At 47.5% G+C, this 1153433-nt stretch overlaps 2 protein-coding genes across 2 annotated transcripts; one reads left to right on the top strand and one right to left on the bottom strand.

Moving 5' to 3' along the window:
- The first annotated feature begins 81410 nt into the window (after window positions 1-81410).
- LOC146797776 (suppressor of cytokine signaling 5-like) lies at window positions 81411-118168 on the top strand. Its single transcript, XM_085624965.1, has 2 exons — window positions 81411-81546; window positions 116286-118168. The coding sequence occupies exon 2, from the start codon at window positions 116489-116491 to the stop codon at window positions 117758-117760; it is 1272 nt and encodes a 423-aa protein (XP_085481091.1). The 5' UTR covers window positions 81411-81546; window positions 116286-116488; the 3' UTR covers window positions 117761-118168.
- Window positions 118169-248439: 130271 nt separating this feature from the next.
- LOC146797775 (protein Smaug homolog 2-like) lies at window positions 248440-1146885 on the bottom strand. The gene is made up of 12 exons (XM_085627650.1): window positions 1146735-1146885; window positions 1136991-1137224; window positions 1077821-1077930; window positions 977522-977608; window positions 973214-973514; window positions 898829-898914; window positions 780536-780654; window positions 630573-630771; window positions 558092-558215; window positions 496493-496576; window positions 454055-454113; window positions 248440-249675 (listed from the first exon to the last, which is right to left on the bottom strand). The coding sequence occupies exons 1-11, from the start codon at window positions 1146883-1146885 to the stop codon at window positions 454070-454072; spliced, it is 1539 nt and encodes a 512-aa protein (XP_085483776.1). The 3' UTR covers window positions 248440-249675; window positions 454055-454069.
- Window positions 1146886-1153433: the final 6548 nt, after the last annotated feature.

Genomic DNA, 1153433 nt, shown 5'->3' with positions numbered 1-1153433 from the left:
TCTGGAGCTCAGGGTGATGCGCTTGACATTGAAAGCCTTCCTCTCAGCTATCAAAGGAAGGCTGGTTCAGGTGTTCAGACAAGACTACCGCCATGTAGTATTGAAAAAAAACAGGGCACAATACTGTCGTAGACTCTGTGACATGAGGCCCTTATCCTCTGGGCCTGGCTGGAGTGACAGGACATCATCTTGTTTGCGCTGCACCTGAGCGCCAGGGCAGGCGAACTCAGCTGCGGATGCCTTGCGGATCATGAATGGTGTATATACCTGGAGGTGGCACAACGTCACTTTCGAGAATGGGGTGGACCTTGGCTCGATCTCTTCGCCACTACAGTGAACAAGCAAGGTCAGCTTTTTGGTGTGTTGGAGTTTCTAAAGCAGCTCCTGCTCGGAGATGCACTTTGTTTAGATTGGAACCTAGGGCTTCTCTAAGCCATCCAGCCGATACCACTCCTGTCCCAAGTTCTCGACCAGGCCCAAGTCATTCTTCTGGCTCCATACCAAGTCTGGTATCCTGAGCTACTGAACATGATCATCTGGCCTCCAATCATGCTGCCTCTTCAGAAGGACAGGGTTCTACAGCCGAACCTACACATACTCGATCTTCATGCGTGGGGATGGAGCGGCTACAGATGACTGCCTTTGATCTGGCTCCCGAGATTACTGATGTCAACTTGGCAGCCAGGCTTCCCTTAACGAAAACCGTATGTCTGCTGTTGAGCAAATTTCTGGCATGGTGCTCCTCCTGTCATGTTGGACTGCTTTCAGCTCCCGTGTCGGAGGTTTTACTGTTTGTGCTGTCATTAGCCCGGCAAGGCCTTACCCTGGGCACTGTTAAATGTTACCCTTTGGCCTCTACTTTTTTGCGGTTGCTGGATCAGCCCTCCGTGTTTATCATCCACCTCAGTGTTTAAGTCCCGCATTGCGACACATTTTCTTAAGGGCTTGCAACATTTGTTCCCTCCTACCCCTTGTGGTCTCTCCATTTGAGCCTTTGCTTAGTTATCCACCCAGACTTCTAATTCTCAAGACTGTCTTCTTGGTGGCAATTATATCGCTTGGGTATCAGCGCATTTCAAGCTCTTTCAGATAACCCTTCATACACCGGCTTTTACCCAGACAATCTGGCTCTTCGGACACATGTCTCTTTTCTGTTGAAGGTGGTCACCCCTTTCCATGTTGGCCAGAACATCACGCTGCCCACATTTTCGCCCCACCTTTTCCTTCTAAGAGGGAGAAGAGACTCCACCCCCTGGACCCAAGAGGGCTCTTTCTTTCTACATTGATCCAACGAAAGAACATCGGTTGGACGATCAGCTCTTCATTGAGTTCAGAAGTAAACAAGCATTGGCATAGCAAATAGGTCTCGCCTTTGGGTCTTTATAAGTGTTTAGCCATGCAACAGTTGCATAACTAAACACTTATAAGGTCCCAAAAGCGAGACCTATTGGCTATGCCAATGCTTGTTTTAACTGCTGCAATCTATTGAAGCCTCACGGAGAACTTCAAAGCGGCCGCGAAAGTGAAAGTAATCGCGGTAAAGCGCGACGCGCGCCCGCACACTGTAGGTCTAGGCTGGCCTGGTAGCACTTTTTGGAGCCCTCACAAAATGTCTCGCCAGACCAGCGCATGCGCTGGGTCAGGCGAGACCTAAAAAGGGCAAAGCAGTGCAGAAACAGATCCTCTTTCGATGAATTGTGCTCTGCATCTAAATTTGGTGCGCATTGGCTAAAAAGCAGCCTCCTGGTGGCATGCAGGCCCATTCCAGTCAGTCAGAACGGGGCCTTTTGCCTGTTCAGTACTCCAGGACTTCCTGGTTTAAGCCGTTCGCAGATCCACCTCTGGGGAGATTTTGCTTGGGTATCTATTCTAAGTTGAGGAATCTGCTGTTTAGAAGTATCTATCAGAAGAACAAATTACTTGCCTTAGGTAACGCTTTTTCTGGTAGAAGACCTCTAACCGCAGATTCCTCACCGACCCGCCCATCCTCCCCGTTCTACGAAATGTGGTCTTTACCCTAACATCCTGATAGATTCTTCACACTAGTCAAGCAATCAGTCTAACATGGCTCTGAGATTTTGGCAGGGCATTAGTCACAAGCGAAACTGATCTCAGTGTCGGGGTGCCACCTATATAAGCACTGCGTACGTCCTTTCCTACGTGGCTGACAGAGCTGATTGATGCCACCTACTGGCATGCATAGGTACTGCTCAAGATTTTCCCGGTCCACTCTGAAGAATATTCTATGGTGAGGAATCTGCGGTTAGAAAGTCTGAAAGTCTGTTTAAGAATTACCAAAGATAAGTAAATCTTTCATCCATACCAGAAACTCTGAGGTCACAGGCAGTCCACACTTCCAGTCACCAAATGTCCCCACCCTCGACTGCATGGCCCCTTTTTATAGCAGCACCTGTCTCAAACTTTAAAGGCCCAAAACCACAAGAATTTTCTTAGTTACATGCATCATACAAGAATAACGGAGTAAGAGCTGCTATTCCTTGCTACTGTGCACATTACTTTGGAGGACAGTCTAATTGTCTGTCAGAATTGGCTCACTAGAATTTAATGGGGTGTTTTAACAGCTAAATGATTGTACCCATCTTTCCCCCACAGGCTGTTTTGTGTATGTTGGAAATTGACCCCATCTGTCATTCAAATTCTCACCCATCAGTAGCATCCAGTGCTCTCGAAGTAACTAGCAACACCACTGGTAGTAGAACCTGAGCCTCTGACTAATTTGATCTCTACAATCATGTAGATTCTCCTGCTAGCCTGGTTCACCCTCATTGGTTCTTCATTGATATTCACAAATACTGAATATCTATGCCTATGTGTAAGATCATGGAACATACTTGCAAGCGAGGGAAACTTATGTTGTAAAATTTATTGCTGAAAGCACTTTTTCATTTTTTGTAATCTTGTAATGAAAAATGTCTGTGCTTAAAAGATAAAATTATGCAAAATGTTGCTTTTAAACTGAGTTTAGACACCATTGCTCTCTCAGGTGTTGTTAAACACTCGACCTCTCTCTTCTAAAGATAATAAATGGAAACTGTTCTCTTAGGAATATGGAGAAAAAAGTGCATTCTTCCTAAAGGCACCTAAACCAGGAGCTTTCAAATCCTAGCTTGGAGCACAATGGCAGTTTGTGTCTCAGTTCATATTTAGGTCTTGCTTACAGAGGGCTTTTAGAGGTATGTCGAATGACCTATTGTGTGTACAATACCTAGGAGTGGGCTTTGGCTCATTCCATTGCTTATCATTGGTTTGTTTTTCTTGTCGATATTGTTTGCATGCTTCATATTTGATGATATCATCTTGTGATGTCCCTCCCCGGAGCAGAACCTCTTTACCATTCTTTTGGCTCGATGACTTGTATCCTTCCATGACTCTCATTTATCGAACTGCGTTTCTTTTTTTTTCAGCACTCCATTAAAGTGCGTTTTCCAGGTCATCTCCCTTATGTGCTGCTACCCACCACAAACGTCCTACACCCTCTGTGTTGCTCCCTCATCCCACTTTCACACACCCTAACATTTGTCCATTGCTTTCCCCACTCTTCCCTAGTTTTTAGGTTTCGCCTAGTGTTGCAGCACGCATGCGCTGCTTGCGTATCGAGACATATTGGGGTAAAAGTATTTTAGGAGAGGGACTTGTAATCCCGCCAATGCTTTCTATTGGGCAATGTCAATATTTATTTAAAACACTGTGTTCTCATTGCTCTGCAGGGTTTTTGGTTACCACCCTGTGGCTTTTTTGTACACGCCCTTGGGACACAGAGTCTACGTCCTCTTTCAGTTTTATGGTTGTTCTGTTATTTGAGGAGGCATGCTAAACTAAGGTTCAGGCAGAGTTCACCAAGGCATCTGCTTTCCAGTCCGTCATGCGCATCTTCTCTTTCCCTCCCCTCCCTCTTCCACACCCACCCCACTCTCTCTGCTGTTCTCCCCCCTTCCTCAGGTGCTGTGTAGGGCGCACCGGCAACAGCTTGTTTAAAATCCTGGGACAAGGAGCAGAGACAGCGTTGGCTCCTTTATATGGGAGGAGGTAAGCGGGGAGTAACGCAGCTCTCTTCGCTCCCACAATGCTCGCTGGACCCCTCCTCTGCACACAATCTATCAATGCACTAAAAGCATGAATGGGGTAATGTTACTCCTTTCTACACAGCGGTGGCCTTGAGAATAAAGATGCATACTGGGTGATGGTTTAATGAGTAGGGCGCCTGCCTGCTGAATATACTATACTGTTCCGTCACTAATATAGGCAGTCCGTAAACACTGGAATGCATATATTGCTGATAAGCTAGCTCATTGGGTTGCGCACCTGCTGAGGTGCCATTTTACTTCTCTACATAGCAGTGATTCGAGCATACGAATTACTACTTGTTAATAGCTCCTTGAGTTTTCTGTTTAGCTGCTGATGAGGCTGTTGTAAATCACTGGCTAGTGGCCCCAAATAAGGATGCCTAATTAGGTGATAATAGCTCTATGGGCTACACGAGGCGCTAGATGTGCATCAGCTTGGGTAATAACGTGCATATTTGTGGAAGGTGGCCTCTTGGCGCTATCGATAGGCTAGAAGGTATTGTTACCCAACGTAGTGGTACGCATCTTATCACCCTGAGAAGGATGGATGGCTGATTGAACCTGCCGGGATTCGAACGTGAGACGGCTAGGTCTAACACGTTTTCCGGAAGTGGCTGCATTCAGCCAATGAACTACCAGACCTGGCTACATATGGGGCATTAAGAACGTGATGTCACACCCACTCAATGAGAGCGCACAACAGCGTAGCTCTGTGGGCTGCACGAGCTGCTAGATGTGCATCAGCTCCGGTAATAACCTGCATATTTGTGGAAGCAGGCCTCTTGGCGCTATCAATAGGCTAGAAGGTATTTATTGTTACCCAACGTAGCGGTACGCATCTTATCACCCTGAGAAGGATGGATGGCTGATTGAACCTGCCGGGATTCGAACCTGAGACGGCGAGGTCTAACACATTTTCCGGAAGTGGCTGCATTCAGCCAATGAACTACCAGACCTGGCTACATATGGGGCATTAAGAACGTGATGTCACACAGACTTAACGAGAGCGCACAATAGCATAGCTCTGTGGGCTGCACGAGGCGCTAGATGTGCATCAGCTCGGGTAATAACGTTGCCATGAAGGATAATTTCAACTTTAGCGGCCCTGCTTAATGACTGGCTGTACTTCAGGAATATGCCCAACACGTCTAAAATTGCTCAAATAAGAGTATAACTCGTCCGTGCCTACCAAAAATAAAATGAAGTTTCTGGGCAAATCACTTAATCCTCTGTGTCTACCAAAAATTAAATGAAGATGTCGTCGTTCAGTTTAGCAATACAGAACTGCAAAAAATATATAGGTTACATCAAAAATAGTGAACTGCTGCAGAGTTAAGATTGTTTTCTATTCTCAGACTGAGGACGAAAATAGAGAGCCTGATACGGACCTGTCTCGGCTCCTGCTTTTAACAACTGTCGGTGGTGAGCACCGGCAGGACCCGGCCCATTTAAAGCCCTGCGTGATATCCTGTTTTTAAAGGTGTTTTACCTAAAGTGCCACAATGCAGCCTGCATCACAGGGAGGACAGGGGTAAGCAGTCAAATTTCACCCGAAAACATTTCTGAAGCGATTATACAATTAATAACTTGCCTGGTGGTTTTGCTTTTGCGCTGCGCATGCCTCCTAATGGCATAGTAGCTTTTAAAGTCCACAGTAATTGAGAAGACGAATGGCCAGGACTCCTGTTGAAAAGACTCTCAACCGGGAAGATGAAACGCATTTCATGTTTTAATCGTAAGCTGCTGTTTTTCAAAACCTCTACCTATATTCATAAAACGTTCTAAGTGCAAACAAAACAGTTCTCAGGTTTATGTACAGGGCTGAAAATGGAAACTATACTCCGGAATCCCATAAATAGAGGGTCCATGGGTGGCAGCAGAACGGGGATTAAGTCAAAAGGGGTGATGTGTTAACTTTAACTTTTTAAAAAAAAATTCTGTCCCAAACACAGTAGAAACAAAGACCCATCCAAGTGTATTAATGAGTCTGTTTTGTCTTACCTAAGTGGTCACAAACAGTCTGCATTTTAACATGTCTTACAATGTTAATGCACCTGCTGCAGCTGAATAGATCTTTGTGTACCCAGCACGTTCCTGGGTACAGCAGTTGAAAATAAGATAATGGGTGGTCAGTGCGTTTGCTGGTGACACCTGCATGCAGTCTTGTTACAGGATTGAGTCATTTTGAAATAGCATACAACATAGTTCTGTTGGTGGCTGCTTATGTTTTAGAGAATCTTGTCTGTTAACTTAAGTCACAATCTACTATCATTTTAACTTAGAGAGCTATGAAACAGCATCAAGGAGCTGCACTCAAACTGGAAAGCATACAATTAGAACCATACTGTCTTTTATAATTATAAGTGTGTTAAAAAGAGTTCCTTTGGGGAGTAATACCACTTATTAGAAGTGCTATCTAAGTGGTGATTAGTATAATTACTCAAATGAATACTTCTATTTGAAATTCTTTCTGGACATACACACCCTATGTACAGTGCTCAAAAAATCAAAACCCTCCTGCCAAATAATAGTTTTGAAGTAATAAACTGTGCATCTTTGCTTCCTAGACGGCATTGTCACCAAGGTGTCAAGCGCATCTAGCCTCTAGCCAATATGAGACCTGAACAAAAGTAGTGCTGATGCCAGTTTAAGTGAGTCATACCTGTCCTGTGTGGTTCAGATGTCTGCCTGGTATGGAAACTAGTTGTGATTGCCAGTGCTTGATGGGCACCAAGTTAACTTTTTTTTTATGGTCCATTTTCTATTTCCCACATCCCACTATATTGTCTCTGCATCGGAATAGATGTGGAATCTGAGTTATAACCAGGGGTGCAGCTTCATCCCTTTGCCCGGGTGTGGTACAGCCTTTGGGGACAAGTACATGAGCAGCATCGTAACATACACTGTCTTTGCATTTTATCTAAAATTAGAATTCTGCTTGTGTGTACTGGGAGCACAGTGCTTGCTAGTGAGAAGGCAGGGGTACTAGGCAAGTGAGGGAGTCCTACACTCTTCAGACATGTATTGTTTACATTTTTGTCTAGCACATGCCACGTGCACCTGCCATTTTATATAACTCAGTTTCATGTATGTATGTATGTATTGTCTTGTGCTTATGAGGTGACTGTCAGTTAGCAGCAGTGTAAGAAAGTCAGACTATAAAAAGTGAATTCTTACATGATTCTGGCAACGTGCATTTGAATTCTAATACTTGAGCATGTCATTTTGTTTGACCAACAGCTGGGCATCGGACAGGGCCAGCTTTTAGTTGGTGTGCACCTGATGTTGAGTTCAGCGGTGATCCGTTGGGGGACACTGTGTTAGGAAACCAATAACTTGGATTAAAAGTGGCTGTTGCAGAGTTCCTTGTGTGTTTCGGCAAGATTCAGGCAGCAATAAAAATATCAAGATAATGCTGCACGCTGATGATGAAATATTATGCTCCTGTTGGAGAGAGAGATCGGAATTTTGTCTAGTGGTAGTTTTGACTGTAGCGCAGAGGGTTAGTGTGTGCCATGCAGATGGCAGAACTGTATTTATGTGGCTAGGTCAGTGGGTTTATTTTTTGTCGCAGAAAACCTATTGTGATGCCACAAAACATCTTTTGATGGAATAAAAGCTTAACACAGTTAAAGAATCGCTATTGTGTGACTTGGACATCACAGCTACGCATTGATGAGACAGGCCAAGAATGATACAGCTCTGTCACCCCTCAACGTTATGTAATTATTTAGTGTATATTTAATAAAGCAGAGCTGTACCCTAGACTTCCCTCAGTATCCGCTTTTCTTCCTCCTCTTCACACCTCTCTCTTTCCCTTCTCTCCATTTATCCTTCACTTTCTGCCCTATGTCCGAGTTTCCTCTTAATCGTTGCCTTGCTTTTGATTTTTCACCATCTCATGTTTCCCTTCCACCCTCCTTTCACGCACTCTCTGCTCATCTTCTCTTGCCGTTCTCCTCTTTCCTCTTTTCATTCTCATCATGTTCCACTCCAATCTTGCACTCCCAGCCTCTGCTTTTCCCACTTCTCTTCAGGTTCTTTGTCTGCCATATCTATCTTTGCCTTCAGACCTCTCCTCCTACCCCACTCTCCCTTTTATGTTTTTACTTCTTGTGCATAACTTTCTATCCACTCCAGGAATCTGTTTTTGATCTCAGGCTCATAAATGTAATTCTTGGTATGGCGACTCAGCCTTTCGTTTTTCTGAGGTCCATAAAATCAGTGCCATTGAGCCTGGTAACATTTTTAATTCGGTGTCAAGGCCCCCTTGGGTGAGTATGTGCTTTACAAACATATATGGTGGGTTAAGGACACAAACGCATTTTAAGCTTTTATTTTTCAATTTCTTTGCAATATTACACTGTTATTATTCCCTCTATCCCTCCTTAACCCAATACCTTTCATACTCTTATCCATTCCCCTGACCTCCTTCGTCCCATCTTTTTCCTTTCCGTTTTCTCTTCCTCAGCACCTCCATCCTTTCCTCTTTTGATTCTTACTTTCTTACACCCTCATTCATTCCCCATCACTCCTCCCTTGGTGCATTTCTTCCTTTTTCCTTCATTTGTTCCTTAGTATTTTTTTTCCTGCTGCTCCCTTCATCCTGTTTTTTAATTTCTTCCTTTCTTATCCTCAACCCTTCCTTCTGCTTTTCTTCCTCCTTTCCTTTCTTCTTTCTATTCATCCACCCCACATAGTTCACTTCCTTTCTTTCTCTCTCCCTTCATTTCTTCCTTTCACATTGTTTTATTTCCTCCTTCATTTATCCACCAATTTATTTCCTCACTCCAGTACTCCCCTTCCTGCTTGCATTTGTCGCTACTTTCTTTAATATATTCCTTCCTTCATCCATTCCTTTCTTTTAAACAGCACAAACCCATTCTCTTTAGTTTGGCAAAGCTGCCACAAGTCCTCAAATGACCTTTCCTAAAGCTGCATTTTGAGATATACACACATTCTCTAATTTTAGTACACTTTAAAGTTGTTGTCATACTAGTTTCCCATATGTTATGTTATATTGATTTGTATAGCGCACTAATGATCTGAGAGGGTATCCAGGTGCATCGGCAGGTGTGCAGGTGTGTGGTCCCCGAGGTGCTTATGTGAAGAGCCAAGTCTTCAGCTTCTTGCAGACCTCAAGGAGTTAGGAGGTGGCTCTGATGTGTTGAGGCTTGTGGATGCGGGTGGAGCCACTGGATGAAGTGGGCGGAGCCATGGGAAGTGGGTGTGACATCCTATAAAAATGAGAGCACCTGCACTTAATATTTTACAAATTAAGCACTGCTCTATTTTAAGATTTACTCTGCACAGTGCTTGCGCTGTGCTTGCTTTATTGTGTTTTTTTGTGTGGAGCCACCGTAGTGCCGTTAAGAGTGGCTTTACGATGCGATGCCACCGGCATTAAAGCTTTTGCCACTGGCCTTGTTCCTTCCTTGGATCAGGAAGTGCTGCTTGCGAAATGTCAGGTGAGGGATTGCGGGGTATGTTCCTGCTACAAATTGACCTGTCTCTTGATGATCTATTGACCATACCTGGTCGCTGAAGAAGGTGATGTTTGTTGGTGATCTTTGGCGGGCCATTAATCCCCCGGGTAAGAGGAATGTTCCTGCCTGAGAATGAGTGGCACACGCTGTAATTAAAAGTACATTTGCGTGTGCATTTAAATCTGACTTTGGGTGTGTGTATATGTGTAAATAGTTTCACATATGCACATACTTTGAACGTCAGTTTTACGCATGGAAAACAAACATGCAGACTCGTGCGAGGCCTCAAACAAACCGTGCTTTGCAGTGAAAGGCAGATAAACAAGTACATGTCACGGTGCAGTGTCTGTTCCATGTTGTTTCTTGGCACATTCAACAACTTCAGTGGTGGTGCCAGGGCCAGTACAGCTGGGGCATGAGCTTCAGATGGTCCACATCCAGCGACTCCAGTGCTCTATTTTGGGCCCGAGAGGGTGCACAAGCTAAATGTTATGCATGTTGACGTTTCTCTCCGTTACATGAGAAGCTTGCTACTTTAATTGTTTTAAGGCATTCCCTACCAACCTCTTTAATGTGGCAAGCTTAACCTATACTTCATCACAGCAGGGTGGAGGAGGGGTTATCTAATTAAACGTTGCTTTGCAGTATTTTCTTCAACCATCTTTTAACATAGGGTGGAATAATTTTAATTACAATTCTATTACACGTTTTAGTTCCGCTCAAATAATTCTCATTAAGATTCTGTGGTGTGTTTCTTTGCCCCCACCTTGCAGTGTTTATAATGGACTTTTCTGGTGCTTGAATTTTGGTTTTAACAATGGAAAAGCAGGACTACACATCCAGAATACAAACAAAAACACACTGTGTGATGAGGCACCCACACTATATTTTTCATTGGGTCTCTAAAACCTTATAAAATGTAATAATGTGCACTGCATCTAAAATAGTGAGCTTTTATTGTCTTATGTTTGTAACAAAAAAACAGCTTATTATTAATCACATAGGCGATACCTAATGCACTTACCAATGCATATTTTAATGGAACTATCAAATTTCGTAGGATTTGTCAAGACTCTTCCATATATGTAGTCCCTTTCATCTCTTAAGAAGTTGATCCTTTTTAGGTCGAACCTAATTAATCCCTTTAGATTAATTGATATTGTAAGTGTCAAAAAAGTTAATTTATTGCTTGCTGTGCTTCAGTTTAAGTGAATGAATTATGTTGAAATGTGGTCAGAAGGAAGGCCATGGGATGTTGATCACCCTCAATTGATCTGACGCTTGTCTTTGTTGTCTCTGTTACTTCTACTACCTCTGTCTTTATATTCCCTTCCACAAAGTATAGCTATGGGTTCCGTCTCTTTTGCCAGCATGTATGTTCTTGATCTGACCAAGTTGACTAGTTGCTGGAGAAAGCAGAAGAGACCAGAAGTGATAAGGAAGAGTAGAGGAAAGAGGGTGTACATATATTAAGTTCCCCCTAAGGAGTCTCCCAGTGATCTTGTTTGCTCTGCAGAGTCATCTTGGTTGCTTAATGCATATGGTTAGAAACATATATTTGACCTTATTGTGCTTAAGAGGCACTAGTTTGGCGTGCTCTTCAGGATATGACCAAGATGTTGATGCTGGATGTGTGCGTATGGGTATGTGATAAGTGGAGACATCAAACAGCTCATCCAAGGTACCTTGGGACCTCTCAAAGTAAGCAGGGTAACAAAAAATATGAATAATTATTAAAAGATGATAATAAAGTAGAAAGGAAGGTGAAAACAATGAACAAGGCACTTGTCTTTTTGTCTAAGTGTAAAAAAGCCTTGTTTTTGTTGCAGCTCTTTCTCTTTTTGAACAGCAGGAAAAAGTTGCCAGTATTGCAAGGACCGAAAAACTAGAAGACATATTGTGTGTTAATTTTTAATAGGGTCGTTCATTTGTACATAGTGTCTACTTGGTTATACTTAAGGTTAAAAAAATGCTTATCACTTTATTATAACTTTTCAACATGCTGCACAGCAGCCACACTGCTCTACAACATAGCTTAAAGACATTGGCAAAGTCAATAGCTCTGGCTAAACACTTATACGATTCCAAAGGCGAGACCTATTGGCTATGCCAATGCTTGTTTGTTTCTGTTTTTGGAGCAGTATATTGAGAAATGGCATCTGCGTCATTTCGTAGCCGGCGCATATGTGGTTGTGGCTGCATCATTGCATTTTGTTTTTTCTTCATTTCTGCTGATGCCGCACAGCATTGGGAAAGCCAGTAGGTCCAAAAGATGAGACCTGTGCTAATGCTTGTTTTCAATTGCCACTTGCGCAATAGCATGATCCAAGTGTCTTGAGATTAATTCCAAACTTATTGTGTGTCCATTATTAATATCTGTCCTGATGATGAACTTGTAAATAACTCAAGGGGTCACTACTGCGCACTGAAGGGGTCTGAACCCTTAAATGGTAGTGCATAAGCTTTGTAACTACTCAGTTGTATGTACAGTCCTATTCCCATGACTTTAGTGGCCCGTTATTATACAAACACACTTTATTTCACCTTCACCCCCGTATTCCACTGTGTGATCACTAGGGACTCTACACATCAAGTGGATTATAATGCGAGTTATCATGAACTATTGTTTTAGATAAGTATATACATAGGCTGGGCTCTAGTTGCTGCAAAGTCAAATTGATTGTGTTTAATAGTTTATTGGCTTTAAATTCTTTAAGAAATGAGACCATAGTGAACCACTGTTTTGTATGAAAATGGAGAACCAAATTACATCATGTTCTCAAACTGGTCTGGTTCGAAGATTGTTTAATATGCTTCTGAGCCTTCACACCACACCAATGAGGCAGTAGAGGCTAAACATCTTCAGGAACCCAAGTGTCAGTACATTCCTAAAAAGTGGAAGGGCAATTTGGTGAAAAAGTTTACTTCAAACCACTCAGTGAGGCACATTGTGAAGATCACCTGCAAAACAATATTTTGCTTCTCTAGGTCTAGAGCGAGGGGACCATCCAGGAGAAAGATGTAAAACACCAAACCTAGATAACCTATAGCCAAAACAAAAACGCACGCAAATGTGTTGGTCACCTCGAATGGCCTTCCCCAATTTCATCGACCAAGTCAAAGATCTGAAATAGACAATGTTGAAGTGAACATTTATTTCAAATGTCAAAAAATGTGGGTGCTCAAGGTAAGGTTTTTGTTTTCCTGGAGGAGCATCCTTGGACCTCCAAATCTCAAAAACTAAAATGCATTTTAAAGAATCTTTTGAATAGGCCTTGAACATTGTAGGTTCCAAAATTGCCAGCTATCATAAACAACTATTTAAGTCTAGTCCTAAACCTAGGGTACAGGAACAACTGGTATCCAAAGTAAACCATGAGACCAGGGACAATAAACAAACCAGGCCCAGTCCTCCGACTTAAGGTAGAGTAAGTATGCTTAGTAAGAGAAGATGGTGCATGGTACAATTAGAGTTGACTCTAAATATTAAGAGAAGGCAAAAATCCTGTTTGAATGCTTGTCAGTAATCGACATACGTAAAGCAGTCGTACTAAAAGGTGCAGAAACCTTCTGTATAAAAATGGAGAGCGAGGAGTGTAAAAGAAAATGGACACTTGGGAAAGCTAATAGAAGTCTTACTCATCTTTAATACAAAAATAGCCATCAAACATGAAACAAATTCTACATCTGCAGTTCTTGCTTCAGTGTGCCAGCTTCAGAACGAGGCAATGCTTATTAGAAGCCTATGCTAAATGTGCCCGGGAAAACTAAACCACAGTGCATTTAAAATGCATGTAAAAGTGCTATAATGGTACGGTTGTAGTGTTCTTTAAGCCGGTATAAGTATGAGTTCACTATTGGTAATAACAAACAGAAAGGTATTTTTTTATGCCCTCCAGCCCCTGTGTTTTTTCACCTGGAGGAGAAAACATATAACAGTTTAAGAGCAAATAGTCAGTTTAAAATTCTTAATTGTTACATTTTTCATCATGTTCCTCAATAGTATTAAGCAGAGAAGCATGGGCAAGACATTTATTAATGCAGCATGTTGGAAGATACACAAATGTAAAGGGTTAATATATGATGAGAATCATGCTTATCAATTCTTCAAAAATCCTTATTCCTCATTTTTCAAATATCCCAGTTATCCAAGACCAAATGACGCTCCCACATATTTACACCACTTTGAATTTCATGTAATTCTCTTACACTGCTCTTAATAAGATGCATTTGTCAATGGACACTAAGGGAGGTGTTAGGCATATTAGTGCAACATTCTGATGCTACAATAGCACAAACTCACCCACCCCCCGCTCTGTCCACAAGGACAAAATCCAGGGTGATTGTATCCTGTAGGAACGTTGTTTTCTGGGCGACCAGCTGCTCAGTTATCAGACCTAAAGAAATGGCTGTGGCATTAACTACTTCTATCAGTATATGACCATTGTGTTGCATCTTTCTGATGGTCTACCAAACACCATAGTGGGGGAACAAAATGGAGAAGAATCTGTTAATTTCAGAGACTTTTATGCAGGCCTACTGCTATTGAAGGACATAAGTGTCAGGTGGCAGAGACCAAATAGCTGGCATAACTGACCCTGGGCCAGGCAGGGGGTAGTTTTCCATTCCACAGATGAAATCTGCATCTTCCTTTCGACATTTCTGAAACAACATGCCGTGGGAATACTGTATTCATAGGAGGTTGTTCCTTGAAGTATGTTCTCTAAAACAGTGCCGCATTCACCCTGGCCCACAAAAAATAATGCAGTTGGTTGTTCCTCTGAGTTCTCAAAACTGCCCCCATTTGGAGTAAGCAAGGTGAGGGACAACATACAAATGGTTACTGGTGGGACGGTTATATTCTTCAAGACCTTGCCTAAACTCTGGCGGTGCTGGCACATTCCGGCAGTCAGTGCCCATAGTAGAACTGATCGCAACAAGTTTCATTTTTACTGAGGGACACATTGATCAACGACGTATACTCCAGAACACTAGCGGGCAAATTAATGCAAATCCAGCATGAAGAAAGATCAATCTTTTAGCAATATTTCTCAAGCAACAATAAGTAGTAGTTGTTCTTATATACAAAGCAGCAGCTGTGTTCAAGGACTGGTGCAGTATAGTTCGGCTTTCCTACAACTCCCCATTCCACATAAATTAGATGTCCCGCCAGAAGCTGAAGGTGGCTGCTAAGAGTACACCAGACCAACTGAGATATCTTGAAGTTAATTGCTCACCTTGGACGGGGTGGTAATGAGAAGTCATGGATGCATCATTCCATGGATGGTGGAGGAGCTGGTGGTCCAAAACACTTTCGAGAGGAGATCTGGAAGGGGGCCATGGCATATGGCTTGGAGCAGGTCTGGTTATGAGCAGGCATCCCAGGCAGGTCATTGTGCTTTCAATGGGAGGAATTAACCCACATCAGCAGTCGATGACACTTCAGGGCTGTGTTGATGATGAGCTGCAAACGTTACAAGCTTCGCCAGCGAGGCTGCCGCACAGTCTTCCTCTAATCAACCGAGATGAACACCCAGGCTCTGCACAGGAGGGTATGGCAGACTTCAGACATACACTCCGGTAAAGCAGCCTGAACCTGAGAATGGAAACAATAGAGAAAGCAAATACGTTTCTGCAGTTTTGTAGGACCACATCATTATGTAATTGAAGGTCTAACTTAGCAGCTGAGATGGGTGTGTTTGAACGTAGCCTCATGAGGCCTCCCACAAATATCTCCTAGGGGCTCACTTTGGTTCTTCGGGTTGGCATGGTCCTGAAGGACTACGGAGCTACAGACCACTTTAGTTTGATCTCGGAGCAGATCTTTGCTAACTTATTCCTAAGTGTGCTATTATTCCTCTACTTTTCCTGCTGACTCAGGGTGATAGAATGGAAGTGGATGGATCCCTAACGCTTTGTGAATCTCCTGCACTACTGTTAAAATGAAGGTGATCCTCGGGCACTCGAAAGGCGACTTAGTATTACGAAATGGAGGAATAAAGTTTCTAATTAAGTGTTTAGCTACAGTACTGCCATCTGCCCTTGCACAGGTATAAGCTGCCACCCACCAAGAAAACATGCAAACAATTACAAGCACATAGGAATAGGAGGCACATTTTGGCCTCTGAATAGAGGCCATCTGCAGATGAACAAAGGAGCATGATTTGCATGTGGCTGGTTCCAAACTGGGGTGGTGAGCAAAAAATGATTAAACCCAGATCTTTGTGACTGGGGTTGAATGTTTGCATTGCCCAGCATTCCGTCCATCATTTATTCTTTTTGAGCAGGCCAACTAGTAGCATTTAATTTACAAGCCCTGCAGTACCATATACTAGGGACTCACAGGTAAATTAAATGAGGGTGGTGGAGAGGTGTGGCTCACTAGTTAGAGGCGGCAGACCCGTAAGCAGAGAATCGGCCAGGGACCAGGGTTCAATTCCCGACGCGGCAGGGTCGTGGACCAGGGTCAAAACGGACTCGATAATTCTCGCCTCGGTACCTACTCTAACCAGGAACACACTCGGCAACTCTGGGCATTAAGCTTGCCTCATCTCTACAACGGCCCCCCACAGACGCCAGGGATGCCTGGTTTCACCTTGGAGATACCCAGAAAGGGACCATCTCACAGGGATAGCCAGGACGGGTTCCCCAGCGGTCTACAGCGCCGGGACGCCCCGTTGCTGGGGCAGCTGTGCGCTTTACAAGTCTACAACATTTACATTTACATGCTGCATATTTCACAACAGCTACTCTTTAGGGGCTGTAGTGAAGTGTTCAATATATCTTGCATGCACAAGCTATTTTTATGGGGCTACCAGCAGAGTCAGGAAACTCATCTGCATCCGGAGAAGACCAAAGCCCTGCATGATTTCAAATACATACTTTAAGTCTTTGAACACAGTTACAATCTTTTTCTCAGTGAACAGGCTCGGGTAAGGGCAATGTGTTTGGCAACTTGGGCAGATCTCACATTAGGCCAGTGGCATTCACAAATTTGATATAGGGTACATATAACAGAACATGCAACCAGCATTGTTTTTGTGCAGGAAGGTGCCCTTTCTTGCACAAAAAGAATCCTGCATGCAACAGAGGCACCCTTGCACCGTGGTGCAAGAGTGCCTATGTTGGGGCTAGGCTGCGGGATTTGCCCCAGTGCAGGGAGAAAAGACAGGAATGCACCGTATTGCTAAAACACGGTCCATTCCTGCCCTTTCACTTTGGCATAGAGCAGCGCCGCAAGGTGCCTTGCGACGCTGCCCTATGCCAAAATCCCATAAATAAGCCCCATAGTTTGCACAGGACGTCCGGACCCAATAGATATGCACCAGGTGTAGAAATTATTAGGAAAACACAATCATCTTTGATGGGACCAAATTTGATGGAGACAGGGTCAGAAATGTGGTGTGCGTCACACTGGTTTGAAATACCGACAGCATCTATGAACATGTCAGAGAAAGCCAATAAAGAGAATTCAGACATTTTCAAGGACAAGAAGATTATGCTGATATCAATGAGACAAGTGGTGGGTTTACTAACGATCATACAGCTAACATATGGATCTTTCTGGACTACGGAAATTGGGGCTTTCAGAGCATAGACAGCACTTATCGGGCTGGCCGAGTATTCAAGGTAAGGGTTCTATGTGACCTTGTTAAATTCAGCCGGGGTGGTAAGACAAAGCACATTTCACACAGCATCAAACAATCAAGGGTTGGTAAAGCGCAACTACTCACCCGTGAGGGTCTCAAGGCGCGGGTAGGAGGTGGGGAGCAGATTCGTCTAAGTGTTGGGGTCATTCTAAGAGCCAGTTCTTGAGGTACTCCCTAAACTGGGGTAGCGTGGGCATTAATACCAATTTCCAATGCATTCATTGCCCACACACAAAACATGACCTACCCTCACCCAGGGCTTCTCTGATTTTATGAGCCCCAATGTACCCCAATATAGGCCTAGGTACCTACATGACCTTTTACTGACATTCGTCCTACCTTGCTTTATATAACGGTTCAGGCTCTGACCTTTTACCTATTTATATAGCTGAATAAATGTCGATCAATTATCTCCAAAACTATCCTCATTTATTATGCATGAGGATTCCTAGTATCATATCTTAATCCCCTACCCAGGACGTACACAGCAGGATTACCATGTTCTGTATAATGACTCTGTACAAAAGTCATCGCTAAGGTCATCCTTGGACGACAGGTCCACTAGACATAATGACAAGCCATTTCATATCTAGGAAGAACCCCTAAGGGTATTTTGTGGGTATGAAAAAAAAACATCTTCGCTGGGAAACCAGAGGAGAAGCTTTCACGCTGAAGAGGTGTGGTGCCGCAGCCAGGGCGACTGACGCTGGAACTCTGAGGCTCACGGTTCGATCACCAGCATCAGGTCAGCCCAGCACCATATGACTCTGGGCAATAGCTTGCTTAATCTTCCCGACGGCCCCCAGCGCCGGGATGCCTTCGGGTAGCTGTTCGCGCTTTACAAATACTGGATTTACTAGACGCTGAGGTCCCGGCCTGCAGAAGCTCCAGCACGCAGTGGTCTGACATCCATGACGGGATCCATCATTCTCTCCCATCAGGTAATGGGGTTGTCTCTTTCCTAGGGGATTCTTGGCTTTACACCCACATACATGCTAGGTACAATTAGGTACACTTAGATAGCGTTTGCATCTTAGGAGTAGGCTCGATTACTGCCATGTATCGATATGCCTGCATATATCTACTGTTTTAGCACCATGGTAGAATGCTACCTTTTATTTACTCTGTCAGTGCTTGGAATCTTATATATCTGTTTCTGTCTGAATGTTGCACCAAACATGTTTTATACTAGAATGACGCTGGTTCAATAAATGCTTATTGGCAATGTCGGCACTTAATTGATATCCGGTTCTCGGCATCGGTGCCTGATTGTCAACACAATACTTAAAACAGCCCACCACATGGTGGCGCTGCTCATCTAATTTCGAGATGAGCAGAACAACGGTAAATTAGGACTACAATATACATTAAAATTGATAATACCTGCCTCCCCAACCATTCCTTTAGTTTTGGGGAACTGAAATAATCTGAACTGTCGCATTTACATGCGAGAGAGATGGTTAGTAGTTGTTTTGGCAGCGATAACAAGGGTGATGGGTGGTGCAAACTGCAGTGGCCTCCTGGTCAGAGCCCTGGCACTTATTATTTTTCAAATTAAGCACTGGCAATGTCCCCATCGTTTATTCTGTATATCTCTCTGGGACTAAGTGAGCACGATTTACTGAGCGAAAGATACTGCACTGTTTCCACAATCCCTACAGGATCAAGGGTTGTCATGTTCGATAGTTGCCAGAAACTATTTGCTCCTTAGTAAGGTTATGGGTTTTATGGTGGCACTGTGAGCTAGCTGGTCTAAAGGCTAACATATCCTCTGGGGGTGTCTGGAATCAGTCTGGACACCAATCCCTTAGTTTATGTTGTCTAAACGCGCAGATCCTATGTATTATTAGGAACTACACAACACAACACTGCCTACCTGTTTCACCTCCCCACTCTTCCTCCACCATGTCCTCTTTTCACCCCAATAGTTAAGGCTTCCTGGTGCCATCATTTCACATTTTGTTGGATATTTTGCAATTTCAAAGACATCAGTTTTGATTCACTATTCTCTTTCTTTAGTTCTTGTGAGGTGACACAGTGGATCGTGACAATGGCTAACTCAACCAGCTTTTTTGTTTGCTATTGAATACAACTATTCATTAGCTGATTTCACATATTCTGTAATAATCCCTGCACAAAGGAAGTACCTACAGCTTCCTGAGGAATCTACAATGGCAGGCAACATTTGAATATCTCTGAAACACCCTTAAGCCTATGTTGGTATTCTGCTGGGATTCTTCTTTAGTGTGCCTACAATTCAGGGTTTTAATCTGATCTATTTTCACCTGGCCCACGTCTTCAACATTCAACAACAAATTTGTTGCCATATTCAGAGCTTCATCACTTCTGGAATCCTGTCTTGGCCAACCCAACATGTCACCAAACCGATCTCTCACTTCACTCTATACTGTCAGATGGAGCAATTGATTCACAGCAGCCCAGTTAAATCTGGTAACAAAGCACAAACCGTGTTGAGGAGCAATGAGGTGGGAATGGGATTTGTTACTTCGTGGCATATATTTCCTCATGGCACTTTGCATTGCAGTTTTTACTTCCAATGGCTACACTGCGATGTACTGTACCTTGATTTAATCTACCACTACCACGCATGTCATCACTTCTCGTTTAAAATTCGTCATTATGGTTCAATTTGCATTGGAAAAAAACTTTACAAATAATTTCCCCATAAAATAATGATGGTTGGTGTTTAACTGAAACATCCCCAACCAATATGGCACCCTCACAGGAACAGTTATTTATATTAAAGTGTTTTTTTTTAAATACCTGAGAAGGACAACTCGAGACCTGTCGCACTTAGGGTGTAAACTGCCACTACAAGGTAATGGATGAAATGCTTGAATTCATCTCAGCAACTGGTAAGTGCCAGGGACACTTTTTTTTTTAAGTTTAAAAAAAACAAAAAAGAGTTTATTCAAGAAAAAGAAAAAAAAAGAAAATACAATAAAAACACAATATGATATGAGAAGATACAGTCATACAAGAAGTTATGTTTACGCATTAATAAAGAGGGGAAGGGGGATAAAGGAATGTATAAAGCTATTGAAACAATTAAAACAGTCTGGTCACTTATCAATATTGTCAACAATATACTTATATTAAACATGTAAAAATGATCAAGGAAACAGAATCTGGAATGTCAAGGAGGTTTCAAGACTTCTTGTTCTGAAGGACCACGTGCATGGGAAAGTCTAGCTTGAAGATCAATAAACTTTGTAACTGGGGACCATAATTGTAACCCTTTTACAGCAAGGGATACAATGTATACATAAGCTGTGTCCAATCTGTATTTATGGCAAACTGCATACCACCAAGCTTGAAAGGATAGATTAGAAAAGTCTTTCCAATGTTTAGTAATTTGTTGAAAAGCTACTCCTAAAAGGAAATCCAATATGTGTATATTCGAAGAGCAATTAGACCAATCATCAGATAGAGAGCCTAAAAAAATATTGTTAAAGGAGAAGAGAATTGTAGAGCTAAAGATAAGGGTAATTTGATCCCAGACATGTTTCCAGAATTTATGAACATGAGCTAGGGAGCAAGATCAGCAGGCATCAGATATGAAGAATTGTGGGGGGAAAAAGCTATCTATTGTATATAAAGAAAAGTGTCTGTGTGGTGTTAGCTGCTCTAGAGGATTTCCTTATCTTGAGCCAAAATGTAATCCATAAGTGGATGGACCAATCTGCATCTAAATCATGTTCCCAGTCCAACTCCACTTTGGTTTTGTCCCTGGTAAACTTTGATTTACGTAGGTAAGCATATATGGTGAAGGCTTTGGGATATGAACTGAGAAAAGTCAGAGTGAGATTGGCAGTATTAAGAGATGAAATAGGAGTGAGAGTGGCTTGATCTATAGCTTGATCTATAGCAAGATTCAAAGCATTGTGCAGCAATTGGTAATTATTTTGAAATGAGAGAGGGAGACTGAATAGGGATCGATCCTGAGGAAAAGACATGATTGTACCATTATGGACTAGCTGGTTAACCCATAGTAAACTTTTCTGCCTTCAAGCTTTCCTTTAGATGGGCTTACCCTTGATCGTTTTGGGATTATTATGCCATATGGTGGATTGTAAGAAAGCTACCATGTCCATGGGAGTAAATGACATATGTTATTGAAAGGAGAAAGGAGTAAGGTATAAATGTTCAAGCATAACCCAAAAGAGGAGAATCCGGTAAGGGTCCCATTAACCACTGAGAGAATTGACGCAATATAAAAGCTTTATGATAATTAGGAAAGTCAGGAAAATTGACGCCTCCTTCCAGTCTTGGACGTGTGAGTCTTGATAAGGACATACAGGCCCTCTTATGATTCCAAAGGAAGGAGGATAACAGGGAGTTAATTTTCTTAAAAAAGGTTTGAGGTATGGCGGCTGGTATGTTAGAGATAGTGAAAAGAACTATAAGGGACAGCATCATCTTTATAGTGTCTAATCTCCCCTTCCAAGAAAGGTAAAGAGGGTGCCATTTGTCTATCAAGGCAGACATTTTTTAAGAGCATTTATCCAAATCAATGTAGATGGAAGATTTAATTGATGCAGAAAAGTACATACCCAGATACTTTATATGTTGAGGATTCCATTTACAATTAGTTATTTTAAAATCCTCTTTAAAGGTAAATTTAGTTAAGGAGAATATCCCACACTTGTCACTGTTTAACCTACAACCTGAAACAGAAGAGTAAGCTTTCACTTCTTGTAGGGATGGAGGAGTGTGGTTTCGAGAGAAATAATAAAATGTCATCTGCATAAGCGCCAGTTTAACATGTGTCTTTTCAGATGTAAACCCCAAAATATTCGGATTATTACGGATTCTAGATAAAAAAGGTTCTAAAGCTAAATTAAAAAGAAAAGGAGATAGGGGACAACCCTGTCAGACACCCCTTTTCAAATCAAAGTATGAGGACGTAAGGCCATTTACAAAAATTGACGCCCTAGGCCTCGTAAATATAGCAGGGAAATTAAATTGACAATTTTTGGGCCAAAACCAAACCATTTAAGTGAAGAAAAAATAAAAGGCCAGTACACTCTGTCAACGCCTTTTCCGCATCTAATGCGATAGCAGCTATGGATTCGGATGTATGAGAAGTTTTAGAGAGTATGTAAAAAAATAAGCGAGTATTGTCTTCCAGGAAGCGGCCTTTGACAAAACCAAATTGCTCCTTACCCAAGAGATCAGGGAGAAGTGACTCCAGTTGCAAATCCAAAGACTTTGAAAAAAGTTTATAATCAATATTCACCAAAGAAATTGGTCTATAATTTCTACAAAAGCGTGGATCTTTATCCTCTTTGGGAATGAGACAGATCAGGGCTTGCAAAAAGGAACCAGAGGAAGTACCTGCCTGTGAAAAGGAGGTTAGAAGTTTATGTAACTTAGGGAGAAGTAAATGAGAAAAATATATGGAAAACTCCACGGGAAAACCATCAGGTCCCGGAGCCTTGTGTTTTTTAAGCGTATGTAATGCAGTATGCAATTCCTTTGATTAAATATATGGTTCCAATGAGTCCAAATTTAGATGAGCATCAAAAGTCTTTTCGAGAGGTAATCCAAGTGGCATCATCTGTAGGAGAGGACTCCGGTGTGTACAAGGATTCATAAAAACGATAAAATTCTTGCAGAATCTCGGAATCTTTGTATTTGGGTAGTTGTTGATCATCAAATATCGAATCATTGTTGAATTTCAGTTTTTTAACCTTCAGATAATTTGCCAGATTTATTCTGACCAGCATAAAATTTAGCACTGGATTTCAGCAGATATAAAGAAGCATTTTCAGTAGACTCCTTATTAAACTTAAGTTTAGTAGCTATGAGTTCCGATAAACATTATATCTAAGGAGATAAAAACGGGAGCATGATCAGATATTAACATAGAGCCAATATCTGACGATTGTATGGACTGAGAAATGATATGGGAAATAAAAATGTGATCAATGCGTGACTGTGTCTGATGTGCCGGAGAGAAGTATGTATATTCTCTCAAGGTGGGATTGTATAATTTCCAGGTGTCTATCAATTTTCTATGTTGAAAGGATTGCAAAAATGATTTATGAGCTTCAGTAGATATGAAAGAAGTCAAGGAGTTACGGTCGATGAAGGGATCTATGATTTTTTGCAATCTCCCACCAAAATGAGATTATCATGGGTACATTGCATTAGTTTCTTTGCAAGGTGAGACCAAAAAAGGGAGTCAACTGTAGTCGGTGCATAGATATTGAATAAAGAGAGTGGAACCTTCCCAATCAGCAAATCCGTAAATAACCAGCGACCCACATTATCATTTTCTTGAGAAACAAGTTTAACACAAAGAGATTTATGACACAACGTGATAACACCATTTTGTTTACCGTCACCCGGAGAGAAAAAGACTGCACCTACCCAATCTCTCTTCAATTTTAAGGATTCGGTCTCTGTAAGGTGCGACTCTTGAATCAATGCTATGTCCGTTTTCAAGAATGAACAATAACATTATCGCCGCTTTAGCGGCAGGAAACTGCAGCTAAAGCGGCGATAAGGGGCTTGATAATATGCCCTAGAGAATTCCAATAGAAGCCCAGGTTCTGGTGGGAAGGACATCCAACCTGGGCTTCTATTGGAATTCTCTAGGGCATATTCTCAAGCCCCTTATCATTTTCCTGCCGCTAAAGCAGCGATAATGTTACGCCCGTTCTTGATAATATGGCCCGTTGTCTTTTGACCGGTGAATTCAATCCTCATACATTCCAAGAAATAATATTCAATGACATCAACTAATTATTCAGAGAAAAAAAATTAAATAAACCAGACAGAATATAAACCTGATAAAATTTAAACCACAATATAATAGGAAGAACACAGCGCTGAACATTATAAATGAAGAAGAAAGAATGTTGTAGATAGAAAAATAGAAGTAGAACAATTAAGGGAGGGAGAAAAAGAGATAAAGGGACAGCAAGGAATAAGGACCAAGAAATATCTGAATTGCGTATCTGTAACGAGACTTTAGTAAATAATTTACTGTATGCACTGACCACTTCACCTGTACTGTTTAATAAAAAGAATGTTTAAAAAAAGAAATAAAAGGAAAAGAAAAACACAAGGGAAAAACGCAAACTTATAGAATTCCAAAAAAAGGACGGGGGTGAAACCACATGGAAGACTGGCACATCCAGATCCCATGGAAGGGGCACAAGGACGACTGGATTGGACAAGGTGCGAGACAATGGTATGCAAAATGGGATACCTAATAGGAGAAATCGATGAAAGCAAGTTATTAGTTAATAAATTAACAAGCACAATATAATATGAATATCAAAAAAGGAAGTGACTTAGGAAAAAGAAAAAAGTATGCAGCATATTCTAAAATGTAGGTAAAAAATCTAAATATCAACACTATAATTACTAGAATGAGAAGTTGAAGCGCCAGAAGTGTCCATAGTTTCTATTTTGCAAGAGTTAAGAAAACTTTTAAGTTTAACTGGATCTTCATAGGTAGTCGTCTTGTTTCTATAGGTGACTTTAACCCCTTCGATGCGTGTGACGGAGCGGTTCCGTCATGCGCGTCGGTCGCGCTGTGCGGATGACGGAACCGCTCCGTCACGGCCCCGCCCGCGCATGAACCCTTCACCACAGCGCGGTAATCCGCGCCGCGCTGAAGGGGTTAAAAAGACAAGGATGGAAAAGCCATATCTAGTACTAATAGCACGAAGATCCGGTCTCATATTTAGAAATTCTCTGCTTCTGTTAGCCGTATTTTTGGCATAATCTTGTGAAAAGAATAAAGCATGCCCTAACCAAGAGATATGTGTTGTTGCTTTAGTAGCCGAGAGAGCTTTAAGAAGATCCGTATTTTCCAGGAAATACAAAATGACACCTCTTGGGCGATTTGAACCAGGTGCATTAACATGTTGACTACACAATCTATGTGTACGCTGAATGTTTAGATTGGTACCTTCAGGTAGGTTCAGCACCTTAGGAGGAAAACTTTTGAAGAAGATAAGAGGGTCAGCAGCCTCCGTGTTTTCCGGTAGACCATATAAGCGAAGTTGTTCCTTCTATTTCAATTTTCCAAATCCTCAACCTGTTTCTGCAAGTAAGAGACTTGTGCCTGAAGGGTAGTTACTTTGCTTTCAGATACACCATATGAGGAAACGTTCTGTTCCACTGCGTGAAGCTGCTCATCCAATTGGGACCACCTCTCAGTAAGAAATTGCAGTTTAGTATTTGTTTCCTCCGTAAAGGGCCTTAAAGCACCTATTTCATCAAGTACTAGATCCAACGAGGCAGGAGGTGATGATTTGGTAGGAAAGGGTGGGTCTTTTTTGAGACGTTTGGTAGTATCCTTAATAGAATTCGCCAGAATAGTTGCTGCTGATGTCGTAGTTGGGGATGCGCCATTCTTTGGCTGAGAGCCTGTAGAAGATTTAATTGCAGCAAATTTTGAGAAAACTGTGGAGTTTTTAATGACTGCGTGTTGTAGACAAGTTAGTAGAGCTAGGTCTTCTTATTCTTCCCATATTCTATGCCAGATAAAGTTCATATAAACGAAGACTCTTTCAGGAGAAAGATAAGATATGACAAAGCCTTTAATTAGGAAAGAAACTCATTTAAATGGAATCAATGAATGACCAAAATTAGAGTTCGAGGTCAGATGACTGATTGACTTCAGAGATCAATTTTCTTTTTGGTATCGAAGTCAAAACGAGGACAAATATATTGGACTTCCAAACAACAGCTCAGTCTTTTTCATGTCTATGGGTTGACCTCCCGGAGCGCCAGAAAAAAAGAAGAAAAAAAAAGAAAGGAGAAAACTGTCTTAAAGGCTTATGAAAAAAAATATAGTGAACATGTACCTCAAAACATGTTGCAGTTTTCCAGCATCATCCCCTGAGAAAGAAACAGCTGGAACTTTGAAGCGCCACTCATCAGCGCTGTAAAGTAGATAAACGGAGCGACCGCATTTCAAAATGGCGGTTGTTTCTGATGGCTGTTTAGTGAGCGAGAAGAAACACAGCTTACCTGCTTGGGGCGACCCTCACACTTCACCAGGCAGGCGTCGAGTGCTTCCTCACATCAGACCTATGTGTTGGAACAGCAGTAGGTCGCGGAAACCGCGTAAAAACGATCATCAACTTGCGCTGACACACCGGAGATCACAGAGCAGCCGCCATCTTCCTTAGGCATCGACCACGCCCCCCCCCCACCCCCACCAGGGAAACATTTAATCCATCATTTTTCTTTACCCATACCACTCTAGACAAAAGCACACTTCAGTAACGCAAGCAACATCAGACTGGGCATACCCACGGTACTGAGAGCGTAAACCCACTTGACGTCCTAAGTGCAACTGGTATGGCCAGTCGTAGGTCTTGTGCTCACTGTGCCATAGAACTCACGTTATACTGCACTACTGAGACTTAAGTAGGTTGAAACCAGTCTGAGTGTGCTTGTGGTCCTTTCTGGTGGGGGTCTTACCTGGCAGATCAGACAGACTGTTCCCATGAGGAGCAGAGTTGGTACAGATTTGATAAGGCATGCCTTTGTCAAGAGTGGCTTTGCGGAAAACAAATTGTTTACTGAAATGAAGCCCAAGTGGCTGAGATTAATTCAACTAATCCATCCATCACCGTGTTGCTGTTGCAAATTATTTTGAGGAAGCATGGTGTCACATCTTATGCAATACAAGTGGCAATCCTTCACACCCCTGCTCTTGTCCCCCCAAGTCCAACCCTTGGCCTTCCTTCATGCCTCTGGGCTTGTCATCACCTCTTGTCCCCATGGAGTCATGCACTTTGATCTGGTAGTCCCAACACATTTCAAGCACCTTATTCAGCATCAAGATATTGTTTCAAGTGCATCTTGGCTGAAGCTCCTTTGGACCACTTGTGTAAATTGTTCCTAGAGCCTGTTCATAGAGTGGAACAAGCCTCTACTGTTATTTACCTTGCCACTACAGAATTCTGGAGTTCTTATGGGTCTTCCATGAATTCCTGAGATTTGATGGCTATCTTGGGTGCGGTCCTATTTAAACCGCATCCAAGATCAGACTCCTTATTCAGTCTAAAGCCCCTTGACTGAATAGAGACGTCTCAACCACTGCTCTGGTGATCCGGCAAAAGGATTCGTTTACAGAGCTCTTGATTCTGTATCAGGACCGAAGGCGAGGATTATGCTACTTCTTCCTTCGCTTTGTTAACATTTTATTTCTACAGCAGCCATTAGCATTAACCAGAAGAGAAAACACTTCCCATGAACACCAGGGAAAACATCAACAATCCATGAGTCCTTTCACACTGTCAATGATGCAAAGACTGGTATAGTCCTTCCTCACTGAGTGGACCTCCTCTTTCTTTGCAGCTTCACAGCCAGTTAAGTGTGTTTTTTGTCTGCTCCTTGAGCTTGAGCGTGTTATGCTAGCCTTTGACTTTGGTGCGTTGTATTTTACCTGTAGGCAGTAGCGCAATTTCATTGTATGCTACGCTTTGTGTGTATACTAATAATTGTATTCCTTTTAGAGCCCAACAGCCGGCCATGGGACCTCTAGTGCGCTCCTCACTTGGTGGTGGCCCGAATTCAGTTGCGTCTCGCCGGCTCCTGTCAGGCACGTCTTGATTTCCTCAGGAGACCATGCTGCAGGAGCCATGAGCCACCGAGCCTTGTCCCCTGCTGTCACAGTGATGCCCGGGCCCTTCCTGGGTCTGTAACTGCCCACACACACTTCCTGATGCCACAGCAAGGGTCCGTATCACGGGTACTGCCAGAGTAGACGCATTTCAGGCAAGATCCAGCGCCAGTTGTTTGTTTCTTGTAGTTTGGCACGGCTGGACAGTGGAGCCCTATTAACCCATACAGGGCACTCCGTGCATTGAGATTGGTGCATCCCTATTGTGTGCCTCAGGCTCACCCACACTTAGTCTTTGTCCCCCCAGCCATCACTGATTTGCGCAGCTCTGCGCCCATAAACTTGTGTTGTCCTCCCCTCCTGGGTGATTACCTCACATGCCCCTCTTCTTTGTCCTGTCCTCATGGAGGCCCTTGATGGCACATATGAGGAGGAGGATTTCATTGCTTACCTGCAATGGGATGAAGCCATTTATGAGGCGGTAGACAGCTCAATTTACAGGGCGGTTAATGAGGTGGTAAGCCCTATGGAACAGTGTCTCTCAGACAGTATTGTGCAGGAGTGCGCTAAATTGGCTAAGGCCCATGGGGTGATCCCCCCCCAATTCACACCCCCGCCAGGCACTGCTGGGGACCCTTCCCTGCCACCCCTAAAAAGAAGGGTGAGAAAGGAGTGGAAAAGGATGCGTTTGCACGTCTTCCTCACCAAGTCAGCCCTGCAAGCCCCTGCCTCCCCAGCACCCCCTGATGCCCCAGAACCCCACACCCTGATACCCCAGAGCCCCAGGATGACGAGGATTCGGATGACAATGCCGGGTCCTCCTGGCCTTGGTGTCCGGCAGCAGCCTTACAGCAGGGGGATGACTCGGGCATAATAGATCTGGACGATATTGTCCATCCTCGGTCCACGATGTGGACCACTGGCGACAAGGTAGCCGAGTTTGTCGCAGGCCGCCTCTTCAAAGCCTCTGGAGAAAGAGGCCCGGGCTGTCTCAGGGCAGAGTGTCCCCTCCCCACCCTGGAGGGCAAAGTTGCCCTTACCCCCGAGATAGACTAAAAAATTGGTCACCTTCCTGGCAAAATATATGAAGGACCCTAGGAAGGGCATAGACAGGTCTCGGCGGTCATGCCAAGATAAGCTCCTCGATGTCATAGGTCCCATGACAAAGATCCTAGACATACTCGATGCCCAGATGGGGCCTATTAATATTTAGACATGAAAAAGTGGCCTAACTATAACAAATATCTTATTGGAAAATAAACCAATTATTCATGAAGGACACCATAATATAACATTGGAATCATCATCACGGTTAATTCTCCACACTTAGGAAGCAAATTAATAACGAAGCTGGATCCATGTGTCCATATGATTTTTACTCAGTGGCGAAAAAAGGTTTAACAAAACGTTGCTTCTTCTCAGCAAAAATTCACAATTTCAGAAGGCAAATCCCAATGCATTTCGGGCTGACAACTTAGCCCTTCATCAGGGGAATCTCTAGAAACAAACCATACATATATACACGAAAGCATATTCATCAGCTGAAGCTAGTGACATTTATGGGCTGATCAAGGAAGTAAGGGCATTTGATACATCCACAGGGTCAACTTTACAGCAACTTCGGCAATTGGAATATCTAATGCGCCGTGAAGTTAATCAGCGCCTGCACGTGACGACTCTTGTTCAGTATCATAAAGCGAGCAGGATCCCAAGGGGTTTGCGTTTAGCGATTAAGCCCATGCTATTCAACATGAACAAGAAATTTATGGAGAAATGGTACGCCATTCTCAATAAGTGCTCCTTGGATTTAATCCTTTTGATTGTGGAAGAATTATCACAGGTCATTGTTGAGCTTGAATCTGAAATTAAAAATTTACAGGCTACTCTAACAGCTCAAATGGCACCTGAAGTCTGGTCTAAAACACTGGATGACATCAACCTTAAATTAGACAACTATGCTAAAGAAATACATGAGCGAAAAATCAGAAAATTCCGCAGGGACACTATTGATTATAAGTTAGATGAGGTCTACACCTGGGCGGAAGTGTACGCCCAGAAACGTAACTGGCAGAAACAGGGAACCACCTCTTCTGAGGAGAGTCTAGTTTCTGTTACAGACACTCAATTGTCTCGTCCACCTGCCCCCACTCATGTTCAGTCACAAGACAGTGAACCAGCTGAAACTGGGCCGAGTACATCTAAGGTGTCTTTTTTAGAGATAAGCCCAGCGTCAAACCAACCTCCTGCATCGACAACAACTCCCTCAGAAAAACACGCAGAGGGCACAGATTCGATAAAAACAGGACCCACAAGAAGGAAGAAACACTAGTAGTGAACATTTCGTCTAAATCTTTAACTTCCAAACAAATTTCAGTTCTCAACAAAGGCTGTTCTTTCGTTCCATCTTATACAGGAAAGGCTCTTGATTCGCAGGTTGATCTTTTTAAATTCACTAGAAAGCTACGCCTTCGATACTTTTTTTCCACTATTGAAACCACTCCCAATCCTACAGTAGAGGATGGTAATCTAGAATTCAGACCTAAAAGTTGTTTCCTACCTCCTTTCTCACATAAAACGATTGATTTATTTGAGAATTTGGTCAAACAGGATTTAAAACACATTCCATGCTCAAAATCAGCGTCTTTCAATTTGACGAAAGGTGAAAAAATGGCTCTGAATTCTCTAAGATCTAATATCACTCTTCATTTCACGAAAGCAGATAAGGGAGGGGCACTTGTTGTGATGGATCGTACTCACTATGAAAACAAAGTTGAGACAATGCTACTTGACCAAGATACCTATATTCCATTTACTGCAGATCCTACCAGTTCTTTTTTGTCCTTATTGGATTCAATTTTACAGAATGCTGAGGATATGGGCTGGATCAACAATAAGACTAGAGAGTTTTTGTTCACGAGATTTCCTCGTAGACCCTCCTTGTACATGCTGCCAAAGATCCACAAGCACGTAACTGACCCCCCGTTGAGACCCATAGTCTCCGGTTGTGGGTCGATCCATGATTCACTAGGACGATAATTAGACACCTTTTTCCAACCAATGGTGCAGTCTAGTCCATCTTACCTGCAGGATACTACGCATCTTTTGAACATCATTGCAGACATGAGATTGCCATCGTCATCTGAAGTCTTTTTTTGCACTATTGATGTAGTGTCTTTGTACACTTCGATTCCCCACATTGAGGGTATAGAAGCTGTTGAATGGGCCTTACTCAAGCAGGACTCCATCAGAGCCAATAAAGTGTTTTTATTAGAACTACTACACTTTTGTTTATTTCATAGTTATTTTCAGTGGAAGGGCAATTTTTTTCTACAAGCCAATGGCACATCGATGGGCTTTTCTGGGGCACCCAGCTATGCCAACATTTTTATGCTTAAATATGAAACCGAGCATATTCTTTCCAATCCACTGTGGGCATCTAATCTTCTGATGTATCGTCGATATATCGATGACATTTTGGTTGTATGGCAGGGGTCTAAACATGTATTAGTGTCATGTATTCAACAGTTGAACACAATTAATCCTCGTATTCAATTCACATATTCTGTTGATCCTCTAAGTATTGCATATCTTGATGTCACTCTAACAAGGACAGGTACTAACATCGAGACTGCGGTATACAAGAAACAGACGGATCGAAATAATGCTTTGCATTATCAGAGCTTTCACCCTTGGTCTCTCAAAAGACATTTACCTTTCTCTCAACTATTAAGAATCAGACGCATTTCTTCTGACCCTGAGTCTAGCGTGCAGACCATGCATGAATTCAAGGATAAATTTCTAGCTAGAGGCTATCCTTCTGAATTGGTGAACGATGCAGCAAGTCGAGCAATGATGAAGAGTCGTGAATCACTTCTGCTCAAGCAGGTCAAACCGGTTTCCTCTAGCCGAGAAGTATTTGTATCCACTTTCTCTAGAAATTCCAACTATATCAAAAAAAGTATTCTACAACGTTGGGATTTACTTCAAAATGAAGCGGATTTTGGAAATCTTTTTTCAGAGCAACCACTATTTGCCTATAAACGGTCTAACAATTTAAAGGAAATGCTCAATCAGATTTCAGCCAAACCAACTACGTCATTTAGAGGTATGACTACTTGCATGAACTGTTCACATTGTAACAATGCCGTTACTGGCAAGTATATAACTCATCCCTGGACAGGAAAAAAGATCACTCTTAACTTTGATGCGAATTGTAACAGTCACCATGTCATATATTTCATCAAGTGCCCATGCGAGATGTTTTATGTTGGTAAAACTGAAAGGTCAATTCGGGTTCGAATGACTGAACACAAGAGTAGAATTCGCACAAAAACCACTAGTTCACCTCTTGCAGTACACTGGCTGGAGAAAAAGCATTCTATTGCGCAATTGCGATTTGGCATTTTAGAGAAAGTGACAGTACGTCCTGACAGAGATATCACTAAGTTTCTGTTACAGCGCGAAGCGTACTGGATTTGGTTCATGCAGAGCCTCTTACCTAAGGGGCTCAACGACAAGTTCGAATTGGCATGTTTTCTTTAAAAGTTCATCATTAGGTTCATGCAAATCATTGTTGTATGGTTCATTCATGTATAATGCTGATTGCTTATTGTTGTAACTTTACTCCCACTTGATGTAAAGCATTATAGGTCTTGCATCAGTCGCTCTTTTTCTTTTCCTTTTTCTTTAGCTTTTGTATTTCTGTTGTTTATTTTTGATTTAGTCACTTTGGGGTTTGTATTTCGTTAGTTTAACCTCGTGGAACTCTTCAAACATGGCGGCCTTGTGATACCGCATAGGTATAGTGGAGTTACCAGTCCTGTTTCTATGATTAATTCTGGTTAAAACACGCCGACGCGGGCGGCTTTTTCGAAGAGCCAGCGTTGTTGGTTATTTGTGGTGTAACACAGTTGGATTGGGTAAGCGACTATGTTGTTTCTGCTACAGACTCTAAACAAACTTGGTTTTTTACCATAATGCTGAAATTAGCGTTTCGTCATTTTTCAGAGTCTGTACGTTGGTTTGTGACCATAGCTGCTTTAGAATATTCCCCGTGGGTCGATAATTTGGATTAATCTCACCTTAGTGAGAAATAGTGGTAAGCTTTGTTTTTTGGCTGATTGTGCACTTACGTGGATGAGACGTGAGGATGAGGCTTTTGGTTTAATTCACTTATTTTTTACAGCGGAACTCCAGGATTGTTGCAGATACTTTTAGTTTTTTGCTTCTGACACGTCATTTGTGTTTCACCCTTCGTAGCTTTTCAGGTATGCACTGTCTTTGTGAAATGAGGATAGTTCTTCTCATTTAGTGTTTTCACGCATTGGTTTCTTGAGGTGGTGGTCTCTTAATGGTGTTTCACGTGAAATAGTTCACGTAGGTATTAACTAGGTTTGTTTCGAGCACCGATGTTTTTCTTATATACACACACTTTTTAGGTATATAGCACTTTGATGTTTCGGTTTCTTTGGTGGTGGTACCTTGCTTCCGTTGTAATGACCATAATGCTATCCCCTTGCGCTTTCCTTGTACAGCATAACTTAATTCAGTGCGATAATTCATGATGTTTTTTAATTGATATATGTATGGTTTGTTTCTAGAGATTCCCCTGATGAAGGGCTAAGTTGTCAGCCCGAAATGCATTGGGATTTGCCTTCTGAAATTGTGAATTTTTGCTGAGAAGAAGCAACGTTTTGTTAAACCTTTTTTCGCCACTGAGTAAAAATCATATGGACACATGGATCCAGCTTCGTTATTAATTTGCTTCCTAAGTGTGGAGAATTAACCGTGATGATGATTCCAATGTTATATTATGGTGTCCTTCATGAATAATTGGTTTATTTTCCAATAAGATATTTGTTATAGTTAGGCCACTTTTTCATGTCTAAATATTAATAGGCCCCATCTGGGCATCGAGTAGTGCACTTGTTTTTCTAGACATCTGTTTAGATTTTCTATTCACACTGTTGTATACAGGTGGCTGGCAGTGCCATCTTTCAGGTGCACACTAAACTAATTGAAATGTCAATTACTTTTGAGTAAACATTAACATTACAGTTGGAGTTTGAGAATATTGAGTGCATACCGAGCTGCTTTTGTTTAATCTAAAGATCCTAGACATGGCAGAGGAGGCCAAGATTTCAGGGTCCCTGATTCCCTGGAGGTACTCTCCATCTGGGACCAGCATGCAATTATCTTCATGGGTAATGCCAAATGTGCGCTCTCAACAGAGTGTCGCCGCTCCTTGCTCATCAAGCTGGACGCCAAGTTGGGGAACTTAGCGTCATCGGAAGAGGGCGCAGTGGTGCAAGAGGGCCTTTTTGGGGACCTTTAGCGTGTACTTAACCAACTTCTAACCCACAAGAGGCCAGCGCTTCAGAGGGTGCGGAGGCCTCACAGGACAAACAGGAGGCGGCAACGTTAACGGTGAGTGTTTTTCCATCTGCTCGAATCCGGGTGGAGGTCGAATAGCGGGGTTTCTGGATGCTTGGGCTGTCCTCACCTAGGATGCTTGTGTCCCGCAGATGGTGCAGGGTTTCCATATAGAGTTTCACGACCGCCCCCTGTAGGCGTCACACCCTCGCCCCATCTGTTTTTCGGCCCGCGATGCAGAGCTCATCGAAAGCAAGGTCTCAGGGATTCTGCACAAAGGGGCCATCTGTCAATTGGCACTGCATTGTGATGGTTTCCTCAGCAACATTTTTCTCGTCAACAAATCCGATCGCTGCCGGCGCCCGGTTAACAACCTCCATGAGTTTATTCGACGAGTGGCTGGTGTACCACCACTTCAAATTGGAGTGGATTCTTCTCCTTCGGGACGTCCTGCTCCCATCGAACTGGATGGTGCGGCTGGACCTGAAAGACGCCTACCTGGTGGTTCCAATATTTCCCCCACACCATCGGTTCCTGCAATTCTGTTGGAGGGAGCGCATTTTCAAGTTCGCCGTGCTGCCCTTCAGCCAAACCTTACAGAAAATGAAAAAATAACAAGTAATATGATCTTCTACAAAACACACTCCAAGAAAACTGGGCCAAGGAAAAATCTAATGTATACAGAATCCATATTTGAAATTTAATTTAACTACAAATTTGGATCTAGTTTTAAAAAAATTGCAAAAAATGCCACTAACCCTTCAACATAAAACCACAAAGGGAAACCCTTCAAAAAACAGAAAACAATTGTAGTTCTTAAAAACTACTCAAAATAAGCAATGGATAAAGGATAGGCAGGTGAAATGTAAGTTGGGATCTGCATCCGACAAGCCCATACACTCAAGTCCAAACTGCTCAAAAGCCAAACTCAAAGATCCAAAACCCTACCTAAATTAAAAAAAAGCTTTACAAACCTGAAAAACATAAAGAGTAGATACAAGAAGTATAGACAATTAACCATATGCTCTACTACTGCTTTTTGTTTAAAATGTCTTAGCAGGCACATTCTACAACAACCTGTATAGGGTGAAAGCTCCAAAAACATACAAAGAATAAAATGTAACATTTTAGGTACATATACTGACCTCCCTTACTCTCTCTCTACTACAAAAGTGGCCAACCTAAAAAACAATAGTAAAAAAAATTAAAGCTCCAACCCGTCTCGCGCCGTAACCTTCCTACACGCTCGACTACAAAGCTTCACCGACTGAACAGATGCAGCAGCCAAGAACATGTAAAAATGGAAGGAAGGGCAACTTTTCTCCAATAGAAAACTATAGGAAACTATGATGAAAAAGAAATGAAATGTAATCAAAATGTGCGTAAAATGTTAAAAATATTTATTTTATCGTTAATATTTTTTAATATTTAATAATATTTTAAAAATAGATAATAAAAGACACAAATAAAAAAATGTGTGTATTATTTAAATTTACAATTAATATATAATAAATTATGGAAAAACCGAATTATGGGCCTTATTATGATGTCGGGCGGAAAGCCATCAGACAGCTTGTCGGAGGCTACCTGACAGAGGTTTCCGTCCGAACGCCGTACGATACTGGTGGTCCGAGGGAAATCCGCTGGGGAATTCAGCCCTGCTTTCTACGAGCTCAGGAGCCCATCAGGGCGGCGGTCGGAAATGTAACTCTCAAATGGCAACGGAGCCAGTCTCGGCTCTGCGGTCAGGATTACAATTTTGCTTTCCTCCTGCCCTTTAATGGCGGTCTGTAACTTTAGGGGCCCCTAGCAGGGCCCCGTACCCCATCCCCCCCCCCGGACCTCCGCTATGGGGCCTGGCTCCCCTAACCATCCCTGTGGAAGGCACCACATGGTGCATTCCGCACGGTGCAGGGAAGTTTAAATTCAAATTTTTTCCATTGCGGCTTGTGCTGGAAAAAAATATAGGAACATGGCTGTCAGATCGTAATCTCGGAAGCGGGACCTCTGACTCTTTGTCAGGTGGTCCTGCTTCCTCTATGATGCCGGATGGACGCGCGTTCCACCGGAATCATATTTAATTAAACACCTGAACCCTAAAATAAAGTGCCTCCTCCCACAAATAAATTCTCACACAACATAAATTATTCAAAATTCAAATACTCCCTACCCAGAGCCCCTACCACCTTAGCATTCCTCTCCTATAAGTATCTACATAAATGATAACATATTTAAAAAATAAAAATAAATACCCACTCCTGAATCCACAAAATAAATTTCCCCATACCACTAATACATTTAATTTTTTACTCCAGGTGTTTTAAATGCACCATTCCAACATGCTAGTGTGGTCTGCAATGAAATGTGATTTCTAGGAACTATAGGGCATATTTACAAGGAGCTAGTGCCGCCACACGCTGCTCCATATTTACAAACTGACGCATTGGGCCCAATGCGTCAGTTTGTATAGGCCTGCGTCCCATTATACCTGCGCCAGATATAATGTATGCAGGGGAGGCGTTCCCACGTTAAAAGCCACGTGTGAAATTTACAACTTTTCACTGCGTCACTCTACAACTTGACTGCATCAAAATCCCTACGCCTTCTCAAACCAGGCATAAGGATTGACGCAGGGCTTTTAACATGGGACTCACCTCTGTGTTCTGACGCATTGCTGGAGTTGCATCAGTCTTACGACCAACACCAGCAATGGGTCACTTTAGCGCCAAAAGATTAATCAGAATTTGTGACGCATCAGCAAATCCTTGTGCCATGGAGCACTATATTGTAATACAGCGCATCCATGGCATTGTTAGGGCATTTGCAGCAGGCGCAATAAATCTGACGAATCGATGCTGATACATCAGTTCATGTAAATATGTCCCTATATGTCTGGACCCCAGGGGTGTCCACAGCAATATTTGTGAAGAGTATTGGGTCAGAGGTTGGATTGAAACAGAACAGCCCCTCTTTCACTGGATCATATTGTCAGCCAGTATTCATAGGAAGTCTAGGGTCTAAACAGTATCCACAGACTTAGGGAGTGCTAAACCTCACATACAAAGGAGACCTTGTAACTTGAGGCGATGTGTAGCACCACGTGTAGTGGAACACTTGTTTTTTTGTCATCAGTATCAAATGGTTTCATAAGGTGTAAATCAAACAAGGGAGAAAATGGAGCTGTATACTGAGAATCCTGCCTGTTCAGAAGACCTCCAGCTTATTCCAGTTCCAGTCTAAAGGAAAGAGATAACAATCGGGCCTTTTGAAATGATATAAATGGTTACCACTGGGGTAATATAATCCCTGGATTTCTCATTTTATTAAGTGCATATTTGAAAGGGAAGAAGGCCAACTCAATCTGAGTTGCATCCTTAGAGCTTGAAGTATAGGGTAAATCTTTTAACCAACGGATTTGCAAAACTTGCGGAGAGCCACAGAGGTAGCAGTCACTGACGACTCGCAAAACCTCATTAGCACAAGACATTATCTGCGAACAAGACCCCCTTATAGCCATATTTGTGTACCAATGAACCTTGGAACACAGACCTATTCAAGTCTCAAAGGTTTTAGTTGCAGTTAAGTATTGCATGTATTTATTACTTCATACCCTATTTAGAGGTGCTGAAAGGCATATTTTGATGGATCGTACGTTACATTGTGGGGAAATGAATGGTGTTGGAAGAGTGATGTCTTGTAAGCCTACGAGGGAAGCATTTTGGTGTTCTGTGTGAGTGACCTGATAGGTGCTCTTATCTTGTTTCAAGAGTGATGGTTGAGAGATAGACCTGCAAGTTATGATTGTGGTTCGCTGGCTGTTACAACTCACTCTGCAGTTCCTTTTTATGTAGATGTCTATATACTTCAATCTATTTTCAGTACTTAATGCACTTGATCACTCTGCTATATTTTTGTTCACAGAAAGAGTGGCAGAAGGAAGGAAAGAAACCAATCTATTTTGATGGTCTGCAATAAAGTCATCTCCTATGAGACTACGACTATGAACAGTCTAGTAATTGGTTAGGACAGAGTGATGGTTGGGACCTTCTGTACAGGTATGGACTACATTAGAGTCCTCTAGGGTACCAACAATATGAGTCAAGTCTCCTGCAAACATGATTGCCTTTCTATTACGTTAATGAGTGGTTAGTAGAGGTGAATTGGTTATAGGTTTCATATGGCATAATATGTTCTGCATTGGGGTATTACCTTATGGATGCTGCCAGAGCGTACATCCTCCTGATTACAGGAAGGTGCAGTAACAACCAGATCCTTAGGCCCGGAAGCAGGATCAAAAGGTGGATAAGAGTAAAGCACTGCCCATTCTGACTTAATGTTGTTTTTGAGATGTGGGGAGACGAGCATATTAAAGAATCACTTCTTTCAGAATGTAGTAGGAGAACTCACACTCAGATCCATGCATGACTTTGCAATCTAAAGCTTACAAACTGAGCAATTTAGGAAGGTACTACTCAGTGACAGGCTTTGATGAAATACTAATTTCTCCCTCAAGTGGGAAATAGACTTGCTTTCCTGATAGCATGATTCATTCATGCCTTGCTATGAATGGCTTCCCCTTCCATTGTCACAGGGCATGTTAACTGCAAACCTTTGCATTATCTGTGCTAAACAGAGGCAGAGTAATTAAATGGCCTTTGGATCCCTCCTACCCAATGACCCAATAAGGGGTGAAATCTCTCAGCTTTTGACTCTAATCACTGACCACTGTGTTTTTTCAACAATCCTTTCATGGAAATCTGAGGCTTCAGCATGTAAATTAATATGAATAAAATAGGCACAAATAACAAGCAAAAGATAAAGTGGATACTTCATTTTGAAATGATAGTAGTCAAACTGGATTAATCACAGGTATTGTAGTCTTTATACATCACTTCCTACCTAGTTCTGGGATACTGACGTGCCCCGAACCCAGCTAACTCAAAAACTAATGTCCCATTTCACTACTACCATTCCCGGCTAACGTCATGGAAAAAGCAATCAACCAGCAACTCGCCAAACACCTGGAACACTATCACCTCCTAGACAGCTTACAAACTAGGTTCGGCAGCAACAATAGCACCAAAACAGCCCTCACCGCAGCCATGGACAACATCCGTGCCATACTCGACCGAAGTGAGACAACTGCTCTCATCCTCCTCGACCTCTCCACACCGTTCAATACCATCTCACACCAAACGCTTGTCGCCAGTCTCCACCACATCGGAGTCCAGTGAGCAGCGTTCAAGTGGATCGCTTTCTTCCTCATAGGAAGAACCCAACAAGTACGCCTCCCACCCATCACCTCCGAACCCAAGGAAATCATCTGCTGAGTCCCACAAGGCTCTTCTCTAGGCCCCACCCTTTTCAACACATACATGACACCGCTGGCTAATATCATCAGATCCCACCGACTCAACATCGTCTCTTACGCTGATGACACATAGTTCATTCTCTCCTTCTCAGAAAATCCCACCAACACCAGGAACAACTTCCACAATTGCATGTCCAGCGTCGCAGACTGAAGGAAGGAAAACTCCCTAAAGCTCAACACCCACAAGATGGAAGTGCTGGTCTTCGGAAACAAGAACTCCCCCATGGACAACTCCTGGTGGCCCTCAGAGCTTGGCCCCACACCAACTCTGAATGAGCACGCTAGACTCCTCAGAATCCTCCTCGACAGCAAACTTACCAAGGGCACACAAGTCAACAACATTATATCCTCCTGCTTCTTCATCCTGCACATGGTATGCAAGATCTTCAAGTGCCTCCCACCGGGCTCAAGGCACGCCTTCACCCAGGCCCTCATCACAAGGTGACTGGACTATGGTAATGCACTCTATGTAGAAACACCACTCCACCTCCTCCAAAGAGTCAGACCATCCAGAACTCTGCCACCAGAATCATCCTGGAGCTCCCTCGACGTACCCACATCACTCTCCACTTTAGGCAGCTGCACTGGCTTTGGGTACAGAAACGTGGCTAGTTAAAGCTCCTCACACACGCATTCAAGGCTCTGCACAACACTGGATCCTCCTACCTCTACCACTGTCTCCACTTTCATGAATTCACCAGACACCTTCGCTCTGCCTCTCTCTCTCTCTCTCGTGCCCAAGTACCCTGCAAACGCAAAAGCAAAGCCAGAGGCGGATCCTTCTCCCACCTTGCAGCAAAGTCCTGGAACTACCTCCCTCTCCACATCAGGACCTCCACGTTGCTGCTGGAATTCCGAAAGCAGCTGAAGACCTGGCTCATCGACTTGTACTCTAATCCCTCCACCGACCACTTCTAGACTGTTTTCACCTGCCTAGCATCTAGATACTCTCATGGGTGATGAGCTGCGCTCTACAAATCCACTAACATAACATTTTCGGATGCATGGCACACTACACTGTGGAGGACGTGCATAGTTGGCAATGAGTTGTATTGTAATCTCACGTGAGAAGTGTTTTGGTGTCCTGCATGACCAGAGAAATGATGCTATCTTGTCACAGAGCACAGCGCCTATCAGTGTAATGGGGAGAGGAAGGAGTAAGAGATGAGCGCACAAAATTTTATTTTAATTAGCTGGTGGTTAGAATTCACTGTGCACTCCCTTTGTTAGGTTTCATGGTTTCTACTGTGCTGGAGGAAGGGGAGTGCAGCACGTGTCTACGTGGCTGGTCTGTGTGCTAGGAAGTCCAGTTGGGAGGGGGAGGACTACAACATAAAGAAAGCTACACTGCCCCGACCTAGCTAGAGAGGCCGCAGGGTGCTATGTGTGCAGACCAAAAGGGGAGGATGTAATCTAAGAAGGATTAGTAGTCTATATAGCAACGTATGCAGGGCAGAGATTAGCTCAAATCTGTACAATGACGACACAAATGGGCAACAATGGAAGTTGAGAAAGGAACATTAGCCATGCACCTTTATAAAGACAGTGATACTGCCTTCTATTGTGCAAATATACCTCATGGAAGAGGAAGTAAAAAAGGAACAATCTGGGGTTGGCAACCTGAGCAGAACCTGCCCAATATTTAGAGACCCACATTTCACCTCCTCTAGCCAGGCTGAAGAATGCCAAACGTTTGAGCAGGGTTTCACACCTCAAGCCCTTCTTCTGCTCCTGAAGACTCCCAATGATGGACGAACATCTGAAGTGCTGCTGGTGAGAGAGGATTGCTAAGCACCATCTTGTGGAGGGGCTCAGACGCTGACGTGTCCCCGGGCCAGACTAGGCCACATCTCCACACGCTGCGGTCCCAGCACAGGACAGTCGTGAGACTCTAAGCTGCCCATGTGAGTACCCACCTGTTTCGAGCAACAACTGCATCCCTTCTCCAAACCAAATAAGGCTACCATGCCCCTCAACTGCCACTGTCTGTCACCACACAGGCAAGAGAAACGGTTCTGTGAGCCATTTCACTTGCACCCATGCCTTAATGCCCAAGTACCGACTACCACACAGGCACATGAGGGGGGGGGGTTGGCAGCGTTAAGTGAGTACCCAGCACCTGGGGTTTACACCCGCCCTCTTCTCCTGTGCTGCCGGGGCCCATCCTGGCCTAAGGAAATAAGCCACTCACAATACTAACTCTCCTCAGCAGTTGCCATCCTGATGGCAATGCCCCATTCCGACTGCTAGCGCATGGCTGTCTGCCCTCTGGTCCTGCATACACAGCGAAGAGGGAACAGAGCCTGCAGACCTGATAAATAAGTGAGACACAGAAGAGTAGGCCTGCTTCCTCAGCATCCAAAACCTATCAGGGCTGGACCCACATGTCCCATATGAACTATGAAAAGAGTGCACTCGGCCTAGAAGACCACACCCGAAGTAGCTACGGCACAGTAAAGAAACTCTGCAGGACTTGAGGTGCCAGCTAAGCATATTTGAATTAAAAGCACAGTAAGAGCCAGGCAGCTGCTTCCTCTTTCCACATATGGCCAGGCCTGTAAGACAGAGCACTCCATCGTTGCTGCTGGGCAGCACACACCATAAACCAAAAGGATATCAAAATCAGCATCAATAGGCTGGAAGATCAACCATTAGACTAACATAGACTTGGAAAACCACTGTCTGTTTCACTAAACAATGTTTCATCTCCTCCACACACTCCTGAGGTAAATGCTGCAAGCATGGCTGGATGGCCAGCTGGGCAAGCGGGCAATCCTCCGGGAGAATAGAGCCTGAGGAGGCCAGTTTTGACAATTGGCGGCCGTTTTTGGCCTCCAGGAGTAGTGGTGCATGTTACGCGATCCCAGCAGCAACTTGAAAGAGTTGCTCTGGCTCTAGCACGCATTAGCACTTCTACTCATGGGGACTGAATTTGTAGGTCTGTTTTAAGTTCCCAGTCTGGCCCTGGCTGCAAGCCAGTGAGCACTGCATGTTCCCAGCACCCAGAGAATAGCCCAAAGCCCCTGCCCCTTACCTGCTACAACAGCATGTTGTTCACAACTCAACTCAGTGAACATGTGATCCGGAAGGTCCCTCATGAAGGAAAACACACGGTGTGGTGTCACACAAACAAGTGTCTGACATCTGAAGGTGTGAGGAGGATTGATGATTGACCCATGGGTGGTCCCCCTTCACCACGAAGAGAGGCGCTAACTCAACACAGGCCCCATTGACCTACTCAAGAAGACGATGCACACCAAAGCACCAAGTATAAGGGAAAGACCAGCCTGTCCTCACTGATGAGCCTGAATCCTGCTCAGAAGAAAAGAAGAACTTGGTATGGCTTCAGAGCAAGTTTGACCATGCCAAAAGATGACCACTGTAACTGACTCGTACCATTGACTGTCAACACATGCATCTACCCACAACAAGCACGCCTCAACATAACGACAATGGCTTGGTGAAGGCCTATTGTGAGAACCAAGACGCACACGCCAAAAAAATCTCTATCCCTAGTGTCCACACATGCATTCAGTGGCTATATATATACACATAAGCAAGCATATAAAAATGAATACATTTAATTCTGTATTAATGTGCAATTATGTTCGCAAGAAGCTCTACAATCACTCACAGTCATGCAAATATTTACTTATCCACCAAATTCTTACATTTTGAATCACCCTAATATCCCATATACAATGACGAAAAGGGAGTAAACTGAGTATTGGGTGTTATTTTAATTGTCTTTCAAGAACAACACTTGTATGATCTTTAGACCCTTGTTAACTGGCTTTTTGTCTCTTGTGATGTTCTTTTTTAAATATTCAGCTGTGTTGTAAAGTATTATTGCTTTCTATAACATACACTGTGAGCACTGTCGGAAAAATATTTTTCTTACCATGTTGTTAAAGAACGCAATTAGAAATGAAATCCTGCAAGCCTTTTTCTGTGACATTTAATAAAGTATAACACAAGCGACTTATGATAAACTTCTCATTTAACTCACTTACTAGAGTTTGCTATGTTAGTTTTTTCACAAAAGGATGACAGACTTTCGCTTTATTATTAGATGTACTAGAATCTAGGGGCCATATCTATCAATTTGTCATGCAATGCAATGCAGAAAGACACCTTGTTGCCTGTGTAAAAGAGAGAGGGCAGGAATGTGCCATAGCTATCAAGATATGGATGCCTCCTGCTCTCTCCTTGCACTGGTGCACTTTTGGCTGCCTAGCGCCAACACAGGCACTCTTGCAGCATGGTGCAAGAGTACCTGCATTAAAGGCAGTCTAGGTAGGGAGACCTTTCTGCACAAAAACAATCCTTTTTGAGATTTTTCCCAACTTCTATGTGTGCTGCAGAATTTAGCACATGTACAAAGAGAAACAAATGAGGCGAAATAAAGATATTTCTCCTCTGTACCCTCGTCAGGGAAGGTGTAGCATTTTGACGCATTCCCATGTGTACCACTCATGGTAATCTAGGAAAGCGCCAAAATCCATGGGTGAGTGGGTGGGAACACCCACACTCTACCCCTGGAACGCGTCCCTGGGGCAGAGTAACGCAAGGCAACGAGTTGAGCTGCTTTGCATTATTCTTGATTTACCAAGCACCACAGGGCCATGCAAGATGACCTTGCATGGCTTGTGTATCTCAACTTGATTTTGTGTCGCCCTTGCATTACCGTACATGGCGCAAGGATCAATGCAAAATGTTGATAAATATGGCCCTAGATTTATGTGTCTATGTTGTACTCTGCATCTGATGTAGCTGCTGATGAGCTTAATGTGCCTGGCCTTGCAAAAGGATGTTGGTTGAAGGTGTCTGTAGCACTGGAAACTAAAAAAAAGTACTATCAATTCCTCTGTCTTGCTTCATCTGTTTGCATAGAAATCATGCCTCTTCCTATTTTCACTGCAAGAGTTGTCAGAGCATTGCAATTGAATGTACACATACCTGTGTGGTCACTAAAGATTCCTCTGTGGTGTAAGTCAGCTTAATAACTGCATTATGTTTTTTTTTTACGGTGCTACTATGTCATTGAAGCTGGTATAGCATGGTCACTCTATCTAGGTAGGCAGTTGTTTTGGCGTTCAAAAATACATTCCAGACATTTAGTAGCATTGGCTTTCTGTAGAGTGTGCAGGTTTCTGCTGCTGTTTTTTAATACTGTTGACCATCACTGCTGCTGATGGTTTGCCTGCCGTCACTCTCTTCTCCTCAATGATGACCTTAGTAGCTACTTCAATCCTGGGATCTACCACAGACAACACTACGGGGCAGATTTACTTACACTTAACGCAGGTCTTGGCTGCATCACGAAAGTGACGCAAACCTGTGTAAAGTGAAGAATTGGAAACATAGCCTTAAAGTAACGCAAAGTAGCAAGGTGCACTGCTATGCCGTACTTTGCGTCAAAGAGTCGTACTATGGGTGGTATATAGGCGTTCCCATAAAACCACTTTTGGTTTTTGACACAGAACTCTGCATACTAATATTTGAAGACAGGGCTTTGCACCAAAAAATAAAGCCTCTTTGAGGTGGAGAAATTTTGCATGTGTGCTACATTGTGTGTGCAAAATACCATAAATGACACCCTATATATGGATTTGAATACACTTATTTAATGAGAGCCCCGCGTCACTTCGGCACCATGTAAAGTGGTACATGCGTGACGCAGGGCTCCCATAAAGATTTATGAAGCCACGCAAAGTCACCCTGCGTGGCTTTGAAGGGCCTCATAAATCAGGAGTAAAGCGGCACAGCGCAAATCGCTGCATCTCTGCGCCCGGGAGGCGTTCCATGGGCTTTGCGGTGGGTTGTCCCATGCAACACCCATGGAATTTGACCCTACCCTAGATTTACAAAGTGATGTAAACTTGGAGAAGTGTCAATCCTGAGGCATAACGGGAGAAATATGCTGATTTATCCTCCTTTTTCCCTCTGTCCAAGTGAGCTGCATTTTGCAGCACCCATAGAAAGAGGAAAACGCCTCGTAGGATTGTTTTTGTGCAGGAAGGTGCCCCTTACTGCACAAAAACAATCATGCATGTGACAGAGGCACCCTTGCACCACGGTGCAAGGGTAGCTACATTGGCACTAGGTTGCCAAAACAGCGCCAGAGCAGGCAGAAAGGGCAGGAATGCACCGTATTGCTTAAATACAGTGTTTTCTTGCCCTCTCACGTTGTAATAGGGCAGCGCACCAAGGTGCCAATGCTGCGCTGCCCTACGCCAAAATGAGGCCCCTTGGTGTGCAGTCGCACCAACACCATGCTAGCAAAGAGCAGAATGCTTGTGCATGTGCTTGCAGCTGCCATCAATAGAAAGTGTAGCGTGCAATCCAGCTTGCGTAATGTGTGCACTGTTGCTAGGTCTTGTTAGTCTCCCTGGAGCTGTGATATCAAGATGGTGTGTTACATAAGTGTCTGCACGTATCCAGGTGCATCTGTGATGTAACCATTGTGAAACTGTTTTGTGTGCAACCAGACTCCTAAACCTGTGCACTGACTCACAGGGAGCTCCTGCTTGTCCTGCATTGCTCCTTCTGCATGTAAGTCCTCTTCATTGGTCATCAGCCCCCTTGCCCTGCCACCTCCAGTTACTGTGCCCTTTTTTGCCCTATACCAACCTAAGCCACAGTCTCCTTCCTGTCAAAGCCTGTTTACCCATCAAATACTGGCAGTCATTGGGATCTTTCCCTGCTTTGCTCATCATAGCCCTGCTACCAGCATTTCAGTCCCTGCCTCCTCCTCAGCATACTCTGTTCGCCTTTCAGGGCCAGCACCCCCACCCCCCCACACCCCATCCAGTGCTCACATAATTAAGAGGTATATTCATCACCGATGTATATTCAAAAGCAGATATGCTCAAAACCACATCTCTGCCATAAGATTTCCCACTGGGAACATTTTCCTCCCTATCACATCCAGGAAGCCAAGATACATTTGGGTGTAGGTGTTACTGTAGCATTCAATGACAATGTACAGATACCCAGAATCCCTACGTTATTCGATTACCCACAGCAAGTTCCAGTTGGCTGAATCAAAGAGGGTCGTGAAGGATTACATTTGGTGTTTGTAAATGTAAGTTGAGGCTGCACAACACAGCTGTGCCTGGCGCATGTCTTTTTCTATGAACCGGTTTGACTGAAAGGAACAGGATGTCGGTGAATTGCTCATTGATACAACCCACTAAGCCAGTGTTTGCAAAATAACATGCCATTCATTCTATAATTACAATTAACTCCCACTATTGTGTGACATAACAAGAGTACTTCCGTTTCAAGAAGTATGACTCATTGTTAGGTAATAAATGTTATTGTACAAAATAGTTACCGATGCCGCCCTTCAAATAACAACTGTTTTAGAACCATATTAAGAATTGAGAACTCTTTTGGAACCAGGAACCGGCTGATTGGCTCTGACTGGAGAATTCATTTTATATAATTTGTCAATAAATCAATAGTGGTAAATTTTCACGAAACACGATTTCCCATGCACTGGAGAAGATTGAAGACTTTAGGTTTAGGCTATTCACAAAACATACCAGTAGAACGTCTGGAAAACCACCAGTTCGAGATTTTCAGGCATTACCATGGAAAAATCATGTGATTATGTTTTTGTGTGATAACACATCCTCAGTGCGGAATTGTACACACAGTACACGTCAGAATTGCAGAAAGGCAGTGCTCCTGTACAATTGCCTCCCAAAACATTGGCTGTTCTATTACCATTCCTATCCTGGAAAGGGGGCTAATCTCTGACACTTTCCCAGTGCGAACAGTAGGATAGAAGTGGCAGATTTACAAGATCCTTGCGACACTTTTACGTCGCCTTTGCATCACTTTTGTGAAGCAGCGGAGTTGTAAACAATGCGCCACGTTGCAACACATTTACAACGTGATGCATCTTGGGTGATGCGTCACGTTGTAAAGCCCTGCGTCACATTATACCTGCGTCAGGTATAATGGATGCAAGGTGGGCGTTCCGACGCAAGAAAGCCTTGTAAAAGTGATGCAGTGAAATCTACAAGATTTCACTGTGTCACTTCTATGACGCCACTGTGTCAAAACCTTACTCCTGCTTGAAGCAGGTGTAAGGAGTGACGCAGCACAATAGGAATAGGCATTCCTCAGCATTGCTGGAGTTGCGTTGTGCTTGTGACACGACTCCAGCAATGCATTACCTTTACGCCAACAGATGCATGACGCATCTTGGAAGTGGGCGTGGCCTGAGCCCATCATGGCTGCTTGGAGCTGAAGCTCTGTGGTAGCCCAACGCCACAGCAACCAAGCGGGGTACTTCTCAGCACCAAAACCAGCTGGAAAACCCCTCTCCCGACATCGTAGCACTGGGTGCTTCTGCCGCTGTGAGCACCGTTCCCCCTAACTGCTCCAGTGTCGTGTAATCGGCTGAAAAATAGCCAGGTGATTGCGCCTCAAAATGGTGCTTGGGGCGTAGTGGACTCGCTTCTGTATACTGAGCTGGGGCCGCGTAATCAGGAGCAGGCCCCTGGGAGACTGCGTCGGAGGAGCGGCGAGTCCCAGAGCTGTCCCCTTTGCATCCCTGGTGCGCACAATAGTGATCTGGTGGTGGCTGCAGGGAAGTGACTGCCTGCAAATGGCACATAGAGTTACGCAGCGGTGAAATCCTGCGGACCGGGACGAAGCAGCGGTGATAGAATCTTTAGTCACCAGTGTACTCTCAGCCATTGCTGTTCACTTTTAGGAAACAATAAAAAATCTGTTGTTTTACACTATAGTGTAGCCATGTGGCCCACGTGTTGTGTGATTGTTTCTTTAGCACCAAAAAGCTTTAGCAGTACTCCAATAACAATAACATCCTCAGTGCTAAAGTTAAATGGCACATCTGTTTCACCCTATGAAGATCATGGTTGTAAGGCACAAGCATATAAAGGGTGCCCGTATGGTGGTGGCGATCCGCCCGCTAAAAATCACCGCCCGCTTTCAAATTCCACCCCGCCACATTACCATGGCGGGGGGACCCCGGCGGACGGGAAGACCGTCCGCCAGTTTTCCGCCGTTAGGCAATCCGCCCGATTGCCCACCGGGCGGAAAAGCATTTTATATGGTGGCAGTGTCTGGTAGGCACCGCCATCTATATTACAATGCAGGCAGGCGGTGTTTGACATTGGGGGCCCGTAGCGGGCCCCCAGGGATTCTGCGGGGTGGGGGGTGCACATGGGGGGTACCTATGGTACCCTCTGCAGTTCCATGCACAACATGGCAGGCACCGCACGGTGCCTGCCATGTTGTGCATGGAAGTGCACGACATGCCTTCTTGGCATTGCGGCGAGCGGTGCTGAGAGCACAGCCCGCCGCAATGTCAGAAATGCAGGATGCGCCCGTCAATGTGGCAGGCGCATCCTAATTTCACCTACAGGACCCCCGCACCAATGGTGGGCGGTCCCATTCCACAACAGGATGGCCCTCTAAGTGTCCCCTCACCCATCAGGGAGACTAGCAGACCATGGCACCGAGTCCCTGTCATAGGCAGAAGGTTTGCAGAGCTTCCCCTCCTCAGACATTTAATCTGGCAGCTTAGCAATTGACAATTTTTTAGGTCTCATATTCCACTTACATTTTCAGACAACAAATGTGATTTAAGGTCTGGGTCTTTTGAAGTTTTATGCTGCGATTCTGCTTTTTTTAAGTACATACACCTCCTCTCCCTCTTGAAAGGACGTCTGTCAAACGAGTAGAAACTCAGAAGCTGAAAGTCCCACAACACAGGCCAAGGGAGTGACTAGAGTTCTCATCTAGATTTCAGGCACAGTAATATGTGTATCAAAATGTTAATCTCTGGCTCCCAGCCCCGCTCTTTATGATACCCATATCAGTCCCATCTCATTCCTGAGATGTGTCCAGGCCCCTTCCTTGTGATTTCTCACTGAAATAAAGAGCACCCTTTGAAGTGTACAGGGGGAGCCTCGCTCACCCTCCTCCAGTGTGTCCCTCTCAGTTCACAGGAATGCAGCAATACACAAATCTGTCTTGGGGGACTCCTCTACCTCCTCATGTCTTCACCAGGCAGGCCTAGGCCTCTCAAAATGGAACCCAGGGTCTTCCACGTAATGTACCATTACAGGCACACTGGGACTCATTGTATGTACACAGCACACACACTGTCTATCACTGCTATGTCCATATATTGTGCCACAACAGGCACACACGTTCACTCTGTGCACGCCTCAGTACTGATAAAACTTTATTGTGTGATTACCTAAAATCTTTACAAAACGTGTTTGCGTTAAAATACATCGTTTTTTTAATTAAATGAGAAACATAAACAATTCCGCTCTGGAAAACAACTAAAATGAGCCAGTATCCATACACCAGAAACGCTCCCTGTGCATCTTTAAATTCAATGCTTCATAGGAATTGAGTGAAAGTTCATCAACACAACACAAACAATTTCAGGTAAAGTGTAGAGCAGCCCCAGTTTCATATGCGAGCCACAGTACTAAAAATTTAAAAGAGTGGGGAGGAGCCTAGCGCGCAACCAAGATGGCCGCGTAGGCTTACGGCTCTCGAGGGCCTCCGCATCCTCCCACGTCTATCCTGACTAAATCCTGGTAAATTTGACGGGCTTTTGCTGATGCATCCGCGCTGAGGTGCCACCCGTTTTCCAAATTCAGATCGGACGCCGGGAACCCGAATGGTTGCCCTCCGAAATTTGCGGCCTGCTACTGCCTTGGTCCTGATCTCGAGTTGGTGAGGTGCCCGGGTACGAAGTGAACAACAGCGGCATGCTGGGCTTGACTTGCCACGTACCCCGCACTTTCACTTTCGTTTTCAAGTCTGTTTTTTTAAATCGGCTGAGGGACCTTGGTGTTTCAGAGGTGCGCGGATGGCGGAGTGTCTGGCCTGATTTTCGGACGATACACGGGATTCCTGTCTGCGACTGCTGTGTTCGATTGAATTAGCCACCTGGTCCCTGTCCCTGGCGCTGGCGGGTGCCAACCTTGGTGGCCTCCGGACGATGGCGGCGAGACTAGACGGGGACAAGTCGAAACCCAAGTCAACCCGAAGAGGATCCTATACTCAGGCCAACAACATGGATCGTTATGCGCAGCCAAAGGGATCCCCCAGTGGCTTGCATAAATCGCCTGAGGGGTCTAAAGAGGTATCGGGCCCGTCGTCAGAACTGACCCTGCAGGACGTCATGGGCGCCATTGAGGAGATGAAGGCTGCTGTGGGTCAGCGGTTTGATACCCTGGCTCATAAATTGGGCGCGGTCCTGATCGATGTGAATTTGGTCAGGGCAGACCTGTCCAAAACCAACGAGCGGGTCGACTCTTTGGCTCAAGCGGCGTCGAGCCTAACTGTGGACGTGGCCGCCCTGCAGACGGAGGTCCGTAGGTTGCGACTTGCCAGTGACCAGACGGATCGTCGACTTGAGGACTCCGAAAGCAGGGCTAGATGGAACAATGTTCGTATCATCGGAGTGCCGGAAAGATCAGAGGAATCTGCTGCTGATCTTTTTGTGGAAGATCTGGTGATGAATCGTCTCACGCCCAAGGGATTGAGCAAGTTCTTTGCGGTGGAGCGGGCCCACAGGATCCCGGGTGGTGCGCCCAAAGTGGGTGCTCCCCCGCGGCCTATAATTGCCCGTCTTTTTAACTTTCGGGATAGAGATGCTATCCTTCAGGCGTCGAGGGTGGCCGGGCCGCTGAAGTTTGAGAACTCCAATGTCAGCTTTTATCCGGATTTCACGCAAGCGGTCCAGAAACAACGGCTGGGATTTTTGGGTGTCAAACGGCGCTTGAGGGACATGGAGCTGAAACATGCGATGTTATTCCCGGCAAGGTTGCGGGTTGAGTTCCAGGGTCGGTCCCACTTTTTTGACCGGCCGGAGGCAGTTGGAGACTGGTTGGACGCCCTGCCTCGGGGACAGGATCGAGACAGTCGGACGGCGGAGAGCGGACGGGATGTGGTGGAGCAGGACTAGAACTTGGTTCCTGGCGATGGACTGGACTAGCGATGTTTTGTACCTTGGCTCAATTGCACTCTAATTTGGCACAACATGCCCTTCAAATGCTTAGGGGTTGTGGGGAGCTTATTGGGGCCTTTTCCTCCTTTTGGGGTTCTTTTTGTGGTATATGTTAGGGGGCGACAGGCACACTGCAAGTTGGGGGGGCTGTATGGGCTCAAGCAGGGGTGCAGGGAGGGGGGAGTTGTGGTTCCGGGACTGTGGGGGAGGGGGGTTGTTGGGGATTTTTTTTTTGTTTTGCAAGGCAATGTGAAGTTTTCTGCTGATGTACCCGGGTTGTGCTCTCCGGGATGTGGGTATCAGGTGCGGGAGTGGGATGGGGGGTAGGGGATTGAGAATCCTTTCGTGGAATGTGAATGGACTGGGGGACAGGATCAAGCGCGGGGTGGTGTTGCAGTTCTTGAAGCGGATTTCGCCTGACATTGTTTTCCTGCAGGAGACACATTTGATTGGGAACTCCTTCCAGGCCCTAAATAGGAGGGGCTATCGCCTTGCCGCTCACTCTGGTTTCACTTCTGGCTCTAGGGGAGTGGGCATTCTGGTTAGGGCCTCTCTCCCATTCGAAGTGGACGAGGTGCTTCACGATGATAGGGGGCGATATGTGGCACTGGTGGGGAGATGGGAGGGCAGGACTATTTCGCTCGTGGCTGTGTATGTGCCTCCGGGCTTACAAACGGCTACATTTGCTGATTTGGGGCGTTTGGTCCTGGGACTCCCTGGGGGGGTTCTGGTGTTGGGTGGTGACTTTAATGTAGTTGTCTCTGGGTTGGAGGACCGTCACCCCCCCCAGGGATCTCCCTAGGGCTCAGGACTGGTTGGGGGGTTTTTTGGACACTTTGGGACTTGTAGACTGCTGGAGATTGATGCACCCGGGACAGGCGCAATATACCTTTCATTCGGGGGCCCATGGGAGTCTCTCGAGACTTGATTACATGCTTATGCCGGCGACCCAAGCTGGGATGATTGGGGAGGTGCGTCATTTAGCCCGAGGTATTTCTGACCATTCCCCTATATGGTTGCAACTGAGGGTTGTCCCTGGGGCAGAGGGGAGAGTGGCACCCATTAGCCCCTGGTATCTTCGTAACCCTAAGATCCGCGCGGAGCTGGTCAAGTCCACTGATCACTACTTCACTGATAATGTGGGGTCGGTGTCGTCGGCTGTCTCCCTATGGGAGGCTTATAAAGTGGTGATCAGGGGGCAGGCCTTGTCCCTTATCTCCCATGCTAAGAGGTGCGAGAGAGCAGAGGTGGTTCACCTGGAAGCTGAGAAAGCTGAAATGGAGGAGGACTTGGAGCGTGGAGTTACTGATGAGAAATTGCATGTTCTCAGCCTCAAACAATCAGATTATAGAGCGCTAGTCACGGAAGCTGCTAAAGAGATGAGTAGAGAGCAGCAAGGGTGACTGTATGATGTGGGGGATAAGGCCGGAAAGCTGATTGCTTGGTTGGATAAGAAGGAGAGAGCGAGCAGGGTGGTGCCCGTTGTGGAGAGGACGGATGGAGTGAGTGTGACTGACCCGGTTGAGATCGTTGACTGCTTCGCGGCTCATTTCCGCGGGGTATACTCTCCGGTTTCTGGGCGTTCGGAGGAGGATTCTCATCTGTTGCTTAGAGACATTGCATTGCCAACCCTATCGGAGGCTGATGCAGTATTGATGGAGGCGAAGTTGTCGTCAGATGAGATCGCTCTGGCCACTCGCTCGATCGCATCGGGTAAAGCTGTGGGTCCTAATGGTCTTCCCATTGAATTATACAAGTTGCGTCCCGATAAGATAGCGCCGTATCTTCGGGACATGATTTTTGCGGCACGTGCGGCGGGCTTCCTCCCCCCTGACCAACGCCTCGCCACCATAGTTGTGATACACAAAGAGGGGAAGCCGCGAGATCGCTGCACCTCATGCAGAACCCAAAATTCTGGCTAAGGTGTTGGCTAACCGACTGGTTCGGGTCGTGGGCGACTTGATTCATCAGGATCAGTCCGGTTTTATACCCCATCGGAATACCGCTCTAAATTTGAGGCGGTTGCACGGCGTGCTTGCTAGAGCGGAATTCATACGTGAGCCGGCCATCTTGGCATCTTTAGATGCTACTATGGCGTTCGACACTTTGGAGTGGCCATATATTTGGGCTGTGTTGGCGAAATTTGGGTTCGGCCCTGAGTTTATTGGTTGGGTAAAATTACTATATGCTGACCCACTGGCTCAGGTGGTGGTGAATGGTAGGGTGTCGGCTCCCTTCGCACTGGGGAGAGGTACGCGGCAGGGATGTCCGTTATCACCCCTTCTCTTTGCACTTTCTTTAGAACCTCTCGCCGCCTGGTTGCGTTGGGAGCCGTCGTTGCGTGGCATTAGATGGACGCCGGAGTTTGAAGACCGTGTCTCCCTTTACGCGGATGACATCCTTCTGTATCTCACCTCTCCCCGACAGTCGCTAATTGTATTGGTGGATGTACTGAATTCCTTTGGTCGCAACTCCGGCCTGGTCATCAACTGGGCCAAGTCGTGCGTCTACGTCCTCTCAGGGGATGCCCCCCTCCTGCCACGGGATTGCCCTATTCAGATTGCTACCCGGGGGTTCAAATATTTGGGAATCTTTATCTCACTGGATCCCGCGGTCCGCTATGAGCGAAGTCTTCTCCCTCCCCTCCAGCGATTGAAGGCCGACGTCGCGAGGTGGCGACGACTTCCGCTCTCGCCGCTCGGACGGGCGGCATTGTTTAAAATGATGTCGCTACCTCGTTTTTTGTACGCTTTGCAGAATACTCTAGATGTCGTGCCAGCCCGCTATTTACGGGAGGTGGAGGGTCTTCAGCGCCAACTGTTTTGGGACGGGCGGCCGCGGATTGCTCTCGCCAAGTTGACGCTCCCTTGGTACGATGGGGGGGTCGCCCTCCCCGATATTAAACGATACTATTGGGCGTCTCAGTTGGCGGCGGTGAACCACGGAATATACGGTCCTGCCCTGAACCCGGCCTTCGAGATGGATACATTTCTGCTCCCGGGTGGGGACTATAATCGGGCGCTGTACTCGGTAACCCCGGACACGCGGTTGACGGGACCCACGCAGGTGGCGGTACGTGTGTGGCACGCGGCGAATGCTGCGATGGGGTGGAGGGATCACTTGACTCGGGCGACGCCGTTGTATGCCTCCGGGCGGTTGGGCTGTTTGTGGAGATCGAAAGGCTTTGAGAAATGGGATATGATTGGTATATGTAAGGTGGGTGATCTTTGGGTGAAGGGAGCTTTCAAATCGTTTGAAATGCTTAAAATGGAATATAAATTAAACGATAGAGAGTACTTCCGGTATGCTCAAGTCTACCATGCGCTGTGCTCGGTTTTTCCGGACGCTGCTGCTATCCCCGAGTATTCCCCACTGGAGGATAGAGTGTTGGATGGCTACGTGCCCGACAGCACTATTTCTCTGATTTATAAGAAACTCATTAATGATCGCGCGGACTTGCTCCTCCGTCTGCGGGAGGCATGGACGGGCGATGGCTTGGAATTGGACGATGAGGACTGGGTATCGGCGGTAGCCTCCCCGAAAGAGGTGGCGATCCCGGCCCGCTTACGGTTTGTACAGCTGAAGATCCTTCATAGAGTGTATATCACGGGGCCCGGTTTGCTGCGTATGGGTTATTCGATGGATGGACTGTGTAAGCGTGGATGTGGCCTGCCAGGCACCTTTCTTCATATCTTGTGGGAATGTTCGGAGGTTGTGCGATTTTGGAACGGTATCCACACTGTAATGGAGGAGGTCACGCACGTTGCCCTGTTGCCAGAGGCTAGGAGGTGTTTGTTGAATGTCTGGGAACCGAATGATTGTAATGCGGCACAGACACAGTGGGTGACCTTGGGGTGCATGGTGGCTAAGCGTAACATTGCACAGTTGTGGGGCTCCCCGAGGCCGCCCACGATCGAGGTATGGAAGGAGAATATGGATTGGTGTATGTTTAGGGAAAAGACGGTGTATGTGGCGAGAGGCAAGCCAGGGAAATGGACTGGGGTATGGGGTCCTTGGAATTTATATCGTGGAAGTATCTGCACCCCGCCTCTGCTATTAGAGGTCGATATCGCTTTGACCCCCTAGCCGCGCATTCTGTGGGAGGGTGTGAGGTGGGTTCCATGCTCTGTTTTCCCGTTGCCCCCCTCTGCCGCTTCCGGACAGGAACTGCTTTGGATACTGTATGTTGTTCCCTATCCTGGGAAGAGCACGCTGCTATTTCGGACTCTCATTGCCTTGAGTGTGTTTTATATGTAAAAAATTATTTAAAAAAATAAAATAAAATAAAAAAAAAAAAATTTAAAAGAGCATAAGGTCCCTCTACCAATGCGTTTCAGGTTAATGCACGTTTATTTACCCTAGTGTGCAAAATGCGCCAAGTGCTGGTGCAAATACACTTGCTTATATAACTCTGTGCAAAATGCAATATTATGGAAGGCCATAGAGGGGGGGCCGTTAAGAGTTGCTCTAAAATGCTGGGTGCTAATGCAACAGACAGAGGTAAAATAGAAGTGTCAGATATTGTAAAAATCCTTAAAGAGCATGCAAGCATTCCCTGTTATCCGGAAGATGTCTTTATTCTAAAAAGCCACCTTCTACTTTTTTTTTTTAAAACATAGTTTATTAGCTGACTGCACAGATGTTACAAGACCCTGAATATCAGAGTCAACAACAGCATCACATTGCAGCATATCTCCATAGCAATCTATTTGTACATTTATCGGAAATATATCTTGAACATTAACAACCCCCCCCAACTCCCCCCACCCCATCCCCTGCGTCGCACCATGTCCATGAGCTCCCTGCCACAGCCCCAAGGCCCCGCTGCCACATCGTATTGTAATAAGATGAATCCCCCGATCGTCCCCCCTTGCCTGGTGCCCCCTCTTCCCGACTAGTCTCCCTAGACCTCTCCATGATTAATCCTCTTCTTCCACTGGTGGCTCCAGCCACAACCCCCGGTAATCCGCCCATCGTTTCCATATTTTGTAGTGCTTGCGTGGACACCCTCGGGCCACAAATATGGGCAATTCCAGCCCCATACAAAAATCTAGGCCATTTTTCCATGTTGTGAGCGATGGGGCTCTAGGCGCCTTCCACGCCCTGGCGATATCCCGCTTTGCCAGCGTAAGGCCCAGCCGTAGCAGGTGCCGCTTATATATGTTGCCCCCCGATGCCCTCCATGACATGTAGTAATGTAAAGCGTGGCGTGCGCGGGATCACCCACCCCAGCACCTCAGCTAGACAAGTAGTTACCCCCCTCCAGAATCGGTCCAGCACTGGGCAGTGCCATATAGTATGTATAAATGTCCCTTCCTCCTGACCACACCGAAGACAGTCCGAAGCAGCAAGCAAACCCGCTCGGAACAGCCTGGCCCCGGTAAAATACACCCCGTGCAGATATTTAAATTGTATAAGGCGCAGCCGCATCGCTATAGCTGCTTCGCTTGGGGCTGCCAGGGCCTCCCTCCAGTCGTCCTCATGTAAGGCCCCAACGTCAGTTTCCCAATCCTCCCGCAACTTCTGAAGCTTCGTAGAACAATGGATCCCTAGGGCCCCCATAAAAAGTCTTGCTTCTAGTGGGCTAAACTCTGGGAGCGATGTCAGATCCTCCAGACTGGGGGTCAGCGCATGCCACAGTTGCAGATATCTGTAGAACTGTGATTGGGGCATAGAGAATTCCCTCTGCAGGGCCTGAAATGATTTAAGTGTCGTACCACTCATAACATTTCCCAATGTCGAGATGCCAATGGCATCCCATCCGCTGAAACCTCTCAGCGCCATCAATTCTGGGAAGCGCCCATTACTCCAGAGGGGAGTCTCTTCAGTTAGGACATTCCACCAGCCCATCCGACGCAATGTCTGCCGCTAGACCAGGAAAACAACCCGCGTGACCGACGGCAGGCTGCTGCGCACAGACGTCGAGTACAGGATAGTGTGTAAGGTATTAGTTCCCATAAGTGTCCTTTCCAGCGCATACGCCGGGTCTCCCCTATCCCCATACCACCACTCGTTGAGATCAAGGAGGTGCGAGGCCCGATAGTAGGATAAGACATCCGAAGACGCAAGTCCTCCGCTATATGAGGATAGGAAACACGTTCTAAGTGCCACTCGCACTCTACCCCCTTCCCACAGGAACTGCCCCAACACGGAGTTCACCTGACGGAACCATCGAGGCGGAATCGGATATGGATAGTTTTGCAGCTGGTAGAGCAACTTAGGTAGCGCCACCATCTTAAATATTGCGGACCTGCCATACAGCGTCAACGGCATTCGAGACCAGGTCTTGAGATCTGTGCGGATCTTTTCCCATACTGGCGCCACATTGCGGTCCCAAGAAAGCTCCGGGGCCTCCGACAGGAACACCCCCAAGTATTTCAAGCCTCCCACTGCCAGCTGAATATCCTGAGCCCATTCCCCAGGCCCCGGGCCATCCCCCAGCATCCACAGCGTGGATTTGGACGGATTCATATACAATCCTGATGACTCTCCAAAGATCTGCATGATCCGCAGGAGTCGTGGCCCAGATGCGTCTAACTCCGTAAGGAAAAACAAGACATCATCTGCATATAATGCGATTCTGTCTGACACCTCCAGAGACCACTCGAAGCCCCGAATCTGCGCATCTATATGCACCCACGCTGCCAACGGCTCCATGGCCAGCGCAAACAAGTATGGGGACAGGGTCCCTCCCTGTCTCGTACCCCGTTGTATGGGAAAGACTGTAGACGTCACCCCCGCCACCCGCACCGCAGCCGTCAAGTCCGTTTATAGGAGCTGGAGATAGGAAAGAAAATGCGGACCCAGATTGAGTCGGCGCAATAAGGCAAACAGATATACCCAGCTCAAAGAGTCAAATGCCCTGTCCATGTCCGCCAACAAGAATGCCGCCCGCTCCCCGGTCTGCCGAATCGGCGCCACTGCCACGTGCGCCCGCCTGATACTGTGTCTGGTGGCCCTCTTGGGCATGAATCCTGCCTGATATGGATGTATAAGAGTCGAAATGTGGGGCAGAAGGCGATTGGCCAATGCTTTGGCCAGGACCTTTACCTCCACATTGAGGAGGGAGATAGGTCGATACGAGGCTCGCTGTTCTGGGGGCCAGCCGGGTTTGAGAAATACCACCACCTCCGCATGTCTCCAGTCCGGGGGAAGCATGCCCTTCTCCCTGGCCTCCTCCACCACAGCTGGTTTCCGGTCCAGGGAAGGCATTGCTTGGCAGTTTGGGCTGGACTGTTCCCATGAGGCACAGGGTCAGACTCATTTGCATATGGCCATGTCTGACCTGGAGTGGGCTAAAGAACGGTGATGGATCAAACCCAGATCTGTTGACTGGGTGTGAGTGTTTGATTGGTTCTGATGCTCCGTCCATCACCATCCCCTTTTGTACCGCTTTGTTCGCCATAAGTTGGCAGGGTATGCTCAGACGCGAGTCCCTTGCTCACTTTGCCATTGGATTCAAGCAAGCCTGGCTGAAGACGGCGGAAATGCCAGAAACCGGTCCTAGGAAGCTTGTTTCCGGTCCAGGGAAGGCATTGCTTGGCAGTTTGGGCTGGACTGTTCCCATGAGGCACAGGGTCAGACTCATTTGCATATGGCCATGTCTTACCTGGGGTGGCAGAGTGGGCTAAAGAACGGTGATGGAGCAAACCCAGATCTGTTGACTGGGTGTGAGTGTTTGATTGGTTCTGATGCTCCGTCCATCACCACCCCCTTTTGTACCGCTTTGTTCGCCATAAGTTGGCAGGGTATGCTCAGACGTGAGTCCCTTGCTCACTTTGCCACTGGATTCAAGCAAGCCTGGCTGAAGACGGCGGAAATGCCAGAAACCGGTCCTAGGAAGCTTGTTTCCGGTCCAGGGAAGGCATTGCTTGGCAGTTTGGGCTGGACTGTTCCCATGAGGCACAGGGTCAGACTCATTTGCATATGGCCATGTCTGACCTGGGGAGGCAGAGTGGGCTAAAGAACGGTGATGGATCAAACCCAGATCTGTTGACTGGGTGTGAGTGTTTGATTGGTTCTGATGCTCCGTCCATCACCACCCCCTTTCGTACCGCAGCGGGGCGAGTGCCCAGCTCCCAACCGGGGAGATGGTACTGCCCCATCCAATGGATCCCAAACTCGTAGCCCATGGACCTCAGGCCAGATCCCGACCCGGACAATTCTGGCAGAAAACCAGCCCACTCCTGTGTTTCCCCGACCAATACATCTCAAGGACTATAATGAGCACAGTGGGACCCTGAGAGACCCCCCCCCACCCCCAACCAACCCCAGGCAACAGGATATCGTAAGTCAGTGTCCATGCCCCAGACCATCCCCTGCCGCAGCCCCACCCGACACCGAGCGCCTCCTGGAGCGCGACCGCCTGTCTCCCATCCGCTGCCGTCTCTTCGACTCCTTCCGGGCGGCCCACCTTCTACTTTTAGAGCTTGGCCGCCCTGGTGCAAAGTGTCATGGTGTATAAGACTGAGCAAAGCATGCTACCCTATTGTTCTAAAGCGCCACATGCTGATGCCTTAACACAAATGAATATACTCAAGTAAAATGCCAAAGTACCATGTTAACCATGCATAGTCACTAGACTATTGTGATCTTTTTAAGTTTTGCAAACATGCGATCAGTCCATATCTTACCCATTGCAGTAGAGTGTTTGCGTCTAGCGGCCCCCATTGTTAGACGGGCCTCTCGTAGTAGCCTGCCAGCTTCCGAAAATAACTTGTTAAACTGAGTGAATTCCTTTGGAACCAGTGTGGTGTAGATTAGCATCAGAGCTTCTTTGCATGTTCTTGTCCCATGCTGAACAAAGATTGTCCTTGGGTGCTTTCCCCTCAGTTGTAGCAGGCATGTGCAGTAACATGCAATGTGAACAGCTGATTCAGAGTGGTCTGCATTGCCCATGCTCCTGTTTCTTCCAGTGCGCCTTGTATTACCATTTAGGCGTTGTTAAAAGCCTGATTGCTAGTATGTTCCTGAAGGCTTGTTTTCCAATGGCAGCTCTCAGACATGGTTGGCAAAGGCTTTGTGTGATGTCACAATCCCCTCCGCTCCACTAATGTTTCTGCCTAATTTTATATCAAGTGGTCTTGATGCCTTCCTGCCATGTTCCTTTAGCTTTCTCTTTAATTGTACTGTAGTGATTGGGGGATCTGTCAAATATACCAAATCCATATTTTGTGTAGTTCTGGCCGAGCCAAGGTACTTTGCCCAATTGCTTTTTTTGTCCAAAAGAATTGTGTCTAGTCACCTAGCAAGGACTCTGGATCCGCCCTGGACACCTGGTGGTGGAATTTGAATATGTCTTTTTTTGCACTCAATGTCCATGTTCACCAGATTAAACTCAAGACGGATCAATGTCCGCCGGGTGTTTTTTGGAATACCGAATACTTTTCTGCATGAGGCTATGTGGCTGTGCTCTAGTGGCTCAGTAAGCCAGCCAGGGAAAGCAAGGTGGCCGTAATTTATTGATGGCACCATGACTCTTCGGATCGCATCTGTCAAATGACTGCAAGCCTCAGTACTGTTGTCTTTCTGTATTATGCCACTTACTGGCACAACTACAGCCAGCACACACATTCACCACGCGTGCTCGACAAAGCACTACACCCTCCATGTACTGTACTTCTTGCTGGTTCAGATACACCCTGTGCACGCACTGTGCAGCACTACATCTTTCATATAAGGTACTCATCGAAGATAAACATACACCCAAAACATGCACTCACCGTGCACGCACTGCACAGCCTCAGCACTGCTCTGGCCCTGTAGTGTACCCTTCCCAGGCACATCTACATCCAGTGCACAGTCACCACTCCTGCCTGACCTGCACAGCACTTCACATCTAACTGATGTAGAGCAAGGGTGAGTTAAGCTCACAGCAGCAGAACATTAAAAAGTGAGTGAGCCTGTAAGTCTCACTCCAGTGACGCAGGTTAAAAAGGACCTGTCTCCTCCTACTGATCACTTCACAGTATGCTGCTACCACTGCACTCACGCTGCCTAACTCCTGGTTAAGGCAGAAAGCTCCGACCACTATGAGGGTAGGTCTTTGAGAGACCCTCTCTGTCCAACAAGACTATAGTCCAAGAGAAGGGTCTATGTCATGGAGCAGATGAATGATCTGTGTTTACCTATGACAACAAACATTTTCACTAAGGATCCAGACAACAGCACACTTGGGCACCCAGGGCAGGGGTACACGTCCATTACAATGCAAAGGACTTTTCTGTCCCAACACCTTAATTCACACAGACCCTAGAGGAGACTCGGGCAACAATACACACTATAAAAGAGTAAAATCTTGCATGAAGAAAATACAGAAACAAAACATCCTCGAAAAAGCAAATTGTTGTATATTGTTCTGATGACATCCTTTGATGTCCTTGGAACCAGTGATGTCACAATGACAGAGGAGGTTGTTAAGGTTAAATGGGTGACACATGGCTAAGAAATGCTGTGGTTGAGGTTACATTAAAGGGTTTACTTTACCTTCGACTGTGTGTCTACATCTTTGTCACAGTGGCGATGATGGAAATTCAGAATTATTTGCAGCCTCAACACGACGGAGATGATCTACAGTTCACTACCTGATTTGTGTTGGCCAGCTGTTTCAGCACTGTGTTATTTGCTCATATCCTTGTGGTACAGTGGCCGGCTGGAACATCCCTCTGGCCTCTTGCCTACTTGGGGCGGATGCTTCCAAATAAATATTTTTTTATGACCACATTTTATTGGTTTTAATATGAGCGTGTATATCAACACAACATGATAGCATCCCATACCATGTTTCTCATACACCCTCTTAAGAATCTCATCATTTTGGAGTGTATCTCCCGGCAGATTTTTCAATCCATTGAATCCCCACCATCGACCCCATTTCTTCTAATATTTCTTTGGACAACCTCTGGGCGTGTACATAAGCGCCTCCTGTTTTGCATACCAGTCCAGCACTGATCTCCATTCAGATATGTAGGCCGGCTAGAAAATGTCCATTTGCGTGCAATGTCCCTCTTGACTATAATTGTTGCCATACCCACGATCATATGGTCCCTTTGGGTACCTCCCAGGTCCTCCAGGAGACCCAGTAAAGCCATCTTGGATGGCAACTCAATTGGTATCTCCAGCACCTGAGTAATACTGTGGCATTTCTATACCATTTGGAAGAAATCAGTCTTTGTGTGCAAACACCGGGCGCACCTGGGTTCAGTGAGTATGCCAGCATGCCAAAGAAGTGGTGGTATGAGGTAAGTCACGTGCAAACAATGTAACTGAATAAGCCGAATAAGGGAGACGATAGCGATTTCTCGAGGGTTCATGCACGCCTCCCTCCATTCTGTATCCTCTAGGGTGCCTACCAAGCCTTCCTATCTATGCCTAAGGATCTCAAGTGTATTGGGGGTATTGCACATAAGTGAGCGTTAAATCTGGGAGATCCGCCATGGAACAGGTGACCCATCAATACCTTGGCCTCCATTGGCTAAAATCAGGTAGGTTACAGAACTCTGCATGATAGCCCATTAATGCATGTTGAAGTCGTAGATATTTGTGGAATTGGGTGTGTGATAATTTAAATTGTAGCTGCGGGTCCTAAAATGATTTCCTCTGTGATTTGCCCCAGACATCTTCCAAAATAGTAATCTCTAATTTATCCCATTTCCAAAAGTCTTCCAGCTGAGTAAAGTGACTCAACCAGTGGTCGCTCCATAGGGTTGGATTGTCCCACACAGTGAACAAAGTCTTGGGGTTAAGAGTGGTAAGTTCCACAACATTTATAGGAAGCACAGAAGGACCATAATTTTGAAGAGGGCCATCCTTCCCATAACTTGCCTGCATGGTAAAGGGGTTCATCGACGAAGCCTTCATCGCGTGCACAGATCGGAACCAACTCATCAAGTCTTTGACATTGTTGCTTGTTCCATCCAATGTAATTTTTCAGTGGAACCTGCATGAGTCCTGTAGCCAGCGTGCCCTTCATCGCGGTTGGCCTAAACTTTGAATTTACCCCGGTCCAGCGCGACCTTAAGTTACTTCTACGCATTATTTGCTTCTAAGCACTGCTAATTGACTTATTTAAAAATTCAGAACTCCGGTTCTACTTATTAGATTTTTGTTGTTTTGATTTTTACTCATAAACATATAATCTATTTTTCTAGCCCTGTGTGGAGTATTTTTTGTAGTGTTTTTATTGTGTTACTGTGTGTGTTTTGCATAAATACTTTACACATTGCCTCTTGATATAAGCTTGACTACTCTGTGTCCAAGCTACCAGAGGGTGAGCACGGGTTATCTTTTAGTGTGTATCTAGCTTACTCGGACTAGAGTGTTGGTCCCTGCTTGTACAGGGTGGATACTTTTGACAACCAAAAACCCCATTTCTAACATAACCCATCGGGTGAGGTGTCTAACCCAGCTTTAAACGAGTTAGGGGCGTCTAGGTCCTTCCTTTGAGTGAGATTTCATAAGATGTGTAAGGGGTATCTCAGTAAGAAGGGGTGTGGCCCGTTCCTGGTCTGGCAGTGGGTGGTGAGCATATAGCATTCAATAGTGGTCTGCAAATCCGTCTGCTATCTTAGTTGGTTTATGCATTTGGTGCCTTGATTGGTTAGTGATGCTGGGGATTAGCTTGGAACCCATCTCCCCAGTGGCCAACCAGTAGAGGAGTTTCCCACTCTTGTCCCTGTATTCACATATGCACTGAGGTATTCCCACCAACATCGACGAGCCTCATCTAACCCAATTTATCGCAATGAAGCTATATTGAGTTCGAGTTGCTGACCGAGTGTTTCCGAGGTATCGGAGAGATGTTTTTTTCTCTAACACCAGGATGAGTTTCAAATTTAGTTACTTGGCAGTGTTTACCTTTTTTGACTTGTTTGAGGCATGTTTTGGCTACGCCCCTAATTGTGGCCTTACAAGCTACCCACAGTATACCTGCCGTTGCTACTGATCCCTCTTTTAGTTAAGTTCCGTGGCCAGGTGCTTTGTGAACTGGTCAACCACTAGGAGCCAGGCGCTCAGGTGCCAAATCAGCCACTCGTGGTGTGCGGGGGCCCCACGTGGTGAGTGACTGGTAAATTATCTGATATCCCTCTGGGGAGGATACTTACTGCCGCCAAATGTATCATATCAGTGGCTGGAAGGAGCAGGAGGTCTATAAGCGAAATATATGCCAGACACTCCACACATCACCGAGACCCAATGAGTCCATCCAAGTCCCGAGCCACTTAGATTTCTCAAAGCTATGTCCTGTTAGGGGGGGGTGGAGGTCATAATGAGTTTACGTCAGGGTTAGGCATAGCGTTAAAGTCACCCCCAAGGTTTGTGACCCCTGCAACAATACCTATTAGCTCACCTAGGGATTGTGTAGGCAGGTGGGGCAGTATGTAAATGCTAAGGATGTTATAATGTTTCCCTTCTAGCGAGCCCTCAGTCTCCACGTAGTGCCCTTGTGCATCCTGAAGGATCCGCTTTACTACCAGTGAAAAGTGTATCTGTAGGAATATGGCCACCCCTCTGGTCCCTCTAGTGAAGCCTGCATGGAAGATGCAGTCATAGCCAAATCTGTGTAGGAAGGCACAGTTAGTAGCCACTAAGTGGGTTCCTTGCAACAGCAGCATGTCTGGTATGAGCCTTTTGGCAAAACAAAGGACTGAAGTACGTTTAATGCAGTCCAAGAGGCCATTAATGGTCCAAGATATCACTTGAAAGTCAACCATAGGGAATGTGGACTGGTGAGTCGTGAGGGCTCTCACAAAGAGAGACCATCAACCTGTCGAGCCGTGCAGAAGCATATATACGGTGTGGTTGTGGATGCGTGTGGAAACAACCAGGTACAATGAACTGTGACAAACAAGAACTTTAAACTGTTCGACTTCCCCCAAGCCCCACCCCACACTTCCTCCCCAGTAACATGTTGCCCCTGAACCTCCAAACAGTACTATTTTAGACGTGGACCTCCTCCTAAGCAGGATCATACGCCAATCCTCGTCAGAAGTCCTCAGTGGGGGATTTTTTAAATGAATTTGTTTCTAGTTCATGATTGTAGTTCCGAACCCTGATTAAGCAGCCTGTTTTAGGATATTATCCCAGGCTACGACATCTTTCACCCCAGGGAGCCTTCCCCCCACCAAGGTGGCCACATGGAAGTTCTTTTGGTATACGCAAGGCTCCGGGTAATCCTGCTTGAAGACCCGCCTCTCGTGGGCAGCTGCGGTCAATGTAGGAGCAGTCTGGAGATCTTCTGCACTTTCTGCGACCCCTCCAGTTCTTCGGCCTCCTCTGTGGTTCAGGCATCAGGAAGAGGTCAAGTGTCGGTGACGGGCCATCTCCAGTTCTGAAGCTTTGGTGGGGGGGGGGGGGGGTGGGGGGATGCCAGCTGAGATCTTTCTTGCATAGGTTCACTAGATGGTTGTCGCGATCTATACCCTACGGTACCCTTCTCAAAAAATCTTCTTCTAACTTTCTTCCTTTCACCTCTGCTCTCACTCAATCTGTGATCAATCTTTAGAGTTAATTCAAGTCATTTATCACAATCTGTTGGTCTGTCCGGAACTTGAGCTAGCATTTCTTTAAGTTCAACATTTAACCCTTGATAAAATAATGCAGCATGTTTCTCTGTACACCAATAGATTCTAGAACTAATTATTCAAAACTGGGTGAGGTATATTACTAAATCTTTCTTCCACTGTTTTAAATCTAATAATTCTGATACTATACTTTGTTTTAAATTGTGTCTATCAAATACACAACAAAGCTCATCCTTAAAGTTATCAACATTATAAAGTAAAAGATTCTCTTGCTCCACCAATGCCATAGACCACACTGCTGCGTCTTCTCTCAAATAAGACTGTATAAATGCTACCCTAGATTCTGGTGTGGGAAAGGCAGACAGCTTACAAAGAAAATGCAAACTGCATTGATTAATAAACATATTTAACTTATGAGGGTCTCCAGAGGAGTTGCAAGCAGAATTTGTATAGGCAACAAAATGTGTGAACTCGACAGAGAACTAGGATCGATCAAGATTGTGGGAGTTGAACTTGCTGAAGCCTGATGAGGTGGTGATGCTTGTGAAGGGCATATTTGGTCAATTCTTTGAGACAGTTGTATAACTTGCTGTTTAAGCCAATTATTTTCATTGCAAGCTTCTAATGTCTCCTTCTGCAATTCTGTTATTGCTCGCCCTATGTCTTTAGGAAAAGGTTTGGGGATTCATTGCATCCAGACAAGAGTCTGTGTGGGCTTCCCAAACTGTCACAAATTCAGTAATATTGGTGTTGTAGGGATGCCACAACCGCCACAGTACTTTCCAACTTCCCCTACCAGAATCCACCGCTCAAAAGCAATTCACTATTTGCAAGGTGAAGTCCTGGTGGTGGGGGGGGGAGGGTGGGACTGGGGGTCACTTTGGGGAAGAGAAAAAAAGACAGTGGCTCAGATGTATGTCTCACAGTAGTGCTGAGTTTCTAGTCTCCTTTCATCAGTTCTCTAAAATAAAAAGAATATTTTACTAAGAGTATGATCGTAAACTGGATAATTCTCTTACATGGAATATTGCTGTACCTGCTAATTTACATCTATTTTCTCAGCTATCTGATCTCTATTGTATTAATAAAATATGGCAATCTGCAAACTAAACATATTCTTGTAATGTGTGAACAGAATTGAATACACTCAAATGGTCACTAAGTGTTTACACCCACCTCTTAACCAAGGATACTTGAGAGAAAAGAAAAGCTAATAACACAAAATCTGTTAAACAAATAATTCTCCTCACACCGAAACTACTAAGAGTCAGCACAGAACATTTCTAAATAAACCTTCAAAGACTTTACGTTAATTAGGTGTCCTTCCAAATGCCATGATTTAAGGCTTACAATCCTTTCACAAATTATAATCACAAACTAAACAGACAACCTGTAAGTTCATACAGTCTTTCTCCGGATGTCAAGATGAAGAGCCTTGGGTACCTCGTAAAACTAAACTTCAAACTAAATAATGTTTACAAAACAAATATGCACTTGCAGTTTCTTATCAAACTTACTTATACAGAACATGGAGTTTTAGAAGCCTCGGAAATGTTTTGTCCAGCTTCTTTCACTTTGGGACAACTTAGTTCAAACAATTTGCATTTTAAACAAAGACAGAAATCTTTAGTTTAAATGGCTTGATCCAATGGCCAAAGGTTCACACATTTAAGTCTTTGCCAAAAATAATTCAAAACAATCCTACCATGCGTCTTGGGGTCAAGGTTACAAACCAAGATAACATGAAATCGTATCTTCTACTTGAAAGTTCTCTTGAAGCACACAGACAGAAATGGCAGTCCAAGGAAAGAGTAGCTGGATTGGGAAGCATGGAGCTGCAAAATGGTTCTCTTAATACAACTTACAAACGGACTACTCCCTCAAACATCTCGTGAGACAAATCTGACTTCCTGAAAAACTTGTCTAAAGCTTGTTTACCAACTTCATCAACTTTTGGGAGCCATGTTGGAAGCATTCTCCTGTCACGTTATTAAGAAAATCAACTTTCATTTTGTCAAATGTCACAGCACCGCTGATATTTTTACATAGGCAACGTATGAACCATTTAATGTGATTATTTCCTGTCACAGTCACAATATGCAATTTTATTAACAATATTGACAGGTGTACTCACAAAGGCCCGCGTCCTAACCTCGGGCCCGGTCTCACGGCCGTGCAGGTGCCTGTTGTGGAAAATTACACCACTTACTCGTCAGAGGGTGAGTTCTTAAAATGATATTTATTGCAGTTTATAAGCAGAAAAAGCAAACTCGTCAGATTGCTTGCAATCATGCAGTCCAGCTCCAACCATCAACTGCCGTTAAGCAGAATCGCCGAGTTGGAATGCACATATGAATTAGATGTAGGAACACTCGTAATAGAACATTCTTATATAAGTATCAGCATTGCTCACTTCTTTGATGTGCGGGGCCGCTTCAGCTGCTTCCTAATGTCAAGCAGCCACGTGACGTCCGGGGTGCACACCATAGGAGTCTCAGTGTGGCTTGACGGGCATTGGTAGCAGACTGATTATGGATGGAGGAGGAGGTCCAGGAGCATTACTAGAACGTGTCTGCCATCTTGGCCTCCCTGCAACGTGCCCTTTCACACAAATATTGAAGGTAAGTCACATCTTTTGAAATCTGAAAAACACTTCGTATGAAAATGACTTACCTGACTTCAGTGGGTTAAAAGGAGTTTGGAATGCATGCCTTTGTCTCTCAACATCAACTTTCAACGCTGGCATAGCATATGCGCGAGCCTCAAGGCTAAACTCGTCTAACATCCACAGGAGGTTTAAAACACAACTCCTGTGTTCCACTGATAAGGCAACAAACTCTTGTTTATGAGCATGTGCGCTTTCCTAAATGTGGCGTCACGCAGTAAGTCAGATTTGCTTAGGGTCCAGTAAGCGTGGAGAAGCATGCTACTGCAGTCGCACTTGTCAGAAACAAAATATTTTGAAAGATAAAAGATAGAACTGTCTTTTTAACCTGCTATATTATTAAAGATGAGCCAGTGTCTGTATTCATTTTTAACTGGATTGCAATCTGTTTTCAGCTGAAATTATCAGTGCTGTTACTCTAACATGAGGGCACTTCAGAAGATATTTCTTCATCCTTGTGGTACTCTAACAAACATAACGGATGAGGTGCTGACATTTAGTGTAGTCGTCTGTTAATTACGCTATATGTATCCTACCATCTGAAGTGACTGAGAGCTGAGTTTAGCACTCTTCAGGGCACTGAGTTAGTACAAGTGTGTAAGTTTTTATTTCAGAAGTATTTTTCATAGGTTAGCCAATACTTGGTCGTTATTACTGGAGTGGGATTTATTGAGAATTTATGACAAATATGTTTATTAGTAAACTTCATCTTTATCTTCAGGAATTCTTTTTTCCTTTTTCTCTTCAAATTCAAAGGACTATGTCAAACATATTTACATCCCCTTTTTTCCCCCTCACATCCTGGTGAACCAACTTTGGTATAGAGAAAATCGAAAAAACGTTTTGCTATCTATTCAAGAGTTTGAGGTAATAATCTCACTGGAGCAACAAAATGTGTACTCTTGACCCACAGTTAAGGAGCTGAAGCACAAGAAGTTCTAGAGACCTTATGAGAACTATCGTAAGAAGATGGCCATGGTCTCAATGAGTCTGAAGTTACCGTAAAAAACTGGGCTTGCATTATCTACCCCATATCAGCACAATTTTAGAGAGGCCCCATTTAGATGTGTGCATGTAGACTTTGAGTCTTTGGAGGAATATTGTACTGCATTACGGAAATTGGCAACTTCATGCAAATTTGATACTCTTGTTAAAGAGCAGATAAGAGACCAGTTGATCATACTTTGCAAGCTGGACAAAAAAAGGGAGGAGCTATGACTCTAGGATTAGCCTCATTGACAAAACGAGTGGAACGCATGTTGAGTTGTGTGGAAGAGTTGCAGACGCTGCTAGAAAAAAGGCTGACGTGAGTGTGGCAGAAACAAGAGGGGGAAAGAAAATACCATAATTTAATGGAAACTGTTTCCGATGTAGTATGGCTGGTCACATGGTTAACTGGAGAGAGTTTCCGGCCTTAAAAAGGCAGTATCAAACAAGTGCGGTAGAAAGGTAACTTTTTAAAATGTTGAAGGAAAGCAAAATAGAAAGCAAAGCAAGGAGCATGGTGAGAGATTTGTGTGATGGAGTCATTTTACAGGTTGGTGGCTCAAATTCTATGTCAGTCCACGGAGGCTTCCGATTTTGCATCTCTTTTACTTTACTGAGATAAGCAGCAGCCAATTAAACTTTAAAGTAGCAAAACCCCAGAAGGACAACCCCCTCCATAGTATGCACCAATCAACTAGCGCCCCTTGATATATATATGTCCCTGGCGCAATATCACTTCCTCTTTCTTTGCTGCTGCTGCAGCGAGTTAAGTCCTTTTTATTCTTATCTGTGTATTATATTATTATTGTTAAACGGTTAGCGCAATTACTGAGCACGATATTTGATGTGAACACATTGTGGTTTTAATTGATCGGTGCTCCAGCGCTCATTTAGCGTGTGGAGCGGGAGCAGGACAGATGCGCGTTGCGCGCATGAGGAGCAGTCCCATTTCTACTGCCACGAGCTTCGCGCTTGCGCGGGCAGTGGGATCGGGTTTTCAGTCCGATCGGCTCTCGGCGCATACGCGAGCTTGTACTGCAAGATCGTCGGTCCCTGATTGGACGCCCGACGGGGTGAATAAACGTGATAACGCACTGCCTCAGGGGAGAATAAGGGGTGGCTCCCACCACCAGTAATAAGACCCATTTTTGACAGAGTTTACTGTTGTGGACCGTTTCAAGTAAATGATAGGGTGAGTGAATGATTGGTTGCAGTTAGGGACAGATTAGTCAATGCATTTTGGGGTGTAGTGTTACACATACATCTTTGGTTAGTCTCACTGACACCCCTGGGTTTCTCCCCCCCTGGATCTCCTCCACACCTCCAATAGAACTATGGCGTATTACGCCAAGGAGGTCGACCAGTGGGCAGATTACGACTATTATGCAGAATATGAGGAGGTGCCCTATGAGCACCAAATGGAGGAGCAACTGGTGGAAGCCCTGGATACCCACATCCAGGGTTCTGTGAACAGGGCGCTGATTAAGGCTTTGCATCCATTTGCCAAGCCCCTGCAAAATTATGGAAAGCGCAAACTTAAGGCGTCATTGGGTGAGCCATCGCTACAATCCTCTGCGGAGGTCCTTTCACAGGTGGCGTCCAGTGTCATTAGGGACCATGGCTATGGCGGTTCCCTCCCTTCTGGTAACTAATCCCTTTTGATTCCAGGAGAGGCTGAGGAGTCTTCTCCGACCACTCCAGACACGTCCGACTCTGAACAGGACACAGACGAGCCAAAGAAGGCGACTAAAAGAAAGCGGGAACCGCATAATGTGAGCAGTGCCCCCTCTCTCAATATATCTTCTACATCAACTCTGACCCATCTCAAACCTTTCTACCACTCTTTCCAATGCACTGCCCTATAACTCTATCAATATGTATTCTACCTCCACTCTCATTCATTCCAAACCCCATACCACTACTACGATCCCCAAAATAACCCTTTGTAGACTCTTCCCTACTTGCATCATCTCATACCTCTTTTACTATACCGATCCCCAAAACAAGCCTTTCTAAACCCTTCACTCCAACTCTTCCCCTCCACCTCCCTTTTACTCATCCCAAGCCTCCTACTACTATGACCTCCAAAACAAACAAAAAAAAGTCTAAATCCTTCCCTCTTCTATCCTTTTCAATCCAAATAACAGACTAACATGTCCACTCATATTTCACAATACTAATCCTATATAGGTTCCAGAGTAGCGTGCAACTCGCTGCAAAAACGCTCTTCAACACCTCATCAGGGGTCGCAAGAGCTATATAAATGCAAACCTTTTTCCTGTTCTATCCCTCCGTTACCCTTCACAATCAAAATAACTGACTAACGTATCCTCCACCCAAATTACTTTCATATTACACTATACTAACTCGCCACTAATCCTTTATGAGTTCCAGAGTAGCGTGCTACTTGCAAAAAAAACGCTTCAAAACATCATCAGGGGTACCAAGCACTATATAAATGCAAAGCCTTTTTCCCCTCTTCTGTCCCTCCAAATAACTAATATCCACCACTCAAATTACCTTCATATTTCACTGATCCTTTATGGGTTCCAGAGTAGCATGCTACTCGCCAAAAAAGAGCTTCAACACCCCATCAGGGGTAACAAGCGCTATATAAATGCAAACCTTTGACCCTCTTCTATCCCTCCGCTATCCTTCTGAACCCAAATAACTGACTAACATATCCACCACTCAAATTACTTTCATATTTCAATATACTCATTGAACACTAATCCTTTATGGGTTCAGGAGTAGCGTGCTACACGCCGAAAAAGCGCTTTGAGCTCTAACCAGAGGTAGTAAGTGCTATATGTAGCGGTCTAGTCGTTGGCCGCCTCAGAGAGCGGAGACCCCCAACCCGGAACACCACACATACAACGTATCACCTTCTGGCCATGCGTGGCCAGAAGGCTTTAAATAAACGGGCCGGAGTCGCTCGGGACTTCCGGTCCATACCTGCACCTACGAGTCAGTGGTCTCCTCATTGTATATTCATGGCCTACCCCCACTTCTAGGCCCCGACACTGGTGACGAGGGTGGGATAGTAAAGAAACCCTCACCACATCAGCTGTTCCCCGTCTGCCAGAATTGCCTGGTCCAGCCGACCCTCCGGAATGCCTCGCTGAGGAAAGTGAAAGCGAGGAGAGCGGACCGTCGAGCGGAAAACCACCGGCCGGTGGAAGAAGGTACCGCTAACGTCAGCGACAGTGCAGCCTGAAAGAATTTCCTTCTCCCCCGCAGTGAAGCGTCGATGCTTCCGGCAGCGTCCTGCTGAGGCCCGCGCAAAGGCCTGAGGAGTTCCATGAGCGCGAGCATCGCGAGCGAGACGTTCACGGGCCAGGCCGCGCTGAAATCGAGGAAGCGCATGTGCGCAGAACAGACCGGCCCGATCCATTAAGCTGCCATCAATCAAAGGCAGCGACAGCACCCGGCGGCCCCGGCAGAGGAAAAAAAAAACAAGCACTGGCAAGGTCCAGCCCCAAGAAATCAATAAGCATTGGCAGAGTCCAATGCAAAAGGGTCACAATAGTGTCGCACATAAGAAACAAGCACTGGCAAGCTCAAAAGAGAAAGGAGGACTGTCCATCTATAAGCTACAAACAAGCACTGGCAAACACAAGTGACAGCAGCCACGGGCTGGGGAAGCACATCAGGTCACACACATCAGAGGCCGTCAGGAAGCAGGTAGGCGGTGTCACCACGCTTAGCCATGACAGATCAGGCGGGGGCAGCAGCAGCTCCACAGCAAGCAGCGGCAGCAGCGCCTATACACTCAAGTCAGCGCGCTACCACCGTTAGGTGAACTGATTGATCCCGCACCTGCATCCCCAAGGTGGAACGTGTGGGTTGGCCGGCTGGACAACTATTTTATCGCCACCAGAGAAACGGATGGCGCCGTCAAGAGATCGTTGCTGTTACATTTCGCAGGGGACGAGATATACAAATTGTTTGCGCACCTACCAAACACTGGGGCCCCCAAAGATTACGACGCGGCCGTAAGGGCACTCAATGCCCATTTCGACTCTCAACTAAATCCCGATTATGAGCGCTTTAAGTTGCGACAAGCCCGTCAAAGAGAAGGCGAGTCGATGGACGCATTCCACGCACGCTTGAGGGAGTTGGCCAGCACATGCACTGAGGATGATCCAGTCAAAGAAGTGCGCGCGCAACTCATCCAAGGGTGCAGAAACAAAACCCTAAGGACTCTCATTCTCCGGCAACCCCGGATCTCCCTGGAAGATATGCTTGTCTTGGCGCGGTCCCACGACCTGTCCGAGGTCAGGTCCACAGCGATGGAAGCGGCGCTTATGCCCACAGCGGGTCAAGCAGTTACAGTCAAAACAGAGCGGGTGGATGCAGCCCACACCTCAGGGCGTGGCAACTGAGGGCGATGGCCCACGAGAAGGACGCGTAAGCCGCAGTGCGGGTACTGCGGTAGAGAAGAACACGCCCCAAGCGATTGCCCTGCCCGAGGGAAGACTTGCTCGTAGTGCGGGATTCCCAATCATTTCTCCAGCGTATGCCGAGGGGGTATGCGGAGCAGAGGAGTTGCAGGACGACGCCCACCAACAAAGGTGGTACGACACCTCTCGCTAGAGGAACCTGACATGGCACGTACGCTGAAGGCGTCTCCCCAGCACAGAATATACCTCGAAGACCCGTCCAATGACAAGGAAGAAGAGTGCCACCCCATATCATTTGCAAGCGACCTTAAAAGGAGGCGATGTCCTCAGCCGACATGTACTATTGAGATTGCAGGATCCCCTGTCACGGCCCTCATTGACACCGGGGCCTCAGTCAATGTGATGGGGAGCCAACATTACAAGAGACTAAACCCAAGACCACAACTCACACCGTCCAAAGTAAGGATCCTCACGTATGGGAGCCAAACGCCTCTACCACTAAAAGGCAAAATGACTGTTCAAGTACAGTCAGAAAGTCACGAGGTAACAACCACGTTCCATGTGGTCGATAGAGAAGCAGACATCCTAGTGGGAAGTCACACCGCCGAAGATCTAAGCCTAGTGACGTTCACAAATGCGGTGAGGACTCTACAAAGAGAAGATATCCTAGAACTATTCCCACAGCTGTTCAAAGGGCTAGGGAGCATGAAACGACCCCCTGTGCGCTTACACATTGACACATCAGTAAAGCCCGTTGCCCTAAGACACAGACGCATTCCGTTTCACTTACGACCGTTGGTTGAGCAGGAGTTACTTAAACTTGAACAACAAGGGGTGATAGAACAAGTAACTGGACCAACCCCCTGGGTATCACCCATGGTAATTGCTGAAAAACCGGAACAGCCTGGACAAATCAGACTTTGCACAGAAATGCGCATGCCTAAACAGGCAATACGAAGGGAAAGACACTTGACGCCCACCGTGGATGATATCCTCGCTGATCTAAACAGGTCGAGGTGGTTTTCTAAGTTAGACCTCAACGCAGGATACCACCAGTTGAGGTTGGCGGAGGAAAGCAGGTATATAACCACCTTTTTGACACACCTGGGGTTCAGACGCTACAACAGGCTAAACTTTGGAATATCATCGGCTGCCAAACTTTTCCAAAACACCGTGAGGGAAGTCTTGTCTGGGCTCCAAGGAGTATTGAATGTCAGCGATGACATCTTAATACACTCAGCGACCCTATAGGATCATCACCGGCAACTCCGAGCCATCCTCCAGTGCCTCACTGTGAGAAGTTGGCCTGGCATATGCTGTTCCTAGTTATAGGGACACCTTGCACCAGTCCAATTCGACTCTTATTGATGATAGGTTTAAGACAACCTTTAAAGAAAGCTATCCTAGTGGTAGCTGTGGAGAGCAGCCTTCAGGCTAAGTCTTGAAGGAGTGTTAAGCTTATTGTTTTACCATAATAACCTCTTGAATAACCAAATGAAAGAGTAGCCCACACAGGTGTATATATATAAAATATATGTATTTATTCTAGTCAGAATCCCACAGTCACTTTATGTGGCTGGTGGCAAAGTTACACTTCAAACAAGCATTTATAAACACAATAAATAGCACAGAAATCAATGGGCCCCAGGGGGTGACCAAACCATATACTAAAATAGTGGTATAAGAACCACGACAATTCTACAGGCAATACCTAGGGCATTCAGGATCGCTTGCCCCTTCAGAATCCACCCACAGTTATGAGGAAGGGGACCCACGGGAGATGCGTGCAGTGCAAAGAGCTGCTATCGGGATCGCAATGTTAGCCTATGTAGAATGTTGCGGTTTGAAATAAACAGATTAAAAATACTTCTAGCAGGAGTACAAAGTTAAAACTTTAGACTTAAGCTTTTGAGATGCCCACAACCCCGAGAGTACCGAGGTACCACTGTTACCTGCCCCAGGGAAGCCGGGTGCATAGGTCGTTTCTGCCGTCGGGTCGCGGGCTGATTTTCAATGGGAAAATAGTCAAAAGTTCTGCTAGCCAAAAGCGTTGATGATGCCGTGAAGATCAAAGATGTGAAGAATGTAGAGAAGAACCTGAAAGCAGAGGGGACAGAGTCTGGGTCACGGCAAAGTGACCAGGAGGCTCAAAGCAAGGAGCCCTTCGATGTCGGGTGCTTCAGGTGAGAGATGCTGTTGCTTGGATCTGCAGCCACGGGCTCCGGGAGGCTTCAAGGAAGGCCAGCTTCCGGAGGGCGACTGTCCCACGTCGGATGAGGGTCGCTGCGGTGATAGTGTCCGGATTGGATCCACTAAGCCTTGGCAACCACAACCCACGAAGAATAACCAAATCCGCTACAGTGCAGACCCACGAGGTCTGGGAGAGGTCTCCTTCGAGGAGACGGTAGAGCAGGCCTGGAGCAACCAGGGGAACTCTTATTTTCAAAGATAGACCTCCGCTAGGGCCCACAAGTCGAGAGACAAGGGACCGTGGGAGGCAGCAATTTGGAGTGCGTAAAAGGGCACCCACGGGCCACCGGAGGGGGCTAGGGCGCTGGTCTTTGGCACAATTGCTGTAGAGTGGTTGGCTCGTAAACGGGCCAAAGCACAACTTCCCCACTGGTCAGGGTCGTGTGCTATGCAAGAAGAGGCCGGGGTCTCGGGGTATTGGGGATCTCGGCACCCACGCGGTCCACGGTGCCCAAACTCGTTGAGCACACTCACTGGCCTCTGGTATGCACTGGAAACCCGCCTCAAGGGTTCTGGAAGTCGTCGAAGTTCGTGAGAGCATCGAAGTTCCAACCGGGTCACTTGCAGTGTTTCAGGTGCCTGCCAAGCAGGGGGATAACTCCTTTATCCCAAGGGAGATTTCTTCCGTCAGCTGGGCAGCAGCTCGTCGAAGGTCGGTTCTGTAAAGTTCCAAATTAATCTGAGGCTCTGGGGCCACGTTATTCACCTTTATCCCCAAGATTAGGGGAGTGTCCACCAATGGCTGGTGAGGCGGGAAAGGGTGGCTACACCCTCTCCCCTTTGTGTGTTTCCCGCCTGGGCGAGGGGCAGGATGCCCCTGAACCGGTTCCAAAGGGTGTATGCAGAATTAGGTCTCTGCAGCTGCCTACGTGCAACTCTGAAAGGACATTTGGTGCACCCACCCTGTTCCAATCCACATTATCCTGTCTGGGGAGATGCTAGCACCTCCCTGTCACAGGAGCCCTATTGTCCAGCTGGCGAGGCTGGGGTTTTCCCCAGCAACAGCCAGCCAGGGTCGTGTAGGTGGCAGGCAGTAGCCATTTTGTGTAACTTGTGCACTTTTAAATTGGTGTCTAAATTCTACCGCTTTTCCCATATCGCCCTTCTAGCAAGGGGGAATCGTACCCTCATGCCCATGGCTGGACTGGGGGTATGATTCCTACATGTTTGACACCAAACACGATATGGTTCTGTGTAGCCATTCTCAAGTTATCGCGATGACGCAATTTACTTATAATGCGGTTAAGAGTATATGGTATGGCTACACTACAAACAACCCAGTAACGATTTTACGAAGGTTGCAGAGGCCCTACTCAGGTAGGGGACCCCCCTCACACATACCTCAGCACCCTGCCCTGTAGGATTACCAGGGCCTGCTATAGGGGTGACCTATGAGAGTATATGTGTTGTAATGGGGTGGGATATAGGGTACCTATTTCCCTGTAAGGGGTGCTAGCACCACCTTACCCAGACTACAGTAGTGGTCTGGTGGTGTCAGTTTGTATGGCTGTCCCAGGGTGGCACAATAAGTGCTGCAGCCCTGGTAGGCTTACTGGGGGACCTATGCCCTGGGTACCTAGGGTACCATCTACAAGGGACTGGTAGGGCATGCCCAGCATCCAATTAGGTTTGTACCTAGAGTACTCACATCAGTTTTAGGGAGAAAGCAGATAGGCTGGAGTCCTGGATAGCAGGATCCCAGCCAGACTAGTCAAAAACCACTCAAATACCAGGCAAAAAGTTGGGGGCAACCATTAGTCAGATTCCACTCTCCTACACTCACCGAACATGGGGTGACCCTCCACAAAGAGAAGTGCCAGTTCTTTAAAAATTCTATTGAATTCTTTGGCTATGTTTTCAGCCAGGAGGGTGTAACAGTAGATCCCCGAAAATCACAAGCAATCCAACTAGCTCCAGCCCCCACAACGGCATCAGAAGGTCGAAGCTTCTTAGGCATGGCAACGTACTGTGGGAGATTCATACCCAATCTTGCGACTGTTGCAGAGCCATTGCGAAACTTGACAAAGAAGGACGTTGTGTGGAAGCGGGCCCGGAGGAAGAGGAAGCTTTCTGCAAGGTGAAGTCAACTTTATTGGAAAAGACGACCATGGCATACTTCGATACTAAGCGACCAACCGAACTGATGGTGGACGCCAGCCCTGTAGGCCTGGGAGCCCTGCTGTCACAAGAGACAGATCCAAGAACGTGGGTCCCGCTAGCGTTCGCAAGCAACTCACTGACAGCAACAGAGACAAGGTATTCACAAATTGAACGCGAAGCGCTTGTCATCAAGTGGGCCTGCAACCACTTCCATCTATATCTGAGTGGGCACCCGTTCCGTGTAGTAACAGATCACCAACCACTCATTCCGTTGTTCAAAGGAACCGCACCTCACCCACCACCATGGATCGAAAGGTGGGCGATTCAACTCCAGCACTATCAATTCGATCTAATATACAGGTCAGGTGCCAAAAATCCAGCGGATTTCTTGTCACGACTTCCAGCGGTTGCCCCAGAAGAAACCTCAGACCAAGTAAAGTTGACGGAGGAGTTTGTCAACATGGTCACACAGCGGGCCTGCCCAAAAGCCCTGACAAGACAATGTCAGAAATTGAGACTCATACCCAGTCAGACATGGTTCTAAAGAAAGTGCTGGAGGCAATACAGAAAGGCTCATGGACCGGTTTTTCCACGACGTGAGTGGATGGAACAAAGTAGACCGGGCCCGCCTCGGGAAGGTGTGGCGAGTTCATGTAGAACTGAGCGCCGCAGCCAACGGTGTAGTATTGAGAGGCTCACGCATTGTCATACCCCTGACTCTCCAAGATCGAGTGACCGCTCTAGCACATGAGGGTCACCAAGGCACCAGACGGATGAAAGCCAGGATGAGGGAGAAGATTTGGTTCCCGAACTTAGAAGAAGCTGTAGATGACTTTGTACGCAGGTGCCGGACATGTCAACTCACTGGAGGCCCGGAGGCCCCAGCTCCAGTGATAACTGAAGACCCAGCGCCGTCACCCTGGTCGTGGATCAGTTTCGACTTTGGAAGTTTTCCAGACGGGCGAATGACCGCTGTCCTGATTGATGGGTACATGAAATACCCCGTAGTGGAGATGCTACCGTCAACTGCGTTCGACCACCTACTACCAATGCTGGATAAGACATTCGCGCTATTTGGTCTGCCACATGTCGTCAAGACAGACAACAGGCCCCCATTTCAAGGACACGAATTCAAGGATTTTCTGTCGCGTCTAGGCGTCAAACATCATCGCATCACACAGCAGTGGCCACAAGCAAACGGGGAGGCAGAAAGGTTTATGCGGACATTGAACAAAGTCCTACGCATATCCGTGGCCGAGCAGTCCGACCCAGAAGTCGCCCTCCAGAGGTTCCTGCGGGAATATCGGAGCACTCCACACTGCACCACTCAAAGGTCCCCGTGGTCACTGATGCCATCTGGGCAGAGACGGGACAATATCCCCGTAGCGGACAACTGGGAACCTGAACCTTAGGACCCGGTGGGCGCTCAAACAAGGAGGTCAGCCAACAACGAAAGAGCGAGCAGGCGGCGAAGAGCACAGACCCGACCAATGGCGCCAGGCAGTGTTGTCCTAGTGAGAAATCGTCGCAGCGGAGGCAAGTTCTGCACACCCTATGAACCGGGCCTATGGCTAGTCAAAGCGGTTAAAGGCACTGCTATGACAGCCGAGAAGGATGGAGAAGTCATCACTCGAAACATCTCATGGTTCAAGAGGGTGCTTGTCTCAGAAAGGGAGAGACCGAGAGATGAAGTGTCGCCCGACGAAGGAAATGGGCGCCTAGGTGGCATCCATAGCGCCACAGGTGGCCAGAGTCTGATCCCGGTGGCTCCGGAAAGTCCCGGGGACCTCAGAACATAAGAACTGTCGGTGACGGAAGAGATTGCGAACCCGAGAGGAGGCACTCAGCAACATCGGTACAATCTGAGACCTCACCCAATGCCCAATCAAAGACTTGCTGACTATGTGTGTTGATTTTATTTTATTTTATTTTGAGCTTGAACTGATTTGGGATGGGATGTAGCGGTCTAGTCGTTGGCCGCCTCAGAGAGCGGAGACCCCCAAACCGGAACACCACACATACAATGTATCACCTTCTGGCCAGAAGGCTTTAAATAAACGGGCCGGAGTCGCTTGGGACTTCCGGTCCATACCTGCACACGAGTCAGTGGTCTCCTCATTGTATATTCATGGCCTACCCCCACTTCTAGGCCCCGACACTATATAAATGCAATTACAATATAAAATTGTAAATTAAAAAAAATTCAAACAGGTGGAAGACTCCCTTATTGAAGATAAAAATTGTTTCTTTTAGTTGTCTCCTGCCAAAAATTGCCTGTTTCAATGTTAGTCAATCGGGATATTAAATTCCTCCGATGCTAGTATGTACAACATCAAGCATAACAAGTGAAATGCACACAGAAACAACATAGCTGTCATGGATTGCCTTAACGGCTTGAAGTCCTTGTTCACAAATCCACGTGTCTTGGTCTATAAAATTAGGGGCACTATAGGGCCTGACAGGCAGACAGGGGCGGTTTCGCTTACTACCAGCTCTGAGACGCGGAGGAACTCGCCCTACTTAAAGCTAAACTCACTGGCATCACCTAGGACTCTACTCCGCACTGTCCCTTCCCGGCCTAGGATAACGAAGTCTGCCCGGTTCGAAACATACCGTCATCGCCCCCACGCTCAGTCAGAGCCTAAAAACCCACCGCGGTGAAACAACAATTAAATCTGCCTCACGCCAAGACGGGCGGTTCCCGCCGACTTTAAGAGGAACGCTCGGCCAAAGGCTAATGAAGATTGCACAGCCAATCAGCACATTGCACAGTCAATCAGCACATCGGTAGTCTGTATGACGCACCAGGATTGGCTAACGTTGCCCTCAATGCTCCAATTCTAGGTCACCTGACACATTAGCAGAACCTTCCACTCCCTGAATGACCCTCAGAATATGTTCAACAGAGGGATTGGTTGTTATGCGATCCGGAAGAGCTACAATTACGAACAAATTACATCCGTTGGATTTGGAAGACCAGCAAAGGAGTACGGACATGAGTCTGAATTCGGGGATGCTCTGTGTAAGTACGGGCAGATGGTCACCGTTCTTGTTTAAGTAACTGCTTATAGCACTAGTGATCAATAGGCAGCGACCACAATAAGCTTCTGACACCATTCAATCATGAGCACCTTGAAGATGTCATGACTAGTGGGAACACATTTTAGGCATATATTGTTTACTGTCGGGTGATAACAGACAGTTCATATTTTGAATATTTTGAGCGCTGGGCTCACTCTGTTATTTGTGTTTTTGTACCAATACCATTGGAAAAATGCACAAAAGGGTTGGATCCCCAAGTACGGCGACCACGAACAATTAAGTGCCTCAGATTTTCAGTCTCCTGCTGTCCTATACTTCAGCAATGTGCGAGCATATTCGTTTCCTAAAATAATAGGACTGAAACATTTGTCGTATCCTTGAAAACTTAGTTTTAAGTTGAAGCCAGGACTCCCATAACCACGAAGTAATCTACTCGTCTGCCAGGTGTTGACGACTCTCAGCCTTACATCCTTTATATTTTCAGGGGAGGACTTAGAACATAATTGTGGAATACTGGAGTTGCCTTGATGAGAAATGTGTTTGTTTCTTAAATCCAGTCCCCTTACTTCACCAAACATTACAACAGTTGAAAGCACGAGGTAAGGTAAACATGACAACCAGAATGACCCACGCCGAAATAGTTTGTAAACATAGTATACATAGCCACGGTGGACGACTGCTTTAGAGTTGGGTCCAGGGGTATTTTGCATTGGCTTTAGATGCTAAGCAGGAGTACCTCAATGGGAAGAGGAAGACTTAACAGTGTAGTTCAACTATCCAGAAGATGCAGAAATATCAGACTTTTTGGACATCTCTATTCTAAACTTAGGGTCACTGTATTTAACAGATTGAATAAAACAACACTGTACACGCATCTAGAATATAGATGCCCTTTCTTCATCCGAGGATGAATTGGCAATGAAAGTAGACCTGCATATTTTATGTTATGCAGATTTGAAGAGCACACTGTCACCCGGGAAGGTATCCTGGCTCAGAGGAGGTGTGAATCTAGGCACAACTAAGGCCTAGTGGCACTACTTGAAAAGCTAGGTCTTCAGCTTCTTGCAGAATTGAAGGAGTGAGGAGGAGGATCCTATGTGTAGTAGCAAGTCATCCCATGCTTTAGAAGCAATGTATAAAAAAGCCGGACTGCCAGATCAGCTTTTTCATATCCATGGGATTTGTACAAGTAGGAGTCTGGACATGGGATGTGTCTGGAATGTTTGTGAAAGCCGAAGCGATTGTTGAGGTAGGCTGGACCAGTGTTATGTAGTGCCTCAAAAATGTGGCTGAGGAGTTTGAATTGTGCTTATTTGTTAATGGGAAACCAGTGGAGCTTCTTCAGGTGTGGTGTGTGTGTCATGGGAGTTTGAGAGTGAATCCAACCACCGAGTTCTGAATGGTCTGAAGCATTCTGGTGAGTTTTTTCTTGATCCAGACATGGAGGGTGTCCCCATAGTCCATCTTTCTTTTGATAGGGGTTTGCGTGATGGTTTTCCTGGTACTTGTTGGGAGCCATTTGAAAATCTTCCTCAGCATCTTCAGAGTACGGAAACATGGGGCGGTGATAGCATTGACTTGGACAGTCATGTTCAGTTTACTGTCGATGATTCAGGGGTTATTGGCATGGGTGGTGTGGGTCTGTTGTCCACCAGGTGGAGTCCCACTGATTTTCTCTTCCCGAAGCTCATGATTTCGGTCTTGTCGGTGTTCAGCTTTAACAGTTGTTCTTCTTCCAGTGAGTGATTTCAGTCATGCAGGTATTGAACTTGATCTGGTTGTCTTCTCCGTGAGGGAGAGAATGAGTTGTGGGTCATCGGAGAGGACATTGATATCCTGAGAGCGGATGTTGCTGGCTTAAGGGATCATGTAAGAGTTGAAGAGGGTCTGGCTCAGGGAGGATCAGTGTGTATTCCATCATTTTGTAGTTCCAATGTATCCAATGAGTCTATAATCCTGGAATTGTGCAATATGTCTCTTTATTTTTCAGATCTGTAGTGTTCCAAAGTCGGAACCACAGTGCATATAGGATACAGCAACATGTGTTTCGCCCCCTCTTGGCCCGCAGGCCTGGGGCTTTCTCAAGGCGTGGGTAGTAATAGTTGGGATGGTCTTCCATGGAATTGCTTGTGTGTAGAGTGTTTCTGTATTGTATGTGTGTCATCACCTGTAATGGTAGAGATCCGTCTGGGCACAGAGCTGTGGTGTCGGGAAAGTCCCAGTAATCTTGTAGCGGGTTTGATGAAGTCAAAGCGCGGTATGCAGCAGAACGAAGAAATCGGCGGTCCGGCGATAATCGATGTTGACTGACTAGGTCCATCCTGTCAGGAAAGAGCAGATCTGTTGGCGTGCGTGTCCTTGAAATTCGATATTGTGTAGGTGTTGGATGAGGTTGGGGTCAGAGGCTGTGTAAAATGCTGCGGAAGGTTCAAGGAGGATGACGGCCGCTGTTTCTCCTCTGTCCAGAGTCATACGTATGCCATCCATGGTAGCAACAAAGCAGTTTCCATGCTGTGGTTGGGTCTGAAACAAGACCGAGTGGTGTCAAGTAGTTGATGGTTGATGAGATTTTCAATGCGATGTCTGTTGATGATTTTCTCTAAGACCTTGGCCAGGAATGGTAGGTAGCAGGGATTTCGGACTGTAGTTGCTGAGCATTGAAGGATCTGCAGAGGGTTTCTTCTGCATTGGGAGGACAGTTGTGTGTTTCCAAACATCTGGGGAAAGTCGCGGAAGAGGTGGAAGCATTTAGAAAGGGTGTGAGCATGGTGCCGATAGGTTGAAGTTCTCTGGAGTAAGCGTGGTGGGGGTATGGGTCCGATGGGGGTCCCTGAGTGGATGGACTTCATGGTGGCTGCAGTTTCTTCTGGGGTGATGATGGGCTATGTGGTTAGCATTGATTCTTTGTAAAAGATCGTGAGGCGTTTGAAGAGGTCTGTTGGGTTAGGTTGTGGGGAGAAGTTGCTATAAACGGTGGTGATTTAGTTGCTGAAGAATTGAAAGAGATTGTTGCAGAGGTCCTGCGAGGGGGTAATCGTGTTGGAGGCGGCCAATGGTGAGGTGAAATCTTTCCAAGTGGAGAAGATGTCTTTTCTTCTCTTGGTGATAGCATTGATGCAGTCTGTCAGATCATTTAGTGATCCTTATTATTTGGTGTTAGTGTCTTAGGGCAGATTTTAACATGTTCCTGTCTGCATTGTACTGGCTCATTCTCCATTTATGCTCCTGTTGTGTGTAGTAGTGTTTCATCAGTCTGAGTTCCTCTATGTACCAACTGGCCTGCAGTCTAAATCTTGTTTTATTGCTGTGTTTTAGGGCGAGGGGAGGTCAACGCAGAGGTGATCCAATTGTTGATGTCTTTCGGGGGGTGGGGGGGGGGGGGGAGTCGTTGCTGTGTCGGGTCAGTGGGTGTTTCAGCAGGCTGGTCTGACAGTGGACCGAGACGGGGATGCTGATGTTGACAAGGGCATTGTCTGTCCAGAGGACTGATGTGGGCTCTTCGACTCGGATGTTGCTGAACTTGGTGAAAATAGGGTCCAGGAGCTGTTCGGCAACGTGAGTAGGTCCCTTTAGTCATTTGGTGAGGCCCAGGCTTGCAAGGTCTTCATTGAGTGCTCTTGAGTTTGGGTTGGCATGATCTTGCTGGTGGATGTTCAGGTTTCCGACCGAGTAGGACATAATTGCTAACATTGAACGCGAGTGGTGCAACAAAGTCCCTGATAGTGTGGGTGAAGTTGGAGCGCTGCCCTGGTGGTCTGTAGATGAGAGTGCCTCTTAGTGTGAAGTTGGCTGAGCCATGAAGCTGGAATGACAGGTGTTCCATGTTGGAGAATGCTGTGTCCATGGATGTAGTGCAGCTGTTGGTGTTTTTGTGAATGATGGCAATTCTGCCACCAGGCTTGTAAAATCTGTTTTGCCTGGTTATCTTGTAGCCGGGTAAGATTGCTGTTGCAATGTTGGGTGCTGATGCAGGGTTCAGCCAGGTTTCTGTTAGGAAAACCAGCTCAGGGACATTGTTGTGCAGCAGCTCCCAGATCTCTGTAGTGTGTTTTGTGAGTGAGCAGGTGCTGAGGAGCATGCATGATAGTGTGGAGTGTTGTGTGGGTGGTTGCAGGATTGTGAGAGTGGGTTGTTGGGTTTTGTTGTTGTGGTGGGTGTGGGTAAGAGAATGAAAGCTAGCAGGAAGCGCAGGAGAATGTTCCCTCTGTATTGTATGGTGTGGCGAGGCAGCAGCTGGGGTTGAGGGCGTGGAGAGTCTCAGCATGGTAGTGGCAGGAAGGTGAAGGACCAGGGTTCCTGGCACTTGGTGTAGATGGATTTGCCTTCTGCACATGTTCACACTCTGACAGTCATTAAGTAGGTCCTAACAGGGGAGAGGCGCATTTTCACTTCCTGTGCAGATGGATGATGGGAAATCCAGTGATGTCACTTCCTGTGCTGATGGAAATGACTCCTTGATTGGTTTCTTCTGTTGAAGGCTGTTTTTGCGAGAATTATTAGAGAAACCAGTGATGTCAATTCTTGTGCATTTACTGAGTAAGAAAAAATAACTTTAGAAAGAAAAGGATGGCCTTTTTTTGGGGGGGGGGGGATATATACATTAGAGCAAAAAAGGAGGTACACCTGCTTAAGATTCAGTGGTTCAACATATGTAAACCTAAGTCTGATATTCATCTAGTCCTCGCCAAGTCCTAAGAGTAGGCAAATGTAACCTCATGTGAAAAGTAACACAAACGTCACTTACATTATTTATTAAACAAAAACTCTATCAACGTTTGTATGCCAATTGTGAAAAAGTAAGTGTGTTCTTACTGCCATACCTGATTCCGATGCAGCTAATCAAGTGCATATGATTACTTAATTGTCAAGAAGTGCTGACTCTTGCGTGTAAAATTAGAAAAGTTGTCAGTTTTGTCCTGCGCATGCAGGCTTGTGGTACCACACCATACCTTGTTCAAAAAATGATCTGTGGCCGTCTCAGGGAAAGAATATTTGCTGTTCATCAAACTGTTACATGTCATAATAGTAGAACGTCCATCATTCCATAGTGCGAAAGATGATTTACAAATGAGGAAAGTTAAACATGGTTGCCAGCTTACCTAGGAGTAGGCATCCCAAAAGTAAACTATATGAATGCTTCCAGAGATCACAAAGAACCCCAAATCAAAACCATGCAAGCTACAACCCTCTATCAGTATGGTAAAAATTCGAGTTTGTGGGACTGCACTCCAAGGAAAATGAAAGGCACAAATCGAACAGTGGACATCCTTAGACCCAGAAAAACCAAAACATTTAAGCAGACTTTCTCAAGCTTAGCTCAAGGGAACCTCATCCCTATGACATCACATTAAATCCTGATCTCCATGCATTCTGAAAGGATTTTAAAAATCTGTTTTCAAACTTTGTCCAGTGGTAATACTTTTCAGATTATTCCACCCCTTTTCTATGTTCTCGGCAGCAGCCAGAGGCCAGTTTTATTACTACTAAAATGCTTCACTGTCCTTGTGGTTTGATCTGTGTATAGAAATACTCTAATTTAAATAGGAAAAGTCTAATGAAGTAAAACCTTCATGGAATGGTAGGAGAATCCATATTTTCTCAAAAATGAAGCATGCTTTATTGCATAAGTTTGCAAAACAGCATCTGAATGAATCACAATACTTTCTGAACAATGTTCTTTTGAGAGATGAGATCAAGATGGAGTTTTTTGGCCGTAATGCACCACATCGGGTTTGCAGAAGCTAAATATTGGTTATCATAGAACCTCATACCAACTATCAAGCATGATTGAGAAAGGGTTATTTGGGCCTACTGCGCATCTATATAATCTTAAGCATCCCAATCATTGAGTCCTCCATGAGTTCCTTTGTATACCAGCACACTCTAGAGGAAATGTGAGTTCATCTGTCCATCAGCTAATGTGGATCTTGCAGCACAATAATCACCAGGGCCACTGGAATTCTGCGATTGAGAGTCCACAGCAATTTCGCATAAGTGTAGTTTTGCCGCATTTGCCACATAATCAATCAGCTGCCTCATGATCTGCAGATTTTAACAAAATCTGTTTTGTTTCTAGCTCAAACTGTTCAAAAGTTGCTAAATAGACAGCAGCACGTGTTTTTGACTGCTCAACATTGTTGCTTATTGCTATATTTGGATATTAAACTGGTACTAATGAGTTTCAACCAATGCCCAGACAGTGTTACCAAGTTTAAAGATGACAAAGTAATACTATTGCAAAATGTGCTGCATTATACCGCATAATGTGGTTTTCTTTGACTCATAATTTGGCCCTCCCCTGTCGCATAATTCTAATGGCCCTGACAATGACCCAAAATATACAAGCAAATTCATGAATTATTGGCTGATAAAGCAAAATATAATTTTGGAATGGCCAAGTTAGCGTCTAGATTTCTAACCCACAGCGATAATTTGGGGAGATCTAAAGAGAGCTGTGCATAATCTGGTATCCTGAAACATCTTGGAGGTTCAACACTTTAAGTGTGCCAGATTTCTCCCTGCTGATCTGGGAGGTTAAATTCTAGCAGATAGGAAATATTTATTTCAAGTTATTGCTGCTAAATGGACATGTGTAATTACAGAATTCACTATTTTCAGACAAGGGTGCTGGATGCTGACACATTTGTTGTTTATTAAGTATTTAAAAAGTAACATTTGTGTCACATGAAATTAGATTTGTCTACTGTTGATTTGGCGAGGATTAAATTAAGTTCAGGTACATCTTAATATGGAAAACCAACGATTCTTAAGTGGGTGAACTTTTCTTTTACACATCATTATATCTTCAGATATTAGAGCCTGAAGTTATTTGATTTAATGGTCTTTTTTAATTAACGCTGGGCTTTGCGTACTGCAGTAGAATATTAGCCAGTGACTTTTTCAGTATATTCACAATGCCAGTGTATGAAGAGAATTGCGATTCTCATATTACCATGACTAGAGAATCTGGATTTCATTAAAGACAGGGAGGCTGACATTATGCATTATTCCTTTAATGCAGTCCAAGCAGCCGCTTACATCACAATATTAAAAGATTCCAGAATACAACAATAGCAACACATGAAAGGCATGAGCCATCAACAATCTGCCTCTTTTAAATGTGGAGGAAAATAAGTTCATGAAACTTGAAACATCAAAACGATCTTCTGATGAGCAAGATGAAGGAGAAGGAAAAACGAAGGTAAAACCAAAGGCCAGACTACACACAGTTAAGGAGCGGTACCTGAAAAGAGAAAGAAGTAAATATCTCTTGAATGTAAAAAATAGTGTCAAGCTTATCAAGCTAAAAGGAACACGAGATGAAACAAGTACTGTTAGTACAAAGTACAGTAATAAACTGTAACAAAAACAGCATTAAACCATTGTAAGACCACCAAGGGGTGGGATGGGAGGGATAATGTCAGCCTTTGTGTCTTTAATGAAATCCAGATTCTCTAGTCATGGTAATATGAGAATCGCAATTTCATTACGAGAACGGAGGCTACATTATGCAGTTGGTAGCTTTGTAAAACAACATCATATGTTCAATAGGCTTGCAATAATGGTGTGCAAAGGTGCTAGCATTTGCCCAGTCAGCAGCTTTGAGAATGTCATCCAACTTACCTCCAGACGAGAGAGATTTACTGGCCATAGCACCGCTAAGGGAGTGAGCTTGAAATTTCTTTAAGTCAATACCTGCTAAACTCATAACCGTCTTAACCCATCTAGCAATAGAGGTTGAGGTTATGCCTTTGAGGGGTTTAACAAAGGATATAAGTAATTGGTTAACATCCTGAGGGTGAAGAGCAAACATTCTGCGATCATACTCTCTCATGCAGTCCACAACGCAAAGTTTTGGACATAAATCAAAACGTGGGAAAAAGATTGAATCATACATAGTCTTTGTTCTTCTATAAATCTCAAATTTAACTCCGAACATGTTATGAGATCTATACGTAATCTCCAGGGCTTTGACATCAGAGACCCATCTTCATGAGATTAGGCATAGTAGAGTAGCCAGCTTAATGGAAAGGTTTTTTTTCCCTATTGGGGAGAGTATTAACATGCCAGTTGTTGAAAAGATCAAGGATTAGTTTAACATCCCAAAGAATTTCATATTTAGGTTTAGGAGGTCTTCTTAAACAAATGCTTTTCATCACTCTACAAACAATGACATTTTTACCTACCGTTTTACCGTTGACAAGGACATGACCAGCAGAAATAGCCGCTCTATAGCAATTGATAGTTCTATAGCTGAGGTCTTTATCAAATTGTTTAACAAGGAAGTTAACTATGTCAACAATAGGTGCTTCCAAGGAATCCAGGTTCCTTTCCAGGCACCAACGTACCCAGATTCTCCATATGTTGTTATATCTGTAGTTAGTGCCTGGGGCCCAAGACTCTCTGAGGAGAGTTGCAGCAGTCGCTGAAAGTCCTGAGATTTCATTGGATCTCCTGACACTCTGCAGGCAAGAAGGGTTAAACTCCTGTTCTGAATTAGGGGGTGAAATTCCTCCATCTACGTCTGCAAGAAGATTCTCTAGGGTAGGAATTAAGAAGGGGGTGGGGTTGCAAGCTAGTTCTAGAGTGGTGGGGAACCATGCTTGGGATGGCCAAAAGGGAGTTATTAGGACAAGGAAGCACTGATCCTTTCTCACTATCTGAAGAACTCTCTGAATCATGACAAAGGGAGGGAATGTGTACACCTTGGCTCCTTTCCAAGATTGTAGTAAGGCATTGACTGCTAGAGCACCCGGGTCGGGCATCCAGCTGAAGTTGTCCTCCAGTTGAAAGGTTAGTCTGCTCGCAAATAAGTCTATCTCTAGAGGGCCCCAGATCTTGTTTAGGGTCCTGAACACGGAAACATTCAGTTTCCAATTGCTGTGGTCTAACAGGAATCTTGAGTTTCAGTCTGCAGAGATGTTTGATTTCCCCGGAAGGTATTCCGCTTTGAGAGCGATCTTGTGTTCCAGACAGAACACCCAAAGTTTCTTTGCTAGATTCGAGAGGTCCGCAGATCTGGTGCCTCCCAGACGATTTATATAGGCTACCGCTGAGATGTTGCCCATCTTTAGAATGACTGACCTCCCCTGGAGAGAGTGTTTGAAGCTCATGAGGGCGTAAAGCCCAGCTGTTAGTTCTAAATAATTTATGTGGTGAGATGATTCCTCTTGTGACTAGATACCACCAGTGTTCTGATGGAGAAGGCAAGCTCCCCAGCCATGAAGGCTTGCATCTGATTCTAAAACAAACTCTGGTTTTGAACCAAAGATTGCTTTTCTGTTCCACGCATCTAGGTTCTTGAGCCACCAGGCTAGTTCCGATTTGGCTTCTTGATCCAGACAGATCCGATCTCCATACCAGAGGCCAGAACTTAGGGCTCTAACCTTTACCCTATGAAGGGCCTGATAGTTGAGGGGACCGGGAAAGATGGCTTGACTGGAGGAGGAGAGGAGACCCAGAAGTCTGGCTAGCTCTCTGAGATAAGTCTTGCTGTTTCAGGACGTGTCTTATTTCCTTCCTGATTTTGGTTATCTTTTTGGAAGGTAGTAAAAGGAGACATTTCAATGTGTCTACTGTGAAACCTAGGAACTCCAGAGATCTGGAAGGGGACAGAATTGATTTTTCTTTGTTTATGATGAATCTTAAACTTTCTAGGAGATCCATCACAGTCTTCAGCTAGTTGTGAAGGATCTTGAGACATTATAAGAATGTCGTCTAAGTAAATGATTAAACGAATGCCCCTTATTCTTAGGGATGAGGCAACAGCTCTCATGACCTTGGTGAAGCACCAAGGGGCAGAGAAGAGTCTGAAGGGGAGAGCCGGAAATTGGTAAAGGTGATTTTTTTCCAGACAAATTGAAGAAAGGGTTGGTGGAATTCGGCCATAGGAATGGTGAAGTAAGCATCCTTTAGGTCCCGTTTGACTAGCCAGTCTCCCTCTAGAAGTAAATCCCTCAAGAGATGGATGCCCTCCATCGTGAAGTGTCTTTAAATCAAATATTTGTTTAGTTCTCTTAAGTTTATGACAGGTCTCTAACCTTTGTCTTTCTTTTTTACAAGAAAGAGTGTGCTTATAAATCTTAAAGTTTCTAATGGGACCTCTATTATGGCTCCTTTCTGAAGCATAGAGGAGATCTCCTCCTCTATTATTTTTTGTTGCTCTGGAGAGAGAGGCATGTCTCTCGGGAAAGAAGTTTGCAAAGGTATGTGAGTCAAATCGATCATAAACCCATTGACAGTGTTTAAGAACCAAGGATCTTGAGTGATCAATCTCCAATTGTGAAGGAGGAATTTGAGTCTGCCACCCACTTTTTGGGAGAAAGAAGGAGAGGGGAGAGAGTTATCACTTGCAGGGTTGTTTGAGATGAAGGTTCCACGGGATCTAAATCCTCTGATGCGTTGGCCTCGAATTCTCTAGGGGTAAAATTGAGGCACGTTGTACTGCTGATACCCTCTTCCGAAACCACAGAATCTTGGAAATGGCCTTCTGATTGAAGCAGCCGGAAGAGAGGCCCTGTCTTCTGGCCCACCCAAAAAGATTAGGATTGAAAATTCTGTGCATATTTTGCTGTGCCTTGTCCAGGGCGGTGAAAGTGGAGACGTCTTTCCCCCAAGGATTTAATGAGGTCTTCTCCAAAGAGTAAACCTTTTGGGTCTTGCAAGGGTTCTTTATCCGCCATGTCAGTTAGTTTTGGAGTTATTTTAGTGAAAACGACTTTGTCTTTCTGCATTAATGCTAGCGCCGGCTTACCCAGTAGAATTAATGCTCTCTGGCTCCATCCCCTGATGAGATTGGTGTTGAGAGGGGTGCCATTGATGTGGTTGTCTTCTGCGGAATCTAGTATTCTGGCTATTGGTCCCAGTACGTTGAGAAGACGGTCTTGGCACCCTTTCAGGGATTTTTCCATCCCTTTTCTTGGATCACGTCCAAGTTTGAATAGGAATTTAATGAGTTCAGGGTCCAAATTGGGTGTATAGCAGCTTTTATCCTCAGTAGAAGGTCTAGAGCATTCAGCTCTAAGGATGTTACGAGTGTCCCTTTCTAAGAGGTTTCTTATCCATTTTTTTAATGAATTTTGTGACATGGTCCTGAGGGAACCACTCGGAACTTCTTGGGTGTTTCAGATTTAATGGGGAAAACGTTTCTTCCCCCTAAGGGGTCAAGGATAATGTCCTTAGAGGATGATGGGAGTTCCTCTTATGGATTGTAAAATTCTTGATCATCTTCATCAAGGACATACTCATCAGGTGTGTCTGAGGATTCTATATCATTAGATTCGTTATCTCCCATATTGTAAAGAGCATTATGATATTTTGTGCTGCTAGGGACACCCAGATGTTTTGTGCTGCTAAGGACACCCAGATAAGTCGTGCCGCTAGGGACACCTTGGGAGTTAAAGGTGCGAGGACCTCCATTAGAAGTTGTAGTGCTAAGACCTCCCTGAATTGATGAGGTGATTGGACCTCCTATATTGTTCTTATCAATGTTTTTACTTTTCTTAAGTCTTTTACCCCTTAATTCAGTGATCTTGTCAGAGTAGGGGTTTGGAATTTCTGAGATTTCGTCCTCATCAGGGAGTGACCTTTTAGAGGACATGATCTGACTTAAGGTCTCAAACATGCAGGACCTCAATTCCTTATGAAGGATTTTTTGCAGGGCTTCGTTGTCTATATTAGGAGTAAGGGCAGAAGCCTTGTCTGAGTCAGAGTCAGACATGGAAGCAAGATGGCGGCCCCGTAACGGAGGCCGACGCAGCTGGGCTGTGAGGACAATGAATTAAGCCCCAAGGAGATTTTCAGCCGTTGACACGGTCCCACCCGATCTCGGTAAATATTGCTGGGATTAACGGCTAGGGAAACCGGCTATGCCGACAGCACTAACCAGGTGTCGGCTTTCTAGACAGGCCCTTCGTTTGGCGCTGGCTGCATTTGCAGCTCTCTCTTCCGCCCACGGACTCCGTGAGAAGGGGCGGAGCCAGGCGCCGAGGCAGCGGAGAATGGCAGCGTGCAGCTCGCGGGAGTCTGACAGTGGCAGTCACAGCAGTCTCGGCGGTCTTGGCAGGCGATCATTGGGTCTGAGAGCGCAGAGGGATATACTGGCCCCTAAAGTGGCTGCGGCCTCAAAATCGGCGCTCCACAGGAAAAAATCTCAGAGGGAGGAGACCGAGCCTGAGGGTGATGAGAATTTGCAAGGACCTCAAATATCAGCAGGACAAACGAAAAGAAGGCAGCAGGTAGGACCCGGCTTGCGGCAGTATCAATCGCGGACATCTTCCCTAAGGTTGGCAAGGAGAAGGGCCTCAAGGCTGCGGAGGTAGGTGCAAGCCTACTGGTGGATACTCTTCCTGATAACTCTTTCTTGACTTCCGAGGAACGCACGGACTCTACCATGGGTATACCTTCAGCTAATATGTTTGTCATCTGTCCCTGCAGATACTGAAGTTGCCCCAGACGAGTCGACCCCTATGGAGGTCACCATTGCATCCTTAGATATGGGGAAAGGATGTGGCAGTATTTTGGGAAGTCAGCCAGGGCTGGGAACACTAGTAAACACTGAGCCACAGAAAGCTGACCCGTCGCCTACTAGTTTGACTACCGATAAGGAAAAAGCGCCAAGTGAATACTACTTCTCTGTCTCTGATGGGGCGGAGTGGTCCGAGGAAGAAGAACGTAGCTCCTATTCAGGTTCAGAATCTGATTCTGAGCATGGTCTTCCGGCAACTATTGTGCGGCCTCTGGTGGTGAAGAGTCAGTCTCTGAAAATAGCTCACTCCTCCCGAGAACTGAGCTGGGATCACTCTCCTGACTTAACTCTGCAGGGAGGACCTGCGGCGGATAGTACTCATCGTTCCCTCCTGGAGACCATACACCAGGAGATACTTGCCCACAGAGATGAAACACGCCAGGATAATCGCAAGGCACAGGCCGCCATGAGGAAGATGCAGGGAGTAGTAAGAAAGCTATCGAAAGTCTGTACTAATACGGCGGATAGAGTATCCAATCTGGAGGAGAGGGTGGTATCCACGGAGGCCGAGGTGGCTGAGTCCACAAGCAAAGTCAATGCCCAATGCTCCCAGGTTGTGGACCTACAGTGGAAAATGGAGGAGATGGAGAACAGGCTCCGCAGGAATAACTTTAGAGCCTTGGGGATCCCGGAGGGGATGGAAGGGTCGGACATACGGGCATTAATCATCAAGCTCTTTGAACAAGTATTTCCAGAGCTTTCAAGCTGGAACTGGTCTATCGAAATACGAGTACATCGTACCCCCTTTAAAATTCGGTCCAATGTCAAAGAAGGCGACAAACTCAGAGCGGTATTAATATTTTTTGGCAACTTCATATTGAGACAGTCCATTGCAGAAAAGGCTAGACCGGATGCTAGGAGGAGTGGTGACGGGTTTTCCTTCTTTGTCCGTCCTGATTATTGCCACACGACTGTGGAGAGAAGATGGCGGTTAAGAGAAATGATTAAATCGTTTCAGGAGAAGAGGATTCAAGCCCATCTCATAAATCCGGCTCAGTTAAAAGTGATTAACGAAGGGAGGACTCTCTTTTTTTTCATCAGAAATTAAAGCAAAGGAGTATCTGGTCTCTTTGGGCAAGAAGGCTGATTAGTTTGTGGACTGGATACTGGGTGTAAAATAATCTTATACTGGGGGTGGTCGGGATATTAGTCACTCTGATAGGGTTAAATAGTTAGAGTAGTTAAAATAAGGGGTTATAAAGGGTTCCAGGTATTTGGTTTTCTCAGTGCTTGTCCTCATCTGCCCACTACAGCACCATCACATGCACAGACTAGGTCTGAGCGCTTCACCAAGAAGGGTTCGGGTTCGGGACAGTGAAAGGGGTGGGGTTCACATTGGAAGGGAGGGAGATCGGGGTGGGAGGAAGGGAGGTGGGGGTCTGGGGGTCAATGGGGGAAAATAAGGGGAAAAATTGCAGTTTGTTTCATCTTGTGTGTTTTTTTTTTTTTTTTTTTTTTAGTCAGATAAAGGCTTTATGGATACAGAAGTATTCTGAGGAGCAGGTTTTTTGTTATGTTCTAATAGTGCATCAAGATGGTGGGCATTCGGGTTTGCTCTATAAATATAGGTGGGCTAAATGATTGGAGGAAACGTTTAAGGCTGGCGCACTTTGTTAAGAATAATAGACTAGATATTCTCTGTCTTCAGGAGACCCACCTTCCTTGGTCTAAAAGGAGCCTTATATCTGTCAGTGGCTTTGAGATGGTGGCCTGCTCTACCCAATCTTCAACAAACAGGGGAGTTGCGATCTTATTAAAAAATGTTTTGGGAGGGGTTAGGCGGACTAAGTCGGATAGCAATGGTAGATGGGTTTTAGTCGAATTAGAAAGGGGCCTGACACTTTGTGTAGTGTATGGGTCAAACGAAGATGATCCGGAGCTCTTTGACTTTCTAGAATTAGAGCTAGCTACCTGGCCTATCCCCATAATCTTGTGCGGAGATTTAAATATTTCCTCTGATTGGAGCGACTCTGCTGTGTATCAGGGTCGTAAACCAAGAGTTTTTAGGGCAATAAAAGCCCATATCAACTCTCATGGGTTGAAGGATGTATGGGGTGCAAAAGAACCATTAAAACCTGGTTATACTTATTTTTCAAATCCCTATCAGAAGTTCACTAAGTTGGACTATTTTTTTATTTCTTCCAATGAAATAAATAGAGTAGGAATAACGAAACTACCGAAGTTATTGTCTGACCATAATCCTCTGCTATTGTCTTATGAAATATCCGGACTTGATAGGGTCAGGACCAGGTGGACTTTTGAGAGGCGTTTATTGGGGGATATAAGATTTACCGAGCATATGTTGAAATGGGTAGATGAGTTTTTTGCTGCCAATAGGTATAGCGCTTCTAGGAATTGTGTTTGGGAGTCATTCAAAGCGGCTTTAAGGGGGGAATCTATAAGTTTCGGGGCCAGGACAAGAAAGGAGGAGAAGAGGGAAGGCGAGAGGTTAATGGGTATTCTGTCTGATGCAGAAGAACAGCATATGAGAGATATAATTATGGGAGGGGACAGTAGTAAGAGTCAGAGCGAACTGCTGAAAATTAGAGCGGAACTTCAGAAGTCGATTACCCAGAAGGCTTCAGGAGAGTATCAAACATCTAAGACCAAGCGTTACGAAACGGGAGAGCAAGCAGGCAGAGTTTTAGCTCTGCAAATAAGACGGGGGAAAGCTAGGAATATTATTTCCCTGATTGAAGAAAATGGGGAGGAATTCACGCAGACAAATGAGATAATTCAGGCTTTTAAAAACTTCTATCAACGCCTGCATGATGAGGAAACGCGGGACGGTAATCAGGGGGTCGAGGTGGTGGATAAGGGTCCCCGTCTTAATATTTTGGAGAAGGATGCACTGGATAGAGATATTAGTGGGGGAGAGATAAGCAAGGCTCTGCGTGAGCTAGCCTCCGGTAAGGCCACCGGCCCGGATGGGATCCCTCTGGAGGTCTACAGATGTTTAGAACCAGTGATTTTACCGTTATTAGTGGATTTATTTAATGGAGTAATGTGTACAGGAGTGGTTCCGGCCTCTTGGCGAGAAACCAATATTGTAGTCTTTCATAAGAAAGGGAAACCGCCGGAGAAACTAGGCTCCTACCGCCCAATCTCGCTAATTAATGCGGACACTAAGGTATACTCAAAGATCTGGGCGAAGAGGATGGGCAGGATCATTGGGGGTCTTGTCTCCCCCTGGCAACACGGATTTATTCCGGGCCGCAGCACTACGGATCACATTAGAAGAGCAATAGCGCTGTTCGATGCCCAGGTAGCAGGGGGAGGGGAGATGGCCATGATCTTGCTCGACGCAGAAAAGGCCTTCGATAGGGTCGTCTAGGATTTCCTATGGGGCGTACTGGTAGGGAGAGGATTCGGGGAGAAAGTTATCAGAGCTCTCAAAGCAATGTATGTAGATCCAGTTGCGAGGGTGGTGGTTATGGGAGAGAGCTCTGAGAAGATGGCCATAAAAAGAGGCACCCGTCAAGGCTGCCCCTGCTCCCCGATCCTCTTCGCATTGTACATTGACCCTCTTATCCCAAAAATTTTAGGCTCCTCCAGGATTAGTCCGGTGGCTTGTAATGGTCACAGTAGTAAAATTTTGGCCTATGCCGACGATTTGGCAATTATTACAACTAACCCTCAACAGGCGCTCATGGCCCTGGTTGAAATAGCAGAGGAGTTTGGCAAGCGGTCGGGTTATCTTCTAAATGAGTCCAAAACCCAAATAATCTGTACTGGGAATATAGATAAAAGTTACATGAGATATGTGGATTCAGCTACATATCTAGGGATTAGGATCAATGCCTCAGTGGAGGAAATAATAGCCGAGAATTATCCTCCACTCCTGAAATCTATCGAAAAAGAGCTAAAGAGGATAGACGTTTTACATCTTTCTTTGATTGGGAGGGTAAATGTTTTAAAAATGTCCATATTTCCTAGAGTTCTTTATCTGTTCAGAGCCATACCCCTATTTTTGGAGGAAAAACTAATCAAAAGTTTGGATTCTATTTTTATAAGATTTATCTGGCAGTACGGCAGGGTCAGGCGGTCTACAAACTATATGTCACTCCCTAGGGAAAGCGGAGGGCTGGCCCTACCTAACCTGAGATTATATCATTGGTCTTGTCTTTTGACACAAATGTCCATTCTGTTTCAACATGAGATTAATTCTGGTGTTATTAATTCGGCTGTCCAGGATATACCCTCCATTTTTGAACTGTTAATTGGGGAAAAGGCCTTTTGGGTTGCTGTGGCGTGAAGTTGATCGTCGATACTATAAGAGGCCCCGCTTGAAGATTTTGGAAGGGGTCTGGAGGGTTTGGAGGTCTATCTCTAAGCTATGCAAAATTCCAAAGGTAAACCGTTATCTCCTTCTATGTAACTCTAGTCTACTCCCCAATGTGGGGGCCGACAGGAATTTACAGGTATGGAGGGATCTTGGCATTAGGACCTTTGGGGATATATGGGGAGACCTCGAACCGCTTGGTTTTGATGCCCTCCAACAAAGGTTTGGTATTCCGGTCAATCATTGGTTTTTGTATGGTTAGGTTGCACGGTTATTAAAGGCATTTAGGCCAAAATCTCTGTTAATGGAGGATGCCCCTGTAATCGATTTGTTAATTGCTGGGTCTAAAAAGATAAAATGGGTTTATAAGCAGTTAATCACAGAATTGCAAGACGATATGGAAAAAACAGAGGCTGCTCTGGCTTTGAAATTGGGAGACCCTGATGTAGATCTGGATCTGGCCTTCACCTTGAATAAAAAAGTTTTTAGATCTACAAATTTGAGGGCCCAGCATTATAAAACTGTAATTAATTTATATCATTCTCCTGCCAAATTATTCGCTTGGGGGGTTAGGGTGGACGATAGTTGCCCTAGATGCAATGCTGGGCAAGCCGATCTCTTGCATATGTTCTTTTACTGCAGCTCATTGTCCTCCGTACAGAGGGAAGTGGGAAAGTTTTGGGAGGGGCTGCTAGGTCACAAGATCGATCTATCCCCTACCCTGATGTTATTGGGCTGCGACCATAAGCAGAAATTGGTACAGGCGGAAGAAGCACTGGTTTTTATGTCTGTGGCGGTGCTCCGGATTTTAATTTTCTCTGGTTGGAAAGACACTTTGGCCCCTTCTTTTCAAATGTGGCTCTCTAGACTGCTGAGCATACATAATATAGAGAGTCGTCTGTACGAGCAGAAGAGTAAGAAAATGCGGGATTTTGGAAGTAAAATGTGGGCTCCAATATCAATGTGGAGGGAGATGGCCAGTAGACAGTTGAGCTAGGGTCAAAAGGAAAAAAAACTAACTTTTTTATCTGCTTTTATAGACATCTTACTTCTTCTTATGTATTGTATTCTGTGTCGATTGGATATATATTTGTGCTGACTCTTTTTTGTAATGATGTGTTCAAACTGCAAATAAAATAATAATAATAAAAAAAAGGATTTAATGAAGTCTTCTCCAAAGAGTAAACCTTTTGGGTTTTGCAAGGGTTCTTTATCCGCCATGTCAGTTAGTTTTGGATTTATTTTAGTCAAAACGACTTTGTCTTTCTGCATTAATGCTAGCGCCGGCTTACCCAGTAGAATTAATGCTCCCTGGCTCCATCCCCTGATGAGATTGGTGTTGAGAGGGGTGCCATTGATGTGGTTGTCTTCGGCGGAATCTAGGATTCTGGCTATTGGTCCCAGTACGTTGAGAAGACAGTCTTGGCACCCTTTCAGGGATTTTTCCATCCCTTTTCTTGGATCACGTACAAGTTTGAATAGGAATTTAATGAGTTCAGGGTCCAAATTGGGTGTATAGCAGCTTTTATCCTCAGTAGAAGGTCTAGAGCATTCAGCTCTAAGGATGTTACGAGTGTCCCTTTCTAAGAGGTTTCTTATCCATTTTTTAATGAATTTTGTGACGTGGTCCTGAGGGAACCACTCGGAACTTCTTGGGTGTTTCAGATTTAATGGGGAAAACGTTTCTTCCCCCTAAGGGGTCAAGGATAATGTCCTTAGAGGATGATGGGCGTTCCTCTTATGGATTGTAAAATTCTTGATCATCTTCATCAAGATCAAGGACATACTCATCAGGTGTGTCTGAGGATTCTATATCATTAGATTCGTTCTCTCCCATATTGTAAAGAGCATTATGATATTTTGTGCCGCTAAGGACACCCAGATGTTTTGTGCCGCTAAGGACACCCAGATAAGTCGTGCCGCTAGGGACACCTTGGGAGTTAAAGGTGCGAGGACCTCCATTAGAAGTTGAGGTGCTAAGACCTCCCTGAATTGATGAGGTGCTTGGACCTCCTATATTGTTCTTATCAATGTTTACTTTTCTTAAGTCTTTTACCCCTTAATTCAGTGATCTTGTCAGAGTAGGGTTTTGGAATTTCTGAGATTTCGTCCTCATCAGGGAGTGACCTTTTAGAGGACATGATCTGACTTAAGGTCTCAAACATGCAGGACCTCAATTCCGTATGAAGGATTTTTTGCAGGGCTTCGTTGTCTATATTAAGAGTAGGGGCAGAAGCCTTTTACTGAGTCAGAGTCAGACATGGTATATAGAAAATGTAAAAAGTGGTAAAGCCCTTTAATGAAAGATAATTAGGGAGGAATTCCCTTAATAATAGTGACAAGGTTTATAGATGAAGGAATGTCAAGAGAATAATTTCTCTCTTATTATAATTAATTTTGTTTTAGAATGTTGAAAAGGCCAGTTAAAGGAGGATTTCCTGCTAAAACCCCCTTTTTTTTAATGAATACGTTTGTAAAACTACTTGCGGATGAAATCCGAAATCTTAAAAGGTAGCGATGCAGAGCCACGTTGGAGTGCGCGGCCTGCATCGGTGGAAAGAGGTGAAAAACGGAAGTTAAACAAAGACATTAGGTAAGCTAATTATGGCATGAGGAAGTAGAACAAGGATGAAATTGAAGAATAATCGTTTACACAAAAAACAAAATATTAAGGTTTGATTAAACATCTAAAATTTTTTAAATATATTCAAACATTAGAAATAGTACATAAGCTGAAAGAAAAAGCAGGTCAGTCACGCAAGGATGGGACTAGGGAAGGGGGTGTAGGGAGATCTCCGTAAATTGGAGATCGGTATAGAGGCAGTAGGAAGGGGGGGGGGGTAGGGTTAAGCCACACACAAGGGAACTTCAAAATAGAGATAAAAATGAATAATGGTAATGAAGGAAAATGAATAATGGTAATGAAGGAAAATGAACTTAACTGCTTGGAGCCGCATTTAAAAGAGGCAGATTGTTGATGGCTCATGCCTTTCATGTGTTGCTATTGTTCTATTCTGGAACCTTTTAATATTGTGATGTAAGCGGCTGCTTGGACTGCATTAAAGGAATAATGCATAATGTAGCCACCGTTCTTGTAATGAAATTTACCTATAAGGACTTTCATTGAAGATTGGTCATTTGGAAAATGTTTACTGTCCCTTGCTTGAGTGAGCTAAGCTCCTTGTACAATGGCTACACAGAAGGTTCGTTTTCAGGTCCCTAATTTGATGTTAATGGTGGCCATAGGCACAGAAGGCTTACACATCCAAATTGTCAATCCAGAATTCCAATTTTATACTTCATGAGATGAACATATGTTGAAAAACGTAAGCATTTTTCAAGTGTCTTTGAACTGTCTAATTTTTTAACAAAGGATTACTAGTTTGTAATTGTAATTGTATTTATATAGTTCTTATAAATCCTAGCGAGGCATTGAAGCACTTTTTTGGCAAGTCGCACACTCCTCCAAAACAAACGTTTAGTAGTTCAGAATGTTTGTTTTTTTTTCTTCTGCATTAGTTGGGTTAAGTTTGTGCTCTTGATACATGTTTAGTAGAGTTTGAAGCAAGGATAGAATGCTGGGAATGGATTTAAAAAAGGATGGATAGTTTGTATATGGGTAGAATGATAGAATGGAATTGAAAAGGAGAAGTTGTAAGTTTTTGTTGTTGTTAGTAATGGTCATGTGTGCTTCTACTCATAACAGAAGGCATAGTTCAAAGTGCAACGATGTCTCCAACTCTTTTCCATATTGTGTGAAGTAGTTTGTCATGTCTGAGAATACTGTTGTGTATTTTAAAGTTGTAAGTATAGTCGTCATGTGGGAAAGAGCCAGCTCTTGACTAGTCTTCTGAAGTTGAGATGGTTGTCTGTGGATCTTATGTTTGAGGATAGGGAATTCCTAGTTTGGCTGTTTGAACAGAGAAATATGTTACACCCATGTTTTTTTCTTGTATGTAGGAATTATGAGGGGAGGAGCCATTCTTGAGTGTAGGTTCCTTTTTAAAAAAAAATATATTTGTCAGTTTTCTTCCTGATGAATAGTGGTCCTTTGCCATTTATTGCTTAGTGTGTGATACTAAGCAGATTGAAAGAGGATCTTCTTGCAACGGGGAACCACTGTAGCACCCTCAAAATCACGAGAGATGTGTGCTTGTGACTTCACATGTAGTAAGAGTCTGGCGACAGCTTTCAGAATTCTTTTTTAGTATTCTCATAGTTGACAAAGTTGAGCCATGAAAAACACCATTAGCGTAGTCCAGGACAAGAGGGATGGTAGCTTTAACCTTGTGTGGGAATCCTAGGTGTGTTGCATTGCTTTTCATTACCAGTCTCACAAAGTTCTGTACTCATAACAAAAGTCCTCCAAGCCTAATTTGTGTTCAAGTCAAATTTATTCTTGCTCTAAATCTCTTCAACCATGGTCACAAGGCCATAGTGCCATATACCCATGCCGTTGGCCCTAGGCCTTCTAAATTTGGCCTGAATGCCATGGTCCTTAATCCTGGCCTTGCCGACTACCCATTCTCTCATTGTATTCTGAACTTAGGGTTACTTCCTTTCCATTGTGGCCTTCGTCCCTTCTAACCCCTGGCTCTAATTCCTCATTGTTTCGATCTCAAAAGCAATTTATTTTCCCTAAAGAGTAGGTGAATGCTTCAAAAGGTGGATGTCTTAGAATTTTGAGACCCTGCACACACCAGCTTCAGTCCTGTGCTTCCCTCATCACCAATATCATTATTTTCAAAGCTAAATAAGGGGAACTTGAGGCAAACATTAAATGTCAGCGGTAACATTTGCCAAATATTTACTACACATGCCAAACATTTCTAACCCCTGGGGACTGAACTAGACTCTCTTAGTACTATCCTGTTTCATTGGCGCCAGAGTAGGTTCTTTTAAACCATCTGTTGCTTGGTCTAGGGTAGGCACTCTCTCTGTCTCAGAATATTTTGATGCATTTGGATTTGTTCCTATGAAACACATCTAAGTGCATAACTAGCACTATCCCACAGGTTTCTGCACCACCACATCATGGCTGTAGGGTCAGCCTCCAAGCAAAATATTGTTTCTTTGAGGGACGTGACGGTATTTACGAAGATGTCAAGAACACCCTTCATTAAAAAAAATATATTTATTACGAGGGAACCAGAGAGTTTTTGTACCGGTTTCTCCATGAAGAAACATATTCACAAATTGGTCTGAATGTCTAAGAATAAGAAATGTTAGCAACTGTATTGTTTTTAGGGTATGTACATACTTGGAGCTTTTCCAGAACCTACAGGGGTGTGAAATTTAATAAAATATCTACTTGTCCATGGGGCAGGTTGCTTCATAAATCTACTTGTCCTGTAACACAATCCACTTGTTCCTTTTGTGCCCTGTAGTGCAGCGTCAAAGTATGGCAGCAATCTCATTGTATAAGAGCTCTGAAATAACCTCTGTGATTATGCCAGGACTCCTTTCATAGTGGGGTTTGAATAATAGCAATTCCCTTGTGTTGCCACATTTCTGCAGATTTACAGATTGGGGCTGAAGGTAATGAATGGTAAGCAACAGTCCCAGGGTTGGACTGCCCGTTTGTGTCTGTGCCAGCCTATTAACTTGCATGTTTTAAGGGTTTTAACCAACTCTTCTCTAATTTTTCCTCATACTGAGAAAGGCTGGAAATGAATTCCTGGCAATGGCAGACATAATTGTTTTTCCAGGGTTGGGGAAAAAAGTGGTTGGAGGGAAAGTGAACTTGCAAAGACTTAGGTTTTTGCATGAGCAAATCTACACCTGCATATTTCCTCATGCTAAAATGCAGTTACAAATATTTTCTAGGAGTACTATTTCTAGGCCTACTTCTGTAAGGTCTTGTGAATTCAAGAAAGCTGTATATCTGCACTTAATGCAAGGATATGGGTGCACTTTTGAGACTTTATTTAATAATTGGTCCCCTAATTAGGCCTGTTGTTACCTATGACCTGTTGTGTTTATTAAAATTCAGTCTGTCTGTCAGCTAGCTTCACTGTGAGTGACTGCATTCTGTTCCTTCACAAGGAGCCTATCAACACACACTCATTTGTTTAGTGCCAGGAACTACTGTGGCAATGTGTGCTTTTTGAGATCAAAACTACTTTTGCCAATGTTTGTTAAAATGGTGAGGGTCCAGCAGCTCCCACACTAATAGGGTTTTACAAAAACCATGCCAAAACAAGTCACGCATTGGAAAAACCAAAAGGCTAACCAACAATTTCAGACTTACTGGCTTTACCAATGCGTATTTATTCTTGTTTCCCATGATCCTAGTAAAACTGCTTACACTGATTTTCTATTATGAATATTTTAGGAAATACTATCTTACATCAACACATTTTAGTAAATGATGCTGCAAAGAGATGGTACCTAAAATTTGACAGTGGTTTAGCGAAATGTTTTTGAATTTCTTTGTGAACATTTTATTTTGAAAGCAAAGAATCCTCAATCTTGCTTTCAAGCTTCCGCAAATATTTGCATCTAATCAGAGAGCATTCTGGGAGCATTATACTTAGCCTAATATTGCTAAACATTGAAAACGTGTGTACACATTTTTGTACTGGAACCCCTGTCAGTAGTGCAGTCAGAGCTTACAACATTTACTTAGTGCTCACCCTAATAATAAAGGCTTTGCATTAATGAACCATAAATACAAGTTTGAACAGCATTAACACTTGGACGCAAATATTGCCTTAAGTGCAGGCAATGCCTTTCTCTGATCTGTATTGTGGTACTGTAAACTGGCAGCCAAATGGTTTGTGCTGTAGGGGGTTGAACCTATTTGCCCTGAGGACAAAGTCCACATGAAAACTTGTTGCCCTTGACCCCCGACAATATGTCCCGGGCGTCAGGCTATAGGAATTCCACATCCCTGACCTAAAAGAACTAAAGTCCCCGATTCCCACAATGGTAAAAAATTAAACCGTGCAGGGCTTCAACCTTGTTGTTTGAGGCTTTTTGCCTGCTTCACTGATGTACAAGGATGACTGTGGAGTCATGCATTCTGACCAACTACTATGGGTCAGAAATGGGATTCCTGTTTACAAGGTTCAAAATCTGGGAGTGCAGATTAGCTCAGTACTGACTAAGAGGGAGCAACTAAAAGCGGTGACAAAGACCTGTTTCTTTCAACTTTTGAAAACAATCTTGTAACTTCCTAACATCCGGCAACGGACACATAATGAAAATGTTCATATCACCCAGACCAGATTACTGTAACTTTGTTTAACTGGGTTTACCAGATAAAGTGGTAATCAAAGTAACAATTGGGAAAGAATGAGTCTGCTAGATTATACTGAACATGAGAAAGTTTGGGTCTCCCTGTAGTAATGACACCGGACACCAAAGCTGCAGGAACATGTATTTATTAAGGAGACAGTTCCACGGGGCAGCAACGAAGCGCGATACACCAACGCAAGCCAAACACCAACTGTCACTGGTGGAACCGCGCGACAGCAACGTTCTAAACAAACAGAATGTAGGGGCCGGACGCAGCCGAGTCCAATATGGAACTAAGCCCATTACAAATCCCCCCCCCCCCCCCCCTTCTACCCAAAAAATGAAAAGAAAGCAAGAGGTGAGAGGAGGGGGTGGGGGGCAAAAAGATAGGGGTACACTGGATGGAAGAACAAACCAAATTCTGGTAAGTACATAATCGGACAAATAACAAGGAGGTCTGCGATCTCGGAAAGGGCGTGAAGACTCGGCTCCCAAAAGAGGGGAGGAGGCACAGGGCAGAGAATTATGAACTCCCCCAGAGTAATGCCCAGAACCACCCTCGCCTAATATCAAGATCACTCAAGAGCCAGGAGTCATTGCCATTGTTTTCAGAACTACTAACATTTAGACCAGCTGTTTTAGCCACCACGACACCTCCTTTGCGATACAAAGCGACCTTGCGCTTGTGCTTGACAATGGTAACAAGTGGAACAACATAGTTACTGAACACTTGCTTCACTCTGAAGGGCCCCCAGAACTTTAACTGTTTAACTGTTCTACCGTGCCTGATTTTTAACTAAGTCCTCAGCGCAGATACCAGAAGCATCGGAGCTGTGCCCAACCTCCTTGACAACTGCAGATACAGGAGAAACAAGCCAGGAAGGTAGTAGTTTGGTGCCAGGCTTCCTCCCACGCATTTTCTCAAAGGGAGAAAACCTAGTCGCACTATGCAATCATACGATGTGCCCAAACCATCTCCTCAATCATCTCACTCATGCACTTACCACTCTGGATGGCCATGGAAATGGTGCCCTTGACCATGCGATTGGCGCGTTCTACCATGCCATTGGCCTGAGGGTTATAAAGAGCTATGCGATGATGGGTGATGCTGCATTTAACAAGGAAATCTCTCATTTCTTTAGAGACAAGTTGAGTGCCATTATCTGTGACGAGAATGCGAGGTAGACCTTACTCTTGAAACACAACTTTGAGCTGCTCAATCGTACTAAGAGTAGTGACTTCTGACATAAAATGTACATTTGGAGTGGACATCAACCATGACCAACGCATTCCTTAGCCTCTCCTCTACACCATGCATGGGCCCAATGAAGTCCAAACAAACTGTACTCCAGGACGACCCGGGATCTTCAGTGTGCCCAATGGAAGCCTGAGATCCGGTCATGAGCCTTTTCTTACTCTCCAAACACACCTCACAATTGACAATCCAAGAGTTAATATGCTCATCCATGCTCAGCCACCAGAAATTTTAACGCACCCGTTTCTTGGTCATAGTTTGCCCTATATGACCCTCGTGAGCAAGGCCGATTTATCTTTTGCCTTAACCCACAAGGGGGTACAAATTTGTCATTTCTCATCAAAAAGTTTGACTCGCTAACATTCAGTTCATCCAAGATCTTGGCGAAAGGTCTTACTGAGGGGACTACAGTGTTTTCTCCTCTACCACCAGAGACCAATGTGCGTTCCACATCTTTAAGTGTAGTGTCTTGATCCATGCACAATTTCCATTCCTTCGCCGAGAATGCCCCCCAACGCATTCAGCCACATCACCCAAATAGGTTACTGCTCCTTCTTATTCCCATAAAGAGCTTTCACTCAGGATACCCTTGTTCCTCAAAGACAAACGAGACAAGCAGTCTGCCTGTGCATTTTTCCACCCTGGAATATGCGACACCTGGTACCTGTATTCTTGAGCCGAGAGGCAAGTCTGGCTTATCTGCCTGAGCCCTAACCTGCGCCTCCTGGACTCAACACCTTTACTAAGTGCTTGTGGTCTGTGCGGATGCAGAATTCAAGACCCCCACAAGAAGGTCCTGAAATGTTCAACAGACCATGCAGCTGCCAACGCCTCATGCTCAATGATCGAGTAGTTACACTCATATTCAGACAAGGAGCGGGAGGCAAACGCTACAGTTCTCTCACACCTCTTATGGATTTGGGACAGCACAGCACCCAGCGCACAAGCACTGGCGTCGACTGTTAGAAAAGTTGTGAGGTGAGTGTCAAAAGGTGGGATAACACCAGCTTCACACATGTTCTTCCTGATGAGATCAAAAGCAGCCTGTTGGGCAACCCCCCTCAAGTAAAAGAACACCCCTTCTTCAACAACAACCTTAGAGCCTCTGTTTTGGTGGCAAAACAACTGTCAAACTTGGCATAATACTCTATTAGTCCCATGAACTACCGTAGTTGGTCTTTTTCGTTTGGAACAGGAGCATCACATATTGCTTCAATAAGGTCAACGTTGGGGTGAACGCCTTGACCTGAGATGGTATGGCCAAGGTATTCAATCTTTTCCAACAAAAACTTGCACTTGTCCTTCCTTGGGGTTAGACCATCCTCCCTCAACCCTCCCAAGACTTCTCTCAAAATCTTGTTATGGACCTGAACGGACTCCCCGAATACAAGGATGTTGTCCTGAAAGAATTTTACATTCTCAACGCCCCTCAACACTTCAGTCATGATGCGCTGAAAGACACTGGCTGAAGAAGACAACCCAAAAGGCAGTCTTCTAAACCTAAAGGTGCCCTCTATGGTAATTAACGACATGAGATCCTTTGACTCATCATGTAACTTAGGAAACGGTGGAGGGTAGTGCCTTCTTAAATGGTCCACGTCAGTGGATAATCAACATCAAGAACATTGCTCAAAATGAGATTACTTGTGTTGTTTTTATTTATATTTTGGGCAAAAAAGTGCAGGTATAAATTGTGAAAGGAAAAGCAACAAGCCGACACATGTTTTGCCCTAGTGACCCATTGGCCTTGGGCTTTTTCAAGGCGGTTTCCAGTAATCATCAAAAGTCTTCCTGCAGATGTAAGTAGATGAGTCTCTGCGGTCTCGTGGAAATCGGAGGAATGAGCTGTCAGAAGAACTGACAGCTCATTCCTCCGATATTGGAAGTCCAATATGGAACTAAGCCCATTGAAACACTCCCCTTTACGCCAACTAATAAATAATTTTTATTATAGACCATTATCTAATAATCCTCACCATAGAAATCTGTTGTAGAGATTTGAATGCAGACTTTTTAGGTAAAACTGTCCCACAGCCTGTAATGCGCTACTGATTTCAGCTAATGCAAGTGCCATAAACAGACTCCAAGTGGTCCAGAACACCACGGCCCGACTGGTGACCAATGCCCCCCCCCCCTCCCCCCCTCAAGAACCGCTTCCCTCCCCTTGCTTCAAAAACTACATTGGCTACCATTACGGAAAAGGATCAGATTTAAGTTCTGCTGTATGGCATACAAAGCTTATTTGCTTTATTGTTCTCTTCTTGTCGCTGTTTCTGTCGAAATGTTGACTTTTCTTGTCGCTATTTTTGTCCAAATGTTGACTCTTTTGGTGTAATTAACGTCTCCATAAATGTTATACTGACACATCTGTGTTTATGTATTTTGACAACCACATTTTTTTCTGATGTACAGATTTGAGAAATCCCAGGCTGACGCTCCTTTTAAGGAGTGAAGAGTGTGTTGGCTGGCCCTCTTGTTTCTCTATATTGACGCATGAAACACCTCTGAAATAAAGCACTGCGTTAAGAAATGCAGCATATTTCAAGATTGAATATTAGAGCTTAATGTTGAATCCCCTATTTACTTTTTCACTGTCTATCCTATCATTTTTCAAAAGGAAGTTAGTCTGTCTGTAGACTAGCTAAACATCATTGGCTCCCTGTGAGCCAAAGGATTACATTTAAGTCATTATGTCTCGTAGATAAAGCACTGTATGACAGTAAGTGTAACCTGCTAAATAAATGTTTTTTTTTTTGCTGTGTGGCCCAAGATGAAGTCTGCGCACAAAGAAAATGAAACTGATGATTCTGCCCAGTTTTCCAGAAGTACTCTGGGCGGTAATCTGTTGTTTTTCGGTGGCTACAGCGGACCAAGAGACCTTCGATTGGAAAAATCTTTGAATGTTAGGAGCTGCTAGATGCATGGCTCTTTCCCAAGTGCTAATCCTAAAATGGTGTCTCAGCTGTTGAAAGAAACATATTCTCTGCGCTCCAAGGTACCTACGGGTGACTGTTAGCGCTTTAGAAATGTTTTTAAATTAATAAATCAAATGATGGAGGGCACTGAGCATCAGTCACAAATATTGAATGGGACAGTTTGAAGGAGCCTACTCATGGTAGTTGTACAAGGAGGGATAAATGAAGATGCCCAGGAAACTTACTAGCTTTTTCATGACCCTGATGAGTATTCTTGGTGATGCTACTTGGTAGATTCTTGTGCCAGTAATGAACACTTGCAACTTCAAAGTAGGGGATTCATTTCTGGTTACTAAACAGAACGTTGAAAGATCATATCTGGAGCAGCACAAACCTGTTGCTTGAGAGCCTAAACCTAGTTCAATTACTTTGAATTGTTTATGAGGTGGGGAGATTGGGGATGGTGTGCTGATCTCTTGTCGTTTATTTTTTATGTCAAGTAGAATTGTTGGCTTGCCTCCAAGGAACAAGAGAGAATCTATTTTAATAAATGCAATCAATAAAATGCCCTCTAGTTTGCTCAGAGATGGGCACCGCCCATTTCTTTTATCAGGAGATGGGCAACCATTACAAATGAAAGGAGCTCTAGACCTAACGAGTAGAAAATGTATGCATATAGAGCTGAGCCTCTGCTCAGGTAGGTGGCAGTAATCCCAAGCTTCTTACATATCTGCACTGTTTTTCACCATACTCTCTGCTGACGTTTGTGTAGTGGACAAAGCCTGCTCATTCCTCGCTGGCTTTCTTCATAGTGAGAATAGTTTTGAATGGGTTTGTGGGTTTTGACATTGATGTTTTCTCCATGATTTTCTGTCACGAGTTGTCAGAATTAAGCATAAACATACATTGCTGGTTTCCTCTGCTGTGACATGAATGCCTTGATTTTTTAAATATATTGCTCTATCTTGCACACGCTATCATGGGCAACAACAGTACATTTTATTAATATGAGAGCACCCAAAATAAATGAGGACGTTGAGGAGGGTCAGTGATACAGTACAACTGTATTGGTTTTTCCCCTACTCTCGAGTCTCTTGATTTTCGTGACCCATTCCAACTTCCGAACAAAGAAAGCTGAAGGCATGAGGGGTGGGCCTAATGCAGAAAGAAGCTGGAGCAGTAATTCATAGCTGTGAGAAGTAGGCTGGAATTTATCCTATTTATGGCCCATAGCATTGTGCTGTCTTGCAAGGGGAGCAGTATGGCAGGCATAGGTGATGGTTGGCCTATAAGTGTTGTAGCATTGGTTATTTTCACAGTGTAACATGAAGTCAGAGACAAGTGTAGGAATTGGTGTCTTCTGTTGGGGTTCTGTTTCGTGAATAAAGCCTTGGGTGGCTACCGGTCTGTAAGTAATGTTCTGCCCTACTAGATGTAAGGGCAGGAGTGATGAGGTGAGAGGGATTCAGCATATATGGTTGCCACCTGCAGGTAATGATTTATCCTACAGGGAGGACAAAGAGTTGTCCATTCTGGGTGGTATGATACCCTGTAGGGTAGAGAAGAAGTGCTAGTCTTTGCATAAGGTGCTGCCCTGGGCTTGTCACTTCGTCTCTGCTTAAAGCAGTTTCCTTTGTAGAAGAATAGTATTTCTTCATCACGCCTGGTTCAGATGTCCATTTTCTCCATTGCGGTGCACAGCATTACCATAGAGCAGGGGTCTTCACACTGGGGGGGGCGGGCCTTAAGTGATCCCTGGGGGGGGCTCCAGACTCTGGCCAAAAGCAGCATTATGCTGACAACAGTGCTTTGTTTTCAGTGGGGGGAAAATAGCGGCAGTAAGCAGGCTCTGTGATAGAACACTAACATCTTTTGTCATTTATATCCTTACTGTAAGAAGGTGTCCAAAGAGAAGGGACTCCTTATATTCTTCAAACCCCCACCGCCATTTCTAATAATCACACTGGGAATACATTTGTCCTTACGCCTCATATGGGTGGGAGAGGGGTGGGGGGGTTAGGGGATGGGGGCGGTCAGGGGGAGGGAGGGGGGGGGGAGGCGCAGAGGGGCAGTGGGAACGGTTGACAATTAGAATGTTTATGGTACTTATGATTTTGATGTGGATTTTAATATACTTGAGCTTCTGTTTGAAGGTAATGGAGGACAGCCTAGAGTGTTCAGTCAATTTTGCTGATTTTAAGCCTTTAAAGTATATGGCTCGATTTGTCTATTTGTTCATGGAACATATGCGGGTTAAATGACAAAAGGAAAAGGGGGGTGATGGCTCAAATGCTGCGGATGCAGCGATATGATTTATGTGTACAAGAAACACATATATCGTGGAATAATCGCAGATGGCTTAACGATCTTGGTATGGAAATCTTAGGATGCACCAAACAAAGCTCTAATACTAGAGGGGTAGCAATTCTTATGAGGTACGGGTTAGGAGTTTGTAAGCGGGTAAAAGAGGACGCCCTGGGGCGATGGATAATTGTATTGGTGGTTAATGGTTTTTTATGTACAATGTGTTCAGTATATGGATCCAATTTGGACGACCCAGAGGTGCTATATCATTTAAGTATTGAACTGGTAGCTTGGCCATTGCCCCTGATCTCCTGCGGGGATTTCAATCTTCATTTGGAGGGGGGCTTTGATATTATGGGAAATAACCCATATATGGGTAAGAAGACTAAAGTGTTTAGAGCAATGAAGGGCATTGTCAAAGAGTTCAGTCTTGTAGACGTATGGTTTGCCCAGAAGAGAAACGTCCCCAGCAGTACTTTTTATTCAGCTCCTCATAAGAAACCTGTTCGATTAGATTTTTTTTTTATTTCGGCAAATATGGTGGCAAATGCGAAAATCGAGATTATGCCGAGGATAATTGCAGACCATAATCCGCTGGCATTTGAAGTCAATATTAGAATAAAAACACAACCAAGGGTCTGGACCTTTGAGCGCAGTCTTTTGTTAGACCCCGAATATTGCAAACTTATGTGTGAGTGGATCCCAGAGTTCTTTAAGATCAATCGTGGTTCAGCTTCAGATCCCATGGTATGGGACACATTTAAAGCGGGTGTGCGGGTGGTAACACTGAGTTACTCGATAACTAAACAACGAAAATCACTTATGGCACTTTAGGATGAAATGAAACAGCTTAGGTTCTTAGAAATTCGTTTTTATGGAAGAACTGATTCACCAGCAAAATGTTGATGAAACTTTAAAGGCTATCGCTATTATGAAAATGAAAGTTCACCAACATTTTATAATAAAGACTGCGGCAAAATTGGCCATACACAGAACTCAGGTTTATGAAGCAGGAGAAGATGCGGGTAGAATACTAGCTAAGAGGCTCCAGCAAAGGGAAATACAGAATCGAATATGTATGATTCAGGACCATCAACGCAGGATACACCAGATGAAGTCTTGAAGGTCTTTTGTAATTATTATACAAACCTTTATACAAAGGATGTAACAACCAATGTAGGAGGGCTAATGAAAGAATCTGGTAACGATGTTGTAACTAATAAGATGTCAAATGATCAAAATGTGCTATTGGCAGCAGACGTTACTTTGGAGGAGGTGGAGGCTGCAATGTCATCACTAGCTGAGGGCAAAGCAGTGGGTCCCGACGGCATCCCATTGGAATTTTATAGAACTTTTCGTCAGGTGCTTATACCAGAACTCATGGTTCTATTCCGTGATGCTCAACGTGGTATGGCACCAGAATCATGGCGAGAAACCATGATTATTGTCTTTTAAAAAAAGGGCAAGCCTGCACTCTTCCCATCATCATACAGGCCGATCTCGCTGATAAATTCAGACAGTAAGATCTTTTCTAAAATACTAGCACAGCGATTAGCGGCCAGTATTATCCCTCTTGTCTCTATTTTCCAGCATGGGTTTATTCCAGGACGGGATACTGCTGACCATGCTAGAAGGATTATTGCCCTTTTGGGCTGGGCTCAGGCAACAGATTCAGCGTTAGGGGTGATCCTGTTGGACGCTGAAAAGGCGTTCGACAGGGTCTCGTGGCAGTATTTGTGGGAGGATTTGCACTGGAAGGGCGTCAGTGCGGAGTTTATTCAGTCAATCAAGACGCTATATATAAATCCAGTGGCCTCTATACGAATTTCAGGGTTAAAACCTGCTCCATTTAACATAGAGAGGGGCACAAGGCAGGGGTGCCCGTGCTCCCCCCTCCTGTTTGCTTTATATATTGATTTATTTCTGGAAAAAATAAACTGTCATAAAGTTATTAAAGTCATTAAAGCTGGTGAGGTAGAGTATAGAGCGCTTGCCTATGCCGATGACATTATTATAGTTTCCAGTGATATTGTAACCACTCTTCCGGTAATAAAAGAACTAGCGGCACAGTTTGGCCAATTTTCAGGCTACAAACTCAACATCGAAAAAACTCAGGTACTCTATTCCGGTAAGGACCCTCCGACCGATGTAGTAATAACATCAGAGGCAGCATATCTGGGAATAATAATCGCTCCAACCGTGTATAGATTTCCTGCTTTGAATATGCTTCCAGTGATTGGGAAGGTCAATGCAACTTTGGAACGCCTGGATCATTTGCATCTCTCTATCCATGGTAGATGCAATGTTCTAAAAATGTTAGTTCTCCCAAAATTTTTGTACTTATTTAGAACAATCCCTATAGAATTTCCTAAGTCAATTTTCATTCAATTGGAAAGGATGTGTTCAAGATTTCTGTGGGGATATCGAAGAACTAGAAGAGCTTATAAGAAAATGATTCTTCCAAGAAACCGGGGGGGTTGGGGTATCCCAAATTTTATAATGTATTACTGGGCCGCCATGATGCAGATCCTGGGGCCGTTAGTAGTGGGGAGTAAAACCTCGATCCCTCTTTGTCATAGACCATCTATCTTTGAACTCGGGTTAGGTAGAGAGGCAAATTGCTGCTTAGTAACTATGATCGAACCAAGTTACTATAAAAAAAAAACGGTTTAAGATCCTTAAGGCTGCCTATAAAGTTTGGCAACAAATTAACGGTTATATCATATCCCTAAAATAAATATATACACTCCCTTTAATGCCTCAGGGTTACTTCCGGTTATTTTTCAGGATCATGTAGCCTTCAAATGGGGCCTAAAAGGAATTTGTTATCTAGAGGATTTGTTTGATCAGGGGAGCTTAGTAACATTTTTAGACCTTAGAGAAAAGTTCGGGCTAGACAAACATGATTTTTTTTAAATACTTACAAATTCGGAGTTTCATATATAATTAGGTGCAGATATAGGTCAACATTGTATTATAATAGAGAAAATGAAGAGCAGAATTTCGATAGGGCAGTATTATCAACACTTAGTTGAAGTCCTCCCTGATGATTTGAAGGAATGTCGAAGGAAATGGGAACTGAAATTTGGGGTAGCTGAACTCAATATAAGTAAATCACTTGAGCTTGCTAATAGCGTCTTAATGACAGGAAGAATGCGTAGTCAGCATTATATGGCCCCGTTTGATCTTTACTATTCCCCTAGGAAGATATCCCGGTGGGGGGCTACAACTGGGGCTAACTGTAATCGATGTGGGCTGTTCGCTGCTGATTCACTTCATATGTTTCTTTTCCTGCCCGAGATTGGGGAGTTTCTTTCTTGAATTGGAGGAATTTTTAAAAGTTATATTTAGAACCCCCATACAGATCATGTCCGATTTAGTTATTATCGGGGTAGGTTCGGACCCAATTGCTATTGTAAGAAATGATACAATGAGTGCACTGTTTATTATGATGGCAGTGGTTCGTTCATGTATTACTACTGAGTGGAAAAGTCCCGATCCCCCCCACTTTTTTGAATTGGAGAGCAAGACTGTTAGCTATGTATAATTTTGAACTTTCAATTTATAGGACCAAAGAGCGAAGGAAGAGAAGGTCGGGTTATAAAATTTGGTTACCCATTCAGGAATGGATCTTTTAAAAGAAAAAACGGAACTCAAGAAGTTTGAAATATTTGTTTGTACCATTATTATATTGAATATTCTAGGTGTTCCTTTTGGGCCTGGGGGGAAAAATGGGATTGTAAAAACCTAATAAAAAAAATAAAAGGAAGTCCTGCCTGATCAGAAAAATGTTTGGCAATCATGTATTTAATTGCATTTTAAAAATGGTACAAAACTTAACTGCAATGTTTAAATAAGTCTAGATATATTTAAACATTACCATTTTAATAGAATAATTGTGAACATTTTTGAGGGAGCCCCAATGATTTTTTTCTCTGGGGGGGGGATGTGTGTGTGTGTGTGTGTGGGGGGGGGTTGGGTGGGGGGGGGGGTTGGCATTAAAACGTTTGAAGACCACTGCCATAGAGCAATAGCAAAAATGTAGGGAGTGAGGTCGAGCTACTTAAATCTTAAGCTTATATTTTTACCTCCATCTTCAACTGAACTGTCTTCACATTATTAGTTGTGGGAGGGAGCAGGGTAGTTCTTTAAAGACATGCCATGTTCTCAAACAGTGTTGATATTTGTTTGTTTCTAGGGACTGCTGGCAAGGAGAGCTCCTGCAGACTGTAGATGATGCGAAAACGAAGCCGCTCCTGAGGGCTCTGGAGGATGCCAGCTGTTGAGGGATGGCGCTGACTAAGGTTCTAAACTGTTTCTGACATTCTGCTCCCCGCCCTGCCTGCATCACCAGGTGACGCTGCCTTCCCCAGACTTTATTACCAGGCTGGCTGCCAAGAGATGTCCCAACCGAGCGGGGCTGGCGATCAAGACAACCACAACAGAGGGGCGAGACCTAAAATCAGGCAGAGCCGGTCTGAAGAGAGGAAGGAGGAGGGCAGCAGGCATAGCAAGAAGAACAAGACTCCAAGAAAGGGTGCTGAGAAGGGCAGGGATCTCTCAGCGAGGGACCGGCAGCCTTTTAGAGAAGAAAGCAGAGCTTCACTGCAGGAGCTTGACTCTGAACTTCCCAGCAGGTCACTGAGGCAGAAGATACAGGATGCAGTGGGTCAGTGCTTTCCCATCAAGAGCAGCAGCAATGGCCCCTCTCCTGATCTATCGTCCTCTCACCGCAAGATCCACCTGAGTGAGCTGATGCTGGATAAATGTCCCTTTGCTGCTGGCTCAGACTTAGCACAGAAGTGGCACCTAATAAAGCAGCACACCGTGCCGGTATCGCAAGCAGGAGCTGTGACGGAGAGCCCCACTCTAGTGGAAGATGAAGAGGACAGGCTGAGGGAGAGGAGGAGGATTAGCATTGAGCAGGGTGTGGACCCACCACCTGATGCACAGATCCACACTTTTGAGGTGACTGCTCAGATCAATCCTCTTTACAAACTGGGCCCTAAATTGGCGCACGGCATGAATGAACTGGCAGGAGACAATCGAGCCACTCTTCAGGCTGGCCAAGAGGAGTGTGCACCAGAGTCTAGCCCCCAGAGGCAGAGCTCCATGGAAAGGCAGGAGCCAAAGGATGGGCTGCGGGCGCACACGCAGGTTGACTACATCCACTGCTTGGTTCCTGACATGCTGCAAATCAGCAACCTGCCCTGCTACTGGGGGGTGATGGACCGCTACGAAGCTGAAGCCCTATTGGAAGGCAAGCCAGAGGGCACCTTCTTGCTGCGGGACTCAGCCCAGGAGGACTACCTCTTCTCAGTCAGCTTCCGCCGCTATGGCCGCTCTCTTCACGCCCGCATTGAGCAGTGGAACCACAACTTTAGCTTTGATGTTCATGACCCCAGCGTCTTCCATGCCCCTACTGTGACTGGCCTACTGGAACACTACAAGGACCCCAATGCCTGCATGTTCTTCGAGCCGCTGCTGTCCAGCCCCAATGGCCGGACCTTTCCATTCAGCCTACAGCACCTCTGTCGAGCTGTTGTAGCCAGCTGCACCACTTATGATGGCATGGAGCGCCTGCCCATCCCCAGTGCTCTAAAGGCCTATCTGAAGGAATACCATTACAAGCAGAAGGTGCGAGTGAGGAGGCTTGATGCCGAATGGGACTAGTGGTGGGTTGAGAACAACCCAGCCAGTCAGGGATGTCATTGGCAGGATCCTTCCCACAAATCTCGCTGCAGGTGAACATTCTCAGCTTGACCATTCGGAGCACCAGGCACATTTCTACTGGAAACATTTTGCGCGTCCTATTCCGAACACTACTCCTTTTCTGTTTTGCACATGAGGAACGCAACGTGACAAGCCGGATGAGTCGTGCGTGTTTTTGTTTTGTCTGTACACTTGTGGGGCGAGGACAGCTTATGTAATAACAGGGAAGTGCCCTAACGTCATTCTACGCCTGTGCTCTGTGCAGCAGAAGCGCACGTGTCAAGAGTGTGTGTGGGCTGCACATCGATGACTCGCTACCCTGGAACTCCAGGTCTAACCGGATCCTGTGGTTTTGTTCTTTTTTTTTTTCTTCATTTGCCACATGGCCTTGTTGTTCATCCAAGTGACTTTTCATTAATTATCTGTAGAAATGCACAAGAGTTTAGATGCTCTCCGCTAGCAGGTGGGAGTGGACTTCTGGAGGAACAAGGTAATCTATGCGTGATTCCAAGCCCTGAGCCACATAACCTGGAGCTGTTGCCATTGGGTGGACTAAGTGTGCCTGGGAGAAGTGGTTCTAATCTTAATTTCTCTCCTGGGGTCGGCAGGGCATACCTTCCTCTATTTCCCCTCACTGTTAACTACAAGTCAGTGTTTGCACAACTAAATTTTCAAAAATCGCCTGACTGTTTCAAGCTGTAGCCGCAGGAAGCAGCCAGTATGGCTACCTCATTCCTGGGGAGAGGGTGGGTGGGTGGGTGGGTGGATTACATGGGATGGAGGGGAGGGTAGACATTGCTGAAAAACCAGAGTGAATAAACCAAAACACGTTGTATTTATGTTCTAATAAAGTAGTCCTTCACTGAGAGCAGTTACTGACTGCAAGCACAAGTGTGCATTGTTCTAGTTATTTCATTGTTTGGATGTGGTTTGGTGGCTAAAGTTATCTGCTCTGAAGCAAGGAGATCTTGATGTTAATCCTGGCATTCCAATTTGCACAACGTGTGATCTCAGCAAAGCACTACCATCTTCTGCTTCCTTTGTCCGTGCCACACATGGCTTACAAGCCGATTTAAATATCCGTTAATAGCAAGGATAGAAAACGTGGTATATTTATTTATGATAATCCTTCCTACAAGTGTTTACAGAGCTTTATTTTCTACACTCCTTGATGGCTAACAGAATTCCACTTTAGAAAGTAGACCCCACCTCGGCTCTCGTTAGGCAACATTCTCACTAAAGTTGCAGCCTCTGCACAAACCAAAGCAGCCACTCGAACCAGTTCTTCTGAGATTATAAAGCTCTTCCAAAGGAGCCACCGTGTCTCTCCCCCCTCACTCTTGGCTCTCTCTGAACTGGCAAACACACCACTGTGTATTTACTAGACGAATGGCTTGGGGGATATTATATAAAAATAAAAACAATAATGAGATGGACAACATTTGAACCAACTCCTTTTGTGCTACCTCTAAATGTTGAAAGTAAATTAAATTCAAATAGGAGACGTGCAACCTCATTTTGTTTGATAATGAGTGATTTTCGTTTTGAGTCGGCCCCTTTCTATTCGTGTCACCATGGGCAGTGTGGGTCGCCTGCAGTCCACTTGTGCATATGTCTGCACTCAAATAGCAACATCACTTGTTTCTCTACTTCCTACCTCCCTTGCCAGATATTTGTCAGATATTTGTTTTTGATCCTTTTCCTCTGGTATGTCAGCAAAAAAGAAGATACTTCTTTTGTGCATATGTTTGTCATAAGTTATTAAGGAGCACACCCATCACATGCATGTGTCTGTTCGATTAAAAATCAATTCATTTTCATGCGCATGTTTCTCTAGTTAGCGATGACCACAACTTGCTACGTCCTATTAATTAAAGACAGTTACTGTTAGATGTAGGTGTCTACAGTTAGTGAGAGGCACATCATGGCCATATATGCTTGGTCAACAAGACTGTTCTCTCACAATTCTGTGGTTTCTGTGTGCTTCTCTCGTCCACAAACATGTATAGTCCATGAAACAAATCTCTTAGCCGCTTGTTTGTCACTGCAAAGCATTAGTGTCAGTGCAAGACACCCGATCCCTATAATGACCCCTCGTCATTTGAGATGATTTAAGCCACATACATGAGATTAAAGAGCCACGCATAGTTGGTTCCCTCCACCTGTCCATAGACCGTATGAAGCTGTTAAGTTCATGGTTACTGTGAGACCACTCAGCCCAGGTATGTGATAAGAAAGAAACTCGTAGCATGTGTTTGTCAGTATGATACACCTCTGTCATTCACATGCATCTATGGTTCCTGTTGAATACCTCTGTGGTCTATCGGCGACTGATACCTATGTAATTCTTAAGAGGCATGCCTTTGATCAGAAATGGACACTTATTGTCAGAAGTATGAGTCCATCATCTGGAATCCATCGCTCCGAATTCCGATTTAGATTATTTTTCAAATTGATCACTTATTTATTTAATTTTTATTTTATGTTCTAACATAGTATTTGGGACTGAGAGGTATTGGGGTGCTTCCGGTAAAACAAGGCTATATGGTACATAATGGGGGTTGGTGTTAATAAGTCTAACCAAAGTATCACAAAGAGGAAATATATGTTTTGTGAGGTTAGCTATCTGCAGGTAACCTGATGTAAGTTAGTAAAAAAACTGTGAAAATAGACCGTGTTTTGGAATTCCTCCTGAAGGTAGATAAAGAGGTCTATTTCCTTATTTCCAAAGGTGGATTCCAAGTAGGGCTGCAGTACCCAGTGTAAGATTATTTTAGTTTGGTGGAGGTTCAAACTTTGGGAACTGCAAGAAGTAGTGTGGCATGATTCAGAAGCCTCTAGAGCAGAGGTCTTCAAACTTTTGGATGCCGAGACCCCCCTGTCAACATTTTGAGGTGTAAGGACCCCCTCCTGACAAAAATGTCTAAACCTGTAGGCAGGGCTACTGGAATTATGAGGCAGGTGAGGACCAAATTACGCGACAGGCTTGACTAAATTGTGTGGGAAGAAAATGTAGATGATATGTGATGCAGCGTATTTTGGGATAGCATTGCTTCATTATTATGAAATTAATTTTTTACACACAGTAACACAGAGGAAAGATTCCACCCAATCAGTACCTGTTTATAACCAAAATACAGCAATTAACATCAGAAAGACTTCTAGCCAACCTTTGTGAAAGGGCTTCCACTCCGCAGGAATACGTGCTGCCACATTAGAAGCTCACCTGGCCCGGGTCGGGAGAAGCTGGGGTCCCTTAAAACCCTTGTGGTTTTGAGCAGAGTTAAACAGTTTACCCATGCAGCTTTCCTCTCACTCACTCACTACCTCCCATCCCTCTCTCCTCTCCCAAACCCGGATCTCTCTCTCACTTTGCAGGCCATTTTCTTTCACCCCTTTTTACAACTTCTGAACTCTCCCCATTCAACCTCACTTCACCTTTAATCACCTCTTGCCATGCTGTCTTTTCACTGCCCTCATCTCTAACAGTCTCTCACATTTATCTCATGGCCTCTCTGGCCCGTCACCTCCCGTGCTCATCTGCACTTCTCATTCACCTCGTCTCTCCATTCAAACTTTTGTTTATTTGTATCTTACACCTCTCCAGTCCCCCCATTCATCTTTCATATCTCCCCTTTGTTCTAACAGAAGCGCTCACCTTTGGCTCACACTCACTTCTTGTGTGTCCGCGCTTCCCTTCGGCAATTCACATTTCTCCTCATCCTTGACCTCTTCAGTCAAATTCTCTCGCTCCCTTGCTGTCCTTTCTCATCCTCTCATCTCTCCTCACCGAGCACACGGGTCGGACCCGTATGCTCCTCTCGGCCTGTGCCACTCTGCTTATTGTTCCCTAATTCAGGAAGGCATGAGATGTCTGTCTCGCTGTTTTGGTGCAGGCCGCACAGTTATGGAACTTGCACCCTCCTTTGCTTCGCTCCACCAAGAATCTATTATCCTTTAGGAAGGTATAAAAACCTTTCTCTATGCTCTGTAGGTTACCCCATTTGGCTGGTTCTCCTTCCCCTTCTGTGCGTTTCTCATTTGCCTTCAGGCAGCAGATGGTTATTAGCCCCAGGGCATCTTTTGGTAACAGTAGCGCACTACAAATGTAAATGATAATAACAGGCAGGAGCAGGGGAGCCACTAGACCAGAACTTCGGGGGTGGGGGCTAACACTCCTAGCCACGGCTGGCCCTAACACTGGTTACACACTGTGCAACAGTCTTTTTTGGTGCCCCACCCCCGTTTCCTTCTTCTCCATGAATTCCCTCACTACCACTCACCAACAATGCACTTCATTTCTCTATAGCACCTTTCTGACAAACATTTCATGTTTTTATAGCACTACTCATACTTTAGTCACACTCATTTCTGTGATCGGCATGGTACATATTCTTTGTAGCAGGCACATTGCCCCTCTGCACTGTGTGGGTGACAAGAGTGCACGGTGAGAGATGCAACAGTGTGAGAGTAGGGTGAGAGGAGTGACTGCAGGTTGAGTGAGGTGGTTGTACGAATTTGTGTGTGGATGCTAGTTCAGAATGGGACGAATGAATGTATGAATACTGATAGGCTTGTTTGAGTGAGTTGCATATTGAGCAGTGAGGGGGACAGGTGAGTGAAGTGTCACATGAGTGCAGGGTGAGTAGTGTTCATGTGTGACTGCAGGGTGAGGTATAGGGTGAACAGCGCAAGTGCATTGTGATTCCAGAGTGATCACTGTGAGTGCAGGGTGAGCAGGTGAATGGTGTGAGTGCATGGTAATCAGTGTAAGTGCATTGTGAATGCTGTGAGTGCAGGGTGAGCGTGAAAGAGAAGGGCGAGAATGATGAGTGAGTTGTTTGAATGCAGGGTTTATTCCCAGGCACTTGAAGTAACTCAGCATGTTATTGGAGGCAGCGTAGGGTTTAAGATCTAAGTTAAATTGCTATTATGGCATCAATCTGGGATCGAGGGTGGAGGAAATAATGTGCTGATCCTGCAACAGACTTCCAGTCCTATGGTTAGGGTAGCCAGCAGATTATTTTGATGGCCCAGTTGGTACAAAAATAGGCAATCACCTAAAACAGTATTTTAAGCACGTGCATACTTTGAACAGCAAATATAAATAGAAAGCACTTTTAATTGTGTTCTAGGGCTGCCGCAATGATCCATGAGTGATCATTAAAGAGAAAAAAGACAGAAAAGTCACATAACGAATGAATACATACTTTTGTTATTTATAAGTCTATTTGGTGTCAAGAGAAGGTCTTTGTAGGCTCTTTAAATAACACATGGCTCGCATTTTTCTTTTGGCAACCCTACTTTATATTCCTTTTTATTAAATGCATTCTCACTCTACAGCAGTAAATCTAAAATACAAATGTAAGGAATAGGCAGAGTGAGGACCCAGGGGGTACTGGAAAGGGGGGGGGGGGGACACACACTAAGCCTTTGTAACCGGTTCACAAAGGCATACAAATATGCAAATGGTCTTTAAAGACCTGTGAAAAACTCGGACGGGCGTGCCGAGGATAAGACTACAGACACTGCCCAGCTGAGCCTCCAGCTGCTCGAGTTGCACTGCAGCAGCCCGGGCTGAGACACAGGATGGAGGAAGAGGGGGGCTGAATCCCTTGGGCCTCGGCAGAAGTATGCTTGGGAATGCGCGACCCCTTTGCATCGCTCCACGTTCCTGGGGGGTCGCGCCCCACAGTTTGAAGACCCCTGCTCTAGAGCCACCTGAAATGTTAATCAGATCTAACATTTATGGAGGGATATTGTGAATAGCCTTGTAGTGTAAGCAGAAAGTTTACATTGGATTTCTTGCTAAGGCATGGGTGGCTTTGTTAATGAGGCAACTTTTTTCCCCTTGCGTTTCAGGGCATGCAGGTGGCAGTTTTTGCCACCTTGTTTATGTGAGGGCTGAATTGTACATGAATACTTGAGATTTTACAGATTGCGAAAGTGAGGGGGGTAGAGGCATCAGTTTGAATGCCCTGGAACAAGAAGGATTCAGTTTGTTCTTCTGCGAGGATGATAAATTTGTTATTTGTGGGGTTTAAAAGTAGAAACTTATCACTTTCATTTTTCCATCTATACAAGACCGTTTATTAGGGTGCTGTTGACCTCAGTTTGTGATATTTTTAAATACAGCTGGTTATCATTATACTGGTGCATAATGACCTTCTCAAGGAACTGGCTCAAGGCATCCACATAGCAACTGACTAGGACAGTGTCTAGGATCGAGCAATGTGGGGGACAAGTCATATCGGCATTCCCCAATCTAGACTACCTGTTATCGGTCAGTAAGTAAGGAGGTGAACCACCTTAGTACTATCCCTCAACAGCGTATATGGTGCTCCATTGTTCAAAGAAGCTTGCTGTGTTCAAATGTCAAACAAGGCTGATGGCCACAAAGTAATCAGATTTTAGAACTTAACTTTTTTTTTTTTTTAGGACTTATAAGAACTTTTTATTGCATTTACAACACAAGTTAAAACAACCACTGTATGGCTGGACCATTGTTCACATTGCGTTGATCGATTTTTGTCTCAAATGGACTTCATGTGTGATTTTTTTGTTTTTGATTTTTTTATCACCTTGTGGCTCCTTGTTTGGCCCCCCACTGCTGCTAAGTTTATTCCTCTGTGTTTAGTCCTCTCTTGTAGGCCAGACAGTTCGAAGCCATATACATTCATCCTTTGATGTTAGGTGCTCAGCTGTCCTACATTAGCCTTCTTCGCGTTGTTGTTTATTCTGACAGAAGGTGTCTTTGTTCCTATGTCATCTCATTAAGGCTTCTAATATGGGTGAAGGAGCAGGGGTAACTTATCCCTACTCTTAGGCCACAACCATTGATCCTCAGGAATAGATCACCTTCCTGACCACCACTAGTTCAACTATTACCCAAGTAATAACTTGAAATTAGAGTACTTATGATAGACCTTTTGCTGCTTTCTAAGACATTGGTAAATGGCACTTGACCAGCAGAAAAGCAAGGGTTATAGACCTATGCTTATGCCTCTGCCTTGTATCCATACCCTCTGAGTAGGAACATCAGTGGTGGCATCTTGCGTGTTTAAGGGGTCTGCCTTTCCACCGCTTCAAATATTTTAGACGAGAACTACCTGGTATGTTTGATATTCTGTGCAGCATCAATGGAGAAGGCACTTAAATTGTATTATATGTGAATTCTGTGCTCCTAGTCCCTTATTTAGTTGATTGCATTTGACAGATGTCTCCCATTTGACATTTCTGCTCTTCCAGTGTCATTTAAAGTTCTCTGGATGTTACTTGTTCCCCGCCATCTTTGCTCTAGCATAGTCAATACTCTCCTTAATGGGGTGCAGCTGGTATTCGTCCACATCTTCTTGTAACCATCTGTACTGCCTTCCTTACGGCAGGAATTTCCCCATAAAGTCTGAATTCTTCCCTCACTTCTGCAAACTACTTGTCTGTGCTCAGGGAATATGTTCCATTTAATCATACTTGCCCCTGCAAGTACTACGCATTTTCTCTCCACACTGTCTTGTTAAATATCTTGTTAACAATTTTGGAGAAAGTATCCCACTATTGTTCGTGGTCTTAAAATATTCTCAGTTTTGTACATCATTCATCTTGACCACTCATAAAGAAGCAGCCCAGCCCTGTCTCCCAGAAATAGCCTAGCTTCTCCTGTTCACATCATCTCCTTAGGAGCTGCTAATCTGAGTTGTGTGGATCCAATAAGGACATCTGTGTGTGGCATTGACAGGGTTTAAACTCTGAAACCTCGGGAGGAGACACATGGCCTAATTGCGGTTGAATATGCAGAGGAATTTAATTAGTAAGGACTGAGAAAATATTTGAATCCACAACACTGAAGTGTAGGAAAAGCAAACTGTCACCAGCGCACTAGGTACCAGATACCGTGATGTTGGTTCATTTGGTGCAGATGGAGCCACAAATAGAGTTATGTGGTGGTGGAAAGCTCTTGCTTGGGAAATGTGTTCAGGATTTCGCCTGCTGGAAATCCATAATGTAAGGAATCTGCCGTTGATGGAAAGATGGGGAGAAGTTATTAGGATCCAGTCTGGTGCCTGAAGGGTATTCATAAGGACTCAACGGGATGAAGTATGCATGCATCAAAATCGGAATTCATTATATTCTCAAACTTTTGAATAGAAGGTCCTCAAAGGCCCATTTTCTAATAAGGCTGAAGCTTGGGGTTTCCCGTATGTCAGATGTTGATGTTCAATATCAGCGAGTCCTGTGCAAAGGCCAAGAAGTAGACATAAAAACAGTACTTTACAGAAACCAACAACTATCTATCCAGAGTCACCTGTTGTTCATTTATAGATTGCCTCTCTGAGGTACGGCAGAAGTAGACATTGAAACCATGAGAGAACTTAATAAACTTACAGTACCTCACGCTTTTCTAAATATTGACTTACTGCCAACATAGAATTGGAGTATCTACGATTCTGGTTGCTTTACTTCCTTCCTGTTGCTTGTGTGACCTTTAAGAGGAAGCAGTTAAAGTGCGTCTCTGTTCTAGCCTCTAAAAATGCCTTCTGCTATTTTTGTTAACCGTTTAGGGAGTTGAGTTGCTTTAAAATAAAGGAGGCTGGTAGAATTTCTCTAGTGTAGCTGGCAGGCTAGGAAGCTGCATAGCTAAATGTAATCAAATTGTAATGATGAGCAATATAGAAGCAATACCAATGATGTTTAACAACTTGACCTACATGATGTGGTTGTTTCAAGATCTATTGACTTAACAGTTTAGCATCTTATGTTTTTCAGGGCCAGCAAATCAATTAATTGCTTCTTATTGTTACACATGAAAACGCAATATAAAAATCTGTCTCTAATTTCCTTATTACAGTCCAGTTGTGACATTTCTAGTCATCTGTAATAAGAAAGGACATAGCTGCTCAACTGTAAAAGTTATTACAGTTGAGGTGTAGTTTCATAATGCCTAGTCTCAGAGCCAACAGCCAAGGTAAAGGGCCGGTCAATGAGCATCATGACATAGGAAAACTGTTATTTTATTATTATACTTTTTTTTTAATTATTATTTTTTCAAAATAAGTGCTCAGATAGGAGAAATTGTGGCAACGTGTTCATTTTTTTTGCACACAGTTCATTACTGGGAAGAAAGATTCTCTCTATGCTTCTGTTAGAGCTACAGCCCTATTTTTAATCTGAATTATGTTACACCCATCATAATATTTTTCTGCAAACTATTACCTGATTTATGGTGTGTTTAATTTTTGCACTGCAGATTCTGCTTTTATTCTTCGTGTCTGCAACCATTCTATCTTTTTTGTATGAAAATGCAAGACCCCCAAGGATTTAAGAAGTTTGTGGGAAGAGTGTTTGCGTGGCCATGTATTATAAGGAATACAATATCCTCAGCCGTAGGTTCCAAAGGTATTGCTATTCACCTATGAGTTCCATGACTTTGTAAAGTAACTTGACCTTCAGCCTCATTCATCTGTATTGTTGCAGATCTCCTCAATGACATGTAATATCCTTGCAATATCCGATTTGACTCTCTCTTGATTCCTCTCAGGCTGGCGCTGGGAAACCCTTGTTAGGTAGCTATGTGCCTTATAAAACTAAATTAACTTAACAGGGTATTATATTCCTTATGCTGCATGATCACGTAATATATTGTCCCATATATATTTGTTAAATTTTTATTTTGTTTGTACCTCGAAACACATTTTTGTCCCACAATCTGCATTTTTCAGATCTTCTTTATATCATTTTTTTTTTATTTGGTTGTTATAACAGTATTTTAATAATCACATTCATTTATAATTACTAACTACTATAGTAGTCCAAGACAAATCACTGGGATAGAGATCCTTCTCAACACCATATCCAGATTGTGTGAGGATATGAGATCATCGATGTCTTTGGCTTGTTCGCATGAAGTTGCACATGTTCCTCGATGACTCGTAATGGTTCATGTAAGCCAGGGGGGGGGGTCGCCAAACTTTTGTGAGCAGTGATCAACATTTGTGTGTTGGTTAAAACGGTGATTAACATCTGAGTCACAACAGAAAATACATTCTTTGATATGCCACAGAAGGATTGAAACATGAATTAGTATGGTAATGAATCTGTAAATAATCTATTCAAATTTGCCGTAATCAACAGTATTTTTGAGGGGGGGATTTACTGGTACATTGTGCATGTAAACAATAATGTTATCCGCTAATCATGATCACAATTATATTGTATTTAATACAAAAAAGACATAGTTGAAGAATAATGGCAAATGTTAAAGAATATTGTGCGAAGAAACCTGGTTAGTACTCAAATAATTTAATAACTGCCCTCAAGGTAGCCAACTGCTCTGCCTTCTAGATGTTTGGGATTTTAGTAACAAATGGTGCATTTAGCAGTACACTAGGCCAGTAATATTGGTTTAAAAAAGTGAGATTTAAATACAATTTAAAACAGAGACTTGGGACATGTTACCATTACTTACCTCTTGGATGTTTAAGCCTTTGTTACGAGTATCCTGGGCAATCCTGACCCTTGTAATTACAACGTGCAATACAATTAGCAATTTTGACATGTCAAAATTGCCACAATTTAAAAGGGGGGAAAAGACACCTTAATTACCAGGATGTACTTTTTTAGATCTGCTAAACCTTTTAAGAGATGCTATTTATTGCACTTGAGGAAATTCCAACCCCTGCAGTTGTGGATTTCAGCAGGTGCAAAACCCTTCTCCAGAATACTCATAATGAGGGTCTTACTTGGAAATTATACATTTAAAGTATGTTGTGCCAGGAACATTGGTCAACTTGGAGGAGGTGGAGAGTTCTCACATGGGACATCCCAATTATCTCGATGAAAACACTTTAGTAACATTTGGCGAAATATTGTATGATACAAATACCACTTTCTGGGGAGGGAGAAGGGGTGCGCAGAAGAGAACTGTGTTCTCCCCAAGGATGATTTGGAAGGTTACATTGCACAGTAGTCTGGTAACTATGAAAAGAAATACGAGACAAGCCCATTCATAGTGGGGTTTTAGCACACTGTAGGTTTTCGTGGTGCCCCTGTTGCCTCACTTAACAATTTTCTATGATGCATTCTTAGTACACTTTACTCAGCTATATTTAAAAATGACCTTGCTATACACTCTTTCCTAATTCCATAATGGTCCAATATATATATCCATGAAAGTCCAAGGAAAACCATATAATGGGGAGGTAAGGTGCGCTGCTTCTTCATTAGCCACCTCGTCCACGGCCTTTCCAAGTAAACTGGGAGATTTCAAAAGTCAGCAGAAAAATGGAACATACAAAATGATTCCAAGTCATGGAACCTCTGACAGATTCCTCTACTTGTATCAAGAAGTAGGATGCCACAAAACCTTCCCCGTTAACAAACAAAATGAACAAGAAAAGGTCGTGAGTAAATTCAGCAGAAATGCCAGAAACCCTGCGAAGATTTGTTGCACTGCACTTCTTAGTGCCAGATGCTGACATTGAGATGAATTTCAGGTAGTCTTTTATGTATACCTGTTAAAGTGCCCAGAAGCTTCTCCTCTCATCACCAGTGTGAGTCTATGAAAAACTTTTGAGTTTCAAATTAAGATGTAAAATACACTTAGTTGTGGCCTGAGCTGTCATACACAGTATTTTAGTAATCTGCATGGCATTTTCCTTAAATTATGGGGCAAAATATACTTCAGCCTTCCAGACCGACTGCCTTTTTCTGATGTCTTGAAATGGGCTAGATATTAATTCGAAATTATTCCCTGGTGTTTTCCTGCGGCCCCACCAAGCAGTTAAGCCAGTCCTACAGTATCTGGAGATGTACTGGGCGAACCAAGGCAAACATTTCTAAAATAGCACATATGACAGAGTTCTGTTTAGTAGTTCTCTACCCACAACTGGGGATCAAAATAAACTGGCGAAACAATATACTTAGAATGTCCTACTGTTATAGTTAACCCTTTCTATTATGGTCCAGTTAGCACACATTGAATTCTCCATAATTATCGAATTAGTACACCATGCCTTTTTGGCAAAGCCCAGCTTGCACAGTTTGATAGATGGGAGATTTTTTTAAATAGCACTTTACATATTTCCAAAGTCCTGCTGGCAGTTCTCTGTGCAATCGTTTATAGTGCCATCACTCTACATATGCACACTCTGCAATTCAATAATAGCCCAACTATAATGCTATAAAGCTGCCAGTGTACACACTTCATGAAATTAATAGTGCCCTTTTAGGCATGGTCCTGGCTGGCTAATTTGCCGTGGCTTAATAGGTACATCCACTTCAACATGGGTCAGACCTGTTGTGTCTATCTAACCCTGAATTCCACTGACCTGTCTGCTTACAAAGGAGAAGGCATCAGCAATGGCTGGACAGAGGCAGTGTGACGCTAAAAGGTGGAAGTCAGGAGAAGCAGAGACATTCTGTCTCGGTCTTTCTTAAACCTCACCTAGGATGGCCTGCTCGTTAGTAGCAACTTGATGGTTCCTACTCTTGATTCCAGTAGGAGCTTCAGCAGAAAACTTTTTAATTTTTCTTTTATACATAGCAACCCACCATTAAGGATTATCTGGCTTTAGTTTCTCTGACCCCAAGATCTTGCAACTTTGTGCTTTTTTTAACAGCAGGCGTACCCATTGGAGCAGCTGCAAAATCCTGGGACATCAGTAAGGTCTTTCTTATCCAAGGTCTAGTACCACCTTCCGCCAGTCTCAGAAGGATCTTGGTTAAATCAAAGTTTAAGCAGAATAGAGATTGCCTGGGGTAATTTGCTGGCAATTTCCAGTAGTATGCAATTGATGGCTAGAGTCCATCTTGCATGTATCAATCAATAAGTCAGGCACTTGTATAGCGCGGCTCATCACCTGAGAGGGTGTTCAGGCGCGGTGCTGCAGGTATCAATTGAAAAACCAGGTCTGGAGTTCTTTACTGAAGTGGGTCAGCGCGAAGGGGGAGGGTGTTCCAGACTTTGGCGAGAGAAGGAGCGTTCTCCGGAGCGGCAGTGGCGGATATATGGTACCTGTGCAAGGGCGGGGTGAGTGGAGATTCCTGGCAGGTCGTTGGAAAAGCAGGCAGTGATTCAAGTAGGTGGGTCCTTGGTCATGGAAGGCTTTGTAGGCGAGGGTCCGAAGCTTGAAATGGCATCTCCTGTACAGGGAGCCAGTAGAGGGCCTTCAGGTGCTGGGTGATAGGAGTCCTCTTTGGCAGGTTGAGGATCAGTCTGGCAGCTGCTTTCTGGATCATTTAGAGACTTTACATGTGTTCGGTGGCGTTGCATGCATAGAGTGCATTGCCGTAGTGTAGTCGGTTGGTGATGAGGGCATGTGTCATCGTTTTCCTGGTGTTAACCGGAAGCCACTTGAAGATTTTGCGGAGCATTCGTTGTGTATGGAAGCAGGCTTAGGAGACAGCATTGACCTGATGTTTCATGGAGAGTTCGCTGTCCAGGATGATGCCGAGGTTGCAGGCGTGGTGGGTGGGTCCAAGCTCTGCCGGCCACCAGGAGTCTTTCCAGAGGGTGGTGTGTTTGCCGAAGATCAGAACTTCAGTTTTGCCTGTGTTGAGCTTCAGGTAGTTGTCCTTCATCCAGGCTGAGACGTTCTTCATACAGTTGTGGAACTTGGTCTTTGTTGAGGTGGGGTCCACTGAGAGTGAGAGGACAAGCTGGGTATCGGGATAGGAGATGTCTGCGAGTGGTGTCATGTAGATGAAGAAGAGGATTGGACTTTGGGATGATCCTTGGGGTACACCGTGAATGGTGCTCTTGGGTTGTGAGGGGGAGGGAGGTGGACTTTCTGGGTGCGTTGCATAAGGAAGGATGCCATAAATCTTAGTGCGTCATTTGTGATTCCAATCTGGCCTAGTTGTTCGATGAGTGTCAGGTGGGAGATGGTGTCTAAGGCTATGGAGAGGTCCAAAAGGATCAGGGTGGCTGTTTCTTCTCTGTTGAGTAGAGTGCGGATGTCGTCAGTTGCAGCGATCAGGGCTGTTTCGGTGCTGTGATTGGCTCCGAAGCCTGATCGGGAAGGGTTCAGTAAGTTGTTTCTCTCCAGGTGTTCATGAGTTGGAGGTTGATGATCTTCTCCAGGACTTTGGCGGGGAGCAGGGAGATGTGATGGTAATTCTGTACCTCTCTGGGATCTGCCAAGGGTTTTTTGAAGAGGTGTCTGACTTATGCGTCTTTCCAGGTGTTGGAAAAGGTGACTGTGGTTATGGAGGCATTAAGGATGGTTGTAAATAGGTGGCTGATCTCGTCTCTTCCGAAGTTAAAGAGTAGGTGGGGGCATGGGTCGGTGGGTACTCCTGAGTGGATGGAGTTCATGAGGGTGGCTGTGTTCAGTGTGCTGAGTTGTCCCCATGTGGTGAGCGGGTGGTCAGCGGTGGTGGTCGATGAGAAGCTGAGGAGGTTGGAGGGTTGGCGATCGAAGTTTCTATAGATCGGTGGGTGAACTTTCTGACGATGGTGAAGCGTGCCTTGGTTCGGTGGGTGCTAGTCTTGGTGGGTCAGGTCCTCCTTTTTTACATCTTTGAGCTGGTGGTGGTTGTCGACGGCTGCTTTGAAAGTGGCTTGGTCGGTGTGGTACTGCAATCGGGTCGGATGGAGCAGGGTAGGTCTGACGGCAGAGTCCGGTCCAGATAACAAGCGTCCCTTATTGTGGTCGGGACCCTCCAATCCACCTATGAAGCACCATACACCTCTAATTGAGGTGGAATCGCTGACCGGCACCTAAACAGGGGATACCGGCACATACCACTAGGTCCTCCTCGACTAGCGAGGGTACACCTAGCCCCGACAGGGGACACACTGATTTTTTGGTCCCGACGAAGTACCGCCCGATGGTTAGGCCTAGATGGCACGAAACATGTTGACCTCATGACACTAGCGACCTCTTTCGACTATCCTGGAACCTAAGGACCACACATAGCACCACAGTTTTTACCTAGTCCTGGGGCCCATCTCTGATTAAATGGATTGTTTTTGGGGTCCAGAGCCTATTTTAAAGGCACCTTTCACCCATTAGTCTCACTACAAAACCGCCCACTTGCATTAATCATTATGGCATCTTCAGCACAAAAGATCTCCGAAAAAGCAGCCCTCCAGGCCCGTCCGGCATTGCAGCGCCGGCCAGATGAGGAGCGCCCAATGATGAAGCATGACACCCTAATAGGTGTGTGTGGGCATTAAGATCTGAAATACAGAACTCCTAGCAACACGTACTCCAGCCACTTGGCGCAACTACTTGTGCCGACTTGGCAGAGAAACTTCCCCATTGTTGATAACAATTGTACTATTTCCTGGGAGGAGCCAGGAAGTACGACCTCATTAAATATACGCTCTTCCGTCCCCCATTGATTTAAGGTTCCTGCTACTATGCCATCTTCTTTCCAGTTGTTTACAGCTGCGCCTCGACGTGCTCAGTTCGGATTTTACAAGCTGGCTGGTGTGGTGGGTCTGTATGCTTTGGCTTGTTTGGTGGGAGCTACTTGGTCGTGGCCCTGGTGATCTAGGCGTTGAAGTTCTCTACTGTCTTGTCCAAGTTGGTGGTGACGTTGGGCTGTGTGTGGTTGAGGGCATCGTTGCTGAGTGACCTTGGTTCATCTGCGGTAGGGAGTGCTATTGCGGTTGGTGCGACGCGGAGGGGGTCTGGCGATGGTGAAGTGTACGAGAGCGTGGTCTGACCAGGTGATCTCCGACATATGGCTGTATGTGATTCTTTTGCTGGACGTGAAGATGGTCCAGCATGTGTCCTGCTTTGTGCGTGGAGGTCGGTGACCAGCTGTTTGAGGCAGATGTTGTTCAATCTATTCAGGAGGTCGGTGGAGGTCGAGGTGAAAGTTGTGGTCTCTCAGGAAAATGTAGAGTTCAGATTTGATGGCGAGCTGGGTGATGAATTCAGTGATGGCTTCGCTGAGGCCAGTTCGTGGTCCTGATGGTCTGTATTTGAGTGTGCCTTTGATGTGTTCATGATTGGCATGGTTTCGTCATTTGTAATGTATTCCTTGTGTGCGATTGCCTCCTCCGTGTCTGTTGGTGTGGTTGCGGTGTTTTATCTTGTAACCGCTGGGTGTTGCTGTGGCGAAGTCTTGAGCAGATGTGGGGGTGAGCCAGGTCTCGGCAATGAAGGTCCCATGGGGTGCGAGGGTGAAGATGGTGTTCCAGACTTCGGTGGCGTGTTCGAAGAGTGATCTGGCGTTGATCAGGAGGCAGCCGGGTTGTTCCCGGGAGGTGTGGGCATTCGAGGCTAGCGTGGTGCTGTAGTTTTGGTCGGTGTGGAGGTGTCGTGGCAGTAGATGAAAGGTCTCTTAGTGGAGCATGATGAAGCGAGGCAGCAGTTGCTGTTGCGTCTGGGGTTCAGGGCACGTAGTTCTTCAGCAGATTACCTGTGGGAGTGTGGAGGGCAAAGGGTTCCTGGCGCGGTCTAGGTGCAGACGGGCATGCCTTTGGTGTGCTGGCTGCCTCCATAAAGTAGCCCTTGGCGGGGCTGCCAAGGAGGTGGGAAACGGCAGGAGTGGGTTGGGGGCAGAGCTAGTGACTGCAAACAATTACCAATCAAACAGTCTACAATTACCCCTCAGACACTAAAAGACACTAAAGTACGATTACCCCCCAAAAAAGGTCTCCGTACAAGGCTGAAAAAATCAAGGTCAAACATAGCAGTGGCAAGCGGGCACCCGACAGCGGGACTGAACTGGAGACAGGGAGCTAGTCGGAAGCAGTTGGGAAGAGAGGCACACAGGATTATTATATACTGATGAAAGACAGTTATGCCTTATAGTAATTCTGAAAGTTTCTGGGAGTTGGTGGAAGCCGAATTTAGGCATCCAGCCGTCCTTTTAAAACCGTTCTTTGGATAGCTGGACCCACCCACACGATCACCCATCATAAACGTTGCCAATGATTTTACCATCCACCAGCTCTGTAGAGTGCTTCCTGGGAACAAGGCAGTGGTAGTTCCTTGTAGTTCTTCAGTAAATGTATTCTCAGATTACGTTATATTGACAGGCATGTCTGCACCTGACCACTGCTTCGAAGTGCACGTCTATGACCTGGGGACTGTCCTATACTGTTCCGTAATTTAAAAAAAAAGGGGAGGAACTTTGATTTAACCAAAAGCCATTAGAACAGTTTCTGCAACTGCTGAACATCGATCCACCTTCGTTTAACTCATTTGAATTTTGATGGCACAGAGAGTCGTCAACATTGACTGCAGTGTGAGAGTTGGCTGATATCTTAGTAAATTGAGTTCCCAAAATGTACATTTTGGCAAATGTTCATTCCGGACTGGAAGTCATTGGAGCACAATAGAATTTGCCCACATGGTATGTAACAGGTGGTCAATTTGAAGCATGTGATAAATGTCCTCTTATAATATTTTTTTATGTTCAGTCCACTTCATATTCATAGGGGATAGATGTAAATTAAGAGTTAAAATATCTATTTCTTGGGTGTTTCTAACGCACTATAAAACTAACTAATCTTCTGGTGAAAATGGAGAAAAAATTAGTGATGGCATTTTAGGACTCGCCTGAGCCAGCGCATGCGCTGTGCTCTGGCGAGACATTTAGTAACCGGGTTTTGAAAGTGCTACCCAAAGGCCTTTGCCAGCCACCAGCATGCAGTTACGCGCACGTGGACAGGCCATCTGGCTTTTTGTAATGGCTCATTAAGCCTTCCAGCGCGTGAATCCCCTCCCCAACCCCCTCCCTTTTCCCACTCCCTCCTCGTCAGCTTCTCTTATTACAAGCTTCCCGCGTTGTGCAGCAAATGCTTGTTTATTCTGAGACATGTTCCCCCATTTTGTAAGTAGCTTTTTTAGGAAAATATTCATTCAAAAAATATTCATTCTAACAAAGGAGATCGTAAAGAAATGTCTTCTTGTCTTTGAGGTCTTAATGCTCTTCGCGATAATCGTTTACGCATTTTTTTCATATAAACGGACGCGGACCGCATAATACTAGAGATTTTTTATTTCAACCAAAACACGAGGGAGGCAGTCATGCATTAGAGAAGTCTATAGAGACATCCAGTGGCGAAAATTAAAAAGACAGCATAACAAAGTGATTTTATTTGTCAAGCAAGATACGATTACCCTGGAACAACACAGGCACACAATATTTTTGAAAGCACTAAATAGACGAAAACGTACATAACGCCACATTTTAGTTTTATCACTGCAAAATAATGCAGCTCAAATCAAACAAGGACAGAATGGAACAACAATATGGTGTGTGTGGACAGGCCGACGACATCAATAGTACATTTTACATGAATGGCTTCATTAATTTGCGGAGCGGGAAAGACAACGGATCTAACTTTCAAAATCCCCTGTGAAGCCCGACAGAGATTTTACCATACCCAAATGCAAGCACCCAAACCAAACCACTTATTAGAGGAAACATTAGGGGGGTGTACCACCCGCAACACCCTCTCTTCCCCAGCAGCTACGCCCCAGGTCCTCATGGCACAGAACGAGGGTGCCGACAGCCAGAGCACCTCTGCACAGAATTGGTCTGCCTTTATGAAATTTATCAACGTTTAAAACCCACCTACAAAACAACCTTCCAAGATTGCAGTGGTCACAGTATTTTGTCATGGTTATTTGGGGGCTAACGGAATCAGGCCAAGACTGGTATATTACAATGTCGGTTAAGTTTATCAAGCAGCATAACAAAATTACATGTTGCAGTCAATAATTTTAGGTCCAACTAGATGGGCACCCTGGGCAAATTCATACGTGCCCCACAAATCAACGATGACTTTTTTTATCTAAACAGTTTACCCATTTCTCAATAGAAACATTTGGAGTTTGTGCTGCAAACAGCCGCTACCTGGATGTTCTGCACAGTCACTTGTGTGGTTCTTAACCAAGAGATCTGTGTACTCCAGGTATAGAGAATTGGTAAAGACCCTGTCATTCTAGAGATCTAGTGTCTGGTAGCAGTAGGCCTTTGACATGGCATCAAAGTTGGCCTTAACAAATATTTCTAGTGTGGCCAAACAGTGCCTGTTTGAAGTGTAAAGAGTCTTCATAACTAACCCTCACCAGCTGTTTTTTGGACTGGCTCAGTCACAATTGAATTTAATACCGGGGAAGGGGACTTGCTGTTATTTATTGTAACACATTTCAATGTTCAACGTTTGACCTCCCTGATTTGAAATGGGCGGAAAGCTTTGGCTTCTGTTTTAAGCTTAAAGGCTCAGTCTCCTTTGCAGAAGTACTGATCTATTGCTCACAGGACCCTAATTCTCTCTTCTTAGAAACTCCGGGGGACACATTAGGCTCCCTAATCCTTTGGTATTCCAATTTTACCCATCTGGAAGACTTTAACTCCCACTTAGATCGTAAAAATTAACCCAGAGTGGTAAATTTCCTGGATATCCTCAAAACACTGGGACTCCAAACAGTTTGTGCTCTTTCCCACCCACCGCGCAGGACATACCCTAGATGGGGTATGTTAGAATGTTACTACTCTAACAGTCAAAACCCCTGTTCTCCATTTTTGGTCAGATCATATGCTCATTCCATTTAAGATTACATTTCGTAGTGCCAGCTCCTCATCTGCTTCTCCAAATTACTTTCCCACAGTAATTCGTAAATAGAATAAAATGTTAAACAATCCTGACCTTATTAATTGTGCCTTCGCATCCAGACCTTCCTAATCAGGGGACACCACAGTAGACACTCAGCGTTTCAATTCCTGGATGACTGCGGTTAGTGACAAATTAGCCCCCCCATTCCCATTGAAAAAGTAACCAACTCCCAAAGTGTCAGCACCTTGGAACATACAGAAATTAGCAGACTTACATCTTCATTGCAGACATTTAGAACAGAGATGGCAAAGATCATATAAAACAGATAAGCTAACCCATTTCAGAGTAGCCCTCAAAGCATATCACCAACAAATTAATTTAGAAAAAAAGGACCATTACGCTAAGTAACTGGCAAGCACTGGACAAGACCAAAAAACCATCTTCAAAATTGTTAAATCTTTCACTCACCCAAAGGTATTAGATAAGGATATTCCCCCTCTCAAATCCTATGCAATCACATCGCTGCCTTTTAGGAAGAAAAAATTCAAAACTTACATAAGGATTTCAATATGAAACCCACTCCTCTTATAGACTTAGAGCCAGATCCCTCCTATACTGGACCTTGTCTTCAGTCCTTATATAGTATCAGCCTAGACCAGTCATGCCATTAAATTCTCTCAGGTAAATCTGGGCCCCCCTTCGATGCGTGTCCCCCTGAGCTACTCCATGCTATCATTATCATTCATATAATCAACTTCTCACTCGTATCAGCGGAAGTTCCTGCAGATTGGAAACTTGCTGCAGTCAAACCCTGTCAGAAAAAACAACTGCCAGATCCCTCCACCCTCTCTAATCTCCGGCCCATTTCATTACTTCATAGCCTAAGCAAAATTATTGACAAACTAGTCAATAAGAAAATATTTACCTTCTTGGAAGAGGCTAACATTCTGCACCCTCGCCAGTCGGGCTTTCACCATAAACATGCAACAGAATCTGCGTTACTGGAAATCAGTGATAGCTTAAAACTTTCCCTAAATGCTGAAAATAATGTAGTGCTGATCCTATTGGATCTATCAGCCTCACTAGATACCATATCCCACAATATACTACTGTATCGTATAAAAAGTTGTGGCATCACCCATCTGGCCCTAGCCTGGCTGAAGTTGTTCCTTTCCAATCGCAGGCAAGTACACTAGGACCTATCGGTCGACTGAAAAGGCAATTATCTCAGGTGTCCCTTGGGGATCTACTTAGTCCGGTGTTATTTAACATATATATGACGCCTCTCATATCATCTTTTAATATTGAAACCACATCCTATTCTGATGACACTCAGTTGATTCTAGTATTAGATAAAGACGACTCAGAACTTCAGTTTAAGCTATGCCTCACGGAAGTCATTCACTTGATATAACTTAACCACCTTAAACATAACACTGAAAAAACAGAGATTATGCTAGTAGGGAAGTCTAATCCCTTCGACCCAAGCTTATGGTGGCCCAGAGACACTCCTTCCCCCCACCCAAAACTGTAGAGGTAGTGAAGAATCTGGGAGTAAAATTTGATACCGTCCTATCTTTTAAGCCACAAGCATTAGCTGTGGCAGTGAAGTGTTTTAACTTGATAAAATCACTAAAAAAGTTTTTGGTTCTGATTCTCTGCAAGAAAGACGGCGGCAATAGCCCTCATTACTTGATTGAGAAAAGAGGGCCCCCCTGCAAGGTAGGATAAGTCCTAGGGCAGGGCAATTATAACTAGAGGCAGTAAACACCTAGGCCATTAACTGGTATAACAATACCTATACGAGCAGCATTGATATACTAAATGACTCAGTGTACAAGAAACTATTAAATTAAAATATACATTTTATTTTTAATATAAATTCATGATAAAAATGAGAACTCAGAATGGTGCAACAAAATATAGCAAAATATTCACAAACATGTATTACATATAAGACAATGGATACATGACTTAAATATCAAACATATAACATGAAAACAAACACATAAATTCATTGTTGCTGGTTTAAGCAAAGTGTGTTTCGGCGCAAGAAAACCGCCTTCTTCAGGACGGCCAAAGTAACCTGGACAAACAAAAATAAACATCATATATGGCATCAACACAATAAAATTATGTACACCAAGTCAAAAAGGACCTAAGATGAAATAACAAAGACTGATGACAATTGTGGTTTCTGTGTGAATAGGGCAAGTTACAGAATGTGCAAATATAAAGAAAATGGGAAGGTTCTACAAGAACAAAGAGAAAAAAGATATCTCTGAGAAAGGATAGAACCCAAAAAGCACACCAAAAGCTAAGCAGGTGGATAAAAGAGCTCCCCCAATATAAGATACCAATAAAAAAAAAAAGGAGGAATGATACGAGAATAATAATACGAAGTGACTCAACTGAGATAGTTGAAGGTTAGTATAGAGTAGGACTGCTGAACAAAATGCCTGCTTACCAAAGGTAAATATTTAATTGGAACCAACAAACAATAATTGGAACCAAGGTAACTCAATTACCTAAAATTTAAATGAGAAAGCTGAACCTTATGAACTGTACCAAAGTGGAAAAAGATACACAATGGTGCTGTATAACATCAATGTACTTACTTAGAAAAATATAAAGGAACCATAAAGGTTCAAATGCAGAGAATAATACTGCTGTAACCAAAAAGAACTCTATGAAGATTATTTATTATAAAAATTGTATTATGACATTATGTTAAATTTTACAGATGGGATAAAAAGAGAAAGAAGGAGAGGATATAATAATAATTCAGCACCTAAGGCTAAATGGGAACTCCTTCTGTACGTTGAAAAGGCTTGTAATGATGAACACCCAAATAACACCACCAAGTTTTTCACACTGGTTTCTATATCCAAATATGGTTCGTAAATTCTGTAAAACAAGAAATATGTATATATATTTTCCAGAGTGTACTAATAATATATCCGAAGAATATAGAAACAATGCACTTGTATCAGGCCAAGGTTCTACCTTACGAACTTCAAAGAAGCCAAGGATTTCTGGAGTAGCTGATCAAAGTAGAAATGGAATAGTAGTTTATGTAGTTTATGTAAGGATAAACTTTCTAAAACAAAAGAGAAGAAATAATAAAGATATATCGATATTGTAAAGCATTTTGAGGCAATCGATAATGCTTAGCATATCTGAAATGTAAGTTATGAATTAGTCGTGTAGTGATGATAATAGAGACTGATTCAAAATATATATAGTCAATATATATGAGAGTCAATGCCTTATATATTACATATTCTCAACACACCGGTGTAGGACTCTACCACAGAAGATATAATAACAAACGCCATGAAGAGTACCTCATTACACCAAAATTACACTATTGCAGCAGCAGCTTGTTTGCAAGTACCAACAAGATGGTATTGAGGGAATGGCAGATAGTGCAACATGCTGTGGCAAGTCTGTTACTGAAACTGCCACGCCACTCATGGCAGCCCTTAAAGCCCTTCACTGGTTACCCATCCATAAAAGAGTACAATTTACGATCTTGGTAATTACCTTAAGAGCGCTCAGATCACTACGGACAAAATATTTACCTTCCAAATTTACGCTTTATGTTCCAGCCCGCTTGCTCAGATCCTCAGCAAATCTACTCCAACCTCCCTCTTTCAGGTGCAAGACAAAAGCCTGGAACCTCCTACCTAGTCATATGAGATCCACACAATCGGAACCTCTTTTCAGAAAACTATTCAAAACCTGGATATTTGCAGAATCCTGACTCACTGTGCTCTTCAGTCATTTGATTATTCCAATTTGCCTAGTTAATTCTACTGAAACCTTGCAAAATTTCTGCTTAGTCCCATGATGCTCCCTCGGAGTGAGAGCTGCGCTTTATAAATACAAAGACACTACCACAGGTTGCAGGACTCTGTGCACAAGATCCACAATGAACATTCAACCTGAAGGGCACTGTGAGAGGCTTGACATTTACCCCATTGTACAATTCAGCTATTCTGTCCCTAACAAGGCTTTTTTACGAGATCTTTGTGGTGACCCACAATAGCCCCACGAATAGCAGTGATAACATCCTCGGAGCATCTCGCATAAGACCAAAAGGGAAGTAGTAGTCTGTGATGTCAATAAAAGCCTTGAACCTGGTACGCTGACTGGTTTGTGTTTGTTTCTGGACTAGCATGATGATCTTCAAAACCTTATCCTGGCAGAATGTTCACAACCTCTTTGGATCGGATTCAGACTGACTGCAGATTCCCAGAGGGCACCAAGACACAGATGTCATAAGTTAGATAGAACTCCTACTACTACCACCCCAGGTACGCAGATTACCTGGCCCTATAGAATGCCACTGGTCTGGATAAGTCACTAGACTCAGACATACCAAGGACCATCAGAGATGGTATCATTCCACACAGTCCTTAAAAATTAGCCAGCGTTCTTGAATTGCCCCTTCCCTCCCTGGAAATTCTCGAACCTCATGACTGAAGTTCTCCAATATACTTCCACCTCAGTGGAACCATTGCTACCATTTATGTAGGCCCTGATGAAGTCTATACAAATTGCTTGGGGTAAAACCGATTGTAGTAGTGTCAGTAAACCAAGCGGTGGCTAGGTAATACAGATCTGTGCCAGGGGATCCAGCATTATTTTCTAACCCCCTCCCCCCTTTGGCTAGAAAGGCTTGCAGGAAAGGCCCCTTACTGTGCAATATTAAACCAGGTATCCTGCTCAAATCTCCCGCCGCACAGGGAAATCCAAAAGTATGGAGGTGGTGCAGAAGGTTTTTTTTTGGCATTTGATGCTACATTTAAGGTTGTTTTGCAGAAGTCTGGGCTGCTTCCAGGCCTATTATTAAAATAAGACTGGACGAGGCACATTCATTAGGCCAAAACCATGTTGTCCTTTGTAGCCATGTGCTCAAATGCCTGGCTGAGATCAATTGGTTTCTTGGGAATGCCCAGGTAACACTAATGGACATGCCCTTTGATGAGGAACGTCCCTTTGGACACAAGGTCGACGTGGCCCTAGAGCGATTTTATGCTGGGCGAGGCTTAGGACATTCTTTGGAACTTAAATCCTCTGCAAACAACTGCAGACAGTTCTGGAAGTTTCAGAGCTTCTCTAAAAGATTTTGATTTCCCCAATACCAACCGTCCCGGCCCTTTCAGCAACAACATCCATTTGTGTGACAGTACATAGCCAAGGGCAGATGTTGTCAGACTCAGCAACCCTCCTCCTTCCTAGTACCACCTGCACAGCCACTTTTGCTTCCTCTTAAAAGAGCATTTGCAGCCTGTTAGAGAATAGGCATACCCCATTCCACAGGGCCAAAAGGCCATCATTTCAGAGCAGTGGGTCCTTCAGATTGTAGAAAGGGGATAGGCCCTTCCAAGAATCTTCTCCCCGCACCTTACTACAGCAGGAAATGGCAGCCCTGCTACAGAAAGGAGAGGTGGAGTTTGTGTCAGAGCAAAAATTGGACAGGGAAGCTACTCTTGGTGGTTCCTGTTTCCCAAGACGGAAGTCGGTCTTTTTTTGATCTTAGACATCAGGCTCAAACTTTTGCCTGACACAGTTCAAAATGCTGCCAATGGCTCAGGTTCTTCAGACTTGTAGGGTGTGCATTTCTGTATACCGATCCTGCAGTTGTGCAGAAGGTTTGTGGTAAGGTCCTCCCACTACCAGTTTGTGGTCCTCCCATTCTGATTGACATTGACACCACTAGTCTTCATAAAGGTGATGGCAGTGGTTCTGGCACATTTCTCCAGTACCATACCTGGATGACTGGCTGCTCAAAGGTGGCTTGCTGCTTATGGTGCCAAACCACTTACAGGTGAGAGCGTCCCTGCTATTCAACTTGTGATTTTTCCATCAACAGGCCCAAATCTCACCTAGAGCTCTCTCAGCGCCTCCTGTTCATAGAGGTAGGAGTGGATACCGCATTATTTCTACAGAGGAGCTGTGGCATTCTGGGTATGATTCAGATATTCTCAAGGGACCTGAGATTCCAGTCATGACTGTCGTCCAGCTGTTGAGTATTGGCTCCTTCCATCCACTCATGCGCTGGTATATGAGGGCTTTACAGTGGTGTCTCTGCAGGCAGTGGTTCCAACATAAGGGAGAATCATGAAGACATATATGTGGTGTCCTGGAACACTGCAACGAGCATAGTCTGGTGGTCGGCAGAGGAGATCATAATTCAAGGGTTGTCCTTCTGCCCGTCTCAGTATTTGGACATCGTCATTATGGATGCACCGTCAAGTGGTGTGCTCATCTCTAGAAACTGGTCTCTAGAGAAGCAAGTACTTTGCATCATTCTGCTCAAACCGAGGGTGACTACTGCACTAAAGCCTTCTTCCCTTCTCCCGTAGTCAGTTCATCCAGATCTTGACTGACAATACACGATGTGATAAGCCAACATGCAGGGTGGGGTGGGGGGGGGGTGTCTCATCTTGGTTGAGATGCATTGAGGCTCTGTATGTGGGTGCACTAGCATGGGACCAACCATTTATCTGGCTCTCTGTGCCTCTCTACGTTCTCTGCTCTCAATCTACCTCTCATGGCAGACCTCCTCTCCCAGTCAGAGGAACAGGTTCTGCACTCCAACCTCCACGGCCTCCACCTTCATGCTTGGAGATTGAGCTGGGACACCAGAGTTCCTTCCAATGGGCAATGTAGGTGGTCAACATGATTTTACTGCTTGTTGTAACTCAATCAAGTCAGTCTATTCTGGGAGGGGAAAATGGTGTGCTGAGTAAGACCTGACTTGTTGTGGGCTCTTGTGTCTGAGATCCTCCGATTTTCTCTCTCGCTGCCCAGCAGGGGTACGTGGTGGGCACTATCAAGGGATACATAGCTGCCTTGTTGGCTTTCTGCTGATTCCTGGGTGAGCCATCGATTTTCGAATCGTACAGAAAGTCGAGTTTTCTTAAGGGACTGACAAATGTTTGCTCTCACTCCCTTCTCAATGCCCCAGTCTAACCTAAACCAGGTTTTTTGTTAGGTGCCGTGTTTGAGCCCATTCTCTGTTGTCTGCTGTGTTTAATGACTCAAGCTGTTTTCTTGTTGCTATTAGCTTGGTGAATTACCGGCACTTAGTGTCTGCCCACTGTTCACATACCTCTTCCCAGATAAGCTTGTCCTCAGAACTAAAGAGGCTTTTCTTCCCCAAGTTTTTAACTCCTTTCCATCTAGGACAACCTGTTATCTTTCCCACCATTTCCCCCTGCCCCATCCCACCAAGGAGGAAAAGTGGTTATACAGGCTGGGTCACAGGCAGGAAGTCCGATGTTACATAGACGGTACCAGAGAGATAAGGCTGACAACTAGCTCTTCATAGGATACATGGGCAGCAAGAAAGGTAAATAGGTCCAGAGGGCTTTGTCCTGTAGGATAATTTTATGCATCAAAATATGCTACACCCTTGCAAAAACGAACAAAAAAAGGAACTGACAGAGAAACTCTGGACCCATTCAACAGGGCAAAGTCTGAGGTCTATCGTGGCAACCTGGGTTTCTCTTCATACCTTCACCAAGCATTATTGTTTGGTCTCAGAGGTGAGAAGCAGTGATGATTTTTCAACCTAGGTCCTACAGGAGTTCCTCCTCAGACCACTGTTGAAACCCACCACCTAGGGTGGTACTTTTTAAAAATTTATTGGAAAGGTGAGGAATAATCTGCAGGTAGAAGTGTATATAAGAATACAAAGTTACTTACCTTTGGCAACAACGATCTTTCCAGTGAATGCTGTATCTACCTGCAGACTACACACCAATGCCGCCTTCCTTCCAGTTCTGACGAATGGCCATAGCTCTCTTGATACTCAAGTCCCACTGTGCAACTCACAAACAGCCCATTACATTAGCCAAAGTACTTTACCAACATCCTCTCTGGAGCAACCAATAGAAGAATTGTGTTCTTTTCAAGACAATCAAACACTGCATCGACCTCTGCTGACCCACCTATTTCTCACTCCAAAGAAAAGTAGAGTGCATCAAGCTCTTCTTCACTGAACGAAATACAGAAGATCCAACACACATTGACAATATCAGAGCGGTTTCATCTCTTACACCCATCCCTTCCTGTAGAATCCCGGAATGGTCAGCTTTCCAAGCCCCATCTCTCCCATATCTCGCTGACATACTCAATTTCCTCAAAGCCACTCCTTAAGAAGATGATGTCTTAGCGTTGTTCTTCATCAAAGCTATTTCTGGCGATGCTCAGTTACCCCTACCTCTCATTGTCAGTGCCACTCTCACTCAAGGCATCTTCCCAGAAGCTCTCAAGACAGGCCACATCCTCCCACTGTAAATAAATCTCCCTAGACCCTTACGACTTCACCAAGTACCTGTCCGTCACTAACTTCAAGATCATTGAAAAAGCAGTTTATGCTCAACTCCAAGATCACATCAGTGCTAAACATCTCCTGCACGACTACCAGCCTGGCTTCCGATTGTGCTGCAGCATAAAGATTGTTACCTTACACATCATGGACAATGCCTTCTTGACCACAGATGATGACCTTTGCCTCCCCATATTGCTTGACCTCTCATCTGCCTTCATCACAGTTGAGCATTCCACTCTCATATATATCCTGGAATCTTGAAATCAGATTCACCGCCAAAGTCCTTCACTGTATCGCCTTTTACCCTTTCAACCGACAGCAATTTGTTTACATGGGCATCTACAGGTCACAAAAAAGTCATCCAGGGTTTCATATTATCTCTGGTCTTCTTTATTCTTTATATGGAACCACTTGGTGCTCTACTCAAAGATGCCCACATCAAAATCCAGCAATATGCCTGTGATACAAAATTCTACTTGAAAATCACCTCCACATCCAGCGCTTTAAACACTGCTTACAGATCATCCAAACCTAGATGTCCAGCACCCATGTGAAGCTCAACCCACCCAAGACAGAATTCATGGTATTTGTCAAGAACAACTAACCAGGTACAATACAAACCTAGCTCAATGATATGAACCCTGATGGCTTCATCCCCCAACTGTCACTGAATGCCATGTCACTTGGATTCACCGGGACACCAACTGCACCCTCAAGGAACACGGGGGGGGGGGGAAACAAAAAAAGCAACCTGGTACCAGCTCTCTCTTCCAAGGAAAGTCAAACCGTTTCTTCTAGAAAGCAACTACAGTACTGCTAGTCAGTCCCATGTACTCTATCGTCTGTATGGTGGCGATTCTATAGTCCAGCCTATGTGTTGCAGCATGCCTCATCCAGGGCTGAGAAAATTTGATGCATCACCCCACTCTTCATGGCACTCAATTTTCTGGCCCGCACCATCTCCAAAACCAGCTGCATCATTTACAAAGCCATCACAACCAGCACCACAGCTTGTCTTGAAGACAAGTTCACCATCTCTGGTGGTTTTCGTCACACCCGCAGCCAGCACACCATCTGACTGCCGGCTAAGAAGTATATACAAAAACAAAAAAAAGGGGAAAAAACAGACCTTTTTTCTCTGCATCCATCAGGACTGCTCTAATTTAGAAAACAGTTGAAGACTCATCTCTTTAAAGAGCAAAACATCACAGTGCATTAACTGTCCACAACCCAGCTTTCTTTCCTATTACTCATTGACTCTATGCTCGTCTTTGACCATAAACAGTGCTCACGTGGCTTTTGGCTACATTCATGCTATAGAAATACCATACACCTAGATGCAAAGGCCTCAGTAATAAGGCTACAAGCTAGGTTGTTGCACTGCACTGTTGCTTTAGTTGATGTCATCCCTCACCTCTGCAACTAAGGGCATGGAAAAAAGAGGACGGGGCATTGACATCGGGACACTGGGATGGGCGCTATTTGGCTAATGTAATGTCATCATGCCCACACTTCTTGTGTCCAGTGTGGAAGAGCAATGTGAGAAGTTTCCAGATCCAGCCTAAACCTGGGATATTCAAAAAGTGAGGAATCTCCAAGTAGACAGAGGGGTATGTTTTTTACTGGAAGGGTACCCTTCCAGAACAAAACCTAGTCTCACGCGGACACCTTTGCACTATGGTGCAAAGGTGTGTGCTTGGCAGCCTGGTTGTGCACCGGCATTAAGGAGGCAAGAAGCGTGTGCCATTTCGCTGTAGATATTGTGCTGTCCTGCTCTCTCCTGACTCAGCATTTTTTACCACTGCATTGCATGAGAATGTAGTGAATAGACCCACAGAGTATCCCCCAGATAGATTATTACTGAAGATAAGGGACTTTACCATTTCTATCAGAGACTTGCTCTTCATGTCCTTGACCAGCCAGCTAAGTGGAGTCACTGGTAACTGCTCCTTCTCATCTGCTACCAAGGTGTCCTCTTCCGTAACCATAGATCCTGCCACCAAAGCTACCACGGAATCAAAAAACAGGAGTAAATCGGTTGACCCAGTCGAGACCCAGGTAGAGTATGCAACCAAAAAACAATGTCTCAACCGGTAATCATTTTAGAGGACAGATGGAAGGAGAGCATTAATCACTCGGAGAGGGTAAGGAAAGGGAGACCACAAGAAATTTATAAGTAGAAAGTAAATTCTTATTTGTAAGTAGTTGTATCAGCACTACAATACAATGTATGCAAAACTAACCAAAACCTAAGTGTGCGTTTTGCATGCTCGTGACAGTGAACGCACAGTGACACAATGGAGTGAAAAACAGCGTGAGGGGCGCAAGGCAATATACAACAGAATAGGTACTCAACAATACAATGAAGAATATATACAGGCAGGTCTTTTTGTTTAGGCTGCTTATGTTGACCACAGTGAAGCCAGAAGTTACGCTGAGTGGTCGACGCCATTTCGACCTCTTCAATTACTTAAAACAATTTAGTCCTGTATAAAGTTAAGGAAACAAGAATGAGGCCCAGAATAAAAAGAATTTAAAGGAGAAGGTAATTTTAACAGAACGGTAACAGAGGAGAGGAAAACTACCTGTTGTGGTAATTAAGAATCAATCCAGATGGAGAGTGAAGTAAATGGATGGCAATTGAGGTAAGAAGGGGCCTATTGGCTCTCTAAGGGAGGAAAGGAAATTGCTGTAAAATCAGCAACATGCAAGATAATAGACAAGGCTAGGAAATTGCCGTGAAATCAGCTTTGTGAGTGATGTGAGATAAGGGTAGAGGGGTGGGTAGATTCAAAGGAATAATTACCTACAGGGGAGATGGAAGGAACAGCGTCTGGACACAATTGCTCGTGTGGAATATTTTGTACTGGGCGCAGTAGCTGAGTGCCGTGGTCGTGTGGAATCAGACCTCAACTGGAGGAAGAAAGGTGGGTCAGAGATTCAGGCAAACTCATGAGGGTAGCTGTGCTGCGGGGAAAGGAGAGGGACTGGTGCATCCTGTGAAATCGAGGGCAGGGGTTGAAGAGGCAGTCCTCGTGATGTTTGGGAAGGAATCCGGTAGGGGCATGCGGCGAAGAAATCCGGCAGAGGCATGCGGCGAGAACGGGCCGAGTGAAGCACCCATATACCAGCCAGGAGTGCTGTATTGAGAGATCAATGTTCGCCATAGTTGACACTTGTTGTGTATTCCCCTGCTGAGAGGGTAATGTTCAGAGCGACACTCTGTGGAAAGTGATCGCTAATTGTAATGTCATGAATAGAAAAATCTAAAACCAACTCGGAGAAGCGTAAGGGAAACAGCAAGAAATTTGTAATGCTGCTCAGACCCCTACCATTAAAAGTACTCTTAACTTCAACTGGGTGATTGGTTAGCTCATTACAGAAGAACAGATTGTATTTAAAAAAGTAAGTCATTTAACAGGTAACATATTCAGTATGTAAAAAGTGAGTAATATCACTGTTCTCAATCGCAGCTAGCCCACAAACCTTGTTAGATGGCTGGGGACAAGTACGTAAGTTGAAGTCGCCACCCCATAATACAATAGGGTCCCTGCAACCACTAGGAAAAGCTGATTCCAGGTCCATGTCTAGTTGGTGAAGGGCGGTAAGAATTCCCAGCAGGAGGGCATTGTTGTAAAAATTCACTATGACCAGGGTGGAGTATTGAATGATTTGAAATAAAATAATATGATAATAGACTCTAGTCGCGTTCACAACAATATTCTGTGAGTTCATCTTATTTGACACGTAAATGCATAAGCCCCCTTTAGGTCTCCCACAAGTGGAGGGAATTGCTGGGTTATGGTATGTTTTAAAACCGTTGAGATGTATTGGATCCACAGCCCATATTATTTGTAAACAATACAACATGAAACCTGGATGTAGGAAAGAACAAACTGCTTTTATGGTTACCACCCCTTTTTGCCTGGTGCAGAGCTGTTCTTGACTAGTCTGACTGGGATCCTGCTAATCAGGACCACTTTTGTTATGTTCAGTACTCGGGTACATCCCACATTGCATACTGGGGTACCCTTATCAGTCCCTAGTATATGGTACTAAGGTACCCAGGGCATGGGTACCCCAGCGGTTCCCCTATGGGCGAAGCATGCGTTATGCCACCCATGGGAGTCCATTCAAAATGGAACTACAGGCCTGCCATTGCAGCCTGTGTAAGCTGTAACTAGAGCCACTTATTAAAGATATAGGTTTCCTATATCTAGGGTCACTGCACTTAAAACCTAAAAGTCACCCATATAGCAGTCCTTTGCAATCCTGAAGGCAGGGTGCTTGGTTCTAAGTGTGTGGGTGCCCCTACATGAGCAGGACCCCCCTACAGCCTACGGAGTCTATTCTCCCGGGTTGTAAGTGAAGCAGCTTGTTGTGTTGCTAGGTAACTAATGGTCGCGCATCCGCGTGGCTATGTGTTGCTGTGCAATCTCGTGGGTTGGAATGTTATGGGTTGAGTGTGTTTCTGGTTCCACTGCGTGGAGACCAGTATCGGGTTTGATGAAGATGGATGTACCCAGGGTTGCTCCTCAGCAATAAAGGATCTTACTTACTTTGTTGTATTGTCATCACTTCAATTGGAGACTGAGGTGCTGAGGAGCATCGAGCCCATGCGTGAATACGGTTTTGGATCGTTTTAGGAGATTTCTCTGGTTTTGAGCAAAATTTTGGGAGAGATCGATTTCAGGCTTAAGGAAGCTGTCGTGTAACTTTTTTGTGTGACAGACCAATTGTCTTTGGGATCCTGCGAGCTACGAGCGGAGGCGGATCTACAGAAATTTTGGTGTAATTCACATCTTGTATCGCATACCTGTGGGGCCGTTGAGAGATCGCATCTTTCGAGGAGGCTGGTAACCTTGGATGCAAGCGCGATCTCGGATCTCCGGCTGATGTTGACGCACTCTTCGTTCTTCTCTCCTGACTGGATGATTGCGGGAATGCGTCATTACAGGGACGCATAGCTCGTCAAGTGCTGGTGTCATCGCAACGTCATCACGCTGCGTGCCCTCCCCTTGCGGCCATCTTGGTGTTTGTGGTTGCTTGGTTACCAAGGTCCGGAGCCATGAAAGCAACAGATTCGTACGCCAGAGTGAATCGGAGGCAGAGTGCATCGTTTTTTTTTTTTTCATCGCCTTTCTCAATAAAGGGATCGTTTTCAGCGCAGCGTGTACCTTTTTGAAGGTATTTTTTTTTAAAGTTATTTTTGGGTTCCTGAGAGTGTTTGTGACTGTGACTTTTCTTCGAGAGATCTATCAAATATTGGATTTCGTTAAAGGTCGTTTCCATCATGTCTACAGAGGGAGCAAGTGCTTCGCAGCATAGAGGGGCACCGCGCAATTACGCGATGACCATCTCGAAATCGGCTGCAACGAATCCTATCATGTTTGGTATCAAACAAGTTGGAATCATACCCCACACCGTAAATGGTGTAGGAGGTATAATTCCAAGCACTGGAAGAGCCCTCCGTTATGCTCTCAGTGCTCCCGCTACCAGTCTTCTAGACCCAGACAGCACAAAATGGTTGCTGCCGACCAGAGACATGATTCTGCCCTCCTGCTGCTGAGCCAAGCTCGAGCAGGCGAAGGCAGAACAATAGGCATCCTGTCACAGGGAGGTGTGACCACCTCCCAGACAGGATTAAGTGTATTGGGGCCAGGTGGGTGCGCTTACCAGCGCCACTCAGTCTGCATGAGGGGCACATTTGATGTCCCCATGCATAGTCCAGTTCAAACCAGCTCTGGAAGCCGTTGGCTCCCGCTCTGGCGTGAAACAAAAACAAAAAAAAGTGTATTAACTTCTAGATCATACAGCATGTATGGGTGATAAATACAATTTGAATTCAGCACAAGACAACGCGACAATCAGAAAGCAAACAGTAAGTACATTTCACAATGTGTTACAATATCACATTCACCTCACAATCAACTTAAACTAAAAGATCACATGCATCACACTAAGCCCCTTGTAACCCCATGCCCTCTCTGGACTTCAAAATCCCCTAAATTCCCCCTAACCCCCCATATTTTTCCCATTGTTTTGGGCATCCCCTCCCTGGTACACCATGTGCACTGCTCTCTGACACCAGTTCATATCAGACATCCTTTCCCTTAAGGTTGGGGTTTCCATCTTTCCCCAAGAATGAGGCAAGTTCTTGAGCACACAGCCGCCCAGTGTCAGATCCTGATAAATGCAGAGTCCCAAACATTTAACCTTAGGTGCAGATGAGGAAGCAAGTCTTGTTTGTACCAACCAAAAAGTCGGTTCTCACAACTCGTCTGCCCAAAAATATGGTTCTCTTTCCTGCTGCAATTGAGCATCAGAAAAGTCATGCTGATACTGGCCTGGATGGAAGACTGGCATAAGCAGAGAGTCACCTAGACCCAGACGGTGTGTGTGTTGATAAATATGCAAGATTAGCTGGATGTCATCTGCATACAAAACTAAACCCACATCATAAGAATTAAGGCATCTTAACAGGTCTAGATAAATGAGGAGTCGTGTCTGACTCCACAGGTGACTGTAGTACACATGGACCAACAGGAGGAAGAATCGGTTTTCTCTTCAAAAAAAAAATGGAGTCAAATGGCATTTTCATAAGGGGCACCAGAACATCCCATGAAATCCAGACTGATCGCATCCAGGCATGCCTTCTAAGCACTCCACAGGTGCCAACAGCTCGGCCACAGATTCTGTTGTGAGAAAACCAGCACACAAGAGATACTTCTCCACGTCCTGACCTTTATGTAATGCTTGAGGCGGCGAGGCCTGAGTTCTTCTGGGACAGTCTGCAAGATCTCACTGACCACGTCTACCAGCCCAGAAGATAACCATCATTTAAGGCAATAGTAAGTTATGACTATCCGTAAAGGCATTCTGAGTGATTTTACTTGTTGACGGCTGTACCACCAGGCTTTCAGGAGCATGATGCCTTGTAGAAAACTGGGCTCACGAGGGGGTGGTCTATTTCACCTAGCAACAGGTCGACTGATGGGAATGCTTGGATCAAGTGACTATAAGGATGTATACAAGAGCCTCATTGAATGTTAAAAGCTCAGTAGAAGTAAACCTGGTTGAAAGACAAGTCAAAGTTCTTCTGCTGCCATTTGCACAATGAATGCAGGAGGCACTTTCTTCAGTTGATGGCACAGGTGGCGAGTTTGGCTCGATCTCTGTAGATATATGAAATTCACTGGCATTTTGATAAACCAGGAATAGTCGTCTGTAAGATGAATGGAGAACAGGTTGTCCACCTCCTCATCAGTTCCATGTGGAACATTTTGCATACCCCGAACCACATCTTAACCAAATAAGGCTCTAGTCGCCGATAGTACTTGCGAAGAAGCAGAGCCTGGGTATTAGTCAGGTTGCAAATTGATTGGTTGTGCCTTTGTGATTTTACAGCGTGACAGAGGCCTGAAGTGAGCTGATGAGCGTTTGGGGTCAGAGACAGGCATTGGAATGTGTTCCTGGGCCATCATCAGGGACAGGTGTGTAACATAGGGCCAGAATGAACCAGCATAAGAATTAATTTCAAGGGGTAAGTTTGCCCTGAATGAGAGCCCTCCAGAAGAAGGACAACTGGAGCCCCACAAGATTCCATGGGGCCTGAAGGTGCATCAGAGGGAATTGGAAGCTTCTAAAAGAGCTGCGATTTAGTCCCCGATTTTTTTGCACGGAAGTTGGCCCAGGGAATTCGGGGTGCGCCAGGACCAACTGCTAGATGGAATCGGAATCAAAAAATGCTTGTGAGGTATAGTCTTTTTGATTGGTGCCCCTAGGACTTCTCGCTTGATTTCGAATGGCGGGATGGGTTAGAGTTCTGCTAGACATTTTTGCCCTTATAGTGCATGTTAAACTTACTGGATGATCCACTTTTAAGTTGTAATAAATAAGTTGCACCTTCTCAGAAAAAAAAGTGTGGCAGAAAATCACAGAGGCCTTGTTGGGGTATGGAAATCGAAGTAGTACAGTGCATACGAAAATCTATAACCATCTAAAACAATGACATTTTAGGTTTGTAAAATATAATCTTATATGACTAATACTGCGAACACTGCATAAAGGATGACTTTTTAGGTTTGAGCAGATAATCCTTGTGATGTCTAAGTTTCTGATGACAGGCCTAGCAAGACTCCTTGGAGTTACAAAGCTGCATTTTTCCTCTAACTGCCAAGTTGTTATTCTTTGTACTCACAAGGCAGGATTCTACTAGCGATTCTGGAATTCATTTTACTTTACATTTCAGAAGATACGGCCGGTGAGAAAGTTTCTTGTACAACATGTCTCTGAGATTCCCCTCTGTCAAGCGCGATCTCGTGGTCATTCAGGTGTGGTTGGAATCATGCCCCAGTTCTATGTCACCAAGAGGTAAGGTCTTACAGTATCTCCCCACCACCAGAGATATATATAACTATATATAACTATATATAACTATATATAACTATATATATATACACACACACACACACACACACACACACACACACACACACACACACACACACACACACACACACACACACACAGACACACACAGACACACACACACACACACACACACACACACACACACACCCCCCCCCCCCCCCTCCCCATGTGTGTGTTTACAATACCTTCGATGTTGTTCTGATTTAAGCTGTGCCTGTGTGGTATGTTGATGTTGTATTATTTTTTGCGCCTTGGGTGTGTGCGTCATGCCCCCACATGCTGATGGAGCATCAGTCCTTTCCCCAGTTGGAGAAGGTGCTGTGCATCAGCATCTGAGTTGCTATGCAAGTGTGAGTGGAGGTAATATCAGCACCTGCTTGAGAGACAACATGGAGGTCGCAGTGCTCACGATTTGCTACATCTGCTGCATAGTAGTTCTTCCTTTGGCCCGGACACAAGCTCACCACCCAAACGGCTAGGTTCTCACCCAAGGTTTCTTGCTGCAAATGGCAATATGTCACTATAAGTTGGTTTCTAGCACAGGCCTATAAAAACGATGAAAATGTGGTTGTCTTGTTGTTACTCTTTAGTTCAATCCACATAGAAGCTAAGCCCTCTTCTGAGGTTGAGCAGATGAAGCGTTCTTTCTCCTTGCAGGAGTGAGGCAGTGCATACAAATCCAGTAAGGTGATGGATTGCCCTATACCTTGGGCAGGAATGCAGCTTTTGTCCAGAGGACCAATTTATTGAGAAAGAAGGCTGTGTATGGTAGAAGTACGGACAACGCCTGGAGATCATTCACTTGTCTGGCTGATGTTATGGCAATGAGCAATGCTTTCTTGATGGTAGGTAGGTGAAGACAAATTTCTTTCGGTTCAAAGGAAGCACATATCAGGTAAGTGAGTACCAAATGAAGGTCCCACTGCGGCATCACTAAAGGTTGTGGTAGGAACATGTGGATTGCTCCTTCAAAAAAAAGAAAAAAAGAACCACATGATAAATGCTGTGCTAAAGACAGACAAAATAAGAGAACATCTAATAACTGTGAATTCAGGGGTTCTGTGTGTCAGTAGGAACGTCAGACAAACTTCTCCCAACATCCTGAGTAAACAGATTTGGTAGAGGGATGCCTGGCTGCCAAGATGAAACCAACTATTTTGGTAGAAAGATCGAAAGCAGTCAACTATCGCTGGTCAATCTCCAAGCATTACAGTAGGTTGTGGCTTTCTGGGTGCAGAATTTGACCCAGCTGCTGCGACAGGAGGTGCTCCCAAAGGGGCAGCTGAATCTGTGGACATGTGCTCATGACCAGAAGTTCCAGGTACCACACTCTACTCGCCCAGTCCAGAGCCACTAGGATGACTTGGGCACTGTCCTGATTTTTTACAGCCTTCTGGGCAGGTGAGGGGCTGGAAGGAGTGCACAGGAGCCCCAACCCCCAGTGTAGGTAGAAGGTGTCTCCGATGGAAGGCCTACTTTGAGAACTCCAACGCACAAGACGTTTGACACGGAGCGTTCTCTGTGGTGGTGAACAGATTGAGCCAGAGTTCTCCTCATTCCTGGAAGATGCGGTGTGCCACCTCAGAGTGTAACTGCCATTCATGATCTGTTGTGCTCCGCTGGCTAAGTTTGTCCACTGTGACGTCTAAAGATCTCGCCAAGTGCTGGGCAATAAGGGAGATGTCCTGAGATTTCAGCCAATTCCAGAGGCGTAGAACCTCTTGGCACAGGACCCACAACCCCACACCGCCCTGTTTGTTGCAATACCACACGGCAGTAGTGATGTCTGTAAGAACCTGCATTTGGCAGGAACACTTTAATTGCCTAGCTAATAGCTCGCAACTCCAACAAGTTGATGTGGAGGCTGGACTCTGTTAGAGACCATGGTCCTCTGTTTTCCACCTCTCTGAAATGACCTCCCTAACCCAGCAACAATGCGCCAGTAACAATTGTTAGCTCTGGGTGGAGTAATGTGAGGGATCTGTCATTGGTTTAAGTGCGGTCGAGCAACCATCACTGCAGATCTTCCACAGTCTCCTTCAACACCAGGATTAACTCTAATAAGTCCCCTTGGTGCTGAGCCCACTGAGACTTCAGATCCCACTGCAGAACCTGCATGCATTGGTCCACAAGTAGACTGCGGAAGACCAATGGGCCCAGAAGTTTCAGAGCTACTCATACTGAGTCAAGGGTTGAAACATCGGAATCATAGCCCAAATGTCCTGGATCTGTTGAGGCTGAGGAATCGCTTGGAAGAGCACAGTAAGTAGTATGGCTCCAATGAATGGAAGCTGCGGGGAAGGTGTCAACAGGTTGCCCATGGACTGGAGGTGGTTTATGACTGAGGTGAGCCTGCCTTGAGCAGCCAGTCATCAAGGTATATTTTTTTTTTCCACAACTCAATTTTATTGTTGAAAGCCGATGCAGATCCGACGTCATATTGAGCACCAGCAAAAGATAATGACAAGCAGCATTGATTTTAACATTTTCCATAATAAAATATCAGTGTTGGTGTAAAAAAACACATTACAGAGAAAGGAGAAAATACATTTTTAACAACAAACAATAGTGCCATAGCAATATCGTTGGAGGCCTCCAATGATCCAAGACATGTAGGTCGATGTAATTTAATACATACATATATTAGGTCAACATCCATAGCGTAGCAAAATACCATTAACCCAACAATTCTTCGATAGAGACCGAAGGAGGAGAATCTAACTCTAGTCCCCTGTAATCCTCCCACCACTTCCATATTTTATAGTGTTTTTGGGGGCACCCTCTTGCTGCAAAAACCAGGATTTCTAGACCCATACCAAAGTCGAGTCCTTTCTTCCAGGTCGCAACTATCAGCGGAGACTCACACTTCCACACCCTAGCCACATCGCACTTAGCCAGCGTGAGGCAGAGAAACAGTATGAGGCGCTTATATCTATTGCCACCTATTCCCTCAGTTATATGAAGCATTAATAGTCGAGCTGTGGGTTGAATGTCCCAACCCAGGACCTCTGAAAGGCACGCAGCAACACCCCTTCAAAACCGTGACAAGGACGTACACTGCCATATTGTGTGGAAGAAGTTGCCCTCAGTCGGCCCACATCGCAAGCATCTAGGGGATGCAATCAGCCCCGCCCACCACAGCTTATATCTTGTGAAGTACACCCGATGCATGTACTTGAATTGGATCAGCCGCAAGCAGGCAACTATCGCAGCGCCACGCGGGTATTTGAGCACCTCCACCCAATCATCCTCATTAAGGGGCCCAAGGTCTAGCTGCCAGGTCTCCCGTGTTTTGTGTAGTGTGGTGGGGGTATTATTTATGAGTGTATGGTAGATCTTTGTGATCCCCAGATCACCCATAAAGACTTTTGCCTCAAAGGGGTTAAATTCAGGTATAGTATCTAGCTGCGCCAAATATGGGGAGAGGGCATGTTTCAGTTGTAAGTACTTGTAGAATTGTGTGTGGGGCATATTACATTCTGTCTGTTGTTCTTGGAGAGATTTCAAGCAACCTCCATGTATAACTGCCCCTACTGTATCAATGCCAATGGCCTCCTGACCCCGAAAACCAGATAGCTGCATCACTTGGGATAGCTGACCATTGCGCCATAAGGGGCTTTCCCTCGTCAGTTTACCCCACCAGTCCATCGCACGCAGCGCTTGTTTCCAGACCGCAAATACCGTCTTGGTCGCCGGCGGTAATGCCTTAAGCTGCGAGCTGGAATATAGGATGTGGTGTAGCGATGTGGCCCCCATTTGCCAACGCTCCACTGCATATGCTGGGTCTCTACGATCTCCATACCACCAGTCGGTAAGGACCAATATGTGTGAGGCTGACTGATAGGCCTCAACATTCGGAGTGGCAATACCACTTCCGTAGATAGATTGACAGCAGGTTCACAGAGCGCCGCGCGCCGCTCCTCCCTCTCAGAGAAAGCGAGCAAGGATCGCGTGTAACTGCCGTAACCAGATCGGCCGTATGTAATAAGGGTGGTTCTGAAGCTGATAAAGCAGGCGGGGCAGGGACACCATTTTGAATATGGCAGATCTGCCAAGTAATGAGAGTGGCAAATGAGACCACACACAAACCTGGTCTGCTGTTTGCGCCCACAGGGGAGCCAAATTCCTATCCCAGGAAATAGATTGGGATGTGGATAAAAATTCCCCAGGAAATATTAAAAACCATCCCGAACTTTGGTGACTGCTTGAGACCAGGCGCCCAGCCGATCTCCGCCACGCAACAGCCACAGATACGATTTGCTACTATTCATGTAGAGGCCAGAGGTCTCCCTGAATATCTGCATGACCCAAGAAGACGCGGGCTGGTCACCTCCGGTCGGGTGAGGAAGAACAGAACGTGATCCACGTATAACACGATACGGTCAGACACCTCTCTCGACCACTCAAAGTCCCGGATCTGGGCATCGATCCTCACCCATGCCACCAATGGTTCCATGGCCAAGGCAAACAAGTATGGAGATAGGGGGTAGCCCTGACGAGTGCCCTGTGTGATAGTAAAGGTGTCTGAGATGGAATCCGCGATCCTAACAGACGCCGATAAGTCGGTGAATAGCAGCCGTATGAGTGTTAGCAGGCAAGGGCCAATATTTAAGCAACTTAGCAGGGCGAAAAAATAGATCCAACTAAGCGAGTCAAAGGCTTTGTCCATTTCAGCCAAAAGTAATGCCGCGGGCTCCCCCAAGTCGTCCACTGCCACGATAGCATTAGGCGCTCTATGAATATTGTGGGCAGTAGCCCGGCCGGGCATAAATCCCAATAGATCAGGATGTATAAGATCTGAAAGGTATGGAACAAGGGGATTTGCGATTACCTTGGTCAATAGCTTGGTTTCCAGGTTTACAAGCGAGATCAGACATTAGCATGAATGAAGTCCCGGTGGGCAACCTGGTTTGAGGAAGACTACTATTTCGGCGTGCCTCCAGTCCTGCGGTAGGCAACCATCTTCGGCTGCTGCATTAAGGGCCGCGAGGTATGGTCAAATTATCTGGGACTGGGTATATTTGAGAAATTCGCAGGGGAAACAGGGCGCGGCGCTTTGCCTAAGTTCATCCTAGCTAGGGCTGTCTGTATCTCATCTATCGACAGTGGGGCATCTAAGATGTCCTGTGTCATGTCTGAGAGGGACCGCGGGGGAAGATCGTCAATGAATTTATATAGGTCAGCAGACATCTCCTGGGAAGCATATAGGGTGGTAATATATGAAGCAAAACTAGTCACTATTAGCTGTGGATCTGTAAGAGTCACTCCCTCAGAGTCCTGTATCGTTGGGAGCACCAGGGGCTGCACTGATCTGAAACAAGCGATGTAACAGAGCACTCGACTTATCTCCCCAGTGGTATATCCGGTTATGCTTTGCAAGCCAATAAAGCCATGCCTCGTCCAGGAGCTAGCTAGCATATGTTTGTTGAGCACTGAGCAGCTGTTTACGCGCAGTGCCCCCCCTGAACCCCTGACTGCTACGTTCCAGGTCTATCAGTCTGGCCTCGGCCTGAATTAACGTCTTCAGACCTTGTCTACGTCTCGCTGCACAAAAGGCGATGTCTATCCCTCTAAGTGTAGGCTTCATAGCCTCCCATAGTGTCATAGGGGAGGAAACCGTCCCGGCATTGTGTGAAAGATAGTCGGTAATGGATGTGTGGATCTGCAGCCGATACTGCTTATCCTGAAGAAGCCAGGGGGAGAGACTCCATCAGAACGAGGATAGCCTCGGACCCAAGGTCAGCTGAATAGATACAGGTGAGTGATCAGATAGACCTCATTGCAATATCTCAGCGGATTTTAGTCTATAAACATGAATTTCTGAGATAAACAGATAATCGGTGCAAGAACATAACTTGTGTACGCTGGAAAGATGTGTATTCAAGTGCAGTCGGGTGCATAGCCCTCCAGGTGTCCGTCCAGCCCATGCCCTGAATCATGGGCAGCAATTTAGATTCCGGCGTCGATGATTGCCTCCCACCGCTACGCCATCTATCCAGCGCCAGACACATCACATCATTCCAATCACCTCCCACAACCGTGAATCACGAAGGGGTCTCGGTCCATAATGCGGTCAATCTCTCTATCAAATCCCATGCCAATGGAGGGGGGGCATACACGCTACCAAGGGACAGAGGTTCCCCATACAGCAATCTGGACACCACTATATACCGCTCCTGGGGGTCAGACCATGACTTCCTGTGGACAAAGGGAATGTTGCGATGAACAAGGATCGCTACACCTCGGGAGCCCCTGGTAAACTCTGAATTAAATCTGTACAAATCCAAAGCTCGCTAGGCATGGCGTCTTGGTGCCCAATAGGTGGGTCTCCTGCAGTAGCAGGACATCCGTTCTGTATCGCTTTGCTTGTCGCAGCACCGCCCCCACTTAATTTTGTCTAGGAGACCACGGATATTCCAACTGATGATTGAGATCCCAGCCCTCTGGCATCCCCCGATTACGAGACAGGCCTGGTATAGGAATCCCACAGGAAAGTATGAACTACAGATGTAGTTGACCTGTCTAAAACTATGCAGAAGCGGATTGAAATGGCACGAACCCAAAGTAATCACAACAAAACTCCCAAAGAACCATCCGGTCAGAAAGTACTCAATGTGGCTGCCCTTGCAGCCCTCGGGAAATCCGATGAAGCGCCGATTGTTGGGGCGAGCCCACCCTTCCGCATCTTCCACTCTTGCCAGGCCTTTCGTTAGTGTCTCGAGAGTGTGAACTTTCTTTTAAAGGCCGGTCAATGTATCTTCAACAGTGGAGATCCGGGACTCCGTCTCTGAAATCCACTGCACGGCGTTCCAAAGGTCCTGTCGAAGAAGCATGACGTCGAAGCCACTGTCCCCGATCTTTGCCTCAAGAGTCTCCCGGGATTGTGTGGTTGCCGCTAATAGCGCCGCATTGTTGGGCAAAGCTGCATCAGTATCGCCTTGGCCCGGCCCCTGCGTCACTACCACGGTAAACTTATTGATTGTACATTGTTTGGACACCATTCCTGTAGGTTTATCCTTGGCCATGCTGTGAGGATTTAGAAGTCACAGTTCTCCTGCATCCGAGCCCAGCAAGCTCAGTCTCCACGATACAATCCAAAGCGAGTTGCTTGCACTTTGCAACTCCTATAGCTGAATGAAGCAGCCCGGGGGGGAGGGGGACCTCCACAGCCGCACTGAAACCTATCCAGCCGCTTCTGTGAGCCGGCACCCCACCCTCCCCTAGCGTGTGCCACCACACTCACACAAACCCGCCAGTGTCTGGCGAATATTGGCCAAAGAGTTCGGGGGGGTTGGGGGGGGGGGGGGGGGGGACAATGGCTGAATGTGACCAGGCCCCTCGTGACACTCCTCCTGGGGTAGTAGTAGTCCAGCAGCCACCCCGCTCAGCCCCCCAATTCACAGGCACAGAGAAGTGGCAACAGGGGTCCAATCCCCCATCCAAGACTTGCGCTGGCAAATGGTACAGTAAGGTGGGGCCCGTTATCCCACCCCCTCCTCCATCGCCTGCAGGAGTGGGGTCGGCCAGCCAAGCAGACTATGCAGGGAAAAGCCCCGCCCCCGCTCTATCCTCTAATTAGCGGGATGCCATGCAGGGGCAAGCCTGAATCCCCGATCACTGCCACCAAGAATATGGGTGGGGCCTCCCGCCACCCACAGTGGCTGAAACTCTGGGGCACAGCACTGCCAAGATCCGGGTCTCAGGCAACACAGCAAGCAATGCCGCCCGGCCGTCCACCGTGGCCCGACCAGGCCGTGGGGGCGCAGAATCAGCTGGCAAGCGGCAGAGACACGGCCTCACACTTCCACCCATCCCTCTACCGCAGATTCGCAAAGGAAGGCCGTCCAGCAGGAGAGGGGGGCCCTAATTCCACGCGGCCGACCTCACTGTCTAGGATCCAGAGGACACCGGGGTCTGCGGTCAGCAGGCCCGCCGCGGCTCCAGTTAGCCGCCGAGACTTCCACTGCAGCAGATCAGATGCACATAGGCAGGGGCCCCAAATCACTGCCGCTGGCCCTCCTACCTGCAGGAACGTGGCTCCGCATGCAGTGCCGACTTTCCCCAACGAACATCGCTCAATCCTACTCTCACTGGCCCCTCAATTTTTTTTTGCAAATCTGTTTTTATTATTTTTTAAAGAATACACGTTTTGGCAGCATACATTACACACAGGAGTTCGTGAGCATATGCAAATTGTTAATCCGTACTTGGTCTATAGCCAATTTAATATAACACGCATTCGAATTATGTGTCAACCACCACCCGCTCAGGAGCCGGCCGAATTTTCATTATCAGTTCTGGTGCAGTCTCTTAAGGATTAACAGTAGCAACCATATATCAGCCACTTAGCCGTGCATGCAAGCTTATGCCACCCACTAAATTTAGGCTTAGAAACAGATGAGTTACCTACAACTCAAAAGAAGAACTCATAACAGTGGCAGCGTGAACAGTTGTATACATATATTGCTCCCCCCCTTTCTACCCCTGACTCCCCCCCCCCCTTCACCCCCGGGATCACCCCCATGCCCCACGATTGCAACCACCCCCATGTGTCCGCAGACGCCCCGACTGTAGGCCAGAGGTAGTAGGGGCTATGCTATCCCGTCAGCGAGGCAGCCCTTGTTACACCGTCACTCGTGCAGGCATTTCCAACCACCCCCGTGTGGCCCGTGTGACCCTCCCCTTCCAGGCGCCGGAGCTCGATAAGCAACTGCTCCCAGCGGTCCGCCATAGGTTCCTTCCGCAGCCCCAGAGTTTCCTCCCTTCGGATGGCGGTCCCCTCTGCCCTAGCCCATGCCTGAAATGAGGAGGTCCATGCTCGCGAGCGTGGTGGGTCAAGTGCCTTCCATCTCCTCGTAATGAGGCGTTTTGCTACTACGAGCCCCAGGTCCAGGAATCGGGACATTACCTTGTCTTTGGGTGATCTGTTAAATTGGTGCAGAATGTGTTCGGGCCAGTCTAATGGGATGGTACGACCCACACTCCCCTGCAACAACCCACTGACCACTCTCCAATAGGTGCCCAACCCAGGGCAGCTCCACAGCATGTGCAAGAACCCCGCCCCTAGTTCACTGCACCTAGGGCAGAGTGCATCATTGCGATGAAAGTACCTGTTAATCAACTCGGGTGTGAGGTAGGCCCGGTGTACTATGAACAGCTGGATTTGACGGAACCGCATGTTTCTGGGGATACGCACTGGGCCTTCAAGGACCCTCTCCCACTCCTTGTCTGCTAGCGGCCTCCCCAGGTCTAGTTCCCATTTGCCGCGAAGCGGGCCCAAACTGACTGCCGTGTGCTCCCTTAACAAAGCCACAAACCAGCGGACCAGATGTCTGCCTCTCCCCATGACGTGCAGGTATTGCATGGTTAGGTGCTGACTAGGCTCTGTGGTCATGTTCCCCCATTTGGCAGTCAATCTCGCCATCAGTGAGCGGTGCGTCAGGAACCCACCGGGTGGGAGCCCGTCCTCCGACACTGGGGTCTCGTATGGTATAAGCTCACCGTCTCGGTATAGGTCCCCCAGCGTGCGCACATCTGCTTCCCACCAGCCCGTCAGTGCAGGGGCCGCAAGCACCCGTCCACCTCCGGGGGAACCCTCCAGAGGTATTGCTGGCGCGTATGGCACAACAGCGCGAGTGAAGTACAGAGCCCTCCGAAAGCACTTATGTGCCACAGCCAGAAGGAGCGGCATCGGTCTCGTAACCGTGGCAAGGGGGTGAAAGAGTCCAGTCACACGTTCCAGCGAGTAAGGTGCCACTACTGTGGTTGTATCGTCCCTGCCTCTATCAGCCAACCAGCGGGCAACCCATTGCAGCTGTGCGGCCAGGTAGTAGTGCTCGAAACAAGGAGCCGCCAGACCACCCCTGTCCGTTGGCAGGAATAGTTTCACGAGCGCCAACCTGTGTCTGGCAGTGCCCCAAACAAAATCCCGCAGCATCCTATTGAGCCTACCAAAAAAGGTGGGGGGAACATACGTCAGTAAATTAACAAAGTAATACAGGAGGCGGGAAAGCATGACCATTTTGGCGAGCGCCACCCTGCCCGTGGTCGTCAGTGGGAGTGTGCTCCAAAAGTTCACCTGCGACTTAAGCGCCGCGACCGCCCTTCCCAGGTTCCCATCGAATAAGTCAGTCGGGCAGCGGTAAATTTGTATCCCCAGGTATCGAAAAGTGCCTTCCCTCCATTGAAACGGCGTGCCGCTCAGACGATAACCCGGGTCCTCAGTCCCTGCGCTAAAAGCGTACAGACAGGATTTACCTGCGTTCAAACGGAGTCCCGAGATAGTGGCGAAGGACTGCAGCAACTGGGTCAGCTGCTCCGGCATACACCCCACATCCTTAACGTACACCAACAGGTTGTCTGCATAGAGCGACACCTGATGAACAGCGTCCCCCAGCGGTATACCATCTTCCAGGGTCGTCCGTACAGCCCGCTCACTGGCCCCTCAATACGGGAAGTCGCCAGCTCTGCTTGTGAAGGCTGCATACATCCAGTTCCTGCAGCGCCCGCCACGGACCTTGATCTTCACTACGGAGCCAGCAGCGAGTGCCGGTAAGGCGCTATGAAGCCTCCTCAAGCGCAGAGTTCAGTAGTGGTAAAGATGTGTCAGGATAATTGAAGGATTTTCAGTGGGCTACAGGGAGCTCGGCTACGGCGTGTCCTCCATGTTAGACCGGCAAGCCACGCCCTCCATTCATCGAGGTATTTGAAGACTGATTTTCCCCAACCTTGAAGATGGACTGCGATGATCATCATAACCTTTGTGAACATCCAATGTGCACTGGTAAGGTCAAAGGCGAGCACAGTGAACTGAAAGTGCTCTTGGCCTACCTGAAGCCACAGGTAACGTCTGTGAGACTGCAGAACGGTAATGTGAAAATATGCATCCTGCAAGTCCAGAATTACCATCCACTCTCTAGATCTAGGGCAGAAAACACTTGGACAAGGGTGAGCATTTTGAACCTGCCCTTCTTGAGGAAGAAGTTCAGAGAGCAAAGACCCACGATAAGGCAGAAGCCTCCATCCTTCTTCGGTACCAAAAGGTAATGGGAGTAGCAACCAGTTCAGACCTCCGATGCCCGCACACTCAGTATTGCTCCCTTATTTAAGATGGCTTGAACTTCTGTATGGACAAGTGGTCCTCAGGGAGGTGTTGCAGTCTGGATGGCATGTCGGGTAGAACAGAAAGAATAGGGTGTATACATTTCGGACCATCAGGAGTACCCACTGATCTGACATGATGCTTCTCCAGCACGGGACATGGAGGGAGATGGCGAATTAGGTTTTGTGGCGCTGGTGAGAAGGGACTGGGGTTTGGGTAGTTTTTTGTGGCTGTGTGCCTGGATGCTATCTGCCTGCTCCTCTGCCTTGACATCTAAAGGACTGGGAGGCCTGTTACTGAGGTACATATTGTGTCTGCTATTGGCAGGGGCAGCTCCTCTGCTATGGCAGAGGAGCGTCGCCCCCGCCGCCAACACCCTCCAAAACATGAAAAATAAAACAATAATAAAACGGGTTAAAAAACGGTTTTATTTTTCCAGTGCCGGGTCTTGGAGGCAAGGCCACAGTGACAACAGGTATGGAGGGGAGTGGTAGGTGCACTGACTTCACTGCGCATGTGGGTTTGGCCGGCCGTCTCAGGCCGGGTAAGCCCACAAGTACAGTTAAGCTCACTCCAACCCCCGCTGCATTGCTGGGGTTGGAGAGAGCAGAGACAGGCTCCACAGTCATGCATAAGATCAGCATCAAAATTGGCTGCAGGACAGGTTGGGAGCTTGTGCCTTACTGCAGTGGAGAGAAGAGCGCGACGGGATGGTGGAGGGCAGCAGGTAAGTTATTTTATTTTTCACGTCTCCCTGGTCCCCTTTTCCACCCGAGCCCTGAGCCCCGCCTCTTTTTCCCCCACACAAGCAGCTCCTGGCTATTGGGGATACTGCAAACTGGCAGAACTAAGCCCAGATAGTGGACAGTGGCCTCACTCTTACTCTTCAAGCGCCGAGTTCACTTTCACTTCGAACAGCCTAGAGCTGCCGAAAGGCATGTCCATGAAGGTCTGTTGTACGTCAGATGAGAAGCCTGTCGAGCAAATGGTATACACTGCCCTACCAAAGCAGTCGGTAGTGTCCAGACTGAATCTGAGCAAATATTTTGAAGCGTGCTGTATCTCAAATGATGTCTTAAATAGTGGGATACCCAATAAACCCTTGATGGCTTGGGTGGTTAAATATGAGCAGGTAAGCATGCCTACAATGGATTTAGTTCAAAAATAAATTGTTTAGGTGAAAGTATATGAAGTAAGTTCTAAGTAACTTACTATCAACTTATTCAAAATCTAATTTACAAAGATTCAATGAATAAATCTTCAAACAAACAACAATCAATTGGTCAGAAAAAGACAATTACAAGAAACATGGGTGTGTATATTCAAAGAAAATTATTATTTAGATATGAAAAAACGGTCTGTTGGGTAGGGTACAGATAAAACAAACAACACAATGTAGCCGGAAATCAAGATTCACAAATGATCAAGTATTCTTCTCAGTTACAGTTGTGGACACCTTTTTAGGTCTCGCGAGCCAAAGGCTCGAAGAGACATTTTATATGTGGGATTTTCAAAGTGCTACCCACAGTATTTTGGCTGGCCTAAACCTTGAGTGCATGATCACATGCACGTGCACAGCTGCTCCTCTGCTCATTGCATTCCCCCCTCCCTTCTCACCCAGCCCTTTGATGCTCTGCTCGATTACTTTCACTTTGCCGCTTTGACCCTTGCATTCCCCCTCCCTTCTCACCCAGCCCTTTGATGCTCTGCTCGCATCTCCCTCCTCCCTGGGCGTGAAGGGAGACAGAGACATCCTCCTTAATTGCTGTTTCCCCTCTGAGCCGAGAACACACATCGGGTCCTGTGGACACGTTATTGATCAGCTCCGAACTCCGATACATTGCTCTCAAGTGACCGTCTGTCAGAGGAAACAAGCAGCAGGCACTCATTTTTGTGATAACTCTAACTGCGTGTTCCTTACTGTATCTTTCACACCGGCTCAAGCAGAGCAGCCCAGGGCAAGAAAACAGATTAAGGACGCGTCTTTCTGGTGCCGCCTTCCAGGGAGCTCTGTTATTTTTTTTCTTTGCGTCTGTTTGCCGGCTGCGCTGGAGACGAACGAATAACAAACACAAGTACATGCAACGATGACCCCTTCCGTGTAAATAATATTACTGTATATTGTCCTTCTCAATACAATAATATTTGCTCACCTGGACAAATAGTGTAAATTGAAATAAAGAACCCGCTTTTCTTCTACAGCGTCTTTATGCAAATCACTAGATTCCATGCTTCTTGTTCTAACTTGCTTTGTTTCTCCTTTGTTAAAATGCTTGCTGTGATGGGCGAGTTTAGTTGCATGGCCAGTGTTTAGTTTTCAACCTTATTCACCCATTGCTGTTTAATGAAACGGTTTTCTAAATAGTGGATTCCAATTCTGATTTTATCAACCTTGGCAGCCGACGCGTGTTTTGCTCGCGTTGCTACGACCGTCTAATCTGTCGCCTTCATCAAGGCTTGTTCGACATTCGTAGAAACACATCGCTGGCTGAAGCCTCTCCTAAGCTGGCTATCGCGTGATTTTGTCTTCCGGAGTTCCGGTCTGTGGGTACTGTAAATCTCAGTTCACAAGACCATCTTGAACACTGACCAGATTTAGGGTTACCACGCCCTGCGATTGGCTTTTTATTTAAGTTATTGGACAGGAAACAAAATAAGGGAGCAAACTTTGATAAAGCCTGCAGTATGGATGCGTGTTGGCACGTCAGCGAAACACGTGTCAGCTGATAAAGCTTGATAATAAAATCAGAAGAAATGCAATCAACCATCTGGAAAATAGTGTGATTAAACGGTGGACAATAATGTTTAAAGTTGCAATCATTATTATGAAACATTACTAAAAAAAAACAGCAACGCAAAACTGGTTCTTCACAGCAAGCGCTGTTATTTGTTTGTATTCATTCTTGCACTTGGCCCACTTTAACCCCCTTCTTACCTCATAAAAACATGAGCCATGTGTTCTGTTGGGATTATAGGCCTCAATTCTATTTAGCATGTATGCATAGCACTTCCTCCCCCTTGACATGAGGGGGTCAGAAATCATTCTGACAGGGCCCGTCATAAATCAGCTTGTCACACGTCCTTGATAAACCATAAATCATACATGTCAATTTGGGAGGTAAATAGAGTTCTCTGTGTTGGGTTTTCCTCTAACCACGAGGGAAGTACCTTCCCCACTGCTGTTAGGCTCAAACTTGCTACCTTGTCTGTCCAATTGTGCCCTGCTGTCCGACTGGTCTGGGCTGCGAGTGCCGTCGTAGGCAAGACCTAAAAATGGACGCCCCAGTATGAATTTAAACTCGCAGTCAATACATAGGATTGCTGAGAAAAGAAAAAGTGTGATCTATGGTGTCAGAGGCATTTTCGTGTTTATAAGGCCAGTATGGACTTTAGACCTTCAAATCCTGATTCACCAACTTCTTATTGCGTGATTCGTTTTGTACCGTTCCACAGTGCAGCTTTGGGTGAAGTTGCACCTACTCCTGGTTTGCACATTTCCTATTATCATAAGTTCTCTCTGATTTTCAAGCAGTCGTTCTATTCCAGCGCAGTGTGAAAGATAGCTTCACACCAACCTTTCTCGACACAGTTGCCATTTTGGGATGTAGGTCTCCTAATATCAAAGTTAATTAAACTCGTTGTTCATGATCAGTCAGTTTCAAGAGTTATATTTGGTATCGGTTTGGCAACCTACATCATCTCCTACCACAATTTCCCAATGTTTTTTTTCCCTGAAAGGCTATTTTTAGGTCTGGATTTGACAGTGCACCTCTCTAAATAGACCTTTTGTTTCTAATATGCTTAGAGTGGGCTTTGGCTCCACCCCTTGACTTTTTTCGCTCTGCCGCACCAGAGAAGTATTCTCTCCCCTCTGATGATATTGGCAGTTTGAATGTATGCTTGCACCTCCAGCGGACTGTATGATTTGCAATTTATCAATAAGTATTTTACATCTCTCTGCCTCCATCACCTGCTCGCTGCTAATGCATGCACAAATGGATACTTATACATGCCTGTCTTTAAATACCTTAGCACTTTAAACCCAGAGCTATTGGTTTTGCTAATGCTTGCTTCTGCACGCCACCGTTTAGCACCTGCTGGAATAACACTGTTAACTTTCGCATAAACTGCTTTGTCACAGTTGTTTTGCCTAACTATCCCAAAGATTGGGGCGCTTCTTGATGCACGTGCGGACTTGTGAGTTGTCTGTCTACCTTTCTCATCCATAAAACACCATAAGTACCTTTGAGTCTACCCCAAGACCTGGTACAAGACCTCAGGCTTTCCTTTGGTGTCCAACTTCCATTTGTTATTTGTGTTTCAATCTTCTGCTTCACTTCCCTGCAAGAGACCTTTCCCTCTGTAAGAAGTTGCAGATGTGTGATAAGGATGATAGGGAACTCAGGATGGGTCTGTGACGCTTGTGTGCCCGACAGCAAAGTTGTGCGATGTTCATAATTTTCAACCATCCCAAGGCTCTGAAGGTTTCCCTTGTAGCTTATCCTGAGGGAAATTTGTGCTTTATTGTGAGATGATGTTCAGTGCATTGCGAGATATTTTTCACTCTAAACAAGCCACGCTGGTACAAAAAAGTCAGAACATTTATGGGCAATTTTACCTTTTCCTGAAGTTTTTATGCACAATGGCATTGCATAATATATGTTGTCCTGGGCCAATTTTAAATTGTGCAGGTGTATTTTGCGTAATTTGAGATATTCACATTACATTTATTATTCTAAATTCCCAAATTTTTGGGGAGGTGGGTTTCTGCTTCTCTTCTGCGTCAAATTCCTGAAATTATGCCATTATTCCCCTTTGTATAATTAAGCGACATTCACTGTAAAAAAATGACCGCAAATCCACGTGAACACCAGAATGTGAGTTGATATTTTTTGCAGGGCTTTTTATGAATGCGTCCTTGCTGCAAAAAATGATGTGAGGATGCATTCTGTGCTAAACAAAAAAAAATGCGCATAATTGCGAATTTTGCTTTATTATACATAATTGTATGCAATATTGCCTGAATTTTGCATGATAACATGAAAGCACATTACGCAAATTTCTCATACCTCTAAATATATGTGATGCAGAACCATTTTGTCAGTATTAAATAATTATATGTGCAAAAAAAGTTGTCATCAAAGACACAATTGTTTGCACAAGTGTCAAGGCGAAAATCTTTGCAACCTTCACAAACGTTTTCCACAGAGCTTGGCTAAGAATGCAAAAAAAATACAAAGCCTTTGCATACACATAGGTCACCGTTGTGGAATAGATGTTATCGGGTATGACGTATAATAGCACTTGCAACATTTAGGGTGATTAGGCGTGATTTGTAAATGCCCTTTCACCTTTGATGGTAAAGCTATTGTATTCTATACATACCCTAATTGGCTTTGACTCAGCCTCCTTCAACTGTTAACTTCTCTGTCTCCTCTCCCTGTTGCCATTGGTTTGAGACCCTGTCATTCACATTTTCGATCAGCTCACAGGATTATTGTCAAACTCTTTTTCTGTTCGCTGCTTTGGTGTATCCTTTCGCCACTATTGAAATGCATGAGGGACTATTTTGCATATGCAACGTACACTCTGTAATTTAATTCTTTACTTTAACCATTGTATCATAATAACACTCCTTTGTAGGTCTGACTTTACAGCACAGCTGTAGCCAGAACGTTAGTGATGAAGAGAAAAAGAGCTTTAAGAAGCATTGGTGGGAGAGGGGTATAGACTCTGCACATGTTGATCCTCTTTGCCACACGTTTTTGATTTGGCAGAATGTGTGTGTTTTGACTGAAAAGTATGCTTGTATTGCCTTTTTTGGAAAATATATGCTCTTCACTCCCGGAATGTAGAACATGGTGCATGTGACAATAGGTCAGCTCACTTCAGCCAGTTGATTTACTGCCCTGTGAGTGATGGCATTTTGCCGGATCACGTGCACATCCACCTGAAAATGAGCTTGCATCAGTGCATGGGTCTGATGGTCTAGTCATTTAGTTTTCCATTTTTAGGTCGAGCTTGGGCAGCGCATGCGCTACTCAGTGAGGCATACTGTATTCAAGTATGGACATACAGCCACGCCCACTTTCCGCCCATATTTCTCATTGGCTTGTGTCATTGTCCTTTGTAAATTCTGGCTTCTGATTCGTTAATAGGCTTGTTTGTCCCTCCTTAGTACCGCCTTGTCTTTATTTATAACCTCCCATGAGGACTGGCCCTTTTACTTCTGCTGTTACACAATATATCTTATTTAGTCTGTAAGCACTATTATCTTTAATGTGTTTCTCCTGCTGCAGGCACAACATGCTTTCCTGCAACATTCAGCGCGCCATGCGCGCTTTCACTTTCCAAGCAGCCTGTGACAATGACGGCCGCTTCTTTGAAGTGAAATAGGTCTTGCAATTACAAGAGCTTGAGCTATTGGCATTGTAAATGGCAATGCCTTTTATTTATGTGTTAATTATCAAAAGAGATAAATAAAAGGCATTGTCATTTACAATGCCAATAGCTTAAACTCTTGCAAATGCGAGACCTATTGCATTGCAAATGCTTGTTTTTGTGTGTCCTCATTCTGCCAATACACTTGATGGCAATACTCCATTCCCATTGCTGGTAAACCAGGCTGGGTTGGAGTCATTCCACCCAAGAATACAAAGCTGCTTCCACTTCCGCCCTTCACTGGTGTGCTCATAGCATAGAAGGGAACAGGACAGACAGCAATTCATTGGCTTAATCATTGGATCCCAGGTTTTTTAATCCAGTCCACCAACTTGGCCCATACTTTTTTCAGACTGCTGGGATCACATGCTATGTCCTGTTGACTTATAGATATAATATTCTTTTTACACTCCAGAAAAGGAGGTGGAACACCAGATTTCCATGATTTACAAATCTCCCGTCTTCCCAATAGGATCACATAAAAGATGAATCTTGTGACCAGCTTGTTAGTACAGGCGGCACTATCTTGATATATTCCCAAAAATACAAGTAGGGGACTTACCCTCACCTGTATACCTGTGACTTCCGTTAAGGGTTTACAAACTTCAAACCCAAATTTCGTAATCTCTGGGCATGTTAAAAACATATGAAGGTCGTCTGCTGAGGGATCTCTACATCTTGGGCATGAATAATGTGTTCCTGAAAATTTTGCTAGTTTTGCTGGAGACCAATACACCCTGTAGACAGTAAAGAGGTGATTACGTTTAAGAAAAGCAGGTTTAACTGTCTTCAGAAGCATTGCAAATGAACCCAACTAAACCTTGCTCAGTTTTGTGTTTACCAAATCGTCTCCCCAGAGCTTTTGAATGTCTTTATCCAGTTCATCTTCTGCGTCTACTAAAATACGATACCACAAGGCAACCTCCTCCTTAACGGTACCGATTTTTGTTGTTTGATCCAACCAGGTATCATCTTCCTCCTCATCCCAGTCTTGACTTGCCCACCACGCAGAGAGTTGATAATACTTGAATCAAGGAGGAGCCTAGCGCGCAACCAAGATGGCCGCGTAGGCTTACGGCTCTCGAGGGCCTCCGCAACCTCCCACGTCTATCCTGACTTAATCCTGGTTTATTTGACGGGCTTTTGCAGATGAACTTGCGCTGAGGTGTCACCCGTTTTCCAAATTCAGATCGGACGCCGGGACCCGCAATGGTTGCACTCCGAAGTTTGCGGCCTGCTCTTGCCTTGGTCCCGATCTCGAGCTGGTGAAGTGCCCGGGTACGAAGTGAACAACAGCGGCTGGCTGGGCTTGCCCTGCCACGGACCCTGCACTTTCACTTTCGTTTTCAAGCTTGCTCTCTGATATCGGCCGAGAGACTCTGGTGTTTCAGAGGGGCGCGGACGGCGAAGTGTCTGGCCTGACTCTCGGATTCTACATGGGCTGAATGTCGGCGACGGCTGTGTTCAATTGAATTAGCTACCTGGTCCCCTTTTTTCCTGGTGCGGGCGGGTGCCGGCCTTGGTGGCCTCCGGACGATGGCGGCGAGGCTAGACGGAGACAAGTCGAAACCCAAGTCAACCCGGAGGGGTGCCTATACCCAGGTCAATAACATGGATCGATATGCGCAGGCAAAGGGATCCCCTGGTGGCTCGCATAAATCGCCTGAGAGGTCTAAGGAGGTCTCCGGTCCATCGTCGGAATTGACCCTGCTGGACGTCATGGGCGCCATTGAGGAGATGAAGACCGCTGTGGGTCAGCAGTTTGATACCCTGGCTCATAAACTGGACGCGGTCCTGATCGATGTGAATTTGGTCAGGGCAGACCTGTCCAAAACTAACGAGCGGGTCGACTCCTTGAGTCAAGCGGCGTCGAGTCTAACTGTGGACGTGGCCGCCCTGCAGACGGAGGTCCGTAGGTTGCGGCTAGCCAGTGATCTGACGGACCGTCGACTTGAGGACTCTGAAAGCAGGGCTAGACGGAACAATGTTCGTATCATTGGAGTGCCGGAAAGATCGGAGGAATCTGCTGCGGATCTCTTTGTTGAGGACCTGGTGACCAATCGTCTCGCGCCTAAGGGACTGAGCAAGTTCTTTGCGGTGGAGCGGGCCCACAGGATTCCGGGTGGTGCGCCCAAGGTGGGTGCTCCCCCGCGGCCTATAATCGCCCGACTCTTTAACTTTCGGGATAGGGATGCTATCCTTCAGGCGTCGAGGGTTGCCGGGCCGCTGAAGTTTGAGAACTCGAATGTCAGCTTTTACCCGGACTTCACGCAAGCGGTCCAGAAACAACGGCTGGGATTTTTGATGTCAAACGGCGCTTGAGGGACATGGAGCTGAAATATGCGATGTTATTCCCGGCGAGGCTGCGGGTTGAGTTCCAGGGTCGTTCCCACTTTTTCGACCGGCCGGAGGCGGTTGGAGACTGGTTGGATGCCCTGCCTCGGGGACAGGATCGAGACAGTCGGATGGCGGAGAGCGGACGGGATTTGGTGGAGCAGGATTAGAACTTGGTTCCTGGTGATGGACTGAACTGGTGACGTTTTGTACCTTGGCTCAACTGGACCCTAGATTGGCACAATATGCCCTCCAAATGCCCGGGGGTTGTGGGGAGCTTATTGGGGTCCTTTCCTCCTTCTGGGGTTCTTTTTGTGGTATGTGTTAGGGCGACAGGCACACTGCGAGTTGGGGGGGCTGTTTGGGCTCAAGCAGGGGTGCAGGGAGGGGGGAGTTGTGGTTTGGGGATTGTGGGGGAGGGGGGTTGTTGGGGATTGTTTGTTTGTTTCGCAAGGCAATGTGAAGTTCTCTGCTGACTTATCCGGGTTGCGCTTTCCGGGATGTGGGTATCATGCACGGGAGTGGGATGGGGGTAGGGGATTGAGAATACTTTTGTGGAATGTGAATGGACTTGGGGACAGGATCAAGGGGTGGTGTTGTAGTTCTTGAAGCGGATTTCGCCCAACATTGTTTTCCTGCAGGAGACACATTTGATTGGGAACTCCTTCCATGCCCTAAATAGGAGGGGCTATCGCCTTGCCGCTCACTCTGGTTTCACTTCTGGCTCTAGGGGAGTGGGCATTTTGGTTAGGGCCTCTCTCCCATTGGAAGTTGATGAGGTGCAGAGCTGCTTGGGGAGGGCAAGATGGCCGCCGTGAGGTTGTGGTGAGAAGACGCTCCAGCTCTCTCCCCCCCGATACACCTAATGGCCAGTGGATGAAGATTGTATAATCTAACCTATACCTAACCTATGGATTTCGTTGTTTGGATACAAGCAGGACTAACCAGCCTTAGGTCAAAATATCCCAAGTCTAAAACTCAGCTCGTGCAGTTTGCTCTAAGACTAAGTGACTGGGAAACTTCGGTGCGGGCCCTATTGACGAGAATGCCAGCGCGATTGGTAAAAGCCCTTAAAGATAAAGAGAAAACAAATCCTTCAAACTTCGATTCAGCGAAGATTCAGCGAGAAGATGAGAAATGCAGCGGCGATCCACCCTCGGGAGTACAGCAGCGAGGGTCAGGTGCAATACGGAAAACGATATTACCCCAAAGGATGAAGAAAAATGAAAAGGTGTTCAAACCTCGGGCAACGGAGAAAACGGAGTGTGCCGAGGAGCAGCGGAAAACGGATTCAACGGGGTCAAATAGCCTCGATCAAACCCGCTCCAGACGAGTCCCGGAGGATTTCAAAGATACGTCTGCAAGTGAAGCCCAGGGTGAGAACAAGGGGAAAGACGCAACATTGAGGCAGTCTACCTTGACGGAAGCCTTCACAGCCAGGAAAAGCCCTCTTCTGCAGCCTGAGTCAGACACCGAGCAAAGCGAGCGAACCGTGACTACGAGCGTCCTCGAGGACGCACCGGAGGCGTCCGTTGCTAAGCAACCACACACTTCGACGGCAGCACTCGCCGGCAGCTACGGAGACGGCGGAGAAGGCAATGCAGGCACTACAGAATCTAAGGTAATACAATCTATATCCCCCAATGACTGTCAGGAGGAAGCAACAAGGGGGCTTAAAAACAACTTGATGCCGGATTCTAGTAAGTGTTTATCTGTATCTGTACCTGGGTTATCTGGAAGTATGGACATGTTAGAGGCACTTACACAATTGGAAGCTGAAATGAGCGGGAAAAGGGGCAAGGAAGGAAGGGGCAAGGAAGCAAATAATGACTGTATCCCAACAGGAAAAGACCCTATGTTGGCTATTGATGTTAAAAATATGGGCCCAGAGAAAAAAGAGGGAGCCTCAGCCGATGGCGAATGTTTCTTTTCGCTGAATGAGGACACAGACATCTCCCAGTCAACCGATGACACATCAGAAGAGGGGGAATCGGACGAAGAAATAAGTTCTGATTCAAACTTCTCTATGAAAGAGGCTACACAGAAAAAGAGAAAAGCAAGGGGTAAGAGGTACGGCGGCAAATTGGAATCACCTACAGTAGAGGGGAAGAAGTTGGACTGGGATTATTCCGCAACGTCACAGTCTTATGCGGAGGAGGGCAAGACCCTAGATAGTACTCCCATTCCTGCACAGTTCCTTGCCCCTTTTGACACGATTTGTGCTACACTTAAACAGATGCAAGGGGAGGCAAGATCGGAAAGTCGGAGGGCCAGGCAAGCCACAAAGAAAATCCACAATACCCTTAAGAAGGTCAATAAACTCTATGAAGGGCTTGCCCAGCGAGTGACTGAGGTAGAGGAGCGGACTGGAAAAATAGAGGATGACCTTGGGGGTCTGCAGGATTTCAAACAGGAACAAGAAAAACTGTCTAGCGATTTGCAATGGAAACTGGAAGACTTCGAAAACCGTCAGAGGCGGAATAACATTCGCATTTTGGGGGTGGCAGAAGGGAAAGAGGGAGACAACATTATGCAGTTCGTGGTTAATTTGTTTAGGGGAGCTTTCCCTGAATCACAGTGGGAATGGGAAAGAGAGATCCAACGTGCCCACAGATTCCCCTTCACGGTTAGGAAAAACCAAGGGACCAAGAGCCAGGCAGGTCTACCCCCACTTCCAAGAGCCATTTTGGTATATGTGGGGAACTTCTTGCTCAGGGAGGAAATTATAAATAAGGCTAGACCTGACAAGAGAAGAACATTTGAGGGAACCACATTCTTTACTAGACCGGATTTTTGCCATGTAACGGTAGAAAGAAGATGGAAACTCAGACAGCTCATCAAACCGTTCCAGGCTCTAGGGTCCGAGGCATTCCTCTTATTTCCGGCAAGACTAAAGGTGGTCTTTAGGGGCAGAACGAGTGTTTTTTTCTCTGAGATTAAGGCCCAACAGTTTTTAGAGGAAATTAAATCGCAGAAAGGGGGCTGAGAATTGTAAGATAAAAATGTCAAATGTTAAATACTAAAGCCCTGAAAGTTATTAAAAAAACACATAGGTGGGGTTTAGGATGAAATAGGATAAAATAGGGGTTAGGTGTGGGGGGGCGAGTGAGGAGCGGTCGCCGCAAGCTAGAGCGGCTGCACATAGGTCTCTGGACCTATTTGCCAGTAAGTGTAGGGAGGGGGGGAGGGGGGTGGTGGACAGAGGACAGAGGGTGGGGAGGGGGGGGAGGGTGGAGGACGGAGGTCAAAAGAGGGGAAAAAATGAAAAAAAAGGGGAGGTAGTAATTAAGAAGCAACACAGGAGAGCACAATGTTTCACGCACGGAACTCATAGAGCACAACATAGATTAGTTATAAGGTGGAGTTTAAATGATAATCAAAATCAGCAAAATCATAAGATATGCTTTACAAGTCACAACAGAACATTAGATAGAATAAGGTATGCAATGCTGGATCGAACCTATGATGGGTCCTAATGAGTTGTAGGATTGCTACCATTAATATCTGTGGTCTCAATGATTCAGGGAAGAGGATTAGGGCGGCGGCATTACTTAGGACACTTAAGCTGGACTTGGTTTGTCTTCAAGAAACTCATGTCGAAGCATCCAAGAGTTATCTATTGGATCACCTAGGTTTTGCGGTATTAGCAAACACAAAACAAGGGACTAAGCATAGGGGGGTGGCGATACTAGGAAGATCCACTGATGTGGAGGTGATAAAGAAAAAGGAAGATCAATGGGGGAGGTGGGTAATCGTTGAAATAAAATTTAAGGGGGAAAAATGCACTATAGTCTCTGTGTATGGCTCAACAGAGGATGATCCCGAACTCTTTCAATTTCTGGACATTGAGTTGGCTTTATGGCCCGAACCAATTATATGCTGTGGTGATTTTAATATCCATGATCCCAGTAGTTCATTTTTATATCCAGGAGGGACATACGCAGGGAGAAAAAAGAGAACTCATAAGGCACTCATGGATATGGTGTCAAACAACTCATTAAGGGATCCATGGATTAAGCTAAACTTAGGTAGTGATGGTAGTACTTATTACTCAGCCCCTCACAAGGTTCTGGTCAGATTAGATTATTTCTTGATTTCATCTTCCCTGATGTCAGAGGCACAGATAGAAAAGCAGCCACGTATTATCTCGGATCATAATCCATTGATACTGACGATTAGAGTAGGCCAGGCAATGCGAAAGGATACGCAATGGACATTTGACAGAGCCCTGCTGAGGGATGAGGGATATAGGGCTTACATGTCTAATTGGATTAAGGAGTATTGGGAAATCAATAAAGGCACGGCTCCATCACGAATAGTATGGGATGCCTTTAAGGCCGGAGTAAGGGGCGAGACGATGAGCTATGTGTTTTCATCACAAAAAAAGACACGGCTGGAAATTAGGGAGGTTTACCAAAAGATACTAAGAGTAGAGGAGGAATTGGTTAGGGATATAAGAGATAAGGTATCAATAGAAGCACACTTATTAAAACTAGCCGTTCTCAGAGCAGAGGCGACAGAATGTACTTCAAAAAAAGCAGTAGAGAACTACCTAACTAAAAGGGAAGCTGCTTACGAGTTAAGTGATAAGGTAGGCCATCTATTAGCAGTACGCACGAGACAGAAACTAGCAGCATCAGATATTCAGGAGATTAGGGATAGGAATGGAACTAGCGTCACTGCATCAATCGGGGTGAGGGAAGTGCTTAGAGAATTCTACGAAGAGCTATACACGAGAGGCAGGGGAGTGTCTATAAGGGAGATTCAAAATTATCTTAGTAAGATTATTCCTCCGGTTTTATCTATGGAAGAAAAGGACAGACTGGATTCTCCCTTTAGCTGGGAGGAATTCCATACGGCACTAAATACATTGCCATCAGGCAAAGCAGCCGGTCCTGACCAGCTCCCGGTCGAGTTTTATAAAGTATTTTACGAAATTCTTGGAATAGACATGTTTCAGGTTATGTTGGAAGCACAGACAGGGGATATGATCCCCGAATCATGGGGGGAAGCAGACATTATCGTTATTTTAAAAAAAGGAAAGAACTCGCTGCTCCCAGGATCATATAGGCCTATCACATTGATGAACGCTGACACGAAAGTCTATTCTAAGATATTAGCAATAAGATTGGCAGAAGTAATAGAGGGTTTAGTAAGCCATACTCAGCACGGGTTTATTCCCGGTAAAGGGACCACACAACATATTAGACAGGTAATTACAGCTTTTGATGCGGCGGCTGGCCTCGGGGACCCTATGGCGGCGCTCTTCTTAGATGCTGAGAAGGCGTTCGATAGGGTCTCCTGGGAATATCTATGGCAAATACTTAAGTGGAATGGTTTCGGGAATAGCTTTACGACCGCAATGCAGACCTTGTACAAAAACCCGTCAGGAAGGATAAGAGTCAACAGAGGTAAATCAACAGCAGTTAGTATTGGAAGAGGGACCAGACAGGGGTGTCCATCTTCCCCATTATTATTTGCACTTTATCTGGACCCTTTGATAAGGAATTTAGATAATAACGTAAGGATCCCTCCAATAAGATTGAATGGAAGTATAATGAAGACCCTTGCCTATGCTGATGATGTGGCCATCTTGACCCCCAACCCTAGCATGGCCATAGGAGAAATTGAGGCTGAAGCACAAAGGTTTGGGCAGGTATCGGGGTATAGCCTAAATAGCTCTAAAACACAAATAATATGTAACCAGTATATCGTCTTCAACGATCAAAGAGTCACTGACTCAGCGGTATATCTGGGGGTTGCAATTACAGCAGATTTGGGGTCACTAGTACAGAAGAACTTGGCACCCCTAATGTTAAAAGTTAAGGCGGATTTGGGTCGAATGAATAATTTGCATCTGACTTTAATGGGCTGTATCAATGTCATAAAAATGTTAATACTGCCAAAATTTTTATATTTTTTTAGGACAATTCCGCTATGGCTTGAATTGAAATGGTTTAATGAGCTTGAAAATATGTTAAACAGATTTATCTGGGCCCAGGGAAAGACTCGCAGGGCATACCGCTTCATGTCTCTGCCTAGAGAGAGAGGAGGCTGGGGAGCCCCTGATTTCAGATTGTATTATTGGGCAGCTGCATTACAATATATGCGTGGGTTAGTAGGCGGGGGCGACCTCGATGACAGAACACGTAATGATTCATCTAGAATATACGCTATAGTGTTGGGACCTGAGGTGGAGAATTCCTTTCTTAAATGTATTGATTTTGCATACTATAAAAGAACCAGGTTCAAGACGGTACAAGCAGCAATTAAGATTTGGAATGCAATGCGGAAAAAATTTGGCTTGGGCAGATATAATAGATATACCAGACTGTATAAAAATGTCTCCCTCCCAAAGCAGATATTTTGGGACAGTACAATGGCGGTTTGGACGGAGAAGGGGGTGGTCCAGCTTGGAGACCTGAGGAACTCGGAGGTGATGATTCAATTTAAGGATTTAGCAAATACTTTTGGGTTAGACAGAAGGGATTTTTTCAAATTTCTGCAGTTAAGAAGTTTTTTGGGTGATAAACAGGGTGGAAAGAATGGGTTTGAAAAGGTAGATATACTGGAGGAAATAAGGTTAGGGGGGGATTGCTCCATTAGGAGCTTTTATGCGAATCTCCTAGCAGGTAAACCAGACGACTTGGATAAGCAGATGATGAAGTGGGCAGACAAGCTGACAGGGGAGCCCAGTTGGTTTAACGATTCACTGGATCGAGGGCGTACTCTCCTCTGTTCAGCGCCGCTGCAATCGCAGCATTATAAAACTCTTTATTCGTTATATTTTACTCCGGCAAAAATAGCAAAGTGGGGGGGCACCGCCGGCACTACATGCCCAAGGTGTAGTTCCCTTGAGGCAGATCAAATCCATATTTTTGCGGTTTGTCCACAATTACAAACGGTGTTAAAAGATATAGAAAAATTTCTTGATGCCTCCCTGGATATTCAAGTTATCTTAAACCCCCCGGAAATACTGCTAGGAATTGCAACGGATACTAACATTATCCAGAGGGATTTTATTTTTGTTGCAATGGCAGTGTTTAGACTCTGCATAGCCAGGGCCTGGCTGGATAAAAACCCTCCTACAATGCAAGTTTGGCTTTCTAATTTATTGTCCACTTATAATATGGAGAAAAATATATATGCACGGAAAGGTAAAACAGGAAGGAAATTGGGGCTAAGGATATGGGACCCTATAATAAAATGGAAGGAGGGTATTGGTTAAAAGGGTTAAGCTGGAAAAGTCCGGATAATTCTGTTTGTATGTGGCATTGGAATTCTGTATTGATGTTATCTTATTGTATGAGAAATCTTTTTTGTATGAGAATCTAATCTACTATTGGAGATTATGTGATATATTGTGCTAACTGTGTAATGGTGAAACTAATAAATATATTTAAAAAAAAAAAAAAGAGAGGGAAACAGAGCTTAAAAGAGCCATACCCTCTATTTTTCTTGGTGAAAAAAAATAATATTATCTAAAGCGTTGTGATCCCTTTAGCAATACTGTTTACGGAAAATATCAAAATAGCTAATAACGCTATAGAATTTCCCATATAATTTTCGTTTAACAAAATAACATGCTAGATAATTTGGCTTTTTATGCTGCATAATTTAGTAAATTCTGGTGTTTAATTTGGGCCTCCACTGTTGCCTAATTACAGCAGCCTTGATTAAGAGAAGGTGGGAAATGTATAGGGGAAATACGTGTAATTTGCTTTCATGTAATTAATTATGTGACGTTTTGGGAAAATTATGTAAAGTCATACCTAATTATGCAAATATACAATTATGGCATTTAAAAAAAAAAAAAAAAAAAAAGGAAGTTGATGAGGTGCTTCACGATGATAGGGGGCGCTATGTGGCACTGGTGGGGAGATGGGAGGGTAGGACTATCTCGCTCGTCGCTGTGTATGTGCCTCCGGGGTTACAGACAGCTACATTTGCTGATTTGGGGCGTTTGGTCCTGGGACTCCCGGGGGGGGTTTTGGTGTTGGGGGGTGACTTTAATGCCGTTGTCTCCGGGTTGGAGGACCGTCACCCCCCCAGGGATCTCCCTAGGGCTCAGGCCTGGTTGGGTGGCTTTTTGGACACTTTGGGACTTGTAGATTGCTGGAGATTGATGCACCCGGGTCAGGCGCAATATACCTTTCACTCGGGGGCCCATGGGAGTCTCTCGAGACTTGATTACATGCTTATGCCAGCGATCCAGGCTGGGATGATTGGGGAGGTGCGTCATTTAGCCTGAGGTATTTCTGATCATTCCCCTATATGGTTGCAACTGAAGGTTGTCCCTGGGGCAGAGGGGAGAGTGGCACCCATTAGCCCCTGGTATCTACGTAACCCTAAGATCCGCGCGGAGCTGGTCAAGTTATTTTTTTTTTTAAATATAATAAAAAAAATTTTTTTATTAAAATAAAAAATAAAAAAAAAGATAATACTTGAATCTTGTTAGTTGACCCCCTGTACATATACAACGTTTCCCAGCCAACTAACTCAGTTTCCGACTTCAGATCTCCCCAGCGAGAAATTCCCGCATTCTTCAATGGTAGGCTGAGCGAGTCTTTTAAGCACTCCGGGGTTCCTGGTGATTCCCATATCGGGGCCCTAGATGAGTAATAAGATATTCCTAACTGTTTCCGGATAAAGACCCATACTTTCAGTGCCTCCAACAAAATCTTCAATCTCACTTTCTTAAAATACTTCGGGTCCCCAAACTTAAATAGAAATTGATCTTGCCCCTCTCTCAGCTCACTGAGCATTGCCCCAAAGAGAATTCCTATTGCTGAGCCATCAGCTTTATTTAAAAGCATCCGACAATTCTTAAAATAAAAAGCGTGCCCATATGTCATCAAATCAGGTAGTGCCAACCTCCCCCCCCCCACCCTTTCTCCAACCTCCTCCTCAATCTTTTCCAAGAATTACGGGAACCCCAAATAAAACTACCTATCTTTCCTTGTAGTTTAGCGTTCTCTCCTTTATCAAATAATAGTGGTATAGAATTAAAAAGAATGGTGACTTTTGGCAGAATAATCATCTTAATAAGGTTTACCCTACCATATAAGTTTAGGGGATGCTTTGCCCACCTAACCAGCAATCTCCCTACCTCCTGGCTAATCTTTCTCCAATTTACAGTAGTCACTTCCACTAATTTCTTCGTTACTATGATACCAAGGTAACGCATGTACAATTTTTCCCCCAGAGTTTGTTTTGGTTGATTCCATTCCATAATTTCTGTCTTAACTCTGTTGACCTTATGTCCCGATATCGTTCCAAAAGATTCTGCTTTGGCTGTTAAAGTAGAGATAGCCCTCTCAGGGTTCAAAGTATACATTATAAGATCATCAGCGTATAAGGCAAATTTTATCTCCAAGTTTCCATATCTAAACGGAACAATGGAATCGTCCTTTCTAATCCAAGCCGCTAATGGTTCAATATAAAGATTGAATAAAAGCGGGGACAGGGGACACCCCTGTCTTGTTCCGCATGTTATAATGAACCAATCCATTAACTCCCCACTTACAAGAACCCTTGCTCTAGGTAAATGATATAGGAGTTGGACAGCCTTTATATTATTGGGAAATCCAAAGGTCTTTAGGGCCTCCCAAAGATAAGGCCAGTGAACTTGGTCAAAGGCCTTGGCGGCGTCCACTGCAACAGCTTTTACTGGTAGATTATACGTTTCTGCCAAATCCACTACCCCAAGCATTACGAAAGTTAACTCATTCAGCTGCTTCCCTGGAATAAAGCCTCTGTGGTCACTATGTATAACGCGTTTTATAATCTTGGCTACCCTGGCGGCCAATATCCCTGAGAAAACCTTGTAATCTGTATTCAACAGCGATATTGGCCTATAGGAATCTGCCGCGAGAGGATCTTTGTTGGGCTTCAAGATTAAGGTTACAGTTGCCTCAGCCCAGGTCAACGGGGGATCTTCCCCTTCCATCAATATAACATTAAAAAGCTTTTTAAAAACTGGTACTATACTATCTAGGAGACTAAGGTAGATCTCAATTGGAAGGCCATCCGGCCCAGCAACCTTCCCTCTAGCCATCTTTTTCAACTGTGCTCGGATCTCCTCCTCCATTATCTCAGATGCTAAAGTCCCTTTCTGATCTTCACTTAAGTTCGGGAGTTAAATTTTCTTTAAAAAACCCTCTATATTTTCCCTCCTAGGAAAGATATCCTATTTGTACAATTGACTCATGTCTGCAGACTTCCAAACCAATTTTTATGTTGGTGTCTACTATATCTCCTGTTGTACTCTCTCAGACTAGTTATTTGATTACAGGCTTTATCTACTTTAGCTTTCCAGGCTAGGAGGAAGCCGCACTTCTCACCATATGAAATATGTTGTAATTTGCTAACCTTCCATCTACCTGACAAGTTCTTATTAAGGGCCCCTTGATATTCTGCTTGCAACTGTTCTAATTCTTTGGTCAGCAAGGCCGCCTTACTAAAACTCTCTAGTGATGCCTTTTGAAGCTCCTGCTCTTTACTTTTAATGTTTTTTAAAAGTTTTTCCTCTTGCTGCCTCATACTACGTCTTTTACCCAGCATTATAGCGGTACCTATAGCTCTTAAGAAAGCCTTAAAAGAGTCCCATATTGTTTGCATTTTTGCTGACCCTTTATTAGCTTTAAAAAAGACCGAGACCTCATCTCGCATCTTAGATATCACTCCCTCGTCTAACAAGATTGTCCTATCTAAAGTCCACCTTATTGTACCCCTCTTGTCCTGAAGCCTCAACGAGAAAAACACGACTGAATGATCTGAAAGTATGGCAGGCAGATGTTTAATCTTTTCCACCCCCGTCAACAACTCGTGATCAATTAAGAAATAGTCAATACGAGAGTGGTGGCCGTACTTCTTACTAAAGAAAGTTAAGTCCTTCTGATCTCCCATCTTGTTTATCCAGATATCCACTAAATTTAATTTGTGGATCAAAGTTTTAAGTACCGCCGTTGTTTTAGGTGGGCTGACATATTTAACTTTGGAGGTTCTGTCCAACTCTTTGCTTTGAACTATATTAAAGTCCCCTCCAATTACCACTGGAGCATTAGTTGACAATAAACATGATTCCAGTTTAATTAATGCATCTGGATTGTCCTTGTTTGGCCCATAATAACTAGCACAAACTATTGACATTCCTTGTATCCTCATTTTAACTAATACCCATCTCCCAGAGGAGTGGGTCTGATAACTTTCCAGTTTAATACCGCAGTTACTTCTTATGAGAACAGCTACCCCTCTCGTGCTGCCTCTCTGATCTGAACAGGCGATATCCTGAACCCAAGCCCACTTTTTAAATGCACTTTTGCATTCACTTTTCCTAGATGAGTTTCTGATAATAAAATAACATTGGCCTCAGTTTTCTTAAGAAATTCCATAATTTGGGCCAGTTTTCTCGTAGACCTCAAACCATTTACGTTCCAAGATATAAAGAGAACCAAATTCTTTCTCATCTATCTGATATTGACACCCGCTTCCTACACACCCCCTCAAATTTAAACCTATTTTGCACCAATATATTAAGAAGCGCTAAAAAGTCATCAAAGTTTATCAGAATCCAACAACTATAAGACAGAGTAAGGACACTTTATTTATTTTCTCCCACATGCTCCCAACCCCTCGTGCCACCCCCCCCCCCCACCCCTCCTGGGGAACCCCCTCCCTATCTCTTGGGCGAAAAAAACGCATTCGAGATACCCCCATGCTAGTGAAAGGCGAATCACTAAACATGCTCAATACCTGATCCCATAAAGAAAAGAAAACAAGCATTTACAATGCAACGGTCTCGGCATTGTTAAAGTTAGAGCTATTAACATTGCTCATGACAATGCCGTTTCTTTAAATGTTTTAAAAACAAAAACATAAACAAAAATAATGTCATGAGCATTGCCAATAGCTCTAACTTTACCAATGCCGAGACCATTGCATTGTAAATGCTTGTTTTCTTCTCCTTTGGTGCTATCAATATTTTCAACAGCTTGGTACCTCCTGAACACGCTTTATTATTGAATCCTAATTACAATTGACACATGTACGATTTTAATCTGCGTGCTCTGCACAGAGGCCACGAATTGGATGGGCATGTAGTCCAAACATATTCATGAGCCACTGACGAGAACTCTGAGAAACTCGCACAGCCTTGAGCTTCAACTCCAAATCTGTCAATCATACCCCATTGGGAGCAGCTACCCCTAACTGGTGCACGCCCAAGCGCCTATCCTTCTTGAATATTTAGTTTCTTTATAGCAATTACTGTATGCTGATTATCCATTAAACAGATCCAACGGAAATATAATTATTTAAGTAAACGTAGATAGCGGTGCACACTTGTCCTGATATACCAACGGCAGATCCAGCCCTTCCCTCTTCCCACTGGTTGCACAGCTTGTCACTCCCTGTACCACCAACCACAGAGCCTGTCTCTCCCTGCACCACCGGCTGCAGGGCATGCCTCTACCCTGCACACCGGCTGAAGAGCTTGTCTCTCCCTGTACCACTGACCGCAGAACATGCCTCTCACAGTACCACCAGCTGCAAAGTCTGTCTCCTTGTACCACCGGCTGCAGAACATGTCTCTCTCCCAGTACCACGGGCCGCATTTGCAGAGCATGTCTCACCTGTACACCGGCTGCATTACATGTCGCTACCCTGTACACTGGCTGAAGCGGCTCGTGGGAACGCACGTGCCGTTTGTGCATCTTTATTAATAGTAAACCAGAGGAGCCCTGCAGAGCGCGCGTGACGTCTCGCCGACGCTGTCACGCGGCTGCAGGTTCCCTCCCCCCACCCCGCGAGGGTGCTGCTTTACGTGGTGAAAGCTGCCCGTGCTTTAATCTCCCTTTAAAACATATAATCTAGGATTAGTGAAATTATTCCAGCAAATCAGGTTTTAGTGGACGGGAAGAGCCGGGTTGTGGCGAGCCAGCAGTCGGACAGTAATTTTCTCTCGTCTTGGGTTTTTTCCGTACTCCATTGGTTGCTATTTCTAGCGCCAGAGCTGGGCGAGGTTGCCCTCCCCGCTGTGCCGTTCTCATCTTGGCAGCCTGTAGATTTATTCCAAATGACATTTTTAGTCATGAGTTTAAAAAATATAAATGTCCCTCTAGCCCCTGCCCAAGCATTTAGTAAATAAATAGGCAAGTCCCTTGTCATGAGGGGGCGAGAAACCGCGAGAGGAGGGAGGGAGTTGTGTGTATTCAGATCTCACGAGGCTCATGACTAAAAGCACACCACCACCTTTCTCCGAGGCAGAGCAGAAATGGCTCGGAGAAACGCAGCGTCCTTTTCGGATTCGGGGGCGTGTTTTGCTGTTGTCTCCTCCTTGAGACTTCTTGCAAAAAACACGCCCCCGATCCGAAAAGGACGGGGCCTGATTTGAATGACTGACCTCTTCTCCAATGGCTGGCCAGCATTCAAGAGGCCAGCCAATGGAGAACAGATGAGAAGAGGGGCGGGTTCAAGCCCCTCTTCTCCAAGTCATTAAATCTCCGACTTCCGGTTCTGCCTTTCGGCAGACCGGACGTCCTCGACCTAAAAAGGAAAAAGAGAAATGTTAGTGCGTGTTACATGTACTTTAGTGGCAAGATAACTAAAACTTCTATCTAGATAACTACATACACCTATTCATTTACTCTTCTATATACATACGGTCTCCGCATCTCAAAAAACGCCGTCAATCCATCAGATTCGCCTCACTGCTGCACGGAGGTTCTCCCGACCGGCGTTAGCCAGCCGCCATGTTCCCCAGTCACAGTTGTGGACACCTTTGTAGAAAAAAGGCAATTTGTTGAAGTTATACAAAACAAACATTGCCCATATAAAATTCAACTGACAGGTGTTGTAGTCGACATTTCGGTCTATTAGTGTCACAGCCCGCTAGACCTTTTTCAGGACATTGAGAATATAAAAAGACCCTTATTTCACAATGATGAATCGATCTGATACTTTTATGAGTCAGATTTATTTTTTGATTAAAGCATGAATTAATGGCCATCAAGGCACAAAGGGACTGTATTATTCAGAGGTTCCGAATTGTAACGTTAACAGAGAAATCTTCGTTACAGTATTTGCTGAGTCAAAGTAGTACACGTTCACGTAGCTACGTGTACTACTTGGACTCAGCAAATACTGTAACAAAGATTTCTCTGCTAACGTTACAATTCAGAACCTCTGAATGATATGGTTCCTTCGTGCCTTGATGGCCATTAATTCATGCTTTAATCAAAAAATAAAGCTGACTCATAAAAGTATCAGATCGATTCATCATTGTGAAATCAGGGTCTTTTTATATTCTCGACGTCCTGAAGGTCTAGCGGACTGTGACACTAATAGACCGAAACGTCGACTGCAACACCTATCTGTCAGTTGAATTTAATATGGGCAATGTTTGTTTTGTATAACTTCAACAAATTGCCTCAAAACGTTATTCTACAAAGGTGTCCACAACTGTAACCGAGAAGAATACTTGATCATTTGTAAATCTTGATTTCGGGCTACATTGTGTTTGTTTTATCTGTACCCTACCAAACAGGCCGATTTTTCATATATAAAAAAATAATTTTCTTTGAATATACACACCCATGTTTCTTGTAATTGTCTTTTTCTGACCAATTGATTGTTGTTTGTTTGTAAATGTATTTATTGAATCTTTGTAAACTGGATTTTGAATAAGTTGATAGTAAGTTACTTAGATAGAGCTTACTTCATATACTTTCACCTAAATGATTTATTTTTTAACTAAATCCCTTGTAGGCATACTTACCCGCTCGTATCTCAAATGAGCCCCTGTAAGGTTAGAAAGAAGCCTTTTGGGACAGCAGGCAAGATTTCTGCCACTCTGCACCATAAAACATGTGAATACCTGCCCATGAGGCATGTCATTCACTGACCTGAGTGTGAGGCTTGTCAAGGAGAACATCTGTTTCACAAATGTCTCCATTGTTTCAGAATCCCTATCAGGCAGGGTGGTGGGAAAGGAATTGGGGTTTAGGGGACTGGTAGATGCCTGCACCTCCAAGCACTCTGGAGTAGGGTGCAGCAATAAGTCTGGATCTCCAGAAGCAGGATTATGTGCCCGGTCACCTTTCTGTAGACTGGCGAGCAAGATCCTGGCCTGGCCCAGGTGCCCATCAGAATATCAGGTAAAGCCTCATTGAAGGGGATAAAGGCTCCTAGCTGGATTGAGCAGGGATGACGACTTGTCAAGACATTAGTTTTGAGTTGTTTAGTGGGTATGGTCCAGCACCCCTGTCGCCAGTCGAATGACTCTTGCAAAAGAAGTGTACTCAGCAGTGACCATAGGGTTGAGTGAGGAGAGGCTAATGTCTGGCCAAGTGTCCAGACCACTGTCATCTTTAAGGTCATCAAATAAGTTACCATCATCAACATATTGGTTGTCACCTTCATAATCATTGTTTCCCACATCATACTGTGGAGCAGTAGGATCAGGTTCAGAATGGGCATAAAGTTGAATTCTGGACGCTGAGGCATAGCCCTCGGATTCTGAAAGGACTATCGGCTTTGCTTCCAGCGTTGGTATCACTGTTGCAGCGCTGTCCATTTCAGGAAAGGCCGAAGCGGGACAAGAGTATGAATATGCTCCACGAGTCAAAAGGGGGGAGGAAGGAGGAGGGTGGCAGAAGGAAGAATGGGGGAACGACTGTGGACTAGAAGTGCCAGGTATATTGTACAAAACCAAGTGGACAAGGGAGAACCATGCTTCAATTTGTATTTTTAGACTTGCCTGAGCCCCATGACCTTGATGATTATCGGTCACAGAAGCCGCTTAGGGAGCGTGTCTGTGCCCTTGAATTTGACCAGGACCATTGGGTCTTTGACTTCAACGATGAGCTGTTTTTGGAATGGCAGAGTTCAGCTTCAGCAAGCTTTGCCTCAGTCCTGGATGGCTTTCTTGTTCATCTCAGTGCAACACGGACAAGACGCAGAGTCCCCACAAGCAGAAGTTGTGGGTGTCCGTTAAAGACATATGTCAGATGCAGTCATGGCACAGTTTCAAACCAGTGGCCTTAGGGGGTGATAATGTCTGCCCACTTAAAAGGATTTTAAGGGGAAAAAATCCTCTGTCACATATGAGAGGAATCAAGCTCCGGATCCACGCCGATAGGCTCGTAAAGAAAGGAACTGAAGTCATTGTGCAGAAGTGGGGCAGAAATAAGCAACCCTCTAAGGAAATGCAGGATCACCCCCAATGGTTTGGACGGACGCTGCGGTTTGTTTGATTCAGAGAGCACTGAGGCCTGCTTACCAGACCTCAGTGCCCTGACCCTTAAATATGTATATTTGATTGGCCTATACCCAAATGTCATAAGCTAACTTACTTCTAAGTGCCTAGTATATGGTACCAGAAGTACCCGGGGCATGTAGAGTGTCCCCTCAGGGCCTGAAGCAGTTCCCGACAGTCGGTCTATCATGCAAGGGCCCTCCAGTACCCTTCCTTGGCTTGTCAGTGGATTCTTCTCTAGTGTTAAGTCAGCTCTTCAATGACAGGTTGCAGAACTCCCAGGTTCCGATTTCTGAAACTGGTGAAGGAGAATTTGGCTGCCAGGGACTCCAACCCTGGAGCACAAAGGCTTTTTTCAACCTCAGCGCTTGGGGGACCCATGGCTCTGCTTGTTTGGAAATTCTGGCATGCAGGCTGATGGTCTGTTTCTGTTCCATTCTTAAACTAGGTGTGCAGACAAAGTTTGTGTATTCTGTTGTTCCAGCTATTGAGCTGGTTCCAAGCAGTTCCTAAATTTTTTTAATTCCATACAGACTAGTTAGACCATAACATTTGACTTCTGATGACAGCAGAAATGTGGGGCTGGGAGCTTCCTGTTAGGAGAACCCAAAAGGCACGAAAGAGGTAGAGGCTGCCCTTTAACCTGTTGAGGGTAACATTTCTGTGGAAGAATGTAGCAGGAACAAGCAAATTATTGTATTAGCCAGTCTGTATAACTGTGTCTCACTTCAGTTCTCCATTGAGTGGGTGAGACCTAAGCGCCATCTCAAGCTGTCTTGTCAGATATTTAGCACATGCTGGGTGAAGGAGTCCTCAGTCAAGCTGTTGCGGTTACGTACCATTTTTTAGGTACTGTGGAACCAATGCTTTATTTTACTTTTTAATCATACAAATTCAAGCTTAGACAGGCTCCTACACCTATATTTTGGCTTCCCTTAATGACTATCTTCAATTTGTGGATCACAGGGCCGGCCATGAGTCAGCTACAGGTCTTTAATATTGTTTGCACAGCATGCACATCCACAGTGGATACATGCTGCCATCTCCTTTCATCTATTGTTAGCTCAAATATTTAAAACATTTTGGGCGGTGTTTTTTGATAGATGCTTCTTCCATAGATCCCTTACCAAATCAATATCCAAGGTGACAGACTAAATTTGGAAAACTCTTCAAGTACCAGCTCTCCAGCATCGCCTGGAGTGCCAGATACCTCCAGTCCTGGCTCCAACTGTCCCAGACATAACACCAGTCTATATTTTCCATGCGCTTCCTGTGTTCTTTTTCCATCTTTCCCAATGATTTTAAAATGTTTTTGAACCCAAGTCAAAATCTATCAGGATTGAGCTCTGCCGCAAGCCAATGTTTCTTTCTGGCATCAACATCTTTAGCTGGTGTCTGGGGCATCCACCTTCATCCTGTGACCTATGTGCACCCTTGCATCTTGGCTAAAACAGAGTGTTCTGCTGCTTTTTCTACACATTGCCTAATTGTGAATTCAAATACCTGGATTCAATCGGGTAGAAATTCTGTGTACGAGAGCATCGCCTTTCGAAAGTCAATGCAAAGTGCCTCTTGGGTAGATCTGGCCATGCTACCTGGAAGATGACTGATTTGGCTAATGTTATCCCTCCCCCAAACACTCAAAGGGACCATGCTCCTACCTTTGATGGAGAAAGACTGCTTGGAAAAAAGTCAGACTCTGCAGAATGATTCAACCACAGCAGGCCATGGTGCAATCCCGGTAGCTGGTCTCCCGAGCTGCAAACCCACTTTGATTTGTTCTCCCCCCACATTGGTTTTTGGTCTTGGAACAGAGCAAGGACATCACCTTAGATCAGTTAGAGATCCAGTTATTCCCAGGGGGCATGCACTAAAATTATTAGCACTCCCAAAGTACCCTCTGCCACACATAATTTGTATTCAGAACATACCTCGATTATGGATGCAGAGGCTCTTGCCCTACTTGAAAAGGGAGCCATAAAGGTAATCCGTTGGGCAAAAAAGGATGCAGGCTTCTAATCTTGTTTTTCCTTGATCTGCTAAGAGCAACAGTGGCCCTCAGGGCCATTCTGAACTTGAATTATTTTTTCTCTAAAAGGACAAGTTAAATAAAAGGTTGTCCTTGAGCCTGGTCATTGGTGCCCCAGAATTAAGACTTCTGCTTTCACGTTCCAGCCCGGAGGCCAGGTCCCTGCTTCACAGTGGGCTACTAGCACTATCAATTTGCAGTATTTTCTCCAGCCTGATTACTGTTCCCTGAGTATTCAAGAGGGTGCTTTCAGTAGTGGCTTGCTTTCCTCTGTCGGACAAACAAATTTTCCCATTTAGATGATTTTTTTTGGTGCAGGCAAACTCATACCAAGAGGTCTCCAGCCACTTACCGGACACCATCGACCTTCACTGGTTGGGTTTCTCCCAGTCATCTGATGTCACACTTCTCTCTGAACCAATAGCTCCTCTTCTTAGGAGAGATCTTGGACACAGTCTGCATGTGGGCCTTTCGCTCACCTTAGAAGTTTCTGGACATTCAGGATATGATTGTTTTTTCTTACTCAAGTAACTTTGCCTGTTCTGGAAGTTTTTATGCCTCTAGGGACATGAAGCATTATATGTGCAGCTTGTTACCTATGATCAGTAGGGGATGAGATCCCTCACATGGGTCTCAGGAGTTAGTGGCTATTACTTTTGACTACTTTGTGGATATCCACCACAGTGCTCCCTGATCAGGAATGGAGGATTTGTTCATCAAACCTTGTTCTAGTGACCATTTTGTCATCTACAGATGCAGACTAATGCGGCAACAGATGCTTCCTCCCCAGGCTGGTGCGGTCATTGGGGAGACATGACAATATGCTGCCTTTGATCCTTAATGGAAAAGAAGTTGTACTTAAACAAATTGGAACTTTGGGCCATCCACCTTTCCTTGAAAGTCTTCCTATTAATTGTACTATATACAATTATGGTTTGTAAATTGTTCTCTATGAAAACAAACCTGTAAATAATTCAAGTTAAGCCTCCCTTTCCTTCATTATGGTGGTATGAATGTTTTTTCAACTTCACCACCGTTATCCCATCAATGATCCCATTACATCTGAGGCACTGGTCCCTCAAGCAGAGCTTTTGCTGTACCTGCCTAGCAGCATCGCCTGCTTATCTCTGCCTCGCATCACTGATCAGCCTTCTCTATTCAGATTGCCCTTGCTTTACTGAAGATTTGATGAACGGTCTTTTCTCACACCCCTTTGTTATTCACAGAGGCCTTGAATTTAGTTTTCATGTTTCTTAAGGCTTTTTCATGAGCTAAGGGTAGTAACTTGTTATTTATGACTGAGGTGTGATTAGAATGATTTTTGCTCAGGTTTCTTTTGACGTAAAATTCACTGGAACAATCTCCATCTCAGAGTATTGACCCCCCCACCCCCCCCCCCACGTATGTAAGCATTGTGTGCATGCTCTGGCTTAATTGCATGCACTTGTAAAAATCAGCATTGAAACTCGGAAGACTGCTGCTCTCTGAATACTAGCCATTAACAGAGGGGGATGAGATTTATCAGAAGAAGTATCTTCAAACTGAGGGCTCTAGTAGCGTGGGAATGAAGACAGGAGTACATATATAATGTAATCCTTTTTCAAATGATGTTTGCAGTGCAATACCTACTATCTTCAGTAAGAATTCTTTCTGATCGAGAATTCTAACCGCTTATTCGTCACCATGTGAATTTCTACCCCAGGCACCAGACTGGAACCGGAAACACAGCACTTCCTTTGCGCGTTGACAGTTGGAGTAGTACGGCTCCACGTCTGACCGATCACACCCCGTAAAGGATGTTGGGCCTGTGAGGAAATGTGGTGTATTATATGGTGTGGTTGTGAGACCTCACCACGTAAGACACTAACAACCCTTCTAGGACCAGTTAGGTGTTGTTTGTCAAACCTTAGCTCAAGCCTGGGTAGCAGTGGCTTCAAGCAGTCAGGCTTCAAAGGAACAAGTGTAAAGCATTTAAACAGCAGCAAAACAATTGAAGAAGAAATAGATTTTTAAATCAACAGTAAATCACAACTTTTACCTTAACCGTGAACAAGCATTGGCAAATTCAACAAATTTGACACTCGAAATCTTTTTCGAGATATCTTTGATCAAAGAGGAATGCGGTTACTTAGAGTTACTTGGGGCGACCAACTCCAGCGGGTGCAGGATGCTGAAAATGCTAAAGGATACTGAAGATGCAGAGCGGTTGACTGGGCACAGTGAAACGAGTGGTTCCCTTCTTTTGGCAATAACTTTCGTTCTGGGCAACCAAACCACTCTGACAACTCTCCTTGGTCCAGCAGACTCAGGATCAACTTTTGGTCGTCGGCGCCCATGCCCTGGGCTGCGATGCAGCGCAATAAGAAGCCACGTTCCGGTGATCTGGTCTATGAACTCACCCCGGCAGGATTCTTCAACTTTTGTGGCCCTGTGCTGCAAACAGGAAGTCAGCTAGCTGACTCTTCTGGCTGGGGCTCGGGGATGACTTTTCCTTAAGCCAGGCACCACAGGCACTATCCCAAGGAGCACCAGATTCAGTCCAATCTTTGGTGCAGTCTCCCTTTGCTGGTTCCAAGGTCAGCAAGGCAGTCCTCCTTTGGTCCTCTCTCCTGATCAGACGTGATCCAAGCTCTGGGGGCTCTTTTGTGCCCTTAGGGAAGGTTGCAGTCTCTAGCCAATGCGCTACATGGACTCCTCCTGCCTGATGACAACTTGCTGTTAAGTGTGGCATCTAGTTATCCCAGAGTGCTCTATTTTGCCCACTCCCAAGATGGCAGAAACCGTCTCTCGATGTGTGGAGCTTGGTAGCCCATCCTAGAGGTGTGGCTACCTCTTGGCTACACACCCACGGGAAAACCAGTTTGACCAGTGATTTCGCCTCCATGTCCTTGACACCTTTCCATATACCTAGACAAAGGAGCTGCCCATCTCGTGTGGGCTTGCCATTTGCCAATCAAAGGCAGCCTCCCCTTTGAGGCTTGCCTTTTGGGCTCAAAACTCTGTGTAGCTTTTCCTGCCAGGAGGCGATCGCATCTCCTGCAGTGCTTAATTTGTAAATGAAAGAGTGCTGGTACCTTAAAGTCCTGATCAGAAGTATGCTGCTGGGGCAATCAAACGTCTGCCACTTTAACTACCATACACTCCCGGGGCCTTTATCGGACTCTTACAGAATCCTCCTTTCTCTCTTTTTGACTGTTTTTCCGTCTTTCTCTTCCTTAGTCGTTTCAATTTGTGTGTTTTTACCTCTCTTGCTCTAGTGAAATATCTAACGTGGAGAAATATGTGCCAGTCCCCATAAGTAAGTGCCGGGTGCCACCACCAGCACAAATTGAGCACTGATCTCCCACAGCAGGTCCTTTGTAGGCTTTCCTGGGAGTCGTTTACACTTCTCCCCAAGAGGCAAGAAGGCTGTCTTGAGGACAGACCTTCTTGTGCAACCATAAACGGGCAATGGGAATCTTGGGCAACAAAGCGGCAACTTACTAAAGTCACACTTCGCTCACCAGTGACATTAAATTTGATGTAACCATTAAATCTTATTTAATGCACCGATTCTTTTGAGTACCAGCTTTAGCAGTGCCATTCAAAAGTCTGTGGGGCTGAGATGTCAGCTTGTAACTCTGCACTCACCAATGGGGCTACTACCTTTTCACAGTAAAAACGACACTGTTGGTTTTTACTCCTAGGACCTTAAAAACATGAAACTACAGATCCACCTTTTTAATAAAATGCACCCTACCTTGAGGGCTCAGTAGGCCTGCATACGGGGTGACTTACAAATATTGAAAAAGAAAGGTTTGGGCTTTGCCATTGCATCAAATGGCAAAGTTGAATAGGCAGTTTAAACTTGATCTGCCAATCAGCAATAGCAGGCTGGGAATCATGCTTTTGCTTTACCTCACTTATGTGTTGACAGAAGTAGTGCTGCACTCCACTTGAGACACTAACTTACAGGCCCTAGGTACTAACAAATAAGTTACGGTATGCCAATTGTGTATAGGCAAATTAAATATGTACCTTTTTCAAGGGTTGCACATGCAAAGTCCTGACTAGCATGGCTCAGAGCATTTCAAAACCATTATACCAGTGCCTAGTGGTCCAAAGTGGGGCAAAAAGTGGGAGTGAACCTGCCAAAAGCCTGTTTCCTGACTGGAACAATACATTGGCGCCACCAATGCACTCGGAGGTACGTTTCTCTCTGAATATTGTCTGCACCCTCTGATGCAGAGCCCAGTAGCAATCCATTACACTCCATTTTGCACTACATGTGTAGATCTCTAGTACTGAGGTCTTTTAGGATGAAAAAGAGTCAATTCCACAGAACAGGGAGGGCGATGAGGAATCTACAGTTAGGCGGAGTATCCACAAAAAATATCATTACCGATGCCAAGCAACTTGTTCTTCAGTTGGATACTTAATTATAAAGCGATTTGTAAAGCACATGGCTACTTACACAGAAGTGTCCCAGTGCTAACCAGGTAAAGCTACCAGGATGAACAGGGGCTTGCAATAGAAAACAGGAACTACCTAAAAAAACTAGTTTTAAGATTTTTTCTAAAGGAGAGCTCTGTCTTAGCCTGTCGGAGGACCAAGGGGAGGGTGTTCTATAACTTGGAGGCAAGAACACTAAAAGAACTGCCCCCAATTCGGACTTTCTTAAAGGCGGGGACATCTGCCAACAAGGAGCCTGCAGATCTCAGACACCTTGATGGAAGGTAGGGTTTGCTAAAGTGGCGAAGGTGATTCGCTCCAACTTTGTTAAAAGCCCTATAGAAATAACAAAGGGCCTTGAAGAACAAGTTACTTACCTTCGTTAACAATGTATCTGGTAGAGACATATATGAGTTGCAGATTCCTTACCTTAGAATTTATTTACCCCAAGCGTCAGTCTGGATCTGGAAATTTTTCAACAGCAGTACCCCAGCTCATCGGTAGGTGGGGTCGGTCACCTTAGCGTCCATCATCAGCTTCATGGGCACAGGGATGGCATCGCGGGATCTATATAGATGCCACCCATGCTGGCCTATGCCAGTTCTTAACACAACTTTCTACACCAGAAGCACAGAGCCATGAAAGACACTGATCACTGTTGTGTCAAAACTAGGGCCCTTTAGAGGTGTCCCTATCTTTAGAAATCAGTTTGCAGAGCGGGGAGGATGGGTGTTGCGGTAAGGAATCTACAACTAATATATGTCTCTACCAGATACATCGTTACCGAAGGCAAGTAACTTGTTCATCTGATAGAGACTATTAGTTATAGATTCCTTACCTTAGAATAGATACACCAGCAATACCAACCCCGCTGGAGGGTCTGCGAACCAAGATTACACCAGGAAGTCCTGGAGGACCGAATAGGCAAAGTATATGTCCCTCCGGACTTGGCTGTCCAAGCAGTATTGTCTGGTAAACGTCTTCAGGGATGCCCATGTTGCTTCCCAACAGATATCAAGGACTGGAACTCCATGTGTTAACGCAGTTGTTGCAGCTGTTGCTCTAATGGAGAGAGTGCGCAACCCCAAAGGAGGATCGTTCTTCGCCAATGCATGGCGTATCTTAATGGAGAGGACAACCCATCGAGAGATGGTCAGTTTTAGCACATACCGACCTTTTTGGGCACCCACATAGCCAATGAAGAGTTATCATCCACCTGGAAGTCTTTGGTACGATCAAGATTAAAAAGACAATGCACGTTTTGGGGACAGGCGGTGGAGTCTCTCCTCTTCCTTGGAGGGATGCAGGGGTGGGTAAAAGGTGGGCAGAGCGATAAGTTGTCCCACATGAAAGGGCGTAACACTGTAGGGAGGAATGAAGCCTCATTCGAAGCACCACTTTATTCCAGTGGACAGACCGATCTTGAAGCTCGCTAACTCTGTGACAGAGGTGATGGCACTAAGGACAGCAGTTTTAAGAGTGTGAAGTCTGAGGGCAATTATGAAGAGGCTCAAAGCGAGCACACAAAGTTCAAAAACAGATATAAATCCCATTGGGGCATTATGAAAGGAGACAGAGGAAACAATTGAGTAAGGCCCTTAAAGAACCTATTTACAAAGGGAGACTAGAACAAGGATAGCTGATCTCGAAGTCTGAAAACAGCAGAGATAGCCCTGCTGAGCCAAAGAAAGTATGTGCAAGAGAACCTTTGAAAGAGGGGCAGAAAGGGGATCAACAGCCTTTGGTGTGCACCATGACACAAACTTGTTCCATCTACATGAATATACTAATTTAGTCGAACGATGACTGGCAGCCAAGATGACATTACAGACTTGAGGTGGAAGGTCGAAAGCTGTCAACTGCCACAGCTTAACCTCCACGCAAGGAGGTGAAGACTGGACAGGTTCGAGTGAAGAACCGTCCCCCGCTGCTGCGGCAAAAGATCCTCCCAAATGGGAAGTCTGATCGGAGGGTCGATGCCCATGCTCAGAAGGTGGGAATACCAGACTGTTTGAGCCCAATCCAGAGCCACAAGAATGACTTGAGCCTGGTCGTGCTTGACCTTCTTGAGCACTCCAGGCAGAAGTGGTATAGGCAGAAAGGCGTAGAGGAGGCCAAAGCTCCACTCGCGATGAAAAGCTTTGCTAAGCGAGCGCCGCCTTGGAAACTCCAATGCACAATACTCCAGAAGGTTGATATGGAGACCGGCCTCTGCCGGAGACCAGACGCCTCTGATCTCCACCTCTCCCAGGTGGCCGCCCCATCCCAGTAGCGACACATCTCTCACCAACGTTAGATCTGGTTGGGGAAGGGAGAGGGATCTGCCTCTGACCCTATTGTGGTTCGTCAGCCACCACTGCAGTTTTTGTGCAGTTCCCTCCGAGGTCTGGACGCAGTCTGAAAGATTTCCCATATGCTGCGCCCACTGGAACTTCGGGCCCCACTGCAGAGCTTGCATATGCCACCTGCCATGATCCACCAGGAGGATGCAGGAGGCCATGAGCCCCAGCAGCCTCGGTCATTCTCACCGAAATCTGGGCTAGAGGCTAAAACATCAGTATATTAGCCCGAATATCCTGGACTCGCTGCTCTGGAGGATAGGCCCAAAACTGCACTGTGTACAGAACAGCCCAGATGAAAGGGAGCGTCTGAGAGGGATTCAGGTGCGACTTCGGCACGTTGATAGTGAACCCCAGCGAGTGCAGGAGGTCCATGGTAGTCTGAAGGTGGGAACCACAGCCTGGGGCGAGCTCTCCTTCAACAGCCAGTCATCAAGATAGGGGAAGACTGGCACCAGTGATCTGCACAGAGGAGCTGCGACCAACGCCATCACCTTCGTGAACACCTGAGGGGCACCGGTAAGGCCAAAGGGGAGCACAGTAAATTGAAACTGCTCGTGGGCTACCATGAACCGAGAGTACCGTCTGTGGGCAGGCAGAACTCTGATATGGAAATAAACATCCTGCAAGTCCAACACTACCATCCAGTCTCCTAGGTCGAGGGCATAAAGGGCCTGGGCCAAAGTTGAGGATCCGGAGGTCTAGGATAAGATAGGACTTCTTGGGCACCAGAAAAAACAACCATGTCCTTCTTCTGACACAAGGACCCTCTCTATGGCCCCCTTGGCCAAGAGAGACAAAACTTCCTCGTGGAAAAGTCCCAAATGATCCTCTGACACACGATTGTAAGAAGGTGGCATGGAGGGAGGAGTAGTCTCAAAGGGGATGGAGTAGGCCCTTTGGACGATTTGCAGAACCCGCCTGTCCGACGTGATGGACGGTCTGCAGAGGAGAGGATGGCAAATCCTGCCTCCGACTGGCTGATGATGGGCCTGAAATGTCAGACTAGGAAGGTTTGGAGGCAGTGGAAGAGAGGAAAGGGTGGACTGCCCGCCCGCTGGATCCCATGTCCGTGGCCAAGCAGAGGTTGGACAGCTTGCATGACTCAGTGGCTGGACAGGACGTGGCTGGGTGCCTCTTCCACAGCCACGAAAGGGACGAAAGGCAGACTGAGGTGGACAGAAGGTAGCTGTGAGGCCCAATGATCTGGCTGTAGCTCGAGATTCCTTGAAGCGCTCACCAAAAAGGTGAGTGCCATCAAAGGGCATGTTCATCAAGGTAAATTCGAAATCTCTCGAAAAGCCAGAAGTCCTCAACCTGGCGTAGTGTCCGAGTGCTACTGACGTGGCAACTGTTCTGCCCAGTTAGTCGGTGGTGTCCAGTACACAACATATGGTGAATTTGCATCGTCTCTCCCATTCGCAACTGCGTGGGAAAAAACGTCCCAGGCCTGCTCTGGGCACTGAGGCAGCACCTGCACAACTGTATCCCAGATGGTATGGGAGCATCAGCCCCAGAGTCATGTGGTATTCACCTACTGCAGTGCCAAGCTGGAGGAAGAAAACATCCTCTTCCCAAGGTTGTCCCGCTTTTTAGATTCCCAGTCTGGGGGGTGCAGAAGGGAACGCGCCCTTTGAAGATGAGGCTTGGACAACCAAGTTATATGGGGAGGGATGTTGCGTCAGGAATGGTGGGGCGCCCAGAGCGGGGTGGTGGTTGTGGGTGATTGTCCTGTCCACAGGAGCCCCTGTGCTGGACTTGGATCAAGTGCCAAGAATGACGTCCGTGAGGGCTTCATTGAAAGGCAAAAAGGGTTCTGAATTGGAAGCCGCAGGTTGAAGCACCTCTGTAAGGAGGTTAGTCCTGACAGCCAAAATCAGGACCTCGGCCGCACTTCTCACAACCACAGCATAGGAATTTCCCTCCTCTGTAGCCACGGTAGGGGGCGAAAGCAAACATGAGTCAGGGGAAGTGTATAGGCCAATGGCCTCAACCAGGTTCATCCGCCAGACCATGGGGTCTTGAAGCTGGTCAGTTAAAGGGTCCAGCTGCCTCTCCCATACCTCATCGGCACCTCCTAGCATGAAATCAGCACCAGGGATGAACACAGGGACAAAAGTCCCTTCCGGCGTCGGAACAGACTTTGATCGACGTCAGTCTGGCTCAATGTCCTCTTCGAGGACGAGGTCGATGAGGACCGGGGGCACAGTCGACATCGGGAGTGTCATCGCCAGGGCCGATGTAGGGGAAGGTCGAGTAAGATAGACCGGCATCAGGCCAGATCCACTAACTGATCCATGGTGGCCCATCGGAGTCTGGCCGAAGCCGCCGGCATGGTAGGCCTAGGGCCCCCAACTGACTCTGCGGGGCCCGACGGTGCACAAGTAGAGGCGGGCTACCCAAAAATGAGGTACAGGGCCTCAGAATGTTTGGATTTCGGCAGGAGACGCTCAGGCATCTGGAAAAGCAGAAAGGCATTGAGTTGTCTCAGAAGGAGGCTCCGGAGACAGCTTTTAAGGGACGACACTCAGAATCCCCCATTGAGGTGGCCGACAAACTGGTTGAAGCCGAACAACACCTGTGCTTCTTTGACTTCATGTGCTTACCTGACCTCCCGGACGACTTGGAATGCGACGAGGATTGCGGGCTCTGCGACTCTTCTCAGGACCTTCCTCTCGAACAAGAACAGGAGCGACGCGGGACCGAGCACCGGGTCTCCAATAGCTTTAAAGACCGCTTCTGCAAAGCCTTCGGACTCAAGGCCTGGCACTCGGAGCATGACTTTGGGTCACTGCCGTGCTCCAGGCACCAGAGGTGTGGATCCGTAACGGACATCGTCCGATGGCAGGAGGCACAGGGCTTGAAGTAGGTCCTACGCTGGGACATCCTTGACACACCAGGGGTCAAAGCCTCGAAAAAGAAGTCAACAAAAGCTAGCCAAAAAACAGCTAAGGGGTAGCTCTCTTGGGGCCTGCGCATAGGTTGGCGCGAAAAATAGAGCTACTGTCAGCTCGCAAGGCGTCTATATAGTTCCTGAGACGACATCCTGGTGCCTGTGACGTCATCACGGCGCTGACAACGGACGAGGAGTTGACCAATGCCACCTACCGAAATGCAGGGGTACTGCTGTTGAAAAATCTTCGGATCCAGACTGACGCCTGGTGGAAATTCCAAGGTAAGGAATCTACAACTCAATTCGAGAGATACATGCTTCTCAACTGAAAGCCAATGTAATTTGGGTAGGCAACACCCATCAAGGCCAGTCTTGGGAGCTTCAGCAACAGGTGATATGCTGAGTTTTGTACAAGTTTTAGTCTAAGCTGTGTCTGGGAGACTCCTAGATATAAATCATTACAGCAGTTCAGCCGTGAAATGATAGCGGCCTGGATTACTGTTTTTCTCTTAGCTTCAGGCAAAAGCCCAATAATCTTTTTTAGCGATTTCGACATCCCAAAACATTTGCCGGCTACAGCCGTAATTTGGCTATCAAATGTCAGACTCTCATCAAACAGAATGCTCAAGTTCTTAACAACGGGTTTTGGCTCAGGAAGGGGGCAAGCAATGGCGGACACCAGTCAGGGTACCAGATAGAAATATGACCACCTCAGGATCAGTACCATCGTTTTGCCATCATTTAATTTCAGGCAGTTGCGGTCCAGCCAGAGGGCCACCTTGGACAGAGAAATCCTCAAAGAGGCGGCAGCCGTAGCCGCATTCTGAGACTGGGCAACAATGATCTGAGTATCATTGGTGTATGAAAGGATGTCAAAATCATGCTGCTCTATGATGTCCGCCAGGTGGCGCATATAAAGATTATATAAGGTAGGGCTCAGAGATGAGCCCTGTGTCGCCCCCTGCTGCAGTGGCAAGACCTCTGAATAAGGCTTCGGCAGGACCTGAAAGGTACTACTCTGCATTAAGGATGCGGGCCACCGCAGTGGCTTCCAACCAACTCTGTAGCTCCACAACCATTATAGCAAGATGCTAGAGGACACGGTGTTGAAGGCTGCGCTCAGGTCCAGTAGCAATAAAGCGGCCATGTCACTTCTGTCCAGAATCTGGCAAATGGTTTCGGAGGCCAGCAACAGTACAGACTCTGAGGATGTAAACCTGACTGAGTGCAGTACAAGAGGTCCCTGGCCTCCACAAATGTAGAAAGTTGGCGATTAACATACTTTTCAGCAACTTTCGTAGAAAAAGGGACCAATGAAACTGGCCTGAAGTTCTTGGGCTTAGAAGGGTCCTGTGAGGGCTTCTTCAAAAGCGGCACAACTGAGGCATGATTCCAACAAGTGGGCCCCTGCGCAGAGTCCAGGGAGATATTGATCAGATTTCCCAGCAGAGGGAGATATTTCTCAGCTCTTAGCTCTAAAATAGCAGGAGTGGGCACGCCAAAAGGAGAGCCAGATTTAACAGAATGCATCAGGGGTAGTAGCTCATCAGGTGCGATTGGATTAAACTGAAGTAAGCAAAAGTCTTCCTTCAAAGTTTCAAACCAGACCTGTGAGCACAGGGCACATCTAGACTACACTGGAAAAGGCTGATATAAAGATGTTACTTTGTCCCAGAAGAAAGTAGCAAGAGCGTTGCATCCTGCCTAGGAGGGAGGATTGCAACAAGAAACCTGGTCCAAGCAGGACAGGAACTGAACAATTGAGAACATTTCTTGAGGAGCATTCTGGGGTCCCTTCAATTTTGTTAGTATATAATTCCTGTCTCAATTGTTTCATGCGTTTATGATATGTTTTTAAAGTAAGGCGATACTGGGTTTTATTTGCCTCATTAAAATCCTTACGACACAAGCTTTGCAGCGCTTACATAATTGTTTTTTTTTTAGCAACACTAGTTCCTCATTGAACCAGTCCGCCATGGACTTAATTCTCCAGACTACCCTAGCGACCATAGATGCAACTGATCCAGGGCCCCTGTGATCTATTCGTTAACTCAATACAGCTATCAGGATTTGGTCTTCCAGCTGCCAAGACACTGGTAAAATTAGTTAAAGAAACCGTGGCCCATTTCCTTGAACTCACCCGAATACCAGAGGCAGGTTTGGCGAGAGAACAACCCAGAGGAACCTGGAACAGGACTGCCAAATGGTCAGACCATATAAGAGCGAGGGAAGGAGCCACAAAAATATTAATCAAATTAGAGAAAATGGAATCAAGAGCATGACCACATCTATGAATGGGAGAGAGAACTAGTTGAGAAAACTGGAGGCCCTTCAGGTCGGCAGTTAATGTGGCTACCGTTAAGCACCCAATATCTTCGAAATGGAGATTAAGGTCACCTACCACAGTAAAATTAGCACTATGCAGGATCAAAGGGGGTAAGACCTCTGCCAAGGATCAAACAAAGCTAGAGGCTGAGCCTGGCGATCGATAAATAAGAATCCCTGATCAGGTGAAACTACTAGAACAAGACATGGAAAAGAGCACTGCCTCACAGCCGTTTATAGCTATCTCCGTAAATGAGCAAGAAAAGAACTGATTAAAAATAATGGCAATGCCGCCCACCACGTTGGTCGCGTCTATCAAGCCGCATTATAGCATCTAACCACAGACTCCTCACCTTGTGAATAAATACCAAAGCAGTAAATCCCGAGATTGTGGGTCTGTGGATTGGCTCAGAACAAAAAAATCCTACAGGTAAGAACAGCTAAAATGCCTTTTCTGTTGGACCTGGCTGTCGAGGTAGTAGTGCTTGGTGAACATGTGCACTGAACATATGCACTGATGCCAAATTGACAACCTGACCTATGACCAACACAGGTACTTCGCAAGTAAGAGCGGTGCAACAGCCTTGGCCCTGGTGGAATAGGCCCTCAACCACTCTGAGGGCTGCTTCTTCGCCACCGCGTTGTAGATCTTAACACAGAACTATCAATCCCTTGGTACAGTATGTGTTGAAGCGAAGCATCTCTCTTGGAGTCCATGTGATGGAGTGTCTCTTCCTGTTTTAAGTGATTAGGGGGTGCAAAGAATGTTGGAAGAGTTTTATGCATTGTCTGACATGGGAAGCCCTTACAACCTTCGGAAGAAAGACCACCCTGATCGTGCGCACCAGCTTGTCTGGAAAGAAAGTGGTGTAAGGTGGCTGAACTGATAGAGCTTGATGCCAACTCATTATCACAATAGGACGAGGGTCAGTAGATGAAGGGGGCAACTGTGTAGTCACTCAAAATAGGTGCACGTCAGGAAAGTAAGGACCAAGTTAAAGTCCCACTTTGGCATCATAAAGGATTTGGGGGGGAAACAAATGGACCAAACCTTTAAGGAAGTGCATCACAACAGGTGAAAGATGGTTAGTCAGGCAATCGTAATAAATCCAACAGTAAGTCTTTGCTGAGCCAAAGCCAAAATAAAAGTAGCACACCTCACAGTTTGGCCGGTAATGGCCTATATCTCTTTTACTACACCAACTCACAAGCTTGTCCCATCATCCTGTGCAAACCTTATTTTGTGGAAGAACACCTGAATGCCAGGATAACATCCACTAATGCCACTGCTCAATCTCTGTGCAAGAGGTGTGGATTGCACAGTCCTGGTCACAAGACCCTGCCGTGCTGCTGCAACAGAAGATCGTCCCCAAGAGGCAGCTTGATTGGACAACAGATGCTTATGCACAGCAGCTATGGGTACCAGACTCTTGGGACAATTTGGAGTCACTAGAATGGCTTGTGCCTGGTCATTCCTGATCATCTTCAGAACTCTGAGCAGAACGGGTAGGGTCAGGAAGGCATAAAGAAGCCCAAAGCTCCGCTGTAGGCGGACTGGGTCTCAGAGAGAAAGCCTTTTTGGAAATTCCAAAGCGCATAGGTTTAGACACTGCACATTCTCGGCAGTGGTGGAGAGATCTAGCCAGGGCTCTCCCCATTGATGGAAGATGTCCTGCTCTACCTTTGGATGTAGCGCCATTCGTGGTCCGCTAGGGCTGGCCTCCGGAGTTAGTCTACTCTGGCGTTTAAAGATCCTGCCATATGGGTCCCGATCAGGGATAGGGCCTAATGATTCAGTTAGTTCCAGGGGTGAAGAGCCTCCTTGCACAGGACCCAGAGTGGCCTGCTTGTTGTGGAACCGCATAGCTGTGGTGTTGTCCAGGAGAACCTGAACCAACCACTTGATGGACAGCAGTTAGGGCGGAGTCTCCATGTAGGGATTTCAGATCTAGGGTGTGCCCACTTTAGGCTTAGCAGTGCTGGGTTGAGGTCGGAAATTGTGCGTGATAAGTATTCCACTAAGTGCACTCGGCTCTGTATGTATGCTGTGTATAAAAAGGTGTCGAGTCTCACGTGTACTTTGTGCATGGTCGAAACGTAAGAGTAATCATGGTCCAGAGTAAGTAGAGTTCTCCAGGAGTCTAACAGTCCCCATCGGTGCTGCCAGCTACTAAATGCCTCTGTTGCATACATGGTCGTAAATTCACATAGAGGAGGGTGGGATCTGTCCAGAGACGCATCATCCACACTGTTAAAGTGTCCTCCCATGATCGTAGTGTTGGTCAAATGTGGGGCCAGACAGTGGGTCAGACTGGCAAAGGCGGCGGACTGCTCAGTATTAGGAGCATATCCACTCACTATGTTCAGTTTGTGCCCCGCCAATCATCCCCGTACCACCACATACCAGCCCTCCGGGTCTATAGGGGAGTCTATCAGCTGGAATGGGACCCCTGCTTGAATCCATACCATTGTCCCTCGCCCGTAAGCGAAATACGTGGTGTTGAAAGCTTGCCCTCCCCTCTATCTGTGTGAGATAATGTAGGAAAGTAGTATCTGCTGCTTATGGTTACCCCCCACTTTTTTGCTTGATGTCTCACTGTTTTTGACTGGTCTGACTGGGATCCTGCTAATCAGGACCCCAGTCTATCTGCTTTCTCCCTTAAATTGACATACAGGTACTTTGGTACACTCCAGATTGGATACTGGGGTACTCTTATTGGTCCCTAGTATATGGTACACATGTACCCAGGGCATAGGCACCCCAGAGGCCTCCCATGGGCTGAAGCATGTATTATGCCACGCATGAGAGGTCATTAAAAATGGAACTCGAGGTCGGCTACTGCAGCCCGTGTAAGATGGTGCTAGCACCATTTACATTAGATATAGGTTCACTATATCTAATTGTCACTACACTTAAAACTTATAAGTCACCCCTATAGCAGGCCTTGGATGTGAGAGGGTGCCCTTGCATGAGCAGAGCCACTCTGCAGCCTTCGGAGACCATTCTCCTGGGTTGTCTGTGACTCAGCCGGACATATAGGTAGAGGTGCATTATAACCTCACGGTAAAATGCTATCTGGAAAACGGCTCCATAAAAACATATCTAGTTTGGAATCATACCTTCACACCAGTAACTGGTGTGGAAGGTATGATTCCACCCTTCTGAAGCGAGCTTCGTGGGGTCACTGGTCTTACTGGTGCCAGCCTTCTTGACCCAGACAGCACAAAATGGATGCTGCCGACCAGAGACACATTTCTGCCCTCCTGCTGTTGAGCCAAGCTCGAGCAGAGGAAGGCAGCACAATAAGCATCCTGTCAGAGACCACCTCCCAGACAGGATTTAGTGTATTGAGACAGGGTGGGTGCACTCCGAGAGTGCCTGAAAGTCTGCACTTGGGCCACGTTTGGTGTCCCTGTGCATAGTCCAGATCAAACCAGTTCTGGGAGCCATTGGCTCCTGCTCTGGCGCAAAACAGGACAAAGGACATGGGTGTAGCCACCCCTCTGTACTGCCCCTCGCCTAGGAGGGTCCTCTGAATCTGTCCAACCCTCTCCCGTGGGTACAAAAGGACTTACCTAGCTGTAAGACTTAGGATTGTTTATGTGGACAAGATTCTACAAGAAGAAACCACTGACCTTCGACCGTCTGGACACCTTGGATTTCGCTGGACCTTGACTGGGCTCAACTTCGTCCCCCTTTCCGTCCGAAGCTTAGTTTGTGCCTTTGCAACATACAGGCACCGTGCAGGACCTGTGGTGCACTTAAGACAACCTACAAATCTCCCATGGAGTGAAGGAGTCACTCCCCTGCTTTGCAAGCACCTAAAGCACAACTGACCGGACTGCAGCTCCTGAGCTCCTGTGGACTCTGAAGACTTCAGCAACACAGGAGGTGGGTTCCTGAAGGTCCCCGAGGTCGATCTGCACTCTCACCAGGTTTGAGGCCAGTATCCCTTGTGGGGGCTGCGTAACCCGAACCCCTGTGCACCGCATCCATTTGCAGGTGCATATGTTTGTTGGCGAATCCCGAGCTTGTGCATTGGACTCCATGCAGTCCTGACCCTGAGCAGTATTTGCACCAAAGAACTCCGGCCGCCTCACACTGTGTGCTTCGTGGGCTGGTGCTTTGCAATCTTGCTCAAGGTCCCCTCGCGACTCCAGGTCATTCGGCTGTGGGTCCTCCTGAGGGTCATCTTGATTTTTCATGGGCTTTCCCGATTGCTCTAGATGTGCCCTGATTCTCCACTGCTTGGTGAGTCTCCTGGACCTTGTGGTCTCCTGGTCATCCTCGATGTCTCCTGGTCCTCGTGGCTGCAGATTCAAGCATCCCCTCTTCACACCTGAAGCACCCAACATTGGTGGGCATTCGTCTCCCGAGCCCCTGGTCACACTGTAGTGACCCAGACTCTGTCCCCTCTGCTTTCAGGTTCCTTCCATCTAGAATCCAGGCTTGGATTCCACCGGACCCTTTTCACCTTCACGGCAGCAGAACTTCTTCCCAGTCTTCCATTGAGAACGACAAGAGTTTCTGACGCCACTTCAGACCTATGCACCCGGCTCCCCTGAGATAAGTAACTCTGGTACTACAGTATCCACGGGTGGGGTGGTTCTTCAAACTCTTAAGTTCCAAAGAGTTTGCTTGAAGTTCTCCTAGAAGGGTCCTTAAACTTTAAAAGTGTAACCGTGACTTTCCCATAGAATTGCACGGAGCCCGCAGTTGTGTTCCCACACTGCACCTGGACTCCGTGGGGTCCCTGTCTACTCACCGTGGGTGGTTCCTTGGGGTCCCAGTGATTCTATGTGCTCTAGACCTTGTCTTGATCTCAGTCGTGACTGTTATACCACTATCTTAGTATATGGTTTAGTCTCCCCCTGGAGCCCGTTGTGTATTGTGCTACTTACAACTGTTCAATTGATCTTTTGTGTGATTTGTGTTCTATCCTCGTATAGAGGATAGTAGAGAGTGTTATATTAATAAATACATATTTGTATACAACTACTGTGTGGTTCTCCTTCATTTAGTCATTCAGGAGGTGATATTCTGGTAAAACAAGCTGCTTTACATTCCTTCAAGATTAAGCCTGAAGGCTGCTCTCCATAGCTACCACTAGGATAGCTTTCAACAAGGTTATCTTTGACCTCATACATCATAAGGGTCGTGTGGATTGGTACAGGGTGCCCACTTTAACTAGTTGACAGCATACACCAAGCCACCTTCTCACAGATGAGTTTCTTGCAGTAGGGCTCAGAGTCTTCGGAGGTAGGAAAATATCTTGTATCTCTTCGTCATTGTAGGCATGCCTCCAATGTAGCAAGTCATGCATTTATAAGTCTGTATGCCTGCCATCTTGCGTTGTGTCTAGAGGTTCATGCCATCTCCCCTCCTCCTCCCCTCCACCCAAATGCCATGAACTCCCCTTGATCTGTGATCCAATCTGCAAGCGTTGCAACACAAAGCCCCCACTAAATTGAAACAGCAATTCCCCCAACTCCCACTCCCCAGGACATGTAGGTGAATGCCCCAATAAAACCAGTAAATTAGTTCTGTGAACTGCGCTTGCAGACCGTTCAATAAGAGGGGTTGGTCCATTGCTCCTCCAGCCCTCGTGACAGCCGCCCAGCTCATGGGTTTCAGGGAATCCCTTCAGGTCTGCCCTCAATTCACCCCCAGTACCTTATATCTGGGCCCATTAAAATTAGGTGCTCCTCAGCCTCCCCTCTCGATCGCCGCACCCTCAGGTCTCTCAAATGATGTTATTGGCTGTTTGCGGCATCAGCTACGGAAGTCCTTTTCATTTGCACTTTCTCCTGTGTGGGGGCCAGCATGTCTCTTTTGGCCATTCTGCTGCGGGATCTGCCACTTTGCCTAGCTGTTTGAGTTCCCGGGGTGGTGCTGCGCCACAGTGCCTCTCCAGCCAATCGCAGGTCTCCTGCGGGGTTCGGAAGAACTCTGTTCAGTCCGACGTGGACACTCTTAGTCGAGCTGGATAGAGCATTGTGTATCTGTAGTTCAGTTGGCAGAGTTTTTGCTCACGCTTTGGAATGAGACCCTTTGTTTCTGCACCTCTCGTGAGAAGTCCAGGAAAACTTGTACCGTCACATTATTTACCTTGATGTTGCCCCTTTGTTGTGTTTGCACCAAGATGCAATCCCTGTATCTGTAGTGTAGTAGCTTCGCCACTACTAACTGAGGGAGGGGGGGGGGCTTCAGGTGGTCTCACCGGCACTCAATGTGCTGTCTCTAGTGCTTAAAACACCGATAATCCTTCCGGCGCTACTTCCGTGCACAGCTATTGCTCGAGGTAGTCCAACATGTTGGCGCCTTCCACTTTTTGAGGCAGACTCACCACTCTTATACTGTTCCTGCGGGATCTTTTTGAGGCGGCTCCCGCCCGCAACTCCAGAGTTCGTACTTTTGTTTCCAGGACACCCAGCTGCTTTTTCATTGCCATTATATCGGTGGAAGTTTCCGACAGCTAGTGCTCGTTTGCAGAGACTCGTACTGTTAGTCGCCTGTGAGAAACCCAAGTCAGTACCCTATGGAGTCTATTTTGGTCTCCAACATCTCGCTGGAAGGGGTTATGGTCTGTAGGATGTCTTGCAGGTTCGGGTTCTATGGACATTCTGCTTGGGGGTGAGGATTCTCATTCTCCTCTGTCGCTCTCTCCGGTAGAGCTCTGTCTTTTTCATGCCTCTTTGGCACTTTCCTCATCTTTCCCTACAGAGTGGTGCAGCCTCCTGTATTCCTGCTTCTCGCTTTCCCCTATCCCATGACTGTTGCTCTTCAGGGGATCTCTCTCTGCCCTACTTTTGCTCAGCGCTTCAGTCTTACTATTGTTATGTAGCCCCCTTGGTAGAGCCAGCCCCCATGTGCAAGTTTGGTTGATTGCAAATGTTGTGTACTTCCCCTTTAAGGTGACTGTCATGTACTGGCTCTGGCTCTCAGATTGACAAGGGCTGTGTCCTCTTCTATCATACCGATGTAGGCCCCCATATCAGTCTCGCCCTCTGCGGCCCTAGCCTAGGTGTGCACTATAGCCCTCTAACTGCATTTAGTCACTGTCAGGTTTTGCAATGTTGAGGCCCAATTCCGCCACTGCAGTCGCCTCCTGCCTGGGATCGGTGGTGCTAGGCCAACCTGAGCCTCTCTGTTGGCAATCGCGCTGCGTGTGCTGTTTATGGCAGACCTACCTTGCCGCTTTTTTGAGGCTTGATTGTTGTAGTTTCTGGGCTTGTTCCGCAACTGTGCCTCTTTGTATCTGTGCCTCTACTTTCCACATTAGTAGTCATGTGTCACCTCTGCTCCCCTCCGGGCAGTTATGTTAGAAGCAAGGGGGAGCTCCGCAGTACTTCCCGCCCCCTCTAGTCTCACAGGCCTGCCCCAGGCATGGCAGAACTACCATGATCCAGTTTCTGGGTGGGTTAGCGTGCGATCCATGCCAGCCCAGGTCCCTGCTGTCAGCAACCGTGCTCCGCTCCTTGTATGAGGCAGCCTCACCTCGTGGCATTGCAGCGGCTTGTCCGCTTATGTGCCGGTCTCTGCTCTTCAGGAGCACTTCGTCCTCTCGTGCGGCATCCACAAATCATCTGTTGGCCCCAGTAGGTATATAACTTCTCTTCCCTTTGCTGGCTAGCCAGTCCAGCGCAAGGGGGTCACCGCAGCGCTTCGGGCCATTTCCGTCACCGCAGGACGGTCTCGGGTGCACCCCGCAGCGACGTCTTACTCAGATGATACAGGATGTAGCTGGATGGCAGCCAGCCGGTCCTCTCGCTCTGTGCTGCTCACTCCTTCTACAGCACTAAGAAACAACAGGAATACCAACAAGATCCAATTTCTGATGCCAGAACCGTCTCTATGGGTCATTTGGTCAAATGAGTCTTGACTTCCTGCTGCAAAATGGACAAATGGACCTTAGAGAGGTGCTCTGATGTAATAGGTGGCAGGACAGGAAGGAATGGCAGGTTGTAACCTTTCTCAATTATCTGCAGGACCCACTTGTTGGATATTATTGCTTGCCACCCACAGAGAAAATGGATGATCCTACCTCCCAAAGAGTGGTTATGTGCTGCTAAGGGCAAACTAAAGTGGCTTTGGGGCTGTTACTGGGTACAGAGACATTTGTTGCCCCTGCTGGTCTTGATGTTACCAGCTGGACCACCTGTAGCTGCCTCGGAATGACTGGGCTATCTGCTGCTGCCGTGTGGACGTTACTGTTGACTGAAAGCCAAACCCATAATGATGCCTCAAAAGAGGCGAAATTGCTTGGGGTATTTGTGAGAAGGTGGCCTGGTATATGCTGTCCACTACTTAAAGTGGGCATCTTGTGCCAGTCCACACGACCCTTATGAAGTATGAGGTCAAAGATAACCTTTATTGAAAGTTATCCTAGTGGTAGCTATGGAGAGCAGCCTTCAGGCTAATCTTGAAGGAATGTAAAGCAGCTTGTTTTACCAGAATATCACCTCCTAAATGACTAAGTGAAAGGAGAACCACCCAGTGTTTATATAAAAAGATGTATTTATTAATATAACACTCTCTACTAGTCTCTATACGAGACTAGGGCACAACGCACACAATACTGAATCAATAGAACATTTGTAAATAGCAAAATACACACGGGCTCCAGGGGGAGACCAAACCATATACTAAAAAAATTGTATAACTACTTAACTAGACACAGTGCCTAGAGCACTTAGAATCGCTGGGACCTCAAGGAACCACCCAGAGGAGTGACACAGGGAACCCACAGAGGACGGGTACAGTGAGGAAACAGCTGCGTGCTCCGTACACCTCTATGGGAAAGTCGGGGTTGGAAATGTACAAGTTGAGGACACTTCTAAGAAGACTTTGAGCAAAACCTTTGGAACTAAGGAGGTTCTATGGCCAACCCACCAGTGAGTACCGAAGTACCTGTGTTACCTATCCCAGAGGAGCTGGGTGCATAGGGGTCAAGTGGTGTCTAAAACTTTTGTCGTTTTCAATGTAGAGCTGCAAAGAAGTCCTGCTGCCAGGAGGGCGAAGAATTTCCGGTGGAATCCAAGCCTGGATTCGAGGTGTGAAGAACCTGAAAGTAGAGGGGACAGAGTCTGGGTCACTAAAGGTGACCAGGAGCTCGGTAGTCAAATGCCCACCGATGTCGAGTGCTTCAGGAGTGAAGAGTTGCTTGACTCTGCAGCCACGGTGACCAGGCGACGTCGAGGACAACCAGAGTCCGGAGGTGATCTGTCCCACGAAGGATGTCGAGAGCTGAGGGGTCGATGTCCGGCCGGAGCACCAACAAGCCTTGGCAAATGCAACCCACACGGTCAGAAGAAACAGGTTACGGTGAGGACCAGCAAGGTCCAGAGGACTCTCCAAGCAATGGAGAGTCGGAGCACGTCTGCATCAACCAGGTATGCCCAAGAATTAGCAAGGTGACCCTTGCCAGGACCCACAGAGATCGCAAGGAGACCTCAAGCAAGTTTGCAAAGTACCAGCCCACAGGTCACTCGTGGAGTGGAGGCCGGAAATCTTTGGTGCAAATACTGCTCGGGGTCGGGACTACACGGAGTCATGTTATGTTATGTTATGTTAAGTTGATTTATTGTGCGCACAGCTACTCCAGCCAAGGAGCGTCCCGGCGCAAAGACAAGAAGGAACACAGCATAACAGAAACGGGACCGCCTAAGATAGATAACTAGAACAGAAAGGTCTTGATGGCTCTCCGGAAAGAAAGCAGCTCGTCTGACGGATTTCAACTGGGAGGGTGTTCCAGATTAGTGCAGCTTTCACGCTGAAGGAACGACCCCCCATCCGACAGAGTCTAAATCTAGGGACCACAGCCAAAGCCTGGCCCTGAGATCGGAGCCTACGAGTGGGGACATAGAAAGAGATAAGATTGGACAGGATTTTTGGGCCAATACCTCTTAATATCTTAAAGGTCAAGCAAAGGACTTTGAAAAGAATACGCTTCCTTACAGGGAGCCAATGCAAAGAACGAAGAACATTCGCCACCGGGCAAAATCTGGGTAGGCCAACAATGGCTCTAGCCGCAGCATTTTGAACCCGCTGTAGGCGAGTTAACTCAGCCTGATTAGCCCCAGCCAGAAGAGAGCTAGCGTAGTCCAGGCGGGAGATGATAGTAGCCTGGACTACAAGCTGCCTGGTAGGGGCATCAAAGTATTTCAGAACTGGTCTAAGACCTCTTAATAGACCAAAACAACAGGCTGCCGTTTTTTTAGTATGACCTATAAAGGTAAGGCCAGCGTCCAACCAGACCCCCAGATTTTTCCCCTCCGACACAGGGGTCGGAGTGGGGCCCAGCTCAGAAGGCCACCACTGATCGCCCCAAAGCTCCACTCCCTTCTCAACAACCATCACCTCTGTTTTTGTGGCATTAAGCTGGAGACAGTTTTCAGTCAGCCAGCAAGCCACCGCCTTCAGTCCGGACTGAAACCTGGGGGCATCTTGATGGACATCTCCGCTAAGGGTAACCGCCAGCTGAGTGTCATCGGCATATGAGACCAAAGTAAGGCCCCACTGCCTCGCGACATCAGCCAGCGGTCTCACGTAAAGGTTGAACAACGTGGGACTAAGCGAAGACCCTTGCGGAACCCCATGGCCAGAGGCTGGGAACTGGACGAAAAGGGAGGAATGGCCACACAGAAGGAACGATTGTCCAAGAAGGAGCGGAACCACTGCAGCGCCAGACCACAAACACCGATCTCCTCGAGCCGATGCAGGAGGATGCCATGTGACACAGTGTCGAAGGCGGCGCTGAGATCTAACAATATCAGCGCCGCCGTCTGACCCGCATCCAGCCTAGCACGCAGATATTCCACCATGGCGAGGAGAGCGGTCTGCGTGCTGTGACCAGCACGGAAACCGTTCTGTGTAGGGTCAAGGGCGTTGGTCCGAGCTAGATGTTCCGACAGGGCCAGATTGACATGGGCCTCTGTCAACTTTGCCGGCCAAGGTAACAACGAGATGGGGCGATAACTTTCAGGTTTAGACGGGTCTAAGGAAGGTTTTTTAATAATCGGAGACACTACCGCCTGCTTCCATTTAGTTGGAACTACTCCCGACTCTAGAGAGAGGTTGACCAGGGAGCGCACCACAGGGCGCCCCAAAAAGGTCTGGTCTCGAAAGAGAGCAGGCTTTACCGGATCAGATGGGGATCCTGATTTCACTTGCAAAGCAAGTTTGTCAAACCCGTCCGAAGTGAGAGGGGGAAATGAGGGCAGGGCGACCTGACGTAGTGCCTCATTGGAACTTCCCAGCGGAACCCCAATGCTAGGGAAGGACAGATAGATGGCTTGGACCTTTCCCAAAAAATAGGAGGCCAGGGATTCGCAATGGGAGACAGAACTCTCGGCTAAAGAAGTAGTCCGTTTGGCCATAAGATCTTTAACCGCCTTGAAGATAGCCTTCGACGGGTTGGTGCTGGTCCGGAATTCTTCAGCATAGAAGGCTGCACGAGCACGACATACGGCCCGGTGATAAAGTTTAACCGAGGCAGTATATGCGGCTTTTAAATCAGCCCCATATGTCTTCCGCCAGGCCCTCTCCGCCCGTCTACAAGCTCCCTTCAAGGCGCGTAAGGCCCCGCCATACCAGGGACTAGACTCGCGAGGGTTGATCTTAGTTGAAAGAATGGGTATCAACGGATCCAGAGCCCTAGTAAGCCAGGAACAGAAGAGATCGTAACCTTCGTCCACATTGTTCAGTGGGCCCAAAGGCTCCACCAACAAAAGGTGGTGAAAGTCTTCCAACCTGAGTTTGCTCCAAGGTCTCCTAAGTACCCGTCTAGCTGAAGAAATGGGGGGAGTCACTGGTATAGGACACTGAATAGACACCAGGAAATGGTCAGACCATTCTACTGGAGTGACTGCAGTGACCTTGGCCTCAGTTAGGTTGGTAAAGAAAGGGTCCAAAGTATGTCCCCCGGTGTGCGTAGGCTGTGAAACTAGCTGGAACAATTGGAAAGCCTCTAAGTCCAGAGCGATGGCACGAGCCGTCAAACTGGACAGTGTGTCGAGATGCAGATTTAAATCGCCCAGTATAGAAAAATTGGCGCAGTCAGTGATCAAATTACCGACAGTGTCTGAAAAAGCATTTCTAAACAACACATCACTGCCTGGCGGACGATATACCACCATCCCAGACAGTGTAAACTCAGGGTTAACAGAGACTTTGAAAGAGGCGCTTTCACAGCCAGCGATCTTAAGGCTGTTCCACACACAGGGAAAACAAGACCTGACTACCAGCGCTATTCCCCCCCCTCTAGATGCTCTATTCAAGGTGTACATCGAATAGCCAGAGGGGCATGCCAAATTAGGAATAGCGGTGTCAGCTTCCTGAAGCCATGTTTCAGTTAAAGCCAAGATATCCGGGGCTTCATCCTCAATGAGATCATACAGATTTTGCTGGTGTTTCAAAATTGACCTCACATTCAGATTCATTATCCGCACAGAGGAAGAAGCGGCCCTGCTATGATGGAATACAGAAGGAGATTTCCGAGGGAGAGGCATTGGGGGGTCGAGGATCAGGCCATTGCATGGACAGCGGTAAGGACCACAGAGAGGATGGACAGGCGGGCGTGCACAGCAACGACTCACCTGGTTGATGGATATCATACTCTCCCTGGAATATGTCAGCATGGCAACAGACACGTTGTTACCCTCTCACGAACCCGCGCCAGTGCCCGCCACGTCCCGCACGGCCTTAGCGCGGACGAGCGCAGATGGGCAGGACTCTGGCACGACTCCGGCGCAGGGAAGGCGCTCCCGCTGCGCGTCACCGCTGCGCTCTGAAAGGTCTGGCTTATGTAGTGTGGCAGCGTCGAGTCTGCACCACTGACACGCTAAGATGGCGCCCAAGGAGCGTCACAACAGCTCCCCAATCAAAGATGGCCGCTGTTTCAAAACGATAGACCCCAGGGACAGGACCCGCTCTAGCAGCGGTGATAAACCGATTATGATGCAGGTAAGAGGACAAATTAAAAACAAGGTAAACGAAAATAACAAGTAACTAAGATAGAAGACAAGGTACTTTTAAAATTGTAAAATATGCAAGCGGAGCGCGCAAATGCACTACTGCACCGTTACACTGCTATACAGGTGTCAAATCAACTTGGCAGGGCTGACCCCCTGAAAGCACCGCCTTATGTAGTGTGGCAGCGTCGAGTCTGCACCACTGACACGCTAAGATGGCGCCCAAGGAGCGTCACAACAGCTCCCCAATCAAAGATGGCCGCTGTTTCAAAACGATAGACCCCAGGGACAGGACCCGCTCTAGCAGCGGTGATAGACCGATTATGATGCAGGTAAGAGGACAAATTAAAAACAAGGTAAACGAAAATAACAAGTAACTAAGATAGAAGACAAGGTACTTTTAAAATTGTAAAATATGCAAGCGGAGCGCGCAAATGCACTACTGCACCGTTACACTGCTATACAGGTGTCAAATCAACTTGGCAGGCAGTCCAAAGCACAAGCTCGGGAATCATCACTAAGCATATGCAACTGCAAATGTACGTGGTGCACAGGGGTTCGGGTTGCACGGTCCCCACGAGGGATAATGGTCTCAGAATCGCTGACAGGGCACATCGACCTGAGGGACCTTCGGGAACCCACCTCCTGTGTTGCTGAAATCTTCGGAATCCTCAGGCGCTCGGGAGAAGCAAACCGGTCAGATGCGTTTAGGTGCCTGCTTTTGCAGAGGAGTAACTCCTTTACTCCAAGGGAGATTCTTCAGTCGTCCAGTGACGTGCAGGCAGTCAAAGTACGTGGTTTCTTCTTGGCAGAATCGTGTCCAGGTAAAATCTAAAGTCCTGTAGTCAGGTAACCCACTTCATACCCATGGGAAAGGGTTGGAAAGATTCTGTCGACCCTCCTAGAGGAGGGGCAGGACAGAGGGGTGGCTACACCCATGTCTTGTCCAGTTTCACGCCAGAGCTGGAGCACATGGCTCCCAGAACTGGTTTGAGCTGGACTATGCACAGGGACACCAAATGTGCCCCCACTGCAGACTTTCTGGCACTCTGAGTGCACCCACCCAGCCCCAATACACTAAACCCTGTCTGGGAGGTGGTCACACCTCCATGTGACAGGATGCCTATTGCAATACAAAACAGAGTGGTATGCTGTTCCTACGGTGTTGTACAGGTAAATGTATTGATGTGCTCCCTAGGGGTGCACACATTGTTTTTTAATCCGGATAGGGGCCACTTTCATTAAAGTAGTTCTGAGTGGATCTCCAATTCCTGTTTTAGCCTCACAATTTTCACATCTACACTCACTAGGGTCCTCACACGCACTGCACCCAACGGCCAGGAAAAAAGATCTCCGCTAAAAGGCCCCATCATGGGTGCCAATCGGGTATTGCAGCGCCGACCCGACGTGGAGCAGACCCAATGATGAAGGAAGACACCTAGCTGATTGGGTGTGTGAGGGTCTTTTTCCGAAAGGAGGATATCTTTCTCCTGTCCTAGTGAGCACATCAGTGCTCTCCTCTTATACATTTACCTGTACAACACAGTAGGAACGGCATACCACTCTGTTTTGTATTGAATTTGGGCCTGTATGCTGGACCTAGTCAAATTGACCCAGAGTCCCTCCCTTTCTTGGAAATATTGCATGCACGAGTGACCCCCCCGTGGGACTTAACCTATAGGCTACCAGGAAGATACCAGTGGTTCTCCTGGCCCAACCGTAGACACAGGAAATAGTATTTTCCTAGGTCTCTTCTGAGCCGAGCAGTGCCCCCTTACCATTATTATGGAGGAGTACCAGGGACTCAGCTTTGGCGATGATATAGCAGCCGAGATTCTTAGAACACCATCACTGCTGGGGACTGATGGCAGTTCAGCCTCCGGCAGCCAGTCTGAAGACTGGACTTCCCTCTCCACCATGAAACGCCAGTGGCTCAAAAGAACTCTACAGGAAACCATGATGACCAAGTACTTGCGGGCAAATATAGCCCCTAATGGTTTGATTGTCAACAATTTCCCATGCCTATTTCTGGAAGATGCTGTTTTTAAAAAAGAGTGGTCCCTAGTAGCATGGAAGTGCACTAGGGACTGGCTCATACTCATCATCAACACTGCTAAAAGGATCGCAGACGCTTTGCCCTTTCTGCTGTCTATATTCTTATCAGCAATCAAAGTGACTGTCCAAACGACTGCGTTCAAGACCAAATTAGAGATCAATGCAGAAATCGCGGACAACAGGGAGTATTTGATGAAACAGAAAATCTCCAAACTCCAGAAGGACATAAAAAAGTTCGATAAAGAGAAGGTTTACCTCTATTTGAAAGCAGACTATACTGCACCGGGGGCAAGCTACTTATCGGATGAGAGCTCTAAGCCCTTGAGGAGAGGTTCTTCGTTAAATAGTGATTCCAGCAATGGGAGCTGGAACAGTAAGAATTTGAGACATAACACATGCCCTCTGTATCCACCGTAAAACATGCCACCATACCAGGAACCCCAATTTTGGCAGTACCCAATGTACCATTAGGGCCCGCCGCCTTTCTTCCAACATGGGTATCAATGCCCTTTTTTAGACAGAGGTTGACGCAGAGGAAGAGGGCGCAGAAGAAGGCACCAAAAGAGAGCACAGTGGCAGGAACAACCGACACTCAGTGGAGAAAAGGAGCGAGACACGAGGGAAGAGAAATTGATCATCAATCTGTCCTAAAGGGTTTTGACGCCTACTGAAGAGTGTACTACAGAAGGGGTTGGGTTATGTACCAACCCCTAAGACTGACAAATTCCGTGACATCTGCGAGATTCAAGGCTTTTTTTCGCAAAATACGCCTAAAAGCCTTTTTTCCAAGACAAACCTATGACACAAGAGGGAGACTTTGGGCTACACAAACCATCCACCTTTAGACCCAACCGTAGCATGGTACCGCACGAGGTCTTGACTTTAAAGCAAGTTGTGTTAAAAGAACTCAACAGCAGGACTACTCCGGCACCTTTCCATAATCTATCCTCAAGCGAAATATCAGCCATCAGGGCTCTGGCAGATGACCCCACTATCACCATCAAGCAGGCTGATAAGGGTGGGACTACGGTCATCATGTCCACTGTGGACTACGATGTAGAATGCCTTTGTCAACTGATGACCAGGAGATACTATACACCCTTGAGAGAAGACCCCCACTCCACGACTCAGTACCGTTATCTCCACCATGGTCTTCTCTGCGGAGACAGAAGGTTGCATCACCAGAAAAGAGACGGACTTCCTTATCACAAGAGTTCCTAGGACCCTCTACTTTTACACCTTGCCTAAAATTCATAAGGTGGTCATCCCGGTCCCTGGTAGACCCATTGTATCAGGGATTGGGTCTATTCTGGAATCCTTATCAAGGTTCTGCGACCACTTCCTTCAACCTCTAACGAAGGCAACCCCGTTGTTTGTAAAAGACACTATCGATGTTCTCCAGCTGCTTTAGGGGGTTCAGCATCCAGAGAAGATTGACCTACTAGTGACCCTGCATGTTGAGGCCCTCTACACCAACATCCCACAAAGAGCGACTCTAGCGGTGAAAGAGGACGCCCTCACCTGGAAGAAATGGGATTCACCGACCCCAGTAGCCTTTATTCACGAGTGTGCCACCTTAGCGTCAACAGAAAACTTCTTCAAATACAACAAACCGCTTTACCACCAGACGCAGGGTACCTCTATGGGCAGCACCTTCGGGCAGAGTGTGGCGTGTATGTACATGTCAGCATTCGAGGAGAGGAAGATTTACAAACCCAGTAACCCATACCAGACTAATGTGCTCCTGTGGAAGAGATTTATCGATGATATTTTGATTCTATGGAAAGGGGACCACACCAGGAGCGAGGAATTCTGTGTGTGGATTAATACATTTAACCCCAATTTAAAATTTACGAGAAACATCTCAGAAACCGATATACCATTCCAAGACCTTTTGGTTAAGTTAGAGAGGGGGCATATCACTACAACACTCTATTGGAAACCGACTGACATGAACAGCTTATTGTTATTCAGCAGCCACCACCCCAGAGCCTTGAAACAAAACTTACAGTTCGGACAGTTTCTCCCTATCAGAAGGAACTGCAGCTCAGTGGCAGACTACCAAAGGGAGTCCGACACCCTAGCAAGAGACCTACGTCATAGAGTATCTAAAACGTACTCTCTCGTAAAAGGACAAGGAATAACAATCGGGAAAACTTGCTAGAAAGCAGACAAAAAGAACCTGGTGACTGTTACTTGTGTGACCACCTTTACTCGGGATTCAAATCCGGTGAGAAGTATAATTAAAAAAACACTGAGGTATTCTGAGCACAGGCACCCCTGACCTCCCTGTACCTAGATTTGCGTTCAAACGCACGAGTAATCTAAAAGATATAGCTCATACACACCAGACCCAAACCCAACAGATCAGTGTACAAAGGTCGCTGTGGGATCTACCACCAGTTGTAGGACACTACCCGTGTGGGTCATGTTCAATGTGTCCTTTTACTAGAGTCACAAAAGAGAACGTTTGCCAATGGGGTCACGTGGCATCTTAAGAAACACACTAATTGTAACACCCCTAACTATATCTATGTATTGACCTGCCCGTGTGGACTCCTATACGTGGGGATGACTATGAGACCAGTGAAAACCCATACAACAGAACACAGGAGCAATTTCTGGTGTCACAAAACCAACACCAAGATGACGACACATTTCGAGCACCAGAAACATTCACCCGACTCACTGAGCTGGGTCGTTCTTGAAGCGCACCCTAGTATAAACAAGAACACACTGTTCCGTGTCAAACAGAGATGGGTGCTGAGACTAGCCTCTGACAAGGAGGGATTGAATGAGGACATCCCCTGGAGTCTGTTGACTTGATGACCTCTTACCACCATACCCTTTGTGATCCAACCCCCCCCCCCTCCCCCCCAGGTACCTCTAATCTGGGACAAATTCCAACATGATCAGGTCAATGGCGCACTAATCCCTAAAAATCCCTGCGAGATTTGATGCTTACACACTCAATGTTTCAAATTGGGACACTTGGTCCGTGGCAGCACAAGCTACTATTTCAGTTACAACAATTAGTATGTGGCCCAACTTTAGAGATATACCTACATTCACACTATGCCCGAAAGGGCGCGCATCGTTGGACATTGTTAGCCCAGCACGGGCACACAGCCTCACTTATTTGATCTGAGCATCGTAGTGCTATTATTTACATGATAAATATGAGACATGAGATAGCAGTACACTAAGAATATTTTTATAAAACTCCTATGGCTCACAAACTTGAGTTTTATTTAGGACTAGATAATTGATATGAAAATTCAGCAACTTGTTGTAGTCTCCACCGTAGAACACCAACTCTTAGCAAATTAATGTGTGACACGCAGTGTGGACCTCCAATATGGCGCCCACTATGTTTCGGGTTAGCGCGCCAGCCTCCTGTAGATTGTAACTGGAAGTCCCGCCTCTTCAAGTAGCCAACCGGAGGTATAATTATGCAACACCAACACATGATAATACCTCCCAGGACCGGTAGTGAGGGGTAGGCAGCCTGCTGTGGATAAGGGGTCCAGCACGTGAGTACTCGAAACATGGGCAGTTTTTAACCGAGGCAGAGGAGTCCCACTTGCATCCTCCCAACATAGGATTGTGTGAGATACGAGCGCTGGAGAGAGGGTGCCTCATGATACACCGGTGTGGGCGGTTATCTTTTCTGCTCCCGCCATGGCCAACACGACGCTTCTTTTAAGGGATGTTAGCCTTAATGAGCGATCCGTTGCATTCGGGCAGCGAGAGAACTGGACCCAACCTGGCCAGTGACTAACTTGAACGCCCGCGAAATAACGCTCGCCTACGCTGTGACCTAGGTGCTAGTGATGCCTCACGGGACCAGGGGATCTTCGGTACGCCCTTTCCACCCTACCGGACACCCATTATTGGGGACAGAGGAGGTCACGGGGACGTGCTGCGGGATAACCTACTTGGGCCCCCAGGCAACTACGCGCCGTGGGCACACGCATCCACACTCTAAGGTTGACGGTAGTTTGTGAAAGGGGACTATATATTTATCTCTTCACCCAAAGGCTATTAACTGACTACAGGCAAGTGTTCCCTGTATTATTTCCCTGATTTTATCTCCTGTTTTCAAATTTCTGCATTTTACTAGGACACTGCACTATTCAGTATTTACACCTGCTGGTACACGTTGCCACACATTGCTGACCCTACTTGGGTGAGTTCATAGACGTGTTCAAACACACACATTGTTCTTGGCTGCTTATGTCACTGTAGTTTTATACGCCTCGCGCATGATCAAAGACACTTGTGTGATGCATGCTTTCACGCACTTTCTTTGAAGTGTTGCACTATTAGGTTTGAACTGTAGACTGTTGGATAATGACATAGTAATGAGTCTCTCTCTTTACAGGTGATGTTGTAGATCTACAGGTACACCTTTTTAGGGTGCTGTATGGGTGGTCACTTTAGTCTGTCATTTTAGACCACCACCAAAAAGTGTAGATAGATCTCACATCGGCCCTGAAGAATTGCCGTCAACTTGAACTGCGGCAAGAAACATGTATGTCTAATTTCAAACGCAATACCCTGTAACCTTAGAGCAGGGGTGCGCACATTGTTGTTTTTAATCAGGATAGGGACCACATTCATTAAAGTAGTTCTGAGTGGATCTTTAATTCCTGTTTTAGCCTCACAATTTTCACATCTACACTCACTAGGGCCCTCACACGCACTGCACCCAGGGGCCAGGAAAAAAGATCTCCGCTAAAAGGCCCCATCATGGGTGCCGTTCGGGTATTGCAGCGCCGACCCGATGAGGAGCAGAACCAATGATGAAGCAAGACACCTAGCTGGTTGGGTGCGTGAGGGTCTTTTTCCGAAAGGAGGATATGTTTCTCTGCCCTAGTGAGCACATCAGTGCTCTCCACTTATACATTTTCCTGCACCACACAGTAGGAACGGCATACCACTCTGTTTTGTACAGGATGCCTATTGTCATGCCTTCCTCTGCTCGAGCTTGGCTCGGCAGCAAGAGAGCAGAATCGTGTCTGTGGCTGGCAGCGCCCATTTTGTGCTGCCCAGGTCGAGAAAGCTGGTGCCGGGTAGACCGGTGACCCACACATGTCCCTTTGGAAGAGTGGAATCATACCTCCTACACCAGTTACTGGTTTGGAGGTATGACTCCAAGGTGTTTTACACCAAACACAACATGTTTCTAAGCAGCCGTTTTAAAGTTAGCATTTACCGCGAGGTTATAATGCACTTAAACATATATGTCTGGCTGCATCACAGACAAACCAGGAATATGGTCTCCGAAGGCTGCAGAGGGGCTCTGCTCATGCAGGGGCACCCTCTCACGTAAAACCTAGCACCCTGCCTTCAGGATTGTTAAGGCCTGCCAAAGGGGTGACTGATCTGTATTTAAGTGTAGTGATTTAGATAGATATAATGAACCTATATCATAAGTAAGTGGTGCAAGCACCAGCTTACACAGTCTGCTGTAGCAGGCTTGTCTTCTCAATTTGGATGGCCTCTCAGGGCTGGCATAATACATGGTTCAGCCCATGGGAGGCCTCTGGGGTACCTATGCCCTGGGTACATGGTGTACCATATACTAGGGACTGATAAGAGTACCCCAGAATCCAATCTGGAGTGTACCTAAATTACATGCATATCAATTTAAGGGAGAATGCAGATAGACTGGGTTCTGGATCGCAGGATCCCAGTCAGACTAGTCAAAAACCAGCAAAACACCAGGAAAAAAATGGGGGTGACTATGCAGTCAGATCCTACCTTCCTACAGTATTGCATTATGGGGGTAGAAAGGCCAAGTGAGTGTTCAGTTGCTCTACTCTCTAAAGCGCTCCAGGGCGGAGAGCAGAAGGGCAGTTCCATAAGTGGTGCTTAAACCTGAAATTCCTGTAGATCTCACACCTGTGTGGCACTGCAGCACCATACTAGTGTCCACTGCCCCGTCAGGCAGTCAGTTGTGTCCAGTAACGAGCGAATGACTTAACGGACTGCATCCTGGCCTTCATGAATGGTCCGTGCAAGGTTTGCCCAGCTTTCTTCTGGGACTGCTGGCAAAATAACAGCCACAGTGTCGCATAAGCATGGAGTAGCATTCCAGCAAATCGCTGGCGCTGACAGATCTAGAGCAAGTCTGGCCGAGGAAAACATTCTCTTCCCGAAGGCCTCCTTTGTCTTTCACTACATATCTGGAGGGGTTGTAGGAAAGGAGTTTGGGTTTACTCGCCTAGTGGAGGTCTGTACCATTGTTCTACTTGTCTGTTCATTGAAAGGCAAGAGCAAGGTTTCGCCCAAATGCCCATGACGGTGTCACGAAGTGCCTCATTAAAAGGAAGCAGAGACTTCCTTGGTTGTAGAACCTATGAGCACATGTGTCTGGAAGTTGGTGGCTCCTAGATACAGGCACTGTCTTATCTGAGTCAGCAAAGATCAGCGCTGGACACATGGGCATTTAACTCCGGTGCATCTTTGTACGAGGTTGGTATGTACTTGGTTCTGAATGGGACAGCACTATGGGCTTGACATCCTCCTCCAGAGTCGGAGCTAGCATCGACACGGCAGAAACCCGCCTGGATGATGGTGCTTGGTTAGGAGTCCACTCCGGATTTGGAGCTGAACCTGAAGCAGCTTCAAAAGGCATAGATGGCGTTGAGGGCAGACCAGCTTGCGATAACTCAGCTAGAGGCCTTTGCGAATTCTTGGGGCCTGAAGGCATGCCACAGGAAACGGAGGTACCAAAGATGTGAAGCATAGCATCTTTAAACGCCACGATTTGTTGTGGCGTCGCTGATGGACATATACGTTTGGGTTGCATCAGAATCAGTTGCGGAATCAGGTCCTCTGTAGGGGCCCAGGTAGAGACCACTGATACCCTTGACGTCCTCGCGACTTAAGGGAGAGTGGTGAGGCTGGGATGAGGCAGGCCTGGACTTCTTGTGCTGCTTCTTTGACTTGGACTTACCTGAAGACTGTGATAAAAATCTGTCACAGAACTGTGTCAGTCCTGGACTTTGAGCGGGATATCTGGTGATATTCGGGAACGGAGCTTGGCTTTGCAGTCCTTGATCGCCTTCGGATTTATCAGTGTACACTCCCTGCACAGCTCAGAGTTGTGGCCAGACCTTAGTCACGAGAGGCATACTCGTGGGGATCTGTCACAGAAATTTGTTTGAAACAATCCCTACAAGGCTTAAAAATTATTTGTTTGCTAAGAGCTAAGGTTATAGGTGTGGTATTTACATGCATCTATTCCAGGGTTCCTTTTTCCTAGCCAGAACCAAGAATATAAAGATTAGACCCAAATACCAATACCTTTACAAATCCTGGTATTTGCTTCTAATCACTATATCCTACATGGCTTAAAGCCTGTGATCTTAGTAGGTGACAGTTGGCTTCAACACTGAAAAATCCTTTGAGCAAAAAGCTTGTCAACTGTTGAGAAAAATAAAGAGGAGCTAGCTCCTAATCCACATACAAAAGGCATAGAAAGGAAGTAACGGACATCAGTGCGTATAGGTGATGCCCATGTATGAATCCAGTAAACTACAACCGGAGGGGGCGTGGCCAAGATGGAAGTCGGGTAAGATGTCTTTTTCCCCATTTCCCTGTCCCCGCCACCAGTCAGGCCATTGATCTCGTTTAAAATGAGCTATGGACCCCAAACGAGCCAGACTGGGTGCTGCTGACCCAGATACACCTTCTTTGACCCAGACTACTGCTTTTCCGGTGTGAGAAGTCACTGGAGCCGAGCATCGGAAGCAGCGGCCTGGGGACTTGTGCGTAGTCCGTGCCTGATGGAGGACGAACCTGCGGAGATTGGAGGGAGAGCGAGCCCTGGACCACGGCGGATTCACAGAGTGGCATCAGAGAGAGGACAAGAGTGGCGACCTGGAGATACTGGTTCGACTACCTCCTGCTGAACGAAACTGTGGAAGCTGAGGGAAAGGAGAGCCTGTCCCCAGAAGCCGCAATAGCACCAAGGGGCCTGAAACTTGAAGAAGGTGAGCCCCCCGGTGGCAACGGGGACAGCCATTGGCTACAGAGGTGGAGGAGTAGAGCTGAGGCGAGACTGGGCGCGCTTGGAGGCTGCGACCAGAGAGACTCTGGTGGTGTGAGCACTGGACCAGCTAAGGCAGAGATACACTGCGTTCCTGGTTGGGCTGGGAACGACCCTGGTAGGGAAGATGCGTGCAGTGACCTGGAGGCGCCACACCGATTTAACCTCACTGACCAACAGACGGACGAGGGAGCGCTTCGGCCTACACCAGCAACATGAATACCCATAGGCCTATATACAGAGCAGATAAAGCTTAGATCTACAGCGCACTGAAAGGTGCATATCCACCCATCAGGAACTTGAATGAATATTTAGAATCAGCGCAGGTGATGACCAGAGCCCACAAGGAGGATAAGCACGAAATAGCGGTGCACCCTGAACGAAGGGCCCAACCTACGGGAGAGACTGGACCAAGGCCGTGCATCCACCCACAGCCTTGAGGTGGCCACAACAGCATCCCTTTTGTCAAAGAAATGCAGTGTGTGTGAAACTAAACTAGCATCTGCATTTGTCAAGAAAGGCCTTGCGGGACCCAGCCCCTGCATCAAGGTGGATTAACCAGCGATTTACAATCTTTGAGCTTCAATCCTACTCCAACGCCCCGAGATGATCGTGTGGAGAACACACAGATGAAGGAGCCTTGTGACAGATTGGGTCCCCAGCCTAACTTACTCATAGAAACAAATTGCGATAGTACCATTAAAAATTGTTTTCTTTATCAGCCAAGGGCCCTACAAGGGACTCCCTAACCACCTCCGACGCGTTGAAGACCCAGGACCATACAGGAGAGGAGGAACCAGTCACTTGATCCTTCATCGAATCCCTTTTCTGGTCACTCAAAGACAACCTGCAGTCAGTTAAATGAGACCTGTCGCAGGATTTTAAGTAAATCAGGTGAGATCTAGACTTTGTGGGCGACCGTGTTGCAACCCTGGAAGAACGAGGAAATAGTTTGAGACGAAGAACTGGAGTCCCTGCAGCAGGAGATAATCCGCCTTCTGGCTCAATAGCTGGACCGCCAAGCTCATGTAGAAGACTTGGAGAATAGATCCAGCTGGAACAGCATTCAGATAAGAGGAGTGGCAACGAAAGCAGAGGGTGAGGACATCTTTGCTAGAGACCTATTCCGCTATATCTTAGGGACAGACCCAGAGACTGCTATCAAAATAGATCGCGTGCACAGAGTCGGGAGACTGCACCCAGATGGGACTCACCCAGCAGATGGATTAGTGTGCCTCACTGACTTTCAGGTTAAAGAGGAAATCCTCCGTAAAGCGATAAACACCTTATCTGCCCATTTCGAGACTAATTTGCTTTACGTTTTCACTTACTAGTTGTTTAGTGATGGGGTATTTTAGTTGGGGTTCGTATATGTTTTTGCTGAGGTCATACCACAATACATACAGAATACTGAGAAGGGCTACGACTTTAGAAACTAATTTACACATCCATAGTTTGTGCACCCTCGAAATAGCTCCCCACGTTCCACACAGCCCCAATGCCAGCAGCTACTATTAAGGTGATCACCCTCAACGTGAAGGGCCTCAATAATCCAATTAAACACAAAGCGGTCCTTTTATATCTTGAGAACTCAGGAGTCAACTTATGCTTACTTCAGGAGAGACACCTTCTCCCTAGATAGCCACCGCATGTGCTTGTGTGTTCCCATAACCAGTTCTTTTCCTCGGCCTCCAAAAAGAAGTCAGGAGTAGCTATCCTGGGAAAGTAGGGCACAAAGGGGCAGAAGTCAAGGGCAGACTCCTCACCTATCAGTTCATAATAGGAGACTGACTCTTCATTGTGGGGTTTATATATGCACCGAATGCGGGACAAGAAGCCTTCCTCCATACAGCATTGGGTGATACCCTCACAACCGAAGAGACCGGGGCACTGTCCAGGAATGGGTTAGCGTGGATGAGAGATCTAAGAATCCGAGACTTGTGGAGAGTCCCACCCTAACACACGTGACTACACCTTTTACTCCCACACACAAGGCCTATGCCAGACTGGATTACCTTCTGGGCACAGCTTCTCTTCACCGAGTCAGAGATCCTCCAAGTAGCGCTAATGGACCACTTGGCTGTCACTCTTACACTATCTACCCCGGTGGAGGCTCCTCCGCATCGATACTGGAGACTCCGAGACAAATGCTACACCATTCCGCAGTGGTCTCTCAAATCCAAAAGGCTATAACCACCTATCTCACCTTGTACGACACACACAAAGTTTCAATAGCGACACTTTGGAAGGCCCTTAAAGCAGTTATCAGTGGGGGAATTAATGGCTATTTCCGCAGATTATAACAAGCTGCGGAAGCAGAAAAGGGCCGACCTCTCCACCCAGATTAGAGAGCTAGAGCGAGCTCATCAGTGAACCGGGGCACCAAGGATCTGGTGCCAACTGACGGTGCTGCGGTCACAGATCGCCCATCTAGACTTAGATTGGACGGCATAAGCAGCGCTCAGTCTCCACCACTCCTATTATGTTGGGGGAGACAAATGCAGTAGTCTCCTTGCCAGCAAAATGCACGCACAACGGCAATCATCTGGTGTTCAATCTATACATACTCGGGACAAAGGGCACATCACTAAAGATACTGACATAGCAGAAGCCTTTATAGATTTTTATGCGCAATTGTACACTGATCAATCCCTTGACCCCGGCTAATCGAGTTGCCTACCTGCAATCTGCACATGTCACGGCTCACACCAGATCAAACAGAGGCTTTAGATGAAGATATTCTGTAGGAAGAGGCTATATTGGTTATCTCTCGATTATAAATGGCAAAAGCACCAGGGCCTGATAGATTTTCCTATTTTCTACAAAACTATTTGTATCGCTCTCGCCCCCATTCTCATTCCATCGATCGTCGACCCAGGCCGGGTTTAAGAGTATATTAGACATCATAGAAAAAGCACAGCAAGCTCCAAGTGACCTTCTGCTAGCAATGGCCGCAGAAAAGGCCTTTGATAGGGTGCACTGGCCATTTTTGGAATGGGTCCTCACCCACTTTGGCCTCGGTTAAATGTTCAGAATGGGATTCCTGCATGGTTATCGCTCACCCACCACGCCGGTTCGGGTCAATGGCCATACCTCTGCCCCCTTTACTATCAATAGAGGTACACAACAGGGATGCCCGTTATCGCCTCTGTTTGCTCTAAATATGGAGCGCTGGCCCTGAGGATTTGGGACAAACCCGGGATCACCGGAGTAGTCTTGGGTTAACAACACACCATTAGCCTATTTGCAGATGATGTGTTGACACTAAATCAACCAGCACTCTTGACTGAACTAGACGACTTTGGCCAGGCCTTGGGATTCTGGGTTAATATGGAAAAGTCACAGGCCCTGAACCTCTCCCTACCCCCAATGGGAGAGCCTTGCTCTTCTGCTGGCCGCTGTTGTCTGTCTTTGTGCCACTTCGCTGTATTATTGTGCTTTTTCTGTCTCTTGCGCCAGTGTCTGTCTTTGTGCCCCTTTCTGTTTTTTCTGTCTCTTGTGCCCGTGTCTGCCTTGTGCCTTTTTCTGTTCTTCAGTCTCTTGTGCCTGTTTTCTGTCCCTGTGCCCTTCCTGACGCTGCTTACCCTGCGGCCCCTCCCCCCGCCGGTTCCCGCTTCCTACCTCCCAGCTGTGATTTCCCCCCCCCCCATACTTAATGGCGGCCGCTGCGAGGGAGTGCGAGCAAGACCCCTGACCTGGTCAGAGACCTGCTCTCCACCCACAGCTCCGCTGTCAAGTGCCACTGTGCTCCTGTAGGTGTTGAGGCCCTCTTCCACCCACAGGCTCCTGCCTGCGTCTCATCACTCGTGGTCCAGTGGGAGAGCCTTGCTCTTCTGCTGGCCACTGTTGTCTCCGTCTTTGTGCCACTTTACTGTTTTATTTCTCTGTGCCCGTGTCTGTCTTTGTGCCCCTTTCATTTTTTTTCTGTCTCTTGTGCCCGTGTCTGCCTTGTGCCTTTTTCTGTTCTTCTGTCTCTCTTGTGCCTGTTTTCTGTCTCTGTTCTCTTTCCGCCGCCCTTGCCCCCGCGGCCCCAACCCCCCCCTCCGGTTTCCGCATCCCACCTCCCAGCTCCGTTCTCTCCCCTACTTAATGGCGGCCGCGCACAGCTAGCGCGCCGAAGGCGCACCAAATGTAAGCACATCTGCGCCCGTCCACGATCCGACCGCAGCCAAGGACCCTGGTTCTCCAGCCATCCTCCGCTACGACTCAGTTGCCCTCCTTGCACTCACCCCCGGAAGAGACAACTGCCAGAGATCGACACCAAACACCACCCACGCCCAGTTCTCCTGCCGACACTCCTTCACCATCAACAGCCCCCCGCGACTGCTGAAGCCACAACGGACGCCCGCACCACTGAAGCCTGGACTTGCATCCTCCTCAACATGCGCTCCCTCCACAGACACGTCCCGGAGATCTGGGACCTGCTCGACACCCTTTCGCCAGACGTCGCCTTCTTCACAGAAACCTGGACCAATGCCACCACTGCCCCCGACTTCGCCACCATCATCCGTGACGGATAAGAGATCCACAGAAAGGACCGCCCCCACCGCCCAGGAGGAGGACTCACCATCGCACACAAGAGCTCCCTTCGACTTTCCACCTCCAGCACGAGCAATCCCCTCTCCAACACAGAGCACCTCCACTTCCAGATCCAAACCAGCCCCAGAACCACACTGCACGGGACCCTCATCTACAGACCCCCCACCCCCCGGGCCTCGCGCCTCTTCCGCCACCATTGCTGATATTGTGGCACCCCACGCCATTGCCTCCAGACTACATGCTCATCGGAGACCTAAACTTCCACCTTGACAACCGTAGCGACCCAGACTCCACCACCCTTCTTGACAACCTCGCTAACTTCGGACTGAAGCAGCTCATCACCACCCCCACCCACAGAGCCGGACACACATACGACCCCATCTTCGCAGGAAGGACAAACATCCACATCATCCACACCATGCAGCACCCTCTGGACAGACCACCACTGCGTACACTTCACCTTCAACATCACCACCGCACTCAAACCTGTCCCGCGCCCGCCATGAAGTAACTGGAGCAAGATCACATTGGAACACCTCAACACCACCCTCCTCCACGTCCCCCCCTCTGCCACGACCAACGCCAACTCCGCAGCCAAAGAACTACACCGCTGGATCGCTGGCTGCACTGACAAGCTTGCACCCCTCCGCCACCCCGTCAAACAACGCCCCCTGAAAACCCCTGGTTCACCACCGACCTCCAAGAAGCCAGGCGCGCCTGCAGACACCTCGAGAAACTCTGGCGGAAGAGGAAAACCACCGAAGACCAGAACTACAGAAACGCCATGAATGAATACCACCAGCGTATAAGAACCACCAAGTGGACCTTTATCAAGAATAAAATCCACACCAACGCAAGTAACGCAAAAGAACTCTTCAACATCATACAGCAGTTCATCAAACCCACCCAGCGAAGCCAAGGATGTCACATCATCTCAGGACCTCAGCAACAAGCTCAGCTCCTACTTCCACTGGAAAATCAAGGCCATCTACGACAACTTCAGCGAACAGACTCCAGACACCAACCCCCTCTCCACCACCAACAACCAGCTGACCATCACCACTTGAAACCTGCCACCACTGAAGACACCATCACGACCATGAAGAACACCCACTCAGGAGCCCCCACGGACCCCTGCCTACCGCACATCTACCACAAAGCCGCCAAGGCTGCCATAACACCCGAACTAGGCCGGACCAACAACGCCTCCCTCGAATCCGGCATCTTCCCAGACGACTGGAAGCGGGCAGAGGTCAAGCCCCTCCTCAAGAAACCCTCGGATGACCAGACGGACCTGAAAAACTACCGGCCCATCTCTCCATCCTTTCGCAGCCAAAGTCACAGAGAGATTCATCAACCCCCAGCTGACCACCTACATCTAAGAGAACACCATCCTAGACTCCTCCCAGTCTGGATTTCGCAGCAACCACAGCACCAAGACCACCCTCCTCGCCGCCACCGATGACATCCGCATGCTACTCGACCAGGGCCACACTGCGGCCCTCATCGTACTAGTCCTCTGCACAGCCTTCAACACCGTCTCACACCGCACTCTTGCAGCCAGACTCCACGACACAGGTATACAAGGAACCGCCCTCGACTGGATCCGCTCCACACGAAGAACCCCGAAGACACCAGACTCCGCTTCAAAGAAGGAATGAAAGACGCCGCAGCCTGGATGAGCGACAGCTGCCTAAAACTGAACTCCGAGAAGATCAAGGTCCTCGTCCTTGGACTCTCCCCCACTCCGTGGGACAGCTCCTGGTGGCCCCCTGCCCTCGGAAGCCCATCCACCCGATGGACCACGCCCGGAACCTCGGCATCATTCTAGACTCCTCCCTCCCCCGCCAGATCAATGCCGTCGCCTCCACCTGCTTCAACTCCCTCTGCATCCTCCACAAGACCTTCAAGTGGATCCCCCCCGAATGCAGAAAATCCGTCATCCACACACTCATAACCAGCAGACTGGACTACGGTAACACCCTCTATGCCAGAATCAACAAAACCCTGCTACACAAGCTCCAAACCATCCAGACCACCGCAGTCAGACTCGTCCTCGGAACCCCACGACACAAGCACATGACTCAGTACCTATGAGATCTCCACTGGCTCCCTATCGAGAAGAGAGTATCCTTCAAGCTACTCACCAACGCCTATGAATCCCATCACAACATCAGACCCAAATACCTCAACGAAAGTGTCACCTTCCACGTACCAAAAAAGGAACCTCTGCTCCGCCGACCAACTGGCAGAGACCCCACGCATCCGCAGAACCAGAGCAGGTGGAAGAGCCTTCACCTACATCGCAGCAAAGACCTGGAACGAGCTCCCAGTCAACATCAGACGCTACCCCACTCTGCACACCTTCAGGATGAGCCTCAAGACCTGGCTCTTCGACTAATCCGGAGCTGCACCCCCCCACCCCCAACCGCCTTGAGACCCTCACGGGTGAGTTGCGTGCTTTATAAACCCCGGATTGATTGACAGCTGGTGAATAACCTTAAAGCACAACACCCCATCCCTGTGGTTGAATACTACCCTTCCATTCCTGGGGATCAGGTTGGCACCCACCCTTCAGCTGACCTCCTTGGTTAATTATCAATCCCTATCCCGCCAAGTCAGGAAAGAACTGAGATGGACACACCTACAAATATCTTAGCTAGGCCAGATTGCGGCAATAAAAGTAACCATCCTACCCAGGATACTTTACTTGTTCCACACCCTCCCGCTAGGTCCGCTAAAGGGAATGCTTACTAAATTACAGTCTGAGATAATGCAATATGTCTGGATGGGGAAGAAACCCTGAATGAAAAAGCTTAGCTATCTACTGCCCCGGATGTGGGGGGACTGGGTATACCGGATCTGCATTCCTACTACAGAGCTGCCCAAATGAGATCTAGTGGAATGGTACCATTCGGAATCAGAAAAGCACTGGCTGTTTCAAGATAGGGCGGTGACAGGTACGTCCCTCTGGAAGGTCCCTTTTCTGCTCAGGGCCCAGAGACCTCAAAACTTGTACCACTCCCCAATCACTCGCGTAACAATGGAAGTCTGGAACCAATCTTGGGTCAGATGCGGCCTTACGACCATCCCTTCCCCTAGAACGCTGCTGCTAGACAAACCCAGACTTCACCTCTGTGCTTGACCCAAATGCGTTCACGACATGGAGATGAACAAAATGCTACTCAATGGGCCATATGTTTGACGAAAAGGGTATTCTTCCATTCCACCAAATATACGTAGACTTTAACCTCCCGGAGACTGAAAGACTTCCCTATTTGCAACTCCGTCGCTGATTACTACACCTTAACAGGCCCAATGCTCATCATCACCTTACATCATATGAGAAGTGACTCCTCGCTAAAACCTTTAGGGACGTGGCTCGCATTTGAGTTATATTCCTTTCTGATACAACACAATAGGTACATGTAAAGGGCTAGCCAACATAGGTGGGAACAAGATCTGGGGAGACAACTGGGTGACCAAGTTTGGACGGATATTTATTACAGGGCTAGACCTACCGCATGCAACATATCACTTACGGAAACCCTTAAGGTTGTTTCATACTGGTACTTTACACCCTTCCTACTGCACAAAATGATCACAGCCGTAGCGCTGAATCTTGGAGAAGCTGTGGAGCACAAAGCTCCTTGGTAGATATCCTCTGGGACTGCCCCGGCTTCAGTCCTACTGATTTAATTCTGTTATATTTTAAGTTTTCATTAACTGAACAATAAAAATATTCATTCATGCTTATTGATTTCAAGTTCAAGGTCGTCCATGAACAATAGTGTAAAATTGGGGGTGCGAACAGCCCCTATGGACGTACCCTTAACTTGTTGGTAGTAATAGCCATCAAAATGCAAACAAAAATGTGTGAGACTGAGTAAGTAACTATAATTAAAGTAGTATGTGCCGAGTGCGGACAGGTTCTTATATTGAGAGTTTTGCCTATCACATTGATGCCATCAACCTGGGGGGTATTTGTGTACAATGACTCAATGTCCACTGTACAAAGGAGACAGTTGTCAGAGTCAAAGGGCAGGCGTTCAACTTGATTGATCACATTCATACTATCCATAACATAATGTGTCGGCTACAGGTACTTTAATAAAAAAAAAAGTCTATGTATCTATCGACCGGTTCAAGGATAGAACCACAGCCGGAACAATGGGATGTGGAGAGGGGGGAGGATTCCTATTTTGTTAAGTATTTTGGGTAGGATGTAGATGGCGGTTATTCAGGGGGAATTTGGTATTGAGGAACAAAAATTCGTTCGGACTGAGAAAGCCGTCTGTTTTGACTTTTTTGGTAATGTCCAAAACAAGGCCATGGAGTTCTTTGGTAGGGTCGGAATTAAGTTAATTAATGTTTGTTACTCCCCAACGGCTTCAAAATAATAATTGAATTATTAAAAATTCCCTTCACATGTACCTCATGCAGTTTGGCTATTTTTTCTTTGCCTCCACAGCTCAGTTTTAGCTCACGCGAAGGCCTTGAGCCAATCATTGGTTTCTCTAGAGGACATTAATTTCAAGATCATTTTCCCTTATCTACTGATGGCACCCTACGAGGCCCTTCAAATTGTGCCTGGGACCCACATATGCCTGACCCTAGACACACAATGCATCCTTCACCTACCTGTAAGTTTTTTACCCTCCACCACTGCTTGTAACTCATTCTTCTTGCCCCCCCCCCCCTTCTTTTCAGTAGATATTTACAATGACGTAACCAACCATTCGGGCACGTTATTTTTATGTCCTGATGATCGAAACATTGTTGACTCCTGTACTCAGTCCCAATTGTAATGTTGACAATAATGCACTCAAGGGCAGTGGTACAATTGAATTGTGACTACACCTATTTAGTTAAATTTAACACATACAAATGCCTGAGTCTTTGAAGTCAAATGGACTTTTGTTTGTTTCCCTTCCCACCCCACTGTTTGATACTGAAACAAATAAATGATTGATAAACTGACCATTGGACAACATACATAGGTATCATGGCATCCCTATTTATTATATGTTAATATGATTTTTGTGAGGGACCACTGTCCCGGTACTAATACTTCGTACCCTGGGTCCCTCTACATCCATGGGTTTCCCTTCTTTATAGACATCTCTTAGATAGGCATTAAGTTCGGCGAAAAGTGCTCCTGTATCGGATGTTAACGAGATAGTGATTTGGTCCTCAGGGTATGATACCGTTGAGAAACCGTGCCCTGTTATAGTGTCTGCCAAAGGCTGCACATAATAAAAATTAAAGAAGGGGCTTAATGAGGACCCCTGAGGTACCCCATAGTCCAGGGATAGAGTATCTGAGCAGAAGAACAAGTTACTTACCTTCGGTAACGATGTATCTGTAAGAAACATTAGTTAGTTAGATTCCTCACCTTAGAATATCCCCAGGCGTCAGACTGGATCCGGAAGATTTTTCGTCAGCAATACCCCTTGCGCGTCGCTAGGCGTCGTCTGCGGCTCCGCGTCCGTCGTCGGCGTCGTGCGCCGGGATGACGTCGTCGGAGTACTTAGACGCCGCACTCGCGCGCTGACGTCAGTTCTTGTACATAGCCTTCCGCGCCAGGAACGCAGAGCCATGCAAAGACCGACACTGGTGCCAAAAATAAAATCTAGGGGCCTGAAAAGGATAACCTTAACCCTATATGTCAGTTCGCAGAACGGGGAGGATGGGTGGGTCGGTGAGGAATCTAACTAACTAATGTTTCTTACAGATACATCGTTACCGAAGGTAAGTAACTTGTTCATCTGAAAGAAACACGTTAGTTAGATTCCTCACCTTAGAATAGATACCCAAGCAATACCATCCCCGGTGGTGGGTCTGCGAACCAAGATCACACCAGAAAGTCCTGGAGGACAGAACGGCCAAAGAAGCCATCCCTCCGGACTTGGCTGTCAAGGCAATAATGCCTGGCAAACGTGTGTAGCGAAGCCCACGTCGCCGCCTGACAGATGTCCTGCAAAGGGACACCCCGTCCCAAAGCAGTAGTAGCCGCTGTGGCCCGAGTAGAATGGGCGCGCAGCCCAACAGGAGGGTCCTTTTTTGCCAAGGAGTAACAAATTTTGATGCACAAAACGACCCACCGAGAGATGGTCCGTTTGTGCACAGCTTTCCCCTTCTTAGCACCCACGTATCCAACGAAAAGTTGGTCGTCCACCCGGAACTGCTTTGTGCGGTCCAAATAAAAGGAGAGCGCACGTTTTGGGTCCAGACGGTGGAGCCTCTCTTCCTCTTTGGAAGGATGCGGAGGCGGAAAGAAGGTGGGCAAGGTGACAGACTGCCCAAGATGAAATGGAGTCACCACTTTCGGAAGAAAGGAGGGACGAGGCCGAAGGACAACCTTGTCCGGATGAACAGACAGAAAAGGAGGCTTTGAAGATAAAGCCTGGAGCTCACTCACCCGTCTAGCCGAGGTGATGGCTACCAGAAAAGCAGTCTTAAGCGTCAGCAGACGATGAGGACAATTATGAAGAGGCTCAAAGGGAGCGCACATTAGAAATGTGAGAACAAGATTCAAGTCCCACTGAGGCATTACAAAAGGGACAGGAGGGAACGTGTGAGTAATGCCTTTTAGAAAGCGTGTAACCACAGGGGACTTGAAAAGAGAAGGCTGATCAGGAAGCCGCAAGAAAGCAGAGATGGCAGCAAGATAACCTTTCAGGGTGCCCAGGGCAGAGCCCTGCCGGGCCAAAGAAAGAAGAAAGAGGAGAACCTCAGAAAGAGGGGCGGAAAGGGGATCCACAGCCTTTGCTGTGCACCATGCCACAAATTTGTTCCACCGGCAGGCGTATACCGACTTTGTGGAGGGACGCCTGGCTGCCAGAATGACATCACAGACTTCAGGAGGCAAGTCAAATGGCATCAACTGTCGCCGCTCAATCTCCACGCATGGAGGTGGAGGCTGAAGACGTATCGGAGGATCGGTCAACATACTGAGTAGCTCGGGATACCAGTACCTTCGTGCCCAATCCGGAGCCACCAAGACGACTTGGGCCCGGTCGTGCCCGATCTTCAGCACTCTGGGCAGAAGTGGTATAGGCGGAAAGGCGTACAACAGACCGCAACTCCACTCGTGACGAAAAGCGTCGCCGAGCGAGTGCCGCCTTGGAAATTCCAACGCGCAGAACTGCTGACATTGCGCGTTCTCTTCGGTGGCGAATAGATCTAACCAAGGCTCTCCCCACTGCTGAAAGAGTGCTTGCGCCACTTCGGAGTTCAGACGCCATTCGTGATCCATCATGCACCGGCGGCTGAGTTCGTCTGCTCTGGCGTTCAGAGAGCCCGCCAGATGTTGAACCACCAGGGTGACGCCCTGGTGTTCCAGCCACGTCCAGAGGCGCAGGGCCTCCTGACAAAGGGTCCACGACCCCACCCCGCCCTGTTTGTTGCAATACCACATGGCGGTGGTGTTGTCCGTGAACACCTGCACGACACTTCCCCGGACAGAGGGAAGGAAGGCTTTCAGTGCAAGTCGGATCGCTCTCAACTCCAACAGGTTGATGTGGAGACGAGACTCCGCCGGAGACCAGAGGCCTCTGATCTCCGCCTCTCCCATATGGCCACGCCATCCCAGGAGGGACGCATCCTTCACTACGACATGCTGCGGTTGGGGAAGGGAGAGGCTTCTGCCCATGACCCAATCGCGGTCCGTGAGCCACCACTGCAACTGCTGTGCAGTGCCCTCCGAGATCAAGACATGGTCGGACAGGTTGCCGTGATGCTGGGCCCACTGAAACTTCAGGTCCCACTGCAGAGCCCGCATGCGCCGCCTGGCGTGATGCACTAGTAGGATGCAGGAGGCCATCAGCCCCAGAAGCCGCAACACTAGCCTGACCGAAACCCAGGATAGAGGCCGAAAGATGGGAATCAGGGCCTGTATATCTCGGACCCGCTGTTCCGGTGGATAGACCCGGAACTGCGCCGAATCGAGAACCGCTCCGATGAAGAGGAGCTTCTGAGAGGGACACAGGTGTGACTTCGGCACGTGGATGGAAAACCCCAGCAAATGCAGGAGATCCGCCGTAGTCTGGAGGTGGGAGACGACTGCCTGGGGCGAGCCCGCCTTCAACAACCAGTCGTCGAGATAGGGGAAGACCGGAACCCCTGATCTGCGCAGATGAGCTGCGACCACCGCCATCACTTTCGTGAACACCCGAGGGGCACTGGTGAGGCCGAAGGGGAGCACGGTAAACTGAAAGTGCTCTTGGCCCACCGTGAACCGCAGGTAACGCCGGTGGGCCTGCAGGACGGGGATGTGGAAATATGCGTCCTGCAAGTCCAACGCTACCATCCAGTCTCCGGGGTCTAGGGCAGCTAGAACCTGAGCCAAAGTCAACATCTTGAACCTTTCCTTCCGGAGGAAGGCATTGACGTTCCGGAGGTCCAAGATAGGGCGTAGGCCCCCTTTGCCCTTCTTGGGAACCAGAAAGTAGTGGGAATAACAACCACGACCTACTTCTGGACTCGGAACGCGCTCGACGGCCCCCTTGGCCAAGAGGGCCGAAACTTCCTCGTGGAGAAGATTCAAATGATCCCCCGAGATACAGTGGTGCTGCGGTGGCATGGCTGGAGGGGTCGTCTCGAAGGGGAGGGAGTAGCCCCTTCGGACGATTTGCAGCACCCACCTGTCCGATGTGATGGACCGCCAGTGGAGCAGGTGATGGCGAACTCTGCCGCCCACCGGCGTGGAATGGGCCTGAAAGCTCGGACTAGGAAGGTTTTGAGGCGGATGCTGCCGGGGTGGATGTGGACTGACCTCGTCGTCCTCCAGAACCGCCTCGGCGGAAACCACGTCCGCGCGTAGGTTGGTTCTGCGGCTGGTGGCTAGGCGTACGTGAGGAGGCACCCCTTCCTTGGCCACGAAAGGGGCGAAAGGCGGAAGTTTGCGACCGCGGGCCGAGAGGCCCAAGGACTTGGCCGTAGCCCGGGAGTCCTTAAAGCGATTCAGCGCACTGTCCGCTTTCTCGCCAAATAGGCGAGTGCCATCAAAGGGCATGTCCATGAGAGAGCTCTGGACATCACCCGAAAATGACGTGGACCGCAGCCAGGCGTGACGTCGAAGCGCCACTGAGGTAGAAATGGCCCTACCCAGCGAGTCCGTGGTGTCAAGCCCACATCTTATAGCATGTCGCGCGGCATCCCTCCCATCGGCCAGAGCCTGGGTAAGTCGTGTCCGGACCTCCTCCTGACACAGGGGCAGCGCGTCCTCCACCGCATCCCACAGAGAGTGGGAATAACGGTCCAAGAGACAAGCGGTGTTCAAAGACCGCAGGCCCAAACTAAGGGAAGAGAACAGCTTCTTGCCAAACTGCTCTAGTCTCTTGGAATCCCGGTCCGGCGGGGCGGTCGGGAAAGAGGATTGGGAGGTGGAGGCCTGGATAACCAGGCTCTCAGGGGTAGGGTGTTGGGACAGAAAACTGGGGTCGCCCGGAGCAGGGCGGTGGCGCCTGGCGACGTTCCTGTCCACAGGAGGAACTGTGGAGGGCTTGGACCAGGTGCCCTGTAGAACGTCAGTGAGGGCCTCATTGAACGGCAGCAGAGGCTCAGTGGAGCTTGCTGCAGACTGAAGCACCTCAGTGAGGACGTTCGTCCTCACAGCCACGGCAGGTAGCTCGAGCCCAAGGGCTGCGGCCGCCTTGCGTAGCACCACGGAGAAAGCAGCACCCTCCTCCGAAGCCACAGTCGGAGGAGAGATGAATCCAGTGTCTGGCGAGGTATCCAGACCACTGGCCTCCCCCAGTTCATCTGCCCAGTCCTGGGACAGTTGGGCCTGAGCGGCCATAGGATCCTCGGATCCCTCCCAGTAGTCCCTATCATCCGACTCCTGGTGTAGAGGAGAAAGTAACGGAGCCGGGCGGTAGACAAAATGTGTCTCTAGCGGCGTCGATCTCGGCGTCCATCGACGCCGGACCGGCGCTGGGCCCGGAGCGGGACTGAACTGGGGCACGACGTCGAGCGGAGTCGACGTCGGCGGTGGTACCGGTGTCGACGCCGGCGGAGGAGGCGTGACGAGGTCGACCGGCGTCGACGGGGACTCGAGAACGGGTCCCTCGGGCGCTTGCGGCGTCGAGGCCGGAGCCGTCAACGGCACCGGGGCCGGAGCCACCGGCAGGCAAGGCAGCCCAGTGGGGTCCGCGGGGCCCGAAGGCGCACCAGCGGGCGCCGACGGCGGAGCCAGGTTCCTCATGGCCGAGAGGAAGGCACTGACTTCCGCCAGCGTCGCGTTAGTCCCAGGGACCGGAGGGTATGGGGACGTGCGCGGCGCCTGCGGCTCCGCCGGAGCCGCGGGGGTGGAACCACCCTGACCCTCGGCCGAGTCGCGCGACCGGCGAGGGGAGTCCTAAGAGCGATGTCGCTTCTTGGAATGCTTCGACTTACCCGAAGACTTGGATCCCGACGACCGATGGTGACGTCGGCTGCGGCTCCGCGACCGATCCTTGGACCTCCTCCTGGACCGGGATCGAGAGGCGCGCGGAGCCGCGTGGCGAATCTCGAGAAGCTTACGGGACCGCTCCCGTCTAGCCTTCGAGGTCAGGGCCTTACAGTCCGAGCACGACTCTGCGTCGTGGTCGAGGCCCAAGCAGTACAGGCACCGGCGGTGATGGTCCGTAACCGACATCAGGCGGTTACAGTCAGCACAGGCTTTAAAACCAGGCATCCTACCGGCACCGGAGTCGATTGACAGGATCAAAAAGGATCAAAAAGTTAGTCAAAAATTGACTAAAGGGGTAGCTCTCCCGGATCTGCGCTTACTGGCGCGGAAAAAAGAAGAACTGACGTCAGCGCGCGAGGGCGGCGTCTAAGTACTCCGACGACGTCATCCCGGCGCACGACGCCGACGACGGACGCGGAGCCGCAGACGACGCCTAGCGACGCGCAAGGGGTATTGCTGACGAAAAATCTTCCGGATCCAGTCTGACGCCTGGGGATATTCTAAGGTGAGGAATCTAACTAACGTGTTTCTTTCAGATATATTCTTCACATACTTGAAAGCTTCTGTTCCTTAGAAATGAAGCTAACCATTTGAGAGCAGTGTCCTTGATTCCCGTCTCTCCCAAACTTTCAATGAGACTAGGGTGGGATACTGTGTCAAACGCGAAAATTAGGTCTAAGAATAGGACCACCACTATGCCATTTGAGTCTAGGATTCTTTTAAGCTCAGTCACAGCTAACTATGCTGCTTCCGTGCAGTTTCCCGCTCAGAATCCCATTTGGGTTGGATGGCCAAATCCCTGACCATCTAGGAATTAGGAGAGGTTTTTGTTCACAAATTTCTCCATAACTTTACTGATGCCTGGAAGAAGGGAGTTGGGTCTATAGCTTTCCGCTAATGAGGGATCTAGAGTATGATTTTCAGGAGTGGTTTTAGAATTGCATGTTTTCATGCTGGGGGCGCCACACAAGTTTCTAGTGAGTGATTAAGTATATTCCGGGGCAGATAGAATTTTCCACCTTTGAGGAGGATGTTGGGGGTGCAAAGTCCAGTGGGGATCCTGATTTTATTGAAGTAAGAATGCTTTTGAAATCTTCTGTTTTCATTTTGGTAAAAATTGACATTTTCTCTTTCAGCTCTGTCGGACTGTTTGGGGTTGGTGGCATGACTCTGGACAAAACAGCAGACATGCTGTTGACTTTGTCGAAAAAAAAAGTTGCCAACATATTACATCTGGCTTTAGAGGCTATTGGGCCAACTTGGGACGTGGACAACTTCCTAAATGTGTGAACAATTTTGGAGAGCTACTTTGATGATTTGGCTGCATTTTCAATTTGTGCACTTAAAAAGGAGATGTTAGCCATCCTTATGGGTTAGTGATATTTTTTTACCATGTTCTTATACATTATTTTACTGCCCATATCCTAATGTTTCCTCCAGCTTCTTTCTTTTGAATTTCTTTTTCTGGGCTGAGGGCTCTTCTGAGAACCATGGAGCAGGCGTTTGAGTGCAGGAGTTTTTCTGTACTCTCTTTAGAGATTATCTGCTCTCGCAATTTCTGTATCCATTTTTCTCACTCCTGAAAAGACAGGGACCAAGCTAGATAGGGTGGATTCCCAAATATCACTTTTTGATTTCACCTCACTTCTGCAGGGCCTGTACTGCAGAGTGTGCCAAAGTTTGGTTCCAACTTTGAGATGAAAAGGAAACAAGTAGTGATCTGACCAGCACAGAGGAAAATGAGTTGCTGGTCTTAGGACAGGTATATTTGAGAAAGTAGGTGCCCTTTTTTTGTGCGTGGGCAGCGGCTCTGAGTGAACTGAATGGCCTCCAAGTCCCAAATTAGGTTGTTTGTATTGGTGCACTTCGCACTTTCAAAGTGTAGGCTGAGATTTCCCAAAATTATAGTTCGCCTTTTGCATGCTTTGTTTGGACACTACATCAGGCAATGCCTGTCAGAACGGGGATAGTGGTCCGAAGGATGGGGGGGGGGGGGGGGGGGGGGGGGGAGTAGGGGGGGGGGGGGACGATGAGGTGGCGGGGGGGGCGTAAGGAGAGCAGGGGGAGGCTGTGCATGAAATATTGATTTCCCAGACAGTGAATGTGTGGTAAAGTTTAATTACGAATTCGAGATTTTTGCACCCAGTTATGGGAATAGAGGAAAATGTACCCTTTAACAGTAATGGCAACCCCACCCCCTACTTTGTTTTATCAGTTAGCATGTGCTATAGTATAGTCTTGTGGGAGTGACCGTGATGTCCGAGGTGGAGTCCTCTTTCAGCCATATTTACATAAGAAAAAATATGTCTGGCTGGGTCTCTCCAAGAAAAGTAAAGAGTTTGGTTTATGTCAGGGGAGAGACCTGCAATTAAGTTAGGTAGAAACTCCACTTTGGGTTTTCTTCTTTGTTTTGAGCCAATTCATCTTTTTGTGTAGTCTTCTCTGTACGCGGTAATTGTTTATTACAAAATTTACATATGGGGTTGACTGTGGGTGAAAGGTCTTTGAGGTCCAAGCTGTGGGTGCAGTCCTTCTCTAGACTGTTGTAGCTGAGAGAGTTCTTACCTAGATTAAGCTATTGGGGCCCGGGTGTATGGGCAGGTGTTCTGGCCCCTGGCCCAGATGCGGTTGGGTTTGCCTTTGATAGGCCTGTTGCGCGCGTCTGGGTCCTGGGGATCATTAAGTATTTAGCTAGGACAAGACTACTAGAGCGCCAACTATAATGGCGTCGTAGTCACCTCCCCAAAGCCTGGCGCTGAACACAGCCAGTGAAAATGCAATGTGCAGTAGGTTTAAAATTTGCAACACAATGTTAAAACAATGTTAAAACAGTTGTAAAATCACCCTGGATGATGGTTTCCTTCCTAGTATCACCCTTGCTTCGGTTTGCTAAATGCAGTCAGAACAGACCAAAAATACAAGGCAAGAGGGACATACTGCGGAAAGAATAGTAGATTTGTGGCATATTGTGCTTTTCAGACACATAGCCCATAACTATCTTTAGAGGTTTGACTTAATACACGCCTTTCTCAGGCGTTATGTATCTTGATCGCATTGACTGAAGAAACATAGCTAAACCTTTAAATGATAGAGACCAGTATGAGTAGGTTTCCCACTCAGTGATTACTACCCAATTATAGCTGTGTGTTATTGTTGCCCTCCAACCTTTATGTAATTACTGAGATGTGTGTTGCGATTAAAGTTCTTTTCTTTGTAGCTACAAGAATAGGCTGGGAAATGGCTTAACTGTCATATCTTTCACTTGAGTTTTAAGTTTCTGCATTGCCACCTTTCTGAGTTAGCCTCAGACTGCTTGACTTCAATAGCCCTGACAGCAAAGTGCTAAAATCCTGTACTTCGAGCTCAGGTATGGGCCCAATAGCAAGGTAAAGCACTAGAACACCAGTGGCAAAAAGCTCCCAGTGTTATAATTGGAGCCCAGCAGCCCCTGATTGCCATGGGATTCCTGAACAAGCATGCATGCTCAAGAATTAACGAAAAATACAAACATTCAAGGACAAACGAATATAGTCAGAACTCACGGAAGGGAAAGAGGAGGCCTGACTCATCCACGCCACAGAAAAGAAACGCAGACACTGAATTTGTGTTTTTTGTTTTTTAATAATGTACTCATGGTTACCAGCCATAGTCATAACAAAAGTTATTCATAATAAAATGTATCTAAAATAACATTTCTATCTGTGAGAGGAGAGGCATGTTTCTAAGCTAGAAATAAATAGTTGTTACTATAGGGTAAATACTTTGGAAAAGATCAAAAGGGTCTGTCTTGCAAGGGGTGGGTGGGGGTTGCACAGTGCTGGTTTGAGCTGTGCCCACACCCCCATCTCCTACCGGGCTCTGCCGAGGAGGCTGAATCCTTGAGGCCAGTTACCATAGGCACATCTTGGAAGGTTATTACCGCTTCACCCCCTTACCAAGTGCTCCAGTAGAGCAGCAAAAGACTGAAAACCCTAATAGGATTCGGTCTGCTTCAAGGTGAGGAATTTATAGACTACAGGTTTTCAGGTGTATCCTGGGGGCTCAATGTTTTTGATTCCTACAGAGTGTCGCCAGACTCTCACTGTGTCTCTTAGGCATTGCTACCCTTGCACAGAAGGTCACTTGTATGTAGTGTTTTATAATGTCTAGAAGGCAGTAATAAAGACAGGGTTTTTTCCTTCTTTGGGGTGGGAGCTAGAGACAAATTTAAACTCCCTAAGCACATGTGCATCAACATTACACTCTGTCAGCGACCGCGTCCTTCCAACTGACCAAGTCCTATCCCAGTAGGTACTTCATCTAGGTCTATAATGGGCAGCAGCACCTGCCCTTAATGGCTAGGGTGATCCTTTGCTCAATGGACCAAATCATCTCTCCTAACAAGGTGTATGCTCTTCTACTCAACCATTTAAGCATCCACAGTTAGGAGATACCCTCTTCTGTAACTCCACGAGGCAGCAGAGAATCTGAACCTACGTACGCAAAATCAACGCCTCTCAATTCATCCAAACAACTTCCTCAACACTTTCTATATACAATTCTGATTGGATGCACGGGAATAGGACCTGCTTCAATTCCTGGCTTCCAGACTACTGGGAAGGGAGGGCGGGGGTGGAGGGGGTTTGGAGTGGGGGATTACCCAATAATAGCACTAAGTACATTTCCTGGACAGGGGATTATGGGACTAGCATTTGCTGTTCACCTAAAAGGGGGTGGGATGGAGTACAAGGAAATAGCACCTTAACTGGTTACTTTGGGTACTGGGTGCTTTGCACTGGTGCCTTTGGGTACTGGGTGCTTTGCACCTACTGTGTCAGCTGTGTTTTATGCTATTCGCGATGTATGGAAGAAAACCTACACTTTTAGTTAAAAATGGGAAGGCATGTACTGGAATAGGATGTGCTCCAAAAAGTGCTGCATGGGAGCAACACCTGCTATCGCTCCCGAAGTGAAGTGTTGACTTGAATAGCCTCTTTCTCATTTCCCAAAACACACGATCCATACGAGTGCCGGCTCGGCTTTCTAGAAGGCGGGAGGGATGGGAAATTGGTGGGGTTGGCTGCGGGTGAGGGCGCAAAACAAAAGCACGATACACCAGTCTACCTTTTTCATGAAGTTGGACATGTACAGTTTCCTGCAAGAATGGGAACTACACCTGCTCCATCGTTTCCCAGAGATAATGCATGCTTCAGTTTGTGAAAAGGGGATTGTGTGAGGAAAGGTACTATTAACCTCGAAGTGCACTGATGTAAAGGAATAGCACTTGCTGGATTTAGGGGACTTCAGAAGTCACAACAAAATAGGGTAAGAACTTTACTCAAAAATCTTCAAAGATCGGAAACAGTTATTTAAAAAAAAAAAAAAAGAAAAGCACACCAAAAGGATGCCCATTCCTTAATGCTGAACTGGAGAAAATCCCTCCCCCACCACGCCTCTCCCACCCGAATCACTGGGCATTTACCATAAATTAATGCACCTTCCAACACTCCACTTGCTCTCTGTTCACAATAACTTAACAGGGTTGGGGAGAGTTTTCCTGAACAGATTAACATAGTTGTTGCTCACTTAGCTTCCAAATATATAACAGCCCCAGAATCCCAGTGTAGCTCAACTTAAATGTCCTTATGCTCAAAAGAAGAGGAAATGAGTTGTACTTTTCTATTTTACAACAACTGGTATGTTTTCTTTTTTAACACTTGATACGAATGTACTTTTTCCCCCCCACTCCCTCTCCCACCCACCCCCACAGAAAAAAACAGAGGTGGAAGAGATAAATAGGAAGCCGGCTCCCTGGTTCTCTCTTTGCCTCTCTGGCTGAAGAAGGATCATTGTCTCACTGACATCAGTGCAGTGTGAAAACTGTACCCAAAACAGCTCCCCTTACCCTCCCTCATGGAGGGGGCAAAGCGACTCCTACTCCACAAACTTTCTATCTTAACCAAAAACCTTACAATTCACTCGTTTAGGTTGGTTGCATGCCAATGGTTGGCAATGCTCGACTTCTGAAGTCCAAGGCTTTCTGAAACCTACCACTGCCACAAGGTCAGAGGGCATCATTGGAGATTGCTTTGCCATGTCCGCTTAGTAAGCCATTACACGATGCAACAGTGGCTGAGAAATGAAGACTTTACTATGGGATGGACAAGAATTTACAGAGCAGACACTTCAGCTGTGAAAGACTACATTGGGTTAGGGGACATGCTATGCTTTGGGATGGTGTCCCATCCTTTCCTGACAATAGGCAGATCTGGAGGCAGCAACTGGATGTCCCTTACTCCATAGATAATAGAATTTGGTGATTAAAGAGCTTCCTCCACAAGGTGATCCTGGAACACTTATTAATGGACTCTTTGACCAAGCCACTTGCTGCCGAAGTCACAGTATCCAAAGTGTAGTAGGAGTGCTGAAGCATGGCAACAAACCTTGTTGCATGCTTTGTTTTACACTGCTATAACCCCGTTTTTGCTACTCTTGTCACAGTGGCGGTGTGAATGAGGACTTGCTTCCCGGGTGTTTTGGGGAGTGGGCAGGGAAACAGTCCTTTGAGGCCACTTTGTGTGCTGGCTACGGGGTGAGACTCCTCACAGATCTCTCGGATGCCAACTAAAAGGTGCAGCCATTTCTAGTAGAAGTGCTATGTCCAGCGCTCTCTGAATAGACTAATAGGCATTGGCACCATATGAAATTCCCATATACTTCATAATGCCGGCAGTCACTCCACTCAACTACTTTGGTTCTTCGGTCTGCAGTTATGCATCTGTGGTTGATGTATCCCTTCACTGGTCGAACCAAGCTGTAACCCAAGATGGAGGTGCAATGAGGATACTTCCCAGGTGCCAGCCCGAGGTATCCTTCCCAATCTCCAAATGATCCCATCAGTGTCCATAGGAAAATGTAAATGTGCCGGCATCAGTCTCTTTGCAACCGGAGATTCTGGCAGAGGGAAGCAAAGCTGCACAGAGGGGAGGGTCAGAGGAAGCCTGCACCCCCCTTTTTCCATCCAAAGCCCTATATGCTCAGCTTTGCTTTCACTCCCCTCTTGTCGCATGCAGACTTTGCAAAGCGCCATTTCTTGCTTTTAACATTAAACTGTAATAATTCTGGCTTTGTGTATTTCAATATTAAACCATAGTTAAAAGTATAATAAAGTAGAAAAATATGAGAACATATAGATGGTGGATTGTAGTGACATCCCTTGCTGGATCCTTCCCCCTTCCATGTGGAGGAGTTATGGGGATGAACGCCCACTGTTCTTGAGGGACAACTGGAAGATGTCCCAAAGTCTTTAACAAAGCAGCTTGCTTGGAGAGGGAGCCAAGTCAGATGGTTGAGGTCTTGTCTGTTCCATCTGTCACAGGAGAAATGAGAAGTCAGAGCTTTATTTGATGAAAAAAATGATGAAAATATGCTTTATTCCATTTCATTTAAAATCATAAAAGTAGAATTTAATACAACCAGAGGAGTTATTAAAGTCATTGAACATTTGTACTGATTTAAAATATAACAGTGCAATGTTATTAATGTAACATTTTAAACTGATAGTGAAGCAGCTCCCTAAAACTTCCTGTGTGCCTAAGGCTACCAGCCTGAGGTCTGTGGATGAGACATCTAATGCATAAGAATTTGGCCAGCCGCACACAGTCAAACATCATAGCAAAGACAGCAAGTAGCAAATTATGCCGTAATGTAAGTAAAGAGTAACTTTATTAATCATAGTGAACCAAGACCAGTCCAGTACTCACTTAAGTCCTAAGTTCTTGACCCATCTACACTCAATTCATGGCATCTGAACACTTGTGTAGCGTCTGAAAACAGGGTAATGATGTAAAGCATTCTTTGAATTAATGATGCTACTGCAAGGTTGAAAAAAATGAGCATCTGTTCCTTACCTAACCTTATGATCTAATGCAACTGGTACTGTTGAAGCAAATAGATCTGGCTTGTATTTTTAGAACTGCAACTGGCCTATTAGCTTTGTCAGCACAGAGGACTAAATAATGTATGTGTACATATTTGAGAAGGGAAAGTAGGGGACAAGCAGAGGCTTAATCAAAAAGAGGCAGAGGTTTAGTCAAAAAGAGGTTTGAATAAGGGGTGGTGCCAGAAAGGAGAGGTGCACTCAGAAATAAGGGCAGTGAGAAGTGTGTAGCATAAATTGCGAGGAAGTATTGGCAAGGCCAGGGAGAAATGCAGTTGAAAGTACTGCCTGGGACAGACACAGGGAGGGAAACAAACTGATTGGGAGAGGTGAAAGGCTCAAGTGCGGGCCTGGAGATTTGCAGCAGGGAAAGTTATAGGGTGAGACATGTACAGACATGAAGATGGAGGGGCATGGCGAGGTACAGGTGGGAGATAAGTCAGTCTGAGTTGAATGTTGGGAGAGGAGTAGGCTAAGAGATGTATGGTCGAAGACAAGGACCGATAGGGAGAGAGGGGGCGGAATACACATTGGGAGTGATGCTGTCTGGTTAAGTTCTGGAGAGGGAAGGTCAAGGAAACGTACGAGCAGGGAGAATTAGGGTCAAACAGAGGAATGAACCAAGAGGTACACACAAGAGGAGAAAGAGGTTTAGACAGATGCATGTTAGCAAAAGGAATTAAGGTGAAATGTGTAGTCAGAAAAAGGGGCAGGTAGGAAAGGTGCATGCTGGGAGAGATGCTGACAGGCATTGTTTGCGGCAAGCAGGGAGGGGTGCTGGCAGAGAGAGGGGTTTGGTCAGTTACAGGTCGGTGTGTGAGGAGGCTGGTAAAGGTACAGCCAGATGTACAGACAGGGATATTTACAAGGAAAGAGGTTAGGGCATGGTGAGCTTCAAGCTGAGCCGTATACCGAAGGGAAAGGCACAGAGAGGTGCATGGAAATCCTACAAGCTAAAAGAGATGCGGACAGGGAGAGATGCATATACAGATAGGTGCCTGTTGGCTACTGGAAGAGTGAGGTAATAAGTGAAATGGGGAAACTGCAACAATATTTAATAACTACAACACTTCATCGTTGTCAAAAGTTAAAAAGCACATACATCACGATGGTTGCAAGGAATGCAAACCATGGTAATAATGTTTTTCATATTAGGTGGAATACGAAGCTTTGTTCAATTTTTAAGAAACCAGACAAAATACCAACGTTGGTGCATTTTTCAGAAAATTTTAAAAAACAGGATATATGCCTGGCTCTAAAAAAAAAAAAAATCATTGTCAATAATGATTACAGTTCAAGCATTCTCTTCAGTTTCAACAGTTTTGATAAAAGTATGCCTTTATTTAGCTTGGGCATAACAAAACCTTAGAGGCCCTTGTAAGGAAATGCCTCTTTGTGGTCATCCCCAAGTTTTTACACTGATGCTGCTGGTTTTTCGACTCCGAGTGTGCAATGAGGTCTGTTAACCAGACCTCAGTGCCACTGCCCAACCCTAAAGTATATGTCGAGTTGGCTATACCCAATTGAAAATGGCTAACTTACCTGTAAAGTCTCTATAAAATGGTACCCTCATACCCAGGCCATGCAAGTTAAAGGGGTACCCCAGGGCTTGCAGCACTCATTGTGCCACCCTGGTGTTTCCCAAAATAAAACAAGCATCTCTCATCCCCCCTCCCCTTTCAGTCTGCCACTAGTTTTACTGTGGAAAGACTTGGCAGCCCAATCGGCAAGCACAGGGTTACACACTGACCCCTTAGCTGCGCCAACTACTGAATGGAGCAACCAAAGTGGGCACTCCAAGGTATCAAATAACTCGTTACATTAAGCCCAACTTGTATCTAAAGTCGAAATTAATGTGTGCAGCTTTAACAAAGCGGCTACATTGTTGCCTTTAAAACTCCTCTCTCTTCCCAGGCACGCCTGGAGCCTGGTCCATGAGATAACTCTGCCCTCCTGTAGATAAGTGCTAATGACTCCCAAGAAGGAGAACATGGAGGGATGACAAGCCAGGAAGGTGTCACCCCCCCCGCCTGCAGGAAGCCACTTGGGTGTTAGCCACTAAAGGCAACTACAAAGGCAAGCCGCTTTTGAAGGACAAATGTGTAGCACCTGTGGAACAGCTGCCCCACTGTTAAGGTAGGCAGGCTGGCACAGGAGGCAGAAAGGGGAAACCAGTTGCCAAAACAGGGGCGTGTGACCCTGAGGTAGCCACACCCCAGGAGCGGGCTAGTGAGGTCTGTACACGAGGAAAGGGGTCTCGCCATCTTGGGACTGGGAGAATGGTGCATCCTGGGATAGCCAGAAGCAACACTCCACAGGAAGTGTTCACTAGATAGGAGGGAACCTGGTAGCCCATTGGGTATCAACCGCTTCCTGCCCTGAGGGAACTTTGAGTATAAAGAGGGCACCCAGACCTCAGTTTTCAGCGACTTGGAAGAAGGGCTGAAGAAGGACTGCCCTGCTGTACCGAGGGACCAACAAAAAGACTGCACCAACAAAGACTGCACCTGCTCTCTAGCGAAGAGGGTCTGTGCATGCCATGCCCAAGGAGAAGTCGTCTGCAGGGCCTAGCCAAGCGAAATCCAAAGGCCAGCTGACTGGCCTCCTGTTTGCAGCACAGGGACACAACAGCTGAAGAAGCCTCGGGAGGGGTGGGGTGGGGGTGTGGGGGTGTGGGGGGGGAGGGGGGAGTGGGTGTTTGGGGTGGAGGGGTGTTGGCCCAAAGTCTTCAAGCCGCTACCACCGCCGCTGTGCAGCAAGGAGGACCAAAACCTAACACACAGTTACACTCTAGTTCGCTTAGCTGGGTAGTGCTGTCAGAGTTGCTGGGACCCTCAGATGGCGAGTTATTGAATCAAGAAGGAATGGCCTGTAACTGCGATCACGGCCACTGGTATCCAGTGGCGACTGGACTTCAGCCAATTTGGAAAGGACTTTGTGGTATGTTGACCCTGCAAACAGGACCCCCAAACTGCCTTCGTGTACCGAGGAATACCTGCAGGAAGACTCCCGTCGTCAGCATCACATCCACAGCATCCTTAGAGCATCTTCAGCATCATTTATCCGGACCATTCCATAGGAATCCATTCCAACATGAATAAAGTGCCTGGAACTGCTGAAGGGCTGTTTCTCCTATGAAGGTATCTGTTGTGGAGGACCTTGCTGGTCCCCAAATAGCTCTCCTCCCTGCCAGAGATGGTCACCCAAAGTACTTCAAACCAACACCATTGACACTTACCTTAGTTTTCCTTTGGGGGGGAATTTTTTTTTTCCCAAGTGACCAATTGGTTGACTTTTTCAAGCCTTGTTCGCGGTTTACTGAAATTGCTTTTGTTTTTTTATTGCTTGTAAAATCGATATCTCCGGAACCCTCTGGTGGATCTTTTTCGTTATAGTGTCTTGGGCCCATATCTACAAAACTTCAATTTTGCATTTCCTAGAGAGCGCATCTTAAGAAATTGCTATTTAGCAAATGTAAAATGGAATGTACTGGAATAGAGATTTTCTAATAGCGATTCCTACAGAGTCCCAATCGCAATTAGGAAATAGCTAAACAAATTGCACCTGGTTACTATTGGATTGGTCTGATGGTAATAGCATTTCCTAAATACTCATTTTACATTTAGGAAATGCTATGGGTTTAGGTAATAGCAAGTAAGAAAACTATTTGCGATTTCCTATTTTGGGAATTTCAAAATGCAATTTCTACTTGGTAGAAATCACATTTTGCGACCGCATTTTCCCTTTTCTACATATGGAAAGCTTATTTAGCATTTAATGGCCCGAAATTGCGATTCAGTCAGTTCAGAAATGCTAAATGGGTTCATACATACGGGCTAAATTCTTATAAAAATCCAGTCTATTTCTATAAATTGGTGTTGGGTTTCTTGAGTCGTGCCAATTTCTCCTTCAATTGTTTTGGCTCTGTTTAAATTCGTAACACTTGTTCCTCTGTGTAAAACTTGCTGCTCAGAGCCACGGGTACCCAGGGTAGAGCTGAGGATTTTTACAGATGAACCCTACAAAAAGGGTTGTTAAGCGTATTACATGGTGCAGTCACACAACCACACCACATTTCCTCACATCTGCCCTGAAAGAATGGTGAAGTGGTGTTCAACAACACTCCCAGCTCATTCTTGCACCGAACCTCCCATCTAATGAGGTCATGCAGAGTGAAGCTATCACACATTATCTAGTCCCGTAAAGCTATAGAGCCATCCCTCAAGCAAAACTTTCCTTCCGTGCTGAGAACTCACAGCAGAGCTATCTGTCAGGCTACATAGAGTTGAAAATCTGAGGCCCTAGACAGCTAATTTATCCACTCAGATTAGGCAGCTACTGCTGCATGACTGCTTAAGCATAACAGATTAAAAGCGTGTTGCCTATTCATTAAAAAAATAATAGTAAGAATGCTATATTTCCTCTCCCAATCTCTGATGTATGATCCATCAGGGATCATCTACAGTAAGACCTTGCCTGGGTTTTTATTAATTGTAAAAATTTCAGTTGTGCAGCAAATCTGCATGCATGGTACGTTACCACTCAGGCCATTGTCACTGAAAATTAACAATAATGGCCTGCTGCTTGGGAGGGCCAACCTAGTGTTGCCGGCAGTAATGAATTTAAGAACATTGTGATGGCCAACGCTTGATATTAAGGCACGGTCAAACCCAAATCACATTTATGGCAAAGCTTGATTTCCTCACATAGATACTTTAAATCTGAATTATTCATAATACATGGTTGCATCCCAAACATTAGGACAAACAGCCAAACATTATCATTACTGACCATTACATGGGCAAGTGAGGTGAATTCACAGTTCTTTAAACTCTCTAATGGCAGGTACAGATTCGTGGTGGCAGATGATTACACAAACTATCATAAGACTAAGATCCTCCAGACCACATATGCTAATGACCTCAGCCCTAAAATGTAAAAGTTATGGCCACCTCTGGGTTTGTTAAGACCTTTGAACGTGTTATGGCCCACAGTTACAGAGATGGAAATTAAAAGAACACATGTAATACCTTTGAATTAATCACAACATCGTTGTAAATGGTGAGGCAATATGCACACTAAGCTATTCAATCTGCACCACAGAAGCAGAGAGGAACATGCTAGAGAGGGGCCCATCCACGTATCCTGGATAAAACACAGGAACACACCACATGCGACTGCTCACTGCACTCTACTGTCCAAGAGCATTGGTAGGTTGGTAAAGGATTCAGTCCCTCATCACCCATCCTCAGTACCTGTCAAACAAGTTACTTACCTTCGGTAGCGATGTATCTGTAAGAGACACATGCAGTTAGAGTCCTTACATTAGAATTACCCCCCCAGGCGTCAGACTGGATCTGGAGAAATGTTTTCGTAGCAGTACCCTTGCACGTCAGTAGGTGGCATGCGTCGTCTACTTAGACGCCGCCTCTGAGCGCTGAGGCCAGTTCTGACACGACTTTCCATGCCAGAAGCGCAGAGCCATGCAAGACACTGACCACTGGTGCACATAACTAGGGTCGTAGAAGGGAGTCCCTATCCCTAGAAGTCAGTTCGCAGATTAGGGAGGATGGGTGGGGCGGTAAGGAATCTACAACTACATATATCTCTTACAGATACATTGTTACCGAAGGTAAGTAACTTGTTCATCTGAATGAGACTATGGTTATATATTCCTTACCTTAGAATAGATACCCCAGCAATGCCAACCCCTGTGGTGGGTGTGCAAACTAAGTTCACACCAAGAAGTCCTGAAGAACAGAACGACCAAAAAAGCAGCATCTCCGAACCTGGGTGTCCAGACAGTAATGTTTTGTGAATGTGTGCAGGGATGCCTACGTGGCTGCCTGGAAAATGTCAAGCAAGTGAACTCCACGTCCCAATGCAGTAGTGGCTGCCTTCGCACTGGTAGAGTAGGCGCGCAGTCCTAATGGAGTTTCCTTTTTTGCCAAAGAATAAAAGATTTTAATGCATTAGACAACCCATCGAGAGATGGCATGTTTGTGCACCGACGGACCTTTCTTGGCACCCACATAACCCAATAAGAGTTGATCGTCCTCCCGGAAGTCTTTAGTGTGGTCAAGGCAGAAGGTCAGCGCACGTTTTGGTTCCAGACGGTGGAGTCTCTCCTCCTCTTTGGAAGGGGGCAGAGACAGAAAGCAGGTGGGCAAGGTGATGGTCTGGCCTATGTGGAAAGATGTCACCACTTGTGGCAGAAAAGGCGGCCTAGTACAAAGGACCACTTTGTCTGGATGGACACCAAGAATGGCAGGTTTGGAAAAAGAGCCTGAAGCTCACTCACCCTGTGGACAGATGTAACGGCAAGCAGGAAAGCAGTCTTTAAAGTAAGAAGACAAAGAGGACAATTAGTAATGGCTCAAAGGGAGCACACACAAGATAAGTGAAGACAAGATTCAAGTCCCACTGAGGCATTACCAAAGGAGGAGGAAAGAGTGGAGTAATGCCCTTCAGAAATCTGTTAATGATAGGGGGACTTGAAAAAAGAAGGCTGATCAAGAAGGCAAAGAAAGGCCGAAATATAGCCTTTAAGAGGGCTCAGAGCAGAGCCCTGCTGGGCCAAAGATAGAATGAAGAGGAGAACCTCTGAAAGGGGGGCAGAGAAAGGGATCCACAGCCTTTGCTATGCACCATGACACAAATGAGTTCCATCTACAGGCGTATACCATTTTACTGGGGGGACGCCTGGCTGGCAAGATAACATTACAGGCTACGGGAGGAAGGCCGAAAGCTGTCAACTGTCTCCGCTCAATCGCCAAGCAAGGTGGCAGCGACTGGACAGGTTCGGGTGGAGAACCATCCCCTGCTGCTGTGACAGAAGATCTTCCCAAAGAGGCAGTCTGATCCGAGGATAGATGGCCATGCTCAAGAGCTCGGGTATTAGACTCTTCACGCCCAGTCTGGAGCCACAAGAATTACTTGAGCCTGGTCATGCTTGATCTTCTGCACTCTGGGTAGAAGTGGTAAAGGCATACAGGAGGCTGCAATTCCACTTGTGATGAAAGGCATCGCCGAGCGAGTGCCACCTTGGAAACTCCAACGCGCATTGCGTGTTCTCTTTGGTGACGAATAGATCTAACCAAGGCTCTCCCCACTGCTGAAAGAGACATTGCACCACCACTGAGTGAAGACACCATTCGTGATCCATCATGCACCGGCGGCTGAGTCTGTCCGCCCTGGCATTCAGGGAACCTGACAGGTGTTGAACCACCAGGGATATGCCCTAATGTTCCAGCCATGTTCAAAGTTGAAGAGCCTCTTGACATAGGGTCCACAACCCCACCCCGGCCGGTTTGTGAACACCTGCACTACTTCCTTTGACAGAGGGAAGGAATGCCTTCAGTGCAACACGAATCGCCCGGAGCCCCAGAAGGTTGATGTGGAGCCTAGACTCCGCCGGAGACCAGGGATCCCTGATCTGCGCCTCTCCCATGTGGCCGACCCATCCCAGGAGTGACAAATCCGTTACCACTGTGAACTCTGGTTGGAGAGAGATATGCAGCTGACCCAATCTTGGTTCGTTAGCCACCACTGCAACTGACTCGCAGTCCCCTCCGAGGTCTGGACGACATCGGAAAGATTGCCCTGATGCAGTGCCACTGGAACTTCAGGTCCCACTGCAGAGCCTGCATATGCGATCTGGCATGATCTACCAGTGGAACGCAGGAGGCCATGAGGCCCAGCAGCCTCAGTCATTCTTCCCGAATCTGGGCTAGAGGCGGAAACATCGGTATCATAGCCCGAATATCCCGAACTCGCTGCTTGAGAGGATAAGCCTAAAAGTGCGCTGTATCCAGAACTGCTCCGATGAAAAGGAGCTTCCGAGAGGGAATCAGGTGCAACTTTGGCATGTTGATAGTGAACCCCTGCGAATGCAGGAGGTCCGCCGTAGTACGGAGGTGAGAGATGGCAGCCTGGGGCGAGCCCACCTTCAACAGCCAGTCGTCGAGATAGGGGAAGACTGGAACCCCTGATCTGTGCAGATGAGCTGCGACCACTGCCATCACTTTCGTGAACACCCGAGGGGCACTGGTAAGGCTAAAGGGGAGCACGGTAAACTGAAAATGCTCGTGGCCTACCGTGAACCGTAGGTAACGCCAGTGGGCAGTCAAGACGGGGATGTGAAAATAAGCGTCCTGCAAGTTTAACGCTACCATCCAGTCTCCAAGGTCGAGGGCAAACAGGACCGGAGTCAAGGTTAACACTTTGAACTTCTCCTTCGAAAATAAGCAGTTGACATCCCGGAGGTCTAAGAAAGGACGCAGGCCCTTGTCCTTCTTGGGTACCAGGAAGTAGTGGGAATAGCAACCACAACCAACTTCTGGAACAGGGACTAGTTCGATAGCTTCCTTGGCTAAGAGAGCCATAACTTCCTCTTGGAGAAGGGCCACGTGATCCTCTGACATGCGATGGACTGTTGGTGGGATGGGTAGTCTTGAAGGGGAGGGAGTAGCCCCTTCGGACTATCTGCAAAACCCACCTGTCCGACGTGATGGTTTGCCAGTGGGGGAGATGATGGCGGATCCTGCCGCCCACTGGCAACTGGTGGCCCTAAAGTTGGACTAGCGAGGTTTGGAGGCTGCTGCAGGGGGGTGGGAGAGAATTAGTGGACTGACCGGCCCGCGACGGTGGGTCCCACATACCAGACCGCGACATCGCCCGAAAAGCCAGTGGACTTCAGGCAGGCGTAGTGTCGCAGGGCTACGGACGTTGAAATTGTTCTGCCTGGCGAGTCGGTGGTGTCCAGCCCACACCTAATGGCGAACTTCGCTGCATCTCTGCCCTCAGCGATTGCACGGGAGAAAGTGGCCCGGGCCTCCTACGGAAACCGCGGCAACACCTGCACAACCGTATCCCACACACAGTGGGAATAACGGCCAAAAGACATGCAGTGTTCACCGACCACAGTCCCAAGCTGGCGGAAGAAAACATCTTGCCAAGATGATCCAGCTTCTTGGATTCCCTATCTGGGGGAGCAGTAGGGAATGCGCCCTTAGATGTAGAGGCTTGGACCACCAAGTTTTCAGGGGCAGGGTATTAGGAGAGGAAAAGTGGGTTACTCGGGGCCGGGTGGTGGTGGTGTTAGGCAATCATCCTATCCAAAAGGAGCCCCTGTGCTGGGCTTGCACCAGGGGGGCAGAAGGAGGTCACTTAGGGCCTCAATGATTGGCAGTAGGGGCTCTGAAGAGGCCGCTGCCGGTTGAAGCACCTTGGTCAGGAGGTTGGTCCTGACCACCACCGTAGGAAGCTCAAGGTTCAAGGCCTCAGCCGCCCTATTCAACACCACTGCGTATGAGGCTCCCTCCTCCATAGCCACGGTAGGAGGAGAAAGCATACCAGGGTCTGTGGAGGTATCCAGACCACTGACATCACTCAACTCCTCTCTCCAGTCCGGTTCACTCAACTGCTCAGCTAAACGGTCACCAGACCCCGCCCAGTCCTCCATGTCCTCTTCTGGCTGCCACTTAGGGCGGCGAAAAGGAAGGCCAGGATAGAACAATGGTACAAAATTAGCCCCCGGCGCCGGATCCGGTGTTGGGCGACGTTGGTCCGGCTCCGTGTCCAGATCAGGATGGAGGGCGGGGTCAACGCCTGCTGGGGACACAGCCGGCATCAGAGGCATAGTCAGTGGATTCGACGCCATAGGAGTCGTAAGGTCAACCGGCGCCAATACGGATCCAGGCCTGGATACCAGGGGTCCCTGCGGCGCCGGGGCCAAAGTCGCCGGGTTTGAAGGCCTAGAATCCCCAGCCGAGTCCACAGGGCCTGAAGGAGCGCAGGCATAGCCAGGTGGCCCAAAGATCGTGTGAAGGGCTTTCTAAAAACTACTAAGTTGGGCATGGGTCGCTCTGGCTCCCGGAAAAAGGAGGGAAGCTCAGAGCCGACTCAGCAGGCTCCGCAGGCGGAGCCGCAAGACGACCACAATCCGCATCCTGTCGGCCGGGGAGAACGCGAAGAACGGCGATGCTTCTCCTTTTTATGCCTCGACTTACCCGAAGACGACGACTTTGACGATGAGTGGTGGTGATGACTCCGCGACTGGTCCCGCAAACTGCCTCTCGACCGTGACCTTGAGCAGCGCGGAGTGGACTGCGGGGCCTCGAGAAGCTTTCGGGAACGTTCCCGCAAAGACTTCGGGTTCATGGCCTGGCAGTCAGAGCATGATTTCGGGTCGTGGTTGCGCTCCAAACACCAAAGGCACACGAGGTGCGGGTCCGTAAACTACATCAATTTGTGACAGGAGTCACAAGCCTTGAAGACAGTTCAAGGACGGGACATCCCTACGTGCTCCAGGAGTCGAACGACTCGAAAAGAAGTCGACACAAGTAAAAATAAATAGTAACCAATGTGACTAGAGTTACTTGTCCTTCCAGATCTGCACTGGCTGGTGCGGAAAAAAGAAAGAACTGACGTCAGTGAGCAAGGGCGGCATCTAAGTAGACACAGTGACGTCATTCTGGTAACCACGCCGCCGGACGCGAAGTCGACAAACGTCACCTACCGACACGCAGGGGTACTGCTATGAAAACATTTCTCTGGATACAGTCTGACGCCTGGGGGTAATTCTAAAATAAGTAATCTATAACTACGGTCCCTTTCAGATTCCATTAATTATTGGGGCCTACAAAGAGTGCGAAAATTAACAACATGCTGAGCAGTTGAAAGAGAACCTCCTGTCAATCCATTCTCCAAGTTTGACACTCCTATTGGTGTATGACCTTCCCATGTAAGCAACTTTTAAATGCCCTTCTAACAACTGATGTGGGCCATAATTGCGTAAAACATTACACAGGTCACTGCTCAGAGAAATTGCATTTTGCTGTAAGGGTTCTTCAAAAGTAAACATGAGTAACCTCTGTACTTTCCGTTGCCTTCTAAAAGGCCCACTTGTCCAAGAGATGATGGCGAAGCCAATGGGGTTTCTGAAATTAAAATGCACATCAACCTGTCCACAGACAGTGACTAATATGATGAAGCCTGAGGAAGCGCCCTATTTCTCTCTCTCCAAGACCCCACTTGTGAGATCTAGTCAGATTGTCAGGCTGAGTCCTGATGTCACCTGAGGCCAAACCAAGAATGTTGCAGTGCCTCAAGAATTACCCTCAACACATCAGCCAAGTGTTTCTGATCACTTCATGTAACCTATTTGCCTTCCGAGTTATATCCATCATTGTTACGTCCCCAAAGGGACCTTTCCATTTAAGAAAGAGGTTTGAACCTCCACCTTAGAAATATCCAGAATCAAGCAATGCTTGCTCTTATGCCCAAACCAAAACTTAGCTGCTTTGCTCTCACTGGCTTTACAAAACAATATGCTACTTTATAATACCCAAAGACAATAATAAAGTCGCCAAGAATCTACAAACATCTCACCCTGGAATACGGACCCATCTTTTTTTATATGACACATGCCAATCATTTTCCCACAGGCTAAATGGGCATTATTCTTGTTGCAAAATACATGCCCATTAGATATAGTACAGCAGAATGAATTCTTTACATTGGCACACGAAAACCTTCATGACTATTATAATGTGCCAGATTATGACTACATTTCACAAGAATGTGTCTATTTACTATTTGTTTTTATTTCACTACTCTGCTGGTCTAGCTTTTCCGGTCATTCTTTCATCTCACTTTTGTCCTTTTGTCAATGCGGTCTCGGAGGTCTCTGCCCTGCTCTGTTCCTCACATTTTCCTTGTCCTCACATTTCCCCATGTCCTGTCTCCCCTAGTATATCCTGCTCCATTTTTCTCATTTCCTGCCTTTCTCTTTCCCCTTGGTCTTCGTTCAGCTCTCCTTTTTCTTAACACCTATGTATTCTACTAGACATAGATGACTATAGTTTGTCTTCTTGCAATTTTTAGCGGCATGAACAGTGGCAGCTCCTCCGCTAAGGCTTAGAAGCATCACCCACTGCTCCGCAGCAGGAAAAATAAAATTATAATAACTTGCGTTATTATTTTAGGTCTCCTTCTGCTGTGGCAACTATCTGGGCGGGCGGGGCTGCTCTGAATACAGAGAGGCAGGGGAGGAGAGGTTTGCCCACTTCTAAGTGCACAACTGTTTGGTCAGCCCTCTCAGGCCGCTAAAAAAAGTCATGCGCACTTCGCATATTCTCCATGCAGGCTGCATTACAGCCTGCATGGAGTACATGACCAGGCCCCCATTCCCTGACTAAGCGCCAATCCACGGCGCTCAAACCAATCACAACGCCGCATTGCAATGCAATAGGACTCGCATTTGTGAGAGTTTAAGCTATTGGCATTGTAAATGACGAAGCCCTTTATCTATTTTGATAATTAACACATAAATAAAAGACATGGTCATTTACTATGCCAATAGCTCAAACTCTAGTAAATGCGAGACCTATTGCATGTAAAAAAAGTGGCCGCCATTGTCACGAGCTGCTTGGCAAGTGAAAGCTTGCATGGTGCGCTAAATGTTGCAGGAAAGCATGTGGTGCCTGCAGTAGGAGAATCCCAAAAGAAAATAGTGCTTACAGACTAAATAAGACATACCGTGTAACAACCAAAGTAAAAGGGCCAATCCTCATGGGAGGTTACAAATGAAGACAAGGCAGTACTGAGGAGGGACTAACAAGCCTATTAATGAATCGGAAAACAGCATTTACGAAGGACAATGACACAAGCCAATGACAAATATGGGCGGAGCTTTAAGTCCATACTCAAATACAGCATGCCTCGCAGAGGAGCGCATGCGCTGTCCAGGCTCGACCTAACAAATCAAGGAGCAAAGGAGATAAGGGACCCAGCTTTCTCCTGACTACTACAGTATGCGGCAGTTGGTCAACCCTCTTCAGTCACTGTATTACCTCTATGTGAGCAAAGGCCGCTGCCCTTTTACAAAGAGCACATGAACACACGAAGTTATTCCCTTCAGTGCCACGTGTAGTGTGTGCCGTGCCATTGAGACTAAAGAACAAGTTACTTACCTTCGGTAACGATGTATCTGTAAGAAACATTATTTAGTTAGATTCCTCACCTTAGAATATCCCCAGACGTCAGGCTGAATCCAGAAAGATTTTTGTAGCAATACCCCTTGCGCGTCGCTAGGCGTTGTCTGCGGCTCCGCGTCTGTCGTCGGCGTCGTGTGCCGGAATGACAGAGTACTTAGACGCTGCCCTCGCGCGCTGACGTCAGTTCTTATACATAGCTTTCCGCGCCAGGGACGCTGAGCCATGCAAGAGACCGACACTGGTGCCAAAAAATCTAGGGCCCTGAAAGGGAGAACCTTAACCCTAGATGTCGGTTCGCAGAACGGGGAGGCTGAGTGGGTCGGTGAGGAATCTAACTAACTAATGTTTCTTACAGATACATCGTTACCGAAGGCAAGTAACTTGTTCATCTGAAAGAAACACGTTAGTTAGATTCCTAACCTTAGAATAGATACCCCAGCAATACCAACCCCGGAGGTGGGCCTGCGAACCAAGATCACACCAGAAAGTCCTGGAGAACAGAACGGCCAAAGTGGCCATCTCTCCGGACTTGGCTGTCCAGGCAATAGTGCTTGGCGAACGTGTGCAGTGAAGCCCACGTCGCCGCCTGACAGATGTCCTGCAAGGGGACTCCCCGTCCCAGGGCAGTTGTCGCCGCTGTGGCCCGGGTGGAATGGGCTCGCAGCCCAACTGGAGGGACCTTTTTCGCCAAAGAATAGCAGAGTTTAATACACAACACGACCCATCGCGAGATGGTCCGCTTGTGCACAGCTTTACCCTTCTTCACACCTACATATCCAACAAAAAGTTGGTCGTCCACCCGGAACTGGTTTGTGCGGGCCAAATAAAATGACAGCGCACGTTTTGGGTCCAGACGGTAGAGCCTCTCCATCTTTTGAAGGATGCGGAAAGAAGGTGGGCAGCGTGACAGATTGCCCGATGTGAAAGGGAGTCACGACTTTAGGAAGGAAAGAAGGACGGGTCCAGAGGACAACCTTGTCTGGATGAACTGAAAGGAAGGGAGGCTTAGCTGACAGAGCCTGGAGCTCACTCACCCGCCTAGCGGAGGTGATAGCCACTAGGAAGGCAGTTTTCAGAGTCAGTAGACGAAGTGGACAGTTGTGAAGGGGCTCAAAGTGAGCGCACATCAGAAAAGTAAGAACAAGGTTCAAGTCCCACTGAGGCATTACGAATGGAACAGGAGGGAACATATGAGTAATGCCCTTGAGAAAACGGGAGACAACAGGGGACTTGAAAAGAGAAGGCTGATCAGGAAGCCGTAAGAAGGCAGAGTTGCAGCAAGATAACCTTTCAAGATGCCCAGAGCAGAGCCCAGCTGGGCCAAAGAAAGAAGAAAGAGGAGAACCTCAGAAAGAGGGGCAGAAAGGGGATCCACAGCCTTTGCTGTGCACCATGCCACAAATTTGTTCCAACGGCAGGCGTATACCGTCTTTGTGGAGGGACGCCTGGCTGCCAGAATGACATCACAGACTTCAGGAGGCATGACAAATGGCATCAACTGTCGCCGCTCAATCTCCACGCATGGAGGTGGAGGCTGGACAGGTTTGGGTGGAGGACCGTCCCCTGCTGCTGCGACAGAAGGTCCTCCTGAAGAGGCAGTCGTATCGGGGGATCGATGGACATACTGAGTAGCTCGGGATACCAGTACCTTCGTGCCCAATCCGGAGCCACCAAGATGACTTGGGCCCGGTCGCGCCTGATCTTCTTCAGCACTCTGGGCAGAAGTGGTATAGGCGGAAAGGCGTACAACAGACCGCAACTCCACTCGCGACGAAAAGCGTCTCCGAGCGAGTGCCGCCTTGGAAATTCCAACGCGCAGAACTGCTGACATTGCGCGTTCCCTTCGGTGGCGAATAGATCTAACCAAGGCTCTCCCCACTGCAGAAAGAGACCTTGCGCCACGTCCGAGTTCAGACACCATTCGTGATCCATCATGCACCAGCGGCTGAGTTAGTCTCCTCTGGAGTTCAGAGAGCCCGCCAGATGTTGAACCACCAGGGTGATGCCCTGATGTTCCAGCCATGTCCAGAGGCGCAGAGCCTCCTGACAAAGGGTCCACAACCCCACCCCGCCCTGTGTGTTGCAATACCACATGGCGGTGGTGTTGTCCGTGAACAACTGCACAACACTTCCCCGGACAGAGGGAAGGAAGGCTTTTAGTGCAAGATGGATCGCCCTCAGCTCCAATAGGTTGATATGGAGCAGAGTCTCCGCCGGAGACCAGAGTCCTCTGATCTCCGCCTCTCCCATATGGCCCCCCCATCCCAGGAGGGACGCATCCGTCACTACGACATGCTCCGGTTGGGGTAGGGAGAGGGATCTGCCGCTGACCCAATCGCGATTCGTGAGCCACCACTGCAGCTGGTTCGCAGTGCCCTCCGAGATCAAGACATGGTCGGACAGGTTGCCTCGATGCTGGGCCCACTGAAACTTCAGGTCCCACTGCAGAGCCCACATCCGCCACCTGGCGTGAGGTACCAACAGGATGCAGGAGGCCATCAGCCCCAGAAGCCGCAGCACCAACCTGACCAAAACCCAGGACAGAGGCCGGAAGATGGAAATCAGGGCCTGAATGTCTCGGACCCGCTGTTCCGGCGGATAGACCCGGAACTGCGCCGAATCGAGAACCGCCCCAATGAAAAGGAGCTTCTGGGAGGGACTCAGGTGCGACTTCGGCACATTGATGGAGAACCCCAGCGAGTGTAGGAGGTCGGCCGTAGTCTGGAGGTGGGAGACGACTTGCTGGGGCGAGCCCGCCTTTAACAGCCAGTCGTCGAGATAGGGGAAGACTGGAACCCCTGACCGGCGCAGATGAGCTGCGGCCACCGCCATCACTTTCGTGAAATCCCAAGGGGCACTGTTGAGGCCGAAGGGGAGCACGGTGAACTGAAAGTGCTCCTGACCCAACGTGAACCGCAGGTAACGCCGGTGGGCCGGCAGGACGGGGATGTGGAAATAAGCGTACTGCAAGTCCAACGTTACGATCCAGTCTCCAGGGCAGCCAGAACCTGAGCTAAAGTGAGCATCTTGAACCGGTCCTTCCGGAGGAAAGCGTTGACGCTCCTGAGGTCCAAGATCGGGCGTAGGCCCCCTTTGCCCTTCTTGGGAACCAGAAAGTAGTGAGTATAACAACCACGACCTACTTCTGGACCAGGAACGCGCTCGATGGCCTCTTTGGTCAAGAGGGCCGAAACTTCCTCTCGTAGAAGATACAAATGATCCCCCGACATACGGTGGTTCAGCGGTGGCATGGCTGGAGGGGTCGTCTCGAAGGGGAGGGAGTAGCCCCTTCGGACTATTTGCAGCACCCACCTGTCCGACGTGATGGAGCGCCAGTGGAGCAGGTGATGACGAACCCTGCCGCCCACTGGCGTTGAATGGGCCTGAAAGCTCGGACTAGGAAGGCATTGAGGTGGATGCTGCCCGGGTGGATGTGGACTGACCGGCACGTTGACCTCCAGTACCGCCTCGGCGGAATCCGCGACCACGTGCAGGTTGGTTCTGCGGCCGGTGGCTGTGCGGACGTGAGGAGGCGCCCTTTCCTTGGCCACGAAAGGCGGAAGTTTGCGGCCGCGGGGCCAAAAGACCCAAGGACTTGGCCGTGGCCCGGGAGTCCTTGAACCGAGCCAGCGCACTGTCCGCCTTCTCACCAAAAAGGCGAGTGCCATCAAAGGGCATGTCCATGAGGGAACTCTGGACATCCCCCGAAAATGACGTGGACCTCAGCTAGGCGTGACGCCGAAGCGCCACCGTGGTGGAAATCGCCCGACCCAGCGAGTCCGTGGTGTCAAGTCCACACCGTATGGCATGTCACGCTGCATCTCGCCCGTCAGCAAGTGCCTGGGAGAGACGTGTCCGGGCCTCCTCCGGACACAGGGGCAGCACGTCCTCCACCGTATCCCACAGAGAGTGGGAATAACGGTCCAAAAGGCAAGCGGTATTGAAAGACCGCAGTCCCAAACTCCGGGACGAGAACAGTTTCTTGCCAAACTGTTCCAACCTCTTGGATTCCCGATCCGGAGGAGCGGACGGGAAGGAGGATTGGGAGGTTGAGGCCTGGATAACCAGACTCTCGGGGGTGGGGTGTTGGGAAAGGAAACTGGGGTCGCCCGGAGCAGGGCGGTGGCGCCAGGCAACGTTCCGGTCCACAGGAGGGACTGTGGAGGGCTTGGACCAAGTGCCCTGCAGAACGTCAATGAGGGCCTCATTAAACTGCAGCAGAGGCTCAGTGGAGCTTGCTGTGGGTTTAAGGACCTCAGTGAGGACGTTAGTCCTCACGGCCACAGCAGGCAACTCGAGCTCTAGGGCTTCGGCCGCCTTGCGCAGCACCACTGAGAAGACTGCACCCTCCTCCGAGGCCACAGTCGGAGGAGAGATGAAACCAGCGTCCGGGGAAGTATCCAGACAGCTGGCATCCCCCAATTCCTCTGCCCAGTCCTGAGAAAGTTGGGCCTGAGCGGCCATAGGGTCATCAGACCCCTCCCAGTCGCCCTCGTCATCCGATTCCCGATAAACAGGAGGAACGATCGGAGGCGGGCAGTAGATGAAGCGTTCACCAATCGGCGCCGGCAGCGGCGCCGGGCGGTGTCGGGCCCGGACCGGGGCTAAACTGGGGAACGACGCCGTCCCCGGACGGCGTCGGAGGTGGAAGCGGTGTCAGCGCCGTGGGGTCAACCGGCGCCGACCGAGATCCAGGCCTGGATCCCTCAGGGACCTGCGGTGTCGGCGCCAGAGCCATCGACTGCGCCGGAGCCGCCGGCACGCGAGGTCTCCAAGTCGAACCTGCGGGGCCCGAAGGCGCGCCTACAGGCGTAGACGGCGGAGCCAGGCCCCTCATGGCCGAGAGGAAGGCACTGACTATACATATTGAAAGAGCCTATACAGATTGAATGAGGATTATCTTGGTAGATTCGTGAGCTCCAAACAAAAAGTTTAAAGAATGCGCCAACTGTGCACTATACCGGACAACTTATAAAGACCACCATATATAGTTATTGTAGGACGTCATCACAGAGCTGTCCAGGGAATATCATCAATCAGGCCCTGCACATCAGTACGGAGTCTATAAATCCATTTCTGTTCCCTTTTGAACAAAAATTGTGAAATTCACTCACATGAGCAGGTATGTATGGCTGTTCACGTACAGACCACTTGAGATCTTCCACTTTATGATTGAGCATCAGAAAGTGATTATTCAAGCGAGTGGCCTGTTTTTTGCACCGAATTGTGCTCTGTGTGCACAGTTGGCGCATTCTTTAAACTTTTTGTTTGGAGCTCACGAATCTACCAAGATAATCCTCATTCAATCTGTATAGGCTCCTTCAATATGTATAGTTGGTCATTACTCCTTCCTTACCCCCCCTTTTCATACATTCAGGGATACTACGATTTCACATTGAGCTGACTTACACTAAGCCGATATACACAATCATAAGAACCATTATGTTGAGCTGCATTATGGAAATATATTTATGAGGTTGTCAGCTTGTGCCAGCTCTGTTGAGGTATAATAATCCCCCATTATATAGGGAGTTGTAGGCTGAGTCAGAATTTATTAGAATGTATTGGGCGATATCCTAATTATAACCAGCTAAATGGGATTACGCTATCCTGGTGGTCGATGCGCGAGTCTGCGCCCCCTCTTTGATGGCATGATAAAATATACTGTTTTTGATTACATGGAAACGTAGAACGAGGGATGATATTACCCATATGATCGTGACGCATCATGTGATACACGGGAACTCTAAGTCCCATGATGCCCAGTTATATTGAGGTTATGTCACATATTCATGCGGGATTCGAAACTTTATTTTAACCAGTTGAGATCATATTACCAATGAGACTGTGTCGCATCATGTTTATATATCGAAAGTATTGGCAGCCTCCGTGTATTTAACATTGTGATACACGGGAACTTCAAATCCCATGATGCTTAGTCGCTTTCGGATGACGTCACGCTCCGACGCGGGCATCGTAATTGCATTTCAACCAACAACACCGGCGCGTCTGTACCTTCCCGTCCTACTCTACAATGCTCCGTGGTACCGACGGACAGGTCAGTGCATTGACTGTGTTTGTTCGTTTTGCTTTGCGTGACACTCGTTTGGGTTTGGTGTTTTGAGTACTAGTTGAATAGACCATTACCGCTATACTAATGATATTTCAAGCCTGAACATTAACGATATGCGTTACCATCTGAATAAACGAGTTGGTGTAGACCATATGATCTTTACATAACAGTCGTTATGTATAGTATAAGACTCCATAATACTGGCTTGTTTGTATAGTCTGTCTGTAGAAACATGATTGCCTCTATCACAAACAGTATTAGGCTTCTCTTAGATAACACTTAGTCGTGGCATGGAGCATGATGCCGATTAGGAAATCAGTAGAGTTGGTTTTTAATAACAGACAAGAGGCTGAATAAAGGTTTTGTACCACTTGTCTTTTTTATGTAGAGCGGGGCCACTTTTATCTGAGCAGGAAGCCAGGTGAGGTGAGGCGGTCTCCCGTACTATAGATGGGTAAGCATGGTTTTCCCTCTTTTTATGGAATCTGATTTATTTCATGATATTGACATGGATTTGTAAAAAAAACTTTGGATTATTAAGTCCAAGTATGATCAAGCAATTGGTCTTTACATGTACGTTTTCTTCCCTTTTTTTGCTTCTTACCATTTAGGATTAAAATAAAGACGCTCCCCAAACAAATCGTAAGGAGAGGTTTGAAAATTTATAACAAACTAATTGGTTTGCACTTGGGTTAAATTTAGTTTAAATTTGATTTCACACTATTACACAGCAGTAGCAAAGGTTCTGTTTGGTCCTGACGAAAGCCGGATTAATAGTCACCATCGGCTGAAACATGTTGACCTAATTTTTGGACTTGTGCAGTTATTTTGTCCAAACTGCGTCTACACTGTTTTTACTGTTGCCACATGGATAGACATTAATAAATAGTTTTTCTTTCCATTGGGCATTTTTAACATCACTTTCTTTAAAAATGTATTGTTTTTTTGCACTGCTTTTGTCAGCATTACGTATGTTTGTCAGCCACATTATCACTTGATGGACACCTCATCCCAAGATGTATAGAGAGGTGCCCGAACTATTTGCAGCCTTGACTTTTCTGATGGCTCAGACAGGGCTATCGATCCCAAATGATGTGGGCTGCTATTTTGGTGGCTGATGGGATTCACGTTTCATGTATAGACAATTTACATGTTTGAATTGCTTGATCTTTTTGAGTTGACCCTAGATTTCTGTGTTGTGGTATTAGTCTTCGAATTAAAGGGATTGGTCTTCTAGTGGTCGGTAAAAATTTCTCCCTTTGACCCTCCTTTGATATATTCTTATATCTTGTTGTATAGTAACACACAGGATAAGCCATCATTATGGACTACATTCGACAGCAGAAAAACTACAGCAAAAAGCCAAGCGGGAAGAGAAAACTAAAGGCAAAGCAAATGGTTCAACATTCCCAAACTAGGGACAAAGTATGCACAAGCAAATGTGTAATTTAAGTATATATCGATACATAGCACAATAAACAAAAGAAATGGATGCTGGCCATAAGTCGATAAGTGTAAAACAGCATATCAAGTTTGATTAAGAGCCCTTCACGAGTAAAAGTAGCAGAATACTGAAACATTCAACTTTGTTTGCTACTGTAACAGGGACGATAGTACAAAACTAAACTGGGGATTTAAAAAAAAAAAAAATGGTTGTGTATGTTCCTTTATTAATTTGTCAAAGAAGTCCAGTTCATATAACCCTTAGGAACAGCAAAATTGATAAAGCCTAGGTGTAGAGATGTAATCGGGGAACAAACAAGAGTTCATTGTGGCACTCTTTAAACAACCCAGTTCTCACAATCTGTAATCCGCCCCCAGACAGAACAGAAATGTTTATCTATTGTTTTGTTTCAAGTTATATGGTTAGCAAAGTGTTCTGATAGTACTTCTTAAGTGCCACGACAAGTGGCGAATAAAATAGAAATCCATAATGCTAGACTCTGTTTTTAACACGTCATTCTTCATCACAATCAACGCTTTACTCCATTCGTGACATTTATCCTACTTTTTTTTTTTTTTAGATGATTTCTGTCAAAAGGAGAGTTCAAGATGAATCAGGTGTGTGGAACGTAACTAAACCTGGGTCATGCTTAACCCGACCCCCATTAGATGCTCTATTTTTGCATTCAAATGTTTAAGAGAAAATGTTTTGATTTCTAGCAGAAAGACAGTCTATGCAGGACATCCTGCTCCTCCTCAAGACGTTCCCTGTCAAATCACGCTTCCCAAGCACACCACTATAAAGCTAAATAAGGTTAGGCTCCGTTTGCTTAGGGAGAGGTTGGGCTCCTGTATCTTATTTATTAGGGAGGAGGGGCACATCGGAAGAGGGGTAGGGGACGGGGGCACACTGACCTGGGGTGGGGGAGGGGGGGGGTAGGGGACTGGGTGGGAAGGTTGTTCCTTCTCCAGGATAATTGGTCTTGCTGATAAATGTGTGGTACTTCCTGGACGGGTGGAGGTAGGGGGATGTTTGTTGAGTTGTTGATTTGGAAAACAATAAAAAAACGTTTCAACAAAAAAATAAAAAAATAAAATAAAGCTAAATAAGGTTTGACAGTAGATCTGCTGACTTCCATTATCCCCAATACGCCTAACAAATGGCAGGTTTTAGTAAAAACTGTGCCTTTAAATCAGCTTCAATTACATTCTAATAATTACTATTCAGTTCAGCTCCAAATCTTTATTCGATCTTTAGAAAAAGATCATAAGATCACAAAATAAAAACAATATATTATAGATTTAAAAACAATTATGAATTACTGATAGTCCATCAAACATTCTCTTTATATACATAATAACAAGGCAGCTGGACCCGATGGCCTGCCAGGGGACCTACTCAGAGCAGACTCGGCGAAATGAGCAAAATGTATTGCATGTCTAATTAATGCCATTGATCGTGGTTGTTCCATACCAGACTCTTGGAAGGGAGCAGAAGTTGTGCCCATTTTTAAAAAGGGGGGCAGGGAAGACCCTGCCAACTACTGCCCGATAAGTCTGATTGACTCAATCCAGAAAGTAGTTGGCCGGGTATTACTAGAGAGGATCCCTGCATGGGCTGACGAAAATAGGATCCTTTCCGATTATCAAGCTGGCTTCAGAGCGGGTACAGGAACAACGGAACAGGCGTTCAGGTTATTACTCCTATATTGGAAAGTGGTTAAGCTAGGCAAAGGCAGTCTTTACCTCGCATTCATTGACTTAAAGACTGCCTTTGACCTGGTTTCTCGTGAACGCCTGTGGCAAGTTCTGTCAGAGCAGGGGGTGCCTAGGTACATTCTTAATATGCTAATTCGTCTGCATGAGGACAATTATGCCCAAATAAGATGGGGCTCACAAGGGCAAACAACAGCACGGATACCGGTGAATAGGGGAGTCCGCCAGGGCTGTGTGTTACCTCCCACCCTATTCTCCCTGTATGTTAACGGGGTGGATGAGCACCTACAGCAAACACCATCAGATGCCCCAGCCCTGGCGGGAGAAAAAATCCCTACTCTCCTGTTCGCAAAGCGACACCCTTCTCATCTCAAAAACCCAAGGGCTTGCAGACTCTTTTAAACAGCTTTGACCAGTTTTGTAACATCAGAGGGCTGTCCATAAATGTCCAGAAAACAAAGTTCCTAATTCTAAATCCATCTAAAACATTTAGGAACCCTCCTTTACTTAATAGTGTACCGCTGGAGAGGGTTGCTACATTTGATTACTTGGGAATTCGTATTTCTGATTCCATGCTCTGGAGATCACATGTGCAGAAAATGCTCTTGAGCCATAAAAGGGTGGTGGGGGCAATTCTCAAAGAACATCGTTCTTCATTAACTAAACCAATTGCCCCCGCCCTAGCAATCTATAAGGCTAGAGCCGTAAGTTCGGCACTTTATGGTGCAGAACTATGAGGTCTATCCAATACAGACCAAATCTGCAGATCAGAGAACAAATTCCTGAAGGATCTATTGATGCTCCCCCAGAGGACACCCACTAAGCCCCTTCTATATGATCTTGGCTGCCACTCGCTTGGAGACATAGCAAGATTACGTCCTCTCTTGCTGTGGGCTCGCTTGTGGCAGACACCCGAACTAGCCAACTACGCTGCAGAGCTTAGAGAGGTAATTGGACTTGGATGGGTGGTACAAGATTGACTGGCTAAAAGGTGTGAAAAAGCTTCTATATGATCTCGGGCTCAAAGAGGCTTGGATTAATAGAACCTCCCCACCAAAGGCAGAAATCAAGAAAGCGTACTGGCGGTGGGTTACCATGAATGACCTTCTCAACCCTAGAGTTGGAAGACTAACATAGGAATTTATGCAGCACAAGCATACAATGTATCTTGAACCCTACCTGGACTTAATACAAAATCCATATGACCGAGCTATGTATTTTAAGTTCAGGGTAGGTATCCTCCCCTTGCGAGAATCTACTGCGCAGTGGAAGCCACCTTACCAAACTCCCTCCTCCAGTCCAAGCTGTGCGGCTGCAATAGAGTCAATCCCACACTTTATGTTTGTCTGTCCTGCCTACAAAGTACCAAGGGGGCGTTGGCTGAAACCACTTTGCAGGGAGCTAGGTACCCGTAGCTACCAAGCAGCACTACGCATTTTAAGATCTGACTCAAGGGGCCTCCATGCCTGTGTAATAGCCAAATTTCTTAGATGGGCATGGAACATTAGAGTGAGAAACATGAGCATTAATCCCTAAACAACTTAAGCGCCAAAGTGGCGCTTTTTTTGTAGCACAAGCACTTTCCCCCTTATAGGCACAATGTATGTACAAATTTTAATTCCTTTTAATGATCCTGTTCTTAAATGTCTCTTTTAACCAACTCTTTTTAATGTACATTGTTCCTAAAAAATGTATCTTGGAGAATTGTAACTGTCTATTTGGGACTGTATTGCTTTTAAGATGTTTTCTTTATCGAAATAAAGCTTATACTGACATAATAACAACCAATAAAAATCGTTAAGTCCTACTATTCATACAAACAGACCACAGATAAAATACATTAACCAAACATACTATTCACATCATAAAGTGCAAGAAGTGCTATAGGTGAATGAGGGTATGTAATGTGGCCTTCTGTAGTGGAAGTAAGTTGTGTGCTGGACCAATAAGCTCAATTGTAAATAATCTTAGCTCTGACAACCAACAGTTTTAATTTTTATATGTAATTCCTCAGAGGATTCGCTCAGCTAAATGCATATGGCCAGGTAAAACAAAAACAGAATGGCATGGGCGAGAACAACATCACTGTTATAACTGACTAGTATTTTTTAGGTCTCCTAAAATAGCATATGCGCTATCGCGGGAAACGCTCTTATTTAACCACAGATTCCTCACCTTGTGAGTATTTCCCCAGGTGCTAGACTGGCTAAGGAACCTCATAAGCAGTACTCCTACAAGCAGGTAGGTGGTGTCATGCAGCGCTGCGCCATAGTCATTCCGCACTGAAAGCAATTAGCTGGCCCACATATAAGCACCAACCAGACGAGGTGATGTTAGTTGCTTTCTAAAGCTTGACTGCGCTCTCCCACGCAGAGCCCATCAGCAAATTGGCTTGGCCAGAGTGCAGATCTCAAGCTTGGGAATCTTTTAGAAGGAAAGACTGAATTCTACAGAACAGTAAGGTGGGACGAATCTTTGCTAGAGTATCCACCAAAAAGAACATTAACAAAGGTATCTAACTTGCTCTTCTGATAAACACATGCAACCACAGATTCCCGACCTTGTGAATAGCAGTAACTCCCCTGGTAGTGGGTTGCATAAATGGCTTAGACCAAAATCCTGCAGCATTGAACAGGCAAAATACCCATCCCATTGGTCCCATCAAAGCAATAGTGCTAGTGAACCTGTGCACTCGTAGCAGCCTGACGGATATCCAGGACAGGCACTTTGCAAGTTAGCGCAGTAGTTGTAGCCTTGGCTCAAGTGGCAAGAACCCTCAATCCCTCAGGTGGCTCCTGGTCTGGTTTTAGCAAACTTTTATGCAGGAGACTATTCACCTACAGATAATTCTTTACAGGACTGCCTTGCACTTCTTTGTTCTGGTAAAGTCTACAAAGGGTTGATCGTCCGCTCAAGGGTACTTGCTACAATCAATGTAGAAACTGAGGGCTCTCTTGGCTCCAAACGATAGTCTATCCTCTTTCAAGAAGTGAGATGGAGCTAAGAAAGTCTGATGGTTACAGCCTGCCCGGCACTGAAAGATGTTACTACCTTCGGCAAAACTGCAGCTCAAATTTTCAACATCAGCTTTTTGGTAAAGAAAGATATGTATGGCGGCTGGAATGGGAGAGCCTGCAGCTCACTCATGTGACAAAATGACATGATCGCAACGAGAAAGACCATTTTCAGGGTCAAGAGATGTAGTAGACAACTGTACTTTGATTCAAATGTGGTACACATTAGAAAAGTGAGAACCAAATTCAAGCCCAACTGTGGCATCACAAAGGGCTTCGGCGGAAGCATATGCTGTAAACGTGAAAGAAATCGAATAACAGGTTATTTAAGCAAAGGAGGATGATTTGACAACCACAAAAAAACCTTAAAGAGCAAACAAATAGCCTTTATCAGTGCCCAATGCACGTTGTCGCTGGGTAAATGACAAAATCACTTCAGACAGCTTAGCTTGTAGCAGGTTAATCAAAAGGGTGCCGCAGCAAGCCACAAATGTGTCCCAATGCACACTGATTTAGTAGATGAGCGCCTAGCTGACAATCACATCAATGACTTTGGGAGTAAGATCGAAAGAGAAACTGGCAGTGCTCAATCTCCACATATGGAGGTGCAGAGGCCTGGGTGCAGGACCCTGCCCTGTTGCTGCAACAGTAGATTCTCCTAAAGTGGCAGAGTGCTCTGAGAACAAAAACTCATGCCCAGGGGTTCTGTTTACCACACCTTTCTCACCCAACTTGGAGCCATCCAGATGACTTGGGTCCGGTGGGACGATCTTCAGAACTAGAGGCAATTTGGATAGAGACATTAAGGCATACAGGAGTCCAGTACTCAAATCTGGGAGGAATGAGTCTGAGAGAGAGCCTTCTTGGGAAACACTAGTGCACAAAAATGCTGAAATTGTGTAAGCTCTTGGCAATGGCAAAAAGATCGAGCAATGGTTCTCCACATTGTTGGAAAATGCCCCTCCTCAGCACAGTAGTGATGGATCCATCACCATCATCAGCACTGGGTGGGTTAAGGAGATGGGTCCACCCTGGCCCTATTGCGGTCAAGCAACCACCACTGCAGACCTTTTGCAGTCTCCTCTAAAAGCTGTTTGAGATCCGATAGGTGCCCCCAGTGCAATGGCAATAGGGCCTTGAGGTCCAAATGCAGAGCCTGCTCGTGTCAACCGGCATGATCAACTACCATGATGCAGGAGGCCAATAGTCGCTGCCTCAACGACACCCTCACTGAGATCCAGGACAGAGGCTGACTTCTGGCTCACAGCCCGAAATTTCTGACTTTACTATGGGTAGTAAGGCACGAAACTGCACTGTATCCAGTATAGTTACGATGAGCAGGAGCATTTGCAAGAATCAGGTGGGACTTTGGCACATTGATACTGAACCCCAACGATGTCAGGAGGTTCACCAGCTGGAAATGGCCGTTGACTACCTGGGGTAAGCCCACCATCAACAACCAGTTATAGAGTTAGGGGATGACTGGTACACATGACAGCTGAAGGTATGCTGGGACCACTGTCATCACCTTTGGGCATTGGTAAGGCATAAGTGAGCACGGCAAAATGGAAATGCTCCTGGCTCACTGTGAACCGCAGCCAAAACCTGTAGGCCTTCAGGATTGGAACATGAAACTAAGCGCCCTACAAGTCCAACACCACCATTCAGTCTCTGGGATCAAGAGCAGACACGGCATGGGCCAGTGTGAGCCTTATGAATTTATTCTTCTGTAGCAAGGCGTTGAGAAGGCAGAGATTCAAAATAGGACTAAGGCCTATGTCCTTCTTTGGCACAAAGGAGTGGGAGTAACATCCAGCCCACACTACAAAGGCCAAAAACCTCTCCATGGCTCCTGTGGCCTTAAGGGCATGCTCTTCCTGCTGCAGAAAGGGCATGGGCTCCTCAGTAAGCTGTACTGATTGAAGTGGATGGTGCATTGGGTAGAAAGAAATGGGAGGCTACAGTGTCTGGGGAAGTGTCCAGACAACTGGTATCCTGTTATTCTGTATACCAATTGTTCTCATCATATTGTAGAGCAAGTTAGTCCCCCACTCCCACAATTGCAGATTGTCTGAATCGGATACAAAGAGCTGATGTCAAGTATGAGTTCTACCATGTGGTAAGCAAAAGTATCAGAGTCCAAAAGATTCACTGTAGGCTGTGCTCAAATGGGATCAGAGCAAGGCTTTGAAGCGAGACAAAGTCCGCTTGGATACGAAGATCATTATTGGTAAGGGCTTCTCTTCTGGTGTTGGCACCAGCCTCCATCTGAAAGGAACTGGCGCTGGAACCAGTCGGCACCATATTTGGTGCGGAACCCGAAGTGGGTTAAAGATGTACAGACTGGCGAGGGCAAACCCACTGGTAGGACGCGGATTTAACTCATCTGTGGATCTTTGGAGCCCAAAGGTATGCCAGAGGGAGCCAGAATCGTGCCAAATATGTGGAGCATGCCCCCCAGCCAGAAGGCCTCTATTTGTTGTGACATCGCTGATGGATCTAGAAATTCAGGCTGCATATGGACCAAACGCTGAATATGTTCTTCAGGAATTCGGAAAAAGGAGGTACTTTGATGCCCTTGTACCCTCTTTGGAAGTAGAGCGTAGTGGGAAGGGGCAGATTCCTGCATCTATGTCTTATTCTTATTTTTGGACTTGCCTGAAGACTTAGACAGTGAAAAGGATTGACTTCAGGTGTGGAAATGGGACCTTCCTTTTGACTTTGACCAGTCACTGTGTGGAGACTTCCAATACTTGGCGATGTAGAGTTTTACCTCGCAGTTGCATAAGGCCTTTGGGTTCATATGGGCACGTCGTTGCAGGCCCTATAGTCGTGTTCCGACCCCAGGCACTAGAGTATCATTTATGTGGGTATGTCACAAATATTCATTTGTGACCATCCCTACAAGGTTCAAACCATGCGGCTTTCCAAAAAAAAAAAGGGGGGGGGGGGTGACTTATTTCTGCTACACAGTAGAAAAAGCAACATTTTGGTGAAAGATAATCAAAGAAAGAGGGGTAGAGCTCCTGATCCACGTCTGCAGGTGCAGAAACAAAGGAACTGGCATCAGCACACCTGGGTGGCGCTTACATGTAGCCCTCATCAATTCGAGCGGAGGCACACAACACTCCCTGCTGGTACACAGAAGTACTGCTTCTGAGTTTTAAGATCTAGTCTGACGCCTGGGGGAATATTAACATAAGGTGCATTTGTAAAGCGCATGTTCACCAAGAAGGGTTTCTTGGGTGCTGAATAACAGATGTTTATTGTTACTCAACTCAATGGTAATCATTTTATCGACCTAAGAAGGATGAAAGGCTGAGGGGACCCGCCAGGATTTGAACCTGTAACCATGAGGTTAAACAGGGCCATACAATGGACGAATTAGTCCACCATGCCACCAGCAAAGTGAAGGATCTGCGGTTAGAAGGGTTCTTCTGAAATATTTTTATCGTACAGTAGGCTGCTTAACATTTGTTGATTTCATTGTCACGCATCTGCTTGGCTCTTTGTTAGCTTGTTGGGCTTTCCCATCCCTTCTTGTGTTTGTCCTTCCCCTGGAGCCTGGATGCATTACTATGCCCTTCTACTGGTCACTTTTTCAGGAGCTACTATTTCCTGTTTGTTTAAGCACTTTATGAAAGTGCATGCTCTTGTGCTTTTCTCTCCCTCCGTCTCGCTTTGTGCTGGAAGTCTCTGCACTGAGCATTGCTGTCTGCTTTCTGCCAACCAGCCTCATGTTGCGGTCTTTCGCCCGTAATTTGAACACACATTGATTCTGTGCAAATAACTTTGCCACTTCATTATCTAAGAAAACATCTGAAGTGTTTAGAAACAGGTAGGCATCGAAGCATCAAATACATAACCGAAAATTATTTTTTATATCTTGTTGGCAGTCTCAGTTAGAGAAGCCTTGTTTTGTATGGTGATGGAATTTTTACCTTCCACAAGATCTTAGCATGCATAAGCAGATATGAGCCACACAGATAAGTGGAAGAGGGTGAGGCACCTATTACATTTCTTAGCTTTAATACATTTTTAAGCTACATTCGCAGCACTTCCAAGTTGACTTAATTTTAAAGGGCAGTAGCATGACGTCTGTGCTGGAATATAATGCTTTAAATAGAAAAGTGCCAACACTTCCCAGCATAGACAATAGCACCATCTTTCAAGAATGCGTTTTTCAGTCAGGGCTGCAATGAGCTAAATATTACTTCTGACAAGGGATGCTCCACTTTCAATAACCGCACTAGTAGTCACAACTGAGAAATCAACTTTTTTTGCGCATTTCCAAAGGGCAAAGCTAGGGCATTGAGCACTTTACACGAGCGCTAGAATATGTTACGCAATTGCTTTTTTTGCTTTGGACCTAGTCCAACCTCCCCACTCACATTTCACATCAGGTACGATGGACACTATTGTGCAATGCCAAAAGAGTGCACTGCTGATTTTCAATTACATAAGACCCAATTTTATAAATACCTTCAATTCCGCCATGCTTTGACCCGCCTGATTCAGGTCTTAGAGACTTTACCGGAATTCCACCCTCTTGAGGGGCGCCTATTAATGGGTGATCTGGGCCTACATAAAATCAGACAAACCTATCAAACATTGACAATTCATACCCAGACTACCCTTAACAAGACTAGACAAGCGTGCCAGGAGGACATTCCAGACTTGACTGGGCAAAGGCCATTGTCTGCCCTTGGAGTGCGGCAGTTTCCACACGGTACCACCTTATACTATTCAAGTATCTACACCGAGCACATTATACCCGAACCAGCCTCTGGAAGATGGGTGTTATTTAGTCCCCTACATGCTTGCGATGCGAAAGGGAAGAAGGGACTTTTTTACATACAGTCTGGAGCTGCTCCGCGTTGCATCCCTTTTGGCGCAGAGTATCCTCTTGTCTAAGTAATGTATTATCATGGGAACTCCCACATGACCCACGACTCTTTCTGCTGCACTGTACAAATGAGATGGGGGCAATAAATACAAACAGCATTTACTCTTTTTGGCCTTTACTATCGCCAAACAGGATACAGCACAGTTGTGAAAGGGGACTTCTCCCCCCGACGTTGGGCAAGTGGAAGACCGAACTAGATAAATGTATGGGTGTGGAAATTGCGGTATTTTTGGCCCGCGGCTGCCCCCAAAAACACAGACAAGTTTGGGCTCGCTGGGCAACATATTGAGGGATCGAGCTTCCCCCTTTTTTAATTTTTTTTTTATTATTGATAAGGAAAAAGTGCATTGGTTCCAAGATAAATAAACATAGTAAGCGTTCAGCATGAAGAAAACACAACATATGCATCAAGTTAATACACACTGCAAGCAAGGTACCATGCCCGCAGGCCACTTCCAGGGGAGTCTTAAGTGTAGCCACCACCCTTTTGCAGGCTAGAGTTGTAGGGAACGTGGTGGAATGTATTTTGAGGTCATGACATTAATCCACCTGTCCCAGCGCCGGAGGTCCATCGTCTATCATGAGGCGGGCCATCATTGCTTGCCTATTTCGCCGCATTTCCACTGTAGGGGAGATACATATGTCCCACCGGTACTTGTTCCACCGTCCCCATTTTTGATCCCATTTCCTGGGGCATCCCCCACCCTTAAAAACTGTTTTCTCGGCTAGCATTGCCCAGTCCATGTCCTTTGCCCATTCCGATACCAATGGACTCGAACCTTGCCCCCATTTCTGTGTGATATTACGTTTCGCTATCATCCACCCCATTGCGGCCCATGCCTGCTCCATCTGGAAAAGGTCGGTAGCCTCCCATATGTTGAGGAGGCAGAGTCTGGGAGAGGGATGTAGGGGTTTGTCAGCTGCTCTGGTGAGTTGGCGTGTCACCCCCTCCGAATATTGTTGTATATGTGGGCATTTCCACAGTATGTGTAGGAAGACACCGGTTTGGTTTCAGTGTCAAAGGCAGAGCGGGTCTGGTAGTCTACCCAGTCCGAATAGCAGCTTAACATCGAAATATACCCGGTGGAGTACTTTTAGTTGGACAAGGCGGAGACGCATGGGGATGGCTACCTCCCTCGGAGAGGCAAGGACGTCGCGCCTATCTTCGTCTTCCATAGCTCTTAAATCAGATTCCCAATTCGTACGCAATTTAATCATAGGGTCAGTCCGATTGATTACCAATTTTTTTATATGTGAGGGAGATGGCCTTGTGCTCCATTGGATCTAATAATAGCCGATCCTCCAAAGGGGAAGAGTCAGGGAGCGGGGTTCGCGTAGGTAAGGCCGCAGCAATGGCATGCCTAATTTGGAGATATCTAAACGTCTGAGGGCTCCAGGTGGTACTTGGCCTGAAGGTCAGCGAACATGGCCAGTTTCCCCTTCACCCACATGTCTCCCACCATAGAGACTCCTATGGTGTCCCACTTATCAAATCCGGGGCATTGACTGAGACAGCCCAGAATACTCTGCTCCCATAACGGAGTAGCTTTCGTTAGGCGATTATGCCACCCCAGTTTTCGCGTAATTGCGTGCCATATTTCAACTGTGCGTGCTGTGGGGCCCGTCAGGTTGAGCCTGCGGGGGTTTGTATACAGTGCCCTGTTATATCCCCCTTGAGCCAGAGATGCATTCGGAAATTGGGAACCCCGTGCGGACCAAATGCCCAGCTATTGATTGCGGTCAATTGGGATGCCTGGTAATAGTGCCGCATATCCGGCAAACATATTCCTCCATCGTACCACCCCATGGTGAGAGTTTGTTCATGGCAATCCGAGGCGGCCAGCCCTCCCAATGCAAACCGCGCACCGCACCGTCGATCTGGGCAAAGTAAGAGTCTGGGACCGGGTATGGAGCATTTTGGAGTATATAGAGAAATCGCAGGAGCGCAAGCATCTTAAACAGGGACGCTCGGCCCAAGAGAGTGAGAGGGAGAGAGCGCCAATGTTCGACGTCTGATTTTAGTTGTTGGAGTGGCACCATGAGATTGCGCTCGTAAAAGGTTTTTGTGTCGGCGGTGACAAATATGCCCAGATATTGGAAGCCATGAGTGGCTACCGGTATCTCGTACCCCCTAGGACTGGACGGTGGCTCGCTCCAAAGTACAGACATCTGGGATTTGGACCAGTTTATCCGGTATCCAGAGTGCGATCCGAAAATATGGAATATATGCAGTACTCTCCGCAACGAACGCACAGGAGAAGCCAGATAGAGGAGGACATCGTCCGCATATATGGAAATGCGATTTTCGTGGTCTTGCATCCATTTGGATCCCCGCACCTCGGGGTCACCTCTGATCCAGACTGCCAGTGGCTCCAATGTCAGGGCAAAGAGGTGGGGAAAGCGAGCACCCCTGCCTCGTTCCCCGATGGAGGGAGAATGTGTCTGAGCGGTGATTGTTAACTGTGACATATGCGGTGGGTTGTGAATAGAGCAGCCTAACCCAGCCAATCAACCGTGGACCAAATCCTACCCGAGTCAGCACGGCGAAGAGGAAGTCCCATTCAATGGTATCGAACGCCATTTTGGCATCAAGGGACAACAGGATTGTTTCCTCTTCTATGGTACTCATTCTCCCTAGGGCTCCATGTACTCGCCGGAGGTTCCTGGCTGTGTTTCTACCGGGTATGAAGCCAGACTGATCTGGGTGAATGAGCTTGGTGATGTGAGGGAGGAGTCGATTGGCCAGGATTTTGGCTTCTGCTGCGAGCATGGATATTGGGTGGTACGATTTGCATTCTTCTGCAGGTTTGTTGGGTTTGTGTATAACCACTATGGCCGCAGTGCGAATCTCCTCAGGGAGGAGCCCTAACTGATAGCGCTCATTATATAGGCCTAGAAGATGGGGTGCTAATTTGGCAGACATGGGCTTGAGTTCGATGAGAAGGCCGTTTGGGCCCATTGCCTTACCGGAGCGTACCCCCAGTATGGCTTTTTGTATTTCTGTCACCGTAATATCTGCCTCTAGGGCCTCCCTATCCTCCGGGGTGAGGCCTGTCATTTTAATTGTGGCCAGTAGCCCCACCGACAGCGGAGCCTGGGAGGTATTGGGGACTCTATAAATGTCCTCAAAGTAAGAGGCAAACTAGTTTGCAATGTCCAGGGGATCAGTAAGGTGCTCTTTATCAGGGCCCCTGATCGCTCGGACCCACCGTGCCGCTTGCTCTTTACATTCCAGCCACGCCAGGAGCTTGCCAGTACGCTCGCCCTGTTCATAGATTAGATGCCTAGTGGCCACAGAACGCATCGTGGCCTCCTCCAATAGTAGCTGTCTATAGTCCAGTTTTTTGACTTGGAGAGAGTGGTGCGAGTCAGGATCAGGGGCCCACAAGAGGACCTCTTCCAAGGCCAGTATGTCGGTTACTAGCTCGACCACCCTTCGGGAGCGCTCTGTTCGGTGGCCTAACGTCAAGGGCAATGCTCTTCCCTTAATCACTGCTCCATACACCTCCCACAGCGTCACTGCTGAGGTTACAGACCCCACGTTCTCTTCAAAGTAGTTATCAGTGTCCTGCCGCCGGACCTCCCTGATGTGAGGTATATTAAGCACCCATGGCTGTATCTTAATAGTACCCAGTCCCCTGGGCCGTGACAGGACAATGTGTGTTGTCAGGGGTGAGTGGTCAGATATGCCCCGCGCTAGACATCGGGCCTTATGGAAGTAGTGCAAATCCTGAGCGTGTGTGAACATATAATCGATGCGGGATTGACTGCCATGTGCTCCCAAATGAAAGGTGTAGTGAGTGTGTGCTGGGTTGAACCACCTCCACACGTCAACCATCCCCAGAGCGTTATCAAATTCGCGAAGCTGCGAACCTCGTGGTGGGTCTGCACAGGGTGGGAGACGATCGCTCGATCCGTCCATTGTTAAATTAAAGTCACCTCCCAGTAGTAATGTACCCACTGGAAGATCCAGTAATAATGCCCCAATCTCCCTTAGTGTCATTTGTTGCAGCCCTGGGGGAACGTAAACGGAGACTATATTAAAGGTGCGCTCTTCCCATGTGCCCGAGACAGCGTAGAACCTGCCCAATGTGTCGGTCCATGTGTTGTGCGTGATAAATGGGCAACCCCTTTGGAGGAGAAACGCCACCCCCCTGGAATCCGAGGAGAACCCCGAGTGCACCACCATAATGTAACCTTTCCTATTGAAGGCCATGCATGAATTTCCGACCAAGTGAGTTTCTTGCAGCATTACCAATTCTAGTTCCTGCCGCTTAAGATATCGTAGGACAATGCCCCTCTTGATCCTGTCCCCCAGGCCATTTACATTCCAAGTGGCTACTCTAAGTCCTGTACCCGGTGCCATCAGTCCTTTGTGATAAGGGAAGTATCAAGTCGGCTGCCCCTGCCCAGAGGTGACAGTGGGGGACCCCCACAACCCCCCCCCCCCCCCACCAGGTACTGCACAGGCAAACGAGTTGTTCAGGGCAGCGTTCATTGTGACCCCAGGCACAGCTTAATTTAAAGAGATGTGTGATCAAAACATGCCAAAAATCGCAGTGAACCAATGCAAGTAACAAACATAAGAAACAACCCTCCCTCCCCACTCACCCAGCCCCCTCCCCCTCCCTGCCTAGCGAGACTACAACTGCCCGCCACCCCCAACTAGCAGAGTGCCTGTCGCCCACCCTAATCAACAATGGGAACTTGGGACACCCCACTCCCAAAGAACATTTATCTAAACTCCGAACAATCCGTCCTGGCCTCCAGACCTCGTGGGCGCAACTGATGCAATATTTTGTGCTAGGGGTCCAGGCTGCGTTGAAAAGCCCAAAGTGCGGATTAACAGTAATGTCTGCAGTTCAATATCGAGCAGCAGACAGGGGCTCGCGCCCGGCTACTAGTACCCAACTTAACACCATCAAAGCCATAGCGGCACCCAACAGGGCTAGAAGAGCCGGTGTGCCATTAATCAAACCCCAGTCGCAAATCAGTGTTCATAGTCACCCCTCGGGTCCCTGAAAGTCCAAATCCGAGTTCGGTGGGGAACACCGTTGCTGTCGCCAGGTCCGGTCGCTGTAGGTGGAGACTTGAGTGGTTTCTTTCCCACAGTGCACCAACCGTCCAGCCAGCCCCAGGCGTCCTTCGGACATGTAAAAAACCATAGCTTTCCATCGGATTCCACTCGGAGCTTAGCTGGAAACATCCTAGCATATTTGACCTCATGCTCTCTCAGAGCTCGCTTCACCTCCAAGAAACTACATATTAGCTTCTGGACCCCCAACGTGAAATCTGGGAAGAATGTGACCCGGCTGTTTGATAGTCACAGGGGGGGGGGGCGCCCTGGCAGCCTGAAGGATCACGTCGCGATCTCGAAAGTTGAATACACGAGCCAGGAGCGGCTGGGAGGGAGCCCCCAGCTTAGGTCTCCCCCCAGGGACACGATGGGCCCGTTCGATGGAAAAGCACTAAGACAGGTCACGTGGCTGAAGTTTTTTCAGGATAAGTTCCTCTACGAAGAGATCTGTGGCTTGCCCCTCCGCCCGTTTTTCAAAACGAAACCTGCTTTTTCAAAAGGGTTGTGTCAGACTCTAGTTCAGCCGATTTGGCCTCAACTGCGCCCACTCGCTTCGCAATCCGTTGCATGTCCTCCCTGATCAGGGTCACCTCAGTGGCGACCGTGTCGATCCAGGTCTCTAGGGAGGTGCGCACCGCGGTGATCGCCATGAGTAGGTCTTTATTTGTGGGTTCTGCCTTGTCACTCGCGGCCGCTGCCACTTTTCGGTCATCACCCTGCTGCTTTTGCCATGCAAACTTCTCCAGTTTGGTCTGAGCCGTCGATCTACCACTGCGGCCCACCGCCATTTCTTCTCCCTCAGGGGGCAACAAGGGGGGGATCCGGTTGCACCCACTACTCACCGCCGCCTGCGGTGAACCCTTCCAACCGGCCTGTCGGGTTTGGTGGGTGCAACTCCACTCGGTTATCAGTAGGAGTATCTGCGGTGTTCGCTAGGCCACAGCTGAGAGCCGTGTCTCGTGTGTTCAGGGTCAGGTGCGGTGCCACTGGACAGCCACGGGGTTGTGTGTGTGGGGTGGGGGGGTGAAGCCTGGGCAAAAAGGAGCAGGAGTCCACAGCGCCGCCACGGGGCGCCCCCACCTCACACCGGATATCCCAAGGCCCACGTCCACACCCACTCTTCCTCTTGGGCAAACGTGGCCGTCCGCTGGTGAACTCTTCCCTGTGCGAGGGGGGTGGAGGATTAATAGAGTTCCCCGGTGTTTCCGCTGTAGGGGGGGGGGGCCTCATCTCAGTCAGAGCCCCCAGGCCAGTCACGCTGTTCCCCGGTGTCGATCGTGCGCCTCGGCGGGAGCCCAGTCCCGTGGGCCTCCGCTGTCTGCACAGGCGCTGGGTGGACCTCACTGGTCCGTAGGTCTGTATGCCCCCTTTTCAATGGGCTCTCTGGGATGATTGGCCGCAGCCGGGATGGGTCTCGGAGCAGTCTGTGCCAATATCTGAGCCCCGGTAAACTTGCAGCTGGTACTCACTGGGGCTCACGATCGGTCCTCACGCTCCCCCCCGCTGGGTCCTCCGTGGTCCGGATCTTGTGCACTGCCACTTGTGTTGGCCCGCGACACCCGTCTGCAAGGCATGTGAGCTCCAGGCCGCAGCTGCAGCCTTGCGTTAATGTTTTGCCCCGGGCGGCCTCTCTGATCTCAGGCTCGGCTCTGGTGGTGCAAGCCGGTCCTGGGCGTTGCTGAAGTTAGCCCCCACCAAAGTCGCTCAAAATTCGTCCGGTGACGGAGCTCACTCTACTGGACGCCTCCGGCCCCTCGGGAGCTAAATTCGGCCAGGGCGGATAGTGAGGACGGATATTAGCGGGAGTGGCGCAGCAGAGCTCGGCTACACTGCGGCCATTCCGGTCGGCGGTTAGCCACGCCCCTTGAGTTTCCCCCTTTTTACCATCTACGAACCCCATATATTTATTTATTTATAAAGTTTTATATAGAAATCACTATATAGGTACACTTCTCTGAACCTATTTATTCCACATTATGTATAGTCTGTCATTCTATGAACATATCCTTGGCATGATTACTTGAGTCTGGAACAATCTGCGTGTGGTTTACGTTGTGTACCCTGCATATTCGTAGGTATTGCAAGTATTTTAAACTGTCGGTATTCCTGACTTATCTGCTTTCTTACAGGTACCTGTAGGGCTACGGCCCGAACTTTACTGGAATAACCAATACAATTTATTTAAAAAAAATAAAAAAAAATAAAAAATCTAAAATAAAAAAACAAAAAAAAAAAGAGTGCACTGTTATACAGGACATCCAGCAAAGGCGCTCTCAAGCCAGATCCCATCATACCTCGTAAAAGGCTGACACTATCCAAATTCTACCTGCCTTTCAGACCTCAAGATCACAAAATAGCCATAGACAGTGATAATATGGCACGTGAAGGATCAATCACTAGTCAAGTATGCCAGATATTTAACTGACACCGGGAATCGAGGAAGGGGGTGTGGGGATGCAGAGAATGATTAAGGTAGCAATGTATTGATGGAAATGATGCACATAGACACCATACCGATTTGTACACAAGTCCTAATTGTAGAATTAGCAGCCCTGAACAGTCCAACTAGCATAATAAATTCAGGGCCAAAGTCCTAAAAAAAGAAGTGGGGGGACTCTCCAAGTTAGGTAGTATCACAGTGACATCGCAGGAAGTGACATCACAGGAAGTGACATCACAGGAAGTGACATCACAGGAAGTGACCGATTACTTGACAAGGATTGACAAACTAACTCTGCTGCCAGCCTACCCCACCAGTGCAGCACATTTCCATGTAGATGCGATTGCTTTAGCTGCCTGGTGGTTAACACATTTGATGGAAAGATCTGTTTTTGTCTAGTCCTAATTTTGACTTAAAGTAGCATACAGGGTTAATGCGCCTCCTGCAAAGCACATGTAACATGCAGATGGCAGATTTTATTTTATGTAGATAGGTAATTAGGTTACTGCTTTTAACAAAGATACTTTGGTTACATGCAGTTGCATTGTTATCCTTCTAGTATAGCAGTGAGCTATGAAAATGATATGAGACTCCTACACCCAGTAACCCTCACTGTCTTATGTAACACATCCTGTACAATGATTTACAAACTTATTGGATTTATTGACAATATAATATGTATGTTTGCTGTAAAGTGATCTGGCACCCTACATTGGGATGAATAGCGCTGTAAAACAAATACAAAATACTGGTATTTAAATTGTTATTTTGCACTAGGACAGAGTAACGCATCTGACATTCTTACAGTGCATGAATATGTATTATGTATGGGGTCCGAACAAAGTCTCTCTTATGCGCCTTTGAAGTGTTAACAAGCTGCTGCTTTTGTTTCCCTTCCTCTGCATTTACACCTAGTTGTGAGGCTACAGGCAGCCCCCTGCCTGGATACTCGGACAAATGCCAAAAGGGCCCTTAAGTTCAGCCTTTGTTATGGCCCAACTTGAGTGTCAAATGAGAAAAACCCCCTCCCAGTCTGCACGTTGCTGCTCGGAAGGAAAGCAGACAACGAGCAGGCGCTGCTGAATGAATCCCGGTTTCTCAAACTTACACCGGGACATGTTCAGCATATTTTAGAGTGGGGCTCAACTTCTTGGCAGGGTGGACGGCATCCACCCTGTGAGAAGAGTGGGTGGAGAACATCCACCCGCGTGTACCCCCAACTTGAGCCCTGAATAAATTTTAAACCCAAGAAGGGACAGGAATAGACATTAAGGAAAGTAGATGAACAAGTTACTTACCTTTAACGCCTTATGTGGTAGAGACTATCTAATTGCAGATTCCTTACCTTAGAATAGATACCCTAGCAATACCTCGCCGGATGTAGGACTGAACTGGCTAGATCAAAAAGTCCTGGAGGACTGAACGGGCAAAATGCCTGTCACACCAGACCAGGCTGTCAAGGCATTAGTGCTTGGTGAACGTGTGCAGAGATACCCACATGGTTGCCTGCCAGATGTCTAGGACAGAGACCCCGCATGCTAACGCCGTGGTGATGAGACTGCCCCTGGTGCAATAGGCATGCAGCCATTCAGGCAGTTGTTTCTTTGCCAAGGCATAGCAGATTTTAATACACAGCACAATCAAGTGGGACATGGTGCACTTCTGGTCAGCCTCGCCCTTCTTAGCCCCAGCAAACCAGATAAAACGTTGATGGTACACACGGTGGGGTTTGATACGATCAATATAAAAGGAAAGCTCATTTTGGATCAAGCCTTGGAAGGGTGAGGCGGGGCGTAGAAAGCAGGCAGTGTGACGGTTTGGACAACATGGAAGGGGGTGGTCACTTTTAGGAGGAAAGAGGCACACATTGTTTTGACCAGTGGTAAATGGAGGGTTCGAGGAAAGAGCTTGAAGCTCACGGACCCTCCTCGCCGAAGTAATGGCCACCAGAAAGGCAGTCTTGATGTTAAGGAGCTGTAAGGGGCAAGAATAAGGGGAAAAATGAATTGGCTTTAAAGGAATGCACATCAGGAAAGTGAGTACATGGTTCAAGTCCCTTTGGGGCATGACAAATGCAGTAGGAGAAAAAAGATACTGTAAATCTTGAAGGAACCCAGTGACAATTGGTGACTCAAAAAAGGAAAGTCAAAATGGCTGATAAATAACCTTTGATGGTACCCAGGACAAAGCCTTGCCAGGCAAAGGGAAATAACTAATAACAAAACCTCTTACACAGGTGCAGAAAGCAGATCCACCTGTTGTGTAGAGCACCATGCCAAAGAGAGCTTCGAAGAAAGGTCAAACAGCTTCAACTGCTGCCACTCAATCTCCATGCATAAAGGTGAAGGGTGCGCAGGTTCAGGGGCAGCTCCCTGCCCTGTTGCTGCGACAGTAGGTCTTACCAAAGGGGCAGCCAAAGGTCAGAATCTTCTTGAGAACTCAGGGCAATCGTGGTATTGGCGTAAAGGCATATAGGAGTCCTGAAGTCAACTCTAGAGCTACAGTGGAAACTCCAACATGAAGAAGCAATATCACGCCCATTCTGAGCAGTGGAGATCAGATCAAGCCAAGGCTCGCCCCACTCTAGGAAAAAAAGCCTGACCCCTCCGGGTGCAGGCACCATTCGTGATCTGCCAGGCACCTCCAGCTAAGCTTGTCCTCTCTGATGTTCAAAGAGTCCACCAAGTGTTTAAAAACTAGCAAAATGTTCTGGTGTTTTAGCTAGTTTCAGAGGAACAGAGCGTCTTGGTACAGGGTCCACGAACCCACACCACCTTGTTTGTGTCAATACCACATGGTAGTGGTGTTGTTTGTGAACTCTTGAACCCACCTCCCTTTGTGGACGGTAGGAAGGCTTTCAGTGCCATGGATCGCTCTCACAAATTGATATAGAGCTGGGACTCCACCAGAGAGTGTCCTCTGATCTCTCTCTCTCTCTCCCAGATGGTTGCCCCAGCGCTAAAGTAACGAACCTACAGACCACCCAGTCTCCGCGCTCCATACGCCAATGCCATCATCGACCTCATCACACCCCAGGCCCTCACATTCACAAACTACATCCTACTTGGTGACCTTAACCTCCACCTGGACAGCCACAACAATCCGAACACCTTCTCCCTCCTAGAGTACTTTGCCAATGTAGGACTGAAACAGCTAGTCACCGCCCAAAAGCACACAGCAGGGCACACACTCGCCCCATCTTCGCCACAGGAAACAGCTTCTCCTATAGCCACACCACGGAACTTCTCTGGACCGACTACCACTGTATCCACTTCTCCTTCAACAAACCCACCACACCCAAGCACACCTGTTGCCCCCGCAGAAGCTGGAACAAGGTCACTGAGAACTAGCTCACGACCGCCCTCGACAGCACCTCACCACTGTCGGCCTCCGACACCAACACCGCACCACGCAACCTTCACCAATGGATCACTAACTTCACCGACACCCTAGCCCCCCTCAAGAAAGCCCCCTGCAAACACATCAAGAAAGCAAGCTGGTACACACCTGCCCTCCAAGAATCCAGACGCTTCTGCAGACAACGCGAAAAGACAGAGGAACCACAAAACCCCGGAAGCGCACACAGCCTTCATAGCACCACCACCTCATCAAAAACACTAGGAATCAACACCAACGCACATAATGGCAAATAACTTCACCATCAAGGAATTCGCCAAACCCAACAGCAAAACCACAGACGTCCACCCTCCCAAGATCTCTGCAACGGACTCGGCACCTACTACCGCCACAAGATCAAGGCGATCTAAGACAACTCCGACAACCAGGAAGTCCCCATCGCACCAGCAACCTCCTCAGCTGACGCCCCCTGACAGATTCTGCTCAGTTGAACCTCACTCACCACGGACGACATTCTAAAGATCATGAAAAACATCCACTCCGGAGCACCATTGGACCTCTGCCCGCACCGGATCTTCCACGGAGCCGCTCACGCCATCACACCTGAGCCACGCCAAACCATCAACTGCTCCCTCGAGACCACCTCCTTCCCAGATGACTAAGCACGCCTAAATCAACCCACTCCTGAAGAACCCTCCACGGACCTGACAGACCTTAAGGACTTCAAACCCATCTCCCTGCTCCCCTTCCCAGCCAAACTCATTGAAAAAGCAGTCAACAACCAACTAGCCAACTTCATTGAAACACATAACATCCTGGACATCTCCCAATCCAGCTTCTGAAGCAATCAAAACAAGACCGCTGCACTCACCTCCACCATCTGTTCCCTCCTCGACCGGGGCGAAACCTCGGCCCTTAACCTCCTGGCGCTCTTGGCAGCATTCAACACTGTCACCAACCGCACCCTACCCACGAGACTCCAAGATGCTGGCATCTGCGACAAGGCCCTTGACTGGATCCGATCCTTCCTCACAGGCAGAAAACAATGGGTCAGACTTCCGTCATACCTCTCGGAACCAACAGAGACCAACTGAGGAGTGCCCCAGGGATTCTCTCTCAGCCCCACCCTCTTCAACGTCTACATGGCCCCCCTCGCAACCACAGTCAGGAACCACGGACTCAACATCGTCTCCTGCGCCTACACTCAGCTGATCCTCTCCCTCACCAACGAACCTCACGTCACCAGGCACAACTTCCAAGAAGGGATGAAAGCAGTCGCCACCTGGATGAAGAACAGCTGCCTTAAGCTCAACTCAAACAAGACATAAGTCTTCATTCTGGGATCCACCCCCTCCATATGGAACGATACCTGGTGGCCATCTGCGCTAAGAACCCCCCCCCACCCTGACGGACCACGCACAAAACCTAGGCATCATACTAGACGCATCGCTCACTATGGACCGCCAGATCAACTCAGTATCCTCGGCCTGTTTCAATACCCTCCGCCTACTACGAAAGACCCTCAGATGGATCCACACCAAATCCAGAAACACTCATGCACTCATTAGCAGCAGACTACTACGGCAACGAACTCTACGCTGGGGTTACATAGAAAAACCTCTGCAAGCTCCAGAATGTTGCAGCCAGACTGGTCCTCGACTTCCCCCAGCACAGCCACATCACAACACCTCCGCAAACTCCACTAGCTCCTGGAAAAATAGCCTTCAAACTCCTCACCCACGCTTACAAGGCACTCCACAATGTGGACCAGCAATACCCTAACAGCTGCCTCTCCTTCCATGCACCCAAAAGACACCTCCGCTCAGTCCAGCTTGCTCTGGCCACCGGACCACTGATCCGCAAGACCAGAACCGGAGGAAAGTCATTCTCTTTCCTCACTGCCAAGACCTGAAACACCCTACCTCTCCAACTCAGACTATCTCCCACGCAACCCCAGTTCAGGAAGGGCCTCTAGACCTGGCTCTTCGAATTACCCCAGCACTTAGATGGCTCAGCTTCCCACCTTCCCCCAGCACCATGAGACCCTCATGGGTGAGTAGTTGCGCTTTACCAACCCTTGATTGATGGATTGATCTGTCCCGGCTGAGAAATCCGGGTAAGGGAAGGAAGAGGGGTCTGTCTGCTGTTGGTCCAATCACGGTTTGACAGCCACCACTGAATGTCGTTTGCAGTGCCCCTCTGATATCTGGACCAGGACGCAGAGATTCCCAGATGCGGCGCCCACTGGAACTTTAGGTCCCACTGCAGAGCCCGCATATGCCAGCTTGCATATTTTAACTCAGGATGTAAGAGGCCATGAGGCCCAGCAGTCTCAATCAGATTCACTTAAATCCAAGACTATGTTCCAGAGGATAGGCCCAAAACTGTACTGAGGCCAGAATGTCTCAGATGAAAGGGAGCGTCTGGGAAGGAATCCAGTGCGAAATTGAAGGAAAACCCCAGCGCATGCAGGTGGTCTGCCGTAGTCTGGAGGTGGGAGACTACTGCCTGCGGTGAGCTTGCCTTCAACAGCCAGTCATTGATGTGGGGGTGGGGGTGGAGGGGAGTCTGGAACCCCCGACCTCCGAAGATGTGCTGCATTCACCACCACCATTGCGAACACCCGAGAGACGCTGGTAAGACCAAAGGGGAGTACAGTGAACTGGAAATGCTTGTAGTCCATCATGGACCCATCAAAGGGCATATCAGTCATGGCTGAGCATCCCCCAAGAAATCAGTGGACTATAACCAAGTATGGCAGCAGAGCGCCACTGTAGAGGCCATGGCCCTAAAAGGGAGTCCGTGGTGTCTAGTCCACATTGTATAGCGGAGTTAGCTGCATCATTACTGTCCAGTAAAGCTTGGTTAAGGATTGCATAGCCCTCCTGGGGCAGCATGGATAGCAGCTGTAGCACTGAATCCGACAAAGCATGAGAATAGAGGCTCAAGAGACATGAGGTGTTCACTGACCGCAATGCAAGGCTGGTAGAAAAAAAGATGCAGTTCGCTATAGGTATGCAGCCTCTTGGATTCTCTATCTGGTAGTGTAATAGGGAACGCACTCGAGTTTATTTTGTGGCAGAGACCTAAACCCCCAAGCTCTCTGAAGAGGGGTGCTGGTAAAGGAAGGCTGGGTCCCCTGGGGGAGGACAATGCTGTTGGGCAATTCTGCACTGCACTAGAGTCCCTGTGCAGGGTTTAGCCCAGGCCCCCCAGGAGTGTGTCGATGTGGGCCTAAAGAACTTCAGTAAAGATATTTGAATTTACCTAGACAGTGGGGATCTAAAGACCAAGAACCTGCGTAGCCTTGCACATCACCGTGGCAAATGACATACCTTCCTTCAAAGCCTAGCTCAGAGGGTACAACCTTCCAGTGTGTGGTGAGGTATTAAGTCCACTGGCATTATCCAGCTCCTCATACCAGTTGTGGTCCTCAGCAGGGTCCTCCTCCAAAGAACCATAAACTTCCACCTCAATGCGCCCATTTGGATCATATGGTGACTCTAGCAGAGGAAAGTCCAGGGGTTAACATGGGCTGGGTGAGGCTGGGCTCAATGCTGAGCACCCCCAGGTTGGCATCTGGTAGGACGATGGGTTTATCATCAAACTGCGACGATGATGCCGTGGCAGACACTAGAGAGAAAGGAGCCGGGGTAGGTCGTGGTACCGTGGGTGGCGATGTTCCAGATCCAGGAATCGATCCTGGAGGCCCGTCTAGCATTGTGGGCGAACCTGCTGTCAGTAACACAGCTGGGGCAGCTCTCCGCTCCATGGGGCTCAAAGGCATGAGTCGAGCCCCCAAGATGACATGCATTGTAAAACTCCTGTACCTGGGCATGAGTAGCTTTAGTCCCTTGAAACTCCAGTTAGCATGGGACAGGCCAGGATGCCGGTTCCGCAGGTGGTGTCCAGGAGTGGGGCCTATTAGCACAAGGTAAGACAGGTGAAGCTGAAGAACGCTTCAATGACTTCTTGTGCTCCCTGGACTTAACCCACTTTGATGAGGCTTTGAATCTCTTAAGATGGCCGTTCACAGGAGCAACTTGAACCGTGGGAATGACTGAGAGCGACGTGGAGCCTTCTTCTGCCATGCCACGAGGACCTTTGGTGCAGATGGACATCCAGTGCATGGATTTGCACTTGGCACAGGCCTTGGTATTATGGCTTGACCTGAAGGCACCAAAGACATCAGGTGGGGATTAAACCCCAACATCTGACTGTCACAATCCCCACAAGGCTTAAAACCAGAGGGATTTTAAGAGCACATGTCCCTAGCACACTGTGTGCAAGCTCAAGAAAAGCAAGGGTAGACAAAATGTTGAAGAAATGTTGACTAAAGCAGAATTGGTGGTATACTACTAAGGTTTCTTCAAGTACTAGGTTTAAACTCCTGCAGCTTAGTATTCTTTAAAGGACCTATACTAAACCTTCAAGAATGAGTAAGACTAACGGACTTCACATAGCTGAATGCCCTATCTGTAGGATAGATTTTGCAGATGTCAGTCATATTCTGTTTAGCAGGCCGTAAACAGTGGAATTCTGGACAGCAGTGAAGATAAACCTAGAAGACATCATGGTTAGGTTAAGGCTGATAAGAGTGAAACCGGTCTTCTGGGCTGGACGCCTCAATCCAGCAAAATCAAAATTGCGACCTAATTCCTAGATTTGGTATCGGTGATCGCTAAATCACTTTAGCCATGCACAGGAAGGCAAAGAGAGCCCACTTTCGAAAAACGATAGAAGCAGATACACTATGTTGATAAAAAGGCAGTATGAACGAGGAAGTGACCTAGGCATGCCCAGTATAACGATAACAGGAAGTAGGATTGATACATGAAATGCAATACGCCTGATATAACAAGTGCGTACACTGGATTTCGGAAGTTTTTATTCTCACCATTTTTTTCTTCCTCTTTATCCTGCCTCCCATCTAGGACGGTTTTTCTTATCCCTTTTCCCCTGTTTCATGCACTATTCTGCTCAATTTCCCTCTGTCGTGCTCCATACATACCTCCTTATACACACTTTAATGAGTGAATTAGAGAGATTAGGAAAAACTTGGGAGAACTTGTGTTGAAGAACTGTCCCGTAACAAACAATTACTGTTTACATAATTTCCTCATGGGAGGCTGGTTTTGAAAACCTGACTTTATTATATCAGTATGGTAGTTTTCTTTCATTGAACATGCAATACATATGTGTTTAGAAATATATTTCAGTGACATCCAGCTTAAAATCTTAAGACTCTCGTAAAACAGCTGGGTGGTTTAATTTATCTCCTGCAGAAATATTTAGTTTCATGACCACAAGTTAAAAAATGTAGTAAGTTAGATGGGTATTTTATTTTTCATGTAGTGCTTTACACCGCATATAGGTCATTTAGAAGCACTGTAAAAGGAAACTGATGTTTTTATTACCCTAGTAATGGTTCTCAATTTACTGAACGATGCCAAGAAGGCCGCTGGGCCGGAGCTCTGCGAAGTTGCTCCTGGGCTAGGGATCACTTTTTTGTGAAAATCCCTGTTAATGCCCACACGTATGCTCAACACCAACCTTAAAGAGGACTGTCTACACTTTGTTACGCCCTGCTTCACTTCCCCACAAGGAAGAATTTACTTTGGTGGCAGTCGGCTTTTTGCCTGGCACTCCGCCATGTAGCTGACCACGACGACGAAGCTCCCCCTGTACTGATGCGGGCCAGACCAGGGAGTGGACGGTTACATCGTCGCGATGAAGCTTATGGACTTGTGTGCTGCCGCCTTCCCTGCAATGGATCGGGATGCCCAAAAAAGACATAGATGATCGCTGATACTGGCGAGTCCGGCGGGTGCATTGATGCAGCATAGGCTCCCCGAGACTGATTGCACCCGGGCCACTGACAACTGACCCCTGTTGGCTGCCCTTGGCGAAATTGCTCCCCTGGGACCCTCTCTAACTCCGGAGCTTGGAATCCTGACCCCGCAGCAGCTGGGTGAGTCTGATTCCCCTGCAGCGCGCCCCGGGGTTTGAGTGCGTCAGAGGGCTCCCAGGTTGTCCCCCCACCCCTCTCCGCTGCCTGCTCCTTGATTGAAATGGGGGGTTTCTCTCTGTGCTCTGCAGTCTGGAGGCTGATAGCAGGGCAGTCGGTACCACTAGCATTTTTTTGCCCTCTACTCACTCAATATTCTACGGGAGCCCGCCATCTTAGATTAAATTCGTGAGGACGTCTGACTAGCCCAATACCTCAACCTTAACTTCTAGAGCTGCCTTCATCATGAACCATGTCGAGGCAACTCTATAAAAGTTAATAGTGACACCCTATCCAAATGGATGCATTACGTGAAAGCGGCACAGTATAACACAGATTGTCTAGCCTCCATCAAAGAAAATCATTACACCAAGAATTCTCTAAATCAACTGGTGGGCCAATTGTGTCATCTGTGGCAATTTAATTTGTTAATTTCCGAAATCAAATAAACTCTGGCTCCCTTCGCTCCAAAAACAGTGCACACTGTTATAACAGGAAAACCAGATTAGAAGGCAAATAACGCTTCAGCGCCATCTTCTGGCTTTTTTAAAAAAAAAATTTTTATACATCTGCCAGATAACAATTCTCAACGAAGTTACACAAAGTAAAATGGGAGAAAGCCACTTTCAGGCCTCCTTTTTATACATCTGCCAGATAAATAATTCTCAACTAGTTAATCAACGTTAAATGAGACAAAGCCACCTTTCTTGCCTCCTACTCATACATCTGCCATAAAAAAATTCTCAAAGAAGCTACTTGAAGTCAAATGTGATTGAGAGAATGTATCTTTGCGCAGACCATAGAATCTGATAAGGGCTGACTGCCTACACTCCCTGCTTATGAGAATTTTACACTGCAGTTAATATAGCACTTTAAAGCTTAGTGTATATACTGCATATAATTGTATGATAACTACCACCCTGCCTTATGCTTGATTCCGGACTGTGCCTCGGCATTTCTTCATTGGCCCGAGTCCTGATTGTATCTTGGAATTTCTACCGTTTAACCATGCGCCCACCTTACCCCACCCGGAACTCGAATCTTGTGCGCTACGGACCCAACTCCTGGTCCATTAACTACCCAGACACAATGACCAGTAATGCAAAAAAGAACTTCAAGCATAGTACTCTAAAACAACACCCGGAAACACTAATTGTCGATAATTACCACACAGCATCCAACGGCAACACGAAAACTAACTTCATTTTCTACACAAATCGCCCGCCTAAATGGAAAGCCACCTTCTCTCTTCACCTTCAAGTCGCCAAGTCAGTAATCATTCCCTATGGTGAAAAATCTCCACTACCATCTCCTCGATCTTCAAAGGGGAAATTACCATCTCCATAACTGGAACCATTCTCATACAAGCCACCGACCCGCACCTCACCACTTTTGACCGCCACTTCCCCACACTTCTTTCCTCGTTAACTCAACTGAGCCGTCAAACCATATCTCCCCAACCCACCATCACCCTTACTAATAACGTGGAACTGATCCAATCTCCCTGCCCTGAAGAACCTCTCTTCAACTCAGGGACATCCACCATCACTCACTATAATCACACTACCCCTATCATTACTCTCCGCCGCCAAACACCCACAACTATTACATCTACTGAGTACACTAGGAACAACAAACTCACAATTAACAAACACCACAAGACCGATCTAGATCTTGACAGCTCTGAATCGAACCTCTGCCCTCCCGCGACCGAAATCCCCACAGGCACTCTCCGCTCGACCCCATATAATCTGAACCCTCCCTCACAAACTACCTCTTCCTCCAACACAGACCATTTTCCCCGACCCTTACTTCCCCCATGTCCAACGTCATCTCCAATCCAGTGGTCACTCTCCCCCCTACTACCACTGCACACTCCCCCCTCCGATGTCCCACATCCACAGACATAACCGGTCTCCACCGATTACCACACTGACAACCCCCGTGACATCCCCATGGCCAACGTAGTCACCTATCCTATAAACTCGTTCCCCCCTATTATAACTACACGCTCCGTATCCGCTGTCGCACACCCACATACACAACCTGCCTCCACCGCTAATCTCATTGACATTCCCCGGAACTCTGACTTCTTACCTAGAATCTCCCTCCCTCCTCACTTGGACAGTAGACCGTCTACTCCTCCTTTGAACTCCTTGAATGGGAGCATTACTAATCCGGCTCCCCGCATCTAACCTCTCCCCTCTCCTAATCCCACCGATTCTGTCCAATCCCCGACCCCTGTCCACTCTCCCTCCAAAGACCCAAGTCATTCTGGGCCCCTTCCTAAAACCTTAAACGTTTTCAGCTCAATAGCACAGCAACTGAACAGAATGAAGCTGAAAATTAACTCCCTTGCTGCTGATTTCCTATACTTACAACAAGATATTCTCAACAGGACCAAGCCGCCGTGCTCCCTCTCCCCGGGTAGATTTCCTCCCACCCAACTCAATACCGCTCCCTTGGCCCCACAGTGCACCCCTCGTCCCTCCAGTCTGTCAGTAAGTCAGGCACTTCGACCCAACCGGGATCGCCAACCCTTTTCGATACCTAAACCTGATGAGATCGACTCTTACCTCGCTTTGAGCCAGAAGTCAGCCCATTCCCCATCCCTGTTTTTATCGTCACTAGCACAATCCCTAAAAATGTCCACTCTCCTAGACCTCCTGCTCAATACTCCTCTATCCACCTTACTCCCCCATCATAGAGGCTCCCCGTCCTCTCTTGCATGCTCCTCAACTGCAGATCAGCAGTACAACACGCCTCAGACATTGCTGAAGCTCTACTCGCTGAAGAAATTGACATCGCTTTCCTCACTGAATCCTGGCTCAATGTCCACTCCACCCCTATTCTTGACATTCTCACCCCTCCAGGATACACCATCATCAGACAAGCCAGACCGATCAAAACGGGGGGAGGACTAGCCATCATCCACAAGGCAGAAATACAGATTACCAAACTTAAACCTGCAGAATACCTATCGTTTGAATACCTGGGTGTCGACCTCACTGCCAAGGGCACCTCACCCATCAAATTCCACACCATCTACCATCCTCCTGGAGAGCGTACCATTTTCTCCGAAGAACTAACGACCTAATATCACGGTTCCCCATGACAGCCACTAAAGACATGTTCCTGGGTGACCTCAATATCCACTGGAACGACCCAGAGGACTCCACTGCCCAGAACCTATCCAACCTCCTTGAAATAAATAACCTCAAACAACTCTGCAATAAACCAACTCACATCAAAGGTGCAACACTGGATGCGATCATTACCAACAATGATCTGGTCTCTCAGAGCGATTTTTCCCATTGACAGGTCCGACCACCACCTCATTCTGTTCAAGATTGACACACCTGTCTTCCACCAACCTATTAGTGATGACAAACCTAAACACTGGACCAGAAATATCAAAGCAATCCCTTTATCCGAACTTGAATCCAGGATTCATGCCCATCTTCAACTCCAACCCTCATCATCGACGGCTGATGACCTCACTACACACTTTAACTAAAAAATGACAGAGGTTCTAGACCAAGTAGCTCCTCTCAAACTCAAACAATTGAGGCGAACCAAATCTAAACCCTGGTTTAACATGGATCTGAATGAGGAAAGGCGTCAACTCAGACAAACGAAAAGGTCTTGGAGACTAAACCCCTCGACCTTACACCTAGGGCAACTTAGATCTGCTCGGCAAGCGAACAAAAACCTCATTTTCAGTGAAAAGGCGTCTTTCTGCCGCAGCCAACTAGATCGGGCAAAAAACAGACCGAGAGAACTCTTCAACATTGTCAAAAGCCAAACTAACTGCACTCTCTCTCAAGAAATCAAAGCCACCAATGAGCGTTGTGAAGAAATTGCCACCTTCTTCACTAATAAAGTCTCGAAAACTGATCAACCAGCCCCACTCTAACCACCCCTGATCATTCAGAAAGAGTTCTTACCAAGGACAATCCGGTCTGCCTCCAGCTAAAAAACAATGCGCATTGGCCCGACTTTGCGCTAATGCCGGAAAATGAGGTTTTCAGTATAATTTCTAACCTCAAACCTTCTTCCCACACTATGGACCCCATCCCATCCACAATCATAAAAGAACTTCACCACACCATTTCCCCTTTCTGGACAAAAATCATCAACGCCTCTCTCACCTCAGGCTGTGTCCCAGACTCCCTTCAACTTGGACAAATCACACCCATTCTCAAAAAACCAGGGGCCGACCCTAATGATCTCAACAACCTCAGGCCTATCTCCAACCTCCCATTCCTTGCAAAAACATTGGAGAAATGCATTCTCCACCAACTCAACAAACACTTTGATGAGTTCAACCTCCGACACCTTTCAATCAGGATTCAGGAAAGGCTGTAGCACGGAAACAGCTATGCTCAACGTCTGACGATATTCACAAGAATTTAGATGAAGGTGATACCTGCCTACTCATCCTGATTGACCTATCTGCGGCATTCGACACAGTAAATCATCCAGCGCTTCTGGAGACCTTGTCGAAGCGCTCCGGCATCAATGGCACAGTACTAAAATGGTTCACCTCCTTCCTTCAACACCGCTCGCAACAAATTAAAATCAACTCCGGTATCTCAAAGGCAACAAAAGTCACACTTGGGGTTCCGCAAGGCTCGATCCTTCCCCGGCCCTCTTCAATCTTTTCATGGAGCCTCTCACAATCATCTTGAAAAAATCTAGAGTGAATTACCACCTTTACGCTGATGACACCCAAATCTATTTCAAAATCAAGTCTCCCAGCGACATCCAACACCTCAATGCCACTCTAACCGAGATCCAAACTTGGTTCAACGCTAACCACTTAAAACTCAATCCAGATAAAACAGAACTAATCCTATTCTCTCCAAAAAGCAACCATCGTCCAATCCAAGAGTGGCTCAAGAATCTGGTCGCCCTAAACTGCCCCATCGTCCTATCCGACTCAGTAAAGTCTCTAGGCATCACCCTTGACAAGAACTTATCTATAGAGGCCCACGTGAGAAAGTGCCATCTTTCTTGTATGTTATGCCCCCACTTTTTGCTGAATGTACTTTGAGTGTGACCTGGACTCCTGCCAATCAGGTGCCCAGGGCCTATGTTCCTTCCCTAGACAAAAACCCCAAAACCAAATTGGCAAACCCTGGCCACATGTCAGCCCCTGGTGAGTGGTACCCTAGGTACCCAGGGCCTTGTGACCAGGGAAGGCCTCTAAGGGCTGCAGCACTCATTGTGCCACCCTTAGAGGCCCTGTACCCTAACACACACACACACACACTGCCCTGGCAGGCTGAGTGTCTGGGTACAAGACAAAACAGAGAGACGACATGGCACACATCCCTGTGTGCCATGCCCACAACCTACACTGCCTTGGCATAAATCAGCCACCCCTCTAGCTGGGTGCCCTATGCCAGTGGTGTGGGCACAGAGGCAGGAGCCCTGTGCCCCTAGAGTACCCAGGTCCATTCCTGGGCCCTGTAAGTGCAGTGCTGCCATTTAAGAGAACATGGTGCTGGGAGCTTGTCAAACACAAACTCCACAGCCCCATAATGGCAGCACTGAAGACTGAGAAGTTTGGTATCAAACTGCTAAGCACATTAAATCCACACTGATGCCAGTGTGGGATTTAATGTACCAAGCACCCCAGAGGGCATCTTAGAGAGGCCCCCTGAAACCTAACCTACAATCCACGTCTTTTCTGAGGCTGCCTAGGCTGCCACACAGCAGACATGTTGCTGGACCCCTGGGTAGGAGAGCAAGGGGTCCTCTCCTGGGTCTGCAACAATGCACATCCTGGGCGAGGTGCTAAATCTCCTCCCCCAGGATGGGCAGGGAGAAGCTTCAAAGGCATGCCGCCTCTGCGAGCTTCCCCAGGCCACTGCAACCCCCCACTCTGGCGGGAAGCTTGGCCGGAAACCCCAAATAAGGACAGGGGATGTGCCAGCCTGCCAACCCCACCCCTCAGGTGGGGGAGGCGAGGTGAAGAACATCCCTGGGCTCTCGCCATCTTGAAGATGGGGAGCCCTGCCCAATCAGGATTAGGCTACTGCCCCCCTCCCACAGGAGAGAGGCAGGATAGGGGGTGTACCCACCCCAGGACAGGGACCAATTGGTCCCTGCCCTTCACCTACCTGTAACGCCCCTAAATCTAGTATTTAGGGGCACCCTGAACCTTCCTTCCCCAGATTCCAAAATCCGAAGAAGAGCTAGAAGAAAGAAGACCTGCCCTGCAGCTGCTAAGAAGAGGAAGACACCAACTGCTTTGGCCCCAGCCCTACCGGCCTGTCGACCCTCGAACCTGCTCCTGCTCCAACCCGGCATCTCTTGTGGCCAGCAACCTCACAAACCCCGGAGGACCTGGCTACCTTTTGACTTTAAACCCCTGGGACTCCCATGAGCAGAGGCTCTACTCAAAATCTACTTCTAATCCCTGGCAGCAGCCCGGAACCGCAAACCCAGCGCACTCTTCACCTGCCAAGCCTGGCCTGTGCTGGAGTGAACTAAAACCACGAGGACGACCCCACGGCGACTGTGACCCCGAGTCCAGCACCCAAGGACCTTCCTCGACACTCCTGAAGCCTGCAGCCTCAGAACAAGGTGCCCACCCCCCCCAACCACGATCAACAGAGGGTAAGATTTCCCGACACCAAAAGGCACCCCTGCACCCGGTGCCCCTTGGCCCCTTGTGCCCAATCCTGGGGTACCTACCAATCCTCCAACTACCCAACTTACCTCTCGAAGTGGTGGTGGCACCTGAAGAATCTTCGTCCCCGAGATTGCAGTCTTTTTCTAAACCAGAGATTTCCCATTGAAATCAATCAAGTGCCCGAAGGCTCAAAAGCACCCTGCACCCAGCCGCCCGAGTGGCCCTGGCAGTGCAACCTCTACACCTATCTACTTCCCCACTTGCCCTGAGTAAGTGACCAGGAGCCCAGCTCCCACAGCCGCGTGGCCTGCCAGTTAGCAGCCACCAACAAAGGCCCCCCTACATCTCATAGGAGAACATTGGGCCTGACTCTCTCTGCACCCGGCCGCCCTTGTGCCGCTGAGGGTGAACCAACTGTACCTACCTGACCCTGGGAGACCACTGAGTCTATGTCCAGAACCTTAACTCTGCCAGTCGAGTACTTACCTTTAAACCGATAACTCAATTTTCGCCATCGGGTAATATTGACTGGCTTTTCCTGAAATTTCTTCTAAGTGTGGACTTTTCAAAACTGAAAATATTCACCAAAAATCAGCCGGGTAACGAAAACGAAAATACTCACCTGCTTTTAGGTGAGCTCCCAGTGCTGGATCTTGGTGCCCAGCACTGACTCTGAAAAATACTTACAACTGTACTTACCAGTAACCCAATTTTCTTCCATAGGAAATCATTGACTGTTTTTCTGTGAAATTTCTTCTGTCAATTTCTGCAATCTTTAAATATTCTTTAAAAATCGTATAATATCTGAAAACGTAATTACTTACCTATTTTGGATAAAGGTCCCAGTACTGAGTCTAGGCACCCAGTACTGGATTACAAAAGTAACGAGAACCTACAATACCTGCAACTTGAATTTTCTGCCATAGGGAATCATTGACTATTTTCTATGAAATAAGTGTCAACTTTTAAAATAGCAAAATAGTCTAAAAATCATCACAGTAATTAAGTCGACTTTTATCACTTGATTCCAAGTACTGACCCAGGACTGAATCTAGGATCCAGTCCTGGAATTCTAAAAGTAACCCTAAAAGTAATCTGTGGCAAATAACTTGAAACTTCCATTGAACTCAATGCATTATTGTGTTTAGAATTGTGTTGCCTATTGCAACCACTTGTAACTGTCTACAAAAGTCAATTGCATATTGCAAAAGTATTTATATAAAGCATCTCATTCTGAGAAAGTATATTTTATACCTATTGTTGGTTCTAAATTAAAACAAGCATACATTTTTTTATATATAAACCACTGGCCTAGAGTTCAGTTATTGAGTGTGTGAGACCATTTGCTGGCTGAGTGTGTGCAACAAATGCTTTACACTGTCCTCTGATACTGCCTTACTGCTCGACCAAGCTACCGCTTTAGAGAGTAAGGTTATATCTAACTTAAGCCTCTGCCAAGCCTCTGGGGACTGTGGACTCTGTACACCCTGTACCTATTTGGGAACAGTATATACAGAGCCACTTTCTCACAGCCCACATCAAAAAGTGCTCTTTTCTCTCTTAAACACCTCAAGAAATTGAAACCTTTTCTTCCCCATGATGACCTCAAGACAGTAGTCCAATCCCCATTTCTCTCTACAATCGACTACGGGAACGCCATCCTAACAGGGACTCCAAAAGCTCACCTAGTCCCTTTTAAGGGCAGTGTTGAACATGGCCGCTCGACTCGTATCCGGAGTAAAAAGATTTGAACACATCACTCCAGCTCTCAACTCCCTCAACTGGCTCCCCATGGAAGGGAGGTGTATTTACAAACTGGCCTGCATCACACACAAAACCCTTCACTCTCCGGCCCCTATCTACCTGAACAACAAACTGGTAAGAGCAGGTCAATCCAGAACGCTGAGAAGCTCCAACTCACTCCTTATTCCTCTGAAACTGAAAAAGAAAACCACACAATACCGATCGTTCTCTGGCAACGCTCCCAGGATGTGGAACGCTCTCCCTAGAGTCCTCAGATGCAACCCCTCCTTCTCCTGTTTCAAAAGGGACCTTAAAATCCATCTCCTTAACAAATACTTTCCTGACCAACGTCAACTAACCTAGACTTCAATATCCGAGTTTACTCCTCTCTCTTGACATTCAAGGATAGTTGGTGACCGGACTGTGTTAACCACCTCATCTACCATGCTGTATTTTTTCTATCCCTGGTTTTGCTTCCTTACTGCCTGCCTAATTTGTAATGCAATTGCCGTCTGTTTTTCTTTACAGTATGTCTGTAAAGGGGGCGTGGTTTGGACGCCGATCGGGATGGCGGCGTGAGCCTGCAGCTCCGTGCCTAATCCCCGATATTTCTCCTGAAATCCGGCCAAACGCGCCGCAGCTGGCGCGAGCCTGCTGCGTTGAGCACCGGGACGACGGGGGACGCCGCGCACGAGACGGCGGGGGCCCGAGCGAGGCACTGGAGCCGGGACACAGAGCGAGGCGACCGGCGTAGGCTGAACAAGATGGCGGCGGCCCCGGACCGAGCAGAGTAAACAGGCTCAGACGGAGGCTGGGGACCAAGGAGCAGCCGGCCGAGGGTGCAGCTGAGCGGAGCCGATAGCCTGTTGCCCGGGGCTCCGGGACCACGGTGCTGGGGTGCGGCGCTATCCGCCTTAGCGGCGACGACGGATCCTGCTGGCCCCTCCCCCCTCGAGGCGCTTAACACGAACTATTGAGGGGACAGTGGAGCCGGCGCTGGACACCGGAGCGGGGCGCCTGCCCGCCGGCGAATGCGGCCGCTGGACTGCGGAGGGGGCGAGAGAGCGAGAGTGGCGGAGGGGCTGCCGGACGACTAGCGCCCATTGATGGAGGCGGACGGTGCTGACGGCCGGACGAGATAGTGGCGCTGGGCCGCGGAAGCGCTGCGGAGCGGTGGGCCCGAGGACCGCGTGGAGGCGCCCTCCTCCCGGAGGTGAGGCTGACCCGTTGGGGTGAACTAAGTGGGAGCGACCCCGGCGCTGGAACAGGAAGGTGGTGAGCCCGCGCTGTGCGCTGTCGCTGGGTGAAGCTGCGGGGGACCCGTGCACTGGCGGCGGGTGGCCTTGGCGCAAGGACGACTGACTGGCGGCGAGCCGGAGGGCCCTGAGCTGGACAGCCGGGCCCTGGGGAGCGGACTGCCCTGAGGAGAGCACTGAGAACGGGGAGCGGGTGCCGGACCCTGCCTCTTCGCTCCCGGAGTGGACAGACGGCGACGTAGATCTGCCTGCTAGTGGGGCACGGCACTGGAGCTGGTGCAGGGAGGGATGCCCACGAAGGGGGTCGCGCTGCATGTGCCCCCTAGGCACGACCGGGCGGCGGAAGCGGCCGCAGATGGAGGACCCCAAGATGACCCGGGGGACACAGCGCAGGAACGGCGCTTAAACAAACGGCTGGATGGGATCCTGGAGGCCATCACGGCGACCAAGGAGGCCCTGCATCAGGACATAGCGCAGGTCGCTACTGGGCTGGGACTCTTGCGGGCCGATCATGCCAAACTGGCGGACAGAGTCAAAGACAACGAGGTGACGATCCGGGAGCTCAAGCCGGCGGCGGCAACCGCAGAACGCAATATCGCTGAGATCCTGGGCCGTCTGGCGACGCTGGAGAGGCGAGCGGAAGACGCCGAAGGACGCAATCGGAGAAATAACGTGAGGGTGGTGGGACTGCCGGAAAAAGTTGAAGGGGATGACGCCGTGGCGTACATGGAGGACTGGTTCAGAAAGACCGTGGCCCCGGAGGGCCTCTCCACCTTCTTCTCCCTGGAGCGGGCGCATAGGGTCCCGGCTCGCCCGCCGGCGCAGGGCCGCCCTCCCCGACCCATGTTGGTTAGGCTCTTGCACTATAGAGACAGGGACCTGCTGATCCAGAAGGCGCGTGCAAATGGCCCCTTCCAGGTGGCTAACAGCTCGGTCACGGTGTTCCCAGATTACACGCAGGAGGTGCAGAAGGCCAGGACCTCCTTTCTGGCCGTCAAAAAGGAACTACGGGTCGAGGGCCTACAGTACTCCCTGCTGTTCCCAGCGAAACTGCGGGTAATCCTGAGCGGGACGACCCACTTCTTTCAGACCCCTGAGGAAGCATGGACATGGCTGGAGTCGTATCGGGCGGGCACGGCCCGGGGAAGGACGGAGGAAAAAGGGAGGCAGAAACCGACCCAGGTGCGGAAATCGCAACGGATCCGCAGGCGCAACAAACTTCAGGGAGCGGAGCGGGATGGACAGATGGCGGACGACAGGCGGAGGGCGCTGGTGGCGACGGCGATCATAACGGGCTCTCAAGGGGAGCGGACCCCAGTGGCATCGGAGTCTGGCGAGGAGGCCGGGCAGTCCGGCGGAGAGACATCGGAGGTGGAAAGTTCCGGGGGGCCGGTGGTCACCCCACAGACGGCGGATGGACTATTCGACGGGTAATGCGGATGGGGGGGCCACATTGGTGACTCCGGGTTCGGACTGGGGGTCCCGGTGCTCGATGGACTTGCAGGTATGGTGCTGAGACATTCGGGGGATGCTGGGTGCGGGGCGGGGGGCTCGGCCTGCCCTAGGTCGGTTCTGACCACCCTCGAACGGCCCCTAAGGCCTTCTGTGGAGACGACCACAGAGTAAGGAAGGTTTGGGGGGTTACAGGTTTGGATGGGGGCTGATAGTGTGTTATTAGGTCCTGTTCTGGGGAGTGGGTGGGGGGGAGTTTGGGGGGTTGTTCTGGTTGCGGGGTTTTATTGCGCTGCTGTGGGGGGCCCGGGAATGTTGGTGTGCGGGGGGGGGTACTGGTTACGATGGGGACATTACCTAATTTGAAATGCCTCACGTGGAATGTTCGTGGCCTCCGCACTATGTCGAGGCGCCACAAGGTCCATGCCCATCTGGTGAGGCGAGGCGTACAAATTGCACTCCTGCAGGAAACTCATTTAACCCAACAGGAACTCACTGCGCTGCAGAGGAGGTGGCGTGGCCAGGTGTTTGGGACTACGTGCTCAGCGTTTGCCAGGGGAGTGTTGATATGGATACGGGCAGGGGTCCCATTTCAGGCTGAGACCCAATTGGTGGACCCGGGGGGTAGGTTTGTGGTGGTGAGAGGGAAGCTCTATGGTCAGGATGTGGCCTTATGCAGTATATATGCCCCCAACACGGATCAGGCCCGCTTTTTTGTTAGCTTGACGGGTTCCCTGGCGCACTTCCTAGCGGGCCCCATCCTGATAGGAGGGGACTTTAACTCGATCACTGATGTAGCACTAGACCGGTCGCATCCGCCACTGGCTGACTCGCCGGTGCGCCGATTAGCGGCGCACAGGGCGGACTGGCAGGAGAGGTGGGGGCTGATAGATGTGTGGAGGGAGCAGCATCCGGGACACAGGGACTACTCCTTCTCCGCGCTACACGCGCTCCACGTTAGGATAGATGCTATGTTGTGTAGCAAGGACTTGGCGCCCGTGATGGCCCACACGGAGTACCTCGCCAGAACGATATCGGACCACAACCCGCTGCTGCTGACGTTGCAGTGGCGGCGGCCGAGGTCGGCGGTCCCGACATGGCGCTTGAGGCCAGAAGCATTGGAAGACCCGGTGTTTGGGGATGCGATCAAGCGGGGCATAGAGCAGTATTTTACGGAGAATGAGGGTTCAACGGCCACGAGGGCAATGGAATGGGACGCCATGAAGGTGGTGACCAGAGGCATTTGCATGGGAACCTTTGCGAATGTGAGAACCACTATCCTGACGACCCTGGAGAAGGCGGAAGGGGTGTTGCGGGAGCTGGAGCAGCGTAGGCCTGAGCGGCCAGAGTTGCAAGACAGGCTGCTTGAGGCGAAGGAGGTGGTAGCGACAGAAACTGAACGGCTGCGGGGCTTTGACTACAAGCGGTATCTCGTCAGAGTGCATGCGGAACGGGACAAGGTAGGCACGCTCCTGGCTAGACTAGCAAACCCGGAACCCCGGGGCTGTCCGGTTCTCAGTATTAGAACGGAGATGGGGGAGATGGTTTATTCGCAGGGGGCGGTGCTCCAGCGGTTCGGGTCCTACTATTCGGTCCTCTATGAGAGCCAGCTGGGGGTGGAGACCTCCGCGATAACTGATTATCTGGCGACTCTTTGCCTTCCCCGGGTAGATGCGGAGACTGCGATGGAGCTGGGAGGCCCCATTACGCTGCAGGAGATTCGGGTGGCTATTAAGCAGATGGCCAGAAACAAAACGCCGGGGGTGGATGGCCTGCCGATCGAATTCTACTCGCAGTTCGTGGATGCCTTGGCGCCCAGGCTCTTGCTGGTCTACGCTGAGGCCATGGAGCTGGGGAGACTCCCACAGTCGATGAGGGAGGCCTTGGTGGTGCCGTTGTTGAAGCCCGGCAGGGATGCCTTGGAGGTGACGTCCTATAGACCCTTGTCTATGCTGACGGTCGACTACAAAATATTGAGTCGCATATTAGCCACTAGATTATTACCGTACATGACCACACTGGTTCACGGGGACCAAGCCGGCTTTATCCCCACTAGGAGCACAGCATGGAATATTCGCCGCCTGGTCCGTATCATGGACAACGTCTGGGACCCAGCACAGCGGCCGGCAGTGCTCGCCGTGGACATCGAAAAGGCTTTCGATAGCCTCGAATGGGGATACCTCGACGCGGTGCTCGAGAAGTCCGGCCTGGGGGAGGGGTTCGGACGTTGGACGCGGGTCCTATACTCCTCCGCTACGGCCAGGGTGCGGCTGGGAGCGGTCGTGTCCGAGGCCTATCCAGTGCGCAGGGGCACACGGCAGGGTTGCTCGTTATCTCCCCTGCTGTTCGCCTTGGCGATGGAGCCTTTGGCGGCGCAAGCGCGGACAGGAGCGGTGTACGGCGGGGTTCGCTGTGGGGAGGAGGAACATTATATATCCCTGTACGCGGATGACCTCCTGCTGTACCTGGAGGACTCCGGGGACGCTCTGGACAGGGCTGTGGAGATGCTCTCGCGCTTTGGCGAGCTCTCGGGCCTCAAGGTCAACTGGACCAAAACCTGCGTTTTCCCGCTGCGGGCAGAGGTCCCGTATTGCCCTCCCACTCGGGACGTGGTATGGGAGGCCAAATGCTTTACCTACCTGGGCGTCCGGATATACCACGATGTCGAAAATCTATTGGACGGTAATGTAGGGCGTTGCATACGGGCTCTGAAGCGATGCATGGCCTTCTGGGCTGCCCTCCCGCTCTCGGTCCTGGGCCGGGTCGCGTTGCTGAAGATGGTGGCCCTGCCCCGACTGCTCTATTACTTCCGCACACTGCCGATATGGATCCCGCAGAGGATCTTTAAAGAATTGAGGTCGCAGATCATCAGCTTCCTATGGGGGACGGGACGGAGACGAGTAGCCCTGACGGTACTGATGCGGCCTAAACTAGAGGGAGGACTGGCGGTCCCCGATTTTGAGTTGTACTACCTGGCGGCGCAGCTACAAGTGCTGACACAGAATGTGGCCAGGGTATTCCGGGGCCCAGAGCCGGGACGGGGGACGGGCATCCAGAGACATGTCCTGTCTTACATAGTCATGCAACAGAAGTTAGACCTGAGAGATTTGTCCATCGAGGAGAGGACTCTCCGGCTATGCTGGCAGAGGGGCATGCGGAGAGCAAAGACGATGAGACCTTATGCACCGGAGATCCCGCTGGGGATGCTGACGGCGCTGCCGCATGGAGGCGATTGGTCCCCGCTAGCGGAGTGGGAGGAGCTGGGGTTGCAGATGGTGGGGGACCTCTATATAGATGGGGCGCTGGCCCCCTTCGGGGCTCTGCAGGAGCAGTTTGGCCTCCCAGATGGGAGTTATCTCCTGCACGCGGCGGTGAGCGCGGCAATACAGAAACACTGGAGGAAGGGGCTCGAGGAGCCCACTGTGGCGCTAACCTGCCAGTACGTGGCAATGGCGGCGGGCACGATCAAGGCGGTGACATGCCTACAGGCTAGACTGCTGCAGGAGGGGTTGGAGCCGCTTGCGGCACTGAAGGAGCGGTGGGAGGAAAGCATAGGTAAACCCATTCCGGACACGATCTGGAGCCACATCATGCGGAGGACATGGAAGGGTAGCGGGAATGCCCGCTTTCAGCAGGTGCACTTCTTCATCGTTCACAGGGCGTATTTGACCCCGGGAAAGATTAGCCGGCACTTTAAGGTGCAGGAGGCTGCTTGCCCGCGCTGCTTCACACTGGGAGCTGAACTAGAGCATATGCTGTGGGGGTGCCCGAAGCTCGGGTCGTATTGGGCTGAGGTGGGAGAGATCTTGAATGCTGCGACGGATAGGGAGGTCGAGTTTGATATGGGGGCGTGCCTGCTGCTCTGGTTCCCTCACACAGCAAAGACAAAAGTGACGAGTAAATTTATAGACTTGGGGCTTATGTTGGCCCAGAGAGAGATTACGTGGCACTGGAAGTCCCGGGAGGGCCCATCGATCGGGCGGTGGATCTCCGAGTTATTAAAATGGTCTGGATGTGAGAGTGAAGTCAGAAGGCGCCAAGCGATTAGGACGGACAATGAAGCGGGGCTGGAGTGGGTAAGGGCATGGGAGCAGATCGAGCAGGCCCTGCAGGATTGCCGGCTCGAGCGGGCGGAACGGGAGCGTGAGGAGAACGGAGTTCCTTGAGGCTGAGGACAATAGATGTACCCCGGATAGCTGGCACGAATTAGAGTTAGGGACCACTGGAGGGGCCCGCAACAGCAGCAGTTGGGGGGGGCGGGATGGGAGGGGGGGGGAGTTCCTGAGGTGGGAGGGTAATGCTACACTGAGTTGGGTGAAGAATGTAGCTGGTGGGACAGAAAAGCAGAGGCTCCCATGGGGCATGCACCAAGCACCGCTGTGAGGCGATAGTTGTGTTCCATTGCTTAACTATCCATCTATGCCGCCCGGCCCCCGGGATGTGGGCTGAATGGCTGTGTGCGTTGCTAAACCGAAGAATATAACCGGAGATTGTAGGGGGTGCCGGTTGCCCCGATGGTTATGTTGCTGAAAATGTTGCAATAAAAAACATGTTTTAAAAAAAAAAAAAAAAAAAAAAAAAAAAAAAATACAGTATGTCTGTAAAGCGCTCTAATACCTACGGGTCAAGGTAGCGCTATATAAAACTTTTAGAATAAAAAGGATGGAAGTTCAAGTCTACCATGCCTTTCTTTGAACATTTGACGAGATGTCAGCAGTGAGAATTAGCTCACTGATCCACTAGGACGGCTGTTAAGTTAACATGCCTGTAGCTAAGGCCCACATGCATCCTAAATTCCAGTAGTTTGAATCTCAATCAACCATGGGTAAACCTCCATTCCTCAGAAGCTGCTACCTCTGTATTTAATGTTCAAATTTATACTGATATCTAGAAAACTATTCGAGGGCCAATGAAAAACTGATATATCTCTTCTCTTGCAACCTAATTGCATTCATCAGAGTGGCAACGTGCTGATATTGATGCCTCCTTTCGCTGAATTTTGAGGGAGCGTTCAATTAGGACAATAGATGCTTAAAGCCATAGTTAATTCTTTGTGAGGACCAGAAGTGTGGACTATGCCTTCAATCTCCCCTTTATTCTCCAACAGCCATTCCCAATAAAGCACAAACTGATGCAAAGATTGGGTCTGTGTTGGACAGACTTGTTCGCATTGCGAGTTGATCACCAGCTGCCTAGGTACTTAAACTAGAGGCCGGACCTAGGTGCAGCAGTGACAGACCCCTCCAAGGCTTTCTCTCTCTGCGGTAGACTGGAAGACATTATGAAGGAAGCAGACTGATCATTTGACTCCATCTTCAAACATTTCTATTTCAAGCTGGTGGGAGATATAGCTTTGCTTGTGGTAAGAAAGCCTTGAACTAGCATAACCCACGCCTCTGGTCCTGATGCATGATAAAAGATTTACTAGTTAGAGTGAATGAAGGTTTCAAATCCAGTAATGACAGAGGCGAGGATTATCCCACCTGGTGGAATCATTTCTCCTAACTCCATAAAAGCAGAACCTTCTGCAATTTGACCGAGTAAAATAGATTTTCAATTTATGGTTTTAGGACGGTTTATTATTTTGTAACACCACTTTTTTCAACAACTATTTTGTTTATTGGTTTTTATCTTAATACACAAAACGTATACACCACACATTATTTATCAACATTATCCCTTACAGTATCCTTGCTGTTCCCCGAAATCACATTCCCTCCCGGTGGTATAACACATTGCAGCTCCCCCCAAAAAAATCACACCTTGCATATATCAGCCGTGTCAGTGACCCCACACACATTATTACTCAGATGCGCCAGCGACTTATTACATTCTCTGCCATGGCTTTACCCCCATTTCCGGAGTTCAAGCGCAAATAAGCAATCAGTGGCCCCCAATAGTCCTTCGTCCGATGTTAGCAGTTGTTCTCCAGAATACAGTTATAACTGGGATTTTCAATCCGACACCCATGCAGTTTTTGTGGGGTTAGTCCTGCTTCCCCAGTTTAGTGCCACTCTACGTTTTGCCATCAATAAACCCACTGAGTAGATTTCCCCCATTTCCGGAGTTAAAGTGCAAATAAGCTATCAGTGGCCCCCAATAGTCCTTCGTCCGATGTTACCGGTTGTTCTCCAGAATACAGTTTCAACTGGGATTTTCAATCGGACACCCATGCAGTTTTTGTGGGGTTAGTCCTGCTTCCCCAGTTTAGTGCCACTCTATGTTTTGCCATCAATAAACCCACTGAGTAGATTTTTGTTCAGTGATCGGAAATGGCTGTCGCCCCAGCAAGCAGATCGTCGGAACACACACTCCAAGCATTTCTGACAGTATTTCGGTAACCTGCAACCAGAATCGCCCCACCCGTGGGCAGGAGAACGCCAAATGTAAGACATCTGCCCTCTCGGCCCCAGATCTGACACAGCTGGAGTAACCTCGCAATCAATATTCAAACAGTTGCTGTGGCGTATAATAAATTTGGTGCAAAAAAATTAAACTGGATTATCCTCAAATTGCAGTTGGAGGTTATTGTGCTTAATTGCTGGGAACCAAACTTTTAGTCCTCTTCTATTAAGGGCTGGGGCAGTATTGCATTTAATTTGGCCAGCGGTTTCCCACTCCCGGCGCTCCGTTTTGCACTGCAGCATTTCATTTAGTGATGAGATGCTGCCTTGTTGTAGTAGTAAGCAGCAGTTGTAGTGCCATAAAGGTGGGAGGTTCCCGGGGAAAATGTGGGTTGTGTGCCCGAACCGCCGTTCAAAGTCTATGGGTGTTTTCCCATCTTACCACTGCGTCTGATAGTGTCAAAAACTCGCCACTCCTATATTGATCCCCCATGGTATTTAGCCCGGCTTCCTTAAGTATTTGAGACGGCCCGGTTTCTTATGTCACCGATATATCCGTATAGTGCAGCAAGGGCATTGCCGGGGCATATAACATTGATCTCTCTGCCTTTTTCGTTAATGCACGCCATGCAGTCAATGTCATGTGTAATGTTTTAATCTCAGTGCGAGAAACTTCGTTGAGCTTGCGTGGGAGGATCGCCTTTAGTGGAATCGGGTCCGCATCATCATGTTCAACCTGCACATGGGGTATGAAATCATGTGGTGTGTACCAAAAGTGTGCAAAGTGGGCCTGTGCTCACAGGTAGTACAATTTAAAATCTGGTGCACAGAAACCCTCATCCTCATAGGGTAGAGTCAGTACCTCCGAGCTAATTCTTAATTTCGAGTTTGCCCACACTAACATGATTAAAAGAGCGCAAACGCTTGAAGAACGTTTCAGTTAACACAGTTGAGATGTTATCAAATAAGTTAAGGAATTGCTGCAATATTACCATTTTAATGACAGTGAACCTATCTGCTAGCGAAAAACAGAAGTGCAGTTAAGCACGCGACAGTCTTCCATCCTGGACACGGCCCTGCCATAGTTCTCACGTATTAGGGATATGGGTACACAGAGACCCAAATACTGTATGTACCCAACAAGTCCCGTCGCCCATTCTAACGTGAAGTGAATTGCATAGGGCTGGTTAGACTATGTTATTGGGAGGATAATTGATTTCGACCAATTGATGCTCAGCCCAGAATAATATTCACATTTAGTGTATTCTCGAATTACCAGGGCTGAATGTGAAGCTGGTTCTCTTATCTATAATACCATATCGTCAACGTACAATGAAATATTAATTCTAAGTGCAGCCTCAGCAGGTTTCTGCAGGCAAGCGGCTCCATAATAAGCAGAAATAACAGTGGTGACAGGGGGCAGCTCTGCCGCGTCCCTCTGCCTACTGTAAAGGATTCTAATGTGTGACCGGAAACCCCTACCCCTGCTGGTGGTCGCTCATATAGCAGTTTAATCCATCTCAGAAACGACTCAGAAATACCCATTTTTTTTTTTTTTTTGAAATCCTTTATTAACCACAGGTGCATCAATTGGCAATGTACAGTCCTGCGCCAGAGCATCAGGTCGGCAATGTTTGAATATACACAGTCAGATGATGAGACACAGCCATTTAGCCGACAACCCGGAGGTCCGGCGGCGGAGGTCAGCTGAACATATGTAGAGGAATTGGGTGTGTACATTGCGTATAAGCGAGTCAATGGTGCTTTTCTGCTTTTTGTCGCGTCGCTTCTCCTCTAAAGCGCATTGTCTGCGAGTGAGGGGGGCGCTGTGTACCAGCCCGCAGCGCAGCGTCGTCAACCAGCCCCTAGGCTCATAGGAGGAAGTGCGCTGGGCGCCGGGTTGTCCGTCAGGTGCCCTGATTTGCGGGCACCGGAGTCCCGGTGGCCCGTGCGTGGCGTGGGCTGGAGCGCGACAAGGAGGTTGCAGTATAGCTCGCAAGGATGCGCGTGGCGACCGTCGCTGTGTTAGAATACGGGGTCTGCCAGGGAGCTGAGCCAGTCGCCGAACTGCTCCCCGGGTGCGTAACATAAACCTAGGGGTCAGGGCCAGGGTCGAAAACTCGGGCGGGGGCTAGAATAGGAGGGGTAGGGGGGGGGGGAAAGTGGAGATCTGCCTGCAGCAGTGTGAAAGGAAATAGGAGCTGCCCAGCGGGGCGAAACCGGGCCGTGTGGGAGGCGCGTCGAGTGGCCGGTCGCGAGGGGGGGGGGGAGAAGAAGAGGGGGGGGAGAGGGAGGGGGCCAGGGGGCCATCGGAGGGGAGGGCCTAGGGTCCGCAGCGCTTTGTGTTCGCAGTCTAGGACTGCCCGCTCGCGTGAGGGAGGTGGTCCTCCGCGTCTAGTGTGGGGCATCTGTGCGGGGCGGAAAGATTCTGGCTCCTTGGGTGTGCCCATGACCCAGTAGTGTGTGCGCCCTCTCGAGCAGCAGCGGCAGTAAGGCCCGCGCGCGCGCCATAGCACAGAGCAGGGGATATCTAACAGTAGCAGCCTGCTGCGCAGTATGCGAGGTACGCCAGGGGAATAAGCAGGCAGAGGGGGCCGGGAGCTATCCCCGTCAGGGTCTCAAAGATATCGCCATCTAGCTAGTAGTGTGTCGATGTCCACCCAGTGTTCAGGTTATCCCTCGGGTTCGGCAGGCCGTCTGAAAGGTGGCAAGGAGGCCATCCCAAAGGTGGGCGATGGGGAACTGTTTCTCACGTAGGAGCACTGCGCTTTCCGCTTGCGCCCAGTTTACGAAAGAGGCCCTCCAGTGCCTAATGTGCGGGGGGGTCGTCGCCTTCCAATGCTTGGTGAGCAAGCGTTTGGCCGTTACAAGCCCCATGTCCCAGAAGCGCGCCTGCACCTTATTCGCTTTCGTGCGCTTGTATAGGCCTAAGATACATGACTCCCACGTGCGCGGGAGCCGTCCATCCGCACCGCGCTCTATCAGTGACAGCACGTCGCCCCAGTATGCCTGCACGTCAGCGCAATGCCAGAGCATATGTAAAAGGTCCGCTCCTGGTGACGAGCACCGTGGGCAGGCGGCGTCCGTCCGCGAGAAATATCTATTGATCTTCTCAGGGGTGAGATATGCTCGCTGTAGTATGTAATATTGTATGAGTTTGAAGCGGGGGTTGCGCGGAACATTGGTCGGGCTAGCCAGTATCATCGCCCATTCTTTGTCTGTCCAGTCTCTGCCCCTGTCCGTCGCCCAGCGTTCCCTCAGCATCAAGGTGGACAGTCGCGAATGCGCTAGGAGCGCCTGCACCAGCCAGTGTATGACATGTGCGCCATTTCCCATGATATGCAGATATTGGATGAAGGTATGTGCCGGCGGCTCCGTCGCCATGTCACCCCAAGAAGCCGAGAGCGTCTGCATGAGGGAGGCATGCAGGAGGAACTGTCCTGCCGGGAGCGTCGTACCTTCGGCCAGAGCGGCGAACGTCAGCAAGTCGCCGTCCTCATACAGGTCACCTAGCGTATCTACTCCTGCCTGTTCCCATCCTACCAAGTGGGCCTCCGTGAGGGGTCCCGTCGGGCCAGGCATGCACAATAGTGGTAACTCTGGAGCGTACGGTGTGGTCGCGCGTGTGAGGCGGAGGCACCTCTGGAAACACCTGCGCGCCACTGCCAGGTAAACCTGGGAGGGGCAGGGCGCACGAGTCAGCGGATGGAACAGTGTGTGGACTTGCGTCCGTGTCCAGGCAGCCGTATGCGAGGCAGTGTCCTCTAGTTGCTTGCCGCTCAGCCACCCCGCCACCCATTGCATCTGTGCCGCTAGATAATATAGCTCCATATTGGGGACCGCTAGGCCCCCAGCGTCTGTGGGCATGTACAATTTGGCCAGCGCTACACGCGGCCTCCCCTTGTTCCAGATGAGGTTGCGCAGCAATATCTCCAGGTCGCGGAATAATTTGGCGGGTACATACAAGGGTAGGTTTGCAAAATAGTACAATAGGCGGGGCAGCACTATCATTTTAGTCAGTGCCACCCTACTAGGCACGCTGAGGGGCAGGGTGTTCCAGTAGCTCACCTGTGTACGCACAGATGCGATCGCTCTGAGGAGATTCCCGTCTAGGACGTCCGCCGGGGCTCTGTAGATCCGAATCCCCAGGTAGCGGAAAGTGGTGGGGTACCACCGCAACCTGTCCCCTCCCAGTCGGACGTCGCACTCAGGTGTCTCCGGGTCAAAGGGGTAGGCTCCCGACTTGGCCCAGTTAACCCTCAGGCCCGATATTGCCTCGAAGGTGCGGAATACATCAGCGAGGGAGGCAGGGATGGCGGTCATGTCTCTGACGTATAGTAGCAGGTCATCCGCATATAGGGACACCGTGTGCAAGCCATCCGTCAATGGGATTCCCCATTCCAGTCCGTGTGTCCTAAGTGTCGCAGCCAGGGGCTCCATTGCCAGTGCAAACAGCAACGGCGACAACAGGCAGCCCTGGCGGGTACCCCTGCGGACCCGGATGGCGTCCGAGAGGATGCGGCCCGTGCGGACCCGGACAGTCGGCTCGCTGTAAAGCAGGGCGATCATGGCGTTGTAGCCCCCCCCAGCCGGTATTTCTCTGTTACTGCTCTCAGGTACGGCCACTCAACGGAGTCGAAGGCTTTCTCCAAGTCCAGTATCAGGCATCCCGCCCTTGGCCACTGCTGCGTGGCGTATTCCTGTACCCGGAAGAGCCTGCGGATGTTGTAGGAGGTATGGCGTGTGGGGACGAATCCATTTTGGTCCCGATGCACAAGAGCTGGTACATGAGGGGCCAGCCTCCTGGCCAACGCAGAAGCAAGGATTTTATAGTCTGTGTTTAGCAGAGCCAATGGGCGGTAGGAGCCCACTCGCGTGCCGTCCCTGCCTGGCTTAAGTATAGAGACCAGCGTGGCTTCATTCAGCGTCGGGGGCAGGGCAGCTCCCTCCGCCGCCGCCGCATACATTCGCAGGAGCTCCGGGATTAGGATGTCCGAGCCAGCCTTGTAGAATTCAGCCGGTAGCCCGTCCGGGCCCGGTGTTTTCCCGTTAGAGAGCTGAAAGATGGCCTCTCTAAGCTCGTCCGCCTCCAGCGGAGCGCCGAGTTCATCCTGTTGAACAATAGTCAATTGCGGCATCGGCAGAGGGGAGAGATAGTCTGTGATAGCAGTGTAAGGGACCGCGAGTCAGGAGCGGTACAATGCGGTATAGTGGACAGTAAAAGTGTCATGGATACCAGCTTGCGTGTACACCAGTTCCCCCCCCTCGCCCAGTATAGCAGTCACTGGTGCAGAGCGGGCGTCCCGTGCAATCAGCCACGTTAAAAGCTTGCCTGGTCTGTCCCCAAGGCGGGGAGTCCTCGCCGAGTGCGCGGCATAGTTAACAGTGCGAAGTCGCTCCAGGAGGCGCGCATGTTCCGTGTGGGCATCATGCAGTGGGCCCCCGTCTCCCCCCGCAGCTTCCCCCTCTCGCGCAAGCAAGTTCGCTTCCAGCCTGGTAAGGTCTCTCTCTAGCTGATGTCTTATCTGCCCCTGAGTGCGCAGGCAGTGGCCTCGTATCTCGGCCTTGAAGGCGTCCCACTCCACCCTCGAGTCAGTTGCTGTGCCAGCGTTGTCCTCAAAGTATTGCGCGATACGCTCGAGCAGGGCAGCGCGAAAAGTCGCATCTAGCAGCAGTGCTGGCTGCAGGCGCCATGTGGGGACAGGGGGGTGTGGGCGGGCCCAGGCTATGGACATAAAGTGTGGATTGTGGTCTGAGTGTGTGCATCCCATGTATTGCGCGTCCGTCACATGAGGTAGGAGGTCTGTGGATGCCATGAAGCAGTCGAGGCGGACATGTAAGTCGTGAGCGCCAGAGTAATAGGAGTACGTCCGCGTCCCTGGGTTGCGCTGTCGCCAGACGTCGTGTAAGTCCCATTGCGCGGCCCACTCCAGCAGCGCCTTCGTGGCTCCCCTGGTAGGGGCGTTAGCTGGGGGCGGGGAGGAGCGATCCAGCGTGGTGTCTAAGGTGCAGTTATAGTCGCCCCCTATGATCCACGAAGTGTCGTGCCAAGTTGCCATAGTCAATGATAGCCGCGCCAGGAAGCCAGCCTGTTCAACATTTGGGGAGTAGATGGACATCAGTGTGATATATTGGCCATCTAGCCTGCCTCGCGCGGCCGTGTATCTGCCCTCGCTGTCTATCGCAGTGTCCGTGGCCTCCCACGGGGTCCCTGGGCGAATCCATATTAGCGTTCCGCGAGCAAATGAGGAGTATTCCGTAGCATACAGCTGCCCTCGCCATCTACGATGGAGTGCCCTCACCTCGGTCCCATTCAGATGGGTCTCCTGGAGCAGCGCTACGTTAATCTTGTGCCGCTTTAGGTACGAATAGATATGGTAGCGCCTAGCCGGTGTGTGCATCCCCCTGACATTCCAGGTGCATATTTGTGTGCTAGCCATGGTAGTTCTGTGTACGGGGATCTCCCTCAGCCCCCAAGAGCGCATCTCCCATCTCGAGGGTCCCCCAGGGCCAACGGCCCGCTCCCACCGCGCAGCTAAAACGGGTGATGTGTGTGCAGTGTCGTGATCTCCAGCAGGGTGAAGGGAAAGGGAAAAAAGGGTGCATAGAAAGCCGGAACATGGCAACTAAAAGAGAATTTGTAGAATACCAAAAGGTCGGCTGTACAACAGGTCGCCGTCCAAACACTCAAGCGAGCTTACGAACTATACAGTCTCGGGGGGTGGGTAATGTATCTTCTGAGCAACAATGGAAACAATGCAGATTTGGAAGCGCCTCGTATGCCTCCCGGGTGCTGCGTATGTGCTGCTGTCGGCCGGCAGGCGTCTGAGGGCCATAGTCCAAGGCCGTAGTAGCTGTGTGCCCGGCCATCAGGTCAGCGGGGGCTGGAGCGCCCGTGGAGGGGGGGGGGGGGCACGGGCATGTCCCCTCTCAAGTCACGCCAGGAGTAACAAGTCGACCATGCGGCACCAAAGGGCGTCTCTGCATGTCTGTAAATCGGGTGTGCAGGCCGTGTGGTCATAAGTAGAAAATGTACTCACAGTGTCTGGCTCCGTGGGTGGATCCCTCATAGTGTCGACGGCAGTGGCGCCAGGGCCCTTCAGCAAGTTCAGTCCCGCAAGGGGGCCACCCAGCAGGGATTCCGGCGGGTCGGCGGCTCGCGTCAGGCGGCAGCCCATCACCGGGGCGCCTCAGCCGAAGAGGTCCGCCGTTTGCGGTGTAACCTCCGGGGGCCCCCCAGAGTCTTGTGTGTCCGGGATGCCGTAGATCGCCTCGTCGTCTGTTGAGTGTACCGTCGGGCTGGCGTCCGGTCGAGTCGACGACGCCGGGGAGTTGCTGATCTCTGCCACCCTGCGCAGGGCGTCCCGCTGCTCCTGTTGAACGAGGTCCACTGGCGGGGAGCGGCTCGATGCCCCCCCGGTTGGCGGCGGCGTGGGCGACCCGCGGCGGCGTCGTCGTCTTGCTCCCCTCGTTCTCTCCATCGCGCCTGTTCCCGTCGTCCGTCGTGGCGCGTCTGGCATCCCGCCATCGAGCCAGGCCTCCGCTTCCTCGGGGCTCGTAAAGAAGTGGGTTTTGTCGTGCCCCACCACCCGCAGCTTGGCCGGGAAGAGCAGCGAATACTGGAGGGCCGCTTCGCGCAGTCTTCGTTTGATCGTTAGAAAAGAGTGTCTCTGCCTCTGCACTCGCGCCGTGTAGTCCGGGAAGAACATCACTGTCGCGTTGTCAATGGTGATTTCCCCTAAGGTTCTGGCTCCTCGCAGGATGGCATCGCGGTCTCTGTAATTGAGGACCCGGAGGAGAAATGGCCTAGGGTTAGAGCCCGGAGGAGGTGGTTTCGCGGGCACGCGGTGGGCCCTTTCCACCACGAAGTGCGGGGAGGGTGTGTCGTCTGGTAGTAGGCCTCGTAGCCAGTCCTCAACCTTGCGGATAGGATTCGCCCCTTCCCATCTCTCCGGAATGCCCACCAGGCGGATATTGTTCCTTCGTGCCCGGCCTTCCGCATCCTCAGCCCTGCCTTCTAACAGTTCCACCCGATGCAGAAGGTCCTGCACCCCGGCTTCTGTCCGTTTCGTCGCCGGCTCGACCTCTGCCATGGCGCCTTCCAGCGCGGTGGTGCGCGTTTGCAACTTTTTATGATCGGCTCTGAGGTGCGTTAGGTCGATTGCCACACTGTCTATGCGGGTCTCCAGGGAGGTGCGCGTCTGCTGCAGCGATTCCTCCATCCTCTCCATGGCCGCCAGGACGCTGTCCAGTTTCGCCGTTACTTGGTCAGCATCCATCGCGGGCGTCGCCGTCTCGTGCCGTCTCCTCTCCACTGCCGCTCCCGGTCCGGAGCGGGTTCGCGCCCCTCTAGGCATGGAGCCGGCGGCGCGTGCAAGACGCCCCCCCCGTCGTCGAGGGGGGTAGGGGGGTTCTGCTCCGTCGATACTCCACTCCAATGCAATGCAGGGGGAGCGGCCCACCTCGCCCTGTCTCACCGTCGCAGCCAGCCAGGCCGTGCCGCCATCGCCACGTGTTCACGGGTCCCAGCTAGTGAGGGGTCCGGTCGCAGCTGGAGCAGCGCCCAGCGTCTCCCTCCAGTCCGCAGGGCACTCCTGTGTCCCTTCTCCCGCGTCGCCCCTCACCTCGGTTCGTGGCGCAGGGGTCACGTCATGTGGGTGTCCATAAGGCCCAGGTCGGCGCTCCCACAGCGGCTCCAGGGCCCACGGGCGGCGGCAGCGTGTAGCGGTGCGTCGTGTTGCTGAATCGCCAACTCCAAAGGTGAAAGCCGCCTCAGTGCGTCCACTGTCCTGGCAGAGTGCAGTGCGGGGGGGGGGGGGGGGGGGGGGGGGGGGAAGAAGTGAGGTCCGTGTGCGCCCTCTCAGGTCCGGGGGCGTCCTCCGCCGCTCCCCCAGCGCACCCCCAGTCCACGTAGGGCGCGACGGCTACCCTTGACGCGTAGTCGGTTGTCGCTGGGGTCCAGGCACGCGTCTCACTCGGAGTCCGGGCGTCGCCAGTGGGGCGGTCGCATGTTCTCGGGGGTGTCCCGGTTCGTCGCTGCCCTCTCCTTGGCGCCACAGGGGGGTCCCCAGATGAGTCCAGGTGTGGTTTTTTACTTCACCAGGCCGCCCTCGCCGCGGCCGCAGGCCGCCGCCCAGCGCCGCAGCAGCCCCCTCTCAGATTGCAGCGTTGGGCCCAGGGGATAAGGCAGCGCCTCGGGCTCGCGTAGCTGCGAGCCGCGGCCGCGCGTCCGGCAGAGCGGCCGCAGTCCCGCCTGTAGGGTCGGTGCAGTTTTCCACCGCCGATTCTCCGCAAATTTGGCCAGGTGACAGAGAAGGCTCCGTGGAAGGCCCGCCGGCCAAAACGAGCAGTATTCAGGATCGTTGTGGCGGAGAAACGGCCCGGGGAAGGAGGGCTCGAGCGGGAGCTCTACCCGGGCACGTCCGCTTCCATCGCGTGCTTAGCCACGCCCCACGACTCAGAAATACCCATACAGTGCAAAACTGAGAACAAATAGGTCCATGCTATAGAGTCGAAGGCTTTGGCTGCATTAAGCAGTACTGCCACTGCTTGCAATGAGGGCTGTTGGCTATGAAGGAATGGAAAAATGGTGCACAGCTTATGTGTCGAATGAGCGGTAATAAAGCCAGACTGATCTGATAGTACCATGAGGGGTGTAAGAGGTTGTAGACTTATTGCAATCACCTTGGCTAGTATTTAGGAGTCTATATGAGAGGTAATGGCCTATAGAATCGCATTGTTCTTGGCCCTTATCAGGTTTCAGTAATATTATTAGTCCTCTCCTCAGTAAAGGTGGCAATACAGGACTGAGGTAGGCATCCTCATATACTGCAAGCAATTGTGGGGCTAATAATTCAGCATATTCTTTGTAAAATTCCCCGGTGAACCCATCAATGCCTGGGGATTTGCCATTCGGGAGGACACTAATTGCCTCTTTTACGTCCTCAACCGTCACAGGTTGTATGAGGTATTCCCTTTGTCCTTGCGACAGTCATGCCAGGGCTACATCTGCAAAATATTGATTTAGTTCAGTCAATGCCGCTGTGTCCCGCGTAATATTTACTAAAGGTCTTGAGTATATCTGTGTTCGAGTACATGGTCTTGCCATCCTTCTCTACTAAGTAGAACACTTGTTCTGCACACTTATTTGAATTCAGTTTCTGTGCAAGGCAACGTCCAGGTCTCCCACCCTCACCATATGTTCTAGCTACATGTCGCTTGGACATGTACCGTGATTCATGTTCTGTGAGATCCTCAAATTATGTAATGAATTCTCTCATGATCGCTAAAGTAGCTTATGCTGGTGTAAACTCATTCTCTTTCTAACGCACTTAGTTTATCCTCTGTCTTGGTGAGTTGTGTCCGAAAATCTTTCAGTATTCCTGCCTGGGTGGCTATGCATGTCCTACGTCTTGTGGCTTTGAATGTTTCCCACAAAGAGCTCTGGCTCCCCACTAAACCAGTGAAGAGGGCAAAATATTCGACGATCGCTTTCCAAACCCCCTCTTTAAAAGCCACGCCCAGAAGCTCCGGATGGACAGAAGTGCCACCTGTAAAGGGGCAGGGCCACATTTGGCATACGCAAACGCATCAGGACTGGTGCATGGTCGGACTGAGTCCTAGGAAGATGTACCTCCTCGATCCAATGACACCTCAGCAGAGATGAGCCAGCAATCTAGCCTAGACCATGTACCGTGGACACAAATGTACGTTCTTTCAACCGCCAGGCATCCACTAGGCCGAACTCCTCCATCCCACCATGCAATACCTTGGTGGCATGTTTCCCTTGCCACCCCGTGTCTGCGGAGCAATCAACCATCGGATTTAAATATGTACTGAGATCACCTCCCCATATGACATGTGGCGATATTTCTGTATGTAGGTGCCTCCATGTGGTTGTAAAAATACTCTGGAAATATGTAAAGAACCGCCCACTCGACCAACAATTATTTTCTCAATGGCTAAATGTAGCTCGTACGGGCTATCCCTTTGTTATAGATATTACTAAGTACAGCAACAATTCATTAATTCATATATTTATTTGTTTTTAATCTTCTGTTATAATTTTTTTGTACTAGTTATAAACCATTTTTTCTATTTGTATTTTTTGTAGTTTAAAAGTCAAAATCATTGTGTTCTTATATACAGTGCAAAAATATACATATTTCTACAAAAGGGACAATTTTCCTACAACGTGCAAATAAAGCATAATTGTGCAATATTAGACATACATTTTGTCATGTTAAAGTTTAACCCCTTCCATCATCACAAGTGAACTAACCTCACAAACAGTCATCACGTCCCAATCATACACATTCACACATCACATTCATAATATTCCAGCTTAAATGGCTTGCACAAAATAACTCATGGTGAGAGTCCTTTGTTTTCCACGGTTATGACGCCAGCTGGAAAATGATCAGTTCGATGCACGTTTCAGTGGAATATTAAACTTGAGTCTACCTTCATCAGGACCACTCAATTTCAGTGGAGGTTGTAAGGGGAACCTAGAAGTACAAAGGAGTCAAAGTCAATTTGAGGTGCCCTATCAAAATTTCTTTTAGATATTAAAAGGAGACTACTGCTCTGTCAAGAAAGTAATTGAAAATATAAAGAAAACTGAGTCATGCTTCGCATGCCAACACCCTGTGCAAAATAGAAAAGGCCCAAAGTTTGAGAGGGTAGCAGTTCTAAGGATTCAAATATACACTTACTTAAATGAGTTTGGATTTATAATGTCCTACAGACATGTGAAAAACACCTTATAACCCACTTTATAGTTTGTTACATATAGGCGTGTGGCTATCTGACCAGTAGAGTAGAATCAAGTCTGTTTTGTATAGCCGATGGCGGGACCAGATGTCCAATACAGGCACCTCAAGGGTTATTGTCAGTTTTTGAGCGTATTCACATATGTTGTTTGAGTTCCAACTGGAGTATTTTCTATAACATAAGGATATATCAACCAGTTACCCTTTTATCTAATTTGGTATTTCTAACATGTTTTTTGGGAGTCCCAATCTATTATTTTTTACCCTATAAAAATTGCACCGCTCTTGTAATAGAATGGCTCCCTATTTTATGAGTACTGTCCACTCTTGAATTAATGGGCCATTATTTCAATATGTAGATGCTGCGGTGAATCCAATTATCCTCATTGCACTGTTGAAGAGTAAGAGGACATGAATATTGAGTTTCTACAAAGAAACCATCCTGTCTTGCAGTCATTCTAAACCTCTTTTACTGCTAAAAAATGGGCATGTATTGTTGTATTAATTTTTAACTTTTTTTGGGATCTTTTATACAGCGATTTTAAAATTGAGCATGACACGTATAAGATGACGAGACACCCGATAACGTAGGGCCTCACATTGATATAAACTTGAGGTGTGCTAAATGCATCTATGCTCACCCAAATGATCTGGGTTATCGGAGACCCACACGTAATTACATAGACCGGGGACTAAAGGGATCTCTACCCTCGGTTAGAAACTAGACACCCATGGGCGCCTACCACTCTGAGGTCTTCAAATGGTATTGCCGTTTTGTTAATCCAAAAGACATGCGTGCTGTGGTGTTAATAAAGCTGCTATACCATTTTAAAGGACCAAGAGAGCTCACCCTGACGCCCCAACTTCATGAGGTACTGTACACAAACCGCGCGCCTGTGAGGCTCCGGTTCTAATATATCGGGTCTGTTTTTATGAGGATAAGGCAACAATAACTGAGCTGCTAGCTAAGGGGTAAATCAAATCAGAATGGCTAAAGCATATTGCATTTCTTATCTTTACAATCCTTGTTCTAAAAAAATGCTGTACTTATTTTCACGGACTTGGTGCAAACATGTACTGATGGGTGAGCTGTGAGAATGCCACCCTTACTATGCAAGTGGGGCAATACTGTAAAGCATGACTAATGGAAAACTATGTATGCGTAAAAGTACCTTAATGCTGGTCTTCATAAGCTTCTTAATTTCCATGTAGCTCCCGACCCGCCTGCTCAGAAGGAAGAGACCGGGCGCCATTACGCGTCTTCCTCATATACGTGTTCGAATCACGCGTGGTGTACCGTCATAGTAAAGTGGGTTCGAGACCCAAATTCACACCGGCGCCATCTTTGTCTGACTACGTCTGTATAACTCTGTATTGATATTGCTAAAATTGAGCTGATATATCTTTTCCATCTGCCAGCTGAAGAAATGAGACTGTTATATTATTGATTTTCTCAATTTCCTCTGTTGCCACAGACAAGAAATAATAAGAGCTGTCTTTTTACACTGGCGGCATGCTAATGTTATAAAGTAACTCAGAGTGGCCATCCTGGTGAATTCACGATTGGAAGATGACATAATCCCTGTGTATACCAGAGCGTTTTTCAAAGTGAAACTCCCGTATCAACATGGTAAACACCACCAATGTCCGCCTAATGTATAAACAGGAGCCAACTGTAGTCTGAGAACCATTAAGAGATATCTGCTACACATTCCAAGATGGCGGTTGAGCCACATTGGTTTTGTTTACCATGGTGATACGGGAGTTTGTTTGAAAAACGCCCTGGTATACACAGGGATTATGTCATCTTCCGATAGTGAGTTCACCAGGATGGCCACTCTGAGCTACTTTATAACATTAGCATGCCGCCAGTGTAAAAAGACGGCTCCGATTATTTGTCTGCGGCAACAGAGGAAATTGAGAAAATCAATAATATAACATTGTCTCATTTCTTCAGCTTGCAGATGGAAACGATAGTCGCTCAATTAGAGTTATACAGAAGTAGCCAGAGAAAGAAGGAGCCGGTGTGAATTTGGCTATCGAACCCACATTACTATGATGTTACACCACACGTGATTCTAACACGTATATGAGGAAGGCGCGTAATGGCGCCCGGTCTCTTCCTTCCGAGCAGGCAGGTCGGGAGCTACATGGAAATTAAGAAGCTTATGAAGACCAGCATTAAGGTACTTTTACGCATACGTAGTTTTCCATTAGTCATGCTTTACAGTATTGCCCCACTTACATAGTAAGGGTGGCATTCTCACAGCTCACCCATCAGTACATGTTTGCACCAAGTCCGTGAAAATAAGTACAGCATTTTTTAGAACAAGGATTGTAAAGATAATAAGAAATGCAATACGCTTTAGCCATTCTGATTTGATTTACCCGTTAGCTAGCAGCTCGCAGTTATTGTTGCCTTATCCTCATTAAAATAGACCCGATATATTAGAACCGGAGCCACACAGGGGCGCGGTTTGTGTACAGTACCTCATGAAGTTGTGGCATCAGGGTGAGCTTTCTTGGTCCTGTAAAATGGTATAGCAGCTTTATTAACACCACAGCACGCGTGTCTTTTGGATTAACAAAACGGCAATACCATTTGAAGACCTCCGGGTGGTTGGCGCCCAAGGGTGTCTAGGTTCTTACCGAGGGTAGAGATCCCTTTAGTCCCCGGTCTATGTAATTATGTGTGGGACTCCGATAACGCTTATCATTTGGGTGAGCATAAAAGCATTTAGCACACACCAAGTTTATGTCAATGTGAGGCCCTACGTTGTCGGGTGTCTTGTCATCTTATACGGGTCATGCTCAATTTAAAATCGCTGTATCAAAGATCCAAAGAAAGCATTCAAAATTAATACAATACCTGCCCATTTTTTTGTAGTAAAAGAGGGTTAGAATGACTGCAAGACATGATGGTTTCTTTGTAGAAACTCAATATTCATATCCTCTTACTCTTCCTTTTCAACAGTGCAATGAGGATAACTGGATTCACCACAGCAACTACGTATTGAAATAATGGCCCATTAATTCAAGAGTGGACAGTACGCATAAAATAGGGAGCCATTCTATTACAAGAGCGGTGCAATTTTTATAAGGTAAAAAATAATAGATTGGGACTCCCAAAAAACATGTTAGAAATAACAAATTAGATAAAAAGGTTAACTGGTTGATATATCCTTATGTTATAGAAAATATTCCAGTTTGAACTCTCAGAACTTAAGTGGATACGCTCAAAAACTGACAATAACCCTAGAAGTGCCTGTATTGGACATCTGGTCCCGCCACTGGCCACACAAAACCGACTAGATTCTACTCTACTGGTCAGTCATATTATCATAGTATCATAGCCACACACCTATATGTAACAAACTATAAAGTGGGATATAAGGTGTATTTCACATGTCTGGGAGTCCGGATGAGGGACCGGTACCGCGAGTGTCGACACTGACAAGGACCCGAGTTGTATTTGAGACGATTCGACCTACTTGAAAGACTGACATGCTGAAAGTGTTTGACTTTTGAACCAAGGATCTTAATGAACATATTGCATTTTTGGAATCATTGGATTGTCGGACACTGATTGAGTGGATCAAGACAAAGATACTCTTGCCCTGACGAAGTTTCTTATGGAACGAAACGCGTTGGCTGATGTCCAAGTTTTAAATTGAAAATTCAATAAAGAATATATTTTGGAATATACTCTGAATCTTCTGACTCCCTCTTGGTGCACCGTCCTTCTTTTGAGTCTTTCCCACGTCTGTAGGACATAATAAATCCAAACGCATATAAGTAAGAGTATATTTGAATCCTTAGAACTGCTTCCCTCTCAAACTTTGGGCCTTTTCTATTTTGCACAGGGTGTTGGCATGCGAAGCATGATTCAGTATTTCTTAATATTTTCAATTACTTTCTTGACAGAGCAGTAGTCGCCTTTTAATATCTATAAGAAATTTTGATAGGGCATCTCAAATTGACTTTGATCCCTTTGAACTTCTAGATTCCCCTTTCAACTGCCGCTGCTCTAACTTAATGAAATTGAGTGGTCCTGATGAAGGCGGACTCAAGTTTAATAATCCACTGAAACGTGCGTCAACCTGATAATTTTTTAGCTGGCGCCATATCCGTGGAAAACAAAGAAGGACTCTCACCAGGAGTTATTTTGTGCAAGCCATTTAAGCTGGAAGTTTATGAATGTGATGTGTGAATGTGTATGATTGAGACGTGATGACTGTTTGTGAGGTTAGTTTACTTGTGATGATGGAAGGGGTTAAACCAACATGACAAAATGTATGTCTAATATTGCACAATTATGCTTTATCTGTACATTTTAGGAAACATGTCTATATTGTTGAATTATGTATGTTTTGCACTGTATATAAGAACACAAAGATTTTGACTTTTAAACTACAAAAAATACAAATGGAAAAAATTGTTTACAACTAGTACAATAAAATTATAACAGAATATTAAAAACAAAAATAAAATATATGAATTAATGAATTGATGCTGTACACTTAGTCATATCTATAACAAAAGGATAGCCCGTACGAGCTACATTTAGCCATTGATAAAATAATTGTTGGTCGAGTGGGAGGTTCTTTACATATTTTTGCATTTTGATTTCCCCTTTTCTCCCAGACGACACAAATTACTGTTTAAGGGGTACCTCTGACTATGTGAAATACTCTGGATCATCTACGTTTGGTGTATATGTGTTAAGCAATGTAACCACAGTGCCTGCCAGAAATCCTCCAACTATGAGGAGTCTACCCTGATCGTCAGCGTGCTATGTAGCAAGTGTAAAGGGGACCCCCTTTTAATCACTAATAGAACCCGCCGTGAGTATGTGGAGAAGGAGGAGGCGGTGAGCCGAAATACCGCCCAGTGAGTACCCACCGAGCACTCTGAATTCCCATTTACGCGTGTCTCTTGTAGTACAGCAACAGGAATAGTACGTCTCTAGTAATCATAGCACTAGTCTGACCTTAAAAGGATCATTGAGGCCAAGAACATTCCATGTAATAAAATTAAGACTATCCCATGGGAGGGTCATCTTAGCTCTTCACACCATAATGATTTTGAATTCAATGCGTGATTCAGTATTAATGTGCGGTAGGGAACTTTAATTATCATGTATGGGTATGTAACATACCAACTTTCACCCACCTCCCACTTCAGCACCGCAACCAGCCAAAGGCATCCCCAATAAGCAAAGAACATGCATTCTGCTAACATTGACATAACGTTCAAATATATGAATTGGCAGCACTTGCGTGCTAGACTCATCGGGGTGCTCCCTCGTGGGGGGATCACCAAGTTCCCAGTCTCCCTCCAGGTGTACGGAGGTGACCAGGTCTAGAGGAGCAATGTTTGCCCCATCCAACCAACTGGGTGTATGTAACTTCTGATTTAGTATTCAACCATCTCCAATGTCAACTTTGCGGCTACCGAGGCTCGCACCATATGCACAGTTGCTGTTTACTTCTCAAGTTAGGCCCTCAGGCCAGCCTACATTATTCGTGTTCTCCATCTTCAGCATCGGATGCGTTGAGTGCCCGTTTACCAGGTGAAAGTGTTTTTAAATATGCTTTGGCTGCTTTAGGCGTCGTGAAGATTTTCTGTTACCCGCAATGTTCAATATGAAGGCGTGCTGGGTACAACATAGTGTATGGTATATTTGCTTTTTGCAGTCGATGCTTGGACGTCAAGAATTCACTCTGAGCCGCCTGCACCGCCACGGTGAAATCAGGAAAAAATGTGACCTGTTTGCCTTGGTATTGGACCTCTCCTTTTCCTCTAGTAAGTCGTAGGGCAGTATCTCTATCACGATAATTCAGCTATCTCGGTGGTGGCCAGCTGGCGGTCCAGTCATGAGCGCCTGATGCGGGTTTCCTTTCTTCATGTTATTATATTACACAATAATAGAAATGTTTAATTCTATACAGACATGACTGCTGTTGAAGCTTCCGCTGTGCAGCCTTTTCTTTTTTGAATGGAGTAAGTACTGGCTATATGTACACATTGATACAAGTTTAGGTCCGTGTAATGCGTCGTCATTTTGAGAAATGTGTCAAACACGGTGCTAAGCCAATCAACTACGTTTCATTTGCGTACAAACGGCACGTCACTTCAATGACATGTTCTGTGCTTAACAGTTATTGAAAGCTTTAATTAGAAAAATGATAGCTAGGATAAAAAAAAATATATACATATATAAATGAAGTCATGAGAACCCGATCCAGGGCTGCATAGTAAATCCATTGTGGCACAAAATAATTCCACTTTATTCCTCATTCTGGTCCCAAAACATGTAATTGTATCGTATAGGAAGGGCGATACACCAAGGATTTGGTATATGTGGGAGAGGATTTACCACCCTACCATTACCTAGTCACTTGAAATCAGACCGTTAAGGGTCTCCAAACACCATTACTTTACTCTGTGCTTTCCACAGCTTGTAATGTAAGACCTATGAAGTTTGAAACCACAAGCCATGTACTCTTCAGTGTTCATTGTTTGGTTGCTGAGGAATGTTTAAAACTAATGGCGTTCTGTCCTTTGAAACTGATGTACTACTGTTTAATAATTTGTCAATAACTGTGGGATAGAAGAAATCTAATGGATTTGTAAGCAGTGCTATGCATGCATGCCCAATTTTTCATTTGCCTAAAGAATGATAAATGTAGACCAAATTTTCTAAATGATGAGGATTGAATTCCTTTGACCTATCTAATAAAGACTACTGACAAATTAGAGGTCTTGCACCATTTGTTTCTCTTTTTCTTTTAGGTTTATCCCTCTTACTTTCGGTCTATTTTTCAGGAAGGAAGTGGTGTCCATTATCCAAACTTCAGGGTTTTAGGTGACATGCTTCATCATTTGGGATTCTCCTCCCAAAGGAAAAGAACAATTGTTACTTACCTGTAAACAGGTGGTTCTCCAGTATTGGTGTCTATCATAGGTTCACATGCTTGAATATTGAGTCCCACGGTAAATAATATAGCAATATATACAGTCATAATATATATATATACACATATACATAAGTAATCATATAAAAACAGAGATATAAGTAAGTAATAAACATCAAGAATGTCCCTATAAGAAATCTCCATAGAGATACATGGAAAGAGAAAAAAGACATTCGCAGTCTATCTCTGTCATTATGTTAGTCCAAACTACGGCCAATCAGGCGCCAGCTCCTCTCTAGAACCTTCTCCTCAGAGCTCCTCACCTCAGATTTTCGTAGCACCAAAGTGACTTTAGAGTGTATGAGGAGAAGAGAGCCTCTGAAGGGAGGAGGGCGGGTCGCATGTGAATCTATGAAAGACACCAATACTGGAGACCCACCTGTTTACAGGTAAGTAACAATGGTTCTTCTCCAGTATTGGGGTGTCTTTCATAGATTCACATGCTTGAATATAGAATAGCCAGCAGTAACAATTATCATTGTTTCCATAGTCATAACAGCACTAAAAATTGTAATGCCAATCAAGAAACGCGTTACTTACCTGTAACAGCAGTTATCCAGTATTGGTGTCTTTCATAGATTCACATGCCTGAATCATTCCCCGTCGTCGAGACGGGAGCCTCCGGTACATAAAAAAGTAATGTCCTATAGACATACATAGAGAAAAATAGGCCTAAGGGCCTCCCCTTAGCAGCCTATCCTAGTCCTTATGTAAAAAGGACCAAACTCTTAGAGTCAGCCAACCAGCTATCACCTCCCTCTAGAACCTTCCTGGCAGGAGCCTCAGTCCCTCAGATTTTCGTACGCACCAAGCTAGGTAGGCGTAATATAGTTGGAGAGAGACGTGAGTCCTTCCAGGGGAGGCGGGAGGGTTGCATGTGAATCTATGAAAGACACCAATACTGGATAACTGCTGTAAGTAACGCATTTCTTATCCAGTATTAGGGGTGTCTTTCATAGATTCACATGCCTGAATCAGAGTAGTTAGCAATACATTATGCACATTTCTGAAGTAACATGCCATAAAGATATTTGAGATAATACACTATTATCATAACAGTTTGAAACATTGGCATACATCAAAACAGTAAATCAGTAAAGAATGTGCATACCAGGATGGCGGGATGTTGGAAGGCTCACCTCACTGGAATAGATGGCGAAGCACCGCCTGGCCCACTGCCGCATCCTTCGTAAGTTCGGCATCAAGGCAGTAGTGTCTGGAGAAGGTGTGCGGTGACTTCCACATCGCCGCTCTACAGATGTCCAAAATCGGCACTCCAGCGAACAGCGCTGCTGATGTGGACATCGCTCTGGTGGAGTGTGCTTCCACCCTGTCTCTCAAAGGTCGTCCGGCCCCTTCATGGCAGAACGCTATTGCTGAAGAGATCCACCTTGAAATGCTCTGTTTTGTTAGAGGCATACCCAACCTTGGCCTGCTGTAGGCCACAAACAGCTGCGATGACTTTCTGAAGGTTTTTGTCTTGTCTATATAAAACTTAAGACACCGTTTGAGATCCAGAGAGTGGAGCGTCCTTTCTGCTGCCGTGGTAGGGTTTGCGAAGAAGGAACGTAGGACCACCGGCTCGTTGAGGTGAAAGTCTGAAGGCACTTTCGGTATGAACTTGGGATTTGTCCTCAGCACCACCCTGTCCTGTTTGAACTGCATGAAGGGCTCCTGAATGGAGAGAGCTTGCAGCTCGCTGACTCTCCTGGCAGATGTTAGAGCGAGCAACAGAGCCGTTTTCCATGAGATGTACTTGATGGAAGCTCGGTGAATGGGCTCAAAGGGGTGCTTCATGAGTTGGTTAAGGACCAAGTTGAGGTGCCATGTCGGTGGGACCCGTCGAGGTCTTGGAAAGGACCTATATAGACCCTTAAGGAACTGTTTGATAAGTCTACTTGACCAGAGAGACGGGCCTTTGGAAGTCCTGGTAAAACGTGAAATTGCCGCCAGATGCACCTTTATGGATGCATGCGCTAATCCGGACTGTGCCAAGAGCAGGAGATATGGCAATATCTGCTCAGGCGTGATATGAAGTGGTCTCAGGCCCTTCTCCGAGCACCACACGCAGAAGCGTTTCCATTTGAGAGAGTAGGTTTTGATGGTACTGTCCGCCCTTGCTTTTGCTAGCACGTCCCTGCATTCCTGCGGGATGTTTAAATGACAGAACTCTCTGTGCTCAGGAGCCAGGCCGATAACCTGAGCGATTGCAGGTTCGGGAATTGCACCTGCCCATTGGACATTGTCAGCAGGTTCGGGTGCTGTGGTTGACGAATCGGTGTCCTGATGGAGAGGCGATGAAGGTCCGAGAACCAGTGCTGCCTCGGCCAGTACGGGGCAATCAGGATCAGGGTACAGGGCTCCGCCTTCATCTTCCTGAGGACCCTGGGAATCATCGGGAACGGTGGAAAAGCGTACGCAAATACGCTGAACCAGCCTATGGAAAAGGCATTCCCGAGCGACTCTGGTTGGGGATGCCAGCTTGCGTAGCTTGGGCATTTGGCGTTCTCCCTGGTGGCGAACAGGTCGATTCCTGGGACTCCCCATTCTGAGAATACGTGTGTTAGTGCACTCTCGTCGAGCTCCCATTCGTGGGAGAGGGATTTCTGCCTGCTTAGGGCGTCCGCAATGGTGTTGTCCTTTCCCAGGACATAGTCCGCCCTGAGGGTGATCCCATGGAGAACAAGCCAGTTCCAGATCTTTTGCGATTCGCGCGATAGAGTGAGCGAACGCGTTCCTCCCTGTTTGTTTAGATAGTGCATCGTCGTGGTGTTGTCCGTTCTGACGAGCACCTGGGAGTTCTGGATGCGTGGTAAAAAGGCTTGCAGCGCTAGGTACACAGCCCTCAACTCCAGCAGATTGATATGGAGGCGTTGCTCCTGATCTGACCATTTGCCACTGACTCTGAGGTCCTGAAGGACAGCTCCCCAGCCCGCTAGAGAGGCATCGGTGGTGATCACAAGTGGCGCTGCTGGAAGCAGGAACGGCAGTCCCCTCGACAGGTTTCTGTAATCCTTCCACCACTCGAGGCTCTTGGATATTCACGGTGTTATCCTCACAATGTCCTCGAACGAACCTGTACTCTGAGTCCACTGGTTCGTGAGAGCTTCCTGCAATGGACGCATCCGAAGCCTGCAGTGAGGGATGAGTAGTATACAAGAAGACATCATTCCCAGGAGTGATTTGAAGGTGCGAACTCTTAGGGATTTCCTTGATGCCACCGCCGTGGCCAGCGATATGATCTTGTTTTTTCTTTCGTCTGAAGGAAATGCTCTCGCGCATTCCGTATTCAAGGTCGCCCCGAGGAAGGTGATGCTTCTTGTTGGGGACATATGTGATTTCTGAAGATTGAGAGTCAATCCTAGATGTTGGAAAAGATTGGTACAGGCGTTGGAGGATTTGGTTTCGCCTACAGCCGTGGGCGCCTTGACCAGCCAGTCGTCGAGGTAGGGGAAAACTTGGTGACCCATTTGACGTAGGAAAGTTGCCACAGGAGAAAGGCACTTGGTGAAAATCCACGGAGCGGATTTGAGGCCAAACGGTAGGACCTTGAATTGGTAGTGCTGTCCTGCCACCTCGAAACGTAGAAACTTCCTGTGCCCCCTGAGTATCGGGATGTGATAGTAGGCATCCTGAAGATCCAAGGATGTCATGAAATCTCCTTCCTCTAGAATGCCTAGGATTTCTTGGAGCGTCACCATCCTGAACGACTGACTCTTCAGGAAAGAGTTGAGTGCCCTGAGATCTAGAATGGGCCTCCACTTCTTTTCTTTCTTGCGTATCAGAAAGAAGCGGGAGTAGAATCCTTTCTCCCTCTGAGCCGATGGAACCCGCTCGATCGCTCCTTTCCTCAACATCTCCGATATTTCCCGGAGCAGCAGCCGTAGATGCTTGTGTGGGAACCTGCGGGGAGGGGTTGCAGGCGGGATGGTGGTAAATTCTAGGGAATGGCCGAATCTGAGGAGTTGGAGCACCCAACGATCTGAGGTGATGATGCGCCAATTTTCCAGGAAATGGGTCAATTTTCCTCCAATTTGTGAAGAGGGAGATGGTAGCTGGACTGGCTGGAGTAACTGGTCACTGGCGTCCGCCGGTGCCCCTCTTTTGGTTCTTACCCCTGAAGTTAGATCTTCCATAAGACGACTGCCGACCTTGTTGCTGCTTCTGCTGGTACTGGGTCTTATTCTGGAAGGAATAGGAGGACCTATTCTGGAAGGATCCTCTGTAGGAGGACTGGCCTCTAGATTTGTTGCCCCGAAAGGACTGATTCCTTGCCTGCAAGGTTCCAAGCGCTCTAGCCGTGTCAGTGTCCTTCTTAATAGCTTGGAGCGCCTCGTCAATTTTATCTCCAAATAGATGTCCGTCGAAGGGCATATCCAGCACCTTCGTCTGCACTTCCTGCCTGAACGATGTTGCCTTCAGCCATCCTTGGCGGCGCAGGACTGCAGCCCCAGCCAGTTGACGAAAGCCTGTCATGGCCACGTCTATGGCGCAATCGATGATCTCGGCCGCAGAGTTCTGGACCTCAGAAAGTAGTGCCTTTACCTCTTCCTGAACTGTGCTCGGAAGTTCTGCTAAATATGGGGCTATATCCTCCCAAAGTTGGCGGTTATAACGCCCTAAAAGGGCTATGGAATTGGCCACCTTGATGGTCATTGCCGAAGTGGTCGAAAACCTTTTGCCAATTGTGTCCAATTTTCTGCCCTCCTTGTCCGGTGGTGCTGACAGAGGAGAGGAGGGATTACGAGAATTTTTCTGGGCCGCTTGGGTCACGACCGAATCCGGTTTCGGGTGGCCAGTCAGGCAAGCTGGTGCCGTGGACGGAGCCTTATACTTCTTATCCAGGCGTGGAACAGCCGCATGAACGGAAGCCGGCGTCAGCATTAGCTTCTTTCCCTGGTCCCAGAGAAAGTCGATGATCGGGATCGATTTCGTTGTCTTCTTTGTCTGCTCCTTAAAGTCATGCAGGAAGCACGGTCTCCGTCGACTCCATGACCATATGGAACCGCGCCGCGGCCCGTTCAACTACCTTATGAAAACCACCAATATCCACTGGCGGTGAATCAGCTTGGCGCGGTTGTGGGGAAGGTGGTGAGGATGCCACATACTCCTCCTCCTCATCCTGGTCCGACTGGTCTCCCTGGACCTCTCCTTCTTCCATCTCCTCAGCCTCCTCATCCGATGACTATCACCTGAGGCGGCGGTTTCTCGTGGCAGACCTGCGTAACCGGCCGTGATTGCCTTGGGGCTGTCGTTGGTGGGTTTGCAGTTGGCACTGGGACCCCTGCGTTCAGCGCCTGCGATTCCGGGAAACGTTGCTTGTAGTCCCGGATAAGGAATTTGAGGTCCTGAACTATTGACAGAGGAAGGCAAACCATCGGAGTGACCTCCGTGCGAACCTGTTCCTGGACGGGGCGCTCCTGCGCGCTCATATCTTCCTGCTCCTCGTCCGTGCTTTGACATTTGACATACAGTTCAGAAGGGGAAGTAGCCTGTTCAAAGAGCTCCTCTTCAGACTCTTCACTCTGAAGAATCTCCATAGGCAAATTGGTTTGCACCTTGCTTGGAGATGTCGTTTCCGGTGTAATCTGTGGTCTGGCCAGTTTGCCAGAAGCAGATCCTTGTACAGAAACCCCTGCTGTCTTCTGTCCCATGGACGACGACGACTGGGTCGTCGACGGTATGGCTGTCACCAACGGTGTCCCCGTCGACGATATTTTCCTCGTCGACGATATTTTCCTCGTCGACGATGTCTTCGTCGACGATTCAGCGGTCGTCGACGATTCATTCGCCGTCGACGATTCATTCGTCGTCGACGATCCATTCGTCGTCGACGATTCATTCGTCGTCGATGCCTTAGTCGTCGACATCTTCGTCGACGATGCCTTCGTCGTCGACGCACTCGTCGTCGACATCCTCGTCGTCGACTCTTCCGTCGACGGTGGGCTCCTCATCGACGAGGTCATCGTCGACGGGACAATCTTCGTCGTCGACGATGACTTAGACGTCGACTACGGTTTTAACAGTATAATAGACGAGATAGGAGTACCTGCTGACGATGATGAAGGGGTAGTCGTCGTCGACGAGAAGACAGACGACGCTGTCGATGTGGACACGGTCGTCGTCGCTGTGGAGACATGTCCTGATGGCCTTTTTTGCGCCGAGGAAGGTGTCGCAATTTTTGTGGCCGACAGAGTAGGCTTCTTGAAAGTGAGAGAGTCCTTGTCAGACACTGAAGATTTTGAAGATCTTGCCTCTGAAGACTTCTTGTGTGTCTTCATAGGAGGAGCGTCTGAGGGGCCAGGAGATGTTACTCTCGGCCTCTTCAGGGAGACTTCAGAGGTTCCGGAAAAGCTCGCCTCTGAGGACACCACACTCTCTCTGTCCTTGAGCCTGTCCAGCCAGATAAGCAGGCGACCCTCCCTGTCTCTCAAGGTCTTATGAGGGAAAGACCTACATATTTTACAGTCCTTAGGGACGTGGTCCGGATAAAGGCAATACAAGCATAAGTCATGCTTGTCGTCCACATGAAGCCTCTTCTTCCCACATGAAGAGCAAGCCCTGAAAAGGGCTTTCTTCTGGGATTCAGACATGCCAGGAGTTGTAGATGAAATAAACACTCACTGCAGCAATAAGAGGCCTGAAGTAGTCTGCGTTGAAATCCTTGAAGAAGAAAGTCACCAAAAAAGTGAACAATCTGGCTTGAAGAAATCCTGAAGAGAACTCAGGTTGGAGACTCCCTAGCACAACGTGCGGTAGAAAATCTGAGGGACTGAGGCTCCTGCCAGGAAGGTTCTAGAGGGAGGTGATAGCTGATTGGCTGACTCTAAGAGTTTGGTCCTTTTTACATAAGGACTAGGATAGGCTGCTAAGGGGAGGCCCTTAGGCCTATTTTTCTCTATGTATGTCTATAGGACATTACTTTTTTATGTACCGGAGGCTCCCGTCTCGACGACGGGGAATGATTCAGGCATGTGAATCTATGAAAGACACCCCTAATACTGGATAATATACTTGTATATCTGATATTACTGAATATCTATATAAGTGTAAATGAATCATTATTTCAACGGTACATGGAAACAATATGGAGGAGGCAAGGAAGAGGCTCACCTTATTTAAAAAGATTGCGAAGCACTGCCTGTCCAACTGCAGCATCCTCTTAGTTTAAAGTTGCCAAGCAGTAGTGTCTAGTAAACGTATGTCTGCTCGACCACGTAGCGGCTCTGCAGATCTGATGCAAAGGCACTCCAGCAAATAAGGCAGTTGAGGATGACATTGCTCTAGTGGAGTGAGCTCTCACTGGTGACTGCAAAGGCTTGTTTGCCTTTTGATGGCAGAAGACGATGGCTGCTGAAACCCAACGTGCAATAGTCGGTTTTGTAACTGGACGTCCCTTGTGATAGCGTCCATAAGCTATGAAGAGTTGATCAGACTTTCGAAAAGAAGCTGTTCTGTTGATGTAGAACTTTAAACATCGTTTCACATCCAAGGAATGTAACCTTTGCTCCGCAGGAGTTTGAGGATTAGCCAAGAAAGTCTTTAAGATCACTGGCTCGTTAATATGAAAGTCTGAAGGCACCTTAGGCAAGAATGTTGGATTAGTGCTCAATACTACAGAATCTGGTTTGAACTGTAGGAAAGGAGGATTTATTGTAAATGCATGAATGTCACTGACGCGCCGTGAAGGCGTTAGCGCTAGAAGAAGAGCCACCTTCCATGTCAGATACTTCAAATCGACCTTGTGTATAGGTTCGAACGGTGGTCTCATTAGTTGTGCCAACACGATGTTAAGATGCCACAACGGAGGAGGGCGTCTAACAGGTGGAAATTTGCGAAACAACCCTTTGAAGAATTGATGGATTATCCTTTAAGAACAAAGGGAAGTTGAACCATCCTGACGGAAACGGGAAATTGCCGCCAGAAATACTCTCAAGGTTGCATGAGAAAGTCCGGAATTAGCTAATTGCAAGAAGAACGGTAGCAATTGTTCTGGTGTAGAGTTAAATGGATGAACCCCATTAGATGCACACCAATGGCAGAATCTCCTCCATTTCAACTTGTACGTTTTTATCGTAGAAGGAGTCCTCGCCTGAGCCAAGATGTCTCTACAGTCCTGTGGAATGTCTAGATGGGCAAATTCACAGTGCTCAGGTTCCAAGCTGATAAGATCAGTGATGAGGGATTTGGATGACAAATTTTCCCCTTGCTCATAGTGAGTAGATCTGCTCGAGGATGTAGGAGGATTGGTTCGCATTGGGACAGTAGGAGTAGTTCCGAGAACCATGCCTGTCGAGGCCATCGTGGGGCTATGAGAAGTAGATGGCAGGGCTGCCTCCGCATCTTCCACAGGACCCGAGGTACGAGAGGGATTGGGGGAAAAGCGTAGGCAAACAGATTGTACCAGTTCATCAAAAGGGCATTGCCCCGTGACCCTTGATGGGGATGCCAGCTTGCATAATCTCGGCATTTCCGGTTCTCCGGTGTGGCAAAGAGATCCAGCTGTGGGCGACCCCATTGTCGAAATATCATCTCTAGAGTTGGCTGATGTAACTCCCATTCGTGGGTCGACGAGGAGGACCTGCTCAAGGAATCCGCTAGGATATTGGATACCCCTGGTAGATGAACTGCTGCAATTGTGATGCGATGGTCGAGAGACCAATCCCAGATCGACTGAGCTAGTCGTGACAGTTTCGGAGATTTTGTTCCGCCCTGCTTGTTGATGTAGTGCATGCAGGTTGTATTGTCCGTCTGAATTAGGACTGTTTCTCCCTGGATTAAAGGAAGGAACGACTTGAGAGCTAGAAATATAGCCATGAGTTCCAGCCTGTTGATGTGCCAGGTCTTTTGACACATCGTCCACTTCCCCTTTACTGACAAGTCCTCCAGATGAGCACCCCATCCTTCCAGAGAGGCGTCTGTTGTTATGGTCATGTCTGGGACTGCCAACAGAAATGAAATCCCTTCTGTTAGATTCACGGTTGTGTCCACCATTTGAGTGCCGACTTCATCCGATCGGTGACGTTTATAACGTCGTTGAATGAACCCGTAATCTGACGCCATTGAACGTCTAGTTCTTCTTGGATGGGGCGTGTCCTTAATCTGCAATGAGGGATCAAGGCAATGCACGATGACGCCATCCCCAGAAATGACTTCAATAGTCTTACAGAAACTGATCTTTTTGATCTGATAAGGGTTACCAGTCGAAGAACCCTTTGTAGACGGTCTTGGGAGAGAAATGCTCTTGCTGACACTGTATCCAATGTTGCTCCCAGAAAATCCTTGCGAGGAGAAGGTTGCAGATGGGACTTTGAGGAGTTTATAGAAAGGCCTAAGGAGCGAAACACCTCTTGGCAAAGACGTGTGTCCTGTAGAAGTTGATCCTCCGACTGTGATTTTAGAAAACAGTCGTCCGGATATGGGAAGATCTGAACACCCTGGAGACGTAGGAACGCTACCACAGGAGCGAGCAATTTTGTAAACACTCGAGGGGCTGAACGTAGACCGAATGGTAATACCTTGAACTGGAAATCCTTTCGACCCACTCGAAAGCGTAGAAATTTCCGATGCCGATGTAGTATGGGGATATGAAAATATGCATCTTGGAGATCGATTGTTGCCATGAAATCTCCCTGTGAGAGTAATCGCAAGATCTCGACAAGCGTTAACATACGAAAGGATTGTTTCTTTAGATACTTGTTGAGAGTCCTCAGATCTAGTATGGGCCTCCATTCCCCGTTCTTTTTGGTGATCAGGAAGAATCGGGAATAAAATCCTTTTCCCCTTTGAGATGTTGGTACTACCTCTATGGCTCCCTTGCGCAGTATAAGTTGAACTTGATGGAAAAGTTCCTTGATATGAACCGGTGGTGGTCCGGTAGGTGGCGTAGGTGGAGGGAATTCGATGAACTCCAAGGTGTGACCTCTTTCTACAATGTCCAGAACCCAACGGTCCTTTGTTATGGAGGACCATTGAGAACAGTACAGTGAGATTCGACCTCCAATTTTCTGGGACTGACACAAGTCATTGTCTTTTAGAAGTGGAACCTCTGTACGAGGATTTACCTCTGTAAGTCTTGGAAGACTGCTGTCGAGAGGGTTGTTGTTGACTATAAGAATAACGGTTGGAACCCTGGTTGTATGGTCGATACTGATTGCTTCCTTTCCGAAAATTAGAGGAGGTACCGCGTCCGCGCGCACCCCGAAAGGGCTGTTTTTTAAATTGTAATGTACCCAGAGATCGAGCAGTCTCCGTATCCTTTTTTATCGATTGGAGAGCTTCATCGACATGATCTCCAAATAAAGCTTCTCCGTCATACGCCATATCTAATATCATTGCCTGCACCTCCTGGAAAAAAGATGTTGAGCGCAACCAACCTTGTCTGCGCAATACCGCCGCTCCAGCAAGCTGACGGAACCCCGTACATGCGATATCCACTGCACAGTCAATTATCTCTGCAGAAGTACTCTCTCCCTCTTGGAGTAGCTTCACAGCTTCACTCCTAGACGTCTCAACTAGGGCTGATATATCCGCCCATACTTGACGGTCGTAACGACCTAAGATGGCTAAGGCATTAGCCGCCCTTACAATGGTGGAAGCCATCGATGAAAATTTTCGCCCTATTGCATCCAATCGACGTCCCTCATGATCAGGTGGTGCAGTGATCGTAGACGCAGGGTTTCTAGCCCGACGTTGCGCTGCCTGTGTGATTACAGAATCTGGTTTTGATTGACCAGTGAGGCACGCTGGAGCTCCTAAAGGTGACTTATACTTTTTCTCCAGTCTAGGCACTTGTGCCGGAAGGCTATTTGGTGTCTTCATTATCTTTTTGCCTTCCTCCCAAATGAATTCGATAATAGGGATTGTATGTGTCTGCTTGAAAGGCTGATTTTTGAAATCGTAGAGGAAACAATCCTCCTCTTTATGTTCCGTTGTTAATTTGAACCTTTGGGCTGCCCTATCCATCAACTGGTGAAAACTTGCAATGTCAACAGGCGGTGAGTCACCAGGTACCACCGGAGAGGGAGATGGTGTCTGGGCATGGTAGTCATCCCACTCCGCCATATCGTCATCATCGTCATCACCATCGCCCCCATCATCCAGGATCTCACCATCTTCCCTGTCCTGAGGAACTTCCTCTTCAGTTTCTTGATGAGGTAACGTCAGAGCTGATGATTGTCTGAGCGGTACTGAAGGTATTACAACTGGCATTGGTTTAGTTATAGATGTTGGTACCACTGGAGTAGCCGGAACTACAGACTCTTGTGGTGTTAAGAGGAAAACGCCGATTATAATCGTCCAACATGAGTTGAAGATTTGTAATAAGCGACAGTGGTAACGTCGCAGTTTGTCCTTCCGTAAGAATTTCCTCCTGGTAAAACCTTTCCTCGTCCTCACTAGTTTCATCCTGGCATTTTATTATTAAGTCCGACGGACTGTGTGCCGTTCCAAACGATTCAGGTAAACCTTCTTCTGAATCTTGATCCGAATCAGTAGCAAACAAAGGTGAAGGAAGGTGGGAATCATCCAAAGGTATGACCTCATGTCGACTACTTGGTGGCAATGGCAACAAGGGAGCAGCAGCAAAAGACGAAGTAGTCGCTGAAGACGCGGAAGAAATTTGTGACCTCTGCGTTCTTTTAATCTTTATTTTCACCGATGAGACTGCCGTCGACGGGATCTGAGGTATAGAGGCCACTGACGACATCTTCGTAGACGGAACCACCGTCGACAGAATCATAGTCGACGGAACCGCCGTCGACTGAGTCGTCGTCGACGGGAACGACGACGAGTTCTTCTTTTTCTTCGTCGACGGAGCACTCGTCGACGAAGCAATCGACGAAATCGCCGACGAGGCAGATTTTGCAATCTTAGACGACGATGGTAACGTCGACGAGGTCTTTTCCTTCTTCGTCGACGACGATACAATAGGCAATACAGATGACACAGTCTTTATAGTACTGATGATCATCTTCGACGACGATAACGTCGACTGGGCCGCCGTCGACGATCTTGAGGCTGACGTCGTAGTCAGAGTCACCGTCGACGAGCAGGAAACTGCGGATTTCGTCGTCGGAAGGCTCGTCGACGAAGAAGCCAGTTTTTTGCCAGAAAACTGGGAAATCGAAGCCTCAGCAACCTGAGAACTATGTCTCGTGGGCGACAACGCAGTAGCCATGGAAGAAGACGTGGCAGATGTCATAGACAGAGACATTTTCTTCTTTTTCAGAAAAGGCGAAGGTAGGTCTTGAACACTACTGCGTTTAGAGGCTGTGTGGAAACGGCCAGAGGTAAAACTTTCTACCTCAGAAACTACATCATCCTTATCCTTAAGTGTCTGGAGCCACAACAAGAGACGGCCTTCCCTGTCTTTGAGTTTTTGTAGAAAAAGTTCTACAGAATTTACATTTACCCACTTCGTGGTCAGGGTAAAGACAGTAAATACACTTACTGTGTGGATCTTCTGAGAACAAACGTAGCTTTACACAAGAGGAACAAGGTCTAAACAAAGACTTCTTACTTGAAGACATGTTGAAGAGAAAAAACTGAGCAGAGCTCAGGGAGACTCCCTGTCACACGACGTGCGGTAGAAAATCTGAGGTGAGGAGCTCTGAGGAGAAGGTTCTAGAGAGGAGCTGGCGCCTGATTGGCCGTAGTTTGGACTAACATAATGACAGAGATAGACTGCGAATGTCTTTTTTCTCTTTCCATGTATCTCTATGGAGATTTCTTATAGGGACATTCTTGATGTTTATTACTTACTTATATCTCTGTTTTTATATGATTACACACATATATATATATATATATATATATATATATATATATATATAATGACTGTATATATTGCTATATTATTTACCGTGGGACTCCCACTCCGACGACGGGGAATATTCAAGCATGTGAATCTATGAAAGACACCCCAATACTGGAGAAACCTAGTTCCTCTGGGGGCTACAACCCCCTCTCTGAGAGGGACGAGCTCAGGGATGTTTTGAAATACACTGGAGGATAGACTAAATCCACAAATGATGAGCTTATAGTATGAGTGAGGGGTGCAGTGCTGTGAAACAAACAGTTAAGTGAAAATAGTGTGGTTAAAACTAGTTCAAGAACGGCAGACAAATAGAAGAAATATTGCTGTAAATCTTCCACAGCCGTGCATGACCAGGATTAAAATCGTGTGCACCACCAGTCACAGAATTATAGACTGTGGTGATCAGTCAATATGTAATGGTCGACATGTTACAGCCATAACGCCTAAAAAAGGCTAGGCTTTCATCAGGACCACTCAAGCTACTGCACAAATACACCTGTGTGAAAACCACACAGGTAAAGGATACACCGGGCACACAAGAACTACTTTATATGTGTCCGTCAGCAGTGTGTATCACCTTCACCTAAAAGGAAAAAGAAGAAAACGAAAACTGGGTGTCAGTACATCAAGGATAATGATGCACTGTACAAAACACTGCAACTGAAAATTGAAATTAATTCAACAGCAGAATCACTCACCCGTAAAGACTGGGTGAGTCAACAACCTCCACCTGGCAACCGCTCAGAAAAGGAACACCGCTCTGAAAAAATACGGTGAATATCACTAATAATGAAACACTTATCCTACATATTGTGAAGGGGCTTAGCATATCAAATCTGCTGCACAACCCTCACAAAGTACGTGAGACACAAACTATATCTAAAGGGGAGACTGACTTGTAAAGCCTGAATGAGGAAAGAATCCAAAGGAATACAGACAAATTGGACAATTAAATATAAACCAATGAGCCTCCAGTAGGTAAATAAAACATATATATACACCTTCTTTTCTATGAGTAACGTGGGGCCCCTGAGGTGTATATATATATATATATGTTTTATTTACCTACTGGAGGCTCATTGGTTTATATTTACTTGTGCGAGAGTACACATTTGTGGTTCTTGCCTGTAGAGTCCAATTTGTCTGTATTCCTTTGGATTCTTTCCTCATTCAGGCTTTACTAGTCAGTCTCCCCTTTAGATATAGTTTGTGTCTCACGTACTTTGTGAGGGTTGTGCAGCAGATTTAATATGCTAAGCCCCTTCACAATATGTAGGATAAGTGTTTCATTATTAGTGATATTCACCGTATTTTTTCAGAGCGGTGTTCCTTTCCTGAGCGGTTGCCAGGTGGAGGTTGTTGACTCACCCAGTCTTTACGGGTGAGTGATTCTGCTGTTGAATTAATTTCAATTTTTAGTTGTAGTGTTTTGTACAGTGCATCATTATCCTTGATGTACTGACACCCAGTTTTCGTTTTCTTCTTTTTCCTTTTAGGTGAAGGTGAAACACACTGCTGACGGACACATATAAAGTAGTCCTTGTGTGCCCGGTGTATCCTTTACCTGTGTGGTTTTCACACAGGTGTGTTTGTGCAGTAGCTTGAGTGGTCCTGATGAAAGCCTAGCCTTTTTTAGGCGTTATGGCTGAAACATGTCGACCATTACATATTGACTGATCACCACAGTCTATAATTCTGTGACTGGTGGTGCACACGATTTTAATCCTGGTCATGCACGCTGTGGAAGATTTACAGCAATATTTCTTCTATTCGTCTGCCGTTCTTGAACTAGTTTTAACCACACTATTTTCACTTAACTGTTTGTTTCACAGCACTGCACCCCTCACTCATACTATAAGCTCATCATTTGTGGATTTAGTCTATCCTCCAGTGTATTTCAAAACATCCCTGAGCTCGTCCCTCTCAGAGAGGGGGTTGTAGCCCCCAGAGGAACTAGGTTTTTCCTTTGGGAGGAGAATCCCAAATGATGAAGCATGTCACCTTTGGTGAGTGAGGGATTACGTCCTACAAAGGGATTGCCCTTAGAAATATCTATTGGGCTTAGTCTGTTTCTACACTTCACTTTATTATTTAGTCTTTTGTATTTGTAGACCTCAGGGTTTCGTATTGTTTCTTAATTTATATGTTGGGGAATAAACCCTGGGCGGTCTTTAAATTTCCCTGAGACACCCTGGCTTTGAACCGTCTTTGTGAGTGTTCCCTAAAATGTAGTCAATCTTACAGCTGAATTCAACAAATTCACGGATGGGCTAGTTGTATATTTTATAAATGTCAGATATGCAGAAGGATGAGTAAAGAGCAGTAAAGGGATGCAGTTAAGGTTGTGAAACAAAATGTGAAGAATGTAGTGCTGTACACCAAACGTAAAAGTTACTTCTCTTTGGTAACACTATATCTGGTGGAGACACAGTCTAGCCGCAGTACCTCTGCATGCCGGGGGACATATTGAGATTGTGATGACTGGTATATAAAACAAGAACTGAAAGGGTATAACCTTTATCTCAAAGTTCATTTGCAGAGCTGGGAGAATGGGCAGGGCGTTTAGGAATCTGCTTCTAGGCTGTCTCTCCCAGATATGGTGTTAACGAAGGGAAGTAACTTTTACATCTGATAGAGACATCTTGCCACAGATTCCTTTACTTTGAATTAAAGACCATAGCTTACCCCACTAGAGGAGGGTCTGCAAACTAAACTTACAAAAGTTCTCAAAGAGAACTAGTCAGTCAAAAGTAACAACCAACCAAATGTATGTAGGAATAGCTGAACAAGAACTTGGCTCTTAATAGAAACAATTATCACTGTCACAGGACATATAAATAAAAAACAACCTTACAGGTCCGAGAGAATTGGGCCTTGAAGGAAAAGGGTTAAAAACCCTTGATGAACCATCTACCAGAAGACCAACATTAACCTCTGTCCCCCAAAGGGGCAAGAAAACCGGATGACCAAAAAGGGCAAATGCATGATAAGTCCTATAATCTACACTGTTCATAACAAATAATAAGAGAAAGAACTGTACTGAAAATCCCAAAACAGGACTTTCAGAACTAATTTCCCCAAGGGAAAGATGAAGGACAACACCTCCTTTGTTTAAATAATTTAGTTTGGACAAAATTAATATTCATCCTATGCACCAATTGCATAACATCCTACCACAAAGCTTCATAAATAGACAAACATATATCTACAAACATAAATGTGGCACCAGATACTCCGAATGACCCAGCAATTCCCAGAATTCCACTGGCCAACAACTACTGCCAGAATGCAATAATGTATAAAGCTTGCCTCCGTACGGACTTCAGTGCCATAGTCCGATAGACTGAACACAATTTCGAGTCCTGAATAAGCTCAAACACCAAGGCAAGCGAGAAAAGAGAATCAACCAGAACTTTGATTAAAACCTATTTCTGTACTTTTAAAAACAAAATGAAAAAAATGTTTAACATGTATTACAGTCATGTATACATAAGGACTAGCTAGAACTGAGAAACCAGTTCCAAAAAGCACTTTCCAATAACTTTGAAAAAAGATAACGCACCTAAAGTGCAGTTCCAAAATATCTTCTAAAATAAATCCTCGTCAACACCAGGCACTTACAAGATGATACAAGACAATATATAAAACGCAACAACACATTTTATCATGTATACACTGTATACCAAAAACTACTTTGAAATTAGGTCCGACAAAAAGACAAAACCCAGAGAGAAAAAAGGGGTTCCCTGGTCGGCAATACAACACCGTAGGCGACTTGCCATAAGACAATTCTGTCGGTCAAAAGGGTGGCCTAAAGAATTGAGACCACAAGCAAAAAACGGCATGATTCCTTTAGAGATAAGAAATGCTGAAGGTCCAGGAGACAGGAAATGTGGATCAGACAGATCACATATATCAAGTCCTTATAGGAAAACGAAAAGCCTATTCTCCAAGACTTTCATGGATGATTGCTAACCAATAAACGTTGGTCTTGATAAAAGTTGGACCAACCCATGCTTCACAAACCTTTGGCAGCCAATTTACCGCACCACAAAGTGGTGCAGGGATAGGGACTGCCTTTGAGGAAATATTCATGCCTACACTAGACACCGTTCCTTTACCATAAAGGAAAGCTCCCAAGCAAATAGCATGCAAAAGCATGCAAAGTATATACTCTGAACTAGAGCAACAGTCCAACTTGCTCAATCTCTTCAAAGAATTGAAGCACTCATAATAAATACGTAGTCGGCTCAAGAAGAGAAAACAAACGGCACTGGTTAAGAAAAAACACAGAAGCGTGTAAATGTAACAACCTCCCGAGAGGGTATCACAAGAGGAAAAGAGCAATTATTAGCTCACTCCCATAGACCTTAAGTGAACATAAAAGGAAGTCCAATAAGGACCAAGCTGTATATTGGAGCGATCTATAGTATAGAAATAGATCTACAAAAGTAGTTTTTCTCAAGAGGTATACAATAGCAACCCAATACTCCACGTAGAGTAAATCACATACCCAATAAGGGGCATTACCTCTTGAGACCAAGCTCTTCATCAGAGTAAAACAAGCTACACAGCTGTAAATACCATCCGGGGATTCAAAAACGTCAAATCCGGAGACAAATCCTGTCATTATAAGCAAAAACTAGTGCTCATCTCTTCAACACTATTAGACATAGCAGAGGGAGGAGATGATCCTTAAACATAAGAACTACAGCCGTGGGTACATAAGAAATAAACAAAAGAACTGATAGGGTCAAATTACAAATGGCCAGCAATGGGGCGTTTTACCGCAGAATCAGCATGGGTGTCAAATTAACAGGCTCCATCAAAGGGCAAGTCTTGCAAACTCTCCTGAACATTATGAATGAATCTCGACTCGCACAACCAAGCATGTCTACGGAGAGCAATTGATCGAGCCATAGCCCTGCCAATATAATCTGTTGTGTACATCGCCGATTTAATATTAAACTTTGCCATTTACGCCCATCCTGCACAAGCGGAGAGAGTTCAGCCCTGACCCCTTCAGAAATGGAAGGAAGCAGTTGGTTGAGAGTCCCACAAAGTATAGGAAGCCCTTCCTAAGACACAAGATGTGTTTAACGAACTCAAGGCAGAACAAGTCGATGGAAAGTTATTCCGGCCACACATCTCCAACCAACTAGACTCTCTACCAGGTGGAAGCAAAGGAGGAACTTCCAAACTAGGCAAAGCTATAGCAGTTTGCACAACAAACCTGTTATAATAAAGACCAAAGCTGAGGCAAGTAAGTTCAAGCGTCTTTATTCTGTCATCCACTCTCCGCAACTGACAGCCTGTCAACATTCCATGGTGAACTCTGGCGGAACGTTCCAAGAGGGAGGAGGGGCGGGAGAGAGAGAGGAAGCTACCACTGGGGAAAGAAAAGAGAAGAACACCACAGAGGAGAGTAACTGTGGAAAAGGAGAGCGATTACAACACATCTCCCTACGGAGGGAAAGGAAAAACAAGGGAAAAGCTGAAAAGGAAAGGAAGAGGAGAGAAGGTACGGGGAACCTGTGAAGAACAAATCTAAACGTATCAGTGAAGTGGTAACCCCTAGGCCTGGGGGGCGGGGAGCGCCCAGCAGTACAAGGAAGAGGAAAAACACCCAGTTACATATTAAGAAACAACTAACTTGAAGGACAAATCAGGTGGTTATATAGTTGGCAATCGGATCTCTTCCCCTGATGGAAGCAAAAGGGGTAACTCCCGTTCTCAAATCAGAAGAGGTGTGATATGCCCAAATGCTTTCTCTTAACACCTTATCTACATCCATATTGTTGGTACATGCAAGATGAGTGATATTTTTAATCCAACGCATTGACATCCGAATGGGGTCATTGTCTCCTTGGCCATATTCAGTAGATTCCTCATGCTTGATACCAAAATCACAAAGTAATGTCATCATTTCAACAGATGAGAATTTGATATCATTGTTGGTGACTATGAACGCTGGCACACCTTTGCAAGCAAAAGAGTCACTTAAAAAATCGATAAGGACTTTTGTCGATACCCGTGAGACCCACTTGTATTTAATCCAGTTAGATGTGAAATCCATGAGAACAATCAAAAATCTCTTTAGGACTCCTGATTGTCTCCTGGGACAGATTATTTCCAATGCCAACTTAGTCCATGGAGTCTTTGGAACTGCTGTAGAATTGTCAGACAGATTACAAATATTCTCTGCATGCAAACTTTTAACACCATCCGTTCCAGATACAGCATGAACCAACTCTGACACCCCCCCTTCTACAGGGGTTTTGGCACTTTGTTTAGAAATGATATACACTCCCGTGGGAGATATGTCGCAGGCAATACCATTTACTCTTTGGCCTATTCCAGTGAAAAACTCAGAAGAATTGTATACATCCTTGCAGGTTTCATCCACCTCCTCAGCTACGAGAACTTGATCTTTACTGTTCGGGTCGAGTACAATTCCCAGCTCTCTTTGATGATGCCAACCCAACAGATTAGACCCTTTGCTTACCAAGTATACTTTGCCCCATGTGGATCTTCCTTTGAATTCAATACACACACTCATCATCCCTACTAAAGGAATGTTCTCATTGGCATACCCTACTGCTGAAATGTCAGGTTCCAGAACTTTGAGACAGGAGTTATCAAAAATGTCATTTATGACATCAATATTGAATAAGGTAACCGGGGCACACGAATCGGCCAACACATCTATGGGCTTATTATTCACAAAGATGGTACATTTAGGATGTTCAATAGGCTTGTGGTCACTGAATTGCTCTTGAGAACTTGGGGAAGCATGACAGTCACTAGCTATTACTTGGAAAACATACTTGGGGGCCAAGTCCCCTTCACTGTGTACTAATTTTACCCGATAGTTTTCACTGTTGTTGCACACACTACCCAGGTGTCCCTTCTTGTTACATTTTACACACGTGACATTACGGGCAGTACAACGTACATCATTTGCAAGGTGATTGCTGCTGCCACAGCTATAGCATTTCAACCTACCCTTTTCACTGACAGAATGGTTATCTTTGACATCTCCAGGTCTAACTTTGCATACCTCATTATCAAAGGAATTGGACTGTGCATCACTGCTATTGCGAACATTGGCAACCAATTCAATGGGAGTCTTCATCTCTTTGATACACTTAGCAGTGTGTTCCACAGAGACTGCTAAACTAACCGCTTCTTTTAAGGTGGGGTTTTTTGCCAGGAGCTTTTCTTGGATACGACTATTGTTTGTGCACCTGACAAGTTGGTCCCTGATGAGTGAATCAGTGAGTTCACCAAAGTCACATAGTTGCGTCAGGCCTCTAAGTACTGCTATATAATTGATGACTGATTCCTGCTTACCTTGGATGCGACTAAAGAACTTGTGTCGCTCCAGAACTACGTTTACTCGGTCACCAAAATGTGATTCTAACTTTAACAGTGTGACTTTAAACTCATCCGTGTCATCCTCATTCTCTTCTAGTTCTGGTTCAGGTAACGTGTCAAAAATCTTCCTACCTTGTACGCCTAGGTTATGCAACAATATATGTAGTTTTCGAACTGGTGAATACCTTTCGCCACCTATGGCAATGAGGTATGAGGCAAATGTATCCATTCCTTCCAGTGAATTTCCGGCTCCCCGATTCGATTGAGGAACGGAGGAGGTTGGCTCATAGCTTGTCCCGCCATAGTGGGAGGAGTAAGCTATCCAGGCAGGCTGAACCAGAATTTCCACTGGGCGGAAGGTGGCACCAATACTTAGATATACCAGGGTTGGAAGAGCAGGGAACATACACAGGGCTGGGAGCGGACAAGTAAAATAGCTAATCTCACTGCGTAACAAAACAAATAAGATAAGTGCAATCAGAGCAATTCACAGAAAAGACTGTAGAGGTTACTCTACTATATTCTAATTACACTCTAACCTGAAGCATGCAGGAAGACATATCTTGTAGGCAATACTCAGTAAGACTTATACGTTGTATATACTTGACCAATGAAACATGTAGGAACTTAGCTATTTACGAGTACCCCGTAAGCAAAATACGCCCTCAGAGGCTCATCACATGCATGTTAATATTCCCCTTATGGTCACTCTAAATGAAAGAAGCATGTAAGAAAATATAGCTGGGAAGCAGTGCGAACAGAAATGTGCACCACCACTGGGGGTGAATATAAGCTAGAGTAAAGAGAGGTTAGGAAATGCAATGGGGAATTAAGAGAGACAGGGAGGAGTGGAGGTTATACATAAAATAATAGGTGACCAAAGGTGAAGGTGTGCGTGTCACCGTGTAGAGGTGCACACACAGTAATAGACAGAGGAGGACAGGGAATACAGGGCAAAGTTGTATGAGGGGAATGTACAACCAATAAGGGGTTCAATGCAGGCAAAATGAAGCATGTGAAGTAACAACACAATTTAAGCTAGAAAAGGTCATCAATAGATCAGGTAACAGGTACTATCGTGGTGCTATCAATCGAAGCACGAAAACACTGGAAGATAAGGCTGGCTTTGGTGTAAGCGAACAAAGTGCAGCACGAAACCTTACCCCTCACAGGAGGCGCGAATAATGTGAATGTAAAAGTTGCACGAACAACAAATGCAGGCAGAGAAAGTCTATGCTCGATGTAGTGCCTGACTCAGCAGATTAATTAAAATTTTACTTGGCCAAGTAAGGAGCACAGGTATCCGACTGAGGAATACGAAGAGCTCCGCCTGGTGAAGGCGTCAAGCGGCGTCCGCTACCGTCCTCGTACGGATTGCCTTAAACCCGCCAAATGCTGCCTCATACCACGGTGCACAGGGACCCCGCGGACGGTTGTCAAGAAACCCCACCCGCTGGTGGGCGTGAGGCGGGGGTCGACCTCGTCTACGTCCGGAGAACCAGGAAGCTTCAAGGCGGAAACAGCAGAGAAGACAGCCGATGAAGAGCCTCGCTGAAGAAGGTAAGAGCAGCAGGAACCAGGTAACTGCACAGGCTCAAAGAACGCACCCAGTCCACAGCCAGTACAGAGCAGCACTGCCCATGTGCGCAGGACCGCCACTGCTTCCCGCGGAATCGTGAGGAAGAGACGCAGCAGCGCACCTCACGGGAAAGGGGCCCACAATTTCCACACGGGCTTCACCGGGAACGGTCGCTGAATGCTGGCAATCTGCAGTTTCCACTCGTGAAGTCCACTCACCCCGTGGTGGTAACAACAGAAACACTCAGCAATGGTTCTATGAAGGAGAATAGAGACGGAGAAGAGGGTCACATGTGTATCACCTCACAGCAGAACTCGTGGACCCAAGATGGTCCAGAAGAACGTCCTCACAAGCACTGAACCGAGGACAAATCCAGCCGAAATGCAGCAGGGAGAGAGCACTGAAAGGGGAGATGACAGGAATGGCCCCCTTCGCCAAATCGTCGCCAGTGTTATAATAAAGACCAAAGCTGAGGCAAGTAAGTTCAAGCGTCTTTATTCTGTCATCCACTCTCCGCAACTGACAGCCTGTCAACATTCCATGGTGAACTCTGGCGGAACGTTCCAAGAGGGAGGAGGGGCGGGGGAGAGAGAGGAAGCTACCACTGGGGAAAGAAAAGAGAAGAACACCACAGAGGAGAGTAACTGGGGAAAAGGAGAGAGATTACAACACATCTCCCTACGGCAGTAGGGTGTCAAGAAAGACCAGAAGGGTCGTCCGGAGCAGGACGATGACTATGTGATATGGCACAATCAACAGAAATACCCGACATCGGCCTTGCCCAAGTATCCAGGAAAAATAAATAAATGGGGTGGAGAGGTGTGGCGCAGCAGCCAGGGCAGCTGACTTCGGAGCACAGGGTTGACTGTTCGATCCCCGGCTCCGGCACCAGCTCAGCTCAGCACCATGTGACTCTGGGCAATAGCTCACTTAATTTCCACGACGGCCCCCAGCGCCTTGAGATCCGGAAGGGTGAGTAGTTCGCGCTTTACAAATACGGATTTACATTTTACAAGTACCCAGGAGAATGTTGTACAGAGACTCTCCATAAGGAAATAAAGTCTCAACAACGGTGACACCTTGATGAAGCAGGTCTAATAGTGGATCAGATGACAAAGTCACCGACGGAAGCTGCAATTTTAGTATTTCAGCAGCTCTGTTAATAGTTTCAGCAATAGCTGCAATAGCCTCCATCGCCATTCGAGGCGGAGAAAGCAGATTATAATTAGGAGAAAGTTGCAGACTACTATCTCCACCAAATGACGCCAAAGAACCTCCTACCTGAGGCTGACCGAGACCAACCAAGAGGTGGACATAAAGGAGAAGGTGCAGGAACTGCAGTGGCTATAAGGGGCGTCTCCGGCACCGATCGATGTCGGGGCGGCGTCATATTGATGTGCACCATGAATGGGTCTCTGGCATTGTGGCGGCGTTGTGACCACCTCATTTGAAGCCACAAAGGGAAGCTGCACCGGGCTGTGTCCTGATGTCGCAATGACTACAGGTACGGGGTTGAGGTTCTCGACCGGCAAAGAGGGCGAACTCCCCGACGTGCTCCCGATCAGAGTCCCTTCAACCTCTTTCGGGCCTGAAGGCACACCAAGGGGAGGTGTAGACCCAAAGAAGGATTGCAAAGCATAAAAATATGCCTGCATCTGGGTCACAGTCACCCCGGCTCCAGGATAAGGAGGGAGACTCTGGGTTGACTCCTGTACTACATCCTCTGGTAAGAAATGGAAGGAACCAGCAGCGACATCACGACTTCTTAAGGCTGAAGACTTCCGTGACCTCGATCCCTTCCGCCCTCGGGAACGCTTCCTTGAACAGCCCCGCGAAGGAACTTCAGAGCGGGATTGAGATAGATGTCGCCTAGTCTCTGATCAGGAGAGCCGCACTGTCAGCAACTACCTTTGCCTTTCGTGCAAGGACTTAAGCTTCAGCCTCTTACAGGCGTCGCACTCCTCAGAGTCGTGGTGCTCTCCTAAGCACCACATACAGATGGAATGCGGATACGTAACCAACATCTGTTGAGTTCAGGTCTCGTACATCTTAAAACCTGAAGGCATAGGCACACAATTCCCAGAAAGGGCGTCTAAGTAGGCCAAATACAGGGGGCCCGGAAAAGAAGAAACTGATGTCTGGCGCCGGAAGGGACTTATATGGCTCCACTGACGTCATATCCGGAGATGTCACTGCGGAGCCGTATGACGCCGTCTCACGGCGCGCAGAGGCACTGCTTAAAACTTTCCGGATGCAGTCTGGCGCTTTGGGGCGAATCCAAAGTTAAGGAATCTGCAGCTAGATTTTTCTATCAGATTACTTTTATTACCACTCATTCTAATCAGTAACACATAAGCAAGTGATCTCAAGGGGGGTTCTGTGTCATCACTGATCTTCTTCTTAAGGGCCAACAATATTTCATCCCACTGTCTCGCAATAGGGTGTTACCTTAAGGCCCCCAGCTTCCTCCCTGTGTTGATGGACCTGCATAAAACTGAGTACAGTAAATATTTCAAGTCTGTACCAAATTTCATGTAGGTCCCTCAAACAATGCTAACTTTGTTAGTAAATCTTAGAATCAAAAATATTCGTGTCCCCCACCCTCTCCCCCAGTGGATCTTCAAAAAACCAGACATATCTGCACTGGGTGTAACTTGCTAATTGCCTGCCAAATTTAATGCATTTTCAAACAGTGCCAAAGTTATAAGTCAATGAAAATTGTAGTCACTTCCCTTTAACTCCCTCCTCTCACTGACTGACAGAAAACTTAACAAATGGAAAACTAATCCTTGCAAGTCTGTCACATGTTGTGTAGATTGATCACACCTAACCGATTAGCAATGAACACTTGTCCCTCCATTTATAAAAAAACAAAACAATTACAAAAAAAAAACATACTGGGCCCGAACATACTGACTGTCGACAGAACCAGTAACTTCCCTTCGGTAACTCCCGGTCTAGTGGATACAGATACAGCAGATTTCTCCCTTAGTTAGTATTTCCCAGACATCAGACTGGACCCAGAAAGCTCTAAGTCATTACTACTGCGCAACGTTCGGTTGGTTCATGTGGCTCAGCTGGTCACTTCTGGAGCGGAACGACAGATGCAGAGCACCAGTTTGTCTGAGGAAAAAGGTTGTGTAAGTCTGCTGGACCCAAAGAGGATCTCACTTACACAATGAGCTGATGCTACTGCAACCAAAAGGACCCTTTTGAGGGTCAAATGGTGTGGTGGGCAACTATGTATTGGCTCAAAAGGGTTGTACATCAAAAAAGTAAGAACCAAATTAAAAGCCGCACTGTGGCACCACAAAGGACTATGGCGGGCACACCAGCTGTAAACCTTTAAAAAAAGAATACCAAAATAAACCAATGGAGTGACATAAATGTTAAACAGAAGGGGGCTAAGGGGGGACCCCTGTGGTCACCGTCTGGGGAGCAGAATAGGCCGGTGGAAGCCAGACCTGCTGGACCCATCCGTCCAGTAAAGACTTGATCCGGCCCCATACTGAGCCAGAGACCCCTATCTCGGTAAGTCGCGTGAGAAGCCGCGAGTGTGGGACTGTGTCAAACGCCACCGATAGGTCGAGCAAAATCAATGCTGCCCTACCGCCAGCATTCAGACACTCCCAGATGGCTTCCGAGACCTCTACCAAGGCTAATTCGGATCTGTGAGTGGCCCTAAACACCGACTGTGCCGGGTGCAGGAGGCCTGCGCTTTCGACGAACTCAGTGAATTGTTTAGTCACAACCTTCTCACAGACCTTAGCTAAGCTGGGCAAGAGGGAAATAGGGCGATAGTTCCCTAAGTTAAGGGGGTCTAAAGAAGGTTTCTTTAAGAGGGGAAGAATCTAGGCCTGCTTCCAGGCAGCCGGCACGCAAGCTTTCTGCAGGGACAGATTAATAATACTGTTCACTTCGGCATTAATAATCTCAGCGGCTGCTGCCAAAAGTCTGGCTGGACAAGGGTCCGCAGGAGACCCTGATTTCAGGCCACTTAAGAGTTTGAGAGATTCAAGCAGGTCCACGGGGCTGAAGGCCTGAAGGAAGTGAGTAGGGTGGGCCGAGAATGTCACCGACCCAGCACCTAAGGCCCTGTCACAAGGGATAAAAGAAGCTTGTAAGGTACAGATCTTTTCTCTGAAGAAACAGGAGGGATTGTCACACCAGGAGTCAGACGCAGGAGATGTATTTGATTAAGCGATAGGTGACATGAATTTCTGGACAATAGCAAAGATTTCCTTGGCATTATTGTTAGCAGTCAATACGAGCTGAATAAAAGCACCTTTTAGCCTGGATTATGGCCTAAAACAATATAGTCGGAAAATCGGAGAGACAGAGGGACAAAAGCGTCACCAAATGACTGAAGAAAGGACCCGGCGTGTACGGGAGGCCTGTAAATCAGAGAGCCCCCCCAGGGTGAAATGGGCCGAGAAGTGAATGCTAAAATCAAGTGCTTCACAACCCCCCCCCCCCCCATGTGGCGATATGTCACCTACGCAAGTGCCACTTGTAACTGTAGATGATAGCCACTCCACCCCCTCTTCCCTCTAGGCGATCTGCTCTTGCAATTTTGTAGCCTTCTGGCGTGGCCAGGGTGACAATGGGATCTGACGTGGCATCTAGCCAAGTCTCTGGGATGAACAGAAGGTCCACAGGTCTTTCAACAAGGAGGTCAAAAACGTCCAAATAGTGCTTCCCGAGGGAACAGGCATTAATTAGGGTGGCCAATATGGTGGAGGCCTTCATAGGCCTCTTAAGTGAGGTGCTAGTGGCAGCAGAGTTGAACGACCCCACACCAAGCTTGAGAGCACAAGTTCCGCAAGTAAAAGTGTTACATGTAGACAAATCACAAATACCCGGATGGGTGCAGGGGAGTGGATGAAGATTAAGTAGAACGTCACTAGTATAGCGCAATGTACCCAGCAAACGGGGGCCCGGCTGGCAGCGCTGCTGGCCGCTTCCGGGACGCTGACGGGCGCAGGCAGGCTTGCCTTAGGTGCACCCACTGCGCGACAGCGCAGCACGCATTTTTATGTTCCCTGCAGCCAGGAAAACTAGAGCGCATCCTACCCAAGATGGCGGATCACAGTGGCGTGCAAGGGGACCAGGAAGTAGATTCCTGCCAGACTACAGCATCAAATTCAGTACAGTTGTGAAGGTAAATGAAACAAATGCTTGTTTATATTCAGAGTTTAAAAAGTAAAATCAGATTTTAAAAACACATAAAACATATGTTCGTTTTTAAACAGGGTAAAATCAGAGGCAGAGATGTGCACAAATAGCAGTTAAATCAGAGGAACAAGAGGGTAGTGCAACGAACCCCTCAAGGCCCCTTTGTGTTAATAAAATAAAAATTGATTAAATCCCACATCTCACTGGCTGTTGCTTTGGACCTGTTCCCTGGCAGCAAAGGGTAGCTTGGGCCCTAATGCGAACTAGAAAAGAGGGCTCCCGTCCACCTACCATTTTGATAGCAACACAAACAAAATTAGGGTGCTCTGGGCCATCTCTTTGAGGCTATCCATGACAGAACACTAAACAAGAAACAGGCCTTATCACCGGGGTACCTGAAATCTGAAAGAAATGTACAAATGTTTCCTATTGGTTAATCACCAAATTTAAAGGCTGTTTGTAACAGAGTACAAGCATTAATTTATGAAGTCCCTATTCTTTTTGAGAGGCGATTAAAGGTTGGTACATTTTGGAAAGTTTTGTATTAATGGACTTATACAAATGTTTGCATCAAGTACAGTGTAATTACTTCTAAAAAGTATTCTTTGAAAGCACGTGTTTTAACTTGAATGCTAAATCATTCATTGGCAGCCCAATTTATACCACTGGAACTACGCAATTCTGCAGATCAAGCATTTTCCACATAAATATGGATTTGCTGCATTTGCCACAATCCACCATCTTCTGCATATTCTACAGAGTTTAACAAAAAAAAAGGTGTTTCTAGCTCAAACGGATCACAGGTTATACTAAGAAGTCAACAACACATTTGCCACTGAGTGGAAGACCCATCGTAAGGTTGACGGTCACCTTTCTGGTATTATTGCTGAATGTGGGTGTTAATCTGGCAATTAATGAGGAGAAATGTGTCCACACAGTTTTAGCAAGTGTAAAATTGGTAAGATAACGAAGTAACACTATCACAAAGTGCTGTATTAAGCTGCATATGTGGTCTTTTTTTCGCAGCATATTTTAGTCAACCCTGCCACATAATTTAGTCCTTTCCACCACGTAAATTCCAGCAGCCTTGCTTATAGGGTGCATAATAAACATTTTAAATAATGGCTTGCATATTCACGTCTGTTACAGGGTGGGACTTTATAGCACTATACATGCACAAGTCCCGATTTCACACTGTGCCAACCAGGATTCAATTTTGTGGCTCTCTGGTCTCAGACAACTGCAATGATTGCATTCATGAATTGAGGTTTGATAACGAACTAAAGCGTTCCCAAGGATTAGTTTAATTTCATTTATTTTTTGGCAATGATATGGACGTTATTTTATATGCGACTGGCTAAATCTAGAAAAAAATACTTACAGATAATGTGGTTCTTTTCTTTTTTGCCATACTTTTATTTGCACTTTACCCACTGAATGTAAATGAAGACAGCCTGGAAAAGCGATTAAGTCGCACTTCCACGTCATCTTCATTTCCAAGTATTTCCTAAGGCATTTGTGCCCCCCTAGGAGCATACAGGGTCCCCTGGTGCGCCACGCCCCACTGTTTGAGGACCTCTGCCCTTGGGGCACTGGTGAGGCCAAAAAGGAGCACCGCAAACTAAAAATACTCTGGCCCACTGAACTGCAGATGGTGCCTTTGTACCTGCAAGACATGGTATCAAATTAAGCATTGTACAGGTCCAATGCTATCATTTAATTTCCAGGATCCATGGCAGAGACAACAGAGACTAGCATGAGCATCTTGAATGTATCCTTTTGCAAGAAGGCGTTGAGAAGTCGGAGACCTAAAATAGGATCAATACCTCGGTCCTTCTTCAGCACAAGGAAGTAGAGGGAATAACACCCAGTTCCTTCTTCCAAGGTTGGAACCCTCTCTATCGCTGAAAGGGACCAGAGGGTCAGCAGTTCCTGCTGCATAAAGGACATGTAGTCCTCTGTCAGCTGCCCTAATGGGAGTGGAAGGCATGGTGAGGTAGAAATAAATTGAAGGGCACATCCCAGTTGGAAGATTTGTGACATTCAAACATAATGGCTTGCCACTCTTTGAGAAAGTGGCGGGTCCTGCTTCATAAAGGGGTGGCTTTGTAATGGAAAACCTACATTAAAGCAGTTTTGAAGCTGTGGTTGCTGGAGAGCCAGGGACTGAGCTGTGTGTTGTTCCCAGGTATCGATGGCTGACGAGTTTGATGTGCCTGTAGTGGGATCGGACACCAGTGCCCTGCCAAGCCCCTGGTGTATCCTCGAAATGGACAAAATTGCTGTGGAAAGTAGCAGATGTGGGAAAACCCAAATAGCAATCTGTGGCACGACTCCTTAAAGGGCGAACCATCCTTCTCAACCAAGAAGCAAGAGCCACCAAAAAAGCAAGAGCCACCAAAGGGCTATCCATTAAGGATACTTGTACATCCCTTGAGAAGTCTGCAGACCTCATCCAAGCATGGCATCTAAGCACCCCACTCTTGCAAATTGCCTGACCTAAGCCATTAGTTGTCTAAGGCCAGACCGGGTAACAAATGTTGCTGCATCCATGCCTATAAATATCAAAAGGGGAAAACAGTTCCTCTCTATGGGCCTAAGTAGAGAGTTCCAATGACTAACTACGCTATTAGGGATGGTATCTGGGGGGGAAGCTGCAATTCCAGATCGTAATGCCCTCACACACCTGTTAGGGTGTCATGCTTCATCATTGGGCGCTCCTCGTCGGACCGGCGCTGCAATGTCCGACGGGCCTGGTGGCATCTTTATCGGAGAACTTTTGATCTGGGAACGCCGTTTGGTGAATGAGGTGTGTGGGGCTAAAAGAGAAACATTGTTTGCTAGAGGTGTAGATTGTGATTGTTAAAAAGGCCCCTATCCTTGTTGGTTCACTTTATTAAATGCACAAGGAAGGGACTTCATTAAAAACTGTGAGGCTACGTGTGATAATTAAAGGTATTCAGATAGCCATTTGTGAATTAAGTCAGGTCAACATGTTTCGTGTCAAGTGCTCTAGAGTAAAGCGACACTTCTTCAGGACCGGAATGATATGACCGCTTGTGAGCAGTCACGAGATGACGACGAGTAGGTTCTAAGACGAGCCCACGTCTGTTTCAGGTACACCCGCTCAAGTGGTCGGGTCGTCTTCCCTCATCTCTGAGGCTCCTCATTCTACCCCAAGGAGGAAGAATACCATAACAAGAACCTTAAATAAAGGACCCTAGCACTCAGAAAGGGAATTCTCCTTCCGTGAGCGGTCATATCATTCCGGTCCTGAAGAAGTGTCGCTTTACTCTAGAGCACTTGACACGAAACATGTTGACCTGACTTAATTCACAAATGGCTATCTGAATACCTTTAATTATCACACGTAGCCTCACAGTTTTTAATTAAGTCCCTTCCTTGTGCATTTAATAAAGTGAACCAACAAGGATAGGGGCCTTTTTAACAATCACAATCTACACCTCTAGCAAACAATGTTTCTCTTTTAGCCCCACACACCTCATTCACCAAACGGCGTTCCCAGATCAAAAGATCTCCGATAAAGATGCCACCAGGCCCGTCGGACATAGCAGCGCCGGTCCGACGAGGAGCGCCCACTGATGAAGCATGACACCCTAACAGGTGTGTGAGGGCATTACGATCTGGAATTGCAGATTCCCCCCAGATACCATCCCTAATAGCGTAGTTAGTCATTGGAACTCTCTACTTAGGCCCATAGAGAGGAACTGTTTTCCCCTTTTGATATTTATAGACTTGCCTTGGAGCACGGAAACAGGACCTCGATAAATAACAAGCTCTAACGTCCCCCTTTTGATTATACGCTGCATCCATGCCATCCTGAATGGTTTCGGCTAAAGATGCATGTAGATTGTCTGGGGCTGCCTTTAAGATATGAATGGCCATGTCCAAAAGTGCATGGGTGTACCGAACAAGGAGACAGCTAGCATTTACTGAACTTAGGGCAAGGCTGGCTAAAGAAAACAGACACTCGCGAAAGGTTTCCATACATTTGGATTCGGGTTCAGGTGGAGTCATAGGGAAGGAAGTAGGGTTGATCTTTTTGGTGGACCTGAACCACCAAGCTGTGTTGGATGCTCAGTGAGATATTCAGGTTCACTTGCAGTTGGTCTGTGGCGATGAGGGACTGTGCCTGTTGACCGGAGGACCAGAACATGGTTTTGTCCAAGTGCCCAAGAGCGTATCTATTAGGGCCTCATTCAATGGAAGTAGAGGTTCTGTAGGAGATAGGCAGACAGAAGGATCATCCATTAAAATGCTGGTTTTGCCCTCCTAGGCAGCACGATCTCCATTAGAATGTTGGTTTCACCCTGCCTAGTGGGTAGTTCCAGGTCAAGAACCTCTGAAGCCCTTACAACTACAAAGCAAAATAAGTAGTCTACTCAGTGGCAGGGCTAGGGGGAGAATAGACCAGTGTCTGGGGAGGTGTCTAAGCCACTGGCATTCTGCAATTCCTCATACCAACTGTCTAAAACTTGTGGGGCAAATTGCCCATCACTGTAAATCTGGGTTTTATCAGAGTTTGAGCTAAAAAGTTGACCTAGTGTACCCAAATCAAAAGAATCAGCAAAGTGATGTACTCCTGCAGGTTCGAAGTACTCTCTCGGCTGAGGTGAGCTTGACTGGGTCGGAGACCACTAGTGTGGATTCTCCTCAGTGTCAATGGACTTGGCACAGGGTGTGGCACCAGGACTAAAGTCTGCACCAAAGTTGGTGCTGAAACGGATGTGTGTTTAAGAGACAGGCAGCACTGAGGGCAAAACTGTTGGTAGAATTCGGACAGGAGGCCTCTGAGGAACCTTGAGGTCCCAAAGGTGCAACGGAAGGAGCGGGATGTTTGCTGAAAATGCAAAGCCTCGACGTTGCAGACATTCCTGGAAAGTCAGGGTGCATCAGGACCAGACTGAATCGGCTCCTCCGGAGTCTCACTTTTATTTCTTCGACTTACCTGAAGACTTTGACCGTGATGAAGATCTGCAGGGGGAACAACTTCAGGAACAGAACCTTCCTTTCAACTTAGAATGCCAGATTCACGCCTGAAGGTACTGAAAGAAGGGTGGTGCTTATGTGCAGCTCCACTCATCACTCACAGAGCAGATCATCATCAATACAGAGCATCACAATGCGATCTACCAGCACACAGAAACACTGCTTTTGAGTTTTGCGTATCCAATCAGACACCTGGAGAATATTCACAAGGGGAGCAAGCTGTCTTAAAAATGGCTTTTAAAGTCTGAGAAGATATGCAAAAGGATTAATCCTATCAAGCATACCTTCACGTTTTTCAAAGGCTACCGCTACCATCTCAAACTAATATACTGATTAACACCAAAACAAAGCACCCTAAAGTAGGATGCTCATACCAAGTTTGGTGTAAATTCATGGTGATTTTAGCTGTAAGCACAAGCAAAATATACGACAAGAGTTAAAATGGGATAATATCTTTATTGAACCCTACTTTAATTTTTCACTCCTGCTCCAAACGGCATTAGAACTGGCCTGCAGGACCTTACTTGGCTACGCCATTAAAGTACAATACGTGGTGCAAATCAGTTGACGTATGTCAATTTTATAGGGGGGGGGGGTTAGTATTTGCAATGGAAAGTGCAGCTGAACCACAACTAAATTGCTGTGACTGCCAGTGTGTAAAATGAAAAGTTTACTTTAGTGGCAACAATATTTCTGGTGGATACTCCACCTAGCTACAGACTGGATCTTTAAAGCACTCACGTCGCTATTAGGTGGGGCTCTAGCTTCGTACTAATACCAGAAGTGAAATCAGAAGACTTCATTGAAGCCATATAGTTCCTACGCCAGTGTAACATCCGTTACAATTCATTTTTTGCTAGCCTTCGAAGCCAGAAGATGGACCAGCATTAAAAAAAAAAAAACACCGGTGCAGTACCAAGTGTAATGTTTAGGATCTTATTAAACTTTTCTCATAACATATCCATCAAAAGGAGAGGCCGTGGGGAATCTGCAGGTAGCAAGAGTATCCACCAGAAAAATCTTTGCTGCAGGTAAGAAGATTTCATCTGATGGATACTTCCAACTGCAGATTCCTTACTTGTAGAAGACTCAAAAGCAGTATTCTTCCTCGGAAGTGGGTTGATGGATGGATTACCCAAGGAGTGTGTTGTATGCAGAGCTTTGATGCTTCTCCACATGTCCCATGCTCAAGGTGCCATTAAAACCGGGCTTTCTCTCCCAGTCGGAAGGGATGGTGCAGTGCCCAAATCTCCGAGGTCTCCCCCTTCATGCCGGGAGATTACGCATGGACATTTTAGTGCTTTTAAGCTGCCACCATAGGTGGTAGATGTCATCTTGCCAGATCCTCCCCTTCACTACATCAGCTTATTCTGGGAGATGTAAAAACTTAGTTGCATGATGTGTGGACAGCAATGCCAGAACTATTGCAGGCTAAGTTGTTCCATGTCTTACAGTTTGCACTTTCCTTGGCACAAAGGGGGTGTGCAGTCAGCACTGTTTTAAGGGGTATTTGGCTGTGTTGTCGGTGTTCCTTTGTCTCCTGGACCAGACTTCCCTGTTCAAATCCCCCCTGATTATGCACTTCTTGAAGGGGTTGACAAATCTTTATCAGTCATGCCCCTTGTGATGCCCAGGTCGGACCTTAACCTTCTTTTAACTTTTCTAAAGGGTACTTCATTGGAGCACCTGTATAGTTGTCAGTTACGCTTGTTGACTTAAGACTGTATTTTTGGTAGTAATCAGTTCAGTCAGGTAGGTCAGTGAGTTCTCTGCTTTGAGTACCCGTCGACGTTTTTTTCATGGGTAGTTTGGTTTCCTTGGTAATTTAGTGCTGCAAACCAGGGTTTCTTTTCTGTTGAAAGTGGTGACCCTCTTCCATTGGAGTCAGTCATTCAGCCTTTCGACCTTCTATTCCACGCTCCTTTCCACAAAGGACCAAGAACATACAACTAGATCAGCTCTTCGTGGGGTACTGTGGTACTAAAAAAGGAAAAGCGATGCAGATGCGGACTGTCTCCAAGTGGATCATCCTCTTCATTAAGACTGCTATGCTTTGGCAAGGAAGAACACTCTGGATGGGATCAGAGCTCATTCCACCAGAGCCAAGGCAGCAACGTGGGCGTTACTACGCACCTTCATCAAGCATTACTGCCTGATTCCAAAGTGGGTAGGATGACCTTTTCGCCAGATCGGTTTTGAAGATTTCCTCATCGAACCATCAGTAAACCCACTCCCTAGGAAGGCTACTGCTTTTGAGTCTTCTACAGGTAATGAATCTGCAGGTAATGGGGCAATGGGAAGGATTCAGGCCCAGTCTTGGTGAATCTTCCTTAAAACCTGAAGAATCAAGGGTATGGTGAAAGTATGTATACCAGCTGAAACTTCCCCTCAACAGGTCCTGGAGAGCACAAAACTGCTGGCATTGAGCATTCTTCAAAGAGTCTAACAGTTCCATTTGAAGTGTGCCCTAATGGGCGAAGATGTCCTGCGTAACCTCACGCAGACACTTGTGATGGGCACAATAACACCAGCTCAGGGTGTCTGCTCGGACATTCAGAGAGCTGCTAGGCAATCAACTGTTAACAAGAATTCTTAGTGGAGTGCCCAAGAGCACAGCCTCAATGCGGTCATACAAAGGAATTGAGACCCTAGTCTCCTTACTTGCTCAGGTAACACATTGCTGTTGTATTGCCAGTCAAGATCTTGATGGACAGACATTGGTTGGAGGGAAGGAATGTCATGAAATTCAGTCGAATTGCCAGCATTTCCAGCAGTTGATGTGAAACACCTGATCCTGTGGAGACCAAACTCCTTTAACCTCCAGGTCCTCCAGATGAGCTCCCCACCCTAGGGTAGTGGCATCAGTCATTATCGCGGCTATGGTCGGAGGAGGACTAAAGGCCAACCGACTAGAGCAGGTTTGTCGGTTTCCCCCACCAAACTGCATCTGCTGAAGCGCTCTGTGAGATTACGATGGAATCCAATAGATTTCTTTTGTTGGGGCACCACTGGCCTTCGAAGGTACCATTGCAGAGCTTTCATATGCCAATGTGCATGCATGATCAGGAGAATACACCAAGCCAGCAGCCAGAGGACCTTCTGGACTGGGACGTTTGCACCTTGCTGGATGAGACCATTTCCTGGATGTCGGAAAACCTCTGAGGTGGAGGAAAGGTGCAGAGAAGTGTGGGGGTCCTGTATTGCAGTTACATCTAGCTTAGTTGGAAGGGCCTTCGGTGATATTTGGTCTAGTTGATAGAAAAGCCCAGGTCGAACAGAAGTGATACTGAGGACTGTACATGGTGCAACATAGCCTCTAGAGTCTACCTTTGATCGGCCAGTCGTCCAAGTATGGGAAAATTGGGATACCAGACTGTTAGAGCAGTCAGCCTTAGGGTGGTCTTCCGCCAAACCTTTTTACCTTTCTACCTCCTAGTTTCTGAATTAGTTTTTGTTGGCCTTGAGGCTTTGTGCACTTTACCACTGCAAACCAGTGCTAGAGTGCTTCTGCTCACTCCCAAACACATGGTACAGTTTGCTTACACCTGACTGGCATATTTAATCTACTTGTATGTCTCTAGTAAAGTGGTATTCCATATACGAAGGGCTGGTAAATTAAATGCTACTAGTGGGCCTGCAGCACTTATTGTGTCACCCACTCAAGTAGCCCCTTAAAACGCATACCAGGTTTGCCAATGCATCCTCTATGCCGTTTTAAACTGCCAATTTGACTTGGAAAAATAACCGCTTTGCCGGCCTAGAACTCCCTTTTACATATGTCACCCCTAAAATGGGGCCTAGACAGCCCATAGGACAGGGTGCATTGTAATTAAAAAGTTGGAAATGTACTTTAAGTCTTAAATGTCCTGGTAGAGAAAACCTCACTAATTTGTTTTTCACTATAGCGAGGCCTACCCTTTCCATAGGATAACATTGCGTTAACCTATTACATATATTAAGTGCTAACGTTTGATTGGGTGCAGGTAGGACAGTCATATTTAATGTTCATAAATTGCATTTTAAATCCTCTTTGATGGTACAGTTGAATTTTAAGTCACAATTCTGAAAATATCACTTTTAGATAGTATTGCTTATCCTAACCACTTATTGCCTGCCACCTGTTCCTGGGTCACATGACTAGGTTTGAGTGCCAGTTGGCCTTTGTATATTCCTCTCAGACAGTCACCAAATAGAGGAACTAGGCGTGCTGGAATGTCCCTTCTGTGTTGGAGGGGCGGGAGAGGAGGTTGAGCTTTACAAAGGCCGATGCACATCAATAGGCTGTGCCTTGCTCTCACACAAAGAACTTCACACTGTCTGTTTGAGGCTGCAGACAGGACAGACTCAGACTGATGCCAGGTAAGGGAGGCTGGAAATCCCATATGCTTCTGTGAGACGCCTTTAGAACTTTCTTCCACTTTAAAGGAGGCACCAGGTATAAAAATGGGACCCTCACACCCACTCTTTACTCCTGGAGCTGTGGAAGTACTATCAGAGGACTACCTGATGCTGAGACTTGTTGTGTACTTCAGAAGTACTGCTTTGCTGCCTGACGCGTGCTCCGAGCCTCAGAGATCTGCCATGATGCTTGAGCCCTGCACTACTCCTTGGACCCAGGACTTCCAGAGTAACTTCAAGGGATAGTTGGCTGACCTCCTGATCAGAGACTCTAGGACAGAAAAAGCTCAAACCAACTTGATCCCGCTCCTAGACTCTGCCCAAGTCCTGACCTTCTAGGAGTTGCCTCACCAATCCTAGACCCTTGAAAGTGGTGCTAAAGGTGCCCAGATAGCCCAAATCCAAAACTTGGGACTTAGAAAACGTTTGGCTATGAAGTGCTCTGAGAACCGAAAGGAGACAGACCTACCTGCTTGCTGGCCTGCCCAAAGTGCATTATCGGTCCGCAGGACTTCGTGGCAGCTCCCACAACATTCTTCTCCGCAGCAGCAAATCCTATTTAGCACCTCCTCGTAGAAGTGATATCTAGCCTCGTGGAGCCCTCGTCGGCTACAGCCTGCAGCTTTGTGCCGCTGAAGATTTTTGTCTTCCAAAAAGGACACTAAGTCCGAATGTAGGAATTGTACTGAGACATCGTCCAACGGCTCCCCGACAAGGATGCCTCCTCCTCAAACACCGCTAGCTGGCTTGCCCTACTGAACATTACCTTTTCAAACATTTTCTTCTGAAATTTCTTCCAAATCTGAAGGTAAGCGAAGACCAGGCCCAGTCCAGTTGTGTATCTGGAGCACACTCCATCGCGTTTGGCCATAACTTTTGACTTTGCCCCCGTTGACGCTTTGATCTTTTAGGCGCCATTTTCCACTTTAAACTTTAACAAGCATTTGCAATGCAATAGGTCTCATTTATGAGAGTTTGAGCTATTGGCATTGTAAATGACAATGCCTTTTGTGTTGTTTTTAAAACATAAATAAAAGGCATTGTCATTTACAATGCCAATAGCTTAAACTCTCGGAAACCTATTGCATTGCAAATGCGTGCTATAAAAATACAAATTAGAGTGCCGGGCGGTTTGCTCCCCTGTAGAGGCCAGAATTACCAGTGCACATGGATTTATATGGTAAATAAACCCCGCTCAGTAAAAGGAGAACAGGGGCAAAAAACTCCACGGCGCAGGAAAGCAGAAGAAAGCAAAGGGGCTGCTGGAGGCAGGAAAAATTTGCCTTTTGTCATTAAAACAAACACACCGGCCATACTGTGTGTTGAGCTCCTCGTTAACACAAAAATAGCGCTGGTGAATGGAAGAACCCGCTGGGTAGTTTGCCTTCAGCCTGCCACTGAGGAATGTGGAAGGAACAAAAGCAGAGACAAAAAACAACTTATCTGATATCTACACGGAGAAGATAAGCCAGTCATAATATTGATACTAGCAGTCCTGGTGTTTAAAGTGCATTCTGGTACTTGTAGTTCCACTTTTATAATCGTGCATGTATAGGTGGCAGAATGCAAAAGGAACACTATTCTCTTTGGCACGGGGTGGCTTGAAAGTTCTGAAACGCAACACCTACCTCACGGCCATCTGAAAGAGAGTGGGGCAGCTATCTATCTGCAGTTCTGTCTCATCGCAAATTAGTACTGCTATAAGTGAGGGAAACCTTGCGATCTTTTGGCTATTTACACATATAAGTGCCTTGAAGCATTTTCCACGCACACGGAGCGCTATCCACACAAAAAGTCAAACCCGTCGGTTCCTAAGTGGCTGATGCCCACCTTGCGCCGTCTCCGGACCAGCGGCTTCCTAGGTCGGGAGCTCCAGTGGGGGTCTTGGGGAGAGAGCAGAGGGTCACGTAGCACGCGGACACCTTCATCTCTCCTCTGATATGCCCGTGTGGGCAGGGTGTGGGGCTGCCTAAGTCAGGGGCTGCTCGCCGGGCACTACTGGGACCTTTTACTCAGCAGCCCCGAGCTCGGTGTGCCATACTGTAGACTGGGAGAGGAGCAGGGGGCAGTGCCGAGCACATCCCTCCCCCTCCCAGGCACGATTAACCCCTGAAGAGCTGGAAGGGTGAGAGCACCGCCTCTACTGCCAGCCGGGTGAGTTGTGCACCCTCACAGGAGAGACAGGTTAAGGGACCACTAAACTCTGCTGCGGATCTTAGACACCGGCCACGCTCCGACCAGCCGATCACACCACAAAGAAGTCAGTCACCCGCGCCTCCAATTAAAGCAAGACTCTTTACCCGCAATTGTGTGTTGTAATGTGTGTGCTGGGCAGCCGGTAAGAATGGACGCAGAACTGCTGCAATGTGTCCCTTTTCTTTGGGAACTTTGTTCTCTTTTTCCGACAGTAAAATAATTCTTATTGTGACTTAAATTAGACTGCAAAACTCCACCCGCTCTAACATCCCGGGATTAGAAACGCGCACCTTCTCCCCTTCCCTTTCTTAGATGACATCACATCCCGGGATTAGAAACGCGCACCTACTCCCCTTCCCTTTCTTAGATGACATCACACCCTTCAGAAGCAACACTCTAAATCGGCCACGTTTCAGGAAACAGAACAACCCAATGAGCAACCCGGATACAGCTGATGTGGCAGCTGAACACTACTGGCCATCGACACAAACAAGGGACTACAATGCCGCGCTCCTCCGCTTTCATTTAAGTGAATCCGACATCTTTGAACAGTCTTTTAGTGCTTCCAACAATACTTTCCTTAGATTATATGTTAAACGTCCGCATTGGTATGCAATCACTTCTCATGTGTATCTAATTCACATCTCATTGTCAATTAACATTTGCACAATCAGTTTATTCGTAGATGCTCTTTTATAGTTGTATTAGTTTCCCTTAGTTTAAATCAATTACTTACTGCCAGTGCTGTAAACAATGGATGAATTGACTATGTTGATATTTTCTACTTGGTTTTGGAACACTGTAGTAACATTACTTTTATAGAGCACAAACAATTCAGACAAGATTTGCGAGGTGCAGGAACCCAGGAGGAGCAGCGCACATAACTAGTGGTGCGCGCGCACCACAGACGAGCGGAGGGAGGGAGCGCGGCAGCGAGGCGAACGCGCGCTGCTGCGCGTGCTAGGCACCGTCGGGATTGGGTGTTTCAAAGGCGGGTCGTTGTCCCGCCTTTGCCCGATCGCGTGCCGTTTAAAAATTTTTTTTTTTTTTTAAACGTGCAAGCCTATGCCACATGGGGAAACCAAATCCACACGCACGAGCGTGTGGGTGGGTTCCTAAACCCCGTACAAGAGGTCTTGCGCTGCGCAAGCACTGCTATGCACTGCAACGCTAGGCACGAGACCTAAAAATGTATAACTCCGACTGATTGGATTTGTCATTTGGTGAAAAATAATTTATTAAAATGTATTTTATTTTTCTAAATTGATTTGGGATTTTTTTGTGTTGTGTTTTCACTTTATTACTGTTTGAGTGCTGCATAAATACTTTATACATTGCCTCCAAGTTAAGCCAGACAGCTTTTGTGCCAAACCACCGAAGGGTTAATCACAGGTTAATTTAGTGACTTTTTGTGGTTCATCCTGACCAGGATTGTGGCTGTTGCTTGAGGAGGGTTACACTCCCCTCAGTCAACAACCCAATTTTTCACCCGACATCCTAGATGGGCTGCAACCACTGCTATCACCTTAGTGAAGGCTTGAGGTGCCCAAGTTAAGCCAAATGGGAGTACTGCAAATTGGTAGTGTGTAAGACCTACCGCAAAGCGCAAATACTTTCAATGAGACCACAGGACTGGGATGTGCACTTTCAAGGCACAACAAAATTCAAGCCCAGCGTACCCAAACAACTGAATCCGCTTTCACAAACCCTCCAGATACCTCCGACTGGCCGGACTACTGCTCGTACAAATCCCACACATATGGTAAACTAGATCTGGCAGTCAAGCCTTCTCTTACATCGCTCCTAAAGTGTGGAACGACCTGCAGCTACACATCCGAGTCTGTGTGTCAATTCATGAATTCTGCGGGACGCTGAAGATCTGGCCCTATGAGTAGTCAGTCTAAGCCCTAGGCTCTGCTTTATTTGTACCTGCTCAATGCCAGGACAGTCTCCTGGGGTGCATTGCACTATACAAATCTACATAACATGCGATGGTAGGCATCCTTCAGATCGAGTGACACCATTCAGTCTCTAGCTTTCAACACCAGTAAAACCTGAGCTAGGGTCCGGGTGTTAAGCTTCTGTCCTGAGGCAAAAAAGGAAATTCCCTGAGGTCCAGGATCAGGCGCAGAGCACAATGCTTCTCGGAGGAACAAGGAAATATTGGGAGTAACATCCTTGGCCCATTTCCTGGCACTAGCTTCACAGTTCCTTTCTGAAGGAGTGCTGTCACTTCAAGTTGCGGTATGGAAAGTTGGAAAGGGGTGGGGAGGTAAAGAAGAGGGGCTAGGATAGAGGGTGAAGCCTGAAGTAAGGGAAGGGTGGAACCTTATAGGACTGGGAGGTCTGAAGTAATGGCCTTATACGCCAACAGAAAGGAGGACAAGCCCTCCCACAGGCTAAATATGGGCTTGGGGAAGCAAATTAGACTTGCTTGCCTTGGGATGTAGGGGAAGAAGAGGGGAGATTTGTGGCCCTTGCATTTGGCCTGCCTTTATATTAACCTTTAATTCCTTTGAGAAGCCACAAAAATGCTCAAACTGGCATTAGTCTCCGTACGGCTGTGGTAGTTGTAGTCCCAAGGAGAGGGCTGTAGCCTTACTAATCTGAAATCCCCCTGAGGCGGAATCCGTCTTTTCACCAAATAGACATGCTCCATCCAATAGGAGAGAAGTAAGATTGGCATGGACAGCCGTGGAGAAGCTAGGTTCGTAGCCTGGAGCGACACCTTAAGGAAACATAAGTTCCCACAGCATGTGACAGTGAGTTGGCGGTGTCTAATCCAAACTTAATAATGTGGCTCCAGCCATTCTGACCTTTTGTATTACATTGTGAACATGTGCCCTCATATCATCCAGACATATGGGGTAAATGCCAGGAGTCACACGGTGCTGAGAGATTTCAAGGTGAGGCTCCCCACTGAAAAGATCTTTCACAATGCGCCAAGGTGCTTGAATTCTATATCCGCAGGGACCAATGAAAAGGTGGCAGCCGAATGTCCTGAGAAGCAGGAGACTTGAAGGGTATGTAGATAGGAAGGGTGGATAACATAGGACAGGTGGTATCTTCTAGCTACTAGCCTGCAGACTACTGGTGCGTAAGTTGGCTATTCACAGGCTGCTATTACTATGTCCAGTAAGGAGTCAATAAATGGCAGTAAGAGTTCCAGAACTGATAATGGAACGAGGACCTCAGTGAGGACATTTGTTTTCACCTCTACCTTTGAGAGCTGTGGCAGTTTTCTTCACTAACAAATGAAATGGCATTACTTCCAGTGCATGGGGACCTGTTGGAAACTCCTTCTCTGGGGAGGTATCCAATCAGCTGGCCGAAGACAGGCCTGCCAATTTATGCGTTTGATCATCTCCACCATTGCCACCCAGAGCGTACCATTTTAAGGGGACAGAGTGAGATCAAGAGGTTGTGGAATCTGTATTTGGGAGCCTTCTATTCCAGGAGTCTGTGCATCTCTGGGTTATCTGTTTTGTGGCACAGTTTCTGGGAGTGGTACCGATTGTGGCGAATCTGTGGTGGTGGAACCAGCCACGTTGTAGGTAGATTCAGCATTGTGTATTGAAGCGCCAGATAGAATGAAGGAGGAACCAATGTCGGTCCTGGAGGAACAAATCTGAATGGGGTCGGAGCCAAGAGCATAAACACTGGAAAGTCCATACAGTGTCATGGAGCCTGAAGGTGAGTCAAGCGAAATTGTGGTTCTTGCGAAGCTGCTGTATATCACATTTAAAAAAGAAGCTGGGTCCAAGTCTGGGGTCAGGAACTGTGGGAATGAAGGCATCGGCGCAAGGTGTGCATAGAACAAGGGACCTGGCACCGGGGGAGCTGGGAAGGTCGGAGGTAGTGGAGCTGGTATAGACAGCAAAGGTTAAGGGTCTGGGTCCTGTGGGATCAAAGGAGCAGGACCACTCTAAGAAGGCTGAACCAGCTCCACTAAGACCAACTTCGGCTCTGACAGTGAGGATCCTGTTTAAGTTGGAGGGCATCAGGAGGGCTTAGCTTTGTGTTTCCTGCGCTTTTTATGCTCCCCTGTCAATCATTTGAGGAGTGAGATGACTATGACCTGGAATTTGGTCTCCAGCAACACATTGCCTGGCAGGCATGAGTCACAGAAGCAGGAATTGTTGTCTGACCCTAGACACCATAGAGAGTGGGGGTCAGTATGGATATCTGTCTCTCACAATCCCTACATAGACTGAAGCCCATATGCTGGGGAGGCGACAAACTGCACTACAAAACAGTTCTGTGAGGGAAGGAAAATGCTACTTACCAGTATGCATCTGTTCTTGGCATGTAGAGCTGCAGATTTGTACACTGTGCATAGATCGCCATCTGGTGTTGGGGTCGGATGCTTGCACTTTGTTCTGGTCTTGGAAGAGTCTTTTGTAGTCACGAGATAGGCGACTTCTCCCTTGGACGATAGTGCGCATGGGCATCGACTCCATCCTCAGATTGTTTTTCGCCATGATGGGAAATGGAGTCAGTAAGAAATAAAGAGATGTCCATGTGAAGGTATCTAATTAAGATAGTACTGGAACAGATACAGGTTCCGGGGAGGCGGGTGGGCGTGTACAACTCTGCAGCTCTACATGCCACGAACAGATGCATACTGGTAAGTAGCATTTTCCATTCGAGGCATATGAGCTGCCGATTGTACACTGTGCATAGACTGTATAGCAGTGTATCCCCTAGCGGTGGTCACCTGTATCTGTTGCAGTGGTTTGAAAAAGTGTTTTAAGACCAGCTTGGCCTACGGAAGCTTGTTGCTTAGCCTGCACATCAACACTATAGTGTTTGGTGAAGGTGTGTGGTGTAGACCATGTTGCTGCTTTACAGATGTCATCTAAGGGAATGTTCCCTAAGAATGCCATGGAAGCCCCTAGTTTGCGTGTTGAGTGTGCTCTAGGGGGAATTGTTAATGTGCGTTTAGCCTTCTGGTAGCATATTTGAATGCATTTTACTATCCACCTAGCGATCCCAGCTTTGGAGATGGGGTAACCTTTATGAGGTGGGGCGAAGGCTACAAACAGTTGTTTTGTCTTTCTAAAGGGTTTAGTTCTGTCAATGTAATGAAGTAGGGCTCTTTTGACGTCCAGTGTGTGAAGAGATCCATTCTTACAAATACATCGCAACAAGGTGGTTCTTAGAACAAATCCAAAATTCCTTCCCAAAGTAATCTCTGCTTTTCATCTTAACCAATCAGTTGAGTTACCGGTGTTTTTCCAAAACCCAGACTCTGTATCAGAGAGTTCTTGTATGGTTAAAGCCTGGATCTCTCTCCTGAGAGAGGTAATTGCGACAAGGAAAGCTGCTTTTCATGTGAGGAACTGCAGTTCACATTTGTGTAGAGGTTCAAATGGGGGACCCATGAGCCTGGTAAGAACAATGTTTAAATTACACAGCTGAAAGGGAGGCAGTCTGGGGGGAATTATTCTTTGAAGGCCCTCCATAAATGCTTTAATTGCAGGACCTCTAAATAGTGACAAGTGTTGTCTGTTTTGTATATAAGCGGCAAGTGCCACTAGGTGTAATCTTATGTATGACTATGCTAGATTACACCTTTGTAAGTGTAGCAAATTGTGTCCTGGATTGAAGCATCCAGCGGATCGAGGTTATTGTTATTGCAGTAGATGACAAATCTTTTCCATTTTGCTGCATAGCAAGCTCTAGTAGTAGGGGCGTCTGGCTAGTCTAATGATGTTCATACAGTCCGGTGGAAGGTTAAGATAACCGAACTCTAGGACTTCAGGAGCCAGATTGCTAGATTCAGTTGACCTGGATCGAGGTGCCTTATGTCTCGATGGTTCTGCGTTAGCAACGTTGGGGAGAGATGTAGTTTTTGGTGTGGAACTACTGAGAGTTGCAGTAGTGTTGTGAACCACGGTTGCGTACTACTAGGGGAATCAGTGGGAGTGGCGGAAAAGCGTACGCAAATCTGCCTGACCAGTTCATCCATATCGCATTGCCTTTGGACAACGGTTGTGGAAACCTGGCGGTGAAGGTTGGGGATTTTACATTTGCATGTGTGGCGATCTATGTCTGGTTGACCCCACGTTTGCAAAAAAGGTTTTAGAACTTGGGGATGAAGTTCCCATTCGTGTATCTGCTGTGTCTGTCGACTTAGCAGATCCGCAATCTGATTGTGAACTCCTGGAAGATATTCTGCCAGAAGATATATGTTTTGTGGAATGGCCCATCTCCAAATGTATTGCGCCAGCTGAGACAGCTGCAAAGAATGTGTGCCTCCTTTTTTTTTGTATGTCATACATGGCTGTCATGTTGTCCGTCCGGACTAGGATAGTCTTGTGATGTAGATGTACTTTGAATGATTTTAATGCTAGAAAGATTGCCAGTAATTCTAGGTGATTGATGTGGAACACTTTCTGTTGAGTGGTCCATTTGCCTTGAATTGTGTGGTTTAGGAGATGGGCTCCCCAGCTGGTGAGTGATGCGTCTGCTGTTAGCACTATCTGTGGAACCGGCTCTAGGACCGGCTGCCCTTTGGAAAGGTTCTGTGTGTCCCACCACTGCAGAGAGAGATGTGTGCGGCTGTCCACCAACACCGGATCTGTAAGTTGTCCTTGTGCCTGGTTCCAATGAAGTGCTAGGCATTCTTGTAAGGGGTGCATCTGAAGTCTTGCATGAGGTACGAAAAAAATGCAAGAGGCCATCATTCCTATGAGTTGCATGAATACCCTTGCTGGGAGGGAATGATGTAGCTGAAATTTGGTAATTAGTGTTTGTATACTGGTTATCCTGGCTGGATTGGGATATACCAGAGCTTTGGAGGTGTCCAATGTGTTCGTTGATGCTGTAAGGGAACTAGTTCTATTGCCTGCTTTTGAAGCAGTGAACCTCTTGTTTTAAGAGTGTAAGATGTTCTGTGGACATTGGACGCTGTTTGGGTGGTATGGGGGGTGGGGTTGCTGTAAGTTCCAGGCAGTAACCATACTGGATAATTTGTCTCACCTACTTGTCTGAAGTGATGGAATTCCAGACAGGTAGGAACTGTGATAGTCTCCCTACGACCGCGGTGGAATGGTGCGGGGGGAGTGGAGGGAGGTCAGAGGCGCGAGTGTTACCTCGGCTTCTCCCCTTATTTCCCCTGTATCCACCTCTAAAATATCCTCTGTTGGGGGATGTTTGCATGGTGTTTTTGTAGGAAGAAGAGGCAGTGTCTGTTCCAATATTTTTGGAATTCTCCTCTATAGAAGGAGCGACGAAAGGAACCAATTGTGGATGGAGACTAATGCCCCCATGGATTTAGCAGTCTCCGTGTCCTTTTTAATTTTTTCTAGAGTGGTGTTGTAGGACAGTGGGTTTCTGTTGCAGTAACATCCCCCCACTTTTTGCCTGGCTACAGATGCACTTTTTGTTGGTGTGCCCCAGGTCCCTGCCATTCAGGTTCCCATGGCCTGTGCTCTTTCCCTGAAATAAACCCAAATGGCATCTCTGGCCACGTCAGCCCCTGGTAAATGGTACCACATGTACCCAGGGCACTGTGACCAGAAAAGGCCTCCAAGGGCTGCAGCACTTGTTGTGCCACCCTTAGAGGTCCTGCACCCTGACACCCACACCCTGCCTTTGCAGGCTGCGTGTCTTGGTGCAGAACAAAGTGAAGAGTCGACATGGCACTCATCCCTGTGTGCCATGCCCACAAACCACTGCCCTGGCATACATCAGTCACCCCTCTAGCAGGGTGCCCTATGCCAGTGGTGAGGGTACATGCCCCCTGTACCCCTACAGTGCCCAAGTCCATTCTTGGGCACTGTAAGTACAGTGTTGCCATTAAGAGTATATGGTGCTGGGAGTTTGTCATTACGAACTCCACAGCACCATAATGGCTACACTGAAGACTGGGAAGTTTGGTATCAAACTTCTCAGCACATTAAACCCACACTGATGCCAGTGTGGGTTTTAATGTAAAATGCACAACAGAGGGCATCTTAGAGATGCCCCCTGAAATTCGACCAACTACTAGTGACCTGGCTGAGTGGGAGCTTAGGCCGCCACCACCAGACATGTTTCTGGACCCCTGGGTCGAGAGCTTGCTGCTCTCGGGGGGCCTGAAACAATGCACATCCTGGGACGAGGTGCCAAGCCTCCTGCCGCAGGATGGGCATGGTTCACAAAGGGGAAGCTTTAAAGGCATGCCGCCTTTGTGAGGAAGCTTTAAAGGCATGCCGCCTTTGTGAGCCCTCTCGAGACCATTTGCTGCTTTCAGCAACTGGTCCCCACTGGTTCTACCCCCCACTTTGGGCGGGAGAACCGGCAGGAATAACAAGTGAGGAAAAGAGGTGTGCCTACCTCTGCCAACTCCACCCCTCAGGTGGGAGAGGCGAGGTGAAGCACAACCGAGTCTCTGCCATCTTGAGGATGGGGGGGGGACTCAGCCAACCAGGGACAGGCTCCTGCCCCCCTCCCACTGGAGAGTGGCAGAATAGGGTGTGTACCCACCCCAGGGAAGGGACCCTTTGGTCCCTGCCCTTTTTTTATTTTTTTTTGCAGAGTTTTATATAGCGCGAACTTGACCCGAATCCAATCCGCTGTCAGAGCGCTTTACATAGCACCAGTTACGCTACATTTAGGCTGCGAGGAGGCTCCGACTTTCGCGGTAGGGACGACGGTGGCAGCTAATCCCGATCCCGCTTGGCGTCATTATATGATTATGGTTCAAAATCATTGCTGTGTGCATTTCTTTTATTGAACTTGTTAGATGAAACGTTTTTAAAATTATTGTGTCACCTTTTTGTAAATCTTAGTTCGCCGTAGGGACCATATGAAGTTATAAATTTAGTGTCACGCTGTACAAAATTGCATTCTCGCACTCATTGAGGGCTTAGGTGCACTAGTATCGCTCTAGAGTTCGAACTGTGCCTGCACACCCGGTCCGACCCAGTAGCCAATCACGGGTGCGGAGGGCGGGGCAGTGACAGGCCCACACAGGAAGGCGAGCGGTTAGCGCTCTAGCTTCTCCACACCTGAGGGCTATTTAGCCACTCGTCGCCTCTAGCGCGCAGCGTTTGCGCGCAGTGTGGCGCCTATTCCTGCGCCTAAGACGAGCCGAAGACCAGCCCGTCTGCGCCCGTCCGCGACAGACCGGGGCAGGGGGCTATGGAGGACCACCTATCCAGCACAGAGAAACCTCCCAGCAGCAGGATAACATACACCTCACAGGTATTATTAGAGATTGCCTCTTATGTACCTAGGTTATGCACACACGAGGTGGGAACCAACCTAGAGGGCCCGTTTGCCTGTCGGAGATGTCATGTGCAATTTCACAATTCCACTGAATGTGGACAATATCGGGAGTGCCCCCCGGAATTGGCGGGACAAGCACAACATATCACATCGAAATATACTCCCATGGCCAATTTATCATTGGGGAGTAAGCACTTGTTATGCAACATTCGTTCATTAGCCAAACACTCCACTGAGGTATGGGACCTTATATCATCGGAAGAACCAGATTTATGTTTCCTAACCGAAACATGGCTCAAGCCCCATTCAGTTCCAGCCATAACCCTCGGCATACCAATAGGATACAAAATAATCCGGTTGGATCGCCCAAATAAAACAGGGGGGGGGGGGGGGGTAGCTATAGTATTTAAACAAGAAATGAACGTTACTATCATCGAAGAACTCTGTACACCTCAGATAGAATTAATGATCTTTAAAATCAATCTAACATCTAAAGAACACAGGAAGGGAGCTGTGGTTTACCGCCCCCCTGTCCCATGTGAGAACTTTTCCGTCCTTCTTATTGAGGCTTTAGCCCCTCACTCATGTACAAGAGCACAAGGAGACCCTGGCATAAACTTAGCCCGGAGAATTTCAGGGATAAATACAAGGAACCCACAACTAAGAGCCCGATAGATGATATCACAATCGAATTAAAAATGTTTGAGGGAGCGGTCGCCAAGGCTATAAACGCTACTATTCCTTTAAGAGTGTTTAAACCCCGGGTAGTACATAAGCAAGAGGTCTGGTTCTCTGATGAACTAAGATCCCTTAAGCTAAAGACTAGAAAACTGGAAAAGATATGGAGATCATCGCGTATGGTTGAAGATATGGAACATCATAAGATCGCTCTTAAAACATATCACAAGGCCATTCGGACTGCACGTAAAAATCATATTGCAACACAATTATCTGCAGCTGGTAAAAACTCGAAAATGTTATATCAAATCCTACAAACTTTCATTAAGCCAGCAGCCTGTGAAACGTCAGAACTAACATCCCAAGAACTTTGCGACGAAATCTCACTATTTTTTACAAAGAAGATAGAAGGGATTTATGATAAAATAATGTATTCCAACAAAACCGCACTAACAGATAACATCTCTCCATTGACTGTTGAAGTCCATTCCCACTCCACTCTGTGCCTCACTGAATTCCCTTCCATATCAATAGATGAGGTAACTGTATTAATTATGCAAATAAAGAGTGGTAGTCCCTTGGATACCATCCCTGCACGCATCATGCCCATATTAGCCAACGAATTAGGCCTGAAAATCCTACAACTAGTTAATCTGTTCCTGAGTACAGGGGTAGTTCCCCCAGACTGGAAACGGGCGCTGGTAAGACCCCTAAGGAAAAACATTGCCATCCCCTGGACAGAACTGCCTAATTTGAGACCGATCTCTCTTCTTCCCTTTCTGGGCAAATTAATAGAGAAGTTCATAAATTGCCACTTATCGACGTATATCGAAAAAGCAGGGAGACTGGACCCTTCCCAGTCAGGGTTTAGGCCTAGACACAGCACTGAGACCACCTTGCTGTCCGTCGCAGACGATCTACATATGCTCCAGGACAAGGGTTATTCCGTTGTACTGGTGCTGTTGGATCTGTCTGCGGCGTTTGATACTGTGTCGCATAATATCCTGACTTCCAGGCTAGCTAACAGTGGCCTGGGAGGCAAGGCGCTGGCCTGGTTGAGGAGTTTCCTAACAGACCGTACCCAAAGTGTCATCTTGGGTACATTTCGGTCAGAGGAGCTGAGGATCTCTAAAGGGGTGCCACAGGGCTCTTGCCTGAGACCTACGCTTTTTAACATCTATGTGGCCCCCTTGGCTAACATCATGAGATCCCATGGGTTCATCCCGGTGTCTTACGCAGATGACACCAAACTCCTCTTTCCATTTAAAACACTCATTATGGAGACTAGGAACTCCTTTGCCCAGGGAATGAAAGCAGTGGCACATTGGATGGCGTCCAACTATTTGCAATGTAATGTTGCTAAAACGGAGGTGATGCTATTTGGTGAGGCTAAACTCCTGTGGACTCCGGACTGGTGGCCTCAAGATCTTGGGCCAGTCCCTGAGCCTAAATTGGTAGTGAAAGACCTGGGTGTTAGGCTCGACCAGGAGCTTTCCTTAAAACATGGTAATCAAGTGGTGGGCTCATGCTTTCATATCATTGGGCTGCTCCGGAAGGTGTTTCCTTTACTCCCAGACACCAAACGAAAGACCTTGGTGCAAGCTCTAGTGTTGAGCAGACTAGATTATTGTAACGGTTTGTTACTATCTGCCAACGAAGGAGTTCTCAAGACTGCAGGTGATTCAGAACACTGCTACTCGCCTTGTATTAAACGCACCCCCTCGAACACCCTCCAAACCTTTGCTCACCAAACTTCACTGGTTACCAGTGAAACAGAGGGTGAAGTTTAAAATATGTTGCATCATACATAAATGCTTGACAGGGACAGGCCCGGCCTATTTGGCCAACAAGTTCATTCCATATGTCCCCATTCGCTCGCTTAGATCTGGTGAGCGGGCTTTGCTATGTGTCCCTAGAGCTAGGAAAGCAAGACAGGGGTCTAGAGCTTTATCTGTGGCAGGTCCCACGCTCTGGAACAGCCTTCCCACAGCTATTAGATTGCACAAAGAACATCTTCCTTTTAGGAAACATTTAAAGACCTTCCTCTTTCAAGACTAAGATATCATCTTAATGTTATTATGTATGCGGCTAATATCTGTTCCTGATATTGATGATGCTAAAGGGCGCGGAGATACTCCTTAGGGAGTCGATTCTAGCGCGGTATAAACTTGCAAACAAACAAACAAACAAACGAGGACACAGATTCATTTACCTAACTGTAACGCCCCTAAATTTAGTATTTAGGGGGCACCCTGAACCTTCCTTCCTCAGATCCAGCCTACCTACAAGAAGAAAAGAAGAGCCGTGCAGAGCTAACAAGAGGACAACGCCCACTGACTTGGCCCCAGCCCTACAAGCCTGTCTCCCCTCGAACCTGCTCCTGCGAAATCCCGGCATGTCCAGCAGCCAGCAACCTCACAAACCCCGGAGGACCTGCCTGCCTTCACTTCCAAGACCGTTTCTCGCGTGAACACCGGACGTGTTTAAACTGCAGCTTCTTGTGCCAGCCAGAGACCGCGAATCCAGCCCACTCTGCACCCGCCAAACCCGGCCCGAGCTGGAGTGGAAAAACACCATGAGGAGGTCCCCCGGCGATCCAGATCTGGTGACCCCTGACCTGCCTCAAGCCTCCAGACGATGCCTGCAGCCTCAATCCAGAGGATCCACCCTACCACGACCAGAACGGGTAAGAAAATCCAACCTCAAAAGGCACCCCTGCACCAGACGCCCCATGACCTTGTATGTCCAAACCAACAGTGTCTAACCAACGAACGACATCCCAACTTACCCCTCGAAGTGGTGGTCGCACCCAGAAGAGCCTCACCCCCGAGCCTGCAGTGTTTCTTTGTCCCAGAGGTTCTCCATTGAAAACAGGGTACCCGACCTCAAAACAGCACCCTGCACCTGGCCGCCCTAGTGCCGCTGAGGGTGCACCTTGGGTGCTACTTAGGACCCCAACTTGCCCTGACCTTAACCCTAGGAGCTTTGCTCCCACAACCCAGTGGCCTGCTTGCCATCAGCCACCAACCAGAGGCCCCCTATCCCCCACTGGATAACATTGGGCCTCAACACTCTGTATCCGGCCCCCCTAGTGCCTCTGAGGGGGCAACCACAGTGCATCACTGACCCTGGGAGACCCCAGGGTCTAACCCCAGAACCTTAACTCCCACAGTCGATTACTTACCTGAGAACCGTTAACCTGTTTTCCCTCCATAGGATAACATTGACACGTTTTCTCTAAAAAGTTTCTAAGTGTGGAGTTTTAAAATCTGAAAATATTCTTTAAAAATCATGCAAATAACCAAATCGTAATTTCTTCCCTGTTTCCAGGAAATGCCCCATTGCTGAATCTAGGTATCCAGCACGGAGTTAGAAAAGTAACGTAAAAAGTAACTTACCTGCAATTTATTGTAGAAGCCTATTCATTTTAATGTACTGTAGTTGCTAAGTGTTGCATACTACTGCTCCCCTGTAAATCAAAGTACAATTTTTATTGCATTTTCAAACTGTCCTATATCCAGTAACTTATTACCGAAAAGTATTTAATGCTTTCCTGTACCAGGCTTGCTTGGTTCTAAAAATAAACAGTATGTTTTTATACAAACACAATTGGCCTGGAGTTCAGGTCTTGCGTGTGTGAATTCAAATGCTCAACACTGTCCTCTGATACCGCCTTACTGCTCGACCAAGCTACCACAAATAGAGAGTAAGGTTCTATCTAACTTTAACCTCTGCCTACCTTTGGGGACTCTTGGACTCTATACACACTGTCCCTCACTTTGGTGCAATATATATAGAGCCAGATTCTTACAGGTGTCTACTGCCGGTCCAAAACGTTGTTCTTGATTGAACGGCTGATTGAGGATAGTGGTCTGTATCTCCTGTTTGAAGCCTGAGATGCGTAACCAGGCATGTCGTCTTGAGTAATACACTAGTGTTAATGGCCCTAGAGGCTGTGTCAGCTGCATCAAGGGCACACAATTGACGCATTGGTTATTAATTTTCCCTCCTGGATTAAATCATTTGCCTTGGTTTTATATTGGTCAGATAAATGTTGTAATAGGGTTTCCAGTTGGTCATAATGAGCCCTATCGTAAGTAGCAAGTAATGCCTGTGTGTTGGCTAGCCGCCAGTGATTACCTGCTTGGGCAGCAACTCTTGCCGGAGGCATCTAACAACTTAGACTCTTTATCCAGAGGTGGCGCATCACCGGAGGTCTGAGAGTTGGCACGTTTTCTAGCATTAGTTACCACTAGCGAGTCTAAAGGTAGTTGATCCTTGATGTAAGTGGGATCATCAGGAGCGGGTTTATATTTTTTGTCAATCCTGGGATTGAGAATTCTAGCTCTCACAGGGTCCTTGAATATGTCAGGGGCATGTTTAATGACACTCTTTAGCACTGGCAGGGTTTGTACAGTCTTTTGTGACTGTTCAAAGGTGTCTAGAAGAAAGTCCTCGTCTGCAGGGTCAGAATGCATCTGAACACCATGGTAGAGAACAGCTCTATTTACAGGCTGACCAAAGCCAATATTGTCATCAGGGGGAGATGGCTTTGTTGGATATGCCTGGGGATCAGGGAGGTCTGGAGGATCTATTGGGTCATCATAATCGTCCCAATTGTCCTGTGGTACGTATGTGTCGTCATCAGGGTCAGTGAAAGGGTCATTGTTGCCTCCCCCACCCCCTAAATCATCATCATCCTGTGGGGGGTGGTGAGTGTGGTGGAAGTTGTGGAGAATGTGGAGGAGAGACAGACTTAGGAGAAAGAACAGGAGAAGAGTTGTATAGGTGAAGTAGCACAGTCTTTCCTCTTTACAGGTACTGTAGGAGTGTCTGGTGTGTCCAGCTTCCTCTTTTTGTGTGGAACAGCAACCACATATCCTGTTTTGGGGTCTATGTGGAGAGTTTTTTGTTTTGGATCGATAGGATCCGGTCGAAAAAGTTCTTCCTCTTCGGTAACCACTTTCGGTGCAGATTTTTTTGGGTCCGAGCGGGGTTTAGACTTCTGCTCCAAGGCCTTGGGAGGTGGTTTGGGGTCCTTCGGCTTGGGTTTGGAGGTGGAAATCTTTTTCGGTTCCGAATGCTTTGGTTTCGGGTCCGATGTGTTTTCTTTCGGCGTGGATGTGGTCTGTGCCGACGGCTTTTTGGGAGTAGGCTGCGCTCCCGTCTTCGGTGCCGAAGGTGCCTGCAGGACACTGAGATACTCTTCGGAGCCGGGCTCAGGGGCGGGGCTTCTGAAGCTTGTTTTCGGTCGCGACTGGGGCCAGCAGGCGAAGTCTTGACCAGGGCCTTATTTTTTCAGGTGGAGTTGGGGTAGGGGCAATTGTACTCACTCGTTGACCAGGAGTGATGTGGTCATCTGAGTCGTCTGCTTCGGACACGATTTCCAGGTCCTCAGAATCCTCCTCAGGGACATCGGTGCCTTCATCGAAGATGTCCACCGGTACCGGAGCTGCTCGCTGCGCCATGATGTGTCATCGGGCCTGGCAATCACGGATGGTCTTTTTAGATCTAAAAGAGGCTCAGGCCTGGCAATTGTTATCGTCGTGCTCAGGCGCGAGACAGGTTACAGACCTTGTGGTGGTCACTGTGTGGGAATTTAGCTCCACACTGGGGGCATTTTTTAAATGGAGTCCTTTCCATTAGCTGTAGGTCCGAACGGCGTCGATAGGCCCAGCAGCCCGCGTCGACTGGAATCGAGTAGTTGAGGTGCGCATCGAAGATCACATGATCAAAAACAATACAGTCGAGATTTAGATAGTTTGCGCGTCAAAAAGGTTAGGAGAATTTGGTGCCGAACCGGAGCGCAGAAGTTACATCCGAACCCGATGGCAGAAAAAAACAATATGGGGACGGAGTCGATGCCCATGCGCACTATCGTCCAAGGGAGGAGTCACCTATCTCGTGACTACAAAAGACTCTTCCAAGACAACAACAAAGTGCAAGCATCTGAACCAAACACGAGATGGCGATCTATGCACAGTGTACAATCTGCAGCTCATATGCCTCAACACGCCACAACTCTCAAGGAGAGTGAGCTCTAGATCCACGTCTAACACACGGAAAAAAGGGAACTGACATCGTTATGCCAGGGGGATGCGCTATATGGCAGCAGCCACTTCTGGGGTCAATACGAATCCATGGGCCTTTCGCAGTGACTTGAGCTTTGAAGTTTGCAGACCCACAGGCACTCCAGGAGAAATCGAAAAGAAATTTTAATCCACAAGTGGCACAGATATACAAGTTACTTACCTCCAGTAATGCGTTTTCTGTTTCTAACAGCAGATTCCTCACCTTTTGAATATTTACCCAGGCATCAGAGTAAAACCAGAAACTTTTGAGTAGTACTTCTGGGTGCCAGTAGGTGCGTGTGGTGCCGCAGTCATGCTGTTCTTCTCCTGAAACAACATTCAAAGCCAATATAGACACCATTTCCGTGCAATGATGTCAGTTACTTTTGAGGCAGTCAATGCCCCTGGACGTAGAGCCCCAACAGCAAACTGATATCAACCAGTTTGTAGGTTCCTAGCCCTGGAATGTTTTTTGTGGCAGAATCCAACCAAAAGAACAGGGAGGTTGGGAGGGTAGGTGAGGATTCTGCAGTTAGATACATTAGCTACCAGAAAGAGAGTTACTGAAGGTAAGTAATTTGTAATTCTGGTAGAAACTTCTAAGTGCATATTCCTCACCTTTTGAACAGATACGAAAGCAATTCCTATTCGGAGGTAGGTCAGTGAATTGGCTCAAACCAATCGCCCTGTAGGATTGAGCAAGCAAAATGTACCTCTCGAGAGATGGTCATTTTCTGCAAGGTTTTACCTTTGCCCGCTCCCGTAAACCCCACAAAGAACTGATCGTCCACTTGGTGGTCCAGATTACAATCGATGTAAAAGCTTCTGGGGTCTAGGCGATGACTCTTCCGCCTTTGATGAGCGGGGTGGAGCATAGAACAATGGTAAGGTGATGGGTTGACTGACGTGGATTGGCCTAACTACTTTTGGTAGAAAGGATGCCCAAGTTTGCAGAACCATCTTGTTTAGGAAGGTGGTGGTATACGGTGGTATACGGTGGGTTGACACAGAACTTGGAGCTCACTCAAAATGAAGATTTTGTGGCTATGAGGAATACTATATTGAGGGTAAGAAGCCTCAAAGGACAGCTGTACAGCACAAAGGGAGTGAGGACCAGATTAAGTTCCCACTGTGGCATATAAAAGGGAGGAGGAAACAAATATTGGAGTGTTTTCGAAAAAGGCTTCACAACAGGTGATTTAAATAATGAGGGCTGGTACAGCAACCAAAAGGAGTCCAAAAGTTACTCTTTAACTGTGCCCAAGGCAAAGCCATGCTGGGCAAAGGACAGAACAAACTACACATCAGATAACCTGGCCCGAAGAGGGTCATGTACCGAACCAAACCATAAATGTATCCCAACGACAGGCATATACGGTTCTTGCTAAAGGTTGCCGCGCTGCCAACATTACATCAACCACCTCCGGAGGAAGATCCAAGGTGTTCACCTGTCACTGCTTAATCTCCAAGCATGAAGGTGGAGATTGCGGAGGCTCAGGTGCACAAACCCTGCCCTGTTGCTGCAGCAGTAGTAGTAGTTACTCTCGGAAGGGCAGCCTGATCGGTGGGAAGATGCTCATGCCCAGGAGTTCTGGGTACAATACTCCATGTCCAATCTCTTACCTGTGAGCAACTGCACTAACCTTTCAGTTGTTGGAGGGCAGCAAGCAAATAGCTCACAGCTCCAGAAGTTTGATGCGGAGCCTGGTGGAGAGAGGAGATTCATCAGTCAACACGGTCAGCCCTGGGACGGGAGAGGAGTCTGCCACTGACCAAACTCCTCTGAAATCTGCAGATGGCTGGAGAGATCAGATACCACTGCAGAGTCAACATATGCCATCTGACGAGATTACCCAGCAGCATGAAGGATGCCATCAGACCCAGCTGTCAGAGTCGATATCATTAGAAATCCCGGGCGAAAGATTGAGTTCATAACTTGAATGTCCCGGGCTTTTGTTTCGGGGGAAAAAGCACAAAACCAGACCATGTCCAGAATGGCTCAGCTGAAAAGGAGCATCTGAGAAGGAGTCAGGTGTTACTTTGGCATGTTGATAGTGAATGGCAAGGATGTCAGGAGGTTTAGCGTAATCTGGAGATGGGTGACAACTGCCTGGGGCGAGCCAGCCTTCAGCAGTCAGTCATTGAGATAGGGAAAACTAGGATCCCTGACCTTCGAAGATGTGCAGCCACAACCACCATCACTTACTTTAACAAGTGAGGGGTGCTAGTGGTACCAAAGGGGAGCACGGCAAAAGGAAAATGCTCCTGTCCAACCATGATCATACAGCGTTCGAGGGACATGATGTGAACATAAGTGTCCAGCATGTTGAACACTACCATCCACTCCCCAGGGTAGAGGGCAGACCGTGCCTGGGCCACAGTGAGCATCTTCAATTTGTCCTTCTGAATAAAAGCGTTGAGAGGATGCAGGTCCAAAGTTAGACAAAGGCCCACTTTCTATGCAGGTACTATCTGGATAGCCCCTTTGGCCAAAAGGGCTTGCACCTTCCGCTGTAAGACGACAGATGGTCCCCAGTCAGTCATTCTGTATGATGGAAGGTGCAGCAGAGCAACACACCCCTTCTGTACAACTTGCAGCACCCACCTGTCCGATATTACGGCCTGCTAGCCAGGTAAAAATCATTGGATTGAACTGGGTGGCTGTGCTCTACTAAGAGCATGCTAAAGGGGTTGACGTGTGGAGCCGTGGACAGATTTGAGTGCTGTCCCTGACTATGGTATCAGTGGGTGCCACAACCTCTGATCAGAAAAGGCTGGGAACCCTGCTGAGGCAGTTGTCTGTTTGGAATTTCCCTGCCTGAGCCATAGAAAAGGGGCTAGTGTAGTTTGCGTTGCAGGGCTGAAAAGCCCAAAGAGTGTTGTTGTCCTGCTTTCTTTAAAACTCTTCAGAGCAGAGTTCTCTTAGTCTCCAAAATGGCAAGGTGTGACAAGGCATAGCAACACTAGTGTCAAAGGTTTGACCAATACAATCTGTGGCATCCAGGCCACAACAAATAGTGAATTTCGCAGCGAGCTGGCCATTCTGTATGGCTTGGCTCAGTACTGGACAAAGGTCTTCCGGGGCACCTGGGAAAACATGAACCACAGAGTCCCAGAGAGTGTGGGAACAGAGACCTAAAAGGAAGATGGCATTGACCGACCAAAGAGTCAAACCTGTGAAAGAAAATAACCTCTTCCCAGAGGAACCTATCCTCTAAGACTTCCTATCAGGAGAAGCAGTTCAGAAGGAATTACAGGTTTGTCCTGCTGGTAGAAGCTTGCATCACCAAGCTCTCGAGTGAAAGCGTGTTGAGACAGAAAAGCGGGGTCGTAAGGGGCAGGGTGATGGGGCAGCACAATCTGGCAATTCACTGGGGAACCAGACCAAGACTCTGCACAAAATAGAGACAGTGAGGACCTCATTAAAGGGCAACATGGGCTCAAGTATTGGTCTGCAATGGTTTGAGAAGTTCAGTGTGGACATTAGTTTTGACCTCCAAGGTGGGGAGCTGGTGATCGAGAACCTCAGTCGCCCTCCGCATAACCACTTTGAAGAAGGCACTTTCCTCAGTGACAGGGCCTGGAGTGTATGAGATCTATCCCTTGGATTCGGGTTCGTGTGAGGCTCAGGTGGAGCGCGGCTTCTCATCCGGCATTGATGTTCCAGGGCAGTGTGGAACATGAAGCCAGAGTTTGAGTAGGTAAGGGTGCACGGTGGTGGTCGTCTCAGAGGTTCCAACTAGTACGGATGGTGAGACCCAGCCACAATTTCAGAGTTGGAGGATCCCTCTGCTCGGTTGGGCCCACAGGCAAACCAGAGTGAGTCAGAAGGGACCTGAAAAGTTGGAGCATGTCCTTTCAGAATTCTTGGATCTGCCTCACAGTCGCAACCAGCCCCATACACTAGGGAAAAGAACGACAAAAAATATCTAAATAGCCTCCTGTGCTGCAGATCTCCCCTATGGCAAGAAGAACAATGATCTGTGATATAAAATCAAGAACTATTTTGTCAAACAATATATGCACATGAACCAATCAAACCTCTGCAGGGAGCCACAAGGAACTACTACTCCACAGTTTCTAGGAAACAGACATTAGTGATCTACTACACCCTGAATTAGTAGTCTCGAAAAGATTACCTCGTGAAAAAAATGAAATGACACTAGTGATTTTTTTTTTAAATTTAACTTTGATATCCTTGAATTTCAAACATTAAAATTAGCTTTCATAAACAACTTTTTAAACGAGCACTGGCAAAGTCTATGTCTTGTGTTAGTTTTTGCAAAACCTTGTTGGGGAAGCGGACAGGTCCTCCTCAATCAAAAATAAAGCCGGCTAAAAACAAAACTATTTTCAGCCTCAAAAAGGACACATTGCTATAGTAGTCCCTGGCACTGAACTCTTCTTTCTGGTGCAGGGAACGAGATATTCATATACTCCGCTCAGCCTTCTTAGTGCAGGTGACAAACATTTTATCTTCTGGGGTTTGTGGGAAAACCTCTGATTTGGCTACGCTCCCTCCAATTTTCTGCCCTGCTGAAGGAAAAATGGTGGTGTACATTTGTTTTTGCTCTGCTTGTGCCCAGGAGCCTAGTGTCTCCTTTGGGCAAACCATTTCAGCAACAGAGGCACTATTGTAAAGGAAGAGCCGAGGCCACCATTTTATACTTGCCTTTTCTGCACCTGGGGGGTCTTGCAGCTCACCGCCTCACATACCCACGCAATGAACATAAAGTGTGAGCCAACTACCCTGTAAAGTTAATTTTGCTTATAAATTGTAACCCCATTTTGAATGGACATTGGACTTTATGCCCTAATTAGTTTTTGGTTTTATCATATTCATATCCTTTGCAGTCTTGCATTGATGCTTGTTTGAATATTTTTGTAAAGACATTTCCTTTTACCTTGATGCAGGTGTTGCTAGTTTAAGTCATTTTTCATTGTTTTCTCTTGAAGGTTGCTTTTTCCCTGTGTCCTAAGGGATTGGTTATGATCGCTTTTCCAAATAAGATTTAAACGTATTGCTAATCTTCAGCTGTACCCCACCGGCACTGCATTGTATTTTCACATTCTACCCATATGACACACACACAGACGTGCAAACACCATTGTCATTGTTTTGCCATTTCTATGATTACTTCTGCATTTTAAATAGCACAAAGTATCTGAGAAGGAAAATGCTGCTTACCAGTATGCATCTGTTCTTGGCATGTAGAGCTGTAGAGTTGTATACTTGAGCATAGATCGCCATCTGGTGTTGGGCTTGGATGTCTGCAGTTTGTTTTTGTCGAAGAAGTCTTTGTTAGTCACAAGATAGGTGACTCCTCCTTATGGCGACAGTGCTCATGGGCATCGACTCCATCCCCAGATTATTTTTCGCCATGAAGGGTAATGATGGAGTTAGTAGAGAAGTAGAAAGGATGTCCATGTGTAATGTATCTACGCAAGATAATACTGCAACGGATAAAGGTATCCGGGGAGTTGGTGGGTGTATACAACTCTACAGCTCTCGATGCCAAGAACAGATGCATACTGGTAAGTAGCATTTTCCGTTCGAGGCATATGAGCTGTAGATGGTATACTTGAGCATAGACTATGTAGCAGTTTTCCTCCTTAGCAGTGGCAACCTGCATCCATTGCAGTGGTATGAAAAAGTGTTCTCAATACAGCCTGTCCTACACTAGCTTGTTGCCTAACTTGCACATCTACACAATAGTGTTTAGTGAAAGTGTGAGGCGTAGACCAAGTTGCTGCTTTGCAAATGTCATCTAGGGGAATGTTCCCCAAGAATGCCATAGAAGCCCCTATTTTGAGTGTGGAATGAGCTCTGGGGGGAATGGTTAGCGTGCGTTTAGTTTTGAGATAGCATATTTGGATGCACTTAACAATCCATCTTGCAATTCCTGTTTTTGAGGTGGGATTGCCCTTGTGAGGTGGGGAGAAAGATACAAAGAGTTGTTTAGTCTTTCTAAAAGATTTAGTTCTTTCTATGTAGTATAATAACGCTCTTTTGACGTCTAGTGTGTGAAGAGCACGCTCTGCCACGGAGTCCGGTTGAGGGAAGAAAACTGGGAGTTCAACAGACTGATTAAGGTGGAAGGCAGAAACTACCTTGGGTAGAAATTTTGGGTTAGGCCTAAGAACCACTTTACTATGATGCATTTGTAAAAAATGGTTCTTGTATGGTTAATGCCTGGAGTTCACTGACTCTCCTGAGGAATGAGATGGCTACCAGGAAGGCAACTTTCCAAGTGAGGAACTGTAACTCACATTTGTGTAGAGGTTCAAATGGGGGGCCCATGAGCCTGGTAAGGACAATATTGAGGTTCCAGACTGGGGAGAGTCGAACTCTAGGTGGAATTATTCGTATAAGTCCTTCCATGAACGCTTTAATAGCCGGAACTCGAAATAGAGACAAGTGCGGTCTGTTTTGGAGGTAAGCGGCTATTGCAGCAAGATGTAGTCGTATAGATGTATATGCTAAATTACATGGTTTTAGATGCAAGAAATAACAGATAATGTTTTGAATGGAAGCGTCTAGTGGGTTGATTTTGTTATTTGTACAATAAACAACAAATCGCTTCCACTTTGCTGCGTAGCATGCTCTTGTGGTAGGACGTCTAGCCTCTTTGATGACGTTCATACAATCTGGTGGGAGATTAAGGTAGTCAAACTCTAGGACCTCAGGAGCCAGATCGCAAGATTGAGTTGATTGGGATCTGGATGTCTTATCTCGCCATGGTTCTGTGTAAGAAGTCTGGGTGAGAGGTGTAGCTTTTGATGTGGAACTACTGATAGTTCCAAAAGGGTTGTGAACCATGGTTGTCGTTCCCATGTTCGAGCAACTAGGATCATTGTGAGGGAATGCTGTTTGAGTTTCCGAACCACTAATGGAATGAGCGGGAGAGACAGAAAAGCGTAAGCAAATTTGTTTGACCAGTTCATCCATGGCTCATTGCCTTTGGACAATGGGCGTGGATACCTGGAGGCGAAGTTTGGGCATTTTGATGTGTGGTGAACAGATCTATTTCTAGGTGTCCCCACATTTGAAAGAATGGAAGAAGAACTTGAGGATGATGTTCCCATTCGTGAATTTGTTGTGTTTGTCGACTGAGCAGATCCGTGATCTGATTGCGCACACCTGAGAGATGTTCCGCAAGCAGGTATATCTTTTGAGGAATAGCCCATCTCCATATAGTTTTCGATAGGCGGGAAAGTTGGAGAGAGTATGTCCCCCTTTGCTTTTGAATGAAATACATTGCTGTCATATTGTCTGTACGTATTAGGACAGCTTTGCCTAGTAACAAAAGTTGGAAAGACTTTAGTGCTAAAAAGATTGCTAGTAACTCCAGGTGATTTATGTGGAGTGGTTTCTGTTGATGGGTCCATAAGCCCTGAACAGTTTGACTTTGTAGATGAGCTCCCCAGCCGGAGAGCAACGCGTCTGTTGTAAGTACTATCTGTGGAACCGGGTCAATGAACGGCCACCCTGTGGAAAGGTTTTGTACATTCCACCACTGCAGAGACCGATGTGTGAGGCTGTCCACCAACACCAGATCTGTCAGCTGATCTTGAGCCTAATTCCACTGATGTGCTAAGCATTCCTGCAAGGGACTTATCTGGAGTCTTGCATAAGGGACGATGAGGATGCAAGAGGCCATCATCCCGATCAATTGCATAAACACTCAAGCTGGCAATGAGTGTTGAGGTCGAAATTGTAATATTAGAGGCTGCATGGACTGAATCCTGCCTGGATTGGGGTATGCTAGAGCTCTTGAGGTGTCCAGAGTAGCCCCTAGATACTGTTTTATGTTGGATGGCTGAAGGTGAGACTTGTCGAGGTTTAATGTGAAACCTAAGTAGTTAAGTAGCAGGATAGTTTTGTGTGTGCGCTGCACACAATTTTCGTGGGATTTGGCTTTTATGAGCCAGTCGTCCAGATAAGGGAACACATGAATGTGTTGCCTTCATAAATGAGCCTCTACCACTGCAAGGCATTTGGTGAAGAGACTGAGTGCCGTGGTTACTCCAAATGGAAGGACTTTGAACTGATAATGTTGTCCGTCCACTGTGAACCTGAGATACTTTCTGTGAGAGGGGTGAATAGGAATATGAAAGTAGGCGTCCTTTAGATCTAGAGTGGAAAGGAAGTCGCCTTGTTGAAGTAGTGGGAGCACCTGTTGGAGAGTGACCATGTGGAAGTGGTCCGATTGGATGTAGAGGTCTGAGGTCTAATATTGGCCTGAGCTAGCCGTCCTTTTTTAAAATGAGAAAGTAGAGTGAGTAAACCCCTGAGCCCTGTTGGGTTAAGGGGACTGGTTCTATTGCATTTGTGTGTAGTAAAGAGAGAATTTCCTGTTTGAGGAGAGTAATGTTCTGTGCACATTGGACGGTGTTTGGGAGGAATGTGTGGGGGAGTGGACTTGAGTTCCAGGCAGTAACCATACTGGATAATTTGTCTCACCCACCTATCTGTGGTGATGGAATTCCAGACAGGTAGGAACTGTGAAAGGCGCCCCCCGACAGGTGTGGAGTGGTCGAGGGATGCGCAGGGAAGTCGATGCGCAGGGAAGTCACTGCTTGGTGGTAGGGGAGCTGTGGGTGTGGTTACCCCTGGCTATGCCCTTCTTGTTGTTACCCCGTAACCTCCCCTAAAGTATCCTTTGGAAAAGGAACTCTGATTGGGGCTTTTGTAAGAGGAGGATGGGTGCTCTGGTGTGTTGGTTTTTGAGCCAGCCCTATAAAAGGAGCGTCGAAAGGAGAAGATAACTGCAAGGCTCCCATAGACTTTGCGGTTTCAGTGTCCTTTTTCATCTTTTCTAAAGATGTGTCTACTGCAGGGCCAAAGAGGTGCTCTTGGTCTAAGGGCTGATTTAGAATATTGGTTTGCACCTCATGTTTAAATCCAGATATCCGGAGCCAAGCATGCCTGCGTAACAATACGCTAGTATTGACTGCACGGGACGCGGTGTCTAGAGCACATTTAATGGATGTGTTCGTGATCAATTTGCCTTCCTGTATGAGGTCATTGGCCTCGTCTTTGTATTGGTCTGGTAGGTGTTGGATGAGTTTCTCTAGCTCATCGTAGTGAGCCCTATTGTACCTTGCCAAGAGAGCTTGTGTATTGGCTATTTTCCAATAGTTTGCAGCTTGAGATGCCATACATTTGCCTGAGGCATCTAAAACTTTGGATTCTTTATCCGGGGGCAGGACGTCACCTGAACCTTGAGAGTTGGCCCTTTTACGTGCATTGGCTACTACCAGGGAATCTAAAGGAAGTTGACCATTAATGTATATGGGGTCACTGGGAGCAGCTTTGTATTTTTGGTCTATTCTTGGGTTAAGAACCCTAGTCCTAACAGGGTCCTTAAACACTCCTGGAGCATGTCTAGTGAGCCCTTTTAGCATTGGTAGGACGTGCGAGGTTCTTTGTGGCTGAGCAAAAGTCTCTAATAGAAAATCCTCCTCTACAGAGTCAGAATGTAGATTTACTCTGTGGTATGTTGCGGCCCTGTTAATCAGTTGGGCAAAACCTACATTATTGTCTGGTGGGGATGGCTTAGAGGGATAAAGATGTGGGTCTGTTAAATCGGATATGTGTTATAGTCCATCTACGGATCTGGGTCCTGTGGGGGATCCTCATTGTCATTATCATCTGTTTGTGGGATTATGTTATCGTCCCCTTGTCTGTCCCCACCCCCATATCACTATCCTCTGGTTGTGAGAGTGGAAAAATGTGTTCTGCAGAGTGTACTGGAGAGATAAGTAAATTGGGATTAACAGGTGGAGGAGGAGGAGGTGTAGGGGGTGGAGAGGTGTCCGTGTCCATTCTTTTAGGCGGCACCGGTGAATCTGGCAATGGTCCGGTTTCCTATTTGTAACTTGTTTGGAGAGAACATGCCCATTTTTTGGATGGATACAAATTGTTTTTTGATATGGATCGGGGACAAAAAGTTCTTCGGAGCTGGTGTTCTTTTTCGGTGCCGAAGATTTCTCCCTATGAAGAGGGTTAGACTGTTTAGGCATAGGGATAGTGTCCAGTTTAGAAGCCTTTTGTGGTTCCGTAGATCTGTGTCGATTGCTTCGGCTCCGGAGTGGTTTGCTTCGGGGGTTTAGGCGTCGGAGGCTTTTTCTTTGGGTGGTTCGGCTCTGACATCTTCTGTGTCGAAGTTTTCTCCTTTTGCTGCAGCTCCGAGGGTTTGTCCTTTGGCTGTTTCGGTTCCAATGGAGGAAGGCGTGGCATATCGGTAGCTTTGGATTTCGGTGCCGAAGATGGTTTTTAAGTACTGGCGTGAGGTTGGCTCGAGCCTGAGCCGGAAGGCTTGTCTTTGGTTTTCATAGCCGAGCCAGAGTGCAGGGCATATGAAATGTTCGACCGGTGTGGAGCTGGGCCTTGTGGCGAAGGTGTTACCGGGGCTTTTGGTATGGACTTGGGTGGGGCAGGGGTCTCAGTACTCACTGTCCGCTAAGCTGAGGTGAGGTGACTTCGTCTTCGGAGTCATCTGTGGAGACTGAGACCGGTTCCTCCTGGGCTGGTTGCTGAAGGCTGTCGGGGCCTGGATGAAAGATGTCCGGAATGAAGATGCTTCCTCCGGACATTTCGTGGCGTTGAGCCTGACTATCAAAAATGGTCTTCTTAGACTTGAAAGATAGACAAGCCTTACAGGTATCCTCTTGATGCTCCGGAGAGAGGCAGAGATTACACACTGGGTGTAGGTCAGAGTGTGGGAATTTAGCACCACACTGGGGACATTCCTTGAAGGGAGTCCGTTTCATCGACTTCTGTCGGGATCGGGGCGGGTAGGCCCAGCGGCCCGCGTCGAGGTTTGACGAGGTTTTTTCGATTGTAGAAGATGCGCGTTGAGAAAGGGAAACTCGATCGAGACCGTACCGTCGAGTGGTAGGCGATTGCGCGTCAAAGGGGGTTTAGATAGCGACCCGACCCAGAGCGCAGCAAGTCGCATCTGAACCAGATAGCAGAAAAAAAACCAATCTGGGGATGGAGTCGATGCCCAAGCGCACTGTCACCATAAGGAGGAGTCACCTATCTCGTGACTAACAGACTTTTTCGACAAAAACAAACTGCAAACATCTGAGCCCAACACCAGATGGCAATCTATGCTCAAGTACAAAATCTACAGCTCATATGCCTCGAACACAAAATTTAGATCAGAAACAGACATGGTATCTAGTTGGATGTCTACTACCCAGGCATTAAGTCAAATAATAGAGGAAAGCTCAGAGATCGGTTCTGATACTGATATTACGTCTCAGTGGTAGGCTCATGGTTCAGATTCTGGAAAGTAATTTATCTGTTGGTAGAGTTTCATCCAATGAAGACTACTCTTCTGGTGATTTCGAATAGCATGACCATGCAGCACAGCAAGACAGTCGTTATGCCCCTTTGCCACTCGGTCACCAGCACAGGTCACAACTGGCAATGTAGCCTAATCCGGAGCGCAGGCAGGTTTAATACATAGCAAAAAAGCGCTCACTTGGCTGCCTCCTAATAAATTCCAGTCAAACTCCACCCTTCTCTGGAGCTACTGGGTGTAAAGGCAAATTTAGGGCCCATTTACTACTTCCAATTTGTTGTGGACGACGTATTCGTGGAGGGAAATTGTGCAGCAAACAAATCTGTGTACTGAATAGTTTGAGGGAGCAGAGAGGATAGAGCAGGCCTTTCGACTCCCACTTATCTTGGGAAGTTAAATAAAAATAAAAAAAAGTTGGTGTCTTACACTGCTCATGAGACTACTGCACAAACCATCATTACAGTCTTACAGGTCTGTACATACGGTTTGGGCAACACAGCTTCTCATAAGAAGAAATCTTTAAGTGTACACTTATGCTGCATTTAAAAAATGTAAGCATTGCCTCTGAAACCATCCAGACCATGACAGGTTGTTCAAAATTCAGCTGGTTAGGGAACATTTAAATCCAAATTTCAAGATGTATACTTCAGGCAAGATTATAGGGGTAGAAAACTCTTTGATCCTGTACAAAGGGCGCCTGCAGTGCAGCCAATATATACCAAGCAGCAGACCATGTTACAGCATCAAGCTGTACATGTTGTACAAGAGGTCCACTCATTATGCACACAAACAGTGTGTATACTAGGAAGGACTCCAGTATAAATCCTGCAGGATGAATTTCCACATTAGAAATTAGTGAAAATATAATTTGGGATATTGCTCAATCACACTTTCTGAAAGGTTATAAACCTTTATGTGGAAAATTTCTACAAGAATTACAGGTGTTCAGCAAGCTGTCCAACATTAGCACTGTGACTTTTGGTACAATTCAGGACTCCCTCAAGAGCTTGGTTGTAAGAAGTGCCAAAAAGTTCAGTACAAGGCAATAAACTGACCAGCTCATCCACCACACAATGCTAATAAACCTCACACATGGTACAAGACACTGGCTGTACAACTGATCCATTTTGTAATGTACAATGCATATGCTGTCTATCGCCAGACTACCACAGTAAGTCTGATGTCCTTACTAAAATGAGTTGGCAGTTATTGCTAGTCTTATGGATACAGATGCATTAGCTTCTACATCATCTTTTTTCAACGGTGTGGCAAAGCTCTGGGAGCGACACTTTGCAGCCCGCATTCTTGCAACAGAGAAGAGTCCACCACATCACAAAAGTGAAGCTTGGGAAATCTGACCAGTGAGCAGTTCATTTAAGAGTTAGTATGTGGCTTTAAATGTCTGTTCATGAATACATACCTTTCGGGGACCTTAGCCTAACTTGTCTATGTAGTCTACCAAATTGTTCCATGTATCATAATCCACATCTGTTTTTCTTCCTAAATTAAATTTGAGTTTCTGTGTTGACTGACTTCAGTACTTAGTTATTCAGTCATGCCTATGGCCAGAGAGCCATCTTCATTCTACATCAAAAGGTGCACATTTTGTCTTCCGTATTAGAAGTACATTATAGTCAGGGCCACTGGAATGATGTGGCAGTGGAGGGCCAAACTATGCGGCAGTGCTGAGTAAATTATGCAGCAAGAAAGGGCAAATTATGTGGCATAATGCAGCACATTTTGAGATTGTATTACCTCCAAATGCTGTCATTTATACACTTGTTAACACCGTCTGGTCATTGGTTGCACCTCATAAGTACTGGTTGAACACCAAGAAATAGCAATATGCAACAGAAAAGTGACCAGTCAACCTTTGTAAAGGGCCATCTATTGCGTGGCAACACGTCACTGTGGTTTTAGTAACTTTTGAACACTTTGAGCTAGAACATTTTTTGGTGTTAAAATCAGATTATGCAGCAAATCTATAATCATGCGAAAATCACGGGTCACCCAATCACATAATTCAGGGGCCCTGATTATAGGTCATGCACTTCACAAAACAGTGACAGGAAATAAACCCTGCTTTAAAAGAGTATACTGGCAACCAAACCCTAGGGTCCTTAGTCTTTCTGGAAATTCGATTTTAATGGCCCTTAAGGAAAGTCTACCCCATGATTTTTACCCTAGTTTTAAAATGTAGATATGCTGACCCTGTCTGATGAAAGGGTCAACAGAACAGCTTTGGACATCGCCCAACTTAGTACTATGCAGCAGATGACGTTGGATTAAGCAGAGAAAGCGCGCCAACAGTACAGGAAAAACAAGTCCTCCTGAGCCTACGTAGGCTGACATGGAGTGGCATTACTAAAAGCTCACTTGGCACCAGCACATCAGTCAGGACTCTAAATGAGACAAAGAACTAGGTAAAGCTTAGCCTAGATTTGTTTTCACGAGTATCTCATGTAGAAGGAAGGTACATGTCAAGGTAGGAGTGACAGACCACTGAACTCATTACTACTCACTTAGATCATACTCCTCCCCCCCACAACACATGAATGGATCAGCCTGTAAATTATGCACGCTTTTGGCACATTTGTGCTATACAAATGTCAATACCACAAAAAAAAAACTATGGATGAGAGGAACCGAGGATGAAGCTTGCCACACTATGGGTATATTAGTCTTAAGCCATAATCAAGAAGGACAATGTTAGTTACCCATTAAACATCTGTTTTTGGCATGTACAGCTGTAGATTCACATGCTTTGCATACTCCTGCAATCTAGTGTTGGGTCCGGATGTTTGCAATTTGTTTTTCTTCGAAGAAGTCTTTTCCAGTCACGAGGTAGGAGACTCCACCTTTCGGTAATAGTGCGCATGGACATCAACTCCATTGTTAGATTGTTTTCCTGCAGAGGGTGAGAATGGAGTTAGTTATTAAAGAATAGAGATGTCCATATGTATGTATGTAGAATAAGATGGAGAACTGCAGCAGCTACAGGTACCCGGGGAGGCAGGTTGGCGCATGTGAATCTACAGCTGTACATGCCAAGAACAAATGTTTACCGGGTAAGTAAATTTATTCGTTAGAAGCATGTGAGCTGTAGATCACATCCTTTGCATAGATTATACAGCAGTATATTCCCAAAGCGGTGGCTAGCCTGTAGCTGTTGGGAGTGGTCTGAAACAGTGTTCCAAGTACTGCCTGGCCCACATTAGCTTGTTGTCTCGCTAACACAGCTACACAATAGTGCTTGGTAAATATGTGTTGTGCAGTCCATGTTGCAGCTTTATAAATGTCAACTATGGAGAGGTTTCTTAAGAAAGCCATAGTAGCCCTTATTTTATGAGTGGAATGCACTCTAGAGGGTATAGTTAAAGGTCTTTTTGCTTTTCCACAACAAATTGGAATGCATTTACCAATCCACCTGGCAATACCAGACTTTGATATGGAACTGCCCTTGTGTGGTGGTTCAAAAGCAACAAATAGTTGTTTGGTTTTATGAAATGATTTTGTCCTTTCAATGAAATATATAAGGGCTCTTCTGACATCTTAGATGTGTAGAGCTCGTTCTGCCACTGAATCAGGTTGAGGAAAGAATACTAGTAATTCAACCGACTGACTGATATGAAAGGCAGAATCTACCTTAGGTAGAAACTTGGGATTAGTACGAAGAACCACTTTGTCTGTGAAGTTGGAAAAAAGGTTCTTCTATGGTTCTTCTATGGTTAGTGCCTCTTCACCAACTCTTCTCAGTGAAGTGATTGCAATGAGGAAAGCAGTCTTCCAGGAGAGAACCTGTGGCTGACATTTATGCATGGTTTCAAAAGTTGGGCCCATTAATCTTGTGAAGACTATGCTAAGATTCCAGACTGGGGCAGGCGGAAGTCTTGGTGGTATAACTCTTAAGTCCTTCGATGAAAGCTTTGATTACTGGCACTTTGAAAAGCGATAAATGTTGCCTATTTTGTAAATAAGCAGCTATTGTAGCGCGATGTAGTCGGACTGTAAGCTAATCCCAACTGCTGCTAAATATTTTTATCCTTATTGCAATATATAACAAAACGTTTCCATTTAGCCGCATAACAGGCTCTTGTAGTAGGCCGTCTGGACTCTCTGATGATGTTCATAAGATTTAGATAACCAAACTATGATTTCAGGAGCCAGATCGCTAGGTTCAGTTGTTTGGGATTTGGGTGTCCGATTTCTCCATGGCTCTGTTTGAGGAGACTGGATGTGAGGTGTAGCGTGTGATGTGGTACTAGGGACAGCTCCAACAGGGTTGTGAACCATGGTTGATGGGCCCACGTAGGAGCTACTAGGATCAGTGTAAGGGGTGTTTGTCTGAGTTTCCGAACCACTAATGGGAGAGGCGGAAAAGAGTAGGCAAATATCCCTGACCGGTTCATCTATAGTGCATTGCCTTTGGAGAGCGGGTGTGGGAACCTGGAGGCGAAGTTTGGACGTTTTGATGTGTGGTAAAAAAGATCCATCAGGGACTCCCCAACTTTGAAAGTATGAGAGGAGAACTTGAGGGTGAAGTTCCCATTTGTGCATTTGCGGTCTCTGTCTGCTGAGAAGATCGGCAATCTGATTGTTTACTCCTGGGAAGTGTTTCACTAGGAGAAAAACGTTGTGGTAAATGGCCCACCTCCAAATGTCTTGGGCCAAGTGTGACAGTTGGAGTGCCCTCCCCCTGTTTTTGTATGTAATACATAACTGTCATGTCGGTACAAACTAGGAAAGCTTTGCCGACCAGGTGAGTCTGAAATGCTTGAGAGCTAGAAACACTGCTAGCAGCTCTAGATGGTTTATGTGGAGAGCATTTTTGCTGTTGACTCCACAGGCCTTGCACTGTGTGGTGTTAAAGATGAGCCCCCAACCACTGAGGGACGCCTCCGCTGTTAGCATGGTCTGTGGAACTGGGTCTGTGAATGGCCGTCCTTCTGATAAATGTTGTGTGTTCCACCCCTGCAGAGAGCGAGGAATACAGCAGTTTACCAACACTAGATCGGTTCCACTGACTTTCCTGTAGGAGACGCGTGTGAAGCCTGGCAAGGGGAACGATCATGTTGCAAGAAGCCATCATTCCCAGTAGTTGCATATACATTCGATCTGCAAGGGAGTGAATTGGACTGAAACTGAAGAACTAGAGCCTGAATGTTGCAAATTCTAACTGCATTGGGAAAGGCCAGTGTCTAAAGTAGCTCCTAGGTAATTTTGAGCGTTGGAGATGTGATTTCAACACATTGACTGTGCACCCCCAGTTGGTGCAGTAACTGTAGTATCATGTGAGTATGTTGGAGACACTTTGGACACGTACTGGCTTGAGCCAGTCATCCAAGTAGGGAAAGACATGAATAGGTTGTCTTCCCAGATGAGCAGCAACTACTGCCAGACATTTTGTAAAGACTCTGGGAGCAGTGGTTACTTCGAAGGGGACTACCTTGAACTGGTAATGTTGGCCTGCTATAACAAATCTGAGAAATCTGCGATGAGCAGGATGTATTGGAATATGGAAGTATGCGTCATTAAAGTCTAGAGTAGACAGAAAGTCGCACTGTTGCAGGAGTGGGAGCACTTGTTGAAGTGGTACCATGTGAAAATGGTCTGACTGTATGAAAAGGTTTAATTCTCTGAGGGCCTTTTTGGGTATGAGACAAAAGGAGTATACGCCCAACCAGTGGTATTGTAGTGGTACAGGCTCTATTGCCCCTTTTGCAAGGAGAGACTGAACCTCTTGTTTGAGGTGTAAGTGATCCGGTGACAGTTTGTGTCAACGTGGAGGAATATTTGGAGGATTGTTGGTAAACTCCAGAACAGATCATTTCCAGTACCAATTTGTCTGTAGTTATCGACTGCCAGACAGGTAGGAAATGTGAAAGATTCCCCCCCAACAGGTGTTCAATGGTCGGTGGTGGTGGTGGTGGGGGGGGGGGGGGGTGAGTGTAGGCAAGTCACTGTTTGGCATGGGAGGGGGAGGTGCGTGTGTTAGAACCTCTACCTCTACCCTTGCCATTGTTGCCTCTGTAATCCCCTGAAGAAACCCTTAGAGGGAGAGGGTTGTTTGTTGCCTTTATAGGTGGTAGAGGCAGTGTCTGAGGAAGTATTCTTGGACCCTCTGTGATAGGAGCACCAAAAGGAACCACGTCCTGCAGAATAGTTTTGGCCACCTCTGTCTCCTCCATTTTTTCTAATGACGAATCTACCACAGGGCCAAAGAAGTGTTCCTTATCACATGGTGTGCTCAGGATAGAAGTTTGAACCTCTGGTTTAAAACCTGAAATGCGTAACCAGGCATGACTTCTTAAAAGAACGCTGGTGTTGACAGCTCTGGCCGCAGTGTCTGCAGCATCTAGGGCACACCTGATTGAATTATTGGATATGAACTCCATTTCATCCCAATGTGCCCTGTTGTACCTAGCTAAAAGTGCTTGGGTATTGGAGATGCACCAAAAGTTTGCAGCCTGGGAAGTTACTATTTCCCCGAAGCGTCTGGCAACTTAGATTCTTTGTCTGGGGGTGGAGCATCTCCTGTGGTTTGGGAATCGGCCCTTTTGCATGCATTGGAAACAACCAATGAATCCAATTATAACTGCCCCCTTATGTATGCTGGATCAGATGGTGACTGCTTATATTTCTTATCTACCCTAGGGGTGAGAATATGTGCCCTGATGGGCTCATTAAAAAGGTAATCCACGTTTCTGATCATACCCTTGAGCATGGGAAGTGTGTGCGAGGAATTTTGAGTACTACTGAGCGTTTCGAAAAGAAAATCCTCTTCTAGTGATTCCTTATGCAACTGAACGCCATGGTAGTTAGCAGCTCTACCCAACAGTTCTATGTATCCTACACTGTCGTCGGTGGATAAGGCTTGGTAGGGTACAGATCAGGACCATTCTCTGTGGGTGAATTGGTGTTGTAATCTGTCCAGGGGTCAGTAGCTGTTGACTCATTGTCCACAGCTCCATCCCCATCATCGTGATTATCCGGTGTATGTGGTGTTGAGTTCTCAGGTGAAACTAGTAAGGGTTGAAATTGAGGAGGAGGTGATTGAAGAGGAGGAGAAAAGGGTTAGTACCCATATTTTTCCTTTTAAAAGGAATGTGGTAGGCCTTTTCAGTCTCATGCTTACGTTTTATTTATTTTAAAGGTTTTATATAGTGCTGGCTAGACCCGGAGGTATCAGAGCGTTTTACATGAGTATCAGTCCATAGTTGCAGTTTACATTGTTACAAAGGTTACACAGTTATTAGAGCTTGGCAAACATAGTTACATGTAAGGTCGAGACAAACAAAAAGGACATATACGCAAGGGAAAAAGTAGGCAAGCGGAGAGATTCAGGGGAGGGGGATAGGAGCAGGGGAAGAAGACAGAGTGGAGGAGGGAAAGAGGAGGGGAGGATGAGAGACAGCATGGAAAGAGGAGGGGGGAGGGTGACAGGGACACAAACCGGTAGACGAGTCAAAGCTGCGTCCAAAGTCCAGTAAGCTGTGATCCCAGGGGAAGTGGTTAGGGGTGGGCGGAATTTGCGAAATCCACTTTCGCAAATTATCGCGAAAATGTTAAAAATTATCGCAAACACGCGGAAATATTGCGAAGATGCAGAAGTTTTTTTCCGGCATGTTCGCGAGATTTTCTGCATGGTTGCGGCTCGCCAACTTACCCATGTGGTTGCTCGCGGGCGCAGCCATCTTGTTTTCAGTTGTCTCACGGTGCATGATCGCGAGAAGAAAGACGTGATCGCGCAACGCATGACGAGACAGCGCAAATGGCTAAAAACAATACAACATCTCATGGAGAACGCGACTGGATCAAGAAAACATGTCGGCGAACGCAGGGATTCAGGTAAGGCGATCGCGCGCGCGTGAGAATGTATTATTTTACAGCGCGAGCAAGAAACAAATTATCGCCAAGCTGCGGAATGCGGTAATTTTTACATTTTCACGCTCTCCGCGGAACGCGAAAATGTCAAATTATCGCAATTTCCGCGAACGGAACGAAATTTTCGCCCAGGCCTAGAAGTGGTATCATTTCCCAGTCTCTGTTGCGAGAGGCTCCCTATACGCAGTGGACTCTCTCAGAGTGGTATCTGAGACTCCAAGGCCTACATACTGGATCCTTCCCCAAAAAGGGGAGAGGGAGTGATTTGGCAAGGGGTGCCATACCATACCTCTACTGTGAGTGGCTCCCTTGACGCTTGGACTCTCTCAGCGGGTTCGCTGAGACTCCAGAGTATAAATATTGAATCTTTCCCCAACAAGGGGAGAAGGAGTGTTTAGTCAATGGGCACAAAAGGACAGTGGGCTAGGCGGTGTAGCAGGCAAGGGGAGAGATTCAGGTGAGAGGGGATAGGAGCAAAGGAAGTAGACAAAGAAAGAAAGAGTACTTAATGGGAACAGACAGCATCAGTTAGGGGGACAGACGTTTTGTTGTCACCTTGGTGGCAAAATGTTCAGCTGTTGGATAAATATAGAGCTCCTGTTGTTTCGGGTCCGGTTTGGAGGGCGGAACATTGAAATGGTGCTCTTTTGGTGGAATAAGCACATTGGTTTATTTCGGTGCTGGTGTTTTGGGTGCCGGAGTTTTAGATGCCGAGGATTTCAGACCCAAAGGCGTTTTTGCCGTCAAAGGGGGTGGGGCAGAGCCGGACTGTGACTTCGAACCCGAAGGTTTCGGCTCGTTGCCATTATTTCTTAACTGCTCTGTTCAGGGACGGAAGGCTTTAGGGTATGTTTCGGTGCCGAGCTGGAAGGCGGGGCATCAGAAACATGGTCTCGGTGCCGACCGTGGCTCAGAGATGGGGGCTGGACCGGAGCCACCTTCTTGGGCTGAGGTGAACTTTGGGGCAAGGGAAAATCTGTACTCACGGTAAGCTGCCCTTGCGGGATGTCTTCGTCTCCGTCGGAGCCGTAGTCAGAGATGGAGATCGGGTCGTGTTCTTCTTCGGCTTCCATGGCATCTCCCGTCTCTTGTTCTGAATCTTCTCCGAAGAGGTCCGGAATGGTGTGTTGGCTCTGCATGTCGAGACGTCGAGCCAGACGGTCGCAAAGCATTTTCTTCGATCGGAAAGCCTCACACCCGTCGCAGTCCTATTTTCTGTGCTTCAGAGACAAGCACAGGTTGCACACTACATGCGAGTCGGTGCGCGGAAACTTTGCGTGGCACAGAGGGCAGAATTTAAATGGAGTCCGTTCCATCTCCTGCGAGGCGGACCGACACGGTTAGGCCTGAAGGCTTTTCACGAGCTAACCGACAGAAAGGGGGATTTTCCAGTAAGGAAAATGCTACTTACCAGTATGCATCTGTTCTTGGCATGTAGAGCTGCAGATCTACACACTTGGGCATAGATCGCTATCTGGTGTTGGGCCCGGATGTTTGCAGTTTATTTTCCTTTTGGAAAGTTTTTGGAAGTCACGAGGTCGGTGACTCCTCCTTTGGATCGTATTGCGGATGGGCTTCGGCTCCATCCTCAGATTGTTTTTCGCCAACAGGGAAAGATGGAGCGTAGTAATAACAGGAAAGATGCCCATGTGTGTTGTATCTAAATAAGATAAACTGGAACAGATAAAGGTAGCCGGGGAGGCGGGTGGGCGTGTGTAGATCTGCAGCTCGACATGCCAAGAACAGATGCATACTGGTAAGTAGCATATTCCGTTCGAGGCATATGAGCTGCAGATTACACACTTGTGCATAGATTATGTAGCAGTACCCACCCTTAGCAGCGACTACCCGTATCTGTTGCAGTGGTTTGAAATAATGTTTTGAGTACAGTCTGGCCCACACTAGCTTGTTGCTTAGTTTGCACATCTACACAATAGTGTTTAGTGAAAGTGTGCGGTGTTGACCATGTAGCTGCTCTGCAGATATCATCTAATGGGATGTTCCCTAAAAATGCCATTGAAGCCCCTATCTTGCGTGTAGAGTGGGCTTTAGGGGGCACGGATAGCGTTTGTTTCGTTTTGTGGTAGTAAATCTGAATGCATTTGATAATCCACCTAGCTATTCCCGACTTGGAGATGGGGTTGCCCTTGTGTGGTGGAGAGAAAGACAAACAGCTGTTTGGTCTTACGGAAATGGTTGTGTTCTCTGTATGTAGTAGAGTAAGGCTCTTTTGACATCTAGTGTGTGAAGAGCTCTTTCTGCAACGGTTTGTGGTTGCGAGAAGAAAACTGGTAGTTCTACCGCTTGGTTTATGTGAAAGGGAGAAATGACTTTAGGGAGGAATTTTGGGTTGGTACGGAGAACAACCTTGTTATGGTGCATTTGCAGAAAAGGTTCTTGAATGGTAAGTGCTTGTATCTCACTGACCCTTCTGAGAGAAGTGATGGCTACAAGAAAAGCGGTTTTCCATGTTAGGAATTGGAGTTCACGTTTGTGCAGAGGTTCGAAGGAAGGCCCCATTAGTCTGGTGAGGACGATGTTTAGGTTCCACACTGGTGAGGGTGGCAGTCTGGGTGGAATTATTCTTTTAAGGCCTTCCATGAAGGCTTTAATGGCAGGTACTCTAAAAAGTGATAGATGTTGCCTGTTTTGCAGATAAGCTGCAATGGCTGTGAGGTGCAGTCTAATAGACGTACAGGCTAGATTGCATCTTTGCAGGTGTAGTAAATAGCCTATGATGTGTTGAATGGACACATCTAGGGGATTTATGGTATTGTTGTGACAGTAGACAACAAAACGTTTCCACTTGGCGGCGTAGCACGCTCTAGTGGTGGGTCGCCTCGCTTCTTTGATGACGTTCATACAGTCAGGGGGATGATTGAGGTAACCGAATTCTAGGATTTCAGGAGCCAGATCGCTAGGTTGAGCTGAGCTGGGTCCGGGTGTCTGATCTCTCCATGGTTCTGGGTTAAGAGGTGTGGAGAGAGGTGTAACTTTTGGTGCGGTACTACAGATAATTCCAGCAGTGTGGTGTACCATGGTTGTCTGACCCAAGTTGGAGCTACTAGTATGAGAGTGAGGGAGTGTTGTAGTTTGCGCACCACTAATGGAATGAGTGGGAGAGGCGGAAAAGCATACGCAAATTTGCCGGACCAGTTCATCCATATCGCATTGCCTTTGGACAATGGGTGTGGATATCTGGAGGTGAAGCTTGGGCATTTGGCGTTTTCGTGGGTGGCGAACAGGTCTATCTGTGGATGCCCCCACAGTTGAAAGTACGGGTGAAGAACTTGTGGATGTAGTTCCCACTCGTGGATCTGTTGTGTCTGTCTGCTGAGTAGATCGGCTATAGTGTTTTGGACTCCTGGGACATGTTGGGCCAGGAGAAAGATTTTCTGGGGTATGGCCCATCTCCATATGCTCTGTGCTAGCTGAGAGAGCTGTGGAGAGTGTGTGCCGCCTTGTTTTTGTATGTAGTACATGGCTGTCATGTCTGTGCGGACTAAGACTGCCTTGCCTGAAATCTGTGTTTGGAAGGATTTCAGGGCTAAGAATATCGCTTGTAACTCCAGATGGTTGATGTGGAGTAACTTTTGTTGAGGTGCCCATCTGCCCTGCATGGTGTGATGTAACAGCTGAGCTCCCCAGCCGGAGAGCGATGCGTCCGTTGTCAGTATTATCCGAGGAACCGGGTCCAGGAACGGTCGCCCTTTGGAAAGGTTTTTGGTGGTCCACCACTGCAGAGAGCGATGGGTACGACCGTCTACCAACACCAGATCTGTTAATTGATCTTGGGCCTGGTTCCATTGGCGCGCTAAGCACTCTTGGAGAGGACGCATCTGTAGTCTTGTGTGGGGTACTATGAATATGCAAGAGGCCATCATCCCGATTAGTTGCATAAACACTCGAGCTGGAAGGGAGTGTTGTGCTGTAAATTTTGCACGTAGAGCCTGAATGCTTGTGATCCTGGTCGGACTGGGGTAGGCTAGCGCTTTTGAGGTGTCTATGGTGGCACCGAGGTATTGTTTTACGTGGGACGGTTGCAGATGGGACTTTGCATGGTTTACCGTGAAGCCCAGTTGGTGCACTAGCTGGATAGTGGCATGCGTGTGTTGTACACACTGGTTGTATGAACTGGCTTTTATGAGCCAGTCGTCTAGGTATGGGAAGACATGGACGTGTTGTCTCCTGAGGTGTGCTGCCACGACTGCTAGGCACTTGGTGAATACCCGTGGTGCTGTTGTGACTCCGATTACTTTGAATTGGTAGTGTTGGATGTCCACTACGAATCTGAGGAACTTTCTGTGAGCGTAGTGTACAGGAATGTGGAAATAAGCGTCTTTTAGGTCTAAAGTGGTCAGGAAGTCGTTTTGGGAGAGCAGGGGAAGTACCTGCTGAAGTGTTACCATGTGAAAATGGTCTGAGTGTATGTACGTGTTTAGGGGCCAGAGGTCTAGGATGGGCCGTAGAGTCTCGTGCCTTTTTGGTATGAGAAAATATAGGGAGTAAACCCCCAGATTTCGTTGGTTTGTAGGAACGTGTTCTATCGCCCCTTTTTGTAGGAGGGAGATTACCTCCTGCTTTAGTAATGTTAGATGTTCCTGTGACATTGGTCGTTGTCTGGGTGGAATGTTTGGGGGGGGGGGGGGGGGGGGGGTGGGAAGTAGACATTAGTTCTAGGCAGTAGCCTGACCGAATTATTTGTGTCACCCATTTGTCTGAGGTGATGGTAGCCCAGACATGAAGGACATTTTGGAGTCTGTCCCCAACCGGAGTGGGATGGTCTGGGGGAATGGAGGGAAGTCATTGGGTAGGTGTGGAGGCAGAGCAGGCGGTGTTTGTTTTGCCTCTGCCTTTATTATTGTTGCCCCTGTAGCCGCCTCTTTGGTAACCCCTTGTGAAGGTGGATTGGGTAGGAGCTTTGTATGACGTGGAAGCGGTATCAGAGGAGTAGCCTCTGGATGTGCTCCGAAAGGAGGAACGGCGAAAGGAACGCCTGGGAGGGTGTGATTGTAAGGCTCCCATAGATTTCGCCGTGTCGGTTTTTCATTTTTTCTAGGGCCTCATCCACTTTTGGGCCGAACAGATGTTCCTGGTCAAAGGGATGGTTCAGGATGGAAGCTTGCACTTCTGGTTTAAATCCCGAGAACCTGAGCCAGGCATGGCGACAGAGGACGACGCTAGTATTGATGGCCCTGGAGGCGGTGTCTGCTGCATCTAGGGCACAACGTATGGAGGTATTAGTGATGGTTTTGCCCTCCTGAATTAACTCGTTTGCCCTGTTTTTGTATTGTTCAGGAAGGTGTTTCATTATGGCTTCTAGCTCGTCATAATGGGCCCTGTCATATCTAGCCAGTAACGCTTGTGTATTGGCGATACGCCACATGTTGGCAGCTTGTGATGCAGTGCGCTTGCCGGATGTGCCCAAGAGTTTTGACTCTGTCAGGCGGTGGTGCTTCGCCCGACGCCTGGGAGTTGGCCCTCTTTTGTGCTGTGGACACTAATAGGGAATCTAGTGGGGCTGTCCCTCTGATGTTGGCGGGATCTGTAGGGGCGGCTTTATATTTCTTCTCTATGCGTGGGTTAATGACCCTGGCTCTGCCTGGGTCTTTAAAGACCTCTGGCCCATGTTTTATAACCCCTTTGAGCATGGGCAGTATGGAGGTGGCCCTATGCGTGGTATCGAAAGTATCGAGGAGAAAATCCTCCTCCACGGGGTCGGTATGGAGATATACCCAGTGATAGTGTGCAGCCCTCTGGAGTAAATGGTTGAACCCCAATGAGTCTACTGGTGGGGATGGTCTCGAAGGATAGAGATCATCTTGTGGGACGTTAGGGATGTCGGGGATGTTATAGTCGTCCCATGGGTCTGTGGAGCCTGTGGGAGTGGGGTGCCCTGTGGGGGAGTCATGGGGTGCATCCCCTATGTCATCAAATATGTTATCATGATCATCATCGTCCGGAGGGTGTGTTGGGGAATGATGAGAAGGGGGTGGAGAGGGAGAAGGTGGAGGGGCTGCGGGGAGGGGGGGGGGGGGGTGGACGAGGTTGGGAAGGTATTCTGAAAGGTGAGGTAGCAGAGTCCTTCCTTTTTGCAGGTGGAGCTGGAGCAGGTTTTTCCAGCTGCCTCTTTTTGATGCTGAGCATCGAATGTCCGGTTTTGGGATCCTTGGTCAATGTCTTTTGCAAGGGATCCGGTGTCAAGAGTTCCTCCGAAGGTGGCTTATCCGTCGGCGCCGAAGGCATCAGGGCCGTTGGTGTTTTGACTTTAGTGTCCTGTTTAGAAGTATGCGGCTTGGAAAGGGCTTTTTGTTTGGTCGGTGCAGAGATAGGTTTCGACTTTGAGATCACGGTGCCGGTGGCCTTGTGTGCTTTTGTCGGTTCCAAAGATGGAGTCGGTACCGAGGAGCTGGAACTGGTTTTCGGCACCGAGTGTTTCGGTATGGGGGTTGGTGCCGAGGAGGAGGCAATTTTCTTTTTTGGTGTCGGTGCGGAGGAATGTTTTTCGGCACCGATGGTGGGCTGGCTCGAGCCCGAGCCGCCTGAAGGCTTAATAGGCTTCTTTACCGGTCCCGAAGGTGCGGTGTGGGAAGCAGTGTCTTTGTTCTTACCTAGGCCCGGAGGCGAAGGCGTGACCGAAGCCTTTTTGGGTGGCCGGTGAGGGTGTGGGCAAATTGGTACTCATGACCCTCTGTGCCGGAGTGATGTCCTCCACATCTGAATTGTCTGCTTCGGAAGCGCTGACTAGGCCCTCGTCGGTGTGGTGTTCTTCTGAAGCGTCGACGCCCTCTCCGAAGATGTCATCTGGAATCGCCGTCGACGAGTGCCATGGTTCTTCTTGCCCTTTGGTCTCAAATAATTTTCTTGGACCGGAAGGACTTGCACCCCGGACAGTCTCGAGCCTCGTGTTCAGGGGAGAGGCATAGATTGCATACTTTGTGGAGATCGGTGTGGGGGAAGGACACCGACCTCGTGACTACCAAAAACTTTCCAAAAGGAAAAACAACTGCAAACATCCGGGTCCAACACCAGATGGCGATCTATGCACAAGTGTGTAATCTGCAGCTCATATGCCTCGAACATACAATACATGGAGAATGGAATTACGCTATCTGTTGAGGGTGAGTGTATTGCTCACCGACGGGAACCGGAGAATGTTGTCGAACTGGAGCACAGCAATTCAGATCCGAACCCAATAGCGGAAAAAAATTCTAACAATGGAGTCATTACCCATGCGCATTATTACCGAAAGGAGTAGTCACCTACCTTGCGACTGGAAAAGACTACTTCGAAGAAAAACAAATTGCAAACTTCCAGACCGAACACTGGACGGCAGGAGTAAGCAAAGCATGTGATCTACAGCTCACATGCCTCAAACAGTAAATTATCAATTAATAATGAAGCTGAGAAATGTACAGAGTGGACATCTAGTAGAATTTTGAAATCTATGTTGCCTATGAGGAATTGTAGGAAAGTGGGTTTCTGTTGCAGTAACCCCTCCACTTTTTGCCAGACTACTGATACACTTTGACTTGATGTGCCCTGGGTCTTTGCCAATCAGGTTCCCAGGGCCTGTGTTTTTTCCCCAAAACACGCAGCCTCTGCAGGCTGCGTGTTTTGTTGCAGAACAAAGTGAAAAGTCGACATAGCACATATCCCTGTGTACCATGACTACAACCCACTGCCCTGGCATAGATCAGTCACCCCTCTAGCTGGGTGCCATATACCAGTGGTGAGGGTACAGGTGCATGAGCCCTTTACCCCTACAGTGTCTAAGTCCATTCTTAGACATTGTAAGTGCAGAGCTGCCATTAAGAGTATATGGTGCTGGTAGCTTGTCATTCGAACTCCACAGCACCATAATAGCTATACTGAAAACTGAGAAGTTTGGTATAAAACTTCTCAGCACATTAAACCCACACTGATGCGAGTGTGGGATTTAAAGAAAAATGCACACAAAGGGCATCTTAGAGATGCCCCCTGAAAAACAGCCAGCCTGACTGGTACACACCAGCATCTCACCGCGAGACATGTTTCTGGACCTCTAGGGTGGGAGCCTTCGCTCCCTGACCCTAGAAACAAAAACTTTCCTGGGCGGAGGTGTTCACACCTCCTTCAAGCCAGGAAGAGCCATCGGTGGCAGGGGAGCTTCAAAGGCCTGGCAGCCTTTGTAATGCGACCCCCAGTCTCTCCTGCTATCAGGAGCAGGCCCCCTTCCTGGCTCCCCTCCTTTTCTGCAGGAAGACAGGTGGGGAAAACTAGCCAGCCCAGAAGGTGTGCCCACCTCTGCCAAATCTACCCCTCAGGTGGGGGAGGCGAGGTGAAGCCCAATCTTCAGTGCCCGCCATCATGCAGATGGCAGGCACTCACCAATCAGGATTAGGGATTCTACTCACTCCCCCATGTGGGGTGAGCACACCAAAGGTGTAGTAACCCGAAGGTCAGTAGTCCATTGGCTACTGACCTCGAGACCCCTAAAACGCCCCCTAAATACAGTATTTAGGGGGCAGCCCTGAACCAAGAAGGGAGATTTCCACAACCTAATTAGAAAAAAAGGACAAAAGACGCCCAGCAGAGGAGACTGCAGAGAACAACTGACTTGGCCCCAGCCCTAACGGCCCGTTTTCAGTTTCCAGAGACCTCCAGAACCCTGGGAGCACAGACTGCCTTAAACAAAGACCGAATCTCCTGTTAACAGCAGCTCTGTTCAGAAGAAACACCAAAGAAAGACTCTGAGCCTGCGGAGGAAAAAGAAACCAGACGTCTGGAACATCCACTGTACCTGTCGCCTACGGCCTGAGTTTGAGTGGCCCACCAGTCCCAGCAAGGTCTCCCAGCACTCCAGAGTCCGAGTCCACAGTGGTTAGACCCCTCCAGGACTCCCTGACGTCGCCTGCAGCATCTGCACTGAGAGCAAACCGAAAGTTGGCCCGGTAATGTGAAATCCGACCTCAAATGACACCACTGCATCCAGCCGCCCTGCGTCCTGGAGAAAAGAACCCAAGGTGCACCTACGTCCCAGAGCCCTTCAACTTACTTAGCCCAGCAGTTGGATCCTCCCAGAAGTCTTCCTGGACCGAGCCTGCAGCTGAAAACTAAAACCGAAAATCCCCACTAAAAACAACAGGGCACTAGATGCCAAAACCGCACCCTGCCTTCAGCCCCCTCTGCGCCACTGCAGGTGCTAAACCGGATCCCCTTTTGCCCTTAGCCTAACACCAGGGGCTTGGCTCCCACAACCTGGTGGCCTGTTTGTCAGCAGCACCAACCGGAAGCCCCCTATCCCACGTAGGATAATATTGGGCCTCAGCACTCTGCACCCCTAGTGCCACTGAAGGTGTAACTAGAGTGCATACGTAACCCTGGGGGACCCCTGAGTCTACACCCAGAACCTCAACTCCCACAACCAAATACCTCAAAACCGATAAGGAAAATGCTACTTACCCAGTATGCATCTGTTCTTGGCATATAGAGCTGTAGAGTCATATGCTGTGCATAGATCGCATCTAGTGGTGGGACCGGATGTTTGCACTTTGTATTTCTTCGAAGAAGTCTTTTCCAGTCACGAAGTAGGTGTCTCCTCCTTTCGATGATCATGCGCATGGTCATCGACACCATTGTAAGATTGTTTTCCCGCAGAGGCTGATAATAGTTAGTAAGAGTAGTAAAAGGAGATGTCCATGAATGCATGCATCTAAGTAAGATGTTAATGCAACAGGTTTAGGTACCCGGGGAGGCGGGTGGGCCCATATGACTCTACAGCTCTATATGCCAAGAACAGATGCGTAATGGGTAAGTAGCATTTTCCATTCGAGGCATATGAGCTGTAGATCATATGCTGTGCATAGACTACATAGCAGTTATCTCCGAAAGCGGTGGCTAACCTGGATCTGTTGCAGTGGTCTGAAATAGTGTACGTAAAACTGCCTGGCCCACTCTAGCTTGTTGTCTTGCTAACACATCTACACAATAGTCTTTTGTGAATGTGTGAGATGTAGACCATGTTGCAGCTTTGCACATGTCATCTATGGGTATATTTCCTAAGAATGCCATAGAAGCCCCCAGTTTGCGTGTAGAGTGCGCTCTAGGAGGAACTGTTAATGTTAGTTTTGCATAGCATATTTGAATGCATTCTACTATCCACCTTGGAATGCCCGATTTTGATATGGGATTGCCTTTGTGTGGTGGAGCAAAAGCAACAAATAGTTGTTTTGTGTTACGGAAGGGTTTTGTCCTTTCTACGTAATAAAGCAATGCTCTCTTCACATCTAATGTGTGTAGGGCACGTTCTGCCACTGAATCTTGTTGAGGGAAGAACACAGGTAACTCAACAGATCAATCGATATGAAAAGCAGAAATTACTTTAGGAAGGAATTTAGGATTAGTCCGAAGAACCACTTTATTTTGGTGCATTTGTAAAAAGGGTTCTTCTATAGTTAATGCCTGAAGCTCACCCACTCTTCTGAGTGACGTGATGGAAACGAGGAAAGCAACTTTCCATGTGAGAAATTGCAGTTCACATTTGTGCAATGGCTCAAAGGGCAGACCCATTAGTCTGTTGAGAACAATGTTGAGATACCACACTGGAGCAGGTGGACGTCTCGGGGGAATGACTCTTGAATCCCTCCATAAAGGCTTTGATAACAGGTACTCTAAAAAGAGATAGATGTCTATTCTGGAGGTATGCAGCCAGATGTAAGTGTATGACCGTGTACGCTAAATTGGAACGTTGTAGATGTAACAAATAATGTTTTGTACAGAAGCATGAAGCGGGTTGATGTGGTTGTTATGACAGTACATCACAAACCGCTTCCACTTTGCTGCATAGCAGGCTATTGTGGTAGGACGTCTAGCCTCTTTGATAATATTCATGCAGTCTGGCGGTAGATTAAGATAGCCAAACTCTAAGGCTTCAGAAGCCAGATCGCTAGATTGAGTTGACTGGGGTCTGGATTTCTTAGGTCTCCGTGGCTCTGTGTGAGGAGACTGGGTGTAAGATGTAGTTTTTGGTGAAGAATTACTGAGAGTTCCAATAGGGTTGTGAACCAGGTTGACGTGGTCAGTTGGGAGCAACTAGAATTAGTGTCAGGGACGCGTGTTTGAGTTTCCGAAACACTAATGGAATGAGTGGGAGAGGCCGAAAAGCGTAAGCAAATATCCCTGACCAATTCATCCATAGTGCATTGCCTTTGGACAGTGGGTGTTGATACCTGGACGTGAAGTTTGGGCATTTTTTTGTGTTTAGCTGTGTGGTGAACAGGTCTGTGTGTGGGAATTCCCACATTTGGAAAAATGGGAGAACTTGAGGGTGCATTTCCCATTCGTGGATTTGCTGTGTCTGACAACTGAGCCAATCTGGCATCTGATTGTCTACTCCTGGAAGGTGTTCTGCTAGGAGATCTACTTTGTGATGTACGGGCCCATTTCCAGATGGTCTGTGCTAGCTGTGACACCTGGAGAGTGTGTGCCCCTCCCTGTTTTTGTATGCAGTACTTGGCTGTCATGTTGTCTGTGCGAATTAGGACAGTCTTGCGTACTAGCTGAACTTTAAATGCTTTCAGTGCCAGAAAAATCGATAGCAGCTCTAGATGATTTATATTAAGCTGCTTCTGCTGCAAGCTCCAAATGTCCTGAATTGTGTGGGTTTGGAGATGCGCTCCCCAACCTGTCAATGATGCTTCTGCTGTCAAAAAGGTTTTGTGTGTTCCACCACTGCAGAGAGCGATGGGTGCGGCCGTCTACCAACACTAGATCCGAAAACTGACTGAGCTTGGTTCCACTGACGTGCTAAGCATTCCTATAGGGGACGCATTTGAAGTCTTGCGTAGAGGACTATAAGAATGCAAGACGCCATCATTCCCAGTAACTGCATGAACACTCTAGCTGGCAAGGAGTGTTGAGGCTGAAACTGGGTTTGTATATTCCAGATTCCGACTGGAGTTGGGTATGCTAGTGCTTTTTGTGTGTTTATAGTAGCTCCTAGATATGCTTGAGATGTGGATGGTTGAAGGTGGGATTTGGACAGATTTACTGTGAATCCTAGCTCGCACAGTTGTTTATGTGTGGCGTAGACAGCTGTTGTGCGAGCTGGCCTTTATGAGCCAGTCGTCTAAGTATGGGAAGACATGAATATGTTGTCTTCCTGGATGGGCTGCGAACTGCCACGCATTTTACGAAAACCGTGGGTGCAGTTGTTACTTCGAATGGGAGGACTTTGAATTGATAGTGCTGACCTGCTACCACAAACCTGAAGTATTTGCGGTGCACAGGGTGTATTGGAACAAGAATAAACGTCCTTTAAATCCAGAGTGGAGAGAAAGTCGCCTTGCTGAAGAAGGGGAAGCCCTTGTTGGAGTGTTACCATATGAAAATGGTCCGACTGAATGTATAGATTTAGTTCTCCGAGGTCTAATATAGGCCTGAGAGAGCCGTCCTTTTTAGGAATTAAAAAGTAGAGGAAGTACACCCCTGCTCCCTGGTATGGTAAAGGGACTAGTTCTATTGCACTTTACTACAACAAAGAGAACCTCTTTCTCTAGAAGGGTGAGATGTTCTTGTAGCACGAGGTGTGACCTTGGAGGAATGTTCGGTGGAGTGCTTGTAAGCTCCGGGCAATAACCAGATTGGATAATTTGTAGAACCCATTTGTCTGATGTAATCTTATTCCAAATGGGTAGAAATTGGGAAAGGCGTCCCCCGACAGGAGTGGCACAATCTGGGGGTATGGAAAGGAAGTCACTGTTTGGTTTTTGCAAGGGAAGTGCGTGTTGAGTTACCTCTGCCACTTCCCTTGCCGGTTTCCTCTATATCCACCTCTAAAATAACCTCTTGAAGAGGGCGACTGATTGTTACCCTTATAAGAGGAGGAGGAGGAATTGTCTGTAGACATATTTTTGGAGCCGCCCATGTAAAATGAGCAACAAAAGGATCCTCTGTTGGAAGGTGATTGTAAGGCACCCATGGACTTAGCAACTTCAGTATCCTTTTTCATCTTTTCTAGTGATGTGTGGACGGCTGGACCAAAGAGGTGTTCTTTGTCAAAGGGTTGATTAAGAATAGAGGCTTGTACCTCAGGCTTGAATCCTGAAATTCTTAACCAAGCAGGTTTACGGAGCAGTACACTAGTGTTTACCGCCCGAGCTGCTGTCTGCCTGATCTAGAGCACACCCGATAGAGGTATTAGTTATTAAGTTACCCTCTTGAATATGGGCACTAGCTCTAGACTTATGCTCATCAGGAAGAAATTCAATGAGCTTTTCAAGCTCATCATAATGAGCTCTATCATACCTTGCCAATAGTGCCTGAACATTGGCCAATGATTAGCTGCTTGAGACACTACCCTTTTGCCCAAAGCGTCAATTAGTGTGGACTCTTTACCAGGAGGAGGGGCTTCGCATGTTTGCGAATTAGCTCTTTTACGAGCATTGGAAACTATCAGAGAGTCCAAGGGTAACTGGCCTATGATATATACAGGGTCATTCGGTGCAGATCTGTACTTTCTCTACCCGGGGAGTGATAATTCTAGCTCTTATAGGGTCTTTAAAGACGTCATCCGTAAGTTTAAGCATACCCCTTAACATTGGTAATGTTTGTGTAGCCCTTTGAGATTAACTTAGTGTGTTAAACAGAAAATCCTCATCAAAGTCTCTTTATGAAGCTCTACTCCATGATATTGTTAAGAAGCTCAATATATCCAATGTTATCTGGAGGAGAAGGTCTGGATGGATATAGGTCTGGTTCATTATCTGATTGAGGGTCAGCATTATAATTATCCCATGGGTCAGTATCCTGTGGTGTGTAGTCCTCTATATCCCTATCCCCTGTATCCTGTGGGTCAGGTGATGATCGTGGAGGAGAACGTGTGGGTGTAATGAGTAAATTTGGATCAATGGGTGAAGGTGGAATGTATGGTGGAGAAGGGTTAGTACCCACATTTTTCCTTTTTATAGGAATGTGGTAGTCTTCTTGTAAGCCCATTTTCCTCTTCTCAGGAAGTTTGGCATGAATATGTCCAGTTTCTGGATGAATCACAATCTCGTGTTTCAGATCCGAAGATGGAATATCGGTCCGAGGCTCTTTAGTTGAAATACTTTCTTTAGACGCCGGTTTTGGTGTCCAAAGTTTACGGCTACAAATATTTAGCCTTATGCACCTGTGACACGGAAACCAGAAGGTGTTTGTATTTCAACGCCAAAGGTTTCAGGTCGGCACCGGGGTGGGGACGAGTAGAGCACGAGTCGGAAGGCTGTTTATGTTTTGGTGTCGAACTCAAAGGCGGGTCGCTTGAAACCTTTTCTCGGTGCCGACCTTGGCCCAAGGGCAGAGGAGGGACCGGAGCCTTTTTATGGGGGAGATGGTAGGGGAGGGAAGTCTCTTTACTCACGATCCATTGTCCCGGTGTGAGGTCTTCAGCATCAGAGACTGCTTCAGACACAGATGTGTTGCTCCTCCAATTCGGCTTCCTGCGGTTGAAATTCTTCTTGTTTGGACTCGTCTCTGAGGAGATCCGGAGTGGAGCCACTTTGTTGGTACATTTCGTGACGTCGAGCCAGACTGTCACGGAGCATCTTCGATCGAAACGACCGACACATGTCTCAGTCCTTCTCGTCGTGTTCCGGGGATAGGCAAAAGTTGCACACTTTGTCCAAGTCGGTGCGCGGAAACTTTGAGCGGTACCCTGGACAAAACTTGAATGGAGTCCGTTCCATCGATTGCTACCAACCCCGGCGCAGGTAGGCCCAACGGCCTTCCACAAATTTTCCGATCGAAGGTTTGCGAGTGTAAATGATATGCGGAGAAAGGGAAACGCGATCGATAAACAATACCGTCGAGGCTAGTGGATTGCGCGTCCAAGGGGGCCCGAAGAATGGTGCCAAAACGGAACCCAACAAATCACATCCAAACCCTATGGCGGAAAAAAACAATCTAACAATGGAGTCGATGCCCATGCGCACTGTCACCGAAAGGAGGACTTACCTACCTCGTGACTGGAAAATACTTCTTCATCCGGACCCAACACTAGATGGCGATCTATGCACAGCATATGATCTACAGCTCATATGCCTCGAACCACTATTTTCCTCCATAGGATAACATAGACTGTTTTTCTTGGAAAAGTTTCGAAGTGTGGAGTTTGAAAACCTAAAGAAATTCATTAAAATTGTACTATTTAACTAAAACGATTTTACTTACCTATTTACAGGAAATGTCTCGGAGTAGTATCCAGGTATACTACTCTGTGTAAGAAAAGTAATCTAAAAAGAAACTTACCTGGTATTTTATTGAAAAGCCCATTCAAGTCTATGTACTGTATTAACAAAGTTTTGTATTTCTCTGCAACCATACTGTAAGACCAAACAAAGTGCATATACAATTACAATTCAAACTGTTAACAAACTGGTAAGTATTTATTGCTTACCTGTGGCAGGCTTGCTTGGTTCTAGAAAATAAAATAACTAAAAGAATATTTTCATACAAAAACAATTGGTCTGAAGTTCAGTCTGAGGGTGTGAATTAATTTGCTGACTGAGTGTGTACAACAAATGCTTAACACTGTCCTCTGATACTGCCTTACTGCTCAACCACAAAACCACAAATTGAGAGTGAGGTGCTATTTAACTTTACCTCCGCCTACCTTTGGGATTCCACTGAACTCTGTGCACACTTTACCTCACTTTGGTATAGTATATACAGAGCCAGCTTCCTACAGAAATGCTACATCATTTATCCTTCGCAAACTTCTTGCCACTATAATTAGTCTGGCATGTTTGTGTGTGCTTTCTCTATGGGAGAGGAAAGGTTTGACACTGAATCCAAATGCAGTTAATTGTGACTTCACATAAGGTGTGACTGGAGTGTTTTGACCCTAGCCCAGGTGGCACCTCAGGAAACATTACGAACTTAGGCATTTATGAAAAGTATACACTCACTGGAGTCCAGTGTGGGGTCATATGCATGGATCCTATTAAGGTTTCTAACCAAGGGGGCACGGCCTCCTCAAGCAGCAAGATGGCTGCTGCTTAGAGGGCTCTGCCGGGCAAGCTAAAAATCCGAATAATTAACTGGGTATTTTTGGGGCACCAGTTACCAGGTACCTCAGACACAAGCCTCTCAAACGACCAGATTCGGTTGTCGGAACCTGGGGACACGATAATCCTTTGATACCTGTGGGGGGGGGGGACTGTTGTAAAACTTGGCCTACCTGTGGCCTGGCGTGGGGTTGTGGAGCACAGTAAGATCACTTGGCTGGAGACGCCCACGCTGCCGAGCTGGATGATCTGACTAGGGCTACAGGGAGGGTATGGGCGACATCTGCAGCAGTTTCTGTGACCTGTGAAGGCAGCCCAACTTGCTTATTATCTCAGAGCTGTGCTGGGAGAGGGCGGCACATGGCCCACAGAAGCCATTCGTGGCGTAGCTGATCCACCGCTGTTGAGGGGCGGATCGTGCTGTGTGGAGGAGCGGCGTGGAGGCCAGCACCCTTGCTTCAGGGAAGTCACCTGGTGAGTGTTGGGGGACCCCCACTTATGAATGCTGCAAGGCTGCATTTGGCAGATAATCTGACCAGTCATCTGCATTACCACCCACGTGTACTTGTTAACAGGGCGACCGGGCTCCATTGACTGCACCACCAACGTGCCCTCACTGGCCGTCAAATACTTGGCAATCATCTCTACATGTGGTTTTCAATATTAATGCAACAAATTTGGGCTGCCAGATTGCTTACACCACTGTACAGAGTAGTGGTTTTGAGACACACCTACATCCTCAGCAATATCTATTGCTCCAGGCAGGCTTTGCCTACCACAACTGCCCACTGTATTTCATAGGCCCCTAAAACATCTACCGACTAAGTACACCTGACTCTAGCCATATGGAGAGTGTTTGCGCCCCTGTGGTGGTGGAATCCTAGAGTGTCGCAGTGCTCTCCAACCCTCTGCCTTTCTCTTCACATGGACACACTGTTAGTTGCCAGTAAAATTACTAAAATTACTTCCCAATAATCTTTCAGGGATGTAGAGATCCAGGCTGGGCTAGACTCCCGTCTATTACACTTCGAACTGTACATCATGGGCAAGCACGATGCGAAGTGTCAGGAATCTGGTCAATGTAATTTCCCTAATGCAGAGCAGTAACTATAAGGGTATAAGGAGAATGGGCAAAGTGCTAGTGAAACCCACATTGATTAATGTCTGGAGAGACTTGCCAGTTTAGAGTAAACCTAAAAGGTGTTTCAAGATGGCCGCTACATTTACGTACTATTTGTTAATGTCTTTCGCTTGTGAATCTCTCAATGTTTAAGACATTGATGTTTGTGCGTGCGTTTCTCTGCACACTCCAATTTGGAACTGTTAAGCGAAGCACATTTTTTTCTGTTCCTCCTCAAACCTCTAGTATGAGGAAACAGAGTTTTGGAGGGCTGTTGAAGATACCGCGAGTTCCTTCTCTAAACTCCGGTTGGCAGCCAATATACCTTTTCCTTTCAGAATATCTTCTGTTGGAAAACGGCTCTACGCAGATTTGACTCTAGTCCTGTGAGCCTTTTTTCAGTACTTGCTCTGAGAGTTTGAGGTAGTGGAAGGAAAAGCAGTGTCCCGCAGATTCGACGGGAGACTCCTGAGCGGCGTCTCCACAGAACCCGCTCAGTGAGTTTCCAATGCATTCATAGGACGAACCAGTCAGACGTCAGAAGTGGAACCGGGTGTTCTCTGAATCCACGATAAGTAAGATTCTTCATTCTACAAATTACGTTCCTGTGTAAGCAGCTTCCTGTGAACTTCCTCAACTATGCAGTAAGGGCGCTGCCTCTACCCGTCTCAGTTTGCCTCTGCCTCCCTGAGCGTTCCTTTTTATGCCTTTCGTTCCTTCCTTTTCCTTTCCTGTTCCTTTTTGCGCGCTCTTATTGGTACCGTCTCTTCAGAGAACATTGGAATAGAAATTTCCTCTGCAGAGAACAAGCTCTTCCTTATTAAAGAGAGATTTGACTGAAAAATTAACTGAACTATTATCTACCAACGTCCTTGTCGGAACTGTAATCTTTACACAGTAAATTGTTATTAGTGAAGCAGTTTTAATTACAGAAGAGCAGCATTACTCCTGCAAGACTCTGGTAGGGAATGGAGCTCATTATTTCAAAGGTATACATTTAGAGTCAGTATTTGATTAGGGAGTTATCCATGCTGTGTCTCCTTTTCTTCACTATGTGCATTAGGAACTCTCCCACCTGGAACCAGAATCGTTTTCTAAATGCAGAACGTCCATCGAAGGTTCAATAGAGAGTGAGGGCGCAAGAGGTCTCAGAGTTGTCTCTTCTTTATACCAATTCCCTTTCCCCCTAGCTGGTGAAGTCAGTTGAAAGCTTAGATGGATAGCACAGGTAGGAGGGCATGGAATACGTGGAATATGAGGTACTTGCCATTAAACAGTCCAAGCTCTCCTTCAAGGGGCGTTGCCATACTCACCAGGCTGGCCAGGGTACTGACCTCACTGCTACGCAGCAGGAAGTAAGTGACACACAAGACGCTGATCTCCAAGCGTTACTCATGCAGGTGAAAACAAGCTTAACAACGATTGATGCTGAACTTGACCTTCTTACATGCCACTTAGACCATGTAAAGCAATGTGTTGATACACCTGAAACGTGACTGGACCAGTTGGAGAACAGTGTCAAATGCAGATGACATCCAAGCAGAATCAAAGGGACATTTACTGCGGATGGTTAGGGTACTCGACCTTAAAGCTAAAAACGAAGTTTTAAAGGCAAGCTCTGGAGTTAATCTTCGCATAACTGGGATTTCAGAAACCACAGCCATCTCAAGAAAGGAGTTCTATGTCGAGACCCTGTCGTGTGATCATTTTGGAAATGATCTCTCGGCTGTCTTTACTGTGGAGAGAGACCATCGCTCCCTTGGTCCTAACCCCCCTGCGGGTGCTTCGGCGCACCATAAAGTCGCCCATCTGTTGAATTATCAGGACCATGAGACCATCCTGAGACAAGCTCGCTAACGTGGGCCGATACAATACCAGGGTGACAACATATCATTCTACCTAGACTTTACCTTATCAGTCCAGCCTACCCGCCAAGACTTTCTACCTGCCAAATAAATTCTAGAAGCAGATATACCATATGCTTGTCTGTATCCAGCTACGATCAGGATCTCCTTCAATGATAAAATGCACTTCACTGATGCCAATTCTGCGTTGAACTTTGCTTAACAGGTGTGGCATCCCAGACGGCCTCGCCTTGTTCCGCGTTGGGGCCCTATCTTAGCAACGACTAATCATTTCATGTGTCAGACATACCTTTAACTATGCCTCCCCAGGCGTGCCGGAGGGACTACGCCAAGAGCCTCCAAAGTGTTTGAATATTAGATTGCTTGTTATTTTATTTCATATGCTTAATGTTACTGAAATGCTGTGCTAAAACTGATTCAACCCAAGTGAACAGGGCAGCCTCCAGACTATTAGCTTAGCCCCCAGGCCGATGACGGCAGGGTTGTTTAGTTGACCCAGAGGGATGATTTCCAATTCACTTTACCAAAAGGTTAAGCTTTTTTTGTCAAACTTATGTTTATTGAAAATGTATCGCAGTGAGCTCTTGTAAAGAAAGCACAATAAGGGTTTGAGCAGTGGCACATTATATAGCCAATGTCGTGGCCAGTATTTCATAGGGTGGTGCAAATATGGGGGGTACAGTTTTATAACGGTATAAAGGCTCGGTCCATTTCTCAATGTCCATTAAAGACGAAATCAACTGTTCAACCCATCTTTCTTTTGTGATGGGCTTCTGTCATACCCTTCCAACGGGAAGGAGCAATGTAAGATAAGTAAATTCGCCTAAGAAACAATGCCCTGAAAATCTGTAACAAAAACCCAACCCCACACACAAACGATGGTGGCGGCTCGATCGTACTGGTGTGCTCGACGGTGAGTAGCCGTAGGTGGTTCAAAATTTAAAGAGATGCATTTTCTCTGATAGAGGGAGGACAGACAGCCAGGGGCAAACCACGCGAGAGAAAGGTAACCAATGGTCCCCATTTGTATTCAAAATTGTTATAGTTGTCCCGGAAGATATCAGACATTCTTTTACGGCTGAGCAACTTCCATAGACTAGAGTACCAGGGCTTCTTTCCGTTTACAGGCTGCACCTATACATAACCACATGATCGCTTTGTCCGCGCGGGTCTAGTGTTCAAGGGCTGGGTCACGGAGACCTAAAAGGGTCTCTGCCATGGAAGCCGGGATAGGGTATTCTAACATATCTTTCATGTGTGTTAGATTTTCTTCCCAGAATGGGCTTATAGTAGGGCAATTCCACCATATATGTTTGAAGTCGCCTAGGAGCCAGGATCCCCTCCAGCATCTATCAGAGGTGTTGGGAAGATCTGTTTGAGCTTGGAGGGGTGAAGGTACCAATCCATCATAGTTTTGAGATGGGCTTCCCGCAGCTCTATGGAGTAATCACTCCATAGAGATTCAATCAATCTTGTGATGTCAGTCCAAAGCCGTGATCATTCCCCATCTGAGATATCCCACTGAAGTATGCCCTTCCACATGTTCATGTAGCGTGGCCGTGGGGAGTGTGTAGTGGTGAGAAGGTAATTATATAGGAGTAAGATTACCCCTCTCATGGTGGTGGCTTTTGAAATGAAAGTCTTGAATTTCGTGGGGGGGGGGGGGGGGGGAGGGTGGCCGCCTCCCGCACCTGTGGGGCCTCTAAGAGCTGTAGCACTCCTTGTGCCACCCTTAGAGGCCCTGTACCCTTACACACACACTGCCTTTACAGGCTGAGTGTTTGGGTGCAAGACAAAAACAAAGTCGACATGGCACACAGCCCTGTGTAACAATCAACAACGTGCAGCCTATGTACTGTGTTCCAAACTTTTCAAATTTTTCAAATAATTGTTCATTTATTATTGTTTTTCAAACTTGACTTGATTTGTAACGATGAAGTTATCCAAATATCCATAAGCTTCACACAAAATAGTTGTGCCCATCCAGGCCTCTTACTACATTGCGACAGGACATTCAATTCATGGATTGCAGCAAAAATCTTTTTATTCCCAATGCATTTCGGGCATCTTAATTGCCCTTCGTCAGGGGAAGCTGGTTACAAAAAAATTAAACCCATATTCATTATCCATATCATCACACGTAAAAATATTTGCAACATAGCGAATAATAACCTGCAAAATCAATCCCTCTAACTACCTGATTAACCTTTACCCCACTGTGAAAAGTCAATTCAGCACGGTGACCTCCCCCTCTCCTCCTCGATGTAAAACCTACCTAAACATGCCCGCATTGCTGAATACCCACTTAACATCACCCAATCATTTTAACGTGACTTATACATCAAATACATTCATCACGAGCTCCACAGCACCATAATGGCAACACTAAAGACTGAGAAGTTTGGTATCAAACTTCTCAGCACATTAAACCCACACTGATGCCAGTGTGGGATTTAATGTACCCAGGACCCCAGAGGGCATCTTAGAGGTGCCCCCTTAAACCTATCCTACAAATCCACGTCTGCTCTGAGGCTGCCTAGGCTGCCACCCAGCAGACATGTTGCTGGACCCCTGGGTAGGAGAGCCCCTGCTCTCCTGGTCCTGCAACAATGCACATCCTGGGCAAGGTGCTAAATCTCCTCCCCCAGGATGAGCAGGGGGAAGCTTCAAAGGCATGCCGCCTCTGTGAGCTTCCCCAGGCCCCTGCAACCCCCCACTCTGGCGGGAAGCTTTGGCCAGAAACCCCAAATAAGGACAGGGGATGTGCCAGCCTGCCAACCCCACCCCTCAGGTGGGGGAGGCGAGGTGAAGCACATCTCCGGGCTCTCGCCGTCTTGAAGATGGGGAGCCCTACCCTATCAGGACTAGGCTACTGCCCCCCTCCCACAGGGAAGGGGCAGAAAGGGGGTGTACACACCCCAGGACGGGGACCCATTGGTCCCTGCCCTTCACCTACCTGTAACGCCCCTAAATCTAGTATTTAGGGGCACCCTGAACCTTCCTTCCCCAGATTCCAGATTCAAAACTACGAAGAGCAAGAAGAAAGAAGACCTGCCCTGCAGCTGCTGAAAAGAGGAAGGCACCAACTGCTTTGGCCCCAGCCCTACCGGCCTGTCGACCCTTGAACCTGCTCCTGCTCCAGCCCGGCATCTCGTGGCTCGCAACCTCACCAACCCCAGAGGACCTGGCTACCTTTTGGCTCTAAGCCCCTGGGACTCCCATGAGTAGAGGCTCTACTCGAAACCTATCTCTAACCCCTGGCAGCAGCCCGGAACCGCGAACCCAGCACACACTGCACCAGCCGAGCCTGGCCAGTGTCGGAGTGAACAAAGACCCTGAGGACGACCCCACGGCGACTGTGACCCCGAGTCCGGCACCCAAGGACCTCCCTCGACACTCCTGAAGAAGCCTGCAGCCTCAGAACAAGGTGCCTCCCCAACCGCGATTAACAGAGGGTAAGATTTCCCGATACCAAAAGGCACCCCTGCACGCGACGCCCCACGCACCCCTGTGCCCAATCCCGGGGTACCTACCTATCCTCCAACTACCCAACTTACCTCTCGAAGTGGTGGTGGCACCTGAAGAGTCCTCGTCCCCGAGCTTGCAGTCTTTTTCGAAACCAGAGATTTCCCATTGAAATCCATTGAGCGCCCGAAGGCTCAAAAGCCCTCTGCACCCAGCCGCCCGAGTGGCCCTGGCAGTGCAACCTCTACACCTACCTACTTCCCCACTTACCCTGAGTAAGTGACCAGGAGCCCAGCTCCCACAGCCGCGTCGCTTGCCAGTCAGCAGCCACCAAACAAGGCCCCCCTATCCCTCATAGGATAACATTGGGCCTAACTCTCTCTGCACCCGGCCGCCCTAGAGCCGCTGGGGTAAACCAACTGTACCTACCTGACCCTGGGAGACCCCTGAGTCTGTGCACAGAACCTCAACTCTGCCAGTCGAGTACTTACCCTTAAACCGCAAACTCTATTTTCCTCATAGGGTAACATTGACTGGCTATTTCCTGAAATTTCTTCTAAGTGTGGACTTTTCAAATCTTAAAATATTCACCAAAAATCAGCAAAAACGAATTTACTCACCTGCTCTTAGGTGAGCTCCCAGTGCTGGGTCTTGGTGCCCAGCACGGACTCTGAAAAATACTTACAACTGTACTTACCCTTAACTCAATTTTCTTCCATAGGAAACCATTGACTGTTTTTCTGTGAAATTTCTTCTAAGTGTCGATTTCTGCAATCTTTAAATATTCTTCAAAAATCGTATATCTGAAAACGTAATTACTTACCTGTTTTGGATAAAGGTCCCAGTACTGAGTCTAGGCACCCAGTACTGGATTACAAAAGTAACGAGAACATACTGTACCTGTAACCTGAATTTTCTTCCATAGGGAATCATTGACTGTTTTCTCTGAAATATTTTCTAAGTGTCAACTTTTAAAATAGCTAAATATTATTTAAAAATCATTACAGTAATTAAGTCGACTTTCATCACTTGATTCTGAGAACTGACCCAGGACTGAATCTAGGATCCAGTCCTGGAATTCCAAATGTAATCCTAAAAGTAATCTGTTGCAAATAACTTGAATTTACCATTGAGCTCAATGTATTGTGTTTAGAAATAGAGTTGCCTACTGCAACCACTTGTAACGGTTTACAAAAGTCTATTGCATATTGCAAAAGTATTTATATGAAACATGTCCTGCTGAGAAAGTATATTTTAAATCCAAGTGTTGGTTCTAAAATAAAACACGCATATATTTTTTATATATAAACCATTGGCCTAGAGTTCAGTTATTGAGTGTGTGAGACACTGTCCTCTGATACTGCCTTACTGCTCGACCAAGCTACCACTTTAGAGAGTAAGGTTATATCTAACTTTAACCTCTGTCAAACCCTGGGGGACTGTGGACTCTGTACACCCTGTACCTATTAAGGAACAGTATATACAGAGCCACTTTCTCACAACGTATTATTGTCAAGGAGAAGCAAGCTCGTCCCCTCTGCCAGATGTAGTGGAGAATCATGGATTTAACCCTGCGAAGAAAGTCTCTTACTAGGTGTGGGAGCCGGCCTCGTGGTGTGGTCCTGTTTCCCCGCGCTAAGCCGCACGAGGTCCCATGCACATCGGGGCTCCTCCATCTTGGATTGCACGTCACTCCACGTGACCACCTGTATGACCCTGCTCTACCCGGCCTCGGTCCCAGCGAGGCCCGACATCGAGACACCAACCCCTGGCTCGGGGGATACCACGTGAGCCCTTCCCACTCTCGGCGGAGGGCAGTATCGATGGGACCCCCTACCGTCTCTCCACACCTGGGTGTGATCACCCCACAGCTCTCTGGGGCCTGGCGCCTCTCCTGCTGGGCGTCTGGCCGCCCCCTACCCGTCCTCTCCGCCCCCTCCGGGCGCACGGGTCCGGACATCAAAGGGCTCTCGTCCTATATCTGGGGCGACCCAACAACAGGGCAGTAGTTGTATCCTGGAGTCGAGAGCCCTGCTGATCGGATCGCGGCTGACCCTACGAAGAAGACTCACCCTGAACCACCCCTTGAGCCCTGCTGACGACGTCGCGGCTCCACCGTGCTTAAAGACCTTTACGAACCGTTGGGGCCCTGCTGGCGCGGTCGCGGCCCGACCTTGTTGAACCTTACCACCAGAGCCCAGCTGACCTCGTCGCGGCTCGACCTAAGCGGAACTACCATCCGAGCCCTGCAGACGACGTCGCGGCTCTCCACGTCCGAGCCGCTCTGAGACCAGCATCCAAGGTCTGGCGCAGAGCCCTCCCGTGCCTGGCTGGCACTAAGACTGTCCCGCTACCCTATCCTCTTGAACGAACACTGAGACTCTGACAGGATCCCTCGAGCCCTCTGTAAATATTGCACGTATTACTGCCGATAAAGAATCTAATCTCGCAACTGCTATTGAGTCCTGTGTGGTGGTGTTACTGGGCCTAGTACGATCATAGGAGAAAGACCTCCCCGAGGAGGCTTCTCAGCGGCGCTCGGCTATAACTTTGCGGTAGGAAGGTGCCGGAATAGTCTCCCCGACTACCCGGTGGGCCTCCCTCCAACATTTGGTGGCCAGCGGCGGGATCCGAGCAAACGCAATCGTACAATCAAGTAACGCAACCACTACCTGACCAGACGAGAAGAGAAAAAGGGAACCATGGATGGCCAAGAAGCAACCATGGCCGCAACCTTCCAGTTGGAGAAACTGGAGGAATACACCCACAAGGAACTCAAACAATTCTGCAAAGACAAAGGGATCCCAACCACAGGATTGGGCACCAAGGAGGAAATGCAGAAAGCCCTGAAAGCCTGGGCAGAACCCGAGACCCCTCCACCCCGAGCCGAAGGGACCTCGGCCCGGGACGGAACCTGCCGACCACGGCCCGACAAACGGGGAGCGAACCATCCCAGACACCAGCCTTTCCCCCGAAGAGATACGAGAACGGGAAAGGGCCCGGACACACGAAATGGATCTTGCCCGACTCCGGCTGGACGGTGAGCTCCTACTGGCGGAGAAAAAGATAGCCCTGGAGCAACTACGACTACAAGAAGAAATCGAGGAGAAGAAAAGGCATCGGGAGCTAGAGGAGAGACGGCTAACCCTCGAGCACGAGAGGCCCTCCGGGACACTGGGGCCAGTGTGACCGCTGTCCGCTGCCATCTGGTGACCCCCGAACAGATCCTACCACATGTCCTCTGCCCTGTCCGGACCGCCGACAACACCGAGAGCATGTGCCGGATGGCCCGAATCCCCTTCGAGTGGGGAGGAGTGTCCGGCACCCTAAAAGTGACTGTCCGCGACGACGCCCCGGTGGACTGCCTCCTGGGGAACGACCTAGAGAGCTCCCCCTGGGCCCAGGTGGAGCGCCGAGAGCATCTGGGGATGCTAGGACTACCCGAGTGGGCCTGCGCCACCACTCGGTCCATGACCGTCCAGCCAGCTGCGGCCCCGGCCCCCGACAAACCGGCGGGCCCCGAACCATCCACCTCCTCCAGCCCGGAGGAACCTGACGAGGAGGCCGGGCCCTCCGAACTTTCTTCCAACGAGGCCGCTCCCCTCAGCGAGATCCCCGAGCTGGCCCAGTGGCACCACGACGGGGGCCCCACCCGTGAACAATTCCAGCAAGAACAGAAGGGCTGCCCGTCCCTCGAGGGGGCCCGACAGCAGGCGGCCGCCCAGGCTGCGGGGGACCCCTCGGGAACCCACTGGGTCTATTGGGACAATGACTTATTGTATAGCGAGCAGAAAGTCGCCGAACTAGGGGCCAGCCGGGTGCTGGTGGTCCCCCTCCGATTTCGAGAATTCCTGTTGAACCTGGCACATGACGTGCCCCTCGCCGGACATCTCGGGCGGGACAAGACGTACAGCCGCCTCGTGACCCATTTCTATTGGCCCCGAATGAGACGAGACGTGGACCAGCACTGCCGGTCCTGCCCGACCTGCCAAGCTAGCGGGAAGACTGGGGGACGCGTGAAAGCCCCCATGCAACCATTTCCAGCCGTCCACACCCCGTTCGAACGAGTGGGGATAGACATCGTGGGGCCCCTCGACCCCCGGACCGCCCTGGGCCACCGCTTCATCCTGGTACTGGTCAACCACGCCACCCGGTACCCAGAAGCTGTTCCCCTCCGAACTGTGACCGCTCCAGTGGTGGGCCGGGCCCTGATGGGCATCTTCTCCAGGGTGGGGTTCCCCCGAGAAGTGGTGAGCGACAGGGGGACGAACTTTATCTCGAAGTACATGAGATCCCTCTGGCAACAATGTGGGGTCACCTATAAATTCACCACCCCTTACCACCCCCAGGGGAACGGACTGGTCGAGCGGTTCAACCGAACCCTGAAGGGGATGATCAAGGGCCTGGAAGAGCCCCTCAGGAGGAGATGGGATGTCCTGTTGCCCTGCCTCCTGTTCGCCTACCGGGAGGTACCACAGAAGTCCCTGGGCTTCAGCCCCTTCGAACTGTTGTATGGGCACCCCGTCCGAGGGCCCCTCAGCCTGGTCAAGGAGGGTTGGGAGGCGAACGTCCTGAGTGCCCCGCCCGACGTCTACCGGTACCTCCTGACCTTGCGGAACCAGACTCGAAAGTTCCGTGCCCTGGCAGAAGCCAACCTTGAAGCCAGCCAAGAAGATATGAAACGCTGGTATGACGAGAATGCCTCAGCCGTCGAGTTTGAGCCGGGCCAGCAAGTCTGGCTCATGTCACCCGTGGACCCCTGCGCCCTGCAGGACAAGTGGACCGGGCCCTTCAAGATAGTTGAAAGGAAGAGCCCCGTCACGTACCTGGTCGATATGGAGTCTCCGAGGAACCCCCTCAGGGTCCTGCACGCCAACCGGCTCAAGCCCCATTTTGCCCGAACTGAACTAAGCTTACTACTGGCTACCGACGATGGGGGTGAAAGTGACTCCGAGCCCTTACCAGACCTCCTGGGGTCCTCGAGCCAAGACGGCTCCTTGGAGGGCGTCCACCTCTCAGCCACCCTGACACCAGAACAGCGCCATGATTGCCAGAAGCTACTGCAACCCTTCGCTGCCCTCTTTTCTCTCACGCCCGGGGTAACCCCCTGGTGCGTCCACGACGTGGACACGGGGGATAGCCCCCCTGTACGACACCGCACTTATAGAGTGCCTGACCGAGTCCGGGCCTGCATAAAGACAGAGGTCGCCAAGATGCTCGCCCTCGGAGTCATCGAGCCTTCCGACAGCCCGTGGGCCAGCCCGGTAGTCTTGGTGCCGAAGGCCACCGCCCCCGGCACGGCCCCCGAATTCAGATTCTGTGTCGACTACCGGGGCCTGAACGCAGTTACCAAGACCGATGCCCACCCTTTGCCACGAGCCGATGAGCTGATTGATCGCTTAGGGGCCGCCCGCTACCTAAGCACCTTTGATCTCACTGCTGGGTACTGGCAGATCAAGCTCACTCCCGGCGCACAAGAACGATCAGCTTTCTCTACCCCCGACGGCCACTACCACTTCCGGGTGATGCCCTTCGGCATGAAGAACGCCCCAGCGACCTTTCAGAGGCTGGTAAATAAGGTCCTGGCCGGTCTCGAAGCCTTCAGTGCGGCCTACCTCGATGACATTGCTGTCTTCAGCGACCACTGGGCCGCGCACCTATGACACCTTGGGGAAGTCCTGGCCGCTCTCCAAAGAGCCGGCCTCACAATTAAGGCCAGCAAGTGCCAGATCGGTCAAGGATCTGTGACCTATCTGGGCCATCAGGTGGGGAGTGGCCAGGTGGCCCCCCTCCGGTTAAAAGTGGACGCCATCCAGGCGTGGGAGCCCCCCGCCACCCAAACCGCTGTCCGGGCATTCCTGGGCCTCACAGGCTACTACCGACGCTTCATAAAGGATTACGGCAGCATTGTGGGCCCCCTTACGGAACTCACTTCAAAGAAACAACCCAAGGCAGTGCACTGGACGCCCCGCTGCCAGACCGCGTTTGATACTCTCAAAGCAGCCATGTGCACTGCCCCTGTGCTACAGGCCCCCGACTACAGCAAGGAATTTGTAGTCCAGACCGATGCCTCGGAGTACGGGGTCGGGGCAGTCCTCTCCCAGCTGGACGCCAAGGGCCTCGACCGACCGGTGGCCTTTATCAGCCGCCGACTGCTGCCGCGAGAACAGAGGTGGAGCACCATCGAGCGGGAGGCCTTCGCTGTGGTATGGGCTCTCAAGAAGCTCCGGCCCTACCTTTTCGGTACCCACTTCAGGGTCCAGACTGACCACCGGCCCTTGCGGTGGCTCATGCAAATGCGGGGCGAGAACCCCAAGCTGTTACGCTGGTCCATCTCGCTACAAGGGATGGACTTCACTGTTGAACACCGGCCCGGCAACGACCACGCCAATGCTGACGGCCTGTCCCGATTCTTCCGCCTCGGCGAGGAGAACCCCCAAGAAGATGGGTGACTCTCCCTGCCTTCAGCTGGGGGGGGGGGGGGACGCGTGTGGGAGCCGGCCTCGTGGCGTGGTCCTGTTTCCCCACGCTAAGCCGCACGAGGTCCCATGCACATCGGGGCTCCTCCATCTTGGATTGCACGTCACTCCACGTGACCACCTGTATGACCCTGCTCTACCCGGCCTCGGTCCCAGCGAGGCCCGACATCGAGACGCCAACCCCTGGCTCGGGGGATACCACGTGAGCCCTTCCCACTCTCGGCGGAGGGCAGTATCGATGGGACCCCCTACCGTCTCCCCACACCTGGGTGTGATCACCCCACAGCTCTCTGGGGCCTGGCGCCTCTCCTGCTGGGCGTCTGGCCGCCCCCTACCCGTCCTCTCCGCCCCCTCCGGGCGCACGGGTCCGGACATCAAAGGGCTCTCGTCCTATATCTGGGGCGACCCGACAACAGGGCAGTAGTTGTATCCTGGAGGCGAGAGCCCTGTTGATCGGATCGCGGCTGACCCTACGAAGAAGACTCACCCTGAACCACCCCTTGAGCCCTGCTGACGACATCGCGGCTCCACCGTGCTTAAAGACCTTCACGAACCGTTGGGGCCCTGCTGACGCTGTCGTGGCCCGACCTGGTTGAACCTTACCACCAGAGCCCAGCTGACCTCGTCGCGGCTCGACCTAAGCGGAACTACCATCCGAGCCCTGCAGACGACGTCGCGGCTCTCCACATCCGAGCCGCTCTGAGACCAGCATCCAAGGTCTGGCGCAGAGCCCTCCCGTGCCTGGCTGGCACTAAGACTGTCCCGCTACCCTATCCTCTTGAACGAACACTGAGACTCTGACAGGATCCCTCGATCCCTCTGTAAATATTGCACGTATTACTGCCGATAAAGAATCTAATCTCGCAACTGCTATCGAGTCCTGTGTGGTGGTGTTACTGGGCCTAGTACGATCATAGGAGAAAGACCTCCCCGAGGAGGCTTCTCAGCGGCGCTCGGCTATAACTTTGCGGTAGGAAGGTGCCGGAATAGTCTCCCCGACTACCCGGTGGGCCTCCCTCCAACACTAGGTCTATAGGTAAAGCTTGGAATAGATATAGGAGCTTAGGAAGGAGTGTCATTTTAACAGTGTGAATGCGGCCAAGCTATGATATGAAGAGAGGTTTCCACCTTGCAAGGTCCGTTTGGATGCGGGTGAGAGTGGATAGAAAGTTAGCACTAAAGAGCCCTTCGACCCGGGGTGTTAACTGAATCCCTAAGTATTGTATTGAGGAAGCGGTCCATTGGAGAGGGGTGTGTATCTGCAGTTCACGCACTTCCGCAAGAGTGAGACTGAGTATATATGATTTGCCAAGGTTTATCTTGAAGCCCTCCACGGCCTCTAATCTCCCCAGCTCCAATTGCAAAGATGGAAGGGACCTAGATGGTTCGGAGAGGGACAAGAGAACATCATCTGCAAAGAGTGTGATTTTGTGCGAGTCACCACTAGAGAGGATTCTCTGAATCTCTGGGTTGGCTCTGATAGTCATCGCCAAGGGCTCGATGCTAAGAGCGAATAGTACGGGCGAGAGCGGGCACCCCTGATGAGTGCCTCTAGTGTGGAGGAAGGGGGTTGATAGCATCCCATTGACTTGCACTCTGGAACATGGTGGGACGTAGTTAGCCCGGTTCATGTTAATAAATTTAGCTGCAAACCTGAAGCTTGTGAGTGTGCTAAAAAGGAACGACCAGTCTACCCTGTCAAAGGCCTTCTTGGCATCTAGTCCCACCAGTACAGCGGGAATTCGTTATTTGGTGGCTTTCTCTATCAAATGTACTTTGCGTCTGGTGTTGTCATGAGTTTGTCGGCCCTTGATAAATCCGGATTGATCGGGGTGTACAAGGTCGGACATGAGGTCGTTAAGTCGTGTCGCAAGGATGGAGGAGTAAAGCTTCACGTTCAGATTTAGCAGGGCAGTGGGACGATATGAGGGCATAGTTGAGGGTCTTTTCCCTGCTTAGGTACAACTGAGATCACAGTTTCGGCCATTGATCTGGTGGCCTCCCCCTCCCCTGCCATTTTATTGAACAGCCGTGTGATGTGTGGTATGAGATTTGGGGCAAAGGTGTTGTAGAACTGGGCAGTGTACCCGTCTGGGCCTGGGGCCTTGTGGGGTTTGAGAGCTTTTATAGCAGCGCTAATCTCTTCAGGAGTTATGGGTGCAGTGAGTGTGTTGTTCCAGTCTGGAGAGACATGTGGGAAGTGTAGTGTCTGGAGATAGTTGTGTTGAGCATTCTTGTCTCGCTAATCCTCAGTGTAAAGAGTCTTATAACAGGAGCCAAAGCTGTTAGCTTTTTCCTCATCCTTATGTGTGAGCTCCCCGTTTTCCCCTTGTATACCTCCTATATATTCCCATTTTTCCTTCAGCTGTCTGGCTAGGTGTTTGCCAATCTTATTACCCTGGGAATAGGATAGGTGGCGGAGCCTAAGAAGAGTATGTTCCACTCTATTGTTATAAACGGCTCTAAGCTTGCCCCGCAGGGCAGTTAGTTTGCGAAGAGTTTCCCTAGTGGGGTTTATGTGTGTTTTTGTAAACGTGTCCCAGTTGGTATACTCCGACGTGTCCTCGGGGTTATTTAGGTTAAAAAATTCAGCGAATGATTCTCTTTGAGCACTTTGTCTCACGTGAGGGAGGCCGGAAAATACCACTGGGGAGTGGCTGAGGCATTGCTGCTCCAAACCAGGCAGACCGCGTGTTGTCTTCGCCTCTGCTAGTTGGACCGTTCCTCTGAACTGTTCGCTGGCCCACGTGCGTCCGACGTGGACTCAAGGCCCGGGCAGACAAGTATACTCTAGATCTCTGGAGCAATCGGGAGGGAGACTCAGGCCGTAGTAGAAGGGAACCACAGCCGAGCAGTCACCCAGGCTTCGGTATTAATAATGCATCCTGACTCGCCTGGGAGTAAAGTTCCTCAAGTCGTTGGTGGACCAGCATGTCGGATCAGCGGCAGACCACCAGGAGCAATAACCAGTTCAGAGTGGTGGCCCATAGGCGTCTCGGCAAGCGCCCAGTGCTGCGGGGTAGATGCCCCCGCGATGAGCGGTAGGAATTGCGATTATCGCCGCTTTCACCGGTCCGCAGGTGGACATCTGCTGCCTTGTTTCAATGATGAATAAGATTGTCTACTTGGCTTCGTAGCGCATTCGAGGGCAAGATTGAGAAGGTGCTTTCTCGAGTCATTTACAGTTCCTGCGTGAGCCTATGGACCAGGGAGTCACCGAGGGCCACCCTGCATGGTCTCCTGCGCTTTGGTGCGGGCAGGGCCCGGCTCCTCTGAGGAGAGGCCCAGGAGTTCCAACCCATCTTTCAATTCAGAGATGTGGCGCTATTTGTTATTAAACTCGAAGCTCAACCCAAATGGGTAAGTCCATCTGTACCTTATTTTGTCATCTCCCGACTTCGAGGTGATGGGCCTGAACAGTTGCCTCCTAGCCAGGGTGGTCGGCGCTAGGTCTTGGTAGATGGAGCATGAATGATCCTGAAAGGAGATGGCCCCTTTCTTCGAGCTGCTAGGAGCACCGCTTCTTTGACATTGTAGGAGTGGAACTTGGCCAGCACGTCTCTCGGATGTTTCTTTTCGCCTGTTGCCAGCCCGCCCACTCGGTGGACATGATCTAGTTCTATTTTGAGAGTTTGGGGGCTCAGGATCTCCGCGAAAAGTCCCTCCAGGCCCCGTATCCGTAGGTTTTCCCTCCGAGCCCTATTCTTGAGATCCTCCGCTTTAAGTTGCGTCTGCTGGAACTGGTCCTGGAGGGTCTGGACATCTTCTCTCAGTTCGGTGGTACGTTGGTCGTGTTCTTGGGTTCGCGCCTCGAGGTCTAACACTCTTGTGCCCACTGAATACACGTCTTATTATAAGGAGTACAGTCGTTCTGTAAGGTCGGACCGCAGTTGTTCCATTAAGGCTTTTATGTCTTGACTAAGATCTTTTCGGAGTTCCAGAGTCTCTATACATACAAAGGAGGTCCTCTTTCGTTAGGGCCATGTTGTCTGCCCCCTCGCTGGGACCCGGCGATGGGCGCTTATCAGCTGGTGCAAAAAAATTGAGACCCTGTTTGATGCCTTGCTCGTGGTCTTCTTTAGCGCCATAAGGGCAGGTCCAGGAGGACCCCTGATGATGTTGCAAGAAGGGCGTGCTGGTTCAGAGTGCGGAATCCTTTGTAGGTTGACTGTGAGGTGATTATTGGCATCTGCCTTGCTCCTGGCTACGAGGTGCGTGCATGGGGCTGCAGCTCACCTAAAATTACAGGTCGCTTATCATTCGAACCTCACCACCTTAAGTACTCGCGGACCCCGTAGGATGTGTCTCGGTTAGCAGAGGTGTGCCCGCGAGGTGTCCTCTGGGCGTAGTAGTGAATGGCCCGGTGTCCTGATCTTTATGCCGTCAGTCTGTCCTGGTCACGGAACGGACTGCCCGTAGCTGGGGGGGGGAGGGGGGGGGAGGGGGGTCAGTGTTGAAGTGTCTGGGTGTCCCGCCTGTCCACTGTTTCAGAGTCCGCCATAGCGAGTGGGTCGCTCCGCACCGGGTACAGTCAAGGAGTAGTGGGGCTTCATATATTGCCGGCTTCGACCTCCCTCCCCGGGGTCTCCGGTTAACCTCCAGACAATATTCACTCACCCGATGATCCCAGGGGAGCAGCGTGGTCCTGTGATGCTCAGCTGTGGCGCATTTGCAGCGCACGATGTCTCCTCCACAGGTGCTTTGACAGATCAGAAGGCTGCAGCTTCCTCCCCTGGGTGCAGCGGCCGGGATAGCACTGCTGGAATAGCCTATGAATTACCTTGCCGTTGCCATGAGAATGCTGCCCCACAGAGCCCGCTGGGCGCCATTTTGCGGGATGAGGATGCTGCCCGGTTACCTCTGTGTGTTTGCGCTAGGGGCCCGACCGTGGGGCAGCGCCGCTGCTGCATTCAGGCCACGCGGATCACAGGTGTGTTTCCGCCAAGTCTGTGTCACCGTGGGCCTTAAGTCGGGTGGGGGGAGGGGGGATAGTGTACCATCGCTTGTAGTCACAGCCTGACCGCCATCTTAAGGTCAGGCGAGGCGCGTGGAAGTGCTCAACGTGGTGGGTTTTGGTCTCACCTCCACCGGTGACAGGCCCTCGGCGTCCAAACTCGGTCGGCCGATATGGTGCTGTGCCCAGATCTCCTCCCCTGTCCCTCACACCCCTGAAGCGGCCCGCGTGGCCCCGCAATGCTGTAGGGTCCTTTTTAGCGATATTTCTGGCTTTGCTTCTCCTCTCCCGGGGGTCCTCAGTGCTCGTGGCGGCAACTGTCGTCCTCTCCAGCCCCGGCAAGTAGCGTTATCTTCTCCCCCACTGCCTGTCGTATACTTCACCGTGCTGAGGCTTGTACTGACTCACTCAGGGCAGCGGGCGCCATTTTGATGAGCTCCGCCACGAGGCTTCGTTTCTGTCCGTAGGAATGCGAGTGGGGAAATTTGAAGCACTCAGTTTGTGGCCTGCATGTTCTGCTCTTCGGCGATGTGCTTTTCAACTGGCAGAACGTTGATTAGCCGCATTACACAGTTCAGGAATAGTGCGCGGACCGGAATCCGAAACGTTCTACGTCCGTTCGGCTATCTTGCCCGGCCACGCCCCCCTTAAGCTTTTTTTGGGGGTGGGGGTGGTGGGGTTGGGGGGAGGGGAGGGGATAAGACGCTGCAGGTCTCAACCTGTTTGGGCGGTTGGTGTAAACTGGGTTGTTCCAGAGATGTATGGTTGGATTTATTTTTCCCCCGTGTCCTCTTTCCTCCCTTTGTCCGTGTCGCGCTGTCGCAGTACTACAGTTTCCAATTGCCCATTATAGGCTTCATGTCACTTGTCACTCACAGGTCAACATTATGTCAATTCCTTGCATATAGTATGTCCACGATATCCTGCATTACATGGAATATCCATGGGCTCAATAATTATAGAAAGATGCATCTTGTTCATGCCTATCTTGACAGGCACAAGATAGATATATGCTTTCTGCAGGAGACACATCTGCGTGGCTCAATAGCATCTGGGCTCGCTGGTCGGGGGTGGGTGGGGGGTGGAGGAGATCTACTACTTAAACTACTCAAATTATGCCAGGGGCATCGCTGTGCTGTTGTGCAGAGGTCTCCCATGGCAGATGTCCCATTCACTTGTTGACCCTGAAGGCGGGTATGTTATATTAGTGGGCTCTCTGCATGGTAGGCCGGTGATGTTGGCTGCAGTATATGGACCAAATAGAGATGACCCCGATTTCTTTACTGGGATCTGGGTGAAGCTCACCAATCTCGGCACCCGTGGCATCATAGGGAGTGGTGCTTTTAATACTAATGGATGATCACATGGACAGTTTTGACGCCTTTAAACGTCTGCACCCACACGCCTCGACAACATTAAACACGATCACTCAAGACAATTACCTAGTAGATACTTGGAGACAGACACCTTCAAGCTCGGCAGGGAAGGAATATGCTACTTACCAGTATGCATCTGTTCTTGGCATGTAGAGCTGCAGAGCCACACACTTAGGATAAGATCGCCATCTGGTGTTGGACTCGGATGCTTGCAGGTTGTTGTCGTCTTCGGAAGAAGTCTTTTGGTCACGAGATAGGTGACTCCTCCCTTGGACCACAGTGCGCATGGGCATCCACTCCATCCTCAGATTGTTTTTCGCCATGATGGGAAATGATGGTGTGTAAGACTAAAGAAAGGATGTCCATGTGTAATGTCTAAGTAAGACAATGCTGGAACAGATACAGGTCCCGGGGAGGTGTGTGGCTCTGCAGCTCTACATGCCAAGAACAGATGCATACTGGTAAGTAGCATATTCCGTTCGAGGCATATGAGCTGCAGATCACACACTTAGGATAGACTATACAGCAGTGTCTCCCCTAGCGGTGGTCACCTGTATCGGTTGCAGCAGCTTGGAATAAAGTTTTAAGGACAGCCTGACCCACAGAAGCTTGTTGTTTGGCTTGCACATCAACACAGTAATGTTTAGTTAAGGTGTGTGTTGTAGACCATGTGGCTGCCTTACAAATATCTTCTAAGGGAATGTTTCCTAAGAATGCCATGGAAGCCCCTATTTTGCGTGTGGAGTGCGCTCTAGGGGGAACTGTTAGAGTGCGTTTAGCTTTTTGGTAACATATTTGGATACATTTAACTATCCACCTGGCTATCCCTGATTTGGAAATGGGGTTGCCTTTATGTGGTGGAGCGAAAGCGACAAACAATTGTTTGGTTTTGCGGAAAGATTTGGTTCTGTCAATGTAATACAGCAGGGCTCTTTTAACATCTAAGGTATGAAGAGCTCTTTCAGCTACCGAGTCCGGATTTGGGAAGAACACTGGTAGCTCGACTGATTGGTTACGATGGAATGGAGAAATGACTTTTGGCAGGAATTTTGGATTTGTTCTAAGAACCACTTTGTTATGATGTAGTTGTAGGAATGGTTCTTGTATGGTTAAAGCCTGGATTTCACTTACCCTTCGAAGGGATGTGATAGCAATAAGGAAAGCCACTTTCCATGTAAGGAAGTGTAGTTCGCATTTATGCAGAGGTTCAAATGGGGGACCCATGAGCCTAGTGAGAACAATATTTAGATTCCACACTGGAGAGGGTGGTAATCTGGGAGGAATAATCCTTTTAAGACCTTCCAATTAAGGCTTTGATCGCAGACACTTTAAATAGTGACAAGTGTTGTCGATTTTGTAAGTAGGCTGCTAATGCTGCTAGGTGGAGACGTATGGATGAGTACGCTAAATTACATCTTTTCAAGTGTAGTAAGTAGCAAATGATGCTCTGGATGGATGCATCCAGTGGGCGTATATCATTGTTAGTGCAGTAAATGGCAATTATTTTCCATTTTGCAGCGTAGCAGGCTCTAGTAGTAGGCCGTCTGGCCTCCTTTATAATATTCATGCAGTCTGGTGGTAGGTTGAGGTAACCGAACTCTAGGACTTCAGGAGCCAGATGGCTAGGTTCAGTTGATGTGGATCGGGGTGTCTGATTTCTCCATGGTTCTGGGTTAATAAGGACGGGGAGTGGCGCAGTCTTTGGTGTGGAACTAGAGAGAGTTCCAGTAGTGTTGTGAACCAGGATTGACGTGCCCATGTGGGAGCTACTAGTATCAGCTTGAGAGAATGTTGCCTGAGCTTGCGTAACACAAATGGAATAAGTGGGAGAGGCGGAAAAGCGTACGCAAATCTGCCTGACCAGTTCATCCATATCGCATTGCCCTTCGACTGTGGGTGGGGAAACCTAGCGGAGAAGGTTGGCCATTTTGCGGTTGTGTGTGGCGAACAGGTCTATGTCTGGTTGGCCCCATTTTTGGAAGAATGGGAGTAGGACTTGTGGGTGTAATTCCCATTTGTGGATCTGTTGGGTTTGTCGACTCAACAAATCGGCAATCTGATTGTGAACTCCTGGAAGGTGTTCTGCTAGCAGGTAGATGTTCTGGGGAATTGCCCATCTCCAAATGTTCTGTGCGAGCTGGGACAGTTGGAGAGAATGTGTGCCTCCTTGTTTCTGTATGTAATACATGGCTGTCATGTTGTCCATCCGGATGAGGTCAGTTTTCTTCTTTAGATGTAATTGGAATTATTTCAATGCTAGGAACACTACCAGTAGTTCCAGGTAATTGATATGGAGCACTTTTTGTTGAGTGGTCCATTTGCCCTGAGTGGTGTGTCCTAGGAGATGGGCTCCCCACTCTGTGAGAGATGCGTCGGTTGTCAGCACTATCTGTGGAAGAGGCTCTAAGAACGGCTGCCCTTTGGACAGGTTTATGGTGTTCCACCATTTTAGTGAGCGATGTGAGCGACTGTCCACTAACACCAGATCCGTAAGTTGTCCGTGAGCCTGGTTCCACTGACGTGCTAGACATTCTTGCAAGGGACGCATTTGAAGTCGTGCATAAGGCACAATCAAGATGCATGACGCCATCATGCCTATGAGTTGCATGAACACACTTGCTGGGAGAGAGTGTTGGGATTGAAATTTTAAGATGAGAGCTTGTATATTGGCTATCCTGGCTGGGCTGGGATAAGCTATGGCCTTGGAGGTATTTATGGTGGCTCCCAGATATTGATGTATGTGGGAGGGTTGTAGTTGAGATTTGGGATAGTTGATGGTGAATCCCAAGTTGTGTAAAAGTTGAATAGTTTGGTGAGTGTGTAGAACACATTTGTTGAATGAATTGGCTTTTATGAGCCAATCGTCGAGATATGGGAAGACATGAATTTGTTGTCTCCTGAGATGCGCTGCTACTACCGCTAGGCATTTGGTGAATACTCTGGGCGCAGTTGTCACTCCGAACGGGAGGACAGTAAACTGATAGTGTTGCCCGTCTACCAGGAATCTTAGATATTTCCTGTGAGCAGGATGCATGGGAATGTGAAAATAGGCATCCTTGAGATCTAGTGTGGCAAGGAAATCGCCTTTCTGTAATAGTGGAAGCACTTGTTGAAGAGTGATCATATGAAAATGATCTGAGTGTATGTACCGATTTAGGAGTCTGAGGTAGAGTATGGGTCTTAATGTCTCGTCCTTCTTGGGGATTAGGAAGTATAGAGAGTATACCCCTGTGCCCTGATGTTGGAAGGGAACTGGCTCTATTGCCATGTTTTTGAAGCAAGGAGAGAACCTCTTGCTGGAGTGTAAGATGGTCTGGCGACATGGAACGCTGTTTGGGTGGTATATGTGGGGGGTATTTGTGAGTTCCAGGCAGTAACCATACTGGATAATTTGTCTTACCCACTTGTCTGTTGTAATGGAATTCCAGACAGGTAGGAACTGTTTGAGTCTTCCCCCGACTGGAGTGGAATGGTCTGGGGGAGTGGAGGCAAGTCACTGTTTAGTGGCGGGGGAGGTACGAGTGTTGGTATTGCCTCGACCTCGTCCCTTGGTGTTGTTTCCCCTATATCCTCCTCTAAAATATCGTCTATGGGGGGGATGTTTGTGTAGAGGTTTTGAACGTGGAGGAGGTGTCTGCTCCAATATTTTTGGATGCTCCTCTATAGAAGGAGCGTCGAAAGGAGCCACGTGGTTGTGGAGACTGCAATGCTCCCATGGACTTAATAGTCTCGGTGTCTTTCTTCATTTTTTCAAGTGCAGTATCTACTGCTGGTCCAAACAGTTGTTCTTGGTTAAATGGTTGGCTAAGTATGGTACTTTGTACTTCTGGCTTAAAGCCTGAAATACGTAGCCATGCATGGCGTCTAAGAAGTACGCTTGTATTGATTGCTCTAGAGGCAGTGTCTGCGGCGTCAAGTGCACATTTAATTGAGGCATTTGAGATGAGCTTTCCCCCTTGTAGAAGGTCATTTGCCTGGGTCTTGTATTGGTCTGGTAGGTGTTGTATGAGATCTTCTAACTGATCATAGTGAGCCCTATCATAGCGTGCCAATAGGGCTTGTGTGTTGGCAATACGCCAATGGTTAGCTGCTTGTGCTGCTACTCTTTTGCCCGAGGCTTCTAATAGTTTGGATTATTTGTCTGGGGGCGGTGTATCTCCTGTTTGGGAGTTAGCCCGCTTCCTTGCGTTGGAAACCACCAAAGAATCCAGAGGGAGCTGTTCTTTAATGTAAGAAGGATTTTCTGGGGCAGGTCTATATTTTTCTCAATTCGAGGGTTAAGTAGCCTGGCCCGTACGGGGTCCTTAAAAACTTCTGTGGCGTGTTTTATTACTCCTTTAATCATAGGTCAAATTTGAACTGATTTCTGAGACTGCTCAAAAGTGTCTAAAAGGAAGTCTTCCTCGGGTGCATCTGAGTGCATGGTGACACCATGGTAAAGTGCTGCTCTGTGTACTAGTTGTCCAAACCCCAGGTGGTCATCTGGAGGTGAGGGTTTGGAAGGGTATGTAGTAGGATCAGGTACATCAGGCTGAGGGTAAGCCCAGTCGTCCAATGGTACAATATCCGGATTTGTGAAAGGATCATCAAGATCATCCGGATCACCACCTCCCCCTAGGTCATCATCATCATCCTGTGGAGGTGGTGTATGTGAAGGAGATGGTGGAGGTAATGGTGGTATAGGCAGGGGGGGGTGGAGTAAGAGGTCGTACAGGAGAGGAAGGAGGAATGGGTGAAGTGGCTGAGTCCTTCTTTACAGGAGCTGGAGAAGATGTGTGTAGCTTCCTTTTCTTACATGGCACAGCAGTGACATGTCCAGTTTTTGGATTAACATAGATCCTTTTTTGCGTTGGATCTGGTTGGAAAGTTATTGGTCTTCAGGAACAGACTTTGGTGCCGATTTTTTCGGTTCCGATCTATGTTTTGGGTGATCGGTAGAGTCTTTAGGAGATGTAGTATAGACCTTAGCCGGTTGTTTCGGTGCCGATGAAGGTTTCGGTGCCGATGAAGGTTTCGGTGCCGATGAAGGTTTCGGTGCCGATGAAGGTTTCGGTGCCGATGAAGGTTTCGGTGCCGATGAAGGTTTCGGTGCCGAAATGGAGTCTTTAGGCTTGGGAGCTTTCGGTGCCGGTTTGTCTATGGGCCTCGATGGTTTCGGTGCCAAAGGTGCCGGAGCCGTCTTCGGTGCCGAGAGGTCTTGTGTCTTCGGTGCCGAAGGTGCTTGGGGTACAATAATATGTGGTTTGCTCGGGCCCGAGCCACCTGAAAGCTTGTATTTCTTCGAAGCCGAGCCCGAAGGCGGGGCTTCTGAAGGTTGTTTTAGGTCGCGACTGGGGCCAGCTGGCGAAGTCTTGACCAATGCCTTTTTTGGAGGTGTTGGGGTAGGGGCATCGGTACTCACGCGTTGCCCCGGAGTAATGGGGTCGTCGGAGTCGTCTGACTCTGATATAATGTGAAGTTCCTCGGAATCTTCTTCCGGGACATCGGGGCCCTCATCAAAGATGTCCTCTGGTTCCGGAGCTGGTCTGTGTGCCATGATATGGCGTCGAGCTCTCCGATCCCGAATGGTCTTCTTGGATCGAAATGCGGCGCAGGCTGGACAGCTGGACTCGTCGTGTTCCGGCGACAGGCACAGGTTGCAGACCTTGTGATGGTCACTGTGCGGGAATTTTGCTCAACATTGGGGGCATTTTTTAAACTGCGTCCTTTCCATGAGCCGCAGGCCTCACGGCGCGGATAGATTTAATCGCCCGCGTCGACGTCCGGAACCGGCCCGATGAATTCGATGTCGAGTAAAGGTGTATCAATGAAAATTATAAAGGTTTTTCGCTTCAAAAAGCTTGGTTTAGAAGTTTTCTACCGGAGTGGAAAAGTTTCATCCGAACCCAATGGCGGACAAAAACAATCTGAGGATGGAGTGGATGCCCATGCGCACTGTGGTCCAAGGGAGGAGTCACCTATCTCGCGACCAAAAGACTTCTTACGAAGACAACAACAACCTGCAAGCATCCGAGCCCAACACCAGATGGCGATCTTATCCTAAGTGTGTGATCTGCAGCTCATATGCCTCGAACCTTGCATTTCGGTTTATCACATTGCCTGGTCTAAACTGGACTTCTCGCTGGTGTCCAGAGATGCCCAGATAAGGACATCCTCGGTATCTCACTTAGCATGTACCCTCTCGGATCAGGCACCAGTCTTGTTGAATATCCAGATTCCCCAGTCTCCATCTCGGGCATCCCCTTAGCACCTACCTGCAGGAGCATTACTAGATGCAGCATTCAGGGAGGAGATTGGTAAATAAACAACAGAATACTTTAGACAATGCAGATTTTGTGGCATCGCCTTCGACGCTATGGGTGGTAATGAGGGGTATCTGCATTGTAAAACAAGCAGGGGTCTTGAAGGCCATCCAGGGAACCCTAGCTGGGCTGAAGAAAGCGATTCGAAATCTGGAGGAACAATATTTCCACTCCAGAGACTCAGATACTTTAGCTAAAGTTAGGGACAAACTATCGGATTTCCAGGAAGAGGCCCTTCGCAAAACCTGCTTTCTGCATCAAAATACTCTGGCTCAACAGTATGGGGAAGGGGACCGTCCGAATAAGACACCTGCCAATTTGTTATATTCTCCACAAACATCCACTTATATCACTGAACTACTTGACCCCGAGTCCAATCCAGTCCATTTCACAACAGAACTGTTGGAGGTTATGTAATCCTTCTATGCCCATTTATATTCTGCAACCAGACACCGGATGCTGCTGAATTAACTGATTATTTTAATACCATACAATTGTTCTGGCTTGATCATACACATCGGCTTTACCTCAAGGAACCCCTCACTACTGAAGAAATAGAGCAAGTTATAAGAAGCCAACCTGGCAATAATGCACCAGGCCTGGATAGGCTCACCACTTCACTCCATAAGGAGTACGCCTCCTTATTAGCCCCACATCTACTCGCCATGTTCGAAGACTGTCTACAGGCGCTCTTGCCCTCTTCATTACGGGAAGCTATTATAATTAAATTTCTCAAACAGGGAAATCTGCCAACCTATGCGACTCATACAGACCCCTTATTAATTAATGTAAACAAAATGTATGCCAAGGTGCTAGCCAACAGACTCCAACCTCCTTTACCCATGATAGAGTGACCCGACCACTCTGCCTTTATTATGGGCCGGTCAATGACCCATAACTTACGCACGATCTTTTCAGTGATGCACCATTTTAACCCCCAAATTTCTGCAGTAGCTGCTCTACTGGACGCCACTAAGAGGTTTGACTCTTTGGAATGGGCGTACCTCTTTCCCCTGTTAACCCGGCCTCAGCCACTTTCACCCAAAAAATAGAGCTGCTTTACACCCTTCATACTAATCTCTGATCCCATTTGAATTACTTGGGTACGCACCAAGGATGCCCTCTATCAGACCTATCCATTTGCTATTGAGATTGAGCTGTTGGCACCATGACTTCGACAACATCACGCAGATAGGGGGAATCAGTTTCACCACCAGAGGGCTGGTAATTTCAATGTACGAGGATGACATCACACGGTACGTCAATAATCCAGAGGAAAATTTGGCTCCTCTGATGCAAGAAGTGATTTGCTTTGGCGGTAACTCTGGCGTACATATTAACTGGGCCAAATACATACTAACGCCCCCTACAGATCACACACGACAATTTCAAATGGAATACTATCTACAATGGGCAGACAGTCCAGTTAGATATCTGTGTATTTGTCTCAGTCGTGACATGGATGAGTTGTGGAAGGCGAACTATGGCCGAGCTATGACTTGGTTGGAGGAGAGGATTGCTACATGGTCTAAATTACCTCTATCCCTAGATGGCCGAATTGCGATAACTGAAATTATCCTACCCAAATCTCTTTGTCAACATTCCACTTCCGCTCACTGTTCAATTCTTTAAGCACTTACAAGTCCTACATGATCACACTAATATTGGCCGGGAAACAGGCAAGGGATTCTTAGGAACTTGTAACTCTTCCACTTGCACAAGGCAGTATGGGTACACTGGATTTGAGACTGTATGCTTATTGTGCCCAGGCTCAATTCCTACACTTCTGGATATACCCTATTCCGTTCAAGCCTCATGTGGCTGCTGAAACAGACTGTGCTGCCTGATGGCCACGGACTACGGCGCTATATCAATCTTATAAAAACTCCAGTAAAGAGTCAATACTGTAGAACGTGTTAGATGGGTGTGGGAGTATTTGAAGACAAGAGCGAAGCTGACACCAATATGCCCCTTCTATCCTACTGGCCTATAACCCCCAGATACAACCACTACTAGATAAAAGAGCCACTGTGCGAGCACATAAATTACAATATTCTCAGATCTATACACGTATGAGCAATTCCTCCCATCATTACAGACCACAGGTTCCCCATCTCCCACGCTGCTGGACTATTAGCTACGAGCCGCATACTTCATGACACCTTTCCAGCCCCTCCTCTAGCTCTTCTGGCACAGAAAACACATTGTCACTACTCCTCGTAAGCTAATAACGCAACTCTACAATAATGTGCAGAGCTCCGCACCCATTGCCACTCCTAAAGCTCAGGAGCTGTTGTGGAGGGCTGACACCAACCCAGCCATCACAGACTCACAATGGTCTTTTTGCTGTGGACAGCTAAAACTCCTCACCCAACTACAGATTGAGATTAATCCATTTCAAATTCTTGTAAAACATTTATCGCAACCCTATACAACTGTTTCAAATGGGATTAGCTACTGACCATTGTTGTTTCGCTGCAGGCCCCCCCCCCAGGTCTCCTTTCTCCACCTTGCCCATCAACGCCCGGAGGTTGCTGCTTTTTTGGGGGAGGTGTATGAGCACATAAGAATAATACCTGGTCCGGAAGCACTCCAATCTCCCCACGTGGGCCTACTGGGTTATGTTGAAGATAGCCCTAATACAAGCCGCCGTCTTATTGTCATGTTGCTCTACTGGCAAAGCGCAGAGTGGCCATACACTGGGGCAGGCAACCCGCTCCCACTATCAAGACATGACATTATGATGTCACATTTTGCCAAGAAACTACCTACCTTTTGGGAACTCATGCCAGTTGTTCCTGTCCCAAAGAAATATGGGAGGCATTTACATCTTGGCGCTGTCAATAGGACTCTGACTTGCATCCGACCAAACATTATAAATACCATGCCTTGCTGGCACTGTGCCCGTTCCTCTGGCAGAACAGAGGAGTGACAATCAAAGCAGTTCACATATTCCACTAGTTAATAGCCCCTTAATGTACTAGATTACCCTATCAATAGTCCTGAAGCTGTGCCTGGAATGTTGAGCGGTCTTGACCTGTACACAATTGTTATTGTATGATGCCTCAGATCGTGCACATGTGGCACTATTCCCTTAGCACCTGCCCCTAATTCCTATCACGCCCCTTCGACCCCTCCACCCCCTATACTTTCCCTTCCCCTCTTTTTGGTTTTTGATGACAGCTGTTGTGCGAGTGTCCTATAATTAGAAATGCCAATAAAAACTATTTAATAAATAAAAAGATTTTTTTAACCCAAATACTCTGCAGATATCAACTAGTGGCTTGAATCACAGATTTGTCACATTTTAATTTGGGAAACTGAGAATCTGCTGTGATCCACAAAATTGCTACCCTTAGCGTTCACACACTGCTCATAAAAACAGTATCCAATTTGTGTGGTTGGGCATATTGCCTAGGACCAGAACGGTGCAAACCAGTGACCATGCTAAACCACGTTGATAGTATATGGACTTCAAAAAGTTACTGTTTTGATCCATTCCTTTCATTGACCAATCCCTGCTGTGCATGGCTAAAGGCAGTGAACATTGGGGATTGGCTGCCTACGGTGGGTTGGGGCTATGGTTGAGGTCCTGTTCCAAGCGCTACTGCACACAACCAAGAGACTTGCACAGCAGTGATCAGAAATTAAGTGTGTCATAAATAAAATAAAATTCACTGCAAAAACACAGATAGAGCTAAGTTATGGTGCTGGCTCAAATGTGCAAAACCATAGAATTTCTCCAGTTATGGTTTTTGGCACAAACCATAACTCGCACCATCTCCTTGTGCTGCATGGGACAACACAAAAGACATTGATAACATCACTTACATCAGTACTGAAATCACTGACATTGCTGCTTATGTCAGTTTTTCTTATTTATTTTTTTTAACATGCAGTCTTATCTCCTTTTCTTTTGAAATGTTCGCTGGATTCGTGCTCTGAGCTGGCCTCCACTTCTCAGTACTCACTGCACCAGGTCTTTGCTATGCTATGCTAGCTGCACTGTGTTTTTTGTTTGAACTTTCTTTTCAGGATTTTCAGGGAAAAAAACTGCAAACCTGAAATTGGATTCAGGTATCGAAGAAATGCTTCATTTTTTCTTTACATTTGTGCGGCAGCATTTTAAACTCCGAGACAATCCACTATCCTCAATCAGATCAGCGGATGCTTCCACTTCCAGTTTATAACCCTTCTCACTTTAATCCCGAAAAACAGGCTTCAGTGCTTGACATCCTTCAATGGCTATCGCAAAAAAAAAATAAAGGTCAATTGCTAGTAGCAAATCAGATCGCCTGGACCTGCGAATCCCAAGTGGATTCCATATTGGGTAACACAAAAATATCCCCATGTCCATTTGGATCCATTTATTTTCAAATGTATTAACCCTGGAAATTTGAGGATATATTCTCTTCAAAGACTTACACATTTTGGTAAAGCCAAGTAATAATAGATGTAAAACTAACCATCAAAGCACAACTAGGAGTTCTATTTTCATGGTCAGTTTGGACAATTCATTCAATGATTTTGCTGCAGTGGATAGCGAAGTGTCCTATGGAGGGAAGGGCAACATAACCCACTTGAGACTTCGCCTCTAAAGTCTCAGGCCCTTCTAACCCTCACAAATGTTAATAACTAGCACAATACATACTGACAAGTAAATAAGTTATGCCATGGCAGGGAATATAAATGTAATAATACATGCCATGTACAGTCAACTGTATTATTCATACATTTAAAACTAAAGTGCAAATGTCCATTTTTTTATTACCACAGTAAAATGACATTGAAATGAGAAAGTATTGTTTGCATGTTACAATGAATTTACGGAGCAGAACAACTTTTCGAATAATAAGGATGCTTTCATTGATGTGATTTCAACTTACTGCACACATTTAACTCAAAGTAGCCTGATTTTTTTTTTTTAAATGTAAGACAAATACATAAGATAAAAAGACCATGGCTTAAACCATTTATCCAGATATGCAGGGTGTAATATGCTATTTATTACCATTGATGAGGGAAGGACACCATGATTCAATGGAGGCTTTACCATTGCGTGAGTAATGGACCTTTAAACTTGCGCAAATTAAGAAAAGAAATACTCGTTCAAGTATCTATTTTATATATAGATTGTTTTATAAATTGCTTAAGGATCCTGCACTAGACAAGATGAACTATTCTCTGCTATGCCACTGAACTAAATTACACAATCTAAACAATTATAATTTTGCAACTGGGAGTGCACTCTTCTTTTTAACTGAACAAGTTCTCTGTTCAAGCTCACCTGATACATGATCTATTAAAGAAAATAATCTTCTGGACCTCCAGGTCTCTCTAGGTTTCCTTAAAAGAGGGGAGGGAGGTAAGGTTAATAAAAATTAAATGAAAGCATAGATTTTGTTTAGAATTTCTCGTTTCTGTTGGCCAGTATTTAAACTGCGGTTTCATCTATCACTCAAATTAATTAATTAATTAATTACTTATCTTATAATGAATTATGCAGCATTTATGCTGACAGACAATTTCAGATGGAGTTTAGTTTGGCTCTCAGCTTCCCCACTAGTTAGAACACAGGGTGGCAGAGTCAAATCATTTATCATATGCTATGCCTTTAATTCTTACTGGTATACATTCCTTATTTGCACTTAAATCTCCCAATACAAAGTACTTACATTTTATGACAAAATATACATATGTCTATTTGTGAAAATCAGGACCATAGTCAAATCAATGCCTTACACCCACAATGCTTATGCTTCAAATTAACATTTTTTTTTAGAAAGGGGTACTTACTTCAATGCTAGGTTTCCAACATTGTGAATCTGCAGCACATTCCGTAATGGAGAAATGTGTTTGAATGGAAAGATTAAGTTACATTTGTGAACACACAACAGCAGTTTGCTAGTAAGGAAGTGTAATTGTAAAAGTGTACTTGCAAGGAAGATTTACTCGTATCAATACTGGATATCCTCATTAAGTTCCTCAGCATTTAATATCTCTGCCTACGTGTGGGATCTCCAAAGGCGCGCCAAAGGCAAGCCCGTCTGCGCCCGTCCGCGCTAAGTCCGCTGCACGCTGCCAGTCCCCCTGCACTTTACTCTTAAATTATGCTAAAATATACACGGGAGAGGCTTCTCTCCTATCGGAGTCAGACAGGTTGCACCCCCTATCTCTTTCACCCTGGCTCCTCAACGATGCATTGTCCTCACTGTGGCTTTGCAACCACTGAGACCTTCCTACCCCCTGATAAGTTAACTCACCTTAAGGTGTTTAGTCTGAATTGCAGGTCTCTGGTCCGCCACTATGAAGACATTTATGATCTTTTAGTTGACCAGACTCCTGACTTACTGTTTCTCACCGAAACATGGTTAACCAAAGATACCTTGGCGATTCCCACTCTGTCTCTTCCACCAGGATACCTAATACAAATCCAGAATAGACCTGTAAAGAGAGGGGGTGGTCTAGCAGTGATCTTTAAATCTTCCTTTTCTTGCTCAATTTCCCCGGCCAATATTTTGGATTGTGAGAGTTCTCTTTTTAAGATTAAGATCCTGGACACCTTCACCCTAACTGGGCTTCTGATCTACCGCCCTCCTGGTCCCTCAAGTTCCTTTTGTGAATCTTTGGTGGCCACTGTCTCCACCATGACGCTGAATTCCGCTAATTTTAGCCTATTGGGAGACTTAAACCTTCACTTTGAAAGCAGTGAGATACCCACGGTGAGAGGTCTCCGAGATGACTTAGAAGCATGCCAACTTATACAACTTGTCAAAGGGCCCTCCCATGCAGCCGGCCATCTATTGGACCCAGTCTTTTCTAATATGCTGGCCATTACTGCCTTCCTACCTTACCCTCTTAGCTGGACGGACCACTATTTGGTTCATTTCACCATTCAGGTAGCTGATAACTCTAAAAGACAGCCCCCGCCTTCTATCCCAAGGCGCCCATGGCATAAACTAGATGGCAGCCGATTTATAGACAACCTGAAAACTACATGCCCTATCTGGTCAGAGAATTTGGAGGAAGCTGACGCCACATACAGAGAATGGATTAACAAATCATTAGACCAGCAGATCCCCATAATACTATCTAAATCTAAACGCGGACAATCTCACCTCTGGTACTCAGAGACACTTGCTGAACAAAAAAAGCAATGTAAGCTGCTCGAACGTGCTTGGAGGAAATCTTATGATCCCCAAGCCAAAATTACATTCAGGACTGCTACAAAAATATATCACAAACTAATAAAAATAGCTAAAGCCAGATACTATACCAACATGATTCTGTCAAGCACAAATCAATCAAAAACAATATTCTCCATGATTAAAGAAATGACTAAACTTCCTGAAGGACCTAGTAATATGATTACGTCCAATGCGCACTGTAACGAGATTGCCACCTTCTTTATAAATAAAGTGGAGGGCATTTATAAATCCTTCCCCTCAAACGCTGCAAGCCCCAACTCTTCCACAGCTGAGTCACCACAAGACCTTCCATACTCTCTCGACACCCTCCCACCGATTTCTGCAGACCAGATGGATAGATTAACTGTTAAAATCAAATCCGGTTCCCCTGAGGATCCTGTAAAACCCGAAATGGCGCGACTTCATAAGGATCCGATCTTGTCAGAAGGTCGGAATTTGATCAATAAAACCTTGGAATCTACCACAATACCTAGATCCTGGAAGCACGCTAAGGTCATTCCTCTATTAAAAAAACCTACTCTAGATCCTTCCAAGCCGGAAAATTTCCGGCCAATATCCTTGCTACCTTACTTATCCAAGATAGCGGAACCCCATGTAAACTCCACTCTGATCAACTATCTAGAAGCCAATGGTATTTTAGATGACTCTCAAAATGGCTTCCGAGCAAATCATAGTACCGAATCGGCCCTGCTTGCCGTTACGGAACAACTGAGGGAGGTGCAAGACCGAGGTGGCACTGCAGCGTTGGTTTTGTTAGACCTGAGTGCAGCATTCGACACGGTCTCCCATGAGATCCTCTTAAGAAGACTGTGGGAGATCGGGGTCCGAGATGGAGCCCTAGAGTGGTTCGCCTCATTTTTGAAGGACCGCTCCTTCCAGGTGCATGCTCCACCGTATAAATCAGGAAGGTTCCCACTGGGTCATGGCGTCCCCCAGGGGTCCGCACTTAGCCCCACGTTATTTAATGTGTACGTCCGCCCCCTAGCCGTTCTGGCTAGGGCCCATAACATCAAATTAACATCCTATGCGGACGACACACAGTTCATCTTCTCCTTCTCCAGTGACACCAATGCCGACAAAATTAAATTCCAAGAAAATCTATCGGCCATTGCATACTGGATGACTGAAAATCGTCTCCAGCTTAATTCATCTAAGACCGAGGTGCTACTGGTTGGTAAGGAGACCCTAAAATGGGACGACAAGTGGTGGCCATCTGCATTGGGGCCTGCACCCACCCCTAAGAAGGAAGTAAAAAACTTGGGTATCATGGTCGATAATCATCTAAACCTTGACTCCCACGCCAAAAAAGTAGCAGGTCTGTGTTACGGCCGTTTACGGTCTCTGAGACCCATTCTGGGATTCTTCAACCCCCAGGTCCGTCAGACGATCATTCAGGCTATGGTGCTGTCAAACATCGACTACTGCAATGTCCTCATGCTGGGCTCCAATCAATCCACAATTCATAGACTTCAAAGAGCTCAGAATGCGGCCGCACGTAGTCTGTTTGGACTGCCCAAAAATTGTCATATCTCTCCTATCCTTCATCACTTGCATTGGCTGCCTGTAAAGCAGCGTATTCAATTCAAAGCTCTTTGCCTTATCCATAAAATTTTGTATTCCTCGGGCCCTAAAATTCTGCAGAATTTGGGTTCTCTATATGTCCCCACCCGGGCTCTTCGTTCTGCTGACCTGACTCTGGCCCACATTCCTATGATCAGGAGGTGCAGAGCCGGAGGCCGATCTTTTAGATATCTGGCCCCGAAATTGTGGAACACAATCCCACTTGAAGCCCGGGTTGTCACAAATCATTTGGCTTTCAGAAAGAAAATTAAGACCTGGCTATTTTCAACTCTTTAGGCCCGATTCTCTGGAGCTCTTCCTATACCTGGTCTGACTGCTACGTACTTGGTTGTCTGCAAGCGCTGGGACGCCCCGTTGCTGGGGTAGCCATGCGCTATATAAGCTACCATAACATAACATAACATAACATCTCGGATTACTTTCAACAAAGCAGTAACCCTTTTCGTCATGAGCACAGCTCCACTGTGACTGATGACGAGCTGAGCTCGTCATGAGCACTCAACGAGTTAAACAGCCAACTAAAAATACTAAGGGACCTATTCACAAACTGCATTTTGTAGTACATTTAACAGTACTACTAAGTGTACTACAAAATGCTGTTCACCAACCTTCGAATGTAAATCTCCACCTCTCCTTTCTATGAGAAGATCCACACACATGCAAGTTTACTACTTTGTAGTAAATGTGGGAGGGACCATGGGTAGTGGCCAGAACTAGGGAGGTGTTTAAAGAGGATTAGAGAGGAACATGCACCAACATACACATGTTTATGCCCATTGCTATTCACACACTGCACTTCAATAGTTACTACAGTCAAAAAACCAAAACAGTAGTAAATTACTCCAGCTTGGAGCTGGAGCAAGTCCTACACCACACATGGCAGCCATTCGTACTGCAACACACTCACAGAAGATAAAGCAGTTCGGGGCTTAATATAAAACCCCGTAGGAGAAAATGTTAAATTAAATTAGTTAAACTATAGATAAGTATAAATAAATGTTAAAAAAGTAAAACAGTTAATTATATTTTAATAACCTTATCTGAATTTAAAAAGGTATTTATAAAATCTAATTAAATTACTCAATTCTATACATCACTTAATTAATACGTGTTTCTACTTTAAATATGATTTGTATTTTTTTTTTTTTTAATTTAATTTGATATATTTAAATTAAAGATCTATATAAAGAACAAGTTACTTACCTTTGGTAACAATGTAACTGTAAAAGTCATATGTAGGTTAGAATTACCCCCAGGGGTCAGACAGGATCCAGAGAATTTTTTTCGTAGCAGTACCCCTGCACGTCGATAGGACGCGGATTCGACCGACTAAACCTATGTCCGCCTCGTGGTCGCCGGGATGACATGGTGGTGTCTACTTAGACGCAGCCCCTGCGCGCGGACGTCAGTTCTGACACGACTTTCCACGCCAGAAGTGCAGAGCCATGCAAGATACTGACCACTGGTGCACATAGCTAGGGCCCTAGAAGGGAGTCCCTATCCCTAGAAGTCAGTTCCAGAATGGGAAGGCTGGGTGGAGCAGTCAGGAATGTAGAACTACATATGTCTCTTACAGATATATCGTTACGTTCATCTGTAAGAGACTGTAGTTATAGATTCCTTACCTTAAGAATAGATAACCCAGCAATGCCAACCCCGGTGGTGGGTCTGTGAACTAAGTTGAAAACCAGGAAATCCGGGAGAACAGAAGGGCCAAAAAACGTCTCTCCGGACTTGGCTATCCAGGCAGTGATGTTTTGTGAACGTGTGCAGGGATGCCCACTTGCCTGCCTGGCAGATGTCAATCTGCGGAGTTCCACATCCCAAAGCAGTAGTGGCTGCCGTCGCCCTGGTAAAGTGGGTGCGTAGTCCTACTGGAGGTTCCTTTTTTGCCAAACAGAAGATTTTGATGCACAGCACAACCCAACGAGAGATGGCACGTTTGTGCATGGCCCGACCTTTCTTCTGGCCCACATAACCCACGAAAAGTTGATCGGCCACCCGTAAATCTTATTGTGGTCAGGGTAAAAGGACCGCGCATGTTTTGGGTCAAGACGGTGGAGTCTCTCCTCCTCTTTGGAAGGGTGCGATGGCTGGAAGAAGGTGAGCAATGTAATTGTCTGACCTTTGTGGAAAGAGGTAACCACTTTGGGCAGAAAAGAGGGCCTAGTGCGAAGAACCACTTTGTCCGGATGAACAGCAAGAAAAGGAGGCTTGGAGGACAGAGCCTGAAGCGTACTCACCTTGTGAGCAGAGGTGACTGTGAGCAGGAAAGCAGTCTTTAAAGTAAGACTAAGGACAATTATGTAGTGGCTCGAAGGGAGCACACAAGATAAGTAAGGACAAGATTCAAGTCCCATTGGGGCATTACGAAAGGAGAAGGAGGAAAGATGAGTAATGCCCTTCAGGAATCTATTTAAATAGGGGACTTGAAAAGAGAAGGCTGATCAGGAAGGTGAAGAAAGGCTGAAATGCCCGCTAGATAGCCGTTAAGGGTGCCCAGAGAAGAGCCCTGCTGGGCCAAAGATAGAATGAAGAGGAGAACCTCTGAAAGAGGGGCAGAAAGGGAATCTACAGCCTTTGCTGTGCTCCATGCCACAAATGTGTTCCAGCTATAGGCGTATATCGGTTTAGTGTAGGGACGCCTGGCTGCCAATAAGACATTACAGACTTCGGAAGGAAGGTCAAAAGCTGTTAACTGTCGCCGCTCAATCGCCACGTAAGGAGGTGGAGGCTGGACAGGTTTTGGTGGAGAACCGTTCCAAGCTGCTGCGACAGAAGATTCTCCCGAAGAGGCAGTCTGATCGGAGGATCGATGGCCATGCTCAAGGGCTCAGGGTACCAGACTCTTCGTGCTCAGTCCAGAGCCACAAGAATGACTTGGGCCCGGTCTCACTTGATCTTCTTCAGCACTCTGGGTATTAGTGGTACAGGTGAAAAGGCATACATGAGGCCATAACTCCACTTGTGACGAAAAGTGACGTGGAGTGAGTGCTGCCTAGGAAACTTCAACGCGCAAAACTGCTGTGTAGTAAAGTGGGTTTCTGTTGCAGTAACCCCTCCCCCCCCCCCAACAGTTTTTGCCAGACTACTGATGCACTTTTACTTGGTGTGCCCTGGGTCCCTTCCAATCAGGTTCCCAGGGCCTGTGTTCTTTCCCCAAAACAGACCCAATTGGCATCTCTGGCCACAGGTCAGCCCCTGTAAATGATACCACCGGTACCCAGGGCACTGTGACCAGAGAAGGCCTCTAAGGGCTGCAGCACTTATTGTGCTACCCTTAGAGGTCCTGTACCACTACACTCACACTGCCTTTGTTCTGCACCAAAACATGCAGCCTGCAAAGTGAAGAGTCGATATGGCACACATCCCTGTATGTCATGCCTACAACCCACTCCCCAGGCATAGATCAGTCACCCCTCTAGATGGGTGCACTATACCAGTGGTGAGGGTACAGGTGCATGAGCCCTGTACCCCTACAGTGTCTAAATACATTCTTAGACATTGTAAGTGCAGTGCTGCAATTAAGAGTATATTGTGCATGGAGTTTGTCATTACGAACTCCACAGCATCATAAAGGCTACACTGAAAACTGCGACGCTTGGTATCAAACTTCTCAGCACATTAAACCCACACTGATGCCAGTGTGGGATTTAATGAAAAATGCATACAGAGGTCATCTCAGAGATGCCCCCTGAAAACTAACACACCTCTAGTGTCCCAACTGAGTGGCTGCTTAGGCTGCCATCAACAGATATGTTTTTGGACCCCTGGGTCGAGAGCCTGCTGCTCTCGGTGGCCTGAAACAATGCACATCCTGGGATGAGGTGCCAAGTCTCCTCCCCCAGGATGGGCAGGGCTCAGGAAGGGGAAGCTTCAAAGGCATGCCGCCTTTGTGAGCTTCCCCAGACCACTTGCTGCTTTCAGCAACTGGTCCCCACTGGGTCTGCCCCCCACGCTGGGCGGGAGAACCGGCGGGAAAAACAAGTGAGGAAGAGAGGTGTGCCCACCTCTGCCAACTCCACCCCTCAGGTGGGGGCGGTGAGGTGAAGCACAACTCCGAATCCCCGCCATCTTGAGGATGGGGGACCCAACCAACCAGATACAGGCTTGTGCCCCCCTCCCACTGAAGGGTGGCACAATAGGGGGTGTACCCACCCCAGGGAAGGGACTCATTTGTCCGTGCCCTTTACCTACCTGTAACGCCCCTAAATCTAGTATTTAGAGGGGCACCCTGAACCCTTGCTTCCTCAGATCCAGAAACGACAAGAAGAAAAGAAGGACTGAACAGCTGTGCATAGCTAACAAGAGGATGACGCCCACTGACTTGGCCACAACCCTAGAGGCCTGTCTCTCCTCATACCTGCTCCTACGAAATCCCGGTGTGTTCTGCAGCCAACAACCTCAAAAACCCCGGAGGACCTCCCTGCCTTCACTTCCAAAGACTGCTTCTCCTGTGAACACCGGATTTGTTCAACTGCAACCTCTGGCAGCAGCCACAGACTGCGAATCCAGCCCACTCTGCACCCGCCAAACCCAGCCTGAGTGGAAAAACACCACGAGGAGTCACCCCGGCGATCCTGAATCGAGATCCGGATACCCCCGACCTGCCTCCAGCCAACGCCTCCAGTCTAAACCCAGAAGGCCCCCTAACCATGACCAGGAGCTGGTAAGAAGATCGACTCCAAAAGGCACCCCTGCATCCGACGCCCCACGGCCTTGTGTGCCCAAACCAACGGTGCCTAACCAACCCCTAACTTCCCTCTCGTTATGGTGGTCGCACCCAGATGTCCTTCGTATCCCTGCCTGCAGTGCTTTTGCAAACCGGAGGTTCTCTATTAGAAACAGGGCACCCCATGTCGAAACAGCACTCTGCACCCAGCCGCCTCAGTGCCGCTGAGGGTGCACCTTTTGTGCTACTTTGTTTCCCCATTTGCCCTGACCTAAACCCTAGGAGTTTTGCTCCCACAACCCAGTGGCCTGCTTGTCAGCAGCTATCAACCGGAGGCCCCCTAGTCCCCATTGGATAACATTGGACCTCAACACTCTGCACCCGGCCGCCCTAGTGCCGCTGAGGGTGTAATAAGAGTGCATCACTGACCCTGGGGGACACCTGAGTCTAAGCCCAGAACCTTAAATCCCATAGTCCATAACTTACCTTTGAACCGATAACCTGTTTTCCTCAATATGATAACATTGAAACTTTTTGTCAGAAAATTGTCAATGTGTGAAGTTTTGAAATCTAAAAATATTCTTTAAAAATCGCATGAATAACCAAAACATTTACTTATCTGTTTGCAGGAAATGTACCAGTACTGAATCTAGGTATCCAGCACTGAGTTAGAAAAGTAACGTAAAAAGTAACTAACCTGTAATTTACTGAAAAAGCCTATTCATTTCAATGTTCTGTATTTGCCAAGTATTGCAACCCCTGTAAATCAAACAAAGTACAATTCCTATTGCATTTTGCAAACTGTTCCACATTCAGCAAATTATTAAAGTATTTAATGCTTACCTGTGCCAGGCTTGCTTGGTTCTAAAAATAAAACAGTTTATTTTTTTTTAATACAAAACCAATTGGTCTAGAGTTCAGTCCTTGAGTGTGTGAATTCATTTGCTGACTGAGTGTGTACATCAAATGCTTAACACTGTCCTCTGATACTGCCTTACTGCTCGACCACTCTACCACAAATAGAGAGTAAGGTTCTATCTAACTTTAACCTCTTCCTACCTCTGGGGTCAACTGGACTCTATACACACTATACATCATTTTAGTGTAGTATATCTAGAGCCAGTTTCCTACATGCTGACATTGCGCGTTCTCTTAAGTGGCGAATAGATCTGACCGTAGCTCTCCCCACTGCTGAAAGAGACCTTGCACCACCTCAGAGTTAAGACGCCATTTGTGATACATCATACACCGACGGCTGAGTTTGTCCATCCTGTTGAACAGGGATATGCTCTGATGTCCCAGCCATGTCCAAAGGCGAAGAGCCTCTTGACATGGGGCCCATGACCCCACCGACCTGTTTGTTGCAGTACGACATGGTGATCATGTTGTCCATGAACAACTGCACTACTCTTCCTTTGACAGAAGGAAGGAATGCCTTCAGTGCAAGATGGATCACCCGAAGCTCCAGAGGTTGATGTGGAGCCCAGACCTCGCCAGAGACCAGAGACCCCTGATCTCCACCTCTCCCATGTGGTCACCCCATCCCAGGTGTGACGCATCTGTCACCACTGTGAACTGTGGTTGGGGAAGGGAGAGGGATCTGCCTTTGACCCAATCCTGGTTAGTGAGCCACCAATGCAACTGACGTGCAGTCCCCTCCGAGATCTGGATGACATCGATATAATAGCCCGAATATCCCAGACTCGCTGCCTGGGAGGATAAGACCGAACCTGCGCTGTGTCCAGAACTGCTCCGATGAAAAGAAGCTTCTGAGAGGGAATTGTGTGCAACTTCGGCACATTGATAGTGAACCCCAACAAATGCAGGAGGTCCGCCGTAGTTTGGAGGTGGGAGGCGACAGAATGGGGCAAAACTGACTTCAACATCCAGTAGTTGAGATAGGGGAAGACTGGAACCCCTGATCAGCGCAGATGAGCTGCAACCACCGCCATCACTTTCATGAACACCTGAGGGGCGCTGGTAAGGCCAAAGGGGAGCACGGTAAATTGAAAATGCTCGAGTCCTACCATGAACCGTAGGTAATGCCTGTGGTCAGGCAGGACGGGGATGTGGAAATAGGCGTCCTGCAAGTCCAAAGCTACCATCCAGTCTCCGGGATCGAGGGCAGAGAGGACCTGAGCCAACATGAGCATTTAGAACTTCTCCTTTCGGAGATAGCGTTTGAGGGTCCTGAGGCCTAATAATTTTACTTACAGAGGTGTCTAATCAGAATGATTTTTTAAAGACACAAAATGTAGTAATATACTGTATATTATGAGACTACATAGAGCCTTAGTTTGAACCATTAATACAGTATGCATTTGGATAGCATCCTTTTTAGGCATGTTATCTTGAGTTGCTGTCCTGAAAATGGCTTTGTGGAGCTTGTTGTGGGCACGCAGCGCAATGTGGGGCATACATTAGAGTGATTCATCAAAGCGGACTCTGAATATCTGCTGGCACTTTCGCAGATTTGTACTTATTGAGGTGGGGGGGATGAAGGGAGATGTGTTTGTGTTTTTGTATGCAAGTTGTTGTTGGATGTCTTGGAAAGTCATGTCATCTACCTCAAATAATAGTTTAACAGTGAAGACATGGTGTTCTTCAGTCAGGCGCTCCAGCATAGTTGGGTGTTTATTAAATCTTTGTTGTGCCAAATCAATTTGTTGAGCCATAGTTCATGTTGATGCCCAGGAATGTTATATTTGCTGATTACTTTCTTGGTGGATACATGGTAAATAAGATTTTTGCCTGCAAGACCTTGATCCCTCCTTGTTGGGTTGGCAATCACAATCAGTGTCTCAAATTTCCTCTCCAAAGAAGGAGCTGCATAACTGGAGTAAGGAAAATGCTACTTACCAGTATGTGTCTTTTCTTGGCATGTAGAGCTGTAGATTTGTATACTTGTGCATAGATCACCATCTGGTGTTGGGCGCGGATGTTTGCACTTAGTTTTTGTCTTGGAGAAGTCTTTTGTAGTCACGAGGTAGGTGAATCCTCCTTAGAACGATAGTGCGCATGGGCATCGACTCCATCTCCAGATTGTTTTTCCATGGAGGGTTCTGATGGAGTTAGTAAGAAATAGAAAAGGATATCCATGTGTCATGTATCTAAGTAAGATAGTACCGGAACAGATAGTGGTATCCGGGGAGGCAGGTGGGCTTATACAAATCTACAACTCTACATGCCAAGAACAGATGCATACTGGTAAGTAGCATTTTCCATTCAAGGCATATGAGCTGTGGATCGTATACTTGTGCATAGACTACGCAGCAGTTAACTTCTTAACGGTGGCTACCTGTATCTGTTGCAGTGGTTTGAAAAAGTGTTCTTAATGCAGCCTGGCCCACACTAGCTTGTTGTTTTGCTTGCACGTCTACACAATAGTGTTTTGTGAACGTGTGTGGTGTAGACCAAGTTGCTGCTTGGCAGATGTCATCTAGGGGAATGTTCCCTAAGAATGCCATGGATGCCCCTAGCTTACGTGTGCCCCTAGCTTACGTGTGGAGTGAGCTCTAGGGGGAATGGTTAAGGTGCGTTTGGCTTTAGCATAGCATATTTGGATGCATTTAACAATCAAAACCAAAGGGGATGATGGACGGAGTGTTGATAAATGCAAGCACTCAATCCCAGTCAACTGATTTGGGTTTCATCCATCATCATTCTTTAGCTCACTCCGCCACCCCAGTTCAGACATGGCCATATGCAAATCAGTCTGATCCTGTGCCTCAAGGGAACAGTCCAGCCCAAACTGCCAAGCCATGTCTTCCCTGGACCGGAAACAAGCATCCTGGGACCGGTTTCTGGCTAATCAGCAGTCATCAGCAAGGCTAGCTTGAACCCAGTGGCAAATTAAGCAAGGGACCCACGTCGGGGGATACCCTGCCAACATTAACAATCAACCTTGCAATCTCTGTTTTAGAGATAGGATTGCCTTTATGAGGTGGGGAGGAAGGCACAAAAAGTTGTTTAGTCTTTCTAAAGGATTTTGTTCTTTCAATGTAGTAAAGTATCGCTCCTTTTACGTCCAACGTGTGAAGAGCCTGTTCTGCTACTGAGTCTGGTACAGGGAAAAACACTGGGACTGGTTAAGGTGGAAAGCAGAGACGACTTTAGGTAGAAATTTGGGATTTGTCCTAACAACCACTTTGTTATGATGGATTTGGAGAAATAGTTCTTGTATGGTTAATGCCTGGAGTTCACGGACTCTTCCGAGAGAGGTGATGGCAACCAGGAAAGCTACTTTCCAGGTGAGAAATTGTAATTCGCATTTATGCATAGGTTCAAATGGGGGACACATGAGCCTGGTAAGTACCACATTTAGGTTCCATACTGGAGAGGGTGGAACTGTAGGTGGAATTATTCTTTTAAGTCCTTCCATAAATGCCTTGATAGCTGGTAACTTAAGCAAAGACAAATGTTATCTGTTTTTGAGATAGGTTGCTACAGCCGGAAGATGTAGTCTAATGGATGTATACGATAGGTTACATTGCATTAGATGCAAAAGATAACATGTTTGGAATGGAAGCATCTAGTGGGTTGATTTTGTTATTTGTACAATAAATTACAAATCTTTTCAACTTTGCAGAAAGTGGTGGGACGTCTAGCTTCTTTAATGATGTTCATGCAGTCTGGCAGGAGATTAAGGTAGCCAAACTCTAAGACTTCAGGTGTCAGATCGCAAGGGTGAGTTGATTGGGATCTGGATGCCTGATCTCTCCCTTAGTTCTGAGTGAGAAGCTTGGGTGAGAGGCGTAGCTTTTGATGAGGAACTACTGATAGTTCCAAGAGGGTTGTGAACCATGGCTGTCGGGCCTGTGTTGGAGCAATTAGGATCATTGTGAGGGAATGCTGTTAGTTTCCGAACCACTAGCGGAATGAGTGGGAGAGGCGGAAAAGCGTAAGCAAATTTGCCTGACCAGTTCATCCATAGCGCATTGCCTTTGGACAATGGGTGTGGATACCTGGATGCTAAGCTTGGGCATTTTGCGTTTTGGTGTGTGGCGAACAGGTCTATTTCTGGGTGGCCCCACATTTGGAAGAATAGAAGCAGGACTTGAGGATGAATTTCCCATTCGTGGATCTGCTGTTTTTGGCGACTGAGTAGATCTGCAATTTGATTGTGTACTCCTGGGAGGTGTTCTGCAAGGAGATATATGTTTTGAGGAATGGCCCATCTCCATATGCTTTGAGCTAGGTGTGAAAGCTGGAGAGTGTCCCCCCCTGTTTTTGTATATAATACATTGCTGTCATGTCTGTACGGACTAGGACAGCTTTGCTTAAGAGGTGGAGTTGAAAAGATTTTAACGCTAGGAAGATTGCCAACAATTCTAGGTAATTTATGTGTAATTGTTTTTGTTGAGGGGTCCATATGCCCTGAATAGTATGGGTTTGAGGGTGAGCTCCCCAGTGGTGAGCGATGCGTCTGTTTTAGCATTATCTGTGGAACCGGGTTGAGGAACGGCCGCCCTTTGGAAAGGTTGTGTGTGTTCCACCACTGCAGAGAGCAATGGGTGCGGCTGTCCACCAACACCAGATCTGTAAGTTGACCTTGAGCCTGGTTCCACTGTTGTGCTAAACATTCCTGTAATGGACGCATTTGGAGTCTTGCATAAGATGCGATTAAAATGCAAGAGGCCATCATTCCCATTAGTTGCATGAACACTCGAGCTGGTAGTGAGTGTTGAGGCTGAATTTTTTTTATGAGAGCTTGCATGCTGGCTATCCTGGCTGGATTGGGGTAAGCAAGGGCTTTTGATGCATCTATTGTGGCGCCTAGATACTGTTGGGTGTGGGACGGTTGAAGATGTGACTTGGTGAGGTTTATGGTGAATCCTAAGTCGTGCAGCAGCTGGATTATTTTGTGTGTGTGGTGTACACAATCGCTGTGTGACTTGGCTTTTATGAGCCAGTCGTCCAGGTAAGGAAATACATGAATGTGTTGTCTTCGCAAGTGAGCTGCTACTACTGCGAGACATTTTGTGAAGACTCTGGGTGCTGTAGTCACTCCGAATGGGAGCACTTTGAACTGGTAGTGCTGACCGTCCAGTACAAACCGTAGATATTTCCTGTGAGCCGGGTGAATAGGAATGTGAAAGTAGGCGTCCTTGAAATATAGAGTGGCAAGGAAATCACCTTGGTGGAGTAATGGGAGAACCTGTTGGAGAGTGACCATGTGAAAGTGGTCAGATTGTATGTACAGGCTTAACTGTCTCCGGTCTAATAATGGCCTGAGAGTACCGTCCTTCTTTGGGGTGAGGAAGTAATGAGAGTCCTGTACCTTGATTGTGTATGGGAACCGGTTCTATTGCATGCTTTTGCGAGAGAGAGAATTTCTTGTTTTAGAAGTGTGAGATGTTCTGTGGACATTGGGCATTGTTTGGGAGGTATGTGTGGAGGGGTAGATGTGAGTTCCAGACAGTAACCATTGGATAATTTGTATCACCCACCTGTCTGTGGTGATGGAATTCCAGACCGGTAGGAACTGTGATAGTCTTCCCCCGACCGGAGTGGAATGGTCTGGGGAGAGTGGAGGGAAGTCACTGTTTTGTGGTTTGGGAGGTGTGACTGTTATTAACGTGGCCTCTTCCATTGTTATTCCCTCTGTAACCCCCTCTAAAATATCCTCTGCTAGAAGACGTTTGAGTGGGTCTTTTGTAGGAAGAAAAAGTATTGTCTGTCCCAATGGTTTTGGAGGCGCCCCTATAATTTATTTATTTATTTTTTAGATTTATAAAGCGCGAACAAATGCCCATAGGCGTCTCGGCGCTGGGAAAACGGTGTGAAGTACCCACAGAGCTAAGAAAGAGTAGTTAAAAGGAGTGACGAAAGGAACCTTAAGTTGCTAGTAACTGTAATGCCCCCATGGACTTAGCTGTGTCAGTGTCTTTTTATCATCTTCTCTAAAGATGTGTCTACAGTAGGTCCAAACAAGTCTTCTTGATCAAAGGACTGATTAAAAATTTGAGACTGCACCTCCTGTTTAAAACCAGATATGCGTAGCCATGCGTGCCTGCGCAGTCCATTGCTTGTGTTAATAGCACGAGATGCTGTGCCGCTGCATCAAGAGCACATTTGATAGAGGTGTTTGTAATTAGCTTTCCCTCTTGTATGAGGTTATCTTTAGACCTATTCTGATCTGGAAGATGTTGCATGAGTGCTCAAGCTCATCGTAATGCGCTCTATCATACCTGGCCAGCAAAGCTTAGGCGCTGGCAATGCGCCAGTAATTTGCTGCCTGTGACGCAACTCGTTTACCAGATGCGTCCAATAATTTTGATTCTTTATCCGGTGGAGAGGAGTCACCTGTTAGGGAATTTTCCTGTTTACGGGCATTTGACACTACTAGAGAATCTAGCGGGAGCTGCCCCTTGATATAAGCTGGATCATTTGGAACTGGTTTATATTTATCAACCCTGGGGTTGAGAATTCTAGCCCCGACAGGGTCTTTAAACACATCAGGGGCATGTTTAATCAAACCTTTTAACATAGGTAAAGTATTTGTTTACTTTTGTGATGGTGTAAAAGTCTCTAATAAAAAATCATCCTACAAAGGGTCTGAATGTAATTCTACCCTATGATATTTGGCTGCTCTTTTTATGAGCTGAGCAAACCCTATGTCGTCATCTGGAGGGGATGGTTTAGATGGATAGGAGTCTGGTTCAGGTATATCTGGGATATTAAGTATAATCCTCCCAAGGGTCAGGTGGTGGGAGACTGGATATCATCAGCCCCTTACGGGTCTCCATCCCCATCGCCACCCCCAAATTCTTCTTCATCCTCCTGTGGTGCAGGTGAAGAAGAAAGCTGGGGAGAGTGTGCAGGAGAAAGTGGTATAGTTGGAATATTTGGAGGGGGAGAGGAGGGTCTGAAAGGTGAAGTTGCTATGTGCCTCGGAGGTGTCCAATTTACTCTTTTTTGGTGGTATTGTGTTGACATAGCCTTTAACAGGGTCAATGTGTAGAGTTTCGGATCTGAGGGATCTGGTTGAAACAGTTCCTTAGAGTTGTTGTCTTTTTTTGGCACCGCCGACTTTGGTTCCGAGTGGTGCTTTGGTTTAGGCTCTGTAGCTTTAGGAGGGGTCTTGGTCTCCTCCTCATGCTTCGGTGGAGTTGGAGTCTGAAATCTTTTTCGGCTCCGAAGATTTATGGACTTTTTTCGGTTCCGAGGGCTTGTCTTCTGTGTGTTTTGGTGCTGAAGCAGTTGGCTTTAAAGCAGTCTTCGGTGTTGATAGAACCAGGCGTTTCACTGTCACCGGTTTCGACTTTAGTTTGGGTGCCAGATCTGGTTTTTCAGTACCGCTATGTGGCTGGCTCGATCCCGAGCCGCCTGACGGCTTGTCTCTGGACTTTGGAGCCGGGCCCAAGGGCGGGGCATCTGAAGTATTATCACGGTGTCGACCTGAGCCCGAAGGCGAAGGTGTCTCCAGAGCCTTATATTTTGTTTTAGATGAGGCAGGGGTCTGGATCTGGGAACTCTCGATCCGTTGACCTGGAGTAATAGTCTCATCCTCGGCATCCGATTCGTCTGCCTTGGAGACGCGGATGTCTTCATCCTCTGCTTGTTCTTCTGGAACATCGGGGACTGCTTCGAAGATGTCCTCTGGTGCAGAGGTAGTTGATCAAGACATTGCATGACGTCGAGCCCGGCGATCACGTACGATTCTCTTCGATCTGAAGGAAGCACAGGCCTAGCAGTCTTTGTCCTCGTGTTGTAGAGAGAGGCAAAGGTTACAGACCTCGTGGAGATCAGCGTGTGGGAATTTAGAACCACACAGGAGGCATTTTATAAATGGAGTTCTTTCCATTGACTACAGGGCCTGATGGCGCAGATAGGCCCAACGGCCCGCGTCGACGGCCGAAATCGAAGGTCTAGATGAATTTTTCTGGATGTGCATTGAAAAGGAATGCGATCTAAACAATACCGTCGAGCGGTGACGGATTGCACGTCGAAGGGGGATCGAGTACGACCCAGACCCGGAGCGCAGCAATTTCCATCCGAACCCGATGGCCGAAAAAAAAAATCTGGAGATGGAGTCGATGCCCATGCGCACTATCGTCCTAAGGAGGAGTCACCTACCTCGTGACTACAAAAGACTTCTCCACGACAAAAACAAAGTGCAAACATCTGAGCCCAACACCAGATGGCGATCTATGCACAAGTATACGATCAACAGCTCATATGCCTCAAATTATTCTTTTTGGTGAATAGTCTATCAAACCACAGATTCCTCACCTGAGAATATCCCTCAGACGTAGGGCTGGATTTGGAGGAAATGTTAGCAGTGCTCCTGCGTGCCAATAAGTGGCATTGAGTATCTCCATGCAGACTCTACTACATGGTCCTTGGTACGATCAATGAAAAACTTAAAGGCCTTTCAGGGTTTAATTGATAGAACCTCTTCGCATCTTTTGAGAGGTGATGGAGGAGGTGGGGAGAAAATTGCTGCATAGTTAATAGAACCCATTGTAAAATCATCAATGCATGTAAAAGATTACCAATATGAATAAGTTAAAAAACACTAGCTTAAAGACAAACAGCTAAAAAGTAAAGAATTTGACTCTTACAAAAAAAAATATCCTAGCAATTTGACAGTCTTTCAATTTTCAGCTTTTATCATCTAGTCCAGCTGTGCTCTGAGCGACTGCCATCAAACTAAGAGGCATTTCGAGGAGCTGGTAAGTTAAATAGTATTTACCTTAATAGCGAAGAAGATGCATAATGAACATCTTGATTTTGGCAGTGAAGGGGAGAAGAGTACACTGTCAGACTCACTGACTGCCTAATGTTGTAAACAGTTACAAACTAATGGGGTATAGGCCTTGAGGCAACCATGATATCGGTACTACTTGGGGGAATGCATTCTAATATGATTTATTGACAAGGTATGGGTGCCTAGAGATGGAAACGATGTGATAGCAAGTCATAACTCTTTGCCTTGTGTGTGTTACCACTCCACTTCCAAGATACCTTGATGTAAATGGAATTTTTTACATAATTTTTATTATTGTGACTTTTAATTGAAAATTACAATTTCAGCAGCTTAAGGTTCAGGACCTCTGCCGCCCTCCTCACCACCATTGCAAATGACGCTCCCTCCTCTGCCACGGTAGGAGGAGTAAGCATGCCAGTATTGTAGGAAGCTGGCTCTGTATATACTATACCAAAGTGAGGTATAGTGTGCACAGAGGTCAGTGGAACCGCAAAGGTAGGCAGAGGTAAAAGTAGATAGCACCTTACTCTCCATTTGTGGTAGTGTGCGCTAGCAGTAAGGCTTTATCAGATGGTAATGTTCAGCAATTGTTGTACACAATCAGCAAACGATTGTCACACATTCAAAGACTGAACTCAGACCAACTGGTTTTGTATAAAAAAAATATTCTTTATTTTCCTAGAGCCAAGCAAGCCTGGCACAGATAAGTGATAAATACTCTGCAGTAATAATACAGTTTGGAATTGCAGTTGTATATATACACTTTGGTTTGGTTACGGGTTGAATTACTGGTAATGCAATACTTTGGAATACTGTACATATACCTTTTGACTTTTCACTAGCAGCTCATGTAAGGAAAATGCTACTTACCCAGTATGTATCTGTTCTTGGCATGTAGAGCTGTAGATTCACATGCTTTGCATAGCCTGCCATCTAGTGTTGGGTCCAGATGTTTTCACTTTGTTTTTCTTTGAAGAAGTATTTTCCAGTCACGAGGTAGGTGGCTCCTCCTTTCGGTGAAAGTGCGCATGGGCATTGACTATTGTTTGACTGTTTTTCCGCAGAGGGTGAGAATGGAGTTAGTGAGAGTAGTAGAAAGAGATGTCCATGTATAGATGTATCCAAGTAAGATGTTACTGCAACAGGTATAGGTACCCGGGGAGACGGGTGGGCGCATGTGAATCTACAGCTCTACATGCAAAGAACAGATGCATACTGGGTAAGTAGTATTTTCTGTGCAAGGCATGTGAGCTGTAGATCACTTGCTATGTATAGATTACATAGGAGTGATCTCCCAAAGCGGTGGTTAACCTCTAGCTGTCGTTTGAAATAGTGTACGTAAAACTGCTTGGCCCACACTAGCTTGCTGTCTTGCGAACACATCTACACAATAGTGTTTTGTGAATGTGTGAGGTGTAGACCATGTTGCAGTTTTGCAGGTTATCTATGGGTACATTTCCTAAAGATGCCATAGAAGCCCCTAGTTTGCGTGTGGAGTGCAGTTTAGGGAGAATTGTTAATGTTAGCTTTGCTTATGCATTGCATGTTTGAATGATCCTGACCGTGCAATAACAGATTTTGATATGCGATTGCCTTTATGTGGTGGAGCAAAAGCCACAAACAGTTGTTTCGTCTTACGGAAAGGTTTGTGTCCTTTCTATGTAGTAGAGTAATGCTCTTTTCACATCTAAGGTGTGTAGAGCACGTTCTGCCACTGAATCTGGTTGAGGGAAGAACACAGGCAACTCAACAGATTGGTTGTTATGAAAGGCAGAAATGTTCTTTGGTAGAAATTTAGGGTTGGTCCGAAGAACCACTTTGTTTTGGTTTACCTGTAGAAATTGGTTTTTCTATGATTAGTGCCTAAAGCTCACCCACTCATTAGTGATGTGATAGCTATGAGGAAATCTACCTTCCAAATGAGAAAATGCAGCTCACATCTGTTCAATGGCTCAAAAAGTGGACCCATGAGTGTGGTGAGGACAATGTTGAGATTCCACACTGGAGCAGGTGGAAGTCTTGGGATGGATGACTCTTTTAAGCCCCTCCATAAATGCTTTAATGACCGGCACTCTGAAGAGACAGATGTTGTCTATTCTGAAGGTATACAGCTACTGCAGCAAGATGTAAGCTTATGGATGTGTACGCTAAGTTTGAATGCTGTAGATGTAATAAATAGCATATAATGTTTTGAAATGAAGTCTTGTGCGAGTTGATCGATTGTTATTACAGTATATGATAAACCGCTTCCATTTTGCTGCATGGCAAGCTCTTGTGGTAGGGCATCTAGCCTCTTCGATAATGTTCATGCAGTCTGGCGGGAGATTGAGGTATCCAAACTTTAAGACTTCAGGTGCCAGATCACAAGGTCGAGATGACTGGGATCCGGATGTTTCATCTCTCCAGGGCTCTGCGTGAGGAGATTGGGTGTAAGATGTCGTTTTTGGTGAGGATCTACTGAGAGCTCCAACAGGGCAATGAACCAGGGTTGTCGGGCCCATGTGGGAGCAACTAGGATTAATGTCAGATACACCTGTTTGAGTTTCCGAACCACTTATGGAATGAGTGGGAGAGGAGGAAAAGTGTAGGCAAATATCTCTGACCAGTTCATCCATAGTGCATTGCCTCTGGACAATGGGTGTGGATACCTGGATGCAAAGCTTGGGCATTTTGCGTTTAGGTTTGTGGCGAACAGATCTATGTCTGGGAAACCCTACATCTGAAAGACTGGGAGGAGAACGATGGCGGAGTTCCCACTCGTGGATCTGTTGTCTGACGACTGAGCACGTCTGCATTTTGATTGTCTTCTCCTGGAAGGTGTTCTGTAAGGAGATACATTTTGTGACGTATGGTCCACCTCCAGATGGTCTGTGCTAGTTGTGAAAGCTGGAGAGAGTACCCCCCTCCCCCCCTGTTTGTGTATGTAGTACATTGCTGTCATGTCTGTACGTATCAGGACAGCTTTGCCTACTAGATGAACTTAAAATGTTTTGAGAGCTAGAAAAATCGCCAGCAGATCTAGATTTATGTGAAGCTGCTTTTGCTGCAAGCTCCACATGCACTGAATTGTGTGCATCTGGAGATGAGCTCCCCAACCAGTGAGCGAGGAGTCTGCTGTTAGCACTATTTGCGGAACAGGGTCGATTAAGGGCTGCCCTATTGAAAGGTTTTGTGGATTCCTCTACTGCCAAGAGCGATGGGTGCAGCTGTCCACCAACACTAGATCTGATAACAAACCTTGAGCCTGGTTCCACTGATGTGCTAAGCATTCTTGAAGGGGACGCATATGAAGTCTGGCGTAGGGGACTAATAGGATGTAAGACGCCATCATCCCTAGTAATGAATATGCTACTTACCAGTATGCATCTGTTCTTGGCATGTAGGGCTGCTGACATTCATATCTGTGCATAGATCGCCGCCTAGTGTTGGGTCCGGATGTTTGCACGTTGTTGTCCTGGAAGAGTCTTCGAAGTATCCTGAGATAGGTGACTCCTCCCCTGGACCACAGTGCGCATGGGCATCCTCTCCATCCTCAGATTGTTTTTCGCCATTGTGGCAGTGATGGAGTAGATACAGAAAGTGATGACCATGCTTACAGTAATTCTGAGAGCTGCAGCTGCTACAGGCGCCGGGGAGGAGGGTGGGCGATATGAATGTCAGCAGCCCTACATGCCAAGAACAGATGCATACTGGTAAGTAGCATATTCAGTTCGAGGCATGTGGGCTGCTGAATTCATATCTGTGCATAGAATACACAGCAGTACCTCCTATTAGCGGCGGCTACCCGTGCCAGCTGCAGCAGTCTGAAAAAGAGTTTTGAGAACAGCCTGTCCTACAGCTGCCTGCTGTTTTGATTGCACATCTATACAATAGTGTTTGGTAAATGTATGTGTAGTGGACCAGGTGGCTGCTCTACATATATCATGCAAAGGAATGTTTCCCAGGAAAGCCATGGAGGCCCCTAACTTACGTGTTGAGTGGGCTTGTGGGGGAATCGTTAATGTGCGTTTAGCTTTTTGATAGCAAATTTGAATACATTTAACGATCCATCTGGCTATACCTGCTTTGGAGATGGCGTTACCTTTGTGGTGTGGGGCAAAGGCAACGAAAAGTTGTTTTGTTTTCCTAAGACTTTAGTCCTGTCTATATAGTACATGAGGGCTCTCTTTACATCCAGTGTATGGAGTGCTCTTTCTGCGACAGTTTGTGGGTTTTGAAAGAAAACAAGCAGTTCGATAGTTTGATTCATGTGGAACTGCGATATCACCTTGGGCATGAATTTGGGGTTGGTACGTAGTACGACCCTGTTGGCGTGAACCTGTATGAATGGCTCTTGAACGGTTAGTGCCTGGAGTTCACTAACTCTCCTCAAAGAAGTGATCGCTACTAGGAAAGCTACTTTCCAGGTGAGGAATTGAATCTCGCATGAGTGTAGAGGTTCGAAGGGTGGACCCATCAGGCGTGTGAGGACCAAGTTGAGGTTCCACATTGGAGCTGGTGGGTGGCTTGGAGGAATTACACGTTTGAGTCCTTCCAAGAATGCTTTGATGGCAGGCACTCTGAATAAAGAGAGGTGCTGCTTGTTCTGGAGATAGGCTGATATTGCGGTCAAATGGACACGTATTGAGGTGTATGCCAGATTGCATCGGTATAGGTGTAAGAGGTAACAAATTATGTTTTGGATGGATGCGTCTAGCGGGTTAATGTCATTGTTATTGCAATAAATGACGAACCGTTTCCATTTGGCTGCATAGCAAGCTCTGGTAGTGGGTCTTCTAGCTTCCTTAATGATGTCCATACAGTCAGGTGGCAGGTTTAGGTAGCCAAACTCTAGGACTTCAGGAGCCAGATTGCCAGGTTCAGCTGTTGCGGATCTGGGTGCTGAATCTCTCCATGGTTCTGCGTCAAATGCGCGGGTTTGATCCGCAGCCTTTGATGCGGCACCACGGAAAGTTCGAGAAAGGTGGTGTACCATGGTTGGCGTGCCCATGTTGGAGCAACCAGGACGAGTGTTAGTGAGTGTTGTCTGAGTTTGCGTGCCACCAGCGGTATCAATGGTGCTGGGGGAAAAGCGTACGCAAATCTGCCGGACCAGTTCATCCATATCGCATTGCCCTGCGACTGCGGATGTGGGAACCTGGCGGCAAAGCTTTGGCATTTTGCGTTTTCGCTTGTGGCGAATAGGTTTTTCTCTGGATGACCCCACTGCTGGAAGTACGGTTGGAGTACTGATGGGTGTAACTCCCACTCGTGCATCTGATGTCGGTGTCTGCTGAGTAGATCCGCCATCTGGTTGTCCTTGCCGGGGAGGTGTTCCGCCATGAGGAACATGTTCCTCTGAATGGCCCACTTCCACATGCTCTGAGCCAGATGAGACAACTGTGGAGAGTGTGTTCCTCCCTGCTTCTGTATGTAGTACATGGCAGTTATGTTGTCCGTCCGGATCAACACGACTTTGTTGCACAAGTGTACTTTGAATGCTTTCATTGCCAGGAAGATTGCCATCAGTTTTAGAAGGTTGATGTGCATCTTCTTTTGTTGTATTGTCCATAGTCCCTGCACTGTGTAATTGAGTACATGAGCTCCCCATCCCTGGAGAGACGTGTCCGCTGTCAGTATTTGTGGAACAGGCTCTTGGAACGGTCGGCCCTTGCAAAGGTTTTGTGGATTCCACCAATGCAGAGAGTTGTATGCCCGACCGCTCACCAACACTAGGTCTTTTAGTTGCCCGTGAGCCTGATTCCATTGACGTGCTAAGCACTCCTGAAGCGGGCGCATATGTAGTCTCGCGTGTGGGACTATGAAAATGCAGGAGGCCATCATGCCTATCAACTGCATGAACACTCGCGCGGGAAGGGAGTGTTGGGGTTTGAACTTGGAAATCAGCATTTGCATGCTGTTGATCCTCACTAAATTTGGCTGAGCTGTGGCTGCCAGAGTGTCTATGGTCGCACCTAGGTACTGTTGTACGTGTGCGGGTTGGAGATGTGATTTCGGGTAATTTAGTGAGAACCCTAGACCAGGGGTCTCCAACCTCTTCTGTAGTGAGAGCTACTTCTGATCAGTGAAAATCGTCGTAAGCTACTAAAGGCGAAGCATCACGCACATTTTTTCGAGGTACGCCCCCCACACCCAGTTTCATTGACTTTAAGTCTAATTTCTTTGGAGCCCATACTGTGGTTTGAGCAAAATACTTAAAGTTCCCTAGAATATATTCTCATGTTTCAAATTTTACTCTAGGGCACATTAAACGCTTAAAAAAGTCTGCTTTATTTCAATGATTCCATAGTACTCATTCCATCTTTGATTACTAAAACATCACAAGTCACCCTCACATTCAAGCGGTACATGCCATGATGATACGGTCTCTGAAGGGCACTCTCTAGTTGAGCTACAAACAAAGCAGAGAGTGTTGGAAGGGAAAGGAAAACACCTGAATGCTGGTATAAATGGAACAGAAGCTGCGTCCTGACTAGACTGGGCAGCTGAGTATGGGGTTCTGATCCCTAGCAATAGGAAGATGGAGGCTGGTACTGAAGGTGTCTCAGTATTCCCATATTGAGTTTAATGTGCTCTCAAAAACAATACCTTGGAGCACAGCACTTATTGAACAGCAGAAAAACAGGGGTTTCCATGTACTTCACATACACAGCCTTGTGAGTGCCTGCTCCCTGCATCTCACATGCAATGTCATAAGTTTGTTCCCCGTATTTTACATGCAGTCATCTATTTGCTCCCTGCTCTTCACACGCAAAGCATCATACCAGCTTGTCCTTGTACTTCAAATGTTCAGCCATCATGTCTGCCTGTTTCAGAAGCCAGCACCTCGTGTGCAGAGTGGCATGCCTGCCTCCTCATTGCTCAATACATATATATATATAGATTAGATTTGATAATCAGACCAGAAATTGAAAATGAAAGGATGTCTGGATGACAACCAGGCTGATCATAAACATAGAAGGATAACCGATCGACTGTAACACCTGTTGTCACAAGCAGATGTTAACAGCAGAATACCACCCCACCGGGAGCCTTTGACTTAGCTTAATATGAATTCTTTGCATTAAGTAAAAACATTTTTTTAACTGACTCCTTTGTGAAGGTAGGAAACATAAGAAGGCATTTGCCATAAACAGTTGTTCCAAAGCAGCAGAGCATTCAACAGTCTTGACACTGCACAGCGGAAATACGATATTCTTATTTTGAATACATTATTAGCATGTTCTTTAACAGCAGAGCATATGTGACAGATTTTTTTTTAAGGACACCAAATGTGTACTGCAAATTCATTGCTGATGAATATGCTGAACAAATATAACTGAACTCTTTTGGTTACCATGTTCATCAATATTGCCTTGCCAACAGGCATAAAAGCTAACTCTTAAGAAGGGACTGAGAGGATGTCAGTGGGATGTCATACATATTTTTTAGGGAAGGGGCGTCGTATGAGTTCATGAGGTCCAGTATGCTGGGTGTTAGGAATAGCAACAGGTGAAACATACCATGAATCAAAATACAAATTCAATCACTGTCCTGAAAATGTGCCATGGATCCAGGGTTTGAGGAGCAGGTGTGGACACCCATGTTCAAGGTAGATTAGAAGTTACCAAACCCATGACCTTTTTTGCCATTAGAAAGGCCAGTGACAAAGGGATTAACGCACCTTCTGAAGTAAAATGAAAAAACGTCTTTGGAATATTGTGCTCCATCTTCTTGAGTTTACAGAGGTGGGGGAGCAGAGTTCCAAACTCGAAATATTTTTTTACATGCAAGTAGTGATGCGGAACCACCACACAATCACCACGATTTTGTGGCGGTTCTACATCACTACTACATGTAAAAAAAAATTACAAGAGAGGAGGCATGAACTTTCTAATGTGAGAACGCGTCAATTCAAAGAAAAATTCAAATAGATTTTTTTCGATCTTAAAAAATTAAGCAAGACAGCATCTTTAAAACGTTCAGTTCCATACCCGTCACGATATTTGTTTTCCTATATATAAATTACGAGATTTTTATCCAATCTAAATTAAGCAAGACAGCATCTTTAAAACGTTCAGTTCCATACCTGTCACGATATTTTTTTTCCTATATATAAATTACAAGTGCATTATTGATCTCTTCTCCTCCTCCTCACCCTCCCCACGGCATGCCCTCTTCTCTTTATTGACTGACTCTGGGCAAGAATGTTTTTGGCGCCAGGGGCTTGGAAAGGCTAGGGCAGGGGCTAACAATTAAATCAGTGGCCAGGGCGCAGCAACTAGATCAGGCCAGGCTTACCTAGAGAAAGACTCGGAGTCGGACTGGAAAAGGCAAGTGGCGCGGGCACTGATACGGCAGAAGCAATTCAATACTGCCTGTGCCACGCCACTTGCACGCCAACAAGCTTTTCGGCCCTGCTGCTCCGCACCTGCAGTGTGCACGTCGTGCAGGATGTAAGCGCTGTGCAGCGCTCCTGAAGGGAGTGGGAGCAGCTTCGTTCCAGTAGTGAACACGTTGCGCACAATGAAAAGCGCGGTGCCAGGCTCTTGAAGGTAGGGGGAGCAGATGGGCGACGCTAGGATGATACAAACAACGTCATCCTCTTCAGCTCACTCCACCCCGCCCCAGCAAAGCTCTTAGGCCTATCAGAGCACCTGGTTGAGGTGAGGGCGGGCAACGGCTCTTAAAAAAAGGCCCAAAACATTATAAAGACTATGAAGGGCTAAAAAATTAAAATGCCATCGCGAGCTACTCACGGGGCCTCGGCGAGCTACCGGTAGCTCGCGATCGACCGGTTGGAGACCCCTGCCCTAGACTGTGAAGAAGGTGAATGGTGCGGGACATGTGGCTGGCACATTGCTGGGCTGGCTTTGCCTGAACAAGCCAGTCGTCCAGGTAAGGGTAGACGTGAATGTGTTGCCTCCGTAGATGTGCAGCCACAGTAGCTAGGCATTTTGTGAAAACCCTGGGTGCTGTTGTCACGCCGAAGGGAAGAACCTTGAATTGGTAGTGTTGCCCCTGAATAGTGAACCTGAGATATTTTCTGTGCGAGGGGTGAATGGGTATGTGGAAATACGCATCTTTGAGGTCTAGCGTGGCTAGGAAGTCTCCCTGTTTGAGAAGCGGGAGGACTTGATGTAGGGTGAGCATGTGGAAATGCTCTGAGAGAATGTAGCGGTTGAGGGGTCTCAGGTCTAGTATTGGTCTGAGCGACCCGTCCTGTTTTGGTATTAAGAAGTACAGGGAGTACACCCCGTACCTTGCTCGTGGACGGGTACGACCTCTATTGCGCCTTTCTTCAGCATACTTAGCACTTCCTGCTGTAATAGCGCTAAGTGCTCTGAGGACATAGGACGGTGTTTTGGCGGTATTGTGGGTGGAGTGGAGGTTAATTCTAGGCAGTAACCGTGTTTGATAATATCTTTGACCCACCTGTCCGTGGTGATGGAGTTCCACGTGGACAGGAACCTTTGTAGCCTTCCCCCGACAGGTGTTATGTGGTCGGGAGGAAGGGAGAGGGCGTCACTGTTTGTTCTTGGGGGAGGACCTGGTATTGCCGTATCCGCGTCCTCTGCCTTTTGTGCTGGAGCCACGATATCCACCCCGGGTGTTTTTATCGTAGGTACTTTGTGTGTTGCCCTTGTTGTAGGTTTGCTGTGACCCCTGTCCTCTACCTGCTCCTCTATTTCCGGGGCGACGAAAGGAGCCACTCCGAAAGGTCTGCGTTTGGAGAGCCCCAATGGACTTTGCAGTGTCTGTGTCCTTTTTTATTTTTTCTAGGGTGGTGTCAACCTCTGGTCCGAATAAGTAGTCGGGGTTGACCGGTTGATTGAGAATGTTATTTTGAACCTCAGGTTTGAATCCGGAGATTCGTAACCAGGCCTGTCATCGTAACATGACGCTGGTGTTTATTGCTCTGGCAGCTGTATCTGCGGCATCCAGTGCACACTTAATGGATGCGTTTGTGAGGAGTTGTCCCTCCCTGATGAGGATTTCTGCTCCCTCTTTGTATTGGTCAGGGAGATGTTAGAGTAGGGTTTCTAATGTGTCATAGTGTGCGCGATCGTAGCGAGCTAGGAGCGCCTGGGTATTGGCAATACGCCATATGTTAGCTGCCTGGGCTGCAACCCGTTTGCCGGAGGTCTCTAGCACCTTGGACTCTTTGTCCGGGGGAGGAGCATCCCCAGTTGTCTGCGAGTGCGCCCGTTTGCGAGCATTAGCGACTACGATGGAGTCCAGAGGCAACTGGCCTTTAATGTACGTAGGGTCGCCATGCGCCGACCTATATTTCTTGTCGATCCTGGGGTTTATTACTCTTGCCCTGGTGGGTTCTTTGAAAATGTCCTTTGCTGGTTTGAGGACACCTTTCAACATGGGTAGAGTTTTGATATTCCTTTCTGAGGATGCAAAAGTATCCATGAGAAAATCGTCCTCGATTGTGTCAGAGTGGAGTTGCACACCATGATTGGCCGCAGCACGTTCAATGAGGGCGTTGAATGCGGCAGTGTCCTCTGTGGGGGACGTTTTCGCGCCATATAGCTGCGTGTCCTGTGTATCCATAGGTGCACCCGGGTCTACAGGGTCATCCCAAGCCTGGTCAGGGTCCTGTTGGCCTTCAGGGTCCATCTCTCTGGGGTAGGGGACGTCGTCACCCATGTAGTCCTCCAAAACGTCGGTTTCGGAGGGTGTCGGAGAGAAGGACTGTGGATGTGGGTAAGAGGTATGGAGACGTTCGTAAAGAACTGGTTCCGAATCCGCTGGCAGCTTTTTCTTTAGCGGGATCCGGTAGGAGTCCAAAGCTTGTTCGGAAGATATTCTCCGCTTGTGGAGCATAATTCTGCCGGTGTCGGCATCGATGATGTGGGACGGTGACGTCTCCGTAGGAGAGCGTTCGGCAGGTGTGATCCTAGTTTGGGTGACACGTGTTCTTATTTCAAACATTTTGGGCGCCGTGGATGGCGGCAGGCCAAAAGTGATGTGGGGTGGTGCTGGAGAAGCTTTTTGAGCTTTTTTCGGCTCGGAGCCTGACGTGTCCTGGAGGGCTGCCTTTTCTTTGATGCGTTGCAAGAACGCTGCAACTTGTCGCACCTGGAGCACCGACGGTTCTTTGGCGCCGAGCGGTTCTGTAGAGGCAGGCGTGGACTTCTTTGGGGCCACGAGGTCATCGAGTCGAGGAGAGGTAGTAGCTGTCGAAGGCGTCGATGATTGGGCCTTCGGTGCTGCTTTCGAAGTGGTGTGCGATGCAGCGGCCGTTTTGACCTTTGTGGCCGGAGCAGATTGTTTCGGTGCCGGGGGCCGAGGCGGTTTGTCGGTACCGATGGCCTTTTTCCGTGTGTCGGCGCCGACGTCGGCTGCTGCGAGTTCGGCACCGAAGTCCCGTTTGGTGCGGTCGGTGCCGACGGGTTTGGCTGGCGTCGAAGGTGTAGTGGGCTTTGATCCGACCAGTGTCACTTTCAGTTTCTGTGGAACCGATACGACTTTCGGTTTCGGGGAAGGGAAACCAGTCTTTTTGGGTACTAATGGCTGTCGCTGAATGTCCGAGGCCGGGCCCGAGGGCGGGGCCGAAGAACTGCGGGATAGGTCTTGGGTAAGGCCCGAAGGCGATCCCTCAACCGGAGCCATAGACTGACGCACTGGGATATCCTCCGTCTGTACAGGTAGGCCTTGCTAGTCCCCGGAGCTACTTTCTTCGGCCCCTAAGGCCTCATCGTAGTCTCCTACCTCGGTGTCGGCTTCATCCCTGTGAAAGAGTTGTTCTTCGATGTCTTCCGATCCGGAATCGTGTTCGGAAGCTGGGCTGGAGGGTAGGTTCTCCACGCCTTCCACATCTTCGTCCTCGGTGCTGAAGATGTTGGTCGGGGCCGGTGCCGCTTGCTGCGCTTCAAGTCTCGCTGCTCGTCGATTCCGTAGAGTGTTTTTGGATCGGAATCGGGCATAGGTCATACATGTGGATTCGTCGTGATCCGGTGAAAGGCATTTGTTGCACACCGGGTGGACGTCGACATGGGGATATTTCGCATTGCAAACAGGACACCGCTTGAATGGTGTCCTCGATTCCATCGTCGATGTGGGTCGATGGTCTGATGCGAAAAAGTTGTTTTTGAAGTCAGTAAACTAACAAGTAACTGTCGATACCGATCGGGAACAGTACCGACGCGAACTAAAGGCCTTTTGGCCTGAAAAAAGTTTTCCTTAACTTGAGTCAAGATAAGCACATCCGAACCCAATGGCGGAAAAAAACAATCTGAGGATGGAGAGGATGCCCATGCGCACTGTGGTCCAGGGGAGGAGTCACCTATCTCAGGATACTTCGAAGACTCTTCCAGGACAACAACGTGCAAACATCCAGACCCAACACTAGGCGGCGATCTATGCACAGATATGAATTCAGCAGCCCACATGCCTCGAACCTGCATGAACACTCTAGCTGGCAATGTGTTGAGGCTGAAATTGAGAGAGTAGAGACTTCATGTTTCAGATTCTGTCTGGATTGGGGTAGGCTAGGGTTTTTTATGCATCTATAGTGGCTCCCAAATATTCTTGTGTGTTGGGTGGTTGGAGATGTGACTTGGACAGATTTACTGTGAATCCAAGATAGTGGAGCAATTGCACTGTTTTGTGAGTGACGTAGACAGCTTAGTTGCGAGCTGGATTTTATGAGCCAGTCGTCTAAGTATGGCAAGACGTAAATGTGTAGTGTTCGTAGATGAGCTTTGACTACTGCCAGGCATTTGGTGAAAACCTTGGGTGCCGTGGTTACTCCAAATGGGAGCTACCACGAACCGGAGGTATTTGCGGTGAGCGGGGTGTATTGGGATATGGAAATAAGTGTCCTTTAAGTCCAGAGTCGACATAAAGTCGCCTTGCTGGAGGAGCGGGAGCACTTGTTCGAGTGTCACCATATGAAAGTGGTCCGACTGAAAGTATAGATTTAGTTCTCTGAGGTCTAGTATAGGCCTGAGAGAGCCATCCTTCTTGGGAATTAAGTAGTACAGGGAGTATACACCGGCCCCTTGATATTGTAATGGGACTGGTTCTATAGCTCATTTCCCTAACAGAGAGAACTTCTTGCTTGAGAAGGTTGAGATGTTCTTGTGACATTGGGTGTGATCTTGGAAGAATGTTTGGGGAGTGTCTATGTTCCAGGCAGTAACCATATTGGATAATTTGCAGAACCCATTTGTCTGAGGTGATTGTATTCCAGACAGGTAGAAATTGGGAGAGATCTCCCAACAGGAGTGGAATGATCGGGAGCAGCGAACGGAAGTCACCGTTTGTTGTTTGCGGGGGAAGTGTGTGTTGAGTTGCTACTGCCTCTTCCCTTACTGTTATCTCTAAAATAACCTCTTGATGAGGGCGATTGGTTGTTGAGGCGGAAATATTTTTGGAGTCAGCCCTGAAAAAGGAGCGACGAAAGGATCCCTTACTTAAAGGTAATTGCAAAGCCCCCATGGACTTGGCAACCTCAGTGTCCTCATTTTTCCAAGCAAAGTGTCTACTGTTGGGCCAAAGAGGTGTTCTTTGTCAAATAGTTGGTTGAGAATAGAGGCTTGAATCTCAGGTTGGAATCCTGAAATTCTCAACCAAGTATGCCTGCGTAGCAGTATGCTGGAGTTCACTGCGCGGGCTGCTGTGTCTGCTACGTCTAAGGTACACCTGATTGAGGTATTAGTGATTAATTTACCCTCCTGAATAAGGTCATTACCCTTTGGTTTGTGCTCATCAGGCAGAAATTGCATCAGTTTTTCTAGCTCATCGTAATGAGCCCTGTCATAGTGAGGTAATAAAGCTTGCGCATTAGCAATGGGTGGTGTCAGTTTGGAAGGTATAGATCTGGATTATAATCAGTGTTCAGATCACATTCCTAGTCTTCCCATGGGTCAGTATCCAGTAGCCTATTCTCATCCCCTTCATCGTGTGGGTCAGGTGATAGTGGTGGTGGTGAATGTGTGGGAGTGATGAGCAAATTTGGATCAGTGGGAGAAGGCGGCGGAATGTTAGGTGGAAAAGGGTTAGTACCCACATTTTTTCTTTTTAGAGGAATGTGGTAATCCTCCTGCAGGCCCATTTTCCTTTTCTGTGGCAATTTGGCATGAATATGTCCAGTGTCTGGATTTATTACCAGTTCTTATTGTTTCGGATCCGAAGGCGGAACATCGGACTGAGGCTCCTTTGATTGAGTCTTTTTCTCTTTGGTCGCTGTTTTTGGCGTCGAACGTTTCGGCTCCGCAGATTTACTCTTCAGTAACAATGGAATGGTTATCAAGACATGCTTTGGTTTTGACGCCGAAGGTTTAGGCTCAGCATGGGGCCTACCAGCCCAAGCCAGAAGGCTTTTCCTTGTGTTTCGGCGAAGAGCCTGAGGGCCGGGCATCCGAAACATTTTCTCGGTGCCAACCTTGGCCCGAAGGCAGAGGAAGGACCAGAGACTTTTTCTTCTTGTGTTGCTGGGGCAAGGGGGTTTCTGTACTCATGGTACGCTGACCCGTTGTAACTTGCTCCTGTTATTCAATGTCTGAGTTGGCCTCGGACACGGAGATATGCTCTGCTTCTTCTTCAGATCCTTGAGCCTGGAATTCTTCTCTGTCGGAATCTTCACCGAAGATGTTCTGTGCGGAGCTGCTTTGAAGTTGTGTTTCGTGATGTCAAGCCCTAAGGTTACAGAGCGTCTTTTTGGATCGAAATGATCGGCATGTGACGCAGTCCTGTTAGTCGTGTTCAGGGGATAGGCAGAGGTTGCACACTTCGGGCAAGTTGGAGCGCGGAAACTTAGCGCAACACCCGGAACAGAGCTTGAATGGAGTCCGTTCCATTGACTGCTAGCGAGCCTTGGGCAGGTAGGCCCAACGGCCCTCCACGAGTTTTCCGATCAAAGACCTTTGAGTCGAAATGATATGTGGAGAATGGGGAACACAATACCATCGAGGGTAGTGGATTGCGCTTCGACGGGAACCCGAAAACGGGGCAGAACCGGAGCGCAGCAATTCACATCTAAACCAGATGGTGGAAAAAAACAATCTAACAATGGAGTCGATGCCCATGTGCAGTATCACCAAAAGGAGGAGTCACCTATCTTGTGACTGGAAAAGACTTCTTCGAAGAAAAACCAAAGTGCAAACATCTGGACCCAACACTAGATGGCAAAGCGCGTGATCTACAGTTCACATGCCTCGAACACAACTTTTCAGATTACTTTTCTTACACAGTGTTGAATACCTGGATACTACACTGCGACATTTCCAGTAAACCGGTAAGTAAAAGCGTTTTAGTTATTCGGTTGCAGTTTTAAAGATTTTCATAGGTTTTCCAACTCCACACTGAGAAACCTTTCACAGAAAAACAGTCAATGTTATCCTATAGAGGAAAAAAGGGTTATTGGTTCAAAGGTAAATATTCTGTTGTGGGAGTTGGTATTCTGGGGGTAGACTCAGGGGTCCCCCAGGGTCAAGGGTGCACTCTTGTTACACCCTCAGCGGCACTAGGGTGGCCGGGTGTAGAGTGCGGAAACCCAGTGTTATCCAATGGGGGATGGGGGCCTCCGGTTGGTGGCTGCTTACGAGCAGGCCACAAGGTTGTGGGAGCAAAGCTCCTGGACTAAAGCTCAGGGCAAATGAGGGTTCAAGCCAGCACAAAAGGTGCACCCTCAGCGGCACTGGGGCGGCCGGGTGCAGAGTTCTGCTTTGGCGTCAGGAGCCCTGTAGCTTTCAATGAGGAGTCTCCGGTTTGCAAACACACTGCAGGTTCGGTGACGAAGGTCTTCTGGGTGAGACAACCACTTGGAGAGCTACGTTGGGAGGCTGGGGGTTGGTTAGGCACCATCGGTTGGTCCACTGAAGGCCGAGGGGTGCAGGGGTGCTTTTTAGGGTCGGATCTTCTTACCAGCTTCGGGTCGCAGTTGGGGGAACCTTCTGGTTTGAGGTTGCAGAAATCGACTGGAGGTACGTCAGGGATCTCGGGTCAGGATCGCCGGGGAGACCACCTCGTGGTGTTGGACCACTTCAACTCTGGCCATGGGCGTCGGGTGCAGACATGCAGACTTTGCCGGAGCTGGAGTCTGTTGGTGAACAAATCCGGTGTTCAGGGGAGACAGTCTTTTCTTTTGAAGGCAGGGCAGGTCCTTGGGGTTCTTGAGGCTGCTGGTTCGAGGTGGGGACAGGCCGGTAGGGCAGGGGCCAAGTCAGTGGGCATCTTCCTCGTCTTAGTTTTGGTACGGCTGTTTGGTCCTTTTCTTCTTGCAGTTTGTCTGATGAAGCAAGGTTTAAGGGTGCCCCTAAATACTAGATTTAGGGTTGTTACAGGTAGGTAAACGGTTGGGACCAATGGGTCCCCTACCTGCGGTGGGCACACCCCCTATTATGCCACCCTGGTTCTCTTTTATCTGATGCTTTTCGCCAGGAGAGAGATCTGTAAGAGATGGACAGACCCTGTCAGTTTTTTTAAAATACATTTATTAAAAAAATTATTTTTCAGGGAAGAGGGGCTGCGTAGCCCCCCCTTCCATCGGCCTGCCCCGGGGACCCCATCTCCCAGGGCCAGCCTTTTTATTTATTTTTTAATGGGGAGGAGGCCGCATGGCCCCCCTTCCAAGGGCCATTTTGGCCTTGGGGACCCCATCCCGGGGTCTGGCTTAATATTTTTTTAAAATAGTAGGGGGGGCTTTCATTTTTGTTTCCGATGGGGAAGGGGACCTGCATGGCCCCCCTCCGTAGGCCGATATTGCCCCGGGAACCCCATCCCCCCAGGCATGGCCACCTTGTTGGAGAATGTGGGGGGAGCCTGAAAGCCCCTGCCGGCATTACTTTAGGACACAGGGTGCTGCCGACAAGCAACTCCAGATGTCCAAAAGCAATTCTGCTCCGCTTCGTGGAAACTAAAGCATTTTTAATGCTCTCGCTTCCATGATGCGGACCAGAGTTCGCTATGACTTGGCAGGAGCAGTGCTCCCGCCAAGCCATAGCAAACTGCAATGCCCAGGGGGTTGGCCCCCCAGGACACTGCTGGAGCCAGCCCTAGGGGTGGCGTCCCCATGCCATCTACGCTCCACGAGGGCCCCCCTCCAACAAAAATGAAGTGGCAGACCTCTTGAAATCGATTAGCTTTTTCACCCAAAAACGTGCACACTTTGCATTGCTTTCAATGGCAACGCGTGCACGTTTGGCGATATCTGTTTGTAATTAACTTTCAAACAGATGGTGCCCCTGCTCGCTCCCGCAAGGGAAACGCTGTGTGCGTCTTTTCCCCTGCTTTCGCTTTCTCTATTCCAGTCACGCTGGGGTTCACTGCCAGGAGTGTTTCCTTGTTTTGATTGAATTTTGCACGGATATCCTTGTACGTTATTTTCATTTCTCTGCCCCTTCATCTCTCTTATTCTCGGTCTTCTTGGTTTCCTCCCTTACTTATCTTTCTAGCCTCCAGAGCTGATCAGGAACGAGTGGAGCAGAAGGATCAAGCATGAGATCACAACACACGTCGGTATTCTTGCACTTTACTCTGCTGCGAATATAACATCGGCGTCAAGTTAGATCTTAAAACTTGCGGGAATTTTAAATGCGTTTAACTTTCATTGTAGTTGTCGGCTGTTTTTACTAGTATTCAGTGGGCATGTTCAGAGCCACTTCCTCCTTGCCACAAAAAGACTAGAGCCGCCATGTTTGAGCCGCGGTCTAGTCGTAAGGTCCAGACCAGCCCGCTATTTATGGCACTCCTACACTTATCAATTAAATTCCAAGCTCAAACTATACAAAAGTGCCAACCTTTTCAACATTCTAGCAGTTAATGTGCCAGAAGGGAGAGGCGTATGAAAACAATGCACACGCAAATATAACCCCACACCCTGGCGCACCCCCTCAAAAAAAGAAGTTGCATCAGCAAGTCACTATCGATGGGGTGAGGTAGTAGGATGGAGAGGAAACTTTAACCCATCACGTACCAGCCACTAACGATGCGGAAAACCCCCAATATTGAGCAACACTACTGGCTACGCGCACTTCACAAGATTATTAATGTTTTGGAAGCTTTCGAGCCACCCTTCTTCTGGCCAGATACTCCCATTATTAAAATCTACAAATAGTAAAAGCATCACGACCTAAGGGGTATTTCCAACAAGACTGCCACTCCTTGTTTTAACATTCCAGTCAGAGAGGAGCATGACAAACGTGAAAAAGGTCATTAGTATCACTATAGAGTATTGCGGCTACGCACTCCTATATTCATCAGGTAATTTGCAGCTGGATATTTTTAGGATAAATACAAATAAAAGTATGCTCAAGTGGTCAGGAGCAGCGTATAGCGTCGGCACTATGGCTTCCAGATACTGGCAGCACCTTTGCAGCAGTCTTAAAAATCCTCTCTAAAATGGTAGAGCACAATCCACATGTAACCAATGTACAGTGACATGCCGTTTTACTTCCACTTCAAAGTCAACGAGGTCATGTCTTATCTGCTGCCAATTGACCCAACCCTGCCGATCTCATTCTGAAGACAGGCTTTCTGTGAGTTGTCTTTGAATCTGAAGTGACCAAATCCTTAAGTACTTCTGTGCTTCATTACTGCCCATTTAATGGCTGCAGTAAAAAATTTGGACCTCCCAATAAAGGCTATCCTCTTAACCAGAATTGTTTCTTCCCTCTAGTTGCACACTCATCTCTCTCAACTCCTTTTTCTTTCCTTCCATCATGAATATTTATAGGTTTTCCTAAGGATTACCTACTTACCATCCTCATTTAATATTTACATTCATCAGGTAACTTCTGATTTTAATGTCGGTTTGGGCATTGACAAAACAGTCTAACGTTGACCATGGCAAATTATGGTTTTGTTCGATGGGTCACATGGCATAGCCAATAGGTCTCGCGTTTGGGACCTTATAAGTGTTTAGCCATGCAACGGTTGATATTGTTACACCAAGGATATTGTGCTGCATAACTAAATACTTATAAGCGAGGCCTATTGGCTATGCCAATGCTTGTTTCAATTTAGCCCTGGGGAGGTGACGGTCCATGGTGCTGAGGGGGGCAGGGTCGGGTCCCCAGTGCTGCTGGAGGCCACATGTTGCCCCTGATCATTCTTTTTATGTTCCCCATGCCCACTCGGGGGCTTAAATTGAACGAAGCGTGGGAGTCTGCGCTTCTTTTTTTGTTTATTTTTTGGCAGGGTTGCGGATCCAACGAGACGCCCGTTGAAAAAAAAAAATTGCCCCTGCCTCCCAAGAGTCCTAGGGGAGTCAGGGTGTTTCTACCCACTTTAAAAAAAAAAAAAAAGAAATTACTTTTTTTTGTTACTCTGTTCAACCGAGTTACAAGATGGCGGCTGGTTTGAATTTGCCATTTTTTTTTTTGCTTTTATTTTATTTTTATCATTATATTTGGTTTCACTTTTGACTTCTTCTGTGATTTGCAGTTGACAAAGGGACTTCGCGCTACTCCTTACCCACTCTGGAGGCACTGCCCATGAACCACACATACATGCCCCTTTGTCGGTCACGTGCGCGATTTACCCCCGGCTATTAGCCTCTCTGCTTATGCGCATTTTACACTCACCACATTGCTTGGCATTTGCGAGCTGCACTTCACTGCCAATGCACGGTTACACACCTTCTGTGTGACGTGCTGGTCTTATTAGTCCTTTTAGTCTTTCTTTTTGCCCGGTATTTTACCGGTCCCTGTGTGTCTGTCTTCTGTTTCCTTCTGTTTTTTACAGACACCTGCCTGTTAATTGCCTGCAGCTGCTCCCCACACCTGAGCGCTATCTTGGCGGGTGTGCTATTTAAGCCTCAGCTTCCTCTGCTGATTTCCAACCACGGAGTCGGAGAGAGGCCACACAGGTTTGCGGTATGAGCTCTGTCACCTACAAGTAAGTGGGATCTAATCTCTGACCGGCTTTGATTCCTTTGCCGGTTAAGTTTATTTACTTCCCCCTCTTTTGGTCCCTTTCTCTCCCTTTTTTTTACCCTGTCCAGATGGTAGCTGTGACAGAGTACCCCTACTCCTGACTCATGGAGCCTGTCCCTTTAATCTTTGGTGTAAGCATTCATGGGTTCATTCTAGTTTTTTTGTTCACCATGTTTTTACCGTGTCCTTGAGCCACTTGACACATTACCGCGTATTTTTAGCGTGCACCGCCACTTATAGCACGCTTTTGACGCCGCCTCACGTGCCGTACCGCTCTGCACCTCCACCATGTCACTCATGTTACTTGATATTGCTTGAGGCTAACATTATATGTGGTATGTTTTGTGTATGTTTGTCTTTTCCCTCCCACAGGATTGGAAATAAGAGGAATACCCCCTCTCTGCCAGTTGAGGCGCCTTAGCATGCGCCGCACATAGACGGCTATACACACTCTGTTAGACCTGTCCTCTCACCTTCCACTTTCTTGGTCCTGATGAAAGCCAGCCCAAGTTTCCAGGCACTGGCTGAAACATGTTGACCCCACTGGATGGTGGCGGCCATTGATACCTCCTTCGCCATCCCCTGCCTCCTTTTAATGCTGCCCATGGCCCATTATTAAATAATTCTAATTGGTTTTTGGGACCAGAGGGACAGCTTTTAAATATACACGCACTACACCATCACTGCACACTCACCTTGACAATAAACCAGCTCCACTGCAATTGCAGGCGACGCAGCACACTTGGGGTACATTCGATACCCCTAGTGGGGGCCGATGATGAAGCATGCCACCAACTAGGTTGGTGGGTAAGGCCTTTCTTAAAAACCTAAATGGTTTCCCTTGACTAAAGAGACTATTCTGTTTCTTCATATCTACATACACATCCCCCTCGACCGTGGGGCTAGTTCCTTTTGATTTTCTACATTTGTACTCAGGGGAATTGAACCAGCTACCTTTTTTCCTCTCTCTCCGATTTATATAATAATTGAATTGCTGGCAGCCAATCAGATCTCAGGCACGAGGACAGGAGGGGTCGTGGATCCACAGCGGTCTCAGTTCTTTATCTGAGAAATCTTCAAATTATTCAAAACTACTGAACTGATTTACACCATTTAACAAAAAGTGTGCTTTCTGGACCAAGAGCTATCTTTCTGCCAAATGTAGCATAATTCCATTTAGCAGTTCGGACTGTAGCCATGTCTAAAGTTTCCTACAGAAATTCACATGGAGGGAAAAGTGTTTTTGGACCCTCCCTTTTTCTCGGCTCCCACTTGACGAATAACCCCGAATTTTTCAAGACAGCAGCTGAAGTGACTACCCCGATAGTTTTGAAAATTTCACATTGATTCGTCAAGCGACGCATAAGAACTCTATTGAGGCAAAATCCCTACAATACACAGCCTTTGTGGGGTACCAACCATTCGCGTACATCTAGTGGACAACTAACAAGCCATGAATGGGGAAGATCCTGCTGTGCATGGTCTTTGCTCCTATGTACAACCCCTCATGGAGAACACACTCCATTTAGACACTCAAGTCCCTTAGGTGGTTAAATCCCTACTACAGGCAGCCTTCATCCTGTACATAAACCTTCACAGTAGCTGATCTCTAAAGGCAAACAACCGCACATGGGTAGCTCTGTGTGCAAGTATGTCTGCACCCACTGCTCGCACTGTGCACTACCCCTTTTGTAGAGCCACTTTCTCCAGATATTCAAGCTCCATTAGATGCTCTAACCTCTACTATATACAATGTGCACTCTGTACCAAACCCTTTAGGAATAGCTGACCTCATATGGTCAATCAGACATGGGTGGGCAAGATCCTGCTGTGCAAAGTCTTTGCTATGTGCACAACGTTCACAGACAGACCTCTTGTTTCACATATCCAAGTCTCCTTAGATGGTGAAGCTGATATTGAGCACAGCCTTTGCCCGGTACTAAACAGTTTGTTGATAGTCGACCATTTGTGGGCAATTAACCAGGCAATTAACCAGGAAATTAACCAGTCTTGTGCATGGTATTTGCTGTGTGTACAAACCCCCTCATGGAGTGCTACTTCCGCCAGACACTGATGCCCCACTAGATAGTTAAATCCCTACTACGCACATCCTTCAGTTGACCTCTTCTGAGCAACCAACCACACACGCGTTCTCATATCTGCTATGGGACACAGTAATCTTGTCTCAATGCCCAAGTCTTTGACATCTACCAGGGACATTGTTTCTTTCGTTCTCTTTTATAATCTTTCTGCAGGGGTTCTCAAAGTAAGCAGGGAGAATGAGTAAGGATGGGGGGGGGGGGGGGGGGGGGGGGGGGTCGCTGCTCTTACTTCCAAGTTCTTCACTTTGGAGACTCTTGCTGCCTTCTCCTCTTTTCCTGGCCAAGGAGGCAAATCTTCCCTTGGTCTTTCTCAGTCTTTTTGAAAGTGTGTCTGGAGAAGTTGCTACAGTGCTCAGAGCCATCGGGACTGTGACGCAGGCAGAGTATGCAGACACAATAAGGACTTATTTTAGCCATTTACTGCCAGAAACTGAAAATTTCACCCAAAAATATGCATGTTTGCACAAAAATCAAATAAGAAATTCTGATGGTAAATGACAGGGAAAATACTTTAAAAACGCAAAAGGTGTTGCTTAAGTCAGTTTTAAAGGTGTTGGAAAAGATGTTCCTATCCAAAAGCCAAATGAGGCTGGGCACTGTCCTCCAGAATTCCTCGACCAGGAGCCAGGAAAAACAGAGGTAACTTATCTATAAGGCATGATGAGATACTTCATTACCAGGATTTCAGCCTGGCATGGCTGTAACTGAGAGGGCTACATTGTCCTTGTTTACTTTACTACATTTCCTTATAAAAGTTTTGTTAAAGAGATATAATATATATATACACACATTAAGCAGAGTTTCAATTTTTGAAGTAAATAGGTTTCGCCCAATAAACTTATCGTCTGCTAAATTATTCCTTTTTAAATAAGAAGGCATATATGAAGGCATAGAAAGGCAAATATGAAGATATATGTTCTTGGAAGAAGTGCTTCAGGATCGTGCAAGGCCTTCTAAGTTCTTATGACTACCCCTAGAGGTCCCTGAAGGAGCATAATGGAGTGTGTCATAAGCAAAGGCGAGAGCATGTCCAATTTAGAGTGCTCCCCTGCTAATTAGCAGGTTACAACAACAGCGTCAAGGTGCAGCCAACCAAGCTAGGGTCGGAGGCTGTGATAAATATCGGAATACAGGTACTGGAGCAGCTGGGTACCAAACTGGGGCTTCAAGACCAGAGACTTGAACCATGAGCGGCTGTCCTGGTACACAAATCGGCACAAAGATGTGTCCCCTGCTTTGCAGCACCAAACTTTCCACAACAGGCAGAACATCGCCCTGAAGATCTTTCTTAACAAAAGTAAGCCTTTACATACATGGTCTAGTGGAGCAGAATATTTGAATGTGAGGTGTACTTTTCCCCAGCTGCAGCGACCAAAGCGTTGTGAATGCTAGGAATCTATGTATTCGATCAGGCATCTTGTATACCCTTACCAATTCTCCCCTTGGTAGATCATCATTAATGATGAAGTCAATAAAGTGTCTGTGATGGGTCCCAGAACTCTGGGAAACAATGAACTTCCTCATGTTTTGGGTTAGAGAGGATTAAAATTAACTGTCATCTATATAAGTGGTGGAATAGGATTAATGTTTAGCGTTTTTCAGCTTTGTTCATCAGCAGGTGATGCAAGATATCAGGAGATTTAAAACACAAACGGATTGCTCTGGAGATTTTGGGGAATACACACCTCAAGTTCAATGAGAGGCTATATGTGGTTTTCTGTGCCTTTAATGGAAGTGACACTTTAACCAACGCAGAATTACCAGGAATTTTCTTCTCATGGTCTTTCATGTCTTTCTGTCTATGGCCGCTTTTGGGATGGAGGCCACGGTAGAGGCAAAGATTATTGATCCAAGATGAGATGGACACATTGTGGCAAAGATGAATGTTTGTTAAACTGGTAAGTTAGGTGGCATGCCCTCAGCTGAATTGTGTTGTGCATGGAAGGAGAAAGCAATTGTTTTCTCATGCTTCACGGTCATTGCTGTGCTTAGGCTCAATGCTAAAGACAAATTTTTATTAGACCTCGAAACCCTCTATTTTGAGAAAGATTTTAACATCGAATATGTCATGACAAATGAATGCTATGCCATTGACAACGTGACAGAATAGGAGCAGCTATGAAGTCTATGTTCATCTACCAGACACGTGCTCAGTTTCAGTCAGTCTCTCCTGACCACTCGACTCAACCACTACCCCCTTCCTCCCTAACCCACACTGCCAACTTCACTCTACTCTCTCCGCCTGCTCACGCCCCCAAACCTGCCCCCAACTCTGCCCACCCCCAACACTCTACTTCGCCACCTGCAAACAATAAGGATCCTGAAACAAGAGAATAATGGTTGACACCCTGCTGTTGAAATTATTTGGTGCATGCAAACAGAGGCCTTAATTTTCAACTTACCCTTGAAGAAGGCTGGCATACAATCAGATGGGAGGTCAAAATAGAGAAACTAAAAAAAGGTTGACTGCGACAAGGAGCTTACTACAGTTGTACCATGTTCTCAGTCCATCCATTTTAACCATACCCCGCCAACCACTACCGCGGACACCACAAAGGGCACCAAAGCGTTCATCTCACCTCCTAGGGCATGCTCCGTCATGCTGAGGCAGAGGGATTCCAGCGTGGGGTTGATCTCGAGATCCGTTCCAGGAGCTTGGCATTCTATGAAAAGCACAAGGGAGATGGGACTTAATCCATCAATAATGATACAAAGGCAATCAGGTAGATAACTGCAGAAGAATCAGAAATCTGGCACTGGCTCTGGCACATGGGGGAAGGAGGATTGGGAATGACACATGGAGGAAATGGGGCAGTCTAGATGACATGTTAGCCTAGAGACTGGGGGTAGCTCCTATCTTACGTCCAAACTCTATATTCTTCCACTATACATGGTTCACGTCACCTTCAACATTTTACAAAATTGAACTAACAACAATTCCCAATATCAACAATCAAATGAATATGGATGACTCAAGCTTACAACACAAATGATAGAATCTTCAATATCAAATTGTGTGTTTGTGTGTATTGTCTCTAAAAGAAAATTTCCCTGACGAAATCCCCTCTACTAATACAGTCAAACTATGACAGAACAGACCTTCAAAACATGACAAGTCTCCAAATTGTCTGCCACTATTCAACTACAGGCCATATTAATGAGGATGAATGTGGTGAACTGTTCCCCCCTTTGTTTCTGTCAGCTAAAACCCAACCAGCACAATAGGAATCCCTCTAGAACCCCATAACTGGTCTAACATATGGCATTCATCAATAAGACTTGATTACTTCTCATTAAACATGTACAATGAAATGGCAATGTGAAAAACAAGGTGATACAGCCATACATCCATATGCAGATGATGTCTATCGAAACTGTAGAAGTCTGGAGGGCTACACTTGCATGTTGACCTTTCTGGAGAAGATAGAATTCAGGGTAGTTGTTTTTTCAGGGTAATCTTCTTTCCCTCATCAGGATGGATTACAACATACATCCAAAACTAGCTCAGACAATCTCTAGGTTTCACCACAAACCAAGCCACAGGAGCAAAAGTAAAATGAATAAGAACAACTATTCAAATTAAACCCTTCTTTTCAGACCAAAAGTAGTTTTAGCTTCAGTAATATACGAGGAGCGATACCTGTCCAGAAAATAATTGACCCAGCAACAGCTCTCCGCTGGTGTGGGACTGCCTGCTTGGACTGTGAAGACATCAAAGTATATTAGGTGCCATTACGAGCTTTGGCATCAATTCCTGGTACATTTTCTGAACCCCATTAACCTAGGCAGCATCAATATTGGCGACAATATAGAGGCATATATTTTTGCCTTAAGATCATACTAAGCAGGCCACTGACTCACAGGAAAACAGGATTGTGATGAAGAATATACAGGAAGCAGAATCCACCAGTAATTGTGTTATGAAAGAGAAGTAGGATAATGCTACTTACCCAGTAAGCATCTGTTCTTGGCATGTAGAGCTGTAGATTCACATGCTTCGCATACTCCTGCCATCTAGTGTAAGGTCCGGATGTTTGCAAGTTATTTTTCTTCGAAGAAGTCTTTTCAGTCACGCAGTAAGCTGACTCCTCCTTTCGGTGATCATGCGCATGGGCATCAACTCCATTGTTAGATTGTTTTCCCGCAGAGGGTGACAATGGAGTTCGTAAGTGTAGAATAAAGATGTCCATCCATAAGTATGGAAACTAAGAACTGCAACAACTACAGGAGACCGGGGAGGCGGGTGGGCACATGTGAATCTACAGCCCTACATGTCAAGAACAGATGCTTACTGGGTAAGTAACATTATCCGTTCGAGGCATTTGAGCTGTAGATCACATGCTTTGAATAGACTATATAGCAGTATACTCCCAAAGCGATGGCTAACCTGTAGTTGTTTGAAACAGTGTTTTAAGTACTGCCTGGCCTACAATAGCTTGTTGCCTTGGTAACACATCTACACAATAGTGTTTGGTGAATGTGTGTGGTGTAGACCACGTTGCTGCCGTACAAATATCAGCTATGGTAATATTTCCTAAGAAGGCCATAGTAGCCCCTATTTTGCAAGTAGAATGTGCTCTAGGGGGTACTAGTAAAGTTCTTTGCTTTAACATAACATGTTTGGATACATTTTACAATCCATCTTGCAATCACGGATTTAGATATAGGATTGCCATTGTGAGGTGGAGAAAAAGCAACAAGTAGTTGCTTTGTTTTCTTAAATTATTTGGTTATTTCTATGTAGTAAAGTATAGCATGTCTAGCATCAAGTGTGTGTAGAGCTCAATCTGCTACAAAATCGGGTTGAGGAAAGAATACAGGTAACAACTGATTGATTGATGGAAAGGCAGAAACTACTTTAGGAAGAAATTTAGGATTGGTTTGAAGAACCACTCTGTCTTTATGAAGCTGAAAGAAGGGCTCTTGTATAGTTAATGCCTGGAGTTCACCACTTCTCCTTAGTGAATGAGGAAAGCGACCTTCCATGAGAGGAATTGTAACCGACACTTGTGCATTGGTTCAAATGGTGGGCCCATCAGCCTTGTAAGGAATGTTTAAGTTCCACGCTGGTGCAGGTGGGACTTTTGGTGGTATCACTTTTTAATCCTTCCATAAAGGCTTTAATCACGGTTACTCTGAATAGAGATAAGTGTTGTTTGTTTTGTAAGTATGCAGCTACTGCTGCTAGACGCAAGCGAATGGATTTGTAGGATATTCCAGATTGCTGTAAATGTAACAGATGATGTTCTGTACAGAAGCATCAAGAGGATTGATATTGTTAAACTAGATAAACCTCTTCCATTTCGCTGCATAAAACGCCCTAGTAGTAGGCTTTCTAGCCTCTTTTAGGATATTCATACAGTCTGGTGGTAATTGTAAATAACCAAACTCTTACTTCAGGAGCCAGATTGCCATGTAGAGTTCTTTGAGATTTGGATGCCTGATTTCTCCATGGCTCAGAGTGAGGAGACTGGAGGTGAGATGCAGCTTTTGGTGTGGAACTACTGACAGCTCCAGCAGGGTGGTGAACCAAGTTTGACGTGCCCATGTGGGAGCTATGAGAATTAGTGCGAGGTATGTTTGCCTGAGCTTCCGAACTACGAGCGGAATGAGTGAGAGGTGGAAAAGCGTAAGCAAATATCCCTGACCAGTTTGTTCATAGGGCATTGCCTTTGGAGAGCGGGTGTGGGAACCTGGAGGCGAAGCTTGGGCATTTTGCATTGTGGTGAACAGGTCTATGTGAGGAAATCCCCATTTCTGAAAGTATGGGAAGAGAACCGGAGGATGAAATTCCCACTCGGCAATTTGCTGCTTCTGTCTGCTGAGAAGGTCTGCAATCTGTTAGTTTATTCCTAGAAGATCCCCCGCAGGAGATAAATCTTGTGGTGTATAGCTCATTTTCAAATGGCTTATGCTAGGCGCAACAGTTGGAGTGTGTGTGTCCCCCCCTGTTTTTGTAGGTAGTACATAGCTGTCATGTCTGTGCGGACCAGGACAGCTTTGCCTATGAAGAGAGTTTGAAAGGCTCTGAGAGCTAGAAACACTGCTAGTAGTTCTAGGTGATTTATATGAAGGCTTTTGTGCTTTAGACTCCACAATCCTTGGATTGTGTATTTGAGTAAGTGAGCACCCCAACCAGTGAGCGATGTGTTTGCTGTTATCACTGTCTGTGGAACAGGGTCGATTAAGGGCCGCCATTTGGATACATTTTGTGGGTTCCACCACTACAGAGAGCGATGGGTGCGGCCATCTACCAACACTAGATCTGTCCATTGACCCTACGACTGGTTCCACTGACTGGCTAAGCATTCTTGAAGGGGACGTATGGCAAGTCTTGCATGGGGAACAATCACGATGCAAAACACCTTCATTCCTAGCAGTTGCATGAAAACTCTTGTTGGTAATGATTGGCTGGGCTGAAACGGAGTGAGAAGAGACTGCATTCTGGCTGCATTGGGAGAGGCTGGAGCTCTGTGTCTCTATGGTAGCTCCCAGATAAGTCTGTGTTGGAAGGTTGCAAATGGGACTTCAATGCATTCACTGTGAACCCTAGTTGGTGTAGCAAGTGGATTGTGGCTCAAGTGTGTTGGAGACACTTTTGGTAAATGCTGGTCTTGATGAGCCAATCGTCCAGGTATTGGAAGACATGGATGTGCTGTCTTCTCAGATGAGCTGTCTTCTCAGATGAGCTGCGACTACTGCCAGGCATTTGGTAAATACTCTGGGAGCAGTGGTGGCTCCAAACGGTAGTACTTTGAATTGGTAATGCTGACCCGCTATCACAAACCTGAAATATTTGCGATGAGCAGGGTCAATTGGAATGTGGAAAGTCTAGAGTAGACATGAACTCGCCCTGCTGTAGGAGTGGGAGCACTTGTTGAAGTGTCACCATGTGGAAATGTTTAGACCGTATGTAGAGGTTTAGTTCACAGAGGTCCAGAATAGGTCTCAAGGAGCTGTCCTTTTTGGGAATTAGAAAATACAGGGAGTATACGCTTGACCCTTGATATTGTAACGGTACAGGCTCTATGGCTCCTTTTAGCACCAGAGGCTGGGCTTCTTGTTTGAGCAGGTGTAAATGCTCTGGTGAAATGTTGGGAGAACGAGGTAGAATGTTTGGAGGATTGGTGGTAAGCTCCAGGCAATAACCGTGTGGGATAATTCCCAACACCCATTTGTCTGTAGTTATGGACTTCCAAATGGGGAGGAATTTTTGCAGTCTCCCCCCTACAGGTGTGGTATAGTCAGGAGGGAAGTGTGGGGAACTCATTCTTTTTTAGAGGAATAACAGGGCGTGCTGCCTTTTCCTCTACCCTTAGAATTGTTCCCTCTGTAACCTCCTCAAAAGAAGCCTCTTGAAGGAGACGACTGGTTGTTACCCCTATAGGTGTATGTATTTTGGTACTAGGGTGTGGTGTTAGACCCTTCTCGGTAAAAGGACCGACGAAAGGAACCTCTATTGGAAGGGAACTGGAGAGCTCCCATAGATTTGGCGACCACTGTGTCTTTTCATTTTTCCCAAAGCCTGACAAACATCAGGTATAAAAAGATGTTTTTTGTTGAAGGGTGTTTTCAGAATGGATTGTTGGACTTCGGGCTTGCTTAAATCCAGAGATCCTTAACCCAGCATTTCTTCTATGAAGAATGCTGGGGTTGACATCTCTAGCTGCGGTATCAGCAGCATCCAATGCACACCTTTTTTTGAAGAGTTAGAAATTAGTTTCCCTTCGTTTACTAAGTTCTAGGCTCTTGTTTTATGCTCATCAGGAAGATATTGAAACAGCTGCTCCATTTCATCCCAGTGAGCCCTGTCATATCTGGCTAAAAGGCTTTGTGTATTTGCAATGCATCAGTGATTGGCAGCTTGAGCCACTACGTGCTTGCCAGAAGCATCAATTAACTAGGACTCTTTATCCGGTGGAGGAGCGTCCCCAGATGTTTGGGAATTAGCCCTTAAACGAACATTAGATACAACCAGTAAATTCAATGGCAATTGCTACTTGATAAATAGTGGATCAATCAGGGAGGCCTTATATTTTGTACCAACTCTAGGAGTTAATACGCGAGCACGCACAGGATTCTTAAAAATGTCATCTGATTGTCTCATCATGCCCTTAAGCATAGGAAATGTTTGCGGCGACCTATGTGTCAACCCTAAGGTTTCCAACAAGAAACCTTCCTCTAATGCCTCTTTGTGTAGTGCCACCCCATGATATTGTGCTGCCCTGGCAATGAGTTCTTGGTAGGCTAAATTGTCATCTGGGGGCAATGGCTTGGCAGGTTAAAGGTCTGGGTCGTTATCTTTTGGGGGATCAATAGTATAATCGGACCATGGTTCTGCTGGTAAATGTGTATCCTCTTCATCAATATCATCATTATCATGTTGCGATTGTGGAGAATCCTGAGGTGTAATTTGTAAAGGATCTGAAGGAGGAGAGAGTGGTGGTGGAGTGGATGGCAGTGGTATATGAAAAGGACTGGTGGCAACAGATTTCCTCTTTAAAGGAATTTTGTAGGGAGTGTCCTCACCTGGAAGTTTGTGTTTTTGAGGCAGTTTAGTATGTGTATGACACTGTGTCAGGGTTAATATAGAGTTCCTTTTTTTCCGATCCTTTCTTGGTGAGTCAACGTCTAAATTCAGATCGGACGCGGCAGGTTTTGTTTTCGGCACCTGTGTTTTCGGTGCCGACATGTGATGCTCTTTGGATGCGTAAGATTTCAGTCCCGAAGTCCGTTTCGCTTTCGGCATGGAAAGTTTCGGCTCCAAACTGGATTTCTGCATGGATCCGGTTGGTTTCAGATCCAAAGAGGACTTTTGGTGAGTAGGTACGGGGCCAGAAGGCTTGACGGTGTGTTTCGGAGCCGAGCCTGGAGGCGGGGTGACGGAAACTTCGCCTTGGTGCCGACCTTGGCCAGATTGCAGAGGTGGTGCCACAGCCTTGTCTTTTTTCTGGGGAAGTTGGCGGGGCATGGGGTCTTTGGTACTCACGTGACCCCATCCTTGCGGCAATTCCTGGACTTCGATGTCTATCGCGAGGACCGAGCCGGAGTCCTGACTGGAGAAGATTTCTTCTGCCTCCACCACTGATGCCCCCACATAATCTTGATCAGAATGTTCACCGAAGAGGTCTTGTGTGTCTTCAATGCTTTGACGTCAGGCCCTACGATCGTGAAGAGTTTTCTTCGATCTAAATGATTTTCTGGGGTCACAGTCTTCCTCCTTATGCTCCGGACACAAGCACAAGTTACACACTTTGTGTAAATCAGTGCACGGATACTTACCATGGCACTGAGGGCAAAATTTGAACGGTGTCCATTCCATCGACTGAGAACTGACCGGACGCAGATAGGCCCGAAGGCAGTCCACAAAGCTTTCTGATCAAAAGTAGTTTTTGGTGACCGAAACAGTACGCAGCGAAGTGGAAAACGCATACGAGAATAATACCGTCGAGGTAGAGAGGGTTGCGCGTTGAGGGGAACCGAAGAACTGTTTTGAACCGGAGCTCGGCAACCCACGTCCAAACCCAATGGCGGTAAAAAACAATCCAAAAATGGAGTCGATGCCCATGCACACCATCTCCGAAAGGAGGAAACACCTCGAGACTGGAAAGACTTCTTCAAAGAAAATCAACTTGCAAACATCCGGACCCAACTCTAGATGGCAGGAGTATGCAAAGCATGTGATCTACAGCTCACATGCCTCAAACACTTTCTGATGGATCTTTTCCCCCTTCAGTTTACTCATTTTATGAATGAGTCTCAAAGCAATACCTACCTGTGAGGTGGGATTAAGTAGTTCCAGATAACCAAGGAAGTAATGCAACAAAGCCCTGAGTACCACGGAGTTGAGTAACAAACACCTGTAATTCAGCGCCAAGATGCCCATGGGTGAACGTGTGCTTTACAAATACACATTATGTTATGCAACAAATCCCTGACAATGAGTAAGACTTATATCAATTAATTTGATATGTTGGAGTAATATCTTTGGTGTTCCCAAATGGAAGTTAGCACTCAGCGAGGTGGCTATTGAAACCTCATATCAGCTAATGGGACCACCGAAATTGCTTCAGTGAGAATGGCAATTCACAACATGTTAAATACCCCTCTTTTTAATATGAAGCACAATGACTGGTGGGCTAACAAGGTGTTCCCTAGGTTTGGGTTATTAATATTAAAATGGAAAGATTTGACATTGCAAAAGGTTCTATTTTGCCATGTCAAGCTGGCAGTTATCAGGCTGCCCGACTAGGCTGCAGCGGCAAGCCAAAAGTCGCGTTTTCACCTGGTCACTGTAGTGGTGGCATAATTACGTGCTGCAGTCCACTAGTGACATTCTTTTTACTAGCCCTGGGTATCTCTGGTGCCAGATACCAGGGACTTCTATGCAAGTTAAATTTAACAGTCAAGTATTAGCCAAAGGAATAAATACTTTAATGGTCAGAGCACATGCACAGGGGCCTGGACAACAGGGCCAAGTCCACTTCAGAGTCGATAAATCAGCACCTAGATCAGCAAAAAGTTGGGGTAAAAAGTGGGGGTGAACCTACAACAACAAAAATCTATTTCTCTACAGTATGTAACTGTGCACAGGTTTGAATGGTGATGACGAGATTAATGTCAAAACAAGAATCAAACCTCACTGAGTAACACTAAACAGAGTGGGAGGAAATGAGAAAACTTCTCAGAGAACCAGCCCGTAAGAAGACAAAGGGGATAAGAGATACATTCCCTTTTACAGAAGTCACCGAAAGCCATTGTATTTAACATTTTCTATTTGAAGCACGTGCTACTGTAGATACACATGCTCTGCATAAACTATAAAGCAGTACTACCCTCATAAGCAGTGGCTGGCGTGTGAATGATGCTGATGTCTGACATAAGGCCCTTGAGACTGTCTTGGTCAACCACTGACTGCTGTATGGCTAGGATATCCACACAATGTTTAGTGAAGATGTGTGGGGTTTACCAAGTAGTTGCTTTACAGGTCAGCCAGGGAAATACCCAGTGTACGACATGGCAGGGCTACGTTAGTTTTGAGATAGCATGTTTGGATGCACTGGACTATCCATTTAGTAATGCTTGCTTTAGATATGGGTTGGCTCTTGTGAGGTTTAGCAAAGTCTACAAACAATTGGTCGGCCAATCGAATGGGCTTGATCCTATCAATGTAGTAAATGAAAGCGTGTTTGACATCTAAGGATTGGCAGGCTCTCTCTGCTAGAGTCGGGTTGTGGGGAAAAGACTGGGAGCTTTAGGTATGGTTGAGATGAAAAGGGGAGACCACCCTAGGGAGGAACTTAGGGCTAGTTCAGAGTATCACCCTAACCTTCTAAATATTAAAGAAGGGTTCCTGTAGTGTGAGGGCTTGTTATCTCACTAAAGTGTCTGAGAGACATTATGGCCACAAGGAAGACCACTTTCCAAGATAGGTATTGGAGAGGGCAAGAGTGTAAGGGCTCAAAAGGGTGTGGAGGAGGGGATGAGTCCCATAAGGACTATATCAAGATTACACACTGAAGCAGGTGAAATTAAACCTTCCAAGAAGGCTTTAACAACGTTAATGCATAAGAGGGAGGAATGTTTCCAGTTTTGCACATAAGCTGCCATGGCATGCTAAATGGAGGCACATGTAGGTGCAGGATAGGCCTCAGTTTTGCAGATGGAAGAGGCAGCAGATGATATTCTGGACTGCAGATTTTAAGAGGTCCAGGTGTTTGTGGATGCAGTAGTAAAATCATTTCCAATCTGGTGCATAGCAGGCTAGTGTTGTAGGGTTTGCGGGACTCTTGAAAGATGTGCATGCATTTCTGTCACAAAAAAGGTAGGAAAACTCTAGGGACCCGATTCACAGAACTAACTTAAGACAAAATCCTAAACTTACTACCATTTTGGTATTCACATAAGGCACTTACTCATTTCGGTATTCACAGAAGTTAGGAGTCCTAACTTTAGGACTCCTAAATGCCTTCTGTGAATACCAAAAGTCTTAAAGTTAGGATTTGTCTCAGTTTAGGAGTCGTAAAGTTAGGACTCCTAACTTTAGGACTCATAAACTGAGAAAAATCCGAACTTTAAGACTTTTGGTATTCACAGAAGGCATTTAGGAGTCCTAAAGTTAGGAGTCCTAACTTCTGTGAATACCAAAATGGTAGTAAGTTAAGATTTTGTCTTAAGTTAGTTCTGTGAATCGGGCCCTTTGACCTTAAGGGCCAAATCTAATTGAGAAGGTCTGGCTTGGTTGGGAGTTTCTCATGGGGACTGACTGACATCTTGTGGAGTGTGAAGTACTAGGGCTGTCTGGCACAAGTAGAGACTGCAAGGTCTGAGATGATTGCTGCATCCTTTGTATCACAAAAGGAACGAGTGAGAGACTGAAAAGCGTAAGCAAAGACCCCTGACCAGTTCATCCACAGTGCATTTGCATGTGGACTGTGGATGTCTGTACCTGGACGTGAAGCTTGGGCATTTTGTGTATTTGGTGGTGGCCCAGTGTCAAAACAACCAGCACAGGACTTGTGGGTAGTGTTCCCACTCATGGACTTGTTCATGCATCTTGCTGTGCAGGTGTGCAAGGTCGCTGTCAACCCACAGAAGGTACTCTGCCATCAGGAGGATGCGGTGGCGGAGACCAATGTCAGGTGTTCAGTGCCAACAGGGAGAGGGATCAAGACTGCCCTGTTTCTGTAGATAGTACATAGTAGTCATGCTGTTCAACCTGATGAGGACTACTTTGCCCTGAACAAGCGAAAGGAAGGCTTCAAGGGTGAGATGCATGGCGAGGAGCTCGAGTTATCTGATGTTGTGCCCCTGTTGATGAGGGCCTACACTCCCTGCACAACGGTATGGTTGAGATACATCCCCCAATAGGCTTGAGAGGCACCCGTGGTAATGGTAACTTGTGGAATGGGGTATAAGAAAAGTCTGCCCTCTGTGGGAATTCAAAATTCTGTACGTAGTTTTAGCATTGCTGCCATGTTGCTGCCTTAGCATAGCGTCATGTATTTTGTATTACTGGACGCCATTTACTTTGCGCTATCGAAGCCTACAAGTTGTAATTCTATAAAAAGCTTAAGTTGCTGCTTTGTAATTACATGACACGTTTCAGGCTCCTCACTCAAGGACGAAGTTATGCAATTGCTGTACCTTCCTCACATAGATATGTCTGCTCATTCCTTTCTCTTGCCTGTGCTCAAGGACTTGTGTAACAGGTTCTAACCAGTTGGGAATGTGCCCAGAGCAGAGCCCTGCTGGGCCAAAGAAAGAAGGAACAGAAGGACTTCAGAAAGAGGGGCAGAATGGGGATCCACAGCCTTTGCTGTGCACCATGTCACAAACTTGTTTCACCTGCAGGCGTATACCAACTTAGTGGAAGGACGCCTGGCCGCCAGAATGACATCACAGACTTCAGGAAGCAAGTCAAAAGGAATCAACTGCCACCGCTCAATCTCCACGCAAACAGTTGGGGACTGGACAGGTTCGGGTGGAGGACCGTCCCCTGCTGCTGGGACAGAAGATCCTCCCGAAGAGGCAGTCGGATCGGGTGATAGATGGTCATACTGAGTAGCTCGGGATACCAAACTCTTCGAGCCCAGTCCAGAGCCACAAGAATGACTTTGGCCCGGTCGCGCCTGATCTTCTTCAGCACTCTGGGCAGAAGTGGTATAGGCGGAAAGACGTACAACAGACCGCAACTCCACTCGCAACGAAAATCGAGTGCCGCCTTGGAAATTCCAACACGCAGAACTGCTGACATTGCGTGTTCTCTTCGGTGGCGAATTCATCTAACCAAGGCTCTCCCCACTGTTAAAAAAAAACCTTGCGCCACGTCAGAGTGAAGACGCCATCCATGATCCATCATGCATCTGCAGCTGAGTTTGTCCGCCCTGGCGTTCAGTGAACCTGCGAGGCGTTCAACCACGAGGGAAATGCCCTGATGTTCCAGCCACGTCCAGAGGCGCAGAGCCTCCTGACATAGGGTCCACGACCTCACCCCGCCCTGTTTGTTGCAGTACCACATGGCAGTGATGTTGTCTGTTAACACCTGCACTACTCTCACCTTGACAGAGGGAAGGAATGCCTTCAGGGCAAGTCGGATCGCCCGGAGCTTCAGAAGGTTGATATGGAGCCTGGACTCCGCCAGAGACCAGAGACCTCTGATCTCCGCCACTCCCATGTGGCCTTCCCATCCCAGGAGGGACACATCCGTCACCATTGTGTGCTCCGGTTGGGGAAGGGAGAGGTATCTGCCATTGACCCAATGCCGGTTTGTGAGCCACCACTGCAGCTGTTGTGCAGTGCTGTCCGAGGTCTGAACGTAATCGGACAGGTTGCCCTGATGCTGCGCCCACTGGAACTTCAAGTCCCACTGCAGAGCCCGCATACGCCACCTGGCATGATCGACCACCAGGATACAGGAGGCCATGAGGCCCTGCAGCCTCAGGGTCATCCTGACCGAAACCCAGGATAGAGGCTGAAAGATGTGAGTCAGTTCCTGAAAATCCTGGACTCGCCATTTGGGAGGATAGACCCGAAAGTGCTTCATATCCAGAACCGCTCCAATGAAGAGGAGCTTCTGAGAGGGAATCAGGTGCGACTTCGGCACATTGATGGAGAACCCCAGCAAATGCAGGAGGTCGGCCATAGTCTGGAGGTGGAAGACGACTGTCCGGGGCGAGCCCGCCTTCAACAGCCAGTCGTCGAGATGGAGGAAGACTTGAACCCTTGATCTGCGCAGATGAGTAGCGACCACGGCCATCACTTTTGTGAACACCCCAGGGGTGCTGGTAAGACCAAAGGGGAGCACAGTAAACTGAAAGGGCTCGTGGACTCCCGTAAACCGCAATTAACGCCGGTAGGACAGGGATGTGGAAATATGCGTCCTGCAGGTCCAACGCTATCATCCAGTCTCCAGGGTCGAGGGCAGACAAGACCTGAGCCAGAGTTAGCATCTTGAACTTCTCCTTCCGGAGGAAGCGACTGACATCCCCGAGGTCCAAGATAGGACGCAGGTCCTTGTCCTTCTTGGGCACCAGAAAGCTGCATCGGGAAGTTGGAGAGCGATGGCTCTTCTTCAAATTCTTGTGATGCTTCGTCTTACCGGACCCCGAGTGCGAAGACTTCGATCCCGACGAATGGTGGTGGCTCTGCGACTGGTCTCTCGACCTCCCATGGGACCTTGAGCGGTGCGAAGGCGACTGCAGGACTTCAATCAACTTTCGGGACCACTCCGGCATAGTCTTTGGCGCCATGGCCCGGCAGTAGGGGTACGACTTGGGGTCGTGGTCGCGCCCCAGGCAGTAGAGACACACGCGGTGCGGGTCCGTCACCGACATCATGTGATGACAGTCCCCGCAGGACTTGAAGGTGGGCATCCCTACCGCACCAGGAGTCGATCGACTCGAAAAATTGAGACAAAAAGACCTAGAAAAAGTCAGTCAAAAAGTGATTGGGGGTATCGCTCTCTCCGGATCTGTGCTTGCTGGGGCGGAAAAAGAAAGAACTGATGGCAGCGCGCGAGGGCGGCTTCTAAGTAGCTGCCACGAGACGTCATCCCGGCGACCACGACGCCAACGACGGACGCGGAGCCGCACAACGCTACCTTCCGACACGCAGGTGTACTGCTGATGAAAACTTTCCGGATCCAGTCTATCGCCTGGGGGTAATTCTAAGGTATGCAATCTATCATTAACATGTTTCTTTCAGATTATGCTTATAAATAACGGTTTGTTTGGGTCTTCAATCCTTGATACTTTTAAGTCCTTGAGGTTTAGTAAAGATTGGCTTGTTAGTTTGATTTCGGCTGAAGACCATTTTTGTAGAATTACATGATGCCAAGATTTAGCAAAATCAGTACGTGTTTTGGGTTTTGTTGTTCTGGGACCTTATTGGAACAGAGACAACCTACGCCAGATGAAAATAGTCCTGCATGGGACAGGACGACAAAATAAGGATATGAGGCGGTTTTGTTCTCTGATATTTGGCATGAATGGACGAAAGGCAATGGAAATTTACAATGGCCTAAAAATGGTTCCTTTGAGCCTCAAAAATTTGAATATTTGCAGCAATGCTTGTTTCAGAAAAAAGCCAGGCAGGCCACGTTTGATACTTTTAATAAATGGGACTAGGAGACAAGACGATGCTTAAAATGAGAACAGAAAGATAGAAATAAGACAAAACAGAAAAGTGTTAAAGACAAAGCTAGAGAATGAGAACGCACAAAGACCATAGCAGCTTTAGATTAACAAGATGGAGAAACTTCTATGAAAGTAAATAAGTGTCATCCCACCCAAGACTTAAAAATATTAAAGTTAGTCTCAGGAGGATGAGGTTTTGGAATGTTTGCTTGACAGACTGCTCCACCACCACCATATGCCCCGCTACAGTGAATGCCCACGTCTCTGCCCCTTCTATTGGCACCCCTCCCCCGTCTCAGACACAAATATCACAGAGACCGAACAGCGTCTTAGGTCCAAAGGGTGACCAGAAAGAGATGTAGCGAGAACAATGTGTGAAAATTGGAAGGATGATGATGTAGTATCCTTTCCTGAAATGCATGAACCAATTGGGCAATGTCACCAGTACGGGCAAAATATGATTTTGGAATTTCTTTTGGGAGCGCTAGAACGGTTGTATCAAACTTCTTCTGATGAGAATACCGGCATGGGTAAACAAGTTGTGGTGAGACTCTAGTGCCAAACGATACCAACTCCTGAGGTACTCCTACATGTATCACGGATAGTCAAAGACAGGAAAAGAATATATTTAAAGAAAGTAGACAGATGCACCCCATCACCTCTTCTCGAACACGCTCTCCCCAGAATATCGGTAGGCCTATCGTAACGATACTGAGAAAACTTGGTGTGGCTGAAATGCTTGCCCCTACCCACACAGACAAACAGGACTCTGCATTTCTCATGAGGAATATAGAACCCATACATGCCATACGCAATGGTGAAAAAAACAACACCCGGCAGAAGGCACTTAGTTTACTCCCATTGGAAGAAAGATTAACTTTGTGCAATTAAAATAAATTTGCCTGATCCTAGGAAAAATCCTACTGGATTTTTTAAAGAATTAAAATTGTCCACATCCGTCACAATTATGACATTGGCTGATGTGGACAACTTCTTTTCCATTATGTTGGCTGACAATATGTGGAACAGTATATACAGATTAAGGACGCCCAACATTTTGGCGTGTTTGGGATGTGCTTGAAGGACATGATCGTGACCGCAAACCTTGTGACGCTCCTCATGAGTTGATTCAAGCCTTGCCTGCTAAGATAATAAATAAGTTGCAACTGCAAATTCCTACCCATTCGACAAATTGAGACAAATTTGCTACTTTATGTGCAGAAAAAAGATGAAGTGTCCGATTTCTTTACTCTTTGAGATTATTTTTATCGACTTAATTTGCCAAGATATGTCCACTGAGGCAGGTCAGTGACTCCTTACCGACAGATTTGTCAATAATTTAGATGAAGGTATCAGAACCAAATTGATAAAAGGGGAAAGTGCTTGGCAGTCTAAAAAGCCTGGAGGTATATTACTAATGGCCCAATATAATTGAAAAGTGGAGCAAAGATGAGGTCAAGGAAAGTAAGAAACTGAAGGATTTTAAAACAAAGGCATTGGTTCAGCAAGTCTACCAGTCCAGAGGATGCGGTGTTCCGCAGGGTAAAGGTAGAGGTAGGGGTCAGGTACAGATTGGACAAGGAAACAGAGCATCTTTGTCCCCTAACCAGTGTGCCTACTGCAAAAAGGAGAGCCACTGGCACTCAAAATGCCCCCTGTTAAGTGAAGGAAATGACAGGTTGGAATACAATGGAAAAGGACAAGTGTTCTTTTTTGTTTATAACAATGGACAAGGATTAAGGCCAGGATCCCAAACAAATATTTTTAATAAAGGTCTGCAATGTCAATATTACAATGATGATTTCGCCCAGGATGATTATGGTTACGGAGGCAGCCACTGACTGTGGGGAAATACCGTCACTATACCAGTGGACCAGAAGGGTCCATCTGTAGGAGTACACCTGGATGGAAAGGAACAGCAGTTCCTTGTTGATACAGGTACCACACGCACTTCTGTTAAACATGACGCAGTTCCCAGGGCTCCTCTTTCCGGGACACAAGATTTTGTCAGTAGGATTCTCTGGAGTCCCTGTAGCGAGCCCTGCCTCTAAACCCAGGGATGTTACGATTGATCCTATTTGTCGACTTCCCCTATGGTGCTTACATCTGGCTGTGGGGTGAATTTTCTAGCACGAGATTTGTTGAAAAAAATGACATGCCACCATATATTGTTCACCTGATGGTGTATATATTACAATGGAGAAACAACATGCTTCTCCTAATTATTTTGTCACAATGGCCGACTTGCCTCCTAAACTTGCCGCCCAGGGTAATTCACTTTGGGCTAAGGGTGACAATGACGTGGAACACATGAATATTGAGCCCATCAGTGCCTAATTTGTAAAATATTAACTGCAAGGGCTCCGACCAGGAGGCCACTGCAGCTTGCACCAGCCATCGCCCTTGTCACCGTTGCCAAAACTACTAACCATCTCTCTGCCCATGTAAATGCGACAGTTTAGATTATTCCCAGTCCCTAAAGCTAAAGGAAAGGCTGGGGAGGCAGGTATGAGCAATTTTAATGTATATTGTATTCCTAAACAACTGTTGTTCTGCTCATCTCTAAATTAGACGAGCAGCGCCACCTTGTGGTAGACTGGTCTAAATATGGTATTGACAATTAGGTGCCGGTGCTTAGCACCCGAAAGCACCGGCTCAAATTAAGCACTGGGCCACATCCAAGTTAAATCTAATGCTAGGTTACCGCGTATTCCACAGTACAAAATATCAAAGGAAGGAGAAGAGGGACTTAAACAGGTAGTATCGGACCTTGTGCACTCTGGTACTGTCACTGAAATAACAGGAAGTCCTTGTAATAGTCCTATCCTCCTGTAGTAAAAAAAGAGCTCCAATGATGCACCACTTACCTATAGATTAGTGGTTGATTTACAAGCAGTGAATATTGTAATACCTCAGCTCCCAGTAGTTCAAGATATGAATGCTATATTTACTTTGATTCCCCCCATCGGCTCAAAATGTTCCTGTTAAATCTCAAAAATGCATTTTTTTAAGCATTCCTATAGCTCATGAAGGCCAGTACCTTTTTACCCTAGCCGGCCAAAGTTTTACATTTAGAAGTGCTCCTCAGGGCTATACTGAAAGCTCTAGTATCTACACTCAAGCTTTGAAAAAACAGATTAATTTACATCCCCTGCCTCAAGCGTTTTAATCCAATATATTGATGATTTGATCATAGCCTCAGATACACTTGAGCAATGCAAACAGGACACAGTTGCCTTGTTGGCGTTCCTCTCTTCTAGAGGCCATAAAGTATCACTTTTTAAACTGCAATATTGTTGCCAGGAGGTCACCTATTTAGGTAACCTCCTGCCAAAGGAATGTAAACAGCTGCATCCTCAAAGATTATACTTAATTTATAATATAAAACTCCCAACACCACAATCTGAAGTTAGAGGGTTCTTGGGTTTAACATCCTTTTGTAGGCAATAGATCCCCAACTTTTCATTGTTACCTAAACCTTTGATCACTCTCACCCTAAAAGACATTCAAGACCCAGTGCCATGGACAGAGAAATGTCAAATAGCATCTGTAGAATTGAAAAATTTCTTTGTGATGCACCTGTTCTGGGCACGCCCGACTACAATAAAGACTTCACACTGTTTGTGCATGAGCGAGAGGGATGCGCGCTGGGAATGTTGACCCAGGATTACGGAGGGAAAACAGGTCTTGCACTTATTTTACATCAAATCTGGTTCCAGTAGCTAGAGCTTTGCCAAGTTGCCTGTGCAGCACTGCTTCAGCGACAGCAGCAATAAAACAGAGTGAAGGCTAGGTATTAGGCAAAACGTTGATTGTCATGGTCCTGCATGCAGTGGATGTACTCTTGAATAAAACACAAACACAACACCTTATTGCTGCACGATTAATGGGCTATGAATTGACTCTTATGAGTGCCAATATTGTCCTAAAAAGATGTAATGCTCTGAACCCTGCTACATTATTACCCCTCCCCTCAGATGAGATTGACGCACAAGTTACTTACCTTCGGTAACGATATATCTGTAAGAAACATTTGGTAGTTATAGATTTCTTACCTTAGAATTACCCCCAGGCGTGAGACTGGATCCGGAAAGTTTTTCGTCAACAGTATCTCTGCGCGTAGGAAGGTGGCATCTTGGTTGCCAGGATGACGTTGCGGCAGCTACTTAGACGCCGCCCTCACGCGCTGTCAGTTTTGGACATGATTTTCCGTGCCAGAAACGCAGAGCCATGCAAGACACTTACCATTGGTGCACAAAACTAGGGCCCTGCAAGGATGTCATTAACCCTAGAAATCAGTTTGCAGAACCGGGAGGATGGGTGGGGCGATAAGGAATCTATAACTAACTAATGTTTCTTACAGATATACCGTTACAGAAAGTAAGTAACTTGTGCATCTGAAAGAAACACGTTAGTTATAGATTCCTTACCTTAGAATAGATACCCCAGCAATACCAACCCCGGTGGTGGGTCTGCGAACTAAGATCACACCAGAAAGTCCTGGAGAAAAGAACGGCCAAAGAAGCCACGTCTCCGGACTTGGCTGTCCAGAAAGTAGTGTTTGGTGAATGTGTGCAGCGATGCACACGTGGCTGCCTGACAGATGTTATTCAGAGGCACTCCTCTTCCTAAGGCAGTAGTGGCTGCCGTCGCCCTGGTGGCATGAGCGCGTAAGCCAGACTGGTGGATCCTTTTTAGCCAGAGTGTAACAAGCCTTAATACACAACATACCACATCGAGAAATGGTGCGTTTGTGTACGGCCTGACCCTTCATTGCACCTACGTAGCCAACAAAACGTTGATCAACCACCATACTGTTTTGTGCGATCCAGATAGAAGCAGAGCACACGCTTTGGGTCCAGACGGTGGAGCCTCTCTTTTTCCTTTGAAGGATGCGGAGGCGGAAAGAAGGTGGACAAAGTAATGGTCTGCCCGATGTGGAAGACAGTGACCACCTTAGGAAGAAAGGATGGACGGGTCCTGAGACCCACCTTGTCCGGATGAACAGACAGGAAAGGAGGTCTTGAAGAAAGCCTGGAGCTCACTTACTCTTCTAGCAGAAGTCATGGCTACCAGGAAAGCAGTTAAGAGTCAGAAGGCATAAAGGACAGTTATGCAGTGGCTCAAAGGGAGCACACATGAGATAAGTTAGCACAAGGTTCAAGTCCCACTGAGACATAACGAAGGGGATTGGAGGAAAAAGATGAGTTAAGCCTTTTAGGAAATGGTTGACCACTGGGAACTTGAAAAGAGATGGCTGATCTGGCAACCGAAGGAAAGCAGAGATGGCTGAAAGATAGCCCTTGATAGTACCCAGAGCAGAGCCCTACTGGGCTAAAGAGAGAAGAAACAAGAGTACTTCAGAAAGAGGGGCAGAAAGGGGATCCACAGCCTTTGCTGTGCACCATGCCACAAATTGGTTCCACTTACAGGTGTATAGCGTCTTAGTGGAGGGACGCCTGGCTGCCAAGATTACATCACAGACTTCAGGAGGCAGGTCGAAAGACATCAACTGCCCCCACTCCATCTACACGCAAGGAGGTGGAGACTGGGCAGGTTCGGGTAGAGAACCGTCCCCTGCTGCTGCGACAGAAGATCATCCCGAAGGGGCAGTCTGATCGGAGTATCGATGGCCATGTTGAGCAGCTTGGAATACCAGACTCTTCGTGCCCAATCCGGAGCCACAAGAATGACTTGGGCCCTGTCGAGCCTGATCTTTTTCAGCGCTATGGGCAGAAGTGGTATAGGCAGAAAGGCGTACAACAGACCAACTCCATTCGCGACGAAAAGCGTCGCCGAGCAGGTGCCGCCTTGGCAATTCCAACGCGCTGAATTGATAACATTGCACGTTCTCTTTGGTGGCGAATAGATCTAACCAAGGCTCTCTCCACTGTTAAAAAGAGACCTTGCACCACCTCCGATTGAAGACGTCATTTGTGATCCATTTGTGGTGTTGAAGCACCAAGGAAATGCCCGGATGTTCCAGCCATGTCCAGAGGCGGAGGGCATCCTGGCATAGGGTCCATGACCCCATCCCGTTTGTTGCAATACCACATGGCAGTGGTGTTGTCTGTGAACACCTGCACTACTCTTCCCCGGACAGAGGGAAGGAATGCCTTCAGTGCAAGACTAATCCCAATCCTGGTTCCTAAGCTACCACTGCAGTTGTTGAGAAGTGCCCTCCAAGATCTGGACGCAATCGGACAGATTCCCCTGATGCTGCGCCCACTGGAACTTCAGGTCCCACTGCAGAGCCCGCATATGCCACCTGGCATGATCAACCAGCAGGATGCAGAGGCCATGAGGCACAGCAGCCTCAGGGTCATTCTGACCGAAACCCGGGATAGAGGCTGAAAGATCAGAATCATAGCCCAAATATCCCAGACTCGTGGTTTGGGGGGCTAGACCTGAAACCGCGTCGTGTCCAGAACTACTCTGATGAAGAGGAGCTTCTGAGAGGGAATGAGGTGCGACTTCGGCACATTGATGGAGAACCCCAGCAAATGCAGGACGTTGGCAGTAGTCTGGAGGTGGGAGACGACTGCCTGGGGCGAGCCCGCCATCAACAGCGAGTCGTCTAGTAAGGGGAAGACAAACCTCTGATCTGCGCAGATGAGCTGCGACCACCGCAATCACTTTCGTGAACACCCCAGGGGCGCTGGTAAGGCCAAAGCAGAGCACGGTAAACTGAAAGTGCTCATGGCCTACCGGGAACTGTAGTTAACACCAGTGGGCCAGCAGGACGGGGATGTGAAAATAAATGTCCTACAACTACGGACACTGAGGCAGCACTTGCGCCATCGTATCCCACACTGAGCGCAAATAACGGCCAAAGAGACATGCAGTGTTTACAGACCGCAGTCCTAAGCTGGCGGAAGAGTACATTTTCTTGCCAAGTTGGTCCAGCTTCTTGGATTCCCTTTCCGAAGGAGAGGTAGGAAAGGCACTTTTGGAGGTGGAGGCTTGGACCACCAAGCTCTCCGGGGTGAGGTGTAGGGAGAGGAAAGTGGGGTCGCCCGGAGCCGGGTGGAGGCGTCGGGAGATCATCCTGTCCACTGGAGTCCCCGTGTTGGGCGTGGACCACGTACCCAAAAGGAAGTCAGTGAGGGCCTCATTAAATAGCAGCAGGGGCTCCAAAGAGCTTGCTGCTGATTGAAGCACCTCAGTCAGGAGGTTAGTCCTGACCGCCACCGTAGGAAGCTCGAGGTTGAGAGCCTCGGCCACCCTACGCAACACCACTGCAAATAACGCTCCCTCCTCCGTAGCCACGGTAGGAGGAGACAACATGCCATGGTCGAGAGAAGTGTCAACACCACTGGCATCCCCCAGTTCCTCTCTCCAGCCCTGTTCAGTATCTAATTGGTCAGTTAAAGGGTCACCTGATTCCTCCCAGTCCTTCTCACCCTCCTCTGGCTGCCAATCTGGCTTAAAACGGCCAGGGTGGGACACGGACAAAAGTACCCATCGGCGCCGGATCCGGCTCCGTGTCCTTGTAGGGATGGAGGCTGGGGTTGACGCCGGATGGGGAGCAGACTGGTGCAGAACGCAGTAGTGGTGCTGTAGGAAGCGGCGCCGGTGGAGGTGTAACTAGGTCAACCGGTGCCGATCCGGATCCAAGGGGGGCCTGCAGCGCCGGGGACTGGAGCCGCCGGCAGCGAAGATCTAGGCTCCCCAACAAGGCCGCAGGGCCCAAAGGTGCGCCGGCGGGGTCAGTCCACCCAAAGATGGCATGCATCGCCTCGTAGAACGTACGGAGCTGGGTGGGTGTCGCTCTGGGTCTCGGAAAGGGAGGGAAGCTCGGAGTCGACCCTACAGGCTCTACGCGCGGAGCCGCTGGAGTGGCACCACCCGCGTGCCTCGTCCGATATGCCGACCGACTAGGGGAAGTCGAAGAGCGACGATGCTTCGACTTACTCGTATGCTTCGACTTACCCGACCCCGACTGCGAAGAATTAAATGATTTGGAACCGGAATGGTGGTGGCTCCGCGACTGGTCACTCAACCTCCCTCTCGACCGGGACCTCGAACGGCGCGGAGCAGACCGTCGGCGTTCAAGCAGCTTTCGGGACCGCTCCCGCAAAGCCTTCGCCGCCATCGACTGACAGTCTGAGCACGACTTGGGGTCGTGGTCGCGCTACAGGCAAAAGAGGCACACGCGGTGCGGATCCGTCATAGACATTAGTCGGTTACAGGAACCGCAGGCCTTAAAACCGGACATCCCTCACGCACCTGTTTGGAGTCCTAGACTCGAAACAAGAAGTCGACAAAAGTCGAGATAAACTTAGTCAAAAAATGACTAGGGTACCGCTCTTCCAGGATCTGCGCTGGCTGGCGCGGAAAAAGAAAGAGCTGACGTCAGCGTGCAAGGGCGGCGGCTAAGTAGCTGCCGCAACGTCATCCCATTGACCACGATGCAGACTACCGTCGCGGAGCCGACCGACGCCACCTTCCGACATGCAGAGGTACTGCTGAAGAAAAAGCTTTCCAGATCCAGTCTGACACCTGGGGTAATTCTAAGGTAAGGAATCAAACTAATGTGCTTCTTTCAGATAGTGTGAATCACAACTGTTTGTTTAGATCAGAGGGTGAAAAGAAGGAAGGAGTAGACTTGATGGATATTTGCCTATCTGACCCAGAGAGAATACTTCTTTGTAGACGCTTCATTCCACAACGGCAGCCTATGCAATTACCACCCTGGAGGAAGTAGTAGAGACAAACAAGATGCCTAATAATTCTGCACAGGCTACGGAACTCATTGCTTTGACTTGGGCCTGCCAATTAAGTGAAGGATATCAAGTAAATATTTACACCGATTCCCAATATGGCTAACAATTTTGGAAGACTATGGGCAGATAGAGGATTTTTAACATCTCACGGTAATAAGATTCAACATGGCAACAGTGTTAGAATGGTTAGATGCAGTTACTCTTTCTGAGAAAATAGCCATTGTTAATTGTAGCGCACACAAAAAAGTAGTAGATAATGTTGGCAGTGCTGATGAAGTAGCCAAACACAGCTAGAGATCATGGTGGCCAAATGTACATGGCTTGTGATGCCAGATGGGTGCCAGAGGCCAGGGCTTGTGAAGATGCACTAGATGCAGTAAGATATGCAGACGGAAGTTCCTCAGGAGGAAGAGGAATTGTGGAAACAAATTGGGCGAGTAGATGAAGGTTGGTGGGTAGAGCCATGGGATAGACAGATGGCTGCTTCCAAATGCTCATGTTCCTGTTGTAGTGACCATAGCTCATGGTCCCGCTCACATTAGCGCCCAAGGTACACAAAAGGTATTAGAACATGTATGGAGAAATGACAACATTCCTAAGGCAGCTACATCCCTAGTGCAAAGATGCATTGTTTGTGACCAGCACAATGTAGGGCGAGGCACCCCCAAGTCAACAGGTCACACTGCACCCCCCTCCATTCCTTTTGAAGTCCTACAGTTGAATTACATAGAAATGGAAAGATGCAACAGTTTGAAGTATGTCCTTGTTGTAGTATGTAGATTTAGTAAATGGATCGATACCCATCAGACTAAAAATAACACACATCACGGCCAAAATGTTATTAAAGGAATATGCTACTTACCAGTATGCATCTGTTCTTGGCATGTAGAGCTGCTGATCTACACACTTTTGCATAGATCGCCATCTGGTGTTGGGCCCGGATGTTTGCAGTTTATTTTTCCTCTTGGAAAGTCTTTGGAAGTCACGAGGTCGGTGACTCCTCCTTTGGATCGTATTGCACATGGGCTTCGGCTCCATCCTCAGATTGTTTTTCGCCAGCAGGGAAAGATGGAGCGTAGTAACAGTGAAGAAACCCATGTGTGTTGTATCTAAACAAGATAGACTGGAACAGATACAGGTAGCCGGGGAGGCGGGTGGGCGTGTGTAGATCTGCAGCTCTACATGCCAAGAACAGATGCATACTGGTAAGTAGCATATTCCGTTCGAGGCATATGAGCTGCAGATTACACACATTTGCATAGACTATGTAGCGGTTCCCAACCTTAGCGGCAACCACCGGTATCCGTTGCAGTGGTTTGAAATAGTGTTTTTAGTACAGCCTGGCCCACACTAGCTTGTTGCTTGGTTTGCACATCTACACAGTAATGTTTAGTGAAAGTGTGCGGTGTTGACCATGTAGCTGCTTTGCAGATATCATCTAATGGGATGTTCCCTAGAAAAGCCTATCTTCCGTGTAGAATGGACTTTAAGGGGAACGGATAGCGTTCGTTTTGCTTTGTGGTAGCAAATCTGTATGCATTTTACAATCCACCTGGCCATCCCTGATTTTGAGATGGGGTTGCCCTTGTGTGGTGGAGAGAAAGACTGGATTTGACAAAGACAATGGATTACTCTGAAAGACTTTTCAAGGGAGTTCATATGAACGCGTCGCATTTTACACATTTATAGAGTTCTGAGTCATCTGTTTAAGTTGCTTAGTATGGTTTTAACTTTATTGATTTGTTTAAATCTTTTTTTCATTTTCACATTCGGAGGTAAACACGTGGCTGCAATAGGGGTGGAGTTAGTTGATATTTAAACGGGGTTGGTGAAACTGACTTTTCAAACAGGCAGTATCCATGTCAGCCGCTCTATACGATAAATTAAGATTTTTTAAGGTAGGCAACGCCGGGTGCGGCATTGTGGAGGTGTTGTATGCTTTACATTTTGACCCTTAATCGTGTCGCAACATGATTTCATTATTATTTCTCTGCATTGTTATTTTATTTGTATTATGGGGGGTAGTATTCAGTATACAATCAAACGGGACGATTGTGTTTCGATATTATATCCATCACAGTGTTTTTGCTATTGAATTGGTTAACGGTTTAGACTTTGTTAGACTTTATTAATTTAAAAATCACTTGAAATTGTGCTTTTTCGAGGTCATTCTGACTTGTGGTCTCTTCCATGTTTTACAGTTACCCCTGACGAAGGGCAAGAAGCCCGAAATGCATTGGGTTAAATTACTTCATGATTAATGGATTCTTTCGACATGCTGTAACTAAGGCTATTCAGCATATTACATGCATTTGAAAATCGAAATGACCAATTTCATATGCAAAAGATTTCAATAAAATGTGGATAAATCTAATGAACTTCAGTTGAACGATTTTTTTCATCTACTACGCGGTGTCGCAACCTGGGACTGATACGCAATTGTGCATCAGCATCATGCTATATTCTTTCGTGCCATGGGACAGGGCACTCTCCAGGTTTGCACCCCAAAAGGATTAAATTAATAGAACATTGAACAAAAAGGTGTGCGGGTTGCTAATCAACTATGTGGAGAGAAAGAGAAACAGTTGTCTGGTCTTTCTGAAAGGTTGTGTTCTTTGGATATAGTAAAGTAAGGCTCGTTTGACATCTAGCGTGTGTAGAGCCCTTTCTGCAACAGTTTGAGGTTGCGAGAAAAAAACCGGTAATTCTACAGATTGGTTTAGGTGAAAAGGGGAAATGACTTTAGGTAGGAATTTTGGGTTGGTACGGAGAACAACCTTGTTCTGGTGTATTTGAAGAAAAGGTTCTTGTATAGTAAGTGCTTGTATCTCACTGACCCTTCTAAGGGAAGTGATGGCTACAAGAAAAGCTGTTTTCCATGTGAGAAATTGCAGTTCGCATTTATGCAAAGGTTCGAAGGGCGGCCCCATTAGCCTTGTGAGAACGATATTTAACTTCCACACAGGTGAGGGTGGTACTCTGGGGGGAATCATTAGTTTTAGGCCTTCCATGAAGGATTTAATGGCAGGTACTCTGAAAAGTGATAGGTGCTGCCTGTTTTGTAGGTAAGCTGCAATTGCTGCAAGGTGTAGCCGAATGGAGGTATATGCTAGATTACACCTTTGTAGATGGAGTAAGTAGCATATGATGTGTTGAATAGACACATCTAGAGGATTGATTGTGTTATGGCAATAAACAACAAATCTTTTCCACTTGGCAGCGTAGCAGGCTCTAGAGGTAGGGCGTCTAGCTTCTCTGATGACTTTCATACAGTCAGGGGGAAGGTTTAGGTATCAGATTTCTAGGATTTCAGGAGCCAGATTGCAAGGTTGAGCTGAGCTGGGTCCGGGTGCCTGATCTCTCCATGGTTCTAGGTTAGGAGGCATGGTGAGAGGTGTAGCTTTTGGTGTGGTACTACCGAGAGTTCCAGCAACGTGGTGTACCACGGTTGTCTGGCCAATGTTGGAGCTACTAGGATCAGTGTGAGGAAATGCTGTTGTAGCTTTCGCACCACTAATGGAATTAGTGGGAGAGGTGGAAAAGCGCACGCAAATTTGTCTGACCAGTTCATCCATATCGCATGCCTTTGGACAATGGGTGTGGGTATCTGGCGGCGAAGTTTGGGCATTTTTTGATTTCGTGGGTGGCGAAGAGGTCTATCTGCGGATGCCCCCACATTTGAAAGAACGGGTGAAGAACCTGCAGGTGAAGTTCCCACTCGTGGATCTGCTGCGTTTGTCTGCGGAGTAGATCTGCCATGGTGTTTTGGACTCCTGGGACATGTTGGGCTAGGAGAAAGATTGTGTGGAATTGCCCATCTCCATATGCTCTGTGCTAGTTGAGAGAGCTGTGGAGAGTGTGTGCCGCCTTGTTTTTGAATGTAATACATGGCCGTCATGTTGTCTGTGCGAATGAGGACTGTCTTGCCAAAAATCTGTCTTTGAAAGGATTTTAGGGCTAGAGAGATTGCTAGTAACTCCAGATGGTTGATATGGAGTAAGGAATATGCTACTTACCAGTATGCATCTGTTCTTGGCATGTAGAGCTGCAGAGTTGTACACTTAGCATAGATCGCCATCTGGTGTTGGGCCCGGATGTTTGCAGTTTGTTTTTGTTCTTTGGACAGTCTTTGGAAGTCACGAGTTCGGTGACTCCTCCTTCGGTCCGTACTGCGCATGGGCTTCGGCTCCATCCTCAGATTGTTTTTCGCCAACAGGGAAATGATGGAGCGTAGTAATAACAGTGAGAAACCCATGTGTGTTGTATCTAAATAAGATGGACTGGAACAGATACAGGTAGCCGGGGAGGCGGGTGGGCGTGTACAACTCTGCAGCTCTACATGCCAAGAACAGATGCATACTGGTAAGTAGCATATTCCGTTCGAGGCATATGAGCTGCAGATTGTACACTTAGCATAGATTATATAGCAGTACCCAACCTTAGCGGCGACCACCGGTATCCGTTGCAGTAGTTTGAAAAAGTGTCTTTAGTACAGCCTGGCCCACACTAGCTTGCTGCTTGGAATGCACATCTACACAGTAATGTTTTGTGAAGGTGTGCGGTGTTGACCATGTGGCTGCCTTGCAGATGTCATCTAAGGGTATGTTCCCTAGAAAGGCCATAGAAGCCCCTAACTTTCTAGTAGAGTGGGCTTTAGGTGGAACAGATAATGTTCTTTTTGCCTTTTGATAGCAAATTTGTATGCACTTTACAATCCACCTAGCTATCCCTGATTTAGAGATGGGGTTGCCTTTATGTGGTGGAGAGAAGGAGACTAACAATTGTTTAGTCTTCCTGAAAGGTTGCGTTCTCTGTATGTAGTACAGCAAAGCCCTTTTAACATCAAGTGTGTGTAAAGCCCTTTCTGCAACAGATTGAGGTTGCGAGAAGAAGACAGGTAATTCCACCGATTGATTGAGATGGAAGGGGGAAATGACCTTGGGCAGAAACTTCGGATTTGTACGAAGTATGACCTTGCTGTGATGTATTTGTAGGAAGGGTTCCTGTATAGTGAACGCTTGTATTTCACCAACCCTTCTAAGGGAAGTGATAGCTACGAGAAAAGCTGTTTTCCAGGTGAGAAACTGTAGCTCACATTTATGCATTGGTTCGAAGGGCGGACCCATTAGCCGTGTAAGAACTACATTTAGATTCCATACAGGGGAAGGTGGTGCCCTGGGAGGAATTACTTGTTTAAGGCCTTCCATAAAGGCTTTAATAGCGGGCACTCTGAATAGTGATAAATGCTGTCTGTTTTGTAGATAAGCAGCGATCGCTGCTAGGTGTAGGCGTATGGATGAATATGCCAGGTTACACCTGTGAAGATGGAGCAGATAGCATATAATGTGCTGTATGGATGCATCTAAAGGGTTGATTGTATTGTTACGGCAGTAAATTACAAATCTTTTCCACTTTGCGGCATAGCATGCTCTAGTGGTAGGACGTCTGGCTTCCATGATTATGTTCATGCAATCAGGGGGAAGGTTAAGGTATCCAAATTCTAAGATTTCAGGAGCCAGATCGCAAGGTTGAGCTGAGCTGGGTCCGGGTGCCTGATTTCTCCATGGTTCTGGGTTAGGAGGCATGGGGACAGGTGCAGTTTTTGATGTGGTACCACTGATAGTTGTAGTAGTGTGGTGTACCACGGCTGCCTGGCCCACGTTGGAGCTACTAGAATGAGTGTGAGGGAGTGCTGTTGTAGCTACCTTACCACTAATGGAATTAGTGGGAGAGGTGGAAAGGCATATGCAAATCTGCCTGACCAGTTCATCCATATCGCATTGCCCTTGGACAATGGGTGTGGGTATCTGGCGGCGAAGCTTGGGCATTTTTTGTTTTCGTGGGTAGCGAAGAGGTCTATCTGAGGATGCCCCCACTGTTGGAAGAATGGGTGAAGAACTTGTGGATGCAGTTCCCATTCGTGTAGTTGTTGCGTTTGTCTGCTGAGCAGATCTGCCATGGTGTTTTGTACGCCTGGAACGTGCTGTGCCAGGAGAAAGATGTTTTGGGGAATTGCCCATCTCCATATGCTCTGGGCTAAGCGGGAGAGCTGGGGAGAGTGTGTCCCCCCCTGTTTTTGGATATAATACATTGCAGTCATGTTGTCTGTGCGAATGAGGACTGCTTTGCCCGAAATCTGTTTTTGGAAAGATTTTAGGGCTAGAAAGATCGCCAAGAGCTCCAGATGGTTGATGTGGAGCGATTTTTGCTGTGGCGTCCATAGACCTTGCATTGTGAGGTGTAGGAGGTGCGCTCCCCAGCCGGAGAGCGACGCGTCCGCTGTTAGAATCGCCTGAGGAACCGGGTCCAGGAACGGCCGCCCTTTGGAAAGGTTTGTGGTGTTCCACCACTGAAGAGAGTGATGGGTGCGGCCGTCCACCAACACCAGATCCGTTAGCTGACCCTGGGCCTGGTTCCACTGTTGCGCTAGGCACTGTTGAAGTGGACGCATGTGGAGTCTTGCATGGGGCACTATGAAAATGCAAGACGCCATCATTCCTATGAGCTTCATAAACACTCTTGCTGGAAGAGAATGTTGAGGAAGGAATGTTTTGCGCAAAGCTTGTATGCTTGCGATCCTGGCTGAGTTTGGATAGGCAATACCTTTGGAGGTGTCTATAGTGGCCCCGAGATATTGCTTTGTGTGAGATGGTACAAGGTGGGACTTTTGGTAGTTCACCGAGAAGCCTAGTTGGTGGAGCAGCTGGATGGTGCTGTTTGTATGTTGCACACATTGGTGGTAGGACGCGGCTTTTATGAGCCAGTCGTCTAAGTAAGGGAAGACGTGAACGTGTTGACGCCTGAGGTGTGCTGCTACTACCGCTAGGCATTTGGTAAATACTCGTGGTGCGGTGGTGACCCCGAAGGGGAGAACCGTGAATTGGTAATGCTGACCGTCCACAACGAACCTGAGGTACTTCCTGTGAGAAGGGTGTATTGGAATGTGAAAGTATGCGTCTTTCAGATCCAAGGTAGTGAGAAAGTCTCCCTGACAGAGGAGCGGGAGGACCTGTTGTAGGGTGACTATGTGGAAATGGTCTGAATGTATGTATGCATTTAGAGTCCGGAGGTCCAGAATGGGCCTTAGGGTCCCGTCTTTCTTCGGTATTAGGAAATACAGAGAGTAGACCCCTAGATTTTGCTGATTGACGGGGACTTGCTCTATAGCATGTTTTGGGAGGAGGGAGAGTACCTCCTGTTTGAGCAGTGTGGAATGTTCTTGAGACATTGGACGGTGCCTTGGTGGGATATTGGGTGGGGTAGATGTTAGCTCGAGACAGTACCCTGACCGAATAATTTGGGTCACCCATTTGTCCGATGTTATGGACTCCCATGCGTGTATAAAGTTTTGTAGTCTGCCCCCGACTGGAGTGGAATGGTCTGGGGGGAGCGAAGGGAAGTCATTGTGCGGGCGGGGTGGCAGAACGGGTGGTGTTAGTTTTGCCCCTGCCCTTACTGTTGTTGCCTCTGTAACCACCCCTTTGGTTGCCCTTTGAAAAGGTATTTTGAGGAGGGGACTTGTAGGAGGTAGAGGCGCTATCGGTGGAGAAGCCTCTGCCTGTGCCACGAAAGGATGAGCGTCGAAAGGAACGTTTAGGGGCCTGTGTTTGGAGTGCCCCCATAGACTTTGCTGTGTCTGTGTCCTTTTTCATCTTTTCTAATGCTTCGTCCACCTTTGGCCCAAAGAGAGTTTGTTGGTCAAAAGGGTGATTTAGTATGGACGCCTGGACTTCAGGCTTGAACCCTGAGATCCTGAGCCAGGCATGACGACGAAGCAGGACACTGGTATTTATGGCTCTAGAAGCAGTGTCGGCTGCATCGAGGGCACACTTAATGGAGGTGTTTGTGATTAGTTTACCCTCCTGTATCAGGTCATGAGCCTTGCGCTTGTGTTTTTCGGGGAGGTGCTGCATAAGAGCCTCAAGTTCGTCGTAGTGTGCTCTGTCATAGCGCGCAAGTAGCGCTTGTGTATTCGCAATGCGCCACATGTTTGCAGCTTGGGAGGCGGTGCGTTTGCCAGACGCGTCTAAAAGTTTGGATTCCTTGTCTGGAGGCGGGGCTTCTCCTGAGGACTGGGAGTTAGCCCGCTTTCTAGCTGTGGAGACAACTAGGGAATCTAAGGGAGCAGGGCCCTTAATGTATGCAGGGTCTGTGGGTGCCGCCTTGTACTTTTTTTCTATTCTAGGGTTCAGTACCCTGGCCCTGACAGGGTCTCTGAATACCTCTGCAGCATGCTTGGTGACACCTTTAAGCATGGGCAAGATAGACGTGGATTTGTCCTGAATGTCAAACGTGTCCAGTAGGAAGTCGTCTTCCACTGGTTCGCTGTGCATGTCCACCCCATGGTAGTGTGCTGCTCTCTGCACTAAGTGATGAAACCCTAAGGAGTCCTCTGGAGGGGACGGCCTGGATGGGTATAGGTCGTCCTGAGGCATATCAGGTATGTCAGGGTTGTGGTAGTCTTCCCATGGGTCTGGGGTCCCCGGTGGAGTGGGGTCCATTGGGGCGTCCGCCGGGTCATAATCCGGATCCCCGTCATCAGGATCTGGGGACGGGGTCGGGGAGTGATGAGGTAAAGGTGGCAGAGACCTGGGAGGGGGAGGGGGTGGAGGAGGTGGAGGAGGCAGAGGAGGAGGTAGTGGGGAGGGCACTCTGAGGGGAGAAGTAGCAGAGTCCTTCCGTTTGGGTGGTGGAGGAGGAGCCGGTGTGTCAAGGCGTCTTTTCTTGATAATTAAAGTCAATAGCCCAGTCTTTGGATCTTTAGATAGAGTCTTTTGCAAAGGGTCTGGTGTGAACAGAGCCAGTGGCGCCGAATCGTCCGCTGGCGCCGATGGTTTCGGAGCCGAGGGCTTCGATGGTTTCTGTGCGCCATGCTTTTTTGGAGCCTCCGGTTTTTTCGGCGTCGAAGGAGTTTTCGGCGCCGGAGCGTCGGTGCCGACAGATTTGTGTTTGTGTTTGGTCCGCACCGAGAGTCCAGGCTTCGGCACCGGTGGCTTCGGAGTCGAGCTGGGTATCCCTTTCTTCGGTGCCGAATGGTGTTTTTCGGCACCAGGCGTCGGCTGGCTCGAGCCCGAGCTGCCGTGAGACTTCTGAGGCTTCGACACCGGGCCCGAAGGTGGGGTGATAGAAGCCGTGTGCTTGGTTTTGCCCAGGCCTGCAGGCGAGGGTGTAACCTGAGTCTCTTTGGTTTTGGGCGCAGGGGTGGGAGGGGGCACAGTACTCACGACCTGCTGCGCCGGTTTGATGTCCTCCACGTCGGAGTCGTCGGCCTCGGAAGCGCTGACGACGTCGTCCTCCTGCTGGGTGTGTAGTTGCCCCGAAGCTTCGGCGTAGTCTCCGAAGATGTCCGGTGGAGCCGCGGTCGAGGAGTGCGCCATGGTGCGTCGAGCTCTTCGATCCCGGATGGTCTTTTTTGATCGAAAAGACTTACAGGCGGGGCAGTCTCTGGCCTCGTGTTCTGGAGAGAGGCAAAGGTTACACACCTGATGGAGGTCGGTGTGGGGAAATTTAGACCCACATTTTGGGCACTTTTTGAACGGAGTCCTTTCCATCGGCCGGGACCGGAGTCGAGGAGGGCCCGAAGGCCGGTGCCGATGTACGGGATGGAGAAAAGTGCCGCTTCGAGAGATGAAGATATGATGAAGAAACTCGAAGAACAAGGATTTTCCGTCGAGGCTGGAACCGTAGAAGTTCGAAGCCGGAGCACGAAGTATCACATCCGAGCCCGATGGCGGAAAAAAAACAATCTGAGGATGGAGCCGAAGCCCATGCGCAGTACGGACCGAAGGAGGAGTCACCGAACTCGTGACTTCCAAAGACTGTCCAAAGAACAAAAACAAACTGCAAACATCCAGGCCCAACACCAGATGGCGATCTATGCTAAGTGTACAATCTGCAGCTCATATGCCTCGAACCTTTTGTTGCGGCGTCCATGTGCCGTGCACTGTGAGGTGTAATAGATGAGCTCCTCAGCCGGAGAGGGATGCGTCTGTTAGTATTATTTGTGGAACCGGGTCCAGGAACGGTCGACCTTTGGAAAGGTTTGTGTTGTTCCACCACTGCAGAGAGTGATGGGTGTGACCGTCTACCAACACCAGATCTGTCAGTTGCCCCTGGGCCTGGTTCCATTGGCGCGCTAAGCACTCTTGGAGTGGACGCATCTGGAGTCTTGCGTGGGGCACTATGAAGATGCAAGAGGCCATCATTCCTATCAGTTGCATAAACACTCTTGCTGGAAGGGAGTGTTGAAGTATGAACCTTTGACGCAAAGCCTGAATGCTTGCAATCCTGGCCGGATTGGGGTAGGCTATGGCTTTTTAGGTGTCTATAGTGGCACCGAGGTATTGCTTTATGTGGGATGGTGTTAGCTGGGACTTTTGGTGGTTCACTGTGAAGCCTAGTTGGTGAAGTAGTTGGATTGTAGTGGCGGTGTGGTGTACACATTGGTTGTAGGACGTGGCTTTTATCAGCCAGTCATCCAAATATGGGAAGACGTGAATGTGCTGTCTTCTGAGGTGTGCCGCCACTACCGCTAGGCACTTGGTGAATACCCTTGGTGCTGTTGTGACTTCGAATGGGAACACCTTGAACTGGTAGTGTTGCCCGTCCACTACAAATCTGAGGTACTTTCTGTGAGCATGGTGTACCGGAATGTGGAAGTATGCGTCTTTCAAGTCCAGTGTGGTGAGGAAGTCGTTCTGGGAGAGGAGCGGAAGCACCTGCTGAAGCGTTACCATGTGAAAAGGGTCTGAATGTATATATGTGTTTAGGGGCCGGAGATCTAGAATAGGTCGTAGAGTCTCGTCCCTTTTTGGTATTAGAAAATATAGGGAGTAGACCCCTAAATTTTTCTGATTTGTAGGAGGGAGATTACCTCCTGTTTTAGTAATGTGGAATGTTCTTGTGACATTGTGCGTTGCCTGGGTGGAATGTTTGGGGGGGTAGATGTTAACTCCAGGCAGTATCCTGACCGAATAATTTGGGTCACCCATTTGTCTGAGGTGATGGTCTCCCAGACATGAAGGAAATTTTGTACTCTGCCCCCGACCGGAGTGGGATGGTCTGGAGGGAGCGGGGGAAGTCATTGGGCAGGCGGTGTGGCAGAGCGGGCGGTATTTGTTTTGCTTCTGCCTTTATTATTATTTCCCCTATAACCGCCTCTTTGATAGCCCCTTGTGAAGGTGGACTGAGTGGGGGATTTGTAGGAAGTGGACGCGCTATCTGAGGAGTAGCCTCTAGATGTACTCCGAAAGGAAGAGCGGCGAAAGGAGCACCTGGGAGGGTGCGACTGCAGGGCTCCCATGGATTTTGCCGTATCAGTGTCCTCCTTCATTTTTTCGAGGGCCTCATCTACCTTTGGGCCGAATAGGTGTTCTTGGTCAAAGGGATGATTTAGGATGGAGGCCTGTACCTCTGGTTTGAAACCTGATATTCTCAGCCAAGCATGGCGACGGAGGAGGACGCTAGTATTAATGGCCCTGGAGACTGTGTCTGCTGCATCTAAGGCACAGCGTATGGCGGTGTTAGTTATTGTCTTACCCTCTTGAATTCATTCATTGGCCCAATTTTTGTATCTTTCTGGGAGGTGGTGCATTATGGTTTCTAATTCATCATAATGTGCCTTATCGTATCTGGCCAATAGCGCTTGGGTGTTGGCGAAACGTCATATATTGGCTGCCTGTGACGCAGTGCGCTTTCCTGACGCGTCCTATAGCTTTGACTCTTTGTCAGGTGGTGGTGCTTCGCCTGACGCCTGGGAGTTTGACCTCTTTCGTGCAGTGGAAACAACTAGGGAATCTAGTGGCGCTGGCCCTTTGATATAGGCAGGATCTGTGGGGGCAGCTTTGTACTTTTTCTCTATGCGTGGGTTAATGACCCAGGCCCTAACTGAGTCCTTAAAAACCTCTGGCGCATGCTTTACCACCCCCTTGAGCATAGGTAGTATGGAGGTAGACCTATGTGCGGAATCAAATGTGTCGAGGAGGAAATCCTCCTCCACTGGGTCAGAGTGTAACTCTACCCCGTGATAATGTGCCGCCCTCTGAAGTAGGTGGTGGGAACCTAATGAGTTTTCCGGTGGAGATGGCCTGGAAGGGTAAAGGTCATCTTGTGGGACGTCTGGAATATCCGGGTTATTATAATTGTCCCATGGGTCTAGGGATCCTGTAGGGGTGGGGTCTTGTGGCACATCCCCTGGATCGTGATATGGGTCCCCCTGATCATCATCGTCTGAGACTGGGTCGGAGAACGATGAGGTGGGGGTGGAGAAGGCGGAGGTGGAGAGGGTGGAGGAGGTGGGGAAGGTATTCTGAAAGGGGAGGTAGCAGAGTCCTTCCTCTTTGGAGGTGGAGGCGGAGCCGGTTTGTCCAAATATCTCTTTTTGGAAGAGAGTGGCAAATGTCCAGTTTTTGGATCCTTGGTAAGAGTTTTTTGTAAGGGATCCGGTGTAAATAGTTCCTGTGACAATGTTTGGTCCGTCGGCGCCAAAGTCTTCGGGGCCGATGACTTTTTAGGCTTGTCCGTGCCAGTTTGCTTAGCACTGGGCTTGGGAACCTCCGATTTCTTGGTCGGCGCCGAGGTGGGCTTCGGCGTGGAAGTGTCGGTGCCGAGGGCCTTATGGGGTTTGGTCGGTACCAAAGATGGCGTCGGTACGGAAGCGCTGGGTTGCGACACCGAGGGCTTCGGTGCAGAGCTCGCTGTAGAGGTTTTCTTTTTCGATGCCGAAGTGTGTTTCTCGGCACCGCTGGAAGGCTGGCTCAAGCCCGAGCCGCCGGAAGGCTTATTTGGCTTCTTCACGGGCCCAAAGGTGGGGTGTGTGAAGCAGTGTCTCTTGTCTTGCCTAGGCCCGGAGGCGAATGCGTGACCGAAGCCTTTTTGGGTGTCGGCGCGGGTGTGGGGTATATTACTCACGACCCTCTGTGCCGGGGTGATGTCCTTCACATCTGAGTCGTCGGCTTCGGAAGCACTGACGAGGTAGTCTTCGGTGTGCTGCTGTCCCGGGTCCTCGACGTAGTCTCCGAAGATGTCGACTGGAACGGAGGTCGAGGAGTGTGCCATGTTTCGTCTGGCTTTTCGGTCCCGAATAGTCTTTTTCAATCTGAAAGACTTACAAGCCGGACAGTCTCGGGCCTCGTGTTCAGGGGAGAGGCAGAGGTTGCACACCTCATGAAGATCGGTGTGGGGGAATTTGGACCCATATCGAGGGCACTTCTTGAATGGAGTTCTTTCCATCAGCCAGGACCGGAGCTTGGGTAGGCCCAAAGGCCGCCGTCAACGACTGGAATCGAAGATTTGTCGATGAGAAGGCGATTGAGGAGATCGCAATCTAAACAATACTGCGATGTAAGGTGAGGATTCCGCTTCGATCGTCAAACTGGAAATGTTCGGAACCGGAGCGCGAAGATTACATCCGAGCCCGATGGCGGAAAAAAACAATCCGAGGATGGAGCCGAAGCCCATGCGCAATACGATCCAAAGGAGGAGTCACAGACCTCGTGACTTCCAAAGACATTCCAAGAGGAAAAACAAACTGCAAACATCCGGGCCCAACACCAGATGGCAAGCTATGCAAAAGTGTGTAATCTGCAGCTCATATGCCTCGAACAGTGTATTTCCCAAGATTTGGGATACCCAGTTTGGTTTGGAGTGACAATGGAAGTCATTTGGAGATCGTGTGTACTGGTCTGGGCATCAAACGAATTTCATGCAGCCAATCACCCCCAGGCAGCAGGGCTTGTTGAAAGGTAAAATGAAACATTGAAAAATAAGTTAGCGAAGATTTGTGCCTGTACTGGATTGAAATGGCCGGATGCCTTACCCATAGCGATTTTGTCCATTCGTACCACCACACACACGCATAGGCCTCTCACCGTATGAGGTGGCAATGGGCCACCGAGCTAATGTCTGAGGGGTTCCAAGACCAAAGAAAATGTCCGAATTGGAGTACCCATTGCTCGTTGATTATTGTGAACAATTGACCAAGACTTTGTCGTTGTTCCACAAACAGGTCAGGGCCAGTCTTCCAAAACCACCTGAAGGTCCGGACCAGTGCATCAAACCCGGTGACTGGATCCAGACTAAGAATTTCCAGAGGCAAAGTAGCCTCTAGCCAAGATGGAAAGGGCCCTTCCCGGTCCTTCTTGCAACACAGACAGCTGTTAAGGTGGAAGGAAAGAAAAACTGGATTCACGTCTACCACTGTAAGAGTTCCCTAGCCATTGCCCTACGATCAGGGGGTAAGGGAGGGAATAGCTGACGAGTGCGAGTATGTACCAGAGTATGTCCCTTTCAGTGATGGAATAGCAACAAAGGAGGCTGAAAACACGCAAAAGGCTGAAATTCAAAATCAGGGCCCTTTGAACATCCACAACGAATTACCGCTGTTCCCAGGTACCTCACGCTATTATTGAGGCCCTGAAAAATCCAAACGCTTTGAACAATAATTTGGGAAAGTATATTGCCTGGAGTATACCAACTGTATCTATGAGGGATTTAGGTCAGGAAAGAGCCTGGGACTGAGCCGGCTCCACCACGGGTCCTCAAGAGCGCCAACTTTAATGGACTAACTGGTTCAACGCAGTTAGTAAAAAAAAAAGTAATTTAATGAACATTGGAACTCCACCCATTTGGTAAGGCCCAGACTGCTTAAGCTCAGGTGCTGGAACCTGCCCATTCTAAACGGATGTGGTCAGAAAAAGACAAATGTACCCTTGTCTTCATATTGCCCAATTGCAGTCATAGCGATTTTTGGTGTTTCTTGGTTTATAGAAGAAACGTTTCCTATACATACTCTAGTGCAGCCTACCCCAACCCTGCAGAAGCACTATCATTTCACTCTTCCTTCTCATAAAGCTACCCATACAGTTTATTATGGGAATAAAACGTTCATTCAGACTTTGCATCAAAGTCAGCTAGGGTCTAACATTACTGATTGTTGGGTGTGTGGATTGCTTCCCCATTCAGCACAGCATGGTGTCCCCTTCATCCCTCATCCATTCTCTCGGTTTGGATCTTGTACCACATGGTGGGAAATGCTTTGGGACTTCTATGTCACTAACAACATTGCAGCCTATTCTGGGGGGGAACAAAAGCGCTATTTATTTGATACGCCCATTTCTTCACCTTTTCGATCCCACCTCACAAGCACACCCCTCCAATAGTACCACTGCTGGTTTCAAGGCTACCCTTTCTTGGAATTACACAATATTAAGTGGGACCATCTTAGAGGAACAGGAATTTCACAGCTACAAGACGCATAGGTTGGTGGTGTTTAAGAAAAGACACATAACAAAAGATAGGGTGATCCCGGAAAATGTATTGTCGCTTCAAGCTCCTCTTTGTGGCAGGAAAGGGAAAAAGATGTGGGGACTAGTAAATGCAAGCAGATCATACCTCTTAACACCACTTCAACACCACCCTTCATCTTTTTACCCAATACCTACTTTGTATGTAGGGATAACGCATGTGTGGCTTCCTAAAGGTTGGTCAACTATTTGCTACATAGCATTCCTCCTTCCCCTGACTTATATTGCACACCCTAATTATCATAAAAAGCATGTTACAGAAGAGAGGAGTAAACTTTTCCCGTTATAAAAAGAGTAGTACAACAGAAAGAAGTTGATCAGACAAATACCACCCGTCAGCAGTTTTTTGATGTAATGAAGGGTTTGGTAACACTTTGTGGGCCAATGATGAATAGCGTCCACATCCGCCAGTTAACGAGGGTGGTAGACGCGGTGATTAATAAAGACAAGGGCCTTAGCTAACACAGCAGAAATGCAAGCGGACCGCCTTACGAACCTTCAAAACAGAATGGTTTTAGACTTTATACTTGCAGATCGGGGTGGAGTATGTAGGGTAATTGGAAGCTCCTGTTGTGTATATATACACCCAAGAATGCACCAAATGTTTATGCCGCCATAGAAAGCCAACACCATATTTCAGATGAGAACCGCAAAGACCAGGGTGCCTGGACATGGCTGGGTTGGTTCTGGGACATTTGGTCAACATAGGGCTTGCAGCTATAGGCGGTTTAGCATTAGCCTGCTGCTTATGTATACAATGTTTGCCCATGTGCTGCTCCTTATGTTTTTCTGTCTGTTGCCTGCCCCAGATTTCTATCACAGATACCAATAAGATGTTACCGCACCAAGATGAGGTACTTGCTGCTTTGATGATGATTGATGAGTGTTCTCACTGACAGACCGTCATATTTTCAGAGTCGCCTCCAAGAGCCTCTTCCCTTTCATCTACAGCGTAGTTTCTCCTATGATGACGTCCCCTGTTCTGCTTCTACTTGTTCCTAGCCTTCAGCAATGCTCAAAAGGACTACCTGTGGGAATTCAAAATTCTGTATGTAGTTTTCGCATTACTGCAATTTTGCTGCCTTAGCATAGCGTCATGTATTTTGTATTACTGGACGCCATTTACTTTGCACTGTCGAAACCTACAAGTTGTAATTCTATAAAAAGCTAAGTTGCTGTTTTGTTATCACGTGACACTTTCCAGGCTCTTCACTAAAGGACGAGGTCATGCAATTTCTGTACCTTCCTCACAGATATGATGTTTGCACATTCCTTTCTCTTGCCTATGATCAAGGGCTTGTGTAACAGGTTCTAACCAGTTGGAAATGTGCTCATGTACTTTTACACTGTAACTATATATACACACCATGTTATCACAGTTAGCAGCTCACTCTGCTGTGGTCTCTAACAGGACACACAGACTATGCCCACTCTGAACGAAATAAACTTGTCTCTCCGACTGCCCCGGTGTTTTTGTATATTGGTGCGTGATGTGACCAGTGGGGGACTATCATAAGAGGGAGGGTAGAGAAAGCCAGACCCCACACCTCCAACACATTCCTGTTCGACCACTGCAGAGTAATGTGCACTGGCCTTCGCCAACACTAGAACCTACATTTGACCCTTCTGCATGTGACTAATGGGCTAAAAGGTACTGCTGCAGAGGGTACAGGTGTAGCATGGCCTGGGGCAATTATGACAATCCATGAGGTCATCGCGTCTAGGATTGCATAAAGGTTCCGACTGTGAAGGATGACTATTTGGCTAAAAAATAGGTAAGAGCTGCTGGAATACCAGGATCCTCTGCAGGCTCAGATAGGCTTTGTCCAGTTCAGTTCAGCTGAGCCTCATGAAGGGCTGGATTTGGAGAGGTTGTAGGTGCCCCTCCCCCTTTCTTAAATAGACAGCCACCACTTCTAGGCACTTGGAGAAGGCCCTTGGGGCAGTGGTTAAGCAGAATAGAAATAGTTTTAACAGATAACGATGGCCACTTACCACTCTGCGTACGTAGCGACGGTGGTGGGATGAACTGTAATATGAAATTAGGCATCCTTGAGGTCTAAAGCAACCATGTGGTGGTATTGTTGAAGCAGAGATGACATCCTGCAGCTTTACCATATGAAGGGGAGAGGATGTTCCAGTTGAGGGGCCTGAGGGAACCATCCTTCCTGGGGGGTGTGGAACTAAACATTTGTCTGATGTTAATACCTGCCAGCGAGAACAGAAATTCTGAAGTCTGCCCTCAAAAGGTGCTGTGTGAATTGAGGGGTGGGGGCTCAAGGATGGAGTTTGAGGTGGGTACCCCCTTGCTGAAAACCTCCTTTGCCTTTTGCTGAAAACCGACTTTGCCCCTGTTGTTGCCCTTCAAGGCACCTCTTGTGTACCTCGTGGTGCTTACTGGTGGGTTGACTGCTGCTGCCTCTGCTAGGAAGGGGTGGGGCCCATGGAAGTGGCTTTGGAACTGGCCTTATGCTGGTTATCTCAAAAGGAGACTAAGGGATTAAATCTGGAGAACACCCATGGCTCTAGCATATCAGCAAGATGCTAACGTCTTCCAAGCAGCATCAAGCTTGTTGCTCTCCTTGTCGGAAGGGAGAGTGTTTCCTGTGGACTAGGGAGAATTTCACTTGCGTGCAGTATGGACTACCGGGGAGTCGGAAAGGACGTGGCCCCTGACGTAGGATGGGTGATTGGAAGAGAGCTTATATCTTTTCTCAACCAATGTCTATCACCCTCGCCTTGACCGGCTCTTTGACGTGGTCTGTTACTGATTTTAACATGTCGTCACCATGGAGATTACCATGGAGACTAACTGTACGGTCCTTCTGACCTAGAAAATGTGATCCAGGTCTGGATATTTAAGGGTTCGACACCAGTCGTGTCATGGGTGGGCACTGCGACAAACTGTGCATTGTAAGGGTTGGTGGGATTGATGGGGTTGCCTTCCTTGTAGGAAGAATTTGGGGAACCTTCTGGAAATGTGGAGGTCGTGGAGAAGGAAGAATTAATAGGGAAGGAGGGCTGGTGCCCCTATCCTTGAATCTTATGCTTAGGAGCTGGGAGGGGCTCTAAAGCAAGCTTTTTCACAAAAGTGAGGGCATTTTCTGAGGCAAAGTCCCCATAGGCTTGGGCAAGGCAGCTTTGTTGAGATTTTCCATATTTGGGAGAGTATAAACAGTCTTTTCTGCGTGGCATCCAGCTCCTCTTGGATTTGCTGAAGGATGGTTGCTCCATGGTGTCAGAGCCTACCATTGATGGAGTCCTTGGTGCTGATGGGGTCTTTGACACCGACAGGGTTTTCGGACCCAAGAGTGTGTCGATGGGCATTTTCATGGCATTAATCACCATGGTCTTTGCAGAGCAACCTGTGCCAAATTTTACTGTGATCAAATTACTTCTGCCGAAAAACTATTTTTAGAATGGTGAAGGAACTTTCTATATCAATAAGATTATACTACTGCCGCTATTGTCAGTCTCAGTGCGAGTTACTGGCAGGTTCTTCATAAAGGTGGCAGATATCCAGGCCTCTCAAAATAGTAGAGACTAATGTCAGGCTTTCAAGCACCATGGATGATCCTTCTGTTACCAAGAACCAGATTGGGCTAATCTCAGTACAAGTTAACCCTATATTGAATTGCTAAAACACTGCATCTACCCACGTGTCAGTCATTATTGACTTTAATTAGATTGGGTTCTCCAGGAGATCTTTTATCCCCAGACCAAGCTTACTTCCCTAGAGCCGAATATTTTGCAAATTCTAGTGGGACTTCTGAACACCTATCTCATTCAAGGGAAGATCCCTCAGGCCTGGAAACGTGCCCTGGTTCAGCCATTCTTGAAGAAAGACTCTAGACTCTGAAAATTGGTCCCATTATAGACCAATTTAAATGCTCTCCATCATGGCGAAATTAATGGAGAAGCATGTCAAAAGGCAACTGTCCAAATTTAAGCAGGCATGAGTACCGCCACCCCTCTCAATCTGGGTTTAGGATGGGGCAGCAGAGAATCCGCCCTTTTAGGAGTCACAGAACATCTTAGAAGTCTCCTGGACAAGGACGAGATGGCCACGTTGATTCTTCTCAATCTTAACGCGGCCTTTGATACTGTGTCTCAGGTCTCTCGTGGAAAGGTTAGCCAAGATGGGTATACGGGGAACAGCCAATGCATGGATTTCCTTTCTAGAAGACCAGCAGTTTCAGGTGATTTCAGCCTTTGCTTCCTTCGAGCAGCATGCTCTTAACTCGGGAGTTTCTCAATGATCCTCCCCAAGTCCAGCACTATTTAACATAAACGTAGCACGCTGGTTGACATGGTGGAGAGTTGTGGCCTTACATTATGTTATATGGATGACACACAAATCATCTCTCATCTGTGCAGTACCCCAACTCGAAAGCCCTCAACTCCTGTTAGAGTATGGTCGCAAAGTGGATGAACAACTTAACTAAAAATGAACTGAGATAAGACAGCAGTATTAGTGCTGGGAAGGAACCTGTCCTTTGGGGTTCCCACAAAATTGTGGGTCCCCTCCCAGATCCAGCCTCCAAAGTGAAGAACTTGGGATTTTTGTTGGACGACAAGCTGTCGAAGCCTCAGGTGATAAAGGTGGTGGCCCCTGTTTGGCGGTTTTGAAATGGTTGCCATTTCCAGCTCAATGGACAGTGATAGAGGCACTCATGTCAAGATTGGAACTATGGTAAGATCCTTTATTTGGGGGTGGATAAAACTTCCATTAGACGTCTGCAGGTGGTCCAAAATGAGGATGCTTTATAGACTTCCTAAACAGACATCTGCAGCGGGTCTTTTACAAGAGCTGTACAGACTCCAAGTACAGAAAAAAATTCAGTTCAAAACCCTGTGCTATGTATACAGAGCAAGGATGTGGGGTGGTCAACATTACTTACAGGAATTAGTCAAATCCTACCATCCGTCCTGCCGCCTTCTTCACTCCAGTGGACTGTCCCTGTGCATTATTCAGACAGTGAAATGATCTAGCATAGGAGCTACGGAATGCCCTTCCAGAACAGTTGAGACTGTGTCCCTCGCTGACAATCTTTCGAAGGTGGGGGAGGCGAGGTGAAGCCCACTCTTCAGTGCCCGCCATCTTGCAGATGGCAGGCACTCCCCAATCAGGATTAGGGATTGTGCTCACTCCCCCACATGGGGTGAGGACCCCAAGGGTATAGTCACCCTAAAGTCAGTAGCTCATTGGCTACTGACCTCGAGACCCATAAACCGCCACCTAAACAGTATTTAGGGGGCAGCCCTGAACCAAGAACTCAGATTCCCGCAACCTACAAAGGAGGACAAAAGAAGATGCCCAGCAGAGGAGACTGCACATAACTGACTTGGCCCCAGCCCTACCGGCCCGTCCGCAGTTTCCAGAGATCCTGCGCCAGAAGTCTTCTTGTCCTGCAGTCAGCGACCTTCAGAACCCTGGGAGGACTGGCTGCCTTCAACAAAGACCGGATTCTCCTGTGAACAGCAGCTCTGTTCAAAAGAAACAGCTAAGAAAGACTCCGAGCCTGCTGAGGACAAAGAAACCAGACGCCTGGAACTACCACTGCATCTGACGCCCACTGCCAGAGTCTGAGTGGCCCATCGGTCCCAGCGAGGTCCCCAGCGCTCCAGAGTCAGAGTCCACCTTGTGTTGACCCCATCCAGGACTCCCAGATGTCGCCTGCAGCCTCTGAATGGAGATCCCCCCCCCCCCCACCCAGAGTGGCCTGGTGAGATGACATCCAACCTCAAAAGACACCCCTGCATCCAGCCGCACTGGAGAAAAGAACCAGAGGTGCACCGATGTCCCCGAGCCCTCCAAAGTAGGTATTGGGGGGGGAGGGGGGGGGGGTATTTGCAGTAAGTTCCAGGCAGTAACCATACTGGATAATTGTCTTACCCACCTGTCTAAAGTGATGGAATTCCAGACAGGTAGGAGCTGGGGGAGTCGTCCTCCGACCGGAGTGGAATGGTCTGGAAGGAGTGAAGGGAAGTCATTGTTTGTTAGTGGGGGAGGTGCGAGTGTTGCTACCTCGGCCTCTTCCTTTATTTCTCCTGTACTCACCTCTGAAATATCCCTTGTTGGGGGATGTTTGTGTGGGACTTTTGTAGGAGGAGGAAGCAGTGTCTGTGCTGATGTTCTTGGAGCGACGAAAGGAGCCTCGTGTAGATGGAGACTGTAATGCTCCCATAGATTTATCAGTCTGTCTTTTTTCATTTTTTCTAAGGCTGTGTCTACATCTGAGCCAAAAAGTTGTTCCTGATTGGACGGCTGATTCAGGATAGTAGTCTGCACTTCTTGTTTGAACCCAGAAATATGCAACCATGCATGCCTTCGTAATAACACACTAGTGTTGATTGATCTAGATGCAGTGTCTACTGCATCGAGGGCACATTTAATGGATGAATTTGTGATTAACTTGCCCTCCTGCATCAAATCATTGGCTTTGGCCTTGTATTGGTCAGGCAAATGCTGCATTAGGCCCTCAAGCTTGTCGTAGTGAGCCCTATCGTATCTGGCAAGTAATACTTGTGCATTAGCTATACTCCAGTGATTAGCTGCTTGGGAGGCAACTCGTTTGCATGAAGCGTCTAGTAATTTAGACTTTGTCTGGAGGTGGAGCATCACCGAAGGTCTGAGAGTTGGCACGCTTTCTAGCATTGGTCACTACCAGGAATTCTAAGGTGAGTTGGCCTTTAATGTAGGTGGGAATCATTAGGGGCGGGTTCATATTTTTATCATTCCGAGGATTGAGAATCCTGGTCCTGACAGGGTCTTTGAAGAGCTTTGGAGCATGTTTGATGACACCTTTCAGCATGGGTAATGTTTGTACTGTCTTTTGTGTCTGTGCATAAGTGTCTACCAGGACGTCTTTCTCGGTGGGGTCTGAATGCATTTGAACGCCATGACAATGGGCAACCCTATCAATGAGCTGACTAAAACCAATGTTGTCATCTGGGGAAGATGGCATTGTTGGGTATGCATCTAAATCAGGAAGGTCTGGAGGATCTACAGGGTCATTATAGTCATCCCATGTGTCCTGTGGTATGTTAGTGTCCTCATCAGGATCATTGAAAGGGTCATTATGTCCACCCCCACCCCCCTAGGTCATCATCATCCTGTGGTGGTGGCGAGTATGGAGGAAGTATGGGAGACTTAGGAGGAGAGAAAGGCTTAGTAGGAAGAACAGGAGAAGAGCGTCTTAATGGTGAAGTTGCACAGTCTTTTCTTCACAGGCACCTCAGGAATGTGTGGGGTGTCCAATTTCCTCTAGTTCCTCGAGATACTGACAATATGGCCTGTTTTAAGGTCCACATGCAGTGTTTTCTGTTTCGGATCGATGGGATCTGGTAGAAACAGTTCTTACTCATTGGCGTCTGCTTTCGGCGCAGATTTTTTCAGTTCTGAACGTGGTTTAGATTTCTGCTCTGGAGCCTTAGAAGGCGTTTTTGGGTCCTTCGACTGCAGTGTCGAGTCCGAAATCTTTTTTGGATCCGAAGATTCGAGGTGTCTTCAGATATGAGGCCTTTTGTTCTTTCAGTCCCGAAGTGCTTGGTGCCGAGGCCTTTTTGGAGACAGCAGGAGTAGGATGTGTTCCCGCTTTCGGCACCAACGGTGTTTTTGGGGTACTGACGTGCGGCTTGCTCAGTCCCGAGCTGCCGGAAGACTCCTCCTTTGTCTTCGGAGCCGGGTCCAGAGGCGGGGCTTCTGAAGTTTTCTTTCGGTTGCGACTAAGGCCTTAAGGCAAAGTCTTGACCAGAGCCCCTTTTTCCGGTTGGGGTTAGGGCAGGGGCAGCTGTACTCACTCGTTGACCTGGAGTGATGTGGTCATCGGAGTTGGAGTCATTTGCTTCGGATACGATGTAGAGATCCTCCGAATCCTCTGCCTCTGGAACGTCGGGCCTTCATCGAAGATGTCTTCTGGCACTGGTGCAGCCTGTTGCGCCATAACGTGTCGTCGAGCCCGGCGATCACGGATAGTCTTCTTGGACCGGAAGGAGGCGCAGGCTTGGCAATCTTTCCCTCCGTGTTCGGGTGAGAGACAAAGGTTGCAGACCTTGTGTGTTGGTCGCTGTGTGGCATGTTAGCTCCACACTGGGGGCATTTTTTGAATGGAGTCCTTTCCATTAGCCGTAGGCCTGAATGGTGTTGAGAGGCCCAGTGACCCGTGTCTACGACCGGAATAGAGTATTTGAGTTAGCGCGTCGAAAGGCACGCGAACAATACCGTCGAGTTTGCGATTGTTTGCGGGTCAAAAAGGTTTGGAAAACACGGTACCGGAGAGCTGAAGTTACATCCGAACCTAATGGCGGAAAAAAACAATCTGAGGATGGAGTCGATGCCCATGCGCAATATCGTCCAAGGGAGGAGTCACCCATCTCGTGACTACAAAAGACTTTTTCCAAGACAAAAAGGTGAAGGCATCAGAGCCCAACACTAGCTGAGGATCTATGTAAAAGTATAAATTCTGCAGCTCATATGCCTCGAACATGTTTTTTAGGCTGCATATGTAGATAGATACATATACACATTCACACACATACATATATATACATATATACATATGCATACACACATACATACTTTTTTTTGGTGCAGAATCCTTCAGTCACACAACCAAAGGTAGAGTCGCACTCAGGATAATTTTTTAGAGAAAAAGATTTATTGACTGACGCGTTTCAACCTCACAGTCTTTGTCAAAGACACTTCCTGACGCGGAAGCAGCTGTATTTAAGTACAGGTCTGTTAACTAGTGAAGACAGACTCAGATCACGTTTTCATGCACATTTGTACAAAACAATAAATGAATGCATGGTAAGTTAAACACTATGTCACGTGAATCAACACAATTTCATACAAAATAATAAATAAAACCATACTGGTTCACAGCAAGTGGGGATAAAAGAGTTCTCTCGAAGCCTCCTTGCACTAGTGTGCAAGGTGTCACCAAAATAAATAGCGTTGAAGAGCGGCATGAAGCTCATAAGCTATAAACAATATTAAACTAGTTCTCTATTCAAGTCTTCCTAGTGAGAAAACCAAGTGGTACTGCGGACTGCAGTTCCACCATAGGTGACTGCGTCTAGTGGCTGTATGGATCCTAATGGAAAAAGAAACTAGTGAGTGACAAAGATGCCAAATGTCATCGCCGGCTTTGTGTAGAGACTGCAAGACCCCACCGTGAAATAAAGAAAAAATATAATAGGCAAAAAATATATAACAAAAAATTAAAATCAATAGCAGAAAAACACTCATGATACCCAACCCTAGGTGCTGTACCAACGGAGTGTGGGAAAGAGGACAGCACTTATTCAAGCAGCCGCTTGAAAAGAGGTGACAGACCAGCTGTACCACCGAAAATGCAGTTGGACAGGGCAAGACTAGATATGGAGGTGAACGGGAGATGCTAGTTAGAGTTATGCTCCACTGGGAGATATTGTAGTAATTGCTCCATTTCGTCCCAGTGCGCCTCATCGTATCTGGCTAGAAGCCCATGCGTGTTAGCCATGCACCAGTGATTAACCGATTGAGCAGCTATATGTTTGCCAGAAGCATCAATGAGTTTTGACCCTATCTGGGGGAGGAGCATTCACAGAAGTTTGAGAATTAGCTCGCTTACGAGCATTAGATACTTCTAAAGAATCAAGTGGTAAGTGGTCTTTAAAAAACACTGGATCTGTTGGGGAAGGTTTATATTTCTTGTTGACTCTAGGAGGGAGGCCTTGTGCACGTAGAGGGTCTTAAAAATCTCGTTTGCATGCCTCATAATACCTTTGAGCATAGGGAGTGTGTGGCTGGACCTGTATGTGGATCCTAAAGTCTCAAATAGAAAGCCCTCCTCTAAGGATTCTTTGTGGAGCTCCACCCATGGTATTATGCAGCCCTGGCAAGGAGTTCTTGATAAGAGAAATTGTCATCAGTTGGAGATGGCTTGGCAGGGTAAAGGTCAGGATCATTATCCACTGGAGGGTCAATTGTATGATCAGTCTTTGGATCCACTGGTAAATGTGTCTCTCCCTCATCAGTATCGTCTCCTCCATATTGAGATAATGGAGAGTGAGGAGGTGTAATATTTAAAGGATGTAAAGTTGAGGAGTGAGGAGGAGGGGGAGAAGGAGGAGGTGATGGTAGTGTATGAAAAGGGCTAGTAACATTTTTCTTTTTCAAAGGGATTTTATAATAACTATCGTCATCAGGGAGCTTGTGCTTGGATGGTGTCTTGGCGTGAATATGTTCAATGTCAGTATTAATAAAGAGTTGCTCTTGCTTGGGATCTGGTTTGGACGGTAAAATGTCTATTTTCAGATCCGAAGTTGCTGAAGGGGCTCCTTTGGTTTTTGGTACCGACGGTTTCGGAGGCGAGATGGAGTGATCTTTCAGGACGGACAATTTCGGCTCCGAAGGTTGTTTGATGCTTTTCGGTGTCGAAGGTTTCGGATCTGGAATAACTTTGTGCTTCGTACCGGAAGGTTTTGGCTCGGAAGTGGCTGTGGGCTGACTCGGTCCTGAGCCGGAAGGCTGGACAGTAAGTTTCAGTGCCGAGCTGTGAGGCGGAGCGTCAAAAACATCGTCTCGGTGCTGATCTTGGCCAGAGATTTGTGAGGGATGGGTGGACGGGGTAAGGGGTCGTCTGTACTCACGTCACCCTGTTCCTGCAGCACATCAGACACATCGAAGTCTATCTCCAACTCCGAATCCAAGTCAAACACTTCAAAGGCCTGTTCTTCCTTGGCCGCAGAGGGCTTGGGGTCATCTTGCTCAGAGTTTCTTCCAAAGATATCCGGCATGTCGTCGATATGCTGGCGCTGCATCTCCCAACATCGAGCCCGACGATCTCAGAGTTTTCTTACTCAAAAAGAATTGCTCGCGTCGTAGTCTTGTTCTCTGCGCTCTGGAGACAAGCACAAGTTACACACCTGCTGCAAGTCGCTACGCGGGTACTCGGCGTGGCACCGAGGGCAGAATTTAAATGGAGTCTGGTCCATCGGCGAAGAACCAGACTGACGCAGTTAAGCCTGCAGGCCGCACACAAAGCTTTCTGTTCTGAAATGGAGATTTTGTTGACCGTATCGAAACGCAAAGTGGGAAACGCGTTCAAAACAATACCGTCAAGGGTAGAGTGGATTGCGCACCGAGGGGAACCCGAAAAACGATTCTGGAGTGCAGCAATACACATCCAAAGCCGATGGCGGGAAAAAATCTAACAATGGAGTCGATGACCATGCACACTATCACTAAAAGGAGGTGTCACCGTACCAAGTGACTGGAACAACTTCTTCGAAGACAAACAACTTGCAAACATCGGGACCCAACATTAGATGGCAGGAGTAGGCAAAGCAGGTGTATCTACAGCACACATGCCTTGAACACACCGTAGCGCGTTTCAAATGCAGATACAAAAAACCTTTCAGTTCGTTCCAACACAATATAAAGTAGAATACGAAGTGTGCAACAGCACATCACAGTAAGCATCTGAATGTTAGAGATGCTGATATTTACAGAATTTGTCATCCCCAGAAACACTGTAGTCTGTGTCAAATGCAGATACAAAAATCTTTGAGTGCTTTCCAAAGCATATTGCAGTGAGAATAGGTATGTTAGAGATGCTATTTACAGAATTTGTTGAATAAGAAATTGTCGCATTTAAAAAAAAAAAAAAATTCTCATGCATTGAGCAGGTCACCTGTGTTCCTACTCCTATAATATAGTCAAGAGTAAATTCTTACCTCTTCCTTTATAATTTTCAGATGAAGCGCAATTTCGCTGCATTACATTTTCCAAATACCTCGAGATAGTATTTAAACAAGCATTTGCAATGCAATAGGTCTCACATTTACGCAAGTTTAAGCTATTGGCATTGTAAATCACAAAGCCTTTTATTTAGGTGTTAAAAACAAAAACACAAATAAAAGGCATTGTCGCTTGCAATGTCAATAGCTCAAACTCGCGTAAATGCGAGACTTATGGCATTGCAAATGCTTGTTTTTATTGTGTATTGAATCAATAATTGACTTATGGTCATCTCTAAATGAGCCAGACAGCGCCACCATGTGGCAGACTGTCACAATGTGGCATTGTGTCACAAGCCCCGGTGTTGACACTTAAATTCTGGTGCCAAGCACCGGAAACCGCCGGATCAAATTAAGCTCTTCTTCCAGAGAACATTGCTTGTGTTCAGGACCAAGAGGAAAAGACTCCAAGTCCTGAAAAGGAAAACACAAAAATTATGCCAGAGTGCCAGCAGAAAACACCCTTTGCATCAGGGCAATTCATTTTTTGTTGTCAGAAAGAAACCAAAAAAAATGGATTTCATGGTATGGTCAGCGGTCTTCAGTCAGGAAAGGAAAGGTCAAACCACCTCTGGCGTGGTGGGAGGCAATCCACCCACTGATGTCAGAAAGAACTTCTGAGACAGTGAGTGGGAGAAAGACAGACACCGGAATGCAGAGGCAGCCGCGAGTGTGAGATTAGAGTATCGCGGGTGGCCTGACTCTTATTGCAGCTTGAGCCGGATTGTCAGAGTTAAAAACCGTGAAGCCCGGGCTATTAATTCATTGGGTCGTGGGCCGCGAATCAAACCGACTGAGCTCAGCCACCGTGAAGCGCAGCGTGTGTCTGTGGGCTGCGGCGGCGGACGGAACTCTCTCCAGGCTTGGGCTGACCACAGGGCAGGAGCAGACGGTGAGCGGAGCCGGACACTTCTCACAGTCAGGGGCGTACGGCAGGAGCACGATGCCCCTGTGAAGCAGGAGTGGGGGGGCATCCATTCCTGGGCCCTCAACCCCTGTCGGTGATGGGAGTGCGCTTAACCTTCAGTGTAATGGGGTTCTGGGTGTCAGCAACTCTCGAAGTCAGTAGTTCAAATACAGGGGACCAGTGAACTCAGAGTATGAGGAGACCCTCAGTGACAGAGGCCTGTAAGCTCAGCGTGTGTGGAGGCCCTCAGTGTCAGGTGCCGTAACATCACAGTGTGATGATAGAAAGCAGAATGTAATGAGCGCCCCCCCAGTCTCCCATCTCTCAGATATTCCTCGGTCTTTGGCTGCATGGGGCCAATCTTGAAGGGGTTGGGGGGCGCAGGATCCTGGATCACTCTCCTGAACTGTAGGGGGCCAGGAGTTCTGGAATCAGGGGCTCTCGGTATGGGGGGGGGGGGCGATAGCCTCCCAGGGTCTGTGTGTGTGTGTGTGTGTGTGTGTGTGTGTGTGTGTGGGGGGGGGGATTGTGTCAAGAGCTCTGGGTGTGGCTCTCCGTGTTAGGGGACCTAACAGCTCAGTGTGAGGGGCTGTCTCTTGGTGTCAAGAGGAGTGAGCCCACACTGCCAGTGAAGTTCTCGGCGTCGGGAGACTATAACGTGTGTGTGTGTGTGTGTGTGTGTGAGAGAGATGGGGGGTCTCTCTCGTGCGCTCTGTGTTAGGGAGCACAAAGTACCAGGGTGAGGGGGCTTTCGGTGTAAGTGTAGCTCTGTGTATTCGGTGGGCCCTCTGTGTGAGGGGTCATTGGTGTCAGTGCGGGTTCTGGTGACAATGTAGATCGACCTCTTGGTGTCAGGGGCTCCATTATATTTTGGGGAAGCTGTGGGTCTGGAGTGCCGGGCTTTCGGTGTTGGGGGGATCTCTGCTTCAGGCAGGGAGCTCTCGGTATCTTGCCGGCTCTCGGTGTCAGGATGCTCTCGGGTTAGGGGGCATTCTGCGCCGGGGGGGCTGTCAGTATTCAGGGATGCTCTCGATATTTGGAGTATCTGATTCAGGGGTCCTTTCATGTTAAGGAACTAGTGTAAGGGAGGTCATGCCAGAGTAGGGGAGAGGGCTTCCAAAGCATAGGTCAGGTGTGTCACCTTCAACCACGTTAGGCTTCTAAGACAGCTGTGTGCTGCACACTGTATGCTGCATTCATATGTTCACGTTCTCCATTGTACGCAGGGGGATGCAAAACCCCGGCATGCAAAGTGCCTTTGACTGTAAATCCATAAGTGACAGGTGGTGTCCCATATGATAAGGGGCCACAAGGGGGCTATGCCGAAGGCTGACTGGCCCACTGGGACTCGGTATATTCCCGGGCAGGTCTTTGGGGAAGGAGGGGGGGGGGGGGGGGGGGTCTGCTGGGAATACCCCCACTCTCTATGCAGACCAGTCCACCACTCAGGCTCCCAGCCCCACACAGCAGCCCGAGGCGTATAAAACTCCAGACTTAACTCTCACCATTTCTGCAGCCAAGAGAACTGCGCCCCCCCCCCCCCCCCCCAGTCGGCCCTCCTTTGTGTTGCTTTATTTTCTCTGCAGTCTACAAGGCACCTCTGATCTACATGGTGGAAAAAATAATCTGACAGCTAGCACTCACACAAAGGGGGTGGTAGCCAGAACCAGAAGGATCTGGTTTCACACACACCCATTAGAAAGGGAAAAAAAAATACAAAACAAGTAGCACTTTCAGACTCCAACCATTAGATGTGGGATATGCGCATTGTATGAAGACATCCATGGAGCAAAACAAAGGCTCTGGAGACTGTGGGGGAAGCTTACATTATTTATCAAAATGTTAGATTTGGCCTCAGTAGTGGGCAAAGTCCATGCTAGCACGCCTGTTTTTCTTACTACTGTAGTGAACAAAAACTTTCTCTGAAGGTCCAAAGGGTCGGGGATGTCTCCTTCTGGAGATGTATTAAGGACACCTGCAAGTTTTATGTCCAGTAAGAAGCGAGCATCTGCGTTTTAAAAGGAAAGGAGATTTTCGGCTACCAAATCATCCTTAGGGTGGGGCCATATTCTTTGATACGCAGGACTACAGCACTAGATAGATCGTAAGCGTTAGTCAAGACAAGCAAATCTCTGGGCTCTAAGGATGTGCTCTAGTCATGCATGATAGATTATAGTATGCAGATGAGACTTTTCGGTATGCGTGAGGGTTTGCACCATGAAAGTTTTGGAGAAGACATTTGATCTAGGTTCTGTCAAAAGCTTGGGAATTTTAGGTGAAGTACCAACAAAACCTGCAGACATGCATTGAAGTGGCAGGTACAAATAGGAACTGAGCCAGAAAGCACCTTAAATACTCTGATGTTGTCACAAGGCACACCTGCAGTTCATGCCTCGTGGAGCCACCTTGCAGCTCTGGAGAGCTACTGCTACAGGAAAAAGCCTTACGTTTTAAGTCAGGCACCTGGAAGATATTTGTAAGGTGAGGGACCTGTGAGAAGAGGCATCCATAAAAAAACACCTAAATCTTTCAATAACTTCCCATCTTTGATTTAGGTCCACTCCTCATTAAGGTGGGAGGAAATGCTGTACTTGGTAGCTTCCTGAGGTAATTTATATCACCAATTAAAGCAGTGCTCCAAGCTTCTAAAATCCAAGTTACTTACCCTGTGGAACTCATTATTTGGTAGAGATTACAATAATCCACAGGTGTCAGACTTAATCAGGAAGATTTTTTATTAGTACCCCTGCACGCCGCTAGGTGGAGTCATTTGGCTCTGCGAGGCGTCATCATCCACGCCGGAAGGGACGTGCATGGTACCTATATAGACTCCACCTCACTGCGCTGTTGACTGTTTCTTTTGCACATTTCTATGCCAGAAGCACAGAGCCACGATGAGCACAGACCACTGGTGACAAACTTAGGCCCTTAAAAGGGTTTTCCCTACTCTGTAATCTGTTTGCAGAGAGGGGAATAAGGAATCTGCAGCTAGATGGTGTCTCTACCAGATTAGGCTTTACTGAAGGCGGGTAACTTGTTAATCTGATAGAGACTTCTAGCCGCAGATTCCTTACCTTAGAATAGATGGTTGCTTCTTGGCCAATGTGTAGCAGATACTAATGCATAGGACAATCCATCCACAAATGTTACTTTTCTGTACTGCTTTCCCTTTTGTTTGCTACAAGACATTCCACGAAGAGTTGATCGTCCACCCAGAATTCTTTTGTGCAGTCAAGGTAGAACAACAATGCTCCTTTTAGGTCCAGACTGTCGATTCTCTCCTCTCTTTGGAGGGATGAGGCGGAGCAAAGATAATAGGTAGGGTGTGGTTCTGGTCTACATAGAAATGAGCCACAACCTTCGGTAGGAAGGATGCACGTGTCCATAAGAGTAGCTTGTCTGGATGAAAGGTGATATGAGAAGGGTGTGTATAGAGAGCTTGCAGTTCACTGACCCTTCAGGCCAATGTTATGGCTACGAAAAAGTCAGTTTTTATAATCAAGAGCCTAAGAGGACAATTTGCCACAGGCTTGAATGGTGCACGAGGCAGGTGAGGTCCCACTTTTGCATGATTAAGGGCGTAGGTGCTGTCATATGCTGCAGGCCTTTAAGGAAGCAAGCCACAGCATGTGCCACTCATCCAATTGCAGTTTGTTAGCCACCAATGCAGACCTTTTGCAGTTCCCTTCTAGATCTGGAGAATGTCTGAAATATTCCCCCCAATACCGTGCCCACTAGGACTTCAGGTCCCACTGTAGAGTCCACATATGCCATCAGGCATGAGCAACCAGCATGATGCTTGAGGCCCAACAGCCTCAAGTTAAGAATAGAGGCTGAAACATCAGAATCATAGCCTGAATATCCTGAACTCGCCGCTCGAGATGATCAGGCCAAAACTGCACTGTGTCTAGAACGGCTCCGAAGTAAAAGGAGCTTCTGAGAGAGTCAGGTGCAATTTAGTAATTGTAAACCCTGATGAATGCAAGAGATTTGCCGTAGTCCGAAGGTGGGAGACGACTGCCTGTGGTGAGCCTGCTTTCAACAGACAAAGACTGAGATAGGGCAAGACTGGAACCCTTGATCTACGAAGATGAGCTGCAACAACCGCCAGCACTTTCGGGCTGGTTGGGCAAAAAGAGAGAAAAGCAAACTGAAAGTGCTCCTGGCCCACCATTAACCTAAGGTAACATCTGTGGGCAGGCAGGACAAGGATGTGTAAATACGCATCCTGCAAGTCCAACACTACCATCCAGTCTCCCGGGTCGAGGGCAGATAGAACTTGGGCGAGCATGAGCATTTCAGATTTCTCTTTTCTCAAGAAGGTTGAGAAGGTGCAGATCTAGGATAGGAGACAGTTCTGATGCAGGCCCCCATCCTATGGCTCCCTTGGCAAAGAGAGCCTGCAATTCTTGACGGAGTAAGGCGTGATGGTCCTCCATCAGCCAATTGTAAGTGGGTGACATGGGTCGAGGTGTGGTCACAAAGGGAAGCGAGTATCCCCTTTGGACGTTCTGAACCCAGCTGTCTGATGTCACTGACCTTCAGTAGGACAGGTAATGGCATAACCTGCCTCCCACTGGATGCCTATGATGGTCGGAGGGCAAACTAATGAATCTTGGAGGCAGCGGCTGCCAAGGTGGGGGGGTGGGTAGGCTGTGGAGGACTGACAACCGTTGCCCCGCCTATCCCACGCGGTCTGTATGACCCACATCCTTAGCCACCAAAATTCTGGGAAGCCTCTTGGCTGGAAGGAAAGGGGCACGGTTGGAGATCCCGCAGAAGGCAGATTGGGGTTGGCATGGGGCTGTAGATAAGTCAAAGGACCCGGCAGTAGCTCTTATGTTCTTAAAGTGCTCCAGCGCTGTATCCGCCTTCTCTCCAAATAGGCGACAGCCATCGAAGGGAATGTCCATTAAAGAAGACTGGACATACCCTGAAAAAAAGTTCTGAGCCAGGCGTGTCGCATCTAGGCTACTGAAGAAAAAATTGCTCTAGCCAGCTTGTCAGTTAGGTCAAGCCCATACCTCATGGTGAACTCTTCTGCATCTTGCCCATCAGCAATAAGCCTGGATGAGTATGGCTCGGCCCTTCTCCGAGACAACAGATCGCACTGGCGCAACAGAGTTCCATACTGTATGGGAACAGCTGACATAAGGCGCACGGTGATCCCCGACCGAAGTGCTAGGCTGAATGAAAAGATTTATTTTTTGCCAAAGCTGTCCAGTTTCTTGGAATTCTTATCCTGTGAAGTGGTAAAGAATACGCTGGGGTTAATCCTGAACATGGAGCCTTGGATTACCAAGCTCTCCGGGGTATGCTGCTGGGTGATGAAATTGGGATCCGCAGGTCAGTGGACAATTGTCCTACGCACTGGACCCAGGGTAGGGCATGGACCAGGTCCTGAATGGGATAATGTAAAACTCCCGGCTGAAGCATTCATGTCAAGACGTTCGTTGTGACTGCCACTGAGCAACTGAACATCCAAAACCTCAGCCGCCCTACGCATCACTATAGCAAAAGAGGCTCCCTCCTCTGTAACCACGGTAGGAAGAGACAAGGCCGGCATCAGATGAGGTGTCTAACCCACTGGCCTCTGCCAGTTCCTCATACCAGTTCTGTTCCTGCTGCTGTTCAGGGAGCTGGCAACCATCAGGTCTATAGAGTCCTCCTATTCTTCTCCCTCTCAAGGCCTGCCAAATAAATAAGGCACTGGCTCTGCTCTCGGAAGCATTGACCCGGTCAGAGGCTGGCACTCTGGCGAGGAGGTTGAGGGATTGCTACCTCAGTGCCTCGAGATGCATGGCAATCCTAGCAGGTACTGGAGTCGTAGTCCCGTTCCAAACCACAAACACACCAAGTGCAGGTGACATTGGCCTGCGACAGCAGCACCTGGTTTGAAACCAGCCTGTTTCTTGGGGGACATAGCATCAGACCGGGAGATAAATCTAAAAAATGCTAGTCAAAAGGTAGAAAAAAAAATCCAGTCAAAGAGTGACCAAGTGGTAGCTCATACAGGATAAGCGCTATCTGGAGAGGAAAGGAAACTGTCCTGAGCTTGCACCTATATAGCTACCGCGCATGTCGAACCAGATACTTACCTTCAGTAACGCCTTATCTGGTCGAGACTATATCCAGCTGCAAATTCCTTACCTTAGAATTTCCCCAGGCGTCAGACTGTATCCAGAAGATTTTTCGTGAGCAGTTTCCTTGCATTCCGGCAGGTGGCGTCGAACGGCTCCGTGTGAGTCATCTGTGATGGAAGTGATGTCGGCAGCACCTATATAAGCACCATCCAGGCGCACTGAAGTCAGTTACTTTTTACAACTTTCCATACCAGAAGCACAGACCCATGAAGAACACTTACCACTGGTGTGGAAAACTAGGGCCTTCAAAGGGCTCTGCCCTGTCCCTAGAAATCTGTTCACAGAACGGGAAGGATGAGTGGGTCGGTAAGGAATTTGTGGCTAAATATAGGGTTTCCCAGATAAGGCATTACTGAGAAGCAAGTAACTTGTTCATCTGATAAAGACTTCTAGCCGCAGATTCCTTACCTTAGAATAGATACGCAAGCAATCCCATCTTCAGCAGTGGGTCTGTGGACCAATTTTAAACAAGTAGCCCTGCAGAACCGAAAGGGCAAAATGCCAATCCCTACAGACCAGACTGTACAGGCAGTAATGTTTGGTGAACGTGTGCAGGGAAGCACAAGTTGCTAACGCAGTGGTTGCAGCTTTAATTCTGGTGGAATGAGCTTGCAAGCCTTCAGGATGTTGCTTCTTGGCAAGTGCGTGGCAGATGCAAAAGTTGGTCGAGAGGTACGGTGGCTTGGATGACCAGGCCTGCAGCACCCTCATTTTTTGGGCAGCTGTAATAGCCACAATGGATGCTGTTTTAATTGTAAGAAGCCTGAGGGGACAATTATGGAAAGGCTCGAAAAGAGCAGACATCAAGAATGTTAAGACTCGATTAAGGTCCCACTGAGGGATGATAAATGGTGAAAGAGGGAAAAGATGAACAAGATCTTTAAGAAACCTATGTACAATAGGGGATTTCAAAAGGAAGAGCAGAAACATAGCCCTTAAAAATGCAAAGAGCAGAGCCCTGCTGGGCAAGAAAAGAATGTTAAGCGGAACTTCAGAAAGGGGGGCAGAAAGGGGATCTATGTCTTTCTGCACACCATGTCACAAATGGTTTCCAATGGCAAGCGTACACCGCCTTGGTGGAGGGATGCCTCGCTGCTAAGAGGACTTTGCAGATTTCAGGAACAAGGTCGAAGGCTGTCATCTGCTGCTCAATCTCTACGCAAGAAGGAGGAGGGGACAGGTTTGGGTAGAGGACCCACCTCTGCTGCTGTGACGATGGCCATGCTCAGTAGCTTGAAAAACCAGAATCTCCGTGCCCAGTCTGAAGCTACAAAGATAACTTGGCCCAGTCGTTCTTGATCTTCTTGAGAACTCTGGGCAGGAGTGGTATGGGCAGAAAAGCATACAGGATGCCTGTGCGCCACTCTAAACTAAAAGTGTTTCTGAGCGAGAGCGGTCTTGGAAACTCAAGTGCACAAAATTGCTAACATTGTGTGTTCTCAGTGGAGGCAAACAGATCTAACATGTTATCACCACCGAGTCTTTGCACTAGTGATATGCTAGGCATCGAAAGCTGAGTTCGTCCACTCTGGCGTACAGAGAGCCTTCCAGGTGTTGAACTACCAGGGATATGTCCCTGATATTCTAGTCATGTCTGGAGACGCAGGGCTTCTTGAAAAAGGGTATACGACCCCACCCTGATCAGTTTGTTGCAGTACCAAATGGCTGTGGTGTTGTCTGACCACCTGCACTAGCCTTTCCTTGATGGAGGGTAGAAAGGCTTTTAATGCCAGTCAGATTGCACAGAGCTCCAGCAGGTTGATGTGGAGTCTGGATTTCACCAGAGACCTCTGATTACCTCTCCCAGATGGTCGTCCCATCCCAAGAGTGCTGCCTCTGTCACTACTGCGAGATCTGGTTTGGGAAGGGAGAGGGTTGTGCCTCTGATCCAATCGCAGTTAGCCACCAATGAAGATCATTCACAGTTCCCTCCGAGATCTGGACAATGTCGGAGAGGTTCCCCTGATGCTGTGCCCATTGGAACTTCAGACCCACTGCAGAGCCCGCATATGCCATCAGACATGAATTACCAGCAGGATGCGGGTCCCCAACTGCCTCAAGGGCCTGTCTCACCGAAATACAGGATAGATGCTGAAACATCAGTATCATAGCCTGAATATCTGGGACTCCCTGCTAGGGAGGATAAGCCCAAAGCTGCACTGTGTCCAGAACAGGCTCAGACGAAAGGGAGCATCTGAAAGGGAGTCAGTCAGGTGTGACTTCGGCATTTTGATAGTGAACTCAAGCGAATGCAGGAGGTTCGCTGTAGTCTGGAAGTGGGAGACAACAGTCTGGGGCAAGCCAGCCTTCAACAGCAAGTCGTCGAGATAGGGGAAGACTAGCACCCCTGATCTCTGCAGGTGCGCTGCAACCACCGCCATCACCTTGGTGAACTCCTGAGGGGCGCTGGTAAGGCCGAAGGGGAGTTCAGTGAACTGAAAATGTTCTTGGCATAATGTAAACCGTAGGTAACGCCCGTGGGCAGGCAGGATGAGAACAGTGAAATTGGAGTCCTTCAAGTCCAATGCTAGTATCCAGTCTCCTGGGTCCAGGGCAGACAGGACCCTGAGCTTCAGTGAGCATTTTAAACTTCTTGCGGAGGTAGTTCAGGGGCCGCACGTCTAGAATAGGACAAAGGCCTCCATCCTTTTTGGGAACCAGAAAGTAGTGGGAACAGCAACCACAACCCACTTCTAGCATTGGCAACCTCTTTATGGCTCCCGAGGCGAAGAAAGTTGAGATTTCCTTGCGGAGAATGGACAGATCTTCTGTCATCTTGTCATGAGATGGTGGCTTGGAGGTATAGGCTGTCACATGTGATGGTCTGCCAGTAGGGCAGGTGATGGCGAATCCTGCTGCCTACTGGGTGCCTATGCTGGTAAGAGGGCAGATTAGGAGTGTTTGGCGGCTGCTGGTTGCCTGACCCACAAGGTCTGTGAGTAGCATGGCCTTGGCCACGCAAAGGCTGGGGAACACATGCGCAGCTCGGTGGCTGGGAGGGAATTGGCACAGCCGGAAGCCCCTTGCATAGCTGCGAAAGGCGAACTGAGGGTGAAATGGGGTCGTAGAAAGGCCCAAGGACCTGTCCATGGCCCACCTGTCCTTGAAGCGCTCCAGTGCCGAATCCACCTGGTCTCCGAACAGCCAGGTGCCATCAAAGGATATATCTATAAGAGGATTGGACATCCTCTGAAAATCCAGCTGCCCTCAACAAGGCATGGTGCCTCAAGGCCAATGTCGACAAAACCGTTCTGCCCAGTGAGTTGGTCGTGTCAAGTCCACAACGAATAGTGAACTTTGCTGCATCTCTCTCATCGGCAACAGCCTGAGAGACTACGGTTCAGGCCTTCTCCAGAACCTTTGGCAACACCTGCACAACCATGTCCCACATAGCGTGGGAGTAACGGCCCAAAACACATGCAATATTCATGGACCGCAATGCCAGGTTGGTGGAAAAGAACATCTTCCCCAAAGAAGCCAGCCTCTTGGATTTCCTGTCAGAGGGAGCGGTAGGGAATGAACCAGGATATACATGGGATGTCATGGCTTGGACCACAAAGTTCTCTGGGGAAGGGTGTTGGGTGAAGAAGTTTGGGTCCCCTGGGGAGGGGTGGGATATCGTCCTATATACAGGAGCCCGTGTGTTGGGTTTGCACCAAGTCCCCAAATGATGCCGGTGAGGGCCTCATTGAGCAGGAGTAGCTGTTCTGAGGGGGGAGACTCCTGCTTTCAGCACCTCCGTCAAGACGTTATTCTTTACGGCCACTGAGGGCAACTGAAGGTCAAGGGCCTCAGCCGCGCTCTGCGTCACCATTGCGTAAGAGGCTCCCTCCTCTGTAGCCACGGAAGGGGGAGAAAGCATACCAGTATTTGGAGAGGTGTTGTCCAGCAGCTTCAACTAGCTCCTCGCAACAGTCCACGTTAGGATTTGTCTTCATATGGCTGGTGTTCCTCAGGGTCCAGGGACCCCTCCCATTCTTCCCAGAGTCCTAACTCAAGGGAATAGGGCTCAGACTCCAATGTAGGAGGCAAGGCTCCAGTCAGTGCTGGATACGGATTCACGTATCAGAATGGGGATGGTGCCGAGAGAAAGTGCGCCTAGACTGGCATCGGGAAAGGTTGCGTCTGTACGACTGGCGTCAGTCCAGATCCAGGAATGGACCCAGGGGGCTTGACCGTAGCCACTGAAATGGAACGCGAGGGGATCCCTGCTGACACCTCGGGCAGTCGGATCATGGCTTTGGGTCTTCGTTGCGCTTGAAGCACCACAGGCAAACAAGCTGCAAGTTCATCACCGACATCGGTCGATGACAGGTGACACAAGGCTTGTAGCCGGCCTTCTTGAAGGACATTCCTGCCACACCAGAAGGAATAAACTTCAAAAAAAGTAAACAGAAAGAATCTAGTAAAAACGTGTCTGACGGGGTAGCTCTTCTCTGGGTCAGAGCTGACTGGCGCTGAAAGAAAAGAACTGACATCAGCATCTGGGTGGTGCTTATATACGGTACGAGATGATGTACACTAAGCCGATCAACACCACCTACCAGATGTACTGCTCATGAAAATTCATACGGCTCCAGTCAGACCACTGAGTAAATTCTAAGGTAAGGAACCTGAAGCTAGAACCCCTAATCAGATACTTCTGGTGTGGATGGCTCCATGCAGAGCCGAACGACACCACCTAAAGGCACGCAGGGGTACTGCTCAAAAATCCTCCACGTCCAGTATGACACCTGGGGATTATTCTAAGGTAAGGAACCTGCAGCTAGAAATATCTATCAGATACAACAGTCATATCAATATGCAACTAATTAACCTACACTGGCTCAACTAAAGACAAAGAATTAACTTCAAAGCAGGTATTGTTATTTACAAAACTACTTAACACCATAAACTCATCCATACAGGTGGAAAATGTACTAGCAGAAGAAAAAGATGTCTCAATTTCCTACTACAGACAGACAATCAATGTTCTTACTATGTCCAAAAATTCAGGAAGTCACTCTCCAAGGTCAGACCCCAGTTTCCAACCCCTTTAAAATCATACCAATCTGAGTCGGTTTATATGATCCCTTACACCTGGGAAAGAAGGATAGTATGACTTCTGCTTAAATGGGTGGGCACAGTGAAACCTGTATGGTGAAGAAGCAATAACAAGAAGAAACCAAATGACTCACCTTGTGGGAACATGAGGATGGCCTGTGGTGATGTGTGGACGGGTAAAGAATGTGTTCGTTGCACTGAGCTTCGGCTCTGGCTAGGCATGCTGTTACTGCCTCCAGGGTTGGCAAACCAAAGGTTCTAAGCACAGAAAAGGAAAACAGTGTTAATCTTCTGTCTCCAACCTTAAGTTCCATAGATCTAACGGGCAAATCACATCAGGGACCAATCTCATGCTTAAAAACACAGTTTTACTGAATGGAAGCACATAGGGGAGCATCCACCTTCTCCATAATTGTAACATCAAGATAATTATAATTCTGTTGGAGGTCTTACATACATTCACATCTTTTTTTAATACTGAAAAAAAGACTTCAGCGTACATTAAGATAGGTATTTTTACTTTTTGATTGCAACCTTTGGAAAGCTGGGTATTCATTGAAACCTGTTGGCAGCTGTTTCAAATAATTCATACCTTTTTGAGATGCCATTTCACTAGTGTGAAGAATAAAGTCTTATTTTGGATGTACATCCTAGGAGAATTGGACTGAAGTTTTTTTTACATTATTCTAAAAAAAAAAAAAAAAAAGGCAATGTATGTAAGACCTCTAGCAAGGTTATAATTATTCAAGATTGCACTGTAGAAGTAAGGTGGGGGAAGTGATTAAATTGGGCATTTTTACTTGCTGCCAACATCTAGCTAATATTCTAGAGAGATCCAAAGGCAAAAGAAAAGTTTTAACTTGAAGCTATGACAAAGGTGATAGAGGCTTGCCTGAGAGCAGCGGGCATAAACAGATAGGGACCAGCTGTGCTATTGGGGGAGAGCAGGGGTTATCAGATTTTCCACTTCTGCTGGCCACAAGACACTTGGGGACCTCAAATATCTCTAACAGCCAACGCAAAATTAGCACCGGAGGGTGAGGTAGCCCCAATGTACTTGCAGTAACAGAAGAGCACAATAATACCACACTGAACTGATACAACCTCAAAACACTACTGTATGATGCTGTGTAATCATCTCATTTCACAAATCAAACCCTTCCGATCCCCGACGCACTTCATACAAGTAAAGACATGGAACCATGGCCAATACCGCTGTAATATATTCATATAGAAGAGAAGGCCAGTATTCCTGTGACCATATATGACTAGGACGATGTCTAGACACACCCATTCTAACATTTATTAAAACCCAGTATTCTGTGTCATACAAAGAAAAAGATGAACAGTAATAGTGACTCTTATGCTCTCAAGTTCCTTTGCTATCTTTTGAGGACTTAACCGACTGTCAGAACTGGAAATGGTGAACTGGATATTTCCAAAAGGATCCTTCCTGCACACCATCAGACTCCACCCTCCTCGTGCTAAGGTCTTGCTCACTCTATTTGCCACATGGATAACTGCAATTTCTATAACCTGCTGAAATATCACAGCTGTAGCACACCCAGTATTTAAGGACCGGAATAGTATCCCAAGGAGGGCTAATAGGATCAGTACTAAAAGTTATTTCAGGTGAAAAACCTTTCCTAACACTTCAGCTGAGATCGGAATTTGAGCTGTGACAGTGACTGGGTCTGGCTGATGGCCCAACGTGCTGCTTATAGTGGGGATTATGTTTCCGAACAATTCCAAGCGTTTGTTGCAAGGGTCTTACAAGGAGTTGATGTTGTTGAAGGGGGCCAGAGGCAAAGTGAAATGTTTGCTGGTGAAGATTTCCTTGCTGCTATTTGTGCCGGCATCAATGCAGTCTACAAAAGCTGCCCATTTGGTGTTCCATATCTGCTGGTGGTAGAGTCTTAAGTCTGATTTGAAGAAGTCTTTATCGGTAGCATCCGACTTCCTCTACATTTGTGCTCCTATTGCTTGCAATGTCGTTTCATCAGCCGGAGTCCCTCGTGTACCTGCTGGCCGGAAGTCAGTCTAATGTTATTGAGTTGTGCTTGAGGGGAGCAAGCATTTCAATGCATGCAGTGATCAAGCTGTTGATGTTCTTGATGGCTTTCGGCAAGGTGATGGTATGCTAAGGTCAGTACTAAGAGCGGGCGGAACCCAGTTCTCGTATATGATCCATTTCCAGCTGAGGCAGGAATTCTGGTGGTGGCAGGTCTGTCGTGGTGCAGACGGTGTGCTGAAACCGACGAGGGAATGGTTGGTCCATGTCATAGTTGCTGGGTTTTGAACTGTGATGTTGCAGTTTAGGAAGAAACATTGTGTCCATTAGGTGTCCAGTGGTGTGGGTGGGGGTCAGTAAAATACTGGGTGAGGCAGAAGTTTGAGATGTTCTAGAAGGTTGCAAAGAAATCTACGATGCGGCTAGCTAAACTGGTGCAGGTCCTGGTGGTGTGTATGTAAGGGTTCCGCTGAGGCTGTGATGCTCATCATGAAAGCGAGGTATTGTATCCAGCTGGTGGAGGTGTTCATGGTGATGGGGTCTTAGAATACAATGGCTAGACTGCCTCTGGGCTAGTGCTAACTGTCTTGCCTATTTTGTAGCTGGCAGGGATGGTGGTAGCGATGCCCAGTGCAGAGGGTGGGTTTAGCATTATTTCCGTGAGGAAGAGCAGGTACAGACCGTGGTCGTGCAGTTTGGGCCAAAGGGTCATGACTGGTTAATGTCACTATGGGCAATAGCTTTCTGCACTTTCACAAGAAGCTCCTTCTCATGCAAAGTAGAGCCAGGGACTACTATCGTGATTTTTATTTTTTAAATACCAACAAATTGCATCTAAGTTTGCCTTATAGTAGTTGTTGCAAGTTGAAGCAACTTTTTCTCAGAATTTGGTGAATGAGATCTATAGACAGATAAGCTGTTTCATGATTTAGCCAATTCGATTTTGCGGTCTATTAATCTTGAGCTATATTCTGACTTGCATAGCCTGGCACTGTATTTTCATTTCACTTGATATCACACACCGCATTCTTCATGCATTAACGCACAAGTTACTTACCTTTGGTAACAATATATCTGTAAGAAACATTAGTTAGTTATAGATTCCTTACCTTAGAATTACCTCCAGGTGTCAGACTGGATCCGGAAAGATATTCTCAGCAGTACCCCTGCGCGTCGGAAGGTGGCGTCATACGGATCCGCGTCCGTCGTGGTTGCAGAGATGACGTCGCGGCAGCTACTTAGACACCGCCCTCTCGCGCTGACGTCAGTTCTGTACACGACTTTCAACGCCAGGAACGCAGAGCCATTCAAGATACGGACCACTGGTGCATTGAAACTAGGGCCCTGAAAGGGATGAACTTAACCCTAGCAATCAGTTCGCAGAACGGCGAGGATGGGTGGTGCGGTAAGGAATCCATCACTAATGTTTCTTATAGATATATCTTTACCGAAGGTAAGTAACTTGTGCATCTGAAAGAAACACGTTTATGATAGTTTCCTTACCTTAGAATAGATACCCCAGCAATACCAACCCCGGTGGTGGGTCTGCGAACCAATATCACACCAGAAAGTCCTGGAGAACAGAACGGCCAAAGAAGCCGTCTCTCCGGACTTGGCTGCCCAGGCAATAGTGCTTAGTAAAAGTGTGCAGCGAGGCCCACGTAGCTGCCTGCCAGATGTCTTGTAAGGGGATACCACGTCCCAATGCCGTAGTGGCAGCCGTTGCCCTAGTGGAATGGGCGTGCAGCCCCGGAGGCTCCTTTTGAGCCAGAGAATAACAGGCTTTAATACACAAGACGACCCATCGGGAGATAGTCCACTTGTGTACGGCCCGACCTTTCTTGGCGCCAATGTAGCCAACAAAGAGCTGGTCATCCACCTGGAACTGTTGCGTGCGATTCAGGTAAAATGAGAGCGCACGTTTTAGGTCCAGACGGTGGAGCCCCTCTTCCTCTCTGGAAGGAGGTGGAAAGAAGGTGGGCAAAGTGATGGTCTGCCCGATGTGAAAGGCAGTGACAACCTTTGGCAGAAAGGATGGACGTGTCCTGAGTACAACCTTGTCCGGATGGACAGATAGAAAAGGAAGCTTGCAAGAAAGCCTAGAGCTCGCCCACTCTCCTAGCAGAGGTGATGGCAACCAGGAAAACAGTCTTCAGAGTTAACAAACGAAGAGGACAGTTGTGAAGAGGGAGCACACATTAAATATGTGAGAACCAGGTTCAAGTCCCACTGTGGCATTACGAAGGGAACAGGAGGGAAAAGATGAGTAATGCCTTTGAGGAATCTTAACAGGGGACTTGAAAAGAGGTCTGATCAGGGAGCCTGAGAAAGGCCGAAATAGCAGAAAGGTAGCTCGTGATAGTGCCCAGAGCAGAGCCCTGCGGGGCCAAAGAAAGAAGACACAGAAGGACTTCAGAAAGAGGGGCAGAAAGGGGATCCACAGCCTTTGATGTGCATCATGCCACAAACTTGTTCCACATGCAGGCGTATACCAACTTAGTGGACGGACGCCTGGCTGCCAGAATGACATCACAGACTTCAGGAGGCAAATCAAAAGGAATCAACTGCTGCCGCTCAATCTCCACCCAAAGAGGTGGGGACAGGACAGGTTCGGGTGGCGGAAAGTCCCCTGCTGCGGCGACAGAAGATCCTTCCGAAGAGGCAGTCGGGTCCGGGGATCAATGGTCATACTGAGCAGCTCGGGATACCAAACTCTTCGAGCCCAGTCCTGAGCCACAAGAATGACTTGGGCCCGGTCGTGCCTGATCTTCAGCACTCTGGGCAGACGTGGTATAGGTGGAAAAGCGTACAACAGACCGCAACTCCACTCGCGACGAAAAGCATTGCCGAGCGAGAGCAGCCTTGGAAATTCTAACAAGCAGAACTGCTGACATTGTGCGTTCTCTTCGGTGGCGAGTAGATCTAACCAAGGCTCTCCCCACTGTTGAAAGAGACCTTGCGCCACGTCAGATGAAGACCATTCGTGATCCATCATGCACCTGCGGTTAAGTTCGTCCGCCCTGGCGTTCAGTAAACCTGCCAGGTGTTGAACCACCAGGGAAATGCCCTGATGTTCCAGCCATGTCCAGAGGCGAAGGGCCTCCTAACATAGGGTCCACGACCCCACCCCACCCTGTTAGTTGAAATACCACATGGCGGTGGTGTTGTCTGTTAACACCTGCACTACTCTTCCTCGGACAGAGGGAAGGAATGCCTTCAGTGCAAGATGAATCCCAATCCTGGTTCGCAAGCCACCACTGCAGTTGTTGAGCAGTGCCCTCCAAGATCTGGACGCAATCAGACAGATTCCCCTGATGCTGCGCCCACTGGAACTTCAGGTCCCACTGCAGAGCCCGCATATGCCACCTGGAATGATCGACCAGCAGGATGCAGGAGGCCATGAGGCCCAGCAGCCTCAGGGTCATTCTGACCGAAACCCGGGATAGAGGCTGAAAGATCGGAATCATAGCCCGAGGATCCCGGACTCGTGGTTTTGGAGGATAGATCTGAAACCGCGTCGTGTCTAGAACTGCTCCGATGAAGAGGAGCTTCTGAGAGGGAATCAGGTGTGACTTCGGCACATTGATGGAGAACCCCAGCAAATGCAGGAGGTCGGCCGTAGTCTGGAGGTGGGAGATGACTGTCCGGGACGAGCCCGCCTTCAACAGCCAGTCGTCGAGATAGGGGGAAGACTGGAACCCCTGATCTGCGCAGATGAGCTGTGACCACCACCATCACTTTCGTGAACACCCGAGGGAAGCTGGTAAGGCCAAAGGGGAGCACGGTAAACTGAAAGTGCTCGTGGCCTACCGTAAACCGCAGGTAATGCCAGTGGGCTGGCAGGACTGGGATGTGGAAATATGCGTCCTGCAGGTCCAACGCTACCATCCAGCCTCTAGGGTCGAGGGCAGACGAGACCCGAGCCAGAGTTAGCATCTTGAACTTCTTCCAGAGGAAGCGATTGACGTCCCTGAAGTCCAAGGTAGGATGCAGGCCCTTGTCCTTCTTGGGCACCAGAAAGAAGTGGGAATAACAACCACGTCCTACTTCTGGTGCAGGAACGCGCTCGATGGCCCCCTTGGCCAAGAGGGCCGCGACTTCCTGTTGAAGAAGTGCCAAATGATCCCCCGACATGCGGTGGTACTGAGGTGGAATGGCTGGAGGGGTAGTTTCGAAGGGGAGGGAGTAGCCCCTTCGGACTATTTGTAAAACCCACCTGTCCGAAGTGATGGTGTGCAATTGGGGGAGGTGATGGCGAATCCTGCCGCCCACTGGCGTTTGATGGGCCTGAAAAACCAGACTAGGAAGGTTTGGAGGCAGTGATGGCCGGAGTGGAGGTGGATTGACCCGCCTGCTGGCCCCCTGACCCAAAGCGGCAGGTCCTACGTCCGTGCTGTGACTTTTGCTGCGCAGGCCTGTGGCTCTGAATCGAACGTGTCTGGGCGCCCCTTCCGTGGCCACGAAAGGAGCGAAAAGCAGACGGCGGAGGAGGGCACATGCCGGAAAGGCCCAGGGACTTGGCCGTAGCCCACGAGTCCTTTAAGCGCTCCAACACACTATCCGCTTTATTGCCAAAAAGGCGAATGCCATCAAAGGGCATGTCCATCAGAGTGTTCTGGACATCCCCTGATAAACCAGTAGTCCTCAGCCAGGCGTGGTGCCGGTGCGCCACTGTCTTGGAAATCGCCTTGCCCAGTGAGTCGGCGGTGTCAAGGCCACATCGAATCGTGAACTTTGCTGCATCTCTCCCTTCAGCAATAGCTTGAGAGAGCACTATCTGGGCCTCCTCCCGACACTGTGGCAGCACCTGCGCCACCGTCTCTCACACAGAGTGGGAATAACGGCCCAAGAGGCATGCGGTGTTCACAGCCCGCAACCCTGAACTGGCGGAAGAAAAAACCTTCTTACTGAACTGTTCCAGTTTCTTGGATTCCCTGTCCGGTGGTGCGGTAGGGAATCCGCTCTGGGACGCAGAGGCTTGGACAAGGAAAGAGGGGTTGCCCGGAGCCAGGCGATGGCATCGGGCCACGTTCCTTTCCACAGGAGCCCCTGTGTTGGGCCTGGACCAGGTGCCCAAAAGAACGTCTGAAAGTGCATCATTAGATGGCAGCAGTGGCTCCGCAGAGGTAGCCGCCGGCTGAAGCACTTCTGTCAGGAGGTTAGTCCTGACGGCCACTGTAGAAAGCTCAATATGGAGGGCCTCGGCCGCCTTACGCAACACCACTGCATAACTTGCACCCTCCTCTGTAGCCACGGTAGGAGGAGTTAGCATGCCATGGTCAGGAGAGTTACCAAGACCACTAGCATCCCCCAGCTCCTCTGCCCAGTCTGGGTCAAATTCACATTGTGCTGTGAGAGGGTCGTCAGACCCCTCCCGGTCCTCCCCTTCCTCCTAAGGCTGATGAACAGGCCGAAAATAAGGAGGCTGGACATAGGGATAGAAAGGTCCTATCAGCGTCGCAATCCGCATCGAGCGAAGCCGTTCCGGCACTGTGTCCAGATCAGGGCTGAAACCGGGGACGATGTCGTCCGGTAGCACGGGCTACGTCGGTAGTGGTGCCGGTGGGGTCGACGTCTGTGGAGGTGTTACAAGGTCAACCAGCATCGACCGCGATCCAAGCTATGCCAGAGCCACCGACAGTAAAGGCGAGGACCCCCCAGTCGGGCCCGAAGGCGCACCAGCGGGACCCGACGGCCGAAAGAGGTGAGCCATGACTGACAGAAATTCCTGCAGCTGGGCCGGAGTCGCCGACAGACCCGGGAAGGGTGGGTAGGCCGATGGAGACTGCGTAGGCTCCGCCCGAGTCGAGGGGGAGACACCACCCGCACCCTCAGCCATGTTGCGCAGGGGTAAGTCTGTGAGCCATTATGCTTCTTCGACTTCGTTATGTTTCGTCTTACCTGACCCCGAGTGCGAAGACTTTGATTCCGACAAACGATGGTGGTGGCACCGGGACTTTGAGCGGAGCTGACTGCTGGACTTCAAGCAACTTTCGGGACCGCTCCCGCATAGTCTTTGGCACCATGGCCCAGCAGTCTGGCACGACTTGGGGTCGTGGTCGCGCCCCAGGCAGTAGAGAGACACGCGGTGCGGGTCGGTCACCGACATCATGCGATGACAGTCACCGCAGGACTTGAAGCTGGGCATCCCTACGGCACCAGGAGTCTATCGACTCGAAAAATAGAGACAAAAAGGCCTAAAACAACTCAGTCAAAAAGTGACTGGGGGTCTCCAGATCTGCGCTTGCAGGCGCGGAAAAAGAAAGAACTGACTTCAGCACGTGAGGGCGGCGTCTAAGTAGCTGCCGTGACGTCATCTCGGCGACCACGACGCTAACGACTGACATGGAGCAGCACGACGCCACATTCCGACAAGCAGGGGTACTGCTGCCGAAAACTTTCCGGATCCAGTCTGACGCCTGGGGTTAATTCCAAAGTAAGGAATCTATCACTAACGTGTTTCTTTCAGATATTTCTACAACAACATCAGCATTCTACCTAGCACACAGTATTTGAGGGTGAAAGTTTTAAATAGTTAACAGAGCTAATGTGTCACTGGATGACTGTTGCCCAGGTCATAACCCAAAAAGTAATGGAGTACGCCTCTGAGGCAGGTTCCGATACTGCATCTGAGAGAGAAGATTTGTATTTTTTTATTTTATTTATTAACGGTCAGACATAGTATACAGATTCCACATTGTTTGTATGATAGCTTTACATTTGTTTGGGTAAGAGTCCATAGCTAGGTATGCTAAGCATATCTTGTGCATGAAAAATCATATACATAACAGTTCAAAGCTTGTGAGTTATAGCACCAACACATTCCCATAAAATAGCAATAAAAGTACATTTAAAATCTATAGCATACAATGCTATTAGCACCGTTCCCAAAAAAGAATACTGTTACTTCATCATTGTGAGAAAGTGGGTTTCTGTTGCAGTAAATCCACCCACCCCCCCCCCCCCCCCCCCCCCTTTTCTTTTGCCAGACTACTGATGCTCTTTGACTTGATGAGCTCTGGGGCCCTGCCAATCAGGACCCCAGGGCCTGTGTTCTTTCCCCAAAACAAAATCCAATTGGCATCTCTGTCTACATGTCAGCCCCTAGTAAATGGTACCATAGGTATCCAGGGCACTGTGGCCAGAGAAGGCCCCTTAGGGCTGCAGCACTTATTGTGCCACCCTTAGAGGCCATGTACCCTGACACACACACTGCCTTTGCAGGCTGAGTGTCTTGGTGCAGAACAAAACACAGATTCGACATGGCACACATCCCTGTGTGCCATGCCTACAACACTGCCCTGGCATACCTCAGTCACCCCTCTAGCTGGGTGCCCTATGCCAGTGGTGTGGGTACAGGTGCACGAGACCTGTACCCCTACAGTACCCAGGTCCATTCCCGGGCACTAAGTGCAGTGCTGCCATTAAGAGTATAAGGTGCTGGGAAATCGTCATCACGAACTCCACAGCACCATGATGGCTACACTGAAGACTGCGAAAGTTTGGTATCAAACTTCTCAGCACATTAAATCGACACTGATGCCAGTGTGGGATTTAATGTAACATGCACGACATGGAAAATGAGTTAGTCAGAAAACGTGTTTACTATCAGGCTAGTCACACCCCTAAGGAGAGCTACCTGAAGTGAACAATTAAAGAAGGCTTCCACCATCTTTTTTTTTTTGGAACTAGGAACTCTGTTTATGCCCACTTTCCACAGGAAGTGGTCATAGGCACATTGGCTACTACCTTAATGCTCCTAAATTCAGTATTTAGGTGGCCCCCTGACATTAGGAACTCAGATTCATCTACTGGGAACTGAAGAACAAACAAAAGCAAAAAACGCAAGAACTGTGAACCAGCCCCAAAACTGGTGCCACACCTGCCTGACTGCTCCCGTCCCGACAATTGCAAAGACCGGACACGTCCACCAGATGTGCATCCTCCTAAAGCCTTGCAGGGCTGCAAGCATTAAGCCAACCAGTCAGCATCTCCCTTGAAGGGGAGATGCCACTTCCCTGCAGTCACCGACTACATCTGCCCAGTACACCGTTCTGCTGACCACCAGGTCCAGAAAGGAAGCAGCACCCCAGGAGGAGAACTCTGTGGCTCACAGAGGTCAGTGCCATCTCCCCATTAGTGCCATCTCCCCATTAAGTTTTGAGCTTGAGCAGCTAATCTCTGCAGGAGACCCACAGCACCAATACCCAGTGTACCAGAGCCTCGGCAGCAGCCAAGACTTCTTAAATGTCCAGTCCGGACACCAGCCCTGCCAAGACCGACCTACTGAGGATAACAGCATCATCGCGGCCAGCACCGAGAGTAGCCCTACTGTCCTGTTTGCCCCCCAACACCAGGTCGACCCCAAGAAGTGAGAGCCTCCAAGGTAAGCGACACGCTGGACGAAACACCTCTGCACCCAAGCCCCACAACCTGGGTCCGAGCCAATTGACGGTGCCCCTTTGCTCCAAAGATCCTCAAAAACCGAGACCCCCCCTTTGCGTTCTGACAGACTTGTACCCCCTTGCAGCCTTTTTCTAGTTACAGATTTCTTCATTGACTAACTGGTAGCGTTTGAGGCTACCATCACGGCTAGCACCTCGGCACCCGGACACCAGGGAAGGTAAATCCAAACTGCTGCTGGTGGTTCTTTGGGCCTCAGCCCCCAAGCACCTTAAGTACAGGAGAGTAACCCTGAGAATAGTTTGCAAGCGTGCCTAAGCAGAGGATGTTTCTCCCATAGGATAACTTCACCGTGTTCGAGGCCTCAAATCTGACAGCTGTGATTTTCTACTGCTTTACCTGTAAAAATCTATACGTCTTAATTATTTACCTGATTCCGATGATCTTAGAGTCTAAAATGATATAAAAACCTGTTTTATTTTTCTAAATAGGTTTCGGGTTTGAGTGTGCGTCTCATTTACTGTCTACAACAGATTCTTAAAACTACCCTCTGATAAGCCTAAATTGCTCACCCACACTACCACAAAGAGAGCACTTGGGATTATTAATCTAAGCCCTGCAAACCAATAAGGGGTGCCTGGACTTTCTGCATGGTGACCTCATTTTGATACACTACACAGAAAGCCAGCATCCTACATTCATCTAATGATTACTTGTCTTCCAGCAATTCTGAAGAACCTGGCCACAGCAGTTGTGATGTCTCTTCAAAAGCACAATCTGTGCAGCTGAGAGACCATGGCAGTGTACCCAAATCTGGAGTGCGGGCTGGTACTGTGAGGCTCACCGGGAGAGTGCTCACTTTTTAGCCCTAATAGATTTCAGCTGCAAATACCACTCTGCTGGGTGTAAACTAATAGCAATTGTTCTTACCCATTGATTACTTTCATCTATTTGTGGATGACATGTTCACTTGAGGATATTATGAAATCAAATTTATTTGTGCGCCGAAAAGGTTCTGCGGTAGCATGAAGGGACTATGGAACCATACACCTGTGAAATACCGCTTCACTTGGGGAGTTGAAAACATGTTATCTCCACGGCCTGCTCTATGAATAATGCACAAACCAACAGTACAGTTTTACTGGTCTACTCATATGTGTTGGCCAACACTGGGCTTTACATTGTTAATGACCAAAGACAGTGTTTTGATTTTTGCAGCATATGCTGCTTGCATACATTAAGCAGTATTTCCCGAAAACCATCCATGACGGGTTGTTGAAAATACTGCCACATTTTGAGATGTATACTCCAGGCAAGAATATAGTGGGTTGACGAGTCTCGTACTGTACAAAATGGAGCTGAGGTTCAAGGTGGAGAGTCACTTTGACCACATCACTCCCACTCTCAAGAATCCCAACTGGCTACCAATTGAAGCAAGATATATAATCAAAACTGCCTGCATAACTAGCAATGCTCTCTACACAGAAAAAACTGTTTATCTCGCAAACAAACGCCAGACAAATGAGACCTCTTGGAAGCTTTAATAGTCTACTCCAAATTTAAGGAAACAAAACCTTGTACCTGCTCCTTCTCCGTGAACGCTTCCAAAATCTAGAACTCGCTACCTCAGGATTTGCGTGACAATCACTAATTCCCACAACTCAGGAAAAAACTCAAACTTCTGCTTCTCAATAAAAACTTAACCCCCCCCCCCCCCAAACATCTTGAATGGCCTGATGCTACTACTTCACACCAACCATGTAAATTTGAGAATCGCTATCTCAGGGAAAATATACACCTCTACTCTACCCACTCTCACAACTCCCTACCATAACTAACTCAGAACTTTATCGTTTACATATCCAGCCTATTGTATACTTCTTTTATATATTGTTACTATGTATTTCTATTTATTTTTTATGTAACTCGTATAGCTGCTGCTACTTCGCTTACATATCATTATATATTGTCTACTTTTTTATACTGTTACTATGTATTTATTTATTCTCTATGTAACCCGTGTTATTGCGGTTGTACTAACTCTGTAGAGTGCTCGGATACCTTCGGGTCAAGTTTGCGCTACACAAAACTTGATGAAATATATTTTTAAAAAGTCCAAGCAAAGGAGCAGGTTAAGATGCATAAGTATGAAGCATTAAGATGCACATGTTATGTGAGAGTTCCAATGGTTATCTATACAGCCCAAGAGTATATACACAGCGTCAGAGTATATACTGGGAAGGACTGTAGTATACATCCTTCAGGTTGCCCTTACACGTTAGGTTACTGAAAACTATTCCCCTAGGAGCTTGTGTGTATGTGTATGTAACTATAACTAGGCCCAAGCACTGTGATGTACTGCAACAAGCAGATGGCTATGAAATACTAAGACAGGAAATACCTGTGCTCATAATTCACAATGAGAGCACTTCTCAAGCTATGGTTTGGGGGTCAGTTGGTTCAACTCCACAAGTCCAAATGTATTACCTGATAATGAGAGCATAATAAATAAGGATAATGTTACTTACTAAGTAAGCATCTGTTCTGGGCATGTAAAGCTGTAGATTCACATGCTTTGCATACTCCTGCCATCTAGTGTTTGGTCCGGATGATTGCAAGTTATTATTCTTCAAAGAAGTCTTTCCAGGGGAATCCTCCTTTTAGTGATAGTGCGCATGGGCATCGACTCCATTGTTAGATTGTTTTTCCGCAGAGGGTGAGAATGGAGTTAGTAAAGGTAGAATAGAGATGGCTATGCGTATGTATAGAAGACCAGAAAGAACTGCAACAGGTATAGGTACCTGGGGAGGCGGGTGGGCGCATGTGAATCTACAGCACTACATGCCAAGAACAGATGCTTACTGGGTAAGTAACATTTTCCGTTCGAGGCATGCGAGCTGTAGATAACATACTTTGCATGTACTATACAGCAGTATTCTCCCAAAGCGGTGGCTAACCTGTAGCTGTTGCAGTTGTTTAAAAAAGTGTTTTAAGTACTGCCTGGCCTACATTAGCTTGCTGTCTCGCTAACACATCTACACAATAGTGCTTTGTGAATGTGTGGTGTAAACCATGTTGCAGCCTTACAGATGTCAACTATGGGAATGTTTCCTAAGTAAGCCATAGTAGCCCCTATTTTGCAAATGGAATGCACTCTAGGGGGTATTGTTAAAGTTCTTTTTGCTTTCGCATAACATGTTTGAATACATTTAACAATCCTTCTGGCCATACCTGATTTGGATATAGGATTGACTTTGTGAGGTGGAGTTAAAGCAACAGAAAGTGGTTTTCTCTTACGAAATGACTGTTCTTTCTATGCAACATAACAAGGTTCTTCTAACATCTAAAGTGTGTAGAGCTCGTTCTGCCACTGAATCTGGTTGAGGAAAGAACACAGGCAGCTCAACCGATTGATTGATGTGAAAGGCAGATACTATTTTAGGTAGAAATTTAGGGTTGATACGAAGAACCACTGTCTTTGTGAAGCTGGAAAAACGGTTCTTCTATGGTTAGTGCCGGTAGCTCACTCACTCTCCTCAGTGCAGTGATTGCAAAGAGGAAAGCGATTTTCCATGAGAGAAATTGCAGTTCACATTTATGCACGAGTTCAAAAGGTGGACTCATTAATCGTGTAATAACTGTTACGATTCCACACTGGGGCAGGTGGGAGTCTTGGTGGTGTAACTCTTTTTAGTCCTTCCATAAATGCTTTGATAACTGGTAATCTGAAGAGAGACAAGTGCTGCCTATTCTGTAGGTAAGCAGCTATTGCAGCGAGATGTAAGCAGATAGATGTGTAAGCTATTTCTGACCATTGCAAGTGTAATAAATAACAGATGATATTTTGTATGGAAGCATTACGAGGATTGATATTGTTATTACAATAGATAACACATCGTTTCCATTTAGCTGCATAACAAGCTGTTGTAGTAGGACTTCTGGCCTCTTTAATAATGTTCCTACAGTCTGGTGGAAGGTTCAGATAACCAAACTGACTTCAGGAGCCAGATTGCTAGGTTGAGTTCTTTTGGATCCGGGTGCCTGATTTCTCCCTGGCTCTGTGTGAGGAGTCTGGATGCGAGGTGTAGATTTTGATTTGGAACGATTGACAGTTCCAGCAGCGTGGTGAACCAAGGTTTACAGGCCCAAGTGGGAGCTATCAATATCAGTGTGAGGGATGTTTGCCTGAGTTTCGGAACCATTAATGGAATGAGTGGTAGATGCAGAAAAGCATAGGCAAATATCCCTGACCGGTTCATCCATAGTGCATTGCCTTTGGAGAGCGGGTGTGGATACCTGGAGGCGAAGCTTGGGCATTTTCAGTTTTTGCGTGGGGCGAAAAGATCTATTAGAAGTAAACCCCAATTTTGAAAGTATGGGAGAAGAACTTGAGGGGGGAAGCTCCCACTCGTAAATCTGTTGTGTGTGTATGCTGAGAAGGTCAGCAATCTGATTGTTTACTCCTGGAAGGTGTTCTGCTAGGAGATATATTTTGTGGTGTACGGCCTATTTCCAAATTGCTTGAGCTAGTTGTGACAGTTGGAGAGTGTCTACACCCCTGTTTTTGTATATAGTACATAGCTGTCATGTTGTCAGTGCGGACTAGGACAGCTTTGTCTACAAGGTGAATTTGAAAAGCTTTAAGCGCTCGAAACACTGCTAGCAGCTCTAGATGATTTATGTGGAGAGCCTTTTGCTTTGGACTCCACAAGCCTTGAATTGTTCGATTGTCGGGATGAGCTCCACAACCAGTAAGCGACACGTCTGCTGTTAGCACTGTCTGTGGAACAGGGTCTATAAAGGTCGGTCCTTTTGATACGTTTTGTGTGTTACACCACTGCAGAGAGCGAGGAGTACGGCCATCTACCAACGCTAGATCCGTTAAGAGACCCTACGACTGGTTCCACTGACTCGTTAAGCATTCCTGAAGGGGACGCATGTGAAGCCTTGCATGGGGAACAATCATGATGCATGAGGCCATCATTCCTAGCAGCTGCATATACACCTGAGTTGGAAGTGAGTGGGCTGAAACTGAGCAATTAGAGCCTGGATATTGCGAATTCTGGCTGCATTGGGAAAAGCTAGAGCTCTTGGAGTATCTAAAGTGGCTCTTAGATAGGTTTAAGTGTTGAAAGGTTGTAGCTGAGACTTTAAAACGTTGACTGTAAACCCCAGTTGGTGCAGTAACCGTAGTGTTATACGAGTGTGCTGGAGAAACTTTAGGTACGTACTGGCTTTGATGAGCCAGTCATCTAAGTACGGGAAGACATGAATGTGTTGTCTTCGCAGGTGGGCAGCTAGTATTGCTAGACATTTTGTAAACACTCGGGGAGCAGTGGTGACTCCAAATGGAAGCACTTTGAACTGGTAATGCTTCCCCATTATCCTGATCATCAGGTGGTTGTGGCGAATTAGTAGGACTTATCAGTAAATGATGAGTTGCTGGTGAAGGAGGTGATGGAGGAGGAGGAGGAGGAGGAGGAGAAGGGTTAGTACAAACATGTTTCTTTTGTAAGGGAATGTGATAAGTGTCCCACAACTCTGATCTGCGTTTATGTGGCAATTTGGTTGCAATATGTCCAGTTTTTGAATGAACGTATAGTTTTTTGTTTCGGGTCTGTTTTTTCAGGCGGTATGTCGAAACAGGGCTCCTTTGGTGGTATTGGAGCATTTTATTTTTCAGTGCCAAAGTTTTCGTGGTCGCTTTCTTGGGTGCTGAGGATTTCGGTTCCGAAGACTATTTCGGTGTCGAAGAAGTTGGGTCTGAAACTAGTTTTGGTTTAGACCCTGAAGGTTTCGGTTCGGTGCCCGAGTGTGGACGACTCGATCCCGAGCAGGAAGGCTTTAACGTGTGTTTCGGTGCGGAGCCAGAAGGCGGGCATTGGAAACATTTTCTTGGTGCCAACCATGGCCCGAAGGCAGAGGTGGGACTGGAACCTTTCTTGGGCTGAGTAGGACTTTGGGGCAAGGTAGGTTCAGTACTTCAGATACGCTGACCTTGCGGAATGTCTTCATCCATATCGGAGCCGGATTTGGAGAAGGATATAGGATCCTCCTGTTCTTCCTCAGCCCCATGAACATCGCCAGTCTCTTGTTTGGAATATTCTCCGAAGAGGTCCAGAATGGAACCGGTGTTTTGGCTCTGCATGTTGTCGACGTCGAGTCACAGAACAAGTTGCACACTTCGTGTGAGTCGGTGCATGGGAACTTCACGTGGCACCGAGGGCAGAATTAAATGGAGTCCATTCCTTCGACTGCGAGATGGAGCGACGCGGGTAGGCCGACGGCCTTCCACAAGTTTCCCGATCGAAAAGAGCTTTGTATTTGATACGATACGCGGATAAAGGTGAACACCCTATCGAAAAAAATAACGTCGAGGGTATGGGGATTGTGCACCGAGGGGAACCAGAGAAAACGGTTTCGAACCGGAGCACAACAATTCACGTCTGAACCCGATGGCGGAAAAAAACAAACGATGGAGTCAATGCCCATGCGCACTATCAACGAAATGAGGTGTCAACTACCTAGTGACTGGAAAGACTTCTTCGAAGAAAAACAACTTGCAAACATCCAAACCCAACACTAGATTGCAGGAGTATGCAAAGCATGTGATCTACAGCTCATATGGCTCAAACATATTACCCGGTACTTCAACTACATAAAGCAAGCCATAAGGCTTGCACATGGTATAAGAAACTTGCTACCAACATGATCCAGTTTGGAAACATACAATGTGCATGTTTTCTATCGTTAGACTAAGGGAAGACTGATGTCCTTCCTGGAGTTTGAGTTAGCCCTTACTGAAAGTCCTACTTCTGTAAAAGCCAATAACATCTACGTCACTGCCAGCAGGTGAATGTTTTTGCATGGTGCCAAGGGCCAAATCTCCTAAACCAGTGCAGACCGCTAGGGGGAGGTGGTTTCTCGCCTTTTCTGCTTTAAATACGAGGCCGTCTTGTCTGTCTTTATGAGGACCGTCTTGCTCAGTCTTTCCACTGACTGTAGAAATACCTCAGTCTCCCCTGACAAGTATTATGTGATTGTGGGCAGGGTGGGGTATGGGCAGAAACCAGGAAGTATGGATATTGTTACTTACCCAGTAAGCATCTGTTCTATGCATGTAGTGCTGTAGATTCACATGCTTTGCATAAGTCTGCCATCTAGTGTTGGGCTCCGATGATTACAAGCTGTTTTTGTTCAAAGAAGTTTTCTTCAAGTCACAAGGCTGAGTGATTCCTCTTCTTGGGAATACTGCGCATGGTCGTCAACGCCATCTTCAGATTGTTTTGCCGTGGGTAGGATGGAATGTAAAGAATGCTGTGTATGTAAGCACGGAGATGGCCATGCGTTGGTATGAGATAAAGTATATAAACTGCAACCTACTATGAGAAAGTGCCCTCTTTCTTGCATGGTATGCCCCCACTTTTTCCTTAATTGCTGGTGTGCTTTGACTGAGTGTGCCCTGGGCTCCTGCCAATCAGGTGCCCAGGGCCTGTGTTCCTTCCCTAAAACTGCATTGAAAACAAATCCCAACTGGCATCTCTGGCCACAGGTCAGCCCCTGGTAAATGGTACCACAGGTACCCAGGGCACTGTGACCAGAGAAGGCCCCTGAGGGCTGCAGAACTTATTGTGCCACCCTTAGAGGCCCTGTCCCCTAACACTCACACACTGCCTTTGCAGGCTGTGTGTCTTGGTGCAGAACAAAGCGAAGAGTCGACATGGAATACATCCCTGTGTGTACAAAGAGTACTAAGTTCCTCAGGGGATGGATTAATAAACTGTTGGCTAGGACTAACTAACCTATTTTAACATGCACGTCTTCCCACATCTACACACACTAGGCCCCTCACCCCCACTGCACCCACCGGCAGGAACAAAAGATCCCTGATAAATAGCCCCTGTTTGGGTTCCCGTCAAGTATTGCAGCGCCGACCTGATGAGGGGCAGGCTCAAATGATGAAGCATGACACCTAGCTTGCTGGGTGTGTGAGAGCCCTAGTTCCGACATGGAGAACTCCCTCTACTTTGCATACACAACAGTGGTCCTCAATAACTCACTTGTCCATACCCGCATCCTTCCCCTGAGCAACTCCGTACTCTTTGTACACAGCCTTGCTGGGGCATGTACGCTGGACCTTGTTAAACTAGCCCCTCAGTCCCTTCTTTGTTTGATATAGCCAGCACGGGTTATACCCGTGGGACCTTTGACCAGGTTACCAGCAGATCACTTTTGGATCCAGACTGGCCCACTCTTGTTTTCCCGATAGAAACAAGTAATTATGGATCGAGCTTTGGTTATGATGTAGTCACGGACATCCTAGTTAGGACCCCCTCCCTGTTGGGGACCGATGGAAGTTCAGCATCTGGCTCAAACACAGATGATTGGAAATACCTAACTTCCTTGAAAAGAGTGGCTCAAGATTACTCTCCACGGCGCCCTCATGATGGAATACCTACGAGCAAACATCGCTCCGTCTGGCTTGATAGTAAATAACTTCCCCAGACGGTTTCTTGATGATGCAGTCTTCAAAAAAGAATGGTCCCTAGTCGCGTGGAAGTGTACTAGGGACTGGGTGGTATTCATTATCAACACGGCAAGAAGACTGGCAGATGCCCTTCTGGTAAGGATCCAGATTGCTGAAGGAGCACTCAAAACTACTATTCAGATTACCGCCTACAAAACCAAGCTTGCGGAAATTAACGCAGAAATTGCTGACAATAAAGATCATCTAATGAAGCCAAAAATTAACAAACTTCAAAAAGTTGTATCCCTATCTTAAGGATGACTATACGTCGGCCAAAACAAGCTACTCCTCTGATGACAACTCAGAGAGGAGAGACTCTAGTGACAGTAACTCCAGCACAGGGGGGAGTAATAACCTCAGAAGAAACCAACGTCCTAGCCAATACTACAACGTCCCTCCATAACAGTGGCCTCCGCTGTACCACGGGCCTCCACCCCCTTTCTGGCAGTTTCCTCAATACCAACAGGGTCAACCCCAATTCTTCAACAATAGTAACCGACATTTGTTAGACAGAGGTTGGGGCAGAGGAAGAGGGCGCAACAGAAGAGGAGCACAAAAACAAGTCCATTGACAAGACCAACCGACCAGTGGCATGGACACTGAGCAAAACACGAGACAGGAGGACCTAGTGGTCAACCTCTCTCATCGCATCCTCACTGACTCTGAGAAAGCGATACTGCAGATGGGCTTAGGCTTTGTTCCCACGCCCAAAATTGACAAATTTAGAGATCATTGCGTGATACACAACTGGTTCCGCACTATACGACTTAAAGCCTTCTTTAAGGACGCAGCCCCAAGGGAACAGGATGACTCAGGACTGAGGAATCCCTCATCTTTTACACCACACAACAACATGGTCCCGGTAGAAGTTCTAGCCTTCGAAAAAGCTGTTCTTAAGGAGTTAGACCTACAGCACAGACAGGCATCTTTTCATAATCTCTCCAACATGGAGGAGACTACAGTAAGGGCCCTAGCAGAGGATGCGACCATCACGATAAAACAGGCTGACAAATTTGGGCCACTGTGGTACAATCCACCATTGACTATGATCCAGAATGCAATCGTCAACTCTCCAATGAGAGATACTACACCCCGATCACTACCGATCCCACCTCACTCCTGACTACCAGGATCTCTACATTGGTCTACAAGGCAGAGTCCAATGGCTGGATCAACCATAAGGAAGCTGTTTTTCTGATCGCCAAGGAACCGAGGATACCCTATTACACCCTGCCAAAAATACACAAAGGCGTTTCCCCGGTTCCTGGCCGCCCTATCGAATCGTCTCCTTGAGCCACTCTCAATCTTCTGCGATCACTTCCTGCAACCGATAGTAAGAGACACTCCCTCCTTTGTGAGAGACACCACTGACATTCTGAAGATCATTGATGAAATATCCAACGCAGGAGAGATTGACCTCCTCGTCACCCTTGACGTGGAGGCTCTCTATACAAATATTCCCAGAGAGCTACCTTAGCAGTTGTAGAAACCGCTTTGAACGCCCGGGAGTGGTCATCTTCGACCCCCATTCCCTTCATAATGGAATGTGCAACCCTGGCTCTGACAGAAAACTTCTTTGAAAACAAGCAACAGCTATTTCATCAGAGCCAGGGTACATCTATGAGGAGCACTTTTGCTCCAAGCTTAGCATGTATCTACATGGCAGCATTTGAAAAGGATACCATCCAGAATACCGCCAACCCATACCATAATAACTTGAAATCATGGAAACACTTTGACGACATTCTGATTTTCTGGCATGGGACACGGACCACTTGTGACAAATTTGTGAGGTTGATCAATGATCAAAATGACTACCTTAAATTCGCCCACACCATCTCAGACACTTGTGCACTGTTCCTTGACCTTAATATCACACTCACCTCAGGTACGCTCAACACTACATTGTACAAAAAATCCACTGATCGCAATAGTTTACTCTTATACAAAAGCCACCACCCCAAAGCACTGAGAGACAACTTGCCTTTTCGCCAATTTTTGCGGATCAGAAGAAACTGCAAATTGGTCTCTGACTACAGAACAGAAGCCAACACTCTGGCTTCTGACCTCAAGGCAAGAGGCTACCCAGAGAAACAAGTGAGGGACTCCTTGAAAAGAGCTAGAAATAACCTGAGGGAAACATTACTTGAGGTACATGAGAAGCCCATCACTGACAACCTTACTTCATTCACCCCCAATTCTGCCAGGAGTAAGAAAATCATCCTAAAATACTGGCATATGTTTAACACAGGTGATTTAAGATTACCTAAACCTAGGTTTGCGTACAAAAGAACTCTCAACCTTAAAGACACCTTGGCACACACTAGACCTAAGAAACACAACACCAGTACACAGAGGACTCTGTGGGGTCTCCCGGCAGTGACTGGACATTACCCTTGTGGTTCCTGCATAGTGTGTCCATTAACCACCGTATCTAAGGAGATCGCTTTACTACCGAACTTCAAATGGACTTTGAAGAGGCACACTAATTGCAACACCAAGCAGTGTATCTATATGATCACGTGCCCTTGTGGCCTCAATTAAATAGGGATGACCATGCGACCCGTTAAGACCAGAATAACCGAACATAAGAGCAATATTCGGTGTCAAAGGGTCACCACAAAATTCTACACACACTTCAAGGAGGCACCACACTCTCCAGATAATCTACGCTGGACCACAAATCACCAAGACCGCTTCGTTCAAAGCCGAACAAAGATGGGTTCACAGACTTTCTACACATAGTGCTGGACTGAATGATGACATACCCTGGGGCTCACTGACGTGAAATACTACATCCTGTCCACACTGAATTAATGATTTTAGAGCCATAATGAGTGTTGTTTATGAACTTTGTAACCGCATGACCCTACACATTTGAGAGCTTGTGCTTGCCTGCAACATGCAGTTCGACCTGTGACCTAGTCTACATGCCTTTAGATCACTCACGGCACCTTTGAATTAATAATTCCCTTGATCCTTTATGAAACACATTCACACTGAGAAGTAACAGCTCCTCATTGTCACTAGGGCTGGCTACACGCTAAGGTGTCAGCCGAATTCACCACTTGATGACCTACATGGGGCATGACCACAACACCTTCCAGTGATGTGGTGCATGTACTGCATGACATAATTCCCTTCACTAATCTCCATAATTTCTCAGTGACATGCGTTAGCCCCTCATAGTGACCAGATACAGCTATACGCGAGGACGTACACTGCGGTGCCATTGGATTACCGACGCGCTATACACAACATTTGCGCACTACTGAATACCCCCACGCCTTATTTTAGAGTCAGTAGTGACACTGGCCGTTACTCGAGGCCCCCTTCAGTTAGCAGCTTATTACACTCCTTTGATGCAGCAACGCTGCTTTAAGAATCGTTAATCGTATACAGTGCAGTCATGCAGCTACACTCTAAGATGGCCGCCAGTTTTGCTATCTTATTGCCAACGACCCGCACACAGCGCGGACATACTCACATGACTGTCTGTACGTCAGTGTCAGACATACTACATCTAGACTCGCCGCCGACAACCTTTCACCATCCCGGTGTCGGCGGCAGGGTAGGTCAGACGCCAGTAGCGAGTGCCCCTGTGCTCTATACTTGAAGGTGCCTTTTACCGCTTTGGGAGGGGAGTTCTGGATTGGATCCACACTCTGATCTGCCCGCTGGGGCGCCACACATCTGTGGGCTGCTTGGGGCATTTTGGTCGCTCACCCAGGTCCCGTGATGCTCTCATGGCGCATTGGTTTCCGATGTCCCCTTGAGACTCGTGCGGCTTGGGTGAGGGGGGGGGGGAGAAGAGAGGGGAGGGCGACGTTGCACACTAGGTGGGCGCTTCATCCTGGTTAGGGTCACTGGTGGTTGACTGGTACTCCTTCAGTGTTTTTAGTTATCTGCAAAAGCCACTACTTGTGACTTTACCATTTGAGTATCCTGCTACTCAACGCTTTGCCTATAACTCCCATTTCTTCCCGACAGGACCCAATCGGTGTACTTTATTATCGCCGGCTACTGTTGCAAGAAATGACTTGACAGTATTGGTGAGTTCCTCCTTTGTCCTGACTACCACTGTTTTTACCAGCCTCCATGCTTGCCATTTACTTAATTGTTACGAGTTTATAGTATCTCGTGCACATATAACACATTACGTACACTATACTGGTAACTATTTCCAAGTTCACCGTGCTAATCAGCGTGACACAGTAACCTTGTGATGGTTTTATTTACTAGCACGTTCACACTACCGGACAATAGGGTATGGATTGTAGAGACACTGTATGTTTGTTTAACAATGTAATTTAAACATGTTATCCCCACTTATTTTTGTCCAACTTACAGGTCAACAACCAGAGAACTGGATATGTAGAATCCACTTACCTTTTTAGTGTAGATAGCGTTCCTTTGATCCTGAGGAAGTGCCCTGATCTTGATGACATTTGAGGCACAAAACATGTCGATCACCTGGGAGCAGGGCATACACCACTAGACATTACGACTAGTCCTTTGCCCCTCTCACTCTTTTACTTTAGGCAGTTTACCTTCTCAATAAACTGTTGGCTAGGACTAACTGACCTATTTTAACACACACGTCTTCCCACATCTACACACACGAGGCCCCTCACCCCCACTGCTCCCACCGGCAGGAACAAAAGATCCCCGATAAAGAGCCCCGGTTTGGGTGCCCGTCGGGTATTGCAGCGCCGACCTGACAAGGGGGAAGGCTCAAATGATGAAGCATGACACCTTGCTGGGTGTGTGAGAGCCCTAGTTCCGACAAGGAGAACTCCCTCTCCTTTGCATACACAACAGTGGTCCTCAGTGACTCACTTGTCCATACCCTCATCCATCCCCTTAGGAACTCCGTACTCTTTGTACACAGCCTTGCTGGGGCATGTACGCTGGACCTCGTTAAACTAGCCCCTCAGTCCCTCCTTTGTTTGACACATCTGTGTGTCATGTACACAAACCACTGCCCTGGCATACATCAGTCACCCCTCTAACTGGATGCCCTATGCCAGTGGCGAGGGTACAGGTGCATGAGCCATGTGCCCCTACAGCACCCAGGTCCATTCCTGGGCACTGTAAGTGCAGTGCTGCCATTAGGAGTATATGGTGCTGGGAGTGTCATTAAACTCCACAGCACCATAATGGCTACACTGAAGACTGGGAAGTTTGGTATCAAACTTCTCAGCACATTAAACCCACACTGATGCCAGTGTGGGATTTAAAGTAAAATGCACCACAGAGAGCATCTTAGAGATGTCCCCTGAAACTCGACCAACCTCCAGTGACCCGACTGAGTGGCTGCCTAGGCTGCCACCACCAGACATATTTTGGACCCCTGGGTCGAGAGCTTTCCGCTCTCGGGGGCCTGACAAAATGCACATCCTGGGACGAGGTGCCAAGCCTCCTCCCCCAGGATGGGCAGGGATCACGAAGGAGAAGCTTCAAGGGCATACCGCCTTTGTGAGCCTATCCAGACCACTTGCTGCTCTCAGCAACTGGTCCCCACTGGTTCTACCCATCACTTTGGGCAGGAGAACCGGCGGAAAAACAAGTGAGGAAGACAGGTGTGCCCACCTCTGCCAACTCCACCCCTAGAGTGGGGGAGGCGAGGTGAAGCACAACCTCGAGTGCCCGCCATCTTGAGGATGGGGGGGGGGGGGGGGGAACTCAGCCAACCAGGGACAGGCTCCTGCAGAATAGGGGAGTGTCCGAACCTCAGGGAAGGGACCCATTGGTCCCTGCCCTTTACCTACCTGTAACGCCCCTAAATTTAGTATTTAGGGGCCCCCTGAACCTTCCTTCCGCAGATCCAGCAACCAAAAGAAAAAAGAGAATAAGGAAGAGAAGCTGTGCAGAGCTAACAAGAGGGCACCCACTGACTTGGCCCCAGCCCTACAGGTCTTTCTTCCCTCGAACCTGCTCCTGCAAAACCCTGGTGTGTCCAGCAGACAGCAACCTCAAAAACCCTGCCTTCACTTTCCAAGCTGTTTCTCCCGTGAACACCGAACGTGTTTGAACTGCAGCTTCTGGGGCCAGCCAGGAACCGCAAATCCAGCCCACTCTGCACCCGCCGAATCCAGCCCGAGCGGAAAAATACCACGAGGAGGTCCCGCCGGCGATCCTGACCCGAGATCCAGCGACCCCTGACCTGCCTCAATCCTCCAGACGACGCCTGCAGCCTCAATCCAGAGGACCACCGCGACCAGGGCGGGTAAGAAAATCCGTCGTCCCAAGGCACCCATGCACGCGGCACACCCCACGGCCTTGTGTGCCCACCCCACGGCCTTGTGTGCCCAACCCAGCGGTGCCTAACCAACCCTCATCATCCCAACTTACCCCTCAAAGTGGTGGTGACTCCTGGAAGATCCTCGTCCCAGAGCCTGCAGTGTTTCTTTGTCCCGGAGAATCTCCATTGAACTCAACAGGGAACCCAACCTCAAAACTGCACCAGGCTGCCCTTGTGCCGTTGAGGGTACCCATTTGGTGCTAATGTGGTCCCCAACTTGCCCTGAGCTTAACCCTAGGTGCTTTGCTCCCACAACCCCGTGGCTTGCTTGCCAGCAGCCACTAACCGGAGTCCCCCTATCCTCCATAGGATAACATTGGGCCTCAACACTCTGCACCCGGCCACCCGAGTGCCACTGAGGGTGCAACAACAGTGCATCACTGACCCTGGGAGACCCACGAGTCTAATCCCAGGACCCTAACTCCAAAGACCGATTACCTACCTGGAAACCGATAACCTCTTTTTCCTCATAGGATATCATTGACACTTTCTCCCAAAAAGTGTCGACTTTTGAAAACTGAGAATATGCCTTAAAAATCACCCGATTAACCAAAATGCATTTTCTCAACTACTTTCAGGAAATGTCCCAGTGCTAAATCTAGGTATCCAGCACTGAGTAAGAAAAGTATTGTTAAAGTTACTTACCTGCTAAGTGAATTTCCTCCCCTAGGATAACATTGGTGATTCTATGTGAAAAAGTTTCTAAGTGTCAACTTTTGAAATACAATAATATTTAAAAATTGTACCTCTAACTAAAACGTATTTACTCAACTGTTTTTAGGAAATGCCCCGGTGCTGAATCTAGGATCCAGCACTGTGTTAGTAAAGTTAATCCGATAAGTAATTTAATTGCATTTTACTGAAAAAGCCTATTGATTCCTATGTACTGAGTCTACTAAGTTTGTGCATTGCATTGCAACCCCTGTAAACTCGAATTCGTACAAAGTCCTACAATCTTTTTAAAAGTATTCAACAACAGCATCTTGTAGCTGAAAAGTATTTACATGCCTACCTGTGCCAGGCTTGCTTGGTTCTAGAAATAAAACAGTATATTTTTTTTATACAAAACAATTGGCCTAGAGTTCAGTTCTTAAGTGTGTGTAAATCACATGCTTAAGACTGTCCTCTGATACTGCCTTACTGCTCGACCAAGCTACCACTTTAGAGAGTAAGGTTCTATCTAACTTTAACCTCTGCCAAAACTGTGGAGACCCTTGGACTCTATACACACTGTACCTCACTGTGGTGCAGTATATATAGAGCCAGTTTCTTACACCTACACAAGAATTTGTGGAGGAGGGATGGTGCATGTGAATCTACAGCACTACATGCCAAGAACAGATGCTTACACGGTAAGTAACAAAATGGTTACTTACCAGTAGGAGTAGTTTTGCAGCTTGATGAGTTTTCTGGATTCACAGGCTGTGCATTTTTCCGCCATCTAGTGGTTGTGTCCGGAAATGTATTCTTTCCTTGTTTTGGTCGGTGTCGACCACCATTTGGTGCCAGGTACGTCCCTTGTGTGACGTCAGACGGCACCCTGGAGGTTGTTGTGCGTGGTAGCCATCTTCGGATTCTTTTTTCTTTGTGTTTTTAGTACATCATCCTTTAGATGGTTTTTCAGATTGTGATTATAAATTGCTTCCCCACCGGTTTGTATTCCTTGTAGGGGAGGCTGGGTGGGTCGCATGTGAATCCAGAAAACTCATCAACCTGCAAAACTGCTCCAACTGGTAAGTAACCATTTCATTTTGCAGCATAAATCCTTTTCTGGATTCACATGCTGTGCATTAGATTATGTAGCTGTTTCTCCCATCCTGGGAAGGTTGTGGTATGAGGAAGACTTTGCGAACAGGTGTTGAAGTACTTTCTGTCCTATTTGTGCTTCCGTATTTCTGTGCAAGTCCACACAGTAAGGTGTGTGGTGATGCAGATGTAGCTGCTGCACATATAGTGTTGATGGGCACATTGGCCAGAAATGCCAGAGTAGCCCTTTTCCTGTTGGAGTTAGCTGTTGGTTGTACGGTTAATTTCTTGTTGGCGGTGGTATAGCATAGTTGGATGGTTTGGACTATCCACCATGAGATTGTCGCTTTTGTGACTGGTGTCCCTGCGCTAGTAAGTGCATAGGCAACCAACAACTGTTTGGATTTGCGTGTTTGTTCTGTTCTCTGTAGGTAGAACAGAAGTGCTCTCCTTAAATCCAGGGTATAGAGGCTTTTTTCTCCTTTTGTTTTTAGGTCTTTGAAGAAAACCAGAAGGAGAATGCTTTGGATTTAAGTGGCATTTGGATACCACTTTTGCTAAGAACTGTGGATTTGTTTTTTAAATAACCTTGATCGTGTGGATTTGCATGTATGGTTCCTGTATGGTTAAAGCTTGTAACTCACTTACTCTTCGTAAGGATACAATGGCAATGAGAAATGCTGAAAGTGATGTGTTTGAGTTCTGCCTTATGCATGGGTTCACAAGGTTTTGCCATATGTTGTGTGATCACTGTATTTAGGCTCCACATGGGCACTGGAGCTGTTCTTGGAGGAGCAACTCGTTAAGCTCCCTCTAGGAATTGTTTAATGACCGGTCTTGTTTAGAAGCTTTTGCATGTTTTCCCTCTGGTATACGCTACGATGGCTGCGAGGTGTACCTTTATGCTAGAGTAGTTGATTTGACTGTCAAGGAGATGAGTTAGATAAATGATGACTGTTGGTTGATTGATTTCATTTGGTTGTTAGCTGTGCACCAAGTGGTGTATCACTTTCATTTTGCGGCATAGCGTTTCCTTGTAGTTTGCTTTCTCGTTTCTTTAAAAATTTCAATTGTTCATACAGGCAGGTGGAGATGACCAAACTCTACGTACTCAGGTGCCAAGCCGCTAGGTGTAGCGTTGTTGGTTCCGGGTGAAAGATTTGGCCTTGTTGCATTGTCAACAGATCTTTGTCCGCTCTGATCTTGATTATTTGTCCCCTGGACAGTACTAGCAGACTTGAATACCAGGTTTGTCTGGGCCATTGTGGGGCAATGAGAATTAGGTTTGTCCCCGGTTGTCTTGCCTTTTCCAATACTCTTATGATTAGGGGTATTGGTGGAAAAGCGTATGCAAAAGTCCCTGACCAATTTAGTGACAGGGCATTCCCTTTTGACAGGTGGTGATGAAACCTCGAGGCAAAATACTGGCGTTTCTTGTTCTGTAGTGTTGCAAACAAGTCTATCACTGGGGTTCCCCAGAACTTGAAGATGTATTGTACTGTCTTGTACTTCAATTCCCCCCTTGTGGGAGCAGTTGTTTTATTTGCTCAGAAGATCTGCTGTTGTATTGTATACTCCCAGCAGATGTATTGTTTGCAGGTTGATCCTTTGTGAGATTGACCATTGCCAGATTTGCTGAGCTAGCTGGCTTCGCAGGAATGATTTTGTACCACCCTGTCTGTTGAGGTAGAACATTTTGGTGGAGGTGTCCGTTTGAATCAAGACAGTCCTATTTTAATGGGTTTTTGGAAAGCTTTCAAAGCTAGGAATACTGTTTTCATTTCCAAGTAGTTGATGTGTTTTATGGAATCCTGCTGGTTCCATTGACGTCGTACTTTCAGATGTTTGACATGCGCTCCCCATCCGTTGAGGGATTCATCTGTAGTGACTGTCAGATGGAGTTGGGTTCTTGAAAGGTCTCCCCTGTGCTATGTTGTTGGATGCCCACCACTGTATTTCTGATTGCAGCTTGTGCGTTACAACCACGAGATCCTCCCAACTCCCTGTGGCTTGGGACCAGTTGTTGGCAAGCCATTCCTGGAATGGGCGCATGTGTAGGCGGGCATGAGGGATAAGTGGGATGCATGATGTCATCATGCCCATGAGTTTCATGACTCTACTCACTGTTAGAGATTGACCCTTCCAGTAGAGTGTGGTCTCTTGTTTGATAGCTTGTATCCTAGTCTGCGTCGGGTAGGCCCACAAGTTCTTTGAGTCTAGTCTTGCCCCTAGAAAAGGAAATTCTGGCTTTGTGGAGGATTTCTTGTGATTTATTGAGAAGCCTAGTTTTTATAACATGTGAATTGCTGTTTGAATGTGAGACACATTTCCCTTGTGCTTGCTTTAATGAGCCAATCGTCTAGGTAAGAGTAGATGTACATTCCACCCTTTTGCAGGTGTGCAGTGACTACGGCAAGACACTTGGTGAAGACCCGTGGTGCGGATTTTATTCTGAAAGGAAGTACCTTGGACAGACTGTGTTCCCTTGTGTAGGAACAGGAGATATTTTCGGTGCTTCTTGTTCATCGGTATATGTAAATAGGAGTCCTTGAGGTCTATTGTTGCCTTGTAATCCCCTCTTTGAATCTGTGGGATTATTTCTTGAAGCGTAGTCATTTTGAAATGTGTTAAAATATACTTGTTTATGGACCTTAAGTCCATGATTGATCTTCGTGATAGGTCTTGTTTAGGAACTAGGAAATATGGTGAGTAATTTCCTTTGAATCACTCTTGTTTTGGTACCAACTCTATTGCTGGTTTCTGGAGAAGGTCCTTGATTTCTGAATTTAATTGAGTGAGTTCTGATTTGAGTAACTTATTTTGGTGGGTTTGCAGGTGGATTTCTTGTGAGCTCTATGCAATACCCGTATTTTTACCAAATTTAATAGCCAATTGTCTGTGGATATCTTTTGCCACCGTTGCAGATATTGTCCTTATCTGCCTCCCACTGGTGTTGGGTGTGAGTCTTTCTCTGTGTAGGAGTGAATTAGAACCATTTCCTTTCCCTCTAGAGGTTTGGCCTCTGCCTCGAAAGGACTGCTTCGGCTGTTGCTTCCAACCTTGGTATCCCGTTTGTTCGTTTGCTTGTTGACCATTCCCTTGGTATTGTTGTTGGTCTGTCATTTGTTGCCCTTGACCAAATGTTCCTCTTCCTGTGGGCTTTCTGTTAAAGCCACCCCTTTGAAAGTCCCCCTTTGCTGCAGGGCTCCCATAGCTCTTGCGGTTTCGTGATCCTTTTTGATTTGTTGGAGAGATTCGTCCACCTCCTTTCCAAAATGTGCTTCCCCTGTAAAAGGCCTGTTAATGACAGAAGTTTGAACCTCCTGCTTAAATTCTGAAATTCTAAGCCAGGTGTGTCTTCTTAGGATGGTGCGTGTGCACATTTGTCTACTGGCAGTGTCTGCTGCATCTAATGCAGATTTCAGGCATGTGTTTGCCTTCCTGGACAATGGACTTGGCTCTTTTCCTCCTCGGGGAGCTTGTTGATGAGCTCCTCTAGGTCTGTGATGTGCCACTGCGTCGCTGCCGCCGCCTCCATCTTACTCCCCCCACCATATCCATCAGTTTGCTTTCCTTCTCTGGGGGTGGTCCAGTGTTTGCTCTTCTCCTGGCCGTAGTGACAATGATGCAGTCAGGCACTGTGTTTCCTTGAATATATTTAGGGTCTTTTGAGGAGGCTTTGTACTACTTCTCGACCCTTGGTGTTACCCCCTTTGCTCGAGGTTGGTTCTTTGAAGGCTATCTTACCCGGATCTAGGATGCGTGGTAGCATAGGCAGATATTGTGTCCCCTTATTGGCTGGGGCAAGTGTTTCTAAGAGGAAACATGTGTCTCCCTTCTCTTCCTCGATGGGGACTCCAAAAGTGTCTGCTGCACTTTTAACAAGGCCGTTGAAGACAATATCATCTGGTAGAGATGTCTTCGAAAGCCCCGAAGAGGAGATATACTGCTATTCTTCGGTGTCGAGGTCTTTCCATGTGTCCTCGAAAGTTTGATTCATCGTCTTCGGGAGCGTCTATGTAATCCTCGAGATCAGCGCGAGGTTTGATGATTGGAAGAGATTCGAGAATTTCCTCTTCTTCCCCCTTCGGCGTCTTCTGCCCCTTCAGCGTTGGCGTTGTACGCCTCGGTGACTGGAACTTTCGGAATCCAGAAGTCCTTTAGCGAAGCAAACTCATTTTTCTGGAGGAGCGTTGCCATTTTGGCTTCATGTCATTTTCCCTTTTCGACTTAGAGGGTTCTCTCTGCGTCCGAGACCGGAGACTTCCTTTTCTTGTTCGCGCTTGCCTCTGGTGTCGACAGCATTGTGCTTCCTTTTGGGGTTTCGTGTTCACCCCTTGTTTGAAGCTTTGGGCGATTTTCCATCGCCGCTGCCCTTTCATAGGGTTCTTTGGATCGTGGATAGCCTTTGATCGCCTTTCTTTGGCGCATGGGGTGCCTTCGGCTGTGTCTTGTTTTCTTGGTGCTTCGGTTCCGACGGATGTGTATGGTGTCTTACCTTATCAGTCTTCTTCCCTGAAACGCTTGCCTGCTTGTGGGGATGCGGTTTTTCAGTCACCTTCCAGAATTTTGACGTCCGATCCTTCGTGAGTAGACTCTGCCAGCACTCCCTGGTCCTCTTCATCGCTGGAGAAAACTAGGTCTTTCAGGGAAGTCTTCGGGGCCTGGCACATTGTTGCGTAATGGGCCTCTCTCCGTTTTAGGAGTGTCCTGAGGGTTTTTAGCAGGAACAGCGTGCAGCCTCTCAGTCCTTGTCCTTATGGTCCTTGGGTAGGCAGAGGTTGCACACGCCGTGTGGATCGCCTTGTGTAAATTTGTGGTGGCACTCAGGGCAGAATTGGAAGGGGGTATTTTCCATGGACCCTACCTCGGCATTTGTCGACTTTGAAGTCTTCTGTTATGTCGATCCCGTATGTTCTGTCCTTATCTATGGTTGCGATGTCGATGGTAAGTGCAGTCCACTCGAATTCGCTACTTTTCTTTTTTCAGGGGTTTTCAAGAAAAATCTTCGGAGCGTCCCATCTTGCTTCCAGACCCAAAGGCAGAAAAAAGAATCTGAAGATGGCTACCACACACAACGACCTCCAGGGCGGTGTCTGACGTCACAAGGGACATACCTGGCACCAAATGGTGGTCGACACAGACCAAAACAAGAAGAAAAAAAAAATCCACAAACTATCAAAGACCCTTCCGGAACCAACCAGTAGATGGCGAAATAATGCACAGCATGTGAATCCAGAATAGGATTCATGCTGCAAAACATAATACGTTTGAGGCATGTGTGCTGTAGATAACATGCTTTGCATAGACTGTAAAGCAGTCCCTCTCCATAGGCAGTGGTTAACTATGTTGAGTAGCATGTGGTATTATGTAAATACAAGATGCCATCATGCCCAAAAGTCTGAAAAATATTTTGGTTGGAATGTCAGTTCCTGTTTGAAATTGTTGAATTAACGTTAGTATATTGCGTAATTGTCTGTGTTGGGGGATGCTAACACTAAATGTGTGTTGAGCGTGGCCCTTAGTTGGTGGAGTAGCAGCTGTAGATTAGATTTTTGTAGGTTGACAGTGGACCCTAGTTGATGCAGTAAATCTAGTTTCTTGCGTGCTTTGTTTGCCAAGTATGAATTTATTTGCTTTGATTGGCCAGTCATCTTGATAAGGGAAGACATCAATGTTTTACATGCGCAGATGTGCTGCCACAACTGCTAAGCACTTTGTGAATTCTCTTGGTGCTGTAGAGATTCCAAAGGGAAGACATTTGAACTGATAATTTCCCTGAAATAGCATTGTGAGTTATTTTCTGTGTGCAGGATGAATTGGTATATGAAAATAGGTGCCCTTTGGATCTAAGGTTGCCATGAGTCTCCTTTTTGTAATAGAGGGATGTTCTCTTGAAGAGTGACCACATGGAAATATTCTAATATTTAATGATTTATGGTCAGAGTTCTAGAATAGGCCTGAGATCTCCATCTTTTTTGGTAATAAGGAAGTATAGCGGATATATTCCTGTGCCGTGAAATTGTGGTGCAACAGGTTCTTTAGCTCCTTTCTGCAATAAAGTGGTTTCTTGTTGCAGAAGAATTTGGTGTTGCATGGATAGTTTGCGAGGTGGAAAATTTGGAGGAGTTGTTATGAGTTCCAGACAACCATGCTGGATAATGTCTGAGACCCACTGGTATGTTGTAGTTGACTTCCAGTTTGAGAAATTATTGAATACGACCCCCAACCTGTGTTTGGTGTGGTGGGGGTAAGGTAAAGGAGTCATTGTTGGTATTTGAGGAACGTGTATTGTTTCCTCTGCCTCTTTCTTTAAAATGGTTACCACTGTAAAAAACCTCTGTAGAAGGTCTTAGTTGTTGAGGTTTGTCATTGAGTTTTATATTGTGAACCAGGGAGGTATATGTGGAAGCTTTTCTTCCCCCTTGTTTCAAATTGGGCCTACGAAAGGAATCTCTATAGGTAGGTGTTTGTAGAGCTCCTATTAATTTTGCAACCTGTGTGTCCTTTTTCATTTTTTCAAGGACTGTGTCCACCTGGGATCCAAAGAGATGTTTCTTGTCAAATGAGAGGTTCAATATAGTCTGTTGTACCTCCGGGATGAAACATGACACTAGTATTTATACTCCTAGCAGCAGCGTAGGCTGCATTTAATGCACACTTAGAGTTGTGATAAGTTTGTCTTCGTTAACAATCTCTTGACCTCTTTTTCTATGCTCTTCTGGGAGATGTTGGAGAAGGCCCTCCATTTTGTCCCAGTGGGTCCTGGCGTACCTTGCTAGTAATGCTTGGCTATTAGATATACGCCAATGATTAGCTGCTTGTGCCGCAACTCTTACCAGAAGCATCCATAAGGTTTGATTCCTTTTCTTGTGGTGGTGCTTCTCCAGTTGTTTGGGAGTTAGCCCTCTCCTAGCATTGGATACTACTAAAGTGTCAGGAGTTAATTGACCTTTAATAAAAATGGGGTCTGAAGGAGGTGGTTTGTATTTTTTTATTAATGCGAGGAGTAATTCTCCTTGCTTTAACTGGTTGTTTGGAATTTTCATCTGCATGAAGTGTCTTACCTTTTAGTAGTGGTAAGCTTTGTGCAACTCTGTATTAGATAAACTTTCAAAGAGGTAATCCTCCTCTATCGAGTCCTCTTATAAAGGCACTTGATGGAAAGTGGCGGCTCTGGTTATAATATCCTGATAAGCAGATGCATCAGGTGGTGATGGACTGCTAGGGGCATAAATCAGGATCAGTGTCAAGATGAGGACCAATATTATAATCCTCCCAAGGATCCCCGGGTTGGATCTCATCTGGGATGTCTTAATCCTCATCTACTGTTGACTGAGGAGACATTACAAGCTTCAGACAATTGTGGGGAATGAAGTGGTGGAGGTATTGATTGTGGTACAGGTGAAGGAATGGGAAGGTGCAATGGACTAGTTCCAGCATCCTTTCTTTTCTTCTTTAGGGGTTGAACAGGAACGTCCAAAGCCTCCTCAAAATTCAACTGCTTCTTAGGAGTTTTTTGTTTTGGTGACTGTACCATAATTGTCATTGTTCCAGGCTGATTTTGAAGTGCTTTTTGTTTCGGATCGAGCTTTTGGTGAAATAGCTTGAGGATGGGCTCCAGGGGAGATTTCGGACAGAAAACCAAGCATTTAAGTGGAGGAAACTTTGACTTTGATGGAGGAAGGTTCGATTCCAAAACAATTCTTTTTTTCTGTGCTGAGACCGAATAGTGAGATGTCTTGGATGGAAGGGACGCAGAGGTCCATACTGTGGACCGAGCCGGAAAGCAAGGGTTCCAAGTCATGTTTTCGGGGGACGCCACGGCTTATGTGCCGTGGTGGCCCGTGAGCAGTTCTCAGTGACTGAAAATTTGGATTTTAGAGCATTGTTTTTGTGCTGGCTTAAAGAGTGGCTGAGTCCTCTTCGGATTGAGACTGAATCGGAGTCATGTATGGAAAGGGATTCTTGTTGGGCAGCTGAAGCTGCTTCCTCCTCCTCTTGTCAGGGACATCGTCCATTTGCTTGCGCTGCATCTCGTCGTCTAGCCCTTCGATCTCAGAGTCCTTTTAGACTGAAAAGACATACAGGCCTCACAGGTGTCCTCTCGATGTTCGGGCAAGAGACATAAGATGCAAAGAGGATGTTAGTCAGTGTGAGGGTATTTGTAGTGGCACTTGATCTCGTTCAAAATTGAGAAGTGCTGCCCGGCCAGGCATGGCCCATAGGCAAAAGAGAAGAGTCTAAAACCAGCCACGAAATCTAGTATGAGATGTATACTATACCGATAGAACCAATACCAACGAGATATATATCCTGGACCAAAGGGGGGACCGAAGGAGACTCGAACCAGAGCACGAAATACTACATCCGAACCAGTCAGCTGAAAAAAACAATCTGAAGATGGCGTTGATGACCATGCCCAGTATTCCCAAGAGGAGGAGTCACACAGCCTCGTGACTAAAGGAAAATACTACTTACCAGTATGCATCTGTTCTAGGCATGTAGAGCTGCAGAGAATTCATACTTGTGCATAGATCACCATCTGGTGTTGGGCTCAGATGCTTGCACCTTGTTGTCTTGGAAGAAATCTTTTGCAGTCTCGAGATAGGGGACTCCTCCCTTTGGACGATGGTGCGCATGGGCATAGACTCCATCCTCAGATTGTTTTTCGCCATGATGGAAAATGATGGAGTTGGCACGAAACAGAAAAGATGTCCATGTGAATGTATCCAATTAAGATGACACTGGAAAAGATAGTTTCCGGGGAGGCGGGTGGGCATATGAATCTCTGCAGCTCTACATGCAAACAACAGATGCATACTGGTAGGTAGCATTTTCCGTTCGAGGCATATGAGATGCAGAATTCATACTTGTGCATAGACTGTACAGCAATGTCTCCCTTAGCGGTGGTCACCTGTATCGGTCGCAGTGGTTTGAAAAAGTGTCTTAAGAACAGCCTGGCCTACAGAAGCTTGTTGCTTCTCCTGCACATCTACACAATAGTGTTTGGTGAAGGTGTGTGTAGTAGACCATGTCGCTGCCTTACAAATGTCTTCCAGGGGAATGTTCCCTAAGAATGCCATGGAAGCCCATAGTTTGCGTGTTGAATGCACTCTAGGGGGAATTGTTAATGTAAGTTTTGCTTTTTGGTAGCATATTCAAATGCATTTGACTATCCACCTGGCAATCCCAGCTTTGGATATGGAGTTGCCTTTATGAGGTGGAGAGAAAGCTACAAACAGTTGTTTTGTATTTCTAAAGGCTTTAGTCCTGTCGATGTAATAAAGTAAAGCTCCTTTGACGTCAAGCGTGTGAAGAGCTCTCTCCGCTACAGAATCAGGGTTTTGAAAAAACACTGGTAACTCTACCGATTGATTAAGACGGAAAGCAGAGATTACTTTTGGAAGGAATTTTATTACAATGTATTTGTAAGAATGGTTCTTGTATGGTTAAAGCCTGAAACTCACTCTCCTGAGAGAGGTAATTGTGACAAGGAAAGCTACTTTCCATTTAAGGAATTGTAATTCACATTTGTGTAAAGGCTCAAATGGGGGATCCACCCATGAGTCTAGTAAGAACAACGTTTAGGTTCCACACCGGAGAGGGTGGCAGTCTGGGTGGAATTATCCTTTTAAGGCCTTCCATAAAGGCTTTGATAGCGGGTACTCTAAACAATGACAAATGTTGTCTGTTTTGTAGGTAAGCAGCAAGGGCAGCCAGATGTTATCTTATGGATGAGTATGCAAGATTACATCTTTGTAAATGCAGTAACTAGCAGCTGATGTTTTGAATGAAAGCATCCAACGGGTCAATTTTGTTGTTATTGCAGTAAATGAAGAATCGCTTCCATTTGGCTGCATAGCAAGCTCTTGTAGTAGGGCGTCTGGCCTCTTTGAAATGTTCATACAGTCGGGTGGGAAGTTAAGGTAACCAAACTCTAGGACTTCAGGAGCCAGATTGCTAGATTCAGCTGTGCTGGACCTGGGTGCCTTATCTCTCTATGGTTCTGCGTCAGTAGATTTGGGGAGAGTCGCAGTTTCTGGTGTGAAACTACTGAGAGTTCGAGAAGTGTTCTGAACCATGGTTGCCGTGTCCATGTGCGAGCAACTAGGATCATCTTGAGAGACTGTTTGAGCTTGCGTACTACTAGCGGAATGATCGGAAGTGGCGGAAAAGCGTACGCAAATCTGCCTGACCAGTTCATCCATATCTCATTGCCCTTGGACAACGGGTGTGGAAACCTGGAGGCGAAGGTTGGGAGTGTGGCCTACAGATCTACGTCTTGATGGCCCCACGTCTGGAAAAAGGACTGAAGAACTTGCGGATGGAGTTCCCATTCCTGTATCTGCCGAGTCTGACGACTTAACAGATCCGCAATTTGATTGTTCACTTCTGGAAGATGTTCTGCCAGAAGATATATATTCTGTGGAACGGCCCATCTCCATATGCTTTGCGCTAGATGAGACAGCTGCAAAGAATGTATTCCTTCTTGTTTCTGTATGTAATACATTGCTGTCATATTGTCCGTGCGGACCATGACAGTTTTGTTGAGGAGATGCGCTTGGAATGACTAACGCTAGAAATATTGCCAGTAATTCTAGGTGATTGATGTGGAGCACTTTTTGTTGAGCAGGGCACTTGCCCTGAATTGTGTGGATTAGGAGATGGGCTCCCCAGCTAGCGAATGATGCGTCCGCTGTTAGCACCATCTGTGGAACTAGCTCTAGGAACGGCCGCCCTTTGGAAAGGTTTTGTGTGTTCCACCACTACAGAGAGCAATGTGTATGGCTGTCCACCAACACCAAATTTGTAAGTTGACCTTCCGCCTGGTTCCACTGACGTGCTAAGCATTCCTGTTAAGGGCACATCTGAAGTCTTGTGTGAGGCACTATGAAAATGCAAGAGGCCATCATTCCAATGAGCTGCATAAACACTCGAGCTGGAAGGGAGTGTTGGAGTTGAAATTTTGTGATGAGGGTTTGCATACTGGCTATCCTGGCTGAATTGGGGTATGCTAGAGCTTTGGAAGTGTCTATTGTGGCTCCTAGATACTGATGAAGGTAGAAGGGGTGAAGGTGCAACTTGGTGTAGTTTACTGTGAACCCCAAGTCGTGTAGTAGCTGAATTGTTTGGCAAGTGTGAACACACTGGTTGTATGACTTGGCTGTTATTAAAAGTCGTCCAGGTATGGAAACACATGGATCTGCTGCCTTCGCAGATGTGCTGCTACAACCGCAAGACACTTCGTGAATACCCTGGGTGTTGTGGTAACTCCGAATGGCAGAACCTTGAGCTGACAGTGGTGTCCATCCACTGTAAACCTTAGATACTGCATCTAGATCAATCAACACTAGTGTGTTACTACGAAGGCATGCCTGGTTGCGCATTTCTGGGCTCAAACAGAAAGTGCAAACTACTATCCTGAATCGAGAAACAACTTTTTGGCCCGGCTGTGGACACAGCTTTAGAAAAAATGAAAAAGACACTGAGACTGCAATATCCATGGGAGCATTAGTCTCCATCTACACGAGGCTCTTTTCGCCGCTCCTTTTATAGAGATGCATCCAAAACTATCAGTGCAGACACGGCTTCTTCCTCCTATAAAAATCCCACACAAAGCTCCCCCAACAGGGGATATTTTAGAGGTGGATAAATGGGAAATAATAACGGAAGAGGCCGAGGTAACACACGCGCCTCACCCACTAACAGTGACTTCCCTCCACTCCATCCAGACCATTCCACTCCGGTCAGAGGGATACTCTCCCAGTTCCTACCTGTCGGGAATTCCATCACTACAGACAGGTGGGTAAGGTAAATTATCCAGTATGGTTACTGCCTGGAACTTACTGCACCTCCCCCCAACATACCACCCAAAGAGCGTCCAATGTTCGCGGAACATCTGATGCTTCTCAAACAGGAGGTTCTCTCACTGCTTCAAAAGCATGCAATAGAGCCAGTCCCCATAGAGCATCAAGGAACAGGGGTCTACTCCCTGTATTTCCTAATTCTCAAAAAGGATGGGACTCTCAGACCAATATTGGACCTGAGACCTCTCAATCTCTACATATAGTCAGATCATTTCCACATCATCACTCTTCAACAAGTCCTTCCACTGCTTCAACAAGGTGACTGTCTTGCCACATTAGACCTCAAGGACGCCTACTTCCATATTCCCATACACCCTGCTCACAGGAAATATCTGCTGCATCGAGGCCACATTTAATGGATACGTTGGTGATCAACTTGCCTTCCTGAATCAGATCATTGGCCTTGTATTGGTCAGGCAAGTGCTGCATGAGGGCCTCTAGTTCGTCATAGTGAGCCCTATCGTATCAGGCAAGTAATGCTTGTGCGTTAGCTATCCTCCAGTGATTTGCTGCCTGGGAGGCCACTCGTTTGCCTGAAGCATCTAGTAATTTAGACTCTTGGTCTGGGGGTGGAGCTTCACCGGAGGTTTGAGAGTTAGCACACTTTCTGGCAATGGACGCTACCAGGGAATCTAAGGGGAGATGTCCTATAATGTAGGTGGGATCATTAGGGGTGGGTTTTTTTTTTTTTTATCCATCAGAGGATTGATAATTCTGGTCCTGTCTGGGTCTTTGAATACGTCTGGAGCATGTTTAATGACTCCTTTGAGCATGGGCAGTGTTTCTACTGTCTTTTGTGTCTGTGCAAAAGTGTCCACTAGGAGGTCTTCCTCTGTGGGGTCTGAATGCATTTGGACGCCATGATATTGGGCAGCCCTATCAATAAGCTGACTAAACCCAATGTCATCTGGGGGAGACGGTCTAGTGGGTTATGCATCTGGATCAAGAAGATCTGGAGGATCTACAGGGACATTGTAGTTGTCCCATGGGTTTGGTGTTATGTTAATGCCATCATCAGAATCACTGAAAGGGTAATTATTTCCTCCCCTAGGTCATCATCCTGTGGTGGTGAATATGGGGGAAGTATGGTAGACTTTGGAGGAGAGGTAAGCTTAGAAGGAAAAACAGGAGAAGAGGGTCTTAAAGTTGAAGTTACACAGTCTCTTTTCTTCACAGGCACTTCAGGGATGTGTAGGATGGCCAATTTCCTCTTGTGTGGAACACTGACAATATGGCCTGTTTTAGGGACCACGTGGAAAGATTTTTTGCTTCGGATTGATGGGATCTGGCAGAAATAGTTCTTCCTCTTCGATGGTAGCCTTCGGTGCTGATTTTTTCGGTTCCGAATGTGGTTTGGATTTCGAATCTGGAGCCTTACAAGAGGTTTTTGTGTCCTTCGGCTTCGGTGTCGTGTCCGAAATCTTTTGTGGATCCGAAGGTTTTCGTGGTGTCTTCGGTTCCGAAGCCTTGTGTTCTTTGGGTGCCGAGGTACTCAGTGTGCTGCTTGCTCGGTTCCGAGTTGCCAGAAGGCTTCTCCTTTGTCTAAGAAGCCGGGCCAGGGGGCAGGGCTTCTGAAGTTTTTTTTCGGCCGCGACTAGGGCCTTCAGGCGAAGTCTTGACCGGAGCCTTTTTTGCTTTTCGGGTGGGGTTGGGGCAGGTGCAGGGGCAGTTGTACTCACTCATTGACCTGGAGTGATGTGGTCATCGGAGTCATCTGCTTCGGATACGATGTCGAGGTCCTCAGAATCCTCTGCCTCGGGAACGTCGGGCCTTAATCGAAGATGTCCTCTGGCACCGGAGCAACCTGTTGCGCCATAACGTGTCATCGAGCCCGGCGATCACAGATAGTCTTCTTGGAGCGGAAGGAGGCGCAGGCTTGGCAATTGTTCTCCTCGTGGTCAGGCGAGAGACAGAGGTTGCAGACCTTGCGTTGGTCGCTGTGTGGGAATTTAGCTCCACACTGGGGGCATTTTTTAAATGGAGTCCTTTCCATTAGCCGTAGACCTGAATGGCGTCGATAGGCCCAGCGTCCCACGTCGAAGACCGGAATCGAGTTTGTGAGTTAGCACGTTGAAAAGCACGCAAACTAAAACAATACCATCGAGTTTGCGATGGTTTGCGCGCCGAAAGGTTTGGAAAAACACGGTACCAAAGCGCTGAAGTTACATCCGAACCCGATGGCGGAAAAAAACTGAGGATGGAGTCGATGCCCATGCGCACTATTGTCCAAAGGGAAGAGTCACCTATCTCGTGACTACAAAAGATTTATTTCAAGACAACAAGGTGCAAGTATCTGAGCCCAACACCAGATGGCGATCTATGCACAAGTATGAATTCTGCAGCTCATATGCCTCGAACAGAAATCTTCTTGGAACAAAAACAACTTGTAATCATCCGAGCCCAACACTAGATGGCAGACTGAAGTAAAACATGTGTATCTAAAGCACAAATGCCTCGAACATTTTTGTTTTTTTGAATCTTTTCTAGCGCCTGGTTTGGGACAAACAGATGTTTACAATCAAAGAGGTGCTGCTGCACCTCGGGTTGAATACCTGATATCCTGAGCCAGGTATGCCAAGAGACCATGCTGATGTTAATCCCTCAAGCAGCAGTCTCTGCCACATCCAGGGTGCATATCATATTGGCACTAGTGAAAGTTTTGTCCTTATCAACTAACTCCTGTCTCAGTTTCTGTGGGGCCCCCAGAGGTACTGGACCAACTCCTCCATTTCTTCTCATTGGTATCTGTTGTACCAGAAGAAGAGACTCACAGAACTGGAAAAAACACCAGTGTGTCTGCACTTGGAATCTTAATAGGTGGCAGACTGAACCAGTTATTTGTGCAGATGCCCTCTTATGAGATGTGTGGGTACAACTAAGGAGTGTGGTCAATCTGCCCACAGATGTACACCGGGACATCAGGTGCTATTTTAAACTTTTTCAGCACTAGGCGTGACCAGTTTAGCCTTTACAGGTTCTTTAGTTTTATTTATACTGACCTAAACATTCCCTCTAGCATGGGAGGTAGTGCACTAATCTGTTTCGGAAAGGGTCTAGGCTAACAAGCTCTGGAGAGGCCCCCTGGGGTCCCTACTGCTCTGCCGACGGGATTGCGCGCCCCCCACAGTGCCAGTTATGACAACTGGGTCACTCCGGAAAACACAGGGAGGCGCGGAAACGGCCCAGGATCAACTGTGGAGCCATGTCTAAAATTGTATGCAACCACATCTCGGAGAATGACGTCAGCGGATGGGGAGAAGTTGAAGACCTCTTCGACGACTTCTTCTTTTAGCGCTTGTGGGACTTACCTGAACACCCGGACAACTTGGAGCATGACGACAAGCGCTTGGAGTGGGTCTGCGACCAATTCTGAGACCTTCCTCTCAACCAGGATCGAGACCATCGTAGCGTGCAGGTCGAGCAGCAAGGAGCTTGAGGGACTGCTCCCTTAAGGTCTTGGGGTGCATGAAGTGATAATCAACGCAAGTCTTGGCATCGTGGTCACGCTCGAGGCACCAGAGGCAGACGACGTGTGGGCCCGTCACCGACATTTGTCGGTGACAGGTGCCCCAGAGCTTAAAAATAAGCCTTCCTCGCGGACATCCCTGCCACACCAGGAGAAAATGGTTAAAAAATCTTTGACAATAGTTTGGAAAAAAGATCGAAAAAAGGTCAGTCAAAAAGTGACTGGGGGTAGTTTTTCTCTGGATATGCGCAGAGTGACACAGAAAGAAAATAACTAATGTCAGCTAGCTGGGGTGACCCTTATACATGCACTGCAAACTACACTTCCGGCACGGAGGATGCCGACAATTCCATGCAGAGCTGTACAACGCCACTTATCGGCACACAGGGGTACGGTCTTAAAAAAAATTCCAGATCCAGTTTGATGCCTGGTTAAAATTCCAAAGTAAGGAATCTGTGGATAGAAGTCTATCTAGTGGCTGAGTTTGTCTGCCCCGAAGTTGAGAGAGCCTGCCAGGTGGCAAACCACAAGGAAAATCTACTGGTATTCCAACCATGTCCTGAGGAAAGGTGCTTCACAGGGTCCACAACCCCACCGTGTCATGCTTGTTGCAGTACCATATGGCAGTGATGGTGTCTGTGAGTACTTCCTTGATGGAAAAAGCTTTTAACGTCAAGAGGATGGATCAAAGCTCCAGCAGATTGATGTGGACATGAGCCTCCACCAGAGAAGAGGCCTCTAAACTCTACCTCTAGCAGGTGGGCACCCCAACCTAGAAGCCAGGCATCGGTCAACACTGTCAGCTCTTGGTGGGGTGAGTGAAGGGGTCTGTCTCTGACCCAATCACAGACTGGCAGCTACCACTGCAGATCTTTTGCAGTCTGCTCTAAAACTTGAACTTGATCTGAGAGATCCTCATGGTCCTGTGGCCACCGGGACAACAGATGCCACTCCAAAGCCTGCATATTCTATCTGGTCTGCTTCACCAGCAGAATGCAGGAGGCCATCAGTAGCAGCAGACTCAGTCGTGCTTACTGAGCTCCAGGACTGAGGGTTGAACATCGGGATCATAGCCAGAATGTCTTGGAAACGGCATAGTGACCAGAATGGCTCCAACGAAGGGGAGTGTAGGAAAGTGGCTCTATATATACTGTTCCCAAATAGGTACAGTGTGTATAGAGTCCACAGTCCCCAGAGCTTTGGCAGAGGCTAAAGTTAGATATATGTTGTAAACAACAGGAGAGGGAGGGAAATATATCAGGAAACACTCTTAGTCTCCCAGGGTAAATCTAGTCATAACAACAAAAGAGTGTGCCTTGAAACAAAGTATGTAGAGCACAACAGGAGAATCCAAATTTGGTTCTTTATAAAGCCCTCACTCACCAACCTGGTTGGTGACATGCTTCATCATTGGGCCCCACCAGGAGAGGCCGAGTGCCACCCTGGTGTGCTACAACGCCACAATTACTGTGGAGCTGGTTATTCCTGTGTAGTGAATAGTGAAGAAGTGAATGTTAAAAGTATCATGATTGTGTCCAAAAAAATGTTTTATTAAAGGCCTATCGGACACAGTAAAAACAGAGTGTGGGACGACAAGCTGAGTAAATTATTCAGCAGAGTCCGCTTAAGAGGTGGTCAACATGTTTCTGCCCATGTGTTGTAATTTTAACGGGCATCCTTCAGGACCATAAGGCGTAAACCCCGGCGGTATGGGTGTGCCAAGGCCCACCCTAACCTAAGGTTAGGAGTGTAAAATAGATAAAAAGTGTAAAAAAATGATTATACACGTGTCATCTGGTATCCCTCGTGTGTGGGAGGACCTGAGTTTATTCTGGTTGAACATAACATACACAGAGATACATAAAAAGAAAAAGACAGACATAATCGTTAGCCGTGATTCATTCCGTAAAATCCAGTTGAACATACAGATACGGATGCTCTACGCAGTGAACAAATAAGCAGTAACACTTAACAGGACGTGCTGCTTTTGGGAAATAATGTGCACTAAAGAAGGTAAACCAAAATCAATTCGGTGAAAGAGTCTCACAACAGAGTCAATGAATCTATATGCCCATCGTGAGTTATATATCGATAAGAATAAACTGGAGTGAGAAACGCTATACATAGCGCAATTGGGCATAGGATGTTTAATAAAGAAAGAAGCGAAATCTCACTTAAGATGCAGCTACTAATTACATCATGGGTCTCGGGAGGCGGGTGACAGAACAATGGCACACCCTAAAGAGTTAAAAGGAAAGAAAACAAAAAAAGGAAAGAGATCGGTTAGTAAGGAATGACCAGAATACCGCGTTATTTATCTTATCTGGCAAAAAAGGAGGACTCACGCCTGCAGTGCATAACACCCGCTTGGTGCCTGCAAATACCCTCTTGTACCGGACCCCGATGACGAAGTGGAGGGGAGACCGGCATGTATATAAAGTAAATTTCCCGGAGGCTTGCCAGGGGGCGGAGTCACATCCCGAGTGGCGTGGTCACGTGTGCGCTGAAAGCGTCATACGCTATCTCCCAATCCGGAGTCAGGAGACTCTGGAGGCCCAAGGTTGGACGAATCATAAGTTAAATGACAGAGTATTGTAGTCATGGAGATAAAGCGCTGGATGTACGTGTTGAGAAATAAGTTTGTGTGAGCATCAAAATAGAAATCTTTATTCGGCCATAGCGGTCAACAAATAGGCAGAAACAGGTTGTTTCTGCTAAATGTATCCGCAGTTGGCACTGAAAGAAAATTGTGAGGGGACCCACACTAGAGTGAAAATAAAAACTAAGACATATGGGATAAAAACAGAGTGCGAGACAAGAAAAAGTTTTTTATGGGGCTGTAACCCAAGTCAATAGATCAGTAGCCACTCTTAATTAGTGCGAGGATAGGGGGGCCTTATAAATCAATTGGTTACAGGGTCAAAGACCAGTATTTAACATTGCAAACGGGAGGGTACCCTGACCAGTGAAATGGTCATCCTTGTCTGGCACAGGAGGAGTGCTAATGAAACAAAACTGTAGACAGTATGGTCAAATCGTGTTATATAAAGCTCAGAGATGTGCAAATGACTAGCATTTCAACACTGAGGACCAGGGGATGTTATCATTTAGCCCTTTGTTATGAGTGCCCAACCGGTACACCCACCTTTGATATTTTTCAAAAAGGATTTCCATGAGTGTTGCGTTGTGTGTGCACATGTTCGATGACTGTCCATCTGAGATCATTGGCAGTATGATTCTGCTGTATAAAATGTTCACTAAGTTTGGTGGTAATTCTACCACAACGGATATTGCTGCGATGTTCACCAACTCGTAATTTCACTTTCAGAGTCGTCATGCCCACATAACGTAAATCACATGGGCATGTTATCAGATAAACCACATTGGTCGAGTTACAGTTGGTGTGGGCTCGCTGTGTCCACGTCTTTCCTGGTGCTAAATTTAACACCTTAGTATGCTTAGTCAGGTGACAGACGCTGCAGTTGGTGCAAGGAAAGTGGCCCATGATTTTGGGTAATCCCCATGCCTCAGTGATAGTTGGATCTTTGGTGAGATTTTCTCTAGGACGTGTATGGACTAGAGTGTCTTTCAGGCTACGCCCTTTTCTGAATTAAAAAAGCGTTTTTTTCCCAAATGCGGTTATTGCTCGTGAGGATACCCCAATGTTTATTGATTGCTTTTTTCACTGAATTCGAAGCGCTGCTGTAAGTTGTTAGGCATGTAAAGGGTAGGTCTTTATTTTCTTTGGGGTTATCTTCAAGGAGCGCCTCTCTTGGCTGGTTACGCGCTCTTTTGTAACCTTTGTTTAGGATTTTGTCTGGGTAACCCCTATGTTTTAACTTGGTGGTGAGATCAGTGGACTGCTTGCAGAAGTCTTCCAGATTACTACAGTTTCTCCTTACCCTGAGATATTGGCCATAGGTTAGGTTTTCTCGTAAAGGTCTTGGGTGGAAACTTGAGAATTCGAGAAGGTTGTTCCTGGCAGTGGGTTTGTAGTGAGTTTTGGTTGTTAGACACCCACTGGACTTCGAGATCACAACGTCCAGGAACACCACTGATTGTGAGCTACAGGTGTGAGTAAATTTCAAGTTAAGATCCAAGGTATTTAACCATTGTAAAAAAAAAAAAAATCATTAGGTCAATCTCCACACCTTTCCAGACAAGGATGATATCGTCTATGTATCTCTTCGAAAAAATAATGGAAGAGGAGTAGGGATTGGAAGCACTTAGGACATATCTACGTTCAAAATCATGAACGTAGAGGCCCGCTACACTGGGGGCAAAAGTGCTGCCCATAGAAGTCCCGGTTGACTGTATGTAGATGTCCCCCTTGTATTCAAAAAAGTTTTGTTTAAGTGCCAGGGTGGCACATTCCAGAATAAATTCCTTGGGTGTTTGGTATTCCCCATGTATACCATCGAGGGCTTCTCCCAGGAATCTGATGGTGTCGTCCTGGGGAATGCTGGTATAAAGACTTTCGATGTCTAAGGTCACTAATATTGTGGCTTCAGTGTCAATCGATAGTTCTTGAAGTAAATTAATGAGGTTCTTAGTATCCTTAAGGTAGGTGGGAGTTTTCTGGATTAGAGGTTTGAGAAAGTGGTCGCAAAAGGGAGACAAAGGCTTAAGTAGAGAGCCAATGCCCAAGACAATCGGGCGTCCTGGGGGAGGCATTTTGTTTTTGTGTATCTTTGGCAGAGTGTAAAAATAGGGCACTGTCCTATCCCCTGCTGTCAAAAAATCTGCCTCGTGTTTACGGATGTGGCCATTATCCTCTGCCTCTCTCACAAGATTGGTGATCAGAGTCTTGAGTTCTATAGAAGGGTCTGTCATGAGTGGTTGGTAGTTAGCCCTATCACTCAGCAGGCGTTTGCACTCATTGTCATAATCAACTGTGTTTTGTATCACGATACCACCGCCTTTGTCAGCCCGTTTAATCGTGATAGTAGAAGGATAAGTTACTTACCTGTAATCCTAGTTCTCTTCCAGGGGTATCCTCATCAAAGTCATAAGCACTGAATATTCCCGCCAATGTGCGGGGACCCCGGAAATAATAAAATGATATATGAAAAACACATATATACAGCTCTGTATATGTATAAAACATATATTATTTTTTCCAAGCCAATGCAGCCCCCATAGTAGGCTAGACAATGTATATATAAATATCCAATAACACAACATAGGTATAATAATACACCTAAATCTCTTTTTTTTTCTTTCTTTTTTTAATGAGGTAAAAACTCATGAGAAAGAAAAGAACACTGTGCCAATCACAGATCCACAAAACATTGTTAGCCTGCAGGCTGCATTGCAATACAATACCATAGAGACTGAAAAGCCTTGTACAGGTAAAAACTGGCACTGTGCCTTTAAGGCAGCCCTGATTCCAATATCCCATCATGCCTCAGGGGTGACAGTTGGGTCAGTTGTTCTTTGCGGGACCTGTAGTCCTAAACACAAAGATATACTTCTTCCATATTTAATAATACAGTCCTCTCATTTGCCTGGGGAGGCGGGTGGGTTGCTTATGACTTTGATGAGGATACCCCTGGAAGAGAACTAGGATTACAGGTAAGTAACTTATCCTTCTCTTCCAGGGGATCCTCATCAATAGTCATAAGCACTGAATAGAATAGCAAGCCCATCTTCCACCGCAGGCAAATGAGAACTGCACTATACATTGAAGATAACAACCGAAATAATCAGTTGTTGAACAGATTACTCAAGGAGGCTTGCCCTACTTGAGTGTCTGCTCTGGTGTCCAAGTCCAGACAATAATGTCTCGTGAATGTATGGACAGATCTCCAAGTAGCTGCTTTACAGATCTTGGAGAGTGGGACATTATTGAGAAACGCAGCAGTAGCCGCTTTCCCTCGTGTAGAATGTGCCTTAGGTAGAGGCCACAACGGTTTCTGAGCTAGCTGGTAAGCTAACTTAATGCTCGACACAATCCATCTGGCAATAGAACGTTTAGATGCTGCAAAACCTGTACGGACAGCACCATAGTTTACAAACAATTGGTCAGACTTTGACAGCCTTAGTTCTATCCAGGTAAAATTTGAGAACTCTAATATCCAAAGAATGCAACGCCCTCTCAGCTGGCGAGGAAGGGTTAGGAAAGAAAGTTGGCAGTGAGATAGACTGATTCACATGAAAGTCAGACACCACCTTAGGTAAAAATGAAGGATGAGTTCTCATCACCACCCTATTAAGGTTAAAAACCGTGTAGGGTTCTTTTGAGCAGAGGGCCTGTATTTCACTAACCCTACATGCTGCAGTGATAGCTACCAAGAAGGCTGCTTTCCACGTAAGGTGCTGTAATGTAGCCTTATGTATGGGTTCGAAAGGTGGACTCATAAGCTTTGAAAGAACCAGGTTCAGCTCCCAAGGAGGCGAGGGAGGCCTCACTGGGCGTAAACCTTTTTGAGTCCCGGCAAAAAAATCTTTTACCACTTGAATCTTAAAGAACGAATGCTGAGATGGAGAGCGCCTATAGGCCGTAATGGCCGCCAGGTGCACTTTGATGGAGGAGAATTTCAACCCCACCCTGGCTAAGTGAAGCAGATAGGGTAATATCACTTCCTCTTGACATTTCATAGGATTATATTGATTTTGAATACACCATAAATAAAATCTCTTCCACTTACATAAGTATGAGTGTCTCGTAGAAGGCCTCCTAGCTTCCTTCAATATGATCATACATTCCGGGGGAAGGTTTAAATGGCCATACTGGAGGACTTCAGGAGCCATGCTGTTAAGCTCAGCGAGGGAAGGTTGGGATGGTAAATCCTCCCCTGCATCTTGGTTAGCAAGTCCGGCCTGCACGGCAGACGCTTGTGCGGCCGGATCGATAGGTGAAGGAGATCTGGGTACCACCACTGCCTCGGCCAGTCCGGTGCTATTAGGATCATCTTGGTGGTCGAGTGTTGCAGCTTGGTCACCACTTTCGGGATTAACGGAAGAAGAGGAAAGGCGTACCCAAATGTCATTGACCAGTCGATCAAAAGGGCATTCCCCAGAGACCCTGGTCGATAGTACCTTGAGGCGAAGCCTCGGCATTTTGCTTTGTTTTCGTCTGCGAAGAGATCTACTTGCGGACGGCCCCATTCCTCGAAAATGTTCTCTAGCACCTCGTCGTTGAGGATCCAGTCCTCTGAGTCTTGAAAGTGTCGACTGAGTGAGTCCGCTTGAACGTTGAGCTCGCCTGGCAGGTGCACCACCGTTATGGAAATGTTCCTGGCCAGGATCCAGTGCCACAGGGATTGAGCCTCCAGCGAGTGTGTCCTGGAACGAGTACCCCCCTGCTTGTTCAGGTAGTACATCGTGGTGGTGTTGTCCGTTTGTACTAAAATGGAACTCGTGCTGATTGAGGGCAGGAACGCCTTGAGGGTGAGATGTACTGCCCTGAGCTCTAGCATGTTGATGTGGTATAGCTGCTCGACAACAGCCCGAGTCTGTAGAGACCCCAGATGCGCGCCCCAACCTTGTAGCGATGCGTCGGTGATCAGTGTTTGCGATGGAGGTTCCTGATGGAAAGGAATCCCCACCTGCAGATTGCTCGACTTCAACCATCACTTGATCGACTGCCTGGCCGTTGTCGAAAGGCACACTTTGTCCTCCCACAGACTTTTGGTCCCATTTGTCCTCTAGATCCTGTTGGAGGACGCATCCGCAACCTGGCGTTGGGCACTAGGAATATGCAAGATGCCATGGCCCCTAGCAGGGATGATATCTGTCGCGCTGTAGACAGCCTGTTGGTTATAGCATGCCTGCCTTTTTGAGCGAGGGATAACTGTCTCTCCTCCGAAGGAAACACTTTTCCTAGTTCTGAATCTATAATCGCTCCCAGGTAGTGTATCCTTTGCGTTGGTGTGAAGGTGAATTTCTTGTGATTCACCTGGAGCCCCAATCGGTGACACAGATCCAGGCAGCGTGTCAGCTGTGAACGTACAGTCTGAGGCGATGGACCTTTTAGTAACCAGTCGTCTAGATAGGGATAGATGAAGACTCCTGCGCGCATCAGGGCAGCAGCTACCACCGCCATGCACTTTGTGAACACTCGAGGTGCTGATTTCAGGTCAAATGGTAGAACCTTGAACTGGTAGTGGGAGGTTCCTACCACGAATCTTAGGAATTTCCGATGACGCTGGTAGATGGGTATATGAAAATACGCGTCTTGCAGGTCCAGCGAGCACATCCAATCGCCTCGACGGAGATGTGGATATATTTGGTGAAGTGCAAGCATGCAAAACTTCTCCCTCTTGATAGGTTTGTTGAGTGTTCGTAAATCCAAGATGGGTCTGAACTCTGTTTTTGTACTTCTCTTCCGAATTAGAAAATATCTGGTGTAGACTCCTCTCCCTCTCTGCGCTCTCGGAACCCTTTCTATGGCCGATTTGAGTAGGAGGGCTGCCACCTCTTCTCTTAGCATCTTGAGTTGATAAGACGAATGTACCGGGTGGACAGATGGAGGAGGTCTCCGGAAACGAAGAGAGTATCCATGTTGCAGTATAGTTAGAACCCACTTGTCTCTGGTGATGTTGCGAAATACTTCCTCCCACCGGAGCGGTGGACGGTATTGGAGGAAGCGATAGCTCATTGCTTGCCTTGAGCCTTGTTTCCACTGTTGGACTGGCGGTTGTTTCCTCGTCCTCTAGTTGATCTGCGGGACTGGAATTGTTGTTTTTTCTGCCCCTGCTGGTCTTGGTTCTTCTGCCAGTGAGGGGTTTGAACCCTCTGCTGGAAGGTACGCCCGTCAGTTTCCCTACGACGACGCAACTCCTTCCTTTTCTCTAGCCCCACGGCTTTCATGGTCTCGAGTTCGGACTTCATACGAGCCATCTCGTCATCGGTATGTGAACCAAAAAGCGAACTCCCAGAAAAAGGCAGATTGACAATTCTGGCTTGTGCCTCAGGTTTACGAGCCGTTAATCTTAGCCAAGAAGATCGTCTGGCTGAAATACCATGGGTGTAGGATTGAGCTGCCAGCGTTGCTCCATCTGCTGCCGCACTTATCACTTGATTAGAGACCAGACTGCCCTCCTGCAAGATCTCCTCAAAGTCCTTTCTATCCTTCTGCGGAAGTTTCTCTATGAATCTTTGGAGAGAATCCCAAAGTGATCTGTCGTAGCGCCCCAAGAGCGCTGAGGCACTGGCAACTTTCAAACTGGAGGCAGCCGATCCGCATACTCTTCTTCCCCAAGAGTCTTGCTTTCCTTGTCCGGCGGCACTGTGGATGACAAAGCCACTGAGTGGGTTTTCCTGGCGGCCGCAGTGATCACAGAGTCAGGTGGAGGGTCCGCCTTGAGTAACAGAGGATCCTCCGGAGCAGGACGATATTACTTAAGTATTCGCGCCGGAGCTGACTTGATGGTAGCCGGCGTGAGGAAGACATCCATCACTGGTTTAAGCAACCCAGGGGCAACAGTGGATGAGACGCCGTTCTTTCATGAAGGATCTCAAAGATGACTGAGGAAGTTGTCTCTTGAACAGGCATTGGAATGTTAAACTTTGCCGCTCCCCTGCACAAAACATCTTGAAAAGTGCTGATGTCATCCACTGGGGAAACTCTAGATGGAGTAGTATCTGAAAGTGTGGGAGAGTAATCTCTCTTGGAAGAACGACTTGAAGAGGATGTAGGAGACCTACGCAGTCTTCTCTCAGATCGCCCCGACTCTCTTCTGCGAGAGTTGGACCTCGATCTTTTCCTGGGCGAACGTGAGCGCCGATCATACTCTCTTTCCCGAGAGTGGGAACTTGCTGGTCTCCTAGGCTGGGTAAGATTCCTCAATCTGGTTAAGGAAATGCTTACTGCATGCGCCATGGAAGGTATACGTGGTGGTATGGACTGAGGCAGCACTCTGGTGGGGCTTTGTCCCGGAGGATGAGCCTCTTCCTGCCTTATTGGTGTCGCTTACAATGTCGACAGGAAGCAGGAGAATGAGAGTCCGGTAGACAGATGATACACACCGTGAGTATCTGAAGAAGCCTTCTTTTTGCCACAGGATGGACAGGGCATGAACAAGGAAGGCATTTTCGGACAGAAAAAAGTTTTGAAATCTGTCATCAAATCAGGAAAAATACTTCACCAAAAGGAGATAATTAAGATGAAGCAAAAAATTCACTAGAAAACTAGCAATTCTTGACTAGAAAGTCAAAACTGAAGAGAGCTGAATTCCAGGGTCCTGACTGAAGGAACCGGAAAGAACAACTGACCCAACAGTCAGCCCCGAGGCATGATGGGATATTGGAATCAGGGCTGCCTTAAAGGCACAGTGCCAGTTTTTACCTGTACAAGGCTTTTCAGTCTCTATGGTATGGTATTGCAATGCAGCCTGCAAGCTAACAATGTTTTGTGGATCTGTGTTTGGCACAGCGTTTTCTTTTCTTTCTCATGAGTTTTTACCTCAAAAAAAAAAAAAAAACATTAAAAAAAAAAAAGATTTAGGTGTATTATTATACCTATGGTGTGTTATTGGATATTTATATCTACATTGTCTAGCCTACTATGGGGGCTGCATTGGCTTGGAAAAAATAATATATGTTGATACATATACAGAGCTGTGTATATATATATATATATATATATGTGTTTTTCATATATAATTTTATTATTTCCGGGGTCTCCGCACATGGGCGGGAATATTCAGTGCTTATGACTATTTACGAGGATCCCCTGGAAGAGAATTAGACAATTCAAAAATCTGAGTGCACTTGAATACAGGGCACTAGACAGTTTAAAAGCTAGGTTCATCAAAGGTCTCGATTTCTAAAAAGACCACCTGCTCAAAAGCCGTGATTTCTGCTGGTATTGTGTGAGGGGGCGGTATGAAAGTAGATTTATTTCTCAGGCCGGTGTCTCCTTTTGCATGGTTAGATGCTCCTTTTCCTTCAAAGAAGGCCTTTAGTTTCAACTTTCTGAAGAAATTAGCGAGTTCGCACTGAAGACAACTTGTCCAGACGCGCTGTTGGCACAAAGCCTAAACCTTTCTCAAGGACCTGTGTCTCTAGAGGGGAAAGGGTAACATCGGAGAGGTTGACAATTAGACTCCCTGGGCACTCGTGCTCACCTGTTGGGATTTGCTGCGAGTGTTGTTGCCCACTGGGTCGTCCTGTTCCCACCGGACTTGGTTGGATCCTCTCCTCTTGCCTCTTCCACTCCGGCCTCTGTCTAAAAAAGGCGGGCGGTAGGTATTTTGTTGAAAAGGTGGTGCCGGCATGTAACCTGGGTTCGATCCCATCATTGGGACATGAGGGGGTTGGAAATGAATCGGATGTATCCCAACTCCAGGTATTTGATATGGATGCCATATTGGTTGTGGGAAGTTTGGTCTCGTCATCCCTCTGGCTCCTCCCCTCCCCTTGTTTGTAACTACCATTGCTGGAACCACTTGATATTGAAGAGTTTATCAGAGAGATCGGAGTTCGAACTATTTCTACTTGACGGAGTATATGTAGGGTCGGCATATAGATAGGCCTTGGTAAAAGTGAATTTTTTCAGATCTTTCTGGAACTTAGTTACTTTTGCCTGCGTCAGACACTCCTTATACTCTGGGATATCTTTGTTGATTTCATCAAATCTCTTTTTATAGCCCGTGAGGGTAGTTTTTAAGTGGTTCTCTGTTTGTTGAATCTCGATCATGAGTGTCTCAGAAAGTCTCACTGCTGTTTTTATAATTAACACCAGCCAATCGTGTGTGCAATGCCACGCGATCATTGCCCATTCTTTCCTAAAGGTGGCATCTTCTAGGAAGATACGTGAGGCGTTAGTAACTAGAAGACCCTTGATGTAGTTAGTGGCGGCATCTTAAGTGAGATTTTGCTTCTTTCTTTATTAAACATCCTATGCCCAATTGCACTATGTATAGAAGCTTTACGCATAGCGTTTCTCACTCCAGTTTATGCTTATCGATATAACTCACGATGGGCATTTAGATATTATTGACTCTGTTGTGAGATTCTTTCACCAAATTGATTTTGGTTTACCTTCTTTAGTGCACATTATTTCCCAAAAGCAGCACGTCCTGTTAACTGTTACTGCTTATTTGTGCACTGCGTAGAGCATCAGTATCTGTATGTTCAACTGGATTTTACGGAATGAATCACGGCTAACGATTATGTCTGTCTTTTTCTTTTTATGTATGTCTGTGTATTTTATGTTCAACCAGAATAAACCCAGTTCCTCCCACGCACGAGGGATACCAGATGACACATGTATAATCATTTTTTTACACTTTTTATCTATTTTACACTCATAACCTTAGGTTAGGGTGGGCCTTAGCGCGCCCATACCGCCGGGGTTTACACCTTATGGTCCTGAAGAATGCCCTATAAATTACAACACATAGGCAGAAACATGTAGACCACCTTTTAAGCGGACTCTGCTGAACAATTTACCCAGCTTGTCGTCCCACACTCTGTTTTTAATGTGTCTGATTGGCCTTTAATAAAACATTTTTTTGGACACAATCGTGATAGTTTTAACATTCACTTTTTCACTATTCACTACACACGCATAACCAGCTCCGCAGTCATTCTGGCGTTGTAGCCAGGGTGGCACTCTGCCTCTCCTGGTGGGGCCCAATGATGGAAGCATGTCACCAACCAGGTTGGTGCCTTATAAAGAACCAAATTTGGATTCTCCTGTCGTGCTCTACGTACTTTGTTTCAAGGCACACTCTTTTGTTGTTCTGACTAAAGTTAGATATAATCTTACGCTCTAAAGTGGTAGCTTGGTCGAGCAGTAAAGCAGTAGCAGAGGACAGTGTAAAGCATTTGTTCTACACACTCAGTCAGCAAATAGTCTCACACACTCAAGAACTGAACTCTAGGCCAATGGTTTGTATATACAAATATATGGTTGTTTTATTTTAGAACCAACAATAGGTATCAAAATATGCTTTCTCAGAATGAGATGCTTTAGTGAAATACTTTGCAAAAGACAATTGACTTGGAATGCAATAGTTACAGTTTGTTGCAATAGGCAACACAATTTCAAACAATAATACATTGAGCTCGATGGGAATATTAAGTTATATGCAATTGATTACTTTCAGGATTACTTTTCTAACTCCAGGACTGGATCCTAGATTCAGTCCTGGGACAGTTCTTGGAAACAAGTGAGTAAATACTTTTGAGTTACTGCTGTGATTTTTAAGCAATATTTTGCTATTTTAAAAGTTGACACTTGGAAACTTTTTCTGATCAAATTACCAATGTTATCCGATGGAAGGAAATTCACTTAGCAGGTAAGTGGGGTTATGGTTACTTTTTCTAGGTCAGTGTTGGATCCTGGATCCAGCACTCGTGTACTACCTGTAAGCAGTTGAGAAACTGTGTTTAAGTTATACAGGCGATTTTTAAGGAATAATTAGAAGTTTGCAAAATCAACACTTAGAAGAAATTTCACAGAAAACAGTCAATGGTTTCCTATGGAAGAAAATCCGAGTTACGGGTAAAGTATGTTCTCGTTACTTTTGTAATCCAGTGCTGGGCTCCTAGGCTCAGTACTGGGACATCTATCTAAAACAGGTAAGTAATTACGTTTTCACAGTTGCTACGATTTTTAAAGAATATTTGTAGTTTGCAAAAATCGACACTTGGAAGTAATTTCACAGAAAAACAATCAATGGTTTCCTATAGGAGAAAAGTGAGTTAGTGGTAAGTACTATTCAGGGTCAGTGCTGGGCAGCAAGATCCAGCACTGTGATCTCTCCTAATAGCAGGTGAGTATTTCCGTTTTCGTTACTCGGTTGATTTTAGGTGAATATTTTAAAGTTTAGAAACTCCACACAGACGAAATTTCAAGAGAAACTAGTCAATTTTACCCTATGGAAGAAAAGGAGTAGTTTCTTACCTGTAACTCCAGTTCTGTAGTAGGGGTATCTCTGTTATAGTCATAATCTATGAATAATCCCCGCCCATGTGCGGGGACCCCGGAGCAATCAAAAATATCTCTTAAGCTGTCCCGCATTTGCAAACCTGCAAAGACACTTAAGAGACAGACAAAATAATACAGCCTAATCACCACAAGGCTGCACTGGCCAGCACTTCCTCTGAAGTGAACACAAAAGCCAAAATAAAGTTGAAATGTCATTTTTATTCACATTTGACATGTTCCTTTATTATCACACACTCCCTTCACCAAAATCCCTTTAAACAATAGAGAGGAAGGGGTGGACAGACAAGCCCTATAGGCTGTCATTATGTGTCTGCTAAAGGGATACCGTGCCTTTAAGAAACTCTCCAGAGACCCCCGGTATCCCAGGATGCACAGCCAACACAAGTTACTTTCAGTTCTTTTTGAAGGTGTATAACAACAGGCCTGATACCGTCAGGTTACTCCACCGGGGAGGAGGGAGGGTCGCTTATGACTATAACAGAGATACCCCTACTACAGAACTGGAGTTACAGGTAAGAAACTACTCCTTCTGTAGTAGGGGATCTCTGTGTATAGTCATAATCTATGAATAGAATGGCAAGCCCATCCCAACCAACAAGAAGCGGTGGAGTAAGACCAACCACCAACAAATCACTGTGCAAACAAATTCCTTAGCGAAGCCTGTCCAACCTGCGCATCTGCCCTAGCATCAGAGTCCAGGCAGTAATGCTTTGTAAACGTATGGACTGACTTCCAGGTGGCAGCCTTACAAATGTCAGCAATGGGAACATTCCTAAGCAAAGCGGTGGTAGCCGCCTTTCCTCTAGTCGAATGTGCTGTAGGCTTACCCCCTAATGTTTTATTAGCTTTTTGGTAACAAAGCTGAATACAGGAAACAATCCATCTGGAAATGGACTGCTTTGAGGTAGCTAAACCAGTTCTTACCGAACCATAATTAACAAACAGTTGATCCGACCTGCGGATATCTTTTGTCTTATCCAGGTAGAATTTCAACACTCTACGCACATCAAGTGAATGCAGAGACCTCTCCGCCGGAGAGGAAGGATGCTGAAAAAACGTAGGCAAAGTTATCATCTGATTCACATGGAAATCTGATATCACCTTAGGCAAAAATTTAGGATGGGTACGCATCACTACTTTAGAAACATGGAAAACAGTATACGGCTCTTGGCAACACAGAGCCTGAATTTCACTCACCCTCCTGGCCGATGTAATGGCTACAAGGAAGGCCGCCTTCCAAGACAAATGCTGCAGCGAAGCCTTATGGATAGGTTCAAAAGGCTCCCTCATCAATCTAGAGAACACCACATTCAATTCCCAAGGTGGAGAAGGCCTTCTAACAGGGGGAAACACCTTACGCAAACCCTCCAAAAAATCCTTAATCACAGGGATTTGAAAAAATGAGGTTTGAGAAGGGCCCTTCCTATACGCAGTCAGAGCTGCGAGATGAACCTTAATAGATTGGAAATTAAGCCCAGACTGAGCTAACTGCAGCAGATAAGGCAAAATAACGTCTTCTTTACAGGATGTAGGGTCAAAGTCCTTCGCCTTGCACCATAAGCAGAATCTCTTCCACTTATAGGCGTAGGAGGTCCTCGTAGACGGTCTCTTAGCCTCTTTTAAGATCTCCATACAGTCCTGAGGCAGGTTCAAGTGTCCATACTGCACTAGCTCAGGAGCCATGCTGCCAAACTCAAGGACGAGAGATTGGGGTGAACCATCTGCCCTCCGAACTTCGTGAGGAGGTCCGGCCGGCACGGCAGGCGCCGGTGTGGCAGAACAGACCGGTGAAGAAGGTCGGTGAACCACCATTGTCTCGGCCACTCCGGAGCAATCAGGATCATTCTGGCTCTGGATTGCGACAGCTTGATCAGCACCGCCGGAATCAGGGGAATGGGTGGAAAGGCGTAGAGAAAGCTGTTGGACCAGCTGATCCATAGTGCATTCCCCAGCGTCCCTGGCTGGTAGTACCTGGACGCGAAGTCGCGGCATTTGCTGTTTTCTGCCGTGGCGAACAGATCTATATCCGGAGTGCCCCATTCTGCGAAGACGTCTCTTAGCACGTCGTCGTTTAGCACCCACTCGTGGTTCTCTTGAACGAGTCTGCTGAGCGCGTCTGCTTGGGCATTCTGCACTCCCGGCAGGTGGGTCGCCGTGATCGTCAGATTCCTGGCCACCAGCCAGTTCCAGATCGCCTGTGCCTCCCGAGACAGGGTGCGTGACCGGGAGCCCCCCTGCTTGTTGAGGTAATACATGGTCGTAGTATTGTCCGTCTGAACCAGCAGGGAGGACGTCCTGAAGGAGGGATGGAACGCCTTCAAGGCCAAGTGTACTGCTCTGAGTTCCAAAAAGTTGATATGGTAGGTCGTCTCCATCTGCGACCATATCCCCTGAATCTGAAGAGGGCCCGAATGCGCTCCCCAGCCCTGGAGAGACGCATCGGTCACTATGGTCTGGGCCGGAATGTCCTTGTGAAAAGGGGTCCCCTTGCAGACATTCTCTGGGGAACACCACCATTTCAGAGACTGCCGAGCGTGCTGAGACAACTGGATCTTGTCCTCCCAACGCCCCCTCCTCTGGTCCCATTGATCCTCCAGACATTCCTGCAGGGGCCTCATATGCAGACGTGCATTGGGGGTGAGGAAGATGCAAGAAGCCATCGACCCCAGTAATGAAGACACCGTCCTCACCGTAGGAGAGCGGGCTGAGATGAGATGCAGAGCCTTCCCACGGATCGATAAGCGTCTCTCCTCCGAAGGACACACGCTTGCGGTCAAGGTATTGACTGAAGCCCCCAAGTACTGGAGACACTGCACAGGGATCGGCACTGACTTCGTCATGTTGATGTGCAGCCCCAGACGGTGAAGCAAAGCCGCCGTCCTGTTGAAATGGCACTGGGCTTCCTGATAAGTGGACGCTTTGATCAACCAGTCGTCCAGGTAAGGGTACACAAACACCTTGGTCTTCCGCAGGTGTGCCGCGACCACTGCCATGCACTTGGAGAACGTCCGTGGCGCAGACTTCAGGCCAAACGGGAGTACGGAATACTGGTAATGGTTGTTGCCTACCAGAAACCTCAGGAACTTGCGATGCTTCGGTGCGATCGGCACATGAAAGTAAGCGTCCTGCAGATCTATGGCGCACAGCCAGTCTCCTCGATGCAACTGAGGGTAAATCTGATGCAGGGACAACATACGGAACTTTTCTCGGCGGATCCACCTGTTTGCTTGACGCAGATCCAGAATAGGCCTGAACTCGTTCTTGTCTTTTTTTCTTACGAGAAAGAACCGTGAGTAGAGACCTTTTCCTTTTTGCCTCAAAGGAACAGCTTCTATCGCCTTCTTTTTTAATAGAACGTCCGCCTCCCGCTGGAGCTCCCGCACCATGTAAAGGGAGCGCACTGGTGGAATCTGTGGAGGCGAACTGGTGAAACGAAGACAGTAGCCATTGCAAACAATATTCAGCACCCACTTGTCCTGTGTTATTGTCCTCCACTCTGCCAGGTAGTGTTGAATACTTCCCCCCCACCGGAGCGGGTAACGGATGAGGGGGAAGTAACTTTTCAGGGCTTCGACCCGGACGGGCCTTTGTTCCCCGCCGAGGACTGATGCTGGCCTCTGCCCCTCTGGCGCTTCTGAAAGGGCTGCCTCTGGTACTGCTGCTGTTGCTGGGGCTGTTGCTGGGGGCCCGACTGACGCCCTTGGCCCCTCTGCTTGGTGTAGCGCCTGCCCGAGGAACGGAAGGACCTCCTCTGCTCCTTAGGCCGCTCCAGCCCCACCGCCTTCAGAGTCTCCGCCTCAGCCTTCATGCGGGCCATCTCGTCATCCGCATGCGACCCGAATAACGTCGTGCCAGAGAATGGTAGATTGGCGATCTTCTGCTGCGCTTCCGGCTTGAGCGGAGTCAGCCGCAGCCAGGAATGCCTCCTCATATGTATGCCGTGGCAGTACCCATGGGCCGCCAGCAACGACACGTCCCCCGCCGCACTGATGATCTGATTAGAGACCATCATGCCCTCGTTCAGCACCTCTTGAAAATCCTCCCTCTTGTCTCTGGGCAGGGAGGCCGCGAACTGTTGCAGGGAGTCCCAAAGAGACCTGTCATAGCGCCCCAACAGAGCGGAGGCGCTAGCGGCCTTCCTTGTAGTAGCCGACGTGGAGCACATCCTCCTCCCCAAGGAGTCCATTTTGCGACTCTCCTTATCCGGGGGAGCCGTGGAGGAAGGCGTCGTAGAGTGTTGCTTACGAGCCGCCGCCACGATAACAGAATCCGGTGGGGGGTCCACTCTGAGGAACGCCGGATCCGAGTCAGGGGCCATGTACTTCTTTGACAGTCTCGAGGGCGCCGGCTTCACCACAGCCGGCGTTAAGAACACCTCCATCGCAGGTTCCTCCAGTCCTGGGACCAGCGGGAGGAGGGGGCGCGACAGATGTACTTTATGCAAAGTCTCAAAAATCACAGACGTAGTGGGAATAGGGGTAGTCACTGATATCCCCAACTTCGCAGCCCCTCTCAGCAACACCTCCTGGAACGTGGCAATGTCATCCACTGGGGAGACGCGGGTAGGAGGCGTCTCTGACAGCGAGGGCGAATACTTGCCAGCCCCCGGAGAGTACGTGCCCCTCGACCCTCTGGAACGGGACCGATACCTCCCTCGACCATGTCCAGAGCGAGTGGAGGATCTGCGCCTACTCCGTGATCGCCTGCGAGGGCGAGAGCGAGATCTCTGCCGGTGAGGGACCCTCGGGGGAGGAGGCGGTGGCTGCGGTGGTGAGGCAGGCAGCTGAGGCACGGGCAGAGGCAGCGGAGGAGGTGGAGGAGGAGGAAGAGGAGGCGGAGGAAGAGGCGGAGGCTGAGGAGGAGGAGGCAGTGCAGGCACCGGTGGAGGCGCCGGTGGAAGGTCGGGCACCGGAGGCAAAGGAGGCCGCTGGGTACGCAGCGGGGTCAGATGGTCTGAAGCCCCATCACTTCTAGCCGGAGAGCCCCCATCATCATTGTCCGGGCTCGCGGCCACTCTCCTCTTCTTGGCGGGCCTGTCCCGCGGGGAAGCCACCGAAGGCAAACGTCCGCGCCTCCCCGATCCCCGACTGGAGATCGTAATCACCGAGGACGTATTCCCCATTGTCTGGGACGTCGAACTGTACCTCGACCTCGAACGGCGTCTCTTCGCCCTCGACGACGAGTGCCGCCCCGCAGTCGATCGTCCTCTCGACGTCGAACCAAGTCTCCTCGACGTCGACCCATGCCTCCTCGGAGTCGAGCCCCGCCTTGATCGCCGTCGCCGGGGTGTCTGCCTCGACGTCGACTGTCTCCTCGACGTCGACTTCTGGCGTCTCGACGTCGACCGCCGGTGCCTCGGCGTTGACTGCTGCGATCTTGACGTCGATCGTTGGTATCTCGACGTCGATCGTTGGTATCTCGACGTCGATCGTTGATGTCTCGACGTCGATCGTTGATGTCTCGACGTCGATCGTTGATGTCTCGACGTCGATCGTTGGTGTCTCGACGTCGATCGTTGGTGTCTCGACGTCGATCGTTGGTGTCTTGACGTCGACCTGCGTCTCGGCGTCGACCGCCTCCGCCTCGACGGCGGGCGCCGGGATCTCGGCGTCGACTCGGTCAGCGTTGAGCCGTGGGTAGACGGCGGCGAGTGCAGTCCATGGGGCTCGGTACGACGTCGATGTGTTGTCGACGTCGACCGTGACACCTGCGACGGCGACCCGGTCCCGGGTCTCGCCGGCCCCTCCCTCGACGTCGAACGCCGAGGCTGCCGCGACCCAGAGCCCTGGATCGACGGCGAACATACCGGTGCCTTCTCTCTCGACGTCGTCGCCTTCGACGTCGAACGCGACCTACCAGCCGGTAGGTGTCGTTTCTGCTCCTTTTTCTGCCCGGAGGTCCCTCCAGGGGCTGAAGCATGGGCGGAGGAGGGGGAATGGGACCCTCCATGCCCTGAAGTCTCACCGGTCCTCTGCTTCTCCTGTCCCTGAAGGCGAGTCTTCTCCCGGTCCCTCAGGGTCCTTTTCGAAAAGGTGCTGCAGATGTCACAGGCAGCTGGGACATGTGAGGGCGACAAGCAGAGGATACACACCTCATGTGGGTCCGTCTTAGCCTTCTTCCTCCCACACTCAGGGCATTTATCGAATAAAGCCATGCTGAGAGTGGGCCAAAACTGCTCCAGATTGCAGGCAGTAGTAGACAAAGGCTTTAGACGTCGAATGAAACCACTTTTAATCCAAAAAATCCGATTTTAATCAATTAAACCACCCAAAAGGGTAGAGCTCAAGCTCCAGGGTCCTGCTAGCAGGAGCCGGAAAAAAGAACTGAAAGTAACTTGTGTTGGCTGTGCATCCTGGGATACCGGGGGTCTCTGGAGAGTTTCTTAAAGGCACGGTATCCCTTTAGCAGACACATAATGACAGCCTATAGGGCTTGTCTGTCCACCCCTTCCTCTCTATTGTTTAAAGGGATTTTGGTGAAGGGAGTGTGTGATAATAAAGGAACATGTCAAATGTGAATAAAAATGACATTTCAACTTTATTTTGGCTTTTGTGTTCACTTCAGAGGAAGTGCTGGCCAGTGCAGCCTTGTGGTGATTAGGCTGTATTATTTTGTCTGTCTCTTAAGTGTCTTTGCAGGTTTGCAAATGCGGGACAGCTTAAGAGATATTTTTGATTGCTCCGGGGTCCCCGCACATGGGCGGGGATTATTCATAGATTATGACTATACACAGAGATCCCCTACTACAGAAGTGAGTTATCGGCTTTTGGGTAAGTACTCGACTGGCAGAGTTAAGGTTCTGGACATAGACTCAGGTGTCTCCCAGGGTCAGCTAAGTACAGTTGTTACACACACAGCGGCACAGAGGTAGCCGGGTGCAGAGTGAGTTAGGCCCAATGTTATCCTATGGGAGGTAGGGGGACCTTGGTTGGTGGCTGATGACTAGCAGGCAACGCGGCTGTGGGAGCTGGGCTCCTGGTCACTTGCTGAAGGCAAATGGGGAAGTAGGTAGGAGTAGAGGTTGCACTGCCAGGGCCACTCGGGCGGCTGGGTGCAGGGTGCTTTTGAGCCTTCGGGAGCTCAATGGATTGCTATGGAAGAGGTCAAGGACGAACAAAGGCTACAAGCTCGGGGACGAAGGTTCTTCAGGTGCCACCACCACTTCAAGGGGGAAGTTGGGTAGTTGGAGGATAGGTATGTACCCAGGAGTCTGGCACAGGGGTGCCTTTTGGTGTCAGGAAATCTTACCCTCTGTTGATCGCGGTAGGGGGAGTCCCTGGTTCTGAGGCTGCAGGCGCCGTCAGGAGTGTCGAGGTAGGTCCTTGGGTGCCGGATTCGGGGTCACAGTCGCCAGGGCGGACGTCCTTGGCGTCTTTGTCCACTCCAGCACAGGTCGGGCTTGGCGGGTGCAGAATGTGCAGGGTTCGCTGTTCAGGGCTGGTGCCAGGGGGTTAGATACTTGCTTTGAGCAGAGCCACTGCTCGTGGGAGACCCAGGTGCTCAGTCACAAGGTAGCCAGGTCCTCCAGGGTTTGTGAGGTTGCTGGCCACAGGAGGTGCATGTGGAGTGCGCTCTAGGGGTAACTGTTAGAGTCTGTTTACCATATTTGGATACATTTAACTATCCACCTGGCTATCCCCGATTTGGAGATGGGGTTGCCTTTATGTGGTGGAGAGAAAGCAACAAACAATTGTTTGGTTTTGCGGAAAGTTTTGGTTCTGTCAATGTAATACAGCAGGGCTCTTTTAACATCTAAGGTATGAAGAGCTCTTTCAGCTACAGAGTCCGGATTTGGGAAGAACACTGGTAGCTCGACTGATTGGTTAAGATGGAATGGAGAAATGACTTTTGGCAGGAATTTTGGATTTGTTATAAGAACCACTTTGTTATGTAGTTGTAGGAATGGTTCTTGTATGGTTAAAGCCTGGATTTCACTTACCCTTCGAAGGGATGTGATAGCAATAAGGAATGCCACTTTCCATGTAAGGAATTGTAGTTCACATTTATGCAGAGATTCAAATGGGGGACCCATGAGCCTAGTGAGAACAATATTTAGATTCCACACTGGAGAGGGTGGTAATCTGGGAGGAATAATCCTTTTAAGACCTTCCATGAAGGCTTTGATCGCAGGCACTTTAAATAGTGACAAGTGTTGTCGATTTTGTAAGTAGGCTGCTAACGCTGCTAGGTGGTGACGTATGGATGAGTACGCTAAATTACATCTTTGCAAGTGTAGTAAGTAGCAAATGATGTTCTGTATGGATGCATCCAGTGGGCGTATATCACTGTTAGTGTAGTAAATGGCAAATCTTTTCCATTTTGTAGCGTAGCAGGCTCTAGTAGTAGGCCGTCTGGCCTCCTTTATGATATTCATGCAGTCTGGTGGTAGGCTGAGGTAACCGAACTCTAGGACTTCAGGAGCCAGATCGCTAGGTTCAGTTGATGTGGATCGGGGTGTCTGATTTCTCCATGGTTCTGGGTTTATAAGGACGGGGAGAGGCGCAGTCTTTGGTGTGGAACTAGAGACAGTTCCAGTAGTGTTGTGAACCAGGGTTGACGTGCCCATGTGGGAGCTACTAGTATCAGCTTGAGAGACTGTTGCCTGAGCTTGCGTACCACGAATGAAATGAGTGGGAGAGGCAGAAAAGCGTACGCAAATCTGCCTGACCAGTTCATCCATATCGCATTGCCCTTCGACTGTGGGTGGGGAAACCTGGCAGCAAAGGTTGGGCATTTTGAGTTTGTGTGTGGCGAACAGGTCTATGTCTGGTTGCCCCCATTTTTGAAAGAATGGGAGTAGGACTTGTGGGTGTAATTCCCATTCGTGGATTTGTTGGGTTTGTCGACTCAACAAATCGGCAATCTGATTGTGAACTCCTGGAAGGTGTTCTGCTAGCAGGTAGATGTTCTGGGGAATTGCCCATCTCCAAATGTTCTGTGCGAGCTGGGACAGTTGGAGAGAATGTGTGCCTCCTTGTTTCTGTATGTAATACATGGCTGTCATGTTGTCCGTCCGGATGAGGACAGTTTTGTTCTTTAGATGTAATTGGAATGACTTCAATGCTAGGAACACTGCCAGTAGTTCCAGGTAATTGATATGGAGCACTTTTTGTTGAGTGGTCCATTTGCCCTGAGTGGTGTGTCCTAGGAGATGGTCTCCCCACCCTGTGAGAGATGCGTCGGTTGTCAGCACTATCTGTGGAAGAGGCTCTAAGAACGGCCGCCCTTTGGACAGGTTTATGGTGTTCCACCATTTTAATGAGCGATGTGGGCGACTGTCTACTAACACCAGATCCGTAAGTTGTCCGTGAGCCTGGTTCCACTGACGTGCTAGACATTCTTGCAAGGGTCGCATTTGAAGTCGTGCATAAGGCACAATGAAGACGCAGGACGCCATCATGCCTATGAGCTGCATGAACACTCTCGCTGGGAGAGTGTTGGGATTGAAATTTTAAGGTGAGAGCTTGTATATTGGCTATCCTGGCTGGGCTGGGATAAGCTATGGCCTTGGAGGTATTTATGGTGGCTCCCAGATATTGATGTATGTGGGAGGGTTGTAGTTGAGATTTGGGATAGTTGATGGTGAATCCCAAGTTGTGTAAAAGTTGAATAGTTTGGTGAGTGTGTAGAACACATTTGTTGAATGAATTGGCTTTTATGAGCCAATCGTCGAGATATGGGAAGACATGAATTTGTTGTCTCCCGAGATGCGCTGCTACTACTGCTAGGCATTTGGTGAATACTCTGGGCGCAGCTGTCACTCCGAACGGGAGGACAGTAAACTGATAGTGTTGCCCGTCCACCAGGAATCTTCGCTATTTCCTGTGAGCAGGATGCATGGGAATGTGAAAATAGGCATCCTTGAGATCTAGTGTGGCAAGGAAATCGCCTTTCTGTAATAGTGGAAGCACTCGTTGAAGAGTGATCATATGAAAATGATCTGAGTGTATGTACCGATTTAGGAGTCTGAGGTTGAGTGTGGGTCTTAACGACTCGTCCTTCTTGGGGATTAGGAAGTATAGAGAGTATACCCCTGTGCCCTGATGTTGGAAGGGAACTGGCTCTATTGCGTGTTTTTGAAGCAAGGAGAGAACCTCTTGCTTGAGGAGTGTAAGATCGTCTGGCTACATGGGACGCTGTTTGGGTGGTATATGCGGGGGGGTATTTGTGAGTTCCAGGCACTAACCATACTGGATAATTTGTCTTACCCACTTGTCTTTTGTAATGGAATTCCAGACAGGTAGGAACTGTTTGAGTCTTCCCCCGACTGGAGTGGAATGTTCTGTGGGGAGTGGAGGAAAGTCACTGTTTAGTGGCGGGGGAGGTGCGAGTGTTGGTATTGCCTCGACCTCGTCCCTTGGTGTTGTTTCCCCTATATCCTCCTCTAAAATATCCTCTATTGGGGGATGTTTGTGTAGAGGTTTTGAATGTGGAGGAGGTGTCTGCTCCAATATTTTTGGATGCTCCTCTATAGAAGGAGCGTCGAAAGGAGCCACGTGGCTGTGGAGACTGCAATGCTCCCATGGACTTAGCAGTCTCGGTGTCTTTTTTCATGTGCAGTATCTACTGCTGGTCCAAACAGTTGCTCTTGGTTAAATGGTTGGCTAAGTATGGTACTTTGTACTTCTGGCTTAAAGCCTGAAATACGTAGCCATGCATGGCGTCTAAGAAGTACGCTTGTATTGATTGCTCTAGAGGCAGTGTCTGCGGCGTCAAGTGCACATTTAATTGAGACATTAGAGATTAGCTTTCCCTCTTGTACAAGGTCATTTGCCTGGGTCTTGTATTGGTCTGGTAGGTGTTGTATGAGATCTTCTAACTGATCATAGTGAGCCCTATCATAGCGTGCCAATAGGGCTTGTGTGTTGGCAATACGCCAATGGTTAGCTGCTTGTGCTGCTACTCTTTTGCCCGAGGCTTCTAATGGTTTGGATTCTTTGTCTGGGGGCGGTGTATTTCCTGTTTGGGAGTTAGCCCGCTTCCTTGCGTTGGAAACTACCAAAGAATCCAGAGGGAGCTGTCCTTTAATATAAGAAGGATCTTCTGGGGCAGGTCTATATTTTTTCTCAATTCGAGGGTAAAGTACCCTGGCCCGTACAGGGTCCTTAAAAACTTCTGTGGCGTGTTTTATTACCCCTTTAATCATAGGTAAAATTTGAACTGATTTTTGAGACTGCTCAAAAGTGTCTAAAAGGAAGTCTTCCTCGGGTGCATCTGAGTGCATGGTGACGCCATGGTAAAGTGCTGCTCTGTGTACTAGTTGTCCAAACCCGAGGTGGTCATCTGGAGGTGAGGGTTTGGAAGGGTATGTAGTAGGATTAGGTACATCAGGCAGAGGGTAAGCCCAGTCGTCCAATGGTACAATATCCGGATTTGTGAAAGGATCATTAGGATCATCCGGATCCCCCCCTCCCCCTAAGGTCATCATCATCCTGTGGAGGTGGTGTATGTGAAGGAGATGGTGGAGGTAATGGTGGTGGAGGCCGGGGGGGTGGGGTAAGAGGTCGTACAGGAGAGGAAGAAGAAATGGGTGAAGTGGTGGAGTCCTTCTTTACAGGAGCAGGAGAAGGTGTTGTGTCTAGCTTCCTTTTCTTACATGGCACAGCAGTGACGTGTCCAGTTTTTAGATTAATATAGATCCTTTTTTGCATTGGATCTGGGTGGAAAAGTTCTTGGTCTTCAGGAACAGACTTTGGCGCCGATTTTTTCAGTTCCGATCTAGGTTTTGGGTGATCGGTAGAATCTTTATGAGGTGTAGTATAGACCTTAGCCGGTTGTTTCGGTACCAATGAGGGTTTCGGTGCCGATGAGGGCTTCGGTGCCGATTAAAGGCTTCGGTGCCGATTAAAGGCTTCGGTGCCGCCGATTAAAGGCTTCGGTGCCGCCGATTAAAGGCTTCGGTGCCGCCGATTAAAGGCTTCGGTGCCGCCGATTAAAGGCTTCGGTGCCGCCGATTAAAGGCTTCGGTGCCGCCGATTAAAGGCTTCGGTGCCGCCGATTAAAGGCTTCGGTGCCGCCGATTAAAGGCTTCGGTGCCGCCGATTAAAGGCTTCGGTGCCGCCGATTAAAGGCTTCGGTGCCGCCGATTAAAGGCTTCGGTGCCGCCGATTAAAGGCTTCGGTGCCGATTAAAGGCTTCGGTGCCGATAAAGGCTTCGGTGCCGATAAAGGCTTCGGTGCCGATAAAGGCTTCGGTGCCGAAATGGAGACTTTAAGCTTGGGAGCTTTCGGTGCCGGCTTGTCTACGGGCCTCGATAGTTTCGGTGCCGAAACCGGCTTTGGTGCCGAGAGGTCTTGCGTCTTCGGTGCCGAAGGTGCTGGGGGTACAATAATATGTTTGCTCGGGCCCGAGCCACCTGAAGGCTTGTATTTCTTCGGAGCCGAGCCGGAAGGCGGGGCTTCAGAAGGTTGTTTTCGGTCGCGACTGGGGCCAGCTGGCGAAGTCTTGACCAATGCCTTTTTTGGAGGGGTTGGGGTAGGGGCATCGGTACTCACGCGTTGCCCCGGAGTAATGGGGTTGTCAGAGTAGTCTGCTTCTGATATAATGTGAAGTTCCTCGGAATTTTCTTCCGGGACATCGGGGCCCTCATCAAAGATGTCCTCTGGTTCCGGAGCTGGTCTGTGTGCCATGATATGGCGTCGAGCTCTCCGATCCCGAATGGTCTTCTTGGATCGGAATGCTGGACAGCTGGACTCGTCGTGTTCCGGCGACAGGCACAGGTTGCAGACCTTGTGATGGTCACTGTGTGGGAATTTTGCTCCACATTGGGGGCATTTTTTAAACGGCGTCCTTTCCATGAGCCACAGGCTTCACGGCGCGGATAGGTTTAATCGCCCGCGTCGACGGCCGGAACCGGCCCGATTAATTCGATGTCGAGTAAAGGTGTATCGATGAAAATTATAAATGTTTTTCTCTTCAAAAAGCTTGGTTTAGAAGTTTTCTACAGGAGTGGAAAAGTTTCATCCGAACCCAATGGCGGAAAAAAACAATCTGAGGATGGAGTGGATGCCCATGCGCACTGTAGTCCAAGGGAGGAGTCACCTATCTCGTGACCAAAAGACTTCTTCCGAAGACAACAACAACCTGCAAGCCTCCGAGTCCAACACCAGATGGTGATCTTGTCCTAAGTGTGTGATCTGCAGCTCATATGCCTCGAACACTAAATTTAGGGGCGTTACAGGTAGGTGAAGGGCAGGGACCACTGGGTCCCTGTCCTGGGGTGGGTACACCCCCTATCCTGCCACTCTCCTGTGGTACGGGGGCAGTGGCCTAGTCCTGATTGGGTAGGGCTCCCCATCTTCAAGATGGCGAGGGCCCGGAGATCTGCTTCACCTCGCCTCCCCCACCTGAGGGGTGGGGTTGGCAGGGCTGGCACATCCCCTGTCCTTCCTTGGAGTTTCCAGCCAGTCTTCCCGCCAGAGTAGGGGTTTAGAACCGGTAGGGGCCAGCTGCGGAGTACAGCAAGTGGCCTGGAGAAGCTCACAAAGGCGGCATGCCTTTGAAGCTTCCCCTGCCCATCCTGGGGGGAGGAGACCTAGCACCTCGCTCAGGATGTGCATTGTTGCAGGCCCAGGAGAGCGGATGGCTCCCTACCCAGCGGTCCAGCAGCAGGTCTGCTGTGTGGCAGCATAGGCAGCCCCTCAGACAAGATGTGGATTGTAGGTTAGGTTCCGGGGGCATCTCTAAGATGCCCTCTGTCGTGCATTGTACATTAAATCCCACACTGGCATCAGTGCGGGTTTAATGTGCTGAGAAGTTTGATACCAAACTTCTCAGTCTTCAGTGTTGCCATCATGGTGCAGTGGAGTTAGTGTTTGACGAGCTCCCAGCACCATATACTCTTAAATGGCAGCACTGCACTTACAGTGCCCAGGAATGGACCTGGGTACTGTAGGGCCACAGGGCTCATGCTCTTGTGCCCACACCACTGGCATAGGGCACCCAGCTAGAGAGATGGATGATGTATGCCAGGGCAGTGTAGGTTGTGGGCATGGTACACAGGGATGTGTTATCAAAAAAAAGGGGGGAATTAGAGGTTGATGGTTAGGTCACCCTCCAGCAGTATATGTATCAAAGAACAACCTGAGCTAGTCAAGTTAAAAGAACCTAACCTAGGGGGATGGGAGGTGCCAGAAAACAACTCGATTCTGAAATACACCAATTACAGAAAAGGAAAAGATTGTCCTTTTCTTGAGTCCCCTCACTCACCAGGGCTTCCCCACGGTGACATGCTTCATCATTGGGGTCCTCCCAGTCCTCTACGGACTGAGGCGTGCTGCGACTTGCGAATTACGTAATTCGCAAGTCGCAGCACGCCTCAGTCCGTAGAGGACTGGGAGGACCCCAATGATGAAGCATGTCACCGTGGGGAAACCCTGGTGAGTGAGGGGACTCAAGAAAAGGACAATCTTTTCCTTTTCTGTAATTGGTGTATTTCAGAATCGAGTTGTTTTCTGGCACCTCCCATCCCCCTAGGTTAGGTTCTTTTAACTTGACTAGCTCAGGTTGTTCTTTGATACACAGGGATGTGTGCCATGTTGACTGTTTTGTCTGGTACCCAGACACTCAGCCTGCAAGGGCAGTGTGTGTGTTAGGGTACAGGGCCTCTAAGGGTGGCTCAATGAGTGCTGCAGCCCTTAAAGGCCTTCCCTGGTCACAAGGCCCTGGGTACCTAGGGTACCATTTACCAGGGGCTGACATGTGGCCAGGGTTTGCCAATTTAGGTTTTAGGGAAGGAACATAGGTCCTGGGCACCCGATTGTCAGGAGTCCAGGGCACACTCAAAGTACATTCAGCAATTCATCAAAAAGTGGGGGCTTACCATGCAAGAAAGATGGCACTTTCTCACAGGGAGCATCTGCGAAGGAGTCAGGTGTGACTTCGGTACATTGATAGTGAACCCCAAGGATGTTAGGAGTTTTGCAGTAGTCTGGAGGTGGGTGATGTCTGCCTGGGCGAGCCTGCCTTCAACAACCAGTCTTCTAAGACTAGGACACCCGAACTCCGAAGACCTGTTGCTTTCTCCGCCATCCCTTTTGTACACGCCTCAGGGCACTGTTAAGGCAAAAAGGGAGCCCAGCAAAAAGAAAATGTTTGTGCTCTATCATGAAACATAAGTAACGCTTGTGGGCCTGCAGAACAGGGATGAGGAAACAATCATCTGGTAGGTCCAGTGCTACAATCCAACCTCCAGGGTTGAGAGCAGACAGAACCTGGGCCATGGTTAGCATTTTCAACTTTTTGCAGAAAGACAAGGCATTGAAAGGGTGGAAGGTCTGAAAGACGACTGAGAACCCAGTCCTTTTTTGGCACCAGGAAGTAGCAGGAATAACCATCACAACCAGCTTCTGGCGCCGGTAACCCCTCTATATTTCCTTTGGCCAAAAGAGCCTGTACATTTTGCAGCAAAAGAGATGGTACTCTGTCAACTGGTCTGAGGATGGTGGAAGGCGTGACGGGGTGTCCAGAAATGGTAAGGTGTAATCCCGCTGAACAATTTGCATGGATTCATGAAATCCTCCAATTTTCTGTGGTGTCTGCACCAGCCAGGAAAGCTCAGGTTGCCATGGGCAAGGGTTGGACCTGTCTCTAAAGTAGAACTTCGAAAGCGACCTGGATGCATGGTGACATCCTCGTGCCTTCTTGGAAGATGTAGCGTGACGGGCAGAGACCCCACTTTGAGATCTTGGCCTTTTTCTTGGACTTAACTGATGATTAGGACAATCTGTTGTGGGAAGTGCATCAGGAGCGGGACAGGAGCCGGTTCTTGGACTGTGCCTTGGAGTCCTGAGGTGTCTTGCCACAAAGCGTTTTGCTTTCCGGTCTCAAATAGCATTGGGGTGCATCAAAGCGTAGTCACTGCAGGCCTTGTAGTCATGGTCTGACACCATGCTCCACAGGCAAACTACATGTGGGTCAGTTAAAAAAATCTGTTTGAGACTCGCCGCAGGGCTTGAACCCTGTAGATTTTGGAGCTGTAGATTTTGGAGGTGACATTTTCCCTTGCACATTAGTAGAAAAGCATTCAAAAGAGTAGTCTCAAAGCTCCAAATCTGCATGTGTTGGCGTGGAAAGAAAGGACCCGAGGTCAGCGCGCATGAGTGACTCATAAAAAGAGCTGTGCTGTCACTTCAGAGCAGAGCAATGTAGGCATTGAGTCAGCCATCAGCACGCAGGGGTACTGCTTAAGATTTTCCAGATTCTTTATGAAGTCTGTTGAATATTCAAAAAGTGAGGAATCTGCAGTTAGAAGTCTTTATCAAAAACCTGTTGACATTCTGTTCTTACAACCCATCACAATAGTTTTGCTGGGAAGAAAAACATCTGCTGCAGACTCCACCAATTTAGGAATGTGTTACATTATTAAATGAGGTTTAGACACTCACCTGTCGTCCCTGGCTCCCCACGGCTGGGTTTGTGAGTGAGTGCCTGGGAGACACGCCAGCAATCCCCGATGGGCTCAGCAACCCCATTCGGTTAGGAGGCATGGCTCTAGGAGGCATCTGGAACTGTCGCTGACCCCTCCGAGCAACTGCTACTCCCACAGATCCAGCTATGGGCAGGGAGTTGGAGCCAAAAGACCACCTTATACAGGAAAAATAAAAAGATTAATATATTCCATTTAAGAGCCATATTGCCATCTGCCTAAATGACTACACACTCTAGCTCTCTTCAAGGTCACCACATATTACAACACACAACCACTGTACAAATGTTCTGCAATGAGCCTTACTACTTCCAAACAGAAAATACACAATTCAGAGGCAATGTCCGACAACACACACTTGACTTTTTGACCATTTTTCTACAGACATTACAGACTACAAATATGTCCATTCATCTGGTAAGAAAACACAAGTAAAAAGTCTTGTGTGAGTCACTTTGAAAGACATCCTAGGCAGGAATAGAAGAAACTATGACAATTCAGAATGTAAATTCCAATTAATCAATGTAAAATTTAACTGCACAAACCTGAAAGCAAACACTCACATCAGGCACATAAGAAATACATAAAAGCTATCAGTTTATCTTCAAGCGGCTCAGCATTGTTTATGAATTATTTGGCAGCTTTAGCACATATTGTCATCTTGAATAACAGACCTGTGTAATGGTCCAAAACATTAATACTTTTATAGCGTCATCTACAGTTCATCTTCCTATTTTGATTGTAAGTCAACATTACATTCTAAATAGCATTTGTATAGCGCATAGCTACCCGTAGGCATCCAAGCGCTGATAAGGCGCCATCGAGCCCAGAGTGTTAATTGCTAAGGGCATCATTTTGTGAACTTTGTAAACAGTATTGTTCCAAGAATAAATGTTTACTATTTCCCAAATTGATGGTGCTCATTTTATTAGATGGAGTGGTAAAGATATATGTTAGTTACCGTGTAAGCATCTGTGCCTAGCATGTAGTGTTGTAGATTCACATGCTCTGCACACTCCTGCCATCTAGTGTTGGGCTTTGACATTTGCAACTTGTGTTTCTACAGAATCTTGAGTCACAATGTATAGCGACTCCTCCATAAGTTAGCAATGCGCATAGTCACCATTCCCATTGTTAGATTGTTTTCTGGCCAGCGGTTAAGTGTAAAGATGAAGTGTTAGATAAGTGTGGTGACCAAGCAATACGTTTTATACAAAGCTTAGGTGAAAAATGTTCTTCTGCAACAATCAAAGGCTACCAGGGATGACCATGTGAATCTACAGCACTACGCGCTACGAATAGATGCTTGCAGGTTAGCATATTCTGTTCGTAGCATGGGTGATTGTAGATACACATGCTCTGCATAGACCGTAAAGCACCACTTCCCAAAGCGATGGTAAGCCAGGGGATACTGAAGACAAACAGTTCTTCGAACAGGTTGGTCAACTCTTGCTTAATGGCAAGCTAAGAAATCCACACAGTAGTGCTTGGTAGAAGGGTGTTGAGTGGACCATGTAGCTGCCTTACAAATATTAGTTATTGGGATATTTCCAAGAAAAGCAATAATTACTCATTTTTTCTACATGGAATGAGATTTAGGAGAGGTAGGAAAATTTCCTTTAGCAATAATGTAGCAAGTTTGGATGCAAATTACAATCCATCTGGACATGACCTCTTTAGAAAGTGCGTACCTTTGTGAGCTTTGGCGAAAGGAACAAAAAGTTGCTGAGTTTTGTGAAAGGGCTTGGTCCTAGGGATGTAATACATGAGGGCACGCTTGACATCCTGGGTAGTGAAGGACCCTCTCTGCCACAGAGTTTGGCTGAAGCAACAAAAAAAAAAAAAAAAAAAAATGGAGGCTAAATAGTCTTGTGGAGATGGAAGGAATTAGGGTTAGTTCTGAGGGCAATTCTGACATTATTAACTTGAAAGAAGGGTGATGGTCTACAACTCGCTAACGCGTCTTAAGGATGTGATAGTGACAAGCAAAGCAACCTTCCAGGAAATGCTTTGTAAAGGGCGCAAATGTAGGGGTGCAAAAAGGGGCCCAATGAGTCTGGTAAAGTTTCAGACAGGAAAAAGGGGGACCCTAGGTGGAATAACCCATTTGAGTCCTTCAATGAAAGCTTTGATGACATGGTGTTTGAATGACTTTCCCTGATCTGCATGTAGAAAGCAATAGCAGCTAAGTGAAAGCAATAGCAGCTAAGTGAAGGTATATGACATTGTAAGCTTGATCTGATTTCTGTAAAAGAAAACGTTAAAAGACAATATCCTAAACTGCAAGTTTAAGTGGGTTTATGTGCTAGGGAATTCAGTACTGGACAACATTTTTCCATTTTGCAGCGTAGAAGGCCAGCAGTCTGTGTGCTTCTTTGAGGATAGACATTGTAGGCAGCTGGCTCTGTATATACTATACCAAAGTGAGGTATAGTATGTAGAGAGTCCAGTGGAACCCCAAAGGTTGGCATAGGTAAAAGTTAGATAGAACCTTACTCTCTATTTGTAGTAGTGTGGTCGAGCAGCAAGGCTTTATCAGAGGACAGTGTTTAGCATTTGTTGTACACACTCAGTCAGCAAATTAATTCATGCACTCAAAGACTGAACTTCAGACCAATTGTTTTTGTATAAAAGTATTCTTTTAGGGATTTTATTTTCTAGAACCAAGTAAGCCTGGCACAGGTAAGCAATACATACTTCACAGTAGTAATGCAGTTTGTAAACCTTTTTGAATTGCAATTGTAAATGTACTTTGATTTGATTACAGTAGTGTTACTGATAATGCAATGCTTTTCAGAATACAGTACATATACTTTGAATAAGAGTTTTAGTAGAATATCATGTAAGTTTATTTTATATATTTATTTTATTATTGCATTTGTATGGCGCGACAGCTACCCCAGAAGGGTTTCCCGGGGCCTGAACGGACTGAATACAAAGTAGTAGAGGCAAGAGTGGAAGTTACTGGTTGAACAGCCAGTTCTTAATGGATCTGCGAAAACTAATGTAATTAGTTTCTTTGCGGATAGGAGGAGGAAGAGTGTTCCAGAGGGTGGGGCCAAGATAAGAAAAGTTCCACCCATCCTGGCAAGTTTGAAACGTGGGACCGTAAATTTTCCAAGAGTTGAGGAGCGAAGCTGGCGATTCGGGACATAGGGGCAGACGAGAGACTGCAGATAGGGTGGTGCTGAGCCCCATTTGATCTTAAACATAAAGCTCAGAGCTTTGAACTTTATGCGTTTTTTCACTCCGAGCTAGTGAAGATCATGGAGATAGCCAGAGATATGAGTAGCTCTGGGAACTCTGCATAGTAGTCTAGCTGCAGAGTTCTGCACCAGCTGCTGTCCTCAGGTCACGACCTTGTTGGCGCCTAACAAAAGGACATTACCATAGTCCAGACGTGAGGTTATAAGGGCATGGACCACTGTTTTTTGGGTGGCTAAAGGTAGCATCCAAATGATTTTACGAAGCCATTTTAGGATGGTAAAACATATGGCCGTAACCCTGACAGCTTTGTGATGCCAGGATAGAGAATCATCAAATGGACGCCAAGGTTACGAACATGGCTCGACGGCTGCGGGAGGGCACCCATCTCGATAGGCCAATGTAGTGGGCCCCAGAAGTCCTTTTGTTTTCCCAGGATTAGGACCTCGGTTTTGTCACCGTTAAGTTTCAGATGGTGTTGGTTCATCCAAGTAGCGATACTCCTGAGGCCCAGTTGTAAGCCAGATGTAGAGTTGGGGTCTGTGTGAGAGAGAGAAAAGATGATCTAAGAGTCGTCTGCATAGGAAAAGAGAGAAGGGCCAGCTTGTTCAGCGATGTCCGCTAAAGGCCTAACATAAAGGTTGAAAAGCAGTGGACTGAGTATGGAACCCTGGGGTACCCCGTGAGGATGGGTGGATGTTGGAGCTATCAGTAGCAGAAAAGATCTGAAAAGTACGGCCATCCAGAAAGGAGATAATCCAATCCAGGGCAGAACCGCAGATACCCAAGGATCTCAGAGTTCTGATTAGTGTAGGGTGAGAAATAGTGTTGAACGCCGCGCTGAGATCAAGTAAAATGAGCGCAACAGTCTCCCCACCATCAAGATGGTGGCGGAGCCTCTCTGTGACTCCTAGCAATGTAGTTTCTGTGGTTCTAAACCCGGATTGGGAAGGGTGGAGAATTTTGTTCGATTCAACAAACTGGGAGAAATGGAAGTGAATATGGCTCTCCAGAATTTTAGAGAAAACTGGAAGAAGGGAGATTGGACGGTAGTTGGAGAGAACGGTGGGATCGGCAGTGGGCTTTTTCAGAAGAGGGGTCACCATGGCGGGTTTCCATTGAGCTGGAACTGCAGATTCGCGTAGGGAAGAGTTTAAAACATTTAAGATAACGTGCATGTGGGGGGGGGGGGGGGGGTTAAGTTGTTTAAGTACAGAGGGCGGTAAAGGGTCATTGGGAGACCCGGACTTTACTTTGTTTAATATGATTGTTAATGCATCCATGTTGAGAAGTGGCCAGGAGTCAAGAAGAGGGGCCGTGATGACCTGAACTGTGGAGAGTTCATCAAGGGACGGATCAACCAAGCAGGGGGGGAGGGGGGGGGGGGGGGGTGAGCGGAGCCCTTTGAGTAATGGTAGATGGTAATAACTGTATGGGGTTACTTAAATGAGGACTATTTAAGTGAGTGTTGGTGATCTCAAGATGAATCTTCTCTATCTTATGCCTAAAGAAGTGAGCAAGATCTTCACACTGGCATTTGTTCAGAGGGAGGGGGGGGGGGGGGGGGGGGGGGGGGGGGGAATTGCTAAGGTCTCCGATACAGCAAGCTTTTTAACTAGGCCAAAAAGTGTCTTAGAGCAATTGGCAGCAGCTGTAATGGCATTAGAAACAAAGCGAGCCTTAGTGGATTTACAGAGGTTATGGTAGAAGTTTTTAGATTTAATATAAGCAATTTTAAGATCAGGCGCATAGTATCTCCTCCATTTACGTTCAAGTGCTTTGCATCTAGATTTTCAGCTTTTAAAGTGTCATTAAACCATGGGGCCGGAGGGCGGTGGTTGGTAAGTTTTTTCTTTGTCGGGGGAAGACAGGAATCAATAGCACAAGATAGCCAACTATGTACATTTTTGGAGAATAAATCCACATTGGAAACTGATAGGGGAGCGGTCGAGCGAAGATCATGGTTAAGATCGTTCAAGTCAAGTTTTTTCCACTCTTTTAGATGTCTTGAGGGAAGGGAACAGGGAAGTAAAGGTGAGAGGGATCGAGATGTTGAACCTCGATAAGAAGTGATCGGACCAATGGATGGGCATTGCAGGGGCGCAGTGAACGTCGGGGAGGCTGGAGAAAATGGGGTCGAGAAGGTGGCCTGCTTTGTGTGTGGTTCCCGAATTACAGAGGTTGATGTTCATCGCAGCAAGGTCAGAAATGAAGTTGCTACAAATGGAGTTGGAGAGATTGTCCAGATGTAGATTAAGATCCCCAAGCAGTGAAAAGTTGTTAGAATTCATAATCAAAGGGGCGAGGTGGTCCGGCAGCGAATGTGGCCCAGGGGGTAGGAGGGCGATAAATAAGAAGAACCGCAACTTGGACAACAGCAGTACCTGGCATTAGCCGAGACTAGAGAATTCTTCGGGTTTATAAACCCTCGTTAAAATACCGAACTACCTGAACACCTGCCCTGAGGAAGCCCCAGGCCTGATGGCCAATTAGGGGGCGAAACACGTGTTGGCTGTGCCATCCTTTTCGTTTGCAGCTACCAATAAGAATAAAAAATACAAACATCAACTGGATCTACTTGTATCAATTGGATTTTATCCCAAATAACGGAAACTCAAACTCTAGCCCAGACACACCATCGCAAAACTCGTTTCAATTTAGGGGGAAAGGGGCATCTCCCCCTGTCTCTGGGCAAGAACCAGCACATGAAGGCTTTCGCTTATTATATGATGAGTAAGGGATGAGGATCTCTTTCCCCTCGCATACATACGATAAATAAGAAGGCCTGAGAAAGTGAACTTGGGGTTTAGTGTTAACCTAAATAGAGCAGCTTCACAATTTGGGATATCTACTGTATCAAAAATGCACTTGAGATTATTTTTGTAAAAGTTACTTTTCAGATTACTTTTCTTACACAGTGCAGTATACCTGGATACTGCACTGCGACATTTCCTGTAAACAGGTAAGTAAAAGTGTTTTGGTTATTTGGTAACAGTTTTAAAGGATTTCTTCGATTTTCTAACTCCACACTTAGAAACTTTTCATAGAAAAGAACAGTCAATGTTATCCTATGGAGGAAGGAATATGCTACTTACCAGTATGCATCTTTTCTTGGCATGTAGAGCTGCAGATCCACACACTAGCATAGTAGATCGCCATCTGGTGTTGGGCTCGGATGCTTGCACCTTGTTCTTGTCTTGGAAGAAGTCTTTGTAGTCACGAGAGAGGTGACTCCTCCCTTGGACGATAGTGCGCATGGGCATCAACTTCATCGTTAGATTGTTTTTTGCCATGTTGGGAAATGATGGAGTTAGTAGAAGAAAAAGAGATGTCCATGTGTGTATATCTACGTAAGATAGAACTGGAACAGATACAGGTCTCGGGGAAGTGGGTGGGCGTGTGTGGATCTGCAGCTCTACAGGCAAAGAACAGATGCATACTGGTAAGTAGCATATTCCGTTCGAGGCATATGAGCTGCAGATCACACACTAGCATAGACTATACAGCAGTATCTCCCCTAGAGGTGGTCACCTGTATCAGTTGCAGTGGTTTGAAATAAAGTTTTAAGGACAGCTTGGCCCACAGAAGCTTGTTGTTTTGCTTGTACATCAACACAATAGTGTTTAGTGAAGGTGTGTGTTGTAGACCATGTGGCTGCCTTACAAATGTCCTCTAAGGGAATGTTCCCTAAGAATGCCATGGAAGCCCCTAGTTTGCGTGTGGAATGCGCTCTAGGGGGAACTTTTAATGTGCGTTTAGCTTTTTGGTAGCATATTTGGATACATTTAACTATCCATCTAGCAATCCCAGATTTGGAGATGGGGTTACCCTTATGTGGTGGAGAGAAAGCTACAAACAATTGTTTTGTGGAAAGATTTAGTTCTGTCAATGTAATAAAGGAGGGCTCTTAACATCTAAGGTGTGAAGAACTCTCTCCGCCACAGAGTCTGGGTTTGGAAAGAACACTGGTAACTCCACTGACTGGTTAAGATGAAAAGGAGATATTACTTTTGGAAGGAATTTTGGATTTGTTCTAAGAACCACTTTGTTACAATGTAGTTGTAAGAAAGGTTCTTGTATGGTTAAAGCCTGGATTTCACTTACTCTTCTAAGGTGTGATTGCAATAAGGAAAGCTACTTTCCATGTGAGGAACTGTAGTTCGCATTTATGTAGAGGTTCAAATGGGGGTCCCATAAGCCTAGTAAGAAGAATGTTTAGATTCCACACCGGAGAGGGTGGTAATCTGGGAGGAATAATTCTTTTAAGTCCTTCCATGAAGGCTTTGATCGCAGGGACTCTAAAAAGTGACAAGTGTTGTCGATTTTGTAAGTAAGGTGTGAGTGCTGCTAGATGCAGACATATGGATGAGTATGCTAAATTACATCTTTGTAAATGTAGTAAGTAGCAAATGATGTTCTGGATGGAGGCCTCCAGTGGGTGTATATTATTGTTAGTGCAGTAAATGGCAAATCTTTTCCATTTTGCAGCATAGCAAGCTCGAGTTGTAGGTCTTCTGGCTTCTTTGATAATGTTCATGTAGTCTTGTAGAAGGTTAAGGTAACCGAACTCTAGGACTTCAGGAGCCAGATCCAGTTGACCTGGATCTGGATGTCTGATCTCTCCATGGTTCTGGGTTATTAAGGACGGGGAGAGACGTAGTTTTTGGTGTAGAACTAGTGAGAGTTCCAGTAGTGTTGTGAACCACAGTTGGCGTACCCATGTGGGAGCTACTAGGATCAGTTTGAGAGATTGCTGCCTGAGCTTGCGCACCACTAGTGGAATGAGTGGGAGAGGCGGAAAAGCGTACGCTAATCTGCCTGACCAGTTCATCCATATTGCATTGCCTTTTGACTGCGGGTGCGGAAACCTGGCGGCGAAGGCTGGTCATTTTGCATTTTCGTGTGTGGCAAACAGATCTGTGTCTGGTTGGCCCCATTTTTGGAAAAAGGATAGTAGAACTCTGGGATGTAGTTCCCATTCATGAATCTGCTGTGTCGGTCGACTTAACAGATCGGCAATCTGATTGTGAACTCCCGGAAGGTGTTCTGCAAGTAGGTATATGTTCTGAGGAATGGCCCATCTCCAAATGTTCTGTGCAAGCTGGGACAGCTGCAGAGAATGTGTGCCTCCTTGTTTTTGTATGTAATACATGGCTGTCATGTTGTCCGCCTGGATGAGGACAGCCTTGTTCTGTACATGTAATTGGGAGCATTTCAGTGCTAGGAATACTGCTAGTAGTTCTAGGTGATTGATATGGAGCACTTTCTGTTGAGTGGTCCATTTGCTCGGAGTTGTGTGTCCGAGGAGATGGGCTCCAAATCCTCTGAGTGATGCGTCCGTTGTCAGCACTATCTGTGGAAGAGGCTCAAGGAACGGCCGCCCTTTGGACAAGTTTGTTATGTTCCACCACTGTAGAGAGCGATGTGTGCAGCTGTCCACCAACACCAGATCTGTAAGTTGTCCTTGAGCCTGGTTCCACTGACTCGCTAGACATTCCTGTAAGGGACGCATTTGAAGTCTTGCATAAGGCACAATGAAGATGCAAGATGTCATCATGCCTATGAGTTGCATGAACACTCTGGCTGGAAGAGAGTGTTGGTTTTGAAATTTTGTGATTAGAGTTTGTATACTAGCTATCCTGGCTGGACTGGGATATGCTAGAGCTGTGGAGGTGTTTATTGTTGCTCCTAGATATTGGTGTATATGCGAGGGCTGGAGGTGCGACTTGGGGTAGTTGATTGTGAACCCTAAGTTGTGTAACATTTGGATGGTTTGGTGAGTGTGTAGAACACATTGGTCGAATGATTTTGCTTTTATTAGCCAGTCGTCTAGATATGTTGCCTTGTTGTCTTCTGAGATGTGCTGCTACTACCGCAAGACACTTTGTGAACTGGTAGTGTTGTCCGTCCTCCACAAACCTTAGGTACTTTCTGTGAGCAGGATGTATGTGGAAGTAGGCGTCAGATCTAGTGTGGCAAGGAAATCGCCTTGTTGCAGCAGTGGGAGCACTTGTTGAAGAGTGATCATATGGAAATGATCTGAGTGTATATACAGATTTAGGGGTCTGAGGCCGAGTATTGGTCTCAGAGTCCCGTCATTTTTGGGGATTAGGCAGTACAGTGAGTAGACCCCTGTTCCTTGATGTTCTAAGGGAACTGGCTCTATTGCGTGCTTTTGAAGCAGTGAGAGAACCTCTTGTTTGAGGAGCGCAAGATGGTCTGCGGACATTTGGCGCTGTTTTGGTGGTGTGTCTGTGTGTGTGTGTGTGTGTGTGTGTGTGTGGGGGGGGGGTAGCTGTAAGTTCCAGGCAGTAACCATACTGGATAATTTGTCTTACCCCACCTGTCTGTTGTGATGGAATTCCAGACAGGTAGGAACTGTGTTAGTCTGCCCCCGACTGGAGTGGAATAGTCTGGGGTGAGCGAAGGAAAGTCACTGTTTTGTGACAAGGGAGGTACGAGTGTTATTACCTCGACCACTTCCTTTGTTGTTGTTCCCTCTGTATCCGCCTCTAAAATATCCTCTACTGGGGGATGTTTGTGTAGTGGCTTTAAATGTAGATGAGGTGTCTGCACCCATGTTTTTGGAGGCTCCTCTATAGAAGGAGCGCCAAAAGGAGCCACGCGTTTGTGGAGACTGTAACGCTCCCATGGACTTGGCAGTCTCAGTGTCCTTTTTCATTTTTTCAAGGGCAGTGTCCACGGCCAGGCCAAACAGCTGTTCTTGGTTGAATGGCTGACAGAGAATGGTAGTCTGGACCTCCTGCTTAAAGCTTGAAATGCGTAGCTAGGCATGTCGTCTAAGGACTACACTGGTGTTGATTGATCTAGAGGCAGTGTCTGCTGCGTCAAGTGCACATTTAATTGATGCATTTGAAATTAGCTTGCACTCTTGGATAAGGTCATTTGCCTGGGTTTTATACTGACAAAACTACAGTGGTTCCGTCGGGTACAAGCTGATTTCTTCAAAACATTATACACTTGATGTACACGTCCAAAGGGAACACATTCAAAGCTTTTCTTTTATGTCAAATTCAATCATAATATTTATTTAGTTACACTTTCTCAGGCTGTCAAAAAATATAGTGACATAGTTAAGTGAAATAAGTGCTCAGTGACTGTAGTGTAGTGAATGCATTATATACAGGTGCAGATAAAATATGTACAAATATTCAAAATAAATTGACAACAAAAAAGGTCAGAAAAAGAATTATCGGTGTCTCTGGCGACCAACAGAAACGCTCATTATTCAAAACCAAGAGACTCTATATTTGCTGAACCAATACAAAACGCCGACGTTTCGACCCAGACAGCCTAATTCATAGATGTCAGGGTGGGTCTTTTTCAAGGCTAGGAGGTAGATGTAGACAGCCCAAATTGAGGCTTAAATTCCTCAAACACAAACTCTTCTTCTTGAGTTAAAGGAATATCTGATCTGAATTAGTGACCAACACGGTCCTTATTGTCATAATTGTAGGAACGGGGAATTGACTAAATTATCCCTTGGTCCAGAGGCGTGTTACTTTTTGTTTGGTGATGCATCCTCCGTGGCCGGCAGTCCTGAATGTGCTGGCCGTGCACACGTAATTAGTGGTCAGGCAGATGCTGTAAGAGATTTTCTAGCTGGTTATAATGTGCCCGGTCATATCGTGCCAGCAGTGCTTGGGTGTTGGCAATACGCCAGAGATTAGCTGCTTGTGCGGCTACCCTTTTGCCAGAAGCTTCCAGCAATTTGGATTCTTTATCCGGGGGTGGCGCATCCCCGGAGGTCTGGGAGTTGGCGCGTTTTCTAGCATTGGAAACGACTAGAGAATCCAAAGGCAACTGTCGTTTGATGCAAGTAGGATCTTCAGGTGCAGGCCTATATTTCTTTTCTATTCTAGGGTAAAGAACCCTGGCACGGCGGGATCTTTAAATACTTCAGGGGCATGCTTAATGACTCCTTTGATCATTGGCAATATTTGCACTGACTTTTGGGATTGTACAAATGTATCTAAGAGGAAATCTTCCTCTGGTGCGTCGGAGTGCATTGTAACCATGATAAAGTGCATCTTATGTAATAATTGGCCAAACCCAAGGAGATCATCTGGGGGAGATGGTTTTGAGGGATATGGCTGTGGGTCTGGGAGGTCTGTTGGGTTAGGGAATGCCCAATCATCTTGTGGTGAGGTATCTGGATCCGTGAACGGGTCATTAGGATCACACCCCCCCCCAGGTCATCATCATCATCATCTGAAGGTGGTGTATGTGGTGGAGAAGTTACAGGTAAGGGTGGTGTAGGCAGAGGAGGTGGGTTAGAAGGCAGTGTAGGAGAAGAAGGCGGCATAGGAGATGTGGCAGAGTCCTTCTTGTGTACAGGAACTGGAGCAGATGGTGTGTCCAGTTTTCGTTTTTTACATGGCACAGCCATGACATGTCCTGTTTTTGGGTTTATATAAATCTTTTTCTGCCTTGGATCGATAGGATCTGGGTGAAAAAGTTCCTGTTCCTCGGTAACTGCTTTCGGTGAAGATTTTTTCGGTTCCGAGCAAGGCTGTGGTTGATCCTTATGGGTTTTGGCCTTAGGAGGCATATCAGAGTCCTTAGGCTTCTGTTTCGGTGCAGAGGATGTTGGTTTCGGAGCCGAAGCTGGAGCTTTACGCTTGGGAACGTTCAAAGCCAGCTTATCATGGGGCCTCTGCGTTTTTCGGGGCTGATTTGGAGGTGGAAGGCGTCGGAGACTATTTCAGAGCAGAGTGTTCTTTTGGCTTCGGTGCCGAAGGGACAATTACTTGCGGTTTACTCGGTCCCGAGCTACCGGAAAGCGTGTCTTTTTTCTTCGGAGCCGAGCCCGGAGGCAGGGCTTCTGAAGGATGTTTTCGGTCTCGACTGGAGCCAATAGGCGAAGTCTTGACCACTGCCTTTGGTTTTGGAGGGGTTGGGGTAGGAGTAGTAGTAATCACACGTTGCCCAGGAGTGATGACGTTGTCTGAGTCTTTTGCCTCTGAGACGATTGAGATCCTCGGAATCTTCCTCCGGGACATCGGGGCCTTCATCAAAGATGTCTTCTGGTTCCGGAGCTGGTCTCTGTGCCATGATGCGTCGTCGAGCCCTTCGATCTCGAATTGTCTTCTTCGATCGAAAGGAAGCGCAGGCTGGACAGCTGGACTCGTTGTGTTCAGGTGATAGGCACAGGTTGCAGAACTTGTGATGGTCACTGTGCAGAAATGTTACTACACTCTGGGCATTTTTTTAAATGGCGTCCTTTCCATGAGCCGTAGGCCTTACGGCGTGGATAGGCCCAGCAGCCCGCGTCGACGTCCGGAATCGAGCCGATGAAGTCGGGTCAAAGATGATAGTGATTCGATGGTTGTTCTGGAAGTTTTGCGCTTCGAAAAAGTTTGAAATTGAGATTTTAAACCAGAGCGGAAAAGTTGCATCCGAACCCAATGGCGGAAAAAAACAATCTAACGATGGAGTTGATGCCCATGCGCACTATCGTCCAAGAGAGAGTCACCTATCTTGTGACTACAAAGACTTCTTCGAAGACAACAACAAGGTGCAAGCATCCGAGCCCAACACCAGATGGCGATCTACTATGCTAATGTGTGATCTGCAGCTCATATGCCTCAAACAATAGTGTTATCGGTTAACAACTAAGTACTTTGTTGTGGGAGTTGGTATTCTGGGGTAAGACTCAGGGGTCCCCCAGGGTCAAGGATGCACTCTTGTTACACCCGCAGCAGCACTAGGGCGGCCAGGTGCAGTGTTAAGGCATGTTATCCAATGGGGGATAGGGGCCTCTGGTTGGTGGCTGCTGATGAGCAGGCCACTGGGTTGTGGGAGCAAAGCTACTGGACTTAACCTCAGGGCAAGTGGGGGTATAGGCCAGCACAAAAGATGCACCCTCAGCGGCACTGGGGCGGCCGGGTGCAGAGTGCTGTTTTAGTGTCGAGTGCCCTGTAGCTTTCAATGGGGAGTCTCTGGTTTGCAAACACACTGCAGGCTTGGGGACGAAGGGCTTCTGGGTGCGACCACCACTTGGAGAGGTAAGTTGGGATGTTGGGGGTTGTTTAGGCACAGTCGGTTGGGCCACCCAAGGCCGTGGGGCATCAGGTGCAGGGGCGCCTTTAATAGTCAGATACTCTTACCAGCTCCGTGTCACGGTTGGGGGGGGACCTTCGGGTTTGAGGTTGCAGGTGTCAGCTGAAGGCTGGAGACAGGTCAAGTATCACCGGATCTTGGGTCAGGGTCGCTGGGGAGACCTCCTCTTGGTGTTGGGCCACTATCTGTGACTGTAGGTGTCGGGTGCAGTGTGGGGCAGACCCACGGATCCTTGCGGAGCTGGAGTCTGTTAAACAAATCTGGTGTTCACGGGAGACAGTCTTTGGGATGGAAGGCAGGTTCTCTGGGTTTCTCGAGATTGCTGGCTGCAGGACACACTGATTTCGCCGGAGCAGGTTTGAGGTGGGGACAAGACGGTAGGGCTGGGGCCAAGTCAGTGGGTGTCCTCCTCTTGTTAGCTTCTACACGGCTGTTCGGTCCTACTTTTCTTCCTGTGGTTTCTTGTCTGAGGAAGCAAGGTTCAGGGGTGCCCTTAAATCTAGATTTAGGGGCGTTACAGGTAGGTAAAAAGGTTGGGACCAATGGGTCCCTTCTCTGGGGTGGGTACACCCCCTATTAGGTCACCCTCCAGTGGAAGGGGGCATAAGCTTTTCCCTAGTTGGCAGGGTTCCCCCATCTGCAAGATGGCGGGGACTGAGAATTGTGCTTCACCTCGCCTCCCACACCTGAGGGTTGGAGTTGGCAGACGTGGACACACCTTCTCCTTGCTTGTTTTTCCCTCCGGTTCTCCCAGCAGCATGTGGCCCGAGGAAGCTTACAAAGGGGGCAAGCCTTTGAAGCTTCCCCTTCGTGGACCCTGCCCATCCTGGGGAGGAGGCTTGGCAACTCGTCCCTCAGGATGTGCATTGTTTCAGGCCCCCGAGAGCAGCAGGCTCTCGACCCAGGGGTCCAGAAACATGTCTGGTGGTGGCAGCTGAAAGCAGCCACTCAGCCTGTACACTAGTGGTAGGTAGTTTTTTAGGGGGCATCTCCAAGATGCCCTCTGTGCGCATTTTTCATTACATTACACACTGGCATCAGTGTGGGTTTAATGTGCTGAGAAGTTTGATACCAAACTTCAGTTTTCAGTGCAGCCATTATGGTACTGTGGAGTTTGTAATGACAAACTCCCAGCACCATATACTCTTAATGGCAGCACTGCACATACAATGTCTAAGAATGGACTTCGACACTGTAGGGGTAGAGGGTTCATGCACCTGTACCCTCAGCACTGGTATAGGGCACCCAGCTAGAGGGGTGACTGATCTATGCCAGGGCAGTGGGTTGTAGGCATGGCACACAAGGATGTGTGCCATGTTGATTCTTCACTTTGTTCTGCACCAAGGTTTTAGGGGTCTCGAGGTCAGTAGCCCATTGCCTTAGGGTGACTACACCCGGGTTGTGCTCACCCCATGTGGGGCAATGAGCACAATGCCTAATCCTGATTAGGGAGTGCCTGCCATCTGCAAGACGGCGGGCACTAAAGAGGGAGCTTCACCTCTCCTCCCCCACCTGAGGGGTGGGGTTGGCAGAGGTGGGCACACCTTTTGGGCCGGCTAATTTTTCCTGCCTGACTTCCCGCCGAAAAGGAGGGGAGACAGAAAGGGGCCTGCTCCTGGGAGTTGCATTACAAAGGCTGCAAGGCCTTTGAAGATCCCCTGCCACAGATGGCTCTTCCTGGCCTGGTGGAGGTCTGAACACCTCCGTCCGGGAAAGGCTTTGTTCCAGGGCTCAGGGAGCGAAGGCTCCCACCCTACGGGTCCAGAAACATGTCTAGTGGTGGCAGGCTGGTGTGTACCAGTCAGGGAACCCCCAGAGGCTGGTTCTTTTTCAGGGGGCATCTCTAAGATGCCCTCTGAGTGCATTTTTCATAAACTCTCACATTGGCATCAGTGTGGGTTTAATGAACTTAGATGTTTGATACCAAACTTCTCAGTTTTCAGTGTAGCCATGATGGTGCTGTGGACTTCGTAATGACAAACTCCCAGCACCATATACTCTTAATTGCAGCACTGCACTTACAATGTCTAAGAATGTATTTAGACACTGTAGGGGTACAGGGCTCATGCACCTGTACCCTCACCACTGGTATAGGGCACCCAGCTAGAGGGGTGACTGATCTATGCCAGGGCAGTGGGTTGTAGGCATGGCACACAGGGATGTGTGCCATGTCGACTCTTTACTTTGTTCTTCACCAAAATATGCAGCCTGCAAAGGCTGTGTGTGTAAAGGTACAGGGCCTCTAAGGGTAGCACAATAAGTGCTGCAGCCCTTAGAGGCCTTCCCTGGTCACAGTGCCCTGGGTACTTGTGGTACCACTTTACCAGGGGTTGACCTGTGGCCACAGGTACCAATTGGGTTTGGGTTAGTTTTGATGAAAGAACACAGGCCCTGGGAACCCGATAGGCAGGGACCCAGGGCACATCAAGTCAAAGTGAATCAGTAGTCTGGCAAAAAGTGTGTTGGGGGAGGGGGAGGGGGGGGGGGAGGGGGTTACTGCAACAGAAAACCAGCTTCTCACAGAGAACCACGCATGGTATTACTATATCTGCCTTTACAACCCAGTCATTACCACAAAAAAGCCTTTATCACTTATTTCTTTACCACAAATATACCTTTAAAACGAATGCCATTATAACAAAAATGTAATTATCACACAGGTAAGTATAAAGCTTTCTTAAATGTGTGTGTAGATAAATATATATATTCCATCAACAGGAGAATACATTATGAGAAACTAGCCAATCTAATTAATGAGTTAACGCTAGATTTGAATAGAAAATTAACAAAGTGGCACAAAGATGCCTGTTAAATGATCAAGAAATGCTATTTTTGAAGAATGCCAGTCCCATTATACCCACTATATATTTTCTACCAAAAGTGCACAAAACTCTGATAAGACCCTCTGGGAGACCCATTATCTCCAGTTGTGGATCTTTATATGAAAATGGACCACCTTTTGGCACCGATTGTACGGACCTTAAATTCATATATTAAATACACTGGAGATTTCCTGAGAGTTCTCACGGACACTGGTAGGCAAAATGTACTTTTAACCATCGATGTAACATCACTAAGTCTTGAAATTGGCTGGAAGACAATTATGTAATTTTTAAAACCGAGCAAGATTGAGGAATTACAGCATACTCATATGTTGATGGAAATGACTGAACTCTGCCTAAGAAACAACATCTTTATTTTCAATCATACTCCCAGATCTGCAGGACCACAATGGGATTTTCCTTCTCTCCAAGCTACGCCAACCTTATGATGGGTTGGTGGCAGGGGAGCTTCAAAGGCCTTGCCGCCATTGTAATGCAACCATCAGCCTCTCCTGCTATCAGGAGCAGGCCCTCTTCCCATCGCCCCTCCTTTTCATCGGGAAGGCAGGCGGGAAAAATTAGCCAGTCCAGATTATGTTCCCACCTCTGCCAACCCCACCCCTCAGGTGAGGGAGGCAAGGTGAAGCCCACTCTTCAGTGCCTGCCATCTTGCAGATGGCAGGCACCCGCCAATCAGGATTAGGAATTGTGCCCACTCCCCATGTGGGGTGAGCATACCAAGGGTGTAGTCACCCTAAGGTCAGTAGCCCATTGGCTACTGACCTCAACACCCCTAAAACGCCCCCTAAATACAGTATTTAGGGAGTAGCCCTGAATCATGAAGGCAGATTCCTGCAACCAAAGAATGTCGAAAAGAAGACGCCCAGCAGAGGAGACTGCAGAGAAGAACTGATTTTTGCCCCAGCCCTACCGGCTGGTCTGCAGTTTCCAGAGATTCTGCGCCAAAAGTCGCCTTGTCCTGCAGCCAACGACCTCCAGAACCCTGGGAGGACTGACTAGCTTCAACAAAGACCGGATCTCCTGTTAACAGCAGCTCTGTTCAAAAGAAACTCCCAAGACAGACTGTGAGCCTCCTGAGGACCAAAAAACCAGACGTCTGGAAACACCACTGCACCAGATGCCTACGACCCGAATCTGGGTGGCCCACCGGTCCCAGCGAGGTTTCCCAGTGCTCCAGAGCCAGAGTCCATCATGGGTTGACCCCTCCAGGACTCCCCCACATCACCTACAACCGCTGCACAGAGAACACCCCCCCCCCAACCGAGTGGCCCAGCAAGGTGAAATTCGACCTCAAGGGACACCCCTGCGTCCAGCCACCCTGGAGAAAAGAACCAGAGATGCACCTACGTCCCCAAGCCCTCCAACTTTATTGCTCAGCTGTTGGTTCCTCCCTGACGTCTTTCTGGACCGACCCTGTAGCCAAAACCCGCAACTCCCATTGAAAACAGGGGACCTGACCCCAAAACAGCACCCTGCACCCAGACACCCCTGCGGGTGCACTTTGTGTGCTAAACTGGATCCCCCTTAGCCCTGAGCCTAGCACAAGGAGCTTTGCTTTCACAACCTTGTGGCCTGCTTGTGAGTAGCCACCAACCAGAGCACCCCTATCCCCCATTGGATAACATTGGGCCTCAGCACTCTGCACCCAGCCGCCCTAGTGCCGCTGAGGGTGTTTCAAGAGTGCATCCTTGACCCTGGGGGGGAACCCTGGTTCTAATCCCAGAATAAATCCTACAACAAAGTACTTACCTATTAACCGATAAGGATAATGTTACTAACCCAGTAAGAATCTGTTCTTGGCATGTAGAACTGTAGATCACATGCTTTGCATACTCCTACTATCTAGTGTTGGGTTTGGATGTTTGCAAGTTGTTTTTCTTCAAAGAAGTCTTTCCAGTCACCAGGTAGGTGACTCCTTTCGGTGATAGTGCGCATGGGCATCAACTCCATTGTTAGAATAGAGATGTCCATGCGTATCTATATAAAGTAAGAGAAAAGTGCAACAGATATAGGAACCCGGGGAGGCGGTTGGGCGCATGTGCATCTACAGGTCTACATGCCAAGAGCAGATGCTTACTGGGTAAGTAACATTATCCGTTTGAGGCATGTGAGCTGTAGATCACATGCTTTGCATAGACTATACAGCAGTATTCTACAAAAGCGGTGGCTAACCTGTAGCTGTTGCAGTTGTCTGAAGGAGTTTTTAAAGTACTGCTTGGCCTACATTAGCTTGTTGTCTCGCTAACACATCTACACAGTAGTGCTTGGTGAATGTGTTTGGTGTAGACCATGTTGCAGCTTTACAGATGTCAGCTATGGGGAGGTTTCCTAAGAAAGCCATAGTAGCCCCTCGTTTGCGGGTGGAATGCGCCCTAGGGGGGGTATTGGGAAAGTCCTCTTTGCTTTTGCATAGCATGTTTGAATACATTTAACTATACATCGAGCAAAACCCAATATAGAAATAGGATTGCCTTTGTGTGGAGGAGCAAAAGCCACAAAGACCAGTTTAGTTTTACAAAATGGTTTTGCTCTTTCTATGTAATACAATAATGCTTGTTTAACATCTAATGTGTGTAGAGCTCATTCTGCCACTGAATCTGGTTAAGGAAACACCACATGCAACTCAACAGATTGATTGATGTGAAAGGCAGATACCACTTTGGGTAGGAATTTGAGGTTAGTGCGGAAGGACCATTTTGTTTTGGTGGACTTGACAAAATGGTTCCTCGATGGTTAGTGCCTGAAGCTCACCCACTGTGATGTAATAGCAATGAGGAAAACAACTTTCCAAGTGAGAAATTGAAGTTCACATTTGTGCAATGGCTCGAAGGGTGGACCCATTAGTCTGGTAAGGACAATGTTAAGTTTCCACACTATAGCAGGTGGAAGTCTTAGTGGAATAACTCTTGAATCCTTCCATAAAAGCCTTGAAAACAGGTACTCTGAAAAGGGACAGATGCTGTCTATTTTGAAGGTATGCAGGTATTGCAGCGAGATGCGAGCGTATGGATGTGTAAGCTAATCCGGACTGCTGCAAGTATAGTAAATTGTATTTTGAACGGAAGCATCAATGGGGTTGATATGGTTATTACAATATAAAATCGATTCCATTTAGCTGCGTAGCAAGCCCTTGTTCTAGGCCTTCTGGCCTCTTTAATGATATTCACACAGTCTGGTGATAGGTTCAGATAGTCAAACTCTATGATTTCAGGTGCCAGATGGCTGTGTGTGAGGAGACTGGGTGTGAGATGTAGTTTTGATGAGGATCTACTGAGAGCTCCAACAGGGTAGTGACCCACGGTTGACGGGCCCATGTGGGAGCTATTAGGGTCAGTGTGAGGGATGTTTGTCTGAGCTTTGGAACCACTAGTGGAATGAGTAGGAAAGGCGGAAAAGCGAAGGCAAATATCCCCAACTAGTTAATCGCTAGAGAATTTCCTTTGGACAATGGGTGTGGATACCTGGAGGCGAAGTTTCGGCATTTTGCGTTTTGGTGTGTTGCGAACAGATCTATCAGTGGAAAACCCACCATTGGAAAGAATGGGGGGAGATCTTGAGGGTGAAGTTCCCACTCGTGAATCTGTTGTTTCTGCCTGCTGAGAAGATCTGCAATCCAATTGTTTACTCCTGGGAGGTGTTCTTCCAGGAGATAAATGTCCCACTTCCAAATGGCCTGTGCAAGGCTTGACAGCTTGAGTGTCCCCCCCCCCCCCCCGTTTCTGTATGTAATACATGCCTGTCATGTCGGTGCGTATCAGGACAGTTTTGCCTGCAAGGTCAGTCTGGAAGGCTTTAAACACTAGAAATACTGCTAGCTGCTCTAGATTTATATGAAGTTGCTTTTGCCTCCGCAAACCTTGAATTGTGCAAGTCTGGAAATGAGCTCTCTAACCAGTGAGCAATGCGTCTGATCTTATCACCATCTGTGGAACTGGGTCGATGAAGGGCTGCTGTTTGGATAGGTTTTGTGGATTCCACCACTGCAGGAAGCGATGGGTCCGGCTGTCTATCAACACTAGATCGGACAATTGAACTTGAGACTGATACCAGGGTATAAGTGTGGATCGCTATCTGCGTTACGATTATAATTAAGGCTCCCGGTTTTATGGTATTTTTTTAATTTATTTTTTTAACATTTCCGTCTGTATTTATCCATATTTATTTTTTGCCCATTTTATCTGTATTTATCAATATTTATTTTGTGTTTTGCCTATAAATGAAGTTGAAAAACTGTACATTTCCATATTTATTTAACTGATAAACGCACACTTATACTTTGATGTCAGGCATGTTTTAGCTATTTAAGCTGTCAAATATTACATAACAATACAGCCACTGGTAAATACTAGCATTATACTATAAATGTATGTTGACATATGCAGTTATTTAAATAAATTTCATCCTGTTTTTTTTAAATTTCCCATGCTGTCCATAGGCTAGGCTGCTGGCCTATAATTCATCAAAGACAGCATTGAGAGTTACTTTAAAGGAGCACAATTTTCCATTTTTATCCACTTTTAAAAATAAATGCAGACAGAAAACAAATTGTTTTCAGTCTGTATTTTATCTGTATAAATCCGTAAAAGCATAAAACAGGGAGCCTTAATTCTAATCGTCCCATAGATCAAGACTATTATAGTCTACCCATCATCCTGGTTGTCAGGGGATTGTGGTGGTGGTGAATTTGTGGGTGTTCTTAAATTAGGGTTAGGTGGGGAAGGAGGTGATAGAGGAGGAGAAAAGGGATTAGTACCAACATGTTTTCTCTTAAGAGGAATATGGTAAGTGTCCTCTGTTTCTAGTTTGCGTTTTAATGGCAATTTTACGTGCATATGTCCAGTTTTGGGATGGATGACCAGTTCCTTTTGTTTCGGGTCTGGGGTTGAAGGTGGGACGTCGAAACAATGCTCCTGTGATGGAGTAGGGTTTTTTTTTGTTTCAGTGCCAATATTTTTGAAGCCGATGTTTCTGGTGTCGAAGTGTTCGGATCCGAAGATGATTTTAGTAGAGAAGGGATTGTTACCAACACGTACTATGGTGCCGATTGTTTTGGCTCGGTGCCCGAATGCGGCCGACTCGATCCTGAGCCGGAAGGCTTTATCTGTTTAGGTGCTGGGCCCGAAGGGGGGGCGTTGGAAACATGGTCTCGGTGCCGGCCTTGGCCCGAAGGCAGAGGAGGGACTGAAGCCTTTTTTTTGGGCAGAGGTATAGATTGGGGCAGGAGAGGATCAGTACTAGCGGTACCCTGACCATGCATCATGTCTTCATCCATGTCGGAGTCGGCTTTTGACACGGAAATCTGTTGTTCTTCGTCGGCTCCTTGTACGTCGAAGACATCGTGTTTGGAATCTTCTCCGAAGAGATCTGGAGCGGAGCCGCTGTGTTGTTGCATTTCGTGACGGTCACAGAGCGTCTTCTTGGATTAAGGATCCTCACTTGTCACAGTCTTGTTTTTCGTGCTCCAGGGAGGAGCACAAGTTGCACACTTCATGCGAGTCGGTGCACGGATACTTGGCATGGCACAGAGGACCGAATTTAAATTGAGTCCACTCCATCGTCTGCGATGTGGCCCGACACGGCTAGGCCCAACGGCCTTACACGAAGCTTCCGATCAAAAGATTTTTCTGATCGATACGCAGAGAATGGAAAACGCGATTGAATAACAATACCGTCGAGGGTAAGTGGATTGCACACCAAGGGCAACCCGGAAAACGGTGTCTAACCAGAGCGCAGCAATTCACGACAAACCCGATGGCAGAAAAAACAATCTAACAATGAAGTCAATGCCCATGTGCACTATCACCGAAAGGAATCACCACCTACCTAATGACTGGAAAGACTTCTTTTAAGAAAAAGAAAGTGCACACATTCGGACCCAACACTAGATGGCAAGAGTATGTAAAGCATGTGATCTACAGCTCGCATGCCTCGAACCTTCATTTCTCTCAATAGGAGTACATTGACTGTTTTTCCTTGAAAAATGTTTAAAGTGTGGAGTTGATTTGTACAAAAAACTGCAACTGCACAAAAACTGATTTACTTACGTTTTCTTTAGGAAATGTCCCAGTGTTATATCTGGGCATAACACATTGAGTTAAAAAATTAACTTGAAAAGTAAGCTGAAAAGTAATTGATATTTTAAACTTACCTGTATTTCAATCAATTGTGGCTAGGTTCTAGAAATAAAATAACTTAATATTTTTATACAAATAAAATTGGTCCGAGTTCAGTCTGAGTGTGTGACATTTGCTGATTGAGTGTTTTACAACAAATGCTTAACACTACCCTCTGATAAAGTCTTACTGCTTGCCCACTCTATCACAAATAGAGAGTATGGTGCTATCTACTTTTACCTCTGCTTACTTTTGGGGTTCCACTGGACTCTGTGCACACTATACCTCATGTTGATATAGTATATACACAAAGCCAGCTTCCTACACACCCAAAAACCCTTACCTACCCTAAACCATAAAAATACCCTTGCCATCCAAATACCCTCACCCACCCTACACCCTAAAAATAACCTTGCAACCCAAATACCCTCACCTACTTCTAAAATACCATTGCCATTCAAATACCCTCACCCACTCCTAAACCCTATAAATACCCTTGCCATCCAAATACCGTCACCCGCTTCAAAAATACCTTAGCCACCCAAAAACGTACCCACCCCTAAAACCTTAGCCACAAAACACACACACTATATATATATATATATCTATATATATCTATATATCTGTCAATCCGATTGTATGTAAACAAAAGCACACTCAGAGTCACGGGTATTTCCAAAGTGGCAGTAGTTTAATCTTAAGATTAAACTACTGCCACTTTGGAAATACCCGTGACTCTGAGTGTGCTTTTGTTTACATACAATCGGATTGACATTGATTTGCCGGTTTTTCTGGTTTTCCGGCACTTTTGCACCAACTGACAACGGGCTCGGATCCGAAACAAACCCGCTGGGAGAAAAGATATCTATATATCTATATATATATATATATATATATAATCTACTGGCGGTCGCCAGTAGATAGTTATAGTTAGGACCGTATTTCCATAGGAAATCCGCAACATTCTATTTGGAATAACTTTGGCGCCGGTTGAGGAATCCTCGCGAAAGTTTCAAAATAGGTGGGGCGCTCTGCTCCGCTCCTACCCTGAAAGTCTCGGGGGGATTCGTCAAGCGGGGGCTGAGAAAAAAGGGGGGTCCCAAAACGCGTTTTCCCCATGCAATTTTCCATAGGGACCTTTAGTCCAAGGTACAGCCCGAACGGCTGAACAGAATTACTTGAAATTTGGCAGAGAGGTAGTCCTCAGGACAGGGATGTGCCCTTTGCAGGTCTGGTGTCAATCTGTTCAGTAGTTCCTGAGAAAATCAAAAGTAAAATCATATATATATGTGGGCGGAGCCTAACCACACATCTCATCCTGAGATCTGATTGGCTGTCAGCACTTCATCCAAGAAGTGTTGGCAGCCATCTTGGGACCAATATACATGATAGCACCTCATTAAAAAGCATTGCAGTTAATAGAAGGTTTTAAGACTTTGGTACCATCAACAAATGATTTATAATGTAACTATACTCATTTTAGGAATTGTGGTATGTTCTAAGGTGATTTCACCATGTGAAAAAGCCTTCTGCTGGGATATCATGATTGAGAGAAAAATATTTTCTCATGCTTTTCCCACAGAGGTTTGGAGGGTGATCTATAAGCTAAACTGAGAGCTTATTTTCTGTAAATTCACATTATCTTTCTCAGTCATGAGAGAATGAAGTCTGACATTCTCAGTAAAACATGTACATCGAACAAGGGCAGAGACTGTCAGTTGATTCCTTTGTGTTCTACTGCAGCTTCCCAGAGTGTTCCAAAGAACAACTAGAGTGCTAACAGTCCTACTTATGATAAACGTATGGCACACCTGAAGCCATCCTGCTTGGATTAAAGTGGTAACTCTTAAAACATTTAATTTAAAAAGGAACAAAATGAGGGGGTTCATTTTTCCATAAAAAGTATGATTAGTGCTGCAGAAAGAAAAATTAGGGCACATTTTGAGTGACTTCTCAAATCTTCTTCTATTTCATTAAAAAATTCTGACATGCAGACTGAAACATGCTCTTTCAATACCAGCAGCAGTTTTCCCTGGTGAGCAGTAGCTTTACTACAGTGATCCAATGAGCAAAAGGAGTGCTAACATTCTGAATTTATGGCAAATGTGTGACACATCTGAATGCCTTTGGAATCAAAGTAAAAAACTGAAAGTATTTCCTACTGAGGAGACTGCAGTAAATGAGGAAATTGGGAAACTTCATAACAAATAAGTCTGCCAAGATGGCCACCAGAGACAAAAGAGCCCAAATGTAGCCCAAATATCACCCAGATGTAGCCCAAGTATAGCCCAATGACAGAATGTCCCAGAGTGTTCTTAAAAACAACTAGAGCGCTTACTGTCTTCATTATGACTAAAGTATGGCACACCTGAAGACATCTTGATTGGAATAAACTGGTAACACTTAAAACATTTAATTTAAAAAGGAACACAATGAGGGGGTTCATTTTGCCATAGAAATTATGATTAATGCTGAAGAAAGAAAATGAGGGCACATTTTGAGTGACTTCTCAAATCCTCTTCTATTTCATTAAAAAATTCTGACATGCAGACTGAAACATGCACTTTTAATACCAGGAGCAGACTTCCATGGTGAGCAGTAGTTTTACTACAGTGATCTAATGAGCAACTAGAGTGCTAACATTCAGAATACATGGCAAATGTGTGACATATCTGAATACCTTCATGATGGAATCAAAGTAAAAAACTGAAAGCATTTCCTACTGAGGAGACTGCAGTACATGAGGAAATTAGGAAACTTCATAACAAATAAATCTCCCAAGATGGCCACCGGAGACAAAAGAGCCCAAATGTAGCCCAAAATCACCCAGATGTAGCCCAAATATAGCCCAATGACAGAAGTGTGCAAAACACTTATTATTTTGTGTTTTTGCAGTGTTATATAGTGCAGACTTGTCAGGTATTGGAGTGCTTTACATGAGCATTGGTTACATCACACAAGAACAAATTCATTTTGGTTGTAGACATGGGGAGACTAAGTGATTTGACCAGAATCACAGAATGTCGAGCTGAAGCAGAAACTCCAACCTGGTTCCCCAGTTGCAAAGTCTGCAGTTCTGGAAGTAACACCACATCCTCTCCCCTAAGTGCAACATTTAATCAAGTGGTCAACTGGATAAAAAAACATAAAGGTAACAAATAATTTAAAAGTGCTTTCTCGCTATTTGAAAACTCAGAAAATATGTCCTTATTTTAGTCTTTTAGAGCACTAACCATAATTTTGATGCCAATAAGACCCTCTCATATATGTAATTTCTAAAGGAAATGCTCTAGGTATTACAGTTTTGATTACATCAAGATGACATCAGGCGTTCCACACTTTTGTAATAAATATAGAATGTTAGCAATCTAGTTGTTCATTAGGATACTGTTGAGAGGCAGAGGCCAGGGGCACGGACTCTGAAAATTGAAGGCAGGTAGGAGGTTGCAAAGGCAACAATTTAACCACACTGAGCAGGCAGGAAGGGCCGTGGCAGCACAACAGACTATGGAGGGCAGTGGAAAGGGGGGCAGGGGCAACAAACCAACAATACAGGACTTGCAAGAGAGGCTGTGGCAATGTAATAGACCATTGTGGGCAGAAGGAAGAGGCAATGGTAGTACAACCATACATGCCAACAGACCCGATTCAGCCAGGAAACGTCCAATGTTTTTAAGCTCAAATGGGCTTTATTTTATCTGTCTCCTGTCTACAATCTCCTCTTTTTCAATGTAACTCAAAGGGGAAAATCAATACCCCAGTTTTATTTCAAAATCTCCCTCTTACCAAGTTCAAAATGTTCTTAAGTATGGTACATTGGATCATTGAAGGAAATGGGGTAGGGACATGGACTTGGATAACAGAGGACAGGAGGGACATGGAGAGGTGCACCAAACTGACCCTGCAGGACAGGCATCAGGGTTTGCAGCAGCACAATACACCAAACAGGGCATGCGGGACGGGAGTGCAGCACAACAATCCATAGAAAGCAAGAGGGAGGGGACAGGACCATGCACATGGACAACAGAGAACAGAGGGGCAAGAGGCAGGACCATAATGGACAGACAGGAGAGAAAGCTGCAGCATAACAGACCATAAAGGGCAGGAGGGATGGATCAGGGGCATTACAATGGAACAGACAAGCCAGGAGGGAGGGAGTAGGGGTCTGCACATGTAAACAGGGGGCAAGGGGGCAGGGCATGAGCAGCAAGATAGCCATGGAGGTCAGGCAGGATGGGCACTAGAAGCAAGACACACCATGAAGAGCAACAGTGAGACTGTGATGGCATACACACAGACCATGGTGGGAGGGGCCATGGCAGCACAGAAGACCATGCATGGCAAGTGGGAGGGTTAGTGGTAGCACAATGGCTATGATGGGCAAGAAGGAGGGTGCAGGGGCATGCACAAAGGACGATGGAGGATAGAAGGGAGGGTCAGGACCTGTGCACAGACAAGAAAGTTCAGGGGAAGGGGCCTCACAACAGACCGCACGGGGCAGGCAGGAGGAGCAGTTGCAGCACAACAGACCAGGGAGGGCAGAAGGGTGTGGCAGTACAATGGACCATGTAGGACAGGAGGAAGAGGATAGGGGCATGGCATGTGGACAGGCAGGGTGGAGGTGGCAGGGACAGGTTACAGTCATCTGACAATGCTAGGCAGGTGGGAGGGGAGTGGCAGCTCAACAGAACACTCAGAGTAGATAGGAGTGGCAGGTCCATGGAACATGGTGGGCAAAAAGGATGGAGCAGGGGCATACACAAAGACATCGGAGAGCAGGGGGAAGGAGAATAGGGGCAGCAAGCTAAGCACAGAGTTTAAGCAGGAGGTCAATGATGGGGCATAGAATTGGGCAATGGAGGGCAGGAGGAGTGGACTGGTACATCATACTAAATTGAGGGCAGTGGCAGCACATCAGACCATGCATGGCAGGAGGGAGGAGGCTAGTCCATGGATTCACACAACAGAGGATAGGGAGGAGGGGGATGGGGCAGCAAGCTAACTGTTCAGAGAAGGCGGGTATTAGGAACTTTATTGTTTTCAAAAACGTGTGTCTGTGCGAACTACTTAAAATATGAACAAGTATGCAGCATAATCTCACTTTTATTCAGGAAGAAGAGGACGTTTGTGACTGTGACTCCGGGCTCACTTGGCAGAAACACGCCCTGAACCTCCACTCCCTATCGCAAAATGTAATGCCCGTGAAAAGGGTAGGTGAACACAGTGTTATATAGAACATAGTCCTGAGATCACGATTGAGAATGAAAACTAGATATAGTGTATGGTATAAACTATGCACCAAAAAGTGTGATATAAGATGAACCGGGCGTGAAATATAATATGCAATACATTGTGCGCAATGACATTCATTGGAGAGCGCGAGATAGCACAGGCACTAGCGCGTGCTATGCGATATGCGCCTTGGAGTGTAATATGCACAGGACAGTGTTGTGTAACCTAACTAGTCTCTAAAGTTGTAATATAAAATATGTGCTGGGGAGTGTAACGTTGCATATGCACTGTGACAAAGATATGGATCCCAGATTGTAATATGTATGGCATAGCACTGTGCGTTATAACATAGGCATCGAGGAAGGCACGTTAGATGGGGCAATATAACCCGTGCGAAGACAAGTGTGGCATGACATATTCACGGGGTGGTGTTACAGTGCACATGGGCTAGAGAGTGTCATAGCATATGCACTAGCTAGTGGAATACAACACAGAGGTGTGTGGCACTCAGCAGGCAATGGTGGGTGTAACACAGCATTGGGCTCTGCCAGGAGCGCGCTGTGACTCTCAAGTGATGTTCCTCCCCTTTCCAGAGAGTAAAATAAAAAGTATTACACATCCGGCAGTGGATGTGTGTTTTATTAACCGTGAGGGGGGTTTCTTGCATAGTTTGTCGAATTTTTGTCGAATCCCCTTTGAATGGCTTGGTGTGCATGTGTATTAAATGTGCCCGTCAATAGCTACCCATGTTTGTATAAATAAACGACAAGGGTGTCTACCGGGATTAGGCACGGTAGGGCATCAGACATGTCAGCTTCACTAGTGGTGTAAATACATTCCACGTGGATTCATTGTATGCATAGTCTCCTTTTAATGAATATCACGCAAATCGTCATGGTGATAGGTACGTACGGTTTGTCCAGCATGTCCTAGGTGTGTCTATAAATATATATTTTTTAAAAATAATAAAAAACAGTGGCCGGCCCTGGGGATTGGGGTCAAAAAAATATAATTAGGAGACAGGCCCTGGGGGATGGGGTCATCAGGGCCAATAACTTAGAATAAGAAGGGGAACCACACAGCCCACCTTCTTAAAAAATTAAAATAAATAAAAGACTGGCATCGTGCCGGAGGCCACGCCCCCTCCTTGCAGCACTCTGCAAACGCGCCCCCTGGCGAGTTGTAAGTTGGGGAATTAATTCCTCTTCAATACTGAGGGTCCCTGAGGGCCAACTAGCCCAACAGGCATCTCCAGTATGCACCAGGGAGCTGCGCTGCAGACAGGTGTTCTGAGGCCAAGCCCCTTTTTACACCTCTCTGCAACGCAGCTCTGTGGCTCTTACTGGAGGTACCTAGTGTTCTAGTTTGACCCTAGGGACCCTTAGGATTCAAATTAACTTAATCTCCCAACTAAAAACGGACACAGGGCGTGTTTACACAGTGGTGAAGGGAGGGGACGGGGCCTGAGTTAACGAGTGCAAAAACGGCCTGTGGCCTGTTTTAAGAGGTAGTTTTAATCCCCCTGCCCTATTATATACTAGGGGCTTACAGAGGAGGTCATGCTAATCACAGGGGGACCCCAACGCATAATGTTCCCTAGTGTATGTAGGTGTTTTCACTGTATTCTAAGTGTCTTTTAACATAGCACTGGCTCTAGGACTGGTTAGTCAGACTCAGTTACCACCAGTATCCGTCTGAAAAAGTTGAGGGTACAGGATGATTTTGCAACAAGGCTTCTTTCTGCTCTTCTTTTTGTTCTTTCTGCACGTTATCCTTCTTCCTGCACTTTTCTTCGTCTTTGAGGACTTCTGTTGCTTCTTTCTGCACTTCTTTTTTTTCTTTTTGTGCATTTTTTCTTCTTTCTTCACATGTCCTATCTCTGTAGGCATAGTTAGAAATTAGCATTTAAAAAACCTTTGAAATTCACAGAAAAAACCATAGGTTTCAGGGGTGTTATAGTTAGCTGGACTTTTCACTTGTACAAAACGATTGAAATTCCCCCGTTATAGTTAGTTCAGCTAACTATAACTCGCGCGCCCGCAATGCACTGCTGATGACGTCACATATTACATCACTCATGACATGGTCAGTGACATCACTCATGACATCACTGATGACATCTCAAATGACATCACTGATGACATCACTGATGACATCATCCTTGTGATAGAGTGGCAGACCTCCTCTCACCCTAATATAACCTTTGATACACACATTCAAAAATAGAGACTAAATTTTTCAAAACAATGGACATACCAATACCAGTTACAACAACCTCTTCAGTAATTCTAAGATCCACATACACATCCACTCATTCACGAACAGTCCTATACAGTCACTCATACATGTATTCACTCATCATATGTACTCATACACCTATACATCCTGTTAGACAATGCCACTCATCCATAGTTACTCACACACATAGTCACTCATGCTAATAATGAATCAAACATACATTTATTTGCATATACAGTTATACACACACCACCACACTTACTTCTACGGAAACTTACACATATTTAGTCTTTTAAACAATCACTTCTAGAAACACATACTTATTCATACAGGAACTCTTTCAATCTCTCACTCTCACATATACTCACATATATACACCAATAGTCACATATACTAGTTTAAAACATATGTAGTTACTCATAAAGACACTATTGAGACAGTCATTCACTCACTAACACACCCATACACACACTCATCCACCCATACAGTCCTGCACACATACTGTGTTCAACACATACAAACAGTGAGTCACTCATTCATGCACCTATGCACTACGTAATACCCCCACCGAACCATGCAGACACTCAGACTGATACTCAAAAAACCAACTAATAACCTATATAGACACCCATGTAGCTACTCACCAACCCATGCAGCCACTTATACACAAAGTGAGAGACTGATACAGATATTTACATATTTAAACATTACTCACTAAGCCATGTATTCACTATGATACACTTAATCAGTCAGTTACACAATCAATTTTTCAAAAACAAATCATCCATTTAGACACTTATGTACCCATTTATTCTTCCATCGACCTTGAGATATACATATATAAAACATATTTAATTTTCAGAAAAACACACATTCACTGGATGATGTCATGAGTGATGTCATCAGTGATGTCATCGACCATGTCATGAGTGATGTAATATGTGACGTCATCAGCAGTGCATTGTGGGCGCGCGAGTTATAGTTAGCTGAACTAACTATAACGGGGGAATTTCAATGGTTTTGTACAAGTGAAAAGTCCAACTAACTATAACACCCCTGAAACCTATGGTTTTTTCAGTATATATATACATATATATATATGCCTTGAAGTCTTCCGTATGTGAAATGCCTCCTCCTGAGCGAGAGTTGCTTCGTTGCCAATGGACCGCACAGAAGCCGGTCTCTATCAAATAAGGAAAAAATCTTCTCCCATGTATCCGGAAGAAAAACGAAGCCGTGTGCGGTTGAATAAATGCTTTATTCCTCAGTCAGCCATTCGTCAAAGGCGTTTCGAGTGCGCAGCACCCTTGTTCACTGACGCTGAGTAAAGTTTTCACAACCATTTTAACTTGGCTTTCCACGTGACTATACAACTACATAATGAGTGTATAAGAGAACAGACTCGTAGTTTTTACATATAGTCCTACGTTATTGGCATACACATCACAATACGATTTCATTAGTATTAAACTAAAACAGTAAATCATGACCGACAGTGATTATATTTTAGAAAACATTGTTCCGTCATCCATTGCAATTGTGAAATAAACGGTGTGAGTAATGCCCAAGTGGGCTTTCTTAATCCAACCATGTTGTTTGTTAAACAATGTTTTCCAGGAACCTATTCAAAGATTTTAGCCCCAGTGGGCTGTGTTGCCAATACAATGCATTGATTTGTTACATCTTGAGTCGATTTATACATGGAAAGCTTTTCATAACAGAAAATTTGGTTAGGAACGATTATTCGAGTTATTCAAACTAATTATCAAAGGTGCGTGTACATGTCCTCTTCAACATTCAAACCATCTGGCTGTTTGGAATTCAATTCGATTATATAACGTGACTCCAATCTCCTTAATTGTTTTTCCCTATTGCCTCCCCTGGGATTTTTCTCAACGGCATCTATCACAAAATATGTGAGACCATCGGGTCGCTTGTTATGGAATTTCTCAAAGTGTCGTGCGACAGGATATGATCTGTCGTCATTTTTTATTGCTCTTAAGTGCTGTAACACTCTCTTGTGTACTTCTAAGATAGTGCTGCCCACGTACCTCAAGCCACAAGGGCATTGAAGCACATAGACAGCGTACTCAGTTTTGCATGAGAATTTTCCTCTTTTTGTTCGCAATTGTTTATTTAAACCTGGTAAGTATTTTTCTGTGTTTACACCATACTTGCAAGCTTTGCACTTGGTGTATTTTATAAATCCTTGCTTCTTCGTTAACCAAGTCGTTTTTGGTTTGGATTTTTTCAAGTTATTTTTAACCAAGGTCTGTTTAAACGATTTTGCTTTGCGAAATGTAATCTGTGGTCTACGTGGGAGAACTTTTCCAAGGATTGGGTCGTTCTTGATTACATGCCAGTGTTTGTTTAAAATGCCTCTCAGTTTAGTGTGCTGTGTATTATACGTTGTAATGAATCTACCTGGTTGGGTTAAGGACATTTTCTTGCTTTTCCCTTGACCATCTTCTTTTTTGTCAAAAAGAATATTTTCTCTTTTCCTTCTCTGGACTTTATAGATTGCACTTTCTATCCAATCATCCGGATAGCCTCTTTCCTGAAATCTCCCTTTTAGTACTGTTAGTTCTTGTTCAATTACCTTATCTTTACTACAGTTGCGTTTTGTGCGTATGCATTCACCATAAGGAATGCTCTTTTTGAGATTTGTGGGATGAAAACTTTTGGCATGTAAGATGGTGTTACTGGAAGTAGGTTTGCGATACAGCTTGGTTTCTATCTTGCCACCTTCAATATATACTGTCAAGTCCAAAAAATTAATTTCAGTCTTGCTTATTTCGCTTGTGAATTTTAAATTGAGGTCATTGTTTTGTAGGCTGTTGATGAATATCTTAGCCTCCTCTTCTGTGCCTTTCCATATGACGAACAGGTCGTCAATAAACCTACTCCAATGCAAAATGTTATTCTCCCATTGTTGTTGGTACTGCGACCTGACCACCTGCTCCTCCCACCAGCCCATATGCAAATTAGCATAGCTGGGGGGGAAGCAGGTGCCCATCGCAGTACCGCATACTTGGTGGAACAGTTAATTGTTGAATATAAAATAATTATTCGTTAGACATCTCTCGATCATTGACAAGAGCATTTGGGTATGGGCCCACATTGTTATGGGTCTTGAACCTAGAAAATATTTGACAAAAAATCTCCTGTATCCAACGGCAGTATTTTATCTAATTCCCAAGGTCCACAAAGATACTGAAGAACCGCCAGGGCGCCCAATTATTTCGGCAATTGGTAGTGCCCTGGAGAACACTTCAAAATATGTAGATTCCTTCATCAATCCCCTAGTTCAAACTCTACCTTCCTATATCCAGGATACAGGAGATTTTTTGAGGGGTATCTATGACCTACCGTGGGAAGATGATTATCTCCTAATAACGATAGATGTGTCAACACTCTACACGAGTATATGACACACCGATGGGATAAAGGCTGTCAAATATTTTCTAGGTTCAAGACCCATAACAATGTGGGCCCATACCCAAATGCTCTTGTCAATGATCGAGAGATGTCTAACGAATAATTATTTTATATTCAACAATTAACTGTTCCACCAAATATGCGGTACTGCGATGGGCACCTGCTTCGCCCCCAGCTATGCTAATTTGCATATGGGCTGGTGGGAGGAGCAGGTGGTCAGGTCGCAGTACCAACAACAATGGGAGAATAACATTTTGCATTGGAGTAGGTTTATTGACGACCTGTTCGTCATATGGAAAGGCACAGAAGAGGAGGCTAAGATATTCATCAACAGCCTACAAAACAATGACCTCAATTTAAAATTCACAAGCGAAATAAGCAAGACTGAAATTAATTTTTTGGACTTGACAGTATATATTGAAGGTGGCAAGATAGAAACCAAGCTGTCTCGCAAACCTACTTCCAGTAACACCATCTTACATGCCAAAAGTTTTCATCCCACAAATCTCAAAAAGAGCATTCCTTATGGTGAATGCATACGCACAAAACGCAACTGTAGTAAAGATAAGGTAATTGAACAAGAACTAACAGTACTAAAAGGGAGATTTCAGGAAAGAGGCTATCCGGATGATTGGATAGATAGTGCAATCTATAAAGTTCAGAGAAGGAAAAGAGAAAATATTCTTTTAGACAAAAAAAAAAAGATGGTCAAGGGAAAAGCAAGAAAATGTCCTTAACCCAACCAGGTAGATTCATTACAACGTATAATACACAGCACACTAAACTGAGAGGCATTTTAAACAAACACTGGCATGTAATCAAGAACGACCCAATCCTTGGAAAAGTTCTCCCACGTAGACCACAGATTACATTTCGCAAAGCAAAATCGTTTAAACAGACCTTGGTTAAAAATAACTTGAAAAAATCCAAACCAAAAACGACTTGGTTAACGAAGAAGCAAGGATTTATAAAATGCACCAAGTGCAAAGCTTGCAAGTATGGTGTAAACACAGAAAAATACTTACCAGGTTTAAATAAACAATTGTGAACAATAAGAGGAAAATTCTCATGCAAAACTGAGTACGCTGTCTACGTGCTTCAATGCCCTTGTGGCTTGAGGTACGTGGGCAGCACTATCTTAGAAGTACACAAGAGAGTGTTACAGCACTTAAGAGCAATAAAAAATGACGACAGATCATATCCTGTCGCACGACACTTTGAGAAATTCCATAACAAGCGACCCGATGGTCTCACATATTTTGTGATAGATGCCGTTGAGAAAAATCCCAGGGGAGGCAATAGGGAAAAACAATTAAGGAGATTGGAGTCACGTTATATAATCGAATTGAATTCCAAACAGCCAGATGGTTTGAATGTTGAAGAGGACATGTACACGCACCTTTGATAATTAGTTTGAATAACTCGAATAATCGTTCCTAACCAAATTTTCTGTTATGAAAAGCTTTCCATGTATAAATCGAGTCAAGATGTAACAAATCAATGCATTGTATTGGCAACACAGCCCACTGGGGCTAAAATCTTTGAATAGGTTCCTGGAAAACATTGTTTAACAAACAACATGGTTGGATTAAGAAAGCCCACTTGGGCATTACTCACACCGTTTATTTCACAATTGCAATGGATGACGGAACAATGTTTTCTAAAATATAATCACTGTCGGTCATGATTTACTATTTTAGTTTAATAGTAATGAAATCGTATTGTGATGTGTATGCCAATAACGTAGGACTATATGTAAAAACTACGAGTCTGTTCTCTTATACACTCATTATGTAGTTGTATAGTCACGTGGAAAGCCAAGTTAAAATGGTTGTGAAAACTTTACTCAGCGTCAGTGAACAAGGGTGCTGCGCACTCGAAACGCGTTTGACGAATGGCTGACTGAGGAATAAAGCATTTATTCAACCGCACACGGCTTCGTTTTTCTTCCGGATACATGGGAGAAATATATATATATATATATATATATATATATATATATATATATATATATATATATATATATATATATATATATATATATATATTTATCTACTGGCGGTCTCCAGTAGATAGTTATAGTTAGGACCGTGTTTCCATAGGGAATCCGCAACATTCCATTTTGAGTAACTTTGGCGCCGATTGACTAATCCTCGCGAAATTTTCTAAATAGGTGAGGCGCTCCGCTCCTTCCCTGAAAGTCTCGGGGGGATTCGTCAAGCGGGGGCTGAGAAAAAGGGGGGGTCCCAAAACGCGTTTTCCCCATGCATTTTTCCATAGGACCTTTAGTCCAAGCTGCAGCCCGAACGGCTGAACAGAATTACTTGAAATTTGGCAGAGAGGTAGTCCTCAGGTCAGGGATGTGCCTTTTGCAGGTCTGGTGTAAATCTGTTCAGTATTTCCTGAGAAAATAGCATTTAAATCAATATATACATCTATAGGCGCGCTCCGAGCGCGTACCGTAAGCTTACCGTATGCGCACGCTGCCGTGCGCGAGCGGGATTCTGATTGGTTGTTAGATCTTAGTAAACATTCGAATCGGTCGAAACCAGGAAGTGTCGGCCGCCATTTTGTCTCTCGCAGTCTGAGGGGGTGAAAAACAAAAGGTGGATAACGTGAAAAGGGGGCAGGCTAGACAGTTCCTGACCCCCTAGCCTTGGTCAGGGGGTCCCAGAAGGACCCCCAAGGGCAAAAATGTATTTTTATTTTTTTACGAAAAATCGCGGAGTGCGCGTAGCGTACGCGCACGGTACAAACGGATACTACGTAACGTGGGTGCACGGTCCGCGCACGGTGAAAAAACTTTAAAAAAATAAATAAATACATAAATTAGCATTTAAAAAACCGTACAAATTCACTGAAAAAACCATAGGTTTCACACACGTTATAGTTAGGAATTAGCATTTTAAAAAACCTTGCAAATTCACTTAAAAAACCATAGGTTTCACACATGTTATAGTTAGCTGGGCATTTCACTCGTGAAAAACCATTGAATTTCCACGTTATAGTTAGTGCAGGCAACTATAACTCACGCGAACGCAATCCTCTGTTGATGCTAATACTGTATTTAGACACTTATTTACCCATGTCTTCTTCCATTAATTTTTAGCTATACATATATTACAAATATTTTTTTTTCAGAAAAACACATATGTCATCAGTGATGTAATATCTGACGTCATCAGCAGAGGATTGCGGTCGCGTGAGTTATAGTTGCCTGCACTAACTATAACGTGGAAATTTCAATGGTTTTTCACGAGTGAAATGCCCAGCTAACTATAACATGTGTGAAACCTATATGGTTTTTTAAGTGAATTTGCAAGGTTTTTTAAATGCTAATTCCTAACTATAACGTGTGTGAAACCTATGGTTTTTTCAGTGAATTATATATATATATATATATATATATAAACAAGATGTGAGGCCCAATACTGGAAGTATCGCATTTATTTGAGGCACAGCAGCACACAAAAGCTTCCATCACCTTACGCGTTTCAGCGTTCAATGCCGCCTTGATCACAGGTGGAAACAATGTCTTTGCATAATGCGAACGTGCGTTGCTTAAAAAGTCAAAGTCACATGACTAGTCCTTGAAAATACATTTCCCATAATGCAGGTCAAATTCATGTAATGTTCAGGTAAATCCTCGTTTAAATGCACCTGCATAATGTTGGTGTGGACAAATAAATGGGAAAGTCATGTTCGAAATAATAATTGCGCAGTGCTCAAAATATTTTCAAGTGCCTTAAAAAATGCTTGCCTTCCAGCACGATCACAAGGGAGGAACTCCACTGTGAATCCCTTCCTCGCGCTCACGATGTTGGCTGTAGTAGCTTCTCCTTCAATAGGCACGTGAGAGCAAGTGGGTCATGCTCCCGATTAAACATCCAGCACATCTCCTCCGAGCAAAGGAGCCCCCGACCCTGCAGGGCGGCCTCACGGACAATGGGCACGGAGCAGCCCACCAATTGAACACAAACAAGATGTGAGGCCCAATACTGGAAGTATCGCATTTATTTGAGGCACAGCAGCACACAAAAGCTTCCATCACCTTACGCGTTTCAGCGTTCAATGCCGCCTTGATCACAGGTGGAAACAATGTCTTTGCATAATGCGAACGTGCGTTGCTTAAAAAGTCAAAGTCACATGACTAGTCCTTGAAAATACATTTCCCATAATGCAGGTCAAATTCATGTAATGTTCAGGTAAATCCTCGTTTAAATGCACCTGCATAATGTTGGTGTGGACAAATAAATGGGAAAGTCATGTTCGAAATAATAATTGCGCAGTGCTCAAAATATTTTCAAGTGCCTTAAAAAATGCTTGCCTTCCAGCACGATCACAAGGGAGGAACTCCACTGTGAATCCCTTCCTCGCGCTCACGATGTTGGCTGTAGTAGCTTCTCCTTCAATAGGCACGTGAGAGCAAGTGGGTCATGCTCCCGATTAAACATCCAGCACATCTCCTCCGAGCAAAGGAGCCCCCGACCCTGCAGGGCGGCCTCACGGACAATGGGCACGGAGCAGCCCACCAATTGAACACAAACAAGATGTGAGGCCCAATACTGGAAGTATCGCATTTATTTGAGGCACAGCAGCACACAAAAGCTTCCATCACCTTACGCGTTTCAGCGTTCAATGCCGCCTTGATCACAGGTGGAAACAATGTCTTTGCATAATGCGAACGTGCGTTGCTTAAAAAGTCAAAGTCACATGACTAGTCCTTGAAAATACATTTCCCATAATGCAGGTCAAATTCATGTAATGTTCAGGTAAATCCTCGTTTAAATGCACCTGCATAATGTTGGTGTGGACAAATAAATGGGAAAGTCATGTTCGAAATAATAATTGCGCAGTGCTCAAAATATTTTCAAGTGCCTTAAAAAATGCTTGCCTTCCAGCACGATCACAAGGGAGGAACTCCACTGTGAATCCCTTCCTCGCGCTCACGATGTTGGCTGTAGTAGCTTCTCCTTCAATAGGCACGTGAGAGCAAGTGGGTCATGCTCCCGATTAAACATCCAGCACATCTCCTCCGAGCAAAGGAGCCCCCGACCCTGCAGGGCGGCCTCACGGACAATGGGCACGGAGCAGCCCACCAATTGAACACAAACAAGATGTGAGGCCCAATACTGGAAGTATCGCATTTATTTGAGGCACAGCAGCACACAAAAGCTTCCATCACCTTACGCGTTTCAGCGTTCAATGCCGCCTTGATCACAGGTGGAAACAATGTCTTTGCATAATGCGAACGTGCGTTGCTTAAAAAGTCAAAGTCACATGACTAGTCCTTGAAAATACATTTCCCATAATGCAGGTCAAATTCATGTAATGTTCAGGTAAATCCTCGTTTAAATGCACCTGCATAATGTTGGTGTGGACAAATAAATGGGAAAGTCATGTTCGAAATAATAATTGCGCAGTGCTCAAAATATTTTCAAGTGCCTTAAAAAATGCTTGCCTTCCAGCACGATCACAAGGGAGGAACTCCACTGTGAATCCCTTCCTCGCGCTCACGATGTTGGCTGTAGTAGCTTCTCCTTCAATAGGCACGTGAGAGCAAGTGGGTCATGCTCCCGATTAAACATCCAGCACATCTCCTCCGAGCAAAGGAGCCCCCGACCCTGCAGGGCGGCCTCACGGACAATGGGCACGGAGCAGCCCACCAATTGAACACAAACAAGATGTGAGGCCCAATACTGGAAGTATCGCATTTATTTGAGGCACAGCAGCACACAAAAGCTTCCATCACCTTACGCGTTTCAGCGTTCAATGCCGCCTTGATCACAGGTGGAAACAATGTCTTTGCATAATGCGAACGTGCGTTGCTTAAAAAGTCAAAGTCACATGACTAGTCCTTGAAAATACATTTCCCATAATGCAGGTCAAATTCATGTAATGTTCAGGTAAATCCTCGTTTAAATGCACCTGCATAATGTTGGTGTGGACAAATAAATGGGAAAGTCATGTTCGAAATAATAATTGCGCAGTGCTCAAAATATTTTCAAGTGCCTTAAAAAATGCTTGCCTTCCAGCACGATCACAAGGGAGGAACTCCACTGTGAATCCCTTCCTCGCGCTCACGATGTTGGCTGTAGTAGCTTCTCCTTCAATAGGCACGTGAGAGCAAGTGGGTCATGCTCCCGATTAAACATCCAGCACATCTCCTCCGAGCAAAGGAGCCCCCGACCCTGCAGGGCGGCCTCACGGACAATGGGCACGGAGCAGCCCACCAATTGAACACAAACAAGATGTGAGGCCCAATACTGGAAGTATCGCATTTATTTGAGGCACAGCAGCACACAAAAGCTTCCATCACCTTACGCGTTTCAGCGTTCAATGCCGCCTTGATCACAGGTGGAAACAATGTCTTTGCATAATGCGAACGTGCGTTGCTTAAAAAGTCAAAGTCACATGACTAGTCCTTGAAAATACATTTCCCATAATGCAGGTCAAATTCATGTAATGTTCAGGTAAATCCTCGTTTAAATGCACCTGCATAATGTTGGTGTGGACAAATAAATGGGAAAGTCATGTTCGAAATAATAATTGCGCAGTGCTCAAAATATTTTCAAGTGCCTTAAAAAATGCTTGCCTTCCAGCACGATCACAAGGGAGGAACTCCACTGTGAATCCCTTCCTCGCGCTCACGATGTTGGCTGTAGTAGCTTCTCCTTCAATAGGCACGTGAGAGCAAGTGGGTCATGCTCCCGATTAAACATCCAGCACATCTCCTCCGAGCAAAGGAGCCCCCGACCCTGCAGGGCGGCCTCACGGACAATGGGCACGGAGCAGCCCACCAATTGAACACAAACAAGATGTGAGGCCCAATACTGGAAGTATCGCATTTATTTGAGGCACAGCAGCACACAAAAGCTTCCATCACCTTACGCGTTTCAGCGTTCAATGCCGCCTTGATCACAGGTGGAAACAATGTCTTTGCATAATGCGAACGTGCGTTGCTTAAAAAGTCAAAGTCACATGACTAGTCCTTGAAAATACATTTCCCATAATGCAGGTCAAATTCATGTAATGTTCAGGTAAATCCTCGTTTAAATGCACCTGCATAATGTTGGTGTGGACAAATAAATGGGAAAGTCATGTTCGAAATAATAATTGCGCAGTGCTCAAAATATTTTCAAGTGCCTTAAAAAATGCTTGCCTTCCAGCACGATCACAAGGGAGGAACTCCACTGTGAATCCCTTCCTCGCGCTCACGATGTTGGCTGTAGTAGCTTCTCCTTCAATAGGCACGTGAGAGCAAGTGGGTCATGCTCCCGATTAAACATCCAGCACATCTCCTCCGAGCAAAGGAGCCCCCGACCCTGCAGGGCGGCCTCACGGACAATGGGCACGGAGCAGCCCACCAATTGAACACAAACAAGATGTGAGGCCCAATACTGGAAGTATCGCATTTATTTGAGGCACAGCAGCACACAAAAGCTTCCATCACCTTACGCGTTTCAGCGTTCAATGCCGCCTTGATCACAGGTGGAAACAATGTCTTTGCATAATGCGAACGTGCGTTGCTTAAAAAGTCAAAGTCACATGACTAGTCCTTGAAAATACATTTCCCATAATGCAGGTCAAATTCATGTAATGTTCAGGTAAATCCTCGTTTAAATGCACCTGCATAATGTTGGTGTGGACAAATAAATGGGAAAGTCATGTTCGAAATAATAATTGCGCAGTGCTCAAAATATTTTCAAGTGCCTTAAAAAATGCTTGCCTTCCAGCACGATCACAAGGGAGGAACTCCACTGTGAATCCCTTCCTCGCGCTCACGATGTTGGCTGTAGTAGCTTCTCCTTCAATAGGCACGTGAGAGCAAGTGGGTCATGCTCCCGATTAAACATCCAGCACATCTCCTCCGAGCAAAGGAGCCCCCGACCCTGCAGGGCGGCCTCACGGACAATGGGCACGGAGCAGCCCACCAATTGAACACAAACAAGATGTGAGGCCCAATACTGGAAGTATCGCATTTATTTGAGGCACAGCAGCACACAAAAGCTTCCATCACCTTACGCGTTTCAGCGTTCAATGCCGCCTTGATCACAGGTGGAAACAATGTCTTTGCATAATGCGAACGTGCGTTGCTTAAAAAGTCAAAGTCACATGACTAGTCCTTGAAAATACATTTCCCATAATGCAGGTCAGATTCATGTAATGTTCAGGTAAATCCTCGTTTAAATGCACCTGCATAATGTTGGTGTGGACAAATAAATGGGAAAGTCATGTTCGAAATAATAATTGCGCAGTGCTCAAAATATTTTCAAGTGCCTTAAAAAATGCTTGCCTTCCAGCACGATCACAAGGGAGGAACTCCACTGTGAATCCCTTCCTCGCGCTCACGATGTTGGCTGTAGTAGCTTCTCCTTCAATAGGCACGTGAGAGCAAGTGGGTCATGCTCCCGATTAAACATCCAGCACATCTCCTCCGAGCAAAGGAGCCCCCGACCCTGCAGGGCGGCCTCACGGACAATGGGCACGGAGCAGCCCACCAATTGAACACAAACAAGATGTGAGGCCCAATACTGGAAGTATCGCATTTATTTGAGGCACAGCAGCACACAAAAGCTTCCATCACCTTACGCGTTTCAGCGTTCAATGCCGCCTTGATCACAGGTGGAAACAATGTCTTTGCATAATGCGAACGTGCGTTGCTTAAAAAGTCAAAGTCACATGACTAGTCCTTGAAAATACATTTCCCATAATGCAGGTCAAATTCATGTAATGTTCAGGTAAATCCTCGTTTAAATGCACCTGCATAATGTTGGTGTGGACAAATAAATGGGAAAGTCATGTTCGAAATAATAATTGCGCAGTGCTCAAAATATTTTCAAGTGCCTTAAAAAATGCTTGCCTTCCAGCACGATCACAAGGGAGGAACTCCACTGTGAATCCCTTCCTCGCGCTCACGATGTTGGCTGTAGTAGCTTCTCCTTCAATAGGCACGTGAGAGCAAGTGGGTCATGCTCCCGATTAAACATCCAGCACATCTCCTCCGAGCAAAGGAGCCCCCGACCCTGCAGGGCGGCCTCACGGACAATGGGCACGGAGCAGCCCACCAATAGAACACAAACAAGATGTGAGGCCCAATACTGGAAGTATCGCATTTATTTGAGGCACAGCAGCACACAAAAGCTTCCATCACCTTACGCGTTTCAGCGTTCAATGCCGCCTTGATCACAGGTGGAAACAATGTCTTTGCATAATGCGAACGTGCGTTGCTTAAAAAGTCAAAGTCACATGACTAGTCCTTGAAAATACATTTCCCATAATGCAGGTCAAATTCATGTAATGTTCAGGTAAATCCTCGTTTAAATGCACCTGCATAATGTTGGTGTGGACAAATAAATGGGAAAGTCATGTTCGAAATAATAATTGCGCAGTGCTCAAAATATTTTCAAGTGCCTTAAAAAATGCTTGCCTTCCAGCACGATCACAAGGGAGGAACTCCACTGTGAATCCCTTCCTCGCGCTCACGATGTTGGCTGTAGTAGCTTCTCCTTCAATAGGCACGTGAGAGCAAGTGGGTCATGCTCCCGATTAAACATCCAGCACATCTCCTCCGAGCAAAGGAGCCCCCGACCCTGCAGGGCGGCCTCACGGACAATGGGCACGGAGCAGCCCACCAATAGAACACAAACAAGATGTGAGGCCCAATACTGGAAGTATCGCATTTATTTGAGGCACAGCAGCACACAAAAGCTTCCATCACCTTACGCGTTTCAGCGTTCAATGCCGCCTTGATCACAGGTGGAAACAATGTCTTTGCATAATGCGAACGTGCGTTGCTTAAAAAGTCAAAGTCACATGACTAGTCCTTGAAAATACATTTCCCATAATGCAGGTCAAATTCATGTAATGTTCAGGTAAATCCTCGTTTAAATGCACCTGCATAATGTTGGTGTGGACAAATAAATGGGAAAGTCATGTTCGAAATAATAATTGCGCAGTGCTCAAAATATTTTCAAGTGCCTTAAAAAATGCTTGCCTTCCAGCACGATCACAAGGGAGGAACTCCACTGTGAATCCCTTCCTCGCGCTCACGATGTTGGCTGTAGTAGCTTCTCCTTCAATAGGCACGTGAGAGCAAGTGGGTCATGCTCCCGATTAAACATCCAGCACATCTCCTCCGAGCAAAGGAGCCCCCGACCCTGCAGGGCGGCCTCACGGACAATGGGCACGGAGCAGCCCACCAATTGAACACAAACAAGATGTGAGGCCCAATACTGGAAGTGCCTATTGAAGGAGAAGCTACTACAGCCAACATCGTGAGCGCGAGGAAGGGATTCACAGTGGAGTTCCTCCCTTGTGATCGTGCTGGAAGGCAAGCATTTTTTAAGGCACTTGAAAATATTTTGAGCACTGCGCAATTATTATTTCGAACATGACTTTCCCATTTATTTGTCCACACCAACATTATGCAGGTGCATTTAAACGAGGATTTACCTGAACATTACATGAATTTGACCTGCATTATGGGAAATGTATTTTCAAGGACTAGTCATGTGACTTTGACTTTTTAAGCAACGCACGTTCGCATTATGCAAAGACATTGTTTCCACCTGTGATCAAGGCGGCATTGAACGCTGAAACGCGTAAGGTGATGGAAGCTTTTGTGTGCTGCTGTGCCTCAAATAAATGCGATACTTCCAGTATTGGGCCTCACATCTTGTTTGTGTTCAATTGGTGGGCTGCTCCGTGCCCATTGTCCGTGAGGCCGCCCTGCAGGGTCGGGGGCTCCTTTGCTCGGAGGAGATGTGCTGGATATATATATATATATATATATATATATATATATATATATATATATATATATATATGTGTGTGTGTGTGTGTGTGTGTGTGTGTGTGTGTGTGTGTGTGTGTGTGTGTGTGTGTTCTCGGGGAAAAAAGTCACTCCGGTTGCAGGTTTAACGATTATCCAATTTATTCTGGCACAAAACAAAATGTAAAGTAATATAGAGCGGAATAGGGTCCAATTTCAATATAAGTGTTTAATTACTAGAGGGTCTGTACTTTAGAGACTCTACCCACCTAAAGCCCTACCTTTGGTAGAATTCTGTCCAAATATAAATTATGCCGTACGGAAAGGTATCAGATGGTATACACTGCTGACCCGCCAACGAGGATTCTGTTATCAAATACCCACCACTACAGTTATTTAAATTATGATATTGACAAAATAGTTATGGGATATTCTGTGTAAATAGGATTGTAAAACATTTTTCCACATTCACATCTACTTGATGTCCACTACGTTTTTAGTAACATTTTACATAATGGGAGTTACTTCTCCTGGGACAGGATTTATTTTTCGCAGCTCTATTCCAGTCAAATTGCTTCAGATTAATACCATTACCCCAGTAACATTCAGTGGTATCTGCAATTCATCATGTCTAAAGGACACAACGGTTTCTGATCGACAAGTATCTCAAGCTACAGAACAATAATGCCTTTGAATATCAGGGGTCGTGTTAAAGTAATATTTGAATTAACGTGTCCCTATTCAGTACTGCTTCTAAATACTATTAATATGACCCAATATAATATAAAAATCTTTAAAATGCAAGATTTTAAACTAGGTTAGGCAAACCTTTTACTGTTCCATAGCAAAAGGCACAGTCACTCATTCTATAACTCATTGCTCCAAGCTACCTCAAGTTACCTTCTGACCTTTAAAGTGGTAGTAGGTTTGAAGTCTCTCCGGATTAAAATAAAAAATGCCAATTATCTTTCAATACGTTTTGTGTAGTTATCAAATCATCGGGTACTCAAGAGGTTTTGGAACACGTTGCACTCGAGAGGAGATTTCATTTGAGCTACCAGTGTCTCCTTTTCTTTTTGTGCGTTACTCTTCCTATAAAGTAAATCTCATTAATTGCCTTAATTTTGAACTTGTTCGTTTAATATATGAAACCGAATTTCAGTAAACTGCTCTATTATTTAGTTTAAATATAGTTACTGACTGCTGCTACGTTAGTACTGTCTACTCTACCGGCTTTCTTGACTCAGGCTGCGCACAGCTGCTGCTTTTGGTGTTGAAGCTTAGTTATGACTTCCGGGTCAGATGACTACCGGCAGCGACAGCCACCAAAAACCAGAAGAAACTCATGACTGAGCCTCTTATGAAGTCATGGCACAACGTGAAAGCGAGCTGCATTTGAATGAATTGAATAATAGTTTGTATGTAAAAAAGCATTTACAATGCAACATGTCTTGCATTTACACAAGACCTATTGCATTGCAAATGGTAAGCATCATGGACAACAGGAAGGAGGGTGGGGGAAGAAGGCACGGACACTGGAGGGAGGGTGGGAGAGGGGGAGAAGGCACGGACAACGGGAGGGTGGCGGGGAGGGGAGAAGGCACGGACAACGTGAAAGGGGGGAGTAAAGAAAGAAAGCACCGAAGCAAGTAGTCGTGTCTGCAGTGGGAGAACCTCATTAAAGAAAGTAGTGCTCACAGTCTAAATAACACGTACTGTGTAACAACTGAAATAAAGGGACTAGTCGCCATGGGAGGTGACGCAGGAGGTGGTACTAAGGAGGGACTAATAAGCCTATTGACAAATCAGAAGCCAGCATTTAGGATGGACAATGACAAATATGGGCGGAGAGTGGGCGAGCTTCTATTCATTACTCCTTACAATTTGTCTCGCAGAGCAGCGCATGTACGCTGGCTCTAGGCTTGCCCTAAAAAAACTGTTTACAGGGGCATTATTGTTAGGATATACATTAAAAGAAATCTTAGAAATTCACCACAAAAAAAAAAAAAGAAAAATGTTACAAAGACATTGTTAGGAAATGGATTTCTTTTTAAAAACCTTACAAATTCACTGAAAAAAACCAAAGGTCACAGGGACTTTAAAGTTGGCTCAGATTTCATAAAACTATAGAAATTCAGAAGTCATAGTTACCAGAGCTAACATCTACTTACTCTCCTGCAATGCACTGCAAATGACCTCACATATTACATCACTCATGACATGGTCCATGACATATCTGATGAGATCTCAAATGACATTACTGATGACATCTTCTAGTGAATGTAAGATTTTCACAAACTTTTCTGAGCCAAAGATATATACTATGTTATGGCATAAGTAAAATTAGTATTCTTACTGTACTACTGAGTGATACTATTTCTAACAAATGTCATCTGAATGACTGTGCGACTATCAGTGTGAGAGTGGTTGTATGGGTGTGAGAGTGGTGGTGTGCAAGTGGCTGTGCAGGAGTGAGTGGGTTTATGAGTGGGGGTGCAGGAGTGAGTGGGTTTATGAGCAGGTGTGCGTGTGTGAGCGGGTGTGTGAGAGTGCGAGCGTGTGGGTGTATGTGTGTGCTTGTGCGAGCGGGTGTGTGTGCGAGCGAGTGTGCGTGTGTGTGTGCGGGTGCGAGCGGGTGTGTGTGCATGTGCGAGCAGGTGTGTGTGCGGGTGCGAGCGGGTGTGGGTGCGAGCGGGTGTGTGTGCGAGCGGGTGCGTGTGCGAGCGGGTGCGTGTGCACGCGAGCGGGTGCGGGTGTGCGTGCATGGGTGTGCGACTGACTGCATGGGTGTGCGACTGAAAGAAAGTGGCTCTGTATATATTGTTCCCAAATAGGTACAGTGTGCACAGAGTCCACAGTCCCCAGAGGTTTGGCAGAGGCTAAAGTTAGATATAACCTTACTCTCCAAAGTGGTAGCTTGGTTGAGCAGTAAGGCAGTATCCGAGGACAGTGTAAAGCATTTGTTGGACACACTCAGTCAACAAATGGTGTCACACACTCAAGAACTGACTCTAGGCCAATGGTTTATATATATGGTTGTTTTATTTTAGAACCAACAATAGGTATCAAAATATAATTTCTCAGAATGAGATGCTTTAGTTAAATACTTTCAATAGGCAATAGACTTTTGAATACAGTAGCTACAGTTGTTGCAATGGGCAACACACTTTCGAACACAATTATACATTGAGCTCAATGGGAATTTCTAAGTAAATGCAATTAGTTACTTTTTGGATTTTTTGGATTACTTTTCTTACCACAGGACTGGATCCTAGATTCCGTCCTGGGACAGTTCCTGGAAACAGGTGAGTAAAAACGTTTTGGTTACAGGTATGATTAAGGAATATTATTGTATTTTAAAAGTTGACACAAACTTTTTCACATAGAATCACCAATGTTATCCAATGGGAGGAAATTCATTTAGCAGGTAAGTGGGGTTATCGTTACTTTTTCTTACACCAGTGCTGGATCCAGGATCCAACACTAAGTATCTCCTGTAAACAGTTGAAAGAAAGCGTTTTTGTTATGCAGGCGATTTTTAAGGAATTTTTGTAAGTTTCAAAAATCGACAGAAGAATTTCTGGTGAAAACCAGGCAATGTTATCCTATGAAGGAAAATCAAGTTAGCGGTAAGTACAGTTGTAATTGTAAGAGTCAGTGCTGGGCACCAAGATCCAGCACTGGGATCTCTCCTGATAACAGGTGAGTAACTTCGTTTTCGTTATTCGGCTGATTTTAGGTGAATATTTTAAAGTTTCAAAACTCGACACTTAGAAGAATTTCCAAGTGAAACCAGTCAATGTTACCCTATGGAAGAAAAGTGAGTTATCGGCTTTTGGGTAAGTACTCTACTGGGAGAGTTAAGGTTCTGGGCATAGATACAGGGGTCTCCCAGGGTCAGGAAGGTACAGAAGTTACACCCTCAGCGGCACAGGGGCAACCAGGTGCAGAGAGAGTTAGGCCCAATGTTATCCCATGGCGGGCAAGGGGCCTTTGGTTGGTGGCTGCTGGCAAGCAGGCCACGCGGCTGTGGGAGCAGGGCTCCTGGTCAGTTGCTCAGGGAAAGTGGGGAAGTAGATTAGGATAGAGATTGCACTCCCAGGGGCACTCTGGCGGCTGGGTGCAGGGTGCTTTTGAGCCGTTGGGCGCTCAATGGATTCCTATGGAGAAGTTACAAGACGAACAAAGGCTGCAAGCTCGGGGACGAAGATTCTTCAGGTGCAACCACCACTTCGAGAGGTAAGTTGGGAAGTTGTAGGATAGGTAGGCACCCAGGAGTTTGGCACAGGGGGCCGCCGGTTGCAGGGGTGCCTTTTGGCGTAGAGACATTTTACCCTCTGCTGGTCGCGGTTGGAGGGGTCCCTGGTTCTGAGGCTGCAGGCGTCATCAGGAGCGTTGAGGTGAGTCCTTGGGTGCTGGATTCTGGGTCACAGTCGCCAGGGGTACGTCTTTGTGGTCTTTGTCCACTCAGGAACAGGGCAGGCTTGGCGGGTGCAAAGTGTGCAGGGTTCGCAGTTCCTGGCTGGTGCCAGGGGTTGTTGCTTGTTGAGCAGGACAATGCTCGTGGGAGTCCCAGTCTGTAAGAGTCACAAGGCAGTCAGGTCCTCCGGGGTTTTTGAGGTTGCTGACCAATGGAGACGCTGGGGTTTAGCAGGAGCAGGTTCAAGGGTCGACAAGCCTGTAGGGCTGGGGCCAAATAAGTTGATGTCTTCCTCTTATTAGCAGCTGCACGGCAGGAGGTCTGGTTTCTTGATCTTCTTGCTTGTTTCGGATTCGGGATCTGAGGAAGGAAGGTTCAGGGTGTCCCTAAATACTAAACTTAGGGGCGTTAAAGGTAGGTAAAAGGCAGGGACCAATGGGTCCCTTCCCTGGGGTGGGTACACCCCCTATCCTGCCACTCTCCTGTGGGAGGGGGGCAGTAGCCTAGTCCTGATTGGGCAGGGCTCCCCATCTCCAAGATGGCGAGAGCCTGGAGATGTGCTTCACCTCGCCTCCCCCATCTGAGGGGTGGGGTTGGCAGAGGCAGGCACACCCCCTTTCCGCCCTTGGGGTTTCCCGCCAGTCTTCCCACCAGAGTGGGGGTACGATTATGTGGGGGCCAGTTGCTGAGTACAGCAAGTGGTCTGGAGGAGCTCACAAAGGCCTTTGAAGCTTCCCCTGCCCATCCTGGGGGAGGAGACCTAGCACCACGCCCAGGATGTGCATTGTTGCAGGCCCAAGAGAGCGGACGGCTCTCTACCCAGGGGTCCAGCAACATGTCTGCTGTGTGGAAGCCTAGGCAGCCCCTCAGACAGGGCGTGGATTGTAGGTTAGGTTCAGGGGGCAACTCTAAGTTGCCCTCTGTCGTGCATTGTACATTAAATCCCACACTGGCATCAGTGTGTGTTTAATGTGCTGAGAAGTTTGGTACCAAACTTCTCAGTCTTTAGTGTTGCCATCATGGTGCTGTGGAGTTCGTGTTGACTACCTCCCAGCACCATATACTCTTAATGGCAGCACTGCACTTACAGTGCCCAGGAATGGACCTGGGTACTGTAGGGGCACAGGTCTCATGCATCTGTATTCACACCACTAGCATAGGGCACCCAGCTAGAGGGGTGACTGAGGTATGCCAGGGCAGTGTGTGTTGTGGGCATGGCACCCAGGGATGGGTGCCATGTAGTCTCTGTTTTGTTCTGCACCAAGACACTCAGCCTGCAAAGGCAACGTGTGTGTGTCAGGGTACAGGGCCTCTAAGGGTGGCAGAATAAATGCTGCAGCCCTTAGGGGCCTTCTCTAGTCACAATGCCCTGGGTACGTAGGGTACCATTTACCAGGGGCTGACATGTGGCCAGAGATGCCAATTTGGTTTAGGCTGTCATGCAGTTTTAGGGAAGGAACACAGGCCCTGGGTACCTGATTGGCAGTAGTCCAGGGTACACTCAGTCAAAGTACATCAGCAATTCAGCAAAAAAGTGGGGGCATACCATGCAAGAAAGATGACACTTTCTCACACAGACTGACTGCATGGGTGTGTGACTGACTGCATGGGTGTGTGACTGACTGCATGGGTGTGTGAGTAGCTGTGAGGGGGTCGCCCTCTGTAATCCACTCTTGCCCACATTGCCCATACTCTTCAGGTAGGAGTTTGAAAAGTTCCTCTATCTCATCCCAATGCACCCTGTTGTATCAGAAGATCAGGCCAAATGAGTTGGTAATCCTCAAGTGCATGGCTGATTCTACCACCACCCTAGCCAGCTGTGTCAATCTCTTTACTCAGCTCTTCTTCTGTACCCCTGAGCATTAGTGTATTTCTGCGCTGTGAGGACGAGGGGAGTCTGGTGGAACATGCCCACGAATATAGGAAGGGTCATTGTGTAAGAGGTTTTTTTGGTCTAACCTAGGTGTAGTGACTTGAGCGATGACTGGCTGTTTGAATGTTTCGGGTGCGGTCCATCCCTTTCAGCTTCGGGAAAAACTGGGGTATGCATTGGGTCTTTGACGGTGTTTCAACTACGAAGTATCGTATTCCTTGAAGCATGCACACCTACTTTATGAAAAGAAGCCACTTTATGTATGACCTCATGGTTTGAGGTAGTGTCATCGGTGTGGAAGGTTTTACTGAGGGTCTTTTTACCTGGGGATCAACATCATAGTCATTCCACAGGTCATTTCTGGGCTCGGGGACATCATAGGGTTCAGCTGGATACAACAGGCTGCCCTTCCTACAGGAAACATTTGGGGAAGGTGGATCATATGGTGGTGCTAGTGGGGGAAGGTGTTGAAAAGGGAGGCGGTCAAGCAGGGAGGGGACTAGCGCTCCTGTCCTTATGTCAACTGTGCTTAGGAGGCAGTGGAGGGTCCAAGGCAATTTGTTCCTCAAAAGATAACTTCCTCTTCATGGAAGAGCCTCTTGCAGCTTTGGAGGCAGATTGGTGGAGATTCTCCCAGTTTGCAGGTCTATGAAGAGACGCATTTTGAGAGCATCCAACTCCTCCTGCATGCGTTGGAGAATAGGCTCCCATGAGTCATCTGAGTTAGCCATCAATGGAGCTTTGCCTGCTTAGGTGCTGGTTTCAGCATCGGCGCCGGAGTCAACAAGCCCTTTGGCCCCAAGGGACATTGCGATTAATGTGGGACCTTTGTAGCCAGAAGAGTGAGAGTTGGCGACTCTGAAGGCATCATTTGATGCAAACCATGGCCCCCAAGGAAGTCGTGGCCAGCAGGCTGTAAAGTCCCTGGGCTTGACAACCACTGGGGCGGTGCTCTCTCTGCCTACGTGATCGCTGGTCGGGTGTGTGAGCGGGTGCAGATCATAATCTTGATCGAAGTCTTTGGGGGTTGGTGAACCTTAGGGTCTTGATACTGTTCTCCCTCTGATTCACAGGGCAAGCTCATCTCCGAACTGGACCAACTGGGCCTGCTTCTTCCTCCACCTCGATGTCATGTTCCCCGAAAACGTCCAGGGATGCGGTCAGCCTCTCGTCTCTGCATTCTCCGATGGACCCACCTCTGCTCACATAAGTTCTAAAGTGTCATTTTCCACCAGAAGGTGAGGCAGGCCTGGTACCTAGTGTCGTCATGCTCCGGGAAGAGGCAGAGATTGCAGACTTGATTTTGGTCAGATCAGGGGACCTTAGAGTGGCACTGGGGTAAGTATTAGAAGAGCATCCTTTCCATCACTCTCCAGGCATTCTCATTGACAGGGCACCAGAGATGACAGGCCCCTGAGAGAGGGCAGGGTCCCCAGCGGAGAGACGCTTAGGTGAGTCCGGATTACCATGTTTGTCAAACAGCAACGAGGCAGGACCGAACATACGTTAAGGTTCTTTTGTGACATAGGAGTCAAGCAGCTGCGTAGGCCCGCCTTTGAGCACTATTAGGAGCCAAACACAGAGCTAGATTGGTACAAGTCTGAAATCAATGGCGGAAAAGAACAATCTTAGAATAGAACTAGTGCCCATGAGCATTGCCAACTAACGGAGGTGCCACTAAATTGCATGGCTCTTAATACTTAAAAAAACAAAAAACAAAAAAACTGTTGCAAACATCCAAGCCCAATACTAGATGGGAGGACTATGCAGAACATGTGTATCTACAGCTACACGTGCTAAGAACAGAGCTTCTCATGAAAAGTTTCTTTGTACCAGATTCGTTAAATTAAAGAACTATATTTGCAGCTGTAAACCACATCTGCCCACAACATATAAGTAAGTGCTAAGGCATCTGATAAGTACAAGGAAATGCCTCTTTTTTTCCTACGGGCACCCCCAAGTTTTTCACCAATGTTACTGGTTTGTCAACTTAGAGTGCACGGAGGTGTGCTAACCAGACGTCAGTGCATGTGCCCTTACCTGTAAAAAGATATGCCAAACTGGCTTCTACCCAAATGGCTGAGCTAGCTTACCTGCAAGTCCCTAGTAAATGGTACCCAGGACATGTAAGCTAGCGGGTCCCCCAGGTATAGCAGCACTGTTTGTGCCACCCTGGGTGAGACACAAGCAAAATGAGACTCCCCGCCCGCTATTTACAAGCTGGAAGAGCAGTTTAACTGCTGGCCTGACTTTGCCATTTAAAACAATGGCAAAGCCAGACTTTCCACAGGTATGTGTCTAAATCACACTAATGGCAGGCCTGGCCAGGGTGCAACATATCTCATGGACATAGTACAATCAATAAATGATTTTACTATAGGAAAGCTTAGTCACCAAAATGACAGAGTGCAAAGTTACACGCCAACTCCTCAGCTGTGCTAATTCTGGAATGGTGCGACCAAAGTGGGTCATCCAAGGTATCCTACTATGGTGTGTATTACGCACGTTGCTCTGCTCCTTTGTTAGATTGTTTTTGCTCATCAGGGGAGCGTTAGAAAAGGAGCAAAAAATGACAAAAGAAAAAAACCCGAAAATTGTAAGTTTGTAAATTACATCGCTAAATATATTATGAAGTACTGCAACCAAAATCTGCCAGAGAGGAGGGGTGAGTGCATATGAATCTACAGCACTACAAGTCTACAGCACTACAAGCTAAGAATGGATGTTTACAGGGTACGTAACATTTCATTGGGGCGTGACTGAGCTACCGACCAAGATGGTAGCGCAGCGTTGAAGCTCAGCCGCTCAGCCCAACATTTTCACCCTTTCCAGCACAACCTGCGCTGGAATGGCACATGGTGTGAAATGAGGAGGTGGAGAGCGAGCGAGGCGGCCTCGGCCTGAAGTCAGCAGGCATCCGGCCTGGATTTGTGAGCTGCTCCCATGTATGTGTGGGCTGGAGCGCTTATGGTGGAACTGGCAGCTCTGATCGCCGCGGGGTTGTATGCGGCCCGGCTTGTGGGCCGGTGTGTGGTCCCCACCCTCCCCCCGCTCTACGAAGGATTGGCTTGCATGCCCCTGATGGCCTGTGGGGCGCCAAACTGAGTAAATATGGGTTTTTCTTTTTCCTTTCAGTTGGGGCTGGAGCCGGCCGAGGGCCTGTCAAGTAGGGCTGCTTCATAGCGCGTATACACACTGTGGGGACATTTGGGGCGCGGATGAGCGCTGGTGTGTACTTTTTGTGCTTCGCCCCCTCTGTTATCGCCCCCCCTGCGTTTGTAGAGGCCTGTATCCTTGGTTTGCAGCGGTGGCTGCGAGTGCAAGTTGGTGCCCCCCCCGGCTTATAAGAGATGACCCCCGCACAGCGTATTACTTTGTACACAGGCAACCGAGTGCCGGCGAGACACGTGGCTGCCTCTCCCCCACTGGGACCGTATTGACCTTTATTGTGAGGGGCCATAGTTTTGTTACCCTATGGAGAAAATGTAGGTTATCGGCTTACAGGTAAGTACTCGACTGGCAGAGTTAAGGTTCTAGGCAGACTCAGGGGTCTCCCAGGGTCAGGTAGGAATAGTTGTTACACCCTCCGCAGCACAGGGGCAGCCGGGTGCAGCGAGAGTTAGGCCCAATGTTAGACTATGGCGGACAGGGGGCCTTTGGTTGGTGGCTGCTAGCAGGCAGGCCACGCGGCTGTGGGAGCTGGGCTCCTGGTCACTCACACAGGGCAAGTGGGGAAGATAGATAGGATAGGTGTTGCACTTCCAGGGGCACTTGGGCGGCTGGGTGCAGGCTGTTTTTGAGCCATCAGGCGCTCAATGTATTTCAATGGAGAAGCTGCAAGATTAACCCCTTCGACGCTCATGACGGAACGGTTCCGTCATGAGCGTCGGTTGAGCTGTGCTCATGACGGAACCGTTCCGTCATGACCACGCCCGCGCAGGTAACGGTCAGCACAGCGGGGGAATCCGCCCCGCATGGAAGGGGTTAACAAAGGCTGCAAACTCGGGGACGGAGATTCTACAGGTGCGACCAACACTTTGAGAGGTAAGTTGGGAAGCTGTAGGTTAGGTAGCGACCCAGGAGTTGGGCACAGGGGGCCGCAGGGATGGGTGCAGGGGTGCCTTTTGGCGTCGGGAAATCTTACCATCTGCTGGTCGCGGTTGGAGGGGTCCCTGGTTATGAGGCTGCAGGCGTCATCAAGAGCGTCGGAGGGTCCTTTGGGGCTGGATTCTGGGTCACAGTCGCCGGGGGGACGCTCTCATGGTCTTTGTCCACTCAGGCACAGGCCGGGCTCGGCGGGTGCAGTGTGTGCAGGATTTGCAGTTCCTGGCTGGCACCAGGGGTTGTTACTGGTTTTGAGCAGAACCACTGCTCATGGGAGTCCCAGTCATTTAGATGAGCAAGGCAGTCAGGTCCTCCGGGGTTTTTGAGGTTGCTGACCACTGGAGACGCCGGCATTTAGCAGTTTCGTGGGTCGACAGGTCTGTAGGGCTGGGGCCCAGTCAGTTGGTGTCGTCCTCTTGTTATGGGCTGCACGGCAGGTCGTCTTTCTTCTTCTTGTTTCAAAATCGGGATCTAAGGAAGTAGGGTTCAGAGTGCCCCTAAATACTACATTTAGGGGTGTTACAAGTAGGTAGAGGTCAGGGACCAATGGGTCCCTTCCCTGGGGTGGGTACACACCCCAGTTGTGCTTCACCTCGCCTCCTCCACCTGAGGGGTGGGGTTGGCAGAGGCTGGCACACCCCCTTTCCTCACTTTGGTTTTCCCGCCGATCTTCCGCCAGAGTGGGGTCAGAACCGGTGGGGGCCAGTTGCAATATACAGCAAATGGCCTGGAGAAGCTAATGTCGGCATGCCTTTGAAGCTTCCGCTGCCCATCCTGGGGGAGGAGACCTAGCACCTCGCCCAGGATGTGCATTGTTGCAGACCCACAAGAGCGGATAGCTCTCTACCCAGGGGTCCAGAAAAATGTCTGCTGGGTGGCAGCCTAGGCAGCCTCTCAGTCAGGACGCTGGTTGTTGGTTAGTTTCAGGGGGCATCTCTAAGATGGCCTCTGTTGTGCATTTTACATTAAATCCCACACTGGCATCAGTGTGGGTTTAATGTGCTGAGAAGTTTGATAGCAAACCTCAGTCTTCAGTGTAGCCATCATGGGGCTGGGGGGTTTGTGATGTCGACCTCCCAGGTACCATATACTCTAAATTGCAGCACTGCACTTACAGTGCCCAGGAATGGACCTGGGTACTGTAAGGGTACAGGGCTCATGCACCTGTACCCATACCACTGGCATAGTGCACCTAGCTAGAGGGGTAACTGAAGTATGCCAGGGCAGTGTGTTTGTGGGCATGGCACAGATGTGTGCCATGTCGAGACTGTTTTGTTCTGCACCAAGACACTCAGCCTGCAAAGGCAGTGTGTGTGTGTGTGTGTCAGGGTACAGGGCCTCTAAGGGTGGCACAATAAGTGCTGCAGCCCTTAGGGGCCTTCTCTGGTCACAGTGCCCTGGGTACCTATGGTACCATTTACCAGGGGCTGACATGTGGCCAGAGGTGCAAATTGGATTTAGGCTTCAATGCAGTTTTTAGGGAAGGAACACAGGCCCCTGGGTACCTGACTAGCAGGAGCCTAGGGCACACTCAGTCAAAGTACATCAGCAATTCAGCAAAAAGGGGGGGCATACCATGCAAGAAAGATGGCACTTTCTCACACGGCTGGATAATGTCAAAGGGAGGGTGTCAGACTTGGAAGATGGCGCAGCGCAGTCCACAAATAAACTCGACCGGATGGAAAAAATACTTAAAACCAGGTTTTCAAAAAACGAAGACTTGGAAGCGTGCAGCAGGTGCAACAATATTCGGATTTTAGGTGATCCAGAGTCCACCAATGTGGGGAGAATGGACTGGTTTGTAGAAAAACTACTTACGGATCTATTTGGCAGGGAAGTTTTCACCCCCACATTGCTGGTGAAGTGGGCGCATCGTTTCCTTGGTTCAAGACCAAACCCGGGCTGCCCCCAACCCCCAGCCTATAATCGCCAGTCTGCTGAACTTCTGAGATAGGGACACTGTGCTAAGACTTGCCAGGGAGAATGGGGACACAGACTGGCAGGGATCAAGGTTGGCGCTTTTCCATGACTTCACTGCGATGGTCCAGGAAGCGAGGGGGGAAGTATACTGTTGTGAAGGCCACATTTCGAAATCTGGGCCTGCGTTATGGCATGCTAAACCCAGCGCACCTCTGGGTTGATGTGGACGGCAGGTCAAAAGACTTTGATTCCCCTGTGGCGGTCCAGGCCTTCCGCCAGGACTACAAACCGTAGGGATGGGTGGGGTGACTTGTTGGGGATTTTTACTGCGCACAAAAGTAATTGTACACCATGAGGAAATGTATGGTTGCTACCACGTACATACACGATTAGACTTGAAGTGTCACCATGTCTTCGGGGAGTAGGCTGGCCACATCCTCAGACCTCACATTGATTACATGGAATATATACGGGGACTTAATGTCAGAAAAGGGAAGCAAGTTGTGCAATATCTACAGCGTCATCATGTGGACATCACCTTCTTGCAAGAGATACTTGACGAAATCTCCCTCTACTTTCTTTGCTTCCTTCTGGGGCACCCACTGCTACTTTGCGAATTTCAGTTCATACGCTAGGGGGAGCGCAGTTTTGCTACATAAGCGCTTGCCCTTTAAGGTGGGAACTGTCCTAGCGATGGTGAAGGTCGCTACACGATGGTAATGGGGTGCTTAATGGTTTACCGGGTAGCCTTTGTGTATACGCCCAGAATACAGACAACCCAGAGTTTTTTCAGGAACTCCACATGCAGCTCCTACAACTTGATGAAGACTATTATATGGGCGGTGATTTTAATTTACTGTTAGACCGAACTAAGGATAGTACAGCTGGATCCTCGGTTCCCAAGCCGCGTGCTCACCGTGCATTAATTGAGCTTGGTGACTCACTGGGGTTGGTGGATGTACTGAGACTCTGCCGCCCAGGGGACATAGCCTATACCCATTATGTGGCCCAATACGAAACCTGGACTAGATTTGATTTCCAGTTGATGTCCCCCATTTTAGTTTTTTGGTTCCGAGAGTTGAATCACCTTCCCAGAATGCTTTCTGATCATTCCCCAGTTGTCCTTATGTTTAAGGTTCCTAGGCCTGAAGGTAGTGAAAGGCAGTGGAGGTTCCCAGGTCAGTCGTTTGCAGATGCAGCATTTATAATGGCTGCACGGAGTTCAGCATTAGACTATTTTGAGCTCAATAAAGGTTCAGTAAAGTTGTGGGCAGTACTATGTGAAGCATTTAAAGCCTACATTTGCAGTGTTTGCATCGCAAAGCACTGCGGAGTGTTGAAGGACTCAAGGGGCACGCTGTCTCGCATTGAGCAGCAACTCGAGGCGCTGGATGTGGCGAACGGAGTATTCCTGTGCAGACAGATCGAAATTGCCACTTGAAGCTCTTACTTGAGTTCAAAGAAGCAGCTGAACGGGAGACACTTTTTTTAGGCAAATATGCCACAGCACGGCGTTACGGTGAAGGTGATCGACCTGCCGCACTCTGGCACGTCTCCTGCGGTCTGTCGCGAGCCGCTCTTCCATTCCCTGGATTCAATCCCCGGTTGGCAAGGTTTTGACTGACACATGTGAGATACGGGACACCTTCTTAGATTATTATGTGGGGCTATACTTCTCACGTGTGGCATATAGTGATGCGGGCATTAAGGAATACATTGACGACATCGCACTTGTCTGGTTGGAGAAGGGGATGCAAGAGTTCTTGGCGGAGCCCTTTTCTGCTGAGGAAATCGTGAGCGCAATTAAATCCATTAATGGTTCAGCTGCCCTGGGACATGACTGCTTCACTGACAAGTTTTACAAAACTATAAAGACCTCCTAGGTCCTTACTTGATTGAGGTATATAATGAAGCACTTTAGTGCAAAGAACTGCCTCCTACGTGGCGAGAGGCAGTTATAATAGTTTTATCCAAGGCTGGGAAAGATCCCCTCATGTGTGGTTCCTACAGGTCGCTATCCCTGCTGAATCTGGATTACAAAATTCTCACCAAAATGATCGCAATGAGGTTCGCTCTTTTATTAGACCGTATCATCTCACCGGCCCAGTCGGGGTTTGTTCCTCACAGGTCAAAGGCGTTAAATCTTCGCACAATGTTAACGGTTTTTCACAGGATTTTGCCCGAGGTTCCGGCTGCAACTGTTTTATTAGACACCGAAAAGGCCTTCAGCTCCTTAGAGTGGCCCTTTTTTCTCACGGTCACAAGGATGGGAATACCTAAGGGGTTTGTTGAGCTTACTGTACTTTTATACACCTTCCCCACAGACCGGTTTCGTTTGACTGGCACTTTATCTTCTCAGTTCTGATTTCACCGTGGCAAAAGACAAGGTTGCCAGCTGTCTCCATTACTCTTTATCATTGCACTAAATCTGCTACTGCAGCATTTTCCGGAGCATCACCTGCATAGACACCTTCAGTTTAAGACTGGCCCCCTATTAGTTTCCCTCTACACAGACAATGTCATTCTCTATGTTCGGCATCCAGAGGAGAACCTGGAGCCTCTAATTAGGGAAATTATTAGATACAGGGATTTCCAGGGACTTACCATCAATTGGGACAAGTCAGTAATATTTTTTCCACTAAATGGGACTGCCGATTCCGGTTGTAATGGTGTTTAGAATAAACTAGATCTATGGGTATTCAGATACAGCGTGACTCTCAGCAATGTTTGAGGTTAAACTACAGCCCGGCTATATATAAACTCGAGCAACAGATAGAGCGCTGGCTAAAGCATCACTTATCTATTGCAGGCCATATTGCCATAATAAAGATAGTAGTACTCCCTACATTTTTGTACTTGTTTCACAACATTCCCATCCCACTCCCCAACAGTTAAAATAAAAAAAAATAAAAAATCTGATCTCATCTTATAATGCTGATTTGGGGTGGGAAGAGGGCCAGGGAGAGCTGGGACACATTGACCTTGCCATACGAAGGGGTATGATTTTTAAACTATACAGAGCAGCATTGGCTCTGGTTCCTTCTAGAGATGCAAGAGAAGAAATGCTTCGGCGAGAGATCTGGGTAACCCTCTAAAGGATTCACAGTGGGAATATTGTTGTTTTCAGTCAAAGGAGATCTCCCTTAACAGTAGACAAGTTGTTACATTTCAAATTCCTGTGGAGAACTTGCATGTCGCCAGCGAAGATTAACTCCATTGACTCAGGCGGGCCACACAACTGCCTGAAGTGTGGGGGCCCTGATGCCGATTTCGCACACATGACATGGAACTGTGTAAAAATAGGAGAGTATTGGAGGGCCATACATTTAATTTTGTCACAAATGATAGGACAGGTAACTGTGCCCCTTCCTGAGGTCGCATTGTTAGGCTATGTGAAGGGATTCCCCAAGAAATTGAGGAGGTTCACAGCACTTTCCCTGCTCATTGCAAAGAGGGAAATAGGGAAATCCTACGACTACTGCATGGTTGTCAAGCCTCACGTTTTGTAACATTAATAGTGAATTATATGCGTCCCTGCAGCCTCCCACATCTAGGCCAAAAGCTATTTGGCAACCTCTAAAGGATTATCAGCTGCAAACTAGTTCATCCTCTCTGACTACGAAACCGGATACTATTGTCCCCACCGGTATAGGCTAAATGTTCTATTCTTACAGCTCCTTCAGGGTCCTTCGCATTGTATTATGTTTGAATTGTGTTGGCCAGGCCACCCAGTTAGAAATTTGACCAAAATGTACCTGAATATTGCAGGCCTTAGAAAGCAGGCGGAGGTATGTAACTTGAAGAACTGTTCCTTTTTATGTATTCCGAAGTGTGTTCTTTGTATAGAATCCCTTGTCACACACAAATGCTGCAATTATTGTTATGGTGTATGAAAAATGCATATTTTCTTTGTGTGCAACAAATACAAAATTTAAAAAAAAGGACAAAAAGTTGGGGGAAAAAAGTAACATTCCATTCGGAGCTTGTGTTGGCCGTAGAAACATATGCTTAACATCGAATATAAAGCAGTGCTCTCCTTTGTGGTGGCTAGCAACTGGTTGAAGTTCTTGTTTGAAATAGTGTTTTAAGTACAGCTTGATCCACTCTTGCTTGTTGATGGGTGAACATCAATACAGCAGTGTTTAACAAAGTTATGTAGGTTATTGCATGTTGCCTATTTACAAATATCTTCAATAGGTATATTTCCTAGGAAAGTCATAGTTGCTCTTCGTTCACCTGTGGAATGAGCCTGTAGTGTTACAGTGAGCACCCTTTTGGCTTTTGATAACATGTTTGAATGTATCTAACTATCCATCAAGCAATTCCTGCTTTGGATATTGGTGCCCCTTGGTGAGGTTTGTTAAAACCAATAAAAAGCTATAGTGTTTTCAAAAAAGATTTTGTTCTATCAATGTAGCCCTTTCAACATCGGGCTGGCTCTGCTACTGTGCCTGGGTTAGGGCTAGTAAAGAACACTGGTAGCTCTACAGTCTGATTGTATTAAAGGCTGAGACCACTTTAGGTAGAAATTTTAAATTAGTTTGGAGAACAAATTTGTTTGGCAACATTTGAAAGAAAGGTTCTTGCAGAGTAAGTGCTTGTAGTTTACGTATCCCTCTGAGAGAAGTGATTGCCACCAGAAAGGCAACTTTCCAAGTTAGAAATTAGAGTGGACATACGGAATATGCTACTTACCAGTATGCATCTGTTCTTGGCATGTAGAGCTGCAGATCTACACACTTTTGCATAGATCACCATCTGGTGTTGGGCCCGGATGTTTGCAGTTTGTTTTTCCTCTTGGAAAGTCTTTGTAAGTCACAAGGTCGGTGACTCCTCCTTTTGATAGTATTGCCCATGGGCTTCAGCTCCATCCTCAGATTGTTTTTCGCCAGCAGGGAAAGATGGAGCGTAGTAATAACAGTGAAGAAACCCATGTGTGTTGTATCTAAATAAGATAGACTGGAACAGATACAGGTATCCGGGGAGGCGGGTGGGTGTGTGTAGATCTGCAGCTCTACATGCCAAGAACAGATGCATACTGGTAAGTAGCATATTCCGTTCGAGGCATATGAGCTGCAGATTACACACTTTTGCATAGACTATATAGCAGTTCCCAACCTTAGCGGCGACCACCGGTATCTGTTGCAGTTGTTTGAAATAGTGTTTTTAGTACTGCCTGGCCCACACTAGCTTGTTGCTTGGTTTGCACATCTACACAGTAGTATTTAGTGAAAGTGTGCGGTGTTGACTATGTAGCTGCTTTGCAGATATCATCTAATGGGATGTTCCCTAGAAAAGCCATAGAAGCCCCTATCTTTCGTGTAGAATGGGCTTTAGGGGGAACGGATAGCGTTTGTTTTGCTTTGTGGTAGCAAATCTGGATGCATTTTACAATCCACCTAGCTATCCCTGATTTTGAGATGGGGTTGCCCTTGTGTGGTGGAGAGAAAGAGAAACAGTTGTCTGTTCTTTCTGAAAGGTTGTGTTCTTTGGATATAGTAAAGTAAGGCTCGTTTGACATCTAGCGTGTGTAGAGCCCTTTCTGCAACAGTTTGAGGTTGCGAGAAAAATACCGGTAATTCTACGGATTGGTTTAGGTGAAAAGGGGAAATGACTTTAGGTAGGAATTTTGGGTTGGTACAGAGAACAACCTTGTTCTGGTGCATTTGAAGAAAAGGTTCTTGTATGGTAAGTGCTTGTATCTCACTGACCCTTCTAAGGGAAGTGATGGCTACAAGAAAAGCTGTTTTCCATGTGAGAAATTGCAGTTCGCATTTATGCAAAGGTTCGAAGGGCGGCCCCATTAGCCTTGTGAGAACGATATTTAAGTTCCACACAGGTGAGGGTGGTACTCTGGGGGGAATTATTCTTTTTAGGCCTTCCATGAAGGCTTTAATGGCAGGTACTCTGAAAAGTGATAGGTGCTGCCTGTTTTGTAGGTAAGCTGCAATTGCTGCGAGGTGTAGCCGAATGGAGGTATATGCTAGATTACACTTTTGTAGTTGGAGTAAGTAGCATATGATGTGTTGTATAGACACGTCTATAGGATTGATTGTGTTGTTATGGCAATAAACAACAAATCTTTTCCACTTGGCAGTGTAGCAGGCTCTAGTGGTAGGGCGTCTAGCTTCTCTGATGATGTTCATACAGTCAGGGGGAAGGTTTAGGTATCCGAATTCTAGGATTTCAGGAGCCAGATCGCAAGGTTGAGCTGAGCTGGGTCTGGGTACCTGATCTCTCCATGGTTCTGGGTTAGGAGGCATGGTGAGAGGTGTAGCTTTTGGTGTGGTACTACCGAGAGTTCCAGCAGCGTGGTGTACCACGGTTGTCTGGCCCATGTTGGAGCTACTAGGATCAGTGTGAGGAAATGCTGTTGTAGCTTACGCACCACTAATGGAATTAGTGGGAGAGGTGGAAAAGTGTACGCAAATTCGCCTGACCAGTTCATCCATATCGCATTTCCTTTGGACAATGGGTGTGGGTATCTGGCGGCGAAGCTTGGGCATTTTTTGTTTTCTTGGGTGGCGAATAGGTCTATTTGTGGATGCCCCCATGTTTGAAAGAACGGGTGAAGAACCTGCGGGTGAAGTTCCCACTCATGGATCTGCTGCGTCTGTCTGCTGAGCAGATCTGCCATGGTGTTCTGGACTCCTGGGACATGTTGGGCTAGGAGAAAGATTTTGTGTGGAATTGCCCATCTCCATATGCTCTGTGCTAGTTGAGAGCTGTGGAGAGTGTGTGCCGCCTTGTTTTTGAATGTAATACATGGCCGTCATGTTGTCTGTGCGAATGAGGACTGCCTTGCCTGAAATTTGTGCCTGAAAGGATTTTAGGGCTAGAGAGATTGCTAGTAACTCCAGATAGTTGATATGGAGTAACTTTTGTTGCGGCGTCCATGTGCCCTGCACTGTGAGGTGTAATAGATGAGCTCCCCAGCCGGAGAGCGATGCGTCTGTTAGTATTATTTGTGGAACAGGGTCCAGGAACGGTCGACCTTTGGAAAGGTTTGTGGTGTTCCACCACTGCAGAGAGCGATGGGTGCGACCGTCTACCAACACCAGATCTGTCAGTTGCCCCTGGGCCTGGTTCCATTGGCGCGCTAAGCACTCTTGGAGTGGACGCATCTGGAGTCTTGCGTGGGGTACTATGAAAATGCAAGAGGCCATCATCCCCATCAGTTGCATAAACACTCTTGCTGGAAGGGAGTGTTGAAGTATGAATCTTTGTCGTAAAGCCTGAATGCTTGCAATCCTGGCCGGATTGGGGTAGGCTATGGCTTTTGAGGTGTCTATGGTGGCACCGAGGTATTGTTTTATGTGGGATGGTGTTAGTTGGGACTTTGTGGTTCACCGTGAAGCCTAGTTGGTGAAGTAGTTGGATTGTAGTGGTGGTGTGGTGTACACATTGGTTGTAGGACGTGGCTTTTATTAGCCAGTCGTCGAAGTATGGGAAGACGTGAATGTGCTGTCTTCTGAGGTGTGCCGCCACTACCGCTAGGCACTTGGTGAATACCCGTGGTGCTGTTGTGACTCCGAATGGGAGCACTTTGAACTGGTAGTGTTGCCCGTCCACTACAAATCCGAGGTACTTTCTGTGAGCATGGTGTAGTGGAAGTATGCGTCTTTTAAGTCCAATGTGGTGAGGAATTCGTTCTGGGAGAGGAGCGGAAGCACCTGCTGAAGCGTTACCATGTGAAAATGGTCTGAATGTATGTATGTGTTTAGGGGCCGGAGATCTAGAATAGGTCGTAGAGTCTCGTCCCTTTTTGGTATTAGAAAATATAGGGAGTAGACTCCTAAATTTTGCTGATTGACAGGAACTTGTTCTATTGCATGTTTTTGTAGGAGGGAGATTACCTCCTGTTTTAGTAATGTGGAATGTTCTTGTGACATTGGGCGTTGCCTGGGTGGAGTGTTTGGGGGGGTAGATGTTAATTCCAGGCAGTATCCTGACCGAATAATTTAGGTCACCCTTTTGTCTGAGGTGATGGACTCCCAGACATGAAGGAAATTTTGTAGTCTGGCCCCGACCGAAGTGGGATGGTCTGGAGGGAGCGGGGGGAAGTCATTGGGTAGGCGGTGTGGCAGAGCGGGCGGTATTTGTTTTGCCTCTGCCTTTATTAATATTTCCCCTATAGCCGCCTATTTGATAACCCCTTGTGAAGGTGGACTGAGTGGGGGATTTGTAGGAAGTGGACGCGCTATCTGAGGAGTAGCCTCTAGATGTACTCCGAAAGGAAGAGCGGCGAAAGGAGCACCTGGGAGGGTGTGACTGCAGGGCTCCCATGGACTTCGCCGTATCCGTGTCCTTCTTCATTTTTTCGAGGGCCTCATCTACCTTTGGGCCGAATAGGTGTTCTTGGTCAAAGGGATGATTCAGGATGGAGGCTTGCACCTCTGGTTTGAAACCTGATATTCTTAGCCAAGCATGGCGACAGAGGCCCTATCGTATCTGGCCAATAGCGCTTGGGTGTTGGCGATACGCCATATATTGGCTGCCTGTGACGCAGTGCGCTTTCCTGACGCGTCCAGTAGCTTTGACTCTTTGTCAGGTGGTGGTGCTTCGCCTGACGCCTGGGAATTTGATCTTTTTCGTGCAGTGGAGACCACTAGGGAATCTAGTCGCGCTGGCCCTTTGATATAGGCAGGATCTGTGGGGGCAGCTTTGCACTTTTTCTCTATGCGTGGGTTAATGACCCTGGCCCTGACTTGGTCCTTAAAAACCTCTGGCTCATGTTTTACCACCCCCTTGAGCATAGGTAGTATGGAGGTAGACCTATGTGCGGTATTAAAAGTGTCGAGGATGAAATCTTCCTCCACTGGGTCAGTGTGCAACTCTAACCCGTGATAATGTGCCGCCCTTTGAAGTAGGTGGTGGAAACCTAATGAGTCTTCCGGTGGAGATGGCCTGGAAGGGTAAAGGTCATCTTGTGGGACGTCTGGAATATCTGGGTTATTGTAGTTGTCCCATGGGTCTGGGGATCCTGTAGGGGTGGGGTCTTGGGGCACATCCCCTGGATCGTGATATGGGTCCCCCTGATCATCATCGTCTGGAGACGGGGGTCGGAGAGCGATGAGGTGGGGGTGGAGAAGGCGGAGGGGGCAGAGGTGGAGAGGGTGGAGAAGGCGGAGGGGGCAGAGGTGGAGAGGGTGGAGGAGGTGGGGAAGGTATTCTGAAAGGGGAGGTAGCAGAGTCCTTCCTCTTTGGAGGTGGAGGCGGTGCCGGTTTGTCCAGATGTCTCTTTTTGGAAGAGTGCCAAATGTCCAGTTTTTTGATCCTTGGCGAGAGTTTTTTGTAAGGGATCCGGTGTAAATAGTTCCTGTGACAATGTTTGGTTCCGTCGGCGCCGAAGTCTTCGGGCCGATGACTTTTTAGGCTTGTCCGTGATAGTTTGCTTAGCACTGGGCTTGGGAACCTCCGATTTCTTGGTCGGCGCCGAGGTGGGCTTCGGCGTGGAAGTGTCAGTGCCGAGGGCCTTATGGGGTTTGGTCGGTACCGAAGATGGCGTCGGTACAGAAGCGCTGGCTTTCGACCCCGAGGACTTCGGTGCGGAGCTCGGTGTCGAGGTAGAGGCCGGTTTCTTTTTCGGTGCCGAAGTGTGTTTCTCGGCACCGCTGGCAGGCTAGCTCGAGCCCGAGCCGCCGGAATGCTTATTTGGCTTCTTCACCGGGCCCGAAGGTGGGGTGTGTGAAGCAGTGTCTCTGGTCTTGCCTAGGCCCGGAGGCGAAGGCGTGACCAAAGCCTTTTTGGGTGTCAGCGCGGGTTTGGGCGGGGAGGAGGGGGGGGGGTATATTACAACCCTCTGCGCCGGAGTGATGTCCTCCACATCTGAGTCGTAGGCTTCGGAAGCACTGACGAGGTCCTCTTCGGTGCGCTGCTGTCCCGGATCTTCGATGTCGTCTCCGAAGATGTTGACTGGAACGGAGGAGGTCGAGGTGTGTGCCATGTTTCGTCTGGCTCTTCGATCTGAAAGACTTACAGGCCGTACAGTCTCGAGCCTCGTGTTCAGGGAAGAGGCAGAGGTTGCACACCTCATGGAGATCGGTATAGGGGAATTTGGACCCACATCAAGGGCACTTCTTGAATGGCGTTCTTTCCATCAGCCGGGACCGGAGCTTGGGTAGGGCCGAAGGCCGCCGTCGACGACTGGAACTGAAGATTTGTCGATGAGAAGGTGCGTTGATTGAGGAGATCGCGATCGAAACAATACCGCGATGTGAGGTGAGGATTCCGCTTCGATCGTCGAACTGGAAATGTTCGGAACCGGAGCGCGAAGATTACATCCGAGCCCGATGGCGGAAAAAAACAATCTGAGGATGGAGCCGAAGCCCATGTGCAATACAATCCAAAGGAGGAGTCACAGACCTCGTGACTTCCAAAGACTTTCCAAGAGGAAAAAAACTGCAAGCATCCGGGCCCAACACCAGATGGCGATCTATGCAAAAGTGTGTAATCTGCAGCTCATATGCCTCGAACATGAAGTGTTTTTTCAAATAGTGGCCCCATAAGCCTGGTGAGGACAATATTTAGGTTTGGGGCTGGTGGAATGGAAGGCAGGATAACTCTTTCAAGGCCTTCCACAAATGCTTTGATTACTGGCATTTTAAACAGGGACATATATTGCCTGTTTTGCATGTAGGTAGCAAGTGCTGCTAAGTAATTTGATAGATGCGCAAGTAAGCCCTGTTTGCTGCAGATGGAAGAGATAGCCTATCATGGCTTGAACTGTAGGTGTTAAAGGCTGAATGAGCATACTTGTACAGTAATGTGCAAACCGCTTCCATTTGCAGTGCAACATGCTCTAGTTGTAGGCCTATCAGCTTGTTTAAGGATGTCCATACATTCTTGTGGTCATTTTAAATGGCCAAACTCTAGGATCTCAGAAGCCAAATCACTAGATTTAGCTGGTTGTGGTGCATCACTCTTCCTTGATCCGGAGTTAGGTGTGGCCAAAGAGGTGAGTACTCGTGTGGCACTAAGGATAGTTGCTGTGCCCATGTTGGGGCTATTAGGTTTAGTGTTAAAGATGTTTGTGTTAACTTCTGAACCACATATGGAATCAGTGGGGGAGGAAGAAAAGCATAGGCAAATACACCTGACCAATTCAACCACAGGGCATTGCCCTTGAGATTGGTGGTGGGGGAACCTGGAGGCAAGATTTTAGCATTTGAGGTTAAGGTGAATGGCAAACAAGTCTATGTCCGGTGTTCCCCATCTTATGAAGTAAGACTGGAGTAGTGGTACACTGATCTTCCACTCGTATACCTGCTGATGGGTCCTGCTGAGCATATCTGCAAAGTCATTGTCCACCCCAAGTAGGTATTCTGCTATGAGGTGGATTTTGTGATACATTGCCAGTGCCAAAGGCACACTGATAGGAGGGATAGCTGTGAGGAGTGTGTCCCTCTGTTTTTGAATATAATGCATTGCGGTCATATTGTCTGTGAGTAGTAGTACTACTTTTTGGTTTGGATGATTGAGAAAAGCTTTGAGGGCTAGCTGAATTGCTAGAAGTTCTAGATGATTGAGGTGCAGAAGTGTCAGCTATTGCCATAGACTGAACTGAGATCTTGTATATGTGCTCCCCATCCCTGAAGGGATGCATCCGTGGTAATGGTGATTTTCAGTATTTGGGTTTAGAAGGGCCGTACTTGCAACATGTTGCTGTTGCACCACTGCAGACAGCGATGAGTCACTGGCCCCAACACGTGTAGAAATTCCTCCGCTTGAGACCATTGAGATTGCAAAACTGCTAAAGGGGACGCATGTAGATGAGCGTGTGGTACTATGGCTATACAGGTAAACATCATGCCTAAAATCCTCATCACTACTTTTACTGTGAGTTGAGCTTGTGGTTGAAAGAGGTGATGTTTCTGTGAACTTTCACACTCTTTCTGTGCTGGAATAAACTTTGGCTGTAACTGAATTGAGAGTTACACCGAGGGAAGCTTGAATTAGCAATGGCTGTAGATGAGATTTTGTATGTTGCGGAAAACCCTAGTTCATGCAGAAGGTTGATAACCTCCTGAGTGTCTTGAAGACACTGTTGGTAGCTTAGGATTTTGATGAGCCAATTGTCTAGGTAGGGGAAAGTATATATTACTTCCCTTCTGAGATGAGTTGCCACTACTGCAAGGCACTTTATGAAAACCCTTGAAGCTGTAGTGACCCTGAAGGATAGCACCTTGAACGGATAGTGTTGTCAGTGGAGTTGAAAACTTAGATAGCTGCGGTGTGCTGAATGCATGGGAATATGGCAGTATGCATAGTTGAGGCCTAACTGCATCATGAAATCTCATTGCTGTAGCAGTGGTATCACCTCTTGCAGTGTGACCATGTGAAAGTGTTCCTAACAAGATGTATCTGTTGAGTGGCCTGAGATCTAATATAGCCCTTAAGGTTATGTCCTTTTTGGGGATCAGAAAATAAAGGGAGTATACTCCGTGCCCCTGAAGTTGTAAGGGTACTATTTGTTACACCTTTTTGAAGGAGAGAAAGAACCCCATCCTTTTAAAGTGTAATGTTCTTGTGGCATATTTTGTGTTCTTGGCAGAATTGTGGGTGGTGTTTGAGTTCTAAACAATACCCATTTTTGATTATGGATAGTACCGATTGGTCTGTGGTGATGTCCTGCCAGTGTGGATAGAACTTTTATAATCTGCCCCCGACTGGTGCTATATGTATTTGGGGGAGATGTAGGAGGTCACAGTTTTGGAAAGGTGGGAGTTTTGGCAGTGGTTCCACGGCCTCTACCTCTATTTCTATCATTTATTTTATAGAAAGATCCCCTGGTAAATTGACTCTTACAGGAGCCTTGTTTATTGCAACTGCTGGAGTCAGTGAAGGAACCCCCTCTGGCTACACCCCTGTATTAACCCCTAAGAAAGGAACCACAGTGTTGATATGTTTGTAGGGCCCACATTGCTTTAGCGCCCTTTTTTTTTTTTTTTTTAACTTACCTTGCATTTCATCCACCTGTGGCCCAAATAGATTTTGTCAAATGGTAAACTGAGCAGGTGTTGTACATCTGATTTGAAGCCGGAGACCGAGCCATGCTTGGCGTCCTATGACAATACTGGTGTTAACTTCACAGGCTTTTGCGGAGTCTAAGGCATGTTGTATAATGCCATTAGATATAAATTCTACCTCCAATTTGGTACCACACTGTTGGCATTGATCAGGGAGATGTTGCAGTAAATCCTGCATTTCATCATATGAGCCCCAATTGTATCGGGAGAGTAGTCCTACAAAACTTTCAATGCACATGTGGTTGGCTGCAACTCGTTTACCTGCGGCATCATATCGGTATTACTTGAAATGAGGTTCTGAGAGAGCAGCACTTTAAGGTGAACTAAAAATACAGGACTGGATGAATTTCTTGAATAAGGCCTAGGAAAACGTAACAGCTCGGTTTAGGTCGAGCCTGGGCAGAGCTTGCGCTGCTCTGCAAGGCATGCTGTATTGAGGTAGGGACTTGAAGCCTCTGCACACTCCGCCCACATTTTTCATTGGCTTTTGTCATTCTCCACTATAAACTGTGGCTGTTCATTGGTCAAAAGGCTTAGTAGTCCCTCCATAGTACCGCCTTGTCTTATTTTGTAACCTCCTATGGCAACACCCAGTTACATGTGTTGTTGCTCGGTAGGCTTTAATTAGCCTCTTAGCACTATTTTCTCAAATAGATTTGTCTTACCTGCTGTTGCAGGCAGGACACTCTCTCTCTCCCAACTCTTAAATTTTTTATTGCACGTATTTGCATTTTATCCGTTTTAAAAACACATAACCTCTGCCGCCACTCCAGTAGGAAAAAAAATCAATGATTCCTTAACTACCGGAATATTTCCAGAAGAACTCAAAAAGTCATACATATGCCCTTTACTGAAGAAAACAAACTTGGACCCGCTGAACCCTGATAACTACATACCCTTTACAAATGGATCATTCCTGGGCAAACTGATAGTAAGAGCAGCGTTCCCCCAGATATCACATTTCAATAAAGAGAATGCCATACTTTCAGAATTCCAAACAGGATGTTGTCCAGGAAGAGGCACAGAATCTGCACTCCTTGCCATCTGGGATGACCTTAAAAACACAGTTGACGGCAACAGGTTTGCTACGCTACTCCTCTTGGACCTCTGGGCTGCCTTTGACACGGTCGACCATGACACTACGATACAAAGACTCTACGAAGCTGGCATAGAGGGGACTGCTTTAGACTGGATTTTGTCCTACCTTCGAAACAGAACTAATGTCATCCATATCCCACCTTTCTCGTCCAAACCGTACTCCACAAAAGCTGGAGTCCCTCAAGGCTATATCATCTATCTCCCCATGCTTTTCAACATCTACATGAAGTCATTACCAGTACTGATCAATCAATTTCAACTCACGTGCTGTAACTATGCAGACGACAGGCAAATACTCCTTCAACTGGAATGCCCCAAAGACATTGGAAACTCGCCAATTTTCAGTTGTCTCAGAGCCGTGAATCAATGGATGACTTGGAGCCATCTCAAATTGAATGCTTTCAAAACAGAAATACTCACGTGTGGCGATTGGAAACATTATGACCAGCTTGCCGCCTGGCCTGATGAACTGGGATCAGCACCTAAAGTACCGAAGGAAGTAAGAAACCTTGGAATGACCATAGACCCCAAGTTATCAATGAATGCCCAAGTGGACAAACTAGCAAGATCAAGCTTTGTTACTATAAAAACTGACAAATCATCCCCCAGTTGGGATCCCCACACAAGGTCCAAGCTACCATCTCCCTCATTCTGTCCAAACTCGATTACGCCAGTAGCCTCTACCACGGATCACCTTTAACTACTATGAAAAGATTACAACGGATTCAGAACTCAGCTGCCAGACTACTCTTGTATATCAAAAAACGAGACCACATCACCCCTGCCTTGAAAGCCCTGCTTTGGTTACTGTTTGCCAGAAGATCCACGTTCAAGCTGCTTTGTATCACACACAAAGTCATACATGGAATGGGACTGCTCTGCATCAGGAATAAAATCACCAAACACATTCATCATAGGAACCTCTGCTCTAGAGTGGCACCTCGACTCAAAATCCCAGATACAAGAAAAAACCATGGATGGCACATCCTTCTCTGTTCAAGCAGCCAAAATATGGAACTCTTTCACCCCCCCCCCCAACATAAGATCCACCGACAACCACCTTATCTTCAGAAAACTACACAAAAATTAGCTCTTGCCCACATAAGCACCATATGCAAACAGAAATATACAGCATATCCCTCTGTATATAAGCATTTATTTGTACTATGGATATGTACCTATATATGTGTTTTGCTTTGTATAAACATGTCAAATAATTATGTTTTATAAAATAAATATATACAAGTACAACTCTTGAAAACCAGAGTTTATCCAATGCATCTTTAATCTACTTATAGTTCCTTCCTTTATGTATCTATATACCTTCCATGTACTTGGATCTATATATTTATGACTTTCCTCCAAAAGAAAAAAAAAAGCATATTCAATGCACTACCCTATTTCTCACCCTATACCTCTATCAATATCTTTAATCTACATATACTTACTTCCTTTATGCATCTATAAACTTTCCATGTATTTATGGATCTATATATTTATTACTTTCTTCTAATTCAGCACATCCAATGCACTACCCTATTTCTCACCCTATACCTCTCAATACATCTTCTACCTCAACTCTCCAACTCATATCAAACCTCTTTCTACTTCTCTTTCCAATGCACTAGCCTACTTCACACCCCATAGCTCTATCAATATATCCATTACTTCCACTCTCATTCACCCCATACCACTACTATGATCCCAAAAGGAAAATGCAATTTACCAGTATGCATCTGTTCTTGGCATGTAGAGCTGCAGAATTATATACTTGTGCATAGATCGCCATCTGGTGCTGGGCTCGGATGTTTTCACTTTGTTTTTGTATTGGAAGAAGTTCTTTGTAGTCACGAGATAGGGGACTCCTCCTTAGGACGATAGTGCACATGGGCATCGACTCCATCCTCAGATTGTTTATCGCCATAAAGGGTGATGGAGTTTGTGAGAAACAGAAAGATGTCAGTGTGTGATGTATCTAAGTAAGATAGCACTGCAACAGATAAAGGTACCCGGGGAGGCGGGTGGGCATATAGAATTCTGCAGCTCTACATGCCAAGAACAGATGCATACTGGTAAGTAGCAGTTTCCGTTCAAGTCATATGAGCTGCACAATATAAACTTGTGCATAGACTGCACAGCAGTACTTTACGTAGCGGTGGCCACCTGTATCTGTTGCAGTGGTTTGAAAAAGTGTCTTTAGTACAGCCTGGCCCACACTAGCCTGTTTGCCTGCACATCTACACAATAGTGTTTTGTGAAAGTGTGCGGTGTAGACCATGTTGCTCTTTTAAAAAGGTCATCTATGGGAATGTTCCCTATGAATGCCATAGAAGCCCCTAGTTTGCGTGTGGAATGCGCCCTAGAGGGAATGGATAATGCATGCTTTGCTTTTTGGTAGCATATCTGGATGCATTTAACGATCCACCTGGCAAATCCAAATTTTGATATAGGATTGCCTTTATGTGGTGGCAAGAAAGCTACAAAAAGTGGTTTAGTTTTACTAAAAGTTTTTGTCCTTTCTATGTAATAAAGGATAGCTCTAGACATCAAGCGTATCAAGAGCCTGTTCTTCTACTGAGTACAGAGTCTGGTTGAGGAAAAAAGACTGGTAGTTCAACAGACTGGTTAAGGTGGAAAGCAGAAACGACTTTTGGTAAGAATTTAGGGTTTGTCCTAAGAACCACTTTGTTGCAAAATATTTGTAAAAATGGTTCTTGTATGGTTAATGCTTGGAGTTAACTAACTCTTCTGAGAGATGTGATCGCCACAAGGAAAGCTACTTTCCATGTGAGAAATTGAAGCTCACATTTATGTAAAGGTTCAAATGGGGGACTCATGAGCCTGGTAAGGACAATGTTTAGATTCCACACTGAAGAGGGTGGAACTCTGGGAGGAATTATTCTTTTAAGGCCTTCCATGAATGCTTTAATGGCAGGTACCCCCAAACAAGGGCAAGTGTTGTCTGTTCTGTAGGTAAGCAGCTACGGAAGCAAGAAGTAATCGTATAGATGTGGATGCCAGATTACATTTTTGTAGATAAAGGAGGTAACAATGTTTTGAATTGAAGCATCTAGTGGATTGATTGTGTTATTGCAGTAGATCACAAATCTTTTCCATTAAGCTGCATAGCGTGCTCTAGTGGGTAAGACGTCTAGCCTCTTATGACGTTCATACAGTCTGGCAGGAGATTGAGGTAACCAAACTCTAAGACTTCAGGAGCCAGATCGCTAGGTTCAGATGAGCTGGAACTTGATGCCTTATCTCTCCATGGTTCAGCGTGAGAAGCTTTGGGGAAAGGTGCAACTTTTGATGTGGAACTACTGAGAGTTCAAGCAGGGTTGTGAACCATGGTTGCCGGGCCCATGATGGAGCAACTAGGATGATTGTGAGAGACCAGTAATGGAATGAGTGGTAGAGGCGGAAAAGCGTACGTAAATCTGCCTGACCAGTTCATCCACATCGCATTGCCTTTGGACAATGGGTGTGGATAACTAGAGGAGAAGCATGGGCATTTTGTGTTTAAATGTGTGGCGAACAGATCTATGTCTGGGTGACCCCACATTTGAAAAAACGGATGAAGAACTTGCAGATGAAGTTACCATTTGTGGATCTGATGTTTCTGACGACTGAGCAGATCCCAATCCGATTGTGTTCCCCTGGAAGATATTCTGCTAAGAGGTATACTTTTTGAGGAATGGCCCATCTACAAATGCTTTGCGCTAGGCGTGAAAGCTGCAGAGTGCATGTCCCCTCCTGTTTTTGTATATAGTACATTGCTGTCATATTGTCCCTATGGATGAGGACAGCTTTGTGTACGAGATTTATTTGGAATGACTTTAATGCAAGAAAAATCACCAGTAATTCGAGGTGATTGTTTAGGAGCAGTTTCTGTTGAAGGGTTCACATACCCTGAATGGTATGGCTTAAGAGATGAGCTCCCCAGCCAGTGAGCGATGCTTCCGCTGTTAGCAACATCTGTGGAACCGGGTCTAGGAAGGGCCACCCTTTGGAGAGGTTTTGTGTGTTCCACCACTGCAGAGAGCGATGTGTTTGGCTATCTACCAACACCAGATCTGTAAGCTGACCTTGAGCCTGATTCCACTGATGTGCTAAACATTCTTGTAATGGACGTTTGGAGTCTTGCTTAAGGTACAATTAAAATGCAAGAGGCCATCATCCCTATTAGTTGCATAAACACTCGAGCTGGTAGTGAGTGTTTAGGTTGAAATTTTGTTATGAGAGCTTGCATGCTGGCTTGGCTATCTTGGCTGGGTTGGGGTATGCAAGGGCTTTTGAAGTAAATATTGTGGCGCCTAGATATTGTTGGATTTGGGATGGCTGAAGACGTGATTTGGTGAGGTTTATTGGGAATCCTAAGTTGTGCAGCAGCTGGATTGTTTTGTGTGTGTGGTGCACACAATCGCTGCGTGACTTGGCTTTTATGAGCCAGTTGTCGAGGTAAGGAAATACTTGGATGTGTTGTCTTCGCAAGTGAGCTGCTACTACTGCGAGACATTTTGTGAAAACTCTGGGTGCTGTAGTTACCCCGAATGGGAGCACTCTGACCTGGTAGTGCTGACCGTCCACTACAAACCGTAGATACTTCCTGTGAGCAGGGTGAATAGGAATGTGAAAGTAGGCGTCCTTGAGATCTGGAGTGGCAAGGAAATCGCCTTGTTGGAGCAATGGGAGGACCTGTTGGAGAGTGACCATGTGAAAGTGGTCGGATTGTATATACAGGCTTAACTGTCTCCGGTCTAATAATGGCCTGAGAGTACTGTCCTCTTTTGGGATGAGGAAGTAAAGGGAGTAAACCCCTTGTGCCTTGATGGTGTATGGGAACCGGTTCTATTGCATGCTTTTGCAAGAGAGAATCTCTAGTTTTAGAAGCATGAGATGTTCTGTGGACATCAGCCGTTGTTTGGGTGATGTGTGGAGGAGTAGAGGTGAGTTCCAGGCAGTAACCATACTGGATAATTTGTGTCACCCACCTGTCTGTGGTGATGGAATCCCAGACAGGTAGGAGCTGTGATAGTCTTCCCTCCGACCGGAGTGGAATCGTCTGGGGGAGTGGAGGGAAGTCACTGTTTTGGGCCTAGGGGAGGTGCGGGTGTTATTACCGTGGCCTCTCTTTATTTCCCCTGTAACCCCCTCTAAAATATCCTCTGTTAGAGTACGTTTGAGTGGGGCTTTTGTAGGAAGAAGAAGTGTTGTCTGTTCCAACGGTCTTGGACGTGCCCCTATAAAAGGAGCGACAAAAGGAACCTCTAGTTCTTGGTGACTGTAAGGCCCCCATGGATTTAGCTGTTTCATTGTCTTTCTTCACTTTCTCTAAAGATGTGTCTACCGTAGGTCCAAACAAGTGTTCTTGGTCAAAAGGTTGATTAAGAATTTGAGACTGTACCGCTTGTTTAAAACCAGATATGAGCAGCCATGCGTGCCTGCGCAGTAAAACACTTGTGTTAACGGCACGAGATGCTGTGTCCGCTGCATCAAGAGCAAATTTGATAGAGGTGTTTGTAATTAGTTTCTCCTCTTGTATGAGGTCGTTAGCTTTGGACCTATATTGTTCTGGAAGATGTTGCATGAGTGTCTCAAGCTCATCATGCGCCCTATCATACCTGGCCACAAAGCTTGGGCGTTGGCTATGCGCCAGAAATTTGCTGCCTGTGACGCAACCAGTTTACCAGATGCATCCAATAAGTAAGATTCTTTATCCGGAGGAGGGGCATCACCTGTTTGGGAATTTGTCCGTTTACGGGCATTTGACACTACCAGAGAATCTAGAGGGAGCTGTCCCTTGATATAAGCTGGATCATTTGGAGCTGGTTTATATTATCTATCAACTCTGGGGTTGAGAATTCTAGCCAGCCCTGAGAGGGTCTTTAAACACATGAGGGGCATGTTTAATTATACCGTTTAACATAGGTAAAGAACTTCTTGACTTTTATGAATGTGTAAAAGTCTCTAATAAAAAATCTTCCTCCAAAAGGGTCAGTGTAATTCTACCCCATGATATTTGGCTGCTCTATTTATGAGTTGCGCAAAACCTATGTTGTCGTCTGGAGGAGATGGTTTAGATGGGTATGAGTCAGGCTCAGGTATATATGGGATACTATTATAATCGTCCTAAGGGTCAGGTGGTGGGATACTGTGGATATCATCATCACCCCCCCCCCCCCTCCCCCTTGTGGGTTTACATCCCCACCCCGAAAGCCTTCTTCATCATCTTGTGCTGCAGGTGAGGAAGGAAGCAGTGGAGAGCGTACTGGAGAAAGTGGTATAGTTGGACGATTTGGAGGGGGAGAGAAGGGTCTGAAAGGTGCAGTTGCCATGTCTTCTTAAAGAATATCTCAGGTGCCTCTGAGGTGTCCTATTTCCTCTTTTTAGGTGGTATTGTTGAGACATGACCGGATACAGGGTCAATGTGTAGAGTTTTTTGTTTCGGATCTGTGGGATCTGGTTGAAACAGTTCCTTTGAGCTATTGTCTTTGTTTGGCACTGACGACTTTGGCTCCGAGTGGTGCTTTGGTTTAGGCTCTGTAGCTTTAGGAGGGGTCTTGGTCTCCTTATGCATTGGATGAGTTTGAGTCTGAAATCTTTTTCGGCTCTGAAGATTTATGGAATGCTTTCGGTTCCGAGGGCTTGTCCTCTGCGTGTTTCGGTGCCGAAGCGCTCGGCGTCGAAGCAGTCTTCGGTATCGATGGAACAGGGTGTGGCACTGTCTGTGGTTTTGGCTTTTGTTTCAGTGCCGGAGATGTTTTTTCGGTAAAGCTATGTGGCTGGCTCGATCCCGAGTCGCCTGAAGGCTTGTCTCTGGACTTCAGAGCAGAGTCCAAGGGCGGGGCATCTGAAGTATTATCACGGTGTCGCCCTGAGCCCGAAGGCGAGGTGTCACCGGAGCCTTATCTTTTGTTTTAGATGGGGCAGGGGTCTGGATCTGGGTACTCACGATCCGTTGACCTGGAGTAACCGTCTGATCCTCGGCATCTGACTCGTCAGCCTCGGAGACGGTGATGTCTTCATCCACCGGTTCTTGCTCTTCTGGAACATCGGGGCCTGCATCGAAGATGTCGTCCGGTGCAGAGGTAGTTGATTGAGACATTATTGACGTCAAACCAGACGATCATGTATGGTCTTCTTTGATCTGAAGGAAGCACAGGCCTCGCAGTCTTTTTCCTCGTGTTCTGGAGAGAGGCAAAGGTTACAGACCTCGTGGAGATCAGTGTGTGGGAATTTAGCACCACACAGGGCATTTTTCAAATGGAGTTTTTTCTTTTCCGACCCGAAGTGCAGCAATTTACATCCGAAACCAATGGCAGAAAAAAATCTGAGGATGGAGTAGATGCCCATGCGCACTATTGTCCTAAGGAGGAGTCACCTATCTCGTGACTACAAAGAACTTCTTCCAATTCAAAAACAAAGTGCAAACATCCGAGTCCAACACCAGATGGCGATCTATGCACAAGTATATATTCTCCAGCTCATACGCCTCGAACATAGCCCTTTATAGACTCTCCCTTACTTAACCCCTCCTTGCACCATCTGACACCTCTTACTACACTGATCCCCTCAAAACAAGCCTTTCTAAACTCTTCCTTCTGACTCTTCCCCTCCCTTTTTACTCATCGCAAGCCTCCCACTACTGCTATGACCTCCCAAAATAAAAAAGTCTAAATCTCCAATCTTCTATCCCTCCACTATCCTTTTCAATCAAAATAACAGACTACAATGCCCACTTCTCAAATTTCATATTTCACTATACTAATTTACCACTAATCCTTTATGCGTTCCAGAGTAGCGTGCTACTCGCCGAAAAAAATCTCTCCAACACCTCATAAGGGGTAGCAAGCACTATATAAATGTAAACCTTATTCCCTCTTCTATCCCTCCACTATCCTTCTCAATTCAAACAACTGACTTATATCCACCACTCAAATTACTTTCATATTTCAGGATACTAATTCACAACTAATCCTTATGGGTTCTGGAGTAGTGTGCTACTCGCCAAGAAAAGTGCTTCAACACCCCACTCGGGGTAACAAGCTCTATATAAATGTGAGGAAATATGAATTTTTATGGTCAATTGTGTCCCCTATCTAGACCCCAACGGCTCCATGTACATGCTACAAGTACATGTATGTTCCCTCCACTTCAAGCTATGAAGACGCAAATACAATTGTGTCCAACGTCAACATGTCCTCTTTCAGATCTGCCATGAATGGGTCAGATATTCCGTTCCTAAGTATGCTTTGCCACCGTCTTTATATGGTATACTTTTCACGTTTTCCAGCTCTGGCAAGGTAGGCCCTGAATTCTGCCATCGAGCCTTTTTCCTGCTTCTGCCTCTGAATGCTCCAGCCTTGACCTGTATCTGTATCCATGAACTTTGTCCTACTCCCTACGCGGCTAACGGTGCCCGGCCCGGCCTGTTGCCTGCCAAAAACTGTATTCAGCCTTCAAGTTATCTGCTCCGCTCCTCGAGAAATGCATTCCTGTCTAGTAGTTTAGGTAAACATCCTTCCAGCTACAGAGCAAAGGGCCCGGCCTTACTGTCTCCGTGCAAGTAATTCATGACTTTCGTTACCATGGTAGGCCCATGCCCCCTCGCATCTCATGTAGACACTTAGACGCTTGTACACGCACTAGCAGTCAGTATAGAATAGACTCTGCCTGAGAGACCTTTCCTTCTAGATAATATAGTTCCTTAAACACAAGATATTAGATACGATTTGGGATTAGGTTGTCCTGACATCCCAGACTTCTGTCTCCTCATGTAGGGCTAAATGTCAAGTTCCCTTCACCCTCTAGTTACACGTCAATCACACGTCATGCGGCTGTGCGCGCATCTCTGCCATGTATTTCTGCTGACATTGCAGGATTCTCTTATGGATCCACCCACCTGTGACATCATAATGACGTTTCTAGTATACGCCTATATGCACGCCTATTGTAACGCCTTTTTTATTACGTATGTGTATTCTTATCTTCCCTATCAGCTGTTACGCCTCCTGCATCTGTCTTTACTGTAATGCATTTACTATATATATTATAACCTGTCAATAATGTATTGCCGATCCCTTCCTGAACCTTCGTGGTGACGGAACCCGATTGCCTGGTTCGAACCATAATTCCTTTGTAAGGAATAAATTCCCTTTTATAACCTCAAATACCACGGATTCTGCCTCTTATTTTTACTGAGTTATTCTTATTGTATTTTTACCGCATAAATTAAGTCTAGGTAATTTAAATTTACCACATAATGCAAAACGTTTTCCCTTTTCTATCCCTCCGCTATCCTTCTCAATCCAAATAACTAATATCCACCACTCAAATTACTTTCATATTTCACTATACTAATTCACCACTAATCCTTATGGGTTCCGGAGTAGCTTGCTACTCACAAAGAAAGTGCTGCGACACCCCATTAGGAGTAACAAGCGCTATATAAATGCAAACCTTTTTTCCCTCTTCTATCCCTCAGCTATCCTTCTGAATCCAAATAACTGACTAACCTATCCACCACTCAAATTACTTTCATATTTCACTATATTAATTTAACACTAATCCTTTATGGATTCCGGAGTAGCGGGCTACTAGCCGAAAAGGTGCTTCAACTCCTCGTCAGGGGTAGTAAGCGATATATAAATGCAATTACAATTTCCTACTCTCTAGCTATGCCTATGCCTATGCCTTGTGAACTGTTTTTTTTTTCCTGGCTGTGTTTGTATCACTAATTAATCTGGTGTGACTTGGCCCTTAATATATTCAGGGTCCAATGGACAATCTTTATACTTCTTTTCAATCCGAGGGGTGACTAACCTAGATTTAACTGGCTGCCCAAATAGGTCATGTGTGGAGGACAATATTCCTATAAACATAGGTAGCGATGGAATTTTTTTTTTAGATCTATCAAGTGTTTCAACCAGGAAATCATCCGCTTTGGGCATAGTGTGTAGGGTTACCTTGTGGTCTGTAGTAGCCCTACCAATAAGGTCATGATACAATGCTGTATCGTCTGGTGGCAGGGGGTTGGAAGGGTAGATATTAGGATCTGTATCATCCAGTGGATCAGTATTGGGATCTCCTTGTGGATCTGTGAAATAAGCGATATTGTATTCTTCAGGTTGATCTTCACCAGTAGGTGACTGATGAGGTAAAAAAAAGTGTTTGCACTGAAAGCAAGTGTTCCGTAGAGGTTTGCACTGGCCTTGAGGTAGAGTAGGTGGTGAAGGAATAGGAGGAGGACGACGAAGAGGAGGAGGAGAAGAAAGAAAACTAATAGGGTTTGTGCCTCGGTCCTTCCTTTTCTTCTTCGGCTGATGGGTAGGTTGAGGCCCAGAAATGTCCTCTTCAAATGTGTTCTTCCTTTTGGGAAGCATAAGGGAAACAGGTGGTGGTGGTTTTGCTATGTCTGTGCAACTTTTGTTTTTTAATGAGGTTGAAGGCGTTGGAGACCCTTTTGTACTGGTTGCAGTCTTTTGAGTATGTGCTTTCGATGCGGACAGCTCAGGCACCGGTTTTGATGCCAAGGACTTTTAAGATAGACCATCTTTCAAATCTGATGTGCATTGCTTCAGCACAGTGTCTTTGCCTGACTTCGGTTGTGCCAATGTGTTCTGTTTCGTTGTCAAAACAAACTTTAATGCTTTATATCTTTCGACACTAGTCAAAGGCTTTCCAGGCTAATAGGATTTGTGTGTCTGTTAGAAGACCTCCAGGGCCCAAGCCAGTTTGGCTGAGGTACTTGCAATTCCCTGTATGGAATCAGGTTTGGAGTCAGAGCTGTCCCAACTGCTAGCCAGCAGTATCTGCACATCTGGTGGCGCCGTCCGAGCCTCCATGTCTTCTGTTTCTTGGTCGGGGTCTGGCGACTAATCCTCGAATATACCTGTGTGTTTTCTGTGCATCGCTACATGGTGGTGTGGGCCCAACGATGCTCCCTTCACTGCTGAATTTTTATTTTCCAACCGGAACGCAAAGCACGCCTCACAGGAAATCTCTTCGTGTTCCGGTGACAAATAGATTGCACACTTCATGTTGGTCTTTGAGAGTAGTTTGTGTGGCAATTAGGGCATGTTTTCTATCCCTTGTGGACATAGTCCTGTAGAATGAAAGCAAACCGGTTTTGGAATGCCGAGCCCTAGCGGGCGCTGTGAACTGATCAATACCACCAGATGATGTATGTAAAATGTCTTGGACTGGAGAGAAAATCTCAGAGCGCCTGCAAAGGCCTCGGTAAGGAATTAAGCTTTGGTCCCAGGAGCTGCTATAGCAATGTCTGAACCCAATGGCGGAAAAAACAATCTAACAAAGGAGCTAAGCAACATGCGCAATGCACACCGTAGGAGGACCCACTATACCTCGTGGCTCGAAGCCTTGGTTGACGAAAAACAACATGTAATCAACCTAGCCCAAAACTAGATGACATGATAATGCTAAGCATATGTATCTAGGGCAAACACCTGCTACGAAGGACAAGTTACTTACCTTCAGTAACGCCTTATCTGGTAGAGAGATAATCTCGCCGCAGATTACTAATCTTAGAATATCGCAGACATTAGGCTGGATCTGGAAGAGTTTGCTCAAGCAATCTCTTTGCACGCTGTTAAGTGGCTTGGTTCAGCTCCGCGTTAAGATGCCGGCCGCACTGGAAATGGTGTTCACGTCACCTATATAGGAGTTACCTCTGAGTGCCAACATCAGTTACTTTTCACGACTTTCCATGCCAGGAGCGTGGCGCCATGAAGTACATTGACAGTGGAGTGTTTAGAACAACTAGGGTCCTGAAAGGGATCAACCCTGACCCTAAAAATCTGTCCGCAGTGTGGGGAGGAGGGGTGGGTCTGTAAGGAATCTGGGGCTAGATTATGTCTCTACCAGATAAGGTGTTACCGAAGGGAAGTAACTTGCAATACAACAGAGACATCTAGCCACAGATTCCTTATCTTAGAATAGATACGCAAGCAATACCATCCCGGAGGAGGAACTGCAGGCAAGTTTAGACCAGGAAGCCCTGCAGCACAGAGCGGCCAGAAAAGCCATCCTTTCGGACTGGACTGTCCGGGTAGCAGTGTTTAGTAAACGTGTACAGGGATGCCCACATTGCTACGTGACAAATGCAAAGGACTAGATCACCACTTTGCAACACCGTAGTAGCAGCCTTATCTCTGGTGGAATGAGCCCTTAAGCCTTCAGGAGGCTGCTTCTTGGCTAGAGCGTAGCAAATGTTGCTGCAGCGGAAGACCCACCGTGAAATAGTCCTCTTATGCATCGCATGACATTTCTATGAGCCAACGTACCCCACAAACGGTTGGTCATCCAACCGGACCTCTTTAGTGCGGTTAAGGTAGAATGACAACAGTCTTTGGGTCAAGATGGTGGAGTCACTCCTCTTCTTTAGAGGGGTTTGAAGGAGCGTAGAAAGTGAGCAAGGTGACTAATTGCCACTTGTGTAATGGTGATACCACTTTTGATAAGAAAGAGGCCCTAATGAGAAGCACCAACTTATCAGGGAAGATGGTTAGGTAAGGAAGCTTGGAAGACAGAGCATGCAATTCGCTCACCCTCTTGGCAGACGTTATTGCCACTAAAAAGCAGTTTTGATGAAAAGCAGTTGTGCAAGGGTTCGAACAGAACACACATCAGGAATGTGAGATCCAAATTAAGGCCCCACTGAGGCATGATGAAAGGGGCAGGTGGAAACATATGTACAAGCCCCTTGAGAAATGTATTTAACAATAGGGGATTTAAATAGAGAGGGTTGGTCTGGCAGCCTCAAAAGATCAGACAGGACCAAAAGGTACCCTTTGAGAGTGCTTACAAATTACGTTTTGACAACCAGAGGGTCTGAGGGAAAATTTTAAAGACCACACAGGGTTTGTTCCCCCAAAAAACAGGATGAAAGACAATGTGAAACCCTGGGGTCTATAAAATGTTTGGAAAGTGTAAAAAAACTACTACATCAATATTAGATCAAATGATACCAAATCTGAAAGTGAAACAACACCTAAAGAAATAAATGGGTATATCCCTTTAAAGGACGAAATCCCTCACTCACCAAAGGTGACATGCTTCATCATTTGGGATTCTCCATCCCAGAGGAAACTCCTAGTTCCTCTGGGGGCTACAACTCCCTCACTGTGAGGGAGGAGCTCAGGGATGTTTTGATAGTAAAGATGTTTCGATATACTAAATCCACAAATGATAAAGCATGTCACCTTTGGTGAGTGAGGGATTTCGTCCTTTAAAGGGATATGCCCATTTATTTCTTTAGGTGTTGTTTCACTTTCAGATTTGGTATCATTTGATCGAATATTGATGTAGTAGTTTTTTTTTTACACTTTCCAAACATTTTATAGACCCCAGGGTTTCACATTGTCTTTCACCCTTTGAGCGTGTCTTTCACCCTTTGAGAGTGCCCAGGGCAGAGCCCTGCTGTGCGAGGATCAGGATAAAGAGTAAGACATGAGAGAGGGAAACAGAAAGAGGATCAATATTTCTTTCTGTACATATTTTACAAATGTGTTCCACCCATAGGCATACACTGTCTTTCTTGGTAGAGGGAAGCTAGCCTGCCAAAATACCATCACAGACTTCTGGAGGAAGTTCCAATGCTATCAAATGCCGCCGCTCAATCTCCACACAAGAAAGCGTAGAGTTGACAGGTTCGGGTGAATTTCCTTCCAAAGGGTCAACCTGATCAGAGGATCGATCCTCATTTGAAGCTCAGGATACCAGACCCTCCGAGCCCATTTCAGAGCCACAAGCATGACTTAGGCCCTGTTGTTCCTGATCTTCTTGAGAACTCTGGGCAGCAGTGGTATGGGCAGAAATGAGCAGAGGATGCCTGGGCTCCACTCGAGACGAAAAGCATCTCCAAGCGAGAGCTTTCTTGGAAACTCTAGCGTGCAAAACTGCTGACATTGCATGTTCTCGTGGAGGTGAACAGATCAAACTAAGGCTCTCCCCACTGCTGAAAGAGACCTTGCACCACCTCCGGATAGAGACACCATTCGTGATCCACTAGGCATCGACAATTGAGTTAGTCCGCGCAGGCATTCAGAGAACCTGCCAGGTGTTGAACCAGCAGGGAAATAGCCTGCTATTCCAGGCAGGTCCAGAGACACAGGAACTTTGACAAAAGGGTCTATTCCCACTCCGCCCGGATTGCTCCAGTAAGACATGGCGGTAGCGTTGTCCGTGAACACTTGAACAAGGTTCCCTTTTATTGAAGGAAGAAAGGCTTTCAATGTCAAACGAATCACTTGGAGCTTCAGCGAATTGAAGCGGAGTCCGGATTGCGGTAGAGATCAGAATCCTCTGATCTCCACCTCTCCCAGATAGCCACCCCATCCCAGGTGGGGAGGAGGAGGGGGGGGGGGGGGGAGGGGACAGACCGATGGACTGACCTAGTATTTAGGGGCCATCCTGAACCTTGCCTCCTCAGACAAGAAGCGACCAAGAAGAAAAGAAGGACTGAAGAAGCCGTGCTGAAACTAAGAAGAGGAGGATGTCCACTGAATTGGTCCCAGCCCTACCAGCCTGTCCCCACCTCGAACCTGCAACAGCGAAATCCCGGTGTGTCCTGCAGCCAGCAGCTTCGAGAAAGCAAAGGACCTGCCCTGCCTTCCAAACCCAAGACTTTGTCTCCTGTGAGCACTGGATTTGCTTAACAGACTGGCTCCGGCCAAATCCACGTGTCTGCACCACTCTGGACCAGATGCCCACCGGAAACAAAAGCTTGGCTGAAGAGGGGTGTTACCCCGAAATCGGTCCCACGATGCTTGTTTTCGGTTCAGGGAAGACCTGGCATGGAAGTTCAGGCTGGACTGTTCCCATGAGGCACAGGGTCAAGACTGATTTGCATATAGCTGGTTCTGAAATGAGGCGGCGAAGTGAGCTAAAGAACGATGATGGACTCAACCCGATCTGCGACTGGGGTTAAGTGTCTGAAAAGTTTCGGCGCTCCGTCCATCATCTTCTTGTATTTGCGCTGCGTTACAAATGTCAGCTATAGGAATGCTACCTAAAAAGGCCATAGATGCTCCTATTTTACGAGTGGAATGAGCTCTAGGAGGTATAGGTAAAGTTCTTTTAGCTTTAGCAAGTTTGAATGCATTTAACAATCCATCTTGAAATACCAGATTCAGAGATAGGATTGCCATTGTGAGGTGTAGCAAATGCAACTAACAGTTTGAATATGCTACTTACCAGTATGCATCTGTTCTTGGCATGTAGGGCTGCTGACATTCATATCTGTGCATAGATCGCCGCCTAGTGTTGGGTCCGGATGTTTGCACGTTGTTGTCCTGGAAGAGTCTTTGAAGTATCCTGGGATAGGTGACTCCTCCCCTGGACTACAGTGCGCATGGGCATCCTCTCCATCCTCAGATTGTTTTTCGCCATTGTGGCAGTGATGGAGTAGATACAGAAAGTGATGACCATGCTTACAGTAATTGTGAGAGCTGCAGCTGCTACAGGCGCCGGGGAGGAGGGAGGGCGATATGAATGTCAGCAGCCCTACATGCCAAGAACAGATGCATACTGGTAAGTAGCATATTCAGTTCGAGGCATGTGGGCTGCTGAATTCATATCTGTGCATAGAATAGATAGCAGTGCCCTCTATTAGCGGCGGCTACCAGTGCCAGCTGCAGCGGTCTGAAAAAGAGTTTTGAGAACAGCCTGTCCTACAGCTGCCTGCTGTTTTGATTGCACATCTACACAATAGTGTTTGGTAAATGTATGTGTAGTGGACCAGGTGGCTGCTCTACATATATCATGCAGGGGAATGTTTCCTAGGAAAGCCATGGAGGCCCCTAACTTACGTGTTGAGTGGGCTCGTGGGGGAATCGTTAATGTGCGTTTAGCCTTTTGATAGCAAATTTGAATACATTTAACGATCCATCTGGCTATACCTGCTTTGGAGATAGAGTTACCTTTGTGGTGTGGCGTAAAGGCAACGAAAAGTTGTTTTGTCTTCCTAAAGAGCTTAGTCCTGTCGATATAATACATGAGGGCTCTCTTCACATCTAGTGTATGGAGTGCTCTTTCTGCGACCGTTTGTGGGTTTTGAAAGAAAACAGGCAGTTCAATAGTTTGATTCATGTGGAACTGCGATACCACCTTGGGCATGAATTTGGGGTTGGTACGTAGTACGACCCTGTTGGCGTGAACCTGTATAAATGGCTCTTGAACGGTTAGTGCCTGGAGTTCACTAACTCTTCTTAAAGAAGTGATCGCTACTAGGAAAGCTACTTTCCAGGTAAGAAATTGAAGCTCGCATGAGTGTAGAGGTTCAAAGGGTGGACCCATCAGGCGTGTGAGGACCAAGTTGAGGTTCCACATTGGAGCCGGTGGGTGGCTTTGTGGAATGACTCGTTTGAGTCCTTCCAAGAATGCTTTGATGGCAGGCACTCTGAATAGAGAGGTGCTGCCTGGTCTGCAGATAGGCTGATTTTGCGGTCAAATGGACACGTATAGAGGTGTACGCCAGATTGCATCGGTATATGTGTAAGAGGTAACAAATTATGTTTTGTATGGATGCGTCTAGCGGGTTAATGTCATTATTAGTACAATAAATGACGAACCTTTTCCATTTGGCTGCATAGCAAGCTCTGGTAGTGGGTCTCCTGGCCTCCTTAATGATGTCCATACAGTCAGGTGGCAGGTTTAGGTAGCCAAACTCTAGAACTTCAGGAGCCAGATCGCCAGGTTCAGCTGTTGCGGATCTGGGTGCTGAATCTCTCCATGGTTCTGCGTCAAATGCGCGGGTTTGATCCGCAGCCTTTGATGCGGCACCACGGAAAGTTCGAGAAAGGTGGTGTACCACGGCTGGCGTGCCCACGTTGGAGCAACCAGGACGAGTGTCAGTGAGTGTTGTCTGAGTTTGCGTGCCACTAGCGGTATCAGTGGTGCTGGGGGAAAAGCGTACGCAAATCTGCCGGACCAGTTCATCCATATCGCATTGCCCTGCGACTGCGGATGTGGGAACCTGGCGGCAAAGCTTTGGCATTTTGCGTTTTCGCTTGTGGCGAATAGGTTTTTCTCTGGATGACCCCACTGCTGGAAGTACGGTTGGAGTACTGATGGGTGTAACTCCCACTCGTGCATCTGGTGGCTGTGTCTGCTGAGCAGATCCGCCATCTGGTTGTCCTTGCCGGGGAGGTGTTCTGCCATGAGGAACATGTTCCTCTGAATGGCCCACTTCCACATGCTCTGAGCCAGATGAGACAACTGCGGAGAGTGTGTTCCTCCTTGCTTCTGTATGTAGTACATGGCGGTCATGTTGTCCGTCCGGATCAACACGACTTTGTTGCACAAGTGTACTTTGAATGCCTTCATTGCCAGGAAGATTGCCATCAGTTCCAGAAGGTTGATGTGCATCTTCTTCTGTTGTGTTGTCCATAGTCCCTGCACTGTGTAGTGGAGTACATGAGCTCCCCATCCCTGGAGAGACGCGCCCGCTGTCAGTATTATTTGTGGAACAGGCTCTTGGAACGGTCGGCCCTTGCAAAGGTTTTGTGGATTCCACCAATGCAGAGAGTTGTATGCCCGACCGCTCACCAACACTAGGTCTTTCAGCTGTCCTTGAGCCTGATTCCACTGACGTGCTAAGCACTCCTGAAGCGGGCGCATATGTAGTCTCGCGTGTGGGACTATGAAAATGCAGGAGGCCATCATGCCTATCAACTGCATGAACACTCGCGCCGGAAGGGAGTGTTGGGGTTTGAACTTGGAAATCAGCATTTGCATGCTGTTGATCCTCACTAAATTTGGCTGAGCTGTGGCCGCCAGAGTGTCTATAGTCGCACCTAGGTACTGTTGTACGTGTGCGGGCTGGAGATGGGATTTTGGGTAATTTAGTGAGAATCCCAGACTGTGAAGGAGGTGAATGGTGCGGGACATGTGGCTGGCACATTGCTGGGCTGACTTTGCTTGAACGAGCCAGTCGCCCAGGTAAGGGTAGACGTGTATGTGCTGCCTCCGTAGATGTGCCGCCACAGTAGCTAGGCACTTTGTGAAAACCCTGGGTGCTGTTGTCACGCCGAAGGGAAGGACTTTGAATTGGTAGTGCTGCCCCTGAACAGTGAACCTGAGGTATTTTTTGTGTGAGGGGTGAATGGGTATGTGGAAATACGCATCCTTGAGGTCCAGTGTGGCCAGGAAGTCTCCCTGTTTGAGCAGCGGGAGGACTTGCTGTAAAGTGAGCATGTGAAAATGCTCGGAGAGAATGTAGCGGTTCAGGGGTCTCAGGTCTAATATAGGTCTGAGTGACCCGTCCTTTTTTGGTATTAAAAAGTACACGGAGTACAGCCCCGTACCTTGCTCGTGGACGGGTACGACCTCTATTGCGCCTTTTAGTAGCATGCTTAGCACCTCCTGCTGTAAGAGCGTTAAGTGCTCTGAGGACATAGGACGGTGTTTTGGAGGTATTGTGGGTGGAGTTGAGGTTAATTCTAGGCAGTAACCGTATTTGACAATGTCTTTGACCCACCTGTCCGTGGTGATGGAGTTCCACGTGGACAGGAACCTTTGTAGCCTTCCCCCGACAGGTGTTATGTGGTCGGGAGTAAGGGAGAGGGCGTCACTGTTTGTTCTTGGGGGAGGACCTGGTGTTGCCGTAACCGCGTCCTCTGCCCTTTGTGCTTGAGCCACGATAACCACCCCGGGTGTTTTTATCGTAGGTGCTTTGTGTGTTGCCTTTGTTGTAGGTTTGCTGTGACCCCTTTCCTCTACCTGCTCCTCTATTTCCGGGGCGACGAAAGGAGCCGCTCCGAAAGGACTGCGTTTGAAGAGCCCCCATGGACTTTGCAGTGTCCGTGTCCTTTTTTATTTTCTCTAGGGTGGTGTCAACCTCCGGCCCGAATAAGTAGTCGGGGTTGACAGGCTGGTTGAGGATGTTATTTTGTACCTCAGGTTTGAATCCGGAGATTCGCAACCAGGCGTGTCGTCGCAACATGACGCTAGTGTTTATGGCTCTGGCAGCTGTATCTGCGGCATCCAGTGCACACTTGATGGATGCGTTTGTGAGGAGTTGTCCCTCCCTGATGAGGATCTCTGCACCTTCTTTGAATTGGTCAGGGAGATGTTGGAGTAATTGTTCTAGTGTGTCGTAGTGTGCTCGATCGTAGCGGGCGAGGAGCGCCTGAGTATTGGCAATGCGCCATATATTAGCTGCCTGGGCCGCAACCCGTTTGCCGGAGGTCTCTAGCACCTTGGACTCTTTGTCCGGGGGAGGAGCATCACCTATTGTTTGCGAGTGTGCCCGTTTGCGAGCATTCGCAACTACAATGGAATCTAGACGTAACTGGCCTCTAATGTAGGTAGGGTCCCCAGGCGCCGACCTGTATTTCTTGTCGATTCTGGGGTTTATTACTCTTGCCCTGGTGGGTTCTTTGAAGATGTCCTTTGCTGGTTTGAGGACACCCTTTAACATGGGTAGAGTTTTTATATTCCTTTGAGGATGCGAAAGTATCCATGAGAAAGTCGTCCTCCACGGTGTCAGAGTGGAGTTGCACCCCATGATTGGCCGCAGCACGTTCAATTAGGGCGTTGAATGCGGCAGTGTCCTCTGTGGGAGATGTTTTTGCTCCATAGAGTTGCGGGTCCTGTGTATCCATAGGTGCACCCGAGTCTACAGGGTCATCCCAAGCTTGGTCAGGGTCCTGTTGGCCTTCAGGGTCCATCTCTCCGGGGTAGGGGACGTGGTCACCCATGTAGTCCTCCAAAACGTCAGTGTCGGAGTGTGTTGGAGAGAAGGACTGTGGATCCTGGTAAAAGGAGTGGAGAGGTTCGGAAAGAACTGGTTCCGAAGTCACCGGCAGCTTTTTCTTAAGCGGGATCCGGTAGGAGTCCAAAGCTGACTCTGAAGTTATTCTCCTTTTGTGGAGCACCATCCTGCCGGTGTCGGCGTCGATGACATGTGACGGAGACGACTCCGCAGGAGAGCGCTCGGCAGGCGTGAACGTGGTGTGGGTGACCCGTGTTCTGATCTGGAACAGTTTTGGGGCCGTGGATGGCGGCAGGCCAAAAGTGATATTGGTCGGTGCCGTAGAGGCCGTTGGAGCTTTTATCGGCTCGGAGCCTGACGTGTCCTGGAGGACTGCTTTGTGTTTGGTGCGTTGCGCAGCAACGGTCCGCACCTGGAGTGCCATCGAGTCCTTTGTGCCGGTCGTTTCTGTAGAGGCGGGCGTGGACTTTTTCGGTGCCGGCGAATCATCGAGTCGAGGGGCGGCAATGGCCGTCGACGTCTGATGAGTGTGCCTTTGGTGGTGCTGTCGAAGTGGGGTGCGACGCAGCAGGCAGTTTGACCTTTGGGGTCGGAGCCGATTGTGTCGGTGCCGGTAGCCGAGGAGGTTTGGTGGCACCGAAGCTCTTTTTCCGTGTATCGGCGCCGACGTCGGCTGCTGCAAGCTCGGCACCGAAATCTCGTTTGGTGCGGTCGGCGCCGACGGGTTTTGCTGGCGTCGAAGGTGTGGTGGGCCTCGATCCGACCAGCGTTACTTTCGGTTTCGGTTTCTGGTGAACCAATGCAGCTTTCGGTTTCGAAGAAGGGAAACCAGCCTTTTTGGGTAGTAATGGCTGCCGCTGAATGTCCGAGGCCGGGCCAGAGGGCGTGGCCGAAGAACTGCGGGATAGGTCTTGGGTAAGGCCCGAAGGCGATCCCTCGACCGGAGCCATAGACTGGCTCACTGGAATATCCTCAGTCTGTACGGGTAGGCCTTGCTCGTCACCCGAGCTACTCTCTTCGGCCCCTAAGGCCTCATTGTAGTCTCCTACCTCGGTGTCGGCTTCATCTCTGGAAAAGAGTTGTTCTTCGACGTCTTCCAATACGGAGTCGTGTTCGGAAGCGGGGCTGGAGGGTAGGTTCTCCACGTCTTCGACATCTTCGTCTTCGGCGCTGAAGATGTTGGCTGGGGCCGGTGCCGCTTGCTGCGCTTCGAGTCTTGCTGCTCGTCGATTCCGAAGAGTCTTCTTGGACCGGAATCGGGCACAGGCCATACATGTAGATTCGTCGTGATCCGGTGAAAGGCATTTGTTGCACACCGGATGGACGTCGATATGGGGATATTTCGCATTGCATACAGGACACCTCGATTCCATCGTCGATGAAAGGTCGATGGTCGGGGAAAATGCGAAAAAGTCGGTTCTGGAAGTTAGTAAACTAACAATATACTATCGATACCGATCGGGAACAGTACCGACGCGAACTAAAGGCCTTTTGGCCTGTAAAAAGTTTTTCCTAACTTGAGTCAAGATAAGCACATCCAAACCCAATGGCGGAAAAAAACAATCTGAGGATGGAGAGGATGCCCATGCGCACTGTAGTCCAGGGGAGGAGTCACCTATCCCAGGATACTCCGAAGACTCTTCCAGGACAACAACGTGCAAACATCCGGACCCAACACTAGGCGGCGATCTATGCACAGATATGAATTCAGCAGCCCACATGCCTCAAACTTGTTTTACGAAAAACTTTTGCCTGTTCAATATAGTACAACAACGCTCTTCTGACATCAAGTGCGAAGAGCTCTTCATGCTACGGAATCAGGTTGAGGAAAGAACACAGGTAACTCAACTGATTAGTTAATATGATAAGCAGAAACCACTTTTGGAAGGAATTTTGGGTTGGTGCAAAGAACTACTCTATCTTTATGAAGCTGAAAGAAGGGTTTTTCTAAGGTTAAAGCGTATAAGCTCACAAACTCTCCTTAATGAAGTGATAGGAATGACAAAGGCAACCTTCCATGAGAAAAACTGTAATAGACAATTGTGTAATGGCTCAAAAGGTGGACCCATGAGTCTTGTAAGCACAATGTTCAGATTCAAAACAGTGTAGGAGGTGCCCTGGGTGGTTTTACTCTTAGGACCCTCCATAAAGACTTTAATTACTGGAACTTTGTACAAAGATAAATGTTGTCTGTTATGCAAATATGTGGCTCCTGCCACAAGGTGCCGCATCCTGCTGAGGTCGGCAATTTGATTGTTCACTCCTGGAAGATGCTCTGCCAGAAGATTAATTCTGTAATGGATTGCCCAACGCCAAATGGTCGGACAGAGGCATGACAGTGGTAGAGTGTGTGTGTGTGTGTCCCCCTTGTTTTTATACATTGTACATAGCTGTCATATTGTCAGTGCTGACTACGACAACTTTCCCTATAAGGTGAGACTGAAAAGCTTTTAGTGCTAGATACACAGCTAGAAGCTCTAGATAGTTTATGTGAAGACTTTTGTGCTTGTTGTCCCCATAGTCACTGAATTGTTAAATTGTGGAGATGGGCAACCCAACCTGTGAGAGATGTGTCTGCTGTTAGCACGATCTGTGAAATAGGGTCGATGAAGGGCTTCCGTTTTGATAAGTTGTGTGTGTTCCACCACTGCAGAGAGCGATGGGTGCGGCTGCCTACCAACACTAGATCTGTTAATTAACCCCGAGACTGACTCCACTGACCTGCTAAGCATTCTTGTATGGGACGAATGTGTAACCTTGCATGAGGCACTATTGCAATGCATAATACTATCATTCCTAATAGTTGCACGAAAATCCGGGCTGCTAAGTATTGGTTGGTCTGAAACTGTAGTTAGAGTTTGAATATTTCGAATTCTGGCTGCATTGGACAGGCTAGAGCTGAGTGAGTGTTTAGAGTCGCTCACAGGACTACATCTGTGAAGGCTGAAGATGAGTTTTGCGTATTGACCGTATAACCCAATTGGCGGAGTAGGTCTATGTGGTCTGAGTGTGTTGTAAACACTTTTGGTGTATGCTGACTGATGAGCCAATCATCTAGGTAAGGGAAGACATGAATCGGTCTTCTTCTGAGTGTGCTGATACTACTGCTAGACATTTGGTGAACACTCTGGGAGCAGTAGTTACTCCGAATGGGAGTACCTTGAACTGATAGTGTTTCCCTGCTATCAAAAATCTGAGATATTTGCGATATGCTAGGTGGACTGGAATGTGAAAGTATGCGTCTTTTAAGTCTAGTGTGGACATAAAATCGCCTTGCTGCAGATGTGGAAGCACTTGTTGAAGTGTAACCATATGGAAATGTTCTGACAGTATGTACAGGTTTAAGATCATTGGGTCCAAAATTAGAGTTAAGGAGCTGTCCATGTGGGGATTAGAAAGTACGAAGAGTAAACCCCTGAACCTTGGTTCTGTAATGGATCTGAATCTATAAGGCTCCCTCTGTTAACAGAGCTTGTATCTCTTGTTTGAGCTGTAGGTGCTCTTCCGAGAGCTTGTTCGCGCGAGGTGAAAAATTGGGAGGATTGCTGGTGAGCTCCAGCAAATAACCATGCTGGATACTGTCTAGTACCCATTTGTCTGATGTTATAGATTGCTAAATGGGGAAAAATTGTTGAAGTCTGCCTTCAACAGGAAACGTAGGCAAGTCGCTGCTTATTTGGGGAAGGGGAGTTACACGTTGGCGTACTCTTACCCCTACCTTTAAAATGGTTTCCTTTGTACCCTCCCTATAAAAACCTCTAGAGGGAGAGGGTTGTGTGTTTGATTTATAAGAGGAAGCATTAGGGTCTGAGGATGTACTTTTCCCCCCTCCCCTATAAAATGAGCGGCGAAACAAGCCTCTGTTTGATGCCACGTTTGTGTCCTTCTAATATTTTCTAAGGCCTCATCTACTTGAGGTCCGAAGAGATGTTTGTCAAAAGGGGTATTTAAAATAATCTGCTGGACCTCAGGTTTAAAACCTGAAATTCTAATGCAAGCATGTCGACGTAGGAGAATGCTGGTGGTAGCTCCTCTCGCTGCAGTGTCATCTGCATCTAAAGCACATCTAATGGAGGAACTAGATATGAGCTTGCATTCTTGAACTAACTCTTGTGCCTTCTTTTTGTACTCTTCTGGGAGGTGTTGAAGTAGGCTTTCCATCTCATTCCAGTGTGCTCTGTCATACCTAGCTAGTAGGCCCTGCGTGATGGCAATGCACCAGTGGTTAGAGGCTTGAGCGGCTACCCTTTTGCCAGATGTGTCAATCAATTTAGACGCTTTGTCCAGGGGACGTGCATCTGCTGAGGTCTCAGAGTTCTTCTCTTACGAGCATTAGAGATCACTAGTGAGTCTAAGGGTAGCTGTCCTTTAATAAAAATAGGGTCAGATGGTGGGGGGTTTGTATTTTTTGTCAACCCTAGGTGTTAAAATGCGGGCTTGCACAGGGTCCTTAAATATCTCATCTGCAGGTCTCATCATTCCTTTTAACATGGGGAGACTCTGACTAGTCTTGTGTGAAGAGCCTAGTGTCTCAAATAAAAAGTCTTCACCCAAAGACTATGTAGTGTAACTCAATGATAAGCTGCTGTCCTTGTAATTAGCTCTTGATAAGCTACATTATCATCTGGAGGTGATGGCTTTGCAGGTTATAACTCTGGACTATTATCCATGGGTGGGTCAACATTAAACTCATCCCATGGATCCGTTGGTAAATGACCATTGTCATCGTCATCATGATCTACCAAATCACACTGTGTATGAGGAGACCCCCTGAGGTGTTGTGTAGTGGATCTGAGCCTGGCAGTTGTGGTAATTGTGAAGATGCTGGAGGGGAGGGCAAAGTAGGGTGAATGGAACTTGTAGCCAGGTCCTTCTTGAGAGGAATTTTATAACCAGTGTCCTCTGAATCTACTTTCCTTTTGGACGGTGTTTAGCTAAAATGTGTCCAGTATCTGATTTAATGTACATCTTCTGTTTGGGGTCTAATCTTTCTTTCATAACTTGCAAGAATTGTTACGGGGACTTTGGAAGATGTTCTTTCGATTTCGGCATCGAAAGTTTCTGTGCTGAACAGGGCTTGTCCTTTTTCTCTTTTTAAGTGGAAGGTTTCGGCTCCAAACCGGACTAGTCTTTCGGATCTGAAAACTATCTGTCTTGACTCGATCCTGAGCAGGAAGACGTGAACGTTTGTTTCGGTGCCGGGCCAAAGGGCGGGGTGTCAGAAACATTGTCTCGGTGCCGACCAAGCCCCGAAGGCAGAGGTGGAGTCGAAGCCTTATGTTTGGTGGAATAGAGTTTATGGGGTAAAGGGGCAGTAGTACTCACGGCACCCTGTCCCGGTGGAACGTCCTCAGACTAGAGTTCAATTTCCAGGTCAGAATCTGATTCTGGAACAGAGAAGGTCCCTTCTTCCACTGCGGTCGCTTCTTCCTGTTTGGATTCTTCCCCTACGATATCAGGTGTATGTTGGGTGCTTTGACGCTATATTTCATGCCAACTAGCCCGACGATCCAGAAGTCATTTTCGAGCGAAATGACCGGCAAGCCTCACATTCTTCTTCCTTGTGCTACGGTGAGTGGGACAAGTTGCAGACTTTATGTAGGTCGGAGCGAGGGTACTTGGCGTGGCAATGAGGACAAAATTGAAACAGGATCCGTTCCATCGGCAGACTGCTAGACCGAAGCAGCTAGGCCTAAAGGCCACTCATAACGTTTGACCGAAGAGAGTTTTACGAATGAAAAGATACGTGGAAGATAGGAAAACATGTACGATAATACCATTGAGGGTACAATGAATTGCGCACCGAGGGGATACCGAAGGACTGTTTCGAACCGGAGCACAGCAATACATATCCAAACCTATTGGCGTAGAGAAAACAATGTAACAATGGAGTCGATGCCCATGTGCACTATCAACGAAAGGAGGAGTCACCTAACTCCTGCCATTTAGTGTTGGGTCCGGATGTTTGCAAGTTGTTTTAGTTTGAAGAAGTCTTTCCAGTCACAAGGTAGGCGACTCCTCCTTTCGGTGATAGTGCGCATGGGCATCAACTCCATTGTTAGATTGTTTTCCCGCAGAGGGTGAGAATGGAGTTAGTATGTGTAGAATAGAGCTGTCCATGCGAATGAATGTGAATTAAGAACTACTACAGGATACCGAAGAGGTGGGTGGGCGCATGCGAATCTACAGCTCCACATGCCAAGAACAGATGCTTACTGGGTACATAAAATGATTTGTTCGAGGCACGTGAGCTGTAGATCACATGCTTTGCATAGACTATATAACAGTAAACTCCCAAAGCGGTGGCTAACCTGTAGTAGTTGTTTGAAACAGTTTTAAGTACTGCTCGGCCAACATTTGCCTGTTGTCTTGCTAACACATCTACACTATAGTGTTTGGTGAATGTGCGTGGTGTAGACTATGTTGCTGCCTTACAAATATCATCTATGGGAATATTTCCTGAGAAGGCCATAGTAGCCCCTATTATGCGAGTAGAATGCGCTATAGGGGGTGCTAGCAAAGTTCTCTTTGTAAAATGTATCCAAACATGTTATGTTAAAGCAATCTATTCTGCAATACCGGATTTAGAAATAGGATAGCCCTTGTAAGGTGGAGAAAAAGCAACAAATAGTTGCTTTGTTTTCCTAAATTCTTTGGTTCTTTCTATGTAGTAAAGTATAGCACGTCTAACAACAATGGTGTGTAGAGCTCGTTCTGCTACAGAATCAGGTTGAAGAAAGAACACAGGGTAACTCAACTGATTGATATGAAAACCATTAATTCTTTGGTACAAAGACCCACTCTATCTTTGTGAGGTTGAAAGAAATGCTCTTGTATAGTTAATGCCTGAAGTTCACCAACTCTCCTTAGTGAGGTTATCGCTATGAGGAAAGCAACTTTCCATGATAGGAATTGTAACAGGCAGAAAAGCTTAAGCAAATATCCCTGACCAATTCATCCATAGATGTAGGAAAGTGGGTTTCTGTTCCAGCATTCCCACCATTTTTTGCCAGACTACTGATGCACTTTCACTTGATGTGCCCTTGGTCCCTGACAATCAGGTTCCCAGGGCCTGTGTTCTTTCCCTAAGACTAACCCAACTGACCTCTCTGGCCACAGGTCAGCCCCTAGTAAATGATACCACAGGTACCCAGGGCACTGTGACCAGGGAGGACCTCCAAGTGCTGAAGCACTTATTGTGCCACCCTTAGAGGCCCTGTATACACACACATTGCAGGCTGCGTGTTTTGATACAGAACAAAGTCAACATGGCACATCCCTGTGTGCCATGCCTACAACCCACTGCCTTGGCATAGATCAGGTACCCCTCTAGCTGGGTGCCCTATGCCAGTGGTGAGGGTACAGGTGCATGAGCCCTGTACCCCTACAGTGATCAAGTCCATTCTTAGACATTGTAAGTGCAGTGCTGCTATTAAGAGTATATGGTGCTGAGAGCTTGTCATTATGAACTCCACACCACCATAATGGCTACACTGAAAACTGCACACAGAGGGCATCTTAGAGATGCCCCCTGAAAAACGACCAGTCGCTGGTGGATTCCCTGACTGGTACACACCAGCCTGCCGCCACAAGACATGTTTCTGGAACCCTAGGGTGGGAGCCTTCGCTCCCTGAGCCCAGAAACAAAGCCTTTCCTTTTCGGAGGTGTTCACACCTCCCCCAGGCCAGGAAGAGCCATCTGTGGCAGGGGAGCTTCAAAGGCCTGGCAGCCTTTGTAATGTGACCCCCAGCCTTTCCTGCTAATAGGAGCAGGCCCCCCTTCCTGTCTCCCCTCCTTTTCGGCAGGAAGACAGGCAGGAAAAACTAGCCAGCCCAGAGGGTGTGGCCACCTCCGCCAACTCCACACTTCAGGTGGGGGAGGCGTGGTGAAGCCCACTCTTCAGTGCCCGCCATCTTGTAGATGGCAGGCACTCCCCAATCAGGATTAGGGATTGTGCTCACTCCCCCACGTGGTGTGAGCACACCCAGGGTGTAGTCACCCTAAGGTCCGTAGCCCTTTGACTAGGCTACTGACCTCGAGACCTCTAAAACGCCCCCTAAATACAGTATTTAGGGGGCTGCCCTAAACCAAGAAAGCAGATTCCACCAACCTAAGAAGAAAAAGGACGAAAGAAGACACCCTGCAGAGGAGACTGCAGTGAACAACTGACTTGACCCCAGCCCCACTGGCCCATCTGCAGTTTCCAGAGATCCTGTGCCCAAAATAGTCTTGTCCTGCATCCAGCGACCTCCAGAACCCCTGGGAGGACTGACTTCAATGAAGACCAGATCTCCTGTGAACAGCAGCTCTGTTCAGAAGAAACAACAAAGAAAGACTCCGAGATTGCTGAGGAAAGAGAAACCAGACGCCTAAAACCACCACTGCAGCGGAGAATGAGTGGCCCATCTTCTAAGCAAGGTCCCCCAGCTCTCCGGGGTCGGAGTCCACCGTGGGATGACCCCTCCAGGACTCCCACACATCGCCTGCAGCTTCTGCACAGAGACCCCCCCCACCAACCATGAGTGGCCCGGTGAGGTGAATTCGGACCTCAAAAGACACCCCTGCATTCAGCTGCCCTGCACCCTGGAGAAAAGAACCCGAGGTGCACCTACGTCCCAGACCCTCCAACTTACCTGCCCAGCAGTTGGTTCCTCCCGGAAGTCTTCCTGGACCGAGCCTGCAGCTAAAAAACCATTATCGAAAAACCCTACTAGAAACGGGGCACCCAATGCCAAAACAGCACCCTGCACCCAGGCGCCCATGCGGGTGCTCTTTGTGTGCTAAACCGGATCCCCCCTTTGCCCATAGCCTAACACCAGGCGATTGGCTCCCACAACCTTGTGCTCCTGCTCGCCAGCAGCCACCAACCGGAGGCCCCCTATCCTCCATTGGATAACACTGGGCCTCAGAACTCTGCACTTGGCCGCCCTAGTACCGCTGAGGGTGTAACAAGAGTGCATCCTTGACCCTGGGGGACCCCTGATTCTAACCCCAGAACACCAACTCCCACAACAAAATACTTACCTTTAAACCGATAACACTATTTTCCTCCATAGGATAACATTGACTGTTTCTTGGAAACGTTTCAAAGTGGATTTTTAAAACCTAAAGAACTTCTTTCAAATTGTACTATTTAACCAAAACGAATTTACTTACCTGTTTACAGGCAATGTCCCAGAGTAGTATCCAGGTATACTACTCTGAATAAGAAAAGTAACCTAAAAAGTAACTTACCTGGTATTTTACTGAAAATCCCATTCAAATATTGCATTTCTCTGCAACCATCCTGTAAATCAAAACAAAGTGCATATACAATTACAATTCAAACTGTTTACAAACTGCATTACTACTGTAAAGTATTTATTGCTTACCCGTGCCAGGCTTGCTTGGTTCTAGAAAATAAAGTAACTAAAATAATATTTTCATACAAATACAATTGGTTTGAAGTTCAGTTTTTGAGTGTGTGAATTCATTTGCTGACTGTGTACAACAAATGCTTAACACTGTCCTCTGATACTGTCTTACTGCTCGACCACATTACCACACTGAGGTAATATCTAACTTTACTCCTGCCTACCTTTGGGGTTCCACTGGACTCTGTGCACACTATACCTCACTTTGGTATAGTATATACAGAGCCAGCTTCCTACAATAGAGCATTGCCCTTGGATGCTGGGTGTGGTAACCTGGATGCGAAGCTTGGGCATTTTGCATTGTGTACTATGGCAAACAGACCGATCTGTGGAAACCCCCATTTCTGAAAGTTGGGAAGAAGAACTTGGGGGTGAAGTTCCCACACATGTACTTGCTGCCTGTGTCTAAGCAGGTCTGCAATCTGATTGTCTACTCCTTGGAAGGTGTTCTGCAAGGAGATAGATTTTGTGGTGAATCGCCCAATTCCAAATGCTTTGTGCAAGGCGTGACAGTTGGAGAGTGGGTCCATCCCGGTTTCTGTAGGTAGGACATTGCTGTCATGTCTGTGCGAACTAAGACAGTCTTGCCAACCAGTTGGGTTAGAAAAGCTTTGAGCGCTAGGAACACTGCTAGAAGTTCCAGGTAGTTGATGTGGAGACGTTTGTGATTGTCCGACCACAGTCCCTGTACTGTGTAATGTTGAAGATGGGCACCCCAACCTGTTAATGCATCTGCTGTCAATATAATCTGTGGAATAGGGTCTATGAAAGGCTGTCCTTTTGCAAAGTTACACGCGTTCCAATACTGTAGAGAGCGATGAGTGCCGCTGTCTACCAACACTAGATCGGTTAATAGACCCTGTGATTGATTCCACTGATGCGCTAGACATTCTTGCAGAGTACACATGTTGAGCCTGGCATAAGGAACAATTGCACTGCAGGATGCCATCAATCCCAGTAGTTGCATGAAGACTATGGCTGGTAATGATAGATTGGGTTGGAATTGAAATAGTGTGGCCTGAATATCTGAGTAGCTAGAGCTTTGAGAGTGTTGGGGTAAGCTCCCAGATAAGATTGCACTTGTGACGGACACGAGTAAGATTTGTGAGACGCTGGAGAACATGGCGGCGGTCGGCTGATCGCTGCAGCGCTCCGGAATCAGGCTCCTGATGTGCTCTGCTTAGACGCTTGTAACTGCGCGTCTAAATTGTTTCCCCGTAATCCGGAGTGAAGGATTCCTAACCAGGTTCATTTCCTAAACGAAAAGCGAGTGTTGGGAGGAATCTCGAAGTGTTTGTGTTTTTAACGATCTAACGATCTTACCTGGATTCCGGCTACGCTCGGTGTAGGCGGGGTAGGCGGGGTAGCCGGGCTGCTTTCCCTCTCTATGACCGCAGGAAGCGAGTTTTGCGGTGGAGGCAGCGGCAATACAGCGGGGGTAGAGGATGTTGCCCCCCCCAATCAATGTGCATTGCCAGCTGTTCTAAAGTTAGGATTGTGGTCCGTAGCCGCCCTGGAGCTGCGCCGTGGGAGGAAGGCGCGATGTTTGTCACTTGCTGCGTGTAATATTTCTTCCCAGGCTCAGAAGCTCAAATATATTTCTCGAGGTGCGGTGGAGGGTAAAGGAGGGGTTGACTGCCCGGCGGGCACGAAGAACGTGGAGAGTGGAGAAGAGGGGGGGGCGTGGGCTCCCGGAGGAGTTAGCTAAAAAGTGTCCACAGCCGCTACAGCAGCCACAGCAGCAGTCGTCTAAAAGCAGAGGCTCACGTAGAAGAGGTAAGGAGCCCGTAAATGTACAGTGGAAGAAGCCTGCTCCTACCTCACAGGTAAATCTGGCTGACTTGGTACACGGCAGACCCTCATCCTCTGAAGGTACGAAAGCCTCATCTTATTTGTCTGTGGAAGTGAAATCGAAGGGTACAAGATTAAACGGGGTTAGAGGCAAAGCTAAACATAAAAGGGATTCAAGTGTGCCACCTGATTTGAACTCGAGGATAACCCCGTCTCTGCGCTCATACTTTAAAGTCGTACCACAGGTGCTTCGTTTGACGGATGCTCAGGGCATGTCTTCCTTCTCGACGGCAATGGATACTGGCGCTAAAGGTATGCCCGCCTCGAGTACCCTAGGTGTTATGGGAGTTCCAGCTATCAACTGTCTTTCTGCCTCTGGTGCCCCTTCTGGCGGAGACTCTGGCCCTAAGCTCACTTCTGAATGTGTTTTGTCTGAGGTGGACTTGATTCAGCCAGATTTAGTGACCAGTGACTCAGTTGAGACTCTCAAACCTCAGTTTCCGGAGGGGGGATGCCAGGGTAACGCAAGTGAAGTAGGGGGGGCAGGAGATTCTGCTAGTCCCGACCCGATATCCCCAGTGGATTCAGATACAGGGGGTGTAATCTCTGCGGCTTCTATTCTGGCAATGTTCTCAACCCTGTCCCGTGATATTAAGAAGGGGTTTGAAGAGTCTTCTGCTAATCAGGCGGACATTCGGAGCTACTGTGAGTCCTTAGACAAAAAGATCGATGGGTTAACATCTAGGACAGGGGAGCTAGAAGATAAGATTGCTGCAATGTCTATCTATTTGGACAAAGCTAAGGAAGACATCGTCAATCTGCGAAAGGAGGATCAGGCTCTACTTGATAGGATGGAATTATTGGAAAACAATGCCAGGAGAGCCAATATACGCATACTTAATGTGCCTGAAGGCTCCGAGGGTTCCGATGTTAAAAAACTTTGTGGCGCAACTTTTAAAGGAGTCATTATGTCTCGATAATTCTCTAGAGGAACTGACCATCGACATTCAGAGGGTCCATAGAGATCCGTTCAGGAGAAACCCACAAAGACCTAAACCTTGTAAAATCTTGGTTAATTTCCATACCTATGCACTCAAAGAACAGATCCTCAACTTAGCCCTAAAACAAAAATCCCTCCTTGGAAAAGGATTTACTTTTCTCATTAGATCTGACCTTTCTAGGGTCACGTTAGAGAAGCAGTGGGAGTTTGGAAGGCGGCTTGATGCTTTTCGAAAATTGGGGGCAACGGCTCAGCTAGTGTTCCCTGCAGCCCTGAAGGTGATGTTCAACAATAAGATGTTTAACATTAGGTCAGTGCAAGCCGCTGACGAGCTACTTTTGGAGTTGGGCAATAAAGCAGCTGGTTGATATGTACCTTGTGTAAAAATACAGATCAAATAATAAATGGGCCCCTGAGTGTTAAAACATATTAGTAGTTTGTAGATATTGAATTTAGTTTTTTTTTTTCCCACATTTTTTCATATTTGTTGAGGTAGTATATGCTACAACACAACTACCACGGGGGAGAGAAAAAAGAGGAATGGTGGAAGGAAAAAAAAATAAAATAAATTATATATATATCTTTGGTGAGGGACAGGAAATTTTATTCGGTTTTCTCTTCTCCTCTCCTTTCTCCTGTTCTTGCTCTATCCTTGCTGTATTTACAAACTCCCAGGTACATATACCGCATTCACACATTTCACACATTTTGTTAGAACATGTGAGTAATTAGATTACTTTTTGAAGGGGGATTGGTTTTTAGCGTCTAGGGTGGGTCACGGGAGCCTGAGATGGGGGTGCTATCTACTGGATCTGTTCCGGTTGGATACACCAAGGGTTCTCCATGGGTGGGAGGGTGGGGGTGGGGGGGATAGGGGTCACGGGGTAAAATGTCTTATAAAATTCCTCATGTGCCAACCTTGTGCATTTTTGTATTCCACTGGGTGTAGGATAATTTCAGATATGCATCTATCAGACAGTAGCTTAGATCATACAGGTGATGTCCCAAGTCTCTGGGGGGAGTTGAGAGGCATTGAAGGCAAATGGCTAATTTAAAAATAATATCCTGGAACGTAAATGGCCTCCGTACTAAATCTAGGGCAAGGAAGATACTTCAATATCTTCGGGATTCTGAGGCACAGCTGATCATCCTGCAAGAGACGCATCTGGTCCAAGACGAAATGGGTGCGTTAGTTAAGGAGAATAAGTGGATCGACTTTTCAATTTCTACTTCTCAGTCCTTGACTTGTAGAGGAGTATCAATTATCTTGAAAAAACAACTCAGGGCTAAAGTGTTAGATTTTAAGGTTGACCCAGCGGGTAGATGGGTGATTGCCTACATGACTATTTTGGGTAATCAGTTTACTATTGTGGGGTATTATGGTCCTAATCAGGACGATCCGTCATCTTTGGAGGCAATTTTTTCTCACCTTATGTCCCTCCCAGAGCCTGTAATTTTTGCAGGCGATTTTAATATCGTCTTAGACCCCACTCTTGATAAATCACGTAATAGTCGATCTCGAATCCCATCAAAATCCAGATCCTTTTTGCTTAGTGAGATGAAGCAGTACGGTTATGTGGATATTTGGAGGTTGAGGGCAGGTGAACAGTTGGGTTTCTCTTTTAGAAACCAAAAATACCGCCACCAATCCAGAATAGACTTTGTATTAGTGAGCCATACCTAGTAGACTCTGTTAAAGATGTTAAATACCTCCCGTCACATTTATCAGACCACTCGGCAGTAACTATGGAGCTTATTTCGATGCAAAATTTGCCAGCTAGAAGTTGGTCCTTTGATCGCTCCTTACTTTCTCACCCGGATGATGTTCTTTTTTTTAAGTCTGAGGTGAGTCACTTTTTAACAACAAATGTAGGATCAACAAGCATCGGAGTGGTGTGGGATTCTCCTAAAGCTTTTGTTAGAGGTCTTATCACAAACAAAATGGTTTATAGGAGGAGGCAATACAAAGAAGCAGTGACATCGGTGGAAGCAGACATAGCTAGGACTCAGTTAGAACTAGACGCTGATTCCACTACAGCAGAAGATCGCTCTCTTTTGTCTGGAAGGTTAATTTCTTTAAAAGGCCACCTCGCTTCCGTCTTAAATCAGCGAATACAAGAGAGATGGGAGGCCAGTAAGCTTGCTCATTTTCAGTATGGAGAGGGAGCAGGGAAGCTATTGGCATGGAAATCCAAAACAGACCAAGTTCGTAACAACATCGAGGTGATTAATGTCAATGGCTTCCCTCTCTCCCGGGATGAAGATATTAGATCCGCCTTCAGAGATTTTTTTCAAAATATCTACTGTGAGGATAAGAACATCAGCTCGGTCAGAATTAAAGACTGGCTCAGTAAGATCACACTTCCAGCGCTCTCTGAGGAGCAAAGTGAGAGGTTGGATAGTGTAATCTCGGAGGAGGAAGTCATCAAGGCCATACATAATGCCAAAAAAGGGAAGGCGTCAGGTACTGACGGCCTACCGGCTGAAATCTATAAAGCCCTGGAGCAGGAACTTGTCTCCTTCTTGGTACTACTGTTTAATGACATTCTACTGGATGGGGGTCGGCCCCCGACATCTTGGGACAGTGCGTCTATCACTGTAATCTTAAAACCAGGGAAATCGCCTACTGCATGTGGTTCCTATAGGCCAATCTCCATACTGAATGTTGATTATAAAATTTTTGCCTCAATTCTGGCCAATAGACTAGCTTCGGTTGCCCCCAATATCTTACACCCGGATCAGAAAGGGTTTGTTAGGGGGAGACAGCTACATGAACTAACTTTTGATTTAATAGGCGCTATCGACTTGGCAGTTTTGGAGTCCCTCCCCCTGGCGGTTCTTACCTTGGAAGCCACCAAGGCCTTCGACAGAGTTAATTGGTCGTATCTGTCGGAGGCCCTGGCAAAGTTCAATGTGGGAGCCGGGTTTCGCCGGGCAATTAGTTTATTGTATCAGAATCCAAGTGCCTGTGTACTGATTAATGGCATCTTGTCTGACCCCTTCAACATCTCGAGGGGTACGCGACAGGGCTGCCCACTTTCCCCACTTCTTTTCGATCTTTACGTGGAACCATTCGCTCAAAATTTAAGAAACAATGTTGACATCAAGGCGTTCACGTACAGGGGTTGGGAAAGGAAAGTGGCCCTGTACGCTGATATCCTTATTTTCACCTCTGATGCCCGTACGGCTCTCCCGAAAATAGTTAAGCTAGCCTCCGAATTTGGTGTCGTGTCCGGGTATGAGATCAACGCCTCTAAAACCGAGATGATGACATGGGGTATGGACAAGAACTTCTGTATCTCGGGTATTCAGCCGGGGAATAAATTGAGATACCTGGGCCTCGATATTGTGGAAAATATAGATCAAATTGCAGATATCAATTTTTCCAAAGTAGCTAAGGACTGCCGTAAGTTGCTTCAGTCCTGGTTCCATCTTCCTCTGTCTTTATTAGGAAGGGCTAATTTGGTTAAGATGGCTATTTTGCCAAAGATTTCCTTTCTTTTCAATACTATCCCCCTTTACTTCGATCCAAACCACATTAAAACTTTTCAGGCCGAGATTAATACCTTTATCTGGAATAAACATCTTCCAAGAATTTCGTGGAAAAAGTTAAGGAGGCGCAGGGAAAAGGGGGGGCTGGCCGCACCCGATATCCAGGCCTATGCCTGGGCGTTCCAGTTGTCTCATGCTAGGGTGCTGCTAAAAAAACCATTGGAATGTGGGGTGGGATCCCTATACACTACTCTGCTTAGGGGAGAGGGGGTCAGTCAGTCTGGGTTCCTATTGAAATTCGGTGATCCCAAGTTCTTTAAAAAAATTAAATTGAAAATTCTATTGGGAATGGCAAAGACTTGGGCCCAGGTTTCCAAATCTATCAAAATAGGGTACTATAGTAGTAGAACTCCCCTATGGGATCTCCCTGATAATCCATCTTGGTTGGGAGACTCACTTGCAACACCCATTAGAGAGGCAGGTGTGGAGGTCTGGGGTGATCTATTTGTTGAAGGGGAATTGCTCTCCTGGGAGTGTTTGAGTAGAAAGATTGGCCCTGGCCTTGCTAAGCTAAAATATCTGCAGATGGCTAGCTGGTTTCGTTCCTATTCTGCACAGCCCTCTCGTAAAAATAAATTCCCAGTGGGGGGTTATAGTACTCTTATTACTCTAATTGATAGACCCCCTGCTAAGAAGGAGATCTCGTCCTGGTACAATCTGATTTTGGATGAGATGGACGGATTATTTAATCTTCCACAGGAACTCTGGGGGGCTGACATATTAAGCAATACGGATTTGCATGAGGTCTGGAGAACATCTTGTAGACTGCTGTGGGATGTGGTGAAACCGGCGTGGTTGCGTAGGAACCACATCTTTACTATCCACAGAGCATATTATTCCCCCCTTCGACTTTCTAAATTTACTCAGGGGAATATGGTGGGGTGCGCTAGATGTGGTCTCCTAGCAGCCTCTGACATCCACATGTTTTATGATTGCCCCCTTCTGTCTCAGTTTTGGGAAGCCATCTGTAAGATCCTGTCGTCCTCAATAGACTCCAGAATAACTGTACATCCTCAGTTGGTGATCTTCGGAGTCTTAGAGGGGGTCTCCAGCTCAGCAAAGAAGCTTACTACTGGCTAGAAGGGAGATATGCAGAAAGTGGAAGGATCCTTTACCTCCCTCTATCAATGATTGGTACGCCTCTACCCTGCAGGTTTCTAAGTTGGATTTGGCTAGAGCTGGGAATCCAGCCAAAAGATCATTTTGGCATCTTCTTAAATGGGATCAGTGAGACTCTGGGTTTTTTTTTTTTTTTTTTTTTCCCCAGGTCCAATGATTAAGCCATATTTACAACTGCTTGGCATAAGCGGTACTTTGATTCCCTTCTTTCAGCACTTGGGTGGCACCCCAGCCGAACTTCTGAGGTTATGGTATGGCGGTCCCTGGTATGTCAAGCTTTTCTGCTGTGGGATGAGGTCCCGGCTCCATGACTATCCCTCCCAGTTGGTTCGAACTGTGTCAGCATATTGCTTGTAATCCGATTGATTGCGCATCTATAACCTCGGTGGCATATGAGGACAAAAAAATAAAAAAAAAAATAAAAAATAAAAAAAAGATGTGTGTGCATGGATGGAGGAGGAGCAGGTTCTCTCCCATTTCCAGGCCGGATTTCGGAAAAAAGTGGGCACGATGGACCAGGTCTTCCGCTTCTTTGCGATCTATTGGAAAACTGTGTCAATTAACCATGGTAGTCTCTACCTGGCGTTCATATATCTCAGGATGGCGTTCGACCTGGTGCCCCGAGCTAGGCTGTGGGATATTTTGGAGAAGATGGGCTTTCCGGGCCCCCTTTTGGACCTCATAGTGAAGCTCCACAAGGGTAATTATGCGAGAATCAGATGGGGTACCCAAGGCCAATTGACTGAGAGGGTGCCCGTTAGAAGGGGAGTTCGCCAGGGATGTGTTATGGCGCCGACTCTTTTTTCTTTATTTGTGAATGGTGTGGTGGACCATCTGAGGGAAGAGTCGGCGGACGCGCCATCCCTGGCTGAGGAAAAAACTCCAACTCTCCTCTTCGCGGACGATACCATTCTGATCTCGAAAACCCCAGTAGGCCTCCAAAAGTTATTGCATCGCTTCAGTGAGTTTTGTAATGACAGGGGACTCACAATTAACACCTCTAAAACCAAGCTTATGGCCCTTTCCCCTTCCAAAAGATTTAAGAATAATCTTACGCTCAATGGCGAGTCTTTGGAGATGGTGGACTCCTTTGACTACTTGGGTGTTAGGGTGAATAGCCGGATGCGCTGGAATGATAATCTGGCTAAAATGCTATTAAATTTTAAAAGAGTCGCAGGGGCGGTAATGCGAGAGCATAGGGCGTCTGCGAGTAAACCTGTGGCTCCTGCCCTCGCAATTTATGAAGGCCAAATATTACCAACTGCCCTGTATGGTTCTGAACTCTGGGGGTTCGAGAACATCCCGGACCTAATTACTTCAGAAAATAAGTTCTTGAGAGAATTGGTTGCCTTACCAGTTTCTACCCCATTAATACCATTACGTTTAGATATGGGCAGGCGCCCTCTTAAAGAAATAGTGCGCCTTCGCCCTCTACTCTTTTGGGTTCGACTGAGAAGGACTGAGGAGCTCAAGAACTATGCAGCTGCTTTGGATGAACTTATCTTGCTAGATAAAGGCAATAGGATTAAGTGGCTGAGTAATTTGAGGCAGCTGGTTGGATATATAGGCCTAAGTGACCTTTGGAAGAGTCAATCCCCGCCACCTAAACTAGTTATTAAGAAGCTGTACTGGGAGTGGGTCCAGCAGGAGACTTCCTGTAGAGGTGTTGGGGGTTCTCTCACTGAGTGTTTTCTAGAGTTTAAAGGGTCTAGGTTATTCGAACCATTCCTTGACTTTGAGAAACCCTTGGATAGATCACTATATTTAAAAGTCAGGTTTGGAATTCTTCCTGTAAATGCTTTTACTTCTGGGTGGAACATTCAAAGTGGCTTATCAAAGGCCTGTCCGTGCTGTGTAGCCCCTATTGAGTCTGTGGCGCACCTTATGTTTGCTTGCCCAGCTTACAAGGTGGCTAGGAGGATTTGGCTAAAGCCCCTATGCAAGGGCTTGGGCCTTAGATGCCATGTAATGGCCCTGCGTGTCCTCTGTACCGATACATCCTCTCCCTCGTTGGTGTGTGGTGTTGCCAAATTCATCGGAAGTGCTTGGATGATACGTATGAGAAGACTTAAGCTCCAACTCACCTTGCAGGCTGGAGCGCGTTCATGAAGGAATGCTCCTAGGGTCAGGTTAGTTGCCACAGACATTTATATAGCAGGGGAAATGTGTAGTTATGCTGCCTAATGCAGAGTAAGCCTGATGAGTTTTTATTGCATCCCCTTGTATTGTGATGTATTATGATGTCTAAAGTAGAGCAAGTTTTAATGACTTAATTGTATTCTTTTGTATTGTGATGTTTATATAGCTCATGATTATTGTATATTTACTTTTATGATGACATTTTTTTAATCAAATAAAGTATACAACAACAAATTTGTGTGCATTTATTGTAAAACCTAACTGGTGAAGTAGGTGCACTGTTGTCGGAGTGTGTAGTATACAGTTCTGGTAGGTGCCCGCTTTGATAAGCCAGTCGTCCAGGTAAGGGAGGACATGTGTAGGAAGCTGACTCTGTATACACTATATCAACGTTAGGTATAGTGTGCACAGAGTCCAGTGGAACCCCAAAGGTAAAATTAGATAGCACTTCACTCTCTATTTGGGGTAGTGTGGTCAAGCAGTTAGGCTTTATCTCAGGACCGTGTGTTAAGCATTTGTTGTACACACTCACTCAGCAAATGAATTCATACACTAAAATATATTCTTTTAGTTATTTTATTTCCTAGAATCAAGCAAGCCTGGCACAGGTAAGTGAAATACTTTGCAGTAAATATTCAGTTATAACAGTTTGAATTACAAATGTACTTTGATTTGATTACAATAGTGTTACTGATAATGCAATGCTTTACAGAATACAGTACATATACTTTGTATAGGGTTTTAGTAAAATTACAGGTAAGTTACTTTTGAGATAACTTTTCTTACTCAGTGCAGTATGCCTGTATACTGCACTGGAACATTTCCTGTAAACAGGTAAGTAAAAGCGTTTTTGCTAGTTAGTACAATTTTTAAGAATTTCTTTAGGTTTTCCAACTCCACACTTAAAACTTTTCATAGGAAAAACAGTCAATGTTATCCTATGGAGGAAAATAGTGGTATCGGTTTAAAGGTTAGTACTTTGTTGTGGGAATTGGTGTTCTGGGGTTAGACTCAGGGGTCCCCCAGGGTCAAGGATGCACTCTTGTTACACCCTCAACGACACTAGGGCGGCCGGGTGCAGGGTGCGGAGGCCCAATGTTATCCAATGGGGGATAGGGGGCCTTTGGTTGGTGGCTGCGGACCAGCAGGCCATTGGGTTGTGGGAGCAAAGCTCCTGGACTTAAGCTCAGGGCAAATGGGGGTTTAGGCCAGCACAAAAGATGCACCCTCAGTGGCACTAGGACGGCTGGGTGCAGAGTGCTGTTTTGGCATCGGAAGCCCTGTAGCTTTCAATGGGGAGACTCCAGTTTGCAAAAACACTTCAGGCTCGTGGACGAAGGTCTTCCGGGTGCAACCACCACTTAGAGAGGTAAGTTGGGATCTTGGGGGTTCGTTAGGCACGGTCGGTTGGGCCACCAAAGGCTGTGGGACGTCGGGTGCAGGGGTGCCTTTTAGGGGGGGGGGGGGGGGGGGGGGGTGAACCTTCCGGTTCAAGACTGCAGGCGTCAGCTGGAGGCTTGAGGCAGGTCAGGGGTGGGCTCTCCGGATCTCGGGTCAGGATCGCCGGGGGGACCTCCTCTTGGTGTTGGACCACTCTAACTCGGGCCGCAGGCGTCGGGGGCAGAGTGGTAAAGACCTGCGGATCCTTGCGGAAATGGAGTCTGTTTGAACAAATCCGGTATTCACGGGAGAGAGTCTTTAGGATTGAAGGCAGGCCCTCCGGGTTTGTCGAGTTTGCTGGCTACAGGACACACCCAGATTTCGCTTGGGCAAGTTCGAAAGGGGGGGCAGGCCAGTAGGGCTGGGGCCAAATCAGTGGGAGTCCTCCTCTTGTTAGCTTCGGCTCAGCTGTTCGGTCCTTTTCTTCTTGCAGGTTCTTGTCTGAGGAAGGCAGGTTCGGGGTGCCCCTAAATACTAGATTTAGGTGCGTTACAGGTAGGTAAAAAAGGTTGGGACCAATGGGTCCCTTACCTGGGGTGGGTACACCCCCTATTATGCCACCATCCAGTGGGTGGGGTGCATAAGCCTTTCCCTGGTTGGCTGGGTCTCCCCATCTGCAAGATGGCGGGGACAGAGTTGTACTTCACCTTGCCTCCCCACCTGCGGGGTGGAGTTGGCAGGAGTGGGCACACTTCTCTTCCTCAATTGTTTTCCCGGCCAGTTCTCCTGCCCAAAGTGGGGGTCAGAACCAGTGGGGACCAGTTGCTGAAAGAAGCAAGTGGCCTGGGGAAGCTCATAAAGGCGGCAAGCCTTTGAAGCTTCCCCTTCGTGAACCCTGCCCATCCTAGGGAAGGAAGCTTGCCACCTCGTCCCAGGATGTGCATTGTTTCAGGCTCCCGACACAGGGGTCCAGAAACATGTCTGGTGGTGGCAGCTGAAAGCAGCCACTCATGCTGGACTCTAGCGGTATGTCATTTTTCAGGGGGCATCTCTAAGATGCCCTCTGTGTGCATTTTACATTAAAACCCACAGCCAAACTTCTCAGTTTTCAGCGTAGCCATTATGGTGCTGAGGAGTACGTAATGACAAACTCAGCACCATATACTCCTAATGGCAGCATTGCACTTACAATGTCTAAGAATGGACTTTGACACTGTATGGGTACAGGGCTCATGCACATATACCCTCAGCACTGGTATAGTGCACCCAGCTAGAGGGGCGACTAATCTATGCCAGGGCAGTGGGTTGTAGGCATGGCACACAGGGATGTGTTCAATCAAAAGCGCAGATGCAACAACATCTGAATACCGGATGCACAGCTTGCAAATTTAAAGAAAACACTTCACAAATTTGTTGTTCACCTAAATAACTTATTTACATTAGATAATAAATCACTAATTTAGTCAAACGAAATGCTTTTTTAATTGTTGAGCTGTCAAATTCATAAAACTGAAAATAGAAAATACTTCACATTTACTTTGAACATAATCAATAGTGATCAAATCTATCAAACACAATCAATACTCAATATTTCATTGTTACGATCACTTATGCAAGAGTAATTGGTGACGAAATCGAAGTAGATGTTGTGGTTGACGCCCAATGCATTTCGGGATTATTCGAAATCCCTTCTTCAGGGGCCTGTATCAGAAAACATTGAATGAAAACAAAAATACGCTATTTTTTCAATGCTCATTAACTCTATATGGAACACAATAATCACTTCATGCATTCAATAACCACAGAGTGGACAAATCCTGTACGCACACTGGTCCCAACAATTATCGATCAAAAGCACAGAAAATCCATGGAAAAAAACGTCACCAGTGGTAATAAGTGTAATGAATAAGTAAGGAAGGACCAACATAAATAAAGAACAAGCCAGAAAAAAGGGCCAGAAAAAACCCCATTCTAAAATGCTCTGAATGAATATTGCTAACAGAATAAGTTAAAAAACACCGTGTAAACACCTTAGAAGGTAACTCTTACTTGACAACACCAGAACCTCTTGGCTTAATAATCGTCTCTACGTATGAGTATCCAAGACTGTCACAACCAATCCTTAATGATTCCTAAACCTGCTGGAACCGCACTCCTCATGCTGAACAACAAGTAAAAATATAGTGACTAGAAATATACCAATCTGCAAAAATTAAAAATGGTAGCCAGCACCTAATGAAAGCGTTGTATAATTACTGTGTCTCCAGAATCACTGTTATCCCACAGATGGTTAAGGCCTCTCCATGCGAGACCTGTTCAGTTTAACAATGAAGCTGTAGCGATCCAAAGTCGATCGGATATTTAACAACCGACACCTGTGAATGCAACAGCATAATGAATTGCTTGTTGCGGTTAGTAAATCAAAAGTTACTTCCCACTCGTTCCTATTTGGTTACTCCCGGTAATTAAATCACTATTGTCTCACCTCTTACAACCTGTCGACTCGCGTGTGTATAGTCTGAAGATTCCGGACGCTGTAAAAATTCTGTCCGGTGAAACCGTGGTTAAAAAGGCTGCTCTCCCGCGCGTCTGAGGTATTCCCGATTGAATACACGATAATCATAGAAAGTGGACTAATCTTTTACTCTACAAGTCCAGTTGACAAAGAAAACGGCCTAAACACGTAATCACCATACCTGGGTAGTAAGAACCACAAACTTAATTGTATTCCACACTCGCATCACAATCAGTTTGCTCAACAGAGCCCAAACTCAGCAGGTCTAATTCAAAAGTAATTTAAACCTCTTTTACTCTGATTTGCTATATATGCTAAATTTATACGCGTGATGAAAAACGTTAATTTCTGTATGAAGAAAACTCACTGCTGCACATTGCTCATAGATCCTCACAGCCTCAATGCATAATTCTTTTCAAAAAGCTGAACTCATCTATTAGCCTACTGAGATAAACCTAGAATATGAACTTTCCCAAAATGGAGAAACTCACTACTTTTGAATACCTCCTTCATAGTGCCACTACCTCTGCTGCTAATGGGGAAAAGTAACATTCCCAAAACATGGTTAGAATCCGTTACCCCATTGATTTTGTGACCAAAATATAGAAAAAATGAACAAGGTGAACCACCCAGTGCTGAAAACAACTGTTGTCAATAACCCTACTAAACTACAAACAATAGTGAGAAAAATGTACTGTGAAATCAAAGTCACGAATAAAACTGAAAAAATAAACTGGAGAAATAAATAAAAGTGTATAAATAAAGTTTGAATTGATAGGATAATTGCTGTAATATGTGCTATACTTCCAATCTGAATTTATAAAAAACACGACATTTCCAATTTATCATTAAGCCCTGCTGGTGCCAGCGTATGCAAATATTTGGTCCACCATACTTCCCTCTGAGCTAACAACTTAGAATTATCAATATCTGGTTGTACTGCAATGATTTCTAAAATCATGTATTTCAGCTGGGCAATGGTGTGTTGCTGCTGTAACCAGTGTGTAACTACATAGGTCTTGAGACTTTTGGTTCGAATTGAACTTTTATGTTCTGAAATCCGAATTTTAATCTTCCTAGAGGTTTTGCCAACATACAAAAGTCCGCAAGGACATTTCAATGCGTATACCACGTTAATGCTGTTACAATCTTCATTGTATCTGAGCAATATTTTCTTGCCTGAGTGTGGGTGATTGATAATATTACCTGTCATCACATTATGACAATTAACGCAGTTCTGGCACTTTCGCATTCCTGTACAACTTTCAGACATTGAATGGTATGTTTTTTTCAACAATTCCTTAAGGTTATTACTTCTTGTATATGCGAACAAAGATGGGATTTACTCCAACAAGAAGCTGAATTCAATGGTTTATTTGACAACCAACCTTCGTTCGCATATACAAGAAGTAATAACCTTAAGGAATTGTTGAAAAAAACATACCATTACGTTTTCATCAACTCAAGTTAAGGACATATATGCTTTAATACAAGACACACCATCTTTCAATGCCCAGAGTGGGTCTATTTCTCAACAGATTCGACAACTTGAATTTATTGCACGCAGAGCTTCGAGTCAACGGCTACATGCCTCAACCTTAATACAATATCACAAGGTACAACGTATACCACGTGGGTTACGTCTCCCAATTAAACCTCTCTTATACAAGTTTCAATTCAACAAGGCATTTATGGATAAATGGCAGGCAATATTAAATAAATGTTCTTTGGATCTCATCTTGTTGATTATCGAAGAACTATCTCGCAGTATTCAAGAATTAGATGAAGAGATCAATGCAATCAAATCAGATTTGTCTGCTCGTTGTGAAAATGACTATTGGAAACTTACTTTGGAAGATCTTAACAATAAACTAGATATCTATGGTAAAGAAATCCAGGAGAGAAAACTCCGTAAGTTTAGAAGAGACACGATAGATTATAAGTTGAATGAAGTGTACACATGGGCAGAAGCATATTCTCGCAGAAGACCCTATCAAAAGCCTAACACTTCCTCTCAAGAGTCGGTAGTGTCAGATAGGGAGTTAGATCCAGGACGTGTACCAGTTAATCCTCAACCTGAACCAGGTACTTCAGGTATACAAACAGGAGCAACAGATGTTGATGCTTCATCACAATCTCGACCTCAACCTTTTTTAGCGAGCGGCCCGACTTCCGGTCGCCCCCAGACCCAAAAAGACCAGGTGGGGTAAAAGACACAGATGCACGAAGTTTGAGGAGCAGGGGCAGAGCCTTGTAATTAACATCTCTTCCATAGAACTGACACAAGCTCAACTAAAAGTTCTTAACAAAGGTACATCGTTCGTACCAGTACATCACATGAACCCCTTTGAGCTTGAAGTATCAGTTTTCAAGTTTATGAGAAATGTACGATTGAAACATTTTTTTACGACTGTAGTTCCGAGTCAACCAACCCAGGTTGACCTTGATGACGATCAATCAACTGTATTGAGTATTTTCAAACCCAAGAGTTCATTCATGCCACCCGTGTCTCATATGACAATAGACACTTTTGAAACTCTACTACAGCATGACTTATCTAAATTGAAAAGTAAGGCACCGACTTTTTCTAATTTCAAAAAACATGAAGCTGCTATTATCAATCAGTTAGCCATGGATGATCGGTTTACATTCCAGATGGCAGACAAAGGCGGTGCACTGGTCGTAATGGACAGAACTTTCTATGAGAATAAGGTGACAATGTATTTACAGGACACAACACCCTATCTTAAACTAGATCAGGATCTCACTAACATGATCAAAGACACTCTTCAACAAATTTTGCAGCATGCAGAGGACATGGGTTGGATTTCTTCTAAGATACATAGTTTTTTGCTAGTCAAGCATCCGAAACGACCTAAAATCTACATGTTGCCAAAAGTTCACAAGTGTCAACATGATCCACCATTTCGACCGATAGTGGCAGGTATGATTCCCTTTTTACACCATTGGGCCAGTTTGTTGATTATTTTTTACAAAAATTCGTACAGACATGGCGGAGCTATGTCAAGGACACCACTCATTTTTTAAACCTACTGAGTGAAGCTATTGTACAATTCCCAACGTCATGGTCACTGTGTACTATAGATGTGACATCTCTATACACTTCCATTCCATTAAAAGAAGGCATTGAATCATGTGAATGGGCACTGTTACAGTTACCAGAAATAGGCGTAAAAGTTTTTATACTGGAACTTTTGACCTTCTGCCTGCAACACAGTTATTTTCAATGGCATGATCAATATTTTTTGCAGATTAGTGGCACTAGCATGGGTTTTTCAGGGGCACCAGCGTACGCCAACACATTCATGTCTAAATTTGAATATGATCACATCTTCACGAATTTAGAATGGTCTACAAACCTGGCATTTTATGTCCGGTTTATAGATGATATCTTCTTGATTTGGAAGAATTCGCAGTCATTACTCGAATCGTGTATCAAAGAATTGAACAAAAATACACGGATACAATTTACACACATCAGTTCTGAGTCCTTACCTTTCTTGGATGTATTGATTACCTATAAAAATGGGGTGCTAAACACTACTGTGTATTCTAAACCAACAGATCGCAATAATTTGCTGATGTTTTCTAGTTTTCATCCACCCTCATTGTTACAAAACCTGCCTTATTCGCAGGCTCTAAGGATCAAAATAATTATATCAGATAGCAATGAGCTGGATAAGGCAATAGAAGAGCAGTGCGCTAAATTCCAATCACGTGGTTATCCCAACCACGTTCTAGATAAAGCAGTGGTCAAAACAAAGGAAATTCCACGCAGCACATTACTTTCTCCAAGTTCAGGTATACAGGAAACACGGCAAAGATTGGTGTTTGTTTCCAAATATTCTACTGATTCAGCCAAGATGAAAAGGATTATAAAATCAAGATGGGATTTACTCCAACAAGAAGCTGAATTCAATGGTTTATTTGACAACCAACCTTTGTTCACATATACAAGAAGTAATAACCTTAAGGAATTGTTGAAAAAAACATACCATTCAAAGTCTGAAAGTTATACAGGAATGCGAAAGTGCCAGAACTGCGTTAATTGTCATAATGTGATGACAGGTAATATTATCAATCACCCACACTCAGGCAAGAAAATATTGCTCAGATACAATTGAGATTGTAACAGCATTAACGTGGTATACGCATTGAAATGTCCTTGCGGACTTTTGTATGTTGGCAAAACTTCTAGGAAGCTTAAAATTCGGATTTCAGAACATAAAAGTTCAATTCGAACAAAAAGTCTCAAGTCCTATGTAGTTACACACTGGTTACAGCAGCAACACACCAATGCCCAGCTGAAATACATTATTTTAGAAATCATTGCAGTACAACCAGATATTGATAATTCTAAGGTGTTAGCTCAGAGGGAAGTTTGGTGGACCAAATATTTGCATACGCTGGCACCAGCAGGGCTTAATGATAAATTGGAAATGTCGTGTTTTTTATAAATTCAGATTGTAAGTATAGCACATATTACAGCAATTATCGTATCAATTCAAACTTTATTTATACACTTTTTTTATTTCTCCAGTTTATTTTTTCAGTTTTATTCGTGACTTTGATTTCACGGTACATTTTTCTCACTATTGTTTGTAGTTTAGTAGGGTTATTGACAACAGTTTTTTTCAGCACTGGGTGGTTCACCTTGTTCATTTTTTCTATATTTCGGTCACAAAATCAATGGGGTAACTGATTCTAACCATGTTTTGGGAATGTTACTTTTCCCCATTAGCAGCAGAGGTAGTGGCACTATGAAGTAGGTATTCAAAAGTAGTGAGTTTCTCCATTTTGGGAAAGTTAATATTCTAGGTTTATCTCAGTAGGCTAATAGAGGAGTTCAGCTTTTTGAAAAGAATTATGCATTGAGGCTGTGAGGATCAATGAGCAATGTGCAGCAGTGAGTTTTCTTCATACAGAAATTATCGTTTTTCATCACACGTATACATTTAGCATATATAGCAAATCAGAGTAAAAGAGGTTTAAATTACTTTTGAATTAGACCTGCTGAGTTTGGGCTCTGTTGAGCAAACTGATTGTGATGCGAGTGTAGAATACAATTAAGTTTGCGGTTCTTACTACCCAGGTATGGTGATTACGTGTTTAGGCCGTTTTCTTTGTCAACAGGACTTGTAGATTAAAAGATTAGTCCACTTTCTATGATTATCGTGTATTCAATCGGGAATACGTCAGACGCGCGGGAGAGCAGCCTTTTTAACCACGGTTTTACCGGACAGAATTTTTAGAGCGTCCGGAATCTTCAGACTATACACACGCGAGTCGACAGGTTGTAAGAGAGGTGAGACAATAGAGTGATTTAATTACCGGGAGTAACCACTCATGTTACAAATAGGAACGAGTGGGAAGTAATTTTTGATTTACTAACAGCAACAAGCAATTCATTATGCTGTTGCATTCACAGGTGTTGGTTGTTAAATATCCGATCGACTTTGGATCGCTACAGCTTCATTGTTAAACTGAACAGGTCTCGCATGGAGAGGCCCTAACCATCTGTGGGATAACAGTGATTCTGGAGACACGGTAATTATACAACGCTTTCATTAGGTGCTGGCTACCATTTTTTATTTTTGCAGATTGGTATATTTCTATTCACTACATTTTTACTTGTTATTCAGCATGAGGACTGCGGTTCCAGCAGGTTTAGGAATCATTAAGGATTGGTTGAGACAGTCTTGGATACTCATACGTAGAGACGATTATTAAGCCAAGAGGTTCTGGTGTTGTCAAGTAAGTTACCTTCTAAGGTGTTTACACGGTGTTTAATTTATTCTGTTACCAATATTCATTCAGAGCATTTTAGAATGGGGTTTTTTCTGGCCCTTTTTTCTGGCTTGTTCTTTATTTATGTTGGTGCTTCCTTACTTATTCATTACACTTATTACCACTGGTGACGGTTTTTTCCATGGATTTTCTGTGCTTTTGATTGATAATTGTTGGGACCAGTGTGCGTACAGGATTTGTCCACTCTGTTGTTATTGAATGCATGAAGTGATTATTGTGTTCCATATGGAGTTAATGAGCATTGAAAAAATAGCGTATTTTTGTTTTCATTCAATGTTTTCTGATACAGGCCCCTCAAACAGGGATTTCGAATCATCCGAAATGCATTGGGCGTCAACCACAACATCTACTTCGATTTCGTCACCAATTACTCTTGCATAAGTGATCGTAACAATGAAATATTGAGTATTGATTGTGTTTGATAGATTTGATCACTATTGATTATGTTCAAAGTAAATGTGAAGTATTTTCTATTTTCAGTTTTATGAATTTGACAGCTCAACAATTAAAAAAGCATTTCGTTTGAATAAATTAGTGATGATTTATTATCTAATGTAAATAAGTTATTTAGGTGAACGACAAAAATTTGTGAACTGTTTTCTTTAAATTTGCAAGCTGTGCATCCGGTATTCAGATGCTGTTGCATCTGCGCTTTTGATTGTGTCAGAGGTTGGCTGCCTTTTCCAGTTTGCACGCATAAATGTAATCTTCAGTTGAGATTTGTGAAATTTGCAGAAAAAAAGATTTTTCTTGTTTGACCTCCATGTTGTGTGCTGACTTACTTCAATTTTGTTATGTACACAGGGATGTGTGCCATGTCGACTCTTCACTTTGTTCTGCACCAAAACATGCAGCCTGCAAAGACAGTGTGTGAGTGTAAAGGTACAGGGCCTCTAAGGGTGGCAGAATAAGTGCTGCAGCCCTTATGGGTCTTCTCTGGTCACAGTGCCCAAGGTACCTGTAGTACCATTTACCAGGGACTGGCCTGTGACCAGAGATGCCAACTGGATTTTGTTTTCAATGCAATTTTAGGGAAATAACATAGGCCCTGGGTATCATATTGTCAGGACCCAGGGCACACTTAGTCAAAGCACAACAGCTGTTCAGCAAAAAGTGAGGACTATCATGCAGAAAGAGGGCACTTTCATACTACACAAACAACCCCCCTCAAAAGAGGATGGACTAACCTTTCCCTAGAGAGTCTTCATTTTCTAAGTCGAATATCCTGTAAAGTCCATCTGCATTGGCATGGGCAGTCCCAGGTCTGTGTTCTACTACAAAGTCCATTCCCTGTAGGGAGACGGACCACCTCAACAGTTCAGGATTGTCACCTTTTATCTGCATTAGCCATCTGAGAGGTCTGTGATCAGTTTGAACTAGGAAGTGAGTGCCAAACAAGTATGGTCTCAACTTCTTCAGGGACCAAACCACAGCAAAGGCCTCCCTCTCAATGGCACTCCAACCCTGCTCCCTGTGGAGAAGTCTTCTGCTCATAAAAGCAACAGGTTGGTCTTGGCCTTCATCATTGGTCTGAGATAGGACCGCTCCTATCCCTAGCTCAGAGGCATCAGTCTGCACAATGAACTGCTTGGAATAGTCTGGAGCTTTGAGAATTGGTGCTGAGCACATTGCCTCTTTCAGGATGTCAAAAGCCTTTTGACGACTAACTGTCCGGTTTACCTTTTATGGGGCATCTTCTTGGAGGTAAGCTCAGTGAGGGGAGCCACAATGGACCCATATCCCTTCACAAACCACCTGTAGTACCCAGTTGAGCCAAGGAATGCCCTGACTTGGGTCTGGGTTGTTGGAGCTGCCCAGTCCAGGATAGCCTGGATTATTGGGCTGTAAGGTCTGTACTTGGACTCCACCAACAAGGCGGCCCAGGGACACCACAGTTCCCTGCTCTAGCTGGCATTTAGATGCCTTGATTGTTAGGCCGTATCAGACCACAGGAGGTAGCCCATAAACCACAGTGAGACTGGGGCAGTACATGGTATCTTAACAACAATGTCAACGTGGAATTCATTGGAAGGACAAGTAATTCAAAGGTGAGATGTATCTTAAAGTATCAGAGGAGTGAATCCATACAGAGAGGACAACGGGAGACCAAGTTTGTAGCAAAGAATTGTATTTTCAACACATGATGAACATATTGCGTCATATGTACATATATTATAGGTTAAAAGCACTGCGTGACACTTAGTGAAAGTGTAACCGATAGAATACTGTGCACAAGTGCTCGTGGAGTTTGTGACGGCGCAAGTGACACAAAGTGGTATATACAGCGGTGAGACAGCGCAACAGGGAGAACAATGGTACTTTTTAATATGCCAAAGTTAGGGCATTTACACAATAAATGTATGAGGTTTCAAAGAACAATAGAGCAAATGCCCATGTTTATAAATGCGCCAACAGTAACGCTGTTGAAGTCGACGGCGTTTCGGCCCGTAACACTCTAGGCCATCATCAGGACTGGTTACACATATTTTTGAACAGTGTCGCACGGAAAGGGCGAGCCGAGTTAAACGGCAAGGCCAGACCCCGTGTGGAGTCAGACAGGTCCGGGGAAGTCCAAATCGCACGGGAAGGGGCGAGCCAAGCTAAACGGCAAAGCTGGACCCCGTGTGGGGTCAGACAGGTCCGGGGTAGTCCAAATTCGGGAGGGAGGCGAAGCGCAATCAATGAAGATTTAGGCGAGGCGAGTAAATCACCGAGAGGGGGTCCGTGGAGGGGGGCGTGCCGGTACGAGTCAGGCAGAGAAAGATTGTTAGGCCTGCAGTTTGTAGGGCATTTGAAACCTTCCCATGGTGGATCAGGTGATCCTGCCAGGTCGAACTAAATACAGCAATATCCTCTAGCTAAGCTGCACTAAAGGATTCCAATCCAGCAAGGAGTTGATTCACCAACCTCTGGAATGTGGCAGGGGCATTCCTTAAACCAAAGGGCATAACAGAAAACTGATAATGCCCATCAGGTGTGGAGAATGCAGTCTTTTGCTCCTGGAGCCATGCCAATCTGCCACTACCCTGCAGTTAAGTCAAAGGTACTTAGAAATGTGGCTGCATCTAACATGTCTATCAGTTCACCTGCTTTCGGAATAGGGTGAACAACTGTCTTGGTGACAGCGCTGAGTCCACCCAGAACCTCATTTCTCTTTCCACCCGGTGGATGATGTTTGGGGACTAGAACCACTGGGCTGGCCCAGGGGCTCTCAGATGGTTCAATAACCCCTAAATCCAGCATCTTGAGGACTTCAGCTCTGATGCTTTCCTTGACTTGATCAGACTGGCAACAGATTTTGTTTTTGACAGGTGAACTGTCACCAGTGTCCAAATCATGGGTTCACCAGTTTGTCTGACCAGGGGTCAAGAAAAAGAGCTTTGCATACTGCTGCCAGACTTGCTTGCATTCCGTCTGCTGTTGGGCAGAGAGGGTGTCTGAAAAGACAACTCCATCCACTGACCCACCATTTGAGTTGTATGAGAGGTGGTCAGGGAGAGGTTCACTCTGTCTCTGTCTCCTGATCCCCATGCTGAGGTTTCCAGGTCATTGCCAAGCAGAGATGCAGCTGGTAGCTTTGGAGAGACCACTACCCGTTTCAGGCCAGTAACCCCCCCCACCAGTCTAATGTCACCATAGCCATTCCATGGTTAGTGGTAACACTGCCAACATTGGTGACTGGGTAAGTTCTCCCATTCAAGTATTGCTCAGGGGAAACCAGCGTATCTGTCACTGTAGTGACACTGGCACCTGTATCTCTCAGAGGTTCTATCCTAGTTCAATTTATCCAAGGGTACTGCAAATACTTCTTTATGTTGGGTGGCCACACAGCTACAGTGGCAAACTCAACTTACACTTCTAAGACTAGAACTACTTCAGTGTGCAACCCAATTTGCTCTTGGCACACTGTTGATCCCATCTGGAGACTTGCTACACCAGGAGTAGCTGTAGTAGGCCTAGGGGGCTTCTTGTTAGGACAAGTAGCATCTCCAGTTAAGTGTCCCAACTTTCTACAGTTGTTACACCAGGCCTTTAAAGGATCAATGTTCTTTCCCCTTTACTGGTTAGCAGATTGGGAGGAGTTTTGGGACCTAGCCCCCTTTGCAGGTTTTGGGGCCCTTTGAAGACTCAGGCTTTTTATCTTGGGGATTCCCAACACCTTTCCCCTGGGGAGGAGTCGTAACCACTTTCTTTTGGTCACCTGCAGTGGTTGTTTTGTCACCCTTGTATTGACCCAGTGGTCTGCCTTCTTTCCCAATTCTTGAGGAGAAATTAGACCTAGGTCTACCAAATGGTGATGTAACTTTCCATTAGTACAATTACTTAAAGAACAAGTTACTTACCATCGGTAACAATATATCTGTAAGAGACAGATTAGTTATAGATTCCTTACCTTGGAATTAACCCCAGGTGTCAGACTGGATCCGGAGAATTTTTCTTCAGCAGTACCCCTGTGGATCGAAAGGTGGCGTTGGTCGGTTTGGCGTTGGTCGTTGGCTTTGTGGTCCCTGGGGTGACCTAGCGGTAGCTACTTAAACGCCGCCCTCGCATGCAGACATCAGTTCTTTTACGACATTCCACGCCAGAAGAGCAGAACCATGCAAGACACTGACCGCTGGTGCACAATACTAGGGCCCTGAAAGGGATTCCCTGACCATAGAAGTCAGTTCGTAGAACGGGGAGGATGGGTGGGGCGGTAAGGAATCTATAACTAATCTATGTCTCTTACAGATACATCGTTACCGAAGGTAAGTAACTTGTTCATCTGAAAGACAGTTAGATTCCTTACCTTATAATAGATACCGGAGCAATACCAACCCAGGAGGTGGGTCTGCGAACCAAGTTTACACCAGAATGTCCCGGAAAACAGAACGGCCAAAGAAGCTGTCTCTCCAGACTTGGCTGTCCAGGCAGTAGTGCAGTAGGCAGTAGTGTTTTGTGAACGTGTGAAGAGATGCAGTGGTCGCTGCCATCGCCCTGGAGAAATAGGCGCGCAGTCCCACTGGAGGCTCCTACTTTGCCAAAGAGTAGCAAGCTTTGATGCACAAAACGACCGACCCAGAGATGGTCCATTTGTGCACGGCCAGGTAGCCATCAAAGAGCTGGTCATCCACCCGGAATTGCTCGGTGCGATCCAAATAAAATGAAAGCGCACATTTTGGATCTAAACGGTAGAGCCACTCCTCCTCCCTAGAAGGAGGCGGAAAGAAGGTTGTAACGTGATGGTTGACCAATGTGGAAAGTAGTAACCACCTTGGGAAGAAAGGAAGGTCTGGTTCTGAGGACGACCTTGTCCGGATGAACAGCCAGAAAAGGAGGCTTTGAAGAAGGAGCTTGTAGCTCACACCCTGCGAGCAGAGTTGATGGCAACCAGAAAAGCAGCCTTTAGAGTAAGAAGTCTGAGAGGACAGTTATGAAGCAGCTCAAAGGGAGCGCACATAAGGTAAGTAAGAACCAAGTTCAAGTCCCACTGAGGCATTACGAAGGGAACAGGAGGAAAGAGACGAGTAATGTCCTTAAGAAAGCGATTTACAACAGGGGACTTGAAAAGAGAAGGCTGATCAGGAAGCCTAAGAATCGATGAAATGGCTGAGAGATAGCCCTTAGGAGTGCCCAGAGCCCTGCTGGGCCAAAGAAAGGAGGAACAAGAGAACCTCAGAAAGAGGGGCAGAAAGGGTATCCATAGCCTTTGCTGTGCACCATGCCACAAATTTGTTCCATCTGCAGGTGTATACAGTCTTGGTGGAGGGACGCCTGGCTGCCAAGATAACATCACAAACTTGGGGAGGAAGATCAAAGGCTGTCAACTGTCACCACGCAATCTCCACGCAATGAGGTGGAGACTGGACAGGTTCGGGAGGAGGACTGTCCCCAGCTGCTGCGACAGAAGATCCTACCGAAGAGCCAGTCGGATCAGAGGATCTATGGCCATGTGTAACAGCTCGGGATACCAGACTCTTCATGCCCTATCCGGACCCACAAGGAGGACTTGGGGCCAAACGCGCTTGATCTTCAGGACTCTGGGTCGAAGTGGTATAGGCAGAAAGGCATATAGAAGATCGCAACTCCACACGCAACAAAAAGCGTTGCCTAGCGAGTGCCGCCTTGTAAATTCCAACACGCATAATTGCTCACATTGCGTGTTCTCTTCGGTGGTGAATAGATCTAACCAAGGCTCTCCCCACTGCTGAACGAGCCCTTGCGCCACCTCCGAGTGAAGACGCCATTCGTGAGTCATCGTGCACCTGCGGCTGAGTTCGTGCGCCCTGGCTTTCAGTGAGCCTGCCAGGTGTTGAACCACCAGGGATATGCCCTGACGTTCCAGCCATGTCCAGAGATGAAGGGCCTCTTGACATCGGGTCCACGACCCCACCCCACCCTGTTTGTTGCAGTACCACATGGCAGTGGTGTTGTCCATGAACAGCTGCACTACGCTACCCAGGACAGAGGGAAGGAGTGCCTGGAGTGCAAGACGAATCGCTCTCAGCTCCAGCAGGTTGATGTGGAGCTTGGACTCTGATCTCAGCCTCTCCCATGTGGCTGCCCCACCCTAGAAGTGATGCATCCGTCACCACCATGTACTCTGGTTGGGGAAGGGAGAGGGATCTGCCGTTGACCCGATCCCGGTTTGTTAGCCACCACTGCAATTGGCGTGCAGTGCCCTCCAAGATCTGGTTGCAATCAGATAGGTTCCCCTGATGCAGCACCCACTGGAACTTAAGGTCCCACTGCAGAGCCTGCATATGCCATCTGGCATGATCTACCAGCAGGATGCAGGAGGCCATCAGACTCAGCAGCAGCAGAGTCACACTGACAAACCCGGGATAGAGGCTGAAAGATCGGAATCATAGCCCTCAGGTGTGACTTCGGCAAGTTGATAGAAAACCCCAGCAAATGCAGGTAGTCGGCTGTAGTTTGGAGGTGGGAGACGATAGCCAGGGTCGAGCCCGCCTTCAACAGCCAGTCGTCAAGATGGAGGAAGACTGGAACGCCTGATCTGCCCAGATGAGCTGTGATCACCATCACTTTCGTGAACACCAGAGGGGCGCTGGTAAGGCCAAAGGGGACCGCGGTAAAATGAAAGTGCTTGTGGCCTACCGCAAGTAGTGCCGGCAGGACTGGGATGTGAAAGTAAACGTCCGGCAAGTCCAACACTACCATCCAGTCTCCAGGGTCGAGAGCAGAAAGGACCTGAGCTAGCGTCCCCATTTTGAACTTCTTCCGGAGAAAGCGGTTGACGTTCATGAGATCCAAGATAGGATGCAGGCCTTTGTCCTTCTTGGGCACCAGAAAGTAGTGGGAATAGCAAACACAAACTACTTCTGGGGAAGGAACTCGCTTGATGGCTCCCTTGGCCAAGAGAGCCATAACTTCTGGTTGGAGAAGGGCCAGATGATCCTCCGACATGCGATGGTACTGAGGTGGCATGACTGAGGGGGGGATAGTCTCGACGGGGAGGGAGTAGCCCCTTCAGACTATTTGAAAAACCCACCTGGCCGACGTGATGGTGCGCCAGTAGGGGAGGCGATGGCGAATCCTACTACCCACTGGCGATTGGTGGCGCTGAAAGGACGGACTAGGAGGGTTTGGAGGCTGCTGCAGAGGGAGCTGTAGTGGACTGGCCCACGCACGGTACCCCAGGCCCACGGCGGTAGTTCCCACGTCCCTGGCCGCGCAGGTGCTGAACAGCTTGCGCTGGCCTGTGGCTCTGGGTGGAACGTGGTGGGGTACCCCTTCCGTAGCCATGTAATGGGCGAAAGGCAGACTGAGCAGGGTGGGTGGTGGAGAGGCCAACGGACTTGGCGATAGCCTGAGAGTCCTTAAAGCACTTCAGCGCGTTGTCTGCCTTGTCGCCGAACAGGCGACGGCCATTAAAGGCATGTCCATAAGGGAAGCTTGGACATCCCCTGAAAAACCAGTCGACCTCAGTCAGGCGTAGCATCGAAGGGCTTCTGACGTGAAAATCGTCCTGCCTAGCGAGTTAACTGTGTCCGGTCCACAGCGAATGGTAAACCTGGCTGCGTCTCTCCCCATGGCAACTGCATGGGAGAGTATGGCCCGGGCCTCCTCCAGGCACTGGGGTAGCACCTGCGCCACCATATCCCACACGGAGTGGGTGTAACGGCCCAACAGACATGCAGTGTTCGCCGACCGCAGGCCCAAGCTGGAGGAAGAAAACATCTTCCCAAGGTGGTCTAGCTTTTTGGATTCCCTATCAGGTGGTGCGTTAGGGAATGCGCCTTTGGACGTGGAGGCTTGGACCACCAAACTCCCAGGGGAAGGGTGTTGGGAGAGAAAAGAAGGGTCGCTTGGAGCAGAGGGGTGGTGTCGGGCGATCATCCTATCCACCTGAGCCCCTGTGTTGGGCCTGGACCAGGTGCCCAAAAGGATATCAGTGAGGGTTTCATTAAACTGCAGCAGGGGTCCGAAGAGCTTGCAGCCAGTTGAAGCACCTCTGTCAGGAAGTTAGTCCTGACCGCCACCGTAGGTGGCTCGAGGTTGAGCTCCTCCATAGCCAACGTAGGAGGAGACAACATGCCAAGATCTAGAGAAGTATCCAATCCACTATCATCCCCTAACTCCTCTCACCACTCCAGCTCATATTTTAACTGGTCAGTTAAAGGGTCTCCAGACCCCTCCCAGTCCTCCTCACCCTCCTCTGGTTGCCAATCTGGCCTAAAAGAACCAGGTTGGAACAAGGGCACAAATGTACCCGTCGGTGCCGGAACCGGCATCGGTCCGGCTCCGTCTCCACGTTGGGGTGGAGGCCTGGGTCGACGCCGTCTGGGGACACAACCGGTGTCGGCTGCCGACGTGTTGGGCCGAAGTGTTGTCAGGTCGACTGGCGCCAATCCGGATCCAGGCCTGGATCCAAGGGGACCCTGCGGTGCCAGGTCCGAAGCCGCTGGCGTCCAAGGCCCAGGGTCCCCTGCCAAGTCCGCTAGGCCCCGAAGGCGCGTCGGCAGAGTCGAGCTGCCCAAAGATGGCATGGATTGCTTTGTAGAAACTCCTAAGTTGTGCAGGGGGTCACACCGGGTCCCGTGAAGGGAGGTAAACCCAGAGTCGACCCAGCGGGCTCCACACACGGAGCAGCAGGAGTGGCACCACCCGCATCCCTCGCCGACGGACGGGGAGAAGTCGAAGAGCAACGATGCTTCTTTGACTTCTTTTTGTGCTTCGACTTACTGGAGGAATTCGAAGACTTGGAAGAAGATTGATGGTGGTGGCTCGGCGACCAGTCCCTCGACCTCCCACAACAGACTGCCGGGCCTCGAGAAGCTTTCGGGACCACTCCCGCAAAGACTTCGGGTTAATGGTCCGGCAGTGGGAACACAACTTGGAATCGTGGTCGGGTTCCAGACAGAACAGGCACACGCAGTGCGGATACGTCACCGACATCAACCGTCGGCAGGAACTGCAAGCCTTGAAACCGGGCATCCCTGACATGCACCAGGAGTCAAAGACTCAAAAACCACGCCAACGACAAACGTGAAGCCGACCGACGCCACATTTCGATGCACAGGGGTACTGCTGATGAAAAATTCTCCGGATCCAGTCTGATGCCTTTGGGTAATTCGAAGGTAAGGAATCTATAACTAATTGTCTCTTTCAGATATATGTTATTTCATAAACAAATTGTAAAGTTCATTGAAATCATGCACATTGTGTCCAGTTAACTAACCATCTAGTGTTTTAACTAATCAGTCTACGAAGTCAATCCAGGATTGGTTTTGTAAGCCCCACTGAATCTAATTCTATATTCCTCAGTTGAGTCCGAATCACTCGGAGTTCTCTTCATGAGATCATAAGACCCAGCACCTGCCCCAGAAAGGGTCAGGAGTCTGTCTCTGCAGGTACTAGAGAACAGTTCCCAAAGGAGTGCCCCCCAGTGTGATTTTTTCACTTTTCTCATTTCACAAGCCCTCTCAAAGGCTGTGGACCATTTTGTGATATCATCACTCTTCATATTTAGTGACTATCCCTTTGGGTATTTTAGGATCATAAAATTGCTCTTTATCCGTACTGAGTAAATTGCTGCCACCATTAATGGGTGGCTAGGCCCATCTCGGTTCTCTCTCTAGAGCCAGCAACCTGGTCTCTAGATCCAGTCTTTTGGTCAACCTTGCTAAACGGCTGTCCTCATTGAGGCGGTCCTCAATTTCCTCAGTAGTGCCTGACCCCCCCCCCCTGTGTGGGATCAAGGTACGGAGAGGTTGATCCTTGGAGTCAGGGGCACTTGGGCCCTTTTCTCCCTATGAAGTGGAGGGGGTTGATCTACCTGGTCATCCCCTTCCTCATCTGATTGGTCTTCACCATTTTCAGATGGGTGGTCCTTAGCATACCCAGCCAACAGCTCCTGGTGCTTTTGTTTGGTGGGATGGGACCCCATGGCTAAGTTTTATTTGACATAGGGACCTTACCTCCTTGAAAGACAAGTGAAGGTCAAGCTCCTCAACCAGGTCCTCTATGGCATTGAAGCAATTTTCACTAACAGCTGGGTTTTTGTTTTGAGACATTGTTAAAAAAAGATTTCTAACCCCTCTAACCCTAGCTAAAGTGACTTTATTTTTCTAGAATTCTATAGGGCTTAACCAAGGCCCTAACAAGATTTTTAGTAATCTTGCAAAAATGCCATTCTGAAAAAAATCAGAATTCTAAAGACAACTTAAGAGTTTGGTCGTGTGATCAGGTGGTAAGCAAGTTAGTCTGACAAATGCAAAGTTATATATCCCACCACTGATCCACCAATGTAGGAATCTGGCTCCGTACATATTATACCAAAGTGAGGTACAGTGTGCACAGAGTCCAGTGGAACCCAAAAGGTAGGCAGAGGTAAAGTAGATAGCACCTCACTCTCTATTTGGGGTACTGTAGTCGAGCAGTAAGGCTTTAGCAGAGAGCAGTGTTAAGCATTTGTTGTACAGAGTCAGCAAATTAATTCACACACTCAAAGACTGAACTTCAGACCAATCGTGTTTGTATAAAAGTATTCTTTTAGTTATTTTATTTCCTAGAACCAAGCAAGCATTGCAAAGGCAAGTCATAAATACTTTGCAGTATATATACAGTTGTAACAGTTTGAATTGCAATTATAAATTGTTGCTGATAATTGCAATGCTTTTTGGAAAACAGTACATATACTTTGTTCAGGGCTTTTAGTAAAATTAGAGATGAGTTACTTTTGAGATTACTTTTCTTACACAGTGCAGTATGCCTGGATACTGCACTGGGACATTTCCTGTAAACAGGTAAGTAAAAGCGTTTTTGTTAGTTAGTACAATTTTAAAGAATTTCTTTAGGTTTTCCAATTCCACACTTAGAAACTTTTCATAGGAAAAATATTAAATTTTATCCTAAAGAGGAAAAAATAGTGTTATCGGTTTAAAGGTAAGTACCTTGTTGTGGGAGTTGGTGATCCGGGTTAGACTCAGGGGTTCCCCAGGGTCAAGGATGCACTCTTGTTACACCCTCAGTGGCACTAGGGCGGCTGGGTGCAGAGTGCTGAGGCCCAATGTTATCAAACGGGGGAAAGGGGGTCTCCGGTTGGTGGCTGCTGACTAGCAGACCACTGGGTTGTGGGAGCAAATCTCCTGGACTTAAGCTCAGGGCAAATGGGGGTTTAGGCCAGCACAAAAGATGCACCCTCAGCAGCACTGGGGCAGCCGGGTGCAGAGTGCTGTTTTGGCATCGGAAGCCTTGTAGCTTTTAATGGGGAGTCTTTGGTTTGCAAAAGCACTGCAGGTTTGAGGACAAAGGTCGTCTGGGTGTGCCCACCATGTAAAGAGGTAAGTTGGGATATTGAAGGTTGGTTAGGCACAGTCTGTAGGGCCACCCAAGGCCGTGGGGCATCCGGTGCAGGGGAGCATTTTGGGTCGGATCTTCTTACCAGCTCCAGGTCACGGTATGGGGGACCTTCTGGTTTGAGGCTGCATGTGTTAGCTGGAGGCTCGAGGCAGGTCAAGGGTCGCTGGATCTCGGGTCAGGATCGCCTGGCGGACCTCCTCTTGGTGTTGGGCCACTAACTCGGGCCGTGGGCGTCTGGTGCAGACGCGCGGATCCTTGCGGAACTGGAGTATGCTGTTTGAACACATCCGGTGTTCACAGGAGACAGAGACTTTGGGATTGAAGGCAGGCAGGTCCTCCGGGTTTGTGGAGGTTGCTGGCTGCAGGACACACCTGGATTTTGCTGGAGCAGGTTTGAAGTGGGGACAGGCCGGTAGAGGTGGGGCCAAGTCAGTGGGCGTCATCCTCTTGTTAGCTTTGGCACAGCAGTTCTGTCCTCCTTTTCTTCTTGCAGGTTCTTGTCTGAGGAAGCAAGGTTCAGGGGTGCCCCTAAATACTAGATTTAGGGGTGTTACAGGTAGGTAAAAAGGTTGGGACCAATGGCTTACCAGAAGTAAGAGCTAAAAGCAATGAAGTCTTCAAAGAGAAGAATTTGAGATCAGCCTTATGAATGGGTCAAATGGGGACTGCATGAGTTGTGCCAACACAATGTTCAGATGCCAAGGCGGGGGTGGTCATCGAATTGGCGGAAACATTCGAAATAAGCCTTTGAAAAAATGTTGTATTATTCCTTAATAATAAAGAGTTGGATGATCCTGCCAGAATATGGAAATTGCGGCCAGAAAACCCTTAAGGGTAGAGTGAGAGAGCCCAGATCTCGCTAATTGTAAGAAAAAAAGGCAAAAGTTGCTCTGGCGTAGAATGAACCCAGTGAACATTTGAAGCTTCACACCAAAGACAAAACCATTTTAAGTTTATAAGTTTTAATAGAGGAGGGTGCCCTGGCGTTCGCAAGAACCTCCCTGCAGTCCGAAGGGATAACTACGTTGGCAAACTCAGTTTTCAGGCGCCAGGTTGCCAATCGCAGAGATGCTGGATCCGGATGGCAGACCTGTCCTTGTTTCACAGTAAGAAGATCAGGAATTGGACAAAGCACAATTGGAACGTCCTCCGACAGAAGGAGCAGCTCTGTAAACCAAATCTGGAGAGGCCATCTGGGGGCTAGGAGAAGAATGCGACAGGATTCTCGCCGTATTTTCCGAAGCATCTTTGGGACTAGAGGAATCGGTGGAAAAGCGTAAGCATAAGTTTTTGACCAGTTCATCAAAAAAGCATTCCTGTACGACCCTAGTTGGGGAAGCCAACTTGCGTAGAATGGGCATTTGCGGTTCAGTTTGGTCAAAAACAAAGATTGGGGTGTCCGCAAAGCTGAAAGATCAATCAATCATAACATTTGTAAGCGCACTACTCACCCGTGAGGGTCTCAAGGCGCGGGAGGGGGGGTGAGGTTTTGAGTAGCCTCCTGAAGGTTGAGTAGGTCCTGGGTCTGCCGTAGGAGGGTGTTCCAGGTTTTGGCGGCGAGGTGGGAGAACGATCTGCCACCAGTGGTCGCTCTTCGGATGCGAGGGAATGTGGCGAGGGCAGCGGAGCAGAGCTGGCGGCTCGGGATGTAGAAGGTGAGTCGTCTGTTGAGGTATGCCAGACCGGTGTTGTGGAGTGCTTTGTGTGCGTTGGTGAGGAGCTTCAAGGTGATCCTCTTGTTGACAGGAAGCCAGTGCAGGTCTTTCAGGTGGGGTGTGATGTGGCTGCGGCGAGGGATGTCTAGGATCAAGCGTGCGGAGGCGCTCTGTATGCATTGTAGTCGTTTCAGGAGTTTGGCCGAGGCTCCTGCGTAGAGGGCATTACCGTAGTCTAGCCTGCTGCTGACGAGGGCCTGGGTGACCGTTCTTGTTTCGGTGGGGATCCACCTGTAGATCTTGGAGCATGCAGAGGGTTTTGAAGCAGGAGGACGAGACGGCGTTGACTTGCTTGGTCATGGAGAGTGTTGAGTCGAGGATGAATCCTAGGTTGCGTGCGTGGTCGGTGGATGTAGGTACTGCTCCCAGTGCGGTCGGCCACCAGGAGTCGTCCCACGCAGAGGGGGGGTGGAGCCGAAGATGAGGACTTCCGTCTTCTCTGAGTTCAGCTTCAGACAGCTGCTCTTCATCCACTCGGCGATGGCTTTCATTCCTTCGTGAAGGTTGGTTTTGGCAGTGAGGGGTTCCTTGGTGAGGGAGAGGATCAGCTGGGTGTCGTCGGCGTAGGCAATTATGTTGAGGTCGTGCAGTTGGGCGACGTGAGCGAGTGGTGCCATGTAGGTGTTAACAATGTCGGGCTGAGGGATGATCCTTGGGGTACGCCGCAGATCTCGGTGGCTTCGGATCGGAAAGGGGGGAGGCGGATGCTCTAGGTTCTGCCAGAGAGGAAGGAGGTGGTCCAGTCCAGTGCTTTGTCTCGGATCCCTGCGTTGTGGAGGCGTGTGCGTAGGGTGCGCTGGCAGGCAGTGTCGAAGGCGGCTCACCGGTCCAGGAGGATATGGGCCGCAGTTTCGCTGTTGTCCAGTAGATCTTGATGTCATCTGCGGCAGCGATGAGGGCAGTTTCGGTGCCGTGGTTGCTGCAGAGCCCAGACTGGGACGGATCCAGGATGCTGTTCTCCTCGAGGTTGCGGGTCAGTTGTCTGTTGACGGTCTTCTCGATGACCTTCGCCGGGAACCGGAGCAGGGGGATGGGTCACAAGTTCTTTAGGTCCTTTGGATCAGCCTTGGGTTTTTTGAGTAAGGCGTTGATTTCGGCGTCCTTCCAGCTTTCCGGGAAGGTCGCGGTCTCAAAGGAGATGTTGATGGTCTTGTGGAGACGGGGTGCGATGGTGGGGCTGGCTTTGTTGAAGATGCGTGGGCATAGGTCTGACGGAGAGCTGGGGTGGATGGTGTTCATGATTTTGATGGTGTCGTAGTCGTTTGTTGGTCTAGGTGAGTAGGGGATTGGTGAGGTCGGAGGTCTCGGTGATTGTCGGGGCGGTCAGGGTGCTGAAGCGGTTGTGGATGTCTGCGATCTTGCGATGGAAGAAGGTGGCGAGGGCGTCGCACAGGTCTTGCGAAGGTGGGATGTCGGTGTTGGAGCTGGGGTTGGAGAGCTCCTTCAGGATGTTGAAGAGCTCTTTGCTGTTGTGTGCATTGTTGTCTAGGCGGTCTTTGAAGAAGGCCCTTTTGGCGGATCTGATGAGGTGATGGTGTCTGCGGATGGTGTTCTTGTGGGCTGCGTAGCTGTCCGGTGTCTGTTCGCTGTGCCATATCTTCTCTAGTTTTCGGCAGGTTTGCATGGAGGCCTGGAGGTCCGCGGTGAACATACTGTCTTTCTTGTTGGTGTGTTTGTTGGAGGGTTTCTTGAGCAAGGCGAGGGTGTTGGCGCAGTAGTCGATCCACTGTCTGAGGTTGCGTGCGGCGGTGTCTGGGTCGGTGGGGTCGATGGGTGGGCTTCGGGCGAGGGTGGTGTTTAGCTGGTCTTCGGTGACTTTGCTCCAGCATCGGCGAGGGATCTGTTGAGTGCGGTGGTGCGTGGTGGGTTGTGGATTTTCGGAAGGTGAAGTGGAAGCAGATATGGTCGGTCCAGTGGAGTTCGGTGGTGTGGCTGAAGGAGACGTGGGAGCTTGCGGAGAAGATGGGGTCAAGCATGTGGCCGGCAGAGTGGGTGGGTGCTGTGACTAGCTGAGTCCGAGATTGGCGAGGTTGTCAATCAAGGTGGTGGAGTTGGTGTCGTTCGAGGTGGAAGTTCAGGTCCCCAAGGAGGATCTAGTTTGTGGAGGTGAGGGCGTGCGTACTGACGAAGTCGGCGATGGCGTCGCTAAAGTGTGGCCGTGGTCCGGGGGGTCTGTAGATGAGGTTTCCTCGGAGGGTGGTGTTGGGATCAGTGTGGATCTGGAAGTGCAGGTGTTCGGCGGTGCTGGTCGAGACTGAGGGTGTTCCTATGTACAATGGCGATTCCTCATCCTGTTCCGTTGGTGCGGTCCCTGCGGGTGATCTTGTAGCAGTCAGGGATGGCTATGGAGATGTCGGGTGCCAAGGAGGGGGTTCATCCAGGTCTCCGCGACGGCTGGGGAGGTGGAGTCTAGTAGGTCCCAGAGTTCGGTGGAGTGTTTCCTGGCGGAGCGGGTAAGTAAAATGCATCTGAGGTGGTTGCGTCCTTTCTCGTGGGTGGTTTGGTGGCTCGGAGGCTGGTGAAGCTGCAGCTGCGGCAGGAGAAGGGTCCTTGGGTGCACTTCGGGGCAGCCAGGAAGCAGATGTGTGATCGTCCGGTGTCGAGTGTGTGGAGGGTGCTGGCATCGTAGCAGAGACGGGCGTCGTGGCGATCGCGGGGGCCAGGGGTACTGGCGCCGGGCGCGGTCCAGGCGCAGACGGGCTTGCCTTAGACGGGCCTTCGGCGCGGCCGCGCAGCAGATGCCATAAGAAGGGGAGGTGGGATGGAGGAGCAGTTGGGAGGTGGGAGCGAACGAATGGGCGAGTGGGGGGGACGGGGCCGCAGGGGACTGAGCAGCGGGAAAACGGCGAAGGGTACAGAAGGCAAAAGGGAGAACAACAAGATCGGGAAAAGGGGAAATAAGACAGCAGAGCCAGAGAAGCAATACAATGTAAGGCAGAGAAACTAGAGAAACACGACAATAACAAATACCTACGGCCTACCACTGGCCACCAGGGATGATGCGCAGGTGGTAGCCTGTGGGTGGAGGAGGGCCTCCAACTCTCGTCAGTAGCGGCAGCTGGGGCTCAAGAGCACGGACACACAGGTGGTGCTGGGCGGCGTGGGGAGCAACCTGCCAGGAAGGATCAAGATGCATTCCAGCGTTGGTTGAAGTTTCCACTCGTGGTTGGACGAGATTGACCTGCTCAGGGAGTCCACTATAATGTTGGACACTCCCCAAACATGAACTGCTGTTAAAGTTATTTGATGCTGAATTGCCCAATGCCAAATTTGCTGAGCTTGCAGGGATAGCAAAGTGGACCTCGTGTCCCCTTGTTTGTTTACATAATGCATGCTTATTGTGTTGTCCGTCCGGACCAACACTGAAGCTCCATGAATAAGGGTGCAAAAGGATTACGGCGCCAGGAATATCGCCAGTAGCTCCAAGAGGTTTATGTGCCAAATTCGTTGCTGTGTGTCCCATTTTCTCTTGACTGTGAGGCCCTGAAGATGCGCCCCCACCCTTCGAGGGAGGCGTCTCATGAGGATGAAATTTGGACGTCCACTACAAACAAACGGCCTGCTGAGACGATTGGCATGCGAGTCCACCATAACGCTCTTTGCATCTGAGATGTGATGTTGACGACAGTCAAAGGACCCCGAGACCTGTTGCCATTGTTTGTCGAGTTCCTCCTGTAAGCGTCTCATTTTGAGGTGACAGTTGGGAATTAGAGGGATGCAGGAAGACAACATCCCCAGAAGCGATTTGAACTGTCGAACAGAAACTGACTTTCCTGTGTGGAGGAGAGGCCAGTGTGCAAACTTGTTGCCTTTCGTTTGATACAAATGCCCTTGCTTGCTGAGTGTTTATGATGGCTCCCAAGAAAGTCCGTACTTGAGAGGGGGTGAAGTGCGACTTCTTTAAATTTATGGAAAGGCCTAAAGACTGAAACAGAGACCGGCATGTTAGAGTGTCTGGTTACTGTCGGAGAGTAGGATCTGCTTCCTATGGTCACCCCCACTTTTTGCTTTTGCTTCACTGGTTTTCGACTTAGATGTGGCTGTGGGCCTGCCAATCAGACCCACAGCCCAGCTGTTCTCTCTCTAAATTCATACTATGTACTTTAGGTACATAACCCAATTGGTAAGGATCACCTTATAGGGCCCTGTACAGTGTACCTTAGGTACCCAGGGCATGGGTGTACCCTAGGCCTACCAGGGGCTGCAGCATGTATTATGCCACCCCTGGCTGGCCTCCCATCATGACAACTGGCTGATCACTCAGCTGGGGCAAGGTTGTGTAATCACCCCTTGCTTAGGTATAGTATTCCTATACCTACCTTATATATAGGCACATGTGTAACCTTTCAGCCACTCCTATGGCAGGCCTTAACAATCCTGGAGGCAGAGTGCTTGGTAACATGTGAGATGGTGCTCTAGCATGAGCTGAGCCTGTCTGCAGCTTTCGGAACCATGTCCTTATAGCTGTTCTATGATATCGCCTACCATATACTCTTAAAGTGCCTTATAATCCTCGCTGTTATGGTAACTATAGTTTGGCTTTATCAAAACATGTCGTGTAAGGTGTCTAACACTTTGGAATACTACCCCCCACACCATTTCTGGCGGTCAGGATAGTATTCCTCCCTTCTAGAGGGAGAAGACATGTTGAAGACCTACTACCCGGTTAAAGTTAACCAGAGCCCCAGCATCACAAAATGGATGCTGCTGCCACAGACACGAGTCTGACCTCCTGCTGCTGGGAGACCTTCCAGCGAGAGAGGCTTGGACAATAGGTTTCCTGCCTTGGGAGGTGCTAGCACCACCCTAGACAGGGCTTAGTGTATTGGGGCAGGGAGGGATGAAAGAAACTAGACACTGCCTGGGGCACACAAGGTGTCCCATGCATAGTCCGGTTCAAACCGGTGCTGGGGCACTCCAGCCCCAGTCCTGGCGCGAAACTGGACAAAGGGAAGGGGGTGTAACCACCCCCCTCACTGGTCCCACCCATAGGAGGGACCTAGCAGGTAACCCAGCCCCCCAGATTAGTATAAGAGTGGGAGCTGAGTCCCTAGGACTTTGGATTATCCTGAACTGAAACTAGACACGAAACTCTGGACCTTCGACATTAGACGACAAGAAGACTGAAGAATCTCCCTTGTGGCCAAGGAGTGGCCTCCCTGTGCAAACGGGCACCAACAAGCAACCTGCCGTTTGCTTTCCCCAAGTTCTACGAGAAACCGACTGCAGAGCCCGACCAGCGCCTTGACTTCCAGACTTCTCTGACCCAGATCCACATCCACAGCCAAGCTGAGATCCGTGGAGGCGACGAGAGACGTGGGACCGGCTACCTGGGAAAATTGGCGAGTAGCTTCCAGCGCAGCTTCTGAGGCATCCTCGAAGTTGTACTCTGGGGATTGAGAAGCCCCAACCCAGAGCACCATCTGCACTGAAGATCAGCCCTCCACACTCCAAGAGTTCTGCGTGGGGCCCTTCTGCATTTTCTTGCTCGACGTGTCTGTCCGGTTGCTTGCCCGTTGGCTAGTAGCCTCAGTGAGGACGAACCCTTGACTTTTCACCACTGGTTTGGCTCCTCCAGACTGGCCCTTGCTTCCCTGTGAAAGAGAAGCACCTCAGACCTTCCTGGTCTGCACCTGATGCGAATTTCCATTTCCACATGGGTTGCCTTTGCAAAGGCTTGTTGACTCCAATCGGGACGTCGACTCCGCCAGCAGCAGGATCCTTCGTGGGACAGCTTGTACCCTGGTTCTGGTCGTCCTCGACGCCTCCTGGTCCACGCAGCTGCAGAGACAAGCTTCAAGACATCACCTGTGTTCTGCACGACATCGCCTGGTTCCTTCCTGGTTCCACACGCTCACTGGCTAGTGACCCAGACTTTGTCCCCTCTGCTTGCAGGTGTTATCCCTTCAAGATCCATCCTTGGATCCACCGGACATCTTCCTCTTGGCCGCCGGCCAGCATCTGTTCTTCAGGCATCCATAGGATCCAGCGACGACACCCGACACATCTTCACACCTATGCACCAGTCTCCTGTGGGTGAGGTAACGCGAGTACTCCGGTGCTCCAGTGGATATTGACTATCCAAGTGTCTAAGTCTTTAGTTGCTTCCTCCTAGTTACTTCGGAAGTGTCCTTATTCTTCCTATTTCTAATTGCTACATTCCCATTGACTTTAATGTAACCCGCGTGTGTGTTTCCACACTGCACACGCTTCCTGTGGGCCTCCCACTTCCTAACTATTGGTAGGGTAGTGTAGCCCCAGCGATTCCCTAGGCCTACTCCCTGTTCGTGACGTGGTACTTGTACCACTTTTAGTATATGGTTTGTGTGGCCCCTGGGACTAACTGTATTTTCCCCGTGTAACTTAACGTATGCTACTTAAGAGATTGTTGTGCTTAGACCTCTGAACTCAAAGAGTGCTGAGGGTATATGTTAGAATAAATACATTCTAATTTTATATATATCTGGTGTGGTGTCCTTTCATTTGGTATTCAAGGGATTATAAATGGTATAACAGCTGGCTTCACATGCCATACAGAGTTTAGCCTAAGACTGCTCTTGTCCATGCTACCACTAGGATAGCTGGTCTATAAGGTTGACTTTACAACCAATCACCATAAGGGTTGTTTGGACTGATACAAGGTGTACACTAGAACTAGTGACATCATATATCAGGCCAACTTCTCACCGTTACTACTGTGAACGACTGCACCTTTATAAGACAGTCGTCGAGATAAGGAAATATTTGGACACCAGCTCGATGAAGGTGTGCTGCCGCCAGTGCCAAGACCTTGGTGAACACTTGGGGCGCAGAGTGGAGGCCAAAGGGAAGGACCTTGAATTGGAAGTCTCTGCCAGCCACTCTGAAGCGCAGGAATTTCTTGTGTCTGGGTAGGAGAGGGACATGAAAATAGGGATCTTGAAGGTCCAGTGTTGTTGTGTAATCCCTTGAAGTACTTCTTGGAGAGACCACATCCGGAAGGTTTGTCTCTTGAGGAATTTGTTGAGAGAACGAAGGTCCAGAATGGGGCGCCACTCCCCAAATTATTTCTTGATGAGGAAGTATATTGCATAGAAGCCTGCACCCCTTTGTAGATTTGGTACCACTTCGATCGCTCCTTTCTTTAACATGACCTTGATTTGGCATAAAAGTTCCTTCAGATGGGCAGGAGGAGGACCTCTGGGAGGAGAATTTGGGGGAAATTTGACAAATTCCTCTGGAGACTATTTCCAAAACCCATCGATCTGTAGTTACGGCAGACCAGTTTGAGAAGAAATGGGAGATTCGCCCTCCAACCTTGGTTGGGTTGATGGGCAGAGTGGTTGGCAGGTGACAGCTGTCACTGCTTTTTTGAAGAATCTCTGCCCCTGCAGGATTTCCCCCGGCAGTTGACGAAAAGGCTGCTGTTGCTGGGAGGAAGAATAACACTGTGACCCTGATAGGAGTGGTACTGCCGGTATTGATTGTAGCCTCCTCGAAAAGAATAGGAGGAACCATTACCCCTTGCACCACGAAAGGGCTGCTTTTAAAATTGTAGAGTGCTAAGAGCATGTGCGTGGGTATCCTTTTTAATCGCCTGGAGGGAGTCGTCAATATGCTGCCCAAAAAGTGATTCGCCTTCATAAGGCACATCTATAATTTTAGTTTTTACTTTCTGCCAAAAAGTAGCTTTTAACCAGCCCTGCTGGAGGACTGCTGCCGCTGCCAGGTGGCGAAAACCCATGGAAGAGACGTCCATTGCTCAGTCAATGATCTCGGCAGAGATCCGCTCCCCCTCTTGGAGAATCTTTAAAGCCTCCACTTTAGAGGCCTCAGGCAACATGTCGATAAAGGGGGAAATGTCTGACCACATTTGCCCATCACAGCGGCCTAGGATATCAAGAGAATTAGCTGCCCGGACAGTAGTTGCCGCCATAGTGGAAAATTTCTTCCCAATGGAGTCGAGGTGTCTGCTCTCTCGATCAGGAGGAGCCAACAAAGGAGACGAGGGATTCCTGGCACGACGTTGTGCCACCCGAGAAATAACAGAGTCCGGCTTCGGTTAACCAATAAGACAGGCTGGTGAATTGTCCAGGGCCTTGTATTTCTTATCCAGGAATGGAGGCAGGGGTTTTCATGACCTTCAAACCCTTCTGCCAGATGAAATCAATTATCGGTATAGCCCGTACCGGTTTCTGTGGTTGATCTTTGAAATCATATAGGAAACAGTCCCCGTCCTTGGTGACCATAGGGAGAAGGAATCTCTTGGCCGCTCTGTCCATGAAAACATGAAATCTACCTATATGAACAGGTGGAGAGTCAACAGGAGTTGGAGTGGTAGGCGACGGAGTCTGGATATGATAATTGTTCCACTCAGTAAGTAGTGTTCTATCATCTAACTCCTCTTCTTCTCGGTCGTCAGTGGTATGTGTCGCCTCTATGTTGAGAGATCTTGATGCCACCGGAAACTGAAGGGGCCAGCCCAATGATTGATGAAGGGGGAGGAATAGGCGTTTGTGGGACCGATGAAGCTGGCTCCGAAGGAGGAAAACTGCGGTAGTAGTCATCAAGCATATGTTGCAAATCAGAAATGAGTGAGATGGGCATTTGTGCAGTCGGATATTCAAGCGGTGGTTGAATATTAGGCTCTAAGTAATAGTCATACTCTTGGTCATCCTCTATATTCTGGCACTTGAGAAGCTCCAAAGGACTACGAGCAACCCGAAACTGTAGGAAGGTGGAATCTGACTACATGGTTGCCCCCAACTTTTTGCCTGGTATTTGACTAGTCTGGCTGGGATCCTGCTATCCAGGACCCCAGCCTATCTGCTTCCTCCCTAAAACTGATGTGAGTACCCTAGGTACATTCCAATTGGATAGGGAGGACACCCTACCAGCCCCTTGTAGATGGTACCCTAGGTACCCAGGGCATGGGTCCCTCAGAGGCCTACCAGGGGCTGCAGCACTTATTGTGCCACCCCTGGGACAGCCATACCAAATGACACCACCAGACCACTACTGTAGTCTGGGTAAGGTGGTGCTTGCACTCCTTACAGAGATATAGGTATCCTGTATCCACCTAATACAACACAAATATCCTCATAGGTCACCCCTAGAGTAGGCCTTGCTAATCCTACAAGGCAGGGTGCTGAGATGTGTGAGGGGGGAACCCCTACCTGAGTAGGGCCCCTCTACAACCTTCGTAAAATCATTACTGGTTGTTTGTAGTGTAGCCATACCATACTCTTAACCGCATTATAAGTATATCGCGATAGCGTGATAACTTGAGAATGGCTACACGGAACCATATCGTGTTTGAGGTCAAACATGTAGGAATCATACCCCCAATCCAGCCATGGGACTGAGGGCATGATTCCCCCCTGCTAGAGGGGCAATATGGGAAAAGCGGCAGAATTTAGACACCAATTTAAAAGTGCACGCAAAGTACAAAATGGATGCTACCCGCCACCCACACGACTGGCTGCCTGTTGCTGGGCAGAACTCCAGCCACGGCAGCTGGACAATAGGGATCCTGTGTTCCCACCTCCCCAGACAGACTATGTGGATTGGAACTGGGTGGGTGCACCATAGGATGCCTTTCAGAGTTGCACGTAGGCTTCTCCAGTGCCTACATTCTGCATACACCGCCTGGAACCGGTTCAGGGGCATCCTGTCCCCTGCCCAGGCAGGAAACACACAAAGGGGAGAGGGTGTAGCCACCCTTTCCCGCCTGACCTCTCATTGGTGGGCTCTGATCTGGACACTCCCCTAATCTTTGGATAAAGGTGAATACTGGGCCCCCAGAGCCTCAGATTATTCTTGAACTTCACAGTCTAGACCTTCGACTTGCTGCCGCAGAGCTCCCTGAAGAAATCTCCCTTGGGGTAAAGGAGTTACACCCCCCCCCTACCTTGAGGTGGGTTTCCAAGCACCCCAGAGGCCAGTGAGTGTGCACAGCAAAGCTCTGCACCGTGGACCCTGTGGGTGCCGAGATCCCCAATACCCCAGGACACCGGCCACCTCTTGCACAGCACCCGACCCAGACGAGTGGGGAAGTTGTGCTTTGGCCCATTATTGAGCCAACCTCTCAGCAACATCTATGCCAAAGATAGACGCCCTAGCCCGCTCCGGCAACCCGTGGGCACACCTTTACTCACGCCAAATTGCTGCCTCCCGCGGTCTCTTGTCTCTCGACTTGTGGGCCCCAGCGGAGGTCAATCTTCGATTCCAAGAGTTCCCCTGGTTGCTCCAGGCCTGCTCTTCAGTCTCCTCGCTGGAGACTTCGCTCAGACCTCGTGGGTCTGCACCAGTAGCTGCTTTGTGTTTCTTGCGTGGGTTGCGGTTGCCAAGGCTTAGTGGATCCAATCCGGACACTAACACCGCAGCGACCCTCATCCTTCGTGGGACAGTCGCCCTCCCGAAGCTGGCCTTCCTTGAAGCCTCCTGGACCCCGTGGCCGGCGATCCAAGCTACACCTCTTCCACCTGGAAGCACCCGACATTGAAGGGCTCCTTCTCTTGTGCCCCCTGGTCACTGTGCCGTGACCCAGACTCTGTCCCCTCTGCTTTCAGGTCCTTCTCTACAAGATCTACATTTTCATTCTTCACGACAACGCTTTTGGCTAGCAGCAGCTCTTCACGTTTTGCCATTGAAATCAGCCCGCCTCCCGACATCGAAAACGACCTATGCACCCGGCTTCCCTGGGGCAGGTAACAGTGGTACCTCGGTACTCTCGTGGGTGTGGGCCCTTCAAAAGCTTAACTCTAAAGTGTTGAACTCCTGCTAGAAGTGTTTTTAAACTTGTAAAATTCAACCGCGACATTCTCCATAGGCTATAATAGAGATCCCGACAGTAACTTTAGTCACTGCACGCGTCTCCCGTGGGTCCCCTTCCTCATTACCTTGGGTGGTTTCACAAGGGGCCAGCGACCCTAAATGCCCTAGGCATTGTCTGTAGAATTGTCGTGGTTCTTATACCACTTTTTGAAATATATGGTTTGGTCCCCCCCTGGGGCCTTGTGATTCCAGTGCTATTTATTGTAACTATCAATGCTTGTTTGAATTGTATCTTCACCTCTAGCCTCATAAAGAGACTAGTGGGGTTATTCCTAGAATAAATTATATATTATATATTATATATTATATATTATATATATATATATATATATATATATATATATATATTTTTTTTTTTTTCAGTGAAAAAACCATAGGTTTCACACAGGTTATAGTTAGCTGGAAATTTTACTGATAAAAAACCAATGAAATTCCCCCGTTATAGTTAGTGCAGGCAACTATAACTCACGCGACCGCAATCCTCTGCTGATGACATATGTCTTTATGAAAAAAAAATATTTGTAATATATGTATAGCTAAAATTTAATGGAAGAAGACATGGGCAAATAAGTGTCTAAATACAGTATTAGCATCAGCAGAAGATTGCGGTCGCGTGAGTTATAGTTGCCTGCACTAACTATAACGGGGGAATTTCATTGGTTTTTTATCAGTAAAATTTCCAGCTAACTAACATGTGTGAAACCTATGGTTTTTTCAGTGAATTTGTACGGTTTTTTAAATGCTAAGTTACTTTACGCCATTCGTGGCGTGCGCGCCCACTTAACGCAGTTCGTTCCGTGCGCGCACGGTGCGCTTCGCGCACTGTGTGCGCACAGTGAGCACGCGGTGCGCTTCGCGCACCGCGCGCCCACTTTACGCAGTTAGTGCCGTGCACGCACGGTGGGCACGCGGTGCGCTACGCGCACCCACGTTACGCTACATGGGCCATGTACGCACGATGCGCTTCGCGCACCGTGCGCACATGGAGGACATATGATGCGCTTCGTTGTGAAAGGTAATATTTTAATTTTTAACAACCTTGATATGCCATGCTTAAATGGTGCCCTTCGGGCACCATTTGCACATGGGGTGGGGAGAGTATGGATATTTTTTTTTTATTAATTTTTACCGTACGCGTACGGTAAGCGTAATCGGCGAAATTATCGAAAAAATTAAAATTCGGTTTTTGGCCTTGGGGGGGTCTTTGAGGACTCCCTCAACATGGCTAGGTGCTTAGGAGCTGTCTAAACAGCCCCTTTACATGTTTTTGGCCTTTGTTTTTTAACCCCCCCTCAGAGTGCGAGAGAGAAAATGGCGGCCGCCGCTTCCTGGTTTCGACCGATTGGAATGTTTACTAAGATCTAACAGCCAATCAGATTCGCGCTCGCGCACGGCACCGTACGCGTACGGTAAGCTTACCGTAAGCACACCGTAAGCTGCCACAGATATATATATTGATTTAAATGCTATTTTCTCAGGAACTACTGAACAGATTTACACCAGACCTACAAAAGGCACTTCCTTGACCTGAGGACTACCTCTCTGCCAAATTTCAAGTAACTCTGTTCAGCCGTTCGGGCTGTAGCTGTGTCTAAAGGTCCTATGGAAAAATGCATGGGAAAAACGCGTTTTGGGACCCCCCTTTTTTCTCAGCCCCCGCTTGACGAATCCCCCCGAGACTTTCAGGGTAGGAGCGGAGCGTAGCGCCCCATTAGTTTTGAAAATTTCGTGAGGATTCGTCGACCGGCGCCAAAGTTATTCCAAATAGAATGTTGCGGTTTTCCTATGGAAACAGGGTCCTAACTATAACTACCTACTGGCGACCGCCAGTAGGTAATATATATATATACATACACCTGTGTGGACTACTCTTTCATTTGGTTATTCAAGAGGGTATCTATGGTAAAACAATAAGCTTAACACTCCTTCAAGACTTAGCCTGAAGGCTGCTCTCCACAGCTACCACTAGGATAGCTTTCTTTAAAGGTTGTCTTCAAACCTATCACCTTAAGAGTCGAATTGGACTGGTGCAAGGCAGCCACTATAACTAGTGACAAGCATATGCCAGGCCAACTTCACAGAAAACTATCATCCTTCTCTGAATCCTCATCAGCCCCATAATCAAACAGTTCCACTGGAAGATTAGGAGATGCTCGAACTGGTAAAAGATCCATGGAAGACTGTCTACGTTAAAGCACGGGAACATTCTTCGGTTCTGAAGGTGGCAAAAGAGCTGCTGAAGGCTTCAAAGGGACCAGAGGCATCAAACCTGGGGGTGAAACCAAAGATTCCGCCAACGAAGCTGCAGCTGTCGACGAGAGACAGTTGAAGCTCTGTCTGCAAAGGTTTCAGTGCCGTCGACAAGGCAGCAGTCGACGAGGCAGGCTGATCCTTGGAGGGCATCGACGAAGAGAGGGAGGCGGTAGATGAATAAGGCCTCACCGTCACAAGCATCGACGGAGAAGACGCCATTGTAGGTTGAGGCGCAGAGAAGGTGGCAGTCGTCGTCGTAGTTGTGATGACGGAGGACTTAGTCGACGGAGGAATCGACGACGAGCTAGTCAACGAGATGCCAATTTTCTGAGGCAAAAGACTCTCAGGCAGAGATTTAGACGCTTGAAACTTAGATCTCGGAGGCGTAGGGGGTGGAGACTGATCCTTAGGCAGAGCAGGAGCCCCTTTTGATGAGGAAGGCTGGCACGCTTAGAAGTGTGATGTTTCTTCAGCACCTTGGCCTTAGGAGATGCCATCTTAACCTGGCCAGCTCTTTTCTTTGAGGCAACTGTCCAGAGAGAGGAATCACTCAACATCTGACAGGGGGTTACCCTTTTTCATGAGCTTCTGTAGCCACAGAAGACGTCCCTCTCTTTTGAGGAAAAGTCCTGCATATTTTACAATCTCTCACCAGATTGTCAGGGTGAAGGCCATAAATACACTTTTTGTGTGGGTCCTCAGAATGAAGTCAGAGTTTTCCACAAGACTCAGTGTCTTAAGAGTGACCTCTTTGTAGTAGACATTGTAGTGAAGATGTTCTGAGGAATTCCTGAAGAAAAAGTTTAGGTACTGAGCAGAGCTCAGGGAGACTCCCTTCACAAGACGTGCAGTACAAAATCTGAGGGTCAGCCTCTGGGGAGAAGGTTCTAGAGGGTGCTGTCGCCTGATTGGCTGGAGTTTGGACTATATCTAATGACTTGGGACGAGTTATTAACGTGACATGTTTATTCCTATTGATTTCTATGTTACAATACTTCCTATGGATTTTTTTTTGCTATGCTATTGTTATACTATGGATATATATTGCTATTTTATGTACCATGGGACTCCCACTTTGACGACAGGGAATGATTCAAGCATGTGAATCTATCAAAGACACCCCAATACTGGAGAATTGTATTACCCAATGGTCTGATGTTACGTCTGGCTACAATTGATGGAACGGTTGTAGCCTTCCCCAGACAGGTGTTTTGCGATCGGAGGGGGGGGGGGGGGGGGGGGGGGGGTGTGTGCAGAGTGTTGGGAAGTCATTTTTTAGGTGTAGAGGCTCTTCTAGTGGGTGTGCCTTTACCTCTTCCTCTATTCCTGTAGCCACCTCTGTAGTACCCTCATCCTGTTTGTTGGTGGTACTGTTGTTGTAGTCTATGGGTAGGTGATTTTCTTTAGCTTGATATCTAATTCTGGGCCAAAGATGTTCCCCATCGAATGGAATGTTTAGAATGTTATGTTGCACCTGAGGCTTAAATCCAGATATGCGTAGCCTTGCATATCTACACAGCATTATTGAACTGCTGATGCCTCTTGCAGCAGTGTCCGCATAATCTAGTCTGCACTATCTAGTGCACATCTAATGTCACCGTTGGAAATTTGTCTGCCTCATTTACTAACTCCTCTTAGTTTTTGTAATCATCTGGGAGATGTTGCACTAGTTCTTGCATCTCATCCCATGTTGCTCTATTATAACGAGATAATAATTTGACCGAGTTAACAATTTTCTAGTGGTTTGCGTGCCCTGTAGCTACCCTTTTGACTGCAGCGTCGATCGACTTACTCTCCTTTTCAGGAGGTGGTCCCTCTCCAGTTGTGACCACTAAGGAGACAGCTGGTGGGTGGCCCCTTGTATATATTGGGTCTGTTGGTGAAGGCCTGCATTTTCTTTCAATGCGTGGAGCAAGTACCCAGGATTTTATGGTGGCTTTTAATATGGCTTAGGAAACCTGCGATATGGAGCCTATGTAGGAAGGCATTGCACTGTGCATTCTGTGCGTGATAGTCTTACAACCAAAAAATCAGATTCTTCCTCTGTGGTGAGCATAAAAAGTTTGTGGTATTCTGCAGCCCTCTGGATAACACTGATAGGATAATGTGTCATCTGGCGGTGATGCTTTTAATAGGACTGGAAGATCGATATCAGCATCACGTAGAAAGAACCACATCATAATCATCCTATGGGTCTGTGCTGAGGGTTTTCATGTAAATCATCAGCGTTCTGCTATTGAGGTATATCCTATCCTATAACTCTTCCCACGTTGGTGAGAGTGATCGTGTTTCTGGGGATTATGGTGGACTGAATCTTATGTTGCTTGTGGCCCTATGTTCTGTGGCAATTCTTTTTGGTGAGAGCTGTGGGATTTCTATGTGTTGTGCCTGCCGTTTTTTAGAATCTTTATTTTTTTGCATATATGTACTCAGCCCTTCAAACACATTGCCCTGTTCCTCATGTATTTGGGTATGTGTCTTGTATTTTCCAGTCGCCGGTGGTAGGGCTGTGGAAGGTGCCACTGGCTGTCACGGAAACATGGCTTTTCTTTGATATAGAAGCTTGCTCAGGATCCTTCTCCTTTCTCCGATTCAATGCTTTTTTGGAGTCTGAATGGCTAGAGAGCGCTTCTTCGATCCGATGGCTGGTCTGGCATGGAAACCTGTTTGACCTTTATCGGTGCCAAAACATTCTTCGATGTTGATTTATGCTTTGGTGCCCATGTTGTGGCCATCCCGGTTTTTCAGCCTTGTTGCCCAATTGGGATCAAGAACGTTCTTGTCCCTTCTCGGCTCCGAGGCATGCTTGCAGTGTCGACCTGAGCCTCTTCGGAGGCGAACATAGTGGGGACTCGCAATCACAACCCCACCTTATGTTGCTGTTTTGGTGTCTATCTCTTCGCAATTCATTGTGGGAGAACTCTGCCTTGGCCTCCATCTCCGTATTGTTTGGTAGGCACCAATCTCTTCTATTCCACAGCATCTTTTTGTTTATAAATAAGTTACACACTGCACACTTTTGTTCCTTGTGCTCAGGTGATAAGCACAAGTTATACAGTTGACGAGTGTCCGTGTTAGTGTATTTTGTTTACACCGAGGGCACCTGCTAAATACTTTTTTTTCGTCTCCATCACCTGGAGACAGACATTCTTGACTGGTGTGGACGTCCGCCATATTCTATTCCAAACCGTGTAGGTTGCTCTTATTTTTCTCCATGGGCCGTGTATCGAAACCTGAACAGCTCTGATGCAGTGCATCTGAGCCTTATGGTGGGGGAAAAAACGATAGAACAAAGGAGCCGTTGAACATGGGCATTGCCGAGGAGAATATGATTTACTAAGCCAACCATACAAATTCCTCGAGAAAAACAACTTGCAGAGTCCGGGCCCAATACTAGAAGGCAGGAGTATGCATAGCATGTGTATCTATAGCGAACACATGCTACAAATACAATGTTATAAATTGAACACTGGATGACTAGGAAAATGCAAACTGATGCTCTCACAGCTCAATGTGCCAAAAATAATTAAGTGTGCAGATACCTACCCCTTCTGCTGTTGGTACCCCTGCATTTCCAATTCAATACACTTTATTTCGTCCAAGGCCCACAAATGTGCCCATAAAACAAATACCATACAAATATTAAATAAATAAAAAAATATATCATTTATAGTACTCTTTTTTTTTTTTTTTTTAAACCAATGGTATTATTTTAAATAGCCCTATTAACACTTCTAGGTACCAACTACAATCAAATGGGCTATCGACTGCATTATGAAGATAAACCTCTTTCCGAGTAATATCCACATAGCCCCAAGAAACTTAGCAACAGGGATAGCAAGTGATAAACTAGAGTCTGTCCTCAAAATACCGAGAGCAGCTTGATGACTGTGCTGGCCTTATTGTCTACAAACAGGGGCTAAACAATGTCTGTTGAGTCATGCGTACGTGGGACAGGCAAAAATGACATGGGACACGCACTCAATCATAATAGAGCAGTGGGGACCGGAGAAAATGGCCTCTGCAGTAAACGCTTTGTGAAAGCCCTCAAAGGGAGAATCTCTGCTCTGAATTGAAGATACAATTTTCTGTCACTTGGAACGGTCACTTGATCCCAATAAGCCTCATATCCTATCTGGTCCTTAACATCCAGGAATTCTCAGGATGTTCTAGGAAGCTCTGTTCTACATGGAGCTTTGGCCTCTAATGTCCTTAAATAGAGCTTTTTCAAAGCCGATTTTGATGGAAAAGTAGTAATGCCTGGATTCACCCAGAGCTCAGGAGGAGATGCAATGCAGACAATGAAAATTCCTCGAGAAAAACAACTTGCAGAGTCCGGGCCCAACACTAGAAGGCAGAAGTATGCATAGCATGTGTATCTACCAACATATACTATGAATATAATTTTATAAAATTAACACAGGGTGAATAGGAACATGCAAACTGCTGCTCACAGCCCAATGTGCAAAAAACAGGCAAGTGTGCAGATACCTACCCCTTCTGCTGTTGGTACCCCTGCATTTCCAGCATCGCCTTACGGGGCAACGTTCGCAGTAACTTCAGCACCTGCTGCTTCCATGACAGCAGCCTCTTCTTCTGGGTTTCTGTGAATGCCTGTAGAAATCAAATAAAATATTTTAAGACTTAGCAATCTACTGCAGTACTGAGCAGAGACAGGACACAAAACGCCACACAACAGTTAGTCTACCATGGACATGAACATATTCACAGAAAGGATTTGTATATTCTCAACACTTAAGGGTCAAAAATAAACATATTGAAAAGTTGATAGAGCATTGCGAAAAGGGTCGTGGGGGTGACATGTTTCCATAACACAATGGCTAGGAAGTGTGCTGATGAAAAATTATCAGTGGTATGCAAGTTGTGCAACTTTTGGTTAAGACTTAAAATCACTCAATGCCTGCTTTAATACTACCAAACACAAAGCTAGCGGTGGCCCTCTAGAACAGCACCGGATTTGAAAATTACTCAATGTCAGTTATGGTGATATAATCCAATCACCGCAAGTGTGCAAGCTTGGTAGACACCCGCCAGCACAATGTCGTTCCAAGAACTGGAAAATACATGTACGATCACCAAACCAAATGCACCACTTAAACACTAAGTTAAATCAAATTCAAATTCTTGAGTAGTTTTATGTTTTCACAACAGATTCACTTTTATTTTGCGGTAATTTTTACACTTAAAAATCAAAGTTTTCCAGAACAGCCACCAAAGGACTTCTTCAGGGCTGTAACAGATATATACAAAAACGTATTGAAAACTTTGTTTTGACAAAAGGACAAGACACAAGTAGACATTACAATATAATGCTTAGAAGTGTCTTGTCCTTTTGTCAAAACAAAGTTTTCAATACGTTTTTGTATATATCTGTTACAGCCCTGAAGAAGTCCTTTGGTGGACGAAACGCGTCGGCTGTTCCGGCTGTTCTGGAAAACTTTGATTTTTAAGTGTAAAAATTACCGCAAAATAAAAGTGAATCTGTTGTGAAAACATAAAACTACTCAAGAATTTGAATTTGATTTAACTTACAGTGTTTAAGTGGTGCATTTTGTTTGGTGATCGTGCCTGCTTTAATACTGTAGCTTTTTCAGTTGAATATTTAAGATGTTCTTTGAATGAAGAAGCCCTTGAACTTTGACAACCTACAGGTCAAAGATATTCGACTCCTATGAGTGTTTTTTTTTTTTCTCTGTTGATCCATCCCTTCTCAGGTCTTAGCCCCTGTGATAGTCCTCTTCTCTCTGTTAAGGGTTAAGAAGCTATATTATGATTTGGAGTTACCCAATTACCACTACTTATTTGCTAGGAGTCACTGGCTGAGCTCGTCTGCCCTGGCATTCAAAGATCCTTTCATGTGGTTCACCAACAGGAAAATCCCTTGATGGTGCAATCATGTCCTGAGACGTAGTGCCTCGTGGCACACAGCCCAGGACCGAGTTCTGTTTGTTCCCATACCTCATGGCTGTGGTGTTGTCCGTGAGCACTTGCACCAGCCTCCCTTTGATGGACAGAAGGAATGCTTTGAACGCCAAGCGGATGGCCCAGAGTTCCAGGATGTTGATAGGGAACTGGCCCTCTGTTTGAGATTAGAGACCTCTAATCTCCATCTCTCTAAGGCAGCCAACCCAGAGGTAGCGCATCGGTCATCAATGTCAGCTCTGAGTGTGCCGAGAGCGGGATCTGCTGCTGACTGAATAGTGGTGCGATAACCACCACTGTCGATCTTTTGCATTCTCTTCCTAAATCTGGACGTGGTTAGAAAGGTCCCCTTTAAGGTAGGTGCACTGAGACCTTATATCCCATTGCAGAGCCTGCATATGCCATCTGGAGTGCTTGACGAACGAGTTACTTACCTTCGGTAACGATGTATCTGGTAGAAACAAAGTCTAACCGCAGATTCCTTACCTTGGAATATCCCCAGGCGTCAGACTGGATCCGGAAAACTTTTCCTGCAGCAGCACATCTGCGCACCGGGGTGCGGCGCCGTCCGGCGCCGCCATGACATTGTCCCCGGACATGACGCCAGTGGAGCTATATATGCCGCTCCCGGTGCGCTGGCATCAGTTTTCGTTGGAGAAACCTTTCCGAGTCAGAAAGCGGAGCCATCACCAAAAAAACTGTGAAAATATGAGAACAGTGTGCAAAAATGATGGAAAAATAGAAGAAACTGACAAGTGAGAGAGAGCAGTGGCTCATGCAACGTTAAAGGGGGACAAGGATGTGGAAAAACAGCCTGGGAGAGGATAAAAAGTCCACATCCTGAAAGTAAAACCGTGAATGAGAACAGGTCCGGAACACTAGATTAAAGAGAATCACCACAAGACGTCACCAGAAAGGGACTTTGCAATCCCAAAGATCCACAATGTACATAGCCAATAGACCTGAAGGAAAGGTCGCCGAGGTGGCAAAGACCACAAGGTAACAGACGGGGAAAGCGGGATGGTGGGAAAAAGCATGAATGGATTTCACACCCTACAATCCAGGCCAAGGACTGGAAGGAACATCGGATCTATGAACAGAACAAATCAGTATGTGTTGGAGTGAGAGTATATCACCTTGCAAAAGGGCAAGACACCCCAAGGGAGGCGTGTATAGAAAAGCCTCTACCTGAAAAGGTCCTCGCAGAACGGGGAGGACGTTAAGGAATCTGCGGCTAGACTGTCTCTACCAGATACATCGTTACTGAAGGTAAGTAATGATGTCATCTGATAGAGACGTCTAGCCACAGATTACTTAACTTAGTATAGATACCAAAGTCATAACCACAGAGGAGTCGGGTCTGCAACTGAATCCCAAGAAGTTGTAGAAAATGTAGGGGTCCATAAGTTGACTTAACATCATAAGGAGGACAGAGCGCAGGTAACCACCAGAGCATGACGCACTAAAGGGAGCGGAAGCAGTGAGAGGCAAAGGCAATAGAAGCTGTCACAAACAGCAGGAAAGAAGCCAGTTATGGAAAGTGGGTTGAGGCTAAGTGAAAGTTAAGGACTCGAAAGAGGGAGATGAACCCACACAGAGTGGGAAAGATCTCCAGGATCTGAAGCAGCGACAACAGCCTAAACAAGCACAGGTCGTTCAAGAAAACAGTGTGAAAGAACACTGAGGAACTTGTACCCGCAACTGCACGTGGGACAATAGAGGCAATAGGTTGCCCCTAACCCAGAAAGCACCAGCATGGAGAAGAAACCATATCCCAGATATGGCGAGTTTTGTAGAGGCAGATGGCAGCCAAGCCGTGAGAGATGGTAGCCAGTAAGACAGAGACCTCGCATACCAGCCTAAAGAGCACAACTGCGAAAAGTAGAGCTGTGGAAACCGGCACCAGTAAGACAGGAGCGACATAAGTGCCAATGTATGGTGCAAGATGCTGGTAGCACGGAAGGTAGAAGACAAGCCATGACCGGGCGATGGTGCCATTGTATGTGAAAGCAGAGTACAAGCAGTGGGGCTTCACCAACCAGAGCGAAGACAGGAAGGAACCCAAGCACGTTGTCTGGACTCTGGATCTATACGACGGACGCAAGGACTTCGTGTAGGGTAGCAGAGCTGCCCAGAGGCACCAAACTGCAAGAGGGCAGCAGCCTAAAAAAGGGCACCAAGGGAGCCGAACACTTTAGGAAATGGCGGAAGAAGTGCAGGAGGGAAAACGTTGAAACAATGAAAACGGGACCCAACGAGAGTCCCCCGCAAGACAGAGCGGGAGAAAAACGAGGCACAACCCTGTCAAAACTGAGGCCAGAGGTAAAGGTCCCCGAATAAAAGGAGGAAAAGATACCCATTGGAGAGTGTACAGCATGAACCTCAAGCAAAGCTTGGAAATCCCCATATGGAAAAAGCAGGGTTCAAGGACACTGCTATAGGATAAGCGGCCCCACGTAAGACAGACAAACTCTGCTAACCCAGTAGTTTGGAGGACCAGAAGGTGCAGGTGCACCAAAAAGGAACAATAATAAGTAGGCCGCATAGCGGAAATAAGAATCAGGCCACATAGCGGCAAACAGGGTGCCGTTTGCAAAAGGACTGCCACAACCAGGCGGTGCACCAGACGTTGGAGATAGACATTACACGGCACGGGACCCACACCAGATCCCGATGCCATACAGACAGACGAGGAATCCTGTTGGAAGAGACAAGGGACTTCGAGCAGGACCTCTACTGCGGGACACCATAGGAGCAACGGTTGAACCGAATGTCATCAAATACCCCACATAGGGGAAGGCAAACCAGTATGGGTGTCCTCTTGGGTTAAGTACACAGTCAGAGAATTGAAAAGAAAGGAAGTAGCCAACCGGCTGCGCCGAACAAACTGAGAAATAAATGGCTAACCAGCCGTTAACAGAAACCCAACCTGAGTATTAGGGCAGGTCCCGGAAATAACGCTGAGAACACTGCCACCAGTTACCGCGGGCAGGACAAAATACAGAAGACCGCCGAATCTGCATGGCAGTCAAAAAGATCCACTCCATTGAACGGAAGATCCCTGAGGGCATCCCGAATATGATCATGGAAGCGACTGTCACACAGCCAAGCATGGCGACGTAAAGCCACAACGCGAGCCTGGCCCGTTACATAGAGTCAGTTGCGCCCAAGGAAGACCGAAGGGAAAATTGCGCCATGCATCGTCCATGCAGAAGAATGTGGCGCAATTCTGTATGTGACCCTTCTGGAATAGAGGGGAGAAGGTGAGCAACTGAGTCCCAAAGAGCAGCAGATGCGTGTACAAAAACACAGGCTGTATTTAAAGCCCGGAGGCCTGCACTAGCGGAGGCGAAAAGCCTGTGGCCACAATCATCCAGCCACCGAGAATCTCTCGTGGGAGGTACCAATGGTAAAGTGTGTGAAGAGTGCAAATCAAAAGCTGCCTGAACAACTAGGCGTTGAGCAAGCGGGTGAAGAGACAAACAAAGAGGATCGCCTGGTGCCGGGCGGTGTCTACAGGCAATCCCGAAGAGGGTCTGGACCAAGTGCCATGCAGGGTGTCAAACAGCGAGTCCCGAAGGGCAACAAAGGTCCTACCTCAACAGGCTCCAAATGGAGCAGATCCAATAAAGGATCGGAAAGTAGAGGCACCATAGGGGGTTGTAGGCCAAGCATAGCAGCCGCCCCCTGAATAGCTCGCGCGAAGGCAGCATTAGACTCAATTGCCATCCGAGTAGGAGATAACAAATGGTCAGTAGGAGACGGTTGAAGGCTAAGTCTACCACTGGACATGAGGCGTGGCGAAGGCAGAGACTGACTGGAAGGCCAGGCTACACAAGGAACTTGCACCCTGGCACCTGGATCAAGGGAGTCCAGGGAAGCCCCAGAATCCACAGGAGGCAGCGTACATGGGACATGGGAGCACCGGTGTGAACGGGCGCCGCGGGGGAGACGTACAGCTGCCCGAGGAGACCGGGGGAGGGGGTGAATCATCCACCAAGGGAAGCCGGCTTGACGCCGGAACCAACGCTGAATGGCGCCGTGGAGTCACCAGGATGCCAACAACCTCCCTAGAGAGAGTCCAAGGCGCAGAGCCTGTGGCAGTACCTGGCGCAGAGGTCGGCGTCGCAGAGGCCCGTGCAGAGGCTGGCGTCACCAGCGCCGAGGCCCATGCCGCCTCAGACGTCAGCGCAGGGAGCCCTACAGGGCTATGCGCTGAACGACAGGAAGGGCCGTGCTCTGGGCCCTGGCTTGTTGGCGTGGCGTCGGGTCCGGAATCTGAGTCGACGCATACAGCCGGTGCCGAGGAAACGTCCGCAGACAACCCAGCCTCAGTGCCTGCTACCTCTGTGGGGCCCGAAGAGGCACCAGAGAGAGGGGCCGACTGAAAACAAGCCTTAAGTGCCTTAGAATAGGCCTCCATTTGGGCACGTGTTGCCCCAACACCTGGAAAGGGTGGATACAGAGGACGCCGTACGCCTTTAACCAGCTCACTATGAGAGGAATGGCCTGTAGCGGCACGGGTGGAAGGAGATCTCCGTAAGCGACGCCTGTGCTAACGCTTGCCTGGAGTCACATGGAGGTCGGTGGAGAAACCTCTGGAACAAGCCCGATCCAGATAAGAGCGACGACCGGAGGGAGCTGGACAGGACAGCCGTTCGGCCAGCAATTTCATGCGCCGCTCCCTCAAGGACTTTGTGTCACAGTCCTTGGAGTCGTGGTGCACATACATATGAGGTGCGGGTCAGTGCCAGACATCTGACGTGCACAGGTTTCACAAGACACCCCCCCCCCCCCCCCCGACACACACTGTCGAGAGGGTCCAAAAACCAGGCCAAGGAGCTGCTGGTTTCCCAGGATCCGCGTTCAAACATGGAAAAGAAGAAAACTGATGTCAGCGTGCAGGCAGGGGCATATATAGCTCCACTGACATGTCTGGGGACAACGTCAGGGCGGAGCCGGATGGTGCCGCCCCCCGGCACGCAGAGGTGCTGCTGCAGGAAAAGTATTCTGGATCCAGTCTGACTCCTGGGGATATTCTAAGTTAAGGAATCTGCGGCTAGACGTCTATCAGATCAGCAGGATGTAGGATGTAGGGGTGACATCAGTCCCAGCAGCCTCAGAGTTTACATCACTGAGGTAAAAAAAGAGGCTCAAAGATCAGGATCACAGACTGATAGCCCTGGACTCTCTCCTTTCCGAAGGAAAGGAACAAAGCCAGTTTCCAGAATGGCTCGGTTGAAGGGGAGTGTCTGAAATGTTGACAGTGAACCCCAAAAAAGACCGGAGGTTTAACGTAGTCTGGAGAAGTTGATGACGGCCTGGGGTGTGCCCACCTTAACCAGCCACTTGAGATAGGGAAAGACTGGGACTCTACTTCCAAAGGTGTGCAGCGACAACCGCCATCACTTTTGTGGTTAATTGAGGTGCACGGGTGAGGCCAAAGAGGAGAACAGCGAACTGAAAATGCTCCTGCCCCACCACGAACCGCAGGTAGTGCTGATGAACCTGCAGGACTGGTATTTGGAAATAGGGGTTCTGCAGGTTTAACTCCAACACCCAGTATCCATGGTTGAGGGTTGACAAAAACTGGGCTAGCTTAATGTTGAAATGTTCCTTCGGGTGGAAGGCGTCAAGAGGGTGCAGGTCTGCAATAGGACAAAGGCCTCTGTCGTCCTTTGGCACCAGGAAGTAGCTGGAATAACATTGACCTACTTCTGTTGCAGACACCATCTCAATAAACCCTCTGGTGCAGGCACCCCCTCAAAAGCCCCTTTGGCTAAAAGGGCTTGCACTTCCTGCAATAAAACAGACAGATGGTCCTGGTGACAGTTGAAGGTGTAGCAAAGTGGCAATAAAAGGCAATGTGTATACCTTTTGTATTATCTGCAGGACTGACCTAACATTATCATCTGCCAACCAGGTAAGAGTTGTTGGATCCTACCTCCAACTAGGGGGCTAAGCTCCACTAAGGGCACCCTAAAGAGGTTTGGAAGGTAGGGCTACGGAGGGGGTGGGCAGTGACAGTGGCTTGCTGACCTTGGCCGAAGGTGTGGTGGCTGATGCAGCATCCGCTGCAAAACTGCTGGGCATCTTGCGGAGGCTTAATTTTCAGCAAGCACTGGGTACACCTCTGAGACCGCGAAAGATAATGGAGGGTTCATGCACCTGGCGAACTGGGGAAGAATTGCTCAGGGAGCCTGCAGTGGCCCTGCATTTCTTGAACCGCTGCAGAGCAGAATCTACCTTGTCCTCAAACAGACAAGTTCCATCAAAGGCAATAACCATGAGGGACGATTGGGCATCGCCTGAAAAACAACTAAACGCAGCCAGAAGTGGTGGCAAATGGTGATGCTGGTGCCAATGGCTGGCCCAATGGAATTGGTGGTGCGCCAACTCACAACAAATTGTGAACTTGGCTACATCACAACCATCCTGTATGGCTTGGGTTAGAACAGGTCAGAGATCTTCTGGGACTTGAGCCACCGAATCCCTAAGATGGTCGGAATAGCGGCCCAGCAAGCAACTAGCATTCACAGACTTGAGGGACAAGCTGGTGGGAGAAAACACTCTTCCCAAAGGTTTCTAGGTGCTTGGACTCCCTATTGCAGGGAGTAGTAGGAAAGCTATTCGGGTTTGTCCGACTGGCAGATGCCTGCACCACCAACCTTTCAGGTGAGAACTGCGGAGAAAAAAATGAGAGGTCAATGGGGCTGGGCAGTGGTGTCTCAGCTTGGTGATTGCCTGAGGGCCAGACCAAAGTTTGGCCTTGTCCCCTAAAAGCATCTGAGGGTGCCTCATTGAAGGGGAGGAGTGTGCTTAGTAGGTGTTTGCCCCTGTTGGAGCACTTCCATCAAGACATTGATTTTCACCTCAAAGGTGGAGAGATGCAGGTCCAGAACTTCGTCAGTCCTATACTTGACCATTGTGTAAGATGCACTCTCCACAGTGGGGAGAAAAGACTCCCCAGTCAGGGGAAATGTTAAGGCCACTGGCTTATTGAAGGTCATCATACCTATTCTCTTCGTGGTATCATCATCACAATTGTTGTCCGAATCTGTACTAAATAGGGAATGGACTGTACGTTGACTTTCTTGTGAAGGAGGCAAGTCAAGCGAGGGGTATTATTTAGACAGAAATCTAGTGTGGTCGAAAGAGGTCCAACTGGCACCAAGGGGTAACCTGCCAGCGGTATCCCAGATGGAAGGACTCCGCTTCTAAGAGGCCCGAAGGCGGGTCAGAGATAGTTGGCACGGATCTGAAGAGTTTCAGTCCGACATTGAGAAAATCTTCGATTTTCCTCGGTGTCACAGTTGGCCCTGAAACTTGGCATGTGCAGGGACATGTTATGGTCTCCAAGGTGGACTAACAGTGAGTATAGACACGCCCATGAGGCTTCTCAAGTGAATGTGAGTAGCTGGAAGGGGCAGAGTACCGCTTGTATTTTTTTAATGTTTTTTTTTATTCATGTGAAGACTTGGAGAGTGACAACCCAAGACTCTGGAACGACTCCTGTGACTTATGGAATGGGAACATAACTGGGACAGACCCCTCAACTTGTACCAGTCTTGTTGCAGTCTCTTCTGGTGCTTGACAACAGTTTGACCTTGCGTCCTCATACGGTCTTTAGACTCATTAACTCACCAAAACACAGGCCTTAGAGTTGTGGGTTGACCCCAAACACCACAGGTACACCTGATGAGGATCTGTCAGACATTTCTTTGTAACAGTCCTCACAAGGCCTTAACTTTTTGTTTTGGATGGGGACATTTCCCTTGCACATAGCATATATATTTTAGGTGAAGTGTCTCAAAGAGAGGAGAGGTAGCTCCGGATCCACGACTGGTGGTGTGGAAAGATAGGAACTGGCATTAGCACGCAGTAGTGGTGCCTATATACGTTTCACACGTTATTTCCGGAACAAAACTGTGCCAGTGCAGAAACAGGGCGCCACCTATTGGCGCACAGTGACACTGCAAAAGAAAAAAAAAAAAAGGTCCAGACCTTGTGGTGCCTAGGCAGTATTCAAAGGGTCAGGAATCTGTGGTTGTAAGTCTCTATCAGAAAGATAAGGTACCAGGTTCAGTCACACCTGATTGCCTCCTTGTTGTGATCCCCGACATGTAGAATTTATCAACTTGTACATATTTAAAGCAGTGTGTCTCAAAGCTCTTTGGGATAAAACCAACAGAGTGGCTTGGCCTGGGCTGCTTGGCCAGACTGTACCACTCTATACTCTTCATGTGCAAGGAGTGGACTGCTTGATTAAGCCTAGTTGTTTTTAAAGTGTAGCTATCCACCGGGCATGCTCCCAAGACAATGATTTCTCTCCTTCTCAAACTCCACCACCTGCGTTCAATCACTAAGCAGGTAAAGACTTTGCAGGGGGATTTTCCTGTTGCAGTGTAAGAAATATTAAGTTCAAAGCATTATGTACATAGCGCACAATATCGAACACAAAATAAGTGGTCCAGCATTGTGGTTCAAATCAGAGATCGGCAGGATCAGGACTATTCATAACCTAGCACATCTCATAAAAAAGATCTTGTGTTCCTACTGCTTTGGTTCCCACATCTGCATTCTTGTAAATGACAATGTCATGCCTTGTCTTGGAAATTAATTCACTCAGTGGTCCGTCATCCATTCTCAGCTTTTGGAAGCGTTATCCATTATCAAAATATATATTCTAAAATAATTAATTAATTGGAAAGGGTTCCCCCAAATATTTAATGTTTAAATGCAAAATCTGCTTTATGAAACAACCAGCACATGCATGACTTAATTACGGAGTGGGTTCTCTGGGTTCCATTTATTACATATGGTAATCAGGATTCAATCACTTATGTCCGAACACTTCACTTTCACCCATCATGTTCACAAACTGAGTAAGTTAGGGGAGGAGTGGCCATTGTTTTTAAGGAACATTCAACCTTGCACATCTGTTCATTTATGGGGGTCACAAAGCTCTCCAATTTGTATAAAGTTAAGGGGGCTAGTTCAGATTGTATGGTTGGCAAGGCAGTTGGTTGTAATTAAAGACCATTATGGGAGCTCTTATGTGAGGTGCATGAGGTTTGGCTGTCTGCTGTAAGCAGGGTGCAGGAGCACTTGGCATGAAGCGTTCAACAATGGACTCAATCGCACAGGCAGATACCTGGCAATATAACAGAAAATCGTTGTTGGATTAATACAAATTTTCACAAAAAAAACTTAGTTATAACATCTGTGCAGCGTAGGACATATGTGCACAAAAGCGAAAAATATTTTTAAACATCCTACTGCCAACACAAAAAGGTATGAAACATTATGTTAATTACATTAACCAAAATCTAGTACTTCATATTGATAAACTAATCTCATTTTAAATTCTTGAACAGGGTACTTACCCTTGGTAACATACTTGCTGGCGAGTATAACATTTGTTACTTACCTGTAACTCTAGTTTTTCCAGCATTGATGGCTTTCATAGATCACATGGTTGAATCGTTCTGTCATCGAGATGGGAGTCCCATGGTACATTCTAAAGCAGTGCAAGTAGTATATATAGCTTACAATAGCAAAATTACATTTTAAAAGATGCAGATGAGCTATAATTTTCAAAGAACTGAACTCCAGCCAATCAGGTGATGGCACTCTTTCAAACACACCCAGCAGAGGCATCTTCTCTCAGATTATCAAGCACTAGTGGGAATAGTCATCACTGCCCAAGACGTATGGCCTCTAAAGGGAGGAGGGTGCGTCACATTTGAATCTAGGAAAGGTACCAATACGGGAGAACGAGAGTTACAGGTAAAAGATTTTCTCCAGTATTGGATCTTTCATAGATTCACATGTTTGAATCAGAATAGTGAGCAGTTACATATTATATGTTGCAAAATTATGCTATAGAAGACAATAGTGGATGGTGGGTACAGACAGACTTTTTATGAGATAAGGCTACCTAATTGGAAAAGATGGAAAAGTACTGCTTGAGCCACATCTGCATCACTGTGATGTGCCGAATTGAGAAAAGAATGCAGGGTGAAAGTAGGCCTGTTCTTCCAAGTGGCAGCACTGCATACATTTTCGATAGGCACTCCAGCAAACACGGCCACTATTGTAGAAAATGCCCTAGCAGAGTGTGCCTTAGTCCTTTCCCTCAAAGGTCTACCAGCCTTAGAATGACAGAATTGAATGGCTGTTGAGCTCCATCTTGCTATGCTGGCCTTGGAAACCTGACCTCCCTTGTTATGGTTTCCATATTCCACAAAGTTCGTAGATGCTTTGTACGATGCAAGTAGAACGTAAGCATCTTATTATATCTAGGCGATGCAAATTTCTTTCAGCAGGTGTCTGTGGATCCATGAAGAAAGTCTTCAGCACAAAAGGTCCAATAGTATGGAAATCTGTTGGCACTTTAGTTTTGAACTTAGAATTAGTTCGTAGAATCACAGTATTTATTTGTAAGAAAGGTTCCTTTCTTGTGAGCGCCTGGAACTCACTCACTCTTGTGAGAGCTAAAAGCAAAGCCACTTTCCAAGTTAGGAATTTTAGTTCCAGCCTGTGAATAGGCTCGAAAGGGTTCTTCATTAGCTGTGATAGTACTGTGTTACGTTGCCAGGTTGGTGGAGGGGACATTATCTAAGGGAACACTCAGAATAAACTTTTGAGAATTATATGATTAGTCTGTTAGACCACAGAAGGAGATACTGAAGTTCTTTTATATCTTGAAATGGCTGCCAAGTGCACCTTAATGGAAGAATGCACCAAGCCTGATCTGACCAGAGGGAGTAGGTATGGCAAATCCTGTTCTGGAGATGTTCTAATAGGATGGATGTTTGAGATTTGGCACCACAAGCAAAAACACTTCCAGTTGAGGCTATAGGTTTTGTTCGTAGTATCAGCTGTGACATTTGCAAGGATATCCTTGCAGTCCTCTGGAATATCGAAGTGTTGAAGCTCATGGTATTTAGGAGCCAGGCCGACAAGTGCAGAGAAGTCTGGTTCAGATGAAGGGCCCGCTTGTGGTTCATTGACAATAAATCTTTTTTGGGTCTTCAGTTGAATGTGATTGCCCTCTGATAACCGTAGAAACACTGAACCAAAGTTGTTTGGGCCATCATGGAGCAATGACTCATTTTCTTGAGAAGCCTGGGAATGAGAGGGATCGGGAGAAAAGCGTAAGCATAGATCAATCTTATCGAAAACGTATTGCCCCATAACCATTTTTGATGGTCCCAAAGCTTGCGCAAAACCAGCATTTCCGGTTCTCTTGAGATGCAAAGAGATCCAGAATGGGCTTGCCCCATCGTTGGAATATGGTGTTCAGAATGGATTAATTTATCTCCCATTCGCACCAGCTCTAAACTTGTTCAGCCTAAAGTGTATGCCAAACTGTTTCTGGCCCCTGGCAGATGTTCTGCTCTGCTAATGCCCATCTCCATATTTCCTGTGCCTCCTGTGATAGAATCTGAGATCTTGTACCTCCTTATTTGTTGAGGAAAAGCATACTGGTTGTGGGGTCTGTTCGTATCAACACCGATGATCCGTGTATACTTGGCAAGACAACTTGGAGGGCAAGTGAGTGTGCTGAGCTCCAAGAAATTATTGTGCATTTTCTATTGTGCTAAACTCCATTTGTCTTTTATTTGGAGATCCTGCCAATGGGCTTCCCAGGCTTCGAGAAGAGTCTGTTGTAATGATGTTTTTGGAAACTGGATATAGGAACGTTGGCCCGATAAGAGAAAATGGAGTTTATCCACCAAGAAAGAGCTTTTCATAGGTGGCATGTGCTGAACGATATTGTCTAATGAGCCTTCCACTTGAGCCCATTGTGCGCCCAATTCCTCCTGGAACGGTCTCTTTCTTAGGTGAGCACACAGCACTAGGAGAATGGTCGATGACATGCCTAGTAGCGATTTGAGAAGGTAAACAGGAACTGACTTTGAGAGAATCTGAGACAGCGTTATAAGATTCCTTTGTGTGTCTGCTGACAAGGATGCCTGGTCTTGTAATGTATCTAGGGTTTCTCCCAGAAAATTCATCCCTGTTGAAGTGGAGGAGAGACTTTTGGTAAATCACTGTAAGCCCCAGGCTCTGAAACGTCAGCAGGCATGGTGGTGTAGCTTTTGATGCTTGTTGGGCAGATCGTGTTTTTATTAACCAGTTGTCGAGGGATGGAAATACCTGGAGAGCTTTCTTTCTGAGATGGGCTACTACTGGGGCGAGACATTTAATGAAAATCCAGGGAGTGGACCTGACACCAAATGGGAGCACTCTGAATTGATAGCAAGTGCTGGCTACTGTGAATCTGAGAAATGTACGATGTTTCAGGTGGCTAGGGATATGGAAATAGGCATTCTGCAGATCTTGGCTCGCAATGAAATCTGATTGAGGTGATGCAGGATTTCCTGGAGGGTGATCATACGAAAATATTGCTTTTTCAGGTACCTGTTCAGCTTCCTGAGATCCAGAATTGGGCACTCCGCACCTGATTTCATGACTAGGAAAAAAGGAGTAGAATCCCATTCCTTTCTGAGTGGAACATTTTCTATGGCACCCATGGCTAGGAGAGCCAGCACTTCCTTTCGAAGGAGATGGAGATGAGACCGAAGCACAAGTTTTGGTGGAGTGGTAGGCGGAATATGAGTGAACTCAAAGGTATGGCCATTTGTGATGAGATCCAGGAGCCATTTGTCCGTAGTGATTTACCGCCATTGATGGAAATAGTTAGAAATTCTTGCATACAAAGGTTGATATGCTGTAGGGGACGTAACTAGCACTGTGATATCATGACTGCTTCCTGCCAGTGTCTGATTGGTGCAGTTTCTTTTCTCCTTAGTGGATGCTTGGAGTAAGCTGCTGCTGGTGGTGGTGTTCGATATGGTTGGTGCTGCTGGTAGGTAGACTGAAAGGGCTGCTGAAAGGGCTAGCATGACTGATACCGCTTATCCCAGATAGAAATAGGTACCTCTTCCCTCTATAAGGTGTTTTTCAGAACTGTAAGTTGCCTATGGATTTTACGGTGTCAGTATCAGCCTTGATCGCTTTTAATAGAACAAAAATATTGGTTCTGTTGGGAATACGCTTAGTTCCAATGACATTAAATGTGTTTAGAAAGCTATTGAAAATTGTACTTAATCACTTTTACACACACACATATAGAAATCATTAATTTGAAAAAACAAGGAGATGATTTTCCTTTTAAACTATATTTGAATCCACATATGGCACCACAACATATATCTTCTATCCTAGGGGTCGAAACGTCGACGTTGTTCATCAGATTGATCCATGCAATTTCACCATTTGAAAAATAGAAGATATATGTTGTGGTGCCATATGCAATTTATTTTGGATCAACTTCATTTGAAAATACATATATTTGTTTAAATTTGTGTATATTCAGCTTGATGTTATGTATGTCGATTGTTTTGTTACTATGCACTGTTGGTCACTATATATGTTGTGATTTAAATGTTTTTTGGTCAGTCCTGTACTGTAATAATATTTATGTGGATTCAAATATAGTTTAAAAGGAAAATCATCTCCTTGTTTTTTCAAATTAATGATTTCTATATGTGTGTGTGTAAAAGTGATTAAGTACAATTTTCAATAGCTTTCTAAACACATTTAATGTCATTGGAACTAAGCGTATTCCCAACAGAACCAATATTTTTGTTCTATGTACACACCCAGGTTCTGAGGGTCACTGGGTTACCCCATTATTCTTAATGGTTGATCGCTTTTAAGGCGTCAGTGATGTGTTTGCCAAACAAGGCGCCACAATCGTAGGGCATATCCAAACTTTGTTTGTACCTCAGGCCAAAACACTAGTTTCAAGCAAACCCCGATGTCTAAGCACCGCTGATCCTGCAAGCTGTCGGAAACCCATTGAGGATATGTCCATAGCGCAACCTCAGACGCTGATCATTCCTCCTCCTGCGGATTCTTTTGCTTCTGCTTCGTTGTCTTCCGGCAAGAAATCTAGATGTGTGGCGATGTCCAACCACATCTGGCTGTAATATCTGGCCAAAATTGCTAGTGAATTTGCTTCACGGACAGTTGTGCCCGACATGACTGAGAACCGCTTCCCAATATTGTCAAGGCGTCTGCCTTCCTGGTCACTGTTTTGAAATTGGTGTGGCCGGGTTCATAGACCGGCACTGAGCAGCCTGCGTAGTAAGAGTCAAGGTTTGAATGTCAAACCAGACATGCAGGTGAGTGTTCAGGGACTTTGATTTTAATTCCTTCCCTTCCACATAAAATCTACAATAGGGACGGCTCTAACAGTTTTCCTAGATTTTTCTTTAAAATTGTATAGGAAGCAATCTCCTCTCCACCATCTGAGGTTGATGGGTCATCTCCATGAGGCATGGCAATGTTTGACACTGGGATAATTCTGGGAGTAGCAGGTGGTGGCATAGGCTGTGATGATCTACATGCAGGAGGTGGTGGATGCATTAGTAACTATGCGCCCCTGCCAGTGTAGGGAAAGGTTTATAATAGTCCTGCAACATGCCCTGTAGGTCCTGTACAAGGGCTATGGGAATCTGAACCATAGTCTCAGGCAGTGGAGAAGCAACATGATGGAACTATTTCATATATTGCTGTCTCTGAAATGCAGGCTCATAATAGTCTCCTTCATCCTCATTGTCCTGGTACTTTACATGAAGCTCCGATAGACTATGAGTCGTCCCAACGGGCCCATCATCATCTTCGTCAGACTCGTCTGCGTCCAATAACTGGCTTGGTGGCAAGGGTGACACCTTGCTAGGAGAGGTATGCTCTGGGCACAAAATATCCTCTGCTGCGTGATCCCTCGTTGACTCGGTCAATGGTAGAGCCAACAATGCAGTTGTCACATTCGGTGTCAGAATTAACATGGGTGGCTTCTTAGCCTTCAGACGATGAAGATGTCTTCTCCCCTGTTTGCGCTATCAATGGTCTTGTGGACAAACGTTGGTGTGACTGAAGGCTTTGGTATGGTTGCAGTCGATGAGATTGTGGTCGACGACTAGGATGTTGTCGATGTAGTTGTCATTGTCGGAGCTGGGAAGATTAGGTGGTCGTAGAAGTAGACGTTTTTGTTGCATGCATGCTGTTGACGAATTTGACATTACTGTCAGTTTGTCCGTTAACATGGCTGGTTCTGAAGAGGATTTTGTAGGCTTTAATGCCAGGGTTGAAGATGGAGTTGTAGGCTCAGATACTGCCTCAGAGGAAGGTCTTTCCCTTTTTCTTTAGGAGAGGTGCCTTTTGAAGACCCATGGTGCGTCCTTTTAAAGGCTTTCCTGTGCTCCTCGAGACGCTGTCGTGACCCGTCTCTTTTTCTTGATTTTTCTCGTGAGAAAAGAGAATCCTCACTGTCCTCAAAAATTACACCTGTTTTAGCCTTAAGTTCCTGGAGCCATAGCAGCCTCCCTTCTATATCTGAGAGTTTTGGAAGAAAAGGTTCAATACATTTTGCATTCCTTTACCTTGTGGGCAGGGTGAAGGCAGTAGATATTCTCCTTGTGAGGTTCTTCTGAGTGCAGCCTCTTCTTTCAGTGTCAGTAGTTGAATACCAAGACGGCAACAGTAATTTGGATAAACCAAATCTGGATGCAAGTTGAACTGTCACAGGATGTGTGGTCAAAAATCTGATGGAAGAGGTTTCTGTTGAGAGTATTCTAAAGAGTGCATTCTTTTTTAAAGGATGTAGATAAGCTATAAAAATCAATATCTTTTCGCCATTGTAAGCTATGTATACTAATTCCAATGCTTTACAATGTACCGTTAGACTCCCATCGCTACGACGGTGAATGATTCAAGCATGTGTATCGATGAAAAATGCAATACTGGAGAATCTATCTAACCATAGATTCCTCACCTTCTGAACTCCCCCAGGCATTAGAATGGGTCCCAAGCTTTTCAATAAATAGCTTGTGTGCTTGCAGATGGCACCATTGGACTCCATGGTGGTGTCAAACAACAGGAAGTGACAGCACAGAGTTCTAAACAAGTGCACACCTGCACACTGACATCAGGGTTTTTATCCTTTTCTAAACCTTTTGTCCTAATAGCCTGACAGTGTGTCAGAAATATTCACTCTTCAAAACAGGGTTGAGAGAGGGCAGTGAGAACTTGCTGTTAGATGGAGTATCCACTGAAGTAATTACTTCCCTGTTACAGCAGTTCACCAACGTTGGAATCTTTCATGTGTTCACAAGCTTGAATCATTCCCCATCATCAGACTGGGAAGCTCTGGTAACTTTAAATAGCAGTACACGGTATTAACATGGCAACAAGCCTCAACTAAATTTTTAGTGGCACAACCATCTTATAGGAAGCTGACTTTCTATGTAGTTACCAAAATGAGGTAATTATGCAGGAACTCTAGACGACCCTTATTGGGTCACAGGGCTTAAATTAAAATAATTCATGTGTTCTATTTGTGGTAGTGCGGACAAGCAGCTTATACTTATCAGAGGATAGTGTTGAGCATTTGTTGTGCACACAGGAAATAAATGACACTTAAAAATAAATTAGAGACCAATTTGGAAAATGAATAGATTTTTATATAAATTTTAGTCATCAAGATAATCTGAATCGGGTAAGTACTTCGATGTTATTGATTTTTACAGGTAAAACAGTAGAAGATCACGTGTCAGATTTGAGGCATGAGACATGAAAGCTGTAATGTTATCTTATAGGAGAAACTTTCACTACATAGGTACCCTTACAAAAAATTCTCAGGGTTACTCTCCTGGACTTAAGGGGCTTAGGGGCCAAGGATCAAATAATCACCAGCAGTTCGGATTTACTTGCTTTGGAGTGACTGGGTGCAGAGGTGCTGGTCGCGATGGTAGCCTGCAATGCTACCTGCTAAAAGTGTATGGGTATCAGTGGAAAGGCTGCAAGCAGGGACTTTGAGACCAGTCCGGCAGAACACAAAGGGGGGGCATGGCTCTTGAAGGTCTTTGGAGCACAGAGACACTGTTTGTTTACGTGGGCCTGGGCTGGGGGACTCGGGTGCAGAGGTGTTTTGACCAGCGGGTTGCTGCGATTACAGGTTCTCACTTTGTGTCAGAGACTTGGGGAGGTGGAAGAAAGCAAGACTAGAGAACTAATAGGTTTCCAGGGGGCACTTCTAAGGTGCCCTCTGGCTGCATGTCATAATAAATCTAGTACTGGCAACAGTTACAGATACCAAACACCATTAGTTTCATTCAAGCCATCATGTAGCAGGGTAACTCGTAATGACCTGTGTTCAGCACGTCCTTAGGGTGGCTTCTATGATTACTTGCAGTATTTATTAATTGAACTAGACATCACAGGGGCATATCTGCTCATGTAGATATGTCCTCGCATGTAATATAATGCACTGTGCCTGAGGGCCATAAGGTTTGCTGTAGGGGTGACTTACATATACTGCATGTAGTGTCTGTGGGCATATGACACAAGAAGTGTGGCATGTCGTATTTTTAAAAATGGCTTGCACCATTTCCCACAGTATGTGATGGCAGTCTGCCGGTGTTTGTGTGAATCCCTTAGGGTGGCATAATACATGCTGCAGTGGGACTCTTTAGTACCCATGCCCTAGGTAACAGGGGTAGCATTCTACTAGGGACTTACAGGGGTGCTAAAGGACTTTCCAATTGTGTTTCAATTATTTACCTTGTTTTAAGGGAACGTGCACTGGCACCCGGGGCCTAGTCAGCAGGGACTGTAGGCAGCTGACTCCGTATATACTTCACCAAAGTGAGGTATAGTGTGCACAGAGTCCAGTGGATCCCCTAAGGTAGGCAGAGGTAAAGTTAGATAGCACCTCACTATTTGTGGTAGTGTGGTCGAGCAGTAAGACAGTATCAGAGGACAGTGCTAAGCATTTGTTGTACACAGTCAGCAAATGAATTCACACACTCAAAGACTGAACTTCAGACCAATTGTTTTGTATCAAAAATATTTTTGGGTATTTTATTTCCTAGAACCAAGCAAGCGTGCCACAGGTAAGTGATCAGCACTTTGCAGTAAATATACAGATTGTAACACAGTTTGGATTGCAATTGTAAATGTACTTTGATTTGATTACAGTAGTGATAAAAAATATTGCGATGCTTTTCAAAATACAGTACATATACTTTGAATGGGATTTTCAGTAAGATCACAGGCAAGTTACTTTTGGACTACTTTTCTTATTCAGAGTAGTATACCTGGACACTACTCTGGGACATTTCCTGTAAACAGGTAAGTAAAATCGTTTTTGTTAAACAGTACAATTTTAATGAATTTCTTTAGGTTTTTCAAACTCCACACTTACCAACTTTTCACTGAAAAACAATCAATATCCTATGGATGAAAATAGTTTTATTGGTTTTGAGTTAATTATTTGGTAGTGGGAGTTGAGCTTCTGGGGGTAGACTCAGGGGTCCCCAGGGTCAAGGATGCACTCTAGTTACACCCTCAGCGGCACTAGGGCGGCTGGGTGCAGAGTGCCGTTTCAACATCGGGCGCCCTGTTTTCAATGGGGAATCTCCGGTTTGCAAAGGCACTGCAGGCTTGGGGAAGGTCTTCTGAGTGCGACCACCACTTCAAGAGGTAAGTTGGGAAGTTAGGGGATGGTTAGGCACCGTCGGTTTGGGCACCCAAGGCCGTGGGGTATCGGGTGCTGGGGTGCCTTTTGGGGTCGGATCTTCTTACCAGCTCATGGTCTCGGTTGGGGGGACCTTCTGGATTTAGACTGCAGGCTTCGGCTGGAGGCTTGAGGCAGGTCAGGGGTCGCCGGATCTCAGGTCAGGATCGCTGGGGTGACCTACTTGTGGTGTTTGCCCACTCGAGCTCGGGTCGTGGACGGCGGGTGCAGAGTGGGGCGGATTCGCAGTGTCCGACCAGAGACCGAGGTTGCAGATAAACAAATCTGGTGTTCACGGGAGACAAAGTTTTTGTTCTTGAAGGCAAGCAGGTCCTCCGGGGTTTTCGAGGATGCTGGTTACAAGACACCGGGATTTCACAGGTGCAGGTTCGAGTGGGGAGACAGGCCGGTAGGGCTGGTGAGAAGTCAGTGGGCGTCTTTCTCTGTTAGCTGCTGCACAGCTGTTCGATCCTTGTAGTTTTTTCTTGTCTGAGGAAGCAAGGTTTAGGGGTGCCCCTAAACACTAGATTTAGGGGCGTTACAGGTAGGTAGAAGGCAGGGACCAATGGGTACCTTCCCTGGGGTGAGTACACCCTCTATTATACCACCCTCCAGTGGGAGCGAGGCATGAGCCTTTCCCTGGTTGGCTGAGTTCCCCCATCTGCAAGATGGCGGGGACTGGGAGTTGTGTTTCACCCCGCCTCTCCCACCTGAGGGGTGGAGTTGGCAGAGATGGGCACATCTCTCTTCCTCACTTATTTTTCCGGCCAGTTCTCCCGCTTAAAGAGGGGGTCAGAAACAGTGGGGACCAGTTGCTGAGAGCAGGAGGTGGCCTGGGGAAGCTCTCAAAGGCGGTAAGCCTTTGAAGCTTCCCCTTTATGAACCGGCCCATCTTGGGGGAGGAGGCTTGGCACCTCGTCCCAGGATGTGCATTGTTTCAGGCCCCAGAGAGCAGCAGGTTCTCGACCCAGGGGTCCAGAAACACGACTCGTGGTGGCAGCTGAAAGCAGCCACTCAGCCTGGACACTAGTGGTGGGTTAGTTAGTAAGATGCCCTCTGTGTGCATTTTTCATTAAATCTTACACTGGCATCAGTGTGGGTTTAATGTGCTGAGAAGTTTGATATCAAACTTCTCAGTTTTCAGTGTAGCCATTATGGTGCTGTCGAGTTCGTAATGACAAACTCCCAGCACCATATACTCTTGATTGCAGCACTGCACTTACAATGTCTAAGAATGGCCAGACTCTAGCCGCATATTCCTTAACTTAGAATATCCCCAGGCGTCAGACTGGATCCGGAAAACTTGCCGCAGTAGCACCTCTGCGCGCCTTGGAGGGGGGAGGTGGGGGGGGCAGCGCCGCATGGCTCTGCCCTGACGTCGTCCTCGGACGTGACGTCAGCTGAGCCATATATGCCCCTCCCAGCGCGCTGACATGAGTTTTCGTTGGAGAAACGTTTCCGTGCCACAACGCGGAGCCACCACTAAAAACTGAGATTATGGGAACAGTGTACGAAAAAGATGAAAAAGCAAAAGAATTCGAATGGTAAAAAATAGCACCATAAAGGACCGTGCCAGGCACTGTATATTGAAAACTAGTGAAGGGAAAGAGCAGAGCATCGCTCTGAGAAGCAACCCCACAAAAGCGAAGGTTAAACCTCCCCCGGAGGTAGAAGATGTGAAAAAACATCATGGCAGACGACAAAGTCTGCAACCACAATACATAATTTTTTTTTTTGCCGAATCTGTTTTTATTGCTTTTTTTGGTATAGTAAAGAAAAATACATGGTTCGGTAGGATACATTACACACAGAAGTACATGAACATATGCAGGTTGCTGATCCGTGCCCGGCTTAGCCAGCTGAATATCCCCCGCAGTCAAGTAATGTGCCAACCGCCACCCGCCCGGGAGCCGGCTGCATTTACCTCATCAGTTCTGGTGTTGTCTCTTAAAGAGGGGCAGCAGCCACCATATACCAGCCACTTAGCCGTACATGCAAATGTATGTCGCCCAGGCAACTTAGGCATTGAGAACAGATAAGTCACAAACAAGTCAAAAGAAAAACTCAGAACAGTGGCAGCGTGAACAGTTGTACACAGAGTGCTCCCCCCCCCTGTCCCACCCACGACTCCCCTCCCCCCCTCTGGTCATCCCCGGGATCGCCCCCCCAGCCCCCATGAGGCCGCAGGCACCCCTATCTGCGGGTCAGAGGCAGCAGGGACTATGCTATCCCGTCTACGGGGCAGCCGATAGCACGCCGTCGCTCGCGCAGGCATTCCCAGCCATCCCCGCGTGGCCCATGTGACCCCCCCCCCCCCCCCTCCCCCTCTAAGCGCCGGAGCTCAGCAAGCAACTGCTCCCAGCGATCCGCCATAGGTTCCTTCCGCAGCCCCAGGGTTTCCTCCCTGCGGATGGCCGTCCCCTCCGCCCTAGCCCATGCCTGGAATGAGGAGCTCCATGCCCGTGTGTGTGGTGAGTCATGTGCCTTCCATCTCCTGGTGATGAGGCGCTTTGCTACTACGAGCCCCAGGTCCATGAATCGGGACGTTGCCTTGTCTTTGGGCGATCTTTTGATGTGGTGTAAAATGTGCTCGGGCCAGTCAAATGGGATGTTGCGACCCACACTCCCCTGCAGCAGCCCATTGACCTCTCTCCAACAGGCGCTTAACCCAGGGCAGCTCCACAGCATGTGTAAAAACCCCGCCCCCAGTTCTCCGCACCTAGGGCAGAATGCATCATCGTGGCGAAAGTACCTGTTAATCAACTCAGGTGTGAGGTAGGCCCTGTGTACTATGAACCGCCAAATCCAGCTGAACCGCATATTTCTGGGGACACGCACTGGGCCTTTAAGAACCCTCTCCCACTCCTTGTCTGCGAATGGCCTCCCCAGGTCCTGCTCCCACTTGACGCGGAGCGGGCTCAGACTAACCGCCGTGAGCTCCCGCAATGAAGCCGCGAACCAGATGCCCGCCCCTCCCCATGACGTGCAGGTATTGCATGGTTAGGTGCTGGTGAGGCTCCGTAGTCATGTTCCCCCATTTGGCGGTCACCCTCGCCAGGAGCGAGCAGTGTGTAAGGAACCCGCCGGGCGGGAGCCCTTCCTCCGACACTAAGGTCTCATACGGTATAAGCTCACGGTCTCTGTATAGGTCCCCCAGCGTGTGCACATCAGCCTCCCACCAGCCAGTCAGTGCAGGGGCCGCAAGCACCCCTCCGCCTCCGGGGGAGCCCTCCAGGGGTATTGCCGGCGCGTATGGAACAACCGCGCGAGTGAGGTACAGAGCCCTCCGGAAGCACCTGTGTGCCACAGCTAGGAGGAGCGGCAGCGGTCCCGTGACCGTAGCTAGGGGGTGAAAGAGTCCGGTCACACGTTCCAGCGAATAGGGTGCCTCTGCCGTGGCTGTGTCGTCCCTGCCTCTATCAGCCAACCAGCGGGCTACCCATTGTAGCTGAGCGGCCAGGTAGCAGTGTTCAAAATAAGGAGCCGCCAGACCACCCCTGTCTGTTGGCAGATATAGTTTTGCGAGCGCCAGCCTGTGTCGGGCGGTTCCCCAAACAAAATCCCGCAGCATCCTAGTGAGCTTACCAAAAAAGGCGGGGGGGACATACGTCGGCAAATTAACAAAGAAGTACAGGAGGCGGGGGAGCAGGACCATTTTGGCGAGTGCCACCCTGCCCGTGGTCGTCAGTGGGAGTGTGCTCCAAAAGTGCACCTGCGACCTGAGCGCCGTGACCGCCCTTCCCAGGTTGCCATCAAATAAGTTAGCCGGGCAGCGGTATATTTGCAGCCCCAGGTATCGAAAAGTGCCCTCCCTCCATTGAACCGGCGTGCCATTCAGGTGATAACCCGGGTCCTCCGTCCCTGCGCTAAAAGCGTATAGACAAGATTTACCTGCATTTACGCGGAGCCCCGAGATAGTGGCGAAGGACTGCAACAACTGGGCCAACTGCTCCGGGATGCATCCCACATCCTTGACGTATACTAACAGGTCGTCGGCGTAGAGCGACACCTGATGAACAGCGTCCCCCAGCAGTATACCATCTCCCAGGATCGTCCGCACGACCGCTGCCAGGGGCTCTATCGCCAGGGCGAACAGCAACAGGGGCAGAGGGCATCCCTGCCGGGTGCCCCGGCACACCGGTACCGCCTCCGAGACATAGGGGCCCAGCCTGACACGGACCGCGGGGTTCCTGTAGAGCAGGTCGACCATTCTGAGGAATTCCCCGTCCAACCCGTACTGCAACAATACCGTGGACAGGTAGCCCCATTCCAGGCAATCAAACGCCTTCTCCTTGATTTGGAGAAGGCACCCCGCTACCTGGGCTACCCTGAAGTATCTCCTAAGGTTCAATGACATAGACCTCGCAGGGACAAACCAGTTTTGGTCTGGATGTACCAAATGAGGGACCACTGGCGCAAGCCGGTCCGCCAGTGTCTTCGCTAGGATTTTGTAATCCACGTTGAGCATCACCAGGGGTCGGTATGAGCCCAGGGATGTGTGGTCACGATCCGGTTTAGGCAGGGAAACCAGGAACGCCTCCCGCATGGAGGGGGGAAGCGACCCTTCCTCTAGCGCTTTGTTGTAGAGCGCTCGCAGCAGCGGCACTAGAGACTCACGGTATGCCTTGTAATACTCCGCAGGCAATCCGTCCGGCCCCGGCGTTTTTCCCGACGTCATTGATTGTATCGCCTCCCCAATTTCCTCCAGGGAGAGGGGCCCACTAAGCGCTTCGTTATGTTCCCTGGAGGCCACGGGCAAGCGGATGGAAGCCATAAACTTCCCAAGGAGGTGCCGGGGACCCGTCCCCTTAGCCGTGTACAGTCGCCTGTAGTGGTCCGTGAAGGCCTGATGTATTTCACGCTGCGTGTATACCACCACTCCGTCTTCCGTGCGGATCGCCCCGATCAGGTCCCGACGATCCTCCTGGCGGATTAACCAGGCGAGCAGTCGGCCCGCCCTATCTGCTCTAGCATGTGTTCTGGCTGTGTGCGCCGCTTAGTTGTGGCAGCGGAGCCGCTCCAAGAGCTCCGCATGTTTCCCACGGAGATCCTCCAGGCTACGGGAGTGTCTACCCCCTCCTTCTCCCTCCCTCTCATACTGCAAGAGTTCATCCTCAAGACGCGCCAGAGAGTCGGAAAGGGTCTTACGTATGTTCCACTGGGCCCCCAGGCAGTGCCCCCGAACGGCCACCTTATGGGCGTCCCATTCCACCAAGGCACTGCCTGCCATCCCCTCATTTGCGTCAAAATATGCTAGCACAGCCGTGCCAAGGGAGGAGCGGAACTCCGGGTCCTCCAGCGCGCTCGGCTGTCAATACATAATTTTGAAGGACAACAAGTCCTGAACACATAAGCAAGAAGAATCTACCCCAGGACCGCACCAGAAAGGAACGTGGCAATCCCAGTAATAGGCCCATGGACAGAGGCAGAGCCAACAGACTTGAAACCAATAGACTGCAGGGGAGGTAAGAGACCCCAAGGGAATTGAGTAGGGTATAGCGGGAGGTGGGGAAACATGAGTAGATCCCACACTGGACAACACAGCACGTAGGGGTGCCAAAGGCACATGAGCATACCACCCAATTACGAGAACGGGCGGAGTAGCGCAAGAAAAACAGAATGAAGCATTCCATGTAGGAGTTAAGTCAAAGATGTCACCCCGCAGAAAGACAAAACCACCTGGAGGGAGGCGAATGCAGGAAGCCCAACCTGAAAAGGTCCTCGCCGAACGGGGAGGACGGGCGGGCGTTAAGGAATCTGCAGCTAGACTGTGTCTCTACCAGATACATCGTTACCGAAGGTAAGTAACTCGTCCATCTGATAGACATCTAACCGCAGATTCTTTAACTTAGAATAGATACCAAAGCCATAACCATAGAGGAGGCGGGTCTGCGACTGAACCCCACCCAGTTCCCGAGAGAACTGAGCCGTCAGCAAGGTGACGAAACATAGTGGGGACTAAGCCAGTCCAGGCACACCCAACCATGAAGCTCTGAAAAGAGCGGAAAACAATGAGAGGCAAAGGCACCACAAGCCGTTAAAGAACAGCTCGAAAACCCCTGTATGTATACCGGGTTGAGAGAAAGAAAGCATAAAGCTAGAAATGTTGGTGCGGAAGTGAGAGTTCATGGCTTTGTAAAGAAGAGGACTGAGCCAAGGGTCTGATGGATCCGCAGGATCCGATGTGTGGACTGAAGTAAAACCCAAAGAATGACTAACAGGAACGACAGATGCAGGGCGTATGCACGACAGTGGAACAAAGCACTGTTGAACCCGCACCAGCCAGGATACGTGGGGCAGTATTGGCAGGATGCCGACCCCTGGCCAGGAAGTGCTGATAGTATCAAACACAAGACACTCAAGCACGCAGTCGCTCCTTCACAAGACATGAGAGGGCGGACGGCAACAATCAGAAGTACCCAAAAACAGGACTACAGTAAGAATGATAGTCATGTGGAAGACAGGAACACACAAGCATACCGCATGGATGGAAGAACCACACGAAGTATAGAAAATAAACTCCTGTAGGGTAGCGAGAGCACATCATCGGTGAAGGATGCATTAGCAGGTAGACAACAGTTAAAAAGAGGGTATCGGGCAAGCTGGACACCCACAGAAGAGCTCGTAGAATGAGCAGACCGGGGCAAAGACCACAGACACCACAGGAAGGAACGTTGCCTGCGCGACTCTGTTGTGTGAAGAGTACAGAGAAGATATAGATTAAGAAAATGTACGTGAAAAGTACCAACAGTCATATGGAAGCAGAAGTGGACAGGAACATGTCCAGAGTCTCAAGCGACATCAGCCACCTGCCTGGCAGGAGCCACGGCCCCGCTAAACTGATGAGGAGATGGTGCCAGACACGATTGCGGAAATAGAGGACCAACCTAATGGTCTAAGGACCCAAGAAATCCTAAAGAGAACACTCCCCTTGAGAGTGTTACAGCAGAAACCCAAAGCCGAAGTGCGGAAAAAACCTATGCGAAAGCAACAGGGAATGTGGAACAATACCCATATGGAAAGTGCCCAGAGAAGGAGGGCGTAAGCCAGTGTACAGCAAAGACGTACACAGCAAATCCATCAACTTCGAAGACAAGCCCAGTAAGGGCCGAGTATAGAAGGGATAACACAAACACCTTATAACAGTAGACCTATCAAGGTGTACTCCAAATTGGCGCCAGCACCAATAAATGTGCCGCCCCGCGGCACTTACACGGCGCAAAGAGATGACAGTACGTCATCCGTGAAAGAACTGTTCCTGAACTGAACAGGACAAAGGCCCCAAGAGGCAGTGGTCGGCAAAGGAAAGGAAAGCAGCCATCAGAGCCATGATGCGGAAAAAAGGGGGGGGGCCTTGGTAGGGCAGGCGAAGTATAGGCTGCCTGGTACGGAACCAATACTGAGGCATAGAATATACTACAGCCAACTGAAGCCTACTGTAATCGAAAGTGCAATAGAGCGATACTAACATGAGGATTGGAGAACATCAGAGAAGAGGGATAGCCTGACTCAGAGAAGGATGCCTGTGAGGAAGACTCCATAGGAGTGTACCAAGGCTAAGCTAACCATCGAATAGCCAGCAAGTACCCCACATAGGGTAACATTTTAACCCCTGCACGGGGAGACCTCTTGGGCAAAGTAAACATTCAGAGGGCTGAAATGAAGACAGAACCAGCCGTACTGAAGACATACTGAAATGGCGGAACAACCGCCTACATTATCGGGGTACTATGCTAAGAACCCGGAACATCTTTGAAAACCAAAACAACAAGGCAACATCGCCTATGCAGAAGTATACGGATGCTATAATGGCAGAACCTTGATAGTTACGGTAGTCCCAACATGTGGCGGGACACCGCTAAATCTGCGTGGCTTTCGAAAAGTTCCGCGCCATTGAATGGTAGATCTCTAAGAGCATACCAAACATTGTCTGGGAAACTGTCGCGCAGCCATGCATGACGGCGCAAAGCTACAGACCGAGCAAGAGCTCTACCCATAGAGTCAGTGGCATCAAGGGAGGATCTTAGGGAAAACTGCGTCATTCCCCTGCCATCATGAAGATGATGATGATGTAATTCTGGCCGTTGTCGTTCAGTAAGAGAAGGCAGAAGGGTCTTGACCAAGTCAGAAAGGGCAAAGGAAGCACGCACGAACACGCAAGACTTATTCAATGTGCAGATGCTCGCACTGGCAGAGGCAAAAAGCTGGCGACCACATGCGGCCAACCACAAAGACTCCCTGGTGGGAGGTAACAACGACAAAGCGGAGGAAGACTGCAAGTCAAAAACCGCCGAACAACCAGACCCTGAGCCCTAGGGTGGAGGGACAGGCATAGTGGATCACCCGGGGCAGGATGGTGTCTGCGAGCAATGGCCCGAGCAACAGGGTCACCCATGGAGGGCCTCGCCCATGTGTCAAGCAGAATGTCAAATAAAGAACCCCCCAATGGGGTAGCAAAGGCTCCACCTCAACAGGCTCCATGTGGAGAAGATCCAGTAAAGGATCAGAAGGCAAGGAAACCACTGGGGACTAAAAGCGAATAGCTGCCGCCTTGTGAATAGTTTGTGCTTAGGCAGCACTAGCCTCAGTCGCCAGTCTGGGAGGCGATATCATACCGTCAGTAGAAGAGGGTTGGAAACTAACCCTCCTCCTGGACAGTAGAAGTGGAGGAACCTGAGGGAGGTCTGACGGCCACGCAACACTAGGCACCTGCACCATGGGGCACAGAGGCGACCTCAGACCCGGAGAGTCCAATGGGACGTCAACCTCTTGCAAATGAGGAGGCATAGGCGCCGGCACCGACCAATGCCGCGTGGGAGTCGCATCAACATCTGAGAACTCCAGAGGATTATCCTCATACAAAGGCGGAGGCATCGGTACCGACCGACGACCTCCAGAGGAGACTCGGCCGGGGCACCGCCCGACGGCAAACCCACCGCAATAGGCAGGGAGGAACAACGCCAACGGGGCATCGAGCCAGACGGCGCCTCTGACGTCAGCACAGGAAGCCGGGGAGGGCTGTGCGGTTACCAGGCGGGAGGGCTGGACAGCCGACTGGGATGGCCCTCTGGGCCGTGTCCCGTGGCGTCGACTCCGGAACCGGAGTCGACGCACACAGCCAGCGCCGAGGACGAATCCGCCGGCGAAAATCCGACAGGAGTGCTTTCCACCTCTTTGGGACCCGAAGGCGCACCAGGGAGAGGGGGTGACCCAAAGAAAGATTGGACGGCCTTTGAATAAGCCTCAATTTGGGTCCTCGTCGCTCCAAGTCCCGGAAAGGGAGGGTATGCAGGAGACGACTGCCGGATGCCCGTATCTGGCAAAGAGCAAGAGGAACGGGCCACAGCGTCACGCGTATGGGCGGAAGATCTCCGCGACTTACGCTTGTGCTTACCCGCCTCAGATCGACGTCCACGGGAACGACCTCGGGAATGGGCACGATCTCGAGAGGGAGAACGTTGACGCGAAGGTGTCGGACCGGACAGCCGTGCGGCCAGCAATTACATACGACGCTCCCGCAAGGACTTGGGTATCATTTGTCGACAGGTGTCGCACTCTATGGAGTCGTGGTACACTTCCAGTCACCACATACAGACGGCACACGGGTCCGTGAAACATCTGGCGCGCACAAGACTCACATGCCTTAAAGCCCAAAGGCATCGCAGACTGTTCCGTGACGCTAAAGGCGTCGAAAAGGCCGAAACCAAACAGGCCAAGGAACCACTGGTTTTCCAGGAACCGCGTTGGGAAGCGGAAAAGAAGAAAACTGACGTCAGCACGCCGGGAGGGGCATATATGGTTCGGCTGACGTCACATCCGTGGATGGCGTCAGGGCAGAGTCGTGCGCCGCCGCCCCCCGGCGGGCAGAGGTGCTGCTGCGGAAAGTTTTCCGGATCCAGTCCGACTCCTGGGGATATTCTAAGTTAAGGAATCTGCGGCTAGATGTCTCTTTCAGATTGAGTTCACACACTCAAAGACTGAACTTCAGAGCAATTGTTTTTGTATAAAAAAATATTCTTTTAGTAATTTTATTTTCTAGAACCAAGCAAGCCTGGCACAGGTAAGCAATAAATACTTTACCGTAGTAATGAATTTTGTTAACAGCTTGATTTTGTAATTGTATATGCACTTTGTTTTGACTTACAGTATGGTTGCAGAGAAATGCAATACTTTGTAAATACAGTACAGACTTGAATGGGCTCTTCAGTAAAATTCCAGGTAAGTTACTTTTTAGATTACTTTTCTTTCTCAGAGTATTATACCTGGATACTACTCTGGGACATTTCTTGCAAACCGGCATGTAAAATCGTTTTGGTTAAATAGTACAATTTTAAAGATTTTCTTTAGGTTTTTAAAGTCCACACCGAGAAATTTTTCCAAGAAAAACAGTCAATGTTATCATAAGGAAGAAAATAGTGTTACCGGTTTAAAGGTAAGTACTTTGTTGTGGGAGTTGGTGTTCTGGGGTTAGACTCAGCAGTCCCCCAGGGTCAAGGATGCACTCTAGGTACACCCTCAGCGGCACTAAGGCAGCCGGGTGCAGAGTGCTGAGGTCCAATTTTATCCAATGGGGGATAGGGGGCCTCCGGTTTGTGGCTGCTGACGAGCAGGCCATAAGGTTGTGGGAGCCAAGCTCCTGGTGTTAGGCTCAGGGAAAAGGGATCTGGTTCTGCACACAAAGTGCAGCCGCAGCGGTGCAGGGGCCACTGAGTGCAGGGTGCTGTCTTGGCGTCGGGTGCCCGGTTTTCGGTTTTCAGCTGCAGTCTCGGTCCAGGAAGACTTCTGGGAGGAACCAACAGCTGGGCAGGTACGTTGGAGGGCTTGGGTTCTTTTCTCCAGAGCGCAGGGTGGCTGGATGCAAGAGTGTCTTTTGAGGTCGGATTTCACCTTATCGGGGCACTCGCAGTTTGGGGGGCCAAGGGGGGGGGTCTCCGTGCAGAGGCTGCAGGGAATGTCAGGGAGTCCTGGAAGGGTCAACCCACGGTGGACTCGGACTCTGGAGCGCTGGGGGACCTCGCTGGGACGGTGGGCCACTCGAACTCAGGTCGTAGCCGACGAGTGCAGTAGTGGTTCCAGGAGTCTAGTTTCTTTTTCCTCAGCAGGCTCGGAGTCTTTCTTAGGTGTTACTCCTGAACAGAGCTGCTGGAGATCCGGTTTTTGTTGAAGGCAGTCAGTCCTCCCAGGGGTTCAGGAGGTCGCTGGCTGCAGGACAAGATTTTTGGCGCAGGATCTCTGGAAATTGCAGACGGGCTGGTAGGGCTGGGGCCAAGTCAGTTCTCTTCAGTCTCCTCAGCTGGGCGTCTTCTTTCGCCCTTTTTCTTCATAGGTTGCAGGAATCTGCTTTCTTGGTTCAGGGATGCCCCCTAAATATTGTATTTAGAGGGCATGTGAGGGGTCTCGAGGTCAGTAGCCAATGGGCTACTGACCTTAGGGTGACTACACCCTTGGTGTGCTCACCCCACATGGGGAAGTGAGCAGAATCCCTAATCCGGATTGTGGAGTGCCTGCCATCTGCAAGATGGTGGGCACTGAAGAGTGGCTTCACCTCGCTTCCCCCACCTGAGGGGTAGAGTTGGCAGGAGAGGCTGGAGGTCGCATTACAAAGGCTGCCAGGCATTTGAAGTTCCCCTGCCATAGATGGCTCTTCCCGGCCTGGGGGAGGTCTGAACACCTCTGCCCAGGAAAGTCTGTTTCTGGGCTCAGGGAGTGAAGGCTCAACCCCCTAGAGGTCCAGAAACAGGTCTTGTGGTGGCAGGCTGTTGTGTACCAGTTAGGGAACCCACCAGAGTCTGGTCGTTTTTCAGGGGACATCTCTAAGATGCCCTCTGTGTGCATTTCGCATGAAACCCCACACTGGCATCAGTGTGGGTTTAATGTGCGGAGAAGTTTGATAACAAACGAACAAGTTACTTACCTTCGGTAACGATGTATCTGTAAGAAACATTAGTAGTGATAGATTCCTTACCTTAGAATTAACCCCCAGGCGTCAAGCTGGATCCGGAAAGTTTGCCAGCAGTACCCCTGCGCGTAGCTAGGTGGAATCATGCGGCTCCGCGTCCGGCATTGCCTGGATGACGCCGCGGGCAGTACTTCAGATGCCGCCCACGCGCGCTGATGTCAGTTCTGTACACGACTTTCCGTGCCAGGAACGCAGAGCCATGCAAGATACTGACCACTGGTGCCTTGAAACTAGGGCCCTGAAAGGGATGACCTTAACCCTAGAAATCAGTTTGCAGAACGGGGAGGATGGGTGGGGCGGTAAGGAATATCTCTACTAATGTTTCTTACAGATACATCATTACCGAAGGTAAGTAACGTTCATCTGAAAGAAACACGTAATGATAGATTCCTTACCTTAGAATACCCCAGCAATACCAACCCCGGTGGTGGGTCTGCGAACCAAGATCACATCAGAAAGTCCTGGAGAACAGAACGGCCAAAAAAGCGGTCTCTCCGGACTTGGCTGTCTAGGCAATAATGTTTTGTAAACGTGTGCAGCGAGGCCCACGTAGCTGCCAGACATATCTTGCAGGGGGGACACTCAGTCCCAATGCAGTAGTGGCTGCAATTGCTAGAGTGGAATGAGCACGCAGCCCCACTGGAGGCTCTTTTTTAGCCAGAGAGTAACAGGCTTTGATGCACAAGACAAACCAGCGGGAGATAATCCTCCTGTGCACCGCCCGACCTTTCTTGGTACCAACGTAACCAACAAAGAGTTGGTAATTCACCCGGAACTGTTGTGTGCAGTGGAGGTAAAACTAAAGTGCACGTTTTGGGTCCAGACGGTGGAGCCTTTCTTCCTCTCTGGAAGGATGTGGGGGTGGGAAGAAAGTGGGCAAGGTAACATTCTGCCCAATATGAAAGGCCGTGACAACTTTTGGCAAAAAGGAAGGCCGGGGCCTGAGCACCACCTTGTCCGGGTGAATGGAAAGGAAAGGAGGCTTACAAGAAAGAGCCTGGAGCTCACTCACTCGCCTAGCGGAGGTGATGGCAACCAGGAAGGCAGTCTTCAGAGTCAAGACGAAGAGGACAACTGTGAAGAGACTCGAAAGGAGCGCACATCAGTAAGTCCGAACTAGATTCAAGTCCCACTGCTGCATCACAAACGGAATAGGAGGGAAAAGGTGTGTAATGCCTTTGAGAAATCTATTTACAACAGGGGACTTGAAAAGAGGGCTGATCAGATAGTCTGAGGAAGGCCGAAATGGCAGAAAGATAATCTTTAACAGTGTCCAGAGCAGAGCCCTGCCAGGCCAAAGAAAGAAGAAACAAAAGGACCTCGGAAAGAGGAGCAGAAAGGGGATCCATAGCCTTTGCTGTGCACCGTGCCACAAATTTGTTCCACCTGCAGGCGTATACCACTTTAGTGGAGGGACGCCTGGCTGCCAGAATGACATCACAGACTTCAGGAGGCAAGTCAAAGGGAATCAACTGCCGCTGCTCAATCTCCACGCAAGGAGGTGGAGACCGGACAGGTTCAGGTGCAGCACCGTCCCCTGTTGCTGCGACAGAAGATCCTCCCGAAGAGGCAGACGAATCGGGGGATCTACGCTCATACGGAGTAGCTCAGGATACCAAACACTTCGAGCCCAGTCCGGCGCCACAAGAATGACTTGGACCCAGTCACGTCTGATCTTCAGCACTCTGGGCAGAAGTGGTATAGGCGGAAAGGCGTACAATAGACCACAACTCTACTCGCGACGAAAAAAGTCTTCGAGCGAGTGCCACCTTGGAAATTCCAACGCGCAGAACTGCTGACATTGCGCGTTCTCTTCGATGGCGAATAGATCTAACCAAGGCTCTACCCACTGTTGAAAGAGACCTTGCGGCACCTTAGAGTTAAGACTCCATTCGTGATCCATCATGCACCTGCGGCTGAGCTTGTCCGCCCTGACGTTCAGTGAACCTGCCAGGTGTTGAACCACCCGGAAAATGCCCTGATGTTCCAGCCATGTCCAGAGGCGCAGAGCCTCCTGACATGGGGTCAACGACCCCACCCCGCCCAGCTTGTTGCAATACCACATGGTGGTGGTGTTGTCCGTGAACACCTGGACTACGCTCCCCTTGACAGAGGGAAGGAATGCCTTCATTGCAAGACGGATCGCCAAAAGCTCCAGAAGGTTGATATGGAGCTTGGACTCCGCCGGAGACCAGAGGCCTCTGATCTCCGCCTCTCCCATGTGGCCACCCCATCCCAGGAGGGGCTCATCCGTCACCACTGTGTGCTCCGGTTGGGGAAGGGAGAGGGATCTGCCGCTGACCCAATGCTGGTTCATGAGCCACCACTGCAACTGCTGTGCAGTGCCCTCCGAGATCTGGACGTGTCTGGACAGGTCCCCCTGATGCTGCGCCCACTGGAACTTCAGGTCCCACTGCAGAGCCCGCATATGCCATCTGGCATGGTTGATCAGCAGGAGGCCATGAGGCCCAGCAGCCTCAGGGTCATCCTGACCAAAACCCAGGACAAGGGCTGAAAGATCGGAATCGTAGCCCAAATGTTCCAGACTCGCTGTTAGGGAGGATAAACCCAAAACTGCGCTGTGTCCAGAACCGCTCCGATGAAAAGGGGATGCTGAGAGGGTACCAGGTGCGACTTCGGCACGTTGATGGAGAACCCCAGCAAATGCAGAAGGTCGACCGTAGTCTGGAGGTGGGAGACGACTGCCTGGGGTGAGCCCGCCTTCAACAGCCAGTCGTCGAGATAGGGAAAGACAAACCCCTGATCTGCGCAGCTGAGCTGCGACCACCGCCATCACTTTCGTCAACACCTGAGGGGCGCTGGTAAGGCCAAAAGGGAGCATGGTGGACTGAAAGTGCTCGTGGCCAACTGTGAACCGCAGGTAACGCCAATGGGCCAGCAAGGCGGGAATATGAAAGTAAGCGTCCTGCAAGTCTAACGCTACCATCCAGTCTTGCGGATCAAGGGCAGACCAGACCTGAGCCAATGTGAGCATCTTGAACTTCTCCAGGAGGAAGCGATTGATGTTCCGAAGTTCAAAGACAGGATGCAGGCCCTTGTCGTTCTTTGGAACCACGAAGTAGTGGGAACAACAACCACGACCTACTTCGGGCGTCGGAATGCGATCGATGGCCACCTTGGCCAAGAGGGCCTCAACTTCCTGCTGGAGAAGCGTCAAATGATCCCCCAACATGTGGGGATACTGAGGAGGCATGGTTGGAGGGGTAGTCTTCAAGGGGAGGGAGTAGCCCCTTCGGACAATTTGTAGCACCCACTGGTCCGAAGTGATGGTGCGCCAGTGGGGGAAGATGATGGCGAATCCTACCGCCCACGGACGTTTGATGGACGTGAAAGGATGGACTAGGAAGGCTTTGCAGTGGATGCCACGGTGTTGGGAGGTGGACTGACCCGCCCGCTAGCCCCCTGAACCGCCTCGACGGTTCCCACGTCTGCCGCCACGCTGAGGAAGTTGCTGCGCCGGTCTGTGGCCCTGTGAAAGTAGTGGGGCGCCCCTTCTGCGGCCACAAAAGGAGCAACAGGCAGAAGGGGGAGGAGGCAGAGTGGCCGACAGGCCCAAGGACTAGGCTGTAGCCCTTGAGTCCTTAAAGCACTCCAGCGCACTATCTGCCTTATTGCCAAAAAGGCAAATGCCATCAAAGAGCATGCCCATCAGGGTATTCTGGACATGCCCCGAAAAGCCAGTTCTAAGCGCCACCGTCGTGGAAATCTCCCTGCCCAGCAAATCAGTGGTGTTAAGCCCACAACGAAGGGTAATCTTAGCTGCGTCTCTCCCAGCAGTAACAGCCTGAGCGAGTACTGTTTGGACCTCCTTCAGACAGCTAGGCAGCACCTGCGCAACCGTGTCCCACACAGAGTGGGAATAACGGCTCAAGAGGCATGCGGTGTTCACCGACCTCAGCCCTAAGCTGGCAGATGAAAACAGCTTCTTGCCAAGCTGCTCCAGCTTCTTGGATTCCCTATCCGGAGGTGCGGAAGGGAATGGGACATAGGCCTGGACAACCAAGCTCCCAGGAGTTGGGAGAGGAAGAGGGGATCGCCCGGAGCCGGGCGATGGCGTCGGGCCACGATCCTGTCCACAGGAGCCCCTGTGTTGGGCCTGGACCAGGTGCCCAAAAGAACATCAGAAAGTGCGTCATTAAAGGGCAGCAAGGGCTCTGAAGAGGTTGCTGCCGGCAGGAGCACTTCTGTCAGGAGGTTAGTCCTGACGGCCACTGTAAGGAGTTCGAGGTGGAGGACCTCGGCTGCCCTACGCAACACCACAGTGTAACTGGCTCCCTCCTCCATAGCCACGGCAGGAGGAGACAGCATGCCAAGGTCAGGCGAGGTGTCAAGACCACTGGCTTCCCCCAAATCCTCTGCCCAGTCCCGATCAGAAGTACAGTCCTGTGCGAGAGGGTCCTGAGACCCCTCCCAGTCCTCCTCTTCCTCCGAAGTCTGTGGAACAGGCTGAAAATACAGAGGACGGACATAGGGAACAAATCCCATCTGCCTCAGAAGCGGCATCGATTCGGCGCTGTGTCCGGTTTAGGGCTGAAGCTGGGGACGATGTCGTCCCGAGGAGCGGGCAACCTCGGAGGCGGTGCCGGTGGGGTCCACGTCGGTGGAAGCCTAACAAGGTCAACCGGCGTCGACCAGGGTCCGATCCCACGGGGGCCTGCGGCACCGGGGCCGGTGCCCGCAGCGATGGAACAGGACCCCCAGTCGGGCCCACGGGGCCCAGAGGCACACCGGCAGGGCCAGATGGCCCATAGAGTCAGGCCATGGCAGCAAGAAAGTCTTGCACCTGGGCAGGCGTTGCCTCCGGACCTGGTAAGGGCGGGTAGGATGGTGGCGACGTCCTAAGCTCCGCCGGAGCCGCAGGGGAAGCACTACGCTTGTTCGACTTCTTCTTGGAATGCTTCGACTTACCTGACCCAGAGTGCGAAGACTTAGATTCAGAAGAATGATGGTGACTACTCCGCGACCGGTCCCTCAACCTCCCACAAGACCGGGACCTTGACCGGCGCGGAGCAGACTGCCGGACTTTCAGCAACTTTCGGGACCGCTCCTGCAAAGTTTTTGGCGCCATGGCCAGGTAGTCGGGGCACGACTTGGAGTAGTGGTCGCGGCCCAGGCAGCAGAGATGTGGGTCCGTCACCGACATCATGCGGGAACAGTCCCCACGGTTCTTAAACCCGGGCATCCCTACGACACCAGGAGTCGATCGACTCAAGAAAAAAAAGAAACAAAAAGCCTAAAAAAACTCAGTTAAAAATTGACTGGGGGTACTAGCTCTTTCCGGATCGGCGCTTGCTGGCGCAGAAAAAGAAAGAACGGACATCAGCGTGCGTGGGCGGCGTCTAACTACTGCCCGCAACGTCATCCTGGCGATCACGACGCCGGACGCGGAGCTGCACGACGCGCAGGGGTACAGCTGACTAAAACTTTCCGGATCCAGTCTGAAGCCTGTGGGTAATTCTATGGTAAGGAATCTATCACTACGTGTTTCTTTCAGATTTTGGAGTTCGTAATGACAAGCTCCCAGCGCCATATACTCTTAATGGCAGCACTGCACTTACAATGTCTAAGAATGGACATAGACACTGTAGAGGTACAGGGCTCATGCACCTGTACCCTCACCACTGGCATAGGGCACCCAGCTAGAGGCGTGACCGATCTATGCCAGGGTAGTAGGCATGGCACCCAGGGATGAGTGCCATGTCGACTTCACTTTGTTCTGCACCAAAACATGCAGCATGCAAAGGCAGAGTGTGTATAAAGGTACAGGGCCTCTAAGGGTGGCACAATAAGTGCCCTGGGTACCTGTGGTACCATTCACCAAGGACTGACCTGTGGACTGAGATGCCAATTAGGTTAGTTTTGGGGAAAGAACACAGGCCCTGGGAACCTGATTGGCAAGGACCCAGGGTACATCAAGTGAAAATGTATCAGTAGTCTGGCAAAAAGTGTGTGGGGGGGGGGGGGTGTTACTGCAACAGAAACCCACTTTCCTAAAGCCGCGTCTAAGTGCATCTAATAGAGGCACTGGAAATTAGCTTGCCTTCTTGAACTAAATCCTGAGCTTTTGCCTTATGCTCATCTTGGAGAAACTGTAATAGTCGTTCCATTTCGTCCCAGTCGGTTCTATTGTATCTTCCTAAGAGGCCTTGGTTATTAGCAAGAAGCCAATGATTTGCTGCCTGTGCAGCCACACATTCGCCAGAAGCATCAATATGTTTTGATTCTTTATCTGGGAGAGGGGTATCCCCAGATGCTTGAGAGTTAGCCCGCTTTCGAGCATTAGATACTACCAAAGAGTCAAGTAGGTAGCTGACCTCTAATGAAAATAGGATCCGTTGGAGAAGATTTATATTTATCAACTCTAGGAGTGAGAATTCTACCACATACAAGTCTTCTGTGTGCCTCAACATACCTTTGAGCACAGCCAGTGACTGACTAGATTTAGATGTTCCTAGAGTGTCGAAGAGAATACCTTCCTCTAGGGATTCCTTATGGAACTCCACCCCATGGTATTTTACAGCTCTAGCAATGAGCTGTTGAAATGACCGACTGACATCAGGTGGAGATGACCTGGCAGGGTAAAGATCTAGTTCTGTATCCTGTGTAGGATCAACAGTATGATACGTCCAAGGATCTACAGGTAACTGTGTAATCATCATCAGTATCACTGCCTTCAATTTGAGGTAAAGGAGACTGACTAGGCGTGATGTGTAAACGATCAAGCTCTGGTGGACAGGGAGGTGGAGTAGATGGTAATGTGTAGAAAGGACTAGCGCCTACATGTTTCCTTGTCAGTGGAATTTAATAAGGGCTGTCGTAATCAGAAAGCTTTCGCTTGGATGGCAGTTTAGGGTGGATATGTCTTGTTTCAGGATAAATATACAGCTTTTTCTGTTTCCGATCTGACTTGGGTGGTACAATGTCTATTTTTGGATCCAAGGGAATTACAGGCAAGTCTTGAGTTTGACACCGAAGCATTCGGGGCCAAGCCAGAAGGTCGTTTCGGCGGTGAAGATTTCGGATCAGAGTAGTGATTCTTTTGTTTTGGTATCGAAAGTTTTGACTCTGAACCGATCTTGGGCTTTGAGCTTGGTTTCGGCTCGGAAGCAGATTTTGGTCGATTCAGTCCTGAGCCGGAAGGCTTTTCAGAGTGTTTCGGTGCCGAGCCAGGAGGCGGAGCTTGAGAAACCTCTTGTTGCCGACCTTGAGGCAGAGGTGGTGCCGAAGGCTTAGATTATTTTTCAGGATGGGGCCAAGCATCTTCTGTACTCACGTCCCCTTATCCCTGCGGCACGTCGTCTTTATCGAGGCCGATCTGCAGTTCACATCTGGATTCAGATGCAGCCGGGGCCTGTTCTTCAGCTTCTGAGATTTCTGGATCGTTGTCTTCCCCGAAGAGATCCAGTGTAACATCTAACTGCTGCTGCTGCAATCTCTCGATGTCAAGGCAGATGATCACGGAGAGCTTTCTTCGATCTGAAAGATCGGCATGCGCCATAGTCTTGTTTTTTGTGCTCTGGAGATCCGCACAAATTGCACACCTGGTGCAAGTCTGTACGGGGATATTTCCCATGGTACAGGGCGCAGAATTTAAATGGAGTCCATTAAATTGACAAGGACCCGAATGGACGCAGATAGGCCGGAAAGCCACCCGCAATCTCCTGATTGACATGGAGATTTGTTGATGGCCGAGTCGAACTGCGGAGAAGGGAAATGCATTCAAAGACAACACTGTCGAGGGTAGTGAATTGCACACCAAGGGTGACCTGAGGAACTATTCCGAAGTGGAGTGCAGCAATACACATCCGAACCAGATAGCGGAAAAAAACAATCTACCAATGTAATTGATGTCCATGCACACTATCGTGACTGTAAAGACTTCTTCGAACAAAAACTTGCAAACATCCAGACCCAACAATAGATGGCAGGAATATGCAAAGCATGTGATCTACAGCTCACATGCCTCGAACATAGACATCCTTGAAGTCAAGAGCAGCCATGAAGTCGCCTTGTAGTAGCAGGGCCACATCCTGAAGAGTAACCATGTGAAAGTGCTTTGAGAGAATGTATTCGTTTAGGGCCCCGAGGTCCAGAATTGGTCTGCAGGACCTGACCTTTTTGGGATTAGGAAGGATAGAGTATACTCCTGCGCACTGTTGACAATGGGGGACAGGTTCTATGGATCCTTTGAGGAAGAGAACTTGGATCTCTTCCCTGAGAGGTCCTTGGTGCTTTGGGGAGAGTGTTTGAAAGGTGGCACAGCAGGGGGTGTGGAAGTGAGCTCCAGACTTTATCCATGTTGGATAGTATCCAACACCAACTGGTTGAAGGCGACGTTCCTCCAAGGGGGAAAGACTGGCGTTATGTGATTGGTTGGGGGGAAGGGTAGGTAAGAGGAGAATAATCAGGGTTTGTGGTGGCGGCAGCTCCTTTGGGAGAGACACACTTACTTCTGCATGTGGAGTTGTTACCCATGTAGGAACTTATGAAGTAACCTCTGGGAGAGGAGTGCTGGGCCTGTGAACGAGCTTAGGTGATGGAGGAATTTGGAGATGTGGATTTCAAGCCTCCATGAAAGGGAGTAGGGCAAAAGGAGCAGCGATAAGCCAGTGCTTAAAGGGCACCCATAGCTTCTGCGTCTCCATATCCTTTTTGATTTTGTCCAGCATCTGGTCAACTTGTGGGCCAAACAGATGTTGAACACTGAACAACAAATTCAGTATTTTTTGCTGGACTTGCAGCTTAAAGCCAGAGATACGGAACCAGGCATGCCTGCGCAAAAAGACACTGCAGTCGATTCCCCTGGCAGCAGCGTCCGAAGCATCTAGGGTGCAGCGTATGTTGGTAATCGAGATCTGCTTCCTATCAGTACCTATCTCGTAACCCCACTTTTTGTTCTCCTCTGGGGGATGTGTGGAGGTGCACTTCCATAACTTCTCAGTAGGCCTGGTCATACTTGGAGAGGAGGCCAACAGAATTGGTAATCCAACAGTGGTTGACTGACTTTGCAGCTACCCTCTTGCCAGCTACATTATTGTGTTTACTCTACTTGTCTGGTGGAGGGGAATCATCAGTAGCGTGGGAGTTCGCTCACTCACTGGCAGTAGTAATCAAAAGCAAGTCAGGCGGGAGCAGGCCCTGTATGTACAGTGGATCAGTAAGGGATGCCTTATATTTCTTGTCTACCCTGGGTGTGATGACCTTGGCGTGGACGGATTCCTGAAAATTATATGGGATGCTACAGAGCACGACCCTCAGCATGGGGAGGTACCAGGTGAAGCAGTGAGTGGAGGAAAGGGTTTTAAAAAAGAAATCCTCCTCCAAAGGCAATCAGCTCATGGTACGAGGGTACAAATCTGGATCAGTGTTCTCTGGTGGGTCAGCATCATAAAAATACCAAGCATACCCATATGGAGGTGTATTGAAGGTATACCCCCCCCCCCCCCCCATCTGAGTGAGGAGACCCCTTGTGAGAAAGTGCCCGCTTTCCACATGGTTGCTCCCACTTTTTGCTGAATTGCTGATGTGCTTTGACTGAGTGTGCCCTGGGCTCCTGCTAATCAGGTACCCAGGGCCTATGTTCATTCTCTAAAAGTGCATTGAAGCCTAAAACCCAATTGGAATCTCTGGCCACAGCTCAGCCCCTGGTAAATGGTACCACAGGTACCCAGGGCACTGTGACCAGAAGAGGCCTCTAAGGGCTGCAGCATTTGTTGTGCCACCCTTACAGTTCCAGTGCCATTACACACACACACACACACACTGCCTTTGCAGGCTGCGTGTTTTGGTGCAGACCAAAGTAAGGAGTCGACATGGCACACATCCCTGTGTGCCATGCCTACAACCCACTGCCCTGGCTTAGATCAGTCATCTCCCCTCTAGCTGGATGCACTATACCAGTGGTGAGGGTACAGGTGCATGAGCCCTGTACCCCTACAGTGTTGAAGTCCTCTTTCAGCTGCCACCACCAGACATGTTTCTGGACCCCTGGGTCGAGAGCCTGCTGCTCTCTGGGGCCTGAAAAAATGCACATCCTGGGATGAGGTGCCAAGCCTCCTCTCCCAGGATGGGCAGGGTTCACAAAGGGAAAGCTTCAAAGGCTTGCTGCCTTTGCGAGCTTCCCCAGGCCACTTGCTGCTTTCAGCAACTGGTCCCCACTGGTTCTGACCCCCACGTTGGGCGGGAGAACCGGCGAGAAAAACAAGTGAGAAAGAGAGGTGTGCCCACCTCTGCCAACTGCACCCCTCAGGTGGGGGAGGCGAGGTGAAGCACAACTCTCAGTCCCCGCCACCTTTTAGATGGGGGACTCAGCCAACGAGGGACAGGCTCAGGCCCCCTTCCACTGGAGGGTGGCATAATATGGGGGTGTACCCACCCCAGGGAATGGGCCCATAGATCCCAACCTTTTTACCTACCTGTAACGCCCCCATATCTAGTATTTAGGGGCACCCCTGAACATTGCTTCCTCAGACAAGAAGAAACTGCAAGAGAAGAAGGACTGAACAGCAGTGCAGGAGCTAACAAGTCAAGAGGAAGACGCCCACTGAATTGGCCCCAGTCTGTCTCCACTTCGAAATTGTTCCTGCGAAATCTCTGTGTGTCCTGCAGCCAGCAACCTCGAAAACCCCGGGAGGACCTGCCTGTTTTCAACCTCGAAGACGGTCTCCCTTGAACACCGGATTTGTTCATCTGCAACCTCTGGTTCCGGCCAGACACCGCAGATCCGCCCCACTCTGCTCCCGCCGTCCACGCCCCGAGCTTGAGTGGAGAAACACCACAAAGAGGTCTCCCGGGCCATCCTAACCCGAGATCCGGCGTTCCCTGACCTGCCACAAACCTTCAAGCCAATGCCTGCAGCCTAAATCCTGAAGATCCCCCCCCAACCAGGAGGTGGTAAGAAGATCCAACCCCAAAAGGCACCCCTGCACCCGAAGCCCCACGGCCTTGGGAGGCCTATTCGACGGTGCCTAACTAACACCTAACTCACCTCTCGAAGTGGTGGTCACACCAAGAAGACCTTAGTCTCCAAGCCTGCAGTGCCTTTGCAAACCGGAGGTTCCCCATTGCAAACAGGACACCCAACGTCGAAACAGCACCCTGCACCCGGCCGCCCTAGTGCCTCTGAGGGTAAACCTTTGGTGCTGCATTGTTTCCCCATTTGCCCTGAGCTAAAGTTGAGGAACTTTGCTCCCAGAACCAAGCGGCCTGCTCGACAGCAGCCACCAACCGGAGGCCACAAATCCCCGTTGGATAACATTGGGCCACAGCACTCTGCACCCAGCCACCATAGTGCCACTGAGGGTGTAACTAGAGTGCATTCCCGACCCTGGGGGACCCCTGAGTCTACCCCAGAACCTCTAACTCCACTACCAAATACGAACCTTAAACCGGATAACACTATTTTCCTCCATAGGATAACACTGACTGTTTTTCTTGGAAATGTTTTTAAGTGTGAAGTTAAAAAACCTAACACAATTCTTTTAAATTGTACTATTTAACAAAAACAATTTCACTTACCTGTTTGCAGGAAATGTCCCAGAGTAGTATCCAGGTATACTACTCTGAGTAAGAAAAGTATTCTAAAAAGTAACTTACCTGGTATTTTACTGAAAGCCCATTCAAGTCTATGTACTGTATTTACAAAGCATTGCATTTCTCTGCAACAATATTGTAAGTCAAAACAAAGTGCATATACCATTACAATCCATACTGTATTACAACTGTTTATTTACTGCAAGGTACTTATCACTTACCTATGCCAGGCTTGCTCGGTTCTAGGAAATAAAATAAAGAATATTTTTATACAAAAACAATTGATCTGAAGCTCAGTCTAAGTGTGTAAATTCGTTTCCTGTCCGAGTGTGTACAACAAATGCCTAACACTGTCCTCTGATACTGCCTGTGCGACCACACTACCCCAAATAGAGAGTAAGGTTCAATCTACTTTGACCTCTGCCTACCTTGTGGGTTCCACTGGACTCTGCACACTATACCTCACTTTGGTATAGTATATACAGAGCCAGCTTCCTACACCTCTGAGGTGTGTAAGGATGGGGGTCACCTGGGGAGACGGGCAGAGAAGGTGAGCGCTGTGGAGAGGGGCAGGGTGGAGGAGGAGTAAAGGGCAAAGTGCTAGGGAGGTGGTGGCAAGTCCAAATCTTCCTCAAAGAATAGTTGGTGCTTGGAGGTGGAGCGCTAGACCCCAGAGGATGGGCTAGAATCCGGTCCGTATCAGGGTGGGCGATGAGATGTTTGCCTAATGTAGATGTCCTCTTGCAGATTGATGGGGGATCGGCTCGACAGCGTCTGAGCCAAAGAAGGTCTTCGATGTTTGTGCAGAGGGCCTTGGCTCAGAGGTCCTATTTAACTTTGACGTCGAAGGTGTCGACAATGAGCTAGTCGGGGTCAAGGAAGATGTGGCTGTAAAAAAGCGTGTTGGCCTGAACTGTTTCTTCGGCGCCGAGACGAACCTGGCCATTACATCCGAAGGTGGTGGTCGGTGCGGACCATGGCCCGTAGGCAATGGTGGCCCGGCAGCTGGTCTCTTAGGCTCCAGCATGGCAAGACTATCCTTATGCTAGGTCTGCTCGACGTACTAGCGAAGGCCAGTCTGTACTCTCAGCAATCTGGCCAGAGGCAAGTCCTTGAGCTCGAGATCAGAGCAAGAGTGGTCAGTGTAGGAAGCCGGCTCGCTATATACTGTATCCCCCCGAACAAGGAGGACCTTAAGCGCCATTATTGGGACTGGATTGACCAACAGGAGCACAGCAACCCACATAGGGGGAGATTAACAGACGAATTCCTCATGGCTAAGCACACTAGAGGATGGGAGCCTTACTTGGACATCATCCAAGTCCCACGGGATAAGGAACTGTATATCCAGTATAGGTATGGCTCCCTCCCTGTCAATGCAGTCACATCAAAGTGGAACTCAGTCAAAAGAACAGAAAGCTGCCCTTGCTGTGGAGCATTGCTGGAGAGTATTGCCCATGTCATGTTTGCTTGCCCAGCCTAAAAGATTGCTAGGACTAATTGGCCGAGACCTATCTGCAGTGCATGAGAACTCGTGATCATCGGGCTGCCTTTCGCATTTTAAAATCTGAACCTAGTGTCCTCTTTTCTTGTGGGGTGGCCAAATTCTTCAGTCACGCTTGGCTACCTAGGCACAAAGCCCTGCGAGAAGCGACCGTACCCTAGGCCTTGCTCCACCTATGCGGCAATAAAAACTTAGGTGACGTCCTTTTTAACATCTTTGTAGATTAGCTTGCAGGCCATTTCTCATTTTAGAACATCTCTCATGAGGGACATACCACCACATTATATAAAATGGCCGTGACGAACTGTGCTACACATTTTTTTTTACCTTCGCCATTTTTCACATATCTAGCTTGGGTATTTGTTAGGGTACGAATTCGTTTTAATCTGTACATACATTTTATGTCATGATGCTTTTAGCGCTATCGAGAAGGGTTTGGAGTGGGTGAGGGCCTGGGAGATGAAAGTACAAGCTCTGCAAGACCGCCGGCTGGAGCGTACAGAGCACGAACGTTCGGAGAGCGGGGTTCCTTGAGGCTGGGGAGACTACATGCCAACCCCGATGAATGGCACGCATTAGCGTTAGAGACCACTGGTATGGCCCACATCAGCAGCAGTTGGGGGGTGGGGTGGGTGGGGGGGGGGGTTGGGAGTTACTGGGGTATTGTTGTAGTGTTAAGACGAGTGCCGGCAGGAAGGATCCATAATTGCTGACCACCAGGGAACGGGGCGCATGGGCAGCTCTCCTTGAGCACCTAGAAGGTGATGACTGATAGGCCTTAGGCACTGCTAACATGGGAGGGCGCCGATGGGGACGGAGGCTGTGGACACGGACAATACTAGTGTCAACCACTTCGAGGGGTTGCTTCTGGCTGGCGGTATTTTGTTTTGGGGATGGAGTTTGACGGGAATAAATGCAGATACTATAATAGGTTGTGGACCGGGTTTCGCTATGAGGTGATCGTCATAATACTATGAATCACTGTCTTAACACGCTGTCCGGCCCCCGGGATGTGGGCTGAATGGCTGTGTGCATTGTCACAACGCTGGGTGCGATTTGAGACTATAAGCGTGTACCGGTTGACTTAATGGATGTTTTGTTCATAATGCTGCAATAAAAACATGTTAAAAAAAAAAAAAATGCTTTTAGCACTATTTGTCTTTTCCCCAGATTTTTTACATTTTGTTAACAAGCTATATAATCACATCCTTGGCAAGCTTGTTGCATTTATAGGTTTGTTATTAATCTTTTTATCCTTTGTATAAATGCTAAACAATACTTTTATGACACAAGCTGTCAAAATAAAGCTATTGATTGATTTACTGTACCAAAATGAGGTATAGTGTGCACAGAGTCCAGGGGAATCCCAAAGGTAGGCAGAGGTAAACGATGATAGCACCTTACACTCGGTTAGCGATACTGTGGGCGAGCAGTAAGGCGTTATCCGCGGGTAGTGTTAAGCATTTGTTGCACACTCAGGCAGCAAAAGATATCATACACTCAAAGACTGAACTCAGACCAACTTGTTTGTATCAAAATTATTTTTTTATTTTATTTCTAGAACCAAGCCAAATGCAGGTAAGTCAAATAATAGTTTGCAAATTCTTATGCAGTTATTTACAGGTTGAACGCAGGTTCAAATGCAGTTGGTTGAGTTACAGGTAAGTCAACAGTTTGAAACTACTGGTCAGTTACTTCACAGATTACTATGTGCGTTACTTTTTAGATTACTTGTTAGATTAATTTTGCTAATCAGTGTGATATGCCTAGATATCACCCAGACATCTCCTAGACAAAAGGTAAGTGATTCACTTTTAGTACATATGCAGTTTTTCAATGTCCAAACTAACTCCAACAATGTTTCAAGGAAAAACAGTCAATGTATTGCTATGGAGAAAAATCAAGTTAACGCTTTGCACGTAAGTACTTGTTTGTGGGAGTTGGTATTCTGGGGTTGGAACCAAGGTTCCCCCAATGTCAAGGATGCACTCTCAGAACACCATCAGCGGCACTAGGGCGGCCAGCTGCAAAATGCTGAGGCCTAATGTTATCCAATGGGGAATAGGAGGCCTCCAGTTACTGGCTGCTCATGAGCAGGTCACAGGGTTGTGAGTAGGGGTGGGCTGAATCTGCATAGTCGCGCTAAGCAAAGCTCCGTGAAATGGTAAAAAAATCACCGCGACCACGCAGAGTTCCTCGAACAGGCGAAATTGCTTCTTCCGCCCGTTCGCAATGCTTTCCTGTTCGCGAAGGCTGTTTGCCTGCTCGGGGGTAAATCTCTCGCAAACACGCATTTTGAAAGCGCGAACAAGCAAAAAATTCCGGGAAGCTGCCAAGTTTTTGGCAATTCCGTGTTCTCCGCCGAACAAGAAATTACCCAAAGTTCCGTAAATTCTGCGAGCGGAACAGAATTTACCGCCCAAGCCTAGTGAGAGCAAAGCTCCTGGTGTTAGGCTAAGGGGGATCAGAGTTAGCACCCAAAGTACACCCACAGCAGCGGCTAGGTGCAGGGTGCTATTTTGGCATTGGGTGCCCAGTTTTCAATGGGGATTCTCCGGTTGCAACAAAAACTGCAGGCACTGGGACAAAGATGTTCTGGAGTGGACCACCGGTCGGAGAGGTAGGTAGGGATGCCTGGGGATTCAGAGACACGGTCAGCTGGGCCACCCAAGGTTGTGGGACGTCGGGTGCAAGGGTGTCTTTAGGCGGCAGGCTTTTTTTTTTTTTACCAGCTCCGGTCGCGGTCTTGGGGGTCCTCCAGAAAAAGACTGCAGGTGTCGTTTGGAGAGTCGAGGGAGGTCCGAGATTACCAGATATCAGTTCAAGATCGCCAGGGAGACCTTCTCGTGGTGTTGGGCCACTAACTCGCGCCATAGACGTCGGGTGCAAAGTGGTGCAGACACAGGATTTTGGCTGGGGACAGAGTTTGTTGGTGAGCAAATCCGGTGCTCATGTGAGACAAAGTCTTGGGTTTGGAAGGCAGGAAAGGTCCTTCTGGTTCTTGAGGCTGCAGGACACTGGGATTTCGCTGGAGCACGTTCGAGGTGGGGGCAGGCCAGGAGGAGCCTTGGCACCTTGTCCCTGGATGTGCATTGTTCCAGACCCCAGAGAGCAGCAGGCTCTCGACCCAGAGGTCCAGAAATATGTCTGGTGGTGGCAGCCACTCAGCCAGGATACTAGTGGTAGGTTGTTTTTCAGGGAGCATCTCTAAGATGCCCTCTGTGTGCATTTTTCATTAAATTCCACACTGGCATCAGTGTGGGTTTAACATGCTGAGAGGGTGGATATCAAACTTTCCAGTTTTCAGTAAAGCCATTATGGTGCTGTGGAGTTCATAATGACTAGCTCCCAGTACCATGTACCCTTAATGGCATTACTGCACTTACAATGTCAAAGAATTGGCTTAGACATTGTAAGGGTACCCTCACCACTGGTATAGTGCACCCAGCTAGAGGGATGGCTGACCTATGCCAGGGCAGTGGCTTGTAGGCATGGCACACAAGGATGTGTGCAATGTAGACTCTTCACTTTGTTTTGCATCAAAACACGCAGCCCGCAATAGCAGTGAGTGTGTAAAGGTACAGGGCCTCTAAGGGGGGGGCACAATAAGTGCTGCAGCCCTTAGAGGCCTTCACTGGCCTGAGTGCCCTTGGTACCTATGGTACTATTTACAAGGGACTGACCAGTAACCAAAGAACGCCAACTGGGTTTTGTCTTAACCCCTTGTATGCTCATGACAAGCTGGACTTGTCATGCAACACAGTTGTCGTGCGCTCAGGACGAGTCCAGCTCGTCATGACACCCACCCACGGGGGAAGCGCTGGCGATCCCCCCGTGGGTGGTCGATGCGGGTGTTTTTACTGGGGAAGGCAGGGAAAGAGGGGGGGCAGATTTAACCTTTAAAAAATGAAATCGGCCCACTGGGCCAATAGAAGAAATGTAGTGGGGAGTGGCCCCTTGGGCAAGGGTCACTCCCCTTTTTGGGGCATACATTTTGGCTTTGTCTGGCCCCTGGGTGGGAGTGTAGATTTACATTTTTAAAATAAAATCAGCCCACTGGGCCAACAGAATAAATGTAGTGGGGAGTGGCCCCTTGGGCAAGGGTTGCTCCCCTTTGGGGAGCAGTAATTTGCCCGTTTTTGCCACCCTGAGGGGCAGTACCAAAGGGGATGATGGACGGAGCGCTTGAGCAAATCAAACACTAAACCCCAGTCAACTGATCTGGGTTTAATCCATCATTCTTTAGCTCACTCCACCACCCCAGTTCAGACATGGCCATATGCAAATCAGTCTGACCCTGTGCCTCATGGGAACAGTCCAGCCCGAACTGCCAAGCCATGTCTTCCCTGGACCGGAAACAACCATCCTGGGACCGGTTTCTGGCTAATCAGCCGTCAGCCAGGCTAGCTTGAGTCCAGTGGCAAAGTGGGCAAGGGACCCACGTCTGGGCATACCCTGCCAACTTAGGGCGAACATAGCGCACAGGGTCAGACTGATTTGCATATGGCCATGTCTGAACTGGAGTGGTGGAGTGAGCTAAAGAATGATGATTGTTTAAACCCAGATCAGTTGACTGTGGGTGAGTGTTTGATTTGCTCAAACGCTCCATCCATCATCCCCTGTGGTATCACCCTTAGGGGCAGATCGCCTGATTTCTTTTTTTTTGTAGGGCCACTAGGCCACCAGGGTTTTTTTTAATGTTTGGGAGCGGCCCCTCGGACATGGGTTGCTCCCCTTTATGGGAGGATGATTGTGGCCATTTCTGCCCTCTTTGGGTGGCAGAATAGTAGTATGTTTTTAGGCCCATCTCAGAAGCCACTAGACACCATGGTTTTTAAAATGTGTGTTGGGGAGTGGTCGCAATGGTTGCTCCCCTTTTACCGGGGTGAATATTTAATTTATACTTTTAGGTCCACCTACCCCTTATCTTGGCTGGTGGATTGTGTGTGGACTGGTGCATTATTTGCATATGGGATTGTAATTTTATATCTCCTTTTTATTCTAGTGCAAAGCTTTTGATTCCTGTTTGCGGTTTCGACAGTGGTTGTTCTGCAGTTTTGCGTAGTTGCATTTTTTTGGTAAGAAAAACATTTGTTGTATTTACTCCAAATGAATAATATTGTAATGTATGAATGAATTTTTTTGTAAGTGGTGTGTCATAATGCAGCATATTTAGTTAGTGTTTTGAGCATGAAATTATTTGCGATGTGTTTTGCATGGTCTTATGTGTAATTTCTTTTCTCTTTCTTTTTTAGTGGGATATTGTTAATCCATACTGTGTCTGTGCAGAGCAGGTGGTGGTGAGTTTAGCTGCCTCTGGCAAGTGAGTGGTATCGTTTAGGAGTATATATGTGTTTTTGATAGAGGTGCTTTTTGTTTATTTCTTATTTTACAAAGTGTTTGTTGTTGACTTGTTTGACAAGTTACCTTTATTAGTAAGCATTATGGCTAGCCGTAGAATGACAGCTAAACAGGTCATTGGTATGCTTCTTGAATCTTCCTCTGAGCAGGATTATGAGACTGACAGTGCGTCTGAGGGAGAGGAGGGAGGGGAAGATTCTGGCAGTGAGTTCTCTCCAAATGAATCATCAGATGATGAAGGTTCTCTCCGTGCAGAAGGTGGTACTCATGATGTGGATGAAGCAACTCTCAGTGCGGATGAAGTGCCTGTTTTAGAGGAGGATACTGCTGTGCCGATGGTGCAAGAGGCATCTGGATTGCAGCCTGAGGCTGCTAGGCTTCCTACTGGAAGTGCTGGACTCTGGGTTGATCCAAACATGGTGCAGACAGTGTTGCCTGCCTTTAGCGGTGATGCAGGGTGTAGAGTGGATTGCGAACATTTCCCTATACAGTTTTTCAGTCGTATATGGATGATGTATTTTTGGGTGAGATTGTTGAGCAGACTAATTTGTATGCTGAACAGTTTTTGAGAGACAACAGTGACAAACTTAAGCCCCGCTCTAGAGCTACCCGGTGGACTCCCACAAATCTGGAAGAGATGAAGAAGTTTTTGGGTTCGACTTTATTGATGGGTTTGATAAGGAAGCCGTCCCTGGCTTCATATTGGTCTACCAGTCCCTTGATGGCAACAGCCTTATTTCCTGCAGTTATGACTCGTGATCTGTATCTACTTTTGCTACGTATGCTGCATTTTGTTGATAATTCTTTGGCGTTGCCACGTATTCACCCTGACTGTGACCGTCTTTTTAAGATTCGGCCTGATCTTGATCACTTTGTAGATCAGAGGTTGGAACCTTACACTATTATTCGTAAGGCTTATGTTTGGCATAAGAAGTTGGCCATTAATCTCTTCAACTTAGAAACTTTCAATGCTTTTGTTGTGTTCAAGGAGTGTTCTCCTGGGTCAAAGTTGACATCTGTTCAGTTTCAGCACTCTGTGATAGGCAGCCTTGTTGTTGTGGAACAGGCAAGTGTTCCTTGAGTTGGAGTGGTGGAGGATGTGGCTCGATTGAAAGATCACCACTTTCCTGATTACATTCCTCCCACATCCTCAAAAGACTTTCCCACTAGGAGATGTAGAGTCTGTTGGTGAAGAGGTGTGCGGAAGGAGACTTCTTTTCTGCCCAGAGTGTCCTTCTAACCCTGGGCTGTGTGTGCCTGCTTGTTTTAGAGCGTACCACACGCAAAAGAATTTGTGGGAGGCCCAAGTACCCGCGACAGGCAAGGGTCCAAAACGTAGTGGGCCTCCCACACAAGTGAGGCACCATTTTTATCGGGAGACCTGGGGGAATGCTGAGTGGTAGGAAATTTGTGTGAGCCCGGTGATGCCACACTTTTCCACACAAAAGTGTGAAAAAAAGTTATTTTTTCAGCTAAAATTGAGGTTTGCAAGGGATACTGGGTAAGGAAACAGTGGGGGATCCATGTAAGCCATACCTCCCTGGAAGTCCCTGGGTGTCTATTTTTCAGGAATGTGTGGGTTTGGTAAGTTTCCCTAGGTGCCGGCAGAGCTAGGGTTCAAAAACGACAGCTAGGCACTTTGCCAAAAAGGGTAATTCTTCACTGCGAAATTGAGGTGTGTCCACGTTGCGTTTTGCGCCGTTTCCTGCCGCGGGCACTAGGCTGACCCAGACAAGTGAGGTACCATTTTTCTGGAAGACTTTGGGGAACGCGAGGTGGGTGGAAATTTGTGGATCCACTTAAATTCCAGAACTTTGCACCACAGAAATGTGGGGAACATGTGTTTTTTAAAACAATTTTTTAGGTTTGCAAGGGATTCTGGGTAACAGAACCTGGTGGAGGCAGTCAAGTCACCCCATCCTGGATTCCCCTGGGTGTCTAGTTTTCAAAAATGTATAGGTTTGCTAGGTGTCCCTAGGTGCCGGCAGTGCTACTGTTAAAAAACTACAGCTAGACACTTTGCCAAAAAAAGGGTACATTTTCCTTCTGAAAATGTGGTGTGTTCACGTGGGCACTATGCCTACTCACACAAGTGATGTACCATGTTTATCAGGAGATTTAGGGTAATTCAGATTTGTAAAGCAACTGTTATTACCTATTGATTTTTGATGCCTTCCAAATGAAAGATTGTGTAAAAAAGAAGTCATTTTGAAAAATGACCGATAATTCTCATGCTAGTATGAGTATTCCCAATTTGGAAAATGTGCAAATATGTACTGTTTCTAAACTCTATAATTTGTTCCCATTTCAGAAATACATAGGTGTCTTTCATACCAATTTTTCCTTGTATACATTTTCCCACAATTATTGCTATATACCCGGTCCATAATAAAAAGCCATTACAAATTGCTGCTCAGTTTTTGACTCTGGGTCCGTCGGGTTCTTGGTGAACCTTCAAGTCTTATATATCCCCACAATCAGGAAGGTCCAGCGGATGTAACGGTATATTGCTTTCAAAGAGCGGGCGTATTTAGAAGTTGTTACAGGTGAAACAATGACACAAAAGGCTGTTTTTTTCAACTAATTTTCAATTTTTCCTATATTTAACTGTTAGTTTCTATAAAGAAACCTTGCTGGATCTATGCAAATGACCCCTTGCTGAATTCAGAATCTGGTCTACTTTTCTAAAATGTATAGCTTTCCAGGATCCATTATTGCTTTCATACCCATTTCTACCATTAACTGGAAGGAGGCTGAAAGCACAAAATATAGTAAAAATAGGCTATGTCCCAGAAAAATGCCAAAACTGTGTAAAAAATGTTGGTTTTCTGACAAAAGTCTGTCATTCCCTAAAAGCTGGGAAAATGCCCCACAAACCCTTATTTGATAACGTTTGCAGGGGAAAACCCAGCCCGTTTTTCCCATTTTTCTCCAAAAACCCAAAATGTTGCTGTATTTTGGCTAATTTCTGGGACCCCTCCAGGGTAATCCTCAAACCCTGGGTACCTTTAGAATCCCCATAATGTTGGAAGAAAAGGACGCAAATTTGGCGTGGATAACTTCTGTGGTCAAAAAGTTACAAGGGCCTAAGCGCGCACTACCCCAAATAGCAAAAAAAAGGCTTAGCACAGGGGAGAAAAGGCATAGCAGCGAAGGGGTTAATGCAGTTTTAGGGAAAGAACATCCGTCCTGGGTACCTGTTTGGCAGGAACCCAGGTGACACTCAGTCAAAGCACATCAGTAGTTTGGCAGAAAGTGGGGCCAACCATGGGGCGTGGCGTGGCTTGCTTGCCGAAAATGGCAGACGCATGAGCGAAGAGCTCCGCACCGGCTTGCCATTTATCCGCCCAATACTAGCTGAATCTCTAGTTCGGATGCCCTGCGGTGGTTGTGCCGATCTCAGAGGGGAGCCATCCCAGCAGCGGTACCACGTGTGGGACAGACACGGGCGATCGACCAGAGGCCTGCGCTTCGGGGGCCTGACAGGAGGGACGTGGCTTTGTAAAGAGTCCCAGGACTCGGCCCTGCATCGCCAACACCTGGAGGAGAGTCAGCCAGTCTGGTCTATCCCCTGGTGCCATTTCCACTAAATATTGGCCATTGCCTGACGGACTGCCAGCATACTCTTGGCGAGGCCTGGGAGAGACCTGCGGCTCGGCGAAGCCTGGAGTGTGGAGTGTGGAGATCTGGCTGGGCCCTGCTGGAAGCAGAGACTTGAGGTGACTGCAGACTTGAGTGTGGGCGGTGTGCTCCCGGGGCCCACACCGGGGTCCAGAGAACCTCTAGCGGGGCGACGAGTCTGGCCCTCTGTCCCAGGTAGACCATGCAGCCTGAGCACTAGGACGGCCGGTTGAGAAGCTTGTGTGACCGGGGGAGCCTGTCTGAACTTGGGCTTTCGCCCTGGGAGCCTGGCTGAACGACCACACCCCTGCAGGGCATCCTGGGGACTGACTGAGTGGGGGGGTCCCTAAAGTGGGGCGTTGTGAAAGCGGAGCCTCCCTAGAGCTGCAACTATACCTCCGAGGCAGGCCGGACGTGCAGCGGGGGGGGGGGGGGGGGGGGGGGGGGACTGAGGAACTGCTGCAGTGGGACCGGTGTGAGACCAGAGGCGGGGCCCAGGGTGGCAAAAGATCCTGGCATCACAGAGTAATGAAGTTCCTGCCATGGGCTCACCAGGCCTGGGTCGGGGCTTGGCGATAGCTCTGGTTGGCGGTGTGGGGCTGCCTGGCTCCTGTGTACCTTCACCACTAAGAGGCCAACCCCCTCCCCCCCCTTCCCGTCAGGGGCACAGGCCCATCGAACAGCTGCAGGATTACAGGAGTGGACGGCACATTGGGAGTTGCAGGACATTTGGAGGATCCAGCACACAGCGCACAGAAAGGCAAATGCTACTTACCAGTATGCATCTGTTCTTGGCATGTAGAGCTGCAGATCTACACACTGTGCATAGATCGCCATCTGGTGTTGGGCCCGGATGTTTGCAGTTTTTCCTCTTTGGAAGTCACAAGGTATGTGACTCCTCCTTTGGATCGTATTGCGCATGTGCTTGGGCTCCATCCCAAGATTGTTTTTCGCCAGCAGGGAAATGACGGAGCGTAGTAATAAACAGTGAAGATGCCCATGTATGTTGTATCTAAATAAGATAAACGAACAGATAAAGGTAGCCGGGGAGGCGGGTGGGCGTGTGTAGATCTGCAGCTCTACATTCCAAGAACAGATGCATACTGGTAAGTAGCATTTGCCGTTTGAGGCATATGAGCTGCAGATTACACACTGTGCATAGATTATATAGCAGTACCCATCCTTAGCGGCGACCACCAGTATCTGTAGGAGTGGTTTGAAACAATGTTTTGAGTACAGCCTGGCCCACATTAGCTTGTTGCTTAGTTTGCACATCTACACAATAGTGTTTAGTGAAAGTGTGCAGTGTTGACCATGTAGCTGCTTTGCAGATATCATCTAAGGGGATGTTTACTAAGAATGCCATGGAAGCCCCTATCTTACGTGTAGAGTGGGCTTTAGGGGGGGAACAGATAGTGTTCGTTTTGATTTGTGGTAGCAAATTTGAATGCATTTGACAATCCACCTGGCTATCCCAGATTTGGAGATGGGGTTGCCTTTATGTGGTGGTGAGAAGGAAACAAACAGTTGTTTTGTCTTACGAAAGGGTTGTGTTATTTCGATGTAGTAGAGTAAGGCTCGTTTGACATCTAATGTGTGGAGAGCTCTTTCTGCAACGGTCTGTGGTTGCGAGAAGAATACGAGTAGTTCCACAGATTGGTTTAGGTGAAAGGGAGAAATTACTTTAGGGATGAATTTTGGATTAGTACGGAGAACAACCTTGTTATGGTGCATTTGCAGAAAAGGTTCTTGAATGGTGAGTGTTTGTATCTCGCTGACCCTTCTGAAGGAAGTGATGGCTACAAGAAAAGCAGTTTTCCATGTTAGGAACTGAAGTTCACATTTGTGTAGAAGTTCAACGGGAGGCCCCATTAGTCTGTTGAGAACGATGTTTAGGTTCCACACAGGTGAGGGTGGTACTCTGTGGGGAATTATTCTTTTGAGGCCTTTCATGAAGGCTTTTATGGCAGGTACTCTAAAGAGAGATAGATGTTGCCTGTTTTGTAGATAAGCTGCTATGGCTGCAAGGTGCAGTCTAATAGACGTGTAGGCTAGATTGCATCTTTGTAGGTGTAGTAAATAGCCTATGATGTGTTGAATGGACACATCTAGGGGATTGAAGTTATTGTGACAATAGACCACAAAACGTTTCCACTTGGCTGCGTAGCAAGCTCTAGTGGTAGGTCACCTAGCTTCTTTAATGATGGTCATACAGTCAGGGTGAAGATTTAGATAACCAAATTCTAGGATTTCAGGAGCCAGATCGCAAGGTTGAGCTGAGCTGGGTCCGGGTACCTGATCTCTCCATGGTTCTGGGTTAAGAGGCGTGGAGAGGTGTAACTTTTGGTGCGGTACTACAGATAGCTCCAGCAGTGTGGTGTACCACGGTTGTCTGGCCCAAGTTGGAGCTACTAGGATGAGAGTGAGGGAGTGTTGTTGTAGTTTGTGCACCACTAATGGAATGAGTGGGAGAGGCGGAAAAGCGTACGCAAATCTGCCTGACCAGTTCATCCATATCGCGTTGCCTTTGGACAATGCGTGTGGATATCTGGCGGCGAAGCTTGGGCATTTGGCATTTTCGTGGGCGGCGAAGAGGTCTCTGTGGATGCCCCCACATTTGAAAGTACGGGTGAAGAACTTGTGGATGGAGTTCCCACTCGTGGATCTGTTGTGTTTGTCTGCTCAGCAGATCTGCCATAGTGTTTGACTCCTGGGACATGTTGGGATAGGAGAAAGATTATTTGGGGTATGGCCCATCTCCATATGCTCTGTGCTAGGTGAGAGACCTGCGGAGTGTGTGTGCCACCTTGTTTTTGTATATAGTACATGGCTGTCATGTTGTCGGTGCAGACTAAGACGGCCTTGCCTGAAAAGCCTTTAGGGCTAAGAATATGGCTAGTAACTCCAGATGGTTGATGTGGAGTAACTTTTGTTGAGGCGTCCACCTGCCCTGCATGGTGTGATGTAGTATGTGAGCTCCCCAGCCGGAGAGCGATGCGCCCGTTGTCAGTACTATCTGAGGAACCGGTTCCAGGAACGGTCGTCCTTTGGAAAGGTTTGTGGTGGTCCACCACTGCAGAGAGCGATGGGCACGACCGTCTACCAACACCAGATCTGTCAATTGACCCAGGGCCTGGTTCCATTGGCACGCTAAGCACTCTTGGAGAGGACGCATCTGGAGTCTTGCGTGAGGTACTATGAATATGCAAGAGGCCATCATTCCTATAAGTTGCATGAACACTCGAGCTGGAAGAGTGTGTTCTGGCTGAAATTTGGCGCGGAGAGCCTGAATGCTTGCTATCCTGGCAGGACTGGGATAGGCTAGCGCTTTTGCGGTGTCTATGGTGGCACCTAGGTATTGTTTTACGTGGGCTGGTTGCAGATGGGACTTCATGTGATTTACTGTGAAGCCCAGTTCGTGAAGTAGTTGGATAGGGGCGTGAGTGTGTTGTACACACTGGTTGTATGAGTTGGCTTTTATGAGCCAATCGTCTAGGTATGGGAAGACATGATGTGTTGTCTTCGCAGGTGTGCTGCCACTACCGCTAGGCACTTGGTAAACACCCGTGGTGTTGTGGTGACTCCGAAGGGGAGCACTTTGAATTGATAGTGTTGACCGTCCACTACAAATCTGAGAAACTTCCTGTGAGCGATGTGAACAGGAATGTGGAAATAGGCATCCTTGAGGTCTAAGGTGGCAAGGAAGTCGTTTTGGGAGAGCAGGGGGAAGAACCGGCTAGAATGGGCCTTAGAGTGTTGTCCCTTTTTGGTATGAGAAAATATAGGGACTAAACTCCCATATTTTGTTGGTGGGTAGGAACTAGTTCTATCGCACTCTTTTGTAGGAGGGAGATTACCTCCTGCTTTAGTAGTGCAAAATGTTCCTGTGACATTCGGCGTAGTTTGGGTGGAATGTTTGGGGGGGGTAGATGTTAGTTCGAGGCAGTAGCCTGACCAAATTATTTGTGTTACCCATTTGTCTGAGGTAATAGTAGTCCAGACAGGAAGGAAATTGTGGAGTCTGCCACCAACCGGAGTGGGATGGTCTGGGGGAAGTGGAGGGAAGTCATTGGGTAGGGGTGGAGGCAGAGCGGGAGGTGTTTGTCTTGCCTTTGCCTTTATTATTGTTGACCCTGTAGCCGCCTCTATGGTAACCCCTTGTGAAGGTGGATTGGGTAGGGGCTTTATAGGAAGTATAAGCGGTGTCAGAGGAGTAGCCTCTGGAGGTGCTTCGAAAGGAAGGGGCGGCGAAAGGAGCGCCTGGGAGGGTGCGACTATAAGTCTCCCATAGACTTCGCCGTATCTGTGTCTTTGTTCATGTTTTCCAGGGCATCATCAACTTTTGGGCTGAACAGATGTTCCTGGTCAAAGGGGTGGTTCAGGATGGAAGCTTGCCTCTCTGGTTTGAAACCTGAAATTCATAGCAAGGCATGCCGACGGAGGAAGACGCTGGTGTTAAATGCCCTAGAGGCGGTGTCAGCGGCATCTAGGGCACAGTGAATGGAGCTGTTGGTGATGGTTTAACCCTCCTTAATTAGCTCATTGGCTCTATTTTTGTATTTATCAGGGAGGTGTTGCATTATGGCTTCCAGTTCATCATAATGTGCCCTGTCATATCTTGCCGAAAGCGCTTGATTGCGATGCGCCATATATTGGCAGCCTGGGATGCAGTGCGCTTGCCAGATGCGTCCAAGAGTTTGGACTCCTTATCAGGTGGTGGTGCCTCGCCTGATGCCTGGGAGTTGCACGCTTTCTTGCAGTGGACACTACTAGGGAGTCTAGTGGTGCTGGCCCTCTGATGTAGGTGGGGTCTGTAGGGGCGGCCTTATACTTGTCGATGCGAGGGTTGATGACCCTGGTCCTGACCGGGTCTTTAAAGACCTCCGCCGCATGCTTGATAACGCCTTTAAGCATGGGCAGGATGGAAGTGGTCCTGTGTGTTGTGTCGAAGGTATCTAGGAGGAAGTCCTCCTCCACGGGGTCCGTATGGAGATCCACCCCGTGGTAGTGTGCAGCCCTATGGAGTAGTAGGTTAAACCCCATTGTTTCTTCCGGGGGGATGTTATAGTTGTCCCATGGGTCTGGGGAGCCTGTAGAAGTGGGGTCCCCTGTGGGTTGGTCATAGGGCTCGTCCCCCGTGTCATCATAGACATCATCATTGTCCTCATCCGGAGAGGGTGTGGGGGAATGATGAGGTGGGGAGGAGAAGGAGGAGAAGGAGGAGGTGGAGGAGGTGGAGGAGGGGGTGAGGGTATTCTCAAAGGGGAGGTAGCAAAGTCTTTCCTCTTTGGAGGTGGAGCTGGGGCAGGCTTGTTCAGCAGTCTCTTTTTGATGCTGAGCATCAAATGTCCAGTCTTAGGGTCGTTGACAAGTGTTTTTTGTAGTGGATCAAGCCGAAATAGTTCTTCAGTGAGTGGCCGATCCGTCGGCGCCGAAAGCGTCGAGCCGTAGGTTTTTAAGTCTTGGAGTCTGAATCAGTTGGTTGTTTTGAACTGTGCGGCTTCGGAATGGCTGGTTGTTTACTCGGCTCCGAGATGACTTTTGGCTTCGAGGTGTGGGTGTCGATGGCTTTGTGTTTTTGCTCGGCTCCGGTGTCAGTACCGAGGAGCCGGTGCTTGTTTTCGGCGCCGAGAGCTACGGTGTGGAGCTCGGTGCGGAGGAGGAGGCCATTTTCTTTTTCGGCGCTGGGGCGGAGGAGTGTTTCTCGGCACCGACGGTAGGCTGGCTCGAGCCCGAGCCGCCGTAAGGCTTGATAGGCTTCTTCACCGGGCCCGAAGGAGAGGTGTGGGAAGCAATGTCTTTGGTCGTGCCTAGGCCGGAGGGCGAAGGCGTGACCAAAGCCTTTTTCGATTCCATCGAGGGTGTGGGGTGGGGGTGGATGTTAGTAGTCACGCCCCTCTGTGCCGGAGTGATGTCTTCGACATCTGAGTCGTCGGCCTCGGAGGTGCTGACGAGGCCCTCTTCGGTGTGCTGTCCTTCTGGAGCATCGACGCCTTCTCCGAAGATGTCGTCTGGGATCGCTGTCGACGAGTGTGCCATGGTTCTCCCCGCCCTTCGGTCTCGAATCGTCTTCTTGGACCGGAAGGATTTGCACGCCGGACAGTCTCGAGCCTCGTATTCAGGGGAGAGGCAGAGGTTGCACACTTCATGGAGATCGGTGTGGGGAAATTTGGACCCACATCGAGGACACGTTTTGAATGGAGTCCTTTCCATCAGCCAGGACTGGAGCTTGGGTAGGCCCGAAGGCCTTCGTCGACGATCGGAATAGAAGACTTGGAACGATGAGCCGCGTCGAGTGTGGAGATCGCAATCTAAAACAATACCGCGAAAGGGGGGAGGATTGCGCGCCGATAGAAGAACAGGATACTGTTCGGAACCGGAGCGCGAAGATCACATCCGAGCCCGATGGCAGAAAAAGACAATCTGTGGATGGAGCCGAAGCCCATGCGCAATACAATCCAAAGGAGGAGTCACATACCTCGTGACTTCCAAAGACTTTCCAAGAGGAAAAACAACTGCAAACATCCAGGCCAAACACCAGATGGCGATCTATGCACAGTGTGCAATCTGCAGCTCATATGCCTCAACCATACTCCATTTACTCCCCCATACACCAATTTCACACAAGGCTGGATGCCTTGTGGTGCTCCCGGGGTGTTAGTGGCTCCATCCCGCACACAATACCTAGGTCAGATATTCTCAGGCCATAACCTCCTACTGCTGTTGTATCAACCTCATGATCTTAGACCCCAGATCCCCACGTGGAGACTTAATCCTGTGTCACTGGAAGATGTACCGTTTGGTGAATCCCTAGAAACCCTAGTGGACAAGTTCTTTGTGGAGAATGCACACACTGCATCCTCGGCACCAGAGGACTGGGAGGCATTAAAGGTGGTGGTGAGGGGACACAGTATGGGAAAAAAGACTGGTAGCCAGAGGGAGTTCGACCGAGACATCCTGCCCTAGAGGGAGAGCTGCACACGCTGGATAACATGCAGGAAACAGGAATGCAAGCACATTCACGTCTACTTTCCACACGCAAACTGTACGATGGTGCCCTAGAGCGACTCCGATCACATGACTATAGGGCATACATGGATAGAGTGCAGGGTGAATAAGGGAAAGCAGGTCACCTATTTGCATGGTTAATCAAGCCGGAGATCTAGGGTGCTCCAATTACCCACATTGAGACAGATACAGGCACAACCGAATTTGATCCGGATGAGCTCTGATTATTCCAGAAATACTATGAAGTGCTGTATTCCGCCCCCAAGAGGTCTCCTGGCAGAACTTAGCGCTTTCCTGGCCCTGCTGCGTCTCCGCATTGTGGATGAACATACTACGAACGAGCTGGGCAGCCCCGTATCTATGCAGGAGGTCCGAGGGGCCATTGCTTCAATGGCCAATGGTAAAACACCAGGTCCCGACAGCCTTCTGGCAGAGTTTTACGCTAAATACGTAGCCCTTCCCCAACTGTGGTTTCCAGAGACCAACATTCCATATTACATCATCTCCACAGTGTTCCACTGATGGAGCAGTGGATGACATGAACAGCACTATAACCAAGATACTACATATCCTCCTTTCTTCCAGAAGGAAAACAGAAAATAGAAATAAAGAATCAGATGTAGAAGCTAGAAGAACAAAATAGAGAGGAGAGTACTAGGGAGAAACAGGGCAGAGGTAGAGAGAAAAAACAACCAATAATCTCAGGAAACAGATTAAAATAATCCATAAACCATCCTCTCTTCTCTATATAACCAAAGAAAAGAAAGAGAAAGACCATCAATGACTACCCCCTGCACACCTACTGGCCAGGCAGGTATGCAAGAAGGCAACCCAAAACAGGAAGAAACAAGATGACAGAGAAGAAGAGAAATACAAAGGACTACTCATGCTTCCCTGTAATAAAAAAAATATTAAGATAATAAAATGTTAACAGCACTGGGTGAAACAGTCTACTAAAACAAGAAGCAATACGTAGAGGATAAACATAACACCCAGTGTACTGAAATCCTGCACCATAGAAAAAGGACAAGAACCCAAACTATGCACCCAGTAAAGGTAGAAATAAGCGTGTGCAGGAATGACCTAAAGTAGAGATCTAAATATTTTGCACTGTTAAAGTAAAAAAAAAAAAAAAAACCCACACTAGACACCTTACGCAAGGTAAAAACGTACACTGTAATGAAGGTAAAAGACATGTAATGTCATGTCCGTGTAAGGACGCAGCTCGACTGGAGGTCATATGTTATGCACAGGATGATGGGGAGACCCAACAAACACCTCCGGAGAGGTCAAGAGATTGTGCATTGTAGATGCGGGACAACAGTCCGCACAACACCTTGTGTAATTGAGAATGCGGGAAAGCAGCCTCACAACGAGTGAACCTAGAGAAGTGTGCACTGAAACAAAAGAGACATACTTCGTGGAGAGGTCAATGTTGTGCACTAGAGTAGCAGGAATATAACCCACATGAAACACCCCGTGAGGAGTCTGTTGTTGTGCACTGTAACAAACGGGACAAAACCCCTAAATCTTTAGTTGTGCACATCACATAGTGATACCATACCATGCAGCATATGCTCCCATGTATGGAGTAAACCCATAATAGAAAATGACGGCTCAGCATACATAAACGTGTAGAAGGCATGTTGTACAATACAAAATACACAGTCTTGAATGGTTTCACCATAGAGCTAAAACAGTAAAATACACTGTGTAGGTTTTACAATACAAAATGTCACAATAACGGTATATGTTAAAATGCACAACAAAATCACAAAACATCACTGCCAAAGGTGTGCCTGTCACCGTGATCCAATGAAACAGGCGTCCATAATAGGTAAACAGGACATTGTGGAAACAAAACAGCTCCAGAAGACTTGCCACCTGAAATTACTATGCAGGGGATGGAGTGCCCACTGAAAACAGAAGGATACTTGGGCTTGCCATTAATCAAGTACTTTGAAGTAGACACCCTGTCAGATTGAATTTTGAAAAGCGAATGAGCTGGAGGAGAACTCACCACACGATCTGGAAACGGAGTACAGTGTCCGTGTCTTAACTCCATAATGAAGAGCTTGTCTCCTGCCAAAAACTGAAGAATACGTGACAGAAGCTTAATTGGCAAATAGAGCTTAACCGCTAGACACGGAGCATGATTGGCAATAAAGTCTCTTGGGCCCATATGAACTGCGTAGGGTGCCTGGAGTTTCCGGTTCCAGCTGCAAGATGGCGGCACGCTTTTTCACGCTGTACTGGGTGGCTCCCGGCATCAGCGTGACCAAAACGACAACTGAAACATGAAGGATCCGAGATGGACGTGACATGGGGACTCTGAAGAAACCACGCGCGACAATTAGAGTGGACAGGTAGGCGCGCGTATTGCATGGCTACTGCGCATGAATTTTGAATTATGACAGCGACTGTTGAACTGCCAAATGTTGAGGGGGCAGATGGGGCCCAAATATGAATAAAAGTAAACTTACCCCATAAATCCACAAATGCAACCGTAACAAGAATGGTTGAAAAACATTAATACACCAAACGACCACCACACCTGACTTGCTTCACTTGAAGTGCAGGGTCGTGTGTAGAAATGTCTGCGCCTGAAGTAGACGTGTACCACTTTGTAGATGAAAGGAAGCAGACAGAGAATCTGCAGGCACTTTCCACATACATTAGAGATAGAAAGGACGCTCCGTGTCTTCTCGCGAGCGATGCTTCATCTCTTACCTCCAACCCGGCTGAAATGTACAATAATCACGATCCCAGTGTGGGAAGGCAGTAGTGAGGGGAAGCTTGTATGAAGGACAGCTTCTTTTTCTGGACGCACAGTTGCAGACCGTAAGTTGAACCGTAGGTTGGTTAGAAACCGTCACAGGGCACATGTCACTTGTCTTTTGAAACGCTTGCTTGTTGATCCGCTTGAGCTGCATTTGAGGCAGGAGCTGGCACTATAAATCCTTGTTCCTTGCATGTTGAGACGCTGTAGAGGCAACAGGAACAGAGTTCTTGAAACGCTGTAGGGACAGCAAGAACAGACCTTTTGAGATGCTGTAGAAACAGCAGGCAGAGACTTGAGCTGCGTAGAGACTGGAATTGGCACTGTTGGGTAGAGGGAGACTGATGTAGAGGTCACTGGTGGGGCTGATGTCTGCCAGTAGTATGCAACACTTAGCAAATACAGCACATTGGAATGAATAGGCTTTCAATAAATTGTAGATAAGTTACTTTTCGAGTTAAGTTTTTCTAACAGTGCTGGGTCCTAGATTCAGCACTGGGACATTTCCTGAAAACAGTCGAGAAAATGCGTTTTAGTTAGACGTACGATTTTTAAAGAATATTCTTGTATTTCAATAGTTGACACTTTGAAACTTTCACAGAGAACCACCAATGTTATCCTATGGAAGGAAGGAATATGCTAGTTACCAGTATGCATCTGTTCTTGGCATGTAGAGCTGCAGAGCCACATACTTAGGATAGTAGCTCGCCACCTGGTGTTGGGCTCGGATGCTTGCAGGTTGTTGTCTTCGGAAGAAGTCTTTGGTCACGAGATAGGTGACTCCTCCCTTGGACTACAGTGCGCATGGGCATCCACTCCATCCTCAGATTGTTTTTCGCCATGATGGGAAATGATGGAGTTTGTAAAAAGAGAGAGATGTCCATGTGTAATGTCTAAGTAAGACTATGCTGGAACAGATACAGGTCCCAGGGAGGTGGGTGGGCGTTTGTGGCTCTGCAGCTCTACATGCCAAGAACATATGCATACTGGTAAGTAGCATATTCCGTTCGAGGCATATGAGCTGCAGATCACACACTTCGGATAGACTATATAGCAGTGTCTCCCCTAGCGGTGGTCACCTGTATCAGTTGCAGCAGTTTGGAATAAAGTTTTAACGACAGCCTGACCTACAGAAGCTTGTTGTTTTGCTTGCACGTCAACACAGTAATGTTTAGTGAAGGTGTGTGTTGTAGACCATGTGGCTGCCTTACAGATATCTTCTAAGGGAATGTTTCTTAAGAATGCCATGGAAGCCCCTATTTTGCGTGTGGAATGCGCTCTAGGGGGAACTGTTAGTGTGCGTTTAGCCTTGTGGTAGCATATTTGGATACATTTAACTATCCACCTGGCTATCCTGGATTTGGAAATGGGGTTGCCTTTATGTGGTGGAGAGAAAGCAACAAACAATTGTTTGGTTTTGCGGAATGCTTTGATTCTGTCAATGTAGTAAAGTAGGGCTCTTTTAACGTCTAAGGTATGAAGAGTTCTTTCAGCTACAGAGTCCGGATTTGGGAAGAATACTGGTAGCTCTACTGATTGGTTAAGATGGAACGGAGATATGCGGTGTAATTGTAGGAATGGTTCTTGTATGGTTAAAGCCTAGCTCACGCACACGTCTAAGGGATGTGATAGCGATAAGGAAAGCCACTTTCCATGTGAGGAACTGTAGTTCGCATTTATGCAGAGGTTCAAAAGGGGGTCCCATGAGCCTTGTAAGAACAATGTTTAGAATCCACACTGGAGAGGGTGGTAATCTGGGAGGAATAATTCTCTTAAGGCCTTCCATGAAGGCTTTGATCGCAGAACAGATTTTGGCGCCGATTTTTTCGGTTCCGATCGATGTTTTGGTTGATCGGTAGAGTCTTTGGCTTTAGGAGTTGTATTATAGTCCTTAGCCGGTGGTTTCGGTGCCGATGAAGGTTTTGGTGCCGAAGTGGAGTCTTTCGGCTTGGGAACTTTCGGTGCCGGTTTATCTATGGGCCTCGATGTTTTCGGTGCCAAAGGTGTCGGATCCGATTTCGGTGCCGAGGGGTCTTTTGTCTTCGGTGCCGATGGTACAATTATATGCGGCTTACTCGGGCCCGAGCCACCGGAAGGCTTATGTTTCTTCGGAGCGGAGTCTGGAGGCGGGGCTTCTGAAGGGTGTTTTCGGTCTCGACTGGGGCCAGCTGGCGAAGTCTTGACCGATGCCTTAGGTTTTGGAGGGGTTGGGGCAGGAGCAGTGGAACTCACGCGTTGCCCCGGAGTAATGGGGTCGTCTGAGTCGTCTGCTTCTGAGATGATTTGAAGTTCCTCGGAATCCTCTTCCGGGACATAGGGACCCTCAAAGATGTTTACTGGTTCCGGAGCTGGTCTCTGTGCCATGATATGGCGTCGAGCTCTTCGATCCCGAATGGTCTTTTTGGATCGAAATGCTGCACAGGCTGGATAGCTGGCTTCGTCGTGTTCCGGTGATAGGCACAGGTTGCAGACTTTGTGATGGTCACTGTGCGGAAATTTTGCTCCATTGAGCGGAAATTTTGCTCCACACTGGGGGCATTTTTTAAACTGCATCCTTTCCATGAGCCATAGGCCTCACGGCGTGCATAGGCCCAGCAGCCCGTGTCGACGTCCGGAATCGAGCCAATTAATTCGATTTCGAGTGAGGGTGCTTCTATGTAGTTGAAGTTTTTTCGCTTCGAAAAGCTTGAATTTGAGATTTTCAACCGGAGTTGGAAGAGTTGCATCCGAACCCAATAGCGGAAAAAAACAATCTGAGGATGGAGTGGATGCCCATGCGCACTGTAGTCCAAGGGAGGAGTCACCTATCTCGTGACCAAAGACTTCTTCCGAAGACAACAACAACCTGAAAGCATCCGAGCCCAAAACCAGATGGGGATCTACTATCCTAAGTGTGTGATCTGCAGCTCATATGCCTCAAACATTCAATTTACAGTTAAGTTACTTTTATGTTGCTGTTCCTACTCAGTGTTGGATACCTAGATGCAGCACTGGGACATTTCCTGTAAACAGTTGAGAAAATGTGTTTTGGTTATTTGTGCGATTTTTAAAGAATATTGTTAGTTTTCAAAAGTCGACACTTAGAAACTTTTTGGGAGAAAAAGTGTCAATGTTATCCTATGAGGAAAAACAGGTTATCAGTTTAGAGGCAAGTACTTGGTCTTTGGAGTTTGGGTTAGACTCCGGGGTCTCCCTGGGTCAGTGATGCACTGTTGTTGTACCCTCAGTGGCACTAGAGCAGCCGGGTGTTGAGGCCCAAAGTTATCCTATGGAGGATAGGGGGCTCCGGTTGGTGGCTGCTGGCAAGCAGGCCACAGGGTTGTGGGAGCAAAGCTCCTAGGGTTTAGCTCAGGGCAAGTTGGGGACCAAAGTATCACCAAAGGTGCACCCTCAGCAGCACTAGGGAGGCCGGGTGCAGGGTGCTGTTTTGAGGTCAGGTGCCCTGTTGATTTCAATGGAGATTCTCCAGGACAAAGAAACACTGCAGGCTCAGGGGCGAGGATCTTTCAGGAGCGACCACCACTTCGAGGGGTAAGTTGGGATGTTGAGGGTTGGTTAGGCACCGTTGGTTTGGGCACACAAGGCCGTGGGGCGTCGGGTGCAGGGGTGTCTTGGGACGTCGGATTTTCTTACCTGCTCTGGTCGCGGTAGGGGCGGTTCTCTGGATTGAGGCTTCAGGCATCGTCAGGAGGCTTGAGGCAGGTCAGGGTTTGCCGGATTTTGGGCCAGGATCGCTAGGGGGAACCTCCTCGTGGTGTTTTTCCCTAGGGCCGGGTTCGGCAGGTGCAGAGTGGGCTGGATTCGCGGTTCCTGGCTAGCAGCAGGAGATGTAGTTTAAACACATCCAGTGTTCACGGGAGAACCAGTCTGGAAAGTGAAGGCAGGCAGGTCCTCCGGGGTTTGTGAGGTTGCGGGCTGCTAAGCCGGGATTTGCCAGGAGCAAGTTTGAGGGGAGACAGGCCTGTAGGGCTGGGGCCTAGTCAGTGGGCGTCGTCCTCTTGTTGGCTCTGCACGGCTCTTCCTCCTTATCTTCTTTTCTGGTTGCGACTGGATCTGAAGAAGGAAGGTTCAGGGTGCCCCCTAAATACTACATTTAGGGGTGTTACAGGTAGGTAAAGGGCAGGGACCAATGGGTCCCTTCCCTGGGGTGGGTACACCCCCTATTCTGCCACTCTCCAGTGGGAGGGGGGCAGGAGCCTGTCCCTGGTTGGCTGAGTCCCCCCCATCCTCAAGATCGCGGGGACTTGAGGTTGTGCTTCACCTTGCCTCCCCCACCTTTGGGGGGGAAGAGGGTTGGCAGAGGTGGGCACACCTCTTTTCCTCACTTGTTTTTCCCGCCCAAAGTGGGGGGTAGAACCAGTGGGGACCAGTTGCTGAAAGAAGCAAATGTTCTAGAGAGGGTCACAAAGGCGGCAGGCCTTTGAAGTCTCTCCTTCGTGAACCCTGCCCATCCTGGGGGAGGAGGCTTGGCACCACGTCCCAGGATGTGCATTGTTTCAGGCCCAGGGGTCCAGAAACATGTCTGGTGGTGACAGCCTAAGCAGCCACTCAGTCAGGTCACTAGTAGTTGGTCGAATTTCAGGGGGCATCTCTAAGATGCCCTCTGTTGTGCATTTTACATTAAATCCCACACTGGCATCAGTGTGGGTTTAATGTGCTGAGAAGTTTGATACCAAACTTCCGAGTCTTCAGTGTAGCCATTATGGTGCTGTGGAGTTCGTAATGACAAACTACCAGCACCATATACTCTTAAAGGCAGCACTGCACTTACAGTGCCCAGGAATTGACTTGGGCACTGTAGGGTTACAGGGCTCATGCACCTGTACCCTCACCACTGGCATAGGGCACCCAGCTAGAGGCGTGACTGATGTATGCCAGGGCAGTGGTTTGAGGCATGGCACACAGGGATGTGTGCAATGTCGATTCTTCACCTTGTTCTGCACCAAGGCACTCAGTCTGCAAAGGCAATGTGTGTCAGGGTACAGGGCCTCTGAGGGTGGTACAATAAGTGCTGTAGCCCTTAGAAGCCTTCTCTGGTCACAGTGCCCTGGGTACCGGGGGTACCATTTACCAGGGGTTGACATGTGGCCAGAGATGCCAATTGGGTTTATTTTTAGGGAAAGAACACAGCCCAGGGAACCTGATTGGCAGGGCCCCAGGGCACACCAAGAAAAAGTGCAGCAGTAGTCTGGCAAAACGTGTGGGGGGGTCACTGCAACAGAAACCCACTTTCCTACAGTAAGATAGAGGGATAGTGAGATTCTATAAAGTAGCTGTGGGCGAGACTGGAGAGCACCCAGATGTCGCTGGTTACCTTCCCAGTCTTCCACTGAAGAGTGGTTGGTAGAAGGATGGGGTTGTCAAGGCTTGCTGGCGAAGGAGATTTGGTCTTCTGCACCTTTGGTTCCTTCACAGCCACTGCTATGGAATCCGCCCCCAGGGTACTGGTCTTGCCTGCTGTGCTGTAGCAGATATTGCTGAAGAGGCACTGCGGACAGCGCTTTAAACGCTGCATGGTATTTTTGTTTTGCAAAAATATTTTCTTTACTGTGGCAGTATATTTTTTGGGGATGTTTTTAGATTTTTCTAGACTTTTGCCCACCGGAGGACCAAACAGGTGTTGACCGTTGATCAGGAGGCGAATAAGGTGCTGCTCAACTTCTGATCATAAGAGCATGCTGATACTGACCGAGACTTGTGCAACCTCCCCCACCTTCTTAAAATGATCCTCTTTGAGGTGCTTGAGTGTGTTCCTTCTTAACCCACTGGCAGCAGTACTACCTGTCAAGCAGAGCAAGGCCGTTAACAATGTCCATTGTGCAGATACTCCCAAGGTGATGCATGGCTCTGCAGTTTCCATCCTCTTATTCTCCTTGTCAAGAGGTGGAGTGCCCCCTGTGTCATGCATAAGGGCTGCCTACCATGCTGTGTGTACTACAAGAGAGTCTGGGGACACATGCCCACTTCCAGTGCAGTTCTGAACTTTGAATGGGTTTTGCACAACAGTTAGCATGGATTTGAGAAAGGGCAATAACTGCATGGTACCCTCAGTTTGCACAGTCCATCTATAAGAAAGTCCTCCTCTTCCACATGCATGGGCACCATATGGTGGGGTTGTGGTCCTCACTATTACAGCAAATAGCAGAGACCAGTGAAGATGACCTGACAGGGTATGGCTCCAAGGATTACGAATCTTGAGGATCAGCACTGTAATCAATGCCAGGTTTCATCTGGCAAGTCAGTAGCTCTGGTCTTTATATCAGAAAGTGGGTCTGTGCAGAGTCCAAAATTAGTGGGTGAGGTTCGGACAGCTGTTGTGGGACACTATATGGCCTACATTTCTTGGGAATGCAGAATATTGTATGCTTTTCTGAACCAGCCTTCTCAAAGGTGACCTTGTGTTTCTTGTACAGTGCCTATGTGATGAAAGGCAGTCTAGCTGAAATATACCCACTGTAGGAAAGTAGGATCTGCTTCTTATGGTTACCCCCACTTTTTGCTTCATGTGATAGTTTTTTTGACTAGTCTGACTGGGATCCTGCTATTCAGGACCCCAGTCTATCTGCTTTCTCCCTAAACGGTTATGCCAGTGTTAGGAACACTCCAGATTGGATACTGGGGTACCCTTGTCAGTCCCTAGTATATGGTACCCGTGTACCCAGGGCAAAGGTACCCCAGAGGTCTCCCATGGGCTGAAGCATGTATTATGCCACCCATGAGAGGTCATGCAAAATGGAACTACAGGCCTGCCATTGTAGCCTGTGTAAGATGGTGCATGCACCTCGTACGTTAGCTATAGGTTTCCTATATCTAAGGGTCACTGCACTTAAAACCTATGAGTCACCACTATAGCAGGCCTTAACCCTGAAGGCAGGGTGCTTGGTTCTAAGTGAGAGGGTGCCCCTGCATGAGCAGGACACCCCTGCGGCGTCCATTCTCCCGGGTTGTCAGCGATCAGCCATTTACGACATAGTGGCATTATGCGACCGCGTGATGACCAACTCTAAAACGGCTGAAAGTAACCCTATTGTGTTCGGTATAAAATATTGTGGAATCATACCCCCACACTAGTAACCGGTGTCTGAGGTATGATTCCATCTCTCAAACTAGCTTTGTGAGGTCCCTGGTGTTCCCGGTACCAGCCTTCTAGTCCCGGCAGCCCAAAATGGTTGCTGCTGACCAGAGACACATTTCTACCCTCCGGCTGCTCGGGCAAGGCAAAATAGGCATCTTGTCACAAGGAGGTGTAACCACTTCCCAGACAGCATTTAGTGCATTAGACCTGGGTGGGTGTGCTTGCCAGCGACCAAAAGTCTGCATGAGGGGCACATTTGGTGTCCCTGTGCATAATCTAGTTCAAACCAGTCCTGGGAGACGTTGGCTCCTGCTCTGGCGCGAAACTGGACAAAGGAAATAAGCGTAACCTCCTCACTGTCCTGACCCTCCCCAGGGAGGGTCCCCTGAATGTGTCCAACCCTCACCCGTGGGCGCAAAAGGGCTTATATATTGCTGTAGGACAGTAGATTCGACTTGGACAAGATTCTGAACCAGAAACCTCTGAACTTCCAGAGTGTCCAGACTGTCGACTTCGCTGGACTTTGTTTGGGGCCGACTTCATCTCCCTCTCAGTCCAAAGCATCATCTGTGCCCTTTCACCATACAGGCTCCGTGCAGGACCTGTGGAGCATTAAGGACCATTGAAGACATCCCCCTTGGAGTGAAGGAGTCATTCCCTTGCAACCGCAGGCACCACATCACGATTGACAGGTCTGCTGCTCCTGAGCTCCTACGTACTCCAAAGGCTCCAGCAACACAGGAGGTGAGTTTCCAAGTCACTCGAGGTCCGACCTGCCCTCTCACCAAGTTTGAGGTCAGAATATCTTGTGGGGGCTGCAATACCCTTACCCTGTACACTACGTAATTTTGCAAGTGCATAAGCTTGTTGGCGTTTCCAAAACAAGTGCACTGGGCTCCGAGGAGCCCCAACCTCTGGCACCATTTCCTACAAAGAACGCCGGCCTCCTCGCACTGAGTGCTCCGTGGGCTTCTGCTTTATAAAACTGCTCGAGGTCCCCTCGCGACTCCAGTGCCTTCGGACTTCTTGAGGGTCAGCACTGCATTTCTTGGGCTCCCCTGGTTGCTCCAGGCTTGGCCTGACTCCCCTGTGTTTGGTGAGTCTCCTGGACCTTCCTGGTCCGATCCGTAACCTTCCTTGACCTTTGGCATGGATTGCCACTGCCAAGGCTTGTGGGTGCTCCCACCAGACACCAACCGCTAAGCACTCGACATCCTTTGTGGGACAGCTTGCATCTGGCTCCTGGTCATCCTCGACGTCTCCTGGTCCCTGTGGCTGCAGAGTCTAGAACCACCTCTTCGCACCTGAAGCACCGGACATCGGTGGGCATTCGTCTACCAAGCCTCTGGTCACTCCTGAGTGATCGACTCTGTGCCCTCTACTTTCAGGTACTCTTCATCAAGTATCCACCTTTGGGGGGGTGGAGGGGGGAGTCGTGGCCAACATGGCCGGGTAGCTGCGCTCGCTGCGAGCTCCGCCGGCCCCAACCGAATCCTGCCATTTATCCTGATCCGACACCAGACAGCCATAACAATACTGACCGGAATGTGTCCGAAAGTCGTGGCCAGCTGAATGACCCAGGAGCTGTGGTTTTCGGCTGGGAGTAAAGCTTTGCTCGACAACGAAGCCAGTGACCTGTGTGGCAAAATTGCTCCTCGCCAGAGCTTAATGCTTCAACGTCCTACGCCAGCGGGGAGCCCGAGCAGCGGCAAGCAGCTGAGACAGTGTTGAAGCTGTTGGGATGTTCCGGTTTCGCCTTCAGAAAATCGACATGCTACGGGGGCAGATCGCGGCCCCTCCAAAACAGACGTGAGACAGGCAATTTTAGGTGCGAGATCGGTAGGCGGTGCCTCACGATGGAGCTTCCCTGGAGCTGACCGCCGAGATCGACCGAGCCTGCGGGAGGTCTGGGCAGCAGTGAGCGGTGCTGACTGCGTGAGTAGGGCTGGGTGTTCCAGGCTTGGAACTGCGACAATCTGAGTGCCACTGGAGCTGGACTGTGAGGTCCCCCTTCCTCCCTCTTCACCCCCTCTCCCCCCACACTGTTCTTTCAGACCCCAGACGAGGCCTTGTCATGGATCGAGGAAGTGCCCCTGTTAAGACGCACAACACCCCAGGCTCCAAGTCCGTACACAGAAAAGAGGATGAATGCCAGTCAGGAAAGGCCTCAAGAAAAGTGTCAGAGGCATGTACTGAAAGTCCGGAATGCAGCCGGGGGAACACCAGTTAGATCTGAGGCCCAGAGAAAGCAAATAACATATCGAATTCGGCCGATGGCACTGTCCAGGACCACACGGCACAGTATCTGCGGAGATCGAGTGACAACATCAACACTGAACTATCAGAGAGAAGAAATAGGGATGCAGATAGTGAACATCCACAACTAGAGAGGATTCAGCGACTGGAAGCTCCAGACCCGATCCTGCCCGATACAGGGACACAGCAACTGCAGCCGCCCAGCAATGCCGAAGATGAATGAGATGCGGGGCTGGACGGCCGACAAGAGACAGTAAGACAACCCCAGGGCCTGCTAGACATTGAAGAAATTTGGCCTGTCAAAGGGAAGTATACTGTGTATAGCCACTGTAGTCTTGTGTACTTAATTGAAGTTGGGGGGAGGGAGGGTTACAGACCTCTTAGTTGATAACCAGTGCCAGAGTTGTCATGTTGACTAATTGGGGGGCAGTGTGGGTACCTGAAGAGTGTAGGGTAGGGGGCATGTTCAACTTTGTCAAATGTGGACTATGTTTAGCGCAAGGGGGAAGCTGTTCTTTTCCGTTTAATCACATGAATACCAAGACTGAGATGGGTATGAGAGACGTGGGCACTCCTCCAGGCTGGGCATGTGATGATTCATTGGCTGTATTGCAATGGCTGAGGGTAGATTTACGGCATTGACATGCAATGTCAATGGGTTAGGAAACAAACTCAAACAAGTCTTAGTCTCCAGTTATCTTAAAAGACTTAAACCTGACATTTTTCTACAGGAGGCGGACCTGCTGGGTTAGAATTGTTCCTGGGAAGAGGGCATTATACTACCTTGGCACATGTGGGCTTCACCAAGGGTTCGAGAGGAGTGGCAATTCTTAATAAAAAATCACCTCCCTTTCGTGCTACTCAATAGGTGGACCCAGATGGGACTTACGTTGCAGTTTGGAATTGTAAGCTGTTTTTACAAATTAGTGCCTATGCTCCCCCACGACTGCAGCAACATATGTTAGATAAACTGACAGAGCTCTTATTGCATTCCGGACCCGCAACACATATTATAGGAGGGGACTTTAATGGCGTGCTTGAACCCTCTTTGGATCGAACTCAGATACAGCCTGGGTCCCATGGACCCACGCCATTTGCAAAGTTCCTGGAAGTCCTCGGACTGACCGACCTATGGCGCCGGCGTCACCCTACCGTACGTGCCTTTTCCTATTTCTCAGGAGCTCACAGGGTGTTCGAGGCAGGATTACCTCTTTGCTCCTGCGGGAGAGATTGGAAAAGTGGAGAGAGAATCGAATACTTAGCAAGGGGCATCTCGGCACATTCACCGCGTCTATTAACGGTGGGAGGAAGGGGTGGAAATCAAGTAGCGAACTGGAGGTTGAGCTTCTGGGTCTTGAAAGATAAAAGGGTTGCGGAAGAGCTCAGGGTGGACTCAGAGCTCCATTTTAAAGAAAATGTTGGCTCCGTACAATCAGCAGTCATTTTATGGGAAGCATACAAGACGGTGCTCAGGAATAGAGCACAAAATAATTATTGCCCATAAAAAAAAGACGAAAAACCCAAGAGATGGAGGCCCTAGAATGTAAACTGTTAAGCCTAGAACAAAGTGGTACCTCCTCACAGAGTAGCCATACACTGCGTCAACTTGAAATTACAAGGCACTAGCGACTCAAGAGATACAGGCTCAACAATTGGCAGTCCAACATCAGCTTTACGAGACAGACAATTAGGCAGGGAAGCTGCTTGCGTGGCTGGGCAGAAAGGAAATTGAGTCGAGATGGGTAATGTCCATTCAAGAACAACATCACACACACCACAACTAAAGAAATAGGGGGGCCTTTGCCCGATACTACGTGGACTTATATGCAGCTAAACCACAGACGAGTGAGGCGCAAATAACCCAATATTAGACACAATCAAGCTGCCCTCGCTCTCCCAAGATGAGAGAGATAGGTTAGAGGAGGACCTAGCACTCGAAGAAGTGACAGTCTATTAGCCGCCAAAAGTCCGCCCCAAATGGACTCCCGGGAGAATTCTTTTAATTAAATAGTAGCCTGCTGGCCCCACACTTACTACATATGTACCAGATGTCAAAAGAGCAAGGGATTCTCCCAAAAAATCTCAGAATGGCCACTGAAGGGGTAATTCATAAAATTGGGAAGCCCCCGGAAGAATGTGGGTCTTATCGACCCATATCGATGCTCCATATCGAAACAAAGGTTTTGGCAACTTTTCTTGCAATACGCCTCTGGACAGTTATTGCCCCACTGATACATAGAGACCAATCGGGTTTTATGCCGAAATGAGCCACACACTAACTTACGGCGACTGGATAGTTGGATAGACACAGTTCAGGGCCGAGATAGCCCCCACCTGCTCCTTTCACTCGACGCTGAGAAGGCGTTCGATACCATTCATTGGCTCTTTATGAGATAATAAAAAATTGGATTTGGTCCAATATTTAGAGAAAGGTTGTCACTTCTCTATAATGCGCCCGAGGCCAGAGTCTGGGTAAATGGGGCGGTGTCGATGAGTTGGCCATTTCAACGAGGCACTAGGCAGGGTTGTACCCTGTCTCCCCTACTATTTGCCCTCATATTGGAGCCTCTGGACTGTAGTTCGAACCAGACAGGGGTTGGGTGGTTTCATAGATGAGTCCCGATATTTAGAGGCTGAACGCATATCGCTATATGCCGACAACATTTTATTATATGTTACAGAACAAGCCGAGACACTCCCCAAAATTTTGCAAATCTTTGAGGAATATGGCAGCCACGCGGGATATAAGATTAATTGGAGTAATTCCAACTTCTACCCGGTGGGAGGGGTGTTGCAGCCTCAGACCTACCCAAGCTGCTTACGATTGTCCCTGGAAGGGTTTACATACCTCGGACTTTACATCACTACTGAAATAGCAACCAACTTAGATCAGAATATCAGGCAAATCCTTTTAAATTTTCAAGATGTTAAGAGGTGGAGGAAACTCCCTCTGATGATCATGGGATGGGCTGATATGTACAAGATGATCAAACTCCCCAACTGCTGTATATCTTGCAAAACACTTACTGCAAAATACCAGAGACTGTTCACAACCCTCAATAGCGAGCTACGCTTGCTTCTATGGTATGGGGCCCAGACACGTAGAGCGCTACAAACACTACAGCGAAACCCATACAATAGTGGTATGGCCTTACCAGATGTCAGGGCCTCCTACAGAGCGGCCCATCTCATTATAATTAATGAATGGAAGCACGTTCCGAGAGACCACCCCACCTACATGTTGGAAAGGTTGCAATTCAGAGACCGCAGGCACTTGCACTATCTATATGGAGGTAAAGGCCGTAGCCGGCTCCTACCATCTACCCCAAAAATACTGGAGGCGTGGAAAAGGGCTGAAAAGCAAATAAAATTGAATAAAAAAACCTACAAGGGAAACCCCTTTATGGGAGGGAACCAGAATAGCAGAAATTGGAAAACAGAGGCTTTAAACAGTGAGATCAAATAGGGATATCTAAAACAGGAGATGTCATAGTGAAAGGCGCATTGGCCCCGTTCACCTCGCTTCAAGCCACTTAACTTCACAATAATCAATCCTATGTCTATCTTCGACTGCAACATGCCTGGCCAGCTGAGGGACTAGATGCGGCGGCGCTGCCGGAGTATGCCCCATTAGAAGGCAGGCTCCTGCAGGAAGAGATCCTGAATCAAGTCATCTCGTTGACATATAAAACACCAATTAACAATATGCCTGACAAACTAGGCCCACTTAGATCTAAATGGGAACTCGGTACTGGCCCACTGGAGGACATTGAGTGCCCACCCCTATGCACCCACATTAAGTGGCGATTCAATTAAGACTGTGGCTCATCCAATATAAAGTCCTACACAGGATTTACTTTGATAGAGCAAGACTGCACACTATGGGGAGGGCAGAAAACCCGGATTGCCTTAGATGTCACACAGAACGCGGTACATTTATACAACCCTCTGGGAACGCAGCAGGATTCAACTATATTGGCATAAGATAGTGAAGGAACTAAGCAATATACTGGGAGCCCAGCTTGAGTTGGAAACTAGGTACCTCCTACTGGGAATCCCTACAGATGTGGACCTCCCACATCAAACTCATATTGGTAAACTTGGGACTGGTGGAAGCCAAGAGGGACATAGCACGATATTGGGTTGCCCGCCAACTCCCCACACTCAAGGAATGGAGAACCGGTTTAGATCTGTATATGGTTGCGGAGAAAGTGACATACAAAACAAGGGGTTGTACCAGAAAATTCCGGAAGATATGGGCTCCATGGATAAAATATTATGGCTTGGAACTGGGTGCGGAGGAGGAGGGACTAGACTTGATATTGGAAAGATCAGGGAAAGAGCCTTGAAACTTGTGATGCCTTACCTATTGTTGATAATGTAGATGACTCAGATGTGACCCTCAACACATGTATATATGTAACACTGCAGTTTAATCTCATGCTCTCTTTCAGAGTAACTGTTGCTATATTATTTGTCATACACCGATTGTTAATGCCCGACAATCACTTTGTATCGTGTATTCATGATTTCATTGTTTGTACGTTCAAACTATCAAAAGTAAGTAAATAATTTTATTGATAAAAAAAAAAAAAAAATCCACCTTTCGATTCCAACGGACACTTGCCTTCTTCCCTGCAGTGGCTCTTCTTCGAAGACCTCCATTGAGTTCGACGGTGGTTTCCGACACCACTTCGACCCTATGCCCCGGCTTCCCTCGGATATGTAACTCTGGTACTACGGTATCCACAGGTGGGGTGGCTCTCCAACCTCCTAAGTTCCACTGGGTTTCTTCGACGTCCACTCAGAAGGGAACTTAAACTTTAAAACTCCAACAGCGACTCTCCCATAGAATAGTACGGAACACGCGGTCATGTCCCCACACTGCACCTGTCCAACGTGGGGTCCCTACTTACTCACCTTGGGTGGTTCCTTGGGGTCCCGGGGGTTCTACAACCTCTAGACACTTTGATTCGAGTCGTGGTTCTTATACAACTATTTTAATATATGATTTGGTCCCCCTGGAGCCCACTGTGTATCAGTGCTACTTACGATTGTTTCTGTGCTACAGTATTGTATTGTGCTAGTATTGTGCTTTGTGAGCATCTTCGTGCAGAAGATACTGTGTCGTACTTAGAGTGTGTTATATCAATAATACATATTTTTATAACTGTGTTTAACCAATACAATAAGATTGCATTCCGGTAAAATAAGCTGCTTAACATTCCTTCAAGACTAAGCTTGAAGGCTGCTCTCAACAGCTACCACTTGGATAGCTTTATAAGGTTATCTTTGACCTCTTAAAAGCCCATAAAGGTTGTTTGGACTGGTACAGGGTGCCCAATTTAGTTAGTGGACAACATATACCAGGCCAACCTCTCACACCCAGTGACTGGGTTAAGATTGTCCTCTGTCCAATAGCATGTTGGTCTTTTTCATTTTGCAGAGTGTGTGGTGTCACTGAGTTGAAAATGTTTCCAGCGTTTACCTTGTACCGAAGGCTGATCTGTTTTGTTGGTGCTTCAAAAGTCTTTCCGCATTGAAAGATCTTGACCACTGAGTGAAGCAGACTGCTGTCTTATCTTTGAAGAAGGCTGATGCTCTCTTTGCCATCTGTAACATGGAGATGAGGCTATTTTGGAGGTTAACACTCTGCTCAAGGCAGAGGGTGTTGGGATAAGTATTTGATGTGGGCTCGTGTTAACAACCAAGACCACCATATCAGGGGCTGTGGTCCTTGTACCGGGTGTCACTGGTGTCTGTTCCTGTTTCTTGTCCCCAATTGAGGTGTGTGGAGAAGAAGATTCACAGCAGCAACAATTATAGCACAGCGGCAATAATCATAGCACATAATATATTTACGGCAGCAACAATTATAGCACATAATATATTTGAATACCTTGCGATCTCACATCACAAACTCAATAGGGAAAAATTAAGTACAATATTACTGAAATTAATCTTTTGATAGAAACATTCCTTACCTTATGAATGAGTCCCAATGTAATACTTTGTTGGGATGGAGTAGTGCTGATCAAGGAAGTCGGGCAACACAGCCCTGGCAAAGTACTCATCACTGCGTACCTGAATTGTGAGGTAATATTTGGAAAAGTATGCAGGGATGGCCAAGTGTTTCACCGATAGATGTCAGCAAATCAGAATGCCTCACTCTGTCCTGTTGAGTGTGTTAAATGTAAAAGGAAATAACATGTTTGGCATCCTGTCAAAGTAGCCATTCCTCATTTTTGGTAGGATGAGATGAGGAATAGAAGGTTAATGGACTGGCCAATATGAAAGGCATGTACTATACCACTCTGGATGGAAAGGATGAGTGTAGGAAGCTGGCTCTGTATATACTATACCAAAGTAAGGTATAGTGTGCACAGAGTGCAGTGGAACCCAAAAGGTAGGCAGAGGTAAAGTGGATAGCACCTCACTCTATTTGTGGTAGTGTGGTCGAGCAGTAAGGCAGCATCAGTGGACAGTGTTAAGTATTTGTTGTACACACTCAGTCAGCAAATGAATTCACATACTCAGACAACTTTAGACCATTTGTTTTTGTATAAAAATATTTAGTTATTTTATTTTCTAGAACCAAGCAAACCTGACACAGGTAAGCAAATACTTTACAGTAGTAATTCTTAAGAAAGCCATAGAAGCCCCCAGTTTGCGAGTGGAATGTGCTCTAGGGGAAATTTCTTTTAGCTTTTGCATAACATATCTAAATACATTTAACTATCCAAATTGCAATACGCGATTCAGAAATGGGATTGCCTTTGTGTGGTGGAGCAAAAGCCACAAAGAGTTGTTTAGTGTTATGAAAGGATTTTGTTCTATGTAATACATCAATGCTCTTTTTACATCTAAAGTGTGTAGAGCACTGCCACAGAATCTGGTAGAGGAAAGAACACAGGCAGTTCAACAGATTGGTTGATATGGAAAGCAGAACCTACTTTAGGTAAGAATTTAGGATTAGTACGAAGAACCACTTTATTTAGGTGTACTTGTAAAAACGGTTCTTCTATGATTAATGCCTGAAGCTCACTCACTCTCCTGAATGACGTGATAGAAATGAGGAAAGCTCCCCCACTCTGCACACCTTCAGAAAGAGCCTCAAGACCTGGCTCTTCCACTGATCCGGAGCTGCAACCCCCCGCGCCTTGAGACCCTCACGGGTGAGTAGCGCGCTTTATAAACCCCTGATTGATAGTTTCCAAGTGAGAAGCTGTAGTTCACATTTATGTAAAGGCTCGAATGGTAGACCCATTAGCCTGGTAAGGACAGTATTAAGATTCCACGCTGGGGCTGGTGGAAGTCTTGGAGGAATAACCCTTATAAGTCCTTCCATGAAAGCTTTAATAGCGGGTACTCTGAAAAGGGACAGGTGGTGTCTGTTTTGAAGATAAGTGCCTATTGCAGCGAGATGTAAGCATATAGACGTATACGCTAAATTTGAACGTTGCAAATGTAGCAGATAAATGATATTTTGAGTAGAAGAATCAAGTGGATTGACGTGGTTATTATTACAATAAATAACAAGCCGCTTCTATTTTGCTGCATAACAAGCTCTTGTAGTAGGTCTTCTAGCCTCTCTAATAATATTCATATAGTCTGGTGGAAGACTTAAATAACCAAACTCAGACTTCAGGTGCCAGATCGCAAGATAGAGGGGTTTGGGATCTGGATGTCTTATCTCTCCATGGCTCTGCGTGAGAAGACTGGATGTGAGATGTAGTTTTTGATGAGGAACTACTGATAGTTCTAAGAGGGTAGTGAACCAAGGTTGGCAAACCCAAGTGGGAGCTACTAGGATTAGTGGGAGGGATGTTTGCCTGAGCTTCCGCACCACTAGTGGAATAAGTGGGAGAGGCGGAAAAGCATAAGCAAATATTCCTGGCTAGTTCATCCAGAGAGCATTACCCTTGGATAAGGGGTGTGGATACCTGGAGGCTAAGTTTGGGCATTTCGCATTTTGGTGCGTGGTGAAACAGTTCTAGGTCTGGAAGGCCCCACATCTGAAAGAAGGGGAGGAGAACTTGAGAGAGAAGTTCCCATTTGTGAATTTGTTGGCTGTCTGCTGAGGAGATCTGCAATCTGATTGTCCACTCCTGGGAGATGTTCCGCTAGGAGATAAATCTTGTGATGAATGGCCCATTTCCAAATGTCTTGTGCAAGGTGTGAAAGTTGCAGAGAGTGTGTTCCTCCCTGTTTCTGTATGTAATACATTGCTGCCATGTTGTTTGTGCGTATACATTTGCCTATAAGGTGAGTTTGGAAGGCTTTGAGCTCTAAAAATAGTGTTCCAGATAATTTATGTGGAGAAGCTTTTCCTTTTGACTCCACAATCCTTGAATTGTGTGAGTTTGGAGATGAGCTCCCCAACCACTGTACGGTCTCTGGAACTGGGTCGATAAAAAGGCCGCCCTTTTGTAAGGGTGTGTGGATTCCACCACTGCAGAGAGCGAGTGCGACCGTCCCCCAACACCAGATCTGTTAATAGACCATGAGACTGATTCCACTGACGTGCTAAGCAATCTTGCATAAGGAACTATGATGATGCACAATGCCATCATTCCCAGTAGTTGCATGAATATCAGAGCTGGTAATGAGTGATTGGGTTGAAATTTAGAAATGAAGCCTGAATATTGTAAACTCTGGTTGGATTGGGATAGGCTAGAGCTTTTTTTGTATCCAGAGTGGCCCCTAGATATGCTTGTGTATTGGAGGGCTGAAGATGGGATTTTTCCAGATAGACTGTAAATCAGAGGTTGTGCAATAAGCGTACTGTTGTTTGAGTGTGCTGTAGGCACTTTGAGAAAGTGGCTTTGATAAGCCAGTCGTCTAAACAGGGGAAGACGTGAACATGTCTTCGCAGATGTGCAGCGACTATTGTGAGGCATTTGGTAAATACTCTGGAGCAGTAGTTACTCCGAATGGAAGTACCTTGAATTAATAATGTTGCCCTGCCATTACAAACCTGAGGTATTTGCATTGAGCGGGATGTTTTGGAATATGGAAGTATGTGTCCTTTAACCCCTTGTATGCCCATGACGAGCTGGACTCGTCATGGAGCACAGTCGTGCTGTGCCCATGACGAGTCCAGCTCGTCATGAGGCATACCCTAGGGAAACCCTCTGGGGAATCCCTCTTCCCCAGCTCCCGAGACCCCCCCCCCCCCTTTCACTGTTATGACAATCGGCGCGCACTTCGCGCCGACGTCTTTACAGTGAAAGGGAAACTGAGATGAGCCAAGAGGCTCATTTCAGTTTCACTTTCTACGTGCTCAGGGCGCTATCCCAGTGGATCCCTGCTTGGGGATCGCCACAGGAGGGCGATCCCCAAGCAGGGATCCCCCCACTAGACATCAGGGAGGGGGGAGCGGCCCCTTGGGCAAGGGCCTTTGCTCCCCCCCAAAGAATTTTGGCCAAATTTAGTCTTTTTGCCCCCCCTGGGGGGCAGATGGGGGCAGTAGCCCCCAATCTGCCCCCCCCCCCGGGGGGGGGGGGCAAAAAGCCCACTAGACACCAAGGATTTTTAAAAAAAATTCAAAATAGGGGTGGGGGCTGCCCAAAACGCCCAATTACTATAGTCTTTTGCCCCCCCCCCCCCCCCCGGGGGGCAGATGGGGCATTGGCCCCTAATCTGCTCCTTCGGGGGGGGGGGCAGAAAGCCCACTAAAAACCAGGGATTCGTTTTTAGTTTTTTTTGGGGTGGGGCTGCCCGCAACGGGCGCGCCAATGCCCCCACCCACCTGCCACCATTACAGCGGGTACTTGGGCCTCCCACACAAGTGAGGCACCATTTTTACCGGGTGACCCGGGGGGACGCTGGGTGGTGGGAAATTTGAGTGAGCCCGGTGATGCCACAACTTTCCCACACAAAAATGTGTGAACATTTTTATTTTTTCAGCTAAAATTGAGGTTTGCAGGGGATTCTGGGTAAGGAAACGTTGGGGGATCCACGCAAGCCATGCCTCCCTGGAAGCACACGGGTGTCCATTTTTCAAAAATGTATAGGTTTGCTAGGTTTCCCAAGGTGCCAGCAGAGCTAGGGTTCAAAAACTACAGCTAGACATTTTGCCAAAAAAGGGTCATTTTTCACTGCGAAATTGAGGTGTGACCACGTTGTGTTTTGCGCTGTTTCCTGTCGCGGGCACTAGGCCGACCCACATAAGTGAGGTACCGTTTTTCTCGTAAGACTTTGGGGAACACAGGGTGGATGGAAATTCGTGGATCCACGCAGATTCCGGAACTTTCCACCACAGAAATGTGGGGAAAATGTTTTTTTTTTTTTTTTACAACTTTTAAGGATTGCAAGGGATTCTGGGTAACAGACCCTAGTGGGAGGCAGTCAAGTCACCCCATCCTGGATTCCCCTGGGTGTCTAGTTTTCAAAAATGTATAGGTTTGCTAGGTTTCCCAAGGTGCCCGCAGAGCTAGGGTTCAAAAACTACAGCTAGACATTTTGCCAAAAAAGGGTAAATTTTCACAGCGATATTGAGTTGTGACCACGTTGCGTTTTGCGACTTTTTCTGTCGCGGGCACTATGCCTACCCACACAAGTGAGGTACCATTTTTAATCGGGAGACTTAGGGTAATTCAGATTTGTAAAGGAACTGTTATTATCTATTGACTCATGATGCATTTCTGCCTTCCGAATGAAAGATAGTGTAAAAAAGAAGTCGTTCTAAAAAATGACTGATAATTCCCATGCTAGTATGAGTATTCCCAATTTCAGAAATGTGCAAATATCTACTGTTTCTAAACTCTATATTTTGTTCCCATTTCAGAAATACATAGGTGTCTTTCATACCGATTTTTCCATGTACACATTTTTACAGAATAATTACTATATACCCGGTACATAATAAAAAACCATTGCAAGTTGCTGCTCAGTTTTTGGCTCTGGGCTCTTGGTGAACCTACAAGTCCTATATATCCCCACAACCAGTAATGTCCAGCGGATGTAATGGTATATTGCTTTCAAAGAGCTGTCATAATTAGAAGAAGTTACAGGTGAAAACGTTGACACAAAAGGCTGTTTTTTTCAACTAATTTTCAATTTATCCTATATTTAACTGTTAGTTTCTGTAAAAAAACCTTGATGGATCTACACAAATGACCCCTTGCTGAATTCAGAATTTTGTCTTCTTCTCGAAAATGTATAGCTTTCCAGGATCCATTATTGCTTTTATACCCATTTCTGCCATTAACTGGAAGGAGGTCAAAAGCACAAAAAATAGCAAAAATAGGCTATGTCCCAGAAAAATGCCAAAACTGTGTAAAAAATGTTGGGTTTCTGACAAAAGTCCGGTATCCCCGAAAAGCTGGGAAACGGTAATTTCAACCCCACAAACCCTTTGTTAACATTTGCAGGGAAAAACCCAGATGCTTTCATTTGCAGCCCGGTTTTCCCATTTTTCCGAAAAAAAACCAACAAAATGTTGCTGTATTTTGGCTCATTTCTGTGACCCCTCTAGGAGAATCCACAAACCCTGAGTACCTTTAGAATCCCCATGATGTTGGAAGAAAAGGACGCAAATTTGGCATGGATACCTTATGTCGTCAAAAAGTTAAAGGGGCCTCAGCGCGCACAACCACAAAATAGCCAAAAAAGGGCGTGGCACAGGAGGTGAAAAGGCCTGGCAGCTAAGGGGTTAAGTCCAGAGTGGACATAAACTAGCCTTGTGGTAAAACAGGAAATACCTGTTGGAGAGTGACCATATGGAAGTGATCTGATTGAATGAACAAGTTACTTACCTTCGGTATCGATATATCTGTAAGAAACTTTAGTTAGTTAGAATCCTTAGAATATCCCTAGGAATCAGGCTGGATCCGGAAAGATTTTTTGTCAGCAGTACCCTTGCGCGCCGGGATGACGGAGTACTTAGATGCCGCCCTCGCGCGCGGTCGTCCGTTCTTGTACATAGCTTTCCGAGCCAGGAACGCAGAGCCATGCAAAAAACCGACATTGGTGCCATGAATCTAGGGCCCTGAAAGGGATGACCTTAATCCTAGATATCAGTTCGCAGAACGGGGAGGATGGGTGAGGCGGTAAGGAATCTAACTAATGTTTCTTACAGATATATCGTTACCGAAGGTAAGTAACTTGTGCATCTGAAAGAAACACGTTAGTTAGATTCCTTTCCTTAGAATAGATACCCCAGCAATACCAACTCCGGTGGTGGGTCTGCGAACCAAGATCACACCAGGAAGTCCTGGAGAACGAAGCGGCCAAAGAAGCCATCTCTCCAGACTTGGCTGTCCAGGCAGTAATGCTTGGCAAACGTGTGCAGCGAGGCCCATGTTGCTGCCTGACAAATGTCCTGTAGAGGAACTCCCCGTCCCAAAGCAGTAGTAGCCGCTGTGGCCCGAGTGGAATGGGCCTTCAGCCCCACAGGAGGATCCTTCTTAGCCAAGGAAGGACAGGCCTTAATGCACAAAACGACCCACAGAGAGAGTCCGCTTGTGCACTGCCCGCCCCTTCTTAGCGCCCACATAGCCAACGAAGAGTTGGTCGTCCACCCGCAACTGTTTGGTGCTGTCCAGATAGGAGAGCGCACGTTTTGGGTCCAGACGGTGGAGCCTCTCTTCCTCTTTCGAGGGATGTGGAGGCGGAAAGCAGGTGGGCAATGTAACAGACTGGCCGATGTGAAAGGCAGTAACTACCTTAGTAAGAAAGACAGGACGAGTCCTTAGAACAACCTTGTCCGGATGGATAGAGAGGAAAGGAGGTTTAGAAAAAAGAGCCTGGAGCTCACTCACTCTTCTGGCAGAGGTGATGGCAACCAGGAAAGCAGTTTTGAGAGTCAGGAGACAAAGAGGACAGTTATGGAGTGGCTCAAAAGGAGCGTACATCAGATAGGTTAACACCAGATTCAAGTCCCACTGAGGCATTACGAAAGTGACAGGAGGAAACATGTGAGTAATGCCTTTTAAGAATCTATTTACAACAGGGGACTTTAAAAGAGAAGACTAATCAGGAAGCCATAAGAAGGCACAAACAGCTGAAAGATATCGCTTGATGGTGCTCAGAGCAGAGTCCTGCTGGGCCACGGAAAGAAGAAAGAGGAGAACCTCAGAAAGAGGCGGAAAGGGGATCCACAGCCTTTGCTGTGCACCATGCCACAAATTTGTTCCACTTGCAGGCGTATACCGTTTTAGCGGAGGGACGCCTGGCTGCCAGAATGACATCACAGACTTAAGAAGGCAAGTCAAATGGCATCAACTGCCGCCGCTCAATCTACACGCATGGAGATGGAGGCTGGACAGGTTCGGGTGGAGGACCGTCCCCTGCTGCTGTGACAGAAGGTCCTCCTTTAGAGGCAGTCGAATCGGGGGATCGATTGACAGACTGATTAGCTTGGGATACCAGTATCTTCGTGCCCAATACGGAGCCACAAGGACGACTTGGGCCCGGTCGCGCCTGATCTTCAGCACTCTGGGCAGAAGTGGTATAGGCGGAAAGGCATATAACAGACCGCAACTCCGCTCTCGACGAAAAGCGTCTCCGAGCGAGTGCCGCCTTGGAAACTCCAACGCACAGAACTGGTGACATTGCGCATTCTCTTTGGTGGCGAATAGATCTAACCAAGGCTCTCCCCATTGCCGAAAGAGGCCTTGCGCCACGTCCGAGTGCAGACGCCATTTGTGATCAATCATGCACTGGCGGCTGAGTTCTTCCGCCCTGGCGTTCAGAGAGCCCGCCAGATGTTGAACAACCAGGGTGATGCCCTGATGTTCCAGCCATATCCAGAGGCACAGAGCCTCCTGACAAAGGGTCCACGACCCCACCCGGCCCTGTTTGTTGCAATACCACATGGCGGTGGTGTTGTCCGTGAACACCTGCACTACACTTCCCCGGACAAAGGGAAGGAATGCCTTCAGTGCAAGTCGGATCTCCCTCTGCTCCAACAGGTTGATAAGGAGCCAGGACTCCGCCAGAGACCAGAGGCCTCTGATCTCCGCCTTTCCCATGTGGCCCCCCCATCCCAGGAGGGACGCATCCGTTTGGGGTAGAGAGAGGGATCGGCCACTGACCCAATCGCGGTCCGTGAGCCACCACTGCAACTGTCTTGCAGTGCCTTCCGAGATCAGGACGTGGTCGGACAGGTTGCCCTGATGTTGAGCCCACTGGAACTTCAGGTCCCACTGCAGAGCCTGCATCCGCCACCTGGCGTGATGTACCAGCAGGATGCAGGAGGCCATCAGACCCAGCAGCCGTAGGTCCATCCTGACCGAAACCCAGGATAAAGGCTGAAAGATCGGAATCAGAGCCTGAATATCCCAAACCCGCTGTTCGCGAGGATAGACCCGAAACTGCGCAGAGTCCATAACCGCTCCGATGAAGAGGAGCTTCTGGAAGGGACTCGGATGTGACTTCGGCACGTTGATGGAGAACCCCAGCAAATGCAGGAGGTCGGCCATAGTTTGGAGGTGGGAGACGACCGCCTGGGGCAAGCCCGCCTATAACAACCAGTCGTCGAGATAGGAGAAGACTGGAACCCCTAATCTGAGCAGATGAGCTGTGACCACCGCCATCACTTTCGTGAACACCCGAGGGGCACTGGTGAGGCCGAAGGGGAACACGGTAAACTGAAAGTGCTCGTGGCCTACCGTGAACCGCAGGTAACGCCGGTGGGCCGGCAGGACGGAGATGTGAAAATAAGCTTCCTGCAAGTCCAACGCTACCATCCAGTCTCCAGGGTCTAGGGCAGCCAGAACCTGAGACATAGTCCGCATCTTAAACTTCTCCTTTCGGAGGAAGGCGTTGACGCTCCTGAGGTCCAAGATAGGGCGTAGGCCCCCTTTGCGCTACTTGGAAACCAGAAAGTAGTGGGAGTAATAGCCACGTCCTACTTCTGGGCCAGGAACGTGCTTCAAGGCCCCCTTGGCCAAGAGGGCCGTAACCTCCTCCTGTAGAAGTTGCAAGTGATCCCCCGACATGCGGTGGTACTGCGATGGCATGGCTGGAGGTGTTGCCTCGAAGGGGAGGGAGTAGCCCCTTCGGACGATTTGCAGCACCCACCCGTCCGACGTGATTGTACGCCAGTGGAGCAGGTGATGGCGAACTCTGCCTCCCACTGGCGTGGAATGGGCCTGAAAGGTCGGACTAGGAAGGCTTTGAGGCAGATGCTGCAGGAGCAGATGTGGACTGACCGGCTCTGTCCCCCTGCTCTGCCGCGGCTGAATCCACGTCCGAGACCACGTTGAGGCTGGTTCTGTGGCCTGTGGCTAGACGGACGTGCAGGGCGCCCCTTCCTTGGCCACGAAAGGGGCGAAAAGCAGAAGTTTGCGGGCGCAGGGCCGAGAGGCCCAAGGACTTGGTCGTAGCCTTGGAGTCCTTAAAGCATTCCAGCCCACTATCCGCTTTGTCACCAAAAAGGTGACGGCAAACGAAAGGCATGTCCATGAGTGTGCTCTGGACATCCCCAGAAAAATTTGTGGATCTCAGCCAGGCGTGACGACGAATCGCCACAATCATCGCAATCGCTCTACCTAGAGAGTCCGTGGAGCCAAGCACACATCGAATGGTGTACCGTGCTGCATCCCGCCCCTCGGCAAAAGCCTGGGCGAGCCGTGTCCGGGCCTCCTCCGGACACTGGGGCAGCATGTCCGCCATCGTATCCCACAAGGAGTGGGTATAACGGAGGGTGGAAAACAGTTTCTTCCCAAACTGCTCCAACCTTTAGGATTCCCGATCCAGAGGAGCGGACAGGAAAGCGGTTTGGGACGTAGAGGCCTGGATAACCAGACTCTCAGGGGTGGGGTTCACTGATAAAGCTGGGGTCGCCCGGGGCAGGGCAGTGGTGCCGGGCCACGTTCCAGTCCACAGGAGTGACTGTGGAGGGCTTGGACCAAGTGCCCATCAGAACATCAGTGAGGGCCTCATTGAACTGCAGTAGAGGCTCCGAAGAGCTTACTGGCGGTTGAAGCACCTCAGTGAGGAGGTTAGTCCTCACAGCCGCTGCAGGGAGCTCCAGGTAAAGGGCCTCGGCAGCCCTGCTTAACACCACAGAATAAGTTGCACCCTCCTCCGTAGCCAGGCGAGATGAAGCCAGTGTCAGGCGAAGTGTCCAGACCACTGGCATCCTCCAGCTCGTCTGCCCAGTCCTGACTTAACTGGCACTGCTGTGCCAGAGGGTCCTCAGACCCCTCCCAGTCCTCCCCATCATCCGTCTCCTGGTATACAGGTAGAAAGGACTGAGCTGGGTGGTAGATGAAATGCTCATCCATCGGCGCCGGAGACGGCGCCACTCAGACGCCAGTCCCGGACCGGGGCTAAAAATGGGGACGGTGTCGTCCGAAGACGGCGCCGGGGCTGCATCATAGGGGTCAGCACTGGGGTCATAAGGTCAACTGGCATCTACCAGGATCCAGGCCTGGATCCCACGGGGACCTGCGGCATCGGGACTGAAGTCGACGACAGCGCCGGGTCCAAAGCTGCCAGCTCGCCAGGCCTCCCAGTCGGGCCAGCGGGGCCCAAAGGCACGCAGTCAGGCCTCGACGGCGGAGCGAGACTCCTCATGGCCACGAGGAAGTCCCGAATCTCGCCCGGAGTCGCATTAGGCCCAGGGACCGGAGGGTATGGGGCCGGATGAGATTTCTGCAGCTCCGACGGAGCCGCGCGGGTGGTGCCACCCGAACCCTCAGCCGAGTCAAGCGCCCAGCGAGGGGAGTCAAAAGAGCAATGTCACTTCTTCGACTTCTTACTGTGCCTCGACTTACATGAATTCGAGGACTTCGAACCCGATGAGGACTTCCGGATCTCGAGGCGATTGCGGGACCGCTCCCGCCTAGCCTTCGAGGTCAAGGCCCGGCATACAGGGCACGACTAGTCATCATGGTCGGCCCCAAGCCAGTAGAGACACAGACGGCGGTGGTTGGTAACCAACATCAGTCGGTGACGGGCGTCACACGGCTTGAACCCAGGCATCCCTACCGGCACCAGGAGTCCAGGTCAACTCGAAAGAATAGACCAAAAAAGTCCAAAAAGTTAGTCAAAAAGTGACTAAAGGGTATGCTCTTCCCGGATCTGCGCTTACTGGCGCGGAAAAAAGAAGAACGGACGTCAGCGCGCGAGGGCGGCGTCTAAGTACTTCGACGACGTCATCCCGGCAATCACGACGCAGATGACGGACGCGGAGTCGCAGATGACGCCTACCAACGCGCAAGGGTACGGACGACGAAAAATCTTTCCGGATCCAGCCTGACACCTGGGGATATTCTAAGGTAAGGAATCTAACCGGTTTCTTTCAGATATAGAGGTTTAATTCTCTGAGGTCTAATATAGGCCTCAGAGAACCGTCCTTTTTGGGAATTAGAAAATAAAGAGAGTGCACTCCCGTCCCCTGATACTCTAGAGGGACGGGTTCTATAGCTCCTTTTTCCAGAAGCGATTGTACCTCTTGTTTGAGTAGGTATAAATGTTCTGGTGGTAAGTTTGTGTGTTCGTGGTGGAATGTTTGGAGGGTTGGTTGTAAGCTCCAGGCAGTAACCAGAGTGGATAATTTGTATAACCCATTTGTCTGATGTGATTGAACTCTAGACTGAGATAAATTAAGAGAGGCATCCCCCGACAGGTGTGGGATGATCGGAGGAAACAAGTGACTGTTTCAGGCTGGGGAAGTACGGGTGCATTCACTTTCCCTCTTCTTTTGCCATAGTTTCCTCGAAAATAACCTCTGGTAGAAGGTGACTTACTATTGCCTCTTTATGAGGTAGAGGACCCTTCAGTAGAAATGGACTTTGAGCCTCCCCTATAAAAGGATCAGCGAAATGATCCACGATTGGATTGTTTGTAGCGCTCCCATAGATTTGGCTACCTCTGTCTCCTTCATTTTTTCTAATGAAGTGTCCACCGTAGGACCAAATAAATGCTCCTTTTCAAAAGGTGCATTTAAAATGGATGTTCTGACTTCTGGTTTAAAACCTGACACTCTAAGCCAAGAATAGCATCTGAGAAGAATGCTGGTGTTAATAGCACGCGAGGCAGTGTCTGCTTCATCTAGAGCACACCCGATTGATGTATTGGAAATAAGTTTCCCTTCCTGAATGAGGTCATGAGCCTTGGATTTGTGTTCATCAGGCAGATACTGCATCAGTTGCTCTAGCTCATCATAATGAGCTCTGTCATATCTTGCAAAGAGTGCTCGTAGGTTAGCTATGCGCCAATGATTGGCTGCTTGTGCTGCTACTCTCTTGCCCGAGGCATCTCCTAATTTAGATTCCTTGTTAGGAGGTGGGGCATCTCCCGTTGACTGAGAATTTGCCTCTTTCCGAGCATTTGAAACCACTAATGAATCTAGTGGAACCTGACCTTTAAGAAAAATTGGGTCTGTAGGAGCCGCCTTTTATTTTTTGTCCACTCTTAGGTGTGAGTATACTAGCACGCGCTGGATCTTTGAACACCTCATCTGCATGTTTTAACATACCCTTGAGCATAGGTAGGGTATGTGTAGTGTTTTGTGATACACTAAGTATCTCAAATAGGAAATCTTCCTCAAAAGGCTCCTTATGGAGTTGCACCGCATAATACTGTGCAGCTCTATTAAGCAATTCTGTAAACCCCACATTATCATCTGGAGGAGGCCTAGATGGGTATAGACAATTGTATGGTACTGGGTGGAAATAGGAATAATGGCGCCACTCAGTAGATTATCATAGAGGTGTGTGTTTTTGCTTTGTTACGACTTTCGGAAACACTTGGTTTTGGCTGAACTTTAGGATCTCAAATATGGCAGCTAAAAAATACAGCACATAGCGAGTCCTTTTTCTATTACTCTGCACTGGCGAGATGGAACACACGAAGCCCGCTTTCTATTTTCAATCACCACGTCAGGGAGCCGATATAGCTACAGCTATGGCGTGTAGTCTCCACCGCGCCCTTTACTCCGGGAGACGCAAGGAGCGACATCGGCAGCTACACAAGCACCTTAACGGTAAGAGGTCGGGAGACCTAGCAAACTAAACTGGATCTACTTGAATAGCTAAATTAGAGCTTTTGGAGTGTTTAGTTTTCACCAGTACATTTGCAAGCAGTATATTTAGCTACGTGTTTTCAGACAATTTGCAGTACCGGAGGAGATGTGAGGATTTTGACTCTCGTGGCACAAGTATTATGCAAGGCAGATTCGATAGAATACACGGCGCAATATTGATATCAGTTAGGACGCTTAACTTTTTAACGTGTTACTGCTCATAGCAAGTGATATATCCACAACTATGTTTCCAATCAAATAACTGACATACTTCACATATATTATGGTCTTGTACTTGCAGTACTTTGACAGGGAACAAGTTTCTTTCAGTTTGTTATTTATACAAGATATCATGTGGCTATCTATATAATTTTTGAATTTGAAATAGACTATATACACTTGGCAAATTGTAACTCAAGACAAGGAACGACTTGTTGACAATAGTTAGCTGTTTAATACACTTTCTATCCACTATGGGATTAAATTCTAATAGTATACTGTGCAAATACTGCCGTACGTAACTCTATAAGGTGATCAACACACTTGGCTTTGGTAAACAATGCGTCCTTAACAGATTTCCGATATGCTTCTTAACATTAATTTCAGGATATATTGAATCCTGCCTACAGGGACATATTTGGACCCCGGGCACTTCTTTTAACAATAGTGGGACGTTGTGAAGAACAGAACCCCTTATTGTGGGTTGGAATTATCACCACAAAACAAGTAGGTCTTTGACGTTTATAATCTTAGGCGTCACAAACACACACACACACAGCTTTTCCACTCACGACCTTCATTCTTATAATTTGTTTCTTCATATTTTCAGATCACTGTCAAGAAAGACAGAGGTATTTAAGCTGACGAAATTCTATCTGCACTCTTGTCACTTAACTTGGGTATAAAGGTGGGTGTTGTCTAAGTTCAACACTATCTTCTGCTGCACCATCTGAAATTCTTTCTCATACACATAATCCTATAAATTGCATGAGTCACGGTGAAATCACGAACCCACACTAATATTTTAGGATTCTCTTTTCCATCTCTTGGATAGTTGTTTGGGTCACTTTGCCAGATTTAACTTGGTATTTTGGCCTACCACGTCATTTTCGCCATTTGTTCGGTCTTGCTTTTGGAGAACTTATTATGTATCACTATATTAGAAATTGTATGTACACCAATTACTTTGTAAGGTGGTACATTGTCTGTTTTGATTATTTTATACAGCCTTGATAAAGTCTCAGGAGATTGCCCATTAGCGACGAAACACGTGTCGGCTGTCAGGCGGTCCGAAGAACTTGACAATATTAAGGAAAAAAAGTCATCCATTTGTACTCAACTGTGTTAAATCGTTGCTCACAGTATGCTATTATATTATCTTTAAAAACTGTCTACGTGTGCTGGGGATAATCTTTCTAGATGGGAATAGATCTGGCTCATTGTAGTTATTAGGATCCGTGTTATAATCTACCCAGGGGTCTGGAGCATAATCTTGTGGTACATCCCCATGTGTGTCCTCATCTAGATCCCCCATCCTCCTACTGAAGTGGAGATTGTAGCTGAGAGGAATCTGCGGATGTTAGAAGGTTGGGGTCAAAAGGTGGAGGAGATACGGAAGGGGAAAGAGGTGGAGGAGAAGTATTAGTCCCCATATTCTCTCTCTTTAGAGGCATATGGTAAGATTCCTCAACTCCTGGTTTTCTTTTCTGTGGCGTTTTGCAGAAAGGTGTCCTGTTTTTGGATTAATAAGTTATTTTTGTTTGGAGTCTGTTTTAGCAGGCGTAACGTCCAAATCAATATGCTTGGATGGAGGAGGAATCTACTTCCTTTGGACCCATAATTTTCAACGTTGAAGAGTTTGGTGCAGACGTTTTCGGACCCGAGGATTTCGGTTCCGAAGTGTGTTTCGGTGCCGAGGTTTTGGAGGGATCAATTGGCTTATGTTGCAGTGTGGACGTCTTGTGTTTGGTCCCCGAAGGTCAACTCGGTCCAGAACCGGAAGGCTTAACTAGTTGTTTCAGTGCCGAGTCCAAAGGCGGGGCGTTGGAAACTATTTCGGTGCCGGCCTTGGCCCGGATGAGGGACCGGAGCTTTTTTAAAGGGAACTTATTAGGTCAGAGGAGTATCTTTACTCCGGGTGCACTGACCGGGTGTGATGTCTTCCTCGGTGTCTGAGTCTTCCTCCGAAACATCAATTTGTTGTTCGTCCTCTGCCTTGGCTCCATGTGCTTAGAGGATCTCCTGGTCGTCATCTTCTCCGAACAGGTCAGGAAAGGAGCCCTTCTGTTGATACATCTTGTGACGTAGAGCCCACTGGTCACGGAGCGTCTTTTTCGATCGGAAGGATCGTCAGGCTTCGCAGTGGTCTTCGTTGTGTTCAGGTGAAAAACACAAATTGCACACGTAGTGAAGATTGGTGCAGGGGTACTTGGAATGGCACCCGGGGCAGAATTGGAATGGAGTCCGTTCCATCTACTGCGAATTCAATCGATGCGACTAGGCCCATGGGCCTCGCACATTGTTTTCTGATTGAAGTTGTGGGATAGAGTCGATGCGCGAAGGGAGGAATACGCGATCGAGAAATAATACAGTCTAGGGTAGTGGATTACGCACCGAGGGGAAACAGAGAACGGTGTCGAACCGGAGCACAGCAATTCACGTCCGAACCAGATGGCGGAAAAAAACCAATATAACAATGTTATGAGTCGATGCCCATGCGCACTATCACCGAAAGGAGGAGTCAGCTACCTCGTGACTGGAAAGACTTCTTCGAACAAAAACAAAGTGCAAACGTCCGGGACCAACACCAGATGGCGATCTATGCATAGCATGTGATCTACAGCTCACATGACTAACATAGTTTTATCGGTTCAAAAGGTAAGTACGTTGTGGGAGTTGATATTGTGGGAGTTGAAATTCTGGGGTTATACTTGGGTATCCCCCGAGGTCAAGGATGCACTCTAACACCCTCAGCGGCACTAGGGCAGCCAGGAGCAGAGTGCTGAGGCCCAATGTTATCCAAAGGGGGATAGGGGTCCTCCGGTTGGTGGCTGCTGGCGAGCAGGCCACTGGGTTGTGGGAGCAAAGCTCCTGGACTTAAACTCAGGGCAAATGGGGGTTTAGGCCGGCACAAAAATACACCCTCAGCAGGACTGGGGCGGCTGGGTGCAGAGTATTTTTGGCGTCGGAAGCCCTGTGGCTTTCAACTGGGAGTCTCCGGTTTGCAAAAGCATTTCAGGCTCGGGATGAAGGTCTTTTGGGTGAGACCACAACTTGAAGAGGTAAGTTGGGATCTTGGGGGTTGGTTAGGCACCGTCGGTTGTGCCAACCAAGGCCATGGGGTGTCGGGTGCAGGAGTGCCTCTTAGGGTCGGTTCTTCTTTCCAGCTCCTGGTTGCAGTTGGGAGGACCTTACGGTTTGAGGCCGCAGGCGTCGGCTAGAGGCTTGAGGCAGGTCAGGGGCTGCCGAAATTCAGGTCAGGATCACCAGGGAGAACTCTTGGTGTTGGGTCACTCGAACTTGGGCCGTAGGCGTCGGGTGCAGAGTGGTGCAGATCTGCAGATCTTTGCGGAGCTGGAGTCAGTTGTTTGAACAAATCCGGTGTTCATGGGAGACATTATTTGGAATTGAAGGCAGGCATGTCATCCGGGTTTCTTTAGGTTGCTGGCTGCAGAATACACCGGGATTTCGCTGCAGCAGGTTCTAGGTGGTGACAAGCCGGTAGGGCTAGGGCCAAGTCAGTGGGCGTCCACCTCTTGTTAGCTTCGGCTTGGCTGTTCGGTCCTCCTTCTTTTCTTCTTCTGGTTTCTTGTCTGAGGAAGCAAGGTTCAGGGGTGCTCCTAAATACTAGATTTGGGGGTGTTACAGGTAGGTAAAAAGGTTGGGACCAATGGGTCCGTTCCCAGGGGTGGGTACACCCCCATTATACCACCCTCGAGTGAGGGGGTGTGGGGGGGATATAACCATTTCCCTGATTGGCTGGGTCCCCCCATCTTCAAGATGACAAGGACAGAGTTTTGCTTCAGCTCGCCTCCGCCACCTGAGGGGTAGTGTTGGTAGAGGTGGGCACACCACTTCCTCACTTGTTTTTCCAGGCCGGTCTCCCGCTTAAAGTGGGAGTCAGAACCAATGGGGACCAGTTGCTGAATTCAGCAAGTGGCCTAGGGAAGCTCACAAAGGCAGCAAGCCTTTGAAGCTTCCCCTTCGTGGACCCCGCCCATCCCGGGGTAGGCAGCTTGGCACCTCGTCCCAGGATGTCCATTGTTTCAGGCCCCCCGCCCCGCACCCCCTCCCCCCGAGAAACAGGCTCTCGACCCAGTGGTCCAGAAACATGTCTGATGGTGGCAGCTGAAAGCAGCGACTCAGCCTGGACACTAGTGGTAGGTCGTTTTTCAGGGGGGCATTTCTAAGATGCCCTCTTTGGGCATTTTTCCATTAAATCCTACACTGGCATCAGTGTGGATTTAATGTGCTGAGAAGTCTGATAAACTTCTCAGCTTTCAGTGTAGCCATTATGGTGCTGTGGAGTTTGTAATGACAAACGCCCAACACCATATACTCTTAATAGCAGCACTGCACTTACAATGTCTAAGAATGGACTTAAGACACTGTAAGGGTACAGGGCTCTTGCATCTGTACCCTCACCACTGGTATAGTGCACCCGACAAGAGGGGTGACTGATCTAAGCCAGGGCAGTGGGTTGTAAGCATGGCACACAGGGATGTGTGCCATGTCGACGCTTCACATTGTTCTGCACCAAGACACGCAGCCTGCAAAGGCAGTGTGTGTGTGTGTACAGGGCCTCTAAGGGTAGCACACTAAGTGCTGCAGCCCTTAGAGGTCTTCCCTGGTCACAGGGCCCTGGGTACCTGTAGTACTATTTACCAGAGGCTGACCTGTGGCCAGAGATGCCAATTGGGTTTGAGTTAGTTTTGTGGAAAGAACACAGGCCCTGGGAACCTGATTGGCAGGGACCCAGGACACATCAAGTCAAAAATTGTGAGAAAGTGGCTCTGTATATACTGTTCCCAAATAGGTACAGAGTGTACAGAGTCCACAGTCCCCAGAGGCTTGGCAGAGGCTTAAGTTAGATATAACCTTACTCTCTAAAGTGGTAGCTTGGTCGAGCAGTAAGGCAGTATCAGAGGACAGTGTAAAGCATTTTTTGCACACACTCAGCCAGCAAATGGTCTCACACACTCAATAACTGAACTCTAGGCCAATGGTTTATATAAAAAAAAATATATGCTTGTTTTATTTTAGAACCAACAATAGGTATAAAATATACTTTCTCAGAACGAGATGCTTTATATCAATAAACACTTTTGCAATATGCAATTGACTTTTGTAGAAAGTTACAAGTGGTTGCAATAGGCAACACAATTTTAAACACAATAATGCATTGAGTTCAATGGAAGTTTCAAGTTATTTGCAACAGATTACTTTTAGGAATACTTTTGGAATTCCAGGACTGGATCCTAGATTCAGTCTTGGGTCCGTACTTAGAATCAAGTGATAAAAGTTGACTTAATTACTGTGATGATTTTTAGACAATATTTTGCTATTTTAAAAGTTGACACTTAAAAAATATTTCATAGAAAACAGTCAATGATACCCTATGGAAGAAAATTCAAGTTGCAGGTATAGTATGTTCTCGTTACTTTTGTAATCCAGTACTGGGTGCCTAGACTCAGTACTGGGACCTTTATCCAAAACAGGTAAGCAATTACGTTTTCAGAAGTTATACGATTTTTAAAGAATATTTAAAGTTTGCAGAAATCGACACTTAGAAGAAATTTCACAGCAAAACAGTCAATGGTTTCCTATGAGAGAAAATTGGGTTAGTGGCAAGTACAGTTTTAAGTATTTTTTCAGAGTCAGTGCTGGGCACCAAGATCCAGCACTGGGAGCTCACCTAATAGCAGGTGAGTATTTTCGTTTGTTACTGGGCTGATTTTTGGTGAATATTTTAAGATTTGAAAAGTCCACACTTAAAAGACATTTCAGGAAAAAGCCAGTCAATGTTACCCTATGAAGAACATTGAGTTATTGGTTTAAAGGTAAGTACTTGACTGGCAGAGTTAAGGTTCTGGGCATCGACTCGGGGGTCTCCCAGGGTCAGGTAGGTACAGTTGGTTCACCCTCAGCGGCACAAGGGCGGCCGGGTGCAGAGAGAGTTAGGCCCAATGTTATCCTATGAGAGGTAGGGGGGCCTTGGTTGGTGGCTGCTGACTAGCAGGCCACGCGGCTGTGGGAGCTGGGCTCCTGGTCACTTACTCAGGGCAAGTGGGGAAGTAGATCGGTGTAGAGATTGCACTGCCAGGGCCACTCGGGCGGCTGGGTGCAGGGTGCTTTTGAGCCTTCGGGCTCAATTGATTTCAATGGGAAATCTCCGGTTTAGAAAAAGACTGCAAGCTCGGGGACGAAGATTCTTCAGGTGCCACCACCACTTCGAGAGGTAAGTTGGGTAGTTGGAGGATAGGTAGGTACCCCGGGATTGGGCACAGGGGGGCGTGGGGCGTCGCGTGCAGGGGTGCCTTTTGGTATCGGGAAATCTTACCCTCTGTTGATTGCGGTTGGGGGGGGTGGGGGGGCACCTGATTCTGAGGCTGCAGGCTTCTTCAGGAGTGTCGAGGAAGGTCCTTGGGTGCCGGACTCGGGGCCACAGTCGCCGTGGGGTCGTCCTCGTGGTCTTTGTTTACTCCGGCACAGGCCAGGCTTGGCTGGTGGAGAGTGTGCTGGGTTCCGGGCTGCTGCCAGGGATTTGAAGTAGGTTTTGAGTAGAGCCTCTACTCATGGGAGTCCCAGGGACTTAAGAGTCAAAAGGTAGCCAGGTCCTCCGGGGTTTGTGAGGTTGCTGGCCACAAGAGATGCATGGTTGGAGCAGGTTCGAGGGTCGACAGGCCGGTAGGGCTGGGGCCAAAGCAGTTGAGGTCTTCCTCTTCTTAGCAGCTGCAGGGCAGTTCTTCTTCCTTCTAGCTCTTCATCAGATTTCGGAATCTGGACTCTGGGGAAGGAAGGTTCAGGGTGCCCCTAAATACTAGATTTAGGGGCGTTACAGGTAGGTGAAGGGCAGGGACCAATGGGTCCCTGTCCTGGGGTGGGTACACCCCCTATCCTGCCTCTCTCCTGTGGGAGGGGGGCAGTAGCCTAATCCTGATTGGGCAGGGCTCCCCATCTTCAAGATGGAAAGAGCCCGGGGATGTGCTTCACCTCACCTCTCCCACCTGAGGGGTGGGGTTGGCACATCCCCTGTCCTTATTTGGGGTTTCCGTCAGAGTGGGGGGGCTGCAGTGGCCTGGGGAAGCTCAGAGGCAGCATGCCTTTAAAGCTTCCCCCAGCGCATCCTGGGGGAGGAGATTTAGCACCTCGCCCAGGATGTGCATTGTTGCAGACCCAGGAGAGCAGGAGCTCTCCTACCCAGGGGTCCAGCAACATGTCTGCTGTGTGGCGGCCTAGGCAGCCTCAGAGCAGAGGTGGATTGTAGGTTAGGTTTCAGGGGGCCTCTCTAAGATGCCCTCTGTGGTGCTTGGTACATGAAGTCCCACACTGGCATCAGTGTGGATTTAATGTGCTGAGCAGTTTGATACCATACTTCTCAGTCTTCAGTGCTGCCATTATGGTGCTGTGGAGTTCGCATTTGACAAGCTCCCAGCACCATGTACTCTTAAATGGCAGCACTGCACTTACAGGGCCCAGGAATGGACCTGGGTACTGTAGGGGCACAAGGCTCCTGCCTCTGTGCCCACACCACTGGCATAGGCCACCCAGCTAGAGGGGTGGCTGATGTATGCCAGGGCAGTGTAGGTTGTGGGCATGTTCGACCGACCTGAGAAGAGGGGTGAACTAATGGCCACCCTCCTCCCTAAGGTTCATACGCTGGAGAGAGCTTGGTCTAGGCTTTCGGTGGACAACTGAAGTACTATTCTTGAAGGGATGTGTCCTTCACCAGTCTCGGACCCAGTAATTGCAGATGCAAACTTCAATCAGTGGTTGACCAGCTCTCGATGTTATTCTCCCTAATAAGAGAGTGTTAAAAAGGGAGAAGAGGATGGGCTCTGCTCCATGGTATACTCCTGAGTTCAGATCTCTCAGGAAGGGTTGCAAGAAGTTGGAGGGCATGGAGAAAAGAAGGGGTGGAAGCCAGACGAGAGGAGTATCGCTCGGCAATCAGGGTGTATAAATCTGCTCTGCGTCAGGCCAAGGCGCAATTTTTTGAGGAGAGAATAAAAAGCTAACTCCTCTAGAGAGACTTTCAAAGTGGTAAAGGAACTTCTTAAAGTTCCTGAGCCTCCGGTAACCCATGACAACCCAGGCGAGAAATGCAAGGAGTTGGCGAACTATTTCAATATGAAAATAGAGAACATTCAGTGCCCTGACCCAGGTTGTCCAGAGTATAGATACTAGTAGTCAATCTCGAGGTGTTCTTGTACAGCTGGATACCTTTGGGTTAGTCTCAGTGGACGAAGTCCTCAGGGAATTGGGTTCTTTGAAAAGTGGCTCCCCTAGGGACCCTGTCCCTATGAGATTCCTGAAGCAGGTAGCAATCACTATTGCGGCTCCGGCTACGGACCTTATTAATGCATCCTTTGTCCAGGGACTGGTGCCACCGAGCTGGAAAAGAGCAGTGGTAAAGGCTCTTCTGAAGAAGCCAAACCTAGATCCATCTGATTTGGCTAACTTCAGGCCTATATCCCTGCTTCCTGGACTTGGTAGGATTGCGGAAAGGGTGGTGAACCGGCAGCTGTCACACTTTTTGGAGTCCAACGGCCTGTTGCGTGATTCCCAAACTGGATTCAGGCCAGGGCAGGGCACCGATACCGCTCTCCTGGGAGTCGTCGAGGAAGCTAGGAGCATCTTAGATTCGGGAGGGTCAGTGGGCAGTGATCCTCCTGGACCTGAGTGCAGCCTTCGACACGGTGAACCATCTAGTGTTGATCGACGACTGTCAGATCTGGGGGTGATAGGTGTGGCTCTGAAGTGGCTTACGTCATTTCTTTGTGAACGGACGTACCAGGTTTGGGAGGACAATGAACGTTCGGTGTCCATCCCCCTTCAGTGTGGTGTGCCACAGGGCTCTTCCCTCAGCCCTACATTGTTTAATGTATATATGGCCCCCCTGGAGGATGTGGTGGCCCCATTTGGTATTAAAATCGTCATTTATGCCGACGATGCGCAACTGGTGGTCGCCTTATCCCAACCGGTTAATAATCCAGGTTCGCTGCACTCTTGTATGTCCAAAGTCCACACTTGGATGTGCGAGTCAGCTTTAAAGCTGAACGGTTATAAGACCGAATTAATGTTGTTAGGACATAAAAGTCCCTCTTCTCCTTTCGTCGGGCTGGCTTAGCTGTTTGGGAACTTTTCCGAGCCCTAAGGAGGAGATCAAAAGTCTGGGGATCTGGCTGGAACAAGATCTTTCTTTTAGGACCCAGGCGAGAAAAACAGCTGGAGTATGCTTCGGCCTTCTCCGCTCAGCCCGTAAAGTCCTCCCCCTGCTTCCCTGGACATCTAGGAAGCTACTTATTCAGGGGCTTATTGTATCTAGATTAGATTACAGCAATTCTATTTTTTTAGGTGCCCCTGAAGCTACGCTGAATAAACTTCAGCAGGTTCAAAATGCCGCAGCCAGGCTGCTTATGAATACATCAAGGATGCAGTCAGCCAAACCGGCATTGGGCCCTGCATTGACTTCCGGTACGAGAAAGGGTCAAATTCAAGGCTCTTTGCACCGCGCATAAAATCCTTCAGGGGAAGGGACAACCGATCCTGGGGAATTTAGCTGTGCCTTACAAGGCTAATAGGGCCTTGCGATCCGACCAGAAACTTCTGCTCCAGGACCCCAGGGTGAAAAGGGCGCGGACTGGAGGGCGAAGATTTTCGGTCAATATTGCCATGCTGTGGAACGAACTTCCTTTGAGTTTGCGCTCTGAGACGTGTATCTTGCGGTTCCGTAAACTTCTTAAAACTCACCTTTTCCCCGTCTGACTCCGCTGAACCTGTTTTGCTCTTTACGGTTGTCGTCCTGGACAAGCGCTGGGATGCCCTAGGGTAACTATGCGCTATATAAAACTCAGATTCATTCATTCATTCTCTGTTTTGTCTTGTACCCAGACGCTCAGCCTGCCAGGGCAGTGCGTGTGTGTTAGGGTACAGGGCCTCGAAGGGTGGCACAATGAGTGCTGCAGGCCTTAGAGGCCTTCCCTGGTCACAAGACACTGGGTACCTAGGGTACCACTTACCAGGGACTGACATGTGGGCAGGGTTTGCCAATTTGGTTTTGAGGATTTTGTTTAGGGAAGGAACATAGGCCCTGGGCACCTGATTGGCAGGAGTCCAGGGCACACTCAGTCAAAGTACATTCAGCAATTCAGCAAAAAGTGGGGGCATACCATGCAAGAAAGATGTCTCTTTCTCTCTTTTGTCCACCCCCCCCCCCCCCTCCCAAAACGAAAGGTGATGAGACTAACCTTGCCCTATGGAGTCTTCATTGTCTAAGTGGAAGAACCTGGAAAGTCCATCTGCATGGGCAGTCCCTGGTCTGTGTTCCACTTCAAAGTCCATTCCCTGTAGGGAGATGGACCACCTTAGTAGTTTTGGATTTTCCCCTTTCATCTGCATTAGCCATCTGAGAGGTCTGTGGTCAGTTTAAACCAGGAAGGGAGAAGGGAGAAGGGAAACAAGTATGGTCTCAACTTCTTCAGGGACCAAACCACAGCAAAGGCCTCCCTCTCAATGGCACTCCAACGCTGCTCTCTCGGGAGTAGCCTCCTGCTTATAAAAGCAACAGGTTGGTCTTGGCCTTCATCATTGGTCTGGGATAGGACCGCTCCTATCCCTAGCTCAGAGGCATCAGTCTGCACTATGAACTGCTTGGCATAATCTGGAGCTTTTAGAAATACGGCTGAGCACATTGCTTCTTTTAGGGTGTCAAAAGCCTTTTGGCGAGGGAGGAGCCTAGCGCGCAACCAAGATGGCCGCGTAGGCACAGTGCTCCCGCGGGCCTCCACAACTTCCCACGTCTATCCTGAATTTATCCTGATTCCATCGACGGGCTTCTACGGGCGAACCTACGCGGAGGTGATACTTGTTGTCCAAATTTGAATCGGACATCGGGAACCGGAATAGCATCGATTCCAAGTTGGCGGCCTACTCTGGACCTTGCCCCGGACTCGAGTTGGCATGGTGCCCGGGCAGAAAGTGAACAACAACGGCATGCGGGACTTGGACCGGTGCGCACCCCCTACTTTCACTTTCGGGTCTCCTCGCTGAAACTGAGGGGCCCTGGATTGTCAGCACAGATTTATAGTGGGACGACTGAGTATCCTGCCTGCTCTTGGACACTAGCCTGGGCTACCTTTCGGGATCACCGAGGCTCCCTAGATTGGCTCTCTGGGGATTGCTCATCGTGTTGGTGGCTGACACCCTTGGCGACCATCTGACAATGGCGGCTAGACTGGACGGGGATAAGCAAAAATCCAAGACGACTAGGTGGGGAGCTCATACTCAAGCTAACAGCATGGACCGCTATACCCAGTCGAGAGGTTCCCCTGGTGGCCCTCATAAGTCACCGGAGAGACGCAAGGATGGCCCGGGATCATCGACGGAGTTAACATTGCAGGACGTCATGGGTGCCATCGATGAGATTAAAGTGGCGGTCGGTCAGCAATTCGACACATTGGCCCATAAATTGGACGCGGTCTTGATCGACGTTAAACTAGTCAGAGCGGACCTTTCACAAACAAATGAAAAGGTCAAATCCTTGGGCCTGACGACGTCGAGTCTGGTAACAGACGTTTCTGACCTGCAAGCGGAGGTCCGTAATCTGCGGGCGTCCACCGCTTTGTCTGTCCGTCGACTGGAGGATTTTGAAAGTAGGGCTCGGCGGAATAATGTGCGCATAATCGGGGTACCGGAGAAAGCGGAGGCCCCTGCGGCTGACCTCTTCGTGGAAGACCTTGTGATCAACCATCTCGCACCCAAAGGCTTGAGTAAATTCTTTGCAGTTGAGCGGGCCCATAGAGTTCCGGGTGGTAAGCCCAAACCGGGCGCTCCCCCACGGCCCATCATCGCCAGAATTTTTCATTTCAGGGACAGGGATGCTATATTGCAGGCCTCGAGGGTGAGTGGGCCGACGAAGTTCGAGAACACTCATATCAGCTTCTACCTGGACTTTACACAATTGGTCCAAAAGCAGCGACAGGAGTTCATGGGCGTTAAACGGCGGCTGAGAGACATGGACCTGAAATATGCGATGCTCTTTCCGGCCAGGTTGCGTGTTGAGTTTGAGGATCGGACGCACTTCTTTGATCGGCCGGAGGAGGCTGGAGATTGGCTTGATACCCTGCCTCAGCACCGACGTCTAGAGGGACAGACCGAAGGGAACGGAGCGGGCTTGGATGGACAGGATTAGACTTTTGGTTCCCGGTGACTGACTACTGTGATGACACTTCCATATTTTGGTTTGGTGTTTCTATTCGATGCCCGGGGGTCGTGGGGTGCTCAGTGGGGCTCCTTCCTCCTTTGGGGTCTCTTTTTGTAGTGTAGTTCATGTTAGGGCGACAGGCACACTGCAAGTTGGGGGGCTACATGGGCTCACGCAGGGGTGCAGGGTGGGGGGAGTTGTAACGGGAAGCTGGGGGGGAGGGGGGGAGTTGGGGAATGTTTGAATGTTCTACAAGGCAACTTCACGCTATACTATTGGTGGTCGGGATCGTGTTCTCGGGGGGGGGGGGGGGGATTGTGCGATGGGATGGGGGGGTAGGGGATTGAGGGTACTCTCGTGGAATGTGAATGGCTTGGGAGATAGGATTAAACACGGAGTAGTGCTGCAGTTTTTGAAACGACTGTCGCCAGATATTGTCTTTCTGCAGGAAACGCATCTAATTGGGAATTCTTGCCATGCTATGAATAGGAGGGGATATCGTCTTGTTGCACACTCTGGTTTCACTTCTGGCTCACGCGGGGCGGGCATCCTGATCAGAGCCTCTCTCCCGTTGGAGGTGGACGATGTGATCCTTGATGATAGGGGGCGGTATGCTGCATTTGTAGGCCGATGGGAGGGCAGAACCATCTCGCTTGTTTCTGTCTATGTCCCGCCAGGATTACAGACTAACTTTCGCTGATTTGGGGCGCATGGTCCTGGGACTCCCGGGGGGGGGGGGGGGTTCTGGTGGTGGGGGGGCGATTTTAACTCTGTCGTATCTTGCGGGGCGGATCGTCACCCTCCCAGGTATCTCCCGGGGGCACAGGCCTGGCTGAGTGAATTTATAGATACCCTCGGACTGATAGACTGCTGGAGACTAATGCACCCGGGGCAGGCGCAATACACCTTTCACTCAGGAGCCCATGGGAGTTTGTCGAGACTTGATTATGTCCTTATGCCGGCGGCCCAAGCTGGGATGATTAGAGAAGTAAGACATCTGTCCCGGGGTATTTCCGATCACTCCCCACTACTGTTGCACCTTGAGGTCACACACGGGGCTGAAGGGAGGGTGGCACCGATAAACCCCTGGTACCTGCGTGATCCTAAAATCCGGGCGGACCTGGTCAAGTCTATTGACCGCTAATTCACTGAAAACGTGGGGTCAGCATCCTCTGCTGTCTCGTTATGGGAAGCCTTCAAAACAGTGCTCCGTGGGCAGGCTCTTTCTCTCATTTCCCACTCCAAGAAAAGCAAGAATGAAGAGGTAGTTCGCCTTGAAAACGACATAGCCAAGTTGGAGGGGGACCTGGAACTGGGTGTTACGAAAGAGGCGTTGCAAGTTCTCAGTCTTAAGCAGCTCGACTATAGAGCGTTGGTTACTGACGCAGCCAAAGAGATGAGTAGAGAGCAACAGGGGCGCCTATACGACGTGGGGGACAAGGCTGGTAAATTGATTGCATGGTTGGACAAGAAGGAGAGAGCGAGTCGAGTGGTGCCGGTTATTGAGAGAGCGGATGGCGTGCGTGTGACTGACCCTGTGGAAATTGTTGAATGTTTCGCGACTTATTTCCGTGACGTCTATTCTCCAGTCTCGAATGGTCTTGAGGATGACTCATCTGTTGCTGAGAGATATAGTTTTGCCGTCTTTGTCTGAGGCGGATAGGGCACTGATGGATGCGACGTTGTCGCCTGACGAGATTGCTTTGGCCATTCGCTCGATCGCTTCCGGCAAAGCCATGGGTCCCAATGGCCTTCCCATTGAACTGTATAAATTGCGCCCGGATAAGATGGCGCCTCATCTCCGCGACATGTTTCTTGAGGCACGTGACGTGGGCTCCCTGCCCTATGATCAGCGTCTCGCTACCATAGTTGTGATTCACAAGGAGGGGAAGCCGCGGGATCGGTGTATTTCTTACAGGCCCATCTCCTTATTAAATGCTGAGCCTAAAATTCTTGCTAAGGTTTTAGCTAACCGTCTGGTTGGGGTCGTCGGCGACTTGATCCATCCGGATCAGTCCGGTTTCATTCCTCACCGTAATACGGCCCTGAACCTGAGGCGTCTTCATGGAGTGCTCGCCAGAGCGGAGTACATACGTGAACCGGCCGTTTTGGCGTCCTTGGATGCCACTATGGCGTTCGATACCCTAGAATGGCCATATCTTTGGGCGGCGCTTGCGAAATTTGGTTTTGGCCCCGGGTTTATCGGTTGGGTGAGGTTGCTGTATGAGGAACCGTTGGCCCAGGTAGTTGTGAATGGCAGAGTGTCTGCTCCCTTCGGGTTGGGAAGAGGCACGCGGCAGGTTTGCCCGCTGTCACCTCTCCTTTTTGCGCTTGCCTTGGAACCTCTGGCTGCCTGGTTACGATGGGAGCCCTCATTGCGCGGCATTCGATGGACGCCTGAATTTGAGGACCGCATTTCTCTTTATGCGGACGACATTCTCCTGTACCTCACATCTCCCCGGCAGTCTTTGATAGTACTGGTCGATGTTCTCAACTCATTTGGTCGCAACTCCGGCTTGGTCATTAACTGGGCCAAGTCATGCGTCTATGTTCTCTCCTCTCCTTCCGCGTGGCTGCCCTATTCAGATTGCGCTGTCAGGGTTCAAATACCTGGGAGTGTTCATAACTTTGGACCCTGTGGCCCGTTATGAACGGAACCTACTCCCCCCACTCCAACGACTGAGGGCCGACATCTCGAGGTGGCGACAGCTTCCGCTTTCGCCGCTCGGACGCGCGGCGTTGTTTAAAATGTCGCTGCCACGATTCCTGTATGCACTGCAAAATACACTCGACGTCATACCGGCCCGCTATTTCCGTGAGGTTGAGAGTTTGCAGAGGTGGTTGGTTTGGGACGGGCGATCCCGAATCGCTCTCACAAAATTGACACTCCCTTGGTATGACGGGGGTATTGCATTTCCCGATATCAAGCGATATTATTGGGCGTCCCAATTGGCGGCGGTGAACCACGGGATGTACGGGCCGGCCCTGAACCCGGCGTTCGAGATGGATAAAATGCTATTGCCTGGGGGGGATTATAATAGAGCACTGTATTCGAGGTCTCCTGGTGTGCAGTTGACAGGCCCAACAAAGATAGCGGTACGTGTGTGGCATGCTGCTAATGCTGCGATGGGTTGGAAGGGCCGCCTGACTCGAGCGACTCCACTGTATGCTTCGGATAGGCTGGGCTGTTTGTGGAAAACCAAAGGATTTGAGAAATGGGATATGATTGGCATATGTAAGGTGAGTGACCTCTGGGTGAAAGGGGAGTTTAAAACGTTTGAAATGTTGAAAGCGGAATATAAGCTAAACGATAGAGAGTATTTCCGATATGCCCAGGTCCGTCATGCGTTGCGCTCGGTTTTCCCTGATGCCACCGCTATCCCGGAAAATTCCCCGCTGGAGGATAGGGTGCTCGATGGCTACGTGCCTGACAGCACAATCTCCTTGATCTATAAAAAACTTATCAACGATCGGGCGGATCTGTTGACCCGCTTGAGGGAGATCTGGGTGGCTGACGGTTTGGAATTAGAAGACGAGGACTGGGTCTCGGCAATAGCCTCCCCGCGGGAGGTGGCAATTCCGGCCCGCCTTCGGTTCGTACAACTAAAGATACTCCATAGAGTGTACGTTACTGGTCCCCACCTGATGCGCATGGGTTTCTCCGTGGATGGGATGTGTAAGCGTGGCTGTGGTTCGCTGGGTACTTTCCTTCACATTATATGGGAATGCCCTGAGGTGGCGCTCTTTTGGCATCGGGTGCATGCGGTAATGGAGGTCACTCATGTTGCGCTGCTTCCAGAAGCTAGGAGGTGCCTGCTGAACGTGTGGGAGCCAAACGATTATAATGTGGCACAGACGCGGTGGGCGACTTTGGGAAATATGGTGGCCAAACGTAACATCGCCCAGTTATGGGGTTCCCAGAGGCCGCCCACGGTCTCGGTGTGGAAGGAGAATATGGATTGGTGCATGTTTAGAGAAAAGACGGTGTATGTAGCGAGAGGCAAGCCGCGGAAATGGACTGGGGTGTGGGGTCCGTGGAACGCCTATCGCGGAGACATCTGTACCCCTCCACTGGCTGTTGGGCTGGATGCCTCTTCGTCCCCCTAGCCGAGCTTTCCTCGTCTGTTCAGTTATGAGTGTGTTACAGGTTGTTTTTTCCTCTGCTCCCGTGCCCCCCTCCCTTCTCTGCTGCTGATCATTGGTTCCCTACCCCGGGGAGCGCGTCCTGCTATTTACACTGTCTATTGCCTTGTTTGTGTGTAATGTTTCTTAATTTTAAATTGAAAACTGAAACCGTATTTAATACTGTAACTCAACTGTTGCTTTTGCCTTCATTGGGTGAGATGATGGACTGACGGGCTACCCGGATTGATCAATTTGTATGACGGTGAATGATAAGTTTCATGCTACCTAACGGCCGGCCCAAAGGGTTGTAGGCCCATGTTTGTAACTCATTGAAGTCCAATAAAGGTTTCGTTTATAAAAAAAATAAATAAAAAAAAAAAACCTTTTGGCAACTAACTGTCCAGTTAACCTTCTTGGGCATCTTCTTGCAGGTGAGTTCTGTGAGGGGGGTCACAATGGACACATATCCCTTCACAAACCTCCTGTAGTACCCAGTCAAGCCAAGGAATGCCCTGACTTGGGTCTGGGTTGTTGGAGCAATCCAGTCCATGATGGCCTGGATCTTGGGTTGTAAGGGTTGTACCTGGCCTCCACCTACAAGGTGGCCCCAAGTACACCACAGTGCCCTGCCCTATCTGGCATTTGGATGCCTTGATAGTGAGACCTGCATTTTGCAGAGCCTCTAAAACTATCCCAAGGTGGATCAGGTGCTCTTGCCAGGCGGAGCTAAGACAGCAATATCATCAAGATAAGCTGCACTAAAGCAGCCCAGCCAGGACATGGTTCACCAACCTCTGGAAAGTAGCAGGGGCATTCTTTAACCCAAAGGGCATTACAGTAAACCGATAATGCCCATCAGGGGTGGAGAAGGCTGTCTTTTCTTTTGCTCCTGGGGCCATGCCAATCTGCCAGTACCCTGCAGTTAAGTCAAAGGTACTGAGGAATTGGGCAGCCCCTAATTTATCTATCAGTTCATCTGCTCTTGGAATAGGGTGAGCATCTGTCTTGGTGACAGAGTTGAGCCCTCTATAGTCCACACAGAACCTCATCTCTCTCTTTTCACCTTGTTGATGAGGTTTGGGGACCAGAACCACTGGGCTAGCCCAGGGGCTCTCAGAGGGTTCAATGACCCCTAACTCCAGCATCTTGCTGACCTCTGCTTTGATGCTTTCCTTAACTTGGTCTGACTGTCAATAGATTTTGTTCTTGACAGGTGCACTGTCACCAGTGTCCACATCATGGGTACACCAGTTTGTCAGACATGGGGTCAGGGAAAATAGGCAAGCATACTGTTGCAAGACTTGCTTGCAGTCAGTCTGCTGTTGGGCAGAGAGGGTGTCTGAGAAGATCACACCATCTACTGACCCATCTTGCGGGCTGTAGGAGAGGAGGTCAGGGAGAGGTTCACTCTCTGCTTCCTGTTCCCCAGTCACCATCAGCATGGTGATGTCAGCCCTGTCATTGTAGAGCTTAAGGCGGTTCACATGGATGACCCTTTTGTGTGTCCTGCTAGTGCCCAGGACAACTAAATAGGTGACCTCACTCTTTCTTTCTAGGATAGGGTAAGGGCCACTCCATTTATCTTGGGGAGCCCTTGGTGCCACTGGCTCCAAAACCAACACCTGTTGCCCAGGTTGAAATTCAACCAGTGCAGCTTTTTGGTCATACCAGTGCTTCTGGAGCTCCTGGCTGGCCTCAAGGTTCTTGGATGCTTTTTCCATGTACTCAGCCATTCTGGACCTTAGGCCAAACACATAGTCCACTATGTCTTGTTTGGGCTCTTGAAGAGGCCTCTCCCAGCCCTCTTTTACAAGACAAAGTGGTCCCCTTACAGGATGACCAAACAGAAGTTCAAAGGGTGAGAAACCTACTCCCTTCTGTTGTACTTCCCCGTAAACGAAAAGCAGGTATGGTAACGGGACAACCCATCTCCTTTTGAGTTTCAGAGAGACCCATGATCATACCTTTCAATGTCTTGTTGAATCTCTCAACAAGGTCATTGGTTTGTGGGTGGTATCGTGTAGTAAACTTGTACTGCTCTCCACACTCCTTCCACATGTGTGTTAGGTAAGCAGACATGAAGTTGGAACCTCTGTCTGAAACCACCTCCTTAGGAAACCCTACCCTGGTGAAGACACCCAGGAGGGCCTTGGCTACTGCAGGAGCTGTAGTACTCCTAAGTGGAATTGCTTCAGGGTACCTAGTAGCATGATCCACTACTACTAGAATACATTTGTTCCCTGAGGCTGTGGGAGGTTCAAGTGGACCCACAATGTCCACTCCTACCCTTTCAAAGGGTACCCCCACCACTGGTAGTGGGATAATGGGGGCCTTTGGGTGGCCACCTGTCTTGCCACTGGCTTGACAGGTAACACAGGAGCTGACAAACTCCTTCACCTTTTGGTGCATCTGGGGCCAGTAAAAGTGCCTCACTAACCTTTCCCAAGTTTTGGATTACCCCAGATGTCCAGCTAGGGGGATGTCATGAGTCAAAGTTAAGAGGAACTCCCTGTACTTCTGTGGCACTACTACCCCCCTGTTGGCTCCAGGAGTGGGTTTCTTGCCTCAGCATACAGTAATCCCTCTTCCCAATAAGCTCTGTGGGTACCACTGACATCTCCCTTTGCTTCTGAAACAGCTTGCTGCCTCAGGCTTTCAAGAGTGGGACAGTCTCGCTGACCCTGGCACAGCTCTTCCCTAGAGGGTCCCCCTGGGCCCAAGAGTTCAACCTGGTAAAGGTCAAGCTCCGTGGACTCAGTTCCCTCGGGGTATCCAAATCCTCTCCCTGTGGAGAGGGGTCCTGAATGTTTTGCTGTACAGAAGCTGGTTCCCCAGTCTTCTTACCTTTTCTTTTGGTTGGTTGGGCCATTATTTCAGGCTCCAGACCTACTTTTTCACCCTTCCTCTTGCTCTGTGCTCTGGTTTGCACACACAACAATTCAGGGATGCCCAGCATGCCTGCATGGGCCTTTAGCTCAACCTCAGCCCAGGCTGAGGTTTCCAGATCATTTCCAAGCAGACATGTAGCTGGCAACTTTGGAGAGACCACTACCTGTTTCAGGCCAGTAAACCCCCTCCCTCCCCCCCCCCCCCCACCACCACCACCCCAGCCTAATGTCACCATGGCCTTGGGATGATTAGTGGAGACACTGTCAGTGTTGGTGACTGGGTAAGACTTCCCAATCAAATATTGATCAAGGGGAAACCAGTGTGTCTTTCACCATAGTCACACTGGCACCTGTATCCCTCAGAGCTTCTACCCTAGTTCCATTCACCCAGGGGTACTGAAAGTATTTCTTTAAATTGGGTGGCCACACAGCTACAGTGGCAAACTCCACTTCTCCCAAGGAGACTAGACTTGCTTCAGTGTGTCCCCAGATTTGCTCAGGGTACACCTCTGATCCCATTTGTATACTTGCTGCCCCAGGAGTAGCTGTACTGGGTGCCTTAGGGGCTTTGTTGTGGGGGCAAGATTTATCTACAGTTAGGTGTCCTGACCTCTTACAGTTATTACACCAGGCCTTTAAGGGATCAAAGTTCTTCCCCGTATAGCGTTGAGGAACATAGGGAGTAGTTTGGGTCCCACCCACCTGAACAGGTTTTTGGGGCCCTTTGGAAGACTTTATCTTGGGGATTCTCACCACCTTTCCCCTGGGGAGGCTTTGTGACCACTCTTTTGGTCACGCCCAGTGGTTGTCCTGGTCACCCTAGTCTTGACCCAGTGGTCTGCCTTCTTTCCCAATTCTTGAGGAGAAATTAGACCTAGGTCTACCAAATGCTGATGCAACTTTTCATTTGTGCAGTTACTTAATATATGTTCCTTCATTAATAAATTGTACAAGCCAATAAAATCCTGCACACCATGTCCAGCTAACCAGCCATCCAGTGTCTTTACTGAGAAGTCTACAAAGTCAATCCAGGACTGGGTCTGGGTTTCGTGAGCCCCCCTGAATCTAATTCTATACTCCTCAGTAGTGAATCCAACTCCCTCAATCAGAGCTTTCTTCATGAGGTCATAGGATCCTGCTTCTGGCCCAGAGAGGGTCAGAAGCCTGTCTCTGCAGTTACCAGAGAACAGTTCCCACAGGAGTGCCCCCCAGAGGTTTCTTTACTTTTCTGATGTCACAAGCCCTCTCAAAGGCTGTGAACCATTTGGTGATATCATCACCTTCCTCAAATTTAGGAACAATCCCTTTGGGGATTTTAAGGTCATAAGTTTCCTCCATATCCTTATTTTTATTATTGCTGCCACCATTGATGGGTGCTAAACCCATCTCTCTCCTTTCTTTTTCTAGAGCCAGGAGCCTGGACTCTAGCTTTAATCTTTTGGCCAGCCTTACAAGGCTGTCCTTTTCACTGGTGGGTCCCCCAGAGATCTCTCTGGTACCAGAGTCACCTGTGTGATCTCTAGGTCCCCAAATGCGAATTCTTGGATTGAAGAGTATGGGTGCCCTCTCCTCGGTAGGGGATAGTATGGGACGGTTATTATCCACCTCCTCTTCTTCCCCTTCCTCATCTGACTGGCCATCACCATGTTCAGATGGGTGGTCCTTAGCATACCCAGCCAAGAGCTCCTGGAGCCCTAGATTGGTTGGATGCAGGCCCATTGGTATATTTGCATAGGGACCTCAATTCCTTGAAATACAAGTGCAAGTAAGGTGTGAGGTTGAGCTCCTCCACCAGGTCCATGTTATTATTTTCACTAATAGCTGGGTTTGTTTGAGTCATTCTAACCTGACAGTTCTAATCCTCTACACTGACTATTGTGACTTATTTTTCTAAAATTCTAATGGGACTTAAGCAAGGCCCTAGCAAGACTTAGTATTTTTGGAAAAGACCAATCAGAATTCTAAAGGCAATTTTAAGATTTGTCGTGTGATCAGATGGTAACCAAGTAGTCCAACAAATGCAAGTTTGTATCCCACCGCTGATCCACCAATGTGAGAAAGTGGCTCTGTATATACTGTTCCCAAATAGGTACAGGGTGTACAGAGTCCACAGTCCCCAGAGGTCTGGCAGAGGCTAAAGTTAGATATAACCTTACTCTCTAAAGCGGTAGCTTGGTCGAGCAGTAAGGCAGTATCAGAGGACAGTGTAAAGCATTTGTTGTACACACTGTCAGCAAATGGTCTCACACACTCAATACCTGAAAACTAGGCCAATGGTTTATATAAAAAAAAATATGCTTGTTTTATTTTAGAACCAACAATAGGTATTAAAATATACTTTCTCAGAATGAGATGCTTTATATAAATACTTTTGCAATATGCAATTGACTTTTGTAGAAAGTTACAAGTGGTTGCAATAGGCAACACAATTTTAAACACAATAATGCATTGAGTTCAATGGAAGTTTCATGTTATTTGCCACAGATTACTTTTAGGATTACTTTTGGAATTCCAGGACTGGATCCTAGATTCAGTCCTGGGTCAGTACTTGGAATCATGTGATAAAAGCCGACTTAATTAATGTGATGATTTTTAGACACTATTTTGCTATTTTAAAAGTGGACACTTAGAAAATATTTCAAAGAAAACAGTCAATGATTTCCTATGGAAGAAAATTCAAGTTGCAGGTATAGTATGTTCTCGTTACTTTTGTAATCCAGTACTGGGTACCTAGACTCAGTACTGGGACCTTTATCCAAAACAGGTAAGCAATTACGATTTCAGAACTTATACGATTTTTAAAGAATATTTAAAGTTTGCAGAAATTGAAAGAAGAAATTTCACAGAAAAACAGTCAATGGTTTCCTATGGGAGAAAATTGGGTTACTGGTAAGTACAGTTGTACGTATTTTTCAGAGTCAGTGCTGGGCACCAAGATCCAGCACTGGGAGCTCACCTAATAGCAGGTGAGTATTTTCGTTTTACTTACTCGGCTGATTTTTGGTGAATATTTTAAGATTTGAAAAGTCCACACTTAGAAGAAATTTCAGGAAAAAGTCAGTCAATGTTACCCTAAGAAGAAAATTGAGGTATCGGTTTAAAGGCAAGTACTCGACTGGCAGAGTTAAGGTTCTGGGCATAGACTCAGGGGTCTCCCAGGGTCAGGTAGGTACAGTTGGTTCACCCTCAGCAGCACAAGGGCAGCCGGGTGCAGAGAGAGTTAGGCCCAATGTTATCCTATGAGAGGTAGGGGGGGCCTTGGTTGGTGGCTGCTGACTAGCAGGCCACACGGCTGTGGGAGCTGGGCTCCTGGTCACTTACTCAGGGCAAGTGGGGAAGTAGATCGGTGTAGAGATTGCACTGCCAGGGCCACTCGGGCAGCTGGGTGCAGGGTGCTTTGAGCCTTCGGGCGCTCAATTGATTTCAATGGGAAATCTCTGGTTTAGAAAAAGACTGCAAGCTCGGGACGAAGATTCTTCAGGTGCCACCGCCACTTCGAGAGGTAAGTTGGGTAGTTGGAGGATAGGTAGGTACCCCGGGATTGGGAACAGGGGGCCGCGGGGCGCCGGGGGGCGCCGGGGGGCCGCGGGGCGCCGGGGTGCCTTTTGGTGTTGGGAAATCTTACCCTCTGTTGATCGCGGTTGGGGGGTGGGGGGGTTGAGGGGCACCTGGTTCTGAGGCTGCAGGCTTCTTCAGGAGTGTCGAGGGAGGTCCTTGGGTGCCGGACTCAGGGTCACAGTCGCCGTGGGGTCGTCCTCGTGGTCTTTGTTCACTCCGGTACAGGCCAGGCTTGGCTGGTGCAGAGTGTGCTGGGTTCACGGTTCCGGGCTGCTGTCAGGGATTTGAAGTAGGTTTTGAGTAGAGCCTCTACTCATGGGAGTCCCAGGGACTTAAGAGTCAAAAGGTAGCCAGGTCCTCCGGGGTTTGTGAGGTTGCTGGCCACAAGAGATGCCGGGTTGGAGCAGGTTCGAGGGTCGACAGGTCGGCAGGGCTAAGGCCAAAGCAGTTGATGTCTTCCTCTTCTTAGTAGCTGCAGGGCAGGTCTTCTTTCTTCTAGCTCTTCTTCGGATTTCGGAATCTGGAATCTGGGGAAGGAAGGTTCAGGGTGCCCCTAAATACTAGCTTTAGGGGTGTTACAGGTAGGTGAAGGGCAGGGACCAATGGGTCCCTGTCTTGGGGTGGGTACACCCCCTATCCTACCTCTCTCCTGTGGGAGGGGGGGCAGTAGCCTAATCCTGATTGGGCAGGGATCCCCATCTTCAAGATGGCGAGAGCCCTGGGATGTGCTTCACCTCGCCTCCCCCACCGGAGGGGTGGGGTTGGCAGGCTGGCACATCCCCTGTCCTTATTTGGGGTTTCCGCCAGAGTGGGGGGTTGCAGTGGCCTGGGGAAGCTCAGAGGCGGCATGCCTTTGAAGCTTCCCCCCTGCCCATCCTGGGGGAGGAGATTTAGCACCTCGCCCAGGATGTGCATTGTTGCAGACCCAGGAGAGCAGGGGCTCTCCTACCCAGGGGTCCAGCAACATGTCTGCTGTGTGGCAGCCTAGGCAGCATCAGAACAGACGTGGATTGTAGGTTAGGTTTCAGGGGGCCTCTTTAAGATGCCCTCTGTGGTGCTTGGTACATTAAATCCCACACTGGCATCAATGTGGATTTAGTGTGCTGAGCAGTTTGATACAAAACTTCAGTCTTCAGTGCTGCCATTATGGTGCTGTGGAGTTCGTGTTTGACAAGCTCCCAGCACCATGTACTCTTAAATGGCAGCACTGCACTTACAGGGTCCAGGAATGGACTTGGGTACTGTAGGGGCACACGGCTCCTGCCTCTGTGCCCACACCACTGGCATAGGGTACCCAGCTAGAGGGGTGGCTGATGTATGCCAGGGCAGTGTAGGTTGTGGGCATGGCACACAGGGATGTGTGCCATGTCGTCTCTGTTTTGTCTTGTACCCAGACACTCAGCCTGCCAGGGCAGAGTAATAGGGTACAGGGCCTCTAAGGGTAGCACAATGAGTGCTGCAGCCCTTAGAGGCCTTCCTTGGTCACAAGGCCCTGGGTACCTAGGGTACCACTTACCAGGGGCTGACAAGTGGCCAGGGTTTTGCAATTTGGTTTCGAGGTTTTTGTTTAGGGAAGAAACATAGGCCCTGGGCACCTGATTAGCAGGAGTCCAGGGCACACTCAGTCAAAGTACATTCAGCAAAAAGTGGGGGCATACCATGCAAGAAAGATGGCACTTTCTCACAAAAGTGCATTAGTAGTCTGGCAAAAAGTGTGGTGGGGAGTAACTGCAACAGAAATACAGCTGCTCACAATGAGCATGTATCTAGGACCAAAATATCCATGTAGAAAACCACATAAGGTGATTGACATTACAGGCTTAATTTATTGCTACCATCATTATCGTCAGGAGTCAAACTGGGGAACTGAACATAGGTCTGATTGGGGATGTCATTAAGAAAGCCACCACAAGATTCAAATTCCACTGAGTAGCAATGAATGGGGTTGGAGGAAATAAGTACATTTTCAGAAAACAAGCCACTCGCTGCAATTTAAACATCCAGAGTCAAGTTTTGGCAACTCCCCATCAGGAGGTGCTGACGGACAGGCATTCAGATTTAGCTTCAAGTAGGAAGCCTGGACCACCAGACTTCCTGGTGAAGGATGAGGGAGGAGAAAGTGTGCATCACCTAGATGCAGCTGCTGGCTATCTGTAGACTACGGGTTGGAAAAGGGCTCCTCCCATGAAGTCATGGCAGGGTCCAAATAAACCTTCTTAAATGGGAGCAAAGGCTCTGCTACTGGAAAGAGGGCTGCGAGGCACCCTTCAAAACGTTAGAAGTCACCTCCAAAGAGCAGAAGGTCAGTTCCAAGGCTTCAGCCACTTTTCATACTACAGATCCGTAAGAGGAAAATGGTGAAACCTCTGTACTACTTGCATTTTGTAAAGGAAGATACAAGTCAGCATAGGTGATATATTAGGGAATATAGATTATTAGCCTCAGAATCATTATCTGTGCAGCATAATCCTAAAGCAAAGCAGGGGCCTCAGAGTTGAAGTGAAACAACTCTTCTATTCGGGTGAATCTCAGAGTCCTAAGGTGGTGTTCTACCTAGGGATCAAGTGAAGCACATCTTGACGTTCTTGAACCCAACTGATAATCTCAGTCAACTTTGAGGGCAGAAGCAGAACAGTCTGCTCCGAGGGCAGATGCATAGTGTGTGTCGAAGGAGGCTCTGGCTGAACTTTTTTGGGGAGAGGATGTAACCCAACGGCTAGGGCAGTCGACCTCAAATCTGGGGAACCGGGTTAGAGTCTCAGCAACGACGTTCAACATCTTGTGATTCTGGGCAAATGTATTATCCCCGTGCCTAACAAAAAAATAAATTACTGCCTCCAACGAAACAGGTGCTCATGTAAAGTCTTCTGATATCGATACCTTCGGGTGAAGTTCACACTATATAAAACTGCAGGGGGGGTGGGGGGACGGGGGGACTGAACAGTGACTTGCCAGGTTTTGGTGTAATATGGTTCACAGTGTTGGAGCCACCAGAGTACCAAGAAAGAGCTCCAGTCTGTCAATTAGACGCAGAAAACCTAATGCCAACACAATGCCCCAAATACAGTCTATATACCTCAAAATAAGCCAGAGTGGAGGAAAAGTGCAGAAAATACCGTGCCTTTAAAAACAAGCTGTCCCACTGAACATGTTGCACACTTACCTCATGAGTCAGGCACTTCTCAATCAGCTGCAGGTAACAAGTTATATTCTCCTCGTCTGGTCGAGATACCAGGAGCTGTGTACACACTGCAGAAGAAAAGAAACGAACGTCAGTAGAAGTTACTAATAGTGAGTTATACTTGCAGACTTAAACCTCTTCCCCGTTACTAAAATATTGAGATTCCCTCTTCCTAATGGAGACGAACATATTTTGAACATGTTAAAATCAAAAGCAAGCCTGAAAATAAGTGCAGCTGCAACTGCATTGCAGAGATAAGTTTCCCTAGCCTTCACCATTGTTAAATCAAGCGACAGGGGATGATAGAGTGGTTCTTCTTACGTAAGGGCATTTGTGAGCTCAGTACAAAAGTTACTATGGTAATTTTCAGTTTATACAAACCAACCAAGCAGAGCACTGGCCTTCCCTAGAGCAGGTGCTCTAAGCCTACTGCTGAGAATAAAAGTATGGCACAACCCACATGGCAGATATCAAATTACAACCAGCATGATCACTCTTAGTCATGTTTGAATCTAATCCGAACCATTCCTCTTCTCAGGAAACCCTGATAATCCTTTTCTACTCACAGAAGAAACCATAAAATATCCTTGCTTCTCACCAAAAACCTCTTCAATGCCAGATCAATTAACAAAGTTGTCTTAACATCTGGCATCTAATATCAGAATCTGGACACCACCTACTATCTGGGACAGACATGGCTAAGAGACAACACATCACCCACTCAGTGTAAAACAATCCTTGCTGTTTGTAAGATACTCTAAAAGAAACAAATCTAGAATACCATAAATGAACTAGCCATTGACCACAAACCATTAATACAAACCAGATAGGACAATTAAGGGCCTGAATTTGAATCATTATTTACCCAACACTCCCATCAACAACATTCTTTTGTGCATTCCTCTTTTTAGTTTTAATGCACATCACAGCAAAACACCATTCTAACTGGCACAATGAAAAGGTGCTACTGGTTGAAGTACTTAAAACTGAATACACGTTCATTAACACACTAGGATGACTAAAAAAGAATACAGTAAAAAACATGGGTAAAGTACTGGGCCCACAACTGAATAGAGAAAATCCCAATTTGTCTGGAGCACACAATGTTGTTACACGCACAGAGTGTTATATATAGTGAAAATAGGATAACATTTATTCAAGTATAGTGTTTAAAACATAATGGACCACAGAATGTGTGTAGAAAGTCCAAAATGTAATAATACAGGACACGATGCAATACTGCTATCACATGTTCTCTGGATTAAGGATGCGGATACTAGCATTCTGACTGAGCAGTAAAACATGACATACCTGGAGGACCGCCTTTTTTTTTCCAACATACAATTACAACTGGATTAGCTTTTTCACATTTAAGCCGTTTATAGGAACAATATACCTCAGTATTCAATAATTCAATTCAAAGGAGTTATTCTGTCTCCAGTTTTTTGGTGCACTTTAAAAATGCGACTTGAGTTCACCAATAGCCCTAAAGAAGTCAACTTGACCAAATATGCATTTGCTGTATCTAACATTTATCGAGTGCAGAGGTCTTTCATGATACCAATATCTTGTGATCAAGTTGAACATGTACTAAAGACGTCAGAAGATCACTGTACTGGTTGTACTCTGCTTATGCATACAACATATTTAATTGCTGCCAGAATAATCGTATCTCATTTCTAACTGTATTTTAACATTTTGGGCTGTGTACGCATGTTCTATATATAGTCCATTATATGCTTTAAACGTGAATAAAGGTTACCATTTTCGAACTATATGCGATACACTGTTCATTTAACTGTGTGCTACAGACCGATCTCGATTTTCACATTTGGGATTGCTTTTAGCAATTTCCACACATATACGTTTGCGTAGCAAGAGAGTAGTCTGTTATAGCACCAGACTTATTTTAATTACATTAACTAGTGACCACATTATTTGGTGGATGGTATGGGTATTTTATTTCTACTGCTACCATTGTGATAGTCCACCACTAAAGTGTACTTCTTTATAGCAATCATTGCTCATTATCGCTCATTAAAGCGAAAAACAGCCAATTGCTTAAGTGACTTGTCCCAGTGCACAAAGCTATATGTTGTTGTGGATGGACGCAAAATATTAATGACAGCTGAAAACACCAATGGATGAGGAGGGCTGACCAAAAGCTAGTCTATGAATACATGTTGGTTTTATTCATGCATTAAGAATTGCACAAGGCAGGTAAGACAGCTAAAGCCATCTCTAGAAAAGAGCGGATGAAAAATTTGTAGCGACGGATGCCACTCCTTTTTTCCAAAGGTAAGACACTTTAGAAAATGCTTTAGCAATACTGACAATAACCGGGGTTCATCTTTCAGTTGCAAGATGCGATCCATTTTAGCACATATCTTGACCCCTAATTAGGAAGGAGCTTGAACAGCATGAAAGTTGAGCACATGAATTGTTGGTTATAGTTCGTATTAGTTTCCAACCTCAAGTGATGCTTGGCCAATCTGTTTTCTAGCTATAAGTAACCCTGGATAGGGTTCAATATAGATGGATGGGGGGGGGGGGGGGGGGGGGGAGTAATGGACAGCCCTGACGCGCACCCCTGCAGATGTTAAGTAGTGAAGAGCTATACCCATCCAAGACTAGCCTAGCCACAGGTGTCTCATATAGAGACCTGACACAGGATGAAAATCGGCCACCGATCCAGACACCAGACATATCTTACCAGAGGAAAGCCCAGGGGACCCGGTCAATGGCCTTCGCTGCATTCAATACTATAATACCAACCCTAACACCCATTGATTTTGCAGCATCAAAAACAGCAACTGCTGAGTTCATATGGCTAGTGGTATCTCTGCCCAGGACAAAGCCATGCTGTCCCCAATATGAATTTCTCTCAACACGTAATTACGGCATAGACAGGGGGTCCATGTTCTAAGAGGATAGCAAATATGGATCCACACTGTTTAATTGTTTAATAAAAATGCACCACCCCTACTGGAAATAACACTGTCATCGTTTAGTGCTGCTCATTTGCTGGCATGTTGATAAGCTTCATCAAAATAGGTTTTGTAGGCAACCTAAAAAGGAAATTCATTCTGGCAACATCAGCACAGTTTTGTTTGGCTTGTGTAATGGCATGTGTAGTGTCAAGAGGTGTCGGTGCCAGGGAGACATACCCCCCAGTTAATAAGATAGGTTGTCTGTAAACGCTAACTACTCTAGCGTAGGCCCAGTAAGCTATACTGGTCTCAGACTGTGTGGTGTAGCCCTCTGAATCCAGTCATTTTGACCAAGCAACATAAAAGGACCTTTCGAAAAGGATCACTGTGTGGAAACTGCTCCAGAAACCGCAGGATATGGAATATATCGTGCTGATGCACTAGCTTGCCTTTACCTCAAAGAACCGTGTTGGCATCGACCCCAATAATGCTACTCATGAGTATAAAGGTCATTGCCACCACCCCCAAACAATATAACGGACATCGGAAGGTGAGCAGTAAGTGGCTGGTATACATTATTTAGCATATTTATAGCAGCTAGAGTACAAAGACATGTATACATCACTGATCTGGATTTTCTTTAAACAGCAAAGAATGAAAAACCTTTGGAGAGAAAAAAAGGAATACCTTTCTCTATCCAATGGAAGGAATTAAGGTGCAAGTCAGTCATCTACACTTTAAGTACGACTATCTTGACTTTACATTTAAAACTCATAAAAGATACAACGTAGGGATCCCGCCACTTGAGAGCCACTAAGAGTCAAAAGATGCATGCAGGGCTCTCTGCTGATCTGCAACAAGACCACTGAATGTTTAGTTTCCAGAAATGTAAAATATATCCTGATCCCCTCCTTTGTCCAATATAAGGCTACAACATGAGGATTTATACATGCATGAGGCATTAAGACATTAGTGTATGACTGTGCAACATCTGGGCTCAGGAAGAGGCTTTCAAATACGACTGCTGAAATTTAGCAATGGCAAACATTAACCTTACAATCATTTATCAACTATACACGCAATTCAAAACCACCAGGAATCAAAATGATACACTTTCACAGTATAAATTCATTAGTGTGCAAACATTTCATTTTATCCTAAAAGGAGGCAGGGATCCCTAGTCAAAAAGGGTGATAATTGGCGATATTTAAGATATCAAGTGGTAAGAGGAATCCACTAGGGAACAAATAAATACAGCGGAGTAGACTTATGTTCTTGACAATTTAGTTAGAAGTAGTTCTTTCCAGAACCAGAAGAAAGTCGTGAATTGACACGCAGATTCCGGACCTGTAGAACAACCCCAGGCGTCAGACTGACCTGGAAACTTCAGAGCTCGGAGGTCATCAGTAGAGTGCGCTGGATTCAGTTGGTACCAGAAGTGACTTCAGATTATGACACCAAGCCCATATAGCGCCCGCCTGCCATACAGACATCAGTTACCCTCAGTTTTTTCCAAGACTTCGATGCGAGAGGGTAGAATGACTACATAAAAAACTTTTCACATTATCAAAAGAATGCATAAGGGTATTTTATTAATCGCTGTGTAGAAATGATCCATCAAACGGGGAAGTGGGTGGGTCGGTGAGGAATCTGCAGCTAGATCGAGTATCTATCAGTAAGATAATTACCACAGGCAAGTTACTTTCTTTTCTGATCGATACTTCAAACTGCAGATTCCTCACCTATAGAAAAGATTCCACAGGCAATACCCCGCCTAGGAGGAGGGTCGATGGATGATTACACCAGGAAGTCCTTAAGAAAGAGCTGGCGAAGTGACTGTCTTCTCAACCTGGAGCAGATATAACAGTGCTAAGAAAATGTGTGCAGGGAGGACCAGGTTGCTGTTGCGCAAAAATCCAAAATTGCAACCTCCCGCACATGAGTAGAAGTGGTTGATTGGGCTCTGGTGGAATGAGCAGGGATCCCTTCAGCTGGTTCTTTCATGGCCAAGGCATTTCAAGTCTTAATGCATGGAAGTATCCAACAGGGTTGCGTTCTCTTCTGAACCGCCTTTCCCCCTCTTGGCATCAGAGTAGCCAATGAGAAGCTGATCAACCAATCTGTGTTCCTTGATGCACTCAAGGTAGCAATTGACTGCTCTAGTGGGATCTAGCCAATTCAATCTGACCCTTTGTGGGACGAGGAGAAGGGTAAAACATGGGAATAGTGATGAATTGGGCAAGGTGGATGACCACCTCGGGGAGGAAAGCACCCCTGGTTCACAGCACCAACTTGCCTGGATAAAATATTGTCAAAGGAGGACGACGGGAAATGACTTGTAGCTCACTGGTACTCCTAGCAAGAGCTATTGGAACCACAAATACGGTTTTGTTAGTTAACTGAAGGGTACAACTGTGAATGGGCTCTCACAGAGCTCCCAACAAAAATGTAAAAAACAGGCTCAAGTCTCACTGAGGAAGACCGATTTTCACTGGCTCCATATGTTGCCAACCTTTTTGTATGCTGCTTGTGTAGTTGTGTTTTAAATATTTTTAATAGTCTGTTCAACTTTGTGCTCTTATGCACTTTGTGGCCTTTTGCACTTGTGCTCTTTTGTTTTAACATTTTGCTACAATTAAATTGTTTTTTTTGGTGGCATAACATAGACCAGTGGTGTATTATACCACGGGGGTCTCTGCTAGAACTGGTTTTTGAAGTCCACCATCTTGGGGGCAGAGTTAGACGGGGAGGAGAGTCTGCGGTATAACTGACAAACATTCTACATTTTAATGCAGGGGCTGGGACTCCACGCAGCTGGTGCGCCTAAAAAATCCCATCTGTGCCCAACCGTTGTCAGTACCCCTGCTGTTTCAGATCCAGTAAAGATACCTTCTAAGCATTCACAGGAAGCCTTGCTTACCTTTGCCTCAAATGATCAAAATCGAATAGTTTCTTACCTGTCGGTGTAGTTTTGCAGCTTGAAGATCTTTCTGGATTCACTATGCTGTGCATTATTCCGCTGTCTTGTGGTTGGGTCCGGATTCGTAGTCTTTCTTTTGTTTTTTTTTGTAGCCCAGGTGGGCGGTGACGACCCACCATTTGGTGCACCTCTTGTGACGTCGTCGTGCTTCCTGCGGAAGTCCCACCTTTGGGGCGCCATCTTCGGGTTCTTTTTTTCCCCCTTCTTTCTTTTTTTTTTTTTAAACCCTAGGCGATTGAATAGTCCTTCTGTTTATTTTCTGTACGTTATTATTTCTCCTGATGTTTTCCACTTCACCCCCTCTTCCTCCAGCCTCATCTTCCTGGCGGAGGTGGGTGGTTTCGCTAGTGAATCCAGAAAGATCTTCAAGCTGCAAAACTACACCGACAGGTAAGAAACTATTTGTTTTGCAGCGTGAATCTTTCTGGATTCACTATGCTGTGCATAGACTTTGTAGCGGTTTTTCCCCAATTTTGTGGTGGCTGGGTGGTAGATGAGCGTTGGTCGTTGAAAATGTGTTGAAGCACCTTCTCTCCAACCTGTGCTTCCTTGTTCATCTGAATGTCCACGCAGTAGTGTTTCGTGAACGTGTGCACAGATGCCCAAGTTGCCGCCAGACATATGTCCTGGATGGGCGTGTTCGCCAGGAAGGCAACGGTGGCCCCCTTCTTCCTTGTGGAGTGAGCCTGAGGCCCCTCCGCTAGCTCCTGTCCAGCCTGTTTGTGGCAGAACATAATAGTGAGGGCAATCCATCTAGCGATGGTGCCCTTAGTCACTGGTCTACCCATGAAGCTAGTAGCAAAGGACACAAACAGCTGCTTTGATTTCCTGAGTTCCTTGGTTCTCTCAATGTAGTGCATCACCGCTCTTCTAGCATCGAGGGTGTGCAGAGCCTTTTCTGCGTTTGAAGTCGGGTTTTGGAAGAAACTTGGTATCTGAATACTCTGATTCATGTGGAACGCCGACACCACCTTGGGCATGAAGTGTGGGTCTGTCCTCAGGACTACCCTGTCCTTGTGAATCTGAATGTAGGGTTCCTGTAGTGTTAGTGCTTGAAGCTCGCTCACCCTGCGTAGTGAGGTTATGGCCACTAGAAAGGCCGTTTTCATCGTCAACATTTGCAGTGTGGCCTTGTGAATGGGTTCAAACGGTGCCTTCATGAGCTCCGTCAGAACCACGTTTAGATTCCATGCCGGCGGCGGCAACCTTTTCGGATGGGCCATTCTTTTGGCTCCTTCCATGAATCTCTTCACCACCTGCGAAGTGAAGAAACTTCCATCCTTCTCACCTCTGGTGTAGGCAACGATCGCCGCTAGGTGTACCCTTAGTGAGCTCGAGCAGAGGTTACTCTTTAGAAGGTGTGTGAGGTACCTCAGTACTGTTGAGTCTCTTGTCATTCTGTTTTGCAGGCCCTTCTTCCTGCACCACACAGTAAATCTCTGCCATTTTGCGCTGTAGCATTTGTGTGTAGTTGGTTTCCTTGCCTCCCGTAGCACCCGCATAGTGCTAGGAGGCAATCTAAGGTGCGCAAACTCTAGGTCTTCAGGAGCCATGCCGCCAGGTTGAGGGTCTCTGGCTCTGGATGCAGGACCTCTCCGTTTTGCATGGAGAGCAGGTCCCTTCTCCTCTCGAACCTGTATGGATTGCCTTGTGCCATTTCTTGAATTTGTGAGAACCATGTCTGCCTTGCCCACTGCCTTGCCCACTGCGGAGCCACGGAGTCATGTTGCTGGTTCTGCACTTGTCGAGCACTCTGTGCAACATGGGTATCGGTGGAAAGGCGTAGGCAAATGTCCTCGACCAGCTTATCCATAGGGCATTTCCCTGGGATTGCTGATCTGGTTGCCTGGACGCGAAGCTTTGGCATTTTGCATTTTGGCGTGTTGCAAATAGGTCTATTGTGGGAGTTCCCCATCTCCGGAAAAGCTTCTCCGTTTCCTGGCCATTGATCTCCCACTCGTGCGATGCCGAGGTCTGCCTGCTTAGCAAGTCTGCCTCCACATTGTCCTTCCCCGGTAGGTGAATTGCCAGTAGATATATCCTGAGAGGTATGGCCCATCTCCAAATCTCCTGTGCCAGAGAGGAGAGAGGGAACAACTGTGTCCCCCCCCTGCTTGTTGATGTAGAACATTGCCGTGGTGTTGTCTGTTTGAACCAACACCCTCTGGTTGTACAGGTGCCTCTGGAATGCCTTCAGGGCTAGCAGGATAGTTTTCAACTCGAGGTAATTGATATGGCGAACCGCATCTGCTGGAGCCCACAGACCCCTCACTCTGAGGTTGTCCATGTGCGCTCCCCATCCCTTTTGCGATGCGTCCGTGGTAATGGTCATTGTTGGGTTTGGTGGTGTCAGGCTTCTCCCTGCTGTCATGTTGTCTCTGTTCCACCAAGTCATCTCCTCCTGCACTGCGTGCGTAACAACCACTAGATCCTCCCAACTTCCGTTTGCTTGTGACCATTGCTGCTGTAGCCATTCTTGGAATGGTCTCATGTGCAGGCGTACATTCGGCACCAGCTGGCTACACGACGCCATCATCCCCATCATCTTGCTCACTGACCTCACTGTCAGAGCTCGCCCCTTCTGGTAGAGCCGCGTCTCCTTCAGTAGGGCATCTGTCCTCCTGTCGCTGGGCACCACTGTGCTGTTCAGGGAGTTGATTTTTGCTCCCAGGAAAATCTTCACCTGCTCCGGTTCCAGCGATGACTTCCCCCCAGTGAATCGAGAACCCCAGGTTCGTCAGAGTGTCTGTTATGCGTTTTGCGTGCCTCTCGCACTTCTCGCGTGAGTTTGCCTTGACCAGCCAGTCGTCTATGTAGGGGTAGACATGGATCCCCTGCCTTCGTAGGTGGGCCGCGACCGCTGACAGGCATTTTGTAAAAACCCTTGGCGCCGATTTTAATCCGAAGGCCAGAGTTGTGAACTGGTAGTGTTCCTGGTCGATGTTGAACCTTAGAAGGCCCTTGTGTCTTCTGTTTATTGGGATGTGCAGGTAGGCATCCTTAGAGGTCCACGGTGACCATGAAGTCCCCGTCTCTTATTTGGGGCAGTACCTCCTGCAGCGAAGTCATTTTTAACTTCTGCGTTCTGATGAACTTGTTTAGGTAACGCAGGTCCAGGATGGGTCTGAGGTTCCCGTCTACTTTCGGGACCACGAAGTAGTTTGAGTAGACCCCTTTGTTGCGTTCTCTGAACGGCACTGCCTCTATGGCTCTTTTTTCTAGAAGTTTCCGTGTTTCTTCTCTGAGTAGGGCCAGTTCTTGAGCCGATCTCTGCCTTCCCTTTGGTCTTCTGTTTGGAGGTCTTTTCTCCAAATCTACGCAGTATCCGTACTGCATGACGTTCAGTATCCACTTGTCTGTGGTTATACGCCGCCACTCCTGAAGGTAGAACCTCAGTCTTCCGCCTACTGGTGTTGCATGCTCGTAGGCTTTTGATTCTCCTCTTCCCCCCTGATGTTACTGTACTGCGCCTCACCCTTGGGGGCATGTCGAGGGTAGGCGTCCTCTTGCGTGCTGAGTCACTTTGATGAGAGCTGGTCACCCCCTCTCCTCCTCTGGCCACGTCCGTTCCGTCTCCCGCGAAAGGACTGGCCCCGAGGTTGGTACTGCCAGTTTTGCTTCTGTTTACCTTGTTGTCCGTGACTATCACCCTGCTGACCCTGCTGGAACGTCTGGTGCGACACCCCCTGCTGGCTTCCTCCCCGACCGTAGGGTCTCCGAGGGATTGCCTCGCCTCATTCCCCTCAGCTGTAGGGCCCCCATGGACCTCGCCGTTTCGTTTTCTTTTTTCAGCTGGGTGAGTTTTTCGTCTACTGTTGCTCCAAACAGTGTCTCTCCGTTGAAGGGGGCACTAAGGATGTTGTTCTGCACCTCTGGTTTGAATCCCGAGATTCTTAGCCATGCATGTCTTCTCTCGGTGACCCCTATGGCCATTAGTCTTGCCGAAGTCTCTGCCCCGTCCAACGTCGTCTTTATACAAGAGTTGGCGATGTTTTTAACCTTCGTCCACCAGGTGCGAGGCTCTCTGGCGGTATTCTTCCGGGAGGTGCTTTACTAGCTCCCCCATCTCGTTTCAGTGCTGGTACTGGTGCCTATTGAGAAGTGCATTGGAATTCGCCATGCGCCAGTGCATTGCGGCGTTCCTCTCGACCTTTCTTCCTGTGAGGTCTATCCTCCTGCTTTCTTTATGAGGTGGTGGCCCCGAAGTTGCTGGTACGTTGGCCCTTCTCCTGGCCGTGGAAGCTATGATGGAGTCGGCGGTGATGCTACCCTTGATGTAAGGGGGGTCCAGAGAAGAGTGCTTATACTTCTTCTCTGTCCTGGGCGTGATCGAACGGCAGGTCGCTGGTTCCTTGAAGGCTTCTCTCCCCTGATTCATCACACTTTGTAGCATGGGGAGGAATTGGCTCCTCGTCTGGATGGGGAGCAGGGTCTCGAGGAGGAAATCGGCTTTCGGCCTCTCTTCGTCGAGTTTGACGCCGAAGGCTGTCGCTGCGCTCCTGACCACCATATTGTACACCCCGATGTCGTCGGGTGGCGAAGGCCTCGAAGGGTACGTGTACACGGGCTCCTCCGGGTTTTCGGTGTCGAGATCTTGCCATTCGATGTCGTGGCTGGTAGATGGCGCCGAGCTGTAGAACGACTGCTGGTCTGCTTCCTCGGCTTCGCCTTCATAATAGGTCTCGTCTTCCTCTTCGAGATCTCTCGTCAGCCCCTCAGTGTCGAATTCGTCCTCGACTTAGACGACGTTCGTCAGTGGAGCCGTTGGAATCTTGAATTCCTTCATCTTGGCGTCGAACTCCTTCTTCCTTTGAAGGATGTTCTCCATTTCGGCCTCGAGCCGCCTCTTCTTTTTCTCCATCTCGGAGATGCTTTCGGCGTCGACCGCGGGCCTTTTCGACGGAACTTGCGTCGACGTCGACCGTTCTTTCTGCGTCGAGCGTCCCGTTTCATGGGTTGTCTTCGACGATCCTTGCCTTTCGGCACCAGGGAGTCCTTTTCGAAGGATCCGCTCGGCCTCTTGTTCATGGTTCCCCCCTTGGTAGTCGAAGTTTTCAGCGCCGGGGCTCCCTTCGTGGACTTTGACTGATTTTCCTCGAGTCACCCTCGGGTTTTCGAGGTATTTTCTGTTTTGAGCTCGACGATTCTCTTACCTCATCTTCATTTTTCTTGTCGGTCTCTACGACCGTGAAGTTTTCGGGTCCCTCGGCGACGTTGTCCTCATCGTCCGTGGAGAGGCCCAGATCGTAGAGCGACGGGGCCTTACCCTTGCCATCCATGCTGGCGTTGGCTCTTCTCTGCCGATCTCTCACCCGGAGCGTCTTCGGCGCGAAGGCTGAGCAGGCGTTGCAGTCCTTACTCTGGTGGTCGACCGGTAGGCAGAGGTTGCAGACCGGATGCTGGTCCTTCTGCGCGAACTTGTGGTGGCAGTTAGGGCAGAACTTGAATGGCGTCTTGTCCATTGCGCTCAGGGCCTGAGTGCGTATTCTCCAAGGGCGTCGAAGAAAAAGGCGCAAAACTTCCTTTCTTCTCGCTCCTGATGTAATCTCTTCCTTTCCTGTGATATCTTCGTAGTAGTTATCGACGAAACTCGCTTTTCTTTCTTCTTCCTTAGATTGTAATTCTGGAGCTTCCCGATGACGATCCAGACCCAACGGCGGAAAAAAGAATCTGAAGATGGCGCCCCAAAGGTGGGACTTCCGCAGGAAGCACGACAACGTCACGAGAGGTGCACCAAATGGTGGGTCGTCGCCGCCCACCTGGGCTACAAAAACAAAAACAAAAAAACAAAAGAAAGACTACGAATCCGGACCCAACCACAAGATCGCGGAATAATGCACAGCATAGTGAATCCAGAAAGATTCACGCCGCAAAAATAGTCAATTTATATAAGGAGGCCCCAGGGATTGCAAGTGGACATTTTTCCTGTGCCAGCTGTAGATAGTTTTGCCTGGCCAGGGGTGGTATTGAAGGGTCTAAGAAAAAATTAGTTTGTAAAGGGACAACCTGGGGGCCGCCCCTTTGGAGGTGATGCCTTGTTATCTTGTAGAGAGCTTAATGGTGAAGGCCTACTGACGAGCTGCCTTAACTTCAACTCTAGATCACTTCCTAAACATTGTATGGAAGCTTGGAATGCCTTTTACAGCCTGAAGCTAAACTTAGTATTTATGACAAGAGACTTGGCTTAATAGTTACACCATGTTAGACCTGGCCAATGCGGCCCCAACCAGATATAGGGTGCTAAAAAGTGAACGTGTAGGAAATAAAGGTGGGGGTGTTGCCATTCTTTACAGGGACATGTCTGAGTGTGTCAGGGTGAGAGACTTTGTTGGAAGCTTGTGAGGTCATCATTTTTAAACAATTACTGAACAAAATGTTCACATTTTGTGGAGCTCTACTATATAGGCCTCCTGGTTACAGTTGTAGTTGGCAGCAAATCTGTGTTGCTATCACCATTTGTGCGGAAGACTGATCACTTTCTTCTTTTCAGAGACTTTAATCTTCATTTTAAGGATCAGCTGGATCCACTGAGCACCAGTTTGCAGAATGAGATGCAGATTTCTCAGCTAACTCAGCTGATAAAATGTCCCACTCACAAGGCAGTACATAAGCTCGATCTATTTACTAATCTAAACAATGAATATGCAGTGAGTTGATCCTATCACCTGGTCCGACCACATCTTGATTAAATTTTCCTTTTCTCTACCGAGTGGCTTTTCAGCCAGGCACAGGCCAACTCCTGTTTTACAGAGATCTTGAAGTAAACTAAATCCTACTACTTTCATGAACAATGTTAGTCCTCTTATGGCCAGGGAGAGCTGCTTGGTGGAGACCTCACTTTCTAATCCTGTGGATGCTATGACCAAAGCTATTGATGCCTGCGCCCCTTAGAAGGTGATCAACTCCTCTAGGCAATCGTTACCAGCATAGTGGTACTTGAAGGAGCTAAGAGAAGCAAAGAAGAAATAGCAGTCTCTCGAGTGCAGGTGGCGGTAATCAAAGGCTTTATAGGTAGGACGACCTACAAAAACACGCTTAAAGCCTATCATAAGCAACTTATACAAGCTAAAAGACAAGATTTTGTAATGAGGCTTAAGGAGGAAAGTGGATTATCTAGAGAACTATTTAAATTAGTTAAGGAGTTGGCTCAAAGTAGAGTTGAACAAGGCAACCCCTCTTTGTGAGGAACTGGCTGTGTTTTTTAATGCTAAAATAGAGACCATCTATTCGGCCTTTGCAAATCAACACCCAATCGAGGAGGACCACTTTAATCATAGCCCCCAACTTGTGACTTTGTCCAATTGGGGTGGGTTTTCTGAATTAACTATTGAGCTGGTGTAAAAGACTAAGTTAAAGGTGACATCAGGTTCACCTTTAGATCCTTGCCCTCCTTTTAGTTACACCCGTTTGGACCCATTTTAAGCCAGCATTTAACAGTGCTTTTGGAAAAATCATTGAAGGAAGCAAAGCATACCCCAGCCTGGAAGCATGCCCTGGTTCTGCCATTGTAAGCTGAGACAAATCTCCAATTTGTCCAACTATATCCCCATGTGTCTCTTGCCATCACTTGCAAAGGTGTTGGACATATTAGTCAACAACCAATTTTCCCACCATTTGGACAATAATAATTTGATGTACCACTCCCAAACTGGGTTCAGGGTCAAAAACAGAACTGAAACCACTCAGCTGGCAGTGCTGGAGCAGGTCCCTGATTGATTACGGTAAATCTGCAGCCCTCATCCTCCTAGACCAGTCTGCTTCTTTCGACTGTGCCCCACCATGTATTATTACATAGGCTTCACAAAATCGGACTGAATTCCAATACTTTGCAATGGTTTTGCTAGTTTTCAAGCAATGGAGCTCAATCGCTACAGCGGTCTCCTTATAAATCCAGCCGAAGGTTGATACACTGGGGTTTCTCAGAGGTCATCCCCGAGGCCCGTTATTGTTAAAGCTTGGGGGTTTGAAATCTCTACGTATGCCGATGATACACAGCTTATTTCCATTGATGTAAGGAATACTGAGACGCGTGGAAATTTAGTGAGCTACCGCATGGAAGTGGCAAGGTAGATGCAGTCACGCTGTCTGAAACAATGCAGAAAAGACTGAAATGTTGCTCTTTGTAGGGGCTCGCAGGGTCCTGAATGACCCTTGGTGGCCTTTGTTATGCCCACCCCAAGGTATAAAGGGGTAGTCTGGCTCTCCTGATCGAGAAATCTCTATTCATGCAGGACCAGGTAAATGCTGTCTGTGGGAGCTGTTTTGGGCTCCTACGCACTCATCACGGGTTATTTCAATGGAATTAGGTGGCGTAAGACTATTATACAAACTTTGATGGTGAGCAGATTAGATTACTGCAATGTTATGTATTATGGAGTAGCTGATTACTTGTTCACTCGCCTCCGAATTGATTCAAAATGCGGCAGCAAGTTTAACTTGCAATAGTCCAATAAGGAGCATGGTCATTGCTGGTCTAAATTCACCTCACTGACTTCTAGTTTGCAAGAGAACTATCTTTAAGTTACTTTGCCATGTGCAAAGAGCGCTTTATGACACCGGTCTAGTCACTTTGCGTGGCAGAGTCAATTTCTACAAGCCTGCACGTGCTATTTGCTCCACTAAGCAGACTTTGATACAAAGTAGGCAAATTAAGAGATCCAGATGGGTGGCCACTCCTTCAATTACTTGGCAGCTTCTCACTCGAATGCCCTCCCTCTTAATTTACGCTGGACTTTTGATCTTCTAACTTTTCAGAGGATGCTGAAGACTTGGCTTATCCCGCACTAATGGGTTTTTGCAATCTTTGAAATCTTGTTGGCTTGAGGTTTAGCGCTGGGATATCCCTTGGGGGTTTAATTGAGCACTCTATATATACTATAACTAAAAAAAAAAATCCCACAAAGGGAGTGGGAGTAAAAAGGTTACAAAGAACCTTGAGAAAATACATGACCTTGCTGACAAACATGGATGGCGGGTCCGGCAGACAAAGGAAGGTATTCAAGGCAGCTAAATAACCCTTCAGTGCAAATGGATCATTGCCTCTGAGCCAAGGAAAGTGCAAACAGTCAACACATGGGATAACCTGACCAGCAAGGAATCAACACCATTACATCCACAACATGCAACAAAGTTGCCTCATCTGCCGGAATAGACAGTCAGTCTTAGATCGGGGGTTGGGGGGACGACATGCAGATAGGATGACTTACCACCTATGGTGGCAGCTGAAAGGAGCTCTGTTGTCCCCGCTTAATCACCAAGCATGTCAGTGGCGGTCTCGGAAATTGGGGTGCAGATCCATTCCAACCTATGGGAGAGAAGGTCCGGCCTGAGTAATGAGCGGAGGACGCGTGTAGCAGTGCAGGAGGTCTACAAAACATACCCTTCTCTGCCAATCTGGGGCGATGAGAATGACTTGGGTCCTGTCTTGGTGAATCTTCCTCAGAACCAGAGGAATCAACAGTATGGGAGGAAACAAGTAGTGCAGATGAAAGTTCCGCTTCAACTGAAATATATCTCCCAAGGCTCGCTCAATGTATATTGGAGGGCGCAGAACTGTGGGCATTGAGTAAGCGAACAAATCCACCTGAGGAGTGCCCCACTGGGCAAAGATGTTCTGGTCTACCTCCAACAGAAGACCCCACTTGTGATTGGCAAGATAACGCTGGCTCAGACTGTCGACACTGACCATCATAGAGACCCCAATAGGTGATTGGAGGTAAGCCAGATTCCTTGGCAGTGTGCCCAAGAGCACAGTGTCTATGCTTCGAAACGAAGGAGGTGAGACGCTAATCCAATTTGCTTATTGTATACCACACCGCCGTTGTGATGTCCCTCAAGATCTGGACGGAACGACCGACCAATGATGGAAAGGAGGACGGGATTGAGCGCCAGCCAAATCGCCGCAATTACAGCACATTGATATGAATCACCTGCTCTTCCATAGACCAGGAGGCCCCTGATCTCCAGAGGAGTACCGCACACCAGGATGGAGGTATTCATCAATACCATAGCCACAGCTGGCGGAGGAGTGAAAGCCATCCAGAACGTCAGGTTCGCATGATTTTCCAGCGGTCCTTGATGCTGGGAAGTCAGAGACCGCCTTGTATCCCCCACCAAGTAACTTATGCCACAGAGCTGGGGGAAGAACACGATGGAGTCCACCAGATCTCCCTGGTACTGTAGTCACTGCCTGCCAAGGCACCACTGCAAGGTCATCACGTGGCAACATGTGTGCGTGAGCAGAACGCAAGAAGCCAGTAGAACAAGAAACTGCAGGGCTCTGGACTGAATTCTCATGCTTGGTTGGAAGAAGGAATCACCTCCGAGAGGTCTTGGACTCACTGTGAGGATGGGAAGGTGTGCAGAAGAATGGTGTCCAGTACCGACCCTATTAACGGGATTCGTTGAGGGCCACAGGTGAGATTTGGGCTAGTTGATTGAAAAGCTCAGATCGAACAGCAGATATTTCCGCCAACAGCAGATGGCAAGACACCAACTCTGGCGAACTGGCTTTGAGAAGCCATTCGTCCAGGTAAAGAAAGTTGGGATTACGGACTGTCTGAGATGGGCCGCCACCACTGCCATCACCTGTGTGAAAACTTGAGGAGCCAATGTCAATCTAAAATGAAGTACTGCAAATTGGTACCGTACAGAGCTCTCCAGAAGTCGCAAGTACTTCCAATGAGACTGCAAGATAGGAATGTGGAAGTAGGTATCCTTTAAGTCCACGTACACCATCCAGTCTCCAAGTTCAAACGCCACTAGAACTTGAGGTGGGGTCAGCATCTTGAACTTTTCCTTTTTAAGGAGGAAGTTCAGGCTCCTGAGATGTAGGATGGGGCAGTGACCACCAGCCTCCTTGGGCACCAGGAAGTCAAATGTGTAAGAGGCTTGGCCCTTTTCATTCCCAGGCACTAACTCCACTGCCACTTTGAGAAGGAGAGCTGCCACCTGCTGCTGTCAAATGGCAAGATGGTCGGGAGAGGGGCAAGACTAGGGAGGCGGAAACTGTAAGAAGGGGAGGGAGTAACCCTATTCTACAATATGGAGGACCAATTGGTCCAAAGTGATGGCCTTCAAGGCTGGTAGAAAACAGGACATCCTTCTTCACACAGGCCTACTGTGGGGTTGAGGAAGAAAATTACGCCAGCTTTTCTGGGGCTGCTGGGGAAGAAGGGGAAGAGGAGGTGGGTTGCAGAGTAAATACTCTACCATTGGCTCTGCAGCAGCGACTGTATTGATTAACAAGCAGGTTTTACTGTTGCTGCAGGAGTGACCACTGGTATTGGTAGGGACGGAAAGAGGATCATCATCCGAAGTCCTGAAAGTGACAAAATTCTGATAGTCCTTAGTTGGCAGAGGTTGTAGGCCTAAGGAACACACGGATGCTTTGCATGTTTGAGTCAGTGCAGAGTCAGCCTTATCTCCAAAAAAGCGCATGACACTGAAAGGGAGGTCCATGAGATTGGCTAGACATCAGGTGCAAAACTGGAACAAAAAACGAAGCCCAGCATGCCATCGACTAAGATGGAGGTGCCCATCGCCCTGGTGACAGAATCCATAATATCGAAGTCGGATGTGATAAAGTGCCATGAAGCATTATGTTCCTCCGCTATGACCTCTTGAAACGGTTCTTTCATATCGGGCAGAACATGAGATAAAACCATTGACGCCATGCCCCTTAAAGCATGAGTATATCATGGGAACAGGGCAATTGACATTAAGGGACTTGAGTGCCATGATTCCTGCGGAGAAGATGGTCTTCCACCAAGCTTCCTTCTTTTTTGAGTCCCTGTCAGAGAGGGCAGTCGGAAAAGTTCCCGACAGATTCCTGGGGAAGGGTGAGACATCAAATAGAGTGGGTCGCTAGGGGCAAAATGATATATGCAGGCCACCAGGCAATTAATTTCTGGTGAAGAGGAAGGTTTCTCCCCGGCAGACAGCACAGGGTCTAACACAGCCTCATTGAATGGGAGAAGTGGTATAGCAGGAGCCGCGGAAGGGAGTAGAACATAAAATAAAGTTCCTCCTTTTGACATGGTTACTCCCACTTTGTGCCCTAGTACTGATGCTTTTCAACTTGAAGTGCACTAGATCCCTGCAAACCAGGCCCCAGTGCCAATTTTCTTTCCCTTACAACAAGGCAAATGTCGAATTGTACCACAACTGGCAAAACCTTTAGTACCCCTGAAAGTTCAGAGTAAGTGGTACACCTGGTACCAAGGGCATGGCTACTAAAGAGGGTCCCTAAGGGGTGCAGCATGTATTATGCCACCCTAAGGGACCCATACATAAATTGCACGCAGACTGCCATTGCAGGCTGCATGAAGTGGTGCAAAGCATTTTGAAACACATGGCGCACTTCCTGTGTGCCATGCTCATAAACACTGCATATACTATATTTAAGTTGTGTACCATGCCCATGCACACACATACACTAAGTCACCCCTATAGCAGGCCTTAGAGCCCTAAGACAGGGTGCATTATATTATATTTGAGGACATATCTGCATGAGCAGATACAACCCTGTGATGTCTGGCTCCATTACAAGTGTTCAGGAAGTTATCTTAAGCACATGTACTCAGCGCTAGTCATTACGAGTTAACCAGCTACATAACGACTGGCTTCACTGAAAATAAAGATGTTTGGTATCAAACACCTTGTCATAATAAATCTGTACTGTTGCCAGTACTAGATTTTTGACATGGACCCAGAGGGGACCTTAGAGATACCCCATGAAAACCTACTAGTCCTCTAGTGTGTTGGCTGACTGGTTTCACCCAGCCTCCCACCACAGAAGAGTTTCTGACCCCCTGTAGGCGAGAACCCGTGCTCGAAGAGGTCAGGAACAATCCCTGCTCTGGCAGGTGTTCACACAGTCTCCAGCAAGATGGCTAGTGATTTAGCATATCAAGGCCAGAGGCTTCAATGCCTCTATGGCCGATAATATGCATTCCCAGCTTCCCCCAGACCTGGGAGATGCCACCCTGTGCCCTGATGCCCAGTTGGCACAAGGACAAGTAGGAAAATAAGTTAGTCAGAAGGCTTTTTCACTATTCGGCTAGTCACACTCTTAAGGTGGTGTAGAAAAGTAGGATCTGCTTCTTATGGTTACCCCCACTTTTTGCTTCACGTGATCCTGTTTTTGACTTGTCTGACTGGGATCCTGCTAATCAGGACCCCAGTCTATCTGCTTTCTCCTTAAACTGTTTTGTCTTGTACTTAGGTACACTCCAGATTTGATACTGAGTTACCCTTGTCAGTCCCTAGTATCTGGACTAGTCTACTGAGCTCCTGGTCACTCCTGAGTGACCCAGACTCTGTCCCCTATGCTTTCAGGTACTCTTCACCCAGAATCCACCTTTCGATTCCAACTGACACTTTTCTTCTTTTACGCAGTGGCTCTTCCTCGAAGTCCTCCATAGAGATCGATGGCGGTTTCCGAAGCCACTTCAGACCTATGCACACGGTCCTCTCTGGGATAGGTAACTCTGGAGCTATGGTATCCACGGGTGGGGGGGCTCTCCAACCTCCTAAGTTCCACAGGGTTTCATTGAAGTCCACTTAGAAGGGTCCTTAAACTTTAAAACTGCAACTGCGATTCTCCCATAGAATTGTACAGCACACACGGTTGTGTTCCCACACTGCACCCGTCCTCCGTGGGGACCCTATTTACTCACCTTGGGTGGTTCCTTTGGGTCCCAGCAATTCTACATCCTCTAGACACCGTCTTAACACAAGTCGTGGCTCTTATACCACTATTTTAGTATATAGTTTGGTCTCCCCCTGGAGCACACTGTGTATTAGTGCTACTTACGATTGTTTCTGTACTGCAGTATTTTGTGAGTATCTTCGTGCAGAAGATACTGTGTCGTACTTAGAGTGTGTTATATCAATAATACATATTTGTACAACTACTGTGTGGTTCTCCTTTCATTTGACCAATACTATAAGGTTGCATTCTGGTAAAACAAGCTGCTTAACATTCCTTCAAAACTAAGCCTGAAAGCTGCTCTCCACAGCTACCACTTGGATAGCTTTCTAAGGTTATTTTTGACCTCTTAAATCAACATAAGGGTTGTTTAAACGGGTGCAAGTTGCCCACTTTAATTAGAGGACATCATATACCAGGCCAACAGGTGGGCTACCGGAAGTGGACAGCAATGAAGGGTTCCATCTTCTGGTTTTTGGTGGAACTAGGAACTCTGGGTCAGGCTTATCCACACTTTTCACAGGAAGTGGTCATATAGCGGATGTAGGAATCCCAGGGGTAGGTAGCCCATTGGCTGCTACCTTCTACTCCCATTAATGCCCCTAAATTCGGTTATTAGGTGGCCCCCTGACACCAGGAATTCAGATTCTACTAAGAACCGAGGAATGGCGAAGGACTGACTGAACGAGAACAGAGGACCAGCACCAAAGATTTTCACCAAACCTTGCTCGACAATCGCAAGAGACGGACTAGTCCAAAAGCTGCACATCCTCTACAAACCCTTGGAGGACTGTCACCATCTCAACAGCCAACAAAGATCTCCCTTGGGGTGGAGGAGCTACTCCCCTCAATCTGCGTCTGACTGCATCAGCCCGGGTCACCGTTTTTGTGACACCCCCGGGTTCAGCAAGGGGGCAACTCACCAAGAGCTGGTCACAGAGGGCCCAGGTGGTCAGCCCAGTCACATCACAAAGTCTCGGGAGACGCTGAGCCTTCCCTCAGACTCCCAGCACTAATAGCCTGAGTACTGAGTCCTTGCAAATACCAAGGCTTGTGTGCCCAATTCAGACAGTACTAACTACTGAACTGACCTGCCGACAGGGGACGTCAGGATCTTCATGGTCATCACTTAGAGAGTGGCCCTGCAGTCTTGTTTTTTTTCCCTCTCCAGGTCTGCAACACAGATTGAAACTTCAACAGCAGCAACCCACCGAACAAAACACCTCTGCACCTGAGCCTCCCAGCCTTGGTCCACATAACCAAGACCCTCAAGAGCAGAGTATCCCTTTGGGTTCTGCTGGGCATGTCACCAAGTCCCCACTTGCAACCTTTCTTTCCACAGGCACTCCTCCATTGACTTTAACGGTTAGCGTTTGAGGCTACCATCACAACCAGCACCTGGACACACCAGGGTGGGTAAATCCAAACTACTGGTGGTTCTTTGGACCTTGGCTCCTAAGCACCTTAAGTCCAGGACAGTAACCCTGAGAATCGTTAGTAAGTGTACTTATGTAGTGAATGTTTCTCCCATATGCTATCATAGCGTTCGAGGCTCATGCCTCAAATCTGACAGCTGTTATTTTCTACTATTTTACCTGTAAAAATCTTGAACGTCTTAAGTGTTCATCTGATTCCGATGATTTTGGTGTCTAAAATTATATAAAAAAATTATTAATTTTTCTAATTTGGTCTCTAATTTCTTCGTGTGTCATTTATTGACTGTGTACAGCAAATGCTCAACACTACCCTCTGATAAGCCTAAACTGATCAACCACACTACCACAAACAGAGAACTTGGGATTAATTTAAGCACTGCAAGCCAAAAAGGGTTCTCGACTATTTGCATGGTGCACCTCCACATTCTTACACTACATAAATAGCCAGATTCCTACAGAACCTCTGTTAGGCAGGTTCAGGTAAACCACCTCAGCAGCCTTTAACATTACTTTGCGGAGTGAGACCGACCACTTCCAGCGTAGGAGATCCTGATGGGTATGTGATAACAAGTTCTGGGAAAGTGTCCAGCTGCTGGCAGAGAACAGTCCTTGAAAGTCCAGGTGTTCCTGAAAATTAGGATCCTCAGGATACTGCTCTAATGGGTCAGAGTCAAAAAGTCCATGGAGGCAGGCTCTGTCCACCTCTTTTTCCAACCTTCTGGGCCTCCCAAAGTAAGCAGAATCTTTGTTCAACTTCGGCATTGGTGGTTCCATATTCGGGGATGAGGCGGTGGAGTTGGCGGATGCTGCGCCTTCTATGGTGCCAATTGCGGTGTAATGTAGCGAACTGCCGGGTCAAAGCAGTATGGCGCAGACACCAGCTCTGCAGGAACGGCCCAAAGGACATGAAAAGTGGAAAACGTTGTGGCTCCTTTGCTACCAAAGGGACACCAATGCCTTCGCAAAAATGGCATACATTGCATTAGGAAACGTTGCGGGTTTCACGCAGGGAAATCAGAGAGTGCCTGGGTCAGTGCCACTGCCATCTGGACTGGTGGTCGGTCCAGAGCCAGTTCTGCAGGGAAAGCTGGGATGCACGGAGTATCCTCTGAAGGAATAGCAATAAGCTCCGGCTCTGAGGAGGAAAGTCCTTTTAAAGTCAACGAGAACTACCTGTAGCTGCTTCTTGTGTTTGCGGCGCCTCTTCCAGGATGAAATCATCAGATACAGAGAATGGTGAAACTGTTTTCTATGCTGGCGTTCGTCCCTGACTCGAGCCCTAAAAAGTTTGACTTTGCAATCTTTAATCACCTTAAGATTCATGTTAAGGAATGAAGCACAAGACTTAGTATCATGGTCAGATCTGAGGGACCATAAACAAATGGTATGGAGAACTCTGATGTACATTTGCCCTTCACAGCCACAGCAGGGCTTTAATCCAGACTTCCTCATATTGAGAATGTTTTACGTTATTTATGGCAGAAAAAGTTTGGAAGAAAGATTTCCCCTCAGGAAAGAAGCTCCACATTCACGTTGAAGGTGCAGAAAAAAAAAAAGACAGGAACAGACATTGGTATGCCGGGCAGGTGCTATATGGGCTCTGTGGCATCATTCGACGTTCCTTCCAGCGCCGAACAAATCTAGCACCCTCTACTGATGATTTCCAAGCTTTAAAGTTTGCGGATCCAGTCTGATGCCTGGGGTTCTTCTACAGGCGAGGAATCTGCAGGTATGAGTATCCATCAGAAGATAGTCTTATCTTATGTTTAAGGATACATCCGCCTTGTCCTACAATGCACTGATGTACAGTTCTATGTAATGTGCCTCCCAGTCATACAGTGGTGGTACTTAGGATGGTCATTCAATTGAATTTCAACTGCACATCCCTGTGCTCTGACAGGTGTAATTGTAAGGATTGAATATTCATCATATCGGGTCAAAATTATCACAGCACACGTACAGTACCAAAAACCTCTGAAACCATAAAGCTGGAAATGGAGTATGTTACTTACCCTGCAAACATCTATTCGGAGCATGTAGTGCTGGGGATTCACATGCTATGCACACTCCTGCAATCTAGTGTTGGGCCCTTACTCTGCAAGTTGTTGTTCTCGAGCAAGTCTTATTGTCTACGTTGTGCGCTGTATCTCCTCCTCGAGGCAATGTGCATGTTTGTTCCCCCTTGCCATAAGGGAAATGAGGATCTAGTACGCCAGGTTATCTTAGTGCTGTTGAACATGATGAATATTATTGTGTATATGTGTCACTTTCTAATACCTGCTGTGGTGGCGGATGGGTGCATATGAATCTGCAGCACTACAAGCTATGAACAGAGGCTTACACGAGAAGTAACATACTCAATTTGTAGATGTGCTGGCTGCAGATATACATGCTTTGCGTAGTCTGTAAACCAATACTGCTTTCGCGGTGGCTTTAGGCATCAGATGGTATTTGTTTTTAAATAATGTGGGTAGAACTGTTTGTCTCACCAGAGCCTGTTAGCTGGCTAGTACACATCCACACAATAGTGTTTGGTAAAAGTGTGTGGGTTCGTCTGTTTTAATACTTTTAAAAAATGTCTGCTAGTAGGATATTTCCTAAGTACGCCAATGAGGCTGCTTTCTTGATGAGCGCTCTTGGCATTGCAGGTAGTGTTCGTTCTGCTTTGATGTAGCAAATTTAAATTCATTTAAATATCTAGCTATTTCTGCTTTCGAGATCAGATTACCTTTTCTTGGGTTTGGAAAAGCTACAAATAGTTGTTGCGTTTTCCTAAAAGTTTGGTTCATACATAGTACATAAGGGTGCGCTTTATATCTACCATATGCAACACACTTTCCGCTACGGTTTCTGGTTTTGTAAAAAAAAAAAAACTGGTAAGTCTAATGTTTGATGTAGGAGGTAAGGTGATATAACCTTTAGCAGTAACTTTGGGGGTGGGCGTAGGCGATCTTTGTCTTGGAACACTGGGAAGAAAGGTTCCTCAATAGGGAGAGCATGTATTTCGCTGACTACGTAGCGATGTAATGGCAACAGGGGATGCCACTTTCCATGTTAGAAATTGTATTTAGCATTTATGCATAGGTTCAAATGGTGTAGACATAAGTGGTGTTAACACAATGTTTAGGTTCCACAATAGTACAGGAGGTGTACATGGTTGAATTACTCTTAAGGCCCCCCATAAATGTATTCATAACAGATATACAAAAAAGATTTTCGGTTTTGGGGGTACGCTTTGATTGCTGCCTAATGCAGTCCTATAGATGTGTATGCTAAATGTGCTTGTTAAAGATGCAACAAATAACATATTAGTGGTGTAGTAGATGGTGAGGAAGGGTATATGTTGCTTGGAGCGAGATAGTGAAAAACACGTTTCCATTTGGCTGCATAACATAGCCCTGTGGTAGGTTGGTCTTCTGGCTTCTATTACCTCAGGAGCCATATAGCAAGACTGAGCTGTTTTACATTGGGGTGCTCGACTCTGCCTCCGCTGCAAGTCAGAGGATTGAGGATGTTCGGAAGCTTCTCATGATGTACAAGGAAAAGCTCCAGTAGAGTTGTGTACCATGGTTGATGTGCCTGTAGGAAAGGGACCCTGTTTGACATGGTCACCCCCATCTTTTGCCTGATATTTGATGCAATTTCAACTAGAGTGCACTGGGTTCCTGCTAACCGGGTCCTCAGTGCCAGTGTTCTTCCACTAAAACAAGTTAACTGTTCAATTGTTCCCCAATTGGCAAGACCTTTAGCACCTTTTAAATTCCCTAGAAAATAGTACCTTGGTACATAGGGCATGGAAACTAAAGAGTGTCCCTAAGGGCTACAGCATCTATTGTGCCACCCTAAGGGACCCACCATCAAAATAATGCAGACTGTCACTGAAGGCTGCATGAAATGGTACAGACAAATGTGAAAACACGACAAGGCACTCACCCTGTGTGCCATGCCCGCAGACACTGCATGCAGTATATGTAAATCACCCTTGGAGCAGGCCTTACAGCCCTATGGCAGGGTGCATTATAATACATGTGAGGACATATCTGCAGGAGCAGATATGCCCCCGTGCTGACTAGTTCAATTGCTAGATAGTACAAGTGAATAAGGAAGCCATCTTAAGTATAAGTACGGGGAGGGGGAGTCGCCAGAGAGCCCACCGCAAGATGTCTGCACTTAAGTGTAGCTCAGCTGGCAGGGCGACAAAATCCGTCATTTATCTTGCTATCCACCATCCCACTAGTTAAACATTGACTGCCCAAGAGCCTGGCAGCGAGAAACTACGCAAACACACACTTCTCTGGCCTCACAGTACGCGGCAAGGTAAAACGCCACCCACATCTGCGGACCGCGTGGGCCACACTGGCAATGAGAGGAGGAGGCCCCACAGCATGGTGACCCGAGACGAAGTGTACCCATTGCGGCTGAAGACTTTGTGGTCCGGCGCGGCTGTGGCTCTGTAAGTACCCAGAGACTGATGGCTTGAGTGACCATGCAGCTCTGTGAGGGGCTGGGACGAAGACTTCGAGCTTGCGGTGCTGCGGGCATTAGAATGGGAACATCGCTGGTGGCCTTGCAGAGTGCAGTAGCGTGCGGCATTGAGGATCATTGGGACTGGCTGTAAGGCACCAGTTTCGTGGCGCTGTAAGGTCTGTTTGCAGCCTAACTTTCAGACTCCTTCCTGCTTTGCGGCTCCCCGTGATATGTGAAAGTCGCACAGATGGGTTGAAACTCTAGACTCACGGATCAGAACACTGGGGTCCAGACCCACGGGCCTATGGTGAGAGCGGGCGAGGGGAGTAATTGCTCTGTATGCTCGACTTCTACCAGTGACAGGGCCGAATACTGGCTGATAGCCCTGATGGCAGCGAACCCTGCTGGGCCCAATTCTGCAATTAATGTCGGACGCCTGGCTCAGTGCACCACCACTACTACTACATTTCAAGTCTGTAAACCCTGGCTCTGCTTGTAGCATGTGTAAGAAAGTGGGTTTTTGTTGCAGTAATCCCCCCCCCCCCTTTTTGCCTAATAGCGGATGCACTTTTCCATGTTGTGCCCCGGGCTCCTGCCAATCAGGTGCCCAGGGCCTGTGTTCGTTCCCTAAAAACTGCCTAACAGCCAAAACCCAAATAGGCAAACCCTGGCCACATGACAGCCCCTGGTAAATGGTACCCTAGGTACCCAGGGCCTTGTGACCAGGGAAGGCCTCTAAGGGCTGCAGCACTCATTGAGCCACCCTTAGAGGCCCTGTACCCCAACACACACACACTGCTCTTGCAGGCTGAGTGTCTGGATACAAGACAAAACAGAGTCGACATGGCACACATCCCTGTGTGCCATGCCCACAACCTACACTGCCCTTGCATACATCAGCCACCCCTCTAGCTGGGTGCACTGTGCCAGTGGTGGGGGCACAGAGGCAGGAGCCCTGTGCCCTTACAGTACCCAGGTCCATTCCTGGGTACTGTAAGTGCAGTGCTGCCATCTAAGAGTATATGGTGCTGGGAGCTCATCAAACACGAACTCCACAGCACCATAATGGCAGCACTGAAGACTGAGAAGTTTGGTATCAAACTGCTCAGCACATTAAATCCACACTGATGCCAGTGTGGGATTTAATGTACCAAGCACCACAGAGGGCATCTTAGAGAGGCCCCCTGAAACCTAAACCTACAATCCACGTATATGTTCTGAGGCTGCCTAGGCTGCCATACAGCAGACATGTTGCTTGACCCCTGGGTAGGAGAGCCCCTGCTCTCCTGGGTCTGCAACAATGCACATCCTGGGCGAGGTGCTAAATCTCCTCCCCCAGGATGGGCAGGGGGGAAGCTTTAAAGGCATGCCGCCTCTGAGCTTCCCCAGGCCACTGCAACCCCCCACTCTGGCGGAAACCCCAAATAAGGACAGGGGATGTGCCAGCCTGCCAACCCCACCCCTCAGGTGGGGGAGGCGAGGTGAAGCACATCCCAGGGCTCTCGCCATCTTGAAGATAGGGAACCCTGCCCAATCAGGATTAGGCTACTGCCCCCCTCCCACAGGAGAGAGGCAGGATAGGGGGTGTACCCACCCCAAGACAGGGACCCATTGGTCCCTGCCCTTCACCTACCTGTAACGCCCCTAAAGCTAGTATTTAGGGGCACCCTGAACCTTCCTTCCCCAGATTCCAGATTCCGAAATCCGAAGAAGAGCTAGAAGGAAGAAGACCTGCCCTGCAGCTGCTAAGAAGAGGAAGACATCAACTGCTTTGGCCTTAGCCCTGCCGACCTGTCGACCCTCGAACCTGCTCCAACCCGGCATCTCTTGTGGCCAGCAACCTCACAAACCCCGGAGGACCTGGCTACCTTTTGACTTTAAACCCCTGGGACTCCCATGAGCAGAGGCTCTACTCAAAATCTACTTCAAATCCCTGACAGCAGCCCGGAACCGTGAACCCAGCACACTCTGCACCAGCCAAGCCTGGCCTGTACCGGAGTGAACAAAGACCACGAGGACGACCCCACGGCGACTGTGACCCTGAGTCCGGCACCCAAGGACCTCCCTCGACACTCCTGAAGAAGCCTGCAGCCTCAGAACCAGGTGCCCCTCAACCCCCCCCACCCCCCAACCGCGATCAACAGAGGGTAAGATTTCCCAACACCAAAAGGCACCCCGGCGCCCCGCTGCCCCCTGTTCCCAATCCCGGGGTACCTACCTATCCTCCAACTACCCAACTTACCTCTCGAAGTGGTGGTGGCACCTGAAGAATCTTCGTCCCCGAGCTTGCAGTCTTTTTCTAAACCAGAGATTTCCCATTGAAATCAATTGAGCGCCCGAAGGCTCAAAGCACCCTGCACCCAGCTGCCCGAGTGGCCCTGGCAGTGCAATCTCTACACCTATCTACTTCCCCACTTGCCCTGAGTAAGTGACCAGGAGCCCAGCTCCCACAGCCGCGTGGCCTGCTAGTCAGCAGCCACCAACCAAGGCCCCCCCTACCTCTCATAGGATAACATTGGGCCTAACTCTCTCTGCACCCGGCTGCCCTTGTGCTGCTGAGGGTGAACCAACTGTACCTACCTGACCCTGGGAGACCCCTGAGTCTATGCCCAGAACCTTAACTCTGCCAGTCGAGTACTTGCCTTTAAACCGATACCTCAATTTTCTTCTTAGGGTAACATTGACTGACTTTTTCCTGAAATTTCTTCTAAGTGTGGACTTTTCAAATCTTAAAATATTCACCAAAAATCAGCCGAGTAAGTAAAACGAAAATACTCACCTGCTATTAGGTGAGCTCCCAGTGCTGGATCTTGGTGCCCAGCACTAATACGTACAACTGTACTTACCAGTAACCCAATTTTCTCCCATAGGAAACCATTGACTGTTTTTCTGTGAAATTTCTTCTTTCAATTTCTGCAAACTTTAAATATTCTTTAAAAATCGTATAAGTTCTGAAATCGTAATTGCTTACCTGTTTTGGATAAAGGTCCCAGTACTGAGTCTAGGTACCCAGTACTGTATTACAAAAGTAACGAGAACATACTATACCTGCAACTTGAATTTTCTTCCATAGGAAATCATTGACTGTTTTCTTTGAAATATTTTCTAAGTGTCCACTTTTAAAATAGCAAAATAGTGTCTAAAAATCATCACAGTAATTAAGTCGACTTTTATCACTTGATTCCAAGTACTGACCCAGGACTGAATCTAGGATCCAGTACTGGAATTCCAAAAGTAATCCTAAAAGTAATCTGTGGCAAATAACATGAAACTTCCATTGAACTCAATGCATTATTGTGTTTAAAATAGTGTTGCCTATTGCAATCACTTGTAACTGTTTACAAAAGTCAATTGCATATTGCAAAAGTATTTATATAAAGCATCTCATTCTGAGAAAGTATATTTTAATTCCAATTGTTGGTTCTAAAATAAAACAAGCATATATTTTTATATACAAACCATTGGCCTAGAGTTCAGTTCTTGAGTGTGTGAGACCATTTGCTGACTGAGTGTGTACAACAAATGCTTTACACTGTCCTCTGATACTGCCTTACTGCTCGACCAAGCTACCACTTTAGAGAGTAAGGTTATATCTAACTTTAGCCTCTGCCAAGCCTCTGGGGACTGTGGACTCTGTACACCCTGTATCTATTTGGGAACAATATATACAGTGCCACTTTCTCACAGCATGTTGATGGAGCCAGGTTGTTAATGCCCTGAGATGCTGGCGATGAGGAGGGCGCTACTACAGAATGTGTCCTATAACCTGCCCAAGGCACCTCCGAGGTGAACTATAGTGTACAAAGAAAGACTGCACTGCAACCTGCAGCAATCAGTAGGCATGTGCCGCCTGCCTGGCACATTAGTGTCCCACAACTAATAAATTGGCTGATCTGTGCGGTGCAGACATCCCTCCATCTATTAGAGCACATCGAAAGGCGACTACCACACTGCGCACAAGCTGCGAACGTCAGTGACATGGGGCAATACAGATGGACCTCGTGGGCAAGACCCTGATGGTATAGAACGGCTAGCGCATGCTGTAGAAACCTGGCTCTGTATATATTATACCACAGTGAGGTATAGTGTGCACAGAATCCAATAGAACCCCAAAGGTAGGGAGAGGTAAAAGCAGATTGCACCTTACTCTATTTGTGGTAATGTTGGTGAGCAGTAAGGCTTTATCAGAGGGTAGTGTTAAGCATTTGTTGTACACACTCAATCAGCAAATGAAGTCACACTCAAACATTGAACTGAGACCAATTTGATTTGTATAAAAATATATTATTTAGTTGTATTTATTTTCTAGAACCAAGCAAGCCTGGTACAGGTAAGTGTAAATTATACTTTAAGGCAGGTTGAACAATCATGGGGCAATCATGCAAAAAGAGGGCACTTTCTTACACATGCTAGCAGCATCTACAGCTGATGTGGATGACTGGAGGTAAAAGTGCGGTGTCCATTAGTCCTGACCGACTGACAGTGCAAACGGAAGAATAACAGAGGTTTGGTGATATTGGCAGAGAGTACATATGTTGAAGCAAAAGCAGGGGACAACCATGGAGATGAATGATCTTGGCGTTAGTGAAAAGAATATCCAAGGATCTGTAGTGAGGAAAGACTAAGTTATGGCAACAGAAGGCAGATTTGATTTAGATGAGAGATAATACAGTGTGGTCTGGTTTAGCAAAAATCCAAGTTTTTAGAAGTTTCTTGAAGGTGGATTCAGTTTGTGTATGTCTAAGCTGAGTAGGCAGAGAGTTCCATGCTTTGGTCCCTAAGACAGCCATTGCCTTGCCCCCTCTAGATTTTATTTTGAAAGTGGGGGCTGTTAGGAGGTTCTCTAAGTATGACCGGAGGATGCGATTAGTGGTATACAGTCTGATTCTGGATGGTTGGTATTATGGTCCTATGTCCCTTGTGGCTTAGTAAATAATAGTCAGGATTTTAAAGAGACTCCTCTTATGGACAGGCAGCCAGTGAAGAGTTCTAAGTGCTGCTGCTGAGGAGAAACCTTTAGGCCATTTAAGTACCAGCCTCGCTGCAGCATTTTGGACAACTTGCAATCTTTTCAGGACCGTCTTTTTTGTTCCTGCGTACAAACTATTGCAATAATCGAGGCGTGATAGAATTAGGACTGCGGCAACCGTTTTCCTGGCAGATAGTGGAAGAAGGTCAAAAAACTTTATAAGAGTTTTTATCGTTTGGAAACAAGTACCATCCACAGCTATGGCTTGCTTATGGAAAGATAGTGTGGGATCGAATTTGATCCCCAAATTTCTCACCGTATCCACTGTGTTAGGGGGTGGAGTCAAATTTGAAGGCCACCATTGATTGCCCGTGAATAGGTTGGTTTTTCCAAACGGCATAATTTCAATCTTTGCGCTGTTGCATTCGAGATGATTCAGTTTTACCCAATCCATCACTGCAGTTAGGCATTGGCGAAACTTCTCTTCGCCTGCTGTAGAGTTTTTATCAAGAGTAAGAATGAGCTGTGTGTCATCTGCATATGCTGTGGCTTACACATCAAATGTGCCCATCAAGGAGAGGAGTGGAGTCATACAGAGATTAAAAAGAGTTGGGCTCAGGGATGAGCCCTGAGGGACCCCTGATGACAACCGTTTTTCTTTAGATTTGTAACATCCCAGTGTTACAATCTGATGCGTATTTTCCAAAAAGGATGCGATCCAGGCCAATGCCTTGTTCCTAATTCCGCTACTTGCCAGCCTGTCTCTTAAGATGTCATGAGAGACCGTATCGAACACGGCTGATGAATCCAACAGAACCAGTACCGCGTTCTTACCCTGATCCAGGGCAAACTTTAATGTCTCCGTGGTGTGGAGTAGTACTGATTCTGTTGAGTGGCCAGGTCTGAAACCTGATTGCTTAGGGTGAAGGATATTGGCTTCTTGCAAGAAATCATTAAGTTGTGTGTTCGCTAATTTCTCTGCTATTTTTCTCAGGCATGGCAATAGTGAAATAGGTCTAAGATTGGAAAGTGTGGTAGGATCAGAGATTTTCTTTCTTTTTTTGATGGGGCTTCACAGCAGCCTAAAAGCAGAATTATCAGATTGATAATGGGATTTATGGTGTCTACCAATGCATGTAGAATCTTAGGGGGGCAGGGGTCGAAGAGTTAACCTGCCTTGTAAGAGAGAATGGATTGCCTAGATTGTTCCAAACCAATCTCCTTGAACCATGTACGTTCGCTTTTTATTCCTGAGGTTTGGTGTTTGGTGGGCAGGGGAGTTAAATCCGTGAAATCTTTCTTTAGGTGGCAAACAGAAGCCATAAATGTTTACATTTTGACACCACCATTCTTGATCCCCTCTGAGGCGGAAAGCCGGAGGTTTAGCTCAACCTGCATTTTTTTTTAAAATTGTCACAAAATATTTGTTTTAAAACTCACAATAACGATCTGTCTCACCTGAGTTGAAGCGCTGCCGCTTCGCGCTCACACAGATCCCACAGGAAACCACAACAGCGCCAGCGCGCCAAAAGGCGGAGCCACGCCCACTGCGAGGCCACGCCCACCGACCACTACAAAAACGCTAGGAAAGCGCAACGACTGCCATTCTTGATCCCCTCTGAGGCGGAAAGCCGGAGGTTTAGCTCAACCTGCATTTTTTTTAAAATGGTCACAAAATATTTGTTTTAAAACTCACAATAACGATCTGTCTCACCTGAGTTGAAGCGCTGCCGCTTCGCGCTCACACAGATCCCACAGGAAACCACAACAGCGCCAGCGCGCCAAAAGGCGGAGCCACGCCCACTGCGAGGCCACGCCCACCGACCACTACAAAAACGCCAGGAAAGCGCAACGACTGCCATTCTTGATCCCCTCTGAGGCGGAAAGCCGGAGGTTTAGCTCAACCTGCATTTTTTTTTAAAATTGTCACAAAATATTTGTTTTAAAACTCACAATAACGATCTGTCTCACCTGAGTTGAAGCGCTGCCGCTTCGCGCTCACACAGATCCCACAGGAAACCACAACAGCGCCAGCGCGCCAAAAGGCGGAGCCACGCCCACTGCGAGGCCACGCCCACCGACCACTACAAAAACGCCAGGAAAGCGCAACGACTGCCATTCTTGATCCCCTCTGAGGCGGAAAGCCGGAGGTTTAGCTCAACCTGCATTTTTTTTTTAAAATTGTCACAAAATATTTGTTTTAAAACTCACAATAACGATCTGTCTCACCTGAGTTGAAGCGCTGCCGCTTCGCGCTCACACAGATCCCACAGGAAACCACAACAGCGCCAGCGCGCCAAAAGGCGGAGCCACGCCCACTGCGAGGCCACGCCCACCGACCACTACAAATGTGTCGACCAACCAAGCGCAGCGGACGAGCGCAGCGGGAGCGCCGTCTGCGCGCCGAAGGCGCGCCTAAGGCAAGCCCGTCTGCGCCCGTCCGCGCCAAGACCGCGCCTAGCGCACGAAACTCTGCGCAAACCTCAACCATCATTAAGTACCTCCCTGAAGACCTCTATAGATTACAGGGTGGCAAACACTGCCCCTGTATACTCGATCTAACAAAGTCTGCGGACACTATCAGCTGTAAAAATTGCAACTGGACGCCTACTAATTATCCAGCCTCTATACCCACTCCTCTATTGCATCCCAAGGCCGCCACAACGCTCTTTAAAGGAGGTCTGATTAACGCACGTTCCATGTGCAAGCATAATCAAGACATTCGCGACCTCATCTGCGACTCGGACCTGGACTGCCTAATGATAACCGAAACTTGGTTAACAGAAGATAGCAATCCTGATATTGCTGCTTCCCTACCTCAAGGCTACTCATTCTTTAGGCAGGACAGACCAAAAGGCAGAGGAGGAGGTGTCGCCATAATACTTAGGAACACCTTCCCATGCCACTCCTTCAACCTAGAGCCCCTAAAATACACGGAAGGTCTAGGTTTCTCAATCAAATTGAACGAGCAAACCTCCTTCTCGGGTGGCCTCATTTACCGCCCGCCCGGTAATGCCACTGAATTTCTTGATTCATTGTGCGACTCCCTGGGTCACTTTCTTCTCCGATACCCCCACTTCACCCTACTCGGGGATTTCAACCTACATCTTGACTCCAAATCTGATACCCAAGCCATCAATTTCCTCCAAACACTAGAAATGTTTAATCTCCAACAACTAGTCTCCCAGCCTACCCACCTGCTTGGTCACACCCTTGATGCTGTATGTACCAATCTCTCTTCCCTCATCACCCTACCCCCGCTCCCTCAAATCTGGACCGACCACAGCTTGATCTTGTTCCACATCCATAGCGTACGCTCCCCTTCTCGCAATAACACTAACTCACGCCCCTCCAACCCTATCAATTGGAAAAAAGTCCAAGAAAGCTTAACTCTTAAACCTATGGATCAATCCCATACCCCTACCCTGTCCGGAAATGTAGAAGTCGACGCCGACCTCTTTTACAATTGGCTCACACAGGAAATGAAAACCAGAAACCCCCCCAAACGTCAAGGCATCTCTCATAAAAAATCCAAAATCAATGCCCCCTGGTTTACCCCCGAACTTGCCACCTCTCACCTACTTTGTAGGAAAGCAGAGCGAAAATGGCGTAAGTCCTATGACATTGACGATCGTCTCTTATATACTCAAACAAGAAAAGCCTATCTTTCGAGTATCAAATCAGCCAAGAAGTCCTACTATGTGAACGCCATCAAAGAATCCCATCAAAAACAAAAGACCCTGTTTTCTATAGTAAAGTCATTCACCCAGCCCAAAGCACTGCAACCTGAAATACCTCCATCACAGGACTTATGCGACAAAATCTCCGACTATTTTGAAGAGAAAATTGTTTCCATTCAAAGCAATTTCCCTCCTTTCTGTACCTCCTCACTCCCCCCTCCCTCGGACTCCTTTCCAGGAATTTTGAGCAGTTTCTCCCCTGTAACTCTGGCGCAAACTAGAGAAGTCATCCTGGCCTGCAAATCAGGCTCCCCCTCCGACCCCTGTCCCCCCAAAATCCTTCACCAAATTATCGACGTGATCAACCCAGCAATTAACGACATAGTCAATTCGTCGCTCAGCACAGGAACTGTCCCCCCCCGATGGAAGAAAGGAATTGTCAAGCCTCTCATGAAAAAGGCCAATAAACCTCCGTTTGACTTGACCAATCTGCGCCCGATCTCACTACTCCCAGCCTTAGGAAAAATAACCGAACAACTGGTCTATAGAGAACTTAGACAATACCTGGAAGCTAATAACATACTCCATCCGCAGCAGTCGGGTTTCCGTCCCAAACATTCGACGGAAACAGCGCTGATAGAACTATCAGACACGATCAAACTGCTACAAGATCAGCGAAAAAATTCAATCCTCATCCTTCTTGACCTGACCGCGGCGTTTGACACCATTTCCCATTCCATCCTCATCAGTAGACTGACGAACATAGGGATTTCAGACTACGCTCTATCCTGGTTAAAATCTTTCCTTGCAGACCGATCACAGACTGTCGCTCTGGGCCCTTTCCATTCAAAAGAGAAAACGATTTCCTCAGGCGTCCCGCAGGGTTCTATCCTAAGTCCCCTCCTTTTCAACATCTATCTCATTCCTCTCCTGTCCTTGATTGAATCCTTTGGAATACCTGTAACCTCCTACGCCGATGACACCCAGCTCATCGTGCCCTTGGATGGTAGCTCCACCAGTGCAGAACTCAACCTCAAGAACTGCCTAACGGAGGTCTTCCATTGGATGAACGCAAATCATTTGAAATGTAATTCAAATAAAACGGAGATTCTCCCAATTGGAAAGAATACCTCCTTCTGCCCAGCCCTCTGGTGGCCAGACGACTCAATCGCCCCCCCCCCAAACTGTAACTACGGCCAGGAATCTAGGCGTCATTTTCGACTCAGATCTCTCCTTTGATCAACATGCTAAGACTGTAGCCGGCAAATGCTTCGGGACAATAAGATCCTTAAAGTTCTTCAACTTCCTCCCTCTCGACGCCAGAAAGAGTGTAACAGTAGCCCTTATAATTTCACGACTAGACTACTGCAACGGCTTACTGGCAGGGGCAAAAAAGAGCACTCTCGCGAAACTCCAGAGCGTGCTTAATACAGCTGCTCGACTTGTACTCAAACTGCCCCGCAGAGCTTCCATCTCCGCAGCCCTTCGATCCTTACACTGGCTACCTCTCCACAAGAGAATTTTATTCAAAATTCTAATCGTCGCCTTCAGAGCTTTTAATAAATCAGGTCCAAAATACCTCCACAAACGTTTTCCCCACTACACCCCCGGGCGATCTCTCCGTTCGTCCCAGGACAACCTCATCCTGCCTGCAAAGTATAATCTGAAGACGAAGGGAGCTAAAACCTTAAGCTACCTGGCCACCAAAGCATGGAACAATCTGCCCAAACACCTCAGGCAACTAACGCAAGAAAAGCCATTCAGAAAGGTTCTGAAGACTTGGATCTTCAGCCTCCCCGATGATCTCACTAAAGCAGCCTTCTAATCCCTCTCTGTTCCCAGACCGGTAATCAAGGATTCTCAGCGCCATGATGCTCCTTCCGGAGCGAACGCCGCGCTTTACAAATACCCCTACAAATACAAATACCAGCAGCTACATGAAGCCGACCCAGCATGCCCCACTGGCTCAGGACCAGGCTTCTGACTCCCAGGGGTCCCCCATACTGGAATCCATACACTTGGCAATGCAGAGCAGCCTTCAGTCCATTGATGGGAAAATATAGACACTTTGAACATACGAATGGATCACATATCTGCAAAATTAGACAAACAGTCCTCCTGCCTCGCGGAAGCTGAGCAGTGCAACTCTAGGACAGAGGATGACTTGCAATCTGTAAGCACCAAATATCTAAACATGGAGAAGGTCCTGGCAGTGATCCAAGCGAAGAATGAGGACTTGGACGTGCGCTCACACCAAAATAATCTACGAATCACTGGGGTATCCAAGTCAACAAACTAGGGAAAGAGGGATAAATTACGTCGAAAAGATATTAACCTCCATTTTTGGCACGGACAGTCTGTTCCAAATCCTGATCGTGAATGGTACATCAATCCCTCATGGCACGACCGCTAACAGGTGTGCTTCTGTGCCCTAATCATAGCAAAACTGTTAAAACATTGTGATAAGGATGCAGTACTTAAAATGAGACAGGACAGAAAAGACACTGAATATAAAGGCAATCAGATTGCGTTCTACCCAGACTTTATGAAAGCGGTGCAGGCGGTCCGTTAGGAGTTTGTCAGTAAAACGACAAATACAAAAAGCTATCATCCAATTTGCCATGCTCTACCCTTCCCGATTTTGGATTGACTTCAAAGGGAAGCAAAGCATCTTCGCGACTCCAAAGGCGGCCAAAGACTTCATCAAAATCCCTCTCACCGCATAAGTGTGATTGACTAAACGGATGAACTGGAAGATGGGGAACTAAGCGAACGAACATATGAGACTCATTTCATAATGATGGAGGTATCACCAAATAATTAGGAACTGTTGCTGCGTGAGACGGACATCTCTATGAGGAGGGCAGTCCAGATAACTTACCTAAATGTACTGAAGGGATAATGTGGCATGGTATTTCTTTCTCCCAGCCACCTCATACACCTGGAGAGATACTGGGAACCTGATGGCCCCTCAAGAGAGCACCCCTGATTGGTAGAAATTATTTCATTTGTTTGAATTTTCTTATATTTTATCAATTGTTGTTGCACAAGGGAATGTCTTTAGCAAGTTTGGCATGCTGAAAAGGGAGGACTAGGGTCTGCTTTAACATCACTCAACATTGGATATGCCACACAATGCTCTACTTCCACTCTTCAGCATCAGCTGCACATAAATCCCTACGATGGCCAAAACGGAGGGTAAAATAACCCTGCTCATATGGAATATACGGGGGCTCAATAGCACCCAGAAAATTAGACTTGTATTTAACTACCTCAGCCACCATGAAATTCAGATTGCACTCCTACAGGAGTTACATCGGACACCACACAAACAAAACAATAGGCTCATTGACTGGCAACGTCTTACTTCTCATATGCTAGGGGGTACTAATTCTAGTTTAACACAGTTTCCTTCACTGTCACACAATCATTCGTGGACGAACAAGGCAATCTGACGATAAGACACTTTGTTGCAGCCCCATAACATTGGTAAACGCATGTGCGACCAATGTAGATAACCCTGATTTCTTCACGTCAATGTGGCATCATATACAAATTGTACCACCTGCTGTTGTTATTTGAGCGGATGATTTGAACAAGTACTTGGACTCTGCGATTAAAAGGTCTGCGATATCAGACTGGCATGAGAAACACTCTGCACATGTACTTCTGGAGGAATATGGTATGGCGGATGTGTTGCACCTATGGAACCCGGTGCTGCCGGAGGTCACATTTCTGTAATTGGTGCATGGATCATGGTCTAGGCTAGACTACTGGTTATCTAAGGAGATGTGTCCAAGGGTGGATGAGGTGAAACATGCTTAAAACACTGTCTGACCACTCAGCGGTGTTGATGCGGCTGATGTTGCCAAACATTGCCACAACCCGATTCACATGGCAATTTCGGGAGACAGCGTTGCTAGATAGGGTGCTCAGGGAAGATATACGTAGAACAATTATGGAATATTTTGAAAAGAATATTGAAACTGTGTAAGGGAAAGCAACTCTGTGGGAAGCAGTCAAGGTCACAATTAGGGGGGCTTGTATTAGCACTCAGGCGGGAGTGTTGAAAACGATACATACTCACTTTCACAACACTGTGAATCTACTGCATTCTCTGGGGCGGGATTATGAATGCCATCCCAACTTGGCCACTTGATCAGACATTAGGGAGCACCTAACAGAATTTAATAACCTGGCTGCGCAGGAGTCACAGTTTTTGTCCAAGCCTCATGTTGCGCCTGCATACGGGAGGGTGGAAGGTATGGTCATAGCTTAGCTGAAAAACTGAGGGCTCCAAGGAGTGAGGAACATATTGCAAAGATAGTGGATGAGGACGAACAAGCTCATTTCGACATTCGGTTTTTAAATTCTTTCTTATTAATATCTGTTGGTCTGCCAAGCTCGATGATATAACTGCGTAACTTGGAGATGTGGCCCTGGTGTGGCTGTCTCCGGGTCACAGGAAATACTTCATGCAACCTATTACAATCGAGGCTATTAAGGAGGCAATAAGCACCCTTCCCAAAGGCAAAGCCCTGGGGCTTGACGGCATAACATGGGAATTTTACTGAACTTCTTGCAACACATTTGCATGCTTTGTATGAGGAGACTTATCAGAAACCAATACTGCTTCCTTTTTTATGAGAGGCTTTGATTGTGACCTTACTAAAACTGTACAAGGCAACTGAACTATGTGCGTCCTAGAAGTCATTATCGCTAATAAACATTGACAAAAATACTAGATAAAATTCTGGCTGTACGACTCATACCCTTAATCTCTAAGCTGGTCTGACCGGACCAATGCGGTTTGATTACTTCCCGGTTCACAGCGCACAATTTCCGTACCATCCTGCTGGACGCCGCCAAAGCCTTTGACTATTGCATGGGAGTAAAGATTTGCCATCATGACCCGTATGGACGTTCCAGAGGGGTTCCTTCGATGGATCTGTCTATTGTACACTGACCCATTAGCCAGGGTATGTGTCAATGGCCACACTTCAGATGTGTTTCCAATAGGCCAATGTATGTGACAGGGCTGTCGCCTTTGCTATTCGCCGAAACACTCGATCCACTGGTGTGTATTATCAGAGATGCAGCGTCACCACTGCAGTTATAACTACGCCCGATAAGTACCTGCCTCTATGCAGAAGATATGGTCCTTTATGTGAGGGAACCGATCCAGTGCACCTCTCCCCAGTCATTCGAGAATATATTGGGTTTGAATTCTACTCTGGCCTGTATCAACTGGTTGAAATCCGTAATAGTTCCACTTACGCCTCACACTCAACAGTGCCTGACCCGGTTAAATATTTGGAAGTGTGGATTTAGAGGGATCCTAACCTGGTGGTTAGAACGGACTATGGTAGAGCCGTATGCAAGCTGGAGGAGCAGGTAGCCAGGACAGGCAGTGGTCCATAGGACCACTGCCTACTCTTAAAAAAATATTTACGCACTCATTCTAAAAGGCGACCCCTTCCTGTTTACTTGAAGTAGGTGGTAAACTGCAAGGGTTTCGTGGCCGCAAAATAGTAAATGGCATTGAGTCTCACTATTAGGAACGCACGCCCGTTCCTAATAGCCAGTGTCGCAAACGCTAATTTGCGAGTCAGTGACTCTCAAAACAGAGTTTGTACATGCCACAACCCTTTTTTGTGGTCGCAAAAGGCCCAATCTCCCATTTGCGGGCACAAAAAGGGGTCATACATCTGGCCCTGGGTGAATACATGTAGGGCTGTTACACCGAATGGTAGGACTTTAACCTGAGAGTGATGGCACTTCCCACAAACCTGAGGTATCGGCGATGTACCAGATGGATTGGTATATGAAAGTGTGCATCCTTCAGATCTAGTGCAGTCATTAAGGCGATTTCTTGTAGAAGTGGTGGTATTACATCCTATAGTGTCACCATGTGAAAGCGTTCAGATAGGATGTATTGGTTGAATAGGTTTAAGTCCAGTATATGATGGGGTGTGCCATCCTTTTTGGGCATTGGGAAGAACAGTGACTATACTCCTTCTCCTTGATGTTTGAATAAAACTGATTCTATAGCCCATTTTTGTAATAACCCTTTTAGTTCTTCCTTTAGCAGGTGTAGATGCTGAGGATTGAGGGCGTCTTTTTGGTAGGAAATTGGGCAGTTGTTGCGCTCTAGGCAATATTCCTGACTGATTATGTCTTAGACCCATTGGTCCAATGTTACTTCTGTCCACAACTGGTGGAATTGCTGTAGGAGACGTGTGAATGGGGGAATGGTTGCAAAGTTACTGCTTGCTTGTTGTGGTTGCCTTTGTGGGCGTTCCCCTACCTTTGCCCTATGATTTATAACTGCCTCAGTAATACACTCTCCCTAATTGTTGATAGTATTGCTGTTGTTGGAGGTAGTAGCTTGAGGTCTTGGGGGTGTTATTCTTGGAGGCCCCTCTCTTGGTAGCACCGAAAGGGCTGTTTTTGTGTAGACGATTGCCAGACTTCCATTGGCTTGGCTATTTGTCTTTTTCTAGTTGTGTGTCAACCTCAGTACCATACAGATATCCACCATCAAAGAGTATGTTTAGGTGGTGCCATGCATGACTATGCAGCATAACTGAAGTTAATTGCTCTGGCCGCTGTGTATGCAATATCCAGACCACTTCAGATAGTTGCATTGGAGATTTGTTTACCTTCTGCAACTAGGTATTTCCCCCTTTTATATTGATCTGGGAGATGTTGCCATATTTCTTCCATTTCGCCCCAGGTTGGCCTATTGTATAGTAACAGAAGGCCTACAGAATTGGCGACCCGCCAATAATTGGCATGTAGGGTTACCACCATTTTCCCTGTGGCATCTTTTTGTTAAATTTCCCTGTCAGGAGGTGTAAGAAAGTGTGCACTTTTTGCATGGTTGCCCCCACTTTTTGCTGAACTGCTGATATACTTTGACTGAGTGTGCCCTGGGCTCCTGCCAAACAGGTACCAAGGGCCTATGTTGTTTCCTAAAAGTGCATAAAAAACAAAACCCAATTGGCACTGTGACCACAGGTCAGGCCCTGTTAAATGGTACCCAGGGCACTGTGACCAGAGGAGGCCTCTAAGGGCTGCAGCACTTATTGTGCCACTCTTAGAGGATGAGGATACATTATATATCGTATAGTTTCCTACCTGTCGGTGTAGTTTTGCAGCTTGAAGACTTTCTGGATTCACTATGCTGTGCATTATTCCGCTGTGAGAAAGTGGCTCTGTATGTACTGTTCCCAAATAGGTACAGTGTGCACAGAGTCCACAGTCTCCAGAGGTTTGGCAGAGGCTAAAGTTAGATATAACCTTACTCTCTAAAGTGGTAGCTTGATCGAGCAGTAAAGTTGTATCAGAGGACAGTGTAAAGCATTTGTTGTACACACTCAGTCAGCAAATGGTGTCACACACTCAAGAACTGAACTCTAGGCCAATGGTTTGTATACAAAATAAATAGTTGTTTTATTTTAGAACCAACAATAGGTGTCAAAATATACTTTCTCAGATTGAGTTACTCTTAGATAAATACTTTCAATAGGCAATACTTTGGAATAGAATAGTTACAGTTGTTGCAATTGGCAACACAATTTCAAACACAATAATACATTGAGTTCAATGGGGGTTTATTATATGCAATAGATTACTTTTAGTATTACTTTTCTAACCACAGAACTGTATCCTAGATTCAGTCCTTGGACATGTACTGTAAACAGTTAAGCAAAAATGTTTAAGTTACAGTAGTGATTTTTAAGCAATATTTTGGCATTTTAAAAGTTGACACTTTGAAGAAATTTCACAGAAAACAGTCAATGATTTCCTATGGAAGAAACTTCACTTAACAGGTAAGGGGGTTATGGGTACTCTTTCTAACTCAGTGATTGATCCTACATCCAGCACTGGTGCACCACCTGTAAACAGTTGAAGGATTGTGTTTAGGTTATACAGGCGATTTTTAACGAATATTTATAAGTTTGCAAAATCGACACTAGGAAACTTTTTCTAGAAAAACTAGGCATGGAAGGAAATTCAAGTTGCAGGTAAAGTATGTTCTCGTTACTTTTGTAATCCAGTGCTGGACTCCTAGGTTCAGCACTGGGACATCTTTCTAAAACAGGTAAGTAATTACTTTTTTAGAGTTGGTACGATTTTTAAAGAATATTTGTAGTTTGCAAAAATCGACACTTAGAAGAAATTTCACAGAAAACAAGTCAATGGTTTCCTATGGGAGAAAATTGGGTTGGGTAAGTACGGTTGGAATTACTTTTCAGGGTCAGTGCTGGGCACCAAGATCCAGCACTGAGATCTCTCCTGATAACAGGTGAGTATTTTTGTTTTCGTATTTCGGCTGATTTTAGACAAATGCTTTAAAGTTTCAAAACTCCACACTTAGAAGAATTTCCAAGTGAAACCAGTCAATGTTACCCTAAGAAAGAAAAGTGAGTTATCAGCCTTTGGGAAAGTACTCCACTGGCAGAGTTAAGGTTCTGGGCATAGACTCCCGGGTCTCCCAGGGTCAGGTAAGTACAGTTTTTACAACCTCAGCGGTGCAGGGGCAGCCGGGTGCAGGGTGAGTTAGGCCCCATGTTATCCTATGGACAGCGGGGGGCCCTTGATGGGTGGCTGCTGGCTAACAGGCCACGCGGCTTTGGGAGCTGGGCTCCTACTCACTTACTCAAGGCAAGTGGGGAAGTGAGATAGGATAGAGATTGCACTCCCAGGGGCACTCGGGCGGTTGGGTGCAGGGTGCTTTTGAGCCGTCGGGCGTTCATTGTTATTCAATGGGAAAGCTGGAAGTTGAACAAAGGCTGCAGGCTCGGGGACTAAGATTCTTCAGGTGCGACCACCACTTTGAGAGGTAAGTTGGGAAGCTGGAGGAGGGGTGGACACCCAGGAATTGGGCACAGGAGGCCGCGGGGCGCCAGGTGTAGGGGTGTCTTTTGGCGTCGGGAAATCTTACACTCAGCTGGTCGCGGTAGGGGGGGGGGTCCCTGGTTGAGAGGCTGCAGGTGTCGTCAAGGAGGGTCCTTGGGCACTGGATTGCAGGTCACATTCACTGGGGGGGACGGCCTCGTGGTGTTTGTTCACTCCAACACAGGTCAGGCTTGGCGAGTGCAGAGTGTGCAGGGTTCGCGGTTCCGGGCTGATGCCAGGGCTCGTTACTTGCTTTGAGCAGTACCACTGCTCGTGGGAGACCCAGGTAGTCAGAGTCACAAGGCAGTCAGGTCCTCCGGGGTTTTTGAGGTTGCTGACCACTGGAGATGCCGGGTTTTAGCAGGAGCAGGTTCGTGGGTCGACAGGCCTATAGGGCTGGGGCCAAATCATTTGGTGTCTTCCTCTTGTTAGCAGCTGCACAGCAGATCTTGTTTCTTGTTCTTTCTTGTTTTGGAATCTGGATCTGAGGAAGGTAGGTTTAGGGTGCCCCTAAATACTAAATTTAGAGGTGTTACAGGTAGGTAAAGGGCAGGTACCAATGGGTCCCTTCCCTGGGGTGGGTACACCCCCTATCCTGTCAATCTCCTGTGGGAGGGGGGCAGTAGCCTATTCCTGATTGGGCAGGGCTCCCCATCTTCAAGACAGCGGGAGCCCGGAGTTGTGCTTAAGCTCGCCGCCCCCACCTGAGGGGTGGGGTTGGCAGAGGCTGGCACACTTGGCTTTTCGCACCGATCTTCCCGCCAGAGAGGGGGTCAGAACCAGTGGGTGCCAATTGCTGAGTACAGCAAGTGGCCTGGGGAAGTTCACAAAGGCGGCATGCCTTTGAAGCTTCCCCTGCCCATCCTGGGGAAAGGAGACCTAGCACCTCGCCCAGGATGTGCATTGTTGCAGGTCCAGGAGAGCAGATGGCTCTCTGCCCAGAGGTCCAGCAACATGTCTGCTGTGTGGCAGCCTCTCAGACAAGACGTGGATTGTAGGTTAGGTTCAGGGGGCAACTCTAAGTTGCCCTCTGTTGTGCATCTTACATTAAATCCCACACTGGCATCAGTGTGGGTTTAATGTGCTGAGAAGTTTGATACCAAACTTCTCAGTCTTCAGTGTTGCCATTATGGTGCTGTGGAGTTCGTGATGACAAGCTACCAGCACCATATACTCTTAATGGCAGCACTGCACCTACAGTTCCCAGGGATGTACCTGGGTACTGTAGGGGTAGAGGGCTCATACACCTGTACCCACACCACTGGCATAGGGCACCCAGCTAGAGGGGTGACTGAGGTATGCCAGGGCAGTGTGTTGTGGGCATGGCACACAGGGATGTTTACTGCAACAGAAACCCACTTCCTTACATCCGCCATCTTGCGGTTGGGTCCGGAATCGTAGTATTTTCTCTTTTTTTTCGTGGCCCATGTGGGCGGCGACGTCCTAACATTTGGTGTCCTTCGTGACGTCAGCGCGCTTCCTGCAGAATCTCCCACCTTTGGTCGCCATCTTCAGATTCTTTTTTCTCTTCTTGTGTTAATCCGGTTTTCTCTGTTATTTTGTAAAGTCTTGTTCATCATTAACCCTTTACCTCCTGTCTCATTTTTCTGGTGGAGGAGGGTGGGCTCGCTAGTGAATCCAGAAAGTCTTCAAGCTGCAAAACTACACCGACAGGTAAGAAACTATGTTTTGCAGCGTGAATCTTTCTGGATTCACTATGCTCTGCATAGACTTTGTAGCGGTTTGTCTTATTGTGGTGGCTGGGTGGAAGATGAGCACTGGTTACTGAATATGTGTTGTAAGACCTTCTGTCCCACTTGCTCTTCTTTGTTCATTTGAATATCCACGCAGTAGTGCTTAGTGAACGTATGCACTGAAGACCATGTTGCCGCTTGGCAAATGTCTTGGATAGGTGTGTTCGCTAGAAAAGCAATTGTTGCTCCTTTCTTCCTTGTTGAGTGAGCTGAGCTGCTCCTTGTAACTGTTGTCCTGCCTGCTTGAGGCAGAGTTGAATTGTCTGCGCAATCCATCGTGCAATGGTATTCTTGGTGACTGGTCGTCCCAGAAAAATGCTTGTTTTCCTGCATTCCTTTGTTCTCACTATATAGTGCATTACAGCCCTTTTGGAGTCTAGTGTGTGTAGAGCCCTTTCTGTTTTGTGGTCCGCTTCTGGAAAATACTTGGTATTTGGATTGTTTGGTTAATATGCAACCAAGATACCACTTTTGGCATGAAGTGTGGGTCCAGCCTCATTACAATCCTGTCCTTGTGTATTTGTAAGTAGGGCTCTTGGTGTGTGAGCGCTTGTAACTCACTTACTCTTCGTAGTGACGTGATCGCCACTAAGTAGGCAGTCTTTAGCGTGAGCATGTGCAGTGTAGCCTTGTGAATAGGTTCAAAGGGTGCCTTCATCAATTGAGTTAGCACAACATTGAGGTTCCGTGTTGGTGCTGGCATCCTCTTTGGGAGGGGCGGGGGGGGGGGGATTCTCTTGGCCCCTTCCAAGAATCTCTTCACCACTTGAGGTGAAGAAACTTTTCCCAGTTTCTCCTCTTGTGTAGGCCACCACCGCAGCCACGTGCACCCTCAGGGATGTGTAGCTTAATCCGCTTTGTAACAGATGCGTTAAGTACTTTAGTACTGTGGATTCCCTTGTGACCTTCAGTTGTAGTTTCACCTTGATGCACCATTGGGAGTACCTTTTCCATTTTTCTATATAGCACTTTCTTGTGGTAGGCCTCCTTGCCTCCCTGAGTAGTGCCATAGTACTTGCTGGTAGTTTTAGGTGCGCAAATTTTAGGTCTTCAGGAGCCATACTGCTAGACTCTGGTTCTGGGTGAAGCACCCTTCCGTTCTCCATTGTTAACAGGTCCCTTCTTCTTGGGAACCTGTGTGCTGGTTCTTGTGCCATTTCCACTATCTGCGAGAACCAGGACTGTCTGGCCCACTGAGATGCTATCAGTATCCGCGTCATATTGCTGATTCTGCATTTGCTGAGTACCCTGTGCATCAGTGGTATCGGGGGGAAAAGCGTATGCAAAGCTTTTTGACCAACTTATCCATTGCGCATTTCCTTGGGACCGATGGTCCGGTTGTCTGGATGCGAAGTGTTGGCATTTTGCATTCTGGGGTGTTGCAAAAAGGTCTATTTGTGGAGTACCCCATTTCTGGAAAAGCCTCTCTATTTCCGGATGATTGAGCTCCCATTCGTGGGATGCCGACGTCTGTCTGCTGAGCCGGTCTGCTTCCACGTTTTCCCATCCTAGGAGCTGTATTGCTAGTAGGTCTATTTTCAGTGGGATGGCCCATCTCCAAATTTCCTATGCTAGCCCTGATAATGGTACTGATTGTGTTCCGCGTTTGTTGATGTAGAACATGGAGGTTGTGTTGTCCGTTTGGACCTTCACCCTGTTCCCGTTCTGAAAGACTTTTAAGGCTAGGAATACATTCTTTAGTTCCAGGTAGTTGATGTGTCTGACCACATCTTGCTGTGACCATAGACCCCTCACCTTGAGCTTGTTCATGTGTGCGCCCCACCCCAGCTGGGAGGCGTCCGTTGTGATGGTCACTGTGAGTTGGTTGTGTGAATGGCTTCCCGTGATAGGTTTTCCTTTTTCCACCACGCTATTTCCTGATGCACTGCATGCATGACAACCACAAGATCTTCCCAACTCCCTTTTGTCTGTGACCATTGTTGCTGGATCCATTCCTGGAATGGTCTCATGTGTAGTCGGATATTTGGGACTAGGTAGATGCATGACGCCATCATTCCCATCAGTTTGCTCGCCGTCCTCCCTGTCAGAACTTACCCTTGCGGTAATGACGTGTTTCCTTCAGTATCGCCAATGTTCTCTTCCTGCTGGGGAACACTTTGGCCTGAATGGTGTCGATCTCTGCCCCTAAGAATATTTTGATCTGTTCTGGTTCTGTTGACAATTTTTCCCAATGGATCGAGAAACCTATTCTTGTTAGTGTTAGTATGACCTGCTGGAAGTGTAGTCTGCATTGGCCGTACGAGTTTGCCTTTACGAGCCTGTAGTCGAGATAAGGGTATACGTGTATTCCTTGCCTTCGTAGATGTGCTGCGACAGCTGCTAGGCATTTTGTAAACACCCTTGGTGCGGATTTGAGGCCGAATGCCAGTACTGTGAACTGGTAGTGGCTTAGATTGATCACAAACCTTAGCAGGCACTTGTGCTTGATGGGGATGTGTAATTATGCGTCCTTTAAATCTATAGTAGCCATGAAGTCCCCTTGTTGTATTTGTGGTATTACCTCTTGTAGGGAAGTCATCTTGAACCTTTGTGTTCTTATGAATTTGTTCAGGAACCTAAGATCTTGGATAGGTCTTAGTGTCTCGCCCACCTTTGGCACCAGGAAGTAAGTTGAGTAAACCCCTTTGTTCCTTTGGAACCACCTCTATTGCCTCCTTGCTGAGCAGTTCTTGTGCTTCTAGCTGCAAGAGCAAGAGTTCCTTTGCTGAATGTGCCCTGTTTCTGAGGCTGTTTTTCTAACTCTATACAGTATCCGTATTGTATGATGTTTAGTATCCATTTGTCAGATGTGACCTTTCTACATTCCTGGATGAAGTCTTATTCTTCCTTCCTACTGGTGTTGAGTGTTTGAGGTACTGTTTGTCATTGAACTTTTGGCTGCAGTTTTCTTTTATTTCCATCCACCCACCCCGAGGTGTTGCTAGAGTGGGGGCATTTTGTTTGATGAAGTCACTTGGTTGAGGGCTGTTTTCCTTCTCTCCATGTTTGTCCTCGTCCGTTTCTGTGCCCTCGAAAGGACTGTCCCCGGGGCTGGTACTGCCAGTTCTGCTGCTGCTGTCGCTGGCCTTGGTTGTTCCCTTGGTAGCCTTGCTGGAACGTTTGGTACGATGTGGAGGGCGCATTGCCTCCCCTACCGCCCGGTCTTCACGTGGGTGTGCCCCTTCTCATTCCCCTGAACTGCAACGCCCCCATGGACCTTGCTGTTTCGTTGTCCTTCTTAAGCTGTGTCAACTTGTCGTCGACTGGTGTGCTAAACAGTTGCTCTCCATTAAAAGGTGCGTTTAGGATGTTGCTATGTACCTCTGGCTTGAATCCCGAAATTCTGAGCCATGCGTGTCTTCTCTCAGTTATTATTATTATTATTATGTGTTCTTATATAGTGCTCAACTTACCCTTGGGCATCTTGGCGCTTGCATTGGGAACCCGTCCTGGTTTTTCCCTGTGAGATAACCCGTACTGGGCATCCCCAAGGTGAAAGCCAGGCATCCCGCCGCGGGGGGCCGTTGTGGAGATTAAGCAAGCTTGTTGCCCAGAGCTGCATAGTGTGAACTCGTGCTTAGAGTGGGCACCGAAGCGAGAATTATCAAGTCCGTGGACAATTGGGCTCCGGACCCAGCCGCGTCGGGAATTGAACCCTGGTCCCGGGTCTGACCTCTGCTTCAGGGTATGCCTCCTCTAACCAGTGAGCTACACTTCTCCACTCCACAGTCACTCCTATCATTAGCCTGCTTGATGTTTCTGCCGCATCCAATGCCGATTTTAGGCATGTATTCACCATGCTTATCCCCCTTTCTACCAGGTGAGTTGCTCTTTGCTGATACTGTTCCGGTAGATGTTTTAGGAGCTGTCCTACTTCATCCCAGTGTTGGTAAGCGTGCCTGTTGATCAGGGCGTTGGAGTTAGCGATGCGCCATTGGATTGCTGCATTTCTCTCCACTTTTTTCTCCCTGTGAGATCCATCCTCCTACTTGCCTTGTCTGGAGGTGGCCCGGCATTAGTGGGTACATTGGCCCTCTTCCTAGCCGTTGCTGCAATAATGGAGTCGGCAGGCACTGAACCTTGGATGTATGCAGGGTCCTGTGAAGAACTCTCTTCCTTGATCCAGCACACTAGTGAGCATGGGCAGAAATTGGCTCTTAGTTTGTTGTGGCAGTAGACTTTCCAGGAGGAAACATGATTTTGGCTCCTCTTCCTCCATTTTCACCCCATAAGTCTGTGCAGCCTTCTGAACAACCATGTTGTAGACCCCTATGTCGTCTGGCGGCGAGGGCCTCGAAGGGTACGTGCCTACCTTTTCTTCCGGCGATTTTGTGTCGAGATCTTGCCAATCCAGGTCTTGCGCCTCCGAGGACGTCAAGTACTGGTAGGATTGAAGGTCTTAGTCGCCTTCTCCCTCGAAATAGTAGTCTTCGTCCCAGAGTTCCTCGATTGGTTCGGGAGATTTCGGCGGTTCTGCGTCTTCGTCGTCTCTTTCGACTTAGAACGTGGGTTTCTGGCTAATCTTCGCGTCAAAGTCCTTTTTCCGTTGAAGGATGGTCGCCATTTCGGCCTCGAGCCTCTTCTTCTTCCTCTCCATCTCGACGGCATGTTCGGCGTCGAGGGTTGGAGCGCTTCTCTTCGTGGCCGTCGACGACGCAGTCTGCCCCTCTTTTCTTGGCGCCGAGGTGTCCTTTTCGAGGGGAACCTTCGACGAACTTTGTTTTTTGAGGGCTTTCGCCGATTGGGAGTTCTTTTTGAAGGATCAACTCGGTTGGCTGTCCCTGGTAGCTGTTGGTTTTGTCGAGTGTATAGACGGCAGAGCTCCCTTCGTGGACGTTGCTTCACTTCTGTGAGTGTCGCTCGGGGCTTTTGCTTCACCCTTTCGAGTGTCGCCTGAGTGTTTAGGGGTCGACGACTGCCTTACCTCCTTTGACTTCTTCTTATGGACCTAGACTATCGTGCAGTCCTCTAGTCCTTCAGCGATGTTGTCTTCCTCTCCACTGCGGAGACCCAAGTCTCAGAGCGATGGAGGTGGCCCCTGGCCCTGCATGTTGTGGTTCGCCCTTCTCTGCCTCTTCCTTACTCTGAGGGTCTTCGGTGTAAACGCCGAGCAGGCATTGCAGTCTTCGCTGCTGTAGTCGAGCGGCAGGCAGAGGTTGCAGACTGGATGCTGATCCTTCTGGGCGTACTTGTGGTGGCAATTGGTGCAAAACTTGAACGGTGTTTTATCCATCCCCGCGCTCAGGGTGCCCCTGCGAGTGCATCCTCCGTCAAACGTCGAGGTTTTGGTCTCAAAACTTTGACCTAGTCGTCAAAAATTTGCTTCTTCGTTGATTTTCTTCAATTTTCCTTGATTCCTCTTCCAAAACTCGGGAACTCTTTGGTAACGATCCAGACCCAACAGCGGAAAAAAAAAATCAGAAGATGGCGACCAAAGGTGGGAGCTTCCGCAGGAAGCACGCCGATGTCACGAAGGACACCAAATGGTGGGACGTCACCGCACAACTGGGCCACGAAAAAAAAAAGTAAAGAGAATACTATGATTCCAGACAACCACAAGATGGCGGAATAATGCACAGCATAGTGAATCCAGAAAGATTCACGCTGCAAAAGGAATATGCTACTTACCAGTATGCATCTGTTCTTGGCATGTAGAGCTGCAGAGTTGTACACTTAGCATAGATCGCCATCTGGTGTTGGGCCCGGATGTTTGCAGTTTGTTTTTCTTCTTGGACAGTCTTTGGAAGTCACGAGTTCGGTGACTCCTCCTTCGGTCCGTACTGCGCATGGGCTTCGGCTCCATCCTCAGATTGTTTTTCGCCAACAGGGAAATGATGGAGCGTAGTAATAACAGTGAGAAACCCATGTGTTGTATCTAAATAAGATGTACTGGAACGGATACAGGTAGCCGGGGAGGCGGGTGGGCGTGTACAACTCTGCAGCTCTACATGCCAAGAACAGATGCATACTGGTAAGTAGCATATTCCGTTCGAGGCATATGAGCTGCAGATTGTACACTTAGCATAGATTATATAGCAGTACCCAACCTTAGCGGCGACCACCGGTATCCGTTGCAGCTGTTTGAAAAAGTGTCTTTAGTACAGCCTGGCCCACCCTAGCTTGCTGCTTGGAATGCACATCTACACAGTAGTGTTTTGTGAAGGTGTGCGGTGTAGACCATGTGGCTGCTTTGCAGATGTCATCTAAGGGTATGTTCCCTAGAAAAGCCATAGAAGCCCCTAACTTTCTTGTAGAGTGGGCTTTAGGAGGAACAGATAATGTTCTCTTTGCCTTTTGATAGCAAATTTGTATGCATTTTACAATCCACCTAGCTATCCCTGATTTAGAAATGGGGTTGCCTTTATGTGGTGGAGAGAAGGAAACGAACAATTGTTTAGTCTTCCTGAAGGGTTGCGTTCTTTGTATGTAGTATAGCAACGCCCTTTTCACATCAAGTGTGTGTAAGGCCCTTTCTGTAACAGATTGGGGTTGCGAAAAGAAGACAGGCAATTCTACTGATTGATTGAGGTGGAAGGGGGAAATGACTTTGGGCAGAAACTTCGGATTTGTGCGAAGTATGACCTTGCTGTGATGCATTTGTATGTAGGGTTCCTGTATGGTGAACGCTTGTATTTCACCAACCCTTCTAAGGGAAGTGATAGCTACAAGGAAAGCTGTTTTCCAGGTGAGAAACTGTAGCTCACATTTGTGCATTGGTTCGAAGGGCGGACCCATTAGTCGTGTAAGAACTAAATTTAGATTCCATACAGGGGAAGGTGGTGCCCTGGGAGGAATTACGCGTTTAAGGCCTTCCATGAAGGCTTTAATAGCGGGCACTCTGAACAGTGATAAATGCTGTCTGTTTTGTAGATAAGCAGCGATCGCTGCTAGGTGTAGGCGTATGGATGAATATGCCAGGTTACACCTGTGAAGATGGAGCAGATAGCATATGATGTGCTGTATGGATGCATCTAGAGGGTTGATTGTATTGTTACGGCAGTAAATTACAAATCTTTTCCACTTTGCGGCATAGCATGCTCTAGTGGTAGGACGTCTGGCTTCCATGATGATGTTCATGCAATCAGGGGGAAGGTTAAGGTATCCGAATTCTAGGATTTCAGGAGCCAGATCGCCAGGTTGAGCTGAGCTGGGTCCGGGTGCCTGATTTCTCCATGGTTCTGGGTTAGGAGGCATGGGGATAGATGCAGTTTTTGATGTGGTACCACTGACAGTTGTAGTAGCGTGGTGTACCACGGCTGCCTGGCCCACGTCGGAGCTACCAGAATGAGTGTGAGGGAGTGCTGTTGTAGCTTCCTGACCACTAATGGAATTAGTGGGAGAGGTGGAAAGGCGTATGCAAATCTGCCTGACCAGTTCATCCATATCGCATTGCCCTTGGACAATGGGTGTGGGTATCTGGCGGCGAAGCTTGGGCATTTTTTGTTTTCGTGGGTGGCGAAGAGGTCTATCTGAGGATGCCCCCACTGTTGGAAGAATGGGTGAAGAACTTGTGGATGCAGTTCCCATTCGTGTATTTGTTGCGTTTGTCTGCTGAGCAGATCTGCCATGGTGTTTTGTACGCCTGGAACGTGCTGTGCCAGGAGAAAGATGTTTTGAGGAATTGCCCATCTCCATATGCTCTGGGCTAAGCGGGAGAGCTGGGGAGAGTGTGTCCCCCCCTGTTTTTGGATATAATACATTGCAGTCATATTGTCTGTGCGAATGAGGACTGCTTTGCCCGAAATCTGTTTTTGGAAAGATTTTAGGGCTAGAAAGATAGCCAAGAGCTCCAGATGGTTGATGTGGAGCGATTTTTGCTGTGGCGTCCATAGACCTTGCATGGTGAGGTGTAGAAGGTGCGCTCCCCAGCCGGAGAGCGATGCGTCCGCTGTTAGAGTCACCTGAGGAACCGGGTCCAGGAACGGCCGCCCTTTGGAAAGGTTTGTGGTGTTCCACCACTGCAGAGAGTGATGTGTGCGGCCGTCCACCAACACCAGATCCGTCAGCTGACCCTGGGCCTGGTTCCACTGTTGTGCTAGGCACTCTTGAAGTGGACGCATGTGGAGTCTTGCATGGGGCACTATGAAAATGCAAGACGCCATCATTCCTATGAGCTTCATAAACACTCTTGCTGGAAGAGAGTGTTGAGGAAGGAATGTTTTGCGTAAGGCTTGAATGCTTGTGATTCTGGCTGAGTTTGGATAGGCAATACCCTTGGAGGTGTCTATAGTGGCCCCGAGATATTGCTTTGTGTGAGATGGTATGAGGTGGGACTTTTGGTAGTTCACCGTGAAGCCTAGCTGGTGGAGCAGTTGGATGGTGCTGTTTGTATGCTGCACACATTGGTCGTAGGACGCGGCTTTTATCAGCCAGTCGTCTAGGTAAGGGAAGACGTGAATATGTTGACGTCTGAGGTGTGCTGCTACTACTGCTAGGCATTTGGTAAACACCCGTGGTGCGGTGGTGACCCCGAAGGGGAGAACCGTGAATTGGTAATGTTGCCCGTCCACCACGAACCTGAGGTATTTCCTGTGAGAGGGGTGTATTGGAATGTGAAAGTATGCGTCTTTCAGATCCAAGGTTGTGAGAAAGTCTCCCTGGCAGAGGAGTGGGAGGACTTGCTGTAGGGTGACCATGTGAAAATGGTCTGAATGTATGTAGGCATTTAGAGGCCGGAGGTCGAGAATGGGTCTGAGGGTCCCGTCTTTCTTTGGTATTAAGAAATATAGGGAGTAGACCCCTAGATTTCGTTGATTGACGGGGACTTGCTCTATAGCGTGTTTATGGAGGAGTGAGAGTACCATCTTGTTTGAGCAGTGTGGAATGTTCTTGAGACATTGGACGGTGCCTTGGTGGGATATTGGGTGGGGTAGATGTTAGTTCGAGACAGTACCCTGACCGAATGATTTGGGTCACCCATTTGTCCGATGTTATGGACTCCCATGTGTGGATAAAGTTTTGCAGTCTGCCCCCGACCGGAGTGGGATGGTCTGGGAGGAGCGGAGGGGAGTCATTGTGCGGGTGGGGTGGCAGAACGGGTGTTGTTGGTTTTGCCCCTGCCCTTATTGTTGTTGCCTCTGTAACCGCCCCTTTGATTGCCCTTTGAAAAGGTATTTTGAGGAGGGGACTTGTAGGAGGTAGAGGCGTTATCGGTGGAGGAGCCTCTGCCTGTGCCACGAAAGGACGAGCGTCGAAAGGAACGTTTAGAGGCTTGTGTTTGGAGTGCCCCCATAGACTTTGCTGTGTCTGTGTCCTTTTTCATCTTTTCCAACGCTTCGTCTACCTTTGGCCCAAAGAGAGTTTGCTGGTCAAAGGGGTGGTTGAGTATGGATGCCTGGACTTCAGGCTTGAACCCTGAGATCCTGAGCCAGGCATGGCGACGAAGCAGGACACTTGTATTTATGGCTCTAGAAGCAGTGTCGGCTGCATCGAGGGCACATTTAATGGAGGTGTTTGTAATTAGTTTACCCTCCTGTATCAGGTCATGAGCCTTGCGCTTGTGTTTTTCTGGAAGGTGCTGCATAAGAGCCTCTAGATGTCATAGTGTGCTCTGTCATATCGCGCAAGCAGTGCTTGTGTGTTTGCAATGCGCCACATGTTTGCAGCTTGGGAGGCGGTGCGTTTACCAGACGCGTCCAGAAGTTTAGATTCCTTGTCTGGCGGTGGAGCTTCTCCTGAGGATTGGGAGTTAGCCCGCTTTCTAGCTGTGGAGACAACTAGGGAATCTAGGGGAGCAGGGCCCTTAATGTATGCAGGGTCTGTGGGTGCCGCTTTGTACTTCTCTATTCTAGGGTTCAGTACTCTGGCCCTGACAGGGTCTTTGAACACCTCTGTAGCGTGCTTGGTGACACCCTTAAGCATGGGTAAAATAGAAGTGGATTTGTCTTGTATGTCAAATGTATCCAGTAGGAAGTCTTCTTCCACTGGTTCACTGTGCATGTCCACCCCATGGTAGTGTGCTGCTCTTTGCACTAAATGATGAAACCCTAAGGAGTCCTCTGGAGGAGACGGCCTGGATGGGTATAGGTCGTCCTGAGGTATATCTGGTATATCAGGGTTATTGTAATCCTCCCATGGGTCTGGGGTCCCTGGTGGAGTGGGATCCATTGGGGCGTCCGCCGGGTAATTGTCCGGGTCCCCGTCATCCGGATCTGGGGATGGGGCCGGATCGTAGTGAGGTGGAGGTGGCGGAGACCTGGGAGGGGGAGGGGGTGGAGGTGGTGGAGGAGGTAGGGGAGGCGGTAGTGGGGAGGGCACTCTGAGGGGTGAAGTAGCAGAGTCCTTCCTTTTGGGTGGTGGAGGAGGAGCCGGAGTATCAAGGCGTCTTTTCTTGATAATTAAAGTCAATAGTCCAGTCTTTGGATCTTTGGACAGAGTCTTTTGTAGAGGGTCTGGTGTAAACAGAGCCAGTGGCGTCGAATCGTCCGTCGGCACCGGTGATTTCGGAGCCGAGGGCTTCGATGGTTTGAGTGCGCCATGCTTTTTTGGGGCCTCCTGTTTTTTCGGTGTCGAAGGAGTTTTCGGCGTCGGAGCCGACAGATTTATGTTTGTGTTTGGTCGGCACCGAGAGTCCAGGCTTCGGCACCGGTGGCTTCGGAGTCGAGCTGGATATTGCTTTCTTCGGTGCCGGATGCTGTTTTTCGGCACCGGGCGTCGGCTGGCTCGATCCCGAGCTGCCGTGAGACTTTGGGTGCTTCGACACCGAGCCCGAAGGTGGGGTGATCGAAGCTTTGGTCTTGGTTTTGCCCAGGCCGGCAGGCGAGGGAGTAACCTGAGTCTTTGGTTTTGGGCGCGGGGGTGGGATGGGGCATAGTACTCACGGCCCGCTGCGCCGGTGTGATGTCCTCCACGTCGGAGTCGTCGGCTTCGGAAGCGCTGACGACATCTTCTTCCTGCTCGGTGTGTGTTTGCCCCGAAGCTTCGGCGCCGTCTCCGAAGATGTCCGGTGGAGCTGCAGACGATGAGTGCGCCATGGTGCGTCGAGCTTTTCGATCCCGGATGGTTTTCTTCGATCGAAAAGACTTACAGGCGGGGCAGTCTCTGGCCTCGTGTTCTGGAGAGAGGCAAAGATTACACACCTGATGAAGGTCGGTGTGGGGAAATTTAGACCCACATTTTGGGCACTTTTTGAACGGAGTCCTTTCCATCGGCCGGGACCGGAGTCGAGGAGGGCCCGAAGGCCGGTGCCGATGTACGGGATGGAGAAAAGTGCCGCTTCGAGAGATGAAGATGATGATGAAGAAACTCGAAGATACGAGGATTTTCCGTCGAGGCTGGAACCGTAGAAGTTCGAAGCCGGAGCACGAAGTATCACATCCGAGCCCGATGGCGGAAAAAAACAATCTGAGGATGGAGCCGAAGCCCATGCGCAGTACGGACCGAAGGAGGAGTCACCGAACTCGTGACTTCCAAAGACTGTCCAAGAAGAAAAACAAACTGCAAACATCCGGGCCCAACACCAGATGGCGATCTATGCTAAGTGTACAATCTGCAGCTCATATGCCTCGAACATATATATATTTATTCATTTTGCAGGTTGTGTGTTTTGGTGCAGAACAAAGTGAAGTCGACATGGCTCACATACCTCTGTGCCATGCCTACAACCCACTGCCATGGCATAGATCAGCCACCCCTCTAGCTGGGTGCGCTATACCAGTGGTGAGGGCACAGGTGCATGAGACCTGTACCCCTACAGAGTCTAAGCCAATTGTTATACATTGTAAGTGCATTAATGTTATTAAGAGCAAATGGTGCTGGGAGTTTGTCATTATGAACTCCACAGTACCATAATGGCTTTACTGAAGACCGGGAAGTTTGGTATAAAATTTCTCCGCACATTAAACCCACACTGATGCCAGTGAGGGATTTAATGAAAAATGCACACAGAGGGCATCTTAGAGATGCTCCCTGAAAAACGACCTAACACTAGTGTCCAGGCTGAGTGGCTGCTGGCCAGCTGCCACCACCAGACCTGTTTCTGGACCCCTGTGCTGAGAGCTTGCTGCTCTTGGAGGTCTGAAACAAAGCATATCCTGGGACGAGGTGCCAAGCCTCCTCCCCAGGATGGGCAGGGTAAACAAAGGGAAAGCTTCAAAGGCTTGCCGCCTTTATGTGCTTCTCCAGGCCCTTTGTTGCTTCCAGCAACTGGCCCTCACCGGTTCTGACCCCCATTTTGGGGTGGAGAATCGGCAGAAAAAAACAAGTGAGGAAGGGAGGTGTGCCCACCTTTGCCAACCCCACCCCTCAGGTGAGGGAGGAGAGGTGAAGCACTTCTCAGCCCTCAGCATCTTGCAGATGGGGGGACCTAGCCAACCAGGGTGAGGCATATGCCCCCCTCCCACTGGAGGGTGGCATAATAGGGGGTGTACCCACCCCAAGGAAGAGACCCAATGGTCCCGACCTTTACCTTACCTGTAATGCCCCTAAATGTAGTATTTAGGGGCACCCCTGAACCTTTGAGATGGGGTTGCCCTTGTGTGGTGGAGAGAAAGAGACAAACAGTTGTTTGGTCTTTCGGAAAGGTTGTGTTCTTTGGATATAGTAAAGTAAGGCTCGTTTGACATCTAGCGTGTGCAGAGCCCTTTCTGCAACGGTCTGAGGTTGCGAGAAAAATACTGGTAATTCTACAGATTGGTTTAGGTGAAAAGGGGAAATGACTTTAGGTAGGAATTTTGGGTTGGTACGGAGAACAACCTTGTTCTGGTGCATTTGAAGAAAAGGTTCTTGTATGATAAGTGCTTGTATCTCACGGACCCTTCTAAGGGAAGCGATGGCTACAAGGAAAGCTGTTTTCCATGTGAGGAATTGCAGTTCGCATTTATGCAAAGGTCCGAAGGGAGGCCCCATCAGCCTTGTGAGCACGATATTTAAGTTCCACACAGGTGAGGGTGGTACTCTGGGGGGAATTATTCTTTTGAGGCCTTCCATGAAGGCTTTAATGGCAGGTACTCTGAAAAGTGATAGGTGCTGCCTGTTTTGTAAGTAAGCTGCAATTGCTGCGAGTTGTAGCCGAATGGAGGTATAGGCTAGATTACACCTTTGTAGGTGGAGTAAGTAGCATATGATGTGTTGTATAGACACATCTAGAGGATTGATTGTGTTATGGCAATAAACAACAAATCTTTTCCACTTGGCAGCGTAGCAGGCTCTAGTGGTAGGGCGTCTAGCTTCTCTGATGATGTTCATACAGTCAGGGGGAAGGTTTAGGTACCTAAATTCTAGGATTTCAGGAGCCAGATCGCAAGGTTGAGCTGAGCTGGGTCCGGGTGCCTGATCTCTCCATGGTTCTGGGTTAGGAGACATGGTGAGAGGTGTAGCACTACCGAGAGTTCCAGCAGCGTGGTGTACCACGGTTGTCTGGCCCACGTTGGAGCTACTAGGATCAGTGTGAGGGAGTGCTGTTGTAGCTTTCGCACCACTAATGGAATGAGTGGGAGAGGCGGAAAAGCGTACGCAAATTTGCCTGACCAGTTCATCCATATCGCATTTCCTTTGGACAATGGGTGTGTGTGAGAAAGCGCCATCTTTCTTGCATGGTATGCCCCCACTTTTTGCTAAATTGCTGAATGTACTTTGACTGAGTATACCCTGGGTTCCTGCCAATCAGGTGCCCAGGGCCTATGTTCCTTCCTTAAACCACACAAACTCCAAATTGGCAAACCCTAGCCACATGTCAGCCCCTAGTAAATGGTACCCCAGGTACCCAGGGCCTTGTGACCAGGGAAGGCCTCTAAGGGCGGCAGCACTCATTGTGCCACCCTCAGAGGCCCTGTCCCCTTACACACACACACTGCCCTTGCAGGCTGAGTGTCTGGGTGCAGGACAAAACAAAGAGTCGACATGGCACACATCACTGTGTACCATGCCCATCACCTACACTGCCAAGGCATGTGTCAGCCACCCCTCTAGCTGGGTGCATTACGCCTATGGTGTGGGCACAGGAGCCCTGTGCCCCTACAGTACCCGGGTCCATTCCTGGGCGCTGTAAGTGCAGTGCTGTCATTTAAGAGTACATGGTGCTGAGAGCTCGTCAAACACGAGCTCCACAGCACCATAATGGCAACACTAAAGCCTGGGAAGTTTGGTATCAAACTTCTCAGCACATTGAACCCACACTGATGCCAGTACGGGATTTAATGTACTAAGCACCCCAGAGGGCATCTTAGAGATGCCCCCTTACAGCTAGCTTACAATCCACGTCTGCTCTGAGGCTGCCCAGGCTGCCACACAGCAGACACGTTGCTGGACCCCTGGGTGGGAGAGCTCCTGCTCTCCCAGGCCTGCAACAATGCACATCCTGGGTGAGGTGAGAAATCTCCTCCCCCAGGACGAGCAAAGGGAAGCTTCAAAGGCATGCCGCCATTTGGAGTTTCCCCAGGCCACTGCAACCCCCCACTCTGGCGGGAAGCTTGGCCGGAAACCCCATACAAGGACAGGGGATGTACCAGCCTGCCCACCCCACCCCTCAGGTGGGGGAGGCGAGGTGAAGCACATCTCCGGGCTCTCGCCATCTTGAAGATGGGAGGCCCTACCCTATCAGGATTAGGCTACTGCCCCCCTCCCACAGGAGAGAGGCAGGATAGGGGGTGTACCCACCCCAGGGCAAGGACCCATTGGTCCCTGGCCTTCACCTACCTGTAACGCCCCTAAATCTAGTATTTAGCGGCACCCTGAACCTTCCTTCCTCAGATTCCAGATAGAAAACTACAAGAAGAGCAAGAAGAACAAGGACCTGCCCTGCAGCTGCTAAAAAGAGAAGAAGACACCAACTGCTTTGGCCCCAGCCCTACCGGCCTGTCGACTCTAGAACCTGCACCAGCGCGGCATCTCTCGTGGCCAGCAACCTCACCAACCCCGGAGGACCTGGCTACCTTTTGGCTCTAAGCCCCTGGGACTCCCATGAGTAGAGGCTCTACTCAAGAAACCTATTTTTAACCCCTGGCAGCAGCCCGGAACCGCGGACCCAACACACACTGCACCAGCCAAGCCTGGCCAGTGCTGGAGTGGACAAAGACCCTGAAGACGACCCCACGGCGACTGTGACCCCGAGTCCGGCACCCAAGGACCCCCCTCGACATTCCAGAAGAAGCCTGCAGCCTCAGAACAGAGTGCCACCCCAACCGCGATCAGCCAGAGGGTAAGATTTCCGACATCAAAAGGCACCCCTGCACCCGGCGCCCTGCGGCCCCCTGTGCCCAATCCCGGGGTACCCACCTAACCTACAACTATCCAACTTACCTCTCGAAGTGGTGGTGGCACCTGAAGCATCCTCGTCCCCGAGCTTCCAGCCTTTTTCCAAACCGGAACATTCCCATTGATTTCCATTGAGCGCCCGAAGGCTCAAAAGCACCCTGCACCCAGCCGCCCGAGTGGCCCTGGCAGTGCCCTCTCTACACTAACCTACTTCCCCACTTGCCCTGAGTAAGTGACCAGGAGCCCAGCTCCCACAGCCGCGTGGCTTGCCAGACAGCAGCCACCAACCAAGGCCCCCCTATCCCTCATAGGATAACATTGGGCCTAACTCTCTCTGCACCCGGCCGTCCTGAAACCGCTGAGGGTGAACCAACTGTACCTACCTGACACTGGGGGACCCCTGAGTCTATGCCCGGAATTTCAACTCTGCCAGTCGAGAACTTACCCTTAAACCGCTAACTTCATTTTCCTCATAGGGTAACATTGACTGGCTTTTTCTTCAAAAATCTTCTAAGTGTGAACTTTTCAAAACTGCAAATATTCACCAAAAATCAGCCAAGTGACAAAAACGAATTTACTCACCTGCTCCTATGTGAGCTCCCAGTGCTGGATCTTGGTGCCCAGCCCTGACTCTGAAAAGTGTTCACAACTATACTTACCTCTAACTCATTTTTCTCCCATAGGAAACCATTGTCTGCTTTTCTGTGAAATTTCTTCTAAGTGTCTACTTTTGCAAATTTGAAATATTCTTTTAAAATCGTACCATTTCTGCAAACGAAATTACTTACCTGTTTTTGATAAGGACCCCAGTCCTGGGTCTAGGTACCCAGTCCTGGATTACTAAAGTAACGATAAAGTACTCTACCTGCAATTTGAATTTCCTGCCATAGAGATCCATTGAATGTTTTCCTTGAAATATTTTCTAAGTGCTAACTTTTGAAATAGCTAAATAGTATTTAAAAATCATTACAGTTATTAAGTCGACTTTCATCACTTGATTCTGAATACTGACCCAGGGCTGGATCTAGGAGCCAGACCTGGAATTCCAAAAGTAATCTGAAAAGTAATTTATTACAAATAACCTGAATTTACCATTGAGCTCAATGCATTGTTATGTTTAGGAAATAGGATTGTTTATTGCAACCAACTGTGACTGTTTACAACAATTTATTGCTCAAGACACAAGTATTTACATTCAACCCCTCATTCTGAGAAAGTATATTTTTATCCCCTTTGTGGTTCTAAAAATAAAACAAGCATATATTTTATATATATAAACCATTGGCCTAGAGTTCAGTTATTGAGTGTGTGAAACCATTTGCTGACTGAGTGTGTACAATAAATGCTTTACACTGTCCTCTGGTACTGCCTTACTGCTCGACCAAGCTACCACTTTTGAGAGTAAGGTCATACCCAACTTTGACCTCTATCAGCCTCTGGGGGACTGTGGACTCTGTACACCCTGTACCTATTAGGGAACAGTATATACAGAGCCACTTTCTCACAGTGTGGGTATCTGGCGGCGAAGCTTGGGCATTTTGTGTTTGTGGGTGGCGAAGAGGTCTATCTGTGGATGCCCCCACATTTGAAAGAACGGATGAAGAACCTGTGGGTGAAGTTCCCACTCGTGGATCTGTTGTGTCTGTCTGCTGAGCAGATCTGCCACGGTGTTTTGGACTCCTGGGACATGTTGAGCTAGGAGAAAGATTTTGTGGGGAATTTCCCATCTCCATATGCTCTGTGCTAATTGAGAGAGCTGTGGAGAGTGTGCCGCCTTGTATTTGAATATAATACATGGCAGTCATGTTGTCTGTGCGAATGAGGACTGCCTTGCCTGAAATCCGTGGCTGAAAGGATTTGAGGGCTAGAAAGATTGATAGTAACTCCAGATGGTTGATATGGAGTAACTTTTGTTGCGGCGTCCATGTGCCCTGCACTGTGAGGTGTAATAGATGAGCTCCCCAGCCGGAGAGCGATGCGTCTGTTAGTATTATTTGTGGAACCGGGTCCAGGAACGGTCGACCTTTGGAAAGGTTTGTGGTGTTCCACCACTGCAGAGAGCGATGGGTGCGACAGTCTACCAACACCAGATCTGTCAGTTGCCCCTGGGCCTGGTTCCATTGGCGCGCTAAGCACTCTTGGAGTGGACGCATCTGGAGTCTTGCATGAGGCACTATGAAAATGCAAGAGGCACTCATCCCTATCAGTTGCATAAACACTCGTGCTGGAAGGGAGTGTTGAAGTACGAATTGTCGCAAAGCCTGAATGCTTGCAATCCTGGCCGGATTGGGGTAGGCTATTGCTTTTGAGGTGCCTATGGTGGCACCGAGGTATTGTTTTATGTGGGATGGTGTTAGCTGGGACTTTAGGTGGGTCACCGTGAAGCCTAGTTGGTGAAGTAGTTGGATTGTGGTGGTGGTGTGGTGTACACATTGGTGGTATGAAGTGGCTTTTATCAGCCAATCGTCCAAGTATGGGAAGACGTGAATGTGCTGTCTTTTGAGGTGTGCCGCCACCACTGCTAGGCACTTGGTGAATACCCGTGGTGCTGTTGTGACTCCGAACGGGAGCACTTTGAATTGGCAGTGTTGTCCTTCCACTACAAATCTGAGGTACTTTCTGTGAGCATGATGTACTGGATTGTGGAAGTATGCGTCTTTCAAGTCCAGTGTGGTGAGAAAGTCGTTCTGGGAGAGGAGCGGAAGTACCTGCTGAAGCGTTACCATGTGAAAATGGTCTGAGTGTATATATGTGTTTAGGGGCCGGAGATCTAGAATAGGTCGTAGAGCCTCGTCCCTTTTTGGTATTAGAAAATATAGGGAGTAAACCACCAAATTTTGTTGTTTGACAGGAACGTGTTCTATTGCCTGTTTTTGTAGGAGAGAGATTACCTCCTGCATTAGCAATGTGGAATGTTCATGTGACACTGGGCGTTGCCTGGGTGGAATGTTTGGGGGGGTAGATGTTAATTCTAGGCAGTATCTTGACCAAATTATTTGGGTCACCCATTTGTCTGAGGTGATGGTCTCCCAGACATGAAGGAAATTTATGAGTCTGCCCCCGACTGGAGTGGAATGGTCTGGGAGGAGCGGGGGGAGGGTCGTCATTGGGTAGTAGGTGTGGCAGAACCGGCGTTGTTTGTTTTGCCTCTGCCCTTGTTGTTACCCCTGTAGCCGCCTCTTTGGTGACCTTTTGTAAAGGTGGTCTGATTAGGGGACTTGTACGATGTGGACGCTGAGGAGTAGCCTCTGGATGCACTTGGAAAGGATGAGCAGCGAAAGGAGCGTCTGGGCGGGTGAAACTGTAAGGCCCCCATGGATTTTGCTGTATCCGTGTCCTTTTTCATCTTTTCTAAGGCCTCATCCACCTTTGGCCCGAATAGATGTTCCTAGTCCAAGGGATGGTTTAGGATAGAGGCTTGTACTTCTGGTTTAAACCCAGATACCCTTAACCAAGCATGACGACGGAGAAGGACGCTGGTGTTAATGGCCATGGAGGCTGTGTCTGCTGCGTCTAGGGCACAACGTATAAAGGTGTTTGTGATTGTTTTACCTCTTGAATCAACTCGTTGGCTTTATTTTTATATTTTTCAGGGAGATGTTGCATTATGCTCTCTAATTCGTCATAATGAGCCCTGTCATATCTGGCCAGCAGTGCCTGAGTGTTTGCTATACGCCATATGTTGGCGGCCTGGGATGCTGTGCGTTTTCCTGAAGCATCTAGCAGTTTTGATTCCTTCTCAGGTGGTGGTGCATCGCCTGACGCTTGTGAGTTTGCCCTTTTACGTGCTGAAGAGACCACTAAGGACTCTAGTGGCGCTGGTCCTCTAATGTAAGAGGGATCTGAGGGAGCAGATTTGTACTTCTTTTCGATACGTGGGTTAAGGACCCTGGCTCTAACTGGGTATTTAAAAACTTCTGCCGCATGCTTTACCACCCCTTTGAGCATGGGCAGTAGGGAGGTGGACCTTTGTGTAGTATTGAATGTGTCTAGGAGGAAATCTTCCTCCACAGGGTCATTATGCATGTCCACCCCATGATCATGTGCTGCTCTTTGCAGAAGATGGTTAAACCCTAGTGAATCTTCAGGTGGAGATGGTCTAGAAGGGTAAATATCGTCTTGTGGGACGTTGGGGATATCTGTTATATGGTAATCGTCCCATGGATCTGGAGATCCTGTAGGGGTGGGGTCTTGTGGCACATCCCCTGTATCATAATATGGGTCCCCATGATCAACATCGTCTGGAGACGGAGTAGGAGAACGATGAGGTGGGAGTGGAGGGGGTGGAGGTGGGGAGGGAGAAGGAGGAGGGGGAAGGTATTCTGAATGGAGAGGTAGCAGAGTCCTTCCTCTTTGGAGGTGGAGGCGGAGCAGGCTTCTCCAAATGTCTCTTCTTAGTAGAGAGCGTCAAATGTTCAGTTGTTGGATCCTTGGTAAGAGTTTTTTTGCAAGGGATCCGGTGTAAATAACTCTGGTGAGGTAATTTGGTCCGTCAGCGCCGAAGACCTCGGGCCGATGACTTTTTAGGTTTTTCCGTGCCGGTTTGATGTTTAGAACCCGGCTTGGGACCCTCTGGTCTCTTGGTCAGCGCCGAGATGTGCTTCGGCTTGGAAGTGTCGGTGGCCTTGAGTGGTTTGTCGGCACCGAAGATGGCGTCGGTGCAGAAGGGCTGGGTTTCGACCCCGAGGGTTTCGGTGCGGAGCTTGGTGTCGAGGTGGAGGCCGTCTTCTTTTTCGGTGCCGACGTGTGTTTCTCGGCACCGCTGGCAGGCTGGCTCGAGCCAGAGCCGCCAGAAGGCTTACTTGGCTTCTTCACCGGGCCCGAAGGTGGGGTGTGTGACGCAGTGTCTCTGGTCTTGCCTAGGCCCGGAGGCGAAGGCGTGACCGATGCCTTTTTGGGTGTTGGCGCGGGTGTGGGAGGGGGTAGATTGGTACTCACGACCCTCTGCGCCGGGGTGATGTCCTCCACATCTGACTCGTCGGCCTCGGAAGCGCTGACGAGGTCCTCTTCGGTACGATGATGTTCCGGATAGTCGATGTCATCTCCGAAGATGTCGACTGGAATGGACGTCGAGGAGTGTGCCATGTCCCTTCTGGCTCTTCGGTCCCGAATAGTCTTTTTGGATCGGAAAGACTTACAGGCCAGACTGTCTCGAGCCTCGTGTTGCGGGGAGAGGCAAAGGTTGCATACCTCATGCAGATCGGTGTGGGGAAATTTGGACCCACATTGAGGGCACTTTTTAAATGGAGTTCTTTCCATGAGCCGGGACCGGAGCCTGGGTAGGCCCGAAGGCCGCCACGAAGACTGGAACCGAAGGTTTGTGTCGATGAGAAGGCGCATTGATTGAAGAGATCGTGATCGAAACAATACAGCGATTGGGGTGAGGATTGCGCGTCGATCGTCGTCGAACTGGAAGCTGTTCGGAACCGGAGGGCGAAGATCACATCCGAGCCCGATGGCGGAAAAAACAATCTGAGGATGGAGCCGAAGCCCATGTGCAATACGATCCAAAGGAGAAGTCACCAACCTCGTGACTTCCAAAGACTTTCCAAGGGGAAAACCAAACTGCAAACATGCGGGCCCAACACCAGATGGCGATCTATGCAAAAGTGTGTAATCTGCAGCTCATATGCCACGAACAAGCGGTTCAGGGTCTGGACTCTGGCTGAAGTCTGGGTCTATTAAAACAATGTGAATTGTTTAACAATGTCAATTGCTTTTCGGACTATTAAAGTACTTGTTTATTTTAAATACCGTGGGACTACCACCATGACAACGGTGAGCGTTCAACGTCCCGTCCCAAGTGTTCAACGTCCCAAGTGTTCAACGTCCCAAGTGTTCAACGTCCCAAGTGTTCAACGTCCCAAGTGTTCAACGTCCCAAGTGTTCAACGTCCCAAGTGTTCAACGTCCCAAGTGTTCAACGTCCCAAGTGTTCAACGTCCCAAGTGTTCAACGTCCCAAGTGTTCAACGTCCCAAGTGTTCAACGTCCCAAGTGTTCAACGTCCCAAGTGTTCAACGTCCCAAGTGTTCAACGTCCCAAGTGTTCAACGTCCCAAGTGTTCAACGTCCCAAGTGTTCAACGTCCCAAGTGTTCAACGTCCCAAGTGTTCAACGTCCCAAGTGTTCAACGTCCCAAGTGTTCAACGTCCCAAGTGTTCAACGTCCCAAGTGTTCAACGTCCCAAGTGTTCAACGTCCCAAGTGTTCAACGTTGATCCAGCCCTCGGCAGCGAGCAAGCAGGTACCGTACTACTTTTTAACGTCAAACAGGGGCGATGTTTTTCTCCAGATTTTCTCTTTTTGGATCTCCCTCTGCAGTAATCATCAGAGCGTCATTTAGTGGCACTGGTAGAGGGTGCAGTCTCTCCTCGCCATTCAGACATCTCACCAGCTAGGGAATCTTGCTGTTTGCGGTGCTCCACTTGGCCATGGAGGTGAATTTTATCGCTCTCCCTTAAAGTGCCTCGGGAGAGGGTCTTGGAGTGGCGACCCGTCTTGAGTTCATTAGAGCCCGGCAAAAAAAGGATACAGATCCTGAGTGAGTCTGTCTTTGCCTTTTTCCAACCGCAATCTGGGCAATTAGCAAAAAGATGGCATTAGGAAAAAAGGATAAGTTACTTACCTGTAATCCTAGTTCTCTTCCAGGGGTATCCTCATCAAAGTCATAAGCACTGAATATTCCCGCCCATGCGAGGGGACCCCGGAAATAATACAATTATATATGAAAAACACATATATATACAGCTCTGTATATGTATAAACATATTTTTTCCAAGCCAATGCAGCCCCCATAGTAGGCTAGACAATGTAGATATAAATATCCAATAACACACCATAGGTATAATACACCAAAATCTCTCTTTTTTTTAATGAGGTAAAAACTCATGAGAAAGAAAAGAAAACACTGTGCCAAACACAGATCCACAAAACATTGTCAGGCTGCATTGCAATACAATACCATAGAGACTGAAAAGCCTTGTACAGGTAAAAACTGGCACTGTGCCTTTAAGGCAGCCCTGATTCCAATATCCCATCATGCCTCAGGGGTGACAGTTGGGTCAGTTCTTTGCGGGACCCGTAGTCCTAAACAAAGATATACTTCTTCCATATTTAATAATACAGTCCTCTCATTTGCCTGGGGAGGCGGGTGGGTTGCTTATGACTTTGATGAGGATACCCCTGGAAGAGAACTAGGATTACAGGTAAGTAACTTATCCTTCTCTTCCAGGGGATCCTCATCAATAGTCATAAGCACTGAACAGAATAGCAAGCCCACCTTCCACCGCAGGCAAATGAGAACTGCACTATACATTGAAGATAACCGAAATAATCAGTTGTTGAACAGATTCCTCAAGGAGGCTCGCCCTACTTGAGTGACTGCTCTGGTGTCCAATTCCAGACAATAATGTCTCGTGAAAGTATAGACAGATCTCCAAGTAGCTGTTTTACAGATCTCGGAGAGTGGGACATTATTGAGAAATGAAGCAGTAGCCGCTTTCCCTCGTGTGGAATGTGCCTTAGGTAGAGGCCAAAACGGTTTCTGAGCTAGCTGGTAAGCTAATTTAATGCTTGACACAATCCATCTGGCAATAGAACGTTTAGATGCTGCAAAACCTGTACGGACAGCACCATAGTTTACAAACAATTGGTCAGACTTTGACAGCCTTAGTTTTATCTCGGTAAAATTTGAGAACTCGTTTAATATCCAAAGAATGCAACGCCCTCTCAGCTGGCGAGGAAGGGTTGGGAAAGAAAGTTGGTAGTGAGATAGACTGATTCACATGAAAGTCGGACACCACCTTAGGTATAAAAGAAGGATGAGTCCTCTTCACCACCCTATTAAGGTGAAAAACTGTGTAGGGTTCTTTTGAGCAGAGGGCCTGTATTTCACTCACCCTACGTGCTGAGGTGATAGCTACCAAGAAGGCTGCTTTCCACGTAAGGTGCTGTAATGTAGCCTTATGTATGGGTTCGAAAGGTGGACTCATAAGCTTTGAAAGAACCAGGTTCAGCTCCCAAGGAGGCGAGGGAGGCCTCCTTTGAGTCCCGGCAAAAAATCTTTTACCACTTGAATCTTAAAGAACGAATGCTGAGATGGAGAGCGCCTATAGGCCGTAATGGCTGCCAGGTGCACTTTGATGGAGGAGAATTTCAACCCCACCCTGGCTAAGTGAAGCAGATAGGGTAATATCACTTCCTCTTGACATTTCGTAGGGTTATATTGATTTTGAATACACCATAAACAAAATCTCTTCCACTTGCAGAAATAGGAGTGTCTCGTAGAAGGCCTCCTAACTTCCTTCAATATGGTCATACATTCCTGGGGAAGGTTTAAATTGCCATACTGGAGGACTTCAGGAGCCATGCTGTTAAGCTCAGCGAGGGAAGGTTGGGATGGTAAATCCTCCCCTGCATCTTGGTTAGCAAGTTCGGACTGCACGGCAGACGCTTGTGCGGGCGGATCGATTGGTGAAGGAGATCTGGGTACTACCACTGTCTCGGCCAGTCCGGTGCTATTAGGATCATCTTGGTGGTCGAGTATTGCAGCTTGGTCACCACTTTCGGGATTAGCGGAAGAGGAGGAAAGGCGTACTCAAATGTCATTGACCAGTCGATCAAAAGGGCATTCCCCAGAGACCCTGGTCGATAGTACCTTGAGGAAAAGCCTCGGCATTTTGTGTTTTCGTCCGCGAAGTGATCTACTTGCGGACGGCCCCACTCCTCGAAAATGTTCTCTAGCACCTAGTCGTTGAGGACCCAGTCCTCTGGATCTTGAAAGTGCCGACTGAGTGAGTCCGCTTGGACGTTGAGCTCGCCTGGCAGGTGCACTGCAGTTATGGAAATGTTCCTTGCCAGGATCCAGTGCCACAGGGATTGAGCATCCAGCGAGAGTGTCCTGGAACGAGTACCCCCCTGCTTGTTCAGGTAGTACATCGTGATGGTGTTGTCCGTTTGTACTAAAATGGAACTCGTGCCGATTGATGGCAGGAACGCCTTGAGGGCGAGATGTACTGCCCTGAGCTCTAGCATGTTGATGTGATATAGCTGCTCGCTGCTGGACCAAAGCCCCTGAGTCTGTAGAGACCCCAGATGCGCGCCCCAACCTTGTAGCGATGCGTCGGTTATCAGTGTTTGCGATGGAGGTTCCTGATGGAAAGGAATCCCCACCTGTAGATTGCTCGGCTTCAACCACCACTTGATCGACTGCCTGGCCGTTGTCCAAAGACACACATTGTCCTCCCACAGAGAAGACTTTGTCCCATTTGTCCTCTAGATCCTGTTGGGAGGACGCATCCGCAACCTGGCGTTGAGCACTAGGAATATGCCAGATGCCATGGCCCCTAGCAGGGATGATATCTGTCGTGCTGTACACAGCCTGTTGGTTATCACATGCCTGCCTTTTTGAGCAAGAGATAACTGTCTCTCCTCCGAAGAAAACACTTTTCCTAGTTCGGAAGCTATAAATCGCTCCCAGGTAGTGTATTCCTTTGCGTTGGTGTGATGGTGGATTTCTTGTGATTCACCTGGAGCCCCAATCGAGGACACAGATCCAGGCAGCGTGTCAGCTGTGAACGTACAGTCTGAGGCGATGGACCTTTTAGTAACCAGTCGTCTAGATAGGGATAGACGAAGCCTCCTGCGCCCCTCAGGGCAGCAGCTACCACCGCCATGCACTGTGAACACTCGAGGTGCTGATTTCAGGCCAAATGGTAGAACCTTGAACTGGTAGTGGGAGGTTCCTACCACGAATCTTAGGAATTTCCGATGACGCTGGCAGATGGGTATATGAAAATACGCATCTTGCAGGTCCAGCGAGCACATCCAATCGCCTCGAAGGAGATGGATATATTTGGTGAAGTGCAAGCATGCAAAACTTCTCCCTCTGGATATTTTTGTTGAGTGTTCGTAAATCCAAGATGGGTCTGAACTCTGTTTTTGTACTTCTCTCCCGAATTAGAAAATATCTGGAGTAGACTTCTCTCCCTCTCTGCGCTCCTGGAACCCTTTCTATGGCCGATTTGAGTAGGAGGGTTGCCACCTCTTCTCTTAGCATCTTGAGTTGATAAGACGAATGTACCGGGTGGACAGATGGAGGAGGTCTCCGGAAACGAAGAGAGTATCCATGTTGCAGTATAGTTAGAACCCACTTGTCTCTGGTGATGTTTTGCCACTCTGGAAGATGTCGCGAAATACTTCCTCCCACCGGAGCGGTGGAAGGTATTGGAGGAAGTGATTGCTCATTGCTTGCCTTGAGCCTTGATTCCACTGTTGGACTGGCGGTTGTTTCCTCGTCCTCTAGTTGATCTGCGGGACTGGAATTGTTGTTTTTTCTGTCCTTGCTGGTCTTGGTTCTTCTGCCAGTGAGGGGTTTGAACCCTCTGCTGGAAGGTACGCCCGTCAGTTCCCCTACGACGACGAAACTCTTTCCTTTTCTCTAGCCCCACGGCTTTCATGGTCTCGAGTTCTGACTTCATACGAGCCATCTCGTCATCGGCATGTGAACCAAAAAGCGAACTCCCAGAAAAAGGCAGATTGACAATTCTGGCTTGTGCCTCAGGTTTAAGAGCCGTTAATCTTAGCCAAGAAGATCTTCTGGCTCAAATACCATGGGCGTAGGAGTGAGCTGCCAGCGTTGCTCCATCTGCTGCCACACTTATGACTTGATTAGAGACCAGACTGCCCTCCTGCAAGATCTAATCAAAGTCCTTTCTATCCTCCTGAGGAAGTTTCTCTATGAATCTTTGGAGAGAATCCCAAAGTGACCTGTCATAGCGCCCCAAGAGCGCTGAGGCACTGGCAACTTTCAAACTGAAGGCAACAGATCCGCATACTCTTCTTCCCCAAGAGTCTTGTGTCTTGCTTTCCTTGTCCGGCGGCACTGTGGATGACAAAGCCACTGAGTGGGTTTTCCTGGCGGCCGCAGTGATCACAGAGTCAGGTGGAGGGTCCGCCTTGAGAAACAGAGGATCCTCCGGAGCAGGACGATATTTCTAAAGTATTCGCGCCGGAGCGGACTTGATGGTAGCCGGCGTGAGGAAGACATCCATCACTGGTTTAAGCAACCCAGGGGCAACAGTGGACGAGACGCCGTTCTCTCATGAAGGGTCTCAAAGATGACTGACGAAGTTGTCTCTTGAACAGGCATTGGAATGTTCAACTTTGCCGCTCCTCTGCACAAAACATCTTGAAAAGTGCTGATGTCATCCACTGGAGAAACTCGAGATGGAGGAGTATCTGAAAGTGTGGGGGAGTAATATCTCTTGGAAGAACGACTTGAAGAAGAGGATGTAGGAGACCTACGCCGTCTTCTCTCAGATCGCACCGACTCTTCTGCGAAAGGTGGACCTCGATCTTCTCCTGGGCGAACGTGAGCGCCGATCATACTCTCTTTCCCGAGAGTGGGAACTTTCTGGTCTCCTAGGCTGGGTAAGATTCCTCAATCTGGTTAAGGAAATGCTTACTGCATGCGCCATGGAAGGCATACGTAGTGGTATGGACTGAGGCAACACTCTGGTGGGGCTTTGTCCCGCAGGATGATCCTCTTCCTGCCTTAGTGGTGTCGGTGACACTGTCAATTGAGGACTTGTTGGCCCAGGATGCTTTATTGGTGAAATAGGAGCTGGAGATGAATTCATCACTTCAGGTGATCTGGATCTTGGAGGAGATCCTGATCCTGCTGAGGCTGAAGGTGAAATAGAAATAGGCGGAGAGCCAGAGGCTGAAACATGCTCCGATGCCACATCCGGTGTATACTTCACTCTATGCGGAGACTTGCGTCTCGACGCTGACCTGGACGTCGATTGAAGTTTCGACATTTCCTGATAACCCACAGCGGAGGACTGTCTCGACGGTGATAGGCCTATCGCCGGAGATCTGGACCTCGACGGCGAGTGGATAACCGGCGATGAGTCATGCCTCGACGTCGAGAGCCTTGTCGTCGACTGAGTGCTTCTCCTGGATGGAGGTCTAGATCCCAACGAGGAACTTCGCCTCGACGTCTGTATCTTCGCCAACGTCATGGACATCTTTGACGACGGAGGCGACCGCCTCGACGTCGATCCAGACGGAGGCGACCGCCTCGACGTCGATCCAGACGGAGGCGACCGCCGCGACGTCGATCCAGACGGAGGCGACCGCCGCGACGTCGATCCAGACGGAGGCGACCGCCGCGACGTCGATCCAGACGGAGGCGACCGCCTCGACGTCGATCCAGACGGAGGCGACCGCCTCGACGTCGATCCAGACGGAGGCGACCGCCTCGACGTCGATTCATGCTCCGACGACGATCGCTTCTTCCTCGACGGCAAATCAAGTCTCGACGTCGATGATCGCCCGTGTTCTTTTGACGACGATCTTCGCCCTGAAGTAGATTTGAACGTCGACCTTCTTTCCTTAGACGTCGACTTCCGTCTAGATGTTGACTTCGACGTTGAACGATGTTTCTCCTTCGACGCATAACAATATTTCCTCGACGGCGAAGTTTGACGACGAACGAATGTGTTTCGCCGCCGGATCTTGCATCGACGTTGATTTTCTCTTGGAAGCATGAGTCTCCCTGGCCTCCTCACCTCTCAACGACGATCCCGCCGCTGGAGTCTTCGACGCCAAGCCCGACGTCGATGGAGAACACACAGGGATCAACTGCTTCGACGTCGACCGCATTTCAGAAAGGCCATAAAGCCTAATCCTCTCCCTTTCTTTCAAAGTCCTCTTAGAAAGGTCCTTACAATGTCGACAGGAAGCAGGAGAATGAGTATCCGGTAGACAGATTATACACACATCGTGAGTATCCGAAGAAGCCTTCTTTTTGCCACAGGATGGACAGGGCATGAACAAGGAAGGGATTTTCTGACAGCAAAAAGTTTTGAAATCTGTCAGCAAAATCAGGAAAAATGCTTCACCAAAAGGAGATAATTAAGATGAAGCAAAAAATTCATTAGAAAACTAGCAATTCTTGACTAGAAAGTCAAAACTGAAGAGAGCCGAATTCCAGGGTCCTGACAGAAGGAGCCGGAAAGAACAACTGACCCAACTGTCACCCCTGAGGCATGATGGGATATTGGAATCAGGGTTGCCTTAAAGGCACGGTGCCAGTTTTTACCTGTACAAGGCTTTTCAGTCTCTATGGTATTGTATTGCAATGCAGCCTGCAGGCTGACAGTGTTTTGTGGATCTGTGGTTGGCACAGTGTGTTCTTTTCTTTCTTATGAGTTTTTACCTCATTAAAAAACAAAACAAAAAAAAAAAGAAATTTAGGTGTATTATTATACCTATGGTGTGTTATTGGATATTTATATCTACATTGTCTAGCCTACTATGGGGGCTGCATGGGCGGGAATATTCAGTGCTTATGACTTTGATGAGGATCCCCTGGAAGAGAATGATACATTTCCAGGCAGAAAATGATCTAAAAATACTCTGCTCCCTAAAGGATGTTGACTGAATCAGTTTTGGAAAAGGTGCAGATGAAATATTTGGGTGAAAAATTATTATTATTTTTTTTTATAAAGGCAGAGCTCCGCTCCAGGATCCTGTTAAAAGGAGCCAGAAAAAAGAACTGTGTAAACTGCAACCTACAGGGCATGATGGGACACTGACGGTCAAGAGGCCCTTAAAGGCACAGTGTCCTATTTGTATTGTTTCAATGCTGCAGCCTTTACAGCCTACATTGCTGTGCATTACCCCATACCTTACTTTAAAGAGAAGTAAAAAGCATTGTGAAGGATGTTTTTAAAAGGTCAATTAATTTTACTTAAGTGACTTAAGGGTATGGCGCTTTTTTCATTCTAAATTTTAAAGTAAATCACTAAGATTGGCAATATAGCCTGTTTTTTTAGGCTACAAAATGTACCATGTCTGTCACATATGTTTCCTGGCCTTTCCGAAGTAGATGTGACTTTGAAGGAACCATGTGGGCAGGACCATTCAGTGCTTAGGATTAATAAAGAAGATCCCCGGAGAGAACTGCTTCTTTTCTCATGCAGTGCAAATGTTGGAGAGAAACATCCATTAATACCGAAGAATGGAAGCTAGGGAGTAAAGATGAGCCTTTACCCAGAAGCAACAGTACGCTTACAGAAAAACTGTACTTCGATAACCTACCTCAACTTCACCTTAACGTGCGAGTGTGACCTATTCCTCACTGATGTGCAAGTGATATCCTTTCTCCATGAGGCATTCTTGTGTAAATGCCTGGGGCCATGACCATACAGCACATCTGAAGTCTTGGTAATATTTTAAAACCCAATATCGCTTCACCGAAGAGCCCTATTAAGCGCTAAACATTGACTTTGTAGAAAAGATGCAAGTAACAATAAACCTTGTGCAAGAGACTGACTTACCTTTGCCCATCACTCTAGTGAGCTGTCCTGGGATGTCTCCTTCAGCAATGGGCGCCGCTGCAGATTCACCATCCAGAGAAGGAGCATGTGTGGACTGGAAACGGTCAGCAGCTGTGTCTTTCTCCTCTGGCTCACTGCTTGCTTTATCCTGCCTTGCTCTTGACCCAGCAGTGGGCTGGCAGTCAGAGTCTTGGCCATCTTTCTGTGCCACTTGAGAGGGGCTGTAGTACTTTATGGGTGTGGCAATGATCTGCTGCAACTCCTGAAAAGCATTTCTCAGGTTCCCACCTTCCAAAATATCCTACGGGCAAAATAAAAAGAAAAGACAGCATGCGTTTTAAAACTAGAGAATAAATAACTAAAGACAATTAATAGAACACAGAAATGCACTAAAGTTGTGTCCAATGATCAAAATACCTTGTAGGAGGCTTGCTTAGCATATGGCACACACTTAAGTGGAGCACCTTGCTCTAATCCAGACAACCCTTATGGTGATTTTAGTGGTCTTAGACAACCTTAGAAAGCTCTAAGTGGCAGCGGTGGAAAGCAGCGTGCAGGCTTAGTCCAGAAGGAGTGTGAAGCAGCTTACTTTACCAGTACTAATCATATAGTGCAGGTTAAGTGGAAGAAGAAACACACCATGGAAGAGGAAAGGTTGGAGAGTCACCCATGGATACCCCAGGAACCAGGATACCTACACCAGGGAAGCCGGGTGCATAGGTGCGAAGTGACACCGGAAACTGCCATAGACCACAATGGAGGACTTCAGTAAAGATGCAGCTGGTGAAGAAGGTGAAAGAGTCCTGTGGAACTCAAGGGTGGATTCAGGAAGAGAGGTACCTGCAAGCAGAGGGGATAGTCTATGCCACTCAGGAGTGACCAGGAGACACAGAAGACAAATGCCCACCTATGTCGAAAGATGCAGGAGAGTTTATGGTGACCTTGGCGCTGCAGCTGTGCAGACCAAGTGATGCTGTGGAACACCAGGAGCCGTTCACGAGTTGTCCCACGTCTGATGTCAAGAGCCAGGGGGGCGGTGCCCGGTAGGAGCACCAACAAGTCTTGGCAGGGGAACAAATGTGGCAAATAAAAAAGGTGCAGTGTCGGGACCAGCAAGGTCCAAGGGACTCACCACGAGCAGGTAAGTCAGAGTAGGCCCGAGCAAGCAGGGAGCTCTTGGAAGACAAAGAGGACCCTCAAGAGGACCTACAGGTTGAAGGCAAAGAAGTCTGAAGAGGACCTAAAGCAGCTCACCAATGATGCAAGCACAGGATGCAGAGGATATTGGTGAGGTGGAATATCTTGGTAGCAAGAGATGGAGCTTCTTGGAGCACGAAGATCTCTGGAGAAGAGTCGTCAAGCTTTGGCAGCTGCAAATCTACCCGGTGCACAGGAGTTCTGTTCCAGCAGTTCCGATGAGGGATACTTGCCTCAAACTTGGTGAGAAGACAGTGCAGGCCTCGAGGGAGTTGCAGAACTACCACCTGTGTTGCTGGGCCTTGCGAAGTCTGGAGGACATCAGGGGCAGTAGACAGGTCAGCTTAATTGTGGTGCCTGCATGTGCAGGGGAGTGACTCCTTCACTCCAAGGGACATTCCTTCAGCTGTCCTTGATGCCCACAAGCCTGGCGAAGAACCTGAATGAAGCACAGGCACAGATTACGCAGAAGACTGGCAGTACGATACGACCAGTAGCAGCAGGAGTCTTCCAGATGCAGTCTCAGTTACGAAAGCAAAGCTCAACGAAGGCCAAATTGCCCAGACGGTTGAAGATGAAGTGGCTTAGGATCTGAATCTTGTCACACAACGAATCTCAAGAGCCACCACAGGTAAGCCCTTAATTACCCTAAGGAAAGGGTTGGGACGATTCAGGGGTCCCTCTCAGAAGAGGGGCTAGACAGTGGGGAGGGTACGCCCATGTCCTTAGTCCAGTTTCAAGCCAGAGCTGGTTCCAACTGGAGTATGCAAGGAGAGCACCAAATGTGTCCTTCAAAGTAGTCTAGAGGCACTGGGAAGCGCCCCCACCCCAGCCTAATACACCAAGCCCTGTCTGGAAGGTGGTCACACCTCCCTGTGACAGGAAACCTATTGTTCCACCTTCCCCTTCTTGAGCTTGGGTCAGCAGCAAGAGGGCAGAATTGTGTCTGGTCAACAGCAGCCCTAGCTTGCGAGCAGACTCCGGAAGACTGGTACCGAGAGCATGGGGGCTACCCGGAGGAGCCCCACAGGGCATGGTATCATACCTCCAACACCATTTACCGTGTTGGGGTACGATTCCAACATGTTTGATACCAAACATGCCAGGGTTCGTTACAGACAGTTCGTAGTTAGCCATCGAGTAGTGACCCATGGCTACTATATGTATCATAATGACTGACACACTCCTGGAGAAAGTACTCCAGGGTTTGTAGGGGTGTCCTGCTCATGCAGGTGCACCCTCGCACTTTTACCCAAGCACCATGCCACAAGGATTGAAAGGCCTGCCTGAGGGGTGACATAGGTTTTAAGTGTAGTGACCTCAGATATAAGAAAACGTATATCTGTCGTGAGTGGTGCAATGTAGTCACCATTTGAGTGGTCTCCCATGGATGGCATAATTCATGCTTCAGCCCATGGGGGACCCCTGGTGTACCTATGCCCTGGGTACCTTAGTACCATATACTAGAGACTTACAAGGAGACACCAGTAGCCAATCTGGGGGGTACCCAAGTACTCACCATGGTCCAATTTAGGGAGAAAGCACAGAGACTGGGGTCCTGATTAGCAGGACCCAGTCACACTAGTCAGAAAACAGAATGATACCATCAAAAAGTGGGGTTAACCATGAAAGCAGATCCTACTTTCCAACACACCTTAAACAGAAGTTTGAATCTCTAAAGAGGAAAGAAAGAAAAAGTGCTTCCAGCTACCTCCATAAGTGACTAAGTATAAGCAAGCCAGATAATTCTCATGCAGCTAATCCCATTTCTGACTAGACCAGAACAGCAACAGTGGCCAGGATTAGAAGGGCTAGTTCTGACCCGGAGATCAGGATACATCTGTCAAACCTATGTCTGAGGCTGCAGTTCTCATTCTCTAACTATCATCACTGTTCTCCTTTTGTTGGCTTTTGGGTACAATTGGGGTCTCTCAGGTTTTAATGTCCATCTCACTGTCAATTATCAGTCTAAAACAATTCTATTACAGGACCGGAGGCTTTGGATTATTGCTTTCTCTTTCTTTACTGTCAAAACACAGCAGCCAATGAAAACGTTTTTACATTAAAAAACTACATTTCCCATGATGCTCTTGCACCAATCATGTCACATCAGCCCCTATAAGAGCCATCTCCTTTCCATGAGCCTCTTTCTTTGCTGCTCACGGCAGAGAAGTCCTCTTTAATTATTCATAATCATTACGCTAAGTGTCATTGATTGATTAATTTTAACTTGAAGCGCGTGAGCTGGGTAATTTGAGCTTTATTTATGCAATTGTGTATGGTTAATTTGTGTATTTTGCAATTGCCCCACGTGATGCAAACGCGCTTACTGGGTCGAGGTTCGCAGGCCCGGTGCGGGCTCTGTATACCTGCTTCTGATTTGGGAGCGGGAATCATTTAGCAAACATGTTAGATGCATGCCAATATTTTTTTTAAAGCATGGAGGATCACTACGAACATATTATGGGCACAGAAAAATAAATTAGGGGCCTAAAAGTCTTCAAAGTGTTCTTATAGTATGTCCTTGCATTAGTGCCAATTTCTAACTTTAAGAAAATCACAAGCGTTTATAGAACCATATCTGAAAACAATACTTCTAGCTATTTGGTAAATTCCATTTTCAATTAAGAAAATCTACGCTACTATTTGCTCATGTGAAATTCTGCTTAGGAGTTGGCGAAACATGCATTTTGTAGGTGTGCACAGACTAACATAGGATTTTGATCCAGGAACTACCGCTTCACACCGAATTCCAGCCACTGTGTGCAGATTTGCTGTAAGGTGCAAAAATCAGAACCTTGCTAGATTCCAAACCATGCCATAACAGAAGCGCTGACAATCAGAGGCGCTGATCAGAGACCTGATAATAAAGACACCTCTGCCATAAATTGTACCATGCAGTATGGCACCAACAAAGACTATTGGATTTTTTTTTTCAGGACAACTATATTCCTGAAGCATCCCATTCCTTGCACCAGTAGATATTTTACGGAATTCCCCACCTCAGGCAGCAAGTAACACAGTGAAAGATGACAAAGCTATTGCTCATATTCTCTGGAATTAACTCACAAAGCATTGAGCTTCTTAACATTGGTAGACACATCTCCTTACCTTCTCCAGGGACTTCAGCACACTCTGCCTTTCACGCAACTTCTGAATGCTTAAAGCAATTTTATGTCGGGCTCCCTTGGTCACATTCTGTAAAATAAAAGCATCAGGTTTAGTGGCAATCATCCCGGCCATGACAACAGGCAGGGTAGAGACAGTGGGCTTGACAGACTGAGCTGAGCAACTATCTGGCATAAAGACAATGAATCACTGTAAACATTTCTTAAAGAAGGCTGTAGGAACTGAATCGCCACCAGCAAAGGAGAATCCTTTGAAGATAATACTTCAAGTGGATACTATACCTTCCCTCCTATGCTATACCTTATGAATATTACCCAGCTATCAGGCCACAGTGGCAAATATTTTTCCACCCAGCAATACCTGAGAAGCATCAACAGGTGGCACCATGATGGTGTATCAGTAGCTTAAGCCCCCAACACTATTTCATTATAGTGAATATATAGTGATCTGTTGTGCTGGCATCAGTTCCTATAAGTTTTTTCAGCACTCCAATGAGGTGTACGGTGAGAAACCAAGATGGCTTTATTTACAGCAATAATCTTAGCATCTGTACATATGTTGGTGTAGGAAGGTGGAATCTGACTATATGGTTGCCCCCAACTTTTTGCCTGGTATTTGGATGGTTTTTGACTAGTCTGGCTGGGATCCTGCTATCCAGGACCCCAGCCTATCTGCTTCCTCCCTAAAAGTGATGTGAGTACCCTAGGTACATTCCAATAGGATACGGAGGACACCCTACCAGCCCCTTGTAGATGGTACTCTAGGTACCCAGGGCATGGGTCCCTCAGAGGCCTACCAGGGTTGCAGCACTTATTCTGCCACCCTGGGACAGCCATACCAAATGACACCACCAGACCACTCCTGTAGTCTGGGTAAAGTGGTGCTTGCACCCCCTTACAGGGATACAGGTACCCTCTATCCCACCTATGTACAAAACACATGTATTCACATTGGTCACCCCTCAAGCAGGCCTTGCTAATCCTACAAGGCAGGGTGCTGGGATATGTGTGAGGGGGACCCCTACCTGAGTAGGGCCCCTCTGCAATCCTCGTAAAAATCATTGCTGGGTTGTTTGTAGTGTAGCCATACCATATACTCTTAACCGCATTATATGTATATCGCGATAGCGTGATAACTTGAGAATGGCTGCTCAGAACCATATCGTGTTTGGTGTCAAACATGTAGGAATCATACCCCCAGTCCAGCCATGGGCATGAGGGCATGATTCCCCCTTGCTAGAGGGGCGATATGGGAAAAGCGGCAGAATTTTGACACCAATTTAAAAGTGCACACGTATCACAAAATGGATGTTACTCGCCACCCACAAGACTGACTGCCTGTTGCTGGACAAAACCCCAACCTCGGCAGCTGGACAATAGGGATCCTGATGCAGGGAGGTGCCAGCACCTTCCCAGACAGGCTATGTGGATTGGAACTGGGTGAGTGCACCATAGGATGCCTTTCAGAGTTGCACGTAGGCTGCTACAGCACCTACATTCTGCATACACCGCCTGGAACCGGTTCAGGGGCATCCTGCCCCTCGCCCAGGCGGGAAACACACAAAGGGGAGAGGGTGTAGCCACCCTTTCCCGCCTCAAATCCCATTGGTGGACACTGATCTGGACACTCCCCTAATCTTGTGGATAAAGGTGAATAGTGTGTCCCCAGAGAGTCAGATTAATCTTGGACTTTACAGACTTAACCTTCGACGAGCTGCTGCCCAGCTGACTGAAGAAATCTCCCTTGGGGTAAAGGAGTTACCCCCCTGCTTGGCAGGCACCTGAAACACTGCAAGTGACCCGGTTGGAACTTCGCTGCTCCTTTGGACATCGACTCCTCTCAACCTTGAGGTGGGTTTCCTAGCATCCCAGAGGCCAGTGAGCGTGCCCAGCAAGTCTGAGCACCGTGGACCGCGTGGGTGCCGAGATCCCCGATACCCCAGGACACCGGCCACCTCTTGCGTAGCACACGACCCGACCAGTGGGGAAGTTGTGCTTTGGCCCAATATTGAGCCAACCTCTCAGCAGCAACTGTGACAAAGATCAGCGCCCTAGCTCACTCCGGTGGCCCGTGGGCACCCTTTTACGCACTTCAAATTGCTGCCTTCTGCGGTCCCTTGTCTCTTGACTTGTGGGCCCTGGCGGAGGACAATCCTTACTTTTAAGAGTTCTTCTGGTTGTTCCAGGCCTGCTCTACAGTCTCCTTGAAGGAGACCTCTCACAGACCTCGTGGGTCTGCACCAGTAGCTGATTTGTTCATCTGGCGTGGGTTGCGGTTGCCAAGGCTTAGTGGATCCAATCCGGACACTAACACCGCAGCGACCCTCATCCTTCGTGGGACAGTAGCCCTCCAGAAGCTGGCCTTCCTTGAAGCCTCCCGGAGACCGTGGCTGCAGATCCAAGCTACGCTTTTTCCACTTGAAGCACCAGACATTGAAGGGCTCTTTTCCTTGAGCTCCCTGGTCACTGTGTCGTGACCCAGACTCTGTCCCCTCTGCTTTCAGGTTCTTCTCTACAAGATCTACAACTTCATTCTTCACGGCATCATCAACACTTTTGGCTAGCAGCAGTTTTGTACATTTTCCCATTGAAAATCAGCCCGCGACCCGACATCGAAAACTACCTATGCACCCGGCTTCCCTGGGGCAGGTAACAGTGGTACATAGGTACTCCTGTGGTAGTGGGCTCCTCAAAAGCTTAACTCTACGTTTTTAACTTTTAACTCCTGCTAGAAGTGTCTTTAAACTGTTTAAATCAAACCGCAACATTCTCCGTAGGCTTTAATAGAGATCCCGATAGCAGCTATTCCCACTGCACGCGCCCCTTCCTCATAACCTGGGGTGGATTCTCAAGGGGCCAGCGATCCTAAATGCCCTAGGCATTGTCTGTAGAATTGTCGTGGTTCTTATACCACTTTAATATATGGTTTGGCCCCCCCCTGGGGCCCTGTGATTCCAGTGCTATTTATTGCATCTATAAATGCTTGTTTGAATTGTAACTTTACCTCTAGCCTTATAAAGAGACTTGTGGGATTCTGTTTAGAATAAAAACATATATTTTATATATATACCTGTGTGGGCTACTCTTTCATTTGGTCATTCAAGAGGTTATCTATGGTAAAACAATAAGCTTAACACTCCAAGACTTAGCCTGAAGGCTGCTCTCCACAGCTACCACTAGGATAGGTTTAAAAGACAACCTTTAAAGAAAGCTATCACCTTAAGAGTCGAATTGGACTGGTGCAAGGTGGCCACTATAACTAGTGACCAGCATATGCCAGCCCAACTTCTCACAGTTGGGATTTTATTGAGCTAGCTAATGACTTTTAAAATATGGGATGAGTGCAGGTGGCGAGTAAACTGCAGGACGATATAGTATCCACCAGAAACAACATTAGACAAGAATTAACTTTGCTTCTGATCGATGCTTCTTCCCACAGATTCTTATGAACGATAATGTAATACAATTCTGGCAAACTTTTGGTTACTGCAAGCCTGAGCAGTGAGACAATTTGCAAAGGTATGCAAATATTTCCAAAGTGGCTGAACGGCTCAGTCACTGAGACATTACTAGTAAGAGCAGCAGACACTGCCATAGATCTTACAGTGGACACAAATTTCATCCGGAAGAACAGATCTTTGTGTAACAGTAACCTAACAATACTGATCGAATCCGCCTTCTTGGCTCCAGCAAGGATCTGCTCTCTTGCTTTTACAGGTGCTGTGGTATGTCACCACACGCCTGGTTCCAGCCTATTTAGTATCTCCTTCTTGGTGGGATGAGGAGCAGGAAAATGCAAAAGTAATAACTTGGCCCATGAGGAAGACAGACAAAACCTTCAGACAGATTGAAGGCTCAAAGAACAATTTTGCACACTAGAACAAACTTGAAATGTGGTTAGTTTGAAAGACCCTGAAGCTTGCCAAGTCTATAGGCCAATGTTTTCTCTACTGGTAAGAAACTTTGTTGTCAGTAACTACAGGATAACTGTAAAGACACTTAGAAAGGTGAAGCTCACATGACTAAGGGTTAACAAGAAATTCAAATCCCACTGTGGAACAATAAACTGTCAGACAACTGGTGTTGAGAAGCTGACACTTGCTGTGAAAGCAGGTCACCCCTATATCGAAGAACCCGCAGAATCAGTGGCATATCAGATTAATCTGCCAAGACATGGGTACAGTGTTCACTGTGCCATAGAATCCAAGTTGCATTCCTCTGAGGAGGCCCAAATAGGCCAAAAGTAGTCTGAGAATGCATGTATTCCCGTTCAAAGGGAACGAGGCATGGCAGTTCAGGCTTGGCTTTTCTTACTGGAGCAGGACCATGGCTGATTTGCATAAGTCTGGCTCGGGTCTTAGGAGGCATGGCGAGAAAAATAAATAAATAAAAAAACCAAGTCAGGGGTTCAGCCCGGATTTTAGCCCAGCGCAATTTCCATTGGAGAGGAAAAAAGGTAATTAGTGGGAATAATTAAGGGCAGACCCTGCAAATCGTCAATTCTAAAGGTATCCAAAGAGATGGAGTTATGGGTTGTTTCATAACCGCAGGGGACACTTCCTATTCTGGGCTGTGGCAAACTGATACCCAAGTGGGCATCCCACTCCTGAGAAGATAACATCCCCCGTCCCCTTGGGTATGCCTGGCCTCTCTGGGTCCTTGAGCTAGAGGCAACATGGTGCAAATGACCTCACATTTAGGCAGCCCAGAGGATGGGCTGCCACTGGAAAGATGCCCATTTTAGGAGCACAGTGCCACAAGCAAAGGGCTTTCAATACCGGGTCAGAACCAGACACCATGCCTATTGATGTTGTGCAGAATCAGTATATGGAAGGCCATCAGAACAATCTGAACTGCTCCAAATACATGTTTAAATGAAGTTAGAAGTGTTCTGGCGCAATGCACCTCACGTATTGACTGGTGAGACACCCAACCATTAATCCAGATTAAAAAGCTAGGTCTTCAATTAATTTCTAAACTGGGAGGTGGCTAAAATGTTTCATAACTCCAAAGGGACTTTGTTCCACGCTGACTGTTCCAAGAACGAGAAGGACCTGCCACCCGCTCTAGACCGCCGAATCCGTGGGACTTTGGCAAGAAAATGGTTAGCTGAGAGAAGGCACCTGGCTGGAGCATAGAAACAGATCCTAGCTCTGAGGCACCCCGCACAAGCCGGATGAAGGGCCCTATTTACCAATAACAAGGCCTTAAAAAGGATCCTTTTCCGCATTTGGAGCCAGTGCAACGCCCTTAGGTGTGGGATACATGTGTTCTCAGTGGTGGCCTAGTAGAGTATGAGCTGCTGCACTTTGAACCGCCTGAAGTTTGCTAATCAAATAGTGAGGCAGGCCCAGATACAGAGCATTAAAGGAGTTAAGGCTCAAAGTAATTAAGGCCTCTACTACTTGTTTTTGAGCTGAAAAAGAGAAAATGCAAAAACTTTTAGCATACGCAGCAAGCCAAAACACATCCCCACAACTGCATTAACCTGAGGCAAAAACAAGAGCCCGCCATCAAACAATGCCTAGATTCTTAGCCGAGCTAGTGTGGCATAGTGGAGGCGGAGCGTCCATAGGCCAAAAAGACTGCCAAGGATCATGTACCTCTGCACCCAAAAAAAAAAAAAAAAAAAAAAGAAGGAGCAGCTCAATCTTTTCGGCATTTCATTTGAGCTGGTGAAGTATCAGCCACTGGAAAACAGTTGTCAGCGAATACTTCATCCCTGCCCCAGAAAACAGTAGCTGGTTGTCATCGGCATAAATATTTTTGCTCCGAGGTCCTCTGCCAAAAGAGCAAATGGAGTGAGATAACTATTAAATAGTGAAGGACACAAAGCTGAGACCTGAGGCACTCCCACTTGTACATCACGCAACCCAGACTAATAAAGAGGTTACCAGACCTCTTGACTCCTTCCCTCAAGGAACAAAGCCAACTAGTCCCATGCAAAAAACCCTAATTTTAATAGCATGAAGACGGGCCAAGAGAGTGGTATGGGGGTACCATGTTAAAGGCTGCAGAGAGTTCTAATCAGCACTGCACTACTTCCGACGTCTAAAGCACCCCCGATATAATCTACCGCTTCCACTAGCGCAGTCTCAATAATGAAACTGGGGCAAAAGCCAGATTGGTTTGGATGCAATAAACTGTACCTTTCTAGGAACTGGGGGAGCGGATAGTTAACGTGCTTCTCTGGAAATTTAGAGATGGAAGGAAGAAAAGAAATAGGTATGTAATTGGAAGGTATGCCAGAGTCAGTCTGGGATTTCTTCAGAAGCTGCAGGATTTTTGCCTGCTTCCAGGTGGGAAGCACTATTGCTAGTCTAAAAGTAGTGGACCAGTTCACACCAAACCCCAGGGGGTTCCTGGCGCTCAACACTAGTCTCCAGAGAAAAAGGTTTACATTGCATCTCCATCTCCTTGCTTAACATTTGTGAAACCGTCAGACTAAAAGATAGAACCATGAACTGACAGTGCTGAAACTCCCAGGTGGATCTGAAGTAACGCCTCTGTACTGAAGGAATCGGAGGAAAGTAGGCATCCTGGAAATCCAAGAAAGCCATCCAATCCCAGAACGGATGACCTGCAGAACCGGGGTTTGAACTGGACTTGTCAAATGAAGACGAAATAGTTCTAGGGTGTATATGAGGTCCCACATTTGTTAGAACCTAGCAAAGGGAGTAAAATCCTGTGCTAAAGTCCTTCACAGGCACCACTTCTTTGTTCTCTAGCAGACGAAGCTTCTCCTCCTTTAGGACCGATGCATGTGCTGGAGAGCACATTGTGTGGGAAGGATGACAAACCGGGCGAAGGGAAGGGCATAGCTCTCAGGGATAAGCTGCACACTCCGAAATCAGTCATAATGATCTAATTGGTGAAATAAGTGGTCTCTCCCCTCTAACTGGTGATGGTGGAGGGAGAGGGGGATCAGCGGTTTGGAGGCAATGGATACAGTAGATGGTGGGGGTTGGAGCTGCTGATGAATTCATGCCTAAGATCCACCCAAGCCTGAAAGAAGCAATATGGCTGCTGGTGAGACTGGCCTGGGAGGGATGCCTACTTCATATGGTTTGCAATTTTGAAGCCTAAAAAGAAGCAGTACTGCTCGTCATACTGCAGTGTCAGCAGGCCAAGTCAAGTGAGCATGACATGAGTGCAACTCATTTTAGGGTGCTTTAGAGAGAAAGTAGTGTCCTATCAGAAGAGTCACTCTCTGAAAGGGTATGTCCATGATAGAGGCTTGTGGAGCACTTTCAGGAATGTCTACGCAAAGTAACCACAGCGGCCATGGTTTAAGCAAGCATATCGGCTGAGTCCAAGGAGCAATTAAAAAATAGATTAAAGCATCTTGCTCACCAATGACTAGATATGATAAAGGTTTATGTTCTGGAAAGCGAATAGCTATTTTCCCTAATTAACAGATCTGTCTGTACCGCTTGGCCCAAAGAAGGCTTCTACCAGCCAGCAGAAACTGCCTCCAAAAGGATCTCCCTGAAAGAGGACAAAGCTTCTAAAACAGAGGAAGCAGGATTTACAATCTGTATGTTGTATTTCGGCTCCACAGTTGGCGTGGAAATTCAACTCCCTCAATTGCTTTATGTACAGAGAGATTAAAAGGACAAGTTCCTCTGAAGGAGGCCTAAAAGGATCAGGGATGTCACTTGGAGACATATCAATGGCACTAGCATGTTTAAGTCCAAATAGAGATCAGGTTCTGCATTCTAATGAGGAATAAGGTTGTCAGTCTCCAACACATCTTCCTCTGGTCTCGAATATTCTTTATTCAGCATCTCCAAAGCGTCAGAGTCCGATAAAAATATTCACTAATTAAGTGCATGTTTCTGGTCACTAAGGAAGGAGTCCACCAATGTCAAACGATCAAAACCTGCTTCATCACTCCAATGAGGTCCTCCACCTTTAAAGGGTTCATAATTTGAGTGGAAACAGGATCTCAGGACAGCATCGGCAGCATATTAGCCACTGCCTATGGAGTGTCTCCTGCTTCTCTGGAATCAATGCTAAGGCCAGAGCCCGTGGAGGTATGGAGTCAGTGACACTACTTGAAAGCTCTGGCAGCGCAGAATACTCGAGATCGGAACCACCCACCCCGCCAGCCCCCCCCTCCCAATCCAAAGCCCCTCTTCATGAACAAAGCAGAGAACAGTAGACTTCTAGCATGGCCATTTGGAAAGCATATACCGGAGCTGGGCCGGAAGGGGATGGCAGAAACAGGCGCTTCACTGTTGACTAAAATCTGCTACAAAGATGAAGAGGCCAGTGTTGGGTAACTGCATTGCAGAGATAGCGAAAAGTCCCGGAAGCAGAACCATTTACTTGAGGAAGACAACAACTTCTCCTTTGACAACTGTGGTGATTTCTGTGGTTCCCCTGTGACTCTGGAGTGAATTACCTGAAGGAAGGGGGGATGGAATATTTTAGGGTGTCCTTGGGCACCCTAGTTAAAAACAATGCAGCACTGCACTCATAGGTAGCCTTTTATGAGGATAAGGAGCAAAAGTAACAAGCCAAGAGGAATTTGTCAGATGCACACATCAGTATGTGCTGTCTTGGATCAGACAAATGCATCATCTTGGGGCAACATCAACAGAGTTTAAACCCAGAAACATTAGAAAGTGACATTTAAACTTATCACTAAAAATACTGAGGAGTTTCTTCATTGAAGCATTGTAGGCACTCTGGACTCAAGTAGATGAAGCCCTGGGAAACAGGAACTGAGGCCAGTAAGCCACTTGACCCCAAATATACAAAGATGTCCTTCGATTCAAAGCCAATTAAACTGCGGCTTAACCCTCATGGCGCACTGGGACAGCCATAAAGGGCCACTGCTGAGAGAAGAATGTTTAATCCACTTTGGAGCCTGGGGAAAATTCATAAGGTGAGGAAAATGCCGGAAAGACTATTAATCAGTAATGCACATTTAGCCTCCCTATACTCACAGGAAACATTTGCATTTAAACAGACAGTACTCCATTACTTTTTTGCATGTAAAATTCATTTATGAACAAATTTAGGATATTATTCTCTGTAGGGCTTACTGTGTTCAATTCCGTTCTTAGGATAGAATGCTATTAACAGACTATAAAGTCAATAAAAGTTACTTATCATAGTGATACATTTTTTTCAGCAGACTCCATTGAAGGCTCAAGAAATTGACACAGAAATCACTTGCATGCATAACTTACAAACAACAAATGGTGTGCATGCCAGAGGCACGGACCTCTGACAAGCATGCAAACAAAACATCGGTTCATTTTCTTTCCACCTATAAAAGTTAGAGGGATAGTTGACAGTTTGCATGGAGAAAGAGGGGCGATGGAGAACGAGTTTAAGAATTCTAATAGAGATAGAAAAATATTACTTTAGTGTAATAGAAGTTTGCATCTATTACAAATTTGCATGCTGTGCAAAATTCTGCCACATACTGGTTGAGCTCCTAAAGTTACTTACCTTCTGCAAAGCTCTGTCTGGTGGATACACCACACTATCTAACCACAGGCTCCCCACCTTTTGAATATCTCTCTTGCATCAGACTGGATCTGGAAAATCTTCAGCACTATTCCTGTGCATTGATATGCGACGTTGTGCAGCACCACCCCAACAATGTGATTCTACGAAAGAGACGTGAAGAGCCGCGTATAAAGCACCACATATGCGCACTTTCTAGGCTGCTCTCGCCACACTCAGAGCCCATCAGCTGATTAGCTGTGACCAGTGTGTATATCCCCAGCCTCAAGACCTTTGTATAGGGAAAAAGAAACCAATTCACAGTACGAGGAAGTGGAGCGTTGTTGAGGAAACTGCAGTCACAACCGCACAATCCTCACTTTAATACATCCCAAAGCAGTACCCTCTAGGTAGGTTTGTGTCCCAGCTCAGACCAAAAGGTCCTGCAAGACCGAGCAAAGTGACTGACTTTCCAGGTAGTAGTGTTTTGCGATTATATGAAGCAATGGCTATGTAGCAGCCTGGGAAATATCTAGAACCTGCACTCCACATGCCAATGCAGGGTTAACAGCCTTGGCTCTGAGAGAACGAGCCTGTAAGCCTTCTGGGGTCTGCTTCTTGGTCAATGCGTAGCAGATGTTGATACAGAGTATGATCCAACCTGAGTGGCAATGAGAGATATCTCTTCTACACAGTTTTGGCCTTTCGCGATCCAGTGAAACCAATAAAGAGCTGATCGATGGTGTTCAGTATGATCGATGTAAAAGCTAAGAGTGGAAGCTCAAACACAGTCAACTGCTGCGGCTGTGTCTCAAAGAGTGGATGGGAAGATTGTGCAGACCCGGGTGCAAGAGGCTGCCCTGCTATTGAGACACAAGATCCTCCTAAAGCAGTAGCATGATCTGAGAACAAATTCTCATGCACAGGAGTTATGGGTACAACATTCTCTTTGCCCAACCTGGTGCCACTAGGATGACTTGGGCCTAGTCGTTCCTAATCTTCAAAACTCGGGGCAGGAGAGGTAGTAGTGGAAAAGTAGACAGAAGTCCCGAGCTTCAATATAGCAAGGAGCTGACACTGAATATTCTCAGCAGTGGCAAAAAGATAGGACCGAAGCTCTTCCCATTTGCAGAAAATACCTCATGCCACCTCCGGGTGTAACTCATTTGTAAACCGCTAGGAGTTGGCAGCAGAGTTTGGCCACCCTGGTATTTAGGGATCCTAGCAGGTGGTGCTCCCCCAGAAAAATCCCTTGGTGTTCCAACCACTTCCAGAAGAGTAGGACCTCACAAGGACCTCAATCCCACCCTGCCATGCTTGTTGCAGTACTACATGGTGGTGGTTTTCTCTAAAAATAAATCCTCCCCTTTGATTGGAAAGAAGGCCTTTTTATGCTAAGTGGATGGCCCGCAAGACTAAGAGGTTGATAAGGAGCAAAGCCTCCACTGAAGAACAAATGCATCTGATCTCCACCTCTCTCAGTAGCTTTACAGTCACCTCACTGAAATCCAGGACCGAAGCTCGAAGAAAAGGATCATACCCTGAATATCCTGTACTATCTGTTCACAGCAAAGACAAAACCAAACTGACCAGAATGGCTCAGATGAAGGGAAGCGTCTGAGGAGTCTGGTGTGCCTTTTTAATGTTGATAGAGAATCCCAAAGATGACAAGAGGTTCGCGGTCATCTGAGGGTGGTTGAGGACCGTTGGGGCGAGCTCGCCTTGAACACCCAAACTTCGAGGTAAGAGAAGACTCGTACCCCTGACGACCTAAGATTTGCAGCCACTACCACCATCACTTTCATGAACACTCAAAGGGCACTGAACAGCCCAAAGGGGAGCACAGTAAACTGCACATGCTCGGGTTCCATTAGGGACTGCAGGCAGGACTAGTGGGTCTGCAAGGCGGGTATATGGAAATGTGTGTCCTGTAGGTCCAACGCCACTATCCAAACTACAGGGTCATGGGCAGACCAGACCTGGGCAAGGTGAACATGCATTCTTTTACTTTTAGAGGAAGGCATTCAGAGGGTGCAACAAATCTAAAAATTAGACAAAGGCCTCTGTGTTCCATAAAGTAGCTTGAACAACAATCATGCTACTTCTGGTGTAAGCAAACTTTTATGAAAATGAAGGGTAGAGCTTAGCCGTTACGAACAATTTGCAGGACACATCTGTCTGATGTTATGGCCAGCCAACCCAGTAAGAATCGTTAGATCCTGCCCTCAAATCTGGTGGCAGTGTCACAGTAAGGGCAGGCTAAAGGGGTTTTGGATGTGCTGTTACAGGGGTGATGTAGTGGGCTGGGTGGCAAGTTGACCTTGACTGCGGGGGAAGTGGGCACCAAATCCGTGATCGAAAAACTGCTGGCCACCATGTGGGGGTTGATTACCTGCCAGTACGCAATACCTCTGCCAAAACCGGGAAAGGAGCATGTGGGGCAGCAAAGACCAGGGAGAATGCCGCGACAGGGCTCTCTCTGAACCGCTTAAGACCTAAGTCTGTCTTTTCCCCCAAACAGGCAAGTACTTTCCAACGTCATGTACATGAGGGTAAACTGGACGTCACCTGAAAAACCAGTGGACCGCAGCAAAGAATGGCAGCAAACGCCAACACTGGTGGCAGATTCATTTGGCGGTGAACTTGGCTGGGTCATGAACGTCCTTTATGGCAGGGGCGCGGACAGGTCGGAGATATTCATGGACACCAGAGAGGACTTGAGACACCGAATTCCAAAGGAGTTATTCATGGACACCAGAGAGGACTTGAGACACCGAATTCCAAAGAGCGCCAGAATAGTGCCCCAGCATACAGCTGGCATTTACTGGCATGAAGGGCCAAACTGCTGGATGAGAAGACTCTCTTCCTGAACGTCTCCTTCAGTTTTGACTCCCTGCCAGGTGGAATAGTCTGCTGAGTGTTGGGGTTAGTTTTACCCACAGACACCTGCAGCAGCAAGCTCTCAGGTAAGAGGTGCTAAGATAAAAAATGCAGGATTGCCTTGGGCAGGGTGGTGACGACATGCAGTTTGGTGATTAAAAGGGAGACCAGAGCAAGGGTTGGATCATGCCAACAACAAGGTATCCAAAAGGGTCTTGTTAAAAGGCAAGAGGGGCTCAGTAGATGTTTGCACTGGCTGGAGTACTTCTGTCAGGACACTGGTCATAACATACAAGGTGGGGAGCTAGAAGTCAAGGACTTCGGCTGACCTACGCATCACCATGATGTAAGAAGCGCTCTCCAGTGGCAGGACACGTGGGTGAGAAGCACCCCAATTCAGGGGAAGTATCAAGCCCAGTATCCTCTTGCAGGTAGTCATACCAATTCTCCTAGAGGCTTGCTTTTCCCTCGTTTCAATGCTTACTCCTTGCTTTTCCCTCGTTTTCACTGTATTCTACATGTTTTCCCCCCCGATTGCCGCTCCCACCGGCCACCCATTTTTCCACCTCACTCCACCCACTGCATTCCAGTGCCTCTCCCTCATCTCAGGACCTAATTAATAGATGCCGCAGCGTGACCCCATTGAGCAGGCCCAGCTCTGCTTGTGCTGCTGCATCGCTCATGCTCCTGTCTTCTGCTTGCTTTTCTCCCAGTTTCGAGTGCCTTTTCCTTGCTTTCCCCTCATCTTCACTGCTTTCTGCTTGCTTCTTCCCCAGTTTTTTTTTAGTGCCTCCTCATCACTCACATCATAGTAATTGTCTGAATCTGTGTGGAAGAGGGAACACAGGGTGTGTTATGCATTGTAGAAGCTGATTAAGTGGAGCCTCTACGGCTGCCGGGCACATCCTTGGAAGTGGTTGGTCTGGCTCAGATTTAACTCGAGAGACTACAAATGGGGTCTCGGTTTCTGGAATAGATTGAGTCAGTATTGAGGCACCAGGAACTGGTGTGGACGGTGGCGCCAGAGGTGGTGTCAAGACTGGAATGGAGCTGGGGATAACCGTGTTATCGGTTGGCAGAGTCTAAATGGCAATGCGGGTGAGCCTGTCAGTGGTATTCCAGATGAAGAACCGCTCAGCCCATGGGACCTGCAGTCGTGCCAAAGGGAGCCAGCAAGGATCCAAAGAGTCAGAGCATGGCCTTGTAAAATCTTCGATCTATTTTGGAGTGGCGGTGAACTTGGAAACTTGGGTTGTGCCGCAACAAGCTGCGGGATCCGCATTAAAGTATAATGACTTTGGAACTGAGATTGAGACGTATGTTGGCCCCGCACCTACTCATGGGAATATGAGGGATGGAAAAGGTCTAAGTCCTGAATAGATTTGTGTTTTTTCTTTGAATTACCCGATGAATCGGATCGAAACTAAGAGACTTCTGGAATGACTGCCGCCATCCGGATCTTGAACGGGACTTGGACTAATTTCTCAACTTGGATCGGTCTCATAGAGGAGTCTTCTGGCGCTTGGCAACACACAGTTTCACCTCGCAGTCTTGTATGGCCTTCGGATTCATCAACAAGCAGTCACTGCAGGCCTTAGAGTTGTGGCTTGACCCTCGGGCACCACAGGCAAATTTGGTGAGGATCGGTCAACAACATTTGTTTGAGACAGTCCTCACAGGCTTAAAACCTGTTTTAGGAAGTGACTTGACCCTTACACACTAAAAGGATAAGGCCACAAACAGATGCTTACTGGGTAAGTAACGTTTTCCTTTCAAGGCACTTTTTGCTGTAGAAATACATGCTGTGCATAGACTGTAAAGCAGTCCTCCCATAAAAGAGGTGGATAGTCTGTGGAAATTGCACTGGTTTGGAAAAGTGTACGTAGAACTGCCTGGCCAACAGTTTGTTGGTGGGCCAGTACATCCATACAATGTTTTGTAAAAATGTGGTGTGGACCATGTAGCTGCTTTACAAATGTCAACAATAGGAATATTCTGAAGGTCACCCATAGAGAATCCTTTTTTCAGAGTTAAGTGGGTTCTAGGAGGGATAGTTAATGTTCAGTTGGCTTTAGGATAGCATGTTTGTATGCATTTGACAATCCATCTAGCAATGCCTGATTTACAAAGGGCTTTGCCTTTATGGGGTTTGGAGAAAGCAACAAAAAGTTGCATTTTCCTGAAGATTTAGGTCAGTCACTATAATAGACGAGGGCTTGTCTAACATCTAATCTATGGAGAGCCTTTTCCGCAACCGAGTCAGGTTGAGGGCCAAAAAAACAAACAGGAAGTTCAATGGATTAATTGAGGTGTCACTGGGGGACCACCTTTGGAAGAGAGTTGGTGCGGAGTACAAACCCATCTTCTAAATATTTAGAAGAAAGGTTCCAGAAATTATATCTTCCAAGAGAGAAACTGAGGGGTAGCAGTGGAGGGGTTTAAATGGAGGCCCATTAATCTTGTTAAGATACCACATCGGGGCTGGTGGCACCCGAGGAGATAGTACTCTTAAGTCCTATCATAAAAGCTTTAAAGACAGGAATTCCGAAGAGGGAAATGTGTTGCTAAAGATAAGCAGCTAGGGCTGCTAGATGTAATCTTATGGATGTGAAAGACAAACAAGCTTGCAGATGAAACAGGTAGCAGACAATTTCTTGTACTTTAACTGCTAGTGGGTCAATATGTTTAGACCGACAATAGTAAACTAATCTCTACCACTTAGCCACATAACACGCACAAGTAGTAGGCCTGCGCACCGCTTTAAGAATGTTGGGTGGAAGGTTATGGTATCCAAAATCCAGGACCTAGGTTGCAAGTTTGAGTGACTTGATATCTTGTTTGATTTCTCCATGGTTCTGCGTGAGAAAGTCCGGCCTGTTGGGGAGTTTCTCGTGTGGAACTACCGGGAGTTCTAGAAGGGTGGTGAACGCATAGTTTAACTGCCGGTGTAGTTTGGAAGCTTGAAGAATTTATAGATTCGCAAGCGGGGCATTGTTCCACCATCTAGTGGTTGGGTCTGGAATTCTCCGTTACTTCTTTAAAAAAACGTTGTCTTTCTACAGTTTTTTTTGTTGGTGGGCGTCAACGGACCTCCATTTGGTGTCGCCATGGGGTGTCTGCATCCTTCCTCCGGAAGCTCCCACCTTTGCTCACCATCTTCAGATTTTTTTGTGGACGGTTTCCTCTTATCTTATTGGCAGAGGTGGGTGGGTTCGCTTGTGAATCCAGAAATACTTCAAGCTGCAAAACTATCCGACAGGCAAGAAACTATACAGTTTGTAGTGTGAATCTGTTCTGTATTCACATGCTGTGCATTGATTTAGTAGCGGTTTGTTACTACGGTGAAGGTTGGGTAGAAGATGAGCACTTACTTGAAAACAGATGTTGTAAGACCCTTTGTCCTACTTGTGCTTCATTGTTCTTCTGAAAGTCTATGCAATAATGTCTTGTGAACATGTGCTCTGATTACCAAGTAGCTGCCATAAAAATGTCTTTTAAGGAAGTATTTGCTAAGAAAGCAATGGTAATGGTCTGAGCTATCCATCTTACAAATGTGTTCTTCATAAGCAATCTTCCTAGAAAACTCTTTGCAAAGGACACAAAAAGCTGTTTTGTTTTTCTGCCTACCTTTTTTCTTTCTATGTAATACATGAATGCACATCTTGAGTCTAGAGTGTGTAATATCCTTTCTGCCTGTCTCTTTGGCATTAGAAAGAAACTTGGTATCTGAATATTTTGATTCATGTGAAACTGTGCTATAACCTCTGGCATGAATTGGGGCTCTGTCATCCCGACAATCTTGTCCTTGTGTACCGCGAAATACGGCTCTTGTCAGGTGAGCGCTTGCAATTCACTTACCCTGTGTAGAGAGGTAATGGCTACTAAGAACACAATATTTAGTGTGAGCATCTGTAATGTTACCTTGTGTAAGGGTTCAAATGCTGCCTTAAGTTGTGCGAGTACAATGTTGAAGTTCCATGTGGGTGCAGCTTCCTTTTTTGGAGGTGCAATTCTCTTTGCTCCTTCCAGGAAACGCTTGATTACTGGCACCGTGAAGAAACCTTCAATGTGGCCCCTTAAGTACGCCACTATGGCCGCTAAGTGAATCTTTAAAGAAGCATAAGTCAGTTTACAGTCTAGGAGACGTGTTAAATACCTTAACAGTCTGATCTTTTGTGTTCCTCTTTAATAATCCTTCTTTAAGATACCATAGTGAAGATCTTTTCCATTTAGCTATATATTTTGACGCACAACATCCAGGAGCAATCTAAATCTACAATGGAAGCCTTCCATGGAATTTCTGTAGAAATAAAAATAGAGAGACCCCCCTTTTGCTCTTCCATGTTTGATGGCTCTCTTAGTTGGATTCAGAAATTCCTTAAAACCTATTATGGGGGATAGAGTTGTCTGCCAAGATTCTTGAAAGAGGAGAAAGTTATATTGTGTAATAAAATCCATGAAATCTGGGTCTTCTAATTTTAAGTGAAGGCCGTGCACGTTCCAGGAGCAGATATTACATCCTTGATGTAAATGGGAGGCTTGTGTTGACGTTGTTCATGCCATTCACAAGGATGTGCGTTCTCCATTTGATTCCCAAGGGGTCGAAAGCTTGCCGGCTTCGGGGTAGTCAAAGGTGTTAGTAATTTTCCTGGCCTGGTGCGCTTTGTCCCTCGTTTGACTTTGATGATCCGGGCCTTTTGCCCCTTTTAGGAGACTCGTGGTGTTAGGGAGTGGTTGTAATGGGCTGGGATAACGAGGGGAATTATCTTTTTTAACTCATTTCCCCATTTGGCAAATGTGTCCTTCTGCTGCCAAATAAGGTCGATGTGCATTTTATTGGAAAATGTGGCTATTGTAACTTTGTGACCGGTGAAACTCAGGTTTTGATTGAATTAAATTCTTTCGATGTCGTTGGTGTTTATGTGGTTTAGGGATGGGAGAGCTTGGAATAATTTTGGCAAGACATTTCTATTTAATATGTCGTGCGTTCCCCTTGAGACGTATTGTGGATTGAAGACCACTTTGTTATTAGCTGGGGGATCGTACTCCGATTCATTATCCAAGATCTTTTCTGTGTATTTCGCCACCATTGGCTCTCGGGGGGTCTGGGATGGATCTCGAGGTTCGTTTGTTTTTTAGCTGGTGGTTTGTGCCTCCCCCATTTGTTTCCGCAGGTCGCCTTACGTCGGTACCGGTCTCTTCAACCGAGGTGAACGCGCCCTGGTTTATTTTCCTTGCTGCCGACTTGAGGCATCTCACTGATACTTGTGTTGCTTGAGTTTTTGATTTGTATTTTCCCTTCCCAGCTCCAGATTTGAATAAGCTATATAATTTCCTTGGCGGGGGCGACTCCCTTGTATTTTGGTTTGAGATATTGAACGTGACATGCGAGTTTGGGGAAAAAGTTGATTGCTCCTTGGGGGTTACCACTTCCGTGCTACTATGGGTTACGATATCTTCTTGCGGTGTTCTATTTTGAATTGATGTTGCCAGGGATTGATCTAATACCTGGCTTGTTTGTTTGCGCTTTCTGGATTTTCTCAATCGTTTACGTTCCCGCTTTGATAGAATCGTAGGGGCTTTTGGCTGTCTTTCCAATTATTTATTGTGTTGATCTTGAGATGGAGAATCCTGGGCGCTTAAGTTGTCGGGAACACTTGGTAGCTTAAGTGTAGGTACTATTGACTCGGTAAGTTTAATCAGTATGGGTGTTGATTCTGTTTCGCTACTTTTTTGTCCTACAGAAGAGTTGGGACATTCCAGATTAATACCCTTGGTGACTACGTTTTCTTGCTCTAATATTTTTGTTTTTTCTTTCTTAGTTGGAGTTGTGGGCTTGGTTGCAACTTCCCTTGTTGTAATCAGTAGTTCAGTAAGTATGGTTGGAACGGAGGCTAGTTTATCAATTATTCGGGTACAATGGCACATTTGGAAAGTAGTTTCCCGGTCTTGCTGTACCTTCAGGATCATCTCATTAAAACTTTGCTGTTTTTGTTCGACCCCTTGTATGTGGATTGCAAGGATATTTAGAAGGTCTACTTGGGTATCTAATTTGTCTGCATGTAGAATCATTGCTTTACCAATTGTATCCATTGTACTTAGCAAGTGGGGCCATACGGTAGATGTTGATGGAGCTGAATTGGCACTGTGGTCTGAGTGGGGCAGTTGCCCTGGGAATGGTTCACTCAAACGAACTGAGGACTTGATGGGTGATACCTTATTTTGATTAAGTGATATCTTAGAGGCTGATCCCGTGTTGTTTAACCTCTTCAGCGCGGCGCGGATTTCCGCGCCACGCTGAAGATTCCGTGCACGGGCGGGCCAAGACGGAACGGTTCCGTCATGCGCACAGCGCAACCGACGTGCATGACGGAACCGTTCCGTCATGCGCGTCGAAGGGGTTAAGTGGCAATGCGGTGCATCGTTTTGTTGATCCTGCCAAAGGTATTCTACCATTTCCGACGTGTGGGAAAATGGATGGGCGTGGGCTTGGGTGTCAAAACTTAAATTGGCTGTCCCCTGACTAGTGGGGTTATAGCCCCCCTTCTGTGGATCGAACGTGCCCACGGAACTGGAGGTAATTTTATTGTACTGGTATGTTGAATTACTTTTAATGTGATGATTAACTTGGTCGCTATGGCCATTGTGACCACTATGTCCTGATGGAGATTGGTGTTCTTGAGACTGGTATGGAGAATCCGGGTGAGATTGATGGTGATGAATTAGAACCTCGGTTACCTGGGAGTTTTTCCTTTGATGGATCTCCATGGGACGGAATATTTTAGGGGATAGTTCTTGGAGGCTCTGGTTTTCTTGATTTTCATCACCCGAGATACCTGAGCCCGCATTTTCTTTTCTTTCCATTCTGTCTCAGTATTTATTGTGTTTCTATCCCCTGGTGGGGTCAAATTTGATTCTTTTTTATTTTGTAGGGCTTGATCGTCTTTTATTGAATTAGTATAGTTGGTTGCTTTCATGACGTGACAACTCCGAATTTCCTCTGTTGTTTTAGTAGAAACTTTTAAGAAGTCCGTTATCAATGCCCGTTTGCTGCTATTTGGACCGGAGTTATGCTTAAGGGTCGTGCGGTTTGCCTTCTTAGTATTGGTGCACTTAGCTTGTGAGGCTGCCTCTATAGAAGTTATTTCTATTGTTTCCAAAGCTTTTGCCATAAAGTTTGGTGCATCAATTGTTGGTCCGCACTCATGCCGTACTCCTCCTGCTTCGATTACATCCGTTATATCTATACCCTCTGTATTTTGTGTGCCTAAATCTACCGAGGACATATCAGAAGGGCTACGCTTTTGTGCTGCGATATCGGTCAAAGTTCCTTCCTTATCCTCATCTTTTCCTTTTTTGGCTGGGGGGTGGTGTTCTTGCTTATCCCCTCCTCTTATTTTCCCTGACCGCAAATCTGTTTTTGTCGGTTGTTTGGGCCGTCACTCTAACGGACTGTAGAGTCTAACCAGCAACGGCAAAAGGTTTTGGCGGTTTTGGGAACAGAGCAGAGTATTGCGGAGTGTTTGCTTTTTGAAGAGAGAGACCACCAGATGTACTATTTTAAGTATTTGTGAGCTTAGTACGCATTTAAGAATTGAGAGTTAGGATAATGTTTTTTAAAACTGATTTGCTTGAATACAATCATATGCTCAAGGGCGGTCCCACAATGTGACGCGGCTTTTACAGTTATTTATGGTTATTTTCTGAGTGTACCCCAGCTCTCTCTGCTCACCTCAATCCACAGCTTTTCCTGGTGCCTGTGGCCGCTGGCCTTTAGCTCACACACTCCCTTGGGCTGCTCTTGTGGCTTGCTCCTGTGACTTCCCCCTCGCTTCCTCCTGCTGCGGGGGAATCGCAGCTCCCCACCTGGCCGCTCCGGCTGCTTCAGCTCACACCCCTCCTGATGTTGTGGGGGAAATGCTTGAGGGCTTTTGGGGCTCCTACACCCTCTTCCACAACGTCGCTGCCTGCCACCGACACCAACTGGAACCAAATCCTGCAGCTCCTATGCAGCTGAGATGCGGCAGGTGGCGGAAACAGCAAGATCGCGGACACAACCAGCGGAGAGATCTTCCAGCAGCGCCCCAGCCCCCGAGCTCAGACGATGCTCAGTGCCCAGTGCGGGCAACGGGCGGCAGGTGTAAATTACGGGTGAATTACGGAGCAGAGCAGCCTCCTTGCACTCTGATCTCCAGCGTCCGGCGCTCCGCTCTGGCACCGGCGAACTGCAAAGCCCGGCAACTGGAGTAAGGACTCCGCGTTAAACATTTAGCTATATAGTATTTTCTAGCTGCAGGCTTCCTTGCTTCTCTTGAAACAGCCACTCTTTTTCTGGCAACTTTAAATGTCCAAATTCTAGGTCTTCAGGGGCCATGCTGCCAGGTTTAAAGGCTCTGGTTCTGGACCTTTTTGCATGGACAGAAGACCATGTCTGTTTGGCAATTTGTGAATATTTCCTCGGAATCGTTCTATTAGATCGAAAACCAAGTTTGTCTTCATTCCCAATAGCTTCCCCATAGTCCTCACTGTCTTAGCTTACCCCTTCCGGTACAGCTGAATTTCCATCAATATTGCTACTGTTCTCTTTTTGCTTGGGAATACTTCCCTCGAATCGAGTTTATTCTGGCTCCCAAGGACATTTTCTATTGTTCTGGAGATTACTTTTCCATGTTTATGGAGAACTCTAGCTGATATAGGGTCTTCATTACTACAAGAATACGTTCTTTGCATCTTTTGTGTGAGTTTGCCCTTATCAACCAGTCGTCTAGGTAGGGATAAACATGTATGCCTTATCTTTTCAGGTGTGCCGCTATTGCTACTAAACACTTTGTGAATACTCTTGGTGCTGATTTTGTGCTGAATGCCAGTACCTTAAACTGATAGCGTTTGTCTACCACAAATCTAAGGAATCTCTTGTGGCATGAGTTCATGGAAATGTGTATATAAGAGTGTTTTAGATCTATTGTTGCCATGTAATCCCCTACTTGTAGTTGTGGTATTACCTCTTGTAGAGTTATCATCTTGAACTATTGTGTTTTTATAAATTTGTTCAAAAAGCTTCAGTCCAAGATTGGACGTCGTGTTCAGTCTACCCTGGGGATTAGAAAATATGTTTAGTAATTTCCCTTGTTTATTGCTTGCTTTGGCACTAATTCTATTGCATCTGTTGGCAACATCTCTTCCACTTCCTTAAGTAGATGTGTTTCTCCCTTGGAATGTATTTTTCTCTTTGGTCCCTTGCCTGGAGGGGTCTTGTCTAATTCTGTGCAATATCAAGTTGTATTATGTTTAAAATTCATTTGTCTGAGGTGATCTTCCTCCACTCCTGAAGGAAGTTTATCCTGCCTCTACTGGTGTTAAATGTATTCTTTGCTACTACACTCTTGATATGTCACTTATCTGCAGGGGGGATTCTTCTCTCTGTGGATGTGCTCTTCCGTGTGGACGTCTGCAAAAGGACGGTCTTCCCTGTTGGTATGGTCAACATTGTTGCTGCTGTTGGTGTGACTCATTTCCTCCCGGATATCTTTGATGAAAGGTTCCCGGATGTAAAGTCTTTCCTGAGAATCTTCTAGAAAGGAATGGATCCTCTATACGCATTATCTCTCAATTGCAATACCCCCATTGATTCTGCCATCTCATCATTTTTCAACCGATTCAGAGTTTCTTCTACTGCACTTTCAAATAGTTGTTCTCCATGAAATGGTGCATTTAAGATGGCTTGTACCTCTAGCTTGAAACCTGAAATGCGTAACCAGGCATGCTTCTCTCTGTGATGCCAATCATTTGACTTCTTGAAGTAGCCGCAGCATCTAGAGCTGATTTTAAACAAGTGTTGGTGAGGATTTTACATCTTCTACCAAATGGAATGCTCTCTTGATACTGTTCTGGAAGTTGTTTGATTAACTCTCCTGTCTATTCTCAGTGTTGATAGGTGTGATGGTTGAGCAAAGCATTTGAATTTGCAATGTGTCACTGATCAGCAGACCTTCTCTCTACCTTTCGACCCCTGAGGTCCATCCTTTTACACTCCTTGTCTGGAGGAGGACCTGGTGTGCTTGGTAAATTTGCTCTTTTTCTAGCAGTAGATGTTATAATTTAATCTACTGGGACTATATCCTTAATGTGAATTGGGTCCTGTTTATATTACTTCTCAGCTCAGGGAGTAACTGCCCTACATGTTGCAGGTTCTTTAAAAGCTCCCTCCCCTTGATCAAACACAATTGGCATCATAGAGAAACTGGTAGGCAGGAGAGTTTCTTATAAACACGAATGGGTTTTTCCTCCTGAAGTTGAACTCCATTTCTATCTGCTGCTTTCTTGATCATACACCCCAATGTCATCAGGTGGTGAAGGTCTAGAAGGATGCGTTGACACCCTCTTCTGGGAAATCGGTTCTGAGGTCCTGCCATTGTGTTTCTTGGCATTCTGAAGCCTCAGAACCCATGTAAATCTGTTCCTCCTCCTGGTAGATTTCCACTTCCCGTTTTTTCTGGAGGTTGAGGAGTTAAGGGCGGCTCTATTTCTTCACCGCTTTTCTTCCCTTGTCCATTGTCTAGCTCTTAGTAGGGATTCAATATGGTTTTAGACTTTTGTCGAAGTCCTTCTTTGAAAAGGTATAGCCATTTCAGCCTCGAGCCTTTTCGCTGTCTTCAAGCTCTGATGCTTGTTGTTCAGGATCGAGATTTTCAGGTTCTCTTCATCGTCCTAGTCTTTTGAAGACAGTGCAGTTGGCTAACTGTGTCTCTCCGATTTTGAACGCTCTTGTTTTGGCGTCTGTGTCTTTTTCTCGATCGTCCTTTGAAGTCTTGGATTTTTCAGGGATCGTTACTCCTGCGGTGTCTATTTCAAAGGCTCCGAGGGTATTCTTTTCTCTGGTCGCAGCTGCAGTCAAGTGCTTCGGCCAGAGGCGCTCTTCAAGCTCTTTAGAGTCTAATTTTACGGACTCTCCTAAGTTTAAGGAAGGTCCTTCTCTTACCTCTTGAGATGCCTTCTTACCCTTTGAGTTTTCACGTCCACGATCTGGAAGCCGATGTCAGTCTCTTCTTCTGGTCCTTCGGCGTTACTCTCCTCCTCGTCGCTTGAGAAGCCCAAGTCTTGTAGAGACTGTGTTGGATGCTGGCCCTGCACGTTGGGATGGGCTCTTCTCTGCCTCTCTCTCACACCCCCAGTCTCTTCAGGGTGAACATGCATGCCGTGCAATCTTCACTTCGGTGGTCTACTGGCAGGCAGAGGTAGCAGACCGGTTGATCCTTCTGCGCTAACTTGTGATGGCAATTCTTACCGAACTGGAATGGTGTTTTCTCCATCACCATGTACAGGAAGCCCCCTGCACTTGCATTTCCCGGATTCGAAGATGGGCACTCACTTCTCAGGAAGAGTTTCTCAGATACCCTCTTCTGAAGTTTCCCTCACTCAGGTTGACTTTTGATAGGTTATATATTTTTTTTCCATGACATTTTTTCCTTCCAAACGTCACAAGGGGACACAAGAGGACACCAAATAGATGTCTGTTGATGCCCAACACCAACAAAAAAAAAGTGTAGAAGGACAATTTTTAAGAGATGTAAAGTAGAATTCCGGACTCAACCCCTAGATGGTGGAATAATGCAGAGCATGTGAATCCAGATAAGATTCACGCTGCAAAACCATGGTTGGCGTACCCATGTAGAAGATACTAGGGTGAGAGATGTCTGCCAAAGTCTCTGAACCACAAACTGAAGTAGTGGAAGAGGAGGAAAAGCGTAAGCAAATATCCCTGACAAACTCATCCATGGTGCATTGCCCCTGGACTCAGGGGACCAGGAGGCGAAGTTTGGGCATTTGGTGTTTTCTGCTGTGGCAAAGAGGTCTATGTCTGGTAGTCCCAGTGCCAGAAATACTTCAAAAGGACTTGAGTATCAAGTTCCCACTCATGGATTTGCCACATCCAGATCAGGAGGTGGGCAAAGTCCTTGTCCTCTCCCTGGAAGCATTCCGTTAACCGATAGATATGGTGTCTGAGTGCTCACCTGCAGATGCTCTGGGCTAAGAGAGCAGAGGGGATCTGGTGCACCCTTGCTTCTGAAGGTAACACATGGCTGTTATGTTATCCGTTTTGATGAGGACTACCTTTGCGGTTATTTTGGGGGGGTAGGGGGGAGGTTTATAAACCAAGGTGATCAGGTAATAGTTCCAGATAACTTATGTGGATGCACTTGTGACTGGGTGTCCACTGGCCTTGAATAGTCAAGTCCTGTTAGTGCGTCCCCCCACCATTTAAGGGAAGCATCTGTTGTGATGGTCCTAGGTCAAGAAAAGGCCGTCCCCTGTAAAAGGCTGCAGGTGTTACACCATTGCATAGGTCGAAAAGCCTGATTGCCCACAAACACTAGATTGTGCCAATGACCCTCAACTTGGGACCACTGGTGCAGGAAGCACTCCTGCAATTGACACATTTGTAACCTAACATGGGGTACTATGGCGATACAGAAGTTAATCATGCCATGGAGATGCAGGACTGTCCTGACTGACTTGTTGACCTGGTTGGAACAGAGGAAGGAGTGTCTGAAAAGACTATCCTGGTGGCATCTGGGCAGGACATACCCACCTCCAAGTTGAGAATTACCCAGATAAGATTGAATCTGGAGGGGAGATTTTGAGACTATGATAGTAAAGCCTAGTTTGTGAAGAAGCTTGATGGTGACCAGAGTGTGTTTGTGGAGTTTGAGTGGCACTCCTGGTGCGCCAATAGTCCAGATAGGGGAAGACGTGGAAGCCTCATTTACGTAGCTGAGCAGCCACCAACACAAGGCACTAGATAAAAACCTTGGGTTTTGTGTTGACTCCAAAGGGGAGCTTTTTAGATAGATAATGCGGTCTGCCGACTACAAATCAGAGGTATCAGCGGGGTGCCGGATGGACTGGAATATGATAATAAGCGTGTCTGAGGACGAGTGTGGTCATGAAGTCATCTTGTTGTAGCAGGATGACATCCGCCGGCGACTTATGAGAGAGCGAGCGAGAGAGAGCGAGAGAGAGGGAGAGAGAGAGGGAGAGAGAGAGGGAGAGAGAGAGGGAGAGAGAGAGGGAGAGAGAGAGGGAGAGAGAGAGGGAGAGAGAGAGGGAGAGAGAGAGGGAGAGAGAGAGGGAGAGAGAGAGGGAGAGAGAGAGGGAGAGAGAGAGGGAGAGAGAGGGAGAGAGAGAGGGAGAGAGAGGGAGAGAGAGGGAGAGAGAGGGAGAGAGAGGGAGAGAGAGGGAGAGAGAGGGAGAGAGAGGGAGAGAGAGGGAGAGAGAGGGAGAGAGAGGGAGAGAGAGGGAGAGAGAGGGAGAGAGAGGGAGAGAGAGGGAGGGAGAGGGAGGGAGAGGGAGAGAGAGGGAGGGGGAGATAGAGGGAAAGAGAGAGAGGGGGAGAGGGGGGAGAGGGGGGAGAGAGGGGAGAGAGGGGGGAGAGAGGGGGGGAGAGAGGGGGGAGAGAGAGGGGGAGAGAGAGGGGGAGAGAGGGGGGAGAGAGGGGGGAGAGAGAGGGGGAGAGAGGGGGGAGAGAGGGGGGGAGGGGGGGAGAGGGAAGAGGGAGAGAGGGAGAGAATATACATACACACCCACACAGTATGAATCACCCTTCCTTATGAATACTTGATGTTGGAGTGAGTGCATTGCATGAATTCCTACATGATGTTTTTGACCAATTTATTCCTTACAGGTAGCACACCTACCAGTGGACTTTTGACCGAATGGCAGTCCACTCCAACCACTGGTTTTGTGTACCATTTTTATGGATGCGTATGTCTTTGCAATGTTCTATATGACATACCTCTCACTACTGGTCCTGAAGGAAGTCGACACCTGAGTGTTCGAGGATGTAACATGTTAACCATCACACCTCTATGACCGGTTTAATACATTCCTGTTTTAGGTTTTGTTTTTAATCCTGACCATGGGATGCCCCAATAAAGTCTTTGGCATCCTTGGAGTTAGTTTTAGCTCATACACTTACTTCTTTTCTCTTCCCTCACTAAACTATGCTCATCTACAGGTTTTGGTATACCTCTAGTCAACAAAAACATCCCTAAGCTCCTCCCTCTAAGAGACGGGGTTGTAGGCCACTTTGTGACCAGGTTCAAAATGCAAGAAAGTTACCCTATGATGAAGCATGCCACTTTCGGGTAATTCAGTGAAACCATCCTATCATAGGGAACCTCCTGCACTCCTCTTATCTAGTACTAGAACCCAGTGGCCTTTTTGGGTTTCTCTCACAGTGGGGAGCCTTCTCCTGCTAGTCTCTAAATCTTCTCATGCCCTCTTGTGTGTTAACTGTGTGGGAATGTACCATAAGATGTTTCTGACCAGCGTCAATCTCTTCTTGCAGCATACGAAAAATCGGTTTGACGGTCCCTGATCCGTGACAGGACTTGCCAGTCTGTGGTGAAGGTCTCGGCTCTAACAGCGCTTTCTGTTCTGACGGTCATCTCAGCTCGGAGCTCAGAGCTGGGGCTGTCATCGGGGAAAAGGGTCCCTTCATCCACAGCAGACGCTTGTGGTAGGTGTTCCGCCCTCAAGACCTCGGTGCCGAAAAGGTCCGGGAAGTCATCCCAGCTCCTAAGTGACATCATGAGATGTAGAGATAGAGGGCTGTGTAGTCTTTTCTCCAAATGGAAGCAGCAGCAAGTCATCGCAAGCAGCCTCGGTGTGCTCAGGGGAATGACAAGCTACAGACATGATAGAGATTGGCCCAAGCATATTTTGCGTGACAGTGAGGACAGTATCGAAAAAGGCATCCATTCCATCACTGTGAGGGCATGTTGGGATATCTGCTCGTGATGGAAGAAGGCTCCAAATGACGAAGGCCCAAGGGGGCCCAAACTCAACAGAAGCCGCCCTTGTCAATTCAGGAGTCGTCAAACCAAACATAAGGTAAATAGAAAACACGATCAATAACTATACAGACAGACGGAGCCATATAAATAGAAACAGTTCACCACGACTGTGTCGAACCGGAGCACAGAAGCACACAATCTAATAATGGAGTCAATGCGCATTACCAGCAAGAGGGGGAGTCACACAATACCTTGTGACTCAAAAGACTTTCTTTGAAAAAAAAACTTGCACACATCTGGGCCCAACACTAGATGGCAGGATTATGCACAGCATTTATATCTACAGCCACACATGGCTGAAAACAAATCAATTTAGGTGGCAGAACGGGTCTCAATGAAACAAGAGGTTGTTCCAGATCTGCTCTGGTGGCACACAAAGAAACAAACCTACGTTAACACGCGGGAGTGGCTCCCATATAGATTTTGCATGTTATTTTCGGAGTGGAACAGTGTCAGTGTGGAGTCATATGCGCTACCTCCTGGCATGCAGAGGTACTGCTGAAAAGTTTCCGGTCCCTGTCTAATACCTGGATAATATTCAAAAGCTGAGGAATCCACAGGTAATAGTCTTTATCAGAAGTTGGAAGTCTGAGCGAAGATGCTCTATAAAGTGCAAGGCCAGGACAGTATGAAGTTACCGCAGTCTGCTAAGTCCACTGTAGCACTGATTTATAGGTTGGATACCATTTGTCCTTCCTGTTCTCGTTCCAATCGGTAGGTCATTTGAGAAGGACTAAAGTGACTCCCATAGAGCTCTGCCATATCTGCCCAGTAACGCTGAAACACTTGATGTTTTTACGAAAACGTTACTAACCTTTTGGCAACGCCTTATCTGATGAAGATTATCTAGCCACAGATTGCCTACCTTAGAATATTTCCCAGGCATCTGACTGGACCTGGAAAATCTTGCGCAGGACCTCCAGGGTTATTAGGTGGCGTTTACAGCTTTGAGTCAGCATGGTCTGCAACAGAAGTGACGTGCCTTTATAGGTCACATCAGTTTGTTCGGGACATTTCCATGACAGAAACAGACATGACCAAATGCTGATGGCCCAGTGTGCAGACACTAAAGGCCATTCTAGTTGGAAAATCTGTTCGCAGAAGCATGGAGGATGGGAGGGTCAGTAAGGAATCTGTGGCTACATAGTCTACCAGATAAGGTGTAAGTGGACCATCTGAAAGACATATAGCCAACGATTCCTTACCTACAATCTGTTCCCAAGCAATACCTCCCCAGAGGTGGGCATGTGAACAGATTCAGACCAGAAGTCCTAGAGGACCGAACGGACAAAGTGCGTGTGGGAGCCGGCCTCATGGCGTGGTCCTGTTTCCCCGCGCTAAGCCGCACGAGGTCCCATGCACATCGGGACTCCTCCATCTTGGATTGCACGTCACTCCACGTGACCATCTGTATGACCCTGCTCTACCCGGCCTCGGTCCCAGCGAGGCCCGACATCGAGACGCCAACCACTGGCCCGGGGGATACCACGTGAGCCCTTCCCACTCCCGGCGGAGGGCAGTATCGATGGGACCCCCAACCGTCTCTCCACACCTGGGTGTGACCGCCCCCCAGCTCTCTGGGGCCTGGCGCCTCTCCTGCTGGGCGTCTGGCCGCTCCCTACCCGGCCTCTCCGCCCCCTCCGGGCGCAAGGGTCCGGACATCAAAGGGCTCCCGTCCTATATCTGGGGCGACCCGACAACAGGGCAGTAGTTGTATCCTGGAGTCAAGAGCCCTGCTGATCGGATCGCGGCTGACCCTACGGAAGAAGACTCACCCGGAACCACCACTTGAGCCCTGCTGACGACGTCGCGGCTCCACCGTGCTTAAAGACCTTCACGAACCTTTGGGGCCCTGCTGACGCTGTCGCGGCCCGACCTTGTTGAACCTTACCACCTGAGCCCAGCTGACCTCGTCGCGGCTCGACCGAAGCGGACCTACCACCAGAGCCCTGCTGACCGTGTCGCGGCTCGACCTAAGCGGAACTACCATCCGAGCCCTGCAGACGCCGTCGCGGCTCTCCACGTCCGAGCCGCTCTGAGACCAGCATCCAAGGTCTGGCACAGAGCCCTCCCGTACCTGGTTGGTACTAAGACTGTCCCGCTACCCTATCCTCTTAACGAACATTGAGACTCTGATAGGATCCCTCGATCCCTCTGTAAATATTGCCCGTATTACTGCCGATAAAGAATCCAATCTTGCAACTGCTATTGAGTCCTGTGTGGTGGTGTTACTGGGCCTAGTACGATCATAGGAGAAGGACCTCCCCGAGGGGGCTTCTCAGCGGCGCTCGGCTGTACCTTTGCGGTAGGAAGGTGCCCGGAATAGTCTACCCGACTACCCGGTGCCCCTCCCTCCAACAGTGCCCATCATGACAGACCTGAATGAATAGGCAGTAATGGGTTTGTAAACATGTGCACAGATGCCTATGTCACAGCCTGACAGACATCCAGGACAGGGACTCCGCAAGGCAACAGTGGTCGAAGCCTTGTATTGTAGAATGAGCCCGCAAGTCCTCAGAGGGGTTGCTTCTTGGCCAACGCATATCAAATTGTAATGCAGAGCACATTCCACATGGAGATGGTCCATTTCTGCACAGCCTTCCCTTTCTCTACTCCAGCGAACCCAATGGAGAGTTGATCATCCACTCAATATTTTTTGGTTCAATCAATGCAGAACAACCTTCTTGGGTCCAGGCGATTTAGTCACTCCTTCTCTTTCAGGGGGGGGGGGGGGGCACATCATGAAAAATCTGCGGTGTGATATTTTGGCCAACGTAGAAAGGCATCACCACCTTATGCTGGAAAGGGGTACAAAGCACCAGTTTATCTGTAAAACAATTGGTGTATAAAGGGTGCACAGAGTGCCTAAAATCGCTAATCCTTCTGGCCGATGATGGTTAACACATGTAACAGGCATATGTGCATGGGCTCGAAAGCGCGAGCAAATCAAAAATGCCAAAGCTAGATTAAGGTCCCATTGGGGTTTAATCAAAGATTCTGGCAGAAACATGTGCGGGAGCTTCAGGAACCACGCGACTTATAGAGGGAGAGCTGGTCCAGAAACAGCTAGAACGCAAACACGGCTTAAAGATACCCTTTAACTGTGGCCAAAAGCAAAGCCTTTCCGGGCGACTGACAGACTAGAAAACGCTTAGGACAAAGGGGCAGAGGAGATCAACATTTTTACTAGTACACCAAGCCATAAACTTATTCCAACAGCAGGCGTATAATGTTTTCGTTGAGGGACACATGGCTGTCAAAAACTTCAGACTTCTGAAAAAAGGTTAGTGTTAGCTGCAGCTGCTCAATGTTCATGCATGAAGGCAGACCTTGCACAGGTTCCAGTGCAAGACTCTGCCCTGTTGCTGTGACAGGAGATCCTCCTGAAGGAGCAGCCTGATCGGATGATCGATATTCATGCTCAGGAGTTCGGGATATCATACTCTACCACCAATAGTGTGTCACAAGAATGACTTGGGCCGGGTCGTTACCGATATTCTTTATAACTCTGGGCAGCATTGGTATTGGTGGAAAAGTGTATAGGTGGCATGAAGTCCACTCGCGACTACATGTTTCTCTAAGCAAGGGCCGGCGTGGAAACTTCAGCGTGCAGAAGTGCAGACATTGTGCGTTCTTGGTGGTGGCAAGAGATCTAACAAAGGTTCTCCCCGGGGGAGGAGCCAAGATGGCGACCGGGACGGCAGCGTAGACTCCCGGCTCCGTGAACCTCCGTATCCCGCACGGATATCCTGCATTAGATCCTCAGCCTGCGCTATGCGCCCGTGTTTGTGAATGAGAGCGACAACCGATTGAGTGACTCCGAAGTTTCTGGCGGCTGTACCGCCGGAGAAACGGGTATTTGCAATTTGCGGCCTGTGCGGCCCTGGAGCCGGGACCTCGAGTGGATACCTTGGCCGGGTGGCAGTTTAACAACAGCGGCCTTTGGTGACTGGGTGGAGTCGGACTGCCGGATCGGTGCGACTATCGGCCTACATTTCGCCGTGGTCGCTTCCTACCACTAAGCGGAGCGGAACAAGTGCATGCCTGGGGTGGCAGTTCCACGACTCTCCGGTGATTGCCTCTGCCTTCGACGGTGAGCTGCCCGAACGCCGCCCGTAACTCGCCCCGATTCCTGCGGGTTGCTCCCGGATTTTCGCGGGCGCTGGTCCATGGTGGGGACGACTGTTGCCTGTGACTACATAACGGATACATTTTTGTCTGCCTCCGGAACCCTGTTTGCCAGCGACATGGACCTTGATGCGCTTGCCCCTGGGTCCCGGTCCCAATACGGGTTGGACCTACCCGGCGGCCATCTTGTCACGATGAAGTCCACCAGGTCACAGCAGGATCGGGAGTGTGCGACTCTGGGGAGCGTAGCGGAGCGACCGCAGAGAGCTGTGCTGGGGTACTGTGACCTTCTCGAGGCTCTCGGTGCCCTTCATTCCACCTTGCTTCATGGCGTTTGGGTATTGGGGAGTAGGCTTGATGGTGTGGCATCAGCGTTGGGACAGTTGCGGCCTGCCTGTCCTCAGATACACAGGGACTTCCTGCACCGCACTCAGGACGACAATGTCGTGGCCACCCCTGTGACTAGCGACCAGCTGGAAACTCCGGACAGTCTACTATCGTGTGATCGGCTGGCTGTGGGTCTGATCTGTCCCAGAGGTATTGGCCCTGAGTGGGGGGGGGGGGGGTGGCCTTGTCCGGTGCGCGGCCTCCGGCGACCCCGGGAAAACTCAAGCAGCGGTTGTCTACTCTGGCTGATTCCGCCTTCCTGGACCTTGTGTGCAGTGCAGATCCTGGGGCAGCACTGGGAAAGACGTTCCTCCATAATGCTGACTGGGTTGGTACTCAGAGACTTCCACCCCACCGGGGTGCGTCGCTTCCTGGTCGTTTTTGGACGCTCCTTTACTGTGTAGCATTGGACATGGCGCCGGGTCGAGGGGTATGCATGGGCGGATTTGCCAAGAGTGGCCAAGGATAAGAATGATCTTTCAGAGGTAGTCGGCTAATAGGCGGGCGGGCTCGGGGTTGAGTGCTCTCAGGGTATAACTGTCGGTATAGTAGGTGCAAAATGCTCCCCATCTTTCTTTGACATGGTCGATTTTGTGTTGCTTACTGTTTGCTTTGGGGGAAACATAATGTGCGGGAGGGAGAAGCCGGGGGCATGTTTTGAAGGCCCTCCTCCAGTTTATTAATACTCTCTCTACCCCCCCTTCTGGTGGGGTTCTTTTCTTACTCCTTTTTCCCTGTTTATTCTATATTTCGGGTCTGGTTCCAGGGCGACAGGCACACTGCTGGGGGGGGGGGGGGGGCCGTACTCATCTGCAGAGGTGCAGGGTGGGGGGTTGGGGGAGGGGATTCTTTAGTCTTTAATCTCTTTTTTCCATGGCCTCCTTTTTTCTTCTCTGATTCTTCTTGTTTTTTCTTTTCTGGGATCAGCGTGGTATACCTCCTTTGTTGTGAATCGTTGCCTTTTCATGTGTGCCACAATTTCCGGGGTGTTCTCTGGGCTTTAGGGTAGGGGACTGCAGGCGCAGCTGGGCATGACATTCTTCCCCATCCTGAATTTCCTGTGTCTGCGCCATTGATCCAATAGATTGCTGTTTATTGCTTACGTTTTTAATTCTGCCTGCCTCTTATCGCTGTTGGGAAATTGTTCGGCACCTGATCCTTCTGTCTTTTTCCATTATAAAATGAAAACCCCTTTTTTATCCTGGTGTCCTACCTGCGCTGTTCACTGGCCAGACTATATTAGCATGAAGATTCTGCTCCCCGAGGTGCTGCCTGTGTTAACATTTGATCTCTGTTGCTCTGACTGCTTAGCGGCCGGCCCCGGGGGGTTGTAGGCCCATACTTGTTATTGATTGAAATGTCAATAAAGGTTTTTCAAAAAAAAACAAAAAAAAAAAAACAAAGGTTCTCCCCAGTCGCAAAAGAGACCTTGCACAACTTCTGAGTGGAGATTAAATTTGTGATTCTAGAGGTATAATTGGCAGAGCTGGTCTGTCCTGTAGTTCAGAAATCCCGTCCTGTAGGAGCTGGAATAAGTCCTTACGTTCCAGCCATGTCCATAGGAGCAGGGCTTCCAGACAGGGTTCATGACCGCACCCCGCCCTGCTCGTTGTTATATCACGTGATGGTGATGTTGTCCGTGACCACTTTAATCAGCCTTCCTTTGATGGAAGAAATAATTAAAGGCTTTCAATGACATGTGAATAGCCCTCAAATCCAACAGACTTTTGTCGAGCTGAAACACGGCCTGAGACCAGAGTCCTCTGATCTCCACCTCTCCCAAGTGGCTGCCCCAACCCATGAGTGATGCATCACTGTTGGTTCTGGGCGGAGATGGGAGAGGGGTCTGCTGCGGACTCAATTGCAGTTCACCAGCCACCATTACAGATCATTTCAGTCTCCTCCAATATCTGGACCAGATCAGAGAGATTCCCCTAATGCTGCTCACACAGATACGTCAGATACCACTGCAGAGCCTGCATATGCAAGCGGGCATGTGTTACCTGCTGGAGCTCATGAGGCCCAGCAGCCTCAGAGTCAGTCTCACTGATATTGAGGATGGAGGCTGAAACATCTGAATCATGGCGTGCATATCCTAGACTCACCACTCTGGAGGAAAGGCCCAAAACTGCACTGTGTCCAGAATGGATCCAATGAAAGGGAGCATCTGAGAGGGAGTCCGGTGTAATTCCGGCAGTTTGATAGTGAACCCCAGCAAATGCAGGACATCCACCATAATGTGGAGGTGGGAAACTACTGCCATATGAAAGCCCACTTTCAACAACCAGTCATCAAGCTAGGGGGAAGACTGGGAACTGACCTCCGCAGACAGGCTGCATCCACTGCCATCACTTTAGTTAGCACCCGAGGGGAACTGGTAAGCCCAAAGAGGGGCACAGCAAACAGTTTCAGTGGCCCACCATGAACAACGGGTAACGTCTGTGGAAAGGGAGGATGTGAAAATAGGCACAGTACAAGTCCAACACTACCAGCCAGTCTCCAGGGCAGACAGGACCAGAATTAACGTGAGCATTTTGAAGGTCTCCTTCAGGAAGAAGTTGAGGGCTCCAGTGTAGTATAGGGCAGATGCCTCTGTCCTTTTTGGCCACTAGAAAGTACCAGAAATAGCAACTACAACCTACTTTTGATATGGGCTCCCTTTCCATGGCTACGTTGGCCTAAAAAGTCTGCAGTTACTGACAAAGTAGGAAGAGGTGGTCCTCAATCAACCAAAGTGGTTTTGAGGCAGTGGCTGTTGGATGGAGGGAGGGATGGGGGTTGAGTAGGAGGGCTGGCTGGCTTACTGGGCAAGACTCCTTCCTTGGGTCCCACAGGGTTTGTGGGAACCCCATCTGCGGCCACAAAGGGAGTCTCTTGGCCTTGGCGGCTGGGCAGGAATGGACATGGTTGGTAGCCCCTACTGTAGCCACTGATGGGGCAAAAGGCAGAATGGGGCCGGCATGGGGCCATGGAGAGTGCCCAAGAGCCAGACCCTGCTGTATTTAAAAATTAGAGCGCCGAACATACCTTGTAGCCAAAGAGGCGGTTGCCATCAAAGGGCATGTCCATAAGGAATGCATGGGCCTCCCCATAAAAGCAGTCAACCAGACATGGCGTTGGAGGGTCATTGACGATGCAATCGCTCTGCCTAGTGAGTCGGTTGTATCTAGTCTGCCACGTATTGTGAACATTGCTGCATCCCTGCCACTGGCAACAGCCTGGGAAAGGATGGATTGGGCCTCCTCAGACGATGGGTAGCACTGGCACAACCGAACCCCCAATTGTGTGGCAAAGTCAGCCCCAGATGCAGGATGCATTCATGGATAACAGTGCAAGGCTGGAGGTAGAGAACATCCTCTTGCTGAAGGCCTCCAGCCTCTTGGATTCCCTATCCAGTGGTGTGACGGAGAACGCACAAGTGGTGACTTTGAATATGGAGGGCTGGACAACTAGATTCTCTGGAGAGGAGTGCTGGGTGAGGAAAGCAGAGTCCTCAGGAAAAGAGCAGTTGCCAACTGTGCTGTGCACAGAAGGCCCTGTGTAGGGTTTTCCCATGCCCTGAGCAGAACACCAATGAAGGCTTTGTTAAAAGGGAGAAGAGGTTCTGTGGGGACAACTCTAGGCTGAAAAAATCTCAAAACGCTAGTCTTGACTGCCACAGAGGGCGCACAAGGTCCAGGACCCCCACCGCCCTCCTCACCACCAAGGAAAATTAAGCTCCTGTCTTCATAGCCACACTAGGAGAAGACACTAAGCCAGTGTTTGGGGAGGTATCAAAACCCCTGGCATTCGCCTCCTACCAGTTATCTTACAAAGGCTTGAGGAAGACAAGGATCCTCTGACGCGCCCCCCCGTATGTGTACTTCCCACAGGGACAACTGAATAAAGTACACCCTGGCTCCATCTTGGAAGGTCAAGTTCTGGTAGATGCCGGAGTCCAAGTCAAGCAACTGCAGTCCAGGTCTATCAAGGAGGTCTGCGTCTGGAATTATGCTACTAGAACAAGCTCAGAGGGAGGTTGTGTTCTCATGAATCGAGGTAATCCATTCCCAGAAACGGACGCAAGGGGCCTCACTGGCACCCAAGGGAAGACCCACGAACTGGAATCCATTGAGGATACCCGTCGAAACCTGTGGGGCCCGAAGGTGCTCTAGGGTTTGCCTTGCCCAAATGAGAGGTACACAGTCTCATAAAACTCCTTTTGTTGGGTAGGGGGTTGCTCTGGGAAGTTTGAAAGGCACGTAGTAGAACAAGACTCATCTGATGACTTGGACCAGCATGGCAAAGTGTGCTTCGACTTGCTTTTAGATTTGTGAGACTTACCAGACAACAACTTACAGCATGATGCTGAGCACCGGGAATACCTCCGTGAATGGGCCAGGGACCTGGAGCGTTGCAGAGTTTACTGGAGCTGCGCAACCAGAATCTTCAAGGAGCACTCCTGAACTCTTTGGGTTTATAGTGGGGCAGTCTTGACAGGCCTTAGAGTCATGGCCCGGCTCCAGGTAACAGAGGCAAACCGAGTGGGGGTCTGCCACAGACATCTGTCTGCGACAGGAACCACAGTGTTCAAACCCATAGCATTTTGTGTGTGTGTGGGGGGGGGGGGGGGGGAATCCCCCCCCCCTTTTTTTGAGCACAAAGCTCAAAAAAGGTCTACAAAATAATGAAAAAAATTAGTTTAAAAAAATGGACTGAGTTAGCTCTCTCCAGATCTGCGCTGTTGGCGCAAAAACAAAAGAACTGGTGTCAGCACACTGGGGTGGTGCCTATATAGGCATCACGCACGTCCGTCAAAGGGCAGACGACACTGACATGGAGCCGATCAACACTGCCTACCGGCACACAGAGGTGCTACTCAAAATGCCTCACGTTGGCTAAGGCCTGGGGAACATTCTATGGTAAGGAATCTGCGGCTAGAAGTCCCCATCAGATGGCTACAGCAGCGGACCACAGATCTTTCTGCCACCTGTGTCTATTCTTATACTGTCCATTTCTGGAGGAACTGATCTTTTTCTGATTGCAGACATTTCTGATTGAATCAGGTTTGGCTCTTGTCTCTGGTATATGGCTCGTACGTCTTGATGAGCCGATCATCATTAAACAGGAAAAGTTCTAATTGGAGAAGCCACTGGAGACGTAGTAAGAGGTATGAGACAAATAAGAGGACTGTCTTCACTTGCGTCAGTCTGGATTATGTCAAGACATGAGGAGACTGTTATTGCCACATATCTAAACCAACCAGTAGACATAGATGATGCTCTTGGTAGCATTATGGGAGTACAGTGAGGTTTCAAAGGAACTGGAGACACAGTAGGACTTTAACAAAGGAGATGGGCTCCCCAGCCGGTGAGTGACGGGTCCTCTGTTAGCACTATTTGTGGAACTGGGTCTAGGAATGGCCACCCTTTGGAAAGGTTTTGTGTTCCACCACTGCAGAGAGCAATATGTGCGGCTGTCCACCAACACCAGATCTGAAAGTTGACCTCGTGCCTGGTTCCACTGACGTGCTAAGCATTCCTGAAAAGGGCGCATCTGCAGTCTTGCATGGGGTACTATGAAAATGCAAGAGGCCACCATTCTTATGAGCTGCATTAACACTCGAGCTGGTAGTGAGTGTTGGGGTTGAAATTTTGTGAGGGTTTGCATACTGGCTATCCTAGCTGGAATGGGGTATGCAAGAGCTTTGGAAGTGTCTATTGTGGCTCCTAGATACTGATGCATGTGGGAGGGCTGGAGATGTGATTTGGTGAGGTTTATGGTGAACCCCAAGTTGTGGAGTAGATGAATTGTTTGGTAAGTGTGATGAACACACTGGTTGTATGACTTGGCTTTTATCAGCCAGTCGTCCAGATATGGAAACACATGAATTTGTGGTCTCCGTAAGTGGGCGGCCAACACCGCCAGACACTTGTGAACACTCTGGGTGCTGTGGTTACTCCAAATGGGAGAACCTTGAACTGATAGTGTTGACCATCCACTGTAAACCTTAGATATTTCCTGTGAGCAGGGTGTATAGGAATACGGAAGTATGCGTCCTTGAGATCTAGATTGGCAAGGAAGTCGCCTTCTTGAAGCAGTGGAAGGACCTGTTGAAGACTGATCATGTGAAAGTGATCTGACTGAATGTAGATATTGAGAGGTCTGAAGTCCAGTATTGGCCTGAGAGTACCGTCTTTTTTGGGAATGAGAAAGGAAAGCGAATAAACCCCTGTACACGGATGCTGGAGGGGATCTGGGTCTATTGCATGCTTTTGAAGCAATGAGAGAACATTGTTACAGGAGCATTAGATGTTCCGTGGATATTGGACGTTGGTTGGGCGGTATGTTCAGGGGATTTTAGATAAGTTCCAGGCAGTAACCATACTGGATAATTTGTCTTACCCACCTGTCTGTAGTGATGGAGTTACAGACAGGTAGGAACTGTGAAAGTCTTCCTCCGACCGGAGAGGAATGGTCTGGAGGGAGCCGGAGGGAAGTCATTGTTTGGTAGTGGGGGAGGTTCGATTGCGGTTACCTCGGCCTCTCCTTTTGTTATTATTTTCCCTGTAGCCTCCTCTAAAATATCCCTTGTTGGGGGATGTTTGTGTGAGGCTTTTGTAGGAGGAGGAAGTAGTGTCTATACTAATGTTTTTTGATCTGCCCCTATAAAGGGAGCGACAAAAGGAGCCTCATGTTTGAGACTGCAACGCTCCCATAGACTTTGCAGTGTATCTTTTTTCATTTTTTCTGAAGCTGTATCTACAGCTGGGCCAAACAGGTGTTCTTGATTGAACGGCTGATTTAAGATTGTCGATTGCACTTCCGGTTTAAAACCAGAAATGCGCAACCATGCAGGTCTGCGTAGTAAGACACTGGTGTTGATAGATCTAGAAGCGGTGTCTGCTGCATCAAGGGCACATTTGACTGATGCATTTGAAATTAACTTGCCCTCCTGGACCAGATCATTGGCTTTGGCCTTGTATTGGTCAGGCAAATGTTGGATTAGGTCTTCAAGCTCATCGTAGTGAGCCTGGTCATATCTGGCAAGTAGTGCCGGAGCATTAGCTATCCTCCAGTGATCGGCTACTTGGGAGGCAACTCGTTTGCCTGATGCATCTATCAGTTTAGACTCTTAGTCTGGAGGTGGAGCATCACCAGAGGTTTGTGAATTAGCCCGTTTCCTTGCATTGGACACTACCAGATAATCTAAAGGGAGTGGTTCTTTAATGTAGGCGGGATCGTTGGGGGCAGGTTCATATTTTTTTTTAAATCAATTCTAGGATTGAGAATCCTGGTCCTGACAGGGTCTTTAAATAGGTCAGGTGCATGTTTAATGACACCTTTGAGCATAGGCAATGTATGTATTGTCTTTTGTGACTGGTCAAAAGTATCCAGTAGGAAGTCCTCTTCCATGGGGTCTGAATGTAGTTGAACACCATGATATTGCGCAGCCCTATTAATAAGCGGACTAAACCCTATATGGTCATCCGGGGGAGATGGTCTTTTTGGGTTTTCATCTGGATCAAGAAGGTCTGGAGGATCTGAAGGATCGTTATAATATGCCCATGTATCCTGTGGTATAGTAGGGTCATCATCAGGGTCATCTAAGGGGTCATTATGGTGGGCACCCCCGCCCCTAAATCATCTTCATCCTGGGGTAAGGGTGAGCATGGAGAGTGTGTAGGAAAGTGAATGGGAGAGTTTGTGGGAGACTAAGGTTTAGTAGGCGGAACTGGAAAAGAGTCTTTGGGGGGGGAGTTGCAAAGTTTCTTTTCTTGATGGGTACCTCAGGAGAGTGTGAGGTATCCAATTTCCTCTTTGTTGGGAGGCTGACAATATGGCCTGTTTTAGGGTCCACATGCATTGTCTTTTGTTTCGGATCAATAGGATCTGGTAGAAACAGTTCTACCTCCATGTTGTCTGCTTTCGGTGCCTATTTTTTCGGTTCTGAACGCGGTTTGGATTGGTGCTCTGGAGCCTTAGGAGAGGTTTTGTACTCCTTTGGCTTGGATGTAGAGTCGGAAATGTTTTTCGGATCTGAAGGTTGTGGATGTTTGTTCGGATCCGAGGCCTTATGGTCTTTTGGTGCCGAAGAGCTCGATGCCGAGGCCTTTTTGGGTGTAATGGGAGTAGGATGTATTCCAGATTTCAGTACCAACTGTTTTTTGGGTACGGATATGCGGCTTGCTTGGTCCCGAGCTGCCGGAAGGCTTTTCCTTTGTCTTCGGAGCCGGGCCTGGAGGCGGGGCTTCTTAAGTTTTCACTCAGTGTCAACCAAGGCCTTCAGGCGAAGTTTTGACCAGAGCCGCCGTCTTTTCTAAGTGTGCCGGGGTAAGGGCATTTGTACTCACTCGTTGACCTGGAGTGATGTGGTCATCGGAGTCTCAGTCATCGGCTTCGGAAACTATGTTGAGATCCTCCGAGTCTTCTGCCTCTGGAACATCGGGACCCTCGAAGATGTCGTGTTGCACCTGTGAAGCCTGTTGAGCCATAACGTGTCGTCGAGCCTGGCGATAACGGATAGTCTTTTTATAACGAAAAGAGGCACAGGCTTGGCAATCCTTTTCTTCGGGCTCTGGCGAGAGGCAAAGGTTGCAGACCTTGTGGTGGTCACTGTGTGGAAACTTAGCTCCTCACTGGGGGCATTTTTTAACTTGAGTCCTTTCTATTAGCCGTAGGGCCGAATGGCTCAGATAGGACTAGAGGCCCGCGTCGACCGGAATCTAGGAGTGTGTGGTTAGCGCGTCGAAGTCACGCGATCTAAACAATACTGTCGAGCAGTGATGGTTTGCACGTCGAAAAGGTCTGGAAACACGGTACCGGAGCGCCGAAAGTCACATCCGAACCCGATGGCGTAAAAAACACAATCTAAAGATGGAGTCGATACCCATGTGCACTATCGTCCAAGGGAGGAGTCATCTATCTCGTGACTACAAAGACTTCTTCCAAGACAACAACAAACTGCAATCATCCGAGCCCAACACCAGATGGCGATCTATGCAAAAGTATGTATTCTGCAGCTCATATGCCTTGAACATATAATCTGCGTTGCTGCCGGTAGTGATAATTAGGCCTGGGCCAAAATTCCGTTCCGTTCGCGGAAATAGCGATAATTTGGCATTTTCGCGTTCCTCGGAAAGCGCGAAAATGTAAAAATTTCCGCATTCCGCAGCTTAGCGATAATTTGTTTCTTATTCGCGCTGTAAAATAATACATTCTCGCGTGCGCGCGATCGCCTTACCTGAATCCCCGTGTTCGCCGACAAGTTTTCCCGATCCGGTCGTGTTCTCCACGAGATGTTGGATTGTTGGTAGCCATTTGCGCTGTCTCGCGACAGTTCGCGCCCGCAGTAACGTCATGCGTCGCGCGATCACGTCTTTCTTCTCGCGATCATGCACCGCGAGACAAGTGAAAACAAGAAGGCCCCGCCCGCGAGCTACCGCATGGGTAAGTTGGCGAGCCGCGACCACGCAGAAAATACCGCGAACGGGCGGGAAAAAAACCTTCCGCATCTTTGCGATATTTCCACGTGTTTGCGGAGATTTTTAACATTTTCGCGATAATTTGCGAAAGTGAATTTCGCAAATTCCGCCCACCCCTAGTGAGAATAGAAAACGGACTCGTTAACCAACTCGTGGAGTGCTAGTAAGTGAAAAGGTGGATGCAAGGAACCAAAAATAACAGCGGCCACCTTGTAATGGCCCAAAATAAGCGGAGGTGAAAAAAAGAGAAGAAAAAGAAGGGGGGAAAAATAGAATTGAGGAAGGAAACAGTAAACAATATAGTGACAATGTGACTGACTAAAAAGACATTAATAGATAGTGAAGGTTCAAGAAGGCTTAACAAAGCAAGGGAAATTGCAAAACAGAAAAGAAAGTGAAATTCAAGAAAAAGAATTAGCCATTCAGTAGTCCAATCAATCAAGGTTTAGAAGTAGCATAAGAATTCCATCCCGTCATTCAACCCATGGGATTTTAAAGCATCGAGATTTCTAATCCAAAAGTTCTCTTTGCAACAAGTAGTCATTGTCTCTTCCCTCTGTCCTTGTTATAGAGTCAAGTACCAGGAATTTTAGTTGACTGATGTTATGGTGATGTACAATGAAGTGCCAAGTAACAACAAACTTCATATTCTTCATGCAAATACTACTTTTGTGCTTGTTGATCCTAGTTTTGATCTTATGTTCAGTCTATCCTACGTATACTTTGCCGCACTGGCATTTAAGTAGGGAAATGACATTAGAGGTGTTGCAAGTGGCTGTAACTTTTAGATTGATTTTTGTGCCTTTACGAGGATGTGTCATAATAGAATTATGTATAACATTATTGCAATTGTTGCAATTGCAGCACGGTATTGTCCCTTTGTATTTTGGTGGTTCATTGATTTTTGTGATTTTCAGAATCTCGCCTAAATTCTTGCCTCTTCTATAAGCAAATATAGGAGTTTCAATGAACAGCTGATTGAAGTCTGGCTCCAGTTTTAAAACAAGCCAATGCTGTTTAATGATTCGTTTGTAAGCGCTACTCATGGTGGAGAATTTTGATACGATCACCATGCGATTTTGCGTGTTTAGTCTTATTCAAAAGTAATTCACTGAGGGTTTTTTGTTGGCAACGACTTTAGCTATATCAAGAACGGGCTTGCGATAACCACGTTGTGTGAATCTCTATCATTTCTTCCATGCGTTCTGATGCCATTTGAGAATCAGATACTATTCTTTTGACTCTAAGAAATTGTGAAAAAGGTAAATGGCACTTAGTGATTGTTGATGAAAACAGTTGTAATTAAGTGTGTTGTTGCGGTCTGTTTTCTTCCTGAAGATATATCGGTTTCTAGACCGTGTTCAGTTTTGCGAATCCCCACTTCTAGAGAAGTGATACGATGCTCTTGTATCTCAAACGTGAATTGAATTCTTTCATTAATTAGATTGAGATCATTCACAGCGTTAATCAAATCCGAATAAGAACCATTCCATAACACAAAAATGTCACCAATGAATCTTAGGAAGAGTTTACTGTGTTTTCTCCAAATGGGCTTAGATAAGATGTTGTCCTCTTCAAATTGACTCAAAGAGATTAGCATAAGCAGGTGATGTACAATTGCCCATAGAAGTACCCGTTAATTGAAGGAACCATTGGTTTTTCCATTTTAGGTAGCTCTGGTATAGTGCGAAATGTAACCGTTTCATGAGGAAAACTTGCAGGTCAAGGTTCAGATATGTCTGTACTAATGCGTGTTTAATGGCTTCGATACCAAGTTGATGTCTAAACTACCCAACCTATTCCAGTGAGGTAATGTGTGGTATGGAGGGTATCACGAAGTTCATTAACTGAGAAATTCCTATATCTCACAACTCCACTAGCATATATTTTAATAAGTGTCACTTATCACCATGGATGACTTAAAAGATCAGAAAGGAGGAGGACAGCAAAGGTAACCTATTTAGATCTAAACAGGACACGCCAATACTTGATTCGCCCATCAAAGAAAAACCTGACAACCCAACCACACTTGAGGCTATCCTTGAAATGTTAAACGCTGTACATGACATCTCCCAGAGCACAAAAGTTAACAGACGTACGGCAAGTAGAAGTTGCTGGAATTAGAAACTGTCTTAAAGATATCATCAGGATGATAAATGCAGAAAGCAGGATCAGTGCTGTTGTGGACCATGTCACTGTTCACTCAAAACATATGCTTAAAGTCATACTCCTTAATAACAGCCCCCAAGCAAGAAATCAGTGCTCTAAAAGACTACAAAAAAAGGAGAAAACTTGGAATTTTCAATCTGCCTGAGGGCACTGAAGATTAAGTCCCATTAACGATCACTTTTCTCGAATCATTGGTCCCGTCAACACTTTGCTTCACCTTTGCTAAAGACACAGCTTGAGCATGCCCACCTGATCCCTCCCTTCAAACCCAAGAATTCCACGTCACCATGATCACTGATCTTCAAGCCATTATATATATCATCAACACTCCAAGCTTACACTTGCATATAGGAGGACCGTCAACTTGATCTCATGGCAGGGTGGCAGAATAACTATCTTCAAAGATTGCGCCAGAGTCTCATCAAAAGAAAGGGCTTTTTGGCCCTCAGGAAAATCCTATCAAGTAGATAGATTCAACACTCCTTCACAGACCCATCCAAATTCAAGATTGTCTACAAAGGCCAAAGGCATGTTTTTTTTTTTTTTTAAATACTTTGATTTTCACAGGTATACAGAAGGTATATATTCAAGTGTGACCTAGTTTACATGTGCATATAAGGCTTTATGCACCTTTATGGACACCATTAGCCCAACCAGGCGTCCATTAGCAGAAGAGAAAGGAAGAGGAAAAGGAAACAAGTAGGGAAGAGAGGATGCCTATAATGCTCCCGCGTATCAAAATAGGTACGTCTAACTGTGCATCCCCATCCAAACGCATGTTTAAGAGCCATCCGAATTTGAGACTAATTGAAAACACATTTGAAACCCGAATGGGTGATATTCACAATACTTTGATAGAATTCTCAGTTCTCCTACTTATATGAGCATATCATAGTACGATATATCAACCCATTTAACTAATGATTATGTTCAATGGTGTCAGATGTAAATTTATTTTACCAATAGCCATGACTAGTATACTCTGATCATGTGGTCAGATTGTTTTAAGGGCTGGACAGGTTGCCTCTTACGAACCGATTGAACGATTGAAGGATCGCTCTAACCAACTTTCCAGCTGAACTGTGGTTTCTTTAACATGATACAAATGTTTCTCTACCTGTAGGAAGCTGGCTCTGTATATACTATACCGAAGTGAGGTATAGTGTGCACAGAGACCAGTGGAACCCAAAAGGTAGGCAGAGGTAAAGTTAGATAGCACCTCACTCTATTTTTGGTAGTGTGGTCGAGCAGTAAGGCAGTATCAGAGTACAGTGTTAAGCATTTGTTGTACATGCTCAGTCAGCAAATGAATTCACACACTCAAACTTCGGACCAATTGTTTTTGTATAAAAATATTCTATTTCCTAGAACCAAGCAAACCTGTCACAGGTAAGAGATAAGTACTTTGCAGTAAATATACAGTTCAAATACAGTATGAATTGTAATGGTATATGCACTTTGTTTTAAATTACAGTTTTGTTGCAGAGCACTGCAATGCTTTGTAAATACAGTACATATACTTGAATGGGCTTTTCAGTAAAATCCCAGGTAAGTTACTATTTAGACTACTTTTCTTACTCAGTGTAGTACACCTGGATACTACACTGGGACATTTCCTGTAAACACGCAAGTAAAAGCATTTTTGTTAAATAGTACAATTTTAAAGAATTTCTTTAGGTTTTTAAATTCCACACTTAGAAACTTTTCCATGAAAACCAGTCAATGTTATCCTATGGAAGAAAATAAGTGTTATTGGTTTTGAGGTAAGTATTTGGTAGTGGGAGTTGAGGTTCTGGGGGTAGACTCAGGGGTCCCCCAGGGTCAGCGATGCACTCTTGTTACACCCTCAGCGGCACTAGGGCGGCCGGGTGCAGAGTGCTGAGACCCAATGTTAATAATGGTGCTGACGAGCAGGCCATAAGGTTGTGGGAGCCAAGCTCCTGCTGTTAGGCTCAGGGCAAAGGGGGATCCGGTTTAGCACACAAAGTGCACCACCAAGGGCGGCTGGGTGCAGGGTACTGTTTTGTCATCGGGTGCCCTGTTTTCAATGGGGATTTTCGTTTTTGGTTTTCAGCTGCAGGCTCGGTACAGGAAGACGTCCGAGAGTAACCAACAGATGGACAGGTAAGTTTGAGGGCTCGGGGACATAGGTACACCTCGGGTTCTTTTCTCCAGGGCATATGGCGGCTGGATGCAGGGGTGTCTTTTGAGGTCAACTTTCACCTTACCGGGCCACCCGCGGGGGGCGGGGGACACTGCAGGGCTGCAGGCGACTTCGGGGAGTCCTGGAGGGGTCATCTCACGGTGTACTCAGACTCTGGAATGCTGGGGGACCTCGCTGGGACCGGTGTGCCACTCTAACTCGGGCCGTAGGGCGATGGGTGCAGTGGTGGTTTCAGGCGTCGGAGTTTTTTCCTCAGCAGGCTCAGTGTCTTTCTTTGGTGTTTCTTCAGAACAGAGCTGCTGTTCAAAAGAGATTCGGTCTTTGTTGAAGGCAGTCGGTCCTCCCAGGGGTTCTGGAAGACTGGCTGCAGGACAAGATTATTTTGGACACAGGATCTCTGGAAACAGCAGAGGGACTGGTAGGGCTGGGGCCAAGTCAGTTCTCTGCATATTCCTCTGCTGGGTATCTTCTTTCGTCCTTTTTCCTAGATTGCAGGAATCTCCTTTCTTGGTTCAGGCCTGCCCCCTAAATAGTCTATTTAGGGGGTGTTTTAAGGGTCTCTTGGTCAGTAGCCAATGGGCTACCTTTAGGGTGACTACACCCTGGGTGTGCTCACCCCATGTGAGGAAGTGAGCACAATTCCTAATCCAGATTGGGGAGTGCCTGACATCTGCAAGATGGCGGGCACTGAAGAATGAGCTCTCGCCTCCCCCCACGTGAGGGGTGGAGTTCGCAGAGTTGGAGTTCGCAGAGTTGGGCACACCTTCTGGGCTGGCTAGTTTTTCCCGCCTGTCTTCCCACCGAAAAGGTGGGGAGACAGGAAGGGGACCTGCTCCTGATAGCAGGAGAGGCTGGGGGGTCGCATTACAAAGGCTGCCAGGCCTTTGAAGCTCCCCTGCCACAGATGGCTCTTCCTGGCCTGGGGCAGGTCTGAACACCTCCGCCTAGGAAAGGCTTTGTGTCTGGGCTCCGAGAGCGAAGGCCCTCACCATAGAGGTCCAGAAATATGTCTCGTGGTGGCTGGCTGGTGTGTACCAGTCAGGGAACCCACCAGAGGCTGGTCGTTTTTCATGGGGCATCTATAAGATGCCCTCCGAGTCCATTTTTCATTAAATTACACACTGGCATCAGAGTGGGTTTAAGGTGCTGAGACGTTTGATACCAAACTTCAGTTTTCAGTGCAGCGATTATGGTACTGTGGAGTTCGTAATGACAAATTCCCTGCACATGGATTTAGACACTGTAGGGGTACAGGGCAGCTGTACCCTCACAAATGGTATAGTGCACCCAGCTAGAGGGGTGGCTGACCTATGCCAGGGCAGTGGGTTGTAGGCATGGCACACAGGGTGTGCATGTGTGTGTAAAGGTACAGGGCCTCTAAGGGTGGCACAATAAGTGCTGCAGCTCTTAGAGGTCTTCCCTGGTCACAGTGCACTGGATACCAGTGGTACCATTTACCAGGCGCTGACCTGTGGCCAGAGATGCCAATTGAGTTTGGGTACAGTTTTGGGGAAAGAACACAGGCCCTGGGAACCGGATTGGCAGGGACCCAGGGCACATGAAGTCAAAAGTGCATCAGTAGTCTGGCAAAAAGTGTTGGGGGGGGGGTTTACTGCAACAGAAACCCATCTTCTCATCTGGTGTGTGTATAACTGTATATGCAAGTAAATGGATGTTTGATTCTTTATTAGCATGAGTGACTGTGTGAGTAACTATGGATGAGTGGCGTTGTGTAACACGATGTATAGGTGTAGGAGTACATATGATGAGTGAGTACATGTATGAGTGACTGTATAGGACTGTTGGTGAATGAGTGGATGTGTATGTGGATCTTAGAATTACTGAATAGGTTGTTGTAACTTTTATTGGTATGTCCATTGTTTTAAAAATTTTAGTTTCTATTTTTTAATGTGTGTATCAAAGGTTATATTAGGGGGAGAGGAGGTCTGCCACCCTATCACAAGGATGTCATCAGTGATGTCATCAGTGATGTCACTGACCATGTCATGAGTTATATAATATGTGACATCATCAGCAGTGCATTGCGGGCGCGCAAGTTATAATTAGCTGAACTAACTATAACGGGGGAATTTCAATGGCTTTGTACGAGTGAAAAGTCCAGCTAACTATAACGCCCCTGAAACCTATGTTTTTTTCAGTGAATTTCTAAGGTTTTTTTAAATGCTAATTCCTAACTATAACATGCCTGAAACCTATGGTTTTTTCAGTGAATTTCAAAGGTTTTTTAAATGCTAATTTCTAACTATGCCTACAGAGATAGGACATCTGAAGAAAGAAGAAAACGCACAGAAAGAAAAAGAAATGCAGAAAGAAGCAACAGAAGTCCTCAAAGACGAAGAAAAGTGCAGGAAGAAGGATAACGTGCAGAAAGAACACACAGAAACCTTGTTGCAAAATCATCCTGTACCCTCAACTTTTTCAGACAGATACTGGTGGTAACGGAGTCTGACTAACCAGTCCTAGAGCAAGTGCTTAGAGCCTGCGTCGACGCGGCCTTGTCCTTTGTCACCGAACGCCCCACCTCGTGGGCCTGCTTCGACTAACTCTGTTTCTCGCGGCCTTCGGCACCTGGGAGTCCTTCTCGAAGGATCCGCTGGGCCTTTCGTCCTTGGATCCACTCGCGGTCGTCGAAATTTTCGGCGCCGGTGTTCCTTTCGAGGACTTTGACTCTGTTTTTCGAGAGTCACTCTCAGATTTTCGGGGCCCTTTCGGGGGTTTCGTACTCGTTGTGTCTCCTACCTTGTCAGGCGTTTTCTTATCGGTCTCTGCAACCGTGAAGACATCAGGTTCCTCGGCGATGTGGTCTTCATCGTCGGTGGAGAGGCCCAGTTCGTACAGCGACGGGGCCTTACCCTTGCCTTCCATGTTGAAGTTGGCTCTCCTCTGCCTTTCTCTCACCTGGAGTGTCTTCGGCGTGAAGGCGGAACAGGCGTTGCAGTCCTTGCTCTGGTGGTCGATCGGCAGGCAAAGGTTGCAGACCGGATGTTGGTCCTTCTGCGCGTATTTGCGGTGGCAGTTACGGCAGAATTTAAAGGGTGTCTTGTCCATTGCGCTCAGAGTCTGAGTGCACATTTTCCGATGGGCGTCGAAGATTGAGGATCTCCTCCTTCGTCGTCCCGGCTGTCTGCTCTTCCTCTCTGTAGTCTTCTATAAATTCTCCTTCGATGAAACTCGTGTATTTTTCTTCTTCCTTCGTTAAAACTCTGGAGCTTCTCGATGATGATCCAGACCCAACGGCGGAAAAAATAATCTGAAGATGGCGCACCAAGGTGGGGCTTCCACAGGAAGCACGACGACGTCACGAGAGGTACACCAAATGGTGGGACGTCGACACCCACCTGGGCTACAAAAAAAGGAAACACTACGAATCTGGACCCAACCACCAGATCGTGGAATATTGCACAGCATAGTGAATCCAGAAAGATTCACACTGCAAAACACTATGCGTTGGGGTCCCCCTGTGTTTAGCATGACCTCCTCTGTAAGCCCCTAGTATGTAATAGGGCAGGGGATTAAAACTACCTCTTAAAACGCGCCACAGGGCGTGTTTGCACAGGTCACCTCAGGCCCCGTCCCCTCCCTTCCCCACTGTGTAAACACGCCCTGTGGCCGTTTTTATTTGGGAGATTAAGTCCCCTCGAATCCTTAGGGTCCCTAGGGTCCAACTAGACCACTAGGAACCTCCAGTAAGCGCCACAGAGCTGCGTTGCAGAGAGATGTAAAAAGGGGCACGGCCTAGACCAACTCTCTGCAATGCAGCGCAGTGGCGCTTACTGGAAGCACCTGGTGGGCTAGTTGGCCCCCAGGGTCCCTCAGGATTGAAAGGGAATTATTTCCCCAACATAAAACGCGCCACAGGGCGTGTTTGCACACGTCGCCTGTGGCCATTCTAAGTTGAGAGATTAACTCCCCTTGAATCCTAAGGGTCCCTAGTGTCAAACTAATCCACTAGGTACATCCAGTAAGCGCCACAGAACTGCGTTGCATAGAGGTGTAAAAAGGGGCGTGGCCTCAGAACACCTGTCTGCAACGTAGCTCTCTGGTGCATACTGGAGATACCTGTTGGGCTAGATGGCCCTCAGGGACCCTCAGTATTGGAGGGAAATTAATTCCCCAAATTAAAACTGGCCAGGGGGTGCATTTGCAGAGTGCTGCAAAGAGGGGGCGTGGCCTCCGGCGCGATGCTGGTCTTTTATTTATTTTATTTTTTTAAGAAGGAGGGCTGTGTGGCCCCCCTTTTTCTAATTTATTGGCCCTGGGGACCCCAGGGCCTGCACCCTAATTTTTTTTGTTGAAAAAATTTGGCCCTCCCAAGGCCTTAATCGGCCCCGGGGACCCCAACCCCCGGGCCGGCCTTTTTTTTTAATTATTTTAAAAATATATATATTTATAGAAACACCTAGGACATGCTGGACAAACCGTATGTACCTATCACCATGCGTGATCTTAATTAAAAGGCGACTATGCATACAATGAATCCACGTGGAATGTATTTACACCGCTAGCTAAGCTCTGACGTGTGACGCCTTACCGTGCCTAATCCCGGCGCCCCCGCCGGTGGGCACTCGCCAAGTAGACACCCTTGTCGTTTATTTATTCAAACATGGGTAGCTATTGAAGGGCACATTCAATACACATGCACACCAAGCCATTCAAAGGGGATTCGACAAAAATTCGACCAAACTATGCAAGAAACCCCCCTCACGGTTAATAAAACACACATCCACTGCCGGATGTGTAATACTTTTTATTTTACTCTCTGGAAAGGAGACGAACCTCACTTGAGAGTCACAGCGTGCTCCTGGCTGAGCCCAATGCTGTGTTAAACCCACCAGTGCCCGCCAAGTGCCACACACCTCTGTGTTGTATTACACCAGCTAGTGCGTATGCTATGACACTCTCTAGCCCGTGTGCACTAACACCACCCCGTGAATATGTCATGCCACACTTGCCTTCGCATGGGTTATATTGCCCCATCTAACGTGCCTTCCTCGATGCCTATGTTATAACGCACAGCGCTATACCATACATATTACAATCTGGGATCCATATCTTTGTCACAGTGCATATGCAACGTTACACTCCCTAGCACACATTTTATATTACAACTTTAGAGACTACTTAGGTTACACAACACTGCCCTGTGCATATTACACTCCAAGGCGCATATTGCATAGCACGCGCTAGTGCCTGTGCTATTTCGCGCTCTCCAATGAATCTGTCATTGCGCTCTATGTATTGCATATTATATTTCACGCCCGGTTCATCTTATATCACTTTTTGGTGCATAGTTTATACTATATCTAGTTTTCATTTTCAATCGTGCTCTCAGGACTATGTTCTATATAACACTGCGTCCACCTACCCTTTTCACGGGCATTACATTTTGCGATGGGGGGGGGGGTGGAGGGTTAGGGGAGGGTTAGGGGGTGTTTCTGCCAAGTGAGCCCGGAGTCACAGTCACAAACGTCCTCTTCTTCCTGAATAAAAGTGAGATTATGCTGCATACTTGTTCATATTTTAAGTAGTTCGCACAGACACACATTTTAAAAACAAAGTTCCTAATACCCACCTTCTCTGAACAGTTAGCTTGCTGCCCCATCCACCTCCTCCCTATCCTCTGTTGTCTGAATCCATGGACTAGCCTCCTCCCTCCTGCCATGCATGGTCTGATGTGCTGCGACTGCCCTCCATTTAGCATGATGTACCAGTCCACTCCTCCTGCCCTCCATTGCCCAATTCTATGGCCCATCATTGACCTGCTTAGCCTCTGTGCTTAGCTTGCTGCCCCTATTCTCCTTCCCCCTGCCCTCCGATGTCTTTGTGCATGCCCCTGCTCCATCCTTTTTGCCCACCAAGTTCCATGGACCTGCCACTCCTATCTACTCTGAGTGTTCTGTTGAGCTGCCACTCCCCTCCCACCTGCCTAGCATTGTCAGATGACTGTAACCTGTCCCTGTCACCTCCACCCTGCCTGTCCACATGCCATGCCCCTATCCCCTTCCTCCTGTCCGCCATGGTCCATTTTACTGCCACACCCTTCTGCCCTCCCTGGTCTGTTGTGCTGCAACTGCTCCTCCTGCCTGCCCCGCGCAGTCTGTTGTGAGGCCCCCTTCCCCTGAACTTTCTTGTCTGTGCCCAGGTCCTGACCCTCCCTTCTATCCTCCATGGTCCTTTGTGCATGCACCTGCACCCTCCTTGCCCATCATAGCCATTGTGCTGCTACTAACCCTCCCGCTTGCCATGCATGGTCTTCTGTGCTGCCATGGCCCCTCCTATCTTCCCTGTGTGGTCAGCTAGCTGCCCCTGACCCCCTCCCACCTTCCCTCCATGGTCTGTGTGTATGCCATCATAGTCTCATTGTTGCTCTCCATGGTGTGTCTTGTTTCTAGTGCCCATCCTGCATGACCTCCATGGTCATCTTGCTGCTCCTGCCCTGCCCCCTTGCCCCCAGCCCTCTGTTTCCATGTGCAGACCCCTATTCCCTCCCTCCTGGCTTGTCTGTACCATTGTAATGCCCCTGATCCGTCCCTGCTTTCTATAGATTGTTGTGCTGCACTCCCGTCCCGCATGCCCTGTGTGGTGTATTGTGCTGCTGCAAACCCTGATGCCTGCCCTGTAGGGTCAGTTTGGTGCACCTCTCCATGTCCCTCCTGTCCTCTGTTATCCAAGTCCATGTCCCTACCCCATTTCCTTCCATGATCCAATGTACCATACTTAAGAACATTTTGAACTTGGTAAGAGGAAGATTTTGAAAAAAAACTGGGGTATTGATATTCCCCTTTGAGTTACATTGAAAAAGAGGAGATTGTAGACAGGAGACAGATCAAATAAAGCCCATTTGAGCTTAAACATTGGACGTTTCCTGGCTGAAACGGGTCTGTTGGCATGTATGGTTGTACTACCACTGCCTCTTCCTTCTGCCCACAATGGTCTATTATATTGCCACAGCCTCCCTTGCCAGTCCTGTATTGTTGGTTTGTTGCCCCTGCCCCCCATTCCACTGCCCTCCATAGTCTGTTGTACTGCCACTGCCCTTCCTGCCTGCCCAGTTTGGTCAAATTGTTGCCTCTGCACTCTCCTACCTGCCTTCAATTTTCAGAGTCCTTGCCCCTGGCCTCTGCCTCCCAACAGTATCCCAATGAACAACTAGATTGCTAACATTCTATATTTATTACAAAAGTGTGGAACGCCTGACGTCATCTTGATGTAATCAAAACTGTAATGCCTAGAGCATTTCCTTTAGAAATTACATGTATGAGAGGGTCTTATTGGCATCACAATTATGGTTAGTGCTCTAAAAGACTAAAATGAGGACACATTGTCTGAGTTTTCGAATAGCGACAAAGAACTTTTAAATTATTTGTAATCTTTGTTTTTTTATCCAGTTGACCACTTGATTAAATGTTGCACCTAGGCAGCAGCGGTCCGTGGAGGGAGTTCCGTGGGGCGGAAAGGTGGGGCGGGGGAGGGGCAGGGTGGGGGGTACTAAACACCGGAACATGGATAATTGGAGGTAAGTAAACAATTAAATAAATAAAATTAATTTCATAGCGCACCCTGCATCACAAAATGCGGTGCAGCGCGCGCTACGAAATTAGTTTTATTTATTTAATTGTTTACTTATCTCCAATTATCCATATTCCGGTGTTTAGTACCCCCCCACCCTGCCTCTCCCCCACCCTTCCGCCCCCTGGAACTCCCTCCACGGACCGCTGCTGCACCTAGGGGAGAGGATGTGGTGTTACTCCCAGAGCTGCAGACTTTGCAACTGGGGAACCAGGTTGGAGTTTCGGCTTCAGCTCAACATTCTGTGATTCTGGTCAAATCACTTATTCTCCCCATGTCTACAACCAAAATGAATTTGATCTTGTGTGATGTAACCAAGGCTCATGTAAAGCACTCCAATACCTGACACGTCTGCACTATATAAAACTGCAAATACACAAAAAATAAGTGTTTTGCACACCTCTGTCATTGGGCTACATGTGGGCTACACCTGGGTGATATTTGTGCTGCATTTGGGCTCTTTTATCTCTGGTGGCCATCTTGAGAGATTTATTTGTTATGAGGTTTCCGAATTTCCTCATTTACTGCAGTCTCCTCAGTAGGAAATACTTTGTTTTTTATTTTGGTTCCATCAATAAGGCATTCAGATGTGTCACACATTTGCCATAAACTCTGAATGTTAGCACTCTAGTTGCTCATTAGATCACTGTAGTAAAGCTACTGCTCACCAGGGAAGTCTGCTGCTGGTATTCAAAGTGCATGTTTCAGTCTGCATGTCAGACTTTTTTTATGAAATAGAAGAGGATTTGAGAAGTCAAAATGTGCCCTCATTTTTCTTTCTGCAGCACTAATCATAATTTCTATGGCAAAACGAACCCCCTCATTTTGTTCCTTTGTAAATTAAATGTTTTAAGTGTTACCACTTTATTCCAATCAAGATGGCTTCAGGTGTGCCATACTTTTGTCATAAGTAAGACTGTTAGCGCTCTAGTTGTTCGTTAGAACACTCTGGGAAATTCTGTCATTGGGCTATACTTGGGCTACATCTGTGTGATATTTGGGCTACATTTGGGCTCTTTTGTCTCCGATTGCCATCTTGGGAGATTTATTTGTTATGAAGTTTCCTAATTTCCTCATTTACTGCAGTCTCCTCTATAGGAAATACTTTCAGTTTTTTACTTTGGTTCCATCAAGATGGCATTCAGATGTTTCACACATTTGCCATAAATTCTGAATGTTCGCACTCTAGTTGCTCATTAGATCACTTTAGTAAAGATACTGCTCACCAGGGAAGTCTGCTGCTGGTATTCAAAGTGCAAGTTTCAGTCTGCGTGTCAGAATTATTTTATGAAATAGAAGAGGATTTGAGAAGTCAAAATGTGCCCTCATTTTTCTTTCTGCAGCACTAATCATTATTTCTATGGCAAAATGAATCCCCTCATGTTCCTTTTTAGGTCTCGCCTGAGACAGCGCTTTAGCGCTGCTCTGGCGAGACTTATAGTAAGCGCTTTTGGAAGTGGAAACGAGTGCATTTCAGGCCGCCAACTACAGTGCATGTGCTCCGGGCGCGCGCACCATTTGGCAGCCTGAAAGCATTCGTTTTCTTTCACTTTCGCGGCCGCACGGCCGCCCGCGAAAAGTGCTCACCATTTGCCAGCCTGCATTGCCTCTCTCCCCTACCCCCTCCCTTATCCCACTTCCTGCGAGAGATTTTTATCTTGTTATTTGCACTTTAATGAACTGGTCTGGTGAACCCGAACAAACATGTTTACTTTGTCATGAGACATGTCTGTAATGGTCTGACAGAGGATTTTTCCAAGAGAAGCTATGTTACAACGCGCTTTAATTCACATACAGGGGCGTCTGTTTATTTGTAAAACAAACAAAAACACGCATTTGGTTTGAAATTCCAGTAAGCCTCCGAATTTAAACATTGTCTGAAGGTCGCGTGCCCAAGATCTTGTTAAAGCCGATTAACTGCAAGGCTTTTTAATTGGATCTGATCTTTGTATGGCAGTGAGACGTGAAGAATTAACTTCGGAAACCTGAACTCTGCTGAAAGTGATAGACTTGGGCTGTAGCGCTTACAAGCAGCAATCGTGCCTGTCAGTCAGGGAGCTAGCGTCCATGTAGGACGTGTAATGTGGGATGTAAAGTAGGGTGGGTCTCCAAACATAAGATAACACATGTATTTGTAAAGCGCACATTCACCCAGATGGGCTTCTTGGCACTGAAAAACAGATGATTATTGTTTGCCCAACTCAGTGGTACTCACTCATTTTATAGACCTCAGAAGGATGAAAGGCTGAGTCCGCCTACCAGGATTTGGACCTGAACCATGAGGTCAAACATAGGCCCCTGCAATAGACACATTAGTCCACTAAGCTACCAGACCCAGGTGACGTGTTTTTGTAATTAATGACAAGGCTTGAACATGTAAACTACATTTCTGTAATTCCCACAGTATGCCACCCAAACTTTGATTCCTCTCTAAGCTTTGTTATTATATAACGCTACAACTGACATACACCTTAAACTAGCCAGGACTATTGGCTTTGCTTACGGTTGTTAGCCATTTAAGATAAATGAAGAACAATGATTTTGTTGCAAATAACATTTAAAATGTTTTAATCTTGAAATTCTGAGATGGTGAATTAAACATTACTGACACCTAGGATTGCCACCTTTCCAAGACAAAAATACCGGGCATCTGTTGATGTTTTAAGAGTTTTTAAAGGTCAGAACATGATACAAAATAGGGCATTAAACAAAATGGTATGTATTAATTTTGAACATGACTTTCTGCCTTTTTTTTCTTTATTAGTCTGGGATTGTTAATGCAGTTCCAGAACTAATTTAAAAGTGCTTGCTGTTTATATTTGTTGTTTGACGTATGTACACATAAGGGCTAAAAATACGGTGATGCCGGTAGAAAAACGGGCAGGTGGCAAACTTTCTGATGCATGTGAAAGGAGAAGTAGTCTCCAGGGTGTCGCAATCACTCCCTTTATTTTTAGTCTATGTTAGACATGCATGCCCTTTTATCTCCACATCTCGTTTATCTGCCTATGTTATATTTGATTTCTTTCCTTTCCTCTTCAACACCCTCTTTTCACTCTCTGCTCAATCAACTTCCTAGGAACACTTGGCGTGATTGATTTTTACGTATATGCTATACCATAGTAATATGCTACACGAAAACACAGCATTCTTGAAACAGCCAATTCTTTTAGGAAATGCAAGATTAAGTAAAACGTGAAATATGACCAAGAACTAAATTGCTGACAAGGAGTGACTTAACGCCTGTTCAGAAATCAGAGTTTTAGCAACAAGCATTTGCAATGCAATAGGTCTCGCATTATTAAAGTTTGAGCTATTGGTGTTGCATTATTTAGCAATACCAATAGCTCAAACTTTAATAATGCGAGACCTATTGCATTGCAAATGCTTGTTAAATTAAATGTTTTAAGAGTTACCACTTTATTCCAATCAAGATGGCTTCAGATGTGCAATACGTTTGTCATAAGGTGGACTGTTAGCGCTCTAGTTGTTCTTTAGAACACTCTGGGAAGCTGCAGTAGAACACAAAGGAATCAACTGACAGTCCCTGCCCTTGTTGGATATACATGTTTTACTGAGAATGTCAGACTTCATTCTCACATGACTGAGAAAGATAATGTGTATTTACAGAAAATATGCTCTCAGTTTAGCTTATAGATCACCTTACAAACCGCTGTAGGAAAAGCACGAGAAAATAGTTCTCTCTCAAACATGATTCATGATATCACAACAAAAGGCTTTTTCACATGGTAAAATCACCTTCGAACACCACAATTCCTAAAATGAGTATGGTACCATCAACAAATGATTTATAATGAAACTAAAGTCTTAAAACCCATTAACTGCAATGCTTTTTAATGAGGTGCCATCATGTATATTGGTCCCAAGATGGCTGCCAACACTTCTTGGATGAAGTACTGACAGACAATCAGATCTCACGATGAGATGTGTGGTTAGGCTCCGCAAAGATATATCTATCTTTTTAACTCTAATTTTCTCAGGAACTACTGAACGGATTTACACCATTTAAGCAAAAGGCACAAGTCTGAACTGAGGACTACCTCTTTGCCAAATTTGGTGTAATTCCGTTCAGCAGTTCGGGCTGTAGCTGCGTCAACAGGTCCTATGGGAAAATATGTTTTGGGTCCCCCCTTTTTTCCTCGGCCGCCGCTTGACGAATCACCGTGAAATTTTCTGGATAGGAGCGGACCGGAGAAATTTAGCGAAGATTCGTCAATCGGCACCAACGTTATTCCAAATAGAATGTTGCGGATTGCCTATGGAAAGTAGGTCAAAATTATATATATATATATATATATATATATATATATATATATATATATATATATATATATATATATATATATATATATATATATATATATATATATATATATATATATATATATATATATATATATATATATATATATATATATATATATATATATATATATATATATATATTACCTACTGGCGGTCGCCAGTAGGTAGTTATAGTTAGGACCACGTTTCCATAGGAAATCCGCAACATTCTATTTTGAATAACTTTGGCGCCGGTCGACGAATCCTCGCGAATTTTTCAAAATAGGTGGGGCGCTACGCTCCGCTCCTACCCTGAAAGTCTCGGGGGGATTCGTCAAGCGGGGGCTGAGATAAAAGGGGGGTCCCAAAACGCGTTTTTCCCATGCATTTTTCCATAGGACCTTTAGACAGGGCTACAGCCTGAACGGCTGAACAGAATTTAATGAAATTTGGCAGAGAGGTAGTCCCCAGGTCAAGGAAGTGCCTTTTGTAGGTTTGGTGTAAATCTGTTCAGTAGATTCTGAGAAAATAGCCTTTGAATCAATATATATATATCTGTGGCAGCTTACGGTGCGCTTACCGTAAGCTTACCGTAAGCTTACCGTACGCGTACGGTGGCGTGCGCGATTCTGATTGGCTCTTAGATCTTAGTAAACATTCAAATCGGTCGAAACCAGGAAGCGGCGGCCGCCATTTTCTCTCTCGCTTCCTGAGTTGGGCAGCAAAAACGAACCCCAAAAATGTGTAAAGAGGCAGTTTCATGAGATCCTAACCACCCAGCATTGATACAGGGGTCCCCAAACCACCCCCAAGCCCAAAAAAAAAATAATTTTTTTTTCCGGAAAATCGCCGATTACGCTTACCGTACGCGTACGGTAAAAAATTGTAAAAAAATAAAAATTATCCACATTCTCCCCACCCCGTGTGCAAATGGTGTCCGAAGGGCACCATTTGTGCATGGCATATAACATCTAAGAAGTTAACAAAGAATACATTTCACAAAGATGCGCAAAATATGTCCCCCATGTGCGCACGGTGCGCGAAGCGCATCGTGCGTACATGGCCCATCCCGCTTAACGTGGGCACGCGGTGCGTGCAGCGCACCGCGTGACCACTGTGCGTGCACGGCACTAACTGCGTAAAGTGGGCGCGCGGTGCGCGAAGCGCACCGCGTGCTCACTGTGCGCGCACGGTGCGCGAAGCGCACCGTGCGCGCACGGAACGAACTGCGTTAACTGGGCGCGCACGCCACGAATGGCGTAAAGTAACTTAGCATTTAAAAAACCTTGCAAATTCACTGAAAAAACCATAGGTTTCACACATGTTATAGTTAGCTGGACATTTTACTGATAAAAAACCAATGAAATTCCCCCGTTATAGTTACTGCAGGCAACTATAACTCACGCGACCGCAATCTTCTGCTGATGACATATGTGTCTTTATGAAAAAAAAATATTTGTAATATATGTAAAGCTAAAATTTAATGGAAGAAGACATGGGCAAATAAGTGTCTAAATACAGTATTAGCATCAGCAGAGGATTGCGGTCGCGTGAGTTATAGTTGCCTGCAGTAACTATAACGGGGGAATTTCATTGGTTTTTTATCAGTAAAATGTCCAGCTAACTATAACATGTGTGAAACCTATGGTTTTTTCAGTGAATATATATATATATATATATATAAATATATATAAATATAAGAGTAAATCCTGGGTCATTACCAAGCATTCACGCCGCACGAACACAGGTATGGCCCACTCGAGGGCAAGTGGAAACTGCTGTGCTTTATTTAAATTTCATGACTACAGCAACCAGTCAGTCCTGGCCAGTGCCTCAGCGTGACGTGTTTCAACCGATACGACACGGTCTTGTTCACATAACGCGCTACAAGACATCATGTGTTTAAATAGTGAAGGTGTTTGAAAAGAAAACAATTAGTGCAAAAAATGCACCTGTGTGCAATTAAGCAAAATTTACGTGACATATGGACATAAAAAACATTCTATAGATGGTAACACGAGTAAAGGGTACATGAAATTGCATAAATAGGTGGAAGCAATATCTAAAATCTCATTGATACAAAATATAAATATTAGAAATGTAGAAAGATAAATATTTTTTTTTTAAATTAAAACCGGAGGAAAGATGAAATTTACATAATTAACGCCTGTACCAATAAATATCAACTTAAATGATAAACACATCGTACATAAAAGTAATTGGCAAAAATAAAAATATTTCCTCACAGCTATGTTGTGCAAAATTATGCATGTAAACAAATACTCATGTGCAAGATATTCAGCAGCTGCAAAAATGTATCAAGTCTCAGAGTCACTTAATATTGGTGCGATCTTTGTAAAGTGGAAGAAGTGCAAATGTGCAAGTGCAGGAATAATACCTAAATTAAATACTTTAAAAAGAGGACAGAAGCGCCCGGAGCCCTGGGGAAGCATATAAACATCAAATGAATCAAATGGCTAGCAGCATGATATTTAGAATATCGGGCAAGTGCCCTTACTCGACCAAGACACATGCTGAGAAAAGAATAACATGGTTCTCAACTAGGAACCACAATATGTCAAACTATGGGCAATGAACGTGAGAGAAATTATACAGGCAGAAACAGAAAGGGAGTCATAAGTCAATATACAAGTAAAAACTCGGCTGTTATGATGGTTACCAGCCACCATTGGGTATACAGAATTATGGGAAATTGTGCAAATCCTCCCCCATATTGAGGCCATTCAGCATCTTCGTGTCGAGTTCTAGGATGAATTTAGATTAAAGTTGTCTTAACTGGCGATAGAATGCTACTTACCCAGTATGCATCTGTTCTTGGCATATAGAGCTGTAGATTCACATGCTTTGCATAAGCCTGCCAACTAGTGTTGGGTCCGGATGTTTGCACTTTGTTTTTTTCTTGGAAGAAGTCTTTTCCAGACACAAGGTAGGTGACTCTTCCTTTCTGTGATGGTGCGCATGGGCATCAACTCCACTGTTACATTGTCTTCCCACAGAGGGTGAGAATTGAGTTAGTAAGAGTAGAACAGACATGTCCATGTGTATGTATCTAATTAAGATATTACTGCAACAGGTCTGGTACTCGTGGAGGCAGGTGGGCGTATGTGAATCTACAGCTCTACATGCCAAGAACAGATGTATACTGGGTAAGTAGCATTTTCCGTTCGAGGAATGCGAGTTGTAGATCACATGCTTTGCATAGACTATCCAGCAGTAATCTCCGAAAAGCGATGGCTAACCTGTAGCTGTTGCAGTGGTCTGAAAGTGTACATAGAACTGCCTGGCCTACATTAGCTTGTTGTCTTGCTAACACATCTACACAATAACGTTTTGTGAATGTGCGAGATGTAGACCATGTTGCAGCTTTGCAGATGTCAACTATGGGGATGTTTCCTAAGAAAGCCATAGAAGCCCCCAGTTTGTGAGTAGAATGCACTTCAGGGGGAAATTGTTAAAGTTCTTTTTGCTTTTGCATAGCATGTCTGAACACATTTGACTATCCACCTCGCAATACCCAATTTTGAAATGGGATTGCCTTTATGTGGTGGAGCAACAGCAACAAAGTTGTTTAGTCTTACGAAAAGGTTTTGTCCTTTCTATGTAATAGAGTAATGCTCTTTTCACATCTAATATGTGTAAGGCTCGGTCTGCCACTGAATCTGTTTGAGTAAAGAACAGTGTCAGGTGCCCCGCAACGCACACACAAACACCGGGAGACTCACTTCCGGTTGGAGGGTGAGTCCCGGTCTAGTGGTTGCGGCGCACGAGAGGTCGTAGAAGCACTTCCGGGGGAAACGCTTACACTGCGCGTTTCCCGCCGGCTCCGTGCTTCGGATTCAACCGACTCCCCCAGAGACGCGAGTGCCGAGCTCCGAGTCGAGACGCGACTCCAGCAACCTGGTTCCGATGATGGTGGAAGCGTGCATGGTGTATCCTTCTCACCGCGCTGGAGCGCCCCACAAGTCACTGAGATTTCCCGCCTTAGAGGCTGCCTGAATCCCAGAGCGCAGGAGTGCTCGTGGGATACTTTGTTTTACATTGTGGGAGACTTTTTGTTCGTCTAGCGCAGGAGCGCTTGTGGGATACTTTAGGTTACATAGCGCAGGAGCGCTTAGGGAGTACTTTAGTTTACTTAGCGCAGGAGCGCTTGAGGGATACTTTCGTTTGGTTAGCGCAGGATTTTCTTCGATCCTACAACGCAGGTGCGTTGGTGGGATACTCTTGGTTTTGGCTTCATTCAGCGTGGGTGCGCTTAGGGGGTACTGAAGAGTCCATAGCGCAGGAGCGCTACTGTGACAAAGTACCCATTTCGTTCTGGAACTTTTGTTCTAGCACCTACGTTGCCATTGTTATAGCTTGCCCCCGTAGTTTGCCGCATGATTGCGCAAGAACACCTTTGCGCATGGTTTGACCTTTTTTGACACACGGGTGCAGGAGCGCTTTACTTTGATCCACGGAAGGAGTAGTGTCCAGGAGCTCATCGCCAGGAGCAGCGCTGATTCTGGGTGCCATGGTCCGAAGAAGCATCGGTGAGTCCCCGAAATGACTTTCTTGGGATTCCTTATTGACCTAGTCCTTCCTGTTTTCCAGAGAGCCCCAGGATACTTCCCACACCATGCCACTACGTCCTTTCTGGCTCCCTTCCCTGCGTCCCTCTCATCCCCGTTGGTTCCTACTGTTGAAGAGGGTCAGGTGGGTAGAGGGACGGGTGCTCTTGTCGTCTCTGCGGAATCACCCCACAAGCAAAGGTGAGTCTTGTGAGGTACGTGACAAACAGCAACTCAACAGATTGGTTGATGTGGAAGGCAGATGCTACTTTGGATAAGACTTATGGGTTAGCACGAAGTAACACTTTGCTGTGGTGTATTAGTAAAAATGGTTCTTCGATGGTTAGTGCCTGAAGCTCACTCACTCTCCAGTGAAGTAATAGCCAATGAGGAAAGCTACTTCCCAATTGAGAAGAACAAGTTACTTACCTTCGGTAACGATGTATCTGTAAGAAACATTAGTTAGTTAGATTCCTCACCTTAGAATATCCCCAGGCGTCAGACTGGATCCGGAAAGATTTTTGTAGCAATACCCCTTGCGCATCGCTAGGCGTCGTCTGCGGCTCCGCGTCAGTCGTTGGCGTCGTGCGCCGGAATGACGTCAGAGTACTTAGACGCCGCCCTCGCGCGCTGACGTCAGTTCTTATACATAGCTTTCCGTGCCAGGGACGCTGAGCCATGCAAGAGACAGACACTGGTGGCAAAAAATCTAGGGCCCTGAAAGGGAGAACCTTAACCCTAGATGTCGGTTCGCAGAACGGGGAGGCTGGGTGGGTCGGTGAGGAATCTAACTAACTAATGTTTCTTACAGATACATCGTTACCGAAGGCAAGTAACTTGTTCATCTGAAAGAAACACGTTAGTTAGATTCCTCACCTTAGAATAGATACCCCAGCAATACCAACCCCGGAGGTGGGCCTGCGAACCAAGATCACACCAGAAAGTCCTGGAGAACAGAACGGCCATCTCTCCGGACTTGGCTGTCCAGTCAATAGTGCTTGGCGAACGTGTGCAGTGAAGCCCACGTCGCCGCCTGACAGATGTCCTGCAAGGGGACTCCCCGTCCCAGGGCAGTTGTCGCTGCTGTGGCCCGGGTGGAATGGGCTCGCAGCCCAACAGGAGGGTTCTTTTCGCCAAAGAATAGCAGTTTAATACACAACACGACCCATCGCGAGAAGGTCGGCCTGTGCACAGCTTTACCCTTATTCGCACCTACATATCCAACAAAAACTTGGTCGTCCACCCGGAACTGTTTTGTGCGGGCAAAATAAAATGACAGCGCACGTTTTGGGTCCAGACGGTGGAACCTCTTCATCTTTTGAAGGATGCGGAGGCGGAAAGAAGGTGGGCAGCGTGACAGATTGCCCGATGTGAAAGGGAGTCACAACTTTAGGAAGGAAAGAAGGACGGGTCCGGAGGACAACCTTATCCGGATGAACCGAAAGGAAGGGAGGCTTAGCTGACAGAGCCTGGAGCTCACTCACCCGCCTAGCGGAGGTGATAGCCACCAGGAAGGCAGTTTTCAGAGTCAGTAGACGAAGTGGACAGTTGTGAAGGGGCTCAAAGGGAGCGCACATCAGAAAAGTAAGAACAAGGTTCAAGTCCCACTGAGGCTTTACGAATGGAACAGGAGGGAACATATGAGTAATGCCCTTGAGAAAACGGGAGACAACAGGGGACTTGAAAAGAGAAGGCTGATCAGGAAGCCTTAAGAAAGCAGAGATTGCAGCAAGATAACCCTTCAAGGTGCCCAGAGCAGAGCCCTGCTGGGCCAAAGAAAGAAGAAAGAGGAGAACCTCAGAAAGAGGGGCAGAAAGGGGATACACAGCCTTTGCTGTGCACCATTCCACGAATTTGTTCCACCGGCAGGCGTATACCGTCTTTGTGGAGGGACGCCTGGCTGCCAGAATGACATCACAGACTTCAGGAGGCAAGTCAAATGGCATCAACTGCCGCCGCTCAATCTCCACGCATGGAGGTGGAGCCTAGACAGGTTCGGGTGGAGGACCGTCCCCTGCTGCTGCGACAGAAGGTCCTCCTGAAGAGGCAGTCGCATCGGGGATCGATTGACATACTGAGTAGCTCGGGATACCAGTACCTTCGTGCCCAATCCGGAGCCACCAAGATGACTTGGGCCCGGTCGCGCCAGATCTTCTTCAGCACTCTGGGTGAAAGTGGTATAGGCGGAAAGGCGTACAACAGACCGCAACTACACTCGCGACGAAAAGCGTCTCCGAGCGAGTGCCGCCTTGGAAATTCCAACGCGCAGAACTGCTGACATTGCGCGTTCTCTTCGGTGGCGAATAGATCTAGCCAAGGCTCTCCCCACTGCAGAAAGAGACCTTGCGCCACGTCAGAGTTCAGACGCCATTCGTGATCCATCATGCACCGGCGGCTGAGTTAGTCTGCTCTGGCGTACAGAGAGCCCGCCAGATGTTGAACCACCAGGGTGATGCCCTGATGTTCCAGCCATGTCCAGAGGCGCAGAGCCTACTGACAAAGGGTCCACGACGCCACCCCGCCCTGTTTGTTGCAATACCACATGGCGGTGGTGTTGTCCGTGAACACCTGCACAACACTTCCCCGGACAGAGGGAAGGAAGGCTTTCAGTGCAAGTCGGATCGCCCTCAGCTCCAATAGGTTGATATGGAGCCAAGTCTCCGGCGCAGACCAGAGTCCTCTGACCTCCGCCTCTCCCATATGCACCCCCATCCCAGGAGGGACGCATTCGTCACTACGACATGCTCCGGTGGAGGTAGGGACTGGGATCTGCCGCTGACCCAATCGCGATTCGTGAGCCACCACTGCAGCTGGTTCGCAGTGCCCTCCGAGATCAGGACATGGTCGGACAGGTTGCCGCGATGCTGGGCCCACTGAAACTTCAGGTCCCACTGCAGAGCCCGCATCCGCCACCTGGCTGAGGTACCAAGAGGATGCAGGAGGCCATCAGCCCCAGAAGCCGCAGCACCAACCTGACCGAAACCCAGGACAAACGCCGGAAGATGGAAATCAGGGCCTGAATGTCACGGACCCGCTGTTCCGGCGGATAGACCCGGAACTGCGCCAAATCGGGAACCGCTCCGATGAAAAGGAGCTTCTGGGAGGGACTCAGGTGCGACTTCGGCACATTGATGGAGAACCCCAGCGAGTGCAGGAGGTCGGCCGTAGTCTGGAGGTGGGAGACTACTTGCTGGGGCGAGCCCGCCTTCAACAGCCAGTCGTCGAGATAGGGGAAGACTGGAACCCCCTATCTGCGCAGATGAGCTGCGACCACCGCCATCACTTTGGTGAACACCAGAGGGGCACTGGTGAGGCCGAAGGGGAGCACGGTGAACTGAAAGTGCTCCTGACCCACCATGAACCGCAGGTAACGCCGGTGGGCCGGCAGGACGGGGATGTGAAAATAAGCGTCCTGCAAGTCCAACGCTACCATCCAGTCTCCAGGGTCTAGGGCAGCCAGAACCTGAGCTAAAGTGAGCATCTTGAACCGGTCCTTCCGGAGGAAGGCGTTGACGCTCCTGAGGTCCAAGATCGGGCGTAGGCCCCCTTTGCCCTTCTTGGGAACCAGAAAGTAGTGGGAATAACAACCACGACCTACTTTTGGACCAGGAACGCGCTCGACGGCCTCTTTGGCCAAGAGGGCCGAAACTTCCTCTCGTAGAAGATGCAAATGATCCCCCGACATACGGTGGTTCAGCGGTGGCATGGCTGGAGGGGTCGTCTCAAAGGGGAGGGAGTAGCCCCTTCGGACGATTTGCAGCACCCACATGTCCGACGTGATGGAGCGCCAGTGGAGCAGGTGATGGCCAACTCTGCCGCCCACTGGCGTTGAATGGGCCTGAAAGCTCGGACTAGGAGGGCTTTGAGGCGGATGCTGCCAGGGTGGATGTGGACTGACCGGCACATTGACCACCAGTACCGCCTCGGCGGAATCCACGTCCGCGTGCAGGTTGGTTCTGCGGCCGGTGGCTGTGCGGACGTGAGGAGGCGCCCCTTCCTTGGCCACGAAAGGCGGAAGTTTGCAGCCGCGGGCCGAAAGACCCAAGGACTTGGCCGTGGCCCGGAAGTCCTTGAACCAAGCCAGCGCACTGTCCGCCTTCTCACCAAAAAGGCGAGTGCCATCAAAGGGCATGTCCATGAGGGAACTCTAGAAATCCCCCGAAAATGACGTGGACCTCAGCCAGGCGTGACGCCGAAGCGCCACCGTGGTGGAAATCGCCCGACCCAGCGAGACCGTGGAGTCAAGTCCACACCGTATGGCATGCCGTGCTGCATCTCGACCGTCAGCAAGAGCTTGAGTGAGTCGTGACCGGGCCTCCGCCGGACACAGGGGCAGCACGTCCTCCACCGTATACCACAGAGAGTGGGAATAACGGTCCAAAAGGCAAGCGGTATTTAAAGACTGCAGTCACAAACTCAGGGACGAGAACAGTTTCTTGCCAAACTGCTCCAACCTCTTGGATTCCTGATCCGGAGGAGCGGACGGGAAGGAGGATTGGGAGGTTGAGGCCTGGATAACCAGACTCTCGGGGGTGGGGTGTTGGGAGAGGAAACTGGGGTCGCCCGGAGCAGGGCAGTGGCGCCGGGCAACGTTCCGGTCCACGGGAGGGACTGTGGAGGGCTTGGACCAAGTGCCCTGCAGAACGTCAATGAGGGTATCATTAAACTGCAGCAGAGGCTCAGTGGAGCTTGCTGTCGGTTGAAGGACCTCAGTGAGGACGTTCGTCCTCACGGCCACCGCAGGCAACTACAGCCCTAGGGCTTCGGCCGCCTTGCGCAGCACCACTGAGAAGGCTGCACCCTCCTCCGAGGCCACAGTCGGAGGAGAGATGAAACCAGCGTCCGGGGAGGTATCCAGACCGCTGGCATCCCCCCCAATTCCTCTGCCCAGTCCTGAGAAAGCTGGGCCTGAGCAGCCATAGGGTCATCATACCCCTCCCAGTCGCCCTCGTCATCAGATTCCCAATAAACAGGAGGAACGATCGGAGGCGGGCAGTAGATGAAGCGTTCACCAATCGGCGCCGGCAGCGGCGCCGCGATCGGACCCGGAGCGGGGCTAAACTGGGGAACGACGTTGTCCGGGGACGGAGTCGGAGGTAGAACCGGTGTCGGCGCCGGCGGAGGAGGCGTCGTGAGGTCGACCGGCGCCGACCGAGATCCAGGCCTGGATCCCTCGGGGACCTGCGGAGTCTGGGCCGGAGCCGTCGACGGCGCCGGAGCCGCCGGCACGCGAGGTCGCCCAGTCGAAACTGCTGGGCCCGAAGGCCCGCCTACAGGCATCGACGGCGGAGCCAGGCCCCTCATGCCCAAGAAGAAGGCACTGACGTCTGCCGGAGTCGCGTCAGTCACAGGGACCGGTGGGTATGGGGACGGACGCGGCTCCTGCGGCTCCAACGGAGCCGCGGGGGTGGGACCACCCTGACCCTCGGCCGAGTCGCGCGCCCGGCGAGGGGAGTCCTAAGAGCGATGTCGTCTCTTGGATTTCTTGGAGTGCTTCGACTTACCCGAAGACCCCGATGAGCGATGACAATGGCTGTGGCTCCGCAATCGGTCCTTGGACCTCCTCCTGGACCGGGACCGAGAGCGGCGCGGAGCCGAGTGCAGAAGCTCAAGAAGCTTATGGGACAGCTCCCGCCTAGCTTTCGATGTCAAGGCCTGACAGTCGGGGCACGACTCCGCGTCGTGGTCGGCTCCCAGCCAGTAAAGGCACCGGCGATGGTGATCCGTCACCGACATCAGGCGATGACAGGCGTCACAGGCCTTAAAACCAGGCATCCTACCGGCACCAGAGTCGAGTCGATAGACCAAAAAGAGTCAAAAAGTTAGTCAAAAAATGACTAGGGGCAAGCTCTTCCCGGATCGGCGCTTACTGGCGCGGAAAAAAGAAGAACTGACGTCAGCGAGCGAGGGCAGCGTCCAAGTACTCAGACGACGTCATTCCGGCGCACAACGCCAACGACGGACGCGGGGCCGCAGACGACGCCTAGCGACGCGCAAGGAGTATTGCTACAAAAATCTTTACGGATCCAGTCTGACGCCTGGGGATACTCTAAGGTGAGGAATCTAACTAACGGGTTTCTTTCAGATATTGTAATTCACATTAATGCAATAGCTCAAACGGTGGACCCACCAACCTGGTGAGAACAATATTAAGATTCCACACTTGGGCAGGTGGAAGTTAAGGGGGAATAACTCTAGAGTCCTTCCATAAAGGCCTTCATAATACGCACTCTGAAAAGAAACAGATGTCTGTTTTGAAGGTATGTGGCTATTGCAGCGAGATGTAAGCGTATGGATGTGTACGCTAAATTTGAGCATTGTAAATGCAGTAAATAGCAAATGATGTTTTGAACTGAAGCATCAAGCGGGTTGATATGGTTATTACAGTAAATAACAAATCGCTTCCATTTTGCTGCATAGCAAGATCTTGTAGTAGGACGCCTAGCCTCATTAATATTGTTCATAGTACAGAGGAAGATTGAGACAGCCAAACTCTATGACTCCATGACTTCAGGTATCAGATGGCTAGGTTGAGATGTCTGGGATCTGGGTGTCTTATTTCTCCACAGCTGTGCGAGGAGATTGGATGTGAGGTGTAGTTTTTGATGAGGAACTACTGAGAGCTCCAACAGGGTGGTGAACCAAGGTTGACGGGCCCATGTTGGAGCTATTAGGTTTAGTGTGAGTGACGTTTGCCTGAGCTTCAAGTGGAATGAGGTGGAGCGGCAGAAAAGCGTAGGCAAATATCCCTGACCAGTTGATCCATAGTGCATTGCCCTTGGACAATGAGTGTGGATACCTGGAGGCGAAGCTTGGGCATTTTGCGTTGGTGTGTGGTGAACAGATCTATGTCTGGGAAGTTCCACATCTGAAAGAACGGGAGAACTTGAGGGCGGAGTTCCCACTCATGAATCTGTTGTCTGTCTGCTGGGCAGGTCTGCAATTTGATGGTCTAGTCCTGCAAGGTGTTCTGCAAGGAGATAGATTTTGTGACGTATGGCCCACCTCCAAATGTCCTGTGCAAGGGTTGATGGCTGGAGAGAATGTGTGTCCCCCTGTTTCTGTATATAATACATGGCTGTCAGGTTGTCTGTACGTATCAGGACAGCTTCGCCTATAAGGGGAACTTGAAAGGATTGGAGCGCTAGAAATACTGCTAGTAGCTCTAGGTGATTGATGTGGAGCTGCTTTTGCGGTTGACTCCACATGTCCTGAACAGTGCGAGTTTGGAGACTAGCTCCTTAACCAGTGACCCATATGTCTGCTGTTAGCACGATCTGTGGAACTGGGTCGATGAAGGGCCGCCACTTGTAAAGATTTTGTGGATTCCACCACTGCAGATAGCGATGAGTGCGGCTGTCCACCAACACTTGATCTGATAATTGACCCCGAGACTGATTCCACTGACGTGCTAAGCATTCCTGAAGGGGACGCATTTGAAGTCTTAGATAGGAAACTTATTGCGATGCAAGACGACCATTACTACTAACTGCATGAATACTCGAGCTGGCAATGAGTGGTGAGGCTGGAAATGGGAAATTATAGACCGAATGCTGCAGATTCTGGCAGGATTGGGAAAGGCTAGAACTTTTTGTATATTGAGAGTGGCTCCCAAGTACGTTTGCGTGTCGGGAGGGTTGGAGATGGGACTTGGACAAATTTACTGTGAATCCGAGATCGTGGAGCAGCTGTACTGTTCTGTGAGTGTGTTGGACAGTTTGCTTGTCAGCTGGCTTTGACAAGCCAGTCGTCTAAATATGAGAAGACGTAAATGCAGATGAGCTGCAACTACTCAGACATTTGGTGAATACTCTGGGAGCAGCGGTGACTCTGAATGGAAGCACTTTGAACTGGTAATGCTGTCCCGATAACACAAACCTGAGGTATTTGCGATGAGTAGGATGTATTTGAATATGGAAGTAGGCGTCCTTTAAGTAGACAAAGTCTCCTTGCTGAAGGAGTGGGAGCAATTATTGGAGTGTTACCATGTGAAAATTGTCTGATTGGATTAACAGATTTAGGTCTCAGGTCTAGTATAGGCCAGAGAGAGCCGTCCTTTTTGGATATTAGAAAGTATTGGGAGTATACACCGGCCCCTTGGTACTATATTATATATCTATAGCTCCTTTTTCCAATAAAGAGAACATCTTGTTTGAGAAGGCCGAGATGCTCTTGGGACCTGTTGTGTGATCTTGGAGGAATGTTTGGGTGAGTAGTGGTAAGTTCCAGGCAATAACCATATTGGATAACTTGTAGAACCCATCTGTCTGAGATTATTGTATTCCAGACGGGTAGAAATTGGGAGAGACGTCCCCCAACAGGAGTGGAATGATCGCGGGGTAGAGGAAGGAAGTCACTGTTTGTTGTTTGCAGGGGAAGTATATGTTCAGTTGCCTCTACCTCTTCCCTTGCTGTTATTACCTCTAAATCCTCCTCTAAAGTAACCTCTTGAAGAGGGCGACTGATTATTTCCCTTGCAAAAGGAGGAGGAATTTACTGATATGCTCTTTGAGCCCCCCCCCCCCCCCCCCCGTAAAAGGAGCGGCGAAAGGAGCCCCGATTGGAAGGAAGCTGCAAAGCCCCCATGGATTTCGCTACCTCTATTTATTTCTTTATCTTCTCTAAAGTAGTATCTACTGTAGGCCCGGAGAGGTGCTCCTTACCAAAGGGCTGATTTGAAATAGAAGCTTGGACCTGGTATTTGAACCCAGAAATTGTGAGCCAAGCAAGTGTTCACTGCACGAGCTGCGTTATCAGCTGCATCTAAAGCGCACATAATGGATGTGTTGGAAATTAATTTTCCTACCTGAATTAGGTCACTAGCTTTATTTCTATGTTCATCTGGCAAACATTATATTAATTTTCTAGCTCGTCATAATGAGCCCCGTCATAGCAAGCTAAACCATGGGTATTTGCAATTCGCCAGTGATTGACTGCTTGCGCAGCTACTCTTTTGCCAGAGGTATCTATGAGTTTGGACTCCTTATCAGGAGAAGGGGCATCTCCTTTGGTCTGAGTTTGCTTTTTTGCCAACGTTAGAGACTACCATGGAGTCTAATGGAACTTGGCCCTTGATGTAGATAGGGTCAGTTGGTGCCGCCTTATACTTCTTGTTTACTCTGTGTGACAATCCTTGCATGCACAGGGTCTTTAAAATTCTCATCTGCGTGTTTAAGCATTCCCTTGAGCATAGGTAGTGTTGGTGTTGTTCTTTGAGAGGAACTTAAAGTCTCAAAGAGAAAATCCTCTTCAAGGACCTCCTTATGAAGTTTGTACCCCATGATACTCAGCAGCCATTGAGTAGATCTATGTATCCTAAATTATCATCTGATGAGGAGGGTTTGGAAGGGTATAGATCCGGTTTATCAGTATTAGGATCTATATTGTAACCCCCTCATGGATCAGGAATAATGTCCTGAGGTATATCACCATCCCCATCATCTTGGTTATCAGGTGACTGTGGTTGTAGATAATTTGTGTGTGTAATCAATACATTTGGGTCAATGGGTGAAGGAGGTGGAAGGATTAGTACCCACATTCTATCTTTTAAGAGGAATGTAGTATTCCACTAGTAATTCTGGTTTCCTTTTAGTTGGTAATTTCACATGAATAAGTCCAGTGTCAGGATTGATGGCCAGTTCAGGATTGATGGCCAGTTCCTTTAGTTTCGGGTTCGTGTTGGGAGGCGGAACGTCGAAACGAGGCTCTTTGGATGGAAGAGGAGGCAGTTTGGTTTTAGGTGCCGGAGGTTTCGGATCCGAAGATTGTTTTAGGTGGCGAAGGGATGGTCACTAGTACGTGCTTGAATTTCGATGCCAAAGATTTTAGTTCGGTGCCCAAACGGTGCAGACTCGATCCAGAGCCGGAAGGTTTTGCTGTATGTTTTGGTGCCGAGCCAGAGTGTGGGGCATTTGAAACCTTTCCTCAGAGCCGACCTTGGCCCGAGGGCAGAGGAACGACTGGAGCCTTTTTCTTTGGTAAGTATTGGGGCAGGGGACTGTCAGTACTCACTGTATGCTGAGCCGGTGTTACTTTCTCCTCTTCTTCGGCTCCTTGTGTGTGGAATTCTTCCTGGTCAGAATCTTCCCCAAAGATGTCCGGTGCGGAGTCGCTTTGTTGATGCATTTCGTCATCAAGCCCGACTGTCACAAAGCATCTTCTTGGATCAAAATGATCGGCATGAGTCGCAGTCCTGTTCGTCGTGTTCAGAAAATAGACACAAGTTGCACACTTTGTGCAAGTCGGTGCGGGGAAACTTAACACGACACCCGGGACAGATTTTATATGGAGTCCGTTCCATCGCCTGCTAGCAGGCCAGACGGGGGTAGGACCAACGGCTCTCCATGAATCTTCCAATCGAAGACTTTCAATGGAAACGATACGTGGAGATGGGAAACGCAATCAAGAAACAATACCGCCGAGGGTAGTGGATTAAACGCAGAGGGGGACCCAAAAGACGGTGTCAAACCGGAGCACAGCGATTCACGTCTGAACCAGATGGTGGAAAAAAAAACAAAAAACAATCTAACAATGGAGGCAATGCCAATGCGCACTATCACCGAAAGGAGGAGTCACCTACCTAATGACTGGCAAAAACTATAATATATATATATATATATATATATATATATATATATATATATATTCACTGAAAAAACCATAGGTTTCACACATGTTATAGTTAGCTGGACATTTTACTGATAAAAAACCAATGAAATTCCCCCGTTATAGTTACTGTAGGCAACTATAACTCACGCGACCGCAATCCTCTGCTGATGCTAATACTGTATTTAGACACTTATTTGCCCATATCTTCTTCCATTAAATTTTAGCTATACATATATTACTAATATTTTTTTTTCATAAAGACACATATGTCATCAGCAGAGGATTACGGTCGCGTGAGTTATAGTTGCCTACAGTAACTATAACGGGGGAATTTCATTGGTTTTTTATCAGTAAAATGTCCAGCTAACTATAACATGTGTGAAACCTATGGTTTTTTCAGTGAATTAGCAAGGTTTTTTAAATGCTATTTCCTAACTATAACGTGTGTGAAACCTATGGTTTTTTCAGTGAATTTGTACGGTTTTTTAAATGCTAAGTTACTTTACGCCATTTGTGGCGTGCGCGCCCACTTAACGCAGTTCGTTCCGTGCACGGTTTTTATCAACTTTAATAAGCCCTGTACATTTGGTGGCCTTCGGCCACCAAAAGCACAGGGGGTGAGGTCAATGTGGATAGTGTTTTTTTTATTTCGCTTTTATAATTTCATGTTGCCAAAATTACGTTTTTTTTCTCTATTAATAAGCCCTGCACATTTGGTGGCCTGCGGCCACCAAAAGCACAGGGGGTGGGGTAAGTGTGGATAGTGTTTTTTTTATTTTTATTTTTTTACCGTAAGCGTACGGTAAGCTTACGGTAAGCGTACGGTAAGCGTACGGTAAGCGTGCGGTAAGCGTACCCCGCGAAATTGCCGGAAAAAAAATAAAACCGTTTTTGCTCTTGGGGGATGTTTGGGGACTCCCTCAACATGACTATGTGGGAGGGAGTTGTCAAAACAGCCCCGTAACACGTTTTTGGCCATCATGTTTGATAAACAACACTCAGTGCGAGAGACAAAATGGCGGACGCCGCTTCCTGGTTTCGGCCGATTCGAATGTTTACTAAGATCTAAGAGCCAATCAGAATCGCGCTCGCGCACGCCACCGTAAGCTTACGGTAAGCGTACGGTAAGCGTACGGTAAGCGTACCGTAAGCGGGCTCAGATATATATATTGATTTAAAGGCTATTTTCTCAGAATCTACTGAACAGATTTACACCAAACCTACAAAAGGCACTTCCTTGACCTAGGGACTACCTCTCTGCCAAATTTCTAGTAATTCTGTTCAGCCGTTCGGGCTGTAGCTCGTTCTAAAGGTCCTATGGAAAAATGCATGGGAAAAACGCGTTTTGGGACCCCCCTTTTATCTCAGCCCCCGCTTGACGAATCCCCCCGAGACTTTCAGGGTAGGAGCGGAGCGTAGCGCCCCACCTATTTTGAGAAATTCGCGAGGATTCGTCGACCGGCGCCAAAGTTATTCAAAATAGAATGTTGAGGTTTTCCTATGGAAACGTGGTCCTAACTATAACTACCTACTGGCGACCGCCGATAGGTAATATATATATATATATATATATATATATATATATATATATATATATATATATATATATACACAGTTCTATTCTAGTTAGTTCGGCTAACTATACCTTGCACCCCGCAATGCACCGCTGATGACGTCACATGTTACATCATTCATGACATGGTCAGTGACATCTCAAATGACATCACTGATGACATCATCCAGTGACTGTTTCTATAAAGTTTTAATATGTTTTATATATATGCCAAGGTGTATTGAAGAATTAGTGGCTGTAGAAATGTCTGGAAGGAAGATTTAGTAGGTGCGTGACTGACTGTATAAGTGAGTGATTAAATGCGTCTTACTGAATGCATGGGTTAGTGACTAAACTGTGTGAATGTCGGTTTCAGTCTGTCTGTTTAAGCTGCTTCTGCATGGGTTGGTGAGTAGCTACATGAGTGTCTATATGGTTTATTAACTGGTTGCCCGAGTATTTGTATGGGTGCGTGGGTTAGGGAGGGAGGTGTGAGTGTGCATAGATGTGTGAGTGGTTGATTCACTGGGTGTATGGGTTCAAGAGTGCATGTGTAAACAGCTGTATGGGTAGGTGAGCGTGTGGGTGGGTAAGCGTGCGTATTGGTGTGTTGGTGAGTGAATGGATGGATGTCTCAGTGGTACTTGTCCAAGTAACTACATATCTAAAAAGGCAGTGTATGTGAGAGTTGGAGTATATAAATGACTATACGTGAGAGTCCGTGATTGTGAGTGTGTACTTGTATCAGAGATTGTGTAAGAGAGTAAGTATGCATTAGTACCTGTATGAATAAGTGAGGTGGTGTGTGTATAACTGTATAGGTGAGTAAATGGAAGTGTAATTGATTCTTTGCATGACTGATTGGTGTGTGAGTAACTCTGGATGAGTGGCGGTGTGTGTGTGTGTGTGTCTGTCTGTATATGTTTATGAGTGCCTATGATAGTGTTGTATTGATGAGTGACTGCATGTATGAGTGACTGTATGGGTGAATGAGTGGATGTGTGTATATCCAGGAATCAGTGAGTGCCTATGTAGTAACTGGTAGGTAGGTAGGTAGGTAGGGTATACTTTATTTAGATATAAAAATATCTTTAAAAGATCACCTCAAAATTACACATCAAAACATTTTTAAAAACAGAACCTTAACATAAAAACAGTAGTTAATGGAAACTTCAAAATACAATAAAAAAAACTTCACCAATCTATCACTGGAAAAGAACTTAGTATGCAAAGTGCAATGACCAGTTTAACATTTAAAGTGCATTTAGATTCCTGTCTTTGACAAGGACCATAAGTTCAGACCATGGACCGTAACTGGTATTGGTGTACTTATGGTTTCAAAAAGGGTAGTCTGTATTTTAGTGGGTATCAAAGGTTATATTAGGGTGTGAGGAAGTACATCAGATTTTCACGTGGATGATATCAGTGATGTCATTTGAGATATCAGTGATGTCACTGACCATGTCATGAATGATGTAATATGTGACATCAGCAGTGCATTGCGTGGGCACGAGTTATAGTTAGCTGAACTAACTAGAACGGTGAATTTCTCCGGTTTTGTACGAGTGAATTGTCCAACTAGCTATAATGTGCCTAAAACCTATGGTTTTTTCAGTGAATTTCAAAGGTTTTTAAATGCTAAATTCTAACTATGAGAAAGGGGAGTGTGGCCTCCAAACACCTTTTAGCAATCCCACTGTGTGGAATTTAGCGGAGGTAACAGGAGGGATAGCTGGCCCCAACGTCAACCTTGAGGGCCAACTACCCCTATTACCTCCAGTAAGTCCCACACAACAGGCTTGCTAACTTGTTATATCAGGCCCGCCCCCTCCCTGCACCACTGAGCAAAGGCGCCCCCTGGCCCGTTGTTAGTTGGGGGATTAAGTCCCCTTGAATCTTGAGGGTCCCCGGGGCCAGGTACCTCCAGTAAGCACCACAGAGCTGCGTTGCAGTAAGGTGTTCCGAGGCCACATCCCTTTTTACACCACACTGCAAACGCGGCTTCTGGCGCACTCCTGCTTGGAGGATGAAGTCCATTTGTGTCCTGAGATCCTCAGGACACAAGCTGACCTCTTCACCCCACCAGCATGGCACCAGAAGCCGTGTTTGCAGAGTTGTGTAAAAAGGGGCGTGGCCTCGGACCTCCCCATGTTTGCAAATCCCCAGGGAGGTGGTGGTCCCCGGGTCCAGGATCTGTAACAGACCCCCAAATTTGAATATTTGGTGCCCCGGGGAGGTGGTGGTCCCCAGGGCTTGTGGGGGGGGGGGGGGGGGGGAGGGAGGGAGGGCTCTTCCACTCCCCCCCACACACATTTTCATTTAAAATCAGAGTCCCAGGGAGGTGGGGGTCCCTGGGGCTGTGGGGGGGGGATGGGGGGGTCGCATGCCCCCGTGGTTCATTTTCAAAGCCCCGCAGAGGTGGCGGTCCCCGGGGCTGCGGGGGCCCCCGCAAATTATTTGGTGAGTGCCCCCGGGACCTGGCCCACCCAGGGACTTTCAAAAAAGAAGCGCAGGAACCCGCACTTTTTGTTTTACATTTTCACGGCCGGATTCGCAACCCTAGTGCGAATTCGAACTTTTTTTTTGCCTGGGGGTCCTTGTGGGACACTGAGCAGGCATAGGGGGTCAGGGTGTTTCTACCCTGCCCCCTTTTCTTCATTTTTCACTTGACACTTTTTCTTGTGACTTGGTTACAGAGTAACAAGATGGCTGCCAACACTGGTTTGGAGTATTGGCAGCCAATCAGAGTGAAACTCGTGCCCGGGAGGGTTTGCGACCCCCTCCTCGGTGCTCAGATAGATATTTTTCTTTTTTTATTTTCACAGGAACTACAGAACGGATTTACACCATGTAACAAAAAGGGCACAGTCTAAACCAAGACCTACCTTTTTGCCAAATTTGGTGTAATTCCGTTCAGCAGTTCAGGCTGTAGCCTGTAATAAAGTTCCTATGGAGAAAACGCGGTTTCGGGCCTCCCTTTTTTCTCGGCACCCGCTTGATTAATCACTCCAAAACTTTCAACACAAACTGAGCGGTCCAACTATTTTTGGGAAAATTTCACGAAGATTCGTCAAACGGCGTCAAAGATATTGGCAAATCAAACAACGCTTTTCCTATGGATAATAGGTCCTAACAACAACTACCTACTGGTGACTGCCAGTAGGATATAGAGATATATATATATATATATATATATACACACACACACACACACACACACACACGTAGCTACTCAGGAAATGATACCTACCCTTAAAATGCTAATAATGACTTTACTTTGACTGTTGTCCAAGCAAAGTGTTTTGTAGCTGTTACATTTTATAATCCAGTAATTTTATTTTACCTGTTCACATGGACTGTTTCTACTTCTGATTATCAGGAGTGGAGGGGTACCCCCTTGTGTTTTTAACCCCACAGCTTCATATTCAGGCTCACATCCTCCTCCTTCGGGAGATGGCATGTGTTTTAGGGTTATTTTAGGATTTTCCCCATTGCTCTCTTCTTTCTACTGCTTTCCCTCTAAAGCCATATGGCCCCCAACCTTGGACCTATGCACCGGCCTGCTGAGAAGTTTTCTACTGCGCCTTATGACACTTAGCATGCCCATACTTACCCAACATAAGTCCACCTTGAAAGTCATTTTCCTCAATACCAAAGGCTTTAACAACCATGTGAAACAAAAAGAATTCCGACTGCCGCCATACACTCAGATGGAACCTTGTGTTTCTTCAAGAAAATAGAATTGGATATAGGGAGGCATTACCTACATGCAACGGGTGAGTTAATGACCAATCCTTCTCAGAGCAATCTTGTAGAAAAATGGTGTGATCACTTAAATTTCAAGAAACCCTGGTTTGTCATTAATTGCCTCAGAGCAGGAAGAAGATAGTAGATGGCTTATTCTTCTGCTTCAATGTAGTGACACAGATTTATAGGCAGTAAACATCTACACCCCTAACATTGATGATCCACAATGTTGTCCTGCATTGACTAGTAAGTTAGCACTTCTACCACTGAAAGTCGAATTCTACTTGGTGGAGACTTCATTTTGCAGCAATGGATATTATCCTGGACAGATATTCCACTTTTAAGTTTATAACTCCCAAAGCACAAAGTGAAGTGCACACATCTCTCAGCCTTGCAGATGTTTGGAGACTACATAACCCTACAGCCAACAACTTCATTTCCCCCCTCCCCAACAGCTTCTTGAGAATTGATTACCTGTTGGTAGACACTTCTCTTCACCAATATTTTTTTTTCGCCAACCACTGAACCCATCGCAATCTCAGACATTGTTGCCATTACTAATCTACAGATTAGGCCCCCCCCCCCACTAAACACCGCACCTGGCGCAAAAGTTACTTACCTTCGGTAACGATATATCTGTAAGAAACATTAGTAGTTATAGATTCCTTACCTTAGAATTACCCCCAGGCGTCAGACTGGATCAGGAAATTTTTCGTCAGCAATACCCCTGCGTGTCGGTAGGCATCGTCGTGCAGCTCCGCGTGAGTCGTTGGCGTCGAGATGACGTCGCTGGAGCGACTTAGATGCGCCCATGCACGCGGACATCAGTTCTGTACATGACTTTCCACGCCAGGAACGCAGAGCCATGCAAGAAACTGACCACTGGTGCCATGAAACTAGGGCCCTCAAAGGGATGACCTTAACCCTAGAAATCAGTTCGCAAAACGAGGAGGATGGGCGGGGCGTTAAGGAATCGATCACTACTAATGTTTCTTACAGATACATCATTACCGAAGGTAAGTAACTTGTGCATCTGAAAGAAACACGTAGTGATAGATCCCTTACCTTAGAATAGATACCCCAGCAATACCAATCCCGGTGGTGGGTCTGCGAACCAAGATCACACCAGAAAATCCTGGAGAACAGAACGGCCAAAGAAGCCATCTCTACGGACTTGGCTGTCCAGGCAATAATGCTCGGTAAACGTGTGCAGCGAGGCCCACGTAGCTGCCTGACAGATGTCATGCAAGGGAACTCCCCGTCCCAAAGCAGTAGTAGCTGCCGTCGCCCTGGTAGAATGGGCGCGCAGCCCCACCAGAGGCTCCTTTTAGCCAAAGAACAATAAGCCTTTATGCACAGAACGACCCACCGAGAGATTGTCCACTTGTGCGCGGCCAGACCTTTCGAGAGCGCACGTTTTAGGTCCAGACGGTGAAGCCTCTTCATCTTTTGAGGGATGCAGAGGCGGAAAGAAGGTGGGCAAAGTGATGTCTGCCCGATATGAAAGGCGATGACAACCTTTGGCAGAAAAGATGGACGAGTCCTCAGAACCACTTTGTCTGGATGGACAGAGAAAAAGAGGTTTAGAAGAAAGCCTGGAGCTCACTCACACTTATGGCAGAGGAGATGACCACCAGGACAGCGGTCTTTAAAGTGAGAAGACTAAGAGGACAGTTGCGAAGTGGCTCAAAGGGAGCACACATCAAATATGTCAGAACCAGGTTCAACCCACTGAGTCATTATGAAAGGTACAGGAGCGAAAAGATGAGTATGCCTTTTAAGAATCTATTTACAACTGGGGACTTGAAAAGGGAAGGCTAATCTGGAAGCCGTAAAAAGGATGAAATGGCCGAGATATAGCCCTTGATAGTGCCCAGAGCAGAGCCCTGCTGGGCCAAAGAAAGGAGGACTAAAAGGACCTCTGAAAGAGGGGCAGAAACGAGATCCACAGCCTTTGCTGTGCACCATGCCACAAACTTGTTCCACCGGCAGGCGTATCCAGTCTTAGTGGAGGGACGCCTGGCTGCCAAGATTAGATCACAAACTTCGGGAGGAAGGTCAAAACAGGTCAACTGCCGCCGCTTAATCTCCACCCAAGGAGGTGGAGACTGCACACGTTCAGGTGGAGGACCGTCCACAGTTGGTGCGACAGAAGATCCTCCTGAAGAGTCAGTCGGATCGGGGAATCAATAGTCATGCTGAGTAGCTCGGGATACCATACTCTTCGAGCCCAGTCTGGAGCCACAGGAACTGCTTTGGCCCGGTCGTGCTTGATCTTCTTCAGCGCTCTGGGTAGAAGTGGTATAGGCGTTAAGGCGTATAGTAGACCGCAACTCCACTCGCGACGAAAAGCGTCGCCTAGCGAATGCCGCCTTGGAAATTCCAACGCGCAGAACTGATGAGATTGCACGTACTCTTCTTTGGCGAATAGATCTAACCAAGGCTCTCCCCACTGCTAAAAGAGACCTTGGGCCACGTCCGAGTGCAGACGCCATTCGTAATCCATCATTCACTGGCGGCTGAGTTTGCATGCCCTGGCGTTCAGAGAACCTGCCAGGTGTTGAACCACCAGGAAAATGCCCTGATGTTCCAGCCATGTCCAGAGACGGACAGGCTCCTGACATAGGGTCCACGACCCCACCCCGCCCTGTTTGTTGCAGTACCACATGGCGGTGGTGTTGGCCATGAACACCTGCACTACTCTTACCTTGGATCGCCCGAGACCAGAGTCCTCTAATCCCTGCTTCTCCCATGTGGCCGCCCTATCCCAGAAGGGACGCGTCCACCACCACTGTGTTCCGGTTGGGTAAGGGAAGGGAATCTGCCATTGACCCAATCGCGATTCGTGAGCCACCACTGCAATTGTTGTGCAGTGCCCTCCGAGATTTGGACGTGATCGGACAGATTGCCCTGATGCTGTGCCCACTGGAACTTCAGGTCCCACTGCAGAGCCCGCATATGCCATCTGGCATGATCCTCCCACAGGATGCAGGGGGCCATCAGGCCCAGTAGCCAGAGGGTCATCCTGACCGAAACCCGGGATGAAGGCTGAAATATCGGAATCATAGCCTGAATATCCCGGACTCGCTGCTCGGAGAGGATAAACCCAAAACTGCGCGGAATTCAGAACCGCTCCAATGAAGATGTGCTTCCAAGAGGGAATCGGGTGCAACTTCGGCACGTTGATGGAGAACCCCAGCAAATGCAGGAGGTCGGCCGTAGTCTGGAGGTGGGAGACGACTGCCTGGGGCGAGCCCGCTTTCAACAACCAGTCATCGAGATAGGGGAAGACTGGGACCCCTGATCTGCATAGATGAGCTGCGAACACACCCATCATGTTCGTGAACACCCGAGGGGCACTGGTAAGGCCAAAAGGGAGCATGGTGAACTGAAAGTCCTCGTGGCCAACCGTGAACCGCAGGTAATGCCGGCAGGACGGGAATATGAAAGTAAGCATCCTGCAAGTCCAACGCTACCATCCAACCATGCGGGTCTAGGGCAGACAAGACCTGAGCAAGTGTGAGCATCTTGAACTTATCCATCCGGAGGCAGCGATTGACGTTCCGAAGGTCTAATATAGGACGCAGAAAGTAGTGGGAATAACCACGACCTACTTCTGGCCCAGGAACTAGCTCGATGGCCCCCTTGGCCAAGAGGGCCATGACTTCCTGTTAAAGAAGCGCAAGATGATCTCCCGACATGCGGTGGTATTGAGGTGGCATGGCTGGGGGGGGGGGGGGGGGGGGGTTCCTCGAAAGGGAGGGAGTAGCCCCTTCGGACAATTTGCAGCACCAACTTGTCTGATGTGGGGTTGCGCCAATGGGGGTGGGGGGGGGGGGGGGGTGAGGGGACGGAGTGACAAATTCTGCCGCCCGCTGGCGTTTGATGGGCCTGAAAGGTCAAACTAGTAAGGCTTTGCAGTGGATGCTGCGGGGTGGAGGTGGAATGACCCGCCCGCTGGCCCCCAGAACCGCCTCAACGGTTCTCGCGGCCGCGCTGAGGATGTTGCTGAGCAGGGTTGTGGCTCTGGAACAAACGTGTTGGGGTACCCCTTCCGTGGCCACAAAAGGAGCGGAAGGCGGAGGAGGGCGAGTGGCCGACAGGCCAAAAGACTTGGCCATAGCCAGTGAGTCCTTAAACCGCTCCAACGCACTATCCGCCTTATTACCAAAAAGGCAAATGCCATCAAAGGGCATGTCTATCAAGATGTTCTGGACATCCCCAAGCTAGTTGTTCTCAACCAGGCGTGGCGCCGAAGCGCCACAGTCGTGGAAATCGCCCTGCCCAGCAAGTCGTCGGTATCAAGCCCACAACGAATGGTAACTTTGCTGCGTCTCTGCCAGCTGCTATAGCTTGGTAGAGTACTGTTTGTGCCTCCTCCGGACAGTTGGGCAGCACCTGCGCAACGGTATCCCACAGAGAGTGGCAATAACGGCCCCAGAGGCATGCGGTGTTCACTGACCGCAGCCCTAAGCTGGCAGATGAAAACAGCTTCTTGCCAAGCTGTTCCAGCTTCTTGGATTCCGTATACAGAGGTGCGGAAGGGAACGCGCTCTGGGAAGCAGAAGCTTGGACAACCAAGCTCTTGGGAGTGGGGTGTTGGGAGAGAAAGAGGGAGTCCGCCCGGAGCCGGGCGATTGCGGCGGGCCACGTTCCTGTCCACAGGATCCCTTGTGTTGGGCCTGGACCAAGTGCCGAAAAGGACGTCAAAAAGTGTGTCATTAAAAGGCAGCAAGGGCTTCAAAGAGGTTGCCGCCGGCTGAGGCACTTCTGTCAGGAGGTTAGACCCGACTGCCACCGTAGGGAGTTCGAGATGGAGGGCCTCGGCTGCCCTCCTTACTACCACTGCATAAATGGCTCTCTCCTCCATAGCCACGGTAGGAGGAGACAGCATGCCAAGGTCAGGTGAGGTGTCAAGACCACTGGCCTCCCCCAAATCCTCTGCCAGTCCGGATCATAATCACACTTGTGTGAGAGGGTCCTCAGACTCCTCCCAGTCCTCCCCTTCCTCTGAAGTCTGTGAAACAGGCTGAAAATAAGGAGGACGGACATAGGGGAAAAAGGGCCCCATCAGCGTCGGGATCGGCGCCACACATGTCGATCCGGCACCGTGTCCGGGCTGAAACTGGGGACGTAGTCGTCATCCCGAGGAGCGGGCGACATCGGAGGTGGTGCCGGTGGGGTCGACGGCGGTGGAGGAGGTGTTATGAGGTCAACTGGCGTCGACCGGGGTCCGATCCCAGGGGACCTGCGGCGCCGGAGCCGCCGGCGATGGACAAACAGGACCCCCGGTCGGGCCAGAAGGCACAAAGAGTCGGGTCATGGCAGCAAGAAACCAGAGCAGGCGTCGCCGACGGACCCGGAAAGTGTGGGTAGGCTGGCGGCGACGTCGCAGGCTCCACCGGAGCCGTGGGGGTGGCACCACCCGCACCCTCAGCCGTGATACCCGAGGGAAAGTCGAGGAGCAACGACGCTTCTTTGACTTCTTTTTGGAATGCTTCGACTTACCTGACCCCGAGTGCAAAGACTTAGATCCAGAAGAACGATGGTGACGGGTCCGCGACAGGTCCGTAGACCTCCCACGGGACCGGGACCTTGAACGTCACGGAGCCGACTGCCGGACTTCCAACAACTTTCGGGACCGCTCCCGCAAAGTTCGCGGTGCAATGGCCCGGTAGTCGGGGCACAATTTGGAGTCGTGGTCACGCCCCAGGCAGTCGAGACCGTGGTGTGGGTCCCTCACAGACATCATGCGGTGAGAGTCCCCACAGTTCTTGAAGCCGGGCATCCCTACGACACCAGGATTCGATCGACTCGAAGAAATTGAGACAACAGGCCTCGAAGAAACTCAGTCAAAAAATGACTGGGGGTACTTGCTCTTGCCGGATCTGCGCTTGCTGGCGCGGAAAAAGAAGGAACTGACGTCAGCGCGCGTGGGTGCAACTAAGTAGCTGCAGCAACATCATCTCGGTGCCAACGTCGCCTACCGACGCGCTGGGGTACTGCTGACGAAAACTTTCCGGATCCAGCCTGACGCCTGGGAGTAATTCGAAGGAAAGGAATCTATCACTACGTGTTTCTTTCAGATATATGAATACCAAAATGTTAGTCAACAAACCACAAGGTCAAAAAATAGTTCGCATTTTTCTAACAAGAAAACTGTAACTCTGTTCTTCACCTGTCAGCTTATGGAATATGTTAAAATGCTCCTTTAGAGGCCAAGAAATAGGCTGTATGGCTAGGAAAAATAAAGACATTTTTAACAGGCACTTTAAAGATGCCACCGGTTTGGCTTCCCTTAAACGCCTTAAATATGAGTGCAACGGAATTATCAGTAAACAGGCCCACCTATGAGTACACGACCAAAAAGGTAAAACTTGGTTCTATCTAAATAAAGCCAGGAAATCATTGGCGTCCTACTTTATTATCATTTTAATAATTTGAAATTAATACCACCTTAATATCAAATATTAAAGATCACCAAGGAGTAATAAGAACAAAAACGGAAGAAATCCTAAAGGTCTTCCAGGAATCCTATGCTAAATTATACACTCCATCCATAATTACCCTTAAGGATGTGTGCCTGAGGTTCCTCTAGAGTCCCTCAATAAAAACCATCTCAGATTCAGACAAACTCACTCTAAATGAGCAGTTGGAGAAATGCGAAATCCTAGATGCAATCAAGCTCATCCCATCTGGAAAAACACCAGGCCCTAATGGTCTTCACATTAACAGTTATAAGGCATTTGCCCATACGATCGGGAATCAGTTAACAGTCAGTTCTGCATCATAGGATCTTCATTGATAGTCATAAACCTTGAATAAATCCACGCTGCCTGCATGGACCCTGGATCACCTTCAATACATATAGAGAATCCAGGATTAGGATCGGTATAGTGTCTATCACTGAAAGTCATTTTCCATTCATTGATAGTGTAGACTGTCGGAGTTGTATTTTCCTGGAGCATGCAGACAGGAGCTGCAGGAGGCATGAACTGCAAATCTTACAACACTGTCATAGGAAAAGGGAACTGTGCCTGGAATTATGGAATACAAAGGAAAATACAGCCTAACAGGTTAACACAAAAGCACAAAATGTGACCTGTAACTTTAAGAATCCCAGAGGGACCCTATTCCACAATGCAATGCGGTGCAGTGTGGTGTGCCTGTGAGTTGGTTCTTTTTTTCCAGCTCCTTTTGACAGGATCTCAGAACCCCTTTGGTGAGTATTTCACCTTAATTACATTAAAAAAACCTTTTTTTTTTACAACTGTTTACTTGACACTATCACCTCTATTGTTGAGTGAAATACTTTACAGTTTTTCTGAGTAAAGATTAGGTCAAAATGCCTGCTCTCTGTAGGAGAGTAGGATCTGCTTCACATGGGTACCTCCACTTTTTGCTGCGGTTTCACCGTTTTTCGACCTTAGTCTGGCTGTGGCCCTGCTAATCAGGACCACAGCCTAATTGCTTCCTCTCTAAAATGGTTTGCATGTACATTAGGTACATATCTAATTGGATTCTGGAGTGCCTTATGAGCCCCTAGTATATGGTATACTATGTACCTGGGGCATAGGTACCTCAGAGGCCTGTCAGGGGCTGAAGCATGTATTATTCCACCCCTGGGATGTACTCCAAAATGGCACCACAGGTCTGCTACTGCATTACAAGTGGTATAGGCTACCTATATCACTACCATTGCACACACATAAAACCTTTAAGTCACTCCTATGGCAGGCCTTAACAATCCTGAAGGCAGAGTGCTTGGTTTTTATGTGAGGGTGCCCCTGCACGAGCAGAGCCCCTCTGCAGCGTTCGGAGTACCTCCTCTGAAGCGGTTTGTGGTGCAGCCTGACCTTATACTCTTAAGTGCATTATAACCTTGCGGTATATGCTAACTTTGGGATGGGTGCACGGAAACATGTCGTGTTTGGTGTCAAACGCTTTGGAATACTACCCCCCTCCCCCCGTCTGTTCTGGCGGCGGGGGTAGCATTCCACCCTTCTAGAGGGAGAGACATGTTCCCACTGGTCTAACCCTTGCATCAAAAAATGGATGCCTCTGCCACAGACACGGGTCTGGCCTCCTGCTGCTGACCGAAACTCCAGCAGGGGAGGCCTGGACAATAGGTTTCCTGTCGAAGGGAGGTGTCACCACCTCCCCAGACAGGCAGATGTGTATTGGGGATGGGCAGGCGCACTCTCTGGTGCTTTGAGGTCCTGCACTGGTGGCACACTTGGTGTCCCTGTGCATAGTCCAGTTCAAACCGGTTGCAGGGGCTACATGCCCCGGCGCGAAACTGGACAAAGGAAATGGGTGTAACCACCCCTCTTTCCAAACCCTCCCATAGGTGGGTCCCTAGAGTATGTCCAACTGCAACATATATCCTGGACCTTCGACTTTCTATCTCAACTAGAAGACGGAAGAAATCTCCCTTGGGGTCAAGGAGTGACTCCCATGCTTGGCAGGCACCAAAGAAGCAGCTGACCGGTCTGCATCGCTGAAGCTCACGCCGGACGCCGAAGTCTTTGCATCACCAGAGGTGGATTTCCAGACTTCCCCGAGGCTACCCTGAGTCCACAGCAAAACTGAGGCCCGTGGCTATCGTGGGTGACGTGGTACCGGGACCCCTGGACACCGTGAACTTTTGCAGCAACACTATCTTCTGGGACTTCCTCGAAGTTGTGCTTTGGGCTCCGATTCACCCCTGCCTTGAGCACCTCCTGCACCGAAGATTGCTGGCCTCCACTCCACGAGTGACCCGTGGGCCAGTTTCAAGTGCGACCGCTCGAAGCTCCTTCATGATCGCTAGCCCGTTGGCTAGTAGGTCCCCACGAAGGCAAATCCTCTTCTACTTGGGCTTTCCTGGTTGCTCCAAACGTGCCCCGACTTACCCTCGCTGGTTGAGTCCCTCTGACCATGCTGGTCTGCACCGCAGTCCTTTCTCTGATTTCCAGTGACTTGCCGTTGCCATGGCTTGTTGGGTCCAATCTTGTCGCCGACACCGCAGCACTCAACAGACTTCGTGGGACAGCTCAAATCCAGCTCCTGGTCGTCATCAGCGCCTCCTGGACCTCGTGGCTGAAAAGTCAAGACACCCATCAACTCACCTGAAGCACCCGACATCTGTGGGCATTGGCTAGTGACCCAGACTCTGTCCCCTCTGCTTTCTGGTTCCTTCCATCCTAGATCCAGGCTTGGATGTCTTCAGACACTTCTCTTCATGGCAGCAGCAGTTCTTCGCCAGCTTCCATTGTAATCGACAAGGCGACCTGACACCAAAAGACACCTATTCACCTGGCTTCCCTGGGTGAGGTAACTAGAGTACTCCGGTGCTCCCGTGGGTGCTACCCTAGAACTTCTCAAGTCCAAAAGGGTTTGGTTCTGACTCGATTCTAAGTGTCCCTACTCTTTAAATTTCCAACTGCGACATTGCCCATATAAGATAACAGGAACTCACGGTTGTGTTCACACACTGCTTATAGTCCCCGTGGATCCCCTGTGTCACTACCTTGGGTTGTTGCTTGGTGTCCCAGCGATTCTACAGGCTCTAGGCCTTGTGTCTAGTTCAGTCGTGGTTCTTATACCACTTTTTTGGTATATGGTTTGGTACACCCCTAGGGCCCAAACGTGTATTTGTGCTATTACTGTTGATTGCTAACTTGTAAATTAAGTACTCCGAACTCCAGTCTCATAAAGAGACTAGAGGGGTGCGTTTTATCCTAAATACATATTTTGAATATATACCTGGTGTGGTTGTCATTTCATTTGATCAAGAGATTATAGACTGGTAAAACAAGCTGCTATACATGCCTTCAAGACTTAGCCTGAAGACTGCTCTCCATAGCTACCACTAGGATAGCTTTCAATAAAGGTGGTCTTTAACCAATTCACCATAAGGGGTTGTTTGGACTGATACAAGGTGTCAACTAGAACTAGTGGACAGCATATATCAGGACACCTTCTCAGACTCTCTTCACAAAATGTGCTTCCTGTGGCAGAAAGCTTCCTCAGATGCCCACAAGGTTTGTGTGGCGTATTTATCTCCCCAACACCTCCCGAAAGGCTGTGACATTTGCAGTAGAATGTCACAAAGAAGACTTAGACAGAAGGCATCAGACTGTCTAGATGGATGGAAGGTTTGAAAGCAGAAAAATAAAGGAGAACATTGGAGAGGTCTCCCTCTCCATCCTTCTGTGAAACGACACAAAACAGGTAAAGACTCTAAAGTTGAGATCTCAATCTGAAAAATTCCGTTCAACACCGACACTGACCTCGCCATGCGATGACGTTAAAACCATTGATGTCGAGAAGTCTACTACCTTCCAGCTCACCTATAAAGGCAGGCTCAGCGTCACTATCGTCACCATTCGACGTCATTATCAGCTACAAGACCTTCCTCAACTCCAAAGAACCATATAGCACTGCCGTCACACACTTTCGGTGTTGGCATCTCATCATTCAAAGCAAAAAACCAAATCGATCTATGTCAAGATCTCGTCATTCGACGTCCCGGTCAGGACAGACTTCGATGATGAAATGCTCAGCATGGGAAAGACATGTCTCCAAGATTTCCAGTTTTAAAAAACAGTGTCCAATGTCGAACACCCCTCTCTTAACGTTCAATATCATTCAGAAGGAGATCTTAGTCCTATTCAAGTTGTTCTGGGTCATTCCAGCTTATGTACCCTTCATCACCTGAACAAGATGCCAGTCTTTCGCCAATCTGTTCCATTATTCCACCTTCTGATAATCAGGTTTCTTTGCGACTTCTAAATATTTCGCCCGTGCAACAGAAGTCAAGAGCGACCTCAATGTCACCAATTCGTAAATGGAAAGCTCCATCACCTATAAAAACTCCACAAGACCTTGGTCTCCCAGTCGCTCATTATAAAATCAACTCCATCACGAATAGGATCAAAAGATTAATCCTCTTCATATACGCCAATATCTCCGCCCCGCTCTCCGTCTGGATCTTCACTGTTGATATTATCACCTTTCAAGACGCTCAAGTCAGTGGAGCATCTAAACTCAACATCCAAGTAGATGCTCCTCAGCCATCAGTATCTGTAATACCGCAGACTCTGCAACCTAGAGCTACACCGAGGCCTCTTTTACCTCTTCTTCCAGGCCTTATAGAAATTGTTGAGGAAAAATTTGACTCCGGCTACAGTAAAATCTGCAACTAAGGCAGCCGAAGACATACAAACTTATGTCTCAAGAACCAGATTTACTCAAAAGTGATCCTAAACCAGATTCCATAATTGTCAAAGCAATGCGCAGAAAACATGCTTCTGCTCTAGAGACCACAGCCCGACCTGACTAAGAAAGCATAAGGATGGATTCTATTAGAAAGAAAATTGTGGTACAGTATCTACACATTTACGCAATGCTAATTCAGAAGCATTATTGGGCAGCTATCATTGGCAGATTTGGGAAGGAATGAAACCTTTCATATCTGATCTACCAGATCACAAATCATCCCAAAATCAGTCCATCAGCGCCACAGTCTGCTCAGTTGAACTTTTGGCCACTGCTTTTTCCCGTGGCACTTCTCTAAGGCGTACATCTTGGTTAAGACTTTCATCTTAAAAACCAGATGCCCAAATAAAGATTGCCAACTTGCCTTTCTCCAGATCCTCTCTCTTCGAACAACACACTGAAGAGGAAATGCTGCACATGAAAAACAAAGCTAAAAAGCTTAAATCAGTGGGTCTAGAAGAACAGAAGACATTTTTCAAGCAGTTTAAAGCTAGGGGCAAAAGACATTTTTACCATAGGGTTCAAACCTCTAGGTGGCCCTACCAATACTAACATCAACAGACAACGTCAAAGGTCTTTCCAAAACAGATAACAAAGATTATCTTCTCCACACAAGCCCTCACAGACCAAGGGAAAAAGTTCTCAATCGAAGCAATGAGTATCACAAACACCCCCCCCCCCCCCCCCGGTTACCCACTCAGGTGGAGGGGAGAGGTAAAGTTATTTGGAAGAGTGGACAAACATTACAACAAACAAGTGGGTCCTAAATATTATGCAGAAGGGCTACGCACTTTTCTTCACCAGTGCTCCATCACCAGCCCCTCGACAACAAACCATGACAGCCCATTTGCGTAACCTCAAACAGGAAACACCCATCGTACTACACAAAAATGCCATGGAAGTAGTCCCAACAACATCAAAGAAACAGGTTTATTCGAGATACTTCCTGGTCAAGAAGAAAAAAAAAATACCTAAACCAATTTCGGCCAATTCTGGACCTCCAGTTTCCCAACAAATGTATAAAAAGAGATATTCAGAATGCTTTCAAAGCACCAAAGTTTCCTGCACTTGAGGAAAAATTATTGGCTCTGAGCAGCAGATCTGCAGGACATGTAATTTCACATTCCCATACTACCACGTCACAGACACTTTCTCAGGTTTGTAGTGGGTTCACACCATTATCAGTATACGGTACTCCCCTCTGGTCTGAAATTAGCTCCACAAACCTTTTCCAAGAGCATGACCGTGGTTGTGGCCCAACTGAGAAAACAAGGTATTTTTGTATATCGATACCTGGATGACTGGCTCATCAGAGAAGACTCTTTTCACAAAGCAAAGGGGGACTACGCAACAACATCTCTCCTGGCAAAACTCCAGGTCCATGCACAGAAGTCCATCGCAACTCCGGTTCAGTACCTCACTTTTCTAGGAGCTACCCTAGACACTCAAAAATAAAGCATGCCTCCTTTGTAGGAGAGAGAGTTTAAATTAAAACAAAATGTTCTCAAATTCTGCAGGGGACCAGGCCAATGGTTCGCAAGCTAGCATCTCTTCTAGGATCAAAGGGGCCCTCCAACAATATAGAACTGATTGCACGCCTGTATATGAGACCTCTACAAACATGTCTGGCAGATCATTGATCTCAAAGGACAGTCCTTCGAGAAGATCATATTCTCCGGACAACCAGTGCACCTCAATCCCTCTCATGGTGGGCCAAATCGCACCATCTGCTGAAGGGGTTCCCTTTCAGAAAACAGCATCTCAGATGATTATCAGAGATGCATCATTAACAGGATGGAGTGCTCACATAAACGATCTAACAATCCAAGGTCTGTGGTGCCAAAAATAAAAGAAATTAGTATATCTGCTTGAAATAAAATCGGTTCTACTGGCCGTCAAAGCTTTTCTTCCATCTCTATAATTAAAAGGGCCTGATGATTCAAACAGACACCACCACAATGTTTTAAATCAATGTGAGAAAGTGGCTCTGTATATACTGTTCCCAAATAGGTACAGGGTGTACAAAATTCAACTATTGCTCGAATTTGGCTCCGCATTCAACGCAACGTGGATGAATTAAACCCATCCATTTATTAACGTAGGATGTGACTCATCTGTGAAAAAGTGGCTCTATATATACTGTTCCCAAATAGGTACAGGGTGTACAGAGTCCACAGTCCCCAGAGGCTTGGCAGAGGCTAAAGTTAGATATAACCTTACTCTCTAAAGTGGTAGCTTGGTCGAGCAGTAAGGCAGTATCAGAGGACAGTGTAAAGCAATTGTTGTACACAGTCAGCAAATGGTCTCACACACTCAATAACTGAACTCTAGGCCAATGGTTTATATATACAAAAATATATGCTTGTTTTATTTTAGAACCAACAACTGGATTTAAAATATACTTTCTCAGAATGAGATGCTTCATATAAATACTTTTGCAATATGCAATTGACTTTTGTAAACAGTTACAAGTGGTTGCAATAGGCAACACTATTTTAAACACAATAATGCATTGAGTTCAATGGAAGTTTCATGTTATTTGCCACAGATTACTTTTAGGATTACTTTTGGAATTCCAGGGCTAGATCCTAGATTCAGTCCTGGGTCAGTACTTGGAATCAAGTGATAAAAGTCGACTTAATTACTGTGATGATTTTTAGACAATATTTGCCATTTTAAAAGTTGATACTTAGAAAATATTTCATAGAAAACAGTCAATGATTCCCTATGGCCGACAATTCAAGTTACAGGTATAGTATGGTCTTGTTACTTTTGTAATCCAGTACTGGGTGCTTAGACTCAGTACTGGGACCTTTATCCAAAACGGGTAAGTAATTACGTTTTCAGATATTATACAATTTTTAAAGAATATATAAACATTGCAGAAATTGACACTTAGAAGAAATTTCACAGAAAAACAGTCAATGATTTCCTATGGAAGAAAATTGGGTTACTGGTAAGTACAGTAGTAAGTCGTTTTCAGAGTCAGTACTGGGTACCAAGATCTAGCACTGAGAACTCACCTAAGAGCAGGTGAGTATTTTCGTTTGTTACTCGGCTGATTTTTGGTGAATATTTTTAGTTTTGAAATGTCCACACGTAGAAGAAATTTCAGGAAAAAGCCAGTCAATGGTACCCTATGAAGAAAATTGAGTTATCGGTTTAAAGGTAAGTACTCGACTGGCAGAGTTGAGGTTCTGGGCATAGACTCGGGGGTCCCCCAGGGTCAGGTAGGTACAGTTGGTTCACTCCCAGCGGCACTAGGGCAGCCGGGTGCAGAGAGAGTTAGGCCCAATGTTATCCTATGAGGGATAGGGGGGACTTGGATGGTGGCTGCTGACTAGCAGGCCTAGCGGCAGTGGGAGATGGGCTCCTGGTCACTTACTCGGGGCAAGTGGGGAAGTAGATAGGTGTAGAGGTTGCACTGCCAGGGCCACTCGGGCGGCTGGGTGCAGGGTGCTTTTGAGCCTTCGGGCGCTCAATTGATTTCAATGGGAAATCTACCGTTTAGAAAAAGACTGCAAGCTTGGGGACGAGGATTCTTCAGGTGCCACCACCCCTTCGAGAGGTAAGTTGGGTAGTTGGAGGATAGGTAGGTACCCCGGGATTGGGCACAGGGGGCCGTGGGGTGTAGGGGTGCCTTTTGGTGTCGGGAAATCTTACCCTCTGTTGATCGCGGTTGGGGAGCACCTTGTTCTGAGGCTGCAGGCTTCTTCAGAAGTGTCGAGGGAGGTCCTTGGGTGCCGGACTCTGGGTCACAGTCGCCGTGGGGTCGTCCTAGTGGTCTTTGTTCACTACGGCACAGGCCAGGCATGGCTGGTGCAGAGTGTGCTGGGTTCGCGGTTCCGGGCTGCTGCCAGGGATTGGAAGTAGATTTTGAGTAGAGCCTCTACTCATGGGAGTCCCAGGGTTTTAGAGTCAAAAGGTAGCCAGGTCCTCCGGGGTTTGTGAGGTTGCTGGCCACAAGAGATGCCGGGTTGGAGCAGGAGCAGGTTCGAGGGTCGACAGGCCGGTAGGGCTGGGGCTAAAGCAGTTTGTGTCTTCCTCTTCTTAGCAGCTGCAGGACAGGTCTTTTTTCTTCTAGCTCTTCGGATTTTGGAATCTGGAATCTGGGGAAGGAAGGTTCAGGGTGCCCCTAAATACTAGATTTAGGGGCGTTACAGGTAGGTGAAGGGCAGGGACCAATGGGTCCCTGTCCTGGGGTGGGTACACCCCCTATCCTGCCTCTCTCCTGTGGGAGGGGGGCAGTAGCCTAGTCCTGATAGGGTAGGGATCCCCATCTTCAAGATGGCGAGAGCCCGGAGATGTGCTTCACCTCACCTCCCCCACTTGAGGGGTGGGGTTGGCAGACTGGCACATTCCCTGTCCTTATTTGGGGTTTCCGGCCAAGCTTCCCGCCAGAGTGGGGGGTTGCTGTGGCCTGGGGAAGCTCACAGAGGCGGCATGCCTTTAAAGCTTCTCCCTGCCCATCCTGGGGGAGGAGATTTAGCACCTCACCCAGGATGTGCATTGTTGCAGGCCCAGGAGAGCAGGGGCTCTCCTACCCAGGGGTCAAGCAACATGTCTGCTGTGTGGCAGCCTAGGCAGCCTCAGAACAGACATGGATTGTAGGTTAGGTTTTAGGGGGCATCTCTAAGATGCCCTCTGGGGTGCTTGGTACATTAAATCCCACACTGGCATCAGTGTGGGTTTAGTGTGCTGAGAAGTTTGATACCAAACTTCAGTCTTCAGTGTTGCCATTATGGTGCTGTGGAGTTCGCGTTTGACAAGCTCCCAGCACCATGTACTCTTAAATGGTAGCACTGCACTTACAGTGCCCAGGAATGGGCCTGGGTACTGTAGGGGCACAGGGCTCCTGCTCCTGTGGCCACACCATTGGCATAGGACACCCAGCTAGAGGGGTGGCTGATGTATGCCATGGCAGTGTAGGTGATGGGCATGGCACACAGGGATGTGTGCCATGTCGACTCTTTGTTTTGTCTTGCACCCAGACACCCAGCCTGCAAGGGCAGTGTGTGTGTAAGGGTACAGGGCCTCTAAGGGTAGTACAATGAGTGGAGCCCTTAGAGGCCTTCCCTGGTCACAGGGCCCTGGGTACCTAGGGTACCATTTACCAGGGGCTGAAATGTGGCCAGGGTTTGCCAATTTGGGTTTTGTGTGTTTAGGGAAGGAACATAGGCCCTGGGCACCTGATTGGCAGGAGTCCAGGGCACACTCAGTCAAAGTACATTCAGCAATTCAGCAAAAAATGGGGGCATACCATGCAAGAAAGATGGCACTCACAATCAACAAACAGGGTGGAACAAGGCCCAGACATCTATCTTGCCAAACTCAAACACTGTGGCATTGATCCTAGAGAGGGGGCTCTCCATTGCAGCATTTCTCATCCCAGGAGTTCTAAAAGTGGAAGCAGATTTCCTCAGCAGTTTCCACAAAGAAAACCAAGAGTGGGTCCTCAACAACTAAGTTGTGGAATCCATCTCTCAACAATGGGGTACTCAGTTAGATCCGTTTGCAACCATCCAAAACTCAAAATGCAGAGACTGTGTCCAGGGCTCTCGAACTGAGGTCCCTGGGCAAAGCTCTTGATAGACTGGTTGATTCCATTCATGTACGCCTTTCCACCGATTCCACGTGTGATCTAAAAACTACTGAGATCACACATCACAATGATCCTCAAAGCTCTGGACTGACAAAGACAATGGTGGTATGCGGATCTTCTCCACTTGTCCATACCCACCACAAGCGTCTCCTGCTTAGACCAGACCTTCTCTCCAAAAATCAAGGCAGAATTCTTCACCCCATGATCCAATTATTGAATTTGGCAGCATGGTTCTTGAGATCACCCAGTATGGACACCTAAATCTTCCAGAAGATCGCATGAGCATTTTGAAAGATGCGTCTTTCTACAAGGGCTTGCTACGCTTTTAAGTGGAAAAGCTTCTGTATATGGTGCCGTGCGAAGAACTATGATCCCATCATAGTACAGGAAGATATCCATCTACCTTATTAACTACATCTAGCTAAGTAAGGCCTGCCACTGTCCTCATATATAAAAGTTAACCTGGCGGCTATCACTGCATATCGTAAATCTCTGATGCAAGAGTTGTTTTACAAGATTCTAGTTGTTAAAGACTTTCTAGAGGTTTTTTCTTCACACAGAAAGTCTTCTTCTTGGGAATTGATTATAGTGCTGTCTAAATTAATGGGTCCGTCCTTCGAACCCATCCATGAAGCATCGCTACAACAGTAATCATGTAAAAGAGCCTTTTTGATTGCAACTACCTCAGCTCGTAGGGTCAGTAAATTGTAGGCTCTATCTTCCGTGGAACCCTTTACCGTTTTCCACAATAGGGTTCTTTTACGTACACATCCATAATTCTTGCCTAAGGTAGTTTCGGAGTTCCACCTCAATCAACCTGTCACTCTACCTACCTTTTTCCAAATCTTATTTCTGCAGCATAAAGAGGATTACATTCTCCTTGTCTTAGAAGAGTCCTTTGTTTCTACTTAGATAGATCAAAATCTTTTAGAACATTTTCCCATCTGTACATAAATTATGGGGCTATGAGACAAGGTTTAGTGACCTTTAATCAATCTAGGTGGATAGCTTCATGCATTACACTATGTTATAAGATTGATAGCAAGGTCTTGATCAGGCAAACCTAGACTTCACTCAAGAGGAAAAGCTGCTACCACAGCTTGGATGAGGCAAGTCCCTATTCAGGACATTTGCAGGGCAGCAACTTGGAGCTCTTTGCACTCATTCACAAAACATTACTGTTTAGAACCGGATACTCAAGCCAACTCCAAGTTTGGACAAGAGACTTTAAGAAACCTCTTCAAATGAGCTTTTATTGTCCTTCTGCTCTACTTTACTGATTGCCATGACAGCCTCCCTAATACGAGCTTCACTGTCGCAGGACATGGAGAGAGACAGAGAGACATATTTACCCGACAGCTACTATATGGAGTTTGATTAACTTGCTATTCTATTCAAGGTTTTTGACCATCAATGAAGATCCTACGATGCAGAAGGAAAAGTTACATACCTGTAGGTATAGTTCTGCATTGTAGGAATCTTCATTGAAGTCAAACGCCCTCCCCGGCTGTCTTGTTATCCTGTACTTCCCGTAAAACATAACCGTCTCACATTAACTGCCACTGCAGTGCACTGTGGGAAAGGGTCACGCTAGGATTCTTAAAGGTACAGGTCACATTTTGTGCGGTCTAGTGTTAGCCTATCAGCCTGCCTTTTACTTTGCATTCTTATATCTCCAGGCACAGATCTCTTTTCCTATGACAAAGTGTTGTAAGTGTTGCAAACCATGTCTCCAGCAGTTCCTATCAACATGCTCCAGGAAAATATAACTGACAGTCTACAATATAAATGAATGGAAAATGACTGATTGACACTATACAGATCCTTTTCCTGGATTCTCTAGGTGTTGAAGGTGTTCCAGGGCAATGCAGGCAGAACAGAATAATTTAAGGTTTAGGACTTCAATCAAGATACCTACGATGCAAAACTATTCCTACAGGCATGTCATTTTTCCTTCTCAATCACTTTGCCTCATCTGGGACAGTAGCTGGCACTGCAGCCGAGGCCACAATTGCAGTCATTCCCTAAGAACTTCAAACCGTTCTTGTGATAAACACGGATACCAAAATCTATCCTAAAATACTAGCTATACGTCTAGCACTCTTTTCCATTATGTTAATCCAGGTTTCTCAAATAGGTTTGTGAAGGGTAGATTAGCTAGCGATAACATTCCTACGTTCTGTCATATAATTGAAAAAGCATCCCTACCTCACTGCAACAGCAGCTATAGCGCTGGCTTCTAAGAAGACTTTTGACAAGGTCTTGTAGCCTTACCTGGAGACTGCCTAATATAGATACAATCTAGGCAACCTTTACATCAAAATGACCATGTCCCTTTATGCTAATCCTACATCGAGAATCACAATCAAAGGCGTCACATAAACACCTTCAGTTTTAACATAAGGCGCCCACCAAGGCTGCCCACACTCCCCTCTTGTTTCTCCCAGCCACAAATCCACTGTTAATGTTAAACAAAGCAACGAAATTACAGGCCTACACTTAGGGAATATGGTTTTCAAAACTGCAGTGTACACAGACAATATAATGATCTTTACAGAAGCTTCTGACAATGCCATACCTTCCATTGTAAATATTAATAGTGTTTTTTTTCCAACTATTCCTTAAATAAGGACAAAACTGAAGTTTTAACCCTTCATATTCACTGCCAACCTTACTGCATCCTGGGTTTGTGCCAGCGTGAGTGCCCAGCCCGTGTCTTCCAGCCTCACAGTGGAGGAGAGCAGTTCTACAGGCGATTTTACACCGGATGACTGCTTTGTCCCATATTAACCTTTTCCACTCATTTGTCCTGATTCATAGGTAACCGAGGAGCAGTCATTAACACTGAACCTAATCTGTTCACAGGTATCACTGCTGCAATTCACACCCTGCTCAATCCACCTGCAACCTTTTGAAGGTAATTATTTCCTGGGTGAGACATGTACCTGCCTGTTGAGCCTGATGCCACTGATCTGTCTCCCTGCCTTTCCTCCCCTCAACCTGCCAGGGGCCTGCCTTCTGTAGAATGGCTGAGGATGCCAGTGGATCAAAACATGATCTGAAGCTGAAAGACTGCGAAGTGCAGCGCATGCGCGAGGCAAGTCTTCTAGATACTGGAGCTAAACTAACTCCATTTTGATGCTCGGCATGCTGTTCTGCGCACTACACACGCTTCACGTGGTTAGGCAAAAAGGACCATGACTGCCGCAGAGACACATCTCCCAATCCCCTGTCCCAGACAATATGCCCTCCGTCACCGCAAGTCTCAAGTTGAGATTAGATGGCATCTACTTCAGACCCCCTGCCGGTCTGTAACCACACTCTCCTGAGAGATTCTCCCATCCTGCCCCAAATAAACTTAACAGGATTCTGTAAGTCATCATAGAGTCCAGGGAGGCCTTCAAGGCAAATTTGACTCCTTCGCTTATGACCTGACGATTCTCGGTGGGGGGGAAATCAACCAAGAATTGCAGAGAGTTATCTACCCACAACACTGCAAACAGACCCAATCTATCCTGGAACGATTGCGCAGAGCAGAAAGTAAGATTGACGATGCAGAGGAACGCTCCTGCTGTAACATTCATATTGAAGGCTTGCCAGAAGACGCGGAGTGGAATGATCCTGTTGCCTTCTTGGAAAGCTGTGTGAAGGAATATATCACCACCCATGCCCTCTCCCCAAATTTTGCGATAGAACAAACACATAGGGCCACCGTTAGAAGCCCACCTCTGGGTGCCCCACCCGGACCCCACGTTGCGAGACTACTGAACTACTCCAATCTGACTGCGGCACACGAGAACGGCACCTCCAGGAACAATGCAGAAGTGATGTTCTTCCCGAACCAAACCCTGGCGTTCCACCGCCAGAGATAATTGTTCAAGGTCAAGAAGAAATTGCAAGACACTGGACTCAAATATGCCCAATTATTTCCTGCTAAGCAGCAGATTACTGATGGCCAACCCACATACTTTTTCACACAGCCCAAGGAGGGATAGCGCTGGGTCGAAACCTTCAACAAGAAAGGGCTTAGTCGCGCATGGTCTCCCTTCCTGAGTGGACCAAATCTCAGCTACTGTACAGAGACTGCGTCACCAGAAGCTGAGGTGCGGAACTTCCACGCTCGCTCATATCTTAGAGAAGGAACGAGTGGTGTCCACTGTGGCCTCCTTGCAGGGACTGTTGGCAAATCACACCTGCTTTCCTCAGATTCTAATGTTTCAGGAGTCTATCAGATGTCCGATAGACCTGGCTCACTGACACCTCCGATTTCATTGCACAATCTATCCAGGATCTATATATTTGGAATGCGTCTGTTAGGAACCTCATGTCTTAAAGTCTTATGACACGGACTACATGGAGCCCCTCCTGGCATTATTTGCATGCTCTGATTAGTCTTTTTGTTTTGTTTTCTGGCGCTTCCTCTGGGGCCACTGGAGCAACTGTCCCATAACCCACTGTCCTGTGACCTGATCCCAGGTTCTACACTGGCTCCTCAGTGGGTTTGGAACTCCTTACAAAGGCCACACAACTTTAATTGTTCCATTAGCGTAAATGCCTTAAGACTGAAGCGAGCACAGTCTGTGGGCAAAGGGCACACTGTTTCTAGAGCATGGTGGGCGTGGCCGGAAGTTGTGCCCAATGAGAATATTGGGCAAGGAACCTGGACTAACTGTGCACAAAGGCCACAACACTTAGTTATTGTATCGGTCACGGGAAAAGTACATTTTATGTAGCTAAAAACACTGGCACCAATTAAAGTTGTACACAACTTCACAAAAAACTTAATTAAATTGTATTCAATCCTTTAATGTTTTATGCAGACTGATCATGGGAACCAACATATCGCTGTGTCCCACAGCCCGATTTCTCAATTTCAATCCCCATAGTGAGATCTGAGATGTACCACAGCAAAAAACACCACAGGACTAGACATCAAATTTCGTATGCATACAGAGCTTGTGTGTTTTTTCACAAGTTTCTAAATCACAGGCACATCTTCCGTGCAGACCAACTTCTTGCCACTAACACCGATCTTAGTTTTGCCAAACGTCATCACTGCAAGGTCAGGTGGTGAACAAAGTATTAAAACTAATTCACATCACTGACCTTGCAAACTTTTACACATTTTTTAAGAACACCTGCATTTGTGAAAATCACAGACAGAGGCTACAACAATATAATCAAACTTTAACATGACAAGTCATTCATTTTATGGCAAGCAAGAGAAAAACTTTACAAACTGTGTGCAAATTGAATTTGAAAAGCAAATATCAGTTTAAACATAACTTTAAAAATGCATGAAAAGTGCATCTCCCTCCATAATGTCTGATATCCCACAAGCATCTTTCAAGCAAAGCACAACCTACGACTCTTGAGGTCTGGTGCACCCAAGCACAGCAAGAGGACGTCTAAAAGATGGAGGAGGCAATGGCAGACCAAACACTTTTTTACTGCATATAGTATCTGACAAAAAGAAATAAATGAATTTGTAACTTGCATGTTGGTTAATGCTGTGTCTTCCAAGTGAATCCTGGCTCACCTGAGACTCCAGGTGCTTCTCCGTAAGAGTCATCATCTCTTCATATGTCATCTGGGAGAAGAGAGAGGCATACTTGTGCAAACGCAGGCTCTTCAGCCATGAGGGAACATCTGACAGGAGACACAAGTGTTTTAGGAACAATGAACATAAGCACAGCATTAGATTATCACTAGATTGCTCAGCTTTTAGTAGGCACAATGCTACTCCACAATGATCAGTAATCTCAGGGGGCTATGGCAAAACTATACCAAACATTTTAGTGTTAATGCATGTAACATGTACACGTGATAATACAAAACTATCAGTGGCCCCAGATTTGCGTGGAGCACACAATGTGCCCCAAAAAAATAGACAAGACATTCAGTAGCAAATCACTGCTTTTGCCTTTCGCCTTCCTGATTGAAGCTTTCGATGTCGAGACCCCCATTGTCAGAAAATTGGAGACCACTACTTCTCAGCAAAATGTTATTCCTAAACACTGTGGAAAATTGGATGAAAAAAATCTTGTTTCAATTTGCGTCCAGTAAAGGATTTTACAAACCTACCTGTGCATTAAGGTATCAGTTTGTAAAATTTGTAAAATTCAGATTGGGTCGCAATCCAACACACCTCATATATACTGATGCGGTAAATCGCAAACTGGGACATGGTGCCCTGCTATGTCCACGACGCTGCATTTAAAAGTAATGAAATAAAGCTTGGAGTTGGCGGTTGTCCGCTAGACAACCGCCTACTACCCAACAAACTTTTTTCTTTTTTTCTTTTTAACATTCAGAAAGGGGAAGGAGTCCCAAGTGGACCCCCTTCCTTCTGTGAACACCTTACCACCCCAATTTAGGAACCAACAACTTTTCAATGTTTTGCCACCAGATGTTGGTCTCAAAACATGTGTACATTTTATTCCAAATAGTTATTTGGAAGCAACACCTGCAACTCACCACTTAAAAACAGTGAGTCGGTTTGGAATCACAAAGACATGTTAGGAGTCTAAAAACGGACTCCTAAAAGTTATTAGTACATTCGAAAAACTGTTTTTCCTTCCACAGTGATTCGGTTTCAACCGTAAAAATATTAAGACCACCTGGCAAAATGTTAACTGCCATTGCCTTGCATCAATACTCGCTGAGAAAAGGGGATCATATTTACAAAATTAATTAAATTACAATGCCTAAGGTTCTAGAGCTCATTGCTTAAACATTACCGAGCTAGCAGGTGAAAATATAAAGCAAATGAAAAGAGCAAGGCGTAGTGCCAATAAGTACAAACAACAGAGCTTAGATAGAACAGTGATTTAATTTGCCCTTTCCACTGCCTTCGCAGAATAGGGTATAAATGGAAGACAAAAAACTATAACTGAAAATCCCAAACCTGGCATCATTTGTACACCGTAATATTTGTTAAATGCATGCAATGAAGCACTAGTGCCAGCTATACATATTTCCACAATTTTAACACACCTACTGAAAGAAGGAAAGCTGTTAATAGAGTCAAGAATGTCTACTATTGTAAAGCAAAAGGAAGGATCAATCTCTCACTTCTACTCTGACAATCGTTTCACAAAAACAGGTTTGCAGCTAAATCGCTGTTATTTAGGGAGAAAATGTCTCAGATACAATAGCTTATGAGTCAGACACGCCTCATCGACCATGATGCCTTTAGATTAAGATGCGCTAAGTCGCAAACGAAAGGTGAGGTTTCTACGGTTAAACAAGCATTGGCAAAGCCAATAGGTCTCGTTTATGCAAGAGCTACTGGCTTTGCCAATGGGTTTTAGCCATGTTGTACACCAGCGTGGCTCCTGCTCAGCAGGTCTCAAGTTATTGTTGCGGAGGGGCAGGGCAGACTGCGGAGTGGCTGTGCAGAGTGCAGTAAAGTGGAGTGGGATAGAGTAGTGTCGTAGAGCGGAGGGACATATAGTATCAGAGCGGAAGAGAGTAGAGCGAAGGGGAGTAGAGCAGAGGGACGTAGAGAATCAGAGCGGAGCTAGGAGTAGAGTATCGTAGAGCAGAGTTAGGAGTAGAGAGGAGGGGAGTGCAGTATCAGTAGAGTACCTTCTTAAAGTCAGACAACTTCACTCGCCTTCAGAAAAGGCACAATTGCCAAATTTACCCAAAGCAAAGGGTGTTTTCCCCTCACATGCCTAATCTAGACCAGTTAGGAGAAGGGTGTAAACAGCATCAGGAATTGCACTAGAAGTCAGTTTTACTACTACCACTTCTGCTGATTTTTGTCACAATATTTTGAACACGCAGGGCCACTCCTTGACTAACTACCCCTCATCATAGTTTAATGATCAAGTTACCTTCCGTAACTCCAAATCTGGCAGAGACTATATTTAGCTGCAGATTCCTTATCTTTGAATTTCCCAGGCATCAGACTGGATAAGGAAGATTTCTTTGAGCAGAACCCCTGCATGCCAGTGGGTGGCATGGATCGGATCCGTGTCCTTAGTTGGTGCCGGAAGGGTCATTGCGGTACCTTTATAAGTGCCACTCAGTTTCTTTTCACAACTTTCAATTCCAGAACCGCGGAGCCATGAACGACACTGACCACTGGTGTGTAAAACTAGGGCCCTTAAGGGGATCAACACTGTCCCTAGAAATCTAGTCACAGCAGGGAGGATGGATGGGTCGTTGAGGAATTTGTAGCTATAGTATCTACAGATAATGTGTTACCAAAGGTAAGCAACTTTTTCTTCTGATAGACACTTCTAGTCGACGATGCCTTACCTTTGAATAGATGCCCGAGCATTACCTTCTCTGGAGGTGGGTCTGCAGACCTATTTCACACTAGAAAGTCCTGCAGGACAGAACGGACAAAGTGCCCATCTCTACAGACCCGACTGTGCAGACAGTAATGTTTGGGGAACGTGGGCAGGAAAACCCATGCAAATCTCCATAAAAGGAACTTTGCGTGCGAACGCAGAGGTCGCACAATTAGCTATGGTGGAAAGAGCTTGCAAGCCTTCAGTAGGTTACTTCTTTGACCGTGCATAGCAGATTTTGAAGCAATAGGATGACCCATCTTGAGATAGTTCACTTCTACACAGCCCGAACTTTCTTTGCACCGAAATACCCCAAGAAGATTTGGTCGTCCACCCAGAACTCTAATGCGGTCACAGTAGAACCACAACACTCTTTTTGGGTCCAGACGGAGTCGCTCCTTCTTTAGAGAGCTGTGGAGAAATGTAAAAAGTAGGCAGGGAGATAGATTAGCCTGCATAAAATGGGGTGACAACTTCAATAGAAAGGAAGCCGCCTTATGCAAAGCACCAGTTTGTCAGGAAAGATTGATCAGTAAGGCAGCTTATATAATAAGGCTTAAAGCTTACTCACATTACAGGCAGATGTAATTGCCACAAGGAAGGCTGTTTTCAGAGTGAGAAGCATGAGGTGACAATTATGGAGAGGCTCGAAAGGAGCACACATTGAAAAGGTCAAGACCAGATTAAAGGCCCACTGAGGCATAATCAACTGTGAAGGAGGGAAGAGATGGGTAAGACCCTTTAGAAATCTATGTACAATAGGGGACTTAAACAATGAGGGTTGGTCAGGCAGCAGCAAAAAGTCAGAAAGAGCAAACAGATAGGTTGTACCTGATCTTGAGAACTCTAGGCAGGAAAGGTATAGGCGAAAAGGCGTACAGGAGGCCTGAGCTCCACTTGAGACTAAAAGAGTCTGAGCGAGAGCAGTGTTGGAAACTCCAGTGCGTAATAACTGCTGGCACTGCACCTTCAACAGAGGTGAACAAATCTAACCAAGGCTTTACTCACTGGTAAAAGAGACCTTGAGCCACCTCTGGGTGGAGACGCCATTCGTGATCCGCTAGGCATCTGAGACTGAGTTAGCCTGCCCTGGCATTCAGAGAGCCCACCAGGTGCTGAACCACCAGGGATATGCATTACCATTCCAGCAATATACAGAGGCGCAGGGTCTCTTCACAAAGTGTCCACTACCCCACCTCACCCTCTGTTGCAGTACCACATGGTGGTAGTGTTGTCCATTAACACCTGCACTAGCCTTACCTTGGAGGGTATAAAGGCTTTCAATGCCAGCATGTTTATGTGCAGTCCAGATTTTGCTGGAAACCAGAGTCCTCTGACCTACACTCTGCTGATGCTGCGCCCACTGGAACTTAAAGTTCCACTGCAGAGCCTGCATATGCCAGCGGGCATGTGTCACAAGCAGGATGCAGTAGGCCATGACGCACACCAACCTCACTCAGTCACACCGAAACCCAAGATCGAGGCTGAAACATTGGTATTAAAGCCAGAGTATCTTGGACTCACCGCTCAATACGATAAGTCCAAAATTGCACTGCATCCAGAACTGCTCCTATGAAAGGGAGAGTCTGAGAGGGAATCAGATGCGACTTCGGCATGTTTATAGTGAACACCAGCGAGTGCAGGAGGTTTGCCGTAGTCTGGAGGTGGGAGACAACAGCCTGGAGCAAGTCAGTCTTCAACCACCACTTGTCAAGAAGGAGGAAGACTGGCACCCCTGATATCTGCAGATGAGCTGCAACCACACACATTTCCTTGGTGAACACCAGAGGGGCACTGGTAAGGCTAAAGTGAAGCACAATGAACTGAAAATGTTAGTGTCCTACAGTAAACCACAGATCGCACCAGTGGGGAGGCAGGATAGGAATGTGGAACTAGGCATTATGCAAGTACAGCACTTACATCTAGTCTCCAGGCTAGACCTGAGCCAACGTGAGCATTTTGAACTTGTCCTTTTTGAGTAAGATTGAGGACCCGTAGATCCAGAATAGGACAAAGGCCTTTATCCCTTTTGGGAACCAGAAAGTAGTGTGAATAGCAACCACAGACAACTTTTCGCACAGGAACTCTATCGCTCCCTTGGCCAATAGAGTCATGACTTCTGCGGAGAGACAGATGATCCGATCAGTCAAAAGAACTAATGGAGAGCAGAGAGGTACTATTTATCACAAGTAGTGGAGAGGAATACGTCCTCCTTTAGTCTATAGTCTTTATACCACAAAGATCCACCCTCAAACAGTTTTCAAAGGCCGTGTCCTCCCAGGTTGGGTATGCTTCGTACAATGGTAGGAAAAACGCACTGTTTTTAAATACCCCTCACACACCAAAAGGGCCCTTGGTGTCATGCTTCATCATAGGGGTCTTCCCGCCCCTCTACAGGACGGGGCGTGCTACGACCTACGAATACGCGGGAGCACTGTTGTTGTGAGACGACTATGTGTCGTGTAGGAGTGTGAGTGGAAGGGTCAGGAGTGAATGGGAGGGCGAGGTTAAAAACATACCTGGCTCGTCTGTTAAAAAAGAATTTTTTAGGGACCGCTCCCTCAAAGTTTTAGGATTCATGGCACGGCAATCGGTCTCGACTTTGACTCATGGTTGCACTCCAAACACCACAGTCACCAACATCGGCCAATGAGGCTCTGCAGGTTTTGAATCCTGTCTTCCTAGATGACATTTCTAACAATACCACACAAATCCTCAAAAACTCAACAAACCATCGAAAAAATTAAGTCAATGACTGAGAGGTAGCTCTTATCTTATGCTTTGCATACTCCTGCCATCTAGTGTTGGGTCCGGATGTTTGCAAGTTGTTTTCCTTCGAAGAAGTCTTTCCCAGTCACGAGGTAAGGTGGTGACTCCTTTCGTTGATAGTGCGCATGGGCATCAACTGCATTGCAGGGAAAACTGAGTAGTATAGAGATGGCCATGCGTATGTAATGTAAATAATGAGAACTGGAACAACTACTGGTGCCTGTGGAAGGGGGGGGGAGGGGGGGGGGGGGGTCGCCTGTTAATCTACAGCTCTACATGCCAAGAACAGATGCTTACTGGTTAAGTAACATAATCCGTACGAGGCATATGTGCTGTAGATACACATGCTTTGCACAGACTATATAGCAGGATTCTCCCAAAGCGGTGGCTAACTGGTAAGTGTTGCCGTTGCCATTGTTTCAAAAAGTGTCTTTAGCATTGCTTGTCCTACACTGGCTTGTTGGCGTGCTAGCACATCTACACAATAGTGCTTGGTAAATGTGTGGTGTGGACCATGTTGCGGCTTTACAAAGGTCAGTTATAGGACCGTCGCCTAAAAAGGTCATAGATGCTCCTATTTTAAAAGTGGAATGAGCTCTAGGAAGTATAAAGTCCTTTTAGCTTTAGCATAGCAGGTTATAATGCATTTTACAATCCATCTTGAAATATCAGATTTAGAGATAGGATTGCCTTTGTGAGGTGTAGCACATGCAACACAGTTGTTTTGTATTCCGAAAAACCTTTGCCCTTTCAGTATAGAACGCTCTTCTGACATCAATTGTGTGAAGAGCTCTTTCTGCTGCAGAATCAGGTTGAGGGAGGAACACAAGTAACTCAACTGATTGGTTAATATGAAAAGCAGAACTCACTTTTGGAAGGAACTTTGGGTTGGTGCGAAGAACTACTCAATCTTTATGAAGCTGAAAAGTTAATGCTTGCAGCTCACCAACTCTCCTTAATGAAGTGTTAGCAATGAAGAAGGCAACCTTCCATGAGAGAAACTGTAATGGACAATTGTGTAATGGCTCAAAAGGTGGACCCGTGAATCTTGTAAGCATAGTGTTCAGATTCCAAACTGGTGTAGGAGGTACCCTGGATGGTATTACTCTTTTAAGGCTCTCCATAAAGGCTTTAATTGCTGGACCGTTGAACAAAGATGAATGTTGTCTGTTTTGCAAATATGCGGCTACTGCCACACGATGCAATCGAATGGATGTGTAGGCTAGATGCAAAAGGAAACAAACAATATTTTGAATAGAGGCATCTACCGGATCATTATTGTATACAACATATCTTTTCTATTTTGCTGCATAACATGCTCTGGTGGTAGGCTTTCTTGCTTCCTTAAGAATAGTCATACAATCAGGTGGAAATAATTAAAAGTATCCAAACTGACTTCAGGAGACAAATTGCTAGATTGAGCTCTTTGGGGTTTGGGTGTCCGATTTCTCCATGGTTCTAAATGAGAACTGTGAAATGGAGGTGCAGCTTTTAATGTGGAACCACTGATCGTTCCAGGAGTGTGGTGAAGCACGGTTGACGGCCCATGCGGGAGCCACTAAAATCAGTTTGAGGGATGTTTTCTTGAGCCTCCAAACCAGAAATGGAAGGAGAAGGAGAGGCGGAAAAGAGTAGGCAAATATCCTTGACCAATTTATCCATAGGGTATTGCCTTTGCATAGAGGGTGTGGGAACCTGGAGGCGAAGTTTGGGCATTTTGAGTTGTTTACTGTGGCACACAGATCTATTTGTGGAAATCCCCATTGTTGAAAGTATGGAAGGAAAACTTGGGGGTGAAGTACCCACTCGTGTATTTGTTGCCGCATCCTGCGGAGGTCGGAAATTTAATTGTTGACTCCTGGGAGGTGTTCTGCCAGAAGATGAATTGATAGATTGCCCAACGCCAAATGGTCTGAGAGAGGCGTGACAGTCGCAGTGTCTCCTCCCCCTCCTGTCTTTGTACATATCTACAACGAAAAAAAAGTGTCCCTATTAGGAAAGGCCTACTGAATTATCCTATTGTGCAAATGTCTGATATACACAGATTGTTAGTTATTTCGTAAACGAGATTTTAACAAGGAGTCTACATACAGTAGCTTGTATATGCACTGAATATGATATGAAATACTTGTCAGTAAAATCACAAATATTTATTGTTAATGAACATTAAAAATATCCTTCCCTCCCAGAGTGGGTTACAATCTTTTAATAAAATTCAATTTATCACAAAAAAAACAAATCCTTGTGAATACATATCACAAAAAAAGTCGACGCGGCGTTTCGGTGATTTCACCTTCTTCAGGACTAAAAACAGTTTGATCAAATCTCAATTTTCTTGAAATGGAAGGGGTGGACGTTTTAATAGACTGTCCAAATGGAATAACCCTTCACGATAGAGGTATCTATTGTCGAATAAGCCTTGTTTTCAATTGAATTTAAAAATTATGTTTATGTCCGTAAGAGCCACCGTGGATATACTCGTATTTTCAAGAGAGGCCCACTTTAACAATTTCGGGGATAGTGACTCTAGGGCAACCCGGAGTTCAAAGGCGTGTAAATTCTTTTCATTTCTTCAGCTCTAGTCGTTAGATAAGAAATTTATATAAGACAGGTCATAGACAGTGGATTTTCTCAATTAATCACTTTCCTGTGCTCGATCCTCGTCAAGTCGAAACGGCCTCCCTGCTCTTACGGACTCTTACGGACTCCTCGGAGTCTGGCTTTGCAGATGCGCTAGGTTTCAGCGAGGGCGAGGTCAGCGGAGCAGACGTTTCTCTGGGGTACGTGGAAGGAGACTTTCGTTGAGGTGTTGAGGTATTTGGGTCCGGTGTTGTGGATTTGTAGGCGTGCATGAATAGCTTGTGTTACATATTAGGCCTTACAGCTGGCAGGAGCGGGCGCCATGCGCATGTATGCTGCTGCCAATAACAGGACGCTCACACCATGTCAGTGTTTGGGCGTGGACTGCCTAGCGCAGCTCCACCCACCTTTATTTGACTACGCGCTCCGCCTTCCGGCGTGAGCGCAGGGGTAGAACATTTCCGGGGCGGACGCCAGCAACAAACTAGACCGCTAACGGTCACATCCCATCCCAACTCAGTCCTTGACTGTTCCGCTCAAGTCTCACAGCTCACTCACTAGGCAGGCAAAGTCCTTAAGGCGAGTGCTCGGATGGAGATTGTCTCTCAGAGCATACCTGGGCTGGCCACGGCTGGAGCTGCAGTCCAGGGTTGGTACGCTGGGCGAGGTAGGCGTTTCTGGAGGCTCTTGGGTTGCCTCCGGAGCCCTCAGCGGCAAGGCTGGTTCAGGATGGCAGTCTTCTGCTTCTCTGGATTCTGCTTGGCTGGCTCCTGGTTCTTCGGGGTCGTCGGTCGCTTAGGTGCAGTGGCCGGGGTTGACCATTTGCTTGAACCATGAGATGTTACGAGTCACAGTCTCCCCTTCTTTGTCGACTGTCTCCATGGTTCCCTTCAAGTCGATCACTGTCCAGTACCCATGTTCATAGCGAGTCCAGAATTTCCCTCCAGGCCTCTGGTCCCTCATGATGACTGTATTCCCCTCGATGCAGTTGACGAGACACGGCTCTCCGGGATCGGCTGGCGGTGCCTTTACGTTTCTCCCTTCTCCTGAAGGCGCCGTTTTCGTCAAAGGGAGGGGATGTCCACCACGGGGCGGTAGGGAGGACATCTCGGCGGGTGCCATTGAACATTAGCGCCCAAGGTGCTTGGAGCTCTGAGGGGTGCCCCGGTATTCCCGCAACAACTTCTGTGGGTGCTGTTCCGGGTCGGCGAGCTCAGGTACTGCAATGCGAAGAGCTTTATTGATGGTCCTCATAAAGCGTTCAATTTCGCCGTTGGCTTGGGTGATCAGTCTGTCGGATGCAGTGGTGTTGTAGGAACTCCCAGAATTCATGACCTTGGAACGGGGGCCTGCTGTCACTCGAGCAAACATCTTCTCCAGTGCTGGGCCAACATGCGAGAAGGCCGTTGAGTTGACAACCTCCACAATGGGGTACTTTGAATAGCTGTCAATCAGGGCTAGGGTGACTCAGCTGAAGCTCCCGAAGTCCAGACTTAGTTTCGACCAGGGGCTTTTCCCATGCTCTTCAGTGTGGATAGGTGTGGGCCTCTCGAGGCCACTCGTCACTTGACAGGAGGAGCACTTCCGGACGTTCTTGTCGAAGTGGACATCCATGCCCGGGAACCAAACCCTTTCCCGCACGCGGGCCTTCATCTTTTCCACCCCTTAGTGCCCTCCGTGGGTGAGATGCTTTGCTCGTGCCTGGAGAGATGCTGGGATAACGATCCGAGATCCTCTTAGCAGGATTTCTCTTTGGGTGATGCTCAGCTCATTCTTGACACTCCACATGTGCATTAGGCTCTCTTTCTCTAGGCCAGACCACAAATTGGATGACAGTGGGAACTGACGCCAGTGCCCCCCTTGGACGGCGGCCCGGACTTTGGCGATGACTGGGTCTGCTTCCGCCGCGAATGCCACCTCCTCGAGGGTCAGCGCTCGAGGGCACGTTAGTGCCGAGCTCATGTTCAGATGGGCTCCAGTGGAGTCAGCATCCGGTCCTTCACCCCTGTCTTCCGTTGGGGCGGGGTGTCTCGGGAGGAAGTCAGCAGGGTTTTTGGCGCCAGGCCGGTATGCTTTGTCCATCTCGTACTGCTGGAGCCCAACGGCCCACCATTCGATGTGTGGCGGTGGATGTGGTGCCGAACCTTTGAACAACGGCACCAGGGGTTGATGGTCAGTGATGATCTTGAAAGGGTGGCTACATATGTACAGGTGGAAATGCCTGCATGCCCAGCAGATTGCCGGGGCTTCCCTCTCAATCTGGGCGTATTGTCTCTCGGTCGGGGAATGTGCTTTGCTGGCACAGGCTAAAGCAGCCCACCATCCGGGCTCTTGCTCCTGGGTGAGGATGGCCCCTAGACCTACGGGGCCGGCGTCCACAAGTATCTGTCCGTCTGCTGGGGTTGAAGTACACAAGTGTGGTATGGTCAAGGACAGCATTCTTAACCGCGTTAAAGGCTGCCTCTTCGGCCGGGCCCCATCTGCATGAGTGAGGTTTCGGAGTGGCTCTGCGATGGTCGCTAGGTCTGGGATGAAGCAACCACAGTATGTGGCCATCCCGAGGAAACTGCGGACCTCAGCCACTGTTAGAGATGCTGACGCGTCCTTGATGAACTGGGATTTCCGAGGGTTGACCTGTATTCCTTCCTGCGTGAAGGTATAGCCAAAGAACTCTATTTGTTGCTGGAACGGCAGACATTTCACCTTGTGTAGGGTGACCCCGTGGTCCTGGAGCGTTTTCAGCATGGCTCTCACGTGCTGGAAGTGCTCTTCAGCCATATGAGTGGATGAGAATATCTTCACTCACATTCAACATGCCAGGCAGCCCAACGAGGATCTCTTTGACCGTGGTCTGGAAAATCTCGGTGGCTGAGGATATGCCGAAGTTTAGGCGTTTATACCTGCTGAGTCCTAGATGCATGCTGAACGTGGTTATATATTGGCTTTCTTTCGCAAGCACTAGCTGATGGTAACGGTAACCGGCATTCAGAGCCAGCTTCGAAAACCATCTAGACACGTTCAGGTCAGCCATGATGTCATCCATGGTCTGTGGCGTTCACGTCAAATGGCCTTGTTGGGAAGGTGCGTATTAATGCAGAGTCATCTTTCCAGGTTGGCGAGGTTTTTCAGCAATCACCATTGGGGACACCCACGGCGTGGGCCCTGAGACCTTCTCTATGACCCCTTGATCTTCTAGCTTCTGCAGCTCTTCTTCCACTAGCAGTCAGGGGTGGAAGGGAATCCTCCTGTGCCTCAGCGCCGTTGGTTTGACAGTCGGGTCTATGTGCAGTTTTATTGGAGCATTCTTTATCTGCCCCAGTCCTTTGAACAGGCCTTCAAACTGACTGAGCAGTTCTTTGGTTTGGACAGCTTGCACGCTTCTAACAAATTTCACCAGTCTCAGGTCTTCTGATGCGTGGCTGCTCAGCAGTGTATCCGCCTCCTGGTTGATGACGTGGATGTCGACTGATCTCGGTGTCTCCTGACCGTACCAGCACGGTCATCTTGCCCCAGAGAGGCAAGGGTGAATCTCTCCCATATGCAAAAATCTTCGTCTTAGAAGGCCGAAGCTCTGGCCAGGGCTTCAATTTGTTGTATTGTTGGATTCCCATGACGGTGACTGATGCATCAGTGTCGATCACAGCATTGACTTCTGACCCGGCTATATGCACCTTGCATCGGGGCTGAGGACGTCTTCGCCTTTTCAGAGCTTGGGTGAATGAGACGAAGTACGTCTCCCATTCCTCAGACGGAGTTATCGGCTTGGTAAGCCGTTTGCTCTTTCCTCTTTCTCCCTGGTGAGAACGAGGAGACACTCCATAACTGGCAGACCATTCTCCGCACCGGTTTGGGTCGTTTCCCTTCTTTCCGTTGCATCCTTTTTCTGCACACCGTGGAGAAATGGTTCGCAATACCATAGTTGGTGCAAGTCTTCACTTGTGCTGTGCATGATTGCGGGGGTGTTCTTCATACCCGCAATGCCTGCATTGACCCTTCGGGGTAGGCGGAGGGCGATCTCTTGATCTGTGAGTCTTTTCACGCGTAGACGGCGTCCGCACGTTCAGTCTTGACGGTGACGCCCTTGTTTGCGCTGCGCACCAGCACAAGGTCCATTTCCTCCGGCCACGCGGCTGAAAGGTGGTGGGATCATGCAAACACTAGTATGTCGTTCATCGGTATGTTTGGCTCCCTGAGGATGAGGCCTCATAGGACCTTGCTGCGGATCCCGAGGATTAGTTGTGCTCCGATTTCTTCCGCGGCCTTGTACCCTGCGAGGTGAGTACTAGTGAGCTCCTTCAGCCTTGCATGAAAAGAGTCTACCGATTCTCCCTCTTTGCTTGGCTCGTCTCAACTTGAAATGCTTAAAGTCCGGAATTAATTGAGGGTCGAAATGTGCATTCAAGGCAGTCACTGCCGCTGCATAATCCTCAGGGAGTCCCGTGTTAGGGAGATGTTTGAAGAGTAAGTTGATTTCCTCCCCCACATAGTGGAGAAGCAATGAACACTTGACATCGCCGTCTGTCTCTCTGGTGGCAATAAAGTAATTTTCTAGGTGGCCGAGCCAGACTTGCCACCTTGGTGCCGCCGTGGCAGGGTCAGCGGATTCATTGAAAGGAGGCAGGACTCCTGTAGGGGGATGTTGCACTGCAGCTCTCGCTGGGGCTTGCGCGCCATCCCCTTGATCTCCCATGGTGCTGGCAAAAGAAACAGCTGGGTGTCACTGCGAGGGTGTTGTGCCCTAACAGACAGTCCTGATGCACTGGGCGGTAGAGCTGGCACTTCTACGACTGTGCGCGGTCAGCGCTTGCGAGCGTGACCTTGTGGCACGTGGTCAGGCCTTGCCGGGTGGAGACAACCTTGGGAGTGGCCACCGTGCATTGTGCGCAACTCACCCGCGTTGATGTGGGTGTGTTCTGCCTCATCGTGCCGCTGCGAACCTTGCCCATTGGCGCGGGTCCCAGTGTAGCTCTGGTAGCAGGCGAGCGACTTACCGCCTCGCCGTGTTGCCTGTGATGCACACTGTCGCAGGGCGGCTGACTGGATGGCCTGTATGGGCGTGGGGGTGCGCTGCAACTCCTCTCTGCTGGGAGTACCATGGAGCGTGGGTCGCTCCATCACAGTCGCCAGTTTTACATATTAGGCCTTACAGCTGGCAGGAGTGGGCGCCATGCGCATGTATGCTGCTGCCAATAACGGGACGCTCACACCGTGTCAGTGTTCGGGCGCGGACTGGCTAGCGCAGCTCTGCCAACCTTTATTCAACTACGCGCTCCGCCATCCGGTGTGAGCGCAGGGGTAGAACATTTCCAGTGCGGATGCCAGCAACAAACTAGACCGCTAACGGTCACAGTTTGGTTACTCTCTTCTTGACGGGGAGCCAGTGGAGGGCTTGTAGGTGCTAAGTGATGAGATCATGTTGTGGGATGCAGAGGACGAGTCTGGCAGCGGTGTTCTGGATGTTTTCGGAGCAATGATTTGTTGATTCCAGCGTTGACAGCATTTCCGTATTCCAGTCTGCCTGTTATGAGTGCGTGGGTGACGGTCTTTCTGGAATCGGTGGTGATCCACTTGAAGGTCTAGCGAAGGATGTGGAGATTGTTGAAGCAAGTGGAGGAGACTGCGTTGCTCTGTCGGGTCATGGTGAGGGTGGAGTCGATGATGATGGTGAGGTTGCAGGCGTGGTCCGTGGGAGTGGGGGGGTTGCAGAAGGCGGTGGACCACTAGGTGTTGTCCCATGCTGAGGGGGTTGGTCCGAGAACGAGGACTTCTGTCTTCTCTGAGTTGAGCTTCAGGCAGCTGCTGCTCATCCAGGATGCAACGTCTTTCATTCCTTCCTGGAAGCCGAGTCAGGTGACGTTGGGTTGCTTTGTGAGGGAGAGGATGAACTGGGTGTTGTCGGCGTAGGATACAATGCTGAGTCCATGTTGTCGGACGATGGCAGCGAGGGAGGACATGTAGATGTTGAATAGCGTAGGGCTAAGTGATAATCCTTGGGGTACTCTGCAGTTGATCTCTGTTGGTTTGGAGAGGAAAGGCAGGAGTCGGATTCTTCGGGTTCGGCCGGTGAGGAAGGCGCATATCCAGTCTTGGGCAGTTCCATGTATGGCAGCGTTGTGGAGTCTGGCGGTGAGGGTGCAGTGGGAGATTGTCGAAGGCTGCAGAGAGGTCTAGAAGGATGAAGGCTGCCGTGTGGCCCTGGTCGAGAAGAGTGCAGATGTAGTCTGTGGCAGTGAGGAGGGCGGTTCCGGTGCAGTGGTTGCTGCGGAATCCGGATTGAAAACAGTCGAGGATTGTGTTGGCTTCGATGAAGTTCGAGAGCTGGATGTTGACCATCTTTGTGACTTTAGCCGCGAAGGAGAGGAGAGAAATGGGACTGTAGTTTTTTAGGTCTGTAGGGTCTGCAGAGGGTTTCTTGAAGAGGGGCGTGACTTCTGCGCATTTCCAGTCATTGGGGAATGAGCCAGATTCGAAGGAGGCGTTAATGATGCGTTGTAGCTCGGGTGCTATGGTGGCGGCTCTGTGGAAGATGTACGGTGGGGCAGGGGTCCGTGGGGGCGCTTGAGTGAATGCTCTTCATGGTCGTGGCGGTGTCTTCGGCAGTGACCTGGGTCCAGGCAGAGATGGTTGGATGAATGGCGTCGCTGGTGGTAGGTGTTTCGGTGTACGGTGTCTGTTCGTTGAAGTTGTCAGAGTGATTTGATATCGAGATGGAAGTGGGAGCAGAGTCTGTTGCAGAGGTCTTGGGAAGGTGTGACGTATGATTGTTCCCTAGGGCGTTGGGTGAATTCCTGAATAATGCTGTAGAGTTCCTTTGAGTTGCTGAGGATTTTGTTCTGGATATTTGTCCTTTTGGTGGATCTGATGTGTTGGTGGTATTCTGTCATGGCGTTCTTGTAGGTGGTTGGCGCTTCTGGGGATTTGGTGTTTCTCCATACTTTTTCGAGAAGTCTGCAGGTGCGTCTGAAATCTCGGAGATCGGTGGTGAACCAGGTGGCTTTCTTAGGGTGCTGTCTGTCGGAGTTAGAGGGGGCGACCTATCTGCAGTTGGTGATCCATCTGTGTAGTTCGTTGGCTGCACAGCTGACGTTGGTCGGGGTGAGAGGGGGATCGTGGTTGAGGGTGAAGTTGAGATGCTCCTCGGTGACCTTGCTCACACTCCTTCGTGGAGGGCATGGTGTAGGTTTGTGAGCTGTGGTTTTTTCGAAGGAGAAGTGTACGCAGTGGTGGTCTGTCCAGAGGGGTTGCGTGGTGTGGCTGAAGCGGCTGTTGTTCCCTCCTGCGATGATGGGGTAGAGGGTGTGTCCTGCCTTGTGGGTAGGGGTGGTGACGAGCTGTTTCATTTTTATGTTGGCGAGGTTGTCCAGGAGGGCAGTGGAGTTGAGTCGCTGAGGTTGTTGAGGTGGAAGTTCAGGTCTCCGAGCAGTATGTAGTCCATGGAGGCGATGGCGTGGGGTGCGATGAGGTCAGTGATGGTTGTAGCGAAGGTAGTTTGTGCTCCACGAGGTCTGTAGGCAAGAGTGCCATGCAGGTTCGCTGTGGAGCTGGTCTGGATCTGGAAATAGAGGTGTTCTGCGGGGAACAAGGGTTCGTCCTTGCTGGTGTTGGTGAATCGGATGGAGTGATGGAGAGCGCTCCTACTGGATGGTTGGGGCAGTCCTTTCTCTGGATTTTGTATCCGTTTGGGATGGGGTAGCGATGTTGGGCGGAGGTGGTGTTTGTCCATGTTTCTGCAAGGAAGGCGATGTCTGGCGAAAGGGAGTCAAGGAGGTCTCAGATCTCTACGGCATATCTGTGCAGGAAGCCTACGTTGAGAAGAATGCACCTCAGGGGTTCGGGTGCGCTGGTGTCGTGAGGGTGGGCGCTAGCAGTGGGGGTTCGGAGGTTAGTGAAGGTTCGGTGGCAGTGTCCGCAGGAAAACTGGCGGTGGGTGGTGTCCGGTGTCGACAGCTGGTAGTAGTTGTTTCTTCTTCCGTGGTTGAGTGCCTGGAGGACAGCTGAGTCAGACTAGCTTGTGTGCCTTTTTCTTGTGCTCCTCCATCTCGCCCCAGTGAGCCCTGTCATATCTAGCTAGTAGACCTTGCGTGTTGGCAATACGCCAGTAGTGAGCGGATTGAGCAGCCACGGATGCGTCAATTAATTTAGACTATCTGGGGGAGGTGCATCTCCAGAGGTGAAACGCGTTACTTACCTGTAACAGCAGTTATCCAGTATTGGTGTCTTTCATAGATTCACATGCCTGAATCATTCCGCGTCGTCGAGACGGGAGCCTCCGGTACATAAAAAAGTAATGTCCTATAGACATACATAGAGAAAAATAGGCCTAAGGGCCTCCCCTTAGTAGCCTATCCTAGTCCTTATGTAAAAAGGACCAAACTCTTAGAGCCAGCCAATCAGCTATTACCTCCCTCTAGAACCTTCCTGGCAGGAGCCCCAGTCCCTCAGATTTTCGTACGCACCAAGCTAGGTAGGCGTAATATAGTTAGAGAGAGACGCGAGTCCTTCCAGGGGAGGCGGGAGGGTTGCATGTGAATCTATGTAAGACACCAATACTGGATAACTGCTGTTACAGGTAAGTAACGCGTTTCTTATCCAGTATTAGGAGTGTCTTTCATAGATTCACATGCCTGAATCAGAGTAGTTAGCAATACATTATGCACATTTCTGATGCAACATGCCATATAGATATTTTAGATAATACACATATTACCATATCAGTTTGAAACATTGGCATACGTCAAAACAGTAAATCAGTAAAGAATGTGCATACCAGGATGGCGGGATGTTGGAAGGCTCACCTCACTGGAATAGATGGCGAAGCACCGCCTGGCCCACTGCCGCATCCTTCATAAGTTCGGCATCTAGGCAGTAGTGTCTGGAGAAGGTGTGCGGTGACTTCCACGTCGCCGCTCTACAGATGTCCAAAATCGGCACTCCAGCGAACAGCGCTGCTGATGTGGACATCGCTCTGGTGGAGTGCGCTTCCACCCTGTCTCTTAAAGGCCGTCCGGCCCCGTCATGGCAGAATGCTATTGCTGAGGAGATCCACCTTGAGATGCTCTGTTTTGTTAGAGGCATACCCAACCTTGGCCTACTGTAGGCCACAAATAGCTGTGATGACTTCCTGAAGCTCTTTGTTTTGTCTATGTAAAACTTAAGGCACCTTTTGAGATCCAGAGAGTGGAGTGTCCTTTCTGCTGCCGTGGTAGGGTTTGCAAAGAAGGAACGTAGAACCACCGGCTCGTTGAGGTGAAAGTCTGAAGGCACTTTCGGTATGAACTTGGGATTTGTCCTCAGCACCACCCTGTCCTGTTTGAACTGCATGAAGGGTTCCTGAATGGAGAGAGCTTGCAGCTCGCTGACTCTCCTGGCAGATGTTAGAGCGAGCAACAGAGCCGTTTTCCATGAGATGTACTTGATGGAAGCTCGATGAATGGGCTCAAAAGGGTGCTTCATGAGTTGGTTAAGGACCAAGTTGAGGTGCCACGTCGGTGGGACCCGTCGAGGTCTTGGGAAGGACCTATACAGTCCCTTGAGGAACTGTTTGATAAGCCTACTGGACCAGAGAGACGGGCCTTTGTAAGTCCTGGTAAAACGTGAAATTGCCGCCAGATGCACCTTTATGGATGCATGCGCCAATCCAGACTGTGCCAAGTGTAGTAGATATGGCAATATCTGTTCAGGTGTGATATGGAGTGGTCTCAGGCCTTTCTCTAAACACCATACGCAGAAGCGTTTCCATTTGAGAGAGTAGGTTTTGTTGGTACTGTCCGCCCTCGCTTTTGCTAGCACGTCCCTGCAGTCCTGCGGGATGTTTAAATGGCAGAACTCTCTGTGCTCAGGAGCCAGGCCGATAACCTGAGCGATTGCAGGTTCGGGAATTGCACCTGCCCGTTGGACATTGTCAGCAGGTTCGGGTGCTGTTTCAGACGAATCGGTGTCCTGATGGAGAGGCGATGAAGGTCCGAGAACCAGTGCTGCCTCGGCCAGAACGGGGCAATTAGGATCAGGGTACAAGGCTCCGCCTTCATCTTCCTGAGGACCCTGGAAATCATCGGGAACGGCGGAAAAGCGTACGCAAATACGCTGAACCGCCTATGGAAAAGGCATTTCCGAGCGACCTTGGTTGGGGATGCCAGCTTGTGTAGCTTGGGCATTTGGCGTTCTCCCTGGTGGCGAACAGGTCGATTCCTGGGACCCCCCCATTCTGAGAATATGTGTGTTAGCGAATTCTCGTCGAGCTCCCATTCGTGGGAGAGGGATTTTTGTCTGCTTAGGGCGTCTGCAATGGTGTTGTCCTTGCCCGGGACATAGTCCGCTCTGAGAGTGATCCCATGGAGAACAAGCCAGTTCCAGATCTTTTGCGATTCGCGTGATAGAGTGAGCGAACGCGTTCCTCCCTGTTTGTTTAGATAGTGCATCGTCGTGGTGTTGTCCGTTCTGACGAGCACCTGGGAGTTCTGGATGCGTGGTAAAAAGGCTTGCAGCGCTAGATACACAGCCCTCAACTCCAGAAGATTGATATGGAGATGTTGCTCCTGATCTGACCATTTGCCACTTACTCTGAGGTCCTGAAGGACAGCTCCCCAGCCCGCCAGAGATGCATCGGTGGTGATCACAAGTGGCGCAGCTGGAAGCAGGAACGGCAGTCCCATAGACAGATTCCTGTAATCTTTCCACCATTCGAGGCTCTTGGATATTCGCGGTGTTATCCTCACAATGTCTTCGAACGAACCCGTACTCTGAGTCCACTGGTTCGTGAGGGCTTCTTGCAATGGACGCATCCGAAGCCTGCAGTGAGGGATGAGGAGTATACAAGAAGACATCATTCCCAGGAGGTGCAAACTCTTAGGGACTTCCTTGATGCCACTGCCGTGGCCAGCGATATTATCTTGTTTTTTCTTTCTTCTGAAGGAAACGCCCTCGCGCATTCCGTATTCAAGGTCGCCCCGAGGAAGGTGATGCTTCTTGTTGGGGACATATAGGATTTCTGAAGATTGAGAGTCAATCCTAGATGTTGGAAAAGATTGGTACAGGCGTTGGAGGATTTGGTTGCGCCTGCAGCTGTGGGTGCCTTTACCAGCCAGTCGTCGAGGTAGGGGAAGACTTGGTGACCCATTTGACGCAGGAAAGCTGCCACAGGAGAAAGGCACTTGGTGAAAATCCGCGGAGCGGATTTGAGGACAAACGGCAGGACCTTGAATTGGTAGTGCTGCCCTGCCACCTCGAAACGTAGAAACTTCCTGTGCCCCCTGAGTATCGGGATGTGATAGTAGGCATCCTGAAGATCCAAGGATGTCATGAAATCTCCTTTTTCTAGAATGCCTAGTATTTCTTGGAGCGTCACCATCCTGAACGACTGACTCTTCAGGAAAGAGTTGAGTGCCCTGAGATCTAGAATGGGCCTCCACTTCTTTTCTTTCTTGCGTATCAGAAAGAAGCGGGAATATAATCCTTTCTCCCTCTGAGCCGATGCAACCCGCTCGATTGCGCCTTTCTTCAACATCTCCGATATTTCCCGGAGTAGCAGCCGTAGATGCTTGTGTGGGAACCTGCGGGGAGGGGTTGCAGGTGGGATGGTGGTAAATTCTAGGGAATGGCCGAATCTTAGGAGTTGGAGTACCCAGCGATCCGTGGTGATGAGGCGCCAATTTTCCAGGAAATGGGTTAATTTTCCTCCAATTTTTGATGAGGGAGATGATAGCTGGACTGGCTGGAGTAACTGGTCACTGGCGTCCGCCGGTGCCCCTCTTTTGGTTCTTACCCCTGAAGTTAGATCTTCCATAAGAAGACTGCCGACCTTGTTGCTGCTTCTGCTGGTACTGGGTCTTATTCTGGAAGGAATACGAGGACCTATTCTGGTAGGATCCTCTGTAGGAGGACTGGCCTCTAGATTTGTTGCCCCGAAAGGACTGATTCCTTGCCTGCAAGGTTCCAAGCGCTCTAGCCGTGTCAGTGTCCTTCTTGATAGCTTGATAGCTTCGTCTGCACTTCCTGCCTGAACGATGTTGCCTTCAGCCATCCCTGTCGGCGCAGGACTGCAGCCCCAGCCAGTTGACGAAAGCCTGTCATGGCCACGTCAATGGCACAATCAATGATCTCGGCCGCCGAGGTTTGGCCCTCCGAAAGTAGTGCCTTGACCTCCTCCTGAACTGCGCTTGGCAGCTCTGCTAAATATGGGGCTATATCCTCCCAAAGTTGGCGGTTATAACGCCCTAACAGGGCTATGGAGTTGGCCACCTTGATGGTCATTGCCGAAGTGGTCGAAAACCTTTTGCCAATTGTGTCCAATTTTCTGCCTTCCTTGTCCGGTGGGGCTGACAGAGGAGAGGAAGGAGTACGCGAATTTTTCTGTGCCGCTTGGGTCACGACCGAATCCGGTTTCGTGTGTCCAGTAAGGCAGGCTGGCGCCGTGGATGGAGCTTTGTACTTTTTATCCAGGCGTGGAACAACCGCAGGTACGGAAGCCGGCGTCAGCATTAATTTCTTTCCCTGGTCCCAGAGAAAGTCAATGATTGGGATTGACTTCGTCGTCTTCGTCTGCTCCTTAAAGTCATGCAAGAAGCACTCAGTTTCCGTCGATTCAATGACCATATGAAACCGCGTCGCTGCTCGTTCAACTATCTTATGAAAACCGCCAATATCCACTGGCGGTGAATCAGCTTGGCGCGGTTGTGGGGAAGCTGGGGAGGATGCCACATACTCCTCCTCATCCTGGTCCGAATGGTCTTCCTGGACCTCCCCCTCTTCCATCTCCTCAGCCTCCTCATCCGATGACTATCACCTGAGGTGGCGGTTTGTCGTGGCAGACCTGAGTAGCTGGTCGTGATTGCTTTGGGGCTGTCGTTGGTGGATTTGTAGTAGGCACTGGGCCCCCTGTGTCCAGTGCTGGCGATTCCGGGAAACGTTGCTTGTAGTCCCGGATAAGGTATTTGAGGTCATTAACGATCGACAGGGGAAGGCATACCATCGGGGTGACCTCCGTGCGAACCTGTTCCCGGACGGGGCGTTCCTGCCCGCTCATCTCCTCCTGTTCCTCGTCCGTGCTTTGACATTTGACGTACAGCTCAGAAGGGGAAGTAGCCTGATCAAAGAGCTCTTCTTCCGACTCCTCACTCTGAAGAATCTCCATAGGCAAATTGGTTTGCACCTTACTTGGAGACGTCGTTTCCGGTGTAATCTGTGGTCTGGTCAGTTTGCCAGATGCAGATACCTGTACAGGAATCCCTGCTGTCTTCCGTGCTGACATTCCTACTAGTTCGGATTTCTGCCCTGGTTCAGAAATACCAATGGACGACGACGACTTTCCCGTCGACGCCCTCGTCGTCGACGCCCTCGTCGTCGTCGACGACGTAGTCGACGTCCTCGTCGTCGACGCCCTCGTCGACGCCCTCGTCGTAGACGTCCTCGACGTCGACGTCCTCGTCCTCGTCGTCGTCGACTCTTCCGTCGACGGTGGGCTCCTCATCGACGATGTCGTCGTCGACGGGACAATCTTCGTCGTCGACGATGACTTAGACGTCGACGACGGCTTTAGCAGTATAATAGACGAAATAGGAGTACCTGCTGACGACGATGAAGGGGTGGTCGTCGTCGACGAGAAGACTGACGACGCCGTCGTTGTGGACACGGTTGTCGTCGCTGTGGAGACATGACCTGGTGCCCTTTTTTGCGCTGAGGAAGGTGTCGCAATTTTGCTGGCCGACAGGGTAGGCTTCTTAAAAGTGAGAGAGTCCTTGTCAGACACTGAAGATTTTGAAGATCTTGCCTCTGAAGACTTCTTGTGTGTCTTCATAGGAGGAGCGTCTGAGGGGCCAGGAGACGCCACTCTCGGCCTCTTCAGGGAGACTTCAGAGGTTCCGGAAAAGCTTGCCTCTGAGGATACCACACTCTCCCTGTCCTTGAGCCTGTCCAGCCAGATAAGCAGACGACCCCCTCTGTCCCTCAAGGTCTTGTGAGGGAAAGACCTACATATTTTACAGTCCTTAGGGACGTGGTCCGGATAAAGGCAATATAGGCAGAGGTCATGCTTGTCGTCCACATGAAGCCTCTTCTTCCCACCTGAAGACCAAGCCCTGAAAAGGGCTTTCTTCTAGGATTCAGACATGCCAGGAGTTGTAGAAGAAATAAACACTCACTGCAGTAATAAGAGGCCTGAAGTGGTCTGCGTTCAATCCTTGAAGGAGAAAGTCACCAAAAAAAGTGAACAATCTGGTTTGAAAGAAATCCTGAGGAGAACTCAGGCTGGAGACTCCCTAGCACAACGTGCGGTAGAAAATCTGAGGGACTGAGGCTCCTGCCAGGAAGGTTCTAGAGGGAGGTAATAGCTGATTGGCTGGCTCTAAGAGTTTGGTCCTTTTTACATAAGGACTAGGATAGGCTACTAAGGGGAGGCCCTTAGGCCTATTTTTCTCTATGTATGTCTATAGGACATTACTTTTTTATGTACCGGAGGCTCCCGTCTCGACGACGGGGAATGATTCAGGCATGTGAATCTATGAAAGACACCCCTAATACTGGATAACTGTAAATTTGCTCTTTTACGAGCATTAGAAACTACTAGTGAGTCTAAGGGTAGCTGTCCGTCAATAAAAACAGGCTGAGATGGCGATGGCTTGTATTTCTTGTCAACCTTAGGTGTCAAGATACAGGCATGAACAGGGTCTTTAAGAATCTCATCTGCATACCTCATCATGCCTTTCAACATAGGGAGACTGACTAGTTCAATGTGAAGACCCTAGTGTCTCAAATTAAAAGTGGTCACCAAAAGCCTCTTTGTGCAGCGTAACCCCATGATAAGCTGCTGCTCTTGAAATCAGCGCTTGATAAGATACATCATCTGGAGGTGATGGTTTTGCTGGGTATATCTGGATCATTATCTATGGTGGATCAATACTGTAATCAGACCATGAATCTGTTGGTAAAGGAACACTGTCATTATCTCCTACATCAGGCTGTGCATGACACCCCTGTGGTGTTATGTGTAGTGAATCTGAGGCTGGCAGTTGTAGTAATGGTGAAATGGCGGAGGGGATGGCAAGGTGGGGTGGATATGACTTATAGCAATGTCCTTTTTCTTACGAGTAACCTTCCATCCTGTGTCCTCTAAACTAACTTTCCCCTTTTGAAGGAGTTTTAGCTAAAATGTGTCCAGTATCTGGATTGATGTATAGCTTTCTGTTTTGGGTCCAATCTGTCCTTCATAACATCCAAGACTGTTTCCGGGGATTTGGGAGATCTTGTTTTGATTTCGACTTTAGTTTTCGGTGCTAAACTGGACTTGTACTTTTTATCCTTTGAAGCGCAAGGTTTTGGTTCCGAAGCAGACTTGTGTTTTGAAACAGAAGTTTTGGGCTCCAAACTAGATTTGTCTTTCGGAGTGGAATGTTTTAGATCCGAAAACGAGTTGTCTTGACTCGAGCCGGAAGGCTTGACTTCGGTGCCAGGCCAGAGGGCGGAGAGTCGGAAACATTGTCACAATGCCGACCAAGGTCCGAAGGCAGAGGTGGCGCTGAAGCCTTATGTTTAGTGGAAGAGAATGTAGGTAGTAAGGGGGCTTTAGTAAATCAAAGCCCTGTCCCACTGGAACATCGGACTCCAATTCAATTTCTAATCCGGAATCAGATTCTGGAACCAAAAAGGCCCCTTCTTCCGCAGCTGTCGCTTCTTCCTGTTCAGATTCTTATCCGAAGATATCCGGAGTATGTTGAATTTTTGGCGCTGCATTTCTCGTTGTAGAGCCAAACGATCCCGAAGGGTCTTTTTCGATGGAAAAGACAGACAAGCCTCACAATGTTCTTCCTTGTCAGGTCAGAGGCACAAGTTGCAGACTTGAAGTAAATAGATGCGAGGGTACTTCGAATGGCACAGAGGACAGAATTGGAACTGAGTCCGTTCCATCGACATAAGATTGGACCAACGCGGCAAGGCCCGAAGGATGCCCACAATGTTTTCGACCGAAGATAGCAAGTTTCCTGAACTAAGCAAAACGCGCAGAGAGTGAAACTTTCGATAGCAATACCGTTGAGGGTACAGTGGATTGAGCACAGAGGGGAACCCGAAGGATAGTTTTCGAACTGGAGCGCAGTAATACATGTCCAAACCCAATGGTGGAAAGAAAACAATCTAACAATGGAGTCGATGCCCATGAGCACTATCATCGAAAGGAGGAGTAACCTTACCTCGTGACTGGGAAAGACTTCTTCGAAGAAAAACAACTTGCGGGGGCGTGACTTGGACGGCAATGGGTGCAGGCACCTGACTCCATTGCTCCGATGAACCTGGGAGCAAGCATCTCAAAATAACGTACATGTGCTAATAAATGAAAAAGACGGTGGCACCGTAGGGCGTTGGAACGTACAGGGAGACAGCTGAGCTGCTTAAAACAACCGATCCGCCAACGAGGGGAGAGAAAATCACGGAAGAAAGAAACCCCTGATACGAGAAGAAAGGAAGATCCAAGATGGTGCCCGCTAAATGAACTACCCCCGCTGCCAATACCTATACCCAGCCCCACACACAGAGGACCAGCAACCAACTCGCCTACCCGCACCTAATGTCAGTGTGGGGGCCGCCCGTACGATATCACGGAATTGACGGCGCTGAATGGGTGAGGCTCGGAGATAAAATAGAGGATTGATAAGCTATCCGGCGAGAAACTGATACTGGTTGATGGGGGCCGCCATCTTTGGAAACAACATTGCGGCAAGTAATAAGGGTAGTGTTCAAAGACTGGCTTAGGCGAACAGGGGAGCGGGAGAGAAGCCTAGCGCATGAGGAAGTCTCGAAGCACAAGATGACGGCACTGTCGGTTTTGAGACTGGAGGATGATTAGAGGACCGATAAGTCACCCAGTGAGAAAACGGAACAGATATTACTGGCTGGGAGCCGCTATCTTGAGAACAGACAACAACAAGGAAAGTAAGGGGTAGCACTCAAAGGACTGGCTCAAGCGAACGGGGCAGCTCAACCAAGGCTCAAACACCCTATAACCACTGCCCAGTATTAATAACGCATTCACCCTATTTTATACCAGATAATCAGGTTTTGCACTGAACTAGCCCTTGATCCGCGCACGCCCAGCATGATGGGAGGGGCGGCGACGCACTACGACTTGTGAACGGAGGGCCACAATAACTAGCCCAAGGAGACAAAAGGGTATGAGTAGCCTAATGCAAAAAGGAATTCCAGAAAAAACAAAATAAAGCCAAACGGAAGCAAAAGCGCAACATATTGCCACCGCCTAGCTGTCTGCACCGCCATTTTGATCGCGCCAGATTACCATTTGATCTGTGGTGTGACGACACTACCTACCCCAGTGTAGAACAAGTGTGGGTAAACGCCGCAGAAGAGGGACCCAGAACGAACCGAATAGCAAATCAGCAACAAAATATGCCATTCACAAGGACTCAAACTCAACAATAATATTCTGCAGGATGATGTGGGCTGGAAAATAAGCAAGCTAGGGGGCAAAACCAACCTCTTAAACCCTCACAAACCCCATTGTAGCCTCTTAAACTTCCAGTGTTCAACGCCAAGACATGATAAGACCACGCAAGCCCGCGCTCAGGTAGAGAAGAACTGCGCTGGTATCGCCAAGTAGGAGACTGAATAGGATATGCCCACGGGGGAACTGGAGAGTAGCATGATGAACTCAGCTCAGCCAAATCAATAACACACTATAAAGCCCAGGGCGGCATAAGAAGAGCTACAACTAAAACACTTCCACAGACCAGCTTACATGCACAGGCCAACCAACCAAATCCGCCTTTCATGGTACAGCCCGGTCCAGTCCCCCTTGGATAGGAACACATACAGGAGGAACATCAAGCTCAACAACGGCCCTGCGATTTTAATCGAGGAATCTGAAGACGGTATTTTAGCATCAGCAAAGGAGACCCATAAGAGACCCAATCAGAGCGGAAGGTCAGAGGAAGGCTCAGCCTACAGCAGGAGAAGAGGGGGCGGGTAGAGATGGCTGGCAACGACGGGAAGCTCACGCAGCAATCCAAAAAGAAGAAGTGAAAATCTGGAATCCCCTATCAAACAAAGACATGATTTTAAAAAATTTGGCAGAAGTACATGATCTAGCGAAATCGACCAAGCAAACCACGGATGCTATACAGCTGGAACTGGCTGTAATTAGAGCGGGCATACAGGCAGCAAATAACAGACTAACAGAAGTAGAACAGAGGGTGAGTGATGTGGAAGATAACAAACAAAAATCTAACAAGGCGTTGCAAGAACTTTAAAAAAACAACAGCAATACTCCTAAAACAAACAGCAGAGCTAGACCGCAACAGAAGAGGGAACATCAGAATACTAGGGGTCGCCGAAGGAGAAGAGGAGAAAAACGATTCATGCATGGCCTTCATACAGGACATGATCCCTAAACTCACCAACCTGAAGTACGACATGCCTCTGGAGCTAGACAAGGCCTACAGAGTCCCGGCCTATAGATCAGCAAATCTGGCTGCACCGCGCCCCATAATATGCAAACCTCCGAGACTACAACATACTGAAGCCATATTTGCGGTAGCCAGAAAAAAACAGAATTTGCTGTGGAACGGTCAAAAAATCATTCACACCCAAGACTACTCTAAATACACAGTGGACATAAGAAAACGGTTTCTGGCCAGAGAGACAAGCTGAGGAAGGAAAACATCCTCTTCTCATTCATAGGACCTACGAAATTCAAAATCACAGACTAGGGCAGAATGCACATCTTCGAAGACCCCAACGACCTATCCAACTACTTACAAGGTCCGACTGCACAAGAAATGGATTTCTCCCACGCAAACAAGAGAAGAGCCTCACCAGAACTAGGAGGGAACGTGTAAAGATATTTCACCTCATAACCTATGGCACTACTATGCAAACAACCATCTACCTCATCCTCACTATCTACCTCAATCAGCTTACTATTTCTAATCACTTGGTTACCTCAAGAGCCGAACGTTTTGAATCGAACTCAGGAAAGGCCACGAAGGCGGACCACAAAAAGGAGAAAAAAAGGCACCCGGCTTTGGGAACCTTTTGGATCTCTATGGAGCACACCTTCGAACCAATCTTTGCAGACAATCATATTGATAAGTTAGAAGTGAGCATCAAAAACAATATCCTTTAAGACAATATCACTGTACAGAACTGCATGCCAAATAGGTTGCAAATTAGACAAATAAGTTGCAATTAACTGCGGACGTGAGGGTGCTCAGCACCATAGATGCACGTGTACATGCTTTTTTTCCATATCCCATCCCAGGGGAAACGGAGCTGGAGCTTTGCTGTCACACGTCCAGAATTCCAGACGTAGGACGCGGGGGGGAGGGAGGGAGGGTTTTGTTTTTTGTATGTCATGTTAGTATTAGCATTGTTTGTCAGGCACTCAACTTTAGCATCTACCCTCTGTACCCTCTTTTCTTCCAAACTTTCCACCTACACAACTGCACACACTGTGGAGATTGAGACCAGAGCATGTGTAAAAGCGGAGGAAGTCACACGTAGAGATCGGAGACAGGGACATCACTCACGAAGCTCCAGTAAATAACATGATTATGATCATACGGAAAAGGAACAGGGCCCTGTTTAACAAACTCCAGTCTAGCTTCACATAATGACTTCTAAGCAAAATAATTCATTCTCACTATCGTCCAACCTGAAGATAGTCTCCTTAAATGTTAAAGGCCTCAACCACCCAGTCAAAAGGAAAAAAGTATTTGATTACTTAGCTAAAACTAAAGCGGACATCCTTCTTCAGGAAAACAGGCTATCCCTGGATGATGCAGAACGGATTAGGGCAAGATGGGTTGGTCAAATGGCTTGCTCTCCGGCTGTAGGGAAGAAACGAGGAGTGATCACCTTGATAAATAGAAACTCCAAGATAATCATAGAAGACCACCAATGCGACTTAGAGGGGAGAATCCTTTTGACACAGCTGAAAAGGGGAGATGACAACTTCCATGTTCTCAACATATACGGTCCTAACACGGATGACACCACCTTCTGGGATAACATCGCCGGTAGGATGGAGGCCCTCCCACAAAATGAACTAACAGTGCTGGCCGGCGACTTCAATATGGCGCTGGACTACACTATAGACAGACCATCACATTGCCACACACTACCCCCAGGGGGGCACAAAGTACTCAGAAATCTATGTACCAAATACAACCTGAAAGACACCTGGAGACAACAACACCCGGACACGAGAGATTACATCTTCTACTCAAACCCACACAACTCATACAGCAGAATTGATTACATACTGATCTCTGGCTCACACACCCACCTAATCGAGAACACGGACATAGCCACGAGAAATATCGGACCATTCCTGTATCAGCCTCCTACTAAATGGCCGCCATAACGAAGATCACCCTCGTAGATGGAGATTCAATAGTGATGTATTAAAAGAGCAAAGCAATAGAACCAAAATAGAGCAGGCCATAAAGGACTACATTTACTTCAGTGACACAGCAGATACGGACCCAAAAAACATATGGAACGCCCTGAAAGCCACAGTTAGGGGGACAATTATGGACATCAAAGGTAAAATGAACAAGACTGCCAAGGTCCACTTAGACAACTAGAATTAGATATTCAAATACTAGAATCTTCACACATCTCAGACTCAAAGAACGTAGGGGTCCTTACAGAAATCACAAGTAAGAAATACGAATTCAACAGAATTCTAAGTGAGAGAGCAGGTCTGTGGATAAACAAATACAAGGCAATAAACCTACGCGAGGCCAACAAAGAAGGGAAAATCCTGGCATCATATCTAAAGCGCAAACAAAGACAACACACTATCTCCGCGATCACAGACCCTCATAATACACACAAAAAGAAATCCTACGCACATTTAGTGTATTCTACCAGGAGCTCTATAATAAGACCAAACACTAGACGAAAGGGGCTGCACCGAATACCTCAACCTCCCAAAATTAACATCGGAAGACGCACTCATTTTAGGAAGAGAGATTAGCTCACCTGAAATTGAGATGGCAGTTAAGTCTCTCAAAGCTAATAAGGCTTCCGGACCGGATGCCTACACAGCCACCTTCTATAAAACATTTATAGCTCTACTACAACCAATGTTGAAAAAAGTTTAACCATTGCGAAGGGAAATGGATGGTCTTACAATGTCCGAAGCGAATATTATAGTTATCCCCAAGGAGGGCAAAAACACCCAGTTCCCCCCAAACTACAGGCCCATATCCCTAATTAACGTGGACTGCAAGATGTATGCAAAAATCCTGGCAGTGAGGCTTAATAGGATACTCCCACACCTTATACGGAACACACAAGTGGGCATCCTCAAGACACGCATGTCGCACGACAACACCAGACTTTTATGCCACATTATCGACAGAGTGGCCAAGCAAAACAACCCAGCAGTGGATATCGCACCAGACGCTGAGAAGGCCTTTGACAGGGAGTCGTGGCATTTCCTAGAACATTGCATGTGGGCTTTCCACCTGGGTAGTGCATTCACAAAGAAAGTTATGGCACTATATGACAAACCAATGGCCCGCATAGTGATCAACGGGGCTATTTCCGAGCCTTTCAGACTCCATAGAGGGACAAGACAAGGTTGCCCACTATCCCCCTCGCTATTCTTACTAGCACTAGAACCGCTAATCAAGGACAGAGACCAACAAATTGATGAAGGGGTTCACCATCAATGATGTAACAACAAAACTAGCAGCTTATGCGGATGACATTCTTGTTGTCACTGAAAACCCTAAAACCGCCATCATGGCCCTTATGGACTCCATAAACAAATATTCGGCCTACTCCGGCTATAAACTCAACAAGGATAAGTCGGAATGTAAACCTCTCAACTTACATACCACTAGAGACATACTGGGAGACTCGGGCCTCACTTGGCAAACCGGTTTCATCAAATACCTGGGCGTCTATTTTGACAAAGATCTTAAAAATACACTAGAATACAATGAAAAAATGCTTTTGGACAAGATAAAGAAGCTGCTTGAGGGATGGTCACCGAAATTCATCACATGGTGGGGAAGGATTGAAACAATCAAAATGATAACCCCTATGATCAACTACCTTACTAATATGCTCCCGCTAACCCTCACTGTCGATTTCCACCGCAAAATAGATAAGATGCTAAACAAAGTTATCTGGCGAGACAAAAAAACAAGGATTGGCCATAAAAAACTAAGATTGGCGAAAATCTTGGGGGGCTTAAACCTGGAAGACTTCAAGACCTTCCGATTCTACCAGACCAGGAGTACACACTGGCTTGGCTGAAAGTAGAAAGAGCTATAATAAACAACCTTGAGCCACTAGCACTTCTAACAACCAGCAAACACAAAACTTTAATTAACCGTATACTTACAAACACCAGAAATGCCCTACTGAAGGTCGACCAGAAGTTAGAACATAGAATAACAAACTAGAGATGGGAATCAATATGGGCAAATAATAAGATAAAATATAAAGGCAAAACACACTATATGAAGACATGGGTGAAAACCAGGATTTCCCTTCCCATCCAGCTCGAGGATGGAGGGAGCCCTACCACATTCAGCTCGCTTAAAACCAAACACAACCTGCCAGATATTGAGCTTTATAACTTCCTAAAAATCAAAGCGGCACTGTCTAAAGCAAGACTGTCTAATACCATGCAATCAATCTTCCAGTACATGTCCAACCTCAACAAAACCGGTCACCAAGCGTCACACATCTATAGACTTCTGCGTTCAAACACTTCAAAACTCAATGTGAAAGCACAAACTTACTGGGAATCACAGCTCAGTAGCACTCTAAGCGAAAAGGAAAGCCAAATACTATGGTCCTCCCCCACACATATTAAGATAACCCCGGTACTAGCTCAGACAAAATTCTGGATCCTACACAAACTACACTGGACCCCAGCGCGCTTGGCGAAATTAGGCGTGAACACAAATGACCTATGCTGAAATTGTAATAGTGGAAGAGGAGACCTGGCTCACCTCATCGATCACTGCCCTAAAGTTAAAGTCTACTGGGAAAAGATCTTTGCCTTTCTAACAGACATGTTAGGATGTTCCCTTAAACCAGAGTTTGCCACCCTGGTAACAACCCCTATTATGACAGAACCACTCACAACGAGATAACGACCTACTCGACCTCTTACTAACTGCCGGTGTTAAAATGATTCTAAATAAGTGGAAAGACACATCCAAAGCATTGTTTAAGGGGTGGCTCAACTGGGTGACATACCTTAGGGGTGCGGACGCGATATCCCTATGTGACTCACCGTGGAGACCGCCCAACAGAGGAATGTGGGCATCTATGGACAAGTACCTAGCACCGTATGAACCTCCATGAAGAAGGCGAGATCAACACCTGTCTCCTAACTTTCCGAACAAACGCGAGCAAGTTCTCTCTCTCTCTCTCTCTGCTCCTGATCCCTCGCCGCCGCTCAGGCCCTTTTTCCTCCTTCATAGCCGTGACCCCTTATTGTAATAGAGGGGGTAGGGCAGCCTATAAATAAACAGAGCGAAGCGGAAGGTACCTCAGACCGTACACTGTTCAGGGTTTTATAGACAGCTTCACGCGAGACATTGTGCATGTTCTATATTTCTTTTTTTTCATGTCTACTTGTTTAGTTTTGTGAGTTTGTTTTGTGTTATATGACAAAAATCTCAATAAAATCTTATTGAAATAAAAAAAAAAAAAAAAAAAAAAAAAAAAGAACTTGCAAACATCCAGACCCAACACTAGATGGCAGGAGTATGCAAAGCATGTGTATCTACAGCCCACATGCCTCGAACCTACAGTTACGGGTAACTTATTTTCTTACTCCTGTATAGAAACTTTTATAGATTGACATGCTTGAATCGGTAATTAGGAGAAACAAGCACATTCTACACAGATACAATGGACAATTCAGTGCAAAAGATAGATAAAATTAGTAACAACAAAATGTATGTGAGAATTAAGCAGATTGTGCGTTAAAGTAATGGCCCACCTTTATCGAAAAAGAGGTCTTAGAACAGTTTGTACTACTGCAGCATCTGGAAGTACATCTGAATCCAAACAGTAATGTTGCGTGAATGTGTGGGAACTCTTCGAGGTACCTGCTCTGAGGATCCGGCATTGTGAAACCTGCAAACAAAGCTTTGGAAGTGGACATGGCTCTGGTAGAATGAGCACGGACTTTGGCGTTCATCAGAGCTGTTTTGTTTTTGTTGTTGAACAAGTTACTCACCTTTGGTAACGATACATTTGTAAGAGACCGATTAGTTTTAGATTCCTTACCTTAGAATTACCTCCAGGCATCATACTGGATCCAGAGAATTTTGTCAGCAGTACCCCCTGCGCGTCGAAAGGTGGCGTCGGTGGGATTTGCGTTTAGTCGTTGGCGTCGTGGTCGCCAGGATGATGTCGCGGTAGCTACTTAAAAGTCACCCTTGTGCGCGGACGTCAGTTCTTTTACACGACATTCCAAGCCAGAAGCGCAGAGCCATGCAAGACACTGACCACTAGTGCACAAAACTAAGGCCCTGAAAGGGATTCCCTGACCCTAGAAATAGGTTCGTAGAACGAGGAGGATGGGTGAGGCGGTAAGGAATATATAACTAATCTAGGTCTCTTACAGATATATCATTACTGAAGGTAAGTAACTTGTTCATCTGATAGACAATTTTATAGATTTCCCTACCTTAGAATAGTTACCCCAGCAATACCAACCCCGGAGGTGGGTCTGCAAACTAAGTTCACAACAAAAAATCCTGGAGAATAGAACGGCCAAAAAAGCTGTCTCTCCGGACTTGGCTGTCCAGGCAGTAGTGTTTCGTGAACGAGTGCAGAGATGCCCAAGTAGCTGCCTGACAGAGTTCATTAAGGGGGACTCCACGTCCCAAAACAGTGGTCGCTGCAGTCGCCCTGGTGGCATGGGCGCACAGTCCCACTGGAGGCTCCTCCTTTCCCAAAGAAAAGCAAGCTTTAAAGCACAAAACGACCAGCCTAGAGATGCCCAGTTTGTGCACTGCCCAAACTTTCTTGGCGCCCAAGTAGCCAACAAGGAGCTGGTCATCCACACGGAATTGTTTGGTGCGATCCAAATAAAATGAAAGCGCACGTTTTGGATCCAGATGGTGGAGCCTCTCTTTCTCTTTAGAAGGATGTGGAGGCAGAAAGAAGGTAGGCAAAGTGATGGTTTGACCAATGTGGAAAGAAGTAACCACCTTTGGAATAAAGCAAGACCTGGTTCGAAGGACGACCTTGTCCGGATGAACAGCCAGAAAAGGAGGTTTTGAAGAGAGGGCTTGCAGCTCGCTCACCCTGCGAGCAGAGTTGATGGCAACCAGAAAAGCAGTCTTTAGAGTAAGAAGTCTGAGAGGACAGTTATGAAGCAGCTCAAAGGGAGCGCACATAAGGTAGGTAAGAACCAAGTTCAAGTCCCATTGAGACATTACGAAGTAATGCCCTTAAGAAAGCAATTTACAACAGGGGACTTGAAAAGAGAAGGCTGATCAGGAAGCCTAAGAAAGGCTGACATGGCTGAAAGATAGCCCTTAAGAGGGTCCACAGCAGACCCCTGCTGGGCCAAAGAAAGAAGAAACAAAAGAACCCTAGAAAGAGGGGCAGAAAGGGGATCCGCAGCCTTTGCTGCATACCATGCCACAAATGTATTCCATCTACAGGCATGTACCGTCTTAGTAGAGGGACGCCTGGCTGCCAAGGTAACATCACAGACTTCGGGAGGAAGGTCAAAGGCTGTCAACTGTTGCCGCTCAATCTCCACGGAAAGATGGAGGCTGGACAGGTTCGGGTGGAGGACCGTGCCCTGCTGCTGCGACAGAAGATCCTTCCAAAGAGGCAGTCGGATTGGAGACTCTTGGTGCCCAATCCGGAGCCACAAGGATGACTTGGGAACGGTTGCTCTTGATCTTCAGCACTCTGTGGTATAGGTGGTAAGGCGTACAGAAGACCACAACTCCACTCGCGAGTGGCGCCTTGGAAATTCCAAACGCAGAATTGCTGACATTCTGCATTCTCCTTGGTGGTGAATAGATCTAACCAAGGCTCTCCCCACTGCTGAAAGTCTTTGCGCCACCTCCGAGAGAAGACACCATTTGTGATCCATCATGCACCTGCGGCTGAGTTCGTCCGCCCTGGCGTTCAGTGAAACTGCCAGATGTTTAAGAACCAGGGAAATGCCCTGATGTTCCAGCCATGTCCAGAGACGGAGGGCCTCTTGACATATGGTCCACGACCCCACCCCGCCCTGTTTGTTGCAGTATCACATGGTGGTGGCGTGGTCCATCAACACTGGCACTACTCTTCCCCGGACAGAGGAAAGGCGTGCCTTGAGTGCAAGATGAATCGCCCGGAGCTCCAGCAGGTGGATGTGGAGCTCGGACTCTGCCAGAGACCAGAGGCCTCTGATCTCCACCTCTCATGTGGCCACCCATCACAGAAGTGATGCATCTGTCACCACAGTATACTCTGGTTGGGGAAAGGAGAGGGATCACCCGTTGACCCAATCTTGGTTTGTTAGCAGCCACTGCAATTGACGTGGCGGTGTCCTCTGAGATCTTAACGCAATCGGACAGAATCCCCTGATGCTGTGCCCACTGGAACTTCAGGTCCTAAGGCAGACCCCGCATATGCCACCTGGCATGATCTACCAGCAAGATGCAGGAGGCCATGAGGCCCAGCAGCCTCAGGGTCATTCAGACCAAAACCCAGATTAAGGGCTAAAAGATCGGAATCATAGCCCGAATATCGCTGCTCGGGAGGATAAACCCAAACTGCGTTGTGTCCAGAACAGCTCCGATGAAAAGAAGCTTCTAAGAGGGAGTCCGGTATGGCTTCGGCACGTTGATGAACCCCAGCGAATTCAGGTCGGCCATAGTCTGGAGGTGGGAAACGACAGCCGGGGGCGAGCCCGCCTTCAACAGCCAGTCAAGATGGGGAAAAACTGGAATCCCTGATCTGCGCAGAAGAGCAGCGACCACCACCATCACTTTCGTGAACACCCCAATGGCGCTGGTAAGGCCAAAGGGGAGCATGGTAAACTGAAAGTGCTTGTGGGCCACTAGGAACCGCAGGTAACGCCATTGGGCTGGCAGGACATGGAGGTGAAAGTAAGCATCCTGCAAGTCAAACGCTACCATCCAGTCTCCAGGGTCGAGGGCAGACAGGACCTGAGCCAACATTATGATCTTCTCTTTCCGGAGGAGGCGATTGACGTTCCTGAGATCCAAGATAGGACGCAGGCCTTTGTCCTTCTTGGGCACAAGAAAGTAGTGAGAGTAGCAACCACGACCTACTTCTGGGGCAGGAACACCTGTCTGACGTGATGGTGCGCCAGTGGGGGAGGGGATGGTGAATCCTGCCACCCACTGGCAAACGGTGGCCCTGAAAAGTCAGACTATGAGGGTTTGGAGAATGCTGCAGAGGGGGCTGCGGTGGACTGGCGCGCGTGCTGGCCCCCAGACCCACGACAGCTTGAGTCGGCCTGTGGCCCGGGGGGACGGGGGGGGGGGGGGTTACACTCCTTCCGTAGCCACGAAAGGCAGACTGCGCAGGGCGGGTGGTGGAGAGGCCCAATGACTAGGCTGTAGCTCAAAAGTTCTCAAATCACTCTAGCGCGTGGTTTGCCTTGTCACCAAACAGGCGAAGGCCATCAAAGAGCATGTCCATAAGGGTAGCCTGGACATCCCGTTAAGCCAGTCAACCTCAGCCAGGCGTCGCGTCAAAGGGCTACGACGTGGAAACCGTCCGGCCTAGCGAGTTGGTGGTGTCTAGTCCACAGCGAATGGTAAACTTTGCTGTGTCTCTCCCTTCGGCAACTGCACAGGAGAGTACAGCCCGGGCCTACTCCGGGCACTGAGGCAGCATCTGCGCCACCGTATCTCACACAGAGTGGGTGTAATGGCCCAACAGACATGCGGTGTTTACCGACCGCAGTCCCAAGATGGAGGAAGAAAACATCTTCCCAAGGTGGTCCAGCTTTTTGGATCCCCTTTCAGGTGGTGCGTTAGGGAATGCGCCTTTTGACGTGAAGGCTTGGACCACTAAGCTCTCAGGGTTGTGGTGTTGGGATAGGAAAGTGGGGTCACCCGGGGCCGGGCGGTGGCATTGGGCAATCATCCTATCCACAGGAGACTGTTGGGCCTGGGCCTGGCGCCCAAAAGGATGTCGCTTAGGGCTTCATTAAACGGCAGCAGGGGCTAAAAAGAGCTCACTGCAGGTTGAAGCATGTCAGGAGGTCAGCCCTGACTGCCACCGTAGGAAGCTTGAGGTGGAGAGCCTCACCCACCCTACGCAACACCAATGCATAACACTCTCCCTCCTCCGTAGCCACGGTAGGAGGAGACAACATGCCACGGTCTGGTGAGGTATCCAGACCACTGGCTTCCCCCAGTTCCTCTCCAGTCCGGTTCGTAACCCAACTGGCCAGTTAAAGGGTCACCAGACCCCCTCCCAGTCCTCCCCAGGTTGCCAATCCGGCGTGATAGGACCAGGGGAGAACAGGGGCACAAAAGTACCAATCGGCGTCGGTCGATGCCTGTCCTGCTCTGTGTCTACACTGGGGTGGGGGCTGGGGTCGACGCCGGCTGGGGACACAACCGGCATCAGATGCAGGCGTGGTGCCAGTGGAGGTGTAGTCGGGTCGACCCACGCAGATCTGGATCCAAGGGAACCATGCGGTGCCAGGGTCAAAGCCGGACTGCCCAAAGATAGCCTGCATCGCTTTGTATAAACTCTGAAGCTTAGCAGGGGGGGCACACCGGGTCCCGGAAAAGGAGGGAGACCCAGAATCGACCCAGCGGGCTCCACACGCGGAGCCGCGGGAGGGGCACCACCAGCATCCCTCGTCACAGCCGCCGACAGACGGGGAGAAGGTGAAGAGCGACAATGCTTCTTCGACTTCTTGTGCTTCGACCTACCGGAGAAGTGCAAAGACTTTTAAAAAGATTGGTGGTGGCTCCACGACCGGTCCCTAGACCTCCCACGCGACCATGACCTCAAGCGGCGTGGAGCAGACTGCCGGGCCTCGAGAAGCTTTTGGGACCGCTCTCGCAAAGACTTCGGATTCATGATCTCGCAGTCAAAACACGACATGGAGTCGCGGTCGGGTTCAGAACGGGCACACATCTGTGACGGATCCGCACCGCATCAACCGTCGGCAGTAACCGCAAGTCTTGAAACCGGGTATCCCTGACGTGCACCAGGAGTCGAAGACTCAAAAACGACGTCAACAAAAGTTGGCAAAAAGTCAGTCAAAAAGTGACTGGAGATACAGCTCTCCAGGTCTGCACTGGCTGCTGCAGAAAAAGAAAGAACTGACATCAGCGCGCGAGGGCGGCGTCTAAGTAGCTATCGCAACGTAATACCGGCGACCTCGACGCCAACGACGAACGCGGAGTGGACCGACGCCACCTTACGACGCGCAGGGGTACTGCTGAAAAAAAATTCTCCGGATCCAGTCTGACACCTGTTGGTAATTCTAAGGTAAGGAATCTCTAATGGTCTTTCAGATTTTTTTTTTTTTTTTTAATAGGAATTTTATATAGCACGAACTTGACCCGAAGTTATCGGATATCAGAACGCTTTACTATAGCCGTTAGACCAACTCCTCTCCCCTCTCAAAAGGAGTGTTGGCCCGCCTTTTGAGGACAGAATAGAATGGAGCTAGATATCAATCTAGAGAGGCTTTGCTTCGTCAGAGGGTAAACCTTCCTTGGCGCGCTGTAGGCTACAAAGAGATAGTTGGATTTGCAAAAAGATTTAATTCTGTCCAAATAAAACAGACCATGTAATTGAAAAGTGATTCCCCCACAACACATGATAGGGAAGCCAACTTGCGAAGTGCTGGCATTTGGCATTGTGAGGAGTTGCGAAGAGGTCATATTCAGTTTGCTGCACTGGAGGAAGATGCTGTTGAGTGCGTTGGTCACATTACAACCCGTGGCAGGATGTTTTCAGCCTGCTCAAGGTGTTCACTATGGTGTGCTTGTTTACTGGTACATATTCTGCTGTTGCTAATACATTGTGATGTATTGTAAATTTCCAGATACATGGAGCTTCCTGGGACAGAAGGCAAGATAGAGTGCCTCCTTGTTGGTTTATATAGTGCATTGTCATAGTACTGTCTGTCCGTTTCAAGTACTGAGGAGCTACGTATCCTCCTGGGCAGGAAGGATTGCAGAGCAAGAAATACTTCTATTAATTCGAGAAAGTTGACCTGAAGATTACAATGGGAGGGAGGCCCTTTGCTGCGGACCTGGAAATCCTTGCGGTAAGCTAACCAGCCATCCAAAGAAGCATCTGTTATCACTAAAAGAGAGGCATGAGGTAAGAATGATAGTCCCAATAACAGATTTAGAGGTTGCGTGCACCAGATGAGGGAGCTGATCATGGATGGAATGACATGAATGATGTCCTCGAATGTTCCTTTAGACAGTGCCCATTGGATGTCCAAGGCTTCCTGAAGAGAACTTGTGTGCAGACGACAGTATGGGCCGAGGTGAATACAAGACATCATCCCTAGGAGACATTTGTGACTGCGTACGGAAAGTGACCTTTTTTGTAAGAGCTTTGCCAGAGCCATAAGCTTTGTTTGCCTTTCCAGTGTGGGGTACGCTTTGTTTAAAGTAGTGTCCAGTATGGGTCCTAGAAAGGTTACCAGTCGTGATGGTTAAAGGACTGATTTTTCTGGATTTAGTCAGGCCTAGTTGGTTGAAGAGGTGTATAAAGGCGCTGGTGGATATCTTTGCAGCTTTGTAGGTAGGTGCTGTGACTAGCCGGTCGTTGAGGTAGGGGAAATCTTGATGTCGTTGTTGCCTGAGGAAAGCTGCAACAGGCACTAGGCACTTCGTAAAAATGCGGGAGTGGACTTAAGGCAGAAGGACAATACTCTGAACAGATAGTAGCTGACAACTACCGTTAAACTGAGAAATGTCCTGTGTCTCAGGTGTATGGATATATGAAAATATTCCTCTTGGAGTTCTAGAGACTCCATATAGTCTTATTTGTTGAGGAGTTTTAATATATCTTGGATAGTAACCAAGCGGAAAGATTGCTTTTTGATGTATTGGTTGATGTTTCTTACGAATTGGTCTTCACTGCCTCAACTTCTTGCGAATTAAGAAACTGGTGTAGAAAACTTTTCCTCTCTGAGAGACTGGAACACTCTCTATAGCCCCCTTGTTTTAGCATGGTAACAACCTTCAACTTGAGAAAGCGTAGGCGTTTGAGTGACAAGTTGAGGTGGGGTCCGAGGAGGGGTTTGTATGAATTCCAAAGAATATCTGAATTGAATTAGGTCTAAGACCCAACAGTCTGTGGTAATTAGTTTCCAATGTTGCAGATTGGAAATTTTGCCTGACAATCAGAATGGAATTGGGAGGGAAGTAGCCGGGACCTGGAGGAAGTCATTGCCAGCAGTTGGATTGCTTGCCTTGCCGCCTGTTTCTGCCTCTGAAGGAGGATTTGTTGTATGCAGCCATTGGTGGTTGTCGGTGATATTGGGACCAAAATTGCCTGTTAGAGGAGGTGTACGTGGGATAGCAATATTGTTGGTATCGCCCTCTATAGGATTGGGGTCCCCTTACTCGAGCGCCACGAAAAGGCACTGTCTTGTATTGTAAGGTCCCCAACAATTTCGTAGGGTCTGTTTTTATTGTTTGGAAAGCTTCATCTACATGTTTTCCAAACACAGCATCATAAGGTAAATCCAATATTTTGGTTTGGACCTCTAGTCTGAATGTCAGCCTAGACTGTGTAAAATGGCTGCTCTCACCAGCTGTCTAAATCCAGTGGAGGCTTGTCGAGATATGCAGCAACATCTAACCACATTTGTTAATTATATCAGCCTATTAACGCCAGGGAACTTGGTGCTCTGACTGAGTGCTGACATTGTCTAGAACAGTTTACTGATTTTATCGACATTCTACCCTCTTTGTAGGGGGATGCTGAAAAGGATGCAGAAGGATTCTTGGATCTTCGTTGCAACACTTGTAAACCAACAGTCTGGCTAGGGGTGACCGGTGAGGCAGGCTGGTGTGCCCTCCAAGACCTTGTATTTTTTTTGCCTAGCCGTGGTAACACTGGTGTTACTGTAGCTGGATTATGCATCAGCTTTAAGCCTTGCTCTGAACAATAATCTATAATGGACATGGATCTGAATATTTTCCTGAAATGCTCCTTAAAAACTTAAAGAAAGTAGTCTTGGTGATGTGAGGGCATTGGTAAATAAAAACGTCTGCCCGCTCTCGCCAAGAGGTTGTGGAAACCTCCTATATCCTCTGAAAGATAGCCTGTTCAAGTTGGAGACGGCGACACCGGTGGAGGGAATATATAATCGTCCCACTTATGTTGATGGTGAAGTTCTTCTCTTTCCTCTTCAGAGGTGGAGGATACGTGCAGAAGCACTTCGTGTCCCGAATGGCGTACTAATGGAGGCAATTGTTGTGCAGGAGGAGGAGCTGGTGGCTGTAAGCACACTGAAATTGGTAGGACGACGACTGTGGTGACCACAGGCAGTTGCTGGTGGAAATCTTTTCTTGCAATCTGCCAACATAGATTGCAAATTCGATACCAGAGTTGATCGAAGACATACCATATCTTGTTGGTATTGTGGAGGGTGTGGATGTTGAAGATAATACTCTTGTTCATAGTCCTGTTCATCTGAATCTTCTTGTTATTTAACATGTAGTTCTGAAGGGCTATGTGCTGCCCCAAAGAGAGACCTTCAGATTCTTCATCATCCAGAAGATGTGAAGGTAGCAATGATTGCACTTGACTTGGAAATGTATGAGATCGTATTAACCTTTTTTAGCTAATCTCCTTTAAAATATGCTTTTCTCTTATTGCCAAGGAGCAGCTCACTATTGATAATGAGGGATCCACCGTCGACTGTCATTGACAGAGTCCTCCATCGACCTAGACAGCAGTGGAGCTGCCAGCAATGATAGGGTTGATGAAAGCACCATAGAAAGCTTTGCTGTTGTCGAGGTAAATTTTACCGTTGATGACACAGGAGCCTGGCCCGTATTGACAGTAGGAGCCATCGACGCTGCTGAGACAGGATGGTTGAGGATCTTTACCTTGACAGAGATCATCCACAAGGCATCCATCGGCGGAGCTGAAGAGGGTATTTTAAAAGCATGTTTTACTTTAAGTGGGGGTGTTGGAGGCCCTGAAGTCATTTTTTGAAGGGCTTTTGAGGAGGAACTTCACTTTTTCTTGTCATGTGGTACTGGTAGTAGTACGCTCCTATGGGGTGCCTTTGCAGGATCTCGTAGACATGATAGCCCTTCCGAGGTTTTTCTGGATGTCTTTTTTAGTGGTTCATGAGACGAATGACTGGCAGTCATCAAAAGGTCTCTTGGGAGGCGTTTTGGCAGATCTTGACGAAGTGTCACTTCCCTCATCAAAGATGGTATTCTCTGTTTGAGTTTCTGCAACCACAAGAGAAGTCGCCCTTCACAGTCCTTTAAAACATACCTTGCAGTCCTGGGTTTTGTGGTCCGAAGACAGTATATACAATCCTATTGAGGGTCATCGATATCCGGTCTTCCTGCAAGTGCCACAGGGTCTGGAGAGACCTTTTTTAGGTGTGTCTGACACAATGGACGTCAATTTGCTTTATCTTAGAGCAGATACAAAGCATTCCTAAGTATATCTGTTAAAAAAGAAAACTGAAAATCTGTAGAAAGGTCTGTTGAAGAGCTGTGAGGGAAAAATTGAGAAGAGCTTCCTAGCACGACATGCGGTAGAAAATCTGAGGAACCGCTTCACTCAGGAAGGCTCTACAGGGTTGTGTCACCTGATTGGTTGACTCAAGTTTATTTGTTTTTTTAAGTAATGACTGAAATATGTTACTAAACAAAAGGGCCTAAGGTCTCTATGTTCATTTTCTATTGTTACGTTACTATTATATGGCACCGGGGCTCGTGAATCTATGTAAGTACTGGAGTAAGTTATGATTACTTTTCTTAACCAGCCCTCACTAATCAGGTGAAGTTAATATGAAGCAGGTACATTACTTTACTTCCTGAAGAGGTCTTGGATTACTTAGCTACTCAAAAAACTCCTCAAAGTCCAGTCAGTTTCAAAATTACTACCCCATTACTGAAATGCCTCCACTGCTTCCTTTCTACTTAAAATCTTGACCAAAATAGATATCACTAGTGCCCAATGGTACGGATTATGTTACTTACCCTGCAAGCATCCGTTCTTGGCATGCAGTGCTGTAGATTCACATGCTTTGCATAAGTCTACCATCTAGCGTTGGGATCGGATGATTACAAGTTGTTTTTGTTCCAAGAAGTTTTCTGAGTCACAAGGTTGTGCGCCGCCTCCTCTTGGAAATACCGCGCATGGTCGTCAACACCATTTTCAGATTGTTTTGCCGTAGGTAGGTGAGAATGTAATAGTGATAAGTATAGGAAAGTGATAGCCATGTAATAGTATGATGCAAGTATATAAAGTATGTGAATTTAAACCTGCACAGGGTTCTTTTTGGAGAGGAAGGATGGCACACATGAATCTACAACCCCACATGTCAAGAACAGATTCTTACAGGATAAGAAACAATCCGTTTGAGACATATGTCCTGTTGATACACATGCTTTGCATAGACTAAGGCAGTCCCTCTCCCTAGACAGTGGTTAACCCAAGGGGTTGCAGTTTTTCAAAAGAGTCATTAAGACTGGGGGGGCAACATTGGCTTGCAAAGACATCTACACAATGTTTTGTAAATGTGTTTGGAGTAGACCATCTAGTTGCTTTGCAAATGTCAATGGGAATTTTCCCTAAAAAAGAAATGGAAGCTCCTACTTTCGTAGTGTAATGAGCTTTAGGGGAAACGGGTAAAAGTCTTCGCGTTTGCATAGCAAGTTTGGATGAATTTAACGGTCCATCTTAAAATTCCAGATTTAGAAATGGCCTTTCACTTACGAGGTGTTGTAAAGACAAATAATTGCTTCGTCTTTCTGAACGTTTTAGTTCTGTCGATATAATACTTTAGGGCTCTTCTAATATCTAATGTGTATAATGCTCTCAGCAACAGATTTTGGCTGCGGGAAAAACACAGGTAATTCAATGGATTGATTAATATGAAAATTGGAAAATACTTTTGGAAGGAACTTAGGATTTGTTTTGAGTACCATTTGGTCTATAAAAATAAAAATATTCTGGAAGAATGGATCCTCAAGTGTTAATGCCTGAATTCCACTAGCCCTTCTAACAGAAGTGATAGCACTTAAAAATGCAAGTTTACATAAGTATTACAACTGACAGGAGTAAAGAGGTTCGAAGGAAGGGCCCATGAGTTGTGTTAATACAATGTTTAAGCTCCATGCTGGTGCAGGAGGAAGCCTGGGCGGAATGGTTCTTTTGAGTCCCTACAAAAAAGCTTTAATGACCGGAACGAATAGTTTCTTACCTGTCGGTGTAGTTTTGCAGCTTGAAGATCTTTCTGGATTCACTATGCTGTGCATTATTCCGCGATCTTGTGGTTGGGTCCGGATTCGTAGTCCTTTCTTTGTTTTTTTTTGTTGTTTTTTTTCGTAGCCCAGGTGGGCGTCGACGTACACCATTTGGTGCACCTCCCGTGACGTCGTCGTGCTTCCTGCGGAAGTCCCACCTTTGGGGCGCCATCTTCGGGTTCTTTTTTCCTTTCCTCTTTTTTTTTTTTTAACCCTAGGCGATTGATTAATCCTTCTTGTCCCTTTATCTGTATGTTTGTATTTGTTTGATCTTTTCCATTTTACCCCCTCTTCCTCCAGCCTCATCTTCCTGGCGGAGGTGGGTGGGTTCGCTAGTGAATCCAGAAAGATCTTCAAGCTGCAAAACTACACCGACAGGTAAGAAACTATTCGTTTTGCAGCGTGAATCTTTCTGGATTCACTATGCTGTGCATCGATTTTGTAGCGGTTTTCCTAGTTCTGTGGCGGCTGGGTGGTAGATGAGCGTTGGTCGTTGAAAATGTGCTGAAGCACCTTCTGTCCAACCTGTGCTTCCTTGTTCATCTGAATGTCCACGCAGTAGTGTTTCGTGAACGTGTGCACAGATGCCCAAGTTGCCGCGAGGCATATGTCCTGGATGGGCGTGTTCGCCAGGAAGGCCACGGTGGCCCCTTTCTTCCTTGTGGAGTGAGCCTGCGGCCCCTCCGCTAGCTCCTGTCCAGCCTGTTTGTGGCAGAATTGAATAGTGAGGGCAATCCACCTTGCGATGGTGCCCTTAGTCACTGGTCTACCCAAGAAGCTAGTAGCAAAGGACACAAACAGCTGTTTCGACTTCCTGAGTTCCTTGGTTCTCTCAATGTAGTGCATCACCGCTCTTCTGGCATCGAGGGTGTGCAGTGCCTTTTCTGCGTTTGTAGTCGGGTTTTGGAAGAAACTTGGTATCTGGATAGCCTGATTTATGTGGAACGCCGACACTACCTTGGGCATGAAGTGTGGGTCAGTTCTCAGGACTATTCTATCTTTGTGAATCTGAATGTAGGGTTCCTGCAGCGTTAGTGCTTGAAGCTCGCTCACCCTGCGTAGTGAGGTTATGGCCACCAGAAAGGCTGTTTTCATAGTCAACGTCTGCAGTGTTGCCTTGTGAATGGGTTCAAACGGTGCCTTCATGAGCTCCGTCAGGACCACATTCAGATTCCATGCCGGCGGCGGCAACCTTTTCGGGGGGGGCCATCCTTTTGGCTCCCTCCATGAATCTCCTCACCACCTGCGAGCTGAAGAAACTTCCACCTTTTTCACCTCTGGTGTAGGCCACGATGGCCGCTAGTTGTACCCTTAGTGAGCTCGAGCAGAGGTTACTCTTTAGAAGGTGTGTGAGGTACCTCAGTACTGTTGAGTCTCTTGTCATTCTGTTTTGCAGGCCCTTTTTCCGGCACCACACAGTGAACCTCTTCCATTTTGCGCTGTAGCATTTTCGTGTAGTTGGTTTCCTCGCCTCCCGTAGCACTCGCATCGTGCTCGGCGGCAATCTTAGGTGTGCGAACTCTAGGTCTTCAGGAGCCATGCCGCCAGGTTGAGGGTCTCTGGCTCTGGGTGCAGGACCTCTCCGTTTTGCATTGAGAGCAGGTCCTTCCTCCTCGCGAACCTGTATGGGTCGCCTTGTGCCATTTCTTGAATTTGTGAGAACCATGTCTGCCTCGCCCACTGGGGAGCCACCAGGATCAGGGTCATGTTGCTGGTTCTGCACTTGTCGAGCACTCTGTGCAACAGGGGTATCGGTGGAAAGGCGTAGGCAAATGTCCTCGACCAGCTTATCCATAGGGAATTTCCCTTGGATAGCTGATCTGGTTGCCTGGACGCGAAGCTTTGGCATTTAGCATTGTGGCGTGTTGCAAAAAGGTCTATTGTGGGAGTCCCCCATCTCCGGAAGATTTTCTCCGTCTCCTGGCCATTGAGCTCCCACTCGTGTGATGCTGAGGTCTGCCTGCTTAGCCAGTCTGCCTCCACATTGTCCTTCCCCGGTAGGTGAATTGCCAGTAGATCTATCCTGAGAGGTATGGCCCATCTCCAAATCTCCTGAGCTAGGGATGAGAGCGGGAACGACTGTGTCCCCCCTTGTTTGTTGATGTAGAACATCGCCGTGGTGTTGTCTGTTTGGACCAACACCCTCTTGTTGAACAGGTGCCTCTGGAATGCCTTCAGGGCTAGCAGGATTGTTTTCAACTCGAGGTAGTTGATATGGCGGACCGCATCTGCTGGGGCCCATAGACCCCTCACTCTGAGGTTGTCCATGTGCGCTCCCCATCCCTTCTGCGATGCGTCCGTGGTAATGGTCACTGTTGGGATTGGTGGTGTCAGGCTTCTCCCTGCTGTTATGTTGTCTCTGTTCCACCAAGTTATCTCCTCCTGCACTGCGTGCGTAACAACCACTAGATCCTCCCAGCTTCCTTTTGCTTGTGACCATTGTTGTAGCCATTCCTGGAATGGTCTCATGTGCAGGCGTACATTCGGCACCAGCTGGATACAGGACGCCATCATCCCCATCATCTTGCTCACAGCCCTCACTGTCAGAGCTCGCCCCTTCTGGTAGAGCTTCGCCTCCTTCAGTAGAGCCTCTGTCCTCCTCTCGCTGGGCACTACTGTACTGTTGCGGGAGTTGATCTTTGCCCCCAGGAAAATCTTCACCTGCTCCGGTTCCATCGATGATTTTCCCCAGTGGATCGAGAATCCCAGATTTGTGAGGGTGTCTGTTACGCGTTTTGCGTGCCTCTCGCACTTTCTGCGTGAGTTTGCCTTGACCAGCCAGTCGTCCAAGTAGGGGTAGACATGTATTCCCTGCCTTCGTAGGTGCGCCGCTACCGCCGACAGGCATTTTGTAAAGACCCTTGGTGCTGATTTTAATCCGAAGGCCAGGGTCGTGAACTGGTAGTGTTCTTGTTCGATGTTGAATCTTAGAAGGCCCTTGTGCCTTCTGTTTATTGGGATGTGAAGATAGGCATCCTTGAGGTCCACGGTGACCATGAAGTCCCCTTCTCTTATCTGTGGCAGAACCTCCTGCAGTGAAGTCATTTTGAACCTTTGCGTTCTGATGAACTTGTTTAGGTAACGGAGGTCTAGTATGGGTCTGAGGTCTCCGTCTACCTTCGGAACCACGAAGTAGTTTGAGTAGACCCCTTTGTTGCGTTCTCTGAACGGCACTGTCTCTATGGCTCCCTTTTGCAGGAGTTTCCGCGTTTCTTCTCTGAGTATTGCCAGTTCCTGGGCCGATCTCAGTCTTCCCCTTGGTTTCCTGTTCGGAGGTCTTTTCTCCAAATCTACGCAGTACCCGTACTGCACAACGTTCCGTATCCACTTGTCTGTGGTTATACGCCACCACTCCTGAAGGTAGAACCTCAGTCTTCCGCCTACTGGTGTCGTATGCTCGTAGGCTCTTGAATTTTCTCTTCCCCCTGATGACACTTTTTTGCGCCTCACCCTTGGGGTCCTGGCGAGGGTAGGCGTCCTCTTGCGTGCTGAGTCACTTCATCGAGGGCTGTTCGCCCCCTCTCCTCCTTTGGCCACGTCCGTTCCCTCTCCCGCGAAAGGACTGGCCCCGAGGTTGATATTGCCAGTTTTGCTTCTGCTGACCTTGTCCGTGACCTTCACCCTGCTGACCTTGTTGGAACGCCTGGTGCGACGTCCCCTGCTGGCTTCCTCCCCTACCGTAGGGTCTTCGAGGGATTTCCTCGCCTCATTCCCCTCAGCTGCAGGGCCCCCATGGACCTCGCCGTCTCGTTTTCTTTTTTCAGCTGGGTGAGCTTGTCGTCCACTGTTGCTCCGAACAGTGTCTCTCCATTGAAGGGGGTGCCAAGGATGTTGTTCTGCACTTCCGGTTTGAATCCCGAGATTCTTAGCCATGCATGCCTCCTCTCTGTGACTCCTATGGCCATGAGTCTTGCTGAAGTTTCTGCCCCATCCAACGCCGTCTTTATACAGGAGTTGGCGATGTTTTTGCCTTCCTCTATCAGGTGATTCGCTCTCTGCCGGTATTCTTCGGGGAGGTGCTTTTCTAACTCCCCCATCTCATCCCAGTGCTGGTATTGGTGTCTATTGAGGAGTGCATTTGAATTCGCCATGCGCCAGTGCATTGCGGCGTTCCTCTCGACCTTTCTTCCTGTGAGGTCAATCCTCCTGCTCTCCTTATCCGGGGGTGGGCCCGAAGTTGCTGGTACGTTGGCCCTTCTCCTGGCCGTGGAGGCTATGATGGAGTCCGCGGTCACACTACCCTTGATGTAAGGGGGTCCAGGGAGGAGTGCTTATATTTCTTCTCTGTCCTGGGCGTGATCGACCGGCAGGTCGCAGGTTCCTTGAAGGCTTCTCTCCCCTGATTCATCACGCTTTGTAGCATGGGGAGGAACTGGCTCCTTGTCTGGATGGGGAGCAGTGTCTCGACGAGAAAATCGGCTTTCGGTTTCTCCTCGTCGAGTTTGACGCCGAAGGCCATTGCTGCGCTCCTGACCACCATATTGTAGACCCCGATGTCGTCGGGTGGCGAAGGCCTCGAAGGGTACGTGTCCACGGGCTCCTCCGGGTTTTCGGTGTCGAGATCGTGCCATTCGACGTCGTTGCTGGTAGATGCCGCCGATTCGTAGAACGACCGTTGGTCTTCTTCCTCGGCTTCTCCCTCATAATAGGGCTCTTCTTCCTCTTCGAGTTCCCTTGTCAGCCCTTCGGCGTCGAACTCGTCTTCGACCTCCTCGACGTCCGCTGATGGAACCGTTGGAATCTTGAATTCCTTCATTCTGGCGTCGAACTCCTGCTTTCTTTGAAGGATGTTCTCCATTTCGGCCTCGAGCCGCCTCTTCTTTTTTTCCATCTCGGAGATGCTTTCGGCGTCGACCGCGGGTCTTTTCGATGAAACTTGCGTCGACGTCGAACGTTCTTTCTGCGTCGATCGGCCCGTTTCATGGGATGCTTTCGACGACCCTTGCCTTTCGGCGTCTTTCGGCACCAGGGAGTCCTTATCTAAGGATCCGCTCGGCCTCTTGTCCGTGGTTCCCCCTTTGGACGTCGAAGTTTTCGGCGCCGGGGCTCCCTTCGTGGACTTTGACTCAGATTTTCTCGAGTCACCCTCGTGTTGTCGAGGTACTTTCTGTTTTGCGCTCGACGATTCTCTTACCTAGTCTTCTTTTTTCTTGTCGGTCTCTACGACCGTGAAGTTTTCGGCTGTCTCGGCGACGTTGTCCTCTTCGTCCGAGGAGAGGCCCAGAGCGTAGAGCGTCGGGGGCTTCCCCTTGCCATCCATGCTGGCGTTGGCCCTTCTCTGCCGCTCTCTCACCCTGAGTGTCTTCGGCGCGAAGGCTGAGCAGGCGTTGCAGTCGATACTCTGGTGATCGACCGGTAGGCAGAGGTTGCAGACCGGATGCTGGTCTCTCTGCGCGAACTTGTGGTGGCAGTTTGGGCAGAACTTGAATGGCGTCTTGTCCATTGCGCTCAGGGTCTCTGAGCGTGCATTCTCCAAGGCCGTCGAAGAAAAGGGCGCTGGTCCTCCTTTCTTCGCGCTCCTGATGAAATCTTTTCCTTTCCTGATATCTTCTAGTGTTTCTATCGATGAAACTCGCTTTTCTTCCTTCTTCCTTAGAGTGTAATTCTGGAGCTTCCCGATGACGATCCAGACCCAACGGCGGAAAAAAGAATCTGAAGATGGCGCCCCAAAGGTGGGACTTCCGCAGGAAGCACGACGACGTCACGGGAGGTGCACCAAATGGTGTACGTCGACGCCCACCTGGGCTACGAGAAAAAAAAAGAAAAAAAAAAAAAAAAAAAAAAAAAAAGAAAGGACTACGAATCCGGACCCAACCACAAGATCGCGGAATAATGCACAGCATAGTGAATCCAGAAAGATTCACGCTGCAAAATCTTAAATATGGGCTTTCTAGTCTGCAAACAGGCTGCAATAGACGTCTGGAGTTAGAGTATAGATGTATATGCTAACCCTGTTTGCAAATCAAATAAGTAAGAATTGTGTCTGCACCCTTGCATTAGTAGGGTTGATGATTTGTTGTTGACAGTAAATAAGGATAAGTTACTTACCTGTAATCCTAGTTCTCTTCCAGGGGTATCCTCATCAAAGTCATAAGCACTGAATATTCCCGCCCATGTGCGGGGACCCCGGAAATAATAAAAATTATATATGAAGACCATATATATACAGCTCTGTATATGTATACACATATATTACTTTTTCCAAGCAAATGCAGCCCCCATAGAAGGCTAAACAATGTATATACAATTATCCAAGAATGCATCATAGGTATGAAAATACACCTAAATCTCTTTTTTTTTTAATAAGGTAACACACTCATAAAGTAAAAAAGAGCACTGTGCAAACCACAGAACCATGAAACATTGTTAGCCTGCAGGCTGCATTGCAATACAATACCATAGAGACTGAAAAGCCTTGTACAGGTAAAAACTGGCACCGTGCCTTTAAGGCAGCCCTGACTCCAATATCCCATCATGCCTCAGGGGTGACAGTTGGGTCAGTTGTTCTTTGCGGGACCCGTAGTCCTAAACACAAAGATATACTTCTTCCATATTTAATAATACAGTCCTCTCATTTGCCTGGGGAGGCGGGTGGGTTGCTTATGACTTTGATGAGGATACCCCTGGAAGAGAACTAGGATTACAGGTAAGTAACTTATCCTTCTCTTCCAGGGGATCCTCATCAATAGTCATAAGCACTGAATAGAATAGCAAGCCCATCTTCCACCGCAGGCAAATGAGAACTGCACTATACATTGAAGATAACAACCGAAATAATCAGTTGGGGAACAGATTACTCAAGGAGGCTTGCCCTACTTGAGTGTCTGCTCTGGTGTCCAAGTCCAGACAATAATGTCTCGTGAATGTATGGACAGATCTCCAAGTAGCTGCTTTACAGATCTCGGAGAGTGGGACATTATTGAGAAACGCAGCAGTAGCCACTTTCCCTCGTGTGGAATGTGCCTTAGGTAGAGGCCACAACGGTTTCTGAGCTAGCTGGTAAGCTAACTTAATGCTCGACACAATCCATCTGGTAATAGAACGTTTAGATGCTGCAAAACCTGTACGGACAGCACCATAGTTTACAAACAATTGGTCAGACTTTGACAGCCTTAGTTCTATCCAGGTAAAATTTGAGAACTCGTTTAATATCCAAAGAATGCAACGCCCTCTCAGCTGGCGAGGAAGGGTTGGGAAAGAAAGTTGGCAGTGAGATAGACGGATTCACATGAAAGTCAGACACCACCTTAGGTAAAAATGAAGGATGAGTTCTCATCACCACCCTATTAAGGTGAAAAACCATGTAGGGTTCTTTTGAGCAGAGGGAATGTATTTCACTAACCCTACATGCTGCAGTGATCGCTACCAAGAAGGCTGCTTTCCACGTAAGGTGCTGTAATGTAGCCTTATGTATGGGTTCGAAAGGTGGACTCATAAGCTTTGAAAGAACCAGGTTCAGCTCCCAAGGAGGCGAGGGAGGCCTCACTGGGGGGTAAACCTTTGAGTCCCTGCAAAAAATCTTTTACCACTTGAATCTTAAAGAACGAATGCTGAGATGGAGAGCGTCTATAGACCGTAATGGCCGCCAGGTGCACTTTGATGGAGGAGAATTTCAACCCCACCCTGGCTAAGTGAAGCAGATAGGGTAATATCACTTCCTCTTGACATTTCGTAGGATTATATTGATTTTGAATACACCATAAATAAAATCTCTTCCACTTACAGAAGTATGAGTCTCGTAAAAGGCCTCCTAGCTTCCTTCAATAAGGTCATACATTCCTGGGGAAGGTTTAAATGGCCATACTGGAGGACTTCAGGAGCCATGCTGTTAAGCTCAGCGAGGGAAGGTTGGGATGGTAAATCCTCCCCTGCATCTTAGTTAGCAAGTCCGGCCTGCACGGCAGACGCTTGTGCGGCCGGATCAATAGGTGAAGGAGATCTGGGTACCACCACTGCCTCGGCCAGTCCGGTGCTATTAGGATCATCTTGGTGGTCAAGTGTGGCAGCTTGGTCACCACTTTCGGGATTAACGGAAGAAGAGGAAAGGCGTACACAAATGTCATTGACCAGTCGATCAAAAGGGCATTCCCCAGAGACCCTGGTCGATAGTACCTTGAGGCGAAGCCTCGGCATTTTGTTTTGGTCTGCGAAGAGATCTACTTGCGGACGGCCCCATTCCTCGAAAATGTTCTCTAGCACCTCGTCGTTGAGGACCCAGTCCTCTGAGTCTTGAAAGTGTCGACTGAGTGAGTCCGCTTGAACGTTGAGCTCGCCTGGCAGGTGCACCGCCGTTCTGGAAATGTTCCTGGCCAGGATCCAGTGCCACAGGAATTGAGCCTCCAGCGACTGTGTCCTGGAACGAGTACCCCCCTGCTTGTTCAGGTAGTACATCGTGGTGGTGTTGTACGTTTGTACTAAAATGGAATTTTGCCTTATCTCCTTCACTTAGCCAGACTGGGGTTGAAACTTTCTTCCATTAAGGTTCACCTAGCTGCCATTACAGCATATAGGCGCTCCCCCTCACAGCAGTCATTCATCAAGCTGCAGGTGGTTAAAGATTTTTTGCAGGGGCTCAAAAAGGTTTACCCCCCAGTAAGGCCTCCATCGCCTTCCTGGGAGCTGAACCTGGTTCTATCAAAACTTATGAGTTCACCTTTCGAGCCCATACATAAAGCTACTTTGCAGCACCTTACGTGGAAAACAGCTTTTTTGATAGCTATCACTTCAGCACGTAGGGTGAGCGAAATACAGGCCCTCTGTTCTAAAGAACCCTATACTATTTTCATCTGAACAGGGTAGTGATGAGAACTCATCCATCTTTTTTACCGAAGGTGGTGTCAGATTTTCATGTAAACTAGACTCTCCTTACCTACCTTTTTTCCCAACCCCTCATCGCCAGCTGAGAGGGCGTTGCACTCTTTAGATGTCAAGCGCGTTCTAAAGTTCTACCTAGCTAGGACTAAGGCTGTCAGGAAGGCTGACCACTTATTTGTTAACTATGGTGTTGTCCGCACAGGTTTTGCTGCATCTAAGCGTTCCATTGCTAGGTGGATTGTGTCAGCCATTAAATTGCCTTAGCAGCTAGCACAGAAGCCACTGGCCGCTCGGCCTAAAGCACACTCCACAAGAGGGAAGGCGGCTACTGCTGCTTTTCTCAATAATGTCCCACTCTCTGAGATCTGCAAGGCAGCCACTTGGAGATCTGTCCACACATTTACGAGGCATTATTGTCTGGATTCAGACACCAGAGCAGACACTCAAGTAGGACAAGCCTCCTTGAGGAATCTGTTCAATAACTGAATTTGTCAATAGTTTATTTCTCCATGTATAGTGCAGTTCTCAGTTGCCTGCAGGTGGAAGGTGGGCTTGCTATTCTATTCAGTGCTTATGACTATTGATGAGGATCCCCTGGAAGAGAAGGATAAGTTACTTACCTGTAATCCTAGTTCTCTTCCAGGGGTATCCTCATCAAAGTCATAAGCAACCCACCCGCCTCCCCAGGCAAATCTGAGTTTTGTATTATTTAACATGGAGGAAATATATCTTTGTATGTAGGACTACAGTCCCGCAAAGAACAACTGACCCAACTGTCACCCCTGAGGCATGATGGGATATTGGAGTCAGGGCTGCCTTAAAGGCACGGTGCCAGTTTTTACCTGTACAAGGCTTTTCAGTCTCTATGGTATTGTATTGCAATGCAGCCTGCAGGCTAACAATGTTTCATGGTTCTGTATTTTGCACAGTGCTCTTTTTTACTTTGTTTTGAGTGTGTTACCTAATTACAAAAAAAAAAAAAAAAAGAGATTAAGGGGGAATTTTTATACCTATGATGCATTATTGGATAATTGTATATACATTGTTTAGCCTTCTATGGGGGCTGCATCTGCTTGGAAAAAATAATATATGTGTATACATATACAGAGCTGTATATATATATGGTCTTCATATATAATTTTTATTATTTCCGGGGTCCCCGCACATGGGCGGGAATATTCAGTGCTTATGACTATTGATGAGGATCCCCTGGAAGAGAACTAATCTTTTCCATTTGGCCGCATAACCTTGTGGTAGGTTTATAGGCTTCCTTAAGAATGTCCATACATTCTTGTTGCAAATTTAGAAATCCGATTCGAAGACCTCAGGAGCCAAATTGCAAGGTTCATTTCTTGGGGCTTGGGGTGTCATAGCGTCTGTTTTGTGTGAGAAGTTCTGGATTGAGGTGAAGCTTCTCGTGTGGAACTAGGGACAGTTTCAAGAGTGTTGAGGACCAGGGATGGTAGGCACATTGTAAAATGAGTTTGCAGTAGTTTCCTGACATTAATAGAAGTGGCAGAGGCGGAAAAGCATAGGCAAATATCTGACCAACTGATTTATAGAGCATTACCCTTGTACTGTTGGTGTTGATACCTGCTTGCAAAAGTTTGGCATTTTGCATTTTCTTTGGTGGCGAACAGATCTATTTGTGGAAAACCCCAGCTTTGGAGGTTTGGTAGAATTACTGAGGTGGAGTTCCCATTAGTGGACTTGTAGCTACGTCCTGCCAAGAAGGTCCGCAACTTGTGAGATTTTCCCTAGGACATGTTCTACTAGGAGATGAATATTGTGTTGCATTGGTTTACTTCAGCGTTGCTGTGCTAACGGAGATAATTGGACAGAGTGTGCCCCACCCACCCTCAGTTTTTGTATGGAATATATAGATGTAATATTGTTTGTTTGAATTTGGACAACTTTGTGTAGTTAGGAAGACTTTCAATGATAGGTGAACAGCTTGCAGCGCTAGGTGATCCGTTTGGAGATCCTTGTGTTGGGAATCCCATACTCCCTGGATTGTGATGTTCTGGAGATGAGCTCCCCAACCTGTAAGGGAAGCATCTGCTGTGAGAATTATTTATCTGTGGAACTGGGTCTTGAAACGGCCAACCTTTGGATAAATTCTGTTGATTCCAGGATTGCAGAGTGGGTATGTGCAGGTGTCTACCAACAACAGATCATGAAGTTTACCCAGTGACTGTGTCCACTGACAAGACGGACATTCGTGGAGAGGTCTCATGTGGGACTATCGATATACAGGATGCCATCATGCCCAAAAGCTTTAGAAATGTTTTGAATGGGATACAAGTCCCTGTTTGAAACTGTTGAATTAATGATGCTATGTTGTTGATTCGGTCTAGATTTGGGCAGGAGTGTGTTGAGCATGGCTCCTAGATAAGGCTGAATGGTAAGAGGTTGTAGGTTTGACTTTTGTAGATTGATGTTGAACCCTAATTGATGTAGAAGAGTTATGGTTTGTTGAGTATTGTGATTGCAGAGTTTGAGACTGCTTGCTTTTATTAACCAGTCGTCTAGATGTGGAAACATGCATGTTGGGTCTTCAAGGATGTGCTGCTACTACTACTAGACATTCTGTGAATACCCTGGGTGCTGTGGTAATTCCAAATGGAAGAACACTGAATTGATAATGGTTGCCCTGAAGTTGAAACCTGAAATACTTTGTGTGCAGGATGGATGGGTATGTGAAAATATGCATCCTTTAGAACCAGGGTTGTCATGAAGTCTCCCTTTTGTAGCAATGGAAGAATTTCCTGAAGAGTGACCGTAAGGAAGTTTTTGGATATAATGTAATGGTTTAGTGGTCTGAGATCGCGAATGGGTCGGAAGACCCATTTTTGGGGGGGGGGGGGAGGATATGAAAGTATAGCGAGTATACTTCTGTTCCTTGAAATTGTTTTTGAACTTGTTCTATTGCTCCTTTTTGTAATAGAGGAGAATCTGATGTTTTATTGATAGTGTATGTTTGCGACATGTGATATTTGGAGGAGTTGCAACTAGTTCTAGACAGCAGCCATGTTGGACAATATCCAACTCTCACCTATCTGTTGTGATTGAGTTCCAGATTGGTAGACCGTTTTGAAGAAGAACCCTGACTGGTTGTAAGTGGTCTGGGGGAATGGTAAGGAAGTCATGGTTTACGTTTATTGTTTGTGGTGGGGGTATTATTTCCCCGACCTCTTCCTTAAAAATTGTTTCCTCTACTAAATGTTTTTGGACTAGGTTTGTCCCTGATGTTTATTTCCTGCCCCAGTGTCAGAGGAGGTGGATCTTGCAACATGGCTATAGGTAGGCCTAAGAAAGGACCACGATACGTGGTTGTTTGCAAAGCCCCCCATCGATTTTGCTACCTCAGTCAGTTTTAATTTATAGGGCTGCTTTATTATATTCCAGAGTTAGGCCCATGCAGCAAAGCAGCTTATTTCTTATGTTGCCCTCAAAAATAACATTTCCGAGCTCTGACCTTTTGCATACATGACAATGTTGGATTAGGTTCTCCGAAACTAAACTGGTTTACATCTAGCTACGCACATTATCACAACGTCTTGATCTTTATGTACAAGGTCTAGTTCCTTACTACATACAAATGTCATCACTATCTTCATCCACAGGGCACCAGGGCCATCTAGAAATACACATCACTAATCTATGCATACATCGCAAGACCGCCTTCTAATATAAAGGATGAGCATCTCAACAGATTAGTAGAGGAGGAACTTCCGCTGACACAGAGGGTCCTTGCACACTGAGAAATCACCATGCGGCAACCTGACAGCTCAGGAGGGATGTCCAGTTTGTCACCAAGACTGGGTCCTTCCCTCTATCGCATCAGGTAATGCACTGGACCGTCCCTTGGGGGAATTCTTGGCTCTACACACACTCTAGGTACACTTAGAGTAGGGTTTGCATCATAGGAGTACGTTGGATTACTGCATTGTTTATATGCCGGCATATATACAATTGTTTAGCACTATGGTAGAACTACATCAATTTATGATGTTGGTGCTTGTAATCCCGTGTATCTGCTTCTGTCTCCTAAACAATGTATTGTGCTCAAGAACAAGGTTGGTTCAATAAATATTATTGCAAACGTTCCACTGTGTATTCTCCGTATATTTCTCTGAGAGATAAGTAAGCACAAGTGACTGAGCAAAAGGTTCTGTACAGTTTAAGATTCCTGAGGAATCAGGGTTATGTTCAGTGGTTGCCGGAAACTATTTGCTCCCTGGTAGGTTAGGGGGGCATACGGTGGCACTGTGAGCTAGCTGGTCTATAGGCCAACACATCCTGCTGGGGTGTCTGGAATCAGTCTAGACACCAAGCCATTCGTTTACGTTGTCTAAACAATGCGCAGGTCCGACGGATTGGTAGGAATTACACAACAGCATCCACATGGGGGTCTGAAAAGGTTTTCTTTGCCAACCGTGAGGTGTAAGATTTCCTGCTGTACTTGTGCTTGAATCCTGAGACACGAAGCCATGCATGTCTACGAAACAGAATTCTAGTATCAATCACCATAGCAGCAGTTTCAGCAGCATCCAAGGCACACTTTGAGTTGCTAGTTATAAGTTTACCATCATTTACAATTCCCTTCCCTCTTTTTTTGTGTTCCTCTGGAAGGTATTGGAGGAGTCCCTCCATTTCGTCCTAATGGGCCCAATCGTATCTAGTTAATGCTTGGGCAGCTACCAGTTTTCCAGAAGAGTCTATGAAACTAGATTCCAAGTCCAGAGGGGTCACTCTCCTGATCTTTGGGAGTTGGCCCTTTTCCTTGCATTATCCACGACTAGGGAGCCCGGGGTTAATTGATCTCATATAATTACGATCTGATGGTGCAGCCTTATATTTTTTGTCAATACGTGATATTACTCTCGCCTTGACAAGGTCCTTAACAATGTCCTCTGTGTGGCGTACCATGCCTTTTAGGAGTGGTAGGTACTGAGCACTCCTTTGAGTGCTAGATCGGGTTGTAAAAAGTAAGTTGTCTTCTATTGTACCTTTAGGCAAGGGAACAGAATGGTAAGCTGCTACCCTTGCTATGAGATCTTGATACGCAGAAACGTAATCAGGTGGTAATGGCCCTGTGGGATAGAGATCAGGGTCTGTATCCCCATGAGGATTGGCATCTATCTTCCCAGGCATCCCCTGGGTGCATGTCTTGTGGTATATCCTCCTCATCATCATCTAGTATGGGTAAGTGAGGATATGTCACCTGGCTCAGATGGTGTTGGTGAATGAGGCGGTGGAGTGTTTGGTGGTGGTGTTATATGTGCAAGGGACTTGTTGCAGCATCCTTTTTCTTTGGAGGTTGTAGAGGAGCATCTAAAGCCTCCCGGAAAGTTAATTGTTTCTTTGAAGACTGGGTTTTAACAGGCTAAAGCAATATTTTCTTAGTGCCAGGTTGAATCCAGAGATTTTGTTGTTGCTTAGGGTAGAGTCTTTCAAGCATGACATTAGGATTGACTCTGGTGAAGTCTTCCATCCCCAAGTACTTCTGTGGAGGTAGCTTCGACTTAGGTGGAGCTATTGTATCCAAAAACAGCCAGTTTTGGTTTCAGTGTTGATACTGAAGGTCAAGGCATTGTAGGCGCAGAGGTGGAAGCCCCTGCAGCAGCAGATTTTTCGGAGCCGAGGGTGGGGCTTCTGATTGTCTTTTCCTGCGCACCATAGCCTTTTCTGTGGGGGCGGCCCATGAGCAGTTTTCAGTCAAGACCGATTTGGGCTTTGGATCAGGGTAGAAGTACTCACTGCCCGATGCTTTTGTACTGGCTGAAGGGTGGCTAAGTTCAGATCAGATTGAGACTCGGAATCAGAATCGTGAAGAGAGTGATTCCTCCTGTGCAGCTGAAGCTTCCTCGTCTTCGTGTTGCCGACCGTAGATGTCCGGAACAGCGTCCGCTTGCTTGTGCTGCATTTTTTTATTTTACAACAAATAATCGGTACAGGTTCATAAAATCATATTTCGTCACCATTGCCATTACACACATGTATACAGTTACAGTATTTCTTTAACTTCCTGTGTCCTTTGCAGTTTAACCAGAAAATGTGCTGCATTTCTTGGCGCAGAGCACATCAATCTCCAAGGGTCTTTTTCGATCTAAAAGATTTGCCGGCCTCACAGGTGTACTCTCTATCGGACGAGAGGCATAGGTTGCAAACTGAGTGTTGGTTGGTATGGGGGTACTTAGAATGACACTCCGGTCTGTTCCGCTTATGTACGGAGTATAAAGACCTCTAATGTTTACTAAAGCCTTACATCTTATCAAAGCTGCTTGGCGCACCCCACACAAGAGAGCCATGTTGCAATCTATGTTTAACATTCCACAGAATCCTGACACCCAATGTGAATGCATTCCATTCTGGACCTTCACCATCTTGTTACCCCTGCAAGAAGATACTACGAAAGTTAAAATTCAGGTTTGCTTCCAACAGTACTGCTACTGACAGCAGTGGGCCCTAAAAATCAAGACTACTCCTTTAAACACTGCATCTGATAGAGGGAACATTGAAACTAAAGGAATGCCCCCACAGTTCTTACCAGAGACTGACCCATCGAAATAGCTTAAAAGGCAACTTCAGACACTCAATTCTCATTCCGCAGCTCTGGAAAACAAAGGACCCTAAAATAGGATTGAAACAACTGACCTTTATTTCCCCGGTCATTCATCCCTGTCAAGAACACCCTCCACACACAACACAGGATTTCATACTTGCTGCCATACCATCTTCTACCCCAAAACATGGGACGCTGAAGAGCATAGCAGGACCTCACCTCTCATGCCACTGCCTTCCTCTTGAAATGTATTGCGACCTTGTTCATCAGTCTGCTCACTGCCAGATGATGCCACGCTGCTCTGAGGGGATAAGGGTGCATGGTCGGAGGAAATGAAAGCAGATCTGGCACCCAGCTCATCTGTTCCCATCCAGTCGCTGGAGACTTGCTGACTCGTGGGAATCAGTGACATGGAGCGCTTCAGTGGGCTGGGGTGGATTTGGCAGGAAAGAACTGGAAAAGACAGTAAAAGTGTCAAAATTACCTAGATCAGGGTTCTGCAGAAGAGACATTATTAGTTAGGTGTTTTATAGCCTAAAACACCTACACTCCGTAGTGCTTATTTTTTCCCCCATGCTACACACTAACAGCCCCCCTGCCAAACCCAAAGAGCAATGTTAGCAAGTTATCTTTTTTTATTTTCTCCGACTTTACAGAGATTAACAAATTCTTATCTGGCCCTACTCGTCATATTTCATAGCATCTAATGTCCAACAGAAAAGCAAGAGAAGTAAATCTTCAGCCTACTGAAAGTATCCGAGCGGATCAACAGGGTAAGGGTAAAGGAGGGAGGATGCTCACAAAGATCATACATTCTACCACTGTTGGCTAGAAGACAAATTACTTTTCAAATAACTAGAGAAAAAAAATATTTATATATATATATATATATGATGCATACAGGGTTTCGATTTAGTTGGGCAGCCTTTCCAGATCATATCTCCAAAGTTGGGATTAGGTCATGCGCCCAACGCAAGGCTTCCTTATAAGCCTTGCGTTAGGAGCATGACCTAATCCCAATTGTGGAGATATGATCTGGAAAGGCTGCCCAACTCTCGGTTTGAGAGATGTAGAGTGTCATCTAGGACACAATCTCAAACAAACGTTACACTGTGATAGCTTGATCAATTATTAAACTTCTGGAAACATGTTATTCAATGTTTAAAGGAAAACACTGCCTGTAGCTGAAAAAATACTACCAGGGACTCATAAAAGCAGGAAAAGGACTTTCGAACTCAAGACTATCAAGGGCAATTGTTTTAGCATTTGTGTTGTGAGCATTTTGGGGGATTATACTAGCAAAGACTTTGAAGCTCATAATCTCTTTACATCATGACAGGACCATTACTGTAATTTCATCTCAGAGTATCACAGTAGTGAGAAAAATTGATAATAAATTACTTACACTGAATGGAAACTTATATAAAGGTCACAGATATGTGAAAGAAAGGCTGCCAGAATGGCAAAGTTCTCTTCAGAAAAACACTCTTCTGAACAAGTTCAGGTTGGGTAAGAGATGAGGCAAAAAAGGCAGAGTCCGGTAGAAGAAAGAGGTGATAAGAGGGAAGTGAGGATAAGCTTGCGGGAGGTGGTGGAAATGATTAGATGGAAAGGTTATTTAAAAAGGAGCAAATACAAGTGATCAGGAACAAAATAATTACCAGTTTTGCAGCTTGAAGTTTTCTGGATTCACATGTGCATTATTCCGCCATCTAGTGATTGTGTCCGGAATTGTAATTTTTTCCTTTTTCTGTGGGCATCGACCATCATTTGGTGGTATGTACATCCCCTGTGTGACATCAGACCGCACCCCGGATGTTCCTGTGCATTGTCGCCATCTTCAAATCCTTTTTTGATTATTTTCTGGTATACTTTCTCCTTGTTCTTTTCTTTCCAACCTGGTTGCATCATCTCCCATTGCCAAGGAGGTAGGTGGGTCGCATGTAAATACGGAAAACTCTTCAAGCTGCAAAACTACTCCTATTGGTAACCAACCATTTTGTTTTGCAGCATGAATCCTTTTCTGGATTTATATGCTGTACATTAGATTATGTAGGGGTATCCCCTTCCCCTGGGTTGTTTGGGATGAAATGTGGAAGTGTTCGCAAACAGGTGGTGAAGCTTTTTGTCCCACCTGTGCTCTTTGTTCATCTGACTGTCCACACCATAATGTTTTACAATGGTGTGGCGACGCCCATGTGGGTGCTGCGCAGATGGCGTCCATGGGAACGCTTAATAGGAATGCTAGTGTTGCGCCTTTTTCCTTAATGAGTGGACTCGAGCGTGTGGGCAGTGCCATCCCTGCCCTGGAGTAGCAAGTCTGTATTGTTTCCACAATTCATTTTGAGATTGTGCCATTAGTTACTGGAGGTCCCTTTATTGCTTTGCCAGAAGAGACAAACAACTGGTTTACATAGCGAAACATCTTTGTTTCTTGTAAACAGTACATTAAAGCCCTCTTTACATCCAACGTGTGTAGGGCTCTTTCAGTCTGTGTCTTTGGCTCTTTGAAAAAAGATGGATGCTGAATGCTTTGGTTGACATGAAAGTGGGTCCCCACCTTGGGTAGGAACTGTGGGTTAGTTCTGAGAACGACATTGTCTTCATGTATTTGCAGGTATAGCAGGGCTAAAAAAATAACAAATTGTTACTAGATCTACAGGTCTAGTAACTTAAAGAATCTACTCAACCTTCCTGGAATGCACTTGATTTCTGTGAGCAAATGTGACAAGTTAACAACATGATTTAAAGGTATTTTTATTGCTCATTCACTTTGTGAGCAATAAAGATGCCTTTAAATCTTGCCACATTTGCTCTGCCAAAAGTCAGTTTGTTTTCCTACTCAACAGAAAGGGTAAGTAGGACCTAAAAATAGCTTGTCCTAATAAAATCTGGCTCGCAAATGCGACCGGATTTTTCGAGCCATGTATAGTTACTGTATTGTTAGTGATTGTTGTTCGCTCACTCTGCGTAGTGATGTGACTGCAATTAGAAACCATGTCTTGTGTGAGTGATTTGAGATCCGTCTTGTGCATAGGTTCAAATGGCTGTGTCATTAATTGCGTTAGCACAGTGTTTAAGTTCCATAATGGTGCTGGAAAAATTATCTTGATGGAGCCCTCCTTTAAGCTCCTTCCGAGAATCTCTTCACCACTGGTGATGTGAAGCTGTTACACAAAAGCATACACCAGGGACACTTCATGTATCTGTTCCATTTTGCAGCATAACATTTTCTTGCAGTAGCTTTCCTTGCCTCTTTAAGGACTTCCATTGTCCTGGGTAGCATTTGTAGGACCCAAGTTCTAGATATTCAGGAGCCAGGCCACTAGGCTGACAGTTGTTGGCTACAGGTGGTACACTCTCCTCTCCTGCATTATTAGCAGATCCTGCACTGCTTGGATTGCGATCATTGGTCCCCTGGGCATCTCCATTAGGTCAGAGTACCAGGTTGGTCTGGCCCACTATGGGGATGAGGTTTGTCCCTGGTTGTCTGGCTTTATCCAGCAGCTTCAATATCAGAGGAATTGGAAAAAAAGTGCATGCAAATCTCCATGACCAGTTTACAGACAGGGCCTTCCCTTCTGACTGGTGGTGTTAAAACCTGGAGGCGAAGTGTAGGCATTTTGAGTTTTTGGCCGCTACAAATAGGTCAGTTGTTGGTCTACCACAGACCTTGAATATTTTCTCCAGTGTTTTTTGTTTTAGTTCCTACTCATTGGAGCTGCTTTCTTATCTGCTTAGTCTGTTGCCTCCTTAATCGTTATCCTTGCTAGGTGGACAGTTTGTAGTGTGATATTCCTTGGTATTCTCAATTTCCATATTTCTTGGGATAGTTTGCTCCAATTGAATGATTTCGTGCCTCCCCGTTTGCTGAGATAAAACACGGTTGTGTTGTCTGTTTATATTAGTACGGTCTTGCCTGTTATATGTGCTTGGAAAGCCTTCAGGGCTAGGAAAACAGTCTTTTCCAGGTAGTTGATGCGTTTCAGCGCATCTGTGTTGTTCCATTGTCTGCATACCTTCAGGTTGCATGTGCGTGGTCCCCAACCTTTGTGGGATGCATCCATTGTGATTGTGACTGTCTTAGGGGTTTTGAATGGTCTCCCCAACGTCATGATTATTGATTTCCAACTTTGTATCCACTTTTGTATTTTTGTTGTGACAGCTACTAGATCCTCCAAACTGCCGATGACTTGAGACCACTTGTTGCAAATCACATGTGCAGTCTCATACGTATTATGAGTTGTATGCATGATGCCATCATGTCTTAGTTTCATGACAGTCCTCATTGTCAGAGACCGATCCCTCTGGTAGAGGAGTCTGCTCTGATTGCCTCTGCTCTTTGGTTCTGGGTATGCTCGTGCAGTCCTTGAGTTTAAGGTTGCTCCCAGTAATAATTTTACCTGTTCTGGTTGTGGTTACTACTTCTTGTGGTTTTTGTTTTGATTATGCCTTTACTAGCCAATCGTACAAGCATAAGTAGACATGGCTACCTTGTCTTCTTAGGTGTGATGCTACCACTGCGAGGCACTTTGTGAAGACCTGTGGAGCTGATTTTGCGCCAAATGGTAGCAGTGTGAATTGGTAGTGCACCTTGTCCAATACCAATCTAAGGAATTCTTTGTGTTTTTGGTTCATAGGTGAGTGTAGGTAGGTGTCCTTTATATCTAAGGTTACAAAACCCCTTTCTTAGGAGTTGAATTACTCCTTGGAGTATTGTCATCTTGTAGAGTTGTGCAAGCATGAATTTGTTAATGAATCTGAGATCCAGGATTGGTCTTCGAGTTAGCTCTTGTTTTAGGACAAGGAAACAAGGCGAGTAGTTTCCTTTGTTTGCCTTCCTTGTTGGGACCCTTTCTATGGCTTTCTTTTGTAGGAGTTCATTTACTTCTTTTATGAGTTAAATGGTCTCTTGTCCTTAAAACCACATTGGTTTTGGGGAAACGTGTGGTGGCTCCTTGACAGTATTCATGACTTATCTTGTTCAAAATCCAATTCCTGAGGTGCGTTTTTCCCCATTCCTGTAGGTAACCTCCTTTTCTGCCACCCACTGGTATTTTGTGGTAGCATGTGGTGGTGTTGGGCAAGTCACTTGCCTGTTGTCCCTCCCTCTCTGGGGGTCTGGCCTCTTTCCCCTTCCATGAAAGGGCTGCCTAGCAGTGTGTTGCCACGGTTGGTAAGAGGTGTTTTGCATGGCTTCGTGAGGTGAATGGTGCTCTGCCAGTGGGCATTCGGAATGCTGTTCCCCCTCTTCCAAAGGAAGCCCTACATTTTAGTACCACCATATTTTGAGTTGTTGCAATGCCTCATTCACCGGGGCATCTCCAGTAAACGGCTTAATAATAGAGACTTATATCTCTGGATTGAACCCGGACACTGAGCCAAGCATGTCTGTGTTCTGCCCGTACACATCTGACAAATGCAAAAACAGTTGGACAGAATGCAGAACAATGTCATACATTCACCCCAGTACAGAGATCTGGGCCTAAATCCATCGTTTTTTTGCTCACCATGCCATTTCAGTTTGAACCCAGCCATATGCAAATCAGTCTTGACCCTGTGCCTCATGGGAACAGTCCAGCCCGAACTGCCAAGCCAGGTCCTCCCTGGACTGGAAACAAGCATCCTAGGACCGGATTCAAGCTAGCCTGGCTGATGACGGCTGATTAGCCAGAAACCGGTCCCAGGATGCTTGTTTCTGGGCCAGGGAAGAAATGGCTTGGCAGTTCGGGCTTGACTTTTCCCATGAGGCACAGGGTCAGACTGATTTGCATATGGCCGTGTCTGAACTGGGGTGGCGGAGTGAGCTAAAGAATGATGATGGATTAAACCCAGATCAGTTGACTGGGGGCGAGTGCTTGCAATGTTCAACACTCCGTCCATCATCCCCTTTGGTTTTGCTTCATACACATCTGACGGCTGGTAGTGTATGCTGCGTCCAAGGCTCATTTCAGGCATCACTGCCTTGACCCTCTTCTTGCACTCCTCCGGTAGGTGTTGCAGAAGGATCTCCCTCTTATCCCATTGCTGATGTCTGTACCTAATCAACAGGGCATTCATTTGAATTGCCAATCTGCTGCCGAGTTGCAGCCCCACTTCTCCATTTTACTCCCCACCAGGTCCAGGCTCCTACTTTCCTTTTCAGGAGGTGGGCCTGCTGAGGTATGTGCATTATTTCTCTCTCGCGAATGCAAAGATGAATAAATCTGCAGGAATCTTTCCCTGGATATAGTTGGGATCTGGAGTAGATGACTTCTATATCTTTCCTACTCTGGGTGTAAAAGCCCTTGCAGTGGCTGGTTCACGGAATGCTAACTTCCCCATGTCAAATATGCTCGGGAGCATGGGTAAATAAAGGTTCCCCTTATTTGAGGCAGCCCTGTTCATAAGGCTGTTGCAGAGGGATAGGTCATCTGGTGGAGATGGGCATAAAGGGTAGTTGTCCACACCATCTGCAGACTCAGCGTCGATATCGTACCAGGATTCTTCCTCGAAACCTGTTGCCTCTCCAGCCTCCTCAAGTTCGTAGAACACTTCCTGCTCCTCTTCGTGAGTTTCTGGTGCTGCTGGGGCCTCCGAGGCAGACTGGTCGCCCTCAACAGATGTCGAAGGCTTGCAAGGGATCTGAAAATCCTGTTTCACGCCTTAAGTGGTCTACAAGATCCTTGGCGTTTCATCAGGACATGGGGAGGTGGTGATGTGAGGTAGGTGCACAGACTAAGTATCGTGAGTGGGGTACTAATCGCCCTCTCACAGATCCAGTAAGGGGGTGGTGTCTCCTGCACAAGTTGTGTGTGGTTAGGAAGTAAGTTATGCCCCCGTTGATATTGACCTACGAGGGGAGTTAGAGTTACTCCATGAGCTAAGCGGCGTAGGAGGCCCACACCATTTAGGGGGGTTACTCAGGTGACGGCACTGGAAACCTGCCCGATCCAGACGCCAGCTCGAGCTGGATCTGTGAGAGGGCGATTAGTAACCCACTCACAACACTTAGTCTGTGCACCTACCTCACATCACCACCTCCCCTGATCCTGATGAAACGCCAAGGATCGTGTAGACCACTTAAGGCGTGAAACAGGTCGACCTCTCTGTAAGCTACATCAGACACATAACGTCACGACAGGTAACTATTAACCTACAGGTTTTTTACTGTACCAAGGGTACCTCATTATTAAGTCACCTCTCAGTTTTTGGTAACCCTTAGGTATTTTTACTCACTTTGCACACACTACACTCACTGCCTACCTTGGTACTTCCCCTCCACATACCCGCATGCACCCATCGGCAGTTCTCTAAAAGATCTCCGCAAAAGAGACCCTTCGGGGGACCCGTAGGGCATTGCACCGCCGGCCCGAAGAGGAGCAGACGCCCGATGATGAAGCATGACATCCTTCGGGGTGTGTGAGGGCAACAAGAGACAACTTGTGTCTCCCCCCATCCCTAGTACCTACTCCTAGACCTCACTCTTCTTCCCTTTAACTAATGGACGGAACAGTGCCTCCCTTGTAAGTACCTCATTGATTTTTAGGAGCATAGGCACTGGACCTTAATTAGCTCCTGGTCCCCCTCTCTCCTATTTTGACATTACATTGTTGTAGATGCAAGAGGTAACAGATGTTCTGAATGGAAGCATCTAGTGGGCGGATCTTGTTGTGCGTGCAATAAATGACTAATTGCTTCCATTTTGCCGCATAACATGCCCTTGTTGTAGGGCGCCTGGCTTCTTTGATAATTTTCATACAGTCTGGCGGGAGATTAAGGTAGCCAAACTCTAAGATTTCAGGAGCCAGATTGCAAGGTTGAGTTGATTGGGATCCGGGTGCCTTAGAAGTTTGGGTGAGAGGTGTAGATATTGATGTGGTACTACTGATAGTACAAATAGAGTTGTGAACCATGGTGGTCTTGCCCATGTTGGGGCAACTAGGATCATTGTGAGGGAATGTTGTTTGAATTTCCTCACCTGTAACAGAATGAGTGGGAGAGGTGGAAAAGTGTAAGCAAATTTGCCTGACCAATTCATCATCGCATTGCCTTTGAACAATGGGTGTGGATACCTGGATGCGAAGATTGGGCGTTTTGGTGTGTGGCAAACAGATCTATTTCTGGGTATCCCCACATGCGAAAAAAATGGAAGAAGAACTTGAGGATGAAGTTCCCATTCGTGGATCTGCTGTGCTTGATGGCTGAGCAGATCCACAATCTGATTGCGTACCCCTGGTAGATGCTCTGCCGGGGGTATATCTTTTGCGGAATGGCCCATCTCCATATGTTTTGCGCTAGTTGCGATAGCTGTAGTGAATGAGTCCCCCCCCCCCCCTTGCTTCTGTATGTAATACATTGCTGTCATGTCTGATTTTAACGCTAGGAAGATTGCTAACAATTCCAGGTAGTTGATGAGAAATAGTTTTTGTTGGGGGGGGGGGGGGGCCAGGTAACATGAATAGTATGGGTTTAAAGATTAGCTCCCCAGCCGGCGAGTGATGCGTCTGTTAGCACTATCTGAGACTGGCTTGAGGAACGACCATCCTTTGGAAAGGTTCTGTGTGTTCCACCATTGCAGAGAGCGATGGGTGCGGTCGTCCACCAACACCAGATCGGTTAGCTGACCATGAGCTTGGTTCCACTGACGTGCTAGGCACTCTTGTAATGGACGCATTTGTAGTTTTGTATGAGGAACGTGAAAAATGCAAGAGGCATTCATCCCTATTAGTTGCATGAACACTCCCGCTGGTAGTTAGTGTTGTGGCTGAAATCTTTGAACTAGCGCCTGTATAACACTTAGTCTGACTGGGTTGGGATATACTAGGGCTGTGAATTTACTGTAGCTCCTAGATACTGTTGTATTATGAACAGTTGGAGCTGGGATTTGCCCAGATTTAGTGTGAATCCCAGACTGTGAAGCAGTTGTATTGAACGGAGTGTGTGTTGAACACAGCTGTTGTGGGATTTTGCTTTTATGAGCCAGTCGTCCAGATAAGGGAAGACATGAATCTGTGAGGACTCCGAACGGTAGAACTATGAACTGGTAGTGTTGGCCATCTACCACAAACCTGAGATATTTCCTCTGAGCAGGATGAATGGGAATGTGGAAGAAGGCGTCCTTCAGAGTGGAGATAAAGTCTCCTTGCTGTAAAGTGACCATGTGGAAGTGGTCTGATTGGATATAGAAGTTGAGCGGTCTGAGGTCCAGTATTGGTCCGAGAGAGCTTTTTTTGGAATTTGAAACTGGAGGGAATAGACCCCTGTGCCTTGATGAGGCAAGGGAACCAGCTCTATTGCATGTTTTTGTAATAGTGAAAGAACCTCCTGCTTGAGAAGCATCAGGTGTTCTGATGACATTGGACCCCGTTTGGGAGGAATGTCGGGAGGGGTAGAGTGAGTTCCGGGCAATAAACATACTTTGATAATTTGTCTTACCCACTTGTCTGTTGTGATGGAATTCCAGGCAGGTAGGAACCGTGAGAGACGTCGCCCAACAGGAGTGAGATGATCGGGGGGAAGCACAGGGAAGTCACGGTTTGGTATTAAGGGAGCTGCGGGTGTTATTACCCCTGCCTATGCCCTTGTTGTTATTCTCCCTGTAACATCCTCTAGTGTATCCTCTGGAAAAAGAGCTCTGATTGGTACTTTTGTAGGACGGGTGTTCTAGTGTATTTGTTTTGGAGCCTGCTCTATAGAAGGAACGCTGAAAGGAGCCTCTGGTAGAGGGTGACTGTAGGGCTCCCATAGACTTGGCAGTCTGTCCCCTTTTTTTAATCTTTTCCAAAGATGTGTCAACTGCAGGGCCAAAGAGGTGCTCATGGTCAAAAAGCGGATTAAGGATGGTATTTTGTACCCCTTGTTTAAAACCAGATACGCAGAGCCAGGCATGTCTGCGTAGCAAAACACTGGTATTTACTGTCCGGGACGCGGTCTCTGCTGCGTGGAGCACGCATTTGATGGATGTATTGGTGATTAGTTTGCCTTCCTGTATAAGGTAATTGGCTTTGTCCTTATATTGTTGAGGTAGGTGTTGAATTTGCTTTTCCAGCTCATCATAGCGAGCCCTGTCATACCTTGCCAGAAGGGCTTGTGCATTGGCTATTTTCCAGGAGTTTGCAGCATGAGACTCCATACTTTTGCCTGATGCGTCTAATAATTTAGATTCTTTGTCGGGAAGTGGTGTCACCTGACCCCTGAGAGTTTGCTCTCTTGCGTGCATTGGCTACAACCAGGTAATCTAAAGGAAGTTGACCCTTGATGTATATGGGGTCAGTGGGAGCTGCCTTGTATTTCTCATCTATTCTGGGGTTAAGAACCCTCGCTCTAACTGGGTCTTTGAACACCTCAGTCGCGTGTCTAAGAAGAACTTTTTGCATTGGCAAGACAAGCGCAGATTGTTGTGGCTGTTCAAAGGTTTCTAGAAGAAAATCCTGTTCTACAGGGACTGAGTGTAGTTTCACTCCATGGTATGTTGCAGCCCTATTAATTAGTTGGGCAAAATCCACATTGTCATCTGGCGGAGATGGTTTTGAGGGGTAGAAGTCCAGGTCATTTTTTAGATCAGGATCAGTATTATAGTCATGCCATGGGTCTAAATCTTGTGGTGGATCATCAGGATCCTCAGTGTCTCATGGTAATATATCTTCATCTTCTTGCCCATCCCCATGTGCATCGTCACTATCCTCTGGTTGTGGAGAATGTGCTGGAGAAATTAGTAAATTAGGGTTAATTAGAGGGGGTGAAGGTGGTGGTGAAGTATTAGTGGCTATGTGGAATTTCTTTAGAGGAACTGGTGCATGTGGTAAATGTTCTGGTTTCCTCTTTGTAGGTAGCTTGGTAACTATATGACCAATCTGGATGAATTAAGATGGTGGTTTGCTTCAGATCGGGGAGAAAGTTCTTCGGGATGACAGTTTTCTTCGGTGTGGAAGATTTCTCCTTGGAAAAAGGTCTGGGCTGTTTAGTGACAGTGTCCGGTATAGAAGCTTTCCCTGGCTCCGAGACCTTTGGTGCGTGTTTTGGTTCCGGAGAGGTTTGTTTAGGAGGCTTAGTTATGGGAGGCTTGTCTTTTAATGTTTTCGGCTCCGAGGTTTTCGGTGTCGAAGTCTTTTCTGTGTGCTTAGACGCCGAGGTCTTCTCCGATTGCATCGGTGCAGAGGTATTAGTCAGCTGCTTTGGTGCCGAGAGGTAGTTTGCCGGTTTCGGTGCCGAATGGTTTTCCGGTGCAGACTGAGGAGGGCGCGGCATCTCAGGCGACTTAGTTATCGGTGACGCAGATGACTTTTCAGGACCGGGTGGCTGGCTCGAGCTGGAAGGCTTTTTTGTCCTGGAGAGAGGCACAGATTACAAACAGGATAGAGGTCAGTGGTGGAATTTAGCTCCACAATAGGGACATTTCTTAAAGGGAGTCCGATCCATTGTTGTCAGTCTTTACCGGCGCGGGTAGGCAAAACGGCTCGCGTCGAAGTTCGCAAGCGTCAACGTTTTTAGAAGGTTGTCAGAAGGTGTGCGTCGAAAGGAATGCGATCAAGACAATGCCGTCGGTTAGCTGTGATTGCGCGTCGAAAGGGGGTTCGATAATGACACCGACCTGGAGCGCAGCAAGTCGCATCCGAACCTGATGGCGGAAAAAAACAAAAAACGATGGAGCCGATGCCCATGCGCACTGTCAACCGAAGGAGTCACCAACCTCGTGAGTACAAGACTTCTTCGAAGACAAAAACAAAATGCAAACATCCGAGCCCAACACCAGATGGCAATCTATGCAAAAGTGTACAATCTGCAGCTCATATGCCTTGAACATATTGTTATAGATTCATAGACATTTTCTTTGTCTGGAATGGAAAAAAGGAGCAACTGCAGGAATCTTAGGCATGGATCAACCTATGCGACCGCAATCTCAAGTTTACTCCTAAGTAGTAGAGAGCAAGTTGAATTCCTTGACATCTGGACACAACACGGACGTTGTACACTAAACCTATGGTACAAAACGCACTACTCCATTTTGAGAGCTTTCACCCCAGATGCCACAAAGCCAGGGGATTCCTTTTAGCCAATTCCTTGGCTTACGGAGAAATTGCTCTAGCATGCAGGACTATCTGAAGAACGTGGAAGTACAATAGGAGAAACTCGAGGAGAGATTATCCCCAGAATCTTGGTCCAGGATTCTCTTAAAAGAGCTAGGTATTATAACATGGATGCCATGTTTCAACACAAAAAGAAGAAATGAGCAGACAACTTAGTGTGCGTCATTCGACACTCCTATCTTGATCAGAAAGCAAGACAAATCATACAGTCTGTGGCGCATACTGAATACAAACACGGAGAACACTAAGTTACCTAAAACTATTTTTTGCAGTTTGTACAAATTAAAAACTGAGAAAGATGCTTCCTTGTGGGGTACGACAGGGCTCGTCTCTCTGCCCAACCCTTTTTAATTTGTATGTGGTTCCCCTGGCCAGGCTTATTAAATCCTTCGGATTCACCGTGGTGTCTTATGCAGATGACACACAGATTATAGTGCCCATCTCAGAGCACTCTCGCAGTACCATCCACAACTTTCATGCCTGTATGAGACAGGTGAGCCAATGGATGTCTGAAAACTGCCTTAAACTGAACTCCAATAAAACGGAGGTTCTTCTCTTTGGCAGGGATGTCTCCCATTGGTCTCAGACTGGTGGCCCAGTGAACTTGACCCTCTTCCCACGCCAGTCCAAGGCCGGGAACCTGGGAGTCATCATCGACACGACTCTCATTCTCCCATCATGTGAATGCAATCACATCAGCCATCTGGTTCATCTTAAACATTTTAAGAAAAATCTTCTGCTTCATACCATCCGACTTACAGAAAATAGTCTCAGCACTAGTGTTGTCTAGGCTGGACTACTGCAACGGCCTTCTGATTGGTATGAATAAAGCCCTTCTTACCAAGTTGCAAGTCCTGCAGAATTCAGCTGCCCGCCTGCTATTCAAACAACCTAAATACGCGTCTGCAAAGGTGGCCCTTAATTCCCTCCTCTGGCTGCCGATGGATAAGAGGATCACGTTTAAGGCCCTTTGCATCGCCTTTAGGGCGCTGCACAAGCAGAGCCCTGCCTATTTTATCGACCACTTATTGGTACACTTTCTAGAATGTTGCGGTCTGCTTCCCTTCGGCTGGTGGAGGTTCCCAAGGCACGCCTCGCCAATTGGGGAGGGAAAGGCTTTTTTAACATTACCACAAAACTTTGGAATCAATTGCCACTCCCATTGAAAAACTCACCAGAACGGATAGAATTCAGGAAAAGCTTAAAGACCTGGCTCTTTCAGGCCTAAAGCTATGCAGTGATTATTTTCTTCTCTTGATGCCCTGTGGCCAGCTGGAGACCGTGATGTCAGTGCCTAGACGCCTCTGGGAATTAGTGCGCTATACAAATACATTAAAAAAAATGCTAGATAAATCCAAAATTGGTAATAGAGGCGATTTTTGTCAGAAGTCTATTTCAGGTCAGAACCCAGTTAGTGACGACCACAAATGTGGTCATTGTCATGCCTGCAACAGAGCCATTGATTCTAACTTGATAGACTATGAAGAAATTACAAATTGCAGCTCGTCAAATGTTAGCTACTTTATTCTTTGCCCATGTGGTTTGAGGTGTACAGGTGAGACAAGCAGTGAATTTAGAGTGGGATTCAGTGAGCAAAAATCCGCTAAACGTAACTAACTCAGCACCTTAAGTGCAACATTGGGTTGAATTGGGGCACATTGAAAATAACCGAACATGCCCTATTCTTGAAAGAATACAGTCATTCAGAGGCAGAGAAGTATATTGGAAATTCAGTTTGGGCACACACAGGAGAGGCCTCAATGAAGTTATCCCTAGGGAGATTTTTTGAACTTATTATCCAGCTAGTCTGTATGTATTTTCCGTTGCTTCTCATTATGTACATACTCGTTTATTATTTTTGTGTAAATTCCACGGCCTTTCATTAGCCATCATGGGACTCCCTTTCGATTGGCATGGAGTTTGGACAGGATCTTATTTTTCCCACAGCTTGTTCTAGATGTATTAACATTGTTTTGTAATTGTCTTTATCTGGCAGGCAACAGTTGTCGAGTGACCTGGTGTTTCGCTCTGGTACTTCCAGATCTTATTACCCCCATGTATATCATGCATTTAATGCAGTTTTCTTTGTACTGCAATACAGCTTTGATACTCAACACAAGAGATTTTCCAGTGTAATGGGCTATAGAATTGTGTTTATTTTTTATTGTATGCACTGATAATTTTACTCTAGCTGTTGTCTTGTAAGATCTTTTGACTTGCCTTAGATTATAAAGCTAAAGCTCACCCTCCACGACAATGGCGTCGTTTTTTTTGTAGGAGGTTTAGGTCTCACCATGCTTACAATTGGAATTGATCAGTATTTTCGGTCATGTTCGCGATGGGGTGAGATGCATACATTTATATACATTGTTTGTCCTTCTATAATCACTGGTCTTGGAGCCAGTCTATTGGAAGTGTATATTTTTGATGAGGATGAATATACCTTTAGATACTCTGTGAGGTTTCTATAATGAAGCTCCTCCATTCCAAGATGGTGCCCATTTTCTTCCTTCTTGCACAGTTTCGTTCTTTTATTTTTATTGTTGGTCATGAGCGAGATCACATGATGGGGATACTACAAATATACAAACAGACCGTAGGGAGTAATTTTTTTTTCCCCACTTGCAGGCAACATATACGGAGCCAGTTAAGCAGCGTGTAATAAGTACAGACCGCAAGAGACATTAATCAAGCCCCTCCTTGCTTGCAGGTGCTAACCATGGTGCTTAGGAGAGCCCTTACGCATGCCTAGAGACCCCGACATTCTTTATATCTGTGTATGATGTTATTTCAACATTAGCATTCCCTAGTTGAGGTATAAATGTGTTCATCAACTTTAGAACAGTATTTGGTCTAGCTTAGCAGGTTACTTTCCTGGTCTAGTAGCTTGCAGAGTTTTATATCTCCATGTCCATATCTTCTTGCCTTTTTTTTTTTTATTATGCCGGTAGTTAGCTTGTTTTTAAACTGATCTTTACTGCTTTAGTACTGTGTAGTGTTTAGAATAAACCCTTCTAAATTCAGGGGGCTGGGTTTTAAACCACCCAGAATTTAGTTTCCACATCCTTGGGCCTCAGCTCTATAGGTTTCTCGTTTGACTGAAGCTATTAGAAATTATCAGGAGATCTCTTTATGGGTTATGACTTTCCGACGGCTTACTTGCATTGTATGGCTAGAAAGCCTTATTCTAATGTCATACTCTTTTTCACAGTATATTTTATGGGTGATTGCAACACCCTATTACCAGAAAGCCCCCTTGGCGTGGACGTCATACAGGCGACAGATACTCATAAGGTTGTTTCCGATGTTCATGCAATATTTACACGCTAATTTAAAGAGTATATTTGTGGAACATATGAAACACTAGGTATGGCATTTTTGTAGCAGTAGGGCCATCTCTCATCCTCAGTTATAATTTGAGTGGTAGTCATCTCTGTACTTTATCCACCCCTTAGCTGCTCCAACTTCAGAAAAGGAACGTACCCTTTTCTCCCACCTCTTTGCAGAAGTACCCATAGGACTGCGGGTCATTGTGTAAGTGTTCTATTTATATGTATTGGTGAGGTGACTGGTGCTCCTTCGCAGTGCAACTATATCTTGGTGTGGTCCTATATATACATAGGGTAAATATGTCACATTAAGTTTAGCCTAACAAGACCAGGGATGTGGCATTCCTATAGCCCGATGCCCAGGACATATTGTTTGGGGTCAAGGGCAACAAGTTTTCGTGTGTATTTTGTCCTTGGGACAAGTAGGCCCAACCCCCTGCAGCACAAACCCTTTGGCTGCCAGTTTACAGTGCCACATTATCGATCAGCGAAGGGCACTGTCTGCTGCTAAGCTAATATTTTTGTCTATGTGTTAATGTTCAAACATTTATGGTTCATTAATTGAAACCCTTTATTATTAGGGTGAGCTCTCCAAGTAAATGTTATAAGCTCTGACTGAAAGTCTAGCGATATGAGGCTATGTATAATGCTCCCAGAATGCTCTCCAATTTGATGCAAATATTTGTAAAAGCTTGAAAGCAAGATTGATGATTCTTTGCTTTCAAAATAAAATGTTCATAAAAAAATTAAAGTAGGATTTGTTTTATTTTTTAGCTAAACTACTGTACAATTTCTATGCAGAATCATTTAGTAACGTGTTGATGCTTGCTAGTATTTCCCAAAAATATTCATAGTGGAAAATCAGTGTAACCAGTTTCAATAAGATTATGGGAAACAATAATAAACAAGCATTGACAAAGCCAGTAGGTCTTAAATTGGTGGTCAGCTTTTTAGTTTTGTCAATATGTGAATTGTTTTGACATTTTTGTAAAACCTTATTGGTGTGGGAGCTGCAGGGCCCTCACCATTTTAACAAACATTGGCAAAAGCATACATTCTTTTTGGTCTCAAAAGGCACACACTGCCACAGTAGTTACTGGCACTGAACAAAACTATTTTTTGTGCCGATATGCTCCTTGTGAAAGAAGAATGCGGTCACTCACTGTCAAGCCAGCCGATACACAGAGAGACAGAATTTTAATAAGCTCAAAAGGTAATGGTCAACGCAAGACCAAATTAGGGGTCCCAATTATTAAATAAAGTCT

This window comes from Triturus cristatus, chromosome 9 (assembly GCF_964204655.1).
Source record: "Triturus cristatus chromosome 9, aTriCri1.1, whole genome shotgun sequence".
In the NCBI taxonomy this organism is placed as follows: domain Eukaryota; kingdom Metazoa; phylum Chordata; class Amphibia; order Caudata; family Salamandridae; genus Triturus; species Triturus cristatus.
The sequence above is the reverse complement of the archived record's forward strand: the minus strand, read 5'-3'. Positions and strand labels throughout refer to the sequence as shown.

What these genes read in the sequence shown, in the direction of transcription:
- LOC146797776 (XM_085624965.1), top strand. Translation starts at nt 116,489, where the DNA reads ATGTCCCAACCGAGCGGGGCTGGCGATCAAGACAACCACAACAGAGGG.
- LOC146797775 (XM_085627650.1), bottom strand. Translation starts at nt 1,146,885, where the DNA reads ATGGAGTCTCATGCTGCAAACTCCTGGAAAATAGCCAATGCACAAGCC. An exon ending in GGAAGGCAGTGGCATGAGAG is followed by an intron (nt 1,077,931 to 1,136,990) that starts GTGAGGTCCTGC and finishes GTCTCCTGTCAG; the next exon opens with ATGTTCCCTCATGGCTGAAG. An exon ending in CACTAGAGTGATGGGCAAAG is followed by an intron (nt 898,915 to 973,213) that starts GTAAGTCAGTCT and finishes TTTCTTCTGCAG; the next exon opens with TGTGTACACAGCTCCTGGTA.